General features: G+C 43.5%; 15 protein-coding genes and 2 non-coding genes across 32 annotated transcripts in view; 9 read left to right on the forward strand and 8 right to left on the reverse strand.

The window, feature by feature from the left end:
• Window positions 1–23,685: 23,685 nt before the first annotated feature.
• On the reverse strand, window positions 23,686–25,572 carry si:dkey-42i9.4 (uncharacterized protein LOC492503 homolog). The gene is made up of 2 exons (XM_055648279.1): window positions 24,887–25,572; window positions 23,686–24,572 (listed from the first exon to the last, which is right to left on the reverse strand). Exons 1-2 carry the CDS (start codon window positions 25,029–25,031, stop codon window positions 24,229–24,231), a joined length of 489 nt encoding a protein of 162 aa, XP_055504254.1. The 5' UTR covers window positions 25,032–25,572; the 3' UTR covers window positions 23,686–24,228.
• Window positions 25,573–43,078: 17,506 nt separating this feature from the next.
• Window positions 43,079–75,831, forward strand: atrip (ATR interacting protein). Of its 3 annotated transcripts, none has more exons than XM_055648284.1 (15): window positions 43,079–43,231; window positions 50,244–50,702; window positions 52,659–52,741; window positions 54,366–54,536; window positions 56,039–56,157; window positions 58,652–58,794; window positions 60,599–60,706; window positions 63,172–63,276; window positions 66,524–66,653; window positions 67,127–67,858; window positions 70,274–70,416; window positions 73,136–73,227; window positions 73,379–73,465; window positions 74,151–74,403; window positions 74,713–75,831. In XM_055648284.1, the coding sequence occupies exons 2-15, from the start codon at window positions 50,261–50,263 to the stop codon at window positions 74,784–74,786; spliced, it is 2,682 nt and encodes an 893-aa protein (XP_055504259.1). In that variant the 5' UTR covers window positions 43,079–43,231; window positions 50,244–50,260; the 3' UTR covers window positions 74,787–75,831. The 3 variants fall into 3 exon arrangements, with proteins under 3 accessions (XP_055504259.1, XP_055504260.1, XP_055504261.1); XM_055648285.1 differs by having other exon boundaries at window positions 73,139–73,227; XM_055648286.1 differs by lacking the exon at window positions 60,599–60,706.
• Window positions 75,832–83,199: 7,368 nt separating this feature from the next.
• Window positions 83,200–116,686, reverse strand: LOC129704884 (troponin C, slow skeletal and cardiac muscles). The gene is made up of 6 exons (XM_055648287.1): window positions 116,507–116,686; window positions 99,344–99,374; window positions 99,104–99,250; window positions 89,010–89,124; window positions 85,580–85,716; window positions 83,200–83,463 (listed from the first exon to the last, which is right to left on the reverse strand). Exons 1-6 carry the CDS (start codon window positions 116,528–116,530, stop codon window positions 83,432–83,434), a joined length of 486 nt encoding a protein of 161 aa, XP_055504262.1. The 5' UTR covers window positions 116,531–116,686; the 3' UTR covers window positions 83,200–83,431.
• A 13,100-nt stretch (window positions 116,687–129,786) lies between these two features.
• nisch (nischarin) lies at window positions 129,787–192,472 on the forward strand. 4 transcript variants are annotated; one of them, XM_055648280.1, is made up of 21 exons: window positions 129,799–129,959; window positions 137,310–137,393; window positions 138,368–138,550; window positions 149,609–149,657; window positions 150,293–150,456; window positions 150,965–151,060; window positions 151,571–151,666; window positions 159,945–160,097; window positions 163,871–163,939; window positions 167,335–167,520; window positions 168,680–168,808; window positions 172,246–172,359; window positions 172,739–172,844; window positions 175,049–175,170; window positions 176,535–176,599; window positions 178,990–180,345; window positions 181,456–181,639; window positions 183,582–183,732; window positions 188,831–188,962; window positions 189,932–190,093; window positions 191,344–192,472. In XM_055648280.1, the coding sequence occupies exons 1-21, from the start codon at window positions 129,876–129,878 to the stop codon at window positions 191,970–191,972; spliced, it is 4,314 nt and encodes a 1,437-aa protein (XP_055504255.1). In that variant the 5' UTR covers window positions 129,799–129,875; the 3' UTR covers window positions 191,973–192,472. The 4 variants fall into 4 exon arrangements, with proteins under 4 accessions (XP_055504256.1, XP_055504258.1, XP_055504257.1 ...); XM_055648281.1 differs by lacking the exons at window positions 183,582–183,732; window positions 188,831–188,962; window positions 189,932–190,093; window positions 191,344–192,472 and having other exon boundaries at window positions 129,787–129,959; window positions 178,990–179,249; window positions 181,456–181,626; XM_055648282.1 differs by lacking the exons at window positions 176,535–176,599; window positions 178,990–180,345; window positions 181,456–181,639; ... (2 more) ...; window positions 189,932–190,093; window positions 191,344–192,472 and having other exon boundaries at window positions 129,789–129,959; window positions 172,739–172,852.
• Window positions 192,473–301,283: 108,811 nt separating this feature from the next.
• stab1 (stabilin 1) lies at window positions 301,284–561,163 on the forward strand. Its single transcript, XM_055647479.1, has 69 exons — window positions 301,284–303,445; window positions 306,494–306,627; window positions 316,828–316,946; window positions 319,914–319,999; window positions 325,731–325,800; window positions 339,260–339,355; window positions 340,984–341,103; window positions 351,269–351,465; window positions 352,555–352,685; window positions 360,606–360,721; window positions 361,998–362,080; window positions 365,991–366,122; window positions 367,692–367,811; window positions 369,810–369,872; window positions 382,877–382,990; window positions 385,747–385,800; window positions 386,286–386,366; window positions 386,895–387,053; window positions 387,870–387,932; window positions 390,579–390,674; window positions 402,696–402,782; window positions 405,448–405,559; window positions 410,633–410,819; window positions 419,771–419,864; window positions 422,388–422,546; window positions 426,339–426,434; window positions 426,871–426,966; window positions 427,117–427,164; window positions 431,460–431,596; window positions 442,777–442,888; window positions 448,982–449,059; window positions 452,072–452,173; window positions 457,596–457,703; window positions 458,337–458,456; window positions 463,893–464,021; window positions 467,270–467,326; window positions 474,392–474,499; window positions 475,173–475,368; window positions 477,993–478,088; window positions 480,089–480,134; window positions 480,541–480,620; window positions 481,730–481,855; window positions 489,904–489,977; window positions 490,397–490,471; window positions 493,233–493,525; window positions 494,777–494,991; window positions 496,746–496,849; window positions 498,023–498,169; window positions 501,674–501,811; window positions 504,491–504,550; window positions 508,806–508,982; window positions 514,836–514,922; window positions 516,956–517,102; window positions 521,282–521,338; window positions 522,870–523,104; window positions 528,037–528,186; window positions 532,009–532,113; window positions 536,637–536,744; window positions 539,277–539,470; window positions 545,299–545,443; window positions 548,370–548,503; window positions 549,917–550,082; window positions 550,208–550,314; window positions 550,385–550,504; window positions 551,518–551,667; window positions 553,905–554,006; window positions 556,035–556,172; window positions 559,210–559,329; window positions 560,134–561,163. Exons 1-69 carry the CDS (start codon window positions 303,353–303,355, stop codon window positions 560,185–560,187), a joined length of 8,103 nt encoding a protein of 2,700 aa, XP_055503454.1. The 5' UTR covers window positions 301,284–303,352; the 3' UTR covers window positions 560,188–561,163.
• A 17,097-nt stretch (window positions 561,164–578,260) lies between these two features.
• nt5dc2 (5'-nucleotidase domain containing 2) lies at window positions 578,261–654,048 on the reverse strand. The gene is made up of 14 exons (XM_055648288.1): window positions 653,664–654,048; window positions 634,517–634,701; window positions 631,932–632,006; window positions 630,753–630,808; window positions 629,383–629,476; window positions 625,577–625,705; window positions 620,312–620,372; window positions 616,949–617,051; window positions 610,303–610,404; window positions 609,950–610,031; window positions 590,621–590,707; window positions 586,268–586,408; window positions 584,057–584,121; window positions 578,261–578,889 (listed from the first exon to the last, which is right to left on the reverse strand). Exons 1-14 carry the CDS (start codon window positions 653,908–653,910, stop codon window positions 578,628–578,630), a joined length of 1,689 nt encoding a protein of 562 aa, XP_055504263.1. The 5' UTR covers window positions 653,911–654,048; the 3' UTR covers window positions 578,261–578,627.
• A 7,092-nt stretch (window positions 654,049–661,140) lies between these two features.
• On the reverse strand, window positions 661,141–674,713 carry LOC129704887 (ubiquinol-cytochrome-c reductase complex assembly factor 5). 2 transcript variants are annotated; one of them, XM_055648290.1, is made up of 4 exons: window positions 674,498–674,713; window positions 669,994–670,111; window positions 664,307–664,336; window positions 661,141–661,730 (listed from the first exon to the last, which is right to left on the reverse strand). In XM_055648290.1, the coding sequence occupies exons 1-2, from the start codon at window positions 674,646–674,648 to the stop codon at window positions 670,011–670,013; spliced, it is 252 nt and encodes an 83-aa protein (XP_055504265.1). In that variant the 5' UTR covers window positions 674,649–674,713; the 3' UTR covers window positions 661,141–661,730; window positions 664,307–664,336; window positions 669,994–670,010. The 2 variants fall into 2 exon arrangements, with proteins under 2 accessions (XP_055504265.1, XP_055504264.1); XM_055648289.1 differs by lacking the exons at window positions 661,141–661,730; window positions 664,307–664,336 and having other exon boundaries at window positions 669,907–670,111.
• Window positions 674,714–680,629: 5,916 nt separating this feature from the next.
• Window positions 680,630–749,041, reverse strand: pbrm1 (polybromo 1). Of its 5 annotated transcripts, none has more exons than XM_055648292.1 (30): window positions 748,909–749,041; window positions 744,675–744,833; window positions 736,893–736,990; window positions 733,963–734,110; window positions 731,568–731,720; window positions 727,553–727,675; window positions 725,957–726,025; window positions 725,584–725,682; window positions 725,255–725,343; window positions 723,256–723,347; window positions 722,952–723,168; window positions 719,104–719,245; window positions 718,915–719,012; window positions 717,629–717,950; window positions 717,118–717,220; window positions 713,140–713,782; window positions 707,880–708,100; window positions 706,221–706,412; window positions 704,743–704,900; window positions 702,465–702,734; window positions 699,372–699,517; window positions 696,981–697,138; window positions 696,505–696,688; window positions 694,687–694,897; window positions 692,948–693,146; window positions 692,057–692,218; window positions 688,305–688,442; window positions 682,559–682,638; window positions 682,146–682,341; window positions 680,630–681,187 (listed from the first exon to the last, which is right to left on the reverse strand). In XM_055648292.1, exons 2-30 carry the CDS (start codon window positions 744,816–744,818, stop codon window positions 681,021–681,023), a joined length of 5,022 nt encoding a protein of 1,673 aa, XP_055504267.1. In that variant the 5' UTR covers window positions 744,819–744,833; window positions 748,909–749,041; the 3' UTR covers window positions 680,630–681,020. The 5 variants fall into 5 exon arrangements, 4 of the variants coding, with proteins under 4 accessions (XP_055504267.1, XP_055504266.1, XP_055504269.1 ...); XM_055648291.1 differs by lacking the exon at window positions 748,909–749,041 and adding an exon at window positions 747,395–747,504; XM_055648293.1 differs by lacking the exons at window positions 680,630–681,187; window positions 748,909–749,041 and adding exons at window positions 681,197–681,772; window positions 747,395–747,505.
• Window positions 749,042–749,049: 8 nt separating this feature from the next.
• gnl3 (guanine nucleotide binding protein-like 3 (nucleolar)) lies at window positions 749,050–763,468 on the forward strand. Its single transcript, XM_055648295.1, has 15 exons — window positions 749,050–749,145; window positions 749,462–749,520; window positions 752,419–752,562; window positions 754,885–754,995; window positions 755,099–755,176; window positions 755,670–755,805; window positions 755,940–756,043; window positions 758,058–758,193; window positions 760,123–760,210; window positions 760,911–761,088; window positions 761,441–761,583; window positions 761,744–761,865; window positions 762,237–762,370; window positions 762,782–762,905; window positions 763,237–763,468. Exons 1-15 carry the CDS (start codon window positions 749,133–749,135, stop codon window positions 763,332–763,334), a joined length of 1,668 nt encoding a protein of 555 aa, XP_055504270.1. The 5' UTR covers window positions 749,050–749,132; the 3' UTR covers window positions 763,335–763,468.
• Window positions 760,764–760,836, forward strand: LOC129704954 (small nucleolar RNA SNORD19). The gene has a single exon (XR_008724830.1). It is a non-coding gene; the product is annotated as a small nucleolar RNA SNORD19 (small nucleolar RNA).
• Window positions 761,177–761,248, forward strand: LOC129704956 (small nucleolar RNA SNORD19). Its single transcript, XR_008724831.1, has one exon. It is a non-coding gene; the product is annotated as a small nucleolar RNA SNORD19 (small nucleolar RNA).
• On the reverse strand, window positions 763,194–788,031 carry glt8d1 (glycosyltransferase 8 domain containing 1). Of its 2 annotated transcripts, none has more exons than XM_055648296.1 (10): window positions 787,894–788,031; window positions 778,769–778,824; window positions 775,813–775,911; window positions 774,640–774,835; window positions 774,405–774,522; window positions 773,129–773,213; window positions 772,650–772,759; window positions 771,676–771,842; window positions 770,409–770,521; window positions 763,194–764,742 (listed from the first exon to the last, which is right to left on the reverse strand). In XM_055648296.1, exons 2-10 carry the CDS (start codon window positions 778,782–778,784, stop codon window positions 764,552–764,554), a joined length of 1,095 nt encoding a protein of 364 aa, XP_055504271.1. In that variant the 5' UTR covers window positions 778,785–778,824; window positions 787,894–788,031; the 3' UTR covers window positions 763,194–764,551. The 2 variants fall into 2 exon arrangements, with proteins under 2 accessions (XP_055504271.1, XP_055504272.1); XM_055648297.1 differs by having other exon boundaries at window positions 787,890–787,976.
• Window positions 788,032–788,154: 123 nt separating this feature from the next.
• On the forward strand, window positions 788,155–796,362 carry spcs1 (signal peptidase complex subunit 1). Its single transcript, XM_055648298.1, has 4 exons — window positions 788,155–788,313; window positions 795,651–795,710; window positions 795,785–795,871; window positions 796,177–796,362. Exons 1-4 carry the CDS (start codon window positions 788,278–788,280, stop codon window positions 796,291–796,293), a joined length of 300 nt encoding a protein of 99 aa, XP_055504273.1. The 5' UTR covers window positions 788,155–788,277; the 3' UTR covers window positions 796,294–796,362.
• Window positions 796,363–807,352: 10,990 nt separating this feature from the next.
• On the reverse strand, window positions 807,353–853,897 carry nek4 (NIMA-related kinase 4). The gene is made up of 16 exons (XM_055648299.1): window positions 853,653–853,897; window positions 847,147–847,413; window positions 843,930–844,127; window positions 843,350–843,457; window positions 839,426–839,580; window positions 832,973–833,078; window positions 829,899–830,315; window positions 828,140–828,196; window positions 825,898–826,035; window positions 823,301–823,453; window positions 821,097–821,163; window positions 820,811–820,926; window positions 815,573–815,667; window positions 809,040–809,230; window positions 808,712–808,845; window positions 807,353–808,613 (listed from the first exon to the last, which is right to left on the reverse strand). The coding sequence occupies exons 1-16, from the start codon at window positions 853,737–853,739 to the stop codon at window positions 808,518–808,520; spliced, it is 2,385 nt and encodes a 794-aa protein (XP_055504274.1). The 5' UTR covers window positions 853,740–853,897; the 3' UTR covers window positions 807,353–808,517.
• A 10,752-nt stretch (window positions 853,898–864,649) lies between these two features.
• On the reverse strand, window positions 864,650–985,077 carry LOC129704895 (inter-alpha-trypsin inhibitor heavy chain H3-like). 5 transcript variants are annotated; one of them, XM_055648300.1, is made up of 30 exons: window positions 984,929–985,077; window positions 984,785–984,841; window positions 981,929–981,958; window positions 977,641–977,807; window positions 975,577–975,681; window positions 963,356–963,518; window positions 963,137–963,247; window positions 958,933–959,061; window positions 958,735–958,851; window positions 957,030–957,198; window positions 956,059–956,184; window positions 940,131–940,312; window positions 932,745–932,930; window positions 931,821–931,957; window positions 929,103–929,260; window positions 919,494–919,541; window positions 916,570–916,611; window positions 909,631–909,672; window positions 908,057–908,098; window positions 903,749–903,775; window positions 901,229–901,279; window positions 885,449–885,490; window positions 883,111–883,149; window positions 881,971–882,009; window positions 879,123–879,161; window positions 877,855–877,968; window positions 875,076–875,277; window positions 869,565–869,737; window positions 867,516–867,627; window positions 864,650–864,900 (listed from the first exon to the last, which is right to left on the reverse strand). In XM_055648300.1, exons 1-30 carry the CDS (start codon window positions 985,013–985,015, stop codon window positions 864,747–864,749), a joined length of 3,090 nt encoding a protein of 1,029 aa, XP_055504275.1. In that variant the 5' UTR covers window positions 985,016–985,077; the 3' UTR covers window positions 864,650–864,746. The 5 variants fall into 5 exon arrangements, with proteins under 5 accessions (XP_055504275.1, XP_055504278.1, XP_055504276.1 ...); XM_055648303.1 differs by lacking the exon at window positions 901,229–901,279; XM_055648301.1 differs by lacking the exon at window positions 883,111–883,149.
• A 27,658-nt stretch (window positions 985,078–1,012,735) lies between these two features.
• Window positions 1,012,736–1,022,110, forward strand: LOC129704901 (inter-alpha-trypsin inhibitor heavy chain H2-like). Its single transcript, XM_055648310.1, has 4 exons — window positions 1,012,736–1,013,077; window positions 1,013,176–1,013,226; window positions 1,014,185–1,014,214; window positions 1,020,779–1,022,110. The coding sequence occupies exons 1-4, from the start codon at window positions 1,012,988–1,012,990 to the stop codon at window positions 1,021,106–1,021,108; spliced, it is 501 nt and encodes a 166-aa protein (XP_055504285.1). The 5' UTR covers window positions 1,012,736–1,012,987; the 3' UTR covers window positions 1,021,109–1,022,110.
• A 9,982-nt stretch (window positions 1,022,111–1,032,092) lies between these two features.
• The window catches only part of LOC129704426 (inter-alpha-trypsin inhibitor heavy chain H3-like), a 13,574-nt gene continuing 13,004 nt past the window's right edge, over window positions 1,032,093–1,032,662 (forward strand). The window contains exon 1 of the mRNA XM_055647481.1: window positions 1,032,093–1,032,129. Within this exon, the coding sequence (XP_055503456.1) occupies window positions 1,032,093–1,032,129 (37 nt within the window). The remainder of the gene's footprint in view (window positions 1,032,130–1,032,662) is intronic.

Raw genomic sequence — 1,032,662 nt, forward strand, 5'->3', positions numbered from 1 at the left:
AATATTCGGCAGCGTGACTTTAGAGAGCTCGTAAAGATGCTGAAAAGCAGGACCTCCAGGGTTGTTATCTCCGGTTTGCTTCCAGTTCCTCGTGCTGGCAAGAGCAGGAACAGGGAGATACCGGATCTGATTGTGTGGCTGAGGAACTGGTGCAGGGGGCAGGGATTTAGATTCTTAGATCACTGGGATCTGTTTTGGAGTAAGGTGGAACTGTACAAAAGGGACAGGTGGGGGACCAGCATTCTGGCAGGCAGGTTTGCCACTGCTACACAGGTGGTTTTAAACTGAAATAAGGGGGGTGGGGTGTCAAATGGGATAGTCGAGGACGGAGTTAAAGGGAAAGAGAGTAAAGAGATGGTTAATGATCCGAGAATTAACGGGAAAGGAAGCTCACAAAGGGATAGGAGTGTATGGCCACGTGTAATAGGGATCGATGTAAAAGGTGAGATGCGTAAGGAATTAAAAGTATTGTATATGAATGCACGAAGTATAAGAAGTAAAGTAGATGAGCTTGAGGCTCAGTTAGAGGTGGTTAGATATGACATTGTGGGGATTACTGAGACGTGGCTGCAGGAGGATTGGGCCTGGGAACTTAATATTCAGGGTTATACATCCTATAGAAAGGACAGGCAGGTGGGCAGAGGAGGGGGGGTAGCTCTGCTGGTGAGGGATGGAATTCAGCCCCTTGCGAGGGAAGATATAGGGACTGAGTTGAGGAATTGTAAAGGCAAGAAGACACTAATTGGTGTTATCTACAGACCCCCAAATAGTAGCCCGGATGTAAGGTGTACATCACAGCAGGAGTTAAAACTGGCATGTAACAAAGGTAATGCCACTGTAGTGATGGGGGATTTCAATATGTAGGTAGACTGGGAAAATCAGGTTGGTTCAGGACCCCAAGAAAGAGAGTTTGTAGAATGCCTCCGAGATGGATTCTTAGAGCAGCTTGTAATGGAGCCGACCAGAGAAAAGGCAATTCTGGATTTAGTGTTGTCCAATGAACTAGATATGATAAGAGAACTCAAGGTAAAGGAACCACTTGGAGGTAGTGATTATAATATGATTAGTTTTAACCTGCAATTTGAGAAGGAGAACGTTAAATCGGAATTGTCAGTGATGCAGTTGAACAAATGGGACTATGGAGGCATGAGAGGGGAGCTGGCCACGGTGGACTGGAATGGGATCCTAGCAGGAATGACGGTGGAACAGCAATGGCAGGAATTTCTGGGCATAATCCGGAAGACGCAGGATCATTTCATTCCAAAAAGGAAGAAAGATTCTAAGGGGAGTAGGAGGCAACCGTGGCTGACAAGAGAAGTTAGGGATAGAATAAAACTAAAAGAAAAGATGTATAACACAGCAAAGAGTAGCCGGAAACCAGAGGATTGGGAAACTTTCATAGGACAACAGAAGGAAACAAAACGGGCAATACGGGCTGAAAAGATGAAGTACGTAGGGAAGCTGGCCAGGAATATAAAGAAGGACAGTAAAAGCTTCTTTAGATATGTTAAGGGAAAAAGAGTAGCAAAGTCAAATGTGGGTCCCTTGAAGGCAGACATGGGTGAATTTATTATGGGCAACAAGGAAATGGCAGAAGAGTTGAATAGGTACTTCGGATCTGTCTTCACTAAGGAAGACACAAACAATCTCCCAGATGTACTGGAGGACAGAGGATCTAAGGGGGTGGAGGAACTGAAATAAATTTTCATTAGGGCCAAAATAGTATTGGGTAGGCTAATGGGACTGAAGGATGATAAATCCCCTGGGCCTGATGGTCCGCATCCCAGGGTCCTCAGGGAGGTGGCTCTAGAAATAGTGGACGCATTGGTGATCATTTTCCAATGTTCAATAGATTCAGGATCAGTCCCTGTGGATTGGAGGATAGCTAATGTTATCCCACTTTTCAAAAAAGGAGCGAGAGAAAACGGGGAATTACAGACCAGTTAGCCTGACTTCGGTGGTGGGAAAGATGCTGGGGTCAATTATTAAAGGGGTAATAATGGGGCATTTGGATAGCAGTAAAAGGATTAGTCCAAGTCAACATGGATTTATGAAAGGGAAATCATGCTTGACTAATCTTGTGGTAATTTTTGAGGATGTGACAAGTAAAATGGATGAAGGGGAGCCAATGGATGTATGTACCTAGACTGTCAGAAAGCCTTTGATAAGGTCCCGCACGGGAGACTGGTGACTAAAATTAGAGCACATGGTATTGGGGGTAGGGTGTTGACATGGATAGAACATTGGTTGGCAGACCGGAAGCAAAGAGTAGGAGTGAATGGGTCCTTTTCAGAATGGCAGGCAGTGGCGAGTGGAGTGCCGCAAGGCTCGGTGTTGGGGCCGCAACTGTTTACCATATATATTAATGATTTGGAAGAGGGAATTAGGAGTAACACTAGCAAGTTTGCGGATGACACAAAGCTAGGTGGCAGTGTGAACTGTGAAGAGGATGTTAGGAGGTTGCAGGGTGACATGGACAGGTTGAGTGAGTGGGCAGATGCGTGGCAGATGCAGTATAATATAGATAAATGTGAGGTTATCCACTTTGGCTGCAAAAACAAGGGGGCAGATTATTATCTCAATGGGGTTAGGTTAGGTAAGGGGGAGGTCCAGTGAGACCTGGGCGTCCTTGTACACCGGTCACTGAAAGTTGGTTTACAGGTACAGCAGGCAGTGAAGAAAACTAATGGAATGTTGGCTTTCATAACAAGAGGATTTCAGTATAGAAGTAAAGAGGTTCTTCTGCAGTTGTATAGGGCTCTGGTGAGACCACATCTGGAGTATTGTGTACAGTTTTGGTCTCCTAATTTGAGGAAGGACATCCTTGTGATTAAGGCAGTACAGCGTAGGTTCACGAGATTGATCCCTGGGATGGTGGGACTGTCATATGAGGAATGATTGAAAAGACTAGGCTTGTATTCACTGGAGTTTGGAAGGATGAGGGGGGATCTTATAGAAACATATAAAATTATAAAAGGACTGGACAAGCTAGATGCATGAAAAATGTTCCCAATGTTGGGTGAGTCCAGAACCAGGGGCCACAGTCTTAGAAAAAAGGGGAGGTCATTTAAGACTGAGGTGAGAAAAAACGTTTTCACCCAGAGAGTTGTGAATTTATGGAATTCGCTGCCACAGAGGGCAGTGGAGGCCAAGTCACTGGATGGATTTAAGAGAGAGTTAGATAAAGCTCCAGGGGCTAGTGGAGTCAAGGGATATGGGGAGAAGGCAGGCACGGGTTATTGATAGGGGATGATCAGCCATGATCACAATGAATGGTGGTGCTGGCTCGAAGGGCTGAATGGCCTCCTCCTGCACCTATTTTCTATGTTTCTATGACTGAAAGAAAAGAGGAAAGGTTGCTAGTATATAGCAGTCTAAAGGAGATGTGGAATAGAGACCAGTAAGAGGTGAGATGAGATGGGGAGTGGATGATGGAGAGATGGAACCAAGTGAGGGGACGGGATGGGGAAGACAAGAAAAGGAAGTTGAAAACTAGGTGCATAGATGAGTGTATGTGAAAGAACACAGTTGGTGTGAATTTTGGAAAATTCATTGTTCATACTATTAGGATGTAATTTGTGTTTAGACTCAGAGAAGGCCAGGGACGGACAGATCAGTGTGAGAGTGGAAAGGACAGTGAAAATGAATGCAACAGGAAACTCAAGATGGCCATTGTACGCAGACTGTTGGTGCTCCACAAAATGATTGCCGAGTGTGCACTAGGTGTTGGCATTGGTTTATTAGTGACATGTGTGCAAAGATACAGTGAAAAACGTTGCTTTGTGTGCGATCATACTATACACAAGTACAATTATGACCGTGGTGCAAAACAAGGAAGGAAAAAGAGTATAAAATATAATGTTACAGCTACAGAGAAAAGTGCAGATAAAAATGGATGGGCAGCAACAAAATAGATTGGGAAATCGGAATCTATCCTTACCTGATAAAGAAATATCTAAGAATCAATAACAGCTGGGAAAAAAAGCTGTTCTTGAATCTGGTGGTATGTGCTTTTAAGCTTCTGCATAGATTTAATTTTAGTTTTAGTTTATTGCCATGTGTACTAAGGTACAGTGAAACGCTTTTGTTGTGTGTTTATCTTTGTTGCGTGCACATCTTCTGCCCAACATGAGAGAGGAGAAGTGAGAATGATCAGGGTGTATCAGAATGATTCTTGATTATGTTGGCTGTTTTCCCAGGTCAACTTCAAGTATAGATGGAGTCAATGGGAGGAGGCTGGTTTACATGATGGACTGTGCTGTGCAACAACTCTCTGTATTTCTTGTACTCTGGATAAACCAGTTGCTAAACCAAGCTATGACACTTTTTGACAGGATGCTTTCAATGGTGCATTTGTAGAAATTGGTTGCAGTCATTGGAGACATGACAAATTTCCTTAGTCTTTTGAGCAAGTAGAGCATTGATGTGTTTTCTTGGCCATAGTGTCAATGTGGTTGGGCCAGGACAAATTGTTAGTGACATTTACGCAAAGGAACATGAAACTCGTGACCATCTCCATTTCAGCACATGATGCAGACTGAGGCATGTACCCCACTTCTTGAGATCAATGACTAGCTCTTTTGTTTTGCTGACATTGAGGGAGTTGTCTTGACACCATGTCACTAAGCACTCCCCTTTCTGTACTCTGTCTTGTCAATGTACAAGATCTAGTGTCTTCTGCAAACAGGTATATTGAGTCAGAACAACATTTGGCAATGCAGTTGTGAGTATAGGGAGTATGTTAAAGGGCAGTCCACACAACCTTGTTGGGTACTATCACTCACAATGTTGAGAATGATCATGAAGGATGCTTTGCCATCTATATTTACTAATTGAGGTCTATGGGTCAGTAAGTCAATATTCCTGTTGACGTGGGGTTGGGGAGAGGGGTGTCGGTGATGAGTCCTAGGTCCAGGAATTTGGAAATTAGTTTGGTTGGAATTCGGGTGTTGAAGGTGGAACTAGAGTCAATAAATTGGAGTCTCACATGTGATCTTGATGTTCCAGGGAAGAGATTAATGCCAGGGAACTGGCTTGAAGCAAGACCTCCCCCTCATAAAGCCAAACTGACTTTGGCCTATTTTATCGTGAGCTTCTAAGTACTCCGTAACCTCAACCTTCAGAATGGAGTCTGGAGAGATTAAGCATGACCACAACTTGTATGACCTAGTTGTACCTAGTTAGTCCATGCAGGTTCTGAGCTTATGGGCCAGTTGCTTTCCATGGGTTTACTCTCAGAAAGACCGAGCTGATGTATGCAATGGTAACCGTGGGTATAAATGCACCCGAGGCTTTGGGGTAGTAACTTCATTTCACTGACCTTCAGTTCAAAACAAACATAGAATGCATTGAGCTTGTCAACGAGGGTTGCTTTACCACTAACTTCCACCCTGCCCTCCCATTCACTTGGGCTATCTCTGACACCTCCCTCCCCTTTTTTCATCTCTCCATTTCCATCACAAGGGACAGACCATAGACTGACATCTAGACCCGCTGACATCCCACTACTGGATACACCTCCTCCCACCCCTGCCTCTTGTAAACAGCTATCCTCCACTCTGGATGTCACCTCCCCTCCACACCCTGCCTCATGTACCATTCTCAGATATCCTCCATTCCGTAAGTGAAAGGAATGAATCACCATCGGCCCATCAAGTTTACCCCACCATCCACCATGGCTAATCTACTAACCCCATAACACCTGACACCTGTACTAATCAAGAATCCATCTATCTCTGCCTTGGAAATATCCATTGACTTGACTGTGGCAAAGAATTCCACAGATTCACCACCTTCTGACTAAAGAAATTTGTCCTCATCTTGAAAAAAGTTATACTTTAAACCAGGTTCGCTTCTTAACCATGACACACCACAAACTGTTGGTAGACCCAAAACTTTACTTACATCGGTACTGGAATCAGGGAGACTCCAGTCAAGTGACCACCTCTGACACTTGAATGTCCTCAGTGACTTCCCCGAACAACAGAATTACATTGCTTTAAATAGTTTTTTCACCCCCTTCTGACTAGTCAGAAATTTGTCCTCATCTCCTTACGAAAAAGAGTGTCAAACCTTTTTTTTACATGGTACAAGATATACTAAAAACATTGTATATCTTCTTTGTCACTTGGTCCCTCATAAACATAGGCCATCTGCTTTATTACATCCTCCCCCATAAACATTGGTCATTTGATCTCTACTTCAAAGATATCTCCCTAGCTCCTTCACTTGGGAGACAATGTTATCTCACACACCCCGCAACCTGAGGAAAGCCTAATTTGACACTAAATATAAGCTGTAAGCTAGCCCAGAAACCAATTTAATATTTTTAACTAAAATTCGGCTTCATCAATCTCCTTACGAAAAGAGTGTCCTTTAATTCTGAGGCTATAACCTCTTGTCCGAGATTCTCCCACGAGTGGAAACATCCTCGCCACATACACTCTATCCACGCCTTTTACTATTCTGAATGTTTCAATGAGGTCGTCCCTCATTCTTCTAAACTCCAGCGAGTACAGGCCCAGTGCCGACAAACGCTCATCATAGGTTAATCTACTCATTCCATGGATCATTCTTGTAAACCTCCTCTGGACCCCCACCAGACCCAGCACATCCTTTCTCAGATACTGTGCCCAATATTTCTCACAATATTCCAAATGCAGCCTCAACAATGCCTTTTCGAGCTTCAGCATTACATCCCTGTTTTTGGATACAAACCCTCTTGAAATGAAGGATATTGCTTTATTTACTACCGATTCGAATTGCAGATTAACTTTTTTGGAATCCTGCACCAGCCCTCCCAAGTACCTTTGCATCTCCGATTTCTGGATTCTCTCCCAGTTTAGAAAATAGCCGGCACCTTTATTCCTACTACCAAAATGCATCTCCACACTTTGCTACATTACATTCCATCTGCCACTTCTCTGCCCACTCTCCCAACCTGTCCAAGTCCTTCTGCAGAAACCCTGCTTTCTCTCTGCAAACTTGGCCACAAAGCCTTCAATCCCCTCGTCCAAATCAGTAATGTACAATGTGAAGAGTAGTGGCCTCAGCACCGACCCCTGTGGAACTCCGCTAGTCACTGGCAGCCAACCAGAAAAAGCCACTTTATTGCCACTCTTTGCCTTCTGCCATCCAGCCAACCTGCTCTCCATGTTAGTATCTGCCGTTTGATACCGTGGGCTTTCATCTTCCTTAGCAACCTCACATGCGGCACCTTAGCAAGGGCTTTCTGAAAGTCTAAGTAAACAACATCAACTGACTCTCCTTTGTCTGTCCTGCTATTTACTTCTTCAAAGAATGCCAGCAAATTTGTGAAGCAAGACCTCCCCCTCATAAAGTCAAGCTGATTTGGCCTATTTTATCGTGAACTTTTATCATGAAGTACTCCGTAACCTCAACCTTTATAATAAACTCCAAAATCTGACCAACCACTCATCAGACTAACCGGCCTATAGTTCCCGCTATTCTACTTTGCTCCCTTCTTGTGCAGCGGGGTAATTTTGACAATTTTCCAATCATCTGAGACCACTCCTGTCCTGCCTCTAGTGATTCGTGAAATATCATTGTCAATGCCATCAGAATCTCTAAAGCCACTTCTTTCAGCACCCTAGGGTGCAGTCCACATTCAGCCCTTTCAGCTTCCCAAGCCCCTTCTCCCTAGTAATAGCCACTCCACTAACTTCCACCCCCCGACTCACCTGAATTTCAGGCATATTACTGGTGTCTTCTACTGTGAAGACTGATGCAAAAAAATTATTAAACTCCTCTGCCATTTCCTTAAGATTCAAGATTCAAGAAATTTATTGCCATGTCAACAAGTTGATAGGAATGTGTCTTGGTTCGCTCTCAGACAGATATAATACAGTACAATACAACCACCACATACACCACAATAAATAATACAGACAATACCGTACGAAGGACAATATATACAGGAAGGACAGTACCCAGCAGGGTCATATTAAGCATAATTGCAAGTGCAAAAGAAAGTGCAAAGTGATTAGTGCAAATTCAAATATCTGATGGCTTGGAGGTAGGTGCTGTCTCTGAAGCGAGATGTTTTACTTTTAATGCTTCTATATCTCCTTCCTGATGGGAGGAGATTAAAGAGGTAATGTGCTGGGTGAAAGTGATCTGCTATGATTTTTTTGGCCTTTCTAGTGAGTCTTGTTGAGTAAAGTGATGTCACTCAGGGTAATGGGGAATGTGATTATTCCCCATTATCACTTCTCCTGCATTATTCTCCAGCGGTCCAACGCCCATTCTTGCCTCTTTCTTACTCTTTATATAACCATATAACAATTTACAGCACGGAAACAGGCCATCTCGGCCCTTCTATTCCATGCCGAACACTTACTCACGTCCCATCTACCTGCACTCAGACCAAAATTGTACACCATACTCCAGAATTGGCCTCACCAATGCCTTGTACAATTTTAACATTACATCCCAACTTCTATACTCAATGCTCTGATTTATAAAGGCCAGCACACCAAAAGCTTTCTTTACCACCCTATCTACATGAGATTCCACCTTCAGGAAACTGTGCATAGTTATTCCTAGATCCCTCTGTTCAACTGCATTCTTCAATTCACTACCATTTACCATGTACGTCCTATTTTGATTTGGCCTGCCAAGATGTAGCACCTCACACTTATCAGCATTAAACTTCATCTGCCATCTTTCAGTCCACTCTTCCAAATGGCCTAAATCTCTCTGTAGACTTGAAAATCTTCTTAATTATCCACAACCCCACCTATCTTAGTAACATCTGCACATTTACTAATCCAATTCATCACACCATCATCCAGATCATTGATGTATATGACAAACAATAGTGGACCCAACACAGATCCCTGTGGCACCCCACTAGTCACCGGCCTCCAACCTGACAAACAGTTATCCACTCTCTGGTATCTCCCATTCAGCCACTGTTGAATCCATCTTGCTACTCCACTATTAATACCCAACAATTGCACCTTCTTAACCAGCCTTCCATGTGGAACTTTGTCAAAGGCCTTACTGGTCCATATAGACAACATCCACCACTTTACCCTCATCAATTTCCCTAGTAACCTCACCAAAAAATTCAAGAAGATTAGTCAAACATGACCTTCCAGGCACAAATCCATGTTGACTGTTCCTAATCAGACCCTGTTTATCCAGATGCTTATATATATTATCTCTAAGTATCCTTTCCATTAATTTGCCCACCACTGACGTCAAACTAACAGGTCTATAATTGCTAGGTTTACTCTTAGAACCCTTTTTAAACAATGGAACAACATGCGCAGTACGCCAATCCTCCGGCACCATTCCCGTTTCTAATGACATTTGAAATATTTCTGTCATAGCCCCGGCTATTTCTACACTAACATCTCTCAAGGTCCTAGGAAATATCCTGTCAGGACCTGGAGACTTATCCACTTATATATTTTTCAAAAGCGTCAGTACTACCTCTTCTTTGATCCTCATAGTTTCCATAGCTACTCTACTTGTTTCCTTTACCTCACATAATTCAATATACCTCACATAATTCATAGTAAAAGGATTTGAGTATAGGACCAGGGAGGTTCTACTGCAGTTGTACAGGGTTTTGGTGAGACCACACCTGGAGTATTACGTACAGTTTTGGTCTCCAAATCTGAGGAAAGACATTCTTGCCATAGAGGGAGTACAGAGAAGGTTCACCAGACTGATTCCTGGGATGTCAGGACTTTCATATGAAGAAAGATTGGATAGACTCGGCTTGTACTTGCTAGAATTTAGGAGATTGAGGGGGGATCTTATAGAAACTTACAAAATTCTTAAAGGGTTGGACAGGCTAGATGCAGGAAGATTGTTCCCGATATTGGGGAAGTCCAGGACAAGGGATCACAGTTTAAGGATAAAGGGGAAATCCTTTAGGACCGAGATGAGAAAAACATTTTTCACACAGAGATTGGTGAATCTCTGGAACTCTCTGCCACAGAAGGTAGTTGAGGCCAGTTCATTGGCTATATTTAAGAGGGAGTTAAATGTGGCCCTTGCGGCTAAAGGGATCAAGGGGTATGGAGAGAAGGAAGGTACTAGATACTGAGTTGGATGATCAGCCATGATCATATTGAATGGCGGTGCAGGCTCGAAGGGCTGAATGGCCTACTCCTGCACCTACTTTCTATGTTTCTATGTTTTTAATATCCTTCTCCTTGGTGAATACCGAAGAAAAGAAATTGTTTAATATCTCCCCCATCTCTTTTGGCTCTGCAGATAGCTGTCTACTCTGTCTCTCCAATGGACCAATTGTATCCCTCGTTATCCTTTTGCTATTAATATAGCTGTAGAAACCCTTTGGATTTACTTTCACCTTACTTGCCAAAGCAACCTCATATCTTCTTTTAGCTTTTCTAATTTATTTCTTAAGATTCTTTTTACATTCTTTATACTCCTCAAGCACCTCATTTACTCCATGCTGCCTATAACTATTGTAGATCTCTCTCTTTTTCCGAACCAAGTGTCCAATTTCCCTTGAAAACCATGGCCCTTGCCAATTGCCTTTCAACCGAACAGGGACAAAGATTCTGTACTCTTAAAATTTCACCTTTAAATGTCCTCCATTTCTCTACTACATCCTTCCCATAAAACAAAATGTCCCATTTCACTCCTTTTAAATCCTTTCGCATCTACTCAAAGTTAGCCTTCCTCCAATCAAAAATCTCAACCCTTGGTCCACTTCTGACCTTCTGCATAATTATATTGAAACTTATGGTATTGTAATCACTGGTCCTGAAGTGTTCCCCAACACATACCCCTGCCACCTGACCCGTCTCATTTCCTAACAGGAGGTCCAGCACTGCCCCTTCTCTAGTAGGGACCTCTATGTATTGCAGAAAAAAACTATCCTGCACACATTTTACAAACTCCTAACCATCCAGCCCTTTTACAGAATGTGTTTCCCAGTCTATGTGTGGAAAATTGAAATCTCCCACAATCACTACCTTGTGCTTACTACTAATATCTGCTATCTCCTTATATATTTGCTCTTCCAATTCTCACTCCCATTAGGCGGTCTATAACCCCTATAAGTGTTGCTACACCTTTCCCACTTCTCAGTTCCACCCAAATAGCCTCCCTAGATGAGCCCTCCAATCTATCCTGCCAAAGCACTGCTGTAATATCTTCCCTGACAAGCAATGCAACACCTCCACCTCGTGCCCCTCCAATTCTATCACACCTGAAGCAACGAAATCCTGGAATATTTAGTTTCCAATCACAGCCCTCCTGCAACCACGTTTCACTGATCGCCACAACATCATACTTCCAGGTATCACTCCAGGCTCTAAGCTCATCCACCTTTCTTACAATGCTCCTAGCATTAAAATATACACATTTAAGAAACCCACCACCTCTTATTCTCTATTTATTATCTTTTTCTTCTTTCTCCCCCACATGTTGAATCTGAGTGCTTCCCTTCTCTGCCTCCTGCCTTACACACTGCCTACTAGCTTTCTCTATTTGAGGCCTTCCCCCCAACCGTTCTAGTTTAGTCTCCCCAGTAGCCTTTGCAAATCTCCCCGCCAGGATATTGGTCCCCCTCGGGTTCAAGTGCAACCCGTCCTTTTTGTACACTACTTGACAATTGACATCCACAATGGGTTGTAATTATACAGTGATGGTTGGTGTCAATGTGAAACTATTGTTAGCATCTCACAGAAATTCCATTATCAGATTAGGCAGTGGCTGAGTGTGATGTTTTGGCTAAGGATTGGTATTGTGGATGTGGCTACACTGGAGATCTAGCATCAATCAGTAGAAGAGGTTGGAGTCTGGAATTATGTGTCAAGACAAGAGGACAAGGGAATCAGTTAGAGACCAGTAGATAATTCTGGGACCAGAATCGTGTATCTGGTGAAAATGTTGGTCTGGAACAGTCTGGGAAGAGTTTGTTATGGGGTGGAATATTGTAAGCATGTAGAGGGGTGGTTTGACCAAGGGACAGAAAATGGTAAGCTTTACCAGGGATTGGGAGGTCAATGGTACATGGGGAATCACAATTGGCATTGATCAGAAGCGCCTGTTCAAGTAAGGTCTGTCCCTGAAAAGTATGAGTGCCCATACTCAAGCAAACCATCTACATTCATTTCACACCGTGCATTCCCAGTGCTGGTTAACTTCACTTCAGTCAGTGACATCTTCAGATGAAAGAAGTGAAAAATTAGATTAAGGCAAACGCTGAAATTTGAAGTAAAGACTGAACGCAGCGTTCTCTTCAATGGATTGTGTCTTCTCCCACATGATCATTTTATACCATGCTAGACCAAGTGGGACCCGTTGGGTCCCGTCCCCGCAACACACCGTTGCGGGGGAGGGGCCTGTGGCGTCACACACACACACTAACCACCCCCCACACACATGGGGGGAAGAGGGAGGAGAGAGAGGGAGAGAGAGAGAGGGGGGAGAGAGGGGTAGAGGGGAGAGAGGGAGAGAGAGTAGAGGGGGAGAGGAGGGGGGAATAGAGGAGGGGGGAAGAGGAGGAGGGGTAGAGAGGAGGGGGGGGGGAGGGAGAGGAGGATCGGAGCCGGGCGGGCGAAGGGGTTGCAAGTGAACGATCTGCGGGGCCCACGACAAGCGTGCGGCGACCAAATGACTGCGAGTCGGAGGGGGAGATGTAACTCGCAGCGTGTGGAAAAACAGCGTGCAACAGGCTGCACGTGGAAAACAGTGCGCGCAGGCCACACGAGCAGACCCATTGTGATGTCATCAGCTCGTTTATTTTCTAAGTTATTTGAAATGTTTGAACATTTTCATAAACAACTCAAGAAATAATGCATGATATTTTCAGATATGGCGATTTTTGACTTCACAGCGTAAATCTCTATCGGAATATGTAAACATTTCACCGTTAGCGTGTCGTGTTTTCGAGGAGATGTGAATCGCACACGAACATCACACAAATAAATACACATCCAAGGTCAGAGTTTTATAAGTATAGAGATATTTAATAGAAAATAAGCCACTTTTTATATACAAAAGCAGCTTACACCAACTTCAGAAACATTAAAGGTGTTCTCTTTTATGTTCTTTCAAAATATAATAGGTTGCAGACAGGTGGAATTGTATGCACTTTATTCCCTTCCATGATAAAACAGTAGGAGCTGGAAATATTCAGCAGTCAGGCAGCATCTGTGGACAGTTAAATCTACAGTTCAATTGTCCTGCTAAATGAATTTAAATTTGTGGTGGATGGGGTGAGAGGTTCTGCTGAAGTCATTCAATGGAAACATATTCAAATAAATGTTAATAGCCAGCATAATGTATGCAGGAGGAAGAAGTGTCATGAATTTGCACAATACCACTGAAATAATTTGATTTTGATACACCAAATAGTTCTGAATTTGGTAAATCTTTCGTGGGCAGTGAATTTATAAGCATAAATGAACATTTTGGAAACTGATAATGCCTGTGGATGAGCAAAAATGTTCTGAAGATTAAATACATGGTGTAGAATTCCATGTGGTAGATGCCACAATTAATTGAACAAATGCACTGCTTTCATTTTATGATTTGTTGTAATTCCAATGTTCATCTATATTAACATTTAAAGTGCATAATATTCCATCAATTGATTTAGAAACCAAAATTACCACTTTAAGATTAATAATAATTTAATATTTTTATTCTGACTCGGGATTTAAGGTTGCTCATTAACACACTGAGATCCATTTGAGCATTACATATGCGTTACGACATTTAAATAAAAACTACCTGTGAGACAACAGCTTAACGAGGACAAGATTTCCACACGTTATACTTAATGAAGTTATTTAATTTTTTCCATGGAATATGAATTACGTTATTGAATTTGTTCATTTTCTATTTTGGGATTTAGGTCAAGTTCTAGTTGAGCTGTTTACCAGAATCTGTATTTTGGAACAGTTTGCTTTCTGGGTTATTTGCAGCTGTCCATGGGCAACATGACTGTTTAGGTCTATCCCAGATTAACTTGCATTTACGAAATAGATCAACATATTAGTGGTAATAGTTGATAAGGTAAATATCTGAACCAGGTTACCGGAAGACATAAATATGCACGCAGAGATGGCAAGTGAATGGAAAAGTAAAATCAATTTTGTATTTTGGCAGGATTATAAGATTATAATTCCAGCGACAATAGACAATAGACAATAGGTGCAGGAGTAGGTCATTTGGCCCTTCGAGCCAGCACCGCCATTCAATGTGATCATGGCTGATCATCCCCAATCAGTACCCCATTCCTACCTTCTCCCCATATCTCCTGACTCTGCTATTTATAAGAGCCCTATCTAGCTCTCTCTTGAAAGCATCCAGAGAACCTGCCTCCCCCACCCTCTGAGTTAGAGAATTCCACAGACTCACCACTCTCTGTGAGAAAAAGTGTTTCCTTGTCTCCGTTCTAAATGGCTTACTCCTTATTCTTAAAGTGTGGCCCCTGGTTCTGGACTCCCCCAACATCGGGAACATGTTTCCTGCCTCTAGTGTGTCCAAACCCTTAACAATCTTATATGTTTCAATGAGATATTCTCTCATCCTTCTAAACTCCAGCCTATGAAAAGTCTTTGAATAAACTACACATATCTTGATTGAGGTGTTAGTGCTTCTTTCATTAAATGGATGGTGTTTGCAGCTAAGAATCCACCAATGGTTCCTTGGTGGTGAGGATAGTGATGTATCACAGATAATAAAATGTGACACAGTCATTCATGACATGGATGCTGTCTGACCTGCTGAGCATTTCCAGCATTTTCAATTTTATACATCACCATAAACGATTATAGGAGATGGGCCTCAAATGGCAAGTAAACCACTTATTTTCATATATAAAAGCAACTTGCACCAATCTCAGGAACATTACAGGTATTTTCTTATTTGTCCTTTCACAAAAGGCTGTTTCTTCTGATCGAGTCCACACAAGATTAGAAATTGTTCAACCAGAGCCGAACACACTTCTCGGATTGGTGGAAACAGGGCTGCGACGTGAACGCTCTTTCCTTGACCCCACAAAAGGCCGCTGAAAGTATATGTAATAATTCTCCTTCCAAAATAAAAACTGAAAGAATTGGAAATATTCAACAGATAGGCTTCATATGTAGCATAATTCACACGTCAGATCAATGGTGAAGTGACAACATAACTGTGTTGGCATGATAAGTTTGTGGAATTCACAATGAATCAAATCAATAAAAATACAGTGTGGGAAGAATTCAGCAGGCCAGGCAATATCTGTGGAATGAAATTGGCAGATGGGTTTTGGATCAGCAGTCTTTTTCAGACTTGATGAATCACATTAAGTATTAGATGATTAAGCATAGGAAATCTGAAACAAAGGCACTTAATGCAGCGTAGTGTGAATAAAAAGTCAAGCCCAGTAACTGTTGAAGCCAAAATGGCAGGCCTATCAGACACTAGTTATATTGGAGATTTCAGTTCTTTCATCAAGATGATGGAGCCCTTCAGTTCATAAATCAAACGGCTAGAAATGTCTTTGATGAATAACATTACTGAAGTGGAAAGCATGGGTGTAGTTGCTTGGAATGAATCACATGAGAATAAGAGAAGGCTCTATTCTACATGGAAAATGGGATGGATACTTCTGCAAACCTATTGACACATCATGGGACAACCAATGTCTAATTCAACAAAGAAACGCAAAGTCACAGAATCATTTCAAACTGGTCCCATCGGAGGCTGAAACTCATAACTGGAATTCAGGCGGTGAATAACAACCCTGAAAGATTGGTATGGTACTGCAACGTTACTGTGCTTCCAGATTGCAAGATGGCAGAACTCCAATTAGGAAAACTGCCAACTTGCAGAATTTCATTGTCCTATCTGGGACACATGACAATAAAACTCTCTTGATTCTTGACTAATCTTGCCCAAGCCACGTGACAAGTGTAGGCAAAGGTCTACTGGTCTGATAGGAAATCCTGCTGTGACTGCATTGGGAATCATTCAACATGAATCAGCCAACATGACATTTTTAATTGTAGAAAGCAAAGACACACGGTTCAAGACTGTGTACAAAAACTGAGAACAGCACTCCGAAACAATGATGGTCAAGCATTGTGCCAATGGAAAGAAAACAAATCCAGTAAAATAATATTAATAATAATAATAATAATAATACACTTTATTGTCATTGTAAATACATACACCAAAATTTCAGATGCACTGCCCGAGCGAAGCTCCAACGTATCAGATAAATAATAACGACAAATAATGACGGCAAGAAAAGCTCCAAGTCAAGTCAGAATATGCAATATTTCTCAGTATAGTGTTATAGCAGTACAAAATATTGGCTATGGGGGTGTGTGTTCAGAACAGAGTTCAGAGTGGTGATGGCCTTGAAGTAGAAACTGTTTGTTAATCTTGTGGTGTGTGATTTGATGGACCTGTAACATTTTCCTGAGGGCAGAAGGGCAAACAGTGGTGTGTGGGAATGAGATGAGTTCTTTAGGATGCGTGATGCCTTCCGCCGGCAACGAGAGCTATAGATGTCTTCCAGGGCAGATAGATGTGTGTTGGTGATCTTCTGGGTTGTGTAGATGACTCTCTGCAGAGCCTTGTCAACCTCAGAACTGTTGCCGTACCACACCAGGATGCCATGTGTCAGGGCACTCTCTATGGAGCAACAGTAGAAGGACACGAGCAGCTGTTGTGGCAAGTTGACTTTCCTGAGTGATCCTAGGAAGTAAAGCTGTTGTTGCTCATTCTGTTAACTGTAACATCCAGGGACTGCTGGTTCAGGAACAGCTTCGGCCCTACAATCATCAGGCTAATAAACACAACAACAAATAAGCTCTGAGCTCTGAACTGTAAAATACTATATTATTACTGCACTATATTTATTATTTATTTAGCTTTTTTCTCTTCCCCGTTATGTACTATGTTTACATATTCACATATTCTGTTGTGTTGCAGCAATTAAGAATTTCATTGTCCCATCCGGGACAATAAAACAAGTTTGTGTTGGTTGACCTCCTGAGATCTGCTGAGATGTGGGTGCCCAGGAACCTGAAACGGGACTCTTTCTCTGTTTATGTGCAGCGGGGGATGGCCACCCTGCTTCTTCCTGAAGTCAATGATGAGCTCTTTTGTTTTCTTGGTATTGAGTGCTGTTATTCTCTGAGCACCAGCCTATTAACCTCTGTACCTCCTCCCTGTAAGCCGACATCGCCCTCAGTGATCAGCCCCGCCACTGTTGTGTCGTCTGCAAATTTAATGATGGTGTTCGTGCTGTGGGTCGGTATGCACCCATAAGTATAGAGGAGGGGGCTCAGCACACAGCCTTGTGGAGCTCCTGTGCTGAGTTGGGGAGTGGTGGGGTCCCATCCTGACTGACTGCAGCCGGTCCATTAGGAAGTCCCTAATCCATAGGCAGGTGTTGTGTTCGAAGCCTAGGTTAGACAGCTTGGAGACCAGTCTACTGGGTATGATTGTGTTGAATGCAGAGCTGTAATCCACAAATAGCAGTCGTGCGTATACTCCCCGTTGTTCTAGATAGAGCAGTACAGTATGGAGGGCAGTGGCAATGGCGTCACCTCTTGATCGGTTTGCTCTGTACGCATATTGGTGTGGATCCAGGGTTGATGGGAGCGCGGCCTTGATGTGCTTAAGGACCAATCTCTCCAGGCACTTCATGATTATTGGTGTTAGTGCAACCGGCCTGTGGTCGTCGAGGCAGGTTATGGCTGTCGGCTTCGGAACTGGCACTATTTATGATGTATTTAGGCATGTGGGGACCATGCATTGTGCCAGGGATTGATTGGAAATTTTTGTAACTACGTCAGTTAAGAATACGTCAGATAAGAATCAACCTGCAATTTGAGAGGGAGAAGACAACATTGGATATGTCGGTGTTACAGCTGAGCAAAGTGGACCACAGATGCATGAGGGAGGAGCTGGCCAAAGCGGACTGGAAGGGGACCCAAGCAGGAATGACAGTGGAACAGCAATGGCAAGAATTTCTGGGAATAATTTGGAAGATGCAGGATCTTTTCATTCCAACGAGGAAGATTTTAGGGGGAGAATGAGGTGACCGTGGCTGACAAGAAAAGTCAAAGACAGCATAAAATTAAAAGAGAAGGCATATAACATTGCAAAGATTAGTGGGAAGCTAGAGGATTCCACAGTCAAACCATCGACTCCACAGTCATACCATCAACTCCACAGTCAAAAAGGCACAACAGAGAATGTACAGGCAATGCCACAACAAAGCCACAGGCAATGATGGTCCAATTCTATATGTCCATCATAGTCTGTCCTCACCTTCTCCATCATGGTCTGGTTTGGCTCAGCCACCAAGCACGACATCAGGAGGCTGCAGCGAATCGTCCGATCAGCTGAGAAGGTTATTGGCTGCAACCTTCCCTCCATTGACAAACTGTGCACTGCAAGGGCCAGTAAGTGAGCAGGTAAGATCATCTCTGACCCCTCCCACCCTGGCCACAAACTCTTTGAATCACATCTTTCTGGAAGGCAACTCCGGACTGTCAAAGCCGCCACAGCCAGACATAAAAATAGCTTTTTTGTAGTTGTATAACCAAATAATCAATAACCAAAAATCTGTAGCCTCCTTTTGCTCTGGTATTTTATTTAATTCACATGTTTAATCAATATTTTTTTATTATTAATGTTTAATGTTTTGTGTGTCGTTCCTATCCGTCACTGTATGTCATGTTGTCACTAGCGAGCGAAGCACCAAGGCAAATTCCTTGTATGTGAATACTTGGCCAATAAACTTATTCATACATTCAGGATTGGGAAACTTGGAAAAACAACAGAAGATAACTAAAAAGGCAATACAGGGAGAAAAAAACGAAATATGAAGGTAAGCTAGCCAATAGTATGAGGGGATAGCAAGAGTTTCTTCAGATTTATAAAGAGTAAGAAAGGAGCAAGAGTGGACATTGACCCACTGGAAAATGATGCTGGAGTAGTGATAATGGGGAATAAAGAAATGGCAGAGGAATTGAATTACTTTTTTTGCAGCTGTCTCCACAGTAGAAAACACCAGCAGCATGCCTGAAATTCAAGTGTCAGGGGGTGGAAGTTAGTGGAGTGGTTATTAATATGGAGAAGGTGCTTGGGAAACTGAAAGGTCTGAAGGTGGATAACGTCTGATCGTGGACCGAATGGACTGCACGGTTCTGAAAGAGGTGGCTTTAGAGATTGTGGAGGGGGTTAGAAGTGATCGTTCAAGAATCATTAGATCAGGAATGGTTCCAGACTATTGTAAAATTGCAAATATTACCCCGTTGTTCAAGAAGGGAGCAAAGTAGTGGAAACTATAGGTCGGTTAGCCTGACTTCAGTGGTTGTAAGATTTTAGAGTCCATTATAAAGTATGAGATTTCTAATTACTTAGAAGTTAATGATAAAATAGGCCAAAGTCAGCATGTTTATGTGAGGGGGAGATCCTGCCTGATGAATCTGTTGGAATTCTTTAAGGAATTAAATAGCATGACAAAGGAGAGTCAGTGGATGTTGTTTACCTAGATTTTCAAAAAGCCTTTGATAAGGTGCCCCACGTGAGATTGCAGAAGAAGATGAGAAGAGAAGATACTAGCATGGATAGCAGGGTGGCTGGATGGCAGTAGGCAAAGAGTGGTATTAATGGGGGCTTTTTCTGGTGACTGCCAGTGACTAGCTGAGTTCCGCAAGGTACGGTGCTAGGGTTGCTACTCTTCACATTGTATATCAATGTTTTGGTTGAGGGGATTGAAAACTTTGTGGCCAAATTTGCAGATGATATGCAGACGGGTGGAAGAGCAGGTAGTGTAGAGAAAGTAGGGACTCTGCAGAAGGACTGGGACAGGCTGGGAGAGTGGGCAATGGAATATAGCAACGTTTGGAGTCATGCATTTTGGTAGAAGGAATAAAGGCACAAACTATTTTCTAAATGGGGAGATAATTCAGAAATCAGAAGTGCAAAATACTTGGGAATGTCTTTTGGTTTCCCAAAAAGTTAATTTGCATGTTGAATCGGTAGTGAGGCAAATGCAATGCTAGCATTTATTTCAAGAGGACTAGAATACCAAAACAGGCATGTAATGCTGAGGCATCATAAGGTGCTGATCAGACTGCATCTGGAGTATTGTGAGCAATCTAGGGGCCCAGAGCTGAGGAAGGATGTGCTGGCCTGGAGAGGATCTAGACCGTCCAGAAGTTTATAATGATCCCTGGAATACGGTTAACATATTATGAGTGTTTGATAGCGTTGGGCCTCTACTTGCTGGAGTTTAGGATGATGGGGGGCCTCATTGAAACTTACAGGAAAGTGAAAGGCTTGGATAGAGTGGATGTGGAGAGGATGTTTCTACTGGTGGGAGAATCTAGGACCAGAGGTCATAGTCTGAATAACAGGACGTTTCTTTTGGAAGGAGGAGGAAATTCTCCAGTCAGGGGATGGCAAATCTGTGGAATTCATTGCCACAGAAGGCTGCGGAGGCCAAGTCAATGGATATTTTTAAGGCACAAATAAATAGATGCTTGAATAGTACAAGTGTCAGGGGTTATGGGGAGAAGGCAGGAGAATGGAGTTGAGGGGAGAGTTAGATCAGCAATGTTTGAATGGCGGAGTAGACTTGATGGGCCGAACGGCCTAATTCTGCTCCTATCACATGAACTCAGTTATACTTTCTGTAATTCGTGTTTCAGACTTGAACACAATATTCCAAGAACGGCCCGAAATTATTCCCGATATCAGCATATCCCTTGAGGGATATATGATAATTTTGTATTTCTGAATGGATGATATTATTCAACCGCACCTGCTGAAAGCAGTGAAATAGACAATAGACAATAGGTGCATGAGTAGGCCATTCGGCCCTTCAAGCCAGCACCGCCATTCACTGTGATCATGGCTGATCATCCACACTCAGTACCCCGTTCCTGCCTTTTGCCCATATCCCCTGACTCTGCTATCTTTAAGAGCTCTACCCAACTCTCTCTTGAAAGCATAGAGAATTGGCCTCCACTGCCTTCTGAGGCAGAGAATTGCACAGATTCACAACCCTTATTCTTAAATCAACTCACTTCTATGAACAGGCTACATTTTTCTATAATATGCCCCCCTTGAGGTAAATTTAATAATACTTCCTTCAAGTTTTTTTCCAAAAAAATTTCCATTCCCTCTCTAAAGTTAAGTCCTCAAGAAACATCCCAAGAAACTTGAAAGTAATGGCCAAATATGGAGAGCCATATGTAAGGACCACAAACAACAAATAAATGACTTAGTAATCATTTTATTGTATTGGTACAGGGAAGAATGTGCTCAGGATAGCACAAAAAAAATCACTGCTCATCTTCAAAAGGATACATGAGATCTGTTGAATTTACTTGAAAAGACAGAAAAAACGCTGAGTTACTCCAACACTTTGTGTCTTTTTTTGTAAACAAGTATCTGCAGTTTCTTGTTTCTACAGAAAGATCCTTTGCTTCACATTGCATCTGAAAGACAAAAAAAGATCTGCCAAGCCAGATCGGAGAAAAATGATCCCCTAAAGTAACTAATCATCTCATCTTTATCCTATCAAATTGCATAAAAGCATTCTATTGTGATCTGGACATCAGGCCCCACAGGTTTATAAGACAAAGGAGCAGAATTAAGACCATTTGGCCCATTCAACCCTGCTGATCTATTTTTACCTCATTCCCCATTCTCCTGCCTTCTCCCTGTAACCTTTGACACCCTTATTGGCATATTCCAAATGTATATGGTAACATCAAGGACATTTACACTGATTATTAATGAAGGCAGACCATAGTTTCAGTAAAAGTATTGACAAGAGGATAACTCCATATGTCTTTGTAAGAATAATCGTGGGAAATACTACATAATCAGTTGCACGTGGAGAAAACGCAATAGGAGAGATAAATTACATAGTGTTAGTGGGTGTGTATTTCACATGCCAATAGGAATAACATGTAAGATCCAATGTTCCAACATCCAACCATTCATAATCATGAACTAATTAATTAATCAAGACAAATTAATCAGTTCAACATTTTCAGAGCTATCTACCTTAAAACAAAAGATTAAATTATATAATTTAAAACAATTGTGAAAGATTCAGAACATCTTGGTCTTAAAGCAAGTGGATGCAGTGAACATCCTGTATTTGGGGCCTGGGAATCAAACAGCTGAGAGAAAGGGCTTACCAATGGAATCCCCAATGGTACAAGTCAGCCATTTGTGCAGCCAACTAAACGGACTTAATCCATGTGGTGATCAATGAAGTGTCATCTGTGACAGGAACGTATCAGTCCTTTCTCAATGCTGTTTTATGGCACAGAAATTCTGAGCTACACCAATGGCAAAGGCACTGCTGTTAATTAAGAAAATACCTAACTCATCGTTTCAGTGCAGTCACGATAACTATTTTACTTCTGCTGACAGCCCAGTGTTGTGAAATATGGAACTCTCTTCACCGTGGAGTATTGCCTCGGTTGCTTATGTTATGCCTCAGCAGATGTGAAACAGACTTGCTACATGGTACTACGTGGCCTTTGTAGCCCTTTGCTTAAAGGTTGCTTTATGTAGAATGATACATGCATTCATTGAATATGCATGATTAGAAAAATGTATTGTATTATTTTATAACTACATAAGTGTCAACTTGAAATGAGCAGAATAGCATGAGGCAATTGGGAAAATAGGTTACATTCAAATTAACTCATTCAAATGAGTTAAAACACTGTCAGTTGGTAGGGAAAAAAACCCAAACCTTTTGAATAGTTCAAAATGAAGACTTTGAATTCTTTATAGAGATTAGACTTTCAATATATCCAACTAATGGAAAAAAATAAATAGTAAAAGCCAGTCTCTGGTCTGATGGCAAGTACTTCATGTACTAACTTTCAAATGGAATAGAATTCCAAATAACAAAAAATCTGTTGAATTACTCAAGAATGAAATGGGAGGGATCTATAGAGTATCTCTTAATTTCTGAACTTAAATGGATAGCAATGTATTCAGCAGAGATATTAAGGGTTATGTACCCGAGTCCGTTAAATAGAATTGAAATAGCCAATTTTCAGCTGAATTAATAGCCAACTTTCCCAATTCTAGGATCTCAATAGCCTATCCCTTTCTATGGATGGATAAACTGTGCGACACCTTTATGCCATATTCAGTACAGAAAAAAATCTAGCATGTATATTATGAGAATAATGTGTTTCCTTTGAAATATCTAGCTGATGTTCAAAATAGCAGCTAGGAAAATAAAACCCTAATCTGTTAAATATGAAAATAAACCCCAATTTGTGTAGGATGGTGTTTGGCATGCAACTCGATTTAATTATGCTAATTTTTAGACTACTGATTGCACTTTAAATGGCTATTTTATTAGTGCAAAAATCTCAAAGCATCACAAATGCCTCTTTTCTTCCTGTTGCCTTCAACCTTTGAATAAATTAAGGAACTCAATTACTTGTTTATTAAACTTACCTTCTTGATTGCATCCATTGCAGATCCGTTACTTTTTTTTTACATTCTTGATCCGCTTGTTGTTCATCCTTTCCATGACTCATGTGGTCAAACAATAAAGCTACCATCTCATTTGACATAGTACCTGACTTCCAGATAATCTGAGATTGTAGAAATTGCCCTGTTTTGTAGTTTCACTACAAATGTTTAAAAAAACACTTTTTAAAAAGTGGTAAATTAGGTGGAACAAAGTACTTTATTATTTAAGAAAAAACGTACAGTACTGTTCCTGCAACATACCAAAATAAGAAATAAAAGAAGTCAAACTCAGTAAACTGTACCATGCAATCATTAAGTGGACCACATATATTATCTCTAAATTCAGAGATCACGTCTATGGTGACCAGTTTTTAAAAAACGGCAATGTTTAAAGTATCAATTCATAGACTGTGCAGATATTTTATCAAATCAGTTCATAGTCATTAAAAGACATCCTGAACACATCATATGGATTCATTTTGATGTTTTATTACAAACAGCCATGGTTTATTTTTAAAATATAAATCTGTAAAACACAATTATCCATTGACTGTACATGTTTTTACAATATACAATCCAGGAATTTAATGTGGTGCAAAAACAGTTTTGCATATAGCCACTGGCCACATCAAACAAAGGTTTTGGCAGTCGCACTAAAAGTTAACTAGGGATCAACATTTCACTACATTATCAAAGGGGCCTGCATACTGTACAATAACAGTTGTATGTGTAAATGGATTATTAACTTGAAACAGTCATCATGTAACTCTTAGAGGGACTCGATCTACCAATTCTAAATTCATCCTTGCAACTTATCATACTATCCAAGGGGGAGATCGCGCTGCTAGGTACATTTTCATAAAGAACACAAATGGACCCGTCTTCACCTATTCGGTAGGACACCTCGAACGGGTCGACCCACAGAGTCAATTCACTTGGCAAAAGTTGAAAAAGTTGTCGACTGCTGAGCCCGATGATGTTGGACGCCCTTGCTATCAGAGGATCCATTTTGTGGTTGATCCTAATGCATCGATAGCCCGATCCTTTGCAGGGCATGTGAGGAAACCAGTGATGTCGGTAGTGTTCTGTCAAACAAAGACAACAAACGTTATATTCAAATGACCTGCAAAATTCGTTCTGCTCTGCTTTCTTTGTGAACCCAACTGCGCTTTGTTCCTTCCTGTAGGACAGAGGGGGGGGGGGGGGGGGGGAGCGAGGGGAAGAATAGGACATCACAAGATTTATATTCCTCTAAAGGACACAATTTCGGTTCCCTGTACTTCGTGGTGTTTGGCAAATGGTTGACGTTATGGTAAAAACACTGGAGGTCTTCACACAATAACACACAAACACACCCCCCCCCCCCCCAACCTTGTGGGTGCTTCCCTTTCCCCCTCACCTGCCAAAGCTTTCTCCAACGACTCGGTGAAATGTTGGAGCTGTTCGTCAGAAATGAGCCCTGTCGTCCTCAGCAGTCTGGTGATAAAGCCCACGGCAGTTGTGATTTCAGTTTTCATTTTGATCAACTCTTCTCCTGGACTCATCGGCTGGCTCAAACAGAAGGGACAAAAAAAACCGATCCTCTCTTTCTCTTCAATCAGACTTTTTTTTTTTTCTCTCTTTTCCCCCCACCCCCCACCCAAAGAAAAGGCGAATCAAACGTCGTCTACTATTTATTGTTTTGAACGGAACTGCCTTTTCTTGTTGTTCTTACTCGGTTTTGTTCTCTGGGCCCAGAAACAAAACACGACGGACTTTTTTTTTCCCCTTTTGTTCGGATCAAGGCGACGAATTCGACTTTTTCTTTTTGCTCTTTCTGGTTTTTTTTCCCCCTCCTTGATCACAAAAGCGTCTCTTCGGTGTGTACGGGTGGGTTTTTTTTTTGTGTGTGTTTTTTTTTCTCTAACGGCGGGACTCGGCTAGGGGAGATACATTTTTTTCCTTACACACAGACTAGTAAATGGAGAGGGTGAAGAGACATGGACAACGACGACGCGACCCGACCCGCGGCCAATCTCCAGCAACACAAACCCCGCAGCGGCAGAGCTGGAAACACCGCCAGCGCAGCGCAACCCCTCTGTGACCTCACACACACCGCCTCACAGCCAATCGAATCACCGGCTTTACTCACGGCACAATGCCTCATCTGCATACCACGCACATGCGCCGTTGCACCCCCCCTCCTCTCCTCCATCGTCGTCAAACACAGTCAGTCATGACACAAAATGTCGGTGTGGCTCGGCGGGACTCGTCTCTTCAGGGTGAGAGTCAGAGGAGGGGGAGGGGAAGGGGACACAAGAGATAAAGCAAAGTGCAAGGTGTGAAAACGAGCCATCAAAGGGGATGCTAACAAGAAAAATGTAGAATAGATCATGTGTAGGAAGGAACTGTAGATGCTGGTACACAAAAATGCTGGAGGAACTCAGCGGGTGCAGCAGCATCTATGGAGCGAAGGAAATAGGCAACGTTTCGGGCTGAAACCCGAAAGGAAATAGGCAACGTTTCGGGCTGAAATCCAAAAAGGAAATAGGCAACGTTTCGGGCTGAAATCCGAAAGGAAATAGGCAACGTTTCGGGCTGAAACCCGAAAAGGAAATAGGCAACGTTTCGGGCTGAAACCCGAAAGGAAATAGGCAACGTTTCGGGCTGAAACCCGAAAGGAAATAGGCAACGTTTCGGGCTGAAACCCAAAAGGAAATAGGCAACGTTTCGGGCTGAAACCCGAAAGGAAATAGGCAACGTTTCGGGCCAAAACCCAAAAGGGTTTCGGCCCGAAACGGTGCCTATAGGTTGGTTGCACGAAAGGTCACTGGGTCATAGGGCTCGATGCACGGAGCCGCTAAATCCAACTGGAAGACATCCGTCACTTCCGGTACATGTTATTAATGCTAGAAACGCGTACTTTCCTACCTGTTAAAAACCGCCAAAATGTTGAATTTTTGCGCTGAAAAAAATTGTGGGAGTCGGGGTAAGTGTAAGAGACATGTACCCAACTTTAGAATTCCAAACGTGAAGCGAAATGAAGGTGTAGAGAAGCGAGAACTGAAGGGACTACAGCAGCTAAAGTGCTTGGTAAACATTGAAAATATTGGGAATTATCGCGTTTGCTCACTGCATTTCATCAAGTAAGGCATTATTTGTGTTTTTTCTTGATTCCTTTGGTATCTAAAAATTCTCAGAAGTGATAAACCTGGCTGTAAATGTTTCTTCAGATGCGTTTTTATTTTGTATGTAAAAACCCACGAGAACCATGGGCGATTAAAAAAAATTACAGCCAGATTTATCATTTCTGAAACTTTTTAGATGCTAAAGGAATCAAGAAAAAACACAAATAATGCCTTACTGTTGATGAAATGCAGTGAGCAAACGGCCAATGTTCGCCAAGCTCTCTGGCTGTTGTTGTCCCTTCAGCTCTCGTTTTTATCTACCGTCATTTCTCCTCACTTTTGGAATTCTGAAGTATGCTAAATGTCTCACACAGATTTCCATAATTATTTACAACGCAAAAATTGACCATTTCAGCTAGGCTGGAAACAATGGTAAGTGCCTAACTGCAGTACATCGCATGTAATCCATTTGGAGTAGCGTAGCAACAGTACGGGTCATGGGTCGTGACCCGACTGCCGTGAAACCTCCCTATTTCCTTCGCTCCATAGATGCTGCTGCACCCGCTGCGTTTCTCCATCATTTTTGTGTACCTTCGATTTCCCAGCATCTGCAGTTCCTTCTTAAACAAACTGTAGATACTGGTTGTGTCTGTCTTTAGAATTGGTCATTGTTAGCTCGGGGAAGATGACAACAAGGCATACAGAGATACCCATCTTCAGTCTGAAGAAGGGTTTCGGCCCGAAACGTTGCCTATTTCCTTCGCTCCATAGAAATGCTGCCTCACCCGCTGAGTTTATCCAGCATTTTTGTCTACATACACAGAGATAAAATGTAATCAGAGGGGGCAACCAGACTGGTCAGAGAACTAGAAAGGGGGAGGGATGGAGACAGAGGGAAAGCAAGGGTTACTTTGAACTTCGAGAAGTCAATATTCATACTTGCTGGGGTGCAAGCGAAATATGAGGTGCTGTTCTGTCAATTAGCGCTGGGTCTCATTCTGATCGTGGAGGAGGCCCAGGACAGAAAGGTCAGCATGGGAAGGGGAGTTAAAGTGTTTAGCAACCGGGAGATCAGGTAGGTTTAGGAGGACTGCGGAGGTGTTCAGCGAAACAATCACTGAGCCTGCGTTTGGTCTCACCGATATATAGGAATCCACGCCTGGAACAGCAGATACAGGAGGTGAGGTTGGATGAGGTGCAAGTGAACCTCTTCCTCACCTGAAAGGACTAGCGGGGTCCTTCGACGGAGTTGAGGGTATAGGGACAATTGTGAGCAAAGCTTCAGCCGGCTCTCAGTGCTGTGCCACATGTGATGTTGCCTCCTCCTACTCTGCACATGTACATTTTCGACCCCCTTTTCTTTCTCTGGATGTACAGGGAACTTTCTTGTCTTTAAACCAGCGATCGATAGGCTCGTGATTAGTGGTAGAAGGTTGCGGGAGAAGGCAGGAGCGTGGTGGGGTTGAGAGGGGAAAATTAGATCGGCTACGATGGAACATGTAGGAAGGGACTGTAACTGAAGATAGACACAAAATGCTGGAGTAACTCAGCTGGTCAGGCAACATCTCTGGTCAGAAGGAATAGGTGACGTTTTGGGTCGAGACTTCAGATTGAGAGTCGAGGAAAGGAGAGTTGAGAGATAGAACGACTGAATGAAAGATGCAAAAAAGGAATGATGATAAAGGAATGGACCATTGTTAGTTGTGGGGTTGGTGAAAATGAGTCAGACATGATGGAAGAGTGGAATAGACTTGATGGGTCAAATGGCACTAATCCGATTCCAATGTTTTATGGATTATGTGCAGGCAGATAAGTTTGCCTTGGCATTGTGTTTGGCACATAAATTGTGGGCTGAAGGGCCTATTCCTGTGCTGTATCCTGTTCTCTAAAGTGATTTTGTACTGATCTTTAATGTTCTCTAATTAGAAACAGTGATTTCAGAAATTATTGCAACAAAATAATTTGGACTTTGCTATTTATTTTCCAGAAAACTTGCCAGTTCAATGGTTTGTAACGTTACCTTTGTATATATTTTTTCCTTGGATGCCTTTGTCCTTGTGCCAGTAACAATTTTGGCTGTTTATAGGACATGGGTAATTCCCAACCCAATTATTAAATCTTAGAATTCCCCACTTTGAACTCATTCAGCTGCTCTGCACTGAAGGTTTTGAATGAGGGATAATAAGTGAAGTTCATCAAAAGCTTCTGCTCCTGTTTTTGTTCAGTATTTCCCCCATTTATTTGAATATATTTCTGTGAAGTAAAGTGACGAGATCTGGATTACATATGATAGCTCATGCAGTTAAATGGTTTTATCAAGAATCATTTGAGATTTGTAGTAATTCTTGGTGCAGAAGGAGACCTGGCCTGGAATGGTGGCCTTTAAAAACAGGCTTGACTGGGTTTTGGTCCTTAATCTTATTAGTTGCAACACTTCAAGTAGTTTTTAACTGTGTGAGGATTTCTGGCTCTGTCACTCAACCACTGAATTCTAAACTCGCACCCCCTGTACGTCTTTGGAGTGTGGGAGGAAATCCACGCGGACACGGGGAGAACGTACAAACTCCATACAGACGGCACCCGTAGTCAAGATCGAGGTAGTTGTAAGGCTGCAACTCTGCCACCGTGCTGCCCTATTCCAATCTGTGATTAAATCTTGGATCAAAATTTCTATTGTCATTGCTTATGCTGTTATGATCCGTGTGCCATGTGGAAGCTTTTCATCTGTCAATGGCAGCCAATTTTTTCTGGCCACATACCTTAGTTAAGCTGGTATGTTATCTTCTGAAAACAATGCTTCTAATGCCTCGGTCCATTTTCTGGACAGAAAAATAGTACGATTGATAAATATGTTAATTCAAATTTGTAAGAAAATAGACTGCATAGGATTTAGTTTTACAAAAGTTTGGATTATCCCAACATTTAAGAAACAGTTAGACAGGTACATGGATAGGACAGGTTTGGAGAGATGTGGACCAAACGTGGGTAGGTGGCAACTAGTGTAGCTGGGACATGTTAGACAATAGATGCAGGTGGAGGCCATTCGGCCCTTTGAGCCAGCACCACCATTCACTGTGATCATGGCTAATCATCCAGATTCAGTACCCCGTTCCTGCCTTCTCACCATATCCTCTGACTCCGCTATCTTTAAGAGCTCTATCTAACTCTCTCTTGAAAGTATCCAGAGAATTGGCCTCCACTGCCGCCTGAGGCAGAGAATTCCACAGATTCACAACTATCTGGGTAAAAAAGATTTTCCTCATCTCCGTCCTAAATGGCCTACCCCTTATTCTTAAACTGTGGTCCTTGGTTCTAGACTCCCCCAACATCGGGAACATGTTTCCTGCCTCTAGCGTGTCCAATCCCTTAACCTGACCTCCCGGTGGCTCAGCACTTCAACTCCCCCTCCCATTCCCAATCCGACCTCTCTGTCCTGGGTCTCCTCCATTGCCAGAGTGAGCAACACCGGAAATTGGAGGAACAGCACCTCATATTCCGCTTGGGGAGTCTGCATCCTGCGGGCATGAACATTGAATTCTCCCAATTTTGTTAGCCCTTGCTGTCTCCTCCCCTTCCTCAGCCCTCGGGCTGTCTCCTCCCATCCCCCAGCCCTCGGGCTCCTCCTCCTCCTTTTTCCTTCCTTCTCCCTGCCACCCCCTATCAGTCTGAAGAAGGGTTTCGGCCTGAAACGTTACCTATTTCCTTCGCTCCATAGATGCTGCTGCACCCGCTGAGTTTCTCCAGCATTTTTGTGTACCCTTAATAATCTTATATGTTTTAATAAGATCCCCTCTCATCGTTCTAAATTCCAGTGTATGCAAACCCAGCCGCTCCATTCTATCAACATATGACAGTCCCGCCATCCCGGGAATCAACCTCATGAAATTACGCGGCACTCCCTCAATGGCAAGAATGCTCTTCTTCATATTTGGAGACCAAATCTGCACACAATACTCCAGGTGTGGTCTCACTAGGGCCCAGTACAACTGCAGAAGGGCTTATTTGCTCCTATACTCAACTCCTCTTGTTATAAAGGCTGACATGCCATTAGCTTTCTTCCCTGCCTGCTGTACCTGCATGCTTACTTTAAGTGAGTGATGAACAAGGACCCCCAGATCCCTTTGTACTTCCCCTTTTCCCAACTTGACACCATTCAGATAATAATCTGCCTTCTGTTTTTGCTACCAAAGTGGATAACCTCACATTTATCCACATTAAACTGCATCTGCCATGCATCTGCCCACTCACCCAACCTGTCCAAGTCACCCTGCATCCACATAGCATCCTCCTCACTGTTCACACTGCCACCCAGCTTTGTGTCATCTGCAAATTTGCTGATGTTACTTTGAATCCCTTCAACTAAATCATTGATGTATATTGTAAATAGCTGCGGTCCGAGCACCGAGCCTTGCGGTTCACTGCCTGCCATTCTGAAAGACCCGTTAATCCCTACTCTTTGTTTCCTGTCTGCCAACCAATTTTCTATCGATGTCAGTACCCTACCCCCAATACCATGTGCTCCAATTTTGCCCACTAATCTCCTATGTGGGACATTATCAAATGCTTTCTGAAAGTCCAGGTGCACTACATCCACTGGCTCTCCCTTGTCCATTTTCCTGGTTACATCCTCTAAAAATTCCAGAAGAGTAGTCAAATGATTTCCCCTATGTAAATCCATGCTGACTCAGACCGATCCTGTTACTGCTTTCCAAATGTGCCACTATTTCATCTTTTATAATTGACTCCTGCATCTTCCCCAATGCTGATGTTGTCTGGTCTGGACAAATTGGGCCGAAGGGCCTGTTTCTACACTGCATCGCTCTATGACTCTAAGTTATAATTGGAATATACAATATTAATAAACTAAATGGAGATTGTCTCGAGCTGAAGCATCAACCATTCTTTAGCTTCCATAAATGCCGCTTGACCCGCTGAGTTACTCTAGCAGGTTGTCACAAAATGAGTTACTCCAGCATTTTATGTCTACCTTTGATTTAAACCAGCATCTGTAGTTCTTTCCTACATGAGTTACTGCTTTTTGCTCAGTAGAATGAATAATGAGCAAAAATGCTGTCCTTTTCAGGGAAATACACAGCATTTCTCTGAAATATACGCGCACACAGGATATTGTGGAGTGGATATAGGTTGCCAACTTTGTAATTAGTGTTTCTGTCATTTTAAATTCTCATTCAATGGGTAGAAGATGACGTTGAATAATGAAACAAAGAAAAATAATGTAATGTTCTTTTGTGCTGCTGGAGTGAAGCTTTAAGTCGACAGGTTATAATTATTATTTAAATATACAGAGTAAAGACAGTCAAGATTTTATTGATAGAAAACTGCAATATCATACAAATTTCAAGCTTCAACAAGGTGCTGGTCAAAGTAGATTGACTGCCTTTCTTTAATCTGTCACTGGGAAAGTCTGTTTGTTTGAATGTTGCAAATTTTTGGCTTTTAGCTTTTTTATTGAAAGTTTGCACATGATTGGCAAAGTACAGAGAGTGATTTGTGCGAATAAACTTTTCAATTGTTTCTTTAATGTATGAGAGTTGATGCTCTATGTTCAATTACACTGAAATGCAATAATTTAAATAGCTGGAAGCTCATTGACAGCGGGCCCCTTAAATTCTACAAAGCTCATTCACAATACGCCATGAGCTTGGATTCAGAAAACTTTCCTTTGAACGTTTTAGAATTAATACTTTGGCTACAGGTAGACACAAAATGCTGGAGTTACTCAGCAGGACAGGCAGCATCTCTGGAAAGGAATGGGCGACATTTCGGGTCGAGACCCTTCTTCAGACTACAGGGTGGAAGCAAAGTTTGAATTCCATGGTAGTCTTTAAAACATTTATATTATTGATGAGATGCTCTTTGAATTTAATTTAATATTTCTTTTGATACACATAAAATCCGGTCAAATACAAAAAGATCAATTTGTTGTGCATTTGTGATTATTTATGGTCTCAAATACAATTGTAGAGATGAATGAGAAAAAATGGCATATGTAATTAACATTTTATCAAATCATGTTGCATGCTTGAGAAAACAATTATATCATGTTTTAATGCATTTTGAGGCATTTCATTTTGTAGCTCATTTATATTTGGATACAGCAATGTGTACTCATATATGTGCATCATAATATTTATGTGTCTAGTTTTTTTCCAATCATTTATCATAATTTTTTAGTACTGTGCAATTTTCTTTTTCAACATACTTTGGCTCTTTTGAACATTGTGAACCCAAGCTAGCTGTAATGATTTTGCAAATACTTTTTAATCTTTGCCTTTTAAATTAAGATCATTAATAGTGAGAAAGAATTTTTAGAATTATCACAATATTAAGCATGTGCACTGAAATTGGAACTCCATGGTCCACTAATTCTGGCCTCCAAAACATTGCTAACTGTTTTTAGTATAAATTCAAGGCCCAAGGCTTTGAAATTCCTTCTTTGAATTGCATTGGAGAGGGTGCAGAGGAGATGTTGCATGGGCAGAAATGTTTCACTTATGTAGTGACTGAATAAGTTGTGTTTGATTTTCTTGGAGCAGAGGACGCTGTGGGGGTAACTGATAGAAGTGTACAGAATAACGAAAGGCAAAAGATTGGATAGATTTTTTTTTAAATCAGCCTGAGGTATTTTAGACTCGAGGACATAGGTTTAACCATGAGGTGTATGAATTGTAGAGCAGATCAGAGGAAAAGCTTTCTCACCCAGAAGTTGGTTGAAATCTGGAACTTCAACAACCTGAGATGATGTTGGAGGCAGGTATTCTCAGAGCACTAAAGAAGCATCTGGGCGAATACTTAAATCATCTAAGAAAGTTGGCTGTGCACCAAATTCTGGTCTCGGAGATCAGTATAAGTTGGTTCTTGATGGCCAGTATAGATAATGGTGGGTCAAAAGCCCTGTTTCTATGGTTCATGACTTTATGAGATACATTTTGAAACTTATCACCATGACAAAATTAATTCACAAATATCCCTCTTGATACCTGTGCTGGCATCTTTTTCTTTAATTCAATTTCTAACATTCAAGATAGCATGTATATGCATTCTGGTATTATCATGTGCAATAAAACAACGTTGTTTTGTACCATGGGTTTGTTTCTTCAAATATTTTCATGTAGCAGCTGCAGTGAGATTGAAGAAGAAAGAATGTGGAGAAGACAGAAATAGTCCAGATCATGAGGCTAAATCCATTGGTCACACTTAATTCAAAATAGATATAAGAAAATAAATAAATTCCAGTACCATACTGCTTTAAGTTCCTGAGGATATTCAACAGTACTTCACAGCTAATTAATCACCTTTGAAGTGCGGTCCCTGTGGTTCTGTAGGCAAACATGACAGGCAATCTGTGCATAGCAAGTCTTTACAAAACAGCAATGAGCAGAAAGATAGTGCGAAATAATTTTATAAAAGATACTGTGACTCTGTCATGAAATTGAATAGGCTTTACAACCTGTAGCATTTCATACACAAACATCCTACTTCAAATATTTCCCAATGTTGATAATTCTGTTTTCATCTTACTGGACTGTGAAATTATTAGTTTAAATGGAATATATTTAGTAGTATGCATCTGTTGTTGAGGATTGCAGAATACTGTTGCTTCTTGGAAAATTTGAACACGGTGTACAAATATATTTCAGTGTAGAAATATCACATTTATGTTCACAGTTGTTTGCTGGAGAGCCTACCTTCTAGGTATACATTGTATTGGGAGTGTATTTGGATTATTGAACAGAATAAAATAACATCTGGTTTTCCACAGTGCACATCAACAAGTAAGTTAGTTAGAATATGTGTCCACACATGCTGGATTAAAAGTAAAACATCCAGATTGATTTGTGTATTTTAGTTTCTGGGAATTCATCTTCTCCAGAAACGAATTAACTAGCAAGTGATATGTTTGATATTTGTTGGATACAGAGTGAAATGCTTGAAGCAAAGAGACTGTTTTTGCAAACAGTAGTGTTGATTAGTATTGGTTCCCTGTGCAGAAGGCTTCAGAATACTAAACAACATCTTGTACTTCTAGCTGGAAAGTTCACATGCCCAGGATGGACAGTAAAAATAACATAATAAATGTTTAAGACTTATTGCTTTTTTGTGCATCCTCAATAAACAACCCTGCACTTTCTAAATATGCGGCACAGTCAATTAATCAGTGTGAAATGTAGTTCCATTTTTGATAGGCCAGAGATTTAATATACGCCTTAAATCAGGTTTTAGATGAAGCTGGAATCAAGATAATCAAACTTATATTGAGTATTTGTTTTTAAACATCCATTCCAAAAATAATAAAATGACTTCAAATTTCCTTCTCGTTTATTTTCTGGTAAGCTACACGACCAAAAATTGTAAACTGAGTATGTACAATCAGTTTTATTCCTTGGAGACACGAATAACTGTAAATGTTGGAATTATTGAGCACAAACAATCTGTGGGAACTCAATGGGTGGAGAGGCATCTGTGGATGGTAAAGATGGTAAATTGGATTAGTATAGATAGGCACTTGACAGCTGGCATAAACATGGAGGCCTGTTTCCGTGGTGTATGATTATAAGACACACATTGAAATCTATTACAGTAACAACTTTATATTGATTCACAGATGCTGCTCAACCCCCCTGAGTTTCTGCAGGAGATAGTTTGATGCTCCAGTTTTACTCCTCACTATATCTATAGTCATATTCATGGCTTTGTTTTAATATTTTGGTAGATATCTATTTCAGGAAATATTCAGTATACTCGTACTCTCTGTCTCCCTCAATTTATCAGAATTTAAATTGTTTTTCAGCCAGTGGTGTCCTTCCTGAAATCATATCACAACCCACATTTTTTAAAAATAAGTTCAAGAATATAGCCCAAGGTTACAACTGTCTCTATGTTTTCTGTTGCTGTTTCATGAGATGTGCTGGCTACTGCTACGGCCAGCAACTTAATTCCATCCCCAATACTTTTGATAAGATAGTGGTGACCCACCAGCTTTGATGGCTACACTCTGTGAGTTTAAGGAAATCTTGCAGATATTTTGTTAAGTGTTCTGGGATTTTGATCCATGAATTATATATTTCCATGTTAGTATGGTATGTACTGAGTGAGGGAGCTTGCACTGAATGTTTTCTCTCTAAGGCAGGAGAGGAATGCAAGATACAGTCAAGGAAATGTGTTTCTGGCAGGGCAGAGGGGGTAAATGCTTAAAATGGTTTAAGGGTGCCAATTGGGTGGGCTGGTTTGTCTGAGGTTAAGTTCACCTTTTAAGTGTTTTAAATGGAAAGCATTCCATCACGTAAAGTAACCTGTTGAAAAAAAAGTGACACAAAGTCTTGGCGTAACTGAGCGAGCCAGATATCATTCATAAAGAACATGAATAGGTGATATTTTGGGTCGGGACCCGTGTATTTGGTATTTATTTCTATTTGTCTAAATACAGTATTTAGTAGTCAGTATAATTTAGTAGTTATCCATTTAGTTATGTCCATTAACACATAAATATCAACCAGGACACTGGAATTCATCCCCGGCATATCTGGGAACTTTCCAAGAAGATGCCCCTCAAATCTCTTGGTCTTCAGGTTCCATCTGCAGTCGGCAGTCCTGCCCCTGTACTAAACAGCACTCTTGAAGATTATCTTTCATTCACAGACCTCAGCCTCAAAGTTGCTGGCTCACCAATATCTTATCAGAAAGATTATGGATGGACAAATGTTTCTGGCCTTAATAATGATGGGCACATCTCATGAAAGAACAACAAAAAAACAAAAAGACTGGATAACCTTGTGCTAAATTCCAGGACGTACAAAAGAAGAATGTAGAGTGTGATATGATTACAGGAAGGTCACTGGCGGCTGACGTTGAGAGCATGTATCAGTTACCTAAGTTTTGGATGAAGACCTCGTATTTTTCAGAACACAAAGTGCTGGAGTAACTTGACAGGTTGGAACATTGAGGAAAGGGACAGCATTTTGTATTTTGCTCAATATTCCAGATTCTGCAGTTTACTTGTCTCGAGAATGTTTCAGAAAACTCTGTGCCATGGCTGGATAATTCCAAGGACATTCTAGCCTGATTTTTTCGTGCAATGATCCTGAACAGTCTTTATAGTGACCACATATTTAACTTGTTGAAGTGGGTTATGTGTTAGGTATCAAGTGACCAGCAATGCTTATTTGATGCAGTGAGGTTCCAAAAGCTTTCTGTGGGTCAAACTGGCAGCACTGTACACTACACAAGTCCATTATTTATTTCAATCAAATATCTGGAATGAAATTAATAGCGATTTCAATTTTCATCAAAATAACTGCATGATCATATTTAATAAAAAGGGGAAACTTGGTTTGTGAGTAAATTTACAAATTGTTATTAAAGCTAGTTGAAGTGAGCTAGTGTACATCAGAGTGTTTAAGAAGGAACTGCAGATGCTGGAAAATCGAAGGTACACAGAAATGTTGGAGAAACTCAGCGGGTGCAGCAATATCTATGGAGCGAAGGAAATAGGCAACGTTTCGGACCAAAACCCTTCTCATGGGGATACTTCTCCACTGCTGTGAATTGTGGAAGATGTATCTCTACATAAATAAGTACTTAACTAATGAAATTAAAGCCCAACCGTTCCAGCTAAAAACTCCCCACTGCCATCAGGACACAAAACTCTGCTCTATTAATTTTAGCAGTTGAGCTGTATCTTCAGATCTGAGGCAAACCAATATTACTGTTGGTGTGTGTCTACTGAGAATAGTTGTGCAATCATTCTTTCGGAGACCTGGCCCTGATAGATTTTGATAAAGTGCGGTCCAAATAGGAAATTGAGCACAGAGCTGAGATTGTTATCAATCAAGCCACTTATGACAGAATCTGACAAAGTTCATACATAATCACACAAAATGGGAAACAGCAGCGGATGGTGTCAGATACAATGTGCATTAACTTTATCGATCTCCAAATGAAGAAATATCAAGTTCAGAATCACAGCAACAGAATTCTGCTGATACCAGCTGGACATTTTCCACCTATAGTTTACTGCTCCCACAATGGAGCTGGATATTCTAGTGATCAGGACAGAGACCTTTCCAACAAGGGTCAGAATCTTAAACTACCAACAGGTCTAGAGATGGATAAAACTGGTTTCATCTAATAGATTTCCAGTTTGGTAAACTGCAACTACCACCACACTTCAGCCAGGACAATAGCAAAAAGTATTAACTGTGGAATATGTAGACCAATGGTAATATCTTTTGTTGATATAGAACCCTTGACATTGACCTGAACTATTACAGAACAATTATCAAAAGGAAACTGATGATGCTCATCCTGGTAAATGCTCAAATGTTTGGTCAAAGAACTAGGTTTTGAGGAAGGGAGTGACAGAGGATTTTATCGGGAACTCCAGCTGAAGACATAAGCATCAGTGATACTTTAAGTCAGTAGCAACACAAGCTACCAGAATTTGGGAATGAAACCATATATCATAGAGAATCAAAGGCATGGAGTAGATTATAGAGTTGGGGAAAAGTCAGACTGAAGAAATGTGAACACAACAATGTTAACATTGTATAGTAAAGAACTGCAGATGCTGGTTTAAACTGATGATAGACACAAAAAGCAGGAGTAACTCAGTGGGTCAGGCAGCATCTCTGGAGAAAAGGAATAGATGCGTTTCAGGTCAAGACCCTGCTTCAGCCTGAGAGTCAGGGGAAAGAGAAACGAGATAAATAAACGGTGATATAGAGAGATATGGAATGAATGAATGAAAGATATGCAAAAAGTAATGATGATCAAAGAAAGGTGGAGCCCACAACGGTCCATTGTTGCTGTCGGCTAGGTGATAATGAGTTTTACAGGCCGCTGTTCCAGGTGTGGACTCTTATATAACAGTGAGACCAACCGTAGACTAGGTGATCGTTTCTCTGAACACCTTCATTCAGTCCGCCTTGGGCTAAGCGATCTCCCGGTTTCCAAACACTTTAACTGACCTTTTGTTGTCGGAAGGAACTGCAGATGCTGCTTTAAACCGAAGATAGACACAAAATGCTGAAGTAACCCAGCGGGACAGGCAGCATCTCTGGATAAGAGAAATGGGTGACGTTTTGGGTTGAGACCTTTCTTCAGACTGAGATCTCGACCTGAAACGTTACTCAGAGATGCTGCCTGTCCCTCTGAGTTACTGTAACTGACCTTTCTATCCTGGGCCTCCTCCATTGTCAGAGTGAGGCCAAATTGAAATTGGAGGAACAGCACCTCATATTTTGCTCGGGCAGCTTACAACCCAGTGATATGATTGGTGATTTCTCTAACTTCGTTACCCTTGCATTCCCTCTCTCTCCGTCCCTCCCCCACCCTAGTCATCGTACTGGTTTCACTGTCGTCCTTTTGAGTTTCAGTCTGTATAACTCGTCATCACCTCCCCCACAGCCCACAATGGACCATTGTGGGTTCCACCTTTCCTTGATCATCGTTACTTTTTGCATATCTTTCATTCATTTTTTTCTATCTATATCACCGTCTATTTCTCTCCTTTCCCCTGACTCTCAGTCTGAACAAGGGTCTCGACCCGAAACTTCACCTGAACAAAGGTCTCGACCCGAAACTTCACCTATTCCTTTTGTTCAGACATGTTAACATTGTTAACGGGAAATGACGAGAATCATGGGTGAAAGGAGATTTGGTGAGAGTTTCAATATTGGGAATGAAACAAAACTGCAGGTGGATAGTCTGAAATAAAACAGAAACTTTTGGACAAACTCAGGAAGTCAGGCTGGAGAGAGAAACTGAGTTGAAGTGTAGGAAGGAACTGCAGATGTAGAAGAAAGATACAAAATGCTGGAGGAACTCAGCGGGATAGGCAACATCTCTGGAGAGAAGGAATGGGTGAGTGGGGGGGGGGGGGGGAGGGAGGGGTTCCCACCCTTCCTATTGATACGGAGCCTTTGCATTTTTCAGCTTGAAATTGTGCAATCTGGTGCATACTGTAGCGAGTCTTTTCATGTACACTTGAATGCAATATTTATGCTTTAAATTGGATTAGCTATGAATAAGGTTAGGCTAAATTACATTTGTAATTACATTCCACAGTAGAGCCAGGCTCTGATCAACCAGTGCAGCACATGAATGATCTTAGTATATTCATGTATGGAAATTAGATTATAATTAAGCACTTGGCCCATGTTGACCAACCTGGGTCTCACTGTGCACCTGGTACTACTCCTAACCCTGACTCCATTGCATACCTTCTCTCATTCCTGGCCCTGAGTCCAGCCTTACAACGAGCCCCCTATTCATCCCTGATCATAGCTGCTTATCTACTTAGGTTCCCAGTGCTGAACACTCCCATTGTCCCAGCTTTGACTGTACACTTAGTACTATTCCAGACCTTGACTCTGGATGCACACTTGGCCTTGCTCCTGGCCCCTCTGCACTGACAATATATCTGGCCCACACATAAATCCCCATATCTGACCCCCTGGACTTAACCTATTATGTTCAAGACCACTGGTGCTTATCTAATGCGGTAATCTTATGGGGCACTTCACGGGCCAAATTTTGATGTATTAAAATCATGTTTTAGTGCATTGTAGAAGTATGATTTCAATATATTTTGTTTAAAGTATTTTTAAGCGGTAACTTTTTAAGGGGTAACTTTTTCCACACAAACGATGGTGGGTGTATGGAACAAGCCGCCAGAGGAGGTAGTTGAAGCAGGGACTATCCCAAAATTTAAGAAACAGTTAGACTGATACATGGATAGGACAGGTTTGGAGAGGTATGGACCAAAAGCAGGCAGCTGGGATATGTTGCGCCGAAGGGCCTGTTTTCACACTGTATCACTCTATGACTACTTCGGCCTTCTACGCTCGAACTTTCAGACTCAGAAACAGCTTAATTCCCCAGAGCTATAGCGGCTCTGAACCGACCCTGCTGAGTGCCCCCCCCATCCCCCCTGGACTGTCTCCCTCCGATGGTCACGTCACACAGCTTATTTATTTATTTTACTTTTCTTTACATCGGTTGGAAGCTGCATACTAAATCTCGTTGCACTGATGTGCAATGACAATAAAATATATTATTATTATTATTATTATTATTATTATTATTACTACTACATTATAACTCCACCATGCATGAATGCTTCAAAATCAAGTGGTCGAGTTTTATTGTCATATACTCAAGCATAGAAACATAGAAAATAGGTGCAGGAATAGGCTATCGGCCCTTCGAGCCAGTACTGCCATTCAATATGATCATGGCTGTTCTTCTAAAATCAGTAAACTCTTTCCTGTTTTTTCCTCATATCCCTTGATTTAGTTAGCCCCAAGAGCAAAATGTAACTCTCTTGAAAATATCCAGCGAATTGGCCTCCACTGTCTTCTGTGGCAGAGAATTCCAGATTCACAACTTTCTGGGTGAAGAAAGATTGTCCTCATCTCAGTCCTAACTGGCCTTTATTCTTAAACTGTGATCCCTGGTTCTGGACTCCCCAAACATCGGTAACATTTTTCCTACAGTTACAGTAAGTGAAAATCTAGCAGACAAGCAGGATGCTTTCTCCAACCACTACCATTTGAAGGCCACTATCTTCCAGCACTTCTACCCAGTGCTTGGTACCTACTTCCAACAGCCACTGGTTGTCCTCCAGGTTGCACCGAGCCGCAGCCTGATCCATGTTGGTCACCACAGCTCGAGACTCTTGCACTGAGGCTGTTCCATGGCCGGAGCTGCAGCAAGCGATTCGCCAGCCCGGCAAACACTCGCCAACCCCGGCTCCCCGTCCACATCTGCCTCCGCCGCTGCTTCGGCTTCCATCCCTCCCTCCGTCCCGTCTCTCGAACACCCACGACCAGGTTGCTCAGAGCATAGCAGCGTCTCGTCCAAAGCCAGATATATTGGAAAATGTCTAGCAAAAAAAATGCCCCCCCCCCCCCCCCCACCTAGTCCTCCGGTTCCGCGGTCCACATACCTCTCTCCTGCCGCTCGCCCGCCTCGCTCATGTCAGCCATTTCCCGCAAATCCTTAAATTCCGACTGTCGCTGGGAGCAGGACATGGCCTTAATTGCTACGCTGGGTGACACTCATTCACTGCCAGGTCCTCCAGGATGCACCGAGCCGTAGCCTGATCCATGCCGGTCACCTGGGCGAATTCGGCAGACACTTTAACGGCAGCTGCGCAACGCTTCCGACGCCTCCGACAGCCTAGGACTATTGCACTGAGGCTGCTCCAAAGATACTAGAGGAGCTCCTCCAGTATCTTTGGGCTGCTCCATGGCTGGAGCTGCAGCGAGCGACTTGCCAGCCCGCCAAACACTGGCCAGCCCAGCAAACACTCGCCAGCCCCGGCTCCCCGTCCGCATCTCCCCCCAATGTTGCTTCCATCCCTCCCTTAGCCCTGGCTCTCCAACACTCGCGGCCCTTGCAGATGATATGAGTTTTGAACTCTCGTTGAATTTCTCATGACAGAGCGTGAGAAATTTGTGATCAGTGTGAGAGTGTGAGAATTTGGCCAAATGCGTGATTCTCACGCTCAATGCGTGAGAGTTGGCAGCCCTGCATTCTACGATAAATAGATTACATGCGGCCCCTATGCTCGTTGGACCCCAGGCAACTGTCCAGCGTGCCCATGCGTTAAGACGCCCCTGCCCTGCAGGACCTATACACCAGGAGATGCAGATCCAGAGCCACCAAGATCATGACGGACCCCTACCACCCCAGCAACAGACTGTTCCAGCTGCTACGCCTCCGCTGTCACGCTGCAAAAACAGAGGGGATGAGACGGAGATTCTTCCCACAAGCCATCAGGACTGTAAACTCTAATCTCACCAGGGTTTAATTACTAGGTACACAAAAATGCTGGAGAAACTCAGCGGGTGCAGCAGCATCTATGGAGCGAAGGAAATAGGTGACGTTTCGGGCCGAAACCCTTCTTCCCGCATTTTTGTGTACCTTCGATTTTCCAGCATCTGCAATTCCTTCTTGAACACAGGGTTTAATTATTGTTGTGTCTTTTTTAATTGTAAATACTGGTTCTGTTCTTCTTCTTCTTGCGTGTGGCGTGCACAGCCTAAAGTTGTAGGACAACTTGTTCTATTTGATCTTGTTTGATTGTGCACGCCGGGTTGATCAAAGATCTTATAGCTTCGCTATAAGATCTTTGGGGTTGATTGCATTTGTCGAAACAGGGCGGACCATGGGAAGCAAAGATCTTATAGATGGGAAGGTTGCAGTCTCCCACCCCACTGGTTCTGTTCTGTATCCCGCAGGCATTGCCACTTTCATTTCACTGTATATCTTGTATGTTCATGTGACAAAGGTGACTGACTATATATATATATATATTTGTAAAAATAAACAGTTGCAATAACTGAATATAATTCTGTCAATAGAATAAAATACTTTATTTTAAACTTGTTTAAACGTTTAAAATAATAGATGGCACAGAGCATTATTCTCAGTGATTCAAAACGCGTTGCGGGACTGTCCCGTTTGGACCTTGCAGGACACCGTGGGCCAATCGGAGCGCCTGATGGAGGGACGTGAGCGGGAGGGTGCCGGGAGGAAGTGAAGCGGCGATTGGCTGCAGCGACGTGGCGTTGCTAGCTGCGGACAACATGGTTGTGGCGGTTTAAGAGCCGGTGAGTATTGGGTCTGGGACTTTGCAGCCTAGTAGTTGCTCGCATTGATGCGGTGCATGGACAAGCCACATCGGCCCAGACATTGCATTATTCAATAAATAGATGCGAACTCTGATGTGTAGGGAGGAACTGCAGATATTTAAGAAAGAACTGCAGATGCTGGTGAATTGGAAGATAGACACAGCATGCTGGAGAAACTCCACGGGTCGGGCAGCATCTATGGAGAGAAGGAATTGGCGACGTTTCGGGTCGAGACCCTTCTTCAGGCTGAAGATCCTATAGGATCTTTGCTTCAGACTGAAGAAGGATCTCAAACTGAAACTTCGCCAATTCCTTCTCTCCAAGGAACTGCAAGTGTCTTGACTTCTCTCCAGGAACTGCAACCCACGATGGACACAAAATGCTGGAGTAACTCAGTGGGCCAGGCAGCATCTCTGGAGAGAGGAATGCATGAAACATCACCCTTCTCTTCAGGGATGCTGCTTGTCTCGCTGAGTTACTCCAGCATTTTGTGTCTATTTTCGATGCGACACGCACTTTCCTAGCTGTACATTAAGCTTCCTGGTCGTGATCTTGTGGAATAATGAAGTATTTTAATCGAGTATCAGGGAGATAGACCCAAAAATGCTTGAGTAACTCAACAGGACAAGCTCGACCAGGGAGGATGTGGGAAAGAAGAAAAAGCGAAAGTCTACAATATTTTCTTCTTATATAGTGGCATCGAGCTGAAATAGACTTATTTTTCTCGCAGGTCTCTGCCTGAGCAATTGGTCGTTTTTCAACAACATGTGCACTCCTGTTTTTTAGCATTGATGATTTGTGTTCCTGATTCTTTAAACCTGACCATGCAATGGGCTGAGGACACTGAGATAGAGTGGAAAACTTTGTTATGCATGCTATCTACTAAAATGATACCATATATGAGTACATGAGGTAGTGCAATAGAGAAAATAAAGTGCAGTATATAGTGTTACACCTAGGGAGAAAGTGCAGATTAAAACGTATAAGGACCTACGTATGAAACGTAGAAGAACATATAGATAGGCATAAGAATACGAACAGGCAGTTAAGATTTGGTCTTGGCATCATGTTCTGCACAAACATTGTGGCCTGAAGGTCTTGTTCCTGTGCTGTATTGTTCTATGTAACAAGGTATATTGGGAAGTGATCATGTAGAATATAAATTCTCTATTTGCAGGGTTTATTTTCCATTAGAATCCTTGCCTCGTGTGAATTTTTCTTTGTTATTGAGCTATGCTGGCAGAAATAAGTCCATCTGAAGTGACATATGTCCAATTTCTGCCTGAAGGGCAAAGGTCAATTGCAGCACCTCACATCCTGCCTTGTAGAAATCACTGCATTTAATGCAGGACAGAAATCAAGAAAACAACTGCAGGTGCAGGAATTTGAAACAAAAGAAGAAATGCTGGAACTCAGAAAGTGAAGTAATATAGGTGGAAAGAGAAACGAGTTAATGTTTCAGCTTGAAGACTCTTGAGCACCAAGGAAGCAAGTTAGTCTGAGAAACAGAAGGTGGGAGGAGGTGGGTGTGTTCTTCTTCTTCTGTCGTATGTCTTTTAGACCTGCAGCTCCGTTGAGGCGAGCCAGGCCAACGTGTCATCGTCCAGGTCAATCAGACCTCGTTCACCATTCGGTGGCTGGTGTTTGGGGCAACTGGTGAAACAAGAGCTGAAACAAAGGAGCGATATGGTGGATAGCCATATCCACCATATCCACCAAATAATGGACTGTTAAGCTATATATAATGTTGCCAAATATTGTAAAGTATGTTCTGGCATACTGAGACACACTGAGCATGCCAGAATATACAAATGAAAGCAAAAAGGGGGAAAAAGAAAGGCATGTTCCACCAGAAGCAAGGATAGGATGAAGAAGGATGCAAATTGTCTGCAATGGGATGTAGTAGAACATAGTTGCAGACAGAATATGTATGGGGCTGTGAGGTTATCTGTTTTACTTGGGAGACTTTTGTTTGAATGGAGAGAGATTGTAGAATATGTAGGGATTGTAGAATTGTGCGAAGGTTCTCTTTGTATAAGTAATATTGGAAGTCAGCATGCGGACATAGCAAGTAGTGCTGCTGCACAGCTCTGGGGCCTGGGTTCAATCCTGATCTCTTGTGTTGTCTGTCTGGTGTGTGTACCACCCTGTGGATATTCCTAGGTGCTCTGGTTTCCTCCCACATTTCAAAGGCATGCTGATTGGTAGAATTAATTGGTTTCTGTAAACTATCCCTTGTGTAGCAAGAGAACTGGGGTAGGGTTGATGGGCATCAGAAAGAGAACAGGTTGGAGAAAAATAAGTGGGGAAATAGGATTGATTTATTTGCTTTGAGAATCAACATATAACTCAATGGGCCAAACAGCTTTCAATGTTGTAATAAAATATGAAAATGTGAAGGATAGCCAATAATTAGTAAGGAAAATTGAATGTTTTATTAACATGCAAAAGGAATTGAAGACTAGGAATGCTTGGAAGTCTTGCAGTAACTGTACACGCTCTTGGCAAATCCCTGGACCTTTGGTACAGTATTGAACATTATTTAAGGTGGGATATTCTGGAATTAGAGGTAATTCAGAGAAGGTTCAGCAGGTTAATTCCCGGGATGGCGGGACTGTCATATGCTGAGAGAATGGAGCGGCTGGGGTTGTATACTCTGGAATTTAGAAGGATGAGAGGGGTTCTTATTGAAACATATGAGATATTTAAGGGTTTGGACATGCTAGAGGCAGGAAACATGTTCCCGATGTTGGGGGAGTCCCGAACCAGGGGCCACAGTTTAAGAATAAAGGGCAAGCCATTTAGAACAGAGATGTGGAAACACTTTTTGTGAGTCTGTGGAATTCTCTGCCTCAGGTGGAGGCCGGTTCTCTGGAAACTTTCAAGAGAGAGCTAGATAGGGCTCTTGAAGATAGCAGAGCCAGGGGATATGGGGAGAAGGCAGGAACTGATTGTGGTTGATCAGCCATGATCACATTGAATGGCAGTGCTGGCTTGAAGGGCCGTATGGCCTACTCCTGCACCTATTGTCTATTGGAACAAAATGTTTGTCTTATAAGAAAGAATTGAGCAAATTAGGTTTCTAGTCACTGGATTTTAGAAGGATAATTGTTGATCTGCTTGGGACATAGTGTCATAGAGCATAGAAATAGGCACTTTGGCCCATCATATGCATGCCATCTGTTGTACACTAACTCCATGTGTGTTCCGTGGCCTTTTATACCTGTCATTTAAGTTCTTATGGTGATAACAGACAATAGGTGCAGGAGTAGGCCATTCGGCCCTTTGAGCCAGCACCGCCATTCAATGTGATCTTGGGTGTAAGTAAGTTTATTGGCCAAGTATTCACATACAAGGAATTTGCCTTGGTGCTCCGCCCACAAGTAACAACATGACATACAGTGACACTTACGAATGACTCAGAAAACTCTAAACATTAATAATAATAAAACATTAATGATAAAACACCATTGATCAAGCCTGTGAACCAGCAGAATTCCAGATCAAAGGGAGGCTCCAGATTTTTGGCTGTTGAGTAGAGCAACTACTCGTGGATGATCATCCCCAATCAGTACCCCGTTCCTGCCTTCTCCTCATATCCCCTGACCCCACTATCTTTAAGAGCCCTATCTAGCTCTCTCTTGAAAGTATCCAGAAAACTGGCCTCCATCACCCTCAGAGGCAGAGAATTCCACACTCACAACTCTGTGTGTGAAAAAGTATCTCCGTTCTAAATGGCTTACTCCTTATTCTTAATCTTTCTTAAATGTTGTATGAGTATCTGGCTCCACCACGTTGTCCGATAGTGTGTTCTAGACTCCAACCACCATCTGATCCATTCTAACCCCTCACTTTTAACAGCTCTACTTTTACAATTATTATTGTTTAACTATCTATCCGTAATCAATTTACAATCAATCCGCAAGGCTCAGTGCTGTGAGCCCATTTATTTACAATATATATTAATTATTTTTTAGATGAAGGAATTAAATGTAACCTCTCCAAGTTTGAAGAAGACACAAAGCTGGGTGGCAGTATGAGCTGTGAGGAGGATGCTATGAGGCTGCAAAGTGATGGATAGATTGGGTGGGTGGGCAGATGCAGTATAATGTGGATAAATGTGAGGTTATCCACTTTGCAGGCAAGAACAAAAAGGCAGATTATTATCTGAATGGTGTCGGATTTGGAGAAGGGGAGGTACAACGAGACCTAGGTGTCCTTGTACATGAGCCACTGAAAGTACGCATGCAGGTGCAGCAAGCAGTGAAGAAAGCTAATGGCATGCTTGCTTTCATAGCAAGATTATTTGAATATTGGAGCAAGGAGGTCCTACTGCAGTTGTGCAGGACCCTGGTGAGACTGCACCTGGAGTATTGTGTGCAGTTTTGGTCTCCTAATTTGAGGAAGGACATTCTTGCTACTGAGGGAGTGCAGCGTAGGTTAACCAGTTTAAATTCCGGGATGCTGGGACTAACATGATGAAAGAATAGATCAACTGGGCTTGTATTCACTGGAATTTAGAAGGATGATCTTATAGAAACATATAACATTCTTAAGGGATTGGACAGGCTAGATGCAGGAAAATTGTTCCCGATGTTGAGGGAGTCCAGAACCAGGGGTCACAGTTTAAGAAGAAGGGGTAGGCCATTTAGGACTGGGATGAGGAAAAACGTTTTCACCCAGAGAGTTGTGAATCTGTGGAGTTCTCTGCCACAGAAGGCAGTGGAGGCCAATTCACTGGATGTATTCAAGAAAGAGTTAGATATAGCTCTTGAGGCTAACAGAATCAAGGAATATGGGGAAAAAAACAGGAACAGGATACTGATTCTGGATGATCAGCCATGATCATATTGAATGGCACCTACTTTCTATGTTTCAATGTGTCTATCTCCCTCACAATTGTATGTTTTTCAATCGTCAATGCAATACGGTTTATTTGTCACATTGCACAAAAAGTGCAAGTGAAATGAATATGTCAGCAGCGATACAATGATAAAGAGCACACACAAAAACACAATAAAAATTTAACATAAACATCCACCACAGCATTCATCACTATGGTGGAAGGCACACAATTTGGCCAGTCCTCCTCCATTTTCCCCCGTGATCGGGACCTCAACCCTCCGCAGCCGCCGTTGCAGGCGTCCAGATGGTAAGGACAAGGTACGAGTCCAGGTAAGTCCAGAATCGGCTCTTCCCCACCGGAGACCGCGGCTTTAAGTTCGTGTAGGCCGCAGGCCGGCGGCCGAAGATTTAAAGTTCCCTCCACGTCGCAGCCAGAAGCGCCGCAGACTGCAGGGCCGGCGGTCGAAGCTCCCCTCCAGGGGTGATGGTTGGCCGCGGGTCAGCAGTGATGGCTTCTTCTTATCCCTGGGTCCCCCACGAGGGATCCCGGGCTGTAGACGCTGCGCCAGCTGGAGAGCTGTGCTGACCGCGGCTTCAGGCTGCCGGTCCCCTCCAGCGAGCCCCAGCGAGGGCTCCGCGTTGACAGTCCACGCTGCACCCGCCGCCGGAGCCCCGAGCCCCGTGCGCGTCTCCGGGAAAGGCCGCACCGATCCTCGCTGTTAGGCCACGGGGGAGGCGACCTAGAAAAAGTCGCCTCTCCTTGGAGGAGGCGACCGAAACGGTTTCCCCCTCACCCCCCCCACACCACCCCCCACACAAAACACACAAAGAAACATTAAAAACATACTTTAAAACATACTAAAAAAAAAAAGAAGTTGAAAATAACTAATGCGCTGCTGACAGGGCTGCCACCATTGCAGCGCCCCCACCGACCAGTCTCTGCTGCAGGAAAAATAAACCTAGCTTACCCAGTCTCTCCCGACAACCCTAATGCTTCAATCTAGGCAATATCCTGTTCAAATCTCTGCATCTTCTCCATTCTTATAATGTGTATTGTTTAGTTCCGTGATACAGCGTGGAAACAGGCCCTTCGGCCCACTGAGTCTGCACCGACCACTGATCGCCCATACACTAGTTCTATCCTACACATTAGAGGTCAATTTTGACAGAAGCCAATTAACCTACAAGCCTGCACATCTTTGGAATATGGGTGGAAACTGGGGCACTTGGAGAAAAACTACACGGTCGCAGCGAGAATGTACAATCTCCGTATAGACACCACCCGTAGTCAGGATTGATCCTGGGTCTCTGGTGTTGTGAGGCAGCCACTGTGCCGCCTAGACTGGCACACAATACTCAAGGTGTGGCCAAATCAAAGACTGAAGAAGAGTCTTAACCCGATTCCTTCTCTCCAGAGATGCTGTCTGTCCCACTGAGTTACTCCAGCTTTTTGTGTCTACCAAAGTTTTATAAACCTGTTGCATGATGTCCCATCTTTCTATGCTGCAGCCAATGAAGGCATTCAGTATTTTCATCACACTATTAATCTGCGCTGCCACTTTCATGGATTTTTCGACATATCCGTATGCCCCTCTGTTCATCATCATTCCCAGCCCATATCATACCTGTTTTACAGCCCAAATCCACGAGAACAATTTTGGTTTCTCTTGCAAACTAATTTATATACCTCATACATTCACATCCAAGTTGCTAATGTTGTTAATGCCAAACATTAAGGGTTCCGGCAATATTTCTTGTGATAGACACTGGTAACAGGAAAGCAACCAATCATGATCCGTTTCCTAATACCAAGCCAATTTCCGCCTTGGATCCTGTGGGCTTTAACATTTTGTACCAGACTGCCAAACGGGGACTTATCAAAACCCTTGCTGTTGTCCGTGTAGATGATATCTGCCGCACTGCTGTCATCAATATGCTTAGCCAAATTTGTTGGGCAATTTTCTGTCCATCCCTAATCACTCCCTGCCTTTCTAAGTGGCGATCAATTTTGTTCCTTAGAATTCCATGTTTTCTCTTAGTATTTTGTTGAGTGAGATGAAGAGATCTTCTATTGACTTAAAGAAAGAGGTATTTTCCTTTGGAGTGGATTATGCATGTTTTATTTGTTGGTCGTTCTGTCTTGCAGAGTTTAATGTGGGAATAATGTCATCAAACTCTCTCTTTATGAACTCGGGAAAGAAACGAAACACTTCTATTATTTATAGCGTGGAAAATTTGCCTTCACAAGTTCCAGTTTCAACCTTTTCGGGATTGTCAAACCGAGGAAAAAAGAATATAAGTCATGGAAGTGAAGGATTTCCACCAAACAAACGTCACAAGGGAGAACAAGCAAAAGATGCAAAAGCAAATGAAGATCTCTTTGGGGATAATGAAGATTTCACTGCTGATGACTTGGAGGAACTGGATATTCTAGCTTCACAAGTTATAATTCAAGAAACGAAGCCTGGGTCCAATGCTCCCACAACATCAGTGACTGATAAGAATAACAAAGACATGCCAGTAGTAAAAGACTATGCAAATGCAAAAGATGCCTCTTTTTCCACAAGAGCATTAAACAGCGAAAATATAGCAAAGGGACTTCATGGTAATGTTTTATTTTAAATTGTGGTATTTATGATAGTAAACGTGAAGCATTATATTAATTCCTTTAAAAAAAATTATTTTCCTTGGTCCAGTCTTCTGCTTCCCAGCATTTTTCTGTTGGCTCTGAGCAACCCCTCTATCCCATTCTCACTCTTTCTCTGTAACTTATTCTTTTTCTCCAACTACCGATTTACACCAAGAGTAATTGGCAGGGCCATTTCACCTGATAGTTCAGAGTGCATTTTGAATGTGGAAAGAAATAGGAGGAAATCCAAACAGCAAGCAGCACCAGAGGTCAGGAACTGCAGCCATGAGGCAGTAGTTTTACAGGCTGTGCCACTGTCTTCTTGTTGACGAAGGGAGTTGGAGCAAAAACTGGCACAAGAAGAAGCAATGACAGTGATGAGGCTCTACTACTGTGCCCGTATTATTTTGGCACTACTTCCATGAAAACAGAATTTTTGTCATGGTATGCCATTATGTATTGTAGCACAATAATATTGTAATTGCAAAGTAGTGGAATTGATTTTGTAACCAACATTTTGTAACCAAAATTCTTACACATTTCCAAGTGAGTAGTTTCTACTTTCTACATGATCTTGAAATTAATTCTTTAGAACTTAGGAGGTAATGAAAGACGTGAAAATGGGTGAAGCTTAAGGCAAAAGATTTGAAAGAGCAACATTGCGTAGTTTGCGTGTAGTAAAGGTTTAATTTGCATTTAAGATTATTCAACTGAACTAGCGACTCGAAGTGTAGGCAGATTGAGCTGATGGTGACTGAATCAGATGGCTTAAAGTTTATTGAATAATTCTCATTCATGTAAAAAAAAATTGTATTGGCAATCCAAGAATATATACGTTGCTTTATAAATGGCAGTGTTGAAGAATTAGAGATGGATGTCATCCACAGATCTGTTGAGAGTGAATCAAATAATTAGATTAAATTTTTATAATATAAAACTTTATTCCAGGGTTTTATTATTTTTGAATCTATGGTCCATCATTTATCTGTTTATAATTGGGACTACTCTTTTGTGATGAATTGACAAGCCATAGTGCTTGTCACAATTTGTACCAATATCTGTGGATTGTAATGAATAATTCGACCATTATTATTTGCATGCATGTGAAACACCCACTGACACAGTTCATTTCTCCAATACAATACATTACATCCTTCAGTTATTATAAGACTGGTATTATTCCAAGTGTGAGTGAAATTATAAATTGTATTAGAGGGTTAAAGAAACAAGTGTAGTGAGCTGAACAAGATGTGGTCAACATATGCTGTATTTTTATATATTTGGAGGAGAAAGAAAAAAAAGTATTAGAGGGGATGTACTTTACAGTTACAAACAAAATACGGGTGTGGGAGAAGTCAAGTGAGATAATCTAAATTGATAAATAGCAAATGGAAATGAGGAGTGAAAAGAGGACATTTATGTTGTTGATAAATTAAAAATAGTAAGCCCAAGAGAGGAATAAAAGGAACAAGTGTAGGAAGGAACTGCAGATGCTGGTTTACACCGAAAACAGATACAAAATGCTGGAGTAATTCAGCGGGACTGGCAGCCTCTCTGGATAGAACGAATGGGTGACGTTTCAGATCAAGACTGAAGAAGGGTCTCGACCCGAAACATCACCCATTCCTTCTATTCTGGGATCCTGCTGAGTTCACAAAAGGAACCAATTTAGGACCAAGGTTGTGAGGAAAAAAAGTGGAAAAATAAAATCGAGAGAGTGGTTGAAAATAGTTAAACAACAATCTGAATTCGTTATGGGTAGAAAGGTATGAAGAAAGAGTTTTGTTTTACATTTTATGAAAGTTAGAACAAGAAAAAGGCACAAACAATATTATATATGTGCACCTGGTGCATGTACAAGTTGAGTCTGCACATCTTCTCTGCACATTGCAATTTAATCGTCAAGTGACTTTGTTCATTTTTGTTCCACAGAGAATGGTCTCATTCAGTGTAAAAATGTTGATTCATTTGGCTTTGAAGTTCTTCAAGAACAACACAGCAAGCTGAGGGAGCAGGTGGTGTACATTGTGCTTTTCTATAATTATGTTTTTTAGCGAATCAAGCTGGCAAATACGATGAAGATAAATACCATATTTGGTATCCAGTCTTTGCATGTCATTTGCTGGTTGACTACCTGTCTTAATGGATCTGTCATCATGATCTTGGAGAACGTATTTAAATTATTCCTGCTTGTGCTCATATTGTACTCGTGGCTGGCAATTTGTTCTATCTCAAATTGTCATTACATTGATTTTGGCAAAGCTAAAATGCTTTAATGTTAAAAGTATGTTGGTGTTTTTGTAGGGTTTGTATGCATTTATTGAGTCATTTCTAATCTCAAGGCTGTGTCAAAACAATTGACGTGGTCTGCAGTAAGGCAAACCAGATGTTCTTTGGTTTCAACATTCATGAAAACTTTCAGTGCATTTTCAGAGATTTGTTATCTCTGAGTTAGAAGTCTACTTAACAGCCAAAGGCTTTAATTTTTATAGCACTTTCATTGTATTCCGCCACATTGTTTTATCCCGTGAGCTGATTATAATTATATAATGTTTTGGATCTTTATGATCCATTTATTAACAAGGCTTTACTTATTCTTCCCCATTCTCCCCTATGGAACTTTTCTGTTTTGGTTGAGAGCAAAATATCAGAAATGTACAATTATTATTAGAACAAAAAAAGCTACTGTTGGTTACTCTTGCATGTCTAAAAAGGAATTTCATGAATAATTAGAACACCAAAAAGAAAGTCCTGTACCTCAATTTTCAGAGATATTGCAAGGAACAGCAAAATAAGCTTTGATGCTAGATTATGTTTGTAAGTCTTGTTTTTGTATTCAGTGCAGCTAATAACTTTTTTAAATTGTCATTATGGGTTTATTCATTCGACTTGAATCTTATTTTTCTTGAACTTTAATCTAATCGCTACTTTAACTGTTCATAACTGTGGGTGAACCTCAAAATTAATTTTGGTAATGCACGTTTTTTTATTCCATCAATTGAACTGAAATAATGTTCGTATACATTATTTTGTTAAATTCTGCGCATCATTTTCCAAAGAGACATATCCTGCCCTAGTTCATACAATTGTCACGTTTATGCGATGTACAGGAACTTTCATGGTAAATCGTTTTGGGCTGGTCGATACTGTGGAGTTCTGTGTCATCCCTTGTGATAATATGGAATTGAATGAATGAATGAATGAATAAGTTTATTGGCCAAGTATGTACACATACAAGGAATTTGCCTTGGTGCTACCATAACCATATAACCATATTATATGGTTATATGTACACATACAAGGAATTTGCCTTGGTGCTAGTAACAATTAAGAATGACACATAAAACATAAAACATTAATAATAAATTATACATTCATATAGTTGTGTATTACCATAATATCATTTTTTTTAATTTCTACTTTTAAGAGATTAATATACTACAATTTTGCAATTTAAAACAAATCTTGTATGTACCCAAGTAGCAGTCTTCATTCAGTCTTTGAATATTTGCATTTCAGCCAAATTTAGTTTTTTTGCATCCTAACCGTTGCATGTTTAATGAATATTGGTATATAAAATGTTTGATTTAATTATTTTTTATGTTCTCTGTGCATTAAAAAACTATCTTATTAATGTAGTTTAATGAAGTACAAGAAGAACTACAGATAAAAAAAGGTGAGATCAAAATTCTGCGAGATTGTTTACGGCGTGTGGAATCGGAGCACGATCAACAGAAGAGACTGCATTTACTCAGTGAGCAGGAGAAAAGTGAAACACAAAACCAAAGAGAAAAGGACTTCTCCAAAAAGGTATGAGGCGTACAAAACTGTGGATCAAAGACCAATTTATATTTAAACTTGCAGGAAGGAACTGAGGGGTGCTGGTTTAAACTGAAGATAGACACAAAATGCTGAAGTAGCTCAGCTGGGACAGGCAGCATTTCTGGAGAGAAGGAATGGGTGGCGTTTTGCATCTCGACCCAAAACAACATCCATTCCTTCTCTCCAGAGATGGTGCCTGTCCCGCTGAGTTATTCCAGCAGTTTGTCTATCTTCTATTTCAACTTGTTTAACTTCTGCTTCTGAACAGAAGCTGGAATATTTCTCAAGATTATTGCTGAGAAAAAGTTGTACATAAATATGCACCACCATACTTTTCTTTGTTGTGCTATTCTACAATTTCTGAGAAGGGACAGAATGTTTTTAATTTCCTTTTATCTGTGAATAAAATTTAATTAGCTGTGTTGACAGCTTGCCTAAATTTTGAACTTGTATTAAGTTACATTGAGCCTTATTAAGTTACATAGAGCCTAAGAAATGGGCCATTCCACCCAATCGCTGATTTATGCTTTATGCATTATGCTTTGCACCAACATCTTCTCACCTCTCTGTATCTGACCCTGTTCGCATAAAAAACATAAGGAAAATGTAATGACACCTGCTGTGCAATTACTCAAATGCATTGTATTGATACAATTTTATCAACTGCTCACTGTTTTAAGTGCATTTTCATCTTTCAAAAAGGAAATACACTTTTTAAAATATGAAAAGACTGTTTTTTAAGTTTCCCCTTGATTCTTGAATGCGCTATGTCTTGTGTTGCAGACAGTCCTCTAGCTGATGAGATTATTCTTCAAGGTGTTGAATATCAATGGGTGGCTATCACATTGGTGTCATGATTTTTTGGTTTTGGTTTCCTGGTCCTCCAAAAAATTTACAAATGGAATTTAAACTGGAGGTGGTGGGGGAAGACTGAAGCAAGAAAGGGTTCTTGGGGAAAAAATAGCTACCTTAAATTTAGTTGCATGTGGTTGGGTAACTATGGTAGGGTGACAACAATTCCATGCTTTAATTGTACGTTTCTCCCCTTAATGTGAATAAACACTGCTACAGATTGCCTTTTGTTCAACTAAAGAACATTGCCCCTAGACACTTTATTTTTATTTTCTTCCATTCTTGTTACAATCAGTAATTCCCATCCCAAGGAGTGCTGAAGCTCATGGTAACAGTGTGATATTGTAATATGTTGTAATGTGATATATGTGTAATTGTAATGTGATATGTAAAGCACTTTGGGGTCAATGAAAATTGACTATAAATGTGCTATATAAATATAAATAAACTTATTATTATTATTATTATTATTATATTACCTAAATCAGCAGCTATGGCTTTTTTGCCGCTTTATCTCTTTAGTGAAAGGATAAAATAGACAGATTCAACATGTACTTTCTCAACTTAAATTTACTATGAGCTAACTTTACTGAGTATATTATATTTGTTGTAACTTTGACTACTTTTGTAAATTGAAGGTGCAGTCATTGCAATCTGAACTGCAATTTAAAGATGCAGAGATGAATGAGCTGCGTACAAAACTCAAAAGCTGTGAAAGAACCGCCAAGTCTCCAATCATGTGTGTTGCTAAAGTCAGGTATGTGACGTGTTTAAAATGTGGCAGTTAGATACATTGGATAAAATAAATTCTTCTGATTTAGCTTTTTTTTTGTTTTTGGTCTTTCCTCCTTTTAATATTTTATAAAAGGTTAGCTAATAAATAATATCTACACAATATCCACATCCTAATCTGTGCAAAAGACTAGAGAAGTCTGAGACCTATTTGGATGGTATGTAAGGATAGATAAAACACCTCAGGAATGTAAATTCTGCAATACTTATTATCGACATGGAATTTGAAAACCTTAGTCCTTGAGAATAATCAGTTTGTTTCCCATGAGGAAAGTGTTAATTCATACAGTTGAACTTTCATTAAATCTTTGTATACTTCTGTGATGTTGGTTCTGTGAATCGTTCATTATTTTATTCAAATTGGGGAAACAATTTTTGTTGACTACTATAAATAAAAACTTAAATTGTGTGTATCAGAGTGTGTTTTGCTTTTTTGCCACTTTTATTTTAGCCAATCTTATTCATTAACTGGACTAAGAGGGACCCGTTGGATCCCAGTCACACGGGAGGCCTGGTCCCCCAGCGCAACCCATTCCCCAATGCAATATTCCACCATCATCCATAGCCCCTAACTGCGTATAGGAGCAGGGAGGTTCTACTGCAGTTGTACAGGGTCTTGGTGAGACCACACCTGGAGTATTGCGTACAGTTTTGGTCTCCAAATCTGAGGAAGGACATTATTGTGGAGGGAGGGGATTCTTGGGATGTCAGGACTGGGAAGTGGATAGGGTGTGTGGCTTATAGAGAAACTTACAAAATCCTTAAGGGGTTGGACAGGCTAGATGCAGGAAGATTGTTCCCGATGTTGGGGAAGTCCAGGGGGTCACAGCTTGGGGGTGTGAGTGGTGAATCTCTGGGCCACAGAGGGTAGTTGAGGGGAGGAGGGGAGTTGTGTGGACTTGTGGGGGAGGGTGTATGGGGGGGTGGATACTGAGTTGGTGGTGTGAATGGCGGGGGGGGGGGGGGTATGTGGCGCAACCCATTCCCCAATGGTGCGCAGGGGGGGGTCTTTGTGTGGGAGGGGAGGAGGGAAGTGGGGGGGGGAGGGGGGGGGGTGTGTGGGAGGGTATGTGTGTGGGAGGGTGTGGTGTGGGAGGGGGGGGTTCTGTGGGGTTGTGGGGATGGGGGGGGGTGTGTGTGGGGGCGGGGGAGGTTGTGGGGGGGTGTGTTTTGGGGGGTGGGGGGTGTTGTGGGGGGGAGGTTGTGGGGAGTGAGCTCGGAGAGAAAAGTCGGGGGAAGAGCCATGGGGGGAGAGGGGGACATCACGGGGGAGGGGGGGAGGAGCCAGCGAGGGGGACCAGAGGGGTAGTGGCTGGAATTGACGGTGCGATGGGGACTCACAGTGGGCGCTGGTTGCTGGTCGTTCTCCGCCGGGATCTGAGTCTCCGCTTTCTGTTTGGCGACATCTCCAACTCCGGGCTGGGCTGGGTCGGGTGTCCCGATGCTGGGCTGCTGCTTGGGGCTGGGCTGCTGCTTGGGGCGGGGCTGCTGCTTGGGGAAGGGTGGGGCTGGGCTGCTTGTGGCTGGGCTGCTTTGGGTCTCTCCGATAGTCCGGTTGGAAACCTCCACCGGCCACCCTGAGCTCCAGGGGAAGAGACTAATCCGCTCGGCGTCGACTGGCAGGAGAAGACATCGATCTGCGCACGCGCTGTTTTTAAGATTTTTAAGCCTCGCTAACTTTTACGACATTCAACCGATCAGATCTAAACTTGGTGCAATCGCAGGGCAGGACAACGGTGAGTGAACTGGCAAAAAATCGTAGCGCTATCGCAAACCCTTTTTGCGCAAATAGAAAGACCGCCAAACCGAAAGATAACACGATCAGAGTTTTAGTTATACATAGATGATGTATTTTGGATTTCACTAATGTTCAAATTTCCAAATGAGAAGAATCGGGACATCAAATGTACATCTAATTGCTTTTTCTCTAGTTTATGAAATGATTCGACCTGGCTGTTCTTTCACACAAAATGTGTAATTTGATCACCATTAATAGGAATTGCTGAGATATCTGTGTTGCATGTATTTGACCATTCACTTTCAGGACTGTAACACTTTATTGTTACTTCTTAAGCTTTTATCATTCATTCCCACTGTCTATAAGGTCTGAAATAATAAAGGTCACTTTCTTTGATCTTGTCAGCCTTGTTGCTATCTAGATATTTATCTCTTCATGGAAAAAGGATGAACTCGTATAGCTTGCGATTTTTTTGTTATCCTGACATTTACTTTTGTTTAAGCCTTTTTCAAGCATCAAATATCTAATTAATAAATTAATCTTAAAAATGGAGGCGAATACAATTTTTGTATCAAAAATTGTGATGTCATAAATTCTCTATGTACAAGATGTTTAAAGATGTTAAGTTCAAATTGTTGGCAGCGTTTTTATGCATTTATGCATTCTGTAATAAATACTAATCTCTTAAATATAGCTATATTGAAACAAACTATATCTTTAGCCCCAGGGAACATTTGTCTGGATCCAATGCTTCTCAAACTGGAAAAAAATATTTTCCTGATAAAAAGTCGTTTGCTGCAGAGATGTCCCCTGTGCATTCAGTTTTATCTGCTTCAACAACTAACCAACTTGCACTTGATAAAGGTGATTTTTTTTAAGCTTGTATTAAAAAAATTATTATTAGCATTAAACTATGATTTTGCTTGTTTAAATATTGTACGAATGTTTTAAGTTACAATATTTTTTTATAGGGTATTATGAATTTTATTTTTCTTTACATTTTTTCCCGTTGAATTTTGTATCATCCATACTCGTGTCCAAATGATATCTAGCTAGTACAATTAGTTTGAATGTTTAAAACATGCATTATTTGCACACAATACAGAAACTGCATTTCCTTCTTTGAGTAATGTCTTTAGGTTTATAAACTAAATAAAGAGATTATTATATTGTGTAGGAAAGAACTGCAGATGCTGGTTTAAATCGACCGTAGATCACAATATGTTGGAGTAACTCAGTGGGGCAGGCAGCATCTGTGGAGAGAAGGAATGGGTGACGTTTCAGGTTGAGACCCTTCTTCAGTCTGAGATTGTATTGCCATTTAGAACAGCACAATCTATTGTCTATAGTTTTGTACTTACAGAAAAAAAGTGTCATTATGTTTCTGTTGCAGGTAGGGTCTGCTTGAAAGATTTCATAAAATGCTGATCTTGCACATGTCAGCAGGAAAACAGATGAATTAAATATTTACTTTGAAACAAACAATATAAATTCAGCAATAACTTTTACATAGTTTGATCAGTCAGCATGTGAATATCAAATAACCAATGAGAATAATCCTCAAAAGTAGTGGAAACAAGAGAACCATTGTTGGAGGATAAAGAAACAAAAAGAATCTTCAGAACAATCCTGCTTTGCAAAAACTGAAACAAGAATACTGTTTCTGCCTGCTTCAGATCTTGCTTTTAAAATTGCTCCATAAAGGCGAGCTGAAGCTGCGATTTCCTACTTGTTTGTGTATTGGCCGTATTTCCATCATTGTTGATCATGCTGAGACAGACACGATAGTTTCAGTGCCATTGTTTCTCTGTACATTGGGCATCTGCTGAAGCATATGACTTGAACATGAGGAACATAGTTAAAGGCCTGGAGGTATAGATAATCAGTGTATCATGCCCTTGCTAAACTATGTTTAGAATTTTGCAGCCAACATTGACTGAGTGCCTTCTCTATCCACTATCTTTTCAAACAATTGTTATCTTATTTTCTCCCACTATTCAGAGATATATGTTATGACATCAGTGACCGCATTATTGAATCCTTTCATTGAAGTACAATGTCACGAATAGATAATACATTCATTTGACAGAGCAGGGAAATGTTTATTTTTCTGTGAAAAAATCTTCAATGAAATCCTAGTTAAGTTTGTTCAACGAATTAAAAAAAACATTGGGTATTTCCGAAAATGAAACTCTGCTGAAAGAATGGGAGTAACTAACAGCTTTTAAAAAGGATGTCAGCCAGAGGAAATGTATCAAGTGAATGAATGTTGCCAGATTCTTTGTTGGATCCCCCCCTGCTGTTTGCAGTTAACATAAAATGCCAGGATACAACAACACAATTAAAGTTGCAGATGCTGATCAGAAGAGTAGATGTTGTGGGGTTGAGGCCATAAAAGGTTTTAAGCCCGAAGGCACAGACTTATTTGGAAACAAGCAAATATTGGTGTTTGCGAATTGGCAGTGGAGGCCAGAGATTTGTATACTGATTAGGACATAACCGATTGTGGTTTGAAAACTTAAGTTTAAGCAGCGCAAAGAATGGGAGGTTGGGCAGTAAAGCTTTTGATTTGGAGGTGGAAATAAAGGATTACAGTGACTGAACCACAAAGAAATCGGTGATATTGTGGAATTATTACTTATTTTTAACTTAACTCTTACACTAACAGAGACAAGAGATTTGAAAGAATTCCACATTGCCAAGAAGGAAATGTCCCAAAAAAGTTCTTGTCTTAATTCCATCCAGGGAAAAATATTTCGCAACAGGCATTCTGAAGGTAAATGATTATTGTAGTTTAATGTGCTTGAAAAAATTACACATGATATAATTAATTGGCAAAATGCACACCCATGCTTATGGAATGTTCTTGCGATAATGTTTATGCTGTTAAACTGGGCATGGTCTTACAGTCCATGTGATATGAGCAGAATTAGGTCATTTGGCACATCAAGTTTACTCTGCCATTTAATCATGGCTGATCTATCTTTCCCTCTTAACCCCATTCACCTGCCTTCTTCCCATAACCCCGGACACCCATAATAATCAAGTTTTACTTCATTTTAAAATTAATCATATAGGCTGCACAGTGGCGCAGAGGTGCTGCCTTACAGCGCCAGAGACCCAGGTTCGATCCTGACTCCAGGTTTGTATGTTCTCCCTGTGATGTGCGTGGGTTTTCTCTGGGAAGGCGTATAGGTTTGATGATTAATTGGCTTAGTAAAATTGTAAATTGTCCCTAGTGTGCGTAGGAGAGCATTGGTGTGCGGGGAGTGTTGGTCGGCACGGCCTCGATGGACCAAAGGGCCTGTTGCCGCGCTATGTCTAGACTAAACTAAGCATATCCCTTAATGTTTAATCGTCTTTCTTTATCGCTTTGCCTATGTTTAATAATTCTTGAATTTTATTGCACAGCACAAAGTGGAGTCTGCAAAAATATGTTTTATGTAGTCCATTTCAACCAATGCCTATTTTAGCCGAGTAAACTGTTTATTAATGGAACACAAATGCACCTGATCCAGTTTTTTTTACTAGGCAAACATTTTTTTAAGGTTCCTTGTGTAAGTGTTTGGCAATTAAAAGGTGCTCAGTGCATCAAAAAGGCAGATAATGGAAGTAAAGCTTTTTCAGTCTCCACATATAGGGTGGAATTCTTTGATGCTCATCAGTCATGACCATATGAGCTCTAGGTTTCTGAAACTGTGGAGGTATTGTCATCCCTTGGGGAACTGGAGTTATTTCACTAGTCAAAGAAGACATTCTAAAAACACATTTTAAGGTTTAAATTAATTGTTTAGTTTAGTTTGGAGATACAGCGCGGAAACAGGCCCTTCGGCCCACCGAGTCAGCATCGACCAGCGATCTCTGCACACTAACACTATCCTACACGAGGGACATTTTACATTTATACCAAGCCAATTAACCTACAAACCTGTTTGTCTTTGGAGTGTGGGAGGAATCCAAAGTTCTCGGAGAAAACCCACGGGGAGAACGTACAAGTCACGTCAAGAGAGTTTATTGTCATGTGTGTCCCAGGTAGGACAATGACATTCTTGCTTGCTGCAGCACAACAGAGTATTGTAAGCATAAATACAGAACAGTTTAATGTGTCTATATGGCATAGACCATATATATACACATAAATAAACAGATAAAGTGCAATAGGCTGTTATAGTTCAGAGTTTGTTTGATGGCGGGTTTAATAGCCTGATGGCTGTGGGGAAGAAGTTGTTCCTGAACCTGGATGTACCAGATTTCAGGCTCCTGTACCTTCTACCTGATGGCAGCGGAGAGATGAGTGCGTGGCCAGGATGGTGTGGGTCCTTGATGATTGTGGCAGCCTTTTTGGGGCAGCGACTGCGATAGATCCCCTCGATGGTGGGGAGGACAGAGCCGATGATGGACTGGGCAGTGGTCACAACTTTCTGCATTATTTTCCGCTCCTGGACGTCATATAGACAGCATCTGTATAAACTCCATATAGACAACATCTGTAGCCAGGACCGAACCCGGGTCACTGGTGCTGTAAGGCAGCAACTCTACCGCTGTGCCACTGTGCTGCCATGTGACAATTATGTGGCAACAATTATCCTTCATAGGTTTTAAGGCTTATTCTGGTATGACACAGTCAATATATACAGTGTAGATATGGTGTGTTGTCAGAAGAGCCTCTGAAGATCTTGCATTTCTGTGGGTTTTGTTTTCTGGAGATTTAAAAACGATCCACGTTCACACCTCAGTCAACAAGATCATAAAATGGTCTTGGATTTTACAGGAATGGTTAAATAATTTGTTAAAGTGGTTAGGTCTGTTAATGTGGAATAGTCAATGACACGTAACTTCCTTCAACTGCACTTTTCTACTCTATGAATGTCTCAAGAACAGCCAGGCGTGAAGTGTCACTACATGAGCCCACTGGAGTCTTCATTTTGGCTCTTATTCCTCACCATGTATGCTCCTAAACATCTCTCACTATCAATGTCTGAATTTCATCTGGGGCTTTTCATTGCATGGATTTTAACTCTAAATTGATAAATGTATGGTTCATTGTCATAATCAAAATTGCAATTGAATTAAATGTGCTGTTTGTTATAATCTAATTTTTGCAAAGTGTAGTGTAGAAATGTACGTTAGATTTGGCGTTTTGTTTAGTTTATTATTTTTTAACATTACAGAGCTCACTCGCATATATTTAGATACATATTTTATGGTTTAAAATTGTTGTATGTGTTCTTTGGCCCTTAGGTTCTGCTGGCCCACATTCCATTTGCACTGGTGCAGGAAAGCAAGCAGCCTGGTCCAAAGCTGATCTTTTAAAGGCATCCAGAAGATGCAGAGGACGGGTTGAAGGTGATTCACTGATTTTGACGACTTGGAATCCGTGTTTGCCAGATTAGCATATTTCCACCATTTGTGGCTAAAATAAATGTAATTATAGACATTCTCCGTTTACGGTCATGACTTGGTAGTTTTAATTGCAGATGTAAGCCAGGGTTAGAAAGTGCCAACATTAATTTGTAGTGATCGGGTCCATTAGACGACACTATTGTTGTCTGGAGGTGCCTGAGTTGGAAATGGCATGGTACATAGATATTTCCTGGATTGAGTTCCAATCTTTGTTTGGAAAGTGTGGGAACAATTACAGTGCCCTCCATAATGTTTGAGACAAAGACCCATCATTTATTTATTTGCCTCTGTACTCCACAATTTGAGATTTGTAATTGGAAAAATCACATGTGATTAAAGTGCACATTGTCAAATTTTATTAAAGTGTATCTTTATACATTTTGTTTTCACCACGTAGAAATTACAGCTGTGTTTATACAAAGTCCCCCATTTCAGGGCACCATAATGTTTGGGACACATGGCTTCACAGGTGTTTGTAATTGCTCAGGTGTCTTTAATTGCCTCCTTCATGCAGGTATAAGAGAGCTCTCAGCACTTCGTCTTTCCTCCAGTCTTTCCATCACCTTTGGAAACCTTTATTGCTGGTTATCAACATGAGGACCAAAGTTGTGCCAATGAAAGTCAAAGAAGCCATTATGAGACTGAGAAACAAGAATAAAGTCAAATTTATTCGTCACATGCACCCGAAGGTGCAGTGAAATGAATTTTCCAGCAGCAATGCACTTAAAAAAAGAACACACAATACACAGTAGAATTTAACACAAACATCCACCACATCCTTCACTGTGGGTGAAGGCATAAAGTTCAGTCAGTCTTCCTCCTTTGTTCACCCGTGGTCGGGGCCATCAACCCTCCGTTGTCTCCGCTACGGACGGCCGGATGTAAAGGCCCTCTCATCAGGATGATCTAAACTCTGATGTCGGGACGGTCGAACACACTTGGACCGCCCGAAGTGGCACTTTCCTACCGGAGACCGCGGCTTCAGGATGTGGTAGGCCGCAGGCTGGCGGTCGGAGCTCTTCTTCGGTGATCCCCGGCAAGGGATCCCAGACGTAAGTCCACGCCACACCCGCGGCGAGAAGCTCCGCAGACCACAGCCCTATGATGCCAAAGTCACCAGGCCAGCGATCGGAGCACTCTCTGGCGACCCCCGGCAAGGGTTTGCCCCTGCTCCGCGATGGAAAAGTCCACGCTGCGCCCTCTGCTGAAGCTCTGTGCCTGACTCCGGGAAAGGCCGCTCCAATCCAAGCTGTTAGGCCGCGAGAAGGGAGGCGGAGAAGCGACATGGAAAAAGTCGCCTTTTCCCCACCACCCCCACACAAGACACACCAAGAAACACCCAAAACAAACACTTAGACAAACCATAAAAAGTCAAAATAACGAACACGCTGCTGGCAGGGCAGCCGACTCGCACCACCCTCAATCGACAGAAAAAACTGTTAGACATCAGCCAAACCTTAGGCTTACCAAAATCAACTGTTTGGGACATCATTAAGAAGAAAGAGACCACTGGTGAGCTTACTAATCGCAAAGGGTCTGGCAGGCCAAGGAAGACCCCCACAGTTGAAAAATCGCCAAACACCTGTACAACAGATCAGCAACACTCTTCAGGAGTCAGGTGTGGATTTGTCAATGACCACTGTATGTAGAAAACTTCATGAATGGAAATACAGAGGCTACATGGCAAGATGCAAACCACTGGTTAGCTGCAAAAATAGATGGCCAGGTTACAGTTTGCCAAGAAGTACTTAAAAGAGCAACCACAGTTCTGGAAAAAGGTCTTGTGGACAGATGAGATGAAGATTAACTTATATCAGAGTGATGGCAAGTGCAAAGTATGGAGGAGAGAAGGAACTGCCCAAGATCCAAATCATACCACCTCATCTGTGAAACACGGTGGTGGAGGTGCTATGACCTGGGCATATATGGCTGCTGAAGGTACTGGCTCACTTATCATCATTGATGATACAACTGCTGATGGTAGTAGCATAATGAATTCTGAAGTGTATAGACACATCCTATCTGCTCAAGTTACAGGACGGGACGACGAAGACTATGTTTAAACACTGCTGAAATTTATACATGGTGAAACCAAAATGTATAAAAATGACCTTTATTAAAATTTGACAATGTGCACTTTAACCACATGTGATTTTTCCAATTACAAATCTCAAATTATGGAGTACAGAGGCAAATAAATAAATGACGGGTCGTTGTCCCAAACATTGGAGGGCACTGTAGATGAAAACAGACCACCCATCCTACTGATTGAGAAAATGAGACATTAATCGTGCAGATGATAAATTAGTTAGCTTTTAATAGTTCTTCCTTCATGTTCATGTTCATTAGTGCCATTCGGCCCATCAAGTCTACTCCATCCACCATTCAATCATGGCTGATAGACTCAGCTTGTACTCGCTGGAATTTAGAAGATTGAGGGGGGATCTTATAGAAACTTACAAAATTCTTAAGGGGTTGGACAGGCTAGATGCAGGAAGATTGTTCCTGATGTTGGGGAAGTCCAGAACAAGGGGTCACAGTTTAAGGATAAGGGGGAAGTCTTTTAGGACCGGGATGAGAAAAATATTTTTCACACTGAGAGTGGTGAATCTCTGGAACTCTCTGCCACAGAAGGTAGTTGAGGCCAGTTCATTGGCTATATTTAAGAAGGAGTTAGATGTGGCCCTTGTGGCAAAGGGGATCAGGGGGTATGGAGAGAAGGCGGGTACGGGATACTGAGTTGGATGATCAACCATGATCATATTGAATGGCGGTGCAGGCTCGAAGGGCCGAATGGCCTACTCCTGCACCTATTTTTTTATGTTTCTATGTTTCAATCTATGTCTCCCTCCTAATCTAATTCTCCTGCCTTCAGCCCATAACCTCAGACACCTGTACTAATCATTAATCTATTTATCTCTGCCTTAAATATATCTACTGACTTTGCCTCCACAGCCTTCTGTGGCAAAGAATTCCACAGATTCACCACACTCTGACTAAAGAAATTCCTCCTCATCTCCTTCCTAAAAGAACGTCCTTTAATTCTGAGGCTATGACCTCTAGTTCTTGACTCTCTCCCAGTAGTGGAAACATCGTCTCCACTCCATCCAAACCTCTATCCTTCATCTTTTGCTTAGTTGCAGGCATTAGAAACATGCTTTATTTTTGTGTCAAATTTGTTCTTTTTAAGGTGCTGTACTGATGACTATGCTGCTCAGCCAACCAGTTGGTCCTCAGAATTTGGGTTTGAGCCATCTCCTCCACTGCAGTTCGGAGGCTTTCACTGAAATGGTCCAACACCATAGTTTCTGCAGCAGCACGTGAGTATAACTCATTATCAATGCTAATAGAATTCCACGGACCTCTGCCAAAGTAAAAGAATCGTAAAATGCCAACTTGAACTTTGATAGATTTTTATCGTGAATAATGCCAGCAAATCTTACTAAATAATTGTTAATTTAATTAAAAAATTTTGGAAAACATTTGTGCTGTATCTGCTGATTATTTCACTAGAGAGTAGCACTGTTTCATGGGCCATTTACTGTAAATGGCATATAGCTAATCGAGAAAGTAGTTTATGTACACTCAGTTGTATCCCATGAAACAGTGCTACTCTCTAGTGAAATAATCAGCAGATACAGCACAAATGTTTTCCAAATTTTTAAAATTAAATTAACAATTATTTGGATTGACGGTAATTGCTGTGGAAAACCTACCTAGTTTATTATAACACACAAATTGAGAAGGCAGAGAATAAAGAAATTGGTGTAATAATAATTTTCCATCTTTGCAGTGACTCTTCTTCAACTGAGAAATCTTCTGAAGAAAGGATAAAAGAAATGTATTCTAATCTACATAAGCATCAACAGTTAGCATTGTATGGCATTAACCTGCTCATCTTGGACCAGGAATTATCAAGAAAAAAGTTGGACATCACAGACATTTCTCGTGAGTTAAGAAAACACAATGACTTGCCTGGTGCAATTCATCTATTACCGCTAATAGAATATTACCTTGATATTTACTGTCAATCTTTGCAAACTGAAAAGGGAGAAAGAAGTCCTTCTAGAAACAGAAATTGCTGTTCATCCAACTCTGGGGAGCTCACTGCCTCAAATGTGGATGATTGTTTACATAATTTGGAAGACTTTGCACTTACTGCACTTGGAGTTCTATATCATCTTGTTTCACATAGTCAAACAGTTGGAAATTCCTTGTTGGCCCATACCTCCAGTCAGAGCACTGAAGGTGGCACATGCTCAGCTGCACAAGTACATAACAAAAGCACACCACCGGTCGAACATGGCAAAGAAGAAGCTGGATCATCCAGGCTCCAAAAGGACCAAGTAAAGCTGCAGGAATCAGCTGACTCAGAACAATCTCCGACTCACTTGTTTAATAAGTTGCTCCAGCTTTCCGACACAGTGACTATAAACATCTCTCATCGAAGAGAGAGTGTTCAGGACCAAAGCTTGAGAGTTTTGGGTAAGGTTGCTGAAAGTGCAAGTGCTGCGCTCCTGCACAGGTAAAGAAGACCAGAGGTTATATATTATATTAGATGACTGTCTTGAAAATCAACATGGATAAAGGTTGGGTGGAGGCTTGTGGGGGGTGGTGAGGGGGGGGGGGGGGGGGGGGGGGGAAAGAGGGGTGTGGGGGGGGGGGGGGGGGTGGGTGGGAGAGGGGTGTGTGGGCGGGGGTGAGGGGGGGAGTGAGCTTGGAGGAAAGACGGGGAAGAGCCATGGGCGAAAGGAGGGTATCACGGGGGGGGGGGGGGGGGGGGGGGAGCCAGGGAGGGGGACCAGAGGGGTAGTGGCTAGAATTGGCGGTGCGATAGGGACTCACAGTGGGCACTGGTCGTTCTCCTCCACTGGGATCATAGTCTCCACTTTCCGTTTGGCGACATCTCCAACTCTGGGCTGGGCTGGGTCTCCGACGCTGGGCTGCTTGGGGCTGGGCTGCTTCGGGTTCCTCCGAAAATTGTGTTCAGTTGGAAACCTCCGCTGGCCATCCTCAGCTCCAGTGAAGACGCGATGGCGCAGGAAGGGGCGGACCGGCCCGGTGAGTGATAGGGGAAGAGACTAATCCGCGCGGCGCTGAACGGCAGGAGGAGTGAGTGATCTGCGCCCGCGCGTTTTTTAAGAGTTTTTAAACCTCGCTAACATTCAACCGATCAGAACAAAGCTTGGTGCTATTGCAGCATAGGAGAACGGTGAGTGAGCTGGTGAAAAATCATAGCGCTGTCTCAAATCGTTTTTGCGTAAATAGAAAGACCGCACAAACGGGAAAATAACAAGCTCAGAGTTTTAGTTATGTATACATATGTGGGGCATGCTTTTTAAAGTGTTGTGCCTAGAGCATGCTGTTAGGGGTGGTGATGGAAGCAGATATGCTCACAACATTTAAAATGCTTTTAGATCGTTCATGAACATCATTTTAATAAAGGGATGTGCATCATTTGCACGCAGAAGGAATTAGTTTAATTTGGCATCATGTTCAGCACCGACATCATAAGCCATAAGGCCTGTTCCTGTTCAATGCTCTAGAACATCGTGGGTTATCCAATAAAGCAATGTAACTATGCTTCAAGCATTACATTACATTGTGTATCTCTTTATTTAATTGCTTGTATGAAAAACTGTTCATGTTTGACCTTCTGGCCTACGTATTCCAGAATATAATCAGGTATTTTACACATGGAATTTATCACTTCTGCATTTCTTTAAGACTCAGTTAGTCACCCTTTCCATTGTACAGAATCCTGACTTATCTAACTTCTCCACGTAATTTAATCCTTGAAGCCTAGGATTCATTCTGGTAAGTCTATGTCGTCATACATCCTCGAAGGACAGTGTTTCCTTTGTTGAGTGATTTGCGCAGAACCACAGATAGAGTTCATTTAGGGGGTTGTATAGCTATAGTGTTTATATTTCAAAGTTCTATTTGCTTTTTTGATTTATTTTTTACCTATCTACATAATTTAAATGTTTTACCTATTGGACATTCATTCTCATTTATCTCCTCTGCTGTGAGTTTTTCTTCATTTTGAAAATTCTCTCTTATCTCTGGTCCTTTTTGCCCATGACTGTAAAATTGAATCCTATCATTTATCCAATTTCAAAACAATCCTCAGTTGTCGGCTGACTGGTGCAGCGCCAGAGATCCGGGTTCAATCCTGACTACGGGTACTGTCTATACAGAGTCTGCATATTCTCCCCGGGTGCTCTGGCTTCCTCCCACATTCCAAGGACATGCAGGTTTGTAGGTTAATTGACCCTCTGTAAATTGCCCCTAATGTGTAGGATGTGAAACTGGGATAGCATAGACCTAGAGTGAGGGTGTTCGGCAGTGGGCCGAAAGGCCTGTTTCCATGCTATATATCTAAACCTTGGACCATTAAGTCTGCACCATCCATAAAGCACTTTTTTTTTAACACTATTCCGATCCTATTCCTTTTTTCCCCACATTCCCATTAAAGTCTCTAAGATTCTCCCTTTTGCCTCTGGTCAATTAACCTACCAAGCTCATGTTTGTTTGGGGAAGCCTGAGAATCCTGAAGAAGCTAGGGTGTCACGGAAAGAAAATTTAAGCCCTACAAATTAACAGAGGTCAGGATTGAACCCACGTTTCTGGAGTTAAGAGCCACAATAGCCACGCCATTGTACTGCACCAGTACTGTTTTTAAATAATTCCACAACACATTTACACCGATTTAGATTGTAACCTAGAGTGTGAAAAGATGCTAATAAAGTTCAACAAGAGGAGACAAAAAATATATATTTTCTTTTTTTTGTTTGTTTTTGAGCCAATGACAAAAAAACCCTTGCTAATTTATCATCTGTACTTAAAAGACCTTATGAAAAAGTGTATTCATCAACAAAATATTGATTTAAACACTGCTTCAAGTAGTTACTTAGATTTTATTTGGATTTTCTGTCAGGTTTCATCATTTACTAAGCAGCCAAGTGCTATTGCGATGCCTTTCTCCAGATTCATCATGTTCCATCGTTCTACTTGTTGTCCAGCTCCTGGCAAATCTTGCAGATCACGTGGAATTGGCTTCAAAGTTTTGCTCCCAGTCAGGTAAAAAGAAAATGCTTCCAACAAATTGATCAGTTTATGCATTTAAAAAAAAATCAGATGTCCTGTTTATGAGCACATTGGATGAATGTTTGTGGATCTTTAAAACATTGATTCTAGGTCTGCTGCATTTTTTAATCTTTCAATTTTTTAAGGTAATATTTAGTAGAAAAATCAATTTCTCAGTACTCTCAGCTATATTCTACCTGTACATGTTATTGGTATGATGTTAAGTATAAACTAGTTGATGTGAAGATATTATGGACTTCAAGTTTGTAGTATCGTACCTGATGTAAAGAGGGAAATAATGGACTGAATGTGTGGCCTTTAGTGCACTCATATATATATGTAGCCATTCCAATGATATGGAAGATAGACACAAAAAGCTGGAGTAACTCATGGGGTCAGACATCATCTCTGGGGAAAAGGAATAGGTGATGTTTCGGGTTGAGACCCTTCTTCAGACTTGATGACAGGGGTTTGATTGAGACCTCTGGTGCTATGTGTGCAGAATTTGCATATTCTCACTGACCATGTGAGTGCTCTGCTTTCCCTCCACGTTCCAAACATGTTGCTGGCCTTTTAGGTTAATTGGCTACTGTGTGTTGCTCCTCGTGTAGGTGGCTCATGGATGAATTGGGAGGGGGAGTTGATATCCATGTGAAAGAATAGTTTACTGGGAAATAGGTTGGTGGGAGGGGAATGGAATGAATGTGATTGCTCAGACAGCTGGCAGAGACTAGACAGCCCTCAAGCACCCACCCTCTGTGCAATAAGGACATATGAAATACAAAAAAAACATTTTGTAATATTTTAATAATCTATGTTTAAAGTATTGTCTAAAAGTCAAAATAAGTGCCGATTCCCCCCTCCCCCCTTGCTCAATTGTGAAATGCTTGGGCATTAAATGTGTTAAAAGTGCAAGTTGTCATTGAAACCTCCATTGATCCACATTTCTGTAATTTGCAGGTCATTATAGACAAGTTGTGATTTGATAAGGGTGTATATATTCAGTACCTTTGGATTTCATCTTTTTGAATTTAATTTTGAAAGCTGATCTTGCACAGTTGCGTAGTTTGCTATATTCAGTTATCAATAGTATGCTTGCTGGTTACAAAGTTTGTGTAGAACCTGTGTTATCTTGGGAACCAATCAAGAATTTTGTATATAAAAATACTAAGAATTGTTATCTTATGCCTGCATATACTGCATCCTGTTAAATTACTGGGAAGTGACAATTGCTGTTTATGTTGCACTAGGTGCCAGTGAAAGAGATTGATCTGGCTGACTGCTCTGATCGTTATCACATTCATCAGATTTCAAATATGGCACTATTATTGTAAAACATTTGAGTTTTGAAGAGTATATGAATTAAACATATATTTTATTGTGGCCTGATAATGTAGTTTTAGTCTGGAACTTTATTTCAAAGTTCTATGAACCTCAATTACTATCTGTGTAGGAAGGAACTGCGGATGCTGGTTTAAACAAAATGCTGGAGTAACAGCGGGACAGGCAGCATCTCTGGAGAGAAGGAATGGGTGTCGTTTCTGGTCGGCCCCGTCTGAAGAAGCATCGTGCCCCGAAACATCACCTATTCCTGATTAGTTACTCCAGCATTTTGTGTCTACCTTCAGTTACTATCTGCCATCTTAAACAAATGACAGTTTGCATTGGGAGATTGATAGTGATTTGATTGTTATAAATATTTAGTCAGGCATGACTCTGACCCTCAGTTATTTGGATATGCTACTTACCACAACTTGTTGGATCACTGTTAAAATGTTAGTTAACTTTTTAGATTGCAACTCTGATCTGATGCAAAAAAGCCAGATGTAAATCTACTTCTCTTCCTGAGTAATAAAAAAACAAATTGGATATCAGATCTTAGATGTTTTGATCCATAGAGTCAGCTGTACTCTGTCAATTAAACCTTGTAGCCCTTTTACAAGATTCTAGGTTCATTTCCGTTCTATCAATTCCCAGCTGGGAAGGAATAGAGATCTGATGTGAATTGTGTAAATATTCAGGATAATAAGCTCCAAATTTCCCTTTGAAAGAAATTAACCTCTGTGACGGGTATTCTTAAGAAAACATTACCATTATCACAAAATGTGAGTTGCTGTCTTAAGTTTTGCTACCCGGTTAAATGCATTCATACTTCAGCATACCAATGCACCGAGTGAATATTTTAATTGTAAATGATATAATTAAAATCAATATTGGTGTACTATTAATAACCATAGGAGGTGGAACCACACTGGGGAAAGCAAATGAGTCCGTGTGATCATATTGTGTTGTGCCCCTGCTTATTTCTCAAGCACAACTCTGAATCTCATGTAGCTGGTCATTTTAATTTCCTGCCGCATTCTAATTGCACTCTGATCTTTTACTCAGTGCTTTGCAGTCTTCCATTGTATTCAAGAATTTCAATTCATATACGTTCCAATCATTTTGTGGGCAGCATTTTTCGGTTATTGGTAGTGTTTTTCCTGTCGTCATTTTCTCCTACCCGTGTCCCATCCGTTGTTGCCTGTTCATGATCACTCTTTGATTATTTAATCTTTCCATGGTGTAAATCCAAACTAATCTACGTATTTCCAGTATTTCTGTTCTTGTTTCAGAATTTCAATATTGACAGGACATATTCCTGCAGTAACACGTTATGTTGATTTTCATCGTGGTTGGTAATTTTAATAAATGCACTTTTTATTCTTTCCAGCAGCATGCCTGTTTCTTAATCTGTACACATATGCTTCCTCCAGACCTGACACCTCTGCTGGAGATGGGCTCTGGCTCCAGCTTGAACAAGAGGTAATCACTGACTGATGTACGTTGTTGTAAAATGAATATCATTTTTTAAATTGGACAATTGCAGAAGTGTCTTACTTGGCGTATAGAATAATATTTTTTGCTTAGTCAGTTATAAAACAAGAATAATGTTTTTATTTCTCTATTTTGATAGATTGTACGATTCATCACCAAATTTGGTTTGTCCCATTCTGGTGCAAGTGCCGTGTTAGTAGAATCGGACTGTCTGTGCAATACTGAGGTAACACATTTTTTTTTAAAATGCTGTTGATTTTTCTAAAAACAAGATTCGACATCTGTCTTTTTGTTTTTTTTTAACTAAATGGATTTGAGAATTGTTCATAAATTTAAAATGTAATGATGTTTATTTTTCGGATCCAGTGCATGTTCGAAATCAGAATGAAGAGCATCAGAATCACCATTTTTGAAGTATAATTTCAAAGTTAAGGCCCAGCTACAATGCCCTTTATCGGGACCTAACTCTAGATTTAGGGAACTTATAGATTATGACACAAGCAGAATGATGATATTACATCTGTAGTTTAAACATGATCTCAAAATGTTCTCTAATATGAACAAGGTGTGATTGAAGATCCATCCTACTGTATGTGTAATTTTTAAGTGCCTTCTCTTATAGTTGTGCAATTGATTTCCTGCGAGTCATTTATAACATTAATTTACAGAGCTTAAGGCATATAGACTTATTTGCTTTTGGAATGGAAATGTTCTTTCCAATCATTGAGTTGTCACAGGCAGATATATTGATCGAGATAAAGAAGTTTCATGGCACTGAATATTCTTCCTTCATACTTCAGAATGTGTGCATTTATATTTTGAAATTGAAAGTTTGGTTGGCTAGTTCCATGATATTGGCTGAACTTTGTGGCTGAATAGTATTTATGGTATGCATCTTTCTCATTCTGCAGATCTTGAAGACTTTAATAGTTATGTTACACCGGCAATGGCTTACCATTCGACTATCCACACAGAATCTCTCTTCACTGGGTAATCAAGCTGTGGTGCAGTTCCTACGAGAAACTGTTCTGCTGTTGCACTGCCTTTCACAGAGGGACAAGAATTTTACAGACCATTGTTTTGTTGTACTGCACTTATACGATCAAGTTATGCATGGAATTAAAGCCATTTTTAAAAATCTAGCAGATCTAGAAGAAAATGAAGGTGAGAGATCTTTTATATAATGTGTTTATTTTTTGGGGGAATTGCAAGTACTGGCAGAACTAGTCAGTATTTGTCACCTTATTCTCATAGCATCTGGACATGATTGGCAAGTCTGTTAGGATCAAGACTTTAGTGGAATGGAATGGAGCAGTGATTTAAATTAACTAATTAGGTTTTTGAATAAATGTAACACAGATTGAACCACTCCTATTTCATTTGAAATGGTTTATATGCTGTAAAAAAATGTATTGGAACATTCCTTTGGCTTGAAATATCCTCATTCTCATTTTTATGCAAATCTTATTTCAGAAATTGCATTGGAAGAGCTGTGTTCTCCTGAGCCTGAAGCTGAGTATCGGGGATTAGAAACGGACGGACCTTAGAGCACCATGGACATGAATGGAAAATAAACCTTCAGTAAAGCACAGATAATTGCGCACTTCAGTGCATTCAGTTGTCTCACGGTATAACTGAGTTGATCTTTCGCAAAGTTAATATCACAGCTCGTCACAGAAATCATAATGAACTGCTTTTAAAGTGTAGTTTGGATGGTTTTGTTGATGCAACGGACACAGCTGTATATGCCTTTTTCACTGATTCAAGTGAGAAAGGAAAAACTTTCTGGTTAATAACATATCTGTCACACCGATCACTGTCAAAACTGTCATTCAAATGTCATATTTTACTTTCTAAATTGCCGATATCCAATATTTTTTATATGCTGACCCTGCAGTAGGGTTTGGTAGTTTGTTAACACTGGACTCTAAGTGCATCAAGAAAATTAAATTACAAATGATGTAATTGTCAAGTGGTTTATTTTTTTCTGGTAAACAACAGAACCTCAGCTCCATATTTGTTGTATATGCATTTAAAAAATGTATTTAAAAATGTGCGTTGTTATGCTTTGTGCTTGAGTGATTTATCAAGGAAACTGAGGCGTTGAAAGCTTTATGTCTTGATTCCTTGATAATGTTGTGCCAACTGACTTCACAATCTTGCAGGCAGCATAGACCAAAACTGGACATTTCTCAAATTGCTCAGAAGGTCTGGCAGCATCTAAAAAGGAAGGGAAAATATTGTTTCAGAATCAACCTTTTTTTCAACGGTGCAAGTGCTTCCAGCATTTTCCATTTCTGTTTTAGACCTGTCAGCATTTCTTTTTGTTTAAAGTATTTGACAGGTGATGGTTTTGTCAGCTGATAGCTCAGGTAACAGTTTAAAAATGATTTAAGGAGAAGTACCATTGATTGATTATTCGTACTTGAAGAATAAAAAAAGCATAATTTTCAAAAGGAATACACTGTCTGATCAGTGAATTAATTTGTCCTGTGCCAGTCGAATGTGGGGATCACTGTATCATCTGATATGTAAAATATTTTCCTAACGTCTTTACAACTTAGTTTACAATAAATGTAAAATTATAAACCATTGATGGTGTTTTGTAAATCTGTTTTGAGGTAATACCTCATTCTGCATGAGAAAGTTCTATTTTTAATAATTGTGTGATCAAATCCTTAAAGACAAAGCATACTAACATTTTTCTATCAGAAATTTTTAATGTAATTTTGAAATTACCTCTGAATGTCACATTTGCAGGAAAATGATTGGAATTACATTATCATATATTACATCGTTGACATATCAGCTACCTTCAATTTTGATTATGGCCTATTAAATTTAATTCTTGCAACAAACTATTTTAAGTTGGATGGCTTCAAGTTAAATACATAAGGCTTCATAGAAATGTAATTTACTTTCATAATGCAAGTAACGATATTTCAGATCATAATGATGCACAAATATGTATTATTTTAAAAGGTTACAAAAAAAAGCTGGAGAAACTCAGCGGGTGCAGCAGCATCTATGGAGCGAAGGAAATAGGCAACGTTTCGGGCGAAGGGTTTCGGCCCGAAACGTTGCCTATTTCCTTCGTTCCATAGATGCTGCTGCACCCGCTGAGTTTCTCCAGCTTTTTTGTGTAACCTTCGATTCTCCAGCATCTGCAGTTCCCTCTTAAACACTGTGTATACTTCACTGCGTTATCTCTTCAAGATATGCCTACCTTGAAGAAGTTCTCCTCTTCTCTCCGGAGACAGTTTCACAACCTCCTCTCTAACTGTCCCCCATCTGTGATCCCTCCTGCCCTCCAACTGTATTATTTTAAAAACTGTCTGGTTATTAACCTTACCACCAGTACAATATTCTAGATATTGATTCTCGCTTTTGTATCTTGACCACAATGTAATGAGAACCATAAGTATTCTGCCCAGTATCTCATATGCACTGCGGTACCCATTAACCATTGAAAAAATTGTAACTATTTGAAAAATAATTACTATTAATTTTAAAACTCTCCATTGGCTGACTGACTCATTTTAATTATGTGTTGGAAGGAATTGCAAATGCTGGTTTACACCAAAGATAGACACAAAATGCTGGAGTAACTCAGCGGGTCAGGCAGCATCTCTGGAGTCTGAAGAAGGATCTCGTCCTGAATCGTCACCTATTTCTTTTCTCCAGAGATACAGCTTGACCCGCTGAGTTCCAGAATTTTATGTCTAGCTTCAAGATGGATGATGTTACATGGAACATAAATGTCTCTGAATTCTTCCGTTTTTTCCAAATATGTAAAAATTAGCAGTAATTTGCTAACATTGTTACGCAAAATTTAACTGCCTTCAATGAGGAAGTAAACCATCCATGCATTGGATTATTTTTGTTCATAACTGTTATGACATCTATTGAAGAATGGACAAATTTATGTGCACAATTTTTCTAAACAACCACCTCTGTAATTAATGACATTGTGAGCAGCAACCGTTATTGAAACGTCGGGAACCCATTTCTCATAGGTAGCAATAAAACAAGTTCACTGTGGTGTGTAGTTTTGTTATTGTGTGATTGAAGCATTGGGCATACTTATTTGCTCTTTAAAATTCACCTAAACAACAGAAGCAACCTTGGTTTAATTCCTCCTCTGAAATAACAGCATCTATGAAAATGATGAACTTCCTTATTGATGCAATGGGTTGGCTGGGATCCACAACATTGGCTCATCCAGGGGGTTTTGCACAACTAACGGATCAAATGTGTCTTTATTGTGAAATGGGCTGTTTGTAAAGTTGTTTTCATTTCTATTTCTCTTTTTCAGTTTTCTGATTTGCACCACATTTTGCAAATTCTTGCTCAACACTAACCTGCGATAAGACTATTGTGGATAAAGGAATTCTGTTGTTCAAAATGAGGGAGAAAACCTTTTGGTACTCGAAGTAACAAAAGATCCATAGCAACCTTGATGCCTTTCTATGCTAATGCCGTTTGCTTGCAATTGGCCTGTATCCCTTTACTTTCTTCTCTGAGTCCATATGTGTCTGAAACATTGTAATTATATTTGCCTCTACCACCTTCTCTGGCAGTGCTTTACTTCAAAATAGAAATTAGGGAGAAAACCTTTTGGCCCTTACTCGCCAATGTGATCAAAAGATCATCCACTAGTATCCCGTACCTGCCTTCTCTCCATACCCTCTGATCCGTTTGCTAGCCACATTGGCATCTACTCCCTCTTAAATATAGCCAATGAACTGGCCTGACTACCCTCTGTGCAGAGAGAAACATTGAGATTACCACTCTCTGTCTGAAAAAAGTTCTTCTCTGGCAGTTTTAAAGGATTTCCCCTTTAACCGCTGCCCTGTGTGAATATTTTGCCTCTGATCTTTTAAATTTCTTCCCTCACATCTTTCAACCTATGCACTATTGTCTTAGACTCTCTGACCTGGGGGGTAAAAACTGTGATCATCTACCCTATCTGTGCCTTTCATAATCTTACAAACCTTAGTCCCTGTGAGAACAAACGCAGTTTATCCAATTTCTCCTTGTAACTAAAGTCATCCATTCTCAAGGTTTCAAGGTCAGTTTATTGTCATGTACCAATGAAGGTACAGTGAGCTTTGAGTGACCATACAGCCATACTAAGTGAGAAACAACAAGACACACAGCCACATCAATTATAAGTTAACATAAGCATCCACCACAGCGGCTCCCACCATTCCCCACTGTGGTGGAAGGTAATAAAGCCCAATCTTCTCCCTCTTTATTCTCCCGTGGTCGGCATTGTCGAACCATCCGAAGTTGGGGCCATCAAAGCTCCTGCAGCCGGCGATCCGAAGCCCTCGCTTTGAGGTGATCGAAACTCCCTCGTCGGTATGGTTGAAACTCACCGTGGTTTGGAGCTCCCAAATCGTTCTAACCAGGGCACGCGGGCTCCACCATGTTAAAGTTCACAGGCCCGCGGTTGGAGCTCTTCACAGTCGATCCCCGGCAAAGGGATCGCAAGCTCCATGATAGTTAAATGCCGGGTTGTTCCCAGGAAAGACTGCGCCACTCCACGATGTTAGGCCGCAGTGGTGACGGAGATATGGTACGGAGAAAAATAGCATCTCCGTCAAGGTAAGAGATTGAAAAAGGTTTTGCCCCACCCCCCACATAAAACAAACCAAGGTTCACTAAACGTACTCTTTAACACGTACTTAAAATAACAAAAACAGAAGAAAGGTCAGGCAGACTTGGTGAGGCAGCCACTTGCTGGCGCCACCCAGTGGTTCATTCTAGACAACATCCAGGTAAATCCCTTCTGCATTCTCTCTTGCTACCACATCCTTCCCCAACTTTGATACGTAATGCTTTGGCTTATGAAGGCAAGCACAGCAAATGGCACTTAAGACCCATGTGTTTAAATTTCAGGGAACTATGAGCATCCCAAGATATCTCGATAAATCAACACTCCTAAGCTCTGTTATTTCTTGTATTATGTAGGGTGATTTCACTAAAGGTCACTGGAGCGTAGATCCGCACCCACGTGACCAAAATTCTCAAGTGGAGGACACTCGAGGGTTCGGTACATGTTGGTGGATGGGAAAAAACGCATTTTCCCACCCGTTAAAAACAGAAAACGGCGAGGTTGTGAGCTGCAATTTACTGTGCCAGTCGGGGTGACCGTGAGGCACAGCTACCTAGATTTACAGGGAAAAAAAAGATAGCAAGTAAGGTAAATTCAAGAGGGAACTGAAGGTGCCAAACCGGCGGAAATGAACAGCCGACATTTGCCGTGGATATTTAAAGGTCCAAAATATCGGGAATTATTGCGTTTGCTCGCTGAATTCATCAAAAGTAAGGCATTATTAACTTACTTTTGATAAATTCAGCGAGCAAACGCGATAATTCCCGATATTTTCGACCTGTAAATATCCACGGCAAATGTCGGCTGTTCATTTCCGCCGGTTTGGGGGCACCAGTTCCCTCTTGAATTTACCTTACTTGCTATCTTTTTTTTTTCCCTGTAAATCTAGGTAGCTGTGCCTCACGGTCACCCCGACTGGCACAGTAAATTGCAGCTCACAACCTCGCCGTTTTCTATGTTTTTAACGGGTGGGAAAATGCGTTTTTTCCCATCCACTAACATGTACCGAACCCTCGAGTGTCCTCCACTTGAGAATTTTGGTCACGTGGGTGCGGATCTACGCTCCAGTGACCTTTAGTGAAATCACCCTATACTGTCGGTATTTGACATCCTGAAATGCATTACTTCACACTTGTCTGGATTAAATTCAATTGACCACCGTTATTTAACATCCACTTCTTGGGGGGAGGGGCACATCCACTTCTTGGGGGGGGAGCAGGTTTTTACAAATTGATGATTTTGTGATCATGATTGGAATACTTTTATTGTGTTGGCTGAGATATTCAAAAGTCACTATATCTGTGAAATTCAAGGAAATTTCTGAGGTCTATTATTTTTTGAAGAAAGTTCATAAATAAATGTTTGTCTGAAAGAGGTGTTTTTTTTTACCTTGGTTAGGTTATACATTGTAGTATTGCTTCCCTCTCACTATTGTAGTGTGTTTTTATTTTCCTTTGCTGCACTAGCCTGGAAGGCACCTTATCAAAGATAACCTCCATGCTTACAGATGGCATACTTTCTCCATAAATGGAAACAATAACATGTACAAAAATAGTTGCAGTGACACAGTACAGACTAAATAATGTAACCTAATTCAGACTGCATTGTCATTGTGGGAAAGAGATCGTACCAAAATTAGAACAGCAAGAGGAACGCAAGGTTAGACCACATCTGTGGAGGGAAATGAGCAGTTGACATTTCAGGTCGAGACCCTTCATCTAGACAGTCCCAGTGAGGGGCCTTTCAGTCCAGATGTAGGGTCAGAGTGATACAGTGTGGAAATAGGCCCTTCGTCCCAACTTGCCCACACAGGCCAACATGTCCCAGCTACACTAGTCCCACCTGCCAGCATTTGGTCCATATCCCTCCAAACTGTCCTAACCATGTACCTGTCTAACTGCTTCTTAAATGTCGGGATAGTCCCTGCCTCAACTACCTCCTCTGGCAGCTTGTTCCATTCACCCATGACCCTTTTAGTGAAAAAGTTACCCCTCAGATTCCTATTAAATATTTTTGCCTTCACCTTAAACCTATGTCCTCTGGTCCCCTTCACCTACTCTGGGCAAGAGACTCTGTGCATCATTTGGGTGTTGACGTCCAAAACGTCGACTGTCCATTTCCCTCCACAGATGTGGCCTGACCCACTGAGTTCCTTCACCTGCCTCTTTTTTTTACTATAGATTGCAGCATCTGCTGTCTTTCATGCCTCTATTTAGGTGTTCCGCTGTGAGATCTCTTCAAGTTCTGCCCTCTGAAGAAGTTGCCATCCTCTGACGGGAGTTTTGTGAGCGCTCTCTCACCACTCCCCCTCTAATTTCCACTGGTCTTCAAAATGACTTTAAGCTGAGTGTCAGCGATTGAGACTGTTTTACTATTCATACAAATAAAAAAATCTGCAGGAAAACTGAAAATAAAAACAACGTTTTAAGTCAGCCAGCAACTGTGGAAAATGAGGAAAGTTATTGTTAAAGACCCTTTGTTCAAACTTTGAGTCTTTGACCTGAAACATTACTATTTCCACAGATACTGCCTGTGGTGCTGAGTGTTTCCAGCGTATTCAGTTTTATTATTTCTGCTATGCAACCAATGTGCAATATTATACTAAATACAGCAGATCAGATGGGTTCACTGGTTTAAATACAGTGTCCCTTAATCACATGTACAATTTGATCTTCGTCTTCTGATTTGGGATCTAGCGCTGAAACAGGAAACTAAGAACAGCTCTACAAACATTCCACCTTAAGATGCAATGGAAGAAATCATAATTCATATATTAAAGAACAAATAGAACTTAGTTGCTTACACCCAGTAGTTTGAATAGACAGACACCAGGCTATGCTTTAGACATTGCCTCATACAGAATTAGCTTACACCTGGTCCTATGCTTTTCTGTTCTATGTGCTATGTATATTTACACCCGAGGGTACTATTTAGCATTTATAATCAGAGCTTGAGAATATATGAAGCATCCTGAATATGAGGCACCACCCATAAGTACTACAATGACATAAGAATGAACTTTACTGATGAATGTGCTTCATCAGACATCATGATTTATCAGGACTTATGAACTGTTCATGTTGCCAACTGTTCAATGTGCCATCTTTATTTAGCACAGATAGGTCCCATGAGCTTGGATCCTGGGTTAAGCCAACTGAATCAACATGGTGGATTCAGTTACAGGATTACTCATTGTAATACAGAACATTCTTGAAATTCTCAGCAGATTAGACAGGGTTGGTAGAAAGAGAAACAACATTTTAGGCCGATGACCTTTCATTGCAATATCTTCTAAATAGAACAATCACCCAACTTCCAAACCCCTGAGTTGAATTTTTAGTGGTGATGTAAACCTTCACAAAATAATTTAGGAGTTCTGTATACTGTTTGCATTTTTATGTAAATCCACAGGATACAAATCGGTCCTAATTTTGGGATCTAAGATGTGTCTGGCGAAATGTCTTTCTTCAGATTTGCATGTGCATGAAACGGAGCTTCTGGTAATCATTTGTTGCCATGTAGTAGCAGTCATGGTAATATCTCTGGCAGCCTTCATACCCACAATCAGTGAGTGGGAAATTCTACACTCTCCAGCCAGTTCTTCAGAATTTGCTGGAATTATGATTCCATCTAATTAATTTAATTTATTATGGATTTGGGGGACTAAAAATGTTCAGGTAAAGTTACAAAATGTAATTTCTAAAATCAAATTGTTTCCTCAATTTTCTAGCTGTTCGGCCTAGGCTTGCAAGACTGCTTTATCTGATGCAAATACTAGTTCTGTGGCATGCAGGTCATGATATGGCAATTACATTTGATTCAGATTATGCAATCTCCAATCCTGCAGCTTTTTTTAAATTGCTGAGTTATTGTTGGATAGATATTACAAGTAATTTTTTTTAAATGCATGTGAGTGTTAAGTGGAGGCGATCTTCTTTTAATAAGATCTATTTGAGAATTTTGGGGCTTTACATTGACAAGTGTATTTTTTTCTATGAAAATGCAGTTGTACAGTTGTCCCTATTACTATTTCCCTCTGTTTTGGAATTTGAATTGACATCTTTACACCATAATGAACCTTTCATTTCCACGGTGCATTTAGGCTATGACATTTCTTGTAAATCTACATTATGATGATTAAATAACAATTGTTGCCCCATCAGTCAACAAAAAAAAAGAACAATGAGATCACTGACTAAACAAATCCTTTTGAGAAATGACTTGACCCTGTCCATGTTTCAGACGTTATGTTGCGACAGTTGTGGATAAAGAGCCTGTTGCGACTCAATTCTCAAGAGGTTTATACGAGGAGAGTAGGTTTATCCAAACATACACGATGCAACAGTGATTACAACTTTAATTCATCTTCAACAACTGCCATCAATTTATTTTGAAAGGCTACATGAAGCATTCAATTATGTACAATAAGTGAAAAAGTTCTATATTTATTGGAATGACCGGAAAAATCTTGGGCTTGAGGGTTGTTTAGTTCTTCATGCTTGTTAGTGATGGACTAAAGAGGGTTCACAGCAAAGCAAGTAACTGGATTCCTGCCAATAATTCTACCACATTTTACTCGACACCTTTCATGAACTCCAAGAATTCTGCAAAAGAAGAGCGTAAAATATTAAACTTCAGTTTTCATTTTTTCTTTAATTTTTCGAAGTGTGGAATCATAGCCATTCAACACAGTAACATACGCCTCAGCCCAGCATCCACACTGACCGCCAAGCATCGATCTACACTAATATTCTTCCTCTTCCCTACCCCTCACACCAAACTCCCCTTCTCCCACCCACCAACGTAGGGTTCATTGGGCAATGTAACCAGCACATCTTAGGCAAATAGAAGGAAACCCATGCAGCCACAGGGAGAAGGTACATATTCCACACTGATGGTACCCATGGTCCACTTTAAGCCTGGGTCACTGAGGTTCGGAGCCGCCCAGTGTAAGTTGCTATTGGTAAAAAATAGTAAACTTAATTGCAAAAATATTTTGGAACACATAGTACTATCCCTATTTTATTTTCTAATTCTTCATGTGATAAAGTCCAGTGATAAAGCAATTTAAACCTTTAGAAATATTTATGAAATAAGAATATAAATTGAAAATGAGAGGTTTCGCTCAATAAATGGTTCAACCCTCCCTTTGATTCCAAGCCCTCAGTTCTGGAGTTCTTTTCTGAAAAGGGCACTTTTTTGTGTTTACAATCCTAGTCCCAGGATACCTTCAGTTTTCACAGTGGGCTCCTCCACATTCAAGCTTGGATTTTGTGGTCAATGGCAAAGCAATAGCACTCTCTGCTGACTTCGAAGAATATTGCCCACAGAGTTCCAGAGAGCTCAGTTGTATGGGTTTCCCCTTAAGGACAGTTGTTGTCGGGAGCCAACTCCAGGGCGCTTCTGACCCTCAAGTTGCCTGCGGCCACTCAATAGACAATAGACAATAGGTGCAGGAGTAGGCCATTCGTCCCTTCGAGCCAGCGCCCCCATTCAATGTGATCATGGCTGATCATCCCCAATCAGTACCCCGTTCCTGCCTTCTCCCCATATCCCCTGACTCCGCTATCTTTAAGAGCCCTATCCAGCTCGCACTTGAAAGCATCCAGAGAACCTGCCTCCACTGCCCTCTGAGGCTTAACTCACATTAAAAACTTCTCCATACTGCAAAGTATTGAGTACCATGTCTAAATTTTAAGTGAACATTTTAAATCATTGTGTCATACAAGTAGGATATAATGTGTAAAAAAAAAAACTGATGAAGGAACTCAGTGGGTGAGAGCATCTGTGGATGGAAATGGACAGATGATGTTTCAGGATCAGGACCCTTCTACAGATTGACTGAGTCGAGGGGAGATAGCTGGAAGAAAAAGGTGTGGAACAAAAGCTGGCAACTGTTGGGTGGATCCAGATGAGGAGGGGTTGATTAGCAGATGAGTCAGATGGGGAAGAGGAGGGTACATAAAGTAACCAAGGCTGGAGGTGATAAGTGGAGAAAACAAAAGCTTGCAAATGGTGGAATCTGATAGAAGGTGAAGGTGGGGGTTTTCCACAAATTGGAGAGTTCCACATTCATGCCGTAGGGTTTGTTGGCTCCCTCAGTGGAATGGAGTGCGGTTCTTCCAGTTTGTGTTTGGCCTCAGTCTGGAGAGTGGAAGGGGCTGCGGACCGACAACTTGGCATGGGAGTGGGAAGTTGCAACCGGGGGCTCCAGCTAGCCCTGGCAAAGAGAACACAAGCGGTTTGGCAAAGTGGTCGACTAGTTACTCATGGTCTCACCGCTATGAATGCAATGGGACGAGGTGGGTGGAGGCGCATGTAATCTGTCTCATCCGGAAGAGATGTTGGGTCCCTGAATAGAGATGAGGGAGGAGATATAGGACCAGGTGTTGCACCTCCTGTGGTCGCAGAAGAAGTGCTTGGCGAAGAAAGTCATGGACAGAGTAGTTTCTGCTGAAAGCAGGCGGCGTTAGGGGGAGAAGATAGGCTGCTGATGAGATTGCATCATAATATGTTCTGAATGAATCATTGTGTAGATCTGCTTGAATATCAAATGCCTGCCTGAGATGACCCAAGATTCTGGGAAAGAAGCCAAAATGCTTCTAGTTCAAAAATTTGGGAATATTCATGAGCAAAATAAATCTAAGGAATTATTTCAGTTGTCATCGAACAAATAAAAGGCTGTGGTCTGGAAAGAGATACATTGGTTATGTAACTTACCATCATAATCTATTCTTCCATCACTATTTTTGTCACCATCTCGCATTAACTCTTCAATGTCATCTTCAGTAATACATTCACCTGTTTCCTCCAGCATGATCTTTAATTCTTCAATGTCAATGTAACCATCAGCATTTCTATTAACATATAAAGTCAGACCATATTATCATATTTCGCTTGGGTAGCTTACACCCCAGCGGTATGAACATTGACTTCTCTAACTTCAAATAGCCCTTGCTTTCCCTCTCTCTCCATCCCCTCCCCCTTCCCAGTTCCCCCACCAGTCTTACAGTCTTTGACTGCATTCTATCTCTGTCCCGCCCACTCCCCTGACATCAGTCTGAAGAAGGGTCTTGACCCAAAACATCACCCATTCCCTCTATCCAGAGATGCTGCCTGCCCCACTGAGTTACTCCAGCATTTTGTGTCTACCTTTGATTTAAACCAGCATCTGCACTTATTTTCTTTGTTTAAGCAAATTATTTGTGATAAGATTCAAGATTTATCCTTTTAATACAGTGTGCATGTGAATCTATGTTACAAACGCAATGTTGCCTCCAAGGACAGGTAAAATCAAATTCATTAGAAACTTTAGCAAAGAATTTATAAATAGCATACATCTTTTGGCATGGGATGAACGAGCATAAGGCCCTTGTGGTGGGAATTTAGAAGTGAGGCTAACATTTGATTTTGGTATTTCAAAGAACTGGCACAGGAATGAAAAGCCAAACAACGACCATCTCTGCTGTATGATTCCATAATTCAAATTAAACATGAAAAGTATATGTGTAGGAAGGAATGTAAGAATCGCAGAGGGGGAAGCAGTGAGAGAAGGGTTCCGACCCAAAATGTCACCCATTCTTGTTCTCCACAGAAGCTGCCTGACCCACTGATTTACTCCAGCACTTTGAGTCTCTCTTTGGTGAAAAACTACATTGCAAATCCGAATGGAAATCAAAAAACAGTAGGAAAACTAAAATAAAAGGCAGAAAATGCTGGAAACATCTCAGCAGATCAGGCAGCATCCACCGGAGAAATGGAAAATTAATATTAAAACTAAAGATGTATTATTTCTCCTTCCACAGATATTACCCGACCTCATTGATTAATTGTCGTAGAGAGATACACTGTAGAAACAGGGCCTTTGATTCACCAAAGCTGCACTGACCATCAAGCACCCCTTTTTACCCTAAACCTACCCTAACCCATTTGATTTTCCTCACATTCCCATCAATTATTGAATGTTTTTGTCTTTATTGCAAGTCTGAACGGATGACTGGAAGTTCAATGAACAAGCGCAAACAAGGAAATGCCAATGTCTGGCACTGGCAGTCATTGTTTACCCAACTACCCTGTCACTGTGAATTAGAGAACATCCATTTTCCAGACAATTATCCAGATTGCTCCATTTACTTCCCATCATGTTGGCAGCTCCAATGCTGCAAACTAAATGTTGAGTTGCTGTATATGGATTATTCCATATTGATTCTAGGAAGAACCCAGGATGATTTTGGCAATCACCATGTAATGAGTCCATGAAGACTTGTCTTTATGTTTGTACTATTAAATCTTTTAATCCTAATTAAAATCTAAAGAAATGTGACATCGGAGAAGTTCATTTTCATTACTAGAGGATGGGACGGAGGACATTGAAACAATTAAGATGTAGTTAGATACGTTTAAAACTTACCTACAATGAAATTGACACTTGCGTGCTTTGAAATTACAATTGTAAAATAAGCTGTAAGGAAGTTTTTCAACTTAATATGATCTTGTGCATTTGTACACCATATTTCTTAATGTATCACTCAAGTGCACATTTTGGAAGAATGGAGGAATACAGTCCATAATTTCTTGTTACAAGGTTAGAGGACCATCTTCCGGAAGTGGTGGCGCTGCCCTGGCAGCTGCGGCTCGCCTGCAGTCCGTTTGTTTTTACTTTTTTGTGTTGTTTTTTTCGTTTTGTCTAGTTATGTTTTTGGTTTTTAGGTTCAGATTCAGATTCAATTTTAATTGTCATTGTTGGCAGTGTACAGTACAGAGACAACGAAATGCATTTTGCATCTCCCTGGAAGAGCGACATAGCAAACGATTTGAATAAATAATAATAAGTGTCTAGGGGGGGGGGGGGGTGGTGATTGGCAATCACCGAGGTACGTTGTTGATTTTAGGTTGTGTTTATGTGTGGGGGGGGGTTGAAACAGGGCTTGCTGTCTCTCCCTTCGGGGGAATACGACTTTTTTGTTGTATCCCCCTTCTCTTCCTCCGTCTCCGCTGAGGCCTAATGGCGGAGCTGGCGACCTCGAGGCTCCGGAGGCAGCCAGTCAGGACTCACGCTGGGCTCGCTCCCGTGAAGGCGGCCCAGCTCGGGGCTGGAACGGCGCTCCCGTGAGGGGCTGTGATGCTCCCGTGAGGGCGGCCCGGCGAGGGGCTGAGACTCTCCCGTGAGGGGCTGTGGCGCTCCCGTTGGAGCGGCCCAGCTCGAGGGTGGAACGGCGCTCCCGTCGGAGTGGCCCAGCTCGAGGGAGGAACGGCACTCCCGTCGGAGTGGCCCAGCCCGAGGTGGAACGGCACTCCTGTCGGAGTGGCCCAACCCGAGGTGGAACGGCACTTCCGTTGGAGTGGCCCAGCTCGAGGGAGGAACGGCACTCCCGTCGGAGTGGCCCAGCCCGAGGGAGGTACGGCGCTCCCGTCGGAGTGGCCCAGCTCGAGAGAGGAACGGCACTCACGTGAGGGCGATCCGGCTTGGGGCTGGAACAGTGCTCCAGTGGCTGGGACGGCGTTCTGACGGAGGTGACCCGAGTCCGGGGTTCAGCCGCGGGCCAGCGGCCGCGTCCGCTGGACTGGAGGGCGGCAGCTTCGACCACCCCGGGCCGCGGTGTTTGAGCCGGCCCGTTTGCGGGGTTCGGTGAGCCGCGGGACTGTTTGTACCATCGCCCGGTGGGGAATCGCCTCAGCGCAGAGGGAGAAGAGGAGGGAAGAGACAGTAACCCTAAGATTTTTGCCTCCACCACAGTGAGGAGGTGCTTGGAGGATACACTGTGGTGGATGTTAATTTGTGTTTATTGTTGTTTATTATTGTATGTATGACTGCAGGCACAAAATTTTGTTCAGACCGTAAGGTCTGAATGACAATAAAGGAAATTCTAATTCTAATTCTAATTCTAGAAATGAACTGACTTGCACGTTAATAATGGCATCCACTGCTAGTTTACCAATTATTTATAAAATGCTTCTTAAGTATCCATTTTCACTGAACCAACTGGTTCTAAATGAATGAAAATCTATAGATTACTCTCTGGTTAGTTAAAATTATTTTGTGAACGGCATTTTCATTTTATTACCCAATAACTGCACATAGGAATGGGGATATAACATCCAGGAAAGCAAAAGGGAGTTTACATGTATATTTTAAGCCATGAATACTTACTTATCAAACATTCGAAACAGGTCTGCCAGTTCTTCTTCTGATTTTCCTTTGCTATCATCTTTCATACATCTCACCATCATGACCAAGAACTCATCAAAGTCAACAGTACCACTGCCTAGATGAAAAACAAAAATTGGAAATATTTTCAATTAACGTATATTGAAGAAACAAAATGAAGCTACAAAATACATTATTAATGCTTCATTAAAAGGTGAAATTTACAACTAAAAATGTACAGTATCAATTTGCTACTTTGCATCCTTGTATACTTACCCAGTTCCCAGGCATATTAATATAAACATAGTTATAAGGAGTATTTTAACTTCAACACACAGATAACAGAATATTTTACTTTTTTTCAATTTGGCCCAAAGCAGTAGCTGAAGATGTTGACAGATAGGCTGTTAAAAAAGTAAGACACTATGGAATAATTGATATGCTGAAGTTTAATTTAAAGACTAAGTGCAGACCTGTTGGGTCTGCTCCCCCAACGCATCCGTTCCCTACCCGTAGCCCCCAAGGGAGACGTGATCCTCCAACTCAAGCAGTTCCCGAACGTAAGATTCCAGCGCTCCCCTTGCCTCCCTCAGCCGTGCTCTTTAAAAAAAAATCCAATTGCACTTGTCCTGCGTGTTGTAATAACAATTCGCCCTCCCCCTGCTAGTCGAGCCATTGTGATGTCATCAATTGAAGCTGGTTGGTTTGAAATTCAAGGTATTTTGATTTTTTTTAAACATTAATCAGTAATGTCGAGAAATAAAGCATAAAATGTTCAATGAAAGTGCCCTCTGTCTAGAGGGGGGGAATGTGAATCAGAATATGTAAAAATCTTGTGAACGTTGACATTTTTAAAGCTTTAATCGCAAATAACATGTCAAAAGTAGGATGAAATCTTCACTGAGGTTGATCACGGCCAGCAGAGTCACTGTGATGTCATCAGTTGAAGCTGGTGGTTTTATTTTCAATCTCTTTTGACTTTTTTAGACTTTTAATCAGTAATGAATCGAGAATAAGTCGAGAAATAAAGCATAAAATGTTCAGATAAGGTAATCCCGGCCTTGAGGGGAAAAATGTCAATCGGAATATGTAAAAATGTCATCGTTACCGCAAAGTGTTTTTGCGAAGATGTAAAGACAACCACATATACACACACACACACACACACACACACACACACATACACACAAATACAAGATCAGAGTTTTAATAAGTACTAGACCAAGTGCAGACCCGTTGGGTCTGCTTCCCCAACGCACCCGTTCCCTACCCTTAGCCCCCACAGGAGGCACTGTCCTCCAACTCAAGCTATTCCCGAACTAAGACTCCAGCAGTCCCCTGGCCTCCCTCAGCAGTGCTATTTAAAATAACTTCCAATGGCACTTGCCGTGCGTGTTGCAATAGCAATTCGCCCTCCCCCTAGTCTGTCTATTGTGACGTCATGAGTTCAAGCTGCCATTGTGACATCATCATTGGAAACTGGTTGGTTTGAAATTCAAGGTAATTAATCAGTAATAAGTCGAGAAATAAAGCATAAAATGTTCAGTGAAAGTGATCTCTGCCTCGAGGGGAAAATGTGAATTAGAATATGTAAATATCTTGTATGTTGGCAGTTTCAAAGCTTTAATCGTGAATAACGTGTTAAATATAGGATGAAATCCACTCATGCCTAGCTCCCAACTGCACAGGCGCGGCTAGAGAGGGAGAGGGAGGGGGGTAGAGAGAAATGGCAGAGAGAACGAGAGGGCAGAATGAGAGGGCAGAGAGAGAGAGAGAGAAAGGGCAGAGAGGGAGAGAGAGGGCATAGAGAGAGAGAGAGAGAGAGAGGGGAGAGAGGGGGAGAGAGAGAGGGGGGGAGGGAGAGGGGAGAGAGGGAGAGAGAGAGAGAGAGGGAGAGAGAGAGAGTTGCTGCCTTTTGGAGCTGGGGTTTCCGGGTGTCCACTGTCTTTTGGAGCTGAGTTTTCTGATTTGTGACGCTTTTGTCGCTCGAAATGCGTGGAAGATTCTGTGTGTGAGATGGCACGGAGCAGACACATTGTGATGTCGTCAGTGAAAGCCGATTGTTTTAAATTCAATGTCTTTTGACGATTTTCAACTTTAATCTGCAATGTCGAGAAATAAAGGATGAAATGTTCAGATAAGGTTATCCCAGCCTCGACGGGAAAAATGTCAACAGGAATATGTAAAAATGTTATCGTTAAGGGTGGGCGGCGCAATTCACGTCGCAGCGGCCTCTGCAGTCCGTCTGTCTTTTTTTTTGTTGTCGCGTTTTACTGTAGTTTAAAGTGCTTTTTTTTAAACTGGGTATGTGTGTGGGGGCGGGGGGGGACTTTTAAAATCTTTCCCCTGCACGGAGAACCCAACCTTTTCTCTGTCGGGTCTCCGTTGTCGTTGGGGGCCGAGCACCGTGGAGCGGCCTCCAACCGGAACGACCTGGGGCTCCAGTCGCGGAGCTGCGGACTTACCCACCATTCTGGAGCTGGCTGAGTTCGGAGTGGGAGGAGCTGTGGTGGCGCTCTGCTGTGACCCAACCCCGGGGATTCGGAGGCTCCAACCGCAGGTCTGGTGGACGGTGACACCGGGAGCCCGCGGGTCCCTGCTGGGAGACCGCTTTTCGGGGCTTCCGCAACGGCGACTTCTCTCGCCCAAGTCGTGGGGTTGAAAATTACCTTACATCGCCCGGCGTGGCTTTAAATGGCCGCGGGTCTTGCTAATGCACGCTGGGGGCTCCAACACCAAGGCCCGGGGCGCGGCCTTGCATCACCTGGCGTGGCTTTAATGACCGCGGGACACTTACCATCGCCCGATGGGGGCTTTGACTCTGACATCGGGAGGAGAATGAGGAGTGCAGGGGAGAGACAAGACTGCCTTCCATCACAGTGAGGAGGAGATGCGCTGTGATGGATGTTTGTGTAAATTGTGTTGTGTCTTGGTTCTTTTTCTTGTGTGTATGATGGCAGAAACAACATTTCGTTTGGACCTCAATAAATTGTATCATTGTATCGTTATCACAATTTTTTCCCCGAAGATGTAAAGACACACGCACACATTTTTCCACCCCGAAGACGCGCAAAGACACGCACGCACGCACACACACACACACACACACACACACACACACACACACACACACACACGCACGCACACACGTACACACACACACACACACACACACACACACACACACACACACACACACACACACACACGCACACACACACACACCACACACACGATCAGACTTTTAATAGCGATATGATATGATGATTAAAAACTTTCATATTTTTGGTCATTGCTTTTAATTTTTCCAATTGAGATTTTAGGAAATATGTTGAGTTAATTCAGTACAGTATGATTACTGTGGAAAAAACAGATTTTGAACAATGTACTGTGCAAGGTTGTAATTGTGAATTTGTGAGTTTATCAATGGAGTACAACATTACTTCCATCCCGTCGGGTGAATATTACTTCACCTTACGGGTACTTCATGTTGGGGTTGGAGCAAGGCTAGTGGGTGAATTGCAGATTACTGAGGGTGAAAATATTACACCACTTTCTCAATATAAAAATAGGCTACACACCTTGAGATACAGATCCCATTCACTGTTGTTATTGAATAAAGCCACTGGAAATCAATTTCTGTGCATTCTGGGTTTCAAAGGGAGGGAATGTGATTGTAAGGCACCATGGTCAAAGAGATTATCAGAAAGTTGGCAAATGTAAAGTTGGCAAATTTGATCACGAGACTCCGTTTTTGCAGAGCTACCTGCAGATTTTTGGGGGCCTGTACTTGTTTTTTGAAAGAAGCTAGTTAAAGATGGAAAAAAGTTAGCAAACAATTAACTGAATATCAGATTTAAGTTTTTTAACATTTTTGACTTGAATACGTCGATGCATTTGCTGAGCAAGCTTATAATAATGCAGGTCACATTGAAACTGATTACTGTTCGTTCATGAGTGAAAAATCTCACTTCTGACCTTATTTTTAAAGGAGGTGCTTTCATGAAGCGCATGTTGATGCTGTCTATGCTGTCCTGAGGTACTGGCCTGCAACATTTATGAAACTGAGATCACTGGTCTCTATGAACTACCACATATTCTATTAGTTAAGAGGTAGATTATGTCCACAAACAGCAAGACCCAGACAATATCATGCCAGGGTGTTGGTGGGTAGTAGTAGTTAGTAACCATCAATCAATAGACAATAGACAATAGGTGCAGGAGTAGGCCATTTGGCCCTTCGAGCCAGCACCGCCATTCAATGTGATCATGGCTGATCATCCCCAATCAGTACCCCGTTCCTGCCTTCTCCCCATATCCCCTGACTCTGCTATTTTTAAGAGCCCTCTCTCTTGAAAGCATCCAGAGAACCTGCCTCCACTGCCCTCTGAGGCAGAGAATTCCACAGACTCACCACTCACAGAATGCACTGCACATCTCGTATGTGTATGTGACAAATAAACTTGACTTGACTTGAAAAAGTGTTTCCTCGTCTCCGTTCTAAATGGCTTACGCCTTATTCTTAAACTGTGGCCTGCACACTTCCATATTATTCCAGTTTCGCATCCTGCACTCTGGAGGCAATTCATAGAACCCAATTAACCTACAAACCTGCACTTCTTTGGATCGTGGGAGAAAACTGGAGCACTCAGAGAGAACCCACACGGTCACAGGCAGAACGTACAAACTCTGTACAAACAGCACCCATAGTCAGGTTTGAACTGGGGTCTCTGGCGCTGTATGGCAGCAACTCTACCGCTGTGCCAATGTGCCACCCCAGTCGTTCCCAACATAAGCATACAAATAGTCTGTTCCTGGTTGGGCCAACCTCAGGGGGCACTTACAGTATCCATTAAATGGAGAACAGCTGTGGAGGATGAACACAAATTATATCATTTATATTTCAAATTATCTAAAATGGTTTTTAAAATATTTCAATGTCTTAAACAGTGCCTAAATGGTCACCTGCATACTTCCATACAGGTTTATAGAAACAGTTTCGCATCCTGCACTAGGCCATTCGGCCCTTCGAGCCTGCAATTCATATGATCATGGCTGATCATCCAACTCAGTATCCCGTACCTGCCTTCTCTCCATACCCCTGATCCCCTTAGCCACAAGGGCCACATCTAACTCCCTCTTAAATATAGCCAATGAAGTGGCCTCAACTACCCTCTGTGGCAGAGAGTTCCAGAGATTCACCACTCTCTGCGTGAAAAAAAAGTTCGTTCTCATCTCGGTACAAAAGGATTTCCCCTTTATCCTTAAGCTGTGACCCCTTGTCTGGACTTCCCTAACATCGGGAACAATCTTCCTGCATCTAGCCTGTCCAACCCCTTAAGAATTTTGTAAGTTTCTTTTAGATCCCCCCTCAATCCCCTAAATTCTAGAAGGTATAAACCAAGTCTATCCAGTCTTTCTTCATTAGACAGTCCTTACATCCCAGGAACAGCTGGTGAACCGTCTCAACTTGCCCATGCTGATCAAGATGCCTTATCTTAGATGTGGCCCTTGTGGCTAAGGGGATCAGGGGGTTTGGAAAGAAGGCAGGTACGGGATACTGAGTTGGATGATCAGCCATGATCATATTGAATGGCGGTGCAGGCTCGAAGGGCCGAATGGCCTACTCCTGCACCTAATTTCTATGTTTCTATGTTTCTATCTATGCAAGTCCCATCTGCTCATGTTTGGCCCATATACCTCTACCTATCCTATCCATGTACGTGGTCCAAATGTCTTTTAAATGTTGTTATAATACCTGACTCAATGATCTCCTCTGGCAGCTTATTCAATATACCCACCACTCTCTGTGTGAAAAGGTTGCCCCTCAGGTTCCTATTAAATCTTTCCCCCTCACCTTAAACCTATGTCCACTGGTTCTTGATTCCCCTACACTGGGTAAATGTCTATGTGAATTCAACCAATCTTTTTGTCTTATGATCTTATACACCTTTACAAAATCAGCCTCCTGTACTCCAAGCAATGAGGCTTGCCCAATCTCTCCATAAAACTCAGGCTCTCAATTCCTGACACCATCCTTGTAAATCTCCTCTGCACTCTCCCTAACTTAACAACACCCTTTCTATAGCAGGGTGACCAAAACTGAATAACAATGCTCCCATGCTTCAAATGTGGCCTCACCAACAACTGTAACGTAGCAGCCCAACTTTTATACTCAGTAGATAGACACAAAACCCAGCAGGACAGGCAGCATCTCTGGAGAGAAGGAATGGGTGATGTTTCGAATTGAGACCCTTCTACAGACATACTCAGTACCAATCAGTACCCTGATGAAGGCCAATGTACCAAAAGCCCTTTTGACCACCCAGTCTACCAGTGATGCCACTTTTAGGGAAGTATGTACTTGCACTCCTAGATCCCTCTGCTCTACAACACTCCCCAGCCACCTGCCATTCACTGTGAAGTCCCTGCCCTGGTTTGACTTCCCAAAATGCAACACCTCGCACTTGTCTGCAACTCATTAACCTCAGCCTACTTGCTGAGATGAGCAAGATCTGGCTATAATTTTTGATAACCATCTTCACTATCTATGACACTATCCACTTTAGTGTCATCTGCAAACTTACTAATCATGCCTTGCACATTCTCATCCATATCACTTATATAAACAATGGGCCTAGCACTGTTCCCAGAGGCACCCCGCTTAGACACAGGCCTCCAGTCCAAAAAACAATCTTCCACCATCATCTTCTGGTTACTTTCATGAAGCCAATTCTCCATCCAGTCAGCTAACTCTTCCTGGATCCCATACGATCTATCCCTCTGGAGCGGCCTGCCATGCAGGACCTCATCAAATGCCAACGTAGCTAATAACCACTCAATATGGTTTGTCAGGCTAATCCACATGTGGAAATATTACAGCTCAGATTTTGTAGAAAAATGTCACTATATCTGTTCAAAACAGATAATGTTCCTGCGTGTAACTTGAATGATTTTGTATTTATTTTAATCTAGTTTTTTAAATTATACAGAATGATCAATGTGGTTCAAATTGTTAAACATTTTGATTTTTTTAGTCATACAAGATTTATTGGATTTGTTTGTAACTCCATAACAGGCTCAATAGTAATGCTATCTCATTCTCTTTACTTATTTCAGTGGAATGCTGTTCAGACCACCATTAAACATTTGCATTTTATACATGTAATATTTTACACTAAGAAAGGTTTGTAAACACCTGTTTTGTTAACAGATCAAGACTCTCTCAAGATGATTCTGAAGATCGACAAGAGTAACGCTCTGTGGGGGAATTTGGAAATTACTGCAGAAACAAGGAACTGCAGACATTGGTTTACAACAAAATACACAAAATGCTGGAGTACCTCAGCATCTCTGGAGAACATGGATAGGTGACATTTTTGGATCGGGACTCTTCTTCAGACTGATTGTAGGGGGAAGGGAGGGATAGAAAGCTAGGAGCGGTGAGGAGCAGGACAAAGTGGGGCAGCCGAGGGGGAGATTAGATAGGCAGGTGGTTGGACAAAGGCCAGGGAGTAAACACAGTCTATGACTAAAGGATTGAAGAGTTGCAAATTATAAAGCAGGTGGCGGTGCGGTGCAAGTCCAGGTGGGGCACTGGGGAGTGAGGGTAGGGGTATGTAAGGTACCTACATTGGAGAATTCACTGTTTATATCGTTGGGTTGTAAGCTACACAAGTGGAATATGAGGTGCTGTTCCCCCAGTTTGCGTGTGGACTCACTATGGCAATAGCTTCCAAAAAGTTCAGTGAATGGGTAGCGGAGTTAAAATGGTTTGCAACTGGGAGATCCAGTAGGCCTAGGTAGACAAAGCACCAGTGCTCGAAATGGTTGCCGTGTCTATGCTTGGTACACTGCGCTTACATTCTGGTGTTGTATTTTAAGTGATGAAGAAAATTACTTTTAATTTCTTGCAACATTAATAGTGAACATGGATTGCTCTGAATCACTCTAACTACAAAATGAATAACTTCATATTGTTCCTCAGTTAGTTATGCCTCCGTCTGACATGGGATTTCAATTTGTATGTACATTTTGACAGTTATCATGCGAGTGAAAGTCCAGGAAAGGGTACAGGCTTTGATAAATATATTTTTAAGGGGAGCATAAATTTTTCTTCCAGAAACGTTGCATGTTAACTTTGCAAAGCTCTGAATTACTTTTTTTTTGAGAAGAAAAAGCAATGGGATGATTATCCATTGTTTTTTCTTCTCCAAGGCAAGTACCTGGGCATTCTCATGGTGAATAAACTGAGATGAGAAATGTACTACATTGAAACCAGGACCGTGAGGATTTAGATGAAATACCCCCAATGTTCACAAGGCCAACAGTTAGAAACATGGAACAGTTACCTTACGTAATGATGCTTCATCGATTACAGCTCAGCATTATAAACAGGGTTATATACCATCAAAATTGATCATGTAAACTCGGTAACCTGGGCATCGACCCCTCCCTCTGCAATGGATACTGGACTTTCTAACCAACAGACCCCAGTCGTGAGGTTAGGCAAGAATGAGAGAGTCAACCCTTTGAAACCGGCGTTATCAGGGCTGTGTATCTGAGCCCCCTCCTCTACTCCCTCTTCACCTATGACTGCACACCCTGTACATGGTACTAACACCATCATCAAGTATGCAGATGATTACAACGGTGATTTGGCCTCATCAGCAACAACGATGAGCTGGCCTACAGGGAGGAGGTCCAGCACTTAGCAGCATGGTGCGCTGACAAAACCTGGCCCTTAACTCCAAGAAACAAGGCGCTCATTGTAGACTTCAGGAAGTGGCTTTGGCACGCACACCCCCATGACGATTAACGGTAGGTTTTGTAACGTGTTTCTAGCTTCAGGTTCCTGGGAGTCAACATCTCCGATGACCTCTCTTGGGACACTGCAATACCTCTGGTGTTGTATTTCAAGTGAGGCTCAAAATTACTTTCTCTTCTTCCTTGCAGGATTAATGAAGAAGGTCCATCTGCTCAGATCACTCTAACTTCTACCGCACCATCGAGAGCATACCAACTGCATCACATATGGTTCCTCAGTCTGCTCTGTCTCCTCCGTCTGGCATGGGGGTTGAAAATTGCCCAATGTATCACCGGTTCCTCGCTCCCCTCCATTGAGTCTGTCCAAAGCAAGCGCTGTCTGCGGAGGGCGCTCAGCATCGCCAAGGACTGCTCTCTTCCAGAAACCATGGACTGTTTAACTTTGCAAAGCTCTGAATTACAGGTCTTTTTTTGAGAACCAGCAAAACAGCTTCTTTCCGGCGGCTGATCTATCCACGTACCTTTTTGACTGCCAATCTCCAAGGCAAGTACCCCCCCATTCCCCCCCCCCCCCCCCGGTGACTTATTATTATTTATTCAAATCATGTGCTATGTCGCTCTTCCAGGGAGATGCTAAATGCATTTCGATGTCTCTGTACTGTACACTGACAATAACAATTAAAATTGAATCTGAATCTGAATCGGAAACATAGAAATTAGGTACAGGAGGAGGCCATTCTGCCCTTCGAGCTAGCACGGCCATTCATTGTGATCTGCCTTCTCCCCATATCCCTTGACTCCACTAGCCCCTAGAGCTCCATATAACTGTCTCTTAAATCCATCCAGTGACTTGGCCTCCACTGCCCTCTGTGGCAGGGAATTCCATAAATTCACAACTCTCTGGGTGTAAACGTTTTTTCTCACCTCAGTCTTAAATGGCCTCCCCTTTATTCTAAGATGTCAAATGTCTGTTGTTCCAAAAGCAAATAATGATGTTATAATTCACAAAAAGGATGTAATTGAATCCTAAATGCTTAAAAAGGATACCAATATGCTCCTCAATAAGTATTAGGATGCCAGTTGAGTGTGGCATTGTTTTAAATTTATATCGTAAACATTAAAGTTAAAGTAGAGAAGGAACTGCAGATGCTGGTTTACACCGAAGATACAAAATGCTGGAGTAACTTAGTGGGACAGGCAGCACCTATGGATATAAGGAATGGGTGACGTTTTGGGTCGAGACCCTTCTTCAGACTGAGAGTCTAAAATGTAACATGTTTACAGTGCTAAATAATTCTAACAGATGATACAACAATAATTCACATCTGTACCATCTTCATCGACTTCATCAATCATCTCCTGCAGCTCCTCCGGTGTGGGGTTCTGACCCAACATGCGCATCACTTTACCCAGCTCCTTGGTGCTAATGCACCCATCTTCAGCATCCTGCACAAAAATATCAAAAGCTGCCCTGAATTCTGAAAAAAAAACAAGAAATACCTCAGTTCCTGCTAATTTAACCATTACTTCAAATTGCTCTTCATTTTCCTCAATGATTTATGGCTCCTTACCATTCTTCTGCTCCTCGGTCAGCTGCTCGACCTGCAGGGAAAAGACACAATGGATAAGTTCCACAGACACTACTGAAGCAAAAACTGAAAGTTAAATGCTTCACTCCATCATCTACCGAGACCCTCATCCATATCTTTGTCAAGTCCATATTCAACATCTCCTGTTTATTCTTCTTAATCACACTGTCTATAGATTTCAGCTCATCTAACATCCAACTGCACATGACACACGCTAATGATCAGATAATCTTACCCATGCTAACTTTCATTGAATCCACGTTCCACAATCTCAAAATGTTAAATCTTGTATGTGGCCTCCCTTTATATGTCACTTCCTCCAGTTCTGCCACCCTCCAGGAATTTTATGATCTTCAATCTTTAGATTTTTGTGTATTCCATCTTTTGTTCCAACACTGGCAGCCTAACCTCCAACTGTCTAGACCTCCAAAGCATCTGGACCATTATCTGTAAACAATCACTAAGGAAGAACATTTTAAGGAGGTCCTATCTAGAAGAGGTTGGGTGCGTCAGAGTCTTTTGACACAGATAAGGTTAAGCAGCCTTTAATTAACAATGATTTATCCGACTGAAACCTGCGTTAGTGTACACGGCCAGCGTGAGCCGTTGGGCTCATTAGAAAAGAGCAATTTTTTGCAAGTTATGTCAGAATGATGTGGAAAATTTGGATTAAGTATCCAGACATTTTCTACTGACACTCCAAGTATCGCTTCTCTTAGCAGTAAAGTTTTTTTAAGCAAAACATTTGCACCAAAACATGGTACTCTGCAGAGAACTGGAAATTATTTCTTAGTTAGACACATAATGCTGGAGTAACTCAGCGGGACAGGCAGCATCTCTGGATAGAAAAAATGGGTGACTTTTCAATTCAAGATCATTCCTACGACATGATTTCTTAGCTGTTCTAAGTTAGTCTAGGAGATGTTCAAATAGTGGAACAAATTTTAACAAATGATGCTGCATTCAGTTGGAATTGTTAACTTCACACAAAACATCTCTTGATATGTACACAGATCAAATTGTGAATCACAACCAAAAAATGATAAGATTGCTTTTACATTATTCCATGTTAGATAACGAAACATTGCAAAACAAAGCACGTTGCCATCTAGTGCATGTTCAAAGGAAAATTGGAATATTGAAGCAGCAAAACATACGTTTAATATTGAAGTAGTTAATGTGCATATATTTGAAAACCTTTACCATTATTGACTATTCCATAACAGTTACCTGTCTTTTTACCCTTTGAATTCTTCAGCGTGCTTATGCATTATATGCTTTGATTTTTTTTAACATGATTGTGAGAATGCAAGTAACATTCTCACAAAATCTTGAGACAGTGCTACCATGACCTTGCACATGAAACCTGAGTAAAAGTGAAAACTGTAGATCAAACAGTATTGCTGATTTGATTCATGTCAGAAGTGGGATTTGAACCCACACCTCCAGTTGGAGTGAAGCCAGGATCACTGCCTTATGGCCCTTTTTGATAACCCACCTTCAATGGCCAGTTCGTCTCGGACAGAAAAATAAGGCCGAACAGCAAGCAGAAGTGAATGCTGATTGCCAGGCCATCCGTGACTGATGCCAGGCCATCCGTGATTGATGACGAGGCGAGCATCTGCAGGGTGGCATCTTCTGCCCTACGAACCCTCAAGGTATCCAGAGGTGAAGGATGAGTGATATCAATTGCCAAGACGTCAAACGTGTCTATTTCTGATGTGTGCTGGGCGCTCGACCTCCTGGGAGCACGGGATAATGTGTCAGCCAGATACATGTGCTTACCCTGCTTGTAAGTGAGAGAGATATCAAACTTATGGAGCTGCAGCATCATTCTGTGCAGCCGTGCCGGAGCAGCATGTCTAGACTTGTTTAAAATGGTGACCAAAGGTTGGTGGTCGGTCTCTGCTGTAACAGCCTTGCCAAAAATGTAATCGTTGAATTTGACACATGCAAAGACTACTGCCAGTAATTCCTTCTCGATCTGAGCGTACCTCGTCGTGTCCGTCCTCTGTCCATAACACATCATTTGGGTCATCTGCATCATCATACTGAACCTGCCCCAGTGCAAGAGCCACAATTAGGTAGATTGCGAGATTAGGTATTCAACCTAACTTCCATCCGGCACACAAATACACCTGGACCATTTCCGACACTTCCCAACCATTCCTTGACCTCACTATCTCCATTGCAGGTGATAGACTTCTGACCGACATACACTATAAACCCACTGACTCCCATGGCTATCTGGACTACACTTCTTCCCACCCTGCTTCCTGTAAGGACTCCATCCCCTACTCCTAATTCCTCCGTCTACGCCGCATCTGCTCCACGGATGAGGCGGTCCACACCAGGACATCTGAAATGTCCTCATTATTCAGGGAACGGGGGTTCCCCTCCTCCACCATAAATGAGGCTCGCACCAGGGTCTCTTCCATACCCCGCAACACTGCTCTCTCTCCCCATCCCCCCACTCGCAACAAGGGCAGAGTCCCCCTAGTCCTCACCTTTCACCCCACCAGCCGTCACATACAAAAAGTAATCCTCCGTCAGTTTCGCCACCTCCGACGTGACCCCACCACTCGCCACATCTTCCCATCTCCCCCCATATCTGCCTTCCGCAAAGACCGCTCCCTCCATAACTCCCTTGTCAATTCTTCCCTTCCCTCTCGTACCACCCCCTCCCCGGGCACTTTCCTTTGCAACCGCAAGAGATGCAACACTTGTCCCTTTACCTCCCCCCTCGACTCCGTTCAAGGACCCAAGCAATCGTTCCAGGTGCGACAGAGGTTTACCTGCATCTCCTCCAACATCATCTATTGCATCCGCTGCTCTAGATGTCAGCAGATCTATATCGGTGAGACCAAGCAGAGGTTGGGCGATCGTTTCGCAGAACACTTCCGCTCGGTCCGCAATAACCAAGCTGACCTGCCGGTGCAGCAGCACTTCAAGACCCCTCCCACTCCGTCTCCAACCTCTCTGTCCTGGGTCTCCTCCATGGCCACAGCGAGCAGCACCGGAAATTGGAGGAACAGCACCTCATATTCCGTTTGGGGAGTCTGCACCCTGGGGGCATGAACATCGAATTCTCCCAATTTTGTTAGTCCTTGCTGTCTCCTCCCCTTCCTCAGTCCCCCTGCTGTCTCCTCCCATCCCCCAGCCTTCGGGCTCCTCCTCCTTTTTCCTTTCTTGTCCCCGCCCACCCAGGCCCCCGATCAGTCTGAAGAAGGGTTTCGGCCCGAAACGTTGCCTATTTCCTTCGCTCCATAGATGCTGCTGCACCCGCACTGAGTATCTCCAGCTTTTTTGTGTAACCAGGTATTCAACCTTAGTGTATGAAAGGACTATGTAACAGTCTGATAACAGCGAGAAAGAGTCTGATGATACATACTTTCAAGCTGTTGGACCTTCCATCTGACAGGAGTGGTGAGGTGTGAGAAATATAGAAACATTAGTATATGTGAAACACACCTAAACTCACATGACAAAAATATGGCAGATGAACTGGATACATTTTTGTGTCAGTTTTCCCAGTGAAAGACACCAGTAACATGCCAGAAATTCAAGAGAGCCACAAGGCAGAAGTGAGTGCAGCTGCTATTACTGAAAAGAAGGTGCTTCGCAAGTTGTAAGGTCTGAAGTTGGATAAGTCACCTGTACCAGATGGAGTACACCCTAGTTCTAAACAGGGCCGGATTTACGTATATGCTTCACAAGCTTAAGCTTAGGGCCTCGAGATCTAGGGGGGGCTCGGCAGGGCCGGATTTCCCTATAGGCTTCATAGGTTGAAGCCTAGGGCCTCAAAACCTGGGGGGCCTCCGGCCAAGATGTTTTTTTCACAGAGTAAAATAAATCCCGAGAAAAAAAAAAATTGGAGCGCTATCAGCGTTTCCACTTTGACGGAAATGACCCGAAATTCTGGTTCCGGCCCACTGGAAGTTTTGAGGGAAAAAATGCGACCATCCTGCACAGTTGGGGGAAGCCGGTGACGCAGTAGCGACGCAAAATTACGCTGTCTCTTCGCGCATGCGCTGTGGGCCCGGGCGGGTTCAGATCTCCATTTGCACTCCACACAATCACCTTGATGCCTCGTGTCTACCATAGATCCCAGGTGTCTACTCCAGGTAAGTAATGGGATATTGAGTTGCGGGAGTGCCTGTTTCTCCGGGCTGGGGGGGCTGCGGTGTCTGCGGCGCGGAGTTGGCGCCTTGCTGCGTGCGAGGGAGAGAGACGGGGAGGGAGGAGGGAGAGAGGGGGAGGGAGGGAGAGAGAGAGAGGGGAGAGAGAGAGAGGGGGGGAGAGAGGAGAGAGAGAGGGAGAGAGAGAGAGAGAGAGGGGGGAGAGAGAGGGGGAGAGAGAGAGGGGGGTGAGAGAGAGAGAGGGGGAGGGAGGGGGAGGGGCAAGGAGGAGGGGGGAGCAGGAAAGGGGGATTATCTTTACTGAGATTCCAAAATTAAGGTAGGTTTTAGAGCAATTATATTTTCTCCACCATATGAATAATATCAAACAATTGGAACTGCTTTCTTTTCCATGATAACAATACTGACAAATATGTATTCCATAGTTTGCGACTTTCATTTTGCATCATATTTTTAATGTGCACACATTAACACAGTTGAACAGTAACAGGCAACCAAATCAACACACATAACATTTTCTAAAAAAAAGGTTTTATTTACTGTAAATACTTACAGTATTTTATTTACAGTGTTTGCATGCTCCTTTATTTTTTTTTTAATAATATTTTTATTAGAAGCATATATATATCATAATCAAAACACAATTTGTTTATCAATTACATATTGTTAATAGATGGGATTCCAGCTATCAAAGTAATAGGGGTCCTCATTTATCAATTGCATATTAACTCTGCTTCTATGTGGTTTTTTTTATAGATAGGGAGAAAGAAGAAAAAAAAACGATAAAAAAGAATAGAATAAATTACCGATAAAACAACTTTGGAGATAGGTCCGTAGATTATAAAACATAACTATTCATCTAATCCTGGGTTCAAGCTTCAGTCAGGCTTCCGTGCCGGACCAATTTACCCTTTCAAAAAATCAATAAATGGAAACTATGTTCTAGCAAATAATTCTTGTTTGTCAATTAAGACAAGTCTAGTTCTTTCCAAATGTAAGGTCTCCGTCATCTCCATAATCCACATTTTAATTGTGGGGGTTGTTGGATTTTTCCAAAATTTTAATATTAATTTTTTCCCAATTATTATACTATAATCAAGGAAGTTTCTTTGGCTTGTTGTAAGTTTTAGGGTTTGTTCTGATATTCCTAATATTATTCGTTTTGTCGGGATCCAATTGGGTATTAACAACTTCAGAAATTATTCTAAAAATATCCGTCCAGAGATTTTTGACTTTTATACAATTTACAAAAGTATGAGTTAAATTAGCCTCTGAGTATTGACATTTATCACAGATAGGAGAGATATGTGGGAAAATTCTATTTAATTTTGTTTTAGAGTAATGCAGCCTATGTATTACTTTAAATTGTATTAAAGAATGTCTGTCATTTAACGAGCATTGATGTAGAAGGTTGAACAGGTTAGCTCTTTATTCTTTGGAGCGCAGAAGGTTAAGGGGGGACTTGATAGAGGTCTTTAAAATGATGAGAGGGATAGACAGAGTTGACGTGGATAAGCTTTTCCCACTGAGAGTAGGGAAGATTCAAACAAGAGGACATGACTTGAGAATTAAGGGACAGAAGTTTAGGGGTAACATGAGGGGGAACCTCTTTACTCAGAGAGTGGTGGCTGTGTGGAATGAGCTTCCAGTGAAGGTGGTGGAGGCAGGTTCGATTTTATCATTTAAAAACAAATTGGATAGTTATATGGATGGGAAAGGAATGGAGGGTTATGGTCTGAGCGCAGGTAAATGGGACTAGGGGAGAATACGTGTTCGGCATGGACTAGAAGGGCCGAGATGGCCTGTTTCCGTGCTGTAATTGTTATATGGTTATATGTTGTAGACTTTCGTCCCAAATATCATTCATTATAGGTTGGTCTAATTAATTTTCCCATGCTTGTCTATATAATTCCGTCGACGGGACCTCACTATCTAAAAGAGTATTATAAATGTGAGATATTAATTTATCTGTATTAGGATGTTTATTCAAACATTCATCAAGCGTCTCTGGCTCTCTAGTTCTATAACCTTGTGTATGTAATTTAACATAATCTCTAAATTGGAGATATCTAAAAAGGTTATTTGAGTGTAGTCCATAATTCTGTTGTAACTCCTTAAATGAAAGAAAAATACCTTTCCTATAAAGATGTCCCACCTTTATAATTCCATTTTTCCATGTATAAAACCTTTATCCAACACAGAGTGTTTAAATGAAGGTTTATTTACAATGGGAAGATAAATTATCCAATTTTAAAGTCTTTTTTTAATTGTTTCCAAATTCGTATTCGCTATAGGTTTTTTTATTCAGTTTTCTGGGAGCTAACAGAATCGAGCCAAAAGGCAAACAATCTTCCTTTTCCATCTTTAACCAGTCTGGTTGCTGGTCCATATCTTCCAACCAGAAGTTCATATTTTTAATATTAACTGCCCAGAAGTAAAACAGAAAATTTGGTAGAGCTAATCCTCCATTTGTCTTGGATTTACATAAATGTTTTTTACTTATTCTATGGTTCTTATAATCCCAAATAAAACTTGTGACAATAGAATCAACTTTAAAAAAAAAATGTGGAAGATATATCGGGATTGATTGAAAGAGGTACAGTGATTGCGGAAGAAAGATAATTTTTAAAGCATTAATTCTTCCAAACATTGAGATAGGAAGTGTTTTCTAATACTGAATGTTCTTATGCAGTTTATTAAGTAAAGGCGGGAAATTTAATTTAAATAAGGAATTATATTTCTTAGTCACATAAATTCCTAGATACTTAAATTTTTTGTTGACTATTTTAAAGGGGGATTGTTGCAATGTATGTAAGTTGAGTTCCGTTATTGACATAATTTCACTTTTGTTCCAATTAATTCTATATCCTGAAAATGAGCCAAATTGAGATAAGATTTAACAGGTTTGGGATGCTAGTTTCTGGGTTTGTGATGTATATTAATACATCATCTGCATATAAAGAAATGTTATTAACTGTATCTTTAGTATTATACCCATATATTTCTGGGTGGACTCTAACACTTTCTGCCAATGGTTCAATAGCAAGGGCGAATAATAACGGGGATAGCGGACATCCTTGTCTACAACCTCTAGATAAATTAAGTTTAGGTGATAACATTTGGTTTGTCAGTATTCTAGCTGTTGGGTTAGTATATAAAAGCTTAACCCATGTGCAGTACTTCTAGCCCAGTTGAAATCTTTCCATCACCGAAAATAAATAGGGCCATTCCACCTGATCAAATTATTTTTCAGCGTCTAGCGAAATGATTGCTAGATCTACATTAGCTATTCTATTTGAATATATAATATTAAATAATCGTCTCAGATTATAAGATGAGTAACGTTTTGGAATAAAACCTGTTTGATCAGGGTGTATTAATTTATGAATCACTAAACTTAATCTATGGGCTAGAATTTTTAGTTAATACTAGACCAAGTGCAGACCCGTTGGGTCTGTTCCCCCAACATGCGGTTGTATGGGGGGGGTAGGCGGCACGCAGCGTCACACACACTAACTATCCCCCCCCCCCGCACTCACGCTAATTACCCCCTTGATATTATATTAATATTATTAATTTGCTCCTTTTACCCCATAACCACCCTATCTACTGACGCATAGCCCCCAACTTGCAGTCAATCTAGAGGGGGGGGGTAGAGAGAGAGGGCAGAGAGAGAAGGGGCAGAGGCAGAGAGAGAGACAGAGAAACAGAGAGAGGGGCAAGAGGGATAGGGGGGTGGAGAGGAGGATAAGAGGGAGGGTGGGTGAGAGGGGAAAGGTGGGGGAGGAGAGGAGGAGAGAGAGGGGGGTGCTGAGAGGGGGGTGAGGTGGGGAGCAGGGAGGGGGAGGGAGGGGGGAGGGAAGAGGGTAGGGGGTGTGGAGGGGGTTTAGGGAAGGGGGAGGAGGGGAGAGAGAAGGGGGGAGGGGGGGAGAGAAGGGGGGAGGAGGAGGGGAGGGGGGAGGGAGAAGAAGGGGGAGGAGTGGAGAGAAGGGGGGAGGAGGGGAGAGAAGAAGGGGAGGAGGAGGGGAGAGAAGGGGGAGGAGGGGAGAGAAGGGGGGGAGGGGGAAGGGGGGGGGGAGAGAGAAGGGGGGGAAGAGGGGGAAGAGGGGGAAGAAGGGGAAGAGGAGGGGGGAAGAGGGAAAGGGGGGAAGAGGAGAGGGGGAGAGAGGAGAGGGGGGAGAGGAGAGAGGGGGGAGGGGAGGGGGGGAGAGGACAGGGGGGGAGAGGATGGTGGGGGGGGGGGGGCGGGGACAGGGGGGGGAGAGGACAGGGGGGGGAGAGGAAAGAGGGAGGAGAACCTAAAAAATATTTTAGAACCAAAAAAGACACATTCTGCAAGCATTGTAGAACCAAAAGAGACACTTTTTGCAAACATTTTAGAACCAATAAACACTTTTGCAAACATTTTAGAACCAATAGACACATTCTGCAAGTGTTTTAGAACCACTAAGGACACATACAGTTGAGTAGACATGTGTTCAGTGTTATTCACAGCTCAGAGAAACGTGACTCCTCTGCCTTCCTCCAGCTTGCAGACACTGATTGAGGCACACCACTTCCTGGTTTTATAGTCCCTCCCCCCTGCCGCCAGCAGGGGCAGCAGAGAGAATGGGGAATTTTGTAAAATCATTAATATCGCTGTCATTCTTCATCGACGGGAAAAATCCTCAGCACACATATGGCGGAGGGGGGATCTGAGCAAGGTGGTCAAAAATGACGGCCGTAGGTGCCGGCGTTCTCTAGGAAATCGCAGCACAGATGGCCAAAACCGGTCATGAACAGACTTTTAGTAATATAGATTTTCTGATCAGTGTTTAAGAGAGAAATTGTTCAATATGAACCTGGGTCTTCAAGGTCCTTATCTGTTTTTGGTATAAGTGTTATTGTTGATTCGTTTAAAGTTTCTGGCAGTTTCTGTTGAGTAAAAGCGTAATTATACAATGTCTGTAGACGTGGAGAAATCAGATCACAAATGTTTTTCTAAAATTCAGAGCTTAGGCCATCAGGGCCTGCGGCCTTTCCATTTTTTAAAGATCTAATAGACTCTTCGATATCTTTTACTGTTATTTCAGCACCTAGTAATTCCCTCTCTTTCAGATCTAAACCTGTAAGATTACATTTCTGTAAAAATGATTCCATTCTTGCAGAACGTTCTGTCGTTTTGGTTAAGTAAAGTGTTTGATAGTATTGTAGAAATCTGTAATTGATATCCTTGGGCGATGTTAGTATTTCTCCCATATCTGATCTAATTTTGTAAATTGTTTTTTCCTCATCCAGTTTTCGAAGTTTTTGTGGTTTGTCACCAAATTCAAAATGTAATTGTTTGGGATGTTGTTAAATTTTTATGACTTGGTCTGAATATATTTGGTTTAACTTATATTTGAGTGCAGCAATTTTATTGTGTTTTATCATAGAGGGTGCAGCCCCATTCTCTATATCTAATTGCCTTATTTCCATTTCCAGTATCTGTTGTTTAGCCCGATTCTCTTTATTATGAAAGGCTTGGGAGGAGATTAACGCTCCTCGTACAAATGCTTTAAATGTTTCCCAGAGAAGGGAGGCAGAAGTTTCAGGGTGGTCATTGGACTCGAAAAACATATTGATCTGTGTAATAAGATATTCATGACATACTTTTTCATTTAAAATTTGAGGGTTAAGTCTCCATTGTGTCTGCTTCTCGGTCATTCCATTTAGTTTAATCATGAATGTTAAAGGTGCATGATCCGAGATTATAATATTATGATATTTCGAGTTGTAGGTAAATGGGATGAGTTTAAAGTCTACTAAAGTCTATTCTTGAATAGGTTTTGTGTACCGGTGAGTAAAATGAATATTCTCGTCCGGATGGGTTTTCGATTCTCCAGACATCTTTGATGTTGGTAGTATTAATATATGAATTTAGTAATGCACTTGTCTGGGATTTTAATTTCCTTTGTCTTGATGATCTGTCTAAATAAGAATCTAATGTAAATTTAAATCTCCACCAATTATTAAATTATGTTGTGTAAATTCCGGGATAGTATTGAGTGTTTTCTTGAAAAACAAAGGGCCGTCAAAATTTGGTCCATAAACATTAAGAAGAATCACTTTAAAAAAAATATAACTCACCCATTAATATAATATATCTGCCATCGATATCCGCTATAGATGATGTATGTTTAAAAGGTATACCTTTACGGATTCGAATTGCAACAGCTCTAAACTTATGAGAGAATGAAGAGTAATACGTTTTAGCAATCCATTTTGCTTTCAATCTATGTTGCTCTTCCTTTTTAAGGTGAGTTTCTTGAAGGAATATTATATCTGCTTTAAGTTATTTTAAATGTGCTAGTATTTTACCTCTATTGATTGGTTCATTAATTCCCTTAATGTTCCAACTACAAAATGTAATTCCTCCACTCCCAATTTTCATATTAACATCTTGCATCTTATGGGTAGGGTGGTCTATAAAAGAGCAGATGGTTGCTCCTTTATAACATGTTATGTAACATTTTACAGTACAACTTGATTATTAAAACAAGGACAGCTTTAATTCTTGATTTAAAAAAATGTATATAACAATGACCCCAATCATCCCATTCCAACCACTCATTACTCTTGACTCAACCAAAATTATTTCTGAAATATTGGTCATACATTTGGTGCAAAAATGCTCCCAAATAAGGCTCAGAATGCAGCAGAGAGGATCTAAAATCCCAGAGCTTCCAGGGCCCTTAAGCGGGAAGTGTGCTGCGTGCACTTATTTCACATAACGTTTTGTAATCCTGCCATGCCACCCCCCTTTTTGAAAATCTTCGTACGGGCCTGGCCTTAGAGGGAGTAACAAGCAGGATAGACAAAGAGGAGTTTGTGTATGTTATTTACTTGAATTGTCACAAGGCTTTTGATATGGTGCCACGCACGGGGCTGCTAAACAAGATAAGCCCATGGTATTAGAGGCAAGGTACTAGCATGGACAGAAGATTGGCTGACTGGCAGAAGGCAAAGAGTGGGAATAAAGGTAGTCCTTTATGGTTGGCTGCTGGTGAATAGTAGTGTTTCACAAGGGTTGGTGTTAGGCCCACTACTTTTCACATTATATGTTAATGATCTAGGTGATGGAATTGATGGCTTTGTGGTCAAGTTTGTAAATGATACGAAGATAGGTGGCGGGGCAGAGAATGTTGAGGAAACAGGGAGTCTGCAGGAGGACTGGACAGGTTGGGAGAGTGGGCAAAGAAGTTGCAAATGGAATACAGTGTACCAAAGTGTACGGTCATGCACTTTGGTAGAAGGAATAAAGGTGTAGACCTATTTTATAAATGTGAAGAGGATTCAGCAATCAGTGGTGTAAAGGAACTTGGAGGTTTTGGTGCAGGATTCCCAAAAGGTTAATTTGTAGGTTTAGTCGATAGTAAGGAAGGCAAATGCATTGCTATCATTCATTTCATAAAAGCAAGGATGTAACGCTGAGGTTTTACAAGGCGCTGGTCAGTTCACATTTAGAATATTGGGAGCAGTTTTGAGCCCCATATCTGAGGAAGGATGTACTAGTGTTGGAGAAGGTCCAAAGGAGGTTTATGAAAATGATCCCATGGTAACATATTGTGTTAACGTATTGTTCAAGATGGAAATGCTGGAAAATCGAAGGTAGACAAAAGTGCTGGAGAAGCTCAGCGGGTGCGGTAGCATCTATGCAGCGAAGGAAATAGGCAACGTTTCGGGCCAAAACCCTTTGGTATGATGGCTGTTTGATGGCTGTGGGCCTGTACTTGCTGGAGTTTATAAGGATGAGGGGAGATTTCATTGAAACCTACCAAATAATGAAAGGCCTGGATGGAGTGAATGTGGAGAGGATGTTTCCAGTATTGGGAGAATCTAATACTCGAGGGCACAGCCTCAGAATAAAAGGTTGTACCTGTGGAACGGAGATGAGGAGGAATTTCTTTAGTTACTGTATAGAGTGGTGAATCTCTGGAATTCATTGCCACAGATGGCTGTGGAGGCCAAGTCATTGGGTATTTTTAAAGCGGACGTTGATTGGCAAGGGCGCCAAAGGTTATGTGAGAAGGTGGCAGAATGGGGTTGAGAAGGCAAAATAGATCTGCCATGATTGAATGTAGGCGCAGACTTGATTGGCTGAATGGCCTAATGGTCAATAGTCCTATGACACATGACACTATGACCAAGCATCGCATGCCTGCCCTTTGATCCATGTTCTCTGTACAGTACTTGCAGATTTACTAGAATGTTGCCTGGGTTTCAACAACTAAGTTACAGAGAAAGGTTGAATAAGTTAGGTCTTTATTCTCTGGAGCGCAGAAGGTTAAGGGGGGACTTGATAGAGGTCTTTAAAATGTTGAGAGGAATAGACAGAGTTGATGTGGATCAGCTTTTCCCTTTGAGAATAGGGAAGATTCAAACAAGAGGACATGACTTCAGAATTAAGGGACAGAAGTTTAGGGGTAACATGGGGGAACTTCTTTACGCATGAGGTGTGGAATGAGCTTACAGTGGAAGTGGTGGAGGCAGGTTCGTTGGTATCATTTAAAAATAAATTAGATAGGCATATGGATGAGAAGGGAATGGAGGGTTATGGTATGAGTGCAGGCAGGTGGGACTAAGGGAAAAAAAGTTGTTCGGCACGGACTTGTAGGGCCGAGATGGCCTGTTTCCGTGCAGTAATTGTTATATTGTTATATGTTATATAATGAATAAAGATTTGCAGGCTTTGTGTTTATTTACTTTGCTGCTGTGGGCTCAGTTACATACACTGTACATGGAACATAGAACAGTACAGCCCTTTAGCCCACAATATCCGTGCCAAACATGACGTCAAATTAAATGAATCTCCTCTACCTGCATGTGATCCATTTCCCCCCATTCCTTGCATATGCACGTACCTTTCTAAAAGCCTCTTAAATTGCTATACACTTACTCACTCACAGAAATACTTCCTAGGTAAGAAATTAATACCAATTTCATCCACTGGTAAACATCTGTGAGAGGAATGTGACACTTAATAACCAAAGCCATTCTGCAAGATTTATTAAAACAACAATGAATTTACTTTGTATTCTGAGACCATTCCCAGCAGTGATAGTAATGGGTATTGCAGATTGCAGTAGAAATTAAAAGATTCTTTTAAAAGCATCAACAGTGTATTAAAACACATTTTCATCCATCACACATTCTCATTCATATCCCTTCTATATCCCAGCTTCACAGCATACAGAACATACACACAGTCTAAATGGATTTATTTTTAACTTTGCACTTTTGATGGGGAACCTCAGCTGTCAGCAACATGCCAGAAATACAAGCATGTGCCGTGGCTGATTCTCTAAACAATATTTAAGATAGTTAGGAAATCGAGTACTGATATGGTCAACATATTATCATCTGCTAAAACCATAGGTGACGTTTCAGGTCAAGACTCTTCTTCAGACTGATGTCGGGGGGGGATGCGGGTAAAACTGTCGGGAGGGGCGGGAGATTTTTCCCGTCCGCCCCCCCTACATGTATCTGAAGAAGGGTCTCGACCCGAAACGTTGCATATTCCTTCTCTCCATAGAAGCTGCCTCACCTGCTGAGTTTCTCCAGCATTTTTTGTCGACTTTCATTTAAGCTGGGGATATTTTTGGTCCTCTCCAACCTTAGCTGTTTAATTATGTTTAACCATTCACAAATGAATGTGGCACGGCTGTGGAACTTTAAACTGATCTGTTATTCTAGAATTATGTAGGTCCCATAATTATATCTAATTTCTCACTTCAGCCACTTGTTCCTTTTCCTGCTGATGATCTTCTTGATCTGCCTTAGACGTTCAGGAAGGAGATCAAGAACCTTGTGTGAGCTGGGGAAAGTGGTTGAGAAACTTGTGGCACAGTTTCAGGACAATTAGCTCACCATTAAGTGTAGGAAGGAACTGCAGATGCTGGTTTAAACCGAAGATAGACACAAAAAGCTGGCGTGTCTCCTGATTTGGTTCTAGACCCGTTTTCAGACTGAAGAAGGGTGTCGACCCATAACGTCACATTCATTCTCTCCAGACATGCTAACTGACCCATTGAGTTACTCCAGCTTTTTGTGTTCGACCTCGCCATTAATGTTGGCAAAATGGAAAAGTGTGGTACACTGTGGTACACTGTGAAATCGACAGAAGGATGGAGGGTTGGGTGTTTATGCGTGCTATTTTCGTGATATTTATTTTAGTTGTTTATCTTTTAATATTTTACCTTGTATGTATCGTTAGCTTTTAGAAATGTTTGAATGGTGCACTAACTGGCTGACATTTTTAAATTTCGTTGTACATGGTTCATGTTACAATGACAATAAAGAAACTATTCTATTCTAGTTATTGATCAAAAGAGGCAAGGTGCTGAACAACACCCCTGTCCTCATCAATGGAGCTGCTGTAGAGAGGGTTGACAGTTTTAAGTACCATAGTATCCATATGACCAGCAACCAAATTTGGTCCTTTTACATCGATGTAGTGATCAAGAAAGTGCATCAGTCTATTTTCTTTCTTCAACATCTGAGAAGGTTTGGCTTTTCCACAAGGATTCTTTCGAGCTTCTACAGATGCGCTATTCCAACTGGATGCATGCAACTGTTCTGATCGCGAGTGGGTGAACCTGCAGAGAGTGGTGAACTCTGCCCAAACCACCACAGACTCCTCACTTCCTTCCATCCAGTCTTTCTTCATGCATCAGGAAAGTTGGGAGAATTGTCAAGCATACCAATCACCCTGGCTATTCCCTTTTCTCTCTTCTACCTTCTGGGAGGAGACACAGAAACCTGAAATCCTGGATGTTCAGATTTAAGAACAGCTTCACCCCCACTGCTATCACACTTGTTCCAAATATCTCATTCATACCTCATTCCCAGACAATAGACAATAGACAATAGGTGCAGGAGTAGGCCATTTGGCCCTTCGAGCCAGCACCGCCATTCAATGTGATCATGGCTGATCATCTCCAATCAGTATCCCGTTCCTACCTTCTCCCCATATTCCCTGACTCCGCTATTTTAAGAGCCCCATCTAGCTCTCTCTTGAAAGCAGAGGTGCTGCCATGTACATTTACAATTAACTATCTTATTTGGTAACTCTGTTTAACGTTTGTTTGCACGCTTCATGTGGACAATGACTTTCATTGGGCCCTGGTGTTTATGACAATAAACTAATCTGAATGGCTTTTGCCTTTATTCATGGCTGCTGTAAGTAATCTCACCACCACTGTAAGATCCTAACTGTTTCTGGACTATTTTATATAGGGGCAGAACTACCAAAATAATCCAACTTCAGAACTACCAAATAATCCAAAGATAGATACAAAAATCTGGAGTAACTCAGCGGGACAGGCAGCATCTCTGGGGATAAGAAATGGGTGACATTTCGTATGGAGACCAAATAATCCAAATTATTTATTAGCATTGCCCAGATTTGCATGTTTATTTTTGATTCTTAAATGAGTATGTTTGTAGCTGCTGCATATTTATCCTTGGATGACACTTGTCACATAAATCACAAGAAAAAATAGTTGTAACACATTGCAATATGTTGCCTGCAGGAAACGAAATGAACGGTGCAAGATACCAGAATGTCTGGTCACGTTTCCACCTTCATTTAACCTTCAGTGAAACTCCGAGCAGGGGGTGGGGTCAGCTGTTGCCTTTGTTAGGTGGCAGCACTTATAAGTCGGGATGCTTTAGGCATGAATGGGTTCCTGACACGAAACAAGTTCCTTTAAAGTCCTGTCCGCATGTGGCCTCGGTAATACTACTCCTTGTTATTTTTAACAGTGTAAAAGACAAGACAACTGTCGAGGAGAACTAAGGCAAATACTACGGATAGTTTGCTTTTGTTCCAAGCCTTTGATTGACAGGCACATATATCCGATACATCTTTATCTGGCTATTTGGGTCCCTTGTGGCCGGCCGTTGGGGGCAGTTATCGACAAGATAACCGCCTCCGCACAACCCCAAAATAACCTTAATCCAGAGAGCAACATCTCCTCGCATTCCTTCATGGCGAGTTCTAAGGACGACGCCCAAAGAGCATCTAAAATTAATGAATTATAAACTCCACTAAATTAAAGTGTAAAGCGTTTGTATTTACACTGACTAGCAATACATTGAACGCAATAGACTTTCACAATTCCGGCTAACGTTTTGGAATGAATCCCTCCAAACCTTTCGTACTTTTCTTCGTTTCAGACTGTTTTATAAGTAAGCGAGATGATTTTGCAACACAGGTCAACTGAGGGCACAACATGTAGAGCTACCTCTGATTGTTTTATATTCCCAATTGGAATAAGACAACTCATTCACACCTTACGCTTGGATATATCATTAATTTATTTGCAACTCCGAGGCTGCTCGTAAATCATAATTCTTCAATTAATTGATTCAAATATTAAAGGTAGACACAACGTGCTGAGCAACTCAGCGGGACAGTTCCCCTTCTTTAGACTCAAATATTATCCAAATAGTACCCCATCTCATGTGTATATTAACATTGGGCCACTATTCTATCTGACATGTAGAGACTGGAATTGGTCTGAATCCTTGACGAATGGGTTGGAAAGTCCCTGCCACCGGTCACCCTTTGCAATGTGATCAAGAGGGAACAACTGCCCGTGCTTTTTTATCTTTGACTGTTTTTGACATCTTAAATCTAAAATTTGAATATCAAATAATATCGTGAATAGGCAAATACTAGTTTCATAAAATGCTCGTAACGGTTGTTTTAAATCAGTTACAACAATTAAAAAATGTTAAAATCAATGTAATTTTAAAAAAAATGTTAGGTTATTGCGGTATTTCAATTGAGAGGATTATTTATATACCTCAACTTTATCACACAAACGTATTCTCTGATCCGCTAATAAATTTAAATTCTGTCCAAAAATAAGTTGGTCATAAATCACATTTGTGTCTTTTCCTCACAAGGGTTATCTACCAAACGATGTGTTGTTCACAACTAGAGTTAATTGAAAGCAAATGAAAGAAACTGTACACTCACCGCTGCTTTGTAAATATCTTCCATGGTCGAGGATGGATGCAGCGCTGTTGATGGACGGAGAGGCAATGGTCCCGAATCATCTTTTATAGGAGGTCCGAATTCCACGATGACCACACGCCAGGCTTTCCATTCAAACTCAGCAGCGCTGACGATATGCCAGATACAAATCGAATGCCACAAGAGGCAGAGCAGCAACGCTAATGTCTGGACATAATTAAACTGGCATCTTGGCCTTTCACCTCCCCTTACCCATGCACATTTCACTGGAGGCATTGCAAGGTGCTGCAGCCTTAAAAGTCCTGCTAAAGTTTTACTGACGATTCGGTGCAAGAGAAAGCTATTTTCAAAATATTCGGGGTCACCGTGGAATTTGAGCTGAAGAGACGAGACTCCTTTTATTTCGTGCTGCCTTGTTTGGAATATGGTTAAAATAGGATTAACGTGTCTCAAAACTCAAAGGTTAGAAATGTTGTTATATCATACTGAATAAAATAGTCACTTAATTATAAATACATCGTTTATTTTTTGTTTGGTGAATGTGGCTATTGGCAATGAAAAATGTAATTTTAGGGTTAATGTAAATTTTGCAAAAACGGTTTTGGTTAGAATCTAATGGATCAGTTGTTGCACAGTTCACATCAACTGGATGTGTCAGGATGAACTGCATATGTTGGGGTTAAACCCAAGACAGACACAAAATGCTGGAGTAACTCAGCGGGACAGGCAGCATCTCTGGAGAGAAGGAATGGGTGACGTTTAGGGTCCAGACCCTTCTTCAGACTGAGTCAGGGGAGATGCAGAGATAAGTAAGTATCAGGTGTGAGAACGAGACACCAAAGGGGGTGGTGATCAAGGAAAATGTGGAATAGATCATTGTTAGCTGGGAGAAGGTAACAACAAAGCAAACAGATAAAATGTAATCAAGGACTGTCAGACTGGTCAGAGAAGTGGGAAGGGGTAGGGATGGAGAGAGAGAGAACTGGTCTGAACTGTGGTTTGTACCATTGCAACATATGCTGTGCATTTCAGATGTGATGTGACCCCCTCCCCCCCCCCTAACATTTCCAGTTTTCATTGGCTCAGCTGAGGCCCAACATTGTCTCAGTCACTAGAACCGCTGCCACTACAATGTTGAGAACTATACTCGGTATATTCCCCTTAACTCGACCTATTGTACTTGAGTTTGGCATGATTATATTTGTGTATAGTACTATTTGTTCTGATTGGGTAGCATGCAAAATATTATCAGCTTGGTACACCGAGGACCAGAGGACATAGGTTCAAGGTGAAGGGGAAACAATTTAATAGGAATCTGAGAGGCAACCTTTTCACACAAAAGGATGGTGGGTGTATGGGACATGTTGCCAGAGGAGGTAGTTGAGGCTGGGACTATTCCAATGTTTAAGAAACAGTTAGACTGGTACATGGATAAGACCAGTTTAGAGGGATATGGACCAAACGCAGGCAGCTGGGACATGTTGGCCGGTGTGCGCAAGTTGGGCCGAAGGGCCTGTTTCCACACAGTATCACTCTAAGACTCTACACATGAAAATAATAAACCTAAACCTCACTGTGCCAGACACCTGGTTTCACCGGGTATTGGCTGCGTGGAGTTTACATATGCTCCATGTGATCACATGGATTCCTCCAATGCACTAGCTTCCTCCCATATGCCAAATATGTGCAGGTTGGTAGGTTAAACGGCAGCTATAAATTATCCCGAGTGGGGGAGGAGTGGAATCTTTGGGGAGTGTATGAGAACATTGAGAGAATAAAAAATAGGATTGATATAGAATTAGTGCAAATGGTTGTTGGTGGCTGGCATGGACTTTATGGCCTGAGGTGTCTGTTCTGTACCATATGTCTGAGGAAGCTTTCAACACTATGTAAACGATAGATTAAAACAATTACCATCTCTTTTATTTAACAGAGAAGCAATTATTGGAAGTTCAAATAACAAAAATTATTAGGCAGGAGCTCGGGAGAGTACATTGGGAGCAGCCGTTATTGGGTAAGTTTATATCTGAAACATGGGTTGCAGATGCTGGAATCTTGCATAGAACACAATGTGCTGAACAGTCAGCAACCAGCGGGTCAGGTAGCATCCCTGGAGAGCATGGAGAGGTTACGGTTCGGATCAGGACTCTTCAGACTGATATGTGACAGATGATTTTCTGACATGTGGGAATAATTTGGGAAGCAGGGACCAATAATGGGGGATATTGACACAAAGTGCACACAGACATAACGGTGATTGGTTCTCAACAAATATAAATATGCATGGAAGTGGATCCACACTCATAACCATGCATAGATATGCATTGCACCCCTGGCAATTTGAGTCTTGCTGAGACACATTTAAAGATGGTTATTATTGTTGGATGTCAACCATCACTGCCCCAGTATGTCACTGTCGAAGTTTGTCAGAGCAATGTCATAGTTATAGAATGATACAGCACAGAAACAGACCCTTCATTTCCAACTTAATGACATCTTTCCTATAGCTGTTGATCAAACCTAAACACAATACTGAACCCGATGCAGCCTCACCAACATCTTATACAACTGTAACATAATGTTTGGCAGAATTTGTTGTATTGCTTCTCCATTGAATATTTATTTACACATTACTGTAATTCTATGGGCATATGCATTTATCAATACTCAAGTACTTTAATCATTTCAAAATAATTTGTAATAATGGCAGAATATTTGGACTCATTGGGGGTGCATAAATTAGCTATGTTCTAGCATGAATGATGAATTGGCATTTATAGTGATGGGAATGGTGCCGTTGATTGCAAAGCTATACCAGCAAAAGAAACAGGTTCCACTAGTTAAATATTTAACAAAATTGTTAATTAAAAGAGTGGCAAAAATGTTTTTGAATGTAGAACATTGAACATTTCAGCACAGGAATAGGCCCTTCTGCCCATTATGTCTATGCCAAACATGATGCCAAGATAAACTTATAGTTCTCTTCTGCCTGGAATCATCTATTTCCGTCCATATCCATGTGCCTTTCTAAAAGCCTCTTAAATGCCATTATCGGATCTGCCTCCGTCATTACCACTGGCTGTGTGTTCCAGGCACCCATCATCCTGTGGGTAAAAAAAACCTGCCCACACATTTCCTTTAAACTTTGCTTCTCTTACTTTGGGAAATAATTTAAAGGAAGTATACAAGCAAAAGCCTTTTTGATTAAACTGTGATTTACAATTAATCAGTAGAATATTTTACATCTCAGATATATCACCCGTTCCTTTGTAATTGTATGACTATTACCTACTTTATATTTGGTTTATCTGTCATTTCGAAAAGAAGCTTAAAAATATTTAGGCTCTTCCTTTCACAGGAAACACGAGTATTTCCTGAATATTTATATTACAGGTTATAAATAATTCAAATTGATTGTTGCGTGAAGTCCATTAATGTATTACAAAAAGCAGAAATAACAACTAATGTAAAATATTACAATCTCCATGTTCAGTCAAGCATTGGAAAAGGTCAACATTTTGTGCAGGTGCATTTGCACAAACCTTTTGATCTGTAAGAGTTGTCAAAATATGTCTTCAAAATATTCTACTTTGATTCACTGCAGGCTGAGTGCTAAAATCAGGTGTGATAGTAAGATGTGCACATTTTATTTTGGTTTTTGGTTTCTGTTGATTTAATCAAGCTCATCTAGAAAGCATGTGGGTCAGGGATGAGCCTACATTATTCCAGTTCCTGATGACCAGGAAGGTTAAAGTACCTTTGTGAAAATCCAGACCCCATGATTTTCTATTCTTTCATCAGATCTCATTTCAGCCTTCTGTTCCCTAAATAAAATAATTATATTCTCTCTAATCATATCTTTTTAACTTGTCCCTAATCCCAGGAACCATTTCTCATAATTATTTTCATAGTCCTCCCTGTTGTGAGGTGACCAGAATTTAACATAGTTTCATAAGTTCAGCACAACCAGTTATGGATCAAGTAATTATTCAAACACCTGTGCTCCTTATCATGAAGGTATTCCAACAGTGCTAATAGGAAGAGAATTCCTGGATTTTGACCCTATCAAGGTGAAGGAAGGCTGATGGTCTATGAGTTATAAATAATGTAGGTTATGGAGAGAAAAGTGTAAGTGGTGGCTTTCCAATATGCCGTCTGTGATGGACAGTGACCTCCATGTGTCACTGGTGAAGAGAGTGAACACTGTAGGTTGGTGGATGCAGTGAGAATCAGTTATCTGCATTGTCCTGGGTGGTATCAGATTTGTTGAGTGTATATGTTGCTATACTCACCAAGCCAAGCGGACAATATCCCATCATAGTCTTGACTTTTGTCATTTTGTGTGAGGGAGAGAGGAAGGGGGGGGAGGGAGTGGGAAGGGTAGGGGAGGGGGGGAGTGGGAGAGGGAGGGGGAGGAAGAGGGAGGGAGAGAGAGAGAGGGGGAAATTCAAGATTCAAGAGAGTTTATTGTCATGTGTCCCTGATAGGACAATGAAATTCTTGCTTTGCTTCAGCACACCAGAACATAGTAGGCATGCCTACAGAATAGATCAGTGTGTCCATATCTATATTACTAAAAGTCTGTTCTTGACCGGTTTTGGCTTTCTTTGCCCCGATTTCCGAGAGTACGCCGCCACCTACGGCCGTCATTTTTGGCCACCTCGCTCAGAGCCCCCCTCCGCCGCATGTGTACCGAGTATTTTTCCCGTTGATGAAAATTGACAGAGATGTTAATGTTTTTACAAAATTCCCCATTCTCTCTGCTGCCCCTGCTGGAGGGAGAGGGAGGGACTACAAAACCAGGAAGTGGTGTGTCTCAATCAGTCTCTGCAAGTGGCGTGCCTCAATCAGTCTCTGCAAGTGGTGTGCCTCAATCAGAGCTCTTAATGACACTGACAAATGTCTACAGCACTGTGAGTACCCTTAATTTGGCTTGAAAATGAAAATATGGTTAGAAGTAAAAAAGCACTGCCTACAAATGGTTGTTAGGGTTTGGGTTGAAGTAAAAAGGCACTGTCTCTCCCCCCCCCCCATCCCTCTCCTCTCCCCTCCTCCCCCCCCCCCCCCCCTCCTCTCTCCCCTCCCTCTCCTCTTTCCCCCCCCCTCTCCTCTCCTCTTCACCCCCTCCCTCTCCCTCTCCCCCCTCCCTCTCCTCTCCCCCCCTCCTCTCCCCCCCTCCTCTCCCCCCCTCCCCCCCCCTCCCCCCACTCTCTCCCCCTCCCCCCTCTCCCCCCCCCTCTCCTCCCCCCCCTCCTCCTCTCCCCGCTCCCCCCCTCTCCGCTTCCCCCCTCTCTCTCCCTTCTTTTTCTCCCCCTCCATCCCCTCCCCACCGTCCCTAAACCCCCCCCCCCTCCACATACCCCTACCCCCTTCCCTCCACCCTCCCTCCCCCTCCCTGCTCCCCACCTCTCCCCCACCCCTCATGTCACCCCCCTCTCAGCACTCCCTCTCTCCTCCCCCCTCCCCTCTCCTCTCATCACCCCCCCCTCTCTCTCTCTCTCTCTCTCCCCTCCTCCCCTCCATTAGCGTGAGTGCGGGGGGGGGGTAGTTAGTGTGTGACGCTGCATGCCGCCTCCCCTGCCCACAACTGTACGTTGGGGGAACAGACCCGACGGGTCTGCACTTGGTCTAGTACCATTATATAAATATATACACACATGAATAAATAAACTGATAAAATGCAAATAAACAGATAATGGGCTATTAATGTTCAGAGTTTTTTCCAAGCCGAGTTTAATAGCCTGATGGCTGTGGGGAAGTAGCTTTTCCTGAACCTGGTCGTTGCAGTCTTCAGACTCCTATACCTTCTACGTGAAGGTAGCGGGAGATGAGGGTGTGGCCAGGATGGTGTGGGTCCTTGATGATGCTGACAGCCTTTTTGATGCAGCGAATGCGATAGATCCCCTCGATGGATGGGTCAGAGCCGATGATGGACTGGGCAGTGTTTACTACTTTTTGTAGACTTTTCCGTTCCCGGGCGCTCAAGTTGCCGAACTAAGCCACGATGCAACTGGTCAGCATGCTCTCTACTGTGCACCTGTAGAGGTTAGAGAGAGTCCTCCTTGACATACCAACTGTATGTAATCTTCTCAGGAAGTAGAGGCGCTGATACGTTTTCTTAATAATTGCATCAGTGTTCTCGGACCAGGAAAGATCTTCAGAGATGTGCACGCCCAGGAATTTGAAGCTCTTGATCCTTTCCACCATCAACCCGTTGATATAAACAGGACTGTGGGTCCCCATTATGCCCCTTTCAAAGTCCACAATCAGTTCGTTGGTTTTGCTGGTGTTGAGGGCCAGGTTATTGTGCTGGCACCATGTGGACAGTCGCTCAATCTCTCTTCTATACTCTGACTCGTTCCCATCAGTGAGGGAGTGAGGGAGTGAGGGAGAGGAAGAGGGGGATAGAGAGGGAAGAGGAAGGGAGGGGGAGAGGGGAGGGGGGGGGGGGAGGGGGGAGGGGGAGAAAAAAATCCTTTGAAAGTCTGGAGATTTCAATAACTGCAGGTTACATTTTGTAATTTAGTCTCACAGCCAACGAGTTAGCATTGCTGGCCCTGTCAAGTTTCCGATCAATGATAGCACTCAAGAAGTTGATGATAGCAGACTGGCAGCTGAATGTCAAGAGTTGATATTGCGGTATCTTCTGGTGTTTAGGTCAATGTCCAGCCTCAGCCCATTGTCACTTACCAATGCATGCCTGTATGCTGTCCAGGTCTTGCTTCATGTGAGTACATTATGTGGTGGCAACTACATGTGGACTTTGAATGGAACTGAACATTGTTTATACTGACCATCTATTATCAATACAAAGATTTAAAAAAAATACTGGCAGAGATTCCCCATGAAGTTGCCTGGAATAGTGGCCTGTAATTATAAAGAGAGATTAAGTATGCTGTGTTTTTTTCTCACTTCCATGCAGGAGGCTGTATAGAGGTCTATTTCTGTGCTGCATGCTTTTATGACTGTGATTCTACAGACACAGGATAATAAGGCCATATAGAGAAAAATGTACATACAAATCAGTTTCACTTCCAAACTGCAGAAATTGAATGGAAACTATGTCAAGCTTCCAACAGACTTTAGTTTGACTACATACAGTGTATTGTGAACAATTCTGGTTTTAATAAGACACTAGACTAAGTGGGAACCGTTGGGTCCCAGTATCACACGGGAGGGCTGGTCCCCCAACGTAATATTCCACCTCTCCACCAATTCCAATATTGGTGGCCAGGGGGGGGGGGCTTTCTGGAGCGCTAGTATGGGTGTTGTGCGCTGAAGCGACTGGCTTCCAGTGGGCTAGTATGGACATTGTGGGCCGAAAGGATTCTTGGGCTGGCGGCTCAGTCACTCAAGCCTGTTGTGCTGGCAGCTCACTCACTCACGGCTGGTGGGCTCGCAGTTGATTCACGGCTATTCCTTGAAATCCATTTCAAGCAGGGTGCAAGGCCACTAAAGACTGAGTCGTATCCTCTCCCTCCCCCATCTTGCAGAGAATGAGCCATGCCCACACTTCCGGGTTTTGTAGTCCCTCCGCCCTCCCACCAGAAGGGGCGTGGCCATCATGGCGTGATTGGTAGGAGAGAGAATCTCAACATCTTCTAAACACTAATAACTCTTTTATTTTTCATCGATGGGAAAAATCCTCGGCACATGATGAGCAGAGGGAGTCTCTGAGTAAGATGGCCAAAAATCACAGCCATACGTTGTAGCGTTCTTTCTAAAATCAATATAAAGCGCAAACAAAAAGTAGTCAAGATTAGACTTTTAATTATATAGAAGGCAAGGCAGTTTTAATGAGGCAAGGCAGCTTTAATGAGGCAAGGCAGCTTTAATGAGGCAAGGCAGCTTTAATGAGGCAAGGCAGCTTTAATGATGCAAGGCAGCTTTAATTAGGCAAGACAGCTTTAGCACGTTCAAACCAAACGCAGCTTTAGCACTTTCAATCCAAAGGCAACGCAGCTTTAGCGCTTTCAAACCAAAGGCAACACATCTTTAGCACTTTCAAACCAAAGGCAACAGAGCTTTAGCACTTTCAAACCAAAACACACTTTTGCATTTTCAAACCACATTAAGGGCACTGACAGGTCAGTAAAACCACTCACAGTTTAGTAGACATGTGTTCAGTGTTATTCACAGCTCAGACTGAGAATTGCAACCTCTCGCTTCCCCCATCTTGCAGAGAACTAAGGCACCTCCACACTTCCGGGTTTTATAGTCCCTTTGGAAGGGTTGTGGCCTTCAGGAGAGAGAATTTCAACATTTTTTAAACACTAATAACTCTTTTATTTTTCATCAATGGGAAAAATCCTCTTGTCCTGCGCAGCGGAGGGGGACTGAGTAAGATGGCCAATAATCAAAGCCGTAAGTGGCAGCATTTTTTCTAAAATCAATATAGGGTGCAACAGGAAGTGATCAAGATGAGACATTTAGTAATATAGATTCAATCACTGGAGATGATGTCAATGGGTTAACCAGAATGGTACCAGAAACAGACAGATATGCATATCAAGAGAATTAATGCATGGTAAGACTCTTTCTTCGAGAAAATGGGATGAACAAACAGAGGTCCGAAGATTATAATGACAAAACTCTGTAATAGAGTAGCAAAAGAGGTACAAACAAATCAAATGCATAATTTAAGAGAGTTACACAAACTGGAGCCCACTGTCATAAAGAAAAGTTTAGGCAAATAGATTTGATGCATATATTTTCCCATTTCTCCAAACAATCATTTCAAAATATTCAAAACACAACACTAGTTTGTTAGAAGGGTCTTGACCCGAAACGTCACCTATTCCTTTGCTCCATAAATGCTGCACACCCGCTGAGTTTCTCCAGCATTTTTGTCTACCTACTAGTTTGGCAATTCACTTTCCCAACTCTCAACTCTCAATTAGGTTGACTGGATCTTTATTCCCATAAAATTTGACCAAATCGTTAGCTTTGATTCTTGCATTTTGGCTAATGTCTGGCCAGCATTCACAAGGATCACGGAAGTGAAACATTAACATTTATAAAATGTATTTCACTACCGTAAATAAATTTAAAATACTGCTGTTGCCGGAAGTCTAAAAATAGAAAATGCTGAAACACTGTCAGGCAAACGTGTCAGGCAGTAACATTGGATCTCCAGATGTTGCATCAGCTGCTGAGCGCTTGCAGCATTTTCTGGTTCTACTACACATCCTTGTCCTAAAGTACTTCATTGGTGTTTCTGAGTGCAGTCATGGTGAAGTAGAAATACAACTGCAAATTTGCACTCAGCAAGTTCCTACAAATAGTAATTCAATTTGAGCACCAGGGCAAAGTTCCAGGCAGACAGGCACATGCATACAGAAAGATTAGTTTAATCATTGCATCATGTTCATCACGGACTTTGTGGAGGGAAGGGCCTGTTCCATTGTCCTGTACTGTACTCTGCTATGTACCTGATGTCATTTACTCCACTTCAGCATGGAATGAGAATCTGCCTTGTCCTGGGTCACAGTTGTGAGGGGGCCACGCACCTTAATTTTGAGATCAGGGCAGTCAATTGTGCCACCACTGCCTCCACTTTGGTCCAATGTGTTCATAGTGGTTGGTCCTATGGAACTTTGCCTGGAAGAGGTGAAGAGAAGTATTGGTGGAATGGGGTGGTGCGGAGAGTTGGGGCATTGTATTGTGTAACACCAATTATGTGCTAAATTGAACAGATTTAGGGCAGATCGAGTGTTTTGAAACTAGATATCTGTGAGGTTCATTAGCAGCAGCAGAATTATAGATCATTACAACGTGTAACCTGGTGGTCTGCCTTTGTTACAATCTAGCCAGGGTACCAATCCTGTTTTAATGAGAGGACAAAGGCCTATTGTGTATTGCATTTTGTATCATTCTGACAATATACAGGCCAAGCATTAGGAATGATATCCAATATATTCTGCTAAACCATCCTAAAACATAGCATTCAGATCAAAGCTCCGTAGTCCAGCAACAGCTAGAGGCCCAGGAGCGGTTGGAGCGGGAGGAGTACCCAATCTGTAACGTTCCATCACATTTCAAAATAAGTGGGCTTGAGGAAGCCGCTGATTGGTGGAAGCAGACAAGAGGAAGCAGCTGATTGGGAGTCAGATCACTGCTGATTTCTTACAGCACTTTGTATTGTATGCTGGGTAAGGGGCGGGGGAGTATGAGGCCCAGGGCAGTTTGCTGTTCTAGATGTCAGATGTGGGAAGTCATGGAGTCTGATAAACTTCCAGACGTCCACATATGTGCCAGGTGCATCGAGATGGGGCTCCCAAGGGACCGTATTAGGAACCGGGAGCAGCAGCTCGATGACCTCTGTCTGGCCAGGGAGAGTGAGGAGTTCATAGAGAGGAGTTACAGAGAGGTGGTCACTCCAAGACCACGGGAGGCAGGCAAGTGGGTCACGGTTAGGAAGGGCAAGGGGCAGAGGCAGGGACTAGAGAGTACCCTGGTGGCTGTACACCTTGGAAATAAGTACTCCTGTTTGAATACTGTTGGGGAGGACAGCCTACCTGGGGGTAGCGACAGCAGCCGGGCCTCCAGTACAGAGACCAGCCCTGTTGCTCAGAAGGGTAGAGAAAAGAAGAGGGGGGCAATAGTAATAGGGGACTCTATAGTTAAGGGGTCAGATAGGCGATTCTGTGGACGCAGTCCGGAGACCCGGTTGGTAGTTTGCCTCCCTGGTATCAGGATCTGGGATTTGTCTGAACGTGTCCAAGATATCCTGAAATGGGAGGGACAGGAGCCTGAGGTTGTGGTACATATAGGTACCAATGACATAGGTAGAAAAAGAGAAGAGGTCCTGAAAAGAGAATTTAGGGAGTTAGGAAGAGAATTAAGGAGAAGGGCCGCAAAAGTAACAATCTCAGGATTACTGCCTGTGCCACGCGACAGTGAGAGTAGGAATGGAGCGAGGTGGAGGATAAATGCGTGGCTGAGGGACTGGTGCAGTGGGTAGGGATTCATGTTTCTGGATCATTGGGACCTCTTTTGGGGAAGGTGTGACCTGTACAAAAAGGACAGGTTGCACTTGAACCCGAGGGGGACCAATATCCTGGCAGGGAGATTTGCAAAGGCTACTGGGGAGATTTAAACTAGAACGGTTGGGGTGAGGGACTCAAATAGAGAAAGCTAGTCGACAGTGTGTGAGGCAGGAGGCAGAGAAGGGGAGCACTCACACACAACATGTAGGGGAGAAAGAAGAAAAAGATAATAAACAGAGAATAAGTGGTGGTGGGTTTCTTAAATATGTATATTTTAATGCTAGGAGCTGGGGCGGCGGCCCGGAGCGGAGACTGCGGGACCTGGAGTGGCGACTGCGGGACCCGGAGCTGGGGTGGCGGCCCAGAGTGGAGACTGCAGGACCCAGAGCTGGGGTGGCGGCCCAGAGTGGCGACTGCAGGACCCGGAGCTGGGGCGGCGGCCCGGAGCTGATGCTGTGGCGGGCCGTCTCGGAACGGAGACGGCGTTCCGGCTTTTAGCGGCGGCGACATCACCACGGAAGTCCGCTGGACTGGAGGACGGCATCTTCGGCCTGGATCAATCGCCTGAGCGCAGAGGGAGAACAAGGAGGGAAGAGACGGAGACTAAGACTTTGCCTCCATCAGTGTTTATTGTATGTTTTGTTATTATTGATTCTGTGTATGACTGCAGGCAACATAATTTTGTTCAGACCGAAACGTCTGAATGACAATAAAGGAATCTAATTCTAATTCTAATTCTAATTGTAAGAAAGGTGGATGAGCTTAGAGACTGGATTGACACCTGGAACTATGATGTTGTGGTGATTAGTGAAACATGGTTGCAGGATGGCTGTGGTTGGAAATTAAATATTCCAGGATTTCATTGCTTCAGGTGTGACAGAATTGGAGGGGCAAGAGGTGGAGGTGTTGCATTGCTTGTCTGGGATGATATTACAGCAGTGCTTTGGCAGGATAGATTAGAGGGCTCGTCTAGGGAGGCTATTTGGGTGGAACTAAGAAATGGGAAAGGTGTAGCAACACTTATAGGGGTGTATTATAGACCGCCAAATGGGGAGCGAGAATTGGAAGAGCAAATATGTAAGGAGATAGCAGATATTAGTAGTAAGCACAAGGTAGTGATTGTGGGAGATTTCAATTTTCCACACATAGACTGGGAAACACATTCTGGATGGTTTGGAGTTTGTAAAATGTGTGCAGGATAGTTTTTTTGCAGCAATACATAGAGAAGGGGGCAGTGCTGGACCTCCTGTTAGGAAATGATACAGGTCAGGTGGCAGAGGTATGTGTTGGGGAGCACTTCGGGTCCAGTGATCCCAATACCATTAGTTTCAATATAATTATGGAGAAGGTCAGAACTGGACCAAGAGTTGAGATTTTTGATTGGAGAAAGGCTAACTTTGAGGAGATGCGAAAGGATTTAAAAGGAGTGAATTGGGACATTTTGTTTTATGGGAAGGATGTTGAAGAGAAATGGAGAACATTTAAAGGTGAAATTTTAACAGTACAGAATCTTTATGTCCCTGTTCGGTTGAAAGAAAATAGTAATAATTGGAAAGAGCCATGGTTTTCAAGGGAAATTGAACACTTGGATTGGAAAAAGAGAGAGATCTACAACATTTATAGGCAGTATGGAGTAAATGAGGTGCTTGAGGAATATAAAGAATGTAAAAAGAATCTTAAGAAAAAAATTAGAAAAGCTAAAAGAAGATATGAGGTTGCTTTGGCAAGTAAGGTGAAAGTAAATCCAAAGGGTTTCTACAGCTATATTAATAGCAAAAGGATAATGAGTTTGACCTGTTTTTACAAAATGTTAAATGGTCAGCTCGATATAGATTACAAGACCCACACCAAACCCACACCAATTAGGAGCAGACGAGGGCATTCGATCCAATTTGTGATCCCAGCTACAAAGACAGATGTTTACAGCAATTTGTTCTTCCCACGCACAATTAAAGCATGGAATAATCTCCACCCTACTATAGTTACCCAACCAGATGCAACTAAATTTAAAGTAGCTCTTTCTTCCCAATAACCCTTTCTGGCTTAAGCCCTCCCTTCACCACCTCCAGTTTAAATTCCATTTGGAATATTTTGGAGGACCAAGAAACCAAGAACAGTGTACCTCGCTATAGATGTAGTATAGTATAGTATAGATGACAATAACCTGTCTGTTGACATCCAACAGATGGGCCCAGCGGCCCCCCCCCTCCACCAGCATCACGTGGGGGCGGCTCCGGGAGCACGTGACGGGGAGAGCGGTGACGCGTGTTGTTGTGGCTCGACGCCCACAAGATGGCGACGGCTCGGCGCCGGGGCTGAAGGAGAGAGCGGGTTGTGCGGCGGGGCGGCCTGGCATTCCCGCCTCCTCCTCCTTGTGGGCGCTGATGGAGACGGCACGGCTTGCGGGAGGGCTCGTGGAGGGGAAAGGGATCCGCATCACCGGGTCGGAGCTGGTGGAAAACTACACGGTGAGCGGGAGCTCGTCCTCGGGCCGGGGAGGGAGGGAGGGGACGGGGAGGGTGAGGGGGCAGCGGAGGGGCGAGGGTGATCACGGGGATGGAAGAGGGAGGAGAGGGTTGTGGAAGGGAGAGGGTCACGGGGAGATGGAGGGGGTTGTGGTGCAGGAGAGAGGGAGATCACGGGGGGAGGTGAAGGGAAGAGGGAGGTGGAGGGACCACAGGGTGGAGTGGATCACGGGGTGGAGGTGGAGAGAGATCAGGGGGTAGGGAGGTGGCAGGGAGAGGGAGCTTGCGGAGGGCAGAGGGAGATCAAGGGGGGGGGGGGGGGGGGGGGGTGGAAGGATGAGGGGGATTGTGGAGGATAGAGTGAGATGACAGGGTGGGCTTGGAGGTGAGGGGGGTGGGAGAGATGGGGCGGTGGAGAGGTAAGATGGAGGGGAGGGAGAGGTCCCGGGCATTGGTAGTGAGTTGGAGGGGGAAGGAAGAAGAAGGGATGGGAACGTGGAGGTGGGAGGGAGATCATGGGGTGAGTGGGGAACAAGGTGGGGTTGGAGGGGAGATGGAGATCAGGGGGAGAGGTGGAGGATGAGGGAGATCATGGAGGGGAATGAGGGGGGTGATAGAGGGGAGGGAGTGATCCCAGGGGTAGTTAAAGGGAGGAGAGGTGGAGGGCAGAGGGAGATCAGAAAGGTGGGGAGATGGAAGGGAGAAGGAAATGAGGGTGAGAGGTGGTAGGGAGTGGGAGATCAGGGGGGGGGGGCGAGGGTGGAGAGTGAGGGCAATCACGATGGAGGGGAGAGGGAGATGGCGGAGGGATGAGGGAGGCGATGGAGGGCGATCACGGGAAAAGAGAATGAAACCACAGAGGTAGATATCAAAACGACGGAATAGAGAGCTAGAGGATAAGAGCAAATGGATGAAATGGATTGAAAGCTGAGAGGATCCCTCTCTCCGTCACTCTCCGAATCCGACTCAAATACGTTTTGTTAACAATATTGGTAAAGCTTTCGACCTGCAGAGGAGCAAGTAATCCAGGATCAAGATCAGATGAAAAGAGAGTAGAGAAGACCAAAATGAATTACTGTCCTTCCATGATGTTCTTGATGTTTATGACCACATCTCACAGTTGTATTAGCTCTATCTTAATATTTCGTAAATTGTCGAGGGCTGTTGGTAGCAACATTTTGTAACATTAGCCGAGCAGTGTTTCCTTAAATCCCGAAATAATAATAATAATAATAACTTTATTTATAAAGCACTTTAAAAAACTGCGGTTGCCACAAAGTGCTGTACATGAGAACTCATGGACAAGAAGTTATTACAAACCATTAAAAACCGTAAAACAAAGGACTATAAAACAGTAAAAATTAAAAGACATTAAAAGCACTAAAAACAGGAGCAATGTCTCAGCCAGTGTCGAAAGCCAGAGAATAAAAATGAGTTTTTAGGGTGGATTTGAAGATGGACAGTGAGGGGGCCTGTCTGATGTGCAACGGCAAGGTGTTCCAGAGTGCCGGAGCAGCAACAGAAAAGGCTCTATCCCCTCTGAGCTTCCGCTTAGACCTTGGTACCTCAAGGAGCAGCTGATCAGCTGACCTGAGGCACCGGGCAGGAGCGTATGGGTGGAGCAGCTCAGAGAGGTAAGGCGGGGCGAGCCCATTCAACGATTTAAAAACAAATAAAAGAATTTTAAAATGAACTCGAAAGTGCACTGGGAGCCAGTGAAGGGAGGCCAAAATTGGCGTAATGTGCTCCCTCTTTCGAGTTCCGGTTAAGAGGCGAGCGGCAGCATTTTGAACCAGCTGGAGACGAGCCAATGAAGCTCGTGCGACTCCAGAGTAGAGTGCGTTACAGTAATCCAGCCTAGATGTAATAAAGGCATGGATTACTGTTTCAAAATGCTGCCGCTCGAGAATGGGCTTTATCTTTGCCAGCTTCCTTAGGTGAAAGAAGCTGGACTTAACCACCGTGCCTATTTGTTTATCTAGTTTAAAATCACCGTCCATCCTAAAACCCAGGTTTAAAACTGTTGGCTTTACGGACAATGCCAGTGGACCCAAGTCAACAAAGGGAGATTCACGGCAGCCATTGGGACCAAACAAAATCACCTCTGAAATGAAGAAATTAGTTCAGTTTGAACCATATCCTCTTTAGATAAAGCAGCCTACATCTTTCATAGCCTTCCTATCCATTACATTTTCCAGGAATTAAATGCAGACTGCAGACATGTAGGATGGGATTTGGCCACAACTGTGTATTCCATTGAGTCATTTAATTTCTTTCCTGATCAATAGGGTGTTGAATTATTGGATTCACATCTTAGAATATAATATAATTAAGGAAGGTCTTAATTTGACGTAGCCTGCTGAGTTAGTGCCATTTCCCTGCGTACAATTGCTGCAATTATTAGATATACAGTTACATTAATGGAAATGATTAGGAAATAGTGTTTCTGGTTTTGGCACTGATTGAATAAAAACAGAGCCTGGAAACAGGCCCTTTGGTCCACTGAGTTGAAACTAACCAACAATCATCCATTTACCAGTTGGCTTATTTTCTGGCTCCACAACAGGAACAGTCTTTGATATGTTGCTTGTTGGACATCAGCAAAAGGGCATCCTCAGGACTTTGTTGAAACTGAATTAGGGGGTTTTCTTAGCTATTGGTTGTCACTTCTGTTAACATTCTGCTATCATACATTTTTGGTTTATCAAAACATGCTGACATCCAGACCCTGTCTCCAGTTACACTCTTGGCCAATAACCTGATCGCCAGCCGTGACTTGCCGTTTTGGGATTTTGATGGACAGAAAGCTGACATTTTCAAGTTTCATGCAAAACTAATGTCAGGTGAAGTTGTATCTTGAAAATCAACATCACAGTATTAAGTGGCATTTTAAGTTTGCAAATGTGCAAGGAAGCTCGGTAGGATGTGGCTTAAGAAGATTGGAATCTATATATTTTGAGAGAATTGACTTTGCTGATCTTTTTTTTGTTTCTCCGGCATCCATATTTATTGAGTTATATACGGGAGTTATATACGGGAAGTATATGGTTGATGGGACATGGGGAGAATACATGTTCAGCACGGACTCGAAGGGCCGAGATGGCCTGTTTCCGTGCTGTAATTGTTATATGGTTATATATCTATGTATGCTTGCTGGATGTGGGAGATGAAGAATGAAAATTCAAACACCACATTTCTGTATTTGGTCCTATTCATGGAAAAGGGAACATCAACCAAGGATAATTTTTGGAGTTGAGGCGGACCAAAATTTACAAAGTGACATAGTTGTAATGCAGACTGTATGGAAGCAAATCTCTGGTATAACACAAGAACAAACAAAACATTTAATCTTGAGTAGGATGTTTAGTTTCTCCTATCTGCTTTGTGGTTGAACAAGATCATGGCTAATCTATTGCTTCAAAGCCACATTTTTGCAATTACCTTGTATTGCAGACTTCTCTTAATATCCAAAAATCTAGTTTTGTCTTGAACATACTTGCTTCCACAGCTGTCTTTGGTGAACAATTTCAAAGTTTCACAATCCCCAAATGTGAAGAAATGTATTTTTATTTTTGACTTGAATCACAAGCCCCTTACTTTGAGGATACTCTTGGTTCTAGCAAATGTAGCAAATGCTGTAAATACACCAAATCATGCAGCATCTGTGGAAAAAGGACAATTAATGTTTTAGGTCAAAGACCACTTATGAGAACCTGATGAAGGGTATTTGGCAAGAAATGTTAATGCATTTCCCTTTCCACAGATGCAGCCGGATCTGCTGAGCATTTCCTATAATTTTTGTACCCGTTTTAAATGTCCAGCATCAGCAGTTTTTTGTTTGATTTTCATTTGGTTCTAGATTGGATCAGCCATCGTCATATTGAATGGCGGTGCTGGCTGGAATGGCCGAATGGCCTACTCCTGCACCTATTGTCTATCATCCTTAAATTGTAGTGCCCTGTTGGTTTTAAATGTACACTAGACTAAGTTGAGACCCGTCGGGCCCCAGCTTCACACGGGAGGGCTGTTCCCCCAACGCAATATTCCACCTCTCCACCAATTCCAATATACACTCGCTCTCACTCTCACACACCATATATATGACAGTAACCTTTCTTGAATCTACTCACATGGCTGAGCGCGAACTCTCCACTGTGGGGCTTCCGCAGTCAGCTGCACTACCGCAATCAGCGTGACTTCTGCACATACTGGAAATTACGCAGTCAGCGCGACCTCTGCATTCACCGGAAATCACGCAATCAGCGCGACCTGTCCACTAAGTGGAAGTCACGAAATGAGCGGGACTTTTGGACTAAACACAGTCTGATCTAATAAAGCATTTATTCCTTCCAAACACAGTCGGACCTAATAAAGGATTTATTCCTTCCAAACACAGTTGGACCTAATAAAGCATTTATTCCTTCCAAACACAGTCGGACCTAAAAAAGCATTGCAGTTTCAAGCACAGGCAGGTAGCAGGCCAAACAACTCATGACATTGTCATTAAGGGCTGACAAATCATTTATTGCAAGCACATTGCAGATTCACAGCTTAGAATGACAGTTGTGGCCTCTCCCTCGCAATCTTGCAGAGTGACTGACTCGCATCCAGGCATCTGGGGTTTTATAGTTCTGCCCCCCACACCCGGAAGAGGCGTTACCTTCATTGTTGTAACATTCATAACTTTTTAGACACTCATTATTTAAACACTCATAACCGAGCTGATCTCAAGGTTATTTAAACACTCATAACTTTTTTTTTAAATCGATGGGAAAATCCTCGGGGCTGGCTCAGCGGAGGAGGACTGTGATGGAGGAGTATGGCCAAAAATCACAGCGATACAGGGCAGCAATTTTTCTAAAATCAATATACAGCGGAGACGGGAAGTGGTCAAGATGAGACTTTAAATTATATTGATATTTATGAAATCACAACCCATTCTTCTTTTATGAGTCGGCAACAATGTCGACAACAATGAGTCGGCGTACAGGATGGAGGTGGAGCTGCTTACGGAGTGGTGCAGATCTCACAATCTCACCCTCAATGTGGAAAAGTCTAAGGAAATGGTGATCGATTTCAGGAGGGCTTGAAAACTCCATCACACTCCGCTGCATATTGATGGAGCTGCTGTGGAGAGGGTCAGCAGTGTGAAGTTCTTGGGTGGCGCGACTCACCCGTTGCAGCGGCCCCTGCAGCCTGTCTGTCTTTTTTTTATTTTGTGTCTAGTTAAATGTAGTGTTGGTGTTTTTTAATACTGGTTTTAAATGTGTATATGTGCGGGGGGAAGGGGGGAAACCGTTTAAAATCTCTTCCCTGTCCGGGAGACCCGACTTTTTCCCTGTCGGGTCTCCGTTGTCGTTGGGGCCTAGCACCGTGGAGCGGCCTCCAACCCGAACGAGGAGCGTGGGGAGCGGCGGTGACTCACTGCTGCGACTCGACTCCTGGGGCTCGGAGGCTCCAGCAAAGCAGCCGCAGGTCCAGTGGACTGGGACATCGGGAGCTCGCAGGTCCTCGGGGAGAGACCGCTTCCCAGAGCTCCCGCAACGCGACTTCTCCAGCCCGTGGAGAAGTCGCGTTGGAACGAACCGGAGCGGGGACGTACATCGCCCGGCGGGGGCTCCAACTTTGTGACATTTAGAACGGGAGCCCGGCACGGCCTAAAATGGCCGTGGGATTTATCATCGCCTGCCTGGGGCTTGGACATCGGGAGAGACATGGAGAACAGGGGAGAGAAAAGACTTTGCCTTCCATCACTGTGATGGATGTTTGTGTGAATTAAATTGTGTGTATGTCTGTAGGAAATTGTCTTTGTTTGTATGGCTGTGGAAACGGAATTTCGTTTGAGCCTCACTGAGGCTCAAATGACAATAAATATTGTATTGTATTGGATGACCTGACCTCTACGACCAACACCACAGCAGTGATCAAAAGAGCTCAGCAGCGGCTCCACCCCCTCTGGAGACTAAGAAAAGCAGGTCTCCCTACTGTTCATCTAAGGACCTTCTACAGGGACACCATCAAGAGTATATTGACCTACGGTATCACTTCCTGGTTTGGGAGCTGCAAGGCTTATGAGCAAGACCAACTAAACAGGATAGTGAAGACAGCCAGCAGGATCATTGGTGCTCCCACTCCCTTTCCTGTTGGCGATCAGCAGAGCCATTTCCATTATTAAGGACCCCTATCATCTATCACACCACATCTTCTCCATTCTGCCATCTGGGAAGAGGTACAGGAGCATCAGCTGCAGAACCAGCAGGATGCTACACAGCTTCTTTCCACAGGCAATAAGACTGGTTAACGGACTGTGTCCCCTCCCCATATATCATACACCAACACATCTAACCTCGCCCATACTTTGACAGCTAGGCACCTGTCAAAGCAAAGCCACTGTTCGGTCTGAATGTTTTTATTTCAATTTTTAGGCTTATTTTAGATATGGAAATTTTAATTTTTAAAGCTATATGTATTTATTCTGTTTTTATTAACTGCACTGATGGGAACTGATTGAGAAACTATTTTTTTGTTTCATCTGTGTATGTAAGTACTCAGTTAAAATGACATTAAAGTAAATACTGAAATACTTTGACAACAGAATCTGCCTAATTGTCCTTATCAGGTAACCCCCATCACATCTATTTTATTCAAGGAATTCATCTGATGACTATGGGCTTATTTTGAGATGAAGCTTTTAAGGAGCATCTTGAAGGTGAAAAGAAAAATATAAAAGTTTAGCGATGTGATTCCAGAACTTGGACCGTTGCAGTTCAAGGCACAGTCACCAATGGTAGAGAAAGTAAATTTGGAGATCAGAATTGCAGGAATTGCAAATAATGGGAGTGTTATGGGGTTGGAGGACAGTAGAGGTGAGAAAGATTTGAAAACCGAATTGCAACATTTTAGAATTGCTTTTGCTACCTGGGTGCCAGCAGGATAATAATACTGTGTGAATTTCTGTATTTATTTATGCTTACTGTGTTGAAGCAAAGCAAGAATTTCATTGTCCTATCCTAACTCTTGAATCTTGAATTTGACCTGGTGTACATTAAGAAAGAGGATTGCATTTTTGGTGGCCTCAATTTTCAACAGGAGAAGGACAGCATAGAGCCTATAGCAGGCTAAGGTGTTACTAAGTGAGTTGTATGCTTTCTTTTGCTTATGATTTTCTAAAATATATCTTTACCATTCTATTGAACTATTGAGAATAAGTGAGATGAAATGTAATTCTGAGTTATCCATTACAAAGTTAATGACATTTTAGGTAGTTAACAAAGTGTAAAAATGTGTTTTCTTGCGTATTTAAATTGTTACTGCGGTTGGTTGCTCTCATTAATGAAAGTATAATTTTTTTAGGTATATATCATAGAAGTGAAAGTTGGGAATCACCAATGGACAGTTAAACATCGCTACAGTGATTTTCATGAGCTGCATGAAAAGGCAAGTTTTTTCATATTATGAAACATTTGTAGTGGTTTTGTAGATTCTTTCAAGTTGCTAAATGTGTGGGATGCTCTGCTAAATTTGTATAAGATTCAGGTGTATTCTTTCAGGGCTGAGAGTGAGATTGTTGTATTCATACCGGGAAAGGCGCCGATCAAACTGTCCATGCTGGCCTTTATACAAGTTTTTAGCTCATCGTAGCTTTATCTGTGTTTCACTGAAAGTAAATAGAAAAACAACAGTGCATTTCCCATGGGTTAGATGTCAATAATTGGAGGTTTTATCACAGGAAGATCTGTTTTCCCCCCATCTCGTATTGTTTTACTCGCTTCCTCTTAATTGTGGAGCCCAGAAATTAAATTGAATACCTAGTTATCTCCAAAATTTGGATCTTTGTCTTTTCCTTTTGACTCTGCTAAAGAAGTCATCATCATTTTAGTGTAGGAAGGAACTGCAGATGCTGGTTTAAACCGAAGATAGACACAAAATGCTGGTTTAACTTAGTGGGATAGGCAGCATCTCTGGAGAGAAGGAATGGGTGACATTTCAGGTCAAGACCCTTCTTCAGACTAGTAGGGGAAAGAGAAACAAGAGATTTTGACAGTGATGTCGAGAGATATGGAACAAATGAATGAAAGATATGCAAAAAAAGTAACGATGATAAAGGAAATGGGCTATTGTCATCATTTTAGTGCTGTTCTTTATCTGCAATTTGAAAGATTTATTATAATTAATATGCCTTTTCCTCTTCCTCTGCTCTCCCAGTCTATTAAGATAACGATGTTATTAAAAATGTATCAAATCAACACTTCTACCATCTCCAGTAAATGCTTTGTACCTGGAGCTGACAGCTTTTATTCAAATTAGAAACCACTATCTAGTAGCTTGTGTTTTTGCAATATGTACTGAAATATGAATCTCCTGATGTTTTTTTTGTTCTTTAACATCTTTCCTTTTTTTTTAATATGTAGCTGACTGCAGGAAAAAAGATAGATAAAAATCTGCTTCCACCAAAGAAGATCATTGGCAAAAATTCCAAATCGTTTGTAGAAAAAAGGCAGAAAGAGTTGGAAGTCTATTTGCAAACTCTTCTGGCAAAGTTCCCTTATGCTGCCCCAAAAGTTTTGTCACATTTTCTGCACTTCGATCTATATGTAAGTTTAAAAAAAAAAAGTATTCTGCAATATATTTTACATGCTCAAGTATGTTTTTTTTTTAGATATTAAATGTTCTGTGATCAATTTTTAAATGCGGTAATTAATGTATTAAAAGCTGGGATTTTAAATGATAATTAAATAGAAATCTATGCTTTAAGTATACAAACTTAAAGCACAAGGCATTGGGGGTTCAGTATTGATGTGGATAGAGAACTGTCTGGCAAACAGGAAGCAAAGAGTAGGAGTAAACTGGTCCTTTTCAGAATGGCAGGCAGTGACTAGTGGGCTACTGCAAGGCTCAGTGCTGGGACCCCAGCTATTTACAATATATATTAACGATTTGGACGAGGGAATTGAATGCAACATCTCCAAGTTTGTGGATGACACGAAGCTGGGGGGCAGTGTTAGCTGTGAGGTGGATGCTAGGAGGCTGCAAGATGACTTGGATAGGCTGGGTGAGCGGGCAAATGCATGGCAGATGCAGTATAATGTGGATAAATGTGAGGTTATCCACTTTGGTGGCAACAACAGGAAAGTAGACTATTATCCGAATGGTGGCCAATTAGGAAAAGGGGAGATGCAACGAGACCTGGGTGTCATGGTACACCAGTCATTGAAAGTAGGCATGCAGGTGCAGCTGGCAGTGAAGAAAGTGAATGTTATTAGCAGCTTCCCCACAACCTTCCTTGAACTAGACTTTACTTAATCGGTGGAATTGACTCCCTGGTATCCTCAGATGTATTTCTCTGTTGGTTAAATTCCCCAAAGTGAATAGTATGTTAGCATTCATAGCAAAAGGATTTGAGTATAGGTGCAGTGAGGTTCTACTGCAGTTGTACAGGGTCTTGGTGGGACCACACTTGGATTATTGTGTACTGTTTTGGTCTCCTAATCTGAGGAAGGGCATTCTTGCCATAGAGGGAGTACAGAGAAGGTTCACCAGACTGATTCCTGGGATGTCAGGACTTTCATATGAAGAAAGACTGGATATACTCGGCTTGTACTCGCTAGAATTTAGAAGATTGAGGGGGGAATCTTATAGAAACTTACAAAATTCTTAAGGGGTTGGACAGGCTAGATGCAGGAAGATTGTTCCCGATGTTGGGGAGGTCCAGAACAAGAGGTCACAGTTTAAGGATAAAGAGGGAATCTTTTAGGACCGAGATGAGAAAAACATTTTTCACACGGAGAGTGGTGAATCTCTGGAATTCTCTGCTACAGAATGTAGTTGAGGCCAGTTCATTGGCTATATTTAAGAGGGAGTTAGATGTGGCCCTTGTGGCTAAAGGGATCAGGGGGTATGGAGAGAAGGCAGGTACAGGATATCGAGTTGGATGATCAGCCGTGATCATATTGAATGGCGGTGCAGGCTCGAAGGGCCGAATGGCCTACTCCTGCACCTATTTTCTATGTTTCTATGAATAGATTGGGGGGGGGGGGGGGGGGGGGAAGGGGAGCACAGGGGATGTCAGTGAGGGAGGGCTTGTATTGTATTTTCAATACAAACCCTACTGCTCATCCACGACACTGGCCAACAATGTCCCAGCTACCCTTGTCCCAATTGCCTGCACTTGATCCATAACCCTCCAAACCTGTCCTGTCCATGTACCTATCCAACTGTTTCTTAAACGATGGGATAGCCCCAGCCTCAACTACCTCCTCTGGCAGCTTGTTCCATACACTCACCACCCTCTGAAAAAGTTACCCCTCGGATTCCTGTTAAATCCTTTCCACTTTACCTTGAAACTATGTCCTCTGGCCCTCGATTCCCCTACTCTGGGTAAAAGATTCTGTGCATCTACCCGATCTATTCCTCTCATGATTTTGTATACCTCTGTAAGATCTCTCCTCATCCTCCTACGCTCCATGGAATAGAGACCCAGCCTACTCAACCTCTCCCTATATATAGCTCACACTCTAGTCCTGGCAATATCATCGTAAATCTTTTCTGAACCCTTTTAAGCTTGACAATAACTTTCTTATAACATGATGTCCAGAACTGAACACAATATTCTAAATGTGGTCTCATCAACATCTTATACAACTGCAACATGACTTCCCAACTTCTATACTCTAAACTGACTGATGAAGCCTAAAGTGCCAAAAGCCTTTTTGACCACCTTATCTACCTGCAACTCGACCTCCAAGGAACTAGGCACTTGTCCTCCTAAATCCATCCCTCTTCTCTACAACACTACCCAGAGGCCTACCATTTACTGTGTAGGTCCTGCCCTTGTTCGACGTCGCAAAATACAACACCTCACACTTTGCTGTATTAAATTCCATCAGCCATTCCTCTGCCCACCTGACCAATCGATCCAGATCTTGCTGCAATCCTTCACAACCAGCTTCACTATCTGCAAAACCGCTAACTTTTGTATCATGTGAAACTTGTTAATCTTGCCCTGTATGTTGTTTTTACATGGCTTTCCAGAACTTTGACCACTTGTTCTAGTATATTTTATCAGACTATGCCAGCATGGTCCAATCTCTGAGACACAACGCCTTAGTAAGGTTATATATCTGGTCGATATCATAAGATGTTTCAACGTTGATCGGTGTCCACTCTCTTGTCACCATAAGAGCATTGTAAGAAAGGTGGATGAACTTAGAGCCTGGATTGACACCTGGAAGTATGATGTTGTGGCGATCAGTGAAACATGGTTGCAGGAAGGCTGTGATTGGAAACTAAATATTCCAGGATTTCGTTGCTTCAGGTGTGATAGAATTGGAGGGGCAAGAGGTGGAGGTGTTGCATTGCTTGTCAGGGAAGATATTACAGCAGTGCTTTGGCAGGATAGATTAGAGGGCTCGTCTAGGGAGGCTATTTGGATGGAACTGAGAAATGGGAAAGGGGTAGCAACACTTGTAGGGGTGTATTATAGACCGCCAAATGGGGAGCGAGAATTGGAAGAGCAAATATATAAGGAGATCGCAGATATTAGTAGTAAGCACAAGGTAGTGATTGTGGGAGATTTCAATTTTCCACACATAGACTGGGAAACACATTCTGTAAAAAGGCTGGATGGGTTGGAGTTTGTAAAATGTGTGCAGGATAGTTTTTTGCAGCAATACATAGAAGTACCTACTAGAGAAGGGGCGGTGCTGGACCTCCTGTTAGGAAATGAGACGGGTCAGGTGGCAGAGGTATGCGTTGGGGAACAGTTCGGGTCCAGTGACCACAATACCATTAGTTTCAATATAATTATGGAGAGGGTCAGAACTGGACTTAGGGTTGAGATTTTTGATTGGAGAAAGGCTAACTTTGAGGAGATGCGAAAGGATTTAAAAGGAGTAAATTGGGACAGTTTGTTTTATGGGAAAGATGTGGAAGAGAAATGGAGGACATTTAAAGATGACATTTTAAGAGTACAGAATCTTTATGTCCCTGTTCGGTGGAAAGGAAATAGTAAAAATTGGAAAGAGCCATTGTTTTCAAGGGAAATTGGACACGGTTCGGAAAAAGAGAGAGAAATCTACAATAATTATAGACAGCATGGAGTAAATGAGGTGCTTGAGGAGTATAAAGAATGTAAAAAGAATCTTAAGAAAGAAATTAGAAAAGCTAAAAGAAGATATGAGGTTGCTTTGGCAAGGAAGGTGAAAGTAAATCCAAAGGGTTTCTACAGCTATATTAATAGCAAAAGGATAACGAGGGATAAAATTGGTCCATTAGAGAGTCAGAGTGGACAGCTATCTGCAGAGCCAAAAGAGATGGGGGAGATATTGAACAATTTCTTTTCTTCGGTATTCACCAAGGAGAAGGATATTGAATTATTTGAGGTAAGGGAAACAAGTAGAGTAGCTATGGAAACTATGAGATTCAAAGAAGAGGAAGTACTGACACTTTTGAGAAATATAAAAGTAGATAAGTCTCCAGGTCCGGACAGGATATTCCCTAGGACATTGAGGGAAGTTAGTGTAGAAATAGCAGGGGCTATGACAGAAATATTTCAAATGTCATTAGAAACGGGAATAGTGCTGGAGGATTGGCGTACTGCGCATGTTGTTCCATTGTTTAAAAAGGGGTCTAAGAGTAAACCTAGCAATTATAGACCTGTTAGTTTGATGTCAGTGGTGGGCAAATTAATGGAAAGGATACTTAGAGATAATATATATAAGCATCTGGATAAACAGGGTCTGATTAGGAAAAGTCAACATGGATTTGTGCCTGGAAGGTCATGTTTGACTAATCTTCTTGAATTTTTTGAAGAGGTTACTCGGGAAATTGATGAGGGTAAAGCAGTGGATGTTGTATATATGGACTTCAGTAAGGCCTTTGACAAGGTTCCTCACGGAAGGTTGGTTAAGAAGGTTCAATTGTTGGGTATTAATGGTGGAGTAGCAAGATGGATTCAACAGTGGCTGAATGGGAGATGCCAGAGAGTAATGGTGGATGGTTGTTTGTCAGGTTGGAGGCCAGTGACTAGTGGGGTGCCACAGGGATCTGTGTTGGGTCCACTGTTGTTTGTCATGTACATCAATGATCTGGATGATGGTGTGGTAAATTGGATTAGTAAGTATGCAGATGATACTTAGATAGGTGGGGTTGTGGATAATGAAGTAGATTTTCAAAGTCTACAGAGAGATTTATGCCAGTTGGAAGAGTGGGCTGAAAGATGGCAGATGGAGTTTAATGCTGATAAGTGTGAGGTGCTACATCTTGGCAGGACAAATCAAAATAGGATGTACATGGTAAATGGTAGGGAATTGAAGAATGCAGGTGAACAGAGGGATCTGGGAATCAGAGCATTGAGTATAGAAGTTGGGATGTAATGTTAAAATTGTACAAGGCATTGGTGAGGCCAATTCTGGAGTATGGTGTACAATTTTGGTTGCCTAATTATAATCAACAAAATAGAGAGAGTACAGAGGAGATTTACCAGAATGTTGCCTAGGTTTCAGCAACTAAGTCACAGAGAAAGGTTGAACAAGTTAGGGCTTTATTCTTTGGAGCGCAGAAGGTTAAGGGGGGACTTGATAGAGGTCTTTAAAATGATGAGAGGGATAGACAGAGTTGACGTGGATAAGCTTTTCCCACTGAGAGTAGGGAAGATTCAAACAAGGGGACATGACTTGAGAATTAAGGGACTGAAGTTTAGGGGTAACATGAGGGGGAACTTCTTTACTCAGAGTGGTGGCTGTGTGGAATGAGCTTCCAGTGAAGGTGGTGGAGGCAGGTTCGTTTTTATAATTTAAAAATAAATTGGATAGATATATGGACGGGAAAGGAATGGAGGGTTATGGTCTGCAGGTGTATGGACTAGGGGAGAATACGGGTTCGGCACGGGTTAGAAGGGTCGAGATGGCCTGTTTCCGTGCTGTAATTGTTATATGGTTATAATCAACTATTTCACTTTGCAGAACATCAATTATCTGCAAAACACAAGTAATATCTGCTCTTATTTACAGTTCTTGGTGCAGGCTAATAAGCCAGTATTTTAATACATCTTGACTGTATTTTTTTGCTTGCGATGGATGGGAGTCGGAGACAATGTCTCGCATGCATCCTCCAGGATGTGGTACTCGTGGTTACTCTGTTCACTGAATGATTTTAATTGATTGACATGATACCATCCATTTCACATGGAATTGTTCTGTTGGTCAGTTTTCTGAATCATGGTTTCTGGTTTCTGTTCATTCTTTCAATTGTACCATTTGACTGCGGATGGTATGCTAGGTGGAGTTTCTGGTTTATTCCCAATAAGGACATTACATTCTGCATAACCTGGGCAGTAAAATAATGTTTTATGTCGTTATCCTTACTTGGCCACCAGCACAAGAATTTAATTCATGCTTGCTTCAACCCTGTTGTCATTTAATTTTAGTTTGGTGTCCGTGGTCTGAGCCTGTATCAGTTCTTCGATCTTAATCTGATTGATTGCGACTGCATCTAACTGTTCACCTTTGGTGGTTGCCGTACCTCTCCTTCTTTCACACCATTTTTGCCAATTCATCTGCTCATATGTTCCCTGCAAGGGAAAATTGATGGTGTGCTTTTATTTTAATTATACCATATTCTCCTCCTTGAACTTCCTGAATGATGTATTTGAAGAAAGAGACGCAGATGGTGAAGATTGACTGTCCGCTGACACATAACCCCTCGATTCCCATAGTGGCAAAAATCAGTTCGGCTGTTACATACATATATGCTGTCTGAGTATGTGTTGACTGTTGGAGAAACTTGTCAGGGTGGCTGACCATATAGACTACTGCTACTAGCTCAGCATTTTGTGCACTCATTCTATCTGGTAGTTTTAAAGCCATTTCTGTTTGCGGTATGCCTTGGTCATGCCACATCCTGTCTTCTTGATTCCTGACTATCCTAGAAAATCCATCAACAAAAATATTTGTAATATCTGTGGTTTTATTTTCATTAGCAGTTTGTCTACGGACTTCATTATTCCCTGAATCATGTAATGCTTAGCCCTGCAGCCTCCACCCATTTTGTTTTGGCACAAATTATCTGTCGGGATTCTTGACGTCCAGTCCCAGGCGACACCTCACTTTGTCAATGGAGGGGGCCCAGGCCAGAAGGGTCCATATGGGACTGGGAAGCAGAGTTAAAATATTAGCACTGAGAGATCCAGCAGACAACAAATAATTTACCCAGAAAACATTTTATTTGCTAAGTGAAGGAAATCAATTCTAGGACTGGCTCCCAGTAAAAGCAGAATAACTTCTCAAGAAAAATGCAGTTTGAAAAATATCTTAAATTATACAAATAAAATCAGTCTGCCGCTTACATCTGTTCAGTCACCAACGTTGAATGGCAGATATTTATCTGATAATCCTCACCCTAGCTGGTTATGGCGTGTCAGTATACGCAACCTTGAGATTTTATGAATGTTGGCATCACTTGAAACAAGCCCTCTGGTTGTTGTAAATAGATGATGATTGTTATTCTATTTAAACTGCGGGATGCAACAATTTGTTGCAAATGAATGGCTTGCTTGACAACATCAGAGGACGGGTAAGAGTGCAGCACATATCAGATTCAGCTGGGATCCTACACGTTCCAATGGAGTGATTACTCTAATTGTCATCTCTAAAATAAGCTGATTGTGTTTGTTAATCTGATGGCTTTATCTGTTTTAGAACTGGTTCCTGTTAAATACATACATTTTATTTTGAAAAGAAGAATTTCAAATTATTAACATGTTCAGATGACATTTTGGTGCGTTTTTTTCTGGATTACTAGTCCACTGCTTTTTTATATCCAATTTCATTTTTGCTCATCTGCACAAACCTAGTCAAGAGTCCCAATTTACTTGTAAAACAAATTTATCATGTGTCCAGCTTCTATACACAAAGTGAAATTCATCCACTATTTGGAATAACAGTAACTTGGCATGTTGCATGATTTTTTTCATTCACGTTTTGGGGGATAAAGCTCTTTGCCTTCCATTTAAAAAAAACAGTACAGGTTTCCCAAGTGTCAGAAATCGTTTTAGTATTTTGTTTTTGCAAAAAGTATTGATCATTCCTGGGTTACAAACTCCCAACTTGTGGACATCTCGAACATACAATTGAGTTCCTATCAATTCAAACGTTTGACATACAGTGCCCTCCATTATGTTTGGGACAAAGACCCATCCTTTAATTAGCAATGTTACAAAATTTTGAGATTTAAAAAATCAAGTCTGCAATTTATCCCATCAGATAAAGCATAACAATAAGTTTAATTTGACACATAATTCACTTTCATATCTCAAGTAATAAAAAAGTTATGGCCATTTTCATACTCGGAAATTAGCATCTTGTTCCCTATTGATTTTCTATGGACATAACAAAAAAGCTGTGATCGTGGACAGTCAAAAGCCCATAACCTTCTTAAAAATTAAGAGAACTGAATGAAATTTTCAGTTATCGTAGATTGAAGCATTCTGAAACAAATATAAAATAATCTTACTTGGATGACCTGAAATTAAAGCATATAATTAGTTAGTTACCCAATTGTAGCTAATTTCAAACTTCAATTACTAGATGTAAACATCTATCCATTTCTTAATAAATGATTAACATTTTTAAATAGCCCAAGTGTCCAAATAATATTCACAAATAATTCACAATAAAACATGATTTTTAAATCTCATTTACATCAATTTATAGGCCAAATGGAAGGAATTTAGTGTTCATTTGCTGTAAAATAAAGTCAATTTAAATCGGCTTTCTAGTGGGTTCCTGTGAACGCGCTGGTTTAGAACGTTCACATTGCGCTGGATTTGTGCCCTCAAGTGCCCAGAAAAATACTGCGGGATATAAAGAGCCCAAAATGAACTACTCGCTATAGAAAACTTTATATACAGGGTTATATACAAGCCCCATTTAATGTAAAAATAAGGTACATACCTTTAATTGTTTGCTTTATAAAACCCTGGGGCTGCGAGAGGTTGCGGAGTGAGAGAGTGATTTTTAAACTACTATAAATATTATACAAGGCCATAAAAACTAATAATACCTTTTGCGACGGGGTCTTTCAGCGATTTTCCGTTAATGATTTACTAGGCTGAACATTTTCGATTGGAACAGCCTAGTAAAAATCGCGTTTTAAACCCGCCCCCTCTAAACAGCGCCAAAATCGCGCACAAGGGGTGGGGCAGATGCTCAGCCACGATTCAGGTAGGTTTTGTAACATACCTACTTTAATTATTTGTGTCTGTACTTCACAATTTGAGATTTGTAATAGAAAAAAAAATCAAATGTGGTTAAAGTGCACATTGTCAGATTTTATTAAAGGTTATCTTTACACATTTTGGTTTCGCCATGTAGAAATTACAGCTGAGTTTATACATAGTCCCCCCATTTCAGGGCGCCATAATTCAGATTCAGATTCAGATTCAATGTTTGGGACACATGGCTTCACAGGTGTTTGTAATTGCTCAGGTGTGTTTAATTGCCTCCTTAATGAAGGTATAAGAGAGCTCTCAGCACCTAGTCTTTCCACCAGTCTTTCCATCACATTTGGAAACTTTTATTGCTGATGATCAACATGAGGACCAAAGTTGTGCCAATGAAAGTCAAAGAAGACTTAGAAACAAGAATAAAACTGTTTGAGACATCTTAGCCAAACCTTAGGCTTATGAAAATCAACTGATTGGGACATCATTAAGAAGAAAGAAAGCAGTGGTGAGCTTACTAATGGCAGGCCAAGGAAGACCTCCACAGCTGATGACAGAATATTCTCTCCATAAATAAAGAAAACCCCCCAAATACGTGTCCGCCAGATCAGAAACACTCTTCAGGAGTCAGGTGTGGATTTGTCAATGGCCACTGTCCGCAGAAGACTTCATGAACAGAAATACAGAGGCTACAATGCAAGATGCAAATCACTGGTTAGCTGCAAAAATAGGATGGCCGGGTTACAGTTTGCCAAGAAGTACTTAAAAAAGCAACCACATTTCACCCAGAGAGTTGTGAATTTATGGAATTCCCTGCCACAGAGGGCAGTGGAGGTCAAATCACTGGATGGATTTAAGAAAGAGTTATATAGAGCTCTAGGGGCTAGTGGAGTCAAGGGATATGGGGAGAAGGCAGGCACGGGTTATTGATAGGGGACGATCAGCCATGATCACAATGAATGGCGGTGCTGACTCGAAGGGCCGAATGGTCTCCTCCTGCGCCTTGTTTCTATGTTTCTAATCACCTGATCTGAACCAATTGAGCATGCCTTTTATGTGCTGAATAGAAAACTGAAGGGGACTAGCCCCCAAAACAAGCAGAAGCTAAAGAGGCTGCAATACAGGCCTGGCAGGGCATCACCAGAGAAGACACCCAGCAACTGGTGAATTGTAGACTTGAAGCAGTCATTGCATGCAAAGAATATGCAACAAAATACTAAACACGACTACTTTCATTTACATGACAATGCTGTGCCAAACATTATGGTGCCTTGAAATGGGGGGGACTATGTATGAAACCAAAATGTATAAAGATGGCCTTTATTAAAATATGAAAATGTGCACTTTATCCACATATTTTTCTATTACAAATCTCAAATTGTGGAGCACAGAGGCAAATAAATAAATGATGGGTCTTTGTCCCGAACATTATGGAGTTGCACACATTTGTTCCTGCAGGTAGCAGTTTCCTAAATGTGAATGCTCGATCAGACACATTGCAAGTTTCCCACACCAAGGCCAGTCATATTGAGAAGCCTATATTTAGAGCAGTGTTTGTGATCCTTTACAAGCACTGCACGGGTATTATAGATGTATGAACAGATGCACTTTTTGACTTATGGACATCTCTAACGATGACCCTGACCTGTGACGCATTAGAGAAAACAATCCAAGTATGTCTAGCCTCTTTTGATTGCTAATACCCTCTAATTCCAGCAGCATGTCTGCTGCACCCACTCTAAAGCCTCCACATCCATCCAGCTATAGGGCAAGCACAACTGCACATGCCACTATAAATGCGGCCTAATCAGAGTTTTATAAAGCTGCAACATTTATTCTAGTTGTTCTAGGTTGAGAACAATACTTGGCATATAAACAAATGAGAAGGTTACTTAAACATAATAATTGTACTTATTATTTCACCATCCCAATTGGGAACATTGGGTTAAAGGATCCTTGTTCCAGAGTTTTGCTCATTCTGTCACCTGAGTGGTCATAAGTTGCAGATTTTGCTTCCTGGACCACTGTTAGTTAGTTCTTCATGAAGAGCACCATATTTCCAAGGCACATATTATTAATTTTCATCTTGTGACACAAATATCAGTCGTCAGATTGAACTATGAATAAAACATTTTTTGAAGAAGGTCGAGAGGATTATTTTTTAGGGGCAGGAAGCAGTCAATCAGCTGCTCTTTTACGTTGTTATGGTAATCTTAAACTACAATAACAAAGACACAGCCACTTGGTGTTTAATACTCAATTTACATGTCGATTTTTATAGTCAATTATGCCTAAACCCATCCCCAACTTGAAGAGTCCAGAAAAAGAATGAACCTTCTTTCAAAAGAAAATGACTGACATTTGGAAAAAAGTAATCTCATGTTAATTGCAAATCCTTTTTTTTTTACACTAACAACAATTATTTATTTTAAAGGAGATAAATGGCATTACGGCTGCCCTTGCTGAGCAACTGTTTAACAAAGGTATAGTTTTCAATTTTTTATGTCTTGAAATTTAGTTCTTTAAATTAATTCCTGACATTTATCAAGACAATCTAAAGTATCATCCGTGGTATACCCTAAATTGCAATAATCCACTTAATCTATGGAACAACATGTTTACTGAAGTCAAGAAATTTATAGATTAGATGAAAAGATTTCTTCTGTAGCTGTACATTGTAATTTTTGAAATTCTAGAAAACAATTTATGTGCTATCTATTTTCTTTTAGGGGATGTGGGATGAAAAATCTATCGGGAGCTTCTACATTGATGTAATTACCAAATATTTTCTGTAGCATTTAAGTATAGTCTAACTAGTCATCTAGGTTTCAGTTCCACTTTACTGTAATTGCCAGATATCTTTAAAAAGGTAGGACGATGAGTTAGTTTATTATCTGATATTCTAATTTGGCATTCTGTTCTGGAGATGGTTGTTTGTATCTGGCACAGTTGGCTGAAAAAGAGGGAGAAAGGTCTTGAAGAGTTTTGTTGGTTAGCCATGAGGCAAAAGTTAACGTCTTGGCCAAATGCATGTAATCTAGCACATATTTTGCCAAGTGCATTTATCTATACATCATTAAAATTTTCCAACTTCTTTAAATGTATTCTTTAAAAATAGGTGAACAGTTGCTCTTAGCGGGCGAAGCATTCTGTCTGAGACCACTGCAGTTGTATGCAATCACTCAGCAACTGAGACTGGCCAGTCCCACCTGTGCCAGTGGAGATGCAAAGACTGATCTTGGCCACGTCCTGGACTTTGCTTGTAGACTTAAATATTTGAAGGTAACATTTCTATTCTTCTGAAAGCCTATAACGGACACATTTTTGATTTATTACTTTATGGGACAATTGCAATTTTCATCTGCTGGTTCTAAAGATTGCTCAGGTGCAACATGTGTTCACATTTACTTCAATATTTACTTCAAAATCATCTATGTGGAAGAATAGAATAGAATAACAGATCTGGGGGGGGGGGGGGGGGGGGGGGGGGGGGGGGGGGGGGGGGGGGGAGCTCATCATTTGACTAGGCAGTTTAGAGGACCGCATTAGTCCATTTTGTATTTCCTCCTCCTCCCTAGTTCTGCTATCTGTCTTTAATGCTGGTTGATGCCTTTTCCCAAATGTCTCCTTGCCTGAACTTGAAACCGAATCTCTCGGAAAGGGTCTGCTTTGTTACACTTTAATTTATCATGCTCATGCTGAATAACCAATGCTCACTTCAGAAAAATATTAAAGACTCGAGTATTAACATGTTGATTACTATTCATCTAAAAGTCTGTATTTTTAACAGATCACAGGCACCAGAGGATCTGTGGGTAACAGCAATATTCAGGAACATCTCCTTAATTTCGATTTATCAATTTTCAAGTCTGTTCATCAGATTGAGGTTAGTAATTTTGATGTGCTTGTGTTGGTAGCAGAATTTTTGCCAATTTACCAAATTAAAAGCAAATATTAACTGTTGCACTGATATTTTGGAGCAATGTGCTTCATTAATTTTATGTGATGATCCCTCGACGATTTTATTTGTGAAGTAGCCAGACTCCACTTATATTAAAAAAATTCCAATTGCTTCTGAATTCTCTTTCATATCTCTTCAGTTTTGAATAGATTTGATGGTTGAGGCAATTTAATTTATATTCTTCCACTTAATTATTGTATGACACAGTTTTAATGTACATTCACAAACAAAGTTTCTACCAAATGGATTCCTAGTGCGATTTGACTAAATATCAAGCTTGACACTGTTATGGTTGTCAATCTTTCTTCACAGTCCAGTTTATGAAAAATAAATACGGCATGAATAAACAATATTTTTAATATTTAATCTAATTTCCATTATGTGTTTGACATCTGGTGGTAAATTTAGATTTTTGTTTACATTGTTGTCTTCTAGATAAGTAATTGTGAAGCTGAACAAATTATTGGGCTTCCTTCCCTGAAGAACACATTGGCTACAATGACTGTGGCTTTTTCAACTGCTTCAATGAAGGTAACATTTCAATATATTTGTCATGTTTCCAATTTATTTTGAAAGGTACATTGTTATATTGAGATGGTCCATGACTATTGTTGGTATTTTTGACACCTTGGATTTTGCAGCAGGGTTGAATTCGGTACATTGTTGATAACATTATTATAATTTGGGTGTTAGCTTTCTGAAATGATGAAAATTAGCACCAAATGGGTGGAATTGCTGAAATCTTGTATTAAAAATATATCCTGTTTAAAAAATAGTTTTAGTCTGGATAATGTGGGTTAATATGTGGTAATTGATAGCCATGAATTTTAAATGTACTTTTTGGTACTAACATGATTGCCTGTATATTTAGCAGTCTAGCAAATATTAGAAACAATATCTTTGCAGAACGATGTATGTTATATTGACACAGATGCACAGACACACACGTACATGCACATATGTGCGGTAAAAGAATGCCATTGTGTTGGGGTTGGTTTTCCATCAACACTTGGCTGATCTGGTTATACAACAATTTCTGTGGGATAAGTAAGCACCTCATAATCCTTGCACTCTTTCAAAATTGGAACCAGCAGACTGTGGTCATCAGTGCATACATCCCAACCTTGGACGTTACCAATGTGCTCGAGGAAAACTTCAGCCTGCATCACAGAGAGACAAACTGAACCTCCTGAGCAACTGCAGCACCAGACTCAGAAAAACTGCAATCCTCCAGCAAGGTGTAAATTGGCAAGGAAGGAGGAAGGAAAGTTAACTCAAATGTCGTTCAGATAAAATGCTTGGAGCATTGTCTTGTCATAATCAGCCTTTCTTTCTGGAGAAATGACCACAAGCCCAATCCTGGCACTAGCTCCTGATAAACTGTTCTCGTACAATGAGAGACTGCCAATGTCCACTTCAAGTGAAAACTGGCAGTTTCACTAACCATGAACTAATCACTGATATTTCCATCAGCCTGGCTCCAAAATGCTTCAACTTCAAAACTGACGGTGTTGAGGATCCCACAAAAATATCACTTATTGAAAGTAGATTCTATAATAATAATAAATTTTATTTATGGGCGCCTTTCAAGAGTCTCAAGGACACCTTACAAAAATTTAGCAGGCAGAGGAAAAACATGTAAGGGGAATGAAATAAATAGTAAAGACATGACTAGTACAGAAAGTAAAGACAGAATTCAATACAAAACACAATATGAGGCAATTAATGCACAGATGAAAAAGGGAGGGGGACGTGGGGCTAAGGATAGGCAGAGGTGAAGAGATGGGTCTTGAGGCGGGACTGGAAGATGGTGAGGGACACAGAATTGGGAGAGGGAGTTCCAGAGCCTGGGAGCTGCCCTGGAGAAGGCTCTGTCCCCAAAACTGCGGAGGTTGGACTTGTGGATGGAGAGGAGACCGGCTGATGTGGATCTGAGGGACCGTGAGGGTTGGTAGGAGGAGAGGAGATCAGTGAGATATGGGGGGGCCAGATGGTGGTGGGCTTTGTAGGTGAGGATCAGGATTTTGTAGTTGATCCGGTGGGAGAAGGGAAGCCAGTGAAGTTGTTTGAGGACTGGAGTGATGTGATGCCAGGGTTTGGTGTGGGTAATGAGTCGGGCGGCTGCGTTCTGGACCAGTTGGAGTCGGTTGATGTAGGTGGAGCTGATGCCAAGGAGAAGTGAGTTGCAGTAGTCCATTCGGGAGGAGATGAAGGCATGGATGAGTCTTTCAGCAGCGGAAGGTGTGAGAGAGGGTCTGAGTTTGGCGATGTTGCGGAGATGAAAGAAGGAGGTTTTAATGACATGGCGGATGTGAGGCTCAAGGGAGAGGGTGGAATCAAAGATCACGCCAAGGTTGCGGGCCTGGGGAGATGGGGAGACAGTGGTGCCGTCGATGGGGAGAGTGGGGTTATTGATTTTGCTGAGTGTGGCTTTGGAGCCTATGAGGAGGAATTCTGTCTTATCGCTGTTGAGTTCTATAAGACCACCCCTCATTTTCCTGCGCTCCAAGGACTAGAGTCCCAGCCTACTCAATCTCTCCCTATAGCTCAGACCTTCTAGCCCTGTCTGAAGAAAGGTCTTGACCCGAAACGTCACCCATTCATTCTCTCCAGAGATGCTGCCTGTCCCGCTGAGTTACTCCAGCATTTTATGTCTATCTATCTCTTCTTGATCTGTTCTTTACACAATTTGACAATTCTGCATTCAGGAGCTCCCAGGTGTTCACCGTGTCAGAACTGTAGTGCATTGCATCATATTTGAAGATAACCCTTTGCTTCTCGACCAGTAAAGCCAGGACTTTGATGGGAATGATCAGGAAATTCAAGAATTAATTGACCAAGCAATTCTACATTGAGAGTTCAACCATGCCTCGGGATGGACTGAGGTGCCTGGCTTTATAGACATTTGAACGTTGATATCTAATGAAAACCCTTTAACTTGAGGAACAGATGATGGGTAGAGTGCCAGAGGTCAAGTAACTTCCAAATAATCACGACAAGCATGGGATTCATCAACTTGGCCGTGGCCACTGTATCCAGGCATACTCCATTGAGAGCCAAAGAAAAGCTGAAAATATCAGAACAGAGGCAGTCACTGCTTACTTGAAGGAATTTTTCCAAAAGTTGTCCCCAATTCTGTCCTTGATGCGGTTCCTCTCCACCAAACACTTCGGTCCAGCCTCGCTGCCACCCCTGATTTAAAATATCAAAAGACATAATAACTTAAAAATAGGAATATCTTAGGAATCGACAGTATAGCTGCTGAAGTCAATCTCTGCAATGTTTTGTAACCTTTTCGTCACAAATTCAAAAGCTCATTCCCCAACAATGGGATCTCGGGTGATGTAACCATGGACATCTTCAAGACTGAAAGCAAATCTGCTTTGCATTAATTAAATGGAAGCCTCCATGCTGTTCACCAAGGATACGAGCAACCTAGTAGTCAAGAGGTGCTCCTTGAATCACTTTTGTGGATTGTTGTATTCAGTAGTACAGTGAATGATCTTCATCGTGTGATAATGCCAAATATACAGGATTAACTATTAAATTACTTTTTCTGATCTCTCAAAATCCCGTATCAAATTGTTCTTATCAAATGTGACGGTCCATACAGATTCACTTCCATCTTGTGTTTGTTAGGCAATAGTATGCACACTGTGATCATCACCAATAGACTCTGCTTGCCCACGAACCTGTTCCTTATTGTCTAACAGTGGCCACTTTGAATAAAGATCTATCACATAAGAGATTAGTATACACACTTAAAGCACATGGTATTGGGGTTCAGTATTGATGTGGATAGAGAACTGGCTGGCAGACAGGAAGCAAAGAGTAGGAGTAAACGGGTCCTTTTCAGAATGGCAGGCAGTGACTAGTGAGGTACCTATCGCAAGGCTCAGTGCTGGGACCCCAGCTATTTACAATATATATTAATGATTTGGACGAGGCAATTGAATGCAACATCTCCAAGTTTGTGGATGACACGAAGCTGGGGGACAGTGTTAGCTGTGAGGTGGATGCTAGGAGGCTGCAAGGTGACTTGGATAGGCTGGGTGAGTGGGCAAATGCATGGCAGATGCAGTATAATGTGGTTAAATGTGAGGTTATCCATTTTGGTGGCAAAAACAGGAAAGTAGACTATTATCCGAATGGTGGCCGATTAGGAAAAGGGGAGATGCAACGAGACCTGGGTGTCATGGTACACCAGTCACTGAAAGTAGGCATGCAGGTGCAGCAGGCAGTGAAGAAAGTGAATGGTATGTTAGCATTCATAGCAAAAGGATTTGAGTATAGGTGCAGTGAGGTTCTTCTGCAGTTGTACAGGGTCTTGGTAGGACCACACTTGGAGTATTGCGTACAGTTTTGGTCTCCTAATCTGAAGAAGGACATTCTTGCCATAGAGGGAGTACAGAGAAGGTTCACCAGACTGATTCCTGGGATGTCAGGACTTTCATATGAAGAAAGACTGGATACACTCGGCTTGTACTCGCTAGAATTTAGATGATTGAGGTGGGGATCTTATAGAAACGTACAAAATTCTTAAGAGGTTGGACAGGCTAGATGCAGGGAGATTGTTCCCGATGTTGGGGAGTTCCAGAACAAGGGGTCACAGTTTAAGGATAAAGGGGGAATCTTTTAGGACCGAGATGAGAAAAACATTTTTCACACAGAGAGTGGTGAATCTCTGGAACTCTCTGCTACAGAATGTAGTTGAGGCCAGTTCATTGGCTATATTTAAGAGGAAGTTAGATGTGGCCCTTGTGGCTAAAGGGATCAGGGGGTATGGGGAGAAGGCAGGTACAGGATACTGAGTTGGATGATCAGCTATGATCATATTGAATGGCGGTGCATGCTCGAAGGGCCGAATGGCCTACTCCTGCACCTATTTTCTATGTTTCTATAATGATCTTGAAAAAATATGAAGCAATTCACAATTTTTTAGATCATTCTTGTATCAAAGGCAATGTTTATGAAATTCACCTCCTTTAATGTACCAACAGATCCTATGGCTGTCTGAGCAAAATAGTTTGATCTTAAATCTAGTCATGTTCTGCCAGGTAGAAGTTGATTCTTGCCCTTCTGTATGTTTCTGTGAAAGGAACTACTTATAGTTGGGTAAAATCATTGTGGACCTTTATTCAAAGTAACCACTGTTAGACGGCATGGTAGAAAGACTATCCGGTGGGCGGCGCGACTCACGTCGCAGCGGCCTCTGCAGTCCGTCTGTCTTTTTGTTATTTTTTGTCCCGTTTTAATGTAGTTTTTATTTTTTTGATGGGGTATGTGTGTGTGTGTGTGGGGGGGGGGGGACTTTTAAAATTTTTCCCCTGCACGGAGAACCCGACCTTTCCCTGTCGGGGCTCCGTTGTCGTTGGGGCTGCACCGTGGAGCGGCCTCCAGCAGGAGCGTCCTGGGGCTCCAGTCACGGAGCTGCGGACATACTCACCATCACGGAGCTGGCCGAGTCCGGAGCGGGAGGAGCGGTGGTGGCGCGCTGCTGCGACCCGACCCTCGGAGATTCTGAGGCTTACCGCAGGTCTGGTGGACAGTGATACCGGGAGCCCGCAGGTCCCTGCTGGGAGACCGCTTTTCGGGGCTTCCGCAACGGCGACTTCTCCCGCCCGAGTAGCGGGGTCGAGGAGCGGGGCCTTACATCATCTGGACCTGGAGCGGGGCCTTACATCATCGCCCGGCATGGCTTCAACGGCTGCGGGACTTTGCCAGCGCCCGCCCGGGACTCCAACGACAAGACCCGGAGCGCGGCCTTGCATCACCCGACGCGGCGTTAATGGCCGCGGGACAATTGTTATCGCCCGCCGGGGACTTTGGCTCTGACTTTGACTCTGACATCGGGGGGAGAGGGAAGTGCAGGGGAGAGATACGTTTTTTTTGCCTTCCATCACAGCGAGGTGGAGATGCGCTGTGTTGGATGTCTGTGTAAATTGTGTTGTGTCTTGGGTCTTTCTTTTCTTGTATGTATGACTGCAGAAACAACATTTCACTTGAGCCTCTATGAGGTTCAAGTGACAAATAAATTGTATTGTATTGTATTGAATGCTGCTTCAACAAAATCCTTCAAATCCACTGGTAGGATAAATGAACCAATGTTGCTAGTGAAATTACCCTATTGATGTCTGATGGGCAAGAAGCCTGCTCAATGTTAAATTTCCCAAACTAAAATATTTTTGGCTCTATCACAACAAGAGATTATAAGATGGTTAAAGGAAAAGGATATTCTAAAAGCTTTGGAAAGTATTTAACATCCGTGTCAATTTGTGGGAGTCCTTGGCCCATGACCACTTAGAATGAGGGAAGATGGCATTGAGAATAGTATGTTGATACCACAAAGCCCAATACAGTGCATTCAGAAATTATTCAGACCCCTTCACTTTTTCCACATTTTGTTACGTTACAGCCTTATTCTAAAATTGATTAAATTAGTTTTTTGTTATCATCAATCCACACACAATACCCCATAATAAAAAAAGCGAAAACGGGTGTTTAGACATTTTTGCAAAGTAATTAAAAAGAAATAACTGAAATATCACATTTACATAATTATTCAGACCCTTTACTCAGTACTTTGTTGAGGCACCTTTGACAGCGATTACAGCCTTAAGTCTTCTTGGGTATGACGCTACAAGCTTGGCACACCTCTATTTGGGTAATTTCTTCTATTCTTCTCTGCAGATCCTCAAGCTCTGTCAGGTTGTATGGGGAGCGTCGATGCACAGCTATTTTCAGGTCCCTCCAGAGATGTTCGATCTGGTTCAAGTCCGGGCTCTACCTGAGCCACTCAAGGACATTCACAGACTTGTCACGAAGCCACTACTGCGTGGTCTTGGCTGTGTGCTTAGGGTCGTTGTCCTGTTGGAAGGTGAACCTCCCCCCCCCAGTCTGAGGTCCTGAATGCTCTGGACCAGGTTTTCATCAAGGATCTCTCCGTACTTTGCTCCATTCATCTTTCTCTCAATCCTGACTAGTCTCCCAGTTCCTGCCGCTGAAAAGCATTCCCACAGCATGATGCTGCCACCACCATGCTTCACCGTAGGTATGGTATTGGCCAGGTGATGAACAGGTTTCCTCCAGATGTGACACTTGGCATTCAGGCTAAAGAGTTCAATCTTGGTTTCATCAGACCAGAGAATCTTGTTTCTCATGCCTTTTGGCAAACTCCAAGCGGGCTGTCATGTACCTTTTACTGAGGGGTGGCTTCCGGCTGGCCACTCTACCATAAAGGCCTAATTGGTGGAGTGCTACAGATATAGTTGTCCTTCTGGAAGTTTCTCCCATCTCCACAGAGGAACTCTGGAGCTCGGTCAAAGTGACCATCGGGTTCTTGGTCACCACCCTGACCAAGGCCCTTCTCCCTTGTTTGCTCAGTTTGGCCGGGCGGCCAGCTCTTTGAAGAGTCCTGGTGGTTCCAAAGTTCTTCCATTTAAGAATGATGGAGGCCACTGTGGTCTTCGGGACCTGCAATGCTGCAGAAATTGTTTTATACCCTTCCCCAGATCTGTGTCTCGACACAATCCTGTCCCGGAGGTCTACGAGAATTCCTTCGTCTTCATGGCTTGGTTTTTGCTCTGACATGCACTGTCAACTGTGGGACCTTATATGGACAGGTTGTGCCTTTCCAAATCATGTCCAATCAATTTAATTTACCTATGGTGGACTCCAATCAAGTTGTAGAAACATCTCAAGGATAATCAATGGAAACGGGATGAATCTAAGCTCAAATTTGAGCGTCATAGCAAAGGGTCTGAATACTTACGTAAATGTGATATTTCAGTTATTTATTTTCAATTCCTTTACAAAAATATCTAAACATCTGTTTTCGCTTCTTCATTCTGGGGTATTGTGTGTAGATCGATGATTAAAAAAAATTAATTTAATCCATTTTAAAATAAGGCTGTAACTTAAAATGTGGAAAAAATGAAGGGGTCTGAATATTTTCTGAATGCACTGTATATGCACAAATAAAGGAGAACACTAGCTCCCAAGCCACCCACCTACCAGCCTGTCAAGCACGTTCCACCGCCACCTCTGGCATTCCAATGGCTTCATATTGGCCACACGGGAAAATACAGAACTAGAGTGGAAGCAATTCATCTTGGATCACGAGGGATTGTCCAAGAAGAAGTATGGCATTTCACTTGCTCCTTGGGTAATCTGCAAGTGAATTCATGGGAGAAATTGGCTGAGGATTTGCAGAATTTCCAGATTTGTCTCAAAAAATACAGCGGTCTTGAAGGAAAGCTGAATATGATTTCAGTAGAGCTTGAGACATGGACTATTTGTTTATTCAAATTCAGCTAATGGCGGTCAAAAGAGATGGATAACTAGATTGCCAGCACCTCTTCTTTCATTGAAAATGAGAAATTAATTCAGAAATTGCCACCTTGTTGATTTTCCTCACGATGTTCTAACCATGCTTTCCTTTATTAAGATGGTACCTTAAGCTAAATTGACATTGTTTCTCAATACCTAATCTTTCCCAATTCAGAAAATTTTGCTTGGGGGCAGTAGGAAGGGGAGGAAAGTCACCTATCTCAGAGTTTCTCCAATAACACGCCACCTCATCCCCATTTCAAACATCGTTCCTGATTGGACATTGAGCATGGGTTAGGTTGCAACTTTGGAGTTGTGGTGAGACCTTTTAGAAAATCTGTGTTCACAATTTTTTTTTAACATGATAAACACAGCTTTGTTTTTAACAGATGTATTTAGTATTGTGAATGCTTTATTGCTTGTGATGGTGCTCGACTTCCTTTGAAACATTGCCTTGATGAGCTTGCTTTGTTTTAACTAGGATATTCTTGTGCCAGAAGCTTCTGAATTTGAACATTGGGAGGTAGAAGGGATGGCATCTGAGCATCCAGTTGCTGCTATTATCCCAAGATGGAATATACTGACTACACTTGACATGAGTCATAATCAAGTATCTAACATTGATGAATCTGTGGTAAGGAAAGATGTGTATACATCCAGTCCACGAAAAAACCATTATTCTTGTTTTTCAATTGCCTTTATCTTTCAACTAAATGCATTTTCTGTAATCTACCTTTCATTTTCATTTTTCATTCAAAATAGCAATCTGGAGTTTTGAATAATCCCTCTCCAGCATTTTGCACATTAATAGGCAAGCAGTGTCGCTATGCTGATAGTCTATGCGTCACTTTTAACCATGAATTATTACAAATAGAATTGTTTGAAGACTAGATTTCAAATTTTCAGTTTTGATGAGAGGAATATGGTGTGTGCAAGCTTTAGATTTTCCCTAATATGACAACTTTACTCGAACAGGCTATTTGGCTGCATTCACTAATTTGGACTTTCTGAAGGCTAGTCTTCCAAAATCAAACCCACATATCTTGTTTATATATCCATTGACGCTAGAATATTTGTAATGTTATAATGGAAAAGTTGCAGAGGAACTTGGAGTGGGAGGGGAAAGATCCAGTCATCGCGGTCCATGTGGGTGCCAATGACGTAGTTAGAACCAGGAAAGAGGTTCTGCTAACGGAATTTGAACAGCTAGGTACCAAATTGAAAAGCAAAAAAAGCGAAAAAGGTAATAATCTTTGGATTATTACCGTGGCTGACAGTATAAATCCAGAGAGGATTATAGAAATAGGGAGAGAAAGCGCAACCTGCTGGAGACGAAGGCTGCGGAGTATCCCGGGTGCTCATGTGAGTATCTATAACAATATATTAGTTTATGTACAGGAGAACAATTTAATGTTATCCATGATTTAAAAACATACAATGCTCCAGATGTAAAAGTGCTGTTTTTGCAGTTACCTTTAATTTATCTTATAAGTCTGTCTGTTCCCTGCAGCTGCAATGTAAAAGTAGTGGCAAACTCTTTGTTTGAAGTAGGAATCATGTCTCTTAAGAGCCATAAAATAAATTATGCATGAGGGCAGGCAATTTTCACTGCCTTCGTCTCCAGCAGGTTGCGCTTTCTCTCCCTATTTCTATAATCCTCTCTGGATTTGTCATAGAGAATCTCATTGCATTGGTACCACTCCACCAGTTCCCCCTCTTGTTCCCTGTTGAAGTTATATGGCCTTACCTTCTGCCATCTTCCCTTTATGTTATCGTCTGCTGAGGCTATTGGGGAGGCAACAGCTACTGGGGAGGCAATCTCAAATCCACATTGATCACCCTCTCCCTGCTCCAAGGAGCCCACAGGCAGTGGTATCTCTGGCATCTCCTCTTGCCTCTCCACCTGTCTCTCTTGCTGAGTCTCCTCCTCATTTACCTGCATGGCTAAAAACTTTCTGACTTTCTTTGACCCCTTTCTTTGCGCTTTTCTGAGAGGCATCTCTGCAAGTCTTACTGTGAAAAAGATTCTCAAACAATGACAATTAGGTGGAACGTCCTCGATGGACATATGGTCCATTGGCGATATTGAGACCACCTTTTTTACTCGCCTTATGTCCCCTCTGTCAAGCTTCCGGGTTTACCGTTCGCAGGAGTTCCCACGGTACCCGCAAGAGTCATTACGGATATCGCACGGATATCGCACTGGCATCTGCGTTCATACAATGTTGCAACGCTCACCAAAAAGTGCTCAAGTCACTCTTGGAGAAATTCAAAAATGTTTGAATTTTCTCCCGACCTTACAAAGTTCCACGACTACCTGCCGTTAGCGCCACGGAGGTCCTCGGTGGTCCACGAATGCCGTACTGTTATCGCAGGAGGTTCCCACGATGTTAAACTCTTGTTAAGTCTTGGGTCAGGTCGCACCGTGAGAAAGCCCTTTTATACAAAAACAGGGATGTAATGTTGAGGCTCTATAAGGCGCTGGTCAGGCCGCATTTGGAATATTGTGAGCCATTTTGGGCACCATATCTGAGGAAGGATATGCTGGCTCTGGAGAGATTCCAGAGGAGGTTTACAAGAATGATCCCAGGAATGAATAGATTAACCTATGATGACTGTTTGTCGGCACTGGGCCTGTACCTGTTGGAGTTTAGTTGAATGAGGGGGACCTCATTGAAACATACAGCATAGTGAAAGGCTTGGATAGAGTAGATGTGGAGAGGATGTTTCTGGTGGGAGAGTCTAGGACCAGAGGTCATAGCCTCAGAATTAAAGGACATTCCTTTAGGAAGGAGATAAGGAGACATTTCTTTAGTCAGAGGGTTGTGAATCTGGAATTCTTTGCCATAGAAGGCTGTGGAGGCCAAGTCGGCAGATATTTTTAAGGCAGAGATAAATTCTTGATTAGTACAGGTGTGATAGGTTATGGGGCGAAGGCAGGAAAATGGGGATGGAGGGAGAGATAGATCAGCCATGATTGAATGATGGAGTAGAATTGAAGGGCCGAATGGCCTAATTCTACTCCTATTCCTTATGACCTTAAGTTGCAAAGCTTACTTCAACGATATGACATTTCCATTATTCCATTCGTTCAACAGATCCTACTGTAAACCCGTGGGAATTGGAGGTCAATTTATAAAACCCTTGCCCATTACATTAAGTAGTTCTGGGCTGCTGACAGATATCTCTTTGTATCATCATCCAGGGTAACCACATGGAAAGTACTGGTTTAGTTGTCAATAACTGGCCAGAATGCACGTGTATATTTAGCGGGTAGCAGACTAAGATAGGCTTGGCTTGATAAGGTATGCCAGGGTAGAAGTGTAAACTAACTTAAAATGCAAAATTGTAAGATACAGCAAAGGGTTAGACTGAGATATGGGTGAACAGTAGAGCATGGTCGGCTCTGACCTTCCTTCCATCGAGGGGATTTATCGCAGTCGCTGCCTCAAAGGCTGGCAGTATCATCAAAGACCCACACCATCCTGGCCACACACTCATCTCCCTGCTACCTTCAGGTAGAAGGTACAGGAACCTGAAGACTGCAACAACCAGGTTCAGGAATAGCTACTTCCCCACAGCCATCAGGATATTAAACCTGGCTCGGACAAAACTCTGATTATTAATAACCACTTTCTGTTATTTGCACTTTACCAGTTTATTTATTCATTTGTGTATATATTTATATCATGGTATATGGACACATGTATCTGTTTTGTAGTAAATGCCTACTATTTTCTGTGTGCTTAAGCAAAGCAAGAATTTAATTGTCCTATACAGGGACACATGACAATAAACTCACTTGAATTTGAATGGTAGGAGGTGACAGCAAGGTTGCATTGGGCCTTCTAAAGGAGATTTGAAAGTTCATAACATCTACTTAGTTCAAGGAAATATAAATATATGAAAAAATAATAATGATCCCATTGTATAATGGAAAGAGCATCTATGAACTACATTTCACATCATGTTGTGGAATAGTAAGTAAATAGCAATCCTTTTTTGTTTCTCTTCCTCGCCTCATCTATCCTAATACTGTTAAAAGGAAGTCCAGATTATAGCCCCTTTATCTGTTAAGAATAATTCCAATTAGTGATCAGTGTGTTGCTTGCATTGAATTTTAACATGGGTAAAACATTTTGCAATTAAGTATAGGGCTTGTTCCAAGATTGTTGTTGCTGTTCTAATATCAGGTTGACTATTCTCTGATATATTAATTCTGTTGACGTTTCCCAGCGTAAAACTGGTTTCATTTGTTCTTTATCCTTTTCAACCATTCCTAAGTGGTTATACCGGAGTTCACATGCATCACAATAATATACAGCAAACTTTACTATAAAATGTATAGAACCTATTAGTTTTTGATTTGCTGTTGCATAGTTTATAGTTTAATATTTTATTTTACAGAGACTAATACCTAAAGTGGAATTTCTGGACCTAAGTTACAATGAAATAACAGTTATGGAGAATTTACAGGTAGAAAGTCTCCTGATGTTTCTGAGAATTTCCAAACTGCTAATCACTACTTGCACTTGACTGCAGTTAACCACAAGTTGCCAGTGAATTGTTTTATTAACAGGCAGCCTTTTTGTATTCATCAGATAACTGCACAATATGATTAACTTTATTTAAAAAAATGACTACCACAGCATCTTGAATTTATTCAGCATCTTTGTTTTTTTGGGGAAACTTGCGGGAAGATGAAGATGGAAAGACGCTCCATTTAAGAGGGCATGCCAAAATGTACTTAGAAAAGGCATGTTGATAGCATACCCAGAAAATGTGGCTAATACAATTGAATGTCAACAATAAGGTGGTTAGACACTCTTGTTGTAGTTGGGCATTCCCCGACATCTATTGTGCCCTCCATAATGTTTGGGACAAAGACCCACCATTTATTTATTTGCCTCTGCACTCCACAATTTGAGATTTGTAATAAAAAAAAATCACACGTGGTTAAAGTGCACATTGTCGGATTTTATTAAAGGCTATTTTTATACATTTTGGTTTCACCATGTAGGAATTACAGCTGTGTTTATACATAGTCCCCCCCCTCCCCATTTCACGGCACCATAATGTTTGGGACTTCACAGGTGATGTAATTGCTCAGGTGTGTTTAATTGCCTCCTTAATGCAGGTATAAGAGAGCTCTCAGCACCTTGTCTTTCCTGTAGTCTTTCAATCACCCTTGGAAACGTTTATTGCTGTTTATCAACATGAGGACCAAAGTTGTGCCAATGAAAGTCAAAGAAGCCATTATGAGACCGAGAAACAAGAATAAAACTGTTAGAGACATCAGCCAACCCTTAGGCTTACCAAAATCAATTGTTTGGTACATCATTAAGAAGAAAGAGTGCTGGTGAGCCTACTGGCAGGCCAAGGAAGACCCACAGCTGACGACAGAAGAATTATCTCTATAATAAAGAAATATCCCCAAACACCTGTCCGACAGATCAAAAACACTCTTCAGGTGTGGATTTGTCAATGACCACTGTCCGCTGAAGACCATGAACAGAAATACAGAAATGCAAGATGCAAGCCACTGGTTAGCTGCAAAAATAGGTTGGCCGAGTTACAGTTTGCCAAGAAGTGGCAAGCTATATTTAAGAGGGAGTTAGATGTGGCCCTTGTGGCTAAGGGCATCAGGGGGTATGGAGAGAAGGCAGGTACGGGATACTGAGTTGGACGATCAGCCATGATCGTATTGAATGGCGGTGCAGGCTCAAAGGGCCGAATGGCCTACTCCTGCACGTAATTTCTATGTTTCTAAGTGCTTCCCAGGGCTCCTAGATGTCACGCTCCATTAGATGCTGTTGTGATGTTGAAGAAAGTCACTTTCACCCAACCTCTGGAATATGGCTGATTGAAATATCAAGATTTCACATCTCTTTTTCGTAAATGTGGATTACCTTTCTTGGGCTTTTACTTGTACTTTAACTAGCCCATGTTATTTGTTTATTTTCTCTGCTGCACAATACTTCAGAGTTATTATTCACAATTATGATATCACATTTAGCACATGGATAGTGCCACACAGTTCTACAATTGATGGTTAACAGGGCAGTAAATAGTCAATATTGCCCTTGATGTATGTGGAGTTACAGGTGCACAACCTTTTATCCGACAGCCTTGGGACCAGACACTTTTCGTAATTCAGAATTTGTCGGTCTTCGGAATGGAATTTTTTTAGCGTAGATTTTAATGGCTGGCTCAGTGGTAGAGTGCTCGGCTCATATCCGCAAGGTCGCGAGTTTGCGCCTTGATCCCGGCAGTTACTCGGTCGCGAGTTTGAGTCTTCAATGTCGTTTTTTCATGCAGAATAAATGTTTGTATGAAATGCAGTGTAGGAGAGGTGTACTGACTGTGTCGGCAGAACTTTGGAAGTGATTGTCCACCAGTCTAAAACGCCGCTGTGTCTCCCTGTCCCTGGGATAGCAGGGGGCGATCAAACAGCACAATACCCCCCTCCCCCTCCAACTCCAGAGGAATCCGCTCCCCGATGGGCCGCTACGGCGACAAGTGGCAGTTTGCCCACAGCCCGAGCTGCGCCACCCCAAGAACACCTTGCACACCATCAGCTTCTGCCCCTACGTGTTCCTCTGGAGTTGGAGCGGGGCTGGGCTGGAGTTGCTGCTGGCTGTGGGTCTGTGGGATCTCCGTGCTTGCAGTGGGCCTGGGGGTCGGTGTCCCGTTGGTCCTGACGTCTCCAGCCACCCCCCTGGACTGGAGCTGAGACTGGGAACTGTACCGCCCTTGCCCCCTCCCTCTGCAACTGCAAACAACCCCACTCTCCTGCAAGGGCGGTACAGTTCCCAGAGGATAGCAGGTGGCCGGAGACGTCAGGACCAACAGGAACCTGCTCCCCGATGGGCCCCTACGACGCCCCGAGCTGCGCCCCGTCATCCGCAACCCAGGTTCCTCTGTAGTTGGAGTGGGGCTGGGCTGGGCTGCTGCAGGCTGTGGGTCTCTGGGTTCTCCGTGCTTGCGGTGGGCCTGGTGGTCGACGTCCAATTGGTCCTGACATCTCCGGTGACTGCACTGTGCTGCTAGCATCGCGACGTGAAGACAGTGCAAAGCCCCCGCGCCGGTGCAATGGGCGGGGAGCTGGAGAGGGGAGGGAAGGGGTCACACACATGGCCGGGAAGCAGAGGGGTGTTGGTGGGGTGAAACTGAAGGGAGCGACAATCTACTGTTGCCTGCACGCTGAGTTAGAAAGTTCCCACGCAAGACTCACGATACACTGTGTATCGTGTCTACCGTGGGAACTTTTTAACAGCGGGCAGGCAGCAGCATATTGTCAATTATTAACCCTCCCGCGCAATATACCCTCACCTTCTCTTTTATGGATGGGGATTTAGTTCCCCTTTCTTCGAGGACCGACCGGAGGTTCCGCTGTCACCTCTGCGGGCCGCCCTCGGTGAACGTTTTCAAGGCCCTTTCTTCAAGGACCGAAAAAATGTCGCTATTCGCAGGTTTTCGTTATTTGGATCTTCGGATAAAAGGTTGTGCACCTGTATATGCAAGTCAGACTAGGTAAAATAATGGATATGTAATTATGAGTTCATGGTATATTGGGCCAGTAATTGTAATCTTATTGAATGGTGGGTGGAAGAATGCTGGGAATTTGGGTTGCGGGCACATGAACTGAGGTTTATTTGATAGTGTAACATACTCCATTATTGCATTTCCCTTCTTTGCCAGTGACACAAGAAGGATAAGATGTTAGTTTTTCTTTTTACTAATTAGAACTACTTGTGCATATGACATTTTGAAATGAAGCAAAGCCACTAAACTTACTTTGTACTTTAAGCAGGTCCAAGTTAATTAATAATCTCATTCTAATGTTCTCTTGTGATTTTCTTTCTTTTCAGCATCTTTATAATCTCATTCATTTGGATTTATCATTCAACAAGCTTACGTTATTGCAAGGTGTACATACTAAACTTGGAAACATCAAAACCTTGAATTTGTCAGGAAACCAATTGGAAAGTCTAACTGGGCTTAACAAACTTTATTCATTGGTTAACTTGGATCTCAGCACCAATAAAGTATCACAGGTAATTTTGTCTATTTGTGCAAAATATTTTAAATACTCCTTCAGCTTCATGTCATAATTTTTGGACTGAGCTGGAATATTATGTTTAAAACAGGCCACCATAGTTTAGGAAGAATGTCAAGTTTTTGGAGAGCAGCAGAAAAACGTTGTTTATTACTCTGGGATGAGAAATTAATACTGAACAGCTAGGATAGCTGGGGCTGCTCTCCTTAGAGGAAAATATGGTTAATTGGTTTGAAGATTTTTTTGTTCACATTCATGATCTTGTTTTTTGCTGACACAGGCAATATTTAATATTTATCATTGTTCCTAATTGCACTTGGAGATGGTGGCGAGCTGCCACCTTATACAGCTACTCTTGTTCTAGTTAAGTTATTGTCATGGTGAAATTGGGGCTGGAGTTCTCGGGTTTAAATGACAATAGACTAAGTGGGACCCGTTGGGTCCCAGTCACACGGGAGGCCTGGTCCCTCAATACAACCCATTCACCAATGCAATATTCCACCATGGTGTGGGAGAGGGGGTGGTGTGGTGTAGGAGAGGGGGGGTGGTGTGGTGTAGGAGAGGGGGGGGGGGGGGGGTGTAGTGTAGGAGAGGGGGGGGGGGGGGGTGGGGGGGGGGGGGGGGGGGTGTGTGGGGGGGGGGGGGGTTGGTGTGTCCATGCTGAAGATGAGGGGGGTGAGGGCTGAGAGAATGGAATGTGCGGAGACGACGGAGAGTGTCTGAGGTGTGTTGAACATAGGTAGGGAGGGATTTAACCAAGGTGAACCTCTGTGAGGGAATAATAAATACATCTAATAATAAATACATTGAATCAGATATATTTACTATTAGACAACCTGGTAGTTTCATGATTACTATTACTGAATACATTGGATTTAACAGATTTAAATTTCCCAATTGCGAAATTAACATTCAGACTTCTGTTTCTCGATCAATGGTCTAGAGCTATCTCTGTTGGCTCAGTAACTGTATTGTCCATCCAACCTGCACCAAATCTAAGCCATCCAGTTGATTCTTCAGCATTGATATTACACCTGTATTTGATACTTTGGTGAGGATCCTCGTCTATATATGTGTTGTGCCCTTTTTCACACAGTAATAAAACAATGTTTCCTAGAGTTTAATGCCAAATGACTTCAAGGTTAATGGTTTTTCAGATAGAAGAAATCAAAAACATTGGGAGCTTGCCGTGTCTGGAGAAGGTCGTTCTAATTAACAACCCCTTGAGCATCATTCCTGATTACAGAACAAAGGTGCTTGCACAATTTGGAGATCGTGCCTCAGAGGTAAAAGAGATACAATAACAGTTCAATTGAAAGTAGAAATATGTAAAATGTGTTCATTTAATGCCAATCTGAATGTTCTACAGTTGGGTTTTTTGATTATTTGAATTCCAAAGTGGATTTGTACATAAATGTTGGAGAAAATGTATTTTTGGGCAAACTTTTCATTAAGCTTGGAACATTTTTACTATGCATTTTGGAGATACTCTTGTCATGTAAATGTAGAGAAGTCCTTCCCTGTAAAACTGGTTACGTTCAGAAAAATCTGATATTAACTGTTATATATGTGGAATCAAGGGACTGTTGGTGCTGGTTTATAAAAGAAGACATAGTGCTTGAGTAACTCAGTGGGTCAGGCAGCATTTCTGGAGAACATAAATAGGTGACGTTTCGGGTCGTAATTCTTCTTCGGACTGATTATAGAGGTGGCAAAAATGTTCTTCCCCCTATTCCCCATATCTTAATTTTCTCTCTCAAGAGCTGCACATTGACTAGGATCTTTGCGATTATATAGAACCAAGGGCAATAGTGAGTTAAATGGTAGACACAAACTTTGCATTGTGTGCACAGATGACTTGTGAGAAAGAAGGGAGTAGACAATGTAAAATTACTTCAATTTAATTTACTTCAGTTTAGAAATACAGGTGCACAACCTTTTATCCGAAAGCCTTGTGGCCAGCCACTTTTCGGATTTCGGAATTTTTCGGATTTCGGAATGGAAGATTTTTAGCGTAGATTTTAACGTTTATTTGATAAAGCATTACAGGTAGCTCAGTGGTAGAGTGCTCGGCTCGTGGCCGCAAGGTCGCGAGTTTGCACCTCGATCCCGGCAGTTACTCGGTGAGGGAGGTAGCGCTCTCTTGTCACCCTAGCGGGGCTACATGGCCTTAGGTGGCCTAGCTCAGGGATTCTTGAATCCCCCGAATAAATAATTAAAAAAAAAAAGATAAAACATTAAGTAAAACTTTAAACATAAACTGGCTCAAACTAAGCTAAACACATGAAAATATACTTACATGCAGTAGCCAGTCCGATGATTTTCAGGGCCCTCTTGCTATGAACTCCAGCGTCGGGTGAAACAATTCCTCAGCGGCTGGAAAAGTCTGGAGCGGCTGCCTCCTCCCTGGAGACCGGGGCACTCGTAGCCCTCAGGCCGCGCCGGTTGGAGCTCCGACCCTGGTGAACTTGATCCTTGGCTCCGCGGCGCTCCAAATCCAGCGACGCCCGCGGCCGGACGCCCGCAGCCCCAGCTCCGCGATGTTGGGAGTCGGCGGCCACAACGCTCCGGAGCTTACCGCACGGCGACCCGGTAAGGCATCGCCCGCTCCCCGCTGGTATCCCAGCGCTGCGCCGCCGCCGAAGCTGTAATCCCGGCCGGTCCCGACAGGAAACGCCGCTCCATTTTCGATGGTAGGCCGCGAGGACGGGGCGAAGATGCAGCTTGGAGGGATGCTGCCTTTCCGACCAGGTAGGGGACTAAGAATTAAAGTTTCTTCCCTTCCCCCCCCCTCCCACAACCACATAAAAGATCTCCAAACTAACTGACTAAGATTTAAGCAAAGATTTACAGATGTTAAGTAGCTACAGTAGTACAGACCTGGGTTGACCGTGGGTCATTTCGGGTCAAGTTTGGTGCCAAACGCGAGCTTTGATGTGCAGACGACATCCTGGAAAAAATGTCCGTTTTTTGGAGCTTTTTGGTTTCAGGAATTTCGGATAAAAGGTTGTGTACCTGTATAGTGTGAAAACAGGCCCTTCGGCCCAGCGTCAGACATTACCCCGTATACAAGCACTATCCTCCACACTAGGGGCAATTTACAATTTCTAACAAAGTCAATTAACTTACAAAGCTGTACGTCTTTGGAATGTGAGAGGAAACCTGTGCACTCGGAGAAAACCCACGTGGTCACAGCGAAAATGTACAAACTCCGTACAGACATCACCCAAGATCAGGATCAAACCCAGGGCCCTGACATTGTGAGGCAGCAACTCTATCGCTGCACCACTGTGCTGCCCTCGGGATGAATAGAAAAACATTATTTTCACGTGACTAGAAACTAGGCCCAAGGGATCCTGCACAGGCCGAAGCAATTAAGGCTCTATTGTGAACGAGTTGGAATATGAAAATTAGCAAGATATTAGTTAGAGTACTGTGTACATTTTTAGTATCCATACTGAAGTTATTTTGGTTATTTAGGAGTCGGCAAAGTGCAAATTCACAAGATTGGGTATCAACAGTTTTGAGTGTTTTATTGTATGCATCAGATATGAAGTGGAATAACAAAAGTCTTACTTGCTGTTACTTTGCAGCCCCAAGACAACAACTATTTAATTAATATACAATAAATTCTAAGTTATTATGAGTAAACAGAGCCATGAGAGTGCAACATACAATGTAGAGTAACCACAGAATTGTGAAGGCTGTTGTGGTTCAGGGTTGTGGAAGGGTCCCAAGCCGAAATCTGAGTTCTCCAGAAATGCAGCCTGACCTACTAAGATACATAGCATTTTCTGTATTTAAAAAAATATATAAACCAGCATCTGCAGTTCCTTGTCTCTACATTAGATTTGTAATAATTGCTTGAAGGATTACAAGGATTATGGTTAGGTTACATCACCTAGCCAATGGGTGGTTAATTTATCTAACTAAAGAGTAGTTAAAGGTTTAAAATTGCACTAAATTACTATATAATCTACTTGATGGCCATAACTATAGAGCTTATCGAGTCCACATCATAAGATTAGAAATTGTTCAGCCTTGCGCTTCTTGTGTCTTGTGCTTCTTGTGCGTAGTGGTGGAAATATTGGTGGAAACGGGGCTCTGTTTGATGTGGAAATGTGAACGCTATTTCCTTGACCCCACTTTTGAACTGCAGATCTATTACTTCAGATAGCCCTTGCTTTCTCTCTCCATCCTATTCCCCTTCCCAGTTCTCCCATTAGTCTTACTGTCTCTGCCTACATTCTATCTTTGGCCCGCCCCCTCCCCTGGCATCAGTCTGACGAAGGGTCTCGCCGAAACGTCGCCCATTCCTTCTCTCCAGAAATGCTGCCTCATCCGCTGAGTTACTCCAGCATTTTGTGGCTACCTTTGATCTATTACTTGAAGTTGGATTACGTCGGGCAGCTTTTCTGTGACCACCGGCACAGATATAACCAGCCAATTATGCTCCTGTGTTGTATATTTTCTCTGAGACAAAACGTTTGTCAGGATTTGCCAAGGTAGTTCTGATAGGCTGTTTATTGTGGTTCAAGAGTGTGGAATTGGGGTAACGTGGTTTCCTTGGTAATGGAATGACTTGTGAAATATTATTTTGTACACATCCTTGACGCCAATAAGAGAATCTGAGGATTACAATTGGTGACATGGTGAATGAGGCATTGCCATATTCTTACCAAAGCCAACTTCTAATTTTACTTATGTTCTCATTGTCTCATAGGTCTGTCTGGACAATACTGTTACAACGGGAAAAGAACTTGATACAGTTGAGGTGCTGAAGGCAATTCGGAAAGCCAAAGAAGCAAAGGATCGAATGAATAGTACAGATAAAAAAGTAAGATTACTAATTAAAACTCCTGATTACATTTGGAATGATCATGGTGTTTAGTATAGAATAATTAGTACTGAGTTAGCTCCAAGAACTGCAGTGTTTTATATATAATGTTGAATGGATTTGATATCCTTTACTAAGCTTGAAATCTAATTACTTTGGAGTCTGTTGCATTTGATTGATGCCCATAAACTGTAATGTTCTTTAAATTATAGAATTAATTTTGCAAAATGCTTTGATTAGGAAGGTAAAGGTGTGTTTCAGGATCTTTTTTTTATGCTTTCTGCCCTTGTTTCTTGCTTGCTTGCTACAATAATCTCCAACTCTATGTTGTTAAACCTGGCAATGTGTGTTGTCTTAAATAAGTACATTTTTTTGTTAGATCAGTGAGGAAACTCGACTTGCTGCTCAAGGGTCCAAACCCAGCTACTCTTCTTATGTTGCTTGTCCTTCTCCTCTGCTACACCATGCTGCCAGCTCCAGCCAAGGTAATCATGTATGTATCGGGCTGCTGGTGTGGACCATTTTCTTTAGTTCTAGTGCTTGCTTATCTGCATTGATGTGTGTGTGTGTGCATTAAAGGAATGACCACTACCATTTCTAACTTGTATACAAAATATCTGCAACTGGAATACTTTTATCAAGTATTTTTAAGTTAATTTCAAAATCATGGGTTTGGTGGATGTCTGAGCATCTAACTTTTTCGATCCTTGCTTATTAATTAGCTAAATAACAGCGTGAGTGTGAAGCGAGTATGCTTCTTTCCCATTTTCTGTCAATTTGTTCATTTTAAAGAACCACCTTCAAGTATGCTTCCACCACTATTCAGAACATACCAGATCAGTGCAACTTGCCACATAATTCTTCTTGCCCATTTTCCCTAAAACTTTGGTGCTGTCGTTACTGTCAGTGGAACAGTTTGTTTATCTACTGTTTAAAAGCTTCATAATTTTGGACCTCTTGCATATCCTCCTCACGTTCTCTGTGGTAATTTTACTTTCTCTGTTACGTGGAACTGTATGAAAGTCACTTTATTCAGCATCTTGCATGTAAGAAATATTTGGAGTTTGGCCGAATAAATTGGTTTTGTTTGGTTGTTGAAAAGGAATGATTTAGACTTGTTGAAAAGGAATGATTTAGACTTGTTAAAAGATATATCAATGGTAATTTATGAGCTTAATTTGTCCTTTGTGAAGAAAATGTGTCTGCTGCTTTTCACTACCATTTAAAAATATTTATTCCATAAAACAACTAGTGTTTCTGGTACTACTTTAACTTAAAAGAAAATCGAAAACTACAGAACAAAATGCTGGAAAAGCTGTAAAATTAAATCTGTTTAAAAAAAAAAAAAAAAAAAAAGGTTTCTGAACCCTCCTGGCTTTACGTGGCCACAGATGATGACTTTATGACTTTACGACTTTATTTAACATCAGTACTTGTGAATCTTGTCAGTGCTGACAAAGTTGGAATCCTTTTTTAATGTTTTCACCTGAGGCACTGAAGTCATTGGATAAATTCTTAGCTTATATGGTAATCGGAACTGTAATGTTCACGTACCATATATCCACATATTCCGCAACATACTCCTTTTGTTCTTTTCAATGATATATACCCCCCCCCCCCCCCCCCCCCCCCCCCCCACCCCTTCATAAAAATCCAAGCCTACAAGCCTACTTATTCACATTAGCTTTACCTGTGTGAAAGTTGGTTACTGTTGGAAATGCCAGTCCCTAGTCGGGGACTTTCAATGGAAAGTTCTGGTTAAAATTCTGCCGTTTGAATCTTCAGCATAACCATATAACAATTACAGCACGGAAACAGGCCATCTTGGCCCTTCTAGTCCGTGCCGAACACTTACTCTCACCTAGTCCCATCTACCTGCACTCAGACCATAACCCTCCATTCCTTTCCCGTCCATATACCTATCCAATTTATTTTTAAATGATAAAATCGAACCTGCCTCCACCACTTCCACTGGAAGCTCATTCCACATAGCTACCACTTTCTGAGTAAAGAAGTTCCCCCTCATGTTACCCCTAAACTTTTGTCCCTTAATTCTCAAATCATGTCCTCTTGTTTGAATCTTCCCTACTCTCAATGGAAAAAGCTTATCCACGTCAACTCTGTCTATCCCTCTCATAATTTTAAAGACCTCTATCAAGTCCCCCCTTAACCTTCTGCGCTCCAAAGAATAAAGACCTATCTTGTTCAACCTTTCTCTGTAACTTAGGTGCTGAAACCCAGGCAACATTCTAGTAAATCTCCTCTGTACACTCTCTATTTTGTTGACATCTTTCCTATAATTTGGTGACCAAAATTGTACACCATACTCCATAATTGGCCTCACCAATTCCTTGTACAATTTTAACATTACATCCCAACTTCTATACTCAATGCTCTGATTTATAAATGCCAGCACACCAAAAGCTTTCTTTTCCACCCTATCTGCATGAGATATCTGGAGTATTTAATTTTCTGACGTTCCCAAACTCAACAATGGCACACATCCACTCCAAAGCTATCCCTGTTGAACTTTTGTTCCGGCTAAAATCAGGTTATTGTGACCAGACTCAATTACTTTTTCATAATGTAGTGGTGCGGACAAGATAGCCCTCTGTTTGGGGGAAAAAAGCCAAGTGTTTATAAGCAATATATCAAAGCCAATTTCGTTATTCATGAAAATTTATTTCAGAAATAAATACTAAATCAGCCCTACTCATCAATCTACATCAAAGTGAGAGTTTGACTCCTATGGCTTCGACAATTACCCCAGGAGACTCTGAAACAACAAATCTCAATAAAAACAAGAGCAAGGTAATTCTAAACCTTTCAAAATTGGTTAATAACCAATAGAAAATGGAAAAAAAATGCTAGTTATCTTGTTGTCTATACTTTTTTTAAATATTGGTTGCATTGTGTGTTATTTATGTCTTTCAACTATTAATTTCTCATGAAACTACCACATCTCTGAGAAAATGGTAGTGAAGGCACAGATTTGCCAAAATGAAAAGACCTAGTATTCCCGTGAATATATCAGATTAAGGCTAATTTGAATTGTAGGTATGGTTATGGTAGGAATTATGGTTTTGATGTTACAGTTGAATATTAGGCATTGGGTTTTGGTCACATGAGGACTAGTATCAAATTTATATAAAGATCCATAGGAAATGCAAGGATTTAAACTCTGAATATAGAGCTTGTCAATCCATTGGAAGACATTAATTACTATGAGGACCAGCACAGATGTTGATGGGCAATTGGCTTCCTCCTAAAAATCATATCAAGATTTGCTTGTGAACATTCAATGATTGAAACCGTTCCATTTCTTTTCATTTTATTCCCCTCCCCACACACAAATGTACATATTTATCTTGCCTCTTTTAAAAATGCCCTTAAACCCTGTTCCATCACTGTTTCTCAAAAGCCTTTCTAAATTGAGTTTGAGCTTCTTGATCTCGGATCTTTTTATCACTTCCTGATCTCTATAGTTTGTATTAATAGTTCGTATTTTCCTGTTACCTTAAAGAACCAGGCCTTTCATATCAATCCCATTCATCGGTTATTTTCATGTAAATTGTGCTCTTTGACATCGGGTCAGAATCAAACCTGGATCAATACCCGCTCTGCTGATTTCCTTTCACTTTATCATCGCATTATGTTTCCCTTTTTCTCTGTTCAAACTTAACAAAAGGTGGCCTGCTTCTCCACTTTATTAAAACCCCAATATTGTATTATTGCCATGAACGTTTTGTACCCTCTCAATGATCTTTACATCTTTCCTGAGTTCCTGATAATGAACACAGAATTCCAATAGGTACACAATTGATTTGTATTTTTCTCCCATGCCAATGTTTTGTCTTTTTCTTAATATATGTTGCCAATTTTGAATAAGGAATGATGTTTGTTTTCAGTTGATCTTTTGAATTGCCTTATTAAGATTTGTATTTGTGAGACAGTCATTTGCTTATCGAGATCATTATTTAAGATCATTATTGGAATCTATCAGTCCATTTTGGAATATTCCTCCTTGAGAAATAAAATTAAAACAAATGAATTAGATAGCCTTTCCAGCACTTGAGGGCTTGTTGAGAAATGTGGTAAATATCACCAGGTTTTGAGGGGAAAATGTGTAATTTAAAACCAGACTTGATTTCTTAGCACTTACAATTGTATTTAAGGTTCCAAACCCAGAGCTAAAATCTATGAAGAAACCACTTGAAGATTCTGACTGCCTGCAAACAAGGTATGACATTTCTGTATAACTGCTGATGGATAGGGGTGATTAATAGTTCACGAGTCTTAAAACCCAAGATTATGTTTGAAATATAATGTAGTACTTCCTTTACGTGCTTGACATCCTTAATTTGTTGAATTTTCTGTGTTATTAGCGTGGCTCTGTAACAGCAAATGTAGATTTTTTTGTGTGTCCCTTTTCTGTCCTTGGCATAAGATGAAAGTAGAGTTTAAATAAATAATTAGGCCATGAAGAGGAATCTATTGCCAACATTTCATGTTGTACTGCCGCGTGGCACATTAGTTTGGTGAAACGTTAAGTTCTTGCCTTGGAACGGTACAGATTGTTTCTTTTGGATGGAAACAGTTTTGGTCTCCTTAAAACGATTTATTTACATTAGAATACATCCATTGTAAGCCAATTCCTGGGATGAGACGATTAGTGAACAATTTAGGCTTGTGTTCCTGGGAGTTTGGAAGAACGGGTGGTGACTTTATTCAAATAAAATATCCTAAGGGGAGCTTGATATAGTAGATGCTGAAATGTTTTCACTAGTCGGAGTGTTTTGAACAAAAAGATATATTACAATATAAGGGACAAAGTTTTAAACCTGAGATGCATGAAAATTTATTTGGTGGGGGGTAATGAATCTCAGAAATTCACTGCACCAGAAAGTGATGAAGGATAGAAGAATATTTAAAGTGAAGATGGATAAATATTTTAAAGTGAGAAGAATGTATTGCTTTGGAGAACTGGCACAGAAAAGTAGTTGAGACCAGCATAGATCAGTCATTGCTATATTGAATGACGGGCAGGTCTGGTGGGGCCAGGTGACAACTCCTCTTTTTGTGTGTACATGTGAATAGCTAATTTTTAACTGCAGCACAAAGCTAGTTTTTTCTCCAAACAATAAAATCCAATGTCCACAACAAGATGCATATATTATGCAGCAGGCAGTGAAGAAAGCGAATGGCCTCCTCCTGCACCTATTTTCTATGTTTCTATGTATGCATGTTGGCCTTCATAACAAGAGGAGTTGGGTCTAGGAGCAAAGAGGTCCTTCTGCAGTTGTACAGGGCCAAAGTGAGACCACAACTGGAGTATTGTGTGCAGTTTTGGTCTCCAAATTTGAGGAAGGACATTCTTGCTATTGAGGGAGTGCAGCGTAGGTTTATAAGGTTAATTCCTGGGATGGCGGGGCTGACATATGCTGAGAGAATGGAGCGGCTGGGCTTGTATACTCTGGAATTTAGAAGGATGAGAGGGGATCTTATTGAAACATATAAGATTATTAAGGGTTTGGACACGCTAGAGGCAAGAAACATGTCCCTGATGTTGGGGGAGTTCAGAATCAAGGGCCACAGTTAAAGAATAAGGGGTAAGCCGTTTAGAATGGAGATGAGGAAACACTTTCACACAGAGTTGTGAGTCTGTGGAATTCTCTGCTTCAGAGGGCAGTGGAGGCCGGTTCTCTGGATACTTTCAAGAGAGAGTTAGATAGGACACTTGAAGATAGCGTAGTCGGGGGATACGGGGAGAAGGCAGGAACGGGTACTGATTGTGGATGATCAGCCATGATCACATTGAATGGCGGTGCTGGCTTGAAGGACTGAATGGCCTACTCCTGCACCTATTGTCTATTGTCAGTCAATTATTTTGAGAACTGTGGCCTATTACAAGCTGTCTAGATGGAATGCATTCCTTGCAATTAATTATCAGTAACCCATGTTGCTGGTTAGTCCACAACTAGAATATTGTGTTTATTAACATGACTGTTTAGGAAAGATGTAAAGGTCCTGGAGAGTTTCCAGAAAATAATTGGTGGAATGCTTCCATGTCCAAAGAGAAAATTAAGTTGAAGGTAAAGTGGGGAAACTGGGGCTGATCAGACTGTTCCACAAAAGGCCAGGGCACACTTGTAGTTTTGAATGACTCCTTCTAGTGCTGCAAAAGAAAGTTCTAGAAATACTTGGCAGGTTTAGCTAGCATCAATGGAAAGAGAAACTGAATTAATTTTAGGTCTTTAAGCAGGATTAGACATTGGAAAACAATGCACAGAGGAGGTAGAGGGTGGGGTGGAATATAAAGGACAAACAAAATATTTGTAGCAGAATGGCAACCAATACAGAGTTTAAAACAAATTATGATGCCAAGTTAGAGAGGGTGTGGGAGGCTTGATAATCAGAGCTGATCTTTCTGGAGAAAATGTGTAAATGGGCACAAGATAAATGGGAAATGGAAGCATATGCTGGACTGTGAAATACTCAATACCCTAGCCATTAGGAATTTCGAAATTCTCTGGCGAAATGAAATTTGGATTGTTGTTACTTGTATAATTTTCACTAATTTTAAATCTATTTTGTCTTTTCTCCTTCCTCTTCTCCCATTTAAAAAAAAAGGCTTGGATCGGCAGATGCTATTACTGGAGCTGATGTGCTGAAGTCACAACACGATCCTGAAGTGACTCTTGTGCTGCCTTTTTCGTGTGTGTCATACAGTACCACCAATGTTGACTTTGCTGCCCACTTATCTGGAATAATTAATCAAGCTATATTGAAACTACATTGCACTGAGACCGTACTCGACCGCCAAGGAAATCTTATTAATTATCCTGTCTGCAGTAATGAAGCTGGATATTTTGAAATGGGTCCAGATCAAGGTGATTGTATTTTGGGATGTAGTTCAAACATTGATGTTGCCAATATTTCTGCAAAGCCAGAAGCTGAGATCTTGAAGGTACTGTGGACCCTTTGTGTCCAGGTGAACAAGGGATTAAAGTTGTTTATATCTTGCATTGTGTTGACTGACAGTGCGGTAGCTGTATTTCAGATTCCTCACTCTGAACTCCGACGGAAAATGCAGAATGTCATTTCTCAGATGCAGCTTGTTCTCTGTCTTCCCTATTCAGACATCTTGGAAGTGTTCTTTGAAGTGCCAGAAATGTGCCTTTCAATGAAAATTAAAATGCATGGTTGTTTCTTCTTTATATCTGATTCGCAGAACCTCAAAGACTTTAGCTCGCATTTAAAAGCTGTTTTGCATAAGTGGTCTGCATCTACAAGTTTGCCTCAGCTTGGTTATGAAGAGCCCCTTCTGAAAGACTTCATTGTTCAGCTTTTACAACATCGGCAGCTTGCACTAAATGACACTGGCATTAAAGGGAGTTTTGCAGCATATATTTTGATTCAAGATGACCTCAAACCATGGGATTGGTCAGAAGAGTTGCAACCTTCGGCTTCACACACTGAGGTGGTCAGTAGTACAGAATTAAAGGACACGAATAATCTGCATTCTGAAGTTTGTTCGGTAATTCGTCCAGGGAAAGAAGAGCATTCAAAACCTCTGTGTGTACCTTGTCTTCTGATTTTGACAGCCCAGTATCTTTATTTCATAAGAATAGATTTCTACATAGCTGCAAAGAAGTGTCTTCATCCTGAAGAGATTGCAAGATGTCCATTTAAGTTAGAACAAATTTCATTAGCCACATTGCTTTTGAATCCAAAGCAAGGATCCCGTACTGTTGAAACTGGGGCATTTTGGGATGGTCATATACTTGAATTTTTGATTGGATACCAACTCACGACAGCAGTTTTTGTGCTACCCCATGAGAAGTTCCACTTTCTGCGAATGTTTAGTCAACTGAGAGGAAGCTTTCAGGGTGTCAAATCAATTGTAGTGCACAGAAGTTGTCCAGATCGTTGCTACTTGACGAAGCATAACACAGATGCAACTGATCACTCTCCAGAAACTAAAAGGTAATACCAAAGCAGCACATAGCTGGTAGTCTAATCGAAAAGTTTATTTAATTTCTCCCCTACTCTTTGCTGCCAACCAGTGTGATTGCATTTATTTGCATCTGTAAGGTCTTGAGCTGAAACGGCGACTGTCCCTTTGCCTCTATAGATCCCATTTGAACCATTCAATTTTTCTAGTGGTTTTATTTCACTCCAGGTTCTAGCATATGCAGTCTCATTGGCTCTTTGGATCTCTCGCAGCTATTTAATTAAATTTGCTTGCAGGTAAATGGGATTAATAGTCACTTTTTGTGTAATGCTCCGTCTTTAGGGATAGCAGTGGTACAGCTGGTAGATCTGATGCCTCGCAGTGCCAGAGACCTAGGTTCAATCCTGATCTCGGGTGGTTTATGTGTGGAGCTCGCACTTTTTCCCTGCGGCCGTGTGGGTTTCCTCTGGGTACTCCGGTTTCCTCCCACATTCTGAAGACATGCGGGTTTGTCTGAAGAATGGTCTCTCCCCGAAAAGTCACCCATTCCTTCTCCTCAGAGATGCTGCCTGTCCCGCTGAGTTACTCCAGCATTTTATGTCTATCTATCTCTTCTTGATCTGTGATAAAATGCTTATGTTTAACTCCTGAAATATAACCTGGATTACTAATTCACCAAATAACTGAAGTTAATCATTTTACTTAAAATCACATTGCTGCTGCATTGTGAGCCACCAAATCTGATTCTTACTTTTATCTCCCATTCTCTATATGTGGAAAAATATTTGTTGTTTCAACAACTATTTGTAACAAAATTTCAGCAATCTTCACAGGAAAGATATTTTCTCTACCATATTCACTTTTGTATTTATGCCCTCTACCACTAGCCAGCAAGGTGGTAACAAACAATTGAGTCCACATATATTGTCTTAATTCCTATTAATGTCAACCCCTTAACTGTTCAATATGAGAGTTGAGAAAATTGAGTATTTGGGGGGGGGGGGGAATGTCTTCATATGCACATGGGTTGTAAAAGTTGCTTATAAAAATGGTTTTCATCAACATTTTCCAAATATTTCCAGTGATTTAATGACTTTCTCCTGGGATGCAAGTTTAAGTTTTTTATCTTCTTTTATATGTAGCAACCAGCCAAAATTCAAATCGGACTTGAGCCTTTCTCTACAGTATCCTTCTGAGACATTGCTGCAAAAACTGACTGAAGAGAACCAGTGTCCTTTTCATCTTTCCACCTCCCCATCACTCCATTACCTGGCAGGTTTGAAAGGAAGAGCTATTGTGGAATGTTTTCACAATAATGTAGCTGAGGTAATATTTATTGGTGGTGGGTGTCTCTTTATGTTAACTCTCACTATGCCTAGCTGATGATAAAGAAACTTCCTTTGGCACAAATGTCTATGATGGAAGGGTATGAATTTTAGGCAAGGGCTGGGAGATTTAGAGGGAATTTGGGAAGAATTTTTAAAAACTCGGATGGCGGTTGAAACACTGATGGAGACAGGTGCACACACAACTTGAGCACTTGAAATGCCATGATACTAAAAATTGCCAGCCCAGTGCTGCAAAGTAGAATTAGTCTATTTTGTGCCGCAGACACAGTTGTTGAAGGGCCTCTTTCTGAGCTAACATAAGGCTTTAGAACTCTGACTAGAACTTGACCTAAATGTCCACATCTGAAGCACTGTGTACAGTTTTGGTCTCTTAATTTGAGGAAGGACATCCTTGTGATTGAGGAAGTGCAGCATAGGTTCACGAGATTGATCCCCGGGATGGCGGGACTGTCATATGAGGAAAGATTGAAAAGACTAGGCTTGTATTCACTGCAGTTTAGAAGGATGAGGAGGGATCTTATAGAAACATATAAAATTATAAAAGGACTGGACAAGCTAGATGCAGGAAAAATGTTCCCAACGTTGGGTGAGTCCAGAACCAGGGGCCAAGTCTTAGAATAAAGGGGAGGACATTTAAGACTGAGGTGAGATTTCATAAATTTGTGAATTTATGGAATTCCCTGCCACAGAGGGCAGTGGAGGCCAAGTCACTGGACGGATTTAAGAGAGAGTTAGATAGAGCCCTAGGGGCTAGTGGAGTCAAGGGATATGGGGAGAAGGCAGGCACGGGTTATTAATAGGGGATGATCAGCCTTGATCACAATGAATGGCGGTGCTGGCTCGAAGGGTCGAATGGCCTCCTCCTGCACCTATGTTCTATGTTTCTATGTTATGTATCGAGGTGGGACACTTTTGCTAATTCTGTTGGTTGTGCTAATAATGTCAGTTTTGTTCATCTTGATAGCCTGGGGTTCCTATCTTGTTAGACTGATGGTCACATATAGGAATAGTTTTATGCATTAAACATTTCCATTTGTTCATTTGAATTGTGAAGAAGCATGGAACTACTTTTCTTTTGGAGTGAATGCTTATGTTGAGAACTGCCTAACATGTAACAAAGTTTTCATTGGTCTAATATGTTATGAAATCGTTCCTGTCATTATGTCATGTTGACTAAATATTCAATATTCAATATCAAAATCATGGAGATATTTAACATTAAAATGAATGCATAAATTGTATTATTCTTAGAGTTTGTGTGGATGTGCCTATATTCATGTTTGTTTAACTCTGTTTTCTTTTAACTCTGGTGCTACTCCTGCTGGTGACTCTGAGTGACTTCCTGTTATTGGATTCAGGTTAACCAAATAATTTAGAAGTATGCTTGGTGTTGAATGTTCTCTTGGATTATAACTAAGTTTTCTTAGTTTTCTATTACTAATATCTGTCGTTTTCAAACCTAGCCCATCTATATCTCTAGACCCCTCTCTCCCCTGACACTCAGTCTGAAGAAGGGTCTCGACGCGAAAAGTCACCCATTCCTTTTCTCCAGATATGGTGCCTGTCTTGCCGAGTTACATTTGATGTCTACTAGATATTCACTAACTTTAAAAAATCTTTTTCACATTTTTGAACAAATTAATTTTTCCTCGTAGTTTGTATCATAAATATTTTGAAATCTCGATCTATTACTCAAAATTGAATTTTGGTTAGATCAGAAGTCACACTAATTCTGCATTTTGGTTAAAGTGAAGTTCAATATGAAATCCCTTAGTACTATTTGACTTTAAAAATGCAATACATATGAAGGCTGTTCTCATTGTCTAACATCAAAATTGAACTGAGTAAAGGAAAATTGACATGCACTCTCATTTTAAGTTGTCTCCTCATGTTGTTTTATTATTCTTGTCCTATTCCAGGTTGAAAATGAAGAGTTAAGGCACCTAATTTGGTCTTCAGTCATATTTTACAAAAGTTCTGAGATTGAAGTTACTGCCTGCGTAATGCTCTCGACCAAAGCATTATACTTTGTGTTGGATGACACCATCGGTGAGGGCGCTGAACAAACTGGTATGGCAAGTTTGTTTTTGATTAAGTAATATTTGCATTTGTCTGGCGGCAATTATGTTAATATGCATTTTGCAAGTGTGAATTGGAGCCTTCTGGAACTAGGAATATTGTAATACTAGAATTTAACATGTATCAGTGGATGTGCGATCCTCTGGATTATCTGTAAAAATGCTGGAAGCAGAATAAATAAAAACTTAAGAAGGTCTATGTACAATTTTTCCTCAATTTTTAATCAAAAGTCCACATGACTTTCAAAATGAAAATGGAAAGTAATTTCTGGAGCTATTGGGAAAAGAGTATAAAACACGGGACAGATGGAATTTCTCATCCAGAAGCTGCCGGAGGCTCCGTGCGTTGAATGACTCCCAGTACTGTAATGATTTGATGATTATAAAATGAAAGGTGTGTTCAAAATGTAGAAATTCATCTCCTCCCAAGCTATAACTATAACTGGGCCATGAACTTCATTAACATGATCAGTGTGGGAATAAGGTATTCAGCCCCTCCACTATTCAATAAAATCATGCTTGACCTCTGCTCAGTGCTATTTACCTGCACTTGCCGGCAATTCTTTTGTAAATATACTGTGTTTTTTAAAAAACTTCCTTTAATCTGCCGTGGGAGGAAAGAAGATAAGACTTTATTGCCTTTCATCACAGGGGGGAATGTCGACATAGGTAAAAAAAGAGAAGAGGTCCTGAAAGAAAAATTTAGGGAGTTAGGTAGAGAGTTAAGGAGAAGGACTGCAAAGGTAACAATCTCAGGATTATTGCCTGTGCCACGCGACAGTGAGAGTAGGAATGGAGCGAGGTGGAGAATAAATGCGTGGATGAGGGACTGGTGCAGTGGGTATGGATTCAAGTTTCTGGATCATTGGGACCTCTTTTGGGGGAAGGTGCGACCTGTACAGAAAGGACGGGTTGCACTTGAACTCAAGGGGGACCAATATCCTGGCGGGGAGATTTGTAAAGGCTACTGGGGAGACTTTAAACTAGTATGGTTGGGGGGAGGGACTCGAATTGGGAAAGCTAGCAGTCAGTGTGTAAGGCAGGAGGCAGAGAATGGTAGCACTCTGACCCAAAATGTAGGGGAGAGAGAAGAAAAATAAAATAAACAGAGAATAAGAGATGGTGGGTTTCTTAAATGTGTATATTTTAATGCTAGGAGCATTGTAAGAAAGGTGGATGAACTTAGAGCCTGGATTGACACCTGGAAGTATGATGTTGTGGCGATCAGTGAAACATGGTTGCAGGAGGGCTGTGATTGGAAACTAAATATTCCAGGATTTTGTTGCTTCAGGTATGATAGAATTGGAGGGGCAAGAGGTGGAGGTGTTGCATAGCTTATCAGGGAAGATATTACAGAAGTGCTTTGGCAGGATAGATTAGAGGGCTCGTGTAGGGAGGCTATTTGGGTTGAACTGAGAAATGAGAAAGGGGTAGCAACACTTTTAGGGGTGTATTATAGACCGCCAAATCAGGGAGCGAGAATTGGAAGAGCAAATATGTAAGGAGATTGCAGATATTAGTAGTAAGCACAAGGTAGTGATTGTGGGAGATTTCAATTTTCCACACATAGACTGGGAAACACATTCTGTAAATGGGCTGGATGGGTTGGAGTTTGTAAAATGTGTGCAGGATAGTTTTTTGCAGCAATACATAGAGGTACCTACTAGAGAAGGGGCGGTGCTGGACCTCCTGTTAGGAAATGAGACGGGTCAGGTGGCAGAGGTATACGTTGGGGAACAGTTCGGGACCAGTGATCACAATACCATTAATTTCAATATAATTATGGAGAGGGTCAGAACTGGACCTAGGGTTGAGATTTTTGATTGGAGAAAGGCTAACTTTGAGGAGATGCGAAAGGATTTAAAAGGAGTAAACTGGGACAGTTTGTTTTATGGGAAAGATGTGGAAGAGAAATGGAGGACATTTAAAGGTGAAATTTTAAGAGTACAGAATCTTTATGTCCCTGTTCGGTTGAAAGGAAATAGTAAAAATTGGAAAGAGCCATGGTTTTCAAGGGAAATTGGACACTTGGTTCGGGAAAAGAGAGAGATCTACAATAATTATAGGCAGCATGGAGTAAATGAGGTGCTTGAGGAATATAAAGAATGTAAAAAGAATCTTAAGAAAGAAATTAGAAAAGCTAAAAGAAGATATGAGGTTGCTTTGGCAAGTAAGGTGAAAGTAAATCCAAAGGGTTTCTACAGCTATATTAATAGCAAAAGGATAACGAGGGATAAAGTTGGCCCATTAGAGAGTCAGAGTGGACAGCTATCTGCAGAGCCAAAAGAGATGGGGGAGATATTGAACAATTTATTTTCTTCGGTATTCACCAAGGAGAAGGATATTGAATTATGTGAGGTAAGGGAAACAAGTAGAGTAGCTATGGAAACTATGAGGATCAAAGAAGAGGAAGTACTGACACTTTTGAGAAATATAAAAGTGGATAAGTCTCCAGGTCCGGACAGGATATTCCCTAGGACATTGCGGGAAGTGTAGAAATAGCAGGGGCTATGACAGAAATAATTCCAATGTCATTAGAAACGGGAATAGTGCTGGAGGATTGGCATACTGCGCATGTTGTTCCATTGTTTAAAAAGGGGTCTAAGAGTAAACCTAGCAATTATAGACCTGTTAGTTTGACGTCAGTGGTGGGCAAATTAATGGAAAGGATACTTGGAGATAATATATATAAGCATCTGGATAAACAGGGTCTGAATAGGAACAGTCAACATGGATTTGTGCCTGGAAGGTCATGTTTGACTAATCTTCTTGAATTTTTTGAAGAGGTTACTCGGGAAATTGATGAGGGTAAAGCAGTGGATGTTGTATATATGGACTTCAGTAAGGCCTTTGACAACGTTCCTCACGGAAGGTTGGTTAAGAAGGTTCAATGGTTGGGTATTAATGGTGGAGTAGCAAGATGGATTCAACAGTGGCTGAATGGGAGATGCCAGAGAGTAATGGTGGATGGTTGTTTGTCAGGTTGGAGGCCAGTGACTAGTGGGGTGCCACAGGGATTTGTGTTGGGTCCACTGTTGTTTGTCATGTACATCAATGATCTGGATGATGGTGTGGTAAATTGGATTAGTAAGTATACAGATGATACTAAGATAGGTGGGGTTGTGGATAATGAAGTAGATTTTCAAAGTCTACAGAGAGATTTATGCCAGTTGGAAGAGTGGGCTGAAAGATGGCAGATGGAGTTTAATGCTGATAAGTGTGAGGTGCTACATCTTGGCAGGACAAATCAAAATAGGACGTACATGGTAAATGGTAGGGAATTGAAGAATGCAGGTGAACAGAGGGATCTGGGAATAACTGCACAGTTCCTTGAAAGTGGAATCTCATGTAGATAGGGTGGTAAAGAAAGCTTTTGGTGTGCTGGCCTTTATAAATCAGAGCATTGAGTCTAGAAGTTGGGATGTAATGTTAAAATTGTACAAGGCATTGGTGTGGCCAATTTTGGAGTATGGTGTACAATTTTGGTCACCTAATTATAGGAAGGATGTCAACAAAATAGAGAGAATACAGAGGAGATTTACTAGAATGTTGCCTGGGTTTCAGCAACTAAGTTACAGAGAAAGGTTGAACAAGTTAGGGCTTTATTCTTTGGAGCGCAGAAGGTTAAGGGGGGACTTGATAGAGGTTTTTAAAATGATGAGAGGGATAGACAGAGTTGACATGGATAAGCTTTTCCCACTGAGTAGGGAAGATTCAAACAAGGGGACATGACTTGAGAATTAAGGGACAGAAGTTTAGGGGTAACATGAGGGGGAACTTCTTTACTCAGAGAGTGGTGGCTGTGTGGAATGAGCTTCCAGTGAAGGTGGTGGAGGCAGGTTCGTTTTTATCATTTAAAAATAAATTGGATAGTTATATGGACGGGAAAGGAATGGAGCGTTATGGTCTGAACGCAGGTGTATGGGACTAGGGGAGAATACGTGTTCGGCACGGACTAGAAGGGTCGAGATGGCCTGTTTCCGTGCTGTAATTGTTATATGGTTATATGTTTATGTCAAATTTTTATGTAGTTGTGTGTCTTGTTGCTTTTTTGGTATGACTATATGGCAACCAAATTCCTCGTATGCTGCAAAACATACTTCACTAATAAATTACGATCGTGATTATAATTATGATTAAACTCCAGCATTTTCTGAAGAATACTGACCAATAGACAATGAATGCAGGAGCAGGCCATATGGCCCTTCGAGCCAGCACCACCATTCAATGTGATCATGGCTGATCATCCCCAATCAGTACCCCGTTCTTGCCTTCTCCCCATATTCCCTGACTCCGCTATTTTTAAAAGCCCTATCTAGCTCCCTCTTGAAAGCATCTAGAGAATCTTCCTGCACCGCGTTCTGAGACAGAGAATTCCACAGACTCACCACTCTCTGTGAAATAAAATGTTTCCTCGCCTCCATTCTAAATGGCTCACTCCTTATTCTTAAACTGTGGCCCCTGGTTCTGGACTCCCTTAACATCGGAAACATGTTTCTTGCCTCTAGTGTGTCCAAACCCTTAACAATTTTATATGTTTCAATGAGATACCCACTCATCCTTCTAAACTCCAGAATGTACAAACCCAGCTGCTCCATTCTCTCGGCATATGACAGTCCCGCCATCCCGGGAATTAACCTTGTAAACCTACGCTGCACTCCCTCAATAGCAAGAATGTCCTTCCTCAAATTAGGGGACCAAAACTGCACACAATACTCCAGGTGTAGTCTCACCAGGGCTCTGTACAACTGCAGAAGGATCTCTTTGCTCCTATATTCGATTCCCCTTGTTATAAAGACCAGGACCATTTGGTCCTACAATCCCAAAACAATCACTGCCATTAAGCCTAAAATGGGCATTAGGCAATTTTAAATGGGTGGAACTCAGCACCTGTTTTGGGTGGCTATCAGTGTTGCTCACAAATTGTTGTGTTCAATGTAATTGAATATTTTAGCAGGTTCCATGGAGTACAGAATACATTGTTTAAACCAAGCAAGTATACCATTTAATCTTTAAAATAATCTTGGAAATGCTAGTATCTTGCCAGCTGCGAATAATATTTGATGGTCTGTTTCATAAATGTTTATCAGGATGTTGGAAAGAAAAGTCGTCTTCAAACTGTGAGCGGGATGGTTTGCTGCTTTCCTTCTGCTTTGTCCTGAAATTAAATGATTTGCAGTCCATACACTTGGGCCTTTTCGATCAGTATTTTCGCATCACTGGTGAGTCGCCCTTCTAACTTTAGCAATCTACCAGCTTCCTAGTAAATATTTGCTATTTATGTGGCTGTTTAATGAATCTTACATTAAGAATGTAATAACAGGAAACTTGTATTAGTAAACCTTGGATTTGTGGACATTATCTAGACAACCAACAAATTGTTGATGGATATTTTAATGCAGCTGCAAATCAATTTTAGTTTAATTTATTGTCACGTGTATCGAGGTGCATTGGTTCTAAGAACTTGTCTGACATGGTAACAAATTAATTCCTAATTTTGCTAACCTACAACTTGCCCTTTATACCTGGACCAGCTCTTTGAACACTTTCAAATTAGACCCACATCCCTGGGTCTTTCCTTATATCAATACCCTATAGAAAGTTAGGATATGATGATGTTCCTACAAATCTTGCTTTCGATTAGAGCTATTCCAATCATGTGTATGCTTCTTTATGAAGGAATTATTTCATAACTGAACAATGTTAGATCTCTCACTATCCTCCTTTTGCTCCAAGGAGAGTAATCTTAGCTTCTCTAATAAATAGTTTTCTCTACGCGTGCTACGTCATGTCATTTTGCAGCCTGTCCGGAAGCTGGTACATGCAATGGCATAAAAGCTGACCATCAGTCAAATTATTTTTGCTTTGTTTTTAATGTGGGTAGAATGGCTCCTTAATTATGTAGTTACTGTCAATTTTTTTTTTAAATTTACTATTGAAAATCTAAGCTCAGCCTTAAAGCAATGTGCTGTTTATTCCTTATATCACAATAATCCTGTTTAGATTTAATTAACATGTTAGAAGTGTGAGGTAGAACTTCACTATTACTAAAGGTGTTTTCTAAAATTAGGAAATAATGTATTCCCTCGCATAATTATGGCAAATCCTAGATTTAGCAAATTTTGTACAAACCTTCTAAAAAGATTGTTTTTAATTTTAATTAGAAATGCTCCATTCTACTTTTGTTATAGGTACATCTGCTGAACAAACAATTGCTTGCCTGACCAGGGACAGTTATACAACACATACGTTTGTTCAGCAGTTGATGGGTGTATTATCCTTGTTGGAACGAACACCTTCACCAGAGCCAGTAGAGCTAGACTTCTATACAGAATTTGGAAAGAAAAATACAGGTAACATTGCCATCACATTTTGGCTTGTTTACTTTTCTCAATTTGAGGTTCTACAATAAAGTCAGATTTTTTGTGGCGTGCCTTACTTGAAAATTACCATCAGGCTTATTTGGTTTTCTCGGTGCTTCTCTATTTTATCTGGTTTTATTTCTAATGCCTTACTGCACAACGTTTAGAAAGAAATATAAGTGGGCAGGCAATTGTTATTGTCAGAAGCATCAGTCAAGTGATGTCGTGCTCTTCTAGGTTTCTGATCATTACCAAAGTAATAGATTGCGTCAAGAATAAAGAATATTCAGTGTTTGAGTATGCTAAATAGTGCCTATTACCATGCATTTCAAATGTACTGAGAAAGACTGATTTGGATACATTGGATTTAATACCAAGACCTGAAGATAAAATACAGTTCAATCCAGTGAAGGTCCTAACCGAGACATCGGCTGTCCATTCCGTCCAAATATGCTGTTTGACCTACTGAGTTCCTCCAGCACTTTATTTTTGCTCACGATTCCAGCATCTCAGATTTCTTAGGTCCACAGTGCAATTTATTGCCACTATTAATATAATTAAATTTGTAAAGCTTTTAATTGATGGACTGATCAAATCTCCTAGGTGTATTACGTATGGAAAGGACACTTTATGTGGATGACATTGATTGTTTCAGATTAATTTGTCTTTTGTTGGCAATGGATATCATTAGTTAGGGTTGGTTCTACCAAAGCTGCTCGTGAGCCAATAGTGAATGCTTAACTAAGCCAATATTTTTCTCAGTGATGGGAGGGAAAATCTTGTTATCTGATACTTAGGGCATCACTAATAAGCAATTTGAATATGTTCTTTTATTCTGCACATTATGCTTTAACATGCTTCAACCTTGACATACCTTTTATAAATCTTCTTTGTTAATGGCTACAGCAGCATTATTCATACTAGTCTCTTCCTATTCTAAAAATTTGCAGTAGCTAGAATGCAAAAGTAGATTACTGAAAAATTCTCCGTTGGATCATAAGATACTACTTAATTCTAGTATGCACTGCGAGGAGCCTACATTTCAACAAAAAATAAAATAGTTACTTGGAGTTGAGGCCTACACTCAGGTGTGATCTGACTGAATAAGTGCACAGCAGACTTGCATGGCTTTTATAATCTACTACTGCCTCTTAATGTTCTATTTGCAAAACATAAATATCTGAAGGAATATTTTTAACACAAATGTATGTGTGTGTGTGTATATTTATCTATCTGAACAGGTCAAATGGAAAATTATGAAATTGTTCACTCCAGTCGAGTGAAGTTTATTTATCCCAGTGAAGAGGAGGTTGGTGATCTGACATTTATGATCGCAGAAAATGTTCAAGAACTAAATCTCCAGACATCCAACATCCTCTTGTATGTTTTGGCATTTCAAGTTGAGTCTCTGGAGAATTCTTTACACTCCTGCAAACCACCTCTGCAGCCCAAAACATTGATTTTGACAAGCTACAACATGCTTCTATTTGAAGAAGATTATGTCAGCTATCCATTACCAGAGTTTGCAAAAGAACCACCACAGAGAGACAAATACCAATTAACTGACACAAGGAGAATTCGTGATCTGGATCGAGTGCTCATGGGTTACCAGACCTATCCACAGGCCATCACATTTGTGTTTGATGATGTACAGAATCAAGATTTCATAGGTAATATGATGCTCGACCATTTTGAACATCCACTTAACGCCTGTTCTGCTGATAGAATAAATCACTGTGGCACCAACAATGAAGTTCAGTGGTGCCTCTTTGTAGCCAGTCCTGAGAGTCGTGAAAGGCTGATTGCATTGCTTGCTCGACAGTGGGAGCTGCTTTGCAGCAGAGAACTACCAGTTGAGCTTACAGGCTAATATTGTTGCCAAGCACGGCCTGCAAATTATAAACATTGTACTTATCATTAATGGTTATATGTACAGCACTCTTGGGGAACTTGTAAATATCATGGGAGTCAGACCAGTTGTTTCTTTGATGTCTAGGGCTTTTAAAAGTTTATTTTTTACATGAACATATACTTATACTGAAGCATCCTGCTATATTATGCAATGTAAACTGTACAGAAAAGGTCTTTATTGCATGTTACGCTTGTATGTATTGAAATATCAAATATAATGTTTGTATCTAATGGACAGCTTTCTCTCGTATGCTGCTATAATTTGAAATAAAGTTGTTGGTCTTAGATACTTTTTAAAAAAGAGGAACTTTACTGAAACTTAACTGTTTTTTTTAATATTATTACAATATTTTCTCTCCTGTAATTCTGTTTAACTTCATCTGTCCACTCTGTACTCCATCTGAACTGATAAATTAAATCAAAGGCATTCGGGTTGCTGTTATTGCCTGCAATGAACTGACATGTTGAAGGAGACTGCTGATTTCTCTGGCTGAAGTCATGGAACCTGCTTTGAACTTGACTTAATGTTTTAACTAACCAAAGCACTACTTTGGATGTGAGTGGGGGGGGGGGGGGGGGGGGGGGGGGGGGGGGGGGTGCTATGTTTTGTCAATTTGAAGGATGTAACTGAGTGCACTGCAGCTACGACTTGATTTATAAAGTTTTGGGTAATTTCTGGTAGTAATTTGCCACACAAAAGGCACTGGAATGTAGTTGCATGTCATCCTAAACAAACAGAATTATGCCTGAATCTTCGGTCATGTGGATTTTTCCAAATAATTTTCAATCACAACCAGCTCAGCAAGAATTTGCCTGACTCAGCTGGTTAGCTTACTTTCTAACAGAAGAATGTTTGCCTTTTGCTACATCAGGATGATAAACATCCCAACTTATTTTAAATGTTCTCACGGAATTCACTTCACTGTGTGGATTAGCTGATGATTTCTTCCTTTACTTTTAGGAACTTGAGTTATGCATGTTAAAATCTATCTTCCTGAGGTTGGTATGGTATAGTTGTATGCAAGCCATCCCTAGGTTACAAATGCCTCGCACATGGACATCTCTCTCTTTGTCTCTCTCATTCTATTATGCCATTCAGTAAAGCACAAAGTATGCACATTGTAGAGTGACCTTTATGTATTTTCCAACTTGCTGACAAAATGTAAATTTGTAGGCATCTGTAAAAATGGAACTGCTTGTTTCCTGGGGTAGTCTGTCATCTTAATAATTATGTAAAAGCACAAGGGCATTTGTAGAGGAATTCTGTTTCATTCTGTTCTATTCTATTCACACATTGTATATTGTTTGAATTGATTTATAAGATGTCCCACTTTCTATATACTGGACTATCTAAACATACTGTAAAAGCTAAAAAAGAACAAAATGGTGTGACTTTTTTGCAAACATCTGTGGAAATGGGGGCAAACAATATTTGCCAGTATAGCCGTTTCTCAAATATCAACTTTTGGGTCAACCACACTTTTGCCAGTTACTCATAAAGACCGAAGTCTTTATCTCTGAAGTTTAGTTTAGAGATACAGCGCGGAAACAGGCCCTTAGGCCCACCGCTTCTGCACCGACCAGCGATCCCCACACATTAATGCCACCTGCACACACTAGGACCAATTTATACTTATACTAAGCCAATTAATCTACAAATCTGTACGTCTTTGGAGTATGGGAGGAAACCGAAGATCTAGGATAAAACCCGTGGACATGGGGAGAACGTACAAACTCCGTACAGAGAGCACCCCCGTAGTCACGATCGAACCCGTCTCTCCGGCTCCACAGGTGCTGTAAGGCAGCAACTCTACTGCTGCGACCCCGTACCGCCCCTGAAACTCTGTACCAATTCTATTCTCTTAAAACTAGGGAAGGGGTATGAGGTTTAGTCAGGATCTGCAGAAGAACATTTTCATGTCGAGGTTGGTTAGAATCTGACCGAGTCCGGAGCGGGTGGAGCGGTGGAGGAGCGCTGCCGCTGCTGCTGCTGCTGCTGCTGCTGCTACCGGAGAGTCGGAGGCTCCAACGGCAGGTCTGTGGACGGCGGCGCCGGGAGCCCGCGGCTCCCTCGAGGGAGACCGCTTTTTGGGGCTCCTGCAACGGCGAATTCTCCCGCCCGAGTTGCGGGGTTGAAGAGCTCCTGGAGCGGGGCCTACATCACTGCCCCGCGCGGCTGGAATGGCCGCGGACTCTGCGAGCGCACACCGGGGGCTCCAACACCAAGACCCGGTATGCGACCTCGCACCACCCGGCGTGGCTTTAATGGCCGCGGGACAATCGCCATCGCCAGCCGGGGGCTATGACTTTGACTCTGACATCGGGGGGGGGGGAGTGCAGTGGAGAGATAAGTTTATTTGGCCTTCCATCACAGCTATGTGATGGATGTTTATGTAAAATGTAATTATGTTGTGTCTGGGGTCTATTTGTGTGTAATGTATGGCTGCAGAAACGGCATTTCGTTTGGACCTCCAGGGGTCCAAATGACAATTAAATTGACTCTCTTGACTCTTGACTCTTGAATCTCTGGTCAGTGTGGGCTCGATAGGCTGAAGGACCTGTTTCCATGCTGTATCTACTAAACTAAACAAATGTGCAATCCATGGCTTGAGTGGTGAGTAACATTCTCTAACATTTAGGTAGCTATCCGAGCACCTGAATCACCAAAGCATATTTGGCTACCGAGCGTGAGTAAACGCTGAAACCTGCTCGCTCCTCTATCTTGTCCGCGTTAATACAGTGGGTCTTAATCCTCCAGCACCTCCATTTTTTAAATTGTGTAACATAAATCCCTTCATGTTCTTTCACTACTTTCAGTCAAAGACATTTTCTCCATTCCTAACTCTGGTTCCTTGCTCTGTGGCTCAACATCCCACACGCACCCTTTAATTTGTTTAATCCCCATGCTGTGGCACTCTCTCCGTTAGTTCCGGTCTTTCACGCAAGACGCGCTGATCTCGCCGACGTTGGGGTCGTCCTTCCAATCTCATCATCATTGAATGCAGTTGGAATGGCTTGCCAACTACCCTCGGAACACTTAACTTATATGTTACTGTAAATACATCTTATTGGATTATAAATAAAGATGAATAACATAATTTAGATCTTAAAAATGTTACTAAAAGTGAATATATGTTTTGACTAACCTTGCATTTTTTTTTAATTTATCATACAGACTAATCCAGAATTGCATGTGACTATTCTAGCACCTCAGACCTTTACTTTCCAACCCCCCCTCACCACGTGTGTATATAACCATATAACAATTACAGCACGGAAACAGGCCATCTCGACCCTTCTAGTCTGTGCCGAACACGTATTCTCCCCTAGTCCCATATACCTGCGTTCAGACCATAACCCTCCATACCTTTCCCGTCCATATAACTATCCAATTTATTTTGAAATTATAAAAACAAACCTGCCTCCACCACCTTCACTGGAAGCTCATTCCACACAGCCACCACTCTCTGAGCCACCACTCTCATAATACAGACATATTGCAAGGAAAATGTCTGTAAATTGTTCATTATCCACATACCTATTCCTTTATTTCCTTGTCCCACCCTATTCAACCTTCAAGGCCTTTAAACCTGCAAATATTGGGTGCAAATGTCACCAGGTGGAAAATACTGAAATAGTCAGCAAGTCAGTCTTACAGCATAGAAACAGGCCCTTCGGCCCAACATGTCCCATCTACACTTGTCCCACCTGCCTGCATTTGGGCCTTATCCCTCTAAACCTGTCCTCTCCATGTACCTGTCTAAATGTTTGGTAAATGTTGCAAGAGTGCCTGCCTCAACTACCTCCTCTGGAACCCGTTCCATACATCTACTGTCCTTTACATGAAAACGTTACCCTTCAGATTCCTATTCAATCTTTCCCCCCTCACCTTAAACCTGTCCTCTAGTTCTCAATTCCCCTACTGTGGGCACAAGACCCTGCGTCTACCCAATCTATTCCTCATGATTTTATACACCTCTATAAGATCACCCCTCATCCTCTGCACTCCAAGTAATAGAGTACCAGCCTGCACAACCCCTCCCTATAGCTCAAGCCCTTGAGTCCTGGCAACATCCTTGTAAATCTTCTTTGCATCCTTGCCAGCTTAACATCTTTTCTATAAATTGACGCCCAAAACTGAACATAATGCTCTAAATGCAGCCTCACCAATGTCTTATACAGCTGCAACATGACCTCCCAACTTCTGTACTCAATGCTTTGACTGATGAAGTCAATGTGCCTAAATACAGCACCTCACATTTCTCTATATTAAATTCCATCAACCATTCCTCAGCCCACCTGCCCAACCGATCAAGATCCTGCTGCCGTTTTTGACAACCATGTCACAATCTACAATATCACCCACTTTTGTGTCCTATGCAAACTTGCTAATCATACCATGTACATGTTATGCAGCATTTTGAGAATAAATACATGAAATGATTCGGGTTGAACTAGTCCCAAAGCGACTGACTTCAAATAGGTAATGAAAAGGATGGGTGTGATGTTAATAAAGAGGACTTGGAGAAAGTTTAGTAATAAAATATAATTCCCTACTAACAAAAGAAAATTAATCAGAAATTGCTTTGACAAATCTAAATATTTCAAACCATAAATGGATATCCATTTGAAGTTGCATAAAGAATGGTGGGAGTGATGGATTAATAGCTGCTAACAAAATGTTCTTTGGATGACTTCATGTTTGAAGTTTCCAGTGCTCCCTTCCCCCCCCCCCCGACTTCCCCATTTCAAGTCGTATATGGGGGGGGGAGGGAGGGGGTGGAAGATCTAAAATAATTTAAATGTCAGATTCTATAGTACTGGCTTATGAGTACGCCCAGTAAATCAACCACTTCATTACCAAGCATGTTGCTACAGATTGCTTGACCGAAAAGCATCCCCACCCATTCACTCTAGTTAAGTTGGCTGTGTATTTTACATATTTATTTATCTCTCACGAGGATGACATTTTCAAATGCAATTTCACAACTTTTGCCGATTGATGCCAAATTTATGGCTGCCTCCAGGTGTATTTAATTCTTTAGTATGAATTAACTATTTAAATATGCATAGTTATGCTGATATACAGTCAGTACAAGGCAAATGAAACAATTGTAAAGCTATATACATTTTGTTGTCCCAGTTTCTTGGTAAAGATTCTATTGATTCCTCTCATTTTTACTATCTAACGGCTTTCAGCAGTCTTTTTTGTTTCTTGATGCTGTTTAACTGAGTTGGGCTGATGTTAAGGATCTCGTCCTGCCTTTTGCTGTTTGATGACATGAACTGTTGTGTAAAGTCACGCCGTTTATATCCTGGAATGCCAATCACTCCAGTTTCTGCATCCCAAACAAACCCAGTCACTCGGATCAGGTACTTGTAGCTCGTGTATGACCATCCTGGGCAATGAATGTCAGGCCTGTTTGTTCTTACTATTGTGTAGTTGCAGCCAACACGGACCCTTTCACATCCAATTGGCCAAGCCGAAGGCCTCATTGGTCTGTAAGAAACAATAGATCAAGTATTTAAAAATATGATTTGCAAATAACACACTAGTCCTCATTTATTAATTCTGAATTAAATCCCACCTGACAAAAAATAAGGTCGTAAGTGATAGCAGTAGAATTAGGCCATTCAGCCCATCAAGTCTACTCCACCATTGAATCATGTCTGATCTATCTCCCTCCTAACCCCATTCTCCTGCCTTCTCCCCATAACATCTGACACGTATTAATTAAGAAAGAGTGCCTTTTAAATGAAGATATGCAGAAATGTTAAAAATATTCATTGTCTGCGGAAGGGCCCTGACCCGAAACACCACCTATCCATGTTTTTCCAGAGATGCTGCCTGACCTACTGCGTTACTCTAGCACTTTGTGTCTTTATTTGTAAACCAGCATCTGCAGTTCTCTGAACAAATTCACAATGTTGATTAAAGTGTATATTTTAGTTTGGTATCTAGTGCCTGTAATATAATTTAGTTGGCTGCAGTGGGGCAAAAAAAAGGGAATTAATTCTAAAGTCTATACCACACCGTTGGTTTTGTAATGCAGATATTGTGTATTTTTCCTGTTGGCTCAATTAGTGGCAATAAAGCGCCAAATACCTCAAAATTCTTCCCTCCATCTTCTCTTTTGATTCATGCACAATTGATCAAAAGCCCATGACTTTCAAAAAGCTTTCTGGCATGAAATAGGAACATGAACTACACTAATGGAACCTGCTCTGTAATTCAATGAGATCAAGCAGTTCAAATCAAGATCTTATATTTATGTATCTGTACCTTTATAATCCTCCATCTTGCAGTCTTGCCCCCCCCACCCCATGATGGAAACTGAGTATACGTCCCATTTACTTGATCCTCCCAGTTATCTGGACTACACTTCCCATCCTGGCTCTTGCAAAGATGCCATCTCCTATCAATCTCTCTCATCTGCTCCCAAGAGGAGGCTCTTGTAAACATGGGGTTTCTCCCCAGCTGTGAAAGATGGATCCCTCACCCATGTCTTCCCTGTCCCACAGTTCTGTTTTTAACTCTCCTTCCCCCTCCGCAGACAGAGCTGGGATGGTTCCCCTATTTGTTAACTTTCACCACGCCAGCCTCCACATTCAACTCCTCATTCTCCTACATTCCTGCCACCTTCAACATGATCCCACACCTGTCTATATAGACTACTCCCTTTGCAGTTCCTTGGTTCACTCATCCCTTCCCACCCAAACCACCTCCTCGCCAGATACTTTCTCCTGCATCTGCAGGAGAAGTTCCACCTGTTCTTACACCTCCCTTGCATTCATTCAATACAATACAATTTATTGTCATTTGAACCTGAAATAAAGTTCAAACGAAATTTGGTTTCTGCAGTCATACAACAAGAAAAGAACCAAGACAGACAACCAACACAATTTACACAAAGATCCATCACAGTGAATCTCCTCCTCACTGTGATGGAAGGCAAAGTCTTGTCTCTCCCCTGTGTTCCATTCTTCACCCGATGTTATTCTCCCATTCTTCACCCGGCGGGCGATGGCAAGTCCGGCGGCCGTTAAGGCCGCGCCGGGCGATGTAAGGCTCCGCTCCGGGTCTTAATGTTAAAGCCCCCGGCGGGCGAGGCCAAGTCCCGCGACCGTTAAAGCCGCCGCGCTATGTAAGGCCCCGCTCCGGGTCGTTTTCAACCCCGCAATTCGGGCGGGAGAAGTTGCCGTTACAGGAGCTCCGAAAAGCCTTCTCCCACCAGGGACCCGCGTGCTCCCGATGTCACCGTCCACTGGAGCCTCCGAAGCTCTGATGTCGGGTCACAGCCGCGCGCCACCACAGCTCTCCACGCTCCAAAGCCGGCCAGCCCCATGATGGTGAGTCCACAGGCTCTGCGACTGGAGCCCCCAGGTTGTTCTGGTTGGAGGCCGCTACACGGTGCTAGGCCCCAACGACAAAGGAGACCCGACAGGGAAAAGGTCAGGTCCCCCGTACAGGGAAGAGAGTTAAAAGTTTCCCCCACCCCCCACATGTACACAGCTTATAAACAATATAAAAACCACAACAACTATACATTCAGCGGGACAAAAATTAAAAAAAGACAAGACGGACTGCAGAGGCTACTGCAACGTCGGTCTCATCGCCCCCGGGACCCCAGCAGCCCTTCCAGGTGAGGCAGAAATTCACATGCAACTCCTGAACCCCATCTAATATATTTGGTGCTCCTGATGTCTTTCTTTACACTGGCAAGACTAATGCCCCTGTCCCACTTAGGAAACCTCTGGAGACTTTGCGCCCCACCCAAGGTTTCCGTGCGGTTCCCGGAGGTTTTTGTCAGTCTCCCTACCTGCTTCCACTACCTGCAACCTCCAGCAACCACCTGCAACCTCCGGGAACCACACGGAAACCTTGGGTGGGGCGCAAATACTCCAGAGGTTTCCGTTCAGATTTCCTAAGTGGGACAAAGGCAGAAGCGACCGTTTTCATGGCCTGCTAGATCTCCTGGTTGCTAACCATTTTAACACCCCTTTGCATTCTGTTCTTTCACTCCTGGGCCTCCTCCATTGCCACATGTAAACTGGAGGAACATCACCTAGTATTCCTGCTTGGATAACGCTCAGCCCAATGGTATGAATAATGAATTCTACAACTTTAAGTACCAACCCAAATCATTACCCACCTCTTTCACTCTCTCTGTTGCCTGCGGCCCACCTGAATGTGCACCCATTTCTCCCATTATCTCACCCCCCCCCCCCTGTTCTTTCCCCTTCCACATCTCTTTACATTCACATTTCACTCCTCTCCTTATCCGACAGCTTATTGTTATCTTCATCCATGGCTTTTGTCCACCCATCTGCCAATGAAAGCCCCTGTCACCTGCATCCACCTATCACTTAAGATAGACACAAAATGCTGGAGTAATTCAGCGGGACAGGCAGCATCTCCGGATTGAAGGAATGGGTGACGTTTCGGGTTGAGACCCTTCTTCAGAGTCTGAAGAAGCTGGAAATGGAGAACTAGATGCTGTGAATGAAGAGCTCCAAGAAATTAGTATTGGTAAGTTATTTGTACTGGAGAAACGAATGGACTGAAAGGCAATGTTTCCTCGCGATCAGTAACAACACGATATACAGTAGACAATTAAAAATAAAACATGATCATTTAAACATGTGAAGAATGAAATAAAGTACCAGAGCAAAAGGAGGCTACAGACTTGGCTGTTGGGTAGAGCTACTGCTCGTGGGGAAAAAAAGCTGTTTTTAAGTCTGTGGCTGTGACAGTCCTGAGTCGATATTATAGACAAACAGGTTGTCACACATGAATGCATTTTGGAGGTAAGGAGTCCCACAGATTGGAAGGTAGCAAATGTAACTCCACTGAGGCGTCTTGACAGGTGGATGTGGAGAGGATGTTTTCTTTTGTTGGAGAATCTAGAGTTGGTGGCTGACAATTCAATACATTAAGGGTCATTACTCAGATTCAGATTCAATTTTAATTGTCAGTGTACAGTACAGAGACAACGAAATGCATTTAGCATCTCCCTTGAAGAGCGACATAGCAAACGATTTGAATAAAAAATAAATAATAAGTGTCCGGGGGGGGGGGGGGGTGATTGGCAGTCACCGAGGTACGTTGTTTAGTAGAGTGACAGCCGCCGGAAAGAAGCTGTTCCTCGACCTGCTGGTTCGGCAACGGAGAGACCTGTAGCGCCTCCCGGATGGTAGGAGGGGTAAACAGTCCATGGTTGGGGTGAGAGCAGTCCTTGGCGATGCTGAGCGCCCTCCGCAGACAGCGCTTGCTTTGGACAGACTCAATGGAGGGGAGCGTGGAACCGGTGATGCGTTGGGCAATTTTCACCACCCTCTGCAGTGCCTTCCGGTCGGAGACAGAGCAGTTGCCATACCATACTGTGATGCAGTTGGTAAGGATGCTCTCGATGGTGCAGCGGTAGAAGTTCACCAGGATCTGAGGAGACAGATGGACCTTCTTCAGTCTCCTCAGGAAGAAGAGACGCTGATGAGCCTTCTTGATCAGAGTAGAGGTATTGTGGGTCCAAGAGAGGTCATCGGAGATGTTGACTCCCAGGAACCTGAAGCTAGAAACACGTTCCACCTCCGTCCCGTTAATGTGGATGGGGTGTGCGTGCCACCTCTGGACTTCCTGAAGTCTACAATGAGCTCCTTGGTCTTCTTGGAGTTAAGGGCCAGGTTGTTGTCAGCGCACCATGCTGCTAAGTGCTGGACCTCCTCCCTGTAGGCCAGCTCATCGTTGTTGCTGATGAGGCTAATCACCGTTGTATCATCTGCATACTTGATGATGGTGTTAGTACCATGTACAGGTGTGCAGTCATAGGTGAAGAGGGAGTAGAGGAGGGGGCTCAGCACACAGCCCTGAGGAACGCCGGTGTTCAGGGTGAGGGTTGAAGAGGTGTGCTTGTCTAACCTCACAGACTGGGGTCTGTTGGTTAGAAAGTCCAGTATCCAGTTGCAGAGGGAGGGGTCGATGCCCAGGTTACCGAGTTTGGTGATCAGTTTTGATGGAATAATGGTGTTGAATGCTGAGCTGTAATCGATGAACAGCATTCTTACATAAGTGTCTCTGTTGTCAAGGCGGGAGAGGGCGGAGTGAAGTGCCGTTGAGATGGCATCCTCCGTACTCCTGTTCTTGCGATAGGCAAACTGATAGGGATCCAGTGTGGGGGGTAGGCAGCTTTTGAGGTGTGCCAGGACCAGCCTCTCGAAGCACTTGGTGATGATGGGGGTAAGTGCAACTGGGCGGAAGTCCAGGTTTACATACAAGGTTTCATTTAAATGCACCAAGTCTCTTGCTCAGAGTAGGTGAATCGAGGGCCAGAGGACATAAGTTACAGATTGCCTATTTAAGTCAATGAGGTAAAGTACTTTTGCACAGAGGATCATGTGTCTTTGGGACTTTATTTCTCACTGATCACTTTGGTATTGTGATTTATTGAGTTTTCCTTCCTTCACGCAGACCCCACTATCCCAACTCTCCCCATTTGTCGGAAGATTTGCAAAAAGTAATATTTGACCTTAGAAGAAATGTTGTCACCTGGATTTTACACTTCAACACTAGTTCAACCTGGTTAGCATTTAAAATGTTACTCACGTTTCACATTCTTGGAAGAGATCTTTGCCCAGTTGCAAGCAGCGGCAGATTTTACAACCCAGTGATGGTGGCTCGTGCCACTGATTCCCCACCAGATTTGGTGTACATTGCGCTGAAGAGAATTACAAATCCCAGATATTATAACTTTGCATTAACATGGAATAACAGAACATTGCACAAATACATTAAGGGTCATTGCATACAAGGTTTCATTTAAATGCACCAAGTCTCTTGCTCAGAGTAGGTGAATCGAGGACCAGAGGACATAAGTTTCACTTTACGCTTTGAAGGGAAAAAAAAAAGGAATCTGAGAGATATATTTTTCACACAAAGGGTGGTTGGTGGATGGAACAAGCTGCCAGAGGAGATAGTTGAGGCTGGGACTATCCAAACATTTAAAAGACAGCTGGACAGTTACATGGATAGGACAGGTTTGGAGGGATATGGACCAAACTCGGGCAGGTGGGACTAGTGTAGCTGGGACATGTCGGCATGTATCACTCCATGACCAACTTGGACAGTGCAATTTTACAGGAATTTGATCAAATTTTAAGAACATTTTGTTACAACAAGTTGCCACTCAACTGGAAATAACACAATTACCATGAATACATTAAAGATCGATTATTTTTCATTAACCACCTCTTACTCTATCATGGACTTGTTTTCTAATTGTGTTCTGTGTTAATGTGTTCTTAAAGTATTTCTTTTCACTCTGGTATAATGTATATTTTGTATGTTGTCTGAGTCTATATGTCTGTGATGCTGCTGCAGGCAAGATTTTTGATTGTACTTTACCCCATCAGACTTGTGCATATGACAATAAACTCAACTTGACCGATCTCTGATTTGTAATCTGTGCAAAATTATCATTTTTGTGCAAGTATTATAAACATTAAAACAGCCATCAATAATACTGTGTCAAATACAACCATATAACCATATAACAATTACAGCACGGAAACAGGCCATCTCGGCCCTACAAGTCCGCCCCGAACAATTATTTTCCCTTAGTCCCACCTGCCTGCACTCATACCATAACCGTCCATTCCCTTCTCATCCATATGCCTATCCAATTTATTTTTAAATTATACCATCGAACCTGCCTCCACCACTTCCACTGGAAGCTCATTCCACACCGCTACCACTCTCTGAGTAAAGAAGTTCCCCCTCATGTTACCCCTAAACTTCTGTCCCTTAATTCTGAAGTCATGTCCTCTTGTTTGAATCTTCCATATTCTCAAAGGGAAAAGCTTGTCCACATCAACTCTGACTATCCCTCTCATCATTTTAAAGACCTCTATCAAGTCCCCCCTTAACCTTCTGCGCTCCAGAGAATAAAGACCTAACTTATTCAACCTTTCTCTGTAACTTAATTGTTGAAACCCAGGCAACATTCTAGTAAATCTCCTCTGTACTCTCTCTGTTTTGTTGACTTCCTTCCTATAATTGGGCGACCAAAATTGTACACCATACTCCAGATTTGGTCTCACCAATGCCTTGTGCAATTTTAACATTACATCCCAGCTTCTATACTCAAATAACATTCTCCATTTCTGTGATCAAGACTGTTGAATTTGGTGCAGCAGTTAATCACAGGATCATTTTGCAACATCTCTCCTTAGGACAGTTTTGACTGCCTGCCTGCACTTGGTTCCACACTTAGTTACCTGATAGTTGCTTGGGCATCACATGCAATGGCTCTCCATTGAGATTTGAATAATCACCATATGAAACTTTCATGAAACCCTCACCTTTTCTGATCTTTATGCTGACCCATGGTAATGTCATCGACAGAAAAGGTCATCCTCTAAATAGAGAATATAGAAGTGTGATGGTGCAGAAAGAAGCAGCGATGAATCAGGACTAAACAAAAACGTGGCATTTAAAACACACCAGCCCAAGTTTTAGCTAATGCCCTTTGCACATTAGTCTTTGTGCTTAATGTATGTGGTATGATTTAATAAACAACCATACATTTGTTTTTCTTTTACCCATTTTATTTATTGTATCTAATAAAAAAACGTTAAAAATGAAAGCCTACAAAATGAATTGTATGGGTCTCAAGCTGTATGCATTATTGGTTTCAAATGTACATGGTCATTTTTTCGTTCTGTCTTGCATTCCTCAATGATAATATTTACTTTTCATTGCTTTGTGTTTTGGAGCCTTTTTCCTCACGTAAGCTTTCATTTCTAGGCTCAGGAATACCTTTGGAGAATTTGTTGCCTTGAGGCCCAGTGACAAACTAATGTTGAACGCGGTGGACGTGGGCATGAGAAATCAGGTATTTCACTCATTTAACAGCACTGGTCCCTCATATTTAATTTATTTTTCTCGGCTCCTAACCGTTTTGTGAGGAATGGTTTGGTGTTTATGCAACAGCATGTTCATGGGTAGACTGTAGATTTCTGTGTTTTTCTCATTATGTGAACTCTTCATTAATTACCTCTCTGTACCCACAGTCTCTGAATAAATGTCCTTTTTGGTCTCTGCTTTGCCACCCTTCTTTTTTTAACCTGCTGTGTTTGCAGATATAAAAAATAGTTTTGGAATCACATTAATGTTTATTGCCATTCTTTTCGTGTTCTTGCGCATATCCATTTTTTGTATTTTTCTCTGAATTTACCTTGGTTTTCCATTTTGCCAATTTCCTGCCATCTGTCTTCTATTTCTTTGTGATTTTACTCCATGTCTTGTTGATCACATGGTGAGCTCTGACTTTAATACCATTCTCCATTGTAAGTGAACCTTTATGATGTTATCCCCTCATACATCTTCAGCCTCTCCTCATTCTCATCCACTAAACCCTCCTGCTCCCTCGTCTTCAGACTGTTACTTTTGCCTTCCACTATTCTTGCTTTTCAGATGATGAAGCATTCAAATTGAAATCCCTTCCATGAACCCCACTGCATTGCTTTCTCAAAGCCATCTCTGTCTAAACGTTCCCTTTCCTCCCATCATTTCCACTTAATATATAACATGGGAACAGGCCCTTCAGCCCACAACGTCTGTGCCGAACATGATGCCAAGATAAACCAACCTCATCTGCTCACTTGATCCATATCCATTCCCTGCATATAGATGGGCCTATCTATATGCCTCTTAAATACCACCATCATATCTTCCTCCACCATCACCCTTGGCAGTCCGTTCCTGTGTGAGAATCTTAGAAACATAGAAAATAGGAGCAGGAGTAGGCCATTCGGCCCTTTGAGCCTGCACCATCATTCAATACGATCATGGCTGATCATCCAACTCAGTATCCTGTACCTGCCTTCTCTCCATACCCCCTGATCCCTTTAGCCACAAGCGCCACATCTAACTCCCTCTTAAATATAGCCAATGAACAGGCCTCAACTACCTTCTGTGACAGAGAATTCCAGAGATTCACCACTCTCTGTGAAAAAAGTTTTCCTCATCTCCGTCCTAAAAGATTTCCCCCTTATCCTTAAACTGTGACCCCTTGTTCTGGGCTTCCCCAACATCGGGAACAATCTTCCTACATCTAGCCTGACCAACCCCTTAAGAATTTTGTAAGTTTCTATAAGATCCCCCCTCAACCTTCTAAATTCTAGCGAGTACAAGCCGAGTCTATCCAGTCTTTCTTCATATGAAAGTCCTGACATCCCAGGAATCAGTCTGGTGAACCTTCTCTGTACTCCCTCTATGGCAAGAATGTCTTTCCTCAGATTAGGAGACCAAAACTGTACGCAATACTCCAGGTGTGGTCTCACCAAGACCCTGTACAACTGTTCTCCCCTATAGAACTGTACATTCTATATTCAATCCTTTTGCTATGAATGCTAACATACCATTCGCTTTCTTCACTGCCTGCTGCACCTGCATGCCTACTTTCAATGACTGGTGTACCATGACACCCAGGTCGCACATTTATCCACATTATACTGCATCTGCCATGCATTTGCCCACTCACCCAGCCTATCCAAGTCACCTTGCAGCCTCCTAGCATCCTCCTCACAGCTAACACTGCCCCCCAGCTTCGTGTCATCCGCTAACTTGGAAATGTTGCCTTCAATTCCCTCGTCCAAATCATTAATATATATTGTAAATAGCTGGGGTCCCAGCACTGAGCCTTGCGGTACCCCACTAGTCACTGCCTGTCATTGTGAAAAGGACCCGTTTACTCCTACTCTTTGCTTCCTGTCTGCCAGCCAGTTCTCTATCCACATCAATACTGAACCCCCAACACCGTGTGCTTATTGTTTGTATACTAATCTCTTATGTGGGACCTTGTCGAAAGCCTTCTGGAAGTCCAGATACACAACATCCACTGGTTCTCCCTTATCCACTCTACTAGTTACGTCCTCGAAAAATTCTATAAGATTCGTCAGACATGATTTACCTTTCATAAATCCATGCTGACTTTGTCCAATGATTTCACCACTTTCCAAATGTGCTGCTATCCCATCTTTAATAGCTGACTCTAGCAGTTTCCCCACTACCGATGTTAGACTAACTGGTCTGCAATTCCCCGGCTTCTCTCTCCCTCCCTTTTTAAAAAGTGGGGTTACATTAGCTACCCTCCAATCCCCAGGAACTACTCCAGAATCTAAAGAGTTTTGAAAAATTATCACTAATGCATCCACTATTTCTGGGGCTACTTCCTTAAGTACTCTGGGATGGAACCTATCTGGCCCTGGGGATTTATCGGCCTTTAGTCCATTCAATCTACCTAACACCACTTCCCAGCTAACCTGGATTTCACTCAGTTCCTCCATCTCATTTGACCCCCGGTCCCCTGCTATTTCCGGCAGATTATTTATGTCTTCCTTAGTGAAGACAGAACCAAAGTAGTTATTCAATTGGTCTGCCATGTCCTTGTTCCCCATGATCAATTCACCTGTATCTGACTGCAAGGGACCTACATTTGTTTTAACTAATCTTTTTCTCTTCACATATCTATAAAAGCTTTTGCAGTCAGTTTTTATGTTCCCTGCCAGTTTTCTTTCATAATCTATTTTCCCTTTCCTAATTAAGCCCTTTGTCCTCCTCTGCTGGACTCTGAATTTCTCCCAGTTCTCTGGTAGGCTGCTTTTTCTGGCTAATTTGTATGCTTCATCTTTTGTTTTGAAACTATCCCTGATTTCCCTTGTTATCCACGGAGGCACTACCTTCCCTGATGTATTCTTTTGCCAAACTGGGATGAACAATTGTTGTAGTTCATCCATGCAGTCTTTAAATGCCTTCCATTGCATATCCACCGTCAACCCTTTAAGAATCAATTGCCAGTCTATCTTGGCCAATTCACGTCTCATACCTTCAAAGTTACCTTTCTTTAAGTTCAGGAAGCCCTTGTTTCTGAATTAACAATGTCACTCTACATCCTAATGAAGAACTCAACCATATTATGGTTACTCTTGCCCAAGGGGCCACGCACAACAAGACTGCTAACTAACCCTTCCTCATTACTCATTACCCAGTCTAGAATAGCCTGCTCTCTTGGTGGTTCCTCTACATGTTGGTTTAGAAAACTATCCCGCATACATTCCAAGAAATCGTCTTCCTCAGCACCGTTGCCAATTTGATTCACCCAATCTATATGTAGATTGAAGTCACCCATTATAACTGTTTCACCTTTGTTGTACGCATTTCTAATTTCCTGTTTGATGCCATCCCCAACTACGCTATTGCTTGTACCAACATCTCCTTTAAACTTTGTCCCTCTCACCTTAAAGCTATGCCCTCTGACATTTTCCATTCACGTGCAAGGGGTAAAGATAGAACAAACTTTGAAGCATCAATTAATAACTCCAAAAATATGGATGGTGTACTACAGGCAAAATGACTAGTTTATATATCTTGTTTAAGAGGGAACTGCAGATGCTGGAGAATCGAAGGTTACACAAAAAAGCTGGAGAAACTCAGCGGGTGCAGCAGTTTATATATCTTACTCTGAAGAGAAATATGCTCAAATAAGTTTAAAACATTTACTGTGATTTCTTACAGTATGCATGCTATGAGGGGATACTTGCAGGTAGCTGGGAGCTTGCTTCATGTTGCCAGTTCCTCAGCCAGTTATTAAAGTCTAAATGTGTAGTTATTAACCTATAATCAAATTATCAATGTAGTTTTGGAACAATGAATTGCTCTTGCTAATAGCAGCAACAATTGTAATAGAGGCCTCTCACAATCAGCCAATCTCACCCTTTTACCGAGTCCGAAGTGGGATCTGAACCCAAAATGTCCAGTCCGAAGACGTCCTGACTAGACTAATGAGTACAACTGGATGCCAACTGAATTCACGAAGTTGGGGCGATGATAGGGCATCGCTAATGTAAATACATCCTTGTAACGGCGGAGATTGTTGCGACAATTCATTACTACAGGCGATACTGCTTTTAATCACTCTCTGCTGCACAGGGGAGACTAACTTTGTTTTCCTATTGACGGAAGCACATGCTAAAACGTTGCTACTTTGGGAATAGGCTTTTTGCAACAGCAACAAACCGTCAACACGATCGGAGCTTTAACACCGAGTGCCAGAGATCAGAAAAGTGGTTTCAGGTACATTATCGCCGTGATTAAGTGAGGATTCTTGCTTCATTGTACTTGCAAACTGAGCCACCGCATTGAGCGATTACATCCACATTTGTTTGAACGCGCCACGCTCGGAGTGTTAAATTGATGTAACATTTCCCCAAACTTACTTAAATCTGCCCCCAGCAGCAGTCCCTGGGCTGCAGTTGGCTTCAGCAAGGCCAGCATCAGGTACACTACCATCCGGACACCGTTCATCGTGAAGGTGAAGCGGCCAACCTTTCTGTTTTTCAGGGAGAAACGAGAGTGCGATGAAGGATAATCAGCTCCACAATCTACTGTTGAGAGAATGGTTCCCCCTGCTTGATGCAAACAGCTTTTAAACACTTCCAGCACACTTTCAGGCTGGGGCGGTTACATCATCGGAATGTGTGATAAACCAAAGCAGAATTATGTAGGTGAATTTACATTCTCAAAGGACTGTTTTTTTTAATTCTAAAGTATCAATTGCCATAATGACTAAACCATGTACTTTGTTTGTTGTTTAAGGTTAAAGACTAGATTATGGCCTTTATTCATTGATTTCTTCGTGGGTCTGTACCATTATCCAATCGAGCAATATGACCCCCTGCCACTAATTGTCTAAATATGCACAGTAACCCGCAAGTTTGATATTTGGAACAAATAAAGAAACTAGTAGATCCAGACTGGACCTTGTTAAGTAACAACGGTCTTTTTTAAATGAAGGAGGTATTCGTGAATGGTGTTGATATTTTAGAGTAATTCTTGCATATTAGAACATAAGTGTGGATGGAAGTGCCCTTCCTAGTTTGTAGCAGGTTGTCCCAAATGAAATATGTCCATGATAATATTAGGAAACCTGCAAATTTAGCAAAGGTTTTTCATTTGTTCCCTAGCAATAAAACATAATTGAGTGGCTAATACCAGAATAGAATTACAAGGTTAATTCCCGGGATGGCGGGACTGTCATGTGCTGAGAGAATGGAGCAGCAGGGCTTGTACACTCTGGAGTTTAGAAGGATGAGAGGGAATCTCAATGAAACATATAAGATTGTTAAGGGCTTGGACACACTAGAGGCAGGAAACATGTTCGCGATGTTGGGGGAGTCCAGAACCAGGGGCCACAGTTTAAGAATAAGGAGTAAGCCATTTAGAACGGAGACGAGGAAACACTTTTTCTCACAGAGAGTGGTGAATCTGTGGAATTCTCTGCCTCAGTGAGGCAGGTTCTCTGGATGCTTTCAAGAGAGAGCTAGATAGGGCTCTTAAAAATAGCGGAGTCAGGGAATATGGGGAGAAGGCAGGAACGGGGTACTGATTGGGAATGATCAGCCATGATCACATTGAATGGCGGTGCTGGCTCGAAGGGCCAAAAGGCCAACTCCTGCCTCTATTGTCTATTTAATTCAGTTATGGCAAATGGTAACTGATTGATTGATTGAAAGATACACGTGTGTATGTAGACCACCGACCACCCGTTCACACGAGCTCTGTGTTATCCCTCTTTCACACCCACTCCCTACACACCAGGGACAATTTACAGAGGCCGACTAACCTACAAATCCACAAGTCTTTTGGGTCTTGGGAGTAAAGCGGAGCACCTGAAGGAAGCCCACAGTCACAGGCAGAATGTGTAAACTTCACACACGCAGCACCAGAAGTCAGGATCGAACCTGGGTCTCTGGCACTGTGAGGCAGCAACTCTACCAGCTGTGCCTACTGCCATCTAATGGTTGGCCTGGAGCCTGGAGCATTGTCACTGGGATTCATGAAGCCTGGAAGATGCTGGAGTCAATCATAAAAGATGAAATAGTGACACTTTTGGATAGCAGTAACAGGTTTGGTCCGAGTCAGCATGGATATATGAAAGGGAAATCATGCTTGACTAATCTTCTGGAATTTTTTGAAGATGTAGCTAGGAAAATGGACAGGGAGAGCCAGTGGATGTAGTGGACCTGGACTTTCAGAAAGCATTTGATAAGGTCCCACACAGGAGATTAGTGGGCAAAATTAGGGCACATGGTATTGGAGGTAGAATGCTGACATGGATAGAGAAGTGGTTGGCAGACAGGAAACAAAGAGTAGGGATTAACGGGTCCCTTTCAGAATGGCAGGCAGTGACTAGTGGGGTACCGCAAGGCTCAGTGCTGGGACCGCAACTATTTACAATATACATTAATGATTTAGATGAAAGGATTCAAAGTAACATTAGCAAATTTGCAGATGACACAAAGCTGGGTGGCTGTATGAACTGTGAGGAGGATGCTATGAGAATGCTGGGTGACTTGGACAGGTTGGGTGAGTGGGCAGATGCATGGCAGATGCAGTTTAATATGGATAAATGTGAGGTTATTCACATTGATAGCAAAAACAGGAAGGCAGATTATTATCTAAATGGTGTCAAGTTGGGAAAAGGGGAAGTACAACGGGATCTGGGAGTCCTTGTTCATCAGTCAATGAAAGTAAGCATGCAGGTACAGCAGACAGTGAAGAAAGCGAATGGCATGTTGGCCTTCATTACAAGAGGAGTTGAGTATAGGAGCAAAGAGGTCCTTCTGCAGTTGTATAGGGCCCTAGTGAGACCACACCTGGAATATTGTGTGCAATTTTGGTCCCCTAATTTGGAAGGACATTATTGCTATTGAGGGAGTGCAGCGTAGGTTTACAAGGTTAATTCCCAGGGATGGCGGGAGTGTCATATGCTGAGAGAATGGAACGGCTGGGCTTGTACACTCTGGAGTTTAGAAGGATGAGAGGATATATTATTGAAACATATAAGATTGTTAAGGGTTTGGACACGCTGGAGGCAGGAAACATATTCCCGATGTTGGGGGAGTCCAGAACCAGGGGTCACTGTTTAAGAATAAGGGATAAGCCATTTAGAACGGAGACGAGGAAACACTTTTTCTCATAGAGAGTTGTGAGTCTGTGGAATACTCTGTCTCAGAGGGCAGTGGAGGCCGGTTCTCTGGATACTTTCAAGAGAGAGCTGGATAGGGCTCTTAAAGATAGCGGAGTCAGGGGATATGCGGAGAAGGCAGGAACGGGGTACTGATTATGGATGATCAGCCTTGATCACATTGAATGGTGGTGCTGGCTCGAAGGGCCGAATGGCCTACTCCTGCACCTATTGTTTTTTGCCACTGGGATTCATGAAGCCTGTAGCATTGTCACTGGGATTCTTCTCCATTGGCACCCAGGTGAGCCAAGGAATTTGCTAGAGGTTTGTGCTGACCTTGGACTCCAAGGGGAGTGGAATCTTTGTTTTTTCTCTATCTGCCTTATGCTTGCTCTCAAGGGATAGTTGTTCTGAAGAATATTAAGTTCTATGATGGGTTGGGGAAAATTGGACAGAAATTACAACACAAAACGTGCTATTCTGCACAACACTTGTTTCCTGCTACTTTATTTCATTGAAGATAGACACAAAATGCCGATTGTAACTCAGCAGAACAGGCAGCTTCGCTGTATAGAAGGAATGGCCGATGTTTCAGGTTGAGACCCGCTGAGTTACTCCAGCATTTTATGTCTGTCTTCAGTGTAAACCAGCATCTGCAGTTCCTTCCCATATATTATTTCATTGTTCTTCTAATTGGAAAAACACTGTTTACATGCTGCTTTCATTGCTGCTGTGTTGTCGACTCCCGTGTCCTGTTTATTCAAGTTTCCAAAATTCTCCAATGTTTTTCCTTCCATACTTTCTTAACCGAGGCCGTTTCTGTTGAAGACACTCAGGAAGTACTCAGTTTTGGTCTGTCTCTGCAATCCTTTTCTCACCTGACCCTGAAACTTGGTGCACGCCCACTGTAAGCCATGAGAAAGGTCACCATGGAAGGTTGGACAATTAAAACTACAAAGTTGCTGGAATTCAGAAATACGAACTGAAAATGCTGGAAAAATCCTGCAGCTCGGGTAGTGTTTGTGGAAAGTAAAACAGTTAAGGTTTCCAATCGAGGACTCTTCATAAGAGCTGAGAAAAAGTGAAAACAAGATAGAGTTAAGTTGCAGAGAGAGTGGGGAAGGGATGGAATATCTCTGTTTGGTTGTCGTATGTTGATGATGAAGCCATGTGGTTGACAGGTTAATGTGGGCTGTGAGAGATGGAGAGAAAGTAAGCATGTAAACATGAGAAATACAGGCCAGCCCTGTTGGAAATGTTCATCAGATCAGGTGGTATTGATGAAGGGAGAAAAACTGATAGATAACTGATAGAGAACATCTATTATATCACTGGTAGATAACATATAGACAACTGATCCATTCTGATCAAACTGAGAAAATTAATCATTTTGATCTGAAAAAAACAATATTGTTGGGTTGGCTCTAGAGTGAACCAAGTAGAAGACAAGGTTCACTCTTCAAGCTTGCATTGGACAGAGTTAGCTCTGCTTTGGAGGCACAGACAAATAGGTCAGAAAGGTGGTAGGATGGAGAATTATAATGGCAGGTTCAATGTCTACCAGAAGCTCAGGATCATGCCTTAATTCTGAGTACAGTTGCTGTGAAAGACAGTCATCCAATCTATGTTTATCTCTTCAGTGCAGAGGAGGCCATATTGTAAACATTGTTTCCAAACTCTAGATTTTAAAACCATCTGAATCCCTGGATAGTAGAAAGGAAGAGGGTTATGTGAGGGTTATGAGCTCCCAGTGGAAGTGGTGGAGGCAGGTTCATTGGTATCATTTAAAAATAAATTGGATGGGCATATGGATGAGAAGGGAATGGAGGGTTATGGTACGAGTGCAGGCTGGTGGGACTAAGGGGAAAAAAATTTGTTCGGCATGGACTTGTAGGGCCGAGATGGCCTGTTTCCGTGCTGTAATTGTTATATGGTTATATGGTTATATGGTTATGTGAAAGGGAGGGGTTGGTGTAGAATGGAGAGTGAACCAAGGAATTGCAATGGGAATAGCCTCTTCAGAATGCTGAAAATAGAGGTGATGGTAGATGTATCTGGTGACAGAATCCACTGGTGTGGCCATGTGGCTGCTAGAGACAGGGGTGATTTAGGGAAGTTGTGGAGGCATGAATGTTGGGTTAATGGGAGATACCGCATGGAAACAGGCCTTGGGCCCACCGTGTCCATTCCGACTATCGATCACCCATTCGCACTTGTATTTTATCCCACTTTCTCATCCACTCCCTGTACATTAGGGGCAATTTTTCCTTTTACAAAGTCAATTAACACAAACCCGCATTGAGGAAACATTTTTGGTTGTATGGGAAGGGAGAGGCCAATGGACAGAACTGTTTGAAACAAAGAATTGAGGATAAACAGAATCAGTGAGCCAAGTACACACGGACACTGTTGAGGCTAAAATTAAATTGGAGACCAACTATTTGTAGATAAAATTGTAATTGCATTCAGGGAATTCTTTGAATACTTTTCGCTAGTCTGTTTTTTTTTCCCAAATAAAAATAATTTAGGCTCCCAGTAAAACACAATAAACTTTAGAAAACTCATGCTGTGAAGTTCTAATACAAGCATTCAGCAGCTTATTTTGTTTCATGGGAAAGGGCACACCCATCACATAGGGCAAGCTAACAATGAATAGAATTTGTATAGGAAGGAACTGCAGATGCTGGTTATAACTGAAGATGGACACAAAAAGCTGGAGTAACTTAGCAGGTCAGACAGCATCTCTGGGGAAAAGGAATAGGCGACGTTTCGGGTCGAGACCCTTCTTCAGACGAAATTTGCAGTTTAGTAGAAAAATGCATCAAAATAAATATTAAGTAGAATCTACATTATTAGCTGTCCTGTGCAACTGATTATTGATTGAATTGTAATTCTATAATTAATTACACTGAAAAATCAAATCATTAGTATAAAGCCAGCATTTGTTATCAACATAGATTGTTATAAACATAGATGTTGACACCATTAATGGGGTTGATGACAATGGATGCAATTTACTTGTTACTGATTCCAGATTCTTAAACTGGTGTTTATTTATTTTTCAGCTCTGATAGATTCTATGTCAATGGATCTAATTTTTAAAAAAGGTTACTATAGCTTGTTTGCAAAACTAGTGTTTGTGTGAATATAAAATGCACAAGTACATTATCCACCTGGTTAACTTGTTTGTATTAATTAACATCCTACCTATGGCATGAATTCATGGATACCACATTTTGTCTGTTTTCTAGGATTACATAGAAAATCTTAAGGTGTTAATAGAAACGCAACAAATTCTGTTTCAATCGAAATGTTACACCAACTGTCATTAGCTTTCTACATGATGTACTAAACATTCTTATGCAGAAAGTATCCAAACAACAAATTTGCAATCCTTTGAATAACGTGTCCTCCCTTTATTAATTTAAAAGCATGATTGAAAACAGCTACTTTTAGTTTTCAGTTTTTTTAAATATGTGATTAGGAAGTCAGGTTGATAGTCTACCATGTCACATTGTTGTCTAGATGTAACATTTGGATGCACTCTAGGATAGAGGTTCTGGTGTAACCAGACTATGTTGCACTTGGCTTGGGTCTGGATTGGCTTCATCAGCTTTGATTTGAGCTGGGCTTTAATTTTGTAACAGAGCAGCCTGGTATGTTGCAATATGGAAGATACAATTGGCATCCAAATATGGTGCAGTTCTCATTTCTTAGAAATCAAACCATATCTTCAAACAGTTGTTGTACTGTGAATTTTAGATTTAATTTTGAAAACCGTGACCTCCATGTTTAGGAACATCCTCTTCCCAACAACCATCAGGTTATTGAACACTACAAACACCAACTAAACTTTGCACTATGACGGTCTTGGTTACACTATGGCAACCAAGACTGGTTACATAATGGGCTTTATGGGCTTTTGTTTTGATTTACACTTTATTGGGTTTTATTATTTATTGAACTCTTATTGTTTGTTTGTTTATTGCGTTATATATTGACTACAGTATTTATAAACCAGTTGTCCTGCTCCAGAAAGAAATTACTTGTTCTGTTTTAGCACATATGAAAATTAAACTCTTGAAATAGTAAAGTGGTGGATATAGAAACATAGAAACATAGAAAATAGGTGCAGGAGTATGCCATTTGGCCCTTCGAGCCTGCACCGACATTTAATATCATCATGGCTGATCATCCAACTCAGTATCCCGTACCTGCCTTCTCTCCATACCCCTTGATACCTTTAGCCACAAGGGCCACATCTAACTCCCTCTTAAATATAGCCAATGAACTGGCCTCGACTACATTCTGCGGCAGAGAATTCCAGAGATTCACCACTCTCTGTGTGAAAAATGATTTTCTCATCTCGGTCCTAAAAGATTTCCCCTTTATCCTTAAACTGTGACCCCTTGTTCTGGACTTCCCCAACATCGGGAACAATCTTCCTGCATCTAGCCTGTCCAAGCCCTTAAGAATTTTGTAAGTTTCTATAAGATCCCTCCTCAATCTTCTAAATTCTAGCGAGTGCAAGCCGAGTCTATCCAGTCTTTCTTCATATGAAAGTCCTGACATCCCAGGAATCAGTCTGGTGAACCTTTTCTGTACTCCCTCTAATCGGCCACCATTCGGATAATAGTCTACTTTCCTGTTTTTGCCTACAAAGTGGATAACCTCACATTTATCCACATTATACTGCATCTGCCATACATTTGCCCACTCACCCAGCCTATCCAAGTCACCTTGCAGCCTCCTAGCATCCTCCTCACAGCTAACACTGCCCCCCAGCTTCGTGTCATCCGCAATCTTGGAGATGTTGCATTCAATTCCCTCGTCCAAATCATTAATATATATTGTAAATAGCTGGGGTCCCAGCACTGAGTCTTGCGGTACCCCACTAGTCACTGCCTGCCATTTGGAAAAAGACCCGTTTACTCCTACTTTGCTTCCTGTCTGCCAGCCAGTTCTCTATCCACATCAATACTGAACCCCCAATACCGTGTGCTTTAAGTTTGTATACTAATCTCTTATGTGGGACCTTGTCGAAAGCTTTCTGAAAGTCCAGATATAACACATCCACTGGTTCTCCCCTATCCACGCTACTAGTTACATCCTCGAAAAATTCTATTAGATTCGTCAGACATGATTTACCTTTCGTAAATCCATGCTGACTTTGTCCAATGATTTCACCACTTTCCAAATGTGCTGCTATCCCATCTTTAATAACTGACTAGCAGTTTCCCCACTACCGATGTTAGACTAACTGGTCTGTAATTCCCCGTTTTCTCTCTCCCTCCCTTTTTTAAAAGGAGAATATGTAACTATTTTCCATTTTACAATTCACTTGTTTTGCTTTTTTCAAGAAAACAGGATTTCTAAGCAATAAACAACTACTACTGGTTTCCTTTATAGTTTCACAACAAATTTAAATATAGCATTGGCAACAATATTAGTCTGGAAACTGAGCAAACAACATAATAAATCACACAACACCATTGTAACTTTACAGTACCCGATGTTTAAATCATTCATCACATTTAAAATGGAAGTTTACGGCTGCATATCTGATAGAAGTAACGGGGTTATTAACATACGCACATGTTTTTAATAAAAAGAAAAAAATGCAAAGCTGATTTTACTGCTTTCCCTGAACAACAGCAAGAGTTAGTAAAATTACTTTTGTTGTGATAATGAGTGAAGGTGCAACCTATCTAATGTAGGTCCTTTAATAGATTTGGTCCATCAACAAACATAGAATATAGAATAGAATAGTTTCTTTATTGTCATTGTAACATGAACCATGTACAACGAAATGTAATACATCTGAGGTAGAGTATGTGCATCCTTACTGTTACCCAGCTATGGTTGTTTTTCAAATGTCAAAAGTCTCCAAAAGTACGTTGAAACTCTATAACTACTGGGTCAATTGAAAATGTCAAGACTTTCAAGAAGTAGAGTTGATTTGCTGTTGAATGGTGAAGAAATGTATGGAGCTGTTCCTGTTACAATGTTCTTGTAATCCATTGGAACTTTTTTCAGTAGCAAAGGGTGGACAACTATCAACATACCATAAATAAACATTCTAATTTTCAAAGATAGTCGTTTGTCTGCAACAGGGTAATGTTGGGAGACACTTGTAGTGTGAAAGGCTGTGACAATAGCAGTAGGCTAATGCACAAGGATGGTTTTGAGAGGTTCGGATTTTGAATCTAGCCATGGTAAATTGAAAATTTGACAACGTGTAAATGATCACAAAACATGCGATGATATCATTAGAAGCTCAGCCAGGAAGAGATTGCCACCTGATCCTGCAACATCGTATGCTATCTTCAGTTTCACACCATGCAGTTTTATTGCATGCTCTTGGTGACACTAGGGATGGGAATTGAATAGGATCTTGAGATGCCTCCCCATTTCCATTGAAAAACCAAGCATATGTCGTATATCAGCTCTGCACATAATATCTTAAAGGTAACTTCATACAACAGTTTGAGGGAAACATTTTTTATCTAGAACCGTAATTCTGGCAAATATAATACTGCTAACATTGGTCTGATCTCCTTTAAGAACTGGACAGTAGAACATAATATGGATTACTCTTCACATTGGTCAGTGTTTCATATTGACTGTATTTCTCACACCACCAACGTGACTGTACTGCGGAGTATTTACTGGGTTTGAACATTTCCAGTATTGGTGCATTGTGCTTCTGGATTACAGATGACTCACTTTGCCATGGATATTAATAAACTTGCACTTGCACAAAGAGGGAGGAGGAGGGAGGGGAAGGAGGAGGGAGAGGGCGAAGGGGGAGAGAGGGGGAAGAGTGTGGAGGGAGGGGGGAGGGTAAGGGTGGGGAAGAGGGTCAGTGGGGTAGGGGGAGTGGGTGGAAGAGGCAGAGATGAGTAGGGGGGGGAGAGGTGGAGGGAGAGAGGGGTGGGGGGGTTGGGGGTGGGAGGGCAGGAGGGAGATGGGTGAGGGGAGGAGGAGGAGGAGAGGGTGGGGGTGAAAAGAGGGTGGGGAGAGATGGAGGGGGGGGGGGGGGGGAGAGGGGGATGAGTGTGGAGGGAGGGGGAGAGCGGGAGAGAGCGGGGGAGTGGGGAGGGAGAGAGAAGGGAGGGGGGGGGGGAGAGAGAGAGGGGTGGGGGAGGGAGATGGGGAGGGGTGGGGGGAGATAAGTGGAAGAATGGGGAGGGAGGGGGAGAGGTGTACTTGGAAGGGGGAGAGGGAGGGGTAGGGGGGAGAGGGATGGGGATGGAGGGGAGGGGGGGGGGAGGGAGGGAGATGGAGAGGGGAGGGAAGCGAGAGGGGTGGTGGGGGGGGGAGAGGGGGGGGGGAGAGAGATGTGTGGGGGGAGGGAGGGGAGGAGGGAGATTGGGAGGGGAGAGAGGGGGAAGAGTGGGGAGAGGGGGTGGTGGGAGAGGGAGGGGGGGGGGGGGGGAGAGAGAGGGGGGGGGGGGGGGGAAAGAGGGATGGGGTGGGGGAGGGGGAGGGAGATGGGGGTAGAAGGTGGGGGGGTGGGGGGAGAGGAAGGGGGGGAGAGAGAAGGGGGGGGGGGGGGGGGGGGGGGGGGGGCAGAGGATGGGGAGCAGGGGGGGGAGGAGGGGAGGAGAGGGAGAGGGAGTGGAGGGGAGGAGAGAGAGAGGGGTGGGGAGAGAGGGACAGAGAAGGGGGGAGAGAGGGAGAGAGGGGGGGGGAGGTGGGGGGGGGGGAGGGGGGGGGGGAGAGGGGTGGAAGAGTGGGGAGGGAGGGGGAGGGGGTGGGGGAAGTGGAAGAGGGTGGAAGAGAGACAGAGGAAAGGAGGGAGAAGGGGGGGGGGAAGAAGGGGGGGGAGGAGGAGGGGGGGAGGAGAGGGAGAGGGTGAGGGAGAGGGGAGGGAGGAGAGGAGAGAGGGGGGGGAGGGAGAGGAGGGGGAGGAGAGGTGGGGGGGGGGGAGGAGGGAGTGGGAGGAGGAGGGGAGATGAGGTAGGGGACGGAGAGGGGGGAGGAGAGGGGAGAGTGGTGGAGGGAGGGGGAGGAGTGGGGAGGGGGAATGGGGGGAGAGAGAGGGAAGGTGGTGGGGGGAGGGAAGGGGAGAGGGGGGGGGGAGGGGGAGGGAAGGGGGGTGGGGGAGAGAGGGATGGGGGTAGGAGGAGGAGGAGGGGGGGGAGGGGGAGGAGAGGGGAGGAGAGAGGTGAGGGGGGGGGGGGGGGAGGGAGGGGGGGAAGGGGGAGGGGGGGGGGGGGGGGGAGAAAGGAGGGGGAGTGGGTGGGGGGTGGAGGGAGGGGGGGGGAGAGGGGTGGGGGGGGAGAGGGGGAAATAGTGGGGGGGGGGGAGAGGGGAGGGAAGGGGTAGGGACAGTCCACCTGTTCCCCATTCCCTATCATCTCCAATCCTCTTTCTCTATTCCCACACACGTGATCACGCGCTTCGACACAGGCTGTGGGGGAGAGGGGGAGGGGCTGGTGCAAAGGCAAATGTAAATGAGATCCATTCCGATTGGGCATCTGTGAGGGATGGCATTGTGACATCACACGATGGAACGTTCAACAACATTCTATGAGTGAGAACTGGGTTTGTTTTAACATTTAGAAAAAAAAAATGGGGGGGGGGCGGAGATGGATTTTATTTAAAAAATGTTTACATAAACTCGACGAAATTTAATGAGGGGTGGAACTAAGAATGTAAAAGTGAAATCTCTACTGCAATGCAAAAAAATGACAAGATTTGAGCATGTGGTGTTGGAGGACCACGGAATCAAAGGGCAAAAATCTAATCCCCTTTGTGATTCGGGGGGGGGGGGGGGGGGGGCGCGCATCTTTACATGGGGGGAGGAGAGGGAGATGGAGAGAGGGAGGAGGAGAGTGGGGTGGGGGGAGGGGAGGAGAGGGGGGTGGGGGAGGGGATGAGAGGGGGGGTGGGAGAAGCGGAGAGAGAGAGGGAGGAGGGGAGGAGGAGGGGGAGGGAGGGAAGGGGGAGGGAGGAGGAGGGGAAAGAGAGGGGGAAGAGTGTGGAGGGAGGGAGGGAGAGAGTGGTAGGGGGAGTGGGGAAGAGGAGAGCCAGAGAGAGAGGGAAAGGAGGGGGGGAGAGATGGGGGAAAAGAGGGGGGGAGAGAGGGGGTGGGGGTGGGGGTGGGAGGGGAGGAGGGGGGAGAGGGGTGAGGAGAGGAGGAAGAGGGGGGAAAGGGGAGGAGGAGGGAAAGGGGAGGAGGAGAGAGGGGTGCAGGAGGGGGTGAGAGAGGGTGTGGGGAGGGGGGGAAAGATGTTGGGGGGGAGGGGGGGAAAGAAGGGTGGGGGAGGGGGAGAGGGGGAGAGGGGGGAGTGGGGTGGAGGGAGGGGTAGGGGGAGAGAGGGGGAAGAGTGTGGAGGGGAGGGGGGAGTGTGGAGGGGAGGGGGAGAGGAGGAGAGGGGGAAGAGTGGGGTGGGGAGGAGGGAAAGGGAGGGGGAGAGAGAGGGGGAGGATGGGGAGACGGGGGTGTGGGAGATAAATGGAAGTGGGGGGGGGAGGGGGGAGAAGGGAGAGGAGGGAAGTGGAGGTGGGAAGGGGAGAGAGGGAGGGGGTAGGGGGGAGTGGTGGAAGCGGGAGATGGGGTGGGAGGAGAGAGGGAGGGGGGGGGGAGGAATGAAGGGTGGGCAGGGAGGGGAGAGGGGTGGGGAAGGGGAGGGAGAGAAGTGGAGGAGTAGGAGAAGAGAAGGGGAGGGGGAAAGGGGGAGGGGGAGTGGTGGAAGAGGGACAGAGGGGTAGGGGAAGGGATGGGGGAGAGAGGAGGGGGAGGGGAGGAAGGGAGGGGGAGAGGAGAGGGGGGGGTGAAGGGGGGGGGGGAGTGGTGGGGTAAGGGGGGAGAGAGAAGTGGAAGAGTGGGGAGGGAGGGGTAGGGGGAGTGGTGGGAGAGAGACAGAAGGGGAGGGGGAAGGGGGCGGGGAAAGTGGGGAAGGGGCGCGGGGGGAAAAGAGGGAAGGGGGTGGGGTAGTGAGAGAGAGGGGGGGGGGGGGGGAGAGAGGGGATGGGGGATGGGGGGAGGAGGGAGGGGGGGAGGAGAGAGGGGAGGGGGGGAGAGAAGAAGTGTGGGGGGGAGGGAGGAGAGAGGAGTGAGGAGAGGTGGGAGATGGGGTAGGGGAGAGAGGGGGAAGAGTGTGGAAGGAGGGGGAAGAGTGGGGAGGGAGAAGTGGTGTGGGGGGAGAGAGGGATGGAGTGGGAGGAGAAGGGAGAGGGAGATGGAGAAAGGGAGGAGAGGTGGAGGAGGGGAGGAGAGAGGGATGGGGAGAGAGAGAGAGAGGGGTGTGGGGGAGGGGGAATGGATGGGGGAGGGAGATGGGGTAGGTGAGGGAGGGGGGGGGTGTGGAGAGTGTGGAGGGGGAGAGAGAGGGGGGGGGTAAGGGGGGGAGAAGTGGAAGTGGAATAGTTGGAGAGAGGGATAGGGGGAGTGGTGGAAGAGGGACAGAGGGGTAGGGGAAGGGGGCAGGGGAGAGAGGGAAAGGGGGGGGTGGGGGAGATAGGGATGGGGGGGAGGAGGAGGAGGGGGGAGAGGGGTGAGGAGAGGGAGATGGAGAGGGGGGAGGAGAGAGGTGTGTGGGGGGGAGGGGGGAGGGGCGAGGGAGATGGTGTTGGGCTAGAGGGGGAAGAGTGTGGATGGAGGGGGAAGAGAGTGGGGAGGGAAGGGGAGAGGGGGAAGGGGGGTGGGGGAGAGAGGGAAGGGGGCAGGGGAGGGAAAGGGGGTGGGGGGGGGGGAGAGGGATGGGTGTTGGAGGAGGAGATTGAGAGGGGAGGAGAGAGAGGGATGGGGGAGAGGAGGAGGGAGATGGGATAGGAGAAGGAGGGGGATGAGTGTGGAGGGAGGGGGAGAGGGGAAATAGTGGGAAGGGGGAGGGGTAGGAGACAGTCGATCTGTTCCCCATTTCCTTTCACCCCCAATCCTCTTTCTCTATTCCCACACACGTGGTGACGCGCTTCGACACAGGCTGCCGGGGTGGGGGGGAGGGGCTGGGGCTGCTGCAAAGGCATATGTAAATGAGATCCATCCGATTGGACATCTGTGAGCATTGGGCATTGTGACATCACACGATGGAACGTTCACCAACATTTTATTAAACATGTGTACATAAACACGAAAACATTTAATCAGGAGTGGATATGTGGATGTAAAAGTGAAATCTCTACCGAAATGGAAAAAATCTCGGCGTTTCTGTGTGTGGTGTTGGCGTAGCAATGAATCAAAGGCTGGCACCCACAAACACACCCAGGCAGACACACACACACACACACACACACACACACACACACACACACACACACACACACACACACACACACACACACACACACACACACACACACACACACACACACACACACACACACACACACACACACACACACACACACACACACACACACACACACACACACGGCTGATCAAAATCAGTACCCTGTTCCTGCCTTTTCCCCACATCCCTTGATTCCGTTAGCCTTAGAGCTCTCTCTTGAAAACATCCAATGAATTGGCCTCCACAGCCTTATGGCAGAGAATTCCACACTCACAACTCTCTGGATGATTTTTTCCCCCTCATCTCAGTCTTTGGCTGCATAGCCTTAATCTGAAAAGCAATTAGAAAATTTAAAAAAACATTTTATATAGAAATTTTTATACTTAAACTTTGAAGATTTAATATATGGTACTTGTAGCGGCGCCAAACGTGGTCAGGAAAAGGCCAGACGTCAGGCTGGTTCAAACAGTAGTTTTTATTCAGTTGTTTCAAGTTTGATCCGCTAACGTAATTGTCATTGCTGCTGTAGCTGAGCGAGGTTGTTCTCTTGGGCTCAGCTACCTGTTGACTCCCCTGGTCTCAAGGTGAAATAAGCTTAAGTAGCAGGACACTCCCCCTAGCCCATGACGTCACGTGCCAGCCCTCGTAGCTACTGACGAGGGTTCGACCATAAGTGGTCAGTGTTTCAGCTGACGCCACATACTGGTCTTAAGTTCAGACAAAGGGCTAAACAAATGTTTGTATTAAAACAGTGCACAAAACCATATGAGGAGCCCATGGAGTAGGTTTTGTCTTGTACCATGCCACCAAATGCTCTACTCCTCTCCAACCACCATTCCTCTGCAGCAATGCAACAGTATTCTCAAGGTCTCATGGAAGTAGACACTTCAGAAAGGCCATGTGACATTTAGTTAATGGACTGCTGATCTCATAGGTGCGACTAGCTTGGACTGTGAAGTGGGAAATACCTTAAAAACTACAATGGCACATGAGAAGGAAGATTGGCATGAAGAATTAAGGTAAACTTGATCCCCGTAGAGGAGCCATGCATTGAATTGCTTGTTGACAGATCAGATCAACACAGATGTATTACATAGAAAGTGCAATGCAGAAAGAGGCCATTCAGCCCATTGAGCCTATGCTAGCAATGTGTCAATCCCCAGAGCATCCCTATGGGGACCTATCATCCCCAAAATCTGTGGTATCATATTTTGAAACGAGAATAACAGCAAGATATTTCTGGGTTAGATTGAAGAAATCCAATTGCAACGTTTAGAATTATTTTTTAATGTATTCGTTCAAAATATAAAAACCTTGCTGACATAGCCTGTATTTGTTGCCTTTGAATTGATTGGTCTTCTGGGCCATTCCTTGCCACACAAGAGATTAGTTTGCAAAATTAGAGCACACGGTATTGGGGGTAGGGTATTGACATGGATAGAGAACTGGTTGGCAGACAGGAAGCAAAAAGTAGGAATTAACGGGTCCTTTTCAGAATGGCGGGCAGTAGTGGGGTGCCGCAAGGCTCAGTGCTGGGACCCCGGTTATTTACAATATATATTAACTGTAAAGGAGTCTAGTCTGACACACTGTAACCTTTACTAGAGTCTTTAATATAGCACATGGCACACACGTCCCAGTACTGGCTGCATCCAGCCTTCAGGCGTACCAGGACAAAATGGGAGGAGGAGAAGGGAGGAGATCATAGTTATACTGATGTGAGGGGGCGTGTTAATGGTGATGAGGTAGCTACATTATAGGTTGCATGCATAAACCATCTACATTAACGATATAGACGAGGGAATTAAATGTAACATCTCCAAGGTTGCAGATGACACAAAGCTGGGTGGCAGTGTGAGCTGCGAGGAGGATGCTATGAGAATGCAGGGTGACTTGGATAGGTTGGGTGAGTGGGCAGATGCATGGCATATGCAGTATAATGTGGATAAATGTGAGGTTATCCACTTTGGTGGCAGATAATTATCTGAATGGTGTCAGATTAGGAAAAGGGGAGGTGCAACATGACCTGGATGTGCTTGTACATCAGTCACTGAAAGGAAGCATGCAGGTAGAGCAGGCAGTGAAGACAGCTAATGGCATGTCGGTCATTATTGTGGGTAATTTTGGTCTCCTAATTTGAGGAAGGACATTATTGCTAATGAAGGAGTGCAGCGTAGGTTCACCAGGTTAATTCCCGGGATGGCGGGACTGACATATGATGAAAGAATGGGTCGATTGGGCTTGTATTCACTGGAATTTAGAAGGATGAGAGGAAAACTTACATAATCTATCTATCTATCTATCTATCTATCTATCTATCTATCTATCTATCTATCTATCTATCTATCTATCTATCTATCTATCTATCTATCTATCTATCTATCTATCTATCTATCTATCTATCTATCTATCTATCTATCTATCTATCTATCTATCTATCTATCTATCTATCTATCTATCTATCTATCTATCTGGCTGGCTGGCTGGCTGGCTGGCTGGCTGTGTGTGTTTCTGACTTGTGGCTGCCAGCCTTTGATTCATTGCTACGCCAACGTCAGACCTAGAAACGCCGACTTTTTTTCCATTTCGGTAGAGATTTCACTTTTCATTCCACGTATCCACTCCTCATTAAATTTTGTCGTGTTTATGTACACATTTTAAATAAAATCCTTCTTCCCCATCCCCCCCCCCCCCCCCCATTCACTCATTTTGTCGCCTCCTGCTGGCCAGCGACCATAACGGCTGCTGGCGCCCGCATCTCGCATCAAAGACGCCATTTAAAAACAGTCGCATGACTGATTCCTGAACCGCTTGAGTTGGAGGACCACGTCTCCCGTGGGAGCTACGGGCAGGAAACGGCTGCGTTGAGGGAGCAGACCCAACGGGTCTGCACTTGGTCTAGTAAATATATAAAATTCGTAAAGAATTGGACAGGCTAGACGCAAGAAAAATGTTCCTGATGTTGGGGGAGTCCAGAACCAGTGGTCACAGTTTAAGAATAAGGAGTAGGCCATTTAGGACTGAGATGAGGAAAAGCTTTTTCTCCCAGAGTGTTGTGATTCGGTGGAATTCTCTGCCACAGAAGGCCGTGGAGGCCAATTCACTGGATGTTTTCAAAAGTTAGATTTAGCTTCAAGGGCTAAAGGAATTGAGGGATATGGGGAAAAAGCAGGAAAGGGGTATTGATTTTAGATGATCAGCTGTGATCATATTGAATGGCAGTGCCGGCTCGATGGGCTGAATGGCCTACTTCTGCACCTATTTTTCTATGTTTCTAGTTCAGGAAGCCATTGAGCGTCAACTACTTTGCTGTGAATCTGGTGTTACATATAGGCCAGGCTGGATAAAGAGGCCACATTTAATGTCATTGCCTGCAGTACACCATCTGCAGTTGAACAGGGAACTCCAGAACCTCTGGCTATGATATGTGCTGTTTCACAAGCAGGCCTGTGGCTCCCCTCTTTGGTAAATTCAGGATCAACATCGGATATCTGTCAAGAAGTTCACTGTGTACACACCTTAAACACATTAACAATTTCGTTGTTTAATGCATTTCGTTGTCTCTGTACTGTACACTGACAATGACAATTAAAATTGAATCTGAATCTGAATCTGAACAAAAATTACACTTGAAAAGCCTTTGACTGCTTTATATTGAGTATCAAGTTATAATTTTGCATGAACGACCTTCTCTGGCTGAAAATCTTGTGGGTATGTGTGTGCAGGACAATTTTCTTGGAATAACTCTCTCAAGATACCATGAAATATACCATGTTAAAATCATATTTTTAAAGTTTACAATATTTCATCCTTCACCTCATTCTTGTCTCATTTCACAAACTCCACAGTACAACTGCAGTAGAATCTCCCTGCTCCTATACTCAAATCATTTTGCTATGAATGCTAACATACCATTCGCTTTCTTCACTGCCTGCTGCACCTGCATGCCCACCTTCAATGACTGGTGTACCAGGACACCCAGGTCTTGTTGCATCTCCCCATTTCCTAATCGGCCACCATTTAGATAATAGTCTAATTTCCTGTTTTTGCCACCAAAGTGCCTAACCTCACATTTATCCACATTATACTGCATCTGCCATGCATTTGCGCACTCACCCAACCTATCCAAGTCACCTTGCAGCCTCCTAGCACCCTCCTCACAGCTAACACTGCCCCCCAGCTTTGTGTCATCCGCATACTTGGAGATGTTACATTCAATTCCCTCGTCCAAATCATTACCCCACTAGTCACTGCCTGCCATTGTGGAAAGGACCCGTTTACTCCTACTCTTTGCTTCCTGTTTGCCAGCCAGTTCTCTATCCACATCAATACTGAACCCCCAATACCGTGTGCTTTAAGTTTGTATACTAATCTCTTATGTGGGACCTTGGCGAAAGCCTTCTGAAAGTCCAGGTATAACACATCCACTGGTTCTCCCTTATCCACTCTGCTAGTTACATCCTCGAAAAATTCTATAAGATTCGTCAGGCATGATTTACCTTTCATAAATCCATGCTGACTTTGTCCAATGATTTCACCACTTTCCAAATGTGCTGCTATCCCATCTTTAATAACTGACTCTAGCAGTTTACCCACTACCGATGTACCGACTAATTGGTCTGTAATTCCCCGTTTTCTCTCTCCCTCCATTTTTAAAAAGTGGGGTTACATTAGCTACCCTCCAACCCTTGAACTACTCCAGAATCTAAAGAGTTTTGAAAAATTATCACTAATGCATCCACTATTTCTGGGGCTACTTCCTTAAATACTCTGGGATGCAGCCTATCTGGCCCTGGGGATTTATCGGCCTTTAATCCATTCAATTTACCTAACACCACTTCTCGGCTAACCTTGATTTAACTCAATTCCTCCATCTCATTTGACCCCCGCTCCCCTGCTATTTCCGGCAGATTATTTATGTCTTCCTTAGTGAAGACAGAACCAAAGTAGTTATTCAATTGGTCTGCCATGTCCTTGTTCCCCATGATCAAATCACCTGTTTCTGACTGCAAGGGACCTACATTTGTTTTAACTAATCTTTTTCTCTTCACATATTTATAAAAAAATTTGCAGTCAGTTTTTATGTTCCCTGCCAGTTTTCTTTCATAATTTATTTTCCCTTTCCTAATTAAGCCCTTTGTCCTCCCCTGCTGGACTCTGAATTTCTCCCAGTCCTCTGGTAGGCCGCTTTTTCTGGCTAATTTGTATGCTTCATCTTTTGTTTTGATACTATCCCTGATTTCCCTTGTTATCCACGGATGCACTACCTTCCCTGATTTATTCTTTTGCCAAACTGGGATGAACAATTGTTGTAGTTCATCCATGCAGTCTTTAAATGCCTTCCATTGCATATTCACCGTCAACCTTTTAAGAATCAATTGCCAGTCTATCTTGGCCAATTCACGTCTCATACCCTCAAAGTTACCTTTCTTTAAGTTCAGAACCCTTGTTTCTGAATTAATTATGTCACTCTCCATCCTAATGAAGAACTCAACCATATTATGGTCACTCTTGCCCAAGGGGCCACGCACAACAAGACTGCTAACTACATGTTGGTTTAGAAAACTATCCCGCATACATTCCAAGAAATCATCTTCCACAGCACCCCTGCCAATTTGATTCACCCAATCTATATGTAGATTGAAGTCACCCATTACAACTGCTTTGCCTTTGTCGCAAGCATTTCTAATTTCCTGTTTGATACCATCTCCAACTCCACTACTACTGTTAGGTGGCCTGTACACAACACCCACCAGCGTTTTCTGCCCCTTAGTGTTTCACAGCTCTACCCATATCGATTCCACATCCTCCAAGCTAATGTCCTTCCTTTCTATTGCTTTAATCTTCTCTCTAACCAGCAACTCTACCCCACCTCCTTTTCCTTTCTGTCCTCCTGAATATTGAATATCCCTGGGTGTTCAGCTCCCAGCCTTGGCACCCTGGAGCCATGTCTCCGTGATCCCAACTATATCATAGTCATTAATAGCTATCTGCACCTTCAACTAATCCACCTTATTACGAATGCTCCTTGCATTGAGACACAAAGCCTTCAGGCTTGTTTTTACACCACTCTTACCCCTTATACAATTATGTTGACAAGTGGCCCCTTTTGATTTTTGCCCTGGATTTGTCTGCCTGCCACTTTTACTTTTCACCTTGCTACCTATTGCTTCTACCCTCATTTTACACCCCTCTGTCTCTCTGCTCACACATTTAAGAAACCCTTTCCCTTTAACTCCATCCTCGACTATCCTATTTGACACCCCACCCCCCTTATTCAGTTTAAAACCACCCGTGTAGCAGTGGCAAACCTGCCTGCCAGAATGCTGGTCCCATACCTGTTAAGATGCAATCCGTCCCTTTTGTACAGTTCCCTTTTACTCCAAAACAGATCCCAGTGATCTAAGAATCTAAATCCCTGCCCCGTGCACCAGTTCCTCAGCCACACGTTCAGGTCCTGTATCTCCCTGTTCCTGCTCTCGCCAGCACGGGGAACTGGAAGCAAACCGGAGATAACAACCCTGGAGGTCCTGCTTTTCAGCAATTTTCCGAGCTCTCTAAAGTCACGCTGCAGAATATTCATCCCCTTCTTTCCGACATCGTTTGTGCCGACATGCACTACCACTTCCAGCTGTTCACCTTCGCCCTTGAGGATTTTCTGCACTCTGTCCGTGACATCCTGGATCCTGGCACCAGGGAGGCAGCACACCATCCTGGCATCCCGTCTGTTGCCGCAGAAACCCCTGTCCGTACCTCTCACAATGGAGTCTCCAACTACAATGGCGTTGCCTGACGTCGGCCACTTTGGTTTTGGCTCAACAGCACTTTTTGCTTCGCAAGCCAGTCCGCCGCTCAGTGTGTTAACGTCTTCTGTCCCAACAGCTTCTAAGTGGGTGAACCTGTTCACAAGAGGTACAACATCCAGGGGACTTTTACATTCCATTCTTCCCTCCCTTTCTCACCGTCACCCACCTTCTCTCTTCCAGTACCTTAGGTGTAACAATCTTACTGTAGGACTTGTCGAGGAACGACTCTATTTCTCGGATGAACCGGAGGTCTTCCACTTGCTTCTCCAGTTCCCCAACACGGTCCTTCAGGAGCTGTACCTGGATGCACTTCTCACATTTGTAGCAGCCAGAGGCACCAGCAGTGTCCTTGACCTCCCACATATTGCAAGCATCGCACTGAATCAGCTTGCCTGACACCTCCTTCTTTTGTCTCTCGCTCTCCAGCATTTTGTGTAGCCTCTCTCCTCAGTCGAAGACTCTCGAGCCAAAGTCTCACACTTTTCTCACAGGGCACTTCCCTCACAAGGCCGGTCCCTCACTGCCACTCCCTCAGAGCCATCTTGCTTATATTGACTGATAAATTGCCCAATATGCCAATTTACAAACCAAATTCCTCAGTTTTCAACTGTTTTCCCCCTCTGACTCACTTCTAACTCTCCTCCCACTTGGGCTAGAGCCAATCAGTGTTTTCTCCTGCTTCTCTTTGTTGCTGTTGCTTCCAAATCCACGGGAGCTTTGATTGGAAATTCTCACCTCGATTTTGCAGCTCAAAAGATGGCAAGACTATCAATGTTTTCTATTAGTTTTGTTTAGTTTAGAAATGCAGCATAGAAACAGCACCTTCAGTCCACCAAGCTCACATTGACCATCAATCATCTGTTCACACTAGTTCTATGCTATCCCACTTTCTAATCTACTCCCCTACACACTAGGGACAACTTTACAGAAGCTAATTAACCTACAAATCTGCACATTTTTGGGACGTGGAAGGAAGCTGAAGCAGAAACTGATGCAGTCACAGGGAGAACATGCAAAGTTTGCAGGGACAGCACCCGAGATCAGAATCGAACCTTGGTCCGTGGTGGTGTGAGGCAGCAGCTCTACCAGTCACTGTGTTGCCCTGAGTTCACCCTGAGACTGACAGTCATTTCAGTTTGACATGAACATCCCAGAATATGACAGAAATATTTCAAATGTCATTAGAAACGGGAATAGTGCTGGAGGATTGGCGTACTGCGCATGTTGTTCCATTGTTTAAAAAGGGGTCTAAGAGTAAACCTAGCAATTATAGACCTGTTAGTTTGATGTCAGTGGTGGGCAAATTAATGGAAAGGATACTTAGAGATAATATATATAAGCATCTGGATAAACAGGGTCTGATTCGGAACAGTCAACATGGATTTGTGCTTGGAAGGTAATGTTTGACGAATTTTCTGAAGCGGTTACTAGGGAAATTGATGAGGGTAAAGCAGTGGATGTTGTCTATATGGACTTTAGTAAGGCCTTTGACAAGGTTCCTCATGGAAGGTTGGTTAAGAAGGTTCAATTGTTGGATATTAATGGTGGAGTAGCAAGATGGATTCAACAGTGGCTGAATGGGAGATATCAGAGAGTAATGGTGGATGGCTATTTGTCAGGTTGGTGGCTGGTGACTAGTGCGGTGCCTCAGGAATCTGTGTTGGGTCCACTGTTGTTTGTCATATACATCAATGATCTGGATAATGGTGTGGTAAATTGGATTAGTAAGTATGCAGATGATATGATATGTGGATAATGAAGTAGATTTTCAAAGTCTACAGAGAGATTTAAGCCAGTTGGAAGAGTGGGCTGAAAGATGGCAGATGGAGTTTAATGCTGATAAGTGTGAGGTGCTACATCTTGGCAGGACAAATCAAAATAGGATGTACATGGTAAATGGTAGGGAATTGAGGAATGCAGTTGAACAGAGGGATCTAGGAATAACTGTGCATAGTTCCCTGAAGGTGAAATCTCATGTAGATAATGTGGTAAAGAAAGCTTTTGGTGTGCTGGCCTTTATAAATCGGAGCATTGAGTATAGAAGTTGGGATGTAATGTTAAAATTGTACAAGGCATTGGTGAGGCCAATTCTGGAGTATGGTGTACAATTTTGGTCGCCAAATTATAGGAAAGATGTCAACAAAATAGAGAGAGTACAGATTTACTAGAATGTTGCCTGGGTTTTAGCACCCAAGTTACAGAGAAAGGTTGAACAAGTTAGGTCTTTATTCTTTGGAGCGCAGAAGGCTAAGGGGGAACTTGATAGAGGTTTTTAAAATGATGAGAGGGATAGACAGAGTTGACGTGGATAAGCTTTTTCCATTGAGAGTAGGGAAGATTCAAACAAGAGGACATGATTTGAGGATTAAGGGATAGAAGTTTAGGGGTAACATGAGGGGGAACTTCTTTACTCAGAGAGTGGTAGCTGTGTGGAATGAGCTTCCAGTGGAAGTGGTGGAGGCAGGTTCTATTTTATCATTTAAAAATAAATTGGATAGGTATATGGATGGGAAAGGAATGGAGGGTTATAGTCTGAGTGCAGGTAGATGGGACTAGGTGAGAATAAGTGTTCGGCACGGACTTGAAGGGCCGAGATGGCCTGTTTCCGTGCTGTAATTGTTATATAATAACTATCTGTGGTAAAGCATTCCTCTTTGCAAACTTATCCATAATCTACAAGGGAAATTCAACAACAATTTATGGTGCTTACTACTTAGTTACTGAGGAAATAACTTAAAAAATTAGTGTTAATTTTATGTTTAATTAACTAGCGTAGTTACTGCTTAACTAACTCTCTAACCCTGAAAAACAACCAGTACCTACTCTATATGGTTTGCAACTTCCTCAATAAATATGCCAACATAAAATGGATTTAAGAATTTCTTTCGTTATTAAGTGATGATATTAGATGGAAGCTAAAATAATGTTTTCATGTTCCAGTCTTTATGTTCTTTATCTTGTTGAAAATATTAGCTTCGAATTGTGCTGCTTCAAATTGTGCTGATTTGAATGAATGATAAATGAATGATGAATGAAAAAAAAATCTTTATTGTCACATGTGACAAGTCACAATAATATTCTTTGTTTTGCATATCTAAGGTATGCAAAGAGTGGCCACATAAAGGGCGCCGACAGTTACAAAGTATCCCGTGCCAGGCGCTCCTTTCATCAATGTGATTAGCTGTTCAGTCAATCCGAAAAATCACTGTTGCTGAGTCCTTTCTTGGTGCTTATTGCCAACTGTTAGAGCGAAAAAAAATGTTTGTCATTGTGATTGCTAGGTTTCAGAGTGAGTTATTCACAGCCAAGTATACAATGCAAAATATCTCCCAATGGCAAAATCCGACCTAATAACATGCCTGTGATGCAGTGTGCAGAATGTCTGTTGCAGATAGAACGAACAAGACCCTCTGCAATTCAATGAATTTACTGAGCTGACAATATGAGCAACGGCAAGATGTCAACTTCCCCCCCCCCTACACACTGTCAACTCTCAGTGACTAGTTTGAGTGAAAGTCTTTTTACTGTTTCATTCAGAGAACTTGAGGTCACATAAACGTTCCCAAAGAGGAGGTTTATGGACTCAGTAACCAGAAGTGGGTTTTGTAACTTTAACTGCTAATTGTTTCCAGCCCTGTGTTACATCTGGCGTTGAACATACTGAAATGTTTTTTCGGTGGGAATGAGTGACATGTTTTTTTCCCCGTCTGGTTTATATGATCTTTCTCACAACATTAGATGGATATCGACTTCACACGCACATTTGCTAACATATACCCTAAGGTATAAGAGTTCTGAAGTGGCACTGGCACAAATTGTTACATATGGCGAACAGTGATATTTTGTGTTGGAAACATTTTCCATACTTGGCTGTAAAAGATCACCAGCCTTATCATTTAGCTACATTTTCCAAGTAATTATTGTTTATACGACCAGATAATGACGAGGTAATGTCCAGTTTCTCTTGCAGTCTGATCTGATAATATCATAAGTTAAGCCTATCATTATACAAAACAGTTGCAAGGAAGCTGAGATGTTTTGAGTCCGTCTGCAACTTTATGCCGATAACTTTTGAAGTCTTGTTTATTGAATGTAGAATACCACTTGAGTGTGGAGCCATCGCTGTGTGCTCTGGGATGAGTGGTTGGCCACGGATGCCTCATAGTTTATGAGACAGTCAGGATGATTTATGAGGCAAACGTTAGCTGGGATAGATTGGGCAATGCTGCTTCTGGGATTGAAGGTGGATCAGCAGAGGCAAACAGCTCAAGCAGCACATGGGCAAAACTACAATAGTTGCCCCTTCCTTCCTGACTTAGAAATGAAACTAGAAAGATGGTTCGTCTTTGGCTAACGGGAAACAGACGTGGTGTTAGATCCCAGGAAGAGGCACATGGATAGGCCCAAGAAAGCCATAAACCTATGACTGGAAACAGTTTAGAATTCATTGATTGATTGAAAGATGCAGCATGGAAACAGGCCCTTTGGCCCACATTTGTCCACGCCGACCTATGATCACCATTCAGACCATGTTATCCCATTTTCTCATCCACCCCCGATACACTGGTAGCAATTTATGGAGACCTTTTAACCTGCAAACCCACATGTCTTTGCGATGTGGAAGGAAACTGGAGCACCTGGAGGAAACCCACACGTTTCATAGAGGGAACGTGCAAACTCCACACAGACAGCAACTGATGTCAGGATTGAACCCGGGTCTCTGGTGCTGTGAGGCAGCAGCTCTACCAGCTGCGCAACTGTTCCGCCTACAATTCAGCAGAAGAAGACTGCTGAAGCAAAGGGAAAATTCTTCCCAATGTTGGGCGAGTCCAGAACCAGGGGCCACAGCCTTAGAATAAAGGGGAGGTCATTTAAGACTGAGGTGAGAAAAAACTTTTTCACCCAGAGAGTTGTGAATTTATGGAATTCCCTGCCACAGAGGGCAGTGGAGGACGTCACTGGATGGATTTAAGAGAGAGTTAGATAGAGCTCTAGGGGCTAGTGGAGTCAAGGGATATGGGGAGAAGGTTATTGATAGGGGTTACGGGTACGGGATACGGGTTATTGATAGGGGCCGATCAGCCATGATCACAATGAATGGCGGTGCTAGCTCGGGGCTGAATGGCCTCCTCCTGCACCTATTTTCTATGTTTCTATGTTTCTATGTTTCTAAAGGGAAAATTGGAAGCATGTGGGTAAACTTGCAGAGAAGATAAAAAATAACTGACTAATAATTTCTTTAAAATACGTAAAGAGAGAAATATATAGCCATAGAAAATAGAAGCAGTCACAGGCCATTCATCTCCACTGCCGATCAACTAAGTTCAGTGGAGAGGCAGAGATAGATAGATTCTTGATTAGTACGGGTGTCAGAGATTATGGGGAGAAGGCAGGAGAATGGGTTTAGGACGGAGAGATAGATCAGCCATGATTAAATGGTGGAGTAGACTTGATGGGCCGAATGGCCTAATTCTACTCCTATCACATGATTTTATGAGATCAGGTTACAGCAAATGGTGGATTATGGAGCGAAGAATAAAACCAAACTGCTGGAGGAACTCAGCAGGTCAGGCAGCATCTGAGGAGGCAAAGAAATGGTTAATATCTCACGTCAGCCCTGCTTCAGGACTGGGTATTAAGTATCTTGATGCAGCTCTCTTCCTGTATCTCATGATCCCTCATCCTAAGAACAATATTTAACCCCTTAAATATATTTGTTGATTTAGATTCAACTGCACTTTGGAGTTGGAGATTTTCACAGCTTTTTCCACTCTCTTGGGAATAATATTCCTCCTTATCTCAGTCCTAAAAGGCTCCTTCATGCTTATTCTGAACACAAATATGGACCCTTTCCAATTAGCAACAGGGGAATTATAATGGGAAATAAAAAAAATAGGGGTCCAATTGAACAAATGTGTTTGGTCTGACCTCAAAATTGGACACAAATAACCTCCCAGAAATGTTAGTGAAAGCAGCACACGGGCAGCGGTAGAGTTGCTGCCTGACAGCGCCAGAGTCACGAGTTCAATCCTGACTGAAGGTTGCTGTCTGTACAGAATTTCCACGTTCCCCTTGTGACAGCATGGGTTTTCTCCGAGCGCTCTGCTTTCCTCCCACATTCCAAAGACGTACAGGTTTGTAGGTTAATTGGCTTCTGTAAATTGCATATTGTCCCTAGCGATAGTGCTAGTGTACAGGTGATCGCTGGTTGGCATGGACTCGGTGGGCTGAAGGGCCTGTTTCCATGTTGTATCTCTAAAGTCAAAGATCTAATAGGAGAGAGGAACTGGCAGCAATCAAATTCAGTGGGAAAATTGATGGGATTGAAGTTCCGCATCGCCCAATAGTTCACATCTTGCATCACCTTAAACCTAGAGATAATAGAGTGCTGTAGTAACTCAGCAGGTCATACAGCATTTCTGGAGAACATGAATAGGTAACAATTTAAGTTGACACCCTTCTTCAGACTGAAGACCAAGGTCCGAATGTCACCTATCCATGTTCTCCAGAGATGTTGCTTGACTTGTTGAGTTACTCCAGCACTTTGTGTCCTTTTGTGTATTGAACAGCATCAGTCTAAGTCAGCTGGAATGAATGAAATGGAAATCACATTTGATAAATCTACGGGAATCTTTTGAGGAATATGTAGTCTGATGGAATGAGGATGCAGATGTGGTTTATTTGAGGTTTAAGAACGGTTTCAACATAGTCCCACGTTAGAGATTAGTGTTCAAAATTACAAGAGATTACAATTAAGGGACAGAAGTTTAGGGGTAATATGAGGGGGAACTTCTTTACTCAGAGAGTGGTAGCGGTGTGGAATGAGCTTCCAGTGGAAGTGGTGGAGGCAGGTTCATTGGTATCATTTAAAAATAAATTGGATATGGATGAGAAGGGAATGGAGGGTTATGGTATGAGTGCAGGCAGGTGGGACTAAGGGGAAAAAAAGTTGTTCGGCACGGACTTGTAGGGCCGAGATGGCCTGTTTTCGTGCTGTAATTGTTATATGGTTATATGGTTATTACAAGTAATACAATAACAGAAAATTGCTTGGCCGACATGAAGCAAAGGAGAGGAATAAACATCTCCTTTTCTATGTGAGACCCAGAATGCTGGAGTAACTCAGCGGGACAGGCAGCATCTCTAGAGTGAAGGAATGGGTGACGTTTCGGGTTGCGACCCTTCTTCAGACTGATCATTCTATGTGGCAGGCAATGACTAGTGAAGCTCTGTGGTATTCACGGCTTAGACTCTCACTATTCACAATATATATTGATGAAATATATGAGGGAATAGAATGTAAAGGGGGGTGTCCCACTGCGGCGACCTAATCTGCAAGTTTAGAAGAGTTTGCTCTCGACTCAAACTCGCAGCATGGTCGACACGTGGTCCTAGGAGGTCCTATGAGGTCACTGAACTCTCCTTCATGCTCGAGGGAAGTTCCCGCATACTCACAGCCTCAGCTAGGTCGCGGAAACATTTTCAGCATGTTGAAAAATTCTCCGCGAGTAACCTTTGGTCGGCATGGGTCTTTTTGACTCGTAGTGCAGTGGAGTGGGGTCGCTATTTAGTTACAGGCAGTCGAGGGCCACCATAGGCAATCTCCTTCGCTGATCGGGCATTTTGACTGGCTCATTGAAGTTTTCAGGACCAAGGAAATCCGACTGGTAGGTAAAATGCCCGCTAAACTTTATTATCTATATTACTAAAAGTCTGACCTTGACCACTTTTGGCCCACTGTGCTGCGATTTCCGAGAGAACGACACCACCTACGGCTGTCATTTTTGGCCACCTCACTCAGAGCCCCCCTCCGCCTTCCGGGACCGGAGGATTTTTCCTGTCAATGAAAAATCAGAGAGATTTTAATTTTTTTTTTAAATTGCCATTCTCTCTGCTGCCCCCGCTGGCGGCATGGGGGGGGGGGGGGTATTCATGTACACAGCTGGATGTAAGCATGCAGGTTGGCCTTCATTGTGAGAACATTCACAGACTAGATTCCTTGATGAAGCAACTCACTAAATTCCATGTACAGTTTAGGTCTCCTTTTCTGAGGAAGAATAGTCTTGCTTTGGAGGAAGCGTAGTGAAGTTTCGTGGGACTGATCCCAGGGAGGGCAGTTCCATCATATGAATAGAGATTTGAAGATTGGGATTGTATTCATAAAGTTTAGAGTAATGAGAGAAGATTTAATTGAAACGTGATGGGACTGGACTGACATATGTTCCTGATTGTGAGGAAATTCAGACATGGGTTTACAGACAATGGATATTGGGTGAGTCATTCAGGGACAGAGATATGGGGAAATGTCTTTACTCAACGAGTGGTGAACCTCTAGTATTCTATACACGGGTCATGGTGACCAAATTATTAACTATATCCAAGAAATAACTCAGTAGACTTCTAAAGACTAAAGAAAGCAAGCTATGAGGGAAGGTACCAGACAGATTTATGAGTTTGGATGATCTGCCATATTGAATGGGGGAACATAGTCAAAGAAAGGTTGTGGAGCATGCAACAGGCATTCACAGATCTGCAGCCGTTCCACAATGCTTCTCCCAGATGTCCAAGTCCAAGTGAGACTTGGGCAACTGCTGAACAATGTTCGTGTGGCAGCATAGATGTAAGCCAGATGGCAAATATGAACCAGGTTCTTGACAAGAATCAAGAATCAAGTCTGAAGGGTTAGCCCTTGTTCTGGTGGTCTGCCTAAAATGAAGACTCATTTGGATCAATCATTAACTTGTGGCTGCTTCAAGGATATCAGGCCTAGATGTGAATGGTGTACTGTTGGTGGGCATGAGACAGCTGGGCACTGGGAGCTAAATCCCTTGACTGAGAGGCCAGGCTACAGTTGGAGAATGCAAAACAATGTGGTGCATCTTGGACATTGGGACTTCAACAGTGCATGGATTGATGTGGTAGCATTGGTGTTGTGTTCTGATCCATTCATTCTAAGACACGAGTTTGAAGTAGCTGGGAAAAGGAGATTTAATACATTAAAAAAACCCTGAGTAATGGGGATAAAGAGGTTACTAGATTACAATAAGGACCCGTTCGGTTCATTGAATGTGACAGGGCAGGTCATTAGCCCCCCATTAGTTCTCAAGCCTTGACTTCACCTCCACCACCGCTGAAAATGTATTGAGAAAGAAAGTCAAAAGCTGTGCAGCATGAGGCAATGTTCCCCGCAGTCAGTTGTGAATTATGTTTTCATGGTCAGAAAAATACTAGACTTTGGCGGTCTCAAGAACGACAACTGAAGTTTCAAATGGATCTTTATTCGAAAATTCGGTTTTCAGTACACGGGTTCTCTAGACACGTCTGGCCCCATCGGTGGTCAGCGCTGAACTGGCGCGCGAAAGCAAAACCCGCGCGAAAACAAGCAGCCCCTCCCGAGTCACGTGACCATGGCTTCCGAACGCCAGGTTTGATACCTGCGTGCGCCAGCTGGTGCCGCTACAACCCAGAGTTTAAGCGAATGGCAAACCTGCAGCTGACTGGCACTGTACATACTGGAGAAACCTCTTAAAAAAGCATTGTAGAGTGATACTGCCTGCCTACTAGCGCCATCGTTTGGTCGTGTTTAACACACGGTATGTCCATTGCAGGACCGGGAAAGAACGACTTGTTATTTCATGGGGGCTCTCACAGACTAGAGCACAAGAGTGTTTAAATGTCATGTGCACCCGGAATGGAGCAATGAAATTCTTACTTCCTGCAGCTTTACAGACACATAAACACAACAAATAAATATACATGAATGCAATTAATTATCAGCTCTATTTGGTAACTAGATTATCATAGTGCAAGCCGATATTTGCAGTGCAATGTGTACTTGGTCCAGTTGTCTCCAAGTGTTTACAGCTGCTGAATCACTTGGTGAAGTGCACTACAGTGGTGATCAGCAAACACAGGTGGCTGGTTATGTTCAGCAAGCACTCACAGAGCGTGACACTGGCCTGGCAATGCACTTACATCCTGGGGTCAAATTATTCTTCATCCACACTGCCATTTGCATTTGCTCCCTCCCTCCCTCCCCCAAACACTAACACTCACACACACACACACACACTCTCTCTCTCTCTGTCTCTCACACACACACACACACACACACACACTCTCTCTCTCTCACACACGCACACTCGCACACTCGCGCTCACACACACACACACACACACTGCCCCAATCCAACTCCTTTGAGTGAAGCAAGTCACAAGTGGCATCTGGGCCTCTAGACACCACATCCTGAGACCCATCGTGCTGTCAAAGACTTGTTAACCTGTTTTTTTAAATGCCTGTTGTAACCAGGAACATTTGAAATTGATTTAAGTAATTGAAATTGACCTAATAATAATTTAAAAATTAAACCAAAAATGAACAAAAATGCTTGGTTTGTCTCTTCATGAAGAATGGTACACACACCACTGAATGGAAGGGCCATACTAGAAGTAGCAGCAACAGCTGAAGTAAGCTTGATGGATCTGATATGAAGTGTTTCCAGTCCCTTGATGCAGCAGTTCACAGGGGTGAGTCCAAGGTTAGAGTGAGATGTCAGATGCACTGATATTTGACCTCTAGTGAATGTTGTAATCCTGCACTGCCAGGAATGGCCAGGTGGTGGTGCTGCAGCGAGCCAGTGGGTTTATTATGGAATTAGTGACCTGCCATTAACTGGATCCAAGAAGAAAATACAGATGCTGATTTACAAAAAAAACGATATAAATTGCTTGAGTAACTCAGCAGATTAGGAGACAACTCTCAGCAACATGGATAGGTGACATTTCGGGTCGGGACCTTCTTCAGACTGGTTATAGGGACCCAACCCAATATTCATCACCTATCCATGTTGTCGAGAGTTGCCTCCTGACCCACTGAGTTACTCCAGCATTTTGTATATTTTATTCTGTAAGTACAATCCAGATCTTATTGAAGTAAATGTCTAGAAATGCTGTGAGGAAATTACTGTTGTCGGAGCCATTTATGTTTAGACTAGCTACTGTTGGCATATTATATTATTTTGTCTCGATATATCTTGCAGTATTATTTTGGACACTTTGGGGCAGTCATTAGATGCACAGAGTGGTGTATATATCTATATTACTAGAAGTCTGATCTTGACCGCTTTTGGCTCGCTGTGGTGTGATTTCCGAGAGAATGCCGCCACCTACAACCGTCATTTTTGGCCACCTCGCTCAGAGCCCCCCTCTGCCTTCAGAGAAATATTAATGATTTTTAAACAATTGCCATTCTCTCTGCTGCCCCTGCTGGTGGAAGGGACTATAAAACCCGAAAGTGGTGTGCCTCACTCAGTCTCTGAAAGATGGAGGAAGCCAGAGGGCACGTCTCTCTGAGCTCTGAATAACACTGAACACATGTCTACTCAACTGTAAGTGCCCTTAATGTGGTTTGAAAATGAAAATATGGTTGGTTTGAAGTATAAATGCACTGCTAATGGTTGTTTTGGTTGAAGTAAAAATGCACTGCTAATGGTTGTTTTGGTTGAAGTAAAAATGCACTGCTAATGGTTGTTTGGGTTGAAGTAAAAATGCACTGCTAATGGTTGTTTGGGTTGAAGTAAAAATGCACTGCAAATGGTTGTTTGGGCGGGTTTTGGGTTGAAGTGAAAAGGCACTGCAAAGGGTTATTTGTCTATACTTCACAACTCCCTGTTTGCACTACATTGATTTTAGGTAAAGCGCTACCACTTACGGCTGTGATTTCTGCCCATCTTACTCAGTCCCCCTCCGCTCAGCAGGTGCAAAGGATTCTTCCCATCAATGAAAAATAAAAGTGTTATTAGTGTTTAAAAAATGTTGAGAATCCCTCTCCAGTCAATCACGCCATGAAGGCCACACCTTTTCCGGTCGAAGGGGGAGGGATTATAAAACCCGGAAGTGTGGGTGTGGCTCAGTCTCTGCATGATGGGGGAGGGAGAGGTCACAACTCTGTCTGAGCTGTGAATCAACTAAATACACTGAATGTCCACTGAACTGTGAGTGTGGTGTTTTGTGTTTTGAGGAAGGACATTATTGCCATAGAGGGAGTGCAGAGACGGTTCACCAGACTGATTCCTGGGATGTCAGGACTGTCTTATGAAGAAAGACTGGATAGACTTGGTTTATACTCTCTAGAATTTAGGAGATTGAGAGGGGATCTTATAGAAACTTATAAAATTCTTAAGGGGTTGGACAGGCTAGATGCAGGAAGATTGTTCCCGATGTTAGGGAAGTCCAGGACAAGGGGTCACAGCTTAAGGATAAGGGGGAAATCCTTTAAAACCGAGATGAGAAGAACTTTTTTCACACAGAGAGTGGTGAATCTCTGGAACTCTCTGCCACAGAGGGTAGTTGAGGCCAGTTCATTGGCTATATTTAAGAGGGAGTTAGATGTGGCCCTTGTGGCTAAGGGGATCAGGGGGTATGGAGAGAAGGCAGGTACGGGATACTGAGTTGGATGATCAGCCATGATCATATTGAATGGTGGTGCAGGCTCGAAGGGCCGAATGGCCTACTCCTGCACCTAATTTCTATGTTTCTATGTTTCTATGTGTGGTTTTATGGTGGTTTCACCTTGCTTGAAACTGAATGCACCCTGCTTGAAGTGGTAAACTGCACTTGAATTTGGTGGCCTTGCACCCTACTTGAAGTGGTATGAAACTGCACTTGAATTTGGTGGGCTTGCACCCTCCTTGAAGTGGTATGAAACTGCACTTGAATTTGGTGGCTGTGCACCCTGCATGAAATTGTATGAAACTGCAATTGAATGTTGTGTTGTTGCACCCTGCATGAAATGGTATGAAACTGCATTTGAATTTGGTGGTCTTACACCCTGCTTGAAGTGATTGGAAACTGCACTTGAATTCGGTGGCCTTCCACCCTGCTTGAAATGGTATGAAACTGCACTTGAATTTTGTGGCCTTACACCTTGCTTGAAGAAGTAAGAAACTGCACTTGAAACCCTGCTTGAAATGGTAGGAAAATGGATTTGAATTTGCTATAATAGCCATGAGTCAACTGCCAGCCCACCAGCTATGAGTGAGATGCCAGCACATCAGGCTTGAGGGACTGAGCTGCCACCTCAAGAATCCATTTGGCCCACAATGTCTATACTAGCCCTCTGGAGACCAGTAGTCCCTGCAGCCAACAACACCCATACCAGCGCTCCAGAAAGCCCCACTGGCCACCAATATTGGAATTGGTGGAGAGGTGGAATATTGCGTCGGGGGACCAGCCCTCTTGTGTGAACATGGGACCCAATGGGTCCCTCTTAGTCTAGTCTATATTACTAAAAGTCTGATCTTGACTGCTTTTGGCCCACTGTGGTGCGATTTCCGAGAGAACGCCGCCACCTCCGGCTGTCATTTTTGGCCACCACGCTCAGAGCCCATCTCTGCCTTCCTGGACCAGAGGACTTTTCCCATTGATGAAAAAATCAGAGAGATATTAATGTATTTTGAAATTCACCATTCTCTCTGCTGCCCCTGCTGGAGGGAGGGGGAGGAACTATAAAACCAGGAAGTGGTGTGCCTCACTCAGTCCCTGCAAGATGGAGGAAGCCAGAGGGTCACTTCTCTCTCAGCTCGGAATAACACTGAACACAAGTCTACTCAACTGTGAGTCCCCTTAATGTGGTTTGAAAATGAAAATATGGTTGGTTTGAAGTAAAAAGGCACTACTGCAAATGGTTGTTTGGGTGCTTTGGGTTGAAGTTAAAAGGCACTACTGCAAATGGTGGTTTGGGTGCTTTGGGTTGAAGTTAAAAGACACTGCTGCAAATGGTGGTTTGGGTGGTTTGGGTGCTTTGGGTTGAAGTTAAAAGGCACTACTGCAAATGGTTTGGGTGCTTTGGGTTGAAGTTAAAAGGCACTACTGCAAATGGTGGTTTGGGTGCTTTGGCTTGAAGTTAAAAGGCACTACTGCAAATGGTGGTTTGGGTGCTTTGGCTTGAAGTAACAAGGCACTACTGCAAATGGTGGGTTGGGTGCTTTGGCTTGAGGTTAAAAGGCATTACTGCAAATGGTGGTATGGGTGCTTTGGCTAACTTCCTGTTTGCACTGTATATTGATTTTAGATAAAACGCTACCACTTACGGCTGTGATTTTTGGCCATCTTACTCAGCCCCCCTCCGCTCAGCAGGTGCAGAGGATTCTTCCCATCAATGAAAAATAAAAGTGTTATTAGTGTTTAAAAAATGTTGAGAATCTCTCTCCTGTCAATCAAGCCATGAAGACCACACCTTTTCCTGTGGGAGGGGGAGGGGTTATAAAATCCGGAAGTGTGGGTGTGGCTCAGATTCTGCATGATGGGGGAGAGAGAGGTCACGACTCTGTCTGAGGTACACAAAAATGCTGGAGAAACTCAGCGGGTGCAGCAGCATCTATGGAGCGAGGGAGATAGGCAACGTTTCGGGCCAAAACCCTTCTTCAGACTCCTTCGCTCCCTAGATTCCTTCGCTCCATAGATGCTGCTGCACCCACTGAGTTTCTCCAGCATTTTTGTGTACCTTCGATTTTCTAGCATCTGCAGTTCCTTCTTAAACGACTCTGTCTGTGCTGTGAATCAACTGAACACACTGAATGTCTACCGAATTGTGAGTTTGCTGTTTTATGGTGGTTTTATGGTGGTTTCACCCTGCATGAAATGGTATGAAGCTGCATTTGAATTTGGTGGCCTTGCACACTGCTTGAAGTGGTATGAAACTGCACTTGAATTTGGTGGCCTTGCACCCTGCATGAAATGGAATTTCAAGGAATAGCCATGAGTCAACTGCCAACCCACCAGCCGTGAGTGAGCTGCCAGCACATCAGGCTTGAGAGAACCCATACCAGCGCTCCTGAAAGCCCCCCCACTGGCCACCAATATTGGAATTGGTGGAGAGGTGGAATATTGCGTCGGCGGACCAGCCTTCCCGTGTGAACATGGGACCCAACGGGTCCCACTTATTCGGGTATATATATATATATAAGGGCATAGGGAACAGGGAGTTGCAGTTCAGAGTTGCTGCACAAGAACGACCATACACAAGATGGGGCATGGAGTGGCAGAGGAGTGGCAGACCAGGCACAGTGAGGGAGGGCACACAGTTCTCACCAGACCGTGGAGAACAGCTAGCTACAACTTGTATGCAGAATAAGGAGAACCTGGTATGTTCATCTCTTTGTTTGTACAACTACTTCAATAAAGAACCAATAAAGAACTGGAGCGAATGACTGGAAAATATGTTCTATTTTGGTCTGCATAAGATCACTTCTACTTACCTGTGTAGTAATGGCAATGGAAAGTTGGACTCTGGAAGAATCGGGAATTTGCCATTACATTTAAGTGAGAACTAGCTCTATGAGTGAAACTGGAGCTTGTGAATAATTCAAATGGAACAAAGGATTGTTTTATTTCACAAGCCTGACGCCGCCATTCCCAATCAACTGGACAAAGTCGCCACCTGCGCTAATCTGTCTAAGGGAGATTGGAAACCTCGAAAACCAACGCGCAGGAAAAGCGAGCAAGTACAATATTAAACTGTGTTGGAGAAGCTATATATGATAAACTGTATTGGAAAACTGCTACTAAAATGGGGAATTGAGAAGTGACCTTGAGAATCGGAGCGATATCAGTTGTTTGAAATACCAGCCGTAGGCATACGGCTTTCACGTCAACAAGCCTTAAAGGGATAGTGAACAAGTATGTCTGTGGTCAAAGCTAAAGCTTAGTCACAAGATGGCGATGTTGGACAGGATTCTGAAAAGGAAAGAAGAGTTATTAAACACACTGACAAAGGCTGGGAAATGTTCATGGAAAAGTGTATGAAGACAAGAAACTCGATATGTAAACAAACTAACAAGTTAATGGAAAAGCTGAAAGCTCATATTAAAGCTCAGGCAGATAAGGCTGCTCTCTTGGAACGGGTTGCTGCCATGAGCAAGAAGCACGAGCTTGAGGCACAAGAAGATCAATTGGAAAGAAAGGACGAACAATTGAAAAGAGAGAAAAATCAGCTGGAACTAGAGACTGAGCTGGCAGCAACAACTGTCAAGCATGAGCGTGAGGCACAAGACGAACGGCTGAAAAGAGAGAAAGAACAGCTGGAACTAGAGACTGAGCTGGCAGCAACCAATGCAAGAATCAATGTACTTGAGGCCAAAGGATCAAGAAGCAGCTCTAGATTTTATCACGGGATGAGCTCTTCTATGAGAACAGGAACTGCTCAAAGGGAAACATCAGCTAAATTCAATCCCCAGGCAGATGAATATTTGCCTGATCAAGTGCAACAAAGACAGAAACTGAATTTTCCTGCTATCAACAGGGTTGTTAGACCAAAACAAACAAAGAAACAAAGAAACAAAGAAAATAGGTGCAGGAGTAGGCCATTCGGCCCTTCGAGCCTGCACCGCCATTCAATATGATCATGGTTGATCATCCAACTCAGAATTCATGATAAGACCCATCTAACTCAATACTCTCTTCAAAAGCAAAATGTAGACTCATATGAAAAAGGGTGTGCAGGGGCATGTTCGCACTATCCTCCCCGTACTGAATGATGGAAACCAAGGTGATATCTGGAACCTGATGCAGAGGCAAAATGACGTCACTGCTCTTCTGGCACAAGAAAATCTCTCTTCTATACCACCAAGAGACATTCCTGTGTATGATGGTGAGCCCTTGCAGTATGAAGATTTCATCATGGCATTTGAGAGAGGAGTGGAAACAAAAACTAATGTTATGGGTGATTGTTTGCATTTTCTAGAGCAATACACAAGAGGGTATCCAAAAGACTTAGTCCGCAGTTGCCAACATTTGCCTCCAACCCAGGTCTATCAAAGAGCAAAAGATCTGCTTAAAGAATTAACATAAGTTTTGCTTTGGTAATGAACATAAGATTGCCATTGCATACATGGTCAAGGCATTTGCCTGGTCAGTGATCAGAGGATGTGAAGGCATTGCAAACGTTCTCACTGTTCCTTAGAAGTTGTCACAATGCAATGGAACATCTCACCTCTATGGAGGAAATGAATGTTGCTTCCAATATGAAGACTATCCTTCTAAAACTGCCTTGCAAGCTCAGAGACAAGTGGAGGGATAGGGCATGTCAGCTACAGGAAAAGCATGGACATCAAGCTAAATATTTTGACCTGGTAGACTTCATGGAGAGACAAGTGAAGATATTGCCACTTTTCGGAAACATCCAGGACGCTTGGCCAATCACAACTGTCAATAGCTCTACTTTTGCTAAAGCAAGAGAAAGGTCGGGACCAAGAGGAAACAGTTTTGCAACAACTGCAGGAACAGCAGTGCAAGAAAATCTGGCAACAAGTGGAATGAGAAGAAATGTATCGGCACCAATACTCAAGGTTCGTGTTTGTTCTGTAATAAATGTAGTCACACATTGGGGCGGTGTCCACAAATCAAGAAGAAGGGGCACGGAGAAAGGATAGACTTCCTAAAGGAGAAGGGAGTGGGCTTTGGATGTTTGAAGATAGGACACATGAACAATGATTGCAAGAGTTGTTTGACTTGTGATGTGTGCAACCAAAATCACCCTGAAATACTTCACATTGGACAAAAGAACAAAAAGAAGCCGGAGCATACAGAGCAAAATGAGAAGCCAATTGTGGGTAATTTTCTTCCCACACCTCATATGTGTGGGCATATTGGGGCCGGTGAAGAAACCTGCATCTTCTCCATTGTACCAGTACAGGTAAATAGCCACAAGAGGGGCACAGTGTTGCAAACATACGCATTTTTGGATCATGGAAGTTCTACTAGCTTTTGAACAGAAGGCTTGATGAGAAGGCTGAACAATACAGGCCAACAGACCAATATTCTGGTGCGTACCATGAACCGTGAAGCCTGTGATCAGTCATCATATCTCAGGTATAGAAATATCTAGTCTGGACAAAGATGATTTTATCCAGCTATCTGATGTATTCACACATAAGACCATGCCGGTTTCTCAGCTATACATTCCCAGATAGGAACACCTGAAACAATGGTTTTACTTCAAGGATATCAAGATTCCTGAAATAGACTCAGGCATTGACCTACTCATTGGGACAAATGTTTCAAAGGTATTGGAACCTTGGGAGCTAGTCGACAGCTAAAGGGTTGGACCATACTGGGTTGTGTCACCTATGATTCCCTGAACAGTCTCCGCTCAGGGGACCATAGATGACTCACACCAGTATTGTCTCAATGACACCAGGGATAAAAATGGCTGCCCTGCTGCTGTTGCCAATTGAATATCCATTGTAAACCTAGAGGAGCTACTGGTCAAGCAATACAATCACGACTTCAATGAAAGGACCAGCACAGAAACAGAGGAAATGTCCAGAGAAGAGGTAAAGTTCTTGGATATTATGGATCGCTCAGCAAAGATGAGAGATGAACACTATTGTCTAGACTTACCTTTCAAATAGGAAAGAGTCAGCATGCCAAATAACCCTTGCATTGCAGAGCAGCTCATCCGGAGCCTGCAACGCAGGTTTGGCAAGAATAAGACATTTCATGATGAATATACATCTTTCCTCACAGAAATGATTGACAATGGTTATGCTGAAATGGTACCAGTGGACCAGCTGAATCAAAGTGATGGAGAGCTCTGGTACATAGAAACATAGAAATTAGGTGCAGGAGTAGGCCATTCGGCCCTTCGAGCCTGCACCGCATTCAATATGATCATGGCTGATCATCCAACTCAGTATCCCGTACCTGCCTTCTCTCCATACCCTCGGATCCCCTTGGCCACAAGGGCCACATCTAACTCCCTCTTAAATATAGCCAATGAACTGGCCTCAACTACCCTCTGTGGCAGAGAGTTCCAGAGATTCACCACTCTCTGTGTGAAAAAAATTCTCCTCATCTCGGTTTTAAAGGATTTCCCGCTTATCCTTAAGCTGTGACCCCTTTGACTTCCCCAACATCGGGAACAATCTTCCTGCATCTAGCCTGTCCAATTCCATACCATGAGGTGCATCACTCAAGGAAAGGAACCTTGAAGGTGGTCTTTGACTGTGGTGCAGTCTTCAAAGGAACATTACTTAACTGCCAACTGCTGCAGGGTCCAGACCTTACCAACTCATCCATTGGAATTCTCATCAGATTCAGACAAGAACCGGTTGCTATGATGGCTGATATCAAAACAATGTTTCATCACGTCAAGGTATCAGAAAAGCATGTTGACTATCTGCGATCCCTGTGGTGGCCCGAGGGTGATGTGCAGAAAGATCTTGTTGGTTACCCCGGATGAAGGTACTTCTTTTTGGAGCCGTGTCGTCACCAAGTTGTGCAAATTTAGCATTGAGGAAGACTGCTGAAGACAACAAAGATCACTTTCCAGCAGAGGTGACAAACACAGTAAAAAACAACTTCTATGTAGACGATTGTTTAAATTCCATGCCTTCCGAACAGGAAGCAGTTCAAATGGCAAGGGACCCGACTTCCCTCTGCCAAATGGGAGGATTCATGCTGTGAAAGTGGATCAGCAACAGCTGTGCTGTATTGGCATTCATTCCACAAGAAAACAGAACCAAGGAGACCAGTGAGTTGGACTTGGACAAGGACAATCTGCCAATGGAAAGAGCCACTGATGCGTTGAAACAGATGTGTTCAAGTTCAGAGTTGCTACACAGGAACGGTCATGCACAAGATGGGGCATCTTGTCCGTGGTTGCCTCTATATACGACCCTTTAGGATTTCCAGCACCATATTCTCTGCCAGCCAAGCTGATTATGCAGGAGCTCTGTAAGGAAAGACTCGGATGGGATAAAAACATACCCAAACTTTCTCTCAGCGATGGACAGGATGGTTAGGACAGGACAGGACGATTTTACACAGAGAGTGGTGAATCTGTGGAATTCTCTGCCACAGAAGGTAGTTGAGGCCAGTTCATTGGCTATATTTAAGAGGGAGTTAGATGTGGCCCTTGTGGCTAAAGGGATCAGGGGGTATGGTGAGAACAGCCGAATGGCCTACTCCTGCACCTATTTTCTATGTTTCTATGTTTCTATGTTAGCAGATCTCAACAAGATGGCGGAATTTAAAGTGGACTGTGTAGTTCAAACAGTATTGCTGATTTGATCCGTGTCTGGCTTTGCTGTTGATGACCTGATGCATAATCCATGTCAGGTTTTCCACACCATCACCTAGTGGCATGCGGGCAGCCATGTTAGTTAGTTCAACTTATGACTCGGAGCATACAGTACTCATTTCAATGGTCTCTGTATGTATTCTAATTAAAGTACTTGTTATGATATATAATGACTCTGTATCACTAGTACTTTGCACAGACTGGTGCATGAAGACCACAAACTATGGTCAGATCAGATATGCACAGCTGCGCCACTTTTCAGACACAAGCGAAGATGGCTACGGTACTGTCTCATATCTAAGACTGGAAGATGATAACAAACAAGTGCATGTTGCATTCATAACGGGAAAATCCAGTGTGGCACCATTAAACCAAATGACGATTCCCAGAATGGAGCTTGCAGCTGAGATCCAAGCTGTCAGAGTTGACACAATGCTGCAAAAGGAATTACAGCTTCAACAGAACAAATCCATCTTCTGGACCGATAGCACAACAGTGCTTAAGTACATCAACAACAAAACCAAACGCTTCCAAACATTTGTAGCAAACAGGATCTCTTTTGTAAGGGATGTTACTCATGTATCACAATGGAGATATGATGGCACAAAGGAAAATCCTGCAGATGAAGCCTACAGAGGACTAACAGCAGACCGCTTCTTAAGCTGCAAGAGATGGATCAATGGACCAGAGTTTCTCTGTAAACCAGACAGAGAATGGCCAAAGCTTCACGTGGAATCTGCAATCTCTGCTAATGATCCCGGAATCAAGCAAGATATCACAATGAACGTCATTGTCAAGGACCCATTGAACCCCACAAACTCTCTGATCACCTATTTCTCATCATGGAGGAATCTGTAGACTGCTGTAGTTTGGCTTCATAAAGTAAGGACAACACTCTTGCAGTTGACTCGAAGGAGAAAGGAGATTCAGACTGCTGTGAGTAGCTTTGAAAAAGATCCTGGCAAGCTAAAGGAAAAGGTTGATAAGGAGATGCAAGTCTTTAAAGCAACACTCCGTGGACTGTGTTTTTGTCCTGAAGATCTTCTCCAAGCAGAAAGAGTGGCCATCTCTTTCAGTCAAAGACAAAGAATCACTAAAGAAGATTAAATGGCAACACATTGTACATACCTTGTTTTTGATAATATGTCAAGTTTTTATAGCTCCTTTTAATGATTATTAGTAATTGTTTCATTACATACGTAGAACAATTAGGGACCGGTGTGTAGGGGCCATTTCTGTTTAGGCTAGCTACTGTTGGTATATTATATTATTTTGTCTAGATATATCTTGCAGTATTATTTTGGACACTTGGGGGCGGTCATATATGTATATATACATAGGTGACAGGGAGGGGCAGACCAGGCACAGGGAGTGGAGCGCTTACTGTTCTCACCAGACCGTGGAGAACAGCTAGCTACAACTTGTATGCAGAATAAGGAGAACCTGGTACGTTCATCTCTTTGTTTGTACAACTACTTCAATAAACAACCAACTGGAAATAACAACGGGAAAATCTGTTCTATTTGGTCTGCGTAAGATCACTCCTACTTACCTGTGTAGTAATGGCAACGGAAAGTTGGACACTGAAAGAATCGGAAATTTGCCATTACAACTGCTTTGCCGTTTCTCTCAACTGATCAAAGCACAGACCTCCTCTCCTGAACATTGGTTCGTGAAGTTAGCCACAGGTCTGGTTGGGGTGCCTTACATCACAGACTTACTGACCCTCTGTGACCACACTGCATCTCGCGTCCAGCTTTCCTATTTATTGACTGTGGGGTTCATTGGAGATGGATCAAGATGAGGGAGAAATAAAGAGAAATGATCAGATGCTAGGAAATTAGCTGGGAGGAAAAATGGTGCTGTGGATGTTAAGGATATAAATATATTGGATATAATTGAAATGTTGATGAGAGCTGCTTCCTTCTGAAGGTTCTAGAGGGAAGCAGGTCTGGTCTACTGCTCGAACTAGAACTATTCTGGAGGTCTAGTTGAATGGCAAGTTGTCTTACGAAGATAGGTTGGAAAGACTAAGCTTGTATCTGCTGGCGTTGAGAAAAGTGAGTAATTGAAATTTCTCAGGGGATTTTAACAAAACAGTACAGAAGAATAAACAAAGCATGTGGTGTTGAGGTTACATTCAGGTAGGCCATGATCTTAATTAATGGTATAGTACCCACGAGAGGTCAAAGAGTCAGCACCTAATGCTATTTTGTGTGGAGGAATGCAGGTCAAGGAGTAACAATTGCAGGGGAACCTGCTGGAGATCAAGAGAGGGATAGATTTAAGGAGGCTCCAGGATTTGGTTAGTAGCTGTGGGTCAGTTCCACAGTTTCCCATGAATGTACACAGATATATCAAATATCAATTAAACAAGTTGTCATAGAAACATAGAAATTAGGTGCAGGAGTAGGCCATTTGGCCCTTCGAGCCTGCACCGCCTTTCAATATGATCATGGCTGATCATCCAACTCAGTATCCCGTACCTGCCTTCTCTCCATACCCCCTGATCCCCTTAGCCACAAGGGCCACATCTAACTCCCTCTTAAATATAGCCAATGAACTGGCCTCAACTACTCTCTGTGGCAGAGAGTTCCAGAGATTCACCACTCTCTGTGTGAAAAAGGTTTTTCTCATCTCTGTTTTAAAGGATTTCCCCTTATCCTTAAGCTGTGACCCCTTGTCCTGGACTTCCCCAACATCGGGAACAATCTTCCTGCATCTAGCCTGTCCAACCCCTTAAGAATTTTGTAAGTTTCTATAAGATCCCCTCTCAATCTCCTAAATTCTAGAGAGTATAAACCAAGTCTATCCAGTCTTTCTTCATAAGACAGTCCTGACATCCCAGGAATCAGTCTGGTGAACCTTCTCTGCACTCCCTCTATGGCAATAATGTCCCTCCTCATTTTGGGCATTGAATGGAATTATACTACAATTTAGTTTAGTTTAGGGATTTTTACTTTAGAGATTTTATAGAGATACAGCGCAGAAACAGGCCCAGTGAGTCTGCACCGACCAGCGATCCTTGAACATTAACACTATCCTACACACACACTAGGGACAATTTACACTTATTACCAGGCCAATTAACCTACAAACCTGGACGTCTTTGGAGTGTGGGAGTAAACCGAAGCTCTCGAAGAAAACCTATGCAGGTCACGGGGAGAACGTACAAACTCTGTACAGACAGCACCCATAGTCGGGATCGAACCTGGGTCTTCGACGCAGCAACTGCTGTGAGGCAGCAAAACTACCACTGCATCACCGTGCTGCACGGACGCAGTGAGGAAACAGGCCATTCCATACAGAGTCCATGCCGACTAGCGATCCCCGTACACACATAGAAATATAGAAAATAGGCGCAGGAGGAGGCCATTCGGCCCTTCGAGCCAGCACCGCCATTCATTGTGATCATATCAATAGTCAATAGTCAATAGTCTATTTATTTGTCATTTGGACCCCTGGAGGTCCAAATGAAATGCCGTTTCTGCAGCCATACATTACACACAAATAGACCCCAGACACAGCATAATTACATTTTACATAAACATCCATCACATAGCTGTGATGGAAGGCCAAAAAAACTTATCTCTCCACTGCACTCTCCCCCCCCCCCCGATGTCAGAGTCAAAGTCAAAGCCCCGGCTGGCGATGGCGATTGTCCCGCGGCCATTAAAGCCACGCCAGGTGGTGCAAGATCGCACACCGGGTCTTGGTGTTGGAGCCCCCGGTGTGCGCTCGCAAAGTCCCGCGGCCGTTCCAGCCGCGCGGGGCGGTGATGTAGGCCCCGCTCCAGGAGCTCTTCGACCCCGCAACTCGGGCGGGGGAAGTCACCGTTGCAGGAGCCCCGAAAAGCGGTCTCCCTCCAGGGAGCCGCGGGCTCCCGGTGCCGTCGTCCGCAGACCCGCAGCAGCAGCCTCCCAATCTCCGAAGGTGGGCAGCAGCAGCAGCAGCAGCAGCAGCAGCAGCGCTCCTCCACCGCTCCACCCGCTCCAGTCTCGGCCAGCTCCGCGACGGTGAGGTGAGTCGGCACCTGAGTCCCCGGCTTCTTCCTGTTGGAGGCCGCTCCTCGTTGTGGCCCCAACGACAACTGAGACCCGACGAGAAAAGGTCGGGTCTCCAGTGCAGGGAGAGATTTAAAAGTTTCCCCCCCCCCCCCACACACACACACACCACAACATAAAATAACAAAAACTACATTAAAACACAGACAAAAAATAATAAAAACGCGGACAGGCTGCAGAGGCCGCTGCTGACCAGAGTCGCGCCGCCTACATATAACAATTACAGCACGGAAACAGGCCATCTCGGCCCTACAAGTCCGTGCCGAACAACTTTTTATCCCTTAGTCCCACCTGCCTGCACTCATACCATAACCCTCCATTCCCTTCTCATTCATATGTCTATCCAATTTATTTTTAAATGATACCAATGAACCTGCCTCCACCACTTCCACTGGAAGCTCATTCCACACCGCTACCATTCTCTGAGTAAAGAAGTTCCCCCTCATATTACCCCTAAACTTCTGTCCCTTAATTCTGAAGTCATGTCCTAATGTCATGGCTGATCGTCCCCTATCAATAACCCGTGCCTGCCTTCTCCCCCTATCCCTTGACTCCACTGGCCCCTAGAGCTCTATCTAACTCACACTCTGGCGACTTTGGACAATTTACAATTGTGCCTAACCAATTAGCCTGCAAACCTGTACGTCTTTGCAGTGTGGGGGGAAACCGAAGCACCCGGAGAAAACCCACGCGGTCACAGGGAGAAAGTACCAACTCCATACAGACAGCATTCGTAGTCAGGATTGAACCCTGGTATCTGGCGCTGCAAGGCAGCAACTCTACCGTAACACCCGAGAAATAGTTCACACTAAGGTCATGTAAAATCACAATCAAGTTCCTGTTAGGCTGGTGATAATTTAAATTCTGTTGATAAGGATGATGTTATGTAGTTTTACTGCAAGCGTTTTATTGAAAATTAGGTTGAGATTGACACTGTAGATTTTAGACTGTGAAATAAATCTGGCAGGATTATTCTGGGCGCTTGCTGTGGATTCTCAGCCATGGCCTGAACTCATCACCCACAGTGCCCACCTACCCGCCTGTACGAACTTGCTTTGAATGCAGAGGGAAGGCAGAGACTCTGCACTTGAAAGGCATTCCCCAAGATGGAGTGAACTCTATACTTTGTCCAAGGCCTGGGTGCCAGATGCTGAAATTTTACCACTAGGCCACACTGATGGCCTCTTAAAGCTGACTGAACTGCACTTTAAACATTTCATTAATAAAAGACATCTAACTAGTTATTACTTGGAGTAAATGACCAAAGAACATCTGGCCCCTCTCTATACCCCTGCGCTCCCTCACTGGGTTGAGTGGTAGACCAGGGATTGGGCCTCCGACTTGCCCCGGACTTGCACATCCGACTGAACATGCAGAGGCCCGAGATGAGGACAGCACTGTGGCACAGCGATAGAGTTGCTGCCTTACAGCTCTTACAATGCCAGAGACCCCAGTTCAATCCTGGTTACGGGTGCTGACTGTACAGAGTTTGTACGTTCTCCCCGCAACCTGCGTGGGTTTTCTCCGAGAACCTGGGTTTCCTCCCACACTCCAAAGACGTACAGGTTTGTAGGCTAATTGGCTTGGTATAAATGGGAAAATTGTCGCTGGTGTAGGATATTGTATGTGAGCGTGGATCGCTGGTTGTTGCAGATTCAGTGGGCCGATGGGCCTATTTCCGTGCTGTATCTCTAAACTCAACCTAAAAATGAGCTGAATTATAGGCTATAGATTTCTGGCTGGTCTTTTCTGGGCCGTTGTTGGTTATTCTCCTGTCTGGCCAATGGATATCTCTCACAGACTTTAAGAATTTTTCTCCGTCAATTAAATTAAACTGGACTCCCCTCAGCATCAGATTGCATCTCAAAACGGTCACTGCAATGTCCTGACAACAATTGGCATCCGTGGGCAAAAGAACAAACTGTTGGAAGAATTCAGTGGGTCAAGCATCATCTTTGGAAGCAAAGGGGTTGTTGATATTTTGGTCGAGGCCCTGTATCAGGTCGTGTTGAATATTTTCACTGGCACCATGGTGCTGCTTGTCCTGCTGAGTTTTTGCTCGCTGTTTGTTTGTTGGTCCAGATTCCAGCATCTGCAGTCTCGCTTGTGTCTCCATGGACACCCACCAACTGGAGTGTGCAGCGACCTTATGTTTGCTGATCCAGCCCACACCATGTCAACAATACTCCAGCAGGAATATCTGGATCAAAGGATTTTGAACCTGCCAAATAGCTAATTATACAAAACGTAAATCTGTATTAAAAGAAGTGTGGAACTAACTGTCTGGTATTTCTGTTAGTTTGTGCATTTTGTTCTCAGCAAGCTCAAAGTGTTCTGCACAGGCAATCACTTATTTCTCAATTCAGTGTCAACACTTACAGTTGTCCTTGGGGTCTTGAACAATTGGAAGTAAAGGGCTTGTCCCACTGGGCCGTCATTTAAGCGGCAGGCCGGTAGCGACTCGTGCGCATCATCATGCGTCCACACAGCCGTCTGGAGGGCGTGACGTCATTTCAATACTCAGTTTATGATATTTATGGAGATTTTCTAAAATGTTCCAGTTTCTTGAGTGGTGCTAGCAATTGGAAAAACTGCAGATGTAATGCCCCTATTAAAACAAAGAGGTGAATGAAAAGTAGCAAGCTACATACCAAATACATTTGTGGGAAGGAACTGCAGATGCTGGTTTAAATTGAAGATAGACACAAAATTCAGGAGTAACTCATCTCTGAAGAGAAGGAAAGGATGTTGTTTCGGTCTGAAGAAGGTTCTCGACCCGAAACGTCACCCATTCGACCCGAAACGTCACCCTGTCTCACTTGGCCGTCATTTACGCGACAGGCCGGTGGTGCGCGAAGGTTTCGTGCAGCACGAAATCCTGGCTCGCTGCGCGATACCATGCGCAACTCCACACTCCTCCACGCCACTCCATGATCCTTCTGGCTTTGCATTTACTGTAAGAAACCTACCAGCGAGAACGATATGTTGTGCAACTGTTGGTGAGTATATGTGGGTGGAGTTGTAGACCTGGAAAGTTTGAGTAATACATTTCACACAATATCAACATTGATTTCTTTATAATTATTTTTGGCATCATTGACTGGTGAATAAATGTATTCTCTTCACAAGAACAAGCATATCACATCATTGTGACTTTCCACAATGGCCTTTGTGGGCTTTCATGCAATAAATATAGACACACAAGACCAATCTTGCATCCAAACATCCAACATGTGTTGCGTTGTTTCTCTCCAATGTTGCACTGTTATATGGCTTTGTGTTAGTTGGAATCTAACAGAGTCGTAAGGCATGGAAACAGGCCCATCGACCCCAGTTGCCCACACTGACCAACATGTCCCATCTACACTTGTCCCACCTTGTCTGCCTTTGGCCCATAATCCCACTAAAGCTGTCCAATCCATGTACCTGTCTATATGTTTCTTAGACGTTCTGATAGTACCTGCCTCAACTACCTCCGCTGGCAGCTCATTCCATACACCCACCACCCCTTGTGTAAAACCTATTACCCTATTTCTCTCCTCAACTTAAACCTATGGTTCTTGATTCTCCTACTCTGCGCAAAAGACTGTGCGTTTACCTGATCTATTCATCTGGTAATTTTGTACGCCTCTATAAGATCACCCCTCATCCTCCTGCACTCCAAGGAATCATGTTAGCTGCTCCCTATAGCACATACTGGATATGAGCAACATGTTGGATATATGTTTGGATCCAGTTCCACACATGAGGATGCCATCACACAATCTCACTGCTTCGAGCCACGAGTCTCCAACAACTAAAAATGTTAGTGCCAGTATATTGATTGAATTCTTGCAGTAAAATATTTGGATTCTCTTTAGAAAAATTCAATTCTTCCAGTAAAATATTAATTGGACCCTTGCGGTAAAATTGGATTGAATATTTTGCAATAAAGTATGACTGAACTTGTTTAAACGGTTGAATTATTATAAGATCCAGATTCAAGATACATTTATTTGTCACATGTGCCAGTTGGCACAGTGAAATGTGATCACCATACAATAAAAATAAAGAACACAACACACGATAGAGTTCAACATAAAACATCCCCACACAACAGAATCGAAAAGTTTCCCACTGTGAGGGAAGGCACCAAAGTCAGTTATCTTCCTCTAATGTTCCCCAATGTTCACCCATGGTCAGGGCCCCCGCGCTCTCTCCGAATATCCTGGGCAAGTGACTACGCTGCATTTTGTAGATCATGCACACTGCATCTCTCTGAGAAATGAACAGTGGGGGCACCAATCAAACAAGCTACATATCCTACTGTTAAATTCTGTGGGTGCCACTAAATCTTCACTTATCCACACCGTCCTGACTTTGAAATATATTACTGTTTCTTCATCCTCACTGGGTCTAAATCCTGGAGCTTTCCACGCAAAATCACTGTGGGATTACCGTCACCTGAAGGACCATAGTGATTCAAGAAGGCAACTCACCATCGACTCCTCAAGGACAATTAGAAATGGACAATTAAACCCCAGCCAATGATTTGCAGAGCTTCAAAAACAAATATTTTAAAAAATCATTTTTTGGCACAAAGCATTTTGTGATCCATACCCTCATGAATCATCTGCGATCGGGCCTTTGTGAAATCCTATCCTTCAGTTGCATTCCGCCCATCTGCAAGGCAACTCAGTACTTTCAGATCCTCGCTGTATGCTGTCCTTAAATCTTCACACAGTTTGGCTACAAATGTGAACCTGGCATCATTTCAACATCACAACCTTCTAAGTGGTGGCCAAGTTATCTGTGTTAGTGTGGGAAGGAACTGCAGATGCTGGTTTACTGAAGAATGGTCTCGACTCGAAACGTCACCCATTCCTTCTCTCCAGAGATGCTGCCTGTCCCGCTGAGTTACTCCAGCATTCTGTATCTGTGTTGGAGTTTTGTGGATGGGTTTCATATCCTGCTAGTCATTGGCCACCACGTCTGCTGGCTGGTCAGACACATTCTGATTGGTCTTACCTTAAATTGAATTTGCATCCTCTATATGCTGTAGGATTATGAATTTCCTTTAAAAAGAGACCTACACCTAGAAACGGGCTGGGCTGGCTTTCCCAACGCCTGGTGGTAGATTCCAAAAAAAGCATAAGTAGGCTGATCATCAACACTCTCAACTCTGTGTTAAGATTGATTTTGGCAGGTTACACTTCCTTTGCTCTTCTAGCCCCACCTGTTGTCTTGCCTGGCCTCGTTGGAGTTCCTTTATCTTTGACTATCCTTTTCCACACCATTTCCTGTTCACCTGAGGTCTTGTAAATGCCTCATTTAGAGACTGAAGTCTTGTGAATGTTTCAATAAGGGAAAAAGATTCAGGTCAGTAAATAACTTCATTGCAGAAAACGCAGGTAAAAACATCTATACTAAAAAAAATGGAAACAGCATGAAATGGCTGAAAATCTGGATGAAATGGAAGATAAAATGTCCTTGGGCTCTTTTACGATTTTGCAGTGGTCTCTTCAAAGATGGGTGAAGGGGCATATTTTTCCATTCATTCCAAACGGCTGGAAAGCCACATGGGCTGTGTTTGACTACATTGTTACATTATAAGTGAGGAATTGGCCTGGGTTCAGCCAGATCACTGTAAGTCAGTCAAAAAATGTCCTGTTGCAAAGTTGCACTGTTATGAAGTGACACGGATCTAGCGAAAAGGATCCAAGCCGGATGCTGTGCTCTCAGGAGGCTGTGCTGCATCTACACCACCAGGCTTGGGAACAAGAATGTTTACCCATAAGATGACTTTAAAATGGGAGGCATGTTGCAACCCGGTAAGGATCACAGCTGTTGTTTAAGCAACAATGTCGGAAGTTTTAAAAGTGGTCTGACTGCAGTACAAGAAATGTCAAAAATATAAATACATTTCTTTTGGTTTGTTATTGCAGAAAAACATCTGATCTTCCCTGCCAGCTAAAAAATTCCTTTTGCAACAGAAAAACAGGAAGAGAGTTTCCTCCCCCTTCCCCCGCTTCGCCTTTAAGGACAATCTTACTGTTCATTTTCTTTGGCTTCCACCGCACATCCTGTCAAGCAGTGCAGTCTACAATCTGACATGTGCTTGTGTTGCTCTGTGGGCTCTGCATGTATTAACCCTCTCAGCTGTGCTTAGTCAGGGTCCCCACTGAGAATCCACAATCCAACTGGCTGTACTCCCGTTGTTTCCCAGTTCTGGTGACGTGGAAGTCTAATCGGATCTTCAAAAAGCTGCACCAGCAAAGATGGAAACCATTTGGCTTAAAGTCAATGAGTGAACATCCAAACTGCTACTTGCCTTTGGCCGTCTGCTTTATGGAGGCAACCTTGCGGCTAAAGTTGTGCCATTTATCTGGGCAAACTTGAATCCTGACCTGCAGCCAGCATGGAGAGAGGAGAGAGAGATGGAGTTGAGTGTAATACCAATTCCCACTTTCAATTTTTACTTTGTACTGTTCCGGCCCTCTCACCAGACTGATGAGATGAAGCAGAGGCAAGTCAACACGGTGGTGCTGTTGGGGCTAAGAGTGAATATTCATTGAAAGCCCTGACAGTAAAACATTTTGCATTATGCAGCACAGAAGTAATTGGAAAAAAAATCAATTGTCATCTCAACATAAAACATTTTTATTGTATATAACTTCTCAACATTTCTGAATACCACTAGCATAATTATAGTCATAAATTCTGATAACATCTGACTAAAATGCATAAAAGATTGAATGTTTTTTGCTTGAGATGTCCCTTTGAAGATGACTCATACTTGGTAGTTTCAGGATTATATTTTTACGTGAATTTGTTTTTGCTCATGATTTTCCACCATTTATGTTCAGGCTGGGCTGTAATTTTTGTAAGATGATGGAATTTATACACAAATGAAATGTCTTTTGTATCCAATTGTTGTCGAGCTTTATTCAGTGCTGTTTCATCGACCAGGAAAAGATACGGTACATTCTCTCATAGCTCTCTCCACAGTGCACCTTTAATACAGTATAAGACTGTTTCCACCAGCAAGCTTCCACAAACAGTAATGAGATGATGACCAGATAACCTCTGTTAATAATGTTTACTGGTGAATAAAGGTTAGGAAGTACTTGCCTGCTGTCCTGTGAATAGAACTGTGGAGTCTTTTACAATTACATAGGCCTTGGTTTAACATTTCACCTTCAAGATATCTTGATAAACTCATGTCTTTCAGATTCCTACTTGCTGAGTTGCTAAAAACGCTTGCACGTGACAATGCTTGCATGCTATTATCCCCCACCGGGAACAGTTCTGACTTCCTCTGCCACAAGGCTGCCCTGCAATCTGGTTCCATTGCATCCGACATTTGGTGGTTCAAATCTTGAAGCTGTCACTGCTGAAAATGATTATTGAGATTGTGCACAGACTGGGGGAAAAAAAATCTTCCTGGCTCGTGTTAATCAAAGCAATCTTCAAATGAGTAACAGCAGGGTGGCCTCAGTTTGTGTTGTACAACCATGTCATTAAGTGGGGGGTTGCATTTGGAATCAAACATTTATTGTTGATTAGAGTTACATGCACCCTAATTAGATAAAACATAAAACATAGAACAGTAGAGTGCCAGGCCCTTCAGCCCATAATGTGTGTGTTAAACATGATGCCAAGCTCAAATCATCCCCTCTACCAGCACATGATCTGTGTCCTTCCATTCCCTGCATGTCCATGTGCCAATCTAAAAGCCTCTTACACACCACTAGTATATCTGCATTCACCACCAACACTGGCAGCTTGTCCAGGTACACACTACTCTCTGCATTTTAAGAAAAAACTTGCCCCACACATTTCCTTTAAATATTATCCCTCTCATCTTAAAGCTCTGCCCTTTAGTCTTTGATATTTCCACCCTGAGAGAAAGGTTTAAACTATCCACCTTATTTATGCCCCTGATTATTGTATACACTTCTATTGGGTCTCTCCTCAACCTCCATTCCTCCAGAGAAAACAATCCAAGTTTGTCCAAACTCTACTTACCTTCTCATCCAGACAGCATCTTGGTTAACCTCCATCTGCACCAAAGCCTCCACATCATTTCTATATTGGGGCGATCAGAACTGAACACGATATTTAAAATGGGGCCTGTCCAATGTTTTATAAAGCTGCAACATGACTCTTACACTCCATGCCCCGACCAATGAAGCCATAGGCCTTCTTTACCGCTCTATACAGTTATTTTGCCAATTTCAGGGAGCTATGGACTCAGATCCCAAGATCCCTCTGTACTTCAATGTTGTTTACGGTTTTGCCATTAACTGTAAACCTAGACACGGCACCGTGGTGCAGTGATAGACGTGCTGCCTTACAGCACCAGGGACCCGAGTTCCATCCTGACTACGGGTGCTGTCTGTCTGTACGTTCTCCCTGTGACCATGTGGGTTTTCTCCAGGTGATCCGGTTTTCTCCCACACTCCAAAAACGTACAGGTTTGTAGGTTAATTGGCCTCGTTAAATTTGTAAATTGCCCCTAGTGTGTAGGATAGTCTTGATGTATGGTGATTGCTGGTCGGTGCGGACTCAGTTGGTCGATGCACCTGTTTCCGATTTGTATCTCTAAGCTAAACTAAACGAGATAATTCATTTTCACTTTTTATGGATGTCACCAGTCACATGATTGGGTTTCCACTACAACTCAGTGAGTTTCATGATGAACATATTCTGGTCAAGCTCACCATTTCAACGTCAGGTCTGTCATGGGGCTTGGACTAAAAGTGCTCTGCATCACTAATCATGTCACATAACTCCCATATAGCCTGCATCAGATGAATAAAACCATGCTGAACCAACCTTAACCATGAAGTCAGAAGCAGTTAGAAGTGAAACTTGATGCAACTGCATGTTCACTAAATCCTCTTGGAAGGAAGTTGGAATACAATAGCCAAAGAAACTTCAACTCGCAGTGAAAAACAAACTGCTGGGAGAACTCAGCTTATCAGTCTGAAGAAGGGTTCCAACCTAAAACATTGTCTGTCCATTTCCCTCCTCAAATATTTCTTGACCCATTAAGTTCCTCCAGAAGTTTGTTGTTTTGTTCAAGATTCCAGCTTCTACAGTCTCTCTATTATGGTTGTTCCAACAATGTCTCAACAATGCACATTTCTCAAAGGTTTCACTCACATTCATTAATACCAGAGCCTCACAAATCTCAAGTTCATAACCTCATCTGATCCCCTTGTACCAACAAGCTGCAGTTCTCCCATCCACCGTCCTGACCTCCAATTTTAGTGATCTGGCAACCTGGTCTCCATACTCTCTATGTTTAAGAAGGAACTGCAGATGCTAAAAAATCAAAGATGGACAAAAATGCTGGAGAAACTCAGTGGGTGAGGCAGCATCTATGGAGCTCCATAGCTCCATAGCTCCATAGATGCTGCCTCACCCGCTGAGTTTCTCCAACATTTTTGTCTACCTCCATATTCTCCACCCTGGCCACTAATCTGCCTATTGCATGATTCAACTATCGATATGCTGGCCCTCTCCACAACTACCCACCCATCACCAGTCTGACCCACCAATCACATTTCATTCACCATCCATCGGGTTTCTTGACGAATTTTAGACCTTGGATTTGTAGATCTCTTAACAAGCCTCTAATGTGGATCAATTTCATGTTTTTTTTTTGTCTTTTCAGCTGACCCCATGAATTTCTGGAAAATCAAATGAACAACCACTTGATATCCCATGGGCGATAAAAATCCTGGAGAAACTCAGCGGGTGAGGCAGCATCTATGGAGCGAAGGAATAGGCCACGTTTCGGATCGAGACCCGTCTTCAGACTCAAATTTTTCCAGCATCTGCAGTTCTTTCTTAAACATTTATTTTTCCAGCATCTGCAGTTCTTTCTTCAACACTTGATAGCTCATGATTCTTCATTGCAACAGTAAAAACACTTAAAACGTTCCTCATTGATTAGTGGGGTCTCAGGAACACTCTGAAATCATGAAAGGCGCCAACTGAATGCAAACCTTCCTTTGATTTCAACGCCACGTCACATTGAAACAACACTGCTTTATAGTTGCAAATTCGCCTTTACCATTTGTAAATATTTATCATTATGGATGAGCAGAGTCATTTCCAATTAGTCACAACTATTTTCTTAAAAGAAAATTTAGTTTAGTTTAGAGAAACAGCCCCTTCTGCCCACCGAGTCCGCATTGACAATTCCCGCATGTTAACACTATCCTACACACCAGGGACAATTTTACAATTATACCAAGCTAATTAACCTACAGACCTGTACGTCTTTGGAGTGTGGGAGGAAACCAAAGTTCTCGGAGAAGTCCCACGCAGGTCAAAGGTTCATTTATTGTCACATAATTGGTGTGGTGAAATTCGAGTTGCCATTGCAGCACATTAATAAGAAAACATTATAAAAAAATGTAACATTAAACATAAAAAACATCCCCCCACAATGGTTCCCACTGTGAGCGTGAGGGAAGGCACAAAGTCCAGTCCCCATCCCCTTGTCCACCCATAGTCGAGCCTATTGAGGCCTCCGCAGTCGCCGCTAGGGCGGCCCCATGTTTCAGGCCCTCTCGCCGGGTGATGGTGCTCTGGCGTCGGGAGAACCGTCTCAGCAGCTTGGGAAACCTGGTGCAGCTGCTGCCTTACCGGAGACCGCGGCTTCCGAAGCCAACAGGCCGCGCTGGACAGAGCTCCACCACTGGCGATCTCGGCGAGAGATCCCAGGCTCTGCGATGTTAAAGTCAGCGCCGCCGACCACAGCTGGCCGCTCCACAGACGCGCAGCTCCGCGATGTTTCAATCAGCGGACCCAGCACACCGGAGCTCCAGCGCGGCGACCCAGGCAAGGCATCGCCGCCCAAGCCGTGGTTCTGGCCGGTCTCCTCAGGAAAAGACGCTCCAGACCCGATGGTAGGCTGCAAGGATGGGCCGAAGATGCTGCTCGGAGGAAAGCCGCCTCTTCGACCAGGGAGGGACTGGGAAATACAGTTTTCCCCTTCCACCAAACAGAACATTGCTCTCTAAAGACTTTCTGTGATTTGATTTTAAAGCATTTTTCTGCAATGTCAAAGTTCATTCTTCAATATTTGCTTCCTGGTTACCAAATATTCCAGCTGTCGGGAAGAGTAAAAGGAATGCACATTTATCTAAGTGCACCAATCCTTTGTTGATTTTGTGACACATCTACGTCCGTTCCTTGAATTTCTTTTAGCTGGTGCAACAGCTCCACCTGCTGGAGACCCTCATCGATGTCCACTTCAGCTTTTCATTTCATCCATTTACTTCAGGCTTGTTGTGGAAGGTTTACAGATTGGAGAGGTGACCAAACCTTAGTGGGCAGATAAGTCACTGAAAGCAGATGGTGCAGATGTCAAGCAATTTTGTGTAGGAAGGAACTGGGGATGCTGGATAGGCACAAAGATAGATAGATTTACACCGAAGATAGACACAAAATGCTGGAGTAACTCAGTGGGTCAGGCAGCATTTCTGGAGGAAAGGAATAGGTGAGGTTTCGGGTGGAGACCCTTCTTCGGACTGCAAGTCAGGGGAGAGGGAAACTAAAGGTATAAAAAGTTATAAAACAGATCAGAGCTGGCACCAATGACTAAAGCCCTCTTCATTCCATAGCTCTAGTTCCCCTCTACCGTGACTCACAGTCTGAAGAAGGGTCTCGACCCAAAATGTCACCTGTTCCTTTTCTCCAAAGATGCTGCCTGACCCGCAGAGTTACTCCAGCATTTTTTGTCGGGCAATTTTGTGATGCCGTTTACAGTGACGCAGAGCGTGTGAATGATGTCTTTCCATCTACTTTAATTTTGGAAGGAAATTGTTGCTGAATAAAGCCCAGGGAATGAGAACCTCCAAAGGCCTTGTTAATGTAACTGAGCAAAATGGCAGCACCAGCGTGTCACTGTGCACATGGTTCGGTGAAAGTGGACAGGTTGTGGATCGGTCGTGAGGATTGGGGGCTTGAAGGGTCGTTTGAAATAGGCCGAGGGTGATGGGTTGGATTGTTGCGTACCGTGCTGTGGCCTCAGGGATTTCAGTCATGGATGTGATTGGATCGAGGGACAGCATTCATTGTTGCATGTGGAGCAGGCATACAGGGAAAGTGACCGGCTGGACGTGGAGGGTTCATATTGATGGAGGTTTGGAGAAATAATTGGGCAGGTTGTTGTGGATCTGGGTTAGTGGACTTGGAAGCATGTACAGAGATCCTCAGCAGTGAAGGTGGGGTGGGAGTGGGGGAGTCATAGTAAGTTTGTTGAAATTTAACAGTAGGAAAAATTATTACAAATCAGGAGACTTATCTATAAAGTTTAGGCTTTAGAGATCCAGCATGGGAAAAGGCCATTCGGCCCGCTGATTCTGCGCCAACCAGCGATCACCCCGTACACTAGTCCCATCCTACACACTGGGGACAATTTACAATTTTTTATCGAAGCCAATTAACCTATTAAGCCTGTATGTCTTTGGAGCGTGGGAGGAAACTTGAGCACCCGGACATAACCTACGGAGTCACAGGGAGAAAGTACAAACTTCATACAGACAACAACCGTAGCCAGGATCGAACCAGGGTCTCTGGCGCTGTATGGCAGCAACTCTACCACTGCGCCACTGTTCCGCCCCATGAGATCCACGAGAAAACAGCACATTAGATCCAAACTTGGCTCAGTGAGAGGAGATAAAGAATAATGGATGGCTGATGTTCTTGTGTCTGAAAGACTATTCCCAGTTGGCCACAGGATCAGTACTTAGCTACATTTTATAATAGACATTACTGATTAATATTTAAATGTATTGGTGCAATGTAAGGTTTGTAGTTGAAATTAAAATCCACAATTCAGTTAAAAGCAAGGATAAAAACTTGAGACTAAAGGAAAATATAGATGATTTGGGCAGTTGGGCAAAAAAGAGGCAAATGGAGTTTAATAAAGAGAAATATGTGGCAATGCATTTGGGGAGATAGATCAATGCAAAGAAACAGTCAGTAAATGGGAGGAAAGTGGAGTTGTGGAGTCTGTGTCCACATGCCCCTGCAGGTAGCAGGTGGGTAACCATGGTGGTAAAAAGGCATCAATTATGTTTTCCTACATTAGTTTACATGTAGATGATGAAGGATGGAGATGGTCTACAGCACAAGTTAGACTGCAGCTAGAGTGCTGGATGGCACAACTGGTGGAGATACTGCCTCACAATGTCAGAAACCCGGGCTTGATCCTGGCCATCGGTGCTGTCTGTGTGGAGTTTGCACATTCTCCCCATGACCACGTGTGTTTCCTCCAGGAGTTCCAGTTTCCTCCCACATCCCAAAGACCTGCGAGTTTGTAGGGTTAATTCGCTGCTATAAATGACCCCTCATGCGTAGGGAGTGGATGAGAAAGTGGGATAAAATGGAACTGGTGTGAGTGGATAATCGATGGTCAGTGTGAACTTGGTGGGCCGAAGGACCTGCTTCCATGCTGTTTCTCTCAAACAAACTACTACAAACAGCTCTGGTCACTGCATTACAGGAAAGGTGTTATTACACAGGAGAGGCGATAGAGGATAGGATGTTGCCAGGACTGGCAGATTTCAGCTGTGAAGAATGTTTGCATAGACGGGTGTTCTATTTGAGAACAGGAGTAATCGAGTGAGACTCAACTGAAATTACGCAGCCGTGAATGAAGTGTTTTAAGCAGAACCTGTTTCTCTTCACAGATGTGTCAAAAGCCAAGGCCCATTAACTATTTGGCATGGTGATAGGGGGGTTGAGTCAGAGGGTGGTAGGAGTCTGGAACTCACTGCGGGAAAGGGTGGCAGACATGACATTTCCAAATTCCTAAAATGGGTGGATGGCACTTAAAAAGCAATGACCTGCTGGGCTGTGGAGCATGAAGGTGCAAAGAGACAGAGTTGTTATTTTTGTCATTGGCACAAACACGATGGGCTGAGTGGCCACCATCTACATTGCAAATCTCCTCTGATCCTATGAATTGTAAAGGATTTTGCTAACCCCGTGGACCACATGCAAAGAGCCCGATCACCAACAGTATTTAGGGTTTAGATTAAATTCCTTCACACAGCAGATTACAAGATTCAGCAATGTGAAAGAATTTCTACACAGTAAAGTCATGCCGATTTCAATAATCATCAAATTAAATGTGCATGTGAAAGTGAAAAATAAGAAGAGACAGTCCACAATAAAATCTTTCATGGTCCGTGACTAATTAATGTCTGGTACTCAGCAAAAATGCTTCATCCTCTCTCTGAAATTGAAACTTGACCATGTTTCGTAATAACGTCCTGTCATTATACAAATCTGTTTGGAATGAACAATAACATTGGAATTTTTGCCACAAACCAGATTACTTTATCCTTTTCATTTTCTCTCCTTCCCCCATTCCATGCAGAAATGATTTTCCAAAATTGCTTTATGATTTAGTGCAAAAGTAAACTCTCGAGGTATTTGCATGTCATTCCCTCGATCCTATCCTACTCCGCCACCCACCCCCTAACCTCCTCCACCTCAACCCTAGCCCCTTCAGCCGTCACCGACCTTAATGACACGTGTGGCTCTGCTAAGAATAATTTGACCGATCTTGATTCTTTGACAAGGTTTTAACTGTGATTTCAGTTGTGAGTTTAATGCCTAATGGGAATAAATAATGAGCTGCTGCTTGTGATATAAAAAGGATCTATTTTGTCCAGGATTATGAGGTTATCATGATCACAGCTCGTTATCATTTCGCCCTGAAAATGCCAGAACCCTCTGGAGTATAAGTGTGCAGTAAATAACAATAAAACACTCTTGACTCTTGAAACACAGAGACTTGGAAGTAAATGTGATGATTCTCTGCTGATCCCTCGAGCACACCATGTGATTAGTGAACTTTGGGCATTACAAACTGTTCTTGCTGCAAATAAACACTGCGAATGTTAAGCGGGGGTGTACGTGGCCTTCTGGTGTCATGTCCAGTCATAACTTGCCCAGCACACTCTTTGACTCTCAAAATTACTTTTGAGGCCTTCATGTTTTTTCGCATTGGCATATGGTGTTATCAATCTCTCGGCTGGTGGCTCAGCTGTATTGGCCAGTGTGGAATGGTGGCTAAGATGCCCGCATTAAGAATTCTGTCTTCATCGTGGAGTTCTTCAAAGTGCTTCTTCCAGTGAGTACTGATTGCCTTTGTTATCTTGATAAACTCTCTACCTCATGACCTTCAGCCTGTTGGGCCCAGGAGTCAAGGGATACGGAGAGAAGGCAGGATCGGGGTACCGATTGTGGATGATCAGCCACGATCACATTGAATGGCGTTGCTGGTTCGAGGGGCCCAATGGCCTACTCCTGCACCTATTGTCTATTGGGTGTACAGGCTTTGGGTGACACGCTCATTTTCCAGGAGGAATGAGCTTTGCTTCTTTCTTACTTGTCAAACCTCCAGAAGTTTATGTCCCTTCTGAGCAGTACATGGAGGTCACCCATAAGGATCAGTTTAGAAACATAGAAACATAGAAAATAGGTGCAGGAGTAGGCCATTTGGCCCTTCGAGCCTGCACCGCCATTCAATATGATCATGGCTGATCATCCAACTCAGTATCCCGTACCTGCCTTCTCTCCATACCCCCTGATCCCTTTAACCAACATTATTTGTACCAGGAACTTTTCTCCAAACACGGGAGTGGAAATTCATGTTCATAAATCATAGGAGCAGAACTAGGCCATTCGTCCCATTCAGCCGACTCCGACATTCAATCATGCTTGATCTATCCTTCCTGAGTGTTACCTGGAAAATCCAATGTTGGACCACGTATGCTAATGATGACAGTGTGCATTGTGTTGTTGATAGGCACTTGCCAGACTTTGTCCTGCCACCATCTCTCTTCCAGCTTTCCCCCCCCCCCCCCCCCCCAATCAGTCTGAAGAATGGTCTCGACCCCAAACGTCATCCATTCTTTTTCTCCAGAGATGCTGCCTGTCCCGCTGCGTTATTCCAGCATTTTATGTCTATCTCTAGAGATGCTGCCTGACCTGCTGAGTAATAAGAGATATTCAGGGTGACTCTGAGTTTCCCAATTGCCCATCAGGTAAATTCTTCCTACTCCCCCCCTGACTATCTCTGGCTTCTGGACAATTCTAACGAGACCCAACGTAAGCCTGAGGTCCCGGGGTGGGAGATTGCAACCTTCACGTGGGTCCACCCTGTTTTGACGAAAGCAATCAACCCAGCGTGCACAATCAAATAAGATCAAATAGAACAAGTTGTCCTACAATGTTAGGTTGTGCACGCCACACGCAAGAAGGTGTGTAGATGTGCAGATGAGAAACATGCCTTATCTGGGCACATTGCAGTCTTCAGGATCTATTGTCAAATTTAACAATATCTACACCTCTCCAGTTCTGCTGTAAGGCTGTGCAGTTGTAATATTACTCTTTCCACACACACAGTCTGATCCAACTTCTCCTTTTGCTTTCAGTTCTCTGCAACAACTCTGACCTGCATTTCACAATCTCTGTCTATTACCCTCTCACCTCATAAACCATACATCAACCCTGGTCACATGCCTTCAGTCACATTCCTTTTGTTTTATCCATCCTCTCTATTACCTCCCAATAACTGTCCTCACTTTTCAGTTTTGAGGAAGAGTCTTTAACCTGAAACATTAATTCTGCTTCACTTTCCACAGATGCTGCCTGACCTGCTGAGTGATTCCAGCGAAAAACGGCACTGGCGGAACTCAGCATTTGTGAAGGGAAATGGGACGGAAGATTTGGGTCAGGACCTTTCTTTAGACGGATGAAGTGGAGGGGAGAAAGGGGTGAGAGAAAGGGATGGGTTAGGAAAAGGCAAGTGAGAGGTGGATTCAAATGAGGCAGGGTGGGCAGATGGGTGGATCAGTAACCATGGCTGGAGGTGAAGTGGAGACAAAGGGTGCAAGTGTGGAGAATATGATAAGAAGGAAGATGGGGAGCGAAATGTAAAACCAGAGGGAGGGATAGTGGGTGGAAGGGAGAGGAGAGGTAGGAGAGGCAAATGGGAATGGAGTCGGGAGGCATGGGAGGTGTATGAATAAAGGAAGGGAATGGAAGGGGCCGATATGGGGACGGGGAGTGGAGAAAACAATGAGCCCACAGTGGTATTGGGGGGGATCTGGGTAGGTGAGGGATGGATGGATGGGGGTGGGGGTGGGGGTGAGGGGTGGATGGGGTTGGGTGTGGGGGGGAGGGGAAGAGTTTACCTGAAATTGCAGAATTCAATGTTCACGCTGCTGGGTTGCTGGAATTACTGAAGTCCATGTGGCCTCCCTCTGGTGATGGAGGGGGCAGAGGGCAGACACGTTGGTCTGGGAAGGGGAAGAATGAACGAATAAAGACTTTATTATCACATGTGACAAGTCATAGTGAGATTCTTTGCTTGCAAGGTTTGCAAATACTCTCCACATAAGAGCACTGACAATGTTGCAAAGTATACACAGTAGCCGCACCAGGACCCCTTTCTTCTCCCCCTCTCACCCCCTCACGGCGGGGCCTCCATTGTTCCTTCCCTCAGCAGCGGCGTCCATATCCACGTGGCCTGTCCTCGTCCATCGGTCGATGCCGCACCGACCTCTCCACTCTCACTGCCGGGTGGGTTCTTGACGTGGCGCTGACTCAGACTCCGTCAGCCACGTGCTCCGACCACCGCAGGCTCTGGCCTCGGCCGCGGGCTCCGACCCTGCAGCTCGCTGGGGGGCATCTGCTGCAGAGGCCCGCCGGGCGTGAAAGAGGAGTTAAAATGGCTGACATTCTGGCGCTCCAACAGGCCATGGCGGATACGTAGAGGCGGCCGCATCGAGATTGCCGAACGCAATAGGCAAGGTTGGAAGATATACACGTAAATCACTGTCTCACTTGGAAGGGTTATCGGGGTCCCTGAATGGAGGCGAGGGGGGAGGTGTTACACCTCCAGCGGTTGCTGTGGAAAGCACCTGGTGAGAATGAAGGGTGAAGATCTCCAGCATCTGTAGTTCTTTGAGTTACAAGAGATTCATCCTAGTTCTGTAATCAAGTCTTTACCCGCAATGAAAATTAGATGATATTGCCATTTGCAAAGTAGAAAAAACTCTGTATAAATGTATGTTCACTTCTTCCTTTGAAACTGTGTGAGTTCTTCATTTTATATAAAAGGATTTCCTTATTTAAGAGCTTGGTTGTTAATAGCCTTGTATTTGATTCGAAGGAACCACAATTGTTTATCGTTACTGACATTCTTTCACTTATCTGCTGGGAATGATCTTCAGGAACAAATTCTAAGCTCTGTTTCATACCAATTAATTGGACAGTGGATATGGACATCGAGTTAAGTGGAACCAAATGGCACCTATTTATTTGATCTTCTACATACAGATAGATGCATCTGTGTTGCAAAGGAGTTTAGTAACATAGAGGAATGGAGTATGTTCCTAACGATACTGTAATCTTATGCCAGAATGGTTTAGAAGTCATCTCTGCGGCAATTATTGAATCTGTCCCTTCCTTAGTCTGTCTGTTGCTGAAAGCTCACTGAAACACTGAGGCGGAGACAAAGGTGATTGATGAGGGTAGTGCAATGGATGCTGTCTACATGGACTTTAGTAAGGCATAAAATCCCTCATGGTAGGCTGACCCCGAAAATTAAGAAGCAGGGGACCCACAGTGACTTGGTAGTTTGGATTCAGAACTGTCTTAAAAGATGGAGGTGGAGGAAGGAACTGCAGATGCTGGTTTAAACCCAAGATGGACACAAAAAGCTGGAGTAGCTCAGTGGGTCAGACAGCATCTCTGGAGAGAAGGAATATGCGACGTTTTGGGTCGAGACCCTTCTTCATAATCTTCAGAATATAGTGGATTGTGTGGAAAGGTGTAATTTTGAATTGAGGCTTGTGATCAGTGGTGTTCTACATGGATCAGTGCTGGGACTATTCTATGTATAAATAAAGATATATGTATATACAGTATATGTATGTATATAAATGACGGATGAAAATGTACAGTTGATGGGTTGGTTAGTAAGTCTGTAGATAAAACAGAAATGGGTGGATTTGCAGACAGCGAAGAACGCTGACAAATGGTAACATTGGGATATAGATCAGTTACAGACATGGGGGGAGAAATAACAGATGGAGGTTAATCTTGGCAATTGTGAGATGTTGCACTTTGGAGGTCAAATGTACAGGGAAAGTATATAGTTAACGGTGAGATCCTTAGCATCATTGATGTACAGAGGAACCTTGGGGTCCGTAGCTCCCTGAAATTAGCAACGCAGGCAGAAAGAATAGTAAAGAATGCTTATGGTATGTTTGCCTTCATCAGTCAGTGCAGTGAAGACCAGAGTTAAGTCATGTTGCGGCTTTATAAAACTTTAATTATACTGCATTTGGAGTATTGTGTCCAATATTGGTTGCCCCACGACAGGCGGGATGTATAGGCTTTGGTTGTTTACCAAGATGCTGCCTGGATTAGAGAATATTAACTATAGGAGAGGTTGCACAAACTTGGATGGTTTTGTATGGGGCGTCGGAGGCTGAGAGGAGATTATACCATTATGAGAGGCATATGAAAAGTCTTGACAGTCAGAATCTTGTTTTTCCCAGGGTGGAAATGTCAAATTCTGGATGCGATAGCTTTAAGATGATGGTGGGAGGGGGTTTGTGAGGGTGGGAATGTTTAAAGGTAAAGTGTGGGCAGGTTTTTATTTCACATAGTGATGGGAGCCCAGATACGATGGTGGTGTTTAGAAAGCTTAAAGATAGACACATGAAAATACTGGGAATGGAGAAATAAAAATGAAGTACAGACAGAAGGGGTTAATTTAATTTGGCATAATGTTCGGCACAGACATCTTGGGATAAAAGACTCGTTCCGATGCTGTAGCATTCTATGTTTTATGGACTGGATTTTGAATTTTTCCCCCTTTGAGACACATTTTAAGAAGAAGTTTACAACCATACTTTGGTCATCTGAGCTTGACTTTCTTCACTGATGTCTTGTTGACATTTATAATGCAGCTGGATGAAGTTCAGAACAATGTCGTCAGAATGCCCTCCATAAACAGCCAGATGGCTCGGAACAAAATGCCTGCAGTGATCTGGGCTCCAGCTCTGGTGGTGGATTGCTAAAGCAGAAATCATTTCATAATTCCAAGCAAATGAAGAGGAAACCGAGCTTTTGGTCCTTTACAGTAATGTTACAGCCCGCATATGAATTCATCCACATGTTGTGTCCACGTATGGTATATTTCTTCCTAAAGATGGACACAAATTGCTGGACTAACTCAGCGGGAGAGGCAGCATCTCTCGAGAGAAGGAATGGGTGACGTTTCGGGTCGAGACCCTTCTTAGAAGTGTGGTACATTTCTTCCTGAAGATAGACACAGAATGCTGGAGTAACTCAGCGAGACAGGCAGCATCTCTGGAGAAAAGGAATGCGTGATGTTTCGGATTGAGATCCTTCTTCAAGGGTCTTAACCAGAAACGACACTCATTCCTTCTCTCCAGAGATGCTGCCTGTCCCGCTGAGTTACTCCAGCATTGTGTGGCTATCTTTGGTTTAAACTAGCATCTGCAGTTCCTTCCTGTACATCTCTTCCTGCTTTTCCTTTCCTCCAGGCAGATCTGCTGACAAACTATGTTCTTACTCAGCTCTCTGTAGCCACATCCAGCGAATATGCTCACCGCACAAGGCCAACAACTTGCATCTAAAGAGCTGAGTCGGGTCACAAGATTTCATGTGAATCCTTCACCTCTCAAATGGCCGATGTAGATACAGAACATCAACTATTACTTTACATTGAGTTGGCTGGGCTAGATACGGCCATTTCGGCATGGACTAGAAGGGTCGAGATGGCCTGTTTCCGTGCTGTAATTGTTATATGGTTCTAAGGAGTGGCATTGGTTTTGCTGCGATTTACCCTTCATGTTTATGGACAGTTGCACATTTGAGGACCAGAGGACATAGGTTTAAGGTGAAGGGGAAAAGATTCAATAGGAATCTGAGGGGTAACTTTCTCACACAAAGAGTGGTGGGTGTATGGAACGAGCTGCTGGAGGAAGTAGTTGTAGCAGGGACTATCCCAACATTTAAGAAACAGTCAGACAGATACGTGGATAGGACAGGTTTGGAGGGATATGGACCAAATACAGACAGGTGAGACTAGTGCAACTGGGACATATTGGCTGGTATGGGCAAGGTGGGCCAAAGGGCCTGTTTCCACACTGTATCACTCTATGACGCTAGGTGTCTACGCCTCCCAAGGTCTGTGCAGATTTGAACTAAATTTCCGTATTAGATCTGGTGCAATGTGTTTGTAGTGTATTCTGATAAACTTATCAGGTCTTCCAAGCTTCATCCAATTGAAGTTGTATAGATAAAAGTATTTGCCTCCAGAAGGGTTGCCATGACATGACAAGGAGGGATTGCAGACATTCTCGTGGATAGGAAGACGTGTCTTTTATTGTAAAAATATGGAAGAAAAATCTTGTATTCATTAATACAAGAGACAACTGAGAGAATAGTTGGGAAGCTGAAACAGAGAAGCTAAGTTTAATATGCTAAGGCAGCTGGAGCGCAGACTGAGTGTCTGCTGCTTAATAACCACTGGATGTGGAGGAGAGGTGTGAAAAATACTTATCAGCACAGAAACAGGCCCTTCGGCCCAACTTGTCCATGCCAACCAAGATGTCCCACCTGACCGCATTTAGCCCATATCCCTCCAAGTCTTTCCTATCCATGTACATGTCCAAATGTCTTTTCAATATCGTTATAGTACCTGCCTCAACTACCCCTCTGGCAGCTCCTTCCGCATGCACACCGCACTCTGTGTGAAAAAGTTGTCCATCAGGTTCCTAAGAAAACACAGAAACATAGAAAATGGGTGCAGGAGGAGGCCATTCGGCCCTTCGAGCCAGCACCGCCATTCATTTTTGATCATGGCTGATCATCCCCTATCAATAACCCGTGCCTGCGTTCTCCCCATATCCATTGACTCCACTAGCCCCTAGACCTCTATCTAATTCTTTCTTAAATCCATCCAGTGACTTGGTCTCCACTGCCCTCTGTGGCAGGGAATTCCATAAATTCACAACTCTTTGGGTGAAAATGTTTTATCTCACCTCAGTCTTAAATGACCTCCCCTTTATTCTAAGACTGTGGCCCCTGGTTCTGGACATTCTGGACTTATCCAACATTGGGAACATTTTTCCTGCTTCTAGCTTGTCCAGTCCTTTTATAATTTTATATGTTTCTATAAGATGCCCCCTCATCCTTCTAAACTCCAGTGAATACAAGCCTAGTCTTTTCAATCTTTCCTCGTATGACAGTCCCGCCATCCCAGGGATCAATCTCGTGAACCTACCCTGCACTGCCTCAATCACAAGGATGTCCTTCCTCAAATTAGGAGACCAAAATTGCACACAATACTCCAGATGTGGTCTCACCAGAGCCCTATACAAAACCTTCCCCTCCCACCTTAAACCTGTCCTCTGGATTTTGATTCCCCAACTTTAGCAGAGTGGGGTGATGTACAAAGTTGTGGTGGGTCTTTCTGATCAGTCTGAAGGGTAGAGGGGGGGGGGGGGGGTGGGGCACACCTTATTTCTGAGTATTTTTTACAATAATTGAAGAATTCTTTCTTTAGTGAATATGGTTTCCCCCTTGCTGTCATAGAAGGATCCCTCATCCATGTCCCCTCCATGTCCCATTGTTCAGATCTCGCTTCCACTGCCACCAGATGCAATATTAATAGAGTTTCCCTGGCCTTCACCTTCCACTACACCAATCTCCTCATCCAACACATAATCTTCTGACATTTCCATCACCTCCAACGTGATCCCTCCACCTGCCATATCTTCCCATCTCCACCTTCCCACCTACTGCAGAGACCATTCCCCCCACAACGTCTTGGTTCACTCGTCCCTTCCCACCACACCACCCCCCCCCCCCCACCAGGTACTTTCCCCTGCAGCCGCAGGAGAAGCAACACCTGTCCCCTATACCTCCTCCCTCACCTCCATCCAGGGAAACCAGCAGCACTTCCAGGTGAGACAGTGGTTCACGTGCACCACCTCTAACCTCATCCACTGCATCTGGTCTTCCTGCCGTGGCCTCCTGTACATCGACGAGACTTAACGTAGACTCGGAGACTGCTTCACGAACACTTGCGCTCAGTCCGCCAAGGATTATTGGATCTCTTATTTGCTAACCTTTTTAACTCCTCTTCCCATTTCCAGTCTGAAGAAGGGTTTCGGCCCGAAACGTTGCCTATTTCCTTCGCTCCATAGATACTGCTGCACCCGCTGAGTTTCTCCAGCAATTTTGTGTACCTTCCATACTGATCTTTCTGTCGTGGACCTTCTGCTTTGCCAGAGTGAGGCCAGACACACCGGGAGGAGTAGCTTACAGCCCAGTGGTATGAACATTGAATTCTCCAATCTTAGGTAACCTCTAACAAAATCCCCCCCCCCTTCTCTCCCCTTTCTCCTCCTTGTCCCCCATATCTACCTTTTTAAAATCTCTGGTCTTTGTCCACCCCCCTCCCTATCAACACCCCCCCCCCCCCCCCCCCCCCACCTATCTCTGTTCACCTACTGCCTGCCATGCTCAGTTCTGCCCCTCCTCTCTTCCAACTTTCTTCCGCCCCCTTACAATCAGTCTGAAGAAGGGACCTGACCAAAATATCACCTTTCCATGCTCTCCAGAGTTGTTGTCTGACCCACTGAGTTACTCCAGCATTTCATGTATTTTTTGTTGTCAACCAGCATCTGCAGTTCCTTGTTCCTACACAATAGTCGGGTGTAGTCTCATCAAGGCTCAGCAGAATTATAATCAGACTTCCTTAATTCTCAAATTATATCCTCTTGTTATGAAGGTCAACATGTCAATCGTGATTCTAATTGCCTGGTGCACCATCTTGATCGGCTTGAATAACTTGTGTACAAGGATACCTGGGTTGAATATCCATACTAGCCAACCTCTCACCATTTACAAATACATTGTTTTCTTGTCCCACCAAAGTGGATGACCACACATTTCCTGCATTACATCTGCCATGTCCCCACACACTTACTCAGTTTATCTTTATGACATTTGCTCCCTTCCGCCTAATTGTTGATGTAGATTGTGAATAGTCAGAGCCCAACAGGAATTGCAGATGCTGTTTTACACCAAAGATAGACACAAAATGCTGGAGTAACTCAATGGGTCGGGCAGCATCTATAGAGAGCAGAGTCCTGTTCTGTGCAGTACCTTGAGAATCCCTGGCTGACAGCCTGAGAAGGATCTGTAGTTCCCATTCTAGGTTTCTTTCCGATCACCAATTCTCAATGCATGTTAGTATTGTGCCCTGAACCTTGTTTACATACCACCTCGGCATGAATTTATCAAACCCCTTCAGAAAATCCAAACACACCACATCCTGCTTATCCATTCTGCTTGTCAACATTGGGAATTGTGTAAAATATCATCTATTTTAGTGTTGAGAACCATCACCTTATAACTTGTGTGGTAACTTTGAACAAATAAAGATCTTAACTACATTGCATTGGGTAGAATCACTACGCCTGTCTATTTCAAGAAGAAATAGGGCCTGATGAAAGATCTCGACCTGAAACGTTACCCATTCCTCTCTATAGATGCTGCCCGACCCATTGAGTTACTCCAGCATTTTGTGTCTATCTTTGGTGTAAAACAGCATCTGCAATTCCTTCCTACGTATGTCAAGACCAAGTTGACCCTTGTCCTACTGTAGCATCTGACTCCTTCAGGTTGTGATAGAATGTAAAATTTGAGGTCCAGCTTCATTCCACAATAGGTCGGAGGGGCATTGTGTTTAACAGCATAATCTCCTATCTAAGAAATAATTATTTGATAGAGTAGAAATGTGGCAGACAGTCACTTGACTGGATTCAGCGATGGTAGGATTGCCATGTAAGGAAAGTGGTTATGTCTCACAGCAGAGGTAGTAATATCGGAAAGGGATTGGTGTTGGCATCCTTTATTGTTTTCATTCTGTGTGGAAATGTGTTTAGTTTAGTTTAGTTTAGAGATACAGTGGCCCTTCAGCCCACTGAGTCCGTGGCGACCAGCGTTCCTCGCACACTTACAATATCCAACACACACTAGGGACAATTTACAATTTTACCAAAGCCAATCCACCTACAAACCCGTGTGTCTCTAGAATGTGGGAGGAAACCGGAGCTCCCGGGGAAAACCCACGCAGCTCACAGGGAGAACGTGCAAACTCCGTACAGACAGCACCGGTGGCCAGGATCAAACCTATGTCTCTGGCATTGTAAGGCAACAACTCTAACCCTGCGCCACAGTGCCGTATCTCCTTTTTTTGTTGTAAAAACAAAAGTTTTTTAAAAGTCTTTGATTGAATGATTGTTAGAACTACAGCGTGCAGTATAACATGAATTGGCTTGTTAGTTCCACTGAAAAGGACAATTGGGGAAATACTCAGAACTTTATGTAGTTTTACTCTCATAGAAACATAGAAAATAGGTGCAGGAGTAGGCCATTCGACCCTTCAAGCCTGCAACGCCATTCAATATGATCATGGCTGATCATCCAACTCAGTATCCTGTACCTGCTTTCTCTCCATACCCCCTGATCCCTTTAGCCACAAGGACCACATCTAACTCCCTCTTAAATATAGCCAATGAACTGGCCTCAACTACATTCTGTGGCAGAGAATTCCAGAGATTCACCACTCTCGGTGTGAAAAATGTTTTTCTCATTTCAGTCCTAAAAGATTTCCCCTTTATCCTTAAACTGTGACCCCTTGTTCTGGACTTCCCCAACATCGGGAACAATCTTCCTGCATCTAGCCTGTCCAACCCCATAAGAATTTTGTACGTTTCTATAAGATTCCCCCTCCCCCTCAATCTTCTAAATTCTAGCGAGTATTTATGGTATAAGTTGGTATAAGTTGATTGAGTAATTATTGAACACTCTCAGAGTGTAATATTATATAGATAGTCAATGTTAGTTTGATAGAGGAAAATTAACCACTAATTAATCAATACTCATTATAAACCATTACAAACAAGAGAAACAATCACTTAAAGTTTAACATTCTCTTCTTAAGATGATTAAAGTGAGACCTGATAAGTTCAGACAAATCAGCAAAAGGGTATTCCCCTGGATGCTTGCTTCCATCTTTAAGTATACAAAGGATGTTGTCGGAATTAGTTTGTGCTGAATGACAATTTTCAGAAATCAATGTTTGTTATATGCCACAACAGCATGGAAGATAAATATTTTAAGTGTAGTATTTAATTTTAATATTACATGGAAAGAAAGAAATGTTGCAAATGTAGGTTGCTTCTAATAATTAGGTACACAAGAGCTGGGCATTAAATGTGGACCAGGCCAATGACGCCCACATATTTTGTGAATAAATGATGAATAAACAAAATCACCACAGCCACTTCAAAAGATTAATGGTTTTGTACAGAGATTACAGCATTTAATTATTTAAAGTTGAATGCATTTGTCTGTTGACATAAATTGCTGCCCCATTTACTTGTACATTATATGAAGTAATGACAGGTGGTGCTTGTTAAGCCAGAGATGAATGAAAGTGTCCACCCATGTGCATTGTGTGTACTGATCAGGAGTTCATTCTGCTTTGTGACAGACTGGTTTCCTCCATCTGTTCTTGGTAAGTACACTTGGTGGTTTTGTTCAGAGATACAACATGGAAATAGGACCTTTGACCCCCACAGAGTGCACGCCATCGACCCCCTATACACACGAGTTCAATGCTATCCCACTTTCTTGTCCACTCCCTCCACATCAGTAGCAACTTACAGAAGCCAATTAACCTGCAAACGTGCATGCTTTTGTAATGTGGAAGGAAACCAGAGCACCTGGAGGACACCCACAAGATCACTAGGGAAATTATAGTTTAATTTAGAGATACAGAGTGGAAACAGGACCTTCAGCCCACCGAGTCCGCGCCGACCAGTGAACCCCGCGCACTAACACTACCCTACACATCGCAGCATCGCAGGTGATAGACTCCTGACCAACATCCACTACAAACCCACTGACTCACATGGCTATCTGGACTACACTTCTTCCCACCTTGCCTCCTGTAAGGACTCCATCCCCTACTCCCAATTCCTCTGTCTACGCCGCATCTGCTCCCAGGATGAGGCGTTCCACACCAGGACATCTGAAATGTCCTCATTCTTCAGGGAACGGGGTTTCCCCTCCTCCACCATAGATGAGGCTCGCACCAGGGTCTCTTCCATATATCGCAACACTGCTCTCTCTCCCCATCCCTGCACTTGCAACAAGGGCAGAGTCCCCCTAGTCCTCACCTTTCACCCCACCAGCCGTCACATACAACAAATAATCCTACGTCATTTTCGCCACCTCCAACGTGACCCCACCACTCGCCACATCTTCCCATCTCCCCCAATATCTGCCTTCCGCAAAGACCGCTCCCTCCGCAACTCCCTTGTCAATTCTTCCCTTCCCTCCCGTACCACCCCCTCCCCAGGCACTTTCCGTTGCAACCGCAAGAAATGCAACACCTGTCCCTTCACCTCCCCCCTCGACTCCATTCAAGAACCCAAGCAGTCGTTCCAGGTGCGACAGAGGTTCACCTGTATCTCCTCAAACCTCATCTACTGCATCCGCTGCTCTAGATGTCAGCTGATCTACATCGGTGAGACTAAGCGGAGGTTGGGCGATCGTTTCGCCGAACAGCTCAGCTCGGTCCGCAAGAACCGACCTGACCTCCCGGTGGCTCAGCACTTCAACTCCCCCTCCCATTCCCAATCCGACCTCTCTGTCCTGGGTCTCCTCCATTACCAGAGCGAGCAACACCGGAAATTGGAGGAACAGCACCTCATATTCCACTTGGGGAGCCTGCATCCGGCGGGCATGAACATTGAATTCTCCCAATTTTGTTAGCCCTTGCTGTCTCCTCCCCTTCCTTAGCCCTCGAGCTGTCTCCTCCCATCCCCCAGCCCTCGGGCTCCTCCTCCTCCCTTTTCCCCACCTATCAGTCTGAAGAAGGGTTTCGGCCCGAAAGGTTACCTATCTCCTTCGCTCCATAGATGCTGCTGCACCCGCTGAGTTTCTCCAGCATTTTTGTGTACTACCCTACACATATTGGGGACGATTTTCCATGTACACCAAGCCAATTAACCTGCAAACCTGTACGTCTTTGGAGTGTGGGAAGAAACCGAAGATCTCTGAAAAAAAACCCATTTAGGTCCCGGGGAGAATATACTCGTGACGTACAGACAGCCCCTGTAGTCAGGATCGAGCCCGGATCTCTGGCATTCTACAGCAATAGCTCTACGGCTCTATAGCTCTTCATAACAAGAGGATTTCAGTACAGGAGTAAAGAGGTTCTTCTGCAGTTGTATAGGGCTCTGGTGAGACCACATCTGGAGTATTGTGTACAGTTTTGGTCTCCTAATTTGAGGAAGGACATCCTTGTGATTGAGGCAGTGCAGCGTAGGTTCACGAGATTGATCCCTGGGAAGGCGGGACTGTCATATGAGGAAAGATTGAAAAGACTAGGCTTGTATTCACTGGAGTTCAGAAGGATGAGGGGGAATCTTATAGAAACATATAAAATTATAAAAGGACTGGACAAGCTAGATGCAGGAAAAATGTTCCCAATGTGGGGCGAGTCCAGAACCAGGGGCCACAGTCTTAGAATAAAGGGGAGGTCATTTAAGACTGAGGTGAGAAAAAGCTTTTTCACCCAGAGAGTTGTGAATTTGTGAAATTCCCTGCCACAGAGGGCAGTGGAGGCCAAGTCACTGGATGGATTTAAGAGAGATTTAGATAGAGCTCTAGGGGCTAGTGGAGTCAAGGGATATGGGGAGAAGGCAGGCACGGGTTATTGATAGGGGGTGATCAGCCATGATCACAATGAATGGCGGTGCTGGCTCGAAGGGCAGAATGGCCTCCTCCTGCACCTATTTTCTATGTTTCTACGACTGTGCCACTAAGCTGCCCTATGTGCAAACTCAACACGGATAACACCCAAGATCAGGATTAAACCCGGGTCTCTGGTGCCGTGGAGCAGCAGCTCTGCCAGTTGTGCTGCCTTTTAGCAAGTTTACATTTTATTCCCAAAAACTGCAGGGTTTCATTCATGCAGTGGGTTCAGGTGTCCAAAAAAGTTAGCATTGAAGCTTGTTCTTAGTAATCTCTCACCACAATGAGGGTCCAACATGGGCCTTATACTCACCAATCCCCAAGGTTCATTTTCACATAAGTACAAAGTTTTGTCATTTCTAAAATAAAGTTTGTGTAAACCTTTCACAAAATGTAGCTTTGGCTCTTAAAGATCTTAGAATAACGCCAAGTACTTCACGGATGACCTTTTCTAATGTAATATGCACTTTTATGTTGCTGTTTTTTAAAACATAGCATTGGTAACCACATAGAAATGATGAGAATGTAATAGATCTTGGTAATGAGACAAACCGAAATATGAAACTACAGGAGTAAATTACTATAATGTATGATTTGGATAATCAAGAGAATCTGAAATAATTCCCAAAGAAATCAACAAATCCAAGTGATATAACTCTTTTAACGAGGAAACGTACTTATTTCAGAAAAGTTGTTAAAATGCAAATAGATATTTGATCATTCTCCGTTCATGTACTTAAACTATCAGAACTGCTCTCTAAGGCCTTTCAGGTCTGCATGTTCCCTGGTTCTGGATCATTGTGTCTTGTATTAAGTCACTCCTTCTGTGGGATTTTACATGAAGTAGAGAATACATTGCAACATTGCTAATGTGTTGCCTGTATTACATAGAAACATAGAAAATAGGTGCAGGAGTAGGCCATTCGGCCCTTCGAGCCTGCACCGCCATTCAATATGATCATGGCTGATCATCCAACTCAGTATCCCATACCTGCCTTCTCTCCATACCCCCTGATCCCTTTAGCCACAAGGGCCATATCTAACTCCCTCTTAAATATAGCCAATGAACAGGCCTCAACTACCTTCTGTGGCAGAGAATTCCACAGATTCACCACTCTGTGTAAAAAATGATTTTCTCATCTTGGTCCTAAAAGACTTCCCTCTTATCCTTAAACTGTGACCCCTTGTTCTGGACTTCCCCAACATCGGGAATAATCTTCCTGCATCTAGCCTGTCAAACCCCTTAAGAATTTTGTAAGTTTCTATAAGATTCCCCCCTCAATCTTCTAAATTCTAGAGAGTACAAGCCGAGTCTATCCAGTTTTTCTTCATATGAAAGTCCTGTTATCCCATGAATCAGTCTGGTGAACCTTCTCTGTGCTCCCTCTATGGCAAGAATGTCTTTCCTCAGATTAGGAGACCAAAACTGTACACAATACTCCAGGTGTGGTCTCACCAAGACCCTGTACAACTGCAGTAGAACCTCCCTGCTCTTATACTCAAATCCTTTTGCTATGAATGCTAACATACCATTCGCTTTCTTCACTGCCTGCTGCACCTGCATGCCTACTTTCAATGACTGGTGTACCATGACACCCAGGTCTCGTTGCATCTCCCTTTTTCCTAATCGGCCACCATTCAGATAATAGTCTTACTTTCCTGTTTTTGCCACCAAAGTGGATAACCTCACATTTATCCACATTATACTGCATCTGCCATGCATTTTCCCACTCACCCAACCTATCCAAGTCACCTTGCAGCCTCCTAGCATCCTCCTAACACTGCCCCCCAGCTTCGTGTCATCCGCAAACTTGGAGATGTTGCATTCAATTCCCTCATCCAGATCATTAATATATATTGTAAACAGCTGGGGTCCCAGCACTGAGCCTTGTGGTACCCCACTAGTCACTGCCTGCCATTCTGAAAAGGACCCGTTTACTCCTACTTTTTGCTTCCAGCTAGTTCTCTATCCACATCAATACTGAACCCCCAATATCATGTGCTTTAAGTTTGTATACTGATCTCTTATGTGGGACCTTGTCGAAAGCCTTCTGAAAGTCCAGATATAACACATCCACTGGTTCTCCCTTATCCACTCTACTAGTTACATCCTCAAAAAATTCTATAAGATTTGCCAGACATGATTTACCTTTCATAAATTCATGCTGACTTTGTCCAATGAATTCACCACTTTCCAAATGTGCTGCTATCCCAACTTTAATAACTGACTCCAGCATTTTCCCCACTACCGATGTTAGACTAACTGGTCTGTAATTCCCCGTTTTCTCTCACTCTCCCTTTTTAAAAAGTGGGGTTACATTAGCTACCCACCAATCCTCAGGATCCAAAGCAAGCGTTGTCTGCGGAGGGCGCTCAGCATCGCCAAGGACTGCTCTCACACCCCAACCAGGACTGTTTACCCTCCTACCATCCGGGAGCCGCAACTACTCCAGAATCTAAAGAGTTTTGAAAAATTATCACTAATGCATCCACTATATTTGGGGCTACTTCCTTAAGTACTCTGGCGGCTGGATACAACGCTTGACTCAATGGACACTTATTATTATTTATTCCTGGGGATTTATCAGGGCGATTAAATGCATTTCGTTGTCTCTGTACTGTACACTGACAATGACAATTAAAATTGAATCTGAATCTGAACCTGGCCCTGGGGATTTATCGGCCTTTAATCCATTCAATTTACCTAACACCACTTCCCGCCTACCCTGGATTTCACTCAGTTCCTCCATCTCATTTGACCTCCAGTCCCTTGCTATTTTCGGCAGATTATTTATGTCTTCCTTAGTGAAGACAGAACCAAAGTAGTTATTCAATTGGTCTGCCATGTCCTTGTTCCCCATGATCAAATCGTACATTTGTTTTTACTAATCTTTTCCTCTTCACATATCTATAAAAACTTTTGCAGCCAGTTTTTATGTTCCCTGCCAGTTTTCTTTCATAATCTATTTTCCCTTTCCTAATTAAGCCCTTTGTCCTCCTCTGCTGGACTCTGAATTCTCCCAGTCCTCTGGTAGGCTGCTTTTTCTGGCTAATTTGTATGCTTCATCTTTTGTTTTGATACTATCCCTGATTTCCCGTGTTATCCACGGATGCACTACCTTCCCTGATTTATTCTTTTGCCAAACTGGGATGAACAATTGTTGTAGTTCATCCATGCAGTCTTTAAATGCCTTCCATTGCATATCCACCGTCAACCCTTTAAGAATCAATTGCCAGTCTATCTTGGCCAATTCATGTCTCATACCCTCAAAGTCACCTTTGTTTCTTTCTGAATTAACAATGTCACTCTCCATCCTAATGAAAAACTCAACCATATTATGGTCACTCTTGCCCAAGGGGCCACGCACAACAAGACTGCTAATTAACCCTTCCTCATTACTCAATACCCAGTCCAGAATAGCCTTCTTCAAAACATTTGCGATGTGCTGCTTTAAATGCTCCATCTGTAGTACAGAACCCAGATAAGTTGTTTTTCTGGAACAGACAATAAAACACGTTACAGGCAGACTCAGTGTTAGTTGTTTTCTTCATGTGATCACTGTGTCATTTCTGCCTCACTACTTTTCATGATTCCAAGTAGCCTAATCTACCACCACAAAATCATGAGAGGATTAGAGTGGGTAGATGCACGGAGACCCCTGCTCAGAGTAGGGGAATCGAGAACCAATGGACATGGGTGAGGGGGGAAAGATTTAATAGGAATCTGAGGGGTAACTCTCACGGAAAGGGTGGTAAGTGTATGGAACGAGCTGCCGTACTTCATATGCAACTTTAAATTGCCAAAAACATCAATTGAGATGTATACTATGGCAGTATCCTTGAAGTAAAATCCAAATTAAATTGCAGATAGGCCAAAAATAACTTCAGGTCCTGATGTGTTCACCTATCCATTCCCTTCCTGATGCTGCCTGATCCATTGTGTTACTCCACGAGGAAGCTCAAGATTCCAGCATCCTCAGTTCCTTGTTTCACATCTTTCTCTTGATGATGTTTCTATTTGTTTTTATTCAGGATCAGTGTGTTCTGCTGCATCTTCCTCACTGTCTACTGGAGTAACATTCATACCACAGCTCCAAACATGCAACGCACTGGATCAGAGATATGAAGGAGACTCCGGTAGACATTGCTGTCATCTTATTCCCTGATGGCACTCATACCATAACCCTCCATTCCCATCTCATCCATATGCCTATCCAATTCATGCTCTCCAATGTCAACGGGTTATCCGTAAAGGGAGCAACAGCAATGATTCTTTGTCCAACAAGGCAGATTGGTGAAGGTACAGGTTTTACTCTATCAATTCCAACAAAGAATTCAGCTGCGACTGACCAAAGATGCTGATTTTTTCCCCCCTGTGTTATCAGACTTTCGGACGGTCTTCCATAAACATGGGGAGGCACGGGGGCATAGTGGTAGAGCAACTGCCTCACAGCGCCAGAGATCCCGGTTCGATGCTGATGACGGGTGCTGTCTGTATGGAATTTGTACCTTCTCCCCGTGACCTGCTTGGGTTTTCTCCGAGATCTTTGGTTTCCTCCCACACTCCAAAGATGTACAGGTTTGTAGGTTAATTGGCTTGGTATACATGCAAATTGTCCCTAGTGTGTTTAGGATGGTGTTCGTGTGCGTGTATCACTGGTCGGTGTGGACTCGGTGGGCCGAAGGCCTGTTTCCTTGCTATATCTCTAAACTAAGCTAAACCTAGGGGACAGTCCTGATTTTCCAACCTACCTCATTGGGGAAATTGGATTTGTTCTCTGGAACCACGACATGGAACAATGCTGGAAAACTATATTCTGCACTCGAGTATTTTTCTCTTTCTCGTGCCTATTGTTCTTGTACATGGGCTTGATAGTATTTGTATTTAGCATTAAGCAAACAAATGCTTTTCACAGTGGCAATAATAAACCAAATTTAAACATAGGATGTGGTCTCCATTGCTCACCTGTCCTGATATCTGCGCACCTGCATTTATAATGTTTGCAATTTCCACCTGTATATTTTAGCAGCGAGGTGAGAACAGAGTGGATCCTTGCCTCTTGCCTCCACGTCGGTGACACTGTAATGATTCCCTGGGATGATTCCCTACTTTTGATTCCTAATTCAAAGCAAAGGGCTGGATCGGTCAGATCTGCTTGTTTGAAACGAAACATTGGGCTCCCTCGGAGTGTTAAGGAATGGTCTCACTCCTCGGTCTCCAAGAAGGGGGTTTGAGCAGCCACCAGAAGCAGCTACAAATTGGTTCAAATAAATGACTGGCCTATAGTACACTGCATGGTGCCATCTTTTGCTTCCACTTGCCAATGCTCTGGTGCATCACAAATGTATAAGACTGACACTGGATCATCAATAGGAGCCAATATCAACTTGAGTTAACAGCTGCAAGAGAACAGCTTTGCTTGATGGGTGTGGTGTAGAATGCCAATCACCTTTTGCTAGCTTGTTGAACCCCCACAGATGGCAACAAGAAACCAAGTGAAGCATGCGGGATCAACGGGCCATTAGACCAGTGAGGAGACTGGGGACTCAACAGCGTGGAGTGGATCAGCTGCTGGAAAATGTGGATCATGGGGTAGTAACAGTCTAGTCAGCTGCTGGAAGATGGGGGGTTAGGGTGGAGAGGATTTTGAGATTGGGTGGAAGGGAATAGCCAGGAGAGAATCTGGATCACTTGGACAGTGGGAGACGGGCGGGTGGAAGTTGGCTGCCTGTTCGGCCATTGGAAGAAAGGATCCTTGGGTGCGGGATGAAATCAAGCCCATTAGAGGGTCAGGGGCACCAGAAGATCAGTCAAATTTCGTGTTCATGAGTTCTAGGATTAAAATTAGGCCATTTGACCCATCATGTCAACCCCGCCATTCAATTATGGTTGCTGAAATCTCTCCCTCTCAACCCCATTCTCCTGCCCTCTCCCCATAACCCCTGACACCTAAAACAATCAAGAATCTATCCATCTCTGCCTTAAAAATATCAATTGAATTGGCCTCCACAGCCTTCTGTGGAAAATAATTCTACAGATTCACCATCACCTGATGAAAGAAATTCCTCCTCATCTCCTTCCTAAAGGAACTTCCTTTTATTCTGAGGCTCTAATCTCTGGTCCTGGTCTCTCCCACTAGTGGAAAGTAAGTAAGTCAGTTTATTGGCCAAGTATTCACATACAAGGAATTTGCCTTGGTGCTCCGCCCACAAGTAACAACATGACATACAATGACAGTTACAGATGACTCAAAACACTAAACATTAATAATAATAAAACATTCATGATAAAACACCATTGATCAAGCATGTGAACCAACAAAATGCCAGATCAAAGGGAGGCTACAGATTTTTGGCTGTTGAGTAGAGCTACTACTCGTGGATAAAAACAGTTTTTATGCCTGGCTGTGGTAGCTTTGACAGTCCGGAGTTGCCTTCCAGAGGGAAGTGATTCAAAGAGTTTGTGGCCAGGGTGAGAGGGGTCAGAGATGATCTTGCCCGCTCTCTTCCTGACCCTTGCAGTGTACGGTTCGTCAATGGAGGGAAGGTTGCAGCCAATAACCTTCTCAGCTGATCGGACGATTCGCTGCAGCATCCAGGTGTCGTGCTTGGTGGCTGAGCCAAACCAGACCATGATGGAGAAGGTGAGAACGGACTCAACGATGGCCATGTAGAATTGGACCATCATTGCCTGTGGCAGATTGTGCTTCCTCAGCTGCTGCAGGAAGTACATCCTCTGTTGTGGCTTTTTGACTGTGGAGTCAATGGTGGCCTCCCCACTTAAGGTCCTTGGAGATGATGGTTCCCAGGAACTTAAAAAACTCCACAGATGTGACTGTGGTGTTGTTGATGGTGAGTGGGGTGAGGGGAGGGGGAACTACCCTAAAGTCTACAATCAATTCCACTGTCTTAAGAGCATTGAGCTCCAGGTTGTTGCGATGGCACCAGGATACCAGCTGTGTCACTGCCTGTCTGTAGGCAGATTCCTCCCCATCCTGGATCAGTCCAATCAGGGTAATGTCGTCCGCAAACTTAAGAAGCTTGACAGAGGTGTCTGTGGAGGTGCAGTCATTGGTGTAGGGAGAGTAGAGGAGAGGAGAGAGTACGCAGCCTTGCGGTGCTCCTATGGTGAACGTTTGTGGGTCCGAGATGTGCTTTCCCAGCCTGACATGCTGCTTCCTGCCTGTCAGGTAATCCACCAACAGAGGGGTTCAGGCACAGTCAACTCGGAAAGTTTGGAGTGTAGTAGCTCTGGCACAATGATGTTGAATGCATAGCTAAAATCAACAAACAGGATCCTCGCATAGGTCCATTGGCGGTCTAGGTGCATGTAGGATGAAGTTCAGGCCCAGGTTGACTGCATCATTCACAGATCTATTTGCCCGATATGCAAACTGCATAAGGTCCTGCAGGGGGATCGTGATAGTTTTCAGCTTGGCCAGCACAAGCCTTTCGAGTGTCTTCATGACTACAGAGGTCAGTGTGACAGGCTTGTAGTCATTAAGACAAGTAATCCTTGCCTTTTTGGGTACAGGGACAATAGTGGAGACTTTGAAGCAGGCAGGGACAGTACATGTTTGCAGGGATTGGTTAAACATGCCTGTATGCCTGTAAAGCCAGTTGTTTGGCACAGAGCTTGAGAGTACAGGGGGGACATTGTCTGGTCCTGGAGATTTCCCGCTTTTCTGTCTTCTGAAAAGCCTCTCCACTTCCTCTATTTTTACAGTAGTTGAAGTGATGTTGTTCAGTAAGGAGGGTGTGGGTAATTGGGTGGCTGTAGAAGGGCCCAGTCTTTTGCAGACTGAGGTCAGGCTGTGAGTGGGTGTGAAGTGTTGGTTGGGGTGGGAAATGGTCCAGTCGCTTCATACTGGAGTCTTGACTTAAGTAGGTAGGTGTGAAGTGGTGAATGGGAAGGAGAGGGTGCAGGGTCCATTCTTTGCAGACTGGGGTCTGGCTGTGTTGGTTGGGGAGGGGGGGACCAGGATTACATTTCTGATTTTCATATCTGTAGTAAAACTCATTCAGGTCGTTGGTCGGCTGACGATTGTCCAAAGAGCGGGGGGATTTCCTCTTGTAGCTGGTAATTTCTTGTAAGCCCTTCCAAACTGAAGAAGAGTCACTAGCTGAGAACTTGCTCCTCAACTTCCTTGGCAGCTCTGATTCCTCTTCTCAGCTTGTACTTGGCCTGCCTGGAGAGGTCTGCATCCCCGATCCTGTAGGCCTCATCGTTAGACCGTCGGAGCTGCCCGAGTTCTGCAGTAAACAAGGGCTTGTTGTTGTTGAACCAGGTCCGAGTCTTAGTTGGAATGCAACTGTCCTCGCAAAAGCTGACATATGATGATCCAGTGTCCGTATACTCATCGAGGCTTGTGGTTGCTTCCCTGAACACATTCCAATCCATGCAGTCAAAGCAGGATTGTAGGTACACAAAATTGCTGGAGAAACTCAGCGGGTGCAGCAGCGTCTATGGAGTGAAGGAAATAGGCGACGTTTCGGGCCGAAACCCTTCTTCAGACCCTTGAGCAACAAGGATTGTAGGTTCTCTCCACACCCACTTTATCCAAACCGGGATGACTGGATGCTCAAGGTGTTGGAATTGGCGTGTGGGATCTTTGGGGATTGGGAGTGGGAAGGCTGATGCCTCCGTCAAATAATTGTCAGCCAAATCATGTTTCACTAAATGTTATGCCCTTTATCCTGCATCCGAACACTGTGGATGGCCTGATTGTAATCATGTATAATCTTTTCACTCACCTGGATAGCACGCAACAAAAAGCTTTTCACTGTACCCCGGTACATGTGACACCAATACAATGAATTTAGTCAGGGTGCATGGGAATGATAGTGCCTGCAACAAGGTTGTTAAAGGAGTTGGGGACATGGCATCTGTGGTGGGTCACATTGATGGCCAGAGATTGTCTGAAAGGATAGAAGATAAAGGTATGATTAACCTTATTGGAGATTCCATCCTGATATAGGTCGTTTTATTTCTTGGAATTTTGGTGTCCTTGGCAAGCCCAGTACTTATTGCCCATTCCTCCTAGCCCGTGAAAGTAGTGGTGGACCGCCTTCTGGAACAGATGTATCCTTGCTGGAGAAGATGCTGCCACAGTGCTGTTGGCTAAGGATTTCCAGGATCCAGATCCAGTGTTAATGAAAGAACAATACCTTTCAAAGGCAGGATTGTTTGCCACTTGGAGAGGAACATACAGATTTTCATTGGCGTGAATCACTTATGTTAGGCCTTGGTGATAACATTTGTGGCTCTAGAAGATGCTTTTGTGATGCCTGGCTGAGTAATGGCTTTGCATGTGTAGATGTGTACACTGCAATGATGGGGGGAATGGATGTTTATGGTGCTGGATGGGGTGTGAATTAAGTCGGGCCGCTTTGTCCATAATGATATCACATTTCATTTTGGGGAGAAATACATTTTCAATCAGGTAGTGCCAAATAAACCAGCATCGTGTGGGTAAGTTTGTGTACCGGAATGTTCTTGCACGCTGCAAACCAAACTGCCAATTTTTCATTGAGGGTGTTAGTTCCTTCTCAATAACAGTTTCACAAGAACTCTACAGCTGAGAATTGTTTTGTGCCAAATTTTAATTATAGATGTTAGGAGAATAGGTTTAACTCAGCAATGCACAGCTGTATGTTAGCAGAGAGTAGAGTTATGATCGACCTGGGGAAAGACGATCAGTTTTGTTTTAGTCTAATATTTTTGTCTTCTCTGCTATCGTTAGGGAACGCTGCTGCTCTCTGGTGGGTTTGACATTGTGACAACTTTGTATAACTGTGGCGGACTGCGGGGGTGATGCGCCGTTGTGTATGGCTGCTCCTCCTGCAGTCCGTCCTTTCACCCTTTTTTATTTTTATTTTTAGTCTTGTCCGTACAAAATGTTTATTGGAGGTCTTCTTTTATGTGGTGGGTGGGGGGGGGGGAAGGGGGAAACTGTTTTAATCCCAGTCCTACCTGGTCGGAGATGCGGTTTTCTTCCGAACCGCTTCTTCGTCCTCTCTGTGCGGCCTACCATCGAGCTGGAGCAGCGCTGGAGCGGCGTTTCCTGCCGGGACTGCAGCTTCGCCGGCGGTGCAGATGCTGGGACACCAACACCAACACGGAGCGGGCGATGCCTTACCGGGTCGCCTTGCGGTAAGCTCCGGGGCACTGTGAACGCCGACTGCAACATCGTTGAGCTGCGGCTGCAGAGCGTCCAGCCGCGGGCGGGCGGCACTGGATTTCAACACCGCGGGGCCTGGGATCCGAGATCGCCAGAGTCGGAGGTCCGGCCAGCGCGGCCCGAGAACTTTGGACATTGCAGTCTTCAGGGAGGAAGCGGCCGCTTCAGTCGAGGCCGCTGAAGAAGGTTCACCCGACGCCGATGATTCAGCTTCGCGGCAGAGGGCCTGTAAACATCGAGTTGGCTGAGGAGGCCACATATAGACCCCGACCTCGGGTGGACTATGAGGGGGAGAACTGGATATTTTTAGTGCCTTCCCTCACAGTGAATTCTGCTGTGGGGGGACGTTTCATGTTGATTTCTATAGTGTACTGTTCTGTGTCTTTTTTTCTTTTTCTTTTTTCTTTTTATTTTGTATGGATTTATTGACATTTCATCTGTTCAATTAGTTTAATCAATCTCTGTAAAGCACTTTGGTTCAAATTGATTTTGTTGAAAAGTGCTATATAAATAAACATTATTATTATTATTATTATTCCCTTGGAGGTGCCATGGAAATACTACCAGTGGTATGAGCAATCAAACATTGGTGATTCCTGATGGCTGTCAATCTCGGGATACATGGTATCAGCTGGCAGAGCTGCTGACTACAGTTCTACAGAGACATTTAGACTTTCGATGTACAGCGTAAAATAGGCCTTTGGGCCCACTAAGTCTAAAGGTAGACCAGCGATCACCCCGCACACTAACACTATCCTACACACTGTTGACAATTTACAATTTTACCAAAGCCAATTAATCTATACACTTGTAAGTCTTCAGAGTGTTGGAGGAAACAGAAACACCCGGAGAAGACCCACGCAGGTCGCAGGGAGAACGTACAAAGTTCGCGCAGGCAGTATCCATGGTCAGCATCCAACTCTGGTCTCTGGAAGGCAGTAACTCCACTGCTGCGCCACTGTGCCGGCCCAAACCTTGTTCGAAAGACGGGCAGGTTGGCAGATGAACAGGCCTCCGTAAATTGCTCCTAGTGTGTAGTGAGTGATAGAGAAATGGGTTTAATGGAGGATTAATGTAATGCCTGCAGTCTCCGAGGGCCAGGGATCTTGTTTCCCTGCTGTATCTCTCTGTGAGCTTACAAGTTGTTACTGAACAGGATAGCTGAACAAATATCGGATAGTTTCCTCGTGAGATAAAAAATAAATGTTACCAGGTCTTGAAAAGAAAGCAATTCAAAGTTATTTTCAAGATGCATTTGTGGTGTAGGTAAATATAAATTTACCAGCAACAAAAATAGTTGCTTAAGATAATGCTCACATATATAGCAGTTTCTTGTGTAAATATAGCAATTAGGTGGTCACCAGGTCAAACTTGGATGCTTTATTGATGATAATTGATTTAATTCCAATGTAAATACAAATACCATTTATCACATGCCCTCTGCAGAATAAAGTCTACATTTAGGGTCATTGTCATGTGTCAGTTCAGCCCCAATAATCTTTGTGAAACCCAGTGTCAAATTTAAGGAATGTCTTCTGAGGAAACGTCCAGGAGAACAACCAGTTGGATCAACTTAAAACCACCTCAAACAAAAACAGAATTTCTCTCTCTTTTTAAAAGTAAATTTAGCATTAAAAGGGTACTTTTCTATTATTATTTTCTCCGCTACAAAATCTTACTTGGGGACACAAGAAACTGCTGGAATCTTGTGCTGTGCTGTGCTCAGCGGGTCAGGCAGCAACTGTGGAGGGAAAGGACAGGCGAGTTGGGTTGGGACCCTTCATCTGACTGATTGTAGTTGAGGAAAGAAAGCTAGAAGATGGACGTGGAGATGGGGGAAAACCTGGCTAGTGATAGGTGGATACAGGTGAGAGCAGTGTGGAGAGGGGGCGGGAGGAGTGAGAGGTACAGGTGCGGTGGGGGGGGGGGGTTAAGGGATACAGGGGAGAGAGCGCTGATGGACAAATGCATGGAGTAAAAGGTTACAGATGAAAAGGAGACAAAGGTTGTCAGGTGAGGAAAGACAAGGAGTAAAATGTAATGTCAGAGGGATGGATATGGGTTGGGTGGGTCAGAGGGGAGAAGGAGAGGGAATGGGAGATGATCATACAGAGAAGGGGAAAAAAGTAGGATGATGGGAGTGGGTGGAAAAATGTGTGTGAGGGGGTGAGTGGTTGGGGAGTATTACTTGAAATTGGGAGTCTCAATTTTCACACAATGTCAAAATCTTGCTTGACAGAAATGCAAAACAGAATTCCTAATATGTGCTAAAAAGAGCACATTTGTAAGTGTCCTTGGATAAGCATAATTTCAGCAAGATGAGGGGACCAGGTGAACAGGTAGTTCCACTAACGTTAATGAAGGATATGCGAATCTCACGTTAAGTAAGATGATTCAAGGCATTGGAGAAGGTTTGTAGGTTAATTGGCTTCTGTAAATGTGTTGGGTGTGGATGAGAAAGTGGGATCACATTTAACTCGTGTGAATAGTTCATAAAGTCATAAGGAATAGGATTAAAACTAGGCCATTCGGCCCATCAGGCCAACTCCACCATCCAATCTATCTCTCCCTCCTAACTGCATTCTCTTGCCTTCTCCCCATAACCTCTGACACCTGTACTAATCAATAATCCATCTATCTCTGCCTTAAAAATATCCACTGACTTGGCCTCTACAGCCTTCAATGGTAAAGAAATCCACAGATTCACCACCCTCCGACTAAAGATATTTCTCCTCATCTCCTTCCTAAAAGAACATCCTTTAATTCTGAGGCTATGACCTCTAGTTCTAGACTCTCCCATTAATGGAACCATTCTCTCCATAGTCGGTGTGGATTAACCAATGCTTAGTTTCGCACACGGAGGTCTGACCGATCCACAGTCAGTGTGATGGGCTGAAGGGTCTGTTTCCTTGCTGCATCTTTAAACTAAACTAAACTAAACCCTCAGAAATAATTAGCAGCCTCTTCAGCAATTCAGTGGGTAGTTGACTAACAATACTTGATTACAAGAAATAGAAGCTACACACACTGGTGCTAAAATAGTTAAAGACTTAACATCATTGAATTAAAGGGGAGAAAGATATTTGGGTGTGCCAACAGGATAAAACCAATTAGCAATGTCACACGCCATTGTTAAGGAAAATAAATTGAGTGTCACGTACAATATACCAATGACATTCAGTAACAAAGGCTGGCATTTCGTGTACTGAGTGGAGCATGAAAACCATATAACCATATAACAATTACAGCGCGGAAACAGGCCATCTCGACCCTTCTAGTCCGTGCCGAACACGTATTCTCCCCTAGTCCCATCTACCTGCGCTCAGACCATAACCCTCCATTTCTTTCCCGTCCATATAACTATCCAATTTAAAGAAGGTACATGAAGTAGAAATAAAATTATGTATAAAGTGCTGGAGCAGCACAGTAATTGCCTCACCATGTTCTCCTCACATGCCTCACATGGACAAGTAATGATTTGGGTTGGGACCCTTCTTCAGTGGGTTTTTCATGACCTGCACCTATTACCGCCATGTGACAATGTGTATAACACAGAAGCAGGTCATTAAGCCCAGCAGGAAAATGCAGTTGTTTACCATCAACACAACTCTCCTTCATTAATATCTGTTCATCAATATGTCCTTCTATTTGCCCTTCTGATTCAGGAGTTCAATCAAGCTTATCCATCCATCCATCCATCCATCCATCCATCCATCCATCCATCCATCCATCCATCCATCCAACATTATTATTATTATTATTATTATTATTATTATTATTATTATTATCATTATTATTATTATTATTATTATTATTATTATTATTATTGTTATTGTTATTATTATTATTATTATTATTATTATTATCTATATTACTAAATCTCTGATCTTGACCGCTTTTGGCCGACTGTGCTGCGATTTCCGAGAGAATGCCGCCACCTACGGCCGTCATTTTTGGCTACCTCGCTCAGAGCCCCCCTCCTCCGTATGAGTGCGGAGTTTTTTTTCCATCGATAAAAAATGAGAGAGATATTAATGTTTTTACAAATTTCCCCATTCTCTCTGCTGCTCCTGCTGGCGGCAGGGGGAGGGACTATAAAACCAGGAAGTGTCGTGCCTCACTCGGTCTCTGCCAAACACAGGAAGCGAGAGGGTCTGGCAGAGACTGAGCTGCGAATAACACTGAACGCACGTCTACTCCATGGTGAGTCCCCTCGATGCGGCTGTAAAGCGGCTGCAGCCCTTTGAAAAAAGTTTGTGTTCACAAAATTAATTTTGGTTGTCGGGTGTCTGCAGCCCAATTGTTTGCCTCGCCTTTTTTTTTAACAAGTTTGTGTTCACAAATGAATTTTGGTTGTTGGGTGTCTGCAGCCCAATCTTTTTGCCTTGGCTTTTAAAATCGCTGCAACAGTTGGATGCCTGTCCAAGCATTCATACGGCCCACAATGTCTATCCTAGCCCTCTGGAAACCAGTACCAGCCCCCCCCCACTGGTGAGCAGTATTGGATTTGGTGGAGAGGTGGTGACCAGCCCTCCCATGTGATGCTGGGACCCAACGGGTCCCACTTAGTCTAGTTATAATTATAATTATTACATATTATTACATAATTATTACATACGTTTCAACAACTAAGTTACAGAGAAAGGTTGAATAAGTTAGTTCTTTATTCTCTGGAGCGCAGAAGGTTAAGGGGGGACCTGATAGAGGTCTTTAAAATGATGAGAGGGATAGACAGAGTTGATGTGGATAAGCTTTTCCCTTTGAGAATAGGGAAGATTCAAACAAGAGGACATGACTTCAGAATTAAGGGACAGAAGTTTAGGGGTAATATGAGGGGGAACTTCTTTACCCAGAGAGTGGTAGCGGTGTGGAATGAGCTTCCAGTGGAAGTGGTGGAGGCAGATTCATTGGTATCATTTAAAAATAAATTGGATAGGCATATGGATGAGAAGGGAATGGAGGGTTATGGTATGAGTGCAGGCAGGTGGGACTAAGGGGAAAAAAAAGTTGTGTCGGCACGGACTTGTAGGGCCAAGATGGCCTGTTTCCGTGCTGTAATTGTTATATGGTTATATGGTTATAACTAAAACTGTGATCTTGTTATCTAACAGTTTGTGTGGTTTTTCTATTTGCGCAAAAACGGTACGTGATAGCGCTATGATTGAAGCCTTGGAAGCCTTACCCCACTACTCAAACCTCACGTCAAAAACCTCGGCGTGATATTTGACTCAGCATTGAAATTTGACAAACAAGTCAATGCCAGTAAAAGCTAGCTTCTTTCAGCTTCGGACGATAGCTGAAATAAAACAATTCCTCCACTGATGACCTCGAAAAGATCATCCACACATTTATCTCCTCCCGCCTAGATTACTGCAACTCCCTTTACACTGGCATCAGCTAATCTTCCCTGTCCCGCCTACAACTGGTCCAAAACGCCGCAGCGAGACTCCTGACGGGCACCCGAAAAAGGGACCACATCACCCTGATCCTGGCCTCTCTCCACTGGCTCCCTGTGCGGTTCCGTATACATTTCAAGACCCTTATCTATGTCTACAAAGCCCTCAATGGGCTTGCCCCCACCTACATTAAAAGTCTTCTCACCCACCACTCCACCTCCAGGTCCCTCAGATCGGCCGACTTGGGGTTGCTGAATATCCCGCGGTCTAGGCATAAGCTCTGGGGCGACCGTGCCTTTGCGGTTGCAGCTCCTAGACTGTGGAACAGCATCCCTCTTCCCATCAGAACTGCCCCCTCCATCGACTCCTTTAAGTCAAGACTAAAATCTTATCTATATTCCCAAGCCTTTCCTGATGTCCACTGAGCGAGGGCTGTATGTATATATGTATGTAGTTTGTTTGTTTATAATATTCTTATAACAAATGTAAAGCACTTTGGCCAACGAGAGTTGTTTTTTTAAACGTGCTATAGAAATAAATAAATAAAATGTGACTAAGCTATACACCTTCCTCTCTAACCTCTCTCTATATTCCCAGTTTAAGTGAACTATGTACCACAGCACTCATCTCTGCAACTGGGTCCTCGACTTTCTGACCAACAGACCCCAATCAATGAGGATAGAGGACAAATCACCCTCGACGATGTTCTTCAACACTGCTGCCCCGCAAGGATGTATTCTCAGTCCCCTTCTTTACTCTTTGTGCAGCCATGTAGCAAATCCAATTCAATTTACAAATTCGCACCATTACGACACCACCATTGTGGGCTGGATATTAAATAATGATGAGACGGAGTACGGGAAGGAGATTGAGAACATGACCTGGTGTGGAGACAACAGCCTTTCTCGCAATGTCAGCAAGACAAAGGATAGATTGGTCAACTTCAGGAAGTGAAGTGGTACACGATGCTGAATTACAGTTGGTTGAAAGCTTCAATTTCCGCGGAGTAAATATCACTAACAACTTGTTCTGGACCACCCACATTGAAGCAATGACCAAGAAAGCACACCAACGCCTCTACTTCCTTAGAAGGCCAACAAGGTTTGGCATGTCCCATACAACTCTTACCAACTTCTACAAATGCGCTGTAGAAAGCATTTTATCAGGATGCATCACAGCGTGGTTTGGGAGCAGCTCCATCCAAGACCGCTAGAAATTGCAGAGAATTGTGGACGAAGTCCAGCCCATCACATAAACCAACCTCCCTTCCATTTAGAAGAAGAAGGGTTTCGGCCCGAAATGTTGCCTATGAAATGTTCCGGCTTTCGGCGGCGGCGACATCACCACGGAGGTCCGCTGGACTGGAGGGCGGCATCTCCGGCCTGGATCGATCGCCTCAGGGCAGTGGGAGAACAAGGAGGGAAGAGACGGAGACTAAGACTTTGCCTCCATCACAGTGAGGATGTGCTTGGTGAACTCACTGTGGTGGATGTTTAATTTGTGTTTATTGTATGTTTTGTTTTTATTGGTTCAGTGAATGACTGCAGGCAACATAATTTCGTTCGGACCGAAAGGTATGAATGACAATAAAGGAATCTAAATCTAATTCTAATTCTAATTCTATTTCCTTCGCTCCATAGATGCTGATGCACCCGCTGAGTTTCTCCAGCATTTTTGTGTACCTCCCTTCCATTTACTCCATTTACACCTCGTGCTGCTTAGGCAAGGACAGCAGCATAATCAAAGACAAGTCACTACCCAGCCACTCCCTCTTTTCCCCTCTCCCACTGGGCAATAGTTTAGAAGTGTCAAAATGCAGATTCAGGGAACGTTTCTCCCAGCTGTTATCGGGCAACTAAAGCATCCCACTAAACTGGAGAGCAGTCCCGAGCTACTATCTACATCATTGGATCACCTTTGACTATCTTTGATCTGACTTTACATACTGTATCTTGCACTAAATGTTATTCACATTATTCCATTGATCATGTATCTGTACACTGTGACTGGCTCGATTGTAATCATGTATTGTCTTTCCGCTGATTGGTTAACATGCAACTAAAGCTTTCCTCTGTACCTCGGTATTCGTGACTATATACTAAACTCAACTTGTGCCTCAAAGTCTCTCCATGACATTCCACAGGGTCCTGCCTTCTTTAACCCCAAATGCATCACTTCACACTTGTCCAAATGAGGTTCCATTTGCCATCCCCATGTTCACATTCCCAGTGGATCGATGTCCTGTTGGAACCTTAGACAACCTCCTTGACTGTCCACGACACCACTAATTTTGGTATCATCTACAAACCTGCTAAATCACCAATATATAGGACCAACAGCAGAAGACCAACATTGATCTGTGTGACATGCCGCCAGTCACAGGGCATCCAATCTGAAAAGCTGCTCTACACTACCCCCCTTTGCCTGCTACCACCAAGCACATTTTGGATTTAATTGGCTAATTTACCCTGAATCCCAAGTGTTCTAACCTTCCAGCCATGTTGGAGCTTATCAAAGGCCTTTGCAAAGTCCATACTGTCCTGCCCTCATCGATCCTGTTGGACATCGCTTAAAAAACATTCAATCAAAAATCTGTGACATTTATCTGCAATACCAACGTAGAAGTGACGGATTTCCGAATATTTATCCCGCTCTGATATGGCAGAAGGAAATCCTGCTTTCTGGAAGACTTTTGAACATTCAGTCAGTTTCTTGAGACGTCATTTATCAGTGCCAAGCCATGTTGACGATCCTTAATAGGTCCTTGCCGTTCCAAATGTGGATAAATCCTGTCCTAGAATCCCATCTAATAATTTTCCCACCACCAATGTAAGGCTGACTGACCTGTACTTTGCCGATTTCTCCCTGCTACCCTTCTCAACTAAAGGCTCAAAATTAGCTATCCCACTATAAAATCCTACCACAATGTATTTGTTCAAAAAGATGAACAAATGTAGCCAAGCTGTGTGAAGAAAAATGATTGCATCCCCTTGGTGATGGGAGGAATGTAGGAATATAATTCCAGATTTACAAACAAATGTGAATGGAATTGGTGTGTCTGTGTAAACCAGGACAAGGTTACAAAGGGACATCTTTCTAGGTTAAGTCAAACTTAATTGAAATGCAACCGAGGGAGGTTCCATGCTTAATGTTGTAGACTTGTGGAAATCTGCCCACCTAGTTAGATGAATCTGATCGAGGTTGGCATGGCTACCTAGTCAATTGAATGCAGACAGGACTGGCACAGCTATTCATTCCATTGAATGAAGTACTAAATTGGCATGGCTACATAGTAAATTGAATAGGGACTGGGCTGCCGTGCCTGCCACCTGGTATAAATGAATAGGGAGTGAGTGAAGCTGCCTGTCATCTACTACAGAAAGTGTGTCTTCCACAACAGTGCGGTATTCAATTGTGGCATTGAAACGATAACTTCCTGGGCACACACAGCGGCGTGATTGGCACTTAGTTAAGGAGGAAATTAACTTTTGTGAAGGGCTCCTACATATTTTCAATGCCGTTTGATTCGAATGATTTTTGTTACAATCTCAATTTGGTGAAAGGTACATTGTGGCATTGTGTCGCGGCGGTCTCATTACTCAACAGCTAATCCTTATCAGGCAAAGTTCACACGAGAGCAGAGTTTGCAATCCTGTCTCTGACCGAAACTATCTCAAACTTTCCAGATTAGTCCAATCAAAAAACAATTCAACCCTTGGGAATATGTTCTGATCCGAAGATCGGGAAGTTTATAACCAAACTAGCAGACCACTTCCTCTGACAGACAGGAGAAACAAATTTAAAAAATGCTAACATTTGCAAATAGTAGTAATTTTCTCAGCGAAAGCCTCTGCGAATCGTGATTTACTGCAGGAGGGCTCAAAATATGCAAACGCAGTTGTTTTCCCCCAGTCCTGTTGTTGATTTCATTAAGGAAGCAAAGATGGAATGTATTACTGGGGCGAGTGTGCAGCCTTCTCTACGCTGATCCCAAACCAATTTAAACCTTGCGGGGATAGGACTCGCACCACTTGGATACTTCTTGCTGAGAGACGCTCGTTTCCTGGATGTTGTTTTGCTCTGGTGGGGAGGCAAAGGGGATAGATAGACACCGCCTGACACTGGAGGAAGCGCTGCTATGGTTTCTGAACTGCAGATGTGAATACAGCAGTGCACAAATCCGGCACCGTGCAAGAGAGGCAGAGAGAACGGAGAACGGGGGTGACAACTGCCCAGCCAGACGGTTCACCCACCCCCGCCCCCCAGAGGAAGGGAAACGACTCGCCCCCCAAATCTGTGACATTTATCTGCAATAGCAGCGGCGGATTTCCGAACATCTGTCCCGCTTTGATATGGCAGAAGGAAATCCTGCTTTCTGGAAGACTTTTGAAAGTTAATCCCGGGTCTTTATAGATCATATACATACATAGAAGGGACTCCTTCCGAAGCAACCTTTATCCGCTGTGTTTTTTTTTAAAGAAAGGACTCCCACCCTCGCTCTCATCTCCAGTGCACGCTGGTATCTGGGAGGCGAGCGTCTCCGTGTGAGTGAGTGAGTGAGTCGGGCTACCGCGGGGAGTGTGTTGCCTCTCTTGTCACAGCGAGCAGCGGGCAACGACAGCGGTCCCTCTCTGTACTGACTGATGCTGAAACATGGAAAGTGTCAACTCCTCGCTTTGTGCAGCGCTGCTGCTGTTGCTTGTCCAGCTGGTTACTCATTGCCCCGGGGCTGCCGAGAGACAGAAGGTAAGCAAGTGCACAGGCAAGTTTCTCCTCTCCTTCTGTCCTGCCCGCCTTCCCATCCTGTGGCTTGTCCGCTGTGAACCCCATTAATGCCTGAAAGAGGGGACTGGCAACTTGTGCCCTTGCATATCCCCACCCCCACCCAGTATCTGTTTATTCTGTCCCGCGGCGATGGGGATAGTTTAGGTTACTGGATGTTTCACAATTGATGGGTTCCACCCTGGTTAACCAGCAGGGGAGGGGTGGGGTGGGGAGACACGGTGGTGACTGGACCCTCTCATTGATCACAGTTTGTCCCGGCAGTGCCCACAAACCAGGAGGTCTCTCTTGTTGGAGAACTTCTGAAGGAGGGTCTCAACCCGGAACGTCACCTATTCCTTCTCTCCAGAGATGCTCCCTGTCCCGCTGAGTTACTCCAGCCTTTTGTGTCTATCTTCGGCTTCAATTGTTGGGCGGTATTGACCCTGGCTACAACACGGTCACCCAATGCACGGAGACCTCACACTTTCCATGTTGCTTTTTGTTTTCTTTGACCTCCTGCTGTACATTTTAAACAATTAAGCGAATCCGATGCCTTGAGCTTGGGGCTGCTGGCTCTTTGCCAAGTCACAATAAGACGCAAGATGGGGGAGGAGTGAGATGGTGCAATGGATTTGGAGGGGAAAAACAAGTTAACGGGATTAGACAATAGGTGCAGGAGGAGGCCATTCGGCCCTTCGAGCCAGCACCGCCATTCAATGTGATCATGGCTGATAATCCCCAATCAGTACCCCGTTCCTGCCTTCTCCCCATATCCACTGACTCCGCTATGAAGTACTGAAGTAACTGGAATGGAGTAACTTGCTGTCTCTGAATCTGTGGGGTGTTAAGCTCCGGTTTAATATCTAATGCCCGTTATCTAGTAGCAGTTAGCACAATGTCCAAACCAGCAGTTTCAGGTATTTATTCAGAAATATCATGTAGTTATGAAACCCCTGATTATCTGCTCTCCAATTTAGAAATGGTGATTAACTTGAATGAGCAAGTCGCCCCCCCCCCCCCTCCCCCCTCCCCCCCCCCGCACCCCCCCCCGAAGTGGTTGGGTTCTGACCCTTGCTATTAATGTCTAGCAATATTTCCCCTCCTTGCCTCTCTCCCCCACCAATGCCTGTCCCTCTATTTATGTCCCATTCTCTCCTGAAGTGCTTTGAATATCTATAATGACAAGCAGCACTTTTTCTTTTACTACAATTGATTTTTTTACAAATTTCAGAAAAATTGAAGATTAAAATATAAATATCAATATTTTCTTTATGGTCACGTGTACCCGGTACAGTGAAATACATGTTTTGCATAAAGCTCAGCAAGACTATCCCTGAACATGAACACAATCACCCCAGTCAGTACAGTGTGGACAGAACAGCCCACTGAGTCCATGTGCAAGAGGTGCCATTTTGCCACCAATTTCCAGTCCCAGCTGCAGCTGGCCACAAAGGCCCAATGCATCCATCACCTTCATTCCCTCATAAGGAATAGGATTAGAATTAGACCATTCGGCCCATCAAAACTACTCCGCCATTCAATCATGGCTGATCTATCTCTCCTAACCCCATTCTCCTGCCTTCTCCCCCTCATCTCTCTCCATGTCTGGCCCATTTCAGCCCTTGTTCCCCCAGGGTTGCCTCCCGCAGCCGACCTTGAGGACACGGATGGTAAGACCACCTCCCCGGTTCCTCTCACTGGGCCATTTTCCAGCGTCTGCCGCAGTCGCCGTCTCTTTCCACCTTCTCTCCGATGCCTGATCCACGGGGTGAGCTCAGCGGCCTTCCCTCACCGAACGAGCCGGGCCTGTGGTTGGGACACTGGGACCGTGCCCCAGGCTGCTGCAAGGCCTCCAGTGGCCCTCCCCACTGCGATATCCATTGCGATATCAGTGACATTCTGACGCCCCCTGTTAGTGAGACTCTCCTTCAGCGAGCTGGTCAATATTTGATGGTCTGAAGAAGGGTCTCGACCCGAAATGTCACCCGTTCCTTCTCTCCAGAGATGGTGCCTGTCCCGCTGGGTCACTCCAGCATTTTGTATCTATCTTTGATATTTGATGATTGCAGTTCTCTTGGCTGAGTGAAATATTGTTGTATGTCTTGTTCAATTTGATCACCCAATTCGCATCTTTGGGAATGTCAGCATTTCACATTCCTCAGTGGGGGGAAGGAGATATTTCCTATCTGTCAGACATCAAAGTAAAGTTAGGGAAGGAAATGATTAAATATTTTCCCATTGCTGTGACTGCAATCAAAGATGGGGTTTAAAATTTACACCCAAATCTTGATTGGGCCCTTATTGCCCTGGATTCATCCAAATTGCAGAGCTATTTATGTTTAAAAAAATTCTGCTGGTAAAACTATGACATCAGGTCACAACATCACAGGTGTAACCCAATTCAGATGAAATGATTTCAGTTATATTTGTCTGATCACAACCAATGGAGCAAGTTATTCACTCAACATACTTTTGGTACAGGATCGTAGGTGTATGCGTGATAGGTAACTGGGATTAACAATGTCTGTAGATCCGAACAGTAGCCGCTCATTTGCTCATTGACACCTCTTTCAATGGAGATGGAGATTGGGCTGTAGGGGGAAAAAAAGGAGCTGCAGATGCTGGTTTATAAAAACAGACACAAAGTGTTGGAGTAACTCAGCAGGTCAGGCAGCATCCTTGGAGAACATGTATTGGTGATGTTTTGGGTTGGGACCTTTCTGTGGACTTATTGTTTGGGGAGTGGGGGGGGAGGGGTAGAAAGCTAAATGAGATGAGGGGCAGGACAAACTGTGGCAGGTAATAGGTGGGCACAGGTGAGGAGAGGAGGGAGAGAATAGGTGGATGGTTGAACAGAGAGGGGGGAGGGTGTGGGATTTACCTCCTAACTGCCTAATGTAAAGCTTTCAATTTCCCATTTCTCTCCCATTCAAACATTATGCTGCTGCAAGTAAGAATTTCATTGTTCCATTTCCATTACACGTGATAATTAAATGCTTTTAACTCTTGACCTGTTTGTAAACCACTTAGAAACGGCAACATTGCAACGAGCAGCTAGAGTTGCTGTTGGCCACAGCTTGTACCTCCTGTGCGATAAGCCAAAATCTCTTCTGCCCTCGTGGCTTCCAGAAGGTTGGACAAGGCATCGGGATTCAAGACTGCAGGTAATTTCCATCGATATCAACTCCTGAGGTCTTATTAAGCCTCCATAATTTGATCTACCATTTTGTCTAAATCTAAAAGTATATTTGAGTAAAATATATCACATGGTTATAGCAGAATGATGAAATTGGTATGGGGAATATTGCTGCTGTATATTGTAGAGGAAGAAACTGCAGATGCTGGTTTAAACTTTAAGATAGACACAAAACGCTGGAGTAACTCAGCGGGTCAGACAGCATCTCTGGAGAAAAGGAATAGGTGACCTTTCCGGTCAAGGTTCTTTATCAGACTGGAACAGACTGAAGTGTTTCAAGCCAGAAAGTCACCTAATCCTTTTTGCCAGAGATGCGGCCTGACCCACTGAGTTACTCTAGCATTTGTGTCTGTCTTTGCTGTATTTTGTAGCTTGGTTTGCCAAGGCTGTGGTGGTGATGCAGAACCAAATTTGTGGGGTGCATGAGTTTGCTATTAGGATGCACAAGGTTTGAAACGGGCAATTTTGGGACCAAGAAGAAATGGCATTGCAAAAATGGGGTAATGATTGTGGATGATCAGCCATGATGACATTGAATGGTGGTACTGGCTCAAAGGGCCGAATGGCCTACTACTGCATCTATTGTCTATGTATCTAAGTAAATGTTTGAAGATCGTTATCATGGAAATCAAGAATGAGGGAGGTTATTTCAGAATCTTGTATTTAAGTGCACAGGACTTCACTTCCAGCTATTGTCCTGCCACAGAAAATTGTGTCACAGTAACCTTGGGAATTAGTTTCTTTGTTCCATAATGGAGATGTTTACATTTTTAAAAGAATGATGGGACATTATAGAAGATAGACACAAAATGCTGGAGTAACTCAGCGAGACAGTCAGCATCTCTGGAGAGAAGGATTAGGTGACGTTTCGGATCGAGACCCTTCTTCAGAGATTATATTTGGTTAGCTCAGCTGATTTCTCATTTTAGCAAGTTTTGGGGGGTGTTTCTCTGCCGATAGTTTATTATTCCCAGCTGCTGCTTCCGGTTACATCTCACCATGGGTGACAAGTGTATTCGTGGGCAGCAGTGAGGGTGTGTTTTGTACGTGGGAGAGTTCATGACGTGCTGGCAAATGTGGAATGATGGAGATGTTTGCCCAGCTCTTTGTCTTTGTATGTGATGGATGTGGTCTCCAAAGTAGGCTTTGGGGAGAGAATCCAAATGCTCTACAAAGACATCTGTAGTGAAGTCCAGATCAGTGGGTGCGAAAAGGACATCTTCCCCATCAGGTCTGGAGTCAGGCAAGGTTGCTCACTCTCTCCTCTCTTGTTTGGGTGCTGTATCCAGGGCGGAAATCCCAGGGGGGGACACGTCCCCGCTTTGTTTTGAGTGGTGGGGGACGATCGTGGGGGATGATTTTTGTAATCCGTACTTTAAAAGGTGAAATCTCCGCTTTCCGCAAGACAGTGGGGGTGGGACTGCTGATCGAGGGCGCCGATTGGACGAGAGAGACGTCGGTCAGCAGGCAATGGGGGCGGGACATGGTGATTCAGCGCGATCATAATTGGAGGAGGGAGGAGTGGGGGGGGGGGGGGGTGGCACTGGGGATAGAGCGCGGTGATTGGAAGAGGGAGACGTGCCAAAACACTCTCGGCACAGACCTGCGCCTCACCCGCAGCCAGGATCGATCCCGGCTCTCCGGCGCTGTCCCGTCCCCACCGGGAGTCAGACTGGAGCGGTGCCTCCAGGCCCACAGCCAGCGCAGAGAAACAGCGCAAAACCCAGCTCAACTCTGCCTGTCCCGCCAGGTTAACCTACAGCCCTGCCTGGACTTGCGGGAAATATGGCCCAGGTTTACAGCCAGCGTGGAGAAGCAGCGCTGGTGTCCCGTCAGTCCAGGCAGGGCTGTAGGTTAACCCGGCGAGCCAGGCAGAGTTGAGCTGCATTTAGCACTGGATTGAGTCTCCGAAGCCTCGCGAGTGTGAGTGTGCGCATGCGCGCGTGGCTGCCAAGAAATTGTGTCCCCCCTGTCCCCCGGTCCCCTCCATATATTTATATTGATTTCCATGCCTGGCTGTATCAAACCCTTTGCTAAATCCATCAGGAAGGGAAAGAGCATATGAGGGGTGATATTGCTGGGTGGTGGGGCACTTGGAACAAAACCTCCCTGTACATGGACGATGTTGCCGCCGTCTGCTCCGATCCACGGTGGGTCTGCAGATTGAACCAGAGTGAACTACAGTGCCGCCCGCGCTCATCCATTACTCAGCTGGCCCTTGATCCACTTCACCAACCAGTCCGACCACCTGCAGAGGGGTTGAAACATGCAACAAGGATTGGATGGAACGGATAGCTATGGATTAACAAAGATTGGTCCGTGAAAGACAAAACATGATTACAATCGAGCCATCCATGGAGTATGACTCTATTGAATGTATAGGCCCAAAAAATATTTGTACAGTTTTTGTAGTTTTTGTATTTTATATATATCTATTTTATTTTTGAAATACAAAAAAAAAGGATTCCCAGCTCTTTGCAGAACGTGGGTTTGCTAAGAGGGTCTGGTGAAAGATGCAAGGAGGACTTGCAGATTGATGGGTTGTCCCCAGAGACACACTTGGAGATGAACATCGAGACCAGCAGTTCTGTGAAAGACTCTCTTTGGTCTAAATGAAGCTTGTCGATTTTCTAGCACAGTGAAATGTCCGTAAAGGAATGCTGTAGACATGCCCATCCAAACTGCAGCAGTACATGATGGCAGCTCGGTACAGCCAACGGCAAGGCTCTGTGGTAGAGGACCACTCTCTAGGGTCCTAGTGCTACTGGGCATTGAGAGGCTGAATCTGGGGGAAACCCCCCAAACTGCCCCCCCCCCCCCCCCAAACTGGCTACTTTCTTGATTAGTACAAGTGTCAGAGGTTATGGGGAGAAGGCAGGAGAATGGAGTTAGGAGGGAGAGATAGATCAGCCATGATTGAATGGCGGAGAAGACTTGATGGGCCGAATGGCCTAATTCTATACCTATCCGTTATGACCTTAAACAAGACAAGGGATATCATCCCTGGGGACACATTACTTGCAGTGGTGCTAACGAAGGATTAATTGGAAGATACAGCTCGGAAACAGGCCTTTTGGCCCACCATGCTGACCATCAATCACACGATTACACTGGTTCTCCTTTCCCACTTTCACATACACTGCCTACACACCAGGGACAAATTAGAGAAGGCAATTAGCCTACAAAGCTGCAAGTCCGGGATGTGGGAGGAAGCCAGAGCACCTGGAAGAAACCCACGTGGTCACAGGGAGAACGTGCACGCTCCACACAGATGGCCCTCATGGTCAGGATTGAACCCAGGTCTCTAGTGATGCGAGGTAGCAGTTCTACCAGCTGCACCATTGTGTACCCCCCCGTGTCAGGAAAAAGGGATATGTGAATATGATGGGGATTATACCCGCAATATTGAATGTGTGGGCACACTGAGCAAGAGTATTACACCGTATTTAAAAAAAATTATGAATTAATAAAGTTTATTTTTGAAAACAATGAGTGTATGGCACAGAAGAAACTATTCAGATTATCATACCCATCCTGGTTGAAAATAAGAGCTGGATTTGGCTCAGTCCCAGATTCCAGTATTCATTCTTGGGCCTGGTGGATTCTACACCTGTAAATGCTCAGCCAGCACTCTTATGTAGTCACGCAGCACAGAAACGGGCCCTTCAGCCCTACTAGTCCATGCTGTAAATGCCATCAGAGTTTCTCCCAAGTTCCCTTCTTCCCTCCACATCTCAACTACTATCCCTCCTTTCTTCTGCCAATTATGTCTGGAGTTACAGTATATTGAGTAGGAATTGCAGATGCTGATTTAAACCGAAGAAGTGGGAAGAAGGGACTTGACCCGAAACGCCACCTATTCCTTTTCTCCAGGGATGCTGTCTGACCTGCTGAGTTACTCCAGCTTTTTGCGTCTAACTGCAGTTATTGACGTCTCTAATTAAGAGAAATAAGTTGTTCCTGTTCATCTTGTCTAGGTTTGATTTTGTATACCTCAGTTGAGTCTCCCCTCAGTCAATTTTTGCTTCAATTAACGCAATAACTAAAAGTCTGTACTTTTCTGTGGTATCATAGCCCTTCTGTAAGTTAGCAAGGCCTCATGTTTGTGTTTACACTTTTTGCCTCCACTCTGGACATTGCAAGGGAGCAGTGATTCACAAGGAAGGGGATTGGATTCTGACATACAGGTAGCCTCTAGGTAGAGAGGATTCTTACTGTTACACTTAAATGAGTTAAATCCTAAGGATTACATTCTGGTGTTTCCATTCAATTGCAAGCTATTGCCCATTGTTCCGCACTCGTATCAAATGCTTGTATCCCAAGGACAGAATTTTACTTGTGGAAAGAAGACATCAGCTTGTTCCGGGTGCTAAACTTTTGCAAGTGTACATAATCTTCAAAGTGAGAAGCAAGTGCAGCAAGTACCATCGCCATCACCCGGAAGGAAAGTGTCTGCACCTGGCCCAGGTGTTATTTGATCACAGAACTGTTGATGAAATACTGGTGAAAGCCATCCAAACAACAGCCATCAATGTGAAAGCTCACAGGACCAGTGCGATGGCTACAGGCTCGAATAAAGCAGAGTTGTAGAATCACAGGGACACTGAGCACTGAAGCAGGCTCTTGGGCCCACTGAGTCCATGCTGACCACCCATTTATCTCAATTAATGCCACTATTTTAAATTTTTTCTACACTAACATTCGAGGAAGACCCAGGCTGCTGCCTGGAATTTCCTGGGTACATCTCCAAATGCGGGAATATTTCACGGTGTAACTTTGGCACAATCCAGTTGGGTGTCCAAAGCCGTTTTGGTGCTTTTGAAACTTATACCTCACAGACTGTACAGATTGCTGGCAAGATACAGTACTAGTGCTGGCAAGATACAGTACTAGTGCTGGCAAGATACAGTACTAGTGCTGGCAAGATACAGTACTGGTGGTGGCAAGATACAGTACTAGTGCTGGCAAGATACAGTAACACCTCAAATTTATGCTGGAGACAATGTGGGAAGATTGGTGATCACACACATATTTTTGGGGATTGTCCCAAATTGTACCAATCCTGGAGAGACATCCAGGTAGAGATTAAATTATTTCTGGGAGTGGATCTATCTTTGGAACCGGCTTGTTTCATATTAGGAGATACTCCAGCAGAGACAGATATTCAAAATCAGAAATATTTGCTTGGGGTGATGCTGTTGATTGCTAAAAAGATGATAACAGCGTTATGGAGAAAGGAAATGCCACCAAATGTTCAACAGTGGAGAGAAAGATTGAAAAATGTATACTTGATGGAAAGTATAACTGCTAAACTCCAGTTGAGGACTGATGCCTTTAATATTATATGGAAACCGGTACTATTACAAATGCCAAGATTGATTAAGGATATGAATGGATGAGCTTGCTCTGGTGCCTGTTAATAAGATGCTTTTATGATAGAATGTTAAGAGGATTTGATACAATGCTAATAGGTGATTTGTATTTTGTCATTTTGCGATTGTCTTTTGTGTGTTTCTCCGTTTTGTCTGTATGTGTATTTTGTTATGTCAATAAATGTTGAGTTAAAAAAAAAGACTACGGATTGTCGATCATGCCATATTATATTTGATCTGAAAGAAACGTTTGTATCAGTTATCCCCTTACATCAGCAAATATCGTTCCCATTTGCAGCTAGCCAAGACGTAGGTAGTAGGCATTTACAATGAGATTGTCGAGTCATTTATTTGGACCAGTGCACTGAAGGCGACGGTAATCAAGGAGAAATAACTTCACGAGGAGGAGTTTATATGATCATCAGCAGCTGTTCAATTCCTTATGCAACTGCTCAGAAGCAGCCTATGCCAGTATGCAACAATAGATTTAGCTCAGAAATAACATAGCCTACTTAGTCCACGACAACCATTGAACACCCCTTCACACTAGTTCTATACTATCCCACTTTCTCATTCAGTCCCTACACACTAGTAGCAATTTTACAGAGGCCATTTATCCTACAAATCCGCACGTCTTTGGGATGTGGGAGAAAACTGGAGAACCCGGAGGAAACCCATGGAGGAACATGCAAACTCCACACAGACAGCACCCGGGGCTCAGGATTGAACCTGGGTTGCTGGCACTGTGAGACAGCAGCTCCATCTGCTGTGCCACTGTGCAGAACTGCACAATACTTGGACAACTTTCAGGCACGAGGTGGTAAACACTGGTCCCATTCACATCACTGAAGAGGGGAATGGATTGCCAGTGGCGTTCATTACATTGTCACTCAATGGCATCGCATCACTTGATTATCCCCAGCAACATCCCAGAGGTCATTGTTAACCCAAAACCTAACTGGACCATCCAGATTAATGCTGCTTCTCTAACTCGCTCAGCTGCTTGGAATTTGCAATGAATAACTCTTCTCCTAACCACCCATGACATTTTCACCTTGTACAACCTACAAGTTAGGAATGTGGTAGCATGTTCTTTTTCTGGATGAGTGTAGGGCAAGAGGCTTGATTTCACCCAAGATTTCACCCATTGTGTGATTCTCACCCCAAACCCTCGCCCCTGGACATAGACTTTAACAATCCATTATCCCTCCCTCATCTAATTCCAGTTATCACCTTCCTTACTTACTTTCCAGTATCTATTACTCCTCATCTTCCAAACTCTCACTCACTCTCACCTCCACACCTGTCATCCAATTCCAGCCCTTCCCCACCTGCCTATGTCTGCCCCACACATCCAACTCCTCACCTATCGCTGCAAGTCCTTGCTTTACCCATCTCTCTCGCTCTCTTGCCTGGCTATACTCTTGGTCCCGATGAAGGGTCATTGAATTTCCCACTGCCTCCACGATGCTGCCTGACCTGCTGAGTACCTCCATCAGTAAATTGCCCCTGATGCAGTGCGCATCATACACAGAAAGCACTGCAGCGACTTAAAGCAGTGCTGGCTCGAAGGGCCAAATGACCTACTCCTGCACCTATTGTCTATTGTCTAAATGCCACTGGGTTAAAATCCAAATTCCTTACTCAATATAGTTATGGGAGTAACTTCACCACTGGCAGGTTTAACAAGATGGCATGTAAACTTGTGTAAAGGATAATAGGACATGGGCATTAAGTGCCGGTGACACCCCCATCCTACATATTAATAACAAATAGTGACATATAATGTGTCCAGTTGTACCTGAACTAAACTTTCCTGAACACACTTGCACTTCTGCCAATGGAATGAGCTTATTTGCAAATATGTTTAGTTTAGAGATAATCCAAGAGATTAAAATGGACTGAAAACACATCCAGAATCTTGCATATGTTAACAATTTGGGCATTAGGCAGTCGAGATTGAGAGGTATATGTTAAAATTGAGAATAAAACATCTTTTGTATTTTATGGTTTTGTATTATGTTTACTTTAATTAGTGTTTAATTATGTTTACTTTAATTAATTCTTGCCAAATTTTGTTAATTCTTTCAATATCTTGGTATTAAGTATTCCTTTATAATTCATATAAGAGTTATTGTACAATTGCTGGTTAGTAAAACTGGTTACAATATACTCATGAGGTTGTGCTGTAAAGTATCTTGCCAAGTTAAATCTGGCATAGTCTTTTCTTCCTTAATACGTTACTAATACTCTGAGGTTTGTCAAAGGCAAGGCTGCCATTTACAACCGACTGAATCACATTCTAAGAATCTTTGATCACTAAGTTTTGATGCAAATTGAAGATTTCCTTTGGCTGGAATTTTGAGTAGAATTGTGGATATGTTTACCAAAATGCTGATTGTAAGAGACTGCATGCTTTCCTGACCTTGCAAAAGTCTTAAGCAGCTTGTGTCAAGAGTCTGGTGTGTTGACAACTTGTTTACATGGCTGCAACTTTAATGGCTCGAGATGCACTCCTTGTGTTATGAAGTCCACTCAGTTAGCCTCCCTGCAACTGTAGTCAACATCCACTCCTCCTGGTGCAATGTGTTGACTATGCAAAAGTAGTATGCAATCCAATTAATGCCAATCCAACTAATTCCATCTGCTCGCACATGATCTGAATCCCTTTATTCCCTCCATCTTCATGTATCTGCTTAAATGCCTCTAAAATATTGTTGCATCTGAATATACCATTTCTCTCAACAGCTTTCCAGGCACTCACCATTCTCTTATGTATATGGGTGGAATAAATCCGTCTGCACCTTATTTAAACTTCCCCTCTCTGATATTCCCACCTTGGGGAAAAAGACTCTTGGCTATTGATCACAACCATGTCTTTCATAACTGTACGTACTTCTATCAGGTTGCTCCTCAGCCTGTGATAGTCAGAGAAAACAACCCAAATTTGTCCAACTGCTCCTTGTAACTATTAGTCTCCAACCCAGCGATATCGTGGTGAACCTTTTCTGCCCCCTCTCCTCTCTGTAGCGTGCAACCAGAACTGCACTCATTACTCCAAACGTGACTTGACTAAAGATTTCTGCAGCTGCAACGTGACTCCAAAACACTTGTACTCAACTGATCAATGAATGCAGGTGTGCCTTAACCACGAAGATAGACTCAAAATGCTGGAGTAACTCAATGGGTCAGGTAGCATCGCTGGAGAGAAGAAATAAGTGACGTTTCGGGTTGAGACACTTCCTCGGACTTGGAGCCAGGGGAGGGGGATATTCCCCTTTACCACCCTATCGAAGTGTTGCTACTTACAGAGAACTGTGGACTTACACTTCAAGATTCCCCTGTACATCAAGGGTCCTGCAATTACTGTATCCATTACTGTATCCAACATCCCCATGTCAGTCTGAAGACCTGAAATATCATCTGTTCATCTTCTCCACAGAGGTTGCCCGTACGCACGGAGTTCCTCCAGCACTTTGTGATTTAACCACCATGTGGAATGCTCTAATTCAAGGAACCACTATCATTTACAAGTAGACTAGAACGGGCAGCAAATGCCATGCTTGTCATCACAACCTGTATGGAAACATTAGAGAGTGGACACTCAGTCCTGTAGGGTCAAATAAATCTGTTCAATCAAGTTTATTCTCAACAGTTGAGAGTTTTGATACATCATCAGGAGATGTTTGACGGTAAGATTGATATGATGGAGATATCCAGAACGTTTCCCATTTATTCCGGTAGGAGCTGGTGTAAAGAATAACCAAAGAAATGTTCATAATTAGAAATACTCTGAATAGTATCTTATAACCATATAACATATAACAATTACAGCACGGAAACAGGCCATCTCGGCCCTACAAATCTGTGCCGAACAACTTTTTTTTTTCCCTTAGTCCCACCTGCCTGCACTCATACCATAACCCTCCATTCCCTTCTCATTCATATGCCTATCCAATTTATTTTTAAATGATAGCAATGAACCTGCCTCCACCACTTCCACTGGAAGCTCATTCCACACCGCTACCACTCTCTGAGTAAAGAAGTTCCCCCTCATATTACCCCTAAACTTCTGTCCCTTAATTCTGAAGTCATGTCCTCTTGTTTGAATCTTCCCTATTCTTAAACAGAAAAGCTTGGCCACATCAACTCTGTCTATCCCTCTCATCATTTTAAAGACCTCTATCAAGTCCCCCCTTAACCTTCTGCGCTGCAGAGAATAAAGACCTAACTTATTCAACCTATCTCTGTAACTTAGTTGTTGAAACCCAGGCAACATTCTAGTAAATCTCCTCTGTACTCTCTCTATTTTGTTGACATCCTTCCTATAATTGGGCGACCAAAATTGTACACCATACTCTAGATTTGGACTCACCAATGCCTTGACAGTTTTTTTCTGGAAAAGATGTGAACTTTGGAAAGTGGGTCAGGCAACATCATGGAGGCAGTGAGGTAGTCAATGACTCTTCATCAGGACCAATAGATCCCTGGAGAACATGGATAGACGATGTTTCGGGTCGGGAGAATGTTAGTCTGAGGAAGGGTTCTGACTTGAAACATCAGCTATCCATGTTCTCCACAGACGCTGCCTGACATACTCCGTTATTCCAGCATTTTGTGTCTTTTCTTGGTAAACCAGCAGCTGCAGTTCCTTGTTTCTACATTCTGCATTTTAGAAGACCAGATTAGAAAAGCACCTTGATAAGTTACTCTTATTATGGAAAATATTGTTAAATATTTATGTGCTTGCCAGTATTTTAATGAATTTATGTTTTATTACCAATTCAATTTGAAAGTTTTACTGTGGACATGGGTGGAGAGCAGCAAATTACACAAGTCGGTTGCAGACATATGTGTAAGAAGAACGTCACTGTATCCAAGTGTTGCAAAGGATACTGGAGCCAGGATTGCCTAGGTGAGTAACAAAGGTTTGAACAGCTCCTCTCATGATGAACTAAACAATGTAATCAGTTTTTATTTTCATAAGCTGCGTTGCCAAATTTTCACTTGGCAATTTTGTCTTGGAGATGTGTGGGCTTAAAGATTGTTGTTTGACCATCTGACCACATTTATTTATTTATTTATTTATTTATTAAATATATATATTTTATTAGAAGCAATTTTACAACGAGAAAGTAATCGACGTAACAGTTATACAATTTTCGTACTGCTTCAATTTTAACATTTTATAAACTAATAACTAAATCTGAAAAAAGGGAAAAAGCACCCCAGGGAAAACCCACACAGTTACAAGGAGAACATACAAACCTCATGACAGACAGCAGCCATAGTCAGGATTGAACCTGGGGCTCTGGTGCTGGAAGGCAGCAAATCTACCGCTGCGCCACTGTGCTGTCCTTATTATCATTGCTCCATAGTTGTCATTGCCCTAGTGACACTCTGCAGATAACCAGATATACGAGCTATTTTTATAAATAATACTAGACCAAGTGCAGACCCGTTGGGTCTGTTCCTCCAATGCCCGGTTGCAGTTGGGGGGGGGGGGGGGGGGAGGGAGAGAGGGCGGCATGCGGCGTCACACGCACTAACCACCCCCACACACACGCTAACTACCCCCCCTTGATATTATATTAATATGTTAACCCAATCATCGCCAGGACCATTCTCCCATTGCAGGCAAATGGGATTGGTGTGAGTGGGCAAAAGGTGGATGTGGTAGATTGAAGGGACTGTTTCTATGTGTTGTACAACTCTGGTTGTATGATTGTAACAGAAGGGCAGGCCAAGTGGCGATAGAAGTTGTAGGACATGCCCGGCAAGTTAGGCTGTGCTGATGGACCAAATAGTAATAAGTGGACAGGAAACTTAGAACAGGGATTGGTCCTCCTGGTGAGGCAATGTGGCCTTTTTTATTCAATATGACTTGTTCATGCCCACCTTTGGTAGAAGGTCTGACAGCCAGATCTTATTCAGTCACCAGTTGTAGACTAATTAGGCTCACATTTTGTTTTTCACTATTGCCAGGGTTTGTTTGTTTGCATTGACAATGGCAAGTTTTCAAAGCAAGGCTAATCAGTATTTGTGCCAAGTCCAGTGCACAGTGTGAGAAAATGAAGAATAATGGCTTGGATTTTCAAATGCTGTGCTCTTCGGCAAATTATAACATGCACTTTCTTTCATTTGCCAATTGTTGAAAATTAAGTTCAAGTATGGACATGTAAAAGGGAAATGTAGAGCATTGTCAGGCAACCATTGATGCATAGCACCACGTTAAATATTGTCATTTTGATTTGTACTTTATTAATTTTGACGTGATCTTGTGCTCGACCACAGATGATAGATTGATAAATATGAATAGCAAACAAGGAAAATGGAGGTGTGGAATTTGGCCACAATTTCGAGCAACCTGTTAGCAGTTATTGAGATCAGGTGCATATCACAGGGAAAAGTGGAAATAAATGCAGCTGCAGATTAAACACATCAGCAAAATATTCCCAAAGTACCGGAAAGGGACTCCAAAAAGTATGTGGAGTAAACTGAGAATAACTAATACATTTGGTAAATACGTTCTTGAAGCATTTAACAGAGAAGGCTGCACTGCCAATCAAAATAATCAATGATGCTTTGAGTAATTTCAGTGTTAAAATCCAAATAAATAAAACATTGAGTGAGATTTTGTCCATTTTCCTGAGACATCAGGAATAAAGCCTCAGAGTTAATGGACATAGCTTTGGAAACAAGATGAGGAGGAATTTATTTGGTCTGAGGGAGGTGAATCTGAGGAATTCTTTGCCATAGATGGCTGTGGAGGCCAAGTCAATGGATATTTTTAAGGCCGAGATTGACAGATTCTAGATTGCTACGAGTTTCAGGGGTTATGGGGAAAAGGCAGAGAATGGGGTTGAGATGGATCAGCCATGATCAGAGTAGACTTGATGGGCTGAATGGCCTAATTCTGAAGTTATGAACATTCAGGAACTAAGATTTGTCAAGTGCTGAGTGTGGTCATGGCTGTTGGAAAATCGCACGGGGTGGATTATTCATAGAACATAGATTATTCCCAGAACGTCGAGCACAGAACAACACAGCCTCTTCCTTTATTAGTTTCTCATCCAAGCACAAGGGAACTTGTCCAAGCATAGGGAAGTAATAAATGCAAGCTAGGCAACTACAAAACTACCTAGTAAAGCTATGGAACTGATGACAAAAAAACACATTTGAGGGATACTTATCAAAGATACTTATAAAAGTCAATAAACAGCATAACTTTAGTGCAATGAGGTTCTGACTTCAATAGACATTCCAAATGAGTAGTGAAATTCAAAGCAGCGCTGGCAAAGAAAGACTGACAAAACTTCCCATCACCCTTGGTAAGTTTTATTCGAGCTTCTGACATGATCCCGTAAGGGTGAAGTATCTTTGTCTGTACCTTCAGAGACATGGAGCCAGGGCATTTTAGTTTTAGGTTGGATCAAATGCAATCGACTCTATTGCCGATGTGCTGAATGGTTGATGTAGGCTGGGAGAGAAGTGAACCCTGTTTGGTGACTCCGTTCAAAAGCAGGCCGTGAACCCTTGTACTTAATTGTAGGACAGAGGCTGGAATCCATGATTCTAATACGGAACATGAAGAAGGGTACGGAAGAGGGAAATATTCAACGTTGAATCCTTGGCTATGTAAATGTGATAATTCAATAATGTTATTAAGTTTAAGAAGTACTTTGCAGAAAAGGCTCGCAATATATCGCCTGCTGTCATTCTGATAAATATATTACCAGCAAATAAAAAAATAAAAAATGTTGTACCATTATATAATCTGTGTATGTAAAATATATGATTAAAGTTACTGCATAATGTATTTTGGGTCCAAAAACTAAAAGCTGCACTAGCATCAATTTAACAATAATTTTGCCTATTCTAGAATGCCCTGGTGGATTTGTAAATCCTTGCAATGGTCATGGCCCATGTTCAGATGGAATAACAGGGAACGGAAGATGTATTTGTGATGTAAGTCTATAATTAAAAGCATATTCATTTGATTGCTATCCGTTGAACATTGTGTTGCACCAGGCCAGAAGTTAGTGCTCTCGCTGTGCCAAACCTGGAACGTAGCAACAAGCACACTGGCTTCTAAAATTCATCATTCATTTAATAAATATGACAAGTTCTACACCTGACCTGTCCTTATACTTTAGAAGACGTTGACTTTTTTTCTGTGAGGTAATTTTGTTTTGGTCGCTAATCAATGACTTTTCACTTTACACAACAGATTGTTTAAACTAATCGGTTGGCTCTGTTACCTGTTATTGGTTTATTCATGTACAATTCTATCAGCAGTCTTCATAGTATTTAGCAGGGTATTGCTGCACATCATTACATGGAACCCAGAACAGTCCTGCTCAGGAACAGGCCCTTCCACCCACAATGTCCGTGCTGAACATGTTGCTGAGTTAAATGAATATCCTCTGCCTGTACATGATCCATACCCCAGCTTGCCCTACATATTCCATATAACCAGATAACAATTACAGCATGGAAACAGGCCATCTCGGCCCTTCTATTCCGTGCCGAACACTTATTTTCCCCTAGTCCCATCTACCTGCACTCAGACCATAACCCTCCATTCCTTTCCCGTCTATATACCTATTCAATTTATTTTTAAATTATAAAATTGAACCTGCCTCCACTACTTCCACTGGAAGCTCATTCCACACCGCTACCACTCTCTGAGTAAAGAAGTTCCCCCTCATGTTACCCCTAAACTTCTGTCCCTTAATTCTGAAGTCATGTCCTCTTTGAATCTTGAATTGAATCCTTTATTTGTCATTCAGACCTTTTGGTCTGAACAAAATGTTGTTGCCTGCAGCCATACATGTAATAATAACAACACACAATAAACACAAATTAACATCCACCACAGTGAGTTCACCAAGCACCTCCTCACTGTGATGAAGGCAAAAGTCTTAGAGTTACTGTCTCTTCCCTCTTCTTCGCTGAGGCGATACCCCACCAGGCGATGGTAAGTCAGTCCCGCGGTTCAAGCTCCGCGGCCCGGGGGTGGTCGAAGCTGTCGCCCTCCAGTCCAGCGGACGCAGCTGTTGCCACGGGAGCTCCGGAAAACAGGCACCAGCCTGTGACCTGCGAGCTCCCGACGATGTCATCCACTGGCCCGCGGCCGAGCCCCGGATTCAGGTCGCCGCCGCCGGAACACTGCCTCAGCCACCGGAACACCGTCTCCGCCCCGCACCGGGCCGCCCACACGAGAGCGTCTCAGCCCCACACCGCGCTGCCCAAACGGGAGCGCATTCCAGCCAAGAGCCGGGCCGCCCACACGGGAAAGTCGCATTCCCCCGAAGGGAGAGACAGAATGCCCTGTTTCACCCCCCCCCCCCACACATAACACCACCTAATAACCAAAAGTTTAACTGAACTAGACAAAAAAAAACACAAAAAAAGTAAAAACAGACAGACTGCAGGCGAGCCCAGATTCAGATTCAGATTCAATTTTAATTGTCATTGTCAGTGTACAGTACAGAGGCAACGAAATGCATTTAGCATCTCCCTTGAAGAGCGACATAGCAAACGATTAGAATTAAAAAAATAATAAGTGTCCGGGGGGGGGGGGGGGTGGGGGGGTGATTGGCAGTCACCGAGGTACGTTGTTTAGTAGAGTGACAGCCGCCGGAAAGAAGCTGTTCCTCGACCTGCTGGTTCGGCAACGGAGAGACCTGTCGGCAACGGAGAGACCTGTCGGCAACGGAGAGACCTGTCGGCAACGGAGAGACCTGTCGGCAACGGAGAGACCTGTCGGCAATGGAGAGACCTGTCGGCAATGGAGAGCCGCAGCCATTTCACAGCGCCGCCACCCTACTCTCAATGGGAAAAGCTTGTCCACATCAACTCTGTCTATCCCTCTCATCATTTTAAAGACCTCTATCAAGTCCCCCCTTAACCTTCTGCACTCCAAAGAATAAAGCCCTAACTTGTTCAACCTTTCTCCGTAACTTAGTTGCTGAAACCCAGGCAACATTCTAGTAAATCTCCTCTGTACTCTCTCTATTTTGTTGACATCCTTCCTATAATTAGGCGACCAAAATTGTACCCCATACTCCAGAATTGGCCTCACCAATGCCTTGTACAATTTTAACATTACATCCCAACTTCTATATTCAATGCTCTGATTTATAAAGGCCAGCACACCAAAAGCTTTCTTTACCACCCTATCTACATGTGATTCCACCTTCAGGGAACTGTGCAGTTATTCCTAGATCCCTCTGTTCAACTGCATTCCTCAACTCACTACCATTTACCATGTATGTCCTATTTTGATTTGTCCTGCCAAGATGTAGCACCTCACACTTATCAGCATTAAACTCCATCTTTCAGCCCACTCTTCCAACTGGCATAAATCTCTCTGTAGACTTTGAAAATCTACTTCATTATCCACAACACCACCTATCTTAGTATCATCTGCATACTTACTAATCCAATTTACCACACCATCATTGATGTACATGACAAACAACAGTGGACCCAACACAGATCCCTGTGGCACCCCACTAGTCACTGGCCTCCAACCTGACAAACAACCATCCACCATTACTCTCTGGCATCTCCCATTCAACCACTGTTGAATCCATCTTGCTACTCCACCATTAATACCCAACAATTGAACCTTCTTAACCAACCTTCCATGAGGAACCTTGTCAAAGGCCTTACTGAAGTCCATATAGACAACATCCACTGCTTTACCCTCATCAATTTCCCAAGTAAAATTCAAGAAGTTTAGTCAAACATGACCTTCCAGGCACAAATCCATGTTGACTGTTCCTAATCAGACCCTGTTTATCCAGATGCTTATATATATTATCTCTAAGTATCCTTTCCATTAATTTGCCCACCACTGACGCCAAACTAACAGGTCTATAATTGCTAGGTTTACTCTTAGAACCCTTTTTAAACAATGGAACAACATGCACAGTACGCCAATCCTCCGGCACTATTCCTGTTTCTAATGACATTTGAAATATTGCTGTCATAGCCCCTGCTATTTCTACACTAACTTCCCTCAATGTCCTAGGGAATATCCTGTCAGGACCTGGAGACTTATCCACTTTTATATTTTTCAAAAGTGTCAGTACTTCCTCTTCTTTGAATCTCATAGTTTCCATAGCTACTCTATTTGTTTCCCTTACCTCACATAATTCAATATCCTTCTCCTTGGTGAATACCGAAGAAAATAAATTGTTCAATATCTCCCCCATCTCTTTTGGCTCTGCAGATAGCTGTCCACTCTGACTCTCTAATGGACCAATTTTATCCCTAGTTATCCTTTTGCTATTAATATAGCTGTAGAAACCCTTTGGATTTACTTTCACCTTACCTGCCAACGCCACCTCATATTTTCTTTTAGCTTATCTAATTTCTTTCTTAAGATTATTTTTACATTCATTATACTCCTCAAGCACCTAATTTACTCCATGCTGCCTATAATTATTGTAGATTTCTCTCTTTTTCCGAACCAAGTGTCCAATTTCCCTTGAAAACCATGGCTCTTTCCAATTTTTACTATTTCCTTTCAACCGAACAGGGACATAAAGATTCTGTGCTCGTAAAATTTCACCTTTAAATGTCTTCCATTTCTCCTCCACATCTTTCCCATAAAACAAACTGTCCCAGTTTACTCCTTTTAAATCCTTTCGCATCTCCTCAAAGTTAGCCTGTCTCCAATCAAAAATCTCAACCCTAGGTCCAGATCTGACCCTCTCCATAATTATATTGAAACTAATGGTATTGTGATCACTGGACCCGAAGTGTTCCCCAACACATACCTCCGCCACCTGACCGGTCTCATTTCCTAACAGGAGGTCCAGCACTGCCCCTCCTCTAGTAGGTACTTCTATGTATTGCTGCAAAAAATTATCCTGCACATTTAACAAACTCCAAACCATCCAGCCCATTTACAGAATGTGTTTCCCAGTCTCTGTGTGGAAAATTGAAATCTCCTACAATCACTACCTTGTGCTTACTACTAATATCTGCAATCTCCTTACATATTTGCTCTTCCAATTCTCGCTCCCCATTAGGCGATCTATAATCTATGTATTACTAAAAGTCTGATCTTGACAGCTTTTGGCTCATTTGCTTGAAATGGAATTTCTAGGAATAGCCGCGATCAACTGCCAGCCCACCAGCCGTGAGTGAGTTGCCAGCACATCAGGCTTGAGGGACTGAGCAGCCACCCCAAGAATCCATTTGGCCCACAATGTCCATACTAGTTCTCTGGAGACCAGTAGTCCCTGCAGCCAACAACACCCATACCAGCGATCCAGAAAGCCTCCCCCCCCCACTGGCCACCAATATTGGAATTGGTGGAGTGGTGGAATATTGCGTCGAGGGACCAGCCCTCCCGTGTGAACATGGGACCCAACGGGTCCCACTTAGGCTAGTACACTCCTATAAGTGTTGCTACACCTTTCCCATTTCTCAGTTCCACCCAAATAGCCTCCCGAGACGAGCCCTCTAATCTATCCTGCCAAAGCACTGCTGTAATATCTTCCCTGACAAGCAATGCAACACCTCCACCTCTTGCCCCTCCAATTCTATCACACCTGAAGCAACAAAATCCTGGAATATTTAGTTTCCAATCACAGCCCTCCTGCAACCATGTTTCACTGATCGCCACAACATCATACTTCCAGGTGTCAATCCAGGCTCTAAACTCATCCACCTTTCTTACAATGCTCCTAGCATTAAAATATACACATTTAAGAAACCCACCCCCTCTTATTCTCTGTTTATTATTGTTTTCTTCTTTCCCCCCTACATGTTGGGTCTGAGTGCTTCCCTTCTCTGTCTCCTGCCTCACACACTGTCTAGTAGCTTTCTCTATTTGAGTCCCTCCCCCCCAACCGTTCTAGTTTAAAGTCTCCGCAGTAGCCTTTGCAAATCTCCCCGCCAGGATATTGGTCCCCCTCGGGTTCAAGTGCAACCCATCCATATTCACGTGCCTATCCTAAAGTCTCTTAAATGTCACTATCATACCTGCGACCACCACCACCACACCTGGAAGGGTGTTCCAGGTACCCACCACTCACACCTTAAAACTATCCCCTCTTTAACAAAAAAAAAAAGGCTTGCCCCACACATCTCCTTTAAACAATGGCCCTCTCGCCTTAAAGCTATGCCCTCTAGTCTTTGAGATATCCATCCTGGGGGAAAAGGTTCTGACTGTATAACATTTACAGGCTTTCTTAAATTGTCAATATAAGTACAGCTCACTCAATAATACAGCTACGTGTATGGACATTTCTGCCGCTTCAGACTATAACACATGTTGCTCATGTGCAATGTAAATATCAAAGCTCCAAACAAAGTTCATAGCTCCAGTCCCTGGGTTATGGATGTCCAATTTACAGACACCCTGACGTACAGCGAACTATCATATTATTATTACATTTCAATGTCTGCCATATGTACAACAGGAGACCTCGTATCTCCCATTCCTCATTTTCTTCTGTTTGAGCCTCATGTGCCTTTGTTGCCATTCATTATAAACCATAGAGGCATGGTTACCATATTGAGTAATTTTTTGTCTTTTTCCAACTCGCAAACAATATCATTTCATGGACGCCTGTAAAAGCAGAACCTGGGAGAGCCTGTATAAAATAATATTTCTGGCAATTCGTGATGATTTTTTTCCTTCGACCTAATTCTATCTGATTGTCTTTTGCTGCAGCCCAAGTACAAAGGAATGGCTTGTGAGGAGTGTGCGGATGAGAAAGCGTATGGCCCCAACTGCGTTGTGGGTATGGCAATTCTTTCCTGTAACTTTAAGTTAAAATGATGGTTTAATGTACACTCATTGCTAGTTGGGCTTTGGGGCAGCACACTGGTGCAGCAGGTAATGCTACTGCTGGTGACCCAGGTCTGATCCAAACCCCCCAGTGCTCTTTTTGTGATGCCTGCATGTACTCCCTGGCTGGATCTTCCATGTGTGCTCCAGTTTCCTTCTACATCCCAAAGATGTGCTAGTTAATAAGTTAATTAGTGACTGTTAACATTTTTACCTCCATTATCTGCTAAGAAAATCGGGGTAGAATTGATGGACTAATGGACATTGGAGAGAGGATTGGTTCCAGAAAATAATTGGGAAAATGAGATTTATAGGATTGGTCTGAGAGGTGGCCTTGATTCATTTGGGCCAAATGTCCACCACCTATGTGATAAGAAAATATGAATTATATGACAAATACAAAACTAAGGTATCAACAGAGGATATATTGGCCCCATCCTTTAACCCAGTGATTTCTGCTAACTTTATTTACTTACAATGTTTGTTCTTAACATGTACTTGTATGTTATGTAGTTAAATAGTTGGATAAATTAAGAAGCGAATTGTTAAGTAGCGAATTGTTTTACTTATTTGTTGGACGAAGACCATTCTGTTTTTATTATTTTGGTAGATTGCACAAAATGAAACTGCCACTCATTTTGCACAGAGGATTTACACTCTCTGTTGCTGCCAAAGAGTTGCTTCATTCCACTTTTGTCATTGGGAGTTTTTGTTTCCTTACTATGGTTTCTTTTGTGTGTATTTCCCCAAATGTCCGCTGACCATGTACTTTCAATCCTGATGCAACCTCTCACCGAAATGCATTTTGTTGTCTCTGTACTGTACACTGACAATGACAATTGAAATTGAATCTGAATCTGAATCTGACCCACCTCAGCTCTCTCCTCTCAACTGTCATTAGTCACTCAAGTACATGAATGTGGGTTGCAACAGCACCTGTGCAATATTTGACATTTTCATCTACAAATATTTCCGTTCCTTTGTAACCCAAATCAAATCAAAGCAAGCCAAAGAAAAATAAATGCATTGTCTGTCTGTCTATAAGAGGATAAGTCTAAAATAGTTCACTTATGAATCAAGAAGATGCATAATGACCTCTTTAATTCCAACATTCAATTCAGTGTGCAATACAGGAAACATGTGTCCTGGTTTAGCCGGTATGACTTGTGCTGTGGGAAAGTCTTGATGATTAAACTCAGGAAGTGTCTGGGAGGGACAACTTAGAGTAACTGGTCTACACAAAATTACGCAAGGCCAGTGTCTGAATGTTGAGTCTATTTGTATCCTGCAGTGTAGCTGCAACATTTTCATAATCACAATGCAGCAGAATAAAAATGTAAAGAGAAATACTAGTTTTGCTACAGCGTTGGTCCTCTGATGATCTCATTGCCTCAATTATTATTAGTTTAGTTTAGAGATGCAACGCAGACATAGGACGTTTAGCCCACCGGGTCCGCACCGACTAGTGATCCCCGTACACTAGTACTATCCTACACACTAGGGACAATTTACAATCTTTACCGAAGCCAATTGGCCTACAAACCTGTGTGGCTTTGGTGTGTGGGAGGAAACTGCAGCACCCGGGGGAAACCTACGCACTCAGTACAGACAACAACTAATGTCAAGGGCCTGGCCCACTAACGCAACTTTTCAGCGACTGTCTTCGACCTTCGACTACCTTTGATTACCTTTGACCACCTTCGATTACCTATGATAGCATTACGACCAACTACGACCTACCTCGACTAAACCTACGAGTAAAAAAATATACAGATTTTTTCCATGACGACCTTTCTTTACTAGCGGGCACTTTTCAGCATGTTGAAAAAAATGCCCCGACCTAGCTGAGGCCTCGAGTACGCAGGGACTACTTTCGAGCTTGAAGGAGAGTTACAAAGACCTCCTAGGAGTTCGTGTAGACCATGCAGCGAGTATGAGTCGAGGGCAAACTCTTCTAAACCAGCGAATTAGGTCGCCGCTGTGGGACAGCCCCTTCAGGATCAAACCCGGGTCTCCAGCGCTGGAAAACAGCAAATCCACCACTGCATTACCCTGCTGCCCCAAGGTTCCTGTAAAATCAGGGAGACAATCTATTTTGTAATACTTATGTCCACCGGTTTATTGTGTTTGCATCTGCTGCTAATGCATTGTAGTGTATATTCGTTCCAACATGGCTCTATGACCTGCAGCCCCATGTCATCGCGATTATGTTGTTCCTAAGAACAAAGAAATGATTATTTGCGTTGTATGTTCATCATTCAGGTTTCCAGAAGGTGTGTTACAATCATTGCAATACTTATGACATGGGAGAAAACTCGTGCAGACCGCAACATTCTGATGAGCAGAGATCTCTGTTTCTTGTGAAGCTCATTGCAGGTTGCATATTGGTCACGATTTAAGTCTATAGAATATTTTTGTATCCACCTGTAAGAACAGATGAGTACTTAACATCCCTCCTGTGGGTTGGCATCTACCACAGTGCATTAGTCCCTCAGCCTGTGTGTTTGTGTTTGAGCTTCAGGAATGGGACTTAAACACAGAGCCTTCTGACTTAGAGGTAAATATGTTCAGAATTAAAGGATGTCCTTTCAGGAAGGAGACAAGGAGAAATGTCTTTAGTCAGAGGGTGGTGAATCTGTGGAATTCTTTGCCACGGAAGGCTGTGGAGGCCGTCAGTGGATATTTTTAAGGCAGATATAGATAGATTCTTGATCAATACATTATGGGGAGAAGACAAGAGAATGGTGTTAGGAGGGAGAGATAGATCAGCCATGATTGAATGGCAGAGTAGATGGGCTGAAAGGCCTAATTCTACCCCTATTCCTTTTAAACGTATGTTGTCACTTCAGCCACTATTGACACTTTATAACCAGCATATGTGGTGCAGTACTGATTACAGGACAAACACATTGTATAAAGCCAATGAAAGGCATCAAGTCAAGTTGAGTTTATTAACATAGAAAAATACAGCACAGGAACAGGCCCTTCAGGGCACAATGTCAGCGCTGAACATTATTGGCCTAACATTATTTTTGCGCTGATCATTACACTGTTATTAACATTATCTATTGTCATATGCACATATATGGTTTTGGTACAGTGAAAAATGTTGCTTGTAGCTGCATCACAGGTACATAGACTCAGACAAATGTTCAAAACCAAATTATACATCAATTATACAGAACATTTCTAAAAGAAAGCAGTGTGTTTAGTTTAGTTTCAAGATACAGCGTGGAAACTGACCCTTCGGCCCACCGAGTCCACATTGACAAGCGACCCCTGTACACTTGCACTTTCCTACACTCTCAGGACAATTTACAATCGTTTTTTATTGAAGCCAATCAACCTACAAACCTGAACGTCCTTGGAGTGTGGGAGGAAACGGGAGCACCCAGGGAAAACCCCACGCAGCCATGGGGAGAACGTACATACTCTCTATAGACAGCACCGGTAGTCAGGATCAAACCCGGGTGTCTGGCACCGAAGGGCAGCAACTCTACTGCTGTGCCACCTGCATTTGTGCAAAACTGTAAATTAGAAAAACAAGTCATGATAATAATGCAAGTTGTGGACAGTGGTGTTCCATTGTCAAGGTTGTGCGGGTTGTGAGATAGTCGTTGTTCCTGGACCTGGTGGCATGGGATCTCAGGCTTCTGCACCTCCTGCCTGATGGTAGCAATGAGAGAGGGGCATGGCCTGGATGAGGGGGATCCTTGACGATAGATGCCACCTTCTTGAGGAGGGGTGGGCTGTTATGTTGCTGTCCTCGATTCTCTTGGAGCTGCCATATCAGCCGTACTTTCCACAGTACATCTGCAAAATCCAGAGTCCACACTTACAAAATACATTCATTTTAAACCGCATCGAGGAAAATAAATCTTTTACATTTCTTCTTTGATTGGGAAGAGCTTGTTGAGTCCAGTCATAGAAATATACAAGTGCTGGTGAACAGAGGTTGGCTCGAAGGAGGACTTGCCAAGTCTTTCAGCAACAGTGTGTGGGAGCTCATATGGGGAGCCAATGTTAGTGGAAGTTGATATCCAGAATGGGTCGGTAGGAAATAACTTTTATTCCTATAGAGCTTTCCAGGAGCTCGAGGTGTTGTAAAGGCTTTACAACTAACTGAGTTCTGATATGGGACTTGTGGCAACAAAACCTCACAAAGAGCAGTCAAATAATGAACAGATCATCCATGTATTCATGATGGGACTGAATTAGTGAGAGCACGGGGGGGAGACTGCCTCTCGCCTTAAAATCATGCCGGAGGATCTTTGATGTCAACTTGAGACAGGGGTGCAGTTAATTCTTCAACTGCTGGCTGCCATTGGCGACAGTTCATAAATTAATCGGTGATAGGAGCAGAATTAGGCCATTTGGCCCATCAAGTCTACTGCGCCATTCAATCACGGCTGATCTATCTTTCCCTCTTAACCTTCAGTTCACAATCCCTTCACTCCCACATTGAGGTGCGAATGTAGACTTTGTGCTTGAGCTGGGATAGTGAAGTAACGATTGTGAATGTAGGCAAAATGACCATTTCCCTGCTGACAGCGGGTGTGCATCAATTTGTGTACCAGGTGTTTCCCTATTTTAGTGCCTAGGTGGGTCCTCCATTCAGGGTCTACATGGTCACTAGTCTACGGATTGTGGCACTGGGCCGTGTGGAGCTGAGCTCTGGAACTGAACTCGAACCAGGTGCCCCAGACAAAGGACTTATTGTCACTGCGGTTCTTTAGCTTGCTTCACACTGTGGTGTTGCCGACTTCATTGTGCCCCTGCTTCTGCTTGCGAAGTCGGGGGTTCTGGTTGCAGTCAATAGCCATGGCCTCCTGTGGCTTAGATGCTGCTCTCTGGTGGGTCTGGAACTGGTTAAGCTTTATCCAACCAGCAGTTAAAACAGCATGCATAGCCACGTACATTTTAAAAACTCCTTGCGCTCCACTGGAGTGGGCAGCCCTCCCTGCGTGCAACGCAACTCCATTATTTGCAAATTAACCTACACCAGGAAGCGTAGCCTCATTATTGGTATTAAAAACTAAAGACTCCTGTGAACATTGCAAATAATGACTGTGCTTTGTGAGCTCAGGTCGTTCAGCATTGCTGAAAGCATGCAGGGGCTAAGTTGGGTCATGCTGAGTTCATTTGTCAGCTGTGGAGATTTACTGAGATGCCAGACAGCAAGTACATGCATTCCTGGCTGGTAATGGGCATCTGCTATACTATGAAGGGCCCATCACCCACACCTTGTCCGAGGTCCTGTCCACAATGCCTTCACTCAGAAACAACCTATCAGGGGGCAGCATTAGTGGTGGTAGAGCCACTGCCTCACAGTGCCAGAGACATGAGTTCGATCCTGGCCTCGGGTGCTGTGTTTGTGGATTTTGCATGTTCTCCCTGTCACCACAAAGGTTTCCTCCGGGTGCGCTGCTTTCCCCCCCTTCCCCCCACATCCCCAAGACGTGTGGGTTTGTAGGTTAATTGGCCTCTGTTTTTTTAAAAAAGATTGCCCCAGTATGTAGGTTGTGGATGAGAAAGTAGGATAATATAGAACTAGTGTGAAAGGATGATTGATGGTTGGTGTGGTCCGAGCTCTGTGGGCCGAAGGGCCTATTTCCATGCTGTGACTCTGAACTAAACTGATGTTGTTCGGACCCAGCAGAAACAAAAATGGCCGCCACAAAGCAATGGAATTAGAAATGGCCGTAAAAGTTGAATAGTAACTGTGAAGAGAACAAAGAGAGCAACCTTTCGTATGCAGGTCTTTCTGCAGGCAGTTGAAGATAACACAATTTGGAATGACTTTAATAGGGGCGGCACGGTGGCGCAGCAGTAGAGTTGATGCCTTACAGCGTCAGAGACCTGGGTACAGATGCTGTCTATACGGAGTTTGTACGTTCTCCCCGTCCCCGTGACTGCGTGATTTTTGGTTTCCTCTCACATTCCAAAGACGTACAGGTATGTAAGTTAATTGGCTTGGTATCAGTGTAAATTGTCCCTAGAGTGTGTAGGGATAGTGTTAATGCGCAGGGATCGCTGGTCGGTGTGTATTCGAAGGGCCTAAACCAAACTAAAATAAACTGAACTTTAATAGCATCAAAACACTGGCAGAAGCGCTGCTGACACGGAAAAATGTGTTGGTGCTTCAGTGTTTGCTGTAGGTGAGGACGAGGCCCCATATGGGACGATTCTGCCTTTTTATTCCTTGTGACACGCAGACTTGTGGCAGTGGACCTTGAGTTTTATGTTTATCCCATCTGGGATGTAATTGAACCTGACAATGGTATGTCTTGAAATGGCCCTTCTTGTTCATTTCCTGAAGCATTCTGATGGGATTTCCATCCAGCAAGGTTTGGCACTTGCAGTCTGTGCTGGAGTACAGTTACCCGGATTCCAGCAAGGTTGGTCAGAGCCAAACCCAGGCCTCAGGCGCTAAGGCAACAACAGGGGAGAGAAAAATCTGCAGGATGGCGAAAACTCAAGGAGCAAAATGCTGGCGACCAAACCGAAACTTCAACACGTTTGCCAGTAGCAACAGCAGCGACCTTGTTTAAGGACATTCTGTATCAGGCTCCTTCACACTATTGTAGAAACACAAATTGTTATGCATTTCTAGTTTAGAGGCCATGAACTCTTAAGAAAATGAGGCTGCTAGTTTGACCTTGCTTTAAAATGCACCAAAATAAGACAAAATTGGTCTCTTAAGGGTGATTTTGTTTTTAATGTTTGAATCCGCCTTGTGATGGAAAAAAGACAAAAAACAAGCGTGCTCTTGTAAATATAATTAAGGACCCGGAGACATTAGCTCCTGGTTTCCTGCTTGAGTGTGGAATGAACAATACTCAGTTTATTAATATAACCGTTAAGAAAGCAATGTTGTGCAGTAATGAAGTGGCAGCTTCCATTCATTAGAAATGAAAACAGTCAAAGCTGGGAACACTCGCTTAATCAGGAAGCATCTGGGGAGAGAAGAACATGGAGCTAATTGATAACCTTTTGTTGGAACCCGGCGACCTCACAGATGGAACAACAACTTTTCAAAAACAAATAGAAAATCCGGGAAAAGAAAGTAAAGCTTTTTTGACATGGAGGAAGGAGAGTTAAGATAAAACTTGTTCAAGGTTAGAATGTTTGTTTGGGTGGAGGGAGGGCCATGTAGACAGTCTTCACTCTCTGCTCATGGTCACCTACACTTTTCCAAGGCAAATACTAAATATATTCTGCAAAACAGCATCACTGTTTGAAATTGTGTTGTATCCTTCTGTACTCCTTCTGTGATCCAAAACCATCTCAATGAGGGAGAAATGTAGCTCAATCATTTCTTGGTGAAATTGTGCCAATTGTAAACCATGTTATGTTGAGTATTTTCCCTTGTCAGTCGTTGTGTGATGAATGTTTTGCATCCGCCCGACATAAATTGGAGAAGTTACCACCAGAAGACAACTGTCACCAGCAGACGCCAAATAAAGGTGCACTATTTGCTTATTTTTCCATTTGGGCGGCATTTCATATAACAGTTCCAAAACTGAAACTGGTCAAGGACCTGCCAAAGCCCTCACTGCCCTCAACCTAGCAGGAAGTGCAAGTTGTGGAATTTAACAATTTAGTAAATCATTTAATGTGCGTCCAGTAGATACACCGCTGGTAGCAATCTTGAACAGTACCTTCGGTCGAGGCCTTTTATGTAACTCGAGTCAAGAGTGTTTGATTGTCATATCACCCGCACCACACTGACCACACTCATTTCACCATCGGGAAGAAGGTACAGGAGCCTGAAAACTATCATGTCCATGTTCAGGAACAGCTCTCTTCCCTATCCCTTTAGCCACCAGGGATAATTCGATATGATCACCTTCTGTGGGATTCACCACTCTCTGTGTAAAAAAAAAATGATTTTCTGATCATCCTAACTCATAATCTTCCTGCATCTAGCCTGTACCCCTTAAGAATTTTGTAAGTTTCTATAAGATTTCTATAAGTTTCTCAATCTTCTAAATTCTAGCGAGTACAAACCAAGTCTATCCCTAGGAGACCAAAACTGCCAGGTGTGGTCTCACCATGACCCGGTACAACTGCAGTAGACCCTCCCTGCTCCTATACTCAAATCCTTTTGCTATGAATGCTAACATACCATTTGCTTTCTTCACTGCCTGCTGCACCTGCATTCCTACTTTCAATGACTGGTGTACCATGACACCCAGGTCTCGTTGCATCTCCCCTTTTCCTAATCGGCCACCATTCAGATAACAGTCTACTTTCCTGTTTTTGCCACCAAAGTGGATAACCTCACATTTATCCACATTATACTGCATCTGCCATGCATTTGTCCACTCACCCAACCTATCCAAGTCACCTTGCAGCCTCCTAGCATCCTCCTCACAGCTAACACTGCCCCCCAGCTTCATGTCATCTGCAAATTTGGAGTGTTGCATTTAATTCCCTCATCCAGATCATTAATATGTATTGTAAATAGCTGGGGTCCCAGCACTGAGCCTTACGGTACCCCACTAGTCACTGCCTGCCATTCTGAAAAGGACCCGTTTACTCCTATTCTTTGCTTCCTGTCTGCCAGCCAGTTCTCTATCCACATCAATACTGAACCCCCAATACCATGTGCTTTAAGTTTGTATACTAATCTCTTATGAGTCGTTTGGCTGAGGAGCTATGAACGGGATCAAATTAAGAGGTTGGTCAGTTAAGATTGAGATGAGAGATTTCTTGTCACTTTTTAAAAAAAATATATTTTTATTAGAAGCATAAACATATTATAACCAAGACACGATTTGGTTACCAGTTACATATTAACACAGCTTCTGTTTATTTTTTATAGATTTTTTTTTTAAGTTAGAGTTATAGAGAGAAGGGAGGGAGAAAAAAATCAATAAAAGAGATTACCAATAACACAATTTTGGAGATAGGTCCGTAGACTATAAAGTGTAATTATTCATCTGATCGTGGACTCAAGTTTCAGTCAAGCTTCTGTGCTGAACCAATTTACCCTTTCAGAAAATCAATAAATGGAAACTATATTCTAGCAAATAGTTCTGATTTGTCAATTAAGCCAAGTCTAATTTTTTCCAAGTGTAAGGTCCCAGACATTTCCATAATCCACATTTTAATTGTGGTGGTTGTTGGGTTTCTCCAAAATTGTAATATTAATTTTTCCCAATTATTATACTATCAAGGAAATCAAGGACATTTCTTTGGTTTATTGTAAGTTTTGAGATGAGAGATTTCTTGTCACAATTCATCATCGTTGAAAACATTAGTGACGCAGTGGTGCCGGTTTACAACGTGAAAGATGACAGACGCACACACACACATCTCCGTCCTCCAGCTCCTGCGGACTTCGGCTGGAAGTATAGGGTTTTGGTGTGCGTGCTTTATCATCATTCCTTACAATTCTATGTACGGCAGTGATCGCAACTTCTACTGAAGTGTGGATGGCCGTTGGTTCGCTAGAAGCTCATCCGCCCTTTGTCAGGTCTTGATTTTGGTCCTGCTGGGGGTCCACAGCCCCCTCCTCTCCTGGTAGACCAGGTGGGGGAGATGGTTTAGTCATCGGCTATCTGGCCATGGAGCAGGTAGCACGGGATTACATGGTACCTGTGGCGGGGGGAGCTCCCCCCCCCCGACCTGACCTAGATTTTTCTCATAAAGACTTGTGAATCAGTGACATTTTTAATCCCAGGGTGTTATGGGGACATTCAAAAATGGAGATTGTTCCAATTTGGCTTATTACAGTAATTGAGAGATGTGGATAGGACAGGAAAATGGTGCTGAGAACAAAGATGTGTCATGATCGTGTTGAATAACAGGGCAGGCTCGAGGGCGTGATGGCCTCCTTCTGCTTCTAGTGCCGGCACATCCCCAAATGACACAACCCCTTCAATCTGTCTCGCCAACCCATGTAGGTGCCAATTATTGAGGCGGTGTTCTGGGGGTGTCCACAGCCAGTACTGACTTTGGCCATCATCATTATCCACATTCTCTGCCCGCTTCAGTTTAAGCTGTAAAAATGGCCTGATCTCGTAATCTCAAATTAACATGTGCACTGTGCCCAAGCTAACTATGGCAATGCAGCAGCATGCATAGTAATGAAAAAAGGTGTGTACTTTTTGATCAATATGAAAGAGTATTCTATTCACACTGAACTCTGACAAACAGCACACCTGGCAGATGTGATGTGGACTCGACTTGCTTTTCCTTTGGTCCCAGTGGGCAGGGCCTCACCTTTAACCTGGCCCGACACTGCACTTGCAAGGGTCTTCCCACCATCTTTACACTTTACACTGTTGCAGCCTAGAAAGAAGAGATGAGGCTATTGAATAAATGTGACGTTATCCTGATAACACACAAGGGTGTGAGTGGTCAATGCCCTTGAGTGTTTGGCACTACTCTAAACAATGCATTTGCATTCTGTAATGTTCACACACACTCACACTCATACACGCACACACCCTCCCCTTCCCACCCCAAACCAAAGTTGGAATCTGGGGAGATGTGTGTGTGTCTGTCTGTACGTTACAGAAACCAAATGCATTATTTAGAGTAGCGTGGAGCTGACTTTGACATTCTGGTGAGATCAGTGAAATTTCCTACCATTCTGCCCCATTGAACAGAGTTTTTTCTGGAGCAGATAACTTGAGCCTACTCAATACAATACAATACAATACAATACGATGGTGAGTAGTCCGCAGATCCGCAGCTCCGCAGTCTCCCGAGCCCCCGGGTCGTTCAGGCTGGAGGCCGCTCCACGGTGCTAGGCCCCAACGACAGCCGAGACCCGACAGGGAAAAAGTCGGGTCTCCCGGACAGGGAAGAGATTTAAAACAGTTTCCCCCGCCCCCCTCCTGCCAATACTGACAAGACCAACTTTTTGGTTGCGGCCTTTATAAATCAGAGCATTAATAATAATAATAATACATTTTATTTATGGGCGCCTTTCAAGAGTCTCAAGGACACCTTACAAAAATTTAGCAGGTAGAGGAAAAACATGTAAGGGGAATGAAATAAATAGTAAAGACATGACTAGTACACAAAGTAAAGACAGCATTCAATACAAACCACAATATGAGGGAATTAATGCACAGATGAAAAGGGAGGGGGACGTGGGGCTAGATAGGCAGAGGTGAAGAGATGGGTCTTGAGGCGGGACTGGAAGATGGTGAGGGACACGGAATTGCGGATCAGTTGGGGGAGGGAGTTCCAGAGCCTGGGAGCTGCCCGGAAGAAGGCGCTGGCCCAAAAACTGTGGGAGGGTGGACGTGTGGATGGAGAGGAGACCGGCTGATGTGGATCTGGGGGACCGTGAGGGTTGGTAGGGGGAGAGGAGGTCAGTGAGATATGGGGGGGGGCCAGATGGTGGAGGGCTTTGTAGGTGAGGATCAGGATTTTGTAGTTGATCCGGTGGGAGATGGGAAGCCAGTGAAGTTGTTTGAGGACTGGAGTGATGTGATGCCAGGATTTGGTGTGGGTGATGAGTCGGGCGGCTGCGTTCTGGACCAGTTGGAGTCGGTTGATGTAGGTGGAGCTGATGCCAAGGAGAAGTGAGTTGCAGTAGTCCAGTCGGGAGGAGATGAAGGCATGGATGAGTCTTTCAGCAGCGGGAGGTGTGAGAGAGGGTCGGAGTTTGGCGATGTTGCGGAGATGAAAGAAGGAGGTTTTAATGACATGGCGGATGTGAGGCTCAAGGGAGAGGGTGGAATCAAAGATCACGCCAAGGTTGCGGGCCTGGGGAGATGGGGAGACAGTGGTGCCGTCGATGGTGAGAGTGGGGTTATTGATTTTGCTGAGTGTGGATTTGGAGCCTATGAGGAGGAATTCTGTCTTATCGCTGTTGAGTTTGAGGAAATTATGTTGCATCCAGGTTTTTATAGCTGACAAACAGGAGTTGATATGGGAGGGGTGGAGGGGGGGGGTTGTGGGGGGATTTGGTGCCGAGGTAGATCTGGGTGTCATCAGCGTAACAGTGGAAGTCCAGGTTGAAGTGGCGGAGCGTGTGTGAGATCTTCGGTTACACTAATCCTCCCCCACTCCCCCAATAACTCTGGCACGTTAGACCTTCCCTTCTCGATAACCACCTCAGTTATGTGTCCATCAGTGTTGCATCTGTGAAAATCTCGGAGCTCTCTCTTGTAACGTCTCTCTTCTCCGTGCGATCCATCACGAGTGTTACTGCTGTCTGACTGCCAGTGATGCGGAGAAACTCTCTCTGCAGCTGAACAGCCAAGTGTTGGCAGCTGCAATGAACGTGAGCCAAGCCCATCATGTTCCTCGCGGGTTGCATCTCAATACAAGTTGAATCTTGAGTTGGCATCCTCTGGGACCTGAGTGCTGCCAGGCCACAAAAGCTGCCACTGATCGTCTTTCACTGAGCAACGGAACTGTTCTTTTTAAGGGAATAGACACTCCCCGGGTTAGGTAAGGGTTCCGAAAAACGTTCACAAACCAAGGTTACCATTTGTATGAAAAATCTTTGGCTAAGATCACTGTCAGTTAAGATTGCAAAAGTTGCATTGGTTCATTTTAATTAGCTGTAGATTAGTACAGATCGTAATTAATTGTAGATCATAGTTGGATCTTGGTTAGAATGAGTTAATTAGTATAGTTCTGTACTACAATTCTAAACGTGCCAGTCCCACAGAATACCAGACGGAGGTTTCAACCCATACTACCTTTATGGGGGGAAGCTTGTTAATATGTTTACTTTCTTATAACTTTCACATCAGTGCAATCAATATAGGCCAATTCCATCACAATCCTTGCGGGTGCAATCTCAACACAAGTTGAAATTGTTTAGTTGGCATCCTCTGCGACCTGACTGGTGCTGTGTGTAACGAGTGTCGCTAAGGGACCCACCTTAGCCAGTCTTGATTCTTGCCATCCTGTAAGGAGATAATTCAGTACAGAAAGACTGAGCATCAATAGCTGTTGTCTTCCTGATCCATACGTCAATTGTCATGCAGTCTATTGCTGAGAATTTGTCCTCTGATCAGTGGAGCTAATTGTGTTACATGGCAGAAGCTGTACACTCTAACCTACTTCATAAGGTCATAAGGAATAGTAGAATTGGGCCATTCGGCCCATCAAGTTTACTCTGCCATTCAATCATGGCAGATCAATCTCTCCTTCGTAACCCCATTCTCCTGCCTTCTCCCCATAACCTCTAACACATCGAGAATCTATCTATCTTTGAAAATGTTCATATTTTTGACAGCTCTTTTGTTTTAGTTGGCTTCTGGGGTTGTGTGATATTTCAAAATTTAAAATGGAGTCACTTAATGTTGGAAAATAATGTTGGCAGACTTGTCTTAAATGCACTTCAGATTGGGCATGTGAAAATGTGATGGCAGTAGGAATGAACATTTAGACTGATGTTCACTGTGTTTCACTATATTGTTGTTTATCCAAAGGATGCAAATGTGTTCATGGAATCTGCAACAATGGGATTACTGGAGATGGAAGCTGCATTTGTTTTTCTGGTTACACCGGGCCACAATGTGAACAAGGTAAGTGTTCTTTCTGGATGTTCGTAGTTAAAGGCACCGAGATGGAGGCAGGATTACCTCCTTTCAGGTTATTTAATCCAATTCAATGTTAACCTGAGATAGATACAAAATCCTGGAGTAACTCAGCGGGACAGGCAGCATCTCTGGAGAGAAGGAATGGGTGACGTTTTGGGTCGAGATCCTTCTGCAGAAATTGGGATTCGTCAGAAATTCAGAATTCTATCAGGAATTGGGACTTTGTCCGTTTTGCATCACCATCAGTTTTGTTTATCCAAACGATTGCTGCACCACGATAGTTAAGTTATTGGACTTGGAATGAATGAGAGAGGCACATTTGATTGTTATCAACTTCTCAATAGCAATTAGGGCTGATCAATCAATGCTGGCCTTGTCAATCATGTCCACATCCTGTGAATTAATGGGAAAAGAATGGTTCCAATGAGATAATTAAATTAATGGAGTCTGTTGAGAGAGGGTTTATTGGCACAGTTGCAAATTTCCGTTTTTCCCACAGTTTTTTGTAAAGCTATGTTTCAGAAAAAAACTGCAATATTACTTAGAGTGCCAAAATTTGTCACGTGTTAATTTGAAGATTATTGTAGAAAGACGGCAGCTGGGGTGAGTCCTATTCTAAGCCTACTGAAAGGTATTATTGGATTTGGTTACTTTAACACACATTTGAAGTCACTCGTACCTTTTTGCTAAGAATTTCATTGGTACCTATGGCAATTAAACACTCTTGAGTCCTGACACTTTGGTGCTCAAGACATTGTTAATTATGATGGCAGGCACCCGATTGTGAAATCTGGATAGCAAGGTGCATCTTGTTGACACATCTGTCCGTTGGCTTTGAACGTTTGTAGATCAGTGAGATAAAAGTCACTTCACCCTCCTCTGAGGAACATTCCATGTAAAAGAAAAATTCTGCCTCATTAAATGGGAGACAGATATGGGAAGTGGAAAAATAAACACAGTTGCTTTGTAGAGTAAAGGAACTGAAGATGCTGGTGAATACACAAAAGGACAGAAAGTGCTGGAGTAACTCAGCAGGTCAAGAAGCATCTCTGGAGAACATGGATCACCTCTGCATGTTCTCCAGAGAAGCTGCTTGACCTGCTGAGCTACTCCAGCACTTTCTGTTCTTTAATACTATTGATTTAACATTTTTCATATGGGAAATGAGAGATATTGTAGTAAGTGTAGAATGAACGTGACTCTGTATGTGACCTGGCAATGCCTGGTTGTGGAAACACTTGGCTGCCAGGGGCACCCACAATGGAAAATCATGTGTTTTGTTGCCAACTCTCTTCAATGCCCAGAGATCACAGGAAGATATAAATGCACAATCAAAATCCTACCGCAGAGATCCCGTGTGCCATGTGTAGCAGATTAGAATGAATTACAATCCATGTTTACCAGTAATTTGCAAGCGGTGTTTACATCTTTCATAATATTAGTGAAAGATAATGTGGATCATGAACAAAATTATTTATCTGTTCAAAGCATAAAAATGGCCCAAGTTCAGAGAGATTGTGTTGGTGATCTGGTGGGACAATTGCCTTAACTCTTGGTCTAAAACTCGGCTCATTGTAAAGGGTTGAAAATTAATATCTATTGATTTATCTCAGAGATGCCTGCTTGCAAGACCCTTCAATGTGGAAACAGCACTCAGTGCATCGTGGAAAATGCAGGGAAGCCAACCTGTGCATGTCTGCCTGGTTTCCAAGACTTTGGACGAGCCTGTGTGGGTAAGAACTTTTAACCTAACAATTGGCAAAGAATTTCACTTCAAGTTTAAGAATGGAATATTTTGATCAATTTTATGGTAATCACATTTATTTTTCTGCTGAAGTAAACAAATTTAAATGCTGCTCTTCTTATATCCATGGTGGGCTGGAGTCCTGACGGGATACATTCATCTGAATTCTCGCCACATCCATTACTTTTCCTCATTTTAGAGTCATACAGTCATGGAGCACGAAAACAGGCCCTTAAGCCCAACTTGCCCATGCTGATCAACATGCCCCATCTACATTAGTCCGACCTACCGCTTGCATATGGCCCATATCCCTTTAAACCGTTCCTATCAATAATACCGGTGCCCAAGAAGAGCAAGGTGACGTGCCTCAATGACTATCGACCAGTGGCACTAACGCCTGTGGTGATGAAGTGCTTTGAGAGGTTGATTATGGCGCGTATCAACTCCTACCTCAACACGAACCTCGACCCACTGCAATTTGCTACCACCACAACAGATCAATGGTGGATGTGATCTCACTGGCCCTCCACTCCGCTCTGGACCACTTGGACAACAAAAACTCATATGTCAGGCTGTTATTCATTGACTACAGCTCGGCATTTAATACGATCATCCCCTCCAAGCTGGTTACCAAGCTCCCAGAACTGGGTCTCTGCGCATCCCTCTGTAATTGGATCCACGACTTCCTCATTCACAGAACACAGTCTGTTCGTATTGGTGGAAATGTGTCAGCCTCGATAACAATCAGCACGGGAGCACCTCAAGGCTGCGTGCTCACTCTATACTTATGACTGTGTAGCCGGACATAGTGCAAACTCCTTCATCAAGTTCGCCGACGACACCACTGTTGTGGGACGTATCACTGATGGTGACGAGTCAGAGTATAGAAGTGAGATCGACCGATTGACTAAATGGTATCTGCACAATAACCTGGCTCTCAACACCAGCAAAACCAAGGAACTGACTGTGAACTTTGGAAGTGGTAGGATAAGTACCCACAATCCCGTTTATATCACGGGACGATGGTGGAAAGGGCCAAGAACTTCAAATTCCAGGGTGTGCATATTTCCGAAGATCTTTCCTGGACCCAGCACACTGATGCAACTATAAAGAAAGCATATCAGCGCCTCTACTTCCTGAGAAGATTACGGAGAGTCGGTATGTCAAAGAGGACTCTCTCGAACTTCTACAGGTGCACAGTAGAGAGCATGCTGACCGGTTGCATCGTGGCTTGGTTCGGCATCTTGAGCGTCCATGAGCGGAAAAGAATGCCGAAAGTTGTGACCACTGCCCAGTCCATCATCGGCTCTGACCTCCCCACCATCGAGGGGATCTATCACAGTCGCTGCCTCAAAAAGGCTGGCAGCATCATCAAGGACCCACACCATCCTGGCCACACACTCATCTGTCCGCTGCCATCGGGTCGAAGATACAGGAGCCTGAAATCTGGTACATCCAAGTTCAGGAACAGCTGCTTCCCTACGGCCATCAGGCTATTAAACTTGCCAACAAACAGACTCTGAACTATAACAGCCTTTATCTGTTTATTTATGTGTATATATATGGTCTATGCTATATAGACACACTGAACTGTTCTGTATTTATGCTTACAATTTAATTGTCCTATCTGGGACACATGACAATAAACTCTCTTGACTTGACGACTTGATTATCAAAATATGTGTCCAAATGTCTTTTAAATGTTGTTATAGAATACTAGAGGGTGGAAAGAGGCCTTTCGGCCCAACTTGCCCATACCGACCAACATGTCTACACTAATCCCACCGCCCGTGTATGGCCCATATCCCTCGAAACATTTCCTATCCATGTGCCTGTCCAAATGTCTTTTAAATGTTATAGTATCTGTCTCAACTACCTCCTTTGGCGAATCGTTCCATACACCCACCTGTGTGGGAAGAGAAACAGAGGTGATATTTCTCTAGCACTTCAGCATTTATTTTCTGATAGTCATGTCTTTCAGCTAAAGATCTTAACTGCTGACGAGAGTCGCATCTGGTAGGCGGCGCGACTCTCGTCAGCAGCGGCCTCTGCAGCCCGTCCACGTTTTTATTATTTTTTGTCTAAGTTTTTATGTAGTTTTTTGTTATTTTATGTTGGGGTATGTGTGTGTGGGGGGGTGGGGGTGGGGTGGGAGGGAGGGGGTAACTTTTGAAGCTCTCCCTGCACGGGAGACCCGACCTTTTCTGTCGGGTCTCTGTTGTCGTTGGGGCAGCAACGAGGAGCGGCCTCCAACAGGAGAAGACCGGGGACTCTGGTGCCGACGACTCACCTCACCGTCGCGGAGCTGGCCGAGTCTGGAGCGGGTGGAGCGGTGGAGCTGCTGCTGCTGCTGCTGTGGCCCGACCTCCGGAGATTCGGAGGCTGTAACTGCGGGTCTGGCGGACGGCGGCACTGGGAGCCCGCGGGTCCCTGGAGGGAGACCGCTTTTCATGGCTCCTGCAACGGCGACTTCTCCCGCCCGAGTTGCGGGGTTGAAGAGCTCCTGGAGCGGGGCCTGACATCACCGCCCCGCGTGGCTTGGAATGGCCGCGGGACTCTGCGAGCGCACGCCGGGGGCTCTAACATCAAGATCCGGTGTGCGACCTTGCATCACCCGGCGTGGCTTTAATGGCCGCGGGACAATCACCATCGCCAGCCGGGGGCTTTGACTTTGACTCTGACATCGGGGGGGAGAGTGCAGTGGAGAGATAAGTTTTTTTGGCCTTCCATCACAGCGATGTGATGGATGTTCATGTAAATTATGTTGTGTCTTGGGTCTATTTGTTTGTAATGTATGGCTGCAGAAACGGCATTTCGTTTGGACCTCAAGGGGTCCAAATGACAATTAAATTGAATCTTGAATCTTGAAATCACAGTTGTTGGGCCATGAGAACATTCTTAACCTGTTAACTGTATTTCTTCTTAAGTTGTCCTCCATCAGGCAAGCTGTTTAATGACCTCCAGTTCCTTAGGATAAACCAGATATCTGATCAAATGATTCTAAGTATTCATACACTGACAGAATTTCTGTGGTAAATTAAGAAATGGAAGGTTGTAAACAAAAGTGGAAGTAGAACCTTTGAGATGAAAGGAGCCAAAATATTTTTAAAAGATACAAGGTGGGGCAAATGACCGTGTTCTGCTCCAAGAAGTTATGAACTTATACAAAGAAAAGATTGGTGATAGCATTTAGATAGTTATCACAACAAACAGAAAAAATAAAGCAAAACTTTGCAGATACTGGAAATTAAAAATTAAAAATAAATGCTGTAAATACTGAAATGCTGGAGAAATGTCACCTGTTTCTCTTTCCACAGATCATCCCTAAAGTGCTGACTATTTCCAGTTTTTTTTGTTCTTATTGTTGGAAAGACATGATATGCTTTTTCTGTTGTAACATTGTCTGCGTAACTTTGTTAATGCAGGAGTTGCACATAATACTGTCAAGCACACTCTAGAATATTGTGTAGCATTCTGATCATTACGTTCCAGGAATGATGTGGTGGCAGTAGAGAGAGGGCAGAATTGATTCACCAGCTGTTGCCTGGAATGTAGAGGTGGAGTTATCTGGAGCGATTTGTTGGCTAGGTTTATTTTTACTGGAATATATAGGAGGCTGAGGTGACCTTTTTGAGTTTTATAAAATTATATGAGAGGCGAAAATAAGGTAGATACTCATATTCCCCGGTATTGGAGTCTGGAACAAGAAGGCACGGGTTTAAGGAGCAAGAGGAGCAATTTAAAGGAGATGAGAGAGATGCAGTTTTCATATAGAAGATGACAAGTATTGGAAATGAGGTGGCAGAGGAGATAGTGAAGTCAAATACAATTACAATGTTTAATAGTAAGATTAAACGAGAACTTGCTAGTTTGAAGTTTGTTCTTTATTTTATGAGCAGTTACGTCGAGGGATTACGTGAAAACCCCGCCAGCACGCATGCACGACATTCTTCAAAGCAGCGGTGTGGAATCACAGTAATAGTAGTTGAAATAAACATAGTAAGATAAGAGGAACTAGGATACCAGTTGACCTTTATAAGAGGGTGGGCGTGGAGGGGCCCTCGACGTAACTCCTCATAAAATAAAGATCAAACTTCAAACTGGTAAGTTCTTGTTTAATCTTACGATTTTACTTCGGAGTCACGTGAGTGACTACGTGAAGATTTTAAAGATCTGTGATTTCATGCCGTTGGAACGAGTCCATGCTTCACTCACTGCCGTAGTCATCCAAGGGAGGAAGTATGTTATCGTATTCAGACATGAATCAAATTTTCTAACAATAACAATTTATTTTAGCAAAGAAAATAATGCTCCCTCGGGCTAAATTATATTACAGAATTTAGACCATCCTGCTGTAGCCAGGATATGGTCCATGGGCGCCTCCCTGTATCTAGCCGCCGATGTTGCTGCTTCCCTGGTGGAATGAGATTTAAAAAATGTCAGTATCCACCCCAGCAGCTCCCAAAACCTGTCTGAGCCATCTAGAGATGGTCTGTACTCACACCCGGCCATGAGGCTGTTTATAGCTGACCCATAGCGCTAATTCGCTCCCTCTTAAGGTTTTTGTAGTCTTAAGGTATAGCAAAAGGTCTGTGAAAACACACAGTCGGGTGTCAGATGGGTATGCCCGGAATTCCAAATTCAGTCCTGATGTTCCTGGTCTATTTTGTTTGACCAACTCCAAGATGCGGAAGTTTATCTTGTCCGTTGATACCTTCATATTGTCCAGTCTCAGTTTGTGTAGGGACTAGACCCTTTGAGCTGAGACCAGTGCCATCAGCATTACTGTTTTTAATGTGAGCTGTTCCAGGGACAGGGACATTGCTGGTGACCAACTCCTAAGCAATGTTAATACAACACTGATGTCCCAGATCTGGGAGTACCTCGGTCTTGGAGGGTTGGTGTTGTAAATACCCCTCATAAGTTTGGCAACTAGAGGGTGGGATCCCATGAAATATTGTCCTGGTGCCTGCCACAGGTATGCTGACAGGGCACTCCTAGCACTATTAATAGCGCTGTAGCTCAGTCCTTCATCAAAATGAAGGCTGGATAGGAATTCCAGGACATTGGTGACTGTAGCTGTATTGTATGCTACACCAGTCCTTGAGCAGTACAATTCCCATTTTCTTATGCTGGAGATGTACTGCTTCTTAGTTGACTGTCGATAGGCCGCCGTGATCATGTTCATGGTCCTGTCCGTCAGTCCCAGATCCAGCAAAGGTCTTTTCAGATTCTGCAAGCCAACAGATTAATCCTGTCATGGCACGGATGACTCTCGCCCGTAACAGGATGGACCAATAGATCTCTCGCCCGTAACCGGATGGATTTAGTTATGTTAAATAGATCTGGTGCGGGGGATACCGTCCTTTAGTGATGAGGTCATATATTTGAGTCGGTCCTCAGAGACCATGGATTTCCTGAGGACCACAGCGGGGACACGCATGGCGGAGCCTTAGGCCATCCGGAGTGCTACCTGCTGCACCAACAAATACCTCCCAACGCGGGAAGCTGACAGTCCATCTGTATTTTGCGCAGAACGGCAGCGACTGATGAGGTCCGGGGCAGAAGGCGGGAAAAGCACCAGAGGGGCTGAAAACAATGCGGGTTTCCCCAATTCAGCGAAAAGGCTCTTTTTCTATATTTTATACGCCTGTCCATCGCTGCTGCCCACTGTCTGGTTCCCAAGCGACATATGTTGGTAACTGGTGATTAAGGGAAATTCATTTCGTTTGTCTCTAGATGACAATAAAAATGGTTCAGAGACCATGTTGAGGACCACAGGAACCATCGATATCTGGTGTACCCATATCTGTATTTTGCGTAGACCCGACATGAGGCAGAAGGCGGGAAAATAACAATTTATCAGCGAAAAATACTTTGTGGTTCCCAACATATAACCATGCAAAGGTGTTGTCATTAAATATTACTTTGTGACCTCGGTGTGTCATTGCCACTGTGTCTGACTGTATTGAGCTTACCTGGTAGGTAAATTGATGATAGCCAAATATGTCTGTTGACACACCATTGCCAGATTGTATTGGCCAGATTGCCACACAATATCGATTTTATTCCACCCATACGATTAATATATGCCACCACAGTGGTATTATCAATTTGTAGGCGGACATGCAGATGGTGCATAGTTGAACAGTAAGCTTTTAGCCCATGAAATGCACCCAACATTTCTAAATAATTTATACCCGATGTTTGTAGTAACGATGATTCTTGTATGTTCCATCTACCACCAGTACTGGATATAGTGTTAGTTGCTCCCCAGCCATGAGCACTGGCATCCGTTTGTAGTATGACTGATGGGTTACTGATAACGATGGGGCTGGAACTATGCCAAATATTTTCCTTCCACCATTGTAACTCCAAAATTGCTTTGGCTGGTAATTGCATAGGTTGATCAAAATGACCTGCATGTTGTTATAGTGCTTGCACCTTTGCTCTCTGTAGATTTTGATAATGCAAAGGTCCAACTGAGTAGCTGGAAATGCTGCTTTCCCCAATTACCCTTGCCACCTGTTGAATGGATGGTTGATTAGTAACAATCAATTTGTTGCAGGCTTCCATCAAGTCTGCAGCTTTGTTCTTTGGCAATGTTACAGACATGTGGATAGAGTTAATTGTGAATCCCAGATAGTCCATAGTTGTGGATGGCGTCAACTTAGATTTATCTGGATGGATGGTAAACCCTAGCATTTCAAACAAATGTTTCGGAGCTAAAACTGCTGATTTAGCTAGCTCCAGGGTTTTCCCCACACTCAATATATCATCAAGATATGCCATGACAATGTGTTTTTGTTTCCTTAGTATTGCCAAGGCCAGTTTCAATATCTTGGTAAATAGTCTTGGGGCTGATGTTAACTCATTAGGCAACGCTTTATACTGCCATAGTTTCCCCCATCCAGTTAAATTTTAGGTATCGACGATGATCCTTATGTATCGGTACTGAATAGTATGCATCTTTTAGATCAATGCATGCCATGAACTATCCCTCAGAAACTAATTGTTTGGCAGTAACAAATGTTTCCATTTTGAAATGAATATACTTTACAAAAGTATTCAGTTTAGTTAAGTCAATGATGATGCAACATTCACCATCTTTCTTGGTTTTCATAAATATATTGGAAACAAATTCCAGTAACAAATAACCTCACCAGTTCTGCATGTCCTTCCAACTTCTCCTGTTGAGAGAGTACAAACTCCCGCTTAGGCACATGTTGAACTGGTGGCATACCTTTTTGGATGAACTCAATTTTGTATCCCTGAATACTTTGTAGTATATATTTGTCAGTGGTAATACACCTCCATGCTTCCCAAAACAAGTGTAACCTTCCCCCTGTTAGTACAGGACCTACACCTTTTATGTTCTGGAAGGAACCAGACCCACCTACCTTCATGGTTACCAGTGGTACGTTCATTTCTTCGGCTTCTGCCTCTTCTGCGGACGAGGCGCCGGAGTGCGGGGTTGGCGCATTTTCCATGAAGGTCACTCTGGGCCTTGGCCTAAAAAAGACCTTTGTGGTTGCTGTGCGGCCCTCATGCTTTCACCAGCATCCTGGTGTCGATGCCTGCTGGTGGATGCATAGGGGTGCTGCCGTCTGAGTTGTGTGGTCTTGCTCGTTCCTGCAGACGCCTTCATGAGCCCAATGGCTTTAGACTCTTCATCGAGCTCTTTTACTTGTTTAGACAAGTTTCCCCCGAACAGCAGTATCTGCGGTTGTTTTGTAGCTGTTTTACACAACCCTGAGAATTTGGGGTTGAGTGCAGGTTTTATTGCGCTCTTCTGTAAGCAATTTATTCATACTGGGTAGTACAAAGTAATGCCAGTGTGTCCTGCTGATTGTCCGTCATTTCAGTAGTTCAAGTTCAAGTTTATTGTCATGTGTCCCTGATAGGACAATGAAACTTTTGCTTTGCTTCAGCACACAGAACATAATAGGCATTGACTACAAAACACATGAATAAATAAACTGATAAAGTGCAAAATGACAGATAATGGGTTATTAATGTTCAGAGTTTTGTCCGAGCCAGGTTTAATAGCCTGATGGCTGTGGGGAAGTAGCTATTCCTGAACCTGGTCGTTGCAGTCTTCAGGCTCCTGTACCTTCTACCTGTAGGTAGCAGGGAGATGGGTGTGTGGCCAGGATGGTGTGGGTCGTTGATGATACTGCCAGCCTTTTTGAGGCAGCGACATCGATAAATCCCCTCGATGGAAGGAAGGTCAGAGCCGATGATGGACTGGGCAGTGTTTACTCCTTTTTGTAGTCTCTTCCTCTCCAGGGCACTCAAGTTGCCGAACCAAGTCACAATGCAACCAGTCAGCATGCTCTCTACTGTGCACCTGTAGAAGTTGGAGAGAGTCCTCCTTGACAAACCGACTCTCCGTAATCTTCTCAGGAAGTAGAGGCGCTGATGAGCTTTCTTGATAATTGCATCAGTGTTCTCAGACCAGGAAAGATCTTCAGAGATGTGCACGCCCAGGAATTTGAAGCTCTTGACCCTTTCAACCATCGACCTGTTGATATAAACTGGACTGTGGGTCCCCATCCTACTCCTTCCAAAGTCCACAATCAGTTCCTTGGTTTTGCTGGTGTTGAGGGCCAGGTTATTGTGCTGGCAACATATGGACAGTTGCTCAATCTCTCTTCTATACTCGGACTCATCCCCATCAGTGATACGTCCCACGACAGTGGTGTCATCAGCAAACTCGATGATGGAGTTCGCACTATGTCCGGCTACGCAGTCATGAGTATAGAGTGAGTACAGCATGGGACTGAGCACGCAGCCTTGAGGTGCTCCCGTGCTGATTGTTATCGAGTATGACACATTTCCACCAGTGCCATCGACAGAACGAGCAAATGATGTTACTCCCGAAGTCAGAAGTTTTAAAATCTTCTGAAGTTTGACCTCCTGGACTCTTATGCCAGTCCCAATGTACCCCCAGATTGCACTGTTGACTGCGGGTACATTCAATGAAATGCAGTTGTCAGGAGGCATATATTTCTCCATTGTGTCGTTAACTACCTGTTCCTGCAGAGGGTGGAAGGACAGGTAGTCTATGCTGGCCGCCAGTTTGGTCTGCAACGGTTGACCCGATTGCGGTGGTACTGCAAACTTGGTGACCACTCCCAGCAGTTCTTTCGGATCCTGCACCCCCAGCACACTGCCGGTATCTTCAGCCATTTCCCCCTCTTCGGGGCCCAGCCCAGCCCTGGCCCGCAATGCTCCCCTCTGTCGAGGGAGATGCGTTGGACAGCCCTGGATACGGTGCTGTTCTGGGAGTGCGAAGACTCCCATAGTGAGCTTGCTGCATCTACCGGAGCAAGTCACGTTGGAGCATGATGCAAGATAGATGGCACCCTCCACTGCTCTCGGGCGGTGCGTCCTTCTGGCCGGACCGACTTCTGCTTAACTTTCCCTCCGACCCGCTGCGCTGGTTCTGGCTGTACAGCTCGCGGCGCTGGGCTCGGCTGAGCAGGATTGATGTCGGTGACTGTGGACCGCAGTCAATGCAGTCCAGGAGCCGCTCGTCGCCCCCCCACTGCCGGAACTTTCACGGTCCACCGCAGACACACGGGACGCGACCCTCTTTGTCTTCTTCCCCTTGTCCATTGTTGCTGTAACGCAAATCACAACAAGGGCAAGAAAAAACGACCTCAGAATAAGAGAACTTACCTGTAGGTCCCGTTTTTAAACGTTGCCGCGGGAGCGCACTTCCCCCGCCCGTCGCTGTGCAATGCATGAGACGATATGTCGCGCATGCATGCTGGCGGGGTCTTCACGTAGTCACTCACGTGACTCCAAAGTAAAATAGGCATTTCAATAGGCACTTAGATAGACAGGGCATAGAACGATATGAATGAACCTAATGCATATACAAGGGTAGGCGTCATGTTTGGTATGGATGAGGTGGTCAAAAGAACCTGTTTTTGCGCTGCGCGTATCTCTGGTTCATTCTGTGGATGATGGTAACTAAGTGTTGGTCCCATTGTGCTATAGTGAGATTATGATATAAACCCTTTCATCCACTGGTTTGATGAATGTTTGATGAAACTCACACGAGATGATACACAAAATATAATGTTAACATTCTTCAATGTTCAGCATTTAATGATAAATCTTTTATTTGTGTTTCTGTACTCTAGCATTAAATCCATGTACTACGAACATCTGTGCGGAGAATGCAGATTGCGAATACTTTGGTGAAGGCAAATATCAATGTATTTGTCATCCTGGTTACCATGGAAATGAAAAGCTGTGTTTGCCGATCAACCCTTGCAGCACCGATAATGGTGGCTGTCCTGAACGTTCCACCACTTGCAAGTATGAGGGGCCAGGACAGGTACATTGAATTCATTACTGGGTTTAATTTGCATGCCCTTGACCTGTTCGGTTATGGAATTGCCATGTTGGTAACTCATTGAAAATTGAAGCTTGCCGTGAAAATGAACTGACATAATCATTTAGATGAACTTGTTTGGTTGACTTTCCCGCAGCTTGGTTCCTAAATATATAATTTAAATCACTGATTGGAAAGCTATGGTGCAAGAACAGTGGAGGAAACAGGAATTGGGCCCACATACCCTGACAGGAAGAAGCTGGTTCCCTATTGTTCTGCTCCATATTGTTATCTGCAAACCCTTACAGGAATGTGCACACATTTGTACATGACAGACTTGACTTTACTTTGACCTAAAGCATGGAAACAGGCCCTTCGGCCCACTGACCCCATGACGACCGCTATCCTACACACTAGGAACAATCCACAATTGTTTACAGAAGCCCTTTGACCTACATTTATCAGTAACTGTGATAATTGTCAGCTTCATTCCGAGGTGCTTCAAACTATTTATCCAGGGCTTATTCAAAACCCAATTTAGCGGCTTAAAATGTCTGCTTAGTTTAGTTTTATAGTTTAGTGTAGAGATACAGTGCAGAAGCAGGCCCTTTGACCCACTGTAACCGTGCCGACCAGCGATCCCTGTACATTAACACTATCCTACACACTAGGGGCAATTTACAAATGTACCAAAACAATTAGCCTGCAAACCTGTACATCTTTGGAGTGTGGGGGGAAACTGGAGCACACGGAGAACACCTCAGAGGGGGAACGTGCAAACTCCACACAGGCAGCACCTGTAATCAGGATCGTACTCTGGTGCGGTAAGGCAGCCCCTCTACCGCTGTGCCACTGTGCCGCTCCGCCACTGCTGCGACTTGGGCAAAAGCGTAGATCTCCCAAAAGCTATCAACTACCCAATTCTGGAGCCCACACTAAAAGAATGCCTACTCTCATGGGACAGCAGAGAATGCTCAGTACCTGTGTAACTGGGACTCAACTAATAACTTGTGTGGATCAGACTGAATATCTGCAGCCTTTGCCATGTGTAGCACACTTGAAGATTACAATGGAATTTTCCTTTCTTTAAAGTCGTCTTGCAAGTGCAAAGATGGATTCATCGGCAATGTTCCTTCTGAAGGCTGCACCCTGAAAGAAGTTTGTAAGCCATCTCTCTGCAATAAGTCAGCAAAGTGCGTAACAGTATCACCCGGAAACTTTGAGTGAGTATCATCTGAAGACAATGAGTCATATTACTAACGGTACTCTTGGTATCTGTTGTACTAATTGAATATTTAGAGGTATGATACCATGCTCAAATCAATGAAGGCTGGGTGTGTGTGAAGAGCTTTCAATAGTTGGCCATTTGTTGCATATTTGAAAATGAGTGAGAAATAGAGCAAAATGATTGGAAACATGACCATAAGATTAATTTTAACTAGATTGTGGGACCCATTGGGTCCCAGTTACAGGTGAAGCCTGGTCCCCCAACACAACACGTTCCCCCAATGCAATATTCCACCACTCACCCGTTCCCCTAACGCAACCCATTCCCCAACGCAATATTCCACCACTCACCCATAGCCCCCAACTGCGCAGGCGTGGCTCATTTCCCCTCATCCCTCCCCATTCTTCTTCATCCACCCTCTTCTTTCCCTTCTCCTCCTTCCCTCCCTCACCTCTCCCTCTTTCCCCTTTTCCCTACCTTCAGTCACTCCCTCTCTCCATAACTCCTCTCCCCTCCCTACCCCCCCTCACTATCCCGCCTCACCTCCCCTACTCCCCCCGTCCTCTCCCTTTATTCCATCTCCTCCCCCACACTCACTCCTCACCTCCTCCACTCCCCCCCCTCTCCCTCCCTACTCCCTCCTCTCCCTCAATCCCCCCACTCTTCCTCCTCACCTCCCCAGGATCTCGAGGGTGCCGTTCCTTTCCCTCCATGCATGCCTGGAGCAGCAGAGCCGCTGCCCTGAGAGCCAGGCTCAGTGCCCAGGCCGGATCATCGTCGTGGCCTCTCCCTTCTCCCGGAGTCAGCCGCCTCCGCCCGCAGACGCAGCCCCAGCCTCAGCGCCAAGGCGGCGGATCCCCGCAGGCCCGGAGCAACAGTAAAATTGAAGTAATCTTACCCTTGTCGCCATTGTGAAAATAAGATGGTGATCTGAATTCTGGAAAGGCCCCAACTGTGCAGGTGTGGCTGAGGACCCGTTGGCTGCCCTTTGTGATGCCAGTAATGATGTTCACAGGAGCCCTCCCCCAATCTGAACAAAACTTGTTTCATTTACACCACAGGACAATGGTGAATAAGGTGGGCCAAAAATTGTAGCGTAATCGTGTACCGTTTTTGCGCAAATAGACGCACAACACAAAACTTGCCTACAAACAAACAAGATTAGAGTTTTAGTAATATATACTAGACCAAGTGGGACCCGTTGGGTCCCTGTCACACGGGAGGCCTGGTCCCCCAACACAACCCGTCCCCAAGGCAATATTCCACCACTCGCCCGTTTCCCCAACGCAACCCGTTCCCCCAATGCAATATTCCACCACTCACCCATAGCCCCCAACTGTGCAGTGCTGCTCATTTTGCCTTATTCACCCTCCCGCATTTTAAACTTAAAAAAAAAAGTAATTGCACTTGCTAGCTAGCAGAACTCAGTGTAAGGAGACTTTAAAAAAAAAATGCAATTGCACTTGCTAGGGCTAGCAGGACTCGGTGTACTTGGATAGCAACAAGGCTACAATTCCATTGTGATGTCATAGCTGTAAGCACAGGGAAGATACTTTTCTCACATTGTGGTTATGTAATTCTAAAAATGTTAATAACTTGTAAAATATAGCATCAATCTGAACGCAACTTGACACAAACCACCACACGATAATTGTGATTAAGGTGGTGCAAAAATGTTAGTGCTATCGTGTACTATTTTGACGTAGTTCTGGGATTACATATGCGCGCATTGATAGAAACAAACAAGATGAGAGTTTTAGCAATATATAGGTAAATGAGCAACCAGGATTAAGGTTCAACAGTTTTAAAAACCATGTTGGGTCCTATAGGCATCAGTAGTAGGACCCTGGTTGATGATATTGAGGAGAAGTGGCAGCAGTGGGCAAAACAACTCAAGCTGTTGCCGTTAAGATCGCTGTGGGCTGTTTGTTCCAATGACAGTGTATGGAACGAGTAAAGACTCATTAATGGGGTGATGAGAAATGTGCCGGTGGAGTCATTACGATATGATACGATAAAACGTTATTCTTCCCCGGAGGACAAGCGACTGTTGGCTGGCTGTAGTGTGCACAGCGCCTTCACCGGAACGAACAACAAATAAACTCAGGCTTATTCCCTGGGCAGAGGATTATAAAACTAGAGGGCCCCCCCCCCCCCCCCCCCCAAGCTGCAGCCAAGTCTCCCGCTGCCGAGGCTCCCATCGCTGCCGCCGCCGTTGAGGCTCTTTCAATCCATGCAGGCCTCGCCGCCGTCCGGCCTCCCCGCAATCCCCCGGGAGGCCTGTGGGGCGAGTCGGGTCTACCGTGGCGCGTTCCGGTCGTTGCTCTGGTAGTCAGCACCCCGGTTGTTTGGCAGGTGGATCAGTCCCGTGCAGCTCCACAAGGCACCCAGATGGTTGTGAATCTGTGGAATTCTCTGCCACAGAAGGCAGCGGGGGCCAATTCACTGGATGTTTTCAAGAGAGAGTTAGACATAGCTCTTAGGGCTAAAGGAATCAAGGAATATGGGGAAAAAGCAGGAACGGGGTACTGATTTTAGATGATCAGCCATGATCATAATGAGTGGCGGTGCTGGCTCAAAGGGCCAAGTGACTTACACCTGCACCTATTTTTTCTATGTTTCTAGTCCGGGGTCATCTTTTTGGTCCTTGACTGGTCCATCTCAACTCTTGACACCCATTTGCTTTTGATTGTCTACGGAAGAGTTTAGGGTTTTCTTTTATATTTACCCTCTTATATTTCTTGGATTTATTTCCCCGTTAAACTTTCTATAAATACCTTATGACCATATTTCTTACAGTTAATAAGCTGGTGCTTGCCCATATGTTCTAATTTTGCTGCGATTTTATTTTCCCCTCTCTCATCTAGTCGATCGAATAGATATATAATAGCCTCCATTATTTTAATTTGGACCAAAGTCTGAACCTATTTAATTTATTCATAAATACAATAAAAAAACCAAAACACATATTAACATCCACCACAGTGAGTCCACCCAACAGCTCCTCACTGTGATGGAGGCAAAAGTCTTAGGTCTGCAGTCTCTTCCCTCCTCTTCTCCCTCTGCCCTGGGGCGATACCCCCCCCCCCCCCCGGGCGATGTTTATCAAACTTCACATCATCAACACCGCGGCCCGGGGTGGTCGTAGCTGCAGCCCACCCAGACATGCAGACGCAGCCGCTGGCCCGCGGCCGAACCCCGGACTCAGGCCACCGCCACCAGAACACCGCCAGAACTCTGTCTTTCCTGAGCCATCTTCCCCCACGTGGGAACATGCCAAGGCCAGAACTGAACCGCCTCTGTTTCAAGCCTTGCGCGTTGCTCATTTACAGTTTTGGCCGCCAATCTTTGCTTTCCAGTTCACTCGGCCAGATTTAGGCTTTTCTTTTGGCATTGCCTATTTCTTGGATTGATTCCCCTCTTTTCTGGATAGCTGAGTTATTCCTTATGTAACCTTGTGCATATTTCTAATTTTCCCATTCTGATACTCTCCAATCTACCATCTCATCCTGGAACCTTTCCTGAGCCATCTTTCCCCCACGTTGGAACATGCCAATGGCCAGAACTGGAAACCGCCTCTGTTTCAAGCCTTGCGCGTTGCTCATTTACAGTTTTGGCCGCCAATCTTTCATTCCAGTTCACTCAGGCCAGATCTACACTTGTTCCATTGGCATTGCCTCTTCTCCAATTGATTATTTTTGGATAGCACTTTTATACCTTATGTAACCGTGATTGCTTTTTCATAAGTGTTACCATAAGATACTTGCTCCATCTACGGGTCCTCCTTGTATGTAACTGCTCCCGAGATATAATAGATAGATTTCATTTTTGATTGCTCCAGAACACGCTCTTAATCCAGTGCTACGCATTCACCTTCATCAATATTCTTCTTCACCACTTTTCATTTGCTTCTCTCTTTTGGTCTCATCGTTGTCTTCTCTAAATACCATAACCAATACATTTATTTGTCACTTGTCCCTCATATAGGCTCAATGAAATGTTGTTTTTTTTATACATACAAGAAAAAAAAGGAACCAAGCCTCCACACACCTTCACTGGATCCTCATTCCACGCATCTCCAATCGCTGTGATGGAAGAAAAAAAAACGTATCTCTCCCCTGCAATTTCCTCTCCCCCCGATTCTCAGTCAGTCAAATCTTGAGCCAAGTCAGAGTCCCCGGCGGGCGATGGTAATTGTCCCTTATCCACGTCAACCGCGTCCGGGTGATGCATTTTAACGCTCCGGGTCTTGTTATTGGAGCCCTGGGCGGGCGCTGCGCTCTAAAGAATAAAGCCCTAAGCCGTTGAACCTTTCTCTGTAACTTAGGCGCTGAATGTAAGGCCCCGCTCCAGGTAAATCCTCCTCTGTACTCTCTCGGGCGGTTGAAGTCGCCGTTGCGGGCGCCCAAAATTGTACCCCTCTCCAGCATTGGCCTCCCGCCAATGCCTTGTATCACTGTCCACCATTACATCGGTTTGGACTCAATGCCTCCGATCTCCGAAGGTCGGGTCACCAAAAGCGCGCCACCACCCTAGCTACCTCCCTTTCAGGGACTGTGCACAGTTATTCCCAGACCCCTCGTATTCCCAGTTATGTCCCAGATCCGTGACGTTGGTTCAGATATGTCCTGGTCAAGAAAATTCTCCAGAGCAAACCTTAAAAATTCCTCCCATTGTTATTACTAGCCTACGTTCACAGCCCAGACAGGGAAAGGTCGGGTTCTCCGTGCTTTTCCACATTTTTGTAATTTTCCCCCCACACACACACACACCACACACACACACACACACACACACACACACACACCACACACACACACCACACACACACACACACACACTCCACACACACACACCACACACATTTCATTTTTGACACACCACACACCTCTTAAAAAAATTAAAACTACATTAAAACGGGACAAAAAATAACAAAAAGACCAGACGGACTGCAGAGGCCGCTGCGACGCGAGTCGTGCCGCCCACCGAGAGCGACACAACAACTAGGCAATAACTATCGCTCTCTAGTTGAAGTCTAGTCATCCATCCTTGGCTATTACAATCTACAAAGATAGACACAAAATGCTGGAGAACTCAGTGAGACAGGCAGTATTTCTGGATAGAAGGAATGGGTGATGTTTCGGGCCAATCTCAGACAATCTTCAGACAATCTCCAAACCTCTGCCACCAACATTCAGGGGAATCTCCATTGATCCGAAACTCAACTGCACCGGCTATGTACAAAAACCTGTCGGCGTTTAGATATCCTGTGCTAAGTGACTCACTTGTCTTTAGGGAACCTGATATCTCTTCACCATCTTCAATGCATTGAAACATGATCGAGTATCTCCATTTACCTGAGACACCAACCCTCAAGAAGCTCAACACTATTCAGGACACAGCAGCTTGCTTGATGACCACACTCTCTGCCAGCGCTGTACAGCCAAACTGAGGTGGAACTTGCCAGCATCCAACGTGATCAAGTACGAGCCTGGCGGCCGAAGTGACCACCGAGAATTCAGACTGGCTGGACAAGGACAGACATGGACTTCCAACATGTGGGCTGGACTTTGGACTGTTTGTGTTTTATTCATTTGAAGCAGAACCAAAATGGTGCCGACTTGTGCATTTGTGGTCGTGCAGAAGAATTTCACTGTGCTGTACATATGTGACAATAACGAACCATTGATCCTAAACTTTTAATCCCCGCCCCTCGTGCCAGCAACTTGTGCTGTCCACAAAATGCACCACTTTAACGAGCCCAGCACCACTCACCAAAACGTTCTCAAATATGCAACCTTAACCACCAGGAAGGACAAGGGCAGCAGGTTCATTGGTACACCCAACTCCCCAACTCCTGCAGGTTAAGATATAGATTGACATTCCTTCATCATTGTTGGGTGTTAACCCACAGAATTCCCTCCCCGGGGCCATTATGTGGGTACCTTCACCTGAAGGACTGCAGTAGGTGACAAACATGGCTCACTGCTACCTTCTCAGGGCGATTGGGAATGGACAATAAAAGCATTGAGAAATAGCTAAAACAAAAGTGAATATTTTCACTGATGGATTGCCACAACATAATTCAATAGTGCTCGAGGCCTAGAATGGTTTTTTTTTTATAGGCTTTGAAAGTAAAACCCCCAGAGAATGTGAAATAAAGCAGTTGATGCAGGGACTGGGTCAATGGGTCGGTGGGGTAATGGGTTCAAGAGCTCTGAGGGGGCTGAAGGTTCTGGGAACCAGCTGGAGGATGGGTTGGAGCCACAGTCGACTGCAGATGCTGCAATCCTGTGCCAAGCATTAAGTGCTGGAGCAATTCAGTGGGTCAGACAGCACCTGCGACAGGCGCCTGCTCCATCTTCAGACTGATTGTAGGGGTTGGAACGCTGGAACGTAGAGGTGGGATAACGCCTGGCAGATGAGAGGTGGATGTCGGTGAGGTGGGGGTGGCGTATGGTTGACACATGGGTGGAGTTGGTGAGAAAGGCAAGTGGTGAAAAGGACAAAGAAGGGAAGAAGAGGGGAGGTGAAATGAAAAGCCAGAGGGAGGGGTATGGGTGGAACGGGATGGAGTGGAAACAAGAGCTGCAAATTAGCTCAGTAGCTGGTGAGCAGCTTGCGATAATTAGCTGGGGGCCATGTCCAGGGCTGATGGGGGGTGGAGGTGGGATTGTGGGCAGTTTGGTTCACAATCAGCTGCTGGAGATGTAGGCAGTTGGGGGTCGGTATAGAGATTAGAAGGCATCCAGGTAAGAGTTGTGGCTGAGAAATTAGCACAGCGCTGGCAGAGGGGTCAGACAACACACAGTTAGGTATTTAACAAAGATCTACCCGAGATGTACTCTGTACACACTAGTATCCTCCCCCCTAGTCCCCCCCCCCCCCCCCCCCCCCCCCCCCCCCCCCCCCCCCCCCCTTTGAGATACAAGTAACCCGCTCTCGCGGGTCTAATAAATGACTACTTCTACCTCAATGACTCAGACTGTCCACAGTCCATGAAGCATGACCCAAAGTCACGGGAGCAGTGCCCATGTATCAGTTGCCTGCCTTTGGACATCACTGTGCATGTTGGAGCTCCTTGTCTGTGAGCTAAGTCGGCAGAAAGATAGAAAGATTACAGACGTCTGTGGAAATGGCGGCATCCACAACTTTCTTTTCCAACTGTTTTTTTCAATGAAAATGAAGCACAAAGTGTGGCGAATCAGGAGACCATCCATGACTTTGTAAAAGGGTTTTGCAGGACAAGAGGAGCGTTCTTGATAGAATATCGAAGATCTTTTACATTGCTGAATGCACGATTTATGTGAAGCTAATCTCTGGTGTCATGAGTCTGTGAATGCAGCCAACCTTCAGTTTACATTTTCAGACTTGGGCAGATTTCAACCCATTATTCTATTATAAAAATAATAAACCAATGGCAGTATTAATATGTGTTCAGGAAGAATTTCACTGCATTTGGCAACAATCCCATGATAGAGCTCGAAATGAAGAAATCTGAACTTTTGGGCACCACCGACAGATTTTGAACCAAGAATAAACTGCTGAAAGAACTTAGCAGGACAAGCAGCGCGTTTGGAGGCAAAGGGTTGATTGTCATTTCAGGTTGAGATGCAGCGGCTCAACCCATAACATCAACCCTCCCTTTGCCTCCACAGATGCTGCTTGACCCACTGAGTTCATGCAGCAGTGTATTTTTGCTTCAGATTCCAACATCGGCAGTCTCTTACGTCTCCAGACAGGTTTTTCAATTGTCTTTGGCTTAATCCAAACAGTATATTAACATTGTGCATATGAGTGGCTAAATTCAGTAAAGAGCCCATTTTAAGCACGTGTCCTTTTTATGGCAGCAAAACGATATTCTCATTAGTTCACAATGATCATTTTATTTCTGCTTGTTTTTCTCTCTGCTCAGGTGTGCTTGTAAACCAGGTCAGATTGGAGATGGGCGCAAGTGCATCGGCCCTATCAGGGAGGTGATCGAGAAGCTACTCACACACCAGTTTACTACTGCACCAATTACGATGTTCGGTAAATTACTCAAATATTCTCAAACTATACCAATGAATAAATAATTGCCAAGGTTCCCTCTCCTCTCAACTCTGGCAAATGACATTGACATTGACATGGCTTGTAATTACTCACTGTCTCGTTGAAGCACCGTTTCTTCTAAGGTTCATTTTTATTAATTTTCTGAAACTATTTTATCATTCTGCAATGGCCATGGTCCGGTTTTAGAAATCTTTGAATCTTGCATAAATGGGGTTGAGAGGGAAAGATAGATCAGCCATGATTAAATGGCAGAGTAGGCGATGGGCCAAATGGCCTGATTCTGCCCCTATAATTTATGAACGTGAACTTATGACTAGCTCACCTGGGATGCCATTCAATCTAACCTTCCAGACAAGCCCACTCTGCGAGACCTTGTTATAAGCCTTGCTAAAGTCTGTAAGGACAACATCCACTGCCCTGCCCTCTTCACTCCTCTTGCTGAGCTTCTAAAATAAAAACTGAGTTTTGTAGCCAAAGTACCTGTTCCTGTGCTTCAGACATTGGCCAGGACATGTTCTTTGTACGTGTTAGTCAAGTGTATTTCACCTTAAATTGAATCACAATTGGATATTTTATGTGTGCACATTGCAAATCTGGTTTATGGATCTCAATCATCCACATGCACCTCCCTAGATGCTGTCTGATAACATTAACTGGTGCAAAAAGAGTGGCTGGCAACACATCAATACAATTCTACTTTGCATTTGAGATAAATGAATCATGTGCCTTAAAGATAGCGGAGTCAGGGGATATGGGGAGAAGGCAGGAACGGGGTACTGATCAGCCATGATCACATTGAAGGGCCGAATGGCCTACTCCTGCACCTATTGTCTATTGTCTGTTGTTTATAAGTCCAAGGCAAGTCTTCACCAGGGGTTAAGGCCTGCTCCAATGCCAGCAAAGGGGCCATCTACTGATCTACTTGCGTGAGGTTGGTTATTCTCCTCCTTCTGTAATTCCTCACAATGATTTGATATCCTCGTGCTTCATTCCCCCACCACACACTCTATCCGTCTCAGCGCCCGATCCAAACATCATCCCCTTGGCCCGCACCAACTGTATTATTTAAGTTGTTCCTTATGCCAGAATGAAGATTTGCCTTGTCGTGTTGTCAGCAAATTCTGGGCCAATATTACTTCAAAAAGTCACATTTTTTTGTTAATTATTCTTGTTTGTGGTAAATCAGTTTTGAAAGTTTTGAAAGCAGAAATGCTGAAATGTGTTTCACACAATGCTTCTTTTTCAATCTTTTCAGATAATGGATGCTTGTTGACACTGAGTAAATTGGGGCCTTTTACCGTTTTTCTTCCCCTTATCAATAATCTAAAAGCACCCACGGTAAGTTATCTTGAACAATACATGGAAGTATTAAAAGCATTTTTTTGTATTACACTAAAAAATGACTTTATCCTGAAATCCCAGCAGAACATTTTCGAACTGTTGTTCTACCAGTTCCACTGTTTGCATCCTCTTGTTATCACACTTCCTCCAGCCCACAGTGGGCACAATGGGCCATTGTGGGCTCCACCCTTTGTGAGGTCATCTGTTGCTGGCCCTGATTTGTTCTGGCCTGTTTCCCCCTTCCCTTCTACTATCAGACTGGGAGACGGTTCCAACCCGAAAGTTGATCTATTTTCTCCAGGGATGCTGCCTGACGGGATGGAGGGAGAAATTGTTTTGCTTCATATTTGTGATGTGCCGAGTTATGCTTAAGACTCTTCATAGCACCTGGTCTTGTATCTCCATAAAAATGGAGATGTCAGTCTGACATGGAAATATAAAAGTGGTGGGCTAGCTATTTAGTTTGCAGCATCAGTAATGTTCACCTACTGGGAGTCTAAGCCCACAATTATTGTCAGGTTGGTCAATAAACTAAGCGTCTGCTCAAGTATCCTTTGCAGTTGGTCTCTGCAATTGGGGTATTTGACACAGATTGTCACAACTTGATGTCAACCGTGCCGTAGCCTGTCGTAGATTGTTGTACAACTTGACGGTTTTTCTGCGACTGCGGGCATCAGTCACTGACGCCCGCAATCGCCGAAAAAAATCGCAATTTGGGACAGGCCCTTAAACCACCTTTTGGCAGAAGTGGTGGGCGGATGTAAGTGGGGCCGTTTGATAGTTCCTTCACGTGGGTAAATGTACCAGAAGGATCTCCAGTGGTGCTTCAGTGGCTGCAAGGCTGTTTCTCAGGCAAGAAGTGGCCAGCAATTCACAGTCTCACCTTATCACCCGAGCACTGGGACATATTTTACAACCCTGTTCGGATTTACCTTTACGTTTCTATATATTTTTCATACTTTTCCTTTTCAAATTGTAATTTCTATCTCACTAACGTTCCATGTTCCAGTTGCATTAAGTTTGGGAATCAACAGCTCACCCTTTTCCTCGAGGTGAATAGGTTGCATTTCTGCCCCTTGATGGTGCGGGCCTCTCCTGTGATAGTAATCTTTCACTGTTAGATTCCGCCCTTAATGTTTTCCATCCTAACATAAACTTCAGCAGTGATCTTTTACTTTAGTTTATAAGATACAGCATGGAAACAGGCCCTTCAGCCCATCAGGTCCATGCTGACCATCAATCACCCATTCACATTTTTTTATGTTATCCCACCTACACACGAGTGGCAATTTACAACAGCCAATGAACCTAGAAACCTGCATCTCAGGAATGTGAGAGGAAACCGGGGCACCCGGAGGAAACCCACGCAGTCACAGGGATAATGTACAAACTTCACACAGACAGCGCCCATAATCAGGATCAAACCCAGGTCCCTGGTGCTGTGAGGCAGCAGCTCTACCACTGTGCTGCCCTTAAACTTTGCCCCAATGATCAATTCTGCCATTCATTAACTATGTGTCCATAATGACTCTTCCTGGTCGGATAAATACCTTCCTGTTGAAAAATATATTCTGCCTTGTTTGTATAATCCTCAAAATTCTAGTTCTTTGTAAGTTCTTAATTGGTTCGTTCTTAGTTCTAACTTTGGTGGTATTTCCTCAAAGTGCTGTCCCCAATATATACAAAACAAACTCAACAACCTCTGACTGGCAGGATAATGCTACAGTTTGCAACCCAATGCCAAACATCTTGATTGTTTTAACCAGTCCGTTTGAGAGTTAACAGTAGCTCCTTCACATTTGTGACATAAGTTTTAATATCAATTTGAGAGCCCATTGGCCTTTTGACACAATAGCTTTATTTCCAGATGCATTTTAAATATCGATATGAGAAACGAGAAAAGCCAGTGAAGGGGAAATAAATCTTGAGTCCTATCTGCTTTTGATGTTGTTCAGGTTGAAAGTGCTCTCAAGTGATCAGGTCTAGAAATTCACAAATACTCCTGGACATGTTGTATCAGGATAGACAAAAATGCTGGAGAAACTCAGCGGGTGAGGCAGCATCTATGGAGCAAAGGAAGTAGGCAACTTTTCGGGTCGAAACCCTTCTTCAGTCTACCTTCGATTTCCCAGCATCTGCAGTTCCTTCTTAAACATGTTGTATCAGGAGTCCATCAAATATTGTATCCAGTGCTCAATTTTTTTGTCTATTCCTTGTCATTTTCATTTCTTAATACTTAAGCATGCAAAAATATTTTCCTACGGCAGAGACACTGAAATGTTTATTTCAAAACCGACATTCCAATGGATGATGTTTCAAAGAGTTTTTATTCTGTTCATTATTAAATTTATTTCACATGAATAGCCAGGAGCTCCATTGTAAGTAAAACCATCAAAAGAATGGAAACATTCTTGACTGGCGTACGTCTAAATCGCAGGTTTCCAGCCTCAGATAATTTGTACGACGCTGAAACGGACCATTGCATGCAATGCGATAATAAACTAATCTCACTCTACTACTGCAGCTGATACCATTCAGCTGAAACAAACGTCTAATATATTTCTCCTTCCTCTCTTCAATTCCAGTTTTATTATTTTAATTTTATTTCAATACAAAACACCCAGGCTAGAAATTCCTCTGCCCTTATATAAGTGCTCCATTTCTGTGCTGTGCAGGAAACGTGCTGGTGCCACTGGGATATATTTTCCTCTCACACTATTAGCTTGTGCACATTACATCACTTAGCTTGTTATTGCATAGTAATCACTACTTAGAATACAAATACATTGCATATGTGCACTGAGTCTTTTGCTAATCAACCCCAGGGCTTCATGCTTAAAGGACCTGTCCCACTTGGCCGTCATTTGCGCCTCATTTATGCGTCTTATGTAAAAGGTCGATGTGTTGTGACACACGGGTAGCGTGTGGGTAGCATGGGACGGGCGCATGGAGAGGCGTGGAGTGTGGAGTTGCGCGCGGTATCGTGCGGCGCTCCAGGATTTCGTGCTGTAGGAAATTCTCGCACGCCACCTGCGTGACATATCGCGCACGCACGCTGGCGCATTGGGTACGCACGCTGGCGCATTGGCGTCGCACGCTGTGTCCCGACGTCTCACGTGTATTGCGTGGTGATGCATGGTTACATCACCATGCGTAACCATGCGTCGCCGTGCGCTGCAGGGTATTCTAATGACGTCACGCGCACCAGACGGCATTGATGAGGCGTGATTAGCGCACGATGTCGCGTCGAACTATTTTACATATGACGCGTAAATGAGGCGCAAATGACGGCCAAGTGGGACAGGCCCTTAAAGGATACCTCGTTACTGTACCTCCCCATTCCTGGGAGTATTTCTGGTGCCCTACAGAGAAGTGACAACATCAGATTTTCAGCTGGGCAGGGAATGGCAGGCCCAAAGATTCAGTGGTACTGATGGGATGGGGCTGCACGGTGGCACAGCGGTAGAGTTCCTGCCTTACAGCGCCAGAGACCCGGGTTCGATCCTGACTATGGGTGCGTTCTGTACAATGTTTGTCATTCTCCCCGTCACCACATGGATCAAGCCGGGTGCTCCAGTTTCTTCCCACATTCCAAAGACATACAGGTTTGTAGGTTCATTGGCTTCGGTAAAATTGTAAATTGTCCCTAGTGTGTGGTGGCTAGTATTAGTGTGCAGGGGTCGCTGGTCGGTGGGGACAGTGGGCCGGAAAGCCTGTTTAGAGTTTTGTTTAGAGATACAGGGTGGATACTGGCTGAAACGTGGATGTAGAATCTATTTTCTAACCAAGTAATGCACAAAAATCTAAACATTTCCAAAGTGATCCCACTGATGTTACCAGGTTGCAAACTTGAACTAGTCCTTTTCTGTATTTCAATTTTCTAATTGTGTGTTTTATCCTAACAAAGGTAGAAGAAATGGAGAGGTTTTCATGCAAACAACATGTTGTCTCGGGTATTCTGCTGCTTAAGGATTTAATAAACATGAAGACATTTGAAACATTGGCTGGCGATACAGTTGATGCAACTGAAAGTGGAACGGTAGGATAATTATTATCAGCTTCTGGTTTTAAACATTGTACCTTTGGCTCATCATATGATTAGTTGCATGATAATGGTGTATTAGAACGGTGTATTGACCGGTGTAACGTGAAACAGAGTTATGGTGCATTGGCGGGTATCAGGGTGTTCAAGAAGGAACTGCAGATGCTGGAAGATCGAAGGTACACAAAATTGCTGGAGAAACTCAGCGGGTGCAGCAGCATCTATGGAGCGAAGGAAATAGGCGACGTTTCGGGCCGAAACGTCGCCTATTTCCTTCGCTCCATAGATGCTGCTGCACCCGCTGAGTTTCTCCAGCAATTTTGTGTACTGGCGGGTATCAGGGGTTGTGGGGAGAAGGCAGGAGAATGGTGTTAATAGGAATATATAGATCAACAATGATTGAATGGTGGGGTAGACTTGATGGGCCGAATTACCCATTTCTGCTCCTATCACATGAACTGCCTTTGTCTTTCTTTTGAATGAAAGAGCAAGGAGTTTCAGGTTAGAATCTCTCTCAACACGCTCTAGAGGGGTGACTACTTCTCAGTCAGAGGTTGGGTCTTGTCTCTTGACTCCAAAACCATCTGCAGGTGTGTGTTGGAGAACTCTCCACCTGCCCTGATGAGTATCTCCCTGACAAAACCCAAGAGGTTCAACACCATCGAGGCCATGCATGATGAGCAACCAGACCTCCATCCTAAGCCTTCACTCACACCGGCACAATGCACACCAGTTTCTTGTCTAGTTTATTCCAATAACATCTTCCAAACTAAAAGGATAAAGGGCAGTAGTTGCAAGAACACACCGCCACCTGCAGATTCCCCTTCAAGTAGTACACGATCATAGCTTGGAAATATATCACCATTCAATCATTGTTCATGAGTTGAAATCTTGGAATTATTAGATCAGCAGCTTTGTAGAAATCCCTTCATCAGAAAGACCATAGAAGTTGAAGATGGTGACCAACCAACACCTCAAGGTCAAGTGGGGATATTCAATAAATGCTGGGATCCCAAATGACAAATAATAATAATAATAATAATAATTTTATTTATAGAGCACTTTAAAAACAAACATAGCTGCAACAAAGTGCTGTACATCACTAATCATTGACAAAAAAGTTAATACACACCAAAAATAACAATCAAAAGAAATAGTAGGAAAAGACATGTAAAATAAAGAAACATCAAAAACACCACAAACAGAAGCAAAGCCTCAGGCATGGTCAAAAGCCAGGGAGTACAAATGCGTTTTAACACTGGATTTGAAGATGGACAGTGAGGGGGCCTGTCTGATGTGCAGCGGCAGGGTGTTCCAGAGTGCCGGAGCAGCAACAGAGAAGGCTCTATCCCCTCTGAGCCTCCGACTAGACCTCGGTACCTCCAGGAGCAGCTGACCAGCTGAAGGGTAAATTAATTAATTTACAAATAGATAAAGGGTAGCAGGCTATCAGCTATTTGTGTGTCTCAGAATAATATTATGGTTAGAATCTTCAAGGTTTGCAATTAGTAAAAGCAATTTTCTCACTAATACTTCTTTTTCATTTCTCTGTACAATCACTTTCAGCTGCGACTTCAAAACCAAACATACACCTTGGTGAGAGGAGACATAGTTGCATCCAATGGCATCATTCATATCATTGACCACTTTCTAGCTGGAAGTTCTGAATATCTCGGGAATCCACAGGTACACTTGACATAGACTGTCTCATTTTAATATAGTTCGACTCATGGCTCGCACTAAACGATGAACAAACATGTTTTCTTGACTCATCTATGGGGAAGTGGCCTATTACTCAAATGAGGAGTGGCCTATTTAGTGTGATCATCTGGCAGGATTTTCATCTGTAGTTCTGAATAATTCTCCATATGCCTCCAGCCCTGTGCCAGGGAAATAAAATCTTTCATTGTTTTCTGAATTAATTTACAAATTTGTGGCTGAAGGTCTTTTCTCCTCGGGGAATGGCAACTAAAATACACATTCAGTTTCACAGATGTGAGTTATTAGAATAATTTTGTGTACAGTGCAAGTTGCTTAAGATTGTATCTTGAATGTAAGAAAAACATGTATTCCGTAAATACATTATTGTCACGTTTTCCATTATTATGTCGGTTAAAACTAAAGTTATCATGCTTGTTAAAAAGCACATTGGGTAGTGTTGTTATTAAACTTGAGTGCACACATCCATAGGGTGATAACGTGGCACAGGGCCTCCATACCAAACTGCAGCAAGTAATGCACAGAGTTATGCCCCACTTAGGAAACCTGAACGGAAACCTCTGGAGACTTTGCGCCCCACCCAAGGTTTCCGTGCGGTTCCCGGAGTTTTTGGTCAGTCTCCCTACCTGCTTCCACTACCTGCAACCTCCGGCAACCACCTGCAACCTCCGGCAACCACCTGCAACCTCCGGCAACCACCTGCAACCTCCGGCAACCACCTGCAACCTCCAGGAACCGCACGGAAACCTTGGGTGGGGCGCAAAGTCTCCAGAGGTTTCCGTTCAGGTTTCCTAAGTGGGACAGGGGCATAAGGCTTGCTATGGTTACGTCGAGGGGAACATGGCCTCAATAACACCCATGAGTGTGAGGCAGCTTTAGCTGGGCACTAGTCATACAGGCAAGGCCAGAAGGCACACTGTCTTTGCAAAACACAATTGATGCAATATCGCTGCATAGTCCTTATTCCCGTTCATTGTTTCTGCTAGGATTGGTATAAATGGTCTATTCCTAACTCCCTGCAGGTGCATTATGAATAGGAAAGGAACTGCAGATGCTGGTTTAAACCAGATAGACATAAACTGCTGGAGTAACTAAGCCCTCAGCTCTCCCCTCCAGACTGATGAAGGGTCTCCCCAGAGATGCTCCCTGTCCTTCACAGTTACTCCGGCATTTTGTGTCTATCTTAGGTGTATTATGCATGTCATTGAGGAGAACGCAAGCATATTGTGCCTGGTCAGACTTGCACTTAGAGTTATAGTCATAGAAGTCATAGAATCCTCCAATACACTTTAAGGATGTGGTGGTGATCCAGACTTTGCAAGGTAGTTCCTTGATGTTAATGTCTAGACACACAACTTAATATGAACCCTGAATAATAGGGATCGGAATCATCAATGCACAAAAGACAAGGATCCAATAAGGAGATGCAGGTGATCTCGGATAGGGACTCGTATCGTCAACCAAAAAATATTAACCGGCATAACAAAAACCACGGGATTCAATTCAAATTAGATTATGAGGGTCTTGACTCTACTGTGTGATATGAAAAAATAATAACATGGAAATGAATTCCTTTGTTGGCAGGAGTAATCTCCAGACTGGTAGGCTTAAGATGTTTTTGCTTGAGTTCTACTTTAATTTTGTAGTAAGTATATCATTTCCACCCTTAATATGTCAGAGAAAGAAACCAATCTCTATTAGTTCCCTGTTAGTTCAGAAAACTAATTTTTCTGAACTATTCTTTGAAACATATCCCTTATTAGCCAGTGGGGAATTATTATGTAAAGCATCAATTTCCCATGCAATTTCCAAACCCATCCCAACCATCAATGTTTAATGTTGACGTTTCATTCCATTCCATTGTAACATTCCATTGTCACTTATATAACTATGTGTTAAATTGGCATAGATTGTAACAAGTATCTATAAATCTGACATTTTCCCTTTGTTTTGTTTTTAAAACAGAAAACCATTGCCGAGATCTTTGCCAGTGAAGAACTGTTTAGTAGATTTGAAACTATCCTTGAGGTATTTGAAAAGTACTACTAAAACTACAAAAAACTTAACAAAAAAAACATTTTAATTTTTTTAGTTTTTAAATTTTATTAGAAGTAAGTACAATACAGTGGTACCTTTTTACAGGTGCCAAAAATATGTTTACATAATACATTCTCTGTACAACTTCATTTTGAAATGTTTTTTTAAAGAGAGAAATAAGAAAGAAAGAGATAGTAAAGAAGAGAGGAAAGTGTAGTGTGTGTGAGTAAAAAGGGGGAAAAAGAGATAGTGATGAAAAGAAATAAGCAAGGAGAGAGAGCAGGAGGGAGATTATCAAATAGCCGCAAGGAGATGAGTTTTTATATTGTTGATCATCTTTCACCCATACCTGAAACCTTTAATTTTTACGATACTGTACGAAAATTACGAAAAAAACCATTTTCAATCTTTATATTTGGGTTTCTGTCATGTACATTCGCGAGTATATCTTGCTTACAATCTTGAATTATTTTTGAACACGTTGATTGTATTACGGGCTCATGTTTCATTTAATAGCCAACTTGTGTTGACGAAATAAGAAGCCTTGTTCTTTAAACAGCCGTTTTGACACGAGGCTATTGCGTTAAGGCCATGAAACGTGACTTTGTGACCAATCAACATAATCTTTCCTGTGGCTATCTACAGCCCAGGAAAGTTTGGCAAGTGAAGGTCTCTAGGTTGATTTGCTAGGGGCTGCTGCCAGCAAGGGGGGCTGGTAATCAGTCATTTCTCTGGCAACTTTAAAATTGTTGCACCTGCTGACATATAGTTCTAGCTCGGGAAAAGTCACTGCCAGGATCCTTCTCGACCATTCCCTCCAACTGTTTTAAGAGCTGCTACCTGATTTGTAGTGCGGATTCTATCAATCCAGTTCTTCACTATGTGATAACGCCAAAACAAAAATCACCAGAGCACAACCCCTGGCCTTTGTGGCTTTCCTTGGTCCCACTAAACCTTTAACTCCACCAGATGGAGGAATGGGGCTGTGGAGCATTCTCCTCACGTCCGGCTTGTCTCTGTCCTATGTTTAACTTGATGACATGCAAGCCGTGATCCTAACCAACAAGTCAACAACAGAGTCAACAACAGTGAAGATCAGCATCAAACAAGGCTGAAAAACCCCCATGGGTTTTTGAATCTTTCTTGACAATGCTACACCTCAGCTCTACTAAACATTCTACAAGAGCTAAACTAGTGTAAAGGACAAATTAAAACCATTCAACCTAACTTTCCTCCACTCCAGAATCAAAGTCTTCTCGACTTTAGATGGTGACCTCATAGTAAGGAGGGATGGAGTACAAAACTGAGAATGCTCAGAATACTCTGTGCAGTTTTGTGAAGGACGCCACTTGCTTGAGGAATTGTTTGGTGAAGTTCACTAGATTTATTCCAGGAATTAAGTTGTTTGTCTTAGGAAAAAGGGCGGCATGGTGGCACAGTGGTAGAGTTGCTTCCTTAGAGTGCCAGAGATCCAGGTTTGATCCTGACTACAGGTGCTGTCTGTACAGAGTTTGTACTTGGTTCTTGGTTCTTGGGTCCTCCAAAATATTCCAACTGGAATTTAAACTGGAGGTGGTGATTAAGCCCGAAAGGGTATAAAGAACACACACTATAGAATTTGACATAAAACATCCCCACACAGCAGAATCAAAGTTTCCCCACTGTGTGGGAAAGCACCAAAGTCAGTCTCTTCCTCCACTGTTCCTCGTGGTCAGGGCCTCCCCGTGCCCTCCGCAGTTGCAGCTACGGGCGGCCCGATGTCCGATGTCCAGGTTCCCGGTCCCCGGCAGGAAAGGCCGCTCCGATCCAGCTGGTAGGCCGCGAGGTGGGGGGCGAGGACGCGACTGGGAGAAATAGTCGCGTCCCCGCCAGGAAGAGACTGGGAAACGGTTCCCCCCTTACCCTGCCCCCCTCCCCCACATAAAAGTTAAAGTTTCCCCCAACCCAAAACTTTAGACTAACTAAAAATAAAAAAAAGATTGAAATAACAGACAGGCTTTAGGTAGAGGCTGTGCAGTGCAGCGCCCCCTTCTCTATGTACGTTCTTCAAGTGACCTGTGGGTTTTCTCCGGGTGCTTCAGTTTCATCCACACACTCCAAAAATGTCAAGGTTTGTAGGTTAATTGGCTTGGTAAAAAATATAAATTGTCCCTAGTGTGTATATGATTGTGTTTGTGTGCAGGAATCGCTGGTCTGTGTGGACGTGGTGGGCCGAAGGGCCTGTTTCTACGCTGATCTCTAAACTCAACTAAACCAAACCAAACGAAGCTAAAGACAGATTTGAGTGGGCCATGCCAATACTTTTTGAAGTTTCAAAGAAGGTGAAAAGCATAAGGTACTGAAGGAGATTGATCTGGTGAACTGAGGGGATATTGATCTTCATAAATGAATGCGGAACTTGTCACTTTAGGAGGGTACCCATTAGAATTGGAAAACAAAGAAAAAAAATCTCCTTGGAGGTTTATGAATCTTCAGACAACTTTATCTTAGACTGCTATGGAGATCAAGTAATTGAATATGTTGAAGACTGAGATGGATAATAGTTTGGAGTATAGAAAAATTGAGGCTTACAGAAAAGTGAGTAGTTAAGTAGTTCTTTGGACAGAGTGTGGTGAATCTGTGGAATTCATTGCTGCAGAAGGCTGTGGAGGCCACGTCAATGGATATTTGTAAGGCAGAGATAGATAGATTCTTGATTGTTACGGGGCCAGGTGTTATGGGGGGAAGGCAAGAGAATGGGATTGAGAGGGGAAGATAGATCAGCCATGATTGAATGACGGAATAGACTTGATGGGCCAAATGGCCTAATTCTGTTGCTAATATTTATGAACATGAACATAAGGCTCATATCAAATCAGTCGTAATTGTATTGAATGGCAGAGCAGACAATAGATTCAGTACGGTCTACTTCTGTCCTTGTTTCTAAAGTTCATGCGTAGGGTTTGTTCTCTTTCCAGAGAAGCTGTGGACAGCTGTTGCTTTGAATAGATGGTGATAAATTGACATTGTGCTTGCCAGTGTATTGACTCTGAGTCATCGTTTCCACAATGATGATGGCCCAAAACACAAGAATCCTTCGTTTTGTGCATATATATTCTAAATTTTGAGAAGCTGCAGTCGGGTTGGAACCAGATCATGGCCAGGAAATTGATTAATGTCATTCTCTTGGCATTGAAACAGCATTAACCCCATTAATGAATGTCACATAAAGGGACTTCAGGTACAAGGTTCATAGAAACAGCATGGTCAGGTTCTCTCAGTGATTCTGCGTTGAGGTTAACGTTGCTTTCAACACATTTCTCTAGAGATATGTTACAAATTCTCAGAACTGTTGCAATACTCCTACTGCTCAGAAAGAGGTCTTACAGTCCAGCATGTCTATGCACACCATTGACTACCCATCCATATTCATCCGTTTACTAGCACTGCATTGGTGGCCTCTGTACCTTGGCAATTCAAATGCTCTTCTAGATATGTAAATGTTCTGAAAGTCACTGCCTCTAGTATCCTTTGAAAAATTGCTTATCAGATTCTAGTCACCTCTGGGTGACAACGTTTTCTTCCTGTTCACCCCCAAACTTCACACTCTTCGACCTAACCAATATCATCGATATCTTCTAGACATCTCTGTTATGGGACGTTTCTCGTTGCCTCCCCTGTCTCTATCCCTCGTACATTTGATAGGTCAACGACAACCCTTCTCAGTCTCCTCTGCTCCAAGAAAAACAAACCCAGCCTTTCCAATCTTTCCACATCGTTGAAACGTTCCATCTCAATGAGTCGAGCAATTCATCCCCCTGTAACGTTTGTGACCGTTGCAGGCAGCACTTAAGTGGGTGTGTGACTGCACATCTACAGGGGGATGTTGGCAGTGAATGCATGATGGCTGCAGACAAGACGAACTGCAGATGCTGGGATCTTGAGCAAAGCACAAAATGCTGGAGTAACTTAGCAGTTCAGGCAGCATCTGCGGAGGAAATGGTTAGGTGACGATTAGGGTCGGGATCCTTCTTCATGAACACTGCACGATGGGAGGAGATTGGGCATGTGCACCTGGGAGGGAATAGGTTGCTCAACAGATCTGGATGGTCTGATGAGGAACAAGGCTCACAAAAGTCAGGTTGATTCCACTGGGATCTGTGAGACCCTCCTGGGAAAAAATCCCTTGCTAACGCTTCCGTGGGGAGGGTAGACTGTATCTTGTGCAGTGGTAACCCATTTCATTCCTACCTGCACAGATTGCATCTGTTGCGTGATATTAGGAGCAGAATAGGAGGAGAATTAGGCCATTCAACCCATTAACCAACGCCCCATTAAGGCCATTAAGGCCATTCAGCCCATCAACCATCTAAGTCTACTCTGCCATTCAATCGTGGCTGATCTATCTCTCCCTCCTAGCCCTATTCTCCTACCTTCTCCCCATAACCTCCGACACCAGTACTAATCCACAATATATCTATCTCTGCCTTGAATATATCCACAGACGGCCTCCACAGCCTTCTGTGGCAAGGAATTCCACAGATTCACCATAATATGCAGGGAATGGGTGGATATGAATCACGTGCAGGCAGAATAAATTAGTTCAACTTGGCATCATGTTTGACACAGACATCGTGGGCTGAAGAACCTGTTCCTGTGCAGTATGTTCTCGATGAGCTTGAGTTTTTGGTGACCCTTCACGAAGGGGCAGGACTCCGAAAAAGTTAAATTGCAAGTTGAATCGGCCATAAAGAAATGAAACTCAATGCCAGCATTTATTTCGAAAGGGCTTGTATACAAAACAAAGGATGTAATGCTGAGGCTCCATAAGGGGGCTGGTAAGACTGCATTTAGAATATTGTGAGCAATTTTGGGCACTATACCTGAGGAAGGATGTGCTGGCTCTGGGGAGGGTCGAGTAGGTTTACAAGAATGATCCCAGGAATGAGTAGGTTAAATGATAATGAGCATTTATTGGCACTGGGCCTGTACTCGCTGGAGTTTAGAAGAATAATGGGGAACCTCATTGGAATCTACAGAAGGTTTGGATAGAGTGGATGTTGAGAGGATGTTTCCACTAGTGGGAGAATCGAGGACTCCAGGTCATGGCCTCAGAATTAAAGGCTGTTTTTTTTAGGAAGGAGAAATATCTTTAGTCAGAGGGTGGTGAATCTGGAATTTTACTTCGGAGTCACGTGAGTGACTACGTGAAGAAGGGCCGTCCGTCTGCGTGCACGACATAACGTCTGAACGCAACGCGCGTGACGGACTGGCAGAGGCACTGCGTCCCCCCAGCCCGCCGGGATGGGCAGGTAAGCAAAGTTGAATTACTTACCTGCGTTCTTTCGGGCCTGAAGCTTTTTGTAGTTTCAGGGCCCAGATGTCGAGGAGACGGTCCGCGGGGAAGTCGGCTGCCAAAGACCGCAGCATTTCCAGTAGCGGGCGATGGTCTTGTTCCCGACATTAGCACCGGCAGAACCGGCAGGAGACTTCGGGAGGAGGAGGAGCTCCGTTGGTGGTCCCGGGGGATGTAATACCACCCGCAAATCTGACAAATCCGTTGACTCAGATGAGTCCGGGAAGTGGGATACCCTCCCTCAACGGAGAGCGTCTGAGGATGACTCTCCCACTCCTCATCAGCCATAAAAAAACACACCAGAAGGTGTCAACTCAAACCATCTCCAGATGGTCAAAGGAGGTAATGGCGGTAGCAGGAGTGAACATTTATATGGTTAAATCTCACTCCACCAGGGCTGCATCTACATCGGCAGCAAGAGCTATGGACGTGCCCCTTGACGACATCCTAGTGGCTGCAGGATGGACAAATGAAATAACGGTCCACCGGTTTTATAACAAACCATAACCGGACTGGGGGTGTTTGCACGTACCATTTTAAGTTCTGCCCCTTAGTTTCCCCCCAAGGTTGGGAGGAGTAACTATTTCTTTTTAAAAAACAAAAACAAACATTTTCTTTCATTTAAAGCATCAGTGTCTTTACTTAACTACGTAATGTCTGAATGCTTTAATGATTACACGCATCCATGGTCAATCCATTCAGTGTGTGACGCCTGGATTTGTAACCAGCATAAAATCACAGAGCTTTGAAATCTTCACGTAGTCACTCACGTGACTCCGAAGTAAAATAGTAAGATTAAACGAGAATTTACCAGTTTGGAGTTTGATCTTGATTTTATGAGGAGTTACGATGAGCGATTATGTGCCCACCGCTCCCACCCTCATACTATCAAGGTCACATGGGAGTTCTAGTTTCTTCACAATCTTACTATTCTCAGGTCTTTTTATCTGTGATTTAACACCGCTGCTTTGAAGATTGACGCGCACGCAGACGGACGACCCTTCTTCACGTAATCGCTCAGTGTCACTCCTCATAAAATCAAGATCTAACTTCAAACTGGTAAGTTCTCGTTTAGTCTTACTATTCTTCACCACAGAAGGCTGTAGAGGCCAAGTCTGTGGATACTGTTAAGGCAGAGATAGATAGATTTTTGATTATTACAGGTGGCAGAGGTTATGGGGAGGTCAGGAGAATGGGGTTAGGAGGGATAGATAGATAGATCAGCCTTGATTGAATGGCAGAGTAGACCTAATGGGCCGATGGCTTAATTCTACTCCTATCACTTATGACCTTATGACAAAACACCAGTGAGCAGCGGAGTGTGTGACGTGGCAGAGATCAGCAGTGGGAGTCTGGATTGGTACCGAGACAAGGAAGCTGGGATGATGTTAATCTTGGCCTCAAAGGAAAAAAGCGTTGATGCATAAGTTAGGTTTAGGGAGACTGTACTCAGGGAGTCATTGTTCTCAGTGTGAGTACAATGTATGTGATTTGAACATTCAGTCTTTACGTAGGACTGTGTTGGAATATAAGGGTCAGTAAAAGCTGCTTGATTTGTGAGCAAATAAGAGGTATTGTATTTCAAGCCCATGAGGTTGAAAATCTCTCTGGAAAGGATCATTGTGTGTTTAGTTTAGTTTAATTTAGATATACAGCATCTTTTGGCCCACCAAGCCCATGCCGACCATCGATTCCCGCGCACTTAACACTATCCTACACACACTAGGGACAATTAGCCTACAAACCTGTACATTTTTGGAGTGTGGGAGTGTTGGAGTTTGGAGTCCCGGAGAAAGGTCACGGGGAGAAAGTACACTTTGTACAGACAACACCCTTGGTCAGGATTGAACCCGGATCTCTGGCGCTGTAAGGCAGCAACTCTACCACTGCGCCACCATGCTGTCCTATCGGGATATCATGCAAATGAAGTTAAATCAGGGGAAAGGTGCTGAGGAGATTGAAAACTCAACCAAAAATGAGTACTTCTACATGGCACTGGGTCACCCAGAACATGTGATTTGAGTATAGGAGTATAGGAGCAGGGAGGTTCTACTGCAGTTGTACAGGGTCTTGGTGAGGCCACACCTGGAGTATTGCGTACAGTTTTGGTCTCCTAATCTGAGGAAGGACATTATTGCCATAGAAGCAGTGCAGAGAAGGTTCACCAGACTGATTCCTGGGATGTCAGGACTGTCTTATGAAGAAAGACTGGATAGACTTGGTTTATACTCTCTAGAATTTAGGAGATTGAGAGGGGATCTTATAGAAACTTACAAAATTCTTAAGGGGTTGGACAGGCTAGATGCAGGAAGATTGCTCCCGATGTTGGGGAAGTCCAGGACAAGGGGTCACAGCTTAAGGATAAGGGGGAAATCCTTTAAAACCGAGATGAGAAGAACTTTTTTCACACAGAGAGGGGTGAATCTCTGGAACTCCCTGCCACAGAGGCTAGTCGAGGCCAGTTCATTGGCTATATTTAAGAGGGAGTTAGATGTGGCCCTTGTGGCTAAGGGGATCAGATGGTATGGAGAGAAGGCAGGTAAGGGATACTGAGTTGGATGATCAGCCATGATCATATTGAATGGCGGTGCAGGCTCGAAGGGCCGAATGGCCTACTCCTGCACCTAATTTCTATGTTTCTATGTATGTGCATAATTGCTCTACTCAGGGGATCTGATTTTCAATAGCTCAGCACCATTTTGTTTTGAGTGATGTGAATGTATCTTTAAAGCCATGTGTTTTAAATTTCAGTGTTGGCTGAAATGATTTTATCACCCTGACCGCTCTTCAAACCTCTGCTGTATGGAAAACAGTTTCTGCAAAATATGCACTTTGGCTCCAAAGTGACAAGATCCGTAATAGCTGGCACTTTAGAACAAGTTACAGAAGCTAATATATGTAACATAAGCAAAAAGAATGGCTCGTGAGCCTAGTAAATGTGCATTTTCCAAAACCATAACACCAGTTGACAAAGCCACCAAATTATCTTTAGTGGTCCCATTATATGCTCACTCTGTGTGAGTACTTATTTTATCGTAAATTACTTTGAAATTCTGTGCCAGAAGTTATCCTAGGAAGTTAACTTGGATGTAGAAACAAGGAACTGCAGATTCAGGTTTACGAGAAACATAGAAACATAGAAATTAGGTGCAGGAGTAGGCCATTCGGCCCTTCGAGCCTGCACCGCCATTCAATATGATCATGGCTGATCATCCAACTCAGTATCCCGTACCTGCCTTCTCTCCATACCCCCTGATCCCCTTCTCCACAAGGGCCACATCTAACTCCCTCTTAAATATAGCCAATGAACTGGCCTCAACTACCCACTGTGGCAGAGAGTTCCAGAGATTCACCACTCTCTGTGTGAAAAAGACACAAAGAGCTGGAATAACTCAATGGGTCAGGCAGCATTCCTGGAGAACATGGATAGGTGACGTTTTTGATTGGGACCTTTCTTCAGACTGATTATAGTAGGGAGGGGGGAGAAAGCTGGAAGAAAGGAAGGGCCGGTCAAAACCTGACAGGTAACAAGTTGATGAAATGTGCAGGAAGAAACTGCAGATGCTAGTTTACACCAAAGAAAGATTCAAAGTGCTGGAGTAACTTGGCGGGACAAGCAGCATCTCTGAAGAGAAGGTGACATTTTGGGTCGAGACTGAAGAAGGGTCTCCACAGGTAATAAGTTGATACAGTGAGGTGGGGTGTTGATAGGCAGGTAGTTGGATAAAGTCTAGAGATGAGAAGATGTGAGAACAAGGAATTGATGTTAAGAATTGTAAAGCTAGAGGAAGGAATATAGGGGGAGGGGAGGGGAGGGGAGAGATGGGTGCAAGTCCAGATGTGGCGTGGGGGGGAGGGGAGGGGAAGAAAGGGGGAGGGCGTTAAACTTTCAACTTTAAAGTCGAAGTATCACTATTGTCCTGAATGAGTGTAATTGGCTGTATACAAACATGCTGGAGAAACTCAGCGGGTGCAGCAGCATCTATGGAGCGAAGGAAATGGGCAACGTTTTTTGGGCTGAAACCCTTGTAATTGGCACTACGACAAGGTTAACTCAATAAAAACCAAACAGTAGATGCAGAATAAACAATAGACAATGGTTGCAGGAGTAGGCAATTTAGCCCTTCGAGCCAATATGTCCCAGCTGCACTAGTCTCCCCCCCCCCACCCCCCCACCTGCTTCTGATCTATATCCCTCCAACCTTGTCCTATCCATGTACCTGTTAAACCTTTTCTTACACGTTGGGATAGTCCCAGCCTCGACTACCTTCCCTGGCAGCTTGTTCCACACACCCACCACCCTTTGTGTGAAAAGTGCTTCTGGACTGTACTTCACTATAAATTCTCAGCTGCTTCATGAAAGAATAAGATTGTGTTCTGCACTGCTGCACATTTCTGGAAATATCACAAATAGTGAATAATTTAATCAGCAGCAAACAATAGGCAACAGGTGCAGGAGTAGGCCATTCGGCCCTTCGAGCCAACACCGCCATTCAATGTGATCATGGCAGATCATCCACAATCAGTACCCCGTTCCTGCCTTCTCCCCATATCCCCTGACTCTGCTATCTTTAAGAGCCCTATCTAGCTCTCTCTTGAAAGTTTCCAAAGAACCTGCCACCACTGCCCTCTGAGGCAGAGAATTCCACAGATTCACAACTCTGTGTGAAAAGGTGTTTCCTCATCTCCGTTCTAAATGGCTTACTCCTTATTCTTAAACTGTGGCCCCTGGTTCTGGACTCCCTCAACATCGGGAACATGATTCCTGCCTCCAGCATATCCAAACCCTTTATAATCTTATATGTTTCAATAAGATCCCATCTCATCCTTCTAAATTCCAGAGTATACAAGCCCAGCCGCTCCATTCTCTCAGATATGACAGTCCCGCCACTCCGGGAATTAACATTGTAAACCTACGCTGCACTCCCTCCATAGCAAGAATGTCCTTCCTCAAATTGGGGGACCAAAACTGCACACAGCACTCCAGGTGTGGGCTCACTAGGGTGCTGTACAACTCATTGCTCCTATACTCAACTCCTCTTGTAATGAAGGCCAACATGCCATTCGCTTTCTTCACTGCCTGCTGTACCTGCATGCTTACATTCATTGACTGATGAACAAGGACCCCCCCAGATCCCATTGTACTTCTCCTTTTCCCAACGACACCATTTTGATAGTAATCTGCTTTCCTGTTTTTGCTACCAAAGTGGATAACCTCACATTTATCCACATTAAACTGCATCTGCCGTGCATCTGCCCACTCTTCCAACCTGTCCAAGTCACCCTGCATTCTCATAGCATCCTCCTCACAGTACACACTGCCACCCAACTTTGTGTCATCTGCAAATTTGCTAATGTTACTTTGAATCCCTTCATCTAAATCATTGATATATATTGTAAATAGCTGCGGGCCCAGCACCGAGCCTTGCGGTACCCCCCAGTCACTGCCTGCCATTCTGAAAGGGACCCGTTAATCCCTACTCTTTGTTTCCTGTCTGCCAACCAATTTTCTGTCCATGTCAGCACCCTACTCCCAATACCACGTGCCCTAATTTTGCCCACTAATCTCCTATGTGGGACCTTATCAAATGCTTTCTGAAAGTCCAGAGACACTACATCCACTGGCTCTCCCTTGTCCATTTTCCTAGTTACATCTTCAAAAAATTTCAGAAGATTAGTCAAGCATGATTTCTGACTCGGACCGATCCTGTTACTGGTATCCAAATGTGCCGCGATTTCATCTTTTATAATTGACTCCAGCATCTTCCCCACCACCGATGTCAGGCTAACTGGCCTATAATTCCCTGTTTTCTCTCTCCCGCCTTTCTTAAAAAGTACGATAACATTAGCTACCCTCCAATCCACAGGAACTGATCCTGAATCTATAGAACAATGGAAAATGATCATCAATGCATCCACGATTTCTAGGGCCACTTCCTTAAGTACCCTGGGATGCAGACCATCAGGTCCTGGGGATTTATCAGCCTTTAGTCCTATCAGTCTACCCAACACCATTTCCTGCCTAATGTGGATTTCCTTCAGTTCCTGTCACCCCAGATCCTCTGGCCACTGCTATATCAGGAAGATTGTTTGTGTCCTCCTTAGTGAAGATGGATCCAAAGTACCTGTTCAACTCATCTGCCATTTCCTTGTTCCCCATAATAAATTCACCTTTTTCAGTCTTCAAGGGTCCAACTTTGGTCTTAACTATTTGTTTCCATTTTGGTGGCAAAAACGGGAAAGCAGACTATTACCTAAATGGTGGCCGATTGGGAAAGGGGGAGATGCAGCGAGACCTGGGTGTCATGGTACACCAGTCATTGAAGGTAGGCATGCAGGTGCAGCAGGCAGTAAAGAAAGCGAATGGCATGTTGGCTTTCATAGCAAGAGGATTTGAGTATAGGAGCAGGGAGGTTCTACTGCAGTTGTATAGGGTCTTGGTGAGACCACACCTGGAGTATTGCGTGCAGTTTTGGTCTCCAAATCTGAGGAAGGACATTACTGCCATAGAGGGAGTGCAGAGAAGGTTCACCAGACTGATTCCTGGGATGTCAGGACTGTCTTATGAAGAAAGACTGGATAGACTTGGTTTATACTCTCTAGAATTTAGGAGATTGAGAGGGGATCTTATAGAAACTTACAAAATTCTTAAGGGGTTGGACAGGCTAGATGCAGGAAGATTGTTCCCGATGTTGGGGAAGTCCAGGACAAGGGGTCACAGCTTAAGGATAAGGGGGAAATCCTTTAAAACCGAGATGAGGAGAACTTTTTTCACACAGAGAGTGGTGAATCTCTGGAACTCTCTGCCACAGAGGGTAGTTGAGGCTAGTTCATTGGCTATATTTAAGAGGGAGTTAGATGTGGCCCTTGTGGCCAAGGGGATCAGAGGGTATGGAGAGAAGGCAGGTACGGGATACTGAGTTGGATGATCAGCCATGATCATATTGAATGGCGGTGCAGGCTCGAAGGGCCGAATGGCCTACTCCTGCACCTAATTTCTATGTTTCTATGTTTCTATGTTTCCTCTTCACATACTTAAAGAAGCTTTTTACTATCCCCCTTTATATTCTTGGCTAGCTTACCTTCGTACCTCATCTTTTCTCCCCGTATTGCCTTTTTAATTATCTTCTGTTGCTCTTTAAACATTCCCCAATCCTCTTGCTTCCCGCTCGTACTTCTCTTTTATTTTTATACTGTCCCTGACGTCACTTGTCAGCCATGGTCGCCTCTTACTCCCCTTGGAATCCTTCTTCCTCTTTGGAATGAACTGATGCAGGCCAGGCAGCTGCAAGTTTACAGCTTTTATCATTTATTTCAGATTTCCAGCATCTAGTTTTATTTTGATCTTTAATAAAATCAACATTAGCGGTGAATAACTTGAACAACTTTAATACATAAGTATACTCTAAAGATTATGGAAAAGCATATTTTGGTTGGCTCTAAGTGGCAGCGATATCCTTAATCTAGGTAATATTCAGGCATTTAAACAAAATCTTCTGCCTGAAGATTATTCCCACGATTTAGTTTAAAATGCCCTGAGGTAAACATATTTCACATTTACTGATATTTCTATTGAATCACCATGAAAGATGGCTGATAGATTTTTTTTTGTCGACTGTTAAGGGGGTTGTAAGAATGCTATTATTTAATCTTGTTATAGAATTGTGATCTTCCTCTAATACTGGATGGCCCTGGTCCTTACACTGTATTTGCTCCAAGCAATGAGGCAGTGGACACGCTCCGGGATGGAACTTTATTCTATATGTTTGGTGAGGTAAGTAAACAAATCAATAGTATGAAGAATGTCAGTCATAAAGGTGATACATTTTCTTTTCCAGGTACATTTCCACTGGAAGTTCTCCTCAGATGATAGAGGCAGACAAGCAGTTTATTGGTGTGTGTGTGTGTGTGCGCACACAGTACTCGGCTTGTCAAACTTGGTTCTAATGAGTTAAATGTAATTGAATATCCGGAAGTAAAGAATATCACACAGCCACTCCCTTACTGCTTATTTAGCACTAGTGACTGACATTGAATGTCTGGCTGAAGAACTATCTTTAAATTAAAATAAGCACATTTTCCAGAGGCTCGTGGGGGAATTGAAGAGGAACATAGTTATTGTTTATTTCTTCATCACACACACACACCTGTGCACACACACGCGTGCACACCACGCACACACGCACATGCACACACACACACACTTTAGAGAGAGAGACACACACACACACACACACACACACACACACACACACACACACACACACACACACACACACACACACACACACACACACACTTTAGAGACACACACACACACACACACACACACACACACACACACACACACACTTTAGAGAGAGAGAGACACACACACACACACACACACACACACACACACACACACACACACACACGCACACACACGCACACACACATACACACACACACACTGTGTGATGGTCATGCTACAGCTGCAGACATGGTTGCCATGGGAGTGGAGGGGGAACCTGTTGTTTTGGCAACCCCAACATGGAGTCACAATCCCGGCCCCCAACCCACTGTGAAAGGCCTGTCGGATCACAAATGTTTTTGTTGTTTAAAAAGCCAGCAATCAGCAAAGAAGCACCGGTGAAAAAGGACAGAAAGGTATGATGTCATTAGCTACACATGTAGCAGTGGACAAATGGCAGTCTTGCTGAGGGAAGGAGTGCCAGAAATGCCTGTGCAAGTTTTATGATGGTTGTTAATTGGCCCAGAAATGAACACCACTACAATATAACGTGTGCAGAAAGGCTTTAGTGCATAAAAGACTGACACAGTTGGGTCCAACTGTGGTACCTCCAATTGATGCTTCATTCAATGATCGAAATCAGGAATCACTCTTTGCTGAATAGTGAGGGAAAATCTGATCATATACTAGCAAAATTAATAGATGAATATACTTTCATTAATCCACTGAACCATTTTGTAGTTTAACACCATTTGTCACCCTCCTGATTACGATGGGTAGATACGCCATGGCATAGAAGCAGAATTAGACCATTCAACCCATCCAATCTACTCTGCCATTCAATCGTGGTTGATCTATTTTTCCATCTTAACTACATCCTCTTGCCTTTTCTCGTAACTTTTGATGCTCTTCCGAATCAAGAAAGATAAATCACGTTGCTGCTCTGCAACATCATTTCAACTGTTGGCCCAATGAGTAGAAGTCAACACATTAAGTTGATATGACAGTGGAATGTGCCTTTGGCTAATTACCACTGAGGATGTCAAAGTGAGGGGGTTTAAAGGTTGTGACCAAATGGTCTGAGTGGTGGCTGTCGGAAATATGTCTCTGCGTTCTAGGCTATCAAGTAGTAGCTTTCCCTTGCCCTGCTCCATCACCTGTCTAGTAGTCACTGACAGGCCAGTATTACGTTAGGTTTAAGGTTTTCTGTGGTATTATAAGAGAGATTTGTTTTGCTTCTTATTGACCATTAATTGCCTTGTGAACTCTTGCACAACCTTGCACTCTTGTCCAAGGACAGAATTTGAAGTCATACAGCTGTGTAATACACAGAATTCCTCTGTTGGGTTTCGGTGCTATGCAGCAGATGGCTCTTTTGATAAGGACAGGATTCACACGCTGTTTAATTCAAACTGTTTGTTGGAGGATCTGGTAGGGGGGGGGAGGCAGCCATGGGGGGGGGGGGGGGGGAGAACAATGGGGACCCTGCGCGGGGGGGGGGGGGGACCGCTGTGGGGGGGGTGGGGGGGGGGAGAAACAAAAGGAGAAACGGCGTACTTTGTACCTTTGGCCGCTATTTGTTTACATTGGGTACGCAAGCAAAGAATTTCACTGTGCCTAGTCACATGTGACATGAAATATTCCATTCCATACAAATACCATAGCTTCACAGATTCACCATCGGAGCAAGCTTGATTTGGAATATCTTTGATTAGATTAATGTGAAGAACTTTAGAATGATGGACAAACTTCCATGTCCGTCATTTTTAGTGGAATACACCAGCATTTGTTTGAGCTGCAAATTGGTAGTAAAAACTATCACAGAACTACACCACATAACAAAGGACTACACCACACATATATATATATACTCTATATACACACACACACACACACACACACACACACACACACACACACACACACACACACACACACACACACACACACACACACACACACACACACACGCACGTACAAGTGCACACCCACTTGAAAGCCTTCTCAAATATTATACTTAAGAAAAATGTTATTTTTTTCCACGTGGATCCTATGAAGAATTACATGCTGGGTTGTGGATACAAAGCTGACTTTTGTAGATTGGGAACAGTGCAGAAAAGGGAAAGCAAAAATCAATATTAATCATTGCGAGATAAACGAGAATCTCAAAATTCATTTGTTTTTATAATTGTAAAGCAAAACTAAGTAAATACTCTGTGGAATTCAGTTAATTACTGTATTTCCCATCTCATCAGCTCTTCCCTGTAAACTGTATATTTTTGTTTTCTTATAATAAGGGCCGGCCAAAACTTCAAGAGCTAGTGAAACATCATATCTTTTCATCAGGCAATGTAAGTGACATTCTTCTGTAATATTTAGATGGAGGTATTAAAAGAGAAGGTCAAGTAATGGATAATTGAGTTTGAGGTTGGTGGGGTATGTGTTAAAATGGGAGTCTACTATAACCTTTGAATTGTTCTCTCCCGTGGAGAAATTCTGTTACCTCTGGCTGACTGAAACTGAACACTGCTGGAACTAAGGAGTTGGTGGGTGTAGGAACAGCAGATGCTGGTTAACACTGAAGATAGACACAAAATGGGGCTGGGTTTAATGCTTGTAGGCTCAACTGCTGCTGATCTGCAAGTTACATTAGATAAGGGGCACTAACAACTGTCAGGACATGTGCAGTGTGATGCAAAAAAGGGGAAAGTTAACAAATAAACTCAGATGATACAGATATTATTGTAAATAACTGGGCTCGGACTCTCAGCTTTGTTATCATGAGATGTGGTGATTTCAAAAGGACTTTCCATAACTTGTCATTTTTAATTTCCAGCTGCCAGTTGATAGGTTGTCAACCATGTCTCGAATTATGACAAAAGCCAACCAGATAATATCCATTAATGTCACAGCCAATGTAAGTACAACATATGGGCAGAGATGTACCCACAGATAGAGATTAAAAGGAAAGACTCAAGCTGAGAGATACATGCATTTCAAACAATGTAATGCAAGAATTGAAAATTTGACCTGACTATTATGATGTATCAACAACATTAATATTGAATCCACTCACAACACAGACTGGGTTAGTGAATCTACTCACAACACTGAATCTGTGAATCCATTCCTATCACAGACAGTCAGTGAATCCATTCCCCACCAGACAGGTTCCTTCAATATCCAAATAAAAGAGATTTCAAGTTATTATTCTATATCCCAAGAGCCATGTCAAATATTATTTCTGGAACTAAGCACCTATTGGGAAACTTTTTGAAATTAAAAGCATATGAATGTGAAACGACCTTTGCTTAATAAAATTCTTGTAAAATTACAGCCAATCATTTGTTGTAACACTATTCTTTGAGCAGAACCCTAAATCATTGTTGTGTAAAGCCATGCTAGATCTAGATGGAATTGATTGAATGAGTTTCTCTTTTCACAGGGTCGGATTTTGTTGGGGGATACAGGGGTCCCTGTACATAAAAGGGATATTGTTGCTTCCAATGGCATCATTCACACCTTGGATGGCATCCTTATTCCTTCGTCAATAATCCCCATCTTGCCGAAAAGATGTGATGAAATCCAGCATCGTATCATAACGGTGAAGATATTTAGCATTATAACGGCAATGTTAACTAGACCATTTTATACTGTATTGTCTCAATTTTTACATTTGAGTACTTTCAAGTTAAGGAGAATTTATTTCTGATGAATGTTGCTAGGCTTGCTAGTAATAACCATATCCCACAGATATGGTAGTTGAGGCCAGTTCATTGGCTATATTTAAGAGGGAGTTAGATGGGGCCCTTGTGGCTAAAGGGATCAGGGGGTATGGAGAGAAGGCAGGTACAGGATACTGAGTTGGATGATCAGCCATGATCATATTGAATGGCGGTGCAGGCACGAAGGGCCAAATGGCCTACTCCTGCACCTATTTTCTATGTTTCTTTTTCTATAAATTAATGATTAAATAACATTTCTGTAGGGGGGGGGGGGAATTATTTTCTCGGTGTGATGTCCAATAGTTTTCAGAAAAGCACGGAGTATGTGACCCATGGGATTGATTTTGGGTCTCCATTTTGGATAGGATGCTGAATAAGAGAATCAAATTATAATAATCTTCATTTTAAGAAAACTTAAATCTGCAACTTTGAACCAAACTATCATTCTCAAGGCCTGAATGCTGCGGTTGCCATCTGGCAGCTGTTGGCCCATTGGCTCATGACAGAGGCTAGAAGCATTGCAAAGACTGGCCACAACAAGCGTTAGTTCCAGAAGGTTCCACCAGCCGGGCACAGTTGGTTCAGAGGCTGCAAATGCCATGTTGTTTCCTAGAGTTTCTGCTTCAGTACAAGATCTGCATTTTAACCATGGTCACCAGGTAATGTGATTGCTTTGTATCTTGTCTGTTCCTCAGGCCCCCTGTGGACATTGCTCTTTGGTGCAGAATGGTCGCTGCCCGGGTGGAAGCACACCAATGGTAAATGTGAACATTTTGATTTCTCTGGCATCCGAACCCGTCTGGAATAACAGCAGCAGATGAGTTACAACTGTACTTTAATTGAGTCATCCCTCGGAGTAAATCATAAACCACAAGTGAAACTCAAGTACTTTGAGCCTTGACGTCAAGTTTTATCCTTAAGCTCCCTGATGCCTTTTCCTTAAAAAAACAGACTAAATTGATGACTTGATTGCCTTAGTTAACAATTTGTTGTAAGACTTTTGTCGGCACACGTTATTGACTGCATTGTTAGCCGCTGTTTAGATGTGTGGGTCATGGAATCACATAGCAGCGGGAGGAGGTCATTTGGCCGCTTGGTGAATACTTGAGGGGAAAGTCCAGTTTGTTCTTTGCAAACTTTTCCCGTTAGAGAGATATGAATATGTGTGCTTTTTAAAATGCTCTGATAATTCTGAGCCAGATTTTATTTGGCCAGTTTTCCACTTATCTTAGTTCTAGGACATGTCGATTGACTCAGTAGTGATCAGGACTATGCAATCATTCCCCTCCCCATCTGGGGGACCAGTTCTGGCATCTTCACCACTGCTCTGGCAGGAGGTCAGTTCAAAACATTCCAGGTCAGGAATAGAATTCATGCTCATGTTTTTAATGTCAAATGGGCAAATCCTCATGAGCACTGTTTTTATACATGTTGTTGCATCATATGCGTTGACATTTGGAGTCAAACCTAACCGACTGCGTGTTGGCTTCCCGTGTCTTTATAAACAGCAGCAGTTATACCATCTGAGTCTCATCGAGAAGCCAAAATACCATGGTTGGGGTTGGGGAGCTTGAGCTGGGGGTACAATCAGTAATTGTGGGAGCGCAGTGGGCAGGTGCTATAGACCTGCACGGGAAGGTAGACGCTCCCGCCCCCACTAGTTTCGGGCAGATGGGGCTCGTCAGCCTGGGAAGGCGGTCCCATCTAGGAGAGGGAAAACTCTGATTTAAAACCTCCACTGCCTTGTGGCCATAACCAGTCATGGAAAAGGCTCCAGGAGTGAACCTCAAGTAAATCCGGAGTCAGGGCCCCTAAGGTCACAACCTCATCGTTGTCTACAACCTCGCTCTGGCAGCTCCTGCAACGGCGCTGGTGCCAAACTGTAACGACCCTGCTGTTCCTTTGGATCGATCAGCGACGTGGAGAGGGGGGACGTGCTGCATGGGCAACAGCCTGTCCTCCATATGACATTGATCGCCCAGGCTTGCATCCGACCAGGATGCATCACCCATGGTCAGTCATGACCGAGAGGGGCCTACAGTGCAAGGGGTGGCCATGTTGGGACACAGAACGTCTCATCATGGAGGGGGTAATGGAATAAGGGGGAAGAATCAATGTGAGGAGAGGGGGGAGTGGTATTGTTCTTATCATGGTTTATTATTGTCACCTTTATTAAATTGTCTGATGTTACTGCATGATATGAAGGTTAGAGAAGTAAATTAATCTAGTTTAGTTTATTGTCAGGTACACCGAGGTGCAGTGAAAAGTTTTTGTTGTGTGCTAACCAGTCAGTGGAAAGACAATACATGATTATCATTGAGTCATCCTCAGCGTACACATACAGTACATGATAAAGGGGAATAATGGGAATAACTAATCTAAATAAAGATATTTTGGGAATATTGGCTGCAAATTGTGCTCATTGTCCAGTGCATCGTTCTCATGAAGGCACTGATGGTAAATGTAAATCAGCATCTGATAACCCGTGCACATTTTTTAAGTTATTGACCAAAGGTAAGTTTCTCTCCCAGTAATGTGAAATTCCTTTGGCCATTTTAACAATCAATAGCCAAGGGAAGAATTTGATATGAATGTACTTACAATGCACATCATTGTTTCAAGCCATATAGATGCGGAGGGAAATGAAGAAATGCAAAAACGCACTCATAAATCCCACAAATGGAATTCAAAACTAAAAGGCTCAAAGTACTGGACTAACTCTGCAGGCAGCATCCCAAAGAACATGGGTTGGGATCCTTCTTCAGACTGGTTGTAGAGGGGTGGGTGAAGAAACCTAGAGGGGAGGCAGTACGAAGTGTGGCAGGTAATAGGTGAACACAGGCGAGGGGACAACAGCTGCAGAACTTGATGCTTGGTGCTGTGAGGCCCGTGGAGCGGGGCCTTACAGCACCGCCCCGCGCGGCTTGGAATGGCCGCGGGACTCTGCGAGCGCACGCCGGGGGCTCTAACATCAAGACCCGGTGTGCGACCTCGCACCACCTGGCGTGGCTTTAATGGCCGCGGGACAATCGCCATCGCCAGCCGAGGGCTTTGACTTTGACTCTGACATCGGGGGGGGAAGAGTGCAGTGGAGAGATAAGTTTGTTTGGCCTTCCATCACAGCGATGTGATGGATGTTTATGTAAATTATGTTGTGTCTTGGGTCTATTTGTTTGTAATGTATGGCTGCAGAAACGGCATTTCGTTTGGACCTCAAGGGGTCCAAATGACAATTAAATTGAATCTTGAATCTTGAATCTTGATATACTGGGACTTTGTGACCTTACATGGGGATTGAATTTCTTCTCTCAGATTTAAATATTACGCCATTTCTGTGTCTGCAATATTTGTGTGTCATTGTGGGAGCTCATATTTTATTCACGGTAAACATTCTGTATCTACAGGAATCGCACGAAGATTGTTTTTATCACACTTCAATAGGAGAGATTACCTTTAGCAGCAGCTCTGGCTGTGCAAGGCACTGTAACCTAACTCTTGTTGTAAGTATTTCAAGTTGTGTCGAATCCAAAGAGATGCACAGCTTATGAACTGCATATTATTCACCTGCCTTTGTGTCTTTCAAATTGTAATATTTGATGATTTAGAATGGAACAAATGTCTAAACAACATTTTAAAATGCCTTGAACGAAATAGCATTAATGTTGCTAAATGATAACCTCAGGGTATTATGCTGACAAAAGTAAGTGTAATGTTTCATATTTGTTGGGGCTTGGAGTATTGTAAATGGGTTTGGAACAATGTTGTGAGGCGTTACAATTCTTTACGAGGATGTTGCCAGGACTCAAGGGCTTGAGCTGGAGGGAGTGGTTTAGCAAGCTAAGACTATTCCTGGGAGTGCAGGAGGCTGTGGGCTGATCCTATAGAAATGTACAACACCGTGAGGGGGATAGATCAGGTAAACGCAGCAGAGTAGGGGAATCATAGTAGAGTACTCTTGCCCAGAGTAGGGGAATAATATACCAGAGGAAGGTAGACAGAAATGCTGGAGAAACTCAGCGGGTGCAGCTGCATCTATGGAGCAAAGGAAATAGGCAACGTTTCGAGCCAAAACCCTTCTTCAGACCAGAGGACATAGGTTTGTGGTGAGGGCAGAAAAATGTAATAGGAACCTGAAGGGTAACCTTTTTACACAAAAGGTGGTGGGTGTATGGAGTGAGCTGCTGGAGGCGGTGGTTGAGGCAGGGACTATCGCAAAGTTTAAGAAACATTTAATCAGGTACATAGGATAGATTTAGAGGGAATCACAAAGTAGGCTAAGAAACAGTTTGGGAATTGGGTACACGTTGGGCTGATGGGGCCTATTTCTATAGATTTAGCATGGAAGATATGGGCCCGCCAAGGAACGTAGGGGCGATACAGTGTGGTAACGGTGAAATCGACAGAAGGTGGAGCTGTGGTACGTGCTTTGTCTGGTGTGGGCACTTTATTATTTTACCGTGGATGTTTCGTTAGCTTTAGAAATGTTTGAATGCTGCACTGACTGGCTGACATTTTAAATTTCGTTGTACATGGCCCATGTTACAATGACAATAAAGAAACTATTCTATTCTATTCTATTCTTAAGGAAGTTAATGTCCGTCCTGTGTTGCCTTTTATTGGTGGGTGAGGTGCTGTATAAGACAACACCACTTTTGCTGCTGGGCAAAGTTTTTATTTCATGAATGATCAGTTGTAGCTAAATAAAGGCCAAAGAATGGCTGCTTGAAATTATCAGCATTTTTATTTCCAAAAACATTGTAGAATCACACAATACACAGGACTGAAGGAGACCACTAGACCTGGTGATTCTGGCCAAATTGGAGGCGCCAGGACACGAAAATTGAATAAAGGCTTCTGGGTTGCTGGGCAATTTTGTCAATGTGCCTTCTGCAGAAATGGGACAAGCTGCAGAATGGTGCCAGCTTGTCTAGAGCCTAGATAAGAGTTGCAGGGAAAGAATGGGATTGCTGCAGATTCTTACAACTAGGTGTAAATTGCATGAAATGGATTGGGTGAAGGCAAACAATTACACAATGTAAATATTGTTGCAAAGCTTTATTTTGTTAGATGTTGATTGGATTAAGTGTTGAGCCTTGTCTGGATTTATTGAATATCTGGAGAAATGTTGCTCTGTTTGCTTCCTTCCAGAAGCTCCGTTTGAATACATTGTATTGGTTACAGTATTATTGGGTTAGGGGACTGTCAATCATGTACTGTGTTAATCGGTATCTGTTATTGGACTGTAAAGAGACCACCACCATATGGTTCGGGCCCTCAAGGTTCGGGGATCTATAAAAAATAGTTCCCACGAGGTCCTGTGTCGATCTTCTGGATGAACGCTTGGGACTGCGTGACCTTTTGGAGTGTCTCTGCTTGCACGAGGCTTGGAGGGCTTGCACTCCTTTGGGTTTGGGGCCCATAAAATACGGGCGAGGAATGGCTCAAAAACTTGGTCGTAGTTTGCAGACTGCAGCTGCTTAACGAGAGCCAAACACGCAACCTGTCCCAGATTTTGTATCCAATTGGTCGGTTATTGCAAACAAGTCTGGTTCACGTGCTAAGCAGTAAAGCATTTGACATGTCGTTGCTGTGAGCGCTGATTGGAAAGGTGCGTTCCGAAAATCGGCATCGACTGCCAGCGTGCAGAGGCTAGGCGCTGACACCCGGAGCCAAGCATGTGTAAAGGAAGTCCTTTTGAATAGGTAAAACCAAGATTGGTTAGAGGCCACGCCTGTGCGAAGATGTCTTGCTTATTTATTTTTCTGTACAGCACTTTGGTCGGCTTTGGTTGTTTTTTAAAGTGCTTAACAAATAAAGTTATTATTATTATTATCTGAATCCCTCCCTGAAGTGACGGATGAGGAATCTCGTAAAGGCACTGGGCTCGGTGGCTAGAGTATAGATTGGCTGGGAATACTCTAGTCCATTCGAGATTTCATTGCGCAATTTAATTGGAATTCGAGAGCCCGCGTATGTGGAGGGATACGCACCAAAACTAGTTGGTCCGAGAAAGAGTCTAGATTTGCAGAATCACATTTCCAAATACAGAATTTCACATTGAAGTTCTGCCCGTACGGTAGAATTCAAATTCTGTGTAAATAGAACTTTGTGCATGTTTGAGATCGATTTCGAATAGCGGCTGATCAACAGTGAATAGTAACCCTCTGATCGATTGTTGATTAGTACCTGATAGCGAAGAGTAACCGAGAGACGGGAACCTGGTTTACTTGGTGAAAAGTACCCCGATGTGAGGTACCCCTAATTCTGTAGAACTTAGAGAGGAGGGATAGAGGTCCCCCTGCAGAAGTTCAGTCTTAGCAGGGTAACAAAGTAACATTTAGGAGGAAAAGTAGTCCATTTAAGAAGTAGTACCCCTCAGCAAAGAGTACCCTAGGAAGGGGAAAAGCTTCAGTATCAGAGGGAGAGGTTCACTGATTGATAACAGTGCGACGTGGCATTGAGATCGAGTGATTGTAAACTGTGCGTTACGTGTTAAATTATTATTGTAAATTGTAAAAATCCAGCATCGCCTTTTTTAGCATCTTTATCGGATCTGAATTGTATCAATATTTTGTGTATGTAAAAATATTTAGAGTGTGTTCAGATTTAAAGTGTGTTAAGATTGCGGACCGCTACTTGTATTGTGTGTGTGTGTGTGTGTGCTTAAGGATAATTGAAGTAAAAGTGCATTTGAATTGAATATTTGTATTTGTTTAAATGGGGATTGTAGTATTGTTAGAATCTGATTTGTGGTGGTTTGATCAGGGTTCATATTCTTTCGATCACTGTGTCGGGGGAGGAGTCGTTCCGTTGATCGAATATGCCATGAGGAGGAATTATTAGAGCGTGATTTGTTGTCATAATAAGTGGATGCTTGTAGTTTATATTGGGTGTGTCTTGGTTTACTTTTAATCGGGGGGAATAATTTCTTGTTTGATTATAGTTTTACTTGCATGGTTTGGGTTTGTTTGTTTGTGTGAACTTAAAGTGTTTTGAGTGGGAGAGATTGCTGCTTGGGAGAGATTGCTACTAAAAATTAGCCTTAGTTTGGGAAACCGGAGATTCTTTGTTGGAAGGCTGAGAGTTGAATGAAGTGATTGTGATCTAGCTGATAAGAAAGTTGAGAGCGATTGAATAAGAGCGATTGAGTCGAATGATTTAATAGGAGCGATTGAGTGGGTGATTGAATAACGGTTGGGAAAGATTGAAGGAACAATTGTGTGAGAGGTATGAATCTGCCAGACGTTAGTCATTGCGTGGGAGCGATTTTAGTGGCATTGGAGTCTGAAAGGAAGGAGCAAGTGTTGAATAGGTGTGAGTGCTTTGAATCTTATCTGAATTGTGTCTATTGTACAGGAGGATGGGGAATGTAGCGGAGAAGGGCCTAACAAATATTCCTGAAAGTCCGATAAGAATATTTTGTGAAACAATTCCGCATGAAGCAGAGAGATTAAGAAAATTATCGGGAAAATTAAATAGAGTTTTGAGGAACGAACTTTGGCCGATAGGTGGGCTAAAATCTATAGTAGGAAGAACCTACATAGAGACAATTGTTAGACGATATGGAAACAGTGAAGAAGAGAACGGGCTTATTGAAATATGGAGAATGTTCTTCACTGAAAGGAAAGGAAATAAAGAAGTCGTTATGCTTTCTAATTTAAGAATGGCAGCGTTCAGGTTAGGGATTAGAATGGAGAAAGAAAGAACTTGTCCTTCTCTAGACATTCCGGAAAGGGGAAAAGAAGATAGTGGAAGGCAGCAGGAGAGAACATCAGCTTTTAAAAGAGAAATGACTGAGATGGCTCTTAAAGGGGAGGTGCCGACTAAAATCAAACATTAAATTTAGTCAGAGTGCCGCGGTTAGCGTGGATCTCGAAGGGAGAGAAGCCCAATGTATACAAGGGTGGGCAGACTTTTTCGGAACAGTCACAGCATTCTTCTCAGCACTCTCGTGTTCTTAGTTCAGAGACGCCATGCGCAGCTTGTGAACAGGGCGTCAGGAGGAGTCAGCGGTATCTTCGTCTCCACCCACTAAATTCAAATCCAAAGTTAGAAAATCGGCAAAGGGCTCTCTAGCTCCGATGATTGGTTCACCAGCAGAGGATAGTGTGGGGGATCAAGGAATTAGAAAGAAGGTTCTGCAGGTGGGTGTCAAAATTAATTGGGAAATCAAGTGGGAAAGTGATAGCATCCTTCTTAAAGTACAGAGATTCCGGTAGCAGAACGGGCAGCTTTTCTGAGGGTGAGACAGCAGGAGGATATGAAGTGGCTGATCCTGACATCGATAACATTATAAGATCAGAGCAAATTCCCGACGATATGGGAATAGAGCGTATTCCCCGTAGGCAATTCCCTAGTAGGAAGATGCCTACTCTGCCTTTAGAATTAGATCCCGCAGTAGGTGTAAATGATCCCCGGGCCACAGACGTCCACATTTCAATGCAACCTGGTTCAATGGCAAATAAATCCTTCCAGAGACCCGTACTAAGAATCCAGAAACGGGAAGTAACTTTGAAGGACGATAAGGAAGAGGAGGAGGAACTTAAAGAGTGGATAGGCATGCCATTCCAAGAGCTGGCTTTCCCTCGGTTTGATTGGAGAGGGTATAGAGCTGTTAGACTTGATCAATGTTACAACTGTGGGGAATCAAGACATTGGAGCTGATCTTGCCCTGTGAGGGAATACTGAGAAGGAAGGGGGCAAAGAAGAGGGCTATGGGTTTAAGAAGTCAGTGGATCCCTAGAGGGTACAGGGACACATGGGACCTCAAAGGTAGAGGAAGAGGACACTGGCCAGAAGATCAGGGGGCAGGGACATTCTGGCAGACAAATCCATTCCGGTAGCCCTGATCTGCCAGCCAATACAAAGTATGAAATCTGAGGACATCCTCACATGGCCCCAAAATAATAATAAATTATACGAACAAGAAAGAACATCGCCCCTTCCGAATCCCAGGAAGAGAGTCACAAAGAACCTAATTGGGATCGAGAAACCTCACTAAAAGCAAGGATTACGAAAAGGGAAACTTAGTAACTGGTAGCAACGAGAATAAGAACTAAAGAGAACTGAACTGGCACTAGGGAGAGAAGAAATGAACTTATTGTGCAGGAGTAGGGATAGGAGTTGTTAAACCACTGTGAATATGATCAATAACTTGTTATTAAGTTTATGCCTCCAGGACAGTATAATCGACAACATGCTTCCATGTGGGGAGTGAGGTAAAGAGTATGTGGACCCTTGAGAACGGGCGGAAGACACAGCTCGGGTAAGGTAGCTCCCCAGAAACAGAGACCAACAACAAGGAGGAAATGATACTGTCCTGCCCCTTTAAGACACATCTGGGAAGGCCAACAGATAGAGAAGGCCGCTCCTCAGTATCCCTACTACTTTGAAACTAACATTAACTTTAACATCATCTAGCTTTTGACACCAGTGAAGGAAAAGGAAAATAACACCATCCAACCGTTTCTAAAAGATACAGATAATTTATGACAACTATTGGGGCAAGTTCTAATTTGAAAAATTGAATTTGAATTTGAAAATAGACACTCCTCTGTGGTTTGGGGCAGAACATCTACTTTGCGCTTAAGTTATAGTTATTAGAAATAAATTGATAACATTTTGAATTCGGTCTCTAAATTGTATGGTGATGAATTGGGGGGACTTTAAAGTTTGAGATTTGGAACTGACTTGTGAGATTTGGCTTAGGAGTAGAGGTTTGATTGTTAATTGGGTATTGTTATTGTCTCATCCCCAGACAGGCAGCCTAAGATGGGAAGGATTATTCAGAGAACATCAGGAAAGGATGGCACTTGGGAAGATCTGGTAACATGGAAGAATTATTCAGGGAACATGAGAGTTGGAATTGGAACTAGTAAAAAAAAAGGAACTGTGAACAGCAAGACTTCCCTTTAAGAGACCAAAGTTAGCATACTAAAACGTTACTCAGTGGTAAAAGGAAATTAGTTATGAGAAAGAACCCCTATGGACTGAGAGCTGAGCCAACATACTAAGGAAGAAGTACTGGAGGAGAAGTCTATTGAATTAGAAGGAGGAATAAAGAAATGGGTGTTGAGATATCAGAGTCGATGTATTTGACTGGTGGATCTAAATTGTTTGACCTTTGATAGTAAAGCGGCTTCTATTATTAAGGTGGAAAGAAATTCTCCCTAGATTCGGCATTCTTAATTGGCTTTATGATAAAATTGACAACATATGAAACTTGACTGATTAAATTTGAACAGCTGGGAATTCCACAGGAATTGGAATGGAATCGTGTTATCGACCACACAGCCGTGGAATGAGAAGGGTGAGAGGGACCCTTAAACTTAAAATATTAAATTGAAGGCTGAGACTGAATTTGGTTGAATTGAAACATTCTTTATGGTTTGCTTTAACTAAGAGTCATGCCTGTAGGGAAATCTGGACTGAACCCAGCAGAAATTTATATGAGAAACCATCATCAGATATACATTAAATAACATTGTGTGAATACGGAGAGGGCTGATTAGTGTTGATCCTAGGATAGTAAAGAGTTTATTATAGAACAGAATAGTAATAGGAATACAGTGATAGAGCAGAGTATAGTAGATAGACAGAACAGAGTTACAGAGGAATGTATGGGAGAGCATTAGTACAAACTTGCTTTGTCCAAAGTTTTTCAGGAGATAGGTTTGACTATGGAAAGGGATGGAAGAATGGGCAACACAAAAACTCGGGATGTGTAGACTCATCAGACAGAAATTGTGAAGCTACACCCATGAAAACTCGGGAATCTTGATAAGATTCTGGGAAGAAACATCATCGTCTTGTTGTTGTAAATAGATGGAGAATGAAATAGTCACACATATGTATATCTGGTTATCTGATTATCTGATTATTTTGTTATCTGAAGTGATGGTTTATCATATTTGATAAAAGGAAGGAACGTTGATTCTGGCCAAATTGCAGATGCCAGGACACGAAAATTGAGTAAAGGCTTCTGGGCTGCTAGGCCATTTGGTTAATTTAAATGTGCCATGCAGAAATTGGACAAGCCTAGATAAAAGTTGCAGGAGAAGAATGGGACAGCTGCAGATGTTTACAATTGGGTATAAATTGCATGAAACGGATTGGGTAAATGCAAACCAGACATACACATTGTAAATATTGTTGCAACGCTTTACTTTGCTAGATGTTGATTGGATTAAGTGTTGAGCCTTGCCTGCGTTTCTTGGATATCTGGGCAAATGTTGCTATGTTTGCTTCCTCCCAGAAGCTCCGTTTGAATAGATTGTATTGGATACTGTATTGTTGGGTTAGGGAAATGTCTATCATGTACTGTGTGAATCGATTTCTGTTATTGGACTGTAAAGAGACCACCCCCATATGGTTCGGCCCCTCAAGGTTCGGGGTCCTATAAAAGGTGGCTCCCGCGAGGTCCTGTGTCGATCTTCTGGGAGAACGCTTGGGACTGCGTGACCTTTTGGAGGGTCTCTGCTTGCACGAGGCTAGGAGGGCTTGGACAAGCAGATACAAAGATCGAACCCATGGTGGTTAGGTTTAGTAGTGGGGAACTGTTTTTGTGTTTTTCCAAAATAATGTTTAGATGCACAAGTGCTTGATTCAGTATCTTATTGACGGAAACTAGACTGGGGGGAAGCTTAGAACGAGGTATTTACAGTCCCATCAGGTTTGTGCCAGCTTTCCTCCTGCGATTACCCACTCTCTTCACGTCTCCTTCACCTTTCTGTCCTTTTATATCCTTGATTTTCAAATGATATTCTGCTATCTTTTCAAATGAAGCTTTCGTATCAATAGGCAGGTTGTAAGACATCCCAAATTCAATTTGCCATGGGGATCCTTGTGGGCAAATGTAGTTGAGGTAATGTGAGGTGTGAGCGTAGCTCCCTGGTCACTCATTGCAGTGCACCTGATTTATTCATGGACAATTTCACGGCTAAAACATAGGCCACTCTTCCAGCATGCGCCTCCCCCACTTTAATTGTATATTTATTTACATTAGGCCCCTCGCCCGAACTTTGAACTGGTGGTGAGGGACTGTCCACAGCGTGTTACTTGCCCAGTTGAGATGGGTGCTTCTGGGATGCTGGGGTGTAAGCTGTTGAAGCAAGCTACCTAAAGGTAGGTAGATATTGGTGTTTGCATTGAAAAGCAAAACATTGCAGATGCTGGAAATCTAAAATAGAAAGAGAGAATGCTGGAAACACTCAGCAGGTCAGTCTGCATCTCTACTGCCTGATAAGGCCTCGAGCTGAGTATTTCTAGCAATTCTGTCTCTGCAGACGCTGCCTGCCTTGCTGAGTACTTCCAGCATGTTTTGTTTTAATCTTTTTTTTTTTTTTTTGGCAACTGCTGATAAACAATGCGGCAATTTGTCCCATGTTTTTTGCAGAGAAAATCTCTTCCCCCCCCCCCCACCAATTTGGAGGATTATTGGTGCTATCGTTCTTAGTTTAGTTTAGAGGTGCAGCGCAGAAACAGGCCCTTCAGCACCTGGGGGAAACCCAAGGGGTCACGGGGAGAGCGTACAAACTCCATTCAAGCAGGAACTGGAATTGGACCTGGAATTGGAATCAGGACCTAGAATTGGAATCATAGAAATGTTATAGAGCAGAAGGAAGTCACTTGGTCCATTGAGTCAATTGACATAATGGCACCCGAGCCATTGTCCATATCTGCAGCACACCCTGAGCTCCAGAACCCAAGTTTCTACACATACACCTGGTTTCTACACATACACCTGGTTTCTACACATACACCTACACAAGACGCTGGCTTTGTCTCTTCTATTTACATTTTCCTTCACTTTTTCTCCTTAAACGCTCTCCTATATTTTCCATTGTATATCTCGGTATTCATTAAAGCTTCCACTTTTTTTCCAAAACTCTATTTAATCTCCATTTAATTAAAGATTGTTCTTATAATAGTTTTGGTGGTTTACTTTAGATGACTCATCTTGTGTATGGGGCTATTTTCTGCCCCAGAACATATGCCATTGGCATGGTGATCCAGAGCCACCCCTTCAACTTCTGTCCAAACATCAATTGATACGACTGGTGTCCATCTCCTCACCTGCCTGGCACACAACACTAACAATAATTCTGACATGATCCAATCCGAACTTTGCATTTCATTTCTTGTGTATCCTTTACAAAGTCTCCAGTCCTTTCTTTCCAATTTGATTGATTCCAAATAACATAGGAATATTGGCAATACAGGCACAATCAGAGTGTGTGAGTTGGAAACACCAAAATCCATGTAAAGGGGCAGGTTAAAAACTGCTGTTAAAAGTCCATACTTAGGTCGTCTTTCGCTAGAAGGTTATTCGATATTCCTCAGGTGGAGGCTGATGGAGCAGTTGGAGAACATTAAGTTTCTAACCTAATTATATCCATTTTACATTTTGCCATTGATATAGAATGGCCACACATATTGAATGGCCATTTTGTGCCTTTTGTGATTAATCACACCATGCAGGAAAAAGCAGCTTGTGTGTCTGGCCTGCTATCAACCATCCCAGAGCACCCTTCATGCTCTCTATACCACTGTGGCCACAGTGTGTGCTATCAACTGTGGTTGCTCACCTTGTTACTCCAAAAGCACCTGCTGAAGACATGACCTCTACCACCCAGGAGCAGACGCATGGAAATATCTCTCTGCAGGTTCTCCACCAAGATGCATATCATCTTGACTGTGAAATATATCACTGGATCTGAATGTTGGAATTCCTTCACTAGTGTTGCAGGAGTACCTTCACCATGTAGGCTGTGGCAGTGTAATGCCGTTACTTAACACCTTCCTCTCGAATGCAGATAGGGATGGACAATAAATGCTGGCCTCACTGATGTCACCCACATTGTGTAAATTAGAAAAAAAACTCAGGTCCATGAAAGGAATGATGAATGAGATGCGTAACTTGTGGGGTGATCAGTCAACATGATCACCAAAATACTAATTTTCTGTAAATTCCTTTCAAACTGTTTTTCAAGTTCTTCTGAAGCTCTGTGTTAAAGTTCTTTGTAAATCTTTCTGTTCTGTTTTGGTTGTCAATAATAAGTGGTGACAGAAGGAATTTCTAAGTGTTAGTTAAGGGTGTTAGCTCAACTTATGGGATAGACAGATAGGAAATGAGATCAGGGCTTGAATTCCCTTCTTGTCTCTCCATCTCAGCCGAGTACTTGGGAGGGAAAGAAAGATCTTCCCCAGAGAAATGAAAATAGAAACCGCTGACTGAGTTAAGCCATGGTACTCAGTCGGCCTCAGGAAGTCGTTACAATGGTGCAGGAAACTGGTTGAGAACAAAAGATGCTCGAAATGCTGGAGAACTTGAATAAGGATAGAAAATGCTGGAAATACTCAGCAGGTGAGGCAGCATCAATGATGAGAGAAGGAGAGTTAACATTTCATCCGGACCTCATTGACAAAACATTAACTGTTTGCCTGTCCACTAATGTTGCCTGGCCTGCAGAGTACATGCAGCATTTCCTGTTTTTATTCCAGGAAATGAAACGTACTTATTCAATACATACATGTTTTCAGAATGCACACATGTACACATACTTGAATTCAGGTGTATTCAAGAGAGAATTAGATATAGCTCTTAGGGCTAACGGAATCAAGGGATATGGGGAGAAAGCAGGAATGGGGTACTGATTTTGGATGATCAGCCATGATCACATTCAATATAATCATGGCTGATCATCCAAAATCAGTACCCTGTTCCTGCTGGCTCAAAGGGCCAAATGGCCACTCCTGCACATATTTTCTATGCTATGAAACAGGTTGTTGGTCTATTGGTTTTGTTTTTTTGGTGATGCAGCATCTAAAGAGAAGAAAACATGGCTGAGAATTGGAGATGCTAAGGAGTGGGAGGCAGGTGGTGTGTTGGTGCTGAATGTGCTCCTCGGATGGGAATAGGACCATTCTTCCAGGCTGCTCCACCTATTTTCCATCCATTCCATTATAATCAGATCATTTGTCTACTGTATATGCACTTGGCATCCCATTGATGCTGGCAGGAGCCTCATTGATACTTGTGCATCGAGATTCTACGGTGCTGCCTATTCCAGGTTAGTCACAGCCAGGGCAGGAGCAGATCCAGCCCATCTTCAACCAACAAGCTTCTCCTTGTTGACTCGAGGAGGGCTGGAATTGTTCCAGGCTCCTTGCAAAGGATTTTATCCCTTGGTTGATCTACTCTTTAATGGCCCTGATCCTGTTCATCACTCACATGTGATCTCCAGAACTACTAATCTTTGCCCATTATGTGTCAGCAGAATGCCCGACGATGAAAAAGCCATTGAAGACACCTCACTAATTTTACTCCCCCCACTCCCACCTTACCTCCTACCCCAGGGTTGGCTTCCTATTTACAGGGGTAAAATCCACTGTGGTACATTTCTGCTGGGAGCAGGGGGAGATAGGGTTAACATGCTATGATACTGAATATAAATAAAAGCATACCCTTCCCGAAGATCTTGTTGATAATTAAAATGTGTTCCATTTTGGTTCTCGTCTAGGTACGGAAATGCTGTAAAGGGTTCTACGGACCAGATTGCAAAGCCTGCCTGGGAGGTTTTCAACATCCATGTTATGGACATGGAGAAGTAAGTTCATTCTTTCTTGAAAAAAGGGCCAGTAAAAAATTGACAAGAAATTATACTTTGGTAAGTTTTTTTAACCATATAACCATATAACAATTACAGCACGGAAACAGGCCATCTCGGCCCTACAAGTCCGTGCCGAACAACTTTTTTTTCCCCTTAGCCCCACCTGCCTGCACTCATACCATAACCCTCCATTCCCATAACCCTCCATTTAAGAGGACTGATTAAAGCTTCTGTGAGTATTTTAATTCATTGTAACTGCAAAAGGAGACTATTTGGCCCATCTTGCTCTTGCTATTTTGCTGCACTCTCACTTGTCTACTCTCGATCCATTGTTTACGGTTTGAGATGGATACAGCACAGGACATGTGGACAGTTTGCACACTGCACAGCCAGTACCTGTCCAGTGCTGGAAGCTTGAGGGTCAAATGAATTTGTCTCATCAGCATTCATGTTTAAACTTCCATCCCCGTGACCCATATGACTACACAGGTAAATTCATAGTTCATAAGTTATATGAGCAGTAATTTGTAATTTGGCCCATCAAGTAATTTGGCCCATCAAGAATTAGGCCATTCGCCATCCATTCAAGGCTGATCTATCTTTCCCTCTCAACTCCCATTCTTTCCCCATAACCCCTGACACTCTTACTAATCACAAATCTGTCAATCTCTACCTTAAAATACCCATTGACTTGGCCTCCACAGCCACCTGTAGCAATGAATTGCACAGATTCACCCCCTTTGACAAAATAAATTCCTCCTCATCTCCTTTCTAAATGTACATCTATTTATTCTGAGGCTACGGCTTTTGCTCCTAGACTCTCCCACTAGTGGAAACATCCTCTCCACATCCACTCTATCCAAGCTCCATATCCACATATACCTCTACAGGTAGATCGTATATCATCCCTGTGTTTTGTTTGGCTCCAGGTCTCCTGCCTCAATGTTAATATTCTTATCTCTGTACTTTTATACTCAACTTTTAGTTCCCCGTAAACCTTCTGCATTCTGAACATTGCTTTGACTTCAGCCTCTTGCACCTCACCATTGCCCTTGAGGTGATGAAGCAGTGTGAGTTAGTTGGCACCATTCCAGTCTCCACGTCGGACGGCTGTGGTTTCAAATCCCCCTCTTGCAACTTGGACTCATAAATCGACATTGACACTCCATTACGGTACAGTGTCCTGCACGTTCTGAAATGTCTTTCTCATGAAATGTTAAACCAAAACCTTGCCTGTTCTTTCAGGAGGATCTTTATAAATCTTATGCTGTTATTTTGACAAAGAGTGGAGGATTTTTCTCTTGGCCAAAATGTGTCTGTCATTCAAAATTGCTTTGGCATTGTTGTTTGTGGGAGGTTGTTGGGTATGGTTTGGCTGTTGCTCTTACTGTATTAGCAGCTACAGTGATTTGCAATAGAAATGCAGGCGTTTAGACATATGGCCCCTTACTGTGGAATTCCTATTTGAAGCTTTCTCACCCATTTCGCTTCTGTTCCCATGTTGTAAATGTTCCTTTGGCAAGGAAGTTCCCCGTACAATATTAATCATCCAGTCAGCTTCTCCAATCCACAAAATAAGTCTTTTTTTTTCTAGCAAACACAACAATTTCAAGTCAAGTCAAGTCAAGTCAAGTCAAGTTTATTTGTCACATACACATACGAGATGTGCAGTGAAATGAAAGTGGCAATGCTCGCGGAACAACAAAACAACCAAACAATTATAAACACAATCATAACACACATATTATTTTACATAATAAATAATAGAAGGAAAAAAACGTTCTGTACAGTTAGTCCCTGGTGAGAAAGGCGTTTACAGTCCGAATTGCCTCTGGGAAGAAACTCCTTCTCAACCTCTCCGTTCTCACTGCATGGCAACGGAGGCGTTTGCCTGACCGTAGCGGCTGGAACAGTCTGTTGCAGGGGTGGAAGAGGTCTCTCATGATTTTGTTTGCTCTGGAGTTGCACCTCCTGTTGTATAGTTCCTGCAGGGGGGTGAGTGAAGTTCCCATAGTGCGTTCGGCCGAACGCACTACTCTCTGCAGAGCCTTCTTGTCCTTGGCAGAGCAATTCCCGAACCAGATGGTAATGTTCCCGGACAAGATGCTTTCCACCGCCGCTGCGTAGAAGCACTGGAGGATCCTCGGAGACACTCTGAATTAATTAAGGTCAATTAATTCTGCAGAGATCCTGGAGATGTTACTGCCATTCGGTAATAGCAAGTGCAATTATTTGATAGCCGAGACAAATCTTGTTTGAAATGTCCTAAAAGAAATCTTCCAAATCTCCTAAAATGTTAGTTATGAAGGAACTAAGCAAAGTTTAGGTGCAGCAAGCTGGTGCATGATGGCGCAGCGGTAGAGTTGCTGCCTTACATTGCTTGCAGTGCCATAGATCCGGGTTCGACCCTGACAACAGGTGCTGTCTGTATAGGGTTTGTACATTAACCCTGTGACCGCGTTTGTTTTCTCCGAGATCTTCAGTTTCTTCCCACACTAAAGACGTACAGGTTTGTAGGTTAAATGGCTTGATATGTGTAAATTGTTCCTAGTGTGTGTAGGATTGTGTTAATGTGTGGGGATCGCTGGTCAGAAGGGCCTGTTTTTCTGCGCTGTATCTCTAAACTAAACTAAACTAAATGATTGATTTTGTTTTTCCACAGTGCTCTGATGGAATAGAAGGAGATGGTACATGCAAATGCTATTCAAACTTTAAGGGAATTGCCTGTCACATTTGTTCTGAACACAATAAACACGGCCAAAACTGCACCATAGGTCAGTAAGGTACAAAAATAGCAATGTTAATAAGGATTTAAAAGAAAGAGAAAATATAACATTTCACCATTTTTGTAATGTTTTGTCAAGTTTATTTCTGTAACTTCAGTCGTGGAAAATCCTTAAATTTATTCTAACATGACAGGTGAATTAATATAAACAAATACCATGAATATTATTTTAAGTTTGCCCATCAGGTAGAAAACTGGCAGGCTTGGTTTCTATACTTGGGCCTTTGTTACCATATAACAATTACAGCACGGAAACAGGCCATCTCGGCTCTACAAGTCCGTGCCGAACATCTTTTTTCCCTTAGTCCCACCTGCCTGCACTCATACCATAACCCTCCATTCCCTTCTCATCCATATGCCTATCCAATTTATTTTTAAATGATACCAACGAACCTGCCTCCACCACTTCCACTGGAAGCTCATTCCACACCGCTACCACTCTCCGAGTAAAGATGTTCCCCCTCATGTTACCCCTAAACTTCTGTCCCTTAATTCTGAAGTCATGTCCTCTTGTTTGAATCTTCCCTATTCTCAAAGGGAAAAGCTGATCCACATCAACTCTGTCTATCCCTCTCATCATTTTCAAAGACCTCTATCAAGTCCCCCCTTAACCTTCTGCGCTCCAGAGAATAAAGACCTAACTTATTCAACCTTTCTCTGTAACTTAGTTGTTGAAACCCAGGCAACATTCTAGTAAATCTCCTCTGCACTCTCTCTATTTTGTTGACATCCTTCCTATAATTGGGCGACCAAAATTGTACCCCATACTCCAGATTTGGTCTCACCAATTAGAACTGTCCAGTAGTTCTAATGAATGCAAAATCAAGTGGGAATGCAAAAACAAGAGCAATGTTTCACCCAGTGTCACTAATTTCATGATGTATTAAGAGGCTGTCCCACTGTGGCGACCTAATTCATGAGTTTAGAAGAGTTTAGAAGAGTTTGAAAAAATGTTGTGTTGAAGACCTCCTTCGACTATGTTGAAGACCTCCCTCGACTACGTTGAAAACTAGCTTCGACTACCTTCGATTACCTTTGACTACCCTCGATTACCAACGAATAACATGCCGACCTACTTCGACTAAACCAATGAGTAAAAAATGTATCGAATTTTTCCATGGCGACCTTTTTTTACTCGCGGGCATTTTTCAACATGTTGAAAAATACACCGCGACCTAGCTGAGGCCTCGAGTACGCGGGGACTACCCTCGAGCATGAAGGAGAGTTACGGAGACCTCCTAGGATCTCTTGTCAACCATGCTGCGAGTATGAGTCGAGGGCAAACTCGTTAGAACTCGCGGATTAGGTTGCCACAGTGGGACAGGCCCTTCAGGTTACAACTGTCTGCAACTTTATTCATTTTATATTTGCTAACTGCTGGGTGGCAATTCATCATTGTAACAACCATACTATAAGGTGTCAGCTTACCAGAATGGTGGTGTTACCTACAATAGTTGCACATGTGCTGATGGTGGATAATGACACTCTACGGCTGGAAGTTTATTCTATGCAATATGAACACAGATCACATTTGATCTAAATCTCATATTTGAGTATTAAACAACGAAATACATTGCAATCCAGAATAAAATCCAGTCATTTGGCAACTGTTGATAAACAGATGGATAAATTGAGGGTGGTGCTGTTTAATCAAGCAAAGAAAAACAGAACTTGTCTCATTCTAGCACTTTTTTTGATATTTATGACACTTAAAACAAGTACTATATTTATGCGGTTCCACACACACACACATGCTTTTTAAAGCATTTCCAAGAAATTAGAGACTACCTTAATTATGCTGCATGAATTGTAGGAAATGATTTCTGCACAAGGTCTCACAAACAGTAATGAACTCATGAGCAGATCATCCACTGTAGTGATAAAGGGGAGCAGCTGGAAGAACCCAGTGTGTCAGGCAGCATCTGTGGAGGGAAGTGGACAGTCAACGTTGTAGGTTGAGACCCTTAATCTGGACTGAACATTTACATTCCTACAGTCTAGATCAAGGGTCTCAACCCAAAACATTGATGGTCCATTTCCCCATCAGAGATGCTGTCTAACCTGCTGATCCTCCAGCTGGTCTCTTTGCAACACATCCCAGCTTCTGCAATCTCTTGTGCCTCAACTACCATAATGATGTTGGTTACAGGATAAATATTACACAGGACTCCTTTGCTGTTGCTCAACAGAGCAGCATGGGATCTTTTACCTCCTTGACATAGAAGGTGTAGGAGACAGGGCACAATTTAACAATTCATCAGAAAGATGGAACAGTTTGGTATGACAGTGATTTTATGCTCAAGAGTGCATCTCTGGAGTGAGATATAAATCTGCACAGAAAATATATGTTATTATCTCTATATATGCTAGTGTTAAAAATTATGTTCAGCATCTAAGACTCAATGATTTTGGATATTAATATAATGTACCCCTATCTACTTCGAGGTATGAAGTCCTATTTTGCTTTTGGTTCTTTACTGGAATGTGGGTACTGCGGATAAGCCAGCATTTGATGCTCTCCCCAACTTCCATCTTGCTTGCTAATAAACATTTCAGAGGGAATGAGAACCCTATTGGTGGAGCCACTTACAGATTAGATTGAGTTTAAAGATTATGGGTCCTTGAAATACATTAGATTTATAGTCTACAAGATGCACAGACACAGGCATATCAAAAAAACCCACTAGTTTAATGAATGTGATCAGGTACTGTTTAAGAAAGAACTGCAGATGCTGGAAAAATCGAAGGTAGGCAAAAATGCTGGAGGTACTCAGCGGGTGAGGCAGCATCTACGGAGAGAAGGAAATAGGTGACTTTTCGGGTCGAAACCCTTCTTCAGACTGATTTCGGGGGGGGGGGGAAGAAAGGAAGAGGCGGAAACAGTAGGCTTGTGGGAGAACTGGGAAGGAGAAGGAGGGTGAAAGCAAGGACTATCTGAAATTAGAGAAGTCAATGTTCATACTGCTGGGGTGTAAACTACCCAAGCAAAATATGAGGTGCTGTTCCACCAATTTGCACTGGGCCTCACTCTGGCAATGGAGGAGGAAGGTCAGGTACTGAGATCAGCTAACACCATTGTACAAAAAGCTGACTTACTGAGGAAATTGTGTTCAGAAGGTTATCTGAGAGTTGGTTGAGATGCTAGTAATTTTCTATGGTGATTTATATCCCACTTTGAGATAAGTGAAAGTGGGAGGGATATTTGAGACAGTGGAGCTTATGTTGGGGATAAAAGTAATATCACACATTGTCAGGATACAGAAGACTGCAACAAGCATTAGTAAATGGGATTGAACAGCTGGGTACTTGATAATTTTATTTAGTTTAAGATTCCGCATTGAAACAGGCCCTTTGACACACCAAGTCTGTGCTGGCCAATGATCACCAATACACTAGGTATATCCTGTACACTAGGGATGATTTACAGAAGCCAATTAATCTACAAACCTGTACGTCTTTGGAGTGTGGGAGGAAACCAGAGCACCTGGGGAAAACCCACCTGGTCACAGGGACAACGCACAAATTCTGTAAAGACAGCACCCGTAGTCAGGATTGAACCAGGTTCACTGACGCAGTAAGGCAACAACTGCACCACCATGCCACCCTCTTATTTGACCTGTCATGCAATGAAGCAGCCCACTCATCACGATTTAAAGATTAAAAAGTGTGTTTGATATATTACGTTACTGGAGACTTCAATGAAAGTTATTCTGTTGCCCCGTACAGACAGCACCAGTAGTCAGGATTAAACCCAGGTCTCTGGAATTGTGAGGTAGCAACTCTACCATTGCACTACTGTGCTAAAACTGATTTGCATGGACATGGTGGATCAGAGGGCTTGATTCTATGCAGTATGAATCTGAGACTCTTTATCCTGTACAGGATGACGAAGAAGGATTTTTAGACAATTTAGACCCGGCTGAAGGGTTGAGGACAACAATTCTGATGTAGAGTTGGATCTCATTCATAAGTACATGTACATGAAATCTGATGTCAGTAGGAACAAGTACGAGAGATGTTGGTTGCGACAGAGGACTGACCCAATGTGTTTGGGCATGGACGGTGGTAATTTCACGTGGTACTCTGCTTATGGACCTGTCCCACTTAGGTGACTTTTTAGGCGACTGCAGGAGCCTCTGTGGTCGCCACATGGTGGTTGCCTGGGAGTCGCCTTCATGGCCGCGAGGAGTTCCCGCATTCTGGGCCTCATTATGTTCGCTGCAAATTTTTCAACATGTTGAAAAAATAGGGGTGACCAGAATGAAGCCGCCATGAAGAGTAGTGAGAATTCTCGTGATGTAGGTGGGTCGCCAGGGGGTCCTAGTGGGTTGCCAGGAGGTCTAGAGTTCTCGTAGGTTGTAGCCGGTGCTGACCGGTGAATTTCATTGGCAAAAAAAGCAGAAGCGGTAGTTTTCAGAACCAAGGATAACCGACCGGTAATGTTAAATGTCCGCCGAGCTTCACAGCCGTGTATCTCTGGCTTCGTAAAAGTTGGCTCCATTCCTTCTCCCTGCTTCTCCCCCCTTTCACCCCTCTTTCCCCCCCACCCCCCTCTTTTAAAGCACTTACCATACACTGTGCTTTAGCTCTTAATTACAGCGACAACCTTCCTGTTCATCGTGGTGTGTGTCTGTATCACCTTGGCTTTGCACCGTGTTAATTTCACTCAGATAGCACTCCCCCGCTTGCCATGTCGGGCTGGTGAAGGTGTGTGTGTGTGTGTGTGTGTCTGTCTGTGTCTGTCTGTCTGTCTGTCTGTCTGTCTGTCTGTGTCTGTCTGTCTGTGTGTGTGTGTGTGTCTGTGTATGATGGCATAACATGATCACAGATGTAATAGGTGTCGTTTTACAATTTTGATAAGTGCTATTTGGATACTGCAACAAAAGCAAAACCGATTGAAAGGATTCAAAGATGATGTTTTGCAGAAACTGGGTTGGTTTTTTTTGAGGGGGAGGTTGATGGTAGCAAATGTGAAGGAGAGGGCCAATGTCCCTGAGTAGAGAGAATGCAAGCGTGCCGAATGAGAGCTTTGAGACTTGTCTTTGTATTTCTTCCTTTGCAGACTGCCCTTGCTTGCACGGCATTTGTGATAACAGACCTGAAAACTCTGGCATTTGCCAGCCTGGCACGTGCATGGAGGGATTCACAGGCACATTCTGTGACCAGAAGACCGAGCCGTGTGGCCCATATAGTTTATCTCAGTATTGTCATGCATTTGCCGTGTGTGAATACCACAATGATACAGCCAGGTAAGAAAACCAAGAATTACAAAGAACAAATTTCACTTTGATATTTTCAGTCATTAAATTAAAGTAATTTTTTTTTTAGTGACTTGCATTTAGGTAGAGTGTTTCATACTTGAGAGCCTTAGACAACTGAACTAATTATTTTTAAAGAGTCCTAGAACGATACAACAAAAAAGGCCCTTCGGCCCAAGTCGTCCATGCTCGCCAAGATGCTAGTCCCATCTGCCCATATTTGATCTATATCCCTCTAAGCACTTACTATCCATGTAGTTATCCAAATACCTTTGAATTTATTTTAGCTTAGTTTAGAGATACAGAGCGGAAACAGGCCCTTCGGCCCAGTGAGTCTGCGCCGACCAGTGATTCCCGCACATTAACTCTATCCTAAACACACTCGGGACAATTTACAATTATGCCAAGCCAATTAACCTGCAAACCTGTCAGGCACGTGCCGTCAGGGTGGGCAAGGTAGGCACTGCCTACCCTGACTAAAATTATGACATGGTAATTATTAAATATAAATAGTAAAGGCATGGGAGAATTATGCCTATTAAGAGATCGATCTCTGAGGTCGGCATAATTCTCCGTGCCTTTCAACCGCAGCACTTGTAACGTGCAAAGGTCTGTGCAGTCCACGTGCCGTCAGCGCTGCTTCAAGCCGTCAATGACAAGCGGGACTGAAGGAAGCTGAAATTCTGCCTTGGCTGTAATGCACATGTGCAGCGCACGTTTCCTGGCGGCTTTTTCAAATATGGATTGTCATTATTTTAAGAGTATCTTAGGACACAAAGAGAGAAGAATGGAGTTTGTGCACCAATAATGTGGTAAGTACATTCTTGGTGCTTTATGTTTTTAAATACCATATTTCCCGCGGTGGGGGGAGCTCCTTTCACAGTGTTTGAGGAGTCTGGCCTGAGGTAAAGTTACGGGGAGGGCAGGAGCGTTGTGAAGGAGAGGATCGGGGCCAGTAACCAATTTGCGACGTTCCGGGCACGGAGCCACCGCATTGTGGCCGGGGAATGAATTAGCTCGAGTGGCTGCGAGTGGACAGCCAGTTCTGCCGGCCCCCGCCCACCTCTGGCAGTGCTCTCCGTCTGAAAATCTCTCTCCTGCCGCTCGCCGGCCTCACTCATGTCAGCCGCTTCCCGTAAATCCTTAAATTCCGACAGCGCACTCAAGGGACCAATTGAGGTTACTCTACTGTCGGAATTTAGGGATTTGCGGGAAGTGTCTGACATGAGCGAAGCCGGCGAGCGGCAGTTGAGAGGTGTTCAGTTGGAGAGCACTGCCAGAGGTGAGTGGCCCGGCAGAAGGGGCTGTCCGATCCCGGCGGACACTCGCAGTCACCCGAGCTGCTTCCCTCCCCGGAAGTGGCGGCCAGTTCTGCTGTCCGTGTCTGGAGCGCTGCAGCAGTGGTGAGTGAGTTACTGACATGATCTCCGACCCCCTCCTTCTCAACGCTCCTGCCCTCCCCGCATCTTTAACCCCTGGCACAAACTCTCCACACGCTGTGAAAGGAACTCTCCCTCCAATTGGTCCCTTGAATTAGTATTGTCATTCAATAAGATGACAACTGATTCAACTTATTGTGGTGAGCTCCAGTTTTTCCACCATCTCACCACCTGCCTTCATCCTCCATCCCCCACCCATTGTAATTAAAAAATGAAGGAGATTTTGAAGCCTTGGGCAAATTGAATTGTTAATTATATTTATTTTATATTTTTACGGAGAGAACAATCTGCATGCACGGTTTAAGAATGTTTTTTAAAACCGACTGACTGCCTTGAGTAATTACTCACGGCACGTGCCTGAAACCTGTGTTGGAATGAACTGCAGATTCTGGTTTAAATTGAAGGTAGACACAAAATGCTGGAGTAACTCAGTGGGACAGGCAGCATCGCTGGCGAGAAGGAATGGGTGACGTTTCGGGTCGAGTCCCTTCTTCAGACTGATGTGTCAGGGGAGTGGGTGGGACAGAGATAGAATGTAGTCGGAGACAGTAAGACTGGTGGGAGAACTGGGAAGGGGGAGGGGATGGAGAGAGAGGGAAAGCAAGGGCTATTTGAAGTTAGAGAAGTCAATGTTCATACTGCTGGGTGTAAACTACCCAAGTGAAATATGAGGTGCTGTTCCTCCAATTTGCATTGTACCTTACTCTGATAATGGAGGAGTCCCAGGACAGAAAGGTCAGATTGGGAATGGGAGAGGGTTAAAGTGCTGAGTAACTGTGAGATCAGATAGGTTTAGGCGGACTGAGCGGAGGTGTTCAGCGAAACGATCGCCGAGCCTGCGCTTGGTCTCGCCGATATACAGGAGCTGACACCTGGAACAGTGGATACAGTAGATGAGGTTGGAGGAGGTGCAAGTGAACCTCTGCCTCACCTGGAAAGACTGCTTGCATCTCTTGTGGTTGCAGGGGAAAGTACCTGGTGAGGGCGTGGTTTGGGTGAGAAGGGACGAGTTGACCAGGGAGCTGCGGAGGGAACGGTCTCTGCAGAAAGCTGAAAGGGGCGGAGATGGGAAGATGTGGCTAGTAGTGTGATCCCATTTGAGGTTGCGAAAATGTTGGATGATTATATGCTGTATACGACGGCTGATGGGTTGGAAGGTGAGGACAAGGGGGACTCTGTCCTTGTTACAAATGAGGTAGAGGGGTAGCAGAGCGGAGCGATGGTGAACACCAGGCAATGGATTGAAATTCTTGCTTTAAAAAAACAAAAAACTTGTCAATTGCACACCAGTAGCGGACGCATCCCTTTGTAACTATTTGGGATCCCAGGGAAAATATTAGCAAACCTGTGGGTCCATGCATGCTGATGATGGAGCATGAACCTCCATAATTTCCCAGTGGAGTTTCCTTGCTGGAATTTTAATCGCTCCATAAATTTCACTGGCTGTGAGGAAGATACATTACAGGGTATTTACTATAATTTTCAAATAATTGAGTTAATTTGAATGCCCTTTGTTATTTTATATGCCCTTTGTTATTTTATATTTTTTGAATGTATAGAACTAGAGCTTTGTTGTGCAGCAAGGTGAAGTCAGCTGGTTCTTCAGATGTGTGCAGGGTTCAAGTAATGTAATTGTCATTCACATTTCATTACTGTTTCTCAATAGCCCTACAAATGACTCACTTTTCAGTGCACATTTAGTTCAGTGAGTCTACCCTACAATCTGTGGCTGCAAGCTGAACACCTTTTTTAATGGCATTGACCGCAGGGGAAACTGGCCAACTGGGGTCAGTTAAATAGAACACTATTTCTGTTGCTATCGGATGTTTCTCAAAAATGGGCATTGATAGGGGCATGGGCATGTCAGGCCAAATGTCCAAATGTGCATAAATCTATATCCATGTAGTGGGAGAAACGAAGGAGAGCAGCAATTGACTGTAAAAATACATTGATTGGCTGGCTGAATGGGGAGAAAATATAGGCAAAGTTCCACAGTTCCAATGGATTGGAACCACAACAGACAGTGGGTTCCAAAGCACGACTACTCCCGGAGACATCCCACTGGTATATTTTGCCCCAAGCTTCATGTGCGTGCCTCTGAACCTTTACCCATCTGCCTACTGGTAATGGCGTCTCCTATTTACTGTATCCAAACCCGTTTTGATCTTGTACACACTATCATCGTCCTACATGGAGAATGGTCCCTAACCTTCGAGCAGAACTCTCTCATCCACACAGCCATTCTTGGAAATTGTCTTTGTATTGTGACCTCCATTGTGACCTCACTTGCATTTTGCCCAGGCTCATTGAAACGTGCCTGCTTTTCTGCTGCTTTTATGAATCCCAGGATTGTTATGCCGCTGCAAGTAAGACTATCATTGTTTCGTTGTCGGTACACATGACAATTAAACACTCTTGACTCCAGACGTGTGTGGTTTGTTATCCATTCTCTCAATGAGCCCTCAAGGGTTGATACACAGGTACACTTGAGTCTCTCTATTCCTGCAGACTCTTTGGAACAGTGCAATGGCACCTACATTTTCTCCCCTTATACTTTCCACAAAATGAGTGAATTTGCACTTCCCTTTGTCATATTTCTTCATCCCATTCAGCCAGTCCATCAAGGTCTGTTTACGGTCTATTACCACTATCCTCGCTTTATGCGGATTTGGAAATTTTCCCTCACGCACTCACGTCCTTTCAGTGGCCATTTCAGAGAAACAGCCATTAAGGTTCCAATTATCGTAGGGGGCGCTGCTCTGGCAGCAGCCATGTCAGCAGCGCGTTAGTTTTTACACTTTTTTTTTTTTTTTAGTATGTTTTAAAGTATGCTTTTGATGTTCCTCGGTGTGTCTTGTGGGGGGTGGGGGGTGGGGGGTAAGGGGGAAACCGCTTTGGTCGCCTCCTCCATGGAGAGGCGACGTTTTCCAGGTTGCCTCCCCCGTGGCCTAACATCAAGGATCGGCCTTTCCACGGAGACGCGCCTGGGACTTCAGCGGTGGGCGCAGTGTGGACTCTCGGCGTGGAGCGGGTGAGCCCTCGCTGGGGCTCGCCGGAGGGGAGCGCTCGGTTTCGCAAGCCCGCGGCAGCCGGCAGCCTGAAGCCGCGGTCTGCAGAGTTCCAGCTGGTGCGGCGTCTACAGCCCGGGATCCCTCGTGGGGGACCCGACCCGGGGGAAGAAGAAGCCGCCATTGCCGGCCCGCGGCCAACTTCTACCGCGGGCCCGGTGTGGACTTAACATCACCCCTGGAGGGGAGCTTCGACCGCCGGCCCTGCAGTCTACGGTGCTTCTGGCTGCGGCGGAGACTTTAAATCTCGACCGCCGGCCTGCGGCCTACACCAACTTAAAGCCGCGGTCTCCGGTGAGGAAGAGCCGATCCTGGACTGACTCTGGACTCTGGTCCTGTCCACGGGGGGGAAATGGAGGAGGACTGGCCAAATTCTGTGCCTTCCACCACAGTGATGATTGCTGTGGTGAATGTTTGTGTTACAGTTTTATTGTGGTTGTGTGTTCTTTATTATTGTATCGCTGCTGACAACCCAAATTCCACTGACCCTGGTTGTGTGGCAATAAATTCTATCTATCTAATTCTATCTAATTGTCTGACTTCCTTAGCAGTCAATGCCATTAAAGAGGAAGCCAAACTAGCGGTAATAGTTTGCAGCATAAACGTGGTGAACTAAATATCCACGGCTAATTTTCACTGGAAGATGGTGTGAATTGGATATAATGCAAGATCTCTATTACTGGAAATATGCGTTTCACAATCATATCCAGAAGGATTATTATCTTTACATCCATACTAATCTGCCCTTGTTGACATGTTTGAGATTCTCACTCTTTAAACCTATCGGGGGACATTTTAACTCCCAATGAGATGTGCTGGGTTCAGGTGAGAGGTTAAAAAGCTAATGATCTGAAACATGTACACACCTTGTGCCAAGTTTACACATTTCTTTGTTAATGGTTCCAGTATGCTCTGAAGAGGTGGAATTGGGCATTTAACTGTGTGGATAAGGCTGCATGCATTCAATTTATGTGATTCTATTTTTAACACATTTCGTCAGTTTTCTGTGGATAGCAAACCTGACCGGTGTGAAAAGATAAGGGAGTGGATTGTTTGCCTAAACATTACCAGCAGTGCTATTTATAGGCAAAGCAAAACTATCACATCCAGATCCAGTGTGCTTACCAGTAAAGCCCTTCTATTAGTGAAACTCTCTGTCAACTTTGCTCCTCACTAGCTCATAGAAACAAAGAAAATAGTTGCAGAATTAGGCCATTCGGCCCTTCGAGCAGGCACTGCCATTCAATATGATCATGGCTGATCATCCCTGGTCCTGTTTTCTCCCCATATCCCTTCTTTCCATTAGCCCCAAGAGCTATATCTAACTCTCTCATGAATAGATCCAGTGAATTGGCCTCTGCCTTCTGTGGCAGAGAATTTCACAGATTCATAAATCTCTGGCTGAAAATGTTTTTCTTCATCTCAGTCCTAAATGGCCCACTCCTTATTCTTAAACAGTGACCCCTGGTTCTGGACTCACCCAACATCGGGAACATTTTTCCTGCATCTAGTCTGTCCAATCCATTAAGAATTTTATATGTTTCTATAAGATCACCTCTCATCCTTTGAATATACTGTAAGCCCAGTCAGTCCATTCTTTCATCATATGTCAGTCCCGCCATCCTGGGATTTAACCTGGTGAATCTACGCTGCACTCCCTCAATAGCAAGAATGTCCTTCTTCAAATTAGGAGACCAAAACTGCACACAATACTCCAGGTGCGGTCTCACTAGGGCCCTGTACAACTGCAGTTGTTCCCTGCTCCTATACTCAAACCCTCTCGTTATGAAGGCCAACATGCCATTAGCTTTCTTCACTGCCTGCTGTACCTGCATGCTTACTTTCAGTGACTGATGTACAAAGACACCTAGGTCTCATTGCATCTCCCCTTTTCCTAATCTGCCTTCTTGTTCTTGCCACCAAAGTGAATAACCTCACATTTATCCACTTTATACTGCATCTGCCCACTCACCCAACCTATCCAAGTCACCCTGCAGCCTCCTAACATCCTCCTCGCAGCTCACACTGCCACCCAGCTTTGTGTCATCTGCAGACTTGCAGATGTTACATTTAATTCCCTCGTCTAAATCGTTAATATATATTGTAAATAACTGGGGTCCCAGCATCGAGCCTTGCAGCACCCTATTAGTCACTGCCTGCCATTCTGAAAAGGACCTGTTGATTCCCACTCTTTGCTTCCTGTCTGCCAACCAGTTCTCTATATATGTCAATACCCTACCCCCAATACCATGTGCTCTAATTTTGCACACTAATCACTTGCGTGGGACCTTGTCAAAGGCTTTTTGAAAGCCCAGATACACCACAGATAGTCAAGCATGATTTCCCCTTGGTAAATCCATGTTGACCTAGACCGATCCTGTCACTGCTTTCCAAATGTGCTGCTATAACATCTTTAATAATCGACTCCAGCATCTTCCCCATTACCAATGTCAGGCTAACCGGTCAATAATTCTGTGTTTTCTCTCTCCCTCCTCTCTTAAAAAGTGGGGTTACATTAGCTACCCTCCAATCCACAGGAATGGATCCAGAATCTATAGAACATTGGAAAATGATCATCAATGCATCCACGATTTCTGGGGCCATCACCTTTACTCTGGGATGCAGACCATCAGGCCGTGGGAATTTATCTGCCTTCAGGTCCTAACAGTTTACCCTGCACCCATTTCACGACGTGATCATTTCCTTCAGTTCCTCAGTATCGCACTAGATCCTCATCCCCTAGTCCCCTTTCAAGGGAGATTGTTTGTGTTTCCATAGCCGTGAACCAAAGTACTTGTGGCAACTGGTCTACCATTCACCACTCTTGTTTCCCCATTATAATAATCAATAATCATAATAATCTCCTTTATTTATAGCACATTTTTAGTCAACTTGCATTGACCCCAAAGTGCTTCACATAATTACATTACATTTACACACAGGCAAAGTTGGGTGAAGTGTCTTGCCCCAAGGACACAACGACAGTATGCACTCTGCACTCCAAGCGGGATTCGAACCGGCTACCTTCCGGTCGCCAGCCGAACACTTAGCCCATTGCGCCATCTGTCGTCCCACCTATAAATGCACCTGTTTCTGACTGTGAGGAACCTACATTTGTCATCACTAATCTTTTCCTCTTCACATATCTAAAGAAGCTTTTACAGTCAGTTTTTATATTCCCCGCAAGCTTTCTTTCATGCTCTATTTTACCTCTCAATTAACCCCTTTGTCTTCCTCTGTTGAATTCTAAATTTCTCCCAGTCCTCTGGTTTGCTGCTTGCTCTGGCCAATTTATATGCCTCTTCCTTGGATTTAACACTACCCCTAATTTCATAGTTAGGGTCACTGCAATTGACCAATCAGGCCATGCCTGCACTCCTGAGGACTTCCCGCCAAGTGATGAGGGCCACTGTTGATCACCATTTGTCCATCCGTCACGCAACCCGCCCCACCAGAGCCAGCAACATATCCCACAACAAGTGTACTCTTCATCCCCATGAACCCTGCCCTGAGCTCAGCAGTGACCTCACCCTGCAAGTGTTCCTGCCTGATCAGCCATTGATCCATTGATCTGGTTGACTGCAGAGAATGAGGGTGATGTTTAAATCTGCAGTAACTCAGCGGGGCAGGCAGCATCTCTGGAGAGAAGGAATGGGTGACGTTTCGGGCCGAGACTGGTTCTGAAGAAGGTTCACGAGGTTAATTCCCGGGATGGCGGGACTGTCATATGTTGATAGAATGGAGCGGCTGGGCTTGTATATTCTGGAATTTAGAAGGATGAGAGGGCATTTTATTGAAACATATAAGATTATTAAGGGTTTAGACACGCTAGAGGCAGGAAACATGTTCCCGATGTTGGGGGACTCCAGAACCAGGGGCCACAGTTTATGAATAAGGTGTAGACCATTTAGAACAGAGATGAGGAAAAACCTTTTCACCCAGAGAGTAGTAAATCTGTGGGATTCTCTGCCTCAGAAGGCACTGGAGGCCAATTCTCTGGATGCTTTCAAGAGAGAGTTAGATAGAGCTCGTAAAGATAGCGGAGTCAGGGAATATGGTGAGAAGGCAGGAATAGGGTATTGAATGTGGATGATCGGCCATGATCACAGTGAATGGCGGTGCTGGCTCGAAGGACCGAATGGCCTACTCCTGCGCCTATTGTCTATTGTCTATTGAAACATCACCCATTCCTTCTCTCCAGAGCTGCTGCCTGTCCCACTGAGTTACACCAGTATATCCCCGGTGTAAACCAGCATCTGCAGTTCCTTCGTACACATTAAATCTGCAGTACATTTGAGCCACATGTCCATGCAGGTAGCAATCCCCAGGAGGAAAGGGCGTGCTTTCTTTGAAAGAGTGGATCCAATATCCTGGGAAATCCAAGATAAATTGTTTCAAATAAGCTATAAATTTAATCTTTTTGCCTTCTCCCTAGATGCCGATGTAAGGATGGATATAAAGGTGATGGAATTTCCTGTCAAGTTGAGGATCTTTGTAAAACTCCTAATCGTGGAGGATGTGCTGAGAATGTGAGCAAGACCACCATTCTGTTGTTTGTCTAATCCAATATTAGATCCACCAGCTTGTAGTTATGAGGCATTCTCAAGGTGTCAACAAAGGGTACAGGATGCAGAGATAAGGTGGAGTTGAGTATAGGAGCAGGGAGGTTCTACTTCAGTTGTACAGGTGAGCCCACACCTGGAGTATTGCGTACAGTTTTGGTCTCCTAATTTGGGGAAAGACATTCTCGCCATAGAGGGAGTACAGAGAAGGTTGACCAGACTGATTCCTGGGATGTCAGAACTTTCATATGAAGAAAGACTGGATAGACTCGGTTTGTACTCGCTAGAATTTAGAAGATTGAGGGGGAATCTTGTAGAAACACACAACATTCTTAACGGGTTGGACAGGCTAGATGCAGGAAGATTGGTCCCGATGTTGGGGAAGTCCAGTACAAGGGGTCACAGTTTAAGGATAAGGGGGAAGTCCTTTAGGACCGAGATGAGAAAAACTTTTTTCACAGAGAGTGGTGGTGAATCTGCCACAGAAGGTAGTTGAGGCCAATTCATTGGCTATATTTAAGAGGGAGTTAGATGTGGCCCTTGTGGCTAAAGGTGATCAGAGGGTATGGAGAGAAGGTAGGTACGGGATACTGAGTTGGATGATCAGCCATGATCATATTGAATGGCGGTGCAGGCTCGAAGGGCCGAATGGCCTACTCCTGCACCTATTGTCTATGTTTCTAAGGTGAGGCAAGAATCATTAAGCGACGTTTGGGACTAAAAACGAATCTGCTGCGGAGGTAAGGGGGCAGGTATGAAAAGAGTCAAAGTTATGGAGTTATTAAGTCACAGAACATAGAAACAGACCCTTTGGTCCATCACATCATCCCAACCATCTATACTAATTACAGTCATTAACATTTAATCAGTGGCCTACTTGCAAGTGAGGGATAGTATTTCGCAATGTTGGGGTTCAGGAGATATTGATGGTCGTGTGGATGTGGGATGAACCCCAGTGAGGGACAGGGTGTGTTTGGGGATGATTTGGTCAAGTTGGAATTGTTGCATGATGGATACAAAGAAACTGGTGATAAGGGCATTTGAGCCGGGTTGAAGCTGAGTTGACAATAAACATTCTTGACGAGTGTCGCCACCTATAGGGAGCCGACAAAGTTTCAAAGTGTTCATTATAGTCCGCAATGGCCCCCTTTGTTCTCGGCAGCCCCCCCCCACACCGGATTGGAGCTGTTGGTGCTCAGTTGGCAGGGGATCGGTGCCATGCCAGTGTACGGTAATGATTGCTGGGAACCAGATGAGTGGATCATTTGGGGTACGAGAAGGATCAAGGAATCAGAAGCTCAAAACATTGGATGGATCCGGGAGTCGTTTGGGGATCATGGGTTTTGGTGGGGAGGGGCCAGTTACATAAGATTGAAACAAAATGCTGGAGTTACTCAGCGGGTCAGGCAACATCTATGGCAAAAAGGAATAGACCAGATCAGAACCTTTCTCCAGACTCGAGTTGCATTGTGAGGCGATACAGTAAACCCTCGCAATAACGGACCTCTGTCTATGGATTTTGGTTGTAGCGGACCGAGACTCCTGGATGTACTGTCCCCCCCTCCCCCCCCCCCCCCCCCCCCACTTCCGCCAGGTACCCAGACAGCTGGCGGCATGTGGCGGGAGCTTCTGGTTGCGGGGGCGGAGAGAGTGAGCAGGTTGAAGGCGGCGTGTGTACTGGGCCCGTTCCTAGCACCCAGTGTAGGGTCGGGGGCTCTGCGGTTCCCACTTGTTTAAACCCCCAATGCCAAGGTTCTTCCCTCCTGACCTTGGCATTTACCCCATCACTCTGTTATAGCGGACAATCGGCAATAATGGACACAACGCCTCCACCCTTCGTGGCCCGTCGTAACAAAAGGTTTACTGTACCCAAACGTTTAATAGTTAATTCAAATCCTTAAATCTCCCTGAACTTCTCATCACATCAGCCATCTACACGTGTGCAAACATCAATACTCTCCCCATATCTCCCCAAATTCTGACAGGATTTGTACAAAAACAAATATTTTTACAAGCAATCTCCATAGAACCAGACTATTTGTACTTTCTTTCATTATTCGGACTATTTGGAACATGATATTCCTTCTATATTTGTCGCACCAAAATGAAGTACAGTATTTTGAAAACAAAAGTTGAGATTTCTTTTGTAATCTCCTTTTTACAAAATATTTAGCTTGGCATGTGGTGCAAATTGAGACTGTTGTGGTTACGTTGGCCCGATGTGTGCATGCTTTGAACTTTGTTATTTCTATTAAGTTCTGGGCCATTTGATAGCAATCTGTTCTGCCATCCTGCTGCAAATGGAGTAAATGCTCCAGATTTAAAACTAACATTAACAGCTCCTGACAATTGTGGTGAGGCTCAGTAATCCCTGGAGTTCCTTCAGCTGACATCAGAAACTGATAATCTAACTGAACATAAAGAAAGGTTACAGTGTTAGCCAAAGGAATTGTTCAGCATCCTTTACAGGTGTTTGTTTTTAAATTACAGGCAGAATGTTTTAATCTAGGTCCTGGGAATGTGACCTGCCTATGTAACACTGGATGGACTGGCGATGGGCGAGACTGCATTGAAATAAATGAATGCTTATTGAGCTCACGAGGAGGATGTGACGAAAATGCTGACTGTCAATATATTGGTCCCGGACAGGTACCACTTTGTTAAGCTTCCCCCTTGTTTTGCGATAGGCGTGAGATGGATAGTCTGATCAAAACATTGTATTGGATGCTAGTGAAGGTGAAAGTATTTGCATCTGTAGAGGACAGTGAAATATGTATGAATGAATGGGGGAACAGAGCCTCGGGTTACCCCGCCCAGAGATCAGATAAAACATAGAAACAGAGAAAATAGGTGCAGGTGTATGCCATTCGACCCTTTGAACCAGTGCCGCCATTCAATATGATTATGGCTGATCATCCAAAATCATTACTCCGTCCCTGCTTTCTCCCCATATCCCTTGATTCCGTTAGCCTGAAAATTCTATATATATAAACATCCATTGAATTGGCCTCCACTGCCTTCTGTGGCAGAGAATTCCACAGATGCACAACTCTCTTTGGAGCCAGGGTTGGAGATTTCTGGTGTAAGTGTATGGTGCCATGTGGCTTCATGGATGGGGGGGGGTCATCTCTTCAGCACAAGTAGAGATGACATGTGCAGGCCAGCCACAACAGCCTGGGGCTGCACCGTAGCACATCAGTAGAGTTGCTGCCTTACAGTGCCAGAGATCCGGGTTCGCTCCTCTCTACGGGTACTGTCCGATTGGAGTTTGTACAAGAATGATCCCAAGAATGTTTACAAGAATGATTCCAGGAATGAGTGGGTTAACATATGATGAGCATTTGACACTTTGCCTGTACTCACTGGAGTTTAGAAAAGTGAGGGGCAACCTCATTGAAACATATAGAATAGCGAAAGGCTTGGATAGAGTGGATGTGGAGAGGATGGTTCCACTAATGGGAGAGTCTAGGACTAGTGATCATAGCTTCAGAATTAAAGGACATTCTTTTAGGGAGGAGATGAGGAATTTCTTTAGTCAGAGGGTGGTGAATCTGTGGAATGATTTGCTACAGAAGGCTGTGGAGGCCAAGTCAATGGATATATTTAAGGCAGAGATAAATAGATTTGTGATTAGTACAGGTGCCAGGGGTTGTGGGGAGATGGCAGGAATGGTGTTGGGAGAGATAGATCAGCCATGATTAAATGGCAGAGTAGACTTGATGGGCTGAATGGCCTAATTTTGCTCCTATTACTTATGACCTTATGTGCGTTCTCCCTGTGACCGTGTGGGTTTTCTCTGGGTGCCCCGGTTTCTTTCCATACCCCAATGACATATAGGTTTGGAGGTTAATTGGCTTCGGTAAAAATAGTAAATTGTCTCTGGTGTGTAGGATAGTGCTAGTGTAAGGAGGTCGCTGATCAGTGTGGACTGTGTGGGCCAAAAGGCCTGTTTCCTCCCTGTATCTCTAAACTAAACTAAACTAAACCTTGTGGAAAACCACCAGAGGTCTGGTTTTGGGCTGATAGTCCATATCTCTGAACATTAAGCCACAAAATCACGTTTCACCCCAGGCTGCAATTTTACACTGACCCTGCCAAGCGATGGGAGCTTTGTCCACCACTGGAGGTCAAGAATTTCACTCACTACTTTTTACATGTAAATGTTTGACTTCTAAATGTGAAAGACATGTTCCCTTTAAACCAACCCACTCAAAGTGAGCAGGTTAGTTTAAAGTCAAGGTGGCCATATATTTAATTTTGATCAATTTCCCTCCTGGGATAAATAAAGTTGTATCGTATCGTATTGAATCGTATATGTGGCCTCTGCTATTTCTTTCCCTATTACCCTCAAGGTGCTTGGATATATTCTGGCATTTTATCCTCCTTTTGTTCAATGGTGTCTGAGTGGTGCTCCAGGCAGTACAGCTGCCTCACAGCTCTAATATCTCAGCTTTGATTTTGATCCTCAGAGCTGGCTGTGTGGTGTTTAAACCGTCTCCTTGTGACTGTGTGTCCACCCCAGTTGCTCCAGTTTCCTTCATCATTCCAAAGACAATTTGGTTGTTAGATTAGGTAGACAAAAATGCTGGAAAACTCAGCGGGTGCAGCAGCATCTATGGAGCGAAGGAAATGGGCAACGTTTCGGGCCGAAACCCTTCATCAGACTGATGGAGGGTGTGGGGTGTGGGGGGAAGAAAGGAAAAAGGAACCAGAGGGCTGAGGGAGAGCTGAGGAGGTGAGGAGACAGCAAGGGCTACCGGAAATTGGAGAATTCAATGTTTATGCCGCTAGGGTGCAGACTGCCCAGACTATGAGGTGCTTCTCCTTCAATTTCCGGTGGTGCTCACTCTGGCCATGGAGGAGGCCCAGGACAGAGAGGTCGGATTTGGAATGGAAGGGGGAGTTGAAGAGCTGAGCCACAGGGAGATCAGGTTGGTTAATGCGGACCGAGCGGAGGTGTTCGGTGAAACGATCGCCAAGCCTGCGCTTGGTCTCACCGATGTAGATCAGCTGACATCTAGAGCAATGGATGCAATCGATGAGGTTGGAGGAGATGCAGGTGAACCTCTGTCGCACCTGGAACCACTGCTTGGGTCCTTGAATGGAGTCGAGGGGGGAGGTAAAGCGACAAGTGTGGCATCTCTTGCGGTTGCAAGGGAAAGTGCCCGGGGAGGGGGTGGTGCGGGAGGGAAGGGAAGAATTGACAAGGGAGTTACGGAGGGAGCGGTCTTTGTGGAAAGCAGACGGGGGGAGATGGGAAGATGTGGCTAGTGGTGGGGTCTCGTTGGAGGCGGCGAAACTGACGGAGGATTACTTGTTGTATGTGACGGCTAGTGTGGTGAAAGGTGAGGACTAGGGGGACTTTGCCCTTGTTGCGAGTGGGGGGGATGGGGAGAGAGAGCAATGTTGCGGGATATGGAAGATTATTTATAGATTAATTAGCACGCCAATTGCACCATCATGGAGATCTTGGGTGTCAATGGACATGTGTCATGGAATAGTTTTTGTGAAAATCAAATTCTGATTAGTTTTACGTCATCAATTTATTGTCTGGTACACCAGGGCCCAATGAAATTCCTTGTTTGATTGGAGGTCACGGAGTAAGCCGTATACATGGCAATAATAGATACAGATCATATTTTGATGAATGTAAAACAGCGTTTTCATCTGTAGTTCTTTGACATTTTCTCTTCCCATCTGGTCTAATCCACAAACGGATATCCCTTTTCCATACCGAAGACTTTGTTATTGTACTGAAATTATGCTAGTTTTGTTTTGACCTCAAGGTTTTTCATATTGTGGTCACTACTCTCAAAAAGCCCACCCAGCTTTAATTACTAGACCTGATCTACTTTATTACTCCTAGTTGAATCTACTATTGTCTCTTCTGTTACATACACAAGAATGTGCAACTCGAGGAAAGACGTCTATGTACTGTGAATTGCATGAGCCACACTTCATCAAGTAATTTTGTACACTGTTTAGTTTAGTTTTTTAGTTTAGCGATGGAAACAGGCTCTTCGGCCCAACGAGTCCGTGCCGACCAGCGCCGACCACACATTAACACTATCCTACACACACTAGGGACAATTTCCATTTTTACACCAAGCCAATTAACTTACAAACCTGCACGTCTATGGAGTGTGAGAGGAAACTGAAGCTCTCGGAGAAAACCCACGCGGTCACGCGGAGAAGTACAAACTCCTTACAGACAGCACCCGTAGTCAGGATTGTACCCAGGTCTCTGGAGCTATAAGGTAGCAACTCTACTGCTGAGCCGCCATGGCAATAGATAATTGCATCATGATTATTTCATTTGGTTTCACCATCGAATACGGTAATTTTTGCTTTACATTGATCATTTGTGAATCCTCTAACATTTTGACAGAAAAATGCAAAAGTGTCCAATAACCAACTTTTTGTTTCACCCCATTGCATTAGAGTCATTGTGTGTGCAAGAGGGGATTTGCTGGTGACGGCATGATATGCTCGATAATTGATCCATGCGTAGAAGAGAATGGTGGATGCCACGTATTGGTAAAACAAAATCATATTAATGCATTGTTACTACATTGCTGTGGGCCGACCCGACTTTAGACTTTGAATTGGCGGTGCCCACTTGTGTAATATGTGCAAAAATAATTCCACTGTGCAGTTACATATGTGACAAATAAAGTCCTGGTGAACCATTGAACTATTGAGTTGAATTAAAGAAAGAGAGAGTCCATATTACACTCCTTCTGAAAAGAATTAGTCTATTATTGAGTAATCTCCCTATTTATCAGTCAGCTAAGATCTGAGAAAAGGTCTCAAGAAGAGATGCTGCATGGAAATAAAAATAAGGTTGGGATTTAAAACACAGAATATTAGAACCTTGATCTGCCTAATTTCCATATGTGTTCAATAAAATTGGCCACTTGCATAAAGTGTAATGTAATATCCTGCCATGAAAACTAATTGTTTCCATCTTCAGGCTGAATGTGAACCCACTAAGAATGGGAACCGGAAATGTACCTGCCTTCAAGGCTATGCTGGAGATGGGATGATGTGCTTTGGGGATATATTAACAGTAAGTAGAATATAAATATATGCAACCTACACTATCCCTTTCAAAGCCTAAAATAATCGGTATTCCAAATCTTTTGGTCTCTTTTCTAGTTATTTTGTAATAACCTCACTTGTTTTGCCAATTTGACATTTTACTTCATTTATTTTAAAGGAGTTGGCATCAAGTGCGCACTTTTCAACTTTCAATAACTGGCTCCAGGTATGTATGTAACCAACTCCAAGTTACAAATAGTAATCCAGCTTGAACTGATCTTAAACATATCTGTGTCGCTTCACAAAGTCCTGTGCTTCTGCAAATGTACTATTTCTTTGTCATGTATAGTATTAAATTGATTTGTCACCTTTTGGGAAGATCCTAAGAATTACTGAAAATTCCTAGGTGAAACAGCTTTCCAATCTGTGAATTGCTCTCATCCGTCGCCTCCATTTGCCAAACGTTCCTGAGTCAACCAGAGGAAAGCTGTACATCCCAGTCCTGACGGTTTACAGAAGATAGTCAGCCATTATTACCTATACAATATCGCCTTTACCTCACACTCCATGTGTGATACTTGCACAAGCTATAGATCCTGTTGGAGCTGCAGAATAACAGCCATTGCAGTCTCCAGTAACTCAAAACATCAAACACACTTTTTAAAATGTAAGTCATGATGAATGGGTTGCTTCATTGCACAACAAGTCATAAGAATAAGAGGGCCACACGGTGGCACAGCAGTAGAGTTGCTACCTTGCAGCGCCAGAGTCCTGGGTTCAATCCTGACTACGGATGCTGTCTATACGGAGTTTGTACATTCTCCCCAGGTCCACCAGTTTCCTCCCACACTCCAAAGACGTACAGGATTGTAGGTTAGTTGGCTTTGGTAAAAATGGTAAATTGTCCTAGGTAGGATAGTGTTAGTGTGTGGGGATTGCTGAGCTGTGGGCCGAAGTCATACAGTGTGGATACAGAATGTTTCCATACTGTTTCTCTCAACTAAACTAAACTTAAATAAATATTTCATGGCTGTTAAAAGTTTATTTGGGAATTGGCCTGTTCGCTATAAAATTTCACAGTTTCACAAATATATATATGTTATGCATAAAATATATATCAGTTATATAAATCAGGACAGTGATAATATTTGAACATATTAAGCAGGACAGAACGCCACAGGAGATCCTTCTTCCCTGAGGCTATCAAACTTTACAACTCAGTCTACCCCATGACAGAAGGGGGAGGAGACTGACTCCTCTCCACCCCCCCCCTCCCCCAATCTTTGCACATCCCCCAAGTCTTTCCACTTGTCACTTTAATTTCATGTTTCATGTGTTTTGTGTTTTTGTGACTGTTGGCAGATCAATTTCCCTCCTGATGAATAAAGTTCTATCGTATTGTATCATATATGCATTATCATCTTGTTTACCTATTGTTTCCCTGCTGAGTGTAAGTCCAAGCAAGCAGCAGATACATCGATTTATGTCGAACAGCTGCAGAACTTGCTGCATTCATTAGCGGTATACATAATCTTCAGCCCTTTGAATAAGCCATATTTACAGGGCAATCATCTTGTATTTTCCTACAATCTAGGATAGCGTGACTTGCTTAGGAGGATCACTGTGATTTGTTCGTCCTGATGCTGTTAAATTGGTGCAGAAGGACTGTTCAAGATTGATTGCCATGGTTAACCAACAACTCCATTAACAGATGAAATGTCACGGTGGCACAGCGGTAGAGCTGCTGCCTCACAGCGAATGCAGCGCAGGTGACCTGGGTTCAATCCCGACTACGGGTGCTGTGTGTACGGAGTTTGTAGGTTCTCCCCGTGACCGCGTGGGTTGGCTCCGAGATCTTCGGTTTCCTCCCACACTCCAAAGACGTACAGGTTTGTAGGGTAATTGGCTTGGTAAATGTAAAAATAGTCCCTAGTACGATAGTGTTAATGAGTGGGGCTCATTGGTCGGCGCATACCCTATGGGCCGAAGGGCCTGTTTCCGCGCTGTATGTAAAAAACTAAAAAACTAAAACTAATACAGAGATCTGTGAAATGATACACGTTAGCAGAAAGAATGAGATACATTATGGGCTAAATGGTACAAATCGAAAGGGTATACAGGAAATGAAAGGCCTAAGTAGATATGTGCAAAACTGTGGCTGGACATGTTCAGAGAAGTGGTAGCCATCCAGAGTTTCATAAACAGAATAGAAAATCAGGAAAGTCGCGTTGAATCTTTATTTGAGCACCAAATAAGTATTGCACACAATTCTGCTTATCCAACTGTAGAAAGGATGTGGACCTCATTGATAGGGACCACAAAAGATTTGATGGGAATTTTTTGCGAGATACTCCCGTTATAAGATTAGACTGGAGACAATAGTTGTTCTGCTTGGAGGAAAGAAGGATGAGAAGATATTTGGTAGAAATGTACAACAACGTGGCTGGTTTAGCGAAGTTAAGAGGAAGGAAGTTGTTCCCAATTTTGAATTATTCAGTACTCGAAGGCAAAGATTTACGATTTAACCATATAACCATATAACAATTACAATAACAATAGATTTGAGTTATTAAGATACAAAGGAGATATAAGAAATGTTTTGTATTATGGAAGTATCGGTCACCTGGAACTCACTGCCCATGAGTTCACTGCAATAAGAGACTCAATCAGGACTTTCAGATGGATACGTGTTTGAAAGAGAGGCAATTGTTAAGCTTTGGGGAAAGAGTGTTAGTATGGAACTAAACAAATTGCTCTACGATTGCTCGTAATGAAATCGCCTACTGTTCCATTAGAATTCTCTGATCCTATGATGTACATGTGGTCCATGTGGCCACCAGACCACTGGAGGTGGGCTTTATGGATCCTGTGTGGGAAGGAACTGCTAGTTTAAACCAAAGATAGGCACAAAAAGCTGGAGTAACTCAGCTGGACAGGCAGCATCTCTGGAGAGAAGGAAGGGTGACGTTTTGGGTCGAGACCCTTCTTCAGATGTCTCGACTCGAAACGCCACCCATTCCTTTTCTCCAGAGATGCTGCCTGTCCTGCTGAGTTACTCCAGATTTTGTGTCTACCTTCTGGATGGATCCTGGTCCCCTTTGGTAAGTGTTAAATTCAATAGATGCTTGAGCTAAACCTCCAAACATCTGCCAACCATAAAGCATCCCCCGTTTGTTAAATTCTGTACATATTTGTATGCCTAACTTTGTTTTAGCCATTAAAATAAAATCTGTTATGGTCTCCAGATTTACTATTTGTGAGCAAATTCTTGAAGGCTGAATTCTTGGTCAATCTCAGCGTTTAGTTGTAGTTACATTGTTACCCTGAGTGCCATCCATTGGTGTTGCTGATTGTTTTCTTGCAAGAAACTATTTCAGCAGTTTTTAACCCAAACCAAGCCCCTGACCGATAATTGTTATTCCTAATATTTTCCCAAGAGGTTACAAGAAAGTGAGGGACATATATTATAAATTAAACGCAGCACAAAACTTTCAGTCAGAGTCCAGGGTTACATTGGGTGAAATTATGGTCGGTTCATAAGGAACTAGAAACATAGAAACAGAAAATAGGTGCAGGCATGGATAAGCTTTTCTCACTGAAAGTAGGGAAGATTCAAACAAGGGGACATGACTTGAGAATTAAGGGACTGAAGTTTAGGGGTAACATGAGGGGGAACTTCTTTACTCAGAGAGTGGTGGCTGTGTGGAATGAGCTTCCAGTGAAGGTGGTGGAGGCAGGTTCGTTTTTATCATTTAAAAATAAATTGGATAGTTATATGGACGGGAAAGGAATGGAGGGTTATGGGTCTGAGCGCAGGTGTATGGGACTAGGGGATAATACGTGTTTGGCATGGACTAGAAGGGTCGAGATGGCCTGTTTCCGTGCTGTAATTGTTATATGGTTATATGGAGCAGGTCATTCGGCGCTTCGAACCAGCACAGCCATTCAAAATGATCATGGCTGATCATCCAAAATCAGTGCCCTGTTCCTGCTTTTTGACCATATCCCTTTATTCCATTAGCCCTAAGTGCTAAATCTAACTTTCTCTTGGAAACATCCAGTGAATTGGCATTCTGTGGCAGAAAATTCCACAGATTCACAACTCTCTGGATGAAAAAGTGTTTCCTCATCTCAGTCCTGAATGGCCTATCCCTTATTCTTAAATGTGGCCGCTAGTTCTGGACTCACCCAACATCAGGAACATTTTCCTGCATCTAGCCTGTCCAATCCCATAAGAATTGTCTATGTTTCTATAAGATTCCCTCTCATCCTTCTAAATTCCAGTGAATCCAAGCCCAGTCGACCCATTCTTTCATCATATGTCAGTCTTGCCATCCTGAGAATTAACCTGGTGAACCTACGCTGCTCTCCCTCAGTGTAGGTTCACAGAAAATGTCTTTGCAGCTGAGCATGGGGAAGGTAAGAGTTATTTGAGTGAAAGTCAAGGCATAGGAATTGACCTTTGCTTTTGTGGATGAGATTTTGTAGGCTGAATCATTTGCCATTTTATTGCTGAAACAGAAATCCGGGGACAATGTGGAGATCCCGGCAGGAGCTAACGTCACAGTTCTCGTACCTTCAGAAGCAGCCATAGAAGACATGGATAAGGCTGCACTAGAAAACTGGGAACAACAGGAGTATCTACCAATGATAGTCAAGTAAGCCATCTTTGCAAAAAGCGCCAAATTATTTAGTTTTGAAAATTCCTTTGCTTGCTTTCCTTAATAAGTTCATCCAATGAGTGATTGACAGATCAAGTTGAAATTATTTTAATGTCCAACTTGATATCTTATTCAAGATCAGGGAAATGAGAACAATCTAGGATGAGAGAGCGTCTGTTCTACAGTCTAGTTCAAAGCAACACATCTTATTCTATACTAATCCACTGGAGAAAGTAATGCATCATTAAGCTGGAAGGACATACAACTTCAAGTGCTTCAAGATTGCATCACCTGTAATCAATTCCATGTGAAATTATAACTGTACATTTACAATTATAACCACTTATAAATTACAACTGCAAAATTGGAACAGACACTTCCTTGATTTGTACTCAGATACACACAAAATAACATTCCAAGTTCTGAATCTTTCACCTCCTACCATCCAAAATTGGACCTTCCATGACAAAAGAACCACTGTTGAACAGATTCAGGAGCAAAACCTGCTGAAGATCCTCAATGAGACATGAATGAAAGGTTTTTATTCTGACTGATGGATTGCGTACAGATTTGCCAGCTTCCCTTTACAGTGATTGGAGAATTGCAAAATGATTATTATTTGGGTCTTGAATGATTCCAGTTTTCTCCATGTACCTCACTCAGTGCATCAGCCAGTGATCTCTGCCTTCCTCATCATCCAAGCACCTTGTGGTGATATGGAGCAATCAAGGGGAGTGCCCTCGTGCATCAAATCTTTTCATAATCCATGCCCCTCAAGCTTTTCCTCCTCTCTCTATGGCAATATTTGGTGTATCTGGTCTAGAGGCTGATGTGAGGGCAAGTCCTTTAATAAGGTCTAAAGATCTTCCCACTGAAGAGTGGGAATAATGCAACAGTTGCAATTTTTCCATGCAACAAGTAACATGCAACAAGCAGCCACGATGCAGCAAGAGACACACCTCCTCTTTGAAGATAGAAAGTATATTGGAGATGTTATTTTAACGGTTACAAACTAACAATGGCATTTCGTGCAGTGATATTTTAGTGCACCTACATTCATTTTCTAGGCAATGTTGCTACATGTTCTGGTTGAATCAAGTTGTGGTATTTGCTTCTGCTCATTTTGTGATTGATTGATTTTAATACACGCTACTTTTTCTCATTTTGTATATATATATATTTTTTTTAAATATATAAAGCAATAAAAGCTAAATTACAGTCTAACATTTTTCTCAATCGAGAGCTAATGCTGGCTATCCTGGAAAAATCTGGCGTTCCATGAATTACGGAAGGATTAAATTCCAGACAAAAATTTGTTTAAACAAAAATATTAAAATGAAGGAACAATTTCCTTTGTTCTGTTTGTATTCCAGAGCTCAATATTCTCTGCCAAACAACACTTAAAAATGCAACATTTCTGAAATCATAAAAATCATTTTATCTAGCAATTAAATCTCAAATTATAACAAACATCATGCATCCATTCACCAAGCCCACCAAGTAAGATCTATAAGATGTTGAAGGGCGCTGTCAAGTGGACATATAACATTGTTGAAGAACTAAGAGTCACTGTCTTTTGGTAAGAGCTTGCCATTGAAGGCAGGGATATGAAGCCATTTTTTTCTTTTGAATGGCAGTGAATTTTTGGAGAGACAATATACAGCAGGTGCTGGAATCTGGAGCAAAAAATAAACTGTGCGGCACAGTTGGTTGAGCCGCTGCTTCACAGTGCATCAGATCTTTACATCGGGTGCTGTCTGCGAGGAGTTTGCATGTTCTTCCTATGACTGTTCTGCTTCCTCCAGGCGCTCCGTTTCCTTCCCACTTACCAAAGATGTGCAGGTTTGAAAGACAATTAACCTCCAAAAATTGCCCCTAACGTGTACAGAGTGGAGGTAAAAGTGGGATAATATAAAATGGTGAATGGGTGATGGGTGAATGAGTGGTTGGCATGGACATGGTGGGCCCTAGGGCCTGTTTCTATGCTGTTGCTTTCTAGCATTCAAACTGCTGGAGGAACACAGCAGGTGATGCAGCTTTACATCCGAAACGTCACCCATTCCTTCTTTCCAGAGATGCTGCCTGTCCCACTGAGTTACTCCAACATTCTGTGCCTACTTTCGATCTAAACCAGCAACTGCAGTTCCTTCCTACACATTTTGTCTGCTCCAAGTGAAGAGGGGTTGGTTGAAAGCAAGGGTTATTTGAAGTTAGGTAAATCAATATTCCTACTGCTGGAAATTGGAGGAACAGCACCTGATATTTTGCTTGGACAGCTTACAACCCAGCAATATGAATATTGATTTCTCTAACTTCAAGCAACCTTGGCTTTCCCTCGCTCTTTGTCCCTCCCCCACCCTAGTTCTTCTACCACTGTCCTGATTGCATTTACTGTTTGTATGTCTCGTTGTCACCTTCCCCTCACCCAACAATGAATCATTCCACGTTTCCCCCTCGTCTGCGTTGATCTGTCATTTTCACACCTTGCCCTTCCATAACTCTAATCTCCCTCTCCCCTGGCTCTCCGTCTGAAGAAGGGTCTCAACCCAAAGCGTCACCCATTCCTTCTCTCCAGAGATGCTGCCTGTCCCACTGAGTTACTCCAGCATTTTGTGTCTATCTTGGATTATGAGCCACATGTGCAGAGGTAGCAAAGTAGCTGTAGGTGGCGAAAGTCAGGAGGTTTCCAGGAAATCTGCAAGAAGTGAGATCTGCTCCTCGGCCCACCTTGTTAATACATGAAGGATGACTATCACAGAAACTGAGTTTGTGTCAACAGCTCAACTCATGGGCTTGGGATGCAAAAGACTATGTTGGACTTGACCTGATATAACACAAGTCAACTGCCCCAGGACCACCTGGACGATGGCTCCATCGGTTCATGTGCAGTAGAAATTAAGATATATTTTAGTGTTGCATTTGATACCAAAATGATTGGAAAAAATAACTTCAAACTAAATATATTAAGAATAACATATATTACTTAAATATGACTAAAATGTTCAGTACCATCACAGACCCCACCATGGAAGAGATCTCCAGGAGTCCTTGCCTTAAAAAGGCAGCCCACATTATCTGAGACCGTCACAACCCTGGCCACACTCTAATTTCACTCCTGCCATCGGGAAGAAGGTATGGAGGAGCCTCGATAGAAACATAGAAAAAGAGGTGCAGGACTAGGCCATTCGGCCCCGAGCCAGCACCGCCATTCAATATGATCATGGCTGATCATCTAAAATCAGTAACCCTGTTCCTGCTTTTCCCCCCATATCCCTTGATTCCTTTAACCCCACGAGCTAAATCTAACTCCCCCTTGTAAACATCCAGTGAATTAATATCCCTCGTTAGCCACGGTGGAGCCGCCTTCCCTGTTTTGTTGTAACTTACTGTAACATCCAGGTCTCAATGGATTTTGGTTGAATAAATCCGGCAATTAAATAAATCTACCAAAACTGTTACAATTAACTTGCTTTACTGTCTTTGCATAAAAAGAATGCTGGTGCAAAACTTTAGTTACCAGCCAGTTATGGCAAATGGATTAACAAAGGTTCAGTCAAGAATTTTAAGTCACTTCTCAAACTGATGCTGATACCTGCTTGAATTAATTATTTTCAATCTTTGAACATATAATATCTTTTTAGAAAACTGACTGCCTGTGCAGTAAAGACATGTTCTAAACAATCGATTCACTGTTCAAAAATAAATAGGCCTGTTCATACAACCAATTAATTGACATAAGCACCTGCATAGTTATAGCACTCATGCCTCTCTCTAACTCTTACACTCATTCACACATTTAAAATCAAATTGTCCTTGAAAAGCCATTTAGCATTTGCTGCTAAAATTTGTGGATTAGTGATGTATACATTTTGAGTAAACTGTTAGAGTGTAATTTAGCCAATGCTTTATACATTTTAATGTGCATAACATTTCTGAGCAGGAGTTTGTATCCATTATTATATGAAACATAAAACAATCAGTTGCAGTTATGTGATATAACCTAATGAAATAATAGCTATGTACATAATTCAACAGCAATAATTCACAGTGACAAAATTAATATTTCAGTTATAGAGCTACAGAGCTCTCCAGCATAGAAATAGGTATTTCAGCCTAATTCATCCCTGTAACCAAAGTTGCCTATTGCCACTTGCTTGCACCTGACTAGTATTCCTCCAAACCTTTCCTATCTAGGTACTGGCTTAAGTCTTTTAAATGTCATTATTTTACCCATCTTTGACACTTCCTCTGGAAGCTTGTTCCATGTGCACACCACCCTCTGTGCCATGAATCAATCTCATCTTAAATCTATATACCTTATCCATGCCCCTGTAGAAGTCATCCCGCTACCTCCTACTTTCCAAGGGAAAAGAAAAAAGCATTCCAGTCACTCCCTATAACTCAAACCCTCCAGACCCAGTAACACCCTCGTACACCTTTGTTGCACCCTTTCCAGTTTAAGAACTTCCTTCCTGTCCCATTGAGACCAGAACGTGCACAGTCGTCCAGATGTGGCCTGTCCAACATCTTGTACAGCTGTAACGTAACGTCCCAACTCCTGTACTCAATACCCTGACCGATGAAGGCAAGCGTGCCAAATGCCTTCTACACCACCCTGTCCACCTGTATTGCCACCTTCAAGGAACTATGTCCTAAGACTCCTCAGTCTATCCAGCACCCTACCATTTACTGCTCTGGTTTGTACTATAAAAATACAGCAGCTTGCATTTTGTGCTCATTAATCTAACTCTATTTCAATTCTTAATTGAAGAAATTGAATTGAACAGAGTTGCATTGAAAGGTACAGCATTGAAATAGAGCCTTTGACCCACTGAGTCCACGCCGACCAGCGGTCACCCACACACTAATTCTATCCTACACACTAGGGACATTTTACAGAAGCCAATTAACCTACAAACCTACACACCTTGGAATGTGGGAGGAAACCGAAGAACCCAGAGAAAACCCATGTGGTCTCAGGGAGAACGTACAAACTGTGTGCAGACAGCACCCATAGTCAGAATCAAACTCGCGGCTCTGGTGCTGTAAGGCAGCAACTCTACCGTTGGATCACTGTGACAGCCACCCACACTGCCCAAATGAATGTAATAATAAAGACACACAATAAACATAAAGAGTAGCAATGTTACAAAATTTTGAGATTTAAAAAATCAAGTCTGCAATTTATCCCATCAGATAAAGCATAAAAAGAAGTTTAATTTGACACCTAATTTACTTTCATATCTCAAGTATTTAAAAAGTTATGGCCATTTTCATACTCGGAAATTAGCATCTTGTTCCCTATTGATTTTCTATGGACATAACAAAAAAGCTGTGATCATGGACAGTCAAAAGCCCATAACTTTCTTAAAAATTAAGAGAACTGAATGAAATTTTCAGTTATCATAGATTGAAGCATTCTGAAACAAATATAAATCAATCTTACTTGGATGACCTGAAATTTTACTTCGGAGTCACGTGAGTGATTCCGTGAAGAACTCGCCCAGTGCGCTGTTGTGGCATTATCGCACAGCTGTACACACGCGGCCAGCGGGAGTCGGCGCTCCCGCAAACCAAGGAACGTGAGGTAAGTATCTACCTTAATCGGGTCTTGTGGTTTTTGCTCCAGGGGGAGCAAAGCAGCAGAGGAAGCGGCCCCCGTTCGACTCCAGCGAAGGACCCGACAGTGGAGGGGGATAGGCGCAAACGGGACCGCACACGCTGCGGACCGCTGACAGGGAGCTGCGCTGATGCCGGTCCGCTGAACAGCTGTTTGGTTAACAGCAGCGGACCGGAGGGAAATTTAAAAACCCGACCGGCAGCCCTGCAGACTCCTGACAAGGAGAATCGCCGCCCGGGAACCGCTACAATGCCGCCTGAAAAACGGCAGGCAGCCTCCAACTACAGGTAAGACAAAACCTTACCAAAAATATAGGTTCTACAGGAACCAACTTCCTCCAATACTGGAAAAGGCTGGAGACAGCAAAAATAAGTATGTCTGTCTCCCCAAGCCAGAGGAGGTCATGGAGTTACAATACCTCCAGGAAAACGAGGGGCACTGGCTGAATGCCAAGGGAGCTGACACTCCTACCCCAGTGCTATTGCACTAGCCATCTCCCTTGTCGAGGGATTGATGCAACAACGGAGTTTGAGCTATGCCTCCTCCAATTTATAGCACACCCTTTTGCTCCCTCTTTTGAGGCTAGCTAAGGAGGCCAGGGCTGGACTGGCTTAAACGCTGGGCAGGCGGACGAGAACAGGAGTATGCCAGGGGAGCAGGATCAGGAAGAGCTGCTGGGTGTCGTGGGCCACTACATGGCTCCTCCACGCGACCATCTTCCCAAACAAAGCCCTGCAGGAGTAGGCCTTTCTAGAGGTAAATCTGCAGGCAGCTGGGTCAGCAGACTCGCAGACAAGAGCTAAAAGCAGCAAATTCTGAAGCTCCTAACAGAAGGGTCAAGATGTCACCGCCTTTGCTCGTTTCCACGGATCATACTCACCTGGCAGGCGAGACGCCATGATCACCAAGGTGGTTCTCCCAGGATGAGACTATCCCGTTTGCACTACCAGGGTGCTGACGCCTAAGATGTTTCCAAATTTGGGATACTCGACTGACATTTGTGCATATAAGACCTGCCCTCAACCCCAAATATACGGGGCTATGCAAACCGCTGCTGCGGGAAGAGAGGCAGCTAAACCTGTGCGCCTCATGAGGGCAGGCCATGGAACGAGCAGGACATCGCATCCAACACCCAGCTGGCAGCACCCCTCGGCATCCACCAGCAAATATCGAACAAGGACTGGTGAAAGCCTGGCGACCGCTTCACATTACCCCCAAAGTTCTTTTTAGACAGGGGCCCAGAGCGGAGCCGTGGGAAAATGCGCCGCCCCACCGACAGCACCAGCATACCAGCAAAACTAGGTCTTCATGAAAAAACAATGAACATGGAGGTAGGTAGTCTGGTTCCTCCCAGTTTACACAAAATAAGGGTGTTCTACTAACTGTGGGGGGGGGGGGGGCATTTACACTAGTTGATAAAAGCATGGGGTGCTGTCACAAATAACTAATATATACTCAACAGTATTAGTGGATAAAAACTTGAATTCAAATTGGGCATATTACCGCCAGTTCAGCAATGCGCCCAAAGGGCATTTTCTCCCTCTAAGAAAGAGAAGCGAGAAGGTCAAGCTGAACTAGAAAGGCTCATTACTAAACGGATCATGGGAGTAAACATGAACCATTGGAATTTGTATCAAATATATTCACCAAAACTACAAAAGATGGTGAATGTAGCATCATCATTGACCTAATATCACTAAATAAATCTGTTGAGTATATACACTTTAAGATGGAGACGGTTTTTTGTCACTGCCAGACATCTGATCTCCAAAGGATACCTTATGGCAAGCATTGATATGGAAGATGCAAACTATCTTATACCCATACACTAGGATCATTATAGATACCTAAAAATTTACCTGGATAATGGACATCCCGGTTAGGGCAACTATGGGAGTATAGAGCATTCCCAATGGTCTAACCTCAGCCCTAAACTATTATAAAAATAGTAAAAATAGCCATGAAAATATTAAGAAAACAAGCATAATCATGGCATATATTGGATGATATCCTCATATTAGGGGAAACAAAGGAATTAGCTGTGGCAGCAGTTCTAGCTACGAAACAGCTCCCTAAAGCACTGAGGTTCATCCCACGCCCAGATAAACCAGAATTGAAGCCGTTAACTACCATGGATTATCTGGGCTTCAATATCAATTCTATCCATATGACTGTTACTTTGCCAAGGTGCTTGGGTCACTATAATCAAATCATGAATGTACCCACTGAAGCTATATCACAATTACAGTGGTGGGCAGACAATGTTTGGCATAGTTTCAGCCCTATTATTATCACCAATCCCAACTTGGTTATTAAAAACCGATGCCAGTACTTTAGGCTGGGGAGCAACTAAACTCCATATCCAGCACAGGTAACAGATGGACCAATTCAGAATCATCGTTACTACACACACCGGGCATCAACTATTTGAGATTGGTGATCGCCTATTGGGTTAAAAAGCATATGCATTTCAAATGCAGCACGTACATATGCGGTTACGGATTGATAATACTATGGTGGTGGCTTATATCAACCATATGGGGAGCATAAAATCATTATCGTGCAACAAATTGGTCAAACAGATCTGGCAATGGTGTGTCAAAAGACATTTTAACTATCAGCTGCCTATTTCCTAGGAAGCTAGAACACAGTGGGAGACACCACGTCACGGGGGATAATTTATGATAACATTGAATAGATGTCAAACCCAAAATATCTGCTAAAGGTATTAAGCAGTTTGAACGCCAGATATCAATTTGGTTGCACAAGACGGAATCACCAGTAACCTATGTATGTGACTTAGGAACCAGATCAGAGGCAGCAGCGATAGATGCCTACACGCTGGAAGGGGGAATTTCTGCTTTGCTTCCTCCCTTCTGCCTCATCAGTCGGGCACTTCGCAATACAGATGGAATCTGTCTCCGAGATATTGAACGTGCCCGACCGGCCTACACAGCCATGGTTCCCAGTTCATCACGACATGGTGGGCGAGTCACCTATGGATTTCCCTAGTGGACCATGGTTGCTGACTCAACCCAGTATCAGGCATAAGCCACCCATGCCATAAAAACATCAAACTCCTGGGTGTAGGTTTGAATAGACCTTACCAGGGACTGGGATTATCCAAATGAACCATTACCACCATGTCGGCATCCCTGCGAACAGTCACCAAGAGCAAACATGGGTAAAATACTGCCACGACGCAGGGACAACATACCAAACTATTCAACCACTGACGTATTGGAGTTCCTGGAACATCTACACCATGACTAAAAGGTGAGTTACAGTGCCGTAAATACAGCATGAAGCGCCTTGTCTGCTTATCTAAAAACAGCAGGACAGCAGAGCATGGGATCCCATCCACTGAAGATAAACTTATGAAGGGCAATTATAATAATAAGCCCCAAAAACCCAGGTATACCCATGTATGGGATATCGGTGTGATATTGACATATCTCAGAGAATGGCACCAGCCAGATCCCTCAGCTTGCTTAATCTATGTTAAAAACGCTCATGCTTATGGCTCTCGTATACGCTCACAGAGTCCAGTCACTCCATAAAATTAGACTGGATAACATGGTGATTACCCCAGACGCATCACGTTCATATTCTAGGTCTGGTAAAAACCTAACTCGCAGGTATATGGGACTAGGCGAGATTATGTGTTCGGCATGGACTAGAAGGGTCGAGATGGCCTGTTTTTTCCGTGCTGTAATTGTTATATGGTTATATGGTTATATGGACCAGGAACGCCCAATTCACTGGTGGGATTCCGGGCCCACCAGAGTCCAGGTTGAGTGTGGTGACCCATCTACAACAATATATAGACACAACCCACAATCTTAGAGGGAGAGGAAAGCCTATGGGTCAACCACAGAAACCCCAAGACGGGGTAACGAGCCAAACCACTTCAAGGTGGCTCCAAGGTGGTACTGAAAGCTGCCGGAATAGATAATAATACATTTAAATCCCATTCCACTAGGGCAGCATTGATATCAGCGGCTGAACGAATGGACATCCCGGTTGACCACATTCTCAATACGGCAGGATGGTCAAGGGAAACGACGTTCAGAACATTTTTTATTGTAAACCGTTGATAAGCCTGATTTAATTGCAGAAAGAATATTACAAACTGCAATATTAATTTAAGCTCAGGGGAGCTATTTATGTTGTTATTGTTAACAAATACCTTTCTGTTTCTTGTGAAAGCAGATTCATGGTTGATTACGATAACACTTCCTCCCTCAAAAACTTCGGCCGTGAGTGAAATAAAAACTGTTACACGGTTTGAAATCACAGACCTTTGAAATCTTCACGGAATCACTCACGTGACTCCGAAGTAAAATAGTAAGATTAAACGAGTACTTACCAGTATGAAGTTTGATCTGTATTTTATGAGGAGTTACGATGAGGGATTACGTGCCCTCCGCTCCCACCCTCAATATATAGATCAAACTAATAAACTGATGTCTCACTGATCTTTACTATGTTACTTCAAATATTGTGTCTATCCTGTGATTCCACACCGCTGCTTCAAAGTATGCCGCAACAGCGCACTGGGCGGGTTCTTCACGTAATCCCTCATCGTAACTCCTCATAAAATACAGATCAAACTTCATACTGGTAAGTACTCGTTTAATCTTACTATTAAAGCATATAATTAGTTAGTTACCCAATTGGAGCTAATTTCAAACTTCAATTACTAGATCTAAACATCTATCTATTTCTTAATAAATGATTAACATTTTTAAATAGCCTAAGTGTCCAAATAATATTCACAAATAATTCACAATAAAACATGATTTTTAAATTTCATTTACATTAATTTATAGGCCAAATGGAAGGAATTTAGTGTTCAATTGCAGTAAATTAAAGTCAATTTAAATCAGCTTTCTACTGGGTCCCTGTGAATGCACTGGTTTAGAACGTTCACATTGCGCTAGATTTGTGCCCCACATGCCCAGAAAAGTACTGCGGGACATAATGGACCCAAAATGAGCTACTCACAACTTTAAACTTTGTATAAAGGGATCTTAAGAAGCCCTTTTTAATGTAAAAATAAACAGCCTACCTTCTGTTGTCTGCTGTATGAGACCCTGCCGGTTGCCGGTGGTCGGGGGTTTAGAGGTTAATTTTTAACCTACTATAACAATTATATAAAGCCTTTAAAACTAAAAATAGCTAAAACGACAGAATATTCCAGTGATTTTTCGTTAATAATTAACTAGGCTGAACATCCTCGATTTGAACAGCCTAGGGAAAATCGCGTTTTAAACCCGCCCCCCTCTAAACGGCGCCAAAATCGCGCACACGGGCTGGGACAGATTTTCAGCGACGCTTCAGGTAGGCTTTGCAACATACCTATAAAGAGCATAAGACACAATCTAGTAGTTTTGTTTTTAATTAAAAAGTGAGTTTATAGTGTTAATTACTTGTAAATATTTTGTTGGTGTGTTGGGCTATTTAAACCAATTTTTCCAGTTGTGCCTCAGAAGGAGAAAACAAACCGCACAAGAAAATTTGCAACTGCTGTAATTCTAGTACTTGGTACCTCCAGGTCACATTTTATTATGGGTGGACATACCGTCGAGGACTTAAAAGAATATGAAGGACATAACTTATCAACTATGAATATATTTATCAGGTTACCAATCAAGAATGAGAATGGGGTGAGTACATGATCTTTGAATTTCATGTTTAATGTGTATTGTAGTTTGAAAATTATTTTCTCGAAAGACAAAAGTGTATTATCCAGCCACACCATCACCATCCCTGACCTCCCCAGCTCTCTGTGTTATGCTTTGATCATTTAAATCTTATTAGAACGACTTTCAGAGTTCATGCATCATGAGTTCATAAGTTCATGTGATAGGAGCAGAATTAGGCCATTTGGTATATCACTCCACCATTTAATCATGGCTGATCTATCTTTCCCTCTCAACCCAATTCTCCTGCCTTCTCCCCATAACCCCTGACACCCGTACTAATCAAGAATCCATCCATCTCTGCCTTAAAAATATCCATTGACTTGGCCTTCACACCCTTCTGTGGTATTGAATTCCACAGATTCACCACCCTCTGACTAATTGAATTCCTCCTCATCTCCTTCCTAAAGGAACATCCTTTAATTCTGAGGTCATGACCTCTGGTCCTAGACTCTCCCACCAGTGGTAACATCCACTCCACTGTCACTCTATCCAAGCCTTTCACTATTCGATAAGTTTCAATGAGGTACCCCCTCATCCTTCTAAACTCCAGAGGTTACAGGCCCAGCGCCATCAAACACTCATCATATGTTAACCCAATCATTCCTGGGACCATTCCCCGTAAACCTCCTCTGGACCCTCTCCAGCTTCAGCACATCCTTCCTCAGAAATGGTGAGTGTGACGGAGCTTGGAATCTGATCCAAATGATGTGTTCTTAGAGTTATACAGCACGGAAACAGGCCCTTCGGCCCAACTCGTCAATGCCGACCAAGGTGCTCCATCTAAACTAATCTCATTTACCTGCATTTGACTTATAGATCTCAAAAACGTTCCTGTCTATGAACCTGTCCAGTCTCTTTTAAAACTTATCGGGAACATTCCACTGGCTGGCATGACTATTCACATGGCATGCATTTTGACCATCATTTTGTATGTCCTCATATATTTCTAGTGATGCCCATAGCAGTATTGAATAGACCAGCAGTTCAGTGTCAATTAATTTTGAAACTTTACAGGATTCATTTTAGTGAATATAGTCAGTGGTTTCACTTGCACTAACTGAAGCTCTAATTTGCTCAGTAGTTCAAGCAAAACTTATAATGTTTCTGATCTACATTGATTGATTTTCATTAACAACACAAACGTTACCACCAGGAGTTAAGGTTGAAGTGTAACATTAATGAACTGGGATTATACAGTACGTTTAAGTGAGGTAACAGAGAGATGTTATTTAAAAACATATTTTAATCTTTATTTTTATCTTCCTCTCCTTGCAATTTTCTGAGCACTATTTTTTGCCAAGAAACTGTCAGGAAGTGTTCCCACGATACTTCCTAGTTCCTGACATGGGTCAACCTCTGTCTCCTACTGTTAACAAGTTTACAAGTATTCCTGAATGATGAAATTGCGGTAAGAAGGAATTTCTATAGTGCAGTGCAGTACATTATCAATTGGTAAACAATTCCACAGATGTTTACCGTTATATTTTTGCTAAAGAGGATTTGCCATCTATATGGGCAACTTGGAACGTAAAAGTGATAAATGTTGGAATCTAATCACAATAATGTTCATTTAATTGGCATATTCCACTGGCTGATATGACTATGGAGTTTAGATTTTGCTTTGTTATTACCTTCTCCTAGCGAACAATGATCTATTCTACATTTTCCTTGATCTATATCTCTTTTGATGTCTTGTTTCACACTTTACCCTTCCTTATCTCTGTGATTCCCTCTCCCTTGACTCTCTGTCTGAGGAAGGGTCTTAACCCGAAATGTCACCCATTCCTTCTATCCAGAGATGCTGCCTGCCCCGCTGAGTTACTCCAGCATTTTGTGTCTATCAAGGAACTGCAGATGCTGGTTTACAGCAATAGAAGGCACGAAGTGCTGGAGTAACTTAGCATCTCTGGAGATCATGGGTAGATACCAATTTGGGTCAGGACTTGATTACTGTCCCTATTGTGGTTGCATGCATTTTAATCATCATTTTGCAGTTACTCAAACATTTATATCAATCCTGATAGTTAAATATGGAATATTTTGCAAATATTCCATATTCACATTTTGCAAATATTCCATATTCCAGAATATGGAATAATCTGCAGGTCACAATGTAAAGTGGTTTTAAATGTTGCAGGATTTATTTCTGAGAATGTGGTGAGCAGTTTCATTGCCCTCATAAAGTCTTTTTGCAAGCAATGAGCTCCTTGAGCTTTTTTTTATCCTTGTGCCAGAAGCCCTCATTAATCACTGCTGCCTATAACAGTCATCAATTGCAGGTCTTTCACATCCAGGAGTAAGCAGCCGTAACTCACCATCACTATTTGTTAGCAATTCTTTGGAGTAAAGTCGTGAAAATTAATTCCTTTTTTTTGTTATTCTTGAAACAAGAAATGCCTCAATTTCCAAGAAGCCTGCTCCCCTGGTGGAAACTGATCCAAGTAGAATTCCTGACTGTCCGCTCTGAAGAGGACAATCCCACTTTGAACTGTGTGGAGATTTGAATGATGAGGTGGACCACCAGAGGTTGCAAGGATAATTTAGTGGCACTCAGTCGAGAGCAGCTTTTGCAGTCCACAACAGTCCCACATGAGTCTCTCCTGGGGCGACGACTGAAGTGCCCCTTGAGCAGCATAAATCAACCCTTTGGGAGAGTTAAGGGAATGTAGTCCCATTGTCCCTCTCTGCCTCTGTAGGCATCTTGCTCTCATCTCCTTCTCCTCTGTTTTGACCTCATTCTGCTCCATCCTATCTGATCTTGTCCAATACACATAAAATAAAAACTAACCCTACCGACTACAGCATGGCATATGTTTTGTCAAGTCGAAGAACGTTACAAATTGTTTATGGACATTATAACGGTGCTGCAAAATAGGTAACGTTTCTTACCCAAAATGGACCAGTCCTGGTCCTGCTCCTTGGCATTAAAACTTTGAAATAATTCTCCAGTGCTGCTCCTTTTTAAATCAAAACAGCCCTTTAAGAGCTCCAGGCTCACCAGATACACTGCCTCGGCTTGCAGATTGCTTTCATTTTCTGCCCCATGTGAGTTGGGTTTGCAGAGCATGATGAATTTACCACATCAAATCATTCAAAGCCAATTGTGTTGGCAAAATGTAGCTGAGTGCAAGCAGCATCTAAATTACATCAGCCCTGTGATGTGAATGGATCGGACATGAACCCTTCAGATAACAGATCCAGAAATGCAATAGAACAGTGCAACACAGGAACAGGCCCTTTGCCCCACAATGCTCATGCCGAACGTGATGCCAAGTTAAACTAATCTCCTCTGCCTGCATGAGATCCATATCCCTTCATTCCCCGCATATCCATGTGCCTATCTAAAAATCTGCTGCCATCACTGCACCTGACTGTGTGTTCCAGGCACTTACTACTTACTGTGTAAAAATAACATGCCCCGCACATCTCCTTTTAACTTTCCTACTCTGACCTTAAAGCTCTGTCCTCCAGTCTTTAACATTTCCACCATGATCATGATCATATTGAATGCCATATGAAGGGTCAAATGGCCTACTCATGAACCTATTTTCTATGTTTCTAAATCCTTTTATCAGGTGCCCAACAGACTCTGATGTTCCAGAGAAAATTATCCAAATGTGTCCAATCTTGCAGCAAATACTGTCTTGTCCACTCAGCATCCTGATAAACCTCTTCTCCACTGATGAAAGCAAGCATATACAATGTGTAGCCTCTACCACTCTGTCTATTTGTGTTGCCACTTTCAGGAAGCAACTATGTACTTGGACCCAAAGATCCCTCAGTACATCAAAGCTGTTAACAGTTTTGTCATTTCCCTTTACATTTGACCTCCCAAAGTGTAACACGTCATCCTTGCCCAGATTATACTCGAGCTGCCATTTCTCCGCCCACATCCATAAATTATATACAGACAACTGTATCTTATGGCAGGGGTTTTCCACTGTCCGCAAAATGTTTGCAAATTAAATAACTAATCCATCTACATTTTTGTCCAAGTAGTGTGTGTGTGTGTGTGTGTGTGTGTGTGTGTGTGTGTGTGTGTGTGTGTGTGTGTGTGTGTGTGTGTGTGTGTGTGTGTGTGTGTGTGTGTGTGTGTGTGTGTGTGTGTGTGTGTGTGTGTGTAGATGAGAAGGGATTTATGAAAGGAAAATCATGCTTGACTAATTTTCTGGAATTTTTTGAGGATGTGACAAGTAAAATGGATGAAGGGGTGCCAGTGGATGTAGTGTATCTAGACTTTCAGAAAGCCTTTGATAAGGTCCCGCACGGGAGACTGGTGACTAAAATTAGAGCACATGGCATTGGGGGTAGGGTGTTGACATGGATAGAAAATTGGTTGGCAGACCGGAAGCAAAGAGTAGGAGTGAACGGGTCCTTTTCAGAATGGCAGGCAGTGGCGAGTGGAGTGCCGCAAGGCTCGGTGTTGGGGCCGCAACTGTTTACCATATATATTAATGATTTGGAAGAGGGAATTAGGAGCAACACTAGCAAGTTTGCGGATGACACAAAGCTGGGTGGCAGTGTGAACTGTGAAGAGGATGTTAGGAGGTTGCAGGGTGACCTGGACAGGTTGAGTGAGTGGGCAGATGCGTGGCAGATGCAGTATAAATATAGATAAATGTGAGGTTATCCACTTTGGCGGCAAAAACAAGGGGGCAGATTATTATCTCAATGGGGTTAGGTTAATTAAGGGGGAGGTACAGAGAGACCTGGGTGTCCTTGTACACCGGTCACTGAAAGTTGGCGTGCAGGTACAGCAGGCAGTGAAGAAAGCTAATGGAATGTTGGCCTTCATAACAAGAGGATTTCAGTATAGGAGTAAAGAGATTCTTCTGCAGCTGTATAGGCCTCTGGTAAGACCACATCTGGAGTATTGTGTACAGTTTTGGTCTCCTAATTTGAGGAAGGACATCCTTGTGATTGAGGCAGTGCAGCGTAGGTTCCCGAGATTGATCCCTGGGATGACGGGACTGTCATGTGAGGAAAGATTGAAAAGACTAGGCTTGTATTCACTGGAGTTTAATTGGATGGGGGGGGGTCTTATAGAAACATATACAATTATAAAAGTACTGTACAAGCTAGATGCAGGAAAAATGTTCCCAATGTTGGGTGAGTCCAGAACCAGGGGCCACAGTCTTAGAATAAAGGGGAGGTCATTTAAGACTGAGGTGAGAAAAAACTTTTTCACCCAGAGTTGTGAATTTGTGGAATTCCCTGCCACAGAGGGCAGTGGAGGCCAAGTCACTGGATGGATTTAAGAGAGAATTAGATAGAGCTGTAGGGGCTAGTGAAATCATGGGATATGGGGAGAAGGCAGGCACGGGTTATTGATTGGGGATGATCAGCCATGATCACAATGAATGGCGGTGCTGGCTCAAAAGGCCTGAATAGCCTCCTCCTGCACTGATTTTCTATGTTTCTATGAATTTCTTTAGTCAGAGGGTGGGGAATCTGTGGAATTATTGTCCATAGAAAGCCATGGAGGCCAATCAGTGGATATATTTAAGGCAGAGATAGAAACATAGTAAAATAGAAGCAGGTGTAGGCCATTCTGCCCTTTGAGCTAGTACCACCATTCAATATGATCATGACTGATCATTTAAATCAGTACCCCATTCCTGCCTTTTCCCCATATCCCTTGATTTCTTTAGCCCTAAGAGCTAAATCTCCCTCTTGAAAACATCCATTCAATTTGTCCTCCACAGCCTTCTGTGGCAGAGCCTTCCACAGATTCACAACTCTCTGGGTGAAAAAATGTTTCCTTATCTCAGTCCTAAATGGCCTGCCCCTGGTTCTGGACTCGCCCAACATCGGGGACATTTTTCCTGAATCTAGCCTGTCCAATCATTTAAGAATTGTTTTTGTTTCTATAAGTATTTACTTTCCTTCTGAAACCAAGAACATTACCTACTCTCCAAATTAAAACTATTCGAGAATAACAGATTTTATATTTTCCTAATTTTTGTGTTGGAAAGGATATAATTGTTAACTTTGATATGATTCACCTTTTGTGACTTACAAAAAGAGTTGAAATATTGATTTGTTTTTTCTCAGAGTCTAACCATTCGTGGGGCAAGAATTGTAACGCCTGATATCGTAGCAGTGAACGGCTACATCCACATAATTGACCAGGTACATTCTCTGCCCGTGAAGTTATATATATATAGGAGAAATTGCATATTAATCTCAAAGCACAGCTTCTTAAATCATCTGTCTAGCAAAGCTTGGGAGTGCTTCTGACGGAAAATCACAAAAATGATTTGCAGTGATGGATGGCTATCTTCAGAGAATTGCGGTGTTTCATAGAATATCTCAGAACACTTTTCCAAGAGGATACGATTCAAGAATGGGAGACAGCTGAGAGATGTTGTGTTTCACCACTGGGGGATGTGGCACCCCCCACTCCAGTACGCTGTCAACATTCTTTTGCAACTAAACACAGAATTACTCCTTTTGGACAGTTTCAATTTCTCAGAAAAAGTACAAAACTGATTAAAGCCAGCTTAGCAGAGCTGCATTGAACAATGCTGGGCCTGGTGACTTTTCAGAACTGTCACATTTAGCCCTATAGAAATCATCTGTCAACAAGGAATGGGAGGTTTGCATTTTCCGCCTCCTTGTATATGGTGTTGGCGCCTTGGATGCAGTTTTCTCCCACTTCATCCGATTCAGCTTCAAAATATATTTTCCTCTAGGGAAAGGGAAATTGGAAGTGGAGAAAAATATATTTTTCTACTTTCGTTCTTCAGTGCTAACTCACACCATGAGCCTTGTGGCTGATGCAAATCCCTTGCCTTGGTTAACATTACCCTGAAGGGAGATATCAACTTTTTCTAAATAAAATTGATAGTAATGTTTTAGATTCTGTTCCTGCCTGTTTTTCCCAGACTCAAGTAGAAAAATATACCGCCTGAAGTTGGGGCGGATGCTTGCAAACACCAGAATGGGCTTGTTGGCTGGTGTAATTGTGTGGGGTGCTGGGTGGGTATAAATGTGAGGTTATCCATTTTGGTGGCAAAAACAGGAAAGCAGACTATTATCTAAATGGTGGCCGACTAGGAAAAGGGGAGATGCAGCGAGACCTGGGTGTCATGGTACACCAGTCATTGAAAGTAGGCATGCAGGTGCAGCAGGCAGTGAAGAAAGCGAATGGTATGTTAGCTTTCATAGCAAAAGGATTTGAGTATAGGAGCAGGGAGGTTCTACTGCAGTTGTACAGGGTCTTGGTGAGACCACACCTGGAGTATTCCGTACAGTTTTGGTCTCCAAATCTGAGGAAGGACATTATTGCCATAGAGGGAGTGCAGAGAAGGTTCACCAGACTGATACCTGGGATGTCAGGACTGTCTTATGAAGAAAGACTGGATAGACTTGGTTTATACTCTCTAGAATTTAGGAGATTGAGAGGGGATCTTATAGAAACTTACAAAATTCTTAAGGGGTTGGACAGGCTAGATGCAGGAAGATTGCTCCCGATGTTGGGGAAGTCCAGGACAAGGGGTCACAGCTTAAGGATAAGGGGGAAATCCTTTAAAACCGAGATGAGAAGAACTTTTTTCACACAGAGAGTGGTGAATCTCTGGAACTCTCTGCCACAGAGGGTAGTCAAGGCCAGTTCATTGGCTATATTTAAGAGGGAGTTAGATGTGGCCCTTGTGGCTAAGGGGATCAGAGGGTATGGAGAGAAGGCAGGTACGGGATACTGAGTTGGATGATCAGCCATGATCATATTGAATGGCGGTGCAGGCTCGAAGGGCCGAATGGCCTACTCCTGCACCTAATTTCTATGTTTCTATGTTTCTATGTAAGGTGATACGGTCAAAAGTGATAGGAGAAGAATTAGGCATCAGGTCTATTCCACCACTCAACCATGGCTGATCTATCTCTCCCTTCTAACCCCATTCTCCTGCCTTCTCCCCATAACCCCTGACACCCGCACTAATCAAGAATCTATCTTTCTCTGCCTTAAAAAAATATTTATTGACTTGGCCTCCACAGCCTGTGGTAAAGAATTCCACAGATTCACCACCTTCTGACGAAATAAATTTCTCCACCTCTCCTTCCTAAAGGAATGTCCTTTTATTCTGACACTATGATCTCTGGTCCTAGACTTTGACACTAGTGGAAACATCCTCTCCACAACCACTCTATCCAAGCCTTATACTATTCGGTATGTTTCAATGGGGTTCCTCCTCATTCTTCTAAACTCCAGTGAGTACAGACCCAGTGCTGTCAAATGCTCATCATATGTTAACCCACTCATTACTGCGATCATTCCTGTAAACCTCCTCTGGACCCTCTCAAGGGCCAGCACATCCTTCCTCAGATATGGTGCCAAAATTGTTCATAATACTCCAAATTCGGCCTGACCAGAGCCTTATAGAGCCTCAGCATTACATCCCTGTTTTTGTATTCTATCCCTCTGTATTGTTATGAGATTGGGAAGCATGGATTTCTGACGTCCATTAAATGCTTCCTTGTTTCTTGTTGTCCTCAGCCGGCCAGGTTAACGGAAGGAACTCCTCCAACATAAGGCCTCACCCAAGTTGGCCTGAGACTGGGCCCGATGAGTGGAGGAGGTTGTGGGATCAGAGGTGGGGTGGAAGATGATTGTGTGGGGGTGGATACTGATAAAGTGGGTGGGCTGGGCTAGGCATGCACAAATTGCAGAGGGACAGAGGGGACTTTCCTGGTAAGGAATGGTTTCACAGCTCTGTGAGCTCACAGGCAGTGAGTTAATCCACTTCCCTTTTAGAAATTCAGCCCTTCCCACCTCCTTTCACTTGTCAGGTTTTTTTTCCAAGGGAAGTGAACTGACAAGAGTTAAAAAGGGAATCATTGCGAAAATGAGGGCATTCTGCCAGGCTGCTTCTGGCAAACGGATTGGTCACCACCCATCCTTGTTCCACATCCATTAAAAACTGGAAATGGGTGGTTTTGACAAGCAAGGACCCGGATCGAGGCTGTCTGAAGTTTAACTGCTTAACAGCCATCTTTGGAAGTTTATATACATTCCTGTGTAATAGTGATATCATCGCTCACAATGTGCATTCCACAGCATTACATTTCTCGATCGAAATATCATACGACAGTCACACTTCTCACCGCTACTTTGTCTAATCTATTCCATCTTGTCACATGTAGATTTTGATCCCTCCGTTGGAAGATTTGCCACAACTTCCACCTGGATTGCTGGAGCTTCTAGAACAATTACCTCAGTATTCCTATTTCAAGCAGTTATTGCAGGTAAATTAAAATCCTAGGTGATTTATTAGAGGGGTGCTGTCTGATTCTTTAAAAAGGTGATGATTAAGAAATGCTAAGGTAGCTTTTCGAATGTTTTAAAAATATCTTACGGTTGAATGGTGTCACGAGAAGTTCCATTCTTCCTGCAAAATTGATCATCATTTAAAAACATGTACAGAACGTGTGGGACTGGGCCGAGTATCATTGTATTGTATTGTATTGTATTCAAATTTATTGTCATTGTCTCAATTTGAGAAAACGAAATGAATTTCCCTTTACAGTCAGTATCATTAAAAAAATAAATCATAAATAAATAAATAAACAATAAATAAATAAATAATGAACATATTAAAAATAAAATTGAAATTGAATTTAAAAAAAGCACAAACACGGTTAGTCCACGACACCACATAACATAAATGGCACCAAGGTGAGGATGGCACCATAGTCCAGCCAGCCTCCCCTCCGTGTTCATCCGTGGTCGGGGCCTTTCCAAGCACCCGCAGTCACCGCCCCGGGTGGCCCGATGTTCAGGCCCTCACGCCGGGCTGGTGGAACGCCGACGCCGATCCCCGACAGTGAACATTCTCCTCCTCAGCGGTCCGGACCTTCTGATCAGCCGCCTCCCGCAGCCGGAGTCTGCAGCTCCTGAGTCCGCAGGCCGAGCCGGGCAGAGTCGCAGGACCCCACGCTGTCCATCAGCGCCGCCCGCGTTGGGAGCTCCGCAAACCGCAGCTCCATGATGTCGGTGCAGCAAGTCCAGCACTCCGGGCTCCAGACGGCGACCCCCAGTAAGGCATCACCAGCCCCGCGATGTTCCAGCGCTGTCCCGCTGTCCCGTCTCTTTGAGCATGACATGAATATTGACTCGAGTATTGTGACTACATGTCTGTGGGGTAGAAGGCGATAAACCTTTCTTGTGTTTGGGATGTTTGAGCGCCCTGGAGAGGGAAAGACTACAAAAAGTAGTAAACACTGCCCAGTCCATCATCGGCTCAGAATTCTGAACATCAATAGCCCATTATCTGCTATTTGCACTTTATTTATTCATGTATTTATGTATATAATGGTATATGGACACACTGATCTGTTCTGTAGTCAATGCCTACTATGTTCTGTTGTGCTGAAGCAAAGCAAGAATTTCATTGTCCTATCAGAGACACATGACAATAAACTTTCTTGACTTGACTTGACTCTTGATGTCCAAGACAAAGACAGAGTATTTATAGGGGACTTGAGAGGAATAGTTTTTTCATGCAGAAAGTGGTTTGAATCTGTGCTGCCTGAGATGGTGATGGAAGCAGATGTTCATTCAAGAAACATCTGGATAAGTCTTGAATTGCCATCGTGTAGATGGCCATGGATTGAAATCTGGGTAAATGGAATTAGTATAGATGGTGCTACAGTCTTAGTTTAGTTTAGTTTAGTTACAGTTAGCTTGGACGCAGTGGACCGATGGTCTGTTTCTGTGCTGCACAATTCTGACGCGATATGGAAAACCGCACAAAGTTGTGGCAGCCTTTCATCCATTACAAACCAATCATTGAAAAGTCCTGAAGATAGACACTAAAAGCTGGAGTAACTCAGCGGGACAGGCAGCATCCCTGAAGAGAAGGAATGGGTGATGTTTCAGGTCGAGACCCTTCTTCAGACTGTTTAGGGATAAGGGAAATGGGAGATATAGACGGAGATGTGGAGAGATAAAGAACAATGAATGAAAGATTTGCAAAAAAGTAACAATGATAAAGGAAACAGGCCATTGTAAGCTGTTTATATATGAAAACGAGAAGCTAGTGTGACTTGGGAGGGGGAGGGATAGAACTAGAGGGAATGCCGGGGCTACCTGAAGTGAGAGAAATCAATATTCATACCACTGCCCAAGCAAAATATGAGATGCTGATCCTCCAATTTGCGTTTAGCCTCACTCTGACAATGGAGGAAACCGAGGACAGAAAGGTCTGTGTAAGAATGGGAAGGAGAATTAAAGTGTCCAGCGACCGGGAGATCAGGTTTGTTCACGTGGACTGAGCGAAGGTGTTCCGCGAAACGATCGCCCAGTCTGCGTTTGGTCTCGCCGATGTATAAGAGTCCACATCTTGAACAACGGATACAGTAGATGAGGTTGGAGGAGGTGCAAGTAAACCTCTGCCTAACCTGAAAGGACCGTCGGGGTCCCTGGACAGAGTCGAGGGAGGAGGCATAGGGACAGGTGTTGCATCTTCTACAGTTGCAGGGGAGGGTACCTGGGAAGGGGGTGGTTTGGGTGGAAGGGATGAGTTAACCAGGGAGTTGCAGAGGGAACCTGTTCTGCGGAAAGTGGTGGAGATGGGAAAATGTGGCTCGTGGTGGGATCCAGTTGGAGGTGGTGGAAATTTTGGAAGATTATATGTTGTATGCGACGGCTGATGGGGTGGAAGGTAAGGACTAGGGGGAGTCTGTCTCTGTTGTGACTAGGGTGAGGGGGAGCAAGGGCGGAGCTGCAGGGTACCGATGAGACACGATTTATGATGGGAGAGGGGAATCCCCATTCCCTAAAGAATTAGGACATCTTGGATGTTCTAGTATGGCACACTTCATCTTGGGTGCAGACACGGCGTAGATGGTGGAATTGGGAGTAGGGGATAGAGTCTTTGCAGGAAGCAGGGTGGGAAAAAGTGTAGTCGAGATAGCTGTGGGAGTCAATGGATTTGTAATAGATGCCAGTCAATAGTCTATTTCCTGTGATGGAGACTGTGAGATCAAGAAAGGGGAGGGAGTTGTCGGAGATGGTCCAAGTAAATTTGAGTGCAGGATGAAAATTGGTGGTGAAGTTGATGAAGTCCATGAGTTCCACATGGATGCAGGAGGTAGCACCGATGCAGACATCAATGTAACGGAGATAGAGTTCGGGGAAAGATCCAGTGTACGCCTGGAACAGGGATTGTTCAACGTACCCTACAAAGAGGCAGGCATAGCTGGGGCCCATGCGGGTGTCCATAGCTACGCCTTGGACGGAGGAAGTGGGAGGAGTCAAAGGAGAAGTTGTTGAGAGTAAGGACCAGCTTTAGGTGGAGTAGAGTGTTATTAGAGGGAAAATTGGATGGTGCTGCGGTTGTGGAAGAAACTGAGGGCTTTAAGGCCTTCCTGGTGGGGGATTGAGGTGTAGAGTGACTGAACATCCATAGTAAAGATGCGGGAGTGAGGGCTCCGTAAGCGGAAGCGAAATGTCCTGCCATGGCTAGAACTCTTAAAGTGACAGAACTGCCGCTAGTTGTATTGGAGATGACTGGGATGATCTTGTGCAAGTTGTGCATGAACATACATGAGTTTGGGCACATTGCTTCTCTGATGCACGGTATTTAACTTTTATTATGTTTTGTGACTGGGTTGCAATGAAAATGTTATTAATTTAATTTAACTTAGTGAATTTATTTTAATTTACTGAATTATTATTAAATTCATAATACAATTAAATTCACCTAGTTGTATTAATGAAAAAAATAATACAATTGAGGCACTTTAAGTATGTCCTTCCTCTTTGAGAAAGTCTTGACCAGCAATGGAAACAGCCTTATCGATATTCACTGGGCAAATTCCTGGAATGAGAAACGTGTTACATTGTCAATGGTTAAAAAAAGGTTAGACACATAATGCTGGAGTAACTCAGGGGGACAGGCAGCATCTCTGGATAGAAGGAATGGGTGATGTTTTGGGTTGAGACCCTTCTTCAGATCTGTATCCTTCAAAGTTTAGAAGAATGGGGGGTTATATCAATTGAACATATAATATCTTAAATGGGCATAATAGAGAATGATTAGATGTTTACAGTAATGGGAAGGTCTTGAATGAGGACGCATAGTTACAAAATAAGGGAGCGGTCATTTAAAATTGAGGTGCACTGGAATTTCTTCTTGGTGAGGGTGCTGAATCCCTGGAATTCTCTCCTCCAGAAGGTTGTGGAGGCTAGAACATTGGGGATATTTATGGAGAAGATAGTTGAATGTTTAAAGGATCAGGGACTCAGAGACTATGGGGAACTGGCACAGAAGGAACTGAGCCCCGGGGAAGATCAACCGTAATCCTATTGCATTACAGGATGGACTAGAGAGGCCAAGTTGCCTACTCCTGCTCCTATCCATTCCTGCCACAGATGATGTCTCACCTGCTGAGTTACTCCAGCATGTTGCGTATTTTTCAGAATTCCAACATCTGCAGTTCCTTATGTCCCCTCCTCCTATTTTGTTGTGTTCTTTAAAAGGCAAGCTTGGATTGGAGGGTGGGTCGGAATGGGAACTCCATCCAGCACCCAGTGTCAACAACACTTTGTCTGAGAATTCCAGTCTCAAGCTGGACTTGGACATTTGCCTGCAGATAATAAATCCTTAGCTTTCCATTCCCTGCGCGCTCCCCTTTGCATTGCAACTCCCCAAGCACCACTTCCCCAAATGACTCAGAAAGCTGCAAAAATGTTCTTTTCTCTGGGGAGAATCGTATGTACCAATGAGCCTCTGATGACTTCTACTTTATGAGACCTTCCTCTGGCACTGTAACGAGCTACATGGCTAAGGAAACGGCATTAAGGCGTGTAAACATGATGTGCCTTGACACTGAATATAATCCATGCACCCCAGTAGCACAGACCTTTGGTGATCTAATGCCTAAGACTGAGTTTGTGACTAAGAATCAGTGACTCTTGAACTTGGAGCTTGAAACTTGGAACATAGAACATACAACATAGAACATGGAACATATAACATGGAACAGTACAGGAGCTAGACACAAAATGCTGGAGTAATGGGCGATTTTTCAGGCAACTACAGGCGACTAGTTTGTTGCCACGTGTTCGCCAGTGGTCGCCGGGAGTCGTCTCCTCAGTCGCACAAAAAGTCGTAGCGTCTACCTGGTCGCCGCTAACTTTTGTTGGTGAAAAGTGGGTTTGACGCCAATGAGCGTAGCTTGACATCTCCTGACGTAGGTTCTGTCGTAGGTTTATCGGCGACCTGCTACGACTATGACAGTCGCCGGCAGTTGCCTAAAAAATCGGCAAGTGGGACGGGCACATTACTCAGCGGGTCAGGCAGCATCTCTGGAGTAAAGGAACAGGTGACGTTTCGAATGGAGACCTTTCTTCAGACTGTAGCATCTGTCCTACCCATAGAAGAGTACAGCACAAGGACAGGCCCTTTGGCCCACTATGTCAATGTTGAATATGATGCCATGTTAAACTAATCTCATCTGCCTGCACATAATCCATAGCCCTCCATTCCCTGCTTTCTTCACTTTGAATTGGAAATGGATTGCAAATCCACAACCACCGCCTCCCCAAGTGATTTGGCCAGCTGCACAAATCAGATTCTGGATCTTGGGCAACTGTTGGTGACAAAATTCCTACTTCTGAACAACAGACATTAATCACTGCTTTATGTTGTGTGTTTTTTTTTAGCAATACCATCTAATTCATCAGCTGGAATCCTCCAAACAGTACACCATATTAATACCAGAAGATGCAGTACTTGAAGAATACTACGGAGCAGAGAATATTGAACAGTTGGTATGTTTCCTGTTCTCACCATGGTTCCCTGACATCATATTATTTCCCTCTAAATGGAGTTTGAACTCTTGGCTTCCAAATGCTGTTTGACTTTCGAAATATGTGGTCTAAATATGACTTTAAAGCCAAGCCTGATTTTCTCTGGCACTGAACATTGAGGCATGGGACAACTGGCCCCGGGCATGTGGTCAACTCCAAGTCAATAATGCCCTACTCTCTGGTTGACCTCTGGACTACAAGGAGAGTGGTGAGGAGAGAAGATTGAAGGAAAGCAGGGCAATAGTGGCCCAAAGTGGAATTCTAAACTCTCCCATGAGATGGAAGAACTTACCTTTGCGATTCAGTTAATACCAATTCATTCTGGCCAGATTATGAAAGGAAAAAGTTCTTCTTCATTCTGATTTGATATGCATTTAGAATGGGACTACATTACAAAATGTGGTGATAAAATAATGCTTATCTTGCTGCATTAGCTGGATGTGGTGGTTTTCGTTTTATAACCTTGCTCTTCGATGGTGCCTTCAACCTCATTATCTTCCTCCTCCTTGTTAGGTATAGGTGTGGTTGGCTTCCAGTGTGGTGAGGTGAGGTTAATTAGCTGTGCTGTACAAACCATTGTCCTTCCTTTTACAGGTGAAGTATCATATTATTCCTGGGGAAAAGCTCCTGCCTGATAAAATCAAGGATGGAATTCATAAAGGAACAATGCTGGGATCGTTGTATCAAGTAATATTCTACAGGAGGAAAGGTCAGGTATGGAACACGCTTTGAATCTGCACGGCAGAAACAGACTCTTTTCCACTGTTACATCAATTGCAGAGGTACGGGATGGTGCAAGGTGGAATTATGGAGTCATGCATCTCTCCACGAATACCACTTTCCTAATACTTTTCCACAGGTCTACATTTTTTTGTCCTTTTGTAGGTACAAATACATTTTTTGTCCTTTGGTAGGTACATATACATTTTTCGGTTTTGACAGCTACTGTTGAATCCTCTTCCTTTCATGCTTTTAATTCCTGACAATGGTGACTTGTGCTATTAAAAAAAATCCTGTTCAACCATCCATTATGAATCTCGTGTCAGTTATCATAATGGTCTGACCTTTGCTTGCAATTGCTACTTTAATCTTCGTTGAGGTCGCGGCAGATCATGTAGCAGCCATGGTCCCTAGAGGAGCTATGGATGTTGGTGGTTCTCATTTCATGACCTTGCACTCCTCCAGTGTGCTCTACCCAATGATCTTCCCCCTCCACAGGTGATACACCCACGCTACTGTGTAGATCAAAGCCACTGAGTTAGAATTGGCAGTGTGTCACATTCCCTTTGCTACTGGAACTCTGTCAACTTGCTTCACTCACTCCAAACAGCCAGTAGATCAGGACTACAGGACAAACAGGAATACTTAAAGGTTCATCGGTGTTTGGGACTCATTCAGCTGTCAACAAGCCAAAAGTGAATCAGTGCTGTGCCTATGAAACAGGCTTTAAAAGTTGATTTGCTTCCTGGAGGCATTTTGGCAGTCGGTAAAGATGTGCTAATGCTCAACTAATGCTAACATAAGTCCACAAAGATGCAAATTTGATCCGTGTATTTTCCTATTAAAGAAATCATTAAGATCGAAATGTAATGCCTTCTTTAAGCTTGTTTTGGGCCGGATGTGAATACTTTCTAACAGAGTTCAGTTCTTAATGCTACAATGCATATCTAGATGACGTGATGTGCTCTGGAAATATCTTCTCCTTTAACTATGCTCTCATTGGGCCTGAGATTACATTAATTGATGTTAGTCCTTTATCGTTTCCTGTTGAGGCCAAACTTGCATTTTTGAGCCCCTGGCATTTGTATTTTGCTGTTTGGTTCACAGCTATTAAATCCCTACAGAGAAGGCAGCTGTTCTTCAACATGGAGGAGGTTGGTTTTATTCTCCCAGCTGCTTTCTCAGGAGACTGTCTGTGGTTGAGTTGATGTGTTCAATCACTTTTCTTGTGTGCAGATGCAAATTGAGGAATAACATTTCAAACAGCGAGTTGCATTACTGCAGTGCTGCAGTCTATTAGCCAATGAACGGCTGCACATTATTTGTGGCTGATGATGATTGAAGTTTTGTGTTACTCTGTTCCTGAAGAGTGTATCACTTAATGTTTATTACCTGTCCTCAGCTGCTCAGAGAAAATCATTCGGGTACATCTTGCGGAAGTATTAAAAATATTTCTGACATGTTCACCCGTTTCAGCATATCAAAAGTAATCCGGCACGCTAGTTAAGGTTTATTTAAAAAGTATTTACTTGTTCACAGTGAGTGGGCATCATTTTAACCATATAACCATATAACAATTACAGCACGGAAACAGGCCATCTCGGCCCTACAAGTCCGTGCCGAACAACTTTTTTCCCTTAGTCCCATCTACCTGCACTCATACCATAACCCTCCAATCCCTTCTCATCCATATGCCTATCCAATTTATTTTTAAATGATACCAATGAACCTTCCGACACCACTTCCACTGGGAGCTCATTCCACACCGCTACCACTCTCTGAGTAAAGAAGTTCCCCCTCATGTTACCCCTAAACTTCTGTCCCTTAATTCTGAAGTCATGTCCTCGTGTTTGAATCTTCCCTATTCTCAAAGGGAAAAGCTTGTCCACATCAACTCTGTCTATCCCTCATCATTTTAAAGACCTCTATCAAGTCCCCCCTTAACCTTCTGCGCTCCAGAGAATAAAGACCTAACTTATTCAACCTATTTCTGTAACTTAGTTGTTGAAACCCAGGCAACATTCTAGTAAATCTCCTCTGTACTCTCTCTATTTTGTTGACATCCTTCCTATAATTGGGGCGACCAAAATTGTACACCATACTCCAGATTTGGTCTCACCAATGCCTTGTACAAATTATCCCAGCTTCTATACTCAATGCTCTGATTTATAAAGGCTAGCAGACCAAAAGCTTTCTTTACCACCCTATCTATATGAGATTCCACCTTCAAGGAACTATGCACGGTTATTCCCAGATCCCTCTGTTCAACTGTATTCTTCAATTCCCTACCATTTACCATGTGCGTCCTATTTTGATTTGTCCTGCCAAGGTGTAGCACCTCACATTTATCAGCATTAAATTCCATCTGCCATCTTTCAGCCCATTTTTCCAAATGTTCAAGGACAATATTCCATTATTGCCCATGAGTAGATGCTAGTGAGCTCTCGTCTTGGACCAGTGCATTCCATCTTGTAGCAATGGTGTTGTGAAGCTGGAGTTGCAGGATTGACAATCAGTTACAATGAAGGAACAATGTAGACCATGTTTGCATGAGCGATGATATGAAGAGAGGCTTGTGGAGCGTGATGCTGCTGTTGTTCTTCTAGATGGCCGATGTTGAGGGTTTGTGGGGTGCTATGACCTTGGTAAATTGCTCCAATGCTTCCTGGATATGGTATACATTGCAAATCGGTGCATTGCCAGAATATTTCAATGGTGGATGGGACACTAATCTGGTGTATCTTGGACGGTAGACACAAAATGCTAAAGCAACTCAGCGGGACAGGCAGCAGCTCTGGAGAGAAGGAATGGGTGACGTTTTGGGGACGAGACCCTTCTTCAGTCTGTAACCCCACCCATTCCTTCTCACCAGAGATGCTGCCTGTCCTGCTGAGTTACTACGGCATTTTGTGTCAATCTTATACTTCTCCTAATGTTGTTCTGGTATGACCGACAACACACCTCGTTGATTTGATGCAGTATCTGTTGGAAATGCTACATTGTGGAGATACCAATTGACGTGGATTACCTTTCAGTGTCTACTGGCCTGTAATTAGGCCAAATTCTAGCCTGTTCGATCTGTTCTGAATCTGTTGCATTTGGGAATTCACCAACTTTTTTTAATCTATCTATAAAATCTGAATAAGGATGCCAACATATTAGGAGCAGGAGTGGACCACCCGACCTCTCAAGTCTGCTCTGCCAATTAACACTGTGGTGACTGGTCAGGGTGTGACCTTAACTTCACTTTCTCGTGTTCCCATAGTCACCTCACACCACTTTGCTTCTCACATATCTACCTACCTCCGTCTTAAAGATAGTCAAAGATTCAGGAAACGTTCAGAGGGGTATCAGCCAAATGTGAGCAAATAGAACTAGTATAGATGGGATATCATAGATAGTATGGACAAGTTGGGCCGAAAGGCCTGTTTCCATGTTGTACAGCTCTCTGACTCTGAGTTCCAAAGACGTGTGATGTCAAAGAGAGTATTTCATTTCATCTTCAAACTTCAGAATTAAGGGACAGAAGTTTAGGGGTAATATGAGGGGGAACTTCTTTACTCAGAGAGTGGTAGCGGTGTGGAATGAGCTTCCAGTGGAAGTGGTGGAGGCAGGTTCATTGGTATCATTTAAAAATAAATTGGATAGGCATATGGATGAGAAGGGAATGGAGGGTTATGGTATGAGTGCTGGCAGGTGTGACTAAGGGGAAAAAAAGTTGTTCGGCACGGACTTGTAGGGCCGAGATGGCCTGTTTCCGTGCTGTAATTGTTATATGGTTATATGGTTATATCTGTCTTAAATATATGACCAATTATTGTTAGCTGTGATCCTAGTTATAGATTCTCCTAAAAGAGGAAATGTCCTTTCTATATCTACTTTGTCAAGACTACTCTAGGATTTTTCATGATTCACTTAAGTTCTCTCTCCATCCAACCAATTCTCTTGCCCTTGCCCATTCCATTTGTCATCCATAACCTTTTTGAACGACTTCCAAAGCACATACATCCTACCTTAAATAAGGAGAACAATACCAAACACAGCGCTCAAAATCAGATTGCAGCAGTGGCCCATATGTATGAAGCATTTGTATTAAATTCCCTAAACAATAAAATATTTTGTTAGCTTTCCCAATTACTCGCTGTACATGCATCAGCACAGCGACTGTTCCAAATCATGAACAAGTACATCCAGATCCGTCTGCAATTCAGAGCTGTCTTCATTTCTCACCACTGGGACATACTTTTTTTTTAACCTCCAAAATGAACGACTTCACGCTTTCCCACATCATGCTCCATTTGCCAGATCTTTCTTCACTCACTTCAAGGGTTCAAGGGTGTTTATCTGTCACGTACACTGGATATGAACTGGGACAAGGAAAGTCTTGTTGCCGCTTTGCAGTTACATCAGATGCAACAAGAACAGATACAGTAAATAAATATCAATACAACAAATGATCAGTTATTTGTCTCCACCCTCTCGTAGCCTTGTTAGGTTCTGTCCGTAGCCTCCGTTCCTACCTCTCTCTCTATGTCATTAGTAAATTTACCATTCCTTTCATCCAAGCAATTGATATAAATGGTGTGAGTTTCATTACATCTTCCAATCAGAAAAAAGGGAACATTTCTGCCTATAATTTGCTTTGTGTTAGCCACCCACCCTCTCTCCACACCAATATGTTATCTGCTGCACTGAGATTTTATTTCCGCACTAATGTTTGATATGGCGGCGTATAAAAGTATCTCTGTGAAATATGAGCGGTGTACATCCATTGATCATCTTTGATCATCACCACATAATACTTTTCAAAGAGCTCCATTAACTTGGTCAGACATCATTTCCCTTTAAGAATACCGCACTGACTCTGAATTCTGATTACCTTGACTTTTTCTGTGGCGGCACGGTGGCGCAGCGGTAGAGTTGCAGCCTTATAGAGCTTGCAGCGCCGGAGACCCGGGTTCGATCTCGTATGGAGTTTGTACATTTCTCTGAGATCTTCGGTTTCCTCCCGCACTCCAAAGACGCACAGGTCTGTAGATGGATTGGCCTGGTTGTGTAAATTGTCCCTTGTGTGTGTAGGGCAGTGTTTAACGTACAGGAATCACTGGTCCCTGCTGGTCGAAGGGCCTATTTCTGTGCTGTATCTCTAAACTAAACTAAACTACTGTTACAACCTCAGCTTTTCATTCCAGATTGATTATCTGTTTGACTGTGTACTGCAATATCATTTAAATGCAGCTCTAGGTCACTTGTCAATTACATAATGTCATGCACTGCATGAACATCCCTCATCAACTGCCAAACTCCTCAATGCAAGAGTTAGGTAGTGAAGTGTTTTATGAATGAATATAATCACCATGTTGTATCAAAACCAATAATTCACACCCTTTTTTCATTATTACTGACAGAAAATGCCATCATATTTTCCAGATTTTTGTAAATGACGTACCATTAAATGATTTTCACAATGTGACAAGAAATGGAATATTGCTGGGGACAACGCACGTCCTCCAATTACAGAAGAATAGATGTGATACAAATGAGAGTTTAATTGTAGAGGTATGTATGAAATACTACATGTATAGATTAGTGGGTTGTACCACTAATTGACTTCCAAAGTGCTGACAGTTCATCAAGTCTGATATGAGGCTATCAGCCTGAGGAATTGTAGGGTAAACAGTCTGAACCTTCTTCCCAGGGTGGAAATATCAAATACTAGAGGGAATAGCATTAATTTCAGATGGAGAAAGTTTAGAGGAGAAGCATGGGGTCAGGTATTTTTACACAGAGAGAAGTAGGTACCCAGGGTGGGGTGGAAGTAGATATAATAAAACGGCATCAACTTGGGAAAAGGGGAAGTACAACGGGATCTGGGGGTCCTTGTTCATCAGTCTATGAAAGTAAGCATGCAGGTACAGCAGGCAGTGAAGACATTGAATGGCATGTTGGCCTTTATTACAGGAGGAGTCGAGTGTAGGAGCAAAGAGGTCCTTCTGCAGTTGTACAGAGCCCTAGTGAGACCACACCTGGAGTATTGTGTGCAGTTTTGGTCCTCTAATTTGAGGAAGGGCATTCTTGCTATTGAGGGAGTGCAGCGTAGGTGTCCAAGGTTAATTTCCGGGATGGTGGGACTGTCATATGCTGAGAGAATGGAACGGCCGGCCGGGCTTGTACACTCTGGAGTTTAGAAGGATGAGAGGGGATCTTATTGAAACATATAAGATTGTTAAGGGTTTGGGCACGCTAGAGGCAGGAAACATGTTCCCACTGTTGGGGAGGTCCAGAACCAGGGGCCATAGTTTAAGAATAAGCGATAAACCATTTAGAACAGAGACGAGGAAACACTTTTTCTCACAGAAAGTTGTGAGTCTGTGGAATTCTCTGCCTCAGAGGGCGGTGGAGGCAGGTTCTCTGGATGCTTTCAAGAGAGAGCTAGACAGGGGTCTTAAAGATAGTGAAGTCAGGGGATATGGGGAGAAGGCAGGAACGGGTTGGGGATGATCAACCATAATCACATTGAATGGCGGTGCTGGCTTGAAGGGCCGAATGGCCTACTCCTGCACTATTGTCTATTGTCTATAATGGTGGTATTTTAGACGGTTTTAGATAGACACAGGGATATGCAGGGAATGGAGCGATAAGGATCATGCAAAGATGAAGGGATTAGTTTAAGTAGGCATGTCTGACACAAACATCATTGGGCAAATTGGCACATCCTGTACTGCACTGTTCTATGTTCTAACTTACAGTAACCAAATATCCTCCCAACTTGCATTCCTTTGAGATTTGATGTCTTGATCGATAATGTGCATGTCATTTTTGTTATAGTACACACTAGTACCTCTGAAAGGTGAAATGCCCTCATTTCACTGCATGTGACAAATACATTTTAACCTTTGAACCTTTGTTTTCCACAATGTGACAAGTGGTGGTAGTGGCATCATTATATATTTTTTAAAAGCATGATGCTTGGATGCGATATGTTGATTAAGGCATCGTCAATTGTTCTTTCCTTTAATTCCTTTTTATGTTTCAAGCAAAGGAGGCTGGAGAAATACCACCAGGAAGCTCCATCTTTTCCTGCAACAACTGAAAGCAGCTGGTTAAATTAATCCTTCCTTGCTCTGCCTCTTGTTTGTAAGCACTCCGAATAGTATGGTTGAAATCAGGCGCTTACATTATGTAGGGAGTTGCAGGTGCAGGCCCATATCTGATTCTTCCATGATGCAACCATTTGGAGATTGACCTTTGAGGATTTTATAGCCCGCAACTAGTGTTCGTGAGAATGGGACAAATTGTCTTTCCGCCAGACACAAGCATATGGATCTAGGCATCAAATTCGAATGATTACATTTATTACAATTGTAAAGAATGCCCTAATTCATCGTAAACCTAAGTACAAAATAGTGACCCAAGCGCTGAGCGATTCTATAAAATCAAATAACTGGAAATTGCTGGAAATGTGGACTCAAATCAGGATATGCTGGCAATACCGAATGCAACAGTGGTGTAATCAAAAGGAACTGCAGATGCTAGTTTATACCAAAGATAAACACGAAATGCTGGAGTAACTCAGAGGGTGAGGCAGCATCTGTGAGGAAAAATGTATATGTGACGTTACTCGTTGGCGCCCTTCTTCAGGCACCAATGGTGAACAGTTGATGACTTTATAACAACATTAAGGAAAGTTTATTAATCCCAGATGTCTCTGTCTCATCACATTAAATTATCTGTATACTGTACTTTTTTTTGTTATAGAGTGATACTCTCTCTGGAACTCTCTGCCACAGAGGGTAGTCGAGGCCAGTTCATTGGCTATATTAAGAGGGAGTTAGATGTGGCCCTTGTGGCCAAGGGGATCAGGGGGTATGGAGAGAAGGCAGGTACGGGATACTGAGTTGGATGATCAGCCATGAACATATTGAATGGCGGTGCAGGCTCGAAGGGCATGGTCTCAGCACCTATTCTAGTTTCCTACCAGTGTGGAATCATGCCCTGCCATCTGGTCCATATCTTTACACTAACCTGCCTGCGATTGGTCCATATCTTTCCAAACCTGTCCTATCCATGTGCCTGTCTAACTGTTTCTTAAAAGTTGGGATGGTCCCTGCCTCAACTACCTCCTCAGGCTGCTTGTTCCATACACCCACCACCCTTTGTGTGAAGAAGTTACCCCAGATTCCTATTAAATCTTATCCCTTTCACCTTAACCCCCTGGACCTCGATTCACTTACTCTGGACAAGAGACTCGGTGCATCTGCCAGATCTATTTCTCTAAATGATTTTATACACCTCTATAAGATCACCCCTCATCCTCCTGCACTTCAAGGAATAGAGTCCCAGCCCACTCAACCTCAACCTCAGCCCAAAAACTCAAACCCTCTAGTCCTGACAACATCCTCGTAAATCTTCGCTGTACCCTTTCCAGCTTGGAAACGGCAACCAGCTTCTGAACAGCAGCATCAAGTAAAATACATCACCCAGTGCATGTTGTTTCCCCTCATTTAAATTGGCAAACAAATGATTGAATATCATTTGTATAAAATACATTTTATTGTTTTTTTTCTTCCGTTTACAATCAAAAGAAAGGGGTGTTAACGGTTATGGGGAGAAGGCAGATAATTGGGATTAGGGGGCAGTGATCAGCCATGATTGAATGGCGGAGTAGACTCGATGGGCCGAATGGCCTGTTTCTACTCCTATAATTTGTGAATTTGTGAAACATATCTTGGAAATGTGCTCAATTGCATTCTGTGCATGACAATTTGATCAGAACACATATCATAGTTAATATTTTTCTTTTTAAGGGAACTTGCGGCAGCTGTGATGTTGAGCCCATCTGCCCTGAAGGGACAGCTCCTATTGTAAGTAGAGACTCTGCAGCCATCTTTGTTTTTACTCTTCTTTCCCAATGTGATCCCTTGAGCCATAACTAATTCCAATTTTCCAAAAAATGATTTATTGCAAAATGTTGTTAGTGGATGACTTTGTTGGCTGGGAATTTACATGTAAATGGACTCCAGTTTTTCCACCATTTGAAGGAATATACAATTTTGGAACTGTGAATCATCTGAAAGTTCAGCCAAGATCTGAAAACTTGTGCAGAGCTTTAGAAACCCTTGCCTTAAATCTGTGACTTTTTGTAGCTGTATATTGTACTGATATCATCATTCAGCCTATTGAAAACTAGCTCAATAGTGAGAGGAAAATGAAAACATTCAGATACACAAACAATGTCTGAAACTGAAGTGCTTAATTTGGTAATTTACTTAGAAACATAGAAAATAGGTGCAGGAGTAGGCCAATCGGCCCTTCGAGCCTGCACCACCATTCAATATGATCCTGGCTGATCATCCAACTCAGTATCCTGTACCTGCCTTCTCTCCATACCCCCTGATCCCTTTAGCCACAAGGGCCACATCTAACTCCCTCTTAAACATAGCCAATGAACAGGCCTCAACTACCTTCTGTGGCAGAGAATTCCAGAGATTCACCACTCTCTGTGAAAAATGTTTTTCTCATCTCGTTCCTAAAAGATTTCCCCCTTATCCTTAAACTGTGACCCCTTGTTCTGGACTTCCCCAACATCGGGAACAATCTTCCTGCATCTAGCCTGTCTAACCCCTTACAAATTTTGTAAGTTTCTATAAGATCCCCCCTCAATCTTCTAAATTCTAGCGAGTACAAGCCGAGTCTATCCAGTCTTTCTTCATATGAAAGTCCTGACATCCGAGGAATCAGTCTGGTGAACCTTCTCTGTACTCCCTCTATGGCAAGAATGTCTTTCCTCAGATTAGGAGACCAAAACTGTATGCAATACTCCAGGTGTGGTCTCACCAAGACCCTGTACAACTGCAGTAGAACCTCCCTGCTCCTATACTCAAGTCCTTTTGCTATGAAAGGACACAAGAATTACTTGTGTCCTTTTGGTTAATGTAATTCTCACTGGATATTTTAATAATGGATACATGTGCTGAGTTCCAGCCTCTCATTACATTCCACAGTTCAGATTTTTTTCCTCCCAAACCTTATTCTGTCTCATCATCAGATCCAATATGAGGAGATCATAAGAACATCTGAACCTGGTTCCACATTCATAACTATTTTTCTAGCTCAACAATGTTGCTCTTTCACACGCATCCTTTGATTTCTCTGCCATTGAAGAATCTACCTCCAGATGAAATCATCTAAAAGTTGATGATTTAAAAGTGACAGAATCTCTGAAGCCTCATGAGTAGAGAATTTCAACAATTCATTTACCTCCAGGTGAAAAATTATATCCCCATTTCAGTCCTAAATACTTCAATCCTAGCACTTCTTTTGAGGGGTCCGGAAAATGTCCTCCCCATATCCACCATGTCAAGCAATCTAACAATGTTACCCATCACGGTGAGAGAACCTCTCATTCTTCTAAACTCTAGAGAATAGCATCCTAGAATACTCAATCCTTTGCCATACCCTTCAACCCAGGATCCAACCTGGAGAATCTTCCCTCCACAGTCAGTATAACCTTGGTTAGGTGAGGAGACCATAGCTGTATCCTACAAGGGGCATAGATAGTGTAGACAGTCAAAATCTTTCACCTAGGATGGATGATTCAAATACTAGAGTGCATAGTTTTAAGGTGAAAAGGGCAAAGTTTACAGTAGATGTGCGGATCAAGTTTTTTTACACAAAACAAAAGCATATGGATATGGGTTCTGTGCAGGTAGATAAGTGATGGTTTTGGCATTATATTTGACACAGATATTGTGGGTCATAGGGCCCGTTCTTGTGCTGTACTATGTTCAATCTATATTACTGAAAGTCTGATCTTGACCGCTTTTGGCTCGCTGTGCTGTGATTTCCGAGAGAACGCCGCCACCTACGGCTGTCATTTTTGGCCACCTCGCTCAGAGCCGCCCTCCGCCTTCCTGGACCAGAGGATGTTTCCCATCGATGAAATATCAGAGAGATATATATATATTTTTTTTAAATTGCCATTCTCTCTGCTGCCCCTGCTGGAGGGAGGAGGAGGGACTATAAAACCAGGAAGTGGTGTGCCTCACTCAGTCTCTGCAAGAAGGAGGAAGCCAGGGTCACGTCTCTCTGAGCTCTGAATAGCACTGAACACATGTCTACTCAACTGTGAGTGCCCTTAATGTGGTTTGAAAATGAAAACATGGTTGTTGAAGTAAAAAAGGCACTGCCTGCAAATGGTTGATTGGGGAGGTTGGGTTGAAGTGAAAAGGCACTGCATGCAAATGGTTGTTTGTCTAAACTTGACAACTTCCTGTTTGCACTGTATATTGATTTTAGATAAAACGCTACCACTTACGGCTGTCATTTTTGGCCATCTTACTCAGTCCCCCTCCACTCATCAGGTGCAGAGGATTCTTCCCATCAATGAAAAACAAAAGTGTTATTAGTGTTTAAAAAATGTTGAGACTCTCTCTCCTGTCAATCACACCATGAAGGCCACAACTTCTCCGGAGGGAGGGCGAGGGATTATAAAAACCCGGAAGTGTCGGTGGCTCAGTCTCTGCATGATGGGGGAGGGAGAGGTCACGACTCTGTCTGAGCTGTGAATCAACTGAACACAATGAATGTCTACTGAACTGTGAGTGTGGTGTTTTGTGTGGTTTTATGGTGGTTTTTATGGTGGTTTCACCCTGCTTGAAATAGTATGAAACTGCATTTGAATGTGGTGGCCTTGCACCCTCCTTGAAATGGTATGATACTGCACTTGAATTTGGTGGCCTTGCACCCTGCTTGAAATGATAGGAAAATGGATTTGAATTTGGTGGCCTTGCACTCTGCTTGAAATGGAATTTCAAGGAATAGCCAATAGCCAATAGTCAACTGCCAGCCCACCAGCCGTGAATGAGCTGCCAGCACATCAGGCATGAGGAACTGAGCTGCCACCTCAAGAATCCATTTGGCCCACAATTTCCATACTAGCCCTCTGGAGACTAGTAGTCCCTGCAGCCAACAACACCCATACCAGCGCTCCAGAAAGCCCCCCCCCCCCCCCCACTGGTCACCAATATTGGAATTGGTGGAGAGGTGGAATATTGTGTCGGGGGACCAGCCCTCCCGTGTGAACATGGGACCCAACGGGTCCCACTTAGTCTAGTGTTCTATATGTATCAAATATATGACCACATATGAGCGAAGATCCAGCTCAATCTTATGATAGATCACTCCATGATGTTGTGGAGCAAACCTCTTGTGAAGTCTAGATCAAAAGTGCTGGAGAAACTCAGCAGGTGCGGCAGCGAAGGAAATAGGCAACGTTTCGGGCCGAAACCCTACCTCTTGCTGATGACCACTTACTGCTCACTTGCAGCTGATGGCTCGGTCGTTCTGACTTAAGATAAGCATTGAGGAAAGTAAGAACATATAGTGTTCTTTGGGTGGGCGTCTTAAATGTCACCACTATCAGAATTGGCTGAAGCTTGAAGTAAGTGTTGCCAAACGCTGGTCCAGCACCAAATATATGACCACATATGAGCGAAGATCCAGCTCAATCTTATTAATAGATCACTCCATGATGTTGTGGTGCATGGTCCTTGTGAAGTCTAAATCAAACCTTAATACCGAACATTCCCTCCAGCGTGTTTAATGGCAGCAACCTAAATGGTGCAGATTCAAGGTAGATCTTGCAGCGTAAGGCAGGGTATGTAGAACATGTTGTGGATCAGCAGCAACAACAGAGCTGAGGCCAGTGGGCGACATGAGACACCACCACCTTCCTTTATGCTAAGTTTAACTCCAGCCAGTGGAGAGTTCTTCTTGTGATTCCCATTGACTTCAGATCACCCAGTATTTCTTGAAATGCATTCTGTTAGATGAAGTTTTGTTTAGTTTAGATATACAGTGTGGTAACAGACCCTTCGGTCCACCGAGTCTGCGCCAATTACTGATCACCCTGTACACTAACACTATCCTACACACTAGGGACAATTTTACTGAAGCCAATTAACCTGCAAACCTGTACGTCTTTTGAATGTGGGAGGAAACCCAGGCAGTTACAGGCAGAATGTACAAACTCCATACAGACTGGATCCAAACTGAGTTTCAGTGACAACAAAGCAATTGTCACTTTACTGATGACTGGCAATAGTGAAGAGGCAGCAATGGCTTGGATTTATTCTGCTGTATGTCACTCAGGGCATAATTGAGTTGGTCTAACATATTGTGGGTGGTGGGTGTATGGAATAATTTGCCTGGGGAGGTAGTTGAGGCTGGGGCTATCCCAACGTTTAAGAAACAGTTAGACAGGTACATGGATAGGACAGGTTTGGATAGGTTTGGAGGGATATGGACCAAACACAAGCAGGTATGACCTGTGTAGCTGGGACATGTTGTCCGGCATGAGCAAGTAGGGCCGAAGGGCCTGTTTCCACACGGTATCACTCTATGACTCTATATTGTTGGACAGATGACAGAGTTGGAGCTCTATGGGAATGACTTGGCAAGAGATGTCCTGTTCTGCACCTTAGATATTCAGCAAGATGGCGGATATTTCACCAAGGCCTACAGCCATTTTGATTTCTCGGTCTTTGTACTGATGGGACTTGGGGCTGGTAATGGCATTGGATGTAAAGAGGACATGACTTCAGAATTAAGGGACAGAAGTTTAGGGGTAATATGAGGGGGAACTTCTTTACGCAGAAAGTGGTGGCGGTGTGGAATGAGCTCCCAGTGGAAGTGGTGGAGGCAGGTTCATTGGTATCATTTAAAAATAAATTGGATAGGCATATGGATGAGAAGGGAATGGAGGGTTATGGTACGAGTGCAGGCAGGTGGGACTAAGGGGAAAAAAATTTTGTTCGGCATGGACTTGTAGGGCCGAGATGGCCTGTTTCCGTGCTGTAATTGTTATATGGTTATATGGTTATATGAAATGACTTGCATCCCTCTTGTGAGACTTGATTGGTATCTTTTAATTTGGGACATGAATGTTGCTTGTCACGTATAATTAGCAGCTGTGGAAAAAGCATTGGGGTCTTGTTGCACACAATTATAGACTGGAGACAAAGTCACTGATAAAGTCACTGAAAATAATTCCGGTGAGATACAAAATAAAATGATGTCCTGGGCTGAGAAGAAAGGTTCCAGTAATCACACAACCATGATGTGGTCCCATTGATGTCCCCATCACTGTGTCCCTACATTGCTGCACCTGGATGAATACTACCTTGAATACAAGGGCAGTTATTCTTGCCACATCTCCAGAAATATGTCCCACATGCCCCACAGGCAGCAGGGTGGGGTGGCAATAGAGCTACTGCCTCACAGCGCCAGAGACCTGGGTTCGATCCTGACTGCGGGTGCTGTCTGTATGGAGTTTGTACGCTCTCCCCGGTGACCTGCGTGGGTTTTCTCCGAGAGCTTCAGTTTCCTCCCACACTCCAAAGACTTTTGTAGGTGAATTGGCTTGGTACAAATGTAAAATTGGCCCTAGTGCATGTAGGATGGTGTGGGGATCACTGGTCGGTGTGGGCCAAAAGGGCCTGTTTCCGCATTGTATCTTTAAACTAAACAAAATAAAATTGTAACAAAGTTATAGAGTCCGCTGAAGCGCCCTGCCTCTGTTGAACTGAGCACTGAACAGGTTATTAGTAAATGTTGTCAATCCCTTCCATCACTTTGCTAACGACTGATCAGTGTCTCGTTAGGATTCGCCTAACTCTTGATGAACGTTCAGTACAATTGTCAATTCTGATAAATGGCATTGTTGTAACTGTACAGTGAGCAGCATCGCTGGTTGTGGACCAAAGGTCATCAGATGATCGAGGGCTTCATATTCCTAGGTGTAAATATCTTCGACAATTTGTCCTCATCTAACTACAAGCTACAGCCAAGAAAGCACATCACCGCCTCTACTTCCTCAGAAGCCGAAGGAAATTCACAGCGTCTACAACGACTCTTGCTAATTCCCACAAAGAAAGCATCTTATTGAGATGCATTATAGTTTGGTTTGGCAACTGCTGCTCAAGACTGTGAGAAATTACAGTGAGTTGTGGTCGCAGCCCAGTGTATTATGCACACTAGCCTCCCCCACATCCCCCACTATATTTTTCTGCCTTGGCAAAGCAACCGACATCTGCAGTTCCCTCTTAAACACGACATAATCAAGAACCACTTACACCCAGGCTGTTCTCTCTTCTCCCTTTTCATGTTGGGTGGTGGATACAAAGTTTAAAGGCAAACATCACCAGTTTCAAGACCAGCTTCTTCCCTGCCGTTAGCAGATTCTTGAATGAATCTCTCTGGGATAGGCTAAGGATGAATTCCCGATCTTCCCATGTACCTCATTGTGGCCCTTGCACTGTTTTATCTGCATGGTCTCTGTGTTGTACCACCATATTTTACACTCCGTTTTCTTTCTCGTTTTGCACTACCTGTTGTAGTTGTATGGTTTAATTGTACTTGTGTAAGGTATGATTTACCTAGATAACATGAAGAACAATGTTTTTCATTATGTCTTGGTAGATATAACAATAACAAACATACCAATACTGATATGGTCTAGATTCTGTCAGCACACAGAGTGTTCCCCAAATCCTGCATAATTGGTCCATTTCTTGATAGTCTTTGAATTAATGCAGCATAAGTAATAGTGGAGACCTCTGAAGGAGTCAGAACAATATACATATTTCTGAACAATGTTTATTTTTTACACAACTTGCTTAACTTTGCAAAATTATAATTTTTACATTTTTTCTGAAATTGAAGAGCAATGTTTGAGAATGTTTTATTGTACACTGTTGAGTGCCAATACTCATAATCAATATAGAGTATGTCATATTGAAGAATTTATTGTGTAATTAACTGCTATGTATTTGTTTGTATAGCTGCAGCAAATAGGAATTTCACTGTTCTCTGGCCGGTATATGTGGCAATTAAACACTTGACATTTAAACATTCATTTTTATGTTTAGAAACTTCAAGGCCAAGTCAGAACACCAAACTGCAATTATAAACAATTTAGAAATGGGAGAAATGTGGAATACGCTGGCTGCAGACCTAACTGTACACAAGTCATTATTGTAAGTTTACTTTCCACATGTCACTGCTTTTATATCTGCTTTTCCCATCCTAAATGTTCTTCTTTCTGGTTGAGGCACAGACTGATCCAAGTGCTAAATTGGAATCTCTCCCCAATCTTTGCACATTCCCAATCCTTTCCACTCGTCACTTTAATTTCATGTTTCAAGAATTTTGTATTTTTTTTATGACTGTTGGCAGATCAATTTCCCTCCTGGGGTAAATAAAGTTTAGTTTAGAGAATCGGTGCGGAAACAGGCCCTTCGGCCCACCAGATCCACGCCGACCAACGATCCCCGCACATTAAGACTATCCAACACACACAACACACTAGGGACTATTTTTACATTTACCAAGCCAATTAGACTACAAACCTGTACGTCTTTGGAGTGTGGAAGGAAACCGAAGATCTCGGAGAAAACTAACGCAGGTCATGGGGAGAACGTACAAACTCCGTACAGACAGCACCCGTAGTCGGGATCGAACCCAGGTCTCCGGCGCTGCATGGCAGCAACTTTACCGCTGCGCCACCGTGCCACCCCAAGTTCAAGTTCTATCGTATCGTAATTTTGTTTATTTGTCGGGATAGTGAGCTCCAATTTGCTATTAAGTCTTAAAGCAGTTATTTTATCTGTTTTCTTATGCACATCTCATTGCTGGTTTTGCTTGCTCTAGACTTTAGATTGTTGTGTGGGATACTTTGGAGCACGGTGCCAGATGTGCCCTGGCATGCCACGTGCTCTGTGCTCCAATTATGGCATCTGTCAGGATGGTATTAATGGAACCGGAGAGTGTCTGTGTCACGAAGGATTTCAAGGCACTGCCTGTGAATCTTGTGAAGCTGGAAGATACGGAACAAACTGCACACTTGGTACGGACCATACTCTACTCAAATTATAAATGGATTGAAAATTTAATAACAATCACTTTTTGTTTCAAGGATACTAAAAATATTTGTGTAACCTATACTGTTCCTGATGTGGGGGGTGCTTCATGTTCTCACCAATAGGTAACTTTCTGTTGTGTTTTAATTTGACTAAAAGGCTAAAAATGTGACCACTATTCTGAGATGTCCCACCATTCTGGCAAACAACTGCTCACAAGACCACAATGCTTCCTAAACAATTTTGATCATGTATGTTACATTCAAGTGTTTATATTGCAGGTAAATGGGACTGGGGAGAATAAGTGTTCGGCACGGACTAGAAGGGCCGAGATGGCCTGTTTCCGTGCTGTAATTGCAGGAGAAAGTGCTGGTATATATGAAGTATCATGCTCAGCCATCTCTAACATTTGAATGAATGAATGAATACGTTTATTGGTCAAGTATTCACATACAAGGAATTTGCTGTGGTGCTCTGCCCGCAAGTGACAACAGTCCCGACATACAGTGACAATTAGGAATGACACATAAAACATTAAACGTTGTTAATAAAACATTATCGATGTTATAGACAATAGACAATAGACAATAGGTGCAGGAGTAGGCCATTCGGCCCTTCGAGCCAGCACGGCCATTCAATGTGATCATGGCTGATCATCCACAATCAGTACCCCGTTCCTGCCTTCTCCCCATATCCCCTGACTCCGCTATTTTTAGGAGCCCTATCTAGCTCTCTCTTGAAAGTATCCAGAGAACCTGCCTCCACCGCCCTCTGAGGCAGAGAATTCCACAGACTCACCACTCGCTGTGAGAAAAAGTGTTTCCTCGTCTCCGTTCTAAATGGCTTACTCCTTATTCTGAAACTGTGGCCCCTGGTTCTGGACTCCCCCAACAGCGGGAACATGTTTCCTGCTTCTAGCGTGTCCAAACCCTTAACAATCTTATATGTTTCAATGAGATAGCCTCTCATCCTTCTAACCACCAGAGTGTACAAGCCCAGCTGCTCCATTCTCTCAGCATATGACAGTCCCGCCATCCCGGGAATTAACCTTGTAAACCTACGCTGCACTCCCTCAATAGCAAGAATGTCCTACAATACTCCAGGTGTGGTCTCACTAGGGCTCTGTACAACTGCAGAAGGACCTCTTTGCTCCTATATTCGATTCCTCGTGTTATAAATGTGCCATTTGCTTTCTTCACTGCCTGCTGTACCTGCATGCTTACTTTCATAGACTGATGTACAAGGACCCCCAGATCCCGTTGTATTTCCCCTTTTCCCAACATGACGCCATTTAGATAGTAAGTTATAAAGTTATATTTTATTTTTTATTTTATTTTATTATTTATTTTGAACAGAATAAAAGACTGTGTGAAACAGCATAGAAAAAACAAAGCAAAAATATTTATAAAGTGTCATAAACAATATCTATAAATAAATGAAATCATATGTGTCCGAAAAGGAGCAGGAAGAAGCCAAAGCTTATTAATTCCCGCCCCTTATTCAACTGCTTGTAATTATGTTATACAAATTTAGCAGCTATATGTACACCATATCACTATATGTACACCAAATTATTTACATTTGAACACTAATCAAATATTTACAAAGCCATACAAAATTCATGTTATATAATGTCATATTAATGTTATATTTGAATAATATCACTGGAGAGGAAACTAATACAATGGTCTAGTGATAGGACCCATATTGTTCACTAAGTCCAGTATTATTGGGTCATTTCTTGATATCTTGAGGTTTTTTGAATTAAACCGGCTTAAGTAATAGTGGAGACCTCCGAAAGGCTGAATAAGGTACATATTTGTGTATAATGTTTACTTTTCATGTAACTTGCTTAACTTCGCAAAATTATAATTTTAACATTGTTCGAAATTGAGGAAAGTACCTCACCTTTATTCAGACACGTGGTATGTAGTGTTGCACTAATTTTAAGTATAATATTGCACTAACCTTTGCTGACAGTGTCGGAAGTACAGGTTTATGTCTTATTATTAGTATCCACACCTCCAGTTAGATTGGTCCACTATTTTGTTCCAACTTTGGGGATAGGCAGCTGAATTATCAATAGTGGTTTATCCATGCCACTCTGTAAAAGGTTGAGTGAACATGGCTATTTGATGGATTGATGACCCATTCTTCTACTCTTCCCATGATATCATTAAATCAGATGTTGTCTTGGACTAATATGTTCCCGATGTTGGGGGAGTCCAGAACCAGGGGCCATAGTTTAAGAATAAGGGGTAAGGCATTTAAAATGAAGATGAGGAAATACTTTTTCACACAGAGAGTTGTGAGTCTGTGGAATTCTCTGCCTCAGAGGGCGATGGAGGCCGGTTCTCTGGAGCTTGATAGGGCTCTTAAAGATAGCGGAGTCAGGGGATATGAGGAGAATGCAGGAGTAGGGTACTGATTGTGGATGATCAGCCATGATCACATTGAATGCCGGCGCTGGCTCGAAGGGCCGAATGGCCTACTCCTGCACCTATTGTTTATTGTCTATTGATTATCAGTTTACATCTGAATGTTTTTTTTTCTCCCCACCATCACAACCATTTCACAATCCAATCAACCAGTTACTTGTTTATGTGTTTAGAATGCTTGTGCGCAAATGGGAACTGCAATGATGGGTTAGATGGCGATGGAAGCTGTTACTGTTACAAAGGATGGGAAAGTATAAACTGTGATAAAGGTAAGTGAAATCTTATAATAGATCAAAAAACAAATTGAAAATATAGTTACAGAAGGTCGGTTGTTAATATATTTTCTTCAAGTAGCGATCTTAAATGTTTCTCTGCGTTAATATCGGGTGATCCAATTATACCATAGTTAAGGGATCTCGGGCCACAGAGGTTTGTGATGCACTAATACGGCTGTGATTACCTGTTTTGCACATGCAGCTAAGAAAGTACAGCTTTAGGGAGGCACTGTACTGCAGCGTTAGAGTTGCTGCCTTACAGTACCAGAGAAGCAGGTTCGATCCTGACTACGGGTGCTGTCTGTTTCAGAATTTGTACGTTCTCCCCGTGACTGCGTGGGTTCTCTCCAGAAGTTCCAGTTTCCTCCCACACTTCAAAGACGTACGGGTTTGATGGTTAATTGGCTTCAGTAAAATTGTAAATTGTCCCTAGTGTGTTGGGGATAGTGCTAGTGAATGGGAATTGCTGGTTGGTGCGGACTCAATGGGACGAAGGACCTGTTTCCACGCTATTTCTCTAAACTAAACTAAACTCTATGATAATTTACCCCTTCTTTGCCATTCGTTATTTTCACCCTTGCTGACACTTCTCAACATATAAACAACTAACTCCCGCAGAAAAAAATTGAAGTCCCTAGAAACAAGGAAGTGCAGATAATATTGGTTAATAAACAAAAGGAATGAAAGTGCTGGAGTAACACAGCATGTCGGGCAGCATCTCTGGAGAACATGGAACAAAACAGTACCTGAAACGTCATCTATCCATGTTCTCCAGAGATGCTGCCTGGCCAACTGAGCTACTCCACACTTTGTGTTCTTTTGAAGTTCTCTCACCGGGCAGTTTTGGTGTTTGACATACCTTTGTTTTGATGCCTGATAATGAAAGATGCAACATCCATCAATGGTCGACTGAGATTGTTCATTGGCAACTTTTTTCGTCCTGCAAGCCTGCTCCCTATACTTTTCTTGCTTGAATCAGCTGAGAAACATAGCTATTTGGAAATAATTTTGTTTTCAGATACTTGGCATCTTCTATTGTAAACTCTCCCAGATGGGTCATATTATGGTTGACGTTAGTTTAATATTATTTGCACTGTTTGTTACTCAATGACTGAATCATTATCATGGCACATTTCTCTGTGTTATTTTCATTTTGCTATTCCCAGCATAATTGTGAAACTGTTGGATTGCTTTCACATACTGTAAAACAGTTCATACTCTAGATTAAATGTATAAGGAATAGAATCAGGCGGAGGCTTTTATGGGCTCCAGTTTCTGTTCTAGTCAACAAGAACCGTACCCGATCCTCTCTCTCATTTCTTACTTATTCTCTGATTCATTTTTGTTTCCAAAAACACATTGCTTTAAACCCTGAATAACTGAATGATCGAACATGCACAGTCCTGTGAAGTACAAACCTGCAAAGATTTAAAACCCATTGTACATTAATTTTATTTAATTTCAGTCCTAAATGGCCCAGCCCTAGTTCTAGCCTCCACAACAGGAGAAAAGAATCTCGGGGGAACATTTATTCCAATTATGAAGGTCAGGGCTCAGACTTGTAATGCTGGATACGTTATTTTTTCACCACTACTTCTATTTTCCCCGACTTAGAGACAATAGCAGCACTGATAACTTTTACCCTCTTTAAAGTTTTAAACTGAATTAAATGACACGCCCGGAGCAAAGGAAAAGGTGACATTTCAGGACAAGTCCCTTCTTCAGTCTGAAGAGGGTCTCGACCCAAAACGTCACCTATTCCTTTTCTCTAGAGACGCTGCCTAACCCGCTGAGTTACACCAGCATTTTGTGCCCATCATTCGATGTAAACCAGCATCTGCAGTTCCTTCCTGTACATAAATTATATGCCTATTTGGCAGAAACATGGGATGTAGTTAAGAAAGAATTAGGATAACATTTGTTTTTATATAAATGTCTCGCTTTCCCAAGCAAAATGAATTATGACTAGATGTTTTATCTTTTTTCCTGTTCAGAAATTGTAACAGATCACTGCAATGGAACATGTCATCCCAGTGCCAAGTAAGGGAAACAAACGTATTATCAGTTGTACTTATCATGCATCTTTTGATGTTATTAAATTTAAATAGCTGCAATTCCAATGTGGTTGTTTGTCAGTTAAGTTAAAATGGGTCAATATTATGTAACTCATGCAGATGTTAATTGATTGCAGAGGTAGAAGTGAAGTAACATTCTTAACTGCATGCATCATGTTGATGAATGAAACATCTGGGCATGTTATGGATTGCATCTACTGAGTATCTACCGCACACAGCATGTGTCCTGGTACCGCAGCCTCAGAACCATCACACAGCATTGCATACTGTGTCTGTAATCACTGCGCTCCAGCGGTGAAAAGCAATATAAAAGCAATAAGATGTGAGCACTGTTGATTAAACAAGATAGACTGAGTGTTTGTACGTTTTAGTTGCATTCTAGGGTCACCTGGTTCTCTGCCCTCTTGCTTGTGCTCTGCTGGTTACACAGGAAATGGATCTTATTGCTCAGGTACGAATGAACATTGCGTCCTTCTCACCTCCTAAAAGCAAAGATAAAGGGGTAGAAAATCGACACAAAATGCTGGAGTAACTCAGCGGGACAGGCAGCATCTCCGGAGAGAAGGAATGGGTGACGTTTTGGGCCCAGAACCTTCTTCAGATCCGGAACTTCACCAAGTCCTTCTCTCCAGAGATGCTGCCTGTCCCGCTGAGTTACTCCTGCTCTTTGTGTCTATCTTCGGTTTAAACCTGCATCTGCAGTTCCTTCCTACACATAAAGGGATAGAAATGAACTATCGCATGGAGACATTACTAAAATGCTGTTGTGTGTGTGGGACTGTACAGGGCAGCAAGGCAACACTGATCTATAACATACAATGTGCACATTAGCACCAAGAAGTGGACTGTGCCTAATATCATTCTCTGTCTTCAACCACTTGTGCCACTTTAAGGCGGGTTTGCCCATGGATAGAGGTTCAACAGTAGAGTTTGCCAGCATCCACCACTGGAGATACCCTGATATCAGAGGTGGGCATGAGGCAGTCAACACCTCCTCTTCTGATGGATTTACCAACAAGATGGGTGACCTTGGGAATATCTAGTACAACTGAGGGTGATCCAAGTATACCTTAGTTGAGGGACTCAGGCTAAAGATGTTTGTGATGCACAAAGGCTGCTGTGATGACCTTTTTTGCACATGCAACTAAGATAGGGCGGTATGGTGCCGCAGCAGTAGAGTTGCTGCCTTACAGTGCCAGAGACCCAGATTTGACCCTGACTACGGGTGCTGTCTGTACGAGGTTTGCACGTTCTCCCCGTGACCGTGCGAGTTTTCCTCAGGTGTTCCGGTTTCCTCCCACATTCCAAAGACGTACATTTTGAAGGTTAATTGGCTTTGGTAAAAATTGTAAATCGTCCCTAGTGTATAGGATAGTGGTCATGTGCGGGAATTGCTGGCTGGCACGGATTCGGTGGACAGAAGGGCCTGTTTCCGCGTTGTATCTCTAAACTAAACTAACCTATGAGAATGCACTCCGCCTTTGCCATTTGTTATTTTCACCCCTGCTGATATTTCTGAAACCGCTGCACCAAGTTGAAGCACCATTTTTCTGTTTACAGAAATCAATCCTTGTGTGATGAATAACGGCGGCTGCTCGGACCATTCCAACTGCACCAATGTTTCCACTGGAGAGAGAACATGTACATGCTGGGACGGTTATGTTGGGGATGGGCTCGTCTGTTTAGGTGAGGACCCGAATCACAGAGAGTCAAGATATCCAGGCTCAGTCTCAGGGCCAACAGTAGTTTCAAGTATCAATGGTTTTTGGTTGTGTATCTCAATTGCTTAAAGCAGCGTTTCTCAACCTTGCGGAACCCTTGAAATCATTTTCATCTCAGGGAAACGCGACATAAAAATTATTATATATCTTTATTAATCTCTTTCTTTCTGTTTCATAAACTTAAAGTTCATAAGGCAAACAAATATATTTCTCTGATAACTGGTTTAAGCAAAAAATAACTTCATTTTTTTCAAGTTTATTTCATAAACTAACTTAAACATACATGAATATAATTTTGATAAACTAACAAAATTAAACATAAACATGCTGACATTTTTTTGATTCATATAACATCCCTAAATGATGGGTAAAAAGACTAAATAAGGTGGGTGAATGAGGGACTGTACCTGCATGCCATGAAGCACTGACAGGACTGATGGAGAACGTGCTTGCGTCTGTACTCGAGTGAGTCGCCTGATGATACACGACAGCTTCTGTCCACTGACCACTACAGGCCGTTTCACACTGGCGCCGTATAGACCTCGTTAAATATATTCCCTATGATTATTATACTTTTAAATGATATAACAGGTTGGAGACTACTAGAGCTAATAGGACTTGATGTTTCAATCCCTGTAATAAGTCGGCACTCTTGCTATTTGCAGTGGGATTGGAGTAGTGAAAGGTAGGGTAGGTACGTCAGGTGGGCACCCTCCTTCTTTGACTTTTCATTGATAAGCCCACAACATTTGAGTATAGAAACTTCTTTACTCAGAGAGTGGTAGCGGTGTGGAATGAGCTTCCAGTGGAAGTGGTGGAGGCAGGTTCGTTGGTATCATTTAAAAATAAATTGGATAGGCATATGGATGAGAAGGGAATGGAGGGTTATGGTATGAGTGCAGGCAGGTGGGACTAAGGGAAAAAAGTTGTTCGGCACGGACTTGTAGGGCCGAGATGGCCTGTTTCCGTGCTGTAATTGTTATATGGTTATATGGTTAACATCTCCAGAGGGCTCAACGGTGATACCTGGCGTCCCAGTTATACCCCCTCAGTTCCATACCCTCCTGTCTTCATCTTGCAGCCCATTTGCTGTCTCTCCTTTTGATCCAAAGCCAATTGCTGCTTTTTTCTGCAGAATTTGATAATGATTTGATTGCTTGTTGGGGGGGAGCGACCCCTCACCCCCATTTTCTTTAATAGCCTGGTCATAGATGTAGCAACAAATCCCCTGCATCCCACTTTGACAGGGAAAATCTTGGTCTTCCAGCCATTCTGGGAAGCTTCAGTTGCCAGTTCAGAGTACTTGGTCTTTTTCCTCTCATAAGCTTCTTCATCACCATCTTCCCATGGAACTGTCAATTCCACAACGTATGCCAACTTGGCTGTTGTACACCACAGGACCATGTCTGGCCGGAGTGTTGTAGCCACAATGTCTGGGGGAAACACAAGCCTTTTTTCTAAGTCCACTTCCATTTTCCAATCCCGAGCAGGCTGCAGAATGCTTGCATCCTTTGATGTTATCTGGAGGATCTGGAGGTTGGCCTGCTGGTACAAATGTTGTAAAGTGGACATTTCCTGCCGATGTTGGTGGGGAAGCATGTGTGATCGTTTGCCTGTGTTCAAGGATTGATGCCAGCTGTCTGAGAGCGTGGTTATGCCGCCAAGTTTAACGCCCTTGGCCGAGGCTCATAGTGCATCCTGTTCAAATGTGCCTTAGTGATGCAGGTGCTTGGCAAAGGGAGCAAGTGGGGTCTTCTCCAAACCACTGCTTCAGGTTCTGCAGTGATGGTAGAACATCATAAGTGGCTCTGATGACAAAACTTAGCTGAGATCCTTCCATTTGCCAGATGTCACGCCAGCTGAGTTTCCTCTTTTCCAGGCTCTCCCAGTTAGTCCATTGCCCCTGCTTGGCCATTGAGATGGCCTTGGTGTGTCGCTCCGCCTCCTCCCGTCTTCGCACCTCCTCCACCACGAGCCGTCTCCTCTGCACTGATGCTGCCTTGTGCCATTGAGGAGCTTTTGGGACGAGCCCAATCCCGGCTCTCCCGTGTTGGACTTCGCCAACCACATCCCGGAAATGAAGAGCAGACTTAGCACTCTGAACGGCTTCAGATGGGGGGGGGGGTTGGGGGGGGGGGGGGGGGGGGGGGGGCTGTTCGAATAACAGTATCTTCAGATTCAGTGAGGGTCATGACCAAACTTGCTTTAGCGCAGTTGAACTCTTCCACAAGTCCAGCAATGGGCAATTCCAATTTGCCACTCCCGTACAGTCCGACAGGACTTAAACATCGTGGAAGTCCAAGCCACGGTTTCACATGTGTGCTGATCATTCTTTCCAGCTTTCCCACTTTGTCGATGGGGATTTCATGCATGGTTAAAGGCCACATGCTTCTTGGTAGTATGCCAAATTGGAAGCAGCACAGCTTGAGTTTACCTGGTAGCAAGATCTTGTTGATGCGAGCTGTGTGCATGATGGTATCCTTTTTCAGTTGTTCAAGCTGCTCGGTGTCCTTGAGCTTTGCATCATACCATCGGCCCAAACTCTTCACTGGCATTTCTGAAACAGTTGGAACAGGTATTCCGTCAATATGAAATCTTTGATCCTTGACTTGACCTTTGACAATGGAGATGTTTCTGCACTTGCTGGGTTTCATCTTCATCCTTGCCCATGTGATGTTTTGATGAAGTTTTTCCAGAAGTCTCTTGGTGCAGGGGATAGTTGTTGTTAGTGTTGTTATATCGTCCATATAGGCTCGTATCGGTGGCAATCGCTGACCACACTGTAGCCGTTTTCCTCCCACAACCCATTTTGATGCTCTGATAATGAGCTCCATTGCCATAGTGAAGGTCAGTGGGAAGATGGTGCACCCCGCCATGATGCCTACTTCCAGTGGTTGCCACGCTGTGGTGAAGTCTGATGCAGTGAGACAAAATTGCAGATCCTGGAAGTAGTTATTTTACCAGATTTGTTATTATTGCCGGCGCAAAGAGTTCATACGCAGTCCACAGTAGCAAATGAGGAACTGATCCATAGGCGTTGGCCAGAATGAGGAACAAGACATGCAGATTCTTTCATTCTTTCTTAGCAGTCTGGATTTGATGCCATATGATGCTGGTATGTTCAAGGCATCTCGAGAAGCCTGCTATGCCAGCCTTTTGGATTGACCTATCAATGAAATGGTTTTGTTTCAGATACTTTGTAAGTCTTTTTGCCACCACACTGAAAAAGATCTTGCCCTCTATGTTAAGAAGGTTTATTTGCCGAAACTGTTAGATGGTGGAAGAATTTGTTTCTTTTGGGATCAGGACTCCCCCCCCCATCTCTTCGCCAGGCTTTGGGGATGACTTCCTTTCCCCAAGCAACCCTCATGTTCCTCCAGAGGAATTTCATAACATCTGGGGCATCCTTGTAGACACAATACGGGACACCATTAGGGCCCGGTGCAGAGGCCATTCTTCCCTTCCTCACTACTTCTTTTACCTCACTCAGCTTGGGAGGGCTGATGTCAAATTGATGTTGTGGGGGTGAGATTGGTGGGATGTCAGTGGGGACAAATATCGGTTCATCTTTTAACTGATCAGTGTGGTTGGTTCTGATGTGTCCCTTCAACCTCCTTTTTTTACGCTTTCAGGGATCCGCTTTTTTCTTTTGTGAAAATGCCTTTCACAAACTTAAAGGGATCTTTGTAGAAGTCTGTTCTTGCTTTTTCCTTCTTTTTGCGTCGTTTCCTTAAATTCTCCGCTCGACGCAGCTTTGAGAGCCTCTGTCTTAGGTCCACTTGGAGGACGTAAAACACAAGGATGCCCTCCCTTTCTTCTGCTGTTGCTGTTTTCCACGCCTTCTCAGGCCTGTTCTTTCTTTAACAAGTCGTTGGATTTCCTGGAGACGACGGGACTTGAGGTGGAGGAGGCCTATCTTTCCTGCTGAGTTGTTCCTTCTCACCAAATTTCTCCTGTCCGTAGCTGTAAACTAGATCACCCATCTTCTCCAACTTCTTTTCTGCTGATCCCTTGACTCCACTTAAGATTTAGCTCACACCTGCATTGATGATTTCCACTCCTTGCTGTTAGACTTTGGCCATTTCACCAACGGCTTACGGCCTTGAATGTTCTCCACTTTGGGATTGGAGTGGTGAAAGGTAGGGTAGGTATGTCATCGGGGTCATCAGGTGGGCGCCCTCCTTCTTTGACGTTTCATTGATATGCCCACAACGTCTCCAGAGGGCTCAGCGGTGATACCTGGCGTCCCAGTTATACCCCCCTCAATGCCATACCCTCCTGTCTTCATCCTGCAGCCCAATTGTTATCTCTCATAGAAACATAGAAAATAGGTGCAAGAGTAGGCCATTCGGCCCTTCAAGCCTGCACCGCCATTCAATATGATCATCCAACTCGGTATCCTGTATCTGCCTTCTCTCCTGCCCCTGATCCCTCTCACAATACCCCCTGATCCCAATTTAGGCACTACCTTCTGTGGCAGGGGTTCCAGAGATCTAACTCTCTGTGTGAAAAATGTTTTTAAATCTCGCTCCTAAAGGATTTCCTCAACTACCTTAAACTGTGACCCCTTGTCCTGGCAGGGACTTTTGATCCAGAGATTCAATTGCTGCTCTTTTGTGATAATGATTTGATTGTTCTTCTCGATCTCAGACCCCTCACCCCCATTGTCTTGAATAGCCTGGTCATAGATGTAGCAACAAATCCCCTGCATCCCACTTCGACAGGAAAATCTATTATATATTATAATCCCCAAGTATTTTCCAAGAATATGCTGTACGTGTATAATATACACAGAACCCATTGCGACCTCTCGCAGAATCCTAGCGTTATGGGGAACTCAGCTGTGAAACACTGGCTTAAAGTGTTCCCCACTGTTTACATCCTGCATATCTGATGGAATGGTGGAAATATTGGAATGCTTGTTACATAGAAACATAGAAAATAGGTGCAGGAGGAGGCCATTCAGCCCTTCGAGCCAGCACTGCCTTTCATTGTGATCATGGCTGATCGGCCCCTATCAATAACCCATGCCTACTTTCTCCCCATATCCCTTGACTGCACTAGCCCCTAGAGCTCTATCTATAGTAACTCACTCTTAAATCCATCCAGTGATTGGCCTCCTTCACTGCCTACTGTACCTGTAAGCCAACTTTCAGTGACCAGTGTACAAGGACGCCCAGATCTCGCTGTACCTCCCCCTTACGTAACCTAACCCCATTGAGATAATAATTTGCCCCCTTGTTTTTGCCACCAAAGTGGATAACCTCACATTTATCTATATTATATTGCATCTGCCACGCATCTGCCCATTCACTCAACCTGTCCAGGTCACCCTGCAACCTCCTAACATCCTCTTCACAGTTCACACTGCAGTTGTGTCATCCGAAATCTTGCTAGTGTTGCTCCTAATTCCCTCTTCCAAATCATTAATATATATGGTAAACAGTTGCGGCCCCAACACCGAGCCTTACGGCACTCCACTCGCCACTGCCTGCCATTCTGAAAAGGACCCGTTCACTCCTACTCTTTGCTTCCGGTCTGCCAACCAATTTTCTATCCATGTCAACACCCTACCCCCAATACCATGTGCTCTAATTTTAGTCACCAGTCTCCCGTGCGGGACCTTATCAAATGCTTTCTGACAGTCTAGATACACTACATTCACTGGCACCCCTTCATTCATTTTACTTGTCACATACTCAAAAAATTCCAGAAGATTAGTCAAGCATGATTTCCCCTTCATAAATCCATGTTGACTTGGACTAATCCTTTTACTGCTCTCCAAATGCCCCATTATTACATCTTTAATAATTGACTCCAGCATCTTTCCCACCACCGACGTCAGGCTAACTGGTCTGTAATTCCCCGTTTTCTCTCTCCCTCCTTTCTTGAAAAGCGGGATAACATTAGCTATCCTCCAGTTGTATCCAGGGATTGTTGTATCCAGGGATTGAAAGCAGTTGGCTGCCTGGATGGTAAGCATTCCAAGTCCTTGCCACTTGCCTTTGGAGTTCTATGCACTTAATCTGGGTGTTGTATTGCCGTCGTTCATAGAGCATGGAACGGTACAGCGTGGGAACAGGCCCTTCGGCCCATAATATCTGTGCTGAACATGATGCCAAGACCAACCCTTGTCTGCCAATACATAATCCATATCCCTCCATTCCCTGCATATCCATGTGCCAATCTAAAAGTCTGTTAAATGCCACTATTGTATCTGCCTCCATCACCACCGTGGTCCAGCCATTCACCACTGCCTTTGTAGGGGGGAAAAAAACCTGTCCTTCACATCTGTGTTAAACTTAAACCAATGTCTTGTTGTATTGGTTATTGCCTTCTCGGGAAATAGGTTCTGACTGTCTACCCTAGCTACGTCCCTCATAATTGTATATAATTATGTCGCAAGACGTTCTGACTGTGCTGAGGAATAAGTTTAAAGGTCGAGCATTACAAGCCTGACCTCTGGTCTGAGCTTCCTATGTGATGGGCCTCTAGATGACCTGCATTTTAGTTTCAGACATTAATGCTGGTGACATTGATGTGGAGTTAATGTGGAGAGCCCACTCCAGTACATGTCTTCAGCTGAGCATGGCAACAGTCTGGGGCTTGTTGTGGACTCTTTAGTCAGGATCACACCTCGCATGCCATTAGGTCGCGTACATGAGAAGATGAATTTTTCCAGGCAGCTATATTTTAGAAGGTTACTCCCCTCCCTCTCAGTTTTTGTGAGGTACTGTGATTGGTGCTGCTTCCTGGATTTCTGTTGCTGGAAATTGTCTCCATTTTGTCTCCAAGTGGATGGAATCCACACTGTGATTCGGGGGAATGACACTTCAGCGACTAACAGGACGTTGACAACGACTTTCACTGTGGGAGACAGTAGGGAGACTCCTCTGTTGCTCCCATAATCAGATGTGGCTCCTTTATTGAAGGTGGCCACATGTAGAATATCTGAGGTCCACAGACATAACCTCCTCATGACAATTATGGGAGATGAGCTTGTGAATTTGTGACTGAAGATCCTCTCCACCAAGGTTTAGAATTTCACAAGAGATGCCAGGGGAGAAGGCAGGAGAATGGGGTTGAGTGGGAATGATAGATCAGCCATAATTGAATGGCGGGGCAGGCTTGATGGGTCGAGTGGCCGAAATCTGCTTCTATGATGCATGAACTAATACCATCTTCTCCCATGGCCTTTTTGTTCTTCACTTAGCCATTTTGACTTCTAGCCTGTCAGGGATGGCATTAAGCATGAACCAAATTGATTCTTTCAAATGGGGGTCAAAGATTTTCATTGTCAAGGGCAGAGTTAGGCTTTGAAATGTTGCATCAAGCAAGAACTGGCTGCCTCCTTGTTGCTGCCCCCATTCTCAGCTCTGGACCATTGTGGGCACCACTTTACCTTGATTATCATTGCTGCCTTTGATTTGTTCTTTTCATACCTTTGATTCCTGTGTTCTTTGTACATTTTCATCCCTCTAGTTTCTCTGTCCCCTGACTCTCAGTCTGAAGAAGGGTCCCGTCCCGAAACGTCACCTATTCCTTTTCTCCAGAGATGCTGCCTGATCCGTTGAGTTACTCCAGCATGTTGTGCCTATCTTCTGTGTAAACCAGCATCTGCATTTCCTTCCTTCACTATTATTTTTCCGTCTCTCCCTTCAGGGAGGCGCCTCAGGTCACTTGCTACTAAAACCACCCGCTTTAAAAACAGTTTCTTCCCCTCAGCAATAAGAACTCTCAATTTCTCAATAATCAGACAATAATATGACTTTTGATGTATACAGTGTCTTGTCTATGGTCTTTGTTTGTTTTTTGCACTATGTATTGTTGGTGAGATTTGTGATTTGTGATGTGGTATGGATGCACTTTATTACGGTGATCTGTGTTGTTATTAGTGGTATGTAACTAAAGCAGTGTACCATCATGTACCAAACCCAGATACCACCAACCCTGGTTGCGTGGCAAATAAAAATTTTATTCTATCCTATTCTATTGTGTTTTTTTCACTCACAGAGATCGATGGGTGTGTAGAACAAAATGGAGGTTGTCATGAAAATGCAGAATGCACCAAAACTGGACCAAATCTGGTAATGCAAGGATCCTATTTCTGATTTTATTCGTAGCAACTGACTGGTTACTGTAAGTGATTCTTAGTGTTACTGTACTCTGCAGTATTTTAGAAGTGGTGAGAAGGAAAAGACTGTCAGGCGCATTAAACTAAAAATCAAAATAAGTTTGTGAACAGTGCGTGGCATTAATTGAACTTGCAAAGCAGTTGCATTCTTGAAGGGTTAAGCTGGATGCACACAATATCAACGACCTGAGAACTGTGTAAATTAATTCTTCATGTCAGTCTTCACAAAGAAAAATGGATCACTAATTTCTCAATCCTGGCAAAAATGCTCTGGCATAATATAACCTTAAAGCTGCAGATTTTGGTTTTCTGTTTGGATGAACGGCACAAAATGCACAATTCATGCTTTTTAAAATGTGTTCTTCGTTCCAGGTCGCATGCAACTGTCTCCCAGGTTACAACGGTGATGGTCGGAAATCCTGTCAGCCCGACAACCCTTGCAAGAAGGTTAGGAACAAAATATGCAGGCTTTAGAATTCAAGAGCAAATATTTCTGCAGCAAATCAAACCTGGCACTGTGACCTTAAGCAGACATTTGGTTCTTTACTTGCACATGCAAGAGGCTAAATGGTTAGATCAGATGTGGATCAAGGTTGCCTCTGGCCCCACACAGTATGCATATCTGTGTCTGGAAGAATCATTGCCTCTGGGAGCTTGGTAGCCTGATAAATAATCATGGTGTGCATGATCCAATTACAACATAAATCTGCTAATCTGTGATACAAACTGCTGTTTAAGAATTCATCTACTGTAAGAATACAATGAATGTATACTTGCACATATTGATAATGTACCTACACACCTTCTTACTTTGTGCATTAGATTTAATCCAGACCCTACTCAAGGATCAGGACCTTTATGGTCCTGTCTTAACATCACCAAGTTTAATATGTAACTCCTATTCCATTCCACTTTTCCCATAGACTTCCATTGGTTTCTGATTTATTTGAAGTGATCACAATCCCTTGCAGGCTGAAGTAATTTTGTGTTGCAGATCTCCACTCTTGCTAAGGTCTCAGGAGGGAATAGGGACAATGAAATAAGAAATGTTCTTAATTTATTTTAATTACTGCCGTTCGATGGGATTACATTTAGATAGCAACATCTAAATTGAACCAGATAATCACCTGGGTGGAAAGGCAAGAGGAAGTCATATAGCACACATTTCAATAGCTTGTATTTAACTTCATTGCTTGTTTCAATTTGACAGCATGAGCCACGGCAATGGGCTTGAACAGAGTTGACCTGATGTAGAGGTTTTAGAGATACAGAGCTGAAACAGGCCCTTCGGCCCACTGAGTCCATACTGACCAGCGGTTTCCATGCACATGCAGTATCCTACACGCTGGAAACAATTTATAATTTTACCGAGCCAATTAACCTAAAAACCTAAGATAGACACAAAATGCTGGAGTAACTCAGCAGGACAGGCGGCATCTCTGGAGAGAAGGAATAGGTGACGTTTTGGCTCAAGACCCTTCTTCAGAAGAAATACAAATACAAATTCAAATACAATTCTTGCTGCATTGAATGTGTTTACGTATCTCTGAACTTTCTTAGACATTTTAAATTGACCTTCTTTGTATTTAAATTATGTTTTTAAGTTATCAACTATGTATATTTCTCTTTTACTTACCGGGACTTTTTGGTAGAAGTGGTGATAATACAGTAGCAGTATAGTTAATGGATCAACACACAGGAATTAGATGTGAATGAAACGCAGCACTTGAATATTAATGCCATTAATCTTATAGCAAATGAGATAATCTTATTTATTTATGATCAAATTTCGGAGAGAGTTATGACGCTACGGAACTTAACTCATAAAGAATCATGGAACTGCAGATACTGGTTTACAAACACAAAACAGAATGTACTGGAGTAACTCAGCAGGTCAGGTGGGATCTGGGTAGGGAATGTGTTGGGTCAGGATTCTTCATTGCATTGATTGTAGTAAGGGGGAGAAAGTTGGAAAAGACATGGGGACAGTACGATGCTTGGTAAATGAAGGGTGATTTGGGCGAGGGGTGTTGTTTGGTAGATGGGTAGACAAAGGTCAGATTAAAGAATGATAAAAAGGTGTAAGATAAGGAAAGAAATGTGAAGTCAGTACTAGGGGATGGGGGGAGGGAAAAAGGGAAGGGGGAGAAGAAGCTGCGTATCAAGGTAGAGCAAAGGGAAGAGAGGAGGGGAAAAGTTAGAGTTGGGTTAGTATCTAAAATTGTACAATTCAATCTTCACTCCGTTGGGTTGTTGGCTACCCAAACGGAATATGAGGTGCTGTTCCTCCAGATTGCGTGTAGCCTCACTCTGGCAATGGAGAATGGCCAGGACAGGAAGGCTGGTATGGAATGGGAAGGGCAGTTCGAATGGTTAGCAACAAGTGGAGCTGGCAGCCCTCGGCAGACCAAGTGCAAAGATTCAGCAAAATGGTGAACTAGTCTAGGTTCAGTCTCACCGGGTAAAGGAGGCCATGTTGGGAACACCTAATGCATTAGATGAGGTTAGAGGAGAAGCTTGTGAACCTCTGTCTCACTTGGAAGGGCCGCTGGGTCCATGGATGGGGCTGAGAGTGGGAGATGTAGGGATAGGTGTTACATCTCCTGTGGTTGCGTACGTGGGTAAGTAGCAAGTTGCAGCAAATTGTGGACGTCACAGACCAACCTCCCTTTCATTGACTCCATTTATACCTCACGCTGCTTCGGCAAGGCCAGCAGCAGCATCAAGGACAAGTAACACCCTGGCCACTCCCTCTTCTCCCTTCTCCCATTAGGCAAAAGGTATAGAAGTGTGAAAACACACACCACCAGATTCAGGGACAGTTTTTTCCCAGCTGTTGTCAGGGAACTGAATCCTCCCACGATAACCAGAGAGCAGTGGTGAACTACTATCTACCTCTTTGATGACCCTCAGACTATCCTTGATCGGACTTGCTGGCTTAACCTTGCACTAAACGTTATTCTATTATCGTGTATCTATACACTATAAATGGTCCGATTGTAATCATGTATTGTCTTTCTCCTGACTGGTCAGCTCGCAACAAAAAGCTTTTCACTGTGCCTCAGTGCTCGTGACAATATACTAAACAGAACTGAAGTACTTGGGAGGAGCTGTTTTGGATGGGAAGGGATGTGTGAACCTAATTTATTACCGATGTTAAATCTAAAAATGACTGTGATCTTTGTCTTCTGTCCTTACCCATCTGAAGAATAATGGAGGCTGCGGTTCATTTGCCCGCTGCAAAAGAAAAGGACCTGGTACTCGAACATGCAGCTGTTATCAGGGCTACAAAATGATAGGACACATATGCAGAGGTGTTATCTTTCAGGTACTATTCAATAATTCTATGTGCGTATATATGAGATTCTCTTCAGAAATGTATGTTGTTAAATCATTCCTTATCTTACGTTATCCCGACTGCCCACTCCCCCCTTCCCTCTACCTTTCCCCTGCTTCCTTAATCTTAATAAGATTTTGCCAAATCTTGCAGTTTAGCAAAAGGTAAAGGACCCAGTAGAAAACAAGGAACTGCAGATGTTGGTTTACAAAAAATGCTGGAGTAACTCTTTACACAATGCTGGAGTTTATATAAAATGAATGAATGAATGTATGAATGAATGTATGAATGAATGAATGAATTATGAATGAATAAGTTTATTCACATATTCACAGTATTCACATACAAGGAATTTGCCTTGGTGCTCCGCTCGCAAGTGACAACATGACATACAGTGACAGTTAAGAATGATACATAAAACATTAAAGCATAATAATAGAACATTATTAATGTTCATTGTGAATTAAATAAAATACCAGATCAAAATAAGGCTACAGATTTTTGGTTATTGAGTAGAGCAACTACTCGTGGAAAAAAGCTGTCTTTATGTCTGGCTGTGGCAGCTTTGACAGTCCGGAGTCGCCTTCCAGAGGGAAGTGATTCAAAGAGTTTGTGGCCAGGGTGAGAGGGGTCAGAGATGATCTTGCCCGCTCGCTTCCTGGCCCTTGCAGTGTACAGTTCGTCAATGGAGGGAAGGTTGCAGCCAATAACCTTCTCAGCTGATCGGACGATTCGCTGCAGCCTCCAGGTGTCGTGCTTGGTGGCTGAACAAAACCAGACCATGTTGGAGAAGGTGAGGTCAGACTCTACGATGGCCGTGTAGAATTGGACCATCATTGCCTGCGGTAGTTTGTGCTTCCTCAGCTGCTGCAGGAAGTACATCCTCTGTTGTGCCTTTCTGACTGTGGAGTCGATGGTAGCCTCCCCACTTTAGGTCCTTGGAGATGATGGTTCCCAGGAATTTAAAAGACTCCACAGATGTGACTGTAGTGTTGTTGATGGTGACTGGGGTGAGGGGAGGGGGAGCTCTCCTAAAGTCTACAATCAATTCCTCTGTCTTAAGAGCATTGAGCTCCAGGTTGTTGCGATGGCACCTGGACGCCAGCTGTGACACTTCCTGTTTGTAGGCTGGAGTAACTAAGCGGGTCAGGCAGCATCTCTGGAGAACATAGATAGGTGACGTTTCAGGTCGAGACCCTTATTCAGACTGATTTGAAGGTGGCAGGCATGATTTTCAAATATTGGCTGGCCACTTCCCATCTTTTGAACAGGGTCCGTGCTGGTTAAGAGGGAAGACTGCCTTTGCTACTTGACACTGTGAAGCAACGTACAATTTTCAATGTACAGAGGGGATGTGGGGGTTTGGTGCTCAAGATGTGGCCCAGAAATTGAGCCAGTTTTTGCTAGCACCTTAGAAATGATGGAGGTTTGCTGCTCCTGATCATTGCCACACAGGGCTGTCCCCTCCCATCCCTGCCCGGGCCAAGCCTGCTCTCAGGCCTCTCAGCACTGGGCATCAATCAGATTCAAGTGTCAGCAGTGACAGCATTTAACAAGAACATTGGGATTTTCCTGCTGTCCAGGCCAACTTTCCATATCCGCCTGCTGCCGTCAAAAGACATGGCCTGTAGTGGGTGCACTCACTTTTAAACTTATTCAATTATTTACAAACAATAATATTTACAACACAAACAATAACAACCCAACTGCTACCAAATACAAAAAATACCACATATTCTAAATACTAAATATTAAAGAACTATTTTACAATCCTGGAGTAGGATGCATTCAACCCCACACTGTGCCCAGCGGTCCCGGAAACCCATCAGAGTGCCGTGAACACCGCATGTTCCTTTTCGAGGGACACCCTGGACTCACTTGCTTGCCTTGCCCATCATTGCCATGGTAACGCCTGAACCAAGAGGGTCTGTGACCCTTGATGTTCAGCCTTCAACACGATAGTCCCCACCAGTAGCCGGGAAGCTACTGGAATTGGGGCTCAACACCTCCCTGTGTGCCTGGGTCCTGGACTTTCTCACCGCCAGGCCCCAGGTAGTCAAGATGGGAGGGAATACTTCGAAGTCCCTCACCCTGAGCACAGGATCGCCCCAGGGTTGCGTCCTCAGCCCCCTATGTACTCCCTGTACACACATGACTGTGTGGCTAGGTTCAGCTCCAACTCAATAATTAAGTTTGCTGATGACACTGTGGTGGTGGGCCTGATCTCAGACAACGACGAGAAGGCCTACCGGGAGGAGGTGGCTGATCTAGCACTCTGGTGCCAGGATAACAGCCTCCTCTTGAACATCAAAAAAACAAAGGAGCTGATCATGGACTTTAGGAGGGCACATCATCCGAGGACGTACACTCCATTGAGGATAAATGGGGATACTGTGGATAGGGTGAACTGTTTTAAATATCTGGGAGTCCACATCTCCGAGGATATGACATGGGCATCACAAGCCTCAGCACTCGTGAGTAAGGCAAGGCAGCGCCTTTACCACCTCAGGCAATTGAGGAAATTCAGAGTGTCTCCGAGGATCCCCCAGTGCTTCTACGCAGCGACGGTGGAAAGCATCTTGTCCGGGAACATTATCATCTGGTTTGGGAATTGCTCTGCCAAGGACAAGAAGGCTCTGCAGAGAGTAGTGCGTTCGGCCGAACGCACTATGGGAACTTCACTTGCCCCCCTGCGGGAACTATACAACAGGAGGTGCAACTCCAGAGCCAACAATATTATGGGAGACCCCTTCCACCCCTGCAACGGACTGTTCCAGCTGCTACGGTCAGGCAAACGCCTCCGTTGCCATGCAGTAAGAATGGAGAGGTTGAGAAGGAGTTTCTTCCCAGAGGCCATTCGGACTGTAAACGCCTATCTCACCAGGGACTAACTCTACTGAACGTTTTTCCTTCCATTATTTATTATGTAAAAGAAAATGTGTGTTATGATTGTGTTTATAGTTTGTTTGGTTGTTTGGTTGTTTGTCTTTTGCACAAAAGTTCACGAGCATTGCCATTTTCATTTCACTGCACATCTCGTATGTGTATGTGACAAATAAACTTGACTTGACTTGACTTGATAGGCCTTCCACTGAAATATCTACCTCCGTCCATTCCCCCCAGTTCACCTCTTACTCAAGATGGCGACAGGTGATCTAATGCTATATGCACGCCAAAATTATCCAACTCCTGTTACACAAACCAAATTAAAATTCAAGTTCTAGTTCAAAGTGAGTTTATTGTCATGTGTCCCTGATAGGACAATGAAATTCTTTCTTTGCTTCAGCACAACAGAACATAGTAGGCATTGACTACAGAACAGATCAGTGTAACCGTATACCATTATATAAATATATACACATATATATATACAATTCTCATTAGACTTCATCTCAGGCCTGGTGATTGGTGTACTTGAATATCTCTTCGGTTCAAAAGGGCCGTTCACTGTGTTTGTGCCAAAACACAGCGCACTTTCTCAAACCACGGTAGCTGCATCAACCGCTTCTGAAATATAGGTGGGCACGTAACAAATGAAATCGAGATCCAAAATCTGCTCATATTGAAGTCAGAAGCCAAAGTCAATGCACAAAGGTCCTACATTGCATGTCCACGGTGTATAATAAACAACCTCTAACGTTTGTCAATTGAGTTTAATGAGTTATCTGAAATCTATAAATGTTGCATGCTATACCCACAGGAAGGCGTGTGGAACTTGTCCAGTGTAACTTGCTATGATTCAGAGCAGGGTTTATACACTTTCATTATATTTTGCTGACCATTACTTGATCAATCACCGTATTCTCATTAAGTCTGGGAATTCTACAAGACCATGCAGCCACTGAAATCTTGAGATATTCAGGATGTTCCCAGATGGTCATCGGACAAAATACAGTGCGGTGATGCTCATGAATCCTTGAGACAGTCAGGGACCTAAAGGCAGAGCGGCACTCCCAATGGACCCAGTTCCCATTACCAGTTACTGCTGACTATGTTGGTCAAGCAACAAGCAACACAGGCAACATCTTTGGCTTATTGTACTCCATCAGCACCCCTGATCAGATGCTGTCCCCAGACTAAACATTTGCTTGAAGCTCTCGGAAGCAAAGTGTTGCCGTTACTTCACCCTAACAGTAGGACTTGGCATGTGGCCAGTGTCCGTTGGAAAATCACCATTGACCATATTTAGTTTAGTTTAGTTTAGAGATACAGCGCAGAAACAGTCCGAGTCCATGCCCCACCAACGATCACCTAATACATTAGCACGACCCTACATGCACTAGGGCCAATTTACAATTTTAATGAAGCCAATTAACCTACAAAGCTGAACGTCTTTTGGAGTGTGGGAGGAAACCGCAGCACGCCGGAGAAAATCCACACAGGTCACGGGGAGAACGTACAAACGTCATACAGACAGCACCCATAGTCAGGATCAAACTCAGGCCTCTGGTGCTGTAAGGCAGCAACTCTACCGTTGTGCCACCATGCCGCGTAAAACGGTGAGAAATTCATCCTCACTTTATCGACTGATGAACAATGTGAAGAATGATCAAACGTCTTCATTTTGTATCGCCCTTGACTTCCTTGTTCTGAATTCTTGACGTACAGTTCCTGAATCTTCTGCAAACAACCTAACCGTTGTCCAATTAACTTCCTAACAGATAGAAAAATGGGAATCGAGTGGTTTGATAAAAGACCTACTTCGGTATCACATAGTCGGCTGTGGAGAACTGTCAGAAACTGAACTAAAGGAGCAGACTGCCCTCGTTGCCTTATCTGGGAACACCATTCAAATCTCCTCAAAAGAGGTATGTGTGTCTGTACTTGAGAACATGCCAAAGGATGTCTGTACGGGTACCCAGTGCTATCTTGTTGGATATAAATCCGCGCTACACGATATTCCTTACAAAGTGTGTCTATACTGCTGGAATTCCCTAGGAAGATGTAACACAAGATAGTCTCAGGAAAGAAATCTGTATCACAGGATACTCCCAGGGAACATATCTTTTGGAAGATACATGTACTACTGCATAGCTTTTAGGATATGGGGCGTCACTTCAGGATATACATGTCTGAACTTCAGGATATGCCCAGGAAGTGTGAGTGTGTGAGTAATAAGAGTGATCCCAGAAGTGTGTCTATGCTACGGGATATTTCCAGGATGTGTACATGCCCTATGGTCAATCCTTCAGGAAGTGAGACTGTACTATAGAATTTCTCACATCAAGTGTGTCTGTCCTTCAGGGTTATGTGTCTAAAATGCAGGATATTTGCAGGAAGTGTGACTGTATCACAGGATATTCCCACTGTGTGCATCTGTAACAAGGTATATCCTGTAGGAAGTGTATTGCAGAATTTCCCCACAGGTAATGTGTCTTTATTTCAGAACATTGATTGGGATCAGTGAACTTATTTCAAGATATCCAGCCTGAAGTCTGTCTGTACTTTAGGATATCCCGCACAGGATATCTGTGCCACAGGATATCTATACCACAGGATTCGCCCAAAAACTATGAGTCCCCCGGGTAATGTGACGGTATCACAAGGCATCCCCAGTTGTGTCTCTGTATGACAGGATATCTCTCAGAAAGTGTATGTTAACTTCAGACTAATCCATAGGTTATGTGTGTACTACAGGAGATTCCCAGGGTGTGCATCAGGATATCCTTTGGGATGTTTAAGAAGGAACTGCAGATGGTGGAGAATCGAAGGTACACAAAAAAGCTGGAGAAACTCAGCGGGTACAGCAGCATCGATGGAGCGAAGGAAATAGGCAACGTTTCGGGCCGAAACCCTTCTTCAGACTGATCGGGGGCGGGGGTGGGCGGGGACAAGAAAGGAAAAAGGAGGAGGAGCCTGAAGGCTGGGGGATGGGAGGAGACAGCAGGGGGACTGAGGAAGGGGAGGAGACAGCAAGGACTAACAAAATTGGGAGAAACATTGCCTATTTCCTTCGCTCCATAGATGCTGCTGCACCTGCTGAGTTTCTCCAGCTTTTTTGTGTATCCTTTGGGATGTGTGTGTTTATTTCAAGGTACTGCAGGGTACAAGTCATGTGTTTTCTCCCAGAGACTGTGATTATACTACAAGATATCTTGCATGATCTCATAGTGTCATTTCAAAAAGTCTTTATCTTTTCATTTTCTTCATTTGTTTATTTCTCCTATTTTCTTCATGCCACCAACAAATAGGTCAGTTGTGAGAAAGCTGGAGCTAAATTAGCATCGACGTACATAACCTCATGGTGTAATTGACTCAGTTATGTCCAGGGTTGCAGAGCTGCCGGAGTTCACCGGAACGCCGCTCCGGCTCCCCAAAAGAACAACAGCCGGAATTTTAACTAGCGGGTGTGTGGTCGGGGCAACCTGGTTGAAAGACTGGGATGGGGAAGACCCATCACTACTGAGGTTCCCTGTTTGAGGTGGGTCGGGGGGGGTGGGGGGCAATATGACCCAGCAGAGTCAGACCACGTGCTGTGTGTATCGTGGAGGTTGTGGGCCTGGTGCTGAGCCAGAGGTGACGGCTATGGCCCGCTGGTGGCTGGTGGAGAGGCCAGTTATACACTGAGATGTAGTGAAGGCTATAATCTTGTTTGACCCTCTTGGGAAACGAGCTTGACCCCCCCCCCCCCCCCCCAAGGAAATCCTGGAATGACACCGTGATGGACAACTCCGGCACCTAAATAATTAGCACTGCAACACTGGTTATTTCTGGCATATTCAGAACTGCCTAACCCTTTATTCTCTTTACAGTGGCACCTTAAATGTGATATTTAGATCCAACAGTGCAACACAGACAATGTCAACACAAATGGGTGGATTATATATCATTTGCATTGTGCTGAAAGATAATTTTATGTTTATTCCCAAGTACATCTTAGTGTAATACAGATATTTAAGTGAATTTCACTTAGTGAACAGTGGAGTAAACAGTAAGAACCAGTTCGTAAAAAGTAAGTGTATGAGGGAACTGCAGATACTGGTTTAAACTAAAGACAAACTCAGCGGGACAGGAAGCATCTCTGCAGAGGAGGAATGGGTGACTTTTCGGGTCGAGAACCTCTTGCAACATCTCAACCTGAAACGTCACTCATTCCTTCGCTCCAGAGATGCTGCCTGTCCCGCTGAGTTACTCCAGCATTTTAGTAAAAAGCAAGTCTGGTTATTGATGGAAAAGATGTGTCCATTCCACCATAGCCCACTGAGAAACAATAGACTATAGACAATGGGTGCAGGAGTAGGCCTTTCGGCCCTTCGGCCCTTCGATGTGATCCTGGCTGATCATCCCCAATCAGTACCCCGTTCCTGCCATCACCATGTCATCTGACTCCGCTATCTTTAAGAGCCCTATCTAGCTCGCTCTTGTAAGTATCCAGTGAACCGGCCTCCACCACCCTGAGGCAGAGAATTCCACAGACTCACAATTCTGTGTGAAAAAGTGTTTCCTCATCTCTGTTCTAAATGGCTTACCCCTTATTCTTAAACTGTGGCCCCTGGTTCTGGACTCGCCCAACATCGGGAACATGTTTCTGCCTCTAGCGTGTCCAAACCCTTAATAATCTTATATGTTTCAATAAGATCCTCTCTCATCCTTCTAAATTCCAGAGTATACTAGCCCGGCCGTTCCATTCTCTCAGCATATGACAGTCCCGCCATCCCGTAAATTAACCTTGTAAACCTACGCTGCACTACCTCAATAGCAAGAATGTCCTTCCTCAAATTAGGGGACCAATTTTGCACACAATACCCCAGGTGTGGTCTCACTAGGGCCCTGTACGACTGCAGAAGGATCTCTTTGCTCCTCTATTCAACTCCTCTCGTCATAAGGGCCAACATGCCATTCGCTTTCTTCACTGCCTGCTGTACCTGCATGCTTACTTTCATTGCCTGATGAACAAGGACCCCCAGATACCATTGTACCTTTCATCCTTCTAAATTCCCGTGTATACAAGCCCAGCCGCTCCATTCTCTCAGCATATGACAGTCCCGCCATCCCAGGAATTAACCTTGCACACATTAACGCAGCACTCCCTCAATAGTAAGAATGTCCTTCCTCAAATTAGGGGACCAAAACTGCACACAATACTCCAGGTGTGGTCTCACCAGGGCTCTATACAACTGCAGAAGGACTTTTTTGCTCCGATACACAACTCCTCTTGTTACGAAGGCCAACATGCCATTCGCAAACAAAATGCCTGGATTCCTCCTTTCCAATGATTTTCCACCTTTGTAGAATAAAGAGATCGAACATTTAAATACTGATCTACTCTGAATATGATATTGTTTGAAGTATGTGTGTTTTTTTTTTAATAGAATGTAATTTATTTGAATGGCGATGCCCAAATTATCACAACAAATTACATCACAGCAAATGGGATTATCCATTACATCAACAAAGTTTTGGTTCCATTCAAATTGAAGCCTAACATGCAAATATCCACATCATCTCAGGTAGGTTTCTACTTCGATATTCATCCCTGGAAATAAACGTTAATCCGTGTAGAACCTGAAATAAAAGCAGAAAATGCTGCTGCTTCTCTGAAGGTCAGGCAGCATCTGTGAAAAAGATTACAATTACAATTTCAGGTTCTGATGAAAATTCAACTTTGATTCTCCCTCAACTGATGCTGCCTGACCTGCTGCAGAGTAGCAAACTTGGATAATTTTTTAAATGGTCGTATTTTTATTGTTAAGTATTACTTTATTAAAACCAAAACAATGTTCTACGGAGAAAATCATCCAAGTTTGTCCGACGTCTTCTTATAGCACAGTGGTGCAGCGGTAGAGTTGCTGCCTTACAATGCCAGGGACTTGGGTTTGTACCTGACTATGGGTGCTGTCTGTATGGAGTTTGTACGTTCCCCCTATGACGACATTGGTTTTCTCTGGGTCCTCCGGTTTGCTCCCACACTCCAAAGACATACGGATTTGAAAGATGAATGGCTTCGGTAAAATTGTAAATAGTCCCTAGTCAATTGGACAGTGTTAGTGTATCATTGGTCGGCGTGGACACGGTGTGCCAAAGAGCCTGTTTACGTGCTGTATCTCTAGAGTCTAAACCCTAAGAGCTAATACCTGAGCTGGTCTGAGTGCAGGTATATGGGACTAGGTGAGAGTAAGTGTTCGGCACGGACTAGAAGGGCCGAGATGGCCTGTTTCCGTGCTGTAATTGTTATATGGTTAATACCCTCCAAGCCAGGTATTCTGGTAAACCTCTACTGCACACTGTCCACCTTCTTCCTGTAATGGGGCAACTTGAACTGAACTCCAAATGCAAAGTTTTGTAAAGCTGCAGTATGACTTCCTGACTCTTATACTCAATTCCCCAACCAATGAAACCAAAAACAGTTAGGCAGAAGGAAAATATTTGCACTTGAATGTCATCTTTACCATGCAATCTACTGCTGTTGATCTGAGCCAGGCCAGCAATTCTGTATCTTGCCGTTGATGTTTAATGTTGCTGGGATGGGTTTCCATTCCTGATGGCTAGAGAATAATGTGGTCCTACAGGCAAACACATTGCTAGCATTTATTTCAAGAGGGCTAGAATAGAAAAACATTGTTGTAATGATGAGGCTCTATAAGGTGCTGGTCAGGCTGCATTTGGAGTATTGTGAGCAAATCTCGGCCCAATATCTGAGGAAAGCTGGCTCGGGAGAAGGTCCAGAGGAGGTTAACAAGAATAATCCCAGGAATGAATGGGTTAACATACGATAAGCATTTGATGGACCTGTATTTGCTGGAGTATAGAAGAATGAGGTGGGAGCTCATTGAAACTTATCGAATACTGAAAGGCTTGGATTAAGTGGATGTGAAGAGGATGTTTCCACTAGTGGGAGAGTCTAGCACTAGAGGTCATAGCCTCAGAATTAATGGACGTTCTTTTAAGAAGGAGATGAGAAGGAATTTATTTAGTCAGAGGTTGGTGAATCTATTGAGTTCTTTGCCACAGAAGTCTGGGGAGGCCAAGTCAATGGATATTTTTAAGGCAGAGATAGATAAAATCTTGATTAGTACGGGTGTCAGGGGTTATGGGGAGAAGGCAGGAGAATGGGGTTAGAAGGGAGAGATAGATTAGCCATGATTGCATGGCGGAGTAGACCTGATGGGCCAAATGGCCTAATTCTGCTCCTATAGAAACATAGACATAGAAAATAGGTGCAGGGGTAGGCCATTCGGCCCTTCGAGCCTGCACCGCCATTCAATATGATCATGGCTGATCATCCAACTCAGTATCCTGTACCTGCCTTCTCTCCATACCCCCTGATCCCCTTTAGCCATAAGGGCCACATCTAACTCCCTCTTAAATATAGCCAATGAACTGGCCTCAACTACCTCCTGTGGCAGAGAATTCCAGAGATTCACCACTCTGTGTGAAAAATGTTTTCCTCATCTCGGTCCTAAAAGACTTCCCCCTTATCCTTAAACTGTGACCCCTTGTTCTGGACTTCCCCAACATCGGAAACAATCTTCCTGCATACAGCCTGTCCAACCCCTTAAGAATTTTGTAAGTTTCTATAAGATCCCCCCTCAATCTTCTAAATTCTAGCGAATACAAACCGAGTCTATCCAGTCTTTCTTCATATGAATGCCCTGACTATCACTTACGACCTTACACCTTACATCTTCCATACCATTCAGAGATTTCTTGGTACCCATCAGAACTGGTATCTTTCCAGGTCTGTGCTCTGTATAAAGTTGGTGCCACATTAAGGATTGACCCACAAGGGGGTTCAAAGTGTCCTTGTAACCTGTTGAGTCATGAAGGTGAACACCTCTCCAAGACTGGCCCCCCCAGCCATCTGATTACAACATGGGGCAAACTGTAAACTGGGTTTATTGTGAAAGACAGAACTGCAGATGCTGGTTTACACCAAAGATAGACACAAAATGCCAGATTAACTCAGTGGGTCAGGCAGCATCTCTGGATAAATAGGAAAGGTGACGTTTTGGGTCAGAACCCTTTATCAGACATGTTGATGGGAAGAACATACAAGTTAGTGCATCAGAACATAGCCCATGTTAAGATGTGCTTAGTTTGTGTTATAGATCTATACATGAGGGGAAAAAATGATTTAAAAAACTGTTCTTGGATTTTTTTTAATTAAACTTGTTTTTCTTCATTTACAGTCTAGTCTCACCACTGTTGCAAGTGAAAATGGATACAAAATATTTAGTAATTTGATTAAGGTAAGCCCAATTTTATAACATTGGTGGTGCTGCTGCTCTTGGTGGGTTGGTGTTGGGTTGGATTGGTGTAACACTTTGTTGAGTCCTCACTGTCCTGAGGCATCTGCTCCTTGAATGCTATCTCCACCCCGGATGCAGAACAATTTTGCCCTGTGAATGACCGTATGGAGATCCTGACTGCAAACTAACCTCTTCTTGGAGCTGGAGTGTCTGGGTCTATGCTGATGGCTGGATAGTTGAAAATAAATGATGGTGTGTCTTCACCTTCATTAGCTTCCTGTTCTGCTGCTGCTGCTGTAGAACATTGAATACAAAACACCATCGCAGTAGCCCTTTTAGAATGTCCTATGCTGACCATGATCGCATAGAAACATAGAAATTACAGCCATTCGGCCCTTCGACCCGCAATGTCATGGCTGATCATCCACTCAGTATCCCGTACCTGCCAATTGAAATCTCCCATACCCCCTGATCCCTTTAGCCACAATTCCCCATCTTCCCTCTTAATTATAGCCACTGGCCTGACTACCCTCTGGCAGATGTTCTGAGATCACCACTCTTCTGTGTCATTCTTCTCATCTCACTAAAGGATTTTCATCCTTAAACTGTGACCCCCTGGACTTCCCCAACATCGGGAGCATCTTACTGCATCAACTGTCCTACCCCTTAAGAATTTTTTAAGTTTCTATAAGATCCCCTCTCTTCCTAAATCTAAACTTTCAAACTTTCTTCATAAGACAGTCCTGCTCCCAGGAATCATTTTAAACGTCTCTGCACTCCCTCTATTCCTCAGATTAGGAGACCAAAATGTACGCAATACTCCAGGTGGGGAAAAGAAGTAGAACTACTCAAATCCTTTTGCAATGAAAGCTAACATACCATTCGCTTTCTTTATGCCCTATGCATGCCTACCTTCACGGACTGGTTCATGACATCCAGGTCTCATCTTCCCCCTTTTCCTAGTCAGCCACACAAAATAATAGTTGTTTTTCAAACTAAGGTCCACATGAGGTTAAATTGAAATCTCCCTCTCCATTTCCCTCCATTCATTGCTGTGTATGTCTAATGCTCAAATGCTTATTTGGGAACTTCCCTGGTGCACATACTCAAACTCTCTTAAAATAAATTGCACCCTCTCCACTGCTCTCATTTTAAACCATCCTTCCAATGTACGTGGGGGAAAAAGACGATGGAGAACTGATAATTTTACAGAATCCCTTCTCCAACGATCCTTGGCACAAACCAAGTTTTTTAAGGTAGGTTATAAAGCCTTAACATTACTCTCAATGCGGGAACATCCTGGTGAACATCTTCTGCACCCTCTCCAAAGCCTCCACATCCTTCCAATACGGCAAGGATGAGAACTGCACAAAATATTCTGAACTTGTCCAAACCAAAATGTTGTATTATGCAGCTGTAACATTACTTCCCAAAGCAGAAACCTCGCTACCTGTTTAGCCAGGTTCCTGAGTGTCTGAGAGGTGAAAGATGTCAGGGAATGATTGTAACGAGGGTAAGATTGGGGGGGGGGGATGAGGGGTGTATGTTCCTACCATCTACGATTTGGGCATCTGAAGAAATTGTAGGGATGAGATTGATGTGAGTAGTAGGATGAGATATGGGAACCTTCCATGGGGTGGCTGGTTCAAACAATGCAATTCATGGGACAATTTAGTATGATGCAATAAAAATGCCATGTTTAAATTAAGGCCAACTGTTATGGACAATTTAGTATGATGCAATAAAAATGGTGCCATGTTTAAATTAGTCGGGGCCATTTGGTGTATGGAATTAAAAAATTAATATCCGGAGTCTCATTCAGAATATGGTGATTTGCACGAGGGTAGTTGAGGCCAGTTCATTGTCCCATATTTAAGAGGGAGTTAGTTAGATGTGGCCCTTGTGGCTAACAATCAGGGGGTATGGAGAGAAGGCAGGTACGGGATACTGAGTTGGATGATCAGCCTTGGTCATATGAATGGCTTAGGCTCGAAGGGCCGTAGGCCTACTCCTGCACCTAATTTCCTATGTTTCTACGTTACACCTGCTACGTTACATGCCTTGTCGATCGTTCGGCTACATTGTGAGTTGTTTCCTCTGTTGCTCTTGATGGAAATGAAAAAACGGGATGTGTTTTCCGCTCAGCAGCCAGCCCCCAATGATGGGGTCAGGTTGAGAAGGCATCCAAGTTGGAAATGATTGATTTTCTGGGACTCGTATCAGAGGGGATCAGTAGCAAGCATACTTGGGACCTCTTAGGAATTGCTTCATTTCTGGTATGAGCCTAGACCCACAAGTTGGAAAGTCATGGAAACATAGAAACATAGAAAATATGTGCAGGAGGAGGCCATTCGGCCCTTCGAGCCAGCACCGTCATTCATTGTGATCATGGCTGATCGTCCCCTATCAATAACCCGTGCCTGCCTTCTCCCCATATCCCTTGACTCCACTAGCCCCTAGAGCTCCATCTAACTCTCTCTTAAATCCATCCAGTGACTTGGCCTCCACTGCCCTCTGTGGCAGGGAATTCCATAAAGTCACGTCAAAAATGCAGTTGCTGGAACTAACAACAGAACATGGTAGCAATGCTCGCCAGGACAGGCAGCATCCGTGGAAAGAGAAGCAGAGTTAACATTTCAGATCAAAAATTATTAATTTGAAGTCTTCTTTGACCTGAAACATTGACTTGATTTCTCTTTCCATCTCATGGTGCCTGACTGAATAATGAAAGGCATATATAGAGCGGACAAGTAATAATAGGCCTAGTTAGAGCACAGCCTCAGAGTAAAAGGATGTACCATTAGAATGAAGATGAGGAGGAATTACTTTAGCCAGAGGGTAGACAAAAATGCTGGAGAAACTCAGCGGGTGAGGCAGCATCTATGGAGCTAAGGAATAGGCGACGTTTCGGGTCGAGGCCCTCCATCTTTAGCCAGAAGGTGGCAAGTCTGGAATGTATTGCCACAGACTGCTTTGGAGGCCAGTCATTAGGTTACAGAGATAGGTTGAATAAGTTAGGTCTTTATTCTCTGGAGCGCAGAAGGTTAAGGGGGGATTTGATAGAGGTCTTTAAAATGATGAGAGGGATAGATAGAGTTGATGTGGACAAGCTTTTTCCTTTGAGAACAGGGAAGATTCAAACGAGAGGACATGACTTCAGAATTAAGGGACAGAAGTTTAGGGGCAATATGAGGGGGAACTTCTTTACTCAGAGAGTGGTAGCGGTGTGGAATGAGCTTCCAGTGGAAGTGGTGGAGGCAGGTTCATTGGTATCATTTAAAAATAAATTGGATAGGCATATGGATGAGAAGGGAATGGAGGGTTATAGTATGAGTGCAGGCAGGTGGGACTAAGGGAAAAAAAGTTGTTCGGCACGGACTTGTAGGGCCGAGATGGCCTGTTTCCGTGCTGTAATTGTTATATGGTTATTAGGTGTTTTTAAAGTAGAGGTTGATAGGTTCTTGATTGGTAAGGGTGTCAAAGGTCATGGGGAGAAGGCAGAAGAATGGGGTGGAGAGCAAAAGATAGATCAGCCATGATCGAATGGTGGAGCAGACTTTATGAGCCAAATGGCCTAATTCTGCTCCTATGTATTATAACCTTATGGTCTTATAGACCTGCTGAGCATTTTCAACATTTGCTGTTTTTACTTACATTGGAAGCCCAGTTGTTGAGATCTTCTGAGAAAGCACACCAATAAGATTCAGTTCAGTCCCCCTTAGAGGATCGTACAATAGTTACCACAGAGAGGGTCATTTGGTCCATTGCATCCATGTAGGTCCTTGGTGCTGTTAGCTGGCCAAGGATGCAGAGAATAATATCATGTGCTCTAAGCCAAACTGTTATTGTTCACAAAGGGAGAACTGCTGTTAGTTGACTTGAGATGAAACCTGTTTTTAATCTATATGTAAAATAAAAACATCACAATAATTCATATCTGGTTTTGTCTCTGGAGAGTGTTTTCTGTCAATATTAAAACATTGCAGATGGGGTGTGAAATGGACAGGTTTCATACTATCAGGGGGTTCCAATAGGAGGTATTTAGTTACACAGTTATACAATTAGACTTTGGAGAGTACAGCTCATTGAAACATAACATTCATGGCCACTCACAGGAATAAGTGGAGACACTATTTGCAGCAGGATTTTTTTTAATGTTGAAGGGATTCCTCTTCAAATGTTTATTTGAAGTTTTATATTGTATTTTAATGTTCCCGTTACAGAAAACTAACCGTTAAATGTTTATTTTTCTCAGGAAACAAATCTTCTCCCTCTAATAGAAGACCCAATTCACAAACCATTCACTATGATGTGGCCAACAGATGAAGCATTTAATTCTCTTCCGAAAGAGAGGAAGGATTGGCTTTTTAATAAAAAGAACAGACACAATCTTGTGGCATACTTAAAATTCCACATGATCAGAGATTCAAAGGTATTTAAAGTCTGTGAATGTGTATAGAACCTGCAGAACGGGAGCTGGCCCTTCGGTCTACAATATCGGTGCTGAACTTGATGCTTTGATAAACTAAACTAATTTGCCTGCACATGATCCATCTCAATCCTTTCCCTGCACATTCATCTGCAAATTGTGCATCTTGTCCAGACGGGCGAACTGTTCAGAAATGCTGACTCTTGTAAAGTTATCATCAGCTTTACACAGATTTGTTCTTGAGGTCTGTTTAACATCAGCTGTTTGAAAGTTATTGTTGGTCGAAATACAATGAAAGCAAAATATTCTGGTTGCTGGAAACATGAAATATAAACATCTTGTTGAGAATGCAGAGCGCAGAGAGGAAAACCACATTCACATCTCAGATCAATGATCTCTTGGCAAAACAGAATGGTCCTTAACACTGTCTCTCCCCTGATGTTGATAGACCAAACCACATTAGTCAAAGTAGAAAATGTTACCATCATTCAAATTACATATCTATTGGTTGGGGCCAGATGTCAACAGTCTTGGTGAGACCACACCTGGAGTATTGCGTACAGTTTTGGTCTCCAACTCTGAGGAAGGACATTATTGCCATAGAGGGAGTGCAGAGACGGTTCACCAGACTGATTCCTGGGATGTCAGGACTGTCTTATGAAGAAAGACTGGATAGACTTGGTTTATACTCTAGAATTTAGGAGATTGAGAGGGGATCTTACAGAAACTTACAAAGTTCTTAAGGGGTTGGACAGGCTAGATGCAGGAAGATTGTTCCCGATGTTGGGGAAGTCCAGGACAAGGGGTCACAGCTTAAGGATAAGGGGGAAATCCTTTAAAACCGAGATGAAAAGAACTTTTTTCACACAGAGAGTGGTGAATCTCTGGAACTCTCTGCCACAGAGGGTAGTTGAGGCCAGTTCATTGGCTATATTTAAGAGGGAGTTAGATGTGGCCCTTGTGGCTAAGGGGATCATGGGGTATGGAGAGAAGGCATGTACGGGATACTGAGTTGGATGATCAGCCATGATCATATTGAATGGCGGTGCAGGCTCGAAGGGCCGAATGGCCTACTCCTGCACCTAATTTCTATGTTTCTATGTCATTTCCCTGCTCAGGCTGTGTTGAATTTGCCCAATGCTGAGGTCTGTTTTTGATCCTGCCACTGTATGTGTGTGGTGGAAGGGGTTACCCCATCTAAAGGTACGCAGTAGATCACACCATGTTGCCTGTGCTTGGGAGCAAAGATCCTATAGCGGAGCAAGATAGACCACTCCTGCTAAATGCAATGGGCTGACGTGTAGTACGCAACGGAACGGAACGGAACGTGGGCCTTATTTTCATCCATTTCTGTAACCGGACCCGACCTGAACCGACTCGCAGTGTAATCAACATTGCAGGGGAACAGTTTGTGTTAATAAATTAAATTTCTGAAAATGAGGAGAAGATTTTTACCAAATTAATTTTCACGAGGATGTTTCCGTAACCGCCTTCCGTCTCTGCACTATTATCCTATGGAATCTTTGCTGCGGAGACGGAAACCGGTTACGGAAATGGGGCCGAAAATTACCCATGAATCTGCCCATGACCGTACTACGTCTTTTTCGTTGAGTGGACCATCTTGCTCGCTATAGGATCTTTGCTTGGGAGTGTTTGGGATTGTTGTGTGGCCTCCCACATATCTATGAAATGAGAGGTATTCCGAAGTCTGCCTTGGGCTGGCCAACTGGAATGAGATCTTCTGAATCTCAGATGCCTCTAGAATGCATTTCCTCTCTCATCCATCGCATCATGGGGCATGTGATCAATTTCTAGAGTGCACCTTTACATAGGGAGGCACCTTCCTCTCCACATATACTGGCAGGATCAAACACAGAACTCACCACTGGGATACCAACCATGTTTTAGGAATAGAGAAGCCTCCAAAATGGTGCATAGAAACTATTCACGAGCTGGCATTTGAGCATAATCCCCAGGCTGTCTGCCACCTTCAACACGATTCACGCTAGGAGCTCAGCGAAAGATCTGCTGAAATTTAGACTAAAAATTAAATGTGAACTATGTTTCAGACTTCAGCAACTCCTAGATCTAGAGTATATTGGGCAGAAGAGCAAATTGCTCCTAATTAGAAATGTCCATGATGCGTTTTTTACTTTTGATTCTTCTACATCTGAAATCCCCTCCTGCTGGCCAATCTTTTCCTACTGAGTCCTGTAATTAAAAAAGTCTTGGGTAATTTTAAGGCAGGTTTCTTCCCGCAATGGAACTTGCGGCTTATAAATCTGTACCCAAAGGTAATAATCATCTGTATATAAGAGGGCCGATTCATTCATGCTGCACCCCCTGGAGCTCAAGGATTTACATAAAACGCCACTGAAATAACAATACAGAGGAACAGTCGCTCAGTCTGTTGGTATTTACTCTCCATGTAGGTGATCCTCCAGAGTATGTCCGCATTATGCTTCTTAGCCTCCTGTCCTTCAACCAGCTAACCTATTCCTAATAATCATTAATTTCACCATTTTATATCCCCCATTGATTGTTATGTTCAGAATGATAATTATCTGATTTATTTTCATAATCAGAATGATTATTAACCATCTTTGCACAAGCATTTCTCTTGTGGAATTTTTTTTACGTTTGCATTTTGCTACTGTGAATAATTAATTGTATTTACTTTCCACCTTTATTTCTTTATTCCTTATATCAGTTTGTCACTTTTGCCATTTTATTTGCATATTCCCAGCATCTGTTTCCACACTTGCCCTTTATCCGCTTGTACCCCTGTTTTCTAAGTTATTTGACTATTTACTTCCTCGTTATCCATTTTGTTGCCAGTAAGTTGCCTCTCTCCTGGTTGTGATCTATTCTAGATGCTCCTTTACACATCCTGATTTCTTCATTTTTCCCTGTTGAGGCACTTCCTCTGGGAGTAATCTGGAATCTCTCCTCTTTTATTGGTTAGGAGAATTACTGTTGTGGTAGGAAGTTTCAATTAGTAATATTGATGAAGGATATTTCTCAGACTGGGAAGAAGTTTGCAATGCCAATATTCCAAGAGTTAGTTTTGGGCTGGTTACTTTATGTAATTTTTTTTTTTTAATAATTTGGGAAAATGGAGGAGGTTTAATGAATTTGGCAGGTAATAAGAAAGTTCTCAAAGCTAATAGATGATGGTGAAGTCATGAAAAGTTTCATGTTATCATGAGATAACAAAATGAGCAGAATCATAGCAGAAAGAGTGCGGTGTAATGAAGTTTGTAAGGACCAGATCCCATCAATAATCAAGACTTGATAACTACAAATGTAGAGAAAGACTAGGTTTGCAAACACATATTCCTCAAGACGGCAAGATGAGTTGATAACATTATTTAAAATTCATGTTAATGTTTATAAATAGAAGCAGAAGATTGTTGACACTGGATTTTGCAACAAAGAAATATGCCTTTGGTTGGTGAACTGTGTGAATATCAACTGGTAGTTCTACTGATTGCCATGTGTTTAGTTTCAAAATGCCCTGGAAAGTCAGCCATTGAAATTCCCACTAGCCACTAAGAAGCCCTGGGATGTGTCCAATATTACTCTGGACTAATGTGCAACTGCATGGCATTGATTTATTTTTCATGAGAACAAATCTCAAAGCCATTGACCTCTGGGTAGCCTATTGTGCTGAGACAAGTGAAGATATTGTGCCTCATCTTGGCACTGCACCAGGAGAGAGAGAAAGACTATGAGCAAAGATAGGACCTTTATAAGGAGAATGGAAGAATTGGAACAAAGAATATAGAAACATAGAAACATAGAAATTAGGTGCAGGAGTAGGCCATTTGGCCCTTCGAGCCTGCACCCCCATTCAATATGATCATGGCTGATCATCCAACTCAGTATCCCGTACCTACCTGCCTTCTCTCCATACCCCCTGATCCCCTTAGCCACAAGGGCCACATCTAACTCCTTCTTAAATATAGCCAATGAACTGGCCTCAACTACCCTCTGTGGCAGAGAGTTCCAGAGATTCACCACTCTCTGTGTGAAAAAAGTTCTTCTCATCTCGGTTTAAAAGGATTTCCCCCTTATCCTTAAGCTGTGACCCCTTGTCCTGGACTTCCCTAACATCGGGAACAATCTTCCTGCATCTAGTCTGTCCAACCCCTTAAGAATTTTGTAAGTTTCTATAAGATCCCCTCTCAATCTCCTAAATTCTAGAGAGTATAAACCAAGTCTATCCAGTTTTTCTTCATAAGACAGTCCTGACATCCCAGTAATCAGTCTGGTGAACCTTCCCTGCTCTCCCTCTATGGCAATAATGTCCTTCCTCAGATTTTGAGACCAAAACTGTACGCAAGACTCCAGGTGTGGTCTCACCAAGACTCTGTACAACTGCAGTAGAACCTCTCTGCTCCTATACTCAAATCCTTTTGCAATGAAAGCTAACATACCATTCGCTTTCTTCACTGCCTGCTGCACCTGCATGCCTACCTTCAAGGACTGGTGTACCATGACACCCAGGTCTCGCTGCATCTCCCCCTTTCCCAATCGGCCACCATTTAGATAATAGTTTGCTTCCCCGTTTTTGCCACCAAATGGATAACCTCACATTTATCCACATTATACTGCATCTGCCAAACATTTGCCCACTCACCCAGCCTATATCCAAGTCACCTTGCAGTCTCCTAGCATCCTCCTGCCCCCCAACACTGCCCCCCAGCTTAGTGTCATCCGCAAACTTGGAGATATTGCCTTCAATTCCCTCATCCAGATCAGAAACCAGGAACTGCAGATGCTGGTTTACACAAGAAGTCACAGAGTGCTGGAGTAGCTCCGCAGGTAAGGCAGCATCTCGAGAGAATATGGATGGGTGACAGTTTGGGTTTAAGAAGGAACTGCAGATGCTAGAAAATCGAAGGTGGACAAAAATGCTGGAGAAACTCAGCGGGTGAGGCAGCATCAATGGAGTGAAGGAGAAAGGCAACGTTTTGGGTCGAGACCCTTCTTCAGACAGTTTGGGATAGGACCTTTCTTCAGAAAGAAGTATCTTGACATGGGCTTTCACAATATTGAGACATTTTGAGAGCATGGAAATGGAAAAAGTCTATCCTTTAAACGTCAGCTCCCAGAGGCCCTTGTTGGAGAGTGATCATTCCTTTCTGCACCACTAGAGGTTCCTTATTCGTATTGGTGTGGTTACCCACTGAAACTCTTCCTCCATAAAGCTTTGGCATTCCCTCAATTGTCGGATTGGCTCCAGTTCCAAGTTCTGAAATCCTGTGTTTCAGTCGTTTTAGTTGGAGAGGCTTCCTGCAGATGTGTTTGTTCAAGCCAGCATCTGTTGCTCAATGCTCCCACATCCTGCAGTAGCCACGCATCAGAGTCCCGTTCTGTGTTGCCATTATCACTACAAAGGCTGGTTAACATATAGTTAAGTTTCATGTTTATATTCTTTATCCACACAAGCATCAATTAGACAAATCCTTCCTTCTCTGTTCTCAATTCCCATTCCCTACAAATTATCATTCTTTATATACTGTGGTATCTCTGTTTCTAAGCAAGCTCTGAGCTGAGAAACCACTGGAGCTCGAGAATGTGCAATATCCTTGTTTCATGAGGAACAACATTTATTTTATCTCTCCTTTCTATCTATTCATTCTAATCTCCTGAAGAAAGGATGTCACCAAGTGCAGTTATTCTGTGTAGACTGATCCTAGTGTGTGTTGAAAATTACATGGGGAAAGTGGTCTTCACTGAATTAGAAACACTCTCAGTCCCCCCTCTATTGTCCAAAAGAAGCCACTACATTTCATAAACATTTTGAATACAGTTGCTTTGAAATGATTGTGCATTGTTGTTCCCCTGCAGACGTTAGCCGCAGACCTTCCGCTCAATAATGCCAAGAGGACAATGCAAGGATCAGTGGTTTTAGTCAGTTGCAGCCGTACCATGATTGTAAGTTTTGTGCAACACATCATTTTTTTTTTATCGAACTTGGAGAAGTGAGTGCTGTGAATGTTAAATAGTTTTCCAAATTGCAACCTAGACCAATCCTCGACAAAGTCCCTATAAATGTAAAATATTCCAGCATTGTGCTTCTTTCTGATGGTCAGTCACGACCAAGGAGGTTCCCTCTGTTGCGTGACGGTTTACTTCCGGGAACAAAGGGCAGCAAGTTCCACAAGGGAATCATTAATGAGAAAACTTGCTAACCAGAGATTTGAATTGCCTTTTAATAAACCCATGTAGTCCATGGTCACATTTGGAGTTACATTGTTAATGTTCCTAGTATTTACTGCTGGAATTTCTTTCGTCTGAATATTAATGATAATTTGTAATCAAATGTTGTTGAATTCCCCTGTATTTTTGATTTTTGATTTTTATACACCAATTGAGAGGTGAGGGGGAATGCAGGAGTTACTTGGCATTAGAGGGGTCAATATTCATGTTATTGCATGATCGTAATTATTGCTCAGCAAATTTTCCAAACCCAAATCATCAATTTTCTGAAGTTGGATTGTAATTTCCTTCCATATTTTTTTAAATCTTTTTTATAATCATTTTCCATTCATTCTTGATCTTGTGTGAAAATATAAGAAACCGCAGATGCTGGAATCCTGAGCCAAACACAAAGTACTGGAGGAACTCAGCAGGTCAGGCAGCACCTGGCGAGGGAATGGACAGGTGACTTTTCTTCAGGTTGGGACTCTTCTTCAGACTGAAGCAGGGTTTTGACCCGTTTAATCCCTTCACAGATGCTGCCTGACCCACTGAGTTCCTTCCACACTTTGTATTTTAATCTTGTATGTGTGTTACAACCATCATGTGGTCCTTGTACAATGTTTGGAATATTTAATAAGAATTATGCACTTTCCCTCTTGGTTATCTATCTGTGAGAATTGCTGAAAGTGTTTGGCTTCTCAGAGAGGTTGGCGTTCCCGCAGCTGCCAGATGAACCATCCTTTGGAACTATGCCTTGCAGCAAAGAACAAACAGAAAACAGGAAGGCCACATCATAGAGGTCACAAGATCGCCCAATGTAACCTGTCACACAAACTGAGCCTTTCGTCCTCATTTAATGCTTTAAAAATATATTTAACTAGACCAAGTGCAGACCCGTTGGGTCTGCTCCCCCAATGGTGTGATCCCCCAACCCAATATTCCACCATGCACCCGTCTCCTCCAACGGAACTGAAGCCATCCCCAAATGTAAGATTCCAGCACTCCCCTACCTCCCTCAGCAGTGGATTGAAAAAAAAATTCCAATTGCACCTCCCCTGCCTGCTGCAGCAGTGAAAAGTTCAGAGTGTTCCTGTCTTGCAACTTTGTTTCGAAGTGTGTTGGAAGCTGATAGGAAGGAGCAGCTGTCAACGAATCAAAAGGCAGAAAGGCAGCGGACGGCAGCCGGTCGGATGGCACGAGAGTTTTATATATTAATAGAATAGATAGATATTGACTTGAAATGTTTACTTTGTTTTTTAAGCTGGTACTTATTTATTTTAGATGCTGAGATAATAATAAAAGAACTGAAAATTTAGTTTAGTTTACAGATACAGTGCGGAAACGGGCCCTTCGGCCCACCGAGTCTGTGCCGACCACCCATCCCCTGGACATTAACACTATCCTACTCACTCTAGGGACAATTTACATTTTATACCAGTCCAAACCTGTACGTCTTAGGAGTGTGGGAGGAAACCAAAGATCTCGGAGAAAACCTATGAGGTCACGGGGAGATCGTACAAACCCGGTACAGACAGCACCCGTAGTCGGGATCGAACCGGCACTGAAAGGCAGTAATTCTACTGCTGCCGTCAATTCTGGAAAGGGTTTGAGAAAGTATGGAGCAAGGGAAGGGTTGGTGACGGAGAGATATTGAGAGATAGTTCAATATAAGTTGGAAAGCAGGAGCACTGGCTCATGAACGCTCTGAATGATGGCGTTATTGTCCACTGCACAAGGTGTGGTTCTTACTGTACTATCTTTGACAGGGGGATTTGATTGTGAATGATGGAAGCGCGCAGATTGTTCAACGGCATCTGGAATTTGATGGGGGAATTGCGTATGGCATCAACAGCCTCTTGGAGCCTCCACGTGTAGGATCTCAGTGCGACGCACTTACAATGGATCCTGCCATCGTACGTACAGTAACATTTTACCTCCTGTGCTTCACGGGTGATGGGTAACTGGGTTTGTGACTCAAGGATGTAATGGTATTTTAATATCATTTAAATTTTCCTAGAGGTATTGGATTGGATTCATAGCTCATTCTTCATAGCTATAAAATGTTTTTCGTATTCAACTAAACTCTGGGAAATGATCATGGGCTATTGTTTTTAACATTGATTCCTGAGTCATACTTGTTCGACATGAATTATTTGTCGATGGCATGAAACTAACAAATTTACACTGTGAACATCGCTGTTCGATGTTTAAAGGTTTTCTCTATTTCCTGGTACTGATTATAGACCAATCGAGTGGGCGAGTTTGGGTTGAATGTTAATTAATTGCTCTTTTTTCAGTGTGATAAAACATAGAAACATAGACTACAGGTGCAGGAGTAGGCCATTCGGCCCTTCTAGCCTGCACCGCCATTCAATATGATCATGGCTGATCATCCAATTCAGTATCCTGTATCTGCCTTCTCTCCATACCCCCTGATCCCTTTAGCCACAAGGGCCACATCTAACTTCCTCTTAAATATAACCAATGAACTGGCCTCAACTACCTTCTGCGGTAGAGAATTCCACACATTCACCACTCTCTGTGTGAAAAATGTTTTTCTCATCTTGGTCCTAAAAGATTTCCCCCTTATCCTTAAACTGTGACCCCTTCTTCTGGACTTCCCCAACATCGGGAACAATCTTCCTGCATCTAGCCTGTCCAACCCCTTAAGAATTTTGTAAGTTTCTATAAGATCCCCCCTCAATCTTTTAAATTCTAGCGAGATGTTTAATTTAATTGCTTTCATGACACATTTAACTTTTTTCTTTTGATTCTACGTCAACCTTTGCAGAATGATGACTAGTTTGGATGTCAGGGGTTATGGGGAGAAGGCAGGAGAAAGGGGTTGAGAGGGACAGACAGATCAGCCATGATTGAATGGTAGAAGAAACTTGAGGGGCCGAATAGCCAAATTCTGCTCCTAACTTAACTTAAGGCTATGAACTGGATGAGGGAATTGAAGGCAATATCTCCAAGTTTGCGGATGACACTAAGCTGGGGGGCAGTGTTAGCTGTGAGGAGGATGCTAGGAGGCTGCAAGGTCACTTGGATAGGCTGGGTAAGTGGGCAAATGTTTGGCAGATGCAATATAATGTGGATAAATGTGAGGTTATCCATTTTGGTGGCAAAAACAGGAAAGCAGACTATTATCTAAATGGTGGCCGATTAGGAAAAGGGGAGATGCAGCGAGACCTGGGTGTCATAGTACACCAGTCATTGAAAGTAGGCATGCAGGTGCAGCAGGCAGTGAAGAAAGCGAATGGTATGTTAGCTTTCATAGCAAAAGGATTTGAGTATAGGAGCAGGGACGTTCTACTGCAGTTGTACAGGGTCTTGGTGAGACCACACCTGGAGTATTGCGTACAGTTTTGGTCTCCAAATCTGAGGAAGGACATTATTGCCATAGCGGCAGTGCAGAGAAGGTTCACCAGACTGATTCCTGGGATGTCAGGACTGTCTTATGAAGAAAGACTAGATAGACTTGGTTTATACTCTCTAGAATTTAGGAGATTGAGAGGGGATCTTATAGAAACTTACAAAATTCTTAAGGGGTTGGACAGGCTAGATGCAGGAAGATTGTTCCCGATGTTGGGGAAGTCCAGGACAAGGGGTCACAACTTAAGGATAAGGGGGAAATCCTTTAAAACCGAGATGAGAAAAACGTTTTTCACACAGAGAGTGGTGAATCTCTGGAACTCTCTGCCACAGAGGGTAGTTGAGGCCAGTTCATTGGCTATATTTAAGAGGGAGTTAGATGTGGCCCTTGTGGCTAAAGAGATCAGTGGGTATGGAGAGAAGGCAGGTACAGGATACTGAGTTGGATGATCAGCCATGATCATATTGAATGGCGGTGCAGGCTCGAAGGGCCGAATGGCCTACTCCTGCACCTAATTTCTATGTTTCTATGTTTCTATGTTATCATTCATAACTTATGAATGATAAATCACAATATTATTTGTATTTGAGTTCTTAAACCATATAACAATTTTGAGAAATATAAAAGTGGATAAGTCTCCAGCTCCGGACAGGATATTCCCTAGGACATTGAGGGAAGTTAGTGTAGGGCTATGACAGAAATATTTCAAATGTCATTAGAAACAGGAATAGTGCCGGAGGATTGGTGTACTGCGCATGTTGTTCCATTGTTTAAAAAGGGGTCCAAGAGTAAACCTAGCAATTATAGACCTGTTAGTGTGACGTCAGTGGTGGGCAAATTAATTGAAAGGATACTTAGAGATAATATATATAAGCATCTGGATAAACAGGGTCTGATTAGGAACAGTCAACATGGATTTATGCCTGGAAGGTCATGTTTGACTAATCTTCTTGAATTTTTTGAAGAGGTTACTCGGGAAATTGATGAGGGTAAAGCAGTGGATGTTGTCTATATGGACTTCAGTAAGGCCTTTGACATGGTTCCTCATGGAAGGTTGGTTAAGAAGGTTCAATGGTTGGGTATTAATGGTGGAGTAGCAAGATGGATTCAACAGTGGCTGAATGGGAGATGCCAGAGAGTAATGGTGGATGGTTGTTTGTCAGGTTGGAGGCCAGTGACTGGTGGGGTGCCACAGGGATCTGTGTTGGGTCCACTGTTGTTTGTCATGTACATCAATGATCTGGATGATGGTGTGGTAAATTGGATTAGTAAGTATGCAGATGATACTAAGATAGGAGGGGTTGTGGATAATGAAGTAGATTTTCAAAGTCTACAGAGAGATTTATGCCAGTTGGAAGAGTGGACTGAAAGATGGCAGATGGAGTTTAATGCTGATAAGTGTGAGGTGCTACATCTTGGCAAGACAAATCAAAATAGGACGTACATGGTAAATGGTAGGGAATTGAAGAATGCAGGTGAACAGAGGGATCTGGGAATAACTGTGCACAGTTCCCTGAAAGTGGAATCTCATGTAGATAGGGTGGTAAAGAAAGCTTTTGGTGTGCTGGCCTTTATAAATCAGAGCATTGAGTATAGAAGTTGGGATGTAATGTTAAAATTGTACAAGGCATTGGTGAGGCCAATTCTGGAGTATGGTGTACAATTTTGGTCGCCTAATTATAGGAAGGATGTCAACAAAATAGAGAGAATACAGAGGAGATTTACTAGAATGTTGCCTGGGTTTCAGCAACTAAGTTACAGAGAAAGGTTGAACAAGTTAGGGCTTTATTCTTTGGAGCGCAGAAGGTTAAGGGGGGACTTGATAGAGGTCTTTAAAATGATGAGAGGGATAAACAGAGTTGACGTGGAAAAGCTTTTCCCACTGAGAGGAGGGAAGATGCAAACAAGGGGACATGACTTGAGAATTAAGGGGCAGAAGTTTAGGGGTAACATGAGGGGGAACTTCTTTACTCAGAGAGTGGTGGCTGTGTGGAATGAGCTTCCAGTGAAAGTGGTGGAGGCAGGTTCGTTTTTATCATTTAAAAATAAATTGGATAGGTATATGGACGAGAAGGGAATGGAGGGTTATGGTTTGAGTGCAGGTTCAATCTTCTTCTTTGTAAAGTAGATCTAAGAATGACTGTGGTATTCTTGGTTTGACGTTGGATTAATGAAGCATTTGCTTCCTTGTGTTCTGTGATTATAATGAGGTAGGTAGATGTGATGATGTAGAGGAGCTCACCACGTTTCCCGTTTGTTACTTTAAATGAACAGAACATCAAGCAGCTAACATGCAGTCATGGAGTCTTTCCTCCCCAATAAGTCATCCAATTGACTCAAACACAGGGTGGCACAGTGGTACAGCTCGTAGAGCTGCTGCCTCACAGCGCCAGGGTCCCGGGTTCTCTCCAGACCTTGGGTGCTACCTGTGTGGAGTTTGCATGATTGGTTTCCCTCCCACATCCCAAAGACATTTGGGTTTTGTAGGTTAATTGGCCGCTGTAAATTGCCCCTGGTGTGTATGGAGTGGATGAGAAAGCGAGATAACCTAAAACCAGTGAGAATGGGTGATCGATGGCCGGCGTGGATCCGGTGGGCTGAAGATCCTGTTTCCATTCTGTATCTCTAAACTGAACAGAAAAAAAAAATCTGCTTTCAATTATTTTTCTATGAAACAGAATATGCTTGTGACTGACTGTGGACTGTTCATGCTTAGGGTAAATGTGGTAGCTGTTTGAAGCCTCCTTTCTGTCCGCCTGGATCAAAACCTCAGGTAAGGCTTGCTTTATGGGAAACATTTCCATTAAACTTCTGAACCAATGCAATTTTATAAAATGTTGCTTGTCATTGAAAGGAATCCAGTGCAGTAACTACAGGAGATATTTTTCAATATAATATATACTAGACTAGTGGGACCCGTTGGGTCCCATGTTCCCTCGGGAGGGCTGGTCCCCCGACGCAATATTCCACCTCTCCACCAATTCCAGTATTGGTGGCCAGTGTGGGGGGGGAGGGGAGGTTTCTGGAGCGCTAGTATGGGTGTTGTTGGCTGCAGGGACTACTGGTCTCCAGAGGGCTAGTATGGACATTGTGGGCCAAATGGATTCTTGGGGTGGCTGCTCAGTCCCTCAAGCCTGATGCGCTGGCAACTCACTCACGGCTGGTGGGCTGGCAGTTGACTCACGGCTATTCCTTGAAATTCTATTTCAAGCAGGGTGCAAGGCCACCAAATTCAAATCCATTTTCCTACCATTTCAAGCAGGGTGCAAGGCCACCAAATTCGAGTGCAGTTTAATTCAAGTGCAGTTAGAGCCACTAACTCACAGAGACCCAGGTTCAATCCTGACCTTGGGTGCTGCTCTGTATAGCGTTTGCTCCTTCTCCCTGTGACAGTGTGGATTTCCCCTGGGTATTCCAACATCCCAAAGGTAGATGTATCGTTCATTGGCCTCTGTAAATTGCACCTAATATGTAGAACCTGGGAAGAGTTATTGGGAATGTGGGGGGAATAAAAGGTAATGTAAATGGGTAGATCGGCATGGACTTGGTGAGCTGAAGAACCTGTTTCCATGCTATGATCTACTTTGAAAGGTAGAACATTCTTGCAGGCTCATTGGGATAAATAAGGGGAAGTGTTTTCCCAGGCTGATGAGTTCAGAAATGGTGATAATAGTCTCAAAATAAATGGTCGGCAATGTGGACTGAAATGAAGAGAAATGCCTTTAGCCCGAGGGTGATGAATGTTTGGAATTCTCTACCTCGGCAGTCTGTGAGAGCTCAGACATTTATTGCATTAAAAACAAAAAATGATATATTTGTGAATATTAAATTAGTCATGGGATAAGGGACTAGGTAATGGAAATGAAACAGAAGGTAAACCCTGATCTTGATATATGACAGTTGAAGAGGCTAAAATGGCACAAGGTGCTGGAGAACATAGAGTGCTGGGCATACCAGAGATGAAGGGTCCAGGCCCAAAACATCACTTACCCTTGTTCTCCAGGGATGCTGCCTGACTCGCTGAATTACTCCAGGAGTTTGTGTCTTGTTATTGTAAATCAGCATCTGCAGTTCCTTGATTGCACAGGCTAAACTTCTACACCTGTTGCTTTTCCTCGTGATCATATGTACTGAGAAATGCTTTGGTTCTGCATGATGGACCCTGGGTGGGTATAAATAATGTTCATAGATAACAATCATGGCTAATCTGCAATCACTGTGATGTATGGAATACAATATGCTAAGGGTCTATAAGATTGAGAAATTAAGTCTGTGACCCCTCGTTCTGTCTTTTGTTTTTGAAGGATGGTGCCGAATACCAACATTGCTTCTATGCTAAATTAACCATGGCTCAGATTGTGACTCATATTCTCAGCCTCCGCAAGAGGCAAGGAGTCCCACCACTTTCCTTTGGCTCCAGAGTAAATCCATGGCGCTCTCCCAGTCCTCATGTCCACGTGCATGGTTGTAGCAGGCAATGTGTTAATCCTGTATGGATTCCCCGATGTTGTAAGAATCATTACGGCCCTCAATGTCAAGGTAATCACAGAGATGGAATTCATTTTTACATAGGTTTTGCTTTTGTTGGGTGAGGGGGGGTGGGGGGGGGCAGTGGCGGGGTGGGGGGGGGGTGGGGGGTGGGGGGTCAGAATTAATTATGTTTCTCTGTAACTTTTAACGTTGTTGTCTCTGCCAGCAAAAGATCAAAGAAATGAGCTTCAAAATGAAATGCTGGACGTGTTTTCTCCTTTATGCTAAGACTCGAAAGGCTGGAATTGTTCCTTAGTCGTTGGGATGTGGGAGGAAACCAGGGCACCTGGTGGGATCCCATGCCGTCACAGGGAGAATGTGCAAACTCCACACAGGCAGCACCCGAGGTCTGGATCAAACCCGGGTCTCTGGCGCTGTGAGGTGGCAGCAAGGAAAGGGTCCAGAGTGGATTTACAAGGATTTTGCCGGGAATCGAGGGACTGAGTTATAGGGAGAGGTGGAGTAGGCTGAGACTATTCCTTGGAGCACAGCAGGCAGGATGAGGGGTGATTATAGAGATGTATAAAATCTTGCCCAGAGTAGGTGATTCAAGGACTAGAGGACATAGGTTTAAGGTGAAGGGGGAAAGATATAGGAATGTGAGGGGTAACGTTTTCACACAAAGGGTGGTGGATGTATGGAACAATCTGCTAGAGGAGGTAGTTGAGGCTGAGACTATCAAAACATTTAAGAAATAGTTAGACAGGTACATGGATAGGAGAGGTTTGGAAGGATATGGACCAAACGCAGGCATGTGGGACTTGTGTAGCTGGGTTCTAGATTTCACCGTCTCCATCACAGAAGACAGACTATCGACTAATGTCTATTACAAACCCACTGACTCCCATAGTTATCTAGGCTACACTTCTTCCCACACTGCTCCCTGTAAAGACTCCATGCCCTACTCCCACTTCTTCTGTCTACGCCACATCTGCGCCCAGGATGAGGTTTTCCATACCAGGTCATCGAAGATGTCCTCATTTTTTATGGAACGGGGGTTCCCTCTTCCATTATAGATGAGGCTTTCACTAGGATCTCCTCGAAATGCTGCTCTTGCTCCCCCTCCCCCCATTCGTAACAAGGCAGAGTCCCCCTTGTCCTCACCTTCCACCCCATCAGTCATTGCATACAGCCTATAATCCTCCAACATTTTTGCCACCTCCAACAGGATCCCACTACTGGCCACATCTTCCCATCTCCACCCCTTTCTGCTTTCCGCAGAGACCATTCCCTCTGCAACTCCCTGGTCAACTTCCCACCCAAACCACCAGCTCCCCAGATACTTTCCCCTGCAACCGCAGGAGATGCAACACCTGTACCTTTACCTCCCCCCTCGACTCCATCCAAGGACCCCAACAGTCTTTCCAGGTGAGGCACTTCCACCTCCTCCAACCTCATCCACTGTATCCGCTGTTCCAGGTGTCAACTCCTGTACATCTGCGAGACCAAGCGCAGGCTTGTTTTTCACTGAAAAACCTCCGCTCAGTCCACATAAACCTACCTGATCTCCCGGTTGCTCGGCACTTTAACTCCCCCTCCCATTCCCAATCTGACCTTTCTGTCCATTGTCAGAGTGAGGCCCAGCGTAAATTGGAGAAACAGCACCTAATATTTTGCTTGGGCAACTTAGCGGTATGAACATTGACTTCTCTAACTTCAAATAGAATGAGAAATAAAGCAGTCTACTGTGGATGTACAGATGGATTAAATAGAACAAATTATGGGAAATTAATTCATTTGGTCGGAAGAATAAAAAAGCAGAATATCACTGAAAATGGTATGTGGCTCGAATAAGAAGCCCAGAAAATGAATAAGTAATTAAGAAGCAAGTGGAATGGTGGTGGATGTTACACCTTCACCTTGTCACAGGGGAACATGGAGAACATGGAGAACATGGATAGGTGACATTTCGAGTCGGGACCCATCGTTGTGGGTGAGGAGGGGGAAAGCTAGAAGAAAGAAGAGGCAGGAATAAACCTGGCAAGTGATAGATAGGTGGATACAAGTGAGGAGGGGGTTTGATAGGCAGATAGTTGGACAAAGGAGAGAGATGCAGTTTGCAAACAAACCCATTGTAACGACCTTTTGTGCAGAATGTTCAATGTCAGGGGATAAGTGGAGGCAGATTCATCTGCAGGTACACAAAATTGCTGGAGAAACTCAGCGGGTGCAGCAGCATCTATGGAGCGAAGAAAATAGGCGACGTTTCGGGCCGAAACCCTTCTTCAGACTGATGGGGGGTGGGAGGGGAGAAGGAAGGAAAAAGGGGAGGAAGAGGAGCCCGAGGGCAGGGGGATGGGAGGAGACAGCTCGAGGGTTAAGGAAGGGGAGGAGACAGCAAGGGCCTTCACCTCCCCCCTCGACTCCATTCAAGCAGTCGTTCCAGGTGCGACAAAGGTTCACCTGTATCTCCTCCAACCTCATCTACTGCATCCGCTGCTCTAGATGTCAGCTGATTTGCATCGGGGAGACTAAGCGGCGGTTGGGCGATCGTTTCGCCGAAAACCTCCGCTCAGTCCGCAATAACCTACCTGAACTCCCGGTGGCTCAGCACTTCAACTCCCCCTCCCATTCCCAATCCGACCTCTCTGTCCTGGGTCTCCTCCATTGCCAGAGTGAGCAACACCGGAAATTGGAGGAACAGCATCTCATATTCCGCCTGGGCAGCTTGCATCGTGATGGCATGAATGTTGAATTCTCCCAATTTTGCTAACCCTTGCTGTCCCCTCTCCTTCCTTAACCCTCAAGCTGTCTCCTCCCATCCCCCCGCCCTCGGGCTCCTCCTCCTCCCCTTTTTCCTTCCTTCTCCCCTCCCACCCCCATCAGTCTGAAGAAGGGTTTCGGCCCGAAACGTCGCCTATTTTCTTCGCTCCATAGATGCTGCTGCACCCGCTGAGTTTCTCCCAGCATTTTTGTGTACCTTCGATCTTCCAGCATCTGCAGTTCCTTCTTGAACAGATTCATCTGCAGTGTTTGAAGGGGAATTAGATAGGTAGTTGTAAGCCATGAACTTGCAGGACTGCAGGAGTGGAACTAGCCAGATCCACTCCTCCAACCGGGGAGTTGTGAATCTGTGGAATTCTCTGCCACACAAGGCAGTGGAGGCCAGTTCACTGGATGTTTTCAAGAGAGAGTTAGATTTAGGTCTTGGGGCTAACGGAATCAAGGGATATGGGGAGAAAGAAGGAACATGGGTACTGATTTTGGAAGATCAGCCATGATCATATTGAATGGCAGTACTGGCTCGAAGGGCCGAATGGCCTACACCTGCACCTATTTTTAATGTTTCAGTGTTCTTATATTGAGCTGGAACAGAAATGCAGTGACCATTTTCTGATTCTGTAATGAAAACCTGGCTACTGAATAATAGCTTACTTTCTGCTACCCATGAAAACTAAATTCCATCGGTTTAAGTGTATTTTTTACCGATCCAATATCATGCACATATTTCTAATTGATTTTGCCTTTATTGCTATTGCTAGTAACTGCTGTTGTGCTAGATGATGGTTTGCTGTCCATGTCTACAGTGAACCTCCCCATATGTGAGGTTACACAGAAAAGCTGGAGAAACTCAGCGGGTGCAGCAGCATCTATGGAGCGAAGGAAATAGGCAACGTTTCGGGCCGAAACCCTTCTTCAGACTGATCGGGGGTGTGGGTAGGTGGGGACAAGAAAGGGAAAAGGAGGAGTAGCCAGAAGGCTGGAGGGTGGGAGGAGACAGCAGGGGAGCTGAGGAAGGGGAGGAGACAGCAAGGACTAACAAAATTGGGAGAATTCGATGTTCATGCCCCGGGGGTGCAAACTCCCCAAACGGAATATGAGGTGCTGTTCCTCCAATTTCCGGTGCTGCTCGCTGTGGCCATGGAGGAGACCCAGGACAGAGAGGTCGGAGGCGGAGTGGGAGGGGGAGTTGAAGTGCTGAGCCACCGGGAGGTCAGCTTGGTTATTGCGGACCGAGCGGAGGTGTTCGGCGAAACGATCGCCCAACCTCCGCTTGGTCTCACCGATATAGATCTGCTGACATCTAGAGCAGCGGACGCAATAGATGAGGTTGGAAGAGATGCAGGTAAACCTCTGTCGCACCTGGAACGACTGCTTGGGTCCTTGAACGGAGTTGAGGGGGGAGGTAAAGGGACAAGTGTTGCATCTACTGCACTTGTCCCTTTACCTCCCCCCTCGACTCCTTTCAAGGACCCAAGCAATCGTTCCAGGTGCGACAGAGGTTTACCTGCATCTCTTCCAACCTCATCTATTGCGTCCGCTGCTCTAGATGTCAGCAGATCTATATCGGTGAGACCAAGCAGAGGTTGGGCGATCGTTTCGCCGAACACCTCCGCTCGGTCCGCAATAACCAAGCTGACCTCCCGGTGGCTCAGCACTTCAACTCCCCCTCCCACTCCGCCTCCGACCTCTCTGTCCTGGGTCTCCTCCATGGCCACAGCGAGCAGCACCGGAAATTGGAGGAACAGCACCTCATATTCCGTTTGGGGAGTTTGCACCCCCGGGGCATGAACATCGAATTCTCCCAATTTTGTTAGTCCTTGCTGTCTCCTCCCCTTCCTCAGCTCCCCTGCTGTCTCCTCCCACCCTCCAGCCTTCTGGCTACTCCTCCTTTTCCCTTTCTTGTCCCCACCTATCCCCACCCCCGATCAGTCTGAAGAAGGGTTTCGGCCCGAAACGTTGCCTATTTCCTTCGCTCCATAGATGCTGCTGCACCTGCTGAGTTTCTCCAGCTTTTCTGTGTAACCTTCGATTCTCCAGCATCTGCAGTTCCCTCTTAAACTCCCCATATGTGATGCGGTTTGCCCTGTCATCCAATGATTACAGGGAGTTTATAATTAATTGAAGCATAGTTTTTCCTGAAAGGGACCTCTCCCAGTTATGAATCCATAAATGCTTCTTCAATACAGAAGAATAACCTGTGTAACTTTATCATTTTAGAATGTCCTGGGGGCATAGAGAACCCTTGTAGCTTCCATGGAAAGTGCAATGAAGGAAAGCATGGAAATGGAACATGCGATTGCTCACTAGGGTTCAGGGGAACAGCCTGCGAACTGTGTGGAGAAGGAAGATATGGATCAGACTGCAAAAGTACGTTTTACAAACCAGTTCAGTGTCCTCTAAGATATTGATAGCTTTTGTTATGCATCTCACAACTGTTCCAAGTTGCGGTTGGAGTTCCAACAAATACTTATAACCATATAACCATATAACAATTACAGCACGGAAACAGGTCATCTCGGCCCTACAAGTCCGTGCCGAACAACTTTTTTCCCTTAGTCCCACCTGCCTGCACTCACACCATAACCCTCCATTCCCTTCTCATCCATATGCCTGTCCAATTTATTTTTAAATGATACCAATGAACCTGCCTCCACCACTTCCACTGGAAGCTCATTCCACACCGCTACCACTCTCTGAATAAAGAAGTTCCCCCTCATATTACCCCTAAACTTCTGTCCCTTAATTCTGAAGTCATGTCCTCTTGTTTGAATCTTCCCTATTCTCAAAGGGAAAAGCTTGTCCACATCAACTCTGTCTATCCCTCTCATCATTTTAAAGACCTCTATCAAGTCCCCCCTTAACCTTCTGCGCTCCAGAGAATAAAGACCTAACTTATTCAACCTATCTCTGTAACTTAGTTGTTGAAACCCAGGCAACATTCTAGTAAATCTCCTCTGTACTCTCTCTATTTTGTTGACATCCTTCCTATAATTGGGCGACCAAAATTGTACACCATACTCCAGATTTGGTCTCACCAATGCCTTGTACAATTTTAACATTACATCCCAGCTTCTATACTCAATGCTCTGATTTATAAAGGCTAGCATACCAAAAGCTTTCTTTACCACCCTATCTATATGAGATTCCACCTTCAAGGAACTATGCACGGTTATACCCAGATCCCTCTGTTCAACTGTATTCTTCAATTCTCTACCATTTACCATGTACGTCCTATTTTGATTTGTCCTGCCAAGGTGTAGCACCTCACATTTATCAGCATTAAACTCCATCTGCCATCTTTCAGCCCATTTTTCTAAATGGCCTAAATCACTCTGTAGACTTTGGAAATCCTCTTCATTATCCACAACACCCCCTATCTTGGTATCATCTGCATACTTACTAATCCAATTTACCACAACTTCATCCAGATCATTGATGTACATGACAAACAACAAAGGACCCAACACAGATCCCTGAGGCACCCCACTAGTCACCTGCCTCCAACCCGATAAACAGCCATCCACCATTACCCTCTGGCTTCTCCCATTACCCACTGTTGAATCCATCTTGCTATTCCTGCATTTATACCCAACAGTTGAACCTTCTTAACCAACCTTCCATGAGGAACCTTGTCAAAGGCCTTACTAAAGTCCATATAGACAACATCCACTGCTTTACCCTCGTCAATTTCCCTAGTAATCTCTTCAAAAAATTCAAGAAGATTAGTCAAACATGACCTTCCAGGCACAAATCCATGTTGACTGTCCCTAATCAAACCCTGTTTATCTAGATGCTTATATATATTATCTCTAAGTATCTTTTCCATTAATTTGCCCACCACTGAAGTCAAACTAACAGGTCTATAATTGCTAGGTTTACTCTTAGAACCCTTTTTAAACAATGGAACAACATGCGCAGTACGCCAATCCTCGGGGACTATTCCCGTTTCTAATGACATCTGAAATATTTCTGTCATAGCCCCGGCTATTTCTACACTAACTTCCCTCAATGTCCTAGGGAATATCCTGTCAGGACCTGTCAGGACTTATCCACTTTTATATTTTTCAAAAGTGTCAGTACTTCATTTACTTTGATCCTCATAGTATCCATAGCTACTCTACTAGTTTCCCTTACCTCACATAATTCAATATCCTTCTCCTTGGTGAATACCGAAGAAAAAAAATTGTTCAATATCTCCCCCATCTCTTTTGGCTCTGCAGATAACTGTCCACTCTGTCTCTCCAATGGACCAATTTTATCCCTCGTTATCCTTTTGCTATTAATATAGCTGTAGAAACCCTTTGGATTTACTTTCACCTTACTTGCCAAAGCAACCTCATATCTTCTTTTAGCTTTTCTAATTTATTTCTTAAGATTCTTTTTACATTCCTTATACTCCTCAAGCACCTCATTTACTTCATGCTGCCTATAATTATTGTAGATCTCCCTCTTTTTCCGAACAAGATGTCCAATTTCCCTTGAAAACCAGGGCTCTTTCCAATTTTTACTGTTTCCTTTCAACCGAACAGGAACATAAAGATTCTGTACTTGTGATCACTGACCCCAAAGTGCTCCCCAACTATTACATTTCCCCTTTAAATGTCCTCCATTTCTCTTCTACATCTTTCCCATAAAACAAAATGTCCCAGTTCACTCCTTTTAAATCATCTCGCATCTCATCAAAGTTAGCCTTTCTCCAATCAAAAATCTCAACCCTAGGTCCAGTTCTGACCCTCTCCATAATTATATTGAAACTAATGGTATTGTGATCACTGGACCCGAAGTGCTCCCCAACGCATACCTCCGCCACCTGTCCCGTCTCTTTTCCTAACAGGAGGTCCAGCACTGCCCCTCCTCTAGTAGGTACCTCTATGTATTGCTGCAAAAAACTATCCTGCACACATTTTACAAACTCCAACCCATCCAGCCCATTTACAGAATGTGTTTCCCAGTCTATGTGTGGAAAGTTGAAATCTCCCACAATCACTACCTTGTGCTTACTACTAATATTCTTATTAGTAGTAAGCACTTATTAATAGTAAGCACTTAAAAACTTATTCGAGCTGGATGATTTTCTCTGCAACCTGCTATTTCAAATGTACAGAATTAAGAAACTTTGCTTCTACAGACACTCACCGACTTGTGTAGTGGGCGACTTACATAAACTCGCACTTACGTAAACAATTTTTAGCTCTCTGCAATTTACGAATTGTGTGTCTTAGTAGCAGTGCGCTGCTGTGTGTGTGTGTGGTGTTTCTGCAAGCCAGGCAGCTGTTCTTGTGGATGTTTCCCCATGGTCTCCATGTCGGAGCTCTCACACGGTCTCCACGTCGGAGCTCCTTCTTGGTCTCCACGTCGGAGCTCCATCTTGGTCTCCACGTCGGAGTTTCACCGAGGTCTCCACGTCGGAGCTCCCACCTAGTTTCGGCATTGGAACTCCCAAGTGGTGTCAGTGTCGAATAGTAAATTCACACGTGCTCAGCAACACCTCCATTTCCGACTTAAATTAACATCTGACTTACTCAATGGTCCGCGAGTCGTAACCTTTATCCATAGCAGAGAGTATCTGTACTGCTCAATGCACTGTGAATGCATTGATCTACGGAGCCCTTTCCCCTCCTGGTGGCAGCTTTGCTTCAGTGCAAGAGTTGCTGTCAACTCCTAGCAGAAATCATTTCCTAGCAGAAATATTTGCTTAATATCTTGAAGATGAATATGTCTGATCTATTCACGTTGTAATGCCCGGGTTTTGATTACTCTTCAATTTATCCTGAATCACCAGTTAAAATTCTTAAGGGATTGGACAAGCTAGATGCAGGAAATAAATTCCCGATGTTGGGGGGGGGGGGGGGTCCAGAACCAGGTGTCATAGTTTAAGAATAAGGGGTTGGCCATTTAGGACTGAGATGAGGAAAATCATTTTCACCCGGAGTTGTGAATCTGTGGAATTCTCTGCCACAGAATGCAGTGGAGGCCAATTCACTGAATGTATTCAAGGGAAATTAGGTATAGATCTTCGGGCTAACGGAATCAAGGGATATGGGGAGAAAGCAAGAATGGAGCACTGATTTTGGATGATCAGCCATGATCATATTGAATGTGCTCGAGGGGGCGAATGGCCAACTCCTGCACCTATTTTCTATGTTTCTATGTAATCACCATTTAAAATGTTCTTTTTGTAAAATGCAGAATGCAACTGCTCAGTAAATGGGATATGTGATGATGGAATTGCTGGTGAAGGAACCTGTTTCTGTAAAGGAGGCTGGACTGGAAAATACTGTGAATCACAATCTGGCAAGTATTTTACACAACTTGGTTTGCAGCAGATGGTCAGTTTGACCAGAATTTCAAGATGAGTGTAATACAACAGTACAATACAATGCAATACAATACAGTTTTATTCGTCACATTGCACACAAATGGTAAATGGTAAATGGTAGGGAATTGAAGAATACAGTTGAACAGAGGGATCTGGGAATAACCGTGCATAGTTCCTTGAAGGTGGAATCTCATATAGATAGGGTGGTAAAGAAAGCTTTTGGTGTGCTAGCCTTTATAAATCAGAGCATTGAGTATAGAAGCTGGGATGTAATGTTAAAATTGTACAAGGCATTGGTGAGACCAAATCTGGAGTATGGTGTACAATTTTGGTTGCCCAATTATAGGAAGGATGTCAACAAAATAGAGAGAGTACAGAGGAGATTTACTAGAATGTTGCCTGGGTTTCAACAACTAAGTTACAGAGAAAGGTTGAATAAGTTAGGTCTTTATTCTCTGGAGCGCAGAAGGTTAAGGGGGAACTTGATAGAGGTCTTTAAAATGATGAGAGGGATAGACAGAGTTGATGTGGACAAGCTTTTCCCACTGAGAGTAGGGAAGATTCAAACAAGAGGACATGACTTCAGAATTAAGGGACAGAAGTTTAGGGGTAATATGAGGGGGAACTTCTTTACTCAGAGAGTGGTAGCGGTGTGGAGTGAGCTTCCAGTGGAAGTGGTGGAGGCAGGTTCGTTGGTATCATTTAAAAATAAATTGGATAGGCATATGGATGAGAAGGGAATGGAGGGTTATGGTATGAGTGCAGGCAGGTGGGACTAAGGGAAAAAAAGTTGTTCGGCACGGACTTGTAGGGCCGAGATGGCCTGTTTCCGTGCTGTAATTGTTATATGGTGTTATCATTATATGGAAATGAATTTGCCATTTCACTGTAATTTCATGATTGTGATTGTAATTTCAAGATGATTGACATATCCATTTCTAATACAACTGATTTAATAACCAACCCACATGAAGGTGAAAATGTAATAATTAACTCCTCTCACGTTCTCCAAGATAAAGACGTAGTCATGGATACTCGCAGAGGCCCCAGCTATGCCTGGCTTTTTGTCGGTTGCATCAAACAGCCCTTGTTACACATTACACTGTCACCACCCCCATCTCTTTCTCTGCTACATCAATGTTAGAACTTTCATTAACATCATCACTAACTTCCACCCGGCCCATCAAATTCACTTGGACTATCTATGACACCTCTCCCCCCCTTTCCTGATCTTTCTGTCCTCATCACAGGGGCCTGAGGTATTATAAACTTACCGACTCCGACGGTTATCTGGACTATACTTCCTCCCACCCTGTCTCTTGCAAAAAATGCTACCACCCATGCTTAGTTCCTCCCTCTCTGTCACATCTGCTCCCAAGATGAAGCTTTCCATTCTAGGACATCCAAGATGTCCTCTTCCTTTACTAAACATGGCTTCCCACGTTCCCTCACCATGTCTCCTCTGTGTCCCAACGTTCTGCACTTGCTCCTCCTGCCTTCAGATGGAACAAGGATACAGTTCCCCTGGTCCTCACCTTTCACTCCACCAGCATCCCCATCCAAGACATCATCCTACTGCATTTCCATCACCTCCAACGTGATCCCACCACCAGTTACATCTCCCTATGTTCACCCCATTCCGCCTTCCACAGAGAATGCTCCATTCGCAACTCATCGCTTCACATCATCCCAGGTACTTTACCCTGCAACCACAGGAGATGTAACAACTGTCCCTACATCTCCTCCCTTGCCTCCATCCAGGGACCCCAGCTGTCCTCCCAGGTGAAGGAGGTTCATGTGCACATCCTCCAACCTCATCTACTGCATCTGGTGTTCCCAATATGGCTTCCTGTACATCGACAAGATTGTTTTCAGGACACTAGTGCTCGGGTCCACCAAGGCCTACTGGATCTCGTGGTTGCTAACCATTTAAACTTCCCTTCCCATTCCCACACTGACCTTTCTGTCCTGGGTCTCTTCCATTGCCAGTGTCAGACCACATGCAAAGTGGAGGAACAGCATTTTGTATTCTGCTGGCGTAGCTTAAACCCAATGGTATGAACATTGAATTCTACAATTTTAGGTAATGACTGACAACCTACCCTTCCACCCCCCTTACTCCACCACTACCCCCTTCTTCCCCCCCTTGTGCCCCACTTGGATTTTTACCTATTCTCCCCTTCCCCTACATCCTTTCCTCTGGGTTCACAATTCACAACTCTTTGATCCTTTTGTCTCACACCTTCTGTTTGATCATCCCTGGCTTTTGTCCACCCATCTCCCTATCTACCCCCCTCTCTTGCCTGTGTTCACATTATCTGTCATGCTTTGCACTGCCCCTCCTCTCTTCCAGCTTTCTTTCCAACCCCTATAATCAGTCTGACGAAGGGTCCCAACCTGAAACGTCACCAATCCATGTTCTCCAGGGTTGCTGCCTGACCCACTGAGTTACTCCAGCACTTTGTTCCACACTCCTTTCATCCCTTGTAGAAAGTGGAAGGGCTTAAAGAGTCACAAATTGAGAATACTCAATATCTCAACTTCCTCTTGCAGCTCCAGGTTTGATTTGGTTGGTCCAGTTAAGATTTGGTGTCTAGTTTAGTTTAGTTTAGAGATACAGCGCGGAAACAGGCCCTCCGGTCCACCGAGTCTGCACCGACCAGCGATCCCCTCACATTAACACTATCGTACACACACTAGGGACAATTTACACTTACACCAAACCAATTAACCTACATACCTGTACGTCTTTGGAGTATGGGAGGACACCGAAGATCTCAGAGACAACCCATGCAGGTCACGGGGAGAAGGTACAGAGAACGCCCATAGTCAGGATCGAACCCGGGACTCCGACACTGTAAGGCAGCAACTCTACCGCAGGGCCACCATGGCCACCCTAGTCAGTGGAGATACCCAATTATGGGTGATTCAACACCATTGAATCTTTTTAATGTTGGGGGTATAGTTAGACTTTATCTTGTTGGAAAGTGCCATTGCATTGCACTGCACTTATGTAATGTGTTATAAGCCGGTTCTTTGACCAGATTCTATTTTGTCTGGGTTTGTTGCAAGTTGAACTGGATTACTTTATTCATTAACATATGAATGGAATAAAACACTATATGCAGTGAACAACCGCAGCCCTTAAAAGGGGAGTAAAAGTTCATTCATGAAGTTGATGAAAATATGTCATTACCATGAGGACGTTTTCTAGCAATGGATTCACATCCACAATGCATCCACAACTATTTGTTTGAGCTGGGTAAGATTCCAGGCAATATAAAGTTTTTTTCCAATTCCACGATGTCCTAGATGATGATGTCAGACTTGATCAATGCTGCCTCAGTGCCATCTCATCTCTGGAATTTGGATATTTTGTCCATTTTTAGACCAAGGTGCACAAAATATATATTGACTTGACAAAATCAACATGTGATCCAATTTATTACAAGTGCCATTGATGTTGTTTTTGCATTGAATGCATCATCTTGGACAGAGGTTTATTCCACTGGGTGATTATAGAAACATAGAAAAAAGGTGTAAGAGTAGGCCATTCGGCCCTTCGAGCCTGCACCGCCATTCTATATGATCATGGCTGATCATCCAACTCAGTATCCCATCCCTGCCTTCTCTCCCTACCCCGATCCCTTTAGCCACAAGGGCCACATCTAACTCCCTCTTACATATAGCCAATGAACTGGCCTCAACTACCTTCTGTGGCAGAGAAGTCCACAGATTCACCACTCTCTGTGTCAATGGTGTCTATTGATGGACACACCACACACACACACACACACACACACACACACACACACACACACACACACACACACACACACACACACACACACACACACACACACACACACACACACACTCTTGCACACACACAACACACACACACATTACACACACTATTAATCAATTGCAAGTTGAAATGGATAAAAGTTTATTAAATTGACAATTACAGCACGAAAACAGGCCAATACAAAACGAACACTTTTTTATACCTAGTAAACAACCCCCATTCCCTCTCATCCAGTTGGGAGTGCCGACACCAAAAGCTCATTTAACTCTCTGAGTAAAGATGAAGTTGGTGAAAATAGGTCATCACCACAAGGAGGTTTTCTAGCGATGCATTCACATCCACAATATAGATCATTATGACCACAAATTTGACGTCTTGACCAGATTATTTTCAGTGGGTATGAAGCACCATGACAGCAAGTGGAGGCCAGACACACTCCCCAATCCAACGGACAGGGACAACCTCACCTGTGGAAGCTGTGAGAGAGTCAGTCTGTCAAGGATAGGCCTAGTCAGCCACAGCAAGAGATGCAACCACAGCTGAAACATTCCCCTCTCCAAGCAGGACGTCATCAAAACCGCACCCTCACCTCTCGCAGATGGATGGATGGATGCCACCAACACAAAATATATCATGATGACCCCAAAACTGAAGCACTGACCAAATATGTTTCTGCTTATTTAACAATAGATACAGTCCCTGTTTGTTACCCGAAGTGTGATAGCAATGCTGTTTGCCGAAGAGACAACAATTGTGAGTGTAAACTCTACTATGAAGGGGATGGACGACAATGCACAGGCAAGGACGAGTAGTTATTAAGCATGACATAATAATGGTAAAATTGACAGCTGCTGAGAATTTGTGCTCTATACTAAGTTGTGAATCCTGAGTACTAAATCAGTGAAAGCAGTGAATGATTGTAGAAACTATTGTATATTGTGACATTTTAAGGATACAAATATCTTGGTTAAAAGTGAGAGGAATTTGAGATGAAATTTGATTGTTCTAAATGTTTATGAAAATATGTTACAGAATGTCATTTTGGGGCTTTGTTCACAGAAAACCCTTGGAGTTTAACAACCTAGCAAGGCGCAGCACAGAAAACCATTGCTTAATATCATACATCGTTTCTGCTTTGAGTTTTTGCACAGGGAACGTGCTTCTCTGTGAAATATTTTCCCTGGGTTTGTCTTAGAACACAAGAAGATTATAAAATAGGAGCAAGAGGAGACTGCCTGGGTCCTTAAGCTTGCCCCGCCATTCAACATGACCATCCACGATCCTCTCCGTCAACTCCTGTGCCTCTTCCACATAGCCCTCAACTCCTCAGTCTTCCAATACTTTATCTGCCTCCTCTAAAACACTTCCAGCGATCTGGCATCCATAACTCTCTGGAATAAAGAGTTTTAGAGATTCACCACCCTCTGGTGACAATTTTAACTTGGAGAATGCTCTGGCTAATGCCGTTGACTGTCAATTAAAATACACAGTTGATAGCACAGCAGGAAGTCATTTTGCCTGCTCCGTTCATTGGACTAATTTAGAAGGCTCCGGGCCTGTACTCACTGGAGTTTAGAGGGATGATCTCATTGTAAATTACCGGATAATGGGAGGCCCAAAGAAGGGTCACGACTCGAAACGTCACCTATTCCTTCCCTCCAGAGATGCTGCCTGTCCCGCTGAGTTACTCCAGCTTTTTGTGTCTTTCCAAGTCATTTGGTATTTTTAAAGCATAGATTGATAGGTTCATCAAAGTCAAAGTATCCTTTATTGTCATTCAGACCTTTCAGTCTGAACAAAATTTTGTGCCTTGCAGTCATAACATAGAATAAAATAACAAAACACACAATGAACACAGATTTAACATCCACCACAGTGAGTCTACCAGGCACCTCCTCACTGCGATGGAAGGCAAAAGTCTTAAAGTCCTTGTCTCTTCCCTCCTTGTTCTCCCTCTGCGTTGCGGCGATCCAGGCTTCCGATGTTGTGACCCCGCCGGGTGATGGTAAGTCCAGCGGCCGCAACCGAGCTCCGCGAACGGGCTGGTTCAAACTCCGCGGCCTGGGGTGGTCGAAGCTGCCGCCCTCCAGTCCAGTGGATGAAGCTGTTGTTGCGGGTGCTCCGGAGAACCGGTCACCAACCTGGGACCTGCGAGCTCCTGATGTTGTCGTCCACTGAGCCCGCAGCCGAGACCACTGGGCCCGCGGCCGAGTCCACTGGGCCCACAGCCGAGACCACTGGGCCCGCGGCCGAGACCACTGGGCCCGCAGCCGAGTCCACTGGGCCCGCAGCGGAGACCACTGGGCCCACAGCCGAGTCCACTGGGCCCGCAGCCGAGACCACTGGGCCCGCAGCGGAGACCACTGGGCCCGCGGCCGAGACCACTGGGCCCACAGCCGAGACCACTGGGCCCGCGGCCGAGACCACTGGGCCCGCGGCCGAGACCACTGGGCCCGCGGCCGAGTCCACTGGGCCCACAGCCGAGACCACTGGGCCCACAGCCGAGACCACTGGGCCCGCGGCCGAGACCACTGGGCCCGCGGCCTAGTCCACTGGGCCCACAGCCGAGTCCACTGGGCCCGCTGCCGAGACCACTGGGCCCGCGGCCTAGTCCAGTCCACTGGGCCCGCGGCCGAGACCACTGGGCCCGCGGCCGAGTCCACTGGGCCCGCACCCCCCCGCGGCCGAGCCTCCGAGGTTCCGAAGTCGGGTCGCCGCCGACACAACCCCGAAGTTGGAAAGTCCTGGCTCTGCCTCTGGAGCCTCGAGGTCGGTCCCAGTTGGAGGCCGCCAGTTCTGCGATTAGGCCTCAGCGCAGTCGGAGACGGGGGATACGACAAGAAAAGGTCGCCTCCCCCCCCCGAATGAAGAGACTAAAAAAACAAGTTTCTCCCCCCCCCCCACACATACACAACTAAAATAAACGGAATAAACTAAAACAGGACAAAAGAAAACAAAAAAAAGACAAACGCAGGCGAGCCGCAGCCGTTGTGGTTCATTAATATTCATGATTATTAATGGGGTCATGGGTCACGTGGAGAGGGCAGGAGAATGGGGTTGAGAGGGAAAATGAGATCAGTTATGATTGAATGGCAGAGTGAAGGGTGACCTAATTCTGCTCCAATGCCTTATGGTTATAAGAGGTGGGCACATTATTCAAAATGTACAACCCTATTAGAGTCTCAGTATGAATGTTTAGAAGCTATTTTTTATTAGATTTATGGAAATCAGATGACATGCTGTAAAATGTATTTTAGTAATTAACATTATACTACTGTCAGTGAAACCTGGGCCTAGAGCTGATTGTCTGATGTTGTAACTTGTTTGTAGTGGCTAACCGCTGCGAGGACTCTAATGGAGGTTGCCATCGTCATGCCGAGTGCATTCAAGTAGGAGTTAAGGTCACCTGTACGTGTCACCCGGACTATGAAGGAGATGGCAACGTCTGCACGGCCAAGGACAAGTGTCTCGATGGCAGAAATGGCGGGTGCCATGAGCATGCAATATGTTTCTTCATTGGTCCGGTAGGTGCACGCAACAAAACAATAGCTTACCTCCTTAACCAGCAGGATGTGGGCCAAACGGACTGCTGGCAGCAGTGTAGGTGGGACGGGTACAGAGATTTACCAGGATGTTGCCAGGACTTGAGGGCCTGAGCTACAGGGAGAGGTTGAGCAGGTTAGGATTCTATTCCTTGGAGCTCAGGAGGATGAGGGGTGATCTTATTGAGGTGTATAAGTTCATGAGAGGAATAGATTGGTTAGATGCACAGAGTATCTTGCCTGGAGTAGAGGAATCTAGAAACAGAGGACATGGGTTTATGGTGATGGGAGAAGGGATTAATAGGAACCTGAGGCGCAACCTTTCCCCACAATGGGTGGTGGGTGAATGGAACAAGCTGCCAGAGGAGGTAGTTGAAACAGTTGCTATCGCAACATTTAAGAAACATACGTGACTAGGACAGGTTTAGAGGGGAACGAGCAGGAGATGGGATATGTTGGTCGGTGTGGGCAAGTTGGGCAGAACGACCTGTTTCCTTACAAGTAGAGAAGTGTCATTTGTTTTACTGATACCATCAAACTCTTGCATATGGCGTGCACAGCCTAAAGTTGCGGTCAACTTGTTCTATTTGATCTTGTTTAGGCATGTCGGGTTGATTGCTTTAGTCGAAACAGGGTGGACCACGTGAAGGTTGCAATCTCCCACCCCACCATCAAATTGTAATTTAATTTAATTTAATTCTTTATTTCGATTACATGTTTTAATTAACTTCAATCTGGTGCCTCAAGTCGGAATCAGAACTAATCAATAGTTAAAGATTCATCCAAATGACCAACAAGTCTAATTGGTAACAACTTAACGTTTAGCTGGATGGATGTCCAATTTCTCAAGTATAGTTTGAGACTGAACCAATGGTTTTACAAATCCAGCGTTGGAATCTCATCCAGCCAAACATAACAAGTGTTTTCAAACTTTGAGTTCAAACACCAATTTTATAATTGTTTAAATAACCTTGGAATATAATTTATCCCATTTTGCAATGTTTTACTGTTATTAATACAGTTAAACGACATTCTCCATTTTGCATAATGAACAGGCCACTCCTGCCATCATTGCATGGGTGCTTTGCATGATAACTCTACCCAATTTAGAGCCCGTCTTGAAATGACAATCCTTGCTCTAATTCCAGCCTTAGCTTGGAATGCTATTATTGTGTCTAAGCAGATGGCGAAGCTTTTATTATTTGTATGTTGCTCAAACAAGTGTAAATATTACCAACTTGTGAATGGTCCACTTACTCACGTTTCGGAGTGCCAGACCCACATTGTTGATTAGGACTGGTAGTGTGCGTGGAACCTGTGCCCAGCTGTTATGGTACCACCAGCTTCAGTGAACTGCCCACTGCCGATGAAGGCATAGGATGCGTTGTCGCCAAACTGATGAAGCTCTGTTCATCCGTGGCCCTGCTACAGATCGCCAGCTGCGCATCTGAGTTGCCGGCCGGCTTGTTGCTGGTCCAAACCCGGAATCTGCATCTCTTTTGTAGCGATACCTTTCCTCAGATTTGTCGACCTCCAGTGGCTTAACCTTCCTGCGTCTCGGACAGCAGCTTCATTTCCTGAGCACGCATGTCCATCTGACCCCATATCACCTGGTTTATTGCCAACACCTTAAGTAACTCGCAGTTCCCCGGGGTCTCGTGTTTCTTTGCGGTCTCAACCATCGTGAGCTCCTGTAGCTGATGGGAGACTAAGTAATTTATCGTGGAGGCCACCTCATCTCCCAGTGGCTCTCCTGACTCTGACGGGACAGTGAATCGTACTGCCAGGGATGGGACATCTGGCAGCTGCTGTTCTTCGCCTGGATTGAACTCACCGTCAGTGTTGGGGTCAGAACTCAGCTGACCCATGGCACGTGCCTCATCAATGAGGGTCCTACCGAGCAGCCTGCTGGCGTGGCCTCTTCTCCAGCCTACCGCCGACACCACTCCCGCTCCTGGAGTGTGCCCTGGGGAAACAACCTCTGCAAGAGGTGCTCCATTTGGGATAACCGTTGAAAAAATGGTATCCAGCCCCGAGAGGAATTCTCCGCTCCTGACTCTGGCTAGTGACTTGCTGGTGGCCTTACGCCCGACTGGCGCTGGCTCTGTGCTTTGCAGCACCCAAGTCTGCACTCGCCCCGCTCACGGCCGGTGACTGTGCAGGGGTATGAGGCAGCCGTTCACAGACCGCACTCCGCGGCTGTCTACCGATTTCTTGCGGCTTGCCTCTTTCCCTTGGTCGTTTTGTCCATGGCGTTGTCCTGGAAGAAATACACAGCACAGCACCACAGCAAAACAACCCAAACTTCAGCTAAGTTTGTGGCAATTACCTGGAGATTTAAATCCTCACAGCCTCCGTGTGCCAATGCGGTTGGTGCACTCACTCACTATGCAGCCTTGCCCCAGGTGCTGCAGACGCGGCCTGTACCCTTGGGCAGCGTTCACACACTAAGCCGACCTGTTCGCGAAATCGTGAAATTCCCGACTTTACCCGACTATCCGCTTTCGCGGTCAGAACCGGGGTCTCCCCACAGCCCATTTCACTCACCGGACTTCGCGAAATCCTGCCTGATACACATAGACTGGGAAACACATTCTGTAAAAGGGCTGGATGGGTTGGAGTTTGTAAAATGTGTGCAGGATAGTTTTTTGCAGCAATACATAGAGGTACCTACTAGAGGAGGGGCAATGCTGGACCTCCTGTTAGGAAATGAGACGGGACAGGTGGCGGAGGTATGCGTTGGGGAACAGTTCGGGTCCAGTGACCACAATACCATTAGTTTCAATATAATTATGGAGAGGGTCAGAACTGGACCTAGGGTTGAGATTTTTGATTGGAGAAAGGCTAACTTTGATGAGATGCGAGATGATTTAAAAGGAGTGAACTGGGACATTTTGTTTTATGGGAAAGATGTAGAAGAGAAATGGAGGACATTTAAAGGGGAAATTTTAAGAGTACAGAATCTTTATGTCCCTGTTCAGTTGAAAGGAAACAATAAAAATTGGAAAGAACCCTGGTTTTCAAGGGAAATTGGACATCTTGTTCGGAAAAAGAGGGAGATCTACAATAATTATAGGCAGCATGAAGTAAATGAGGTGCTTGAGGAGTATAAGGAATGTAAAAAGAATCTTAAGAAAGAAATTAGAAAAGCTAAAAGAAGATATGAGGTTGCTTTGGCAAGTAAGGTGAACGTAAATCCAAAGGGTTTCTACAGCTATATTAATAGCAAAAGGATAACAAGGGATACAATTGGTCCATTGGAGAGACAGAGTGGACAGCTATCTGCAGAGCCAAAAGAGATGGGGGAGATATTGAACATTTTTTTTTCTTCAGTATTCACCAAGGAGAAGGATATTGAATTATGTGAGGTAAGGGAAACTAGTAGAGTAGCTATGGATACTATGAGGTTCAAAGTAAAAGAAGCACTGACACTTTTGAAAAATATAAAAGTGGATAAGTCTCCAGGTCCTGACAGGATATTCCCTAGGACATTGTTGAAAGTTAGTGTAGAAATAGCCAGGGCTATGACAGAAATATTTCAAATGTCATTAGAAACGGGAATAGTCCCCGAGGATTGGCGTACTGTGCATGTTGTTCCATTGTTTAAAAAGGGTTCTAAGAGTAAACCTAGCAATTATAGACCTGTTAGTTTGACTTCAGTGGTGGGAAAATTAATGGAAAAGATACTTAGAGATAATATATATATAAGCATCTGGATAAACAGGGTCTGATTAGGAACAGTCAACATGGATTTGTGCCTGGAAGATCATGTTTGACTAATCTTCTTGAAGAGGTTACTAGGGAAATTGATGAGGGTAAAGCAGTGGATGATGTCTATATGGACTTTAGTAAGGCCTTTGACAAGGTTCCTCATAGAAGGTTGGTTAAGAAGGTTCAACTGTTTGGTATAAATGCAGGAATAGCAAGATGGATTCAATAGTGGGTAATGGGAGAAGCCAGAGGCTAATGGTGGATGGCTGTTTATCGGGTTGGAGGCAGGTGACTAGTGGGGTGCCTCAGGGATCTGTGTTGGGTCCACTGTTGTTTGTCATGTACATCAATGATCTGGATGAAGGTGTGGTAAATTGGATTAGTAAGTATGCAGATGATACCAAGATAGTTTGATGAGATGCGAGATGTTGGGTGGATAATGAAGATTTCCAAAGTCTACAGAGTGATTTAGGCCATTTGGAAAAATGGGCTGAAAGATGGCAGATGGAGTTTAATGCTGAGAAATGTGAGGTGCTACACCTTGGCAGGACAAATCAAAATAGGACGTACATGGTAAATGGTAGGGAATTGAAGAATACAGTTGAACAGAGGGATCTGGGAATAACCGTGCATAGTTCCTTGAAGGTGGAATCTCATATAGATAGGGTGGTAAAGAAAGCTTTTGCTATGCTAGCCTTTATAAATCAGAGCATTGAGTATAGAAGCTGGGATGTAATGTTAAAATTGTACAAGGCATTGGTGAGACCAAATCTGGAGTATGGTGTACAATTTTGGTCGCCCAATTATAGGAAGGATGTCAACAAAATAGAGAGAGTACAGAGGAGATTTACTAGAATGTTGCCTGGGTTTCAACAACTAAGTTACAGAGATAGGTTGAATAAGTTAGGGCTTTATTCTCTGGAGCGCAGAAGGTTAAGGGGGGACTTGATAGAGGTCTTTAAAATGATGAGAGGGATAGACAGAGTTGATGTGGACAAGCTTTTCCCTTTGAGAATAGGGAAGATTCAAACAAGAGGACATAACTTCAGAATTAAGGGACAGAAGTTTAGGGGTAACATGAGGGGGAACATCTTTACTCAGAGAGTGGTAGCGGTGTGGAATGAGCTTCCAGTGGAAGTGGTGGAGGCAGGTTCGTTGGTATCATTTAAAAATAAATTGGATAGGCATATGGATGAGAAGGGAATGGAGGGTTATGGTATGAGTGCAGGCAGGTGGGACTAAGGGAAAAAAAGTTGTGTCGGCACGGACTTGTAGGGCCGAGATGGCCTGTTTCCGTGCTGTAATTGTTATATGGTTATTGTTATATGGTTATACTTCTGTGAAGAGAAGTTCCTGCACGAACATCAAACGTGGTAAGTAATAAAAATCTTACCTACAGGTTTTACTTCACCATCGCCAGGGAGCGAAGCCCTGCACGTCCGGTGTCTTGCCATGCGAACGACGTAATGACGTGCATGCGCACTGGCGGGTCTTCTTCACGGAATCACTCACGTGACTCCGAAGTAAAATGGGCGTTAATGTTAAAACCATGACTGTGAATCACACGCATTCCTATCAACTGTGCAACTGTGCTGTCCAATTGTGTGATTTTGTTTTAATGCAGTGAAATTATTCTGCTTTGCTGTATTTAATATCTACCAAAATGCAACAAATTTCTCCAGCTGGTTTTTAGTTGATCCACATAAAATCCATGCTCTTACACGAATAAAATAAACGTTGACATTAATTAGAACCCCAATAATGGTGATAATTTGTACAGCTGGTGAGTGTTTCCATAGTTCATGTTCATGAAATTAGTTGGTCCTCAACATTCTGCTGCAGAACAAGGAGTAAGCCATTTAGAACAGAGACGAGGAAACACTTTTTCTCACAGAGAGTGGTGAGTCTGTGGATTTCTCTGCCTCAGAGGGTCGTGGTGGCAGGTTCGCTTTCAAGAGAGAGCTAGATAGGGCTTAAAAATAGCGGAGTCAGGGGAAAGCACTGATTGGGGTTGATCAGCCATGATCACATTGAATGGCGGTGCTGGCTCGAAGGGCCGAATGGCCGACTCCTGCACTTATTGTCTATATTGTCTACAGGGTAAACGAAGATGCGAATGCAAAGAAGGATTCCGAGGAGATGGTATCCAGTGTCTGTTTAACGTCAAGCCTCCCATCGACCGCTGCCTTGAAATGGATGATCAATGTAATCTCAATGCCTTCTGTAAAGACCTTCACTTCCAAGGTGAGGATTCATTTGGAAGACACAAGGAACTGCAGATTTTTGTCAACAAAAAAAGGCACAAAGTGCTGCAGTAACTCAGCAGGTCAGGCTGGAAAACATGGACAGGTGACGTTTCGGTTAGGGTCTCTTCTTCAAATTCAGTCACGTATCTATGTTCTCACGAGTTACTCCAGCACTTAGTGTATTTTTTTGAGAATTTATTCTGTTACTTTACATTCAGTTTTTTGTTGGCTCAGATGAGGAACGTCAAAACACAATCTCCCACGATATTTACATTTAATGGCATAAATAATGGCAAAACGTTTAATGGCTGCTAGTTTAGCTAGAAGCTGATATTGTCATGTTTCAACAATTCCTTGTAAATCTACTTATTTATTTAACTATGATTTATTTATTTATCTATGTTTATTTATCTCTCGTTCTCTATTTGTTCGTGTCTAATTATCTATCTATGTATCCATCCATCTATTCATTTATTTATTTTTACAATGGTTGTGGATATCATTTTCGAAAACTTTAACCTCACGCCATCCTCTGGAAGTGTTGGCGCTGTTAACAGCTGCGGCTCGCCTGCAGTCCGTCTGTCTTTACTTTTTTGTCGTTGTTATTTTTTGGCTTGTTTGGCTAAGTTTTAGTTTATTAGGTTGTGTTATGATGGGGGGGAGGGAAACATGTTTTTTTGTCTCTCCCTTCGGGGGAATGCGACTTTTTCTTGTCGTATCCCCCTTCTCTGCCTCCGTCTGCGCTGAGGCCTAATGGCGGAGCTGGCAGTCTCCAACCTGCGACCGAACTCGAGGCTCCGGAGGCAGAGCCAGCCAGGACTTACCAACGCGAGTCTGGCCGTCTTCGGGGCCGAGGCAGCGTTGGCCTGACTCGGAGCTGAGACTGCGGGACTCGGAGCTGATGCAGTGGGACTCGGAGCTGAGGCTGCAGGACTCGGAGCTGAGGCTGTGGCGGGCTGACTTGGAGCGGAGACGGCGTTCCGGCTTTCGGCGGCGGCGACATCACCACGGAGGTCCGCTGGACTGGAGAGCGGCATCTCCGGCCTGGATCGATCGCCTCAGCGCAGGGGGAGAACAAGGAGGGAAGAGACAGAGACTAAGACTTTTGCCTCCATCACAGTGAGGAGTTGCTTGGTGAACTCACTGTGGTGGATGTTAATTTGTGTTTATTGTATGTTTTGTTATTTATTGTTACTGTGTATGACTGCAGGCAACGTAATTTCGTTCAGACCGAAAGGTCTGAATGACAATAAAGGAATCAAATTCAAATCAAATCTAGAAAGGGGCACAGTAGCGCAGCGGTAGAGATGCTGCCTTACAGCGCCAGAGACCCGGGTTCGATCCTGTCTATAGGACATTTGTAGGTTCTCCCTGTGACTGTGTGGGTTTTCTCCGGGTGCTCCGGTTTCCTCCCACATTCCAAAAAGGTGTGGGTTTGCAGGTAAATTGGCTTCTGTAAATACTCTAGTGTGCCGGATAAAACTAGTGTACATGTGATCGCTGGTCAGCACGGATTCGGAGGGCCGAACAGCCTGTTATCACACTATCTCTGAACTAAACTAAAGAGGTAGGAGGGCGACAGGCACTTGTAGTCAGTAAACCAGCATCCTGGCTTGCAAATTTATTGCCTTTCCTTCATTGGTGGGTTAAATGCTAACTTAATAATGGTGAGAGTAACTTCACTCCTGGAAGAGATTGAAGAATGATTGAATGGCAGAGTGGACTTGATCAGCTGAATGCTCTAATTCGGATCCTGTCATTTATGAACCCAATCATTTTCTGTGCTTGTATTATGTTAACATAGACATAGAAACATAGAAAATAGGTGCAGGAGTAGGCCATTTGGCCCTTCGAGCCTGCACCGCCATTCAATATGATCATGGCTGATCATCCAACTCAGTATCCTGTACCTGCCTTCTCTCCATACCCCCTGATCCCTTTAGCCACAAGGGCCACATCTAACTCCCTCTTAAATATAGCCAATGAACTGGCCTCAACTACCTTCTGTGGCAGAGAATTCCACAGATTCACCACTCTCTGTGTGAAAAATGTTTTTCTCATCTCGGTCCTAAAAGATTTCCCCATTATCCTTAAACTGTGACCCCTTGTTCTGGACTTCCCCAACATCGGGAACAATCTTCCTACATCTAGCCTGACCAACCCCTTAAGAATTTTGTAAGTTTCTATAAGATCCCCCCTTAATCTTCTAAATTCTAGCGAGTACAAGCCGAGTCTATCCAGTCTTTCTTCATATGAATGGCCTGACATCCCAGGAATCAGTCTGGTGAACCTTGTCTGTGCTCCCTCTATGGCAAGAATGTCTTTCCTCAGATTAGGAGACCAAAACTGTACGCAATACTCCAGGTGTGGTCTCACCAAGACCCTGTACAATTGCAGTAGAACCTCCCTGCTCCTATACTCAAATCCTTTTGCAATGAATGCTAACATACCATTCACCTTCTTCACTGCCTGCTGCACCTGCATGCCTACTTTTAATGACTGGTGTACCATGACACCAAGGTCTCGTTGCATCTCCCCCTTTCCTAATCGGCCACCATTCAGATAATAATCTACTTTCCTGTTTTTGCCACCAAAGTGGATAACCTCACATTTATCCACATTATACTGCATCTGCCATGCATTTGCCCACTCACCCAGCCTATCCAAGTCACCTTGCAGCCCCCTAGCATCCTCCTCACAGCTAACACTGCCCCCCAGCTTCGTGCCATCGGCAAACTTGGAGATGTTGCATTCAATTCCTTCATCCAAATCAATAATATATATCGTCAACTTTCATGTTGGACAGGATCTGTACCACATCCCTCTTGTGATTTTCTTGCAAATGGTTTATAATTCAATATTAAAAATCCCAGCGTGGCCGTTTTGCTACTTAATCGGCAGCTCCTGTCATTCATTTTTTTCAGATAAAACAGCTGGAGTCTTCCATTTGCAGTCACCCAATGGGAAGTACAAGTTCACCTATGACGATGCAGTTGATGCCTGCAATGCAGAGGGTGCAACACTGGCAAGTTTTGACCAACTTGCAACTGCGCAACAGGTAATTGGCTACAAACAAGTTCTTTAACATGATTTAGCAGAGATCAAGTGTAAATGTAGATTACCTTAAATTATTTTTCATCAGTGGGTTTGTTTCTCAGTTAATGTGTTTCATCAGATCTGGGTGTTGACCTCCAGTGGGATCTCAGTTGGCCGTCGGCCAGGAAATGACCTAGAAATAGACTGACAGTTTCCTGTCTGCCTTGGCGTATAACCCTGACTCCACTCTCTTGGTGCTACTGACAGTTTCCCAAACCATCTTCAGTAACATTCTTCTTTTATCCTTTTTTAAAGATTTGTTATCTCCCCTTGCTTGTCCCCTCATAAAGATGGTGGCTGACCAGCTGTTTCTATGGGAGGTGGAGGGACAATAACTCTTCAAGTCCTTCCCATGTCACCTTCCTTTATGTATGAAATCAGCATTGAAATGTAGCATATACTGTAGGTATTCACTGCGACGAGTGTGGAATGTGTGGCTGTGAAGCCTTTGTGTGATTCAGTTCAGTCAATGTCGCCAAGTGGATATAGAAACATAGAAACATCGAAAATAGGAGCAGGGATAGACAGTTTGGGCTTCTGAGCACAATCTGCTATTCAACGCAATTATTGCCAGTCTTCTATCACAATACCATATTTGTACTCTCTCTCCACGCCTATCGATGTCTGTTATATCTAAAAACTTGCCCAATTCCTTCTGAAAAATGCTCAGTGACTCTCCCTCCACCGTCATCTGAGTGAAAAAACATTCTCCCTTTCTCACTCCTAAATGTCTTAAACCTTTCAACACAATCCCACCATTCGCTACTCTTCTCATCCTTACCCCTTTCCACTGTCCATATGGACCTCTCTCTCGCTCTCTCTCTCTCTCCCTCTTCTATGACTCTTGACTTCTTGCCTATGACTTCTTGGTTCACTCACCTGTTCCCATCTCCAGCCACTTTCACCTGTATACCCTACACCACCTCCCTACCTCCATTCAGGGATACCAAGAGCCGTTCCAGGTGAGGCGAAGGTTTACTTGTCAGCCAGAGCATGCTGTTGCTCCTGGTTATTAGCAACAGTTTTAATTCCCCTTCCCATTTCCATACCGACCTTTTTATTCTCGAATTCACATCCCTCCTTACTCCGGATCACCATTTTTTCTTTCCCTTTCCCCCTCCACATCCCCTTCCACCCACTACCCCTCCCTCTGGTTCTATGTGTTACTCCCTATCTTCCTTATCAGATTCTCCATCTGTACCTTTCTGGCTTTGTCGCTTCACCTCCAGTCTTCAACGTCCAACGTGAAAGAACCATTGCAGTCAACTGCCATCAAACCAGATCTTCAAATAACTATTAGATGACAGAAGATTGTGTCTCTCCAACCAAACCGGAATACAGTAACTATTGATTCTTTCCTCAATTTATCCTGCAGTTTGGCTATCACCTGTGTGTAATCGGATGGATGGCTGAGATGAAGGCAGGGTATCCCATAACCCACATTAACCCTAGCTGTGGTTATGGCAACATTGGGGTCTTTGATTATGGCGTGAGGGCGAATGTGAGTGAGCAGTGGGATGCTTACTGCTTTAGGATGCAAGGTAGGCCTCACATTTACTGTACTGTCTGATGAGTTTGCTGTTCTTTAACAAAGTAGAAGATCTAATTTTTGATTTGAATATTTGATTTGTAAAATATTTATTCTCTGTCACCTATTACTTCCAAGACATTCAATGTATATGTAAGGAAGGCTTTGTTGGTGACGGCTATTTCTGCAATGGGAACCTAATGAACGTCATCTCGAGTCACTCCAATTTTTCCATCTTTTACACTGTAAGTATTGTTCTCCCAAGGCTTTTGTGGTGGTCAGCTGTGCATATTCTTATCTGCCTTCTCTTGTCAGATGTTGTTGGACTACGGCCAAGCGACTGAAAAGGGAAAGGAGTTGCTCGAGTTCCTGTCAGACGAGACAACAAATGAAATGTTATTCATTCCTTTAGACTCGAGTCTGGGAGAAAGTGAGGTAAGAAATGTGGCATTTTCCCAAATGTTTTCTTTATACTCAAAACCAATGTCATGGATTTGCACTCCTGGTTGCAACAAGCCATTGTCATGATCAGAAGTGATATGGAATATTGTTCCGCAGCCGTAGCCAATTATAAATTGGATAATCTTAAATCTATCGGCTGCAACGTGTATTCTTAAGAATGTAGAAATAGATTTTCTCCAGATGGATCTCCTCTGCATCCCTCCGTTTATTGCTCAAGATGATTCCCCTTCCTGATGGGATCTAGAACCAGTCACAATCTCAACAAGGGGTGAGATGTTTAGATGAGGAAAGAAGCCCAAAGGATGAATCTCTACCACTGCAATGCTGTGGAAGGTATGTTGGTGAATCGGAGGAGATAGATTTATAAACCCCATTGAATGGCAATTACATCTTTGTTATAGAATCCTTGCACAAATTACCAATCCAAAAACTGCAATGAGATTGCAAACAATTAGGAACATTCGCTGGTTTTCTTTCAATCCTGAACTTTAGTGATACAGCGAGGAAACAAAACCTTCGGCCCACCGTGTCCGCGCCAACCAGCGATGACCGCATAGACTAACACTATCCTATGCACTAGGAACAATATACAAATTTACCGAAGCCAATTAACCGACATACCAGGGTGGAAACCGGAGCGCCCGATGAAAAACCTACGCGGTCACAGGGAGACGTACAAATTCCGTAGAGACAGCACCTGTAGTCAGGGTCGAGCTTGGGTCTCTAGCGTTATTAGGCAGAAACTCTACCGCTGTAGCACCATGCCATCGTAAAGAGATCCTTTATGCTCAAACAGGCAAATAGTGCCCTTATTTTAATTTAATTATTTTAAATTCAAGCACGGCATTGTGATGTTATGTCGGGTAGTATATGTGGAGATGGGCATTGACCAACACCCTTCTGTACCAGTCTGGTCATAGTAGCTCATTGTGATTGCTGAATGTTTCATGCAGGATTCACCTTTACTGATTTCTTATTGTGTCCAGGCCTTAACGTGGAGTGATCTTGAAAACCATGTCACCAGGAACAGTACCTTCCTTTTCTACGATGAGTTGAGTAACAATACACTTGTTCCATCCAGATTAGGATATGATCTTCACATTGGAGTATCACCTGTAAATAACACTGTCCTTGAGGTAAGTTACACTATGGAGATGGTCTGTTAAAATGCAAACCTGTTGTAAACATAAACAAACTTCGCTAAACCTAGTTCGAGGAGAAATACATTCATAAATAACACTGTTTTCTAATTATAAATGTTCTGAGAATCTTTGTAGCTGTGTGGAGCATAGATGCTTTTTAATCAAAGCAACTACACAATATCTCTGTCCACATCTTGTGGCTTATTGTGCAGCAAATAAGTAGAATTCTGCAGTAACAGCAGGTCAGGAATGAGAAACATATAACATTTCAATTTGAAGACCCTTCATCGGAACTGGAGAAGGGACTGATGGGCATTGGGTTTTTCTAGAGAGCAGATGCTGCTCAATATCAGCATAATCTTGCTCCTTTGTAAGAAATGGTCACCCTTATGTCTCTATAAACAGCTAAATTAAAAGTAGCATGCAGTTGTTATTGACCCTCCTATATAAAAAAAGTGTTTTTCATCAGGAAAATATTTCCAAATCAAATCAAGTGAGGTTCAGTGTTGATGGGGGAGTTGTGGTTATATCTCTCACATGCACATGCAAACATAACCATGTTCAAAGTCAATTAAGACTGGTTTAATAGTCTGATGAAGTGGAGTGGTTGCCCAGCTGGGCTAAAGAGCATAGTTATTTCAATCCAGATATTAAACCGGAAGTGAGAGTGAACGCTGGCGCGACCAAAGATCTTATAGCAGCTCCACCACAGGATCTTTGGGCGTGACTAGCTGCCACTGCTCATTCTCCAAATTATGTATTATTGCTGTATTTGTATAGTTGTGGTTTGCTTGTTTTGACTGTAAGGTGTCATTGAGTGTTCTGAAAGGCGCCCATAAATAAAATGCATTATTATTATTATTATTATTATCTAGTTTCTTAAGAATAAATACAGCAATTTAAAACAGAAAATTTATATAACCATTTTTTTTAAAATGACAAAGTCAAAACTTTATTAAAATTTTATTTTAAACTTTCAACAAATCCCTCTAAATTTAGACCGGGGCAGAAGTGTATAGCACAATTTAGATGTTTCATAGTTTAAATTGGATTCAGAGTCTTACTCAAACTAACTTGATTTTTATGATGTTTTATGATGTATATGTACATACACTACAAACCAACTGACTCACATGGCTATATGGACTACACGTCTTCCCACCCTGCCCCATGTAAAGACTCCATCCCCTACTCCCAATTCCTCCGCCTACGCCGCATCTGTTCCCAGGATGAGACATTCCATACCAGGGCATCGGAAATGTCCTCGTTCTTCAGGGAACGGGGATTCCCCTCCGCCACCATAGATGAGGCTCGCACCAGGGTCTCATCCATACCCCGCAACACTGCTCTCTCTCCCCATCCCCGCACTCGCATCAAGGGCAGAGTCCCCCTGGTCCTCACCTTTCACCCCACCAGCCGGCAAATACAACACATAATCCTCTGCCATTTCCGCCACTTCTAACGTGACCCCACCACTCGCCACATCTTCCCATCTCCCCCCATGTCTGCCTTCCGCAAAGACCGCTCCCTCCGCAACTCCCTTGTCAATTCTTCTCTTCCCTTCCCTCCCGTACCACCCCCTCCCCGGGCACTTTCCGTTGCAACCGCAAGAAATGCAACACCTGTCCCTTCACCTCCCCCCTCGACTCCATTCAAGGACCCAAGCCTTGTTCCAAGTGCGACAAAGGTTCACCTGTATCTCCTCCAACCTCATCTACTGCATCCGCTGCTCTAGATGTCAGCTGATTTACATCGGGGAGACTAAGCGGAGGTTGGGCGATCGTTTCGCCGAACACCTCCGCTCAGTCCGCAATAACCTACCTGAACTCCCCGTGGCTCAGCACTTCAACTCCCCCTCCCATTCCCAATCCGACCTCTCTGTCCTGGGTCTCCTCCATTGCCAGAGTGAGCAACACCGGAAATTGGAGGAACAGCACCTCATATTCCGCCTGGGTAGCTTGCGTCCGGATGGCATGAACGTTGAATTCTCCCAATTTTGCTAGCCCTTGCTGTCTCCTCCCCTTCCTTAACCCTCGAGCTGTCTCCTCCCATCCCCCCTGCCCTCGGGCTCCTCCTCCTCCCTTTTTCCTTCCTTCTCCCCCCCCACCCCCCATCAGTCTGAAGAAGGGTTTCGGCCCGAAACGTCGCCTAGTTCCTTCGCTCCATAGATGCTGCTGCACCTGCTGAGTTTCTCCAACATTTTTGTGTATCTTTGATTTTTATGATGATAGGACTCAAAGTTGGTGAATGGCATTCTTATTTTGAAATGGGATATCATTGCCACCAATGGAATTATCCACGCCATAACAGGACCTCTAACAGTTCCAAGTCCGGTAAGTGTATCACGGCAATTACAGCGCGAAATGTGACTCTGGTACTTAAAGAAGGTGAAAGGTATCTGCATTAAACCCAACTGGTCTAATTGCATTCAGATTTTTTCTGGGTGATAGGCATCAGGGCATAAGATTCCCGCTCACAGTTGATGCCAGATCCAAATGCTTCTCTGGTTTTGGGGAAGGTTATCCTGCTTTTGCTGATGATTTGATGCTTTTGGTCAATTGGTTGAAAGATCCAGCCTGGAAACAGGCTCTATGGCCCACCGAGACCATGCCAAACATCAAGCATTCACTCATTCACCCCAGTTCTTTTTTAAAAAGACACAAAGTGCTGGAGTAACTCAGCAGGTTAAACAACATCTCTGTGGAGCAGATAGGTGACATTTCAGGTCGGGACCCTTCTTCAGGACAGACCTGAAGCGTCACCTATCCATGTTCGCCAGAGATGCTGCCTGACCCACAGAGTTACTCCAACACTTTGTGTCCCTTCTTACTAAACCAGTACCTGTAGATCCTTGTTTCTAGTTCTACGCTGCCCCACTTTCTCATCCGCTCCCGACATACTTGAGAAAATTTACATTGGCCAATTAACCAACAAACCCTCAAATCGTTGAGAAGTGAGAGAACCAGAGCGCTGGAGGAAGTCCACAAGGTTGTAGGGAGGGCGTGCAAATTCCACACAGGCAGCATCCGAGGTCAGGATTGAACCTTTGTCTCTGGCACTGTCACACAAACGGCCTATTTATTAAACATACTTTGTGTTCAGATGCTAAATGTAAGACCCATCTTCCTGTACATTGTAGTGAAAGTATCCACAATAGCGGAGAGTTCAACGTCCATGCAAACTCGAGTATCTTGTTCATATGTGAACTGGCCTGCACAAGTTTAAGAGACCTTGTTTATGGAATGTAGTTGCTGTAGATTGAAGAATTTCCCATTGAACCTGTGTCTCGGGGCGGTCGAACCATCCTCAGTTGGGAGGATCGAAGCTCCCTCGATTGGGGCAGTCGAAACTCCTGCGGTTGGAGCTCCCGTAGTCGGTGCCTAACCAAGGGACCGCGAGCTCCACAATGTTAAGTCCGCAGGTTCCCGCCGTTGAAGCAACCGACGTCGATCCCCAGCAAAGGGACCGCCAGCTCCACGATGTTAGTAGCATCGCAGTGCGGACTGAGATACGATGCAGAAAAGTCGCATCTCTGTAGAGGAAAGACATTTCAGTATTATCCAATAATAATTGCATAGATGCAGGGATCATTGTTAAATCATAGGAAAAGGGGAGATGCAACGAGACCTGGGTGTCATGGTACACCAGTCACTGAAAGTAGGCATGCAGGTGCAGCAGGCAGTGAAGAAAGCAAACGGTATGTTAGCATTCATAGCAAAAGGATTTGAGTATAGGAGCAGGGAGGTTCTACTGCAGTTGTACAGGGTCTTGGTGAGACCACACCTGGAGTTTTGGTCTCCTAATCTGAGGAAAGACATTCTTGCCATAGAGGCAGTACAGAGAAGGTTCACCAGTCTGATTCCTGGGATGGCAGGACTTTCAAATGAAGAAAGACTGGAAAGACTCGGCTTGTACATGCTAGAATTTAGAAGATTGAGGGGGGATCTTATAGAAACTTACAAAATTCTTAAGGGGTTGGACAGGCTAGATGCAGGAAGATTGTTCCCGATGTGGGGGAAGTCCAGGACAAGGGGTCACAGTTTAAGGATAAAGGGGAAATCTTTTAGGGACCGAGATGAGAAAAACATTTTTCACACAGAGAGTGGTGAATCTCTGGAACTCTCTGCCACAGAGGGTAGTTGAGGCCAGTTCATTGGCTATATTTAAGAGGGAGTTAGATGTGGCCCTTGTGGCTAAAGTGATCAGGGGGTATGGAGAGAAGGCAGGTACAGGATACTGAGTTGGATGATCAGCCATGTTCATATTGAATGGCGGTGCAGGCTCGAAGGGCCGAATGGCCTACTCCTGCACCTAATTTCTATGTTTCTATGTTTAATCACTAACCCCACTTGTTTCATTAGCTTGCAGCATCGTCAAAATCGTCTCACATTGCCCTTGGCGCAGTGCTCGGTCTGCTCTGTTTGATTGGTGTTGTTGTCGCTGGCCTTATGGCTTGGTTTCGTCGCAGGAACGAGGGGTTCCGCTTTCAATACTTCAAGGTACGCTGCTTTCAGTTGGATGTTACGCTTTGCATTAGTCTCTAGTCGTTGAATAGAATCACAATTCTACTATGAAAGTTTAAAGATTTAAAAGTTACAAAATGGATTCAGCTGTATTAGGAATTAGAAGCAATAAAGAAATGCCTCCACCTATTACACTAGCAAGGCTAACAATGATGTTTTCGCCATTCTTCCATAACACTAGCGAGATAACAGCACAACCTCATGAATGTTTCCTTTTAATAGCAATGTTACAAAATTTTGAGATTTAAAAAATCAAGTCTGTAATTTATCCCATCAGATAAAGCATAAACAGAAGTTTAATTTGACACCTAATTCACTTTCATATCTTAAGTATTTAAAAAGTTATGGCCATTTTCATACTCTGAAATTAGCATCTTGTTTCCTATTGATTTTCTATGGACATAACAAAAAAGCTGTGATCGTGGACAGTCAAAAACCCATAACCTTCTTAAAAATTAAGAGAACTGAATGAAATTTTCAGTTATCGTAGATTGAACCATTCTGAAACAAATATAAAATATTCTTACTTGGATGACCTGAAATTAAAACATATAATTAGTTAGTTACCCACTTGTAGCTAATTTCAAACTTCAATTACTAGATCTAAACATCTATCCATTTCTTAATAAATGATTAACATTTTTAAATAGCCCAAGTGTCCAAATAATATTCATAAATAATTCTCAATAAAACATGATTTTGAAATCTCATTTACATTCATTTATAGGCCAAATGGAAGGAATTTAGTGTTCAATTGCTGTAAATCAGCTTTCTAGTGGGTTCCTGTGAACGCGCTGGTTTAGAACGTTCACATTGCGGTAGATTTGTGCCTCAAATGCCCAGAAAAATACTGCGGGATATAATGGGGCCAAAATGAGCTACTCGCAATAGTAAACTTTGTATAAAGGGTTCTAAAGAAGCCCTTTTTAATGTAAAAATAAGGTACATACCTTTAATTGTTTGCTTTATAAAACCCTGGGGCTGCGAGAGGTCGCGGGTTTAGAGAGTGATTTTTAAACTACTATAACTATTATACAAGGCCATAAAAACTAATATTACCTTTTGCGACGGGATCTTTCAGCGATTTTTCGTTAATGATTTACTAGGCTGAACATTTTCGATTGCAACAGCGTAGTAAAAATCGCGTTTTAAACCCGCCCCCTCTAAACAGCGCCAAAATCACACACACGGGCTGGGGCAGATTTTCAACGACGCTTCACGTAGGCTTTGCAACATACCTACTTTTAAGATATAAACATCAGAAGAATGTTCAGACAACGGTTCTTTCCCTCTGCTCTACTGATTGCAATGTACAAACAATAGATCAACAAGGTCAAAAAACCAAATGCTTGATCTGCAGAAAAATAGCTTCAGTAGCATAACCATATCCATATAACATATAACCTTCATATAACATATAAACATATAACATCATATAACATAGCATAACCATATGTGGGCTAACCTTTCTTTTCTCAGAATAACCTGTCAATCTTAACAGGCAAGAGGCTGTACAATGCTCCCTGTAAGATAAAGTATTGCTGATTATTGGGGTATAAATATATCTGATTGAACATTACCTCTGTGTGTGGGGATAGAGTGGACCTATAGTGTGTATATGACAGAGTTTACTGCCACACCCACCTGGCGAAATGAGGATTTTATCACGTGATTACTAATTTTATCACAAACCTTAACACTACCACAGGTCTACCACTGGTTTTTCCAGCACTGTTGGCTCCAGAACCTTGTTGCATTATCCATTTTGCCAGACCAATAGAGGTCACGGCCTTGGACAAAGTCAGCTATGTGGACGGTTTTGCCACCTCCGGCCGGGCTGGAATTCCTGAGTCCTGACCGCAGCCGGCAATTTTGACCCGCCGATCAGTCGCGGAAGTCGGCTATGGGAATGGTGCCGTTGGCTCCGGAGTTCCAGAGCCCCGGCCACAGCCACCAATGTCGAGCTGCCGAACGGGCGCGGATGTCAGGAAGGGGTGGATATCGGCCGCCTCATCCTGCCTGGGCGCCACATTTCCAGGGTGGAATTTAAATTGCAGTCATTTTGTCTGGATTAAAGAAGCTGGCGGACCACAAGTTGCCAGAAAATCGGTGGTGGACCTGTAACATAACAGTCTGCATGGATGCTTTGTAAATCTGGGATCCGTATCATTCCTTGATATGCAATAACAGTTTCAGCAAAACCCGACTATCTGGCTTGGGGTCACGCCATTTCAAGCATTTCCCATGAAAGTCATTTAGTTGAATCCTGTTTAAAGGTGATTCAGCAAGAGATTATAGCCAGAAATAAAATCTGTACTATTATGACCTGTTGAGTTACAGTGTTGTAAACAACTTTGCAGCCTCTATTAGTAGATTCCAGGACCTTGTCTTTGCTGATACAGTGTACAAATGTTTAGGCTTGTCTAAGAGCGAGTGTCAACACTCCTAGTTGGACACAGGGCAGTGTCACAAGTAGTTTACTTTGGAGTCTGAAACATACTAATGGATTTTTCAATTGCCGGATACCTTCATGAACACGAGGTTGGGACATTTGGAGTCCCCTCAATGACAGACTGCATTAAGAAAAAACTTTTTAGCTTTAATTTGTTTCCATTATTAGCTACAGGGAGATGTTGGACAAACTTGGATTGTTTTCTCAGGGACACCTGAGCTTGCGGGAGAGATCGGATAGAATTATATAAAATTATAAGAGGCATAGATAGAGTAAACAGTCAGTGCATAGGTTTAAAGTGAGAGAAGCAAAGTTTAAAGGAGATATGCGGGTTGTTTTTTTTAAGCCACATAGAGTGTGTGCCTGGAATGTGCTGCTGGAGGGGGGGGGGGGGGGTGGTAAGAGGTAGATACAATAGTGGCATTTAATAGACTTCTGAATAGGCATATGCAGGAAATGAAGGTACAGGCACATAGGAGTTGGTCTTGGCATCATGTTTGGCACAGACATTGTGTGCTGAAGGGTCCAATTCATGCTGTACTGTTCTATGTTCTACACTAGGCCGATGATGACGATAATGTGGGCCTTAAACCAGAGGGCAACCCTGCTTTGGTCTCAGTACCAAACCCACTGTATGGTGCATATGGGTCAGCTTCAGATAATACGGCTGAGCCTTTTGAGGTAAGGAACGTTTACAAGACATTAATCTAAAAAATCCTAACCCATGAAATTCTCATCCAGATAGCTTTCCCGATGAGTATTAGATCAAGGAGCTCTGCAAGGGTCTGATAGCAAGGCGGTTCTAAACAGGGCCGTGTTTCAAGGTGGTAGACATTACAGGAGTATCATTTATAAATCCTTAACTTACAAGAACAGAATAAGGCCATTCAGCCCATCGTCCACTCTGCCATACAATCAAGGCTGATCTATCTCTCCCTCTCAATCCCATTCTCCTGCCTTTTCCCCATAACACCCATATTAATCAAGAATCTATCAATCTCCACCTTAAAAATATCCATTGACTTGGCCTCCACTGCGGCAATGAATTCCACAGATTCACCACCCTGTGATTAAAGAAATTCCTCCTCATCTCCTTTCTGAAGGTACATCCTTTTATTCTCAGGCTATGGCCTCTGGTCCTTGACTCTCCCACTAGGGACTCTAGTCAAGCATGTTCATTTACTCCTGCTGTAACAAATTAATTCTTTGGTTATATCAATACATATGACAATTAAATACCCTTGAGATTCACTCGGAGCCTCCTTACAATCACCAATTAAATCAGATCCTGACTAGAGTACACATTTGTGCTTCTTATATTTGCAATTTGTTACTTTAGCACTGAAGCTCTCGACAAGTCACAGCAAAGAAACAATTGGCATTACGTGCACGAGTACAGCTAATATGGTGCGGAAATAGAACTGAACTCTTCATGCCATCATTATCCTATTTGCTTTTCTAAAGAAGTATTTTATTTAAATGCAGGACGATGATGAATATGAATCATATTCATATACGCAGAAGATTCTACACGACTGAAGTTGGACCTCACTGCTTTTTACTCTCAGCTCAATAAATGCGGCGGCTTTGCAAGGATGCTACAGGTGGGGAAACCATAAGCTCCAAATAAATGGAACGCTTTGAGGAGGAGCTTGGGAGCTGTCATGGGGCAGTTGAACAAATCGTTGATCCAGGTGTGCGAACCCTTTGCCAGACACACCAAGCCCCTGTGCATGACAGACTCACCACACTCCATGGGTTTATGCAGTAGTCAGGAGACTCTAGAAAGATTGAAAATTTATTTTTACATTTTGTACTAATGGTTAAAAGTAACACTGTTTACATGTTCCGACGTGCCAAAAGGACATTGCCATCTTCACTACTTGTTTGTTTCACGTTGTTCAAAGTAATCACGAGACGATTGGATTTTCATTTCCTTTTGACATTTTAAAAGTGCGTTGAAGACGACATTAACTGCAAACAATAGTGGAACTGCTCAGCCGGTCTGGCACAAAATAAAGTCTAAAGCTACAACGGAATCAAGTAGAGATCCTTTCAAACCCTCAGGTGGAGGGGGGATATTTACCAAAATACGTCTCTCTATTTCTGCTTGCCAAACTTAGTGCCCACTTTGTAATTCAAGGTTTTGTTTCAGATCTATAACTGCAGTGTGCCTTTATCCTACTAATAAATGCCTATTGTAAATTCCTGTTCTTCAGCCTACTTTTGAATCCTGTACTTCAAAAGTTGGAATGTATGTTTAAATGGAGTTGGACAGGCTACATGGTGAGCAGGTGGAGAGAATCATTTGTATTGATCTAGGAGCAAGAAGCTCATTCTTGCTCCTTGATGTGCACTAGATGGGAAAAGGCTGTTGACATCAGGTTTTACTGGGCTCCATCACCACCACTCCAACACACACACACACACACACACACAACAGGGGTCCTTTTGTATATCATGTTTATACTGGATCAAGTGAAATGAAAATAAATGAATTTTTATTAATATTTAACTGCCTGCATGAATATTTTATTTGTCAGGCCTGAACAGGGATGATTAATAAGGGTTGTTGCCTAGTGCCAGAGCCCCAAGTTGGAGCTGGGGTCAGTTTAGTTATTTTTCGATGAAACTTCAGATATGATGAATGTGTAATAAATGCAATTTTGGTCACTATAGTGAAGTCCTGCACTAATTAGAATGGGCCACTGGGTGGCAGTATTCCAGGAGAGGACGACAGCTTAAATGTTACAGTGAATTATACAAATTCGATGACCCAAGAGACGGCAAATGCTGGAATCTTGAGCAAAACACCAAGTGCTGGAGGTCACAAGTTGTAGGAGTAGAATTAGGCCATTTGGCCCATCAAGTCTACTTGGTGGCCGACTAGGAAAAGGGGAGATGCAGCGAGACCTGGGTGTCATGGTACACCAGTCATTGAAAGTAGGCATGCAGGTGCAGCAGGCAGTGAAGAAAGCGAATGGTATGTTAGCTTTCATAGCAAAAGGATTTGAGTATAGGAGCAGGGAGGTTCTACTGCAGTTGTACAGGGTCTTGGTGAGACCACACCTGGAGTATTGCGTACAGTTTTGGTCTCCAAATCTGAGGAAGGACATTATTGCCATAGAGGGAGTGCAGAGAAGGTTCACCAGACTGATTCCTGGGATGTCAGGACTGTCTTATGAAGAAAGACTGGATAGACTTGGTTTATACTCTCTAGAATTTAGGAGATTGAGAGGGGATCTTATAGAAACTTACAAAATTCTTAAGGGGTTGGACTGGCTAGATGCAGGAAGATTACTCCCGATGTTGGGGAAGTCCAGGACAAGGGGTCACAGCTTAAGGATAAGGGGGAAATCCTTTAAAACCGCGATGAGAAGAACTTTTTTCACACAGAGAGTGGTGAGTCTCTGGCACTCTCTGCCGCAGAGGGTAGTCGAGGCCAGTTCATTGGCTATATTTAAGAGGGAGTTAGATGTGGCCCTTGTGGCTAAGGGGATCAGGGGGTATGGAGAGAAGGCAGGTACGGGATACTGAGTTGGATGATCAGCCATGATCATATTGAATGGCGGTGCAGGCTCGAAGGGCCGAATGGCCTACTCCTGCACCTAATTTCTATGTTTCTATGTAAGTCTACTCTGCCGTTCTTTTTAAACATTTTATTTTGTTAGACGCAACTGTACAAAAAAAATGATGGACATAGCAGTTATATAATTTCCGTACAGCTTCAGTTTTAACATTTTATAAACTATTAACTAGATAGGAAAGAAGAAAGGAAAGAAGAGTAAAAAAGCAAGGAAAAAAAACAGAACTAGAAAAGGTGAAATAGAAGCGGAGATATATCCAACTACCCGCTCACCCAGCCCTACCATCCGTTTTGAGTTTGTGTTCAACCATTATGTTGTTGAAGAAATTCAATAAAGGGAGACCATATTTTTGAAAATTGATCTGGTTTGTCAGTCAAGATCAACATTATTTTGTGTTTAAGAAGGAACTGCAGATGCTGGAGAATCGAAGGTTACACAAAAAAGCTGGAGAAACTCAGCGGGTGCAGCAGCATCTATGGAGCAAAGGAGGGTTTCGGCCCGAAACGTTGCCTATTTCCTTCGCTCCATAGATGCTGCTGCACCCGCTGAGTTTCTCCAGCTTTTTTGTGTAACCTTCAACATTATTTTTTCTAGATGAAGTGTCTCGGTCATTTTGGTGATCCACATCTTCACTGTGGGGACCGTTATATTTTTCCAGAATTTAAGTATAAGTTTTTTCGCGGTTACTAAATCGTAGTCAAGGAAGCTTCTTTGAAATATCGTTAGATTAACGCAGCCCTCTGACATTCCTAATATTAATTTTGGATCTGGCTCCAATGGAGTTTTAAGTATTTTAGAAATAATATTAAATATTTCTGTCCAGAAGTTTTGGATTTTTATACAGGAAACAAAAGTGTGAGTTAGGGTGGCGTCTTGAAAGTGACTATTATCACAAAGAGGAGAAACAGTTGGGGAAGATCTTGTTCAATTTGGTCTTTCAGTAGTATAACCTATGCAATACTTTAAATTGTATCAGGCAAGTCATGGATGTATAGTAGGCTTTCATCCCATATATCTTTCGAAATGGGTTGACCCAGCTTGTCCTCCCATGCTTGTCTATAAATCTCAGAAGGAGGAGTGTCAATATTTAGAAGGGTATTATAAATGTAAGATGTCAACTTGCTTGTATCGGCATGTCTATTCAAACAGTCATCTAATATATCAGGACCCATCTTGTGTATATGTTTTCACGTAATCTCGAAGTTGGAGATATCTGAAAAAATTATTGGCATTCAAATCATATTTCTCCTGCAGTTCTTGAAAAGAGGAGAGTGTCCCCTTCTTATAGAGATCTCCCACAGTATTGATTCTCAGATTCTTCTATTGCGCAAACACCACATCTAGACGGTTTAAACGAGGGATTGTTTGCAATAGGAAGAAGGAGAGACATGTTTCTCAATTTAAGACTGAGTTTCAGCTGTTTCCAGATACGGTTAGTACTTTGTATTATCGGGTTTTGCTCGTACGTTGACTTATTCAAATGTATTGGAGATAGGAGAATCAAGTCTATACTAAAAGGCAAACAATCCTCCCTCTCCATTTTTAACCAATTTACATGTTGACATGTATCGTCCAATTTACATGTTGACATGTATCAGTGGGTTTTGTAGTCCCAAATAAAGTTAGTAACAATAGTCAATTTTTTTTAAAGCTTTTAGGGAGATATATCGGTATTGATTGGAATAAAAATAAAAGTTGCGGAAGGAAGGTCATCTTTATGGCATTTAATCTACCAAGACGGGAAATAGGAAGTGTTTTCCAAAATTGGATGTAGTCATACAGTTTAGTAATTAATGGAGGGAAGTTTGTTTTAAACAAAGAGAGTATTTTCTAGTCACGTAAATTCCACTTTTCAGTAACAATTCTGAAAGGAAACTGTTGGAGTTGAGAAGGGTCTTGTTCTTTTATTGGTACGCTTTCACTTTTATTCCAATTAATTCTGTATCCAGAAAAGGAACCAAATTGTTCTTTCATGTTTAATACATTTGGAATACTAACTTGGGGGTTAGTAATGTATAGAAGTACATTGTCTGCATATAACGAAATTTTATTGGAGGTATATTTAATATTATATCCATAAATGCCTGGATGGGACCCGATACTCTCGGCAAGAGGTTCTGTGGAAAAAGCAAATAACATCCTTGTCTGTTGCCCCTAGATAAATAACATTTAGGTGAAAGCATTTGATTTGTCAATATTCTAGCTGTCGGGTTAGTGTATAAAAGCATCACCCATAAAGTTAAGTTTTCTCCCAATTGGAATTTTTCCAACACTGTAAAAAGATAGGACCATTCCACTTGGTCGAAAGCCTTTTCTGCATCCAGTGAAATAATTATTAGGTCTTCGTTTGGCATTCTCTGTGAATATATTATGTTAAACAAACATCTCAAATTATAAAACAAGTGTCGTTTAGGTATAAACCCAATTGGATCTGGGTGTATTAATTTATCGATAACTAAGCTTAATCTACGAGCCAAAGTCTTAGCTAGTATCTTCTGATCAGTATTTAAAAGGGCTATTGCCCTATAGAATCCTGGCTCCTCGAGATTTTTATCTTTTTTTGGAATTAATGTGATAATTGATTCAGCAAGAGTTAGTGGTAAAATCTGTTCTTGCCATCTTTCCCTCCCAACTCTTGCCTTCCCCCCCATAACCCTGACACCCATACTTATCAAGAATGTTGTTGACCTCCCCATGGTGAGCCCTGTCAACTGACCTCAGTCAGGCGAACAACAACAAACAGAGCCCGCAGCAGCGCTGCAGCTTGGCGCCAAGCTGGAGCATGCGCCCTTTTTAGGGCGGGCACCTACGGATGTCGAACCAGATGGCATCATCCAGATGCAGATTTCTGCTGCCTCAAACGCAAGAAGATCAAGAATCTATCAATCTCCACTTTAAAAATATCTTTAACTTGACCTCCACAGCCTTCTCTGGTAATGGATTCCACAGATTCACCACCCTCAAACAAGAAATTGTGCTACTCCAAAGAATTACATTAAGAAATTAATATATTTTTGTGACTTTAAAGCACACTTCCCCTTAAATTGGAATTATCAAATTGTACAACAAAGTGCTGGAGGAACTGAGCTGGTTAAGGAAGCATCTGTGGAAAGATTAGACAGACCTTGTTTCAGGTCACCTATCCATTTGTACCCCAGATGCTGCCTGATCCAATGAGTTCTGCCAGCACTCTGTTGTACAATTTGAAATTTGCAATTTAAGGGGAAAAAGTCACAAATTAATTTCAAAATGTAATGTTTTTGTGTGGCACAATAGGCAAAAGAATAAAATGTATTTTACAAAATGTGACTTGTAGGATATCTTTGCAGTAAGAACCAAAATTGGGAGACTAACCTCTGAAATTCCACAACTGTTACATACACTGAACACTTTCAATGGCCTGAATGCGCATGCAAAGGGCTTGACACCAGCCCTGCTAATGGAACCGTGGAAGGGTTTGGGTTAAAACAAAAACTGCTGGATGAACTTGGCAAGTTGAACAGCATCTGTGGAAGGAAAAGGGATATTTGTGTTTGAGACAGTGCATCAAGGTTTTGTGCAGGCAAAGATCACAAACCTGCACAGGAGATGCCTCGCAAACAGAATTCTCCAAAGCAGGAAGTAAACAAACTCTTTATTTAACTTTTTAATCAAATTACAGAAAGGTTAATAACAATCAAGACATCTACATTAAAATCCAAAATATCAATTTAAATTTAAGCCATCATCATATACTTATTAAAATTCTGTTCGTGTGTGCGTGTGCGTGTGCTTGTCTTTACATCTTCATAAAAACACTACGCGGTAACAATAACATTTTTACATATTACGATTGACATATTTCCCCTCGAGGCTGGGACCACCTTATCTGAACATTTTATGCTTTATTTCTCGACTCATTACTGATTAAAAGTCTAAAAAAAGTCAAAAGATTTTGAAATTAAAACCACCAGCTTCAACTGATGATGTCACAGTGACTCTGCTGGCAGTGATCAGCTTCAGTGAAGATTTCATCCCATATTTGACACATCTACACGATTAAAGCTTTAAAAATGCCAAATTTCAGAAGATTTTTACATTTCTAGGCAGAGATCACTTTAACTGAACATTTTATGCTTTATTTCTCAACATTACTGATTAAAGTTAAAAAAAAATCAAAATATCTTGAATTTCAAACCGACCAGCTTCAACCGATGATGTCACAATGGCTAGACTAGCAGGGGGAGGGCGAATTGCATTTGCAACATGCAGGACAAGTGCAATTGGAGTTTTTTTTAAAGATCACTGCTGAAGGAGGCAAGGGGAGCGTTGGAATCTTACGTTCGGGAACGGCTTGAGTTGGACCACACCTCCCATGGGGGCTATGAGTATGGGAGTAGGTGCGTTGAGGAGCACATCATAGGGAACGGGTTATGTTCAATAAGCATCATATTTTTTTTCAATGTTTCTTTTTCCCAAAAGTGAGAATAATGAATGAAAGATTGATGTTGCCACCAGATCATGTGTAGGTGACAACTGCATCCATATAGACAGCAACAATGCAGCCTTTGGGGACAGTAAAGCATTAATGACTGTCCAGAATTTCACTACTTACCTACACAAGTGCGAGAACCAGAAATAGCTATTGGATTGATAGAGAATGATGAAATGGAGACTGACCTTTTACTGAGATCATAGTTGTAAATTTTGGATGAAGAAAAATCACCGACAGTTTCACGATTCAACCCAGATCATTGTTGATCTGAGGAATGAATAACTCACTAGGGATACTAACTAGCTTGCTCGAGATATTTGTCGACAAATCAGGATTTAAATTGTATTGAGAGAGACCAAACTTCAACACATGATTGTGATCTTCAGTCTATAAAAATGCTTTCAACAGGATTAATAGAAAATATATTTTGGGTGAAGTTCTCCAGCAGATCAACAACTCAAATAGCTGGCTTATTATTTTTGGAAGGTTCAATACACGACATTATAATATTCAGTATTTTTTTACTCAACCTCCTAAATCATTAAGAAATAGCCTATAAATACATACATTATAAAACACTTTAGCCACCAGTTAAGGGTCATACCAGAGAAATGTATATAGTAACAGTTTGTCACAAATATATCAAACAAGAAATCAAACGTTTGCAAGCTCATGGCATTAGAGGTACGGTTCACGAGCTTATGCAAAAACATCATGTTTTCCACATTGTCAAGAAAGATTTAGTTTAAATCACTGAGGTATTTGAATAAAACACAATCTACTTGGCAGCTGTCTGATCTGATCCTAGGAAAGACACTGCCTAAATGATTTGCTATTTCACAAAAGAGAAGCAAAGTTCAGATTTTTTTTGTTGCTTTAGTAAAATACCACAACTCTGTTATCCTGTTTCAAGAGCTCCACGGCATTCCTCATGGTCTGCAATGTTGCTGAAACGGAACTAGGTTGTTTTCTGGAAAGATATATCATCATCTGCAACAGGTTTAATGGTTTAGACATCACTCCATGATTCTCAATGAGACGATCGCCATGGGGATAACGTCCTTCACCTGAAGCAGAAATCTGACTGTGACTGATCTACATCTATTGTCATGGAAACCAACGTAGTCATGGAGAATCTGAAGAGGTCTTTCGGGCACAAGCAAGGGCTCCATGCGGAATAGCAGAAGGATTTCAACAGAAATGTGCAAGACCAAGACTGTAAATCACACATTAAAAGTTGAGAAAGGATTTAAAATAGAGAACTATTTAACACAGGTCAAAAGACTCAGTTTCTCAACGAGCCCACATCATAGCAGCCACTGTTTGTCACCACAATTTCCCTACAGGTGGAGTTTCCTCAAAGGACATCACAGGTTTTGCCTCATCCTCCAAGCATACATTAGATGGCAGCACGTGCAGACATTTTGCAGTGGAGTTGCCAATCCCACGGTAAATAATCGATCATAGAGACAGACACACGAGGAACTGCAGATGCTGGAACTTGCATAAAGCACAAAGTGCTGGAGTCATTCAGCAGGTACAATATCATCTGTGGAAGGGATGGATAGATGTCGATTTGGGTCGGGAACCTTCTTCAGACTTTGCCTATCCATTTCTTCCACAGATGCAGCCGGACATAATGAATTACTCCACCTCATTGTGCAATTTATTAGAGGTTTGAGGATATGGAGAGGAATCAACTTCCCTTAGCTACTGACACCTAATTCTTGTCACAACCTGACGTCTCAGAGCCAAGCCATATCACTGCAAACATCAAAATAGCTACATTACTGTCAACACATCTTGGGTTTAAATCACAATCTTTGAAATATTTTTTTTAAACTTCAAAGTCCCAAGATGAAAATACATCATTGCTTTTTTTGGATGTTCAAACCACAGTCAATTATCTAAAACCACAATATTGTCTGTAATTAGAGAGAAAATTATATTTATTTGTGATTGTACAAGAGATGTCGCTCAGAGCAGGGTGTAGTCCACAGTAGTGATTCATCAGGACATGTAGAGTTAAAATATATGGCAGGGGAATACATTGTTTCTTTGGGCACAAGCATTAAATGAATGGAAGAGAGAACTGGCTATCTATAGTAACTAAACATAGAACTTCTCTTCCAAAGACTTCAGAGCAAATGTGTAAAGAGAGTGCTTGTTATTGCATCAAAAACTGGTGACCAAAGACTAGTTCTTCCCCAGGATCTGTGCTATACTCACCACCATCTGTACTCACGACTGCTGCTAAAGCCGAACTGTGGGCAAGAGGTGACTTGTTGTAAGGTGGAAGAAGTCAACAAATAAAATCAAATGGGACAATCAATTGATTCCAGGAATGAGTGGGTTAGCATATGATGAGCATATTTGGCAGCACTGGACCTCTACTCACTGGAGTTTAGACGCTTGAGGGGGGACCTCATTGAAACTTACACAATAATGAAAGGAAAGGTATAGATAGAGTGGATGTGTACAGGATGTTTCCACGGGTGGGAGAGTCTAGGACCAGAGGTTATAGCGTCAGAATTAAAGGGCGCTCTTTTAGAAAAGTAATGACGAGGAACTTGGATGATCAGCCATGATCATATTGAATGGCGGTGCAGACTCGAAGGGCCGAATGGCTTACTCCTGCACCTATTGTCTATGTTTCTATGTTTCTATATTGGTGGCGGCGAAACCGGCAGCGGCTCGACTACAGTCGTTTGTCTTTTTTTTATTTTTGTCTTGTTAAATGTATGTTTTGAGCTTAGTTTTTATTATTTTTTAGCTGTGTATATGGTGTGGGGGAGGAGGGGGGGGGGGGGGGGGGATGTGGGGGAAACCGTTTAATCTCTTCCCTGTACGGGGACCTGACATTTTCCCTGTACGGGGCCCCGGTGTCGTTGGGCCTAACATCGAGGAGCCGGCGGCGACCTCCATCCGGGACTAACCCGAGGGTTCCAGTCGTGGAGCCTGCGGACCGGACATCACGGAGCTGGCCGACCGGAGCGGGAAGAGCTGTGGTGGCGCTCGGCTGCGACCCGACTTTGGAGCTTGGGAAGCTCCGGCTGCAGGCCCGGTGGACAGGAACATCGGGAGCTCGCAGGTCCCTGGTGGGAGACGGCTTTTCGGAACTCCCGCAACGGCAGCTTCTCCCGCTGGAATAGCGGGGTTGAAAGGACACGGAGCGTGGCCTAACATCGCCCGGTGCGGGTTAGTGGCCACGGGGACTTACCATCGTCACCGGGGGCTCTAACATCGGAGCCCCAGTTCGCCTAGACGCTGCAGTTGGACTGCTGGACCGCTGGTTGGCCTGCTTGATCCGCGGGGTTTAAAGGACACGGAGCTGGGGCCTAACATCACCCGGCGTGTAGCTAAATGGCCACGGGACTTACCATCTTACCAAGCGGGGGGCTTTAACATCGGAGCCCCAGTTCGCCTCAACGCTGCAGTTGGACCGCGGGAGAAGAACAAAGGGAAGAGATAAGACTTTGCCTTCCATCACAGTGAGGAGGTGTTGGAGACTCACTGTTATGGATGTTTATGTAAACTGTGTTAAGTGTGGTCTTGGGTTTTTTTGTAATGTAAAAAACTGTAGTAAATGTAATTTCGTTCACACCTAGGTTTGAATGACAATAAATAGCATTCCATTCTGTAGTCAGAGGGTAGTTAATCTGTAAAACTCATTGCCACAGAGGGCTATGGAGGCCAAGTCAGCGGATATTTTTAAGGCAGAGATAGACAAATTTTTGATTAGAATGGTGTCAAGGGTTATGGGGAGAAGGCAGGAAAATGGGGTTAGGAGGCAGAGATCAGCCATGATTGAATGGCAGAGTCGACGCGATGGGACGAATGGCCTAATTGTACTCCTATAACATCTGTGAATGCCGCCCAAAGGCAGGACGTTGAGAATAAACCATCTACCCAGCCAGTCAGAAGCAAGGAGGAGAGTGCTTCAACGTGCAGGGACAGAAGGGGAATGTAGAAGCAATGGCCACAGGGTAGGATTCGATTAAGATATTTGTGTATTTATCGCAATGCTTTACAGGATTCTAAGTTGGGAAATGTGTAATACTGACAACAGCAAACAAGAAAATTAAGAATCTACAAAATCTTCTACGTCAAACTTTGTTAATGAATACGCACCATTTGAAACCACTCACTGGGATTCACCTTCATAGACAAATTTACTGTACGTTAAGTTATGGATTGATACAACTGGCGCATACAAAACGGTAAATCTAATCTAAAGTACATTCTTCAAAAGATGCTCAATAAATTATACTACTACCAAACATAAACCACAATCGTCAATGCCGCTCCATTCCCGATTCCTCTGTAAATTTCCAATAGTGTAGGGCTGTTACTTTCTCAGAAACATTATCCAAAATGCATTAATCAATATGTTTTCACTGTGGTCCTTTGATCCAGAGTGTACAACATGAGCAGGTTACAGGCCATGATTTGAATCGAAGGCAACAACAAGCAACAGCTGCGTGGATTCCTATAGGGGTAGGACTCATTGGTAATGGCTTTAAACAAAATGTGGCAGGTTAACAGCTCAATGTTGTAAAGATTTCCAGATATCAACCACCACAGCAGCACCTTTTTATCTGGAACAGTAGAGGTCTCACATTAGCTTTGCTTTCAACACATTTCCATTAGAATGACTGGGCTGTCTACAAGTGGTTCTTTTATGGCAATGCCCGTCTCAAGCTTCCATCAAGCCTGAACCTCACCCTGTGCTTCTCACTGAAGACAGATTACCTGAATACCCCACTCCCACTCCCCTTTTTATTCATGGGATGGATGAGAGTGCTGTCTTCATTACCCATCCAATCACTCCAGCTTGTGTGCCCATCCAACTCCTCATGCTGATCACTGCTTTACAACTCCTACCATTAGAACCACTGAGCTGCAGAATGGAAGGAGTTTCGTTTTGTCTAGAAGGTACCGGCATCCATGGAAGTACATCTCTTCAGGTCCCATCACCCCGCTTTTGCTCCATGACCCTTCAAATTCTTTCCTTTCAGCCCAAGTCCTCATTCCATGTAGGACTCGAGGTGTGAGCTGTGAATTCTAGTGATTTTTGTTATCTGTGGAGGCCGAGTACTGTTGATCACACAGGCACCAGATGAAAGATGCATTCACTCTGCTGCTTGCTGCCTAATGCTGCCTAAACTTGGAAAATCATTCACATTTTTGTTATGGATCCTTTAATATTGCTGGATGAATGTGGTTCAGGTTGGGGTCTGGCTGTGTTTTATTAACTGGATTGAAATCTCATATTAAGTGTGTGGCAGCACCTGGTGGCTAGAACAGGGGCACAGTGAACCCTCGGCTCAGGGGGGAGGGGTTGAGCGTGGGAGGCGTAGGGTCACGGGGCCTGGCCCCTGGGTATTTAAGGTCGGGTAACGCCCGTGCACTTTGTTGGAGTAGGAAGCAGCACGGAAATAGTAATAAATACGTTTGATCGACTAATTCTTGGCTGGACTCCTGCGAGTCCCCGCTACAAGTGGAACATTTCCTCATTTCAATATGCTCTATACCATACTGCCACAAAATTGTCACAATTATACAAAACAACAACAACCCGAAACGTCGCCTATTTCCTTCGCTCCACAGATGCTGCTGCACCCGCTGAGTTTCTCCAGCATTTTTGTGTACCAACATGCTAACTCCTATCGGCGAGGCCAATTCCCCAAGGTTAAGCATTGGCACGTCAAGTTTAGGAGTTGGCAAGATCAGAAGAAGGGACCTGAACCAAAACATCACCTAGCCATGTTGTCCAAGGATGTTGCCTGACCAGCTGAGTTATTCCAGCACTTTGTGTCTCTTTCCCCCAAATTGCTAAGATTATTTAAATTTCAGAATAAATACAGCATATGTAGAAATGTTAGTCAATATTCCTTTTAAAGGAAGCGTTCTGCTTCTTATTATTTTGGAGCAATGTCCTCAAACAGCTATTGCTAGTGTACAGTCCACTCAACAAGGCCCATCCTCTATCACTGGTTCTCTGCTGGGGAGAGAGAGTGGGGGGGGGGGTCTACCTTGGGTGCCAGACTACAAGAACTGCAGGAGAACAAGACAAGGAAAAGCCCAAGAGGGTTCAGTCCCTGGTGCAAGCTGCACATGAAAAAAAGAAACCAAAATGGGGCATCTTTGTAATGATACCCCATTGACTGCCAGCATCTAGTATTAACCACATGAAGATCAACTTGCCAATGGGAAGTCCTGTAGGTCACAAGCTCTGGCTGTGCCAGGAGAGGTTAAAAGATACTACAGGAAGAGAAATATAGTGCTCAGGAGGTAATATCAGAACAACACGGAATAGTTTTAGTTAGTTCAATTGTGTGTAGAAGTTAACTCAATATAAAAGCAAATTACCAAAAGCAAAAAACAAAATAACCCCAGCCAAATGCAATTCAAAATGAGAGCTTTTGATTATACATGCACACAGACAAAAGAAGGTAATTTAACTAACGAGGCTTGCCAGAACAGGTTGAGATGGCATTCGCTGCGTTATTAATATTCAGTGCGTAACCCATGAATGAAAATGGACGCCTGATATTTCCACGTCGGGATTTGCTGAGCTCTGCTTTTTCTACACAAGCTCCCTTTTCTTCGAACAGCTTCTGCCCCTCCCCCATTTCAAGTGCTCTCCTCTGCACCATGGTAACGGGTCACCTCACATCAATTAGAATCCCACTGTCTGATGGCTCTTCCCAGAGGCCAACATCTAGTTTGCTGCCCCTTTGCATCGCGACTGTGAGAACACACTCGGGGACTCCCAGGGTTGTCAAGGGAGTTGCACAGAAATCGCAGCAGGGTTAAACTAGATCAAAGGGTGGAATCGGGTGGAGGCAGTCTGGTCCTACCCTGCTGGGTAAGTGAGAAGGGCAGAGGCGTTACAGGACGATTGTGCAATCAACTCTATGAAAAATAGTGACAAGGCAAGAAGAGGAACTAAAAGCATCACACTCAAACACACAGCGAGCAGACTATGAGTTTGATTAGGGCTATTTCAATGTAGGCATGCACACCTTACTGGAAGCAGTATCAAGTGTTGAGCCAAAAGCAAAGGTTTCAGAGGAGAAAAGTAATGCCCACACAGTATTGTACAGAGAAACTAGATTCACAAATACATTAAGAACTGCTGTATAATTCCTGATCATTTGAATCATCAATATATATTTTTTAATTTCAGCATCAATCTTTTCACATAGTGAATGGAACAAGCTGCCAGAGGAATTGGTTGAGGCAGATACCATCGCAAGGTTTAAGAAACATCCGAATAGGTACATGGATAGGACAGGTTTAGAGGGAGATGGGCCAAACGCAGGCAGGTGGAACTAGTGTAGATGGGACACATTGGTTGGTGTGGGCAAGTTGGGCCGAAGGGCCTGTTTCCATGCTATAAGACTCTAATCCTTACAAGGTTTCATTGTGAAATGCTGGAACCACACGTTCAGCTAGTTCGCACTCGTCTTGTATTGCGTTTACTTTATAGAGCTGTGCAGGACAACACAATAAAACAAATCGAAGCTTTCACTTCATGTGTGTGTAATAAATGCGTGTTTGTGCTCGTACCCACGTCATGCCAACTCCCATGCCGTGTGTGGAAACTCCCAATCCATTCACTTGGAACCTCCCTGCTGAAATGATATCCGATGCAAAGCATGTGCAGATGAGCAGCTTTTAATGGTGGCATCAACCTGCAATCTGCTCCAGTCAAAGGGTTCATCAAGTGTGAGCTTTGCTGGAAAGCCAGCTCCTTCTCATGACCAGAGGATTTTGTTGCATTACATTCACCTGGTCATCTCTTTGCTATCTACACTATTATACCCAGAAGTGCAGTGTCACTGGAAACAAATGGCAGACAGACAGCAAATCTGACACCCAAGAGGAACCTATTCTCTGAAGATTTGCAAGGAGCCCCTCTCCTACCTCCAGCTCAGTGCAGCAATGTGTTCCGAGGCCTGTGCTTTCTAGGGCAGTGGAGGCAGGTCTAGTCACACACCAGTCCTTGTACTGCTCTTCCTGTACTTACAGTCACACAATGTCTTAGCTGTTTGATCCCACCAGAGTGCATCAACAAATCCATGCCACATTTCAGTTTGTTTCACACGGCCACTTTCGTAACATCACTAATACTTTCCTTCCAAGAACTAACTTTGTCACCCTTTCTTAATGGAAGGCCAGTCACAAATTTTAGCCACCAAAACAAAATATTTTAGACTTAAAGGTCTGAAGAAGGATCTGGGCCCAGAACATCACCTATTCCTTTTGTCCAGAGATGTTGCCTGACCTTCATCTCTGGATAACAACGTTAGACTCCAGTTTCATCAACACAATAATTCCATCCAAACTCATCTCCAGACCCCAGGATCCAAGAGTTAGTTCCCCGCTCTGCCAATAGCTCCTGGACCTTCTGACCCACAGACCTCGATGAAGATAGACAATGAGGGGAGACCATCTCCACAACGACTCCCAACACCAGTGCCTCACAAGGATGCATTCTCGGTCCCCTACTATACTTCCTCTACACTTATGACTGCACGACCAAATTTGCCTCTAATTCTATCTTAAACTTTGGAGACACATCATTGTGGCGGGCCACATCATGGACAATGTCAAGATGATATACAAGGAGGGAGATGGAGAACTTCATGACATGGTATCAGGACACAAACCACTCCCTCAATATCAGCAAGATGAATGTGCTAGTTATTGGGACAAAACGAACTGCAGATGTTGGTTTAAAAAAGGTGCTGGAGTAACTCCGCAGGTCAAGCAGGATTTCTGGAGAACATTGATAGGTGACGCCTTGGGCCGGGTTTTTGATAGACAGGTGGTTGGACAACAGCCAGAGATGTAAAGACAAAAACGCGAGATATGGATAGGTGCAAATTCAATGGAAGGAATTTAGATGGAAGGGGAAGGGGAGAAATTACTGGCAGTAGAGTAGCACAGCGGTAGAGTTGCAACCTCAGTGCCTGGGACTTGGGTTCAATCCTGACTACGGATGCTATCCGTGTGGCGTTTGTACATTCCCCCATGTGGGTTTTCTCTGGGTGCTCCGGTTTCCTCACAAGGACGTGCAATTTTGTTGGTTAATTCGTAAAACACAAAAGTGGGATAACATGGACCTAGTGTACGTGTGATAAATGGTCGGCCTGGACTCAGTGGGCCTTTATCTCCAAACGCCAAAAATCTAAATGGGTGCAAGGCCAGGCGGGGTAGGGGGGAGGGGTGGAGGAAAAAAGTGGGGGTGGGGTGGGGAGGGGGGGGGTTAAGCACCTAAAATTGGAGAATTTGATGTCTGGAGTTATCGACTTCAGGAAGCATGGTGCATTACATGAAGAAGGGTTTCGGCCCGAAACGTTGCCTATTTCCTTCGCTCCTTAGATGCTGCTGCACCCGCTGAGTTTCTCCAGCACTTTGTCTACCTTCGATTCTCCAGCATCTGCAGATCCTTCTTAAACATCCAGTCAGCATCAATTGTGGTGATGTGGAAATGGTTGGGAGCTTCCTTGATGTTAATATTACCAATAATATGACATTAATATTACCAATGATCTGTCATAGACCAACCACGTTGATGCAAGCTGCCAAGGAGCCAAACAGCCTCTATTTCCGGAGGAGACTGAGGAAATCCGGCATGTTTCCGGTGACTCTTACAAACAGTCACAGAAGCACCATGGAAAGCATGCTGTCAGATTGCATCACATCACAGCCTGCAGTGGGGCTGCTGCTGCTGCAGTGGGGCTGCTGCTGCTGCAGTGGGGCTGCTGCTGCTGCAGTGGGGCTGCCTGCAGTGGGGCTGCTGCTGCTGCAGTGGGGCTGCCTGCAGTGGGGCTGCTGCTGCTGCAGTGGGGCTGCCTGCAGTGTGGGCTGCCTGCAGTGGGGCTGCTGCTGCTGCAGTGGGGCTGCCTGCAGTGGGGCTGCTGCTGCTGCTGCAGTGTGGGCTGTGTGGGCTGTTTAATGTTTTATGTTTTAGGAGTCATTCCTCACTGTCACTGTATGTCGTTGTCATTTGCGGGCGCAGCACCAAGGCAAATTCCTTGTATGTGAATACTTGGCCGATAAACTTCTTCATTATTATTATTTGCTTGGTTTGTGACTAGGTCTGACAATACGGCAAGAAATTGCAGAGAGATGCAGATGTAGGCCAGTCAGTCACACAGACCAGACTCCCCACCACTGATTCCATCCACACTTTACAATGTGTTGGAAAACAAGATAACATATTCAAAGACTTGCCCCACCCCGGTCATTCCTTGTTCTCTCATCTGGCAGAAGGTACAGAAGCTTGACAGCACATACAACCTGACTCAGGAACAGCTACTTCCCCCCTTCCTCATCAGGCATCTGAGCAGCCCTTCCATAGGTCAAGGTGCTGTTCGATTCACCTCTACGCAATTGAGCACATTGGACTTTGTCCAAGGAATTGAAGTGCCAATACTGAGAGCTAAACTCTGCCCTCTGATCTTCCTCTTTGAGCTAACTATTGTACTCGAGTTTGAACTGTTTGTGTCTATGCATGGTATATCTGATGTATTTGGACCGCATACAAAACAAAGTCGTTCACTGTATCTGGCTACATGTGACAATCATAGACCTAAACTTTAATGAGCCGTACAGGGTTTTCTCCAAGCTAAACGCATGCATCTCAGGAGTACATTTGTCTGCCTATGTTGCATCAATTTAAACTCCAGTTTGAATTCCATTTGGAATATTTTGGAGGACCAAGAAACCAAGAACCAAGAAGACATTATCCAAACTCCACGCTCACACGCTGTGGCAGGTGCAGCACCAATCTGGTTTCGATTACTTTTACACTGAAACTCCTCTAGTGACCAATAAGTGATAATTGTAGTGATTTATAATTGAACCAATTGCTGAGATAGGCAGATGTGTTTATACTGCAACATATCCCCAGGATATAATCTTGCCCATCTGTAATATATAATTCTCAGAACCCAGAAGATGATCCAGACAGGATATTAACAGTGACATATAGGATGTTTATGTCTATTAGATGAGGAATGATGGGCTTTGTACAGTTTTTAAAAAGTTAATCTTGAAGTGAATTGGCTTTCGTAACAATTCAAAATGGTTTCATTTACTTTAGTCTCAGGGAAACGGGAAAGCTGGCAATCTAACTGGGATCTTGTGAACAGTTGATGCACATGTTGCTATTGTTTGAAGTTAAAAAAAATCTTTTCACCCACCCAATTTGCTTTAACTTTCCGGTCGTATCCTAGAACACAACACGATCTACAAATACATTGAATGAAACACTTTTAAGATTTTGTTTTCCTTTCAGCTAGCCCAATTTAATCAAGACACATCAAAATTAATATCCTCAAATAGTACCACTGCAGCATTTTAAGTGCAGCTTTCACAAGGAGCAAGAGCACTTATATTAATCTTTGCAAGCCTGAGAATGTTTTGAAGATTAACAACCCCGCTGTGATCATTTTGTACTTTTGTAACCCTAAGTGAAATGCCTGGAATCGCAACAGTCAGCAGTAACAAATGGACAAAATTGCCACGCATGCAGTTATCTGGAAAAATCTGGAATCCATTTAATATGGAGCAATGTTGTAGCCTGTCTGTTTAGATCTCAAACTGTTCTCAATCTGCCCATAAAATCTACAGACAGCACAATTATAAAGAGGAGATCACAGCCAGCAACGACATCAAGTGGAACACACTATGGTGGAAAAGGGATAACAACACAAGTCACTACCATTTCAATCTCATTGTTTAGAGCACATCCATCTAATAATCCGACCAGGGTCGTTTTCCATTTAAATGTTCAATCACGCTTCTTCAAAGAAACATCCCACCTGCAGCATGACCTCTCGTGGTACAGGAGGTAGGAATGCCTTGCTCCAAATAAAACGTCGGACGAGACCCAGTGGAGTTTATCGTATGTGCACCATCTCTTCCAGGAAGGGAGTCTTCATGCAGCCAGTGCAGAGTTGGTCCATCCAGAGGGGTGCTTCGTGCTGCAAGGGGGTGCGTCTAGGATAGAAGGTGTAGGTGGTGTCATAGTTCAGGAGGCAGCTGACAGACGACATGTAGATGTCGGAGAAGCGGCACAATCTTCGGGAAAAGTAGGTGGGGTTGTGGTGTGTCCTGAAAATGCTGCCAAACTGGGGGTTGAACAAGTTCTTTGTCAGAGACCTAAAATACAATTTAGGAAAAATTAAAAAAAACCTCTTTCCATTCCATCACAGTCTCCTTCTCTAAGCTCCTATTGACTGAATTTAAGCCAGTGCCAGACCCATTAAGTAGAACCCATGATTTAACACTACAATTTGCCACTAGAGATGTTCAATTTCATAACACTTGTTATTAATCCGATTCCCTCATCATCGGCCAACAAACATCTTGTTGAAACTTACCGATTAGTGAAAGGCCGGGATAGAGTGGATGTGGAGAGGATGGTTCCACTAGTGGAAGAGTCTAGGACCACAGGCCTCAGAATAAAAGGACGTAACTTTAGAAAGGAGATGAGGAGGAATTTCTAGTCAGATCTGTGTAGGGAATCTGTAGATTTCTGGAGACCTACTGTGTGAATGTGTGCGGGTGATTGGTGGTGGTCGGAGGGGCTGTAGGCGCAGATTAGCAGCCACGCTTCCGTCAGTCTGCCCCAGGGCAGCTGTGGCTACAGAAGTAGCTCACCACCACCGAGTGTGACTGAGGAGTGAATGAATAATGCGATGTAAAGCGCCTAGAGTATCTAGAAAGGCGCTATATAAATCCCATCCATTATTATTATTATTATTATTATAGACAATTAATATTTTTTTAAGGCGGAGATTGGCAGATTCTTGATTAGTAAAGGGGGCAGGGGTTATGGGGAGAAGGCAGGAGAATGGGGTGGAGAAGGAAAGATAGATCCATCGTGATTGAATGGGGGGGTAAACATGATTGGTCAAATAGCCTCATTCTGCTCCTAGAATTTAATGTTTTAGGAACATGCAAATTCTTCAGTAAATGAGAGAATCCTCTTCCAGTATTAGTTCACGTAGCAGTTGAGAAGTATGTGTCAGCATCTTTATGGTGAATCCCTGTCTTTATTCCAATTCAAATAATATTTCACGCTACACCAGTTATTGTATGAAAAAGTCAAAAGGCCTGCCGTACAATCTGCAAAACAGCAACCTGTAGAGTGTGCCTGTGATCACAGTGTTATTTGTATCAGGCACCCTAGCCAACTTCTCTGACTCAGCACTGTTTGAGGCAGATTACTGTACTCGCTGGCCATGCATGATACCACAAAATGCAACAGTGGATCAGTTGTCCCACTAAACCCTCACAAGCCGTGCTTGTTAATATGGAGCTGCCGTGTTCTCCATGTACATTTCCTTGGTTACATGATCAAGAATTGCTGCAGTCGTCAATGATCAAAGCAAAGAAAATAACTTCCATTTACATAGTCTTGTTTGTTAGCCTTTCCCCCACCCTAACCCCCCTTTATTAGTGAATAATTGACTCTTTGAAGTGTAGTCCTTTGTAAACTATGGGATTGTGCCCATCTAAACTACAAAGTGGCAATCAGATGAACAAACGGCATGCTGTTAATCGAGAGATAAAACATGGGCCAGGACATTGGGAGACCTTGAATAAAAATAGAACAGGCAAAACATCCTCCAGCAGTTTATTATTTACCCGTCAGGGTGGATGACACACAAAAAAAACTGGAGTAACTCAGCGGGTCAGGCAGCATCTCTGGCTGAACATCTCATCTGACTGGTGGTCACAAATGATGCAGTTAGGCACAGGCATGTCCACAGGCCCCTTGTAATGATCACGTTTGAGAAACCTTCACATTCTACTTGTGGGGAAATGTCAGTTTTCAGCCAAGAACTGGCAAGAGCTTTTTATAGTTCTCAACTGTGCAGGGATAGGGCAAGGTGAAAACAGAGGAAATAGTTTAGAGTCTGAAGAAAGGTCATGACCCAAAGCCTTGCCTGTCCGCATCCTCCAGAGATGCCGACTGACCCGCTGAGTTACTCCACCACTGTGTCACAGTGCATCATATTTTCAAACACTCATGTGAGATTAAATGCTTAGGATAGTTTTTTTTTGTGTGTGGAATAAACTCGTTTATTAAATTGGCCTTTTTAAAATAAAATGGCAATCATGAGTTTTAAGTTTTACGTCTCCGTCAAACACAGTTTTAACGTCTCATTGTGGCGCTGATTCAGATAGCTGCTGTGTGCAAATTCCTCACTGCCACAGAAAAGCTGGGCTCATTCTACATTGAGAGGCTGCCAATTTAGTCACCACTGGAATGCAGAGACTGTTCGCGTGATCGAGATTCAAAACGCGTGATCGACATTCAAAACGCGTGATCCAGATTCTAACACACGTGACAGCTCCGGACGCTGCACTGAAGCCGTGCCCCTCAGAGTCCGCTGCCTCCTGCATTGAGCAAAGATGGAGGCTTGCAAAAGAACATTGATCTGTAAAGATAGACACAGAGTGCTGGAGTAACCCAGCGGGTCAGGCAGCATCTCTGGAGAAAAAGGATGAGGGACGTTTGGGGTCGAGACCCTTCTTCAGACTGAAAAGGGGGGGGGGGGGAAGGGGGGGAGGTGAAGAGCTGAAGAGGAGAAAGGACCAGGGAAGGTGGAATCTCATGAGGTACAATGTGGAGAACTGTGGAACTGGTAAAAGAACTATGCTGGAACAAGGAGAGGCGGGGAGGGAGTGCAGGATGAAGTTACTTCAAATGTGGGATACCATTGGGTTACAAGCTACCCAAGCGAAATATGAGGTGTTAGTCCTCCAATTCAAGTGTGGCCTCACTCTGGCAATAGTGGAGGCCCAGGACAGAAAGGACAGTATGGGAAGGGGAGTTGATATAGAATAGAATAGAATTGAATTTTTATTTTCCACGCAACCAGGGTTGGTGGTATTTGGGTTCGGTACATGATGGTACACTGCTTTAGTCACATTAACACTAATAACAACACAGATCACAGTAATAAAGTGCATCCATACCACATCACAAATCACAAATCTCACCAACAATACATAGTGCAAAAAACAGACAAAGACCATAGACAAGACACTGTATACATCAAAAGTCATATTATTGTCTGATTATTGGGGGGAATTGAGTGTTGTTATTGCTGAGGGGAAGAAACTGTTTTTAAAGCGGGTGGATATTGTAGCAAGTGACCTGAGGCGCCTCCCTGAAGGGAGAGACTGGAAGATGTGGTTTGCTGGATGGGAGGGGTCCAAGATGATCTTTATTGCCCGTTTTGAGGTACGTTGGAGATAAATGGAATGGATTGAGGGGAGGGGGGAGTTGATGATCCTGGAGGCCTTGCAGACAATGCGCTGTAATCTGTGTAGTGAGTGACTGTCAGTGTTTCCGTACCAGACTGTGATTGAGGAGGTGATGATGCTTTCAATGATTGATTGATAGAAAGGGACCAGGAGGTGTTTATGGACCCTGAACTTTTTGAGCTGTCTGAGGAAATATAGGCGTTGTTGACCTTTTTTGATGACGTGGTCTGCATTGATGTGCCATTTTAGATTATTGCAGATATAGGTGCCTAGAAACTTAAATGAGTTTGTGGAGGTTATGGGGTGGGAGTTGACATGGACCGGGGGTTTGTGGTTTTGTTTGCATCTGAAATCTATGATAGTTTCTAAGGTTTTTGAAGTATTAAGCTGGAGGTTGTTGTCTGCGCACCATTTGACTGCGCTATCGACTGTTAGATGGTATGGTTGGCAGTCAGGAGATCCTAAACATTTCTAACATTTTAACAACAATTGGTGCTTGTTGCATCCAGTGTTTGCAACATTAGCCTAGAAATCAATGATTGCGAGGCAAAGTGTGATCGTCTGGTCTGAATTATCCGACAATACTTCAAATAATTGGCATTGGGCGAGGGAAATGGTGGGGTTTAATAGAAAACAAGATCCTGTTGCTTTTGTGAAATTCCCTGAAAACAGTTGCAACTTTTTTTAAACCATCAAGTTCACCACAGTCGGCTTCCAAGAGCCTCTTCACTGTAAACACAGTGCTATAGAAAAGGAAAATAATCAGAGCAGAAACCATGATCAACTTCTCCAAGGGACTCTCTCTCCCAGGTACATTGTTTCTCCTCCCTTTTAGACCCACCTCGTCAGCCAGCCAGCCACTAAGTGCTCACCCCTTCCACTGTTAACCTCGACCGCTACCAGAGGCTGAACTCAGCAGGTTGCATGGAGGAAACGTGTTGGTGCTAAAACCGTTGAGCTACTCCAGCTTGTTGTGCCTATCTTAACTGATTCACCTGTCAAGTCTTCATTATACCCTGAAACCATGGCTGCCAATTCCTCATGCAATGAACCATTGGCAGATGCTGAACTCAGCTGGTGGGATCGAGGCAACGTGACCTTAATAAAGACGCAAAAACCAACCTACACGAGAGTCTGTTTACACACCTTGCAAGAAGATTACTGCACGATTTGGGGACATCCTGTTTGTACTGATGAAGGAATACCAGGTAAATTATTCACCTGTGTAGGAAGGAACTGCAGATGCTGGTTTAATCCAAAGATAGACACAAAATGCTGGAGTAACTCTGCAGGTCAGGCAGCATCTCTGGAGAAAAGGAATAGGTGGCGTTTTGGGCCGAGACTGAACTACCAGTCTGAAGAAGGGTCTCGACCCGAAACGTCACCTATTCCTTCTCTCCAGAGATGCTGCCTGTCCCACTGAGTTACTCCAGCTTTTTGTGCCCATCTTAAATGATTCATCAAGCCTTCATTATTCCATGAAATCATGACTGCCATGGCACGGTGACGCATCGGTAGAGTTGCTGCATTACAGCACTTGCAGCGCTGGAGACCCAGGTTCGATCCCAACTATGGGTACTGTCTGTATGGAGTTTGTACGTTCTCCCTGTGACCTGCGTGTGTTTTCTCAGAAATCTTCCGTTTCCTCCCACACTCCAAAGACGTACAGATTTGTAGGTAAATTGGATTGGTATATTGTCCCTAGTGTGTGTAAGATAGTGTTACTGTGCAGGGATCGCTGGTCGGCATGGACTCGCTGGGCCGAATGGCCCGTTTCTGTGCTGTATCTCTAATCTCTAAACTAAACTAAATTCCGGAAGCAACGTACCTAATTTCAAAACCTCTGGGCTAACAAAATACTTAATCTCAGATGCCGTTAAAAAAAAACCCACATTCTCTTTGAACTGAATCACACCATCATTTGCATCACCATCTAAATCTGCGGCAGATTATCCAGTCTATTAAAAACACTAGGATTAGTGGACTGAGGCTTTTAGACAGGACACAAGACAAAGCTGATAATGGCAAAACTAAAAATATACTTTACATTAATTCTTGTCTCTCGTTTATCCATTCCTGAAGCACTTGCATGGAATCTTCATCCTGGTAAACCTGTTGGTACAATACATTGTGAGAGAGTCCCAGAGATAGTAGTGAATTCATAGCATTTTTTCTAATGTACCAATGTATTTGCATTTCAGTTGCGACATCAATTAAACCGCTTTATTTCATCGCCATGGCAATGCTGCTTAGAACAGTGACTGAAAATAAATTGACTTCCGTAAATTTATGCATGAAGAGATAAATTAGAGGTGATCAAGTAATTAATCAATTAGCAGCATTGAAATCTGAAGCATAATCATGGAACATGGTGAAGGCAATTCAAGATCAGGTGGATACTGCAAATTCTAATCTCACTGAATGTTCTAAAGTGTTCTATTTACTATTAGTCTTCGTATTATACCATGAAAGATTATTTTTGAATTAGTGAAAACATTTAAACCACGACTCAGAATACAGCTGGACATCGATGCTGTTCCACAAAGTACAGTTTTTAAAGAAATGATGTCACTTTGATAATTGTGCAGGGAAAAAACTGCAGATGCTGGTTTAAATCGAAGGTAGACACAAAATGGTGGAGTAAGTCAGCGGGACAGGCAGCATCTTTGGAGAGAAAGAATGGGTGACGTTTTGGGTCGAGACCCTTCTTCATAGAAACATAGAAATTAGGTGCAGGAGTAGGCCATTCGGCCCTTCGAGCCTGCACCGCCATTCAATATGATCATGGCTGATCATCCAACTCAGGATCCCGTACCTGCCTTTTCTCCATACCCTCCGATCCCCTTAGCCACAAGGGCCACATCTAACTCCCTCTTAAATATAGCCAATGAACTGTGACCTCGACTACCCTCTGTGGCAGAGAGTTCCAGAGATTCACACTCTCTGCAGTTCTTCTTTCTCAGTTTTAAAGATTTCCCCCTTATCCTTAAGCTGTGACCCCTTGTCCTGACGTTTTCGGGTCTGCATCTAGACCCTTAAGAATTTTGTAAGTTTCTATAAGTCCTCTCTCAATCTCCTAAATTTTGTCAGCTTCATAAGACAGTCCTGACATCCCAGGAATCAGTCTGGTGTTTCTGCACTATTTATGGCAATAATGTCCGGCATTTTTGGAGACCAAAACCCAAATTTGATTTGTCAGCTTAAATGCAAGGTGTTTCAAATTATTTACGGCATTTTTTAGTTAGTTTTTTTTTAGTTCAGTTTAGAAATACAGAGCGGAAACAGGCCCTTCGGCCACCAGCGATTCCCGCACACTAATACTATCCTACACACAATTTAGAATCATACCAAGCCAATTAGCCTATAAACCTGTAAGTCTTTGGAGTGTGGGAGGAAACTGGAACTCCCGGAGAAATCCCACGCAGGTTATGGAGAGAACGTACAAACTCCATACAGACAGCACCCGTAGTCAGGATCTCCGATCACTCAGGTCTCCGATGCTATGGCAGCAACTACCGCTGCACCACCATGCTGCCCCTGTTGTGTAAATTGGGAATCAAACTGTACTTTCCTGATGAAGTGAATGCAAATTTTACAACGAGTCGAGGGAAATAACAACCCTGAATCCTCAGAGCAGGACTCCGAGCACTGTAGTGTTGCAGTAGGTTATGCTGCTCCTCAACTCCAGCAGTCTGAGTTCAATCCAGACATCTGGTGCTAGTTAAGTGGAGTTTGCAGGTTCTCCCATGAACACATGGTTCCTGGTCACTGTCCACACCCCAAAGGCATATTGGTTGGCAAATTTCATTGGCCACTGAACTACCCCTGGAGTTTGTATGTTCTCCCTGTTGCTGCCTGGGTTATCTCCCAGTGCTCCGTTTTCCTCCCACACTCTAAAGATGTACAGATTTGTAGGTTACTTGGCTTTGGTAAAAATTGTAAATTGTCCCTAGTGCGTAGGATAGTGCTAGTGTACAGGGATCGTTGGTCAGCATGGACTCGATGGGCCGAATGGTCTGTTTCTGCGGTGTATCTTTAAACTAAACTAAGTGTGTGGAGATGTCAAGCATGTGGGCAAGAATAGGTTGCAGGAGATGGTACTGATACGGTTACTCTGGGAACAAGCATAGGCCAAAGGGTCAAATGCCCCCCTACTACAATGCAAGATAATAGGAAGATGAAATGTGAACAAAGGTACCTTTCAAAATGAAGAGCTTTACAGAATTCACATGAATCAGAGTACATAAGGCGACATTACCTGCAGCCTCTCTAGAAGCCCAGTCAGAGCCTGTAGCCAGGTCAGCCCGTGTGTAAACTGCTCAGTGTTAATAATGCCGATTTCCGTCTTCAATTCTGGTACAATCGCTCCTGTCCTCCAGCCATGACGAAGCATTAGGTCCTATCGATCGTAAAAGAAAATATGGCTTATAGTCCCAGACCTTGCATTTGGGTGCCAGGCATGATCAGATCACAGAAGCTAAGTTCATACACTTTAAATTAATTCCAAATAAAGTGAGTGGGATTGCAATGCACCAGTGGGAAGAAGAACATTGGCAGAATCAGCTGCAGCAAGACCCTTGAGAAATCAGAAAGTGAATATAATTAAGTCCCATTTCAGTATTTTGGATTGAAGCTCTGAAGTGCCCAATGGTCACACATTTCATGGGGAGCTTGCATCAAAATACAGTCAAGATGGAGCCATTCTTTATCACTGAAAATGAGAATACATTGACAAAGTAGGTAAATACATTCTTTGCTGGCTTTACATTGCACTAAATGTTATTCCCTTATCATGTATCTATCTATACACTGTAATTGCATTGATTGTAATCATGCATTGCCTTTCCACTGACTGGTTAGCACACAATAAAAGCTTTTCACTGTACCTCTTCACACGCGACAATAAACTAAACTGAACTGAACTACCCAAAACGTTGCCTATTTCCTTCGCTCCATTGATGCTGCTGCACCCGCTGAGTTTCTCCAGCATTTTTGTGTATCCTGAACTACACATTGACAAAGTATCATAAACATCATCCTGAATACTCCATATTCCAGCAAGCACAAAGACTGTGGGATTTACTGCCAAGTAAATAAATGCATGTCTTTAAATGAATTAATTTTCAAATTTAGAACAGATAATAAATTTGCCTTATGAAAAATGAAGGCTAGCAAATTAACTCAAAATCCATGAAAGTGTCCTTGCCAGTTTCTGTTTGCAATGTCAATTGTGACCCAGTTTATCCGAACGAAAGGGCTGAAAGCTGCTGGCACATGATCAGCCGCACACACAGCAGGCGGCGTCTGCAGCAGCATCATGTTGTGCATTAATTACAGTCCACTGGCAGCAGATTACAGCAGTTAAGCTGTGGGGCTTGCCTCGCCTAAACTCACCGATGGCCACAAAGGCCAATAATGTGTGCCGTGCGCTCGTAACAGATGGAATCTGAGGAGTTTTATAAATGCAGTCTTCCCTCCGTGTAAAGCTGCTGCTTCTTGATATCTTCCCTCAGATCGGTGCATTAAGGCAGCTTCTTTTAGTTCAATATTACCTTTGAAATCACTTAACACCAGGACAAACTCTAAGCACAACCACGTAATGACCTAAAACTGAAGACTTTGTCGGAATAAACTGCAGGTGCTGGTTTATACCGTTAATAGACACAAAATGCTGGAGTAACTCAGCGGGACAGGCAGCACCTCTGGAGAGAAGGAATGAACAGTCACCCACCCTTTAACACGTTAAACATGTCCAATCCATTTACCTCTCAAATGTCCTTTAAATGTTATTGTACCTGCCTGGAGCACTTCTGACTACTCATTTCCATATAAACATCACACTCAGTGAGAAAAAGTTGGCCCTCAGGTCACTTTTAAATCTTTTCCCTCTCACCTTAAGCCCTGCCTTCTACTTCTGATTCCGCTTCGCTAGGAATAAAATCTGTGAGCATTCACCTTATCTATGCCCCTTATACACCTCTGTAAGATCACTCCTCACTCTCCAACATTCCAAGGAATAATATCCTAGCCAGACCAATCTTTCCATATGACATATGCCATTTCCAACATTCTTTGTGGTTATAGAAATATGGAATATTAAGGAAGATTTCTTCGAGTCCTCAAGTCCTGGCAACATTCCACTCATTTTTGTTTTACACTCTTTACAGTTTAAATGGCACCGTTTCTACAGCAGGGTAACTGCACGGTAGCTCAGTGGTAGAGTTGCTGCCTTACAGAGATGGAGACCCGGGTTCAATCCCGACTACGGGTGCTGTCTGTACGGAGTTTGTACATTCTCCCCGTGACCTGCATGGGTTTTCTCCGAGACCTTCGGTTTCCTCCTGTAGGTAAATTGGCTTGGTAAATGTAAAAATGTGTGTAGGATAATGTTAATATGCGGGGATTGCTGGTCGACGCGGACCCGGTGGACCGAAGGGCCTGATTCAACACTGTATCACTAAACAAAAATCAAACTAAAACTGTACACAATACTCCAATGCAACCTCAATATCATTTTCTACAGCTGCACCATAATATCTCAATTCCTATTCACGATGACCTGACTAATGAAGGACGGCATGACAAAGGTCTGTTCAAGAATCTCTGTATTTGGACTCCTAGATCCCTCTGTTTTACAACACTTCCCAGGACCAACCTTTCATTGTGAAAGTCCTATCAAGTCAAGTCAAGTCAAGTTTATTTGTCACATACACATACGAGATGTGCAGTGAAATGAAAGTGGCAATGCTCGCGGACTTTTGTGCAAAAGACAAACAACAAAACAACCAAACAAATTATAAACACAATCATAACACACCTATTCTTTTACATAATAAATAATGGAAGGAAAAATAATGGAAGGAAAAACGTTCTGTAGAGTTAGTCCCTGGTGAGATAGGCGTTTACAGTCCGAATTGCCTCTGGGAAGAAACTCCTTCTCAACCTCTCCGTTCTCACCGCATGGCAACGGAGGCGTTTGCCTGACCGTAGCAGCTGGAACAGTCCATTGCAGGGGTGGAAGGGGTCTCTCATGATTTTGTTTGCTCTGGAGTTGCACCTCCTGTTGTATAGTTCCTGCAGGGGGGTGAGTGAAGTTCCCATAGTGCGTTCGGCCGAACGCACTACTCTCTGCAGACCCTTCTTGTCCTTGGCAGAGCAATCCAGGTTTGACTTTCCAAAATGCGACACTTCAGTTATCCAAATTAAACTGCAATTGCCATTTCTCTGATCACTGACATATCTGATCAGGAACACACGGCAATTATTGATAACGTTCGTCACTGTCTATGATATGACCAGTTTTAGTCTCATCTATGGGCAGTGAGCAGGTGCTTTAGACCTGCACGGGAAGGTAGATGCTCCCACCCTCACTAGTCTCGGGCAGATGGGGCTCGTCAGCCTGGGAAGGCAGTCCATCTAGGAGAGGGAAAACTCTGATTTAAAACCTCCACTGCCTTGTGGCCATATCCAGTCATGGAAAAGGCTCCAGGAGTAAACCTCAAGTAAATCCGGAGTCGGAGCCCCTAAGGCAGTTTGTCGTTGTCTACAACCTCGCTCTGGCAGCTCCTGCGACGTGCCAAACTGTAACGGCCCTGCTGTTCCTTTGGATCAATCAGCGACGTGGAGAGGGGGGGACGTGCTGCATGGGCAACAGCCTGTCCTCCATATGACATCGCCCAGGCTTGCATCCGACCAGGATGCATCACCCATGGTCAGTCATGACCGAGGGGGGTCTACTAACCAGTATCATCTGCAAACTTAATGACCATGCCTTGTACATTCGCCTCCAGATTATTGACATAGATGACAAACAACAATGGGCGCCCAGCACTGAACCCTCTGGCACACCACTAGTATCAGGACTCCAATCCAAAAAATAACCTTCTGCCGTCTCCCTTTGCTTCCAACCATCAAGCCAATTGTGCATCCAACTAGGTATCTCTCCCTGCATTCCAACTTTCCAGACCAGCTGCTTATGCTGAACCATGTCAAACTCCTTGTTGGTCCATACAGGCAATGTCCATGGCCTGACCCACAAGCCCCATGGTTCAACAAGCTAGCAGATTTGAGGAATACAATTTCCCACACACAAAACAGTGCTGATTATCCTTATAAGTCCTTCCCTATCCAAATGCTAGTGGATCTGCATATCAGAATCCCCTCAAGTAACTATCCCTGTCATCAATTCTGCCTTCCGGAGATTTATAGCACTTCACACTGTGTCCTGCAGCCTACAGAGTAAAAGATGCTAAACAGTATTATATCTCATCGGGAGCAGTCCCAAAAGCTCACCATCTTTAAAAACAACTTCAAAAAGAGATAAAAGTAGAGGAGGAAAGTCCACATACTCCGGACTCACGACCACTGCTCAGTCTGAAGAAGGGTCCAGACCCGAAACGTCCCCCATTCCTTCTATCCCGAGATGCTGCCTGTCCTGCTACTCCAGCATTTTAGGCCTATCTTCCACATACTCAACTTCAGCCTGCATATATTTATTGTGTGCGAACCCTTTCCCTCACAGTTCACTGTGCGAGTGGATCAGTGACCCTGCATCCCACTTGTACACTGCAGGTGGATGTTATATAAATAACGGCTCGATGCCTGAACTTACGGCCAGGTCGCTGTAGAGATGGTCGCCAAAATAAAGCACCTTTGATCCACGCCAGCCAGTCAATCGTAGAAAGTCGAACAGGTTGCCCTGCAGATTGAAAGGACAAGTATGAACAAGGGCTGACATTTCAGAACAGTTCACTTTAATAAACGTGGAGCAAACCTTCAAAAGCTGTGGAACAATTCCTGAATAATGAAGCAAACAGGAACGTTGATCCAAATGCAAGCCACTAACTAAAGACTATTATAAATTAGAATCAAAACTAATAAACCTTACAGTAAATATAGGTGTTAATAGAAGGCAGGACATGCATTAATCTTATTGAGCAAATAGGAGCTTCCTTATTTTGAAAAAAGGCCACACATTATTTCTAAAATGTACATCAAAATATTTCAAAAGGAAAGTGTCAATTGATGCGGTGTTTGACCAAAGAAAACTTTTATATTAAAAATGGATATTAAAAATTTAAATATAAAATGTTACAGACTGCAAAAAATGAGGACAAATGCTGACAATACACTTCTTCCTTTCATAAAGAGAGCAGATAGAGTGGACTGTGTACAGTGATTTGCTGGGCTGAGTAGGAACACAGAGTACTGCCAAACTCCTCACACACATACAGTGCAAAGACCAATTTGTTACCTTCCCATGAGACAATCTGACAGCCCAAATAACAACTTGTTCACCAAACATCAGGATGCTAACAAGATTGCTGCTGCTGCTTGGGGCTTAAGAGCTCAAGGCTTTGAAATTACTATTTTAAAATCAGCAAAACTTTAAACAAGAAATACAGTGCAGGCAGGTCAAGTAGATTTTACTGCTACCAACTTCCAACAAATCAATTGCCAAACTGTGCAAAATATTCTGATTTAAAAATAATTTTTGCTTCTCCGAATAGTGTATTTGTGCCAGGGAAAACACGTTTTACTTATTTCTGGAAGTCTGTACTTTCACACGCTCAATTAAAAATCACACATTTGAGGCCAAAATCAGAATAGATGCAAACCTGCTGAAAACTGACAAATGGACTTTGTTGGTAGTGTTTTGTGATACAGCATCTTTGTACTCATAGGTCAGAATCTTATAATCCTTGAATATAGTCTAACAATTGAGTGAGTAATGTTGGTGATATTAGAAACACCTTTTAATTACAGTGTGGAAAGTGAAGACACTATTTTAGTTTCAAGATATATTTTAGCCAAGATATATGCGCCCGTTTCTTTAAAATACTATACTTAAAATACTAAAATCAAGAAGGAACTGCAGATGCTGGAAAATCGAAGGTTGTATCATTCTGTATTGACTATTTCATGCCCTGTTCAACTCAAGTTTTACTTCTCACCATTTCTGACGAGGAGACAAGTGCGGATGAGTGGGGGCCCTCAGTTTTCCCTTTCAGCTGTGATGCAAATGTCTCCCAAAAGGAATATTTGCTCAACTTTGGGAACTTACAATCGGGACACCCACAAATTTATTGTCAATCAGAGCCAAGTGTGATCACGCCACAAACCTAGTGTGCTGTTTGGCTGATTACATCACGTCATTGAAGCAAAACGTCGTGCCGACATGAATGACTTTCATTGTCCATTGTCACAGAGCGAGAGCCCAACTATTTTCATTCATCGGATGCACATAATTCATCAGCTCATGACACTGTTCCACTCGACGAATTTAAAACTCCGCTAGCTTCCAAACAACATAATTAGCAGCAGCGTTAGAGCAACAAGGATAAGTTCTTCATAAAAGCAGAACCACGACTTGCCTGGCCCGCTGAGTTACTCCAGCATTTTGTGTAAACCAGCATCTGCAATTCCTCCCTACACAATAAAAAGGTCACCAGATTGAGGTGGGGACATAAGATAATAGTCATGCAACGGTGGATCAAAGAGAAGCAGAGGAGAAAAAAATTGAAAAAACTGCAGATGCTAGAATTCTGAAATAAAAATCAGAACATTTTGAAAAAACTCAGTAGGCCAAGAAGCCTCTGTGGAAAGAGAAATGGTTATCTTCTCTGGTTTGGGGGCATACATCATGAGTTCTGATGAAGGATCCAAACTTTGATAGGGTAGCGCCTGATCTGTCCCCAGCTGAAGTGGAGTTTCACACGCTTGGGGTGAGTGGTGTGTTCAATAGGAGATGTTGTTCTTCTCTCAAGTTTTGCAACTCACATCTCCATGGGGCTGTGGATGCTCAGAGTAGCTTCAAGACCGAAGACCGATAGTACTTCGAAACCAAGGCCAATCATCTTATCAACTTTGCCCACAACCTGCCGGTCTTATCCTGGTAAGGTGCGGAGGAAAGGTGGCAGAAAAAGTCGCCGTGATCGTATTGATTGGTGAAGCAGCCTCAAGGATCAGTGTTTGGTCATCCAGCCATTTAATGTTATGGTTTCAAGCCAGTTTGGTTCAAGGCAAACAAAATCCTCAGATCATGCTGGTGTCTTTTTACCCATTCAATCCAGCTGATTGAACAATGGCATGAAGAGGAATTTGTGACAAACTGAACCTCTGCAAGATATTCGACAATGCATATGCATCACCTGCCAATCTCTGAATGACTGCATGGCAAGAAAAATACAAGAATAATTCTCGGAATCTGAAGTAAAACACAAACCAGATGCCGCAAGTACTGTGCGAGGAGGAACAGTTAAGGGTTTGGAGCAATGATTTTTCAGCTTTATTGCAATAAGAGGGATGTTGTTCTGGAGGAGCAAGGAATTACTAAATAATTAACAAATAACTGTAGTAGGGAAAAACTTACAATTCCTGGGATACCAGCACAGGTCACCAACTGGAATTCTCCCAGTCTGCATCTGGCTTCTCAGGCTGGTTATGTAACATTAGCAAACCAAATGTCAACTGCAAGAATGCCGACTGATCAAACAGTAAAAAATGGACAAGTAGAAAGTTGACCTCACGGGCGGGCAATGCTATTCCACATCCGCAAGTTCTCAGGCTTGTTATGTAACAGCAAGGCCATTGCAAAATCATCCCAATTTTGTAAACTTTTTATTTCCTCAGGAGATCGCGAGTAATGGTAGACATTTTCCCCATGGATAGATTTAAAGCAGCTTTGGCCATGGCGTGGCTAAACTAAAATGACCAACCTTGAGTTAAGCCATACTCTCTCTACTTTCCCCTCCAGGCTTAAGGGCCTGTCCCACTTGGTCTACGCGTCGTGGGGGGGCACGTGGGTGATGTGCGCATAGCGCATGCTGAGGCGTGGAATCGGATGTCGTGGCGCGCTTTATGAGCGGCGCTACAGGATTTCGTAGTGTACCGAAATCCTCACTCGCCACCTGCGTGACGTATCGCTGACACATTGGCGTCACACGTTGTATCGTGTGGTGACGCATGGTTACGTCGCCATGCGTCAACGTCCGTACACATGCGACGCCGCGCGCTGCCCATACGCAGTCGGCCCGCCTTTTACGCGTCATGTAACCTCTAACCTCGTCCACACAGACCTCTTCCTGGGTTTCTTGCTGGCCTTTCTTGTTGTACTCCTGCCTGGCTGATCTGTCAGTATGAGGGCTGCTGCTAACAGATGTCTCTGTTGTTGCTGTAGCAATAAAATCTGTAGCTCTTCCACGATGGTCATGATGCAGAATAAGGAAGCAGGGTATTCTAATGAGGTCACGCGCACCAGACGGCTGTGCTGACGCATAATAACGCGTGATTTGCACGCAACCATCCGTCACTACCGGCCTGTCATGTAAATGACACGCAAATAACGCCCAAGTGGGACAGGCCCTTTAGTTGCCGGCCAGCCAGGACATGAAAAATCACCAAAGCATTCTATTTCCTTTGAAGTAAATGGCCCCATGTTGATCAATATAAAAGACTTGGAGATGGGTTGATTAACAAGTTTGCAGGCAGTACCAAAGAATCAGTGGATTTTGAACAGCAATGGTGGTTGATACATTAATTTCACATTCAAGCAGATGGGGTCATTTTAATTTGGCATCATGGTTGGCACAGACATTGTGGGCCAAAGGGCCTTTGCCTGTGCTGTACTATTGTAGGCTCTATGTTCTTGATTCAGTCTTATCTCTACATATGCTCAACAGACAGATATCCCGCTACAAATACTGCAGCATTCAGCAATCTTCTCACCCCAGAAAAAACAAGTTTGGATGTGTATTCATCTGGGGATCCAAAACTTTGATGGCCCAGGTAATCAGCAAATTTCTGGCTCACGATCTCATCTACATTAATGCCTTAAAACAAATCAGAATTTTCCCTGCTTATTTCAATAAACACCAACTGCGTTATCTAGAAAAAGGCACTAAAGTGGTGAAGCAAGTCTGTAGGTCAGGCAACACCCCTGGACATGGACAGGTGGCATTTTGGGTCGGGACCCTTCTTCAGTCTGATCGTTTTATCTATCCATACGAACATGAGCAACTCCGTATGAGCAGGGTGCTGCATTACTCCAAATCTCTTGGATTTCATTTTATTTTTTAACTCAACAATTCTAACTCCACCCAGAATAAATATTTAATATCTTAAATCCCTCCTGCTAAAATGCTGCCACGTGGAAACTATGCTGGAAAGAGGCAAAGAGTCTTAAAAAATTGCAAGCTCACGACTGGAGGTAGATTTATCAGCCCTGTCCAAGGAGATTTTCTTTGATATGCTTCAGAGCATCTACGAGAAGAAAGAGGTCCCTGGTTCATTTTACAACATTTGGTCTCCTCCATCAAGTGCCACATGCCTGTGGTGCTGCCGGTTTGAAAGGGCGTTGGATAAGCCACGGATTATATTTGAGGTCAAAGCTGGGGCAATAAGGCTGGGTGAACTGCAGTGATGGGAAAACAAACAAAGGCTGTACAGTGGAGAGAGGCAAAAACATAGCAGCCATTACTTTAACTTTGCTGATCGGCACTGCAAAACATGTCAATAATACCCAGAGATCATTCATTTAATAACACTGATTCGTAAATACGAATAAGGAGAAGTGAAAGCAAGAAGCAAACGGATGAAATCTGATCTTCATTTCACCCCAGTGCATTGGTTAAAATAGACAGACGGGTTTCAGCTGCTGAGAGAATCAGTCTAAACTAATCATACACTGCTAACTGCACGTTCTGTTCTTTTCAAATCCCAACCAAAACACGGTTCAGCAACAAGTCACGTACACCGAGGCTTGCAGACACGAGGAGTGCATCATCTCACAAACCCCCGTGCGTTGTCAGCCTCCTGCCTCAGCAATGGGGGAGGGGGAGTCTGCAGTACCGGTCTCAGAACCCACAAAACCACCAGTAGAATAGACAAACCACAATGGCATAGCTGGTGGAGCTGCTGCATAACAGCGCTTACAATGTCGGAGACCCAGGGTTGATCCCGACTATGGGCGCTGTCTGTACGGAGTTTGTACGTTCTCCCCGTGACCGTTTGGGTTTTCTCAGAGTTCTTCGGTTTCCTCCCAGACTCCGAAAAGGTAAAGGTTTGTAGGTCAATTGGCTTGGTACATGTACACATTGGTGTGTGTGTGTGTGTGTGTACGTGTGTGTGATAGTGTTAATGTGCGGGGATCGCTGGTCGGCGCGGACCCGGTGGGCCAAAGGACCCGTTTCCGTGCTGTGTCTAAAACTAAACTAAACTAAAGACCTGGGTTCGATCTTGATCTCGAATGCTATCTGCGTGGAGTTTGCAAATCCTCCCACATGCAATCCGGAGCATGGATTTCCTCCGGGTGCTCCAGTTTCCTCCGTCATCCCGAAGATATTTAGGTTTGCAAGCCAATTATCCACTGTATCCACTGTACAATTGGCCTTCGTGTGCAGGGAGCTAGTGATGCAACACAGAACTAGCACAGACGGGTGATCGATGGTAGGCGTGGACGTGGAGGGTCAAAGGACCAGTTTCCATTCTGGGTCTCTAAACCAATCCTCAACTCCAAGGGATGATTGTAAAACGCTAAAATACAACATACAACTAAAATTCACCAGACAGGTATGGTCCCTGTTGTGGAGATGTGGCACCTAAATCTACCTGATCTCCTGGTTGCTCAACACTTTAACTCTCCCTCCCATTCCCACACTGACCTTTCTGCCCTGGGACTCCTCCACATTCAGAGGGAGGCCCAGCGAAAATTGGAGGAACAGCACCTCATATTTCACTTGGGTAGCTTACACCCAAGCAACAGTACGAACATTGACTTCTCTAACTTCAAGTAGCCCTTGCTTTCCCTCTCTCTCCATCCGCTCCCCTTTCCCAGTTCTCCCACCAGTCTTACTGTCTCCGACTACATTCTATCTCTGTCCCGCCCATTCCCCTGACATCAGTCTGAAGAAGGGTCTCGACCCAAAACATCACCCATTCCTTCTCTCCAGAGATGCTGCCTGTCCCACTGAGTTACTCCAGCATTCTGTATCTATCTTCAGCCACTTCTAATAGTCATTGGCAGTTTAGTCTAACCACTGCACGAGCATGAGTGCTGGCAAGATGCCCAATACCTTGCTCCAGTGCAAGGTTCAGGACAAAACGTGTTCCATGGACCTTAACTTTGGATTCAGTGAAATGTAATCTTTTGTTTGTATTCTCACAGTCGATGCCATCGTTACAATCAATACCTGAACATAGAGCTATACTGCATGGATCCAGGCCCTTTGGCCACTGGGTCCATGCTGACTGTCACAAAACCCAGCTACTGTAATCCATTTTTGTTCTCCCCACACTCCTATCGACAACCCCTATATTTCACCACTCGCCTACATACTAGAGGGCAATTTACAGTGGCCTCTCAAACTGTCTGAAGAAACATCCCAAACCGAAATGTAGCCTTTCCATGATGCTGCGTGGCCCAATAGGATTGGATCCGATTCAATTTATTGTCATTGTCTAGAGACAATGAAATGCTATTTTCCTTGCAGTCATACAGATAAGAAAAAGCACAAAACACAGAAGTCCACGACACAACATCCCCACAGCGGCACTACAGTTCCCCTCTGTGAGTGAAGGAACCAACCTCCTCGCTGATCTTCCTAGATGTTCACCCGTGGTCGGGGCCTCCCGAGCGTCCCATAGTCGCCGCCACGGGTGGCCCGATGTTCAGGCCCTCTCGCCGGGAATGATAGAACCCCGACGTCGAACGGGAGAACATCCTCAGCGGCCCGGACCTCTAAATCGGCCACCCTCCCACCGGAGTCCGCGGCTCCAGGAGTCCACAGGCCGAGCTGGACGGAGATTCACGCTGGCGACCCCCGACAAAGGATCGCAGGACTCCGCGATGTTGGTCAGCGCCGCCCGCATTGGGAGCTCCACGAACCACAGCTCCGCGATGTCGATGCAGCAGGCCCAACACTCCGGAGCTCCAAACGGCGATCCCAGGTGAGGCATCGCCAAGCTCCGCGATGTTTCCAATGCTGCGCCGCCGCTGCTGGAGCTCTGGTCGATCCCGGCAGGAAAGGTCGCGCCAATCCAGTAGGTAGGCCGCGGGGGGGGCGAGGACGCGACTCGAATAATAGTCACATCCTCTCCAGGAAGCGACTGAAGGACGGTTTCCCCCTTACCGTACCCTCGTCCCCCCCACATAAAACAACAACAACAAAAAACAAACTTTAAACATAACAAAAAACAAAAAAGATACCAGACTGAAGGCGAAGGCAGCCATGAACAGCGCCACCGGATGTCCACCTGATGAGTTATTCCAGCACTTTGTGTCCTCATCAATCTATCAACCTGTAGGTATTTGTGATATGGGAGTGATATAAAAATTCATTCCTATAGTTATTATCGGGGACTGTACCTTTAAGAATCATGTATGGGCAAGTCTATCTTGGGATGACATTGTGCCGACTATGGTTTTGTACTTTGTACTCTGTGTGATGAGATGAAGTTGTGGTCGATACATCCTTGTTTACTCCATTGTATAAAAGACTGAGTTTGGGCACTGCTTCGACAGAGAGACTCACTCAGACGCCTGTACTCTGTGCGATCCTCTCTCATGTATTAAACATTCAGTTGGGTCTAAATTTCTGTGACTGTCGTTTGTTGGGAAAAATATTTCTAACAGGGAGGAAAGAGGATCACACAGGGAAACCCCCATTTAGTCAGAGGGGAAATGTGCAAACTCCACACAGACAGCACCGGGAGTTCAGAATGAACAAGAGTCACTGAAGCTGCATGTTACTGCAAGATCCCAAATGCTGCTGCCAGTCGGAATCTCATTGGGTCTGACCCACCCCATTCACATCACACGGGACTGTAGGTCGCTGGGGCATGATGTTAAGAACTTCCGGAAGAGGATTGAAAGTTTGTAAATCGTGAAGCTAGAGGATGGGAAAAAAGGGCAACAGGATTGATAAATCAAGGTCATATGTTTCTGATGGAACCCCTCTTGCTTGACAAGTAGAATGAATAATGAACTGGGCAGTTTGGGTTTTAGTGCAAAAATAAATGAAATGACATGATTATACATTAACAAGGAGGTGTAAGAGACTGTGAATGGTTTCTCCTGTTGAACTTTATTCTCATCTCTTGGTGCCACAAGCTCAATCAACCTTGCCCATGTGTCAACCTAAGGAATTTGCTGCTCAACCACTGGGCCAGATCTAAACCTCCCCTCCACTCACCACTAACCTCCTCTCTTCCTCCCACACTACTCAAATTGAAAGAAGGTCATGGCTAATGAAGGTAGGAACGGGGTACTGATTGTGGATGATCAGCCATGATCACATTGAATGGCGGTGATGGCTCGAAGTGCCAAATGGCCTACTCCTGCATCTATTTTCTATAATTGAGATATCAAAGAACCACCACAGATCCCCATCATTTCCTAATCAAGCTCTTGGGGCAGCACGGTGGTAGAGTTGCTGCCTTGCAGCGCGAGAGACCTGGGTTCAATCCTGACTACAGATGCTGTCTCTACAAAGTTTGTATGTTCTGCCCATGACCTGCATGGATTTCCTTCGGGAGCTCCAGTTTCCTCCCACATTCCAAAGGCATACAGGTTAATAAGTAAGTAAGTAAGTTTTATTTATATAGGACGTTTTAAGTCAACTCGCATTGACACCAAAGTGCTTTACATAAAATAGATAATAAGTTTCCATACAAACCATAGAAAAAGGTTAAAATTGTTTACTGGTTTTGGTAAAAACTGTAAAATGTCCCTAACGTGTGGAATGGTATTAGTGTACGGGGATTGTTGGTCAGCATGAACTCGGCGGGTTGAAGGGCCTGTTTCCGCACTGTATCTCTAAACTAAACCAATACATTTCCAAACACAATGGTTTATTTACTCATGCAATCATTTTTATGCTCAATTGTCCACATAATTTGCCTGCCCGACACCAGACTCCCCGAAACAGAAACTATTCCAAGTTCTGTCATTGGAAGACATTTTCAGGCAGACAGAGGAAAAATAAGTCAAAGATGTTCTCGAGAACTTCTGAAATAAGTGCAATGTCCCCACCGACCCCAGGGCACCTCTGACTCATGACCACCCAAAGAGGAGCAGCAGTTAGAATCATCTTTGCAACCTCCAGATTACAGAACCAGACGATGGTGGAGGGAGTGCAGCAACTCAAACAGCCGCTAACAAGTAGAATGAAGAATAAACTGGGCAGATTGGGTTTTAGTGCGTAAAGAAATGATATGAAATAATTACACTTAAACAAGTAGATAGAGATTCAAAATGATTTATCCCCTTTAATGTTATTCTTTTCTCATCAGTGCCAAGCTCCTGGTACCTTTGACTGGCAATCGATTCCTCCCCCTCCCCTATACCGCTAGACACTACTGACTCAATAGACAATAGGTGCAGCAGTAGGCCATTCGGCCCTCTGAACCAGCACCACCATTCAATGTGATCATGGCTGATCATCCCCAATCAGTACCCCGTTCCTGCCTTCTCCCCATATACCCTGGCTCCGCTATCCTTAAGAGCCCTATCTGGCTCTCTTGAAAGTATCCAGAGAACCGGCCACCACCGCCCTCTAAGGCAGAGAATTCCACACACTCACAACTCTCTGTGTGAAAAAGTGTTTCCTTATCTCCGTTCTAAATGGCTTATCCCTTATTCTTAAACTGTGGCCCTTGGTTCTGGACTCCCCCAACATTGGGAACATGTTTCCTGTCTCTAGCGTGTCCAAACCTTTCAATAAGATCCCCTCTCATCCATTCTCTCAGCATACGACAGTCCCGCCATCCCGGGAATTAACCTCATGAACCTACGCTGCACTCCCTCAATAGCAAGAATGTTCTTCCTCAAACTCGGAGACCAAAACTGCACACAATATTCCAGGTGTGGTCTCACTAGAGCCCTGTACAACTGCAGAAGGTCCTCTTAACTCCTATACTCAACTCCTCTTGTTGTGAAGACCAACATGCCATTTGCTTTCTTCACTGCCTGCTGCACCTGTATGCTTACTTTCATCAACTGATGAACAAGGACCCCCAGATCCCGTTGTACTTCCCCTTTTAGATAATAATCTCCTTCCTGTTTTTGCTACCAAAGTGGATAACCTCACATTTATCCACATTAAACTGCATCTGCCATGCATCTGCCCACTCTCCCAACCTGTCCAAGTCACCCTGCACTCTCATAACATCCTCCTTACAATTCACACTGCCACCCAGCTTTGTGTCATCTGTAAATTTGGTAACGTTATGGAATCACTTCATCTAAATCATCAATATATATTGTAAATAGCTGCCGTCCCAGCACCGAGCCTTGTGGTACCCACTAGTCACTGCCTGCATTCTGAAAGGAACCCATTAATGCCTACTCTTTGTTTTCTGTCTGCCAATCAATTTGCTATCCATGTCAGCACTCTACCCCCAATACCATGTGCCCTAATTTTGCCCACTAATCTCCTATGTGGGACCTTATCAAATGCTTTCTTGGGTTGGCGGGGCAACCGACATCGCAGCGGCCTCTGCAGTCCGTCTGTCTTTTTTTATTTTATTGTCCTGTTGAGTGTATAGTTTGTGGTGGATTTTTGACTATGTTGTTTTTAGCTGGGTATATGTGGGGGGACTTTTAGATCTCTTCCCTGTATGGGGACCTGACCTTTTCCCTGTCGGGTCTCCGTTGCCGTTGAGGCCTAGCACCGTGGAGCAGCCTCCAACCAGAACGACAGCTCAAGTCACGGAGCCTGCGGAGCTGCGGACCTACCATCGTGGAGCTGGCCGGCTTAGGAGCGTGGAGAGCTGCGGTGGCGCGCTGCTGCGACCCGACTCCGGTGGATGGTGACACCGGGAGCTCGCGGGTCCCCAGTGGGAGAATGCTTTGCGGGGCACCGGCAACGGCGACTTCTCCCGCCAGAATTGCGGGGTTGAGAGTGACCTGCAGTGGGGCCTTACATCGCCCGGCGCGGCTTTAAATGGCCACGGACTTGCTAGAGCCCGCCAGGGGCTTTGACTTTGACTTCGGGAGAGGAATGGAGAGCAGGGGAGAGGCAATACTTTGCCTTCCATCACAGTGAGGAGGAGATTCACTGTGATGGATGTTTGTGTAAATTGTGTTGGTGTGTGTCTTGGTTCTTTTCTTGTATGACTGCAGAAACCAAATTTTGTTTGAACTTCATGTGAGGTTCAAATGACAAATAAACGGTATTGTATCCAAATCTGAGGAAGGACATTATTGCCATTGAGGGAGTGCAGAGACGGTTCACCAGACTGATTCCTGGGATGTCAGGACTGTCTTATGAAGAAAGACTGGATAGACTTGGTTTATACTCGCTAGAATTTAGGAGATTGAGGGGGGATCTTATAGAAACTTACAAAATTCTTAAGGGGTTTGGACAGGCTAGATGCAGGAAGATTGTTCCCGATGTTAGGGAAGTCCAGGACAAGGGGTCACAGCTTAAGGATAAAGGGGAAATCCTTTAAAACCGAGATGAGAAGAACTTTTTTCACACAGAGAGTGGTGAATCTCTGGAACTCTCTGCCACAGAGGGTAGTTGAGGCCAGTTCATTGGCTATATTTAAGAGGGAGTTAGATGTCTCCCTTGTGGCTAAGGGGATCAGGGGGTATGGAGAGAAGGCAGGTACAGGATACTGAGTTGGATGATCAGCCATGATCATATTGAATGGCGGTGCAGGCTCGAAGGGCCGAATGGCCTACTCCTGCACCTAATTTCTATGTTTCTATGTTTCTATTATTTCTGAAAGTCCAGGTGCATTACATCCACTGGCTCTCCCTTGACTATTTTCCTAGTTACATCCTCAAAAAATTCCAGAAGATTAGTCAAGCATGATTCCCCCTTCATAAATCCATGCTGACTCGGACCGATCCTGTTACTGCTATCTATATGTGCTGCTATTTTATAATTTATAATTGGTTCCAGCATCTTCCCCACCGCCGATGTCAGGCTAACTGGTCTATAATTCCCCGTTTTCTCTCTCCCGTCTTTCCTAAAAAGTGGGATAACATTAGCTACCCTCCAATCCACAGGAACTGATCCCGAATCTATAGAACATTAAAAATGATCATCAATGAGTCCACGATTTCTAGAGCCACTTCCTTAAGTACCCTGGGATGCAGACCATCAGGTCCTGGAGAATTATCAGCCTTCAGTCCTATCAGTCTACCCAACACCATTTCCTGCCTAATGTGGATTTCCTTCAGTTCCTCCGTCACCCCAGGTCCTCTGGCCACTGCTATATCAGGAAGATTGTTTGTATCTTCCTTAGTGAAGACGGATCCAAAATACCTGTTCAACTCATCTGCCATTTCCTTGTTCCCCATAATAAATTCACCTTTTTCAGTCTTCAAGGGTCCAACTTTTGTCTTAACAACTTTTCCTCTTCACATACCTAAAGAAGCTTTCACTATCCTCCTTATATTCACGGTTACCTTACCTCCGTACCTCATCTTTTCTCCCCGTATTGCCTTTTTAGTTAACTTCTGTTGCTCTTTAAACGTTACTCAATCCTCTTGCTTCCCGCTCATCTTTGCTATGTTGTACTTCTCTTTTATTTTTATTCTGTTCCTGACTTCCCTCATCAGCCACGGTCACCCCTTACTCCCCTTGGAATCTCTCTTCCTCTGGAAGAGGCTGGCCTCCTTAGCCAGAACTGGAGCTGTAAGAACTCATCCTTGATCTTGAAGGACTGCCTCAGAAGATTGCAAAAGGAAGATAAGGGCTTGCCCTTTCAAGGAAATGTTCACCGTTTTGTGATGCCATGAAGTGCCTTATAACGAACAAATTGCTTTCACATGGAATAATATAGTCAATTGGTGCACCATGACCAACACACAGCAATGAGAATAATAACGATATGATATTTCTGTGGATTTAGACATCTTTAATACTTGAGACAACCATAGTGGAATGTCATCAAGAAAGCAGCTTCTTCGGAAATCACAATTCAATTTCTTGAAACTCATTGTTAAACTCCTTTTCAGATTCTATAAATCCAAAATATCAGCTAATAGCTAGGCAAGTGACCCTCTGCAAACCGTTGTCTGTCATCCGTAGCTGAGGTAGTCAATAGATCCCTGTCTCCCAATTATAAGCATCTTATCCCCACTTACAGCTACTTGATTCCACACAAGCTGGGATTAAAAACACAATTGCTCCTCATGAACAAACACTGAGCTCTGACATTAGATAAAGCCTGGAATCCAACTCCAGGAAACCCAAGTGTAAAGACCATCCCAGTTATATGTCAACTTACACAAACCCTTCCACTGACTCAATTTACGCCTCATGCTGCCACGGCAAGGGCAGCAACATAATCAAGGATGAGTCGCACCCTCTTCTCCCCTCTCCCATCAGGCAAGAGGTACAGAAGTGTGAAAACGCACATCTCCAGATTCAGGGACAGTTTCTTCCCAGATGTTAGTCAACTAAACTTTCCTACCAGCAACTAGAGAGCGGTCCCGAGCTACTATCTACTTCTTTGGAGACTCTCAGATTATCTTTAATTGGACTTGCTCTAAATGTGATGCCCTTTATCATGTATCTGTACACCATGGATGGCTCTATTGTAATCATGTACCTTCTTTCCGCTGACTGGTTAGCAGGCAAAAGGTTTTCACTGGACCACGCTAGACGTGACAATAAACTCAACTAATTCAACGTGGTGGAAACGTGCAATAAAAAGGGGGTTTACCACCTTGATCGGATTAGTCTATAAATCCATAATTACTCAACAGGAATTCGAGGAACAAATATGCCGGAAGAATGAAGCGACTAATAGTGCTGTCATGGCAGGAAATGTTACCTTTCCCAATATAGACTGGGACGACGGTCGTGCCAAAGGCTTAGATGGGGTGGAATGTGTCAAAACTGTTGAGAAAGGTTTCCTCAGGCAATATGCAGGGACCATACAAGGGAGAGGGCAGAGGTTGACCTATTCTTCAGGAATTGGACAGGGCAGGTGAACGAAGTGTCAGTGGGTGAGAACTTTTGGACAAGCGGCCACTATTCTATTAGCTTTAAAATAGTAACGGATAAGGACAGGGCTGGTCAACTAGTTAATATTCCAAGGTACACAAAATTGCTGGAGAAACTCAGCGGGTGCAGCAGCATCTATGGAGCGAAGGAAATAGGCGACGTTTCGGGCCGAAACCCTTCTACAGACTGATGGGGGGTGGGGGGGAGAAGGAACGAAAAGGGGAGGTGGAGGAGCCCGAGGGCGGGCGGATGGGAGGAGTCAGCTCGAGGGTTAAGGAAGGGGAGGAGACAGCAGGGGCTAGCAAAACTGGGAGAATTCAATGTTAATGCCATCCGGACGCAAGGTCCCCAGGCGGAATATGAGGTGCTGTTCCTCCAATTTCCGCTGTTGCTCACTCTGGCAATGGAGGAGACCCAGGACAGAGAGGTCGGATTGGGAATGGGAGGGGGAGTTGAAGTGCTGAGCCACCGGGAGTTCAGGTAGGTTATTGCGGACTGAGCGGAGGTGTTCGGCGAAACGATCGCCCAACCTCCGCTTAGTCTCCCCGATGTAAATCAGCTGACACCTAGAGCAGCGGATGCAGTAGATGAGGTTGGAGGAGATGCAGGTGAACCTTTGTCGCACCTGGAACGACTGCTTGGGTCCTTGAATGGAGTCGAGGGGGGAGGTGAAGGGACAGGTGTTTCATTTCTTGCGGTTGCAACGGAAAGTGCCCGGGGAGGGGGTGGTATGGGAGGGAAGGGAAGAATTGACAAGGGAGTTGCGGAGGGAGCGGTCTTTGCGGAAGGCAGACATGGGGGGAGATGGGAAGATGTGGCGAGTGGTGGGGTCACGTTGGAGGTGACGGAAGTTAATATTCCAAACTGGGGCAAGTCCAACTTTGATGGTATTAGACAAGAAGTTGTTAAAGTTGATTGGAGTAGGCTTTTTGCAGGCAAAGGAAAGCCCGGAAAGTGGGATGCTTTTACAAGCATGACAGTAAGAGCTCAAGATATGCATGTTCCTGTCAGAGTGAAGGGCAAGGCAGGTAGTATTAAGGGAAAGCTGGGCTGATGAGAGAAAGTGAGGCTCTGGACAGGAAAAAGGAGACGAGTCAGGCAGAGGCAGTTGGGATCAAGTATATCATTATCGTATGGGGATGAGGAGTTTACTGAAAAAGGAAAACCAGGAGGGCAAAAATAGGACATGAGATAGCGCTGACATACGTTTAAGAAGAATCCAGACATTAAGGGAAAATGGGTAATTAGAGAAAGACTAGGGTGCCTATGAAACCACAGTGGTCATCTATGTTTAGAGCCACAGGAGATGGCCAAGGTCCTCAATGAATATTTGTCCTGGTTTCACCATGGAGCCAGACAGGAAAGCTAGTGACAATGTCTTGAAAGTTAGGAACAGTCCGTCTTACAGTCAGCAGCGGCCTCTGCAGCCTGTCCGCGTTTTTATTATTTTTTGTCTATGTTTATATGTAGTTTTTGTATTTTTGTTGGGGTGTGTGTGGGGGGGGGGGGGGGGGGGGGGGGGGGGTGTGTGTGGGGGGGGGGGGGGGGGGGGGGGGGGGGGGGGTGGGGGGGTGGGGGGGAGGGATGGGGGGAAACTTTTAAATCTCTCCCTGCACTGGAGACCCGACCTTTTCTTGTCGGGTCTCAGTTGTCGTTGGGGCTGCAATGAGGAGCGGTCTCCAAACAGAAGAAGCCGGGAACTCTGGTGCTACAACTCACCGTCGCCGTCGCGGGGCTGGCCGAGTCCAGAGCGGGTGGAGTGGTGGTGGAGCGCTGCTGCTGCTGATGCGGAGGCGGCAACTGCGGGTCTGCGGACGGCGGCACCGGGAGCCCGCGGGTCCCTGGAGGGAGACCGCTTTTCAGGGCTCCTGCAACGGCGACTTCTCCCGCCCGAGTTGCGGGGATGAAGAGTTCCTGGAGCGGGGCTGACATCACCGCCCCGCGCGGCTTGGAATGGCCGCGGGACTCTGCGAGCGCACGCCGGGGTCTCCAACATCAAGACCCGGTGTGCGACCTTGCACCACCCGGCGTGGCTTTAATGGCCGCGGGACAATCGCCATCGCCAGCCGGGGGCTTTGACTTTGACATCGGGGGGGGAAGAGTGCAGTGGAGAGATAAGTTTTTTTTGGCCTTCCATCACGGCAATGTGATGGATGTTTATGTAAAATGTAAATTATGTTGTGTCTGGGGTCTATTTGTGTGTAATGTATGGCTGCAGAAACGGCATTTCGTTTGGACCTCCAGGGGTCCAAATGACAATTAAATTGACTATTGACTATTGACTATTGAGCCAAGGTGCTAAATGTTCCAAAACACACAAAGGCAGATAAATCTCTAGGCCAAATCAGATATATCCAAGGACATTGCAGCAAGCTAGAGAAGAAATTCCAGAATACTGGCCAAGATATACGAATTGTTAGATAAGAGTGAGGTGCCAGAACACTGGATGGTAGTTAAGATGGACTGCAAAGAAAAACTTGGGAACTATAGACCAGCAAGCCTAACAGATGCACAAGATATGTACATTTGGAAAGATAGAGGTTGATATGGGATAGTCAGCATCATTTTGAGCATGAGAGATAGTGTCTCATGAACTCGATTACGTTTTTTTGACGAGTTAATTGAGAAGGTTGATGGAGACAGGGCCACAGACATAGTCTATGTGAACTTCTATATGAGCAACGTCTTTCACAAGGATCCGCATAGCAGGCTGCTCTGGAAGGTTAGACCGAATGGGATGAAGGGAGAGCTAGGTAAATGCATACAGAATTAGCCTCATGGAGGAAGCAGAGGGTGATGGTGGAAGGAGTTTTGCAGACTGGCGGCCTGTGTGTCTTGGAGATCGGTGCTGGGCCCATCGCTGTTTGTGATTTATACCAACAATATGGATGAGAATATACAAAGCATGATTAGTACATTTACACATGACACCAAAATAAGTGGCATTGTAGACAGTGTAGATGGTTATCAAGAATGACAGTGGGGTCTTTATCAGCTGGGCAAGTGCAATGAAGAATGGCAAATGGAGTTCAGTCAGAAAGGTATGAGGCGCTGTATTTTAGGAAATCAAATTAGGCCAGGATCTTCACTGAACAGTAGGACTCTGGAGACTCTTATAGAGCAGAGGGATCTTGCAGTGTAAATATGTAGTTCCCCGAAAGTGGCATCGCAGGTAGATAGGATTGGTGAAGGCAGTTTTAGGTACTTTAGCTTTTGGAAACTTGAGTCTAGAAGTTGGGATGTTATGCTACAGTTATACAAGATGTGCGTTAGGCTGCACTTGGGGAGTATTGTGCACAGTTTTGGTCACCCTGCTAATAGGAAAGATGCCTTTAAGCTGGCAAAGGTGCAGAGAACATTTACAAGGATGATGCCCGGGCTTGAGGGACTGAGTTAAAGGGAGAGGTTGGAGAGGCTTGGACTTTATTCATTGGAGTACAGGAGGCTGATCTTACAGAGATGTAACACATCATGAGGGCATTAGATAAGGTGAATACATATTTTCTCTCCTCTCTCCCCCCCCCCCCCCCCCCCCCCCCCCCAATCACAAGAGAAAAAAGGATATTAAAGGACTTGGACATAGAAACATAGAAAATAGGTGCAGGAGTAGGCCATTCGGCCCTTCGAGCCTGCACCGCCATTCAATATGATCATGGCTGATCATCCAACTCAGCATCCCGTACATGCCCTCGCTCCATCCCGTACATGCCCTCTCTCTCTCCCTTTAGCCACAAGGACCACATCTAACTCCCTCTTAAATATAGCCAAACGAACTGGCCTGAACTACCTTCTGAGGCAGAGGATTCCACAGATTCACCACTCCCTGTGTGTGAAAAAAAATGTTGTTCTCATCTCGGTCCTAAAAGACTTATCCTTAAACTGGGTGTGACCCCTTTTTCTGGACTTCCCCAACATCGGGAACAATCTTCCTGCATCTAGCTTGTCCAACGCCTTAAGAATTTTGTACGTTTCTATAAGATCCCCCCGCAATCGTCTAAATTCTAGCGAGTGCAAGCTGAGTCTATCCAGTCTTTCTTCATATGAAAGTCCTGACATCCCAGGAATCAGTCTGGTGATCCTTCTCTGTACTCCCTCTATGGCATGAATGTCTTTTCTCAGATTAGGAGACCAAAACTGTACGCAATACTCCAGATGTGGTCTCACCAAGACCCTGTACAACTGCAGTAGAACCTCCCTGCTCCTATACTCAAATCCTTTTGCTATGACATGTATTGTATTGGAATGATTTAGAGGGGTTTGGACCAAATGGGACTAGCTTAGATATGGTAGTTTGTAGGCAAGGATGAGTTGGGCCAAAGGGACCATTTCTATGCTGTACAATTCTATGACAATGTCCATACCTAGAAGGAGGTATACTTGCAGGCAATCAGAAATCACTGAGGTATGAAGTGCATGTGACCCTTGGTCCATTTGACCTCAATCAGTGTTAGTAATGTGGGATTGGCTTTTTTCCTTTATGTAGGCCCCAGATTTCAAGGCATATTGAACTTTAGCAATCAAATCAGAATAATTAATTGAATGGAAATAATTTGCCAGGCTTTCTGGAATAGGACTGGTTCTTGGAAAGAACCAAACAAAAAAAATGATAGGTCTGGAGGCATCTTTCCAGAAGGACACTTTCCTGCATCTGTTCTCAGCTCATTCCCTTCCTAAAGAATCCTAAACATAATTAGAAGAGTTTTCAAAATGTTAAAGCCTCATTCATGCCCCCGGATTGGGACATTTTGTTAGACCAGTCCATCCAGTTTTAGTTACAGTTCCATTCTCAGAAATGGAAATGAAGTCATTTCATTAAAGCTTATTTTGATCAATTATCTTCTCACGTTACAAAACATCAGTTTGAGAACAAGGCGGGTTTCCACTGAGCAAACAGGCCTGAACTGGAAAGCTCTTTGTAAAGCAGCGCAGACCATTTTGGAAACATGCTGTAATGCTAAGAATGGTCCCATTTTTCTGACCTGTTTGTACATCTTGCCCTTTTCTAAAGTGCTGACTTTGTCCCACTGCAGTGTACCCGTGTCATCCAGTCTTCGGAAAGGCCTGGAAAAATAAAGCAAGTCAGTATTCAGCCAGAAATTAAACACACTAAAGTTGTAACCCAGACAGACTAAACCTAAAATCATATCCCCTGTTGCCAAATATAGTTTCACAGTAAATATGTCGAAACTTATTCTCAGCATGGAAGTATCTTTCTTTAATTACTTTCATAAAAATGATTTATTAACATTTACAAAGGCAAATGTAATATTTTTAATTATTACATTTTCTATCAAAATGGTTAAAGTTATCCTTCACTTATTGCACCACATACTTGCATTTATCTGTAAAGAAACTTGGCTTGTCGGCTTGGACGATTACCAAATCAAAAAGGTCTCGCCAATCATCTCCCACCATGTATTTCATTCCTTTATCACTGCAAAAAGAGTGAATGTTAAAGAGCGTTGGATCAATAATGGAACCTACACTACACTAGATTGGTATGTTCTAGATAAAGAACATCCTTGACATGGAGTCAAAAGTCCAGCCTGCTTATGTTGTTTAGTAAGGTTCATCAGCTTGCAAACATTCCCTTCAACTCACTGATGATTTGGCTTGGACTTCTGGTTTCAAAAACATAGGAGAAATTCAGAAATGAAGCATTTCAAATACTTTCACTTATTCTAAAGGGCCCCGATTTTCTTTAGACTTTACCTGGAGGCACAGCGCAGAAACAGGCCATTCCGACCACAGAGTCCGGGGCGACCAGCAATCGCCCCCATACACTAGCACTATCCTACACACTAGAGACAATTTACAATTTTACCAAAGCCAATTAATCTACAAAACTGTACGTCTTTGGACTGGGTGATGAAGAGACTGGAGCTCCTGGAGAAAACCCACAAGGTCACAGGGGGAACGTTCAAAGTTGTACCATTCCGTCCATAGACAGGATTAAACCCGGTCTCTGGTACTTAAAGGCAGCAATGTTACCGCTGCACCATTGTGCTGCCCCTCTTCATCACTTAGTTTTAAAATCACAGCTGGTTGAACATTTTTTTTAATGATTTGTAAAATGCTTTGAAGAGAGAGCTAGATAGGGCTCATAAAAATAGCGGAGTCAGGGGATATGGGGAGAAGGCAGGAATGGGGTACTGATTGGGGATGATCAGTCATGATCACATTGAATGGCGATGCTGGCTCGAAGGGCCGAATGGCCTACTCCTGCACCTATTGTCTATTGTATGACATTAAGAAAGTAGCATTGGAAGTAAAAGAGAATCTGCTCAGTTCATAAACAAAGGATCGAACACTAACATTTCTACCTGGGAGAGGTGTAGATATTAAAGTCAATGTTGGAAGGGAATTCTTTTATTACACCTTACTTGAAAAAAGAAAATCAAGGCAATTGACATTAAACAGCATAAGTATGTTCAGATTTGCCAGAAGTATTGAAACGCCTTCAAGAGAAGGTTTGGTTCATTCGCCGTAACTCCAGTTACTTTACCTCGTATCTTTGCTAAATGTCCAAAAGGCTCAACTTCAAGGGATGTGTTTACAGAGAATGGATAAAATGCTTTTGCACAAAAGTTAATTAAACAGGATCAAATGCAAACAAAACAGTTTGCAACACAGTCTGTGCAACTAATTACACAATTTGGTAATGGCTGTGCATCATTTTCCATCTTTCAAACTGTTATGGCTGGGTCTAGATCAGATTTCATAGACAGTTACATTAAACAAACACGGAGTGTAATTATGATTATATTGAAAAAATGGTGCGATTGCAATGGAGAAATATTGATATTCTTTACTACAGAATTTTGAAATGCAGTGTGAAAAAAGGCCCTTCCGTCTACCGAATTCATGCTGTCCAGCAATCACTGCCATACACAAGCACTATCCTACACACTGGGGCCAATTTAGAATTTTACCGAAGCCAATTAACCTACAAATCTTAACATCTTTGGAGTGTGGGTGGAAACCGGAACACCCGGAAAAAACCTATGCAGTCTCAGGGAGAACGTACAAACTCCGTACAGACAGCACCTGTAATCAAGATCAAACCCGTTTGGGGAAAAAAGTAAGCCCTAGTTTTAGCAAAAGAAGAAACATCCTTTCTATATCCATCCAGACACCGTGATGAACAGGAAGGTCCGCGCTGTAAAAAGATGGCTAAAGCACAGGGTACGGTAAGTCCTTTAAAAGGGGGGGGGCGGGGGAAGAGGGGGGAGGGGGAAGGAGTGGAGACAACTTTTAAGAAGCCAGATATACTGTGAAGCTCGGCGGACATTAACATTACCGGTCGGTTATCCTTTGTTCTGTAAACGACTGCTTGTCTTTTTTCCCCCGAATGAGCCAATGGAATTTACCAGTCAGCACCGGCTACAACCTACGAGAACCTTTGACCTCCTGGCAACCCATTAGGACCTCCTGGTGACCCATCTACGGCACGAGAATTCTCGCTACTCTCCATGGCGGCTTCATTCTGGTCGCCGCTAATTTTGTCAACATGTTCACGCTGACCATAATGAGGCCGCAACTAATCCCCAGAATGAACGAACTCCTCACGACCATGTAGACGACCCCCCGGCAACCACCCGCGACCATGTGGCAACCGCATAGTCTCCTGCAGTCGCCTAAGTGGGACAGGCCCGTAACATTACAAAATACTCCAGAATAGAATAGAATAGAATAGTTTCTTTATTGTCATTGTAACATGGGCCATGTACAACGAAATTTAAAATGTCAGCCAGTCAGTGCAGCATTCAAACATTTCTAAAGCTAACGAAACATCCACGGTAAAATAATAAAGATAAGCAAATAAATAAATATCACAGACAAAGCACGCATACACACCCAACCCTCCATCCTTCTGTCGATTTCACCGTTACCACAGTCCCTTAGTCTGTATCGCCCCTGCGTTCCTTGGCGGCTACATTTAGTGCTTTTATAGCAGTGGGGTAAAAACTGTTTTTTAGTCTATTTGTCCTTGTCCTTGTGGATCTGTACCGTCTGCCTGACGGCAACAGTTCAAACAGGGAGTGTCCGGGGTGGGAGATGTCCTTTATTATATTCTGGGTTTTTTTGGTGCAGCGGGAACTGTGTAGGTCCTCCAAGGTAAGGAGAGGGCAGATGTGGTCTCACCAATTTCATACATAACAAAGATAACCTAGAGCATTGTACTGCTGTTTTCTTGCTATAAACATTAATATTTGGAAGCTTTCTGAATTATTTGCTACATTGCACACTAGCCTTTAGTGAACCATTCACGAGCACCCTCAGAATCCGTCTGCAATCCGCCACCATTTCATGCATTAAAAATATATTTCCTGCCAGAGTAAGCAACTTCACATTTGCCAACATTACACTCCATTTTCCAGTTTCTTGTTCAGTATCTATATCCCTTTGAAGCTACTGTGTGTGCCCCCTTTACAATTTAATTTAATATCTTTTTTAGAGTCAACAGCAAATTTAGCAACCAGAACTTTGAAACTTTCATCCAAATCACTTGTGTATATTGCACAAAGTTGAAGGCCCATTTCCTGATCCCAGTAACGTACCTCACATTGCACATTGTCACAAAGCCACCTACGTCTGTGCCTAGTCTTGTGGCCAGTGAGCCATCTAATAATCTATTCATGCAAGCCAGATATATCTTGCACCAATGGCTTATATATTCCACGAAACATTTGATCCGATACTTTAACAAATGACTTCTGGAAACCCTAGTTCTCCTTTATCCACAGCACATTTGTTCAAATGAACAATAATTAATAATTCAAAAGAAGTTTCCCTTTCACAGAACTCTTGATTTTGTCTGAATATTTTCATTTCTTTAAGTAACCTGCCATAATTGGCTTTGAAAACAGCGTCTAACATTTCCCCTATGAAAGATGTTAAGCTAACTGGCCAGTGATTTCCTACTTTTTCTGTCTCCCTCCTTTTTTGGAATTAAGGGATTACAAAGTTACACCATGCAGTGGAACTGAAGTTTGGGTTAAAGCAAATAGAGTCAGTGTCAGAGAGTCATAGGATATCGAAACAGGCCCTTCGGCCCAACTTGCCCATGCCAACCAAGGTACCATCTACAGTAGTCCCACCTACCCGCCCATATATCCCTCTAAACTTTTCCTATCCATGTACCTATTCCAAATGCCTTAACTTTCTCACCAGTCACTTCTCTCAACATCTTGGATGGAAACCAGGTGGACCCAGGAACTCCCCAACAATTTGCTCAGTACCTGTTCCCATTGATTACAATTCCCACATTCCCTGCCCACAGCCCTGGAATTCCTTCCTTTCCTCCAATTCCAATCGCAACTACTCCTGGGATCAGACTTGCATTCTCCACAATGAAAACCAATGCAAAATACCCATTACATTCATCTGCCACCTTCTTAGTTGCTGTGATTACCTCTGCAAATTCACTTTCCATAGGATCAATGCTTACTTTGTTAACTTTTAATTTAGAGATACAGTACAAAAAGAGGCCCTTCGGCCCAACAACTCCATGCTGACCATTGTTCACCCATTCACACTAGTTCTATGTTATCATACTTTCTCATCCACTCCCTACACACCATGGGGCAATTTACAGAAGACAATTAGCCTACAAACCTGCACGTCTTTGGGATGGGGGAGGAAACCGGAGCACCCGGAGGAAACCCATGCCGTCACAGAGAGACTGGGCAAACCCCACACATACTGCACCCAAGGCCAGGATCAAACCCAGGCCTCTGGTGCTGTACGGCACAGCAATACCAGCTGCACCACCGTGGCAACATTTAAAAAAAAAAAATCTGCTTTTACATTTGTAACCAGCTTGTGAATTCTCATCCTTACTAACTTTTACCGTTATTTGTTATTTCTATTTCTTGCCTTGCCACCCGTCTGCACAATGTGCTTCTCTTTTGAAATCTTACTTTTTTTTTTTAAAGAAACACTGTATTTTGGGTGACCACAAATGCAGAGGTACTTCTCTTGGAGTTCTTCCTTGAATGAATATATCTATTTTGGACACTCACATATCCCCTCAAACATTGTGGAGCTACAGCAGAGGAACAGGTCCTTTGACCCACCGTGAACCAACCAGTAACATCCACATTGGTGTTAGTCCTACCCAAAGTCATTTTATTCTCTCAACGTCCCCATGGTACCAGCGCACAGCTACACGCTAGGGGTCATTTACGGTGGCTGATTAACCTACCCACCCACATCTTTGTGGTGTGTAGGAAACTGGGGCACCCAGTAGAAACACTCAGTGGTGGGGTGAGCACACAAATAGTCGCCAAATGCAGGATTGAATCCAGGCCACTAGAGCTGCGAGGCATCGCTTTGCCAGCTGTGTGTGTCCCTGTGCTTTGTAATGTTTTCAGCGTCCGTGTACTAAGCCAATCAGGGCACAGGCGATTCTAGACCTGGCATTTTGGCGACCAGATGGGATGACGGATGATGCTGGGAAGTAACAATGTTGCAGTCATTTGCCGCTGCATCTCAACTGACTGATCCCGACCCGATACAGTGCCCTCTATAATGTTTGGGACAAAGACCCATCAGTTATTTATTTGCCTCGGTACTCCACAATTTGACATTTGTAATTGAAAAAAAAAATCACATGTGCACATTGTCAGATTTTAATAAAGGCCCAAAATGGCCTTTATTAGAATCTGACAATGTGCACTTTAACCACATGTGATTTTTTTATATTACAAATGTCAAATTGTGGAGTACAGAGGCAAATAAATAAATGATGGGTCTTTGTCCCAAACATTATGGAGGGCACTGTATGTCTGCTGTCTTTGTTAGTTCCAGTTACTGCCATCATATGCAATTTCAAAATGCCAGCCTTAGGCCCATATATTTTTCACTCAAACGTTATGTAGAATTCAATCATATGATGATTGTCAAGTTGAGGCACCTCGACTGGTGTATTAATTAATATTGTATTCTTGTACAATGCCATATCTAGAAGAGCCGTCTCGACCTGAAACGTCACCCATTCCTTCGCCTGTGTTACTCCAGCATTTTGTGTCTATCTTCACCATATCTAGAAGAGCCTGCTCTTTGTTCAGCTCCACGCTGAACCATAAAAGCCGTACTTGAACTACCCCTGATAACTCCATAAACATCTCATCCAAACTATTATACCCAGCTGATTTTTCTCACTTCATTCACTACAGATCCCACCCAATTATCACGGTGGCTTTCTGACAAGCTTTCACCATTGCTCCTTATGTGATTTTCTCCTCTCCACTATTAGCGACCTCGTTACATCATACTCAGTTTCCCATCTACACCCAAATTACCAGCACATCCCAATTTCCTGAACTTCTCTCATACTGTCACTAATTAGTAGAACCATTGCATCTTTATCTGGCTTCCTGTCCCCCCTAAATATCACAAACCCTTCCATATTCAGGACCCATTCTATGTTGCTCTGCAGTCATGTCTATGCGATGGCAATCGTATAATGCACATTTCTATTTGTGCTCTCAGCCTTTCAAAAGACAATTAAAAGCATCGAACAAAACCATTAGGCTCAGTCTAATTTCTCATTCATGATTAGATTATCAGACAGGAATGGACAATCCAAAAAGGTCATATGATTAGTATCTTGTATGCTATAACATTTAACCAGCCGACTTGTCAGTTTCATTTTCTTGTGGGTGTCGAGGTGTGATCTATCACTTTCAATTTAGAGCTCTATGTTCTAGACCGGGGTGGTAAGCTATTAAGTCATCCCTGGATACGGCACTCGACACTAGTTTCCCAGTATTTCGGCTGATTATTCGAAAGTGCTGCCATTCTACGGGGCTCAAATAAATGATGGTTTGCAGATCCTTTTTAACAACCCCAACTGGAACGTTATCAACCACACAATCTGCCAAAGTCAAACTGCTACCTGAACAGGCAAGCCCATCCCAGAAGGAATCTGATCACAAAATGACAAAGTGTAGGAGGTGAAAGTTATTACGTACACAAAGTTGAAGGGACTGTTGGTGATAAGGAAGAGCTTCTTTCCATTATTAACCAGACGATTTAGAACAGCATAGGTTTCATCTCCATGAAGTATGCAATTTTCTGCAATAAAGAAGAATGCAGCTGTTATTCCGTACTAATATGAAGTGTTCAAACTGCTTCTGAAAACAAAATTGTTGATAGATTTCCTCGCTTTTTCATGACACAAACACATATTGCCACTTGCTTTGTGATTAAATGCTCTCCATCTTATAATAATAATAACTTTATTTCTAAAGCACTTTAAACAACTGCAGTTGCCACAAAGTGCTGTACATGAGAACTCATGGACAAGAAGTTATTACAAACCATTAAAAACCTTAAAACAAAGGACTATAAAACAGTAAAAATTAAAATACATTAAAAGCACTAAAAACAGGAGCAATGTCTCAGCCAGTGTCGAAAGCCAGAGAATAAAAATGAGTTTTTAGGGTGGATTTGAAGATGGATTTTCTCCATTTTGAGTCCAATTCATTCCCAATTCACGGTTTAGAAAGTCCAGAAAATCTTCTGACTGAGTGTACGTTAGGCACATGAATGTGGAGCCAGAACCACGCGTGGGAATTGGACAGACTTGATTATGGCCAGTGTTTTGCCACATCCATTAACACTGCTAATATAAAAGAAACCTCGCAAAGAGGAAGAATGAAGGATTGGGAATGTCACAAAGTCCTGGAGTAACTCAGTGCATCAGGCAGCATCTCTGAACATGGATAGGTAACGTTTCGGGTCCAGACCCTTCTTCAGACTGATTTTAGGTGGAGGGAGGGGAGGGGAGTTGGAAAAAATCTAGAGGAGATATGATTAGAATAAAGATTAGAACAAATGTCAAGGATTAGAGTAGAGGGTGCGAGACAAACAGACTGGAGGGTTGTGAAGCCAGAGGCAGCAATGTAGTTAGTGGGGGAGTAGTGAAATAGGTGCTAATCCAGGTGGGAAAGTGGATGAGAAGCAATGGGAGGGAGTGTTCAAGTTTACCTAAAATTGGAGATTCAATGTTCATACTGTTGGATGTGGGGGCTGGTGGCGTGAAACTAGTCTGCATCTAGGGACCCCAGTAGTCCTTCCATGTGAGGCAGAGGTTCATGTGATCTCATCTACTGTATCTGGTGTACGATCGTGGCCTCCTGTACATTTCAGACCAAGCTGTGGATTTCAGACCAAGGTTTTGCTGAACACTTGCACTCTGTCCACCAAGGCTTACTGGATCGCCCTTATTGTGTGTTTCTTTGAGTGTTTTGTGTGGGGGGTGGTGTGTGGGGGGGTGGTGTGTGGAGGGTGGTGTGTGGGGGGGGTGAGGGGGAAACCGCTTCGGTCGCCTCCTCCATGGGGAGGCGACATTTTCCAGGTCGCCTCCCCCGTGGCCTAACAACGAGGATCGGTGTGGCCTTTCCCGGAGGCACGCCCAGGGCTCCAGCGGCGGGCGCAGCGTGGACTCTCGGCGCGGAGCGGGTGAACCTCACTGGGGCTCGCCAGAGGGTAGCGCTCCGTTTCGCTGGCCCGCAGCAGCCGGCAGCCTGAAGTCGCGGTCTGCAGAGCTCAAGCTGGCGCGGCGTCTACAGCCTGGGATCCCACGTGGGGGACCCGGGGGAAGAAGCTTCCATCGCCGGCCCACGGCCAACTTCTACCGCGGGCCCAGCGTGGACTTACCATCACCCCTGGAGGGGAGCTTCAACCATCGGCCCTGCAGGCTACGGTGCTTCTGGCTGCGGCCCGGCAGGGACTTTAAATCTTCGACCGCCGGCCTGCGGCCTACACCACCCTGAAGCCGCGGTCTCCGGTGGGGAAGAGCCGACTATGGACTGGACTCTGGTCCCGACCACGGGGAGGGAAATGGAGGAGGACTGGCCAATTTTTGTGCCTTCCCACCACAATGATGAATGCTGTGCTGGATGTTTGTGTTAAATTTTTATTGTGTATTGTGTGTTCTTTCTCATTGTATCGCTGCTGACATATTCATTTCACTTGCACTTTATGTGCAATGTGACAAATAAACCCGTATTGTATTGTATTCTATTGTATTGTGCTGGGCCACCTCCTTTGCCAGAGTGAGGCCACATGCAAACTGGAGGAACAGCATCTCATATTCCGCTTGGGTAGAGGAACCTAACTGTATGAATTAAGAAATCTTCAATTTACAGTTCCTTCCACACCCCACCCCTTGCGCCCCATCCCCGTCTCCCAATTCCTTCTTCTTGCTTCACAATTCACAACTGTTTGTCTCGCACCTACTGCTCTAAACTCTGATCATTGTTCCAACTATCTGCCTCCCCCACACCCCTCTTTGGCAATAGGTACTAGATCCACCAAGTTTTGTCCTGCTTCTCCTCTCTTCCAGAAGTCTGAAGAAGGGTCCCAATCCGAATCATCACCTAACCAGCACCTGGAGGAACAGCACCTCATATTCCGTTTGGGGAGTCTGCATCCTGGGGGCATGAACATCGAATTCGCCCAATTTTGTTAGTCCTTGCTGTCTCCTCTCCTCTCCCCCTGCTGTCTCCTCCCATCCCCCAGCCTTCGGGCTACTCCTCCTTTTCCCTTTCTTGTCCCCACCCACCCCCGCCCCCGATCAGTCTGAAGAAGGGTTTCGGCCCGAAACGTTGCCTATTTCCTTCGCTCCATAGATGCTGCTGCACCCGCTGAGTTCCCTCTTAAACATCACCTAACCATGTTGTCCAGAGATGCTGCTTGACCAGCTGTATTATTCCAGCACTATATGTCCTTTTGTGTAATCCAGCATCTGCAGTTCTTTGTTTCTACAGCGGTAATGTCAGCTTGATGTTACACTATGCGTTTTGCCTGTTGAACTTCCATTATTAATGGAGGATAATGATGTTCCCTCTGAATGAATGGACAGTGAAAATGACAAGGACATGGCAACTACTGAATTTCACCGTAGAGAGCATTTATCTACACACTGATCCTAAAAAGAAGATTCAGGAGAAACTCTCCAACTTAAAAGGTTTAACAAAAGCTCATTCATGTGTTTATTTCTTTGACCGAGACTCTTCAGACAAGTCAATGCATCTTTAGCATGACCACCATCCATTGCGAGTTGACCAAATCATCAGGATAATTATTACATTACAAATCTTTTGCAGGAAGGGGCAGTCACTCAAGGACTGATTGCAGGTACTCAACTGATTAGGGAGGCTTGCAGTTCAAGATAACAGAACCACAACACCATTTGTTTCAGTCACAGTCAGCGGTAGCTTTTATTCTCTGGAATTTATCAAAGATTATTTTTAAAAAATCAGCTCCAGTGCTATAACAGATTTCCTAATAATAACTCGAGTCTGCAGTACCATATGCTGCTCACTTACCAAGGTCATTTTCAATCCAGTCGTACATCATTCCTTTGATATGGACAGTACTTATTGCATCCTGAAAAGATGAAAGAAACCAATGTCAATGTCAGTCAGATACACAATTCTGTTCTTTCACAGCAAGATTTCGATACAAAATACTTTTTTATCAAATCTAAAAATCATGGTGCCAGTGCACTTCCAAGTGCCCTCCCTGCAAAATCAATAGCCTTTTAAGAGAAAGAGGCAAAGTGCTGGGGTAACTCAGTTGGTCCGGCAGCATCTCTGGAGAACATGGACCTGGGATGTTTTCAGATGGGATCTTTCATCAGACTGACTGTGGAGGGGAGGGGAGGGTGGAAAGAAAGTAACAAGAGAGAAGGAGCAGAACAAAACATGGCAAATAAACTAGTATCTGGACTTCCTTGCTCCTCGCTTTTGAAGAGACTTCACCCTCTACACAGCTGTAAAAATAATTATCTAAGTGGTGCAAAATGTCACCCTCCAGTCACCCTGTATATACTGGCAAAGAATTCTGTTTTAACATTCATAGTTTGAAACCCAAAAACCTTCAATGTGTATAATCTTTGAAACCCTTTCTCATTGCCAATGGCACTGACTATCTATATCCATGCAATTAATTCTGCAATTTATTGTCCAACCAACCTCAAATTCAGATTCTATACACAAGAATATGAAAATGAAAAATTCAATCTAATTTTACAATTCTCTGCAATGCCATTGTGTACATTTTTATAAAAGTGTTTATAGTGAATATTAGGAAAGTGATTTATAAAGGTAGATACAAAAAGCTGAAGCAGCTCAGCAGGTCAGGCAACATCTCTGGAGAGAAGTAATGGGTGACGTTTTGGGTCAAGACACATCTTCAGTGATTTATAAAGTTGTGATTTGGAAACGTGCAATTTGACCTAAAACATTTGATCTCTGCTTATTTATACAGTGTACATGGTCGCTGCAAATGTAATATGGATTCTTGGCACCTGCTACCGAATGATGATGAAACTATGCAGTTTAAGGTTTAGGCTAAACTTCACAAATACATCATTTTTTTATTAAGGGCTAAAAGAAAATAAAGCCATTAGCTGAAGCTAAATGATAAAGATTTCTTTCAGCCTGGTTGGCTTGGAGTCCTTGGTGACATGGAATGGCACTTAGTCCACAATCAGCTTCAAACTCGTGGCAAACATTTTGGCACTGGACTGCTTCCCAAGTCAACGTCCATCCAACAGCAATGGTTCCAGTGAATTAGAGGAACAAAGTGTTTAAGGTTAGCAAAAACCATGGCCCGCCAACCAGATAGTTAGTAGCGAAGATAGACACAAAAAGCTGGAGTAACTCAGCGGGACAGGCAGCATCGCTGGAGAGAAGGAATGGGTGACGTTTCGGGTCGAGAAGAGACTTCAGACTGGTTAGGGATAAGGGAAACGAGAGACATAGACGGAGATGTGGAGAGATAAAGAACAATGAATGAAAGATATGCAAAAGGTTATGATGATAAAGGAAAATTTTGAGATTTAAAAAATCAAGTCTTCAATTTATCCCATCAGATAAAGCATAACAATAAGTTTAATTTGACACCTAATTCACTTTCATATCTCCAGTAATAAAAAAGTTATGGCCATTTTCATACTCGGAAATTAGCATCTTGTTCCCTATTGATTTTCTATGGACATAACAAAAAAGCTGTGATCATGGACAGTCAAAAGCCCATAACCTTCTTAAAAATTAAGAGAACTGAATGAAATTTTCAGTTATCATAGATTGAACCATTCTGAAACAAATATAAAATAATCTAACTTGGATGACCTGAAATTAAAGCATATAATTAGTTAGTTACCCAATTGTAGCTAATTTCAAACTTCAATTTACTAGATCTAAACATCTATCCATTTCTTAATAAATGATTAACATTTTTAAATAGCCCAAGTGTCCAAATAATATTCACAAATAATTCACAATAAAACATGATTGAGGGTGTGGATCTGGCGTGGAATGAAGTACAGTTGGGGTCTGTTGCTGGTGTGGGTGAGTGAGGCCTGGAGCTGCGGGAGAGTCAGAGCGGGGGCCTGCTGGTGCCGGCGTGTCACAGCCAGTGTAGAACGCGGGACACGGCAGGAGAACTGTTGCGAAAAGCGGCAGATGGACTGTCGGTACCTGTAATCCAAGTTAGGAGGAATCACAGAGGGGGAGCAGCGAGAGAGGGTGTTGCTGACCTCACGTCGGAGAGAGGAGGAGAACTTCTTCAAAGGAGACATACCTGGAGGACAATGGGCAGTGGAGCAGCCGAAATGTGTAGGAAGGAACTGTTGATTTAAACAGTAGACAGGAATGCTGGAGTAACTCAGCGGGACAGGCAGCATCTCTGGAAAGAAGGAATGGGTGACGCTTCGGGTCGAGACCCTTCTTCACATTGGTTAGGGATAAGGGAAAGGAGAGATATAGATGGTGATGTGGAGAGATGTTAAGGATAAGGGGGAAATCCCTCAAAACCGAGATGAGAAGAACTTTTTTCACACAGAGAGTGGTGAATCTCTGGAACTCTCTGCCACAGAGGGTATTCGAGGCCAGTTCATTGGCTATATTTAAGAGGGAGTTAGATGTGGCCCTTGTGGCTAAGGGGATCAGAGGGTATGGAGAGAAGGCAGGTACGGGATACCGAGTTGGATGATCAGCCATGATCATATTGAATGGCGGTGCAGGCTCGAAGGGCTGAATGGCCTACTCCTGCACCTAATTTCTATGTTTCTATAAAGAACAATGAATGAAAGATATGCAAATAAGCAACGATGATAAAGGAAACAGGCCAATGTTAGCTGGTTTGTTGGGTGAAAATGAGAAGCTGGTGTGACTTCGGTAGGAGAGGGATAGAGATTGGGAAGCCGGGGCTACCTGAAGTGAGAGCAATCAATATTTGTACCACTGGGCTGCAAGCTGTCCAACGAAATATGAGATGCTGTTCCTCCAGTTTGCATTTCGCCTCACTCTGACAATGGAGGAGACCAAGGACAGAAATGTCTATGTAGGAATGGGAAGGAGAACTAAAGTGTCCAGCAACCGGGAGATCAGGTTGGTTCATGCGGCCGAGCTAAAGTGTTCCTCGAAACGACCACTCTGTCTGCGTTTGTATTGTTAGTCAGTAGCTGTATGCGTAGTTTACAGAAAGAGAATTTTGAACAACATCAGGAATGAAACATAAGCTGATGTCATGGCTGTGGTCTTCATAAGGAGGTGGAAATGTTCCAATATCACAAAAATGATTAGTTAAAAATTGCCAAGTAACGTTGATACAACAGTAGTCAATCATTAAACTGTACAACCCCTCCCCCCTCTGTCATAGGGTGGACCAAGACTGACTCTGCTCCTCCCCCCCGCCCCCCCGCAATCTTTGCACATTCCCAATCCGTAACACTAGTCACTTTCATAGTTTCATATATTTGTGATTTGATGACTGTTGGCAGATCAATTTACCTCCTGGGATAAACAAACTTGGCGTAGCGTATCAGATAGAATGCACGGGGGGGGGGGGGGAGAGGGGAACACGAGAGTAACATGGGGACAGTCATTATGTGTCTGTGGTGTGACGGCAGATGTTCCCACTGCATGACCAACACCAGCTGGAGTTAAGACCTGCCCTTGATGCGAAGAATACAGCAAACTAGACGAAGCTAGAGCAGGAAACGTTAACTCTGCCCACCAGGCAGAAACCAGATAGGCCGTTCAAACGCTCAAGGTTATTGAAGAGACACATGGATCCCGCTGTATATGCTTTTGACCTGATTCTTTAAGCAGGCATTTGAAGCAGCTGAATAGCTTCTTTAAATATACTAACGAGATTAGGCTCGGGTAAGATTTACACTCTGGTTCGAGATGTGGGAAACAGTTGTGGTTATCTCGCCTGGTGAGATTATACTGTGGTGTTGCTGGCTGCTTTTGCACCAAAACAAATTACAGACCACACTAATTGTACAAATTGATAGCGGCAAATGCCGATTCTGGTTGATCAATATTTTCAATGAACCCTTGTCCCCATCTGTGCAGCTGGACAACAGCAGGGCTTGGTGGAAACAGGGAAACTTACTCAAAATCAGGTGTTTATTGAATACATTCATACACATCGTCACACAAGAATAACATGGTATAAGTTAGTGATTTAATGAAATGTTAGTGTTTTTCGCCATCATATGCATAGGACATTATGCTACTGTTCCAATTAATGACTGCCACAGATTAGCACCTGGCTCGGGGTGGGAGATTGCAACCTTCACGTGGTCCGCCCTGTTATGACGAATGCAATCAACCCAGCGTGCACAATCAAACAGAACAAGTTGTCCTACAACTTTAGGCTGTGCACGCCATACGCAAGAAGAAGCACCTGGCTCCATCCAAATTTGACTGTATGTACGAGACAAGTCTACATGTTGTGAATGATGCAATTCTGCACCAGAACTGGCATCCCAAATGGAATGGTGGGATAGAAGTTAGGAGTTATGGTCTTTGCATCATGTTCAGCACAGACATTGTGGGCTGAATGACTTGCTCTTGTGCTGAACTGTTAAAAATGCCATTTTCCACATTCAATTACTTTTAGACAGAACAATACAGCAACTGCAAACATAACCTTTAGTCTGCTGCTACCATATTAACGAGTCCCCGTTTCCAACTCTTTCTCTTCTTTTACTGGTGATCATGATGAAAAAGCAGAACCAGATCATTTGTATGATTAAATCCACATACCGAATAAAAAGCCTGTTTAGTTTAGTTTAAAGATACAGCGCGGAAACAGGCCCTTCAGCCCACCGAGTCCGTGCCGACCAGCGATCCCCGCACACTACCACCATCTTACACACACTAGGGACAATTTACAATTATACCAAGCTAATTAACCTACAAACCTGTGCATATTTGGAGTGTGGGAGGAAACCGGAGAACCCGGAGGAAACCCACGCAGGTCACGGGGAGAACGTACAAACTCCGTACAGACGGCATCCACAGTCGGGATCGAACCAGGGTATCTGGCGCTGTAAGGCAGCAACTCTACCCCTGCTCCACCGTGCCACCCCCGTTAATGTTACAATAAGAAAAAAAGCGCAGAAGCAAAGAGCAAAATGGCATCAATCAACATGTTTCATAGTTAGTGGCTGCAAAGAAAAAGCATTTGGCTAAGAGTTGGCTTATTAGGTCAATAGATTGAAATGGCAACGTCACAACTGGCTCGTCATGGTTCGAAAGTGTAGATTAAAGTGGAGTAAATTTTGTACTTACGCTGATGTCTTTGAAGAGGTGAATGGGATCATACTCGATATTGTGGTTAATGAAATAGTCATTCACGCATGAAAGAAGAGCCATTTCAGGCAGTGAGAAAATATCCATAAACTGTTTCATGGTAGGGCCCTAAAGTATCGAAACAAATTGCAAACACATGAATAAGACAAAATTGCCATTCTCCATCAAACATGACTTTCTTGTATTACAGTCTTGTGCACAAAGGAGAGAGTTTTCAAAGCTATTCATTGAAATAGGACAAAAGGTAATGTCTCTCTCGGGGCTGGCATAGATCCAATGGACTGAATGGCCATTATTATGAGAAAGTAAATGCGTTATTCAACAAGAAAGAATTGTTGTCCTTATGTAGAAACAAGGAACTGCAGGTTTACTCAAAAAGAGACAAAGTGCTGGAGTCACAGATGCTACCTTCACCTCAAAATCTCTCTAAATGCTGGAGTAACTCAGCGGGTCAGGTAGGATCTCTGGAGAAAAGGAATAGGGGATTATTTTGGGTCAGAATTTTTCTTCAGACTTGTGCCCAAAATAGATTCTGGCTTGAAACATCACCTATTCCTATTTTCCCCCCAGAGATGCTGCCTGACCAGCCGAGTTACTCCAGCATTGTGTGTTGGGTTTTGGTATAAACACGGATCTGGAGTTCCTTCCAGCACATGCTGCCCGACCCTCAGTGTTACTCCAACACTTTGTGTTTCTTTGTCATTGTGTGATATCTGGATTTGTTGCACTGTAAATAACAGCATAATGTGATTCGACATCTAAGTGTTTACATTTATTGTGCTTTCAATGTTGTTCTAATCTCATTACAGTGACAATGGGCAGTGAAGCATTCTTAAACAGGCCCTTCAGTGATGTGTCAGCAAGATTGACAGGTTGTAACCACTTCACTTTGGACGCTTATGTTCCCTTCATTTGCACCAACCTTCTTTAAACGTGACAAATAAATAGAGCTGCAGGGATCGAATTAATATTGAAATTCACTGCTAAACTGTAATGTTGTTTTGGGAAACCTTTTCTAAGCAAAGATAAATTCTGCTCCATGAACCCACTGATATTTGGGAATCTGAGCATTTTGTCCCGTGTTTATAGAAATGGGAGATCTCCTCTACACATCAGCGGTTTGGCTGGCCTGCCTTTAAAGACTATAGCAATGCACACCTCTACTCATTTACTCAATGTCAACACACAGTATCAGGCTCTGACCTTGCAGGAATATCACAATGAACTATATTTAACCTGATTTGCAAACATACTGCCCTTACGAATACACAAAACAAAAAGAAACGCAATTATTTGTCCAGTCTATTTTATAAAAATACATTGGAACATTTTTGGTTTACACAAAGCCGAAATAGTCTGGTACAGTCCAAGCTGCTGTTTGTTGACTGCGATCAATATGCAGGCCGCCTGGTCTGGTTTTGTGCCCGTTGTGCACTGCCCTAAACCGCACCTGCCCTAAACCGCACCTAAACCTAATCAACAAACATTTGTATTAGTCGGGCCGTGGACCCTACTCCCGTCCCGATTTCCATGAACAAAATGACAAATGATCACTTCCTTTCAGTTCACAATCAGACAGCTCTGAAAAGATTGCAAAAGAAAAGCATAATCCTTGCACTGAACTTTGTCGGTGCCTGCACTAATGATTTATGAGGCCATGTCATCAACCAAGGGGTCAGCAACAGAACTAGTTGTCAAACTGGGCTGCGTCATAGAAACATAGAAATTAGGTGCAGGAGTAGGCCATTCAGCCCTTCGAGCCTGCACCGCCATTCAATATGATCATGGCTGATCATCCAACTCAGTATCCCGTACCTGGTTATATGGTTACCTGCCTTCTCTCCATACCCCCCGATCCCCTTAGCCACAAGGGCCACATCTAACTCCCTCTTAAATATAGCCAATGAACTGGCCTCAACTACCCTCTGTGGCAGAGAGTTCCAGAGATTCACCACTCTCTGTGTGAATTCACCACTCTCTGTCATTGCCCCAATACAGCTCGCAATTTGTCTCGTCTCATCTGCTGGAGTAGAGTTGATCTTCAGAATGACCAGGAAGCCATTCAGCCCACTGTGACTGCACAACAAACAAAGGTTACAACCATCTCCATCAAGCTGCAGCATGCAGATGATGCTTGCATTTGGAGAATAGACTCCGAGCCTTTGTTGAATAGACTTGCATTTGGAGAATAGACTCCGAGCCTTTGTTGAATAGACTTGCATTTGGAGAATGGATTCAGAGCCATGGCACGCACACAAGAGGATGGGCTGTGCACCCAACTGTACAAGGCAAAGGTTCTGCACCAAACAACCTCTGCTGCAGGTACACTGCCCTCTGCCGATAAAGATGTGTGACAAGCCCCTGGATAATGTGGACTATTCCCACAATCTCAGGAGCCATTTCTCAGCAAAGGCAAACATCAATGATCATATGTTACTGCACTGTTCATGCTCCAGTGCAGCCTTTGGAAGGAGGATATTTGAATACCAGGAGCTCAGAGCTAGCACACAACTCAGTCTACCATGCAGCAGTGATCCTACCCATCCATATTCTTTCAAGTCCTGGACTACCTACAGCAGGTATTCAAAAAATATCACTGGCACCATCTCCACAAGTCCCTCTAAATCGTTGAAATTAGTGAAGCAAGGTCAGTAATTGTAATCAAGTGTAGTCTTTCCGCTGACTGGATGGCATGCAACATAAAAAGCTTTTCACAGTACCTCGGACACATGACAATAAAGTAAGCTTGTTCCACTCCCAGACCAATATTCCAGTATTCAGGCCCTATTTATTCCTCAATCATCTATGGTTTATTGAATGGGACACTTTTTGCACGTATACCTAAACCCAGACTCCCAAACAGGCACTTTATCTGTGGGAAGTGCCCAGTCAGTGGGCAAACATGTAGTTCCCACATTAGTCACCTCAGAACCCGCAAAGCCAGAACACAGAACAGTGCAGGAGAGAGCCTTTGGCCTACCTTGTCTGCAAAGTAAACTGATCCAATCTACCCACACATGGTCTGTAGTCCACTATTCCCTGCCTGCTCATCGAGTCCATTCGGCCCATCAAGTGTACTCTGTCATACAATCATGGCTGATCTATCTCTCCCTCCTAAACCCATTCTCCTGACTTCTCCCGATAACCCTCGACACCCGAACTAATCAAGAATCTATCTATCTCTGCTTTAAAAAAACTTATATGTTCGACCCACAAATACAGCCTGCAAAATAAATATACGAATGGACAACAAAGGGCTGTGTCCCTTCCAATAGCTCTCATTAAAACAGATTGTGAATTAATCCATACACTGATTAAATTGGGTCTTAATCCTTCCTGAGGCTTCCAAGAAATACGATGATGCAGAGAAAAGAATAGATACAGTATATTTAAAAAAAATAACAGGGCTGAACATAAATGAATCTCTCTGAAATTAAAAAATACTTTAAGTATCAAACATGAAATGCATGAACAATGACAAAAATCCGTGCCAGCTGATTTTTAGTAAAACGACATGTTAACTGATCAGTCTTTGCCAAGAGTATTTTTTTCAATGGCTAGATCAGTATCTGTACTAATAATCATTGAATATTGTAGTTTATTTAGTTAAACGATTTGTTTCGGTTTTCAATGAGTTTGAATGTTGTTATAATAGATTAAACCACATGGTGTGGGATTTAAAAAAATGTTAAATCCAATTCACTCTTCCTGTACGGAAGACAGTGATATCCTCACAATAAATTGTCGAGCCAAAACCAGGAATCAAAAGGGGAAAAAAAAGTTACCTTGCCATAGAAATCACTCATTTGGTGTAGAGGAACATGTTGGGTTCCTTCATACATTTGAAACACTTCCTCATCTGGCACTGGACTGAGCCCCCTGTAAATATAATAATAACAAATTTTATTTATGGGCGCCTTTCAAGAGTCTCAAGGACACCTTACAAAAATTTAGCAGGTAGAGGAAAAACATGTAAGGGGAATGAAATAAATAGTAGAGACATGACTAGTACAGAAAGTAAAGACAGAATTCAATTCAAAACACAATACGAGGCAATTAATGAACAGATGAAAAGGGAGGGGGACCTGGGGCTAAGGATAGGCAGAGGTGAAGAGATGGGTCTTGAGGCGGGACTGGAAGATGGTGAGGGACACGGAATTGCGGATCAGTTGGGGGAGGGAGTTCCAGAGCCTGGGGGCTGCCCTGGAGAAGGCTCTGTCCCCAAAACTGCGGAGGTTGGACTTGTGGATGGAGAGGAGACCGGCTGATGTAGATCTGAGGGATCGTGAGGGTTGGTAGGGGGAGAGGAGGTCAGTGAGATATGGGGGGCCAGATGGTGGAGGGCTTTGTAGGTGAGGATCAGGATTTTGTAGTTGATCCGGTGGGAGATGGGAAGCCAGTGAAGTTATTTGAGGACTGTAGTGATGTGATGCCAGGATTTGGTGTGGGTGACGAGTCGGGCAGCTGCGTTCTGGACCAGTTACAGTCGGTTGATGTAGGTGGAGCTGATGCCAAGGAGAAGCGAGTTGCAATAGTCCAGTCGGGAGGAGATGAAGGCATGGATGAGTCTTTCAGCAGCGGGAGGTGTGAGAGAAGGTCTGAGATATACACAAATTCAATTAAAATTCGACATTTCCTATTTTCGTCACAGAGCAAGCATTCGACATGAAGGGAAAGTATTACGATTATCAACTGGCCACAAGTGTTCTAACATCAAACAACTATTCAATACAATATAGTTGTTTGCAACAGATATATCACCACCTGCTTCTCAAGAGCCACTCAAAATGGGTAAAAAACAATTGCACTAACAATGTTACTAAAGAACCATTTTCAAAAAGGTTCCAATGCAGAATGAACTTATCATTCAACTTCCCCAAAACATTCAAATATCCTTAATATCTAAAATAAATTGTCAACCCAGCTTGAATTTAGCTGATGGCAGTCACAAAATATGACACAGTGCAAGTTTTTAAAGTGTATCCTGAACTATTTATTACCAACAAATAACTGGAATTCCACACAAAATCAATTACTGTCTCACAAATCAAGATGGTTTGTTAACATTACTCAAGACTGCCTTAGTCTTGAAATAAGGCGTTTTCTCCAATTGCCACTTCACATGGAATGCTGTATAGCTCGATAGAATACATACCTGTATACAGTTCCCAGCTGGACATAATGGAAAGCATCAATCTTCATTAAGTATCCCTATCAAATAGAAAATAGAAATTTATGCTCTGGACTTATTGTAATCTTTCAGTAAATAGTAAATGCCACACAGTGAACTTTATCGTAATTTGACCCAGAAAGAAATACACATGATTTTGTTGCATTTAAGTCAGCTACTAAAATGTTAAACTCCCTGGTGATCTAGAATAATTTTGGACGCATCAATCAGGAGTCAGTTAATGGAGCTGTATTTCTCTTACACGCAATTGGTCTGAAACATTATCACAGAATAGTTTGCCCATCGCTGAACAACAAACACCACCTTGTATGTAGAGCTTGCAGTTCATTCACACTTGATAATACTCATGCGATAGGCCATTTAAATATCACAAACATATTGCAAGGCATATGTTCATTGGACAAGGGTGGTATTGTGAAAGGCAGTACTTATTGGCAGCTCCTAAATATCCACAGAAGCACATGTAGGATACTAACTTGGACACTGCTGCACTGGTGAAGATAAGAGTTGGTAACTCCAGAATTCAGACTTAATAGTAATGATGCATCAGTTTCAATCAGAATGCATGTCCATTCAATTTGCACACTTTGCCTAAAAACCATCTTGTTTGATATACAGTTGACCTCATCTCAAGCCTGCTTTGCCAATAGACAGTAACACACTATTAAAAATTGGTCCCCCAAAATCCAGTCCATGCTGTTAAATGATCTTACTGTTCAGGCCCCTGGATAAAGAATGTTGACTCTATCTTGCAAAAATCCAGAATTTTAAATACTCACGGCTATTTATATTAATTGGAGGGCTCGTTATTTATCATGGTGCACAGCAGAGATGGGCAAGCACATCGCAAACTATATATGTGGTTATTTGGCAGCTATAAAGGCTGAAGCAGCACCGTGCATCCACATACCAGAAAATGGAACAAACATGTCACAATACAGTGACCATCTCTCGATCACATAGCACAGCAAACAGATCTGTAGTGAATCAGTCAGCAGATGGAATGGAAGGCAGCGACAGCCGTGTAGATTACGTTGGGCGTTTATTTTGACTACCCAAGGTTTGCACACAAGATTCATTAGCGGAAGATAAAGATTTGCTACACACATGTTAATGAAGACTGCTCGCTTATTAAAACGTTACCTTCCGCACGTCATAATGGAGGCCTCTGATGGCAAAGTTTGGTTGGTACTCATATTCCTTGATTCCTTCAGGATACTACAAGAAATAATTAAAGATTAAGATAAACTCTTCTCATAACGTTTTCATCACAAATCTTTTGCCAGCTGCATGTTGTTGAAAGATCGCACGCTAATGAAACACAAAGCAGATGAACAGTACTAATCTCTGAAGGTAGACAAAAATGCTGTAGAAACTCAGCGGGTCAGTCAGAATCTATGGAGAGAAGGAATAGGCAAAGTTTTGGGTCGAGAAGCCTGAAGAAGGGTCTCGACGCAAATCGTCGCCTATTCCTTCTCTCCATAGATGCTGCCTCACCCGCTGAGTTTCTACAGCATTTTGTCTACCTTTGAATTTTCCAGCATCTGCAGTTCTTTCTTAAAAACTACTAATCTGTGTGTTCCCAAAAACTATAACCTCTAACTAAAGCAGAACCGAAGGAGAGCAACTGGCTTTGAACATTAAATCAAAGTGAATTTTATATGAGGTACAGGGAAATCTGTGGTTTTGTGAAAGGTATCAAGTGAAGCTTTACACTTGCCTATGCTCCCCAGGTCACAGTGTCAGGTATCTCTCCAGGGTGATGCCCGATCAAATGCAGACAATATATAAGGTTATAAGGTCATGTGATAGGAGCAGAATTGGGCCATTCAGCCCATTAAGTCTACTCCCCCATTCAATCATGGTTGATCAATCTCTCCCTCCTAGCCCCATTCTTCTGCCTTCTCCCCATAACCCCAGACACCCTGTACTAGTCAAGAATCTATCGATGCCTTAAAACTACTCTGCTGACAGTACTGCACTTGTACAGGGTCTATGAAAAGATTCTCAGAATTCCCATTTCCACAAAACAGTTTTGACACAGTCATCTTTGCTTCACCCGGGTAAAAGCCATCACGACTGGCACTGCAATGTGCCTGCAATTTCAAGATACAATACTTTACCCAACCGAACAATCAAAAACTCTAAAATTGAGTTGAGTTTAGAGATACAGCGTGGAAACAGACACTTCTGCCCACCGATTCGGCATCAACCAGCGACCATCCCATACACTAGCACTATCTAACACTAGGGACAATTTACAATGTTTATCAAAGCCAAATTAACCTACAAACCTGGACGTCTTTGGAGTGTGGAAGGAAACTGGAGCACCCGGTGAAAACCCATGCGGTCACAGGGAGAATGTACAAACTTCATACAGACTGCACCCATAGTCAGGATCGAACCAGAGTCTCTGGCGCTGTAAGGCAGCAACTCCATCGCTGTGCCACTGTGCCCCCCTATTTGTATTGTTCTAACATGCAAATATTAAATACATTACTTTTATCAACCATTTAACAAAAGTATGAAGCATAATTTGTCAATTACAACAGCAATTTGGCTTTATCATAAAATTGACACTTGATAGCTCCTTTTATCTATTTGTAAATGATCTGCATTAACCACATCAAACCGGTTAGTCTCTAATAAGAGTGATTTATTAGTGACTGAGAGTTACACAATCATTAAAGAACTCCCTGTGGCCATTAATCCTGTAGACATACGATTTAGTGCACAGAAGATTCAAAAGGCATTGAAGGGAAAACACCCAGTCTGCTTACTCCCACAGACAAGTTGACCTTTTTCTTCATTAGCTCCATACCAGCTCCCAGCAGAGCAAGCTCAGTCACATTCCTCCTCTTATTCCCTACACTCCAGCAACACATTCCCTCTTTCATAGCATATTATTCTCCGCTTCGATTATTTTTGCAAGTAACCTACACGAGAGGCTCATTATTGTAGATATGCTGGTAGGTTAATTTTTAATTAAACTAGAAAAATAATTCACATTCCAACCGTCTGACTCTAATTGCATGGAACAAAGTTGTGAAAATTAGCCTTGCTCTATTGCCAATAAGAGCAGTCCATTGAAAATAAACCCGACAAGACTGTCTATATGGAGTTTGTCCGTTCTCCCCGTGATTGCGTGGGTTTTCTCTGGGTGCTCTGGTTTCCTCCCACACTCCAAATACGTACAGGTTAATAAATTAATTAACTGGCTAATGGAAAGTGTAAATTTTCCCTAGTGTGTAAGATAGATCTAGTGTATGTTGCGATCGCTGGTCGGCACAGATTCGGTGGCTGAAGGGCCAGTTTCAACACTGTACCTCTAAAGTCAAACCATGCAAAATGTATTTGATCTAAAAATGAACTGAACCCTTTGACATTAATCAAAATATAGAGATTGACCTAATTGCATTAACTACCAAGAGAATCCAATTTAGGGGTTCCAATGTAATATATTAGAGCTCTCACTTGTGAAGACATTTCAAAAAACAACAATTGGAAAATGCAAAATAGAATACTGGAAATACTCAGGACAGGCAGTATCTATGGAGAATATGGACGTCAACATTGCAGGCTGGTGGTCTTCTAACTAGACTCACTGCATAACAGTGCCTGAAGAAGGGTTTTGGCCCAAAACTTTGCCTATTTCCTTCGCTCCATAGATACTGCATCACCCGCTGAGTTCCTCCAGCATTGGTGTCTACCTTCACTGGATAACATACCTTGTACTGTTCCACAAGGATTTCACGTGCAGTGTCAAAGATCATCGTGTGCACAGAACTGGAGTACTGTGCAAGAGTATAATCGTAATCAAATCCATAAATTTCAATGTTCCCCAACTTAACTTCATTATTTGAATAAATATTTGCAGGGTTGAGAATGTTGCAGATTCCAGGGGGAATAAGTTCTGAGTAGAAAGAAAAACAAATGTATTTGCAAAATACTAACGACATTACAGTGATCTCTGAAGTGTCTTCCCCAATGTGTCACGTTGCATACAAAATAGGGACTGCCTCAAATAACATTCACTCAAATCTGAATGTTCGAACATTGTCACAGGTACATAGGTGAAATTAGTTTTCTCTGCATTCAATTCAGAACAATCTTACTATACATGCACGTAAATATGCTCTTCTAAGCTTCCCCCCAGTCTAGTTCAGTCAATAAAATACTGATTCACTTGAGCAACTAAACTTTATTTTTGGATAACACAACACAAATTCCCCTGTATGATACCTAACCACCGCGGGCTCGATGCTTGTATCTGCTTGGCCAAGCCCTTTAGCCTCGTGCAAGCAGAGACACTCCAAAGGTTCACGCAGTCAAGCCAAGTCAAGTTTTATTCATCACATGCACATAAAATAAATTTGCCAGCAGCGGTACAATATAAAAAGGAACACACAGTACACAATAAAAATTTAACACAAACATCCACCACAGCATTCATCACTGTGGTGGAAGGCACGAAATTTGGCCAGTCCTCCTCCATTTTCCCCCGTGGTCGGGACCTCAACCATCCGCAGCCGCTGCTGCGGGCGTCCAGATGCACAGACAAGGCAAATCCAGATAAGTCCTCCCCACCAGAGACTGCGGCTTCCTGATGGTGTAGGTCGCAGGCCAGCAGTCGAAGATCTAAAGTCCCCGCTGCGCCGAAGCACCGCAGACCACAGGGCCGGCGGTCGGAACTCTGCTCCAGGGATCCCAGGCGAGGGATCTCGCTCCAGATGGTAAGTCCCCGCCACATCCACGGTTAGAAGTAGGCCGCGGGACGGCGGTCGGAGCTCTTCTCCTCCGGGGTCCCCAACGAGGGATCCCAGGCTCCAGACGCCGCGCCAGCTGGAGCTCCGCAGACCACGGCTTCAGGCTGCCACGGGCCAGCGAACGGAGTGCTCCCCTCTGGCGACCCCCGGGGAGGGCACGCCCGCTGCACGACGAAAGAGTCCTTGCTGCGCCCGCTGCTGAAGCCCTGTGCGTGCCTCCGGGAAAGGCCGCACCGATCCTCGATGTTAGGCCACGGGGGGAGGCGACATGGAAAACGTCGCCTCTCCGTGGAGGAAGCGACCAAAGCGGTTTCCCCCTTACCTCCCCACACCACCCCCCACACAAGGCACACAGAGAAACGTTAAAAACACACATTGAGACACACTAAAAAATACAAAAACAAGTAGAAAAAACAAACACGCTGCTGGCCCAAGCGCTCTTCCAGAAGATCGACAAAGGAATTCGTGGGGGCTGCCTTTTATAGGTCCCCGAACCTTGAGGGGCCGAACTACATGGAGGTGGTCTCTTTATAATCCAATCAGACATATTGATTATAACAGTACATAATTGACAGTTCCCCAGCCCAATAACATTATCTTAAATACGTTGTATCTGGTAAGGCTTTGAGAAGGAAGCTAACATAAATGAATAATGCAACATGTGCCTTGGGATTCAAACAACCCAGACAAGGCTTAACATTTCACCCAAACAACTAACAGGGTAGCTGTCTCACAACATTATTTACAATATGTACACTTAGTTTGCATTGATCCAATTAACTCTATGCATTCCATGCTTCATGTAAGAACTCTGCAGATGTCCCATTCTCTCTCTGCAACATTGACCTGGGCCACAGACTTGTTGGCACCATTCAACAGCTTGTCTCAGTTCTGCAGATCACATTAAACCTGACCAAAATGGTCTAGCAGTACATAAGCCCTTACTACATTTTTGATGCCATGGCTGCTCCATTTTAGCTAGGATTAACATTCCTCCCTTTTATCATAGATGATAAACCATCATTTATGATAATCAGATATGCATGGGTGACTATTACATCTTGTTGATATGGTTGATAATGTATCTTCCCAGAATCTCATCAAGCTTCCCGAGTTTTCATGGGCGTAGCTTCACAATTTCCGTCTGATGAGTCTTCACCTCCCGAGATTTTGTGGGTGCGAATCCCCTCCATCTGTGTTGTTAATCCCTCTGTACTTGATCCATAGTTGAACCTATAATTCCTAAGAGAACTTGGAATGAAGTAAGTTACCATTCATGCACTGATGCTTTCCCCATACGTTCCTGTCAATCACAAGCCCTCTTTCTGTATAACCTATCATTATTCTGTAATATAATCTTTCCCATACTAGGATAGTATGGGAAAATATATCGCCAGTTACCTTTGTATTCACACGATGGTTTCCAATGTATTTCTGATGATGGTTTCTCATGTAAATTTCAGCTGGGTTCAGTCCAGATTTCCCTGCAGGCGTGACTCCTATTCAAAACAACCGTGGGGAATGCCTCAATTCCACCAAATTCAGTCTCAGCCTTCAATTTAATATTTTGGATATTTAGGTCCATCTCACCCATTTCATTCCACAGCGTGTGGTCGATAACACAATTCAATTCAATTGCTGTGGAATTCCCAGCTGTTCAAATTTAATCAATTAATTTCCATATGTTGTAGATTATTATAAAGCTGATTAAGAATGCCGAATCTAGGGACAATTACTTTACACCTTGATAATAGGAGCCGCTTTACTATCAAGGGTTACATAAATTTAGATTCACCGGTCAAATACATCGATGCTGACAACAACCAGCCATTCATTCCCTTAGTACTTCTTCTAATCTAATAGGACTTCTCCTCAGTAACTCTTTCTAGGCAGTTAACTTTGGTTTCTCGAAGGGGAGCAGTGTTATTCACATTCCTCTTTCTTACTATTCCAATGCCACCTCTCACATTCATTTTACTAGACCTTTCCGAGTTCCGTCCTTCCCTGATGTTCTTTCAATCCTTCCTTTCCTTGGCTGCCTGTCTGAGGGTGACAATAAAAATACCAAGTTAATATTCAGATTTACAATATTCCTAAACCAAATCTCACAAGTCATTTCCATATCTCAAATTTTAAAGTCCTTCCAATTCATCACTATACAATTTAGAGTTCGAATTCAGAATTTTGTCAATTTATTTCTAATAACTAAAATTTGGGCGCAAAGTAGGTGTCCCCGAACCACAGAGGAGTATTCATTTCCAAATGTAATTTATTCAAGTCGGCGCTTGCCTCAATGGGCTTCAGTGGCTGTTTGTATTTCCTCAGAAAGTTTTGGGCATTGTTCTCTTCTTTTCCCTTCCCTTGTGTCAGATGTTATGTTAAAGTTGGGCACGAGGGTAAGTCTTTTATTTTTCCTTCTTGATATTTAATTTGTAGGAGTAGGAATACAGAGGAGCAGCCATCTTTTTAGGTGTCTGTTGGCCTTTCACAGATGGTATTTATTAAAGGGACAGGACAGCCCCATTTCCTCCTCGTTGTTTGTCCTTATCTCTGGGGAGCTACCTGGATGGAGATGACGATGGACTACACATCCTACCCAAGCTGTGTCTTCTGCCCGTTCTGGAGGGTCCACATACTCTTTTACTTCACTCCCCAGATGGTGACATGTTGAAGGTGACACTGTCCTGCAGGCACAACAACTTTGCAACAAGTTATTAACCAAGTTTACCATTGCTCCTATTCCTTACTCCTGCACCTCCTGCGCAATAAATTCATTTCTTCTTTCCCTAGTGCCAATCTGAGTTCCCTTCAGTTCTTTTCCTTTTTGACACCAGCTCCTTTTTTTCTCTATTTTCATGTTCCTCTCTATTGGTAAGGTTTCTTAATCCCAATCAGCTTCTTTGTAACTTTCCTCCTGGAATTTGAAAGGGGCGGTGTTCTTTCTTATTCTGATTTAATTCATATTTATTATTATTTTCCTTGGGCCATCTCAATGTCATGAGGAGGATACCCTCAGATTTTATCTCTAGGCTTCGAGGCAAGGGTCAGATTACTCTGGACTGGCTGGCAGATCAGGGCTACAGAAATGGATTCGGCTGCCAGAACGATGCTTTGTTCCCTGCCCCCTGATCCTCTGGCCAGCGTTCTCGCCCTCGATCTTCAGGGTCCCAAGTATCTCTATAGCCCCGAAGGACCCACTGACTTCTTGGACCCCGTGGCCCTCTCCTTTGACCCCTCCCTCTGTGTTCCCTCATAGGGCAAGCTCTGCTCCAATGTCCCGTTTCTCCGCAAACGTAACATTGATCGGCCCTGACGGTTCTATAGCCTCTCCAATTAAATTGAGGGAAAGTAGGCTCTCGGATAGGCATGTCCCTAACATAATCAGGAGGGATCCATGCGTTAAATTCTTCTTCTTCTGTTGATGTCACTTCCAGTTTTTGTATTACGTTTACTGGTCCCTGGAAGGATTTAGTCGTTGTTGAACTGGGTTGCACTGGAGTGGGGACGTCTGTGGCCCGGGGATAGTCTGCACCTACTGCGGTATCCAATTCTAAAGGCGGTGGTAGGCAGCTTCCTACTAGGGAATTGTCTACGGGGAATTCACTCCATTTCCATAATATCAGAAATCTGTTCAGATTCTATAATGTTACCGATATCAGGATCAGCTATTTAACAGCCCACCACCGTCTCATCCTCAGAGACACTGCTCCCTCTGCTAAAGGAACCTCTATATTTTAGGAATGATTCCTTTACTTCTCCTGTTGGTCGTTTAATTAATTTTGGCTCACACTTATGAGGAACCTTCGTTCTAGCTCCCTGATCCTTCACATCAGGCACGTGCCGTGAGTGATTACTCAAGGTAGGCAGTCAGTCGGCTTTTTAAAAAAAAATCTTAAACCGCGCATGCACAGATTGTTCTCTCCAAAAAAATAAAAAATAAAAATAAGGAACAATTCAATTTGCCCAAGGCTTCTAAATCTCCTTCATTTTTTAATTATTGAATGGGTGGGGGATGGAGGATGAAGGCAGGTGGAGAGATGGTGGGAAAAACTGGAGCTCACCACAATAAGTTGAATCAGTTGTCATCTTATTGAATGACAATACTAATTCAAGGGACCAATTGGAGGGAGAGTTCCTTTCACAGCGTGTGCAGAGTTTGTGCCAGGGGTTAAAGATGCGGGGAGGGCAGGAGCGTTGAGAAGGAGGGGGTCGATGATCATGTCAGTAACTCTCACCTCTGCCGCAGCGCTCCGGGCACGGACAGCAGAACTGGCCGCCACTTCCGGGGAGGGAAGCAGCTCGGGTGACTGCGAGTGGCCGCCGGGATCGGACAGCCCCTTCTGCCAGCCCGTTCACCTCTGGCAGTGCTCTCCAACTGAACACCTCTCACCTGCTGCTCGCCGGCTTCACTCATGTCAGCCGCTTCCCGCAAATCCCTAAATTTCCGACAGTCGAGTAACCTCAATTGGGCCCTTGAGCGCGCTGTCGGAATTTAAGGATTTACGGGAAGCGGCTGACATGAGTGAGGCCGGCGAGCGGCAGGAGAGAGGTTTTCAGACGGAGAGCACTGCCAGAGGTGAGCGGGGGCCGGCAGAAGGGGCTGTCCGGTCCCGGCGGCCACTCACAGCCACTCGAGCTAATTCATTCCCCAGCCACAATGCGGTGGCTCCGTGCCCGGAACGTCGCAAGTGGGTTACTGGCCACGATCCCCTCCTTCACAACGCTCCTGCCCTCCCCGTAACTTTACCTCGGGCCAGACTCCTCAAACGCTGCGAAACGAGCTCCCCCCAACCTGGGAAATACAGTATTTAAAAACATAAAGCACCAAGAATGTACTTACCACATTATTGGTACACGAACTCCATTCTTCTCTCTTTGTTTCCTAAGATACTCTTAAAATAATGACAATCCATATTTGAAAAACCCGCCAAGAAACTTGTGCTGCACATGTGCATTACAGCCAAGGCAGAGTTTCAGCTTCCTTCAGCCCCGCTTGTCATTGACGGCTTGAAGCAGTGCTGACGGCACGTGGGCTGCACAGACCTTTGCACGTTACAAGTGCTGCTGTTGAAAGGCACGGAGAATGATGCCGACCTCAGAGATCGATCTCTTAGTTAGGCATAATTCTCCCATGCCTTTACTATTTATATTTAATAATTACCATGTCATAATTGTAGTCAGGGTAGGCAGTGCCTACCTTGCCCACCCTGACGGCACGTGCCTGCTTCACACCATCTTCAGCTGGTGAAGCAATCGTCGGAGCCAGAGTGTCCTCTCCCGATTTCCCTGCTATAGGTTTAAATTCAGTGGGTGGAGTCGAAGATGCTGCTGACTCCACCTGAGTGCCCTGTTCACAGGCTGCACAAGGTGTCTTAGAACTAGGAACGTGAGAGGAATGCTGAGATTCTGTTCCAACGAAGTCTGTCCATCCTCTTAAATACTGGGCATCTCTCCCCTCGAGATCCACGCTAACCGTTGCACTTTTACTCAATTGAATTAATTTAATCTTAGTCGGGGCCACCTCCCCTTTAAGAGCCGACATAGTCATCTCCCCATTAAAGGTCGGTGCTCTTCCCTGCTCCTGCTGCTGATTTTCAATGTTTCTTTCTCTCTGTTCAGAAATATCTAGAGAAGGACCAGTTCCCTCTTACTCCAGCCTTATCCCCAGGCTGCCATCCTCAAAGCAGATAGCAGAACGACCTATTTATTCACCTTCCTTTCAGTATAAAACATCTTCCATAATTTAATGAGTTCATTCCCCTCTTCCCTATCCCCATATTTCCTGATAATTTTCTCTATATAATAGGTTATTCCTGTTATGGACTTCAACCCACCCATAGGCTATAATTCGCTTCCTGATCATTTATTTAAATTCCCTGAAAATTTCAGTAATCTTTCTGCTTTCTGAGGAATTTTATCGCATATCATTTTCAATGACCTTCTGGAAATGGTTGTTAAGTCCTTCTCTAGACTATTCCCCATGTTCTTCCACAATAAACACAATACAGATAAGTTTTGAATCACTCACACCTCAACACTCGCTCCTCCCTTTCCGTCTCCAAGGCCACTGAGAAATCTTCCAAACAATGACCAACGTCTAACAGATACACACCTCTCCCGCACAATCGTACATTCAATTCTATTCAACCGCTAGTCAATCGCTCAACTCAATCGCTCAACTCAAATCGCTCAACTCAAATCGCTCAACTCAAATCGCTCAACTCAACTTTTTTTTATCAATTCGATCTTATTCACAATCAGCCATTCAACGCCTGTAAACGAAAAATCCTTAGTCTCCCAAATTAAGGTGCTTAATATTCAAATATTCTAGCAGCAATCTCTCCCACTCAAAATACATTGTTAACAAAGACAAATAAACCCGAACCACACAAGCAAGATTATACCCAGACAAGAAACTATATCACCAATTATAAGTAGACAAATACACACACCAATATAAAGACAAGCATTTATTTATTATTACAATTAATCACAGGCTCTTTTAAATCCTCCTCGTGGTGTACTCGGTCAATGGAACAATCCCTCCTCCGACAGCGATCGGAATAATACGAACCCTGATCGAACCGCCACGAATCGGACTCTAATAACACTAACAGTTCCGATTGAAACAAATCTCATATATTCAATTTTAAAACACTTTTACCCCAGTTATCCAACACCCAAAATCCTTAAGCACACGCAGTTAGTACAAGCAACAGTTCGTGATCTTAACACACTCCAAATACGTTTTACATGCAACAAAATATTGATACAGTTCGGATCCGAAAAAGATACATACACTGGAAATTTTCCAGACTCCATTACAAGAGTACAATATACTATAGACCAGGGGTGGGAAACCTGCGGCCTTCTAGGCCATTAAATGCGGCCTTTTGAATGAATCCAAATCTTGTAGAACAAATCCTTTTATTTTTATCAATATGTTTTATTTCATCTTTTATTATTTTTATTATACACGTGCACAACCTTTTATCCGAAATTCCGGAAACCGGAAAGCTTAGAAAACCGGACATTTTTTTCCAGGATGTCGTCTGCGCACCAAAGCTCGCGTTTGGCGCCAAACTTGACCCGAAACGACCCACGGTCAACCCAGGTCTGTACTACTGTAGCGGCTGCCTCCTCCCCGGAGACCAGCGAGACACTTAAACATCTGTAAATCATTGCTTAAATGTTAGTCAGTTAGTTTGGAGGGCTTTTATGTGGTGAAGGATGAGACTTTAATTCCTAGTCCCCTACCTGGTCGGAGAGGCGCGGAGCGGGCAATGCCTTACCGGGTCGCTGTGCCGTAAGCTCCGGAGCGCTGTGGCCGCCGACTCCCAACATCGCATGCTGGGGCTGCCGGTTGCAGCTCTGACCCAGGCAACTCTACCGCTGGCTGCGCGGCGCTCAAAATCCAGCGCTGCCCGCGGTCGGACGCCCGCAGCCCCAGCTCCGCGATGTAGGGGACTAAGAATCAAAGGTTTCCCCTTCACCCCCCTTTACCACATAAAAGCCCTCCAAACTAACTGACTAACATTTATGCAATGATTTACAATGATTCCCCGGTCTCCGGGGAGGAGGCAGCTGCTCCAGACTTTCCAAGCCGCCCGCTACCTACCTAATCTACGCTAAAAATCTTCCATTCCGACATCCAAAAAATTCCAAAATCCGAGAAGTGTCTGGTCCCAAGGCTTTCGGATAAAAGGTTGTGCACCTGTAATCTTAAAATGAACGTAATTAAAATACCAAAGAGTAAAAGAAAATCAATCGAAATAATCCTCCCCGACTGACAGCCACAATTAAAACATTAGTAAGTCATGAGGGCTATTTTAACAAAATAATGTACATTTTGAAGTATATCTGATTGATGTATCTTGGATGCAGCCTTATTAGATTACAGCTAACAATGCGGCATTCCAACATGAAAAGGGTCCCCGCCCCTGCTATAGACACAACACACTAGCACACAGTTCACAAACAAAGTACACTTGATTTCAATTCCGCATCATTCTGTTATCAACCAGTGAACCTCTCCCTCTGATACAGAAGATTTTCCCCTTCCTAGGGTACTCTTTGCTGAGGACTACTACTTCTTAATCAGCTACCTTTCGCCTTCAGATACTTTCCCTCCCTCTTTATAAGATACTTTTTCCCATCCAGTTACTTTTCGCCAAAAAATCAGTTTCCCTTCTCTCAGTTACTCATCGCTATCAGGTACTAATCAACAATCGATCAGAGGGGTACTGCTCATGGTTGATCAGCCGCTATTCAAACACGCTATACAAACTTCGAAGTTCTATAACACACAGAATTCAAATTCTGAAGTACAGGTCAGAACTTCAATATGAGATTCTGTATTTAGGTAATTTAATTCGAAAAATCTCAGTTCACTCTGATCTGGCCAATTAGCTTTTGGTGTGTACCACTCAACGTACGCAGATTCAAATTGAAATTTACTCGGACAATGAACTCTCGAATGGACTAGAGTACTCCTAGCCAATCTATACTGTAACCACCGAGCCGGGTGCCTTTACGAGAGTCCTCCCCCGTCTTTTCAGGAATCCGGATAACTCACACAGGCATGGCCTCAAACCAACCTAGGCGCACCCCGTCAATAGGGCCTCTTCCATTTCACCTGCTTGGCACCATGTGTCAGCGTCCAGCCTCTTCACACTGGCAGTCGATGCCGATTTATGCAGCGCACCCTTCCAATGAGTACACCCAGCAATGAGGATCCAATGCTTCACCGCTTAGCACGTATACCAGTCTTGTTTTCCAATATCCCGCCAATCGGATACCTATTCTGGTTAGGGCTTTTAACCCAAATCTGACAGAATAATTTCGGCTTTTGCCAGCAGCTGCAGCTACCAACTACGACCAAGGCTTCAGGCCTTTAACCCAGGAATAGCAAAAGGATTTGAGTATAGGAGCATGGAGGTTCTACTGCAGTTGTACAGGGTCTTGGTGAGACCACACCTGGAGTATTGCGTAGTTTTGGTTTCCTAATCTGAGGAAAGACATTCTTGCCATAGAGGGAGTACAGAGAAGGTTCACCAGAGTGATTCCTGGGATGTCAGGACTTTCATATGAAGAAAGACTGGTTAGACTCGGCTTGTACTCGCTAGAATTTAGAAGATTGAGGGGGGATCTTATAGAAATGTACAAAATTCTTAAGGGGTTGGACAGGCTAGATGCAGGAAGATTGTTCCCGATGTTGGGGAAGTCCAGAACAATGGGTCACAGTTTAAGGATAAGGGGGAAATTTTTTAGGACCGAGATGAGGAAAACATTTTTCACACAGAGAGTGGTGAATCTCTGGAATTGTCTGCCACAGAAGGTAGTTGAGGCCAGTTCATTGGCTATATTTAAGAGTGAGTTAGATGTGGCCCTTGTGGCTAAAGGGATCAGGGGATATGGAGAGAAGGCAGGTACAGGATACTGAGTTGGATGATCAGCCAAGGCAACGGCTTTCTATAAAAAGGCTTTCCCCCCACCCCCCCCCCCCCACCCCGTGCTTGCTAGACTCTGTTCTACGCAGACCAACGTTGTCAAGGCAACAGCTATACTAAAACTGAATGATGGAACAATAAGAAAAAAGAAAATTGAAGCATTTAAAAAATGAAATAAAAAGGTAGAACCACATCTATAGAATGTGGATTAGCTGAAATGACCAACTCAACATTATTTTCCAAGTGCTTTGTCAGAAGATGAGATGCCGTTCCTGAGCTTGGACCTCGTTTACTGCACTGCATTTGGAGAAACCAAAGGCAGGTTGGATGTCTGCTTGACCCCAAAAACACTCCAGTCCAGTCCGCCAGTATAGCCAGCAGCTTCCTGTCACCTGCCACTTTGACTTTCTATCCCACTACCTGCTGACCTTACCATCCACCTTTGACCTCCCGTACTGCTACAATGATGCCCAACACAAATTCAAGGAAGAGGACTTTATCTTCTGATTAGACACAAAGTAATTCCTAACTTGGGACAACTTTTGACCTGCACCCCAATGTAGATTTTGTCTTCTTGACACTGTCTCCGCCTCTGAAATCACACTCGTCTGTTGCACTTTCCCTGTTCCAATGCAGGACCCATACTTTGAAACAATGACAGTTTCTCTCACCAGAATGCAGCCCAGCCTGCTGAATATTCCATTATTCTCTGTGTCTGTTTGCAAACCATCATTTTCCTTCTTCACACAACTCAATGGATAAAGCCAAAATTCTTTCTACTAAAATGTTCATTTCAGTTCCCTCACGGGACGCGAGTATTCTATATTTGTTGTACACCCACAAATGCCCCTTGAAGGCAATGGGAAGACATTTTTGAAACATAATTTGCTTTGACTTTCTAGCTCGTATTAGAGGGCAATTAGGAGTGAACCATGTTGCTGTGGGTCTGTAGTCCGGTGTACAAATGGCAGGGTTTTCTGCCAAATGAAAAACCATATCAATGAATTTACCAGCTTCTCTCTCACCACAACAGATACTAAATTCCATTTCAGATTTATTTTATTAATTTTTGAGCTGAAATTTTCTGTGCTAGTCGGGGTGACCGTGAAGCACAGCGACCTACATTTTCAGGCAAAAAAAAGATAGAAAGTGAGGTAATTACAAGAGGGAACTGAAGGTACTCAGAGCGGCGGAAGTGAATGAGCTTCCAGTGACAATTGCCGTGGATATTTAAAAATCCATTGGAAATATCAGGAAATTATGAGCGCGTTTGACTCGCTGAATTTCACCAAAGAAGTAAGTTAATAATATGGTTAAATGTTGGTTTGATGCCTCAAATTCAGCGAGCTAACCCTCTACGATACGTTCCCGATTATTTTCTCCTTTTGGATCTTTAAATATCCACCCGGCAATTGTCAGCTGTTCACCCCTTCCGCACTCCGCTTTCTACCTTCAGTTCCCTCTTGTAATTACCTCACTTATTCTATCTTTTTTGAGAAGGTTCTTTCACCCATTCCTTCTCTCCAGAGATGTTACCCGTCTGAGTTACACCAGCTTTGTGCCTGAAAAGGTTATTTTCACCCTACTCATTCTCTCCATGAGAGATGCCAACCGCTGAGTTACACCAGCTTTGTGTCCAACTGCAGATTAGGCCTGACCAATGTCTTTAGGTCGCAAATGTGCTTCACGGTCACCACCCGCAACTAGATCCCACAGAAAATTTCAGCTGCCCAAAAATCTGTAAAGGTCCTACCCTGTTTTGACTTTCTCAAAATGTTTTTAACATTTGCCATTCCTCAGGTGGGTTTGATTAAAAGTGCTGTGTTTCCCCATTCACTTCACCACATGTGGTAAAACTGAGAGATGTCCTCCAGTTAAAATTTTCGGTCACGTGAGGGGGGATCTACGCTCATTTGACCTTTGGTGAAATCACCCTATAAATTCAGCCATCATCTGCTCATATTTATGGATTTTCCACAATCAAATGAACAATAACATTCCTTACTACAGCAAGAAAAACAAACTTGCTTTTAGATTTAAATGTTCCATCCAGTGAATTTTCCCACTGTAACTGTTTATTTAAATCAACTAACTAAAGTTGCAGATGTTTTCAAAACGCTGGCACAGTATATTCTCTCCCAAACCTCATGATCTTATATTCTCCCCTAGTCCCATATGATCTTATACTAGTCATATGATCTTATACTAGTCAAATGATGTCTATTGAAAATGACATTTCAGCCACATTATTAATAGTTCAATGGAGATAAGATATGAGAGTGGAATATTGTTGTCATCGCCAGGACCCCTAGTGCAGTGGTTAAGTTACAGGACTAGCAATCAGAGTTCTAGTCCTTTCATCCAGTGATACAAGTTCAAATCCCACTATGACAGCTGAGGAATTTAAATTTGTATGTACCACTGGTCGGTGCGGACTTGGTGGGCCGAATGGCCTGTTTAGTGCTCTATCTCCAAACTAAACTAAATAAATCTGTAGGTCTTTGTAACTGCAATCATGTAACTACCAGATTGCTGTAAAACCATATCTGATTCACTAATATCTTAAGGGAAGAAATCTGCCATCGTTACCCACAGGACTCTACAATTATTAATATATTTGTCTGTAAGCTGCCTTTTCTGTTAATGAGTTACCAGGGATAGACAACAAGTGATGCCACAGCTGACAATGGCCACATCCCATGAAAGATTAAATTAGCAGAGCAACAATGTTTAAAATACCAGAGATAGGAGGGAATAAAGGTGATAAACATTCAAGCTGGGCCACTGATATAACCAATCAACCAGACACATCCATGCACCTTCATACTACTCATAACAAACACAAGGGAATCATTCTCGATTACAATTGTTAACATTCTCACCAAGACATTACATAAATATTGCTTTAAAAAGGTAATAATTTAGCACATGAAATGTCAACAACAGGAGAAATTTTTTTCCCACTGAGAGGAGGGAAGATTCAAACAAGGGGACATGACTTGAGAATTAAGGGACTGAAGTTTAGGGGTAACATGAGGGGGAACTTCTTTACAGAGTGGTGGCTGTGTGGAATGTGCTTCCAGTGAAGGTGGTGGAGGCAGGTTCGTTTTTATCATTTAAAAATAAATTGGATAGTTATATGGACGGGAAGGGAATGGAGGGTTATGGACTGAGCGCAGGTATATGGGACTAGGGGAGAATATGTGTTCGGCACGGACTAGAAGGGTCGAGATGGCCTGTTTCCGTGCTGTAAATTGTTATATGGTTATATGGTTATATCACCAGAAACATTATTTTACAGCATTTTGAGTTCACAAGTCCACTTTTGCTAAATGTTCTGCATGCAAAGACAACATTTACACACATTATGAGAATATCATGATACAACTTTACCCAAATAAACGATTCTAACTTTTAACTATATTGTGTAATTATCAACGGACATCGAGGTCTATACCAAATGTACTGAATGTGTGATGCAGATAATTGGACAAGTTCCACTGGTAAGTGAATGTGCAATGCAGCAGATGGTTCAAGGCAGAGGAAAAAGAATATTTCACCAACTTTAAGATCATTGATATTCAACGTGACTTGGGCAGAGGGGAAAGATAATCTGTGGCGACAGAGCTTTGCGTGATATTTGCTTTGCACTGCTCAAGAAGAAAAGCAATCCGTGCAATCGGGACTTTGTTTAGCTTGGGGTAGCCGAGTCAGAATTTCACAAGTCTGGTGGAGATCAACAAAATAGTCAACATTCTCACAGATGAGATATTAAAAAAAGCCATGAGAATAAATGAGCTGTATTTTCAGGATGGATGACCATGTTTGCTAAATAATAGCTGGTCGAGTCTACATAGCCAAATGTTCACAATTGATGTCATTTGGGAAAGTGATATCTTGATTCTAATGTAATGAATAGAATATGATTTTTTTTTTTATTTAAACATTCAGGTTGTTTATTTTACATGCACTCTGCATCTAGTTTGACGATATTTGCTCTTCAGGCTGTTCAAACATTTTTAATCTCCCAAGCAATTCAATAAATTATACACAAGGCATAGAGATATTTACCAAGAACATATTTTGACTTGTTCCTGGATTGTTATCCAAGCAACGCGCCAATGGATGCAGTAAAACCAATTGGAGAAATAAATGCATAGAGGGAAAGAGGGAGCTACACATTGGAATGGGCTCATTGGGCCCTAACTCTCTTGGCAAATTGAAACAGAATTGGAGATGCAACTTTAACCTGTACAACAAAACATGGGAATGTTGTGGAAGGTTGGGAAAAAAAAAATCTTAAAAATTAAGAGCAGAGAAAAATCAAGGCCACTGTGTCGTGCAAGGTTAAATTGTTAAACTTTCTCGCCTTGAAGTTCCGTCCCCTTGAAGTATTAAAACAGCTCTCAAAGTCACCAATTGTCCATCCATTCATTAATTCGTTGTCACCAATTATCTATCAATTCATTGTTAGATATCATAGCCCACTCTATGAACTGGACGTCTCTTTATCTCCTCATCTGCAGTATGGACCAATGAGTCAAAGGGACATAATCTCTGCACCCAATTCTCTCCCTAGCAACTGCCTGGCAATGACCCAGTATCTTCAAGTTCCAAATATATAATCTGACCTGTGATCAGCTTTGATCCATGTGTCCAAGCCTCTACTGAGACCATCTAACTTTCTATCTCCATAACAACTGTTCAACTCTCCATAACAACTGTTCAACATTACTGTGCACGTCCCTTCTTTGATCTACATTTTGAAGTCACCTAAACTTTTGATGCCTACATATAAAATTCCCACCACCTGGAGTTCCCTGTCCCTCAACTCTTGTCCTCTCTCTCCATTTATTTTAAAGAGGTGTATTTAAACCAACGTTTTGGCCAAGCGTCTGGCTCTAATCATCTTGGTGTCAAAAATTGCGGTGCAAGTGCTCCCACAAAGTATCTAGCAAAGTTTAGCTGCATTGAAGGTTGCCTTTTATACACCATGACTTAGTGTTATTGCTGTGGCCAAGTGAAAGCCATCTAATATGTTCAAACAAGAAAATTAAAATAAGATTAATGTGACTTCACCTAACTGAAAACATTAAGCATGACAGCTGCAATAAATAATTTGATCTAAAACAAATAAACTGCTGAAGGAATTCAAGAGGTCAGGTCACATCTGCACATGGAAATGGATGGTCAACGCTTCAGGTTAAGACACTTCCTCTAGCTTGGTCTCCAGAGGGGCCACGTATTTCCCTCACAGAAGCTGCCTGACCAACTGAGTTCCTCCAACAGTTGCTTTTTGCTCCAGATTCCAGCATCTGTAATATTTTGTGTCTCTAGGCTTGATCTAAAGCCATTTTTAAGTTTTGGTTACTTCGTGATCACGACTGACCATTAAATATTCCAGGTATTTGACATTTTGAAAGGCAAATGGAAATGGAATATAGTAGCAATGCTGCAAACAATAGATAACATGAGAAATCAAATAAAATTACATAGAATATTGGAGAAATACAAAAAGAGTGGATACTAACTAGAAGCCTTACCAAAAAGAGACTTTTACTCATGGATAGTTATATTCAAGAAATAAGGGGATATTGAAACCAATGAATTGCAATGGTCATGTTTGGGAAATAGAGTTGCTACAAAAGCAATTTGGAGAAGAGTTGCAGGATATATTTGAGACAGGTTCCTGGAACAATGCATTACAGAACAAGCCTTCTTTAGAATATGTTTCATATAATAGGACAAGCTTAATTGGTGACCTCAGTCATGGATCTTTGAGTACAAATTAATTGTAACATAATGAATCTTTTTATTGAACGGCAGTGGCATATTCAATTCTGAAATTTGAATCTTAATTTTTAACAAAACCATAAACAGGCGGTAGCTACATTGTGGAATTAAATACAATAAAAAGGCAAATATTTAAACATTGTTCATAATTTCAGCAAATTTGCATTCCATTGAGGAATAACAATTCTACAGGAAGCATGCTTCATCCATGACAAACTAAATATAGAAAGACAGTCTCAGATTTGATGAGGGCTCTAATCTCATCAAGAAGAGTAGTAAACCCAAGGATTAAGAGTTTTACAAATTAACAAAGGACAACAAAATCTAAAATCCGTCATCAGTTTAGTTTAGCGATACAACATGGAAACAGGCCCTTCATCCAACTAACCCCACGCCAACTTTTGATCACCCAATCTCACTGATTTTAGATTAACCCACTATTCCTAACACTCGGGAAATTTGCAGGGGCCATTTAATCTACTGACCCACGCGTCTTTGGCAGGAAACCGAAGCACCCAGAGGAAACCCACGCTGTTGCAGGAAGAATGTGCAAACGCCACAGACAGCAGCCGAGATCAGGCTTGAACCTGGGTGTCTGGTGTTACGAACCTGGGTCTCTGGAGCTACGAGTCAACGGCTCCAGCAGCTGTGCCACCCGTCAGAGCAACCACATTTCCAGAAACAACAAGCAATTAAGGGAAATTAACAGAAATAAAAACTGACAAATAACTGGATCCGACATCCAACATCTGGGGTAATAAATGTGATTGCTGCAAAGAGGGGAGGGACAGGGAAAGATATTCCAAACCTAGATTAGAAAACCAAAATACAAACTTGCTCACCTTGGCACATAGACAAATTAAACGCTTACAAAAATTGGAAAATGCAAGAAAACAGAAAATGTTGGAAACATTCAACAGATCAGTCAGCATCTGAGAAACAGAGTTAACATTTCATGTCAAAGATCCTTCATCACATTTGCTACCAGTATTTTCCATATTTATTTCAAACTGCTAGGTTTAAAAAAAAAATGTTGATGTCATGTTAGAAAATCTTTATTTTCCATAGCTGGTCATTAGAAAAGTAAATCATATTTGGGCTTTATTACAAAAGGAATTGGAATCTTACTACAATTACAGAATCTCAGTAGGACCACAGAGTCATATAGCACAGAAACAAGCCATTTGGCCCAACCCATCCATGCCAACCAAAATGCCCCATCTAGATGTGCCCTGTTTGCCGGCATTCGGCCATTTCCCTCCAAGAACTTCCTATTCATATAGCTGTTTACATATCTTTTGAAATGTTGTCATTGGAGCTGTCTCAACTACTTCCTCTAGGTGCTCCCTTCATATATTTACTTTAGATTATTGCCACGTGTATCAAGGTACAGTGAAAAGCTTTTTTGTTGCGTTCTATCCAGTCAGTGAATTGACTATATTACAATCAAGCCATCCAGCGTGCCGATACATGGCATAACATTTAGTGCAAGATGAAGTCAATAAAGCTTGATTAACTGTGAAAAGGTGGTTCCTATTAAATCTTCCCCCTCTCACCTTCAACCTACCCCTAATGGTTACTGATTCCCATACACTGGGTAAAAGATTCTGGCATTTACCTTATCTAATCATCTCATAATTTATAAAGATACCTCCATAAAGATCACCCCTCTTGTGCTCCAAGGAATGAAGTTATAGCCTACCCAACCTGTCTCCCTGCAGTTCAGGCCCTCAAGTCCCGGCAACATCCCCATAAATCTTCTCTGCATTCTTTCCAGCTTAATTGCACCTTTCGCCAAGCAGAGTGACCAAAACATAAAACAATATTTCCAGTGCAGCCTCACAGATTTATTCTACAACTGTAACATAACATCCCATCTACTATACTCGATTGAAGATAGACACAAAAAGCTGGAGTAACTCAATGGGTCAGACAGCATCTCTGGTGAAAAGGAATAGGTGACGTTTCTGGTCGAGAGCCTTCTTCTTATACTACTCAATTCCCTTACTGACAAAGACCATCTTTGCCACCCTTTCTACCCACCATGCCACTTTTGGGGGACTCTGCACTTTTATCTTAGTTTTAGATTTTAGATATTCCACACTGAGTTTAGACATAAAGGGGAGCCCAAATAAGTGGCAAGGTGAAATGTTCAAGGGAAAGTGAAGGTTTGAATGGCTGAATTGCCAACTCCTAAATCCATTTCACGGGGTGTAATGGGCAGAAAAAAATCCACTGTTGATTTAACCAACAAGTTTCTGCTTATCACCAGTTAGTTAAAGGAAGGATAATTGTGCTTTTGCTAACCAACTTCCATTGGAGCGTTAGATATAGTCAGTGTGGAAACAGGCCCTTCGGCCCAACCTACCCACACCGACCAACATGTCCCATCTACACTACACTTGGCCACAGAGAGATACAGTGTGGAAACATGCCCTTCGGCCCAACTTGCCTACACCTGCCAACATGTGCAACACTGGTCGCGCCTGCCTGCGTTTGGCCCATATCCCTCCAAACTTGTCCTATCCATGTACCTGTCTAATTGATTCTTAAACGTTGCGATCGTACCTGCCTCAACTACCTCCTCCAGCAGCTCATTCCATGCACCCTTTGTGGGAAAGCATAAAATGTCAACGTGTTCTTGGCATTAATGCGAAACAATTCATGATGTTTTGTTAACTTCGATAAAATCAACGAATGCAAATTCACAGTGGACTCAAATTGGAAAAAAAAACAAACAAATCTTAATTTACAATAAAATAATTGTATAACGTTATACAACCTTTCGGGGTGATTCTAGAAAGCCAACATTTATATCTCACTTGTTAGCACTTTAGAGAGAATACATGTCCTTTAGCCAGACCTACCGTGTACTAATTTTTTCATCTCATTGTAGCGGCCCCACAGATAAGTTTTGTTCTCAGACGTTGCCGTGGCACTAGCTTTACCGGTTGTACTGGAATCTGCTGGGTGATCTGCCGGCTTCTTGTAGCCGGCCACATTTCTATCTAAGGGCACATCGACTGTTTTAGTGCAGAGGGACGCAGCGGCGGAAAACTTCGCCGTTTTCAACTGCAGCAGCGCAGACAAAGACTTTGGCAGTCGACTAGCCATGGCTCTCGCCTTCAAGAGGCACAGCGAGAGAGCGAGGGGCGTTGTAAGGGTCAGGCCACTGCCAGCGGTGCGGTCCGGTCCGGTCCGCTGCTCGCACAGCGCTGGAGTCGTTACTGATGATCAGACTTGCAGCTCCCGTCACAAACACTACACCCCCCCCCCCCCCCCCCCCCCCCCTTCACTCTCGGCCGCCAACCAATCTCATTCTGGAAAACGCCCCTAGCACAGGTTGGGGGAGGGAGGGAGGGCTCATGTTAATTCACCGTTTCTCGTCCACAACCTCTTTGAGAGGAGGTGTAGGACGTGCAGGCTGATCAATGGGTATGTATGTACTCGGCTGCGGGTACATCTGTCTCCCTGGAGACCAGATCTCTCGCTGCAACAAGAACAAACCAATATGGCAAAGTCTGAAATTTAAAGCAGAAAACCTCAAAAGCCACATCAGGTCCCTTATTGCGTAAGCAGGGAAAACAAACTGTTATTACGTCTCAGAGCAGGAACAAAGCCCTTAAAACAGTGTGGAAGCAAGGGGCTGCAGATACTGGTTTAAAGCGAAGACAGACATAACAAGCTGGAGTAACTCAGTGGGTCAGACAGCATCTCTGGAGAAAAGGACTAGGGGACGTGTCGGGTCTGAAGAAGGGTCTCGACCCGAAACGTCACCTTTCCCTTTCCTCCAGAGATGCTGCTTGGCCCGCCGCGTTGCTCCAGCACTTGGTGTGGTCCCTAAAGTAGTCTGAAGGTTAACAAAGACATAAAGTCAAGGTTTTTCCAGGGAGGCAAATCAAAAGTCAACAAAAAGAGTAAAAGTGGAAGCAAACCATAATTAGAAATCATAACAGATTATATCAATTCGTGCAAGATACTTGTAGGGGAAGTTGCAATACTGAGAGAATTAACGATTTATTGTAGGGTGGTTCATCAGTAAGTGTCTATGTTTAAGTTTCTGGAAACCCGATTATAGAACTTAAATTTTAGCAACTTTGAATCACATAAATGGACATCTCTACTATGGGGAAAAATATGTTTGGCGCAATCTTTTAGAGAATTTAATTCATTTTTTCCTCTTCTTTGACCATTGCATTGTCATATTCGTTGCATTTTTATGATGAACGACTCTGTAAAATATAGCGGATTTAAGAACATAAAATCACATTTTTGTCCCAGTCTTTCATTATTTCATAATTACAATTGATAATTATGGTCAATATATTATTTTACACATTATGAACATATAACACCATATAACCATATAACAATTTACAGCACGGAAACAGGCCATTTCGACCCTTCTAGTCCGTGCCGAACACATAATCTCCCCTAGTCCCATATACTTGCGCTCAGACCATAACCCTCCATTCCCTTCCCATCCATATAACTATCCAATTTATTTTTAAATGATAAAAACGAACCTGCCTCCACCACCTTCGCTGGAAGCTCATTCCACACAGCCACCACTCTCCGAGTAAAGAAGTTCCCCCTCATGTTACCCCTAAACTTCAGTCCCTTAATTCTCAAGTCATGTCCCCTTGTTTGAATCTTCCCTACTCTCAGTGGGAAAAGCTTTTCCACGTCAACTCTGTCTATCCCTCTCATCATTTTAAAAACCTCTATCAAGTCCCTCCTTAACCTTCTGCGCTCCAAAGAATAAAGCCCTAACTTGTTCAACCTTTCCAACATAAAATATAAAGCATGACGGATATGACTCACCATGATGAAGGTGAACAAGTTTGGGAGTGTGGCGTGACGGAGATGACTAAAACTATCTTAAGGCTCCAACAGTTTGTTTATAGGTTGAGAACCGGAAGCAACATATGAACAGGGATTAGTGTTTCCTCAACACTTGTGAGATGGAGTTGGAGGTAGATATAGAGATAGAAATATGGATAGGGATAGTGATAGAGATGGAGCTGGATGGAGCTAGAGCTGGAGATGGAGCTGGAGATTGGGGGTTAAGTGACGGATATTACCGTTACGGATATGACGGCCCAAACCTTTAGCCCCGCATGGTCTCGCCAGAAGGCGATGCCTGGCGATATCGTTTGGATGTATGGCACATGGCACGGACCTATCTACACTACAAATCAAAAAAGTTAGAACATTTTTGATTTTCTATGAGTTCTACAGCGTTCGGATATGACGCTGATTAAAGATACTCATCCGTTATGCTGTGAAAACTGAAGTTTTGACACTTCTCGTCCCGCAAAGCAGGAGAAACTCACACAGTAGGTGACTTTCAAATCCCGCCATCTTTTAAGACAGGAAGTGCACGTCTATTCCATTTATATCGATGAAGGATGGACGGCATCTGACTCCAATCATTTCATTTACAGATTTTGGTTTTTAGTTTTAGAGATACAGCACGGAAACAGGCCTTTCAGCCCACCGAGTCCTCACTGACCAGCGATCCCCGCAAACTAACACAAGCAGACACACAGTAGGGACAATTTACATTTATGTGTCTTTTTCACACAGAGAGTTGTGAGTCTGTGGAATTCTACGCCTGAGAGGGCAGTGGAGGCCGGTTCTCTGGATACTTTCAAGAGCTAGATAGGGCTCTTGAAGAATGCGGAGTCAGGGGATATGGGGAGAAGGCAGGAACGGGGTACTGATTGGGGATAATCAGCCATGATCACATTGAATGGCGGTGCTGGCTCGAAGGGCCGAATGGCCTCCTCCGGCACCTATTGTCTATTGTCTATTATTGGGACAAGAGATTTTTGGAAAAAATCGGTAAGAATTCTAATTTTATAAAGAATAGGCATATTTTTAAGGGTGAAAGATATTTAAGTGATTAATACCTACCTTTTAAGAGTATTTTCATTTCAGATAGATCCCCCATCAAATAAATATGCCGACTGGAAATGTTACAAGTAACCAGCGAGACATGCGGTTTTCTATGGGGGGGCCATCGAACATCGGGAAAAAAATTAAAATATAACACTTTATTCATTTAGGGTTTAATCTTTATTAATCAGGATTATGTTTATTAACAATATGTTCGGCATGGACTTGTAGGGCCGAGATGGCCTGTTTCCGTGCTGTAATTGTTATATGGTTATATGGTTATAATATAGAAAAAGGAGAAATGGTATAGAATTGGGGATTTTCCGTATATACGGCATCAAAGTAGAGGGACACCAATGTAGACAGTTACTGCAGAATCACCCTGGAAGGTCCAAGAGAAAAGATCACAAAATATTCCTGAAGTTTGTGTGCATTCAAAATTTGAAGGATTGAATTGATGGTAGAAACTGCGAATCAAAACTGATACCTCGTATCTATATGCTTAAACTAATTCATGGCGCAGCTGTTCAGATACTCACTTAGTCAATTTGGCCCCTAACCTCATAATGTCGCAAATTCAAAACATTTATCTTTGTGTTCAAATGTATCTTGATGTTGCTTTTGCAAAGTACTTTGGAATATCTTTACCATGTTAAAAGTACTATTAAGAAAATGGAAAGTAACTATTCCCAAGATCCAGAAGCAGGGCTGTCCATGAATCAAGGTGAAAATATCTTCCTGCCCTGACAGTTTCCCATTTGCTGATCCTAATTGATGCATATTTATCATGCAAGTTGAATTCCTCAATAAATTCATCCCACACTCGATCGATCTGAAGGGCCTCTGCTTAATAGATAGAGGATTTAAGAAGGAACTGCAGATGCTGGAAAATCGAAGGTAAACAAAATTGCTGGAGAAACTCAGCGGGTGCAGCAGCATCTATGGAGCGAAGGAAATATTCCCTTTGCTCCATAGATGCTGCTGCACCCGCTGAGTTTCTCCAGCACTTTTGTCTACCTAATAGATAGAGGAGATGCACAAAGTCTGTTACCCAGAGTAGGGGAATCAAGAACCAAAGGTCATAAGTTTAAGGTGAGAGGGGAAAGATTTAATAGGAATCTGAGGGGCCACATTGTCACACAGAGAGTAATGGGTGCATGGAAAAAGCTGCAGAATTAGGTAGTTGAGGAAGAAAGTATAACAACATTTAAAAGAAATTAGACAGTTACATGGATAGGAAAGGTTTAGAGGAATATGTGCCAATCGCAGGCAGGTGGGACTAGTGTAGATGGGGCATATTGGTTGGAATGGACAAGCTGGGCTGATGGACCTCTTTCCATGCTGTATGACTCTATGACTCTTCCTGGAACAGAGACCCAATCACCTCCTTAACAACGTCTTCAAATTCACTCACGTTTTCCAAAGTCAAAAGATTCTACTGTGCAAATTCACATAAACACAAGCTATGATTGTCTTTTCATTCACTTGCTTCAACAACACTCAACCCCCCTTGCTCAACTCTCTTTCCATTATATTGACTACACTCCATGTACATGTAGAAAACTTAGAGGCAGGTACTATTGCAATGTTTAAGAAATGTTTAGACAGGTACATGGATAGTTTAGAGGGATAGGGGTAACATGAGGGGGCCAGAACTGTGTGGAATGAGCTTCCAGTGAATGGGGAGGTTCTATCATAAATTGGATAGTATATGGATGGGGAAAGGAATGGTTACTGAATGCAGGTATATGGGCTAGGGGAGATTATTTGTTCGGCACGGACTAGAAGGGTCGAGATGGCCTGTTTCCGAGCTGTAATTGTTATATGGTTATATGGTACATGGATAGGTTTAGAGGGATATGGGCCAAACACAGGAATGTGGGACTAGCGTAGATGGGACAAGTTGGACGGAAGGGCTTGTTTCCATGCTGTTCGACCAAATTACTCAATTCATTCCCTTGGTATCAAGTTCCAACCTGCTCTCACATTCACACGATCCAGTCCTGGACTCTCCCCTTTCCTTCTTTGACATCTCGATCACTACCTCAGGAGGTGGTTAACCTTCAATATCAATTATAACCTCACTAATTCCCAGCTATTTTGACCTTGCCCCTTCCCACTCTGCTTCCTGTGAGAGCTCTATTCCATTTTCCCAACTTCTTTTTATCTCTGCTCTGATGAGACATTACATTGTATTTAAGATGTCTTTGCTTTTCTTCCGCTGTGTCTTTTCCTGTACTAAATGTGACTGGGCTATTAATAACATCTCTCGACTTCCCATACTTTGGTTCTCACCACCCCTCCTCCAAGCCAAAAACGATCAGGTTCCCCTCACATTTTGTCAACATTCAACAGTTCATATTTCCATCAGCACCAATATGGTTCCACACCAGACACACATTCCCCTCTCCTCCTCTTCCAGTGTTTCATGAAATTGTTTCCTTCATGATTCACTGGTTTGGTCTTCCATCACCACTAACTACTGCCGTTTCTATGCACATGTCGCAGAAACTACACCAAAATCTTATAGTATACACTCACTGGAGATGCCAAAGCCTGATTGGGTGTCTGCTTGTCGATCACTGGCTCTGACCTCCCTGCCATCGAAGGGATTTATCGAAGTCGCTGCCTCAAAAAGGCAGCCAACAACATCAGAGACCCACACCATCCTGGCCACACACTCATCACATCACTGCCATCGGGAAGAAGTTACAGGAGCCTGAAAACTGTAACGTCCAGGTTCAGGAACAGCTTCTTCCCTTCAGCAATCAGGCTATTAAACACGACACAAATAAGCTCTGAACTACAATAGACTATTACTATTGCACTATAATTTTTTATTAATAATAATAATAATAAATTTTATTTATGGGCGCCTTTCAAGAGTCTCAAGGACACAAAAATTTAGCAGGTAGAGGAAAAACATGTAAGGGGAATGAAATAAATAGTAGAGACATGACTAGTACACAAAGTAAAGACAGAATTCAATACAAAACACAATATGAGGCAATTAATGCACAGATGAAAAGGGAGGGGGACGTGGGGCTAAGGATAGGCAGAGGTGAAGAGATGGGTCTTGAGACGGGACTGGAAGATGGTGAGGGACACGGAATTGTGGTTCAGTTGGGGGAGGGAGTTCCAGAGCCTGGGAGCTGCCCTGGAGAAGGCTCTGTCCCCAAAACTGCAGAGGTTGGACGTGGATGGAGAGGAGACCGGCTGATGTGGATCTGAGGGACCGTGAGGGTTGGTAGGGGGAGAGGAGGTCAGTGAGATGTGGGGGGGGGCAGATGGTGGAGGGCTTTGTAGGTGAGGATCAGGATTTTGTAGTTGATCCGGTGGGAGATGGGAAGCCAGTGAAGTTGTTTGAGGACTGGAGTGACGTGATATGATGTGATGTGATGTGTGTATGTTTATATATACTCACTGAACTTTTTTTTCCTCCCGTTATGTACTATGTTTACATATTTTATGGTGCTGCAGCAAGTAAGAATTTCATTGTTCTATCTGGGACATATGACAATAAAACACTCTTGACTGTTGCTTTGAGGAACATGTCCACAACGGCAATCCGTATCTTCTGACTCCTCGTCACTTTGATTATTTGCCCCACTCGCATACCTCAGATACAATGCTCCACTGATACCCAACTTAAGATGAAGGAATAGCACATCACCCTCCTTCAGGGTACATGGAAGCTCTTAGGACTTGATACTGAATTGAACAATTTTAATTAATGATTTTTTTCCTTCACGTATGTGGCTGCATCTTTCTGTGTCAAATTGTCAGTTTCTCCTTTCTGTCTCCAAATGTTTTGAGTTACAGTAATTTAACTTGACAACTTTAATCTACATCCTACCACAGACCCTACTCCATCCTACGCCCTCTCATCCCCATGCCTGCACCTCACTGCAACTTAATAACCTATAACCATATAACAATTACAGCACGGAAACAGGCCATCTCGTCCCTACAAGTCCGTGCCGAACAATTATTTTCCATTACTCCCACCTGCCTGCACTCATACCATAACCCTCCATTCCCTTCTCATCCATATGCCTATAAAATTTATTTTTAAATGATACCAACGAACCTGCCTCCACCACTTCCACTGGACAAACAGAATATTAGAAATGGTTCCACTGGAATGTTGGCAGCAGAACGCATGATGCATTCTGGACAGTGTAGTCTTTTCAATGAACCATTGTTGTGCGTGGAACTCGAGCTCAAAGTGATACAACTTTCAAGGTACCTGACGGTTGCTCTGTAGGCTTAATGTATTTATTTTCTAAGTTCTAATAAAATGTCAGGTCTGTTTCTGTTCCCATTGATGCTGCTTCGTCTGATGAGTATTTCCAGCACTGTTTTTGGGTCAAGATAAACAAAAGATCACATCATGATTAAATTGTACCACTACACGGGCTTTCTGCATCTTTAATATGCAGTATTTAAAGAATTCCAGTAATATTAATTTTCTATTCTGATAAATATTTTATAACCATTCACCCAATGTAAATTCTGCCTGAAAATGAATAACATAGTTTTAGCATTTACTAAGTTTATTTCAGTTTTCACATCAGTCACCTTAATAGGAAGGCAGCCACCTTTTGAAATAGTTAGTAAATAATAAGGTTTAATAATCTAACATCAATTGATCCTAAATTGTTTTTATTTATCAGATTAATGACAATTATTTTTTAGGTCATTTAGAAATAAAACACCGCTGACGTTATAAATTGCCCAATTGATCTAAATACAGGTTTCTGCAGTCATATTATTTATCATTTGTTTAATTAAGCAATGATGTTAGCGGCAAAGTGCTCTGGCCATTCATTAATATCGACAGGCATTGAGATACAGCAAAGGGTTTAAATTCAGATGAAAAACAGAATATTAGAAATGGTTCCACTGGAGTGTTGGCAGCAGCACGATGCATTCTGGACAGTGTAGTCTTTTCAATGAACCATCGTTGTGCGTGGAACTCGAGCTCAAAGTGATACAACTTTCAAGGTACCTGACGGTTGCTCTGTGGGCTTCTGCAGGAAGAGAAGCAAAGACAAAATCAGAGACTGCAAATGCTGGTGATTTGAAATAAAAAAAACAAAAAATGCAGGAAGCACTCAGCAAGTCAGAAACACCTGGGGAGAGAGAGCGAGAGAGCGAGAGAGGGAGGGAGAGAACAACATGGACAACTTTGAGCATTCCTAGCATTTTCTGCTTCAGCAGATGAAGCAGTAATTAGGGAGAGAGGCAGAGGAGCAAGCGTTTACATTGCAGAAACAAGGAACTGCAGATGCTGGTTTACAACATAAAGTTCTGAAGAAGGGTCTTGACCAGAAACGTGCCTATCCATATTCCCTGAGATGCTGCCTGACCTGCTGAGCGACTCCAGCTCTTTGTGTCTTTGTTTATATTACAGGTTCCAGTGAGAACTGGCGGGTAGCTGGTGTGGGTGGGTCAGTGCGATGGTGAATAGCTCTGCCTCGGAACCCAGCACTAGTTGACGGAACAGCTGTGAGGCCTCAAATAGGAAGGAAGAAAGAAAGAAAGAAAGAAAGGAAGGAAAGAAGGAAAGAAGGAAAAAGGAGAAGAAAGAAACACACACACGCACACGCACACGCACATGCACACGCAGTAAAATAATTAACACAGAAAATATTTTAAATTGTATTTCTAAAGGTGGAAATTGAGTATGTGGTCATTAGTTGCAATTAAACTTTATTTTGGTGTGTAATATTTATTTAAATAGTTATAACTGAATGCAGGTGTTCCCACAAAGACTATGTTTTTTTCTGGTCTGCTCGGTGTCGTTACAGAATATAGAACAGTATGGGTAAACACAAAATGCTGGAGTAACTCAGCGGGACAGGCAGCATCTCTGGAGAGAAGGAATGGGTGATGTTTCGGGTCAAGACTCTTCTTCAGACTGATGTCAGAGGAGTGGGCGGGACAGAGATAGAATGTAGCCGGAGACTGGTGGGAGATTTGGGAAGGGGGAGGGGATGGAGAGAGAGGGAAAGCAAGGGCTATTTGAAGTTAGAGAAGTCAATGTTCATACCGCTGGGGTGTAAGCTACACAAGCGAAATGAGGTGCTTTTCCTCCAATTTGGGCTGGGCCTCACTCTGGACAATGGAGGAGGTCCAGGATAGAAAGGTCAGATTGGGAATGGGAAGGGGGGGGTGGGCACTTTACCTCCCCCTCCGATTTCCAATCTGATCTTTCTGTCCTGGGCCTCCTCCATTGTCAGAGTGAGGCTTCTTGACTCTTATATTCAAAGCCCTCTGCACATCGTCTGCACATCCATCTGCACATCAATGCTGTTAACGGTCTTCCATTAACCGTATACTTTGCCCTTACATTCAACCCCTCAAACTGCATCACTTCACACTTGCTCGCAGGCACGGAAATCGCTCTCATAACGTGGTGGGGGGGGACACAATTTCTCGTTGATCTCGCTCGCATGCGCGCACACGCACGCGAGGCTTTGGCCATGGGCCCTGTGGACGGTAACATCAGGAGCTGACCGGGTTAGTGACTGACTCCAAACTCCAGCAACAGCAGCTTCTTCCGTCCCGAATTGTGGGGCTTCAATCGGCCCGTTCGCTGGGGCTTCAACATCGGGAGCCTCGATCGCCTCGACACAGCAATTTGACAGTGAGGCGGTAGAAGATCCCGCGGCCGGCCGCGCCGGGCGATGAAAAGCCCCGCGAACGGGCCGATTCAAGCTCCGCTCTATGATCTTTGCTCCACGGACGTCTCCCTCCTCCAATCACCGCGCTCTATCCTCAGTCCCACCCCCCTACTTCCGCCTCTGACCGACACCTCCCTCCTCCAATCATCGCGCTCATTCATCACGTCCCGCCCCCACCCCCCCTCCACTGCCTGCTGGCCGATGTCTCTCTCGTCCAATCGCCGCCTTCGATCATCAGTCCCCACTGTCTTGTGGAAAGCGGAGATTTTTAATAACTTTTTTTAACCGAGTTTTAAAATACGGATTACAATTCATGGGGGGGGGTCTCAAAACATAGGGGGCGCATACCCCCTGTCCCCCACAGGATTTCCGCCCTGCTTGTTCGGGTTAAACTCTATCTGCCATTTCTCCACCCGTTTCTGCAGCAATTCTATATCCTCTGTATCTTCTGACAGCCGTCCTCACTGTCTGCAACTCCCCCAATTGTGGTGTCGTTAACAAACTTACTCATTAGATCAGATTAACATTTGTCACAATTCTGAGTACAGAACAGAGCCTCCAGTTCAAAGTTCTTTTTAATATGGCCTTTGAAAATTGTGTTTATTTAATGACTAACTGCACCATAATTATCCATCTCCCCCAAGCACTAATTAGTCATCCAAACATTGTTCCAATATAATGGCTTATGATGAGAAATCAGTAATCATCGGCAGGCCTCAACGAGTTACACTGATTTTGGAAATGACAACATTTCGAAACCTGCTTTCCATTTACACCAGTAACTTTAGTCTATGTTTCATTAGAAAATGTTTGTACCTTCTGTCGTTGTAACAGTACTCGATGTTTTCCAATCAAGGGCACACTGAAAATGATAGAGAAGCAAAATAGACAAATGCTGGAAGTCTGAAATAAAAACGTACCAATGATAAACGCAGCAGGTGAGGCAGCATCTGTGGAAAGAGAAACACCATTGCATGTCAGTTACCTTTCGTCATAAAGTGAAAAGGCAAGTTTTAAGACGCTTTAGATGGAATGAAAGAAGAAAATGGAAGGTCTCTGATTAGCTGGAACACGGATGGAATATATGACCAAATAAATAATTGTGTGGGACAAAGGATAGACAGGAGATAAGTAAAGAGATGAGTCCAGAAAATGTGTAAGTAAAAATATCTGACATCACTTTTGTCTTTTGGACAGTGTATTAGTCTTCAGAAAATGAAATCATTCTGAATAAGGGAGTCACCATTTAAGCCTGGATAGAGTAGAAGTGGAGAGGATGTTTCGACCAGTGGAAGAGTCTAAGACCAGAGGCCATAGCCTCAAAATAAGAGGACGTACCTTTAGAAAGGAGATAAGGAGAAATGTCTTTAGTCAGAGCGTAGTGACTCTGTGGAATTCATTGCCACAGACGTCTGTGGAGGCCAAGTCAATGGATATTTTTAAGGCCGGGATTGATAGATTGATAGATTCCTGATTAGTACAGGTGTCAGGGATTATGGGGACAAGGCAGGAGAAAGGGGTTGAGAGGGAAAGATAGATGAATTAAATAGCAAGTAGGCTTGATGGGCCAAATGGTCTAATTCAGCTGATTTAACTTAATTTATGAACTTATGAATGCGGAATAGACACAGAGGGAGCCTATTTTGGTCCTTTGTTTCCTGTTAATCTTGTACGTTAGCACCATTTTCTTGCACCTCCTCGATCCGTTGATCGTGTAAAAACTCACCCATCTCTGTCACGAATACTATCAACCGAGCAGAGAATTGCAATGGTTAAACACGGAATGACGAATAAATCTCTTTTAGAGGGTGGTGAATCTTTGGAATTCCCTTCCCCAGATGCTGTGGAGGCTGAGTCAATGAATACAGTTAAAACTGAGACAGCCATTCTTATGGGCTGTGGGTGGATTATAGGACTGAGACAAGGAAATCTAGTTAAGGTTAACTCCAGATTAAATGGTGGTGCAGCTTCAAGGGGCCATATGGCCTATGCCTAGACTCTTGGGTAACCCCTCTTGTTAGCGTCTGGAAAGAGCTATCCAATACTCAATATCCACCAAGAGACCCATCAATAAGGTTATCATCATTCTCATGCTTTTGTACTTTATACCAATGTTATCAGCAAGATATCCGTTATAACTTGCTGTTTAGTCTTTTGAAATTGTTTTGCACCTTCAGATAACTGCAGAACACAAGAAACAGGTGCAGGCCAAAGGTGCCTCAAACACTCTCTACCGCTCAAAGAAATCAGGCCTTTGATTCCACTTCCTTGTCAGTTCCCCTTAACCTTTGATTTCCCTCGATTCCAAATCCCCATCTCAGTTTTTGAACATGTTCTATCACACATCTTCCAAACCACTCCAGGGGAAGAGAATTCCAAAGATTCATGACATGTCAAGAGAAGTGTTTTCATGCAGCATGGTGGTGCAGGAGTCGGGTTGCTGCCTTACAGCGCCAGAGACTCAGGTTCAATCCTGACCACGGGTTCTATCTGTTTAGAGTTTTTAGTCTCCCTGTGACCACGTAGGTTTTCTCCGGGTCCTCTGGTTTCCTCCCGCATTTCAAAGATGCACAGGTTTGTAGGTTAATTGGCTTCTGTAAATTGTCCCTAGCAAGTAGCATAGAGCTACTGCATGGGTGATTGCAGGATGGCACGGACATGGTGGGCCGAAGGGCCTATTTCCATGCTATATCTCTAAACTGATTCTCATGTTCATCTAAAATGGGTGATCCCTCATTCGGAAACTGTATCTCTTAGTCCTGGATATCCCCACAGGAGGAAACATCTTCACAGTATTTACCCTGTCAAGCTCCCTCAGAACTTTGTTCCATTTCCCCACACAAGCCATAGGTGACTGGGCAATCTGAACCCAAGCACCAAGTTGTAAGCGGCCGAAGGTGCGCATCCCTCGGGACAGCCCCCACTCTCCCACGGCCACCCTCCGCCTCGTCTCCCCCATGGGTCATCCCTCCACAGTGATGTGATGGACGCGGGGGTCTGGACCAATCGCTGACAAGTCCCGCCCCCCGGCAATGTCATCTCAGTTATTTAACTTTTCTGTTGAGCGGCAGTCGGTTCTATGGCTTGTAGGCGACGCTGCCTTTCGGGTAGGTAGCGTTTTGACAGAGCGGCCATTCGGTGAGTTTGCTTTTAGGCGTCCAGTCCTTTCGGTTAGTTTGCATTTAGGAGTTCCATCCTTTCGGTTATTTGGCGTTTCGGCCTCATTTCCATTCGGTTCTTTGGCTTCGACTTCTTTGCTTCGGCTTCTCGTCCGTCGACGCCATGTACGCACACGCCTCCTGTAGTTCTAGCCAATTGTTCATTTGCAACAAGATCTCGCTACTTTTTACTCCATTCTCCTTTTCAATAATGGGAAACATTCACATTCCATTCACAATGAACAACTTCTCCTTAAACACCATTCACTTCCTCCAAGCAAAAGGTGCCGTAATGGGAATCCAAGCGATGCTTGCCTCCTGTGTGGGAACTGTGGTGCATTTCATGTCTCAGCCCCAAGATTCAGCCTCACTTTTTATTGCTCCATTGATGACTGTAATGGTGTCCTTTCCCACATTCACACTAGAACTAGGGCAGTGGAACTACTGCCGTACAGCGCCAGAGACCTGGGGTCGCTCCTGACTACGGGTGCATGTCTGTACGGAGTTTTATGTTCTCCCCATGACCTCGTGAGTTTTCTCCGAGATCTCCGGTTTCCTCCCGCACTCCAAAGATGTACAGGCTTGTAGGTTAATTGGCTTGGTATGAATGTAAAATTGTCCCTAGTGTGTGTAGTGTAAGTGTGCGGGGATCGCTGAGCGGCGCGGGCTCGGTGGGCCGAATTGCTTGTTTCTTCACTGTATCTCTAAACTAAACTAAAGAAAGCTCAATTACCCTTCACTGCCAATTTCCAATCTGCTCTTACGTTTACATGTTCCATCTCTCTTTCCTTTCTTAATTTCTTTCTGGGGATGGGTCAACCACTGGTTTTAGTTACCCCATTGCAGGAAGGATGTGGAGGTTTTGGAGAGGGTGCAGAATGCTGCCTACATAAGAAGATATTAGCTGCAAGGAGCTGTGTAGGAAGGAACTGCAGATGCTGGTTTAAACCGAAGATAGACACAAAAAGCTGGAGTAACTCAGCGAGACAGGCAGCATCTCTGAAGGGAGGGAATGGGTGACGTTTCGGGTCGAGACCCTTTTTCAGACTCATAGCTATAAGGCTGTTTGCCCAACAGCTATACGGAGCTGTTGGACAAACTTGGATTGTTTTCTCTGGAGCATCAGAAACGGAGAGGAGATATGATAGAAGTTTAGAGAACTATGAGAGGCATGGATATGGGTGACAATCACAATGTTTGTCCCAGGGTGGAAATGCCAAGGACTCAAGGGCATTGCTGCAAGATGAAGCTTATGTTATAGGAGCAGAATTAGGCCATTTGGCCCATCAAGTCTACTCCATCATTCAATCATGGCTGACCTTTACCTCTCAACCCCTTCTCCCCATAGCAGGGGGTTGAACCGAGTCCAATGTCGGGAATTCTTATACTGTTAATTAAGGATGAGGGAAAAGACACGTCTGACAAAATAGTTTGAAACTAGAATACTATAGTGTGAAGCAGAAAAGCTAAAACATATAACCAAGCTGTTACATTAGATAATCCTAAATTAACCACTTTCAATGTTTAGTAGTGATTAACAATATCTATTTCAAGTCAACAATTCAGCTGTTGGTCAATTTCAAGACCCTTAAAACACCTTTAGTATATTAAATGTGTGACATTTCACACTGCAACCCCAATAAATCACATGCGGATTAGTAATTAGTTCATCAATATCTCTGCTTCTCACCTCATAACCTCAGCTTTTATTTGTTTCCAGTAATAAAATTCTGGAATAAGTTGTCATGTAGTGTCAGAGATAAACTACACATAATGGGCCTAACTCATCTACACTAACCAAAGTTTATTTCTTAACTAGTCTAATTTGCCTGCATTTGCCCTAAATCCCTCTACAGGTTCCCTTTCCATATGTCCAGATTGTGTTTTTTTAATGTCGTAATTGTACCCACTCCTACCACTTCCTCTTGCAGCTTAATCCAGATACCCACTACGTGAAAAACATGTCCCTCGGGTCCTTTTAAATCTTCCCCCCTCCCGCCATCTCTCTTAAACCCATGCCCTCAAGTTTTAAACTCACCAATCTGGGAGAAATGACTATAACAATTCACTTTACCTAATGATTTTATAAATTTCCATAAGGTCACTACTCAGACTCATTTTCTCTAGGGAGAACAGCCCTCCTTATAACTCAAGTCCTCCAGACTGGGTAACATCCTTGTGAATCTTTTCTGTGCTTTCTCTAGCAAAACCCCATCCTTTCTAGTATTTAGTGAGCAGAACTGTATACAATTTCTAGGGCTGGTCGCACCAGCACCCTAAGCAGCTGTAAGATGATGTTCCCTACTCAATGGCTGCACATTCTACTCGCCATCTAAGCATTATTTAATGTAGATGTATATTTAAAGACCAAGTTCCACATCCATTGATTACCTAAGATCGTCAATTTAATATTTCGGTTCATAAATGCCAACTGAGCTCATAATCGTAAGCAGATATTAAAAAAATTAAATGCACTCACTCGATAAGTACTAATGCCGCTCAGCAGTTTTGCACTGCCAAGGTACTTGTAGCAAGGTATAAAGGTGGTCTCTTGTGTAGTAAAGAACTGCAGATGCTGGTTTACATGGAAGATAGACACAAAATGCTGGAGTAACTCTGCAGGACAGGCAGCATCTCTGGAGATAAGGAATAGGTGACGTTTTAGCTCGAGACCCTTCTCCAGTGGTCTTCTAACAAGCTCCCAGTCTTCTTTTGGGAATCATTGAATGGCATTAGCAGGAATTCAGGCACAACAAAGAAATCTCAGAAACAAGTCGCGCTATCACAATTATATTTGCCATTTAAATTCCACGCAAGCTTTCCCCCCCCCCTCTAATTATCCCTTTCTACCCTATCCCCATAGAGCTCTAATCAATGAGAATACAGTATATCCAGCAAGCCATTTCTTTAATGCACCAAGGTTGAGACTTTAATGTGGAACTATGTTTCACATTCCAATCTTTCATCATAAATGTTTTATTTGTCAACCTTGTACTCATGTCCTTCTTTGGAGCAGCGTGTTTCAGTTAATGGCACCAGTCGTCAAGCTCCTTTCCTGTGTTGAAAGAGCTGTTGTTTGAACAAAAGGGAATACAAATACTCCCTCTTCCGGTGGAACTAAAAGATGCCATTAAATTATTTGAAGAGCACAAGTGCTTCTGATATCCTTATTAACATTCTTCCTCTAACATCAGCAAACACAAATTTGACTAATTATACCACAGCGCAGGGTGGTATGGATGTAACACTATGTCAAGAGTGATGGTACTTCAAACAATAAGTGGGTTTTCAAATATCTAAAGATGCAAGGTGTAATACAAAACAAGTTGATGAGAAATAGAAAAGCCAATCAAACAAGTAACCACAGGAAATGCTTCGTTGTATTCAAGATGTACTAAAATATAAATCACAGGAAATATTACAGTTTTAAATAGGAAATAGTTTAATACATTCATAATGCAAATTTTCAGGTGTCTTGTTTTGATGGCGACTGATTTTCAGGTACAGGCATGTCTTCTAATTTCTGCTGGTACTGCCTTTCAGAACGTTTTCTTCGGTACACATCATCTAGAAAGGCAATGAAAATTCATGAGCCCGCACAAGGCAAATTGAAAAGCTTTTGTACAATCAATGTGCATTTCTATTTTGTTTAAGAAGGAACTGCAGATGCTGGAAAATCGAAGGTACACAAAAATGCTGGAGAAACTCAGCGGGTGCAGCAGCATCTATGGAGCGAAGGAAATAGGCAACGTTTCGGGCCGAAACCCAAGGGTTTCGGCCCGAAACGTTGCCTATTTCCTTCGCTCCATAGATGCTGCTGCACCCGCTGAGTTTCTCCAGCACTTTTTTGTCCACATTTCTATTTTGGTAGGAATGTTTCAGTCAGACATCCAATCTTTTCCATGTAACATCACCTAAAAAATGGCTTTCACTACCTGAAGGTAAGAAGAATGCATCTTCTTCTTGCGTTTGGCGTGCACAGCCTAAAGTTGTAGGACAACTTGTTCTATTTGATCTTATTTGATTGAGAAGAATGCACCATTCTGGATTATTAAATGCAAGTACCAACTGTTCTAAAATGAGTAATTTGCAACTGTAGAAAAGCAGAATGATTTTGGAAGGTGGAAATCTTAAGAAATGTCCAACAGCTTGTGTGGAGTGAGAAAAACAGTTAACATTTCAGGTCATCGGGAGATGAATGTTAAAGATAGATGAAGATGACCTTGCATTAAAGCTGGCCATTTGTGAACAAACTGGGGAAAACGAGGGGACATTGTTTTGATATGATATGTGGAAGATGAGATGTACTTACTCAAGCTTATTGGGTTTCTTTGGAACTGTGCAAGAGGTCCATGATGGAGAGGTCAGACTGGGAGTGGGAAGGAGAATTAAAATGATAGGCAGCTGGAAGCTGTGGGTCATCTTGAGTGGTCACTGAATCAGTATTTGTTTTTTTGCAAAATGTGGGAGTATTCATCAAGGTGGCAGCGATGGCGGCACATGGAGGAGAAGGCTGGTGCTGGTGGACAGACTGGGGGTTCACCTCTTTGGCTTTGAAAGCACTGCGGATGTTTCGAGGTTGGGTGCGGAAGGCGCCCCGCCCGATGCAAGGAGTCAATGCGGTGGCCGGTGGATGGCGAGTCCGTGAGTTGACCAATGTGTTGGTGGAGTGGGTGGAATGAGCCGCTGCGGGTGGAATGCTGACGGGGAGGGATAGAGAAATATGTGTCCAGTCTTTGAAGGAGATTTAAATTACAGTGGATGATCCATTGGACGTGGAGACTGGAAGGTGCAGAGATGAGGCCAAAGGGAACCTTTGGAGAGGAGATGAGCATAACATTGATAGAAATGGAAAAGATATGGCGAGTGAGCCTTCTCGGTCAAGGTGGAGGGAAAACCTCAGTTAAGGAGAAAGGAAAGTTCTTGGACGCACTGGTGTGGAAGATGCAGAACAGAAACTGGGATAATGGAGAGTCCTTACAGGGTGGGAGGAGCAGTCAGGAGAGTGGTTGGAGTCTGCACACTTTGCTTGACTAAACTCATCGGAGACCCTCAGACTCATTGGATACTCTCGGACTATAATCGAACATTATATGAGTATAGAAGCTGGGATGTAATGTTAAAATTGTACAAGGCATTGGTGAGACCAAATCTGGAGTATGGTGTACAATTTTGGACGCCCAATTATAGGAAGGATGTCAACAAAATAGAGAGAGTACAGAGGAGATTTACTAGAATGTTGCCTGGGTTTCAACAACTAAGTTACAGAGATAGGTTGAATAAGTTAGGTCTTTATTCTCTGGAGCGCAGAAGGTTAAGGGGGGACTTGATAGAGGTCTTTAAAATGATGAGAGGGATAGACAGAGTTGATGTGGACAAGCTTTTCCCTTTGAGAATAGGGAAGATTCAAACAAGAGGACATGACTTCAGAATTAAGGAACAGAAGTTTAGGGGTAATATGAGGGGGAACTTCTTTACTCAGAGAGTGGTAGTGGTGTGGAATGAGCTTCCAGTGGAAGTGGTGGAGGCAGGTTCATTGGTATAATTTAAAAATAAATTGGATAGGCATATGGATGAGAAGGGAATGGAGGGTTATGGTATGAGTGCAGGCAGGTGGGACTAAGGGGAAAAAAAAATTTGTTCGGCACGGACTTGTAGGGCCGAGATGGCCTGTTTCCGTGCTGTAATTGTTATATGGTTATATGGTTATTATTGGACTTTATCTTGCCTAAACGATATTCCCTATCTATACACTGTGGACGGCTCGATTGTGACCATGTATAGTCCTTCCGCTCACTGATACCACAAAACAAAAAAGCTTTTCACTGTACCTCTATACATGACAATAAACTAAATTAAAACTAACCTCAACTATCGTGAGATGCTCGATTTTGCTTGACTAAACTATCCCGAGAAGGAGGTAAAGTCAAGGTGAGAGGGGCAAGATTTAATAGAAACCCAAGGATGGTGGATATATGAAACAAGTTACCAGAGGAGGTAGATGAGGCGGGTGCTATAACCACATTTTAAAGAGTCTCGAACAGGTACACGGATAGGAAAGATTTAGTGGGTAGATAGACACAAACAGCTGGCGTAACTCAGCGGGACAGGCAGCATCTCTGGAGAGAAGGAATGGGTGACATTTTGGGTCGAAGAGTCACCCATTCCTGCTCACGAGGGGTGCTGCCTGTCCCGCTGAGTTACTCCAGCTTTTTGTGTCTATCTTTGGTTTAAACCAGCATCTGCAGTTCCTTCTCACAAGATTTAGAGGGAAGACAAAAGTGCTGGAGAAACTCAGCGGGTGCAGCAGCATCTATGGAGTGAAGGAAATAGGCAACGTTTTGGGCCAAAACCCTTCTTCTGACTGATGTAGGGGGGGGGGGGGGGGGGGCGGGGATAAGAAAGGAGAAAGGAAGAGGAGGAGCCTGAGGGCTGATGGAGAGCTGAGAAGGGGAGGAGACAGCAAGGGTACCGGAAATTGGAGAAGTCAATGTTTATGCTGCTAGGGTGCAAACTGCCCAAGCGAAATATGAGGTGCTGCTCCTCCAATTTACGGTGGGCTTCACTCTGGCCATGGAGGAGGCTCCACGAGCAAAAGATCGAATTTGGAATGGGAGGGGGAGTTGAAGTGCTGAGCCACAGGGAGATCAGGTTGGGTTATTGCGAACCAAGCGGATGTGTTGGGCGAAGCGATCGCCAATCCTACGCTCGGTCTCACCCATGTAGATCAGCTGACATCTAGAGCAGCGGATGCAGTAGATGAGGTTGGAGGAGATGCAGGTGAACCTCTGTCGCATCTAGAATGCTGCTGCACCCGCTGCGTTTCTCCAGCACTTTTGTCTACCTTCGATTTTCCAGCATCTGCAGTTCCTTCTTAAAGATTTAGAGGGAGATGGGCAAACAGAACTAGCTTAGATGGGGTATCATGGATGAGTTGGGCCAAAGGGCATGTTTCTATGCCGTATGACTTGATGGCAACTAGAAGAGGATGAGTAGAGTCAGAGATGGAGCAGCTAAGAGTAAGAACAGGGTGGAAACTGGCAGCAAAAGTAATGAAACCCAATTTGAGATCCGTGTGTGTTTGGGAAACAGCATCAAAATAGTGATCAATATCCCGAAAAAAGTTGAGTTGACTAAACACTGAAACAAAGGCCCTTCCATGTATCCCACAAAGATACAGCCATTTGCTTGCACCCACCTAGGTTGTCAAAGCAACATCTTTAACTTGCTGGAAGTGAGTGGAGCTAAGGTTCAGCGCAGTGAAGGTGGAGGGGAATGGTGCACAGAACGTGTCCCGCCTCTTCAGGCCAGGGACGTTGCTCAAAGCGGCCCAGCACCTCCAGTCATCAGAGACCCGGGTGCTGTCTGTGTGGAGTTTGCATGTTCTTCCTGTGAAAGTGTGGGTTTCTTCTGGGTGCCCCAGTTTCCTCCCACAACTTGGGTATACAAGCAAAGCATTTAACTGTGACTTGTCGCATGTGACAATAAAGTATTAATTAATTCATTCATTCCTTCAGCACTCCGATATTACACAAGATAAACGTGTCACAATCAGTTGGTTTGTATTGTAAACTGATAGAAGCCACGGGGGTGACCAAAGTAGTTTGTTAAATGGAAACTGGTGTATGGAAGCGGAAGTACAACCTTCTCCTCGGGCACAGGGTACAACAAGGACATATATATATATTTCCACCACATCGAGGTGCTGTAAGAGAGGTTGGGAATCAAAGATCCTATAGCAAAGCTTTGCTATAGGATCTTTGTTGGGAAGTGCAGATGCAAAGGGCAGGCCATCGTGCTGAACAGAAGCTAGAAGCAAGGAACTGCAGGTGCTGGTTTACAACAAAGAAATGACACAAAGTGCTGGAGCAACTCAGGCAGCGTCTGCAAAGGAGACGGATGCTGCTTAAGCCGCCGAGTTGCTCCAGCGTTTCGTGTCCCTTTTCTACTTACAGAAGGTTTCTTGCCCGATGCGCACGTTGATCATGATCCACTCCATCACGCCGCCCAGTACAAAGAAACACGGGAGGAAGCGGTAGGTCCCGAAGTACTTCTTCCCAGGGAATAAACCCAGGCAGCGCTGGAGCCTGGAGCGCAGCTGCATTGCAGTCTGTGTGTGTGTGTGTGTGTGTGTGTGTGTGTGAGTCTCTGTCTGTGTGTGTGTGTCTGTCTGTGTGTGTGTCTGTCTGTGTGTCTGTCTGTCTGTGTGTCTGTCTGTGTGTGTGAGTCTCTGTGTGTGTGTGTGTGTGTGTCTGTCTGTGTCTCTGTCTGTGTGTGTCTGTGTCTGTGTGAGTCTCTGTCTGTGTGTGTGTGAGTGTGTCTGTGTGTGTGTGTGTGTGTCTCTCTGTGTGTGTGAGTCTCTGCGCTCTCGCTGCCTCTGCCCGGGTTAGTGGAGCCGCAGACAGTTCCGGGTGAAGCGGGGCCGGCCCCTTAGACCGAGGCAGCGGGTGAACGAGTCGCCGACCTCTCCCTGCCGTTCACCAAAGATCTTTGCCCTTCACAACGTTGCCCAGCCTGTCACCAAACTAGGGCGGCAGGCAGGAAGGGAAGGACCGGACTTTGCACAGACCGTATCCCGCCTCTTCAGGCCGGGGACGTTGCGCAAAGCAGCCCCAGCGCCTCCAGTCATTACTATTGTTATTGTCCCCCTTTCACTCCTTCTTCATTGGCTTTGGAACAAGGCTGGGGCTTTCATAACTTGTGAACGTGGATAAGCTTTTCCCACTGAGAGTAGGGAAGATTCAAACAAGGGGACATGACATGAGAATTAAGGGACAGAAGTTTAGGGGTAACATGAGGGGGAACTTCTTTACTCAGAGAGTGGTAGCGGTGTGGAATGAGCTTCCAGTGAAGGTGGTGGAGGCAGGTTCGTTTTTATCATTTAAAAATAAATTGGATAGTTATATGGACGGGAAAGGAATTGAAGGTTATGGTTTGAGCGCAGGTATATGGGACTAGGGGAGAATACGTGTTCGGCACGGACTAGAAGGGACGAGATGGCCTGTTTCCGTGCTGTAATTGTTATATGGTTATATGGAACGCACCAAGTTATACACTCTGGATGAAACCCAGGGCAAACTAATAACCCTGATCAAAGACACTTGGCAGTAACCAGGGGACGACTACCTTGTAGAAACCAATAAAGCCAGCGCCTTGGACAGGGCCGGATTTAGATGAAGAGAGGCCCTAGGCTATTCTACTTGTGAGACCCCCTCCCCCACGATGAGAGGAAGATGGAAGAGTCCCGCAGATTGACACCATGTGCAGCCGAGCGTGGCCAATGAGACAAGGGCTGGGAAGTGGCACTTTTTATTTCTTGCCAGAGCTAGTGTCAAGTTATCGGCTTAAAACACTATTATTCTGAAATGGAGGGCAAGGAAAATTACTGAAGTGTTGTTTAGAGACTAGTGTGTTGTGACAGCATATGTAAGAAAAGTCTATGACAGTGTCAAAAATATTATACACCAGGCCGTACAAAGCTTTTCACATGGCAGGATTATAAAAGTTTTATGTGAAATAAGTGCACGCATATCACAAGTGCGAAGCTCAAAGACCCTTGCCTCTGGGGTTTTAGATGCTCTCTGGTGCATTCTGAGCCTTATTTTGGAGCATTTTTGCACCAGATTTATAGAATAGAATAGTTTCTTTATTGTCATTGTAACATGAACCATGTACAACGAAATTTAAAATGTCAGCCAGTCAGTGCAGCATTCAAACATTTCTAAAAGCTAACAATACATACAAGGTAAAATATTAAAGATAAACAACTAAATAAATATCACGAACAAAGCACGCATACACACCCAACCCTCCATCCTTCTGTCGATTTCACAGTTACCACAGTCCCTTAGTCTGTATCGCCCCTGCGTTCCTTGGCGGCTATATTTAGTGCTTTTATAGCAGTGGGGTAAAAACTGTTTTTTAGTTTGTTCGTCCTTGTCCTTGTAGATCTGTACCGTCTGCCTGACGGCAACAGTTCAAACAGGGAGTGTCCGGGGTGGGAAATGTCCTTTATGATATTCTGGTTTTTTTTGGTGCAGCGGGAACTGTGTAAGTCCTCCAAGGTAAGGAGAGGGCAGCCGACAACTTTACCTGTGTAGATGCATTCGGCCTCAGCATAATTGGTAGGAATAACTGCAGTCTGTGTAGAGACAAAGCTCTCTATTGTGGTGTCTGCCACCACCAATATGCTAAGGTGAATACAACAGATCTGGCAGCTCAAAACTGAGCATCAAGAAAGTTTACCTTCGCATCTAGGATTAAATCACAGCCAAGCATGATGTAAACGATAGCCATTTTCCCCCGTTTCACATGTAAGATACAGGGCATGTTCAGATTTATAAATAATTTTGGCAGAACAATGGTAGAGTAGCTGCCTTACAGCGCCAGAGTGCCGATGTTCGATGCCGACTATGGGCGTTGTCTGTATGGAGTTCATACATTCTCTTTGTGACCACGTGGGATTTCTCCGGGTGCTCCGGTTTTCTTCCATGTAGAAAATAGGAGCAGGAATAGGCCATTCAGTCCTTCTAGCCAGCACCGCCATTCAATATGATCATCCTGAATCAGTACCCTGTACCTGCTTTCTCCTCATACCCCTTGATTCCGTTGGCCCTAAGAGCAATACATTTCAAAGACATGTAGGTTTCATTAGCTTCTGTCAAATTGTCCCTAGTGTGTAGGATAGAACTATTTGGGTGATCATTGGTCAGTGCAGGCTCGGTGGGCTGAAGGGCCTGTTTACATGCTTTATCTCTAATATCTAATGTTCAGAAAAAGAAAATGCATGAACATAGCATGATAATACAGTACATATTTCATTAAAATGTGTAATCTCACAGCCTGGCATTAGGGTTGTCTATAGTCCTGTATTTTACCCATATCTAAAAGGAAATAGTTGAATTTATGGTTTAGATGCTGAATACCAATTTTTCCACATCCCCTACATAGGCCGAGGGATGGGGCTGGAATACCCAGGCCAGCCCAAGCCACAAGTCGAGTGAGAGATTTGTCAGGCCATAAGGTTACACATCATAATGCACATTTCTGCTACTGGTGGTCCACAATGTTTCATGGACAATCAGATTTGAAATGCCCAATTTATTCTGTATCACTCGCATTTAGTGAGTTTGTAGTGCCACATAACATAATGGAATGTATCTTCATTGTGACTAGGAGGCTTTGCCTGCACAAAGACCTGGCTATGGATAGGGACATCTGTGGCAGGTATATACAGTGCCCTCCTTAATGTGAGATAAAGACCCATCATTTATTTATTTGCCTCTGTACTCCATAATTTGAGATTTGTAATAAAAACTATCACATATGGTTAAAGTGCACCTTGTCAGATTTTATTAAAGGGTATTTTTAATACATTGGGTTTCACCATGTAGAAATTACAGCTGTGTTTATACATTGTCCCAAACATTATGGTGCCCTGAAATGGGGAGACACATGGCTTCACAGGTGTTTGTAATTGCTCAGGTGTGCTTGAATGCCTCCTTAATGCAGGTATAAGAGAGCTCTCAGCACCTCGTCTTTCCTCCATTCTTTCCATCACCATTGGCAACTTTTATTGCTCTTTATCAACATGAGGACCAAAGTTGTGCCAATGAAAGTCAAAGAAGCCATTATGAGAAACAACCATAAAACAGTTAGAGACATCAGCCAAACCTTAGGTTTACCAAAGTCAACTGTTTGGAACATCAATATGAAGAGAGCACTGGGGAGCTTACTAATCGCAAAGGGACTGGCAGGCCAAGGAAGACCTCCACAGCTAATGGCAGAAGAATTCTCTCTATAATAAAGAAAAATCCCCAAACACCTTAGCCGACAGATCAGAAACACTCTTCAGGAGTCAGGTGTGGATTTGTCAGTAACCACAGGATTGGCTGTTGCGCCCAGGTCAGCACGCTTGCCCCAGGTCTGGCTGCAGTTGCCAGGTCGACTGCATGCCCCGGGAATGCCTGCATTTCCCAGGTCGCCTGCTTGCCACGGGACTTGTTGTAGAGCCCAGTTCGGCTCGCTTGCCCCAGGTCTGGCTGTGACACTCAGGTTGGCTGTGACACCCAGGTCAGCTGTGACACCCAGCACGCTTGTCCCAGGTCTGGCTGCAGTTCCCAGGTTGCCTGCGTCCCTGGCACTGGCTGCAGTTCCCAGGTCGCAAAAACTAATTAAAAAAAAAATACACCTGTGGGACGGATGAATTTGGATTTACAGGCCGGATCCGGGCCGTAGATTGACGGCCCCTGTGTTAGGCCTCATTGTGTCCCCATGTTTTAAAAGCGATTTGTCACAAGTCTAATTTTCTTGGCTAACAATCTAGCCTTCGGCCTCCAAGACGCAGGTACATTTTCAGGCCTTATTTTGGGGTATAAAATAACGTCTTCATTGCCGGGAAATACGGTAACTGGCAGAGTGTCACCAGAGAAGACACCCAGCAACTGGTGATATCCATGAATCGTAGACTTCAAACAGTCATTGCATGCAAAGGATATGCAACAAAATACTAGACATGACTACTTTCATTTACATGATATTGCTGTGTCCCAAACATTATGGTGCCCTGAAATGGGGGAACAATGTCTAAACACTGCTGTAATTTCTACATGGTGAAATAAAAATGTATAAAAATGGCCTTTATTAAAATCTGACAATGTGAACTTTAACCACATGTGATTTTTTTGCTATTACAAATCTCAAATTGTGGAGTACAGAGGCAAATAAACAAATGATGGGTCTTTATCCCAAACGTTATGGAGGGCACTATAAATGAAGAATCCACTCAAATAACCACACAACATATGGTGAATAGAATTAGGGGGTTTATTCATGAGGATTTGATACTGTGATTGTACACTTTAAGGTACGATGCTTCAGGTTTCTTAATTTATTATATTATTATTAGAATCATATTAACCTGGGATAATTATTGATTGCAAACCTGTACCTCTAATTCTCCACTCAAATATTCTTGCAATAGAGGTGGTGCAAGGAATGTTTCCCAGAAGTATTCATGAAATGTTTTGATTGATTTAGGAGAGATTAAACAATCAGGGTTGTACATCTTTAGAATTTAAGGTTCTAATAGGGCGGCCATGGTGGTGCAGCGGTAGTTGTGCCTTACAATGCCTACAGCGCCGGAGACCGGGGTTTGATCCCGACTACGGGTGGTGTCTGTACGGAGTTTGCACGTTTACCCCGTGACCGCGTGGGCTTTTTTACTCCCACACTCCAAAGACACGGTGGGCCGAAGGGTCTGCTTCCGTTCTGTATCTCTAAACTAAACTAAAATTTAGACAAATGAAAGGCGGTTTTATTGAAACATATAAAATCCAGTTGGGCTACTTTTGGGGTAAATGGGATGATTAAAAAAAGTCAAGGCATGGGATATAAGAGTCAGGAGCCTATGATAGAACAGTGCACAGTTCACAGGTCAGATACGGTAGGCAGTCTGCCACCACATTATAGGAAAGATACAGCAACATTACAACAGTGCTGGGGAGATTTATAGAGAATATCTATAATGGGAAACATTTTAGTCAGTGCATCAGATACATAGGAATTAATAACATTTTGTTGAGGTCAATAACTGGAATGATGGAAATGTTTGGAGGGACTTAGATTTAAGGTAGGTGATAGACCAGGGGTTCCGAACCTTTTTCATCCCATTTACCCCTGGCAACTTTACTAGCACATAACAATGTTATTTCACTTATTTATGAACTAATGATGAACAGATACTAGTATACCAGAACCAAACCCAGTCAGTCAATGAGAAAACATATGTACAAATCCAGAATCAACTAATTTACCCCCTGGGTAGGCAAAATTTACCCCAGGTTGGGAACCCTTGTGGTAGATGACCCTTTTTCAACGTCTGGAATTCATTACATTTTGTAATTTAGTACATGGAATTTTAACTGCAGTGGTACAATATACAACTCATGGGAAAGTGGGGGATATCAGGTTGGATAACTCCTTTTAACCCTACATTAACAGTATCTCCTTTTACATCACTTATTTCTACGATTTTATAAAATATTGCTCTACAACTCGAAAATCAGACATGCACATCACTCTTAGTTGGATGTACTTTTCTTTTTTATTAATGAAAAATGTTCAAATTAGTCTCATTACAACACAAATGTACTGAGCAAGCATACTCAGCCTCCAAAGTACCAGTGAAAAAATGAAACTGAATTCTATACAAGGGATAGAATCAGTGCAAAAATATAATTGGGTTTTTCCTAAGACCATCGCAGAGTCTACCAATAGTAAATTCAAATATCCAGTGACAGCTTATTTAAAAAGTTTTTATAAAAACAAATACAATTTGACCATACAAGAAAAGCAGTAAAATAAATTGTACTACCATTTTCCCCAGAGGTACTAAAACACACTTTTTCCACAGTCACACTTTCCACAGAACTCTTGCATTGTAATAAATGGTGGTAATGTAATAGGAATTCAAACATTATTCCAGACTGTACGCATGCCGAATGTTTAGAGTATCTCGCAGCATGATGTCACGTAAACGCCACAGTGCATCAACCATGGTTGTGTGAGCACCTTTACTCTTTAACCAGTGAGAAGGCAATCTGCTCTCTTGTTCTTTTGTAAGGTGGACATCTTGCCTTCTTGCTGCAAAGCAACACAAGACAAAGCTATCAAAATGGACATGTAGATTATTTTCATAACCTTTTTGTAAAATGTGACTGAAAACAGAGTCCCGGGCACAGTGCTTGCAAGGTCTCCTTGGAAGAACGTTACCTACTGAAGCCCATTACAAATTCCTCGACATGGCTAATCACAACAAATTCAAGCAATAAAAAGCAGTGGAGTAGGTATTTCTTTTTTCTCAATGGATACTCGTCTAAACACCATCAAGTATGTTGAAGTTTTCCAAAATCTTGACTAAATGAAGGTGATAATGAATTGGGAAAAATTCTGAAAGTTTTATCAGTTCAGCTCAGATTTAGTTTATTGTCACATGTACCGATGTACAGTGAAACGCTTTAGCCACGTTTTAACCAGTCAGTGGAAAGACAACACAGGATTATAATCGAGCCATACACAATGTACATATAATTGAAATGGGAATAACATTAGTGCAAGATATAGCCAGTAAAGTCCAATCAAAGATAGTCCAGAGGTCACCAATGAGGCAGATAGTAGCTCAGGACTGCTCTCTAGTTGTGGTAGGATGGTTCGGTTGCCTGATAAAAGCTGGGGAAAAAGCAGATATCCTCACAATTATGCCATGGCATCTTTGATTTCCCAGAAAATAATTATAGAGAATTGGAAATCAGGGAGATGCTGGGACTACTTTATTAATCCACCATTTGAGCAAGTTCAAACTTCATTTGAAGGAAGAATTGAGAAGCACTTGCAAAAGCCCACCCTCTCTGTCTTCATCACACAACCACGTGAAAGTTAATCTGCGGTCATTGTGAAATATGATTTACATAACACCCAAAAAGAGTTAAGCAGCCAGCAGAGAGACCAATGTATTTTTATGACTACAGGCCTGGTAACAGATTTTTTTGGAAAATTCCATTAATTGATAATATGATTGACATGATATTTTGCATTCACTCACCCGACAGTGATTGGTCCCACTTGCTGACAGTGTTAGAGTCAGCACGGAGCCCCTCAATGTATCGCAGGTAAGCTTCAGAGTGTAGTAATCGCTGAGTCTTTGGTGGAGGAGCCACAAACATCGGCGTCGATGGCTGCTGCTGGATAGCTTGTTGTGCTGCCACTTGTGTAGGATATGGAGGCGGAGCCTGCTGACCCTGAGGCCAAAGATTAGGATGAATACCAATCTAAGAGAATCATCATTGCAAAATTACGTTTAACCTACATATTTTAATTTGCCTTCAAGCTCTTGCTGTAACCGTGTGGTCTAAAAAACGATACAAGTTCAGATAAGTAGGATTCACCTAAAAGTAATACTATAAAGTAATATTTTAATTAATAGAAATTTTAGGTTAAGAAAGCAATTTATTTTACCTGTTGACCATAAGGTGCCCCTGTTGTGGTCACAGTTGGAGAGCCTCCCACCATGGTGGTCACACTTTGACCTATAACACCTGCAGTTTGAATAGAAAACATTTCAGGAGACCTCAACCAATGATCCGAAGATTCACCGACAATTATCTTTTCACACTTTCTTGTTAAGATACACATCACAATTTCATAATGCAGCATCAAATGTGCTGATAATGGTTTCTAAACAGGGCCAGATTTCAGAACAAAGACAGTAAAGGTAATGTTTGAAGTTTTATAAAATGAATCCTGATATTTAATATTCATTCATTCTCTTCATGAGAAACAGGTTTGCTGTATTGCACCTCTAATGTGTTTTGCTATACAATAAGATCAAGGCCAAACCTCTGCCTCGGCATTAAAGTATTTCTTATTTCAGTGCTAACTAGAGGCGAGACCTTCTTACAGTGGTCGACAGCAACATCGGCAAATTGCATTATTTACTTCCAAGTCTATGTGGCCCAGTGTAGAAACCAGGAAAATAATAAACTTCAAAACCGCTATAGAAGAGGAAAAGTTCAACCAGATTTAAGATGTAACCTCAGCACATAATGAGGTTGCTATGCATCTTAGCAACGTAAAAAATGAAGAAGCATCATGAATGATTTCCAAAATAAAAAATCCAAAGAATAAGTTAAATTATGCAAAGCTCGATGTTCCATGAAACACCTTAAAGTTTTTAAGCCAAGCGATGCATTTTTGATGTCATGTCATGTTTAATGTTTTTTTTTAAACTGGAATTATTTGGAGAGCTTTCCAATGGCAGAAAATATAAATGCAATATCTGTTGCAATTCTCTGCCAAACCATGGCTCAATAGAAACCAACCTCTTGATTATATTGAAACATTCAGAGATTCCATAATCCAAGTGAAATGAAAGCTTCTTTCAATATTGAGATATGTCATCATTATCATTTTTCTACAATGGACCATACTAAATCCTATGACTTTGACACTAAATCTTGACCGTCACATAAATGACAGAGCAACATGATTAATTGTGATGTCCCGTCCCTCTCCAACCGCCAGATCAGCCAGATCAGTGATACTAACTGGGCTGATTCCACATGGGAAATTTTAGAATGCTGAAATGAATGCTACATGGCTCCGTGAACATGGTCACACCCACCAGTAGATAGGGTGGTAAAGAAGGCTTTTGTTACATTGCATTATTGAGCATAGAGGTTAGGATGTTATGTTGCAGTATTGAGTATAGAGGTTAGGATGTTATGTTGCGGTCCAGTCCTGACCATAGACCCGATGGACACACGCCTGTCCAAGGTCAACCCGTGGAAAGCAGTCGGACCCGACAACATCCCAGGACGTGTGCTCAAGGAATGTGCTGAGGAGTTAGCAGATGTGCTAGCAGACATCTTTAACATCTCCCTTAGTCAAGCCATTGTCCCCACATGCCTCAAAACTTCCACAATAATCCCCATAGCGAAGAAACCAGTGGTTGCCTGCCTAAATGACTACCGCCCTGTCGCCCTGACCCCAATAATAATGAAGTGTTTTGAACTCCTGGTGAAACCCCACATTACTGCCAGCCTCCCCTCATCGTTAGACCCCCTCCAGTTTGCCTATCGCCCCAACCGTTCTACAGAGGATGCCATCTCTACCACGTTGCACACAGTACTCACGCATCTGGAAAACAAAAACACCTACGCCAGAATCCTGTACATTGACTTCAGCTCAGCGTTTAATACCATCATCCCACAGAGACTTGTGGAGAAACTAACCCTGCTGGGCCTCAACACCACCCTATGTCACTGGATCTTGGACTTTCTGACAGAGAAACAGCAGTCAGTCCGTGTTGGCAAGAACACCTCAGGCTCGATCATGTTGAGCACCGGCTCCCCTCAAGGCTGTGTGCTCAGCCCGCTGTTGTTCACATTGCTCACACACGACTGTGCTGCCAGATTCAGGGACAATAAGATCATCAAATTCACGGATGACACAACAGTGGTGGGACTCATCAGCGGAGATGACGAATCAATGTACAGGGAGGAAGTAGAACAACTGGTGGACTGGTGCGGCAAAAATAATCTAGAATTAAATGTCGACAAAACAAAGGAGATGGTTGTCGACTTCAGGAGGGCGCAGCCAAAGTATACACCACTCAACATCAGTGGCACCACAGTGGAGAGAGTGGAGAGCATAAAGTTCCTCGGTGTGCAAATTACAGACAGCCTCACCTGGTCCAGGAACACCACTGGGACCGTCAAACGGGCCCATCAGCGACTGCACTTCCCGAGGAAACTAAAACAGGCCAACATCCCCACCAACATCCTCAGGACTTTCTACAGGGGTACGGTGGAGTGGTACAGACGGTGGAGTCACATACGGCATAAATACGTGGTACTCCACCTGCAACTGCTCGGACAGGAAGGCTCTGTAGAGGGTAGTGAGGGGAGCAGAAAGGATCATTGGCGTCTCCCTGCCCTCGGTACAAGAACTGTTCCAGAGCCGCTGTCTGAAAAAAGCTCAGAGAATTGCTAAGGACAAACTGCACCCCCTCCACATACACCTGGATCTCCTGCCATCAGGCAAGAGATATCGCAGCATCAAAGCCCGGACTACAAGACTGCTAAACAGCTTCCTGCCACAGGCTGTGAGGCTGCTAAACAGTCACTCTGCACTCACAGTCACTTGATTCTGAGGCTTGGCACGGGTACTTTAATAACTGGCACAGGCCACTCAAATCAGCTGCCCCGGACATTTTTACGATTGGTTTATTGTATTTTAACATTGTTGTTTTACCTGCTTTTAACTATTTATACTGTTCCATCAGGGACTGGATTGTTTTTAGTGTTATTATGTGTGAAATGTTTTAAATTTCATGTGCGATGCTCCGGTATTCCCTGGGAAACGTCTTTTCATTTTGCACTGTACAACTGCTTGCAAGATGACAATAAAGGTTGATTGATTGATTGATTGATTGAGTTGCATAAAATGTTGGTGAGGCTGCATTTGTTGTATCAGGTTAGGTTTTGATCAACGTTATAGAAAGGTTGGCATTAAACTGGAAAGAATACAGAGAAGATTTGCAAAGATATTGCTAGGATTCGATGGCCTGAGGCTCGGCAAATTGGACTTTATTCCTTGGAGGGCTGTAGGCAGAGGGGTGATCTTGTAGAGGTGTATAAAAGGTGAGAGGAGATAGATTTAATAGATACTTGAGGGACAACTTTTTCCATTTGGAGTATGAATATGGAAGGAGCTATATGGAAGGAGCTGCCAGAGGAGGTATTTGAGGCAGGTACTATAATAGCATTTATAAGACACTTGGACAGGTACACATGGATGAAAAAGGTATAGAGGGATACATACACTGGTAAATGGGACCAACTTAAATGGGGCCTCTTAGATGGCTTGGACAAGTTGGGCTGGAGGGCCTGATTCCAATAATCTTGCACAACAAAGATTCACAATTAATTCATAGTTTAAAGGTATTGGATTTGTAACCTGAATGCTGAGAAAATTTACCAATCATTATACAAACTAGTTATTAGCAAAACATGGCTATTCAGCTAGTTCCAGTGTCAATGGAGTTTTGGTGTTCTAGTTGGTATTACACTTGTGCAAATTTGAATTCTATTTAGTCACTTCTCTACCTGCCTTTGCTGCCCTGTACCTGGCAAATTATATATTGGACGTACACAAAAATGCTGGAGAAACTCAGCGGGTGCAGCAGCATCTATGGAGCGAAGGTAATAGGTGACGTTTCGGCCCGAAACGTCGCCTATTTCCTTCGCTCCATAGATGCTGCTACACCCGCTGAGTTTCTCCAGCATTTTTGTGTACCTTCGATCTTTCAGCATCTGCAGTTCCTTCTTGAACAAATTATATACTGGCTCTGGTATATGCTTTGGTATATTCACATCCTCTGGTACAGTCCTATCTTGAATCTGTATAGTCATAAATGTAAACCTCAATGGTGTGCAAATGGCATAGTTATCAATTCCTTCACATTTCACTCACACCAAACAGGATTTCACCATGACTAATGCTTTCTGCTTACAACTGAGTCTTTCTTCCTTGCATATATCTGTAATGCTTTAAGACATTTCATGACATTCAAGCACCGGTTGGCGCCAGCAATGGCTGCCTCGCCAGCAGTCTGTCACGTCCCTGCTCTGTTTTTTATTATTTTAAGTATGTTTTAAATGTGTGTTTCAATGTTTCTTGGTTAGGTTTGTGGGAGGAGGTGGCGGGCAAATAGGGGGAAACAACTGGAGCGGTGTGGCCTTTCCTGGAGACAGGCCTGGAGCTTCAAGCCGCAGCGCAGACTTTAACATCGCAGAGCCAAGGATCGCCAGAAGAAGTGCTCCGACCGCGGGGCCTGTGGACTTTTAACAGCGTGAAGCTGGGGTCTCTGGTAAGAAGCAGCCAACTTGGGAACTCCATGCAGCAGAGTGTTCCGGTCCGTCCCGATGTTGGAATTTCGATCATCCCGACGCAAGGACCGTCTGTAGCGGCGAACTGCGGAGGGTTCAAGGCCCCAACCACGGGTGAACAAAGGAGGAAGATGTCTGAACTTTATTGGCTTCCATCAAAGTGAGGAATGTTGATTCCACTATGGTGAATGTTTATGTTAATGTTTATTTTATGTGCTTATTGTGTTCTTTTCACTTAGTACAGCTGTATGGCAACTCAAATTTCACTGTGCCTTTATTGGTTAAGTGACAATAAATGAGAATTTGAACTTGAAAAGTGTCATGCTATGTCAGTGTTGATCTGCTAAAGTAGTAGCTGTAGGACAATCATGTTAGCTTGCAACTTACTGATGCTGGTTGGGTGTGAAGGCCACAGGAGCACCTTTTTTTAAATAAAGGTCTTAACAAATAGCAGCAAAGTTATAAATAACTAAGTCATATTGGGATTATCGAATGTAAAACTAAATAGAGTGAAATTACCAAATGGAGCTCTACTTTTCAGTATCAATAGCTCATAACTATATCCTAACAAATTTTAATGGCTCTTAAATAGATATGAACCCAATTAGATTATATTTCTTCAATCTTGTGGGACAATTTTGGAATGTTTATCTAGAGATTAAATACCATATTTTTTTTGTTGTAACACTTTGACAGGAAATTATAACCTTATGCTATAAAAGAGAACCTTTGGAAAGTTTACCATTGCACATAATCATATTTAATTCAGAAAAACATTATAGAATGTCAAAAATGCATTAACATGTTTTAAATGAGAAATTGGCTCAAGGTATGCAAATTCAATAGTCCCAATATTGTTAATATCCAACTTTCTGAAATAAATAAATGATAAGCAGACACTCCCGGACTTATGCAAAGGTGACTTGCGAAAACTCTGTACTCTTATAATTCTGTACTTAGTCCCTAGTGCAATCAAGCAGTTTGTAATTTTCACAACACTGCACGACCACTCAAGTTTCCATTGGAACTCAAGCCTTGCGCTGCAGAATGTGTCCTGGACGCAATGAATACTCTGTGAGATATTTCGGGTAGGTGATGGGGATAGTTACTCCGACTTGCGTAAAACCCGACTTTTGTAAGGGTTCACAGACTGTAATGCTTCCGTAAGTTGGGGAGTGCCTGTAAATGGTATCTATCCAATAAATATTTCTTAGTTATCTCTTGTTGGGCTTTTACACAATTAGAATAATTGACTGTTTAGAGTAGGATGGCATATAATAAACAAAATAATGATTTAGCAATGATGTTCTTACCCAGCGGTTGAACGCCTGGGGGAAGGTGGGGTGGTGGAGGCACCCCAGGGTGAAGTGACTGCATGCTGCCCAAGCTGGCCATGCCATCAATAGGGCCTTGTAATGGAGGCATGCCTTGTGGGTAGCCACCTATCATGCCTTAAAGGACAACAACAAATTTCAAACATGCATCAAGGATGTCAATAACATGCAAGTCTATATCAATGTTCCCTCTAAATTAGCTCATTTTGTGAGAAAACATCTCTCATATGAATAATTTTGGATCAGTAATAACTTGTTGGTAGACACCAACAAAAGTAAGCTGTGCATATTCAATTTTGGAGTATTAAGCCAGGAATGTGTTAATTGATTTTCTGATCCATTTCAACACTTAGAGGGAACCTTGGTCTGCACAATGAAACATGCACTACAAACTAATGGATTACGAAAAGGGATGGATATGGATATGATTAGTATGTGAAGAAATAACGCAGGGTAATAAGCAGCTATACACACATCTTTCTAAACATTTACACGGGATTAAAATGTATTGGGTCACATCTCTATCATTCAATTCGAAAAATTGAACTTTCTAATCGAAAGGTTGGATTACCTACCTTTGGCAAGGTCTTCTCCATTCTCTGAATATTATCCATCACATACCAAAGTCCTGTCATCCAATGAGGGAAAAACAAAGGAACAATGTCCCTTTAACTCATTTCCAATATAAAATTAAGCTAAGGCACATGATTCATCCTCTTTCTGTATTCTATCTTATTTTCTTATCTTTCAATTGATGGAGGTCATTCAGCCCATCAGTTAATGCTGGCTCCCTGGGAGCAATATTCCTGTTATTTGCCACATACTATAGGATACTTCATACAGTTGTGCTGTAAGAAGAGGATAGTATAACACGTGGTGTCTGGCCAAATAATCTTCTTAATATTCCTACAAATCTTAATATTCAGCTTATGAATTTGTACAGCAACATGCGATAAAAATACAATAACATTTTCAAATGGTAATTTTGCTTGTGCTGTCCAAAGCAGTTTGATTAGTTGTTTAGGATTTAGCCTCTTTTCCAAATGCATGCATGCAGATACTTGTCAAATTACTTAAGTAATTATTTTTTCTCCAGCAAAACACAACATGTTGGAGGAAGTCAGCGGATCAGGCAGGATCTGTGGATTGAATGGATAGATAACTAGTCAGGACAGGACCTGAAACATCATCTGTCCATTCCTCCACAGATGCTGCCTGACCTGCTGAGTTCCTCCAGCCTTTCGCGTTTTGCTCAAGATTCCATCATCTGCAGTTTCTTGTGTCTCCACCTTTTCTACAGAATGGGTAAAAATTTGTTGTCTTCTGAAGTTTCCTCTCGCTCAAAGTATTTTTAAGAATCCTGTGAAGATGATCCATTTTACCTTAAAAATATAAAGCTGGCAACCTAAACAAATTGAATCCCATGACAGTTGGTGCTTTGACATTCATATTAAAAAATGTGGGAAATCAAAAATCAGAATAAGATCGACAAGCCAAAACAAATGAAATTTTTAAAAAAGAATCACACTTCTTTTGAGGTAGCAAAATAGCATAAGATGCCTAATTTCAAAGTTTGAATCTTATTAAAGTTAGTTTCTAAACTAGAAGTTTCAAATTTCAATTAAGGATTGAACACCCAATATTTCCATCTGATTTTGAAAACTCCTCCTCACAAAAGCCTTGCTGATGATTTACCTATAAACACAGCATCATTCCTGGGCCAAGATCTTAAAGCTTCCTGTTTAAAAGCATGGTGGATCACATATGATCTGCTGTAGTTCATGAAAAGTTGCTGCCTTTTTTATAATTTCAAGGGCCATTAGGAATGAACATTAAATGCTGGCCTTCTTAGTGAAATGTATCAGTTTTCTCAACCTCCTTACAAGATTACAAATGATCCAAAATGGCGGAGCAAGTTCAGGAATAATTATAGATAACATTTACTGCATAATTTGTTCCGTGATGAATAGATCCAAAGTGACTCTGCAGTTTCAACTAAATCTACAATCTATTAGGTGGTTTTTGTGAGTTAATGGAAATCAAATTTAAAAAACAAATTAATGGGACGCAGGCTTCTCTGATTTGAGTGGAAGTTCTGATTAGGGGGTTCCATGGGATTCGGCACTCACTTAACAGCTTGGTCATAACATAGTAGATATCACCAGAATAAAATGGATGACCATACATTGCCATTCCGATGCTCCATCAGTGATGTTACGTATAACGGTTACTGAAGGCAGTATTCCATATATTAAAAAATGTTGCCGGTATATGACTAGTTACCAAGTAGAGACACAAGGGAAAATGGAAAAATATTTTTGCAAAGGTTTTCATCGCTGAACCTCTCGGCACTCTTTAAAATCTACAATTGTAATCATGCCTTTGATTGACTGCCTTAGTGTCTCCTTATGTGGGAATGTGTCAAATTGTTTGGAATATAAATTCCTGTGAGACACCTTGCAATGTTTTAATTCATGATACCATATAAGTGCAAGCTGCTATTGTTACTATTAATTATTTACTATTAAGCTGCATTCAGTGGTTGATTAATGGCACTAATACATTTATCAAACAGGCTAAAAACAGAAATTACTGATTTATAACTCTTAATGATAGGATTGATTAAAATACAGAAGTAAGGATAAAAATTGCTGAAATTAAACAGGCTTATAGAATTTAAAAAGTGTATAGTCCATAACTAAGGAAACAATCAAAGGAATATAACACTACAGCCCAGCTTTTGCAATAATTGATAAATTGATAACCACACAACTGTAGAAGATGATAATACACAAATAATTGTAACAAACTTGAGGAAATGAAATCATGTGACTTAATTTGACTTAATATTAAAACAACTTTAAAGAACACTATTCCTACAATTTTCTTATTGGATGACGTGACTATCCTTTAGTATGTGGAAGATAATGGGGAAAAAATATTGCCAGATTACAACCAATGTACATTTTTCATGAAGTTAGACACAAAATGCTGGAGTAACTCAGTGGGACAGGCAGCATCTCTGGAGAGAAGGATTTTCATGAAATTATTTTTAAAATACATACATGTGGTTAACCTTTAGCAATGGTTAGAACATTTTGTAAGTAACATCATATTTTCCTTGACTGCATACAACAACTTGTTTTTGGAATACAAGTACTAAACATCAAAACTTCTAATGAATCATTATTGTTTTGAAAATATAATAATGTTCTTAGTTTTTATATCTATCGATTGCACCAACTTATTTTTTGTTCAGCCCAGAAAGTTTGTATTTTTGTGTAGCTTCCAAGGTTTGGAATACAATTTAGAGATTTTGATTTTTGTGCAATTCATAAAATATTTGCAATGATTTGCACTTTTTGATTGTTTATAGTAAATAGAGAGAAAATGCACAAAATACTTTGTAATTTAAGTTACTTCACAAATAAGACGTCAGCAAACAAAATTAATTTGGTGCAACAATGCAGAGTTCTTACAATCATTAAGACATCAGAACTTAATATTATCATTTTGGATCACAATATCTAGGAAATGCATTAAACATTTCTGGTATGTAACCCTTGAGAGAGACTTTCAACATGTACTTTTGGTAAACCACTATGGTGCTGATGAAAACCCTGCAATGCAAACAAACAGCAAAATGACCCTCCTTCCTTCCCAAATTTGGTTGAAAGCAGTTTTCAATAGAATCGTAGGCCTTTGGCATTTAGCTAGTTCTCATATGCTACCTGTGACAGGGGTCATCTGCTGATGGAGAATTCCCATTGGTGTAGGAGGTGGTACTACCCCCATGATGGCACCTACAGGTGTACCAGCCCGTGGGGAGGCACACTGCTGCTGCTGAGCTGCACGCTCTCTCTCCTGCTGCTCAGCCTGCTTTGCTGCCCGCTCTGAAAAAACACGAACGTATATTCACATGGGCACACCACTCTATTTATTTATTACAGCACAGAATTAGAAATTTGCACTGATTAGATAAGGAAGGTATTCGCTTCAATTAATAATTTCACGAAGAATAACCTACATTCCAAACCCGAAGGGATTGTAACCATTTTGTCAAGTTAAAATGAAATCCACACTATTGCCAGGATAACTTAACAAAGCCTTTTCCAAAATGCTTTCAATGAGAGATGAGACAACTCCTCTCAACCATTTGCTTATAGACTTGGTACCCAATAGTAAAATTTGACCAAAAGGAACAGCACTTCTCAGCATTTCTGGTAATCTCTTCAAGTGTGTGAAATAACTCTATTTTGTAAGAGCCTGGCAAAATCTATTTCTAATGCCACAATTAGCAAATGCCATGGCCGGCAAATCAAGGCAGACTGAAAAATGAAAGCCTTTCATTTTCTTTCAAATTAATTTATCCTTGAGACGGATCTTAATAAACCTTACGGTGTACGAATAATACATTTAACTCAATAAGTGTTCAGATAGCTGGCAGTAAATTCAAAATCGCATTACTTTGAAGTAAAAGGAATTGTAAAGATACAATGTCTGTATCTAGCTGTTGGTTTAACATAATTTAATTCAGGCACAAATTAGCTACTGTGATGTCAGGTTATTTTTTAATAAAACACTTTAAATGTCTTTGCTTTAAAAAACAAATAATAAGCTACCTTCATACTCTGCTTTTTTGACAGCCTCAAGGTTTCTCCATTCCGTACCCACAAGCCTACTCAGCTCTCCAAAAGAGAAGTCCGGATGCTTGGCTTTGATAACAGCTCTCATTTCACTGCTAAACAAGATGTAACCACTTGGGTTAGTCTTCCTCTTTCCCTCCTTCTGTTTAGTGCCCTTAATGGATTTTGGGGTTGACTACAAAAAAGGAACATAGGACAGTTGAGAACGTTAGCATTTCTAAGCCATATAAGCTTATGAGGAAGAACTTTGAGATACGAGTTATATCTAATCCGTAGGGCAAAAACATATCCCTAGGTTCTTACCTTAAATAACCATACTATAAGCAGTTGAAAAAACATGTCAACATATAACATTTATACACAGATTACTGATCTATAGTGAAAGCCTGCTAATTAACTGAAACAGAAATTAACAAAAGCAACTTTAAAAAAAAAAAAGATAAAATGAACTGTTATTGGCCCAAATGTCATACTTGCTTATTCTAATTGAAGCATATTTTTGAGTCGATTTTAAATTTCTATAGTTTTTCTGGTCCATTATCAGAGCTTCTCAGCCTTCTCTCAAGCAACTGTCAGTGCACTTTGGAACTGGGAAAGGAATGCTCAAGTGTGACTATTCTCAGCCATTTATTTAGTAATGTTACAGCTTCATTTAGCATCTCCCAGTTGGACTATGGTTACACAGGGCACAGGATTATCTGTCATCTCATAATTTTCTCATGTATATAAATCAAAATGATTTCAATTGTTTCATTGATCAATTTGTGAACCTACAAGAATGACTGGTGCTCAAAACACTTTGGACCAAAAGAACAATAAAATGTTACACAACAGCAGACAATTGTATAAATAGAAGATTCACCTTTTTAATGCATGAAACTGTGAATGCATTTTCAAAACTTACTTATTTAGTAATTATTTTTGAGTGAAAATTTAAATCTTCTCCCCATAGACTTTCTTGGTATCGCCAATCCATTTTTTCATAACAGAAAATCCACAAGCTTACTCTTTAACATCCGGCTTAAATTAACTGTAGAAACTCACCGCCATGTAAGATGACGAACATGTTTAAGAAGGAACTGCAGATGCTGGTTCAAACCGAAGATAGACACAAAAAGCTGAATTAAATCAGGACAGGCAGACTGAAGAAGGGTCTCGACCTGAAATGTCACCCATTCCTTCTCTCCAGAGATGCTGCCTGTCCCGCTGAGTTACTCCAGCTTTTTGTGTCTATCTATGACTAACATGTTGACTAAAAATGAGTTTTAATATTCAGAAGTTCTTGGTTGAGTTAGGTTGGTTGCTGAGCCATTAACAATGACCTTAAATGCTATGGAACTGGATGATTCAGATATCACATGGTTAAGTTGGCCACCATAGCCACATTTGAAGTGAGATTCTGTATCACATTTAGCACCTTGGAACCATTCCAACAAAGGTAACCACTTTTTCTAAATATTGATTTTCAGTGCTACTTGAATTTTGTAAATGTTGATGTTAATTATTCAGTTGTTCCAATCCCGATGAAATAGTACAGTCATGATTTATGATGAGAGTTGAGAACAGAATCTACTCAATTCTCACATTCTTTAAAGTTAGAATTACTTTTGATTTAGTTCCACAAAATCTGTAAACCACACCTCCTCTTAAAAAGCCTCATGTGTTTAAATGTTTCTGTACCTGTAGAACACCTCAGCAAGATCCGATTACTGTACCTGTGGAGGTGTATAAGGAGCTATTTCCATTTCATTGGGAACAGGAGTTTGTAACTGAGGCACAGATGGCTGTTCAGCAGTTTCAGCTTCTTCATCAACGCCTTCTTCGTGCTCTTCATCAGGTTCCTCAAATTCTGCAAATTTCATCTCTAGCTCCTGTATTTTCTTATCTAAAAGAGGAGATGGTTCCTTGTGGGGAACAATAGGTTTCCTGGAACGATATACAATCACAAATAAGTTTTAAGGAGCAACTGGATTAACGGCAAGTGGTTTTCCTAGAGGAGGCGATCGGTGACCTTTCGGAGGTTGTAAAATTATAAGGGACAATAACGGGGAAGACAGCCACTGTCTTTGTTGCAGTGTAAGGAGACAGGTTTAAAGTGAGAGGGGGATAATTTAAAGGGGACCCGAGGAACAAGTTTTCCTACACAGAGGGCAGTGGATATATGGAATAGAGGAGGTAGTAGAAGCAGGTAGTTACAGCGTGGAAGAGACATTTGGATAGATTCATGGTTATGTTAGTTTTAGAGGGATTTTGACCAAACAGGCAAATGGAATTAGTGTAGGTTGGCATTTTGGTCGGCATGGAAGAGTCGGGCTGAAGGGCTTGTTTCCATACTGTACAAATTTAGTAATCTACAGTAAAGCAGATTTCCATGTTAAATCATTAACAAGTTTCTCTTGAAGGCTTAGACAGCACCATGAATTAAACCAATAATTAAATTAGCGATTGTTATACATTGGGATAATTCTGAATCAGACCCATCACTTGCAATGCCTTCCTGCACTTAGCTGCCCAAGTAAAGTCTGGAGAGTCAATTTAGCTGATCTTTTGCATTCTCTTAGGCAGAGGGGTTTGGATGGTCACAAGGCCTCACCTAATATAATGCCGAGGTCCTGTCCCTATATTTAAGAGGGAGTTAGATGTGGCCCTTGTGGCTAAGAGGATCAGAGGGTATGGAGAGAAGGCAGGTACGGGATACTGAGTTGGATGATCAGCCATGATCATATTGAATGGCGGTGCAGGCTCGAAGGGCCGAATGGCCTACTCCTGCACCTAATTTCTATGTTTCTAAAGGGTGTTAAGCTAATGATGGAGCTTAGACAAAACTAACATTGAATTTCATATATTTAAATGTCTCTAATGCCTAGAAATTATTTTAATTGTTGCTATATAACATTAAAACAAATAAAAATTGACAATTAAATGGATATAAAGCAATTTAAAATATGTCATCTCTTCCTCCTAATCTGCAGGATATCGACTTCCCTCCAAAATGCATGGAGCTTCAGGTCCTGTGTCATGTCAAACTAATGCACGATTTGAGAGGCAATTCTCCAGTAATGTGTGGCAAAATCCCACTAGCACTTAATTTCAACACACGAGCTGGAGCCCTCCAAATTTGTCAGCAAGTCCCGGACTCTCAGTATTTTATTCTTTTCAGAAACGGAACATAATGCATTGACAAAGGACTGCTACACTGTTGGAGGTGTTGTCTTTTTGGATGAAAAAGATCCTTAGATATGATTTCACACAGTGGGGGAGCCAGACCTCACACCCAGGCAAATACGTCCCTTTCAATCAACATTATTAAACCAGTTGCTGTTAGTTGGACATCACCATACAGAAAGTGCCTGTAGTATTTCCTATATTATAACCACACATCTTTAAGTATCCCACTAGTCGAGGCCATGAATTATAATTTGTGCATCACAGATAAAGTAGCCTTCTCAACTGCAGACTAACTGCATTCAAATCAATGAGTAAAGTTTCACCATTAGAGGAATGTTTTACTATTTCACGACAACAAGCCTCACCTGAAATAGTACACTTCATCATCCAGTACTTTAGCAGATAAGGAAAATCGCTTGAGACCTTTAAATCTTTTCATTTGTTTGTCAGTTTCGTTGTAACGACTTTCACAAATGTATACTTCATTTTCATTCACTTCCGTTGGTCGACAAGAGAGGTAGTCTTTAAATGACAATACACTGCACTTGCCTAAATGGAACAGCACCACAAGAATATTTTACATTAAATGTATAATTTAGCAATTACACTAATGCAAAGTGAAATCTGGTTTTGTAATATATTAGCGCATTTTTATACTAACCACCTATTTGAAGACAAAAATTAAATATTTAATTCTGCTGATCAAAATGCCCTCTGACCAAAATAATCAAAATTATACTGGTAAAATTTCAAATATTTTCCAGTACATTTTATAGAATTTATGCCGAAACTTACTGCATTATTGCACTTTGTAATCAGTCCTAAGATATTAATTCCTTACCAATCACACAGGTCATGGTGCAAGTTTCTTCCACATTGCTAAGAAACACTTCCTTCTTGTAAAACATTTTGGTAGGCTCATGCTCCGTCTCCTCAGGATGAATGAATATGGGGCCGAAGAAATATGCAGCACCACCCCGTACCCACATCTTCTCAATCCTATCCACAAGGTGCACAAAAAGCACAAGTTACCATAACATTTACTTTTACATACGGTACTTTACACAAAGGAGCGGTCTGAAGAAAGGATTCGACCCAAAAGGTCAACCATTCCTTCTCTCCAGAGATGCTGCCTGAGTTACTGCAGCATTTTGTGTCTATCATCAATTTTTATAAGACCAGCCACATTTTCAAACATTTGAACCATTCCTACGAGAGTAAAGTAATTCTTTATATATTGTTTTAATAACCAAATAAAGTTAATGCAGGTGCACAACCTTTTATCCGAAGATCCAAATAACGAAAACCTCCGAATAGCGACATTTTTTCAGTCCTTGAAAAAAGGTCCTTGAAAACGTTCACCAAGGGCGGCCCGCAGAGGTGACAGAGGAACCTCCGGTCGGTCCTCGAAGAAAGGGGAACTAAATCCCCATCCATAAAAGAGAAGGTGAGGGTATATTGCGCGGGAGGGTTAATAATTGACAATATGCTGCTGTCTGCCCGCTGAGTTAAAAAAGTTCCCACGGTAGACTCACGATACACAGTGTATCGTGAGTCTTGCGTGGGAACTTTTTTAACTCAGCGGGCAGGGAGCTGCAGATTGTCGCTCCCTTCAGTTTCACCCCACCTACACCCCTCTGCTTCCCGGCCATGTGTGTGACCCCTTCCCTCCCCTCTCCAGCTCCCCGTGCATTGCACCGGCGTAGGGGCTTTGCACTGTCTTCACGTCGGCAATGCCAGTCACCAGAGATGTCAGGACCAACGGAACACCGACCCCCAGGCCCACTGCAAGCACGGAGATCCCAGAGACCCACAGCCAGCAGCAGCCCAGCCCCGTTCCAACTCCAGAGGAATACTGCAAACTAGCGGGAGACATCGGGACCACCAGAAGCCGCTCCCCGGTGGGCGCTACGGCGACAAGTGGCAGTTCGCTCACAGCCCGAGCTGTGCCAGTCACCGGAGACGTCAGGACCAACAGGCCACCGACCCCCAGGCCCACTGCAAGCACGGAGATCCCAGAGACCCACAGCCAGCAGCAGCCCAGCCCCGTTCCAACTCCAGAGGAAAAAACTGCAAACTAGCGGGAGACATCGGGACCACCAGGAGCCGCTCCCCGATGGGCCGCTACGGCGACAAGTGGCAGTTCGCCCACAGCCCGAGCTGGGCCCCCTCATCGGGACACCGACCCCCAGGCCCACTGCAAGCACGGAGATCCCAGATCAGCAACTCCAGCCCAGCCCCGCTCCAACTCCAGAGGGGCAGAAACTGATGGTGCGCAAGGTGCGTCTTGTTCTTGAGGTCGCGCAGCTCGGGCTGTGGGCGAACTGCCACTTGTCGCCGTAGCGGCCAATCGGGGAGCGCGGATTCCTCTGGAGTGGGGGTGGGGGGGGGAGGGGGAGGGGGGTATTGTGCATTTTTATCGCCCCCTGCTATCCCAGGGACAGGGAGACAGGACGTTCACCGCGGGCGGCCCGCAGAGGTGACAGCGGAACCTCCGGCCAGTCCTTGACGAAAGGGGAACTAAATCCCCATTCATAAAAGAGAAGGTGAGGGTACATTGACCGGGAGAGTAGGAATCCCAAGACAAAGTTGAGTGAGCGTTCACCGAGGGTGGCCCGCAGAGGTGACAGCGGAACCTCGGGTCGGTCCTGGAAGAAAGGGGAACTAAAAAGAGAAGTGGAGGGTATATTGCGCGGGAGGGTATATCGCCTACCTGGAAGAAACCAGACATTTTTTCCAGGATGTCGTCTGCACACCAAAGCTCACGTTTGGCGCCTCTGCTGCACACGGATATAAGAGTGTGAAAATGTCGCCTTAGGCCGCCTAAGGGCATGTAGCCCCGCTAGGGTGACATGAGTGCGGGAGGTGATTCAATGCTGGGGTCACATTTACAAATTCAGGAATTCATTCAACACACTGCATTTCATACAGACATTTATTCTGCAAGAAAAAAAACTACACTGAAGACTCAAACTCTCGCTCTCCAGAGAACTGCCTGATCAGGCCAAACTCGCGATTTTGCGGATATGAGCATCACTCTACCACTGAGCCAGCCATTAAAATTACGCTTCAAAAATTTGAACCATTCCTAAGAGAGACAAGTTCTGAATTATAAAAATGTCTGGTTTAATAGGCTGTCGGAAAAAGGTTGTACCTGTAATAGCATTTTTTTTAAAACATGGTGATTATTGAAAAGCAAACCCGAGTTAATAGAAAATGTTATCTGATTTACCTGCCCACACGTGGTTGGACTAAACCATGAGATTTTATGAAAACACAATCTCCAATCTTGAGCCACAAATCATTATAATGCAGCTGTTCATAATACTGGCAGCCTGGTTCTCCATTTGAAATTTCCACTGGTACATCTTCTCGATCCTGGGCAAAGAGATTGAGTAATTATACATATGTGCTGTCTGGTATTAAGCAGATAATATGCAGTCACTCAGAACTGAAATCTTGATAATCAAATTTTGGAAAAAAGAGTAATAACTGTAATAGTTGGTCAGTTTTTTTGAAAATTCATGTCGATATATCTGATTTTATAACCTCCCCTGGCAAGTAGTTCCAGACACCAAACTATTCCTCACACTTCTCCTTTAAAGTTGTGTAGGATGGAACTGCAGATGCTGGTTTACACAGTAGACACAAAATGCTGGAGTAATTCAGCGGGACAGGCAGCATCTCAGCATCATTCAAGACCCAGTCTGAAGAAGGGGCTCGACTCAAAACATCACCCATTCTTTCTATCCAGAGATGCTGCCTGTCCCGCTGAGTTACTCCAGCATTTTGCGTCTAACTCCTTTAAATGCTCCCATCAGCTTAAATCTATGCCCTGTCGTGTTTCACATTTCCACCTATGCCTCTCACAATTTTAGAAACTTCTATCATCTGTCTCTGCTGCTCAAGAGAAAGCAGTCCCAAGTTTGTCCGACGTTTTAGCTAATACACTTTATTACCAGGCAATATCCTGGTGAATCTCGTCTGTGTCCTCTCCAAAGCTTCCACATCCTTCCTTTGGGTTCGCAACCAGAAGTGCACACAATTCTTCAAATGAAGCCCAACTAAAGTTTTATACATCTGTAACATGACATCCAAGCTTTTATACTCACTGCCCCAAACGATGAGTTGTCTTACAAAAAAATAAATCACCCTACTCATTGGTGTTGCCACTTTCAGGGAGTATTGGACTTGCACCATGAGATCCCTCTGTACATCAATGCTCCCAATGGTTCGGCCATTAATTGCAAACTGCCCTCTTACTTCTGACCTGCTAAATTGCAACATCTCACACTTATCTGGATTATACTTTATCTTGCCATTTCTCAATCCATATTTCCAACTGGCTACGTCTTGTTGTATCCTTTGATAACCTTCCTTATTATTCACAACTCCACAAATGTTGACTTGTCTGCAAATGTACAAATCAACCCACCCACGTTTTCATCCAGATGTCTTATATATATGACAAACAATGGAGATCTTGGCCCTGAACCTTACACAATATCATGTTACAGACGTGCAGTTAGAAAAACAACTCTCCACCACCACTCTCTGATGAAGCCCATTTTACTTACCAACTCGTTTTAGATCCCATGTGACTTCTGAACCCGTCCCCCATGAGAGACTTTGTCAAATGCTTTACTAATGTTCATGTAAAAAACATCTACTGACCTATCCTCCAATCATTTTTGTTACCTTTTCAAATATCACAATCAAAGATATAATAAAAGTTTTCATCATCTTTTGGTATTAAAACAAATGCAATATTTATTTTCTTCTGAGTAAATGGAGATTTCATTTAAATTTTATGGCATGCATGGAGTGTGTTCTGCATTATCACAATGCTGTAGAAAATGCAGTTTCATTAGCTGAAATATACTTGCTATTTCAAAGTAACAGTAGTGCAGGGCTGCCAACTCTTATGCTTTGAGCGTGTCACAGTTTAAGAATAAGGGGGGGGGGGCAGTTAGGACTGAGATGAGGACAAACTTTCTTCACGTAGAGAGTTGTGAATCTGTGGAATTCTCTGCCACAGAAGGCAGTGCAGGCAATTCACTGGATGTTTTCAAGAGAGAGTTACATTTAGTTCTTGGGGCTAACGACATCAAGGGATATGGGGAAAAAACAGGAAAGAGGTACTGATTTTAGATGAATAGCTATGATCATATTGAATGGCAGTGCTGGCTCGAAGGGCCGAATGGCCTATTCCTGCACCTATTTTCTATGTTTCTATGCTTGAGTATATGGCAATAAAACTCGATCACTTGATTTTGAAGCATTCATGCATGGTGGAGGTATAATGTAGTCATAGAGTGATACAGTGTGAAAACAGGCCCTTCGGCGCAACTTGCCCACACCCGCCAACATGTCCCAGCTACGCCACCTGCTTTTGGTCCATACCTCCAAACCTGTCCTATCCATGTATCAGTCTAACTTTTTCTTAAATGTTGGGATGGTCCCTGCCTCAACTACCTCCTCTGGCAGCTTGTTCCATACACCCATCACCCTTTGTGTGGATAAAGTTACCCCTTAAAAAGTTACCTCTTAAAAATACTTCATACAAAAAACATTGAAATCATACTTCTACAGTGCACTAAAACATGATTTTAATACATCAAATTTCAAAAGGTTCCTACCCTTCTTCCACACCCTCTCCCCACTCGGTTGCTCCACTCCCTCACCGGGTACCCCCAAGGCCAGTGATCAGTGATCGCACAGCCTCCCCCCTTTCAAAAACGCTCCAATCCAATTTAAAGCATATATATTGCATTCAAGTGTAAGTTATAAGACTCGCTACAGTATGCACCATATTGCACAATTTCAAGCTGAAAAATGCAAATGTTCCGTACCTGTTGTCAGGTTGAGAATGCAAAGTGGGCTGGGTGAACTGTGATCTTGAGAACTACTGTAAAGGATAGAGGTGCCTTTAACAATTCTTCAAGACTCATGTACTTAAGGAAGGTATTAAAAAAATATAGTTTTCTGACTCTTTTGCAGATGGCAGTGAATTTTCCTAGTTTCCCCTCCCAAATCTGACAAATGTGATCTTTACACCTCCCTGTGGTCATGTCATTTCAGGAGAATATTAGCCAGCATATTGGAGAAAGAAGTATTTTTTAAGATCTTATCTGCTTGATGTGAATTAAAAATCCAATATTCTTCTAATATTACACGCAAATCATAGAAAAAGTTAATTGCTTCAATACGGATTGCATGTTTGACCATACATTCCTCTGGCAATGTGCTGTTGAAGGTCATTTCCCTGAAAAGTTAATTTTCATCCTGATTCTTATGCAACAGGATTCAACATAAATGAAGATACCTTATCAATGATGCTGTTATTCTCGTCACCTTTGGTTTCTTCATTCATAGGTTCGATAGATTCTTTGTTTTCTATTTTGTCTGAATTAGCGAAAACGGAAGCGACGCGAACTACTGGTAATGGTGTGTGTCGTGGAACAAATTTCACTGCACTCAGGGGCATAGTCCACAATTTAATTTTTTTGAAAGATTTGGTCTTTGCTGAATATCGAGATTCACAGACAAATACATCTTCAGCTCGGAAACCTTCAGGCCGAATTTTGAAGTATTCCTGCATTCACGGGCAGTCAAAGAAATGAAAAGTTAAAACACATTCTAGCCATACCATCTCACCCTCATTTACAAGAATTAAGTTGCAGAGATAATATAAATTCTTCAAGGAAAACAAAAAAATGTCAGTACAATTATGGAGACAGGTAAAATCAGGAATACAAGTCTCAATCTAAATTACTTGTAAAGGACAGAATACAGAATGATAATGTAATATTCAATGAGGAGTCCATATTGCCCTTGTGTTAATGGAACATCTTTGTCATCTGCAACAAGAAGTTCCAGATGTAATCAAGAATGTGTTAAATCATCTTATTTCAGATTTGCAGGAGTAAATTTGTTATGAGGTCCAGGAGATACTGAGTTGAGGAGGAAAATGTTGCAATAAGCGAGGTCGGTATTCTAACTGCGCACGTCCAGGTCATAGGTCACTTGCGATAAACATTCTCAGCAGCTGTGCAGCTGCATGTGTGCAGGCCTGCGTTTCGTCCGTGGTCGGGCCCAGGCTCGGGTCTCCGGCGCTGTTGCGTTGCTGTGTCTCCATCCCCTCCCGGGTATCCTGTCCCTGTCCATTGGCGGCCTCAGTTGGCCCTGGGCTGGCGGGGCGCTAGTGGCCCCGGGCTTGCAGCCGGCACGGGGTGGTGGGGGTCTCCAGCTCGGCTCTGCTTCGGCTTCCGGGAACCATCGGCTGCACCTCTCGCCTTGTCCAGTGGCTGTCGGTTGGCCCCCTTGGTGCCAGTGGGGGCCGAGCGCTGGTCATCCACACAGGGTGCTGCTGTGGCTCGGCAGGTCAGGCAACATCTCTGGAGAAGGGTCTCAACCCGAAACATCACCCATTCCTTTTCTCCGGAAATGCTGCCTGTCCCGCTGAGTTGCTGCAGTGTTTTGTGTGTGTCCCTGTTGATGGATGGTGCTCGGCTTTCACTGCCGCAAGGTGGGGTGGGGGGTGCAGCCGGGAGCAGGTTCCTCGGGAGTTGGAGCGGGGTTGGGCTGGAGTTGGCACTACTTCTCCGCGCTGGCTGCGGACCTGGGGCCGCCGCTGCTCTGATCCGACGTCCCGGGATCACCCCGGACGTCTCCGGCCGCCCCGTGGGCGGGGATGGGACCCTCGGGGGGAGGAAACGACACGACACACAGTCCAGAGGTGGTTCGGCAGCGCTGGCAGCGCCAGGGACCTGGATCCTAGCTGCGACGTGGGTCTGTGTGCGTGCAGTAGGTGAGAATGTCTCTCCACTGGTCCAGTCTCTCCCCCTCTCTCGCATCTGCCCCCCTCTTTCTCTCTCTTGATGTTACACCCCACTCCCCCACTACCTGGCACCCCCGTACCTCAGATTCAATATTATTTTACACATAAATTCTGAATAAAGATAAGAATTTATACACAGTTTATACAGCCAGAGCTTCGTTTGCTTTTTCTTTATTGCAAATGATCTTTGACAAATCCCGTGATTCCTTGCGTTTTTAAAGAGTACCTAACTCGCTTATTCAGAATAACTAGAGTTTCAAGTGATCTTTACCATAAAGCGTTAAAGCAGAGGATCAATCAAAGATAATATCATTTGGCTGTGATGTATCTCATGAACAGGTAACCTTCCAAGGTTTCATATCAGAAACGGACATATGAACAAAAGCCCTTTGGGCAGTATCTCAATTGGCTGGTTGCAGAATTCCAACACAAATCCATATTTTTCACAAGAGGATAAAATGTAAAGAAATTGTGCGGGATTCAAAGTCTATTTCTTCTCTTTTTGAATGCTTGGAAAAGTTTACTTTCTAGTTGTACCCAATTCTCCCCAATGCTGGCTTGGCTGTAATTTTCAGCTGTGAATGGACACTGGCTGGGTCTACTTTCTTACTGCAGTATTAGAGAAGCAAGAAACTATTTGCAGAAAAAGATGTAGTGTTCTGCAATTTGGTGACAATGTAATCAAGTACAGTATATATTGCTCTGTATATTCTACAATTCCCAATAGGTGATATTATGGGGTAATCAGAAACCATATACTCACCTTTACAAACATCACTACACATTTGCCTAGAATTTTGCTGACCAGAATCTTGTTATAGTAATCACTTTTGAAAACTTCTTTTTCAAGAAATTTTCGTGTAGCCAAGTGGAAGGTTTCATTTGGCCGATAAAACCAGCAGCCATACAGCCATTTCTCACCTACAAAATATACATTGAATCCAAGAGTTAGTTACATGTTTAAGGGATATGATTGCCAAAACGATCAAAAGCAACAAAACTGATTTTAGGCAAACAGGTATAATTCTAGACTATCTAATAATGAAAGACGTGGAAGGAGGCAAGTGTAAATCTGTTCAGGAAATAAGTAAATAAAAAACAATCATGGAGCATCTCAACTACCTTAATATTTACTGGACAGAAGAAGAGATACTAGGGTAGTTTTTCCAACCCAGGCAGGCTCTATCCAATCGCAATATGTTAAAAAGGTCAACAAATGAAGATGTGATACAGTACCTAGTCATGGGGACAAAATCTAGGCCGATAATCTTTGCTATTTTTTTTTACACTGATCACTGATAAAATTTTGAAATGAATGAACTACTTTAACCACTAAATTAACACACAACGCTAATATTCATTCTTGCCCATTGTGCTGCATGCACATAGATATCTTCTCTTTATTATGCAATGAATCACATGCACGCACATACACTCTCGGGCTCGGACACAGGCGCCCTTGCTCTTGGCCTCCCATCTCAATTACAAACCCTTCACACACATTCCGCTTGGCCCTGCAAACCCACAGTGCTCCCTGCTCCTACACCCCATTCACAAAGGTTTCTCACCTTCCCTTCCATTTCCAGTACTCTGACTTCTTCCTGCCCTTGCACAGACCTTGTCTATTACAACCATTTCCTCTCTGCGCATGCCTGCCCAGATTGCCAGTTGCACGCTAGTCTCCAGTTCCTGATCACAGTCACACTCTCATCCTGGCTGATGACCTTAGCCATACTTTGTCCCAGACTCGTAATACCAGTGAAGCCACAGCCCCTGGCAGTTCACACCACTGCACCTTGCCAGTCATGTTTCATCTGCAGGTCTTGCATGTCACAATCTCAATTAAAATCTGTAAAATGTTGGGGTTTTCTGGTTTTCTGTTTTTGAGAATTGTTCAATGTGACTGGCTGCATGGTGTTGCGGTTGCAGGATACAAGAGATCTCATAAAACTGATTCTAGAAAGAATCTCGACTTCACTGTGGGTGGCTTTCCTCAGGTCAGTACTAGGTGCTACTGCTTTGTTGCCGGCTGTAAAATTTGCGACTACAAACAATACAATAACCCTTTGCAATTACTTTAAATAGAAATGCCAAAAATGTTTAAAAAAAATTATGGACTCTCCCATTTAACTCAACTGGTCACTATTTCTATTTTTCATAACTCCACCATAAATCTCTAACCCAAAATTAAACAAAACCTATCTCTGTAACTGTAAACAAAAATCAATATGAATCAATTACCAGTGTCGTCTTCCCAGAGTCTCTCAATGCAGACAATGTGAGGCAGCAGGTTTGGTTCAGCTGGTTCAACATAAACATAATCTCCCACGTGGTACATGTTGTCTTTAAAGCTACAATCCTGGCTATATGTACGCTGGAATCCATATGTTCCATGGCTTCCTGAGTGATCATCACTCATGTTTTTTTCAGATTCTGTTCAGGAGAATTGCAAATGTTATTTGTGTGCTTAAAATAATTATATACAAATTATAAGATTATAAATATGTTTTGAAAAAGTACAGAAATCGGAAGGACTTCCACCTGGAACCATGTGGTTTAGGTTTTAAATAGAGAATTATTTGTTTTGTGCTGCCTCGATGGTTTAATGAATAAATGAACCAGTCTTAAGCAGGTCATCAACAAACCCTCTGATATAACAGGTTTGGAGATGACTTGTTGGTGTACATATACGGTGAACAGTTAATACAAGGAAAGGTAATTAGCACAATGATATACAACCCAGCAAGCAGTTAGAATCATGCAGCACGGAAACAGGAACTTCAGCCCAACTTGTCCATGTTGGCCACCATGTTTACTTTAGTTTAGAGACAGCCTAAAACAGGCCTGTTGGCCTGCCAAGTTTACACTGACCACAGATCACGTACTCACACTCGTTTTACGCTATCCTACTACTTATACTATCCACTCCCTACCTCAGGGCAATTTACTGAAGCCCTCGCTGGCATGTGTCACTGGGAATAATCCAGAGATTACTACACTTGAGATCCTGCTTTGCAAACCTTTGGCCCAACCCCTTATAATCACTGCAGGACCTCATCCATTTTCCTACTTTGGTCACGTTCGCAACAACTTCATTGCTGTTCACCCCCCACCTTGAGAATGCTCTGCAGCCACTTCGTGGCATCCTGGTGTCCCATTTGCGGCTAGTCATTGTCATGATGGAAGGGAACAAGAGAACATCTGAAATTAACTACTCTATCCATAAGAAAGGCCATGAACTGGGATTAAAGGCATTTAGACAAAATATTCTTCCCCATGCAAGTCTTCGTCATCTCATTTTTAGTGACCTAACATTTTCTATATCCATTCGTCTGATGAGTCATACCAATATATATTTAGGTGGATGAAGCCCTACTTTCATTTTCAATATTTAACATTTTTTAAATAATGTAAATAAGGATCACATTTCAGGGAAGGCTGGATGGAGGAGATTTGGAGTTCAGAAATGCAATTTAACTAATAGCCCTGTCCCACGGTACGAGTTCATTCCAAGAGCTCTCCCGAGTTTAAAAAAAATCAAACTCGTAGTCAGCACAGAGAATGAACGTAGTGGGTACATCGGAGGTCGGGGACGTCTCTTACTGGCTTGTAATGCAAACGGCAGGTACTCGGGAAGACTCGCTAACGGCAGGTAAGCACGGGAAGACCCTTGAAGATTTTTCAACATGTTGAAAAATGTCCACGAGAGCCCCAAGTACCGACGAGTGGCCATTAACGTAAATCTCCGAGTTCGAATCAGGGCAAACTCGGAGAGCTCTTGGAATGAACTCGTACCGTGGGACAGGGGTTTAACCCAAGATACTTTGCCCCCTACAATGACCTAAAAAAGTAAAAAGTAAAAGCTGCTAAAACATTTTACAAAAAATGTCAGTTAAATACCTGATAATTCTTTCTTTTCCTCCTCTCTCTTCTGCTTATCTTCCTCTATTTCTTTTGGCAGCTTCTCCTTCTTTTCTTTTTCCAAATCATGCTGCAAATGTTTCAGAGTGAAGCTGAGAGCTGGTGAAAGCAGAATCTCTCCATTTTTGCACAGTTCATCACGTATCTTAATGAAAAAATGCTGCAGCTCCACTGCATCTTCATAGATTTCTGAATCAGTTCTGAATAGGCCACAAAGATAAATGTTAGTGTTATTTGTGCTTCTGTACATTAACCTTTTTGCTTTCGAAGCTTGATGACTATATCACAGTATCCTTCCAAGGCCTTTATACCCCATCATATATTTCAATTAACTTCACAATTGAGCCCACACGGTATCTGTGTATGGTATGTAGTGGATGGAAGGTAATAAGAGCCGAACATGAGCTTATTTTAATTCACTGTTTACAATATGTGGATGAGCTACTGCAACCAGTCTGTCTTTGGACTTTGACAGGAGATAGCCAAGAGAAATTTGCATACTAATAGAGAAAACATGCAACTTCCAACAAGAGAATATCAGAATCTGGGTATGATAATTTCCCCAGTGTAGCCATGGACAGGGTTCATTGGTGTCAATTGCTGCTTGCTTGACTGAAGTCTGATAATTTTACATTATATTTAATATATATATACTAGACCAAGTACAGACCCATTGATTGGAGGAACACTTGGTCTAGTATATTTATTAAACGTCCGATTGTGTGTGTGTGTGTGTGTGTGTGTGTGTGTGTGTGTGTGTGTGTGTGTGTGTGTGTGTGTGTGTGTGTGTGTGTGTGTGTGTGTGTGTGTGTGTGTGTGTGTGTGTGATATAATATGTGGTTGTCTTTACATCTTCGCAAAAACATTACGCGGTAACGATTTCATTTTTACATATTCTGATTGACATTTTTCCACTCAAGGTCGAGATCGCCTTCACTGAACATTTTATGCTGCATTACTGATTAAAAGTAAGAAGTTTAAAAACATCAAGACTTTGAATTTAAAACGACCAGCGTTCACTGATGACGTCACAATGGCTCGGCTAGCAGTGATCAGCTTCACTGAAGATTTCATCCTATATTTCACGTTATTCGTAAATAAAGCTTTAAAATTTCCAATTTTCACAAGATTTTTACATATTCTGATTCACATTTTCCCCCTCTAGGTAGAGATCAGTCATTGAACATTTTATTTTATTTCTCGACTTATTACTGATTAAAGTTAAAAAATAAATCAAAGTATTTTGAGTTTAAAACAACCAGCTTTCACTGATGACGTCACAATGGCTCGGCTAGCAGTGATCAGCTTCACTGAAGATGTCATCCTATATTTCACGTTACTTGTGATTAAAGCTGTAAAAATGCCAACTTTCACAAGATTTTTACTGTTAAAATCATTCCTGCCAGCTTCCAACACACTTTGATCAAATGCTGTGACACAGGAAACTGAACCTTTCACCTCACAGGAGGGGGAGGGCGAATTGCTATTGCAACATGCAGGGCAAGTGCAATTGGGGGCTACGGGTAGGGAACACGTGCGCTGGGGGAGCACTCAGTCTAATATAACTTTAAAACTCTCAGTGTGTGTGTGTGTGTGTGTGTGTGTGCGCGTCTTTATATTTTTGCCAAATGCTACGTGGTAACGATAAATTTTTTACATATTCTGACATTTTTTACATATTTTCCCCTCTAAGCAATGATCAGCTTCACTTATGATTTGATATATTATTTCACGACTTATTGCAGATTAAAGTTTAAAAAACCTGATGACGTCACAAAGAGGTGGGCGGGCACAATGGCTCAGGTCGACGCCCGTTTCACACAGAATATTCGATGAGCTTCGAGTGATGTCAGGGGGAGGGCCGCATTTAAACTAACAGTCGGCCCGGCTGGGGTTTTACGCGGACATCAAGGAGGCATCAAGACCGCAGCGGTGAAGGAGACATCGAGACGATGGGGTCGCGGCGGTGGTGAGGCATCGCGGTGGTGGGGTTCGTGCCTGTCGGTTGGCCTAGCGACAGTTGAGCTGGGGTTGCCGCCTCTTCTCCGCACTGGCTGTGGCCCTAGGCTCACAGTCAGCGCGAAGAAGTGGCAACCCCAGCCAACACCCCCCGGGTTATTCTCATCCTTCGCCCCCTCCGCCCCGGGTTATTCACACCCCCCCCCCGGGTTATTCACACCCCCCTACCCCCCCCCCAGGTTATTCTTACCGCTGGATTCTTCGCACCCCCCCCCCCCCCCCCCCCCGCACCCTCTAAGTTATTCACCCCCCCCTCCCCCCCTCCCCCCCAGGTTATTCACATTCCCCCACCACTGCCTTTACTAGATTTACTTCGGAAGTTTAGTGCTGCTGTAGTTGCGACAAAACTAAGCAGCCTGGGTTCAGTTCTATCCTTTGATGCAGCTTGCAGGGAACTTGCATATTCTCTCGGAGGTACACAAAAAAGCTGGAGAAACTCAGCGGGTGCAGCAGCATCTATGGAGCGAAGGAAATAGGCAACGTTTCGGGCCAAAACCCTTCTTCAGACTGATAGGGGGTGGCGGGGAGAAGGAAGGAAAAAGGAGGAGGAGGAGCCCGAGGGCTGGGGGATGGGAGGAGACAGCCCGAGGGCTAAGGAAGGGGAGGAGACAGCAGGGGCTAACAAAATTGGGAGAATTCAATGTTCATGCCCGCAGGCTGCAGACTCCCCAAGCGGAATATAAGGTGCTGTTCCTCCAATGTCCGGTGTTGCTCGCTCTGGCCATGGAGGAGACCCAGGACAGAGAGGTCGGATTCGGAGTGGGAGGGGGAGTTGAAGTGCTGAGCCACCGGGAGGTCAGGTAGGTTATTGCGGATTGAGCGGAGGTGTTCGGCGAAACGATCGCCCAACCTCCGCTCGGTCTCACCGATGTAGATCAGCTGACATCTAGAGCAGCGGATGCAGTAGATGAGGTTGGAGGAGATACAGGTGAACCTCTGTCGCACCTGGAATGACTGCTTGGGTCCTTGAATGGAGTCGAGGGGGGAGATAAAGGGACAGGTGTTGCATCTCTTGCGGTTGCAACGGAAAGTGCCCGTGCCTCCACCCCCGATGAGGCGTGCCTCCACCCCCGTTCCCTGAAGAATGAGGACATTTCAGATGCCCTGGTGTGGAACGCCTCATCCTGGGAGGCACGCCTCAAAGGTATGTGGAGATGAGTTTGGTGGGGCACGAACAGGCACAGACAATGGGTCTACCGGGACAGTCAGGTTTGTGGACTTTGGGGAGAAGGTAAAAACGGGCCGTGCGGGGCTGGGGGGAACGATGAGGTTTGAGGCTCAGTCGGGCAGGGCGTGGGAGTTGATGAAGTCGGTGATGGTGCTAGAGATGGTGGCCTGGTGCTCGTCAGTGGGGTCATGGTCCAGGGGTAAGTAGGAGGAGGTGTCCGAGAGTTTTGTAGAGATCGACGCGCCAGACTACCACGGCAACTCCCTTGTTGGCTGGTTTGATAACCCAATCTGGGTTGTTGCGGAGTGATTCGATGGCAGTGCGTTCAGGGGGGGGAGAGATTGGAGTGAGACAGGGGAGTGGAGAAGTTGAGGTGGTTGAAGTCGCGACGGCAGTTTTGGATAAAGAGTTCCAAAGCCGGGAGGTTACGAGGGGGGTTCCACGAGGAGCGGGTGCGTTGGAGACGGGAAAAGGGGTCATCAATGGGGGGCGAGGACTCCTTCCCATGGAAGTGCGCTGTGAGGCGGAGGCGACGGTAGAAGAGCTCCAAGTCGTGGTGGGCGCGGAACTCATTGAGGTGGGGACGGAGGGGGACAAAGGTAACACCTCTGCTGAGGACCGACCGTTCGGTGTTGGAGAGGGGGAGGTCGGGGGGGATGGTGAACACCCGGCAGGGATGGGGGTTGGGGCCGGAGGAAGGCAGGTGGGTGGACTGGGTATGAGGCGATGTGTGGTGGGGGGTGGAGGGTCAGGGGGGGGGGGGGTGAGAGGGCTGTAATGTGGGTGGGGAAGAGCAGGGGTCACATAGTTAGAGGGGGGTGGGGGAGAGTCAGTGGAATAGCCACGGAGGTTAGCAAGGCTGGGCAGACTGGCATTAGGACCCAGTGGAGTCAAACCCAGGAGAGTGGAAGTTAGCAGCGTGGAGGCTTCAGGCCCAGTGCAGAGTCCTGGCTCCAGGTAAGGCGACGGCTGTGGGTTGCTGGAGGAAGTTGGAGTGGCGAGGGTCAACGGACCCGATGGTGGGAGTCCAGTGGCATATTCTCTCTGTGACTGTGGGGTTTTCATGGTGCTCTTGGTTGTTGGCTTATTTCAAAGACATACAGATTATTATGTAAATTAGCTGCTATATATTAACCCTTGGTGTAAATGGATTGGGGAGGAGGGGCGTTAGTGGTTATGTACCACAGGAAAATATTACAGGGAAATAAATGGGAGGATGGGACATCTCAAAAACCCAAGGGATCAAAAGACCTACTTCTTTGTTGTTACGAATCGAAGAACATTTCCATTTAAATCTAGGGTTACACAAAAAAGCTGGAGAAACTCAGCGGGTGCAGCAGCATCTATGGAGCGAAGGAAATAGGCAACGTTTCGGGCCGAAACCCTGCCTTCGATTCTCCAGCATCTGCAGTTCCCTCTTAAACTCCATTTAAATCTATATCAGTCTTGTAAAATTAATGTTTTCTTTTGTCATTCACTTTAACGGTTAAAAAAAATATATATATATTTTAATTCCATTTTCATGGATGCATTCAGTTTACAACACAGAACTATTTAGAAATAGATAAGTTGAAAAATAATTGTTGCTGGGCAAGGATGTGCTGATGCCGTCTTGGCTGTATTTAATACCCTCTCATGCTGCACATCATGTGGCCATCTTGTGCCTTTATAGTGCTTTGGCACTTCTTAGATGACCACAGCTGGACCAGTAGAAAACAAGTAGAATTTCATTAGCTCTTTTGCGCATTAATTAATAAATATTGAACTTAATTTCAAAATTTGTTGAGGTGGAATATTAATACTTAATCTCCATATTGGTATGCCAGTAGTAAAAGCAACAGGTGGCTGGAGATCTTTTTGCTACCAATAAAAATTCAATGATTCAATAATAAAGTCTCTATATTTTTCCTTGAAATTCATTTCTAACGCATGCATCGGGAATGATATTGAATGTTGCAGATATCTACTAATAATATTGATCAGGAAAATAAATAGCCTTAGTGAAGAGTTGATCTAATTAAAGAAGAAGGTTTGTGCTTCCCACAGACTCACCTGTTTAACCGCCTTGCTCTTTCCAACACTTCAAACATGTGCTCCTGGAAAACATCAAGTCTTCTATATCGATTAGTTTCAATATTTTTTCGAATAATTTCAAAAGTCAAAGGTGGCTTGTTAGGGGTGCTTGGATCAGTCGCTGGAATCTCTGCTAAAGAGTCACTATAACATCTCCCTTCATCATCCTGGTGGCTAAGGACAGAGACAAATAGGTTGTGTATCAACTCCTGTATGAGTAACTTTACATTGGGAATGTGTGCATCATCTTCTCCATCCAAATCCCTTTTGGTTTCCAGAAGGACTTTGTGAAGGACTAGTGCATCTTTATAAATAAGAGATTCTGGTTCGTTGTAAGTGCAAGCGTTGTTAAACATCAACACAAATTCATCAACAAAGGAGTCGACGTCCTGGTACTTATTAGACATCATGTGACTCTTCACTTTCTCCATGTCAATTGGTTTTTTAATTGTTAAATAGTAATCTGGGAGTTCCGATCGAGTAGGTAGTCTGAGAAAGATGGCACTCAGTCTTCGGCCTCTGACATCTGTGTAATTTTTTACTGCTTCGTATAACTCATTTAGCTTTTGCTGCAGAGGAGTCAAGTATTTGGATTTTTTGGGCGAAATACCACTCTTCCTGCCTGAAAATAAGTCAAAAGTGTTCAATATTTAATTCACATGGAGTAACCTTCCATATCAAAAGAACCCTTTGAACAATTTCCAGTTCAAAACTGACAACCATTTGCAATAATTACAAACTATTAACTAGCTATGAATAACATTCTTCTTTTTCAAAGAGCAGGATTTCGATGAAAAGTGGAGTCATACAGCACAGAAACAGGCGCTTCAGTCCAACTCGCCCATGTTGACCAAGATGCCCCACCGTTCTTAGGCCGCTAATTCTTTAATTCCATCTTTTAGAATGTATCCACTTTTGACCCATATTCCTCTAAACATTTCCTATGCATAGGTATGTTACAAAACCTACCTGAATCGTCATTGAGAATCTGCCCTACCCCGTGTGCGCGATTTTGGCGCTGTTTAGAGGGGTCGGGTTTAAAACGCGATTTTTACTATAGGCTGTTGCAATCGAAAATGTTCAGCCTAGTAAATCATTAACGGAAAATCGCTGAAAGACCCCTTAGCAAAAAGTATTATTAGTTTTTATGGCCTTGTATAATAGTTATAGTAGTTTAAAAATCACTCTCTAAACCCGCGACCTCTCGCAGCCCCAGGGTTTTATAAAGCAAACAATTAAAGGTATGTACCTTATTTTTACATTAAAAGGGGCTTCTTAAGAACCCTGTTTATAAAGTTTACTATAGCGAGTAGTTCATTTTGGGCTCTTTATATCCCGCAGTATTTTTCTGGGCATTTGAGGGCGCAAATCCAGCGCAATGTGAACGTTCTAAACCAGCGCGTTCACAGGATCCCACTAGAAAGCTGATTTAAATGGACTTTAATTTACAGCAATTGGACACTAAATTCCTTCCATTTGGCCTATAAATTGATGCAAATGAGATTTAAAAATCATGTTTTATTGTGAATTATTTGTGAATATTATTTGGACACTTAGGCTATTTAAAAATGTTAATCATTTATTAAGAAAAATGGATAGAAGTTTAGATCTAGTAATTGAAGTTTGAAATTAGCTACAATTGGGTAACTAACTAACTAATTATATGCTTTAATTTCAGGTCATCCAAGTAAGATTATTTTATATTTGTTTCAGAATGGTTCAATCTATGATAACTGAAAATTTCATTCAGTTCTCTTAATTTTTAAGAAGGTTATGGGCTTTTGACTGTCCATGATCACAGCTTTTTTGTTATGTCCATAGAAAATCAATAGGGAACAAGATGCTAATTTCCGAGTATGAAAATGGCCATAACATTTTTATTACTTGAGATATGAAAGTGAATAAGGTGTCAAATTAAACTTATTGTTATGCTTTATCTGATGGGATAAATTGCAGACTTGATTTTTTAAATCTCAAAATTTTGTAACATTGCTACTATGCATGTACCTGTCCAATTGTCTTTTAAATGTTGTTATTGTATCTGCCTCAACTACCTCCCGTGGCAGCTCATTGCATACACACACCACCCAAATTTTTCTAATTTCAAATTTTTGTGAAAAATTTGAAATTAGAAAAATTGGACTACTGCTAAAACTAATCAGGAAATGGACCCGATTGCAAGCACAGGTAAAACATTCAGGAAAGCATCAGTGGCTGTGACAGAAATGCAAATATGAACCAAGACAAATATAGTGAGGACTATACTCAGAATGTTGAAATCATTCTGTTGAACCTGCAGCAAAGCGGCATTGCAGGTAGTCCAACTGTCTCACAGCCCTTGAATTAAATCAGAGTCATGGCCATCGCCATACAGCATGGAAACAGCCCCCTCTGCCCACTATATCCATGTCAATCCTTTTGTTAATCCCATTTTCCCACAACAAGACTGTATTCTTCTATGATTGGCTTATTTATTTTCCCAAATGCCTCTTAAATGTTGTAATTGTACCTAACTCCTCTACCTCCTGAAAGTGCATTCCAGGTATCAATCACACAATTTGTTCAGAAACTTATCTCTTGGGCTTCCCTTTAAAATGTCTATCTCTCACCTTAAGATGTGGTGTGGCGACGCCTAACAGCAGTGCAGTTCGTCTGTCTTTTTTAATTTTTTGTCTCGTCAAATGTATGTTTTGATTCTAGTTTTATGATTTTTTTAGCTGCGTATATGTGGGGGGTGGGGTGGGATAAACCGTTTAATCGCTTCCCTGTACGAGGACCCGACTTTTTCCCTGTCGGGTCTCCGGTGTCGTTGGGCCTAACATGGTGGAGCCGGCGGCGGTCTCCAACCGGAACCAGCCTGAGGGCTCCAGTCGCAGAGCCTGCGGACTCGCCATCGCGGAGCTGGCCAACTTCGGAACGGGAAGAGCTGTGGTGGCGCGCGGCTGCGACCCGACTTCAGAGCATCGGAGGCACCGGCCGCAGGCCCGGTGGACAGGAACATCAGGAGCTCGCAGGTCCCTGGTGGGAGACCGCTTTTCGGAGCACCCGCAACGGCAACTTCTCCCGCTGGAATCGTGGGGTTTAAATGACTCTGAGCGGGGCCTAACATCGCCCAGCGCGGCTTAACGTCCACGGGACTTATCATCGGCCGCCGGGGCTTTAACATCGTGAGCCCCAGTCACCTCGATGTTGCAGTTGTACTGCTGGACCACAGGAGAAGAACAAAGGGAAGAGATAAGACTTGCCTTCCATCACAGTGAGGAGGTGTTGGAGATTCACTGTGATGGATGTTTGTGTAAAGTGTGTTAAGTGTGGGTCTTGTTTTTTTTTGTAATTGTTAAGACTGTAGAAAATGCAATTTTGTTCAAACCAAGCTGTTTGAATGACAATAAAAGGCATTCTGTTCTATTACTACACCCTCTAGTTTTGACATCCCTAACATGGGAAAAAGATTTGCACTCTTTACCCTATCTAGCCTGTCATAATCAAATATCAGGTCGCCACTCAGCCTCTTTCACTCAAGTGAAAAGGAAAGCCCAGTCTATCCAATCTCTCCCCTTAACTTAAGTCCTCTGATCCAAGCAACATCTTGGCGAATCTCCTCTGCACTCTCTCCAACACAGACACATTGGACCCCCATGGAGCTCTCTGTATTGAGTTTGTAAGATTTCTTCATGACTGCTTGGGTTTCTTTCAGATACTTTATTTTCCTCCCATATCCCCCAAATATGCTGATTGTAAGGTTAATAGGTCAATGTAAATTAGTTGCAGGCGGAACAATCAGGGTATGGAGGAGGAGTGGAGAGGAGATTGTGGGTGAATGGGATGCTCTGAGAATTAATGGGTCAAATGGCCTCATTCTATATCACAAGATAATATATACAATCTTATATACAAATATATTTTGAAATAAAAGCTAACCAAAAATACAAATAAAAGTAATATTAATCAACTTACTTAGTTTCAGTTTAGGTGAAGCGGTGTCATCATCAGGTAAGGGACCCAATTCTTTTATTTTATCTTTTAGAATTTTCTCCAGTATATTAGCATCATTGTATACCTGTGTGATAATTCAACAATTTTCATTTAATCAGTTCTGTGGAAACCCGAACAAGATACTGTTAGATGATACAGTGGTATAAATAGGTGTTTTCCATCCATTAAATCATATATCAGATTGGAGTATCAGCAAGAAAACTTCAAATTTGGGGGAATTGTATATTTCACAACTTTTTCAGGTTGAGGGCTGACTTCCTCTAAAAGACCAATCCGATTTTCTAACATAGCGGCACAATGAAGAGTTTAGTACATTAATTTGCTTTCCATTTTGTTAATGGGTTGTCCTCCAGTATTTTACTGTTGAGAAATCTAGTCAAGTGCCCATCAATGCTGTTTCTTCTTGAATGTACAAGGAGTTATGTTTTTATGATTCAAATGAACTGCATCTTACCATAACTAATTTACATACCTGTGAACCCTCTTCATTATAGTGTCTTGCATTTCGAAACATTAACTTCAAATCATCTATAAATGCTTCATCGCTTGTATATTTTTCATTACGTATGTTATGTTCCAATATCTTCAGGTCAATAGGCTCCAGGATGACTTTATAATAATCTGGATAATCCTTTTTTGACGGTCTAATCAAAAACAGCTCACAATATCTTCGTCCTGTTGTTAGGTCACGTGACTCGATAATTGTATTGTATAGTACTTTCAGTCTGTGCTTTAAATGAGTCTCAGTTTTTTTTCCAATCCTTTCTAGCTTCTTATTGCTGGAATTTAAAAACCTGTGTGTGTACTTAATTATTAGTCTTCAAAAGAAAAGCAGTAAAATAAAAGGAATAAATGCATAACCAATAAATGCACCGTATTATTATTATTTTGAACCAAATTAATGTTAAATCATGAAGTATACAATATAACTTGAAATAAATAATTTGTAGTCCAGTTATTTGTTTCCAAAATTACCATAAAAGTAGAGAATGTTTATGGTGATAAACATGATGATCTCTAGTAAGTTTCAGATTATTAATCTAAAATCTTTATATAAGCATAGAATAACATATTGCGTCATTGTAACAGCTCTATCACCTACTCTTCAAACAAAGAAGTTGTTAACTAAATTTGTTATATTATCTGTTCTCCTTGAGAGAATGAAACTGTGTAAATTAGCATTGGGATATCAGCACTCACTATAACACAAATGTACGGTAGGGAAGGTAACATAGAATAAGTAATCTACCCTCTGAACCTGTAAGATTAGAGTGACCAGTGAGAAAAGTTAATGGAATTAATTTCTTTAATTTTTAATTTAGTTTTGGATGGGAACATGGATATGCGGGAAATGGAAGGATATGGATCACATACAGGCAGAGGGGACAGTTATAAAATTGCTGGATTGTAAGCGCAATATAATAATAAGGGTGAATAGGTAAATACCAAGCATTGGGCTACATAAAAAGGTCAGTTCTTTTCAGCCATTAAATATCAAATACATCGATATTTAGCTTTTTACTTTTAATTTACTTTGTTCAGCTGAAATACTGAAGTGGATTAACAAAAAATCTCAAAATAGTTGAAGTATTCTTCTAATTTTTAAAATATATTTAAATATTTTTGCATTTAGTAACAAGGTTCAATGGAAATCTTCCAATGGTCACACAATCTAGTTTTAGATAAAAGTGGTTATGAAGATAATATATAATTCATTCGATTTTATGCATCTTGGTACTGCAATATTCTTATCCTTACCCTTTTCTCTTGCCACTGCCTGTATCAGATGTTACAGAAGATACCATACTGTCACCATCCTCTGTGTACTCTCTTCTTGCGAGCTCCTTCCTCTTGGCCTGAGAGAATAAATCTCAGGAGTAAAGTAGCTCCGATGAAATTATTCAGAATACATAAATATTAAAACACACCACTCTGCTATTTTTATACCTGCATGACTTGCTGCAGCTTCAACACACGTTTGAAGATTGCAGAATTAGGAATATTATAGTGCTTGGCATTTTCAAACATTAGTTTCATGTCAGCCTCCAGTTGGTCAAGGTTTTCAAATTCATTGTTCTTCAATTTTTGTCTATAATTAGAAAGGAATCCGCCAGAATCTGGTAAATTTTGTTATCCCAAGATCATAATCACATGTTATTAACATGATTATCTTATAGTTAAATAAAAGGGAAAGAATTTTCACCAAGCGAACAAAATCTCTCTCCAAGTTAAATGAATAAATAATATATTTACAATTATAATATATCATGGGTGGGTGTTCTGGCATTTATTAGATAGCTTTTCAAGAACGATAAAACAATATAAACTTAATATAGGTTAGCAACCAGGGGAGAAGAAACAAAGAGATGGCAAGTTATTTTTAGACACGATCTAGACATCATGGTATGCAAATGAAGAGTGAAAGTGATATTAAAAAAAAAATTGGGGTGATGTTTCTGACCATTTTCTTTGGAAATTGAGGCAATGGTTAAAGAAAACCCATAACAGATTTTAAAACTTGCATAAGAATTCCGAAGAATTGAAAGGTGACGTTGACATTTCATATAATCCATAATATTTATGTCAGGGTTAACCCCATGAAACTATGATAACTTTAAGAACAGTAAACACTTGGCGTATAAACGAGTGAACAGAAATAAACGTTTCCAATTAAGGAAATGTCAGGTGTGAAAACGAGACAAAGGGGATGCAGATCAATGAAAATGTAGAATACATCATTGTTAGCTCGCTGAAGGTAACAACAAATCAAACAGAGATAAAATGGAAACAAGGATAGTAAGACTAGTCGGAGAACTGGGATGGGGGAGGGATGGAGAGAGAGAGAGGGACGGCAAGGGTTACTTGAAGTTAGAGAAGTCAATATTCATACCGCTGGGGTGTAAGTTGCCCAAGCGAAGTATGAGGTGTTATTCCTCCAATTTGGGCTGGGGCTGGGCCCCACTCTGACATTGGACGCGGCCCAAGACAGAAAGATCAATGTGGGAATGGGAGGGGAAGTTAAAGTGTTTAGCAACAGGGAGATCAAGTAGGTTTAACTGGACTGAGCGGAGGCATTCAGCGAAACGATTGCCGAGCCTGCGCTTGCTCTCGCCAATATATAGGAGTCCACACCTGGAACAGAGGATACAGTGGATGAGGTATAAATTAACCTCTGCCTCACCTGAAAAGACTGTTGGGGTCCTTGGACACAGTCGAGGGGGGAGGTATAGGGATAGGTATTACATCTCCTGCGGTTGCAGGGGAAAGTACCTGGGGAGGGGGTTCTTTGGGTGGGAAGTAGCCCGGGAATTGCGGAGGGAACGGTCTCTGCTTTCGCTGAACACCGCTACATTTTCCGTGATCTCCATCCCCTTTGTCTCGTTTTCACACCTTCCATTCCTTATTTCAGTATATCCCTCTCTCCTGATTCAGTCTGAGAAGGGTCTCGACCCGAAATGTCACCCATGCTGCCTGTTCCACTGAGTTACTCTAGCATTTTGTGTTGATCTTTGGTTTAAATCAGCATCTGCAGCTCCTTCCTACAAAACTTTTCCAATCGTGGGGAAACAGACTCAAAATATAATTTTCAGGAAAGTGAAACCCAGAATGTAAATTCCCTATATAAAAGAACATCAATTGTATTAAAGATAACCAGTAAAATGTTATATTTATATACATCCCTGGAACGTTTAAACATAACTACATCTTCATCCAAATCAATTACAAACAAAATCAATTTGCTTTAAATTGTACAAGTCTATCTATGAGCTGAAAAGATCATATTCATAGCTATTCCTGGTTTCATATTTTCAAAACCAATTGCCCTGGAGTAAATCACTCACTCTCATTGCTGACACTGCAGTAGCTTTGCCAGTGATTTTCGTAAAGTGTAGAAGACAGAAAAGCCGGAAATCTCCAGCACCGGACAATGTTTCCCCCTTTACTCTCAAGCTCTGTGCCGAACAACTGACACCGGTCTACACAGACATTTTCAACCAGTCCCTGCAAACATGTAATGTCCCTGCCTGCTTCACAGTCTCCACTATTGTCCCTGTACCCAAAAAGGCAAAGATAGGCCTGTTGCACTGACCTCAGTAGTCATGAAGACCCTTGAAAGGCTTGTGCTAGCCAATCTGAAAAATATCACCAGCCCCTGCTGGATCCTGTGCAGTTTGCATACCGGGCCTATAGATCTGTGGATGACGCAGTCAACCTGGGCCTGCACTTCATCCTCCAGCACCTAGACTGTCAGGGGACCTATACAAGGATTTTGTTTGTTGATTTTAGCTCTGCATTCAACACCATTGTGCCAGAGCTACTACACTCCAAACTTTCCAAGTTGACTGTGCCTGAACCCCTCTGTCGGGGGATCACCAGACAGGAAGCAGCATGTGAGGCTGGGAAAGCACACCTCAGACCCGCAGACCCTCAGCATAGGAGCACCATAAGGCTGCGTACACTTCCCCATCCTCTACTCTCTCTACACCAATGACTGCACCTCCACTGACTCCTCTGTCAGGCTTCTCAAGTTTGTGGAAGACACAATCCTGATTGGACTGATCCAGGATGGGGATGAAATGACATAGCTGGCGTCCTGGTGCCATCGCAATAACGTGGAGCTCAATGCTCTTAAGACAATGGAAGTAATTGTAGACTTTAGGAGAGCTCCCCCTCCCCTCACCCCACTCACCATCAACAACACTACAGTCACATCTGTGGAGTATTTTAAGTTCCTTGGAATCATCACCTCCAAGGACCTTAAGTGGGGAGGCCACCATCAACTCCAGTCAAAAAGGCCCAACAGAGAATGTACTTCCTGTGGCAGCTGAGGAAGCACAATCTGCCGCAGGCAATGACGGTCCAATTCTATACGGCCACCGTAGAGTATGTCCTCACCTTCTCCATCATGGTCTGGTTTGGCTCAGCCACCAAGCACGACACCTGGAGGCTGCAGCGAATCGTCCGATCAGCTGAGAAGGTTATTGGCTGCAACCTTCCCTCCATTGACGAACTGTACACTGCAAGGGCCAGGAAGCGAGCGGGTAAGATCATCTCTGACCCCTCTCACCCTGGCCACAAACTCTTTGAATCACTTTCCTCTGGAAGGCGACTCCGGACTGTCAAAGCTGCCACAGCCAGACATAAAAACAGCTTTTTTCCCCACGAGTAGTAGCTCTACTCAATAACCAAAAATCTGTAGCCTCCTTTTGCTCTGATATTTTATTTAATTCACATGTTTAATCGATAATGTTTTATTATTAATGTTTAATGTTTTATTTGTCATCCCTAACTGTCATTGTATGTCATGTTGTCACTTGCAGGCGGAGTACCAAGGCAAATTCCTTGTATGTGAATACTTGGCCAATAAACTTATTCATTCATTCATTCAATCATTAAGTGATTTTAATTAGCTTTCCCTTAAGCACTCTAAATTGGTCCATTAACCTTACTGTAGAAATATAGAACACAGAACCAGGCCACCTCTAGTTCTTTTGATAATCTCAAATTGGTTGCATTCATAGTTATTGCACTTCCAATTATTGGAAGTAAATTTCTTGTGCCTCAAGTTTTTAAATAGCATTCTCAAAATATTTGAAACTGATCTCTAAAGATAACCAACCATAGACTTAAGAGTTATACACGAGTCATTCAAGGGAATAAACATAATAATTGGGAACAAACATAATATAACCAAACAGACCTGTACAAATCTCTGCACTGGTTAAAATGTTAAGGAATCAGCATGATAATTAGCTTTTTTTTTTCTTTTAAATGGCATAAATACCATTTCTTACCTTATTATTTGTAGTGACATGGGATGTTTGATTTGTTGATAATAATCAGGGTAATCTTTCTTGGAAGGCAGACGAAAGAAAGGCTGAGCCAGAAGTTGTCCCTGACTGTTCCGATGATTCCTAACTGCTTCGAACAACTGATAAATTGGACTAGTTACATCGACAGATGAACCAATGCTTTCTCCGTCAGAGTCACCATCTTCGAAATGAGTGACCGCTAGGGAACCAAGAGATGTGTAGAAAAGCTAAAACAAAAAGCCACTTTCAAAAAGCTTTATTGAAATGTCGTGTCATTGTGCCTTACCACCTAAACCCGCCTCCTCCTCACTCTCAGATCCATATTGCAAAGCCATTGTAATTGCCGACAAACGATCTCCTTGTGCTGACCTTCGGTTCCTATTGGGACGGAAATTACAAAAAACAGGCCTTCAGAAATTCACAACTTTTATTGCATAGAATCAAGTCTTCAGGGACATTTGGCTCGATCAGTCTAGTTTATGGGCAAGGGAGTGGCTAACTCAGATGGCATTGTGTCACTGCGTCAGGAGCAAAGTAGTTGTGTTGGAACTGAAGTACAAGCCTGCAAACAGAGCAATTGGACAAAGCAGGGAGTGAGGACTGTATGGCTATTTTCTTGTTAGGCGCACAGTCTGGGTCAAAAGACGGTAGAAGGTTGAGGACACTCGTTAACATTATTTGGACTATACAATATATCATGTTAATACAGTTAATAATAATTTAAGAAATGATAGTTAATTGTATTTAGTTTAATTGAGAAGGCTACCTAAACAATAATATATTCTTTTTTGAAACTATTCACTGCTACAGCAAGTTTTTCCAGTTGTTAAGTATCCATCACTTTATGACAACTCTCTGCAGGGTTAGAATGGCCAGTCCTTCAATCAAACTTAATCATTAATTATGTCTGTTATTTATCATTCTCCCAATCTTCAAATTGTGGTATATTTGTTATTTTTTAGAAGACAGCCTTTCTTACATTGTTGAAATTACGTTGTACCTCATGACAACAATATTTTAGAAGAGTTGCTAACAATTATAGTTAAAATGTTCCTTATAGCAGTTACATTTGATACATGACATTAAATTCCAGGTACTCAATGGCCAGTTATCTGTAGGGCAACATTACAGGAAATGCCAGCCACAGAGAAGACAACATATTAATGTATGAAGAAAAAGGATAGAATAGTGGACATAACTGAAACAGAACATTTCAGGATAACACGTTTTCAGGAGTATCAGTTTATTGGTATAGCTGATATATTGCAGTACAGTACACTTCCCTGCCCTATTACACAATTCAGATCTAGGGGGAAACCAAATAATAATAAAAAGCCAAAGATAAAGAGGTCACTGGAACTTAGCAGTCTTTGTGGTAAAATCCATGGCAATACTGATGGTGATTTACAAGAAAGATGGTTTGGCATTTTGTTCAGTTAGGCTGACTATGAAATAGCCGTAGGATGGGGAAAGAGATAATAACAACTTTAAATGTGTTCCCAAAGCAATTAACTCTTGGAGGAATGTAAAGAGAGGTGACAGGATAATGAACACAAATGGTCAGTGGAATAAATGCAGCTACTAATAACAGCTTCAGATGACTTTTGACGGGATTGGCATTTATGTCACGAAGGGATGATGATCAGGAACTCACAAGAAGGTTGGTCAACAATGGTCAACCCAATCTTGGGTTGGTCAACAATGAAAAGGACCTGTTGACTACGGGATTTATTCTATATTTTTGGAGAAATTATTTATTGCACGTAGATGTTTATAGTAAAAGATATGACATGCAAAAAAAAATTTTAAAAATTCAGTAAGTCGCAAAGCATCCATTAATATGTAGACAGAATTTGCATTCATAATGCAGGGCTGAGGGGCAGAGGGAACAAAATAAGATTGACGATAAATGGAGACCGAGAGAGAGATTGAATGACACCCTCAACCTTTCTATCTTGACAAACGGCATCACTTGCATCATTCACTCTCTCTATTCCTCTGCTCCATTGCCAATTTTACTTTTTGTTCACCCCACTGCTTCATCAATGCAAGTTAACTTTCATCAATGCAAGTTAAACCGTTTCAAATACAATCTTTCCAAGTCTAACAGAGAGGCATCTCTGTTTCTGTCCCTACAAATGCTGCCTAACCTGTTTCCAGCATTTTCTGTTATATTTCAGGTTTCTAGTATCTGCAGTATTATGAACTTTGTTCTTCTATATTATTAATCTTCAATAGCCATTAATATTAGCCTCAGAAGTATTGGTAAAACAAATTATGCACACCTGATTCGAAGACTGGATTTGGTAGGCTCCAAGTTGTGCTCAAGTTCTGCTCTCTTCTGATTAAATACTTTCTTAATGGTATTTGCATCCTACAAGGATGAAGAATATATTTTTATCAACACACGTAACATATTATCATTATACCAGACCCCAAACTATGGACCTGGATATGTCATACCTTTGAATTATCAATCGAACTGTACCAGAAACCGGCATGTAAAGATATATATTATTATTTCAGCAGTGCAATTAGATAAATCACATTATTTTACCAAAATAATCCGTATTTAGGTGGAACAGTACAGTTATGATTGGAAAATATAATTTACCTTGAAGATTGGTGACCCTGGCTCATTGTAGGTTTTAGCATTTCTTACTAAAAGTTCAATATCTCTAGCCATCACATTAACATTCTTGTAAGCACCATTCTGCAAAAAGAAATTTATATATTTAAGCTCGAGACAAAAATTCACAGTGATCCAAATGTATCCGTTTAAAAAATAAGCTGAAAATGCATATTTAACAACACAAGCTGCAATATTGAGGGCTAAAGGGAACTGGTGCAAGAGTCGAGGCCAGCATGGATCAGCAAGTTCATAATGGATGGCAGCACAAACAAGAGAGGCCTGGTGGCCTACGCCAACTCCTAGTTTCTTGTATTCTTGTGAGAAGAAAGAATAATCATTTATAAAATAATCAAACCTGAATCCTCTGTGCAACAGTCTTCAAGTCTACTGGCTCCTTAATAATTTCATAGTAGTCTGGATATTGCTGCAAATTCAAACATAGTCCAATTATTAAAAAGTTTGATTTTGCTGACAAACATATTTTGACTAGAGAAATGTTACATTTTCTAATGTCTGGTGAATTAACAGGTTTTCACATGGGGAAAGCCAGGGAAGTAATTTTGACAGCCATGAAACCAGAAATTCATCTTATTTTTTTTTTTTTTAAGAAGTCCCTGACATTCAGAACTATTTATAAACTAGTAAAATAAATGTACTTAAATTTAAAAAAATTAAAACGAAAACAAAAACATTTTCCAAAATTACTTTCCCTTTGTCCTGAATTGAGCTGGTAACTTGTCTGGATCCTCTGATACTTTTGTTTCTGCTTGATAAATTTTGTGGAAGTTGTACACCCAACCTCTATACTATTCTTAATAACCAGATTGGTACTCATATGCCATCTCATTTTGCCCAACCTTATCATGTTCACGATGTACTGTTTACAAAACATGTTACATCTATCTATATTTACACCGTGTCAGATCATCTGCTTGAATATTAAGCTTCTACTTTATAAAGTGCATAAAAATTAAAGACCAGAACCAAGGTGGAATCCTCAAACTTCCACACAACTCATCAACACTGGCAGGACAAGTATTCTTCTGTGAGGTAATATCCCCCCCCCCCCCCCCCCCTTACCTCCCCCATTGTTGATTTGAGTTCTCTGTTCTACTGGAGACATAAGAGACTGCAGATGCTGGAAAAAAAGTCCTAGAGGAACCCAGAGGTGACGTAGCACCTGTGAAGAAATTGACAGAGAATGTTTAAGCTCGGGGGCCTCCTTCATGCTGAAGGAATCTATCAGTCCAAAGAAAGGTCTCAAGCCATAACTTGTCTGCCCATTCCCTCCCCAGATGCTACCCGACCTGCTGTGTTCTTATAGCAATTGGTTTTTTGCTGTTACTAACGCTTTCCAATATTTACATTTTTACGTTTTAATTTTTTAATATAATTTTTAAAAAACTAACAGAAATTGTAAATGATAATATATTTTGAATATTTATGAATGTCGAGCACATTTAATTTCTTTGTAACGTGAAAAGCCAGGAACCTATCTTAACCAGCTGTCAAAATAATCCTAGGATGTGCCCTGTCACATGATAAAGTGGCTCTATATTTCAATAGTGCTAATCGGTTGGGAACCTGGTTCCCATTTGAAGGCTTTCACAGATCTGGTCCATGTACGAGTTGAATGCATTACTGAAAATTTAAGCATTTCATGTTTTTTATTTTCACATTTGGACAATTGGTCAAACCAGCAACAAAAGTTGTCCTTTGATGCTGTTATTTTATTCCATTCATTTACCACTTCTGACCTTCACTTGCTATGTAAAATGACATAGATGATTGATTAACTTTACCAAGAAGTAGACTTCAGTAGAAAAGATAGAATTTTCCATTACTTCCACCTGTACCTGCAAAGTTTGGGTTCTCAAATGTACAATAAAGTATTTCCACAGTTCACTTATCATACTTTATCAGTCCTTTGTTTATTAGTAGATTTACTCACCACTCTGGATGGCAACTTTTGAAACAGCTCACTGACAAGATGACCTGATGGATCAGCATAGGTGGCTACAGCTTCAAACAGATTTTCCAGCTGTTCCTTTAGATTATTATAATGTGCTGCACCCTACAGGATGGCAAAAATAAATCCCAATGAACACTACTTTTTATACCCCATCAATTGTAGATATTTTATAATACAAAAGTAGTAATTTCCTTTGAAATGCAAAGTTAATGTCTTTAAATGCAGATTTGACTATTTATTAAACAACCATGAAGAAATATACAAATAGTTTGTATCATCCCCAAATCCATTGGACAATTGTTCTGAAGAGAACCCTTGGATTGGAATAAAAAAAAAAAAAATTTAACAAAATTTCTGATAATCAGGACATATTATAATTCTAAATAATCACAAATACACAACTTGACAGAAATAGTGTTAAAAAAAAACCATGACTAGGTGAAAGCATAAAAAAGGTTGCGGTGAACTGTCCAGGAAGAATTAAAGTTACACTTTTATGGTAGTCGTGCAGCAGTTAAGCACCAGGGTCATAATTCAGATATCTGGGCCAGAGTACAATTCCCACCAAGGCAGCTACAAAATTGAATTCAGTTAAAAGTTTGGAAAAAAATATTTTCCTACAAATGATGAACATAAAACAGACAAAAAAAAAAACACACACACATGCCTTTTATGGGAGAAAATTTGCTATTCTTAGCATGTCTGGCTATGGGGTTGATTCTGAAATGCCACTTAGTTATACCATTATCATTACATTCATACAGAAAAGAATTTAAATGAATGAACTCCCACAGACACCAAATGTGGAAACTGTGAAGTTACTCCAAGCATGTGCAAAATCCGCTCATAAACATCTGGGGAGTGGTATTAAACAACTGTTCGACTATTTCTGTAAAGAGTGATTCTGCAAGTATTACAGCGTGCAAATTTTTCCCTTTACAATTCTGGGATATTTCCTGTTTCAGCAGCATGACAGGTTTGCCAGAGGAAGCGACACAGTGCTGTGCAGGCAAGAGAAAGTAGGATTTCGGAGTGCTCAGCATTGATTACAAACACCACAAATTCTCTCGTCATCAGATCAAACAAGTAACTTTTACTGATTGCCATCTCCCATCCTCCTTTAGCTAACAAGTCAGTACTACTCCACACTGAACCACACTTGGCAGCCATAGTGGAAGTAGCAAAGGCACAGCAAGAATGCAGAATCCTCAATTCTATCACTAAGTGTCGCATCACCATGGACAGATTTGGCTGCGACCTGAAGGTCAAAGCTGTCAGACTGAGTCTGCAGCAATTAGTAAGTCAAACAATTTAAAGGATAAATCTATTCAACCTCATCCTCACCTATATACCTGCTACAGGTGTCCCTATCCATTGGTAGAAAGAACCATAGCCAGGTCTTTGTGCAGGCAAAGCCTCCTCGTCACAATGAAGATACACTCCATTGTGTTGTGTGGCACTACAAACTCACTAGATGCGAGAGACACAGAATAAATTGGGCAGTTCAAAACTGATTGGCCATGAAGCATTGTGGACCACCAGTAGCAGAAATGTGCATTGTCATGATGTGTAACCTTATGGCCTGACATATCTCTCACTCTACCTTTTCTATCAAGACAAAAGATCGATCCTGGGTTCAGTGATGAGTGCAGAAGGGCCTGGCGGAACTAACAGACATAATACAAATAATGTGGTGCCAGTCTAGTAATACTCCCAACACAGGATAATACGCATGCTAATATCAGCAGCAACAACATGCAAGATAATGAATGGATGAATACTTTGTTGTCACATGCGACAAGTCGCAGTGAAATTCTTTGGGTGTGCAAAAGTCGCCACATAACGGCGCTGACAAATTTACAAAGTATACATAGTATCTGCGCCAGGTCCCCCTTTGTTCTCACCCCTCCCCACCCCGTAACGCCAGGTCCTCCATTGTCCATTGTTCTCCCCCTCACCCATGGCGGGCCCTCCATTGTTCCTTCCCTTGGCAGCGGCGTCCTCACTCCACATGATCCGTGCTGCCGGGTCATCTCCAGACAGCTCCGTGGCGCCGACACAGGCCCCAGCCACATGGCTCAGTCAACCACATGGCTCCGGCCTCGGCCCCGATTGACCCCACCGGTTCCGACCTCGTCGACTTCACCAGCCGCGGGGTCCTTGCCAGCTTCGGAGGCCCCAGCCTCGCCTGCCGGCGCTCCGGCCTACTCAACTCCGTGGACCACCGGGAGGCACACAGCTAATGCATCATACTCAACCTCTAGTGTCCTATACAATCTGGTTGTGAATGGTAAATAGCCAATGCAAGGAGGAGGCTACAAGTAAATTCCCATCCTAAATGATGGCAGGACCAGCATACGAGTGCTAAGAACAAGGCTGGAGCCACATTTAGCCAATAGAGCAAAATATGTAATACATCAACTTTATCCAGAGAGCCCCGCCCCCTCAGTCTTCAGGCAATATAATTCACTCTAAAAAATGTCACGAAACGTCTGACAGCATTGGATACGGTAAAGGCTGTTAGAGCAGATAATGAAGCTGTGGGCTAGAAACCCCTGCTCCAGAACTACCTGGTCCTCAAATTAAGTTGTTCCAGCACAATAACAATTGCCAATGACGGCTTGATTTTGCGAGGACGACTCAGTTCAAGACCTCAGCATAGGACAGCTCTTTGGTCTAAATATGGACAAAAAAAAAAAACTGAATTTCAAAAGTGATATGAGACTAATCATCATTGACACCTAGGTAGCATCCGACTGAGTGACAACAAGGAACTCTGGTAAAGTTATAGACAACCAAAGCTGGAATCATATCTCACACTAAGGAAGGTGATTTTACTTGTTGGTGAACAATCATCCCAACCCTAGGATACCACTACAGAGGTTCCAACCATCTACAGGTACTTCACCAATGACCTTACTTCCATCACAATGTCAGAAATGGGTATGTTAGCTGATTATTGCACAATAGCTATTACAACTGTTCAACAAATTAACCAGTTTCACATCTGCGTGCAGCAAGACCTGGACACCATTCAGGCATGGACTGGTAAGCGACAAGTAATATTCATGCCAAAGTAGTACAAGGCAATGACCATCTCCAAGAGGAGAACATCTAATCATTTATTCACACAGAAAATTGCATTATCATTGCCAAATCAGCCACCACCAATACCTGGGAGGGGTGGGGGTGGGCCACCATTAATCAGAAATTCAACTGGACAAGCAATATAAATGTTGAGGCTACATGGACATGGATAAGAGATGAAGAATACTGCAGAGAATTGGTCAACCTGACACTCCAAAGTCTCCAATTTCAATAATATACAAGTCATGGACTAATCATTCACTCCCTCCGCTGCTGACAGTCACTGCAATGTTCAACAACTAAGTTACAGAGATAGGTTGAATAAGTTAGGTCTTTATTCTCTGGAGCGCAGAAGGTTAAGGGGGGACCTGATAGAGGTCTTTAAAATGATGAGAGGGATAGACAGAGTTGATGTGGACAAGTTTTTCCCTTTGAGAATAGGGAAGATTCAAACAAGAGGACATGACTTCAGAATTAAGGGACAGAGGTTTAGGGGTAATATGAGGGGGAACTTCTTTACGCAGAGAGTGGTAGCGGTGTGGAATGAGCTCCCAGTGGAAGTGGTGGAGGCAGGTTCATTGGTATCATTTAAAAATAAAATGGATAGGCATATGGATGAGAAGGGAATGGAGGGTTATGGTATGAGTGCAGGCAGGTGGGACTAAGGGGAAAAAAATTTGTTCGGCATGGACTTGTAGGGCCGAGATGGCCTGTTTCCGTGCTGTAATTGTTATATGGTTATATGGTACCATATTCAGACTGCTCTGCAGGCTACCATGACACCACTTGCCACATCCATGATTCTAACACCAACAGAAAAAGTAGCAGGCACATGGGAACAGATAAATAAAAGCCTTGTCGGGAATGTTCACATCTTGGAAAATTAGTATTTAACAAAAATACTCACATCCTCATCACCAGCTGTGCCAGGATGATCGTGGCCATCATAATCATCCTCTTCATCTTCTTGTTCATAATCTCCTCTTTGAACAAATTCATTTCTGGTTCTTGTATACAAATCCCACAATTTACTTGCTGCTTTGCACTCAGCCGAATCTTCCTACAATTGATTAAACACGATGTTACCTGGTTTTCAACTATAATCCATGAACAAGTATAATTGGTGTTGCCAAATTAACAAACATCTATTAATTCTAGTAAATAGTTGCAGCTAAAGTTAGGTATTCTTTAATTATTTTTAATATATACATTTAAAGGTATAAATGCAGGAGTAGTAAAATGGATTCAACAGTGGCTGAATGGGAGAAGCCAGAGAGTAATGGTGGATGGTTGTTTATCGGGTTGGAGGCAGGTGACTAGTGGGGTGCCTCAGGGATCGGTGTTGGGTCCTTTGTTGTTTGTCATGTACATCAATGATCTGGATGAAGGTGTGGTAAATTGGATTAGTAAGTATGCAGATGATACCAAGATCATAATGGTTGTGTTGTGGATAATGAAGAGGATTTCCAAAATCTACAGAGTGAGTTAGGCCATTTGGAAAAAATGGGTTGAAAGATGGCAGATGGAGTTTAATGCTGATAAATGTGAGGTGCTACACCTTGGCCGGACAAATCAAAATAGGACGTACATGGTAAATGGTAGGGCAACTGAAGAATACAGTTGAACAGAGGGATCTGGGAATAACCGTGCATAGTTCCTTGAAGGTGGAATCTCATATAGATAGGGTGGTAAAGAAAGCTTTTGGTATGCTAGCCTTTATAAATCAGAGCATTGAGTATAGAAGCTGGGATGTAATGTTAAAATTGTACAAGGCATTGGTGAGGCCAAATCTGGAGTATGGTGTTCAATTTTGGTCGCCCAATTATAGGATGTCAACAAAATAGAGAGAGTACAGAGGAGATTTACTAGAATGTTGCCTGGGTTTCAACAACTAAGTTACAGAGAGAGGTTGAATAAGTTAGGTCTTTATTCTCTGGAGTGCAGAAGGTTAAGGGGGGACTTGATAGAGGTCTTTAAAATGATGAGAGGGATAGACAGAGTTGATGTGGATCAGCTTTTCCCTTTGAGAATAGGGAAGATTCAAACAAGAGGACATGACTTCAGAATTAAGGGACAGAAGTTTAGGGGTAACATGAGGGGGAACTTCTTTGCTCAGAGAGTGGTAGCGGTGTGGAATGAGCTTCCAGTGGAAGTGGTGGAGGCTGGTTCGTTGGTATCATTTAAAAATAAATTGGATAGGCATATGGATGAGAAGGGAATGGAGGGTTATGGTATGAGTGCAGGCAGGTGAGACTAAGGGAAAAAAGTTGTTCGGCACGGAGTTGTAGGGCCGAGATGGCCTGTTTCCGTGCTGTAATTGTTATATGGTTATATCGTTAAAGTATGGTAGACACAAAATGCTGGAGTAACTTAGCGGGACAGTATTACGATTGTGTCTAAACTTTGAACTTACATCGTACTTTGAAAGTAGAGAACAAAAATTAGTTGACCAGAAATATTTTAGAACTCATGTTTCATTCTGGTAACCTAGGCAAAACTGGTGGTATAAGATTTTGGAAAAGGAAAGACCCTACAACTTTGAATTTTTTATATCCTAATGTGGATACAGATTCACTTAAAATATGTTCAAATCACTTTCACCGAGTTACCTACGACTTGAAACCTCAAGTGCTTTGTCATTGGTTTCATAGAACAGTTTAAAATGAAAATAGATTAATTCTCAAACATGGAACAAAAATGGTTTTAACTTTTCCAAAAATATTTCTTGAACGGTCATTTCCAAGGGAAGATATATTTTGAAGGTCCTAATGATTAATATTCTACCTGACCTCATTTCAAAATGCAGTCTTTCATATAGTTCTTTTTTTAATGATGTGATATTTTGCATCCATGTAATTGTGTTAATTATCAATTATGCATCAACAATTTTTAACACTCCAATATCACAAAACTGATTTTAAAAAGTTCTCTAAAAGAGATGGAAATATACATGGAAATGTCAAGATTATAAATGCTCACTGGTTATATATCAATAGGGAATGAAGTTATACTATTTGAAACTCTAAAGAAATAAATGATGGTGGAAAACTCTGCCGACACGTAAATATGAACATATTCTTATTTCAGATGCTGACAAATCTCTGAACATCTGCAATATGTTTCATTTTTATTATAAAGTATACCATTTTCTTAGAACAACAGTTTTCATTTTTGATTTTAAAGGCAATATACAAATATCCTAAGAATACTCACCAGACAAATATACAAAAAATAAATGCAAATCAAGGAACTAAAGGTGAGAACCAACATAATGCTATAAGTTTGGTAATTCCATTAATTACCTTATAGTAAGCTTTTGCATTATTAACCATAAGCTGAAAATCAGAAGTTAACTGATCAACGTCATCATATTCCTCCATCTTTAATTTTTGCTGTATCTTCAAAAGATCGATAGGGTGAGAGACCACTTCGTAATAATCCGGTTGGTTCCTAATTTACAGCAGAGTGAAAGATATGCATAAAAATTGTGCAACCATCAACTTACAAGTACTGCAAATTTATGTTCAAAGCTAGTATAGCCTTCGTTTCAATTCACATTTCACACCCATGAATTCTATCCTCATTAATTTGAACAAATCCTAACCATGCTCCTCATTGTAACTGCTCAAGGCACGAGCTTTGAGCTACATTAACTTGCATTAATCAAGGCATAATGCAAGTTAAGCAGCACACAAAGCCAACTACCCATTTCTTCATCAATACTGGGACTTCCTAATGGCAATGTGAAAAATCCATTCATAATTTTGAAATATCTTTTACCTATATTTTAAAAGCAGTACTGACAAAAAGTTGGAACAGCAACTGCAACTTCTTCAAAAGATTTAAAATATTGGCCAAAGCCTTTTCTTTGCTGAACCTTCTAGCATTATTAAATTTAACCAAACATTACCTGCATTGTAATAAAACACAGCTGAATGTTTGTTTCTTATACATTTCAGAAGATTAAAACATATGAAACTTAGGATAAATTTAGCATGACACTGAAGTCTCCCAGTGAAACAATTGCAATGAAAAATCAACTTATATCAATGCTGGTTTGGGGATTTCCCAAAATCATTTGATCTAAATGTTATTGGGGGTTCAGTATTGATGTGGATAGAGAACTGGCTGGCAAACAGGAAGCAAAGAGTAGGAGTAAACGGGTCCTTTTCACAATGGCAGGCAGTGACTAGTGGGGTACCGCAAGGCTCAGTCCTGGGATCCCACCTATTTACAATATATATTAATGATCTGGATGAGGGAGTTGAAGGCAACATCTCCAAGTTTGTGGATGACACTAAGCTGGGGGGACAGTGTTAGCTGTGAGGAGGATGCTAGGAGACTGCAAGGTGACTTGGATAGGCTGGGTGAGTGGGCAAATGCATGGCAGATGCAGTATAATGTGGATAAATGTGAGGTTATCCACTTTGGTGGCAAAAACAGGAAAGCAGACTTTTATCTAAATGGTGGCCGATTAGGGAAAGGGGAAATGCAACGAGACCTGGGTGTCATGGTACACCAGTCATTGAAAGTAGGCATGCAGGTGCAGCAGGCAGTGAAGAAAGTGATAGGTATGTTAGCATTCATAGCAAAATGATTTGACTATAGGAGCAGGGAGGTTCTACTGCAGTTGTACATGGTCTTGGTGAGACCACACCTGGAGTATTGCGTAGAGTTTTGATCTCCAAATCTGAGGAAGGACATTATTGCCATAGAGGGAGTGCAGAGAAGGTTCACCAGACTGATTCCTGGGATGTCAGGACTTTCATATGAAGAAAGGCTGGATAGACTCGGCTTATACTCGCTAGAATTTAGGAGATTGAGGGGGGATCTTATAGAAACTTACAAAATTCTTAAGGGGTTGGACAGGCTAGATGCTGGTAGATTGTTTCCGATGTTGGGGAAGTCCAGGACAAGGGTCACAGCTTAAGGATAAGGGGAAATCCTTTAAGGACCGAGATGAGAAAAACATTTTTCACACAGAGAGTGGTGAATCTCTGGAACTCTCTGCCACAGAGGGTAGTTGAGGCTAGTTCATTGGCTATATTTAAGAGGGAGTTAGATGTGGCCCTTGTGGCTAAAGGGATCAGGGGGATGGAGAGAAGGCAGGTACGGGATACTGAGTTGGATGATCAGCTATGATCATATTGAATGGCGGTGCAGGCTCGAAGGGCCGAATGGCCTACTCCTGCACCTATTTTCTATGTATCCATGTTATGTTAACGTCATTTTTACACTGTACCACAGTAGCAATTATCAAACTTTACACTCAAGTTCAAACTTTAATAAGTGATTTTTGTACTACGTTAGAAATGTCTCAATAGATGTAAAGCTATACTCTGAAGAATATTTGAAAGTCATTGTGTTTAAATGACAACAAATGAAGTTTCACAATCAGTGGGCAGAAGATCACAGTTTTAAGATCAGACGGTTGTGGAAGCCAAGTCATTGGGTAAGGATCTTCAGCCCACTGATCTTGAAAACAGGAGAATGGGGCTGGGAGGAAAAGATAGATCAGCCATAATTGTGTGGTGGAGTAGACTCGATGGGCCGAATGGCCTACTTCTACTCCTACGACTTATGAACTTGTAAGATCAATGTGAGTCCATTTAAGCAGAGTAATATGCCTACAACACTGAACGAAATGCATGTCATTTTGCTTATAATGTCCATTTGCTGAGGCAATTGCCACTTTATTAAATGCGGGTCCTTATTATTATTACTAATATTATGATATTAAAAGACAATGTTTAAAAAAATCTGAATATTTTCTGGTTTGGGAATGCAGCACAAAAGTAAGCTCTTTCATCCTTCCAGTCTCTACATATATATTAAAGCAACTATATAGCAGACAAATGGAGGTAATAGTAGATGCCCAAGCAAATGCTAACTACAAACTTGCATTGTAGCAAAATGGTTCTCAGCATTGGAAAAGGAGAAAAACACAAGGACTGTCATGAATTTCATTAAATGTAAAAACTTATTTAAAACGTGTTCCCTTAATTTGCATTGTATCATTAACATTTTAAAATTGTCCAGTTAAATCTACATCATTTATAATCAACCAATTGACACACAATCATCAGAAATAAAAGTGTGTAATAGGAATTTGCAAAGCTGCATTTATATGTGTTCTTAGAAAATACAAAAATAAGATTTCTTCCCCCCAAAATGTGCTTGGATTTTATTGAATTATATAAACCTTTTAAGGCAAGAATTCTAAAAATGCTACCTTCGCTTTGGTGCTCTGATGAAGAGCTCACATAGAAGTCTTCCATGATCATCCTTGTAATCTCTAATGGTATTGTAAAGTTCATGGCAAACAGCAATCTGTTGAAAGAAAATATTTCAAGCAATACTTCTATTTACAAGGTGTCACCCATTTAAGACAAATACGAGACACGATTTTTGTTCCCATGAGTTTTCAAACCTTCTTTCAGTGTTTCATTGTACCTCAAAAGATATATTGGACTTTATACACGACAATGTTAATTCATCACAATGTCAGTCACGTATTATGAGGACAGACTACATAAAGTGCCGTGTTTTCCCTTTAATTTATATCTAAACAAAGTGTTTGAAATCTTAAGGAGTGGATGGACGGAAACCATTTCCTCTGCACTGGAAATATAAATCAAGAGGGCACAGATTTGTAGTTTGTAATTGAAGTTTAACAAATATGAATGCAGGTTAGTACAAATTTATGACAGAGATTGACCAATTTGTATTAGGTTAGATATAACAAGGGATATGGGCAAAGGCAGAAAATTGAAGTACAGTGTAATAGATTAGATTCAGATTCAGATTCAATTTTAATTGTCATTGTCAGTGTACAGTACAGAGACAACGAAATGCATTTAGCATCTCCCTTGAAGAGCGACATAGCAAACGATTTTGAATAAAAAATAAATAATAAGTGTCTGGGGGGGGGTGGGGGGGGGGGGGGGGGGGTGATTGGCAGTCACCGAGGTACGTTGTTTAGTAGAGTGACAGCCGCCAGAAAGAAGCTGTTCCTCGACCTGCTGGTTCGGCAACGGAGAGACCTGTAGCGCCTCCCGGATGGTAGGAGGGTAAACAGTCCATGGTTGGGGTGAGAGCAGTCCTTGGCGATGCTGAGCGCCCTCCGCAGACAGCGCTTGCTTTGGACAGACTCAATGGAGGGGAGCGTGGAACCGGTGATGCGTTGGGCAATTTTCACCACCCTCTGCACTGCCTTCCGGTCGGAGACAGAGCAGTTGCCATACCATACTGTGATGCAGTTGGTAAGGATGCTCTCGATGGTGCAGCGGTAGAAGTTCACCAGGATCTGAGGAGACAGATGGACCTTCTTCAGTCTCCTCAGGAAGAAGAGACGCTGATGAGCCTTCTTGATCAGAGTAGAGGTATTGTGGGTCCAAGAGAGGTCATCGGAGATGTTGACTCCCAGGAACCTGAAGCTAGAAACACGTTCCACCTCCGTCCCGTTAATGTGGATGGGGGTGTGCGTGCCACCTCTGGACTTCCTGAAGTCTACAATGAGCTCCTTGGTCTTCTTGGAGTTAAGGGCCAGGTTGTTGTCAGCGCACCATGCTGCTAAGCCGTGATCTAATTGAGTTACAGACACTGAATGCTCTCCTCCCTCCTATTCAAAATGTAAGCTGCAAAAATTAAGTGACATATTAAATGTAGATTTAAAAATAAATTTGAAAGATGATTTAGAAGTTAAAATATCCTTTCGTAACTTTTTACACTTTAGGCAAGTTTGTCTCAACATTCCAATATTTTGAATTGAATATTGAATACATTTTATTAACCAAGTATGTATTTATACAAGGAATTTGCTTTGGTGCTTTGCTCGCAAGTAACAACACGATATATAGTAGACAATTCAAAATAAAACATTATAATTTAAACATGTGAAGAATGAAATAAAATACCAGAGCAAAAGGAGGCTACAGACTTTTGGTTGTTGAGTAGAGCTACTGCTCGTGGAAAAAGGCTGTTTTTATGTCTGGCTGTGGCGGCTTTGACAGTCTGGAGTCGCCTTCCAGAGAGAAGTGATTCAAAGAGTTTGAGGCCAGGGTGAGAGGGGTCAGAGATGATCTTACCCGCTCGCTTCCTGGTTCTTGCAATGTATAGTCCATCAATGGAGGGAAGGTTGCAGCCTATAACCTTCTCAGCTGATCAGACGATTCGCTGCAGCCTCCAGGTGGCTTGGTTGCTGAGCCAAACCAGACCATGATGGAGAAGGTGAAGACAGACATTATGGTGGCAGTATAAAAATGGACCATCATTGTCTGTGGCAGATTGGGTTTTCTCAACTGCCACAGGAAGTACATCCTCTGTTGCGCCTTTCTGACTGTGGAGTCGATGGTGGCCTCCCATTTAAGGTCCCTGGAGATAATGGTTCCAAGGAACTTAACAGACTCCACAGATGTGACTGTTGTGTTGTTAATAGTGAGTGAGGGGGAGGGGAGGAGGAGCTCTCCTAAAGTCCACAATCAATTTCACCATCTTAAGAGCATTGAGCTCCAGATTGTTGCGATGGCACCAGCTGTGTCACTTCCTGTCTGTAGGCAGATTCCTCCCCATCCTGGATCAGTCCAATCAGGGTTGTGTCGTCTGCAAACTTGAGAAGCTTGACAGAGGAGTCTGTGGAGGTGCAGTCGTTGGTGTAGAGAGAGTAAAGGAGGGGGGAGAGTGCGCAGCCTTGCGGTACTCCTATGCTGAGGGTCTGAGGTGTGCTTTCCCAGCCTTACATGCTGCTACCTGGCTGTCAGAAAGTTGATGATCCACTGACAGAGGGGTTCAGGCACAGTCAACTGGGAGAGTTTGGAGTGTAGTAGCTCTGGCACAATGGTATTGAATGCAGAGCTAAAATCCACAAACAAAATCCTTGTATAGGTCCCCTGGCGGTCTAGGTGCTGGAGGATGAAGTGCAGGCCGAGGTTGACTGCGTCATCCATTGATCTATTTGCCCGGCATGCAAACTGCAGAGGGTCCAGCAGGGGGTTTGTGATATTTTTCAGGTGGGCCAGCACAAGTCTTTCAAGGGTCTTCATTATTACAGAGGTCAGTGCGACAGGCCTGTAGTCATTAAGACCAGTAATCCTTGGCTTTTTGAGCACGGGAACCATAGTGGAGACTTTGAAGCAGGCAGGGACAGTACAGGTTTGCAGGGACAGGTTGAAAATGTCTGTGTAGACTGGTGCCAGTGGTTCGGCACAGAGCTTGAGGATAGAGGGGGAAACATTGTCTGGTCCTGGAGATTTCCAGCTTTTTCCACCTCCTCAATTGATGGAGAAGTGGCCAGACTGATGTTGGGCAGCAAGAAGGGGGTGGGTAGAGAACGAGTGCCCAGTCTTTGCAGACTGGAGTCAGGCTGCGAGTAGGTGTGAAGTGGTGATTGGGGTTGAGTGGGTGGGGAAGGGTCCACTTTGCAGACCGTACTCAGGCTGTAAGTAGATGTGAAGTGGTGATTGGGGAGGAGTGGATGGGGGAAGGCAGGGAGGGGGGGGTTTCTGTCTATCGAAACTGCCGTAGAACTCGTTCAGGTCGTTGGTCAGCTGAACATTGTCCAAGGAGCGGTGGATTTTCCTCTTGTAGCTGGTGATTTCTTGCAAGCCCTTCCACACTGAAGAGGAGTCATTAGCTGAGAACTTGCTCTTCAACTTCTCAGAGTACCTTTCCTCTTCTCAGCTTGTACTTGGCCTGCCTGTAGAGGCCTGCATCCCCGCTCCTGTAGGCCTCATTTTTAGACTGGCGGAGCTGTCCGAGTACTGCTGTAAATCAGGGCTTGTCATTGTTGAACCTGATCTGGGTCCTAGTGGGAGCCAATTCCAATGAGATTAGCACACTCCCTTTCCAATCATAGTAACTTCGGGGTTGGAACTGCAGATGCTGCTGAAGATAGACACAAAATGCTGTAGTAACTCAGCGGGACAGGCAGCATCTCTGGAGAGAAGGAATGGGTGACGTTTCAGATTGAGACTGAAGAAGGGTTTCGACCCGAAACGTCACCTATTCCTTCTCTTCAGATATGCTGCCTGCCCCGCTGAATTACTTCAGCATTTGGTCTCTATCATAGTATCGTCAGTATTTTTGGACCCCTAATTTGTGAGACATAAATAAATTGACCGCTCTGTTAAACAAAAGCTATCTGGGCCGCTAAATTTTCTGCTACCATATTCCAACAGTGCAGCTGACTAAATTGTATCAATGTATTCTTGGAAAGTAGGAACGCAACATGGTCAGATTCAAAACGGTCACACTTCAAATTCTGTTTGTTATGATCATTCAAATAAATCATCAAAGCCACTGCTGCAACCTTCAAATAAATTAATTTGAGGGTAAAGTTAGGATCCTAAGAAAGTCATCTTGCATATTGTTATTTTAATGATTACAAACAATTAGATTAAATACATGCGGAAGTGTTTTTGGAATAATTTGAGGAGGCATGGAGTGTATAGACAGGCAATCATAAGATGATGTACTTTGACTACAAAGTTATCTGTTACATAGCAGAATAAATTCTAATCTCAAAGGTTGAGTAATGATATTTCAATGGGTTACCAAGTAAATGAGAAATATGTTTATTGCAATTTGCTCTTTCCCTGAAAAAAGCCAAATAAAATGTTAAATCTGTTTAGTATCAAATAATTCACATTTTATCACAACTACAGTATAACTCTTAATTGGTATGTACTGGACTTTGATGGTGCTGAAGCCTAGAATTTCCCTGACTATTGGATGTTCTATCAATGCAACACTTCTAATTCTCTGTAATTTAAAATGTTACACAATAATATTTTTTTTAGTGGACTTGTTAAATTTAAAGAGAGAATGGGAACTAGACCGGAGTTACCAGACCAGACCAGAGCAAAAAAGGGAAGAGATTTTAACTTTTTTTCACTTTCCATCACAGCAAGGAATGTGGAGGAGTCACTGTGGTGGATGTTTATGTTAAAATGTATTTTGTTTGTTCCATTTCTTTTTATTTGTGTGACTGACTTGGCAAATGAAATTCCCCGTATATGTTGCAAAACATACTTGGCTTATAAAGTATGATTGTGATTGGGATTGTGAAAAGGAACGTGGAAACCTGGTCCCTAGTGTGTGAAAGTGTGCAGGAACCAGTACCCTGGTGAGTTTGAGAGAATGTGGGAACCAGGTCCCCAGTGACTTTAAAGGAAGCACAGGAACCAGGATTGAGTGAGCTGAAAGAGAGCACAGTAACCAGGGCCTCAGTGGCATAGAGGGAGTATAGCTTCCTGGACTCCAGTTACTCAAAGTGGGTGCGGAATCAGGATCCGTGATGACTGAATTCAAACAGTGCAACTGTGAGTTTAAGGGGACAGCTGGAACCTGATCCCTGCATGTTAAAGAGAATGTAGGTGTCTGGTTGAAAAATGAAAGGCCTAGACAGAGTGGATGTGGAAAGGATGTTTCCAGTACTGGGAGAGTCTAGGACCAGAGGACACAGCCTTAGAATAAAAGGACGTACCTCTAGAATGGTGATGAGGAGGAATTTCAGGGCTCTGGCTTAACTATTTTTCCCTCTTGCCAGCCAGGCAACCGTGACAGCATTTTAGGTTGCCAAATGACAGTTTAGGTGGTCATTTAAGACGGTTTGCATGAAGCGTGTGATAATGTGCTTGGACGAAGTGCATGGTTACCAGTTGGAATTATGCTCAATGAAGCAATCACATATTATGTTCAAGAAGGAACTGCAGATGCTGGAAAATCGAAGGTAGACAAAAGTGCTGGAGAAACTCAGCAGGTGCAGCAGCATCTATGGAGTGAAGGAAATAGGCAACGTTTCAGGCCGAAACCCATCAGTCTGAAGAAGGGTTTTGTCCCGAATTTGGCAAAATTATAATACAATATCTCAACTCTTTTTACATACTGCAATTGAAGCAAGCATGTTTTTCTGTGAAGGACCGAAAATTACCATGACATGGCCATAGCATGGGTCGTCATAGCTATTGGCACAGAAACACTCTGACTTCCCACATAATTTATCCATAACAAAATATATAGGTTGCAAGGAAATTTCTAAAAGCATTTTATGATAATAACTGTTAAAACCGACTATACCTATCTGACAGGTTGAACATTACACTAACTGACGAGATGACCAAAGGACATAACTGCAACGATACTGCATCGGAAATGTCCTCGCTCTTCAGGGAACGGGGATTCCCCTCCTCCACCATAGATGAGGCTCGCACCAGGGTCTCTTCCTTACCACGCAACACTACTCTCTCTCCCCATCCCTGCACTCGCAACAAGGGCAGAGTCCCCCTAGTCCTTACCTTTCACCCCGCCAGCCGTCACATACAACAAATCATCCTCCGCCATTTTCGCCACGTCCAACGTGACCCCACCACTCGCCACATCTTCCCATCTCCCCCCATGTCTGCCTTCCGCAAAGACCGCTCCCTCCGCAACTCCCTTGTCAATTCTTCCCTTCCCTCCCGTACCACCCCCTCCCCGGGCACTTTCCGTTGCAACCTCAAGAAATGCAACACCTGTCCCTTTACCTCCCCCCTCGACTCCATTCAAGGACCCAAGCCTTGTTCCAGGTGCGACAAAGGTTCACCTGTATCTCCTCCAACCTCATCTACTGCATCCACTGCTCTAGATGCCAGCTGATTTACATCGGTGAAACTAAGCGGAGGTTGGGCGATCGTTTCGCCGAACACCTCCGCTCAGTCCGCAAGAACCCACCTGAACTCCCGGTGGCTCAGCACTTCAAGTCCCCCTCCCATTCCCAATCCGACCTCTCTGTCCTGGGTCTCCTCCATTGCCAGAATGAGCAACACCAGAAATTGGAGGAACAACACCTCATATTCCGCCTGGGTAGCCTGTGTCCGGAGGGCATGAACATTGAATTCTCCCACTTTTGCTAGCCCTTGCTGTCTCCTCCCCTTCCTTAACCCTCCAGCTGTCTCCTCCCATCCCCCCGCCTTCGGGCTCCTCCTCCCCCCTCACCCCTTCTATATAAGAGAGAGAGACAGAGAGACAGAGAGAGAGAGAGGTCAGCGCTCCTCGACAACATCGCCCCGCTGCCTTGGCCGTCATTGTCCAACGCCAAAGTGCCGCCGCCTCCACGCCACCCCTCCTTCGCCAGGAAGGTGCGGGGCCGAGCGGTGCAGCTCAGAGATCCTATAGCTATAGGATCTGTCGTGCAGCTGCTTCAGACGGCGGAAGGAGGCCTCCGCCTCCCTCTCCCCCTCCTCCCGGCCTCGGCGTGCAGGAGGGGTTGTGAAAGCGCCTTTGGCGGATTTGCAAGCAGTGGCCGTTATCAGCGCGATAGCGGTCTCTGCTAGTAAATCCGCCAACGGCGCTTTCACAACCCCTCCCGCACGCCGAGGCCAGGAGGAGGGAGGGAGAGGGAGGTTCCTTCCGCTGGGCGGGGTGCGGGAGGAGGAGGCGATGGAGCCGCTGCTGCCACTGTTCGGGACCCGTCATTCGCTCCGATCCTTCGCCACCACGCACCTAGTATATTTGCCACACAATCAAAGATACTAGGCGAATACAGCCGCCGCCGCCAACACGAAACGTCACGTTCCTATTCTCCAGAGATGCTGCCTGACCCGCGGAGTTACTCCAGCTTTTTTGTGTCTATCGGTATAAACCAGTATTTGATTGCCAAGCCGGGCAAAATGAGTCGGCATTTAGGTTGCCCGGCTGCACTTTGAGTGGTCAATGGCACCCAGGCAACCGCTAATTTCGAGCCCTGAATTTGTTTAATCATGGAGTAGTGAATCTGTGGAATTCATTGCCACTGATGGCAATGGAGGCCAAGTCATTGGGTATTTTTAAAGTGGAGATTGATAGGTTCTTAATTAATAAGAATTAAGGGTTACAGGGAGAAGGCATGAGAATGGGGTTGAGGGAAAGATAGATCAGCCATGTTCAAATGGTGCAGCAGACTTGATGGGCCAAATGCTGTTCTTATGGTCTTATTAAACCAGACAATTTCTCCATAAGAATTAAAGGATATAGAACTGTCACTCATGGGCATACTTACTGGATCTACAGTTGGGACATTGGCAACTTTCCTTCTTTTTCTGCTTGATCCTGCATTGCTTCCAGAAACATGATGGCCATCATCACAGTCTCCACCACTAATGCTACTTGAAGGAGAAGTTGCTCTTTTTCTTTTTGAACCCATTGGAACTGGTAATATCTTTAAAAAAAAAGGTGTTCAACAGTGAGTACAGACAAACCAATATGCTCATAAGTTTTGTAATACAACTAGAAACTTCAATATCTAGTTTTTCACAATATAACACTGTTTAAACATTCACAACATTATTTGGTTTTAATATCCAATTCAAACTATGAATCCTTTTTTTTTGTTTAAAAACAAATAACAGTAATTCTTGGTTGATTACAGATTTTCTACATGGATAGACACAAAATGCTGGAGTAACTCAGCAGGACTGGCAGCATCTCTGGATAGAAGGAATAGATTCCACATGGATAACCTGTTCTAATTGCATTCATGTTGGAAAGAGTACAGCTGTTGCTAAAGTGCTACAGCGTTTTCGGGTACTTTGTCTGAATCCTTTAACTTCGATGCTTATTAACAAGTTAGGGCTTTATTCTTTGGAGCGCAGAAGGTTAAGGGGGGACTTGATAGAGGTTTTTAAAATGATGAGAGGGATAGACAGAGTTGACGTGGAAAAGCTTTTCCCACTGAGAGTAGGGAAGATTCAAACAAGGGGACATGACTTGAGAATTAAGGGACTGAAGTTTAGGGGTAACATGAGGGGGAACTTCTTTACTCAGAGAGTGGTAGCTGTGTGGAATGAGCTCCCAGTGAAGGTGGTGGAGGCAGGTTCGTTTTTATCATTTAAAAATAAATTGGATAGTTATATGGACGGGAAGGGAATGGAGGGTTATGGTCTGAGCGCAGGTATATGGGACTAGGGGAGATTATGTGTTTGGCACGGACTAGAAGGGTCGAGATGGCTTGTTTCCGTGCTGTAATTGTTATATGGTTATATGGTTATTAATTTCAGAATTATCAAAAAAATATTTTTACCAATATGAGGCTATATCACATATTCTGAGCAACAAATTGGAACTCATTATGACATTGAATATGCAATAAACTCTAGTCACAGTGTCCTCCATAATGTTTGGGACAAAGACCCATCATTTATTTTTCTGAAGAAGTGTTTCGGCCCGAAACGTTGCCTTATTTCCTTCGCTCCATAGATGCTGCTGCACCCGCTGAGTTTCTCCAGCATTTTTGTGTACCTTCGATTTTCCAGCATCTGCAGTTCCTTCTTAAACAACCCATCATTTATTTGTTTGCCTCTGTACTCCATAATTTGAGATTTGTAATAGAGAAAAAAAATCATGTGTGGTTAAAGTGTGCATTATCAGATTATATTAAAGGGTATTTTTATACATTTTGGTTTCACCATGTAGAAATTACTTTTTGGAGGACAGGATAATTGCTGGACAGATTTAATACGTGGAATATATTCCATACATGTCAATACATTTGTGCTTTTATTGGTCAATTAATGATTATCAAAAATAATTATTTTATAAATCTCCAGCCAGTCACTCAGAGCAAATAGGATATTTTTAATTTTCTCTTCTTTACCTGATGAGAACTCTTCAATAAAAGTCTCCAACCAATTGAACAATACATTACATTAGGATAAATGATCATCCAATTCATATGCAATATTCGTCTAGTTGCAACTTCAGTTTTGTAACTAAGCAAACTCCCAAACTCTGAGGCCTGGACAAAGTTGAAAGCATGTGTGTGTGGAGGGTGGGGGGGAGAGATACACAGTCATGATACCTTAAAGCTCTGCACTTGAAACAATACATACCGTTACAAATTTCAAGCAACATTTAAAAGATCAATAGCACACATTGTTACATACTTCATATATCACTTTTGGGGTGAAGAAAAATGATATGAGAAAACAAGACAGTGACAAATGGCCATATATTTGGCATCACTCTCATAATCATGTGTAATCTAGTGTTTGGAAGCAAGAACAACACTTCTCACATTGAAGACAAGGGACCAGGTACTGCTGGTCCAGACCTGCACCCTTCTCACTCAGTAACAGATCACTAGACCTGTCCATTCAGGCCACCAGTGGCAAGGTCTGACCCGCATCAAGGCTTCCCCAGCAGCACATTCAGAAAGCTTTGCCCTCAAAACACATTTAAAAGCATTGACAGCCAGAAAATCCGCACACCCTCATTCATCGGCTCAAAATACTGTATCAATTAGTAGTTTAAAAAAAAATCCCTAATAGCCAGAGCTATTTAAAAATTAGTTAAACAATAGAATAACTTTCTCTCTTCACAAATGAAGACTGGCCAGTAGAGTGTTTCCGGAATTTCCTGTTTTTATTTCAGATATCCCACAGACACCCTTGCTTCATATCTGTAATTCAACTATCCCCAGTGAAATCAATAGGTCTGTGTACCTTGTATTACGAGGTCAAACCTGGCTTAGATTCTGAGAGGTAACTAATGGGCATTCTCAGCCAGGCACCATGTGATGAGTAGCAGCGTGAATGAACTAATTTGGCCTTACAAATCCGACAGTACACGTACAATAAGGCTTAGATTTGCTTCCATTTAAATGGTCTAGGCTGGCAGTATTGTTTTGAACTTACCAAAGATTGGGTTTATGAGGGTAGGGGAAAAGATGGGAAAGAAATCAAACAGCATCTTCCTATCATAATGCATGAAGATTGACCTTACCAACGAAAAAGTTCTCATGTAACCTGACAAAAGTTTGCTCTGGTGAATATCCCAGCTCCCATCATCATTCTGGTTGCAGTATATGTTAACTGCTAATGTTATTTTCCTAACCAGCTTGTCTGTAAAAATTCAACAGATTTAAGACCAATTTAATGGAATTTGTTTTGTTGCCAAGCATTGGGTAAGAATTTGGTGGCAGAATGAATCCCATGGGAAGCTATCATTGCTTGTTTATTTCCTCACCCTTCAGATCAAAACATTGCAGAACGTGCAACTGCTATTGATGAGGCATGACCCAAAGGGCAATCAAAGAATAATTGACAGTACGCTACTTTTCTGAAAGACCCAAGTAATTTGGGGCAATTTACAACTTAATGATATGGGGGGGGGGGGGGGAGAAAAGGGGGGAGAGTGTGATGAGGGGTGAGGTGAGTGAGGGGGGGGAAGGGAGGGGGGAAGTGGGGAGAAGGGGGGGGGGAGGGGGTGAAGGGAGATAGTGAGGGGAGTGGGGTGAGATATTGAGGAGTGAGGGGAGGAGTGGAGTGAGTAAGGGAGTGGGGTGAAGGGGGGGGAGTGGGGTGAAGGGGGAGGGAGTGGGGTGAAGGGGGAGGAATGGGGTGAAGGGGGGGAGTGGGGGGTGAGATATTGAGGAGAGTGGGGGGGGAGGAGTGGGGTGTGGGTGAGGGAGTGGGGTGAAGGGGGGGAGTGAAGGGGGGGAGTGGGGGTGAAGGGGGGGGAGTGGGGTGAAGGGGGAGGAATGGGGTGAGAGGGGGCGTGGGGGGATATTGGGGAGAGTGAGGTGAAGGGGGGGGGTGGGGTGAGGGGGGGGAGTGGGGTGAAGGGGGGGAGTGGGGTGAAGGGGGGGGGAGTGGGGGTGAAGGAGGGAGTGGGGTGGGGGGGGGGGGAGGGGGTGAGGGGGGCATGGGGGATAGTGGGGGAGGGGGGGGAGTGGGGTGAAGCGGGGGGGAGTGGGGTGAAGGGGGGGGGGGGTGAGGCGAGGGGGGGGGGGGTGGGGTGAAGGGGGGGGGGGGTGGGGGTGAAGGGGAGGAGTGGGGGGGTGGGGGGGGTGGGTGGTGGGTGTGAGTGGGGGGGCGTGGGGGATATGGGGGAGAGTGAGGGGGAAGGGAGTGAGGGTGGAGGGTGAAGGGAGGGGTGAGGTGAGGAGTGAGGCGAGGGGAGGGGGGGGGGGGGGGGGTGGCGGGGGGGGTGAAGGGGGTGAGGAGGGGGGAGGAGGAGGGGAAGGGGGGATTGAAGGGGGGGGGGGGGTGGGGTGAGTGGGGGCGTGGGGGATATTGGGGTGAGGTGAGGCGAGGCGACGCGGGGGGGGGGGAGGGGTGATCGGGGGGGTGATGAGAGGGAGGAGGGGAAGTGGGGCCTGATTGACACAACAAAAGAAAAGGCGGCGCTGCGCGTCACAGGCCCCTTCGCCGCCGCCCGGGCAAAAACTCGCCCAGAAACACCGCCCCAACGCGGCATTCCCTTTACTACAGCTCCGCCATCGCGGCTGCCCTTACCGCGCTTGGACGATCAGGAAGGAATGGGTATAATTATGCGGGTAATGGCGACGACAGCGGCGATCCCCCGTCTGTCTGTCTCCCTCCCCCCCGCTGACGCTCCACCCACTCCGGTCCCCGGCGCCGCCGTAAAGCGGGCTCGCTCTTGGCGACACTGACGCGAGCGCGCCTGTTTCCGGCGGAAGTCACGTGGTGCTGCAGCCCAGCCTTTGGGCGCCATCGCCATGAGGCGGCCAAGTAAGTGGGCTCTTCCATTCCCACCTCCCCCCCCGCCGGTCACCCCGTCACCCGCCGGCTCCTCCACCCCCCCCCCCCCCCCGTCACACCGCCGGCTCCCCCCCCCCCCCCCCCCCCCCCCCCCGTGCACCCGCCGGCTCCTCCTCCCCCCCCCCGCCGGCTGCACCCGCCCTCCATTCCACCGTGCCCCGCCGGCTCCTCCATTCCCACCCCCCCCCCCTCACCCTCGGCTCCCTCACACACGCTCTCTCAACCCCCCGCCCGCCGGCCTCACGCTCCCACACTTATTCTCCTGTCCTCTTCTATTTTTTAACAGAATTAAAAAAGGCCAGCAAGCGCCTCTCGTGTCACAAGCGCTTCAAGATCCAAAAGAAGGTGAGTGAGTCAAGGCCAAGCCACGAGTTTGGAGACGCGACCACGTGGGTTAAATCTCTTTGGGAAGTTTTTCCTTTAAAGTTCGACAATCGGTTTTTATTACGTGTTCCCCGGATATACAAGGGTTGATGTAATACAATTGGGGGGGGGGGAGTTCAATGTTGAGCTTTTCCTGATATGTGCGCTTCAGATCGTCGCCGCGGCCTCACTCACGGTGTCAGACCCGGGTTCAATCCTGGCCTCGCTCCCTGTTTGGAGTTTGCACGTTCTCCCCGTGGGTTGTCTCCTCACCGTGGGTGTGCTCTGGTTTTCTTGGTTCCTCCCACATACCAAAGACGTGCGGGTTTCTAGATTAATTGGCCCTCTGTAAATTGCCCCTGGAGGGTGGGGAAGTGGAATAACAGAACTCGGGTGAAGGGCTGATCGACAGTCGTCGTGGACTTGGTGGGCTGAAGGGTCCTCATCCATGTTGTCCATAAACTTTGAAAAAACATAATCACTATTGTAGACATACATTTTTTTAAATCATCAATCTACACACAATACCTCATAATAAAAAAGCAAAAACAGATGTTTAGAAACGTCTGCAAAGTAACTCAAAATAAATAACTGAAACATCACATTTACATGAGTATTCAGACCCTTTACTCAGTACTTTGTTGAGGCACCTTTGGCAGTGATTACAGCCTCAAGGCTTCTTGGGTGTGAACCTACAAGCTTGGCACACCTGTACTTGGGTAATGTCTCCCATTCTTTGCAGATCCTCTCAAGCTCTGTCAGGTTGGATGGGGAGTGTCGATGCACAGCTATTTTCAGATTCCTCCAGAGATGATCGATCGGGTTCATGTCTGGCTGGGCCACTCAAGCACAGTCACAGACTTGTCACAAAGCCACTCCTGCGTTGTCTTGTCTGTGTGGTTAGGGTCGTTAGCCTGTTGGAAGATGAACCTCCGCCCCAGTCTGAGGTCCAGAACGCTCTGGAGCAGGTTTATCAAGGATCTGAACTTTGCTCTGTTCATCTTTCCCTTTATCCTAACTAGTCTCCCAGTTCCTGACGCTGAAAAATATCCCCACAGCATGATGCTGCCACCACCGTGCTTCACTGCAGGTATGGTGTTGGCCAGGTGATGAGCGGTGCCTGGTTTCCTCCAGACATGACGGTTGGTATTCAGGCCAAAGAGTTCAATCTTGGTTTCATCAGACTGAAGAATCTTGTTTCTCATGGTCTAAGAGTCCTTTATGTGCCTTTTGGCAAACTCCAAGCGGGCTGTCGTGTGCCTTTTACTGAGGAGTGGCTTCTGTCTGGCCACTCTACCATAAATGTCTGGTTGGTGGAGTGCTGCAGATATAGTTGTCCTTCTGGAAGGTTCTCCCATCTCCACAAAGGAACTCTGGAGCTTTTTCCAGAGTGACCATCGGGTTCTTGGTCACCTCCTTGTCCAAGGTCTTTCTCCCCCGATTGCTCAGTGTGGCCGGTCGGCCAGCTCTATGAAGAGTCCTGGCGATTCCAAAGTTGTTCCATTTAAGAATGACGGAGGCCACTGTGCTCTTCAGGACCTGCAATGCTGCAGAAATTGTTTTATACCCTTCCCCAAATCTGTGTCTCGATGCAATCCTGTCTCGGAGCTCTACGGACAATTCCTTCGTCTTCATGGCTTGGTTTCTGCTCGTCAACTGTGGGACCTTATATAGACAGGTGTGTGCCTTTCCAAATTGTGTACAATCAATTTAATTTACCACTGGTGGACTCCAAGCAAGTTGTAGAAACATCTCAAGGATAATCAATGGAAACATGATGCATTTAAGCTCAATTTTGAGTGTCATAGCAATGGGTCTGAATACTTATGTAAATGTGATGTTTCAGTAATTTCTTTTTAATTACTTTGCAAAAATTTCTAAACACCTGTTTTCACTTCTTCATTCTGGGATATTGTGTATAGATTGATGATTAATAAAATGAATTTAATCCATTATGAAATAAGGCTATAACGTAACAAATTGGAAAAAGTGAAGTGGTCTGAATACTTTCTGAATGCACTGTATATAGTTAATGAGGAACGATGGTGAGCGATCTCCCGTCTCTTTAAAGGGAATTTAGAAGTTTGGTCTTAGCAGAATCTGGTCAAGACGTATCAAGGTGTCCCTATTCTTGTAGTCTATCTGTTTTTCACTAAAAACAAACACATTCATATTTGGAGCCTTATTTTTTGTATATTCGCACTTTAAAAAAAATCCCATATTTGGAACAACTGGAACCTGCTACCTGTAAAAGTGGCAAAGGCAGACAGCCTTGACATAAGTTAAAAAAATATATACTTGGATGAGAATTTGGAAAGCCATAATCTGACAATAGACCAAAAACTAGGAAATTTCTATGATTCTTTAACTGTCTGGTAATATAAGTTCAGAATATTGTTTGGGTACCCACGCATTTTGAAATATTCTTGGAGGACTGTGAAACCAATCTCACCAAAGCAATGGTCAGGGGTCTAGACCTGAAACGTCACACATTCCTTCTATTCAGAGATTCTGCCTGTCTGCTGAGTTACTGTGTCTCATCACTAGAGCAGGAGGGATTTCTGCAAGTAATGTCTAGTCAAGAAATATATAGTCCACCGAGGGGGAGGTGGGGGGAGTAACACTTCCTTTAACAGGTGGTAGAAGTGAAATAAAATGGCCATGGTTGCCACTTTGATTAGGGTTTTAAGAGTATTTGGTGATAAGGAACCAAAATCTTTTAAAGGCGCTGAGGAAGCACATTTATATGGGTTTATTGGTGGAATGGGCTTAAGGGGTTGAATGGTGTTATCCTGTTACTATTCCTGTACTGTGATAACTCTGCTAACGTGCAACATTTTTTGATTATTGCAATGCTTAATATTTCAATTGCGTGTCCAGGTTCGTGAACACAAACGGAAAGTACGAAAGGAAGCAAAGAAGCATGGAAATAAAGGCAAAAATTTGCGAAAAGACCCTGGTGTTCCAAATGATGCTCCATTTAAAGAAGACATTCTTCGCGAAGCTGAAAAAAGGAAACAAGATGTAAGGGGGCTGTCTTGAAATATGAATTATTCTGTGATACTTTAGGGTATTTGGCAAGTTTTCACTGAGCAAATTTATTGTTTTAATTTACCTTGCAACTCCTTTAAGATTTGGCCTCAACACGCACAACCTTCCCTTTAATCCAGAATTCTTCTTGGCCTTGCAAATATATAATCAATTTGCAGCCCTCTAGGGTAGGGATTTCACAACTCAGAAGAAATAGCCTCGCATCTGTGACTGAACCCTTCTCCTGATTCTAGATTATTCCATGTGAGAGTAGACTGCATGAAGTATCCTTCAATTTCATGATGCTAAAAGATAATTTCCATACAGGCGACTTTATTTTCTGATGTTCAGGGTCCACGGCCTCGAAATAAGAGGTGGCTATTCAAGGTGGATCAGGAGAGTTTTTTTAACCACATTATACTAAATATTGGGAATTCTCTGGCCAGAGGCACTAGGAGGCTTTGTCCCTGAATATATTGAAGACAAATATATGAATCTTTTTTGGGTTAGTGCAGGAATATGGCACTGGTATAAAAGTTCAATTGTGAACTTGCAATGCGAAGCAGGCATGAGGGTCTAAATGGCATATTTTCCTCATGTAACTGTCGTGCAGGAATTGATCTGAATCTGTTGCACGGCCTTTTTGGGAAGTATTCCTTAAAGATAACTTAATTGGTGATTTCATTATTCAATAATTTGAGATGCATATTTCAAGTTGTTATTTGGAAATTCTTTGGATGAAAGGTTTGACCAATAGTAGTTGGCTTTGTAAATCTATCAGGACCTGGTGTATTTTTAGTTTTGAGATACAGCCCAAAAACAGGCTTTTTGCTGACCATTGGTCACCTGTTCACATTAGTCCTCTGTTATCCCAACTTTCTCATCTATTCACTACACACTGGGGGCAATTTGAAGGCCAGTTAACTACAAACCCATGGAGAACGTGTAAGCTCCATACAGACAGAATCCAAGTCAGGATCAAACCTGGGTCTTTGGCACTGTGTGGTGGCGGTAGCTCCACCAATTCCTTTAGTTTAAACAAGGATATTGGCACAGGAATCATTTCTGTTTCTTGTTGCTTGTTAGTTTTTGTACAAAAAAAAGTAAATGAGAGGGGGTGGCAATGTGATTGGTGTGTCCATTGTTTGTTTTTATTGCAGATGTTTGTATTTTCAATTTGTATGCAGATCGGGCAGCCTTTTTTATTATTTTTAGTACGTTAAAAGTGTGTAGTCAGGGGGTCTAATCTTTTTATGTGTGGGGGGAAACTGCTTTTCAAGTCCCAACCTGGTCGGAGGGGTTGCCTTCCTCCGAGCAGCGTCTTCGCCTCGTCCTCAGGGCCTACCAGCGGGTCCTGGAGCGACGTTTCCCTGAGGGGACCTGGCCAGAACCTCGGCTTTGGCGGCGCAGTGCTGGAACGCTGTCGCGGAGCAGGCGATGCCTTTCTTGGGTCGCCGTGCTGGAACTCCAGTATGCTGGGACTGCCGATAAGAACATTGTGGAGCCGCGGTTCTGTGGAGCGGCCAGCTGCGACGCTGAACTTTACATCCCGGAGCCTGGGATCTCTCGCCGAGATCGCCAGTGTGTGGAGCTCCGTCCGGCGCGGTCTGTTGGCTTGGAAGCTGTGGTCTCCGGTGGGAAGGCGTCGTTCCTGGTACCCAAGCTGCTGGGGGTTCTCCCCAACGCCGGAGCACCATCACCCGGCAAGAACATCGAGCGCCGTGGCGGCGACTGTGGAGGCCTCAATAGGCCCGACTGGGTGGACAAGAGGATGGGGACTGGACTTTGTGCCTTCCCCCACAGTGAGAACCACTGTGGGGGGATGTTTTTGTGTTTCGGTGTTGAACTTCTTGAATGCTATGTTGTATTTTTATTAGTGTGCTGCAAGGACATCTGAATTTCCCCTGAATAAGGGGATTAATAAAGTAAAAATCTAATCTAATCTAATCTGCAGAGATAGAAAATAGATGGTTGAAGGCATGGACACATTTGAACCTGAAACATTAAGTTTGTTTCTCCTATCCACTGTTACAGAGCTCACAAATACTATGCATTGTGTGTCTTGTATTAACATTTTATGCAGTGTTTTGAAGTGTGTCTTTTAATGTGATTTTAGAAATATAAATTTCTAGACAATGGCCAATAATTTTAACTGGGCAAGACGACCAAATTGGTAGGTGGGTGTAGCTCGAAGGGCCGAATGCCCTACTCCTGCGCCTATTTGTTTTTAATGTTTCTACATCTATACAATTAGAAATATAACAAAGTGCTGGAAATGTTTGTCAGGCAGACTTAATATAATTTAACTTCTTTTAGCGGGAGGAGTTGAAGGAGAAACAAAAGCTTGCCAGACAGAAAGAAGTTGCAAAGAAAAGGAAACTGGATGCCAAGAAGGGAAATTCTGAAACAATTGAAAAACCTCTAAAGGTACAGATTTATCTGAGTTTTTTCAATTTCTGGAGTGGCAAAGGAGTTAACTTAAACTTCACACCGTACTCGTACATACTTTTTAACTGCTACCTCTTTTCAGCCTGCATCTGTAAGTGAAAAGAAAAAGCCAGTCAAGTTTGAAGAGAAAAGTACATCTCTATGCAATGAGCTGTATAAGGTTAGTGTGCAGTTGAGAAGTGAAAATGTATTTACCATCATAACTGCTCATTTGTGTTTCACTTAATTTAGAACAGTATTCTAAATTATGTGGGGAATCTAATTTGGTTTGCTGAAGTATAATTGCTGTTGGAAATTGAGGCTTAAATATATCAACAAGTTGAGCAACAGAAGATACAGACTTAACAGAATAAATAGTGCAGTGCTGGCTCAAAGGGCCGAATGGCCTCCTGCACCTATTTTGTATGTTTCTCTTTATGCATTCCATGAAAGCTTTTTTTAGAAATCAGGTGGGGTAAAGCTTGATTTTAAGAAATTATTTTACCTGAGTTACTGCACAATTAACCTCTAATCTGTTTAGATACAATCACTGGTAGGAAGTAACTATTAAATATGAGAAGATTGTCAAATCCGGTTTTATAGCACCAGCAACCAATGTTTATTAGTTGCATCATTGGGATTTGGGTATTATAATAGTTTCATGTAATTAATAGGTGATTGATGCTTCAGATGTGGTTCTAGAAGTGGTTGATGCCAGAGATCCTCTTGGTTCCAGATGTCCTCAGGTGGAGCAGGCAATCTTGCAGTCTGTGGGAAAGAAGCAACTAGTTCTTGTAATGAACAAAATTGGTAAGATAATATGTTAACTGCGTAGTTTTATTAATTAAATAACAAAATTATTAAACAGAATTGGGAATGGAGAGGGTGTGCATGTTTAGAATTTTGCCATTTGCAAAGTAAGTATAACTTTTTTTACTGTTTAGATTTGGTGCCAAAGGAGAACACAGAGAAATGGCTGAAATATTTGGGAAATGAGTTTCCTACTGTAGCTTTCAAATCGTCCACACAGCTGAAAGACAGGACAATGGTATGTTTCCCAAGAGGTTCTAATTTAACCCAATGAAGTGCTTTGTTTGTTTGACTGCCATAAAAACTGATGAAAGTTGTAAAACTCTTGATTTGTATGAAGAGAAAGTTCCAACTCTGATTTTATGCAGTTGATTAAAAAATATTTTTCCAACAATTTATCTTCTATGCAATTAAACAACTTTGTTTCTTTCCAAACAAAACAGTATGATACAAGCCCTTTGGCCCACGCTGTCAATGCCAAACATGATATATTTCCCTCCATCTCCATGTGGGTTTCTTAATGCCACTATCGTGTCTGCCTCTGCCACCACCCCTGGCAGTACATTCCAGGCATTGACCACTGTGTTGGGGGAAAAAAAACCTTTCGTATTTTCTTAAACTGAAAGCTTCTAAAATATTGGCCTTGTTTTAAGATGAACCAGAATGATGCAGAGCCTATTTTCTGCAAGTGTGCTAAAGGTTGCAGTGACCAATGTAATCAAATTGGCTGTATGGAATTTGTGTCTTGAGATATTATTGCTTTATTTGTAGCCCCTTTTACATACCTTATGCTATTTAAGTTGCATGTATGCTAATTCAAAATAGTTATTCAGATACCCAACACTGATTCCTCTCTTTATAGAGATGTAATGGGCTGCCTCATGGTTGTTCTCCAGTTCAGCAGCATAACTAAACCAGCACCAGCATAACTAAACTGTTGTGGTACCCAGGAACAGCAAAGATTTGGGGTTGGGGTATTAGCATGTGGAAATAAGAGTTTGGTATTCCGACTGCGCATGCCCAGGTCATAGCTCACTCGCCATAAACATTATTGGTAGCTGAGCAGCTGAACCTTCGTTTCATCGTATTTTCCAGCTTTGATTCTTCTAGGTAGGAAAATACTGCTTTCAAACAATGAATTAGTTGTATTTATTGTTCCTTTGAACAAGCTACGATGATTTTCTCGTCTTTATTGCTTTATGGTTCGGTGAGATTGTGCTGCAGGGTGGGGTCTGGGGCTGGGTCCAGGTTTCCGGCATTGTAGGCGATGTTGAGTTGCTGCTGGGCCGTTCCCGTCAACTCCCGGGTGTCCAGGGTGGCCCTGGGCTGGCTGGGGCATCGGCCCACGCTTGCAGCCTGCGCAGGGGAAGAGGTACTGGCTCCAGCTCGGCTCTGCTCCGGGATCCATCGGCTGTGCCTTTCCTTGTCCAGTGGCTGTCAGCTGACCCACTCGGTGCCGGGGGGGGGGGGGGGGGGGGGAATCGCCGGGGATGCACACGGGATGCCGCGGTGGCTCGGCAGATTAGGCAACATCTCTGGAGAAGGGTCTCGACCCGAAATGTCACTCATTCCTTTTCTCCCAGGATGCTGACTGTCCAGCTGAGTTGCTGAACGGTTTATGCTTATCCCCGTTGATGGTTGATGCTCATCTTGCGTCGGGGGGGGGGGGGGGGGGGGGGGGGGGGGGGGGGCGTGGCGTGGCGGTGCCCCGGCCCGACGGGGAACGGGTTCCTCCGGAGTTGGAGTGGGGTTAGGCCGGAGTTGGAGCTTCTCCACACTGGCTGTGGGCCTGGGGCACACAGGAGTCCTGTTGGTCCGGGGTAGCCCCGGATATCACCTGCTGCCCAGTGGCGGTTCATAAGCGCTTGCGGTGCCGGGGATCCGGGTTTGATCCTGGCTGCGGATGAGGCAGGATTACCTGGAACCCCCGTTCCTCAGTTTTAATATATTTTTACACATAAATTATGAATAAAGATAAACATTTATACAGTTTATTCAGCCAGCGCTTTGTTTGCTTTTTCTTCATTGTGATTTTCTTTATTATTTATTCCTTTGACAAATTCCATGATTCCTTCGTTATTCGGAATACCGAACTCGCTTATTCAGTCTTCCATTTCCTCACAAAATATAATGGGTTACTAATGTATTGCAACACTTGTGTTTAAAATGTGTGAACACAGTTAATGATTTAATTACAGCATAGCCAAAGAAGTTTCCATTCTAATTTTTATAAATTACTTTCACTTGAATAGGCACTGAATAAAAAATTGAGGAATGCTGTGGAGATATCCCGTAGCAATACCTGTGCAGGCGATGAAACTCTTTTAAAATTGCTTGGGAGCTACTGCAGAAATCAAAATTTGAAAAGCATTAATGTTGGTGTTCTCGGTGAGTGTGTACTTACAAATTTAAGTCAATTACTTAATGGTGACTTTAAATTTTCAAAATTTCTCTATCAAAATGGCTTTAACCATATAACAATTACAGCATGGAAACAGGCCATCTCGGCCCTACAAGTCCGTGCCGAACAACTTTTTTTCCCTTAGTCCCACCTGCCTGCACTCATACCATAACCCTCCATTCCCTTCTCATCCATATGCCTATCCAATTTATTTTTAAATGATACCAATGAACCTGCCCCCACCACTTCCACTGGAAGCTCATTCCACATCGCTACCACTCTCTGAGTAAAGAAGTTCCCCCTCATGTTACCCCTAAACTTCTGTCCCTTAATTCTGAAGTCATGTCCTCTTGTTTGAATCTTCCCTATTTTCAAAGGGAAAAGCTTGTCCACATCAACTCTGTCTATCCCTCTCATCATTTTAAAGACCTCTATCAAGTCCCCCCCTTAACCTTCTGCGCTCCAGAGAATAAAGACCTAACTTATTCAACCTATCTCTGTAACTTAGTTGTTGAAACCCAGGCAACATTCTAGTAAATCTCCTCTGTACTCTATTTTGTTGACATCCTTCCTATAATTGGGCGACCAAAATTGTACACCATACTCCAGATTTGGTCTCACCAATGCCTTGTACTAGACTAATTGGGACCCATTGGGTCTCTGTCACACAGGAAGCCTGGTCCCCCAACGCAAACCATTCCCCAATGCAAACCGTTCCCCAACGCAATATTCCACCACTCACCCGTTCCCCCAATGCAATATTCCACCACTCACCCATAGCCCACAGCTTCTATACTCAATGCTCTGATTTATAAAGGCTAGCATACCAAAAGCTTTCTTTACCACCCTATCTATATGAGATTCCACCTTCAAGGAACTATGCACGGTTATTCCCAGATCCCTCTGTTCAACTGTATTCTTCAATTCCCTACCATTTACCATGTACGTCCTATTTTGATTTGTCCTGCCAAGGTGTAGCACCTCACATTTATCAGCATTAAACTCCATCTGCCATCTTTCAGCCCATTTTTCCAAATGTCCTAAATCACTCTGTAGACTTTGGAAATCCTCTTCATTATCCACAACATCTTGGTATCATCTGCATACTTACTAATCCAATTTACCACTCCTTCATCCAGATCATTGATGTACATGACAAACAACAAAGGACCCAACACAGATCCCTGAGGCACCCCACTAGTCACCTGCCTCCAACCCGATAAATAGCCATCCACCATTACCCTCTGGCTTCTCCCATTCAGCCACTGTTGAATCCATCTTGCTACTCCTGCATTTATTACTCTACTAGTTTCCCTTACCTCACATAATTTAATATCCTTCTCCTTGGTGAATACCGAAGAAAAAAAATTGTTCAATATCTCCCCCATCTCTTTTGGCTCTGCAGATAGCTGTCCACTCTGTCTCTCCAATGGACCAATTTTATCCCTCGTTATCCTTTCGCTATTAATATAGCTGTAGAAACCCTTTGGATTTACTTTCACCTTAGCTTTGTGGGCATTTCTCAAATATCTTTGATTAAAAATTATGAGCAACTCTTGTTACAATATTCTTTTACATCCCTCATTCGTCCAATAAAATTAAAAATCATTTGATTTGGTTACTTGCTAATCATGCTGGTAAATTCAAATTTCCTTTGTGAGTGGAGACGCAAGATGGCAGATGCTGGAATCGGGAGCAAATCATAAACTGCTGGAGGTATTTAAGTGGCATCTATCATGGCAAAAGTAGTCGATGTTTCAGATTGTGACCCTTCATCAGACTCTCTATTAAGAACTCTACGGATTTAGAATTTGAATTGAATCTAAAACAACAGTTCCCTAATAGTTGTCTCACGATATAATTCAAAGCATGCAATATATTCAATATTTTGTCCTTACCGATCCTTTTTGTTTCAGGCTTTACAAATGTAGGGAAAAGCAGTATAATTAACAGCTTGAAGAAAATGAGAGCTTGCAACGTGGGACAATTAAAAGGACTTACAAAGTAAGCTGTGATTATGTTTGGAAATTTGTATATTTAAATGAAACAAAGTAGTTTTGGCCCAAATTTTCAGGATAACCCATACTATGTTTCTGCAGATGTTCCAAAGTTGCAAATTAAAAAAAAAAAATCAAATTAGTTGCACAGTAACATTAATTAGATTTTAGAATGCGCTTGAGAGTAGTTTTATTTCTTATAATACTTTTATTGGAATGTGCATGGTTTAGTGCTCTACATTTGATTTCAATTAGGTTCTTGTGGGTCTATTAGGACATGGTGTGAGAGGACATTCTATAAATTAGTTTGGAGATTTGTATATTTAAATGAAACAAAGTAGTTTTGGCCCAAATTAGTGCCTGGTCAGACAGGAGGAGTTTGTAAGGTCTCTTGAAACCTGTCCTTCAACTGTAAATATATTTTGATTGTTTAACATTCTATTAATATCCTTCAATGCAATAATAGCAGGTGTGAAACTGTCTTGCTTGGTAATATTTCCCTAACTTTGGGTATTGGTATTTTTTTTTTGCTTAAACTAATTTTAGCCAGGTTACTGAGTGAAAAATGAGGACAACTTACTTAGCCTGATTTTCTATGACTGTTAAAGATCCAACTCTGATTTCACTCGGTGTCATTATGCCTGCTTTATCATGGTATAGAACTATTGACTTTCTTCACTGTGGTAACTGTAGTGTTATGAATACAGAACTATGCAGGAGGTACACATCAACAAGCAGATCAAATTATTGGACTGTCCAAGCATTATTCCTTCACCGTCAAACTCTCTCGTTTCCTTGGCCTTGAGAAACGTTGTGGATATTCAGGCACTTGAAAATCCTACTGCCATAGTCGAACTCATCGTGAAAAACTGCAATAAACAGCAGGTACTGATTATCGTTTATTCCCCTGTGCTGCTGTGAACATTTAAAATTATATGGTCTCATTTAATAGGAAAGTAATTGTATTTTGAGTGAGAAATGAGGAAACTTGCATTTTCTGAAACTGTGTGACTGCTAAAGATCCAACTCTGATCTCGCTCTGATTTTTGGCCAAATTCAACGTAGAATAATGTATCAATTTATTTGTAACACCTATGAGCTTCATTTCTTATGTGATGCTGACTGCAGTGAATCTGTTCTTTCAGTATCTGTAAAGGTGGCATTGATCTTAACTGTAATGACAACTTGTTTGTGTCATCTTCAAATCACATTCTGTCATTTCTAACTTCTTACACAGCTCATGTTGCAGTATAATATCCCAGATTTTCGAACACCACTGGAGTTTTTTATGTTGCTGGCTCAGAAAAGGAGATTGTTGAAAAAAGGAGGGATGCCTAATCTTGAGAGTGCAGCAAAAATTATCCTTTGCGATTGGACGGGGTAATTAAAATGTTGCTATCTGAACTATAAATGCATGATTAAAATAATTGACTATATAAATAAATGGCAAATCTTGAATGAAGAAATCCAAAATAGATTCATACATACTTTGGAGTAAAATGTGCACTGTATATAACATTGGAATATTTCCTTATTTAAGGGCGAAGATTAGTTATTATACACATCCGCCTGAGAAAGATATCTCCGAAAAACTTGTGGACGGAGCAAAAATAGGCTTTAATATTGCAGAACTAATAAAAGGAAATGTGACTACATTGAAAGGTAATTAATTTGTGGTACAAGTGAAATGTCAATGTCTGAATTTTCTAATGTATTGGTTGTAAAGGCAAATTAGCAATCCCATTGTGAGGAGAATATATACAGACTCTTGTTGCACAGCTGTAAATATAAATCATTTGCAGATAAAGCGGCTTCAGTAGTGGAGATGAAAATGGGTCACAGTGGAATTTCAGTTTATTGATGTTTTCCAAGGAAGAACGGGCTGGGAAAATGTGTTCCTGGGATTTGAACAACTTGGGATATAAAAGGCTGTTGGCTCTTAACTGCGTGTCGCTCCCTGCAAATCACCTCTGTTAGTACATACCAGCCTTCAATTAATAGTCCCAAATTTGCCCTTTTTGCCTCCCCGCTAGTCGTTAAATGTCCTAATGTGGCCAGCAGCATAGTATTCCAATCTATGGGACCAACACATGGGCTGCTTCCAGAAGGAAACACTGAGAAATTGCAGGATGTGGAAGAGGGAGAAGAGAATGATGAAGATTTGGAGGTAATAACTGCTGCGTGCATCTTTGGGGCTACTACAACAGTCCTTAAATCGTATGCTTAATCTAAGAATGGCATCGGGCACTATATTAAGTACTGGTGTTTACAATTTGTATATCTCAATTTGCCATTTATTCCTCTTTAAAAAATAAAAAAATAATAAAAATAGTTGAAACATTTAATTTAGATATAAATTTTAATATTAAAGTGGATGACATATTCTGACGCTTCCTAAAATGAGGAATGCCAAAACAAGGGATATTAAATGAATCTATCCCTCTCATCCATGGTCCAGCTTTGTGGTGTTTTTGTTTCTAAGAATGATTGTAACAAGTATTGGTGGGGTTGGGGTTTATAAAAGGTTAAGAGAAATTTATATATGAGGTCACTTGTTTTCTTTTTAAAAACTTCTCAGGCAGAATATGTTGAAGTAGATGAGAGTACAATTGAACGGTTAAAAACAAACAGATGTTCAGCAGACAACCAGTTGCAAGGAAAAGATAAAGCAATGCCCTGCAAGAAAAAGCAACACGATTCAGGTCAGTTTTTCTTTTGGTCTTAAGCTGTGAATGTAGAAAGAGCTTGTTTCACCTCTGCAATTGCAAAAACAGGAACAATGGAGGAAGTATATAAACGCAGATTAAAGTTAATACTGATCCAAAAATGGAAATAATTAAAAATTATCTTTTACAATTGTTCTGAAATATATATATGTGTGCGGGTGTGTGTATATATATATTATACATATTCATATTGCTTGGAAAAAAGGTTTTGTATTTGTAACATTTGTAAATACTGTTGTATTTGTATGGAGGAAACTTCAAGGATTTCTCATTCTCAAAATAATGAACTTTTATTTTTGCCTTTCAGAGAAAAGCGATCTCCCAAGTCAAAAACATATAAATATTGATCTCTCCTGTGAAAGACCAATGGATGATGCGTATAATTTCAACACTGATTATGTTTGAGGATCCACCAAGGTGCACAGCTAGAACATTTGGACTACACAATATATTGCATTTATTAGTGAACCAATTATTTTCAATGTTTGAAAAGGAAGTATTTTAATATTAAATATGAAACATTAAATAATTTAATGCTACATGATGTTGCTTATTTATTTAATCAATTTACAAAATGGAAGTAGAAAATAACCTGCAAGAATGAGCATGAGAATTTGGAATATTTTTGTTTTACTCCAGCTTGATAATCCTAGTATTTTGTAATTAAGATGACAAATTCTGATACAATTTAGGAAAAATTGAGAAGATTTAACAGCCCTTGTTCATACGACACAGCATTTAAATTGAGGATTTTTAATCCAGCCATGCAATATGGAGAAAATTTGAAATGTTCTAATTGGTGGCACCATTGTAACATTTTAATATAAACTAAATACTGTGGGTGCTGAAAGTCTGATTATAACATTCTATCTAAACAAATCTTGGATTCATTTATCTAAATAAATGTTAGATTCTGATGTAATTTAGATTCTAAATTAGATCTCAATTTAGAAATCCAAAAGGTGCTTCAATATGAACTACCTTTCAAATGCCTCTTAATATACTCTTATCAGAACCTACATGAAATGCCTCAACTGACCCACAGGAATACGTTTATTTCATAGTGATCGAAGTTTTAGTCGAGTTAAAAGCAAATTAGTTTCAGTACCTTCCTACAGGTTGTTGAAACAATCTGTTCCTAATTCAGTTTGCAATTCAACTAAGCTAATGTAGTTTATATGCTCGATAACATTTTGAATTCTCACACTATGAAAATTACCAGAACCTAGTAATAAGGTTCATTTTTAAATGGCTTCTGTCCTACCCATCTAATAATAGGAGGACAAAAACTTACCCAAGTGATAAACATATTGCTACGTTTTCCTTAAACAATTGAAGTGCAATTTGTACACCACAATAAAATTCTTCAAGAACTCAATATAAACATACTCTGGGTTAAAATATGTACGTTATGGTCATTCTTTTGAGCTGGTTTACACAGGCTTTGAACAGTTAATGACAATTATGAATTTTAAAACACTTCACTGTAGGTAATGTCGTTGACCATAATTAAAACAGAATCTAAAAGCACTAATTGAATGTTAATTCAAGAAATAAATTCCTGAGTGGAAGTTTTTTTTTCACAAACTCATGAAGTTATTAGTTTAGAAGTCTCAATTTTTCTAATGAGCATCCTCTTCCTCTGGGTGTCGACGTACTGGGTGGAATTTTCCAGTAGGGTCTGGAATATACCACCTATCCCAGATTTCACTGTAAGGGGAAGTGCGACCCCAGGGTTTGAACCGCCCATTCCAATGCAGCAACTTGGCAGCGTTAATAAAATGTGGTGAATATCTGGTACCGGCACTAGACCCTACAAGAGGGGAAAAAATGCATAAATAGAATGTTAATCTTTATCTGAAATATGCTGGTAGTTATATTACAGTTGAATACAGCTCTGGTGAGACTATCTGGACTACTGCATTCAGTTTTCCCCTAACGATAACTTGGATAGCAAGGTGTTTTCTTGCTTGGTTATCTTGTAAACTAGACTAAGTGGGACCTGTTGGGTCCCATGTTCACACAGGAGGGCTGGTCCCCTGACGCAATATTCCACCTCTCCACCAATTCCAATATTGGTGGCTGGGGGGGGACGGGGGGGCTTTCTGGAGCGCTGGTATGGATGTTGTTGGCTGCAGGGACTACTGGTCTCCAGAGGGCTAGCATGAATATTGTGGGCCAAATGAATTATTGGGCTCAAACCTGATGTGCTGGCAGCTCACAGCTGGTGGGCTGGCAGTTGACTCACGGCTATTCCTTGAAATTCCATTTCAAGCAAGGTGCTAGACAACCAAATTCAAATCCATTTTCCTACCATTTCAAGCAGGGTGCAAGGCCACCAAATTCAAGTGCAGTTTCATACCACTTCATGCAGGGTGCAACAACACCACATTCAAATGCAGTTTTGTGCTATTTCAAGCAGGGTGAAACCACACAAAACACCACACAGTTCAGTAGACATTCAGTGTGTTCATTTGATTCACAGCTCAGACAGAGTCGTGACTCTCCCTCCCCCATCATGCAGAGACTGAGCCACACCCACACTTCCAGGTTTTATAATCCCTCCCCCCTCCCAACAGAAAAGGTGTGGCCTTCATGGCGTGATTGACAGGAGATAGATTCTCAACATTTTTTAAACACTAATAACACTTTTGTTTTTCATTGATGGGAAGAATCCTCTGCACCTGATGAGCGGAGGGGAACTGAGTAAGATGGCCAAAAATCAGAGCCATAGGTGGTAGCGTTTTATCTAAATTCAATTTAGTGCAAACAGGAAGTTGTCAAGTTTAAACAAACAACCATTTCCAGGCAGTGCCATTTCACTTCAACACATACCCCCCAAACCACTATTTGCATGCAGTGCCTTTTCACTTCAACCCCCCCCCCCCCCCCCCCCCCCCCCCCCCCCCCCCCCCCCCCCCCCCCCCCCCCCCCAAACAACCATTTGCAGGCAGTGTCTTTACTTCAAACTAACCATATTTTCATTTTCAAATCACATTATGGGCACTCACAGTTGAGTAGACATGTGTTCAGTGTTATTCAGAGCTCGGAGAGATGTGACCCTTTGGCTTCCTACATCTTGCACAGACTGAGTGAAGCACACCACTTCCTGGTTTTATTGTCCCTCCCCCTCCCTCCAGCAGGGGCAACAGAGAGAAAGGCAGTTTAAAAAACCCCATTAATATCTCACTGATCTTTCATCGATGGGAAAAATCCTCTGATCCCGGAAGGAAGATGGGGGCTCTGAGCGAGGTTGCCAGAGCACCATTTGCAGTAAGTAGTGCCTTTCAACTTCAAGCCAAAACATCCAAGCCACCATTTGCAGTAATTAGTGCCTTTCAACTTCAAGCCAAAGCTCCCAAGCCACCATTTGCAGTAGGTAGTGCATTTCAACTTCAAGCCAAAGCACCCAAGCCACCATTTGCAGTTAGTGCCTTTCAACTTCATGCCACCATTTGCAGTAAGTAGTGCCTTTCAACTTCAAGCCAAAGCATCCAAACAACCATTTGCAGGCAGTGCCTTTTTATTTCAAACAAACCATATTTTCATTTTCAAACCACATTAAGGGTACTCACAGTTGTGTAGACATTTGTTCAGATATTCAGAGCTCAGAGAGACGTGACCCGTGGCTTCATCCATCTTGCAGAGAGTGAGTGAGGCACACCACTTCCTGGTTTTATAATCCCTCCCCCTCCCTCCAGCAGGTGCAGCAGAGAGAATGGTGATTTTTTTTTTAAACTTCAAGCCAAAGCACCCAAGCCACCATTTGCAGTAAGTAGTTCCTTTCAACCTCATGCCACCATTTTCAGTAAATAGTGCCTTTCAAGTCCAAGCAAAGCACCCAAGCGACCAATTGCAGTAATACCTTTCAACTTCAAGCCAAAGCACCCAAGCCACCATTTGCAGTAAGTAGTGCCTTTCAACTTTAAACCAAAGCTCCCAAGCCACCATTTGCAGTAGGTAGTGCCTTTCAACTTAAAGCCAAAGCACCAAAAACAACCATTTGTAGGCAGTGCCTTTTTACATCAAAAAAAAACATTTTCATTTTCAAACCACATTAAGGGTACTCACAGTTGTGTAGACATTTGTTCAGTCATTCAGAGCTCAGAGAGACATGACCCTTGGCTTCATCCATCTAGCAGAGAGTGAGTGAGGCACACCACCTCCTGGTTTTATAGTCCCTCCCCCTCCCTCGAGCAGGTGCAGCAGAGAGAATGGTGATTTGTTTAAACTTCAAGCCAAAGTTCCCAAGCCACCATTTGCAGTAAGTAGTGCATTTTGAACTTTAAACCAAAGCTCCCAAGCCACCATTTGCAGTAAATAGTGCATTTCAACTTCAAGCCAAAGCACCCGAGCCACCATTTGCAGTAAGTAGTGCCTTTCAACTTCATGCCACCATTTGCAGTAAGTAGTGCCTTTCAACTTCAAGCCAAAGCATCCAAACAACCATTTGCAGGCAGTGCCTTTTTAGTTCAAACAAACCATATTTTCATTTTCAAACCACATTAAGGGTACTCATAGTTGTGTAGACATTTGTTCAGTGTTATTCAGAGCTCAGAGAGACCTGACCCTTGGCTTCAGCCATCTTGCAGAGAGTGAGTGAGGCACACTAATTCCTGGTTTTATAGTCCCTCCCCCTCCCTTCAGCAGGGGCAGTAGAGGGAATTATTATTTTTTTTTAAACATTAATATCTCTCTAATTTGTCATCGATGGGAAAAAATTTCCGCACCCGTAAGGCGGAGGGGGGCTCTGTGCGAGGTGGCCAAAAATGACGGCCGTAGGTGACGGCGTTCTGTCGGAAATCGCAGCACAGTAGGCCAAAAGCGGTCAAGATCAGAGATTTAGTAATATAGATAGATAACAATCCAGAGCCTGCTTTCACATGGACATTTTATTGACATCTGCCTTGATCCTTAACTGCAAGCAAGCAATCCTATATCAAATTATATAATAAAATGTCAATGTGCTGACTTACTATTACATCCTATCTGAAAACATGTTTCTCAGACTCTTTCTATTCATAGATTTTTAGACTGAGAATAACTTGCTTCCACTACAGATTTGTGAGTTCTGGGGTGGTTAAAGAGGTCCATGTTGGAACTGCAGAAATCCACATGTGGGGTGGGTAAATAATGTGAGTTTACGCAGTTTTTAAGCCACTCGCACAGGAATTTTGTGTGCTCTGTGCATGGTCCAGATGTTAATACCATCCAGAAGCTCCACCACTTCAAATGGCTATGGGCAGATGTTCTCTGGAGCCAGCAAGGCTATACCTATTTCAAATACATTTGCAGACTTTTTTTCCCCTGTCCATTTGCCTGTTTCAGAGTAGGGTGTTGGGCATGCAAATGATGCAGCTTGCCAAAATGTAGCAGATAGTAACTAAATGTTAATGTTGATCTTGGATTCCAAAGCATTGCTAACTGCATAAATATCATTTATATTTTTTTAGTGCCTTTAGGTGCCATTGTCGGTCTTCCAGCTTACAGAAGCGTACTGCTTGCTGGCTGATTTCACGGGTTTTGTGCTGGATTTGAGGTCAATACCTTCAAACACCATTTTCCTTAATTGTCCAAAGGCTGTGCTTACATTGAAAGGGGTGGTGAATTTAATAGATATTTGCAGTCACAGAGGGATGGCTCTATAGATGTCAAAAGTGGTCTATGTTTTCAACGGTCTTGTGAATCCTTGTCAATGGGAAGGATGACAGAAGACCTTGGTATTGCAAATACAGAGTGTAAAACCCATTCTCTCATATACCTCAAGTAGCAAGTCAACAATTTATTGGAGCTTGCCCTCTGCCAATGCCATTTGCCACTCCATCAGTTCTGAGGTTCCTCCATTTCCATAGAAGTTTGTTAAGGATGAGGTGCTGCATTGCGATGGGAAGAGGCCTTATTGGACACTGATAAGCTCTTGAATGTTAAGCCTTTTGGTTAGTATTCAAGACTTGCATGCTGGTGTGGATTAAAAGTAAAGTGAAGGATTATTTTTCCAGTTCCACAGTCCCACTAATTAGTGGAGTCAAATGTTTCAGTCAAAAAAGGTCAGGTGTAATGTTTGGTGTTGCTTCCTGCATTTTAATTTGAACTGTGAAACAGTCAAGTTTATGTCCACTGTATCTCCAGATAGAATTTACACAGAAATTGGGTAATCTATTCATAGGCTGCAGGAAGACGGCATTTGAGGAGACTGAGGAGGGGAGCCCCCTGCTTACCACAGCCGGACCCTCCCATCTTGAGAAATTATGGCATCTCCAAGGTTTCCAGACACATCCTCCTCTTCCCGGAGGTAGACAAATGATATTGTGCCGAAGAGTTTCAGTCAGAAACTCACCGTTTAGTTTAGATACTGTGTGGAAACAGGCCCGTAGGTCCACTGAATCCAGGCTGATCATCAATCACCTGTACACTAGTTCCATCCAACATACTATGGAATATTTTACAGGCCATTTAACCTACAAACCTGCACATCTTTGGAAGTCCCGAGAAAACCCATATGGTCACAGGGAGGGTCAGCGCCCAAGGTCAGGATCAACCCATTTCTCCTTACGGGGTCCTTGAAAGCTTCATCATTGATCTTCTGACACCACTACTGTTGCCACTGATGTTTCAGTAACAGGTTGATGGACATAATAGGGAAGATTAGGTGGTGCTCAATCCAGATGTTTTCAGTGTCTGTCTTTGATTGCTTGCACAACAATGACCTAGCCGGTCTGAAGAAGGGTCTCGACCCGAAACGTCGGCAATTCCTTCTCCATAGATGCTGCCTCCTGGAGAAACCTGCTGAGTTTCTCCAGCATTTTGTGTCTACCTTCGATTTTACCAGCATCTGCAGATCTTTCTTAAACACCTAGCGGGTCCGAATGCTCCCATCAGAAGTGTACATCTTTTGCTTGTCTCTCTGACAAAGCGATGTTACAAGTAAGTCAAGAGAAGCTCTGAAGTTGGCATTCCTTTTCAGTGTGTCCTCCAGAAAGTGGTGTGCATGTTTTCACTCAGTGCAACTGTTTTGAGTTCAAAACATCTGAGTACACCAATGATGATAAGAAAACTGTATTCCCATGAGGGTCCTGGCATTGTTCGGAACTGTGGAGTGGAAGGTACCTTTGCGTGTTTTTTTAAAAACAAAGGTCAGGATGGCTTCCATGAGCCAGCGTACTGTCCTAATAACCTCTAGTCCATTGCGGATGTTGAACATTGTCTACGGAACTAATCCACTACAATGTTGAGAACTATATTTTGCACTGTGTATCTTCCCCCTTGCTCTACATGAGATTGTATTTATGTGTAGTATTATCTGATTTTACTGGATAGCATGCAAATCAAAGCTGTTCACTGCACCTCGGCACGCATAATAGTAATGAACCTAAACCGCGCAGTCTATTCTCAGCTGCAATACTGGGTTTCCATTATTAGACACTGCAATATATATTTATATATTGTTTTGAAAAATATTTCTGATAAAACTAAACTTACCAAGATGCCTGACATGCCACAATGGATCAATGGATGAGTGTTGTTTATAGAACACCAAGAGCATAGGTGGTGTCGTAACACTACCGGCCAGAGCACCCCCATACAAGTTCTCCCTGTGAAAATAAATGATGTGGCTATTAACTCCTGATTGCAAAGATATGCTGACATTTTTCATCGATTAATCAATTCCATTAAAGTCTGTAATTTGAATTAAATGTTTTGTTTTTTTTTGACTTGAGGGGTAAAATATCCCATAACTTATAACGATCTTTAATTATGTAGTCATCTACCTGCAGCAATGAAAATGTAAGTAATGGGGGTATGATTGCTCAGTGTTCTGCTGCGACTCGCCTTCTAACTCACTTTACACTAAGAAAAAGGTGTGGAGAAATACTTCTCCTTTAGCCAGATGGGTACACCAACAACACTCAGTATTCACCAATCAAAGCAAAGCAGCCCACATGATCAGATCTCTATCCTCCACATAAACTATCCTTTCCTCCACCCTTGCTGCAGTTCCATTTACAGAACTCTATTATAGTAACTCACCAAGTTTTCAAAAGCAACTTCGAAACTCATGATGTGCACTTCCTAGAAAGAGAGGGAGAGCAAACTCATGGGAACGTTACCATCCCAATATCTCACATGAGACTGACTTGGACTTGATGCCTTTTCATCGTCATCACCAGGATAACACCCGGGAAATGGTTAATTAATAGCCATTCATCCACAGTGATCCCTCAGCAGTTTATCACATTCAAAGTCAATTAGAAATGGGCAATAGACCATATTTCATGTATGAATTAAAAAAATAAAATACAGAACATTTGAGAATAAAATATAAATACTTAAAAATTGAAGAACTTAAGAATTGCCATGATTATGAAAATAGTTTATTTGTAATTTTCTGTTATTCTTACACTGCAAACTTCCCTGTTCATCTATTATAGACACAAAATGCTGGAGTAATTCAGCAGGACAGGCAGCATTGCTGGATAGAAGGAATAGATAGAAGAATGAAGAATGGTTTCGACCCAAAACATCACCCATTCTTTCTATCCAGAGATGCTGCCCGTCCCGCTGAGTTACTCCAGCATTTGTGTCTGTCTTTGGTGTAAACCAACATCTGCAGTTCCTTCCTACACTGTTCATCTATTGTGCTGCAATACTTCTGCTTTAACCTGAAAATAAGGAAAGGTTAGTTTAACAGCAAATTAATATTTCCATGAAGATTGATATGCTTACATTGTAATTATTAGAAACTTACACCACATTGATTTCCATCCATTTTTCAAGCTGTTCTGTGATGTTTTGTTGTTTCCATTCTGTAAGATTTGCTACAAAGACACCAGGATTGAAGGAGCATGTGCCTGCCTTCATACCAAGTTTTCTAATTGTTTCCTTTTTATAATCAAGGAAGCCCAAATATGTGTTCTAGAAAACATAAGAGTTAACATTTCTTGTGGGTTATTTTATTTGAAATGTAGTGATTTCAGTCTCACCCTCTTCTCTTCTTCACTTCACTTCCTTCTCCCCTCTCTCATCAGGCAAGAGTAACAGAAGGTTGAAGATGCATACTTCCAGATTCAGGAACAGTTTCTTCCCAGCTGTTATTAGACAACTGAACAGTCCTTTCATCAGCTAGGGTGCAGTCCTGACCTCTGGAGACTTCTGAACTATCTTTAATCAAACTTTATTGGATTTCAATGTTAAATCTTGCACTAAATGTTGTACCCTTTATCTGTGCCCTGTGGATAGCTTCATTCTATTCATGCATAGTCTTTTCTTTGACTGGATAGCACGCAACCAAAAGCTTTTCACTGTACCTCGGTATATGCGACAATAATAAACTAAACTAGAGCATTGTTGCTGCCTGATCTGTTGTGTCTCCAGTACATTCTGCTTTCTTTTCTTCACCCAGTGTAAACACCTCATTAGGGGTAAAGTTAATACTTGTTATGAGCCTACTCTAATTTACAAGTTATGTAAATACTTTTGGAAGAGCTGGGGATCAGAAAATCTTATGGTGGGGGCTAAACTGATCTCTTGGATAACTGATATCCATACTAATTTATTTTAGCTTTTTATATTGAATGATTTTTTTTTTTCAAGATGGTGCACTCAAAGCTCATGAAACGACATGATCCTGAATATACTCCACTCTCCTTACTTATATCAAATATCATATGAATATTTGTCCAGTATCTGCTAACAGCAAATTCTATCATGATTAAAAAATACCTGACTTCCAGCACCTCTGACCAGCACCTTGGAAGATATTTCACAATCTTCAGAAAAAGCAGCAGCATGACCTGGCTTTAGTTCAGTGTCATAAAGTTCGCGGATGTCTCCTAATGCAACAAATATAAGAGAGAAATAAATACATAGTGTTGTGTTAGGCTCTAATGTCTCAAAAGTGCTTCATGCATTGAATTTTGAAAAGCTGTCTTGTCCATGATTAATTAATTTTCAGGCTTGTTAGTTTACAGATAGTGCTGGGCATAGAGATTTCAATAAAAATAGAATAAAACTAGAATGAACCTCCCATGAATTGTTGATTGTTGGAAATAAATAATAATAAATAAATATAACAGAAAGTTCAAACTAGAAAGTTAGTGCACATTATTGAGCACTTCACTAAATTATGGAAAACATAATTCCTCTACACAACTCCGCATGTCATAAGTACATAGTTTAAAATTGAAGCAATAAAAGATTACCTTGTACTATCACGTCATCATCCAGGTAAATGGCTTTCGCTGTGCCAGAAATCAACATCGGAAGGTAGAATCTTGCAAATGTCAACTAAAACAATGAAAGTTACCAAGCAAGATAAAAGTTTTAATTTTTCTTTCAAATGCATTTAATAAAAATATCTGAGATTATCAAAACAAACTGCTGTAATGGTTTAATTTCAGACATCATCTTTCACTATTAAACTTGTCAGAAATTATTGAGATAGCCATGTCTTATTGTATGTTGTATGTTTGTCTTATTTGTCTTTTTCAGTTATCAAAATACTGACGTGGAAGGTATGAACACATCTTTGAAGGTAATGATGCGATTGAAAAATGTATGAAAAAAAGACACAAACTTTAAGATAAAATAAAAGTATTTAATATAAAATCTGGAAAGATATAACCATATAACAATTACAGCACGGAAACAGGCCATCTCGGCCCTACAAGTCCGTGCCGAACAACTTTTTTCCCCTTAGTCCCACCTGCCTGCACTCATACCATAACCCTCCATTCCCTTCTCATCCATATGCCTATCCAATCATAGATATGATTAACTATTATAAAACAATGGCCTGCTCTAAGGTGCAGGATTTTTTCCATTCTTTTTCCACTGCGATACAGGGAGGATTTCAAGAGCTTGGGGCCGGTTCAAGAATGATTTACACGAATGGTACCAGAGTTGAGAGACTTTGATTTTGTGGAAGGTCTGTAAAAGCTACATTTGTTCATGGAACACAGGATGGTTTATAATATGTTCAAAATTATATAAAATTCGCAAAGAGTGACTATGGAAAAACTGTATTCAAGAGGGTCAGTAGCAATATCTCCAGATTTAGAGTACTTGGTAAACGATGTGAAGAAAATGAATTTTCTTTTAAATATAGTAAGTTGTTATGATTCAGATTACTGTCTGATGTTGACAAATATGTTGGCAACTGAAAAAGGAAATGAACAATACATATGCTGAATTTGAAAAGTAAAATCTTATTGTGTTCAGCAAGGAGGACAGACTATTTGAAATGTTTATTGAAGATAAATAAAAGCAGATAATGCTGGAATCACTCAATAAGTAATCCAGTCGATGAGAAGCAGAATTAATGTTTCTGATTAAAGACCATTCGTCAGAACCAAAACACATAATTTACAGTTTCTGGATCTTGAATAAATCTTCCAAAGATTGAGGCCTAGTACAAAGGGACAAATGCTCATCTATGCTGCACTTTAACCCACACAAACTCACAAACGGGGTACTCACTGATTTTACTTCAGGTGAATCATCATCGTCGCTTCGGACTTTGCCTTTTAAAATGCGCAGGTCAAATTCTAGAATTTTATACTTAATATTCATCAGTTCTCGTCTCTGAAGCCAAGAGCTAAATCAGATGAAAAGAATAATTACAACCGCTCCATTCTGGAGTCAGATTAGAGAAGGTACAGAAAATATGAAGAAGATTGATTGATATTTGCAATTATTTGATAATCATGTTCACCTTAAGTGACTCATTGTGTCATTTGTAGTAATTATATAAAAGACCACATTTGATCTGGTGTTACTATATATACTGTTGATAGCTGCTATTACACCTCCCAGTCGCTCTTCAACAGCAGGGATCAGAATTGGAATCTCTTCACCAGTCCTCTCTTCTGTAATTCTCAAAAAGTCATCCGGTTGTACTCTATCATATTCTACAATATTAAATGCGAAAATTAGGAGGAAGTCATTTACTACATGCAAAGGTGACGTTTTAAAAATCTTTAATGGTAGTTTTTACAGAGCAACTATAGGTTCTTATTCTCAGTGAATGGATTGCAATTCCTGCTCTAAATGAATTTTTCAAAGAAAAATTAATTTGAGGATTCATTTATAAAGCAATGGGGATCCAACGCAAAAGGATAGCTCATGCACAAATGATTGTAACATGACTCAGTCAGAGTTTTAATTTTCCACTTGTTGAAGTTAAATCATTTTTCAAACATAAAGATTTATGAATTTTAAATTTGGTCATTCAAATGTTCAATTACTGACAATATTCCTATAATAAAATAGATTGAACCATATTTTCCCTTTGCTGTGTCAGCCAGGTAAGCAGTGCAAATATTGCTTCAAGAGAACGTAATACAGGTCCACCTCCGATTTTCCGGCAACTGGTGGTCTGCCACCCCTCTTTTAAATCTGGCCAAAATCCCTCACCTGCAGGTCCCCCCGAAACTGGCACTGAGGCTGGGTGAGCCCACCGATCTCAACCTCATTGGGACAGCAGCACCAATCAGCGGGTTGAATTTCCCCCCCTGCGACCAGCGCTCTAGAACTCTGGCCTGGCTGGAGGCGACAGAACCGTACCCATAGCCGACTTTGTGGGCCAGTCTCCCGGCTATACAAAGCCATGGCCTCTGCTGGTCCGGCAAAATGGACAATCCAGAAAGGCTCTGGAACCAAGGGTGCCAGAAAATCATGGTGGACCTGTACTAACAAAAACATCACACTTAAGTTGTATAATATTTATTATTAATAAATGGTACTTCTGTTGGAGGGAAGATTATAATTTAACAGATAAACCTCTAAAAATTAGAACTCTGAAGTTAGTGGTATAACCGAAATCCGGACACATGCAAAATGCCAAGCTGAGCAGGAATGCAGAGTATCAGTAAATGTTGTTACTTACCCGTGTTATCCTTGTTTAAAAGATCATGCACATTAATTAGATTATGCCGTACAACTATCAAAAACACTATTGCAACAAGCAAGATCACCAGGATGTGAACTGTAAAAGAAAAAAATAAATAAATGAATTTCTCCACGTTTCACTCTATTTATCTTCCTCCTCGCACAATGTCCTCTTTGATCCATGTACAGAAACAGGGTTTGACAGATACCAACATCCCTCCATCCCTTACTCATGAACTCTTACCAACAGGCTTTTAAACTGTGATTCAATCATACCATATAACCATATAACAATTACAGCACGGAAACAGGCCATCTCGGCCCTACAAGTCCGTGCCGAACATCTTTTTTTTTTTCCCTTAGTCCCACCTGCCTGCACTCATACCATAACCCTCCATTCCCTTCTCATCCATATGCCTATCCAATTTACTTTTAAATGATACCAACGAACCTGCCTCCACCACTTCCACTGGAACCTCATTCCACACCACTACCACTCTCTGAGTAAAGAAGTTCCCCCTCATATTACCCCTAAACTTCTGTCCCTTAATTCTGAAGTCATGTCCTCTTGTTTGAATCTTCCCTATTCTCAAAGGGAAAAGCTTGTCCACATCAACTCTGTCTATCCCCTCATCATTTTAAAAGACCTCTATCAAGTCCCCCCTTAACCTTCTGCGCTCCAGAGAATAAAGACCTAACCTATTCAACCTTTCACTGTAACTTAGTTGTTGAAACCCAGGCAACATTCTAGTAAATCTCCTGTGTACTCTCTCTATTTTGTTGACATCCTTCCTATAATTGGGCGACCAAAATTGTACACCATACTCCAGATTGGGTCTCACCAATGCCTTGTACAATTTTAACATTACATCCCAGCTTCTATGCTCAATGCTCTGATTTATAAAGGCTAGCATACCAAAAGCTTTCTTTACCACCCTATCTATATGAGATTCCACCTTCAAGGAACTATGCACGGTTATTCCCAGATCCCTCTGTTCAACTGTATTCTTCAGTTCCCTACCATTTACCATGTACGTCCTATTTTGATTTGTCCTGCCAAGGTGTAGCACCTCACATTTATCAGCATTAAACTCCATCTACCATCTTTCAGCCCATTCTTCCAAATGGCCTAAATCACTCTGTAGACTTTGGGAATCCTCTTCATTATCCACAACACCCTCTATCTTGGTATCACCTGCATACTTACTAATCCAATTTACCACACCTTCATCCAGATCATTGATGTACATGACAAACAACAAAGGACCCAACACCGATCCCTGAGGCACCCCACTAGTCACCTGCCTCCAACCTGACAAACAACCATCCACCATTACCCTCTGGCTTCTCCCATTCAGCCACTGTTGAATCCATCTTGCTACTCCTGCATTTATACCCAACAGTTGAACCTTCTTAACCAACCTTCCATGAGGAACCTTGTCAAAGGCCTTACTAAAGTCCATATAGACAACATCCACTGCTTTACCCTCGTCAATTTCCCTAGTAACCTCTTCAAAAAATTCAAGAAGATTAGTCAAACATGACCTTCCAGGCACAAATCCATGCTGACTGTTCCTAATCAGACCCTGTTTATCCAGATGCTTATATATATTATCTCTAAGTATCTTTTCCATTAATTTGCCCACCACTGAAGTCAAATTAGCAGGCCTATAATTGCTAGATTTACTCTTAGAACCCTTTTTAAACAATGGAACAACATGCGCAGTACGCCAATCCTCGGGGACTATTCCCGTTTCTAATGACATTTGAAATATTTCTATCATAGCCCCGGCTATTTCTACACTAACTTCCCTCAATGTCCTTGGGAATATCCTGTCAGGACCAGGAGACTTATCCACTTTTATGTTTTTCAAAAGTGTCAGTACTTCTTTTACTTTGAAACTCATAGTATCCATAGCTACTCTACTAGTTTCCCTTACCTCACATAATTCAATATCCTTCTCCTTGGTGAATACCGAAGAAAAGAAAACTTGATGAGACTTCCTGGATTTCCATGTGAACATTCCAGCAAACGTGACAAGAGAATGAATAACTCGCTAATTTATCAAATAATATTCCATCAATGCTAAGCAACAATGCGCCCGATTAATGATCAATTAATTATACAATTCACGTTGCAGTGAACATAAGGGCACAAAGCTTTATTTCCATATGTTTCCGATGAAAAGACATTAACTTTATAGATACAGCATGGAAACAAGCCCTTCGGCCCACTGAGTCTGCGCTGACCAGCTATGACCCGGTACACTAGCACTATCCTACACACTTGCGACAATTTACTTGACTTGAAGCATTTTTCTCTTCAAAGACCTTGCATAGGATCGGACCCCATTTATTTCAAAAGGGATTTTTGATCTAGACAACATGCAAACCCAGTGTTTTCTTTTAATTAATCTAATTAATTTGTTTTCATATTTTTGGATGTAACTCTCCTTTCTGGTATTTTAAATATTTTTAATTATGTTACTTGCAGTAGTTCCTAAAGGCTCTATCAATGAGAAAAAATGCAAAATAAAGCTCCATGCTTTGACAGAAGACCAAGGTCCATCCATCCCCAGCTAACATCCTAAGCAGAGGGTCAAGCCACCACATCCAGCTCAAACAGGTGTGGATGGGAGGGCCAGCAGTGCTGAATACAGCATGGTCCAATGCTGTGTATTCGGGTGCAAATACACCATCTCTCTATGTACACAGTTCCACTAGACCATTTTATCCATTCAGCAGGACCACTGATGCCATAACATCCCCTGATCTCTGTCACTTGTGTGGCAGGAACTACCAAGCCCAGCCTGCTCTAATCAGCCATGTCCGTACAAATCATAACACAATAGATTATGTGTCATGGAGGCAAACACCAACATTAATGGGCACAAGGGATGGCTAATTCACGATTTAAGTTTCTTTATATATTTATAATATCAAATCTTGCATACCTTTTCTGAATGCCATTTTGATATTCTGTTGCGATTGAAGTCCTGAGCCTTCACATCTGGAGAATGAAGCAAACAAATTCCTCATATTTTCTTTAGCAAGTATGAATTCAGTTGTTAAAACTGCCTTTCAGGGTCCCTACCTGGTCGGAGAGGCAGCTTTTCTCCGGGCTGCAGCTTCGACCCGTCCTCGCGGCCTACCAGCGGGCCTGGAGCGGCGTTTCCTGTCGCGGACCGCCAGAACCTCGGCTTCGGCGGCGGCACAGCGCTGGAGCGCTATCGCGGAGTGGGCGATGCCTTGCCTGGGTCGCCGCGCTAGAGCTCCGGTGAGCTGAGACCACCGGGAACAACATCGCGGAGCTGCGGGACTGTGGAGCGGCCAGCTGCGGCGCTGAACTTTACACCGGGAGCCTGGGATCTCGCAACGAGATCGGCAGTTGTGGAGCTCCATCCGGCGCGGCCTTGTCGGCTTTGGAAGCCGCGGCATCCAGTACGGAGGCGGCCGTTCCAGGGTTCCCATACTGCTGTGAGGACTCTCCCGACGCCGGTGCACCACCACCCGGCGAGAACGGCCAGGAACATCGGGCCTCCGTAGAGGCAACTGTGGAGGCCTCAATAGACTCGACTATGGGTCAACTGGGGTTGGGGACTGGACTTTGTGCCTTCCCTCATGGTGGGAGCCATTGTGGGGGGATGTTCTTTGTGTTTAAGACTCTCATTGGTGTTATGTCTGTATTCTTTTGTGTACTGCAAAATGGCAAAAAGCATTTCACTTCATTACACCTCAGTGTATGTGAATGTGACTAATAAAAACCTTTGAATACTTCATTCGAGATTAATACTGCATAATACAGCCACTGAAGCAAGAAACATTATTAATGAAGTTGCTGCAAAAACAGAAAAGCCACTTCAGAAATGTGGGATTTTTGTAAGGACTTCTGGTGGTACATAGTCTTTCCAATTTACTGGAAACAAAAACTCATATGTCAGGCTGTTATTCATTGACTACAGCTCGGCGTTTAACATCATCATCCCCTCCAAGCTGGTTACCAAGTCTCAGATCTGGGTCTCTGCACATCCCTCTGCAATTGGATCCTCGACTTCCTCAACCACAGACCACAGTCTGTCCATATTTGTGAAAATGTGTCATCCTCGATAACAATCAGCACGGGAGCACCTCAAGGCTGCGTGCTCAGCCCCCTGCTGTACTCACTCTATACTTATGACTGTGTAGCCGGACATAGTGCAAACTCCTTCATCAAGTTCGCCGACGACACCACTGTTGTGGGACAAATCACTGATGGTGACGAGTCAGAGTATAGAAGTGAGATCGACCGATTGACCAAATGGTGCCAGCACAATAACCTGGCTCTCAACACCAGCAAAACCAAGGAACTGATTGTGGACTTTGGAAGGGGTAGGATAGGGACCCACAATCCCATTTATATCAACGGGACGATGGTGGAAAGGGTCAAGAGCTTCAAATTCCTGGGTGTGCATATTTCCGAAGATCTTTCCTGGTCCCAGCACACTGATGCAACTATAAAGAAAGCATATCAGCGCCCCTACTTCCTGAGAAGATTACGGAGAGTCGGTATGTCAAAGAGGATTCTCTCGAACTTCTACAGGTGCACAGCATGCTGACTGGTTGCATCATGGCTTGGTTCGGCAACTTGAGCGTCCAGGAGCAGAAAAGAATGCAGAAAGTTGTGAACACTGCCCAGTCCATCATCGGCTCTGACCTCCCCACCAACGAAGTGATCTATTGCAGTTGGTGCCTCAAAAAGGCTGCCAATATCATTAAGGACCCACACCATCCTGGCCACACACTCATCTCTCCGTTGCCATCAGGTAAAAGGTACAGGAGCCTGAAATCTGGTACATCCAGGTTCAGGAACAGCTACTTCCCCACAACCATCAGGCTATTAAACTCGTCATCAAACAAACTCTGAACTACAACAGCCTATTACATTCTATCTGTTTATTTATGTGTATATATATGGTCTATGCCATATAGACACACTGAACTGTTCTGTATTTATGCTTACGCTGTTGTGCTGCAGCAAGCAAGAATTTCATTGTCCTATCTGGGACACACATGACAATAAACTCTCTTGACTTGACTTGAAATGAGTGATGGAACACCATATAATAACATAAAGAAACAAAAGCAGAACCAGCTAATTCAGATCCTCTCATCAAACCAGCCATTCAATAACACTGTTAATCTTTTACACAATATGTCCTGATTCGTTTAATATCCAAAGCTGTTAAATAAGCTCAGTGACTGCGCCTCCACTGCTCTTTTCGATAGAGAATTCCGAAGATTTAAATGGTCTATGTGAAGACATTTCTTCTCATATCAGGCCAACCTCTTATTTTGAGACTGTGCCCGAGGGAAAACATCAAAACCGTAATTCTTCATGGAGCTTGTTAAGAATTCTGAATGTTTCAATAGAACCACCTTTCATTCACTGGAAATATAGATCCACTCTGTTTAATCATGGGAAAACATCTTACAACCCTGGTGAAACTTTGTTGCAGTCCCTCGAACTACACACTGTCAGCAAATAGTAAGAGCTTCTCTACATATATAAATAGGTAGAAGGAGGCTAAGGTAGATGTGGAATCTCATGACAATGGGGCTGGTGAATTACTAACTGGCAATAAAGAAATGGCAGATAAGTTAAATAAATAAAAGACTTCATGATAGAGGGCAGTTCAAGTATATTTGTAAATTAACAAATGTTCTAATTTCAAGTAATGGAGAGGAACTTGTTAAAAAAAAACACAATCCCAAGTGCTAATGTATTATAGATACTTAATAGGTTAAAGGCAGACTAACTCGTGGACCAGCTAGTCTGACCCAAGGTTTTCAAAATAAGTGGCTGCAGAACCCATTGATTGAAATTGTTCAAAACTCTCTAGAATGGTACCAGCAGATTTAATGCTAATGTAACGATGTGAAGGATGAGGTTACACTTAGACGTTCATGACAAAATAGGATGAAGTTAGCATGGTTTTATGAGGGGGAGATCTTGCCTGACGAATCTGCTGGAATTCCTTGAAGAAGCAAATAGCAGGACAAAGGAGAGCCAGTGGATATTTACCTAGATTTGCAGGGAGCCTTTGATAAGAAGGTGCCACACGTGAGGCTGCTAAGGAAGGTGAGAGTCTATAGTATCAAAGGGGAGATACCAGCATGGATAGCAAGTTGGCTGGATGGCAGAAGGATGGCAATAAACGGGGCTTTTTCTGGTTGGCTACCAGTGAGTGGTGGAGTTCTGCAGGGGTCTGTGTTGGGACCGCTACTCTTCGCGTTGTATACTGATGATTTGGATGAGGGGATTGAAGGCTCTGTGGCCAACTTTGCAGATTATATGAAAATAGGTGTAGGGGCAGGTAGTATAGAGTTACACGTAAGGTCACTGGGTCATAGGGCTTGATGCACGGAACCGCTCAATCCATCTGGAGGACATCCGTAACTTCTGGTATATGTTATTAATGCAAGAAACACGTACTTTCCTACCTGTTAAAAAACGCCAAAATGTTAAATTTTTGCGCTGAAAAAATTTGTGGAAGTCGGGGTAAGTGTGAGAGACATGTACCCAACTTCAGAATTCCAAAAGTGAAGCGAAATGAAGGTAAAGAGAAGCAAGAGCTGAAGGGACAACAACAGCTAAAGTGCTTGGCGAACATTGGCTGTACAGATATCGCAATTGAAAATATTGGGAATTATCGCGTTTGCTCACTGCATTTCATCACCAGTAAGGTATTATTTGTGGTTTTTCTTAATTCCTTTGGTATCTAAAAAGTCTCAGAAGTGATAAATCTGGCTGTAAATTTTTCTTCAGATGCGTTTTCATTTTGTATGTAAAAACCCACTTGAGAACCATGGGCGATTTAAAAAAATTTACAGCCAGATTTATCACTTCAGAAGGCTGTGGATGCCATGTCAATGGACATTTTTATTGCAGAGATAGATAGATTCTTGATTAATTCGGGTGTCAGGGATTATGGGGAGATGACAAGAGAATGACAAGGACCTGTACTAATCAAGAACGCTGTGTTCTCAGTCCCTGCTCTATTCTCTCTATACTCATGACCGTGTAGCCAGACATAGTTCCAACAGCCTCTTTAAATTCACCGACAATACCACTGTGGTTGGATGAATAACGGGTGATGATAAGTCAGAGTACAGGAGGAAGATCGATAAAGTAACTGAAACGCTGCCAGAACAATAGTGCTTGATTTCTGCAGAGAAAGTCGCGTGTACTCCACTTGTCGTATGTAGCCACATACGGGTCATGGGTCGTGCTTTGCTTCGTGACACAACAGAATATAGTAGGCATAGGGAAATGCAGAACAGACTTGGATAGGTGTGGAAAGTGGGCATACCAATGGGGACCCCATACTAGTTAGCAAATATGTGGATGATCTGGATTTGGTAGTTGAAGGCAATTTCTCCAAGGGGAGAGGATCTAGACACTAAGCTGGGGGGTAGTGTGCGAGTGTGTGAGGAGGATTGCAAAAAGGAGACTGCAAGTCAAACTTGGATAGCTGGGTGAGTGGGCAAATGTTTGGCAGATGCAGTTTAATGTGGATAAATGTGAGGTTATCCATTTTGGTGGCAAAATACGGGAAAGTCAGGCCATTATTATCTAAACGGTGGACCCCGATCTGGGGAAGGGGGATGTGCTGCGAGACCTGAGGAATGGTACACCAGTATTGAGGTAGGCAAGCATGGTGCAGCAGGCATAAAGAAAGCGAATGGCATGTTGGCTTTCATAGCAAGAGCATTTGACTCCATTGGGGAGGTTCTACTGCATTTAGAGGGATTGGTGAGACCATCACCTGAAGTATGTGAGCGTGCAGTTTTGGTCTCCATAATCAGAAGGAAGGACGTTCCTTGCCATAGAGGGAGTGCAGAGAATAATTTCACCAGACAGATTCCTGGGATGTGCGGACTTATTGGCCACAGAAGACTGGATGGAGGCCATGTCACTCTTTAGAATTTAGGAGATTGAGAGGGGATCTTATAGAAACTTACAAAATTCTTAAGGGGTTGGACAGGCTAGATGCAGGAAGATTGTTCCCGATGTTGGGGAAGTCCAGGACAAGGGGTCACAGCTTAAGGATAAGGGGGAGATCCTTTAAAACCGAGATGAGAAGAACTTTTTTCACACAGAGAGTGTTGAATCTCTGGAACTCTCTGCCACAGAGGGTAGTTGAGGCCAGTTCATTGGCTATATTTAAGAGGGAGTTAGATGTGGCCCTTGTGGCTAAGGGGATCAGGGGGTATGGAGAGAAGGCAGGTACGGGATACTTTATTGGATGTGTCAGCCAGGATCAATTAAATGGCTTGCAGGCTTCAAAACAACAGAAATAGGCCTACTAAATAATACAGAACCTAACAGATCAGTTTGACTATGTCTATGTTAATATATATATACACACACATAAATAAACAGATAAAGTGCTATGGGCTATTAATGATCAGAGTTTTGTTAGAGTTGAGTTTGATAGCCTGATGGCTGCGGGGAAGAGCTATTCCTGAATCTGCAGGTTGCAGATTTCAGGCTCCTGTACCTTCTACCTGAAGGCAGCGGGGAGATGAGTGAGTGGCCAGGATGGTGTGGATCCTTGATGATGCTGCAAGCCTTTTTGGGGCCGCAGCTGCGATGGATCCCCTCGATGGTAGGGAGATCAGAGCCGATGATGGACTGGGCAGTGTTGACAACTTTTTGCAGTCTTTTCCACTCCTGGGCGCTCAAGTTGCCGAACCAAGCCATGATGCAATCGGTCAGCATGCTCTCTCCATTTATACGAACGGTCTGTGAATGAGGAAGTTGAGGATCCAATTGCAGAGAGATGCGCAGAGACCCAGTTCTGAGAGTTTGGTAACCAGCTTGGAGGGGATGATTGTGTTAAATGCCGAGCTATGGTCAGTGAATAACAGCCTGACATATGAGTTTTTGTTGTCCAAATGGTCCAAAGCGGAGTGGAGAGCCATCGAGATCGCATCCACTGTTGATCTGTCGTGGCGGTAAGTGAACTGCAGTGGGTCCAGATTTTTGTCGAGGTAGGAGTTGATTTGAACCATGATCAACCTCTCAAAGCATTTCATCACCACCGATGTTGGTCATTGAGGCACGTCACCTTGCTCTTCTTGACACCGGTATAATTGATGCCCTTTTAAAGCAGGTGGGAACCTCAGACCTCAGAAGTGAGAGGTTGAAAATGTCCGTAAAAACCCCAGCCAGTTGGTCCGCACAGGTTTTTAGAACAAGACCGGGAATGCCATCAGGACCAGGCGTTTTCCGAGGGTTCACCCCTCTGAAGGATTTTCTGACGTCGACCTCTGTGACCGTGACCGAAATACCATCACAGCGAATGGGGGCTCGAGAAGGCGCATCAGTGTTCTCCCCATCAAAGCGTGCGTAAAACGCATTGAGCTCGTCAGGGAGTGATGTTTTGCTGACGTGTGCGCTGCCTCCTGATTTCGCCTTGTAGGAGGTGATTGCATTCAGGACCCGCTGCCGAACATCAGTCTCAAATGCTCTACCAAATGCTTCACCAAATACACAAAACAAAATCCACAGGTGGAAGGTAGGTAGCATACTGACTGATTACATCATGGCCTGGTTCAATAACCCAAATACCCAAGAATGAAAAAAGCTGCAGAGAATGGTAGACATTGCCGATATTACAGGTACAGGCATCCCCACCTTCACAGGGATCAACAGGATCTCAAAAAGGCAGGTAATATCACCAGACCCAGAGCACCTTCACCACATTCTCATCTAGCTGTTATCATGGAAAGAAGGTACAGGAGTTTGAGAACTGTGACCTCCAGGTTCAAGAACAGCTTCTTCCTATCAACCATCTTGAACCACAGTGCACAACCCTAACCACATCCCTACCTCAGCAACGATATATTATGCAGCTTGTTTAGGTTGCACTATACTTTGCTTTGTACTATTATGGTGTGGTTATCTAGTATAACTATATTTATTGTTTAGACAAAAATGCTGGAGAAACGCAGCGGGTGAGGCAACATCTATGGAGCGAAGGAAATAGGCAACGTTTAGGGTCGAAACCCTTCTTCAGACATTTTTGCCTACCTTCGATTTTCCAGCATCTGCAGTTCCTTCTTAACCATATAACCATATAACAATTACAGCACGGAAACAGGCCATCTTGGCCCTACAAGTCCGTGCCGAACAATTATTTTCCCTTAGTCCCACCTGCCTGCACTCATACCATAACCCTCCATTCCCTTCTCATCCATATGCCTATCCAATTTATTTTGAAATGATACCAACGAACCTGCCTCTACCACTTCCACTGGAAGCTCATTCATTGTTTAGTTTAGTTTACAGATACAGCATTGAAACAGGCTCCGACCAGCGATCCTTGCACATTAACACTACCCTAGACACTAGGGACAATTTTTTATAATTATATCAAGCCCATTAGCCTAGAAACCTGTACGTCTTTGGGAGTGTGGGAGGAACCCGAAGATCTTGGAGAAACCAAAGCAGGTCACATGGAGAATGTACACACTCCACCAGTAGTCCGGATCAAACCCAGGTCTCGGTGGCTGTAAGGCAGCAACTCTAACGCTGTGCCACCGTGCATTGTGCACATTGATTATTGATATTTATTTGTTGTGTTAAGCCTATTGTAACCCTGCAGCAAGCAAGAATTTCATTGTTCCCTGACAATTAAACATACTTGATACTCCAAAGGCAAACCACTAAGCTAAGAGTTCAAGAGTTTAAGAGACATTTATTATCACATGCACCAATTGGTACAGTGAGATTTGAATGACCATACAGCCATACAAATAAAAAGAACACAATACACGATAGAATTTAAAATGAACAACCCCACACAGCAGAATCAATGTTTCCCATTGTGGGGGAAGGCAATAAAGTTGTGGGATGTGTGGGATGAGCGAATTTTTGTTCAATTAAGAGGCTAAACAGTTTAGATCTTTTCGGCCCAAAACGTTGCCTATTTCCTTCGCTCCATAGATGCTGCTGCACCCGCTGATTTTCTCCAGCATTTTTGTGTACCTTCGATTTTCCAGCATCTGCAGTTCCTTCTTGAACAGTTTAGATCTACGTTTTTTGGAGATTTGACGAATAAGAGGTGTCCTTATTCAAACATATAAAATCATACGAGGGCTTCACAGGATAGATCAAAGAGTAGATGAGTATAATATCCTCCTCTAGTATCTTTGGGATAGATGTTGAAATGTTTTAACAAGTGGGAGAGTCATGAACATAGGGACATGGCTGCAAAATAAGGATCCAGTCATGAGGTGCCCGAGGTGTGGAGAAATGTATTCTCCCAGATAGCAGTGAATATCTGGAATTCTCTGCCCCTGAGCATGGTGGAGGTCAGACCAAAGATCCTATAGCTCCGCTATAGGATCTTTGGGTCAGACCATTAGATATATTTAAGGTGGAGGTGAGCAAATATGTGAAAGAAGAAGGAATTGTGAGTCATGGGGAACTGACACAGAAGAGTTGAGGTCATGATAGTTCAGCTGTGATCATATCGAGTGGCAGGGCAGACTTGAGGGACACAGTAACCTACTCCTGCTTTTATTTTATTTTGTTTTGGGGATGACTATGCATGTCATGTCAATTTATCCCCAGTAACATTTTAGGAGATTACACAGTAATTCATGTGTTCATAAAAAAAAACATTCAAACATTCCTATTGAGCTAAAACGGCGAAATCTTTAACATAACAATGTAGAACATGATCGTTCTCATCCTATGAATTGCACCGCTCCAAAGAATGTTGTAATTAGTTACTACACTTTCCGTTACATAACTGCAATTTACTTCCACAATCTTGGTGAGAGCACAACACTGCCACGAAAACAGACTTTGCTAGGCATCCGTCATACTTTATAAAGAATAAAAAAAGTTAAGATGATAGTTATTTTGGAGCGGGATCGATGCACACGTTGGCTGAGTAATCCAAAGAAAGTTGATGCAGGGAACCATCCTGTGGATGAAAATCAACGTCGGCTGTGATCGTGCAGAAGACAACTTGCCCGGCAACCAACACAAAAACAACATTTAAAAACACAGAAAGACTTTACCTACTTTATTCGGGAAGTTTTGAATGAACAGCCGCCAACTGCCAACTCAGCATGGGACAGGACAGGCAGCGGGCCGTCTAACTCACTGCCTGAATCATCCGTGACCGTGCAACAAATCTAAAGAAGCGATGGTATGTCACTTTAGATTGATCCCAGGCTGGGAGTTGGTGGTTGTTATGTTTTATCATTTGTTGGGTGTGCGGGCGTTAGTTGGGCAGGTGGGCTGGTTGCTAAGGCGAGGGGGCCTTGTGGGGAATGATTGCGTCTCCTTAAGGCCAATGAGCCTATAGGATCTCTGCTTGCGGCGGCGGGAGGACGACGTGGACGGGCGGGCTGCGAGTGCACAGACAGCGGGGTCGCTGGCGGGAGCGGCGGAGAGGCCTAAAAGATGATTTCCTACTTTAAATCGCTCCCTACTCACATGGTAAGAAGGAAGTGGAGGAGGAGAAATACTCGAGGCTCAGGCTGTGGCCTGTGGATAGGACGGGGCGGCCTGGCCTCGAGTGAGGGAAACTTCTGACTTTCTGTGTATAGCGATTAGCAAACGGCTAGTATTAGTATTATCTCTCAAATACAAGGGGAAAAACGATAGGGGAAAGGCCGTCGGGTCTAGGTTTGAAGAAGGGTCTCGACCCGAAACGTCACCCATTCCCTTTCTCCAAAGATGCTGCCCGTCCCGTTGAGTTACTCCAGAATTTTGCGTCTATCTTGGGTTTGGGTTTGTTGCATTCGTCTGCACCGTAAACACCCTGCCCTCATCCCCACAATATGGTGCGATTGAACCATATTCGCGTCAATTGACAGCGTTTTCTCTCTTAAACCAACCCAGTGAACGTGCAGCTCACTCCAACACCATAAGGCCGCCCAGAGAGCCATTCCAGTCGATCACGGGAGATTTGCACCTTGGAGAAGCCCCTTCTCTTCGAAGATACATTTGGAAGGAAAGTTAGACAGGGAAGGGGAAGCAAATCAAATAGGCTCAGAAGGTGCTCGATGCGGAGTATAAACCCTGCCGTGGACATGCCGATTTTGTGCTGCATATATTTGTTTAAATACAGGATGCCGGCCTCTTTGTAGTTTTCAAGTCAGCTCGGAACATACAGATCAAAAATCGGGGTCGACATCTTCTACAACCGTTAATGACGCTGAGAGAGAGGTGTTTGTTGTATTGTAACGTAAACTGAATAGAACCGTGTTGTCATAGGCAGAGTGTGTTTGGGTTGGTGGAGAGTCAGTGATGGTGGCGGCGCAGCTAATGTGAACTGAGCAGAATGAAGCTCTCACTTTCTGTGTATGAGGATTAGAAAACGGACCACGATATATCTCATGCAAGGGGAACACGATGGAGATAGAACATCAGGTTTCGGTTTGTCGCATTAGTTTGCAGCGTAAAAATCTGACCCTTATCCCCACAATATTGAATATGGTGTGAGTGAACCATACTCGCGGTATTGACGATATTTTCTCTTTAAATCAATCCAGTCGCCTCGGATGACTGCAGATAGGAATTGATTACATTTTTATCTGTGTCCAATTACCCTTGATAATGTTATAATTTAAATATATTTGCTTTACATCAAAAATGTTCATATCGATTAATAATTACAGATGGAAATAGCCTGCCTAATCTTGTACTTTATCTCTCATCATCAAACTGTGAACAGTTTTGGCCTTCACTTACTGACAGCTGCCCCTTAAAACTAAGTGAAGTATAGTTAAAATTATGTTGACGTTTTTTTTTTTTAATGCAGTGTTTTTGTAAGTAATGGAAACATTGCATTGCAGTATAATGAAAAGTAAGCTTAAAGCTGAAAAAATTACACTTAACAGCATATTTCAAAATCAAAAAGTTGAGACATTTTATTTCCATGGATCTGCTTATAATAAGCTGACAAGTGTAGATTTTGAATTAGAAAATTAGATAAATCTACTTCAACTGGGAAAGTGGACCAAGAAATAGCAGATGGAATTGAACTTGGAAAATATTCATTTTGTTATGTATTTAGTTAGGCCAGGAATTGCACAGTAAATGACAGGGCTCTGGAGAGTGTTTTAGAACAAAGGGTATAACTACATAGTTACTTAAAAGTGGTGAAGGTGACATTTGACACGTTTGCCTTTATTGAATACAATAGTTGGGATGTTATTTTACTGCTATCTAAAATATTGGTGAGACCACATTGTGAGAGTATTGTGTGTAGTTCTGGTTGCTCGACTATAGGAAGAATATCATTAAGCTTGAAAGGGTGCAGAAAAAGTTTATGAGGATGTAACTGGGACTTGGAGACTTGAGTTATAAGGAGAGACTGAATAAGCTGGAGTATTTTTCCCTGGGGTATGGTACAGAGGGGTGGGGGGCTTGAATACATTCAGAGATGAATGTCAGCCTTTTTCTCAGGTTTTGGAAATATAAAACCAGAGAATATAGATTTAAGGTGAAATGTAAAATATTTAAAGGAAACCCAGTGTGCAACTTTTTAACATGGTGCGTGTGGAATTATCTGCCAGAGGAAGTTGTAGAGGCGGGTACAATTACACCGTTTAAAAAGCATTTGGACAGGTGCATGGATAGGAAATGTTTAGAAGGATGGGGACCAAATGCAGATAAACAGGACTACTTTCTTAGTTGGCATGGATGAGTTGCGATTGCTTGAAGCAGACTTATTATTGTCATATATACAGAAGTATGTTAGAAAGCTTTTTCGCAACTTTTGAATTGGCATCCAAACAGCAACACATTTTCACAAGATATTGTTCCCATTCATATCACTGGATGGTAAGCCGCATCATGAGATGCCAAGATCTGGAGCAAAATAACATTTTTTTTCCCAGAGGTCAGAGCATTCATGTAGAAGACATATAACCATATAACAATTACAGCAGGGAAACAGGCCATCTCGGTCCTACAAGTCCGTGCCGACACAACTTTTTTTCCCTTAGTCCCACCTGCCTGCACTCATTCCATAACCCTCCATTCCCTTCTCATCCATATGCCTATCCAATTTATTTTTAAATGATACCAACGAACCTGCCTCCACCACTTCCACTGGAAGCTCATTCCACACCGCTACCACTCTCCGAGTAAAGAAGTTTCCCCCTCGTGTTACCCCTAAACTTCTGTCCCTTAATTCTGAAGTCGTGTCCTCTTGTTTGAATCTTCCCTATTCTCAAAGGGAAAAGCTTGTCCACATCAACTTTGTCTATCCCTCTCATCATTTTAAAGACCTCTATCAAGTCCCCCCCCCCTTAACCTTCTGTGCTCCAGAGAATAAAGACCTAACTTATTCAACCTATCTGTAACTTAGTTGTTGAAACCCAGGCAACATTCTAGTAAATCTCCTCTGTACTCTCTCTATTTTGTTGACATCCTTCCTATAATTGGGCGACCAAAATTTTACACCATACTCCAGATTTGGTCTCACCAATGCCTTGTACAATTTTAACATTACATCCCAGCTTCTATACTCAATGCTCTGATTTATAAAGGCTAGCATACCAAAAGCTTTCTTTACCACCGTATCTATATGAGATTCCACCTTCAAGGAACTATGCACGGTTATTCCCAGATTCCTCTGTTCAAATGTATTCTTCAATTCCCTATCTGAAGAAAGGTCCCTGTTTTCCCAGGCGAACATCACCATGCTCAACATACATTGCTGGTTTCCCTGAGTGGTTATATCATTCATATCTAAACTCCAAACCAATCATTTAACTCTGAGCTCTGTCACGGCAAGAGATTACAAGAGAATGGAGGAAATGCATAAACATTGTTTTGGAGGTTTTGTGGAGAAAAAATATATAATCTTTGCAGACTGGGAATTGCAGCTGTACAAAACTTTGTTTAGGCCAGATCTGGAATATCGCGTATGGTACACACTGCATTACAAATACGTGAAGGCCTTGGAGAGGATTATAGAATATTAGCGATAAGGAGAGACTGGACAAACTTGGGTTCTTTTCTATAGAGCGTTGGCGACTGAGATGCGATTTGATAGAAATGTATAAAATGATGAGAATCTCAGATGTACTCGGGTTTTTTCCCCAGTCTGAAAATAACAAGTGCCGGAGGACATAAAAGGACCCAAAGTGCTGGAATAACTGTCGGGCAGCATCTCTAGAGAGACCATGGATAGCTGACATTTTAGGTGGAGACCCTTCTCCAGACTGATTGCAGGGGGGAGGGGGAGAAGAAAGCTGGAAAAGGGGAGGCAGGTCAAAGCGTGGTAAGTGATGTCGACATAGACAAGGGGGGGGGGGGGGGTTGGATAGGCAGATGGAAAGATGGAAGAAAGGCCAGATATAAGAACAGAAGGTGTGAATTAGAGGGCATAGCTATAAGATGATTGGGGTTTTTTTTTAACATGGAGTATGGTACGTGCCTGGAACTGCTACCAATGGAGGTGATGGAAGCTGATACAATAGCAACATTGTGGCACCTCGACAGGTACATAGATAAATTACAGATCACATGGAGGCAGATAGGATTAGTTTATATTTCTGGACCTGAAACTTTACTTATTCCGTTTCTCTAGAGATGCTGCCTGACCTGCTGAGTTACTCCAGTTTTTTGTGTCTTATCTTCTTTTCTTTTGGTGAGCTAAATCCTTAGTTCAGAGAAAGCTGAGGGGAAACCTGATTGATGTATACAGAATTATGAAAATCTTGGATGAGATGGATAGTGAGAAGCTTTCCCCCTTAGCAGAGGTATCAACAACCAGAAGACCTGGATTTAAAATCCAGATTTGGACATTTTAAATGGGATTTGTAGATTTTTTTATATTTTTGTCACGCAATGGTTGATTGCAATCTGTAATGTTCTGCTCAAGGTGGTGGTGGAAGCATGCATGCCCTTAACATTCAAATACAATGTAAATTAGCACTTAACTCCATTACATGGAAGAATATAGGCTGATAACTGTAACATGAAAGTAATATAGATTGACATTTGATAGGCTGTTGGGTCTCTACCATTGCTTTGTGATTCTAACTCTGAAGGTTTGCAGTAGTCATTGTTGAAATTAATGTAAATGTGGTAAAGTCTCAAGTAGCAGTAAGATAAAGATTGGAATCTGTTTCTCAACATGGCATGGGAATAAATACTGATCAGTGTGTAGTTGCTGTTGAAATAATAAAGTTCAAAAAGTTAATTTTAATTTAGAACTAGACTAAGTGGGACCCATTGGGTCCAGTCACACGGGAGGCATGGTCCCCCAATGCAACCCATTCCCCAATGCCACCACTCGCCTGTTTCCCCCAATGCAACGGCGGGTGTGTTCTGTAGCCGGGGGACAGCTTCAGACGGGAAACTTCCTGCGGCCAGGGGAGGCGGTTGGCTTCAAGGGGGCTGGTGGGTGGGTGTGTGTGTGGGATGGGAGGGGGCGCGCTTGGGGGGAGGGGAGGGGGTGCGTGCTCACCAGGCCCCGGCTCTGCTTCAACCGCACTCCTGGCTCCAGGACCTGGCTCTGGACTCACACAGCTGCTCCCGTCCCCAGCGCCTGTCGCGCTCAAAGCTCCCGCCCCGCCCGCGGAACAGAGCCCACACTGCTTCAGCTTTATTCTCGACGGGCTCACAGACTCTGCCCCGCCTCTGGGGTTTTATTCTTCAGCGGGTGCCAGAAGGGACGTTACCTTCATGGTGACTGGCGGGCGCGAAGACCAATCTGCTGATTTAAAAAAAAAAAAACTTCATAACTTTTGTAATCTTCCACCTATCGGAACAAAACTTGGTGGCTTGGAGCAGAGGAGAATGGTGAGGTGGCGAGTAATTCTAGCGATTATAGGGTAGTGTTTTTACGCTCATTTAAATACAATGCAGACTGGAAGTGGTCAAGATGAGATATTAATAATTGTATATATGTGACTATTCATCGATTTTTGTCTCTGTTAAACTGCACTGCCAAGGGAGCAAGAACAGAAGAATTATTATAAATGCAACCATTGATTGTCATGGCTTACAGGTGCTCCTCAACATACGATGGGGTTATGTTCCGATAAATCCATTGTAAATTGAAAATATAATAAATTGAAAATGCATTTAATACACCTAACCTTTAGTGGCCGCCCGCATTGTCTGGTGGTGGCCAAGAGAGGTTCCTGTCTTCAGATATTTACTTGAAACAGATTTTTTTTTAATTAATTTTTTTAAAAGCACAGGTGTCCAGCGAAAGCGGTTGCCACAAGTTTATATTTAATAGCAGCGACTGTGCCTATCCGTGTTGTACGTAGTCGATGCCAGAGCTCCACTGTCTGCACAAGTTGTTCTGGATGTATCAATGTTACAAAATTTTGAGATTTAAAAAATCAAGTCTAATTTATCCCATCAGATAAAGCATAAAAAGAAGTTTAATTTGACACCTAATTCACTTTCATATCTCAAGTATATAAAGTTATGGCCATTTTCATACTCGGAAATTAGCATCTTGTTCCCTATTGATTGAACTGAATGAAATTTTCAGTTATCGTAGATTGAACCATTCTGAAACAAATATAAAATAATCTTACTTGGATGACCTGAAATTAAAGCATATAATTAGTTAGTTACCCAAGTGTAGCTAATTTCAAACTTCAAATACTAGATCTAAACATCTATCCATTTCTTAATAAATGATTAACATTTTTAAATAGCCTAAGTGTCCAAATAATATTCATAAATAATTCACAATAAAACATGATTTTTAAATCTAATTTACATTAATTTATAGGCCAAATGGAAGGAATTCAGTGTTCAATTGCTGTAAATTAAAGTCCATTTAAAATCGGCTTTCTAGTGGGTTCCTGTGAACGCACTGGGTTAGAACATTCACATTGCGGTGGATTTGAGCCCTCAAATGCCCAGAAAAATACTGCGGGATATAATGGGCCCAAAATTAGCTACTCGCAATATTAAACTTTGTATAAAGGGATCTTAAGAAGCCCTTTTTAATGTAAAAACAAACAGCTTACCTTCTGTTGTGTGCTCTATGCGACCCTGACGGCTGCCGGTGGTCACGGGTTTAGAGTGATTTTTAAACTACTATAACTATTATACAAGGCCTTTAAAACTAATAATAGCTTTTGCGACGGGGTCTTCCAACGATTTCCGTTAATAATTAACTAGGCTGAACATCTTCGATTGGAACAGCCTAGAGAAAATCGCGTTTTTAAACCCGCCCCCTCTAAACGGCGCCAAAATAGCGCACACCCGCAGCGACAGATTTTCAGCTACGCTTCAGGTAGGCTTTGCAACATACCTACTGGATGCTGAGACTCTTTGCAACATACCTACTGGATGCTGAGACTGGCTCACTTCCATCAACTTCCCCCACAAGCATGTTTCTCATCTAACATTTACCATGCAAGATCCAGCTCAGGACAACGTAATCGTTTAAATCTGCGTAGATCATTGGTCTTAAAGATCATCGTTTACTTAAAATGAAAATAAGGGAAAGGGACAGTTATCAGGGGATTAGCGCGGCTGATTGGCGAGGTTATGAACGGTGGCCATCACCCACTGAAGCTGATCTCGGGTATATATATATATATATATATATATATATATATATAAAGTATTTACACGCATACAATCCATGGTGAGCAATAATGAACAAGCCCAGCATCACGAGAGTAGCGTACCGTATTTCACTAGCCCGGGAAAAGATCAAAATTCAAAGTACGGTTTCTATTGAATGTATATTGCTTTTGCACCATCGTAAAGTTGAAATATCATAAGTCGAAGAGCATCTGTATTCATCGTTGAACCTACTATAACTGTTTAACTTGCAGGACTATAAGGGACAACAGTTAGCAGAACAAACATTTCAACGAGTAATTATCGCATCTGCTGTAAGTATATTAATTTTTTTTAAAGATTATCTTGAATTTTGAGTTGGAATTACAGTATTCATTTTCTTTAATAGATTATTGGCTTCATTTATGGTTACATAATTGAGCAGTTTGGATGGACTGTTTACATAGTTCTGGCTGGTTTTGCCATTTCATGCTTGGTAAGTTAAATACATTTTCTCATAGTAATTAGTATGCTTGTTGCAATTTGACTTTAAAAAATTATCATTTTTGTTTATTAACAAAGTGATTTGGTTGGAAAAAAGCTGCAAAAATCAACTTTTTATGGTCTCTTCGCATTTAGTAAAAAATATTGTTTTTTTGTGTGTGTGTCTCATTGGTAAGAAGTACTTACAATTATTTATGTTCAGCTTTATATTTTAATGAAATCACGTGTTGATTTGGCTAACTATTCGGTGCAACAGTTGGTATTTTTGTTAGTTAACTCTAGTCCTTTACTTTTCAGCTAACTCTCCCTCCGTGGCCTATGTATCGTAGTCATCCATTGAATTGGCAGCCAGCAATAGAGCCAGAGGAGAAAAAGCAAACTGAGTGTGCCAAGAAACCTAAAAAGCATAAATAATATCTTTATTCTGAGCACATCGTTGTTTTTACTTTATGGCTTAATAAAGTTTGCTGAATTGGAATGTACTTTGATAAGTTGGTTAATTGGTGATTATTCTAGAGCAGATGTCATCAATGCTATGACAAGAGAAAAACATTTTATGCATTAAATATTTTATTCCTGAAACACAAGTTTGGGGAGAAAATTGAATTTGAAGTCCACTGTCACACGATAAGAAGACATGGAATGTATTCAAAGCAGAGATCAAAATGCATTTGAATTAAGGACATTCAGGAGTATGTGGAAAGTGCTGATCTTGCTCAGTGACGGCACAAGCTCAGTTGGCTTACTCCTCTGTGTTGAAGCTGTATGAGAATACAATCAATCTTGTGCATGATGGGCAGCAATCCCAGACATCCTGGGTGGTGGGAAAAATACAATTCCTCTCATTTGAGAGGTTAACCTATTATTATTATTGCGGAATTGAATACACTATTTCACTCTTGATCCTAAAAACACATAAATGCATATTGCTGCTGAGGTATGTGTGTAAAATTTAGGAAACAACTAGACCAAGTGCAGACCTGTTGGGTCTGTTTCCCCAACGCGCGTTTGCAGGGGAGGGAGGAGCTGCGGCATCACACTCACACTAACCACCCCTCAAACACACAGGGGCGGAGGGGGGGGAGACGGGGTGGGGAGAGGGGAGGAGGAAATGGGAGAGATTTGGGAGGGAGAGCAGTGCGGGGATGGGGAGGTTGGCGAGGGCAGGAAGGGAGGGAGCGGGGTGGGAGAGGGGTAGCGGGGAGTGCGGGAAGAGGTGCAAGAGAGAGGGGAAGGGGGGGGGGAGGGGAAGAGAGAGGGTGGAGGAGGGAGGTGGAGGGGGTGGGGAGGGAGATGGGTGGGGGGAGATAGAGTTGAAGAATGGGGAGGGAGGGGGAGAGGTGTAGAGTGTGTGAAGTGGGAGAGAGGTAGAGGGAGTGGTGGAAGGGGTGGCGGGGAGAGGGGAAGAGGGTGGGGGGAGGGGAGAGAGGGGAGGGGGGAGGGAAGGGAGGGGAGAGGGGTAGGGGTGGGAAGGAGGAGGGAGAGGGGGAGGGAAGGGGGGAGAGGAAGGAGGAGGGACGGGAGGGGGGTAGGGGGAGTGGTGGGAGAGGGGTAAGGGAGAGGAAGAGTGGGGAAGGGGTAGGGGGGGGGAGAGGGGAGTGGTGGGGGGGGATGGGGGGAGGAGGGTGGGGGGGAGGGAGGGGGAGAGAGGGGTGCAATAGAGGGAGGAGGGGATGGAAGAGGGAAGGGGGGGGTAGGGGGCAAAAGGGTGGAGGGAGGAGGCGTGGGGAGGGGTAGAGAGGGGGGAAGAAGGGAGATGGGGAGGGGGGAGGGGAGGGAGGGGGAGGAGAGGGAGGGGGTGGGGTGTGGGGGGGCGGGGGAAGGAGATGGGGTGGGGGGGAAAGAAGGGAGAAGGAGTGGAAGAATGGGGAGGAGGGAGGGGTAGGGTGGAGGGAGAGGGGAGAGGGAATGGGGAGGGGGGGAGAGGAGGGGTGGGAGAGGGAGGGGGAGAGGTGGGGGGGAGGGAAGGGGTGGGGGAGGGAGGGGGAGAGGGGGGGGGGGGAGAGAGGGGAAATAGTGGGGAAGGAGAGTGGAAGGGGAGGGGTAGGGACAGGTCCAGGGGTGGGAGGGGGCGATCACCCCCCAATCCTCTTTCTCTATTCCCACACAAGTGATGACACATATAACCATATAACAATTACAGCACGGAAACAGGCCATCTCGGCCCTACAAGTCCGTGCCGAACAAATTTTTTTCCCCTTAGTCCCACCTGCCTGCACTCGACCATAACCCTCCATTCCCTTCTCATCCATATGCCTATCCAATTTATTTTTAAATGATACCAATGAACCTGCCTCCCCCACTTCCACTGGGAGCTCATTCCCCACACCGCTACCACTCTCTGGGAGAAAAAGAAGTTCCCCCTTCATATTACCCCTAAACTTCTGTCCCTTAATTCTGAAGTCATGTCCTCTTCGTGGCTGCGGGGGTGGGGGCTGGGGCTGGTGCAAAGGCATATTTACATGGATCCATTCCGATTGGACATCTGTGAGCATTGGGCATTGTGACATCACACGACGGAACGTTGCATTGTGACATCACACGGTTGAACGTTCACCAACATGTTATGGCTGAGAGCTGTTTTATTTTTTAATTTTTGGGGGGGAGGGGAGAAGGATTTTATTTAAAAATGTGTACATAAACACGACGAAATTTAATCAGGAGTGGATACTTGGAATGGAAAGTGAAATCTCTATCGAAATGGAAAAAATCTCGGCGATTCTGTGTCTGGTGTCGGCGTAGTAAGGAATCAAAGGCTGGCAGCCACAAGTCAGGCAGCCACAGAGTTTTAAATATAGATTAGACCAAGTACAGACCCGTTGGGTCTATTTCCCCACAACGGCGTTTGCGGGGGGGGGGGGGGGCGGGGGGGGGCTGCGCTATCACACTCGCATTAACCACCCCCAAAACACAACAGGGGGGGGGGAGAAGAGGCGAGGGAGGGGAGAGGAGGAGGAGGAAACGGGACAGATTGGGAAAGGGAAAGGAGAGAGGGGGGTAGGGGGGGACAGAGAGGGGGATAGGGAGAGAGATGTGGGGGGGGGGGGGGTGAGGGAGGGGAGGGAGGGAGGGAGAGAGGGGTGGGGGAGAGGGGAAAGAGGGGGACGGAGAGTGGAGGGGAAGGGGGGAGGGGAATGGAAGAGTGGGTATGGGAGAGGGGTAGGGGGAGTGGAGGGGAAGGGGGAGAAAAAAAGGAGGAGTGGGTAGGGGGATAGGGGGGGCGGGGGAGAGGGAAGGGGGTGGGTAGTAGAGAGTGAAGAGGGGTGGGGGAGAGAGGGATGGGTGTGGAGAGGGAGAGGGAAACAGAAACATAAGATTATAAGATCCCCCCTCAATCTTCTAAATTCTAACGAGTACAAACCAAGTCTTTCTTCATATGAAAGTCCTGACATCCCAGGAATCAGTCTGGTTAACCTTCTCTGTACTCCCTCTATGGCAAGAATGTCTTTGGGCATTGGGCATTGTGACATCACACGATGGAACGTCCACCATGGGCTGGGGCTGGTGCAAAGGCATATGTAAATGGGTTCATTCCGATTGGACATCTGTGAGCATTGGGCATTGTGACATCACACGATGGAATGAATCAAAAGGCAGAAAGGCAGCCGGACGGATGCCGGACGGCGGCAGCCACAGACTTTTAATATATAACTAGACCAAGTGCAGCGTTGGGTCTGTTTCCCCAACGCGCGTTTGCGGGGGGGGGGGGGGGGGTTACGTCGTCACACTAACCACCTGGGTCTATTGGGTCTGTTCCTCCAAAGCATGGTTGCGGGGTGGGTATCTGGCACCCACAAACACACGCTCATCACACCCCTTGATATTATCTTAATTTTATTGATTGGCTTCTTTTATCCCATCTCCACCCTATCCACTGACGAATAGCCCTCACCTCTCAGATGCCTCTAGAGGTGGGGGGGTCAGAGAGAGTGTGCACAGACAGAGTGGAAGAGAGAGAGAGAGAGAGAGAGGGCAGAGAAAAAGATAAAGATCAAAGAGAGCGAGAGAGCAGAGAGCGGCTGACAGGCGCTGCGTGGAAAAGTGATTTATTAAATCAAAATGGAAATAACTTAAAATACAACAATTTAAATGGTAAAGATAAAATTTATTCAGTTATGTTCATTTTCGTTGTGTCTCTTGCTCCATGTTTTGTGTTCTTTCTCGTTGATCCTCGAGACATTGTTTCTCTTGTCACGGCTGTTCATTACTTTTGTCTTGAATTCCTTTTTTTGGAGAATTTGGTAATCATGGGGGACTTCAATTTTCATATTAATTGGGCAAACCAAACTGGGCAGGGTAGACTAGAGGAAGAGTTTATAGAATGTATTAGAGACGGGTTCCTAGAACAGTATGTCACAGAACCGACAAGGGGGGAGGCAATCTTGGATCTGGTCCTGTGTAATGAAGCAGGATTAATTAAAAATGTCATAGTTAGGGACTCGTTGGGAACAAGTGACCACAATATGGTCGAATTCCATATTCAAATAGAAGGGGAGCAGGTTGAAACCCAGGCTAGGGTGCTTAGTCTAAATAAGGGGGATTATGAAGGTATGAGGACTGAGCTGATCAAAGTTGACTGGGATAGCAGACTCAAGAATAAGACGGTACATGAGCAGTGGTGTACGTTTAAGGGTATACTGTATAACCTTCAAGAAAAATTTATTCCTATGAAGAAAAAAAGGGGTAAGGGTAAGAACAGTCAGCCATGGCTCAGTAAAACTATAAAGGATAGTATTCGGCTGAAGGCAAGGGCATATAAGGTAGCCAGAGATAGTGGGAGGGTAGAGGATTGGGAAGCATTTAAAGGTCAGCAAAAAATAACTAAGAGATTAATTAAGACGGGGAAAATAGACTATGAAAGGAATTTAGCGAACAACATAAAAACTAATAGTAAGAGTTTTTATAGCTATATAAAAAGAAAAAGGGTGGCTAAGGTGAACGTTGGTCCATTGGAGGGTGAGACTGGAGAGTTGTGGGTGGGGAACATGGAAATGGCAAAGGCATTAAACGAGTATTTTGTATCAGTCTTCACCATAGAAGACACAAAAAATATTCCAACGCTGGATAAACAGGGGGCGGTAGGAATGGAGGAGCTAAATACTATTAAGATCACCAAGGAGGTGGTATTAGGGAAATTAATGAGACTGAAGGAGGATAAATCCCCTGGGCCTGGTGGATTAACATCCAAGGGGCTTGAGGGAGAAAGCGGTGGGGATTGTGGATGCATTGGTGATAATTTTCCAAAACTCCCTGGAGGCAGGAACGGTCCCAGTGGATTGGAAAATGGCCCATGTAACACCTATATTCAAAAAAGGAAGTAAACAGAAGGCGGGTAACTATAGACCGGTTAGTCTAACATCGGTGGTAGGGGTGGGTAAAATGTTAGAGACAATTATTAAAGAAACAATAACGGGGCACTTGGATAAACATGACTTCATCGGACAGAACCAGCATGGTTTTGTGAAGGGGAAGTCCTGTTTAACGAATCTGCTCGAATTCTTTGAGGAAGTAACAACCCGGGTGGATAAAGGGGAACCGGTGGATGTGGTATACTTGGACTTCCAAAAGGCTTTTGACAAGGTGCCACATAAGAGACTATTGCTAAAAAATAAAAAAATTATGGGATTGGGGGTAATATATTAGCATGGGTAGAGGATTGGCTAACAAATAGGAAGCAGAGAGAGTGGGGATAAATGGTTCATACTCGGGATGGCAACCGGTAACTAGCGGGGGTTCCGCAAAGGGTCGGTGCTGGGACGCCAGTTGTTCACAATTTATATAAATGATTTGGAGGAGGGAACCAAGTGTAATATATCAAAATTTGCGGACGATACAAAAATGGGAGGAAAAGTAGGGGATGAGGAGGATAGGAAGAGTCTGCAAAAGGATATAGATAAGCTAGGTGAGTGGGCAACAACTTGGCAGATGAAATTTAATACTAATAAATGTGAAGTCATTCACTTTGGGAAGAAAAATGATAGGGCAAGTTATTTTCTAAATGAGGAGGAGCTGCGTTGTAATGCAACGCAAAGGGATCTAGGGGTATTAGTACATGAATCACTGAAAGTTAGTATGCAGGTGCAGCAAGCAATCAGGAAGGCCAATGGAGTTTTGGCCTTTATTGCTAGGGGGATTGAGTATAAAAACACGGAGGTCTTGCTGCAGCTGTACACAGTATTAGTGAGACCACATTTGGAATACTGTGTACAGTTCTGGGGTCCATACTTAAGAAAGGATGTACTAGCCCTGGAGGCAGTGCAGCGAAGGTTTACAAGATTAATTCCTGCAATGAGGGGATTGACATATGAGGAAAGGTTAAGTAGGCTGGAACTCTACTCTTTGGAGTTTAGAAGAATGAGAGGCGATCTCATTGAAACATATAAGATCGTGAGGGGCCTTGATCGGGGTGGATGCACACCGAGGATGTTCCCAATGATCGGGGAAACTAGAACTAGGGGACATAGTTGCAGAATAAGGGGGGGCTCTTTTAAAACTGAGATGAGGAAGAACTTCTTCACCCAGAGGGTGGTTAATTTATGGAATTCACTGCCCCAGGGAGCAGTGGAAGCAGAAACTTTAAATATATTTAAGACTAAAATAGATGTTTTTTTAGCTGCTAAGGGGATAAGGGGCTACGGGGAGAGGGCAGGGATATGGACCTAGGTATGGTTAGTATAGTAAGACCTGAGTGATCTCCTGGACAAGTGTCGATCGCCTGGATTGGGGTCGGAGAGGAATTTCCCGGATTTTTTTTCCCGAATTGGACCTGGGTTTTTATCCGGTTTGTTGCCTCCCCCAGGAGATCACGAGGTTCTTGGGGTGGAGAGGGGTGATAGCGGTATAAAGGGGAGGGTAGTGTCTTGTGTTCTGTGTCTTGTGTCTACTGTTTGTGGGTAAGTGTGTCTGTTTAGTGTTCAGCCATGAGCGAATGGCGGTGCGGGCTCGACGGACCTGGTGGTCTACTCTCGCACCTACTTTCTGTGATTCTGTGAGACATTTCTAACGTTATTTCTTGTTGCGTCTTCGTTCCTTTTATGAAGCCAATAACATGAATAAAAAGGACAATTTTATCTTTTGTAGATATTTATAAACTTCTATAAACATTGTACTACCGTGTACCGATCTGGCTGTTTTTTGGCAACTTCCTCTCGTCTCTTGTGCCGTTCTGCTCATTACTGCTTCTCAATGTTGCTTTGTGTTGTTCCTTGAACATCCAGCAACTCGATTGCTCCCATCTCTTTGCAAGAAGGCTCATCAGCGTCTCTTCTTCCTGAGGAGACTGAAGAAGGTCCATACCGCTGCACCATCGAGAGCATCCTTACCAACTGCATCACAGTATGGTATGGCAACTGCTCTGTCTCCGACCGGAAGGCATTGCAGAGGGTGGTGAAAATTGCCCAACGCATCACCGGTTCCACGCTCCCCTCCATTGAGTCTGTCCAAAGCAAGCGCTGTCTGCAGAGGGCGCTCAGCATCGCCAAGGACTGCTCTCACCCCAACCATGGACTGTTTACCCTCCTACCATCCGGGAGGCGCTACAGTGTCCCAAACTCGGGAACCAGGCTCCGTGTGCCGACCAGCTCGGTGCCTCAGGAATTTACAAACAAGATCTTTCAAAGGGAGATATGTATTCGGGCGGCGGCTGTCACCACCTATACTAAAACAACCCACCTCGGTGACCCCCCCATATTCACCACCCCCCCCCCCCCCCCACAACCCCCCCCCCCCCCCCCCCCCCACCCCCCCCCCCCCCCCCCCCCCCCCCGGACACTTATTATTTTTTTTTTATTCAAATCGTTTGCTATGTCGCTCTTCAAGGGAGATGCTAAAATGCATTTCGTTGTCTCTGTACTGTACACTGACAATGACAATTAAAATTGAATCTGAATCTGAATCTGAATGATGTGAAAAAAAAGAGAAAGATATTTATCACGATGTAGATATTCATAAACTTGTAAAGGTAATTTCATCTATTGTAGACAATTATAAACTTCTAAAGACAATTATTTATATAAATGCATTTACCTATAATTTAAAAAAAACATTACACAATTATGTACCATTTTGTCTGTATTTTGGAAGCTTATTGTTGTGTTTCGTTCCATGCAAACTTGCATTAATTTTTGAAGATCCTCAAGAGGTTCAGTCCTTTCTTGTTCTGTCTCTTGTTCACTTCTGCTCCATACTGTTTCTCAACATCTCTTTACAGTGTCCATTGACCATCCTACAACTTGTTTGCTCCTGCTTCTGGGCATGAATTTAAAAAAAGGAGATATTTATTACAATGTAGATATTTATAAAATTCCATCTGTCAATCCATCAACATACAAATAAAAAAGAGATTTTGTATCGTATACCAATTTCGGTGTTTTCTATCAATTTCTTGTTGTGTTGCTTGTTCCCTACTGTCCTTCATTTATTTCTCGCAGATCCCAAAGACGTTCAGTCTAAATATCTCGGATCCAGAAATGAGGCGACAATGACAGCTTGAGACAAAAAGGCAGCATTTGAATGGTATTAGGGCATTCTGATAAAACTAAAGTAAATTTGTATCAAGGATAAAAAAAAACAATGCACGGGTCCCAAATAATTTCAAATACTGACCTTTCATCCATCTTAAGATCTGAAGTTGATTTTCACTGATGGTTACAGAATTTTCAATTCCATGCAACTCCTGAGAAAATGCAGTCAATCCTTACAAACAAAATAACTCAACAATAGACCAAAGTGGAAAGTAACACTCATGTCAAACAACAGAAAAGGTAACAATAATTTCTTACAAGGCAGAAATTAACCACATAACCTTGATACGCAATGCCATTACCAACACCAAATTCTCAAACATCAATATCTCGGCAACCATCATTTACTCAATAATTGACTCAACAATTGAACTGTACCTGATACATATACCCTAGATGTGCAAGCCTGTGGTTTTATATCTTGCAGCAAATAATCCATCTGCAAGCTTTATCATGAAGCATGAGAACAGCTCCAGCAACTTTCTATCCAAAAATCAAATGCAACTGGCAAGATTTTACATGTCACTTAATGTGTCCTTGAAGCTTTTTCTGAGGCAGCATTTTAAACTTTTGTGTGCAGAAATGTGATTCCTGTGTTAAACATCCCTTGTTGAACTGAGGAGCAATAATCAAAAGTGTCGAAACTCTGGACATTCGGTTCCTTCCTGCATCGCTTGTTGCCATCAGTTTTGCGTTCTTTCATTGACTTGAGGAAAATTTGAGCACTTAATGCAGCAGTCATTTCTCAACAAAGCATTTGTTTAATTACAACATTCCTGGTTGATGTCCCATCCTTCAGGAACACTTTTACTTGTTCCTTCACCTTTCCTCTGCTAAGAGCTACATATAGTTGGCCATGTTGAAATACTGGTTTCTCAAGGTATATCAAGACCTTCTCCATGGTTTGTTCTTGTGCCTTATGAATTGTCATTGCAAAACTCGACAGAATAGGGAATTGGCTCCGCCTAATGGGAATGTTTTCATCTTCTGACAAATTGATCTTCATCCTAGGAATGAGAACAATCTCTTCTTTGTAGGCCCCCCCCATGTTGATTCTGGCAACAATGAGATTATTGTGTAGCTGTTCTACAATCAACCTCGTTCCATTGCATAGCTTTGGGGGTTGCAAGTTTCTGATTTAAAACAATTGGAGATCCTTTCTTCTAGTGGGGAGGGAGTGGTGGAAGAGGGACAGAGGGGTAGGGGGAAGGGGGCGGGGAAGAGAGTGAGAGAGGGAAGGGGGTAGGGTAGAGAGGGATGGGGGGTGGGGGAGAGAGGAATGGGTGGGAGAGGGAGAGGGTTGAGGAGAGGGAAACAGAAATTAAGTGCAGGAGTAGGAATCAAAGGAAGAAAGTCAGCTGGCAGCCGGACGGACGGTGCCGGATCTATCTCGTCAATGGAAGAAAGATGCTGGAAATGGTGTAAATTATACTTGGCCTTTGATCTTGTAAAGCCTGACTGGAACAAGATACAAATGAGCAGACCTCTCAAATTTGCTTGCACAGAGAAATTCCATTTTATTATCTGTTGCTGCGTAACAGCATACAAGCTCTGATATTAACTGCTGCATCTACAACAGACCAATCGCGGAGCGGAAATCAAAACTGCAGACAATGGAAATTTGAAATAAATATAGAAACTGGATACACACAGAGATCAGGCAGCAGTTGCAAAGAAAGACCTGAATTAATGTTGCAGGTTAAAGTCAAGTTTTTTTAATTCTGGAGAGCTAAAAGCTGCAAGAATCTGGGGCTTGCAATAGATATTAGTGATATGAGAGTGGATGGCTATGCATGAGACTGAAGGATATGCAATCTTGCATGCTAAAGTAATTCAGCAGGTCAGGCAGCATCCTTTGTGGGATTGGATCAGTGATGTTTTGGGTTAGGACCTGCCTTCAGATGGGTTGTAGTGGGGAGAAAGCTGGAAATAAGGAGTAGGGCAGGATCAAGTCTGGCAAGTGATAAGTGGTTACATGTGAAGGGAGTTTGATTCAACAGAGTTAGATAGAGCTCTTTGGGCTAGCAGAATCAAGGGATTTGGGGAGAAGGCAGGAACGGGGTACTGATTGTGGATGATCAGCCATGACCACCGGGTGGCGCCAGCAATGGCTGCCTCGCCAACAGTCTGTCCCTTTGTTGTTTTCTTGGTATGTGTTAAATGTATGTTTTAGTGTTCTTTAGCTTGTTTTATGGGATGGGGGTTGGGGGAAACTTTTTTAAACTCTTACCTCGATGGAGATGCAATTGTTTTCCGTATCGTATCTCCGTCCGCACTGCGGCCTAACATCGAGGCGGTAGAGGCCTTTGCTGAAGATCGATTTGGGAGCCTGCAGGGCTTTCCATTGTGGAGCTCACGATCTCTGGTTAGAGACCGACTTCAGGAGCTTCGACCGCCCCAACGCGGGGGCTTCGACCGGCAGCTGCAAAAGCTTCGATCGCCCCAACACCAGGAGAAAAATGAGGAAGATTAGACTTTATTGCCTTCCATCACAGTGAGGAATCGACTGTGGTGGATGTTTACGTTAACTTTATGTAGTTGTGTGACTTGTTGTTATTTTAAGTATGGCTGTATGGTAATACAAATATCACTGTACCTTAATTGGTACACTTTACAATAAAAGACCTTTGAATGGCGGTGCTGGCTCGAAGGGCCTACTCCTGCACCTATTGTCTATGTATCTAGATTCTACTATTCTTTACTTCACTGAATTGTGACTCTAAGGCGGTCATAATAGGAGACTAGCAAAGTGTGGAATATAAGTTTGCAGATAATCCACCAATTAAACTTTTATTTACTTAGGATAGTGTACTGTTTTTTAAAGTTTTCGTACACATTGTAATAAAACATTTGCACTGAACGAGTGTGTTTACAAATACTATACTATTGTGATTGTCTGGAGTAAGTTTGGTGCAAGAAACATATTTCACTAAACATGGAGTACAAAATGATTTTGTAAAAGATCAATAACTGTTTATTAGCTAAATAATACAATACAAATACACACATCACATTTTTAGATGTGTTGGTTTGATTGGAATTGAAATTATTGTTGAAAATAGTTTCTTGTTTCTCCTCTACTTTATCTGACCGCTTAATACATAATTATTACATTATGATACAATGAATTTCGATTTACTTTGAGCAAGTAAAACTCATTTTAAGGCAGACCGATGCTATTATACAACTTCTTGTGAAAATTGGTTCTCCAAAGGCTCAATGCTCCTGCCCTGTTTGGTCAGGTACTGAATGTGTAATGCTGAATATAGGCTGTGCTAAGTTCAGTATTAAAAGCACTAAAAATACCCTTTCCTCTACATAAGGAATGGAAAACATTTGGTTATGATTTCTATTGGTGCCCTTTAACAGAAAACCAGTATGTCCATTTTGGATGTTATTCACTGCTGAGGTCATCAAGACTAGATACTATTGTGATCCATCGGAGAGATGGAAGCACAGATTAAGGGTGAAAACCAGGAATAAATAAAACAAAGAAAACAGCAGGAAAATCAGTCCTTTAGAAGCTGGTGAAAAATAACGAAAACCACACACTAAAATGTTGAATGGTCTAAATATTTTTCTGTAATGGGTAATTGTTTCGACTGATCAATTAAAAGATAAACACTTCAGTATACATAGTTGGACCCATAAATCACACTCTTTTAAGATTAAAAGTGTAGTAAATTCCATTGATAGGTATTGCTTGCATAAAATATTCTTAATGTCAAAAACTGCATATCAAAAGTAGCAGTAAATGCTTATTTAACAGTTCATCTAATATTTCACAAAGAACAACAGGTTGATAAAGAACATATGATACAACAGTCATTATAATTAAAAACTGAAAGTAATTTTGGCTGGGCACACTTGTCCATTATGTCATAATCTGTGAGATTGCCTTGTCCTCAATTGCATGGAGCAACATGAAAATAATCCAGGATTTGCCATTACACATCAAGACATCCGGTTTTCCGACTTGTGATGGCCAAAAAGAAATCCAGGATTTGTCATACAAATTAAGACTTATGGGTTTCGACCTGTGATGGCCAAACTTTAAATTATCAGTGTCTGTAAACAAGCAACAAGCAAATGAAACCATTAAATTGTTTTGTTCTGTCAAAAATTGGAATTGTCTTCAAAGAACTTGAGTTGTTGAACCTTCATACTGTAATTCTGGTACAATTCTTCACCCATATGTTCCTGCAGACTTTCCTAAAATGGTTACATAAACAAGACCAATGATAAGTAAAAAGATACTGATTCTCACAACAAATGAATTATTCAATGGAAGTAAAAGATGAGGTACCCACCTCTCTCCTGGCTTCATTATCATCTTCCATAATGTTGTACACTTTTTCCAAAAGCTTCACTCCTAATCCTTTGAGGACATCTATTCTTAGAGCTTCAACTGTTCTCTTTATCTTTGCTGGTGCAGAACCAAGCTCTAAACAAAGCAATACACAGCAAATAGTTTAATAATACAGTAATGTGAAATATGCTTAAGCAATTTGAAGTGAAGTTACAACTTTAATTTTACTAGCATCTCAAAGCTCAAATTAAGATTGCTTCAAATTAATAAAAACACTAATTTGAAATGTATTTCAAATATATGGTTTTGTGTTCCAGATTGTCACAAACCTGTAGGGAAATCATTGAAACAGAAATCTTCCTTAGTCTTCCCATGAAGGATCAGGGTGTCTCTATATTTCCGCCGTAGTTTGAATTCTGGAGCAGGCAATGGATTTTCTTTGTTGGCATCTTTTGGATCCATCCTTAATGTTTGAGTCATCAATTTTACAAGATCATGCATTTCACTTGAATCAGGCTTCCTAGTAGATAATTAAGAAATGCTTAGTTAACAGCAGGATAATCAAAGGTATTTTAAGATTATATTCATCAATGTTATTAAAATATAGCTTCAAAATCAAGTGTGGAAAGGAGGATAAGAACAGGAAATTGACACGTTTCAATTGAGCTACTCGCTCAAACATTGGCTAGGCCAAACGCACTTTGCTATTCATTTCACAAGGGAAACAGTTAAGTAAAATATAATGTTCAAACACTTCTAGAGCAGTCATTTCTTGTTTAACCATTTGCTTGGTTTATGAAAGAGCATTTTCAATGGCAAACCTGCTAATAACTTTTGAGATGAATAACAGAAGTAAAAGGAAGAAATCTAATTGGTTCAGCTTGAAATGCTTTTTTGATGATATAAATTAAACATAAGAAAAAACATTTGCTCAGCTGAAAGTTTAGTTTTTTTAATCATGATGAGCTTACCATGACGTCTCTGAATTGCTATATCTACTTTTACTTTAGACTTTAGAGATGTAACATGGAAACAGGCCCTTCGGCCCACCGAGTCCATGCTGACCAGTGATAACCCCATGCATTAGCACTATCCTACACACTAGGGACAATTTACAATTTGTTTTACCGAAGGCGATTAGACTACAAACCCACATATCTTTGGAGTGTGCAAGGAAACAGGAACACCCAGAAAATGTATATGGAGAATGTACAAACTCCGTACAGACAGCACCCATAATCAGTATCAAACCTGGGTCTCTGGCGCTGTAAGGCAGCAACTCTACCACTGTGCCGCTTGTTTAAGTTAATTCAGGCTCTGCTCCACACAGCCATCTTTGGGAAATGAACTTTCTAATCATAAGACTTAAACCTTGCTGAGTGAAACTGCATTCTCTTTCCTGACCATGAAGGTTTCATTTTGTCCTCTACAACTAATCTATCTGTCTTGTAAACCGATACGAGGTCATCACAGAGTCATTCTGTTCACAACAACAACTGCCAACTTTCTTTAGTCTTTTCTCCAATTTTTCTACAGTTGCAGCCATTTTGCTTTCACCAAGAATCTCACACTGTCATTTGGCATGAAAACATTGTGCCTCACAATCCATGCTTACAAAAACTTTCAAGATTCTGTATCATTTTGATGCTTTCATAAAGCCAATTGAGCTGTGAAACAGCAAAGGATGGACACAAAATGCTGGAGTAACACAATGGGTGAGGCAGGAGGGTCTCGACCCGAAACATCGCCTCGACCCTTTTCTCCAGAGATTCTGCCTGATCCATTGAGTTACTCCAGCATTTTGTGTCTATCTTCGGTTTAAGTATCTGCAGTTCCTTCCTACACAAACAGCAAAGGATTAAAGGTGAAAAGTATCTTCCACCATTCATACTTATGTAGTGTTGCATTTCATTGTTATGGCCCCTCAACCACCTTTTTCCTCAGGAAAGGAGTCCCAATCACAAAAATCAGCTACAGTGCCCTCCATAATGTTTGGGACAAAGCCCCACCATTGATTTATTTGCCTCTATACTCCATAATTTGAGATTTGCAATAGAAAAAATCACATGTGGTTAAAGTGCACATTGTCAGATTTTAATTAAGGCCATATTTATGCATTTTGGTTTCACCATGTAGAGATTACTGCAATGTTTATACATAGTCCCCCCATTTCAGGGCACCATAATGTTTGGGACACAGCAATGTCATGTAAATGAAAGTAGTCATGTTTAGTATTTTGTTGTAGATCCTTTGCATGCAATGACTTCTTGAAGTCTGTGATTCATGGATATCACCAGTTACTGGGTGTCTTCTCTGGTGATGCTTTGCCAGGCCTGTTTTGCAGCCATCTTTAGCTTATGCTTGTTTTGGGGGCTAGTCCCCTTCAGTTTTCTCTTCAGCATATAAAAGGCATGCTCAATTGGGATCAGATCGGGTGATTGACTTGGCCACTCAATAATTGACCGTTTTTTAGCTTTCGAAAACTCCTTGGCTGCTTTAGCAGGATGTTTGGGATCATTTCCGCCACCTCCAACGTGACCCCACCACTCACTACATCTTCCCATCTCCCCCTATGCCTGCCTTCCGCAAAGACCGCACCCTCCGCAACTCTCTTGTCAATTCTTCCCTTCCCTCCCGTACCACCCCCTCCCCGGGCACTTTCCGTTGCAACCGCAAGAAATGCAACACCTGTCCCTTCACCTTCCCCCTCGACTCCATTCAAGGACCCAAGCAGTCGTTCCAGGTGCGACAAAGGTTCACCTGTATCTCCTCCAACCTCATCTACTGCATCCGCTGCTCTAGATGTCAGCTGATTTACATCGGGGAGACTAAGCGGAGGTTGGGCGATCATTTTGCCGAACACCTCCGCTCAGTCCCCAATAACCTACCTGAACTCCCGGTGGCTCAGCACTTCAACTCCCCCTCCCATTCCCAATCCGACCTCTCTGTCCTGGGTCTCCTCCATTGCCAGAGTGAGCAACACCGGAAATTGGAGGAACTGCACCTCATATTCCGCCTGGGTAGCTTACGTCCTGATGGCATGAACGTTGAATTCTCCCAATTTTGCTAGCCCTTGCTGTCTCCTCCCCTTCCTTAACCCTCGAGCTGTCTCCTCCCATCCCCCCGCCCTTGGGCTCCTCCTCCTCCCTTTTTCATTCCTTCTCCCCCCCACCCCCCATCAGTCTGAAGAAGGGTTTCGGCCCGAAACATCGCCTATTTCCTTCGTTCCTATTTGCTGCACCCGCTGAGTTTCTCCAGCAATTTTGTGTTCCCTGTTTGGGATCATTGTCTTGCTGTAGAATGAACTGCTGGTCAATGAGTTTTGAGGCATTTGTTTGAACTTGAGCAGATAGGATGTCTCTATACACTTCAGAATTCATTATGCTACTACCATCAGCAGTTGTGTCAACAATGAAGATAAGTGAGCCAGTACCTTCAGCAGCCATACATGCCCAGGCCATAACATCCCCACCACCGTGTTTCACAGAAGAGGTGGTCTGCTTTGGATCTTGGGCAGTTCCTTCTCTCCTCCATACTTTGTTCTTGCCATCACTCTGATATGTTAATTTTCATCTCATCTGTCCACAAGACCTTTTTCCAGAACTGAGGTTGCTCTTTTAGGTACTTCTTGGCAAATTGTAACCTGGCCATCTGTTCATGAAGTCTTCTGTGGACAGTGGTCTTTGAAAATTCCACACCTGACTCCTGAAGAGTGTTTCTGATCTGTCGGACAGGTGTTTGGGGATTTTTCTTTATTATAGAGAGAATTCTTCTGTCATCAGTGGTGGCTGTGTGTGGAATGAGCTTCCAGTGAAGGTGGTGGAGGCAGGTTCGTTTTTATCATTTAAAAATACATTGGATAGTTATATGGACGGGAAAGGAATGGAGGGTTATGGTCTGAACGCAGGTGTATGGGACTAGGGGAGAATACGTGTTCGGCACGGACTAGAAGGGTCGAGATGGCCTGTTTCCGTGCTGTAATTGTTATACAGGTGCACAACCTTTTATCTGAAGATCCAAATAACGAAAACCTCCGAATAGCGGACATTTTTTCGGTCCTTGAAAACGTTCACCGAGGGCGGCCCGCAGAGGTGACAGCGGAACCTTCGGTCGGTCCTCGAAGAAAGGGGAACTAAATCCCCATTCATAAAAGAGAAGGTGAGGGTATATTGCGCGGGAGGGTTAATAATTGACAATATGCTGCTACCTGCCCGCTGAGTTAAAAAGTTCCCACGGTGTATCGTGAGTCTTGCGTGGGAACTTTTTAACTCAGCGTGCAGGCAGCAGCAGATTGTCGCTCCCTTCAGTTTCACCCCACCTACACCCCTCTGCTTCCCGGCCATGTGTGTGACCTCTTCCCTCCCCTCTCCAGCTCCCCGCTCATTGCACCGGCGCGGGGGCTTTGTACTGTCTTCATGTCGGCGATGGCAGCAGGCCCGTGCCAGTCACCGGAGACGTCAGGACCAATTGGACGTCGACCATCAGGCCCACCGCAAGCACGGAGATCCCAGAGACCCACAGCCAACAGCAGCCCAGCCCAGCCCCGCTCCAACTCCAGAGGAACACGTAGGGGCAGAAGCTGATAGTGTGCAAGGTACGTCTTGTTCTTGGGGTGGCGGATGAGGGGGCGCAGCTCGGGCTGTGGGCAAACTGCCACTTGTCGCCGTAGCGGCCCATCGGGGAGCGGATTCCTCTGGAGTTGGAGGGGGAGGGGGGTATTGTGCTGTTTGATCGGCCCCTGCTATCCCCGGGACAGGGAAACACAGCGGCTTTTTAGACTGGTGGGCAATCACTTCCAAAGTTCTGCCCACACAGTCAGTACACCTCTCCTACACTCTGATATGCGGCACCTACTACGGCACTCCAGCCCAATGGGTGGCATTTCATACAAACATTTATTCTGCAAGAAAAAACGACATTGAAGACTCAAACTCGCGACCGAGTAACTGCCAGGATCGAGGCGCAAACTCGCGATCTAGCTCGGGGATTCAAGAATCCCCGAGCTAGGCCGCCTAAGGGCATGTAGCCCCGCTAGGGTGACATGAGTGTGAGAGGTGATTCAATGCTGCGGGCACATTTACAAATTCAGGAATTCATTCAACACACTGCATTTCATACAGACATTTATTCTGCAAGAAAAAACGACATTGAAGACTCAAGCCCGCGACCGAGTAACTGCCGGGATCAAGGCGCAAACTCGCGACCTTGCGGATATGAGCCGAGCACTCTACCACTGAGCCAGCCATTAAAATCTACGCTAAAAAATTTCCATTCCGAAGGCCGACAAATTCTGAATTACGAAAAGTGTCTGGTCCCAAGGCTTTCGGATAAAAGGTTGTGCACCTGTATGGTTATATGGTTATATCAGCTGTGGAGGACTTTCTTGCCCTGCCAGTCCCTTTGCGATTAGTAAGCTCACCAGTGCTCCCTTTCTTCTTAATGATGTTCCAAACAGTTGATTATGGTAAACCTAAGGTTTGGGCTGATGTCTCAAACAGTTTTATTCCTGTTTCTCTCTCATAATTCTTTGACTTTCATTGGCACAACTTTATACCTGCATTAATGAGGCATTTAAACACACCTGAGCAATTACAGACACCTGTGAAGCCATGTGTCCCAAACATTATGGTGCCCTGAAAATGGGGGGAGGGGGACTATGTATAAACACGCCTGTAATTTCTACATGGTGAAACCAAAATGTATAAAAATACCCTTTTATAAAACCTGACAATATGCACTACAACCAAATGTGATTTTTTTTCTATTGCAGATATCAAATTGTGGAGTACAGAGGCAAATACATAAATGATGGGTCTTTGTCCCAAACATTATGGAGGGCAGTGTATTTCTATCTTTGTGGCAGAAATAAGGTCCTATTAATTGATTCACACCATGCATCTCTAAAGCTGACAAATGTAAATGCCCGAGGCAACCCAAACCTGCATCTGCATCTCAAATTCCATCTGATACAGGCCCTCCTTTTCTAGCACCAGATCCTTGCCATATTATCCCTGGCCGGACCAACAGAGGTCGGGTAACAATGATACAAAACACCTCTGACCCACTAATTATAACCCTCCTGTGTCTCTAAAACACCATGGACTGATATGGACAAATAAAACAAATATTAACTAAATTAAATTTCCAGCAAAACTTGCATTTGTTGTACGGACAGCACAGACGCCAGTTAACGAGTGACCCTTGGAAGTCCCAATGAGGGTTGGTTCGACGGTTGTCTGTGGGGCTGAGGTGCCGCTTTACCAGCAGAACTACCAGGCCGATCAGCTGAATCTGCTGAAAGTGCCATAGGGTCGGCAGGCCTACTGGCCCTGCGGCCAGATGTGAGCTTCCAAGAGGAGTGTCAGAACGGTCTGCCTAGACTGCCGGGGTGGGCCGAGATACCGGCCTTCAAAGTCGGCCATGGGTACGGATCAGAGCCCTGGCCACCGCGGGGGGCAAATTCCACCACCAATTGGTCACAGTGGACCTGTATTAATTCCAAGTTAATATGGACTTCTCTCTTTGTATTTGTAATGAAGTAACAATTTAAGCTAACTGTTTGCCTCAAGTTCTGCCCTCATGCTACATTTGAAACCTAATCGCTTCACTTTTGTCAACCATGAAGGTCTGGAATTTACTGTCTTAAATGGTGCCATCTCTCTCCCTTTTATTCTCTTTTAAAGTGCACATCATGAAATATTTGAACATGCTCCAATTACTTTTTACATAACTTGGCGTGAATTTTTGAAGATTTTATTTTTAAAAGTATTTTAGTGGGGGCTTTGTAAATTAAAGCCTAGGTATAACTGGAAGTTGTTGTTACAATATTACTGCCATCAAAAGATTTACAGTATGTACTCACATTTCTTTGCCATCCCCCTCTGATCTATCAGTTGAGCTGGTTGAAGAGCTAAAGTCATCATCATCTGAAAGTTGGTACGATAACTCACTCATATTCTGGCAAATGCACGATATAAAGAACATGAATTCAAAATCTGTACATAAGCATTCTTGCTAAAGTCAATATAGAAGATATACATTTTAAAACAAGTTGAACTTTATACAGCAAGTACTGAGAACTCAGAACACGTGGAATTTTTGATTGTGATTCCTATTTCCATTTCAAAATCACCATAACAATTATTTATATCAAGTGAGATGTTCAAACATATTTGGTTTACAATTATACATCCCTGCTATTGATTTAGAAAATATTGTATATTGTACACAGCTATTTAAATGTAATGAAAAGGAGGAATCAAATTGGCTCTTACATCATCTTGTGAATTCACGGACCCGACCATTTAATGTCACCAAGTACAATTATCGCAAGCTGAAATTTTACAATGAAGCATTATAATATTTAGTTTGAATATGGTCTCTCTCACTGTGGCTGATTCAGGAGCATTTGGTATGGATTAGCTTGGATCTGATAGCTGTGATGTTTAACACTGCCTTATTCAGAGCCAGAGAACAGTGTGTAGTGAACTGCGAGGAGTTGAGGCATAAAGAGAATTGAAAGCAGGTGGGTAGGGATCGAATGAGGAATGTAGGTGTGGGTAGGAATAGAAACATAGAAACATAGAAATTAGGTGCAGGAGTAGGCCATTCGGCCCTTCGAGCCTGCACCGCCATTCAATATGATCATGGCTGATCATCCAACTCAGTATCCCGTACCTGCTTGAGTGAGCTGAATGAGTGAGGGGAAGCAAAGCTGCATGATTGATGCTGCTGAGACAAGCAATTCAAATGATTTGGTTATCAGAAATGATATGAAGTTTGATTTTAGTTTGTAGTTAAAATGTCCATTAGTTAGTCACAGATATTGAGTGATGTTTACAAAACAAACTCTGAAATAATTTCTGTCGACACAGGAATCTCGAGCAAAAAATTCTGAGGTAACTCAGCGGGTCAGACAGCATACCTGTAGGACATGGATAGGTGTTGTTTCAGATCAGGACCCTTCTTCAGTGATTGTAATGGGGAGAGAAAGCTGGAAGAGAGGTGGGGGAGGGACAAAGACTGACAAGCCATAGGTGGCTATAGGTGAGGGGGCTGGCTGGCAGATGGGTGACAAAAGCCAGAGATGAAAAGGAGTCAAAAGGCTGGGAGGGAAGAGGAGTAAAATGTGAGGTCAGAGGAAGGGGTTCTATTGACTCCATTTATACCTCAAGCTGCCAGAGCCATAATTAAGGATGAGTCGCACCCTGGCCACTCCCTCTTCTCCCCTCTCCCATCAGGCAAAAGGTATAGAAGTGTGAAAACGCGCACCAGCAGATTCGGGGACAGTTTCTTCCCAGCTGTTATTAAGCAACTAAACTATCCTACCACAACCAGAGAGCAGTGCAGAACTACTATCTCCCTCTGATGTCCCTCAGGCTAACCTTGATTGGACTTTGCTGGCTTTACCTGGTACTAAATGTTATTCCCTTATCATGTATCTATCTATACACTGCAAATGGATCATAGAAACTTAACAAATAGGTGCAGGAGTAGACCATTCGTCCCTTCGAGCCAGCACCGCCATTCAATATGATCATGGCTAATCATCTAAAATCAGTAAACCATTCCTGTTTTTTCTCCATATTCCTTGATTCCTTTAGCCCTAAGAGCCAAATCTAACTCTCTCTTGCAAAGATATCGATTGATCTTGGATCGACTGTAATCATGCATTGCCTTTCTGCTGACTAGTTAGCACGCAACAAAAAGCTTTTCATTGTACCTCTCGGTACACGTGACAATAAATTAAACTGATCTGAATAGGTGGAAGAGGAGAGGGCGGAGGAGGGAGGAATGGGGGAAAGGAAGAGACAAAATCGTCCAAGTTTGCATGTGGCCTTATTCTGTCATTGTAGGAGGCCCAGGGCAGAAACGTCAGTATGGAATGGAGAGAAGAATTTAAATGATTAGCAAACAGGAGATCCAGCAGGCTTTGAGGACAGAATTCAGTCACCTAATCTACGCATGGACTTGCTGATGTAAGGGAGGTCATTGGGAGCACCGAATGCTATAGATGAGTTCAATAGTCAATAGTGCTTTATTTATCATATATACAACTGCAGTGTGAAATTCATTTTGCATATATTACACATGCAGGTGCCGCCATTGTTCAAAGTCCAAAGTCCGTTGGGCCCGCGTGCTCAATGTACTGGAGCAGTTCCTGCGAACCGACGTCCATGTCCTCTTATCGTCCGGCCACCTTTGTGTCCCAGAGGTGCCTCCTGCAGCCGTCCTTGAAAGCGCTGGTGGCATTACCCCGGTTCACCCTCCTTGCTCCTCACGTCCAACTTCTCTATCACCCTCCCGGTTACGCCATCTGCCAAGCCTTTGCATGGATCCCCGGTCCCGCTGACCGTGGGCCTTCAGGTGGACTCCGAAAAGCCTCCGGGCGAGGCCCCGTCGACTGTGAGCCTTCACATGGACTCCGACGAGCCTTCGAGTCGGCTCCCAGTCCCGCTGACCAACAAGCCTTCGGGCGGGTTCTCAGTCCCACCGCAGTGGGAGAGTCAGGCTACCGGGCGGGTCCTCCTCTGACGTCGGGCGAGTAGGGCCTACTTGCCGGGAGTGTCCCGGCCCACTGCTTGCCAGGAACTTCCTTGAAGGAGGTGCATGTCAACACACCTGTAAGGGCGGCTGGGGGCCCTGGAGGGATGAGGTGTAGGGACATGTGTATCCTCCCAAGATGAGGCTTTACACTGCAGAACATCCGAGATGTCCTCTTTCTTTAGTAAACATGGTTTTCCCCTTGCTGTCGTAGATGGATCCCTCCCTCGCGTCTCCTCTTTGTCCTGCTCTTGCTCCCCCTTCCCTCAGATGGAACAAGAATAGAGAACCTCTGGTCCTTAATCCCACCCCACCAGCTTCGGTATTCAACACATCATTCTTCAAGATTTCCGTCACATTCAACACAATCCCAGTCACATCTTCCCATCCCGATCAGTTTCCGCAAAGGCCACTTCCTCCGCAACTCCTTGGTTCACTCATATCTTCTTACCCAAATCACTCCTTCCCCAGGATCTTTCCCCAGCAATCGCAGGAGATGGAATTTGTCCCGACATCTCCACCCTCGTATCCATCCAGGGGAACCAGCAGGCCTTCCAGGTGAGTCAGAGGTTCACATGCATCTCCTCCAACTTTGTCTACTGCTCGCAATGTGGCCTCCTTTACATTGGCAAGACCGAGCGTAGACTAGGCGACCATTTATTGAACACTTGCGCTCGGTTTACCAAGGCCTGCTGGATCATTTTAACTCCTCTTCCCATTTCCATAACGATCTTTCTGTCCTGGTTGTCCTCCATTGCCAGTGTGAGGCCCCACAAATACTGTCGGAACAGCACCTCATATTCTGCTTGGGTAGCTTACAACCCAATATTATGAACAATGAATTCCCCCATTTAACCTAACACCACCCCCCCCCTATTTTTTGCTTCTCCCTCTTATCTCTGTGCCCCAACTATCCAACACCCCTTTCCCCTCCCTGCTGTCCCTTTCCTTATACATCCCTTCCTCTGGCCTCACATTTCATGCCTCTTCACTCCTTATTCATAGCAAAAGGATTTGAGTATAGGAGCAGGGAGGTTCTCCTGCAGTTGTACAGGGTCTTGGTGAAACCACACCTGGAGTATTATGTACAGTTTTGGTCTCCTAATCTGAGGAAAGACATTCTTGCCATAGAGGGAGTACAGAGAAGGTTCACCAGACTGATTCCTGGGATGTCAGGACTTTCATATGAAGAAAGACTGGATAGACTCGGCTTGTACTCGCTAGATTTTTAGAAGGTTGAGGGGGGATCTTATAGAAACGTACAAAATTCTTAAGGGGTTGGACAGGCTAGATGCAGGAAGATTGTTTCCGATGTTGGGGAAGTCCAGAACAAGGGGTTACAGTTTAAGGATAAGGAGGAAATCATTTAGGACCGAGATGAGGAAAACATTTTTCACACAGAGAGTGGCGAATCTCTGGAATTCTCTGCCACAGAAGGTAGTTGAGGCCAGTTCGTTGGCTATATTTAAGAGGGAGTTAGATGCGGCCCTTGTGGCTAAAGGGATCAGGGGATATGGAGAGAAGGCAGGTACAGGGTACTGAGTTGGATGATCAGCCATGATCATATTGAATGGCGGTGCAGGCTCGAAGGGTCGAATAGCCTACTCCTGAACCTATTTTCTATGTTTCGATTATTAGAAGGTTAAGGGGGTACTTGATAGAGGTCTTTAAAATGATGAGAGGGATAGACAGAGTTGATGTGGACAAGCTTTTCCCTTTGAGAGTAGGGAAGATTCAAACAAGAGGACATGACTTCAGAATTAAGGGACAGAAGTTTAGGGGTAACATGAGGGGGAACTTGTTTACTCAGAGAGTGGTAGCGGTGTGGAATGAGCTTCCAGTGGAAGTGGTGGAGGCAGGTTCGTTGGTATCATTTAAAAATAAATTGGATAGGCATATGGATGAGAAGGGAATGGAGGGTTATGGTATGAGTGCAGGCAGGTGGGACTAAGGGAAAAAAAAAAACATTTGTTCGGCACGGACTTGTAGGGCCGAGATGGCCTGTTTCCGTGCTGTAATTGTTATATGGTTTCTATCCCTTGGTTCCTTTTCATCTCTGGCTTGAGCACCAATCTGCCAGTCAACCGCTTCACTTATCCACCTATCATTTGCCAGGCTTTGTCCTGCTCCCACTCTCTTCCAGCTATCTCCCCTCTACTATAATCAGTCTGCAAAAGGGACCCAACCAGAAACGTTGTCTGTCCATGTCCTGCAGAGCTTCTGTCTGACCCGCATAGAAACACAGAAAATAGGTGCAGGAGTAGGCCATTTGGCCCTTCGAGCCAGCACCACCATTCAATGTGATCATGGCTGATCATCCAAAATCAGTACCCCGTTCCTGCTTTCTTCCCATATCCCTTGATTTCCTTAGCCCTAAGAGCTATATCTAATTCTCTCTAGAATACATCAATACATGGAGTTACTCCAGCATAGTGTTTTTTGAAGCTATGGTTTGATAGTAATGGTAGAGTGAGGAATATGCTAAGCTATAAGGTTACAGATATTGGCAATATACACCTGCTCCTGCTACAATATTTTGTAATGAACAAATCATTACCTTTCCTCGATGAATTGCAGCATCTGATAAGGATCGGTTAACCTTCACATTTTGGTTCTCTTCGTAAGAGTTTGATTCTAAAGCTACACAATGCGAGTTTCTTCTTGATGTGGACACTGGTGGCAAAATCCACACTATTAGTATCAGTGGAATTTTATAAATCTGAGTTAATAAAGCTTTATACTGCATGTTTACACGAGCAAGTGTTGTATTGTGCGAGGAATTAATATCTTCAAAGATGAAAAAGAAAAGAAAAATTCCAAATTAAAGAGATTCTATTGAATACCTGAATAAGGAAACTCTTCTTGAGATTGTTTTAATCTCCTTCGTTCTCTGGCTGATAATGGACGGTCCTAAGGTGCATAAAGAGAATAACATTTTTAAATACTTTGTAACAATCCATTGCTTCTCCTGTTTATTTGCCCTGTTTTAATTTTTTTTTTAAATCACCAAACATTGAAACATTAACGATAATTTCATCAACACATCCATTTTTTTTCTCCCACTGGTTTTCAGAATAAAATGGTATTTCCCCTTTCCTGTTTTACAGTTATGAATACTATGCGACAGAAGTCAATTTAAGTGTAAACAACCCTAATTTGAATCTCTGTGCAATACTTGTTTGTGAGTCTAGATGGCGTGAAGGAAAAAGTCAGTTTAGAATGACCAGGAGTAGGCTAGGGATCTTTTTCTACTTGCGTATGGCATGCACAGCATCCCATTAGTCGAAACAGGGCAGACCACGCAAAGGTTGCAATCTCCCACCCCAGGCTAGGGATGACTACATCTCTTAACATAATTCAAATAACTAACTCCCTTATTTTTTATGTAACCAGTCCTATTTCCATCACCGGTCCGACCTAGAAATAATTTTGCTCATGTTTTTTTTTAATTTCCTTCATGTGTAGTTTTCTCAAAGAAAATGGACCAGCCCACTCTGATACCATGTCAGCCATCTCAAGGAGGAACAGCTATAAAATACAAGGTACACAAAAAAGCTGGAGAAACTCAGCGGGTGCAGCAGCATCTATGGAGCGAAGGAAATAGGCAACGTTTCGGGCCGAAACCCTTCTTCAGACTGATCGGGGGCGGGGACAAGAAAGGAAAAAAAAAGGAGGAGGAGCCCGAAGGCTGGGGGATGGGAGGAGACAGCAGGGACTAACAAAATTGGGAGAATTCGATGTTCATGCCCCTAGGATGCAGACTCCCCAAACGGAATATGAGGTGCTGTTCCTCCAATTTCCGGTGCTGCTCGCTGTGGCCATGGAGGAGACCCAGGACAGAGAGGTCGGAGACGGAGTGGGAGGGGGAGTGGGAGGGACCAACCTCCGCTTGGTCTCACCGATATAGATCTGCTGACATCTAGAGCAGCGGATGCAATAGATGAGGTTGGAGGAGATGCAGGTAAACCTCTGTCGCACCTGGAACGATTGCTTGGGTCCTTGAACGGAGTCGAGGGGGGAGGTAAAGGGACAAGTGTTGCATCTCTTGCGGTTGCAAGGGAAAGTGCCCGGGGAGGGGGTGGTACGAGAGGGAAGGGAAGAATTGACAAGGGAGTTATGGAGGGAGCAGTCTTTGCGGAAGGCAGATATGGGGGGAGATTGGAAGGTGTGGCGAGTGGTGGGGTCACGTTGGAGGTGGCGAAACTGACGGAGGATTACCTTTTTTATGTGACGGCTGGTGGGGTGAAAGGTGAGGACTAGGGGGACTCTTCCCTTGTTGCGAGTGGGGGGGTGGGGAGAGAGAGCAGTGTTGCGGGGTATGGAAGAGACCCTGGTGCGAGCCTCATCTATTGTGGAGGAGGGGAACCCCCGTTCCCTAAATAATGAGGACATTTCAGGTGTCCTGGTGTGGAACGCCTCATCCGTGGAGCAGATGCGGCGCAGACGGAGGAATTGGGAGTGGGGGATGGAGTCCTTACAGGAAGCAGGGTGGGAAGAAGTGTAGTTTATAAGCTATAAAATACATATTTTCAATAAAAACAGACGTGTTGAAGTAATTTAGCATGTTAGGCAGCAACTGCAGAGGTCATGGACAGACAACATTTTGGGTCAGGATCCTTTTTCAGTGAGAAGGGTCCCTGCCCAGAATGCCACAGTCCATTCCCTCCACAGATGCTGCCTGACCCGCCAAGTTACTTCAACATTTTGTGTTTTTTATTTGTACCTGAAGATTTTATCAGAACTGCTGTTCTTCTTTTCATGAACCATGGTTATATTACAAGGTAGTGAAGCTATTTGTCTCAGGGCTGAAGCCTTTCCCCGAAACAGATTTTATATCCATTTAAAAATAATGATTGTAGCTCCTTGTGTCTTCAAACATATTTTTGTTTTTGGAAACACACAAGATTGTCAGTTCTTTCTTTAATTTCTAACAACACGTGAATTTTGTCCTGGTTAATTTCTTCATCTTGGCTACTTGGAAGGTCTAATTAAAGTAATTTTGACAGAAATTACAGAAAATCACCAACAGAAAAAGGAACAAACAAACCTGTGAAGCTCCAGTCTCGCTATCCTTTGAATTGGACACTGATATGGAAGCGCTACTGAAGGTTTTATCAGAGCTGTGGTGTTGCTTCTTTTCACGAACCTCAGTTATATTACACGGTGGAGAAGGCAATTGTCTCGGAGCTGAAGCTTTTCCCTGAAACAGTGATACAGATTTTATACCCAGTTAAAAATAATATTATTTTAGCAGTAAGAAAAATACTCAAGGTTATTTTGTTTACTAAATGTCTCCAGTTGGAGAAAAAACGAGTTTCCTACACAACATGCTCTAATGCAATAGTGGGATTCTTAACAAAACCTCGCATTATAAAACATTATAAATTCAATTGTGCTAATAAGGGGAAAGGAGGTACAGTGGCTAAAGTTTCAGACTCTCAATAACAAGGTTATTTTTTCTGCTGGATTGTCAGAGGTTTTTTTAATTGCTAAGTGTATTTTTGTTACTGGAAGCTAAAAATACAAATGATTGTGTGTTACAGCGCTTAACTGGGAGCACGGCACAAATGTCAATAGAAGTGACTGCTTGTCCACTTCAATGGCCACCATGTGCGCTTCAAGGACCTGTTTATCGGTAACACTGTAGCATCATGTGAACAATTAAACAACAAATTCAATCTTACAAAGTCAGTTTTTTTCCCGATACCTGCAAACAAGACATTATGTGTTCTATAAACTGCCCAGCTCTCCTATAACAACAGACACAACCCTTGTTGATACAGTTCTTTCTTTAAACCCATCTCAGAATAGACTTGTCTCAGCTTTATATGGCAGGATGTTGGATCTAAGGCGCATGGACAAGCTCAAGGCAGCATGGGAGGAAGTTTTGGGCTTCTCTCTCTCGGAAGATACATGGAGTTCCATTCTTAAACTGGTTAATTCCACCTCTCTATGTGCTCGTCACTGCCTGATTCAATTCAAAGTGGTAAATAGGGCTCATATCTCAAAAGCCAAATTATCTACTATTTTCCCTGAGGTTAGTCCATTCTGTGTTAAATGTAAAATTTCTGAAGCCTCTCTTATCCATATGTTCTGGCTAGAGGTCTTTCATACATTATCCCAGGTGTTAAACATCAAATTGGAACCAAAGCCTCTAATCGCTCTTTTTGGGGTCACTGGTGAGGAGGTTAGATTAACTGCAGATAAACTCATACACAATGGCTGACAGATATTATGTCCTGCCTAAAGCTCGAGAAAATCAGGTACACACTTCAACATTCAAATGAAAGGTTTCAGAAAGCGTGGGGACCTTTTTTTAAATGCATTCCAGGCTTTGTAAACGCTTGATCATCAAGTACAGTTTAACAGCTTAACAGTCTACCCATTCATTTATCGTGGATTATTGTTGTGACAGGCTGATATTTGCATATGCTCATAGCAAAAGGATTTGAATATAAGAACAGGGAGGTTCTACTGCAGTTGTACAGGGTCTTGGTGAGACCACACCTGGAGTATTGCGTACAGTTTTGGTCTCCTAATCTGAGGAAAGACGTTCTTGCCATAGAGGGAGTACAGAGAAAGTTCACCAGACTGATTCCTGGGATGGCAGGACTTTCATATGAAGAAAGACAGGATAGACTCGGCTTGTACACGTTAGAATTTAGAAGATTGAGGGGGGATCGTATAGAAACGTACAAAATTCTTAAGGGGCTGGACAGGCTAGATGCAGGAAGATTACTCCCGATGTTGGGTAAGTCCAGAACTAGGGGTCACAGTTTAAGGATAAGAGGGAAGTCTTTTAGGACCGAGATGAGAAAATCATTTTTTACACAGTGGTGAATCTGTGGAATTCACTGCCACAGAAGGTAGTTGAGGCCAGTTCATTGGCTATATTTAAGAGGGAGTTAGATGTGGCCCTTGTGGCTAATAGGGATCAGGGGGCATGGAGAGAAGGCATGGATGGGATACTGAGTTGGATGATCAGCCATGATCATATCGAATGGCGGTGCAGACTCGAAGGACCGAATGGCCTACTCCTGCACCTATTTTTTATTTTTTCTATGTTTCTATGCTCACTGGCAGTGACTGGGGAGGGATTATTTTTGGTATCTCATTTTTCTTTTATTGTTGTTGTCTTGTTATATGTTGGCATAAGTTGTTTTTTATTTATTATTTCCGTACACTCTGTCTGTAACAAATGGACAACTTTGCACTTTGTTATGTCCTGAAAACTAAATAACAAATATTTTGATTAAAAAAAAATGTGACTTCAATGGCCACCTGCGATGAAACAGGCAGCCTGCGTTCTACAGGCAATGGTGTCTGATCTCCGTATGGAGGTTGTGTCTTTTCCCCAGACTTTTTTCCAGTCTTTTTTATCTGTTCAGCAGTTTCCAAAGTAACTTTTAAATGGTTCTCTAGTTTCTATTCAAAATCACAATGTGGCCTGTGTAATACAAATAGTGTTCATCAATCATGTTTTCTCTAATTATCGTTATGCATTGAGATAGATCTACTTGTATACCATCAATTTGTGTGCGAAGAAACAATAACTGCAATAAAATAGTTACTGCACAATGCAGATAGCTGTTTTGAGGTAGGCAAATTAAATATTGCCAAGTCTACTCGTGTTTATCTGCTAACCTTTTCAGTTTTCCTCTTGAAGTAATTTTCCTCTTGCCGGTATTGTCGTGAAACTGAGGGCTCAGATGAGGAACAATGTGGTGGGAAAGGCATAGGATCTTCTTCACTTTGCTTTTTAACTTTTTCAGAAAAGTCCTCCTGAATTACAAAATTATGTCAATACTTGTGAAGAACAGTTCAGTGTACATTGAACCTTAACAAACTGCATAAGGGCTACATCATTCATGTGGAATGCTGATTCCATCATGACAACATGTACGTGTTAAGATATAAATAAAATCTCACAGATTTTATGAATTCTAATATTTTAGTTGTTTATTTCATATTAATGCTTTAAGGGTTGGATACTTAACTATGTTACCTTTACCAATTAATTTTGGACAATATAAAAATATTTATCTTAGGTCACCAAGATTGGTTGCAAAATTCAACAAAGTCTCCTAAAATGTAATCCATGTGCATTTATTAACATTTAAAGAGCAGATTATAATATTTACTCTGTATTTAGACTCAGTCATTAATGAAGTCTCTACCGTTTATGTAATCATTAATAACATACAGAGCGGAGACTGACTAATCTCGACATCAAAGGGATTAAGGGATAATAATAATAATAATTTTATTTATAAAGCGCTTTTAGACAACATCAGTTACCACAAAGTGCTGTACATGGGAAGTCAACAAAAAGTTATTACAAACTACTAAAACCATTAAGACGACAGGACTATAAAAACAGTAAAAATTAAAAGACATTAAAAGCACTAAAACAGGAACAATGTCTCAGCCAGTGAATAAAAGTGAGTTTTTAGGGAGGATTTAAAGATGGACAGTGAAGGGGCCTGTCTGATCTGCAGCGGCAAGGTGTTCCAGAGTGCCAGGGCAGCAACAGAAAAGGCTCTATCCCCTCTGAGCTTCCGCTTAGACCTTGGTACCTCAAGGAGCAGCTGATCCGCTGACCTGAGGCACCGGAATGAAAAGGGAGTAATAATGAAAAGGGAGTAAAATAACTGAGATTGAAGATCAGCCATGTTGAATTCAGTGGCTGAATGACCTACTCTGGCTTCTCTCTGTCTTATGTCGCCAAACTCAGACCCTCTCTCACACCTCCCGCTGCTGAAAGACTCATCTATGCCTTCATCTCCTCCCGACTGGACTATTGCAACTCACTTCTCCTTGGCATCAGCTCCACCTACATCAACCGACTCCAACTGGTCCAGAACGCAGCCGCCCGACTCATCACCCACACCAAATCCTGGCATCACATCACTCCAGTCCTCAAACAACTTCACTGGCTTCCCATCTCCCACCGGATCACCTACAAAATCCTGATCCTCACCTACAAAGCCCTCCACCATCTGGCCCCCACATATCTCACTGACCTCCTCTCCCCCTACCAACCCTCACGGTCCCTCAGATCCACATCTGCCGGTCTCCTCTCCATCCACAAGTCCAACCTCCGCAGTTTAGAGGACAGAGCCTTCTCCAGGGCAGCTCACAGGCTCTGGAACTCCCTCCCCCAACTGAGCCGCAATTCTGTGTCTCTCACCATCTTCCAGTCCCGCCTCAAGACCCATCTCTTCACCTCTGCCTATCCTTAGCCCCACGTCCCCCTCCCTTTTCATCTGTGCATTAATTGCCTTATTATTGTGTTTTGTATTGAATTCTGTCTTTACTTTGTGTACTAGTCATGTCTCTACTATTTATTTCATTCCCCTTACATGTTTTTCCTCTACCTGCTTAATTTTTGTAAGGTGTCCTTGAGACTCTTGAAAGGCGCCCATAAATAAATTTTATTATTATTATTATTATTATGTTCTTATGGGAGTGTGCAGATATTTAGGAGTCAATGCCAATAATATCTGATTTGTAGACCTATTGTAGACCTATTTCTGTGAAAAATTGTGGTTGGATTTTTGTAAGCTATTATTAAGTCTGGATTATTGAATGAAGCAAATAGAAAGCTAACTCTTAATTGATATCCATTAATTTACATGGATTAAAATGTATGCTGTTAATCCAGTAGTAACAGACTACAAATTAAACTTTTGTATCACAAGATTGTAAAAGGACTACGAAGAGAGTGAGAGGAATTTCATTGTCAGCTTGGCACAATTGGCTGGGGACCCTATTTTGTTGCTGAATATTTTATGTACTTATATGAATTATCTTTTATCAGAAATTATAAAGTTGCATGCTTGAAACATAATTTATGTTTAATTAACAAGCGCTTCTGAATACTCACTGTTATTTTAACTGCTTCAAATGGTTGCAGAAGTTTTTCTGTAGATTCAAAATTCACCTGCAACAATAAAATGAACATATACATTGTTATATATAGACAGTCACTATCATTTTGGATTCACTGAATACCAGTGCCATATTCCCTTTATTCAAGATTCTGCAAGACCGTCTTAATTCTGAACAAAGAACAAACTGCTGAAGGAACTTAGCAGGTCAGGCAGCACCCATGAAGGAAATGGGACAGACAATATTTCAGATTTGGACCTGAAGAAGAGTCACAATCTGAAACAGTCTGTTCTTCCACAGGTGCTGAATCACAGAGTTCCTTCAATTTGATTTTTGCTCAAGATTCCAGCATCTGCAGTCCCTTCACTCGCCACAGTCATATTAAGATTGCCATAATTACCTTTATTTGTGATGAATTAGTTGTCAGAGATACTTCAGAATGAACTTAGCCAAGCACCATAATGTGGATGTTTGGTTGTTTCCCACAGAAATTAGCAATCTACTTTATTTATTAATAAATCATTTGCATTCTCCTTAAAATAAAGAGTGAAACAAGCTTTATTTGTGCCTATTGTTCTTTTAAGCAGTCACAATGAGTGTAATCCTTATTACTTGCAAGTATTGTTTGGAGCAGTGGTTATCGGAAAATATTTGCTGCTTTATCTGAGACTTAAATACATAATTGATAACGTTTGTTATATTGCATTTCAAAGTCAAAGTCAAAGTAGCCTTTATTGTCATTCAGACCATAAAGGCCTGAACGAAAATTTTGTTGCCTTGCAGTCCTATATATAGTAAAAATGACAAAAACACACAATAAACACAAATTAACATCCACCACTGAGTTCACCAGGTACCTCCTCACTGTGATGGAAGGCAAAAGTCTTAAGTCTTTGTCTCTTCCCTTCTTATTCTCCCTCTGCGCTGAGGCGATCCAGGCATCAGATGTTGTGACCCCGCTGGGCGATGGTAAGTAATGTCAGTCCCGCGGCTGAATCTGAGCTCCGTGAACGGGCCGGTTCAACTCCGCGGCCCGGGGTGGTCAAAGCTGCCGAAGCTGCAGCCCTCCAGTCCAGCAGACGCAGCTGTTGTTGCGGGAGCTCCGGAGAACAGGTCACCAACCTGTGACCTGCGAGCTCCCGACGATGTCGTCCAATGGGCCCGCGGTCGGGTCGGTGGCCGCTGCCGCCAGAACACTGCCCCAGTTCCGACGCCGGGTCGCCGCTGCCGCTGCCCCAGTTCCGACGCCGGGTCTCCGCTGCCGCTGCCCCAGTTCCGAGCCCGGGTTGCCGCTGCCGCTACCCCAGCTCCGAGGCCGGGTCTCCGCTGCCGCTGCACCAGCTCCGAGGCCGGGTCGCCGCTGCCGCTGCACCAGCTCCGAGGCCGCCAGCTTCGCTGTTAGGCCTCGGCGCAGGCAGAGACGGAGACGGGGGATACGACAAGAGAACTCGCATCCCACCAAAGGAAGAGACCAAAAACATGTTTCTCCCCCCCACCCACACACATACACAACCTAATAAACCAAAAATTAACTAAACCAGGACAAAAGAACAACAAAAAAACGAAAAAAACAGACGGACTGCAGGCGAGCCGCAGCTGCTAAGGCAGCGCCGCCATCATGCTATTTATAGACATGCAATTAAATAGAAAATATTGGTCACTTTTCATTAATAAAATTGCAAATACAATTTGTGTATGCAGCTTCATCAACAAAACAAACAACATCAAGTTTTCTGACATATTACTTTTCCTACCTGCACCTCAGGTGAGTGTTCTTCCTTAAAAATAGGCTGAAGGAGTTTAAAAGTATCGTCCTTTCCATCCAAAAGTTCATCTAAGATCTGATTATGAGACTTTTCAACTGTTCCTTCCATCATTACACCATTGTGTAGTCCAATATTATCACCCTGAGCAGCGGCATCAAGTTCGTAGGGTACTGCATTAAGGCCGTTATGTAAATGTGGTGCAGGTTCATCCATCATCAATTTGCCCGAATTTGAGTTTCTTCTTTCAGGTATATCTACACCATCAATGTGTACCTTGCTTATAGTAGCGAGAGAGTCACTAAAACTGTTCAAAGCTTGGTGAGAAGTAATTGAAGAATTATCTTCTGGTTGATTGTTATAGCTAACATAATTTGGTTTGCTCTTCTTAGATTCTTTTTCTTCCTTCTAGAACATGAGCAACAAATATATTTAATATTATACAAAATTAAGCATTTTATCAGATAACTGTTAAATATACAATATATATTAATGATCTAGATGATGGAATTAAGCACTAGCAAATTTGCAGATGACACAAAGCTAGGTGGCATTGTGAACTGCGAAGAGGATGCTAGGAGGTTGCAGGGTCACTTGGACAGGTAGTGAGTGGGCAGATGCAGTATAATGTAGATAAATTTGAGGTTATCCACCTTGGCGGCAAGAACAAGGAGGCAGATGATTATCCCAGATTAGGAAAAAGGGAAGTGCAACGAGACCTAGATGTTCTTTTACAGCAGGCAGTGAAGAAAGCTAATAGCATGTTGGCCTTCATAACAAGAGGATCTGAGTAAAGAGGTCCTTCTGCAGTTGTATAGGGCCCTGGTGAGATCACATCTGGAGTATTGTGTGCAGTTTTGGTCTCTTAATTTTAGGAAGGACAACCTTGCTATTGAAGCAGCGTAGGTTCATGAGATTAATCCCCGAGATGGCGGGACTGTCATATGAGGAAAGATTGGAAAGACTGGGCTTGTATTCACTGGAATATAGAAGAATGGGAGGGGATCTTATAGAAACGTATAAAATTATAAAAGGACTGGACAAGTAAGATGCAGAAAAAATGTTCCCAATGTTGGGGGAGTCCAGAACCAGGGGCCACAGTCTAAGAATAAATGGGAGGCCATTTAAAGTGGGAGGCAGGTACGGGATACTGATTGTGGATGTTCAGCCATGACCACTGGGGAGAAGGCAGGTACGGGATACTGATTGTGGATGTTCAGCCATGACCACTGGCTCGAAGGGCCAAATGGCCTCCTCCTGCACATATTTTCTATGCTTCTATATACCGTTAAACTTGGGTAAATCACACGTTAAGTTTCTTACTGTTAGCCATATAGTTGTACAGCATGGAAAATAGCCAATTTACTAAACTGATTTGCCTGCATTAGTTCTGCATCTTCAATGCCTAACTCAACGAAAACCAGTAAGTGTGGTGCCCACTTGATAACCCCAATGGCAACTACATCCCCAGTTTTTCTTGTCTAATAGTTTAACTATGTTAAAGGCATTTTAGGTTCTCATGTGGTATTAAGACTGGGTTTCTTGGTTAAACAGTTAGCTTATGCGTTTGCCAACATGTAGATAGCTTATTACTGAATATGTAGTTATTGTCCTATAGCATGTGTGTATTGGTAGTTTAGAAACTATTTTGACATTGGGCTTGGTTTTCTTGGTTGAGCACTTATCCTGGTGTTGCAGCACAAATACTTTTGTGTTTTAATAATATTTTGCCTTCCTCAATGTTTCCTAAACATGTGATTGTATCTGATTTCACCAACTCCTCTGGCAGTGATTTCCAAATATCACTAAGCATTCTATATGTCTTATTTGCCACCCTTTCTGTGTTATCTCTTTCAAGAAAAATTGACTTGATCCAAAGGTCCCTCTGTACATCAAAAATGTCCTACCGTTAGTTGACTTCTCAATCACCTTGCACTGTTGGGATCAAACTCCATCTGCCAAGATTGTCTCTGAACTGCACAATTTTACTTTTTCAATCCCAGAATCTCAATATTGTGGTATGTTTTTTTTTTAATTAATTGCATCCTAGAGGTGGTGGCCACATTATTTTTAACTGATGGAGTCCACACAGTGTTTTTAGTTATGGAGTTTGAAATTTTAATTGATATTACAATGATATTATGACAGAATATTACTAATTTTTGGGTTATCGTTTAGTAAGGAACACCTTTTCCTGTTGTTCAAGAAGGAACTGCAGATGCTGGAAAATCGAAGGTACATAAAAATGCTGGAGAAACTCAGCGGGTGCAGCAGCATCTATGGAGCGAATGAAGTAGGTAACGTTTCGGGAGGTCCGCAAGAATCTACCTGACCTCCCGGTGGCTCAGCACTTCAACTCCCCCTCCCATTCCCAATCCGACCTCTCTGTCCTGGGTCTCCTCCATTGCCAGAGTGAGCAACACCGGAAATTGGAGGAACAGCACCTCATATTCCGCTTGGGGAGCCTGCATCCGGCGGGCATGAACATTGAATTCTCCCAATTTTGTTAGCCCTTGCTGTCTCCTCCCCTTCCTTAGCCCTCGAGCTGTCTCCTCCCATCCCCCAGCCCTCGGGCTCCTCCTCCTCCTTTCTCCTTCCTTCTCCCCGCCACCCCCTATCAGTCTGAAGAAGGGTTTCGGCCCGAAACGTTACCTATTTCCTTTGCTCCATAGATGCTGCTGCACCCGCTGAGTTTCTCCAGCATTTTTGTGTACCTTTTCCTGTTTGTCTTTCTAGAAAATATATATAATTTGTCTCTGTTATACTGAGTTATTCTTTTTTTTAACTATCTGGCGCAGAACAACATTGGTAAAGATCTTTTAGTTTGGTACTTAGAAACTGGGAGGGATTGTTAAATTAATATCAGATAGGAACATGTGATATTGCAATACACCCTTAGAATGGAAATAAGGATAAGAACAAAATACATAAATGAAAAATACCTTGCTTTTTTGCAGGAAACATATTGTTACACCTTATAATGGAATTAATGACTGAAATATTTAACTTAAAAACACCATAAATCTTTACCAAAACACCACACAGTACTGACTTAGAATGCTGACCTTTACAGACTTTTGGATGGGATCCAGGTCCTGCAAAGCGATCCTAGATTTACACTTTGAAGTTAAAATGGGGGCAGCTGGCTTCTTACGTGTTTTTATGGCCTTCCTATAAGATATATAGAAAAAGTGCTAAATAATATCAATAACTGACAATAAATGTTATTCACATTGCAAGGTACAGTGTGCCCTCCATAATGTTTGGAACAAAGACCCATCATTTATTTATTTGAATCTGTACTCCACAATTTGAGATTTGCAATAGAAAAAACCACGTGGTTAAAGTGCACATTGTCAGATTTTATTAAAGGGTATTTTTATACATTTTGGTTTCACCATGTAGAAATTACAGCAGTGTTTATACATAGTCCCCCCCATTTCAGGGCACCATAATGTTTGGGACACATGGCTTCACAGGTGTCTGTAATTACGCAGGTGTGTTTAATTGCCTCCTTAATGCAGGTATACGAGAGCTCTCAGCACCTAGTCTTTCCTCCAGTCTTTCCATCACGTTTGGAAACTTTTATGGCTGTTTATCAACATGAGGACCAAAGTTGTCCTTTGACCAATGAAAGTCAAAATAGCCATTATGAGACTGAGAAACAAGAATAAAACATCAGCCAAACCTTAGGCTTAGGTTTAGGTTCGGCACGGACTAGAAGGGTCGAGATGGCCTGTTTCCGTGCTGTAATTGTTATATGGTTATATGGTTACCAAAATGAACTGTTTGGAACATCATTAAGAAGAAATGGAGCACTGGTGAGCTTACTAATCACAAAGGGACTGGCAGGCCAAGGAAGACCTCCACAGCTGATGACAGAATAATTCTCTCTATAATAAAGAAAAATCCCCAAACACATGTCCGACAGATCAGAAACACTCTTCAGGAGTCAGGTGTGGATTTGTCAATGACCACTGTCCACAGAAGACTTCATGAACAGAAATACAGAGGCTACACTGCAAGATGCAAACCACTGGTTAGCTGCAAAAATAGGATGGCTACACAGTTTGCCAAGAAGTACTTAAAAGAGCAACCACAGCTGTGGAAAAAGGTCTTGTGGACAGATGAGACGAAGATTAACATATCAGAGTGATGGCAAGAGCAAAGTATGGAGGAGAGAAGGAACTGCCCAAGATCCAAAGCAGACCACCTCATGTGTGAAACACGGTGGTGGGGGTGTTATGGCCTGGGCATGTATGGCTGCTGAAGGTACCGGCTCACTTATCTTCATTGATGATATAATTGCTCAAGTTCAAACAAATGCCTCAAAACTCATTGGCCAGTGGTTCATTCTACAGCAAGACAATGATCACAAACATACCGCTAAAGCAACAAAGAAGTTTTTCAAAGCTAATAAATGGTCAATTCTTGAGTAGCCAAGTCAATCACCCGATCTGAACCCAATTGAGCATGCCTTTTATATGCTGAAGAGAAAGCCGAAGGGGACTAGCCCCCAAAACAATCATAAACTAAAGATGGCTGCAATACAGGCCTGGCAGAGCATCACCAGAGAAGACACCCAGCAACTGGTGATGTCCATGAATCGCAGACTTCAAGCAGTTATTGCACGCAAAAGATATGCAACAACATACTAAACATGACTACTTTCATTTACATTACATTGCTGTGTCCCAAACATTATGGTGCCCTGAAATGGGGGGACTATGTATAAACACTGCTGTAATTTCTACATGGTGAAACAAAAATGTATAAAAATGGCCTTTATTAAATCTGACAATGTGTACTTTAACCACGTGATTTTTTCTATTATAAATCTCAAATTGTGGAGTACAGAAGCAAATAAATAAATGATGGGTCTTTGTCCCAAACATTATGGAGGGCACTGTAGTTATTGACAAGAATGGATAATTGTCTTTTGGAAGTTCACCCACACAGGAACGACTGAAATATCCTCATTTTGAATCTGGTTGGTTGTTAAATACCAGTACTTTTTAGAATAGAATAGAATAGTTTCTTTATTGTCATTGTAACATGAACCATGTACAACGAAATTTAAAAATGTCAGCCAGTCAGTGCACCATTCAAACATTTCTAAAAGCTAACGATACATACAAGATAAAATATTAAAAGATAAACAACTAAAATAAATATCATGAAAATAGCACGCATAAACACCCAACCCTCCATCCTTCTGTCGATTTCACAGTGTACCACAGTCCCTTAGTATGTATCGCCCCTGCGTTCCTTGGCGGCTACATTTAGGGCTTTTATAGCAGTGGGGTAAAAATTGTTTTTTAGTCTGTTCGTCCTTGTCCTTGTAGATCTGTACCATCTGCCTGACGGCAACAGTTCAAACAGGGAGTTAAATTCCTACTACAGGTGTACAACCTTTTATCCGAAGATCCAAATAACGAAAAAGCTCCGAATAGCGGACATTTTTTCAGTCCTTGAAGAAAGGTCCTTGAAGACGTTTACCGAGGGCGGCCCGCAGAGGTGACAGCGGAACCTCCGGTCGGTCCTCGAAGAAAGGGGAACTAAATCCCCATTCATAAAAGAGGTGAGGGTGTATTGCGCAGGAGGGTTAATAATTGACAATCTGCTGCTGCCTGCCCGCTGAGTTAAAAAGTTCCCACGGTAGACTCACGATACACAGTGTATTGTGAGTCTTGCGTGGGAACGTTTTAACTCAGCTGGCAGGCAGCAGCAGATTGCCGCTCCCTTCAGTTTCACCCCACCTACACCCCTCTGCTTCCTGGCAATGTGTGTGACCCCTTCCCTCCCCTCTCCAGTTCCCCGCTCATTGCACCGGCGCGGGGGCTTTGCACTGTCTTCACGTCGGCGATGCCAGCATACAATGCCAGTCACCGGAGACGTCAGGACCAACGGGACACCGACTCCCAGGCCCACTGCAAGCACGGAGATCCCAGAGACCCACAGCCAGCAGCAGCCCAGCCCCGTTCCAACTCCAGAGAAACAGGCTTCCCGTAGGGACAGAAGCTGATGGTGTGCAAGGTACGTCTTGTTCTTGGGGTTGCAGATGAGGAGGCGCAGCTCGGGCTGTGACGTCTCCGGCCACCCCCCTGTACAGGAGCTGAGACTGGGAACTGTACCGCGCTTGCAGGTGAGCAGGAGAGTGGGGTTGTTTGCAGTTGCATAGGGAGGGGGCAAGGGCGAGACACTGCAAGCACGGAGATCCCAGATCAGCAAATCCAGCCCAGCCCCGCTCCAACTCCAGAGGAACACGTACGGGCAGAAGCTGATGGTGTGCAAGGTACGTCTTGTTCTTGGGGTGGCGCAGCTCGGGCTGTGGGCGAGCTGCCACTTGTCGCCGTAGCGGTCCATCGGGGAGCGGATTCCTCTGGAGTTGAAGGGACAGGGAAACACAGCGGCTTTTGAGAATGGTGGGCAATCACTTCCAAAGTTCTGCCCACACAGTCAGTACACCTCTCCTATACTCGTCTCCCGCACTAAGATTATCTCGCAGAGAATGATCCCAGCCTAACCCTCCCTATTCTCTCCTATTCTGCAAGAAAAAACTAAATTGAAGACTCAAACTCGCGATCGAGTAACTGCCGGGATCGTGGCGCAAATTCGCGACCTTGCGGATATGAGCCGAGCACTCTACCACTGAGCCAGCCGTTAAAATCTACGCTAAAAATCCTCCAATCAGAAAGCCGAAAAATTCCGAATTACGAAAAGTGTCTTTCGGATAAAAGGTTGTGCACCTGTACTCCATCTGAAAGTATATTGATTATCTCGTTTGAGGATCACTATGGCAATTTCCTAACATCAGGGTTACCTTTTCCCCAAATACACTTAATTTATTCAAAAATTCCAGTCTAACAGTTTTCATTTCCCTTCCTCGGCTCAGCTGACAAGCTAGTTCTAGTCTTTCTTCATAACCCGGGTTGACACTGGAGATCAGGTACATTAATATATTTTAATATCAGAAATAGATAGACCATTCAGAATGTAATCTAAGCAGAGCATGGTACTGGATGGTGACAATTTCCACAGACTCAAATCTCACAGTTTTGAGACTTAAAATTCAACAATTCATCTGTTTTGTTTATTGGTGCTCCACACTAGTTGAACATCACGGTTTTGCATCATTCGGACATCCGTTGACCGTGGCAAGGCCTGAATACTGTAACGGGCTACGAAGTCAGGCAGCAGCACTGATGATAGTGTAGCTCTCCCTAATGCACTGTGCTCGCTTTGAGCAGAAGGCTAACAGAACGCGTGTCTTCTCCCATGGGCACTCTTGTACAAGTAAGATCGGCCTTCCTGAGGGTGAACCCATGGAAAATTGGTCCGGATAGAACCCCTGGCTACATCTTTAGGAACTATGCAGATCAACTAGCGAGAGTATTCACGGACATCTTTAATCTCTTCCTAGTACCCTTTGAGGTACCCACCTACTTCAAGACGACCACTATCATATCGGTGCCAAAGAAAAGCAAGATCTCAGGCCTTAATGACTACCGTCCAGTGGCCCTGACATCCACCATCATGAAGTGCTTTGAGAGGCTGGTTATGACACATTATTCACCTTGTACCATAATAAGTGCCATCTCCCTGGCCCTACACTCATCCCTGTAACACCTGGATAAAAAGGACACCAATGTGAAGGAAGGAACTGCAGATGCCGGTTGACACTGAAGATAGACACAAAAAGCTGGAGTAACTCAGTGGAACAGGTAGCATCTATGGATAGAAGGAATGGGTGACTATTCAGGTCAGACTGAGCTCCATCTGAAGAAGGGTCTCAACCCAAAACGTCACCCATTCCTTCTATACAGAGATGCTGCCTGTCCCATTGAGTTACCCCAGCATTTTGTGTTTATCTTAGGACATCTAGATCAGATTCCTTTTCATCAATTATAGCTCTGGTTTCAATACCAATTATCCCAACCACGCTCACGTCCACACTTAGGGAACTTGGATTCAAGTTCCTGACCGAGAGACCACAATCAGTGAGAAAAGGTGACAAATCATCCACTACAATAATTCTTAACACTGGTGTCCCGTAAGGATCTGTTCTCACGATTGTGTAGCCCAACATCAATGCAACGCAATCTACAAGTTCGCAGATGACACCACAGTAGTGGACACGTATATCATATAATGACGAGGCAGAGTACAGAAACAAGATTGAAAACCTTGTAACTTGGTGCCAAGACAACAACTTTTCCCTCAACACTGGCAAGACAAAGGAGATTGTGATTCCCGACTTCAGGAGGTAAAGCTCTACACACACCCTGGTGTACATTGATGGTGCCGATGTGGAGATGGTCGAAAGCTTCAAGTTCCAAACAATATCACTAGCAATATGTCCTGGACCAGCCACATCAAATCTATGGCCAAGAAAGCACATCAATGCCTCTACTTCCTCAGAGCTTAGGAAGTTCCATATGTTCCCAACAACCCTTACCAACTTCTACAAATGCATTGTAGAAAGCATTCTATTGGGTGCATCATAGCCTGGTTTGAGACCATCACGTGAACCAACTTCCCTTCCATTGACTCAATCTACACTACGCGGCCTTGGCAAGGCCTCCAGCATAATCAAGGACCAATTTCACTCTCGTCACTCCCTCTTCTCCCCTCTCCCATCAGTTAGGAGGCACAATTTAAAAACACATGCCTCCAGATTTAGGGATAGTTTCTTCTCAGCAAGTACGCAAGTCATCAGTAGTGAATGATTTGTCACCTTTTCTCACTGATTGGTCAGGAAGTCAAAGATCTTTAATTGGACGTTATCAGACTTCATCTCATAAATGTCGACCCTTTATCCTTTATCTGTGCTTTGTGGACGGTTTGATTGTAATCATGTATGATTGACTGCAATCATGCAATTTGACTGGATATCATGCAATCAAAAGCTTTTCAATGTACCTCGGTTCACACGACAATAATAAACTTCACTAAATTTATATTAAGCCATTTAGAAGGAGATGAGGAAACACTTTTTCACACAGAGAGTTGTCTGTGGAATTCTCTGCCTCAGATGGCGGTGGAGGCCGGTTCTCGGGATACTTTCAAGAGAGAGCTAGATAGGGCTCTTAAAGATAGCGGAGTCAGAGGATATGGGGAAAAGGCAGGAATGGGGTACTGATTGTGGATGATCAGCCATGATCATCCACATTGAATGGCGGTGCTGGCTCGAAGGGCCGAACGGTCTACTCCTGCACCTATTGTCTATCAATGCTGGTCAGCAGCTTGCTTCCGTTTAAACATCAAGACTGCCATGATTAAGTTTGCCCCAGGCTTGTTAAGATCGTAAGTGATATGAGCGGAATTAGGCCCATCCAGTCTACTCCTCCATTCAATCATGGCTGATCTATCTCTTCCTCCTAACCTCATTCTCCTGCCTTCTCCCCATAACATCTGACACCCGTTAATTCAAAATAGAAAATGTATTTGCATGATTTAATGGATCATGGATTAAAGTAAATCATATTTATTTTACGTAATTTATCAGATGCACATACGCTTTTGTGGCTTCCAGAAACGAGGCAATGTGACCCTTTATGTATGACTTCCTCAGAATGGCTTTAACATCTGGTCGCTCCTCAGGTCTCCTGCTCAACATGCTGCTTATCAGTTGTTCCAGTTGTTGACTGTATTCCTTTGGTATTGGAGGCAGCTACACAGTGACACAGATATGAATGTTGTTTAATAAATCAATATCTTGCATTAGTATATTACTTGTATACTAAATGTACGGTCTCGTTTATCTTTTGAGCTCCATCAGTCATATTCTCGCTTTTATCGTACACTAATTTTCTTCAGGGATTACTTTTCTACAATGTATATTGCAAAACATAATGGAAGTAATACGAGCTCATAGTATATTAATATATTGTAATAACATTAAAAAAAAATCTAAACATGTAATTTCCTGATTCTGAGCAATCATTTAATAGTTTTAAATGACTGGCCTCAACTACCCTCTGTGGCAGAGAATTCCATTTGAAAGATATCCTCATCTTACATCTCCTTAAGCTTGACCCCTTGTTCTTCCTCAAAACTGAAAAATCTTTTTACATGTCCAATAAGAATTTTGTAAGTTTCTTATCCCCCTCTCAATCTCCTAAATTCCTAGAGAGTATATATCCAGTCTTTCTTCATAAACAGTCCTGACATCCCGCCTGGTGAACCTTCTCTGCACTCCCTTGATGGCAATAATGTCCTTCCTCATTTGGAGACCAAAATACCAATAATTGTGGCAAAAGGATCCAAATGCTTTACTCAAATCCTCTTGCTATGAAAGCGAGCTTTCTTTACTGCCTGCTTGATGGCTACCTATACTGGTGTACCATTGCTCACTGCAAAAATAGATAAATATCTGCTTTCCCGTTTTTTGCCACCAAAATTCTCACATTTACCATTAAAATGCCAAACATTTAAAACCCAGCCTATCCAAGTCACCTTGTCTCCTAATCCTCCTTCCACAAATGCCCCCCAGCTTAGTCATCCGCAAACTTGGAGATATTGCCTTTATTTCCCTCATCCAGATCATTAATAATATTGAGGGGGGTCCCAGTAGACCCCACTTCTGCCTGCCATTGTGAAAAGGACCCGTTTACTCCTACTCTTTGCTTCCTGTTTGGGAGTACAGAGAAGGTGAACCCCCAATGCCATGTGCTTTAAGTTTGTATACTAATCTCTTATGTGGGACCTTGTCGAAAGCCTTCTGGAAGTGATACACCACATCCCTGGGGCTACTAGTTACATCCTCGAAAAAATTCTATAAGCAGACATGACTTTCATATGAAGAAAGACGGGATAGACTCGGCTTGTACTCAAGTACTCGACTTGTAATTTAGACGATGGAGGGGGGATCTTATAGAAACGTACAACATTTTTAAGGGGTTGGACAGGCTAGATGCAAGAAGATTGGTCCTGATGTTGGGGAAGTCCAGAACAAGGGGTCAGTTTAAGGATAAGGAAGTCTTTTAGGACCGAGATGAGAAAAAAAAATTTACACAGAGAGTGGTGAATCTGTGGAATTCTGTGCCACAGAAAGTAGTTGAGGCCAGTTCATTGGCTATATTTAAAAGGGAGTTAGATGTGGCCCTTGTGGCTAGAGGGATCAGGGGGTATGGAGAGAAGGCAGGTACAAGATACTGAGTTGGATGATCAGCCATGATCATATTCAATGGCGGTACATGCTCAAAGGGCCGAATGGCCTACTCCTGTTTCTATGATTCCACTGGAAATACGCTGAATGATATGGAACAATGCTTTGCTGAGTAGAACACACATAATTTTTCATTTTTTCATGGTCAGTAAACTTTTTAGAAAGTATACATCAAACATAGCAACCAAATGGAAAGTATTATGAGTTTCCATATTGATAGTGATTCCATATTGATATTGATTCTTGAGTATTTTGTCACGATAAAGACATAAATCCGGATACACAAGAAACTGCAGAAGCTGGAATATTGTGTAGTCAGCATCCCTGGAGGACACGGAAGGCAATATTTTGGATTGGGATCCATTTTCAGACTGATTGTAGTGGGGGGAGAAAGCTGGAAAAGAGATGGTGGGGGAGGAGGGGACAAAGCCTGACAAGTGATCGGTGAATACAGGGAGGGTTTTTTTTATTGGAAGATGGCTGGTCAAAGGCTTGAGATGAAAACTGAAACAAAAAGGGAATAACAGGAGAGAAAAAGGAAACAAAGAGACAAAAGGGAAGGAGAGAAGAGGAGTGAAAGACCTGATCCTGTATCGTTGAACTGTATGTGCAGTCAATTGTTTAAGGTAACAAAATGGAGTGAGAACACAGTCAAACAAACCAAATTACGCTATTTCACATCAGTGTTCATTATTATTTCTCAAAATAATTCAAAGTTATAATACTCTATCTAATACTTTATAATAAAAGTTTTTTTAAATCTCTGCATCTGAAAGATATTTACATCCATAACTTGAATCTTTCACCCTCAAAACTAAAAACTTCATTTTCCTCTATTTTGAACTCACAGACAACAATATTGAAAGAAACTATTGGATTACAAATCACTCAAATCAAAATGATAAACAGTCTATTAGATAAATATAGTAGTTAATCTCAAACAAATGTTCTATCGCTTAAAGTTAAGGGGCTGCCCCACTTTCACAACCTAATACACGACCTTTTTTACCCGCGGACATTTCATCATATTGAAAAAACGCCCCGACCTACTTGATGCCACGAGTACCTACGACTAGCATCACGACCTACCTATGACCCCCTACGACCCACCTACGAGTGTGCTGCGTGTATGAGTCAAGGGCAAACTCTGCAGAGGTCGTGAATTAGGTCATGAAAGTGGGATAGGCCCTTTACAAAGTTATATTTTGTTCATTTGTATCACTTTATCCATAACAATAAGTTTAATCAATGACCACATAAGAGGAAGGTGTCGTTGCAATTATCTTTTAATTAATTCTCATCATATGTGAGAAACTGGGAAGCAGCCTTTACTCCAGATTTTTACTTTGATCTGGACTTGGAGCCTTCAAAACTCAATAATGAATTCAACAATTTCAGGTACACACTTTTTCTGTTTATATCAGCTGGCCAGTCTGTAATATTAATAGTCTTTCTCTCTCCACACCATTGCCTGAACTGCTTGGTATTTCCAGCATTCGCTTTTTGGTTTCAGGTTTCAGCAGCAGTTTTGACGCATTTCAGTTTTAATTGATTGGAAGATACAGCATGGACACAGGCTCTTCGGCCCACAGTCCACACTAACCATTGATCACCCATTCACATTAGCTTTACATTACCCTACTTTCACATCCACTCCTTATACCCTCAGAGAAATGTACAGAGGCCAATTAACCAACCAACTGAATATTTTGTATGTGGCAGGAAACGGAGCACCCAGAGGAAACCCATAAGGTCACAGGGGGAAAGTGCAGCCACCACACAGACGGTGCTCGAGATTAGGGTCATATCTGGGTCTCTGGAACTGTATGACATTTGTTTCTTTGTTTTTTCTTAAACTTCCTTCATTAAGTTATTTGCCAAATGGCTTTGTAAATATCGGGATCACCTGGGCAATATTTGCTTCATCTTAACAGAGAAATTCCCTTTACCCTACCCATCCCTTCCACGGCCTCTTTGCCATTTAAAGTTAATATGTTTTCTCACCCCCCCCCCCCCCCACCGGTTCTGATGAGGGATCTTCTACCTGAAATGTGTTTCTTTCCGCAGATGCTGCCTGACCTGCAAATTGTTTCCTGCATTTTCTGTTTTTATTTCAGATTTTCAATTACTGCAGATTCGTGAATTTCAGTTTATTACCAAACCCTTATATCTCTTGAAAGGCGACTGTGGTCTTTCAACCTCAGCCACTGCACAGGTAAACTGATTAACACACTGTTAGGCTAGCAGAAAAGAGAAAATGTCACAAAATTACCTTTCCTTCAATAATCTTGAAAACCAATGAATTCATATCCTTGGCATTAAAAGCATGTTTCAATGTTGCCATTTCAAATGCACAACAGCCAAGCGCCCAAACATCGGACTATACAGAAAAGAAAGAAAAGCTTATAAGACAGCAATTACTCAGTTTGCAACTTTCATTTGTTTCTCTGCTTCATCACAAAGATTTGCTCTAAAGTTATAAGTAAGTCTTAGTGTTTCCCATTGTGGAAAATGTATTCAGTATAGAGCTATCAATCTAACACGTGGTAATATGGTGGAGATAACTTTACCATCAAAATGAGCTAACAGTGCATATAACAAAATATTTGAACAGAATAAGCAAGAACAGTTGTCATCCTTCCCCGGGTTGTTCAATTGAGCATATTGACGTGCTGGCAAGATGTACATTTAATTTATCTGAAACATGATTGCGTTTGCTACATTAGGAAACCCAACAGCTAAAGCAAATGGATTGAAAGAGGTGAATGTTAATCCGGAATTCCAAATGTACCAGAAATGCTGACCCCCCCTCCCCCACCTCCCGTAACCAAAGCTATACTGTAGAACTTTACCTTATGGTTGTAAGGTTTATTACAGAAGAGTTCAGGGCTCATATAATAGGGTGTTCCAATCAAAGTGCTGGCCATATCATGCTGGTGCTCCAATACTCGAGCTATGCCCAGGTCTCCAACTTTTATAATGTTTGTTTTTGTTAAGAAAATGTTTTGAGTTTTAAGATCTCTGTGCAGGATCTGTTTTTCATGTAAATACTGTGAAAAAAAAATGCATGAATCACATTAATTTCTGCGACGTGTTTAAAATGTAAACATCACTTAGCGGCTCGTAAACGCCAACGGCAGGTACTCTGGAAACGCGGTAAGATCTTGAACTTTTTTCAACAGTGTGAAAGATGTCCACGAGAGCCCCACGAGAGTACCTACGAACAGCCATTACCGTAATTCTCTGAGTTCAAATCAGGGGAGAACTCTTGAATTACTTCGTACAGTGGGACGGGGGCATAACATTGAATCCACAAAATACCTGAACTGTTATCCTTTAACATAGAAACATAGAAAATATGTGCAGGAGGAGGCCATTCGGCCCTTCGAGCCAGCACCGCCATTCATTGTGATCATGGCTGATCGTCCCCTATCAATAACCCGTGCCTGCCTTCTCCCCATATCCCTTGACTCCACTAGCCCCTAGAGCTCTATCTAACTCTCTCTTAAATCCATCCAGTGATTTGGCCTCCACTGCCCTCTGTGGCAGGGAATTCCATAAATTCACAACTCTCTGGGAGAAAAAGTTTATTCTCACCTCAGTCTTAAATGACTTCCCCTTTATTCTAAGACTGTGGCCCCTGGTTCTGGACTCGCCCAACATAGGGAACATTTTTCCTGCACCTAGCTTGTCCAGTCCATTTATAATTTTATATGTTTCTATAAGATCCCCCTCATCCTTCTAAACTCCAGTGAATACAAGCCTAGTCTTTTCAATCTTTCCTCATATGACAGTCCCGCCATCCCAGGGATCAATCTCGTGAACCTACGCTGCACTGCCTCAATCACAAGCATGTCCTTCCTCAAATTAGGAGACCAAAACTGTACACAATACTCCAGATGTGGTCTTGCCAGAGCCCTGTACAACTGCAGAAGAACCTCTCTACTCCTATACTGAAATCCTCTTGTTATGAAGGCCAACATTCCATTAGCTTTCTTCACTGCCTGCTGTACCTGCACGCCAACTTTCAGTGACCGGTGTACAAGGACACACAGATCTCGCTGTACCTCCCCCTTACCTAACCTAACCCCGTTGAGATAATAATCTGCCACCTTGTTTTTGCCGCCAAAGTGGATAACCTCACATTTATCTATATTATACTGCAAATGCCACACATCTGCCCATTCACTCAACCTGTCCAGGCCACCCTGCAACCTCTTAATATCCTCTTCACAGTTCACACTGCCACCCAGCTTTGTGTCATCCGCAAACTTGCTAGTGTTGCTCCTAATTTCCTCTTCCAAATCATTAATATATATGGTAAACAGTTGCGGCCCCAACACCGAGCCTTGCGGCACTCCACTCGCCACCGCCTGCCATTCTGAAAAGGACCCGTTCACTCCTACTCTTTGCTTCCGGTCTGCCAACCAATTTTCTATCCATGTCAGCACCCTACCCCAAATACCATGTGCTCTAATTTTAGTCACCAGTCTCCCGTGCGGGACCTTATGAAAGGTTTTCTGAAAGTCTAGATACACTACATCCACTGGCACCCCTTCATCCATTTTACTTGTCACATCCTCAAAAAATTCCAGAAGATTAGTCAAGCATGATCTCCCCTTCAGAAATCCATGTTGACTTGGACTAATCCTTTTACTGCTATCCAAATGCCCCATTATTACCTCTTTAATAATTGGTCCAGCATCTTTCCCACCACCGAAATCAGGCTAACTGGTCTGTAATTCCCCGTTTTCTCTCTCGCTCCTTTTTTGAAAAGTGTGATGAAGCCGAGTTTTAATTAAAAATATAAGAAGATATTAAATTGGTTTCTGGGCTAGCTTACAGCTTATATTTAGTGTCAAATTAGGCTTGCCTTAGGTTGCGGTGTGTGTGAGATAATAAATCCTATAACATTGTCTCCCAAGTGAGGAAGTGACAGAGAGGAAGAGAGATATCTTTGAAGTAAGATGCCATAAACCAAATGACCAATGTTTATGGGGAGGAGGCAATAAAGGAAGAGAGAAATAGCCAGTCACATCTTTGTAAACAAATGACCTATGTTTATGAGGGACCAAATGACAGAGGAAGCAGCAAAAAGAGCTAGGGTGGTCTATTTGGAGATAAAATGACCTAAAGCAAATGGCCAATGTTTTTAGTATATCTTGTACCATGTAAACAAAAGGTTTGATGTGATGCATTCTGTGGAAACCTTTTCCTGTACCTCTGACCATGACTAATGTCTGTGGAATGTGCTAAGGGGACAAAAAAACCCTATTTAAGGCAATGTAATTCTGTTGTTAAGGGAAGGTGGCTGAGCACAGTTAAGTGTCTACATTGGTCACTTAGCTGGAATTCTCGCTCCCTTCCATCGGCCGATGTTAAGTAAAGTTTTGAACTGGTCTACCAAACAGTTTGTGTGGTGTCTGTTTATTAAGAAGCGAACCTGGTTTAGTAGTTATAAAAGTAGCTTTTTCAAGTGGGATAACATTAGCTATCCTCCAATCCACAGGGACTGATCCTGAATCCATTGAACATTGGAAAATAATCACCAATGCATCCACTATTTCTAGAGCCACCTCCCTGAGGACCCTGGGATGCAGACCATCTGGCCCAGGGGATTTATCATCCTTCAGTTTATGACTGGCCAAGTGCAACATTCCATACACAATGGTGGGAATGCAATGCTGGGTTCAAATGCTGTTTTTTTCATGAGGATAGCAACAAGGAGCACAGGGAAATAAGTGAGGAATAAGGGGAGAGGAACAGAGGGAAGATTGAGGAACATGGAGACTGGAGGGAACGCCACAGAAGAGGAGAGTGAGGAGCACGCAAATGTGAATATGTGTTGGGCATTTAAGGTAACATAGTGGATTAAATGACGACAATAAGTGCTCTATAAAAGCAGTGGTCCCATATTGTTTCCAATTAATGTATGTTATTTAAAAGATCTAATTTTGTGCAAACAACTCCAGGAAATCAACACCAGCAGCCAACACATTGCCATTTACACCTGACAAGAGCCCAGTTTCTAATGTAGATGCATTCATTAGTTTCTGCATAGAATTATACCTGTAATGCCATGGCAATCTGCACAAACCATTCCACGACTTGACTTTCTGAAAGCAATGTGCCCTTCTGTTCCTTCAGCTTGTGATACAAGTCTCCACCTTCACAGAAACCCATCACGATGTATAGAAGTCCATCGTCCCCTTCCCACGACTCTCTGTATGTGACAATGTTGGGATGGTGAAGCTGGGACAGAAGCTGGGCTTCTTGTTCTGCTGCCTTCCGCTCCCGGCTGGAAACACTTCTCAGATTCAACTTCTTCACAACGTACTGGAAATTCGAAAACATTTCACCATGAACATAACCGTTTACTTCACTGGCTTATTAGGAAGTAAAAGCATTTACTAAAGCAGAGAATATATTTATTTGCAACACTTTTCTCTTGGAGAAATGTAGACAAAGATTAGAGGAATGGAAGGGAAAGTTGAAAACAGAAGGTGACTCAGGAGCTGCAGAAAGGCAACAGAAAAGGACACTTTCTATTCTTATTTTTATTCAATTCCATAAAAGTAGTTTAAAATATTCGACACTGGCTCATTATGTGAGCTCCCACAAAAGATGGAAATGTTAAAAGGGGAATTCAAGACAGACAAATTACCTAATTTGTGGTAAGTAGTTAATTCTTGTTTGTTAACTATACCGTGTACAGCACAGTAAATGCACACTGTCTATAGCTTAACATGATAACCCCGAGGAAACAGAGCAACCACTGAAGTTCACAGACTGCACAGACCAGCAGTTCACTTGTTAGCATTACTTAAAGGCAGCCTGTATCTCTGAAGACTGATGGGCACTGCATAGAGAAAAAATGGGAATAGTTTGAAAATCAATTCTTGCTCTGATGCTTTGCCAAAGACACAGAGGTTCAGATACTAAAAATTATCAACGTAGATGCGTTAGTCTTCAAATGATATATGGTAACATATATCAACCCCTTATTAATAATCTCAAGCAAATAGTATCTATTTATTATGCTTCACTCTTACACAACTAGTGGTGCTGCTGTCTTTCACGTACAATTTACACATTGGCATCTCTTCAAGTGTTACAGCCCATATCACCCAAGTACAAACCAGGAAGCAGCATCAAAGAACTTGAGTTGCTAAAGTAAACTTGCATGTTTTAACCAGATGCTAGTCTTTGTGTGATGAGATATTACTGAGATCTGTGGCCACTGATGAGGCAGATGCAATTGGTCATAACATCCCTGCAATGCTCCAAAATGGGCACTGAGCAATGAATAACATATTCAGTTGTATTTTCCAAATGGTGTGATAGGACTCAGAAACAATCACAAATACAATTTACTTTGGGTTAAATCAATTTTCAGTCACCATGACTGCGTTGACCATTATGCACCAATGTACACTCCCATTTTTCCTCTGATCCTCACCAACTCTTCCCTCTCCCCCTCCCCACACCTCCCATCTCCCCCCTCCCCCCCCAGCTCAAGTCTCCTGCCACCCACCCACCAACCACAAGGGCTATTTGCAGTTGGCAATTAACCTACCAACCTACATGTTTATGTGTTGTGGGAGGAAACTGGACACTGATGGAAACCCTTGAAGTCACAGGGCGATTGTGCAAACTCAACTCAACAATACCCAAGGTCCAGACTGAACCTGTGTCTCTCGAGTTGAGAGGCAGCATTGTAACCTGCCAGTCCGCTCAGCCATATCTGATTTCTACCCAATAATACCTGGCAGTTCACTGTAAATCCGAGAGAACATCACAATGTCAAATGTGCCACCATCAGAAGAAACCATACAACAATGATTCAACTATCCTATCAGAAAAGTGAAAACAATTCCACAGCACGATTTGTAGATATATTTTGACCCACAAGGGACTTTATCTAGTATACTGTTCAATAGTTATCTGTCGACTAACACCTAAAACCTCCTATTTATTTTCCCTTTTTTAACAGGGAAATAAATAGGAGGTTTTTCGTGCTGAAAAGCCTACTGAATAGTAGGTCGGTGACTACTAATGGTGTGCCTCAGGGCTCGGTGGTGGGCATGTTGCTGTTTGTGCTTCCGGGGCCCCCATTCGCTGTGATGGCATTTCAGTCTCAGTCACAGAGGCCGATGTCAGGAAATCCTTCAGAGGGGTGAACCCTCGAAAAGCGCCTGGACCTGATGGTATACCCGGTCGTGTTCTAAAAACCTGTGCAGACCAACTGGCTGGAGTTTTTACGGACATTTTCAACCTCTCACTTCTGAGGTCTGAGGTCCCCAACTGCTTTAAAAGGGCATCAATTATACCAGTGCCCAAGAGGAGTAAGGTGACGTGCCTCAATGACTATCGACCAGTGGCACTAACACCGGTGGTGATGAAGTGCTTTGAGAGGTTGATCATGGAGAAAATCAACTCCTACCTCGACAAAAACCTGGACCCACTGCAGTTCGCTTACCGCCACAACAGATCAACGGTGGATGTGATCTCGCTGGCCCTCCACTCCGCTCTGGACCACTTGGACAACAAAAACTCATATGTCAGGCTGTTATTCATCGATTACAGCTCGGCATTTAACACAATCATCCCCTCCAAGCTGGGTACCAAACTCGCAGAACTGGGTCTCTACGCATCCCTCTGCAATTGGATCCTCGACTTCCTCATTCACAGACCACAGTCTGTTCGTATTGGTGGAAATGTGTCAGCCTCGATAACAATCAGCACGGGAACACCTCAAGGCTGCGTGCTCAGCCCCCTGCTGTACTCACTCTATACTCATGACTGCGTAGCCGGTCACAGTGCAAACTCCATCATCAAGTTCGCTGACGACACCACTGTTGTGGGACGTATCACTGATGGGGGTGAGTCAGAGTACAGAAGAGAGATCGATCAACTGTCCATATGGTGCCAGCACAATAACCTGGGCCTCAACACCAGCAAAACCAAGGAATTGATTGTGGACTTCGGAAGGAGTAGGATGGGGACCCACAGTCCCGTTTATATCAACGGGTCGATGGTTGAAAGGATCAAGAGCTTCAAATTCCTGGGCGTGCACATCTCTGAAGATCTTTCCTGGTCCGAGAACACTAATGGAATTATCAAGAAAGCTCATCAGCGCCTCTACTTCCTGAGAAGATTACGGAGAGTCGGTTTGTCAAGGAGGACTCTCTCTAACTTCTACAGGTGCACAGTAGAGAGCATGCTGACCGGTTGCATTGTGGCTTGGTTCGGCAACTTGAGTGCCCTGGAGAGGAAAAGACTACAAAAAGTAGTAAACACTGCCCAGTCCATCATTGGCTCTGACCTTCCTTCCATTGAGGGGATTTATCGCAGTCGCTGCCTCAAAAAGGCTGGCAGTATCATCAGAGACCCACACCATCCTGGACACACACTCAGGTAGAAGGTACAGGAGCCTGAAGACTGCAACAACCAGGTTCAGGAATAGCTACTTCCCCACAGCTATCAGGCTATTAAACCTGGCTCGGACAAAACTCTGATTATTGATGGCCCATTATCTGCTATTTGCACTTCATCAGTTTATTTATTTATGTGTGAATATATTTATATTGTGGTATATGGACACACTGATCTGTTTTGTAGTAAATGCCTACTATGTTCTGTGTGCTAAGCAAAGCAAGAATTTAATTGTCCTATCAGGGACACATGACAATAAACTCACTTGAACTTGAGATGAGAATGTACCTGCTTGATTACTAAGTTTGCAGACGACCCTAAGTGGGTGGTATCATAGTCAAGTTAATTACAGCAGCATCTTGATCAGTTGGGCAAGTGAGCCGACTATTGACTAATGGAGTTTAATGCAGATAACTGAGGGTTTGTATTTTGGGAAGTCAAACCAGAGCAGGACATTCACAGTGAAAGGCACAGCCCTGGGGAGTGTTGTAGAGCAGAATGATCTAGAAATTACAGGTACAAGGTTGCCTGAAAGTCACGTTAGATAGGGTTGAAAAGACGTCTTTCAATACATTGGCCTACATCCATCAGGGTTTTGGGTAGAGAAGTTGGGATGTTACGTTACAACATGCGGGTGAGGCCGAGTTTGGAGTATTGTGTTCCCCTGCTATAAGAAGGATGTCGTTAAGTTGGAAAGAGTGCAGAGAAGATTTAAGAGGTCGTACCTAGGACTCGAGGGCCTGAGCTATAGGGAGAGGTAGAGCAGGCTAACACTTTGGTCCTTGGAGGGCAGGAGCTTGATGGGCAATCTTATAGGTGTATACAATTATGTGCTTATAGGTAGGGTGAGTGCATAGCTTTTTCCCAGAGCATGTAAAAGAGTAGATTTAAGGTGAGAGGGGAAAGGTTTAATAGGAACCTGATTGGCAACTATTTCACACACAGAGTGATGGATATAACATATGCTGCAAAAAGAGGTAGCTCAGGCTGGTACTATAACATTTCAAGACAGGTAGACACAAAATACTGGAGTAACGCAGCAGGACAGGCAGCGTCTCTGGAGAGAAGGAATGGATCAGTTTTTCGGGTGAAGACCCTTCTTCAGACTGATGTCGACACAAAATGCTGGAGTAACTCAGCGGGAGAGGCAGCATCTCTGGAGAGAAGGAATCAGTGATTTTTCGGGTCGAGACTCTTCTTCAGACATGTCCTTTAATGATGACATTTAAAAGTCATTTAGACAGGCACAGGGTAATAATGATCTAGATTGGTATTGGCCACCACAGGCACAACACAGGTGGGAATAACATAGATGGGGCATCTTGGTTGGCATGAACTAGATGGGCTGAAGGGTCTGTTTTCCATGCTGTATGACTATGCTATGCTTAAAATCTCCCCCACTATTCCAAAACTCCATTAGTCTTCAAAAGTACTTCACTGGTTATAAAACACTTTGAGAAATGCTTTGATTATGAAAGTCTTTACTTGAACACAAGCTTTGCAGTTTCAAAAGTTGTTAGTATTAAAAACATAAAGTGGCACAAAGTTAACTCTGAAATGTAAAACTTGTGCCGACCAGAATGTCAATGCTGTGGAATGAAAACCTTCCCATTTTATGCTCCATGTATCAGGAACAAACAAACAAACTCAACAAAGACAAAAGCAGAGTAATACTCCCTTTATCTGGGACTGATTTCAGTCCGTATTATTCACATTAACTATTCCCAATGGCTTTCTGAAAATGCAAATTACAAGCAAATTAGATACCAAATTTTAAATTTAATTTTTTTTAGCAAATATGTACCTTACCAAGAGGAAGTTTATATAGAATGTCTTTTGCTTTTTAAGTTTTTCTCTTTCTTTATGGTTACTGTAAATGATCATAAAAGTAGGGTCAAATCTGGAAATAACATTAGAACAGAAGTGCAAGGATTCAATCTGAAGCTGAAATACAATGCTAACAACCTCGTCGTTTTACAATGTTTATCTTATATTTTGGACAGGTGATTTGGTTCTGTTCCTAATCCAGTGATTATGCAATGTGCCCTCTCAAGATTTGTAATGTTCAAGAGGGAGTTGATGCGAAGACAATGTTCAAACCTCTTCAGAAAGATTAAACTTGAAGGAGTTCCAAACTACCTCCTACAAATTGCATTGTGATTTGTCATGTATGGTTTATTAGATCATAATTCAAATTTGGAGCACATCTTAAAACAATGGCTAATGTTGCAACTCTCTAATCAGGCGTAACAAATTACTACTTTTTAAATCTGTAGAGTCATACATTAAAAAAACCCCCTATAATTCAGTGCTTGCTTTCTGTATGATTTTGTTCATGGCCTTTTGAAATCGAAAGTTATGGAATCCAGTTGCTAGATAGAGAAATACAGCATGGAAACACAGTTTGCTTACTGAGCTGGTGGCACGATATTAAGGGAGGAACGAGCATAGGTGTACAGGGGGAGCAATAGCAAGGGCAAAGGGGGGGGGGGGGGGGGCAAAGGCTTGGGGGCAAAGGTTGAGGGTAAGGGAGGGCGAGGGGAATGGGGCCAGGTCGGGTGAAGATAAGAATGAAGGGAGTGGCCATTGAGAGGTTGTGTGAACAAGGATGAGAATGGGCAGGGGCTGTGGGTGATGAGAAGGGGGGGGTGAGAGAGTGTGGAGGGGGGGGGTGAGAGAGTGAGATATTCAGGGTTGTGAAACAAATGTAAGAATTTCATTGTCTATCTGGGATATACGAGTGTGGGGGGGGTGAGAGTGTGGAGGGGGAGAGGGGGTGCGGGGGGGAAGGGGATGAGAGAGTGGGGGGGGGTGAGAGGGTGTGGGGGATGAGTTGAAAGTGACAAGGGGGGGTGGGTGATGACTGATTGAGATTTCGGTTGGACTAAGGAATGTACGCCGGCATTGTTGGGCCTGGGGTCCCGACCATAAAACCCTCTTGCTGTGAGGTCCCGGGATGCGGGGGTGATGAGGAGATGACCGGTGCTGCGGGTCCGATGTCCTGGTGATGCCTTTCGGGGGGACTAAGGATGATGCCGGCTGGGCCGGGGTCCCGGTGCTGTGGGTCCCGGTGCTGCGGGTCCCGGTGATGCGGGTCCCGGTGATGCGGGTCCAGCTGCCGTGGGCCGCCCGCTGTTTACCTGCTTGCCGTCGGCGCCGCGCCTCAGCAGCTGCACCTCCCCGTAGCTGCCTCTTCCCACCGTCCGGACCACCACGTAGCGCTCCATGGCCGCCAGCGCTAGGCAGGAGGCCGCGCAGTGCCGGCGTCTCGCAGGCCTGCGCCCTCACTCATGTCTCCTGCGGCTCGGGTTACAGCCGATAGATGAGGACGGGCCAACACCAGACCATGCGCAGCTTCGCCATCACCAGGCAACCGGAACGGCCTCCCTCCCTCCCGCCCGCCCGCGGCCCGGCCCGGCGCCGCCAATGGCGGGACCTGGAACAGCAGCTCGGCAGCGCCATCACAGGCCAGGGCTGGAAATGCAGCGCCATCACAGGCCAGGGGTGGAACTGCAGCGCCATCACCGGCCAGCGGTGGAACTGCAGCGCCATCGCCGGCCAGGGGTGGAAATGCAGCGTGGAAATGCAGCGCCATCACCGGCCAGCGGTGGAACTGCAGCGCCATCACATGCCAGCGGTGGAACTACAGCGCCATCACCGGCCAGGGCTGGAACTGCAGCGCCATCACCGGCCAGCGGTGGAACTGCAGCGCCATCACCGGCCAGCGGTGGAACTGCAGCGCCATCACCGGCCAACGGTGGAACTGCAGCGCCATCACCGGCCAACAGTGGAACTGCAGCGCACATGGGTCAGCTGCGCCTCCTCGTGCATGAGGGTTGACACTGCAGCCCATCTGGCTCAGCAGCGCCATTACTGGCGAATGTTGGCACTGCAGCGCCCATGGGCCAGTGTTGGAACTGCGGCGCCATCACTGACCAGTGTGGGAACTGCAGCGCACAAGGATCAGTGGCGCCTCCTCCTGGTTGAGCTGTGACACTACAGCGTATTTGGACCAGCCGTGCCATCACTGGCCAGTGTTGGAACTGCAGCTCACATGACTGCTGAGCGGCTTTAAATAGTTTAGTTTAGTTAATTGCCATGTGTACAAAGACTGCAGCACATCTGAACCAACTGCCCAATATTGAAATTGCAATATTTTGACATCTGTTCTGTCTGCAGTGTTTCTCTGCTCCCCGCAGACAACGCGTGGAACTGCGGTGTATCCCAGTGTCCTCTGTCCAGGCACATACACTGCAGTACATCGCGGTCCTTGGCCAAAATCAAAAGGCCAAATTTAGAACTGCAAGTCATTGTAATCTTGTGGCTCCAACAAAAGAGTCCGGCTCTTGTGCTTCCAACAGTTCAATTAATATAATTCTGGCCACAGGTTTCAGAGTCATATAGTCCTAACTCATGATTGCAATAATTTCTATGTCTGAACACTAAGGCAAGGTGTGTAGGGAGGAATTACAGATGCTGATTTAAACCGAAGACAGACACAACAATCTGGAGTAACTCTGCCGATCACACAGCATCTCTGGAGAAAACGTCTGAAGGACTGCAACCCCGAAATGTTATCTATTCCTTTTCTCCAGAAATGCTGTCTGACCCGCTGAGTTACTCCAACTGTTTGTGTCTAACTATGGCAAGGGTATTCATTTCACACTGAAGCTGACATGTGCTAATGGACCATTTAGCATACTCACTCAACATTCTTACAGCATGAGATAAATCAAAGTAAATACAGAACGAACAGAACAACAATAAAATAAATACCTTTATAGAGCTGGCTTTAATGAAGAATAATGAATTGGATCCACAACGGAAAACAGGTTGAAGAAGAGTTTCTTATTAATTCTAAGTGGGAAAATGACAGATCTATTGAGAAACTTTCCAGGTGTAAGGTTTGGAGATATAAGGCACTGCAGATGCTGGAATTTTGAGCAAAACAAAAAGTGCTGGAGGAACACAATGGGCCAGGCAGCATGTGTGGAGGAAATGGACAGGTGATGTTTTGGGTCAGGACCGACTTTCTTCATCCTTGCAGGTGTTAGCTTTAACTTGATTCTGTTGAGGAGGCTCTTTAGTTTAGCTCAACTCCAGTAGGATGTTCTCACCAGGGACTAACTCTACAGAACGTTTTTCCTTCATTATTTATTATGTAAAAGAATACGTGTGTTATGATTGTGTTTATAATTTGTTTGGTTGTTTTGTTGTTTGTCTTTTGCACAAAAGTCCGCGAGCATTGCCACTTTCATTTCACTGCACATCTCGTGTGTGTATGTGACAAATAAACTTGACTTGACTTGACTTGACTTGATGTTTGTTGAAGATGAAATGTGCCACTGTGGTGAAGAAAGCTGAAGTGTTGGGGTGATAAATGCAGCCTCCTTGGCATGAGTTTGCAATGAGATTGCAGCCATTGTGGGCCCACTCATTCAGATCATAGCTTCCGTGCCATCACAGTGGAACAGATGCAAGAGGGAGACAAATTTCTGCAAGCAGCCATATTTGGGGAGGGTGTTCCACAGTCACTCAAAAGTTTTTGTAATGTCAATAAAGACCATGCATAATGGAGACACAAGGAACTGCAGATGCTGGAATCTTGCATAGTGCCAAAGGAACTCAACACTTCTGGCAGCATCTCTGGAGGACATGGAGAACTCAGAAGAAACCGAAACAATGCCTATCCATGTCATCCAGAGATGCATTTGACCTGCTGGATTTTGTTTCGTTTAGAGATACAGACCCTTCTGCCCACCGAGTCTGCACCGACCAATGATCACCCAGAAACTAGCTCTATCCTACATAGTAGGGACAATTTACAGAAGCCAATTAATCTACAAATCTGCATGTCTTTGGAACGTGAGAGGAAACCCGAGCTTTTGGAGAAAATGCACGTGGTCACAATGAGAATGTACAAACTCCGTACAGACAGCACCTCTAGTCAGGGTCACACCCAGGTCTCTGGCGCTGTAAGGCAGCGACTCTACCACTGTGCCACAGTGCCACCCCAGTTACTCCAGAGTTACTCCAGCACTTTGTGTGCTGTGCATAATGTTTGATGCTGTCCCTGCATTTGTATTGGTTAACATATGTTAAATATCATGCCTAATGCACCACGGGACTGCCTGAACCAACCCTGTAATTTGAGGATCAGCTCTTTGACCACTGGGAGAAAGGGGATGAGGAGAGCCCTGGCTGCAGAGCAGGCCTGCTTATGTACTGTAGTCAGAGGTTGAAATGCAACTTTAAAACATACCAGAGAATGGGCCATGATACCTGTAAACCAAAGATCCTGCCCCAACCTGTGCACAACTCTGCAGCAACAGCAGTACACCTCTGGAAAAATAAAAGTGGACTGCTCCCATATCTTGGGAATCTGTTCCCTGTTATTGTGTCAGAGGGTAGTTAATCTGTGGAACACCTTGCACAGAGGGCTGTGGAGGCCATCACTGGAAATATTGATTTCCAGAGAGAGACAAATTCTTGATTGGAACAGGTGTCAAGGGTTATGGGGAGAAGGCAGGAAAATGGGATTAGGAGGCAGAGATCAGCCATGATTGAATGGCGGAGTAGGCACGATGGGCCGAATGGCCTAATGCTACTCCTATAATTTATGAACATGAACTTATAAATGATGAATTTCACCATTGCCTTCAGCATGCCTGTACTGCCTTTGGCTGTCTGAGCAAATCAAGGCCTCAGACCGGGTACAAAGCTCATGGTTTACCGGGCAGCAATTGTGCATGCCCATCTCTATCCTGCAGAGTTGTGGACGAGTTACAACGGGCATGTCAAAGCTCTGCAGGGAACATTCACTATTTCTTTCACTCTCTCTCTTTCTCGCTCTTTCTCTCTTGTTCTACTTCTTTCTTGTTAAATAAAAAATGGAAGATGTACATTAAATGTATTTTGTCATATGCCGCGGTTTATACTACTGTACATTGCTTCTAATAAAAATATTTTTTTTTAAAAAAGCTCTGCAGAGAAACCGTTAATGTCACTGCAAAATCCCACAACATCTGATGCCAAAATCAGGGTCATTCTGAGGCTGAGCCTTTATGAAGCCAAAAGACTAATATTACCAAGTGTAGGTTACTTGTGCAACATGTTTACCCAATAAAAACAAGTGGATAAGGAGGATGAGATTGTACAAGTTACATGTAATAATTACCAGATGGAAGGTCAACAAACTGAAATCATTCCTTTCTTCCATTCTCCACAGATGTTTCATGATTTTTCAAAACCCCTGGCATTTGCGATAATTTGCTTTATATATTTTAGTTATTAGATGCTTATGAGGAGGGGGAGGAGGAGGAATTTCTTTAGTTAGGGGGTGGTGAATCTGTGGAATTCATTGCCACAGAAGCCTGTGGTGGCTAAGTCAATTGATCTATTTAAGGCAGAGATAGATAGATTCTTGATTAGTACGGGTGTCAGGGGTTATGGGAAGAAGGCAGGTGAATGGGGTTAGGATAGAGAGATAGATCAGCCATGATTGAATGGCAAAGTAGACTTGATGGGCCGAATGGCCTAATACTGCTCCTATCACTCATGACTTTATGCAAAACCACCACTGAACTGAATAAAGGTATTGTGTATTTTTATGTCCTCTGCTCAGAACAAGGTTTGTTTTACCTTTGAGGTAGGCTGTAAAAATGTTAATGAAGTCAGTGGAACTGAACTAGGATTAAGAATCTTAATGGCCAAAAAAAAGGTATCAATGTGCAAGAAAGATACTTTGCCAAATAACAGCGAATGAAAGAAGACACCATCGCACTGTAAAGAAAGTATGTGGGCAGGACCGTACAAGATTACTTTTTTAGTTTAGAGATACAGCATGGAAATAGCGATCTCTGCACATTAACACTACCCTACACCTACATAGGGACAATTTTTTTAACATTTACATCTGTAGGTCTTTGGAGTGTGGGCGGAAACCGGAGCTTTTGGAGAAATCCCACGCAGATCACGGGGAGAGTCAGGATCCAATTAGAGTCTCTGTCGCTATAAGCGCTGTAAGGCAGCAACTCTACCGCTGCGCCACAATGCCACCCTTGCGTTGGTGGGAAGACCCCTGTATTACCAATACACACCTTTAATGACCACAAATCTTAAAGTAATTACTAACAAAGACATAGGAATGCATCTCAATGTCCTTTTTAATTTAACAGTCGATTGATTAAATGAGCTATGTCCATTTCCCCTCCATATTAAAATAATTACAGAGACATGTACCACTGGTGTATAATATAGATAAATGTGAGGTTATGCAGTATCTATATTATTAATTCTCTGTTCTTGACCGCTTTTGGCTATCTGTGCTGCGATTTCCGAGAGAACGGCGCCACCTACGGCCGTCATTTTTGGCCACCTCGCTCAGAGCCCCCCTCTGCCGCATGTGTGCCGAGGATTTTTCCCGTCGATGAAAAATGACAGATATATTAATGTTTTTACAAAATTCACCATTCTCTCTGCTGCCCATGCTGGAGGGGGAAGGACTATAAACAAAAGAAGTGGTGTGCCTCAATTAGTCTCTGCAAGATGGAGCGCTGTCAATTAGTCTCTGTCACTCTGCTCTGAATGACACTGAACAAATGTCTACATCACTGTGAGTACCCTTAATGTGGTTTGAAAATTAATATATGGTTAGTTTGAAGTAAAAATGCACTGCCTGCAAATGGTTGATTGGGATTGGGTTGAAGTAAAAAGGCACTCGCTCTCTCTCTCTCTCTCCCCGCCTCTCTCTCTCCCCCCTGTCTCATTCCCTTTATCTCTCACTCTCCCCCTCCTCTCTCCCCCCCTTCTCTCCCTCTCTCCCCCCCTCTCCTCCCCCCTCTCTCTCCTCTCCCCCTCTCTCCTCTCCCCCTCTAGTACCCCTCTCCCCCTCTCCTCTCTCTCCTCTCCTCTTGCCCCCCCTCCTCTTCACCCCCCTCCTCTCTCCCCCTCCTCTTCCCCCCTCTCCTCTACGCCCCTCCTCCTCTTCCCCCTCCTCTCCCCCTCTCCTCTTCTCCCCCTCTCATTTTTCCCCCCCTCTCCTCTCCCCCCATCTCCTCTTCTCTCCTCCCTCCTCTCTGCCCCCCTCTCCCCTCCCCCCTCTCCTCTCCCCCCCCTCCTCGAAAAACATCCCCCCTCTCCTCTTCCCCCCTCCTCCTCCCCCCCCCTCTCCTCTCTTTTCCCCCCTCGCCCCTCCCGCCGTCCTCTCCCCCCTCGCCTCTCCTCCCCCTCTCCCCCGCCCCCTCCTCCCTCTCCCTCCCCCCTCGCCTCTCCTCTCCCCCTCTCCTCCCCCCCTCTCCCCCTCTCTCTCCCTCCCCCCTCCCCCTCTCCTCGCCTCCCCCCTCCCCTCCCTCACCCCCCCTCTCTCCCCCCGCTCTCCTCTCCCCCCATCACTCGTCCCCCCTCTCCTCTCCCCCCTCTCCTCTCCCCCCCCCTCCTCCCTCTCTCCTCTCCTCTCCTCTCCTCTCCTCTCCTCTCCTCTCCTCTCACTCCCCTTCCCCCCCTCTCCTCTCCCCCCTCTCCTCTCTCCCTCCCTCTTTCTCTCCCCTCTTTATCTCCCCCCTCCCTCCCCTCTCCACCCCCCACCCTCTTTCCGGCCCCCCCTCCCCCACTCCCCTCCCCCTCCCTGCTCCCCTGCCCTCTCCCCCCTCCCTGCTCCCCACCTCTCCCCCTCACCCCCCTTCAGCACCCCCTCGCTCCCCGTCACTCTCACCCTCCTTCTCTCCTCCCCTCCCTCTCCCCCACCTTTCCCCCCCTCACCTCACCCTCCCTCCCTCTTCTCCTCCTCTCCACTCCCTATCCCTCTTGCCCCTCTCTCTGTGTGTGTCTCTCTCTCTGTCTCTGCCCCCTCACTCTCTGCCCACACTCTCTACCCCCCCCCCTCTCTAGATGTGACTGCAAGTTGGGGGTTAGGTTAGGTAAGGGGGAGGTGCAGCGAGACCTGGGCGTCCTTGTACACCGGTCACTGAAAGTTGACTTACAGGTACAGCAGGCAGTGAAGAAAGCTAATGGAATGTTGGCCTTCATAACAAGAGGATTTCAGTATAGGAGTAAAGAGGTTCTTCTGCAGTTGTATAGGGCTCTGGTGAGACCACATCAGGAGTATTGTGTACAATTTTGGTCTCCTAATTTGAGAAAGGACATCCTTGTGATTGAGGCAGTGCAGCGTAGGTTCACGAGATTGATCCCTGGGATGGCGGGACTGTCATATGATGAAAGATTGAAAAGACTAGGCTTGTATTCACTGGGGTTTAGAAGGATGAGGAGGGATCTTATAGAAACATATAAAATTATAAAAGGACTGGACAAGCTAGATGCAGGAAAAATGTTCCCAATGTTGGGCGAGTCCAGAACCAGGGGCTACAGTCTTAGAATAAAGGAGAGGTCATTTAAGACTGAGGTGGGAATTTTTTTCACCCAGAGAGTTGTGAATTTATGGAATTCCCTGCCACAGAGGGCAGTGGAGGCCAATTCACTGGATGGATTTAAGAGAGAGTTAGATCGAGCTCTAGGGGCTAGTGGAGTCAAGGGATATGGGGAGAAGGCAGGCACGGGTTATTGATTGGGGACGATCAGCCATGATCACATTGAATGGCGGTGCTGGCTCGAAGGGCCGAATGACCTCCTCCTGCATCTATTTTCTATGTCTATGTCTATGGTGAGGAGAGGGGGGGGGGGAGTTGGTTTGGGAGGGGTGAGTTGAGAAGACTGTAAGGGGTGGGATTACATTGGACACTGACCTTGATTGAAGTACAACTTTGGGATCAATGGGAGATGATAAACACCAGATTAATGTCCAATTAAAAAAACACAACAAAAAACAGATGCTGGAAGCCTGATATCAATAAAATTATATTTTCTCCCACATTCCAAAGATGTACAGGTTAGTACATTGGCTTCACTAAAACATTGCCAATTGCCCCTAGTGTGTGCAGGATAGTGTTGATGTGCAAGGATCGTTGGTCAGTGCGGAAGGGCCTGTTTCTGCACTGTATCTCTAAACTAAACTAAACTAAAGAATAAACCAATAGTAGAGAAGGATGAAATAAAGAGATCAATAAACCAGCAAATGATAATGGAGCTTGTATAGAGAGTCCATAAAACCAAGCACCAGCTCTCTCTGAAGAAAAAAAACAACTAAATCCAATGTGTAGGAAAGAACTGCAGATGCTGATTTAAATCGAAGATAGACACAAAATTCTGGAGTAACTCAGCGGGACAGGCAGCATCTCTGGAGAGAAGGAATAGGTGACGTTAAGGGTCTCGACCCGAAACGTCACCCATTCCTTCTCTCCAGGAAAAATTTGTCACAGGATGAAAATGTATTTACCACAGGACAAGTTTGGGGATATTACAATCTATCAATTGGACATATGAAACCAGGGGGGAATGGGCAGAAATAACTGAAGTCTTAGATTAAAATAAATTTTAAATACTTTTTATTTTATATCCATTACATGCATTAGAATACTGAAAATAAAAGGAACTTATTTTAAGAAATTTTGCTATTAATGTAGTATTTGTTTACAGTGACTTAATTAGTAGAATCATGCCTTGTCTCCTATAAATGCTCAATCTTTCCTACCTTAGAAATTACCTAAAACAAAGACTTTATTGCCATTACATTGGAGAACCTCAGCTGTACACTGAGCAGCATCAACTAAATGCAAATAAAAATCTTACTGAAACTATTTTTAAATGTTACAATACTAGTTGACTCTTGTCGATGCATCATTTTGACAAACTCAGATTCTTATTAGGTCTACACCCAACATAATTGTTCCCATATGGCAATTATTTTAGATCACTGTTCCTTTATCACAATGGAGGGACTGGAACTAATCTGGACTATTTCCTCCTGCAATTTTAACATTGCTGGAGGGTTTCCCAGTAGCTCCCACTCCCAGTGGCCCAGGCATCACTGGATTGGTGCCAAACTGCTGAAACCAGGGAACTTGTCTGATGTTGCCCTTCAGGTTTCCTTCCTGAGCTGGTCGTGGAATCATACACTACTATATGATATTACTGATGGAATATACTGTAGGCACAGTTCTGAAGAAGTGTCTCGACCCATTACTTCTCTCCAGAGATGCTGCCTGTCCCGCTGAGTTACTCCAGCATTGTGCCTACCTTCGATTTAAACCAGCATCTGCAGTTCTTTCCTACACATGATGGAATATACTGTTGCTTATCTAGTGACATTGACACCAGAATTACTGTCTGTCTGTCTGTTCTATTCTTTCTATACTATTACTAATACTCTCATCTTGTCTTCTTCCAGTTTGCATATTTTTAAAATTTGCACAAAAACGGTACCCAATATCGCTAGGATTTTTTCACCACCTTACTCACCGTTCTCCTCTGCTCCAAGCGCACCAAGTTTTGTTCCGTTCGGTGGAATATTACAAGTTACGAAGGTTTAAAAAATTGTGAGATCAGCATATTAGTCTTCTGGCTTGTCAGTCACCATGAAGGTAACGCCCCTTCCAGCACCCACTGTCAATCACCGGGGCGAGGAGAATAAAGTCCCGGAGGCGGGGCTGAGTCCACAAGCCATGCTGATTGAGTCCACAAGCTGTGTTGATTGAGCCCGCAATAATGGAATTGGGGAAGCTGCTGTGTGGAGTCGGGGAAGCCACTGAGTGGAGCCGGGAGGTACTGTGTGGTGCGGAGGCTAGTGGCCGCTGAGTGGAGACCCCCCCACACACGCCCCCTTCCCCCTTCCCCCTTCCCCTTCCCCCCTCGCCTTCCCACCTGTCCCCACACCCCTCCCCCCCCACAAACCCACACCACCCAGTTAAAACCCCCCCCATTTCTCCCTTCTTTCCCCACCCCACCCCTCCACCCCACCACCCTTCCCCCCACATGACCCCCCCCACACCACCACCCCTCCCCCACAACCACCACCACACACCCCCCTCCCCCACACCACCACCCCTCCCCTCCCCCACACCCACCACCCACACCCCTGACCCCCCCTCCCCCCACCACCCCCCTCCCACACCACACACCCCTCCCCCACACCACACCCCTCCCCCACACCACCCCCTCCCCCCCCACACCCTCCCCCTCCCCCACCACCCCACCCCCCTCCCCCCACACCACCACCCCCCCCACCACCCCTCCCCCACACCACCCCCCTCCCCCACACCACACCCACCCCCACCACCCCCCCTCCCCCACACCACCCCCTCCCCCACACCACACACCCCCCCCACCCCCCCTCCCCCCACACCACCCCCTCCCCCACACCACACCCCCCCCACCACCCCTCCCCCACACCACCCCCCCCCCTCCCCCACACCACACCCCCCCCACCACCCCTCCCCCACACCACCCCCTTCCCACACCACGCCCCTCCCCCACACCCCCCCCTCCCCCCCACCACACCCCCCCCCACCACCCCCTCCCCCCACCACCCCCCCTCCCCCACACACCACCCCCCCCTCCCCCACACCACCCCCCCTCCCCCACACCACCCCCCCTCCCCCACCCCCCCCCCTCCCCCACCCCCCCCACACCACACCCCCCTCCCCCACACACACCCCTCCCCCACACCACCCCCTCCCCCACACCACACCCCTCCCCCACACCACACCACCCCCCCACCCACCCCCCCTCCCCCACCCCCCCCCACACCACCCCCCTCCCCCACACCACACCCCCTCCCCCCCACCACACACCCCTCCCCCACACCACACCCCCTCCCCCACACCACACCCCCTCCCCCCACACCCCCCCCCACACCACACACCCCCTCCCCCACACCCCCCCACACCACACCCCCTCCCCCACACCACACCCCTCCCCCCACACCACCCCCTCCCCCACACCACACCCCTCCCCCACACCACCCCCACACCACACCACCACCCCCCCCCACCCCCCCACCCCTCCCCCACACCACCACCCCCCTCCCCCACACCACACCCCCTCCCCCACACCACCCCCACACCACACACCCCCTCCCCACACCACACCCCCTCCCCCACACCACACCACTATCACGTCACTAAAATTAACCTCGGTGCTGAAGTGACATCACTGACTTTTAATTTTAGCACAATATAAATCTGTTTTATGAAGAAAATATCCACTGAAAATAAAAAAGAGAATGTATAAATCAAAAGACAGGAAATGCATGCAGATATATTTTTAATCAATATGTACACTACATGGAAAATGATTAAACACGAAAGGCATGCAAAGGATATTAAAGGGATGGGTTTTCACCATCACTTGGGTATTGGACGCAGGGGGGCAAATAATGAAGGGACAGTGTAGTCAGTCAGAGTTCCATCAATAAATCCTTCCCCGTTGTTGTGAACGAACCAGCATGAAATGTTGTTACCTCGTATCGGATCAAATCTGTAATCTTTCTGGTAGCCCCTAAAATAAAATTAATTGACAATAGTGCATCAGAACAGGAAGAGACAGGAAGCCTACACAACATGAGTCGTGCTGAGATGTGCTCATTGGGAAGGTCTCGAAGTAGAAAACATGCTGCTTTCAACCTATGGTGCCTCAAAAGAACAATAAGACATAGGAGCAGAATTAGGCCATTCGGCCCAATGACTTGACTCCACCATTCGATCATGGCTGATCTATTTTTCCCTCTAAACCCCATTCTCCTGCCTTCTCCCCACGACCTTACTAATCAAGAACCTATCAATTTCCGCTATAAAAATGCTGAATGTCTCAGCCTCCACAACCATCTGTCGCTGTGAATTCCACAGATTCACCTCCATCTGGTTAAAGAAATTCCTCCTCATCTCCGTTCTAAAAAAAACATCCTTTTATTCTGAGGCTGTGCCCTCTGGTTCTAGGCTCTCCCACTACTGGAAACACCCTTTCCACATCCACTCTATCTTGGGCTTTCATTAGCCCCATAGGATTCAATGTGATCCTCCCTCATCCTTCTAAACTCCAGCAAGTACTGGCCCAGAGCCATCAAATGCTCCTGATATGTTGATACAGCATGAAGTTATACAGCGTGGAAACTGACCCTTCAGCCTAGCTCATCCATGCTGAACAGGATGTTTATCTGAGCTAGTCCTATCAGCTTGGCTATAACCATCCAAATCTATTCCATCCACAGACCTACTCATCTTTGCACCTTCCTCTGGCTGTCCGCTCCATATACCCACCATTCTTTTCCGAAATCGTTGTCCTTCAGGTCCCTTTTAAATCGTTCTTCCCTCATTGCAAATCTATACCTTTAAACACCTTTTTTTTTGCAATGGCCCACTCAGCATTGACTTGAGCAAACACATTAACATTGCATGGTTCATCCAAATCAGAGGTAGCTTGGAGTCTCTGGTTCTTGGATGCTGCCACAGTGAGAACTTGGCCTATCACACCCAGCATCTGTACTGACATTTTGCAAGACGAGCTGAGCTCAGGATGAATTATGTTTACACATCTATGAATTAAATACAATTATGACTATCTTCCTGTACCCACAATTCAATATTTTAATTTTGTTTAGTGCTACAGCATGGAAGTAGGCCCTTCTACTCACCTAGTCCACACTGACCATTCGTTTATGCTAGTTCTATGTTATCCCACTTTCTCATCCACTACCTACATATTAGGGCTTTAAAAAAAAAATGTTTACAATCAATCTACCAGCTTGGGGTGTCCTTGGGATGTGGAAGCCACCCGAAGGAAATTCATGCAGTCACATTGAGAACATGCAAACGCCACACAGACAGCAACCAAGGGCAGGAAGGAACCCGGGTCTTGGCGCTGTGAGGCAGCAGCTCCACCAGCTGCACTACTGTGCAGCCCTTCACAACGAACTTTCACCTTGTTGACCTAGAATCTATCTACCTCTTCCTTAAAATATTTAAAGAACTGTTTCCACTGCTCTTTGAGGAAGAGGATTCCACATCCCACTGAGAAAAAAATACACCTCTTAAATGGGCAACCCTTATTTTAAATAGTGACCCCTGAATCCAGCATCTTCCACAAGAGGAAGCATCCTCTCATCCACCCTGTCAAAACCTTCAGGATCTTATATCTTTCTCCTCTCACGTTGCTTAACTCTATAAGATACAAGCCTAGTCTATCCAATCGTTGCTCATTAGGTAACCCACTCATTCCAGGTACTAGACCAGAAAACCTTCTCTCAACTGCTTTACACAACATTTACATCCTTTCTTAAATAAGAAGACCAAAACTGTTTGTAATACTCCGGATAAGATCTCACCACTACCTGATCTAATTAAAGCACAAACTTCACTTTTGTATTCAATCCCCCTGCACTAGAAACATAGAAACATAGAAAATAGATGCAAGAGTAGGTCATTCTGCCCTTCGAGCCAGCACCGCCAATCAATATGATCAAGGCTGATCATCCAGAATCAGTACCCCGTTCCTGCTTTCTCCCCATAACCCTTGATTACGTTAGCCTTAAGAGCTATATCCAACTCTCTCTTGAAAACATTCAGTGAATTGGCCTCCACTGGGTTCTGTGGCAGAGAATTCCACAGATTCACAACTCTCTGGGTGAAAACGTTTTTCCTCATCTCAGTCCTAAATGGCCGACCCCTTCTTCTTAAACTGTGACTCCTGGTTCTGGACTCCCCCAACATCGGGAACATTTTTCCTGCATCTCGCCTGTCCAATCCCTTAATAATTTTATATGTTTCTATAAGATCCCCTCTCATTCTTCTAGATTCCAGTGAGTATAAGCCCAGTCGATCCATTCTTTCATCTCGGCAGTCCCACCATCCCGGGAATTAACCTGATGATGGCGGGACTGGCATATGATGAAAGAATGGATCGACTTCAAACTTCACTTTTGTATTCAATCCCCCTGCACTATGGTTGATGAACACAATTAAATTTGGACTCTGTTTGTATACAGCTTGGTGGTGCCCTCAGTAGGTCTGCCTGTGACCCCCAGTCATATACATATAAGCAACAAATCCCAGAAAAAAGCCAATTATTAAATAGTGGAAATCAAAAGTTTGACACTACAGGTATCTGGGATGCAATACCTTGTGACTCTGAGTGTGTGACCCTTCACAACCATTGTTGCATCAGGTTTGCCTTCATCTAAGCCAGGGCGAATGTTAGAGATATCAGCATTCAGTTCATGGTAAAATTGTCCTGCATTAAAATAAAGTAAAATAAAATTCAATTGATTAAAAAGACCATATACTGTACCAAGTATTCGATTCCCATAGGAATAATGAAGCATTGGTAGACAAAAGTGCTGGAGAAACCCAGCGGGTGCGGCAGCATCTATGGAGCGAAGGAAATGGGCAACGTTTCGGGCCGAAACCTTTCTTCAGACAGGTAGTTATTGAACTAGTGAGGAAGAGTTATTGACTTAGATCTTGTGGTGAGTGCTCTTGCAAATTAAGTCCACACAGTAGAGATTCATACAGCATGGAAACAGGCCCTTTGGCTCAACTGGTCATGCTGACCAAGATGCCCCATCTACAATAGTACAGGACAGGAATAACCCCTTTTGCCCCACAATGTTTGTGCTGAACACAATGCCAAATTAAATGACTCTCATCTGTCTGTACATGATCTACATCCCTCCATTCCTTGCAAATCCATCTCTATCCAAAAGCCTCTTAAACGTTACTATCACATCAGGTGCATTTCACCTGATGAAAACATTTTGGTGGAAGCTCTCATGTTCCTCAGTGATCAATCATCAATAAATATGATCATCTATAAACATTAATATTAATATCTTTAGATATAAATAGATCATTTTGAGGTAATACAGACCCAACCGATTTCCCTGTCCTCTGCCTAGTGAACATCCTCACCCTTAACAACTTCTCTCTTTCTACAAGTTAAAGGTGTAGCCATGGGCACTCACTTGGGCCCCAGCTGTGCCTGTCTTGTTGGCTGTGTCAAAAAGTCCTAGTTCCACGTAAATGCATCCCCTCTCAGGTATTTTCCTCTGCAGCCGCAGGAGATATAACACCTTCCCCCCTCGGCACCATCCAGGGACCCTTACAGTCCTTCCAGGTGAGACAGAGGTACACGTGCTTCTCCACTAACCTCATCCACTGCATACAGTGTGCCCGATGTGGGTGTCTGTACGTTCACAAGGCAAAGAGTTGACGCATCGCCCGTTTCATTGAACACTTACGCTCAATCCACCAAAGCCTGCTGGATTTGGCAAACCAATTCAACTCCCCTTCTCATTCCCATACTGACCTTTCTGTCCTGGGCTTCCTCCATTGCTGGAGTGAGGCCACGTGCAAAATTGGAGGAGCAGCACCTCATATTTCCCTTGTAGGCTTACAACCCTGCAGTATGAACGTTGAATTCTTCCATTTTAGGTAACATCTACAAACAACTCCCTTCCCACTTCCCTCTTCCTTCATGAAAAGTCCATTAACCAGCTCCACAGTTCACAACAATGTATCTCTCTTGGGCTCATACCATCTCTAGCCAACAATCAGCCTATGAGGGAATCTCCCTGCCTGGGGTCATCTGCTGTGGGCACTGATTTGTCCTGTTTTTTTCTCACTTCCGGTAATATCCCCCACCCCCCACCACCACTACAAGTAGTCCGAAGCAGGGTCCCGAATGGAAAAAAGTCACCCAAAAGCTGGAGTAACTCAGCTGGTCAGACACTATTTCTGGAGAGAAGGAATAGATGACGTTTTGGAGCGAGGCGCTTCTTCAGACCTATCCACTTTCTTCAAAGATGCTGCCTGACCCGCCCCATTATGCCCCTGTCCCACTTAGGAAACCTGAACGGAAACCTCTGGAGACTCTGCGCCCCACCCAAGGTTCCCGGAGGTTGCAGGTGGTTGCCGGAGGTTGCAGGTAGTGGAAGCAGGTAGGGAGACAAAATGTATACAAAATGTATACAAAAACCTCCGGGAACCTCCGGGAACTGCACGGAAACCTTGAGTGGGGCGCAAAGTCTCCAGAGGTTTCCGTTCAGGTTTCCTAAGTGGGATAGGGGCATTACTCTAACACATTGTGTCTATTTGTGGTAGCACACAGTTTAATTTTGCTGCTGTACTTAACTGTGACTAGTCAGATAATTAGGTGAATACTCCACATACCAATTAATCCATGGGTCATGTTGGAGAGCCTGTGGCTGTCGAGTGTATAAAATCCCAGGAAGTCCCGGTGTAGAGGATGATATTTCCAGACGCGATGCAGCACGATAACAAATATTGCCTCACCTCCCATCACCAGTGTGAGATTTGTTTCTTTCACAATTGAGAATGAGAAGCTGGGATAAACATTTCAGAAATAGTTATGTAGTGATATGCTGAAAATTGAATATTCCCAAGCAAAGCCAGCAAAGCTGTCTAACGTAACAATCTATATTTTTAAAACTCTGTTCTTGACCGGTTTTGGCGATCTGTGCTGCGGTTTCCGAGAGTACGCCGCCATCTACGGCCGTCATTTTTGGCCACCTCGCTCAGAGCCCCCCTCTGACGCGTGTGTGCCGAGGATTTTTCCCGTCGATGAAAATTGACAGAGATATTAATGTTTTTACAACATTCCCCATTCTCTCTGCTGCCCCTGCTGGAGGAAGGGGGAGCGACTATAAAACCAGGAAGTGGTGTGCCTCGATCAGTCTCTGCAAGTGGTGTGCCTCAATCAGAGCTTTGAATGACACTGACAAATGTCTACAGCACTGTGAGTACCCTTAATTTGGTTTGAAAATGAAAATATGGTTAGAGGTAAAAAAGCACTGACTGCAAATAGTTGTTTGGGTTTGGGTTGAAGTACCCCCCTCTCGCCCCGTTGACCCCTCTCTCTCTTTCCCCCACTCCCCCCCCCCCCTCTCCCTTCTCCTCTCTCCCCCCCCCTCCCCTCCCCCCTCCCTCTCCCCTCCTTCTCCTCCCCCCTCCCTCCCTCTCTCTCCCCCCCTCTCCCTCCCTCCCTCCCCCCTCCTTCTCCTCTCCCTCCCTCTCCCTCTCACTCCTCCCCCTCCTCTCTCCCCCCCTCCCCTCTCCCCCTCTCTCCCCTCCCCCTCTCCGTCTCCGAAAGTCTCCCTCTCCTCACTCTCCCCCTCTCTCCTTCCACCCCCTCGCCCCCCTCTCTCCCACCCTCATCCCCCCCCATCCCCCCTATCCTCTCCCCCCCTCCCCTCTCCCGCCTCTCTCTCCCCCCCTCTCCCCCCCCCCCCTCCCCCTCCCCCCCCCCCTCTCCCTCCCCCCTCTCCCCCACTCTCTCTCTGCCCCCCCTCTCTCTCCCCCTTTCTCTTCCCTCTCCTCCCTCACCCCCCTCTCTCTCTCCTCTCTCCCCCCTCTCCCCCCCCCTCCCCTCACCCTCTCTCCACCCCTCTCCCTCCCCTCCGCTCCCTCTCCCCTCCCTTCCCATCCCCCCCACCCCCCCCCATCTCCTCCCCCCTCCCCCCTCCCCCTCTCCTCTCCCCCCCCCCCCCCCCTCCCCCCCCCCTCCCCCCCCTCCCCCCCCTCTCTCTCCCCCCTCCCCCCCCTCCCCCCTCCTCCCCCCCCCTCTCTCCCCCCTCTCCCCCTCCCCCCTCCTCTCTCTCTCTCCCCCTCTCTCTCCCCACTCTCCCTCCCCCCTCTCTCCCCCCCTCTCTCTCTCTCTCTCTCCCCCTCCCTCTCTCTCTCTCTCTCTCCCTCCCCCTCTCGCCCCCTCCTTCCCTCTCTATGCCCCCCCCCCCCCTCTCCCCCTCCCTCTCCCCCCCCTATCCCCCACCCCCCCTCTCTCTCCCCCTCTCTCCCCCCCCTCCCCCCCCCCCCTCTCCCCCCCTCTCTCCGCCCCCCCTCTCCCCTGGTGTTTCTCCCCTCCTCCTCCCCCCTCCCCCCCTCCCCCCCTCCTCCCCTCCTCCCCTCCCCCCCCCTCTCCCCCTTCCCCCCACTCTTCCCCCCCCCCCCTCCCTCCCTCCCCCCCCTCCTCCCCCCTCTCCCCTCTCGCCCCCCTCTCTCCCCCTTTCCCTCCCTCTCTCTCCCCTCCTCCTCCCCCCCTTCTCCCTCCCTCCCCCTCTCTCTCCCCCCCCCCCTCTCTTCCTCCCTCTCTCCCTCTCTCTCTCTCCCCCTCTCCCCCCCTCCCCCCCCCTCTCTCTCCCCCCCTCTCCCCCCCTCTCTCCATCTCTCTCCCTCTTTCCCCTCTCTCTCTCCCTCTCTCTCCCTCCTCTCTCCCCCTCTCTCCCCCCCCCTCTCTCTCCCCCCCCCTCTCTCTCTCTCCCCCCCCCTCCCTCCCCCCCCTCCTCTCTCTCTCTCTCTCTCCTCTCCCCCTCTCTCCCCCTCCCCCTCTCCCTCTCCCTCTCCCTCTCTCCCCCCTCTCTCTCTCTCCCCCTCTCCCTCCCTCTCTCTCTCTCTTCCCCCTCTCCAATTCTCTCTCTCCCCTCCCTCCCCTCTCTCTCTCTCCCGCCTTCTCCTCTCTCTCCCTCTCCTCCCCTCCATTAGTGTGAGTGCGGGAGGAGGGGGGGGGGGGGGGGGGGGTTAGTTAGTGTGTGACGATGCATGCCGCCTCCCCCCCCCACAACCACATGTTGGGGGAACAGACCCAACGGGTCTGCACTTGGTCTAGTCCATTATATAATCATTTTATATTAATAAAAAAGCTATTAATAAGGCTCTACCCAATGACATTTTGATTTGTCCTTGCTTCAAGATGGAACAATTGGATGCCATCCATACACTTTCCTCTCAACGCCACTGCAGAACAACAGAATTCCCTCATCACTAAGTCCATGTAGTACATCTGCTTATAACCCACTCTTACAAGTATTGGGTTAGGCCACTTTCTATTCAACCTCTTGAAAACTAATGTGTTCACTCTAAGGTTCAATGACCCATTGAATCATATTTTACAATTTGCAGATTCATTTCTTTTATATTAATAAAATGTTAAAAAAAAATTACAGGTATTAGGTAAGAATACGCTCTCTGTTCAACCTCTTGAAAATGAATGTGTTTGCTCTGAGATTCACTGGCCATTGAAACACACAGTATATTCCAATTTGCAGATTCATTAGTTTTATATTAATATAAAAATCAAGGCACCCTTTTGTATGTGGTTCAGGAACAACTCAGAAAGTGTAATTGGCAATGGGAGCAGATATATGCAGGGATTGTGAAGATGTTAAGATGGGTAAGATGAAAACAAGGTATCGCCATCAAGAGTGGGACTGGGTGATGAAATCAGAGCAACAGGAATTTTGAATTATGAGGAGCGAGACTAGAAAGTTATAGTGGTTCATCAACAAGAAGACAAATTATTATTAAGGATAATTCACAAAACCTTGCCTGTCTGCAGTAATAAAGGTGGAGCCATTTTCTTGCAAATGGGACAAAGGTGCACTCTTTCTCTCTACGCTGTGTTTTCCATAGTGACCTGATGTAGGCCATTCATTGTTCACTGACCTTTCAGTGGATACTATCAATAAGGAAACCATTATCTCACCAGATGATGACAGTACTTCCTCTGCTAGCGACAGTCTACGAGCCGAGTTTCAGGTTGATAATGATGTCTTTTTTAATTGGTTTTGTGGAAGAGGATGGTTAACTTTGCCGTTCTGTGTGTCATTTTAATTTTATTTAAAATAATGAACACAGCTTGTTTACCTGTTTGATTTTAACTGGGTAGTTTTGAGAGAGGAATAGGAGCTAAGTGTATTCTGCATTAAGCACTAGCCACCAGCATTGGCAGGAATGATGGAAAATGTTGCATAATGTTTCCTGGCTGTAAGTTCTAATTCAATGTCTGAATGGTTGCACACTCTGCAATCGCAATGTATGTTCCCTTAGTTTTTTCCCTTCGTCCAACTATAATTGAATAGAACATTGCAGGAGTTGAATCTGCCAAAAAAAATCTCTTCTACACACCATTTCACTGCAGAGTATCTTGATTCTTCTATTAAAGGGCTCAGTGTGGCTGCAATGGAGGTGTGGATCATTTTCATATAGGCCATTCATTTCTTGAGCATGTCTACCCTCACATCTTATCTTTCTTGCGCCAAGTTTAGTTTAATTCAGTTTAATTTAGTTTAGAGACAGAATGTGGAAACAGGCCCTTCGCCCACCGAATCTGTGCCGACCAATGATCACTCCGCACACACTCGGGACAACTTCCAATTTTTTTTACCAAAGCCAATTAACCTGCAAACCAGTAAGTCTTTGCAATATGGGAGGATACCAGAGCTCCCAGGGAAACCCATGCAGTCACGGGGAAAATGTACAAACAGCACCCGTGGTCAGGATCGAACCGGAATCTCTGGCACTTTTAAGGCAGCAACTCTACCACTGTGCCACCGTGCCGCCCATTCTAACCAAGTATTTGAATGCTCTGGTTGCAACAGTGGTTCATTTTACTTTCTGTATAATATTTGTTAATTTTCCCGAGTTATATTATCTTATCCCTCATTTTCTGTGTCGTGACTATCTTTACACTTTGAATATTCTCTGAAGATTACTCTGTATTATCTAGTTGCTATTACGGCCTGACTAAGATTGGGCTCATTTAGACTTCTTATAGTTCTCCCTGTCTTCGAAAAGGTTTTCCCCAACCATAGGACCTCATAATAGGAGCGTACAGGTTGTTACAGGTTACAAGCACTCAACTTGCCTTTGCATACGCCTGAGCTCCCATAATACTATTAAGTTCAGAGATCATAGTTATGTTAAGGCTTGCAAGCAACAGAACTAGTTTCCTCTCTCTCTTTCTCTGCTTCTAGAAATTGTACTTTCTCTTCAGTCTTGTGTGCTTTGATGCCATTCATTACCACACTGTGGACGTATGATTACCATATTGAGTCATTTTGTATTTTTTTTAATTTGCTGACAAAATTGACTTGTGAACATCTGGAAGAATGAAACCCGTTTGTTGCCTAGGGCTGGCATGTACTGTGTGGGAAGGTATTGCAGATGCTGGTTTACACTGAAGATAGACTCTGGAATAACTGGAATAACTCAATTGGTCAGACAGCATCTCTGGAGAAAAGGAATAGGTGAAGTTTCGGGTCGAGATCCTTCCACTGCTTTTCCAAGAGACATGACGAGTACAATACAAAGCTGATGAGTTGGGCTTGGCAAGATCAGGAACTATACCCGACTCATTGTCAGGCAGTGGTCAGACCAATAGATGTTGTACAGACCACCATTTACTGCAATTACTAGCCTTTTGTAATGTAGCCCCATCTCAATACATTGGCTCTGGAATAGTCTTCTAGATTTGGAAGAGGGTTAGGCCTTCGGAAGATATGATAACGATTTACTGAAGAATTTATTTGCCAAAATTATTAATCTTGGGCCATTTTCTTTCAATTAAATGCAAACTGAATTAAGCACTTTTCAGCTGTGGCAGATCCTCGCTGATATTTGTTAGTGTATCTGCACCTGTACATTCTGCCTAGAATGTGCAATATTAATCTCTTAGTTTTATTGCATCATTGTTTTGAACTTTTACTTCACACGTTTGCAATAACATGATTCAAACATCAGTATCCATCGCGAAAATTCATTTTACAACCCAAGTTTAGTATCGTAAAGCATATCGGGAAAAACATTACAATCAGACTGTGACTGCCAGTATTAATGCTGCCACCAATAGTTCCCTGAAACACATGTGAAATATGGTTCAAATCATACCTCTCCATTGTTACAGATGTAGTTACAGACCACGGGAAAACCGTCTTGTCTTCTCCATGAGACATTGTGGTTGCATCAGTCGATACTTCAACCTTTACATCCATGTTGCTGTTCACAATTCCAAACTTTCCAAAGTATGTGTTTATTTTCTTATTCTTTTCTACTTTCTTCTCTCCTATCAACTGGCCATTTACCACGAAGCCTCCATGCAAAATTAAGACCAGGTTAATTATTTTCAATCACTTGTGACAATGGCACTTTAAAGTTCCGCAAATCCACTTTATTGCGATTTAATGCAACCAGACCTAAGTTCTGAAGAACAGCAGGAAAAGGATAGGAAGGCACTACAGACATGGTTTAAACTGAATATCTTCAGACACAAAAAGCTGGAGTAACTCAGTTGGACAGGCAACGCCACCCATTCCTTCTCTCCAGAGATGCTGTCTGTCCCACTGAATTACTACAGCTTTTTGGAAAAGGTTAATTGTTTATAGCTGAGGAAAATAAAAATCTGGGAATGAAATGCAATGTCTAGTGTATATTATTATGAAGGATTCTTTGCTAAATCTGCTTTAGAATATTTAGAAACACAACTTTTGAGTTAGTTCATCCACATGGAGCATTAAGGAACAGTTCGCTTTTTTGAAACATAGCAGGTAAAAAATTGACAATGTTGGAATTCTGAAATTATATTATAAAACACAGCTATTGCACATATCAGCCATTTCCAATGTTGTGCATTCTAAATTTGTCTCTGTTTAGACTCCAATTAATTTAGAATGTACTTGTGTCTTTCCCCCCATTTTTGTGTGGAAATAGATCTTGCATCACTCTACGGAACAAATATAGAAGTTATAACTAACACCTCAATGCTACTATAGATGTTGGATCAGGGCTAATTATTGTTTTGCGTTGCATTTGATGGTAACCTGGGACTAAACACAAAGTGCTGGAGGAACTCGACGGGTCGGGCAGCATCTGGGGAGGTGGCATTTTGGGTGGGGACCATTCTTCATAGTGGGGCTTGTGTAACTCGACGCTTTAATTTCATGTTTCATGTATTTTGTGTTTTTAATGACTGTTAGCAAATTAATTTCCCTCCTGGGATAAATAAAGTTTTATCGGCCTGAGGCCAATAAAGGGAGTGTGATACTGGAGCCTCACCCCAATATTCCACATATCTTTACCCAGTGGGAACATTACCCTCTGTTACCACCAAAGCTGCCATCAAATGTCATCCTTTTCCACAATATCTTCAAGAGGCATATCAGAATCAATACAAATTTAAGTAATTCAATAAATGAACAAAATAGTTGAATAAACATCAGAAATGATAGAATCATCAAAATAAAGCATAATAATATGCAAAGGAACAACTTATCTTTTGTTGAAGAACAACTCCCTGAAAGGACAACTCCCTGACTTTGCCCCGTTAGTGATAACCTCTGTACCCCATCTCCTCTACAGCTTAACAAACTGCTTTTGTCAGCCTCCAAATTCCGTTGAAGGGTCTGAGGCGTTAACTCTGCTTCATTTTCCACAGATGCTGCCTGACCTGTTGAATATTTCCACCATTTTCTGCTATATTTTAGATTTCCAGCATCTGCAGTCTATTTAAAAAATATTTTTTAATTATCTCTCCAGTATTATCTTTACTTATCTCATAGATCATGCACCCTACAATCCCCCTTCAAGTCAGTGGGGCCTTGCTTCCTGTAAGAACAGTTACAAAATCCAAATGGCAATTCCCCATTGTAATGCTGGAGGGAGGGGTGTCCAAGTGGGAAAGAGGATCTCTTAATGCACCTGGGTCTGGCCAAGGCAGCGGGCAGTTCAGGGTGTTGGTGCCAATAAGCCCAGGCCAACAGCCTGCCTCCTTTAACCTGTTCAGTGCCACTGCTGTGTATACTCAGGTCATAGTCAATACTGAAATAAAAACCTGGCAGTGGACAGGTTAACAAGGTGACATTTGTGCTTGGATGTGTCTGGGGAGAGCCTCGCCTTTGTTGGGGAGGACCTCCAGCAAACCAGATGTCTACAGGTTTGCTGGAGGCCCTCCAGAGGCAATGGCTATGGCAGGGGCTGAAATACACCCAGGATGATATTTACAACTTAAGCTACATTTTTATGTTTTATTGTTAATTTAAAAGAAGGGGAAACAAAAACAAAATGGGGGTCTGGAGATAGAAGCCAAATAAATAAAAAAAGATCTCCTGCACAGAGCAAGCTGACAGATTTGGAGAGTCCAGATGTCTGTCTTTTGCAATAACTAGACACCAACATAGAATGTATTTGTAATGCAATTGCAGGCTGGAACCAACATGATTCAGTCCAGTTAGAACAATTAGAATTCAGTGAAAAAGTTTCAACGTCATAGACAGCTAGACATTTATTGCTATTATTTGAAATTATTGTCCATTGCTCCTTATTGCTGGAAGCCTAGTTCATGGAGTCAATGAGCAAAAAAACAGGTGATGATTGAGTGAGTAGTGGAAACATCAAGGGTTGTTGGATGGGTCACTAAATATAATCAGATGCACGACACTGGCCCGCTATTGCAAAATACTGCAAGTTCTCATCATGGCACTAGTTAATAATTACACTGAATTTCTTATCTAAGGCGGTCAGATCTGCTCCCTGCAGAGCACTTCTTTGATCCTACTCCCCCACATTTTGTTCTGCTACCAATTACCTCTGGTCAAGTTACATTTCTGATAGTTGATAAACCATCAGCGACTTCCCTTTCCCAGTAACTATTTAAAGCACAACACAAACCTACCTGTAAATGGATCCGTGATCAGATTTAGAATCAAACCTGGTTTCCCATCAATGTTGAAACAAACAGTATCTTTGTGACTATTGACTGAGGTGATGAAATGAGGATCACTGTCAACTTGGAAAAGATGGCAGAGATTTAGAACATTGCAATCATTAACTCCATTATAAAACAGAATATGAGCGATGACATTATAATGTCAAGCATTCATAGAGAAATGTTTCTTCCAGTCCTTTCTGAATTTAGGAGGGAACCAAGGTTTAACAAACAATTACAAAAATCTGGGCATTTAGAACATTAGGATAAAGATGAACATTATTTACACTCATAGAGTGTTAAGAGTTTGACTTTCATTATTCAAGAGGATTGTGGAGACTGCTGCTGAGGATGTTCCAAACACACATTGATGACTTTCAGAATTTAAAGGAATCAAAAGATATGTAATATAAAGTGTATAGATGCTGATTTAAATCTGAAGATAGACACAAAATGCTGGAGTAATTCAACAGGTCAGACAGCATCTCTGGAGAAAAGGAACAGGTGACGTTTTGGGTCGTGTCTGTTCTGAAGACGGATCTCGACCTGAAACGTCACATATTCCTTTTCTCCAGAGACGCTGTCTGACCCGCTGAGTTACTCCAGCTTTTTATGTCTATATGTGATACAAATGTGGAAGCCATAATGGTATTGAATGGTGAAGCAGACACATAGGGCCAAAGGACCTACTCCAGCTTCTTATTCTTTGTGTCCGTGTGTTTTCATTTAATAGCATTTTTAACGCTGATCAAAGAGGAAAATCCAGTGTGCATTATCTAGCACAAAAAAATGCTTAAAAAAATAGATCCATTTAGGTATTTGAAATGCCAGGTTGGGAATCGGCTCCAATCCAACAGATGAAAGAAATGTATATATTTCAACCTGGACGTACAGCATGTTAATGTAGCCCAGTGTGTGGCCCTGAACTAGATCCCCCTGATGGATTAATAACCTGCCTAGTGGTGTTGGAAATATAATCAATACATTTGCTAATGACACAGTTCCCACAGTTTAGAGACAAGTTGAATGCATCAAATCTAAAAATGCTTTAGACATGCTCGGGAACCTCGCCAAAATGTAATTCAATTTTCATAAATATAGCTTTTTAATATCTTGCATTGGTATTAACACATTACTTGTAACATGTGCAGGCAGTTCTGCTGAAGGACACAGAAAGAGAGGGAGAGAACCAGGCTTACGATATACAGAGAGTTAAAATTAGCTTCAATAATTACCTAGTGTCAGGTCGTAACTGTCCGGCATAAGGTCTGATCCTGAAAAAGGCAAATAATCTATTTATACGACTAACAGAATGTAAAAAAGTTTAACAAAGAATGACAGAAATCTGGGTATTTAGAGCAATCAGGCTCTCTGATCTTAAAAGGACATTATTTTATTTCAGAATTATATATTCAAGTTCATGTCCTTATTAAGATTCTAATACTGTATGTAAAATTAATTTTAAAATGTTGAACTTTAAGCTTAATTACTGCTTCATAATTGTAGGTTACTATTCAGAGAGTATAACACGAAAAGAGAAAATGTGTAGGGAGGAACGGCAGATGATGATTTAAACCGAAGATAGACGCAATAGGCTGGAGTAACTCAGCGGGTCAGGCAGGATCTCTGGAGAAAGGGAATAGATCATGTTTTGGGTCGAGACCCTACTTCAGACTGCGACAGAAATTTTATTCTTTGAGTCCTTGCTGTTATATCCATGAATATTCGGGTGATTTCTAATCTTTTCGGCCAGCGGTTCTATCATAAGGGCAAATAGCAATGGTGATAAGGCACACCCTTGCCTATTATCCCTTGATAAGTAAAATTTTGGAGATAGCGTATTGTTAGTTAATATTCTTGCCGTAGGTCTATCGTAAAGTAGTTTAACCCATCGAATAAAATTCGCTCCCGTATTAAATTTTTGGAGTACCGTGTATAAATACTGCCATTCTACTTGATCAAATGCCTTCTCTGCATCCAGCATAACAACTGAAATATCTTCATTGTCCTCATTATGAGAGTACATTATATTGAAAAGCCTTCTCAAATTATTAAATGATTGTCTTTTGGGTATAAATCCCGTTTGATCCGTATTTATTAAATTGTTAATATAATTATTTAGCCTTCTAGCTAGAATCTTTGCTAAAATTTTCTGATCCGTATTTAGAAGTGAAATAGCTCTATAAGAACCAGGTTCATCTAAATCTTTATCTTTTTTTGGTATAAGCATTATTGTTGCTTCTGCTAGGGTTTCTGGTAGTTTATTTTCAGTATAAGCCTGCATGTATAAATTGAATAATCTTGGTACAATTGACTCCTGAAATCTTTTATAAAATTCATTACTAAAACCGTCTGGTCCTGGGGTCTTCCCATTTTTCAGTGAGTTTATTATTTGTTTTATTTCTTCACTAGTAATCTGTGCTCTTAATTGCTCTTGTTCTAAACTATCCAATTTTGGGAGCTTGCAATTATCTAAAAAATTTGTAATTTTACTTACATCTGTATTTATTTTAGATGTATATAAATTATGATAAAATTGGGCAAACCTCTTATTAATATCCTTAGGCAATGTTAGAAACTCACCCTTATCCGATTAAATTTTAGTAATAATTTTTTCCTTTTCTCGTTGCTTCAGTTGCCTCGCAAGTAGTTTTTGTGGCTTATCCCCAAATTCGAAGTGTGCTTGTTTTGTAATTTGGAATAATCTTATTACTCTAGCCGATAGTATTCTATTGACTTTATATTTCAATAAAGTTATCTTATTATGTTTATTTATGGTTGGGTCAGTTGCATTGTCCAGTTCTCGTAATTTTATTTTCTGTTCTATCCGCTGAAGTTCTCTTTTATTTTCCTTATTTTGAAAACTTTGGTAAGAGATTATGACACCGCGAATATATGCCTTGAAGGTTTCCCATAATAGCAGTGCAGAAATACCCGGTGTGTCATTTATTTCGAAAAAAAGTTTTGTTTGTTCTTTTATATACCCATAACCCTGCGGGTTATTTAATATGCGTGCATTGAACCTCCAAAAAGGTTTTATACTCGGCATTCCCTCAATTTTAAGTATAAAAGTCAATGGTGGGTGATCAGAAATAATACTATTATGACATGATGGTTTATTCGTATACGGGATCAATTTTGTGTCCAATAAGAAATAGTCAATTCGCGAATAAGTTTTGTGAACTGATGAATAAAATGAGTATTCCCTACCACTTGGATTTGCTATTCTCCAAACATCAGCTATGTTACGATTTTTGTATAAGTATTTAAAAATTCACAGGTCTTAGTTTTAACAAGACGCTTCCCTAGCTTTATTGATTTATCTAAGTATGGGTCTATAACACAGTTTGAAATCTCCCCCATTATTATATTTTGAAAATTATGCTCCGCGATTAAATCTATTATTTTCCTAAAAAATTGTGGGTTATCAAAATTAGGCGAGTAAATATTTATCATAGTTAATGGTGTATTGTAAATTTCTCCCGTGACTATAACATATCTTCCCTCTTTATCAGATATGGATTTCTTTAATTTAAAAGGTATGTTTCCATTTAATAACATTTTTAAGGATGCACAATGCTGATGGATGAGGAAAAGTCCAGTGCGTATTGTCAAGCTGTAGTTCCTCAAAGTTTTTGACAAAGTGCCTCACGGTTGGTTACTTAAAAAAAATGATACATTTAGGAATTTTAAATGTCAGATTAGGAAAATGGCTCCAAATCCAACAGCCAAAAGAAATGTTATCATGGATGTAATTCAACCTGAACATATGTTAATGTAGCCCAGTATGTGGCCTGGATTAGATCCTCCTGTGGATTAATAGCCTGCCTACTTGTACTGGAAATACAATCAGATGTTGAACGCATCAAATCTAAAATAATTTATACTTGCTCAGCAACCATAACAATATGTCATGAAATTTACATAAACATAGCTTATTGTAATCTTGTAAAGGCATTAACACATTACATGTAACATATGCAGACAAATCCACTGAAGGACATTGAGAGAGAAGGAGAGGGAGTGAATGAGAGATATCTTGTTATTATACAAAGCAAGTTAAAATGTGCTTCAGTAATTTACCTGGTATATCATGATAATCTGGTAAACGAATTTGGGTTGCTGAGAAAACAAATAATCAATATATTGTATTAACTACATTTAGAAATGTTAAAAAAATAATAAATTACAGAAATTTAGCATTGAGATTAGACAATGCCAATCAGACTCTATTGTCTGAAACGAACACTATTTATTTCAACAGCAGACTCGTACATCAAGTTCTTGTCCTTATTGAGGTTCTGAAATTGCATGTAAAATAATTAAGATGTTAAATTTTATGCTTAATATGCAATTACTCTGTTTCATAATTGTATGTTACTACTCAGTACAAAAAGAAAAGAGAATAGATCTTTGTAGATCATTGAGTCATTCAGAAGAGATTATCTTGTCACCTTTAAATGTTTTTTTCCTCCACACTCGGGTAAAGAACATGAGATGGGATAGTGATCCACAAAGCGTTTGACAAGGTGCGTCACATTAGGTTACTTCAAAAAATAGATACCTTTAGGGATTTGAATTACCAAATTAGGAATTGATTCTAATTCAACAGCCAAAAGAAATAGATTTGATTCAACCTAGATTTACTTTAATATGGCCCTGTACTGGATCTTCTGAGTGGAAAATACATTTTTTAAGGATGCACAATGCTGACGGATGAGGAAAAGTCCAGTACGTATTGTCAAGCTGTAGTTCTTCAAAGTTTTTGACAAAGTCCCTCACGGTTGGTTACTTAAAAAAAATGATACATTTAGGAATTTTAAATGTCAGATTAGGAAAATGGCTCCAAATCCAACAGCCAAAAGAAATGTTATCATGGATGTAATTCAACCTGAACATATGTTAATGTAGCCCAGTATGTGGCCTGGATTAGATCCTCCTGTGGATTAATAGCCTGCCTACTTGTACTGGAAATACAATCAGATGTTGAACGCATCAAATCTAAAATAATTTATACTTGCTCAGCAACCATAACAATATGTCATGAAATTTACATAAACATAGCTTATTGTAATCTTGTAAAGGCATTAACACATTACATGTAACATATGCAGACAAATCCACTGAAGGACATTGAGAGAGAAAGAGAGAGAAGGAGAGGGAGTGAATGAGAGATATCTTGTTATTATACAAAGCAAGTTAAAATGTGCTTCAGTAATTTACCTGGTATATCATGATAATCTGGTAAACTAATTTGGGTTGCTGGGAAAACAAATAATCAATATATTGTATTTAGAAATGTTAAAAAAATAATAAATTACAGAAATTTAGCATTGAGATTAGACAATGCCAATCAGACTCTATTGTCTGAAACGAACACTATTTATTTCAACAGCAGACTCGTACATCAAGTTCTTGTCCTTATTAAGGTTCTGAAATTGCATGTAAAATAATTAAGATGTTAAATTTTATGCTTAATATGCAATTACTCTGTTTCATAATTGTATGTTACTACTCAGTACAAAAAGAAAAGAGAAAAGATCTTTGTAGATCATTGAGTCATTCAGAAGAGATTATCTTGTCACCTTTAAATGTTTTTTTCCTCCACACTCAGGTAAAGAACATGATGTGATGGGATAGTGATCAAATTCTCAATGCGAGTCTACAGGAATATTTCTTCCAGGGATGCTTACATCCTCTACGATGATCCTCGACATTGGTGCTCCACAAGGATGTGTTCTCAGCCCCGTCTATACTCCTTGTACAACCATGACTGCGCAGCCATGTACAAACCTAATTCCATTTTCAAATTCATAGACAACACCACCATTGTGGGCCAGATATCAAATAATGATGAGTGGGAATACAGGAAGGAGATTGAGAACCTCGTGTCCTGGTGTCGAGGCTACAACCTTTCTCTCCATGTCAGCAAGACAAAGGAGATAGTGGTCGACTTCAGGAAGGGAAGGGGCACACATACTCCAGTTTGCATTGATGGCTCTGAAGTAGAGATGGTTGAAAGATTCAAATCGCTAGGAGTCAATATCACCAACGACTTCTCCTCGATGACCTATATTGAAGCTACTACCAAGAAAGCATACCAATGCCTCTACTTCTTTAGAAGGTTTAAGAAGTTCAGCATGTCCCCTGCATCTCTCACCAACTTCTACAGATGCAACATCAAAATCATTTTATCAGGATGCATCATAGTTTGGTTTTGAAGCAGCTCCATATAAGACCACGAGAAATAGCAGCGGATTGTGGACGCAGCCCAGACCATTGCTCCAACACACCTCCCTTCTATTGACTGGGAACTGGATGCTAGATATGGTGGCCTGGTGCTCGTCAGTGGGGTCACTAGTTCAATAACTACCTGTCTGAAGAAGGGCTTCGGCCTGAACCGTTGCCTATTTCCTCCACCCCAAGATGCTGCCGCACCCGCTGTGTTTCTCCACCAATTTTGTCTACCTTCCCTTCTATTGACTCTATTTATACCTCACGCTGTCTCGCCAAGGCAGCAGTATAATCAAGGATGAGTTGCACTCGTAGACAGAGGAACTCAACAGGACAACAGTAAAACTAGTACGACAATAGGGTGGGGGAGGGACGGAGAGAGAGGGAATGCAAGGTAACTTGAAGTTAGAGAAATCAACACAACACAATCAACACCGTTTGCTTGTAAACTGCCGAGCAAAGAGAATAGATCATTGTAATGCAATGAGTCATTCGGAAAGGGTCTCCTTATCACTGCCTTTAAGTGCTTTTATTTCTCCACATACAGGCTAAGAATGTGATGAGATGGGATAGTGATCCACAAAGCGTTTGACAAGGTGCGTCACATTAGGTTACTTCAAAAAATAGATACCTTTAGGGATTTGAATTACCAAATTAGGAATTGATTCTAATTCAACAGCCAAAAGAAATAGATTTGATTCAACCTAGATTTACTTTAATATGGCCCTGTACTGGATCTTCTGAGTGGAAAATAACATTTTAAAGGATGCACAATGCTGACGGATGAGGAAAATCCAGTGCGTATTGTCAAGCTGTAGTTCCTCAAAGTTTTTGACAAAGTGCCTCACATTTGGTTACTTAAAAAAAATTGATACATTTAGGAATTTTAAATGCCAGATTAGGAAATGGCTCCAAATCCAACAGCCAAAAGAAATGTTATCATGGATGTAATTCAACCTGAACATATGTTAATGTAGCCCAGTATGTGGCCTGGATTAGATCCTCCTGTGGATTAATAGCCTGCCTACTTGTACTGTAAAATTAATCAACACATTTGCTGATAACAATAAAATCTTTTCCACAATTTAGACAAGTTGAACGCATCAAATCTACAATAATTTATACTTGCTCGGCAACCAAAACAGTATGTCAAGAAATTTACATAAACATAGCTTATATCTTGTAAAGGCATTAACACATTACATGTAACATATGCTGGCAAATCCACTGAAGGACATTGAGAGAGAAAGAGAGAGAAGGAGTGGGAGTGAACGAGATATATCTTGTTGTTATACAAAGGAAGTTAAAATGTGCTTCAATAATTTACCTGCCATATCATCATAATCATCTGCTAAACTATCGTATGTTGCTGTAAAAATAAAAATCAATATATAGAATTAACAAAATTTAGAAATGTTTAAAAAAAATTAAATTACAGAAATTTAGATTAGACAATTAGACTCTATTATCTGAAAATAACACTACTTAGTTTCTACAGCAGACTCATACATCAAGCTCATGTCATTGAGGTTCTGATATTGCATGTAAAATAAATAAAATGTTGAATTTCATGCAATTACTCTGCTTCATAATTGTAGGCTCCTACTCAGACAATGTAACAAGAAGAGAGAAAAGATCTTTGTAGAGCATTTGGTCATTCAGAAGAGATATCTTGTCACCTTTAAATGTTTTTTTTCCTCCACACTCAGGTGAAGAACATGATGTGATGGGATAGTGATCAAATTCTCAATGCGAGTCTACATGAATATTTCTTCCAGGGATGCTTACATCCTCTACGATGATCCTCGACATTGGTGCTCCACAAGGATGTGTTCTCAGCCCCGTCTATACTCCTTGTACAACCATGACTGCGCAGCCATGTACAAACCTAATTCCATTTTCAAATTCATAGACAACACCACCATTGTGGGCCGGGTATCAAATAATGATGAGAGGGAATACATGGAAGGAGATTGAGAAACTCGTGTCCTGGTGTCGAGGCTACAACCTTTCTCTCCATGTCAGCAAGACAAAGGAGATAGTGGTCGACTTCAGGAAGGGAAGAGGCACACATACTCCAGTTTGCATTGACGGCTCTGAAGTAGAGATGGTTGAAAGATTCAAATCGCTAGGAGTCAATATCACCAACGACTTCTCCTCGATGAACCATATTGAAGCTACTACCAAGAAAGCATACCAATGCCTCTACTTCTTTAGAAGGTTTAAGAAGTTCAGCATGTCCCCTGCATCTCTCACCAACTTCTACAGATGCAACATCAAAAGCATTTTATCAGGATGCATCAGAGTTTGGTTTGGGAACAGCTCCATATAAGACCACGAGAAATAGCAGCGGAACGTGGATACAGCCCAGACCATTGCTCCAACACACCTCCCTTCTATTGACGTTCAAGAAGGAACTGCAGATGCTGGAGAATCGAAGGTAGACAAAAGTGCTGGAGAAACTCAGCGGGTGCGACAGCATCTAACGGAGCGAAGGAAATAGGCAACGTTTTGGGTCGAAACGCTTCTTCAAACTTCCTTTCTTCTTCACCCCCCCCACCCTGCATCAGTCTGAAGAAGGGTTTTGGCACGAACCGTTGCCTATTTCCTCCGCCCCAAGATGCTGCCGCACCCGCTGTGTTTCTCCACCAATTTTGTCTACCTTCCCTTCTATTGACTCCATTTATACCTCACGCTGTCTCGCCAAGGCAGCAGTATAATCAAGGACGAGTTGCACTCGTAGACAGAGGAACTCAACAGGACAACAATAAAACTAGTACGACAATAGGGTGGGGGAGGGACGGAGAGAGAGGGAATGCAAGGGTTACGAAGTTAGAGAAATCAATATTCACACCGTTGGCTTGTAAACTGCTGAGCAAAGGGAATAGATCATCGTAATGCAATGAGTCATTCAGAAAGGGTCTCCTTATCACCGCCTTTAAGTGCTTTATTTCTCCACATACAGGCTAATAACATTTTTAACGATGCACAATGCTGACGGATGAGGAAAATCCAGTGCGTATTGTCAAGCTGTAGTTCCTCAAAGATTTTGACAAAGTGCCTCGTTAGGTTACATTACAAAAAATAGGTTCATTTAGGGATTTTAAATGCCAGATTAGGAAATTGCTCCAATCGAACAGGCAACAGAAATGTTATCGTGGACATATGTCAATGTAGCCCAGTATGTGGCCTGGATTAGATCCTCCTGCGGATTAATAGCCTGCCTCCTGATACTGGAAATACAATCAACACATTTGCTGATAACAATAAAATCTTTTCCACAATTTAGACAAGTTGAACGCATCAAATCTAAAATAATTTATACTTGCTCGGCAAACATAACAATATGGCATGAAATTAATATAAACATAGCTTATGGTATCTTGTATAGGCAATAACACATTACATGTGTTATTACCTATACAAGATTTTGCCTACACAATTTGCCTACACATTTTGACCAGAATTAAGGGACAGAAGTTTAGCAGTAACATGAGGGGGAACTTCTTTACTCAGAGAGTGGTAGCGGTGCGGAATGAGCTTCCAGTGGAAGTGGTGGAGGCATCGTTGGTATCATTTAAAAATAAATTGGATAGGCATATGGATGAGAAGGGAATGGAGGGTTATGGTATGAGTGGTATCATTTATAAATAAATGCAGGCAACTTATTGAAGGACATAGGGAAAGAGAGAGAGAAGAGGAATACAAAGGGTTAAAATGGTACGATTTGCAGGCATCTGGGACAATAGGGCTGGGGATAAAAGAAATAAAAATTTGTTCGGCATGGACTAGAATGTAGGGTTTCAACAACTAAGTTACCGAGATGGCCTATTCTTCCGTGCTGTAGGGATAGACAGAGTTGATGTGGACAAGCTTTTCCCTTTGGTTATATGGATTCAAACATGGTTAACAGAAATTTAAAAAGCGGTGTGGAAAAATAAATAAATTGGTACAAATAATTTGGATGGCATTTAGGGAATGGAGGGTTAGACGAATGCAGGCCTGTCAGGGGAAAAACATTTGACTATGGTCTTAAAAGTTAACACTATGGTTAGTTTAAACAGTTTAAAAATAAATACATCAAGTTTGGCATTTATTGAGCCTGTTTTGATATTGCATTTAAAAATAATATCAATTTCAAGTCCTTATGTTGATACATGTAAAATAAATAAAATGTTGAACTTTATGCTTAATATGCAATTACTCTGCTTCATAATTGTAGGTTACTACTCAGACAGTATAACAAGAAAAGAGAATAGATCTTTGTAGAGCATTGAGTCATTCAGAAGAGATATCTTGTCACCTTTAAATGTTTTTTTCCTCCACACTCAGGTGAAGAACATGATGTGATGGGATAGTGATCAAATTCTCAATGCGAGTCTACAGGAATATTTCTTCCAGGGATACTTACATCCTCTACAATGATCCTCGACATTGGTGCTCCACAAGGTCACCCCCCCGTCTCAGCCCCCTCGCCATTACTCCTTGTACAACCATGACTGAGCAGCAATGTACAAATCTAATTCAATTTTCTAATTAATGGACAACACCACCATTTGTTATCAAATAATGATGAGACAGTGTACAGGAAGGAGATCGAGAACCTTGTGTCCTGGTCTCGAGACAACAACCTTTCCCTCAATGCCAACAAGACATAGGAGATAGTGATTGGCTTCAGGAAATGAAGAGGTCCACATACTGTACCCCAGTTTGCATTGATGGTGCCGAAGTAGATATGGTTGATGGCTTCAAATTCCTAGGAGTCAATATCACCAACAACTTCCCACGTTGAAGCAATGACCAAGAAAGCACACCAACGCCTCGACTTTCTTTGAAGACTTAGGAAGTTTGACATGTCCCCTACAACTCTCACCAATTTCTACAGATGCAACATAGAAAGCATTTTATCAGGTTACACAAAAAAGCTGGAGAAACTCAGCGGGTGCAGCAGCATCTATGGAGCGAAGGAAATAGGCAACGTTTCGGGCCGAAACCCTTCTTCAGACTGATCGGGGGCGGGGGTGGGTGGGGACAAGAAAGGGAAAAGGAGGAGTAGCCCGAAGGCTGGGGGATGGGAGGAGACAGCAGGGGGACTGAGGAAGGGGAGGAGACAGCAGGGACTAACAAAATTGGGAGAATTTGATGTTCATGCCCCCGGGGTGCAGACTCCCCAAACAGAATATGAGGTGCTGTTCCTCCAATTTCCGGTGCTGCTCGCTGTGGCCATGGAGGAGACCCAGGACAGAGAGGTCGGAGACGGAGTGGGAGGGGGAGTTGAAGTGCTGAGCCACCGGGAGGTCAGCTTGGTTATTGCGGACAGAGCGGAGGTGTTCGGCGAAACGATCGCCCAACCTCCGCTTGGTCTCACCGATATAGATCTGCTGACATCTAGAGCAGCGGACGCAATAGATGAGGTTGGAAGAGATGCAGGTAAACCTCTGTCGCACCTGGAACGATTGCTTGGGTCCTTGAACGGAGTCGAGGGGGGAGGTAAAGGGACAAGGTTCCTCCAACCAAGCATTTTATCAGGATGGATCATAGTTTGATTTGGAAACAGCTCCATCCAAGACCGCAAGAAATTGCAGCGAATTGTGGACGCAGCCCAGACTATCACAACAACCAACCTCCCTTCTATTGACTCCATTCATACCTCACGCTGCCTCGGCAAAGCCAACAGCAAATCAGAGTTGCACCCTGACCACTCCCTCTTCTCCCCTTTCCCATCAGGTATAAGGTATAGAAATGTTAAAATGCACACCTCCAGATTCAGGGACAGTTTCAGCTGTTATCAGGCAACTGAATCATCCTACCACACTCAGAAAGCAGAGCTGAACCACAATCTACCTCATTGGTGACACTCGGACTATCCTTTGTTGAACATGTCCTATTCATGTCCATGTCCTTGTTCATGTCCTATTATACTGCGTGTGTATTAAATACAAATATTTAATTTCATGCTTAATATGCAATTACTGTGATTTATAATTGTAGGTTGCTATATGAAGAAAAGAGAATAGATCTTTGTAAAGCATTGAGTCATGCAGAAGGGATCTCCTTGTCCCCTCCTTGAAATGCTTTTTTTTCCACCCACAGATGAAGAATGTAATGTGATGGAATTAGTGATATCAGTCCACAGGGATATTACTTCCAGGGATGTGTAGGAAAGAACCGCGGATGCTGTTCTGAAGAAGGGTCTCAACCCAAAATGTCACCCATTCCTTCTCTCCAGTGATGCTGAGTTACTCCAGCATTTTGTGTCTGTCTTCCTTCCAGGCATGCTGACCGATGATTATCAGAAATTGTTAATTTCACCTGAATTGCATTTGTCATTCCTCAATGCAAGAGATTAAGGTAATTAATGAAATGACAAATGGGGGTTCTGGGAGTAAGGAGCGGAACTTCACGGGAAATGGATGAGCAAAGTGAATCAGTAAGGACATGGCAGATGGGATATAATTCTGAAAAATGGGAAGTCAACTACTTTGGTAAAAAAAGACAGAGAATTTCCTAAATGTTGGGAGATTGAGAGGTATTGTTGTTCAGACCCCTTGATGTCCTCGTATATCACTCATTGAAAGTATGTTCATCAAGTGGTGGCCTTGATTACATGAGGATTTGGGTAGAATAGCAGTTTAACTTCGTTTAGAGACATGGCCCTTCTGCCCACCGAGTCTGCACTGACCAATGATCCCCACAGACTAACACTCTCCTACACACACCAAGGACAATTTACAATTATCCCTATTCCAAGCCAATTAACCTACAAACGTGTTCGTCTTTAGACTATGGGAGGAAACCAAAGATCTCGGAGAAAACCCATGCAGGTCACAGGGAGAACGTAAAACTCTGAACAGACAAGCACCGGTAGTCAGGATCAAAGCCGGGTCTTGGGCAGTAGATAGGTCTACTCTCAGTAAAGACATTTTATTTCCCATCTTTTACAGAGCCCTGGTAAGACTATAGCTGGATTATAATTTATATCTGGAATAACACATTATATGTAACATATGCAGATAAAATGCTGAAGGACATTGTGAGTGAAAGAGTGAGAGAGGGAAAGGCAGTGATTGAGACATAACTTGTTATTACACAAAATGAATTAAAATTTACTTCAATCACTTATGCAATGGTCGGTGTTGCAAGTTAGGGGCAAATGCATCTAGAAATGCATTTATAAGTACCAACATTTAAAAAAATGGATGAAGCAGAAAATAATACAGTCAAGCTTAGTGCATTCCTAAATTAATTCTCATAGTGTTAAAATTCATATTAACTTTAAAATATAATTATTGGCTATTTGTAGTGAAGTGCCAGAAAAAAGTGAAGACTGTACAATTTGTTTGTTTTTGAGATATCCATTGGTTCATGGTGATTATATATGACAACTTGATTCTGAAATACAATCTTTCATATTGCTAACACGATTACTTTGAACTCATAACTCTTCACAGATCTAACAATTCGATTTATAACTGAACTGATGCACTAAACTCACAGCGTTCTTTGAAAAATGACTAAAACCCCACGTCAATTTCCAAATAGGCACCCTAGCTGGGATAAAATGCATATAGAGTACAAATCAAGGCATTAGATGTACTTGAACAAAGTAAATATATTCATCTCGGGTAACTTTAATCTCTTAGACCGGGTAAAATTAAATTTGCAGTAGCAATGTAGAAGAGTGCGTTTAAAATAGTTTTCTAGGTCAATGTCAACTATACTCTGGTAGATCAGAAATTAAGTCTCAAGAACAGATTAATTACGGTAATAATCTTGGAATTTGGGAGGGAAGAGTGGTTGGATTACGAATTAATTTTATATCTGCATAATTTACTTTTATCCTATTCTGTACATTATATTTTTAAGAAACAATCTTAACGACTATACAATGGAGCTAAACGTTATAAAATATCCTAAAGCTAAATATTAGCTAAATAAAAATATCCATTGACTTGGCCTTCACTGACGTCTGTGGCAATTACTTCCACAGATTCACCACCCCCTACAGAAATTCCTTCTCATCTCCTTTCTAAATGTACGTCCTTTTATTCTATGGCTATGGCCTCTGGTCTTAGCCTCTCCCACTAGTGGAAACATCCTCTTCACATCCACCCTATCCAGGCGTTTCACTATTAGGTAAATTTCAGTGAGGTCCCCACTCATCCTTCTAAACTCCAGTGAGTACAGGCCCAATGCCTTCAAATGCTCATCGTACATTAACCCAATCATGCCTGGGAAATTTCTTGTAAACCTCCTTTGGACCCTCAGTCAGCACATCCTTCCTCAGATATGGGGCCCAAAACTGCTCACACTACTCCAGATGCGGTCTGACCAGTGCCTTATAAAGCCTCAGCATTATATCCCTGTTTTAGTTTTGTACCCCTCTCGAAATGAATACTTTCATTGCATTTGCCTTCATGCCCAATTCCTTAAGCATATAATATTTAAAAAAATATAGAAAATGACCTTGATCATATGCATTTATACAACCATGTTAGAGCGAGGGTTAGGGTTATAATTGTGTTGTGCTATCTGCTTCTCAAATTTGGTTCTGTTGGTGGTCTGTTATTGCAAGAGAACATTAGTGATATACTAGATCGTGAGGACCTGTTGAGCCCGTTCCCCCAACACAATATTCCACCACTCACCCATAGCCCCCAACTGCGCAGGCATGGCTGACGGGTTCCCGTTGTGATACCAGAGATCCCCATTGAGACGAGTGTCACAGCAACCCTCTCCTAACTGCGCAAGCGCTGCCGGCAAGTGGGAGCGCGACTGCAATGTTTTTCAAGTTTGAAATGGCAATAACGTATAATATAAGATCAATGTGAATGCATCTCACTCAGTCCCCTATTCCCCTCTTACATTCTCCTCCCTCTCCCCACCCTCCACCAACCTTCCTCTGCTTCCTCTCCCCAATCCCTCCCTCTTCCCCTTTGGCTCCATTACCTCGCCATCCCTCTTCCTACTCTTATCCTCCTCCATTCCCCATTATCCTCCAGCATTGCCTCCCCCTCCTCTTCACCCTCCCTCTTCTTTCCCATCTCCACCCCCCTCCCCCACTCCCTCCCTCACCTCTCCCTCCCTCTCATTTCCCCTACCCTCAGTCACTCCCCCCTCCCTCCCTACCTCCTCTCCCTCCCTACTCCCCTCTATCCCTCTATCCCGTTGCTCTCCCGCTCCTCCCCTCCCCCCTATCCCGCCCCCACAATGAAAATTATGATTTAAAAAAAATAAAACCTCCCCCCTATCCCACCCCTTACAATGAAAATCTCGATGTTTTTTGAAAGTTGAATTCTCAATTAAAATCACATTTTTTCTTTAAAATAACCTCCACACAATGCTAGCTGTTAATGAAAATGGAAGAATTTGATTAAAACATTTAAAAAACCCCACAATATTTAATGTAAATGAGATTTGTGATCCCATTGTGACTTCATTGTAACGCAGCTGATGGGCAAGACAGGTGGAACAATGGTTAGAAAAGTGATTTTTGTAAAGTTTAAAATGTCATTAACTTGTAAAATATAACATCAATCTAAACAAAACTTAGCTGTTGCACACCCCAGGACAATGGTGAGTAAAGCAGGCCAAACATTTTAGTGCCATTGTGCACTGTTTTGGCTGAGTTTCCAGGACTCACACGCAAACAAACAAACAATTAAACAAACAATTAAACAAACAAGATGAGAATGGTGGATTGATTGCCACAGAACTTGAAAATGTTCCAAACCATTATAATGCAGGTGCACAACCTTTTATCCGAAGATCCAAATAACGAAAACCTCCGAATAGCGGACATTTTTTCGGTCCTTGAAGAAAGGTCCTTGAAAACGTTCACCGAGGGCGGCCCGCAGAGGTGACAGCGGAACCTCCGGTCGGTCCTCGAAGAAAAGGGAAATAAATCCCCATTCATAAAAGAGAAGGTGAGGGTATATTGTGCGGGAGGGTTAATAATTGACAATATGCTGCTGCCTGCCGCTGAGTTAAAAAGTTCCCACGGTAGACTCACGATACAGTGTACAGTGTGAAAACAGGCCTTTCGGCCCAACCTGCTCACACTGGCCAACATGTTCCAGCTACACTAGTCCCACCTGCCTGCGCTTGGTCCATATCCCTCCAAACTTGTCATATCCATGTACCCGTCTAACTGTTTTTTAAACATTGGGATAGTCCCAGCCTCAACTACCTCCTCTGGGAGCTTGTTCCATACGCCCACCTAATGACTAATAAATATTTATACAACTTAAGATAAATAGGAATATTGAATGTTATTGGAATTAAATTCAGCAAAACATTTTAAGAATTATGTGATATTTCAATATAATGACATTTTCAAACCCATTTATTAACAACGTATAAATTTTCTGATTAGATTAAAAAAGATTTGAAAGTTGTAGTCAAGGGACCAAACTACATTTAGTGATGTCAGAAATCAAATCCCCATTAAGAACTAATGAACACCAGTGAAAAACCTCAGCATGTGCTGATCTGCAAAACATTTCTATATTTCAGCAATTGTGTTTAGTATAGTTTAGTTTAATTTAGAGATACAGTACGGAAACGCGGTACACCGAGTCCACACCAACCAGTGATCCCCGCACATTAACACTATCTTACACACACCAGAGACAATTTTACGTTTACACCAAGCCAATTAAGCTACAAACCTGTACGTCTTTGGAGTGTTGGAGGAAACCGACGATCTCGGAAAAAACCCACGCGGTCACAGTTAGTGAACGTACAAACTCCGTACAGACAGCACCCGTAGTGAAGATCAAACCCAGGTCTCTGGCGCAGTAAGGCAGCAACTCTACCACTGCATCACTGTGCTGTGTTACTGACATTGGGTTTTTATTGCAGGTTTATTTGATGAATTTCCCAAATACTTTGATACATTTGTACTTGAATATCCAGATCACTAGTTTGGGCTTCTGTAAAACAGCGCAGGAAGGTGACCAGTATTCTTTCACACCTTTGAAAGGTTCAAGGCCATATAAGACGGGCATAACTAAAACTCTCGTCTTGTTATCTTCTGGTTTGCATTGTTTTCACATTTGCTCAAAAATGGTATATGATAATGCTACAATTTTGCGTCACCTTACTCATCATTCTCCTGTGCTGCAAGTGCAACAAGTTTTGTTCCGATCATTGATATATTTTAAAAGTTATTAAAGTTAAAAAATCCTGCACATGCGCAGATTGGTCTCCTCTACTGTCAGTCACCCAGGACGGCGACACCCCTTCCTGCACCATCGCCGCACTGATTGGCTGCGTCCTCTTCCAGTCACCGGCAGCGCCCTCCTCTGCCCGGAGTTGCTCGGCTCGTCTTCTGGTCGGCGCATCTTCCGGTTAGCGTGTCTTCCGGTCGACGCGGCCTCTGGCCAAGGCAACCTCCAGTCAGAGGAGCGGCAACATCGAGATCCCGGGGAGGTGAGGAGGGACCGTGGAGGGATTGAGGGAGAGGAGGGGGTAGAGAGGGAGAAGAGGGAAGTGGGAGTGAGGACAGAGACTGGAGGGATTGAGGGAGAGGAAGGGGTAGGGAGGCGAGGGAGAGGAAAGTTGGGGAGGTGAGGAGGGAGAATGGGGAAGGAGGGAAGGGAAGAGGAGTTATGGAGGGAGTGAGTGGCTGAGGGTAGGGGAAAGTAGAGGTGAGAGAGGGATTGGGGGAGAGTTGGAGGAGAGGGGAAAGAAGAGGGAGATGAGGAGGGATGAGGGGAAATAGAGGGAAAGGAGGGGGGATTGGGAAGGTAGGGGATGAGAAATAAAGGGAGAGGAGGGCAGTGGGGGAGGTGAGGATGGATAGTGGGGGGATAGGGGAGTTGAGGAGTGGGGGAGGTTGGGGATAGAGAGAATGAGGGGGCAGGGAAGGGAGAGGAACTATGGAGGGTGGGAGGGAGGAAGTGACTGATGGTAGGGGAAAGGAGGAGGAGGAAGAGGTGAGGGAGGGATTGGGGAGGGGAGGAGGAGAGGGGAAAGAAGAGGGAGGGTGAAGAGGATGTGGAGAGAGCACTGGGGGTGAGGAGGAACGAGCCACGCCAGTGCAGTTGGGGGAGATGGGTGAGTGGTGGACTATTGCATTGGGGGAATGGGTTGCATTGGGGGACCAAGCCTCCTGTGTGACAGGGACCCAACAGGTCCCACTTAGTCTAGTGTTAATTAAAAATAAAGCAAAATGATAAACAGTAAAATTCCGATCCTGAAAATCTATCGCATTACTGTGTATGTAAATTAAGGTACATGCCTCAATTTGTAATCATATAAGTAAAACATCTTGGCGTTTCAGCGTGTGGTGTTGGCGGACCATGCCAGGGCAAAGGGCAAAAATATAATCTGACACACACACACACACACACACACACACACACACACACACACACACACACACACACACACACACACACACACACACACACACACACACACACACACACACACACACACACACACTAGACCAAGTGCAGACCCGTTGGTTTCCCCAATGCGCGTTTGCGGGGGGGGGGGGGGGGGGGGGGGGAGGGGGGCTGCGGCATCACTCACACTAACCACCCCCAAACACACAGGCGGCAGGGGAGGGGGGGGGGGGGGTAGAGCGAGGGGGGTGGGAGAGGGGAGGGTGAGAAGAAGGGAGGGAGGGGAGAGGGGGGAGGAGGAAATGGGGAGAGATTGGGAGGGAGAGAGGAGAAGAGGGGGTAGGAGGAGAGAGAGGGGGATGGGGAGGAAGAGAGAGAGTGGGGAGCGGGAGGAGGAGAGCGGTGAGGGCAGGGAAGGGGGTAAAGAGGGGAGGGGGGGGGGAGAGGGGTAGCGGGGAGTGGTGCAAGAGAGAGGGGTAAGGGTTGGGGGAGGGGGAGATAAGGGGAGAAAAGGGGGGGGGGAGGGGGTAGGGGGGTAGTGGTGGAAGGGATGGGAGAGAGGGGTAGGGGAAGGGGGAGGGGTGGGGTGGGGGGGGGAGAGAGGAGAGGGGAGGGAGGGGAAGGGAGGGGGAGGGGGAGAGAGGGGTGGGGGGGGGAGGGGGGAGGGAGAGGGGTGGGGTAAGGGGGAGAGATGGAAGAGTGAATAGGGAGGGGGGGAGAGGGGTAGGTGGGGTGGTGAGAAGAGGTGGAGGGAGAGGGTAGGGAGGGGGGGAGAGAGGGAGGGGGGGGGGGAGAGGGATGGCAGGGAGAGAGGAGGAAAAAAAAGAGAGAGAGGGGAAAAAGAGAGAGATGGAGGATTCAGGAGAGAGGGGAGGGCGGAGGGGGGAGGAGAGGAGGGAGGGGGGAGAGGGAGTAAAGAGGGAGGAGGAGGAGAGAGTTGGGGAGGGGGAGGGGGGAGGGGAGGGGAGAGGGAGGGGGGAAGGAGGGGAGGGGAAGAGGGAGGGAGGGGGGACAGAGGGGGGGGTGGGGGGAGGGGAGGGGAGGAGAGGGAAAAGAGGAGATGATGGAGAGGGGAGGAGAGGGAGAATAGAGGGGGGAGTGGAGGAGAGGAGGAGGAGAGAGGGGTGGGAGACGGGGGGGAAGATAGGGATGGTGGGGGAAGGTGTGCGGGAGGGAGGGGGACAGAGGGAGACAGGGAACAGGGAGGAAGGGTGTGGTGACAGGGGGGAAAGGGGGTGGGGGGAGAGAGGGGAACAGAGGAGGAGAGGGGACAGGGGAAACACAGACACAGACACACACACACACCCCCACACTTTCTCATTCCCACACACGTGGTGACACAGGCTGCACTGGGGAGGCTGGTGCAAACACATGTAAATGAGATCCACACCACTGTGGCATTGGGGCACACACGATGGAACGTTCACCAACATTTCTATGGGCGAGAGCTGGGTTTTTAAAAACATTTTGAATTTTTTTTTAGGGGGGGAGAGAGGGGGAGGAGATAAGTGGAAGAATGGGGAGGGAGGGGGAGAGTGGTGGATGTGGGAGAGTGGGAGGGGGAGGGAGGGGGGGGAGGGGAGGAGGGGGGAGGGTGGAGGGAGAGGAAAGAGAGGGGAGGGGAAGGGGAAAGGGGGGGGGGGAAGAGAGAGGGAGCGGGGGGAGAAGAGAGGGGTGGGGGAGGGGGGAGAGAGGGGGGGGAAGGGGAGGAGGAGAAGTGCAAGAGTGGGGGGGGAGGGGGATTAGGGGAGTCCAAAGGGTAGGGGGAAGGGGGTGGGGGGAGAGGAGAGGGGAGGGAGGCGGAGGAGAGAGGGAGAGTGGGGGGGGGGGGAGAGGGAGAGGGGTGCGGGGAAGGAGAGGGCGCGGTGTGGGTAAAGGGGGGAGAAGTGGAAAGAGTGGGAAGGGAGGGGTAGGGGGAGTGGTGGAAGAGGGACAGAGGGGGGGGGGGGGGAGATACATGAGGGAGAGGGAAAGGAGGGGAGAGAGAAGAGTGGGGAGGGAGAGGGAGAGAGGGGTGGAGGTAAGGGGAGGAGAGAAGTGGGAAGAGTGGGGAGGGAGTGGGGGAAGAGGGACTGACGGGTACGTGAAGGGGGCGGGGGAGGGGGGAAGGAAGTGAGAGAGAGGAGGGGGGAGAGGGGGGGGAGGGAGGGATGGTGTGGGGGGTAGGTGTGAGAGGGGAGGGAGAGGGGAGAGAGGATGGGGAGGGAGGAGGTTGGAGAGAGGGTGAGGGAAGGGCAAGGGAGATGGGAGAGAGGGGGGGGAGGGGGAGGAGCGAGGGGGAGGAGAGAGGTGTTGGGGGGGGAAGGGAGGGGGAAGGAGGGGGGAGGGAGAGGGATGGGGGTGGGAGGGAGGGGAGGGGAGGAGGGGGAGGGATGGGGAGGGGAGGAGAGAGGGGAGGGGGAGAGGTGTGGGGGGAGAGGGAGGGGAGGGTGGGGGAAGACGGAAGGGAGGTGGGGGGAGATGGAAGGGGGTGGAGGGAGAGGGGAAGAGAGGGGGAAAGGTGAGGGAGGAGATGGAGAGGGAGAGGGGATGGGGAGTGTGGGGTGGGGAGGGGGATGAGAGAGGATGGGGAGGGGTAAGAGAGGTGTGGGGGAGTGGGGAAGGGAGATGAGGGAGGGAGGAAAGGAGGTGGGATGGGGTAGGGGGGGGGGGGGAGGGAGGGAGATGAGTGGGGGAGAGAGGGATGGCAGTGGAAGGAGGAGGGGGATGAGATTGAGAGGGGTGAGGAGCGGGAGATGGAGAGGGGAGGAGAAAGGGGTGGGGAGGGGGGAGGAGAGAGGGATGGGGAGGGGGGAGAAATGTGAGGGGGGGGAGGGATTGGGGGAGGGAGGGGAGGGGGAGAGGGGGTAGGAGAGGGAGGGGGAAGAGTGTGGAGGGAGGGAGAGAGGGGTGGGGGAGGAGAGGGGCAGTGGGGAGTAAGGGGGGGAGGGGGGGAGGTAGGAGCAGAGGTAGGATCAGCCCATCTTCCCTATCACCCCCAATCCTCCCCCTAATGAGGAGTGGGTCTGTGAATGTAAAAGTGAAATCTCGACCGAAATGGAAAAAATCTCGGCGTTTCAGCGTGTGGTGTTGGCGGACCAAGAAATCAAAGGGCAAAAATATAAACTGAAAATGGAATCTCACACACACGCACGCACGCACGCACGCACGGCGCGCACGCACACACACACACACACACACACACACACACACACACACAACACACACACACACACCACACACACACAACACACACACACAGAGTTTAAATATATAGACTAGACCAAGTGCAGACCCGTTGGGTCTGTTTCCCCAACGCGCGTTTGCGGGGGGGAGGGGATGCTGCGGCATCACACTCACACTAACCACCCCCCAAACACACAGATGGGGGGAGGGATGTAGAGGGAGAGGGAGTGGGGAGAGGGGAGGTTGAGAAGAGTGGAGGGAGGGGAGGGGAGAGGTGGAGGAGGAAAGGGGAGATATTGGGGAGGGAGAGGAGAGCAGCGGTAGGGGGAGAGAAAGAGGGGGTTGGGGAGGGGAGGAGGAGTGGGGAGGGGAGTGGGGGGGCAGGAAGGGGGGGGGGGGAGAGGGGTAGGGGGTGGTGCAGAGAGAGGGGAAGGGGTGGGGGAGATGGGGATGAAGAGGGGGGAGTAGGGGATGAGGAAGAGAGGGGAGGAGAGAGAGGAGAGGGGGGGGGGGGGGGAGAGGGGGGGGAAGGGGAGGAGGAGAGGGGGGGTGGTGGAGGGGTGAGAGAAGGGTGGGGAAGGGGGGGGGAGAGAGGGGTGGGGGAAGCGGAGAGAGGGTGGAGTGGGGGCTAAGTGGAGGTGAGGAGGGGGAGAGGCTCAGCCACTATGGGATCTTTTGTTATTTCTGCGCAATTTGAACAACGGGGAGGGTTGGAGCGGGCGGGCAGCCATGTGGACACAGAGGCACACAGAGATAGGCACAGAGTCCTGCCTTTTGGAGCGGAGGTTTCTGATTTGCGGCATCTATTGAGTTTGGGAACTTTGGCTTGAATTTGAAAGGCACTACTTACTGCAAATGGCGGCGTTGGTGCTTTGGCTTGAAGTTGAAAGGCACTACTTACTGCACTTGAATTTGGTGGCCTTGCACCCTGCTTGAAATGGTCGGAATTGGTGGAGAGGTGGAATATTGCGTCGGGCGACCTGCCCTCCCGTGTGAACATGGGACCCAACGGGTCCCACTTAGTCTAATACCATATAAACTGCGACATGGGTGGCCAAACTTGAAAGTTATTAAATCATAATGAAAAACCACAAGATTACAAATGGGCCTACCTATGATTCTTTTGAGCCAATTTGTGATCAAAATTGACTAAAATTTAATACTTTCAAAACTAAAAAAAAACAGGAATTCAAAAAAAACAAACCATATAAGACACCTGGGAAACTGACAGATTTGGAAGCTCCCTTACAAAATGTCAGCACCTAATCCACCACGAGACCTGTAGTTCACGCCAGGGTAATTATAATTGCGTTGTTTGAATTTTTTTAGATCACGTGATTGCAAAAAAACGGTTATGGTGCTATAAACAGTATTGACAGCGGGAAGGACTGCAAAATGAAACAGCGCTAAAATAGGTGAGCGAACTAGATTTTTGTTTCATGATTTTGAAGCTATTCATTATTAAGTATCTCAATGGAAAGCTTAAACACAAAATGTAAACAATTAAAAAAAGTGACAATAAATATAAAAACGGTTCACACGTGACACATTTCACACGTGACACATTTGAAATGGACACCGTAACTCACCTTCTTTAACAAGGAAGGCTTTTGTCTGAACCAAAGTGGTCCGAACGCTATCTAATCAGGTGATAAAGGATAAAAATCATAATCTGAATTTGGCATATGGTTATTTAATTGCAAAATTCATGTAAATTTTCTGTTATAAATTAGCCTAAGGATTTGATGAAATCCTACTTGAAAAATGTGTTAAAAAAAGGCAAGAAAATACAGGGACATCTTGTAACTATTAAAACTGATCTTGGGTGGGTGTGTGTGTGTGTGTGTGTGTGTGTGTGTGTGTGTGTGTGTGTGTGTGTGTGTGTGTGTGTGTGTGTGTGTGTGTGTGTGTGTGTGTGTGTGTGTGTGTGTGTGTGTGTGTGTGTGTGTGTGTGTGTGATCATAGTGCTCAAAAACATGACGCTCTAATGGTAAAATGTTTACTTATTCCTATAGAAACATAGATAGAGATTTATACCGTGGTCAAAAATGGTCTTATCTGAAAATTTCATGCATTATTTCTTGAGTTATTTATGAAAATGTTCACAAATGTGCAGAAATTTGGGAAAAAAGCCCTGCTTTTCCCCTGTGCTTACAGCTGTGACATCACAATGGGATTGTCGCCCCCATGTTCATAACATTGTTGCTGTCCAAGTACATTGAGTTCTGCTAGCCCTAGCAAGTGCAAATGCATTTTTTAAAGTCACAGTACACTGAGTTCTGCTAGCTAGCAAGTGCAAATGCTTTTTTTTTAAAGTTTAAAAATAAGGCGAAATGAGCAGCCCCTGTGCAGTTATCGTCTGTGGGTGAATGGTAGAATATTGCGTTGGGGAACGGGTTGCGTTGGGGGACCAGGCCTCCCGTGGGAGCTGTGGGTGAGTGGTGGAATATTGCGTTGGGGGACCAGGTCTCCCGGTTGATGGACCCAACTGTTCCCACTTGGTCTGGTATCTGATATTTTTCTTTGTAAAAACAGATTTATTTATTTTATTTATTCATCTCATTATTTTGGCTATACGCTTAAAATACAGGATATGAAACAATGGGAATATTACATAAAAACAAGAAAATAATCTGGAAGTTTGGAGACCTTCAGTTTCACTACTGAACGCTGTATTTATGGAAACCCATATATATAAATATCCATATACACACAGATATGCACACACATTAAATCTTCCCACATTCCTAAGACATACAAGTTAGTCAGTTAATTGGCTGCTGCAAATTGCCCCTAGTGAGTGGGTGGAAGCCAGATACTTAGAGAAACGTGGTCTAGGTAAGAACGTGCAAACATTCAGATTTGAGGTCAGATTTGAACCCGAGTCTCTGGTGCTGTGAAGCAGCAGCTCCACTAACTGTACCACTGTGCCAACAGATTAGTTAATGAAGTAACCGCTTTTAAAAATAATGAAAGAGAAATCCTAGAAACAGTAACTCACAGTTACTGCTTTACGCAAAAAAAAAGACAGAGTACTGGAGTAACTTAGCAGCTCAGGCAGCATGTCAGTTGAGCATTGATAGGTGACGTTTTGGGTTGAGACCCTTCTTCAAACCTACTGAGCTACTCCTGCACTTTGTTTCTTTTTAAGGGAAACCTTTTAAAGGAAGTTGACAACCTGGTGCTCAGAAAACAATCTGGCTTTGAACACCAGGAAAACAAAAGAGCTCATTGTCGACTTCAGGAGGCACAGCACCGACTTAGTCCCCCTACATATCAACGGCGAGTGTGTGGAGAGGGTCAACACCTTCCGGTTTCTCGGCGTCCATATCGCTGCTGATATCTCCTGGACAGACAACATGACAACGGTCATCAAGAAGGCTCAGCAGCGGCTGCACTTCCTGAGGGTCCTCAGGAAGCACAACCTGGACTCTAACCTGCTGCTGACCTTCTACCGCTCGTCCATCGAGAGCCTGCTGACATACTACATTACAGCATGGTATGGCAGCTGCACCATGGCAGACAGGGAGAGGCTTCAGAGGGTAACCAGGACAGTGCAGAAGATCATTGGTTGCCCTCTCCCCTCCCTGATGGATATTTACACCTCCCACTGCCTTAGCAGGGCAAAGAATATCATCAAAGACAGCTCCCATCCTGCGTTTGGACTGTTCGACCTGCTGCCCTCTGGAAGGCGCTATAGGTGCATCAAATCCAGGATAAATAGACTCAGGAATAGTTGTTTACCGAAAATTATAACTACTCTTAATTCAAATTCACACATGCACTGACTTCACAGCCCAACACCCGGACTTCCATCTGTATATATGTATATAGCGCTGCAGAATTGTGCACCTATCCCCCCACCCCCCCCCCTTCTCCCTTTTGTTTTTGTTTTCTGTTTCTTGTTTTTTGTACTAAATTATATGTATGCACTGAGTACGAGCAGCTTTTAATTTCATTGTACATGTATAGTGACAATAAATGGCATATCTATATCTATATCTAAACTTGGAACAAAAATGATAATTTACATTTAAAGAACACATATTTGCTTTTAAACAGCTCCTTACTTCTTCTCGGAAATGTAATAGTTTTAAAAAACAACTCACGTAATATTCCTTTGTTCCTTGGCCGGGCTGAAACACATATCATACGTGATTAGTTATACCGATGTGAGCGCAGTTTATATTACTAAGGAGAAGGTGATTGGGAAGCTGAAAGGTCTGAAGGTAGATTAGGTTATCTGGGTCAGATACCCCAGGGTTCTGAAAGAGGTAGCTGAAGAAATTGTGCAGGCATTAGTAGTAATCTATCAAGTACACTGGAGCCAGGAAGAGTTCCAAAGGACTGGAAAATTGTGAATGTAACCACACTGCTCAAGAAGGGAGCAATGCATAAGAAATTGTAGGCCGGTTAGTCTGACTTCAGCGGTTGGTAAGATTTTAGAGTCCATTATTAAGGATGAGGTTTTGGGGTATTTGGAAGCACATGATAAAATAGAGCAAAGTCAACATGGTTTGGTCATGAAAGATATTGCCTTATTGTTGTTTACTTGCTCTTTGATAAAGTTTCGCTTGCGAGGCTGCTATATAAGATGGGAACTCATGGTATTGGAGGCAAGGTACTAGCATGGATCGAAGATTGGCTGCCTAGCAGAGACAAATTCAATTCAATTCAATTTAATTGTCATTTGGACCCCTTGAGGTCCAAACGAAATGCCGTTTCTGCAGCCATACATTACAAACAAATAGACCCAAGACACAACATAATTTACATTTTACATAAACATCCATCACATCGCTGTGATGGAAGGCCAAAAAAAAGTATCTCTCCACTGCACTCTCCCCCCCCCCCTTCCCCCCCCCCCCCCGATGTCAGAGTCAAAGTCAAAGCCCCGGCTGGCGATGGCGATTGTCCCACGGCCATTAAAGCCACGCCGGGTGATGCAAGGTCGCACACCGGGTCTTGGTGTTAGAGCCCCCGGCGTGCGCTCGCAGAGTCCCGCGGCCATTCCAAGCCGCGCGGGGCGGTGATGTCAGGCCCCGCTCCAGGAGCTCTTCGACCCCGCAACTCGGGCGGGAGAAGTCGCCGTTGCAGGAGCCCTGAAAAGCGGTCTCCCTCCAGGGACCCGCGGGCTCCCGGTGCCGCCGTCCGCCAGACCCGCAGTTGCAGCCTCCGAATCTCCGGAGGTCGGGCCGCAGCAGCAGCAGCAGCAGCAGCAGCAGCAGCGCTCCACCACCGCTCCACCCGCTCCGGACTCGGCCAGCTCCGCGACGAGGTGAGTCGGCACCAGAGTCCCCGGTCTTCTCCTGTTGGAGGCCGCTCCACATTGCAGCCCCAACCGTGCAGGGAGAGATTTAAAAGTTACCCCCTCCCTCCCACCTCCCACACACACACACACCCCAACAAAAAATAACAAAAACTACATAAAAACATAGACAAAAATAATAAAAACGCCCCCCCCCCCCTCCTTTATCTATATAATTAAAAGCCTCATCTTGACCACTTCCTGTCTGCGCTGTATATTGATTTCAGACAAAATGCTACCATATATCTCTATGATTTTTGCCCATCTTACTCACAGTCCTCCTCCGCTGAGCAGGCCCTGAGGATTTATCCCATCGATGAAAAATAAAAAAGTCATGAGTGTTTGAAAAACCTTGAGATCCTCTCGCCTGTCAATCACCGTGATTAAGGTAACGCCCCTTCTGGGGAGAGGAAGGGGGGGCTCGGACTATAAATCCCAGGATGCCTGAACATGACTCAGTCACTCTGCAAGATCACGAGGGAAAGGTCACGACTCTCATTCTAGGCTGTGAATCAACTGAACTGTGAGTCTGTAATGTACTTGCAATTAATGATTTGTTAGCCCTTAATGAAAATGAAATGAGTTGTTTGTCCTGCCCCGTGCTTGAAACTGTAATGAAAATGAAGTGAAAATGCAATGAGCTGTTTGGCTTGGCCTGCCCTGTGCTTGAAACTGCAATGGCAAAGGAAATGAAGTGAAAATGCAATGAGCTGTTTGGCTTGGCCTGCCCTGAGCTTGAAACTGCAATGGCAATGGAAATAGAAACATAGAAACATAGAAAATAGGTGCAGGAGTAGGCCGTTCAGCCCTTGTAGCCTGCACCGCCATTCAATATGATCATGGCTGATCATCCAACTCAGTATCCTGTACCTGCCTTCTCTCCATACCCCCTGATCCCTTTAGCCACAAGGGCCACATCTAACTCCCTCTTAAATATAGCCAATGAACTGGCCTCAACTACCTTCTGTGGGAGAGAATGCCAGAGATTCACCACTCTCTGTGTGAAAAAAGTTTTCCTCATCTCGGTCCTAAAAGATTTCCCCCTTATCCTTAAACTGTGACCCCTTGTTCTGGACTTCCCCAACATCGGGAACAATCTTCCTGCATCTAGCCTGTCCAACCCCTTAAGAATTTTGTAAGTTTCTATAAGAACCCCCCTCAATCTTCTAAATTCTAGCGACAACAAACCGAGTCTATCCAGTCTTTCTTCATATTTAATGAAGTGAAAATGCAATGAGCTGTTTGGCTTGGCCTGCCCTGTGCTTGAAACTGCAATGGCAATGGAAGTGAAATGAAAATACAATCAGCTGCTTGGCTTGGCCTGCCCTGTGCTTGAAATTGCAATGGAAATGGAAGTGAAATGAAAATGCAATGAGTTGTTCTGCATGCCCTGTGCTTTAATCTGCAATGGCAATGGAAGTGAAATGAAAATGCAATGAGGTGTTCGGCCTGCCCTGTGCTTGAAACTACAATGTCAATGGAAAATAAAATGAAAATGCAATGAGCTATTCGGCCTGCCCTGTGCTTGAAACCGCAATGAAAATGGAATGGAAATTAAAATGCAATGAGCTGTTTGGCCTGCCCTGTGCTTGAAGTGAAATGGAAATGAAATGAAATTAGTTGTTTTGCTGAAACCACTAATTTCGGCCCACAAGGCCCCTATTAGCCAAGAAACCAGTCCTCTTTGCCCAAAATGCCCGTATTAGCCCCGGAAGAACATTTAGGCCCAAAAGGCCTGTGCCAGGCCAGGAAAAGTTCAGATAAAGTGCCTTTCACTGAGATTTCACTCCGAATTTTTGTAAAAAGAGCCCCTTCGGCCCATCAGATCTGTACTAACCCAGGAGGAGTCTCTTCAACCCATCAGTAAGGGTTTCTCCTGCAAGTATTAAACCTAACCCCAGTATTGTTCTCCCTCCCTTCATTGGCTCCCTGTGAGATCCAGGCCAGGATAGACTTTCCTCCTTCATTGCTGTGATCTGCAGAAAAAGATGAAAAATGTCTAAAATCTCTCTCTCTCTCTCTCTCTCTCTCTCCTCTCTCTCTCTCTCTCTCTCTCTCTGTCTCTCTGTCTCTCTGTCTCTCTGTCTCTCTGTCTCTCTGTCTCTTCCTTTTTCTCTTCCTTTTTCTCTTTCCCTCTCTCTCTCTCTCCCTCTCTCTCTCTCTCCCCCTCTCTCCCTCTCTCTGGCAGAATTTTTGGCAGTTTCTGAGCTGTCAGTCCACCAGGCCTGAGTGATTGAGCTTCAGCCCACCAGGCCTGAGTGACTGAGCGGCAAGCCCACCAGGCTTGAGTGACTGTCCATACTAGCTCTCTGGAAACTAGTCCCTTCGGTCCACAACATGCATACTAGCGCTCCAGAAAGCCCCTCCTCACCCCCGCTGGCCACCAATATTGGAATTGGTGGAGAGGTGGAATATTGCATTGGGGGACCAGCCCTCCCATGTGAACATGGGACCCAACGAGTCCCACTTAGTCTAGTTCCCCATATTTTTAGGTCTTCCCTGCAGATTACACAACTGAGGACAGTGAGACAAGGTGGGTAGCATTCAGTCATTATCATCTGTAGGGACAACAGCAAACTGCTTGTCAGCAAATGTGCATTATGGAAAGAAATATTAATATTAATAAAAAATAACCGTTAATTAATAGCGATCAGAAATATTAATGAATACAAAATTACAAGCGACATAAATGACGAACAGTAATGTCAATAATAATTAATAATATAGATTATTAATAATATATACAAATATTAATTACTAGACACAATAATTAGTCATGGGCTTCCATTCAAAGTCAATATTAATTGACCACCTGCAAGTGTGAGATTTAATGTGTTAACAAGTAACTAAAGGACATTATGAGGTGTTTTATCACAAACACGGCTGAATATTTGGGATATGCCGGTTTTCAAAATAATTAGGAATAAAAATTAAAATATTAATTAACATTAATAATTGATAGTTTGTCAACTATTAACTTTCTACTAGATTCTGGGTAACTGTTGGAATAATAGATAAAACATACAGTAACAAATTAAATCATCTATTTGAAACCTCAAAGTCAGACACCGCCTTAAGTGAGAAAAAATTTCTTGAGAGGAAACCTCACCTCGTTGTCTGGACACCGAACCACCACGAAATGAAAATAATCCTGAAACATAAACATTAATAAATACATTAGGGGTGGCTCAGTCACACAGCTGGTAGAACCACTGGCTGACAGTGTCAGAGACCTGGGTTTGATACTGACTTCTGAGGTACCTGTATGGAGCTTGCACGCTCCCCCTGTGACTGCGTGCGTTTTCTCCCACATCTCAAAGATGTTCGGGTGTGTAGGTTAATTGGCCTGTGTAAATTGCCCTCCGTGTGTAGGCAATGGATGCAGGAGTGGGAATAACAGAGAACTAGTGTGAATTGGAGTTTGATTGTTGGCATGAACTTGGTGGGTTGAAGGGCCAGTTTACATGCTGTATCTCCAAAACCAAAAACATAACTTTGACCAGTTTGGACAACGTTTAACTGAGGGAGAAATATCTGCAAAGAGGGGGATGCGTACAATCAGAATTCCTATTTCACAGATGTTCAGCTGTTCAAGGCAGACATTTACAGATGTTAAAGCTGTCAAGAAATAAGGTAGAAGGGTTTTGGCCCGAAATATTGCCTATTTCCTTCACTCCATAGATGCTGCCTCACCCGCTGAGTTTCTCCAGCATTTTTGACTACCCAAGAAATAAGGAAATATGACTGAGCAGATATAGAAGTTAAGTGGCTTATTCCTGCGGTTATTTCTATTGAAACAAATTCCAATGGTAACAATGGAATCATAACTCATGCCAACGCATCAAAAACAATCACGTTATAACTGAGTAGATAGATTAAAAATCTTTTATTGTAGATGATACAAAGATAGATGGAGGGGCCAGATAGTGTTGAGGAAGCTGGGAGGCAGCAGAAGGCTTTGGACAGGTTGGGCGAGTGGGTATAGAAGTAGAAATGGAATACAGCGTAGCAAAATGGACGGCCGTTGAGTGTCTTGATGATGTTTGTAATCCACTGCACTCACTTTGATTGACTGAACCCTGCCCCCCCTTCATTTATCCCCCATATTTTGAGGTCTTCCCTGCAGATTACACAACCGAGGACAGTGAGACAAGGTGGGTAACATTTAGTCATTATCATCTGTAGGGACAACAGCAAACTGCTTGTGAGCAAATGTGCATTATGGAAAGAAATATTAATATTAATAAAAGCTAACCGTTAATTAATAGCGATTAGAAATATTAATGAATACTAAATTACAAATGACATAAATGACGAACATTAATATCCATAATAATTAATAATGTATTGACTATTAATAATATATAATAATATTAATTACAAGAAACAATAATTAGTCATGAGCTTCCATTCAAAGTCAATATTAATTGACCACCTGCAAATAAAGGTGTGAGATTTAATGTGTTAACAAGTAACTAAAGCACATTATGAAGAATTTTATCAAAAACACGGCGGCATATTTGGGATACCTATGTGAGGTATATTTTAATTTACATGCTATTTAAAAAATGCTATGTTGGAATAATAGATAAAACATATAGTAACAAATTAAATCTGCTATTTGATACCTCAAAATCAAACACCGCCTTAAATGAGAAAACATTTCTTGAGAGGAAAACTCACCTGGTTGACCGGCCACCTGAAAACCATGATGTCCATGTGATCCTGAAACATAAACGGTTATTTCTATGGGAACAATGGAATCATAACTCAAGCCAACGCATCAAAAATAAAAATCACTTTATAAATGAGTAGATAGATTAAAAAACGTTTATTGTAGATGATACAAAGATAGATGGAGGGGCCAGATAGTGTTGAGGAAGCTGGGAGGCAGCAGAAGGATTTGGACAGGTTGGGCGAGTGGGTATAGAAGTAGAAATGGAATACAGCGTAGCAAAATGGACGGCCGTTGAGTGTCTTGATGATGTTTGTAATCCACTGCACTCACTTTGATTGACTGAAGGAGCCAGTGAGTATCCCTGCCCCCCCCCCCCCCCCCTTCATTTATCCCCCATATTTTGAGGTTTCCCTGTAGATTACACAACTGAGGAACAGTGAGACAAGGTGGGTAACATTTAGTCATTATCATCTGTAGGGACAACAGCAAACTGCTTGTGAGCAAATGGGCATTATGGAAAAAAATATGAATATTAATTAAAAAAATTAATTAATAGCGATTAGAAATATTAATGAATACAAAATAACAAATGACATAAATGACGAACAGTAATGTCCATAATAATTAATAATGCATTGATTATTAATAATATTAATTACTAGAAACAATAATTTGTCATGGGCTTCCATTCAAAGTCAATATTAATTGACCACGTGCAAATAAAGGTGTGAGATTTAATGTGTTAACTAACTAAAGTAGCAATGTTACAAAATTTTGAGATTTAAAAAATCAAGTCTGCAATTTATCCCATCGGATAAAGCATAAAAATAAGTTTAATTTGACGCTAAATTCACTTTCATATCTCAAGTAATAAAAAGGTTATGGCCATTTTCATACTCGGAAATTAGCATCTTGTTCCCTATTGATTTTCTATGGACATAAGCAAAAAGCTGTGATCGTGGACAGTCAAAAACCCATAACCTTCTTAAAAATTAAGAGAACTGAATGAAATTTTCAGTTATCATAGATTGAACCATTCTGAAACAAATATAAAATAATCTTACTTGGATGACCTGAAATTAAAGCATATAATAGTAAGATTAAACGAGAACTTACCAGTTTGAAGTTTGATCTGAATTTTATGAGGAGTTACGATGAGGAATTACGTGAAGAAGCCCGCTCAGGGCGCAGGCGCGGCATGCTTCCAAGCAGCGGTGTGGAATCACAGACAGACACACGTATTTGAAGTAACATAGTGAAGAATAAAGAGACATCAATTATCAGTTTGATCCATGTAATGAGGGTGGGAGCGGAGGGCACGTAATCCCTCATCGTAACTCCTCATAAAATACAGATCAAACTTCAAACTGGTAAGTTCTCGTTTAATCTTACTATTTTACTTCGGAGTCACGTGAGTGACTTCGTGAAGATTTCAAAGCTCTGTGATTTCAAACCGTGTAACAGTTTTACTCACTCACTGCCGAAAGCTCTTGAGGAAGGAAGTGTTATTGTAATCAACCAATGAATCTGTTTTCAAAACAAAACGGTATTTATTAACAATAACAAAAACAAATAGCTCCCCCGGGCTTTAAATTAAATATTTGCAGTTTCTAAAATTTTTGCTGCAAATAAATCAGGCTTCACCAACGGCTTGTGATAGAACGTCTGGAATGTGGATTCCCTCGACCATCCTGCTTTGTTTAGGATAATGTCAATAGGCACATCCATCCTTGCTGCCGATGATGTGGATGCTGCCCTGGTGGAATGAGATTTATATACATTAATGTCTATCCCAGCAGCTTCCAATACCTGTTTTAACCATCTTGAAATGGTCTGGCTCGTTACCCTGCCATGTGGTTTTTTGTGGCTGACCCATAAGGCTCTTTCACTTCCTCGGATATTATGGGTTGTGTCAATATAAACTTTTATGTGGGTCACCACACACAATCGTGGCTCTGGTGGGTAAGCCCGGAATACCACTAGCGTGTTGGATGTTCCTGGCCTGCTTTGCTTTATCAGACCTTGTATAGTGAAGGTTACCTGGTCTGACGTTGTTTCCATGCTGTCCAGTCGAAGTTTATGCAATGACTGGACCCTCTGTGCAGATACTAGAGCCATCAGCATGAGCGTTTTTAATGTCAATTGCTCTAGGCTGAGGGATCTTGCTGGTGGTCTGTCCCGAAGGTATGTGAGCACAATACTGATGTCCCAAATTTGAGTATATCTAGGCTTGGGGGGCTTGATGTTAAATATGCCCCTCATCAGTTTGACCACCAGCGGATGGGACCCCATGGGCTGATGTCCTGCAGGTTTGAGGTAGTTGGAGAGGGCACTACGTGCCGTGTTGATAGCACTGTAGCTCATATCCTCATGATGATGTAAGTAGGCCAGGAACTCGAGAACATTGGCTACTGTGGGTGTTTCGTAAGCAATCCCCGTTTCTTGGCAGTACCTCTCCCATTTCTTGATGTTGGTTAGGTACTGCCTCTTTGTAGATGTTCTCAGGGATGCTGACATGGTGGTGATGGTTTGTTGCGATAATCCCAGGTCCAGATAGGGTCGGTTTAAAATCTGCAACCCAGGAGATTCATGTCTTGATGGCATGGATGGCTGATGCCTGACACTGGGTGAGTCAATAACCCTGGATGACTGGGAAACACCATTGGTGATTCCACCACCATGTCATGGAGTATTGGGAACCATGGTTGTGTAGGCCAGTCGGGCACCACCAAAATTCCAGATGCTGAATCCATCTGGATTTTGCGAAGTACCCGACTGATGAGGCAGAAGGGAGGAAAGGCATAGAAAAATAACTTTCCCCAATCCAGCGTGAATGCATCTACCGCTGCTGCCTCTGGATCTGGTTCCCACGCGACATACGTAGGTAATTGGTGATTCAGTCTTGATGCAAATAAATCAATATCTGGCTTCCCATATTGCTTTACAATTTTAGCAAATGCTTTAGGATTTAACATCCATTCGATGTTGTCATTAAATTTGCGTGACCTGGTGTCCGCCACTGTATTTAGCTTACCTGGTAGATAGGTAGCTGAAAGCCAAATATGTCTTTCGACACACCATTGCCAAATCGTATTGACCAATTTGTCGCATGATAAAAATTTTATGCCGCCCATATGGTTAATGTAAGCCACCACCGTAGTATTGTCTATTTGTAATCTAACATGCAAGTGATGCATATTGGATACATATGCTTTCAAACCATAAAAGGCGCCCAACATTTCCAAATAATTAATGCCCAGTGTAGATAGTAATGATGATTCTAAGTTAGTCCATCTACCACCTGTGCTGGATATGGAGTTAGTTGCTCCCCACCCTTTAGCACTGGCATCTGTTTGGAGTACTAAAGTAGCATTAGTAATAACAATAGGACTACAACTATGCCAAATGTTTTGTATCCACCACTGTAGCTCTGATATTGCTTCAGGGGGTAAACTCATGACTCGGTCATAATGACCTTTATGTTGTTTTAGTGCCTTTACCTTTGCTCTTTGTAAATTTTGATAGTGCAAAGGTCCAAATTGGATAGCTGGAAATGCTGCTACCATTTTGCCAATTACTGCTGCCACTTGTCGAATAGTTGGTTTTTTGTTAATCTTTAAGTTATTACATGATTGTACTAATGCAATCATCTTTTCCCTTGGCAGGGTAATAGTCATTTGGACTGAGTTCATTGTGAACCCCAGGTAGTCCATTATAGTGGATGGATTTAACTTGGATTTATCTGGATGTAAGACGAACCCTAGAGCTTCTAGGAGCTGTTTAGTAGCTGATACTGCTGCTACAGCCAATTCCATAGTTTTCCCAACTATGAGGATGTCGTCCAAATATGCCATGACTATATGATTAAGTTTCCTTAACGTTGCCATGGCTGGTTTTAATATTTTAGTGAATAGTCTTGGGGCTGAAGTAAGCCCATTAGGCAGTGCTTTATACTGCCACAGCTCCCCCATCCAGATAAATTTAAGGTATCTGCTATAATCCTTATGTATAGGTACCAGATAGTAAGCATCTTTGAGATCAATGCTTGCCATATAGTATCCTTTGGAAATCAGTTGTCTAGCAGTCACAAATGTTTCCATTTTGAAATGTATATACTTAACAAAATCATTCAGGGATGTTAAGTCAATGATGATGCGACATCCACCATCCTTTTTAGTTTTTGTAAATATGTTGGAAACAAATTCCAAGGGCTCATGTTTAGTTTTTTCTATGACCCCTTTGTTTATAAGTCTCACCAGTTCAGCTTGTCCCTCCTGTTGTTCTTTTTTGGAGAGAAAAAATACCCTTTCGGGCCGGTGTTGAACTGGTGGTATTTTTGAAATAAATTCAATTTTATACCCTCCAATGCTATTGAGTATATATTTATCATCAGTGATCATTCGCCATGCTTCTTTAAACAAGTATAACCTTCCCCCTGTTAGTAAGGCACCCTTATTCTCTGTATGCGGGTAGGAACCAGATCCACCTACCTCCATGGTTATTGACGGCTTTGTGATTTTTTTCTTCCGTTGTGCTTTGCCTTGTCGACGTGCTGGCGATGTTGGGGGGAGGCGCATTTTCCAGGGGGTCCGCGGCGGGCCCTGACCTAAAAAAGGTCTCTGGGGATAGTGCGGCCCCAAGCTTTCACCAGTCCCATGTTCCGGACGCCGACTGGTGGATGCAGTGGTGTGCTGCCGCCTGGGTGTGAGAAATGTTCTCGGCTTGTTTGTCGCTGGGCCTGCCCTCATGAGGCTAAAGGTTTTGGATGCCTCCTCCATGTCCTTGAGTTGTTTATTGAGGTCATTCCCAAATAATAATGAGTCGGATTCCATAGATGGAGTTTTACACAAGCCGGCAAACTTTGGGTTGAGGGCAGGTCTGATGTTTTCTCTCCGAAGGTTATTCAACTCAAACTGAGTTGTGCACATTAATGCGAGCACATCCTGCTGGTGTGTAGTCATCTCCTCCGTCTGTACGCACCGAGCATAAGCTGTAATGGCCGACGTGAGGAGGCGAAGTAACCGCTGGAGTTTCACTTCTTGTGCCCGCATTGGTCCCCCCACATTTCCCCAGATTTGACTATTGAGACTCTTAACCTTAAGAGCCTCGCAGTTGTCTGGGGCTGTGTGCTCGTCCAGCACTTGGGCGAGCACCTTCTCCTGAAGAGGTTTATTCGACAGGTGATTTATACTGGCCGCCATCCTCGGCTCCAAAGGTGCTCCAACCCGTGGGGTAGCGACAAAACGATCCACAACACCCAGCAGCTGTTCTTCCTGCACACCCTGCACACTCTCGACTCCTTCCACCTGCCCCTTTTCCAGACCAGCCCTGCCCTGGTCACCAATGCTAACCTCCAATTCTAGGTCTGAGGTTGCAAAGGGAAGTGCCGGGCTCAACACTATGGAGGAGGCGCCTGTCCTGTCTGCCCGAGAGCGCTGCTGTTCTCGGTAGACCATCCCCTCCAAGAGCTGCTGTATGCAACTCAGGCGGTTGTCTCTCCTCCGTTTTGGGGAGGACATTTCCCCCTCCGACGAGTCGGAGTCGACCGGCCGATTGGTTTTCCTGGTGGCTTTCCCAGCCCGCCGTGTAGGCTCTGGCGTGACTGGGACCGGCTCGGTCTCGGGAATTGCAAACCGCTGCTCAAGCGGTACTGCCGCCTGTTGCTGCCCCGCTGGAATAGGCTCCTCCGGTGGAGTTAGAGCACGGGCAGTTTTCTGAGAAAGTTTTCTGCGTTGGGACATTTTGCTGTGCAAAAATACTAACGCCAACTCTCTCCGGTTTCCCAACGCACCGTCCACTTACCTGACGGTCCGTTTTTAAAGTGCAGCTGGAGAGCCTGACTCCAGCTGCCGCCGCTGTTGCACTGCTGGGCGTAATGCCGCGCCTGCGCCCTGAGCGGGCTTCTTCACGAAGTCACTCACGTGACTCCGAAGTAAAATTAGTTACCCAATTGTAGCTAATTTCAAACTTCAATTACCAGATCTAAACATCTATCCATTTCTTAATAAATGATTAACATTTTTAAATAGCCTAAGCGTCCAAATAATATTCACAAATAATTCACAATAAAACATGATTTTTAAATCTCATTTACATCAATTTATAGGCCAAATGGAAGGAATTTAGTGTTCAATTGCTGTAAATTAAAGTCCATTTTAAATCGGCTTTCTAGTGGGTTCCTGTGAATGCGCTGGTTTAGAACGTTCACATTGCGCTGGATTTGTGCCCTCAAATGCCCAGAAAAATACTGCGGGATATAAAGAGCCCAAAATGAACTACTCGCTATAGAAAACTTTATATACAGGGTTCTTAAGAAGCCCCTTTTAATGTAAAAATAAGGTACATACCTTTAATTGTTTGCTTTATAAAACCCTGGGGCTGCGAGAGGTCGCGGGTTGAGAGAGTGATTTTTAAACTACTATAACTATTATACAAGGCCATAAAAACTAATAATACCTTTTGCGACGGGGTCTTTCAGCGATTTTTCGTTAATGATTTACTAGGCTGAACATTTTCGATTGCAACAGCCTAGTGAAAATCGCGTTTTAAACCCGCCCCCTCTAAACAGCGCCAAAATCGCGCACACGGCCTGGGGCAGATTCTCAACGACGATTCAGGTAGGTTTTGCAACATACCTAACTAAAGCACATTATGAGGTGTTTTATCACAAGCACGGATGCATATTTGGGATACCTAAGTGAGGTATATTTTACCTTACATGCTATTTAAAAAATAGCCAGTTTTCAAAATAATTAGGAATAAAAATAACAATATCAAATAACATTAATAATTGATAGTTTGTCAACTATTAACTTTCTACTAGATTCTGGGTAACTGTTGGAATAATAGATAAAACATATAGTAACAAATTAAATCTTCTATTTGAAACCTTAAAGTCAGACACCGCCTTAAACGAGAAAACATTTCTTGAGAGGAAAACTCACCTGGGTGACTGGACATCGAAACACCATGATGTGAATGTAATCCTGAAACATAATCATTAATAAATACATTAGGGGTGGCTCAGTCACACAGCTGGTGGAACCACTAGCTCACAGTGCCAGAGATCTGGGTTTGATACTGACTTCTGTGCTACCTGTGTGGAGCTTGCACGCTCCCCCTGTGACTGTGTGGGTGTGTAGGTTAATTGGCCTGTGTAAATTGCCCTCAGTGTGTAGGCAATGGATGCAAGAGTGGGAATAACAGAGAACTAGTGTGAATGGGAGTTTGATGGCTGGCATGAACTTGGTGGGTTGAAGGGCCAGTTTACATGCTGTATCTCCAAAACCAAAAACATAACTTTGACCAGTTTGGACAACGTTTAACTGAGGGAGAAATATCTGCAAAGAGGGGGTTGCTTACAATCAGAATCCCTATTTCACAGATGTTCAGCTGTCCAAGGCAGACATTTACAGATGCTAAAGCTGTCAAGAAATAAGGAAATATGACTGCGCAGATGCAGGAGTCAAGTGACTTAATCCTGCTGTTATTTTTATTGAAACAATTTCCAATGGTTACAATGGAATTCTAACTCATGCCAATGCATTAAAAAAAATCAAGTTATAACTGAGTAGATAGATTAAAAAATCTTTTATTTTCCTAAATGTAACTTCTTCCCTTTTCTACAAACTCTACAATAAATCATAAAATCATTAATGTTTATCATAACTAATCGATTATTCTATGCCTTTTGTTCCCTACTCTTAATTGCCCACATGTAAAACTCTTTTAGCATGGAACTGATTGCAATTCCAAAGACCTCACGCACACCTCACACTACAGTCAGCTTTCCAGAGATAGATACAAAAAGCTGGAATAACCCAGCGAGACAGGAGCATCACTGGAGAGAAAATGGGTGACGTTTCGGTTTGAGACCCTTCTCAACTTTCCAGTTTCTGTTGATGTTCGGGTTTCTGTTCTTCTATCTCCCACTGACTTTGTTCACTTCCTTCATTTGTATTCTGCTTGGGCGCTAAGGTGTAGCGTGCATTAAGAATGACTCTCAAGTGGGTCTGACATCTTCCATCACAAGGTGCTTCGAGAAACTAGCCGTGGTGCAAACAAACTCCAGCCTCGTAGACAGCCTCAAACCACCGCAATTCACCCACAATCGCAACAGGTCCATGGAAGATACCATTACCCCCGCCCTACAGTCATCCCTGGAACATCTGGATAACAAGGAATCCTACATCAGACACCAATTTCTTGACTCCATTCCAATCAAACTCATCTCCAAACTCCTGTACCTTGGAACCATCACCTGCCTCTGCAACTGCATCTTTGTGTTCCTCACCCATAGATTGCAATCTTCCATGATCATTCTCATCGGTGTGTCCTGTAAGATGCATCCTTAAGGGCCTGTCCCACTTGGCCATTATTTGTGTGGAAATTACGCAACATCATTTACGCGTCACGCCGCACGCCGCGCGCGATGTGACACGCATGTGATGTGTGCATGGTACGCATAATGCACACATGGTGTGTGATGACATAGGCAGTGACACGCGGCTGCGTGCGGTGTCGCAGGAATTTGTGATGTACAAAATCTTTGCGCGCCAGCCCTTTAGTGACAATTTAGCTAGATCCTGCTCTAATTCCATATACGTTTGCAGATGGCTTATCATCGTGGGATGGATCTCAAATAACGATGAGACAGAGTGGAGGAAGGAAATAGAGAGCATTTTAGCATAGTGTCAAGGCAACAATCTGTCCCGCAATATCAGCAAAAGGAAGGAGCTGGTCACCAACTTCAGGAGGTAGGGTGGAGTACACACCCCAGTCTGCATCGATGATGCTGAAGTGGAGATTGTTCAGAGCTTTGAGGACATGTGTGGAATTATTATCAACAATTTGATCAGGTCCAACAGAGTTGACAAAATGGCAATACAAAAGCACACCAGGGTCTCTACTTCATCAGAAGACTAAAAACATTCAGCACGTCTCCTATGACTCCTACCAATGTCTGTTGATGCACCATATAAAGTATTCCATCAGGATACATCACAGCTTGGCATGGCAACTACTCTGCTCATGAATGCATGAAATTGGAAAGATTTGTGGACACAGCCCATTACATCACACAAACCAGCCTCTTCCCTGTCTACTACAACTGCACTACCCACTGTCTTGGGAAAGCAGCCAAAATTATCAAGGATCATTCACTCCCTCATCATTCCCATTTCTCTCCTTTCCTGTCGGGCAGAAGATGCAAATGTTTAAAATACACGTACCCCCAGATTGAAAAATAGCCTGTTCACCATTATTATCAGACTTGAATGGATCTCTCATAGGCAAAGGATGTATTCCAGATCTTCCAATCTATCTCATTGCAGCCTTTGCGCTTATTTTTATCTACATTTTCCCTACAGCTGTAACCCTTTATTCTGTACTCTATTTCATTACCTGCTGTATTCATGTATGATATGATTCCACTGATGTAGGGTATGATTTGCTTGGACAGCACACAAAACAAAGATTTCCATTGCATCTCGATACACGTGACAATAACAAACCAGTCTGAAGAAGGGCCTCGACCCAAAACATCACCCTTTCCTTCTCTCCAGTGATGCTGCCTGTCCCGCTGAGTTACTCCAGCACTTTGTGCCCATCTTCGGTTTAAAACAGGACCTGCAGTTCCTTCCTGCACAATACCAGTAACTCATCTGCTCTATTTGCACAGCTGCTTAATCCAATATGAAATTGGGGAATGATTGGTTAAAATCAAGCACAGGTTCGTTTGCAAATTTCACCTAAACAAGGTTGAAATTAGCTGTGGTCACTCATACTTTCTATATAATGAAGCTTTAAGTTCTACTTTCATAAGTGATTCTGTTTAGGACAAGATTAAAGTTTGTTTCAAATAACTTACTTTTTCTTTGTCTGTTGTTTCTCATAGGAAACGGCTCCCTGCCATTTTCTGAAAGGGAATGGAAATATATGGCATTTATATTCATATTTAAATGTTTTGTGAACAAGTTGCATCCACGGAAATTGTATTTACATTGTGGCACCTTTGCAGAATCATGTTAATATGAACAAGTGCATGTCACATTTTAAATTAAAATGTTAGCTGCATACTTTGTCAGGTTGAAAGAAACTGAAGAAAATGGATAATTGGACTTCAGTTTCACATTATCTTGTAGTACCCACCTCATCAAAGCTTCAACATGCTGTATTTCGATGAGATTTGAAAAATCATATGATCGTTTAACAGTTTTGAAGTAATTTAGCACAAATTAATAAATGTTCATTAATTAAAATGGGTCACTCAGCAAATTGCAGAAACAAATTATTCATAGCGATATTTGGAACAGATTTTGCCCCATATCACTATTTATTACCAGGAAATATGACAAAATGGTTGGATCAGATTGTTCAAGGAATTGCACACCGAATTTTTGTGATCTCACTGCACTACATCCAGCTGACAATTTAAGTTTGGGTAAAACTTTGGGCAGTACGGCGGTGCAGCGGTAGAATTGCTGCCTTACAGTGAATGCAGCGCTGGAGACCCGGGTTCGATCCTGACTACGGGTGCAGTCTGTACGGTGTTTGTACTTTCTCCCTGTGACCTGCTTAGGTTTTCTCTGAGATCCTCGGTTTCCTCCCACACTCCAAAGATGTACAGGTTTGAAGGTTAATTAGCTTGGTGTAAAAATTGTCCCCAGTGGGTGTAGGGTAGTGTTAATATGTGGGGATCGCTGGTCGGCGCGGACTCGGTGGGCCGAAGGGCCTGTTTCCGAGCTGTATCTCTAAACTAAACTAAACTGAAGTAAACTAAAAACTGAACTAAATAGGAACATGTTAGCTTTAGACTTTAGAAACACAGCGCAGAAACAGGCTCTTCGGCCCATTAAGTCCGCACTGACCAGCGATCAACCCGTACATTAGCACTATCCTATACACTAGGGACAATTTACAATTTTTGTAAACAAAATCCTATTAACCTATAAATCCGGGGCAGGATCCATGTGTACAGAGAGCACCCGCAGTCACCTGCAGGATCAAACCTGGGTCTCTGGCGCTGTAAGGCAGCAACTCTACCACTACACCAGGGTCAGCATTCTACGGCTCCCGGGCCAAATGTGGCCCGTAACCTGAAATGATCCAGCCCGTAGGCGTATTTTTCCCCCCGTAATTATCTGGCCCACAGTGTTCCGTCATATCCGGTACCTCCCGGGCCCAAGGCCCCGGTGCCCAGGCATGGTGACGCAAGGACGCAAGGAGGCCTGCGCTGGCAGCTGCAATGGGACGAGCGAGCAAGGCAGCGCCGAGTGTGGCTGCACCGCATCCTGCGCAAAGCCGCCGGCACGGCCGTGCACCTTCTATGTCGGGATTGGGGTTGTCAATAGGCCGGGGACGAGTGAGTATGAGTATTTGAGCCACCGCCTTCAGGACAGAGACAAGGCAATGGTCCGTAGGTGCGCCATGTTCGTGAGTGCCTGCAACCAAAGGTCATAGAGCGGAGCCCATAACTAGGGGCGTGGTGTCCTCGAAGGGGCGGGTCCTATGTGAACATGTGATTTGATGCCTGCCATCCGAGGCAGGATCCATGTGTACACGTGATAGATGTGGCCTGCCATCCGCTCACAGACATGCGTCCCGGCCCCTATGCAGAACAAGGTTGCTGACCCCTGCACTACACCATTGCGCTGCCTTTAGCTGATATACCTGTTTAGAACATTGACTAATCTGCTACTATTTTCTCTCCCTTCAGCACTCCGATGCATGTTACTCATTTTTAAGGACGCCCCCTTTCAAATATTGTACCATTTTAATTTAACCAACTTTACATGTTCCAAATTGATAGTTACAAAGAAGCTTTGTGTAAAATCGATTTATTATGTAACCAATACAAGTCTGAGTAATTCTACCATAAAAAGTGCTTGCGTAACCTAGTGGGAGGATTTACATTCCACATTGGCATTGTGTTTAGGGCCAATTAGCATCCCATGCAGCTAATTTCTTCTTTTGGAATTCTACATAAGATGGCTGCAGTTTTTTTCTGGCTCACAGAATCACAATACTCAATGTTACTCCTCAATAAATGGTGCCTTGACTTAAATTCATGGCTTTCTTTACAAATTTGACCAGCCACTTGATCACAAATAAATATTAAAATCACTACATTTCCATCAAGAGTCAAGAGTCAAGAGTCAATTTAATTGTCATTTGGACCCCTAGAGGTCCAAACGAAATGCCGTTTCTGCAGCCATACATTACACACAAATAGACCCAGACACAACATAATTACATTTAACATAAAACATCCATCACATAGCTGTGATGGAAGGCCAAAAAAAAAAAACTTATCTCTCCACTGCACTCTCCCCCCCCCCGATGTCAGAGTCAAAGTCAAAGCCCCCGGCTGGCGATGGCGATTGTCCCGCGGCCATTGAAGCCACGCCGGGTGGTGCGAGGTCGCACACCGGGTCTTGGTGTTGGAGCCCCCGGTGTGCGCTCGCAAAGTCCCGCGGCCATTCCAGCCGCGCGGGGCGGTGTAGTGAGGCCCCGCTCCAGGAGCTCTTCAACCCCGCAACACGGGCGGGAGAATTCGCCATTGCAGGAGCCCCGAAAAGCGGTCTCTCTCCAGGGATCCGCGGGCTCCAGGCGCCGCTGTCCGCAGACCCGCAGCAGCAGCCTCCGACTCAGCAGCGGCATCGGCAGCAGCAGCAGCAGCAGCAGCAGCGGCAGCAGCAGCAGCAGCAGCGGCAGCAGCAGCAGCAGCAGCAGCAGCAGCAGCAGCAGCAGCAGCGCTCCTCCACCGCTCCAACCGCTCCGGACTCGGCCAGCCCCGCGACGGCGACGGTGAGTAGCACCAGAGTCCCTGGCTTCTTCCTGTTGGAGGCCGCTCCTCGTTGCGGCCCCAACGACAACGGAAACCCGACGAGAAAAAAAGGTCGGGTCTCCAGTGCAGGGAGAGATTTAAAAAGTTTCCCCCCCCCTCCCACCCCACCCCCATCCCCCCACACACACACCCCAACAAAAAAATAACAAAAAACTACATTAAAACACAGACAGAAAAATAATAAAAACGCGGACAGACTGCAGAGGCCGCTGCTGGTCAGAGCCGCGCGGCCTACCGGAAGCCACTACAGTATATTTGCCATTACTATTAAACCATTCTATTAAACTAATTGAACAATTATCATCACTATTAAATTACCAATGCTACTATTACTACTATTACCAATACCATCAAACTATTCAACTATTAATCCATTTTAGGTCGGGAATTGGGCCACGGAAGAGTTGCTGCCTTACAGCGCCAGAGACCCAGTATGAAGTTTGTATGTTTTCCCTTTGACCATGTGGTTTTCCTCAGGATGCTCCAGTTTCCTCCCATTTTCCAAAGACTTGAAGGTTCGTAGATTAATTGGCTTCTGTAAATTGTCTCTATTGTGTCGGATAGAATTAGTGTGGGGGCGGGGGAGTCGCTGTTTGGTGTGGACTCGGTGGGCCAAAGGGCCTGTTTCCAAAATAAACTAAACTAAACTAAACATTCAACTAGTTGTGTTAGCTGATTTACCACTCTAACTACTGTGGTGAAAGGCATAGGTTTTACACAAGCTCAGACTGACAGATGAAGACGCATGGAAAGGGACATGAATAGGACATAAATGCCATCATGGACTGGTTGGGCCATGTTGCATATCAGTGTTGCATATCCAAGTAATCCTACCTAGCAGAAACTGCAAGATTATATTTCCCTGGGAAAATTATACCAGGCATATTTTTCAGCTTGTGTAAGAAGGACCAGCAGATGCTGCTTCAAACTGAAGATAGGCACAAAAAGCTGGAGTAACTCAGCGAGACAGGCAGCATCTCTGGAGAGAAGGAATGGGTGCCGTTTTGGGTAATTCGTTGGGTCCCTTTTTGGTTTAGTTTATTTTAACTTGTTTTATTGTCACGTGAACCGAGATACAGTGAAAAGTTTTTGTGTTGTGTGCTATCCAGTCATGCGAAAGATTATATGTGATTACATTCAAGCAGTTCACATTGTACAGATACATGATAAAGGGAATAACATTCAGTGCAAGATAAAGTCCAGTAGTGCCCGATTAAAGATATGTGATAACTACTGTGCAAATTTACATCGAAAAAAAATTGAAAACAAAGAAAATACACTCTCCGACAGACACTTCCCCTATCTTACTCTCCACTTAGGATCCTTGAGTGGCTGTTTTATTACATAGCATTGCACTCGTTTAATTATAAAACTAAGAAATTATCTCTCAGGTGCAAATTGATGGATGATTTATCACTGTCTTTCTGAAGTAAAATCTTGCCATCAATGGTAATACAAAATTACTCCAGTTTGTTCACAATTTATTAATTGTAAAAGTCAAGTTTTTAAATTTATTGAACTTTATTTCAAATCAGTTATCATTTATAGTGGGAACTTGACCTTTCAAAATATGCTTAAATATTGAGATTTTAAATAATGTTAATTTTACTTCGGAGTCACGTGAGTGACTACGTGAAGAACCCGCTCAGCACGCATGCGCGGCATTATGTTTCAGCAGGCAACAGCGGCAGGCGGGAGTTAGGCACTGCCGCTACAACCCTGAAAGGAAGCTTTAGGTAAGTCTTACCTTTGGGTTAACAGCGACTTGTGTCTGTTTGTTGCTCCAGGTGGAGCAAAGCAGCAGAAGAAAGTAGCCCCGTTGGACTCCGGGTAAGGAGTGTTCCGTTTCACGGAAGGGGGAGAGCGCCACCAGGACTGCACACGCTGCGGTCCACGGACAGGGAGCTGCACCGGTGCCAGTCCGGACGCAAGCGGCCCCCGTTGGACTCCGGGGAAGGAGTGTTCCGTTCACGGAAGGGGGAAAGACGCCACCAGGACCGCACACGCTGCGGCCCACAGACAGGGAGCTGCGCCGGGTTCCAGTCCAGAGACAGCGGGAGTCAGGCGCTACAGTTTAAAAACGGACCATCAGGTAAGTCTACTCTGAGGTCGGTTTAACTGGCAAAGGAGAGTTCTTTGCTTATTCCAACAGCCAAGAACAAAGAACAGAACAAGACTCTCCAAGAAACCTGTCCCCAGCTCGGCTCCAGCAGACAGGCGTCTCATCACAGGGGGACAGAGGGCGGTAGGACCGCCAACCCGGCGCTCCGCCATCCCCGACACCGAGCCGAGCCCAGTTCCACTAGCGCCTGAGCAGCGGACTGGATGTCAAGACATCCGGCCGGTGGTATCCGATTGGCCGGACGGGGACGTCTCACCGCCCGCTTAGGGCAGAGACAGCCGCCTGAGCCGCATGGAGCGGCTCGTGGAGCATAAGCTCCAGCGAGACTTGCTTATGGGGAGCAGTTTCGCAGAGGGAGTTCAGGCACTCCCTCCACAGTGCCTCATGCACTGGCCATTGCTTCTTCCTCATTCGAGGACAGCTTTGGCGACCAGGGCTGGGCTGGTCAAGAAGAGGGGCACTGGCTGAACAACATCGGGAGTACGCTTGAGGTACAGGAACAGGAAGAGCTGCTGGGTGTGGCCGCTACGTCGTTTCACCACGAGCGAGATGGCTTCCGTCTTAACTGATGGCCAGCCTACTACCTGTCTTTTCCAAAAAACCTCTCCAAGACAGGTAGCCATGAGGCGTTGCGTTTATCACGCCTCCCCTAAATTGCATTTACTCAAAGTGCCCGCCATTATTGGGGGATACATTGAGCAGCGCATTTAACCTAAATATTTAAAAAATGCATTTGATACCCTGACGTCGGCTATCATGTCCACCTGCTCATTCCAGAAGGGCAGGGTAGTATGGCAAAACACCTGACCCTACTGTTCAACGGTATACCCCATAACTTCTCTAGTGAAGTCACAAACCTGCCCTCAATCTATGAAATTAACAGGACTCTGAGAACGCCGACCTCACAAGCAGATCCTGCTACCTGGCATTTACCAAACCAATCCTAAAAAAACTGGACAAAGTGTTCAAACTATTCGGCACAAGAGGGCAGAGTCTGGAATGAGCACCACACACAAGACCAGACAGCAGTACCTCTCCGCGTCCACCAGGGGCGTCTACCTCATGGTACTGGTGAAAGCTCGGGGCCTGCATGCCAAACCCGTAGCATTTTAGGCCACGGCCCAGAGCAGGCCCCAGGAAAAATGCGCCACCCCCAACAAACATCGTCCCTACAAGAACAAGGAACCAGAAACCAAAGAAAACACCAATAAAGACAGATAAGTATGGTTCCTACCGTCACATAAAGTTGAAGGGTTTGTACTAACAAGGGGTGGGTGAATCACGCTTGGTTAGGAAGCTATCACTCTTGGTAGTTATATACCAAAAAATAAATACAAGGGGAATAGAATAATATCTTGCCACCAATTCAGCAAGCACCCCAAGGGGTCTACCCTCCCACGACGGTGAATGTCGCACCATCATTGATAAACCACTTGTATTTCACCAGGTATACCCTTTCATGTTTTGTAACTACTACCATGGAACCAAGGATACTTTATGGTAGACATCGACCTTGAAGATGCATACTATTCAGTACCTGTCATATAAGTTTCGGATATACCGCAATTACCTGGATGGAGTAACCATGATGAGCATTGCAGCATTTAAGTCAAAGCTATCCTGAATCAACCAGCCCTGACACTTAAGAAACATCCTTCATGGCATGTCTCTATATTAATGACACTCTATCCTTGGATACAGCTTTAGCTGCATTAGCTACTAACTTATTTAGCGGGCACTGCCATATATCCAGATATTTACGTTGACTATCCACAACTTTGTCATCTGGTATTCATTAAGACTATCAGTTATGGTAACATTAACCACCAATCAACTACGTGGCAAAGTAATTGGGATAGTAGCAGCATTACCAGCTACTGAACATTGTACCTTTCCTATGAGCTGAGATACTAGTGTTCAAAACTATCTCCATACCTGTGATATGGGGGCATATGGATTAATCTGGAGTGTTATCATGGAATTTACCGGCAGGAAGGATTATGGTTGTACACTTCCACCTGTTTTGAGTAACACCTTATGTGTCCGGATGTGTTACTGAGCTGGTAATACTTAGTGCCAATGTGAATTGATTTAAACGTGTTATATATTAACTTAATTCTAGTGAAGCATTTGCTCAATAATCCACCAAATTTGCATGTTCGTTTATAAGTTAACAACATCACAGTGGTGGCATATACCAAACCACTTGGGCGGAGAACATTGATATTAGGTGACAATTTATTAACAATTCGTAACCGTATGTCGTCAAACATGTTTTGACCATCAGTAATTCACCTATCAGGTGAGCTAAATACTGTAAACATACATTTTAACCAAAATTATTTGCTGAAATTACTAAGCAATATGGACACCAGATATCGATTCCTTATATCCAATCAAATCACCACGTACTAACTTACGTCACATGAAACCAATTTCAAGGCAGCGGCAATGGAGACATTCCCGCGTATTGAGGGGTGGGGGGAATCTAATTTCTATGTTCTCCTTTCCTTCTACCTCTTCAATAGGTACTACGGCTTCATCAGTCGGGTACTACGCAAATTACAGTGGACCAAGTCCACAGGCATGGTTCCCAGTGATCCTCGATATGGTCATTAAAATAATTGCAGAATGGGGAAGACCACTGCTGTGCTTGGATCAGCAGCACTATCAACCTGATGACAGCATTCCGTCGCATATCCTAGGGAATATACCTGAGCATCAAGAAATGGGACACTGTTTTTCCAAAACAGGAATTACACATGCAACTACAACAAAAAACTGTACTGAAGCTCCTGGCAGGTCTTCACCACAATGAAGGAAATGTTTCTGTCAGCCTACTCAACTTGGGTACCGCTCACTGGTGATCAGATACAGGAGAGGTATATTCAATCCATTCCCCAGAAATAGGTACACCCAAATTGGGATGTCAGTGAAATCCTGACATACCTTAGGGGATGATCACCAGCCAGGTCACTCACCCTGGAACAGCCTACCCTGAAGATGGACATGCTGGTGGCCTTACCTCAACACAAAGAGCCAGTTCTCCCATCTACTGCGATTGGACAACATGGTTATGACACCAGATAGTGTCACATTCCCATTCAAGGGTTGGCCAAACAGAACAGACCAGGAACATCAGGTCCAGTCATGAAATTCCGGGCATACCCACCTGAACCACGTTTTATGTGTCATGACCCACTTAGAGATCTACATCGACACAATAAGGAATACCGAGGGAGAGGAAAAAGCCTTACGGGTCAGCCACAATAAACCTCTTGGTCGGGTGATGAGCTAAACTATCTCTAGTGGCTCAAGCAGGTACTGGGAGTTGCTGGAGTAAATACTAACGTGTATAAATCTTATTCCACCAGGACAGCTTCCACGTCAGTAACTAAGAGGATGGACGAGCCTATGGACCACATCCTGGCTACTGCAGGGTGGTCTAGGGAGTATACGTTCCAAACTTTTATAACAAACCACTGACAGAACCTGTATCATTTGCAGAAAAAGAATCTGCAAAAAATATATAATTTAAGCCCGGGGGAGCAATTGGTCTTGATGTTGTTAATAACACCATTATTGTTTTTTACAAACAGATTCATGGTTGATTATGATAACATACTTCCTCCCTCGAATGACTTCGGCAGCGAGTGAAGTATGAACTGTTACATGGTTTGAAATCACAGAGCTTTGAAGTCTTCACGTAGTCAAATAGTAAAATAGTAAGATTAAACGAGAACTTACCAGTTTGAAGTTTGATCTGTATTTTATGAGGAGTTACGATGAGGGATTACGTGCCCTCCGCTCCCACCCTCAATAATATGTATCAAACTGATAAACTGATGTCTCCTTGTCTTACTATGTTTATTTCAATAACTGTGTCTATCTGTGATTCCACACCGCTGCTTTGAAGTATGTCGCGCATGTGTGCTGAGCGGGTTCTTCACGTAATCCCTCACCGTAACTCCTCATAAAATACAGATCAAACTTCAAACTGGTAAGCTCTCGTTTAATCTTACTATTAGCAATCTGCTTTAGTCATAATTTTAGAGATACAGTGTGAAACAGGCCCATCGGCAAACTGAGTCCACGCTAATTAACAATCACCGGCACACCATTCTATCCTACATGCTAGGGACAATTTACAGAAGCCAATTCGTCTACGCACCTGCACGTTTTTAGATTGTGGGAGGAAACCAGAGCATCCGGAGAAAACCACGTGGTCACAGGGAGAACGTACAAACTCCGCACAGACAGCACCCAAGGTCAGGATTGAACCCGGATCTCTAGCAGCAACTCTTACTGCTTTGCCACCGTGCCACCCTGTGCTAGTTAATTAAATCTTTGCAATAGTAAAAATTAAAACTTTTTAAAACAAAGTGCTAACTTTTCTATCATCCAACGTTTAACTGCAGATGAAGAGTAGTGTGGTTTAGTTTAGTCTAGTTTACTTTAGTTTAGTTTAGTCGTCTTATCGTACTCAAGTAGTCTTCGTCAAATCTTACCATTTTCTGATGGTTTGTCAGCCACGAGGGTTTCATTCTTTGCATCGTTTGGTTTTGTGACAACCATTGAAGTTAGTGGTGTGACAAAGCTGTACTTCAGTGAAAGTTCCAGGATTCTATCTGTTAGACGTTTTGCTTTTATTTCATCCGCAGTAATCCTAAATACAATTGGTAGAAATCAACTTAGTAGCATTTGCATTGCAATAAATGCATTCATTAACATTCCTGCAAACGCTTCTAACAATTGATGGTCTTTTTGACCATGAGAAATCAAAATAGACACCAAAATTACTCTAGTTGGGGATAAACACAAAAAACTGGAGTAACTCGGCGGGACAGGCAGCATCGGGTTCAGGCCCTTCTTCTCGAACCCAAAATGTCACCCAACTCTCTCCAGAGATGTTGCCTGTCCCACGGAGTTACTCCAGCTTTTTGTGTCCATCTTTGGTTTAAACCAGCATCTGCAGTTCCTTCGCACAAATTAAACTAATTGGGAGCTGGTTTGCAACAGTGACAGCAATAGTTGGGGTAAAGATAATGACGAATCAACAACCAAAGAGATGAAGGTTGCTCTACCTATCAGAGAGAATGTCATAGCGGCACTCAGAGAGGACAGACTGGAGGGCTTGTCTGTTGAGGCGATGTGGGTAGATAGATGCTAGCACTCTACTGGGATTGCACTGCAGGTCCCCTAATTATCCAGCGGGAGACAGAGGAAGAGTTATGTAGACATATTACTGAAAGATGCCAAAGCAAATGGGTTGTCTTGGTGATGACTTTAACTTCCCCAATATTGACTGGGACTTGCTCTGTGCCAAAGGCTTAGACGTGGAAGACTTTGCAGGTATATCCAAGAGGGTTTCCTGAACCCAAAAAGGGAACATACTTTTGGGAAACAAGCCTGTCCAGGTGACTGGTGTTTCAGCGGAAGAACATTATGGAGTTGGTGATCACAACTCCATAGGTTTTTAAAGAATAGGCGACGATTTGGGTCGAGACCATTCTTCAGACTCAGCCTGAAACGTCACCTATTCTTTTTCTCCAGAGATGCTGTCTGACCCGCTGAGTTACTCCAGCTTTTTGTGTCTATCTTCAGTTTAAGCGAGCATGTGCTGCTCCTCCCTACACATCCATAAGTTTTAAGATTGTTCACAGGTTCACAAGTTGTAGGAGTAAAATTTGGCCATTCGACCCATCGAGTCTACTCCGCCTTTTAATTCTGGCAGATTTCTGTCTCTGAATCCCATTTTCCTGCCTTCTCCCAATAACCCTTGACACCCGTTCTAAAAATGAAATTGTGCATGGCAGGTAGTGTTTTACTCATTTGAATATGTTTTTGAGGAGGTGACCAAGTTGATTGATGAGAGTAGTGTGGTGGATGTTGTCTACATGGATTTTAGTAAAGCATTTGGAAAAGTCCCCCACAGTAGGCTGATCAAGAAGATTAAAATGCATGGGATTAGCAGTGACTTGGTTGTATGGATTCAGAACTGGTTTATTGATAGCAAACAGAGGGCTGTGGTGGATGGGCAATATTCAGCTAGAGGTTTGTGACCAATGGAGTTCCACAGGGATCTATGCTGGGACTTCCGTTGTTTGTGGTATATATATATATATATAGCATTGGTTAGTAAGTTTGCTGGGTTTGCAGCCTGTGAAGAAGGATGTCAAATTTTACAGCAGGCCATAGATCAGCTACAGAAATGGGTGGAGAAATGGCAGATGGGGATTAATCTGAGCAAGTGTGAGGCTTTGCACTTCGGTGGGTGGAATGTAAGGGGAAAATATGAAATTAATGGCAAGACCCTTAATAGCATTGGTGCATTAGGGGGTCAAGGTCCAAGCCCATAATTCCCGGAAAGTGGCAACAGAAGTAGATAGAGATGCAAAGAAGGCATATGGTATGCTTGCCTTCATTGGCTGAGATATCAAGTACAAGGAAGTCATGTTGCAGCTTTATAGAATTTGGTTAGGTCGCATTTGGAGCATTGCATGCTGTTCTTGGCCATCCCATTGCAGGAAGGATGCGGAGGCTTTGGAAAGGTTGCAGAGGAGCTTTACCAGAGTGATGCCTGGGTATTGGAGGGTATTGGCTACAAGGGAATATTTGACAGACTTGGATAGACACAAAATGCAGGAGTAACTCAGCGGGACAGGCAGCATCGCTGGAGAGAAGGAATGGATGACGTTTCGGGTCGAGACCCTTCTTCAGACTTGGATTGTTTTACCTGGATCACCTGAGGTTGAAGGGAGACCTGATCGAAGTATATAAAATTATGAGAGGCATCGGTCAGATAGACAATCAGAACCTTTATCCCAGGATGGAAATATCAAATACTAGAGGGCATAGTTTTAAGGAGAGAGTGGCAAAGTTGCAAGGAGATATGTGGGGCAAGTTCTTTACACAGAGGGTGGTAATGCTGGAATACCAGGTTTGATGATGGAGGCAAATATGATAGCAATGTTTAAGTGTCTGTTGGATGGGATATGCAGGGAATGGAGGGATATGGATTACGTGCAAACAGATAAGAGTTTGTCTTGGCATTATGTTCAGCACAGGCATTGCAAGCCAAAAGGCGTGTTCCTGTGCTGTACTGAACTGTATTCTGTTCTATTAAATCATTAAACACTGCTTTCAATTCAGTGGAACTAGATGCATATTATTTGATTAAGGTTTGCTATTTCATTTTCTCAGAAAGCAAATTCTTCTGACATTACCTTTGGTCTAAGAGTTGTTGTATGGTCAAATAAGCCCACAATCGCTCAGTAAAGTCACCAAAAATGTATTGTTGTTGAGTAACATTCTCGACCTCTGCTATGTTCACATCAACCTTTAAGGTCAGGGTTTCATTAGCCTGTTAGAGAAATAAGGAGTTAGGCTGAACTTTGAGTAAACTTTGGGGAAATGAATTATTCTTTGTTCCTTTACATATTCTCACAATTTACAACTAATGACACTTAGCAAAAGAGTTAAATTGCAATAGTGTCTTTCCATCTTGTCAGGCAATTAATTTGTGAATTATTTTGAAAGAACGGAACAATAAATAATGAATACATGCATGATATCATTTAAGTAGGCAATATTTCATTAATATTAAATGTTCTTACAAAGTCTATAAAACTTTCCCAGGCAAGATTTTTTCATCAGCAAACATAATCAAAATAGACTAACGTCATTTATATCACTATCGGTTTTGAACATTACTGTGTGCTCAATGGTCATGGCTACCTGTGAGATTATGGCAATGTTATATGATGTGATTTGGGAAGGCTAGAGGATGTGGAAGGATCATTTTTCAAATCGTTTATTTCATTCTTTTGTGAGCGAGAATAATAGTTTCTTTCATTATTTTGTAAAATAATCTGTGCATTTATCCTATCTATTCCCCTCATGATTTTATACATCTCTAACATTCACCTCTCAGTTTCCTGCGCTCTAAGGAATAAATTCCTTGCCTGCCGAACCATTCCCTATAGCTCAGGGCCTCGAGACTTGGCAACATCCTAGTAAATCTTCACTGCGCTATTTCTAGCTTAATGACTTACTGGACCAGTAGGCTAAATAACCCCTTACTGCACTGTATCCATGACCCATCCAAGACGTCAGCCAATGAATTGGAATGACTGACAATGAGCACTTACCGCTTGTGCCACAACCTCTGTTGCGAGTGACTCCAATGTATTGTCTATGATCCTGCCAGCTACAACAATTTCTGACCCATCGTAATACTGCCTGAATCTGGCTTGAGTTAAATCTGAAATGGCAATCTCTGGGTATTGCAACTCAATATCAAGAAGCAAGGGGTTGGCCACTTCATCATAAAAACCCTGTGGAAAAGAAATATTTAAATAGTTTAGCATATTTCCCCATTTCATTAAAATAAAGATTAATCTGCAACCTGGAAATTCCCATTGAGCCAAAGCAGGCAGATTGTACTTGTAAAACTATTTATTCTTGACAGTGAGGATTTGCAACACTTTCTCCACTAAGTTTCAGCTCACAAGCTCGCTTAGTCAAGAAGGACTGTGGCTGACAATTAATAGTAAGATTAAACGAGAACTTACCAGTTTGAAGTTTGATCTTTATTTTATGAGGAGTAACGTTGAGGGATTACGTGAAGACTCCGTCCAGTACGCATGTGTGCCAATCTTCAAAGCAGCGGTGTGAAATCACAGAAAACAGTTGTTGAACTGAACATAGTAAGATAAGAGAACCATAATACCAGTTGAACTTTATGATAGAGGGCACGTAATCCCTCAATGTTACTCCTCATAAAATAAAGATCAAACTTCAAACTGGTAATTTCTCATTTAATCTTATTATTTTACTTCGGAGTCACGTGAGTGACTACGTGAAGATTTTAAAGCTCTGTGATTTCATGCCGTGGAACCGAGTCCAGGCATCATACACTGCATCAGTAGGCCAATGATGCGTGAACATTAAGAATGCATTCAGACATGACATAGATATAGACATGTTGATGCTATTAATGAATAATAGTGGCAATAGTAACCTCCCTCAACCTGGAGGAAGTATGAACCATACCTAACATAGTGTTTGCAAATACCCCTGATCTGGCAATAGGTTTATTCTGAATATTTGGACAGATCAATAGTTTGACCATCCTGCAACCGCTAGGATGTGGTCCATCCCTGCTGCTGAGATATAGCGGTCTTGGTGGAGTGAGACTCAATGTCAATGTACACTCCTGTATATGCCAGACCCATATAACCATCTGGAGAAGGTTCGTAGTGATTCCTTCTAACAAGATTTTATGTAACTAATAATATTGCTGTCAGTCTATAAAGCTCTTAGGAAACCTTGACATACTGGTGTAAATGCGTGATCACACACAACCCAAGGTCCATGGGATATGCAACTCTAGTTTGGTCTTGTGTCCCTGTCTAATCTGCTTGATTAATCATAACATGTTATTATAGCCCACAGATATGATCATCCTATCCAGTGTTGCAATGACTGGACCCATAGTGCTGTACTCAGTGCCATGGCGTAATCACTAGTATGTGAGTATGACCATGGGCAGGGATGTTGCTGGTGCCCATCGGTGAAGTGATGTAGTACAATGTTAACAACCCATATCTCTGCGTCCCTAAACCTGGGAGGTTTTAAGCTGACGATACCTTCATTCTCTGGATATCAGAGGGTGAGACCGGACAGAGTGGTTTATGTACTCATCAGCCAAATGATTAGGAGGTACTTAAGGCACAGTAATGGAATAGTAACTTAATGTTATAATCCCATAAAACTGAATTTTAATGTGTCAATCATCCGTGCCGAGTTAAACGTAAGGAAGCTTAAACAATGCTTCCCATCTCCTATGCAGATTGCTGCTATTTGGTGCTATCCCTGCAATCTGTAGTGAGCACTCTTAATGCTCATGGTTTGACAACCCAAGCCGCAGAAACGATCTCTCAGTCTATGATTGATTATATCATGCAGAAGATGGTTTCAACGTCACAACTGAACCAGCATCTTTTTATCCGGAATTAACCATGTAAGGTTTTATGTTCATTCTTCGCCTCAGCAGGAGCCATAGGTGTATAACATAGAAACATAGAAACATAGAAACATAGAAATTAGGTGCAGGAGTAGGTCATTCGGCCCTTCGAGCCTGCACCGCCATTCAATATGATCATGGCTGATCATCCAACTCAGGCAGGCACCCAGGCAGGCAGGCACTATGAAAACCCGGAAGCGGGTATCTTGCTGAATTTTGCAAGACCCGTCTATTGAGGCCAAATGGAGGAAGACATAAAAGAACATTCTTTCCTAGTGTAGCGAGAATGCACCCTTCGCCACTGTATGCCTCGTTCACTGTTGATTGAAACTGGATGCAAGCAACTCAATAGTTAGTGTTCTATCAATCCACATTGTCATTAAATACTTTGTGATCACACATTCATTCTGTGTTGTCATTGATTTTGCATAATAATACACCAGTGCTAAATGTGGTTTGTTAAAACTATCACCGGATACTTTGATTTGATTGTACCTTTGTGATTAACATATACCACCACCAAAGTGTATCACCTTGGACTTGTGCATGCCGTATATGCATATCCACACACCCTTTAATGCACAGATTGCACCTGGTGTCCATTGGCAGTTGATACCATGACTGAACACTTGATAACTCATGCTAATCCCATCTGCCTCCGTAACTAGAGATGGTATTAGTAAATTACCCATCTTTGGGCAATAGCATCAGTTTGGAAATGACTGAAGATTTACGGATAAGAGGTTTTAGTGGAGCAAAGCTGTCCATCATTGTGACTTTGATTGTTTCAGCTAAAAATAGCAGAGGTCTAATTTTTTGTCTCAGAGCTGATCCCAGACCAATAAATGGATGATTGTATCCCAACAATCAATAGTTTCAGTTGGTATCAACTTAATTTAAATTTAACTGGATGGGTGAGAACCAATTCCTCAAATATAGCTATGTGGCTGATAAGGCTAATTTAGTAAAATACAGTATGTTCAATATCATCCAGATTGGCCATGCTACTTATTTGTTAGCTCTGTGCAGCCGAAGCACTGATAGTAGTGATTTGGTAAATAATCTGGAAACTGGAGTTAGCCCATTGTAACGCTCTGAGTGTATCGTTGCCTCATCCAGTTAAATTTCAAATATCTTCAACCCTGTGAGCGGAAATGATCACATGGAAGTTATTCAGAAAAGTCTATATTGCACATGCGGGTTGAGGCTGTTGACAATGATCAGTCCACATCCCATTCTTGTGAGCCTTGTCTTGAAAGGCAACTCCAACCATACCTGTGTGCAGTATAAACTATCTAGTGTTATCCCAAACCAGTGTAAATATTCAAACCAGTTTAATATTACCAACTTGTATCCGTGACTGGAGACATCATCGATGAGGTTCCATACCTTTATCCGAATGGGAGGACTTATGCAACCCGACCAGGAGCTGCCTCAAACATGTGTGCATGATTTTACATCTGCTCCTGGAGGTAGAGGAGCTCGCGTACGAGGTTGGCGCATCTTCCAGGAAGGCCGTTCTGGGCTGTGGCCTAAAAAAGACCTTTGTCCTGGTTGTATGGCCTTCAAGCTTTCACCAGCTTCAGTTCATCGTGGTTTGCTGGTGGGTGCGTAGGGGTGCTGCCGTCGAAGATGTGAAGTTTTGCATGATGATGTTGCCTTCCTGAACCCGACGGCCACTCGTCGAGCTCCTGCTGCTGGTAGTGTTGTTCCTGCACCCCCTGCACACTTGTGGTTTCTTCAGCCAAACCCCTGTCTTCAGAGTCAGCCCAGAAGTGACTCCTAATGCACCTCTCTGTCGAGGGAGTTGCATTATGCAGCCCTCAATAAGGTGCTGCTATGGGCGTCCCAGAACCCCCTGGTGACTAGGCTCCATATACCGGGGCATGTCACATTGGAGCTTCTGCTCCATCAATCGCTCCATGTGGGATATGCGATCACAGTTGCTCCCGCCGGCATCCATTCCTGTAGCATATTCTCACAAAATAGCACACAACGACCTTCGAGTAAGGAATTTACCTGCATTTCCTTTTAAAACCTTCTGCTGCGGAGCAACACTCCTCCCGAGCCTGGTCTCCGTGGTTTGTTACATCGGGCCTCAGAGAGTGGTAGCTGTGTGGAATGAGCTTCCAGTGAAGGTGGTTTGTTTTTACATTTAAAAATAAATTGGGGGTTCCTCTGTGGTCTGAGCGCTTGACTAGAATGTTTTCGGCACGGACTACTTCGAGATGGCCTGTTTCCGTGCTGTATTTGTATATGGTTTATATGGTTTTTCCTCGGCGGTCCTTTAGAAACACTCCATTGCGGGTTATTTCTCCCCCGGCTTTTTTCCATGTTGCTTCTCCATGGTGTTCTCCAGCTGGGGCTTTCTTTCCCCCGCCGCCCCCCTCCCCAACACTCCCTCTGGGTATCCCCGCAGTAACTGCAGCCGGGATATCCCCGTGGTCCCTATCAAAGGGATAGCCGCGATTTACAAAGGTCAAGGGGGGTTATCCTGATTCGGGGGGGAGGGGGGTATATGAAGCCGCTGGTTTACTGCCAGTGGCACAGTACCTACTGCCGTCCGCTCCTCGCATCCCGCAGTCTACGGAGCGGGTTCTCAGGTCGCTCCCCGTATTCCACGGTCTCCGGAGCGGCTGTCCAGGTGCCCCCGGCACCAATATGAAGCCGCTGGCACCACTGCCAGCGGCTCGAAGGTGAATCCACCGCCGTCCGCTCCCCGTTTCCCGCGGTCTCGGGAGCGGCTGTCCAGGTGCCCCCGGCACCAATATGAAGCCGCTGGCTCCACAGCCAGCGGCTCGAGGGCGAATCCGCCGCCGTCCGCTCCCCGTTTCCCACGGTCCCCGAGCGGGTTCTCCACCAATATGAAGCCGCTGGTTTTACTGCCAGCGGCTCAAAGGTGAATTTACCGCCGCTCGCTACCCGCATTCCGCGGTTCCGAGCGCCTAGGTCCATGGGCGGGATTCCCCATGACCGGGGTTCCCTGAAGTCCGAGACTGGGGTTTCCCCTCCGTCCCGACTTACCCCCGGACTTTTAGCAGGACCTCTAAGTAGAGGTTCCTGCAAGAAGATTTTAAAACCTGAAAGTATTTTTAAAAAACTTACCTCAGGTCTGTTGCTGGCAGGAGAATCACATTCAACCTGCCAGTCATCACGCAATACGATAGACGATATGGACACGCATGCGGACTGGACGGGGTCTTCACGTAGTCACTCACGTGACTCCGAAGTAAAATCTAAGGGTACCAATGGATGTGGTTTTCCGGAAAAGCTTCTGGGAAGATGCCACATAAAGCATTATAACACAAATGATGAAAACATGCAGATGTGGGAGGTAGATTAGGCTAACGGAAACAAGGGATTACGGTAGAAAGCAGGAACGGGTACTGATTTTGGATGAGCAAAGCCATGATCATATTGAATGGCGGTGCTAGCTCGAAGGGCCGAATGGCCTACTCCTGCACCTATTTTCTATGTTTCTAGGGTTCCAAGGTAATACATGAACAAGGATGGAGGATTGGGTTACTGAGATAAACCAGGGAATTAGGATGAATGGGCTTTTTTCAAGTTTGTGAGCAGGATGCTGCCAAGACAGAGACGAGGCCTCAGCTATTTACAATCTATATTAATCGGATGGATGAAAAAAGATTCTTGTACCAAATTTGTGAAGAATACAGAGATAAGGTGGGAAGTAAATTGTAATGAATGGACAAAGATTCTGCAACAGGATACTGATAGGTTAGGTGTGTCAGCAGAAATCTTGCAAAAGGAGGATAATGTGGAAAAATGCAACATTTTGATGGGAGAAAAAGTGGAGTGTGCTTAAACATAGAGAGTAAAGGGCCTGTCCCACTGTACGAGGTAATTCAAGAGTTCTCCCGAGTTTCCCCTGATTCGAACTTGGAGAATTACGGTAATAGCCATTCGTAGGTACTCAGGTCTCTCGTGGACATTCTCTGCACTGTTGAAAAAACTTAATGAGCTTACCGCGTTTCACGAGTACCTGCCGTTAGCGTTACGAGCCGCTAAGAGACATCCGGAGTTCCGACATACCCGGTATGTACATTCTTCCTACTTACCACAAGTTTTATTTTTTTTTAAAACTCGGGATTGCTCTTGGGTAAACTCGTATAGTGGGACAGGCCCTTTAGCATGCAAGAACCACAAGCAATCGGGAAGGTAAAATAATGCTGACAGGTTAAGGGAATAAGAAATCTCAGAGGCTGGCACTACAGAAGTTCCAGGAGTTCTGAGCTATCTATATTTCACTGTGATTGTATTGGAAGTAGTTTGGACATGGGCTGTTGGATTGATCCTTTGGTTAAAGGGTGGTTTTGGCAGGACAGGTTGGGTCTGTACACATGTAGGTTAATATCTAATCACAAAAAAGCATGCAATATTCTAAGTAGACTTGACAAGTGGATGCTGATAAAGCGTTCTGCCTTGGGTGGTGGGTGTAAGAATGGGAGAGTGGGGACTTGGACTGGAATCTGCAGTCAGGGGGCATAGTCTTGGAATGAGAAGTCATCCATTCAAGATGGAGGTGAGGAGGGATTTCTTCCCTCAGTGGATTTTGAATCTTGGAAATTCTGTAACTCAGATAGACGGGTCTCGGCATGTCGGGAAGTCAAGGGTTATGAGACAGTAAAGAGGAGTTGAAGTCAAATTTGGATCAACAAATTGACTGGGACAGGAGGTTTGAGTTGTCATATGGTCCAATGCTGGCCGCATCCATATAAATGCCTGATTTCTTGTGTGCCACAGAATGGATTTTGTAGATAAGGGATTTTATTTTTAATTTATTGATGCAACAAAATTAATCTACAAAAGTCAATGTAATCCCTCATATCGAAATTAGTAGATATTTGCCTTTATATCAACACATTATGTGGAATGAAGGAATGAAGATTAAATTAAACAGTGGCGACACAGTGGCACAGCAGTAGACTTGCTGCCTTACAGCGCCAGAGAGCCGGGGTCGATCCTGACCATGGGTGCTGTTGGTACGGGACTTGTACAATCCCCCCCCGTGACCACATGGGATTTTTCCGGGAATTCCGGTTTCCTTCCACACTCCAAAGATGTACAAGTTTGTAGGTTAATTGGCTTCGGTAACAAATTGTAAATTGTCCCTAGTGTGTAGGATAGTGCTCGTGTACAGGGATCGCTGGTCGGTGCGGACTCGATGGGTCAAAGGGCCTGTTTACCCGCTGTATCTCCAAACTAAACTAAAATAACGTATAACATTTACACTGAACAAAACACGAGTCACCGGCTATTTTACCACTTATTTCTTCCAAGCAAAGAAAATGGCTTACAGCAGGGATGAGGGAAATTCTGAGATTTCTTCTGAGATTCCAAATCCACTAAAATTAAACTGGAAGTTCAGCGGAAATCCAATAGTAACACATTTTCCGCTGCACTCTTGGTGAAGATATGGCAGAAGCAATCTGAGGAAATTCAGGGCAAAGGCTAGAGGGATAACATTCATATGCAGCAATCATTTTACCTGGAGCTGTAAAGAAGCATCTGAATCTTCATAAATCCGTCGTGCTAAACCGTTATTTTCCAGTGCCAATTTCTCCAGAAAGCTGAATTTAACATCAAAACCAAACCCAAGGGTGTACACATTGTACCGGCCGTTTACTGCTTTTTTCACGTTTTTCTGGATTTTGTTGGGATTTGATACTCCTGCAATAAAATGATTAAAAATAAATCCTTATGGTATCCAAGTATAGGCATAGAAATTCATTTGCGTTAGTTTACAAATGCTAACAAACTCTAGGATGTTGCCAGGACTAGAGGGCCCAGGCTAGAGGGAGTGGTCGAGTTGGCTGGGACTTGGAGTGCTTGGAGAATGAGGGGTGATCTTATAGAGGTATATAAGGTCATAAGAGGAATACATCGGGTGGATGCACAGAGTCTCTTGCCCAGTGTAGGTTTATCAAAGACCAGAGGACATAGGTTTAAGGTGATTTAATAGGATGTGGGTAACTTTTTACACAAAGGTTGGTGGGTGCATGGAACAAGCTGTCAGAGGAGCTAGTTGAGGCATGGAATATCCTAATGTCTAAGAAATAATTAGGTACATGGATAGGACAGGTTTGGAGGGATATGGGCCAAACCCGGGCAAATGGGACTAGTGTTGCTGGGACGTGTGGGCACGTTTGGCTGAAGGGCCTGTTTCCACACTTTATGACTCTATGTTTCTAAAACAGTTGTCTCCCCAATGCTTTTCTGACAAGCTTTAAAAAGATAACGAGGCAATATTTCTGAAAGTGAGGGTGAACCTGACTTTAATCCTGACAGTAGTTGTTTAGTGAAGATGCCCACCTTTAAAGCAGAGGTTATGCCTTTTTTAAATAGGGTATATTGACTGGACCACATAGACACATAGAAACATAGACAATAGGTGCAGGAGAAGGCCATTCAGCTCTTCGAGCCTGCACCGCCATTCAATATGATCATGGCTGATCATCCAACTCAGTATCCTGTACCTGCCTTCTCTCCATACCCCCTGATCCCTTTAGCCACAAGGGCCACATCTAACTCCCTCTTAAACATAGCCAATGAACTGGCCTCAACTACCTTCTATGGCAGAGAATTCCAGAGATTCACCACTCTCTGCGTGAAAAATGTTTTCCTCATCTCAGTCCTAAAAGATTTCCCCCTTATCCTTAAACTGTGACTCCTTGTTCTGGACTTCCCCAAAATCGGGTTCAACAAATCTTCCTGCATCTAGCCATTCGTCCACCCCTTTAAGAATTTTGTAATTGTTTCTATAAGATCCCCCCTCAATGCCTAAATCCCTAATGTTAGTGAGTACAAGCCGAGTCTATCCAGTCTTTCTTCATATGAAAGTCCTGACATCCCAGGAATCAGTCTGGTCTCTTCTTGTGACACTCTTCCCTGTTACCTCTGAGTAATTGGTACACAATCTTCTAGATTTACTTTTCTACAAGTGATTGATGTAAATGAATTGAAAACAGTTCAGGATTGGTTCACTGGCCTATCTGAATGGTAGTTGCTATATTAGGAAAGATTGAATGGGCTAAGTTTGTATCCAATGGAGTTCAGAGGAATGCGAGGTGACGATTAAAAAATGTCTTGACTGAGTTAAACCCCTGTCTCACTGCGCGAGTCCACCCACGAGTGATCCAGAGTTAAAAACAAATCAAACTCGTGGTAATCACGTAGAATTAACGTAGCGGGAACGTCGGAACTCGTGGACGTAACTTAGCGACTCGTAATGCAGGTACTCGGGAAACATGTTGAAAGATTTCCACGAGTCAAATTTACTCTTGAAGGAAAAATTTGAAACTTTTTAAACTTTGTGTAATACCGTAGTAAGCCCGTGAGTTTACCGTAGTGAACTCGTGAGTAACTCGTGAGTTTTTGGATGGAGTGCCAGGAAGTGAAATGTTGAAAGATTAGTCAGATCTGAATAGAAACTTTCACGTGGGGTCCAAAAAGCCGGCACCCTTTTTTTTTTTAGGGGATCTGAAAGACGCACGCTACAGTGGCTGGCAAAAGAATGAACTGGGCAGTGTGGGTGGGGGAAATCCACATTGCAAGAGTTCATTTAACATAGAATTACATAGAAAATAGAGTGCAGGAGGAGGCCATTTGCTCTTCGAGCCAGCACCGCCATTCAAGTGATATTTGGTTGATCATCCACAATCAATAACCTGGGCCTGCCTTCTCCATGATTCCGTGACAATAAACTAAATTAAACTATACATCTTGTATCTGTGCACTGTGGACGGCCCGATTCTAATCATGTATAGTCTTTCTACTGACTGGTAAAGCAACCGGAACAAACAAAAACTTCTCACTCTACCTCGGTTTACGTGACATTAAAATAAACAAAATACTCATCACAGTGCTGATCTCAGGCAGCTGATGATGTGAAATCCAAAATACTGGCACTGTGGCCAGCGGTGGAGTTGCTGCCTTACAGCGCCAGAGACCCGGGTTCAATCTCGACTACCGTTGCTGTCTGTACGGGGCTTTGTACGTTCTCCCCGTGAACTGTGGTTGTACATTTACCCCGAGGAGCTCCAGTTTCCTCCCACACTCCAAAGACGTACAGGTTTGTAGGTTAATTTGGCTTGGTGTATTGTAAATTTGTCTCTAGCGTGTGTAGGATAGTGTTAGTGTGTGGGATCGCTGGATGGCACGGACTGGCTGGGCCGAAAACCGGCTTCTGCCTGAATCTCTATAACTAAACCCTATACGTAAACTAAAACTAAACTAAATACACTAAACTACCTTAACTCAAGACGAAAACTTACTTGCTTGGTTGTAATGTGGCAGAGTCTGGTGACAGTGTTCACACTCTCTGGTGTCTCTGTTTTGCTTTGTTTTCCCTTGCCTGTAACCCGTACTGGGCAGAGTCGTGTGACAGGTTCATACTCTCTGTGGTCTGTTGCTTGTTTCCGCTGGTGAACTGGCACTCTAGAGTTGCAAAAAGGTCCGCAGTCGGAAATACTGACTAAAAAAGGAGGGGGGGGGTGGGTTTTTTTTCCGTGGGGGCCGTTTGGTGTGGGAGGATTCAGTTACGTCTAGATGTGCTTAAGCAAAGCAAGAATTTACAGGTCCTATACAGGGGACACTGACAATAAACTCACGAACTGCACTTGAGATAATCTTTTCAAATAATCTAAGGTGCATAGAAAACAAATGTGAGCAAACTTTGTTTAGTCTTAAGGAGCCAGTGTCCAAAAATGAAACTGCGATATGCCTGTTACGCACTGAAGGATACACACACAAATGCGGGAAGTTACTTACAGACCGGTTAGGCAGCATCTCGGGCACCACAAGAACAGGTGATGGGTTTTGGGTCTGATGAAGGTGCCTCGACCTGAAACAACACCTATTGTTTTCTCCAGAGATGCTTCACGCCTGCCTGTGAATTAACTCCCGCGCATAAGTTTCTTGTCTACTGGTTTGCCATTATTTTTTGTTTTCGTTAGTGCGTACAGTGAAAGCTTTTTCTTGCATGCTATTCCAGTCAACGGGAACATGACTATATATGATTACACACCCCTTCGAATTTTTTAGCCATTGACCGGAGCAGCCAGACGTGTACAGATACAGGCTAAAGGAGAAATAGCGTTTAATGAGCGGGAAAATTTGTGAGCTTGGCTATTCCAATTTTAGTTTCAGCACCGCGAACTATTGCACGCAGCTTCTCAGAATAATATTTATACGGACTATGCGTTATACTAATTGTGTTCTACCAAGGACATTGCTCATATGACAAAAGTGGCCGGTGAGGCCCTGAAATGACAAAGACCTTCTTACTGGAATAAACAGAAGGCATCATAAATCGATCCAAAAATGCTGGCCAGTAAACTCCAGGGGTTATTTTTTTTGGCGCATCTCGGTCTTGAGCATGGGTAGGTAGGAGGTCCCTTCACCCATTGGGTAGGCCCCCCCGTTTTGTCGATGTGTGCTCCATGACCCTTCTGAAACAGTTCCCACCCTCTCGTCTATCACGGGGACTGTTTGACCCAAAAAATAACCATTCCCACGTGCTCCAGAGATACTGCTGTATCCCGAGCCACGCTGCAGTTACACCAGCACCTTGTGGGGCTTCAGGAACACTGTAAGATCGCTGCTTTACTTTAAAAAGACACAAATCGTTGTTGGAGTAACCCCCTCGACAGGATCAGGCATGCAGCTTCTATGTGAGAACCATAGATCGACGGGATGGACGTTTTGCCGCGCTCCGGAGTCCCCCCACGCCACCCAGACACACGTAGAAGATAGAACAGTTCCTTGTATCTGCATTAAACAGCGGACAGATTTTGTTTGTGAAATGCTTCAGGTCCCCTGTAGACGAAGAGGATATCTCCCATCTAGTGCGTTAATTTTAATCACGAGCTCGATGCCTACTTGCGATTTCGCAAGGCTGCGTACCCAAGTGTGGTATCTCCCACTGCATCTCCACGCACTGCAGCAGAATCAGTTTCTGCCACTGCCTCAAAGTGCAAACCAGGCTGGCAATCATCCAATGTCTCGTGTGAGCTATAACCCCTCTGTGTGTCAGCCTCTCTATTATAATAATTCATTTGGCCCATCGATTGATAAAGCCATCAGTTCCGGCCGGGCTCCGTGCCGGCCGGTCCCCCCCCTTGCCCAGCAGGCTTTCTTATGTTGTGGTAGTTGCTAACTTTGCAGACAGGGTCTAACAGCTCGATCACCGATAGTACGTGGGAGGTAAACAAGGATTCTTGAGCAAGCCAGCCCAGGTGCACACTACAGTCATTGTACACGGATTAGCGTTTCATTTATACCACACTTAGTTACCCAAAACTGTGGTATAGAGAGAGGATTGGGGATGAGAGGGAGAGAGAAAAAGTGCGGGAGATGGAGAGGACAGAATATCTAGAGGGGAGAGAAGGCATATGAGGGAGTTGATAAAGCGAGATTATAGATGAAGTGGAGAGATAAGAGAAGAAGGTCATAGTAGATGAAGAGAGTTGGTCCTTCACCTTTTTTCGGAGGAGATCCCCTTTAAGAGGGGAGAGAGAGTGGATAGCAGAACGGAGGGAGCTAGAGGGGGAGGAGATTGAGGAAAGTAGTAGACGATGTAAGGAATAGTAAGAGTCAGGGATAGTTAGAGAGACGAAAGTGGAGAGAAAGCAGAGGTGTCAGAGAGAGAACCCCCCCGAGAGGGAGGAGGGAGGAGTGGAGGAGACGAGGGAGAGGAGAGAGAGGGGAGGGGCGAAGAGCGAGAGACTGGGGACGGGCGCGAGAGGGGAGAGGGATAGAGGGAGGGGGAGACTTATGGGAGGGGGCACCCCTCCCCCGAGCGAGGGAGGGGGAGAGCGGGCGGGAGGGAGAGAGGGAGGGGGGAGAGAGGGAGGGGGAGACCCCCGAGGGAGGGGGAGAGGGAGGGGAAGGGAGGAGAAGCGAGCGAGAGAGGGTGGACCGGCGAACGACGAGAGAACAGAGAGATAAGTAGAGGGAACAGATAGAATAACTGAATGCCAAGCCCTACGACGATTATTGGTATTAGTTAGGCGTGATTTAAAACTGCCCATTATCCGGGTAACCAGAATAACACTGAGCAAAAATTAAAAGGGTTATCCTTCTGTGACAAAAATGCTTCACCGTTTTTTGTGTTCCCCCTCTTACTTCTCGCCCTGACCCCTACCCGAGTTAAGAAGGATCCTCCTCAATCAACCGAGCTTCCGCCGCCCCTTACGCTATTCTAAATCTGGTACCGTTCCTTTGTAAGTTCGAGACAATCTTTTCTTTCATAGTCGGGTCCCAAGTACAAGCGATCTCACGGGGGCGCTGGTCCGTCTCTCACTCTACCCTGTTTATCACTATTCCACTCGTTATGACAAGGTACGCAAATGCAGGTGTACAGCACCGGCAGTGCAAGCGGTGGAACGATGGAATGGCATGTTGGCCTCTACAAACAAGAGCACTGGAAATTATAGGAGCAACGAGAATTAGGTCTCTGCGTCACCCCCCAGGGCGTGCACCAGTTATGTGTGTGCTTTATCGTCGCTTCTACGTACCTCCTCCTACCTGTTGCCACCGCCTTACCTTTTTGCCACCGCGCCCACGGGAGTGTATATGAGAAGTGTTTGTGCTTAGTATCCGTTGGACTCAGTTATGTGTTGCTTCCTTGCTGCAGTGTGACGCTTTGTGTATTTTTGGTGGGGAATTCTCTGCCTCAGGGGCGGTGGAAGGCAGGTCTCTGGAGGCTTCAAGAGCGAGCTTGATCGAGGGGCTCTTAAAAAGAGCGACGGAGTCTGGGATATGGGGAAGAACGGTGATTTTTTGGTCCCTCTCGTATTGTGTGTAGGTCCAGGGGTGTTTGCCCCCCCGGTCCGTGTTCCCCTCGTACCACTGGGTGATCTTATGCCCCACCCGATCACATGAATGGTTGGGCCGGGCTTCGAAGGGCCAAATGGTATGCTCCTGCACCATGTTCTATTGTCTAACCTTAATTATTAACCATGTTGAAATTTCGCGGAAGATGAACTTGTAGTACCACGATAATCAATTAACACTTTACAGCAAGGAAACGGCCATCCGGCACTAACAATCCGTGCCCAACCGAACATAATTTTTTTTTCCCACCTTAGTCCCAACGCCTTGCTCATACCAACTAACCCATCGTACTCGCCGTAATCAGGCGTCTGCATCATCACATCTGCCTAGCCATTTCTATGTTGGATTCAATGTATCCCAACGAAACTGCCGACACACATCATCTTCCACGGGCAAGCTGACATTTTCTCTAAACGTACTTCGAGGCTCGGGTAGTTTACACTGCCTATCTGAGGTTACTAATGTATTTTTTTCAGTCCCCCCCACCTAATGTTCCCTTAACATCTGAAATGGGATCCTGTTGCCCAGGGATTTGAACCCGGGACCTATCGCACCCCACAACGCCTCATTGCCAGAATCCTCCCTAGCCCCCCCCCAAACGAGCCGCAAAAACCCAAACATCTGTCCCCCAGTTCTCTGACACAGCGCGACCCTCGCAGGAGCATGCAAGAGAGGCATACTTCTTGTCTATTTCCCCTCTCTCAGGATAAAGATTAAAAAAATAACCAAATAGTTCGGTCATTGTGAGTGCATTAAACAAGAGCGTACTACCAAGCAGTAACGCCCTACGCTGTCACCCTTTCTAACCTCATCCCCCCCCTATGATGATCCCCACTGAAAACCGCCCCACTCGAGTGTGCTCTTCGCCGTCACTCTCTGTATTCTACAGACTATCAGATTAAACCAAATTCAGGAAAATCTTTTCTCCAAAACTTTAATACCTCATCCTCCCCATCACGTTGCTTTTGTGTTTCGTATTTAAACTCGTTGTCAGATCAACCCCCAAACCGATACAGGTATTCATACTGTAGCTTTTGCTTTGCGGATCTATTTTCTTTGCACCCTTGTCTATGCTCATTTCTTTATCATCCTTTTGGCAGGTCCTCCAGAGACTCCAGCGGTTTTCTTCGACCTCTGGCCACTCGATCGCAGATGGTTAGCGGGTGGGCTTGGTGTGATTGCTATGGGCCTGACGTAAAGTTGTGTTTTCCAGAACTGAGAGCGTCTGGTCCCGTTCGCTTCCCCTCCTTCCCTCCTTTCTCGCCCTCTCTTTCTTTCCTCCTCCTTCCGCACATCGTGAAAGGGTGCTTGTGTTTCGGGCGGCAGATTGCCCAATACAAGGAAGATGTTTTGAGCCCCACTGTTTGTACAGTTTTAGAGGCGACGGTGGGACGACTGCTCTGACTGACATAACACTGGACCCCGTGCATGTAGAGAGACCCAGCACACCCCTGCTATCCTCTTAGTCTACGGACCTGGTTGTAGGGCGGGAAAAATAACCCCGTTAATGTTCAACCTTTTACATAATTTTGGTTAGAAGTTACCACGGTGCCGGAGATAAATTTTAAAGGAATAATAGAATCTTACTGGACAAAAAAATAGCTGGAGAACTCAGCAATAAAGGCCTCCTCCGCCGGCAGCATCTTCTGGATTTGGAGCATTGGTTGTCCCCACTTAAAGGTTTTTTTCATTGACGACGGGCACTTTTGGGGGGTGACCAGAAATAGTGTCACCCCATTCCTGCCTACTGTCGTACGCAATATCTCTGCTATCGTCCCCCCTCTCCTCCCTCGCTCAAGGAGTTACCCTCCCTCAGCACCAGCAGCTTTTCGGGCCCTATCTGAGTGTAAACAGCCATTGCCGTTCCTCCGCCAAGACACAAACCCCACAGCCTATGCCCTTTCAATGTCCCTGCTGAACGACCGTGACTCATGTCCCCCCGTCACCCATGGGGGCTTTTGCACGCAATTTTGGAAGCTTTTGCTTCTGGTTTCCTGCATTTATTATTCACGACTTTTCCTCTTTCCACTACATCCCCACAGTTTGGAAGTGCACGGCACTTTCGCTATCGCTCCCTTCCACGCATATTCTGCCGCCTCTCTTTCCTACCCCCCCCCACCCCGATTACGTAGTAGATCACACCTCCGAGGCCTAACCAGTGGTCAGGCGTTAGCCGGTTCTTCTTGCGAGCTCTTTTCCGGTCCCTCGTTGTTCCTAATTTCCTGACAGATCTTGATGGTGTTGTTGGGCGCGCGACGTTGTTTGTCGGCGCCCGGTTTGTACCCCCCGTATTCACCATAAAACGCCTTCTTTATGAATTCCTCGATGTTGCCGATCCGGTGGCCTTTATGATCCATTCGGTCTTAAGTGTTTTTCTCTTTATTTCCTCCCCTCCTCCCTGTCTCCAGCATAGTATTATCAGTCGACATGCTCGAGGTATCTGTGAAACTTTGGCCCTTTCGACCTGAGGATACTGTTGCCTTCCAACTTGTCCACATTACGACCCCTACGCGTCTACTTGTATTCACCTACGTCACTTCGTCAGCGTCCGCTGTCGATATTGAACAGTTGCCCTCACTTCCCCCCAACCTTGAATGTTCGCTACCTTAACGCTTTCGCCTCCCCTTTCCCTGACTCAGTACACTTTTGTTTGACGACGGTGTGAGAGTAACAGCGTTTTGAGTCGAGATTACGTGACACGAACTTACCGCCATGAAGACGTTATTCGCCCAGGTAGGAGGCATATATGGTACACATTATGGGCGCGACAACACGTTACTAGGATACCTCGGTTTGGCGGCTCCCTCATTCTGCTCTCTCTCTCCCTTTCCTCCTTCTCAGTTTGGAGTCTCATCCATGAACCAGGGCTTTGTCCGGCTCCCTCCATCTCTGCTGCCCTTCTTCCCGTTCCTTCTTTTCCGCCCTGTCTGTTTAGTTTACGTTTCTTTCCCTCGGCCTCCATCCTTCATCTCTTCGACCCTTTTTCTTCGTTCATCCTACGCCCTTTTCCTCCGCCCACCCTTATTGTGACTCCACATGATACCATACCCGTTCTGCCTTATATACTCACTCCGACCCCATCAGTACGAGATGCTGTTTCTACTTCCCTATCGATACTCGCTAAATTCCTGAACCTAGTATCCCTCTCCGTACTATGTAGTGTGCTCCAGATTCTCCGACCATATCGTTTGTTTGTTAGCACCTCCATTATGCTCCAGTTGGGGGCACACCCCTTTTATCCGCTTGCCCTTTCTCTTCTTTTCTTTGAGGTTTTTGTCTTTTTCTTTCTCGTGTTTTGGTTTCTGCTTTTTGCTCTCCCTGTTCTTATTCCTACCCTTTCTTCTTCTTCCACTTCCCGGCCCCCCTTCACGGTCACCTCGCTTCTGTCTACTTATCTTCTACTTGAGTGTCTTCCTTGTTGCTTTGTCTCGTGTTGTATTTTCGTCCTAGTGTGACTTGTTGGAGTTCTTGTGTTCGCGCTTTAGCACCGTTGATTCTTGTTTCTTGTTGTCCCTCCTGGCTCGTTCTCTATTCTTTATCCCGTACCCCACTAGTATACTGCCCAGTCGAGTTTCTCTTCTCTAGTCATCTTCCCATCTTATTCGCCTATATTTCTTCCCCCGATTTTTCTTTGCCTTTCTCACTCCCTATGGGTGCTTCCTTTTAGCCCCGCCTTTCTTTTTTTCTTTTTTTCTTCCCCCATCTGAGTCTTGTTGTGTCCTAAACTTTCTTCCTTTGTTCCTGTGTGTCACTGAGTGGCCCTTTCCCCCTTCACTTTTGGTATCCCCTCCGTTGTGTTGGCCTATGTTTTCGTGACCACCCTGCGTCTTGGAACTGGGTCTCTGGACCTCCCTTCCCCAGTCTGCTGCTCGATAGCTGCCTCGCCCGACGTGGGACGGGACCGACTTCTAAGTGACACGTGTCCTAATCCGCTTATCGGCCTGTTTCGCCCTCTTGGCGCTGGTTTGCCGCCTTTTCGCCGTGTGTGTGTCGATGCTTACCCCGGCCCTCTTTCGCTCCGCTCGCGCAGTCCTGTCAGTCTCTATCATCTACTCGCCGCACGCAGCAGCGTTCCCCCTCCGGCGGCATCTGTGGCCGCCCACGGCACCTCGAATTCTTTCCCAGTCCTTGTCTGACTGTTGGTTTTGCTTGGCCTACGGGGGGTCCGGGGCACGCATTGGGGTCCGGGGGCTATACCCTCTCCTACACACCCCCCACCCACTACCACCGGTGGGTTAGTCTGCTTGCCGCGCGTTTGGTGTTCCCCTTCCGACACACGCGCTGTTTTTTCATTCGTTTTTTTTTTGTTTCTCGGGTGTATTTCTTCTCCCCCCCTTCTACCCCCTTTCTTGTCCTTCCACACCCCCCCCTTTGTCTCTTTACGTGGGCTTTTTCTTTCCCACTCATTTCCATGCTATCTTCCTTTTGATTTCTTTTTGTCACTTTTTACTTTTTCTACTTCTTTTGTCCTATCTCTTTTACAGATCTCTGCCCCGAAGTCGGTAACACCGCCAAACTTCAGCTCTCGTGTCCCCCGGTGTCTTCTGCACCTCCTACGTCTTTTCATTCACCAACCACAAACCCACCCCACCGCACTACTTCATGATGTGAACAGTGTCCACTTAAAGCCCGACCCCCCCCATAGTGGGGTTATTTTTTGGTCCCTGCGCACCCTGCTTTAGCTTTTGTCGACCCTCTCTTTTTTTTCCCTCCTTGTTCTTTTTTTTCTTTTGTTCACCTTCCGCCTCTCTTTCCTCCGCTCTTCCTCCTTCTTCGTTCGATGCCCCTGCTTCTTTCTACCGTTCCTATGTTCTTTCGTTCCTTCTTCTTACCTTTTTTTCGCCCCCCCCCCCCCCTCCTTCTTCCTGTCTTTAATACCACAAAACCCTCTCTCCTTCACCCTTACCTGTTTTCTTCCTCACACCTTTCCATTCTCATGTTCCCCCATATCCTATCGAATCTGACGTTTTTCTTCCGCTTGTAGTTCCATCTAGCGCATTTTCGAGCCCCATGTCCTAGACCCTCCCATCTCTCCCGAACCTATCGTCCGACGCGTGGGGAGAACCGTAGAACACCTACGAGAAAATTTTAATTCTTGCCACTACTCGGCTAGAGCCTCACTTATGGGACAGACAGAACCTAGTTTGGTTCACACCAGCGCCAATGAATCCAACAGACCAAAACCCACCCGAGGGATGTTTCATGGTTAGCTTGGTGTGTGCACACATTCGGAGAGTCTTGCTGTATTTCCTTAATACCTGACTGATGAGGCAGAAAGGAGGGAATGCATAAATAAACAATTTCTCCCAATGCAGTGAAAATGCATCTGTTGCCGCTGCCCCAGGGTCTGGTTCCCATGAAACATAATTCGATAACTGGTGATTGAGCCTGGATGCGAATAAGTTGATATCTGGTGTTCCATACCATGCTGTAATTTCAGCAAATACATTTTTATCCAACATCCATTCAGTGTTTTCATTGAATTTGCGTGACCTGGTGTCTGCCACTAAATTTAATTTACCTGGTAAGTAGGTAGCTGATATCCAAATATCTCTCTGGATACACTATTGCCAAATTGTGTTGGCCAGATTGTCACATGATGTTGTTTCCACCCATATGATATATGCTACCGCGGTGGTATTGTCAATCTGTAGTCTAACATGCTGGTGATATAACCCAGAACAATATAACTTAAGGCCATGGAATGCACTTAACATTTCCAGGTAGTTTATGCCCAGTGTTTGTAATAATGATGCCTCCTGTGCATTCCATCTCCCCCACAGCTGGAGGTGGAATTGGTAGCACCCCAACCAAGTGCACTGGCATCAGTTTGTAGTACCATAGATGGGTTGCTGATAATGATTGGATTGGAACAATGCCTAATGTTATCTTTCCACCATTTTAGTTCCATTATGGCCTCTGTTTGTAGCCTCATTGGTCTGTCAAAATGACCACCATAAATTTTTGAGTGCTCGTATTTTAGCCCTCTGTAAATTTCGATAATGTAAAGGTCCGAATTGTGTGGCCGGAAACGCAGCCACTATTTTGCCAATTATTCTTGCTACCAGTCTGATGGATGGTTTAGTGTTAAATAACATCTGTGGTCACCTCTTATGGGTACTGTATAGTAAGCATCTTTTAAATCGATGCTTGCCATGTAGTAACCTTTGGAAATCAATTGCTTAGCAGTAACAAAAGTTTCCATCTTGAAATGAATATATTGTACGAAAGTATTCAAATTAGTCAAATCTATGATGATGTGGCAACCACCATCTTTCTTGTTTATGATAAAAATTTTGGACACGAATTCCTGTGATTCGCGTTGGGTTTGCTCAATTACTCAATTACTCAATTACTCCTTTTTTATAAAGTCGCTGTAGTTCAGCATGCGCTTTTGATTTTTCTTTGCCTGTAAGCATGAACATTCGGTTCGGTACATGCTGAACTGGAGGGTTATGTTTTTGTATAAATTCTATGGTATAACCCTATACTGCTTAAAATATAAGTGTTGGTAGTTAACTTATTCCATGCATCCAGATAGAATTGTAATCTCCCACCAACCTCCATCCTCCCTTTAATTCGTAAGGAACCAGACCCACCTACCTCCATGGTTACTAGTCGTAGGTTTGTTACTTTTTTCGGCATCCTCCGTGGACGTTGAGGCGCCGGTGTCTGGGTCTGTAGTTGGGTCGGTGTTGAGGGTTAGCGCATTTCCCAGGAAGGCCGGTCTGGGCCATGGCCTAAAAAAGACCGATGTTGAGTGTTCCTGGCCTTCGAGCTTTCACCAGTTTGTCTTGGCCGACAGGTGGTGCGTAGGGGTGCTGTTTCTGGCCAAAGTCGTTTTTAGACCTTGCTTCAATGAGCCCCAGGGTTTTAGCCTCATCGTTAAGTTATTTTACCTGTTTGGATAAGTCCCCTCCAAATAGTAATATTGGTGGTTTGGAGGTTCCAGGTTTCCACAGGCCTCCAAAGTTGGTGTCTAAAGCCGGTTGGATGGCACTCTTCCTAATGCTGTTTACTCGTATTGGTAGTTGCAAAATAAAGCCAGTGCATCCTGGTGATCTTGTGTCATGTCTTTTTTGTTTATTGTGTGGGCGAAAGCCGTAATTCCCGCTGTTAGGACTTTCAGAACTTTCTGTAGTTTCAAGTCCCTGGCTCTGATTGATGCTCCGACATGTTTCCAAATACACTGGTTGACACTGGGAACATTCAGTGATTTGCAGTTCCCTGGTGGTAAGTGTCTTGCTGTGGTGTCCAGTAATGCATGTCCTTGTAGCTGGTTGAATGACAAGTAGTCGATACTTGCAGCTATTTTAGGTTCCAGGTTTTGGCCAGTTTGGTCGGGTTGAATAAACTGAGACACCATATCCAATAGGTTTTCTTGCACCCCATGTGCACTAGGGGTATGTTCTGCACACCCCTCTTCAGGGTCAGCCTAGAATTGACCCCCTGTACTACCCTCTGATGAGGGAGAAACACTGTGCAGCCCTACAAGAGGTATTGCTGTAGGACTTACTAGCTGCCCACTGTGACTAGTCTCCATCTCCCGGAGCCTGCCACTTTGGAGTATTTGCTCCAACAGCCGCTCCAACCGGCTCCAATGCTCTCGGGCACAGGCCACTCGTGGCTGTTCAAAATCGGACTCATCGGAGTCAACGACTCTGTTAGTTTTTTGCTTTGCTCTACTGCCCGGCTGTGGCCGGTGCGGGAGCGAAGTCGGGCACAGCTGTTCCCATTTCGGGAGATTGGCGTGCCGTTGGCTGCTGCTGCTGCTGGCTGCCCGTAACTCTGCGGTTCTCCCCCCCCAGCTTTTTCGCAGCCTTCGTGGATCTGTCCATGCCTCCACCTGTGAAGTGGAAAGAACGCAGAGTCTCCTTACCTGCTGTTCCCGGCTTTCAAATTCTGCCGCTAAGGAAAACGACGTTCCCCCTGCTGTGACTCGTTGCAATGCGTGTAGCGATATGACACGCATGCGTCCTAGCGGGGTTCTTCACGTAGTCACTCACGTGACTCCGAAGTAAAATTAGAAGTAAATGGCAAACATAGACACACACGTGGGAACTCGTTTAAACTGATGAACATAAACTTGGCATCTCATCGTCAACCACGAGTTTGATTTTTTCTTTCACTCGGGATCACTCGTGGGTGGACTCGCACCGTGAGACACGGCCATTATCAAGAGGAGAATGTTTCCTTTTGTGGGAGAACCTGTAAGTAGGGGTCAGCATTTGAAAAATAAGAGGGTCACCCATTTACCACAGAGATGAGGGAACAAGTTTTTTATTCTCAGAAGACTATGGGTCTATGGAAATCTCTTTTTAAAGGGTGGTGGAAGGTGAGAAGTTGGGCATTTTTAATGCGGAGGTGGGTAGACATGTGACAAGTTGGGGTGAATGTTATGGTGAGTATACAGGAATGTGGGATTCAAGTTGCAATCAGATTACCCATGATTGGAGTAAATGGTATAGTAGACTCACAGGGCTGAGTGGTCTCCTGTTATTAATTCAGGGGTGTCAGGGGTTATGGGGAGAAGGCAGGAGAATGGGGTTAGGAGGGAGAGATAGATCAGCCATGATTGAAAGGCGAGGTAGATTTGATGGGCCGAATGGCCTAATTCTGCTCTTATCACATATATCTTCACATAATAACTGGCTCTAAACCATTTTGGGACATCCTCAGATCATGGCTGGTGTTTTATAAATGGACAATGATTTATCACATGCAATCTGCTTTCAGGACATAAGCGACTGTTTTGTATTCCTGGAGACCGCTCTAAACAGAGTTGTACAGTGGCACAGCTGGTAGAGCAACGATCTGGGATGGAGTTTGCCCATTCTCCTTGTGACCGTGTAGGGTTCCTCTGGATGCTCCGGTTTCCTCCCACACCCCAAAGACAAGCGGGTTTGCAGGTTAATTGGCTGCTGTAAATTGCCCAGTGTGTGTTGGGAGTTACATAGAACCAATGTGAAAGGGGAGAACGATGGTCAGCATGGATTCAGTGGGCCGAAGGGCCTGCTTCAATGCTGCATCTTGCAATCAATCAATTGAGTGGTAACTGGGGAGTGAGAATTAATTTCAATGAATTGTCAACGACATGTAGACTGCTTTAGGAAGTGACTGACACCAATGCACCCTTGAAGATGTTTAACAAAACCTTGCATTTAATCTGCCAATTTCTGGAAGGAACGAAAAAAACTCCTTCCTATTTTTGGAATCATGTTTTGGATGAAACATCCCCAAAGCTGTAATATTGCCCTTCTCAGTCACTGCCCAGTTTGTGGCTTTGATTCACATAACAGACATATATATGTTAGGCAGGTGTTAGACACAAAAAGCTGGAGCAACTCAGCAGGTCGGACAGCATCTCTGGAGAACAGGAATAGGTGATGTTCTGAAGAAGGGTCTTGACCCGAAACATCACCTATTTCTTTTCTCCAGAGAACTCAGCTGACCTGCTGAGTTACTCCAGCTTTTTGTGTCTATCTTTGGTTTAAACCAGCATCTGCATTCCTTCCGACACATATATAAGGCAGAAGTAAAAATCTATTATGCATACTGTAGATGCTAGACGTTTTACTAACCAGTATTTGGATCACCATCAGTTAACAAAATAATCATGGAGACACTCCTTTCAGGTAGTTTCTTTTCTTGATGGGCCTTGTTCAGAAGCTCCACTGCTTTCAGCATAGGGGAATTTATATTTGTTGCTATAACACAAAGAAATATCACATTGTCTTTTAAAACATCACAATCTGTTGAATAAAGTTACCTGTTTCCACATCACACAACCAAATTCGAGGCCGGCAGCTGAATTACACTAAGGAAACTTTGGTTAATAATCCAACAATCAAAGCAGATAGACACAAACTGAATAACTCAACCGGTCAGGCAGCATTTCTGGAGAAAATGAATAGGTGAAGTTTCAGGTCGAGACCCTTCTTCAGGCTGAGTCAAGAGAGAGGGATGGGTCTTGACCCAAAATATCACCTATTCCTTTTCTCCAGAGATGTCGCCTGACCCGATGAATTACTCCAGCATTTTGTGTCGATCTTCAGTGTAAACCAGCATCTGTGGGTTCCTTCCTACACGTAACAAGCAAGGAATTCTTTTTGGGACACAATTCCAAGTTTGGCAAATGAGGCTGTAGATGTGAAAACTTCAAAGGTACAAGACACCACGTAATCACAGCTGCTTGTCCTGACCCATTAGTGCTCAGTGAATGAAAAGCTGTTCTGGTGGAGTCAGTGACAGGGACCGATACAACCTCTTGAAGGAGAATTTAGACAATTTCCCAACACGATCCATTCCAAGGGACCAATTTTCAACCTTGGTTTTGTGTGCAGACAGGATTACAGGTTAACAAAACAGGAGCTCAGAAATCATTGGGCCAATTCTGTTCAAGTCCTGGCAGAGAATATACATTTTTATTGAGAGAAAGGGAGAGATACTTTGAAGAATAGTAGCTATACTTCCTGCTATGTTTCCTCTTCCTGTTAACACATTTTGCAATTCATTCATTCAACTCATTCATTTTGCAATCATTATTTTTTACCTCCACTGGACATAATTGTTCGCACAAATGTTTTGGCATCATCCACATTTTTCCGGCTTGCTTGAAACAGGGAATTCCTCCATGTTTCATGAGCATCATCAAATATTATAATAGCAAAATGATCCTTTTCGTCCATGTCATCCAGTATTTTTAAAAGGGCTTCATTTGTCTGAAAAATATGACATATCAGTTTATAATTGTAACCTCAGAAGCTTTGATTGCAACAATTACAGTAACATTGAGCCTCCGTATGTTCTTTCTAGATACCCTCTACCTGGCATGTTGTCTTGCCATGGCAGCTCCCTTTGACATGCAGACAGCAATTAATGAGTATGCATTTGGTAAAGGTGACCAGAATAGACCAGAGTATGTTTTAAAAATGTGCTGAGGGAACAGTTACTTACATTTAGTACAGGCTTCAAGCATTAATGATGAAATTTGCTCCAAAATGCTATGGTTTCTAACAAGGAAGCAATCTACATTTTGGGCGACTTCAATTTATTTGTTGTTCAATGATCTGAGTGGGAATGAAGTAACGTGACGGGGAGGAGGTACACCATAATGGCACCATCATTGTTTCCTTGCAGCAACTACCTTTTCTTGATAAGTATGGATGTCAGGGGTTATGGGGTGAAGGCAGGAGAATGGGGTTGAGAGGGAAAGATAGATCAGCCATGATTGAATGGCTGTTGACTTAATGGAGCTTAAGTCAATTCAAATTGAAATTGACTTAATGGGCCAAACGGCCTAATTCTGCCCCCAGAACTCATGAACATGAAATTATGAAATAAACTCTGGGGTCTCATAGATTATCAGGTGGGAGAATAGCTGATGGCAATGGCCACCTTTAACACATTGTCTTTTTGAATATTACAATCTAGAATATCATTAGCTGTCCTTACCCCATGAACTACCATTAAATGCTGGACTGCTGATTCAGTTTTGTTGAGAAGTGGACATTTGATCTAAATCCTTGTGCCTATGTTATAACTGTTGGGGAATTCCACTGCTCAGGCGAAGACTTACTCCCATAGCTCTGAGTGGAAGGAATGGTCCTTAGGAATGTCATAGGAAGAAAGTGAGCCAAATGCAATGTTAGCATTTATTTCAAGAGGATTAGAATATAAAGGGCAAGGATGTAATGCTGAGGCTTTATAAGATGCTGGTCGGGCCACATTTGGTATATTGTGACCAGTTTTGAGCCCCATATTAGAGGAAGGATGTGTAGGCCTTGGAGAGGGTTCGGGGAAGGTTTATGACAATGATCCCAGGGATGATTAATTAACTTAGGAACGTTTGATGGCTCTGGGTTTGCATTTACTGAAGTTTAGCAGGTGAAGGGGGATCTTATTGAAACCCACCAAATAATGAAAGGACTAGATTGTGGATGTGGTGAGGCACCATTTTGACCTTGTACAAGACAGAGTCCAGCCCACCCATAAAGTCAAGTGCTTACTGGGAATGGCAGTATTTTCTTCCATCTGATAGTAGTGGTTGCGTGAAATAATGGGTCAGTTTAAGGTAGAGATAGATAGATGCTTAATTAGTACAGGTGTCAGGGGTTATGGGGAGAAGGTGGGAGAATGGGTTCAGGAGGGAGAGATAGATCAGTCACGATTGAACGGCGGAGTAGACTTTATGCGTCGACTGGCCTAATTCTGCTCCTATCACTTATGGTCTTATAAACCCAAACAGGTTTCCTTACCTGTCGCATTTTAGTGCCTGACATGGATCCGCTGTGGTCTATCACAAATATAACGTTTTTGGGAATCTTGGTTAAGTTGGCAGGTGCAAAATGATGCACAAAATACCCGTTTACAATCTGAAACAATTAAGAAAGCATCATCAGATTAAATCAACAGGGTCTTCAGAGGTTTTCACTTTAAAAGTGTTTTTCAGATACCTGAATAGAGCCTGCAGACAGATCTCTATGGACATCATAATATATATTGAATTCTCCATCCAGAACTGTCTCAAGACAATCACGGCACTTGCGCTGTAGTCTCAGAGATGGTTTGAAGGAAACATGCCCCTGAGCAAAAGAGTGAATCCGTGTTAATTTTTCTGCACGTTGTTTCAGTAAAGCTTAGTCTTTACAATAATACAGTAAATTGTTCAACAATGGGGCAGTACGGTGGCAGAGCATTATGTCGGCACAGTGGTAGAGTTGCTGCCTTACTGCACCAGAGACCCAGGTTCCATACTGACTACGGGTGCTGTCTGGACGGAGTTTGTACCTTCTCCCTGTGACCGCGTGGGTTTTCTTCGGTTTCCTCCCACAATCCAAAAGCATACAGGTTTGTAGGTTAATTGGCTTTGGTAAAAATTGTGAATTATAAACATAGAAAATAGGTGCAGGAGGAGGCCATTCGGCCCTTCGAGCCAGCACCGCCATTCATTGTGATCATGGCTGATCGTCCCCGATCAATAACCCGTGCCTGCCTTCTCCCCATATCCCTTGACTCCACTATCCCCTAGAGCTCTATCTAACTCTCTCTTAAATCCATCCAGTGACTTGGCCTCCACTGCCCTCTGTGGCAGGGAATTCCATAAATTCACAACTCTCTGGGTGAAAAAGTATTTTCTCACCTCAGTCTTAAATGACCTCCCCTTTATTCTAAGACTGTGGCCCCTGGTTCTGGACTCGCCCAACATTGGGAACATTTTATCCTGCATCTAGCTTGTCCAGTTCTTTTATAATGTTATATGTTTCTATTAGAGATCCCCTCATCCTTCTAAACTCCAGTGAATACAAGCCTAGTCTTTTCAATCTTTCCTCATATGACATTCCTGCCATCCCAGGTGTAGATGGTTATGGGAGTGGACGATGACGGGAAAGAGACCGGTGGAGGAGGCTCACGGACAGCACGCAAATGCTGGTGACTGCGACGATATACAGTGCCCTCGTAATCCACCAAATAGGAGCGAGGGGAGTCAGCCAGCCCTACAACAGTAGCAAGTTTGGAAAAACCAGCGAAGTCTTCCAGCGCTCCATGGAGCAGTTGTTTGCCGGGCTCCCATGTGCCATCATTGTAGATGACATCCTTGTGTACGGCCGGGATGTCGAGGAGCATGACCGTAATCTCCGCCGGGTCCTTGACCGTGCTCGTCAGATAAACCTCAAGCTGAATCCCTCCAAGTGCCGGTTCCGTCTGTCTGAGGTTTCCTACGTCGGACACATTTTCACCTCTCGGGGTCTGAAGCCCGACCCTGCCAAGACCACTGCTATTTCAGAGTTTCCTGCACCGGTCGATGTTGCAGGTCTGCAAAGGTTTCTCGGGATGGTGAATTATTTGGGCAAGTTCGTCCCGCGCCTCAGTGAACTAAGTGCGCCGCTGCGCCTTCTGACCAAGAAGGACGTTGCCTGGTCATGGAGCCCACAACACCAACTGTCTTTTGACGCTTTAAAAAAGCAGCTGATTGACACTCCTGTACTGCGATTCTTTGACCTCAAGTTGCCAATTGTCGTGACCTGTAATGCTTCCCGTTTTGGCCTCGGTGCTGCCTGCATGCAGCTCTGCGAAGGTGATTCTCTGCTGCCTGTCTCGTTTGCTTCTCGCACAATGACCGACACGGAGCAGAGGTATGCTCAAATCGAGAAGGAGGTCCTGGCTGTGGTGTTTGCCTGTTCGAAGTTTAGAGATTTTCTTTACGGTGTGCGGTTCACAGTTGAAACGGACCACCAGCCGTTGGTTACCATACTCAATAAGCCCATTCATGCTGCCCCGGCCCGATTGCAGCGGATGATGTTGCAGCTGCAACGCTTTGAGTTTGACATAGTGTACAAGAAGGGCACGGAAATGCATATTGCTGATGCCCTGTCGCGGGCGCCTTTGTCCTCCTGTGTACAGCATCCATATGAACAGTCTGATCTGCATGTCCTCAACGTGAATTTTGTCCCCTCGAAGCAGTTGCAGACACTGATCGAGCACACCGCTGCTGACTCTGATTTGCAACAGCTGTCGGCTGTTATTCTGCGTGGTTGGCCCTGCAAGCCACACTCCCTGCCTGCTGCCGTGAGGCCGTTTTTCCTTGTTCGGGACGAGCTTGTACTTTGTGATGGAATCATTATTAAGGGCCACAAAGTGGTTATTCCTGCCTCGTTGTATGATGCCTACTATACTGCTGCCCACTCTGGGCACCCGGGTGCCGAGGCCACCGTTGCCCATGCCCAGGGGCAATACTATTGGCCTGCTATGGCCAAGTACATCAAGACTCGGGTTGCTGCGTGTGCTGCATGCAACTCCACGGCCCCTCACCATCAACGACAGCCCCTGCTACAACAGCCGGCACCTGAAATGCCCTGGTCTTCGCTGGCCGCCAATATCTTTGAGTGGCGTGGGAAGAACTATCTGGTACTCGTTGACTCATATTCATCTTGGTTTGATGTGGACCTTCTTCCCACCATCACCTCGGAGATGGTCATCAGTAAGCTGCGCCGTCACTTTGCCACGTTTGGATCTCCAGTGAAGCTACAAACTGACAACGGCCGGCAGTTCACTAGTGCTGAGTTTGCTGCCTTTGCGACCAAGTGGAACTTTGCCCATTACACAAGCAGCCCGGAATTCCCTCAGAGCAACGGGCTGGCAGAACGTGCTGTGCGCAGTGCTAAGACTTTGTTGGAACAGTCTCGCTTGTCTAATTGTGATTTCTACCAAGGACTTTTGAATTTACGTAATGTTTCTCGCGATGGGGTTTTGGGTTCTCCTGCACAACGGCTCATGTCTCGCGTCCTCCGTCCTCCTATGCCCATTTCTCAACAATCCCTGACTCCTGTGGTTCGTTCCCCTGAGGCGGTCCACCGCCGCATCTCTCATCGCCATGAGATCCAGCGTCGGTCTCATGACAAGTCTTGTCGTCCTCTACCTTCCCTCTCCGCGGGCCAGGTGGTTCGCATGCAGACTCCTACCGGTTTTTCCAAGCTTGCCACTGTTGTAGGGCTGGCTGACTCCCCTCGCTCCTATTTGGTGGATTACGAGGGCACTGTACATCGTCGCAGTCGCCAGCATTTGCGTGCTGTCCGTGAGCCTCCTCCACCGGTCTCTTTCCCGTCATCGTCCACTCCCATACCTGTTCCTCCTCCTCGGGATATCCCATGTGCCCCTGCTGTCATTCCAGCGCCTACCCAACCTTCTCCTGTGAAACCTGATCTCGGCTCTCCTGTTCTTTCCCCAAGGTCCTCTCCTGTCAGTTCTCCTTCCTCGTCCTCCCCTCCTAGTTCGGTTTTGGCCTCGCCGGTCTCTAGTCCCCGGCCTGCATTGCTGCCTATTCCGTCCCCCCGATCTTCGCTGCCTTTGCCTTTGGGAGAGGGGAGTGAGGGTGGTGTACGGACCCGCTCGGGCAGAGTTGTGCGGGCCCCTGATCGGTATGGTGATTATGCTTAGTTTAAGATGTTCTCTGACTATTATTGTTATTATGTGCAGGTCTGTATAATTGCCTGCTGCTGCTGTTTATCTTACGGGAAGGGATGTAGATGGTTATGCATGCAACCATATATGTAACTACCTCATTAGCATATTGACCCTCCCACATTCTATAGTATAACTGTAGTCTCTGCATGTTCCCTCCCTGTTAGGTTCCAGTACGTGTGTAGACCAGATGTGGTTAGTACTGGAACGTGTGTTATTAGTGTTTAAATAAAGATCTAGCTAAAGGACTATGGACAACGTCTAGTTTCCTTTACACCAGGGATCAATCTCGGGAACCTACGCTGCACTGCCTCAATCACAAGGATGTCCTTTCTCAAATTAGGAGACCAGAACTGTACACAATACTCCAGATGTGGTCTCACCAGAGCTCTATGCAACTGCAGAAGAACCTCTTTACCCCTATACTGAAATCCTCTTGTTTTGAAGGCCAACATTCCATTAGCTTTCTTCACTGCCTGTTGTACCTGCACGCCAACTTTCAGTGACCGGTGTACAAGGAAACCCAGGTCTCTCTGCACCTCCCCCTTACCTAACCTAACCCCGTTGAGATAATAATTGTCCCTCGTGTGTGTAGGATTGCATTAGTGTGTGGGGATCATTGGTTGGTGTGGACACGGTGAGCCGAAGGGCCTGTTTCCACGCTGTATCTCTAATCTAAACTAAACTCAAATTTCATACCTTCGTTCCATTCAGACTCTTCCTCACAATTGAAGCCAACTGATCCTTTGGGAACTTTGCATCAACATCCAGAAAGGAAATTCCTTGTTGTTCAAAAATATGTACATCAATCTGGAAACAAGAATTCCAAATGTAGTGAAACTCATTCATCATAAACTGAGAAAATCCACAAAGAGCCAAATCTATGAACCAGTAGCATTGGTGCCTCTAGTGTGATACCTGGAAGTGATTGACCAGCTGCTTGGGGTTCACTCGGATGCTCATTTCATATTTGCCCAAGTGCCGTTTTAATAATTCTTCATACGTTAGTTCAAATGTGACTTTTTTGGTTGGTGCAATATTTACGGACACATCAAACTTTTCCATTTTTCTTCCCGATCGCCTTTGTGAATTAAAATGAAAAGCAGGCAGTAAATAGTCCATCCAACATGGCAAGAAATTGCAGAAAGTTGTGACATAGCCCAGACCATCATGCAAACCAACCTTCCTTCCATTGACCATGTACACTTCACACTGCCTTGGCAACACCACTGGTATAACCAAGGTCTAGTGTCACTCCCTCTACTACCCCCTCCCAACAGGTTAGAGGTACAGGAGTATAAGAACACGTGAAGACGGAACACCCGGGGAAAACACATGGAGAGAACATACAAATCCTGTACAGACAGCACCCGTAGTCATGATTGAACCTGGGTCTCTGGTGCTGTGTGCCACAACTCCACCGCTGCGCCATCATGCCGCCACATGAGGAGGTTGTCAAGCAGACAAGAGTTCTGGATGGCATGAAGAACCTTGAGGCCATGCACATTGAATCCCTGGCTTAAACGCTGGACCCAGCTTCACAAACTATCTGCCCGCTTCCCCAGTCACCCATCTCCTGCCCATTGGTGGAAAAGTTGACGGTTCCAACATTGAACTCATTAGTCACCTGAGAACCCAAACTGGGATCAAGTCATCTTCAACTCAAATGAACTGAAAGAAAAACAGGATGAGATAATTATAGGGCAATTTATAACATATTACTAAAGTTGAGGTGGTGGAAGCAAACCATTTTAAGGGATCTTCCAGAATACTTTCCACCAAGAAAAGGAAATTCTAAATCGAAGGCCCATAATCAGTGGCTAACTAAAAAAAGTTAAAGATACTATTACTCCAAGACTGCTGAATCCTCCAACAATGTTCATCACCATTCACAACTCCACATCTCTGCTGTTACCATACTAATCAGTCCACATACATTTTCTTCCGTCATTTATACATATCACAAATAGCAGGTCCCAGCAGAACCTTGCAGAACACCACTAGTTGCAGATCTCCTGCCAGAGTAGCAGCCATCCACCTCTACCCTCTGTCTTCCATGGCCAAGCCAATTTGAATCCACTACCAAGTTTCCATGCATCCCAAGGTGCATTTAATTTTCTTGATCAGCCCGTCTCAAGGGAACTTGTTGAAGGCTTTACTATGGCTCATGTGTATAACATCCACTGTTCTACTATTATCAAACATCACTAAGGAAGCCACAAACAATCTCCCAGATGTACTAGGGAACTATAGTGACAGAGAAACTGAAGGAAATTCACATTAGGCAGGAAATGGTGTTGGGCAGACTGATGGGACTGAAGGCTGATAAATCCCCTGGGCCTGATGGTCGGCATCCCAGGGTACTCAAGGAGGTGGCTCTAGAAATCATGAACGCATTGGTGATCATTTTCCATTGTTCTATAGATTCTGGATCAGTTCCTGTGGATTGGAGAGGTAGGTAATATTATCCCACTTTTCAAGAAAGGAGGGAGAGAGAAAGCAGGGAACTATTGGCCAGTTCGTCTGACATCGGTGGTTGGGAAGATGCTGGAGTCGATTATCAAAGATGTAATAGCAACACATTTGGATAGCAGTAACAGGATCAGTCTAAGCCGGCATGGATTTATGAAGGGGAAATCATGCTTGACAAATCTTTTGGAATTTTTTGAGGATGTAACAAGTAAAATGGACAAAGGAGAGCCAGTGGATGTAGTTTACCTGGACTTTCAGAAAGCCTTTGATAAGGTCCCACAGGAGATTAGTGGGCAAAATTAGAGCACATGCTATTGGGGGTAGGGTATTGACATGGATAGAAAATTGGTTGGCAGACAGGAAAGAAAGAGTAGGGATTAACGGGTCACTTTCAGAATGGCAGGCAGTGACAAGTGGGGTACTGCAAGGCTCGGTGCTGGGACCCCAACTAATTACAAAATACATTAATGATTTAGATGAAGGAATTAAAAGTAACATTAGCAAATTTGCAGATGACACAAAGCTGGGTGGCAGTGTGAACTGTGAGGAGGAAGCTATGAGGATGCAGGGTGACTTGGACAGGTTGGGCGAGTGGACAGATGGATGGCAGATGCAGTTTATGTGGATAAATGTGAGGTTATTCACTTTGGAGGCAAGAACGGGAAGGCAGAATATTATCTGAATGGTGTCAGGTTAGGAGGGGAAGTGCAACGGGACCTGGGTGGCCTAGTACATCAGTCACTGAAAGTAAGCATACAGGTACAACAGGCAATGAAGAAGGTTAATGGCATGTTGGCCTTCATAACGAGTGGAGTTGAGTATAGGAGCAAAGAGGTCCTTCTGCAGTTGTACAGGGCCCTGGTGAGACCACACCTGGACTATTGTGTGCAGTTTTGGTCTCCTAATTTGAGGAAGGACATTTTTGCTTTTGAGGGAGTGCAGCGTAGGTTCACGAGGTTAATTCCCGGGATGGCGGGACTGTCATATGATGAAAGAATGGAGCGACTGGCTTGTATTATCATATTATTGTATTAATTGTATTATCTGAATGGTGGCCGATTAGGAAAAGGGGAGATGCAACGTGACCTGGGTGTCATGGTACACCAGTTATTGAAGGTAGGCATGCAGGTGCAGCAGGCAGTGAAGAAAGCGAATGATGTTAGCATTCATAGCAAAAGGATTTGAGTATAGGAGCAGGGAGGTTCTACTGCAGTTGTACAGGGTCTTGGTGAGACCACACCTGGAGTATTGCGTACAGTTTTGGTCTCCTAATTTGAGGAAATACATTCTTGCCATAGAGGGAGTACAGAGAAGGTTCACCAGACTGATTCCTGGGATGTCAGGACTTTCATATGAAGAAAGATTGGATAGACTAGGCTTGTATACGCTAGAATTTAGAAGATTGAGGGGGGATCTTATAGATACTTACAAAATTCTTAAGGGGTTGGACAGGCTAGATGCAGGAAGATTGTTCCCGATGTTGGGGAAGTCCAGAACAAGGGGTCGCAGTTTAAGGATAAAGGGGAAATATTTTAGGACTGAGATGAGAAAAACATTTTTCACACAGAGAGTGGTGAATCTCTGGAATTCTCTGCCACAGAAGGTAGTTGAGGCCAGTTCATTGGCTATATTTAAGAGTGAGTTAGATGTGGCCCTTGTGGCTAAAGGGATCAGGGGGTATGGAGAGAAGGCAGGTGCGGGATACAGAGTTGGATGATCAGCCATGATCATATTGAATGGTAGTGCAGTCTCGAAGGGCCAAATGGCCTACTCCTGCACCTATTTTCTGTTTCCATGTATTCACTGGAATTTAGGATGAGAGGCAGTCTTATATATAACCATATAACCATATAACCATATAACAATTACAGCACGGAAACAGGCCATCTCGGCCCTACAAGTCCGTGCCGAACAACTTTTATTCCCTTAGTCCCACCTGCCTGCACTCATACCATAACCCTCCATTCCCTTCTCATCCATATGCCTATCCAATTTATTTTTAAATGATACCAATGAACCTGCCTCCACCACTTCCACTGGAAGCTCATTCCACACCGCTACCACTCTATGAGTAAAGAAGTTCCCCCTCATATTACCCCTAAACTTCTGTCCCTTAATTCTGAAGTCATGTCTTCATATAGACATATAAAATATAGACATATAGACAGAGACATATAAAATTACTAGACCAAGTGCAGACCCGTTGGGTCTGTTCCCCCAACGTGCGGTTGTGGGGGGGTGGGGGGGGGAGGCGGCATGCTGCATCACACACTAACTACCCCTCCCGCACTCACGCTAATAGATGAGAGGAGGGGGGGGAGGAGAGAGAGAGAGAGAGAGAGAGGAGGGGGGGAGGAGAGGAGAGAGAGAGGGGGGAGAGGGAGGGGGGAGAGAGAGGAGAGGAAGGGGGGGGGAGGAGAGAGAGAGGGGGGGAGGAGAGAGGGAGAGAGGGGGGGAGAGAGGGAGTGCTGAGAGGGGAGTGAGATGAGAGGGGGAGGGAGGGGGGGGGGGAGGGGGAAGAAAAGAGAGGGAGGGAGAGAGGAAGGGGAGGAGGGGGGAGGAGGGGGGAGGAGAGAGGGGGAGAGAGGGGGAGAGAGGGGTGGAGAGGCTAAGAGGGGGGGAGGGAGGGGGGTGAGATGAGGGGGGGGTGAGATGAGGGGAGGGCGAGGGGAGAGGGGTAGGGGTGTGTGGAGGGGAGGGGGGGGGAGAGGGGAGGGACGGTGGGGGAGGGGGATGGAGGGGAGGGGGGAGGAGGGAGGCTGAGAGGGGAGTGAGGGAGGGGGGGTGAGAGAGGGGGCGGGAGGGGGTAGGGTTGTGTGGAGGGGGAGGGGGGTTTAGGAGAGGGACAGGGGGGAGGAGATGGAGGGAGGGGGGAGGAGGAGAGGGGGAGAGGGGGGGGGAGGAGAGGGGTGGAGAGGGGAGAGGAGAGAGGAGAGGGGGGAGAGGAGAGGGGGGGAGAGGGGGGAGGGGAGGGAGAGGAGAGGAAAGGGGGAGGGGGATGAGGGGAGGAGAGGAGCGGGGTGAGAGGAGTGGGGTGAGGGAGAGGGGGAGGGGGGGGAGGGGAGGGGGGGGGGAGAGGAGAGGGGGGGGGGAGAGAGAGAGTGCCTTTTTACTTCAATCCAAACCCAAACAACCATTTGCAGGCAGTGCTTTTTTACCTCTAACCATATTTTCATTTTCAAACCAAATTAAGGGTACTAACAGTGCTGTAGACATTTGTCAGTGTCATTCAAAGCTCTGATTGAGGCACACCACTTGCAGAGACTGATTGAGGCACATCACTTCCTGGTTTTATAGTCCCTCCCCCTCCCTCCAGCAGGGACAGCAGAGAGAATGGGGAATGTTGTAAAAACATTAATATCTCTGTCAATTTTCATCGACGGGAAAAATCCTCGGCACACGTGCGGCGGAGGGGGGCTCTGAGCGAGGTGGCCAAAAATGACGGCTGTAGGTGGCGGCGTTCTCTCGGAAACCGCAGCACAGATCGCCAAAACCGGTCAAGAACAGAGTTTTAGTAATATATAAGATTAAGGGATTGGACACGCTAGATGCAGGAATCATGTTCCTGATGTTGGGGGAGTCCAAAACCAGGGGCCACAGCTTAAGAATAAGGGGTAGGCCTTTTAGAACTGAGATGAGGTAGAACCTTTTCACACAGTTATGAATTTGTGGAAATCTCTGCCTCAGATGGCAGTGGAGGCTGATTCACTGGATGCATTCAAAAGAGAGTTAGATAGAACTCTTAGGGCTAGCGGAATCAAAGGGTATGGGGAGAAGGCAGGAATGGGGTACTGATTGTGGATGATCAGCCATGATCACATTGAATTGCAGTGCTGGTTCGAAGGGCCGAATGGCCTACTCCTGCACCTATTGCCAATGTATTTATGTATCTACAGTATCTTCATCATCTCCCCAAATAACTCAATCAAATTGGTGTGACATGACCTCTCCAGCATTAAGCCACGCTGACTATCATAAATGAGTCTATGTGTTCCCAGATTTCAAAGGATTTTCTTCATTGATTTCTCTAGCACTGATGTAGCGTTCACTAGCCTGCAATTTCCTGGTTTGTCCCTATTGACTTCTTAAATGGAGCCATAGTCACACAGTAGAGTGGAAATGTGCCCTTCGATCCAACCTGCCCGTGCTGCCCAACATGGCTCATCCACACTGGTCCCACCTGCCTGTACTTTCTCATCCTATCAATGTAAGCGTCCAAATGCTTCTTAAATGTTGCGATAGTACCTGCCTCAACTACCTCCTCCAGCAGCTCGTTCCACGCACCCACCACCCTTTGTGTAAAAAAGCTAGCTCTCAGCTGCCTAGCTTTCTCCCCACCTTAAACCTACAGTACTGGTACTACACATACAGGTGCTTGACTCCCCTACCCTGGGTAATCTGTATTTACTTGATCTATTCCTCTCATGAATTTGTACACATCTATAAGATCATCCACAATCCTCCTGCTCTCCAAGGCATAAAGCCCGCTCAACCTCACCTTATTGCTCAGGCCCTTGAGTCCTGGCAACATATAACACCATATAACCATATAACAATAACAGCATGGAAACAGGCCATCTCGGCCCTACAAGTCCGTGCCGAACAAATTTTTTTCCCCTTAGTCCCACCTGCCTGCACTCATACCATAACCCTCCATTCCCTTCTCATCCATATGCCTATCCAATTTATTTTTAAATGATACCAATGAACCTGCCTCCACCACTTCCACTGGAAGCTCATTCCACACCGCTACCACTCTCTGCGTAAAGAAGTTCCCCCTCATATTACCCCTAAACTTCTGTCCCTTAATTCTGAAGTCATGTTCTCTTGTTTGAATCTTCCCTATTCTCAAAGGGAAAAGCTTGTCCACATCAACTCTGTCTATCCCTCTCATCATTTTAAAGACCTCTATCAAGTCCCCCCTTAACCTTCTGCGCTCCAGAGAATAAAGACCTAACTTATTCAACCTATCTCTGTAACTTAGTTGTTGAAACCCAGGCAACATTCTAGTAAATCTCCTCTGTACTCTCTCTATTTTGTTGACATCCTTCCTATAATTGGGCGACCAAAATTGTACACCATACTCCAGATTTGGTCTCACCAATGCCTTGTACAATTTTAACATTACATCCCAGCTTCTATACTCAATGCTCTGATTTATAAAGGCTAGCATACCAAAAGCTTTCTTTACCACCCTATCTATATGAGATTCCACCTTCAAGGAACTATGCACGGTTATACCCAGATCCCTCTGTTCAACTGTATTCTTCAATTCCCTACCATTTACCATGTACGTCCTATTTTGATTTGTCCTGCCAAGGTGTAGCACCTCACATTTATCAGCATTAAACTCCATCTGCCATCTTTCAGCCCATTTTTCCAAATGGCCTAAATCACTCTGTAGACTTTGGAAATCCTCTTCATTATCCACAACAACCCCTATCTTGGTATCATCTGCATACTTACTAATCCAATTTACCACACCTTCATCCAGATCATTGATGTACATGACAAACAACAAAGGACCCAACACAGATCCCTGAGGCACCCCACTAGTCACCTGCCTCCAACCCGATAAACAGCCATCCACCATTACCCTCTGGCTTCTCCCATTCAGCCACTGTTGAATCCATCTTGCTATTCCTGCATTTATACCCAACAGTTGAACCTTCTTAACCAACCTTCCATGAGGAACCTTGTCAAAGGCCTTACTAAAGTCCATATAGACAACATCCACTGCTTTAACCTCGTCAATTTCCCTAGTAACCTCTTCAAAAAATTCAAGAAGATTAGTCAAACATGACCTTCCAGGCACAAATCCATGTTGACTGTTCCTAATCAGACCCTGTTTATCTAGATGCTTATATATATTATCTCTAAGTATCTTTTCCATTAATTTGCCCACCACTGAAGTCAAACTAACAGGTCTATAATTGCTAGGTTTACTCTTAGAACCCTTTTTAAACAATGGAACAACATGCGCAGTACGCCAATCCTCGGGGACTATTCCCGTTTCTAATGACATTTGAAATATTTCTGTCAGAGCCCCGGCTATTTCTACACTAACTTCCCTCAATGTCCTAGGGAATATCCTGTCAGACCTGGAGACTTATCCACTTTTATATTTTTCAAAAGTGTCAGTACTTCTTTTACTTTGAACCTCATAGTATCCATAGCTACTCTACTAGTTTCCCTTACCTCACATAATTCAATATCCTTCTCCTTGGTGAATACCGAAGAAAAAAAATTGTTCAATATCTCCCCCATCTCTTTTGGCTCTGCAGATAGCTGTCCACTCTGTCTCTCCAATGGACCAATTTTATCCCTCGTTATCCTTTTGCTATTAATATAGCTGTAGAAACCCTTTGGATTTACTTTCGCCTTACTTGCCAAAGCAACCTCATATCTTCTTTTAGCTTTTCTAATTTCTTTCTTAAGATTCTTTTTACATTCCTTATACTCCTCAAGCACCTCATTTACTTCATGCTGCCTATAATTATTGTAGATCTCCCTCTTTTTCCGAACAAGATGTCCAATTTCCCTTGAAAACCAGGGCTCTTTCCAATTTTTACTGTTTCCTTTCAACCGAACAGGAACATAAAGATTCTGTACTCTTAAAATTTCCCCTTTAAATGTCCTCCATTTCTCTTCTACATCTTTCCCATAAAACAAAATGTCCCAGTTCACTCCTTTTAAATCATCTCGCATCGCATCAAAGTTAGCCTTTCTCCAATCAAAAATCTCAACCCTAGGTCCAGTTCTGGCCCTCTCCAACATCCTCATAAATCTCTGCACCCTTTCCATCTTGACAATGTATTTCCTATTACACAGATTAAAAATGAACACAATACTCTAAATGTGGCCTCACCAACGTCTTATATACTGTAACTGTAACATGACCTCCCAACTTCTATGCTCAATACTCTGAATGATGAAGGCCAATGTACCAAAAACCTTTTTGACCATCCTATCCACCTGTGACGGCACAGAGGAACAATATTCACTATTCTTCTGTCCTCTGGGACTTTGCCAGTAATTAAAGTAGATGCAAAGATGTCTGTCAAGGCCCTAGCGATCTCCGTTCATGACTCCCTCAGTAATCTGGGATACATCCCATTGGGTCTGAGATACCCACACTAATGTTCTTCAAGTGGACAAGCTTTTCCCTTTGAGATTAAGGAAGATTCAAACAAGAGGACATGACTTCAGAATTAAGGGACAAAGGAGATTTACTAGAATGTTGCCTGGGTTTCAACAACTAAGTTACAGAGATAGGTTGAATAAGTTAGGTCTTTATTCTCTGGAGCGCAGAAGGTTAAGGGGGGACTTGATAGAGGTCTTTAAAATGATGAGAGGGATAGACAGAGTTGATGTGGACAAGCTTTTCCCTTTGAGAATAGGGAAGATTCAAACAAGAGGACATGACTTCAGAATTAAGGGACAGAAGTTTAGGGGTAATATGAGGGGGAACTTCTTTACTCAGAGAGTGGTAGCGGTGTGAAATGAGGTTCCAGTGGAAGTGGTGGAGGCAGGTTCATTGGTATCATTTAAAAATAAATTGGATAGGCATATGGATGAGAAGGGAATGGAGGGTTATGGTATGAGTGCAGGCAGGTGGGACTAAGGGGAAAAAATGTTTTGTTCGGCACGGGCTTGTAGGGCCGAGATGGCCTGTTTCCGTGCTGTAATTGTTATATGGTTATATGGTTATAAGAGACCCAGCCCTTCTTGATATCAATATGCCCTAGAATATCAGCACACCCGTCTCTAATTTCACCATCCTCCATGACAATAGACAATAGACAATAGGTGCAGGAGTAGGCCATTTGGAGCCAGCGCCGCCATTTAATGTGATCATGGCTGATCATCCCCAATCAGTACCCCGTTCCTGCCTTCTTCCCATATCCCTTGCTCAATGCCCTTCCTTTATGAAAGCCAATATGAAGAACTCACTTAGTACTTTGACCATTTTCTCGGGCTACAAGAATAAATCATCTCCTTTATCCTTGAATGGTCCTACCCTTTGCCTAGTTATCCTCTTGTTTTTAATGTGTGTATATAATGCCTTCAAATTATCTTTGATGCTACTCTCTTAGAAAATATCTTGTCTCCTTTTAGCCCTTCTGATCCCCTGATTAATTTATTCCCAGCATCCTCTATATTCCTCAAGGGTCCTTCTGATTTCAACCTCCTAAACCTTCCGTGTGTTTCTTTTCCCTTAGTGGCTAAAATTTGCAACATCTCTATTCATCCAAGGTTCCAGAACCTTGCTATCCTGTTATTTCATCCTCACAGGAACACGTGGGCCTGAATTCTGATCAGCTGATCTTTAAACAACCACCACACGTAATATGTGGACCTACCCAATAAAGGTTGCTCCAAATCTACTCTCCCCATCTCACGCACATGCACATTGCTCAACATCAGCGACTCACTCTATCATCAATCCCACATGGATCACTGTCTCATTGCTTCATCCTCTCTGATGCTGAACCACCAGTCCTCAGCAGAGGCCTTGGCTTCATTTCCCTAAGTTCCCTTCTTAATGAACTCTGGTTGAATTCTTCATTTGTTGTTGATGGGCAAGAGATGTAGGGGGTGTGAGCTGAAGTTTTTTATGCAGAGAGTGGATTTAGACTGGAACCCGTAGTCTGCAAGGGTGGTGGAAGGGAAGTAATTTAAGACTTTAAAAAGGAAATTGGATGTTCACTTGAGTGAAAATAATTGCCAGGGCTTTGAAGGGATAATAGTCTTCTGTGGTGTTTCACTTCTTTGATTCTATAGATAGCCACACATTCATTTATTGCATGGATACAGAGGACCAAAGTGGTATTAGTGAGAGATTTCAACTTCCATGATATGGGTCTCCCATGTTGCAAATGGTGTGGACAGGGTAAAATTTGTTAAATGTATCCTTAAACAATACATAGACAGGGCACAACATAGTCCTCCTCGAAGGGAACAAGATGAGGCAAGTGACTGACATGTCAGTGGGGGAGCACTTTGGGACCAGTGACCATAACTCTATTAGTTTTAAACCAGTTATAAGACAGGCCCACATGTTGAGATCCTAAATTGGGCCAAGGCCAATTAGGCAGGAGTTCAATTGGGAGAATCGGTTTGTATGTGATTCAGCGGTAGATTTGTTGCCCTACAGCATTTACAGAGCCAGAGATCCGGGTTCGCTCCCGCTATGAGTGCAGTCTGTACGCAGTTTGTACATTCTCCCCTTGACCACGAGGGTTTTCTCCGAGATCTTCCATTTCCTCCCACCCTCGAAATACGTACAGGTTTGTAGATTAATTGGCTTGATATATATGTAAATTGTCCCTATTGTGTGTAGGATAGTGTTAATGTGCGAGGGCCACTGGTCGGTGCAGAACTGGTGGGCTGAAGGGCTTATTTCTGAGCTGTATCTCTAAACTAAATATGATAAAGGTAAATATGTGGCTGACAAGTAAGAGGCAAAAGTATGGTAGCAAGATTTCAGGGGCAGCATGTTCCTATTTGGGTGAAGGGCAAGGATAGCAAATTCAGGGAAATCTGGTTATGACTTGGATGACAACGTAGATAACATTGATAGTAAATTTCCAATGACACCAAAATTGGTGGTACAGTACACAGTGATGAAAGATATCTAAGTTTACAATAAGGTCTAGATCATTTGGGAAGCTGGGCCATGGCATTGAACTCTGACAAATGTGAGGTGTTGCACTTTAGTTTGTCAAACCAGGGCAGGAGTTATACAGTAAATGGTCTAGTCCTGGAGCATGTTGTAGAACAGTGAGATCTGGGAGTACAGGTGCATGGTTCCCTCAAGGTGGTGAGTCCAGTGGGCAGTGTGATGATGGAGTTATTCCGCATGCTTGCTCTCATTAGGAAGGGTATTGAGTCCAAAAGATGGAATATCGTGATGCAGTGGTACGAGCCATTAGCAAGACCACACTTGGTCCTGTATGCAGTTCTGGTCACCCAGCTGCAGGAAGGGTGTAAAAGTTGGAAAGGGTGCAAATGAAATTCACAAGAATGTTAACTTGCGGGTTTGAGTAACAAAGCTTCTATAGGCTTGAATTATTTTCATTGGAGTTTAGGACTGAGGGGTAACCTTATTGAGGTGTATAAGTTCATGAGGGGCATGGATAAAGTCAACGCTCACAGTCTTTTTTACATGATAGAAGATTTTAATAGTAAAGGTCATATAGTTAAAGAGAGAGGGGAGAAATTTGAGAGGGATGTCAGGCTCAAGCTTTCACTCAGAGCTTATTGTGCATCTGGAATGAGTTGCCAGAGGAAGCAATTGAAATGGATACAATTAAAAGACAGGGCAGATGGATAAGAAAGGTCCAGAGATCTATGGAACAAATAGGTCTAGCCCAGTATGCCAATTTGGCCGGCATATAACCATATAACAATTACAGCACGGAAACAGGCCATCTCGACCCTTCTAGTCCGTGCCGAACACGTATTCTCCCCTAGTCCCATACACCTGCGCTCAGACCATGTTGGGCTGAAGGGCCTGTTTCCATGCTGAACAGCTCTATGGCTATGACGGTTTTCAATTCTTTGCAGTTTATTCTGAGATTAACACTCTCTCTAACTGGGAACATGAAGAATGGGTGAATGAAGGGTGGAATACATCACATAAATAGTCATCTATTTGCCCTTACTGTACAATCCCTGCAGTCTGTCCCATTGAAACTGCTTGTTGGTACTGTTTCTGTGCAGCTTCCTTCTCTTTCACAGCTCCCACATAGGTCACTCCATCCAGAGTCCTACAGAGAGAGAAATCAAGTTGTTATTACAGGGCACCTAATTCATATGTAGACATTACTTCGTAACCTTCACAAATGAGGACCAGAGGGCATAAGCTTAAAGTGAACGGGGAAACGATTTAATAGGAATCTGAGGGGTATCTTTATCACACAAAGGGTGGTGGATATATGGAGGAGGTAGTTGAGACAGGGACTATCCCAACATTTAAGAAATAGTTAGACGGGTACATGGATAAAATAGGTTTGGAAAGATATGGACCAAATGCGGGCAGATGGGACTAGTGTAGCTGGGACATGTTGGCCAGTGTGGGCAAGATGGGCTGAAGGGCCACACAGTATGACTATGGCTCCAATAGGATTTGTAAGTCACATCACATTTTTTAGTCGATATCTGCAGAATAACCATTTGTTCCTACAGTGGAGGGAAAATTGGGGATACAGCTATTGTACAGTTATATTCATTAACATACTCAATTTTTTTATTTATTTAGGCATCTTCACTTTAGTTGCCTACATAGAGCAGGTAATGAGAAGATCCGAGCAGCAATGGGAGGCTACATCTGGTGGAAAACACAGGCAAAATGCCCCAAACAAAAATAGTCTTTTGAAACACTGGAGGTTGGAATGAACGTATTTAATTGTAAATTTAATGTAAAATAAAAATAAATAAATAAAACAAGGGTATGTTCATGGGTTAGATGTCAACATCACGCCAAGCTATTTAGTATCTCCAATATAAACCATCATTCACTAATTCAATCTTATGAATGCATTCTGTTTTTGAGTCTGAACTGAATGTCTACACTGAGTTCAGTGAACGAGAGGCCGAACGAGAGGCAGTTCGTGGAATTACCAGGAGTTGGACTTTTGTTTGTCCCCTGTATCGAGCAGTGTACCCGGTAGGTCACCAGCACTGTGCCCAGTCAATATATGCTGTACAATAACAACACATCAGCCTGGTTGGAAACTATCCACACGGCTTTGAGCATGATCCCAGTCAGCATTAATAAGGTCAAAAGAGAGGGGAGGGGAAGATAAAATAAATAAATAAAATATGGGGTGGGGGGGGGGGGGGGGGGGGGGGGTTGTAGGTTTAAGATGAGAGGGAAAGTTTTAATTTGAACCCGAGGGACAACATTTTCACACAGATTGTATGAAACGACCTGGCAGAGGAAGTAGGTAAGGCAGGTAGAACATAAGGGACATTAGATACATTTGGACATGGATAGGAAAGGTTTAGAGGGATTGGACGTCAGCTAGACTTGTGTAAGTGTGTCACTTGGTTGGCATGGATGGGTGGGCCCAAAGGGCTGTGTGACTGTATGACTCTAAGTTCCGACATGCTTTTACTGATTGTATCCATTGGGCCTCATTACCGTGCCCCCACCCCCTGGATAGGAACAGATCCGTCACTGGCTGCCAAAGGTAAAGCGAGCTGTGGCCACTTCACCGTCCATCAGTGGCGGGTTTGGAGTTTCCTGGGTGGGTGGTCAGCGTTTTCCTTGCATGAACTGAAGCAGCTAATCCTGTTCATCCTGAGCCGCGCTAAACAAAACGTTACTGATAACGATCGTGTGACTCCGCATCCTGGTCAACATGCTGGGCCCTACATCAAATACCGCTGGAGGTCTATTGATGTAAAGGGCATCCAAACCACATCATTTCATGATGCCTTTACCTGCTGCTGCTTCTTCCTTCGGGTTGCAGAGGATCATAATGGGCAAGTTTCAAGCAAGTTACCAACGCAATGGTTTTAACTGCTGAACCATATGCTCAACCACCATCACAAACTTCCACGGGCTCCAATGAGTCATCTTGTCAGATTCTTCATATTAACAGTGATGAGCATTGACCACATTTTCCAGGTTTTACCTTGTGTTATAATATAGAAGGAAGGCTGCCGAGCATCTCCTTCATGCTTGTTAGTAAATTGGACTTGTTAATGCAGCTGATACGTACATGCTGAAGTTGGTGATGAAGGCTGTTTTGGGCAGCTCGATCTCAAAGAAAGCTTCCTGCGACGCATTGGCTCGATTCACCATTCGACTGTTTATCACATTGTGAGCAAATCGAGATGTGACTTTGGAGTCAATCTTCATGCTGTAGATTTCGAGCTCCCGCAGAGGCTGGAGGAAATGAAGGGGGAATGTTTTAATGAGCACTGACTGAGGAGACAGTAAAATAATGAAAAATCAATGCACTATAGCTCTGTGGGAACATATGGACCGGTACATGGATTGGGAAAGCTGAGAGAGGTATGGGCCAAACGCAAGTGGGACAAGCTTGGACAGGGCACCTTGGTCGACATTTGACAAATTGGGCCTGTTTCAATGCTGTATGACTCTATGACTTAGTTTAGTTTAGTTTAGAGTAACAGCCTGGGAACAGGCTCTTTGGCACACCCGGTTCAGCTGACCAACAATAAGCCGTGTACTAGTTCTACCCTACGCACTGGGGACAATTTACAGACAGTTAACCTACACGTCTTTGGAGTGTGGAAGAAAGCCGGAGTGCCCAGAGGAAACCCATGCGGTCACGGGGAGAACGTGCAAACTCTATACAGACAGCAGCTGTAGTCAGGATTGAACCCAGGCACTGGTGCTGTAAGGCAGCACCGCTATCGTTGTGCCACCATGCCACCCCGAACTCTGTTAGCAGAAAATAGCATCCGTAGGACTGAGTCTAATGGATTGTCGGCCCCTGATGATAGCACCTACCAAAGAGCCCAGAGGCAGAGTACTGAAGTGCTGAGTGAAGGGGCTGGGTACATTTTGCAAACAAACCATCAGCTTCACTCCAGAGATGGTAGCTGTACAAACAGGAAAACCCACTTGGTTGTGTGGGCTTGCCAACCGATCATATATTATGAAGTAATAATAGACTTCAGGAAGAATAAAACGGACATGGTACCATTGACTATCAGAGGGGACTGTGTAGAGAGGGTGGTGGATTTCCGCTTCCTGGGAATCCATATTGAGGAGGACCTGACGTGGGGCGTGAACACCACTGCGCTGCTGAAAAAGGTCCAGCAGAGACTGCACTTCCTGAGGGTGCTCAGGAAGAATAACATCACTCAGAGACTGCTGCTGTCCTTTTATCGGTGTATGCGTGTGGTACACCAGCTGCACAGCGGCTCAGAGGAAAGCGCTCCAGAGGGCCATTGACAACGCCCAGAGGATTGTCGGCTGCCCTCTCCTTACCTTGGAGGACTTACACAGTTCCCGCTGCACCAAAAAATCCCAGAGTATCATAAAGGACATTTCCCACCCCGGACACTCCCTGTTTGAACTGTTGCCGTCAGGCAGACGGTACAGATCTACAAGGACAAGGACGAACAGACTAAAAAACAGTTTTTACCCCACTGCTATAAAAGCACTAAATGTAGCTGCCAAGGAACGCAGGGGCGAGACATACTAAGGGACTGTGGTACACTGTGAAATCGACAGAAGGATGGAGGGTTGGGTGTTTATGCGTGCTATTTTTGTGATATTTATTTTAGTTGTTTATCTTTTAATATTTTACCTTGTATGTATCGTTAGCTTTTAGAAATGTTTGAATGGTGCACTGACTGGCTGACATTTTTAAATTTCGTTGTACATGGTTCATGTTACAATGACAATAAAGAAACTATTCTAACTATTCTATTCTAATAACCATATAAGCATATAACCATATAACAATTACAGCACGGAAACAGGCCATCTCGGCCCTTCTAGTCCGTGCCGAACACGTATTCTCCCCTAGTCCCATCTACCTGCACTCAGACCATAACCCTCCATTCCTTTCCCGTCCATATAACTATCCAATTTATTTTTAAATGATAAAAACAAACCTGCCTCCACCACCTTCACTTGAAGCTCATTCCACACAGCTATCACTCTCTGAGTAAAGAAGTTCCCCTTCATGTTACCCCTAAACTTCTGTCCCTTAATTCGCAAGCCATGTCCTCTTGTTTGAATCATCCCTACTCTCAGTGGGAAAAGCTTATCCATGTCAACTCTGTCTATCCCTCTCATCATTTTAAAGACCTCTATAAATCCCCCTTTAACCCTCTGCGCTCCAAAGAATAAAGACCTAACTTGTTCAACCTTTCGCTGTAACTTAGTTGCTGAAACCCAGGCAACATTCTAGTAAATCTCCTCTGTACTCTCTCTATTTTGTTGACATCCTTCCTATAATTAGGCGACCAAAATTGTACACCATACTCCAGAATTGGCCTCACCAATGCCTTGTACAATTTTAACATTACATCCCAACTTCTATACTCAATGCTCTGATTTATAAAGGCCAGCACACCAAAAGCTTTCTTTACCACCCTATCTACATGAGATTCCACCTTCAGGGATCTGTGCATAGTTATTCACAGATCCCTCTGTTCAACTGCATTCTTCAATTCCCTTCCATTTACCATGTACGTCCTATTTTGATTTGTCCTGCCAAGATGTAGCACCTCACACTTATCAGCATTAAACTCCATCTGCCATCTTTCAGCCCACTCTTCCAACTGGCATAAACCTCTCTGTAGACTTTGAAAATCTACTTCATTATCCACAACCCCACATATCTTAGTATCATCTGCATACTTACTAATCCAATTTACCACACCATCATCCAGATCATTGATGTACATGACAAACAACAGTGGACCCAACACAGATCCCTGTGGCACCCCACTAGTCACTGGCCTCCAACCTGACAAACAGCCATCCACCATTACTCTCTGGCATCTCCCATTCAGCCACTGTTGAATCCATCTTGCTACTCCACCATTAATACCCAACAATTGAACCTTCTTAACCAACCTTCCATGAGGAACCTTGTCAAAGGCCTTACTGAAGTCCATATACACAACATCCACTGCTTTACCCTCATCAATTTCCCGAGTAACCTCTTCAAAAAATTCAAGAAGATTAGTCAAACATGACCTTCCAGGCACAAATCCATGTTGACTGTTCCGAATCAGACCCTGTTTATCCAGATGCTTATATATATATTATCTCTAAGTATCCTTTCCATTAATTTGCCCACCACTGATGTCAAACTAACAGGTCTATAATTGCTAGGTTTACTCTTAGAACCAAATGGAACAACATGCGCAGTACGCCAATCCTCCGGCACTATTCCCATTTCTAATGACATTTGAAATATTTCTGTCATAGTCCCTGCTATTTCTACACTAACTTCCCTCAATGTCCCAGGGAATATCCTGTCAGGACCTGGAGACTTATCCACTTTTATATTTTTCAAAAGTGTCAGTAATTCTTTTTCTTTGAATCTCATAGTTAAAAGTGAGCAATTTTACTTTATTTTGTTGCATTGCTGGTATTAACAATTATATATTTTAAAGTAATTTAAATCTGCTTGACAATCAACTTAAAATAGTTCAGCTATGATTTCAACTCTGATCAGCTGTCAATGGTGATGGGTGCATTCTGAGGGTAGTGTATCAGGATATGGCCCATGCCGTATATTTACAGCTTACAGCTCGCTCCCGATCAAACACTTTTTGGGTGCAGTTCGTTTTGCCATGCACATTAGGAAAAAGCATGTAGAAAACATAGAAACATAGAAAATAGGTGCTGGAGTAGGCCATTCAGCCAAAGAGCCAGCACTACCATTCAATATATTCACGGCTGATCATCCAAAATCAGTACCCCGTTCCTGCTTTCTCCCCATACCCCTTGATTCCGTTAGCCCTAAGAGCTAAATTTAACTCTCTCTTGTAAACATCCATTGAAATGGCCTCCACTGCTTGGTGTGGCAGAGAATTGCACAGATTCACAACTCTCTGGGAGAAAATGTTTTTCCTCATCTCAGTGCGAAATGGCCTGCCTCTTATTCTTAAACTGTGACCCCTGGTTCTGGACACTCGCAACATCGGGAAAAAAATTCCTGCATCTAACCTGTAAAATTTCTTAAGATCCCCTCGTATCCTTCTAAATTCCAGTGAATTCAAGCCCAGTCGAACCACTCTGTTATCATATGTAGGGACTAGTGTGCGTAATATGTCCAGGTACCAGGCAGCATCTAGAACTATCCAGCCCAAGATTTTTACTGTACACGGTGATGGAATTTCAATGGTAACCACTGAAGAATATTTACAAAACCATCAAAATAAATCCAAGCAAACTCTTATTCTGAGAAAGAAGAGAGTTGAACAAAACTGGAACAAATGCTATCACCCAGCATACTGAATAGTAATGGAAACTCTTACTGAAATAGATAATGGCAGAGAAATCAAACCTACTGTTGGTCTGGGGTCCGTTGGGCTCCTCTTCTATTTCCAGCCAAGAGAAAGATCAACAATGTTAGAAGATTAAACAACATGTTAGAAGATGCTTGCATCACACTTGCAAATTATACAGGCAAATGGAGGAGGTTACATCCCAAAGAAAATATATACTTGACTTTGCAAAAGTTAACAAAGTACTATGCTGTGCAGTTTTCCTCTTCCCATTGGACAACAGATTGGCTAATGAACAATGGCCCCGCTTACTGATTGGTGTCAATGAAGACAAAACTGCAGTGCTCAGAGATGACCATTCACATTGATGGTCACAAAAATGCAAGAGCAAATTCAGGAAACCACAGTGATACCTATTTCCTCCACAATCGACACAGAATTGGTGCTTCAATATGAACAACAATCCAGACATAGTCAATTTGGTAACCCGCTGAATCTTTTTGAAAGCTTCAAAAATTAATATTTTTTTCTTTTTTGGATTTCCACCATTTTCAATATTTGTTTGCTCCAGTTTTTGATTGATCTGTAACCTCTTATAAAGTTTCAATAGTTTAATTTTAGTTTAGTTTAGAGATACAGCAGAGAAACAGGCACTTTGGTCCAGGCCGACCAGTGACCTCTGTACGCTAGCATTATCCTGCACACTAAGGACAATTTAGAATTTTTACTGAAGTTAATTAACCAACTAACCTGTACATCTTTGGAGCAAGGAAGGAAACCAGAGCACTCGGAGAAAACCCACGCATTGACGGGGCGAACTCTGTACAGACAGCACCTATAGTCAGGATCGAACCCGGGCCTCAGGCAGCAATACTGCTGTGCCACCATGGTGCCACAAAATGGTGTGCTTGTTTTACCCTAGTCTCTGCACCTTGGAACCATTTCGAATCTTATATGTGTGAAACATCACTCCCATTCCATGATTTAAAAAATATTCCAATTAGTTTAAAAATGAAACCAATTTATTGTTTTTTAAAGTTTGTTAATAAGTTTTCATCTCCTATTTAGACAACTTTAATTTTGCTTTCTGAATTATTAAATTTAATCTACATTTTGTTTGTCACAAACTGCAGGCTGATTTTTCTCTCCATGGCGGGCTGCTCAGCTTGCTGAATGAGTTTATTGTTCCTGGACTCCACAACCATCTACACATGGTGAAATGAAAGGAGTTGTTTAGCAGGGAACTTGATACTGGAGTACCTGAGTCACAGTTTTCTTTGAGAGGAGTAAAAACAACACCAGGGTGGTGGTGCAGTAGTAGAGCTACTGCCTTACAGCGCCAGAGACCCGGGTTTGATCCTGACTACGTGTGCTGTCTGTTTGGAGTTAATACATTCTCCCCGTGACCTGCGTGGGTTTTCTCCGAGATCTTCGGTTTCCTCCAACACTCCAAAGACGTGCAGGTTTGTAGGTGTAAATGTAAAAGAAAATTGTCCATAGTGTATGTAGGATAGTGTTAATGTGTGAGGATTGCTGGTCGGTGCGGACTCTGTGGGCCGAAGGGCCTGTTTACGCGTTGCATCTCTCAACTTAACTAAAACTAAAACACTGGTCACTATATCAGGCCAATGTACACAGACTTACATGTGATCACATTCCATTGAATGAGCTGATTATACCCTACCAATGGGGGACTTGTTTATTAAAGGAAATAACTAATTCACCACTAAACAAAGAGGGTACTATTGATTGCAATAATTGATGACAAAACTTACCCGCCCAAGTTTCAATTGGTTACTTTTCAGTTATTCTAGCACAAAGCAAATTTGGAGCATTCATCTTTGTTAAAACATTATTCAAAAGAATCAGGAATAAGTGTGGTGATAGAGTGTCATTAAAATCATATTGGTATTTCAGGACCCAGCATCACTGACAAGATCAACATTGCTTTCTAGACAACCATTCTGTGTTGCTTGGCCAGTTAAGAGTTAACCACATTGTGGCTTGGAGTCAAATATAAACCAGAGCAGGTAAAGATGTTGATTTTTTTTATCTGGAGGGCATTAGTGAAGCAGATATGATTATACGGCAATCTAGTTGTTTTGCTATTGACAAGTATTTTTTAATGTACCAGATTTTTATCAACTGATTTTCAACTCTACAGCTGCATTGCTGGGATAACTCTTGTCCCTACACTTCAAAAACAATCAATCAAACCTCTCCAGCAGTCTGCAGAAGGCTAAGAATCTGAAACAAAAACAGAAAATGCTGGGGATAGTATACTTCATTATCCAGTTTATTGCTCTGTGTTTCTGGTCGAGTCACTTAACCATCATCGTGCAATTAATGATGCTTCACACCATCATCATCATCGCATATTGTTAAACTGCAGTAATGGCATCTTAATCTTTGATCTTTACTGTAATAATCTTTGCTCGGCGGCTGATTAGTGCTGCCAATGGAACACAAATCTCACGTTGAACTGAAGCAGTATATGTTTTGGGACAAATGAGACAACTATTTAGCGACTGTAGGATTGTAAACTAACATGAGGACTCAACTGGGGACTAGTTTACGTTTGCATTCAGATTCATTTGGAACATTTATCGGGTTTGCGCCACACAAACTTAATTTAGTTCAACAAAGAAACTGACAAGTTACTAAAGAACTAAAGAACCTTTTGGTGAGAGACTTGGTGGTTAGAAAATATTTTCAGTTGTAGCTTATAAGATTTTTAGATTATTACCAGAGTGGAAATATACAGCATGATTAGTATTGCAAAACAAAAAGATCTCTGTAAGCGTTTCACTGTACATAGGTACACTGACAAGAACATTTCATTCAATTAAACCACTGAATTAATTTCACAATAATGCACTGTGATTAAATGGAACAGAAATAACACATGCAACTTTATACCTTCACTGTTCTTTGGGACAACTTCGAAATACTTGACCCAGGATTCACATAGTCACTCTGCACAAATTTAAAAAAGAAATGATTCAAACAGTGAATGAATTAACACAATTATTATTCAGACTTCTTGGTATAATTGTGGATTACCTGTTGGCGGTCTGCTTCTATTATTATATCAGAGGATATTATTGCAGGAATAGAAATTAGTAAAAAATACGTTAACATGGTCTTCATTTTGAATGATGCCCAGCTGAAAAGCACACCACAGACTTTATTCAGTACTCTATTAATAAATAACTGTGGCCTGGCCCCATTCCTATAACTGCCAGTAAGTATTATCCTGGCAGGCCATGTCATGTAAACAAACTGTGTTTTAAAGCAAATAAAGATGATTTAGGAAATTTTCGTAACCGGAATAGTTTTGAGAATATTCTGTAGAAAGAGCACAATAATGAACCATGATTCATTTGATGATTTGATTATTGAGTTCAGTCGGTCCCTTAATTTTACTAGCAATGAATATCGCAACAGTGTACTTTGTCCATTCTCTGACAACTAAAGATTGGTCAAAGCAAAAAAAACAACGACTGCTGCTGTTCAGTTCAAGGGTTTCATCTGCCATGGTGCATGGGCGGCAGAAACATCTTCCATTCAGGGTGGCACTGTGTCACAGTAGCAGAGTTGCTGCCTTGCAGCGCCAGAGACCCGGGTTCGATCCTGACTACGGGTACTGTCCGTATATATGTGTACTTGTGAGCATGTGTATATATGCACACTGAACTTTTATTTTTTTTCCTTCTTTTTTTTCCTTTTCTTTTCTTTCTTTCTTTTCTTTTCTCTTCTCTCGTTTATCATATTGTTTACAGAGTACTATGTTTACATATTCTGTTGTGCTGCAGCAAGTAAGAATTTCATTGTCCTATCTGGGACATATGACAATAAAACACTCTTGACTCTTGCCTGTATGGAGTTTGTACGTTCTCTCTGTGACCTGCGGGGGTTTTCTCCGGGTGCTCCGGTTTCCTCCAACACTCCAAAGACGTACAGGTTTGTAGGGTTAATTGGCTTTGGTAAAAATTGTAAATTGTCCCTAGTGTGTGTTGGATAGTGTAAGTGTGCGGGGATTGCAGGTCGGCATGGATTCGGTGGGCTGAAGCGACTGTTTCCACACTGCATCTCTAAACTAAAAACTTAAACTAAAATTTCAAGAGTGCCAAGAGATAAGCATTCCATGAGCCAAGAGCTGCTGTCCCTGACCATAGCCTGGCCCCAGTGTGGTGGTTGTGACAATTTAATCTGATCTGGAGTTGTCTCCAGGAGAGGATGAACAGGGACTTGAACCATTAAAGGTTAAATTAGGCCCATCCAGAAGCCTGAAACTCAACTGAAATGAACAAAAGTCACTGACCCATTTGCACGTTTGCAGATTAGTTTAGTTTATTGTCTGTCGTGTGTCGGTACGGTGGAAAGCTTTTGTTGTGTGCCAACTAGTCAGCGGAAAGACAATGCATAATTCCAATCAATCCATCCACTGTGTATACATACATGGTAAAGGGAATAGATACATGGTAATGAAAAGAAAGTCCAACAGATTAAAGATAGTCTGATTGTCTCCAATGAGGTAGATAGTAGCTCAGGTCCACTCTCTAGTGGTGATAGGTGGTTCAGTTGCCTGATAACAGCTGGGAAAAAACTATCCCTGAATCTGGAGATATGCATTTTTACACTTACGTACCTCATGCCTGATGGGAGAGGGGAGCAGAGGGATTTACTGGAGGGAGACTGGTCTTTGATTATGCTGCTGGGTGAAGTCAATGGGAGTGAGGTTGGTTTGTGTGATGGTCTGGGCTGGTGCAGATGGATGGTGATGACACCACTAATGGGCCAGATCTCGAACAACGACAAGCAGAGATGGCGAGCTTAGTAACATGATATCAAGACATCAACCTTTCCCTCAATGTCAGCAAAACAAAGGAGCTGGTCATTGGCCTCAGCAAGCAGGATGACATATGCACTCTAGTTTGTATCAATGGTGTTGAATTGGAGTGAGAGCTCTAAGTACCTTGTTATAAATATCACCAACAATTTGCCCTGGTGCAAGCACATTGAAGCTACAGCCAAGAAAGCACATCAGTGCCTCTACTTCCACAGAAGAGTAAGGACATTTGGCATGTATTCAATAATTCTTACTAATTTCTACAGATGTGCCACAGAAAGCATCCTATCAAAATGCTTCACAACGTAGCTGGACAACTGCTTTCCCCAAGACTTGAAGAAAATGTAGAGAGTTGTGGACGCAGCCCAGTCCATCATAAAACCAGCCTTCTCCCCCTCAACTCCATCTGCCATTCTGCCTCGTAATCAAGGACCACTTATACTTTGGTCGTTCCCCCTTGTCCCCTGAAGCAGAAGATCCAAAAGCTTAAAAGGAAATTTCTCCAGAATCAGAAATAACTGCTCCCACGCTGTTATCAGCCTATTGGACACACCTCTCATAAGCTAATGGTAACCCCAATCCTCCAACCTACCTAATTGCGGCTCTTGCACATTTTTTCATTTGTATTTGTGCCAAAAAGCTGGAATAACTCAGCAGGCCAAACAGCATCTCTGGAGAAAAGGAATAGGTGATGTTTTGGGTCTCAACCAAGGTGACATCGAAACCCAAATCATCATCCATTCCTTTTCTCCAGAGATGGTGTATGACCCGCTGAGTTACTCCAGCTTTTTGTGTCTACCTTCAGTTTAAACCAGCTTCTGCTGTTCCTTCCTACACACTATCTGTTCTGCATTCTGTTTATTTTTCTCTTTTCACTATCCGTTTACATGTATGGTTTGATTGCACTCATGTTTGGTGTGATTTAACATGCAACATAAAGGTTTTCACTGTATCGTGGTACATCTGACAATAATAAACCAATATTAACATAGGTATTCACAAAGGGAGGGTGAAGCAGGTGAACTTCCAGCATGCACATGGAAAATGAAGATACAACCAAGAGAAAATGAAGGAAGTTCAAGGATGTATCTCTGACATCTGCTGAACAATGCGACCTGAAATAAAAAAAGTCTGAAGAAAGGTCCCGACCTGAAATATCACCATTCCATGTTGTCCAGAGATGCTGCCTGATCTGTTGAGTTGCTCTATACGTCTCTCTCTTTAAATAAAACAGGATGGTTTGGAATTACAGATATATGGAATCCACAAACTACAGAGCATCCTGGACAATACAGGTCACCCCCTCCAAGATACACTGGTCAACCTGAGGAACACCTTCAGCAACAGACTGGTTCCACCAAGATGCAGCACAGAACACCACAGGAGATCCTTCTTCCCTGTGGCTATCAAACTGTACAACCCCTCCCCCTCTGTCCCCCTTCTGTCCCCCCTCACCCCCCCCCCCCCCCCCCCCCCCACTTCCCCAATCTTTGAACATCCACAATCCTTTCCACTCGTCACTTTAAGTTCATGTTTCATGTATCTTGTTGTTTTATGACTATCGACAGACCAATTTCCCTCCTGGGATAAATAAAGTTCTATCGTATCATATTGTGTAGGCCACTGTGTCATAGGTAACTTCTAATTCTCTATCCATTGAAGGTTACATGTCTAGAGGTAACAGGTTCATAAAGCAAAACGTAATTAACAAAGAAGACTAAACAATGGGACGCGTCCACCATCTTGGTGAGAACAATTTCATGTTTAAGCAACACTTATCCCCATCACTTGGCTCCAGACTCCTTCCAGGCATGGTTGAAAAAGCTGGAATCGACAGATGAAATGAGAGAGACTCCATCAAATAGAGAATACTCTCATGGTTTAAATCACAGCTGGCACAAAAGAAGATGGTTGTGATTGTTGGAGGTCAGTCCACCTAGTCACAGGACATCACTGCAGAATTGGACATGTTTGCTCAGGATTTCACCATTTTATTTTAGCCGTAGCCAACATTTTAAGCTAAATGTGCTATTATATTAAAAAAAAACAAGCTTTGCAGATCGACCTTCACGGCACCAGAGAAACACAGATTAGATTTGTTTCTCAGAGTTTAGACATTCCAATGTCCGGTGCTAACATCTTGTGGTGCCTCCTTATCACACAATGGTACCTTCTTGTCATAGTAGCTGTTTAACTCCATAACACAATGTGCAACTCCTGTTTAACTCCCTAACACAATTAAAGGAACCCTACCATGTCCTTTTGCAGACTGGCTTTCTTTTGTGTATTTATGGAAAATTACTACATGTGCTTTGGGCTGCTTTAAGCTATGTAAATATTGCCTGTACTTCTGTGTATTCATTGAGAGGACAGTAGCAGGCACTTGAATGAGCCACGGTACACTCAAGTCTCTGTGTTTTCTCCCACCTTGGTGTTGAAGTAAACGTTTTGACTGAGACTTGTGTCTTTTGAATTATTTTACAGTTTAAGTTTAGGCGACTATCACATCTGTTCAGTTCAGTTCAGAGATGCAGCATGGAAGCAGGCCGACAAAGTCCATGCTCTGTTTGCATGGATGAGTGCATCACCAACAATCCATCAGACGTATCACTCCATCTTGGACAAGTAGGCTATTTGGCTGCTATATGATCAACCACCCGGAACATTCATTTCCGATGTCGCCAATTCACAGTGACCTACAGTGCATGCCATCTACAAAATGCACGCCAGTTATTTGCTTGGACTATTCTGACAGTACCTCAGTAATAGTGGAGCAGCTAGTAGAGCTGCTGCCTCACAGCATCATCCTGACTTCGAGTGCTGACTGTATGTTCTCCCAGGGGGTTTCCTCTGGGTGCTCCGGTTTCCATCCACATTCCAAAGATGTGCCGGTTTTGTAGTAAAGTAAAGTAAAAGTAAAGTAGCCTTTATTGTCATTCAAACCTTTCGGTCTGAACGAAATTTTGTTGCCTGCAGTCATACATATAATAAAAATGACAAAAACACCCAATAAACACAAATTTAACATCCACCACAGTGAGTTCAACAAACACCTCCTCACTGTGATAGAGGCAAAAATCTTAAAGTTCTTGTCTCTTCCCTCCTTGTTCTCCCTCTGCTCCGACCTGTGAGCTCCCGACGTTGTCGTCCACCAGCACGTCCCCGTGGCCGATCCTCCGAGGTCAGGTCGCCGCTGCCGCCGGAACGCCACAGCTCCGCTGCCGGCTCGCTGCTGCCGCTGCTGCTGGAATGCCACATCTCCGATGTTGCCGCCGGAACGCCACAGCACCGCTGCCGGCACGCTGCTGCCGGGTCGCCGCTGCCGGCTCGCCGCTGCCGCTGCTGCTGGAACGCCACAGCTCCGATGTTGCTGCTGGAACGCCACAGCTCCGCTGCCGGGTCGCCGCTGCCGGGTCGCCGCTGCTGCCAGAACGCCACAGCTCCGATGTTGTCGCTGGAACGCTGCCCCAACTCCGCCATTAGTCCTCGGCGCAGACGGAGACGGACACGGGGGATACGACAAGAGAAGTCGCTTCCCCCCGAAGGAAGAGACCAAAACCACGTTCCCCCCACACCCATACACAACATAATAAAATAAAACCAAAAATTAACTAAAACAGGACAAAAGAACAAACAAAAAAAAGAAAAAACAAACGGACTGCAGGCGAGCCGCAGCTGCTAAGGCAGCGCCGCCATCTTGAAAGTTAATTGTCCTCTGCAAAATTGCCCCTTGTGTATAGGGAGCGGGTGGGAATGTGGGACAGTAGGCATGGTCTCAGTGGGACGAAGGGCCCATTTCCACGTTGTATATCTAAAATTCTTTGGGGTGTCCGATTTCCTCCCACATCCCAAAGACGTGCGGGTTTGTACATGAATTGTCTTTGGTAAATTTGTAAATTGTCCCTAGTGTGAAGGATAGAGCGAGTGTACAGGAGATTGCTGGTCGCCCTGGCCCTGGTGGGCTGAAGGGCCTGTTTCTGCTCTGTATCTCTACAATCTCCAAAAATAAAATCTAAAAAAATATCAAGGGACTTAGTGGCGTTAAATGCTGGCCTTGCTAGAGATGACCAGATGTTAGAAAGTGAATAATTCCGTTAATAAGTACACATCTGTGTATTCATTGTGTGCGTGACCGTGTGTAGTGTGGGTTAAATGATGTCAGGCCAACATCTATGGTGTTGAGGCTCTGCTCATACCTGCCCAGCTGTATCCATGTGGCTGACCCCTGACCTTTCTGCAATAGGTGGGCAGCATGGTGGCGCAGCAGTAGAGTTGCTGCCCGACGGCACTTGTAGTGGCGGAGACCCGGGTTCGATCCCGACTACGGGTACTGTCTGCACGGGGTTTGTACGTTCTCCCCGTGATCGCATGGGATTTCTCAGAGATCTTCAGTTTTCTCCCACATGCCAAAGACGTACAGGTATGTAGGTAAATCGGCTTGGTAAATATAAAATTGGCCCTAGTGTGTGTAGGACAGTATTAATATGCGGGGATCGCTGGTCGGCGCCGTCCCGGTGGGCCGAAGGGCCTGTTTCTGTGCTGCATCTCTAAACTAAACTAAACTAAGTTCATTGTTCTGAGATCAAAGACGTTGAGAAATTTTCTGGAGGATGGAGCAAACATTTATCGGTTGTAACATCATGACAGACTTGTGAAATGGATCGACATGGAGAAAGAGCATAAGGGAAAGGCACTAAGCAGCAGCTCAGAGCTCGGTGGAACTTGTGTACAAACAGTGAAAGGAGTGCCCAGCTATGGCAGTGCCTGCATATCCCACAGAGGATTCACTGAATGCCCTGAACTGGAGTGGAGACAAGTGCTTCTCAATCCCAGGGGACTGCCTCAGAAGAAGTTGCCTTTTAATTTTAGTTTTATCTTTAGAGATACAGCGTGGAAACAGGACCCTTCGGCCCACGGTGTCCGTGTCAACCAACGATCACCTGTTCACCAATTCCATCCTGCACACACTGGGAACAATTTACAGAAGCCAATTAATGTCTTTGGAGCGCGTGAGGAAACTGAAGCACCCGGAGGAAATGCATGCGGTCACGGGGAGAACGTACAAACTCCGTACAGGATCGAACACGGGTCTCTGGTGCTGTAAGGCAGCAACTCTACCGCTGCGCCACCATGCAACCCACTGTGCGTGGGCGTTTGAGAGAAAGCGTGACTTTGACAAGAGTCCGAGTGAGCGAGCTTGAACAAGTAAACAAGGACAAAATATTGAAGGAAAAACAATTATGGAGAGTTCAGAGGGTCGACTGGCCCTCAGTTCACTGACCAAATAGATTCGCATTCGAATTCAACTGAAATTCTCAGGACGTAAATTAATTTTGCCATGGTTTGTAAGGATTGCAAAATGTAACCGGATTCCATGACATGTTTTTGCAGCCCCTAATTTGTCTCAGGCCAGAGCTAATCAATTGATTGTCACTCAGATGTGTTCTGAAGAGAGTTAAAATGGAATGGCAATTCAACGTATTTTCGCCTCATTTTTCAGTGTCAGCGCCTGTAAGCATATAAATCACTAAGCTTCATCTGGCAGCTCATTCCTGATACGGACTACCCTCTGAGTGAAAGCAATGCCCCTGAGGTTCATCTTAAATCTTTTCCGCCTCAACTTAACCCCTATGCCATCCAGTTTTAGAATCCTCTATCCAGGGAAAAAGACCATGAGTGTTCATCTTACCCTTCATCGACGTACACTTCAAGACGATTATCCCACAGCCCCTTACACACGTATATGTATATTTGTTAGTGGATTGGACACGCTAGATGCAGTAAAAATGTTCCCGATGTTACGGGAGTCCAGAACCAGGGGTCACAGTTTAAGAATAAGGGGTAGGCCATTTAGGACTGAGATGAGGAAAAACCTTTTCATCCAGAGAGTTGTGAATCTGTAAAATTCTCTGCCACAGAAGGCAGTGCAGGCCAATTCACGGATGTTTTCAAACGAGAGTTAGATATAGCTCTTCGGGCTAACGAAATCAAGGGATATGGAGAGAAAGCAGGAACGGGTTACTGAGTTTGGATGATCAGCCATTATCATATTTGTAAATAAGCAGTCTGTACAATCTGGAGTTCAAGATCATCTTTAATCAGTACACATAGTATAGCGGTACAGCCGTTGATTAGCTGTTAGAAACATAGAAACATAGAAAATAGGTGCAGGAGGAGGCCATTCGGCCCTTCGAGCCAGCACAGCCATTCATTGTGATCATGGCTGATCGTCCCCTATCAATAACCCGTGTCTGCCTTCTCCCCATATCCCTGGACTCCACTAGCCCCTAGAGCTCTATCTAACTCTCTCTTAAATCCATCCAGTAATTGGCCTCCACTGCCCTCTGTGACAGGGAATTCCATAAATTCACAACTCTCTGGGTGAAAAAGTTTTTTCTCACCTCACCTCCCTCCCTTTTATTCTAAGCCTGTGGCCCCTGGTTCTGGACTCGCCCAACATCGTTACTGCTTCCAAGACTGACCAGTATAGGAAGTGGGTGTGGGTATGAAGCAGCAGGGGACACACGTGGTGACCGACAGGGAGAGCATGCGGGAGAGGTAGTGTTGTTGTTAGTCACGGCCGCTGGTTGTGGTGGAGTAAGGGACAGGCTGGGACTAGCGGTGGACACGGCAGCAGACGGCTGGAACAGTAGAGGTGGAGCGAAAGGATCGGCTGGTGGTGGACGTGGTTCCTTCACAGCCGGCAAGTGTTGGTGGCTCCGTCGGTACAAGGCGCCATCGATGTCAACAAGGTAGGATCGGGGTTCTGTGGATGGGCCAACAATGCAACCTAGACGGGAATGTCCCACAGGAGTTTGTAAACGGACGACTTGACTTGTCATGTGATCGTTTCTGGATTTTGTGTTTCTCCTAGATACGCTTCTGGATCATTGCTGGCTTCAGCACCTGTGGCACCAGCTTCTGCTGGGCAATTGGTATCAGTGATCTCGTTGTCCTGGACATCAGGCGTTGGGCTGGTGAGCCCAGGACCCCGTCTCTAGAGATGTTTCTGAGGTTTAGAAGTTCAAGGTACACATCTGACTTGGCTAGGTGGGCGCGCTCCATTAGCTGTTTTGCGCTTCTGACGGCTCGTTCAGTGAGCCCGTTACTTTGAGGGTATCCGGGGCTGCTCGTGACATGGTGGAAATTCCATCGGTTGGCAAAGTGTTTGAACGCGTGGCCGGTAAACTGTCTTCAGTTGTCGGTCTGCAAACGGACAGGTGCGCCGAATGTGGAGAAGTGTTTCTGTAGCTTTTGAATGACCATCTCTGATGTAATAGAAGGCAGTAAATCAAATTCGAACCAGTTAGAATAGGAGTCGACCAGGACTAGATAATGTTTACCGTGCCACTCGAAAATGTCTGCCGCCAGCGACGACCAGGGCAGTGCTGGTGGAGGTTGTTGTAGCAGGGGCTGTCTCTGTTGGTGCGGTGCCAGGCTGTTGCAGATGGGGCAGGAGGCTGTATTGTCCCATATGTACTTGGCCATGCCAGGCCAGTAAAACATATTCTGTGCGTGGGCCAGTGTGGCCTCGGTGCCTGGGTGGCCGCTGTGTGTCTCTTTGTAGTATTCGTCACGTAGTGATGAAGGGATCACAACTTTGTGGCCATTAACTATGACACCGGCCTGTATACGGTAGGCGGCGCGACTCTCGTCAGCAGCGGCCTCTGCAGCCCGTCTGCGTTTTTATTATTTTTTGTCTATGTTTTTATGTAGTTTTTGTTATTTTTTTTGGTTGTGGGGTGTGTGTGGGGGGGGGGGGGGGGGGGGGGGGGGGGGGTGGGTGGGATGAGAGGGAGGGGGTCACTTTTAAATCTCTCCCTGCACGGGAGACCCACCTTTTCTTTGTCGGGTCTCCGTTATCGTTGGGGCTGCAACGAGGAGCGGCCTCCAACAGGAATACCGGGGGCTCTGGTGCCGTCGCGGAGCTGGCCGAGTCCAGAGCGGGTGGAGCGGTGGTGGAGCGCTGCTGCTGCTGCTGCTGCTGCTGCTGCTGCTGCGGCCCGACCTCCGGAGATCCGGAGGCTGCAGCTGCGGGTCTGGCGGACGGCGGCACCGGGAGCCCGCGGGTCCCTGGAGGGAGACCGCTTTTTCAGGGCTCCCGCAACGGCGACTTCTCCCGCCCGAGTTGCGGGGTAGAAGAGCTCCTGGAGCGGGGCCTGACATCACCGCCCCGCGCGGCTTGGAATGGCCGCTGGACTCTGCGAGCGCACGCCGGGGGCTCTAACACCAAGACCCGGTGTGCGACCTCGCATCACCCGGCGTGGCTTTAATGGCCGCGGGACAATCGCCATCGCCAGCCAGGGGCTTTGACTTTGACTCTGGCATCGGGGGGGGGAGTGTGCAGTGGAGAGATACGTTTTTTTGGCCTTCCATCACAGCAATGTGATGGATGTTTATGTAAATTATGTTGTGTCTTGGGTCTATTTGTTTGTAATGTATGGCTGCAGAAACGGCATTTCGTTTGGACCTCAAGGGGTCCAAATGACAATTAAATTGAATCTTGTATCTTGTATCTTGTATTACCAGTTCATCACGGACTAAGAAGAACAGCTGCGCCTCCAGAGGTGTGCTGGATTGCCTGTCTGGCCAGCCTCTCTTGATTATGAATGAAGGTAGATGGAGAGTGCCGTCGGCGGGTGTGTGTTCGGCTAGACGGTGCAATTGTTCCGTGGGAATAAAGTCAATGCTGAGAACCGTAAACTCGTCCCGTTCGTAGGGGTGTCGTTCACTGGATGCCCGTGGTGCACGAGAGAGGATGTCAGCAATGCGCTGCAGATGTACAGGTGCTGCGTGTATAGGTTTATTAAGGATGGTCACAAGAGGTTGGCGGTCTGTCTCGACTGTGAAAACATTCCCAAAGTTAAAGTCCTTGAATTTAGAACAAGCGAAGACCACGGCCAGCAGCTCTTTCTCGATCTGCACGTAGCGCTGTTCAGTGTCCGTCATGGTGTGGGAGACACAAGATACAGGTCGTAAAGTCCAATCGGCAGATGTTTGTCGGCAGGTGGCGCCCAGCCCGTATCGTGAGGCATCGCAGGTAACCATGACAGGACGCCTCAGGTCGAAGAACGTCAAGGTGGGAGCGCTGGTCAGCCTCGACTTGATGCTTGTTGATGCTTGTTGATCCTCGACAAATGCTTGTTGATGTTGCTGGAACCAGGACCAGGCAATATCCTTCCGAGTGAGTTGTCTCAGAGGCGAACTCAATTCACTGAGGTTCGATATGAACTTTCCCAGATAGTTGACCATTCCCAGGAATCGTAAGTTAAACACGTCGGTGGGGGCTGGCATCTCTGTGATGGCAGCAGTTTTCTTCGGATCGGGTTTAAGACCGTCAGCAGTGAAAACGTGTCCAAGATACGTGACCTCTGGAACCTTGAACTTGCATTTGTTAGGGTTGAATTTCCGGTTGATTTGACCTGCCCGATCCATGATAAGCTTTAGATTGTTGCCATGCTCCGCTGTGTCTTTGCCATAAATCAGGATGTCGTCTATGATGATGGCACACGGGAGTCCCTGGAACAACGGTTCCATGTTTCTCTGGTAGACTTCACTGGCCGAGTTAATGCCGAATGGCATTCTGTGAAATTTGAATCTGCCAAACGGAGTGGCAAATGTGGTCAGGTTTGATGACTCGTCATCGAGCGGTATCGGCAAAACCTAGCTTGTTGCGTAGAGGACGGAAAATACTGTTGCTCGCCCGATCTGCGCAGTGACGTCCTCAACAGTCCTCATAGGATAATGTGGACGCCTGATGGCAGCGTTTAAATCTTTTGGATTGATGCATACACGGAGCTCGTTTTTGTCCTTCTTAAGGGTGGCAACTATGGTGGAATCCCAGTCAGTGGGTTCGCTGATCTCGGCTCGTACACCCGAGGAGACCATGTTCTTTAATTCAGACTCAATTCTGTCTTTCATAGCGTGTGGCACGTGGTGCGGTTCACGGACGACTGGCTCAACGTTGGGGTCAATGGATATCTCGTCAGTCACAGGCAGCTTGCCTAGTTTGCCATCCAATACATCAGGGTATCCTTTTATCAGGTCCTCAGATATTAGTCGCTTGTGAACGGACTGGTCAAAGGAGACTAGCCCTAAGTCCTGGCACGCATGGATGCCCAGTAGCGTCACAGTCAGAATTCAAAATATAGAAAGTTAGGTTTCTTGTGTTTTTCAGCACCCATTTGAAAGTGGTTCTTCCCAGAGCATACAAGACCTCCCCCCATAAGCATTTAAGGTGGACGTCTCTAGTCAAGGCCTCATTATTCCTTATCTTGTTGTAGATGTGCACAGGCATTACATTCACGCGGGCCCCCGTGTCTAGCTTGGCCTTCATTGGCTTGTTAATAATTGTCATTAGAGCAGAAGGATCCAGAATCTAACCAGCTGTGTGAAGGAGTGAATGCACAGTCGACTCCTCATATGTGTTAATTGGATCGTCCTCGTGGGCAGAGTCGAGCTGGTCTTGAGATTCAAGAATTGTTTGGTTTTGTTGCAGCAGGTGCAGATTAGATGCTGAGCTGGAGGGTCTTATCCCACGGGCCCTGCAAACGACGGCGAAATGATTCAACTTTTTGCAGTAATTGCAAGGCTTCCCGTAAGCCGGACAGGTAGTTCGCCCCTTGTTGTGGAAGTAGTTACAATTAGGGCATCTCCGAGGGGGCTCATTCATAAATGTTCTGTTATCGGTCGGTGTTTGTAGTCTGTTGAAACCCGTCTGGTTTATGGTCCTCTTCTCAGAGTCAAGCTGTTAGCTTAATGGAGCAACAATCTCAGACATTTGCTTGCTCAAGGGTTAAATCAGCATTCCACAGTAACTCAGTCCTTAGCTTTTGATCAGCCATACCACTGACAAGCTTATCCTGGATTAATTCATTCGTCATGATTTCAAAACGACTTTGAGCCATATATTTCAAGTCACAAATAAATCTTTCTACCTGCTCGTCATGAAGCTGGTGTCTCGTAGGCTGCATAGTTCACGGAATTTACGCAGTAAAACATTAAGGTCATGCATAGACTCAGCAGGCACAACTACCTGATCGTTGTCGTCATGGACGGCTGGTGCTCTCATCATGGCTTCGGGTCCCGTCAGGTTAAGGAGGAGGGAAGCCTTGACAGTGATGAATAGAAATTCTGAATCAATGTTATAAGATTGTTCTGAAAGACAAAATGGTTGGCCAGGTAGACTGAAACAAAGGACATAAGATGGCTGCTGACCAGACTTGCTGGAACCGGCTGCAATTAAGGAATACACACTGTCTTGCAATTACTGTGTAGTCATGAATAAAGGATCACAGGCCCAGTCTGACAAGATTGAGGAATACACAACCTCCCCCCCTAGCCAGAAAGACTAAGGAATGTACTGGTCTGAGATTATGTGTGGTTCCTCTAACATCCCCTTATATGTACATACTTGGTTTCCTGTTTCTCCCAACGTGTTGGTTCTTTGATCGGGGGAATGTGGGAGGTGCTAAACGGTGGCATTAACATATAAAGAGCCTTGCAATTAAGGGCAGGCAGCTTGACTCTTTGCCAGGTTGTAACCTGTGTGGAGACTCCTGCTCAATAAAACGTACGTTTAAAGCAACCCTGGTGCCTGGTCGATTATTGTCGAAACAACCGATGTGAGAGAAAAACGTGAATCAACATTTGGTGTCAGAAGTGGGATGTCAACCAGCAACTGATTGAGCCGGCGAGTGAATCCACTGGGCGACGGGATCGATGTGAAGGGTGCGCAGCCAAGTGAGTAGATTTAGTTAAATCTCCTCTTGGTCCTTCCTCGTATCCCGGCGTAGCAGGGTAATTCGCTGACTTGCGTCAGTTGGTGGGACGACATCCGAACATTCCGGTTGTGGGCACGGGGATAAGGGCCGTCTCGAGGATTATCCTAGTCTGATCGAGCGGATAAAACACCCCGTAGAGGGGGACCGTAGACGGTATATAAGAGGAGTGCACTGTGTATAGGAAGTTAACTAGGAAAGAGTTAACAAGTATTGAGTGTTAACCGAGACCAAGGTACCCCCATATCTCACAGAAAGTCCGCTTTGAAGTGGCCGAGTGAGATACGACGGAACCAAGGACTCACGGTTAACCCTGAAATTTTGTTGTGATATTTGTGTAATAAAGTTAACTAGTATTGAGACGTTAACTGAGACCAAGGTACCCCCATATCTCACAGAAAGTCCACTTTAAAGTGGCCGAGTGAGATACGGAGGAACCAAGGGCTCTAGGTTAACCCTGAAAGAGTTAGCAAGTATTGAGTGTTAGCCGAGACCAAAGTACCTCCGTATCTCACAGAAAGTCCGCCTTAGACTGGTTGTTAAGAGAGGAAATCCTCCACGCGAAGGTCAGGAATTGAAGTGACCGAGTGAGATACGGTGGAACCAAGGACTCACGGTTAACCCTGAAATATCGTGTGTAATAGTATAAGTTTAAAAATGGGTAATGGTATGGACACCAGTTGTCACCCAGACCGGCCATTACATCAGCTATGTTTCTTGCATCCAGAAATGGAGGAGACCTTTAGGCGTATGTCAGGAGGACTCATTCATAAACTGGGGAAGGATGAATGGCCTGAAGGGGGTTATGAGTGTGTTATCAATAGCCCAAAGTGTAATATGGAGAACGGATTTAAAAAAAAAAAAAAAATGTAAAAAGGCCATTCAGTTGTGCATCGATCATTGTAACAAAGAAAAAGCACGGTCTTGAACGGCCAGTTGGCCTTGAAACTAGGAATACCCCTGACCGAGGGGGGTCAGGAGAAGTCAGTGACAGTATTAAAACAGGAATGCAGGCATGCTAAGGAAAGTAAGGATCGTCAGGAGAGAGAGACAAAATATGGCCAAGGTAGAGAAAGACTTACGTAAGTCGGTGGCTGGCATAGATTTGGGAGGTGACGACGAGGAGGAGGTAGAGGATTATCCTTGGGGAGTCCGTGGAGCACCCCCGTTGAACCAGCCTGCCCCCGTTGCCAGTCCTGTGTATCCTCCTGCCCTCTGCGGTAGCCGTAATCAAATGTGCGGCCCACACGACAGGAGATTCCCCGGTCCAAATCGGTAACAGGTTGGCTGACGATGCGGCTAAGTGTGCTTCACGCGGTAGATTTAAAGTGGTGGGTAGTATGATGAGGCAGGTGAAAAGCCTTTATATGGGCTCGTCTGAATCTGAGAAACCTATGCCAACCATAAATGATGTATTGCTCTTACAGGGGGACGCCTCTGCTAATGTTATAATGGAATGGGAGCAGCTGGGCTGTCGGAAGGCTGACTCTGGATTGTGGCTCACGCCGGCCGGACAGACCTGTATGACAGACCAGTTAGCGACCTGGGTCGTTGATTGCCTACATCTAGCCACTCACTGTGGGGCCACCTTGCTAGTAGACGCTCTCTTACAGGCATGGTGGCATCCTCGACTTAAGGTTTTGGCAGCCCAAACTAGTGCACGGTGCCTCACCTGTGCTACACACAACCCTGGTAAAGGAGTTGTCTGCCAGACGGGTCGTACTCCATTACCTACTGCTCCGTTTGAAACCTTGCAGATGGTATTTTATTGATTTGCCTAAGTGTCAGTGTTATAAACATGTACTTGTTATTGTTGATGTGTTTTCTAGGTGGATTGAAGCCTTTCCAACCACTGATTGCACTGCCTCTACGGTGGTGTCTATTTTGTTACGGCAGGTTGTTCCTCGTTTCGGGGTTCCAAACACCATCAGTTCGGATAACGGCCCTCACTTCATTGCCGCTATCAATAAAGAATTGTACCGACAGCTGGGCGTAACCCAGCGGCTGCATTGTGCTTATCGCCCACAAGCTGCAGGAATGGTGGAACGCTTGAACCAGACCCTGAAGACCAAGCTTGCCAAGCTGGTGGACCAATCAGGCTCCACCTGGGTTAAAATGTTGCCTGTTGCTTTGTTCCAGATCAGAGTCCTTCCAGCAGGGAAGACAAGGTTGTCTCCTGCAGAGATCATCTATGGCCGACCTCTGCGCACCCCTTGGACAGACATTATCCCGGCCACAATGACGTTGCATCACATGACGGAGGAGATGGTCTCTTACGTCCTTGCCCTTACAAGGGCCCTGCGTGAGATTCATGGGGAGGTCAAGGCCGCTTATGTGGGCGACATAGATTTTCCCGTTAATGGACGGATCACCCCGGGTTCTTATGTGTTGATTAAGAATTGGGTTCGTAAGGACACCCTTTCTCCTCGATGGTTGGGCCCCTTCCAGGTTCTCCTCACCACCCCCACCGCGGTAAAGGTAGAAGGACGATCGGCGTGGGTGCATTTGCACCATTGCAAAGTGGTTGGTGACACCAAGCAAAGGGGGGAGGTTGAGGTCAGGGAGGGGGATCCAGTCCACGGGAAGCAGGGCACGAATTAATTTTGCCATGAAATTGCACGTTCTTTTCTTTTTCCCTCCCTTGTCTTCACAGATACGAAATAAATCACTGAGATCAGGGTCTTTGTGGCATTAATATGTGTGGCGACCACTGCCGGGTTAATCGGTTTTGGCTGGAAATGGACAAAGCCTGAACACGGACGGAACAAACGAGGAAAAGAGAGGGGAACGAGAAAACTCCAATTTATTCATCCAGGCACACAACGAGCTATTCGGGAAGGGGCAGGTGGTTTGTTATCCACAAATGACATCAGTTACCTCCCTGTTTACCCCATCCCCTGCATGGGGCAGAACTGAACGACTGGTGAAGTGCCAGGACAAAAAAACGGTCCCTGTCAAGCCCGATTAATGGTGGCCTTATTGGGTTTGGGGACCACCCCCGAGGAAGCTAAAAATTCTGTACGAATGATGATCTTACAGCGTGAGCAGGAGAGACTGTTACCATTCCCCAGCGACAGCGAAAACGATGAAGTGCGTGAGGAAGGAGAATTGGGGGATAAAGGTTGGACGGTCCAAGAAGCCTTGGCCAGGGAACTAAAAGGTTACGAGTTTCGGCGAATGGGACTTTTAAATGGACTATGAGTGTTGCCATAAGAATGGCAAAAGGGGGGAATGATGAATAGAAATTCTGAATCAATGTTATAAGATTGTTCTGAAAGACAAAATGGTTGGCCAGGTAGACTGAAACAAAGGACATAAGATGGCTGCTGACCAGACTTGCTGGAACCGGCTGCAATTAAGGAATACACACTGTCTTGCAATTACTGTGTAGTCATGAATAAAGGATCACAGGCCCAGTCTGACAAGATTGAGGAATACACAACCTCCCCCCCTAGCCAGAAAGACTAAGGAATGTACTGGTCTGAGATTATGTGTGGTTCCTCTAACATCCCCTTATATGTACATACTTGGTTTCCTGTTTTCTTCCAAACGTGTTGGTTCTTTGATCGGGGGAATGTGGGAGGTGCTAAACGGTGGCTAACATATAAAGACCTTGCAATTGGGCAGGCTTTGATCTTTGGGTTGTAACCTGTGTGGGAGGTGCTAAAACTGGTGCCTGGTCGATTATTGTCGAAACAACCGATGTGAGAGAGAAACGTGAATCAACAACAGCATCTGGTTCATTTCGGTGGATGATATTGATGTAGTGTTCGTAGTCAATTTCAAAGAGTCTCCATCGTTCCCCGATGTCAGAATTGAAGATAAGCTGCGCAGGCTTTCTGCATGATTGAGCCATAGTGAAGCAAGAAAAACTGATAAACATAAATGAAAACCGATAAACGGACACAGTGGGTTACTCCAAGCTTAATGACACCATGTAAATAAGCAGTCTGTACAATCTGGAGTTCAAGATCATCTTTAATCGGTACACATAGTATAGCGGTACAGCAGGTTATTAGTCGTTAGTTCATCGTTACCACGTCCAAGGCTGACCAGTATAGGAAATGGGTGTTAGTGTGAATCATACAGTAAGCTGGGGTTAGTGATGCTATTCTACTATGATTGGTTCACATGCAATAACAATCTACAATATTGAATGGAGGTGCTGGCTCAAAGGGCCGAATGGCCTAATCCTGCTCCTATTTTCTATGTATCCTCCAAGCTAATTTGGAATGTAATTGGCTCGCTCACCTTGGATTTCATGCAATATACTTTATTTCCTTACATGACAGGAACAATATATGTTCCTCTGCTATTCCTGTAACCTGCTTGTGCCCTATCTTTGTTCCTTCAGAAAGGTGAAGGAGGTCCCAAGTGGAAAGGAATTGTGAATGGAAAGTGTGGCTAACAAGCAGATAATAACATGAGGAGTTTAATGTGTGAATGGAGATGTCAGAAAAAAATGAAATGTGCAATCTGATTTGGAACATGAAACCAGCGCATCAAACTGCATTCAAGCAGGGCTGCCAACTCTCATGCATTGAGCGTGAGACTCACGCATTTCGCCAAATTCTCATGCTCTCTGTCGTGAGAAATTCTATGATCAACTAGATTTTCAAACGCGTATCAACGGCATGGGCCGCGGGTGTTGGAGAGCCGGGGCTGAGGGATGGATGGAAACAGAAGCACCGGCAGGGACAGATACGGATGGGGAGCCGAGGCTGGCAAGTGTTTGCCGGGCTGGCGAGTCGCTCGCTGCAGCTCCGGACATGGAGCAGCCTCAGTGAAAGAGTCCCGGGCCGTCGGAGGCGCTGGAAGCATTGCGCTGCTGCCGTGAGAGTCTCTGTGCCGAATTTGCCCATGTGATCGTCATGGACTAGACTGCGGCTCGGTGTATCCTGGAGGACAACCAGTGGCTGCAGGAAGTAAGTACCAAGCACTGGGTAGAAGCGGTGGAAGATGGTGGACTTCAAATGGGGGTGGTTGGTGAAAGCATCCTGCTTGCCTGCTAGATTTTCACTTACTGTAACTGCAGGAAAAATGTTCCCGATGTTGGGGGAGTTCAGAACCAGGGGTCACACAGTTCAAGAATAAGGGGTAGGCCATTTAGGACTGAGATGAGAACAAACTTTATTCACCCAGAGAGTTGTGAATCTGTGGAATTTTCTGCGAGAGAAGGCAGTGGGGCCAATTCACTGGATGTTTTCAATAGAGAGTTACATTTAGTTCTTGGGGCTAATGAAATCAAAGGATATGGGGAAAAAACAGGAAAGAGTTACTGATTTTAGATGAAAAGGCATGATCATATTGAATGGCAGTGCTTGCTCGAAGGGCCGAATGGCCTCTTCCTGCACCTGTTTTCTATGTTTCTATGCTTGAGTATATGTCAATAAAACTCAACCACTTGATTTTGAAGCATTCATGCTTGGTGGAGGTATAATGTAGTCATGATACAGTGTGAAACCAGGCCCTCCGGCCCAACTTACCCACACCCACCAACATGTCCCAGCTACACTACCTGCTATTTGTCCATATCCCTCCAAACCTGTCCTGTCCATGTAACAGTCTAACTGTTTCTTAAATGTTGGGATCAACTACCTCCTCTGGCAGCTTGTTCCATACACCCACCACACTTTGTGTGGAAAAAGTTACCCCTTAAAAAGTTACCTCTTAAAAATACTTCAAACAAAAAACATTGAAATCATACTTCTGCAATGCACTAAAGCATGAATTTAATACATCAAATTTCAAAAAGTCCCTACCGTGGGAGGGGGGCACCCTCCCCCCCCCCAACCGACACCCACCCTCCACTCAGTCACTCCACTCCCTCGTCGGGTACCCCCTAAGGCCAGATCGCTCAGCCTGTCTGTCCCAACATACAATGCAGATAACCCATTATTTCCTTCAGTTAAATATTCGGAAGGTAATTCAGAGTAATTTGCCACTCAACTATTATGTTTGTTTACCTCACTGACTATTTCTAACCCCTCAACCCCAATTCCATTGACAGGTTGAATAGAAATGTCCCCAATCTCATTGTTTTATTAATTGAACACATAGTTGAACATCCTCAAGGAGTGTAATCAGATGGAAACTGATTCAGATGAGATGTTTATGAGCTTGTTCAAAGAAGGGGCATATTTTAAAAGAGTGACAGAGATACTTGCAGGAGAATGTGTGAGGAGGTTATTATTTGTCTTTAGTTTTAGCTAGAGCCCGGACATCTGAAGATTCAAAGTTTACTATAGTAATTGTGGTGATACTGACTCCAACCAACCATGTAATGAATATCATCCATTCCGGAGGTTTTATTTTTCTGTTGCCATTTAATCTTCACTTGGATTTCAATCACTTAAATGTAAAAGTAATTGGGAATGGGGAGCAATGGAAAATAAAATTGCCCTCGGTACATATTAACTGTCATATAATAATGTATGCATGTTGGTAGGTGCAATCAAAACAAAGATATTTTTTAATCATTGTTGTGTTGTAACACAGAACACAGAAAACACAGAAAATATTATGTACTCTCAAGATCATATTAAATAGAATATTATTGCTTAAATATATAGCTGTTGGATTTTGCATTTCGGAAAAGTCCCAGCTGAGAGGAAGACAGCAAATTACTGAAAATATTGGGGGTGAAAATTACTTCAGGACAGTTTGTTAGGAAAATGAAGGAAATGGTAACAGAATACATACAGCTGAGTGAGTATAATTATATGGATGAGAAATTGTGTTCAACCAATTGATGACTTCTTTGACAAAGTAACTAGCATATTAGATAACAAGGAAGCCAATGGATGTAGCAAATTTTGTGATACAAGATTTGGTCCGTGAAGTGCCCCATAAATGATTACCACATTCTATTCCATACTGTTCCATTCGGTTTTGGAGTTTTTTTGCACAATCCGCAAGCATTGCCACTTTTCATTTCGCTGCACATCTCGCACGAATAAACCTGACTTGACTTGAACAGCATGCACCAGATTGCACAATTTCAAGCTGAAAAATGCAAAAGCTCCGTATCAATGAAAGGAGGGATAATCCCCTCCCACTCCCTCCCCACCCACTCAGTTGCTACGTTCCCTCGGGCTTGGTCTCTCACAATTACTCACTCCCAACTCGCCCAATGTTGACAGCCCTGATTCAAGTGAAACGTGGGAACCTAAATCTAAAGTTAGATAGAACACCCATGTCCTGAGAAATGTTGGAATTAAATTGGAGTCAATTTAATGGAAGATCACAAACCACAAAAGGAACAGTAAAAACAACAATGCACATATTTTGAAATTAACAGAATAATTTTAATGTATTCAACCTTCTGTGTAAGGGCATCGTTTGCAGAATTACATGCTTTATTTAATTGTGTGAAGAGACTTCACTTCTGTAAAACAGTGTCGGTGTCAAGGGCACTATTTCTCAAAAGACACGATTATTGATGGTCTGTTGACTCACTGCTCAAGTGACCTGGATTCAACCCTGACCTCAGGTGTTGCACGTTTGGGGGAGTTTGCATGTTCCCCTCCAGAGTGCATGGATTTCCATCAGGTGCTCAGATTTCATGCCCACTGCTCAAATACATGCCCCGGGTAGGTAAATGTAAAACAAATTAAAGGAGACTTGATGTACATGTGAGAGAGAATAAGTTGTAGTGGAACATGGAGATGATGGAAGATGCGTAATGTATAAGGAGCTAGAAGGGTGGGTAGGAGAGGGACCAGGGTATTGCCTCCAGCACCGTCAATGTTGGCTACAGGGGGCGTCTCCGCTACAAGATGCGGTTGGCCGTGGAAAGGGACGTCAGTGCGTGGGCCGAGCCGGTCGAGGGTGATGGAGGAGGCCCTGCAGCAGCCTGGGGCTTGCCTGGATCTGGAGCTGCTCCAATACATGGAGCACTTGGTACTTTGGACATCTTTGTAAATGGCACCTAAATATGGCGACTCGTGCATGTGTGAACTGTGCAGAAACAACGATACAATGCTGGGTTTTAATCCAAAACATGGCTTTCCCCCTCCCCCCCACCCCCACAGATGCTGCTCAACCCGCTGAGTTCCTTCATCAGTTTGCTTGCCAGTTTTCCCAAGAGATTGCTCTTCTGGGAGTCACACCAACACTGTGGGCCAAATGGCCTCCTTCTATCCCGCGATAAGTAAGTGGGCACCAGAGACATCGCTCAAAATCCCCCCTTTGGAGCTTCTCTCAAAAATGATGCCAGAATCAACCTGTTACTGTTGGATCTTTCAAACTTTTCAAAACCCTCACACTCAATTAGTCTGGTGTATTGTTTCAGCTCAGGGAGACTTTGGAAACTTCCCCCTCCATTTATTATCATCATTGGAACTGGAAGAGCATTTGTTCCAGTGTCATCATTGCCACTAGAGTCATTAGTATTGTGTCAAAGTGGTTATTGAATTAAACTAGGAAGCTTGGCGGAAACTGTTTTTTAAATCTTTCCCACTCAGTTGGCAAGGAGTTCAGTCTATATTAACATGTGCCATCATCAGGTGAATGGACAATTGCTGTTGATATCATGTGGTGCTACGTGTAGGAAGGAACTGCAGATGCCAGATAGACACAAAATGTTGGAGTAACTCAGCAGAACAGACAGCATCATTGGGGAGAAGGAATGGGTGGTGTTTTGGGCTCTGAAAAAGGGTCCTTTTCTCCAGAGATGCTGCCTGTCCCGTGGAGTTACTCCAGCATTGTGTGTCTGTCCACGAGGTACTATGATTGATACTCGTCAGCTCAATGTGCAACGTCCATTATAAATGACTGCAGGGATCCATGAATGAAAGAGAGGAAATGGGTGCAGCTGTATCGTGTTTAAGATGTAGTGATTGAACAATAAAACCAGGAAAGGGTTGGCAAAGGGATACATTTTCACCATCCCATCTCACCACTTGGATAAAAATAATCAAATAATGAAGGAACAACATAGTCAGTGGGAATTCCGTCAATAAATCCTTTCCCGTTGTCGTGAACAAACCAGCACGAAACGGTGGTACCTTGTTTCAGATTGAGCCTGTAATCTTTCTGGGACCCCCTGGAAGATAGGAATATAAATGCAGTTAAGAAATCTACAGAGATTGTTTAAATGTTGAATAGGACAAGTTAGTAGAATTTGCACTTGGATATAATACCTTGTGACCCTGAGTTTGTGACCTTTCACTTCCATTGTCGCATGAGGTTTGCCTTGATCTAAGCTGCGGCGAATGTCATATACCTCAGCATTCACTCCATGGTAAAACTGGCCTGCAGCAGAGAAAAGGAACTAATTCAAATACAAAGTGACAAATAATTAAGTGCAGGATTCCCACAGGGAATAATGCAGCTCCTAATTAATGTTATCTGTGAGGAAGGCACATGCAATGGATGATTAAGATGTTGTTAATCTGAGGAAGGACATTGTTGCCATAGAGGGAGTACAGAGAATGTTCACCAGACTGATTCCTGGGATGTCAGGACTTTCATATGAAGAAAGACTGGATAGACTCGGCTTGTACTCGCTAGAATTTAGAAGATTGAGGGGGGATCTTATAGAAACTTTACAATATTCTTAAGGGGTTGGACAGGCTAGATGTAGGAAGATTGGTCCCGATGTTGGGGAAGTGGTCACAGAGAGGGAGTAGGAAACAAGGGGTCACAGTTTAAGGATTAGGGGGAAATCTTTTACGACCGAGATGAGGAAAACATTTTTCACACAGAGAGTGGTGAATCTCTGGAATTCTCTGCCACAGAAGGTAGTTGAGGCCAGTTCATTGGCTATATTTAAGAAGGAGTTAGATGTGGCCCTTGTGGCTAAAGGGATCAGGGGGTTTGGAGAGAAGGCAGGTACAGGATACTGAGTGGGATGATCAGCTATGATCATATTGAATGGCGGTGCAGGCTCGAAGGGCCGAATGGCCTACTCCTGCACCTATTTTTTATGTTTCTATGTTTTTGTTAAATTGTGATTAAAACAACAAAATATATAATAATTGCAGTTTGGAAGCAAGGCATTTGGTATTTGATCCAGTATAAAAAGTAGTTACAAACTAAATCACTTAATTTGAGAAATGTGACTTGAAATAAAGTTTGAAATGGATACATTTCAAAGTGATAATCCAAATTCTGTGCAGGAAGGAATTGCAGATGCTGGTTTACACAGAAGATAGACACAAAAAGCTGGAGTAACGTCTCTAGCTTCAAGTAACCCTTGCATCCCCTCTTCCTCCGTCCCTCCCCCACCCTAGTCATCATATTAGTTTCACTGTTTCACTGTTTGTATCATTTGTTGTCATCTTCGCCACAGCCAACAATGGACCATTGTGGGCTCCACATTTCCTTGATCATCATTGCTGGTTTGATTTGTCCTTTTGCCTACCTTTCATTAATTTCTTCTATGTACCTTTCCATATCTCTCGTTTCCCTCTCCACTGACTCTCAGCCTGAAGAGTGGTTTCGACCTGCAACGTCACCTATTCCTTTTCTCCAGAGATACTGTAAGGCCTTTGACAAGGTTCCACATGGAATGTTGGTTAAGAAGATTCAATTGTTGGGTATTAATAGTGGAGTAGCAAGATGGATTCAACAGTGGCTGAATGGGAGATACCAGAGAGTAATGCCCCTGTCCCACTTAGGAAACCTGAATGGAAACCTCTGGAGACTTTGCGCCACACCCAAGGTTTCCGTGCAGTTTTTGGATGTTCCCGGAGGTTTTTGTCAGTCTCCCTAACTGCTTCCACTAGCTGCAACCTCCGGTAACTGCACAGAAACCTTGGGTGGGGCGCAAAGTCTCCAGAGGTTTCCGTTCAGGTTTCCTAAGTGGGACAGGGGAATTATGGTGGATAAATGTTTGTCAAGTTGGAGGCCGGTGACTAGTGGGGTGACTCATGGATCTGTGTTGGGTCCACTGTTGTTTGTCATATACATCAATGATCTGGATGATGGTTTGGTAAATTGGATTAGTAAGTATGCAGATGATACTAAGATAGGTGGTGTTGTGGATAATGAAGTAGATTTTCAAAGTCTACAGAGAGATTTAGGCCATTTGGAAGAGTGGGCTGAAAGATGGCAGATGGAGTTTAATGCTGATAAGTGTGAGGTGCTACATCTTGGCAGGACAAATCAAAATAGGACGTACATGGTAAATGGTAGCGAATTGAGGAATGCAGTTGCACAGAGGGATCTAGCAATGACTGTACATAGTTCCCTGAAGGTGGAATCTCATGTAGATAGGGTGGTAAAGAAAGCTTTTGGTGTGCTGGCCTTTATAAATCAGAGCATTGAGTATAGAAGTTGGGATGTAATGTTAAAATTGTACAAGGCATTGGTGAGGCCAATTCTGGTGTACAATTTTGGTCGCCAAATTATAGGAAAGATGTCAACAAAATAGAGAGAGTACAGACGAGATTTACTAGAATGTTGCCTGGGTTTCAACAACTAAGTTACAGAGAAAGATTGAACAAGATAGGCCTTTATTCTTTGGAGTGCAGAAGGTTAAGGGGGGACTTGATAGAGGTCTTTAAAATTATGAGAGGGATAGACAGAGTTGACGTGGATAAGCTTTTTCCATTGCGAGTAGGGAAGATTCAAACAAGAGGACATGATTTGAGAATTAAGGGACAAAAGTTTAGGGGTAACATAAGGGGGAACTTCTTTACTCAGAGAGTGCTGGCTGTGTGGAATGAGCTTCCAGTGGAAGTGGTGGAGGCAGGTTCGATTTTATCATTTAAAAATAAATTGGATAGGTATATGGACGGGAAAGGAATGGAGGGTTATGGTCTGAGTGCAGGTAGATGGGACTAGGTGAGAATAAGTGTTCGGCACGGACTAGAAGGGCCAAGATGGCCTGTTTCCGTGCTGTAATTGTTTATGGTTATATGCTGCCTGACCCACTTAGTCACTCCAGCTTTTTGCATCTCTCACCATGATTTCTGGGTTGATTTCCCCTTAACCCGAGTGAAATAATGTTGTCACTATTTATTTCAGGAATGAATTACTGAATTAATAAATTGAATTAATCTGTACCTTCAGCATTAATCTAACTATATAATTTAGGGCAGTCAAGAGATTTGCCGAGCAGAAAATAATTTGCTGGAAAAATTCAGCAGGTCAAACAAAATGTTTACGTGGTAAAGAAAGGCTGATGTTTCAGGCCAAGAACCTGCATCAGGACTTTTTCTGCTGTTCAGTCCAGAATTTGTGATGTGAACATAATTCTTCTTTACCCTTTTGCTTTACTTTTTTGTGTGCAGATTTATTAATATTAATCAAAATTTCCAAAGATAGACCTGTGTCCATAAAATATACAAATATCTCACACCTTTTGCCTTTTAATCTCTTGCCTTTTGTCCAATCATCTGCTTAACCGTCCCCTCCCTCACTGTATCCACCCATCGCTCACCAGGCTTTGTCCTACCCTCCTCTCTCCTGGGCAACGGTACTAGAGGAGCAAGATAGACCACTAAGCGACATCCCTAACCCAGCGAAACGTCTGTCTTCCCAACGCAGGATACTCAAGAGGAAGAATGAGAACCTCCCATCTGCACCAAAGCCTTCAAAGCAGCAAATTGTGATTTGTTAACCTCACAAAATAATGCAAATAACGACTTATTTATTGTTGTATATACGTTGGACATTTTGTCCTTTGGGGTAAGCAGGGGTGGGGGTATCATTGTTTGAAATACGTTGAATTTTACATCACTTTCATAGGTTAGTTTATATGCAAAACACTGCAACCCTATATATCTTACACATAAAATGATGTAAATTATGCAAATCTTACCATGATTGACAGAAATTAAAAGTGTTATCCTTGCTTATGAATTTTGATGTAGAATTGTTTAAAATTGAGTGGATTGATGCAATATTATTGCTAAGCCATAAATGTGTCATTATGAGATATTCACATTTAAAAACTCACTCTGTAGTTCGGGTGGCTGCGAGCGGCCGCTGTGACCAGATAGCGGAACCGCAGCTCGACCCAGGGCTCGCAGGCGCCCTAGGGACTGCACTAGTCCTGCACTAGTCCTGGAGGGTCCTGGCCCCTGTGCAAAAATGGCTGCGGACCCCTGGGCTAAACCCTCGATCCTGTCCCGCCATCCTTTTTTTCAAAATTTAGCAACTCAAATGGTGGTGCGTCTTCATTGCCGGGAAATACGGTAAATCATTTCCCTCAAATATATGTTAGAGTTACCTCAAATATAGGTTAAATTAAAAACTAAACTATGGTAGCAATGAACAGTATTCATGTCCAAAGCTCGCACTTCTGCATCAATGTAGGTATGTATACACTACATTTCATTACACTAATATAGAACTAATATCTTGGCATGTGTTCTTTGATATTTTATTCACAATATTAGGATTTTAGAGAGAGAGAGAGAGGTTGCATGAAAGAAAGAAAAAAAGTTCAACAAAATTAGAGATCATAAGAAACTAGAGAAATATATATACGTGTTATATATTTATATATATATATATATATATATACGAATCATATATATATATATACACAATGAATATATGCGTGTATATATAGATAAGAAACTAGAGACAAATGTATGTATTATAATTATATACATCATTATCACATTTATATACGTGTGGATCATATATATATATATATATATATATACACACACACACACACACACACACACACATATATACACACACACATATATATATAATATATACACACACACATACACACACACATATATATATATATGTTTATAATATATAAATATATATTATGGCTTATGGTCCTCATACCTTATGGCAAATAAAAGCCAAATATATTTGCCTTCGTGGCTTATGTACATCATGAGAATGGTTCATGTACATCATGAGTTGTTTTAAATCAACGTTGCTTCTGATCCATAGGGGAACTTTGAAATGTATTATCTGTACCTTGCCTCTCACACACAGAAACACACACATACTGTTCCCCCACAACATTGATTCAATCTAAGATCACAGAATGCATATGGTCCAGAGACCTTTCATTGCCATTTTATACGCAATTTCCCTTTTTAATAATAAAAAAAGAAGCACCTTATTTATTTTAAACAAAGATCATAATGGTCTATCATAGACGGCTAAGATAGACCAAGATAAACTGCTGCAAAATGCAATTGACTGACGAGGATTTCACTCCCCCAGTGTGTGGGTGAAACTGCAAGAGGCAGGACGCAGGTCGGGGTCTTATTACTAAAATGGCGGCAGTGACGTTCCGTTACGCACTACATGGGAGTTTGTGGGCGTGGTCTATGTTGCTCCTGGACCGCACCCAGGACGGACATGGCACAGACCACTCTTTGGACGAGTCAGGTTGCACAATTTGTTTGCAACATCCGTGTTTGCTGATGTATTGCATAACCTAGTGGGTCAGCAATATGTATTCATTGTAGGAGGAGGATCAATGCAACAATTGCTTATTAACAGATCTCAGAATAAAACCAGGCTCCCTGCAACTTGTTGGACAAGCACGCATTGTTGAAAATGAAAACAATGTTGTCCTTCCTTTTGCTCATTTCTATTCCAATATTAATATCTTCTGAATTCATTTTAACCGAATCAGAGCAGCCTCAGGTAATGTATGACTTACTATTAAAACAAAGATACGGAATGGAGTAGCGTGTGCTAATGTGTTAAATTAACATGTAAACTTTTGTCTTTAATTTATGCAGAATGATTATGTCGATACTCAGACAAATATTCTTCGTCCGAGAACATTGAAGGTATGAAGCAGAAAATGCACGCATGTAAATCATTATGCTCCATTTAATCACTGTAACATGGTTACAAGTAAAAGAGTTGATCACTTATTACGTCCTTCAAATGCCTAAGCATTTGCAGAACTAATCGTATTACTCGATATCCTCTTCTGTCACTATTTACAAATCGCTCAACAGAAATTAGTTACTTATCCCTTGCACCCGTTAATTCTAACAATGACACAATTCAACATATTGTTGGGAGTAAGGAATTCAAATGATGGGCGCATTAGTAAATTAAAGGCAGCTTTAATAACCCTCATTAAATTGTAATGCATAAATCAGTCTAGTATTTAATATGCTGTAATGATGTGTACTGCTTCAAGTTGGCGGGAGTTATACACTGCTTTCCAACTATTTTTTGCTAGTGAACAGCTTTGCATTAAAGGATCAATTATTGCAAAATATTTAGCGCAGGTGTAGTGTCATGTGTCAATTGTAATATTCACTAATTAATGTAGCATCATTGTTATTGTGTATATACATCTCAGCTCCTATGTATAGTGCTATAGCTCTATGGACACTCCAAAAATGTTGTGCTCAGATCATTGTCACATTGTGGGCAATGTTATAAATTTAAGGTGCCATATATTCTGTGATTATTAGTGCAACTTTCCTGCTAATAAAACATTTATAACATTGCAAAAAAAAAATGCAAATTAATTTAATATGGAACCAATTAATGTGTATTTATAATTTTTTTTATAATTTCAAAATAATTGTTATACAATAAAATTGTATCCTGGGAGATCATTTCAAACATCACTATTCATAATTCTACCTCACAAAGGAGAGAAGAAATGGTGATTTGTTTTTCTTTGGAATTTGATTTAATTTTTTATACTATTTGGATTTATCTGTATAATTTATGTGAATACTGAAATATTATAACACTGATTTTTATTTTCTTGGTTGAAAACAGAAGAGAAGTATCGACACTCATGGCACAGAAGTAGGTTTGAATCTTGCGATAATATTTAACTATTTATATGAGTAATAGTATTTCATCACGGGATGGTTTTTAGCGATGTGGTTAATTTGCTGTTGTCTCTGGTGAAGATTTTTGATAGGTTGGTTTTGACGATTCAGTAAATTGTAAGATATATCTCGGGGATTTCATTCATAATTTACGCCAATTTATAATAAAAAGCTTGCAGAGAAATGTCAAAAATTCACTGCATTACTGTCAGCAAATTGGGAATTTTTATCAAATCCAGATGGCTTGGATTTGCAGTCAAATGTTCACCTGGGGCTGTCAAATAGCTACAATGCTGGGCTCCACATGCAATCCAAAGGGGGAACAAAAATCGGGCAGCTGGTCCTGCACTTACTTCTGAACTTGCCATGAAAACAAATTGGACAGTGCAGAGATAGCATTTCTATTAACTTCACAGAACGAGACTAACCTCATCAATGGATACCTTAGACAGTAGTCATAGAATCATACAGTACGGAAACAGGCCCGTTGACCCAACTTGCCCATGCCGACCATAATTTCTCGTCTAAACTAGTCCCATTTCCTCGTGTTTGGGCCGTGTCTGTCTAAACATTTCCAATGGGCAGCACGTTGGTCAAAGGTAAAGTTGCTGCCTTATAACACTTACAGCACCGGAGACCAGTGTTCGATCCCAACTGCGGGTACTATCTGTATAGAGTTTATACGTTCTCCCCGTGACCACGTGGATTTTCATCGAGATATTCGGTTTACTCCCACACACCAAAGACGTACAGGTTTGTAGGTTAATTGGCTTGGTATACATGTAAATTGGCCCTAACGGTGTGTAGGATAGTATTAATGTGCAGGGATCGCTGGTCAGTGGGCCGAAGGGCCTGTTTCCATGCAGTAAACTAAACTATTAATGTACCCATCTGCATTTAAATGCTTGTTATTGTACATGTCTCAACTACTTCTGGCAGCTCGTACCATATATCCACCACACTCATTGTGAACAATTTGACCCTCAGGTTCCTTTTAATTCTTTCCCCTCTCACTTTAAATTTATGCCCTCTAGTTTTTGACTCCCATGCCCTGGGTGAAACAAAGACCCTGAGTGTTGTGTCCTAGAGTCACCACTCTGCCTCTGCCTCGAGATGATTGTTTCCTAAGGGGGGGTCCCTGCTGGGAGATCTGCTGGGGTTTTGCAGCGTACAGCAGAGCAGTCTATTCCAGCTCGACGCTTTCAGCGACAGAGGAGGAGACCTCAATATCTGCAGGATTATCAGCTGTGAAGCTGATAATGGACATATTTGGGATAGGAACATTTTGAAATTTGATGTATTAAAATCATGTTTTAGTGCACTGTAGAAGTATTATTTCAATGTTTTTTGTATGAAGTATTTTTAAGAGGTAACTTTTTAAGGGGTAACTTTATCCACACAAAAGGTGATGGGTGTATGGAACGAGCTGCCAGAGGAGGTAGTTGAGGCAGGGACCATCCCAACATTTAAGAAAAAGTTAGACTGATACATGGATAGGACAGGTTTGGAGGTATGGACCAAAAGCAGGTAGCGTAGCTGGGACATGTTGGTGGGTGTGGGCAAGTTGCGCCGAAGGGCCTGTTTTCACACTGTATCACTCTATGACTACATTATACCTCCACCATGCATGAATGCTTCAAAATCAAGTGGTGGAGTTTTATTGCCATATACTCAAGCATAGAAACATAGAAAATATGTGCAGGAATAGGCCATTCGGCCCTTCGAGCCAGCACTGCCATTCAATATGATCATGGCTATTCATCTAAAATCAGTACCTCTTTCCTGTTTTTTCCCCATATCCCTTTGATGTCGTTAGCCCCAAGAACTAAATGTAACTCTCTCTTGAAAACATCCAGTGAATTGGCCTGCACTGCCTTCTGTGGCAGAGAATTCCACAGATTCACAACTCTCTGCGTGAAGAAAGTTTGTCCTCATCTCAGTCCTAACTGCCCCCCCCCCCCTTTATTCTTAAACTGTGACCCATGGTTCTGAACGCCCCCAACATCGGGAACATTTTTCCTGCAGTTACAGTAAGTGAAAATCTAGCAGGCAAGCAGGATGCTTTCTCCAACCACCCCCATTTGAAGTCCACTATCTTCCACCGTTTCTACCCAGTGCTTGGTACTTACTTCCAGCAGCCACTGGTTGTCCTCCAGGATGCACCGAGCCGCAGCCTGATCCATGCCGGTCACCTGGGCAAATTCGACACAGAGACTCTCTCTCTCTCTCTCCCCTCTCTCTCCCCCCCTCTCTCTCTCCCCCTCTATCTCTCTTCCCCCGCTCTCTCTCTCCCTCTCTCCCCCTCTCCTCTCTCTGACCCTCTCTCTCCCCACTCTCCCTGTCCCCTGTCACTCTCCCCCTCTCTCTCCTCTCTCTCCCCTCTCTCCCCTCTCTCCTCTCTCTCTCTCCCTCTCTCTCCCCTCTCTCTCCTCTCTCCCCTCTCTCTCCCCTCCCCTCCCCTCTCTCTCTCCCTCTCTATCCCCGTCTCTAACCCCCTCTCTCTCCCTCTCCCCCCTCTCTCCTCCCCCCCTCTCTCCCTCTCTCTCTCCCCTCTCTCTCCCCCTCTCTCCCCCCCTCTCTCTCTCTCCCCCTCCCCCTCTCTCTCTCTCTCTCTCCCTCTCTCCCCCTCTCTCCCTCTCCCCCCTCTCTCCCTCTCTCTCTCTCCCCCTCCCCTCTCTCCAATCTTAAATCAGCTAAACTATAATAAACTAAACTGAAAACTGTCAAACCTCCTTTCCCCCTATCTCTCCCTCTCCCTCTCTTTCTCTTCCCCCTCTCTCTTTCTCCTCTGTCTCTATCTCCTCTTTCTCTTTGTCCCCCCATCTCTCTCTTTCCCCCTCTGTCTCTCCCCTCTCTCTCCTCTCACGCCTCCCTCTCTCTCTCCCCACTGTCTCCCTGTCTCCTTCCCCTCTCTCTCTCTCCACCTCCCTTTGAGAGTCTGTCCCTTCGGCACAGAGACTCTCGCGGCAGCGGCGCAACGCTTCCGACGCCTCCGACGGCCCGGGACACTCGCACTGTCCGGAGTGCTCCATGGCTGAAGCTGCAGCGAGCGACTCGCTAGCCGCGCAAATACTCGTCAGCCCCGCAAACTCACCAGCCCCAGCTCCCCGCATCTGTATCCGCCCGCTGCTTCCATCCCTCCCTCAGCCCCGGCTCTCCAACACCCGCGGACCATGCAGTTTATCCGAGTTTTGACATTTTTGGTGATTACAGAATTTCTCACCACTGAGCGTGATAAATTTCCGATCAGGGTGAGGGCGTGAGTTTGCTTGAGGGCGTGAGTCTCACGCTCAAAAGCGTGAAAGTTGACAGCCCTGCCCTTGAGTCCTGGCAACATCCTTGTGCATCTCCCCCCCCCCCCCCCCCCCCCCCCCCCCCCCCCAGCAGGAAGAAACCGCAGATGCAGCCGTCCCTGTAAAATGGCAAATGATTCCAGGAATGCCGAGGCAAGAGGGTGAGAGAGAGGGGGAGTGAGAGAGCGAGAGAGATCCAAAGGACGGATTCGGATCCCAACTACGCCTCGCTGAGACATCGCCAGAAGTTTCAAACCTACGGCCCCCTCCAGTTCGAGCCACGTGGACCAAGATACCACATTGTAAACAACCACGTTCGCTACTTTGACTGGGAGTTCGCGTTCCGCCACAGCCCCGCCAGCGGTTTACAGCTCTTTGATATCCGCTTCAGGAAGGAGCAGGTGGTCTACGAGTTGAGCGTCCAGTTGCCATTTGGAAGGAGCTTCAGAAAATGCTGTACCCACTCAAGTCATCTCCACCCACCCCCCTCCTATCTAAGGGGTAGAGGAACTGAAGGATTTTCATTAGGCGAGAAATAGTATTGGGTAGGCTAATGGGACTGAAGGATGATAAATCGCCTGGGCCTGATGGTCTGCATCCCAGGTTCCTCAGGGAGGTGGCTCGAGAAATAGTGGACGCATTTTCCAATGTTCAATAAATTCAGAATGAGTTCCTGTGGATTGGAGGATAGCTAATGTTATCCCACTTTTCAAGAAAGGAGTGAGAGAGAAAATTACAGACCAGTTAGCCTGACTTCGGTGGTGGGAAAGATGCTGGAGTCAATTATTAAAGAGGTAATAGTGGAGCATTTGGAGAGCAGTAAAAGGATTAGTCTAAGTCAACATTGATCTATGAAAGGGATATCATGCTTGACTAATCTTCTGGAATTTTTTGAGGATGTGACAAATAAAATGGATGAAGGGGTGCCAGTGGATGTAGTGTATCTAGACTTTCAGAAAGTCTTTGATAAGGTCCCGCACGGGAGACTGGTGACTAAAATTAGAGCACATGGTATTGGGGGTAGGGTGTTGACATGGATAGAAAATTGGTGAAATGAGTGAACGGGTCCTATTCAGAATGGCAGGCGGTGGTGAGTGGAGTGCCGCAAGGCTCGGTGTTGGAGCCGCAACGGTTTACCATATATATTAATGATTTGGAAGAGGGAATTAGGAGCAACACTAGCAAGTTTGCGAATGATACAAAGCTGGGTGGCAGTGTGAACTGTGAAGAGGATGTTAGGAGGTTGCAGGGTAACCTGGACAGGTTGAGTGAGTGGGTAGATGCGTGGCAGATGCAGTATAATATAGATAAATGTGAGGTTATCCACTTTGGCGGCAAAAACAAGGGGGCAGATTATTATCTCAATGGGGTTAGGTTAGGTAAGGGGGAGGTACAGCGAGACCTGGGCGTCCTTGTACACCGGTCACTGAAAGTTGGCGTGCAGGTACAGCAGGCAGTGAAGAAAGCTAATGGAATGTTGGCCTTCATAACAAGAGGATTCAGTATAGGAGTAAAGAGGTTCTTCTGCAGTTGCATAGGGCTCTGGTGAGACCACATCTGGAGTATTGTGTACAGTTTTGGTCTCCCTAATTTGAGGAAAGACATCATTGTGATTGAGGCAGTGCAGCGTAGGTTCACGAGATTGATCCCTGGGATGGCGGGACTGTCTTATGAGGAAAGATTGAAAAAAGGCTTGTATTCACTGGAATTTAGAAGGAAGAGGGGGAGATCTTATAAAAACATATAAAATTATAAAAGGACTGGACAAGCTAGATGCAGGAAAAATGTTCCCAATGTTGGGCGAGTCCAGAACCAGGGGCCACAGTCTTAGAATAAAGGGGAGGTCATTTCAGACTGAGGTGAGAAAAAACTTTTTCACCCAGAGAGTTGTGAATTTATGGAATTCCCTGCCATAGAGTGGATGGATTTAAGAGAGAGTTAGATAGAGCTCTAGGGGCTAGTGGAGTCAAGGGATAGGGGGAGAAGGCAGGCACGGGTTATTGATAGGGGACGATCAGCCATGATCACAATGAATGGCGGTGCTGGCTCGAAGGGCCGAATGGCCTCCTGCACCTATTTTTCTATGTTTCTATGTAACTGGCCTCCACCGCCCTCTGAGGCAGAGAATTCCACAGACTGACAACTCTCTGTGAGAAAAAGTGTTTTCTCGTCTCCGTTCTAAGTGGCTTACCCCTTATTCTTAAACTGTGGCCCCTGGTTCTGAACATCGGGAACATGTTTCCTGCCTCTAGCGTGACCAAACCCTTAACAATCTTACATGTTTCAATAAGATCCCTTCTCATCCTTCTAATCTCCAGAGTGTACAAGCCCAGCTGCTCCATTCTCTCAGCATATGACAGTCCCGCCATCCCGGGAATTTACCTTGTAAACCCACGCTGCACTCCCTCAATAGCAAGAATGTCCTTCCTAAGGTACCAAAACTGCACACAATACTCCAGGTGTGGTCTCACTGGGGCTCTGTACAACTGCAGAAGGACCTCTTTGCTCCTATACTCGACTCCTCTTGTTATAAAGGCCAACATGCCATTCGCTTTCTTCACTGCCTGCTGTACCTGCATGCTTACTTTCATAGACTGATGAACAAGGACCCCCAGATCCCATTGTACGTTGCCTTTTCCCAACGACGCCATTTAGATAGTAATCTGCCTTCCTGTTTTTTTATACCAAAGTGGATAACCACACAGTTATCCACATTAAACTTCATCTGCCATGCATCTGCCCATTCCCCCAACCTGTCCAAATCACCCTGCACTTTCTTAGTATCCTCCTCACAGTTCACACTGCCACCAGCTTTGTGTCATCTGAGATCCCAACACTGAAGTCCTTGATGCCTTCCACCATTTTGTCATGACAAATGGACTTGGGTTCCCAATGTAAACATCCACTGGGGAACCACAACACTAAGTCCAGGCATTTTCAAGATGGATTGGAAATATCTGGAATAATAATGGCCCAATGCAGGAGAATGGGATTGGATTAGATAGGGCATCACCGTTTGCATGGACAAGTTGGGCCAAAGGGCCTGTGTCTGTGATGTTGACTGAATGACTATATCTGCGGTGAGTCTGGTCATCCTAACCACAAATTCAGGGAAATTGGGTGCTCTGTAAAAGAGTAATGTTTACGATGCCCAGCACCAATGCAACTCTGATATTTTCTCTTACTATTTTAGTTTGTTTCCTTAGTCAGTGCTCATTGAAACATTCCCCCTTCACTTCCTCCAGCCTCTGAGGGAGCTTGAAATCTACGGCATGAAGATTGATTCCAAAGTCACGTCTCGATTTGCTCACAATGTGATAATTAGCCGAGTGGTGAATCGAGCCAATGTTTCGAAGGAAGCCTTCTTTGAAATCGAGCTGCCCAAAACGGCCTTCATCAGTAACTTCAGCATGTACGTATCAGCTGCATTATTCCCTCTAAATAATTATTTAGATTTAGGTTTATTATTGTTACGTGTATTGAGGTATAGTGAAAAACATTGTTTCACATGCTATCCATTTAGATCAGATAATTCTATACATCAATTTCTTGGAGCGCAGGAAGATGAGGGTTGAGCTTATAGAGGTGTACAACATTTTGAGAGGAATAGATCGGGCGGACGAGTCTGTTGCCCAGAGTTGGGGAATTGAGAATCAGGGGTTAAAGTGAGGGGGGAAAGATTTAATAGGAACCTGAGGGGGGAACTTTTTCACACAAAGGGTGGTGGGTGTATGGAACAAGCTGCCAGAGGAGGTAGCTGAGGCAGGTACTATCGCAATGTTTATGAGGTACTTGCATAGGACAGGCATAGAGGGAAATTGGCGAAACGCAGGCGGGTGATTGTAGAGTAGATGGGACATGTTGGTTGGTGTGGGCAAGTTGAGCTGAAGGGCCTGCTTCCATACTGTGTCACTCTATGACTCTAATACAATCAAATCAGATACAAGTACAATAGATAGACCAAAGGGGATAATGCAGAGTGCAGAATATATTTCTTAGCATTGTAGCGCACCAGTTAACATAAAAGGGCTCCTCTGTGTAGCAATGTTACAAAATTTTGAGATTTAAAAAATCAAGTCTGCAATTTATCCCATCAGACAAAGCATAAAAATAAGTTTAATTTGACACCAAATTCACTTTCATATCTTCAGTATTAAAAAGGTTATGGCCATTTTCATACTGAAATTAGCAACTTGTTCCCAATTGCTTTTCCATAACACCAAAGCTGTGATCGAGGACAGTCAAAAGCCCATAACTTTCTTAAAAATTAAGAGAACTGAATGAAATTTTCAGCTATTATAGATTGAAGCATTCTGAAACAAATATGAAACAATCTTACTTGGATGACCTGAAATTAAAGCCTATAATTAGTTAGAAACATAGAAACATAGAAAATAGGTGCAGGAGTAGGCCATTCGGCCCTTCGAGCCTGCACCGCCATTCAATATGATCATAGCTGATCATCCAACTCAGTGTCCTGTACTTGCCTTCTCTCCATACCCCCTGATACCTTTAGCCACATCTAACTCCCTCTTAAATATAGCCAATTAACTGGCTTCAACTACCTTCTTATTTATTTATTTATTTATTTATTTATTTATTGTTTATTTTATTAGAAGTTAATACAGTACAAAACAGTACAGTGAAACCTAATTTTAGGTGCCAACTATGTAATACCGTAATCCATTCTATGTACAACCTCTAGTTTTATGTTTTGAGAAGGAAGTAAACAAGACAAGAAAAAGAAAACAATAGAAAGGGGAAAAAGAGGAAAAATGGATTGTAGAGAATAGAAAAACATGAAGTGTGTATATAAAAAAAAAAAAAGAAAAAGTGGAAAGTAGAAATAGGAGAGAAGGCCCCTTAAAAGAGAAATTTTCAAATCTGTATTCGGAGATGTAGATCTATCCGCGTCATGAACTGAAATCAGCAATCTTTACGGTACCGCTGCATCACATGATTCCAAAAAGTTGATGAAAGGAGACCAACTCCTTAAGAATTGGTCATATTTATCTATTAGTCGGAGTCTCATTTCTTCAAGGCGTGCTATGTCCATCATATTCCTAATCTACATTTTAACAGTTGGTATGGTTGTATTTTTCCAAAATTTAAGTATCAATTTCTTTCCAATTATTAACCCATAATTAAAAAAAACTTTTTGGTCTTTATTTAAATTGCTATCTTCTACTATTATTCCAAATATAATCCACTCCGTTTTAGGTTCTATTCTTGACTTGAAAAGCTTTGTAAATATATCAAATATATCGCTCCAAAATGTATTCAACTTTGTACATCCTACAAATCAATGTGTTATATTAGCATTTTGAAACAAACATTTATCGCATCTGGGAGAGACGTTTGGATAAAATTTATTCAACCTCGTTTTTGAATAATATAGTCTATGTAATAATTTGAATTGAATTAAATTATGTCTTGCATTAATAGAACAATTATGTGTATTCATCAGATACTTTTCCCATCTATCCTTCGAGATCTTTATCATTAGCTCATGTTCCCAATCTTCTCTTAGTGCTTCTGTTGAGGGTAATTCTCTATTTAATATATTATTATTAAAGTATGATATTAGTTTTTGTGAATCAGCCTTAATATTCATTGCTTCTTCTAAAGGGTCTAAAAATATAGTTTGAAATCTATGTGTATATTTCTTCATAAAGTCACATACCTGTATATATTTAAAATATTGATTATCATTCAGTTTAAATTTTAATTTTAATTGTTGAAATGATAACAGTTTGCCCACTTCATACATATCCCCTACTTTCCTAATCCCCAGTCTATCCCATTGTTGATATGTGTTGTCGATGAGAGAAGGTTTGAATGCGGGGTTGTTCAATAGTGGGGTTAGTACTGATAGATTATTTAATTTCAAGGATATTTTTATTTGTTTCCAAATTCTTATTATATTGTGAATAATTGGGTTCTTCTTATATATTATACTATTCAATTTTATCGGTGAGAGCAGGATCGTTCCTATATCGTGCGGATAGCACTCCTCTTTCTCCATTCTTATCCACTCCAACTGCTGAGTGGAACTATTCAACCAGTACATTATGTTCTTAATATGCACTGCACAGTAATAATACATAAAGTTAGGTAATGATAAACCCCCAACTTCTTTAGGTTTACACAAATGCTTTCGTTGAATTCTGTGTGCTCTGTAATCCCATATAAAATTAGTGATAGTAGAATCTAGTTTTAAAAAAAAGTATTTTGGAATATATATTGGAATCGCTTGAAACAAATACATTAATTGTGGTAAGAAAGTCATTTTTATAGCGTTAATTCTACCTATCAATGAGAGCGGGAGCGTTTTTCAAAATGTAATCATATCATTCAGTTTATTTAACAGTGGCATAAAATTGGCACTAAATAATGATTTGTGTCTTCTTGTAATTTGAATACCCAGATACTTGAATTTTTCTGTTGCAATTTTGAAGGGGAATTTTAGTAAGTGTCTTGAATCCTGTGGTTTTAAAGACATAATTTCGCTTTTATTCCAATTTATTCTATATCCTGAAAAAGAGCCGAATTCCTCAGTTAGTGTTAATAAGGTGGGTATACTCGTTTGTGTATTAGTAATATATAAAAGGATATCATCAGCGTATAATTTTATTCTTTGAGTCCTTAGTGTTATATCCGTGAATATTCGGGTGATTTCTAATCCTTTCGGCCAGCGGTTCTATCATAAGGGCAAATAGCAATGACTTATTACCTTGCCTATTACCCCTTGATAAGTAAAATTTTGGAGATAGCGTATTGTTAGTTAATATTCTTGCCGTAGGTCTATCGTAAAGTAGTTTAACCCATCTAATAAAATTCTCTCCCGTATTCAATTTTTGGAGTACCTTGTATAAATACTGCCATTCTACCTGATCAAATGCCTTCTCTGCATCCAGCATAACAACTGAAATATCTTCATTGTCCTCATTGTGAGAGTACATTATATTGAAAAGCCTTCTCAAATTATTAAATGATTGTCTTTTGGGTAGAAATCCCGTTTGATTCGTATTTATTAAATTGTTAATATAATTATTCGGTCCTCTAGCTAGAATCTTTGCTAAAATCTTCTGATCCGTATTTAGAAGTGAAATAGCTCTATAAGAACCCGGTTCATCTAAATCTTTATTTTTTTTTGGTATAAGCGTTATTGTTGCTTCTGCTAGGGTTTCTGGTAGTTTATTTTCGGTATAAGCCTGCATGTATGAATTGAATAATCTTAGTATGATTGACTCCTGAAATCTATATTATTAAAACTCTGTTCTTGACCGGTTTTGGCCATCTGTGCTGCGATTTGCGAGAGAACGCCGCCACCTATGGCCGTCATTTTTGGCCACCTTGCTCAGAATCCCCCACCTCCGCCGCATGTGTGCCGAGGATTTTTCCCCTCGATTAAAAATGACAGAGATATTAATGTTTTTTACAAAATTCCCCATTCTCTCTGCTGCCCCCGCTGGCGGAAGGGGGGAGGGACTATAAAACCAGGAAGTGGTGTGCCTCAATCAGTGTCTGCAAGCTGGAGGAAAGCAGAGGGTCACGTTTCTCTGAGCTGGGAATAACACTGAACACATGTCTACTCAAATGTAAGTGCCCTCAGTGGTTCTAAAATGCTTGCAGAATGTGTCTATTGGTTCTAAAGCTTGCAAAAAAGTGTCTATGGGTTCTAAAGCTTGCAAAAAAATGTCCATTGGTTCTAAAGCTTGCAAAAAACGTCTATTGGTTCTAAAGCTTGCAAAAAAAATGTCCATTGGTTCTAAAGCTTGCAAAAAAATGTCTATTGGTTCTAAAGCTTGCAAAAAAATGTCTATTGGTTCTAAAGCTTGCAAAAAAATGTCTATTGGTTCTAAAGCTTGCAAAAAAATGTCCATTGGTTCTAAAGCTTGCAAAAAAATGTCCATTGGTTCTAAAGCTTGCAAAAAAAATGTCTATTGGTTCTAAAGCTTGCAAAACATGTCTATTGGTTCTAAAGCTTGCAAAAAGTGTCTATTGGTTCTAAAGCTTGAAAAAAATGTCTATTGGTTCTAAAGCTTGCAAAAAATGTGTCTATTGGTTCTAAAGCTTGCAAAAAATGTCTATTGGTTCTAAAGCTTGCAGAAAATGTCTCTTGGTTCTAAAGCTTGCAAAAAAAATGTCTCTATTGGTATTTTGAGGAAAGCTTTGGGAAGTAATGTAAATTTGTTCTAAAATGGTGAGGCCAATACTGGAGTATGGTCCACAAAGTCGCCTAATTCCCGAAGGATGTCAACCCCCTGGTTGGCTTGGGTGAGGAGATGAAATTGAAATGCACTGGGTTACTGCAAATAAGTGGCTTGAAAGTTGAAAGGCACTATGACCAGGGCCGTGGGAGAGCTTTCCTTTAGGTTGCTTATTCTTTGGAGTGCAAAGGTTAAGGGGGGCGTAGGGTTTTTTAAATGATGAGAGGGCTTGACAGAGTTGAAAGGCAAAATTTACCCACTGAGGTGGCAAGGGGACAGTTGAGAAAGGCACTGAAGTTTAGGGGTAACATGGGGGAACTTCTTTACTCAGAGAGTGGTGGCTGAGTGGAATGAGCTTCCGGTGACGGAGGTGAAGGCAGGTTCGTGTTTATAATTTAAAAATAAATGGATAGGCTATGGACGGGAAGGTAATGGAAGGTTATGGTCCGAGCGCAGGTATATGGGACTAGGGGAGAATATGTGTTTGGCACGGACTAGAAGGGTCGAGATGGCCTGTTTCCGTGCTGTAATTGTTATATGGTTATATGGCTATAGGTTCTAAAGCTTGTAAAAATATGTCTATTGGTTCTAAAGCTTGCAAAAAATGTCTATTGGTTCTAAAGCTTGCGAAGAAATGTCTATTTGTTCTAAAATGGTTCATACTAGCGCTCCAGAAAGCCCTCCTCCCGCCCCTCCCCCTCCTCCCGCCCCTCTCCCCCCCCTGGTTGGCTTGGCTGCACTACTTACTGCAAATGGTGGCTTGAAATTGTTGCACTTTGGCAAATTGAAGTTGAAAGGCACTACTTAGTGCAAATGGTAACTTGGGTGTGGCTTGAAGTTGAAAGACACCACTTACTGCAAATGGTGGCTTGGGAGGTGGCATGAAGTTGAAAGACACCACTTACTGCAAATGGTGGCTTGGGAGCTTTGAAGTTGAAAGGCACTACTTACTGCAAATGATGGCTTGGGAGCTTTGAAGTTGAAAGGCACTACTTACTGCAAATGATGGCTTGGTTGTGGCTTGAAGTTGAAAGGCACCACTTACTGCACATGGTGGCTTGGGTGTGGCTTGAAGTTGAAAGGCACTTCTTACTGCAGATGGTGGCTTGGGTGCAATGGCTTGAAGTTAAAATGCATTACTTACTGCAAATGGGGGCGTGGGTGCATTGGCTTGAAGTTGAAAGGCACTACTTACTGCAAACGATGGCTTGGGTGCTTTGGCTTGAAGTTATAAGGCACTACTGTAAATGCACTTACTTCCTGTTTGCACTGTATATTGATTTTAGATAAAATGCTAACATTTACGGTTATGATTTTTGGCCATTTTACTCAGTCCCCCTCTGCTGAGCAGATGCAGAGAATTCTTCCCATCAATGAAAAATAAAAGTGTTATTAGTTTTTAAAAAAATGTTGAGAGTCTCTCTCCTGTCAATCAGTCCATGAAAGCCACACCTTTTCCGGTGGGGTGGGGGGGAAGGAAGGGAGGGGTTATAAAACCCGGAAATGTGGGTGTGGCTCAGTCTCTGCAAGATGGAGGAGGGAGAGGTCACGACTCGCTGTCTTTAGTGGCTTTGCACCCTACTTCAAATGGTATGAAACTGCACTTGAACTTGCACCCTGCTAGAAGTGGTAAGAAACTGCACTTGAATTTGATGGCCTTATACCCTGCTTGAAATAGAATTTCAAGGATTAGCCGTGAGTCAACTACCAGCCCACCAGCCGTGAGTGAGTTGCCAGCACAACAGGCTTGATTGACTGAGACGCCAGCCCAAGAATCCATTTGGCGCACAATTTGCATACTAGCCCTCTGGAAACCAGTCCCTTCAGCCCATAACACCAATACTAGCGCTCCAGAAAGCCCCCCAACCAACTGGCCACCAATATTAGAATTGGTGGAGAGGTGGAATATTGCGTTGGATGACCAGCCCTCCTGTGTGATGCTGGGACCCAACGGGTCCCACTTAGTCTAGTAACTAATAGAATCCCGTTCTATAGTATTCTTACATTTGTTCTTACATTTCCCCTATCTCCTGGAAAGAATGTTCCTTTTATCACAACAGTGCCAAATGCAGTCTTTTAACTCGCAGTACAGTGGCAGTGTATATCAGTAGAAAATAACAAAATAATCTCCCCTTCTTATGGAAGGAATGATCTTTTAACACAACAGTACCAAGTGCAGTGTATTTCAGTCGAAAAAAGCCAAATAATTACACGGTTCTGTATTATTTTTACGACCAAAAGAACCAAGGCAGTACATATCTGTGGAAAAGAGCAAGAGTACCCAGGCAGTATATACCAGGTAAACAAAACCCAATTGGGAGAGACCCATTTCTTACAGCATGTCATACAGCATTTCAATATAATTTATTTTACAGCACTTCTACAGTACTTCGACCTGTGTCTGTGTCTTTGCTCTTCGCTCTTGAAGGTCACTTGACCTCAGTCACGAGGCTCATGCACCAGTTTCTGTTACATTGATTGCAAAGACATCACAGACATCACAAGTGGGGAGGGAGGGTGAGAGGTGTGGGGAAGAGGGACAGAGCAGTAGGGGGAAGGGGGCGGGAATGGAGTGGGGAGAGAGGGATGGGTGGGAGAGTGGGATGGGTGGGAGAGGGAGAGGAGTGAGGAGAGGGAAACATAGAAATTAGGTGCAGGAGTAGGCCATTCGGCCCTTCGAGCCTGCACCGCCATTCAATATGATCATGGCTGATCAACCAACTCGGTATCCCATACCTGCCTTCTCTCCATACCCCCTGATCCCTTTAGCCACAAGGGCCACATCTAACTCCCTCTTAAATATAGCCAATGAACTGGCCTCAACTACCTTCTGTGGCAGAGAATTCCACAGATTCACCACTCTGTGTGAAAAATGTTTTTCCCATCTCGGTCCGAGAAGATTTTCCCCTTATCCTTAAACTGTGACCCCTTGATCTGTACTTCCCCAACATCGGGAACAATCTTCCTACATCTAGCCTGTTCAACCTCTTAAGAATTTTGTAAGTTTCTATAAGATCCCCCCTCAAATCTTCTAAATTCTAGCGAGTACAAGCCGAGTCTATCCAGTCTTTCTTCATATGAAAGTCGTGACATCCCAGGAGTCAGTCTGGTGAACCTTCTCTGTACTCCCTCTATGGCTAGAATGTAGAGGGAGAGAGGGAAGGGGGTTGGGTAGTGAGAGGAAGGGGGATGGGTGAGGGAGGGATGGGGGTGGGAGGAGGGGTGAGGAGTGGGATGGAGAGGGGGAGGGAGGAGAGGGGGTAGGGGGAGAAGGAAGGAGAGAGGGATGGGGTAGAGAGGAGAGAGGGGAGGGGGGAGAGGGGAGGGAGAGGACGAGGGGGTAAGAGGGAAGAGAAGAAAGGGAGGGAGGATGGAGGGGGAAGGGGAAGGGAAGGGGGGGAGAGAGAGGGAAAAGGGGAGGGAAGGGGTTAGGGGGGGGGGGATGGGTGGGGGTGGGGGAGAGAGGGATTGGGGGGTGGGGAGGGAAGGGGGGGGGGGGGGGGGAGAGGGAGGGGGAGGGAGAGAAGAGGGAGAGAGGGGGAGAGAGGGATGGGAGGGGGAGAGGGAGGGGGGGAGGGATGGGGGGGAGGGATGTGATAGGGGAGGAGGGAGGGGGAGAGTGTGGAGGGAGGGGAGAGGGAGAGGGGGGGGGAGAGAGGGGAAATAGTGGGGAGAGATAGTGGAAGGGGGAGGGGGGGGGAAGTCCATCTGTTCCCCATTCCCTATCACCCCAAATCCTCATTCCTATTCCCACACAGTGATCACGTAATGACACAGGGGGGGGGGGGGGGGGGGGGCTGGTGCAAATGCATATGTAAATGGATCCAGGAGATTGGACATCTGGGAGCATTGGGCATTGTGATATCACACGATGGAACGTTTCACCAGGGGTGGGGGCTTGCTCAATGGGTGAGAAGAAGTTTTCTTTTGAAATTTGTGGGGGGGGGGAGGGAGGAGGATTTGATTAAAAATGTGTACATAAAAACGACAAAAAATTTAATCAGGAGTGTATACTTAGAATGGAAAAGTGAAATCTACTGCCGAGAGAAATTGCGAAAAAACATCTCGGCGAGGATCTGCATCTGGGATCGTTTAGAGCAACGAATCAAAGGCAGGAGAAAGGCGGTGCCGGAGGGAGGGGGAGGGGGAGAGATGTGAGGGGGCAGGGCGGAGGGGGCGAGGATGGGGGATAGAGGTAGAGGGGTGGGGGGAGGGAAGGTTAGTGGTAGAGAGAGGGAGGGGGACCTAGGGGGAGAGGGGAGAGGACAGGGGAGGGGGGAGGAGGAGAGAGTGGTGGGGGAGGGGGGGAGGGGGAGAGAGGGAGGAGGAGGGGGGAGATGGAGGGGAGGAGATGAGAGGGAGTAAGAGAAGGGGAACGAGTAGGGAGGGAGGAGGGGAGAGGGAGAGAGGGGAGGGCGAGGAAGAGGAAGAGTGGGAAGAGGGGGGAGAGGGAGGGGGACGAGGAGGGGAAGAGACTTGGGAGAAGGGTGGGAGAGGGGGGAGGAGAGGGAAAACATAGAAACATAGAAATTAGGTGCAGGAGTAGGACATGGGCCCTGAAAGCCGGGCACCGCCATTCAAGAGATTCATGGATGATCATCCTACTCAGTATCCCGTAACCTGCCTGTTCTCTATGGAACGATCGGTCTTTGGCAAGGGAGAAGGAGCGGAGGGGGGGAGGAGAGAGGGAGGGGGTAGGGGGAAGGAGGAGGGGAGGTAGGGGAGGGGGGAGGGAGGGGAAGGAGGGAGATGGGGGGGAGGGGGATAGTTGGCAAAGAGGGTGGAGGGAGTGAAATGGGGTGGAGGACGAGGAGAGGGAATGAGGGTAGGAGGGGGGAGGGGAGAGGAGAAGGGAGAGGGATGGCGCTTGGGAGAGTGAGATGGGGAGGGGAGGGAGGAAACTAGGAGAGCGATGGGAGAGGGGAGGGGGAGGGAGAATATGGAGAGGTGGGGGGGATTGAGGGGAGGGAGGGAGATGGGGGGTAGGGGGGTAGAGGGGAGGAAGAGGTGGAAGATGGGGGGGGATGGGGGCGACGGAAAGGGGTGGTGGGGAGGGGGGGATGGGGGAGGGGGAGGGAGGAAGAGGGTTCGGGGGAGGGAAGTTGGAGAGGGAAGGGGTGGGGGAAGGAGAGGTGGGATGGGGTTGGATGAGGAGAGAGGTAGAAGAGTGAGGAGAGGGAGATTGATGAAAAGGGGAGGAAAGAGGGGACGAAAAGAGGGAGAGAGAGGAAATGGGGAGGGAGGAAGAGTGGAAATGGGATGGGAGGAGAAGGGAGGGGGGGGGAAGGGAAGGAAGGAGGTGATAGGGAAGGAGGGGGAGGGAGGGGGACAAAGAGCGTGGAGGCGAGGGGGAGAGAGGGTGGGGGGAGAGAGGGTGAGAGTGGGTTAAATGGAAGATAGTGGGAGGGGAGGTGGAAGGGGTGGGGTAGGGACAACACAGTCCATCTGTTCCCATTCCCTATCACCCCCAATCCTCTTTCTCTATTCCCACACACGTGATGACGCGCTTCGACACAGGCTGCGGGGGAGGGGCTGGGGCTGGTGCAAAGGCATATGTAAATTATCTATTCCGATTGGACATATGTGAGCATTGGGCATTGTGACATCACACGATGGAACGTTCACCAGGGGCTGGTGCTGCTTCTATGGGTGAGAAGCCAGTTTATTTTTGAAATATTGGGGGGGGGGGGGGGGGGAGAAGGATTTGACATAAACACGACGAAATGTAATGAGGAGTGAATACTTAGAAAGAAAAGTGAAATCTCTACCGAAATGGAAAAGATGTCGGCGATTCTGCGTCTGGTTTAGGCGTAGCAAGGAATCAAAGGAAGAAATGCAGCCGGGAGCTGGACGGACGCCGGACGGCGGCAGGCCACACAGTAGTTTTCTAGTTTAAATAGACCAAGTGCAGACCCGTTGGGTCTGCTCCCCCAATGGTGTGATCCCCCAACAACCCAATATGCCACCATGCACCCGTTTCCTCCATTGGGAATGAGAACGTTCCCAAATTCTCCGTTCTTTGTAAGATTGCACAGCCCTCAAATGCCTGAATGCAGCAGCAGTGAAAAAGTTCCAGTGTTCTCTCTTTGCAACTTTGTTTCGAAGTTGTGTTGGACGAGCTGACTTGTCAATGGAGAAGCCACGTTTTATTTTTGAAATACTTGGGGGTGGGTGGGTGGGGGGGGGGGGGGGGGGGGGGGGGGGGGGAGAGAAAGGATTTGATTAAAAACATGTACTTCAACACAGAAATGAAATGAGGAGCAGATACTTAGAAAGAAAAGCGAAATCTCTACCAGGAAATGGGAAAATATCTCGGATAGATTGAACGTCTGGATTGGGCGTGGCAATGAATCAAAGGAGAAAGAAAATGGCAGACGGACGCCGTATGATGCGAGGACGGGGAACTGTTTGAGTTTTATTATATATAACTTAGACAAGGGCAGACCCGTTGGGTCTGTTGCCCAACAGAGTTTGAGGGGGGGGGGGGGGGGGAGGGGGAGTAGGGTCTCGGATCACACTCAAATTAAACCCACCCCCCAAACTCACAGGTGGGGGGAGGGGGGGGGGGTTTGGTGAGAAGAGGGGAGGGCGAGAGGGGAGGAAGAAAGGGATGACAAAGAATGGGAAAGAGAAGGAGGGGGAAAAAAGAGAAGGGTTAAAAGAGAGGAGGAGGAAGGGAAGAGGAGGGAGGAGGGGAGAGGGAAAGAAGGAGGAGGAGAGGGAGGACCGAGCAGGGAAGGAGAGAAGAGAAGGAAAAAGGAAGGGAGTGAAAGGAGAGGAGAGAGGAGGGAGTAGGGAGGGAGGGAGAAGGAAGGAGAGGGAGGGAGAGAGGGAAGGAGAAGGTGGGGGTAAGAGAGGAGAGGAAGAGTGAGAGGAGAGAGCGAGAGAGAGGGGTGAGGGAGGGGTGAGGAGGAAG

Source organism: Leucoraja erinacea, chromosome 16 (assembly GCF_028641065.1).
Source record: "Leucoraja erinacea ecotype New England chromosome 16, Leri_hhj_1, whole genome shotgun sequence".
Lineage (NCBI taxonomy): Eukaryota > Metazoa > Chordata > Chondrichthyes > Rajiformes > Rajidae > Leucoraja > Leucoraja erinaceus.

Coding starts and splice junctions, on each gene's coding strand:
- LOC129704884 (XM_055648287.1), bottom strand. CDS start 116,530: ATGGAAGATATTTACAAAGCAGCG. Junction 85,717..89,009: donor CTGTTTCGAATGTTTGATAA/GTAAGTATTCAT, acceptor ATATGTTAATAG/AAATGCTGATGGTTACATTG. Junction 83,464..85,579: donor TGGAAGAATAGATTATGATG/GTAAGTTACATA, acceptor CTTCTTTTGCAG/AATTCTTGGAGTTCATGAAA.
- LOC129704901 (XM_055648310.1), top strand. CDS start 1,012,988: ATGAAAACAATGTTGTCCTTCCTTTTGCTCATTTCTATTCCAATATTA. Junction 1,013,078..1,013,175: donor CCGAATCAGAGCAGCCTCAG/GTAATGTATGAC, acceptor TAATTTATGCAG/AATGATTATGTCGATACTCA. Junction 1,014,215..1,020,778: donor TCGACACTCATGGCACAGAA/GTAGGTTTGAAT, acceptor CACTTCCTCCAG/CCTCTGAGGGAGCTTGAAAT.
- atrip (XM_055648284.1), top strand. CDS start 50,261: ATGTCATCAAACTCTCTCTTTATGAACTCGGGAAAGAAACGAAACACT. Junction 52,742..54,365: donor ACAGCAAGCTGAGGGAGCAG/GTGGTGTACATT, acceptor TTATTAATGTAG/TTTAATGAAGTACAAGAAGA. Junction 54,537..56,038: donor AAAAGGACTTCTCCAAAAAG/GTATGAGGCGTA, acceptor TGTAAATTGAAG/GTGCAGTCATTGCAATCTGA.
- stab1 (XM_055647479.1), top strand. CDS start 303,353: ATGGAAAGTGTCAACTCCTCGCTTTGTGCAGCGCTGCTGCTGTTGCTT. Junction 325,801..339,259: donor TGGCCCCAACTGCGTTGTGG/GTATGGCAATTC, acceptor GTTTATCCAAAG/GATGCAAATGTGTTCATGGA. Junction 523,105..528,036: donor TTACGGCCCTCAATGTCAAG/GTAATCACAGAG, acceptor TTATCATTTTAG/AATGTCCTGGGGGCATAGAG.
- nek4 (XM_055648299.1), bottom strand. CDS start 853,739: ATGGAGCGCTACGTGGTGGTCCGGACGGTGGGAAGAGGCAGCTACGGG. Junction 844,128..847,146: donor AGATTGCCATGGCATTACAG/GTATAATTCTAT, acceptor TTTTTTTCACAG/TATTTACATGAAAAACAGAT. Junction 830,316..832,972: donor CCATCCAAAAGTCTGTAAAG/GTCAGCATTCTA, acceptor CTCATGTTCTAG/AAGGAAGAAAAAGAATCTAA.
- nisch (XM_055648280.1), top strand. CDS start 129,876: ATGGAGACGGCACGGCTTGCGGGAGGGCTCGTGGAGGGGAAAGGGATC. Junction 150,457..150,964: donor GTAGACTTAAATATTTGAAG/GTAACATTTCTA, acceptor TATTTTTAACAG/ATCACAGGCACCAGAGGATC. Junction 151,667..159,944: donor TTTCAACTGCTTCAATGAAG/GTAACATTTCAA, acceptor TGTTTTAACTAG/GATATTCTTGTGCCAGAAGC.
- si:dkey-42i9.4 (XM_055648279.1), bottom strand. CDS start 25,031: ATGAGTCCAGGAGAAGAGTTGATCAAAATGAAAACTGAAATCACAACT. Junction 24,573..24,886: donor GTTGGAGAAAGCTTTGGCAG/GTGAGGGGGAAA, acceptor TTTGTTTGACAG/AACACTACCGACATCACTGG.
- pbrm1 (XM_055648291.1), bottom strand. Junction 719,013..719,103: donor AGCTGCAGCAAGTCATGCAG/GTATAAAAATAG, acceptor TTATTCTCTCAG/GCCAAGAGGAAGGAGCTCGC. Junction 704,901..706,220: donor ACTCTGGGAAGACGACACTG/GTAATTGATTCA, acceptor TATATTTTGTAG/GTGAGAAATGGCTGTATGGC.
- spcs1 (XM_055648298.1), top strand. CDS start 788,278: ATGATTTCCTACTTTAAATCGCTCCCTACTCACATG. Junction 795,711..795,784: donor GAGTAATTATCGCATCTGCT/GTAAGTATATTA, acceptor TTTCTTTAATAG/ATTATTGGCTTCATTTATGG. Junction 795,872..796,176: donor GTTTTGCCATTTCATGCTTG/GTAAGTTAAATA, acceptor TTTACTTTTCAG/CTAACTCTCCCTCCGTGGCC.
- gnl3 (XM_055648295.1), top strand. Junction 758,194..760,122: donor CATTAATGTTGGTGTTCTCG/GTGAGTGTGTAC, acceptor TTTTTGTTTCAG/GCTTTACAAATGTAGGGAAA. Junction 761,866..762,236: donor AAATGTGACTACATTGAAAG/GTAATTAATTTG, acceptor CCTCCCCGCTAG/TCGTTAAATGTCCTAATGTG.
- nt5dc2 (XM_055648288.1), bottom strand. CDS start 653,910: ATGGCTAGTCGACTGCCAAAGTCTTTGTCTGCGCTGCTGCAGTTGAAA. Junction 625,706..629,382: donor TGAGTGATTTCTATGGCAAG/GTAACTTTTTTT, acceptor TCGATACTTTAG/GGCCCTACCATGAAACAGTT. Junction 578,890..584,056: donor AACGAGAGACAAGAATTAAT/GTAAAGTATATT, acceptor ATTGTATTTTAG/GTCTCTGACAAAGAACTTGT.
- glt8d1 (XM_055648296.1), bottom strand. Junction 774,523..774,639: donor GACACAATGAGTCACTTAAG/GTGAACATGATT, acceptor CATCTGATTTAG/CTCTTGGCTTCAGAGACGAG. Junction 771,843..772,649: donor TCAGAGGTGCTGGAAGTCAG/GTATTTTTTAAT, acceptor TATGTTTTCTAG/AACACATATTTGGGCTTCCT.
- LOC129704887 (XM_055648290.1), bottom strand. CDS start 674,648: ATGCAGCTGCGCTCCAGGCTCCAGCGCTGCCTGGGTTTATTCCCTGGG. Junction 670,112..674,497: donor CATCGGGCAAGAAACCTTCT/GTAAGTAGAAAA, acceptor TTGCCTTTCTAG/ATGATGTGTACCGAAGAAAA.
- LOC129704895 (XM_055648300.1), bottom strand. CDS start 985,015: ATGAAGACCATGTTAACGTATTTTTTACTAATTTCTATTCCTGCAATA. Junction 929,261..931,820: donor CAACAACTCTTAGACCAAAG/GTAATGTCAGAA, acceptor AATTGTATTTAG/GATTACTGCGGATGAAATAA. Junction 885,491..901,228: donor AGCCTTCCTTGTTAAAGAAG/GTGAGTTACGGT, acceptor TTATTTTTACAG/CAACATACGATAGTTTAGCA.